At 40.1% G+C, this 1,082,540-nt stretch overlaps 2 protein-coding genes across 5 annotated transcripts; both read left to right on the top strand.

The window, feature by feature from the left end:
- The first annotated feature begins 341,991 nt into the window (after nt 1-341,991).
- LOC149257136 (DUF21 domain-containing protein At2g14520-like) lies at nt 341,992-820,421 on the top strand. Of its 4 annotated transcripts, none has more exons than XM_089413638.1 (13): nt 341,995-343,160; nt 379,632-379,708; nt 379,828-379,911; nt 380,020-380,133; nt 395,607-395,693; nt 479,777-479,916; nt 480,024-480,111; nt 565,964-566,037; nt 567,011-567,195; nt 658,591-658,895; nt 728,323-728,369; nt 728,478-728,757; nt 820,003-820,421. In XM_089413638.1, exons 1-13 carry the CDS (start codon nt 342,983-342,985, stop codon nt 820,036-820,038), a joined length of 1,695 nt encoding a protein of 564 aa, XP_089269764.1. In that variant the 5' UTR covers nt 341,995-342,982; the 3' UTR covers nt 820,039-820,421. The 4 variants fall into 4 exon arrangements, with proteins under 4 accessions (XP_089269768.1, XP_089269764.1, XP_089269767.1 ...); XM_089413641.1 differs by having other exon boundaries at nt 341,999-343,160; nt 658,603-658,895; XM_089413643.1 differs by having other exon boundaries at nt 343,024-343,160; nt 379,637-379,708.
- Nucleotides 344,887-348,398, top strand: LOC149257137 (uncharacterized). The gene is made up of 2 exons (XM_089369283.1): nt 344,887-347,234; nt 347,352-348,398. Exons 1-2 carry the CDS (start codon nt 345,434-345,436, stop codon nt 348,008-348,010), a joined length of 2,460 nt encoding a protein of 819 aa, XP_089225409.1. The 5' UTR covers nt 344,887-345,433; the 3' UTR covers nt 348,011-348,398.
- Nucleotides 820,422-1,082,540: the final 262,119 nt, after the last annotated feature.

The following is a 1,082,540-nucleotide window of genomic DNA, read 5'->3' as shown; positions in this document are numbered from 1 at the left end:
GCAAACCTATCACTGTCTGCGATCTGCAGGGACTTAGTTATGGATTTGCTCAAGGGTAAACCAATGTTGCATGACTCGTACTCATATAAGATTCGGCCAGGCATCGACTTGTCTATTTGTATAAGACTTGGCCTTGTAAGATTCGTCAAAATACAAAAAAAACTTAAAATATGATAAATTTTAAGCACAAAATAGAAACTAATGACAATTTCAATCTTTATAAGTTATAAAAACCATAATATATGCAATAATTCATAACATCATCTCATATCTATAAAAGTACAACATAACATATTCAATTTTTGTAAGCAAAACATTTAGATACTGAATAAGAAAAAGACTCATGATTCCATAATTAAAATAAAAAAGATATCAACAAGTTCAAAATTCAAATACATATGTCATATATGATAAATGATTGTCTCATAACAATCTTGTGTCTCATCACTCATGGATGACTACACCTACAATAAGCCCTCGCGGAGTTAGTGCTAACATTAGAACGCTGAAGCAACTGTGAGGCAAGTGTATTTGGAGTCTCTATTTGAGATGGCAAATTAGATAGATCCTCAGTCTCTTCTTCAAGCCAACTCAAATCAGGGGCATCCTCCTCCACAACCCAATTAGCTTCTAAATCAATAGTATCCAATAAAATTGGATCTGTATCCTTTGGTTGCACTTGTTTTGTTAGCATTCGAAGGTTGTAGTAGATGAAAACCAACTTCTCCAATCTCTCATGCTCTAACATGTTTCTCTTTTTGTTGTGGATGTGTTCAAACAATGAACAATTTCTCTCACAAAAAGAAGCACTACAAGGTTGACTCAGAGCTCTGATGGCGAATTCTTGTAATTGTGGTGCCTCAGTGCCACAATCTATCCACCAATGAGCTGTAAAAAAATAACAACAAAGATTATTAGTTTGCAATGCCAAACATATAGAAGAGAACTAGCAAAATTACAAGCTAAGTTCTAACAATTTGCATTTACAAGGCATTCTCTTGTTCTTGAGACGCTGGCTTCAGCTGAATCCAAACATGCCAGATGCTTCGTTGTACATATCTTTTTGTAAGTTGATTTTATCTTGAATATCTACATCCGGGAACATCTTCTCAATGCATATCATGACACCTCTCATCACCTTGGAATCTCTTTGAATGCTAGACCCCTCATTATAGAATAAGTTCGGATTGAGATAAGCTCCTGCTGCATGCAATGGTGAATGTAGTTCCCTGTCCCACTTGGAATCAATAATTTGCCATATAGGGATATATTTAGATTCATTTCCCTTATAAAAATTCTTGATGGCCTCTTTGGCCCTGTCCATGCCCTCATAAATATATCCCATTGCAGGTTTCTCTCCATACATCAATCTCAAGACTTTCACAAGGGGCTCAATGAAGCTGACAATCTCAATCACTTTGTCCCACATACTATCAACAAAGACAAATTTTTTCACAGACATTGCTTCTGGTTTTGTGCTATCTTTCCAGAATACCCAGTGCTGGCTTGTGGTGAAGTAAAATTATAAGTGTGGACACAAACGAATTCCTCTAACCTGATAATGGGTCTAGCCACAACAGGTACATTCTATGGAAGATTTCCTTAGATTAGAATCAATCAAGAGTGCCTACTTCTTGGTCGCTTATCCTGCTTGATGATGTCTTCGCTTTCTTGCTCCAGCAATCTCTCACTTCCTTCTTCAAGCTCCTAAAACAAGTAAACAACAACAACACACAAACATAATAATAGACAAATTGCAATTCAACCTATTTAATGAGTCAAGAAGCTTAAGATACGAATATGTAATATTACAAAACATGTAGGAAATCAATCTATAGTTGCATATATTAATATCAAAGAGAGATTATAACCATTCGTCTTGACGTCACAGTCTTCCTCTGACAAGACCAGGTTCCCACATACTTCTGCTAGCACTCCATGATAGCTTCAAACAACAATAGCTTAAAGGCTCTTCCCTTTAGGTTTCACTCCAAACCAAACACACTTCTCCCTCACACAACGAGATGGCTACAACTAGAAATAGCTTGCTTGCCTAATCAAAATAATATACTCACACTCAGCCAACACTCTAACTAGCTTGTGCTTGGGAAGAAGGGAGGTTTATATAGGAAATATGGATGGGAGATGGATCCTCTTCTCATGGGAGAAGGACTTATCCCTTGAGGTAGTTCCATCATTATAGGGGAAATGAGCCCAAATTGTCATCCTCGACCCCATCTGGCCAAACCATTTACTAGAATTCCGTTACGAAGCTTCTAGAGCTGGAGGCTTCAGCTCCAAATTTAAAAAAATTTCCATAACAAGACCGGCGTGACTGGAACACAACTCAGTCGCATAGATCGATGCGGGGAATAACGCTAATCTCTGCACATCGGCGCGGGGGAGACAAAGGTCATTAGCGCCGGCCTTGTAAACTGGGCAAAACAGAAGTTTCAAAGGAAATGGTGCAAAAGGGAAATGATTTGCTCATGAAGAGGGACATAATGAGAGTTTCTTCATGAAGGCAAAGCATGCGGGGTTCACTGTAGAGGTCCTTCAGGTTCAACAAACGGGGAGCATAGGGACAGTGACAAAATGTTGTGTAACAGATGCCCCCTAAAGTGTGAAGGCCGAACCGGAGTGAGGGATGAAACGCTTTATAAATCAGTGTAGGGAACCGGTTTGCTGTCGAAAAACCTGCAAGAAAGTACAGATACATATACGTAAACTGAGATCTCTGTCAAATGATACATGAATCCTGGCATGGACGCAACCATCCAAAGAATGATCATGTAAATGGATCCAGGTATGGGCGTAGCCATTTGTCAAAGAGGATCATAATGAAACCAAGGTATGGTCGTAGCCATCCAATAATGAGAAGGATCACATATGATAACTCATGGTCTGGTCGTAGCCAGCCATCTGAAAGAGACATGCATATCATCATAACCATGTCACATCGCTTCACAACCTACACTTTTGTGATATGGGTCCAGGGTCTTGCGCTCCAACATGACCCGATCAAAGTACAAATCCTAGCATGCGAATAGATGTGTTGACATCGAACATGCTAGAAAGTCGCTTGATTACGAGTCAATGATGTAAACTGTTAACAAGCATGAGAGAAACTATCAATAATGACAATGGCTCTCAAGGTACTATCAACACAATTCACGGAATGTGAACACAAGAACTGAAGTCGAACACCCGTGAAATCACTCGATCGAAAGCCAATGATGTGAACTTGTCGTCGAGTGCGAAGAACTTGCCATTAGGGCATGCAAGCTCTAAGGTACTGGAAGGGAGTCTCTTAGTCAACTTCCTGGATAATGAGTCGATGTCAACGGAAAGAGATTGTGTCGAAGGAGGGCCATAATGAATTCCACATCATCGACGCAAGACGAGAGGATGTAAAATGATTTTGGATGATACAGAGAATCGAAAGTAAGTGTAACCGCAGAAGGACAACTCTTGAACATATCGACAACACAACTGGAAGTCTAGCAGCGTTTGGATCCATGGGATCGGTGGTCATAATGATGTGGTAGAGATCAAATGGAAGACAAAAATGAACGACGAAAACCCAAGAAGGTCAACAATGGAGAGGAGGATGTCCCAACCTGACACGAAGCAAAGAGTGTCATGTTCAAGAGTAAGCTGCCTACACGACTCGATAGATTTCCAAATTTCCCCCCACCATTTCTGGCGAGTACCCCAATTATTTTTTAATTGCAATCTTGAAGGGGATAGCATATGCTTGCACTGTAAGTTCATCCTTCAGACGAATCCGACCTAGTAAGTTTAATTAGCCCTAGGAAGGAGGAGCTCGTGTTCATCATGGTGACGAATCTGATGTCATTTAATAGTTTAACGAGTCTGACAAAGGTGTAATTCGGTTATTTTTCATGTTTAGAGAGTTTGAAAAAAACACGTAAAATAAAACTCCACATGGTCCCTTTTTGTATGTTTGTGTCTCTCGAGCCCGAAAAGGTAGAAAACAATACCTGAGAGAACCGCTTGACCATTTTAATCAAGGAGTACTTTTTTGTAAATAGTGTCTCCCAACCTGAAAAAGGGGTAAACTTATACAGGGGACATGACATTTTGTATCCATTAACGAGTTTGAAACGACAAGGGCTCGACCATCTTTTCGTTTTTAAAGGGTCGAAAAAGAGCTGAAAGCGGACCTCCCATTTTTATTCTCTTTAACGAGTCAAAAAGGGAAAAATACTCAGCAATCTTTTCATATGAGTTTAACGAGTCGAGAAAAGCGCTGCAATGTGACTCATCGCTATCGTCGAGCATCCATCACCTGTTGTTGCACAAGTAAGGCAAAGCGTATTATCGAATCCTTGAGGTAAAATAGGTCAAAAATATTTACAAAACCTGATATTTTCATGAAAAATAAATAAAAAGGGGAAAAGTAAATATATTTTTACCATTTACCATTTTACCTTTGCAGTGAAGACTTTTTACCCACTTTTGCCCTAGTTTTTCCAGAGCAGATTACGGGAGATCCAGGAGGTCAATCGACGAGCCGTTAGTTCCAGGTAACAACCAAAGCCCTGAGCTCCATTTTCATGTTATTCATTTATGTTTTTAGCCATTTTTTAGGATTTTTAGGGAGGTTTTTGGGAAAAAATTTGCCCTCAGTCAGCGCGATTTCCAAGCACGGGATCGCGCCGGCTGAGGGTTATTTGCATAATTATCCGCACCAACCGGTGCGACTATTTCTAAAACAGGCGTGTCAACGTCGTGGATTGGGAAAAAATCATCTTTCTTCAAAAACTGACCGTTAGAACTTGAATCTTATGTGCGAAAATTGATGTTTGACTCAAATAAAAGGCTTTTGCAGGAGAGAAATTGCCGAAAATGGTGGATTGGAAGGAAAGAGAACACGAAGATGTTGATACCCAGGCATTGAATGATCCGAATTGCCTGGACGCTTTGAGAGTTTACGGGCTCCTCATATTTTTCCTTACACCAGGGATGCAAGCCCCACCCGAGTTGCTTCGATACTTGATAAGCCTTTGGGACATTAATCACGAGATTTTTGTCATCAGGGATCAGGAGCTGGAGTTGACAACTTCAGATATTTACTTCATCACTGGATTGTCTCGCAGAGGTGAACCAGTGAACTTGTATGGGTCATGTCTGGTCGAGGCAAGCATATCTTCCCTACTTGCCGAACATTGTCCTGAGGCCCTGAAATCCAAGAGTGGGAAGATAGAGATTTCCAGTGTGCGGGATCTAAGACTGAGGGTGCTTCTGTTGACTATCAATAGAGTGGCGGGGTCCTAGGCGGAACATGAGACTAACAAGTCGAAGTTCCTTTATGCGCTCCTATGGTTTTCAATTGGGTAGAGGCCATGAAGATGAACATCAAGTGCCAGTTGTCCAAGGCCAAGGCGGGGAATCTGAAGCAATTTGGCTTCGGATCAGTACTTATGACTTTCTTCCTAGAATGAGTGCCACTATTCCAGTATCAGTTGATTGCAGTTGATCCTCCTGCACCACACGATTCGCGAATGGCCCACTGGAGTCGTTTGATGCCCAGGATCATTGGGGGTCAGCGTATGTCATACCGACCGACATTCTTCTCATGGCTACAATGACAGAAGATCATCGTGGAGGACTAGCCGTATAGCGGCACCGATTTTTGTGGAGACCCAGATATGCCCTTACTAGATGGGGAGGACTTCAATGACGAAGGTAAAAAATCAAATTTTTGATTTTGATGTTTTTTTAATTGTTTTCGGTATATGCATGCTTATAACATTTCTCTTGTCTATGCCAATGTTGGACCAGAGCGGCCAACTGGGATGTCCTCGATAGCCAGGTGTGTACCTCGCCCCATCGATGTTGTCGCCCCTTATCAGGAAGGGAGCGATAACGAAGAGGAGATCGCGGGGAACCTCGAGGGGTTGACTCATGGTATCCGGAGTATGCTCGGATAGGAGACATGCCTCGACGGTACCAGAGGCACAGTGGGAGTCTCAAATCGGATTTTCCGATTATTGAGTCGTGTTGCACGAGTTGTCTCGTGCTATCATGACCACCATGCTGAGTAGTTCCTAGGTCCAGTACTTACATATTTTTTGAGGCCTGCATGCCATGGATGTACGAGGCCTGCGAGCCGCCGATTTATTTTTTGGGTTCTGATGTATCAAACATTCTCATATATATATGTTGTATTTTCCTGTCTATTATGGTACAAATGATTTGTCTTATCTTTCACATGTTTCGTAAATGTCTATCCAACACGTAATTATCTAATGCATCTGTCAATGTATTCATGCGTCTAGGAATATGATGATATGTAATATAATCAAAATGTCTTCCAATAGACGAATACGAAGATACAATCGTAATATTGGAGGGTTCCTGACGGAATATTGCCCATTGAGTTGAAGGAAGACAAGCTGTGAATCTAGGTTGCCAACCAATTCTCTGATGCCCAAAGCGATGGCTTCGGATAACAGTTCGATGACCGCACAGTATTCAACAATGTTGTTGGTTATATGACCTAGGCAGATACCTTGAAGTTCAATCAACTCACCGTTAGGGTTGTAGATAGCCCATGCCGCGGATGATAGGTTCTGTGTGCTTCGGCAAGCACCACAGCGAAACCAATGTGAGGAGTCGCAGACATCTGCAAAGCAAGAAAAACATAGTAAACAGGAAATCAGTTTGAAAATGATCAAACAAAACCATGCTATACAAAAATGAATCACACACTAATGTACATAAGTAACCATGCAAGATGTCCTAAGCATAGTACTTTTTGAGGTAAAGCCCGTTCCAGGGCTTATCGAGAGGATTTCCTTCATAATCAATAAGCTCATAGGCTCCTTTCTGCAAAATACATTTTACAATATAGGGCCCATGCCACATAGGTTTGAACTTGCCTACCCCCAGCTTATTGTTAGCTTGGTCGTATAGCAGGACTAAATCACCCTCAGAGAAAGCGCAAGGGGAGACCGACTGATCGAAATGGGATTTGACCCATTTCTTTTGTGCTTCAATGACCAAGGCAGCGAGACGGCAAGTCTCGTCCAGTCGTTCTAAATATAAGAGGCGTTCTTCTTGAGGTGATGTTTCGGGGAGGAGTTCAACAACTAACTTGAGTGAAGGAATCTCACATTCGATCGGCAATGTTGCTTCTAGACCATAGACCAGCTGGAATGGTGTGAACCCAGTTGCGTCTTTGGTTGAAGTTCGGTACGCCCACAGAGATGAAAAAAGCATGAGATGCTAATTTGACTTGTGCATCCCAATAGTACGTTGAAGCATGGTGACCAAAACCTTGTTCATAGCTTCAACTTGGCTGTTGGCCTGAGGGTAATATGGGGTCAAGCCATCGTGGCGCAAGCCCAATGCAGATGTCAGTTCTGCCATCATGTAATCTCTGAAATGGGAGCCATGGTCTGTGACAATGGCTTGGGGTACACTGAACATGGAAATAACATGGTTAAAAAGAAATTGAGTCGTCGTCTTACCATCTGTCGAATATGTAGGCATCGCTTTGGCCCATTTGGTGAAATAATCCACATCAATGATAATATAGCCATACCCCTTGGCGGAACGGGGGTTACATGTCATATAATCGATGCCCCATTTGGCAAAGGGACCAACGGTAATGACGGGGTGTAGGTGAGCGGGTGGGGCACACATCTTGCATTGGTAAATTTGGCATTCGTGACACTTGCAGATAGCAAGAATGCAGTCTTTGAAGATAGACAACCAGAAATAACCAACGCGAAGGATTTTCTGAGCTGTAGCATAACCAGACATATGACCACCACATGCCCCGAAGTGGCAATCATTGAGAGCTCTTTCAGCTTCCTCGATCGTGAGGCATCGACAAAGAACAGAATCGACACCGACACAGTATAAAGTATCGCCAATAATACGGTAGGGTTGGGAATGATGCTGAATCCTTCGACGATCATCCTTGGTCAACGCGGACTAGAACGTGGAGGTTTGGAGATACACGATGATATCACCGTACCATGGATCAAGGGTGCTAATCAGGAAAAGGGTCTCATCTGGGAGTTGTTCATTTGCACTAGTAGGGAGAGCTTTGGAGGGAAGGGAACAAATCAATTCAACGAAAACAAGTGACTTCTTAGATTTGGTCGTAGTGAAGACCAAATCAAATTCTTGCAAGATAACGATTCATTTAGAATACTTTCCCCCTAGCAATTGACGAGTCAGGATATAGGTCATAGGGTTGCATTCAGAAATCACTGTAGTCGTACGTAAAAGAATGTAGTGCCGAAAACGTTGAACAGCCTGAACGACAGCCAAAGCCAACTTCTCGACATGTGCATAACACGTTTCAGTGTCGAGGAGATTCCGGCTAAGGTAGTAGATCACATGTTTGTTGCCTTCGTTGTCGTCTTGAACCAACACCATAACGATGGTGCTAGGGGTTGCGGTTAGGTAAAGGAAGTAATCTTGATAGTAGTCCGGTGGATGCAACAAAGGAGCATTTATGAGGATGGCTTTAAGATCATCAAAAGATTTTTGGGCCATCTCGTCCCATGCAAAGGGCGTTCCTTGTTTGAGCAACCACATAAATCTTGTGGCTAGCCTGGCGTAGTTTGGTATAAAACGACAGAGAAAGTTGGCCTTTCCGTGTAGGCTTTGGAGTTGGTGTAGTGAAGATGGAGGGGGTAATTTTACAATAGCCTCGACTTTTAATGGATCCAGGCGAATTCCGTCCTTGGAGACGATAAAGCCGAGGATTCGTCCTGATTCCACGCAGAAAATACATTTGTGTGGATTTAACCGAATGTTATAGTATCTGCAGGATAGAAAAATTTGCCGAATATGGTATGGGTGATCTTTACGCTTACGAGAATGGGCAGAAAGGTCATCCAAGTAAGGCTGGACAATGTTGCGAATATCATGAAATGCATAGGACATTGCCCGTTGAAATGTGGCTCCAACATTTTTGAGGCCGAAAGGGAGCTTCTTGTACGCGAATGTACCGTATGGGCAGATAAAGGCTGTCTTTTCTTGGTCGGTCGGTGTGATATTGATCTAGTTATAACCAGAAAAATCGTCCATAAAGGAAAAGATCTCGCTCCTAGCACATTCATTAATGATTTGATCAATGAAGGGAGTAGGATAGTTGTCTTTAGGACAAAAACGATTAAGATCTCGATAATCCACGCAAACGCGGATCGTGCCTTGTTTTTTAGTCACCGGGACAATATTGGACACCCAGTCTGTAAGGGGGATGGGATAGATGAACCCAGCTTTGAGAAGCTTTTCAATTTCACCCTTAATAGCAGCGACCTTCCTAGGATGCACGGGCGAAGCCGTTGGCGAACGGGCTTCGCATGGGGATATGTTGGTATTTCATGCACCACAATGTTAGGATCGATGCTAGGCATTTCTTTCTAAGACCATGCAAACACATCACGGAATTCCTGAAACCGACGAGTATATGTCTTGATCTCATTCGGAGAATAAGATACCCCATTATGAACATGTTCAACAACACCGGGTTTGATAGAAATGTCAATCGACATCGTTTGGGTAATATTAACCAAATTTGCTTCCAACCATACTTCGTGAGTAACAGTTAGTGGAGGAAATGGAGAAGAGGTCTCTTCAAAAGTGGTAGACATGACCGTCGGGCCAGGTAGGAATGAGGAGCGATGATGGGTATCGATCCATGGTGGTTCCTTGAGAGACATGATTTCCATGATACCTTCATTGGCGAGGAAGGTCTCGGCTAAGAGATTAGATGATTCCAAAGCGCCAAGCCAGGGGGATTGAGAATACGTATCGAAAGAGGTCTTCGACATATGAGAATTAGAGGATGCAGAGTTTGAAGCCGAAACAATTTCCACATAATTGACTTCGGCGCGACTAAGCAGCATGACCTCACCCCAAGCTTCAACAAGATCTGGTGCAGATATGACCCAGGGATCAGATTTGACCGAGACCATGTTGACAGAGGCAACATGAGGAGGTGGGAGTGGAAAAATTCCCATTAACGCAGAGTCTTTGAAGAGACCTGCCCCCACACTCTCATAGGGAGCACCGGAGTGTTAGAAAAATATTATATATGATAGAGGAATGCAAGACTTATAATATGCGGAAAAACACAAACATATAAAACCAGAGAGACACAGATATACGTGGTTCACCCAGTTTGGGCTATGTCCACCTCGAATAGCCAGTCTTTCCTTTCTATTATCCATCAAAATGAAGAGACACAACCTACAACAGATCCGCTGTAATATCCTCTGTTTTCTCTCACAGTCTCACCTCTCCGTTTTTTGCTCTGAGAATACACATATATTCCACAGCCTCAATACAATACCCTCATACAAAGAGAGGGGTTGCCTTCTAGGGCAAAAAATCCTAAACTAAACATAAATTCTACTGTCAGATCATCCACCTAATGAACGACCCAAATTGACTAGAAATTACTATACATTTACAAGGCAATTTTACATCTTTTTTAGCTTTGGGGGCATTGCCCTCGAAATCCCTGTCGAGGAATTGATGGCCCCCAGACCCCCCAACCGTGGGGGGGGATGCCCCCCCCCCGAACCATCGCAGGGGGGACAAGTCCCCCCCGCACCCCCCCGCATGGAGGGGTGTACAATCTTCCTGGGGTATACATCCAACTAAAACAAAGACCTCTAAATTAGGTTGACAATCATGCTCCACACCCAACAATCTCCCACTTGGAGAATGAATGTAGCAACTCCACCACTGCTTCATTTGCTGGACAATGACTCCTCTTTGGAACTAGTTGTTTCTCATCTTCATCGTCATCCTTGAAGACCAATTGAAACTAAGTATATTCTCAGTTTCTCCCTGGTTACAACTTTTGTTAACATATCTACAGGATTCTCGCTAGTGTGTATCTTTTCCAGCTTCAACTCTCCATCTTCCAACACTAATCGTATGAAATGATACTTGAGCTGTATGTGTTTAGTCTTGGAATGAAATGCTGAGTTCTTTGCAAGATGAATGGCACTTTGGCTATCACTGTATAATGTGCCCATATCATGCTTCTTACCCAATTCATCCATAAACCTTTGTAACCAAATCATTTATATACTAGCCTTTGTAGCAGCAACATACTCTGCTTCTGTTGTTGAAAGTGCAATAACACTTTGGATTTTTGAAACCCAACTGACAATTGTTCCACCTACAGTAAATATATATCCTATAGTGCTCCTCCTGTTATCTTTGTCACCTCCCATATTTGCATCAACATATCCTTGTAGAGAAATGTTTGAACCACCAAAGCATAATGTTTGATTTATGGTACCTCTCAAATATCTGAGAATCCATTTCACTGCCATTCAATGTTCTTTTCCTGGATTGTTCATGTACCTACTTACAACTCCCACTGCATGTGCAATATCAGGCCTTGTCCAAACCATTGCATACATTAAGCTTCCAATTGTTGATGCATATGGAACTTTAAACATATAATCCATGTCTTCTTGGGTCTTTGGGCACATCTCTTTACTAAGCCTGAAATGGCTAGCAAAAGGTGTACTAACTGGTTTTGCATTGTGCATATTAAATCTTTTCAACACCTTTTGTATGTACTCATTCTGAGACAATGTTAATTTGCGATTTTTCCTGTCTCTAGTTATTCTCATACCAAGGATTTGTTTTGCAGCTCTCAAATCCTTCATTGCAAATGAATTTGTCAATTTTCTTTTGAGCACATTTATTTCCTTCATGTTAGACTCTGCAACAAGTATGTCATCTACATACAATAACAATATAATATAGCTGCCATCATTTTGCTTTTTCAGATAAACACAATGATCAGAGTGACATCTAGTATAACCTTGTTCAGACATAAACTTGTCAAATTTTAGATACCACTGCCTTGGAGCCTGTTTTAAGCCATACACGCTCTTCTTCAACCTGCACACTAGTTTTTCCTAACCTTTTACCTCATATCCTTGTGGCTGCTGCATATATATCTCTTCCTCCAAATCCCCATGGAGAAAGGTTGTCTTTACATCTAATTGCTCAAGATGCAAATCTTCAACTGCTACTAGACTTAAAATAGTTCTGATTGAAGTCATTTTAACAACATGAGAAAATATTTCATCAAAATCAATACCTTTATTTTGTGCAAAACCCTTCACCACATGTCTAGTTTTGTACCTCTATTTTCCTCCATCTTCTTCCTTTAGCATGTAAACCCATTTATTTTGCAATATAGTTTTACCTGCAAGCAACCTGACTAAGTACCAAGTCTGGTTATGCATTAAGGAATCCAACTCTTCTTCCATGGCTAGCTCCCACTTCTCCCTGCTTTCAACCTGCATTGCTTCTTCATAACATTCGGGTTCACCAGAATCAGTCAACAATAAATAATATAATGAAGGAGAGTATCGTTCAGGGGGTGTACTTATGTTGGTAGATCTTCTAACCCCACTTTCAGGTGTTTGGGGTGCCTGTTGCTATTGTGGTGGTTGCTGTTGTTGTGGTTGTTGATTATTATTATTTTCAGACACCTTTATTTTTTCAGTGATCCCATCAAGAACTGTGTATTCCTTGTTTTCTTTTTCATGTTTCTTTTCCTGCAACTGATTCTTATATAAGACATTTTTATTGAATATTACATCTCTGCTCCTAATGATTTTTTGATTTTCATAATCATATAAGCGATAACCAAAATCATTAACACCATATCCAATAAAGGTACATTTATTTGATTTTGCCTCAAGTTTTGTTCTATTTTCTTTATTAATATGGACAAAGGCCTCACAACCAAAAAGCTTTAAAAATGAGTAGTTTACATTTTTACCTGTCCATGCCTCCTTTGGAATACCACCATTCAAGGAACTTGAAGGCCCTCTGTTTATTAGATAAACAACAATATCTACAAAGCCTGCCCAAAATTGTAAAGGCAATCCTGCATGCAATCTCATGCATCTTGCACGCTCCATGATTGTTATGTTCATCTTTTCTGACACACCATTTTTTTGTGGTGTTATTGAAACTGTCTTCTTTCTGCGAATTCCATGCTCTAAACAGTTTCTATCAAACTCTTTGTTGCAATATTCACCTCCATTGCCTGATTTGAGACACTTCCATTTCTTTCATATCTCAATCTCAACCAAAGCTTTCCATTTCTTGAAAGTATTAAATACATCAGATTTATTTTGAATACAATAAATCCAAGTTTTTCTAGTTGCATCATCAATAAAAGTAACATAATAATGAGATCCACCGAGAGATGATACCTGAGCAGGTTCCCATACATCTTTATGCACAAGCTCTAATTTTTCACTCTTCTTTTCTTTCCCAACTCTGAGAAATCTGACTCTCTTATGTTTTCCATAAATGCAATTCTCACAGAAGTCCAAATCAACATTCTTCAAACCCGACAACAAATTTCTTGAGTGAAGAATCTTCATCCCCTTCTCACTCATGTGTCCAAGCCTATGATGCCATAATGCTGCATCTACTCCTTTGGAAGTTAAAGCATTAACAGAGTTAGAAATACCATTGCATAAATACAATGTACCAACCTTTTCGCCTTTTGCTATTACTAGGGTTCCTTTGGTGACCTTTCAAGCTTTATTTATGAAAGTTGTCACACAACCTTCACCACCTAACTGCCCTGTTGAAATCAGATTTTTCTTCAGATCTAGAACATTCCTTACCTCCTTTAGTAGCCATTGGTTTCCATTCTATTGTTTTACAAGAACCTTACCCATTCCAACAATTTTACAGGGTTTATCATCACCCAAACGGACTTGTCCAAAATCTCCTTGAACATAGTCATGAAAATATTTCTTATCATGTGTGACATGGAATGAGGCCCCTGAATCTACCACCCAGGAATCAGTGGTATTTTCGAAAGAAAGAATCAAAGCATATTGTAACACCTTACCTATCCCATTTGCTTCATGATTGTTTTCTTGTTGTGCATTTCCTTTTTTTTCCTTTCGAGATCTACAATCTTTCTTTAAGTGTCATTTATTTCTGCATTTCCAGCACACTATCCCCGATCTGGACTTGGATCTGCCTTTCCTTGATTTGCTGCGTTATCCTGAGCTCTTTCCTCTTTCCATTCTTCTTCCCCTAGACTCTGCACTGAAAGCATTACCCGATGTCTCACCGAAGCTTTTCTGTCGCATTTCCTCGCTAAGGATAGCACCGACAACATCATCAAACTTTAAAGTACTAGATCCAAAACAGAGTTACTAATGGCCATTACTAAACCATTCCAACTTTCTGGCAATGAGCACAAGAATAACAGAGCTCTAACTTCATCATCAAAGTTTACCCCTACAGAACTTAACTGACTTGTAATTGTATTAAATCCAGTTAAATGGTCTGCAACAGATCCACCTTCCGACATCTTCATATTAAATAACCATTTCATAAGAAATACTTTGTTTGAGGCCGAGGGTTTTTCATATAGTTTTGCCAACGCTTGAATCAAACCCTCTGTCGTTGTTTCCTTCGAAATGTTGAAGGCGACCGACTCTACGAGGCACAACTGTACTGTTCCTAGTGCCTTTTTATCGAGAATGTTCCATTCTTCATCTGTCATGGCCGTCAACTTCTTTGTTTTTCGCTCAATGGTAGGTACAGATATTTCAGATACAGATAATCTTCCATTTGCATATTCCATAGCGAAATGTTTTGGCCGTTAAATTTCTCGACCCTAAACTTACCATCCTCTGCCATTGCTCCCACTCGAATGAGAAACCCTTCTTTCTTGCGAGTTTATCAGCCAAATAGACCTTCGGCTCTGATACCAGTGGTTAGAAAAATATTATATATGACAGAGAAATGCAAGACATATAATATGCGGAAAAATACAAAAACATAAAACCAGAGAGACACAGATATACGTGGTTCCCCCAGTTTGGGCTATGTCCACCTCGAACAACCAGTCCTTCCTTTCTATTATCCAACAAAATGAAGAGACACAACCTACCACAAATCCGTTGTAATATCCTCTGTTTTCTCTCACAGACTCACCTCTCTGTTTCTCGCTCTGAGAATACACATATATTCCACAACCTCAATAAAATACCTTCATACAAAGAGAGGGGTTGCCTTCTAGGGCAAAAAAACCATAAACTAAACATAAATTCTATCGTCAGATCTTCTACCTAACGAATGGGCCAGATTGACTAGAAATTACTATACTTTTACAAGGCAATTTTACATCTGTTTTTAGCTTCGGGGGCATTGCCCTCAAAACCTCCGCTAAGGGATCGCTGGCCCCCAGACTCCCCAGCTGGGGGGGATGGCCCCCATGAACCCCCGCGGGGGGACAAGTCACCCCTGCACCCCCCCTGCATGGAGGGGTGTACAATATTCCTGGGGTATACATCCAGCTGAAACAAAGACCTCTATATTAGGATGATAATCCTGCTCCACACCCAACGTGGAGTGCTTGTTGTACGGAACGTTGCCATCCGAGGAGGAAGAGGCAAAGAAAGACAGCTGATCAACGATGACAATCTTCCCTTGATGGGGAAAACAAATCACGCGAAACAAAAAGGAGGCCACGACATGCATGGCATGAGTCCAGCTTCCGCTGAGTAGAAGATTATAATTGAGATTGGCGTCAACAATCTCTACTTCGACTTCCACTGTCTTGCCTTCCAGGGTGATAGCAAAGTTAGGTAAGACGCTGAAGGGTCGCGAATCGCGCCCATTGAAAGCTTCCAAAGTGTTCGGACACTGGTTCAATGCAAGGGAACCAATAGCCTTCCAACATGCAGTTGACATGATGCAGGGGGAAGCACCTTCATCTATGATAGTGTGGTGGATGGTTTTCTCGTTAGTGATTACCTGAATAAGAAAGGAAATCTAATGAGGGAGCTGCGGAACATGGTTCTCTAGATCGAAACAGATCAAATTAGAATCGGTAGGATCGATGCCCCCGATAGCCGACAACAAAGATTTCTGTTGTGATGGGTAGCTTTGGAGTACCTCGAGAGCCAACATCGCTGATGGCACTTGAGCCAAATCCTCAACGATATTATAGTGATGAGTAGCGCGGGTGTTGGGATTATACGAATATTTCCACAACACACTTCGAGAGGGCGACTGAGTAGCGGAATCACGGTTAGGGCGCTCGATTTGTAGAGGGCCAGAACTCCGGGTGGAAGAAGAAGGAACAACTTCTTTTTCTTTCCCAGTTGCGGGCGCTGGAGTTTGATAATCTTTCGATCGGGTAGCCACACTAATGGGCGTGCTCATCATGAACACTTGAGATCCAGAGGAATCAGATCAGGATTGGTCTACCATTTGAGTTAGTTGAGACGGAAATAGCTCTTTAAGGACAGCAGGGGTCCCTTTGAGCAGGCGACTAACTTCATATCGTCATGGACAATCCTTAGTATAGTGATCCTCCTCGCAAATGAGGCAGGGATACTTAGGTTTCCGTTGCGAGGATTCGACAGTAGACGATTCGGGAGGACCCTGTTTCGGGGTATCGGCTTTAGCTTTGCCTTTACCTTTCTTTTTTCCTTTTGAGGATTTGTCCGCTGTGGTATACTGGACAGTGTGGACCTCTGAGGTTTTACCAGGGCCTGGCGGATTTTGAGATGAATTATTAGGAGCAACATTCGAGACTGACTTTTGTTTGGAAGAAGTTTTAGCGGGGGTTTGGGATACTGAACCAATAACTCAAACGGGAGGAACAACTAATGACTTTGATGTTGCGGTATCGGAGGATGGTTGCGAAGCATTGGGTAACAATTCGTATAAGGTGCCAGCCTGAGAGTAAACCAAATCCAAGTACTGAGCACGGGCAATGGCTTGCTCTTTAGTGACGAATCCACCCATAGCTATATCTCAAGCAATTGGGGCTACAAATGATTTGGTAAACCATTCAGTGAGCAATTGATCAGCTATCTCGAACTTGATCAGGTGATGTCTACGTCTCCATTCATGGATATGATCAGAGATGTGTGTCGCAGTGTCTTGCTTAAGCGATGTGAGCAAATAGGTGCCAGTTTCATAACGAACCGGCAACTGAAAATGCGTGAGGAAAGCCATGGCTAACGAATTGAAGTCATGGAAAGTATTTCGAGGTAGCTTGATGTACCATTTTACTGCAGTGCCCGTTAGGGTTCATTGGAAAAGACGAAGATGAATGGAATCGTCCACGTATGAGTTCGACGAGCACCAGAGGTGATATGTCATCAAGTGGGCCTGAGGACCTTCTTTTGTTTTTCCATCAAACTTTGGGCAATCACTTGGTATCTTGGACGGCACTAGAGGCCAGTATGGCGAATGAAGAATCGGATCATTCGTAAGACGCGATACATATGGCAACTCAAGTGTAGCCAAGAAAGGTAATTGAGTGTTAAAAGGCATAGGAGGTCGATAGGTGGGCCCATAAGGAGGAGTCCATCTCTGTTGGTAAGGATTTTGATCCCACAGTGGGGGATTTTGGCCATATGGCATCTGAGGCTGCCCCCATTGCAGATTACCTTGACCAAAGGGAGGATTCGGACCTTGAATACCTTGAAACTGTCCATGCATAAGTTGTTGATAGGCAATGTATGGGTTAAAAGGCTGCTAAGCCTGTTGATCTTGGACATGTGGGTATGGGACCTGTTGTTCTGGAAAATAGGGTTGTTGGGCCTGTTGTCCCTACACAAGAGGGTTCTGGACCTGCAGTCCTTGGGCATAAGGTTGATACACTTGTTGCCCTTGGACGTAGGGGTTTTGTACCTGGTGCTGTTGGCTGACAAGATTCTGAACCTGTTGACCCTGAACAAGAGGATTCTGCACCTGATGCTGCAGGATTTGACCTTGACCCTATCCCTGCAAGGGTTGACCTTACTGATATGTATACAAGGGTTGCTGCTGCCTGGGTTGGTTTTGTTGTTGCAAGGTTGACCTTGCGGTTGCAAAATTTGTCCCTAGGGTTGCAGAGGTTGGACCTGCGAGGGTATGGATTGAGAGGTATGCAGAGCGTATTGCATCTATTGCTGCGCGACCTGTTGCAACTGTTGAAAGGACTAACCTTTCGGTTGTTGTAGGAGACTTTACTGTGGGATAATTTGCTCTTGCTGTTGCGCGGACAATCTTTGCTACAACAAAGGTTGCCCTTGCGGTAACAAAGGCTGCCCTAGTTGGTGCAAAAGTTGTCCTCGCTATTGCAAGGGTACCTGAACAGTGCCCGGGAAATTACCAAATTGATTCTGGCCGTAGCCAGGCTAGATGTACTGCCCAGGTTGGAGGGTGTAAGGTTGATTAACCAATCCTTGAGAACCATAGGGAATGTAAGGGTTTTGGTATTAGACTTGAGCCCCATAGGGCTGCTGATACTGAACATTGCTCGATCCATACGGACCACCAGGATTTTGAACCTGTTGGTACTGGACATTGCTTGATCCAGTAGGGTCAATAGGGTTGTAAATAATACCAGAAGAGGGCTGGTTTATACCAAGCATGTGAGCTTGTGAGCCACTCACATTAGTGGCACATGACACCATAGAGACATTCAGGTTCTGCCCCCCAGGCGGTGGCACAATCTGGCCACTGACTAACGGAACAAAAGAACTGGCAGAGACAATCTTTGAATCGTCGGTTGTGATTGACGCATAACCGGGATCGATGATACAAGAGTGTTCTGGACGGTGGGTTGCACCAGGACTGAAGTTACAACTGATTGGGAAGTCGTGTTCGTGACGAATGGACCTGACGTAGGCCTGACACTTGACGCCAAAACAAAATTATGGTAGAGTGATGAGGCATTAGGCGTGCCTGAAACTAAGTGTCCCAAAGGCACATAACCGGTTGGCAAACTCGCGGGACTACCTTCTAAATAAGGGAAACCCTCGAGAGGGAACTGCAACTGCAATTCTTCCCCCTCAACAGTGTGTGGAGTAGAAACTTTGGACTCATCTGGAGAAGTGACTGGGGCATTGCCTTCGGGTTCCATGTCTAAAAACAAATGACGACGAATGGCCGAACATGTACTGGGGGATAGTTCCAAAGGAACACCCGGTTGGTCGTACGGACTGTAAGGACGCTGTGGTGATATCTCAACAACGTCAAACAGAGGGTTCGGAGGATAGATAACTAGTCCAAGTTGATCGTCAGTGGTCAGTGAGTTCTCTAGAGTTCGAACGGGATTATCTAGAGATTCTGGGCCAAGATCAGCAGATGACCCTGAATCGAAAGTAGGCGGAGGACGAGATGACAATGGTTGAACACTCAAAACAATTGCAAGTTCAACATTTTGGTCCTCAAGTGACTCTGGTAACTCAGGAAACAACTCCTCAGACAATCTTTCAGACGGAGGAGAGGAAGATATGATCTCGACCTGGATTTTCCTCTCCCTCATTGATTCGGTCGAGTCCCTCCGGGCCTCTTGATTGATCGAAATCCTTGCCCCTCCGTCCTGATGTCTACAACACCGGCTCGATGGAAAGAGGAAATGAGTGAACCAAATGGTTCAGCCACGATGACCTTGTCTTAGTCGATAGAACAAGTAACTTCAAGGCTTTAAAATGTCCTTTTAAGGAAACTCACGATTTGGTGAAAAAGACTAACTGGATGTTTTGGATTGTGGGCGATCAATTATTAAGATGCATAAAAGACTGATGTTCTTTCATTTTTAAAGATTCGAGAGAGAAACAAAGATGACTCTATCACTTTCGATTGGAAACGAGCTTGAAAGGACAAGTGCTCGGATGATCTTTTAAGTTTGATGAGTCAAAAAGATTAAATGACTACTCTGGATGATCTAGGTAAACATGATTACCAGGACACTGTGAACTGTAGAATACCTCTTGGCGAACAAAGGAGTACAAGCAGGCAATCTCCCCGAATGCTATGTTCAGTGTATCACGCTTGCAAGGCGGCCGACTCAGCTTCCTAAGGATAAAAGGATCGCAGCCTAGTGGGGTCTCCCATTATATACTCAATGGTATGGGGAGCAAAAATCCATGCTAGCGCTATCTAATGCTAAAGTTAATGACAACTGCTAAGTTTATAGATGCCGGAACACGTCTCTAGCCTAGACCTTCTAGATATGATCGTTAATGTCAAACGTGTCTTAGGTTAATTGAATTCATTTTAGAGTTTATATTGAGTTAAGTTTCAGTTTTCAGGTCTTAGTGATGCTACTCGAAAAACCTAAAATGCAACTAAATGGGACGAGACCCTTTCAATTTGATGAAATGCTTACACTAGAGAGGGTAGAAACTACTCAATCAAATGCAAACAATCAAGCAACTGAAAATGAAATGATCTTTAACTACTTCACTTTTTCGAAAAATAAACTAATGAAAAATCCATTCCAATTCCTAATTTCTTGACAAGCACTTATGTATCAGTCCTTTCTAAATGAAAAAATTTCTCTTCCTATTGAAATGCTGATGCAATTCTAGTTTTTTAAGAGATGCAAATCATAATGATGCAACAAGCTAGAATTTCATATTTTCTCATGAAGCAACGAAACAAACTTTTCACATACAATCTTTCAATGAAAAAATCTTCGAGAGTATGAGCTCTTCAAGCAGATGCAAACATGAAAAGAGAAGTTCATTCAAATCAATGTAACACTGACTTTACCAAAACAAGACCGACAATGTAATCTATGTTGGGAAAAGATGTTCAAACTAGTGAACAAAACCTTTTCAAACTTGTGCAAAAAGAGGTTAAAGTCGTAAAAGGGACCAAAAAACAAATGCAAGGAGCAAACACACCCACAACCAGACTTGATGAGTCCACAAGCTGCTGAATGGACGACTAGCTAGATGTCCTAGTGTCGCTAGCCATTCAATGACTTGATCAATCAAACAACAAGATGAAAAACCAACAAGCAAGCAAAACCAAATGAAAAATGGCTTCCTAATCAGGGAGAAAACAATCAAAAGGGTTCACAAGGTAAAAAACACAAGAGCCGAACACGCTGGCCAAGATTGGGGTGTAGCCCTAATCTTCACTTACAAAGATCAGTGCGACTGCCTAACTGACAACAAGCACCATAGGTGGGTCAGCGCGACTGTTCCTCTGCAATTTGTGTTGGTCAACGCAACTGTCAGTCGATTAAATGTGTTGTCTGAGGGAACTAACAAAAAAAAAAAAAATCAAAAAGGGATCGGATTTGCTACTATGAATTTTAGACCTAGGCCAGTAAGAAGGAGAAAATAAATAGAACCAAAGGGAAAACGTGAAACTAGCAAAGTTCTCACAAAATCATGAAATCCAAAACAAACAAAAGATGGGATCTCCCTAGCGGAGTCGCCAACTTGTGGTGAAGTAAAATTATAAGTGCGAACACGAACAAATTCCTCTAGCCTGATAATGGGTCTAGCCACAACAGGTACATTATATGGAAGATTTCCTTAGGTTAGAATCAACCAAGAGGGCCTACCTCTTGGTCACTTATCCTACTTGATGATGTCCTTGCTTTCTCGTTCCAACAATCTCTCGCTTCCTTCTTCAAGCTCCTGAATCAAGTAAACAACAACAACACACAAACATAATAATAGACAAATTGCAATTCAACCTATTTAATGAGTCAAAAAGCATTAAGACATGAATATGTAATATTACAGAACATGTAGGAAATCAATCAATAGTTGCATATATTAATATCAAAGAGAGATTACAACCATTCATCTTGATGTCGCAATCTTCCTCTGACAAGACCGAGTTCCCATGCACTTCTTCTAGCACTCTATGATAGCTTCAAACAACAATAGTTTAACGACTCTTCTCTTTAGGCTTCACTCCAAACCAAACACATTTCTCCCTCACACAACTAGATGAATACAACTAGTAATAGTTTGCTTGTCTAATCAAAATAGTATACTCACACTCAGCCAACACTTTAACTAGCTTGTGCTTGGGAAGAAGGGAGGTTTATATAGAAAATATGGATGGGAGATGGATCCTCTTCTCATGAGAGAAGGACTTATCCCTTAAGGTAGTTCCATAATTATAGGGTAAAGGAGCCCAAACTGTCATCCTCGACCCCATCTAGCCAAACCATTTACCGGACTTCCATTACGAAGCTTCAGAGCTAGAAGATTTGGCTCCAAATTTAAAAAACTTTCTATAACATGATCGACACGACTAGAACACAGCTCAGTCACACTGATCAACGCGAGGAATAGTGCTAATCTCTGCACATCGGAGATGGAGAGACAAAGGTCATTAGCGTTGGCCTTGTAAACTGGGCAAAACAAAAATTTCAGGGGAAATGGTGCAAAAGGGAAATGATCTGCTCATGAAGAGGGACATAATGGGAGTTTCTTCATGAAGGCAAAGCATGCGGGGTTCACTGTAGAGGTCCTCCAGGATCAAGGAACGGGGAGTACAGAGACAGTGACAAAATGCTATGTAACATCAATCTCAAGACTTTCAAAAGGGGCTCAATGAAGCTGGCAATCTTAGTCACTTTGTCGCACAAACTATCAGCAAAGACAAATGTTTTCACAGACATTGCTTCCGGTTTTGTGCTATCTTTCCAGAATACCCATTGCTAGCTACAAAACATTCTTCTCAAAGCTTGGTACTCATACAAAAGGCTTTGGAGGGAAAGAAAGTTTGTAGCAACCGTGTGACAATTGGGCGATTAAGCTCACCCTGTGTGAATTCCCTCATAAGGTTCAACACCCAAGCATGATTATAAATATACTTGGTAATATGATTGCATTCCTACACAATGTCTTTAACCCACTCCAACTTCCCAATATCCTCTAGCATCAAGTCTATGCAATGGGTAATGCATGGAGTCCAAAAAATGGTGGGATATTTGGCACAAAGCAACCTTCCAGCTGCCACATAATTTGTTGCATTTTCCATGATTACTTGGACAACATTTGCAACCCCAACTTTCTCCACCACATCAACCAACAATGAAAAAAATCAAATGTGCATCTTTTACATTTGCAGATGCATCAATGGATTTTAGGAACATGGTTCCTATAGGGAAAGCTACAACAAAATTTATTATTGTTCTACCCCTCTTATCTGTCCACCCATCAGACATAAGTGTACAATCTACAATTTTCCATGAGCTTTTAATGCTCTCCAATTGTTCCTTGACACACTCAAGTCCCTCATCTAGCTCTTTCCCCCTAAGTGCATTATAAGTTGGGGCTTTGTATCCAGGGCCAACACATGCAATGACATCCACCATGGGATGATAAAAATATGACTTTGCATAGTTGAATGAAAGACTGTTATGGTACCAAAACCTCCTCACTCCCATATCTGCCTCCTTCCTCTTCTTATCGTTTAAACTGTCCAAGGTTGGTTGAAATCCTGGAGTTTTACGAGGACTAAAGAAAGAAGAGGTTATACTCTTGTTTGGCATAGCAGTTGAAGATGAGTTACCAATACCTGGACTTTGAAACTGTGTTTCACTCTGAGGTGAAGATCTACCTATCCCAACAATCTCATCCTTCATTCTTTTCCTCTTAGAACTTGCTTCTTTAATGGCTTCCAAAGCAGCTACCATTTCAGTAGTGACTTGATTAAGGCAACTTTGACAACATCCCACACCATGCCCAGGAATTCTAGTTAGGTGGTATTTCAGCTTGTTTATGCCTGCATACATTGTGGCATTGCAATAATTGCACTTGATATTGTGGTCATTACCGGGAATGAGTCGTTGATCATGTGTCCATGCCGAATCACGAGATTGTCTGAAACCGTTTGGTGGCATGATAACAAAATGTGGAAGAAAAAGAAAATAAATCTTCTTCCTTTTTTTTTTTTCCGATTTTAATTATTATTATTTTATTTTTTTGTAATTTGCAATTTTTTTTGGTTTTGTGGTTGAGTTTCTCACCGCTGTGTGGGTGAAAAACTCAACCACACAAGGCCATTGTGTGGCTGAGAAAATCAACCACAGGTGCCTGATTTTCTCAGCCACATAGCCCCCAGGCATTCCCAATCAAAAAAAAATTGCAAACATAAAAAAAATAAAATAAAAAAACAAAAATAAATACATGGAAAACATTCTAACTAGGTTCATGAAGCCTACCTGAAACTTAGTCTGATTCGGTGAAGCCCCTTTAGCCTCCTTTAGCCTCCTCCAATAGCTTCTTCACGCTCCTTTAGCTTTCACACAAATTAGCCAAACACTCAAATGACAAGTGAATGAGAAATAGAAGGGAGAGTTGTGCTTGTAAAGTTTTTTTTTTTTTTTCCCTCCAATTTTCCTTTTCCTCCACCTCATCTCCAAAAAAAAAAAAAAATTGATTTTTTTGGACAGTTCAAATGTTTGGCTGCCTGAAAGGTCTTATAGGGTCTTGTACTAAACCCGCGAGTCTTATAAGGGTAAGTGGGTCTAGTACTAAACTCATCGGGTAAGGGTAAAGACCACGGGTTTGATGAAGTTTACCTGTCCGCCCTTATGACTCGTTCTTCCCCGCAGGTTTTATAGGGGTGGTGCTTCACTACTGTAAACAATGAGATGAACTATTTTTATTTTAAATATCCAAAATATATTGATCCATATCATTCATCATTCATTAAAATAATTTCCTTCCTTCTTTCCTTCAATCTACATTGATTTAAAAATTAAATTCATCATTCATCATTCATCATTCTGGAATCTAAATTGAAAGCAAAACAAACTAGTATATTAGTATATACTATGTACTAAACATTGAAGTTTGAACACTGAAATAGTAAATTACTAAATTCAAAATTGATATATGATACAACTCAAAGTCCCAAACTCAAAAATAGTTAAGAGTAAGGTGTCAAGAATGACTCTTAGGTCATCAATATCTAGTGTGACGACTCAAAAGTAAAAATTGAAAAGTAAAAATGGACAATGAGCATTGAAAATAAAATCAACATCAATGAGTCAATCTCAATGATTGGTCCTCTACATCCATCTACAACATGAAGTCATCGGGACCATTAATGGGAATGTCATTATCTGAGTCAGGGTCACTCTCTTGAGTAACCAACGAAACTCCAACCAAACCATGTTGTAGCTCATCTGGTCCATCCTCATCATCTATCTGCACACCATCCTCTGGATCCACATCCCATTGTGTTTTCAATCCCATCCGATACTTTGGTGTCTTCTTATGTGTAAGACGTAGAGAACTGTGCACTGCAACTAGCTTCTTTGCTCTCCCAGAGAAAAGTATATTCCTCTTGATAGGGTGGATGAAACTTTATGTGGACAAATTCCTCTCTGCTATAGAGGAATTAGCAATTTGAGATAATTAACGAATAACAAGTTGTTGGATCTTTGAAGCATCATCCTCATCCTGGCGTAAGTCATTGCGATCTTCCCTTTCATCATGCTTGTTGAAGGGATCGTTGAGACTTGCAAATTGCATCCATTGTCTCTAATTATTCTCCCTTCTTCTGAACTATATATCTTTGTAATCACAACTCAAAATCCCTTTTTGACCTCTGGATCTTCAATGGGAAGAATTCTACTAGTCCTTGCCACATACCATGTTGGGTTGAGTGCATATGTAGCCATGTGCATGTTGGAAACAAATGATAATACTGGGGGGGGGGGGGTGAATCAATATTAAGGCTAATTTTAGACTCTTATGTTTATTTAATTTTCTTATTCAAGTTTGGCACCCATCCATATAATCAACAACTATATGTAATATAACAATAACATGAAATCAACATACAAGCATACACACCATGAGTATTATACACATGAGACATAAGGTTTTTCATGTGAAAACCATTTTGGGAAAAAACCACCAAACTTGTTATTATTGATGTAAAATAAGAGCACCTACGCTATTACATCAATCTGTTTTTTGAGCACCCACTCACAGGGAGCAACAATTCCGTTTGATTGTTTACTAACACCAATTCCCTCTTTTTGTAGACACCTGTCCAGCTTACCAGAAGCACCATGATTATTATTAAATATAAACATTTAATAATAACAAAAAACTTAGTAATAACATTTAATTAATTAAACTAAATTTATTTCTGGACATTATCAAACCTAATGGATTGCAGATTTCTGTGGTTCGATTTTTTAGAATCTGAAATATGGAAATCGGATTATCAAACCTGTTGGCTCCATTCATCATCATCCCAACCCTCTCCTATATTTATTACCCCATTATTATCTGACTTTGTCACACATCTGATCCTGATGATGAACCACAGAGGTTGGTTCGAAACGTCGATACAATAAAATAATGAATGCGATGAATCAGGAAGACAACACTAAACAACTTTGTTCTCTGTTCACTGTGCACAATCTGCAACAACCCACTGATCTGCTTAACAATAGTCACTCATTACAGTGCATGCAACTCTATTCTCTGCTCTTCATCAGTAGTCCCTCAGCTCTCGGCCTTTTTCTCTCCACAACACACACATGGCTCTTGACCTCTTACTCTCCACAACGCACACTCGACCTTTCTCGCAACACACATAACTTCGACCTTTACTCACGACTCATAAGCAACTTTGGCCTTTCTCACAAAGCGTGGTTCTCAGGGACTCTTACCTCTACATAGGCACTCTCGGCCTTTCTTTGCAGAACAGACTCTCTCAGCCTTACACTGTTGTGCACTAACACATAGCTTTTTCCACTTAGCCCTTTGGCCACTATGTTGATTTCCCCACATTGCTTATCTGAGCTCTTGGGTTTTGTTCCTCTACTACCCCCCGATCGATGTTGCCACACTGTCCTGCGTTCATACTACACATTGTATCTCGACATGGCTATTTCATGCTGTTGTTGCATTTGTCTTGGTCTCTGCCTCTGCATTAACCATGAGAATGGGAAATTGATAATTTCTCCATACTGAGAATGAATTCTCAGTCCACCTGCACACACCAACCAGGCACAGTCCTCTCTGTGTGCAACTCTCCTGTCACTGAGGCTCTCTGCTCAAGGTAGACTTTGCTACCTATCCTCTAGCTTCCCGCTTGTACTTAGGCATGGCCTTCTCTATGGATCATTGTCCTCATTGCCTTGTCTCAGAGTTTTCTGTTGATCTAACTATCCACTTAACTCACTGAGACATGCATCAGAGCACAGGAATAGCTCGTGTCACATCAAGGCAGACCCAACACTCTTTCCTGAAGATCGTGGTCCTTTCCCTTGACCCAACGATCTTTGACAGTCACCATTTACTCATGAGACCAACTCCTTTGCCTTTGCTTTCAATCTCGCAACTGTAGACCCATACACCTTTAACTCCTTTGTGCTGCTATATCGAAGCTTTTACACCATAGTGCCATATCGGAGCTTTGCCTTATTGAAACTTTATTCTTAAAATACATTACAAAAACAATGAGTTTCGATGCCTTTGGCCCTTTTTGTTTAGCACCTTTCTATTTTCCTCCATGGGATTGGGTGCGGTGACCGAAGGCTTAGCCTTAAGGTGCTAGGGCATTTTGTTCCTGCTTGGGAATCGTTTTTCCTTCATTAAGAGTTTATCGCCCTTGGTTATATAAGTTTTTTAGCATCTTGTCGGGACCCTTTCTCCTCGTGTTATTGTCTGCGTCCTTGGTTTTCTGGGTTCCACGACGAAACGCCAACAACATCGGAGCCCCCTTATTAGAACATTTTCAATGACCAACTGTTATAAATTTCCAATATCCTTAATCCTCTGATCGCCAACTTTTGATATAACATCATCAGTGCCATGTGGCGACTCCATAGAGGTGACACGTGTCACCTAGCTATGGCCCATTTTGGCCCCTCAAAATGCCAAAACTTCTTGCCATGGGTCCTTCCATACCACCATGTCATGTTGACGTCAGCTGCCACTTGTCCATTATCGAAGCCAATCAGATCCTGCCATGTGTCTTTATCGAAGCCAATCATATGCCAACACGTGTCCTGCTAGAGGATAGAGAAAAGGGTCCGCCGACCTTTAGTTTTGCGATGAAATCCTTTGTTAATGCTTTATCGGTTTCCCTGATAGCTTTTAACGCTATTGGTGCTTCACCCATAGCACAACATTTAAAAGGTTCACCACTTGGAAAGTTCCAATATTGCAATCACCGATATGCCTGACTGCGATGTTGTGATGCGTTGATATCATTGGACCTTCGATATACGATTGTCGATATTCCAATGTATTGGTATGCCTGACCTTCCGATGTGTTGATGCGCCTATATCTCAGGGCCTTTGATGTTGCGATGTGTCGATTTGTCTCACCTCCGATATGCAGTCGCTGATATGCTTGCTTCTCTGAATCTCCGATATGTGATCACTAATATCTCTGGACCTCTAATATTGCGATCTTTGATATTTTGATATGTCTTGGTTACTTTTAGGCATGTTCTATGCTCAGAGAAAATTTACTTCAATTTTCCATATTAACTCAATATCAATTCCAGATTAGCAATCACATTTAGCATGATAGTAAAATGCAGACATAACATAAACATAAATTGCAGTAAACAAGCCAAGACAAGAGGACACAAGATGTGGTGCCAGCCAAGGAAAAACCTCAATGTGGGGAAACCCTTGATCAATTCTTCTTATGTTCTTCAATAATTCAGTAGAGAGAGAGAGAGATAGTACATATACATCAGAAGTCAACATTTTGACATGACAAAATAAGCGCAGATATCTTCTCTAAGAAGATGGCACAAGGTAACAGATCTGAACTCAGGTGATTCCATCACCATGCTATACCTATCACTGTGTTGCACCCATCATACTATGCTGCACTCATCATACTGCATCCATAATAACTGATCTGCACCATGTTGCACCCATCATCATTGTATTGCACCATGCTGCACCCATCATGATGTCACCTATATGCTGCGCACTGTAATATTGCAACACTATCATAGAACAACCTTAGTTTCTTGCTATGGCTTACAACCTAGCAAAGCAGCTAGCTGTAACTTGTAAATATGACTTAGCAGAGGTACCTTACTGTACCTCATCTGAGATATCAAACCTCCGAGAAGAACATCCTAATTTTTCCTCTATAATACGGATCTATGTTCCATCTTTGACTGCATTAGTCACCTAGATCCTATACCCAAGACTGTAGCTTATATTCACTTGCTCCCACATGCTGCATAAACTTCTGTCCACACATGGACAACCTTCCACCTATCACAAACTCAACATATATACAACATGCATCTTCCTCTTGATTGATATATCTCTACTGCAATTTAAGGTCTGGTTAGGGCAAGATGCCAGTCATCTTCAGCCCACTCAAACATGCCCAAACTTCCTTGAAATTGTTGCGGCCTTACCTTTTCTTCTCGTTGAAAGGTACTACTCCCTAAAATAAAGTCTCGGCCTCTTTTTACAGCTGCCCAAAATGACCTACAGCTGTCTGAAGACTTCAATACCCTGTGGCTCCTTAAGGAAGAGGTAAGTCAGCCCTTAAGTGACCCTAAAACAACCCAGAATTCTTCTATGAGATGCGGCTTCCTTTCCCCTCAACTCGTACCTGTGTAGAGGATGAAACTAACCCAAAACAATCTTATCATTCCTCATGTCTTGTCCTCAATTCACTGCGGTTGCTTTAGAAGTGTATCTTAATGAGTTTTGTTCACTTGTGGCTAGGGCACAAATAGAACTGCAGTTAGGGCTATTCTGAACAACGTGTAGCTCTTTCCTTAGGATAACATATAGGTGCATTTATTCATGCCTGCGTTAAGCCTTCTTCCATGACTGTGTTAGGTTCACTTCCATGACAACGTTAGGTTCTTTGTTAGGGCAATGTTAGGGCTCCTCCTTACCAGCATTGAAGCCTTTCCTTGTTTCGATATAAGAGCCTCCTGTTGGGCAACGAAGATTCCTCTAATCTTCCTCCATGAATGTAGATGAGGGCAGCGTATAGATCTCTTTAGAAAATGTCTAGGGCTAGGGAAAACCTTCTAGGGCAGCGTATACTCTTAGGGATTCTTCCTTCCACTAAAACCCAAACAAGTGGAGAGGAAGAGATCACAAGAGGTGTGAGTGTGTGTCACAAATGACTTGCAAGCCTCCTCTATTTATAGTAAAACATTGAGGATAAGAGGGGGAAATTTGGTTGTTGGCCGACCTTAATGAATTGTCCCATAACACAAATAAATTCATATCTCCATGAATACATGTCAGAATCAGATTATCTTTAGATCAATCCTACCCCTCTCGACGAGAGGAATCCAAGAAAAATATCAGCTTCCATAAATAAGAAGATCCACATGGAGTTTGGCCGTAGTTGCCAATTTTAACACTCCCTCTCAACTAGGGAGAACTCTATCTGCTAATCCATCTGCCAGACTGTACTATCTCTTCCATCAGTGCCCTGCATTGCTCTGCTCTGTTGAACTATGAAGAAAAATAAGTGATTGAGAATGTATCATACCATCCTCTACTGACCTGAAGTCAGCCCCATAGAAAAGAGAGTGTCTCATACCACTCTTATTGATTCGAAATCATTTCCAAATAGAGAGTGCCTCATACCACTCTTACTGACCCGAAGTCAGTTCCAATTGATCCCATATCAATATCATCCTAGCATAGGGAGTACGGTAGTTACACTATGCGTCCATCGATACTACTGTGGTCCCTATCCTCATTTCCCTAATTATTGGCCAGATGAGAGGTACTTCCCATGAGTCCCAGACTCCATGTGTAGGATGTTTCAGCAGGAGAAGGATGAACCACTCATCCTGCCTACATGTTGCCAGGGGTATCCCAGGGGAAGGCTGAACCACTCACCCTATGATTGTATCTCAGCTGGATAAGGATGAACCACTCATCCTACCTACATAGCAGACCACTAGGGGAAGGTTGAACCACTCACCCTATGGTTGCTCATCTCTCCAAGAAGTACCCCCAAGCCCCCCCCCCCCCTGTAGCTACTAAAGCTCAATGTACATATCATATAGGACCTTCAGGAGAGAGTCTCTCCACAACTCCTAGTCGTTCTTAGAAAGTCAAGAATTTGACCTTTCCCAAGGGCTTTATCTTAATATCAACGACCTGCACATCAATCCCAAAGCGATGGAGCCCTATTGCTCCTCGTTGTACCATATCCCAAATAAAGTGGTACTTGATGTCTATATGCTTGGAGCGATCATAGAACATGGGATTCCTCAACAATAAAATCCCAATCTGGTTGTCACAAAAGATCATGATGGTATCCAGCACGTGTCCAAACAGCTTAGGGAAGAGCTTCCACAACCAGACATCTTCATAGGAGGCCATACTCACAGTGGTGTATCTGGCCTCATCGGTGCTCAAAGAAACCAACTTCTGCTTCCTGCTCACCCAGGATATCAAAGAAGAACTCAAAGAGAACCTGCACATAGAAGTGCTCTTGCGATCCTCCACACTATCTGCCTAGTCAACATTCGAATAATCATGCAGCTTCATATTTCCGGCCGTGTATCTCAATCCATGAGAGATCGTGCCCCGAAGATATCTCAAAGGATTCTTGGCACCAATCCAGTGAGGCTCAACCATATATGAGCTCAACATGCTAACTGCAAAGAACATATCCGAACGAGAGTTCACCAAGAACATCATTGCCAGTATGAGTTATGAAACTCAGAGGCATCTCCCAAATCAGGTCTGGAATCACTACTGCATTACTTCTTAAAGTTAGGCTTCATCGAGGTAGTCATGGGTTTGCAGTCCATCATTCCAAATCCAGAATCCAACTCCCTCTTACTTTTGCAAATGACATGGTTTGCAGCTGTTAGAAAGAGGTCATCCTCATAAGGTGCTAGTATGAGAAGTCTATCATCCACAACCTTCAAGCAACGGTTTGGATCAACTTCACTCCTAGTGAATCTCAACTTCATCAGATAGCTTGTTAATCCTCTCATACCAAGCCTGGGGTGCTTGCTTTAAATCATAGAGATCTTTCTTCCTCCTACATACATGAGATTCCCAATCATGAACCTCAGACTTCTTGGGTTGTTCCACATCTGTGGTCTTGCTATGAGGGGAATGGTCCCCTTGTAAATTTTCCTTCGGTACATCTTGGACATGTGCCTTCATTCTCTTCTTTGAATTTAGGCATCCCTGTAACCATCTATCTCACATCGGGTAGGGCCCCATAATGAAGATGGGCAGACCTCTGGTGCCATAGAAGAGATGAGTCACACGACATGGTCCCCAATGGACTTCCTGTAACTTGATATAAATTGGCAATCATGAAAGCATCTTGAAAATTCTTTTTTCAAACACGTACCTTTCCATCGATGAATGCCACCTTGAAACCTTTGACTTCCATTGCCAAAATGGACACCAGATTCTTCTTGAGATCATGTACATAAATAAATTTTGTAAATGAATCATGCTACCCTCATTCAATTGAAGGGTAGCATTCCTTTCACCCTTTCCGGGATAAGTGGCATCGTCTCCAAGAATAATATCCAAGATTTCCTTCTCTATCATATTAGAGAGTGCTTCCTTGTATTCAGTGAAGTGCCTTGAGGCACCAATATTAATAAGCTAATTTCCCATGGAGAGGGCGGACATAAGATAATACTTAGAAGCAACATTTGATTCTTGGAGTTCCTTGCTTTCCTTGAAGAGTCGACCATTTCCTTGATGACCCGTATTCCTTTTTCTTTTTCCATTGTACCTATCATTCCTCTAATCATTAAAGAGGCCCTGGAATTATTGTTATTATCATCAAGTGATGTGTCCCTTCTATTTGGACACCCCTTCGCATAATGTCCAAACTCATTGCAAGCAAGGCATCTACCTTTCCTTCCATTCTTAGATCCGAGCTTGCCATTGAAATGACCTTTAGGTAGGACACCAGATTCTTCCACTGTGCCACTCTGAAAGCCTTCTTTGTTTCGACTTCACCCTTAGTGAATTTGAAGAGGGATGGGGAACCCATTGAGCCTTTTGTCCTTTCCAACTGTCTTCGGTGATTTCTCTTTCACTCTTGCTTGGGTTTTGTCTTCACCTCAACTCTCATACCATGTTATTTTTAGGTATGTTCTCTGCTTAGAGCAAATTTACTTCAATTTTCCATATTATCTCAATATCAATTCCAGATTAGCAATCACATTTAGCATGATAGTAAAATGAAGATAGATCATACACATAAATCGCAGAAAACAAGCCAAGACAAGAGGACACAAGATGTGGCGCCAGCGAGGGACAAACCCCAATGTGGGAAAACCCTTGATCAATTCTTCTTATGTTCTTCAATAGTTCAATAGAGAGAGAGAGATAGTAAATATACATCAGAGGTCAACATTTTTGACTTGACAAAATAATAGCAAAGATCTTCTCTAAGAAGATGACACATGAGGTAGCAAATCTGAACTCAGGTGATTCCATCACTATGTTGTACCCATCACTATGTTGCACCCATCGTTGTGTTGGACCCATCATACAATGTTGCACTCATCATACCACACCCATCGTCACTGATCTGCACCTTGTTGCACACATCATCACTGTACTGCACCATGCTGCACCCATCATGTTGTCACCTATATGCTGCATATTGCAATATTGTAACACTGTCATGGAACAATCTTAGTTGCTTGCTATGGCTTACAGCCTAGCAAAGCAGCTAGTTGTAACTTGTAAATATGATTTATCAGAGGTACCTTATTGTACCTCATTCGAGATATCAAACCTTTGAGAAGGGCATCCTAAATTGTCCTCTATAATATAGATCTCTGCTCCATCCATGATTGCATTAGTCACCTGGATCCTATACCCAAGATTATAGCTTATCTTCATTTGCTCCCACAGGCTACATAAACTTCTGTCCACACATGGACAACCTTCCACCTATTACAAACTCAACATAGATACAACATGCATCTTCCTCTTGATTGATATATCTCTGCTACAATTTAAGGTATGGTTAGGGTAAGATTATAGTCATCTTCAACCCACTCAAACATGCCCAAACTTCCCTGAAATTGTTGTAGGCGTACCTTTTCTTCTTGCTGAGTTGTACTACTCCCTAAAATAAAGTCTCGACCTCTTTTTACAACTGCCCAAAATGTCCTACGGCTGCCTGAAGACTTCAGTACCCTGCGGCTCCTTAAGGAAGAGGTAAGTCAGCCCTTCAGTGACCCTAAAACAACTCAGAGTTCTTCTATGAGTTGTGGCTTCCTTTCCCCTCAACTCAGCCCTGTGTAGAGGATGAAACTAACCCAAAACAATCCTATCATTCCTCACGTCTTGTCATCAATTCACTGTGGTTGCTTCAGAAGTGTATCTTAATGAGTTTTGTTCACTTGTGGCGAGGGCACAAACATAACTACAGTTAGGGCTCTTCTGAAAAATGTGTAGGTCTTTCCTTAGGACAACATATAGGTGCCTTTATTCATGCATGTGTTAAGCCTTCTTCCATGACTGTGTTAGGTTCAGTTCCATGACAACGTTAGGTTCTTTGTTAGAGCAACATTAGGGCTCCTCCATACCAGCGTTAGGTTCTTTGTTAGAGCAGCATTAGGGATCCTCCATACCAGCATTGAAGCCTTTCCTTGCTGTGATATAAGAGCCTCCTTTTGGGTAGTGAAGATTCTTCTAATCATCCTCCATGAATGTAGATGAGGGAAACATATAGATCTCTTCAGACAACGTCTAGGGCCAGGGAAAACCTTCTAGGGCAGCGTATACTCTTAGGGACTCTTCCTTCCACTAAAACTCAAATAAATGGGTAGGAATAGATCACAAGAGGTGTGAGTGTGTGTTACAAATGACTTGAAAACCTCTTCTATTTATAGTAAAACGCTGAGGATAAGAGGGGGCAATTTGGTTGCTGGCTGACCTTGATGAATTGTCCCATAACACAAATAAATTCATATCTCCATGAATACATTTCAGAATCCTGTTAATCTTTAGATCAATCCTACACCTCTTGACGAGAGGAATCCAAGAAAAATATTAGGTGCCATAAATAAGAAGACCCACATGGAGTTTGGCCCTAGTTTCCAATTTTAACAATCTTCCCAAGGCTTCAATCCTTGAACTTCAGCAGACCATATCTTTTGATCCAGGAGTCCATTGTTGGACTTCCACATATCGTTGGAAGGCTTGTTCATAACACTATCCAATGGGGAGGGTTCGATGTAGTCTTTGAGCCCATCTGCTACCTCTAAGATGGCTCCAATCTCTCTGAAATTACTCTGCTCCTTGACTCTCCAGGCAACTAGAATCACAACCACCAAGGTGATCCTTTGCACGAAGCTTGCAGATACCATGGACTTCCTCCTAGGCCATCATTGTAATCATCATTTTATGGCTTCTCCAGTAAGCCTGCTATAGTGATGATTCTCTTTAAGAAACCTGCAGTTACCATGGGATTCTATCTTGACCAACACAATAGTTGTCATTTTATGGCTTCTTCAGTAAGCCTGCTACTGTGATGATTTTCTACAAGAAGCCTGCAGCTACAATGGAATTCCATCTAACTCATTATTGTTATCATAATTTTATGGTTTTTCCACTAAGCCTGTTGCTATGATGATTCTCTACTTAAAGCTTGCAACTATCATATGAATCCTTCTGAGCCATTAACAACCATGGGATTTCTCCTGGGCCATCACTGCCAACATCTACTACGAAAAGCATCCAAGTTAGTCTGGTTGACATCAATGCCAATGCTCCTGCCAACAGTTAGGCAATGCCAACTGCCCAACACATCTCCCCAGCATCACTGTTGACATCAATGCAAACACACTTACAGATGCCTTCACTATGCCAGTGGTCAGCCGGACAATGCCAATTGTCCAAAAATCTCCCCCTTTGGTATTGATGGCAACACTCCATCCTTCTCTTCATGTGATGGCCAAACCTCATGTTGTTTCCATACATCTCATTGCATGAGATACCAAATGGTCTGCTTTATTCTGCACAACCCATCACAACTTCTTCACAAATTCTCTCCCCTTTTGACATCAATGGCAAGGGGCTACACGTTTCCTTTCTCTCCCCATGCAATCACTTGGCTATGAAGACCAGAGTCTAGCTATTGAGATGTGCATTATGCCTCGTGGACATCTCTTTCAGGACTGTCATTGTTGCTGCTCCAAAAACTGGGCATATTTGATATGTTCCCCCTGAACATATACTGCCTCTTCTTTGTCCTTCCAGTTTTGGACACCTTATGGCTGTTTGTTGAGCACTCTCTCCATTAATGGATCTTCTGTACAAAAAATATTGATACCCATTAAACTGCTCATGGTATTGTTGCTACTGCAAATACCAATTAATGATGATGCATTTCTGCTCGCACTTCTTTGCTATTGTTGTTGCTTCTAAGACCGTGCTTACATTTTTTAGCATCCCCACTTCTCCCCTTGAGATCATTCTCATACAATAGGGACTGATTCTTATACCAATGGCACCAAAAGTGATCTAAGTGGCTCCAGACACATGCATAAGTCCAAGACGACTCATAAATGGTCAAAATTCAAAGTGGTCATATTTCTTCCAAACCAGCACCATATCGAAGTGCTCGTCACCCTGATTACAACGGTGTGAACGACACTCAAATCCGAGCTAGTATGGAGGAGATAGATCCAGTCAAAGTTGCAGTCAAAGTTGGGCAGTGGGCCAGGTTTAAGTGTCCTACAAATTCACCGTCAACAGGGTTGGAAACTTAGATCCCAAGAGTGGGCAAAATTGTTGCCTCTTTAATTTGTCTAATATCCCTTATATTAGACAAAATCGAAAATGCATCTATTATTAATAAAAAATTAAAAATTAAAAATATATTAAATTAGGTGGCAGGTCATGACCCTTGCCACCTCCATTGGGCCCAAATCCCAAACCATATATTAAAAAAAATAATAATTAAAATGGGCCGACAGGCCATGACCCCATCGATGCCAACTTGCATAACAAAACATATATATATTGGGGTGAGCGGACCACCTCCAGTGGACCCAGCCCATGCCCCCACAATGCACCACTTATGATAGTTATGCGCCGGCGGGAATCGAACCTGCCCGGCCACGTGGCCGACCTGCTCCACTGGGGGCCCAACCCAAACATCGACACCATAAACAACGCCCAAAATTGTTACATCAAAACACCAAATCATTACCATAAATTCCAATCCGCGTCATTTCAAAACAATTACATCAACAATCATGTAAATAAGGAGGGGTGGGATTTGATCCCCCGACCTCTCCTCAACCACTTGTCCTTTTTACCAACGTACCAACAACCAGTGTTGGTAAGTCCACCCGAACCCAAGTATATTAAACTCGCCTTTTTAGTACAACGGAGAGGTGGAACGGGGAACGAAGAGCGGAACAGAGAAACGGATGAGCAGTGGAACCATGAAACAATCCACAGAGGTGGAACCATGATGGCACACTTTTCGAGACATATTTTGCAGAGAATCTTAAGATGCTAAAAAGATTCCTTGGGAGGTAAAAATTCATTTTGTTAGAATGTAATCAAGTTTACAGTCATTTTTCCTAGACTTTCTCAGGTAACATGTTGGCGAGGTAGAATTCACCTTTTGAGCATCGGATTTGCAGATTTCTAGCATAGGATAATTTTTGAGAATCTTGAGGCAATCTTCCAGATTCCTTGCATGTTGAAATTTCCCAGATCCAGAATGCAACCAAATTTATATTCATTCTTCTCAGAATTTCACAAGGATCTCAATGGCGAGATCACTTTTCTGATTTGAGTTGCATATCTCCAGTCAACCCACATGAGGGAATCTTTGGAGAATCATGGGGGAATCTAAAAGATTCCTACAAGCCTAGATTTTGCCGGTGTCAAAATTCGACAAATGGATAGTCGATTTTACACCTCTCGACGACACAAATTCAGTGGTGTAGTCAATTTTTTTAGCTGAGCCTTCTATTTTTTGGCCATTTTCCAGATTGGAGTGACGGTGTCAGATTTCAGAGTGTAGACAGTCGATCTATGCCATTCGACACCACGATTTCGATGGTGCATTTAGATCCAGCAGTTGATTATTACATTCTTCCGTCAGCATCAGAGTTGAGGTATATGAAGTGTTATTGTCATGTACTTTGATCATTTGCTGTGAGATGTACTATGTTGTTCCAATTCCTGCTTGATGTATGATGAGGAATATTTGTGTCTATTTCATGTGAGATGTATTCATCATGGATTGTTATGTATATTTTGATTGAGATCCCTTTGTTGCCATGATGGCGAGATACTCATTTTCACCATGCGTGTTTTGGTTTAGATTCCTTTGATGCCATGATGGTGGGATACTCATTATCACCATGTGTAAGTTTATGTCATGTTGATAGGAGGTCTATTGTGAGTGATAGCTCCTATAGCGGAACGTCTCATGGAGAGACTCAGGATACTCATTGTCGTCATGTGTAAGTTTATGTCATGCTGATAGGAGGTCTTACTGTGAATGATAGTTCTTGTAGCAGAATGTCTCGTGGAGAGACTTTTCCACTCATGTAGAGGGCGCATGTCCTTGTATGACAGAAAACATAGTCCATGCACATCTTCACCATTTCCAACACTAAATGAAGCAACCAACACCATCTTGACAATGGTCCTGGAGATGTAGTCCACACTAGACAAAATCCGTTATCAATGTCTCTTGTTTATGATTTGTTGATCGTCACTATGTTCCCATTTGCTTAAGAATGCATATATGTTCATTTATGCTCCTATAAAATGAAATTCCAACTACATCACGGAAGCAAAAGATATTGGTTAAATATGGGAGTTCAGTCAACTCGGATCAATTTTGGTATCAGAGCGGTCTTCGCATGGATGTGAATTGCGAGCGTGAATAATGGAACGTTCAGTGATGGAGGATGACAAAGAGATGTACGAAGCCATGCTTAGAGTGTCCAAAAAGATGGACATAATGTATGAAGCTCTACAAGAAGAGACAAAGGAAAAGCAATGGTTGCAGATTCAGTTGCAAGCCACGAAAGAGGCCCTGGAAGAACTAAAGCACATCAACCAGAGTCTTCAAGCAGATAACGCTGAATTGAAGATGCTTCTACGAGAAGAGAAAGAGGAGAAACAAAGGTTGCTATGACAGCTGCAAGCTAAGGACGAGGCCTTGGAAAAGCTGCAGCATGACCCCTGTGAGGTAAAAAGTAATTCTCTGACTTCATGTATGTTTCCTGATTATGATTTCGCTGCTTTTGAAAATCATACCACGAGAATTGGCTCCAAACTGCTGAAGAGAATGGGGTATGAAGGAAAAGGATTGGGCATTAATGGCCAAGGCATTGTCAACCCCATCAAAGTAGAGGAATTACCTCGTTAGGAAGGACTTGGGTATGTCGGGAAGGAAGTTGGGGAATGCGCCAAGACAGCCAGCAAACCACCAACAACAGATGATGAGAAGCCCTAATTAATTTTTTCCATCTCGATAGTGGAGGTAAAAGATGTTGATTTCCCTTTAGTTTCATCTTCACATAATATAATTTCTATTGGAAATGTGGAGATACCAATTACAGGGACAAACTTGGGATACACTGAAGGAGAATGCTCAAGGGTGTCAGATGCTTCCGAGACATTGTTGAAATTGTTGAGGAAATAGAATGATGGGAACACATCACCATCATCCCATGGTAGTGCCCATTGTAGGGAAAGAATTGAGGCAAGCTCTCATTGTCATACTTACACCAGAGACAACAAGGAAAGGTATAACAAGTCTCAATATTCGAATGTTCATTTTGATTACAATCATGTTGTTAATGATGGACATAAATCATGGCATCGAAAAACATGTACTTTTTGTGGTTTACATAACCATGTATTTGATGAGTGCTGGAAGAGAATGGCAGCACGAAAAAGGATGAGGCGTGAAAGACCCTCTCAACAACAAGCAAAGAAGAAGGTAAAGCAGATCTGGAGGAAGAAGACTTATTGTATTCATTGCAACAGAAGTGATCATCAAAGGGCCACTTGTTTGAGGCTCCATCGAGAGTAGCATCGCAAGGACAAAGCATTAGTGCATGAACCAGATGAAATAGTTGTTCGACTAACAAATGCACCACAAGGAGACAACCCATTCACTTTGATAAGTGAGAAATGGTTCTTCTAGGTGTGGTAGAATGTCATGGTCTTATTTTTGCCAATCATGTGTTGCATTTTAAACTGTAAAAGTGATGATGTGTTTTCCATCACTTGTTAAAGCAACAATAGTGTTTGGCCTTATTTTTGTAAATCATGTGTTGCAATGATGATGTGTTTTCCATCACTTGTTGAAGCAACAATGATATTTTGGCCTTGTTTTCATAGTTGGGGTATTTATTTCCATTATGATGTAAACTTGACCACCAGGTATGTGTTATAAACTCATGGAAAGTATGGGATTCTTGAGTCATTAGTTGGTATTGTAAATTAAGCATGTAATTGCAGAATTGTACTACAAGTTTGCAAAGGTTGCAGATGTCTGCTCATTGCTTATGGCTTCGAAGGACAAAGGTGAAGGAGAAGGAAGGGTGACTTATTAGACACTTGTAAGTGCAGACAGGGTACAAAGAAGTTGTAGATTATTTTTCATGCTTTTAGAGACCAAAAGCTCTTCAGTGGGGAGGATTGATCCAGGTGGCTCCAGACACATGCAGAAGTCCAAGAGGACTCATAAATGGTCAAAATTCAAAGTGGACATATGGCACCCAAACCAACACTAGATCGAAGTGCTCGTCGACCTGATTCCAACGGTGTGAATGACACTCACATCCGAGCTCGTATGGAGGAGATAGAGCCAGTCAAAGTTGCGGTCAAAGTTGGACAGTGGGCTAGGTTTAAGTGTCCTACAAATTCACCATCAACTGTTGTGGAAACTTAGCTCCCGAGAGTGGGCAAAATTGTTGCCTCTTTAATTTGTCTAATATCCCTTATATTAGACAAAATCGAAAATGCAAACTATACATACATACATACATACATACATACATACATACATACATACATATATATATATATATATATTAGGTGGCAAGCCATGACCCCGCCACTTCCATTGGACCCCAAATCCCAAACCATTTATTAATTTTTTTTTTAATTAAAATGGGCAGACAAACCGTGACCCCCGTCAGCTCCAACTTGCATAAACAAACACACACACACACACACACACACATATATATTAGGGTGTGTGGGCCACCTGCGATGGAATCGGCCCACCCCCACAACGCACCATATATGATAGTTATGAGCCGACAGGAATCAAACCCACCCGACCACATGGCCAACTCGCTCCACGGGCGGCCCAACCCAAAACGCCACACCATAAATAGTGCCCAAAACTGTTACGTCAAAACACCAAATTGTTACCATAAATTCCAATCCACTCCATTTCAAAATAGTTACGTCAATGGTCATGTAGATAAGGAGGGGCAGGATTTGATCCCCTGACCTCTCCTCAACCACTTGTCCTTTTTACCAACGCACCAATGACCAGTGTTGATAAGTCTGCCTGAACCCATGGATATTAAACTCACCTTTTCAGTGCAATGGAGTGGTAGAACGGGGAACAAAGAGCGGAATGGAGAAACGAATGAGCAGTGGAACCATGAAATAGTGCACAGAGGCGGAACCATGATGGCACACTTTTCGAGACAAGATTTTTGCGGAGAATCTTAAGATGTTAAAAAAATTCCTTGCAAGGTAAAAAATCATTGTCAGAATGTAATCAAGTTTACAGTCATTTTTCCTAGATTTTCGTAGGGAACATGATGGTGAGGTTGGATTCTCCTTTTGAGCAGCGGATTTGCAGATTCCCTATAGAGGAGAATCTTTAAGAATCTTGAGGGAATCTTGTAGATTCCTTAGAGGCTGAAATTTCCTAGATCCAAAATGCAACCAAATTTATACTCATTCTTCTTAGAATTTCGTAAGGATCTCAATGGAGAGATCCATTTTCTGATTTGAGTTGCAGATCTCCAGTCAACCTATAGGAGGGAATCTTTATAGAATCACGGGGGAATCTAAAAGATTCCTATATGCTCAGATTTTGTTGGTGTCAAAATTCGACAAATGGACAGTTGATTTTACACCTCTCAATGACACAAATTCAGTGGTGTAGTCAGTTTTTGCAGCCGAGCCTTCTATTTTTTTGCCATTTTCCAGATTGGAGTGATGGTGTCAGATTTCAGAGTGTGGAAAGTCGATTCTATGTCATTCGACGCCACGATTTCAATGGTGCATTCAAATCCATCAGTTGATTATTCCATTCTTCAGTCAGCATTAGAGTTGAGGTATATGAAGTGTTGTTATCATGTACTTCTTTGATTATTTGCTGTGAGATGTACTATGTTGTTTTTATTCCTGCTTGATGTATGATGCATAATCTTTGTGTCTATTTCATGTGAGATGTATTCATCATGGATTGTTATGTATATTTTGATTGAGATCCATTTGTTTCCATGATGGCGGGATACTCATTGTCACCATGGGTGTTTTGGTTGAGATCCCTTTGATGCCATGATGGCGGGATACTCATTGACACCATGTGTAAGTTTATGTCATGTTGATAGGAGGTCTATTGTGAGTGATAGTTCCGGTAGTGGAATGTCTCATGGAGAGACTTTGCCACTCATGTAAAGGGCACATGTCCTTGTATGACAAAAAACATAGTCCATGTACATCTTCACCATTTCCATTAATGAATAAAGCGGCCAACACCATCTTGTCACCGGGCCCGGAGATGTAGACCACACTAGACGAACTCTGTTATCAATGTCTCTTATATATGATTTTTTGATCGTCATTATGTTCCCATTTTCTTAAGCATGTATATATGTTCATTTATGCTCCTATAAAATGCAATTCTAACTACATCACGAAAGCAAAATATCTTGGTTAAATCCGAGAGTTAAGTCAACTCGGATAAAAAAGAAATGATACAAATGGAACAACGTACCTGGAAAACTGTAATATTTCTTTTATCAAAAATAAATGTCCATTTACACACAAGTTTACTCAACATGAGCCCATCACAACCAATTGGCGTAGCGATACCAATTGGCGGTTAAGAGACATGGAAATCTTGCACCAATAGTGTTTCATGAACACAAGACTGCTATGCATAATCAAACTTACAACTTAAAGGAAATAAGAGTGTTTCACCAAAGATGCAAACCATTCATTTCCTCACAATCTCCCTTTCTGAGGCTCCCCATTGTTTCCCGGTACTACTTATCAAAGCAACTCTCCTCGAGCCAATGCTCTTTGATCTCCTACACCAACTTTCTGACCTCTGCATGGGGACTGATCCTGTGGACTTGAATTGACTATGTGCTTCCTGTCATTCCACACTTCCACTGCAGCCCATATTCTTCCCACAACATAAGATATTGTTGTGTACTCCTCATGTTGGATGCACTCCTCCTTTTCAATGTTGATGCATTCAAAATAAACCAATTTATTCTAGTAATTATCAAGAAAACAGAGCCATAACTTCACAATCAGATGCACCTTTCTGATTATTCTTTTTAGCCTCATGTATCTGACTTATTCGGCCTCCCTTAAGGCCATTCTCTTCGTTCACTGAAGAGAAACAAAGGATCTACTCCCCCTGAGCAGACCATCCTCCTTCTTCCTCCAGACCTTCAAAGGCTGAGTCCTAACAAAGCATTGCTCTCCAGCTTCTTCTTTGCCCTTGTTTTGGCTTCTTATCGACTACACATGGGTAGAAGAACCTTCTCTTTTACCTCCTCTTTCTTCACCCAAATTCTTTTGATGCATTTCTTCTTTACAGAAAAGTCCATCACACGGGTAAGAGGATCATTCTTGTTTCTTCCTCCTCTTTTCATCTTGCTCTTTTGACACATTGCACTGAAGACAAGTTTGTATTTCTCAACTCCATTATTTCTCCTTGTCTTCAAATCCTAAGTTGTTGAATTCACATGCATGTGTTGTGAAGCATTCCATTTCTTCTCATTTCTCTAGGTAGCTCTCTTGTGCCCAAATTTGCCACAATTGTAGAACTTGATTTGGTCTAAGAATGGGGCAGAGGAGTTACTCTTTTTGACAATTATTTTGTCAAAACTCCTATCGTGGCTAACATGCCTTCTCCTAAACTTTCTGTGCATTCTTGGGTTGTTGCTACCCAACACATCTTGTTTCCTTGCATGCCATATTTAGTCTATGGCTTTGTGTCCAAAATTATTGCAAGGAAAACAATATCCATGAAAAGGATTTTGATGACAGAGGTTACCTTTTCTTTGTAGGCTTTGTCCTTGAGTAGGAAAGGACCTCTGCTGGCTCTTCATGTGCCTCCCGTGATAGTTTTCATTACTTCCTTGCACTTTTTCTTTCAATTGCCAAGCCCTCTTCTGTTACACTATCAACTGATGTTTCTTAGCCTTCTGTTGTTCCCTTTCCTTCTCTTGTTGTTGCTTCTTTCCATTTTGATGTTGTTGTCCAACAACCTTTCTTTCTTTGTCGTTGTTGAAATCTTGAACTCCCTTTACATGGGAAGTCGACCCTTCAGCCTTCATAATCTTGGAGCTTGGTTTTTCCTTGAAACCCAAACTAACCTTGATGAGACAATTATTTATTTGAATTTTCTAAGTCACGTCTTAATGCGACTGCTTCATTTTGAAGTCTCTCACTGTAAGCTTCCTTCTCACTCAGTTGATTGGTTAACATCCCATTCAGTTTGCTAGCCTCTTCTTATTGAGCATTCAGTTCAACTATTGTTTTGCTCAACTTCTCATTCTCAAGCTCATAGAGTTTTAGTTGCTCTTCTCACTTGATATTTTCCTCTGATAGGTCCTTGATCTCCTTTAGAGTCAAGATCAACCTTTTTCTAAAAAGGATTCTTTGATCTAGATCTTTTTCTTCACTATCAGAAGTGCTAGCTAAGTTACCACAAATATCTAAAGCCATCTTTGTGTCCATGGAGTCTCCCACAAGTCTAAGGGTTATCCATTCTTTATCACTACCTAGGGTATTCTTGTTCTCTCCTATGGATGAACACACAGGGAATCTCTCTTCTTCCTCTGAGGATTCCTCATTTTCTATTGCTACTAAAGTGGTTCTATCTTCATTACAATTACTAAATGCATGGCTATCTCTATCTTCAAGTGATACACATGTACATATAGATAATGAAGGACTTATCTCTTGGCATTTATCACACAACAATAGCTTACCTTTTGAGCAACATGATCTCTCCTCTGAGACATCTTCATCACCACCAGGAGTGTGATGAGCAGCAACTTCTCCAGGTTTTGGTTCATTGCTTGACCAGCAAGGCTCCTCAGCCTCTTCTTGAACCACATGGTTATCGCCTCCATACAGACATTGTAGTCTATCCAACACTTCCTTTGTTGATTCACAATGCCTCACTTTATCAGCATCCGTCTTAGATATCCCTTTCATGATAATCTTACGGGCTTCTTCATTTCGCTCACTATTTTCTCCATTCAATATGGAGAGCCATATATCAACATTCAAGGCTAGTAACTGTTCCAACATTAAAACCTCCCAGACTTCATAATTGAGCCCATGGCCTGATTCATTTAAGAATGGAACTCCTTCTACTGTTATCCAAACTTTATTAGCCATTGTTTCCCTTCGATCTACCTTCTAGCGATTGAGCTATTCCTCAAGGAACTTGGCTCTGATACCTATTGTTGGAAACCAATGATAATACTGAGAGGGGGGTGAATCACTATTAAGACTAATTTTAAACTTTTATGCCTATTTACTTTTCTTATGCTTAGCACCCATCCATATAATCAACAACAATATGTAATATGGCAGCAACCTGAAATCAACATACAAGCATACACACCATGAGTATCATACACACTGAGACACAATTTTCTTCATGTGGAAACCCTTACAGGAAAAAACCACCAAGCTTGTTATTGTGATTGATGTAAATAAGAGCACCCACTCACAGGAAGCACCAACTCCCTTTGATTGTTTGCTAGCACCGACTAGCAGGAAGCACCAACTCCCTCTTTTTGTAGACACATATCCATCTTACCAGAAGCACCATGTGAAGCACCAACTTCACAGATTTGTTGCAAACAGCAATTTTCAGCTCCTTGGATTGATGCAAGCACCAACTTGCAGGAGGCACCAACCCCCAAGCCTTCTCAAGCACCCACTAGAGAATGGAAGCACCAACTTCCTGTATGCAGGCACCAACCCACACTCAAATAAAAACTAAATGTTATTTGTAATTTGGTAGCCACTCTGCCTAATAAAAAATTTGTTCTCTGCTCACTATGTAGACTCTGCAACAACCCATTGATCTACTCAACAACAGTCACTCATCACAGTCCATCCAACTATGTTCTCTTCTCTTCATCAACAGTCCCTTAGCTCTCGGCCTTTTTCTCTCCACAACACACACATAGCTCTCGGCCTCTTTCTCTCCACGATGCACACTCGACCTTTCTCAAAACACAGACAACTTCTACCTTTACTCACTACGCACAAGCAACTTCGGCCCTATGTAAAACCTCTGCATAGGAACTTTGGTATCATTTGCATAAGAGTGACAAATTGATGTGTAACAAATTTCCCCCTAAAGTACAATGTCAGAATTGGCATGATGGCTGAAGTGCTTTAACATGCAAAGAAAGGGATCAAGGAATCACTATTTGGAGACCTGCAAATCAACAATCAAAGGGATTACAGTACAATATCATTATCAATTAATGAATTGAGGCTTCTGTGATCCATAATAGTTGTAAGCAAAACTTCGGCGAAAATCATATGAGGAAAGACCTTTGTCGACGCGTTTCGAACCAACTAGTGTGGTTCATCGTCAGGACAAGTTGAAGAAACAAATCCAGCTATGCAATTTAAATAGTATGAGCAGAGACCCCCAACGACTATCTTATCCAACGGCTAATTTTGACTATGGGACCAGAGTTAAAAAGTCAAATTAATAATATAGTTATATTCGATGACCATTCTTTTAAAATATGTAAGATTTTTATATAAATAAAATAATTTAATAGGTGTTAATGTTACTAGTTAGTTAAAAGTTTAATAAAAAATATAAGTTATAAGAAATATTATAATACAATATACATAGGGTATAGAATAATAGTTAGTGAGAATAAAATAAAAAGGAAAAAATAATAAAAATATAAATGAACCAAGCTAGTAAGGGTAAAAGTTAGTTGAAAAGACAAAATTAATAATAAATCAAAATAAAAGAGGAAAAACAAATAAATAAAAATAAAAATAAAAATAAAATAAAGCTAATAAAGGTACAAGTTAGTTTAAAAATTAAAAAATAAGTAAATAAATACATAAATAAAACTAAAACTTAGGAAAAACTCAGAAGGAGGTTAGAAAAGGTTAGTTTAAAAATAAAAATAAAAATACATAAATAAAAATAAAATAATAATAATAATAATAATAATAAAATAATAAAAATCAAAATATATAAAAGAGAACAGAGCTAAGGTAAAAGATAGTTGAAAAAGGAATAATAATAAATAGATCATTATACTGGAAAATAAAAATAAAAATAAAAAATAAACTAATTAATTAATTAATTAATTAATTACACAAAAATAAAAATAAAAATAAAAATAAAAAGTGAGAGAACGACAAAAAATAAAAAGGGGGAGGGACAGGAAAAAGAACAATAGAAACCACAGAGCAAAACGGATCAACCCTAGGAGGAAGGAAGGCTTCAGGGGGAACACAGAAAGCTAGCACAAAGCTAAAGGGGGGGGGGGGAAGGAGAAAGACTAAGACGACAGGGCAGGGATCCAACAGCTACTGATTTTCCAGCCGTCATGTCTATTGAGATTATTAGGTCTTCTTTCAATCTCAATAGCTTCCCTGAATTTACGATGATGGAAATGAGCAACCTTAGCAACAACCTTGGCCTCCTCAATACAAACCTGATGCTTGGTATTTTCCACATGCTCTGCTAATGCTGAAGACTTGGTTTTCCCATGTCTTAGGTCAGTTGCATGTTCGCTTATCCTCTGATGGATGGAGCGTCCTGTTTCCCCGATATAGGGGGTTCCACAAGAACAAGGGATCAAGTAGACACCCTTCATGTCCATAGGGTCAACAGGATCTTTCACCGATCGGAGGGATTTACGAATGGTGTTGAGGGGCCTAAAGGTAGAGGGGATATCATACCTCTTAAGGATTTGAGCAATTTTGTTTGTGGTTCCTTGAACATAGGGAAGATGGACCCCTAGTCGGCGCTCCTTCGGTTCTTTATTAATTATCGCATTTTTAGAGGCTTTAAGGAAAGCCCTCTGACCTAGGCGCCTACTGTAGCCATTCTCCACAAAGACATTAAGGAGATGGGATCTCTCCTTATCAAAGCTCTTATTATCAGAGATCCTCAGGGCACGAGTAGCAAGGGTGTTAAGAACACCCATCTTTTGAGCAGGGAAATGATGGGAATCGGCATGAAGATACTGCTCAGTATGCGTTTTCTTTCGGAATACTGAGTGGGAGAGAGTATGCGTTTTCTTTCGGAATACTGAGTGGGAGAGAGAGAGAGAGTATCTTCATGCCGATTCCCATCATTTCCCTGCTCAAAAGATGGGTGTTTTTAACACCCTTGCTACTCGTGCCCTGAGGATCTCTGATAATAAGAGCTTTGATAAGGAGAGATCCCATCTCCTTAATGTCTTTGTGGAGAATGGCTACAGTAGGCGCCTAGGTCAGAGGGCTTTCCTTAAAGCCTCTAAAAATGCGATAATTAATAAAGAACCGAAGGAGCACCGACTAGGGTCCATCTTCCCTATGTTCAAGGAACCACAGACAAAATTGCTCGGATCCTTAAGAGGTATGATATCCCCTCTACCTTTAGGCCCCTCAACACCATTCATAAATCCCTCCGATTGGTGAAAGATCCTGTTGACCCTATGGACATGAAGGGTGTCTACTTGATCCCTTGTTCTTGTGGAAACCCCTATATCGGGGAAACAGGACGCTCCATCCATCAGAGGATAAGCGAATATGCAGCTGACCTAAGACATGGGAGAACCAAGTCTTCAACATTAGCAGAGCATGTGGAAAAGACCAAGCATCAGGTTTGTATTGAGGAGGCCAAGGTTGTTGCTAAGGTTGCTCATTTCCATCATCGTAAATTCAGGGAAGCTATTGAGATTGAAAGAAGGTCTAATAATCTCAATAGAGATGACGGCTGGAAAATCAGTAGCTGTTGGATCCCTGCCCTGTCATCTTAGTCTTTCTCCTTCCCCCCCACCCTTTTTAGCTTTGTGCTAGCTTTCTGTGTCCCCCCTGAAGCCTTCCTTCCTCCTAGGGTTGATCTGTTTTGCTCTGTGGTTTCTATTGTTCTTTTTCCTGTCCCTCCCCCTTTTTATTTTTTGTCGTTCTCTCTGTTTTATTTTTATTTTTTTTATTTATATACCTTATTTATATATACTTATTATTATTATTATTATTTATTTATTTATTTTGTGTAATTAATTAATTAATTAGGTTATTTATTTATTTATTTATTTTTATTTTATTTTATTTTATTTTATTTATTTATTTTATTTTTTTCAGTATAATGATCTATTTATTATTTTTATTCCTTTTTCAACTATCTTTTACCTTAGCTTTGTTCTCTTTTATATATTTTGATTTTTCTTATTTTATTATTTTATCATTTTATTATTATTATTATTATTATTTTATTTTTATTTATTTTTATTTTTAAACTAACCTTTACTAACCTCCTTCTGAGTTTTTCCTAAGTTTTAGTTTTATTTATGTATTTATTTATTTATTTTTTATTTTTTAAACTAACTTGTACCTTCATTAGCTTTATTTTATTTTATTTTTTATTTGTTTTTCCTCTTTTATTTTGATTTATTATTAATTTTGTCTTTTCAACTAACTTTTACCCTTACTAGCTTGGTTCATTTATATTTTTATTATTTTTTCCTTTTTATTTTATTCTCACTAACTATTATTCTATACCCTATGTATATTGTATTATAATATTTCTTATAACTTATATATTAAACTTTTAACTAACTAGTAACATTAACACCTATTAAATTATTTTATTTATATAAAAATCTTATATATTTTAAAAGAATGGTCATCGAATATAACTATATTATTAATTTGACTTTTTAACTCTGGTCCCATAGTCAAAATTAGCCGTTGGATAAGATAGCCGTTGGGGGTCTCTACTCATACTATTTAAATTGCATAGCTGGATCTGTTTCTTTAACTTGTCCTGACGTTGAACCACACTAGTTGGTTTGAAACGCGTCGACAAAGGTCTTTCCTCATGTGATTTTCACTGAAGTTTTGCTTACAAATATCATTATCATCACTAAGGTAGGCATTCCCATACTCAGAGTATAAGTATCTCAAATAAGTACGGAAATGTATAAAGATCCATGTCAATAACAAACTTAGTATGGACACAACCATCAAATATGGATCCATTTACAATCATGAATATTTGAACCCTACACAACTTGGATACACAGACAAGATCCACGGTCTTCGTCTTCTATCAATCCATTCGAAGTACAAATCTAACCATGTGAATGAATGTCTTGAAGTCGAACATGGTAGAGACCATTTGATTATCGCCCGATGATGAAGATCATTAACCGATGTGAGAGAAACCACCAATAATGACAATGGTTCTTAAGGTACTCAAGTACAACCTAGGAGGTGTGAATAAATAGATTGAGGTCGAACACCTATTGAATCATCTGATTGAAGGCCAACGGCAAGAATCTATCGTCAGAAGCGAGAAGCTTTCCATCGAGGCATGAAGGCACCAAGATACCAAAGGAGGTTTCTAGATCAACTTCCTAGATTACAAGCTGAAGTTGATAGGAAACTGTTGACACCTAATCATCAGGATTGGGTGAATAAGTGTAACTGATGTAAATAAATAATAAGAAATATGAATAGTCACCGAGAGATGAAGTGAACAGTCTCTCCCTCATGTATATAATAAATACCAACCTGAATGAATATGAATGAATTGATTCGAGGAGTTACTGCCTGGTCTAACATGGTATCAGAGCCAGTGCCATTTTTAGCTTCCCTCTACTTTGTAACTCCCTATTCTAACATTGAATCCTATGCAAACTGGCTAGCCTGGTAGCTCTGATGCTTCCACTGGCCTACTACGTTGCTCCTATCGCTGCTCCACCTGCTCTTCACTATTATTATTCTTTGGCATTGCACTCTCTAACATGGTATTATTATTGAAATGCTATCGGACATGGTGTATGATGCACAGTGGAATGGTGTTCTGTGTAATTTATTCTACTGTTGAAGAATCAATTCGTGTGCTGTGGTGTGGTTGCTTCCTGGCTGTGCTATCGCTACTATGATAAGCCTCATGTTTGATCACTCCTCACCATACTCCAGGTTAATATGCTACCTTTGTTGTTCATTAACGTGTAATATCGCTTGACAATCATGGTCCATGTTGTATTTAATACTCTTTGGTATCCATGGTTAATACTCTCCCACTTTTTACTTCATATTTATTCATCCATACTCTCTGCCTCTGTTTTCATTATAGTACTGTGCTAAAAAAAAATAAAAAAAATCGCACTGCCTCTGTTGTTTAATACCACACTGCTCCGTTCTGGCATGTATTCTCTATTTCTTTGCTCTCAAGGAGAAAAGTCAGATTTGCACTGCATACGCTGCAAAAGAAATGGATCACATGATGCTTCCACATGCAAGTTACCTTGGGACAAAATTGAGCAGTAAAGAAACCAACCCAAAGGTAAAACTAATGACACAGACAAAGGTAAAGCACCTAAATCCGCTCATTATGTTGTGGCACAATGTAATATTGGGTAAATGAAGACTTATTTAATGCTTCACTTGCTTCTTGGAAAAATTATTGGTTGCTTGATTCAGGAGAAACTTGCCATATGACTCATAGAAAAGATTTTTTTTGAAGAATTTATTGACAATGTTGATGGAGCAGTGTACTTTGCAGACCAATCAAAAATCAAGCCATCAGGGCTTGGCACAATCAGGCTTAAATTGCCTGGTCTTCCATACTTTATTTTGCATCATGTTCTATATCTCCCACAATGGAAGAGAAACTTGTTGTCCTTGGTCCACATCCGCCAACAAGGTCACTCCATTCATATGTTTGATGGAAAACTTGAGGTGAGAAAAGCATTTGACCACTCACTTGTCATGAGGGGAATAGAAGAAGAAAGGCTTCTCAGGCTGCAAGGTACCTCTGCTCGTGCACAACATTTCTCATACAACTCTCATTATGAAGAAGGTACACTTCCATCAAGTTTATTATGGCATTCTAGATTTGGATATTTGAACTATGACAGCCTCCGCTTGTTGAAGAAAAATGGTGTTGTTGGTTTGCCTACAATTCCGAGGAAACTTAAGAAATTTGATGCTTGTATTCTAGGAAAGCATAACAAACAGTCTTTTCATGATTCACATTCAAGAGCACATAGAAAATTTGAACTCATTCATTCGGATTTATGTGGTCTAATGCCTGTTCCTTTTGCAAATGGAAACAAATATATGATGACATTTATTGATGACTACACCAAAATGTGTTGGGTTTATTTATTGAAGAACAAATCCGATGCTTTTCAAACATTCAAGAACTTTCATAAATGGGTTGAAAATGATGCACAATCTCATATTTGCTCTATTCACACTGATAATGGAAAAGAATACACTTAAATGAATTTGAAAACTATCTTCGCCAACATGGGATCAAACATCAAACAACTATGCCTTATAATCCCCAATAGAACAGTGTAGCTGAAAGAATGAATAGGACAATCTTAAATATGGAGCGCTCCATGACGTTTTCAAAAATGTAAAATTGACGTTTTGGGCTGATGCAGTTCTATGTGTTGTATATATAAAGAATAGATGTCCATCTAATGCTATCAGAAACAAGACTCCCTATGAAATTTGGTATGGGCACATTCCTTCGGTAAAGCACCTTAGGGTCTTTAGTTCCACCTGTTATGCCTTGATACCAAAGATACATAGAAACAAACTTGGTGCAAGAAGTCATAAGTGTGTCTTCCTGGGGTATTCAAACACCTCCAAAGCATACCGTCTCTATGATGAAGTCAATATAAATTTTGTTGTATCTAGAGATGTAATCTTTCTTGAATCATCCAAAACTAACAATGTTGTTGAGCGGCAACTTAATTGCTTGTATAGATTCACAAATGCAAAATCATTTCAAGAATTTGATAATCAAATTCCACATCTTGAAGGGGGGATTCCTATACTAGATCAACATGTGGAATCTTCTTCTGAAGAACTCTCTCCTCCGCATGAAACTCCAACAACGGATGATACTTTAAGTGATTTGATTGATAGAATTGGGAGACTCAATCTTGATTCAGTCCCAACTCAATCAACAGAGTAGCCTGGACCATCTGAGAAAGGTCCCCCAAAGTGGCTGACAAAGACACTTGAAAGTGTTCATCCTGATGAGGTTGGAAAGACAGGAACTAGAAATTCAAACTGGCAAAATGGAGGTGATGTAGATGACTCTGATTCATCTGTTGATATGGATGTTTCTTATGATTGTGAATTGAATTTGTATACAGATTTCAAACCAACTTCCTTCAAAGAAGCTACTTCTCATGATGAATGGAAAGAAGCGATGCAAAAGGAGTATGATGGCCTGATAAAGAATGGCACTTGGAAGTTGGTTGATCCTCCATTAGGAACCAAACCAATTGGCTACAAGTGGGTCTACAAGAACAAGCATAAAGTTGACGGCTCACTTGACAAGCACAAAGCCAGGCTTGTGGCAAAAGGTTTTGCACAGAAGGAAGGGGTCAATTATGAGGATACTTTTTTCCCCACAACAAAATGGGCTACCATTCAGACACTCTTTGCCCTAGCAACTCAGAACGGTTGGAAAGTCCATCAAATGGATGTAAAAACTACTTTTTGAATGGAGATCTAAAAGAGAATGTTTTTATGTCCTAGCCTAAAGGATTTACTGTGAAAGGACATGAACATAAAGTATGCAAAATTGTGAAATCCTTGTATGGCCTCAAACAAGCACCGCGAGCCTGGTATGAAAAACTAACTGAGCATCTTCTGAAACTCAATTTCAAACATTATGATCTTGATGATGCAACTTTATTTGTTAAGAAAGTTGGCAAAACAGTTGTATATCTTGTGGTATATGTAGATGATCTTTTGATGACATGGAACAATGAAAGCTACATTACATCCATAAATAAGGAATTGAGGAAAGGTTTTGAAATGACTAATTTGGGCTATGTTCATTACTATCTTGGTATTGAAGTAACTCAACATCCCAAGTCCATATTTATTTCTCAAAAGAAGTACATTGGAGATCTGTTGAACAGGTTTGGCATGACAGAATGCAATCCTCTTACTACTCTAATGCAACAAAACTTAAAGCTCACATCCATTGAAGGAAAAGAAATTGAGGATGCAACAAAGTATAGACAGCTTGTAGGAAGTCTTAACTACCTAACTACTACCAGACCAGACATTTCGTTTGTTGTTGGAATCCTCTCCAGGTTTATGCAAAAGCCTTGTGAGGGACATTGGTCTACTACAAAAAGAGTTCTAAGGTACTTGAATGGAACTCAAGACTTTGGAATCAAGTATACATAGTGTTGTGGAGGTAAATCCTCTCTGCAGACAGAGACGATCCCTACTAGCCCAGACCGGGTCTAGCAACAATCACACAATGCTATCACGCAAGTTCCTAATTGCAAATAAGAAGTGGATGGTGAGAACCTACTTGGATTCCAACGCTAGTGTTCGTAGAAGAGATATCGCCCTCGTTCCTTTGCCTTGGCCAGTCACGATCCCCACGATCTCCGTGATTGGACACTTGCACATGCAAAGAACAACACGAAAACAAGCATAAAATCTAGTAGATGCAATTATATATCAGTCAGAAAAGATATAAATCAACATCAAACATAAGACAATGAGAGTGGAACCATAACGATAGTCATCTATTATTAATAAATAACAAAGAAGAATACAAACATTGTTCTGACGTCAAATCCTCCTTTGGCTGGGTAGTCAGCTACACAAGTCTTGCAAAGCTTGTTGGGATGAGGAACAATCCTTTCTCTCTTTGGGTGAAAAGAATCTCCTTACTTAGATTTGGCCGTATGGGTGCAAAGAAGGCTCTTGCAGCTTCAAACTCTCTATCACTATGCTAGAACTGGAACTATTGTAACTAACTTGCTCAAGGCATAGAGGCAAGCTTTTATAGATAGAGAAGAAAGAGATAAGATCAACCACATTATTCATGGGGTTGGCTTTATCACTTGGAAACTTCCATGAAATGTGGCAAACCACTTTCCCTTCTATGGAGATTCGAAGCCAAACCATCCTAGCTCAACATAGATTCAGTTGGTGAATGGGTTGAAGAGAGCCAATGGCGCGCCCTTTTTAGAGGATTCCCCTCATTGGCGCGGGCAGTGAACTGTGAACCCGCGCTAATGCAAAAAGAGTTGTTTTCATGGGTATTTTGCAGGAGATGTCTTCAGGGCATATGAAACTCATACTTAGAGGAATATGATGCAAGTGGTTTCAGGTCATGTCACTTCTCACAGGTCCCGGAATGAGTCCTCCAGTGTGAGGGGTAACAGGGACGGTGACAAACGGTGACAAATTGTTGTGTAACACATAGGTGGACGACTTCAGCTTGATTGGATACTCTGATTCATACTTCGATGGAGACAAAGAAATTGGGGTATCTACTTCAGGTTATGCTATGAGTCTTGGATCAAGAGTTGTCTCCTGGAGATCACGCAAACTATCAGTTCCAACAGATTCCACAACAAAAGCAGAATATGTTGTTATAGCTCCAAACCTCACTCTTGATGTTTGTGGTGCTACACTCATGGCCTAGGGCAACCCCTCCTTCCAGACTTGGTCCAAATATTCAAAAAACAGTGTTTTATTCCCTATACGTGACATTGCCTTGAGATAAATTCCTGTGTACGCGGGTCTGTGTATACCCAACCCGCGTATATGTCTTAAAACATTTAAAAAAAATTAAAACTCCTTAATTTCAGGCGGAGATTGCGGGTTTTACCTGCTGATTACCTATTAGTGCTCGTGGCCCAACTGTTCCCAACGAATTCCCAACTAAAAGACTACTTTGGGAGAAGTATAAAAAGGCTTCAATGGGAAGGCCTAAGGGAGCAGAGAAGAGAGAGAAAGGTTACTATGCTGAGATTTCCCTGACCAGGTCTGAAGATCCTAGTGCCTCCTGCACTTCCCCCATTTACAGGAAACCCTTGTTTCCTTGTGTGATGATGTCTATCTACTACTTGAGATATCATGGAGTAAGTCATGGAAGGAGTTTGTTAAAGGCTTGAGACTGGACAAATCCGAAGGACGATTCCACTTGGAGCTTGCGAAAGGACGAATCAGGTGAAAATATTCCTTTTTATACTTTATTTGTCTATAATAAAAGAAACACTTGTCTTTGTTCCTAATATAAATCTTCTTAATGTTATGATATCCATGTTATGATTCATATATGAATGGTTGTTTAATTGCATAACTAACTACCTTTCACTATATTATGAAGATGATTTCTTTATGATGTTTAGTCCATATACTGTTGTACTTTCTTGAATTGATTGTTTCGCAGGTTGAAGGAGCAAAAGGAACTCCAAGAGGGTTTGGACCCTAGCAGGATCTTCTCAAACGAAGGACCCCCAAGTACGCCCCTTATCGTATAGTTTGCTTATATTAGCATTATGGCTGTATGGAATGTGTGTTTCTCTATATAGATAACCTCCGATCTGCTTGGGTATCAACCCAAGACCCTAGGGGAATTTATCCCTTAACAGAATTCGTGACTCCACTGGGGACAACAATATTGTGGTTCCTAGTTTGGGTTTATTCAAGCCAATCAGGGCTCAGCTGTCTGTTTGCTTGCTATTACTGTGTAGTCTGTTCTTGTAGGAACTTGAATTGTAAGTTTGATCAGTTTCTTCAGACTGTTTCTTGTTTTTTCTTGAAATCTTTTATATACGCTATTTTTCTTGTTTACAGAAGCGTATATACGCATGTTTCCTTAAGTTAACCCGCGTATACGCAGGTTTCCTTATTCGCAGTCGCGTATACACGCAGCTGTACATCAATACAGTCACATATATCTTGTAATTTTCAAGATTTTTCAAATCTTTTTGTTTCTAAAGGTCTGTCTGCTGGTCTGGTTCAGTCTTGAACAATTACTTTTCTATGTCAGTCTTTATTTTTATAGCAAGTATCTGATTTCAAATTCTCTCTGATTGTGGAAAGTGTTGGTCTTATTTGTTTTTCTTGCAAACATCATCGTTTTTGCTTAAGCACACAAGATTTCTTGCTAGGAATTTTAGCTGCTCTGTGTTTTCAGGGTAGAAAGGTTGATTTCAATCTTTGTGTCAAGTTTTGTTTTGGTGACTTTTTGGTTTGCATGTCAAAACTGTATCTTTATGACCATATGCTTTTCTTGCTTTCCGAAACTTATTGGTTCACACTTTCTTGAAAGTTGTCTTTTCAATCTTTTGGTCTTTATTACCAAGCTCTTGTTGCTGCTTTTTGATTGTTAAAAGCATTTTGAAACACATTTTTGTTGAGTTCTCACTTGTTTTGTGTTTCAAACTCGCAAAGTGTTTCATTGCCTATTATTTGATCATAAAGTTTTAGTCTTTTTTAGAGAACTTTTGAAAAGTCATTTTTGTTTTTCTTTTGAAGAAAACTTCTTGAAACTTGGTCTTGCTTTCTTGAACTTGGTTTTGATTTAGTTTCATTTTTATTAATGAAAGTGCATTTTTGTTTGTCTTGAAACTTGCTTTTAGTGTTTGGATGAAATGAGCATCGACAACTTATATTCTATCTAAACATTTTAAGTGGAAAATTAAAAATTGATAAACAAGTAACTTTCATTTCTTTATTTAAGAGTTGTTTTGAGTTTTGCATCAGCATGTACTTGTTGCATTAGGATAAATTTGTGCATCTTTTTAGGCATCCATAGTTTTGTTAATTTTTGAGTGTGAAGCATGAGTAAAAGAAAAGAAAAGAAAAATTTGTTGCTTTCTTTGAAGTTCCTTTGAACCTAGTAGAAATTTTTTTCATCGAAAAACGAAAACAAGTGCATTTGCATATAGTTTGGTTTTTATTAATTTCTTTTGCATCAAAACACCACAAGTTTCACTTCTTCTTATCCCTTGACTTAAAGAACAACCCATTTAAAGACAAGCACTAATTAAAATATACTAGAACTTTTTATAATTGTCAAGTTAGACACACCAACAAGTTTTAGGATATTTTAGGGCCTTGGATTAGGCGAGTGGAGAGAAAACTCTCCAAGGCCATTTAAACTGTGAAACATAGGAGTCTGAATAGTGAGTGAAAATCCAATAGTGTTAGAAAGACCAGGAAAGCTCCAAATCTGGGAGTTAAGCACGAGGGTTTTTGAAGATAAGGAAGAGAGATACCCCCTATCCTACTTGTCGGATCTAACCTCAAGACTGATCTGCCTGGATTTTTGATCTGAAAATGGAATGTACTTGTTTAAGGGTGCAAGGTATCCATTTCCAATAATTTCAACTGTGAGCTAGACACTCCAAATGACCTCTAAAAATGTATAAACTTCTTATTTCTTATACAGAGATAGACTGTAGGGGCATTCACTGGACATGTCACCTCTAAAAAGAGGACGAGTTCCAGAGGCTACCTGGCCCTCTACAGGCTCTGCCTAAAGAAATAACAAAGTAAACACTTAGAAGTCTTTGACATACACATACTTGAGGTTTAAGGTCTTGCGGAATAAGACAAGTAACTTTCTGCAGCTGAACAGGTGATTATGTGTGTATGCAAGTTATATTTATTTTGATGTTTAATAATTTATATCAGTTTTTTTAGCATATCATCTTCAGCAAATAAAGACATCAAAATGATAAAGCAGTTCACCCCCCCTCTGGGCTACATCTGCTGGACCAAACCTCTCCAACTAGGTTTGTCCTCTTGTATTAAAATTGCTACAAAGGCTAATACAAGAATATGGGTGTCTCAAAGGATAGATCTGACTGTAAATACAGAATCAGAAGATAGGAATTAGCCAAACATGCTCTTTCCCAAACACTAAACAGTGAATTTTGTACCTTATACAGTACTTTCCCCAATTGGCCCTAGTGGCCCTTTAAACTTGCATGGATAATTTCGAGGTGAAGATGACCTCAATTGGTTCTGAAACCTCTTCCATTAGACTCAGAAGGTCGAAAATAGTAGACATAGGCTTTTGAATCACCAAAATCGGATGAACAGAGCCCCCAAACAGCTCAATCACTGAAATGGCCCTAGTGGCCCTGAAAGCTTCCCTGAAGCTAAACAGTGAGAAGAATGTCTCAGCAGGTAAAACAAGCTGTAGAAATGGATTCAGAATGCTGAAAACCTTCAGGAATGACCTTCGTTCCACATTCACTAGCTGCACAATTCCCAATGCAACACCCAAATTGATTTGGCCCTCGTGGCTCCTAGAACTTCCATGAAGCAAAAACACCTGAAAATGACCTCAGATGGCTGTGAAACCTGTGCCAATGGCTTCAAAAGGTCCAAAATACCCAAAATCAAAAAAAAATTCGTCCAAAACGGACTTTCCTAGCCAAAGTTATGGCCATTTACTCCCAACTGCCAGCTTGGCCTAAAAAAACTCCAGTTAACTTTAGTTACGGCCAGATAGGCCCGCCAAATATGGAGCGGCCGCCAAATTTAGCGCCACCGCCAACAGCTCCGCTAAATCCGCCATACCCGCCGGCTAACTTTGCGCATGTGACCAAAAATCTCTGCTGGCGGTTTGCATTGGATTTCGTGCCCGGTGGATCGGCCCATGGTTTTGGGCTGTGGTCACATGGTGTGCGGGGGCTGGCCCCCTTAAAGCCCCACCCAAATGAAATTTCAACTTTAATAAAAGTTTTTTCAACAACTTAAACAAGTCTGATGTTCATGGCTTAGTGATAAAGCATGGTAGTGTTGTAAGGCAGGTTGTGTGTTCAAACCACACTGCCACCAAAATTTTATATGCATATGCGCCCACATACCTTCGCTGACGTCACCCAGGGCCATGTGGCGCCCTCCGAGCCTGCCACGTGGTAGCTTCTGATTCGCTGTCTGAAAGGAATATTCCATGGAATATTTCGTGGAATATTCTTTTTTTATTTTTTTTATTTTTTTATTTTTTAATTCAAAAACTAAGGGTTATTGGGCGATTTTGTTTTTGGCATAACTTTCTCATACGGCGACCGTTTTTCGAACCGTTTGCGGTGCCAGAATCAGGAAGACGAGCTCTATCCGGTCGTTCAGGTTCCAATTATTTCTAAGCACTTTCATTTTTGACCATTTTACGACACTTGGTACTGAGCTCTTGATCACACCTCCCAAATGAGAAGGCTTTTGGTCCCCAAAAGATCACTGAATCTCTGAACTGAACCGTACAGAACTTGAGGAACAGAAATATCCTCTTCCATTCAGCCAAAAGAGCATATTGATGCCAAAATGTCCTGCCTTATCAACTGTCATCATGGCGAATGTTGCTGCATAAACCAAGTACTCGTCGAATCCCGACCAAGCTTGTTCGCCAGACAAACTGAAAGTTTGCAGAAACCAGCAATGAAACTTTCTGATATATGAGCTGAAATATTCTCCTGAACATGTGGGCTTGCCAGCTGTCACGATGCCCATCCATGGCACCTCCGCTCCAGAAGAAGAGTTGCCTCCCAAATGAGAAGGCTCTTATAAAGATGAAACACTTCATCCTTTCTCCTCTTTACAATCTTGGAGATCAAATTAACTTTTTCCAAGTCAATATTACATTACATGCATGGTTAAAAACAAAGTAATCAACCCTTCAAGTTAATCACACATACATGTTTAAAATACAAGGAAATCATCATGATCCATGTGCTCATGCATACCATTCTCATGCATGCAGTTTATCCTTCAACTTTCTCATAAGTACAATCATAAGTACAAGATCCTCAATCACATGTACATGTACTTTCAAAGCTGAAATGAATATAACTTCCACTGCAATAGAGTGAGTCTCATACTCAGCTTTTCCATCCTGCAACTTGCATTCCCTTAACAAAGAAATGCATTCAATCAAAAGACATGCAACTTTAATTGGATAAGAATTCTAACCATTTCTTACCAATCCATTTCAAAGGTGCTTCCTTTAACTGCACATCGATATCAACATGTGTATCATCCTGACACATATCAATGATGGAAACTTCCTTCCCATTCTTGCCATACTCTTTCTCCAATTTCTTCAACTTTCGTGGAAGCATTATTGGATTCAGAGTCCAACACCTTTCAGCAGTATGTCCATGCTTATGGCAACAAGTGCAACACATGTTCATCTTCTTGACAGCATGATTTGCATTGTTCAATGGAACTTTGGCTTCTTGCCTCCTTTCCTTCAAAAGTTTCCTGTATGTTGCCATTCTTTTCCAACATCTAGAAACACTATGGTTAAACAAACCACAAAAAGAACATGCAATTCTTTTCAATGCTTGTGTGGAAATTTTCCATGCTTTACATGATCAAAGGAAGTGTGATAGAAATCAGATTTATACCTTTTTCTTTCACCTTCATTACCTTCATAAGGTGGTGAATCGAAAGAAGAAGAAGCTCCTTTTGGAACACCATCAATCCCTTCAATGGTTTTAGAGCGTTCACCACTTCCTTGTTCAAGTGCATGCTTATGCACACCTTCTTCCTGCAACGCATGTTTCAAACTATTGCATTCCTCAAGGATACAACCTTGAGATAGAGAACCTGAAATGAAACTCCTTCTAGGAACTGTTTCCATTGCCTTCATGGCTGCTTTGGAACTTTCTCCATAAGATTGTCCATAGCTAAGACCCAAATTCTTAGGCCTTACCTCAACCATTATTGGCTCAACTATACCCTGTGCATATTTGCCCAATCCTTTTCCTTCATATCCCATTTTGGACATCAACTTGGACCCTATGCCTCTGGTATGTTTCTCAAAAGAACCAACATAAACATTCTTATCTGAATTTGAAGACAAACTAGAATTGTTTACCTCTTCTTCAAGCTGATACTTGGCTAAGGCTTCTTTGGAAACAAGGAGTTGTGTCTCCAACTCATGCATCCTTTCCAGCTTCATGTTTGCAATATGAAGTTGGCCTTCCATTTCCTGAAATTGGTCAGAAAGCAACTGCTTCTCTTCCCTCATGGAATTCAACTGCTCTTGAAGTCTAGAGCTCTTTCTTTCATCCTCATACATTTCTCTCACCATATTCATCATGATGAAAAATTCTTGCTTCAAGCCTTCATCAAAGAATCTTGTGAAGGAGGACGATTTTTAGAACTCACTTATGGAAGTTGTCATTGTAAAAATGAACAAAAGAGCTTTAGTAACTCAAACAACAAGTAGTTTGCAGAATAATGAAGCAGTCAATCTTCAACACTGCTTAAGACACCTTTCAAGCTACACAATCAAGCTAGTGATGTCAGTCAAGAAAACCTAGTGCTTTGATACCATCTGATCTGAAAATGGAATGTACTTGTTTAAGGGTGCAAGGTATCCATTTCCAATAATTTCAACTGTGAGCTAGACACTCCAAATGACCTCTAAAAATGTATAAACTTCTTATTTCTTATACAGAGATAGACTTTATACAGAGATAGACTGTAGGGGCGTTCACTGGACATGTCACCTCTAAAAAGAGGATGAGTTCCAGAGGCTACCTGGCCCTCTACAGGCTCTGCCTAAAGAAATAACAAAGTAAACACTTAGAAGTCTTTGACATACACATACTTGAGGTTTAAGGTCCTGCGGAATAAGACAAGTAACTTTCTGCAGCTGAACAGGTGATTATGTGTGTATGCAAGTTATATTTATTGTGTTGTTTAATACTTTATATCAGTTTTGTTTAGCATATCATCTTCAACAAATAAAGACATCAAAATGATAAAGCAGTTCACCCCCCCTCTGGGCTACATCTACTGGACCAAACCTCTCCAACTAGGTTTGTCCTCTTGTATTAAAATTGCTACAAAGGATAATACAAGAATATGGGTGTCTCAAAGGATAGATCTGACTGTAAATACAGAATCAGAAGATAGGAATTAGCCAAACATGCTCTTTCCCAAACACTAAACAGTGAATTTTGTACCTTATACAGTACTTTCCCCAATTGGCCCTAGTGGCCCTTTAAACTTGCATGGAGAATTTCGAGGTGAAGATGACCTCAATTGGTTCTGAAACTTCTGCCATTAGACTTAGAAGGTCAAAAATAGCAGACATAGGCTTTTGAATCACCAAAAACGGATGAACAGAGCCCCCAAACAGCTTAATCACTGAAATGGCCCTAGTGGCCCTGAAAGCTTCCCTGAAGCTAAACAATGAGAAGAATGTCTCAGCAGGAAAAACGAGCTATAGAAATGGATTCAAAATGTTGAAAACCTTCATGAATGACCTTCGTTCCACATTCACTGGCTACACAATTCCCAATGCAGCTCCCAAACTGATTTGGCCCTGGTGGCTCCTGGAACTTCCATGAAGCAAAAAACACCTGCAAATGACCTCAGATGGCTGTGAAACCTATGCCAATGGCTTCAGAAGGTCCAAAATACCCAAAATCAAAAACAAATTCGTCCAAAACGGACTTTCCTAGCTAAAGTTATGGCCATTTACTCCCAACTGCCAGCTTGGCCTAAAAAAACTCCAGTTAACTTTAGTTACGGCCAGATAGGCCCACCAAATATGGAGTGACCGCCAAACTTGGCGCCACCGCCAACAGCTCCACTAAATCCGCCATAACCGCCGGCTAACTTTGTGCATGTTGTTAGAGTCGGTCTTGAGCCCTCCATCAGTGATCAAAACTCTTTGCATTTGCATAGGTAGGTGTCTCATCAGTGTCATGTTTTGCATTCCATTAGGCATGCCATAACCCTGATGGAGGAGCTGGCGTCTTTGTGCCCCTCTTGGCATTGCTGGATCAGGTCATATCAGTCATTAAGCTCTTTCAAAGCTTGTCTTGTTTTGTCTTGAAGTCAAATTCCTAGGTCTAGGGTTTTGGTCATTTATCTCTGCAAGGTCATGTCTCTGAAAGTTCATAAGTGCTCAGCAAGCCAGAGGGAGGATTGTAAAGATGTTTCTTCGATATTTTTATCTTGTACAGTTCATTTTCACCTTGGATTTAAAAACTCTGTTTTTAAAGCCAAGGCCATTTTAAATTTTTGTAAAAAGTGATGAAATTTCGAAAAGACTTCAAAAGGGCAGCAGTAACCCTGGTCCCCTTGCCAAGATCCCTTAGATGATCTCCCTGCAAAAAGAATCAAGTCAAAGCACTAAAAGAGTCAATTTCAGGACAAAGGAAGCCAAAAAGTCAGTTTTAAAAAGTGTCAATGAGAAAACTTTAGAAAGTGGGTTTGAGCATGAAATTTTTTCAAATGAAACCTATAAACACTCAATCTCCCTCCTTTTACTCTCATTGTGCATCCAGGGCATTGAGGAGTGAGAGTGAGCAAGCATTCAAGAGTTTTGGGCAAAGTCTGGTCGAATTCGGGCTCAGGACAGGCGCGCGACCCGTCAGGCCAAGCGCGCAACCCGTCAGGTGCGCGCGACCCGTCAGCGTCATTTCCGCAGTGCATTTTGTAACGGCCGCGACCCGTTGGGCGTGGCGCGCGACCCGTCAAGGTTTCCCCTGCAAATTCAATTCGAAACCGTTCAAACTCCCTCAAATCTTCAAGAGTGTTCGAGGTAGGCCTTCTATACTTCATTTGGCTCGTTGGTTATGATTGATGGCTCTCATGCTTGTGTTTAAAAGTTAAATTGTGCAAGTGGATGAAATTTCAAATGACTGTAATGTTAATGGTTAAATGTGCTAGGGTTTGTGTTGTTTCAAGGTTTTTTCCCTTTGTAATTGTTTCCCTCCTTCCCCTTTCCACTCATATGTGTACTCATATCTAGTTTCCCATACTATTCCATAAATAAAATGCAAACCCTCCCCTCTCCCTAATCACTAAAAGTGCAAACCCTACCCCACTCCCAAAACATCAAAAAACACTCAAACCCTAATCTTGCTGCACCATATGCATGAGTAAACACAGCAATTTGTTGGTGAATATGTAAAGAGTTCTGTAAATATATTTCCCTATCTTCCCCTGTTAATACATGTATTCATATTCCCATATTTTCCCTTTTTATACTTGTATTCCCATATGCAGTGATCTTTGCAAATGATTTCCCAATATTCCTGATTATAAAAAATGTATTCCTATATGCAATAATTGTTGCAATGTTTCCTTAAATTCCCCGTTATGTTCATATATTCCCAATTCCTTGTGCAAGAGGTCCCTCCCCTGACATTTCCCTCATGTCATTGTCCCCTTGAAACAACATAGAATTCAGCACTTTTAAAGGCAGAAACAGCGGTACATTTTGTCCATTCTGCTCCTCAAACATGTCAGACACTGAAACATATGAGCAGAGTGATGACCATTCATCATCTCCAGAGATTGAGGTACAGAGGAGGCCACATAAGGGTGGAAAAGGTGGACATCACAAGCGAGAGGAGCCCACATCTTTAGCAGAATTACTGGCCTGTCCTATGGTAGTCTCTTGCTTTCAGTATATGTCATGTTATGAGTTTTGTGAGAGGATCTCTCGTATTCAGCACCACAAGAGTTGGCTCGCCTATTTGTTTTTCACTTGCATAATAGACATGTCAACCTTGCCAGGGTAGATTTCACTTTGACACCTGAGGTGATTGCACAGGCCACAGGGATACCTAATGTTGGAGAGATATGGAATAAACGCAAAGTGCTGGATAGTGTTCATTTTGAGCCTTTCGTTAGACCAGCACTCATGAGACACTTGACAGGAGTGAGATTTCTCAGGAGTGAGTATGCTCCCATCATGAGGCTCATTATGCATTATTTTACTTGTGAGGGCAGATTTTCACAAGTATATTCATACCACATTCTCCTCCTGATGCACTTCACCCGAGTGAGGATGATGAACATCCTTGTTTTCTTCTACCAGAACATTGAGAAGATGGTGTCCATGATGCAGAGGAAGAGCCCGGCACAGCAGTACAGGAGCCTTTATCATTATGGTTTGATTCAGCTAGTGGTATTGTATCAGTTGACTCAGCAGGGCATCTCTTGGGATGAGTTCATCTCTCGAGATTTTTTCACAGCACCACCTTCACCTCATCATGGGGTTGTTCACGAGGAGGGAGGACCATCACAGCAGCGTGACATCCCTATCACTAGACATGTAAGCTCCTCACCTCTGGTTACATATCAGAAAAGCCCGAGGGCCTTATTTGCAGCAGCTAGGCGAGTACTATCTCCATAGCAGGTGGAAGGGGTCTCGCCTTCATCATCGGCTCAGCGAGTGTTATCTCCACATCAGGTGGAAGGGGCCTCGCTTTCTTCACCAGCATAGGTACCAGAGAGGGGCGAACAGCGCATGATTGATGAGGGCCCATCAGGAGTTCCCGATATTGAGCTTGTTGATCTAGAGGCTAGTTCTCCGAGCCAAGAGGCAAAGGAGACCATTCAGCATCTCAGAGCTGAAAATGATGCCTTGCAGAGGCGATTAAAAGGGGCACTGTTACACAGTAATTTGTCACTGCCTTCCTGTCAGTCACCCTGCTGTGCCCAGAATTCACAATCACTGAGTTCCTGCTTCCTGAACTGGTCCAAAAACCCATTTTTCCAAAGTTTTGTTCATCAGCGCGTCTGTTCCTAAAATAACCGCGATGACTGGCGCCTTGTAGTGTATTCCGTGCGTTGTCAGCGCGGAAGGACATCACTTTTCTGCGATGGTCGACAGCGCGCCTTTCCCGTGTACTTCCGCGCTGACATGACTGTCCCAGTTATTGAGACGCGGCGACAGCGCGACAGTTTCCTAATAATCCGCGCTGATCCAGTTTGGGCGAATTTGTTCAAACAACCAGCCTTCCAGATCACTCCAGGCTTGGTTGTTAGCTTTGTGAATGTCGACTCCTTTCTATGGCATGTCTGTTCGACCTTTTGCAACCACTTCCCTTGAAGATAAGCTCATCCTTCCACCCTTTTAGGAGACCCCTTCTCCTATATAAACTCTCACCATTACCATGAGCAGCTAGTTGGACATAGTTAGACATAGCTTGGAATAGCTCGGGTTGTACAGAGCTTGTAGTGCTCAGATTGCTGCTATAGGTTTGGTGTGCTAGGTGTGGAAGTGATTGATTGCTTAGGGAAGGTTGTTTTGTGTTACTTGTCTTGTGAGAGAGAGTTGTTTGTCTTGGGAGAATCATCCTCAAAGGTGAATGCTTGAGATACATGCTGACTGGCCCCTCCTGAGAAGGTTACCGACGTCAGAACATTTGGTTGTACTCTTCTCTATTCTGATTAATAATAGATGACTGCTATTATTGTTCCATTCTCATTTGTCTATGCTATGGTTAAATGTGAATTACATCTTTTCTGACTGATGTATAGTTGCTTTTACTAGATTTCACGCTTGCGTTTGTTTCCTCTTCGTGTGTGCAGGTATCTATTCGCGGAGATCGCGGAGGATTGTGACCAGCCGAAGCGAAGGAGCGAAGGCAACATCTCTTCGTCAAACGACAGCGCAGGAATCCAAGTAGGTGCTCTTTACCTCTTGTTTAATCGTAATTAGGAACATGCATAGCAGCATTGTGTGATTGTTGCTAGACCCCTGCTGGGCTAGTAGGGATCGCCTCTATCTGTAGAGGGGATTTACCTCTCCAACAATTTGAACTAAAAAGATTGCCGAGTGTTTGTCGTTTCGCACTCGATATTGGCTCTAAAACGACGTGTTTTCGATCGCTTTTTTACTTTTTCGGGTCGAAGGCACTATCCACGAAAAGTACTCCTCGGTCGTAATGGTCGAGCGGTTCTTTCGAGCATAGTTTTATACTTTTTCGGGCTCGAGAGACACAACTGTACGAAAAAGGACCCCCCCCGGAGTCTCCTTTTCCGCATTCTTTTCAGACTCTCGAAACAAGAAAAGATGCCGAGTTTTTCCTTTATCAGGCTCGTTAAACACTTAAATGACATCGGTATTGTCAAAATGACGCACATCAAGCATATGCCATCCCCGTCAAGCTTGTCATCCAAAAATAATCGGGGTACCTGCCAGAAATGGTGGGGAAAATGGAACTATGATTACAGTCGTGTCGGCAGTACGTCGCTCTTGAACATGGCACTCCGCTGCTTCGTGTCTGGGTGGGGCCATCTCATCTTGTTTTCACTAGCCTCCATGGGTTTGGGTTATCCTATTTGGCCTCTCATTTGCTCATTGCTATCATCACCATATCCTCTGCTCGTTTGATGTCAAGCACTGCCAAACCCGTCTTAGTGCCGCCATGTGTTCAAGAGAAGTTGACCTCTGCAACAATACAACCTCGTCTGCTATCTCACACGAATTATTTTACCTCTGTCTCGCGTCGATGATGTGGGAAAAATCATGGCCCACCTTCGATCAAAGTCCTTTCTCGTCGACTCCAACTCATTATCCGGGAAGTGACTTAGGGACTCCCTTCAGGTGCCTTGGAGCCTGCATGCCTCAATGGCAGGTTCTTCGTGTTCGACGTAAGGCTTACATCACTGGCCTTCGATCGAATGATTCCGTGGGTGTTCGACACCAGCTCATTGATTCACACGCCACGGATTGTACCTATAGTACCTTGAGGGCCATTGTCATTATTGGTGGTACCTCTCGCGTCTGTTAACAGTTTCCATCATTGACTGGTAATCAGACGATGTTCATGCATGTTCGACTTCAACTCTTGTATTCACATGCTTGAACTTGTACTTTGTTCGGGTCGAGATGGAGCGCAAGACCCTGGATCCCTGTCTGTTACGGTCCAGGCTGCGATTTTGTGGATGATCATTACATGACTCATTGATGGATGGCTGTGCCCATACCTGAGTCTTCACGGATGGCTGCGACCATGCCTTATCATTCTTTTGGTCTCTTTCGCTGGGTGGCTGCGTCCATTCCACAGACCATTTTCGCATGTCCTTTGGATGGCTGCGCCCATGCCTAGACTGCATGTACTTGATTGTTAGAGATTTTCGGTCCTTCCTGGTGGTGTTCCAGTTCAGCGTGTGTTGTAAAGCATTTCACCCCTCCCACTCTCTCGGTCTTCATGCTTTAGGGGGCATCTGTTACACAGTAATTTGTCACTGCCTTCCTGTCAGTCACCCTGCTATGCCCAGAATTCACAATCACTGAGTTCCTGCTTCCTGAACTGGTCCAAAAACCCATTTTTCCAAAGTTTTGTTCATCAGCGCGTCTGTTCCTAAAATAACCGCGATGACTGGCGCCTTTTAGTGTATTCCGTGCACTGCCAGCGCGGAAGGACATCACTTTTCCGCGATGGTCGACAGCGCGCCTTTCCCGTGTACTTCCGCGCTGACATGACTGTCCCAGTTATTGAGACGCGGCGACAGCGCGACAGTTTCCTAATAATCCGCGCTGATCCAGTTTGGGCGAATTTGTTCAAACAACCAGCCTTCCAGATCACTCCAGGCTTGGTTGTTAGCTTTGTGAATGTCGACTCCTTTCTATGGCATGTCTGTTCGACCTTTTGCAACCACTTCCCTTGAAGATAAGCTCATCCTTCCACCCTTTTAGGAGACTCCTTCTCCTATATAAACTCTCACCATTACCATGAGCAGCTAGTTGGACATAGTTAGACATAGCTTGGAATAGCTTGGATTGTACAGAGCTTGTAGTGCTCAGATTGCTGCTATAGGTTTGGTGTGCTAGGTGTGGAAGTGATTGATTGCTTAGGGAAGGTTGTTTTGTGTTACTTGTCTTGTGAGAGAGAGTTGTTTGTCTTGGGAGAATCATCCTCAAAGGTGAATGCTTGAGATACATGCTGACTGGCCCCTCCTGAGAAGGTTACCGACGTCAGAACATTTGGTTGTACTCTTCTCTATTCTGATTAATAATAGATGACTGCTATTATTGTTCCATTCTCATTTGTCTATGCTATGGTTAAATGTGAATTACATCTTTTCTGACCGATGTATAGTTGCTTTTACTAGATTTCACGCTTGCGTTTGTTTCCTCTTCGTGTGTGCAGGTATCTATTCGCGGAGATCGCGGAGGATTGTGACCAGCCGAAGCGAAGGAGCGAAGGCAACATCTCTTCGTCAAACGACAGCGCAGGAATCCAAGTAGGTGCTCTTTACCTCTTGTTTAATCGTAATTAGGAACATGCATAGCAGCATTGTGTGATTGTTGCTCGACCCCTGCTGGGCTAGTAGGGATCGCCTCTATCCGTAGAGGGGATTTACCTCTCCAACAATTTGAACTAAAAAGATTGCTGGGTGTTTGTCGTTTCGCACTCGATATCGGCTCTAAAACGACGTGTTTTCGATCGCTTTTTTACTTTTTCGGGTCGAAGGCACTATCCACGAAAAGTACTCCTCGGTCGTAATGGTCTAGCGGTTCTTTCGAGCATAGTTTTATACTTTTTCGGGCTCGAGAGACATAACTGTACGAAAAAGGACCCCCCTCGGAGTCTCCTTTTCCGCATTCTTTTCAGACTCTCGAAACAAGAAAAGATGCCGAGTTTTTCCTTTATCAGGCTCGTTAAACACTTAAATGACATCGGTATTGTCAAAATGACGCACATCAAGCATATGCTATCCCCGTCAAGCTTGTCATCCAAAAATAATCGGGGTACCTGCCAGAAATGGTGGGGAAAATGGAACTATGATTACAGTCGTGTCGGCAGTACGTTGCTCTTGAACATGGCACTCCGCTGCTTCGTGTCTGGGTGGGGCCATCTCATCTTGTTTTCACTAGCCTCCATGGGTTTGGGTTATCCTATTTGGCCTCTCATTTGCTCATTGCTATCATCACCATATCCTCTGCTCGTTTGATGTCAAGTACTGCCAAACCCGTCTTAGTGCCGCCATGTGTTCAAGAGAAGTTGACCTCTGCAACAATACAACCTCGTCTGCTATCTCACACGAATTATTTTACCTCTGTCTCGCGTCGATGATGTGGGAAACATCATGGCCCACCTTCGATCAAAGTCCTTTCCCGTCGACTCCAACTCATTATCCGGGAAGTGACTTAGGGACTCCCTTCAGGTGCCTTGGAGCCTGCATGCCTCAATGGCAGGTTCTTCGTGTTCGACGTAAGGCTTACATCACTGGCCTTCAATCGAATGATTCCGTGGGTGTTCGACACCAGCTCATTGATTCACACGCCACGGATTGTACCTATAGTACCTTGAGGGCCATTGTCATTATTGGTGGTACCTCTCGCGTCTGTTAACAGTTTCCATCATTGACTGGTAATCAGACGATGTTCATGCATGTTCGACTTCAACTCTTGTATTCACATGCTTGAACTTGTACTTTGTTCGGGTCGAGATGGAGCGCAAGACCCTGGATCCCTGTCTGTTACGGTCCAGGCTGCGATTTTGTGGATGATCATTACATGACTCATTGATGGATGGCTGCGCCCATACCTGAGTCTTCACGGATGGCTGCGACCATGCCTTATCATTCTTTTGGTCTCTTTCGCTGGGTGGCTACGTCCATTCCACAGACCATTTTCGCATGTCCTTTGGATGGCTGCGCCCATGCCTAGACTGCATGTACTTGATTGTTAGAGATTTTCGGTCCTTCCTGGTGGTGTTCCAGTTCAGCGTGTGTTGTAAAGCATTTCACCCCTCCCACTCTCTCGGTCTTCATGCTTTAGGGGGCATCTGTTACACAGTAATTTGTCACTGCCTTCCTGTCAGTCACCCTGCTATGCCCAGAATTCACAATCACTGAGTTCCTGCTTCCTGAACTGGTCCAAAAACCCATTTTTCCAAAGTTTTGTTCATCAGCGCGTCTGTTCCTAAAATAACCGCGATGTTTGGCGCCTTGTAGTGTATTCCGTGCGCTGCCAGCGCGGAAGGACATCACTTTTCCGCGATGGTCGACAGCGCGCCTTTCCCGTGTACTTCCGCGCTGACATGACTGTCCCAGTTATTGAGACGCGGCGACAGCGCAACAGTTTCCTAATAATCCGCGCTGATCCAGTTTGGGCGAATTTGTTCAAACAACCAGCCTTACAGATCACTCCAGGCTTGGTTGTTAGCTTTGTGAATGTCGACTCCTTTCTATGGCATGTATGTTCGACCTTTTGCAACCACTTCCCTTGAAGATAAGCTCATCCTTCCACCCTTTTAGGATACCCCTTCTCCTATATAAACTCTCACCATTACCATGAGCAGCTAGTTGGACATAGTTAGACATAGCTTGGAATAGCTCGGGTTGTACAGAGCTTGTAGTGCTCAGATTGCTGCTATAGGTTTGGTGTGCTAGGTGTGGAAGTGATTGATTGCTTAGGGAAGGTTGTTTTGTGTTACTTGTCTTGTGAGAGAGAGTTGTTTGTCTTGGGAGAATCATCCTCAAAGGTGAATGCTTGAGATACATGCTGATCGGCCCCTCCTGAGAAGGTTACCGACGTCAGAACATTTGGTTGTACTCTTCTCTATTCTGATTAATAATAGATGACTGCTATTATTGTTCCATTCTCATTTGTCTATGCTATGGTTAAATGTGAATTACATCTTTTCTGACCGATGTATAGTTGCTTTTACTAGATTTCACGCTTGCGTTTGTTTCCTCTTCGTGTGTGCAGGTATCTATTCGCGGAGATCGCGGAGGATTGTGACCAGCCGAAGCGAAGGAGCGAAGGCAACATCTCTTCGTCAAACGACAGCGCAGGAATCCAAGTAGGTGCTCTTTACCTCTTGTTTAATCGTAATTAGGAACATGCATAGCAGCATTGTGTGATTGTTGCTAGACCCCTGCTGAGCTAGTAGGGATCGCCTCTATCCGTAGAGGGGATTTACCTCTCCAACAATTTGAACTAAAAAGATTGCTGGGTGTTTGTCGTTTCGCACTCGATATCGGCTCTAAAACGACGTGTTTTCGATCGCTTTTTTACTTTTTCGGGTCGAAGGCACTAACCACGAAAAGTACTCCTCGGTCGTAATGGTCGAGCGGTTCTTTCGAGCATAGTTTTATACTTTTTCAGGCTCGAGAGACACAACTGTACGAAAAAGGACCCCCCCCGGAGTCTCTTTTTCCGCATTCTTTTCAGACTCACGAAACAAGAAAAGATGCCGAGTTTTTCCTTTGTCAGGCTCGTTAAACACTTAAATGACATCGGTATTGTCAAAATGACGCACATCAAGCATATGCTATCCCCGTCAAGCTTGTCATCCAAAAATAATCGGGGTACCTGCCAGAAATGGTGGGGAAAATGGAACTATGATTACAGTCGTGTCGGCAGTACGTCGCTCTTGAACATGGCACTCCGCTGCTTCGTGTCTGGGTGGGGCCATCTCATCTTGTTTTCACTAGCCTCCATGGGTTTGGGTTATCCTATTTGGCCTCTCATTTGCTCATTGCTATCATCACCATATCCTCTGCTTGTTTGATGTCAAGTACTGCCTAACCCGTCTTAGTGCCGCCATGTGTTCAAGAGAAGTTGACCTCTGCAACAATACAACCTCGTCTGCTATCTCACACGAATTATTTTACCTCTGTCTCGCGTCGATGATGTGGGAAACATCATGGCCTACCTTCGATCAAAGTCCTTTCCCGTCGACTCCAACTCATTATCCGGGAAGTGACTTAGGGACTCCCTTCAGGTGCCTTGGAGCCTGCATGCCTCAATGGCAGGTTCTTCGTGTTCGACGTAAGGCTTACATCACTGGCCTTCGATCGAATGATTCCGTGGGTGTTCGACACCAGCTCATTGATTCACACGCCACGGATTGTACCTATAGTACCTTGAGGGCCATTGTCATTATTGGTGGTACCTCTCGCGTCTGTTAACAGTTTCCATCATTGACTGGTAATCAGACGATGTTCATGCATGTTCGACTTCAACTCTTGTATTCACATGCTTGAACTTGTACTTTGTTCGGGTCGAGATGGAGCGCAAGACCCTGGATCCCTGTCTGTTACGGTCCAGGCTGCGATTTTGTGGATGATCATTACATGACTCATTGATGGATGGTTGCGCCCATACCTGAGTCTTCACGGATGGCTGCGACCATGCCTTATCATTCTTTTGGTCTCTTTCGCTGGGTGGCTGCGTCCATTCCACAGACCATTTTCGCATGTCCTTTGGATGGCTGCGCCCATGCCTAGACTGCATGTACTTGATTGTTAGAGATTTTCGGTCCTTCCTGGTGGTGTTCCAGTTCAGCGTGTGTTGTAAAGCATTTCACCCCTCCCACTCTCTCGGTCTTCATGCTTTAGGGGGCATCTGTTACACAGTAATTTGTCACTGCCTTCCTGTCAGTCACCCTGCTGTGCCCAGAATTCACAATCACTGAGTTCCTGCTTCCTGAACTGGTCCAAAAACCCATTTTTCCAAAGTTTTGTTCATCAGCGCGTCTGTTCCTAAAATAACCGCGATGTCTGGCGCCTTGTAGTGTATTCCGTGCGCTGCCAGCGCGGAAGGACATCACTTTTCCGCGATGGTCGACAGCGCGCCTTTCCCGTGTACTTCCGCGCTGACATGACTGTCCCAGTTATTGAGACGCGGCGACAGCGCGACAGTTTCCTAATAATCCGCGCTGATCCAGTTTGGGCAAATTTGTTCAAACAACCAGCCTTCCAGATCACTCCAGGATTGGTTGTTAGCTTTGTGAATGTCGACTCCTTTCTATGGCATGTCTGTTCGACCTTTTGCAACCACTTCCCTTGAAGATAAGCTCATCCTTCCACCCTTTTAGGAGACCCCTTCTCCTATATAAACTCTCACCATTACCATGAGCAGCTAGTTGGACATAGTTAGACATAGCTTGGAATAGCTCGGGTTGTACAGAGCTTGTAGTGCTCAGATTGCTGCTATAGGTTTGGTGTGCTAGGTGTGGAAGTGATTGATTGCTTAGGGAAGGTTGTTTTGTGTTACTTGTCTTGTGAGAGAGAGTTGTTTGTCTTGGGAGAATCATCCTCAAAGGTGAATGCTTGAGATACATGCTGATCGGCCCCTCCTGAGAAGGTTACCGACGTCAGAACATTTGGTTGTACTCTTCTCTATTCTGATTAATAATAGATGACTGCTATTATTGTTCCATTCTCATTTGTCTATGCTATGGTTAAATGTGAATTACATCTTTTCTGACCGATGTATAGTTGCTTTTACTAGATTTCACGCTTGCGTTTGTTTCCTCTTCGTGTGTGCAGGTATCTATTCGCGGAGATCGCGGAGGATTGTGACCAGCCGAAGCGAAGGAGCGAAGGCAACATCTCTTCGTCAAACGACAGCGCAGGAATCCAAGTAGGTGCTCTTTACCTCTTGTTTAATCGTAATTAGGAACATGCATAGCAGCATTGTGTGATTGTTGCTAGACCCCTGCTGGGCTAGTAGGGATCGCCTCTATCCGTAGAGGGGATTTACCTCTCCAACAATTTGGCGACTCCGCTGGGGATCAGCCTTTTTGTCTCTTGAGTCCACCTTTGTGTTTGACTTTGATTGGTCTCTTTTCCGAGATTTTGGGATTGTCTCTCTGCTTATAAACTTTCTGGGCACTCCTGGGAAGTGTCTTATTTGTTAAAAGGCTCTTGCCTTTGGTTTGGGAAGTTTTTGTTTTGGCCTTGCTTGTTTTTGCTCTCAGCGCATTTTAATTCAGAACAGTCGCGCTGACATCGTGACCCTGTTCCTTTGGTCTTCTCTCCATCGCGCCTGTACGTCTAACACCCGCGCTGACCTCGTTTTCAGAGACAGCGCGCTTTATTCGTGTCCTTCCGCGCTGGCATCGCGCCCTCGCTTCTTTGTGGTTCGTGTCCTCGCGTCTGTGTGGTTTCTTTCCGCGCTGACCTCGTTTTTCTGAGACAGCGCGCTTTATCCCTGTCCTTCCGCGCTGACATCGCAAAGTTGCTACAGGCCTTCTCCTGTTAGCGCCGAGTTGCTGAAGGCTACCCGCGCTGATCTTGTAAAGTTCATTTTTGACCAAATTGGCCTCCTGAACCTTTTGCTGTGACTATCCCTTCTTCTCTCCACCTGTTTGATGACTTGCTTTTCACTGTCTGAACTCTGGACTGCTTGATTGTGGAGCTTGGTTCCTTAGGGTTCCGTCTTTGTTCAGTTTTCTAGTTTTGCGAATACCTTCCCTTTTGCTTTCGCTGCTTGGTTCGTGTGTTCATCATTACTTTGACAATTGTTGGATTGTGTTGGGTCTCTGATTGACTGGTTGTGACTCTTATCCTTCGGGTGTTTTCTTTTCTCTATTGATTTCGCACTCCAGCCCTAGGGCATCTAGTGGCCGTGTGTGTGTCAAGCCTACCGTAGGAATCTTGTTTGCTTGTTTGACCAGCCGATCTCAGAATTTGTTTATGCACTTGTTCAGTGATTGTTGTAGTGTTTTGGTTTGTGTTTCCGAGTGGTTTTTTGCTTCCTCCTTGCTTGCAATCCTTGCTTGTCTTGCCGAGCTTAGATCACATAGCTCGTGCAGAACTTAGTCTTACTTTGATTTGGAAGCTTTGGTTGAGTGATTCGGGAACTTTGTGTGCTTTCATTAAGTAATTTGCTTGGTGTTCCGGTTCCTCCAAATTCATTTAGATGCTTTGTGTCATTGAAAGGAAATCAAACTAGTAGCTTTGCTTTAAAAAATTGAAAAGGAAAAGAACATTTCGTTGATTTGCATCTTCAAAAGAAAAGTTTCCTTTCCTCGCTTTAGTTGCATCAAGTTGCTTATATTGGTTTTGTTTGGTTAAAATTCTTTGCCCTCTCATAGCTAGAATTCATCGAACAAAACGAAATTCTTTGGCATGTAGTTTGCATCTAGGTAATTGTGAGAGAACATACGATAGAGCTTGAAATCGAAACTTAATCTCAAGATCAACTGTAAAATGAACCAAATGAATCTAAAAACGCATTGGAACTAAACGCAAATATCTAGAGGTCTAGGTTAGAGACGTGTTCCGGCGTCTTTAAACATAGTCACTGTTGTTTCACATTAGGTTGGGTGATTCCTCCTTCTGTGACTCGATAGTGGTCTAACACGGACTGTGCTCCCACGTACCGTCGCGTATATAGGGAGACCCCACTAGGCTTTTATCCTTTATCCATAGGAAGCCGAGTCTGCCGCCTTGCGAACCGTAACGCACCGAACACAGCATTCGGGAAGATTGACTGCAGTACGGAAAGTCCTTAGCTCTCATACGATTGCTGAGGTGTATAAGCAGTTTTACGGGTTGCTTGGTAAACCTTATACCTAGAGTCTCCAGAGCAGTCACTTTTTGATCCTTTTCGGACTCCCTAAATGAAAAGGTGCCTGTGAGCGTCTTGTCACTTCGTGCTCATTAAACATTCGAAGGAGACTGGAGTCATCTTTTCGTCCTTTTCTCGACTCCTGAAACATGAAAAGGTCAAGTTTGGTTCTTATGTCTTAAAATTAATTTGGCCACGATAACATCACCCAGTTAGATCTTGTGTGCGTTAGCTTGAGTAGGTTTCGTTTTCGTTTGCTATGGCAACGTTTCCAGGATTCACTAACCTAGGTTCCCCCTCTGATGGGAATCCAGGACAATTCCCTCCTCTTGGGAATGTTGGTGCTCCGTACATGGCGACATTATCCCTACCTCGGTTAACTGTCGGGTTGCCTGTGTGGTTGTTTTCAACCTCTTTGGTCTCTACCGTATCGGCTGTTAGTCCGTCAGTCCCTCCACCTGAACAACATCATGTTGATACAAAGGTGGACCTCTCCCCTTCGACGCCTACTTCTACGTCCTCATCTTCTACTTCGCCTGGTGAAAGTCTTGACTCGACTAACCAGGTGGCTAAGAGGAAGAAGAGGAAGACCAAGAAGAAGAAGTCCCCTAAGGGAGAGCCTACACACACAGTCCCCCCCTCAAGTCCAGCTATCCACTCCAGTACACATGAAGTCGGGTCACCTTCTGCTCCTCCGCGGAAGGTTAAGTTTCCTTGTCGATTGTGCAGGGAGGACCATCTGCTTCGTGATTGCCCTGGCATTCCCAGGGTATTAGAAGTGTGGTCTCACGATCCGGCCCACCCTTCATCGTCCACTGACGATCATGGCGATGCTACCTCGTCAGTTGGGAATGTTAAAGAGAAAGGGAAGTTTCGAATCCCCTGCCGACTTTGTGAAGGCAAACATCCCCTTCACCTTTGTCCACTCATGGATAAAGCCTCTGCTGTGTTGGAAAGTCTTGCTGCTCCTCCGAATCCGTTTCCCGCTGGTTATCAGCGTCTTTCTACAGCTGTAGATCGCGCCCCTATTGACAAAGAGATCGCTTCAGATTCTCCTATCATCCAGGCCCCTCTTCCCGAACCTGGCTGTTCCCAGCCTGTTCCAGACCCGCCGTTGGTCGGAAAGGGTGTTGATTCGAGTTCACCTCCTCTCAACCACTCTGTTTCAGAAGAGCAAAATTCTCATGTTCTTCTCGTCTCCTTGGATTCTCCTGAGCTTGATAAAGGATCTCCTGAAACCTCTCCGGAGAATTTAGATTCGGTTCTTTCCGAGCAGGGGGGCAACCATATGGTTCCCCCACCAAGTAGTTCGGTCATCTCCTTTGATTGGAGTCGTTTGACTGCCCCTCCCCTTCTGTCCCATGTGCCTTTCTGGGTCACCGCCTATGCTTGCAATAAGGCGTTGCCTGGCACTGTGTTAGACGAAGGAGCATCGGTTAGTCTCATGCCCGTTACTACTTGGCGAGCTTTGGGTTCCCCATCGCTTGTACCTGTCGCACCGCATCTCACCGCGTTTGACGAAGGAACGAGTCAACCTTTAGGGATCCTCCCGAAGTTCCCTATTACTTTGGGAGGCAAGACTGTCTATATAGACATCTCAGTTACCCAAGGTTCCTTAGACTTCAGTCTTCTCCTTGGTCGTGATTATGTGTATGCCATGGGAGCCCTTGTTTCTTCACTTTTCCGTGTGGTCTGCTTTCCACACGACGGAAAAATCGTGACATTCGATCAATTATCGTTCGTTCGTCCACAAGCCCCTCCCGCACATTCGTCTTTCCCTCCTGGCTTTCATCCACAAGTTGCATCTGCCTCGCCGCAAATCAACTACGTGGCCACCCACCCCATGCCCCTAACCAGTGATGACACCATCGTGCATAGTGTCCTGGGGGCATTAGGTCCTGATTTCCAAGATGTTAGCCTCGCCTTCGGAGCCACTTTCTTGGGGGCCTCCACTTCCCGCTCATTATGATGAAGTCTGTTTGGAGCACAGTTCCTTGTCTTGTGTCAAGCTTGCTAAAAAATGAAACAAGGCGTTCCGAGGATAGTTTTGCTAATGAATCAACCTCGTTAAAAGAATGAAACGACTTTGTTCCGAGGATAGTTATTTTACCTGTGTCAACCTCGTTAAAACAATGAAACATGAGCTCGTGCAATTCGAGCGCAATAACTGTTTTGTCAACCTTCAACCCATTTTCAATGGCTTGAAGCTTGGGGGGCATGTACCTCGAATTGAGACACGATGCTGGGGGCATGCCCGTTCCTGTTCAAAGCATAGTTTGCATACGTGATTATCATGTGTGTTTTCAAGCTTTCATAAAAATAAAATATGTGCATATTTCACGATGGGTCGTTTGTTATGCAAGTAGATACATCAGATCACATGTGTGTCGAACAGTCGCATAGCATATAAAACACATCATCATATGTAAAAGATCCATCTAAGAATAAGCATACGTTAATTTTCTCAAGCATAGTTTGCATGCGTGTTGTGTGTGCTTTTAAGCTTGCATTAAAAAATATAAAAATATACGGGTCATGTGTCATGCAAATTCATACATAAGATCACAATTGTACTATTGCATAACATAAACAAGACATCATCACATGTAACAATGATCCATCCAAAAACCGGTATGTATATATATATATATCGTGTGGCGCACTAAGGCGCTCAAAAATAAGTGTACATGTCCAAAATCTCAGTACATCTGAGTCATGTGTCTCAAAATAACAGTGGAAATAAAACCTAAGTAACTATGGAGCTGGATGATGCTCTCTGTAGTACACAGCTGCTCGTGCTACCCGCCTCAGAAGGCGGTGCACCCTGGGTTCCACCCCCACTGTATTGATCTGATGCTCTAAGGGGACCTCTTCGACCCCCTGGTAGTCAGGCACTCCCTCCAGCAACCCCTCAAGGTTGCGAGCCACAGTCTCTGACGTGTCAACCCCTGGAGGGACTAAGGCCAAAGCCCCGGCTCCCTGTCCTTCTCTCCGTGCCGTGGCAGCCAGGCCAATCGGTCTAGTAGGCCCCACATCTGCATACCATGACATTTATTAAGACATGTACATAAAAAATTCAAAAACATTGCAAAACTCAAAAAGTCAAGTGTTATACCTGCATCATCCCACTGTTCACCTGGGGGCAGCACCAAGTCAGGGTCATTGCGGAAATCCATGCCCGCATATGGCCAGTCCTCCACGAAAATAACCTGCTGGTCTAGCCAGTCCCGGAAGAATGCTCCCCAGCTATGTGGCCTGCCACCACCACCGCGTGGCATGATGCGAGCCCATCGTGAGGCCCTCGTCTCCCGAGGATCCCTGGGGGCATCCACGGCCATCGTCTGCAGCCGCATGGCTGGCACTCGCTCCAGAATGAGCGGGACCAGGATAGACCCATAGCCGAACTGTTTCGTCTCCCCGCGACGACAGTTGCTCAGCTGCCTCTTCATGTTGTTGGTCACTGCTGTGCACCAATCAAACACTGTAGGCTCAAGGCAATCGAGAGCTAGCATGAGGTGGGTCTTTGAAGCCTCGTGGTTGGCCATGCTTCCCGCTGCCCGGGTCACCATGAACAGAATAGTGCGGAGGACTATGTCTCTCACTGTGGGGATTGCCACCTTCCCACTCCGTGTCTTCTCAGCACCCGGACATACTCGAGCCATCAGATCATCTAGAGGACCGCCGCCAGGTCGTTGTCCCTCTATGATGGGCCTCGCGCCCCGGCGTGACAATCCAGTCAGAAAGAAGATGTCCATATGGTCAAATTCAATATCCTGTCCCCGGATAGTGAATTTCATATCCACCGGGTTCCATGCCCTGATCAGTAGCTCGAGAAGATCATGCTGAGCTCTTAGGCGAGGTGTGAGAAAAAATTTCATAAAACCGCAAGCCCGCATGGCATTGCAGCAATCCACATTGGCCCAAGCAGCAATATCTTCGACATCGTGCACTCTTTCCTGCCATTGGAAAGCCATTATGTCCTGCACAAGCCATGAAAACAAATTAGAAGTGCTGGCATAGAAATTTTCACGTTCAAAATTGAAACAAAAAAATTTTCCGCGCCAGCGCGGCTGTTTTAAAAACAGCCGCGCTGGCCATGGCAGCCCTTTGTTATTTTTCGAGGTCAGCGCGGAAGAACACGGGTTTTCCGCGCTGACCCGAAGTTGGCCCCGTTTTGTCTTAATTCGGCCAGCGCGGACCCGCGTGGGATATCCGCGCTGACCGAGAGCGCACCCATGCGCCAAAAATTCACCCAATTGGGCAAATCCGACCGCTAAAAATCTACTAAACATGATCAAAATGCAGGGCAAGGAAGAGAGAACCTACCTGGAAGAAACGGTTCGCGAAATGGTGTCCGTACGGGCTGGAAATCACTCCGTCAACTTTCTGGCTTCTCCACGTCCTTCACGTCCCAAAATGGTAAAATGGTAAAAATGATTTCTTACTCCCCCTATTTATAGTAAAAACTCATAAAATGGCCATATTTTTGGGTTTTTACCATTTTTAGCCATGACTTTAGCCCTAAATTTGTCGAATACATGTTTTAATATATTTTTTACACATATCGAATGGATTTATGCGGGTAGTGCTCTTGTGCAGGTTCAGATAAAACAGCTTGGTCATGACGGTTCTCCGTGCATATGGTCCCCAAATATGTCGTCTCTAAGCTCTTTTCCGACATTAAACAAGAGAAGATAGCCGATCCTCCTTTCAGCTCGTTAAAAGGAACGAAAGGCGGTCATTTTAAGCTCTTTTTTCGACCGTTGAACTACAAAGATTGCCGGGTGTTTGTCGTTTCGCACTCGATATCGGCTCTAAAACGACGTTTTTTCGATCGCTTTTTTACTTTTTCGGGTCGAAGGCACTATCCACGAAAAGTACTCCTCGGTCGTAATGGTCGAGCGGTTCTTTCGAGCATAGTTTTATACTTTTTCGGGCTCGAGAGACACAACTGTACGAAAAAGGACCCCCCCCCGGAGTCTCCTTTTCCGCATTCTTTTCAGACTCTCGAAACAAGAAAAGATGCCGAGTTTTTCCTTTGTCAGGCTCGTTAAACACTTAAATGACATCGGTATTGTCAAAATGACGCACATCAAGCATATGCTATCCCCGTCAAGCTTGTCATCCAAAAATAATCGGGGTACCTACCAGAAATGGTGGGGAAAATGGAACTATGATTACAGTCGTGTCGGCAGTACGTCGCTCTTGAACATGGCACTCCGCTGCTTCGTGTCTGGGTGGGGCCATCTCATCTTGTTTTCACTAGCCTCCATGGGTTTGGGTTATCCTATTTGGCCTCTCATTTGCTCATTGCTATCATCACCATATCCTCTGCTCGTTTGATGTCAAGTACTGCCAAACCCGTCTTAGTGCCGCCATGTGTTCAAGAGAAGTTGACCTCTGCAACAATACAACCTCGTCTACTATCTCACACGAATTATTTTACCTCTGTCTTGCGTCGATGATGTGGGAAACATCATGGCCCACCTTCGATCAAAGTCCTTTCCCGTCGACTCCAACTCATTATCCGGGAAGTGACTTAGGGACTCCCTTCAGGTGCCTTGGAGCCTGCATGCCTCAATGGCAGGTTCTTCGTGTTCGACGTAAGGCTTACATCACTGGCCTTCGATCGAATGATTCCGTGGGTGTTCGACACCAACTCATTGATTCACACGCCACGGATTGTACCTATAGTACCTTGAGGGCCATTGTCATTATTGGTGGTACCTCTCGCGTCTGTTAACAGTTTCCATCATTGACTGGTAATCAGACGATGTTCATGCATGTTCGACTTCAACTCCTGTATTCACATGCTTGAACTTGTACTTTGTTCGGGTCGAGATGGAGCGCAAGACCCTGGATCCCTGTCTGTTACGGTCCAGGCTGCGATTTTGTGGATGATCATTACATGACTCATTGATGGATGGCTGCGCCCATACCTGAGTCTTCACGGATGGCTGCGACCATGCCTTATCATTCTTTTGGTCTCTTTCGCTGGGTGGCTGCGTCCATTCCACAGACCATTTTCGCATGTCCTTTGGATGGCTGCGCCCATGCCTAGACTGCATGTACTTGATTGTCAGAGATTTTCGGTCCTTCCTGGTGGTGTTCCAGTTCGGCGTGTGTTGTAAAGCATTTCACCCCTCCCACTCTCTCGGTCTTCATGCTTTAGGGGGCATCTGTTACACAGTAATTTGTCACTGCCTTCCTGTCAGTCACCCTGCTGTGCCCAGAATTCACAATCACTGAGTTCCTGCTTCCTGAACTGGTCCAAAAACCCATTTTTCCAAAGTTTTGTTCATCAGCGCGTCTGTTCCTAAAATAATCGCGATGACTGGCGCCTTGTAGTGTATTCCGTGCGCTGCCAACGCGGAAGGACATCACTTTTCCGCGATGGTCGACAGCGCGCCTTTCCCGTGTACTTCCGCGCTGACATGACTGTCCCAGTTATTGAGACGCGGCGACAGCGCGACAGTTTCCTAATAATCCGCGCTGATCCAGTTTGGGCGAATTTGTTCAAACAACCAGCCTTCCAGATCACTCCAGGATTGGTTGTTAGCTTTGTGAATGTCGACTCCTTTCTATGGCATGTCTGTTCGACCTTTTGCAACCACTTCCCTTGAAGATAAGCTCATCCTTCCACCCTTTTAGGAGACCCCTTCTCCTATATAAACTCTCACCATTACCATGAGCAGCTAGTTGGACATAGTTAGACATAGCTTGGAATAGCTCGGGTTGTACAGAGCTTGTAGTGCTCAGATTGCTGCTATAGGTTTGGTGTGCTAGGTGTGGAAGTGATTGATTGCTTAGGGAAGGTTGTTTTGTGTTACTTGTCTTGTGAGAGAGAGTTGTTTGTCTTGGGAGAATCATCCTCAAAGGTGAATGCTTGAGATACATGCTGATCGGCCCCTCCTGGGAAGGTTACCGACGTCAGAACATTTGGTTGTACTCTTCTCTATTCTGATTAATAATAGATGACTGCTATTATTGTTCCATTCTCATTTGTCTATGCTATGGTTAAATGTGAATTACATCTTTTCTAATCGATGTATAGTTGCTTTTACTAGATTTCACGCTTGCGTTTGTTTCCTCTTCGTGTGTGCAGGTATCTATTCGCGGAGATCGCGAGGATTGTGACCAGCCGAAGCGAAGGAGCGAAGGCAACATCTCTTCGTCAAACGACAGCGCAGGAATCCAAGTAGGTGCTCTTTACCTCTTGTTTAATTGTAATTAGGAACATGCATAGCAGCATTGTGTGATTGTTGCTAGACCCCTGCTGGGCTAGTAGGGATCGCCTCTATCCGTAGAGGGGATTTACCTCTCCAACAGGCACAATGGACCATCACATACCTTGAGCAGCGCAACAAATAGTTGGAAGATGAGCAGGCACTTGATGAGTTATGGAGGATTCGTAGTGACCGAGTCTTGAACCGAAGAAGACCCGATGATCCCTTGCCCGCTGACCGAGAGTCCATGCTCATCCAGGAGAATGCACACTTAGAGAGGCTGTTGGCTAAGGCCAACCAAGAGAAGAAATTGTTGAGGAACATGAAAAACCATTACTGGGAAAGAATGCATGTGTGCAAGGCCAAGATGAAAATGTTTCAAAGGCGGTTGTCCGAGGCCCTTAAACGGAAAAAGAAGACCAATCCACTCCGTATCTTGGCTGAGGCTTCCCTCAAAGATCAAGGCACTAATTAGCCCAGCCACAGCACGAATCCTAAAAATTTTTGAGACTTTTGGGTGAATTTTGGCAATTTGCAGGTTTTTCCCATTAACGGGTCTCACCCCCCGCGCGACCCTACATCATGGCAACTCAGTTTGGAAAAAACTCAGTATTTCTAGATTTTTCATGCAAAGTTACACATGCCTGTGAATGGACTTGAGTTTTTATGAAGTTTTGGGCCTCCAAAAGGTCAAAATACTAGCAAAAAATGACTTTCTGCCCCTTTTTTGAGTTGCAGAAAGCAGTCTTGGGAGAATTTACTTTTGACTCAGAAAATTAACTCCAAATTCAAAAATTCCAGTTGGGTTGGAAAGTAGACTCACAGACCTTTCCAACAAGCCCACTTTTTCTCAATTTGGACACCTGCAAGTGCCTCAAACATCGCTCCAAAGGCACGCGACCCGTCAGGCAGGGGCGCGCGACCCGTCAGGCAGTTTTTGCCAGATTGCATTGTACAACCCAGAAAACGCAGTTTTGACCCAGTTTGACTTTTTGGGGTGGAAGATGATTATCTTTGATGTAATTATTGTAACTCTAAGACACTTTTACTCTTGTTTAACACTTCTAGAAGATTCATTCATGTAAAGGGTAAAAATTTTATGAATGGCTTGGTCTCTTAGCTTATAGAGGCAAGTTGTTTTGACTGCCTAGATTGTAGTGCTTAGTTTAGAAGTGGTTGAAACAGCTCCTAGGATAGTGATCTCAACCCATGGAGGCAAGGAAAGAGGTTAGATCATCTATATTATGTACTTTTTTTCTCATTTTCATGGTTGGACTCTTGAGGGAGAAGCTATCATTGTATTATTTCACTGTATCTCTGCAATTTTTGGCTAAGGAAGACCAGGGTTTTGCAGTCCTCTTTGGGATTCTTGTGGTTTCATGTATTGATGGAGTGCTTCTTAATGTTCTTGTAAGTGTGTTATGTGATTCATCTCCTTTCTTTCCTTCTGCATATTAAACAAATGAAGTGTTAAAGTAAGAATTCATGCTTGCCATGCTCTGCTTTTAAATTTGTTTAATTTCTATGTTTTCTACTGTTTAAGGAGAATTCAAAGTATTATTTTCTCTCCTTAGCTCCTCACCGGTATTTTCCATCCACTCACCTCAATCAAAGGCATCAATACGGTCTCCTACCTCACCCCAAAGAACCCCCTGCAGAAACTGTGTCAAATCCCCGCACCCAAAATTGCAATTCCTCAATTTGCCACCAAAAACCCAAAAAACCCCAAATCAACCTTTTTGATTAGTTTACTAGCCTAAAATCAGTGTTAACATATTGGTCATCTCATCCATTGAAGATTTTACGGAGATAGACCGGAGAGAGCCTTCTCCTGCCCCGTAGGGCTAGCTACGAGGCTAAATGGTTTGATGTTGCCTTGAGGTTTACCTTTCTCAGCCTGAGGTGAAATTTCAAGCGCTAACACATGTGACCAAAAATCTATGCTGGCGGTTTGCATTGGATTTCGTGCCCGGTGGATCGGCCCATGGTTTTGGGTTGTGGTCACATGGTGTGCGGGGGCTGGCCCTTAGGGGCTGACCCCCTTAAAGCCCCGCCCAAATGAAATTTCAACTTTAATAAAAGTCCGTTCAGCAATTTAAACAAGTCTAATGTTCATGGCTTAGTGGTAAAGCGTGGTAGTGTTGTAAGCCAGGTCGTGTGTTCAAACCACACTGCCACCAAAATTTTATATGCATATGTGCCCACATACCTTCGTTGACGTCACCCAGGGCCACGTGGCGCCCTCCGGGCCTGCCACGTGGCAGCTTCTAATTCGCTGTCTGAAAGGAATATTCCCTGAAATATTCCAAGGAATATTCTGTGGAATATTCTTTTTTTTTAATTTTTTTTTTTAATTCAAAAACTAAGGGTTATTGGGCAATTTTGTTTTTGGCATAACTTTCTCATACGGCGACCGTTTTTCGAACCGTTTGCGGTGTTGGAATCAGGAAGACGAGCTCTATCCGGTCGTTCAGGTTCCAATTAGTTCTGAACACTTTCATTTTTGACCATTTTACGACACTTGGTACTGAGCTCCTGATCACTTTTGATACGAGTTGGTAACCTTAGTTGCTACTCCTAGGGATCTACATAGGTGGCTATGGAGGGGAATCTTGTGGCACCTGAGGTCGACATTGTATCACTCTCAACGGTACTACTGGAGGGCACCTTTGCGAAGCTTGGGGGCTTGCACCGGTGCAGGCTGTTGTTAGGAGGTCAACATAACTTCCTCTGTTACCTTCGCTGGTAGGACCGGGCCATCATTATCCCAGACTATCTTCGGAAGGCCCCTTACTTCACTTTCTTGTATTTTGGTGTCCGGTCCTCATCACCCAGAGCGTAAATACTTGGAAGTTGTTTGACTGGCTGATTTCTTTTAGGGACTTTTTAGTGAGTGCTCTTTGCTTCTTGTACATAGTTGGCTTTAGGTATTTTTGTCTAGTCACATTTGGACTTTGTGTTCTGAGTGACTGGCTTACCACTCTGCCGATCTTGAAAGGCTTTTGGTCATTCTTTCAGAAGTTGTGGAGTTACCTCCTCAAGGGAAAAGGTTTTGATTGCCTATTTATCTTCCTTGAAAAGTTATTTCTACATTCCCGTAAGGGAAGGGTCTGTGAATCAGTTAGATATGGCCAATATTCCTATGGAAGCCAACCAAGGTACCCTTCCAAAAGGAGATCCTTGTGCTTTTCTTTTTTTTGGAAACGTTGGTACTCCCTTGATGGCCAGTTTGAATATTCTTGGGTTAAATGTTGGACTACCTGTTTGGATGTGGTCCACTCCGAATATTCCCAATGCTCTTAAAGCTTCTAAGATGAATGCTTTATTTCAGGGGCATCACATGGGTGCTAATTGTTCATCTTCTTTCAAAGAGAAATCTAGGATCCCTTTTTCTCCTCCTTCTTGTAACAAGAAATCTAAAAAGAGGAGAAAGAGGAAGTCAAAGAAGAAGAATAATCCTATCCCTTCATCATCAACCTCTTCAAGGCATGTTGAGGATGAGCCTTCAGTCGCTGCTAGTTATGCTGAGGGCACAAGTCTAGTCACTGCAAGTCATACTAGCAAAGAGTCAGGATCATCTGCAAGTCATGTTCAGGACTCTCCGCAAACCACTTCTAGTCAGGTTGGCTGAAGGGAGGTTGATAAGAGACCTGGACGTAGAAGTTTTAAACCTAAGTTTCCTTGTAAGATATGCAAGGGAGACCATCTTACTCATTTATGCCCTGGTATTCCAGAGGTTCAAAGGATATGGTCCAAGTCTGAAAGTACTTCTACTCCTAGATCTGATATGGTTTCTCATCAATCCCACCAACCATTAGTTGATAATGTGGTGAAGCCAGTGCAATCGCTGGCTGATTACACTCCTCTTTTGGGGGGTGAAGTGCCTAACAAAAGAGTCTATTTGATCTCTAGTACTGAGTCTTCTAGTATAGGGGGCATTCTAGTTTCTTCGAATGTTCCCCCTCCAAGTTCTAGGAGTGTTTCCTTTGATTGGGATAGTCTTGTCGAGCCTTGTCCTCCTTCCGCTGCACCTTTCCAAATAAAGGACAGGGTTAATTCCACAAATTCCTATCAATGTATGGTGGATGAAGGATCCTCTACAAGTATTATATCCTCTTTGACTTGGAAAGCTTTGGGTTCCCCAAAGTTGTTGACAGCTCAGAGTCAGTTGTTAGCCTATGATAGAAGACCTAGTGAATCTATGGGTGTTCTTCCTCAACTACCTATCACTTTAGGTGGGAAGACTATCTTAATCAATATGATGGTGGTTGATAGCCCTTTATAATTTAATATGCTACTTGGGCATGATTATATCTATGCTATGAATGTTGTGGTGTCTTCACTCTTTCGAGTAATGTGCTTTCCTCATAACGGGAATATTGTCACCATTGATTAGCTTGCATCTGATAATCACCACCCTAATTCGACTTTACTGTAGAATACCCCTTGGTTTGTTTCGAGTGTTCAAGTAGACTCTACCCCGCCACAGGTCAATTATGTGGCGTTGAACCCTTAATGTTCAATCGCTTCTAAGAAGGATCCTTTGACTTATTATTCTCCTTCTTGGGACTTGGTCCTGACAGTTGACCGAGAGATTCTTCCTATAGGGACATGGGACCCTTTAATTCCCTCTTTTGATCCTTGTAGTTCTCATGGTTTTCTATAACTTGATTTGCCTTCACAAGAGGAACTCTTTGAAGCCATGAGTTTTGACTACCAAAGTAGTCCTTGGCCTGATCCCTGCAAGTGGTTTGTCCAGAAGAACTATTATACGTAAGCCACAAGGTTGCGTGGTTCCCTGTACCATATTGTATATAAGGTATGCATTTTCAAGTTTTGTATTCTATAACACAAGATTTTATATGAAGTTTATATGTGGGATGTATTAACTTCTTGTCTAGTGTTCCTATTTATGTTACAGAACTTGGAATATTTCTCCTTTGGAAGTTTATGGTTGGTCCGTTCTGACAGGTATTGGTTCTCGAAACTGGCATATAGGTTAGGTTTTTCTGCCTGCATTGTGCACTTATCAGTTTCCTTTCCCATTTGGCCTTAGGATTGACCCCACCAAGTTATGGTGCAGAACCTTCTCATTGCTTAGAAGTATCATGACTTATGTGGTAGACCCTACCTTATCATGGGTGCCCTAGTTAGTACCTTGTTGTCACTTAGCACTCATGCTGATTTTTTGTCCCCAGGCTCAGGAGTCCTCTGTAGTCCTGCCATGACTTATGCGATGAAAACCCATTCCTCTTTGCTTCTTTGCTTCGTTTTTGCCTTATACCCTAGAGGCTCCTTTGTGTTGAGTTGTACTACTGCATTGCATTTTGATCATTTACACCCTTTTGGCCTTAAGCCAGCTTCACTTGGACTCGTGTTTAAGCCAACTTTTGACCATGACGACTGCAAAATCAAACTTGCATACCTTTGACTTCTGCAACTTGACACACCTTGACCCGTGGAAGGAACACACCTTTGAGTGTCATTGACCAATTTTCACCTCCCTGCATTGAGCATAGGAACGTTCCAATCCCTGGAACTAGATCATCTGCTTCACCGACACTCTTTCTTTCCACTGTACTATAGCATTATTTTATTCTTTTTCCAGCTTAAAATAAAAAGACAAAAAAATTATATATTCCAAAAAAGACCGGGAACGGGACAATATTTCCATCTATTGTTGGCAGCTAGAGTTAGTTGTGTCGCCCTTGAACAAAGCACTCAAAACAAAGTCTCCTTTTTTTGGGTGGGATTTAGTTTGACTTAGGTATGCCTTAACCTTGTTATTGAGTCAGTTCTCCCCCGATTGGTTATCTCTTTTGATCATATGGAGGGTTCGTTCATGCCTCCTGCATGATGAACTTATACAGAGTCATCATATGCTGCCACATAGTCACATTGAGTCGTGTTTTTGTTCAAGGGAAGTTAGCCTGAGTCAGCCTCTCTGCGGTGTCTCTTGACTCATTTTTCAGTTAGCCATCCCTGGTTGTTAATATCATGTCTATCATCACATCAGCTATATTGGTCCTTTACTCGTGCCGGTTTGAGAAGGTCTTCATTGACTTCTTGCTCTGAGGAAAGACCTAGAGCTGCACCCTGGCCCTATTTTCATTATTGATAGGTCACCTTGTGCTCAGCATCGATCAATATCATGGGTCTTTGACTGACTGGTTTCCCTTGTGTTCGACATCAGCTTACATTATCACACATTGGGATTCGTGCAGTACCTTGGTTTCCATTTGACCCTATTGGTGGATGCCTCGCCTCTGTGTCAACTTTCATTATTGGCTGGTTCAAAGGGTTTCTGTCGTGCGCTAGTCACATATTGTGTACACTGGAAATGTGCTTATGTCAGGTTACTACATCTTTTTCGTCTGATTCCTTCCACATTATTGGCCTACAAGTTACACTCGCGCTAGATTGATGAAGGATGCCTTAATGCCTTCCTTCTAGCGGATCTTTCCCCATCGACTACGACTCATTTCTCTGGGGAAAAGATTTAGAGTCCATTTGGCAGTACCTTGGGGTTTGCAGTCATTAGTGGTAGATCCTTCGTAATGGGAAACCATCATTGTCTCTGATTGATAGATTCTTACAGGTGTTCGACTTCAGCTCATCTATTCACACTTGTTAGATTGTACTGGGTACCTTGACACTCATTATCATTATCAGTGAGTAGTCTCGCGTTTGTTAACGGTATACATCAATGACCGGTAATCAAACAATTTCTCACATGGTTGACTCCAATCATTTATTCCCATGGTGTAGAAATGTACCATAGCGGTCGGTGACGACCTCAGGTTGTATCAGCATTCATTGGTTCACTTGACAGTTGCTCCTGTTGCTGCTAGTTGATACCATTCCACCTTATATGTTGCAGTCAGTCATGGCGACACTCTATATGATGGAACCTGAGTTTGCAGTGTAGTACCATCCTACTCCATCATGTTCATTTGGTACCTTTTGTGATCAGTCTTTGATATTAGTGATCTGGTTCATTCTTCAGCATCATTGACATTCTTATATGTGATATTCAGACATGTACTTGTTCGATCGTGATCAGATGATCCATTATGTATTTTCCAGTTCTTTATACTTGTATACTTAGTGGATCCACTTGTAATTGATATGTGGACATGCTTTACCTTCTTTGAGCATGGGTATGCCCACCTTAGACAGGGTTTCTTTCTAATCTCCTTTTGTGGCTTGGCAGGCTGAACTCTGGTGTAGTCCTTCTCAGATTTTGACAGATTTCCTTTCCATATACTTGCTTAATACAATTCGCCCATCATATACCCCTTCTAACCTCATATATTAGGGGGCATCTGTTATAGCTCCAAACCTCACTCTTGATGTTTGTGATGTTGCGCTCATGGCCTAGGGCAACCCCTCCTTCTAGACCTGGTCCAAATATTCAAAAAACAGTGTTTTATTCCATATACACGACATTTCCCTGAGATAAACGCGTGTGTATGCGGGTCTGTGTATACCCAACCCGCGTATATGTGTTAAAACACTTAAAAAAATTAAAACTCCTTAATTTTGGGCGGAGATCGCGGGTTTTACCTGCTGATTACCTATTAGTGCTTGTGGCCCAACTGTTCCCAACGAATTCCCAACTAAAAAACTACTTTGGGAGAAGTATAAAAAGGCTTCAATGGGAAGGCCTAAGGGAGGAGAGAAGAGAGAGAAAGGTTACTATGCTGAGATTTCCTTGACCAGGTCTGAAGATCCTAGTGCCTCCTGCACTTCCCCCATTTACAGGAAACCCTTGTTTCCTTGTGTGATGATATCTATCTACTACTTGAGATATCATGGAGTAAGTCATGGAAGGAGTTTGTTAAAGACTTGAGACTGGACGAATCCGGAGGACGGTTCCACTTGGAGCCTGCGAAAGGACGAATCAAGTGAAATTATTCCTTTCTGTAATTTATTTGTCTATAATGAAAGAAACACTTGTCTTTGTTCCTGATATAAATCTTCTTCATTTTATGATATCCATGTTATGATTCATATATGAATGGTTGTTTAATTGCATAACTAACTACTTTTCAATATATTATGAAGATGATTTATTTATGATGTTTAGTCCATATACTGCTATATTTTCTTGAATTGATTGTTTCGCAGATTGAAGGAGCAAAAGGAACTCCAAGAGGGTTTGGACCCTGGCAGGATCTTCTCAAACGAAGGACCCCCAGGTACACCCCTTACCGTATAGTTTGCTTATATTAGCATTATGGATGTATGGAATGTGTGTTTCTCTGTATAGATAACCTCCGATCTGCTAGGGTATCAACCCAAGACCCTAGGGGAATTTATCCCTTAACATATGTGGTAGTAGCTGAGGCAAAAAAAGAAATTGTGTGGCTTAGGAAAATTCTTGAAGATTTGTAGGTAAAACAAGTACAATCGACTCCACTCATGATTGAAAATACCTCGACAATAAAGTTGGCCAAGAACCCAAAGTTCCATGATCGAACAAAGCACATCAATACTAAATATCATCTAATTCGACATCATGTTGAGGCCAAAACAATCCATCTCTGCCATTGCTCCACTAATGAGCAAATTGCAGACATCTTCACCAAAGCGCTTGGAAGAGAAAAGATTGAACGATTCAAAACAATGCTTGGACTCACCAACATCCCTTCAGATTAAGGGGGGGAATGTTGACACCTAATCATCAGGATTGGGTAAATAAGTGTAACTGATGTGAATAAATAATAAGAGATATGAATAGTCACGGGGAGATGAAGTGAATAGTCTCTCCCTCATGTATATAATAAAGACCAACCTGAATGAATATGATTGAATTTATTCGAGGAGTTACTACCTGGTCTGACAGAAACGACCCATCGCAGGAGGGATTAGGACACGAAACATGTGTCAACTCTTGAAGAATTAATTTGGAGTAATTTAGGATTGACTCAGGTACGCCCGTTACGGTTGAAGACAAAGATTGCAAATTAATTTTGACTACTGTAGGACTTCTCTTGAACATACTAGTGACACAACATTTTGACTTGGAAACATTTGACTCAAAATAGGACCAAATACTAATATGAAGACTTTCAATGAGGTATGATCAACTGAGAGACAAATAGATTTCCCAACGCTCACATGAATAGTGAGGGAGTGTCATGTTCAAGAACATACTGCCTTTATGGAACACTAAAGATAAATATTCCTTTCCAATTCGCCCCCATCATTATTGGCAAGTACCTCTTTATTTTTACACAAGCTTGAGGAGGATAAGATATGCTTGTAGCATAACCTTATCCTTTAGATAAGTTCTTCCAAGCATTTTCAATGAACCCTTTGATCTCATCATGATTGATGAGTCTTGCACTATTTACGTTTTACAAGTCTAGTGAAGGGGTAACTCGACTTGTTTTTAAGATTTACAGAGTTTGAAAAATAAATGAAAAGAAACTCCATAAGTTGTTTTTTTGTAAATTAAGTCCCCCAAGCCCGAAAAGTGTAAAATAATACAAGGGTGAACTCTTTTGACCATGATTAGTCAAAGTATATATTTTTGTAAATAGTCTACGTAGTTCATAAAAGGGGTAAACTTATACTAGGTAGGCGTTTCTTCATATACTTTTACGAACATGAAAGAAACAAGTGTACTTGACAATCTTTTTACGTTTCGAGAGTCTAAAGAGAACTTAAAAAAACTCCAGGGGGTCACTTTTTCGTTCAATTTTAACTAGCCCGAAAAAGTGATAAAAGTATACTCACGCCATTATGTTATATTTCAACATTTTGACCTGTTAACTGCACATTGAAACCAAAAAATCATCAAATTTGTTCGAAAAAATGATAAAAGGGCTCAATTTTGACTATTTTTGCAAAAATAGGTAAAAATAGTAATTAAAAATAATTTGATTTTCTATAAAAACCCAAAATGTCATTTTATTTAATCATTTCATTTTTACCAATTTTAGAGCTAAAAAACTCATTTTTACCTTCAAACTTTTAGAGCAGATTGCGACCAATCTAGTCAACGGTTTATGGTGTTGTTTCTTCTAGGTAATAACTCTCTCCTTTCTCTTCACTTTTATGGTTCAATTTTTTAATTTTAATGGTGAAAATCTTGATTTTTAGCTTGTTAAGCAACCTAGTTTGCATTGAGGGATCATCGCGGGTTTCCTCTTCAGGATCGTAATGGTTACAAGTTCGAAGATGTAAAGCATGATGACATTGCTCTATTAAAAAAATAGGTGCGATGACCAAAAAATGCATCAAATTTTAAATTTTCTCATGGAATTACGTCAATTTGATTTATTTGTAATCTAATGTTTCCTCTTTAGATTTTAACATGGTTTACATTCACCATGGCGATTGTTAAGAAAAAGAGAGCATGAAACCAATGATCTCATAGCAGCAAATGACCCAAATACAATGTTGGCCCTACGACGGTGTGGTTTGGCCAAATTATTCTTAACCCCTCGCATGAGAGCTCAATTAGAGCTCTGGGAGTTCTTGGTAAGGGCATGGGATGCCAATGAACAATTCTTTCACATACAGACAAGGCATCACCATTCTGGCTCTCCATATTTTTCTGTCTCATTTCCTCCGTCAGCAAGGATGAGACTATTTCATCAAACTGCAATGCAGTTGCATCGCTACCTATTGCAATAACGAGACTATCCCACGAATCTGGTAGAGAACACAACAAACTAATGCACTTATCTTCATCTGAAATTTTAATATCAACAGATAATAATTGACTTACCACAGTATTAAATGCGTTCAGATGCTCTATCACCGAGTCTCCATATTTCATCCTCAGGTTATACAACTTTTTCCGCAGGAATAGTTTATTCACCAAAGACTTAGATTGGTACAAAGTCCCTAACTTGTCCCACAAAGTCTTCGTCGTAGCTTACCCTGATACATTCAACAATATTGAATCTAAGACACATAATCGTATTGTGCTCTTTGCCTTCCGATCCAACTTCTTCCATTCTTCATCAAACACTCCCGTTGGTTTAGTACACGTATCTATCGTGATCCACTGATCTTTATCCACCAACAAATCCTCCAAATTGAGTTTCCACAACTCAAAACTCTGACCATTAAATTTCCTGATCTCTATCTTTCCACTTCTCGCCATCTTCTTTCACCACCGGAATCAATCTCGCAGATCTCCCACTAAACAGGGTCTACCACAGACCCGAGCAAAATCCCTCAGCAACAAAGGCATCCCCTTGAAGCCAAAACATCTCTGATACCAAATGTAAGTTTTAACCCCGTATAGAATTACCTTCATACGAATTCTAAAACACAGAAAAGAAACAATGCGAGAGCATAACACATAAAACACATATACACAGAGATTCCCCTAGATCCCAAAATCGGGACTACCAGCTTGATTTTTCAATATATTCCTTTCAATGTTATAATACATATTTATACATGACGAAGCATCCAATACCATGGACTGAAAAACCATCGCATCCAAAACCATGGACCGAAAACCATCGCGTCCAAAACCATGTGCGAAAATCATGCACAAAACCATAGCTAGGTCCGCCCAACCTAATATAAGGTCCAAAAAAACAAAATTTTTCGGGGCGTTGCCTCGAATTCCATAGAGGGGGGTTACCTACACCCCTCAAACCCCCTATGACCCCCCCACTATGCAATCAGCGCAATGAAGGGGGGGCTCCGCCCCCCCTCTAACCCCCCAGTTAACTACGTGGGCTAGTCGTGGAAAGAATATAACACAACCCAACACACATCAATAATATGCTTCCCTTTGTCATTCCCCTTGTCGAGTTCTGACTTAGAGTCGGAACATGCCTTTGATTCTGAAGCCTTTAGCTCTGCCACCGACACTCGCTTGTGTTGTGGGTGGAGCTCTTATGGAACTCACATCACTTTCCCGTGTCCTTCTTCGGCTTTGCAGTGTTGTCCTTTGCTTGTGGCCTTGGTGGGTTGTCATGGGCCATCTCGCCTTGGATTTTTCCTTTGTTCTATGATTTGGGGGTACTTTCCCTTGCTTCAGATTCACAGATCCAAAGTCTCGCTTCTTCTGTTTAAACTTCTACTCAATCTTGACAGCATATCGGTACGTCGTGCTGAGCGAGGAGATGTCTAGGAACTCCATCTCGTCCTAGATGTATCTATGTAGGTAGTCGCGGTACTTAAGTACCAAATATTTCTCAGAATCCGTAATGCCCAACTTCATGCGCACGGTATGAAAAACATTGGTAAACTCTAATACATCTTGGTCCCTTCCCTACCGCAGCGTGGTCCACTTTATGTATTTATCCTCATAGCTCCCGACAAGGTAGTACTGCTCATTGATGGCATCCTAGAATGAATTCCAAGTGGGAGTGGCTGAAAATAGTGAGTTTGTACTTTCATCCTTCTACTCACAATAGGTTTCCCACTAGTCCTTGACGTAGGGGGTGGCTTTGAGAAGAGCAAAAGTAATATTTTCTCGGCTGGAAAAATAATGAACAAAAAATATCCTTCTAATAGATTCAACCATTTATCTACAGCATTTGCATCTATTTGGCCCTCAAATATGGAAATGTCAAAGTTTACTTATACCTTAAAAGGTGTGGAGTCTCCAGAGTGGCTGTGGGATGTGGATGCATTTTCGGTGGGCAACCGTTGAAGGATCTAGGTAAATTTATCCATCATCGAGTTCCTTTGTTTCTCAAGGGCCTCCTCGAGCAATATTTTGATAGGATATCCTGATCCCTCATCTTTCTTTTCTTCCTCCATGGGAGGCCGTCGGGATTTATGAGGTTGGTCTTTCAAAGGTTTGACTAGTTCGAGCCCTGACTCCTTATATCCCGACCTCGTTGGGGACATGCAAAGAAAAACAGAGAAAGAGAAAACCGCTCTAATACCACTGATCCGAATTTAAACAGGAATGCAACAAATTACAGATATAACCATAAATACAAAGATGCAGCAGAAATAACACTACCTTTGATTAATATCAAATAATGAAATATGCTTACAAACAGTATGGAAACGAGACTAGCTCGGCAATGGTAGCTTATCTCTGAGAAGAGATGTGGTGGCTACATGCCTTTGAACTACCTTACAATGAGGCTTAAGGGCCTTTTTATTATTGAACAATAAGATCAAACCCTAAACAACCAAAACCCTAACCCGAGGAGATGTAACACCAAGAGTTTATGGGCCTAGTTGGGTTAGTTGGGCAGCCAACTTCCTCGGGCCATGACTTGGTCATATTATCTCCATTTAACGAGCATGATACCTCGTTGGAAAGATCTCTCTGAGGACTATGACAAAAAAAACGACTTATGAATCATTGGCAGCAGATTGCCAAAAAAATGTCGTTTAGGGCCTCAAAATAGTTATGGAAGTTTAGGACCCAAAAAACTACTAAAAATAGTAAACTGTGCTACAATTAAGGAAACAGAAAAACTGAAAGAAACAATGGTGGTGGTCCAAGTAGAATTGGCGGGTGGCCACCAATATCCACTTAGATAAATGTGTGCTATGAATGATCCTTCGTATCAAAGCAGGTAATCTCTGTTATTTTCTTTTGGGATGAAAATTCATAAAGGGCGTCTATGATCTCATAATCTAGACATTCTCCATCACCAAAAGTCTCTTGAAGGTATTGAATGAAGTTTTCATAGGATTCACAATAATATTCGAACAACAAGAATGAATGATGAGATTTTCTATAAAACTCAAAGAATGTTGTGTGGAATTCTTTAAGAGAGAATAAACTACCTGGCTTCAATCCTTCATACCATGATCTTGCTTTTCCTTCTAGGGTAGCCATAAACATTTTCATCAAACAATTCTCATGAAACCTAATCCCAAGCTTATGTATATGCGAATCAAATTTTATTAGATGCAAAATAACTTCATCCTCATTTCCATCTATTAATTTGGGCAAATTAGTTTGCCAATATATGCAAGGAATTCGATTTGGAAAACCAAGAATGTGAGCACGGTTCATAGGAGCATACCTTCGAACAACTGAATCCATCTTGAAGACAGTTAAGTCACCAAGATGTTCTTCAAACTACCAGTTTTTGAATAATGGAGTCGCCAAACCAGAGAGGGTTCTCTCTATGAAATCAAAGCCAAACATTGAATGGAATGTAAAAGAATATTAGGCTAGGTATGCTAGCCTCAGGTAGTTTTTGAGCTTTTAGGGTTTTTATGTTGGATTAAGGATGAAAATGACGTAGCTAGGTCAAAGTATCAAAGGGTTACATCAGCAAATATATGGAGGAGCAAGGTAGCAATACTTTTGTGATGGCTTCAGGTATTTTTGGGTGTAGTGTAGGGTTTGAAAGAGTAAGAAGGTCTTAATGAGCATGTGCACCATGAATTCATTAGTTAAGAAGAAAAATTACACAAAATGACTTTCCCATCAAAACAGAGCTTACATGAAAATAATTATGCTTATAACCTTTAAGGAAAATCACTGAAGAAATAAGGTATGGAAAGGAGAGATGTACATCATTCATATAAAACTACAACAGAGAAAATACATCATCACAAATTCATTGCACATGAATTCATAGATAATAGATGCAACTTCTCCTTTTTTTTCCTGAATAAAGAGTTGAAGTACAAGCTACAAGTGTTCCAACATTTTATGTCCAACATGTTCTATGATTGAAAACTAGATACATATAGACCAAAACAATTTCCCCCCATCTCAAGGTCGAATCCTTCAGTTTAGGCACTGATTACATAAGACGTTCAACAAAACCTTAATGTCTAGGGAGGTTAAAACAAATCCTCCATTTAAACTTTCATTGAATTGCCCTCATAAATGAGGCCTAAATTTACATAAAAACAACTCTAACAAGCTTATTTACCTTTCATTACATCATCATTACACCAAAGACAAGTAAATACATCATGATAACTCGAATTTAGCTAATAAAACTAAGGAACATTAGTTTCAGTAAAAAGCGCAGCAAATTAAGGCAAAAGCGCAGCGTGCCAGGAGAAAGTGCAGCGAAATTGCTAGAATTGACTTTTGGAGGCCTTCCCGAGGCCCAAATCCTGATCTGAAAAGTGTTGGAGATAGGTCTGGATGTATGTTATATTATGTAATCCTCCACTACTGAAAAATGTTGTTCCTAGCCCTCCCAAACCTCATTCTCCCAGAAGTACTCTAAAAGCACAGCGAGCTCTTCAAAAAGAGGATAGAGAGGTAATTTTTGAGTAGTTTTTGGCCTTTTCCACCTACCAGACCCTGCTAAAATTTTTTCTACCAAGGGTTATAAGTGATGTGAAAGTGATAAGGAATATAAATATTCATACCAAATAACATTTGGAGCTCCCCATCAAAAGCACAGCGTGGGGCATGCTACGTTTTTGACCTAGTGATTGTTCCAAAAATTGCCAAAACTTCTGGGTTTTCTGCAAAACGAGGTCTGAAAGATGGAGCAATATCTTTCTAACCATAAAATGTTTTACAAAAAGTAGAGCGGTTTTTGTTATTTTGTATGTTATTAACCCAAACCTCCTCCGGTTTTCGAAATTACTTTTTCTTTTTTTTGAATCCAAATTTGAAGTGGGTCACCCAAAAATTACAGAAGCGCAGCGTGCTATTAGCAAAAACGCAGCATGGTCTTTGAGAGGGTGTTTGGAGACCTTCCTAGAGGCGTTTTGGGTTGAAATTTGTATGATTGTAAATATTATGATGTATGCTACACAATGAAGTCATCAAGTACTGCAAACACTTTCTCCAAACCACCTAAAAATTCAATCTCCCAAGACTACTCCAGAAGTGCAGCAATTCTCCTATAGCAACTATATTTTTGGAATTTCTCCTAAATATTAATACCTGTATATAATTTGAAGGAGGCTTATGTTCCTTAGTGTATTATTGACGGAAATGTCTTTCACTTTTGTCAAATTCATCTTCATTTGGTCATAAACATACTTTGAATCAAACTTGTCCCTATGTGCAGCAAATGATTTGTCTCTTGGAATGTTTTCTTGAGAGATGGTGGAGACATGATGCTATGTGCTGAAATTGGCTCCTTTATACTTCCTCGGATCAGTGGGTGTGGTCTCTGAATCTATTATGTAACCCTATCTCACTAGGAAAGGGAATTAGGGTTTAGTGCTAGAAAACAGGGGATTTAGGGCAGTTTTTGGAATGAAGGGAGATGAAGAGGTTAGGGGGCTCCTAAATTCTTGGGAAAATTTATGGGGGTAGGGATAGATGTTGGGTAGTGTAGGGAAGTTAAATTTTAGGGAATTGGTGAGGGGAAAGGGTGCAAAAGTGGAAAAAGTAGTCCTAGCCTAGGAAAGTGTCAAAAGTGTAGCAATAGGCTAGGGTTTGTGGAAAAGTAAAGGAAATGAGGGGAATGTGCATGGGAAAAGCTTAAGGGAGGATTTAGGAGCTAGCTGGTTGATCCGAGTTGAATCAACTCCCAGATTTAACCAAGACCTTTTAATTTCGTGATGTTGTTAGAATTGCATTTAAAATAGCATAAAGGGACATAACGAGAAAGGAGCATGAGAAGAATCAACAACATAAAACACAAGATGTTGATAAAGGAGTTCATCCAGGAGGGACTACGTCTCTGAGCCCTGGTGTCAAGATGATGTAGGCCGCTGCATTAAGTGCTGGAACAAGTGATGATGTACATGCATGTGTTTTTACTATCATTCAAGGAATATGCCCTCACGCATTAGTGGCTCCAAGAGATGTTCCGCTACAAGAACTCTCATTCAAAAAGGACCCCTATCAGTATGACATAATTTCACATATGACAATAATGAGCATCTCGCCAACATGGCATCAAAGGGATCTCAATTCAGACATACATGACTACAACATGAGTATCTCATCAACATGACGACAAAGGGATCTAAATAACAACATGACAAGAAGTACATCTCATAGATGATTCCACGTCAAATCAAGCAGGAATCATGAAACAAGTAAAAAACAAGATCCCACATCAAACATCAAATAGGGATATGTGCAGCACAATGCATCTCGTAGAAAAAGGAAGTACATGAACACGCTACACATACCTCATATCCCAGGGCCATCTGAAGGAAAGGGTGTCAAACTGCTAAAGTTGGCCGTACCATCAATCTCACAGCATTGAATCATATGGAAATGACTGCTCGCACATGAATACTGACACCTGCACTCCACTTTGAAAAGTGGCCAAAAAATTAAATGATCAAATGGAAAATCTGAATGCACCATCAGATTTGTGGCGTCGAATAGTGCAAAATCAACCGTCAAATTTCTAAATTCTGAGAAAGTGAAAATCTAGGGTTCAAGGAATCCTTTAGATTCCCCCTAGATTCCTCAAAGATTCCCTCCTCTTAATTGACTCAAGATCTGATGCTCAGATCAAAATTCTGACTGTGCCATCAGGTTCATGTTGCTGAGAGGTGTAGGATCGACATAAAATTTGTCCAACTTGGACAATGGAAAAATCTTGCCCTCCTGGAAATTTGGCTCAACCATGGTTCTGCCTGCCTCTTCTCTGGGCTCATGGTTCCACCTGCAAATAAAAAAATAATATATTTTGATCCACGTGCATGCTCTCCTCGGTCTTCGTGCCCGTTCTCCTCTACCTCCGCGCATTGAGAAAATGAGTTTATATTGAATTTACCGGGTGGACTTTACCACATGGGTTGGTTGGCGCAGTGGTAAACTTAGTGTTTGGTTGGAGAGAGGTCGGGGGATCAAATCCCGACCCTCTCGAATTAGGCGTGCATATATATGTTTTTTGGCATATGTTTTATAACCATTAACCATAACCATTTCAAAATGGCGCATTTTGGTTACATACATTAAAGTTTTGTTTGGTGTATTAATTGTTTAAATGGGGTGATTAAATGGTGGTGTGACATTTGGGTTTGCGTTAAATGGTGGTTCGTGTACGCACCATATGGGGCCGCCCGGTGGGGTCCGGCCCACGTGGGTCGAGCGGGTTCAATCCCTGTCGGCCTCATATTTCATATGCGTATATAGTATGGTGTTGGGGTGTGGGCCGGGTCCACCGGAGGTGGCCCGCCAACCCCTTTGTAATGTTTAACATATGTTGGAGTTGGGTGGAGGGTCGGCGGGGGTCATGGTCCGTCGACCCAAAATTTAAATATAATTTTGTTAGAGGTTGGTTGGGGGGTGGCGGGGTTGGTGGCCCGCCACCCCAAAAATATATTTTTTTTATTTTTATTAAAATAGGGTTTTTTTCAAATCGTTCAAAAAGAAGGGATATTGTGCAACTTAATGAGGCCACAATTTCTCCCACTTTCGAGAGCTAGATTTCATGCCCCAAGGTCGGTCAATTTGAGGACACTTAAACGTGGCCCACAATCCAACTTTGACCAAAACTTTGATTGGCTCGTTCTCCCTCATACGAGCTCGGATTGATGAACTGTTCACATCACTGCGATCAGGACGAAAAGATCTATGCTCTGGTCCTGGTTCGAAAGCATTCTGATCACTTTCATTTTTGAGCTTCCATAAGCCCTCTTTGTTCTGTGTGTGTCTCTGGAGCCACCTGGATCATTAGATGTGTTGGGAGGCTTAGGGAAGTGAAAAATTACATAGGGAGTGTAGGGATAGGTGGTAGGAATTTAAACACAATCCTAACCCTAAAAGTGCCAAAAACGTAGCGTGAGGACTAGGGTTAGCTCTAGGACTTGGGTAATGAGGTGAGTAGGGGTAAGGAAGATTAGGGGAAATGTGTTTGAATGATGAGGAGATATTTTGAGAGTAGAAATGAAGTTTCAAATGAAGTTTGAATGCTTTTTTAGGCTGTAGAATCGAATTTGGAGACTTTGAGGCTTGATTTGATAGGTGACATCAAATGTACTTGATTAGAGTAACTTGTAACTGAAAAGTACTTGTAGCAATCTTACTTGAAGTGGAAAGTAAGATCTCAATGTGAACCATTGCACTTTAACACTTTATTCCCTAAATTCACTAACTCCCATGATAGTGACAATAATGATGACATGACTCTCATTGGATATGGATGACACAAGCAAATGATGGGACTAGTGTGAAAATTCTATTACTGCAGCAACTGATTTATTTTATCTACTTATTTTCCAATAAGTTATTAACGAAATCCCTTCAGTAGATATTAAAATAAATTCTACTGCGGATATCACACCATTATACAGAAACAAAATACATGGATATTCCAATGGAAAGCACATCACAACAAATCTATTAAAATAAACCAAAATATATACTATGAAGGTTTAATTCCTTTTAGATTTCGGGTTTGTTATTATTGTTTTGTTGTTTATGATTGAAATAAGATAATATGTGGAAAATAGAGAATAGGTAAATAAAATTACTTATTAACCAGAATGAACACCAAGATATGCTTTGTGAAACTCTTGTGGGAGAAAGCCCAACTAGAAGGCGAGGTTACTCTGCTCTCTTTTGTCTACGATGTAAATGATACAAGTACAAAGGAGAAGGCACTCTCTATGCAGTATTTTGAGACTTGTGGCCCCTGGGATGCTACAAATAACAAACCCCCTCTTTTATGTTCTTTCTCTATCAACACTTATCTACTCTACTCTACTATGGAACAAAATCCAAGGAATAGAATCAAACCCATTTTCCTCCTAGTGGCCTAGTTATAACACAATATGATAACCAACTAACGGTTATATTTGAACCATTTAATCCTCAACATAAGTTACAATTTGACCCTTATAGAGTATTCTTCATAGCCTCCATGTGGCTAGCCCTGTTTCCATGAGTAATAGGGTTGACATGGCATTCTCTCAAATCATGGTGGAGAAAACAGGAAGTTAATTTCCAAGTGGCATAACTTTTTTCATACGGAGTCTGTTTGAAATATTTCTTGCAACGTCAGAAAGGTCTCTGAGTGTAGAATAATTCCAGGGGGTTTGGCACAAGCGAGATTTTTTGGACCCAAGAAAAAAAATTAATGCCTCAAACTATCTCCAGAATGCTTCAAACCCTAGTTTTCCAAACTAGGACCTGCCAATAAAAATAGCCATGTAAGTTAATTCCTCCAATTTTTTCATCTTGAAATAATCAAGATGGATGAAAAATAATATAATAATCCAACTTGGTTCAAACATAATTAAATCACGCATAGATTAATGACATGATGAGATTTTAGTTAAACATTGATCCTAATTAACATTTTTTTACCCTAAAAGAAGAATGCTTCATTTAAAAGAATGATTGGTTATCTCAAAGTAGTTGGAGCGATTTATCAACATGCTCCAATTGTGCTTCCTACGTTTTTATATAATCAAGATATCATGAAAGCATACAAGCACAAAGTTGTGCAAAAGGAGTTAAAAAAAGATTATTCATGGGGCTCTAAAAGCTAGATGGAGCATTGGAAATCCTAGAAGGTATCATGAAAAACTCATAACATCCTTCACATGTGTAGAGGGTCATCTTAGGAAAGTCCACCTCCTTCATCCTAATTTGGCAATATACCGAGTGAAGGTCCAAATTATTAGAGAACTTGGCACCATGAAGCACATAAAAGAGATCATAAATAATTGGAATGTGAAATTTGTCTTTGATGAGCATAAACCATAACATGAACAACAAACAATAATAATATAAGCCCTAGCATGAACATAAACAAAAATCAATATAACAAATTTGTGCACTAACTCATAATAACAATCAAATTATTGAACTAATTAAATGATGCAAAACTGTGACATCTACATTGAACATTATACTCATTATGATTTACATTTTTTTTGTTTGTTTTTCTGCCAACTAGTAGGACTAACCTGTGGCTTGAGAAACCATGACCCAGGGGCATCTAAGCCATCAAAATCACCCAGTGATCGCACTCAACCTAGATCACACCAACCCATACTCATGGTTGGATTTTTGTCCACAAGGTTTCTAAAGAATGGCCTTTTCACCATGGAGCGCCTTAATAGAACACTTTGTCATTGATATCACGCATACTCAAAACACACTCGTATTAATCACATATATTAAGAATATGATGATTTTTTCATTATATGCTAAACCTTTTGGTTTTTACTTGGAATGAAAGCATGGGTAACCCCGGAGTACTTCTCCACATTTCGTGGATAGTAAACCGAGTAAACCATCAGCCCTAATTAGAAGGCCTCGCCCCAAAGGAATCGAAAAGCGAACCCATAATCAATAACAACTAGCAACAATATCAGAGAACTCCATGTTTAAAACTAACTATATACTAAATCTAATTCAACATTCTTTGATTTATTAAAATATATATATATATATAGATAGATATATACTTCCATCAAAAATATGTATAATTTAACCCATATAAATCACTAACAAAACATGTGATTTTTTACCCTTAATAATGTTCATTTGCCCCTGGTACCTTTTAACCTTTTGTTATAAGGATGGTCTAACCACTTAATGATTTAAAACAACAATTGCTTTCTTTCACAAATATATAATTTAACAAATCACAACTCACTAACTAAACGTGCAATTTTTTTTCCTCTTGATCATGTTCATGCTCGGTTTGTGATAAGGATGGTCTAACCAGCTGTTGGAGTGCAAAAAATTATTTCGGTAAAGAGGTATTAAAAACACTTTCAAAACTTTTAATAATATTTAACGTTATAGATTGAGCTCCAATAACTGTACCCAGTCAATGCGAATAAGTTGATGCAGATAAGACTGAAAATAATTAAGAGAGGCTTAAAAACATATAAAACTGCAGGTGTCATTTTACCCTTTCGCTTTTCGCATATTTTGGCGGCAGAAAAAACAGTCAATATATACATTTATTAACGTTATAGATTGAGCTCCAATAACTGTACCCCAGTCAATGCGAATAAGTTGATGCAGATAAGATTGAAAATAATTAAGAGAGCCTTAAAAACATATAAAACTGCCGGTGTCATTTTACCCTTTCGCTTTTCGCATATTTTGGCGGCAGAAAAAACAGTCAATATATACATTTATATTTTACAATTAAATGCATAGCAAAACAGAAAAATAAAATCCATCAATTATATACATAAATATATAAATCCAACAATTTTATTTACGTAAACATAAAGGAACACAAAACCAATTCCTTCCTTTGTGATTTTGACATTAAACTTGAGACGGTGGGTCGTCTTAGGGTATATATATTTTATTAAAGTGCACATAGTCTTAGGATATATATTTCACTAAAATCATAAAGTGTAAATTCTTGGTTAATATAACCATTAAAGTATAATATTATTGCGTTGAGAGGAGTTTTTCACTTCTCAGTGTTTTTTTTCAACCACAAAAAACCAACCGCCTAATATTAATATAAAGTTGTTTACATATTTATGTGTTTTTATAGATAATATCGACATAAATATTTAGACATTGAAATTTTCTCAATATTCAAGTAGTTACCAAGTATCCATGCCTAATTATATTTCATATAGCTACATTCCATAAATTACATACATTCCATATCATATAATCTCCACTAAAGATAGTGCATTGTAATTAACCGAAAAAACAGAATAACTTTCAATGTTCAACATGTATTCTTGAGGTTGAAACGTCACTTACACATAGTCAATCGGTTTGTGTAAAACCCATAACTTAATGATATATATGAGTATTCAACCCATATTTGTCCATCATGTCAATGGAAATATATGCGAGTATCATTGTATCAAGATGTTGATCTGTATATCTCCCCCAAAAACACAGGAAATCAAATAAATGTTGATGTTGTGGAGCACCATCCCCAATGGCGGTGTCATGAAAAGGAAAAAGTACCAGTCCTCTGAAGAGTATTGTTATTAAATCCATCAATTATAAATCCAACAATTATATTTACGTAAACATAAAGGAACACAAAACCAATTCCTTCCTTTGTGATTTTGACATTAAACTTGAGACGGTGGGTCGTCTTAGGGTATATATATTTTATTAAAGCGCAGATGGGCTTAGGATATAGATTTCACTAAAATCATAAAGTTTATATTCTTGGTTAGTATAACAATTAAAGTATAATATTATTGCGTTGAGAGGAGTTTCTCAGTTTTTTTTTTCAACCAAAAAAAACCAACTGCTTAATATTAATATAAAGTTGTTTACATATTTATGAGTCTATATGTCTCTATAGATAATATCAATATAAATATTTACACATTGAAATTTTCTAATATTCAAGTTGTTACCAAGTATCCATGCCTAATTATATTTCATATAGCTACATTCTATAAATTACATACATTCCATATCATATAATCTCCACCATAGATAGTGCATTGTAATTAACCAAAAAAACAGAATAACTTTCAATGTTCAACATGTATTCTTGAGGTTGAAATGTCACTTACACATAGTCAATCGGTTTGTGTAAAACCCATAACTTAATGATATATTTGAGTATTCAACCCATATTTGTCCATCATGTCAATGGAAATATATGCGAGTATCATTATATCAAGATGTTGATCTGTATATCTCCCCCAAAAACACAGGAAATAAAATAAATGTTGATGTTGTGGAGCACCATCCCCAATGGCAGTGTCATGAAAAGGAAAAAGTACCAGTCCTATGAAGAGTATTGTTATTAAATCCATCAATTATAAATCCAACAATTATATTTACGTAAACAAAAAGGAACACAAAACCAATTCCTTCCTTTGTGATTTTGACATTAAACTTGAGACGGTGGGTCGTCTTAGGGTATATATATTTTATTAAAGTGTAGATGGGCTTAGGATATATATTTCACTAAAATCATAAAGTTTATATTCTTGGTTAGTATAACAATTAAAGTATAATATTATTGCGTTGAGAGGAGTTTCTCACCTCTCAGTGTTTTTTTTCAACCAAAAAAAACCAACGGCCTAATATTAATATAAAGTTGTTTACATATTTTTGAGTCTATATGTCTCTATAGATAATATCAATATAAATATTTAGACATTAAAATTTTCTAATATTCAAGTTGTTACCAAGTATCCATGCCTAATTATATTTCATATAGCTACATTCCATAAATTACATACATTCCATATCATATAATCTCCACCATAGATAGTGCATTGTAATTAACCAAAAAATAACTTTCAATGTTCAACATGTATTCTTGAGGTTGAAATGTCACTTACACATAGTCAATCAGTTTGTGTAAAACCCATAACTTAATGATATATCTGAGTATTCAACCCATATTTGTCCATCATGTCAATGGAAATATATGCGAGTATCATTGTATCAAGATGTTGATCTGTATATCTCCCCCAAAAACACAGGAAATCAAATAAATGTTGATGTTGTGGAGCACCATCCCCAATGGCAGTGTCATGAAAAGGAAAAAGCACCAGTCCTCTGAAGAGTATTGTTATTAAAGTATGAGTATTGAATCTCTCTTAATGGAAGTGTGAGACCCTCCTTAGATATATTGTCTGCGGTAGCATTTATTTCTCTATTAACATGTGAGAATGTCACCCTCTGAAATAGTGTTGGCATTATGATTCTGGTATGGCTCTATGATACAGATGTTGTACTTGATCGCAACACGCTCAAGTGGCAATGCTCTGATCAGGCTCTCAAAATGTTGGAAATTACCTCAGGCAAAAGCTGGGGGTTGTTGATGCATCATCTTGTTGAATCTCTTCTGATGGTTGGTTGTACGCAAGGCTCATCTGGGGCATATTCGTACATGTGCTGGGTTGCGGATTGGTTGAAGATCGAATGGCACAGGTTCAGGGGGAGCATATAATGCATTGTTGGCATTATGGAGGACATACAGAAGGAGATCATGGATATTGTTGCAATATGTCTCTATCTCTTTCATGGTCATTTATGGTGTTTTCTTTGCAGATCTGGTTTATATTCAGGAGGAGCATGTTCTTAGGGGGAGCATAACCCTTTGCCCTTGATGTCAAAGGGGGAGAATGACGTTGAAGATTTTGAGGTTGCCATCAAGTCCAAAGGGGGAGATTGTTGGCATTATGATTCTGGTATGGCTCTATGATACATATGTTGTACTTGATGGCAACACCCTCAAGTGGCAATGCTCTGATCAGGCTCTCAAAATGTTGGAAATTAAGAGGTACGCAGGAGAATAGTTCAAAAGGTGCGTACCCGCAGGTACGCCGTGAAGGGACTGCGGCCGCACACGCAGGTCACCCGTTCAGAAGGTGCGTACCCCAGTTCACTTACTTCAAGGCAGAGAAGCACGCTCACGTGGGGTTTCTTATGTTTGGCCCGTGGTATTTAGCCCGCCGTTCTTGATTCTATGGTTTTGGCCCGTGGTATTGTTTTATATTATTATTATTGAGCCCCATGTTTTTGGGCCCCTTGTATTGGTTATCTATGGTATTGATCCATGATTTTAGGAAGAGCTTGCCTATATAAAGCAAAGGAGATCACTTGGCTAAGTATCTTTTCCAAATTGAATATCTTAAGATCTGAAATATTGGGTTATTGTTTTAAAAGCTTGATCTATATAAAAGTGAAGTTGAAAGCGAATCTATGAAGGGTGATCTCTCGAGCGCATGAGCAGATCTGGGCATCTGACGATCTATAGCACACTGGTGGACTGCAAATTCGGCCCTAACCAGAGGTACACAGGTGATTAACAGTGCAAGTGCGTGGGTACGCAGAGCAGAAGAAGGCGCACTGCGTGGATACTCAGAGCAGAAGAAGGCGCAGTGCGTGGGTACGCAGTGCGACAGAGGTTCAGGTGCGTAGGCACAGTGAAAGTACGCGGCGCCTCAGAAGCCGCAAGTGCCTAGGTACGCAGCGCGATAGCATCTGTGGGTGCGTGGCTACAGCAGCAGTACGTGGCGCGATAGATCTGTGGGTGCGTACCTACAGTAACAGTACGCGGCGTGATTGAAGAAACAGTGTGTGGGTACGCGGTGCAACAGAAGGCTCTCTACGGTTATACGCAGGGGAGCAGAAGGCGAAGTGCGGAGCCACGCAGGTCAGATAAAGAAAAACTGTGTATCTGTCTTAAGACCTTTTGCTGGCTGAATTTTCTGTTGATAAGGTGTTCTGGGTTTAGTTTACTGGTTACTGCAGTTGACTGGGTGATTTACTTGTACTTGATGATCTCTTGATGTTTATGGATCCAGTTTGAAAATTTATGAAAAGTGGTCCTTGAAAGAAAAGAAGTAGAGGGTTGTAGCTCCCTTCTAGGAGAGACTGGAAAACGAGAGAGAGTTGTAGCTCTCTGCAGGTTGAAGCCTGCGTACTGGTAAAGGACTGCACCAGTACAAAACCATTGTAAAAGGAGTTTCTAATTTTAAAGAAGATAGAGACATATTGCAGCAGGTGGTTTTCACCCACATTGGGTTTCCACCTTACATCTGGTGTTCTTTGGTGTGACTATCTGTTTTCTTTGTTCATGCTCATTATTTTATGGTACTGACATGCAAAAATAATTCAAAGTATAAATAAGGAAGATTTATTAAAAGAACTTGATAACACTGATTCACCCCCCCCTCTCAGTATTATTTCCAACAATTGGTATCAGAGTCAGGTCCTTCAGAGAAGCTTGATCGCTTGAAGGAAGATCATTCATCATGAGCAACTACGAGAGGGAAGCATCAATCAGGCCACCAATCTTTGATGGGACAAACTTCAATTATTGGAAGTTAAGAGTTACTGCCTATCTTCAATATCTTGGTACAAAAGTTTGGGATATCATAGATACAGGCTACACTTTTCCTTCAGCTATTCCTACAGATTCGGCCGAGAAGAAGAAATATGAAACAAATGCTAAAGCAGTCAATACTCTGCTAGGATGCTTATCTCAAACAGAATTCGTAAAGGTTATGCAATATAAATCCGCAAAGGAAATATGGGACAAGATTGTCTTGAGCTACGAAGGAGATGAACAGGTAAAGCGTGCTAAACTTCAAACCCTCAGGATTCAGTATGAGAATCTCAAAATGTATAATCATGAAAGTGTGGCTAACTATTTTCTTTGGGTAGACGAGATTGTTAATTGCATGAAAAACTTGGGTGAAGAAATAAAGGAGGCTATTGTGGTTGAAAAAGTTTTAAGATCATTGTCCCCCAAATTTGAATCTAAAGTATCTGCAATAGAAGAAAAAGAAAATCTACGAATTCTTACTATGCCTCAGCTACATGGAATTCTAACTGCTTATGAAATGAGAAAAGGAGGTCCATCAGACAGGAGAGAAGATGCTTTCAAGGCTTCAGGCAAAGGAGACTACTATGAAGCAAGTCACGTGCCAGAAGAAGAAGAAGAATCAAATTTTGTCAAAAATCTTCAATGGGGTACTGGAAGGTTCAGAGGTAAGTTACCTTTTAAATGTTTTTCTTGTGGAAGAGTAGGTCATTATGCTACGAAATGTCCTCATAAGGATAAGATTGACAAAGGAAAGGAACCTGCTAGATGGAGCAAGAAACAGAATGCAAATAAGAAAAGCTACTACACTCATGAAGATAGTGATGGTCTATCAAATAGTGATGAAGATGAACGAGGTAATGACTATAAACTTTTAATGGCATTTGAAGATGATGATTACATGGATGCTATAGATGTGGATAGCTTTCATGAAGAAATTTCTAGACTCAAGACATGTATAGAAGAAAAGAATATGATCATTGATACTCTACAATTTCAGATTGATGAAAAAGAAAAATATCTTGAAAAGTTAGAAGGTGAAATTGTTGGTCTTAGAAAAGAGATTGAGAAAACAAAGGCTATTAATCTTAAGTTTGTCAAAGGATTTGAAACTATGGATGAGATCATCAACGTACAGCGTTCTCCACTAAACAAGACAGGTCTGGGGTATAATGGAGAAACTTCTCAAGCATCCACCTCAAAGAGTTATCTTGATGCAGCAAGAAGGAATGAGCAAAAGCACAATGGAGATCACCAAGTAAAACAGGGACCAATTACAAACAAAGACTATCAGGCAAACCAGGGGCAATCCGTCTTAAGAATGAACAAAAGCTACAACCAGCCACAGGTAAAATCCTCTCAATTTGCTTCAAGAATGAATGACAATAGAAATTACAATCCTTTGGCCAGAAGATTTGATAACCGCGGAAGTTTCTTCAATGGAAAATGCTTCTCTTGCCATAACTTTGGTCACAAAGCAGCTCAATGTGTTGCATATAAAACGATCATGACTAGAGAAGCTCAAAAACAAAGAAGTATGACCGGGATTACAAAAAGGACCTATAACAACTTTTCGGTTCTTGAAAACGAAGTTGAATGTTCTATTTTCAATAATTTTGGTCATGAAGATTCTGAATGCAGGAGCAGGTTTCAGCAGACAAAGGAACAAGCCTCAAGCACCAAAACATGGAGAATAAAGGAACCACAAACAGAAAGATGTGGGATAGCATTTTATGCAGAGGGACAGGAAAATCTATGGTACATTGACAGTGGATGTTTGAAGCATATGACAGGTGATAAAGAAAAACTTGAATCATATTCTACTCTAGAAAAGGGAAAGAAAGTTTCTTTTGGAAATGATACTCCTGCAGCTATAAAAGGAAAAGGCACTGCTCAGTTAAAAGAAAAGGTCAAAGATGGAAATGTTTTGTATGTTGATGGATTGAAACATAATCTTCTAAGTGTCAGCCAAATGTGTGATCAAGGAACCGAGGTGATATTTAGAACAAATGGATGTCTTGTTCGTGATCTTGATACAGGTAAAACGGTGATCAAAGGTAAAAGAACTCCAAATAATCTAGACATATTTGAAGAAGGACAACAATAATGCTATCTAAGAAAGGATGATGAACATTGGTTATGGCACCGGAGGTTGGGGCATCTAAGCTTTTCACAAATAAGGAAAGCATGCAAATATCAGGCAGTTCGCGGTCTTCCAGATATCAAAATTCCAGACAACACCATATGCAAATCATGTCAGTTTGGAAAGCAAACCAGAACTAACTTTCCAGAGAAGGAAGGATCAGCTAGCATGCCTCTTGAGCTTGTACATACAGATGTATGTGTACCATTCAGGAAAAGGACACCTCGAGGAGAAGAATACTTGATATTATTCATTGATGATTTCTCCAGGTTTGTCTGGTTAGGACTTATGAAGCACAAAGATGAAGCATTCGAAAAATTCAAATCCTTTAAATCCTTGGTTGAAAATGAATCAGGATACAAAATTAAGTGCCTCACATCCGACAGAGGTGGGGAGTTTACCTCAAATGAATTTTTCGATTTCTGTGAAGAACATGGGATAAGAAGAGAATTCTCTACAGCTAGAACTCCTCAGCAAAATGGAGTAGTGGAAAGAATGAACAGAACAGGCCAACAAATGGCTCGTGCTATGCTTGATGAGTCTGGAACTCCCGCAACTTTCTGGGGTGAAGCTGCATATGCTGCGGTTGTTATTCTCAACAAAACAAATGTCCGGGTGACCAGCACTCAAACTCCTCATGAGCTCTGGTATGGTGAGACTCCTTCGGTAAAGCACTTCAAAATCTTTGGGAGCAAATGCTATATTAAGAATACTGATGAGAAACTTGGCAAACTTGAACCTAGAGCAGATGAAGGCATTCTTCTTGGTTATTCTCCACACAGAATAGCATACAAGTGCTACAATAAAAGACTTGGAAGAATTGTTGACAGCATTAATGTAGTGGTTGATGAGAAGGGATACATTCCTAGGCAAGTAAATCATGAAGATATCGAAGAAGATGAAGACTACCCTCAAAGACAGAATGATGAAGAAGAAGAACCTCAAGAAGAACCAGAGGAGCAGATAAGGATAGAAGAGAAGACTCCAACCAGATATGTTCAGAAGAATCATCCAGAATCTCAGATTTTGGGGCAGAAAGAAGCAGGTGTACAAACAAGAAGAACAGTTGCAGAAGCTTCAAGCTATTTGGCATTACTCTCTTCCACTTAACCACAAAATGTGAAAGAGGCATGCAAAGATGAATGTTGGGCCAAAGCAATGGATGAAGAACTTGAGCAGATCGAAAAGAACAACACTTGGGAGCTGGTTCCTAGACCAAAGGATAAGAATGTTATAGGGACAAAATGGGTCTTCAAAAATAAATTGAATGAAAATGGAGAAGTAATCAGAAACAAGGCCAGACTTGTTTGTAAAGGGTATGCGCAGCAAGAAGGAATAGATTTTGAAGAAACCTTTGCTCCTGTTGCAAGACTTGAGGCCATCTGAATGTTCCTTGCTCTCTCAAGCTTTCAAAACTTCAAAGTATTTCGAATGGACGTGAAATCGGCCTTTCTGAATGGAGACTTGGAAGAAGAAGTATACATTGAGTAGCCAGATGGTTTCATTCTTGGAAATGATCCAAATCTTGTATGCAGATTGAAAAAGGCTCTATATGGTCTCAAACAAGCTCCAAGGGCTTGGTACTATCGTTTGGACAAATATCTTCATCAACAAGGTTTTTCAAAAGGATCAGCAGACAGCAATCTTTATATAAAAGTTGAAAATGACAAATTGCTAATACTTGTTGTGTATGTAGATGACATTATCTTTGGAAGCAATGAAGAAACTATGAGTCAAAGCTTTGCCTTGGTGATGCAGAAAGAATTCGAAATGTCCTTGCTGGGAGAACTGACATATTTTCTTGGTTTGCAAATCCAACAAAAAGAAGGAGGGATCTTTTTGTCTCAAACCAAGTATCTCAAGCAGATTTTGAAGAAATATGGCATGGAAGATGCAAAACCAGTATGTACACCCATGGTCACAGGATGTAGCCTCAGTGCAAATGATGAATCAACAGCAGTGCATCAACCAACCTACAGATCTACGATTGGAAGTCTACTTTATTTGACAGGTACCCGACCAGACATCATGCATGCAGTGGGAATAGTTGGAAGATTTCAAGCAAATCCGAAGGAAACTCATCTTCAGGCAGTGAAGAGAATCTTTAAATATCTTCAAGGGACTCAAAATTATGGCTTATGGTATCCTAGAGATACAGATCTCACACTTCATGCTTATACAGATGCAGATTGGGCAGGAAGCGTGGATGACAGGAAGAGCACAAGTGGTGGTGCGTTCTTTATGGGTTCCAGATTAGTATCTTGGTTCAGCAAGAAACAGAGTTCGATTGCCTTGTCTACAGCTGAAGCAGAATATGTTGCTGCTGCATCTTGCTGCACTCAACTCCTTTGGATGATGCAGACCTTGCAGGACTTTCAAATCACTTGTACACCACCTATCTCCATCTTATGTGATAACACAAGTGCAATCAGCATTTCAAAGAACCCAGTCATGCATTCAAAGACCAAGCACATACCGATCAAGTATCATTTTCTCCGGGAACAAGTACTTGAACAAAAGCTCAAGTTGGAGTATGTTCCTTCTAAGGAACAAGTTGCTGATATACTCACCAAACCATTGCCCAGGGAGACCTTTGAATACCTCAGGCAAAAGCTGGGGGTTTTTGATGCATCATCTTGTTGAATCTCTTATGATGGTTGGTTGTACGCAAGGCTCATCTGGGGCATATGCGTACATGTGCTAGGTTGCGGATTGGTTGAAGATCAAATGGCACAGGTTCAGGGGGAGCATATAATGCATTGTTGGCATTATGGAGGACGTACAGAAGGAGATAATGGATATTGTTGCAATATGTCTCTATCTCTTTCATGGTCATTTATGGTGTTTTCTTTGCAGATCTGGTGTATATTCAGGAGGAGCATGTTCTTAGGGGGAGCATAACCCTTTGCCCTTGATGTCAAAGGGGGAGAATGACATTGAAGATTTTGAGGTTGCCATCAAGTCCAAAGGGGGAGATTGTTGGCATTATGATTCTGGTATGGCTCTGTGATACAGATGTTGTACTTGATGGCAACACCCTCAAGTGGCAATGCTCTGATCAGGCTCTCAAAATGTTGGAAATTAAGAGGTACGCAGGAGAATAGTTCAAAAGGTGCGTACCCGCAGGTACGCCGTGAAGGGACTGCGGCCGCACACGCGGGTCACCCGTTCAGAAGGTGCGTACCCCAGTTCACTTACTTCAAGGCAGAGAAGCACGCTCACATGGGGTTTCTTATGTTTGGCCCGTGGTATTTAGCCCGCCGTTCTTGATTCTATGGTTTTGGCCCATGGTATTGTTTTATATTATTATTATTGAGCCCCATGTTTTTGGGCCCCTTGTATTGGTTATCTATGGTATTGATCCATGATTTTAGGAAGAGCTTGCCTATATAAAGCAAAGGAGATCACTTGGCTAAGTATCTTTTGCAAATTGAATATCTTAAGATCTGAAATATTGGGTTATTGTTTTAAAAGCTTGATCTATATAAAAGTGAAGTTGAAAGCGAATCTATGAAGGGTGATCTCTCGAGCGCATGATCAGATCTGGGCATCTAACGATCTGTAGCACACTGGTGGACTGCCAATTCGGCCCTAACCAGAGGTACGCAGGTGATTAACAATGCAAGTGCGTGGGTACGCAGAGCAGAAGAAGGCGCACTGCGTGGGTACACAGCGCGATAGAGGTTCAGATGCGTAGGCAAGTGAAAGTACGCGGCGCCTCAGAAGCCGCAGGTGCGTAGGTACGCAGCGCGATAGCATCTGTGGGTGCGTGGCTACAGCAGCAGTACGCGGCGCGATAGCATCTGTGGGTGCGTACCTACAGTAACAGTACGCGGCGTGATTGAAGAAACAGTGCGTGGGTGCGGTGCAACAGAAGGCTCTCTGCAGTTATACGCAAGGGAGCAGAAGGCGAAGTGCGGAGCCACGCAGGCCAGATAAAGAAAAACTGCGTATCTGTCTTAAGACCTTTTGTTGGCTGAATTTTCTGTTGATAAGGTGTTCTGGGTTTAGTTTACTCGTTACTGCAGTTGACTGGGTGATTTACTTGTACTTGATGATCTCTTGATGTTTATGGATCCAGTTTGAAAATTTATGGAAAGTGGTCCTTGAAAGAAAAGAAGTAGGGGGTTGTAGCTCCCTTCCAGGAGAGACTGGAAAACGAGAGAGAGTTGTAGCTCTCTGCAGGTTGCAGCCTGCGTACTGGTAAAGGACTGCACCAGTACAAAACCATTGTAAAAGGAGTTTCTAATTTGAAAGAAGATAGAGACATATTGCAGCAGGTGGTTTTCACCCACATTGGGTTTCCACCTTACATCTGGTGTTCTTTGGTGTGACTATCTGTTTTCTTTGTTCATGCTCATTATTTTATGGTACTGACATGCAAAAATAATTCAAAGTATAAATAAGGAAGATTTATTAAAAGAACTTGATAATACTGATTCACCCCCCCCCCCTCAGTATTATTTCCAACAATTGGTATTAGAGCCAGGTCCTTCAGAGAAGCTTGATCGCTTGAAGGAAGATCATTCATCATGAGAAACTACGAGAGGGAAGCATCAATCAGGCCACCAATCTTTGATGGGACAAACTTCAATTATTGGAAGGTAAGAGTTACTGCCTATCTTCAATCTCTTGGTACAGAAGTTTGGGATATCATAGATACAGGTTACACTTTTCCTTCAGCTATTCCTACAGATTCGGCCGAGAAGAAGAAATATGAAACAAATGCTAAAGCAGTCAATACTCTGCTAGGATGCTTATCTCAAACAGAATTCGTAAAGGTTATGCAATATAAATCCGCAAAGGAAATATGGGACAAGATTGTCTTGAGCTACGAAGGAGATGAACAGGTAAAGCGTGCTAAACTTCAAACCCTCAGGATTCAGTATGAGAATCTCAGAATGTATAATGATGAAAGTGTGGCTAACTATTTTCTTTGGGTAGACGAGATTGTTAATTGCATGAAAAACTTGGGTGAAGAAATAAAGGAGGCTGTTGTGGTTGAAAAAGTTTTAAGATCATTGTCCCCCAAATTTGAATCTAAAGTATCTGCAATAGAAGAAAAAGAAAATCTACGAATTCTTACTATGTCTCAGCTACACGGAATTCTAACTGCTTATGAAATGAGAAAGGGAGGTCCATCAGACAGGAGAGAAGCTGCTTTCAAGGCTTCAGGCAAAGGAGACTACTATGAAGCAAGTCACGTGCCAGAAGAAGAAGAAGAATCAAATTTTGTGAGAAATCTTCAACGGGGTACTGGAAGGATCAGAGGTAAGTTACCTTTTAAATGTTTTGCTTGTGGAAGAGTAGGTCATTATGCTGCGAAATGTCCTCATAAGGATAAGATTGACAAAGGAAAGGAACCTGCTGGATGGAGCAAGAAACAGAATGCAAATAAGAAAAGCTACTACACTCATGAAGATAGTGATGGTCTATCAAATAGTGATGAAGATGAACGAGGTAATGACTATAAACTTTTAATGGCATTTGAAGATGATGATTACATGGATTCTATAGATGTGGATAGCTTTCATGAAGAAATTTCTAGACTCAAGACATGTATAGAAGAAAAGAATATGATCATTGATACTCTACAATTTCAGATTTATGAAAAAGAAAAATATCTTGAAAAGTTAGAAGGTGAAATTGTTGGTCTTAGAAAAGAGATTGAGAAAACAAAGGCTATTAATCTTAAGTTTGTCAAAGGATCTGAAACTCTGGATGAGATCATCAACGTACAGCGTTCTCCACTAAACAAGACAGGTCTGGGGTATAATGGAGAAACTTCTCAAGCATCCACCTCAAAGAGTTATCTTGATGCAGCAAGAAGGAATGAGAAAAAGCACAATGGAGATCACCAGGTAAAGTAGGGACCAATTACAAACAAAGACTATCAGGCAAACCAGGGGCAATCCGTCTTAAGAATGAACAAAAGCTACAACCAGCCACAGGTAAAATCCTCTCAATTTGCTTCAAGAATGAATGACAATAGAAATTACAATCGTTTGGTCGGAAGATTTGATAACCGCAGAAGTTTCTTCAATGGACAATGCTTCTCTTGCCATAACTTTGGTCACAAAGCAGCTCAATGTGTTGCATATAAAACGATCATGACTAGAGAAGCTCAAAAACAAAGAAGTATGACCGGGATTACAAAAAGGACCTATAACAACTTTTCGGTTCTTGAAAATGAAGTTGAATGTTCTGTTTGCAATAATTTTGGTCATGAAGATTCTGAATGCAGGAGCAGGTTTCAGCAGACAAAGGAACAAGCCTCAAGCACCAAAACATGGAGAATAAAGGAACCACAAACAGAAAGAAGAGGGATAGGAAAATCTATGGTACATTGACAGTGGATGTTCGAAGCATATGACAGGTGATAAAGAAAAACTTGAATAATATTATGCTCTAGAAAAGGGAAAGAAAGTTTCTTTTGGAAATGATACTCCTGCAGCTATAAAAGGAAAAGGCACTCCTTAGTTAAAAGAAAAGGTCAAAGCTGGAAATGTTTTGTATGTTGATGGATTGAAACATAATATTCTAAGTGTCAGCCAGATGTGTGATCAAGGAACCGAGGTGATATTTAGAACAAATGGATGTCTTGTTTGTGATCTTGATACAGGTAAAACGGTGATCAAAGGTAAAAGAACTCCAAATAATCTATACATATTTGAAGAAGGACAACAACAATGCTATCTAAGCAAGGATGATGAACACTGGTTATGGCACCGGAGGTTGGGGCATCTAAGCTTTTCACAAATAAGGAAAGCATGCAAATATCAGGCAGTTCGCGGTCTTCTAGATATCAAAATTCCAGACAACACCATATGCAAATCATGTCATTTTGGAAAGCAAACCAGAACTAACTTTCCAGAGAAGGAAGGATCAGCTAGCATGCCTCTTGAGCTTGTACATACAGATGTATGTGGACCATTCAAGGAAAGGACACCTCGAGGAGAAGAATACTTGATATTATTCATTGACGATTTCTCCAGGTTTGTCTGGTTAGGACTTATGAAGCACAAAGATGAAGCATTCGAAAAATTCAAATCCTTTAAAGCCTTGGTTGAAAATGAATCAGGATACAAAATTAAGTGCCTCACATCCAAAAGAGGTGGGGAGTTTACCTCAAATTAATTTTTCGATTTCTGTGAAGAACATGGGATAAGAAGAGAATTCTCTACAGCTAGAACTCCTCAGCAAAATGGAGTAGTGGAAAGAATGAACAGAACAGTCCAACAAATGGCTCGTGCTATGCTTGATGAGTCTGGAACTCCCGCAACTTTCTGGGGTGAAGTTGCATATGCTGCGGTTGTTATTCTCAACAAAACAAATGTCCGGGTGAACAGCACTCAAACTCCTCATGAGCTCTGGTATGGTGAGACTCCTTCGGTAAAGCACTTCAAAATATTTGGGAGCAAATGCTATATTAAGAATACTGATGAGCAACTTGGCAAACTTGAACCTAGAGCAGATGAAGGCATTCTTCTTGGTTATTCTCCACACAGCAAAGCATACAAGTGCTACAATAAAATACTTGGAAGAATTGTTGACAACATTGATGTAGTGGTTGATGAGAAGGGATACATTCCTAGGCAAGTAAATCATGAAGATATCGAAGAAGATGAAGACTACCCTCAAAGACAGAATGATGAAGAAGAAGAACATCAAGAAGAACCAGAGGAGCAGATAAGGATAGAAGAGAAGACTCCATCCATATATGTTCAGAAGAATCATCCAAAATCTCAGATTTTGGGGCAGAAAGAAGCAGGTGTACAAACAAGAAGAACAGTTGCAGAAGCTTCAAGCTATTTGGCATTACTCTCTTCCACTGAACCACAAAATGTGAAAGAGGCATGCAAAGATGAATGTTGGGTCAAAGCAATGGATGAAGAACTTGAGCAGATCGAAAAGAACAACACTTGGGAGCTGGTTCCTAGACCAAAGGATAAGAATGTTATAGGGACAAAATGGGTCTTCAAAAATAAATTGAATGAAAATGGAGAAGTAATCAGAAACAAGGCTAGACTTGTTTGTAAAGGGTATGCGCAGCAAGAAGGAATAGATTTTGAAGAAACCTTTGCTCCTGTTACAAGACTTGAGGCCATCCGAATGTTCCTTGCTCTCTCAAGCTTTCAAAACTTCAAATTATTTCAAATGGACGTGAAATCAGCCTTTCTGAATGGAGACTTGGAAGAAGAAGTATACATTGAGCAGCCAGATGGTTTCATTCTTGGAAATGATCCAAATCTTGTATGCAGATTGAAAAAGGCTCTCTATGGTCTCAAACAAGCTCCAAGGGCTTGGTACTATCGTTTGGACAAATATCTTCATCAACAAGGTTTTTCAAAAGGATCAGCAGACAGCAATCTTTATATAAAAGTTGAAAATGACAAATTGCTAATACTTGTTGTGTATGTAGATGACATTATCTTTGGCAGCAATGAAGAAACTATGAGTCAAAGCTTTGCCTTGGTGATGCAAAAAGAATTTGAAATGTCCTTGTTGGGAGAACTGACATATTTTCTTAGTTTGCAAATCCAACAAAAAGAATGAGGGATCTTTTTGTCTCAAACCAAGTATCTCAAGCAGATTTTGAAGAAATATGGCATGGAAGATGCAAAACCAGTATGTACACCCATGTTCACAGGATGTAGCCTCAGTGCAAATGATGAATCAGCAGCAGTGCATCAACCAACCTACAGATCTACGATTGGAAGTCTACTTTATTTGACAGGTACCCGACCAGACATCATGCATGCAGTGGGAATAGTTGGAAGATTTCAAGCAAATCCGAAGGAAACTCATCTTCAGGCAGTGAAGAGAATCTTTAAATATCTTCAAGGGACTCAAAATTATGGCTTATGGTATCCTAGAGATACAGATCTCACACTTCATGCTTATACAGATGCAGATTGGGAAGGAAGCGTGGATGACAGGAAGAGCACAAGTGGTGGTGCGTTCTTTATGGGTTCCAGATTAGTATCTTGGTTCAACAAGAAACAGAGTTCGATTGCCTTGTCTACAACTAAAGCAGAATATGTTGCTGCTGCATCATGCTGCACTCAACTCCTTTGGATGATGCAGACCTTGCAGGACTTTCAAATCACTTGTACACCACCTATCTCCATCTTATGTGATAACACAAGTGCAATCAGCATTTCAAAGAACCCAGTCATGCATTCAAAGACCAAGCACATACCGATCAAGTATCATTTTCTCCAGGAACAAGTACTTGAACAAAAGGTCAAGTTGGAGTATGTTCCTTCTAAGGAACAAGTTGCTGATATACTCAACAAACCATTACCCAGGGAGACCTTTGAATACCTCAGGAAAAAGCTGGGGGTTGTTGATGCATCATCTTGTTGAATCTCTTCTGATGGTTGGTTGTACGCAAGGCTCATCTGGGGCATATGCGTACATGTGCTGGGTTGCGGATTGGTTGAAGATCGAATGGCACAGGTTCAGGGGGAGAATATAATGCATTGTTGGCGTTATGGAGGATGTACAGAAGGAGATCATGGATATTGCTGCAATATGTCTCTATCTCTTTCATGGTCATTTATGGTGTTTTCTTTGCAGATCTGGTTTATATTCAGGAGGAGCATGTTCTTAGGGGGAGCATAACCCTTTGCACTTGATGTCAAAGGGGGAGAATGACGTTGAAGATTTTGAGGTTGCCATCAAGTCCAAAGGGGGAGATTGTTGGCATTATGATTCTGGTATGGCTCATTATACAGATGTTGTACTTGATGGCAACACCCTCAAGTGGCAATGCTCTGATCAGGCTCTCAAAATGTTAGAAATTAAGAGGTACGCAGGAGAATAGTTCAAAAGGTGTGTACTCGTAGGTACGCCATGAAGGGACTGCGGCCACACACGCAGGTCACCCGTTCGGAAGGTGCGTACCCCCAGTTCACTTACTTCAAGGCAGAGAAGCGCGCTCACGTGGGGTTTCTTATGTTTGGCCCGTGGTATTTAGCCCGTCGTTCTTGATTCTATGGTTTTGGCTCGTGGTATTGTTTTATATTATTATTATTGAGCCCCATGTTTTTGGGCCCCTTGTATTGGTTATCTATGGTATTGATACATGATTTTAGGAAGAGATTGCCTATATAAAGAAAAGGAGATCACTTGGCTAAGTATCTTTTGCAAATTGAATATCTTAAGATCTGAAATATTGGGTTATTGTTTTAAAATCTTGATCTATATAAAAGTGAAGTTGAAAGCGAATCTATGAAGGGTGATCTCTCGAGCGCATGATCAGATCTGGGCATCTAACGATCTATAGCACACTGGTGGACTGCCAATTTGACCCTAACCAGAGTTACGCAGGTGATTAACAGTGCAAGTGCGTGGGTACGTAGAGCAGAAGAAGGCGCACTGCGTGGGTACGCAGAGCAGAAGAAGGCGTAGTGCGTGGGTACGCAGCGCGACAGAGGTTCAGGTGCGTAGGCACAGTGAAAGTACGCGGCGCCTCAGAAGCCGCAGGTGCGTAGGTACGCAGCGCGATAGCATCTGTGGGTGCGTGGCTACAGCAGTAGTACGCGGCGCGATAGCATCTGTGGGTGCGTACCTACAGTAACAGTACGCGGCGTGATTGAAGAAACAGTGCGTGGGTGCGGTGCAACAGAAGGCTCTCTGCAGTTATACGCAAGGGAGCAGAAGGCGAAGTGCGGAGCCACGCAGGCCAGATAAAGAAAAACTGCGTATCTGTCTTAAGACCTTTTGTTGGCTGAATTTTCTGTTGATAAGGTGTTCTGGGTTTAGTTTACTGGTTACTGCAGTTGACTGGGTGATTTACTTGTACTTGATGATCTCTTGATGTTTATGGATCCAGTTTGAAAATTTATGGAAAGTGGTCCTTGAAAGAAAAGAAGTAGGGGGTTGTAGCTCCCTTCCAGGAGAGACTGGAAAACGAGAGAGAGTTGTAGCTCTCTGCAGGTTGCAGCCTGTGTACTGGTAAAGGACTGGACCAGTACATAACCATTGTAAAAGGAGTTTCTAATTTGAAAGAAGATAGAGACATATTGCAGCAGGTGGTTTTCACCCACATTGGGTTTCCACCTTACATCTGGTGTTCTTTGGTGTGACTATCTATTTTCTTTGTTCATGCTCAAAATTTTTATGGTACCGACATGCAAAAATAATTCAAAGTATAAATAAGGAAGATTTATTAAAAGAACTTGATAATACTGATTCACCCCCCCCCCTCTCAGTATTATTTCCAACAATTGGTATTAGAGCCAGGTCCTTCAGAGAAGCTTGATCGCTTGAAGGAATATCATTCATAATGAGCAACTACGAGAGGGAAGCATCAATCAGACCACCAATCTTTGATGGGACAAACTTCAATTATTGGAAGTTAAGAGTTACTGCCTATCTTCAATCTCTTGGTACAAAAGTTTGGGATATCATAGATACAGGCTACACTTTCCTTCAACTATTCCTACAGATTCGGCCGAGAAGAAGAAATATGAAACAAATGCTAAAGCAGTCAATACTCTGCTAGGATGCTTATCTCAAACAGAATTCGTAAAGGTTATGCAATATAAATCCGCAAAGGAAATATGGGACAAGATTGTCTTGAGCTACGAAGGAGATGAACAGGTAAAGCGTGCTAAACTTCAAACCCTCAGGATTCAGTATGAGAATCTCAGAATGTATAATGATGAAAGTGTGGCTAACTATTTTCTTCGGGTAGACGAGATTGTTATTTGCATGAAAAACTTGGGTGAAGAAATAAAGGAGGCTATTGTGGTTGAAAAAGTTTTAATATCATTGTCCCCCAAATTTGAATCTAAAGTATCTGCAATAGAAGAAAAAGAAAATCTATGAATTCTTACTATGTCTCAGCTACACGGAATTCTAACTGCTTATGAAATGAGAAAGGGAGGTCCATCAGACAGGAGAGAAGCTGCTTTCAAGGCTTCAGGCAAAGGAGACTACTATGAAGAAAGTCACATGCCAGAAGAAGAAGAAGAATCAAATTTTGTGAGAAATCTTCAACGGGGTACTGGAAGGTTCAGAGGTAAGTTACCTTTTAAATGTTTTGCTTGTGGAAGAGTAGGTCATTATGCTGCGAAATGTCCTCATAAGGATAAGATTGACAAAGGAAAGGAACCTGCTAGATGGAGCAAGAAACAGAATGCAAATAAGAAAAGCTACTACACTCATGAAGATAGTGATGGTCTATCAAATAGTGATGAAGATGAATGAGGTAATGACTATAAACTTTTAATGGCATTTGAAGATGATGATTACATGGATGCTATAGATGTGGATAGCTTTCATGAAGAAATTTCTAGACTCAAGACATGTATAGAAGAAAAGAATATGATATTTGATACTCTACAATTTCAGATTGATGAAAAAGAAAAATATCTTGAAAAGTTAGAAGGTGAAATTGTTGGTCTTAGAAAAGAGATTGAGAAAACAAAGGCTATTAATCTTAAGTTTGTCAAAGGATCTGAAACTCTGGATGAGATCATCAACGTACAGCGTTCTCCACTAAACAAGACAGGTCTGGGGTATAATGAAGAAACTTCTCAAGCATCCACCTCAAAGAGTTATCTTGATGCAGCAAGAAGGAATGAGAAAAAGCACAATGGAGATCACCAGGTAAAGCAGGGACCAATTACAAACAAAGACTATCAGGCAAACCAGGGGCAATCCATCTTAAGAATGAACAAAAGCTACAACCAGCCACAGGTAAAATCCTCTCAATTTGCTTCAAGAATGAATGACAATAGAAATTACAATCCTTTGGCCGGAAGATTTGATAACCACAGAAGTTTCTTCAATGGACAATGCTTCTCTTGCCATAACTTTGGTCACAAAGCAGCTCAATGTGTTGCATATAAAACGATCATGACTAGAGAAGCTCAAAACAAAGAAGTATGACCGGGATTACAAAAAGGACCTATAAAAACTTTTCGGTTCTTGAAAATGAAGTCGAATGTTTTATTTGCAATAATTTTGGTCATGAAGATTCTGAATGCAGGAGGAGGTTTCAGCAGACAAAGGAACAAGCCTCAAGCACCAAAACATGGAGAATAAAGGAACCACAAACAGAAAGAAGAGGGACAGGAAAATCTATGGTACATTGATAGTGGATGTTCGAAGCATATGACAGGTGATAAAGAAAACCTTGAATCATATTCTGCTCTAGAAAAGGGAAAGAAAGTTTCTTTTGGAAATGATACTCCTGCAGCTATAAAAGGAAAAGGCACTGCTCAGTTAAAAGAAAAGGTCAAAGCTGGAAATGTTTTGTATGTTGATGGATTGAAACATAATCTTCTAAGTGTCAGCCAGATGTGTGATCAAGGAACCGTGGTGATATTTAGAACAAATAGATGTCTTGTTCGTGATCTTGATACAGGTAAAACGGTGATCAAAGGTAAAAGAACTCCAAATAATCTATACATATTTGAAGAAGGACAACAACAATGCTATCTGAGCAAGGATGATGAACATGTTGGCATTATGAGACAAGTGTTGTCCTTGATGGCAAATCACACTGATGACAAATCATAGCGCAGAAGGATAGCAGCAAGGAATTGATGATCAGACTACAAGTATGAAGAGAAAATATATACACGCTGGTTCACTATATACCAAGTCGCGTATACAAGCAGGTTCAATATATACCAAGTCGCGTATACGCAGGTTCGCTATATACCAAGTCGCGTGTACACGCAGGTTGGCTTCAGTAAAAGAGCGTGTATGTGGAAAACTTATCTTTGGTCTGTGACGGTTAGTCCTTGGAAGTTGTGCCTATGGTTTTGGACCATGGTGTCTCGACAGACGTGTCGATCCCTAGTTTTGAAGTTGATGGTATTGTGTTACTATGGTTTTGGCCCGTGGTATTGTGAAGGGCCTAAGGCTATATAAGTAGAAGATCATTAGGCAAAGGGTATGTATGGTGTGTCAGACGAAGTGAGAAGATCTGGTATTGCTTTTTATCTTCTCGGGACGCTTGGCAAGGGTCGGATCTGACAGCGAAGGCATAAGCAATTATTTCTAGATCTGCACGCAGGTTGCCTTCTGAGAAAGCGCGTATACACGCGGTTTTGGTACAGTGAAGTATCGTATGCATAATAAGATTTGATATTTCAGGTTGCTGTTGATTCTGGTGGTTGTTGCAGAGTTCTGGGCTCTGGTTTGGGTTCTGTGTTCTTGATGACAGGGTTTCAGTGATTCATTATTGGGTTGTTTAATGAATTATGATGCAAGTATAAGTTGATGATTGTATTGCAGTAATGTTTGTTTTGTACTCTTGGATCCAGTCTGAAAATTGATGAAACGTGGTCCCTGAAGGAAAGAAGGTTGTAGGGTCAGCACCTACGTACTAGTGAATGGATCGGCTAGTACAAGAGCTGAGGGGGTTGTAGCTCCCTTCCAGAAGTAGTTGGAAAACGAGAGAGGGTTGTAGCCCTCTGCAGGTTGTAGCCTGCGTACTGGTAAAGGACTGCACCAGTACATTGTAAAAGAAGTTTCTTATTAAAGAAGAAAGAGACGAATTGCAGCAGGTGGTTTTCACCCACATTGGGTTTCCACCTTATATCATGGTGTTCATGTGTGTGTCTCTTGTGTGATGTTCTGTTCTGTTATACTGCACCTGTTTACTGTTAATATGCTTAATAATGTTCTGATGCATTTACTGAAGATTAAGCTAACTGAATTATAAGATCTCTAGATATACGCTAGTTGCATTAGACACAGTAGCGTGTACACGTGGGTTCACTTAATTGAAGTAGCGTATATGTTTCTGAGTATGAAATTGGAAAGGTTTTACTGATCTGATAATACTGATTCACCCTCCCCCCCTCCGTATTATTTCCAACAATTGGTATCAGAGCAGGTCCTTCAGAGGAAGCTTGATCGCTTGAAGGAAAAGATCCATCAGAATGGCTAATCCAGAAAGAGAGGCACACATCAGGCCACCAGTCTTTGATGGGAACAATTTTACTCACTGGAAGATAAGAACCACTGCATATCTACAATCACTTGGAGCAGAAATTTGGGGAATCGTAGAAGGAGGATACAAATTCCCATCAGCAACTCCTACAGATCCAGCAGAGAAAAAGCAATATGAGTTCAATGCCAAAGTTGTTACTGTCCTATTGAGTAGTTTGACACAATCAGAATTTATGAAGATCATGCATTTCAAATCAGCTAAGGAAATATGGGACAAAATCGTCACAAGCTACGAAGGAGATGATCAGGTAAAAAGAGCAAAGCTTCAAACTCTCAGAATCCGGTATGAAACTCTTAAGATGCATAGTAATGAAAGCATAGCTAATTATTTCCTGCGTATGGATGAGATTGTGAATTGTATGAGGGATCTAGGTGAAGAATTTGAGGAAGTTGTCTTAGTTGAAAAGGTTTTGAGATCTCTGTCTGCTAAATTTGATTCTAAAGTATCTGCCATAGAAGAAAAGGAGAATGTGCAGAAAATCACCATGTCACAGCTTCACGGGATCTTAACTGCTTTTGAAATGCGACAAGAGGTACCACCAGAAGCCGCATTCGAAGTGTCAGAGGAAGAAGATGAGGTAAATTTTGTCAAGAATCTTGAACGGGGAACTGGACGGTTCAAAGGTAATCTACCTTTCAAATGTTTTCTATGTGGTAGAGTTGGTCACTATGCTGCTAGATGCCCTCATAACAAAGGAAAGATATCTGAAGAAGATGGTAGAAGCTATTATACCCATATTACAAGTTCATTCAATGATAGTGAAGATATTAGAAGTCTCATGGCACATGAAAAGAAGAATGCTTCATCCAATAATAGCAAAGATATTAAAATTCTCATGGCACATGAAAAGAAGAATGCAGAAACTGAAGAAGTTACAAAATTAAATGAACAATTGGAGACAGTAACCAGGGTAAGGGAGCAATTGCAGGATGTAGTAAAGGATCAGAGCATAGCTATTCAAAGGCTTGAATCAAAGATCCTCTCTCTAAAAGAAGATCTTAAAAAATCAAGAGAATAGAACAGAGAAGCTCTTGAAGATCAAGAACATGAAGTGATCAAACTAAAGCGACAAGTGGAAGAAGGAAGAAAAGCTGAAGAAGACCTAAGGAATCAGTATCTGGAAAAGGAAGAACAACATCAAGTTGAGGTAAATATCTTGAAAGGTAAACTAGAAGAAAAGGATAAGCTTTTACGATTTCAAGATAGTACTAAAGTCTTGGATGATATTCTTAATAGCCAAAGGTCTCCTGCTATCAAAACTGGTCTTGGTTTTCATGAATATGTTGAAGGTGAATCTAGTTCACAAGGTGAGGCAAGAAATTCTTAGGAGAAATTTGAAATGCTCAACAAGGAACAACCAAGGAAAGAAATTCCTCAAGGAAGATCCTTTAATCCTAACTATGGACGTGATAGACGATTATCTCCTCCACTGAATAATGTTGAATGTCATGTATGTCATAATCTTGGACATGTTGCAGCCAGATGTAGAAGTAGAATGGTTCAAGACCATTACAAAAGATCATTGCATCCCAGGTATTTCAGAGGATATTGCTTTGCCTGCAATGCATATGGACACAAAGCAATTGATTGTGATAGAAGGAACATGAAATATGTAAGATGTTACACATGCAACAAATATGGACATAAAGCAAGGGAATGCAGGAGCAGATTTCAAAATTCAAAACAAGAGGACCATACATCATCACAGTTCCAGGAATTGAAGAAGACAGGGACAGAAAAGTGTGGCATAACTCAGTCAGCTGACATAACAGACACAGGGGAATCTGAAAGTGATGAATTTCAGTATTCGTTGCATACGCTAATATAATGAAGACAAGTCGCGTATATACGCGAGTTACAGGCTGCAAAGTCGCGTATATGAAGAAAGGGCAGCAGAACAAACCCAGGTTCAGTCATGGTTGGCTCAGGCTCAAGGGGAGCAGAGCAGACTCAGGAAATGGTTGGCTCACACTCAAGGGGAGAATATACTTCAAATAATTCGTTGTTGGCATTATGGTTAGAAGTTGCTGATGAAACTAAATGATACATCTTGTTGTTTGATCAAAGGAATAGTATTGCAAACTGATGCTTATGGTACAGATCTGAATGGCTGGTCTTAGAACCTGCATCTGCTTAGGGGGAGCATGGATAGATTGGTACACTTTGGCATAAACAAAGGGGGAGCCAAATCAGAAACTTGAGCATGTACTCAGGGAGAGTATGGACAACAGTATGGACAGCAAAAGGTATACCAAAGAAGAAAATATCTTGGTCTGCCCTTTGCCCTTGATGTCAAAGGGGGAGAGTGACTTGGTGTGGTGGTTGCCATCAAGTCCAAAGGGGGAGATTGTTGGCATTATGAGACAAGTGTTGTCCTTGATGGCAAATCACACTGATGACAAATCATAGTGCAGAAGGATAGCAGCAAGGAATTGATGATCAGACTACAAGTTTGAAGCGAAAATATATACACGCTGGTTCACTATATACCAAGTCGCGTATACAAGCAGGTTCACTATATACCAAGTCGCGTATACGCAGGTTCGCTATATACCAAGTCGCGTGTACACGCAGGTTGGCTTCAGTAAAAGAGCGTGTATGTGGAAAACTTATCTTTGGTCTGTGACGGTTAGTCCTTGGAAGTTGTGCCTATGGTTTTGGACCATGGTGTCTCGACAAACGTGTCGATCCCTAGTTTTGAAGTGATGGTATTGTGTTACTATGGTTTTGGCCCGTGGTATTGTGAAGGGCCTAAGGCTATATAAGTAGAAGATCATTAGGCAAAGGGTATGTATGGTGTGTCTGACGAAGTGAGAAGATCTGGTATTGCTATTTATCTGCTCGGGACGCTTGGCAAGGGTCGGATCTGACAGCGAAGGCATAAGTAATTATTTCTAGATCTGCACGCGGGTTTCCTTTGGAGAAAGCGCGTATACACGCGGTTTTGGTACAGTGAAGTAGCGTATGCATAATAAGATTTGATATTTCAGGTTGTTGTTGATTCTGGTGGTTGTTGCAGAGTTCTGGGCTCTGGTTTGGGTTTTGTGTTCTTGATGACAGGGTTTCAGTGATTCAGTATTGGGTTGTTTAATGAATTATGATGCAAGTATAAGTTGATGATTGTATTGCAGTAATGTTTGTTTTGTACTCTTGGATCCAGTCTGAAAATTGATGAAACGTGGTCCCTGAAGGAAAGAAGGTTGTAGGGTCAGCACCTACGTACTAGTGAATGGATCAGCTAGTACAAGAGCTGAGGGGGTTGTAGCTCCCTTCCAGAAGTAGTTGGAAAACGAGAGAGGGTTGTAGCCCTCTGCAGGTTGTAGCCTGCGTACTGGTAAAGGACTGCACCAGTACATTGTAAAATAAGTTTCTTATTAAAGAAGAAAGAGACGAATTGCAGCAGGTGGTTTTCACCCACATTGGGTTTCCACCTTATATCATGGTGTTCATGTGTGTGGCTCTTGTGTGATGTTTTGTTCTGTTATACTGCACCTGTTTACTGTTAATATGCTTAATAATGTTCTGATGCATTTACTGAAGATTAAGCTAACTGAATTATAAGATCTCTAGATATACGCTAGTTGCATTAGACACAGTAGCGTGTACACGCGGGTTCACTTAATTGAAGTAGCGTATATGTTTCTGAGTATGAAATTGGAAAGGTTTTACTGATCTGATAATACTGATTCACCCCCCCCCCCTCTCAGTATTATTTCCAACAATTGGTATCAGAGCAGGTCCTTCAGAGGAAGCTTGATCGCTTGAAGGAAAAGATCCATCAGAATGGCTAATCCAGAAAGAGAGGCACACATCAGGCCACCAGTCTTTGACGGGAACAATTTTACTCACTGGAAGATAAGAACCACTGCATATCTACAATCACTTGGAGCAGAAATTTGGGGAATCGTAGAAGGAGGATACAAATTCCCATCAGCAACTCCTACAGATCCAGCAGAGAAAAAGCAATATGAGCTCAATGCCAAAGCTGTTACTGTCCTATTGAGTAGTTTGACACAATCAGAATTTATGAAGATCATGCATTTCAAATCAGCTAAGGAAATATGGGACAAAATCGTCACAAGCTACGAAGGAGATGATCAGGTAAAAAGAGCAAAGCTTCAAACTCTCAGAATCCGGTATGAAACTCTTAAGATGCATAGTAATGAAAGCATAGCTAATTATTTCCTGCGTATGGATGAGATTGTGAATTGTATGAGGGATCTGGGTGAAGAATTTGAGGAAGTTGTCTTAGTTGAAAAGGTTTTGAGATCTCTGTCTGCTAAATTTGATTCTAAAGTATCTGCCATAGAAGAAAAGGAGAATGTGCAGAAAATCACCATGTCACAGCTTCACGGGATCTTAACTGCTTTTGAAATGCGACAAGAGGTACCACCAGAAGCCGCATTCGAAGTGTCAGAGGAAGAAGATGAGGTAAATTTTGTCAAGAATCTTGAACGGGGAACTGGACGGTTCAAATGTAAGCTACCTTTCAAATGTTTTCTATGTGGTAGAGTTGGTCACTATGCTGCTAGATGCCCTCATAACAAAGGAAATATATCTGAAGAAGATGGTAGAAGCTATTATACCCATATTACAAGTTCATTCAATGATAGTGAAGATATTAGAAGTCTCATGGCACATGAAAAGAAGAATGCTTCATCCAATAATAGCAAAGATATTAAAAGTCTCATGGCACATGAAAAGAAGAATGCAGAAACTGAAGAAGTTACCAAATTAAATGAACAATTGGAGACAGTAACCAGGGTAAGGGAGCAATTGCAGGATGTAGTAAAGGATCAGAGCATAACTATTCAAAGGCTTGAATCAAAGATCCTCTCTCTAGAAGAAGATCTTAAAAAATCAAGAGAACAGAACAGAGAAGCTCTTGAAGATCAAGAACATGAAGTGATCAAACTAAAGCGACAAGTGGAAGAAGGAAGAAAAGCTGAAGAAGACCTAAGGAATCAGTATCTGAAAAAGGAAGAACAACATCAAGTTGAGGTAAATATCTTGAAAGGTAAACGAGAAGAAAAGGATAAACTTTTACGATTTCAAGATAGTACTAAAGTCTTGGATGATATTCTTAATAGCCAAAGGTCTCCTGCTATGAAAACGGGTCTTGGTTTTCATGAATATTTTGAAGGTGAATCTAGTTCACAAGGTGAGGCAAGAAATTCTTAGGAGAAATCTGAAATGCTCAACAAGCAACAACCAAGGAAAGAAATTCCTCAAGGAAGATCCTTTAAACCTAACTATGGACGTGATAGACGATTATCTCCTCCACTGAATAATGTTGAATGTCATGTATGTCTTAATCTTGGACATGTTGCAGCCAGATGTAGAAGTAGAATGGTTCAAGACCATTACAAAAGATCATTGCATCCCAGGTATTTCAGAGGATATTGCTTTGCCTGCAATGCATATGGACACAAAGCAATTGCTTGTGATAGAAGGAACATGAAATATGTAAGATGTTATACATGCAACAAATATGGACATAAAGCAAGGGAATGCAGGAGCAGATTTCAAAATTCAAAACAAGAGGACCATACATCATCACAGTTCCAGGAATTGAAGAAGACAGAGACAGAAAAGTGTGGCATAACTCAGTCAGCTGACATAACAGACACAGGGGAATCTGAAAGTGATGAATTTCAGTATTCCTTGCATACGCTGATATAATGAAGACAAGTCGCGTATATACGCGAGTTACAGGCTGCAAAGTCGCGTATATGAAGAAAGGGCAGCAGAACAGACCCAGGTTCAGTCATGGTTGGCTCAGGCTCAGGGGGAGCAGAACAGACTCAGGAAATGGTTGGCTCACACTCAGGGGGAGCATATACTTCAAATAATTCATTGTTGGCATTATGGTTAGAAGTTGCTGATGGAACTAAATGATACATCTTGTTGTTTGATCAAAGGAATAGTATTGCAGACTGATGCTTATGGTACAGATCTGAATGGCTGGTCTTAGAACCTGCATCTGCTGAGGGGGAGCATGGATAGATTGGTACACTTTGGCATAAACAAAGGGGGAGCCAAATCAGAAACTTTAGCATGTACTCAGGGAGAGTATGGACAGCAGTATGGACAGCAAAAGGTATACCAAAGAAGAAAATATCTTGGTCCGCCCTTTAACCTTGATGTCAAAGGGGGAGAGTGACTTGGTGTGGTGGTTGCCATCAAGTCCAAAGGGGGAGATTGTTGGCATTATGAGACAAGTTTTGTCCTTGATGGCAAATCACACTGATGACAAATCATAGTGCAGAAGGATAGCAGCAAGGAATTGATGATCAGACTACAAGTATGAAGAGAAAATATATACACGCTGGTTCACTATATACCAAGTTGCGTATACAAGCAGGTTCACTATATACCAAGTCGCGTATACGCAGGTTCGCTATATACCAAGTCACGTGTACACGCAGGTTGGCTTCAGTAAAAGAGTGTGTATGTGGAAAACTTATCTTTGGTCCGTGACGGTTAGTCCTTGGAAGTTGTGCCTATGGTTTTGGACCATGGTGTCTCGACAGATGTGTCGATCCCTAGTTTTGAAGTTGATGGTATTGTGTTACTATGGTTTTGGCCCGTGGTATTGTGAAGGGCCTAAGGCTATATAAGTAGAATATCATTAGGCAAAGGGTATGTATGGTGTGTCTGACGAAGTGAGAAGATCTAGTATTGCTGTTTATCTGCTCGGGACGCTTGGCAAGGGTCGGATCTGACAGTGAAGGCATAAGTAATTATTTCTAGATCTGCACGCGGGTTTCCTTTGGAGAAAGCGCGTATACATGCGGTTTTGGTACAGTGAAGTAGCGTATGCATAATAAGATTTGATATTTCAGGTTGTTGTTGATTCTGGTGGTTGTTGCAGAGTTTTGGGCTCTGGTTTGGGTTCTGTGTTCTTGATGACAGGGTTTCAGTGATTGAGTATTGGGTTGTTTAATGAATTATGATGCAAGTATAAGTTGATGATTGTATTGCAGTAATGTTTGTTTTGTACTCTTGGATCCAGTCTGAAAATTGATCAAACGTGGTCCCTGAAGGAAAGAAGGTTGTAGGGTCAGCACCTACGTACTAATGAATGGATCGGCTAGTACAAGAGTTGAGGGGGTTGTAGCTCCCTTCCAGAAGTAGTTGGAAAATGAGAGAGGGTTGTAGCCCTCTGCAGGATGTAGCCTGCGTACTGGTAAAGGACTGCACTAGTACATTGTAAAAGAAGTTTCTTATTAAAGAAGAAAGAGACGAATTGCAGCAGGTGGTTTTCACCCACATTGGGTTTCCACCTTATATCATGGTGTTCATGTGTGTGGCTCTTGTGTGATGTTCTGTTCTATTATACTGCACCTGTTTACTGTTAATATGCTTAATAATGTTCTGATGCATTTACTGAAGATTAAGCTAACTGAATTATAAGATCTCTAGATATACGCTAGTTGCATTAGACACAGTAGCGTGTACACGCAGGTTCACTTAATTGAAGTAGCGTATATGTTTCTGAGTATGAAATTGGAAAGGTTTTACTGATCTGATAATACTGATTCACCCCCCCCCCCCTCTCAGTATTATTTCCAACAATTGGTATCAGAGCAGGTCCTTCAGAGGAAGCTTGATCGCTTGAAGGAAAAGATCCATCAGAATGGCTAATCCAGAAAGAGAGGCACACATCAGGCCACCAGTCTTTGACGGGAACAATTTTACTCACTGGAAGATAAGAACCACTGCATATCTACAATCACTTGGAGCAGAAATTGGGGAATCGTAGAAGGAGGATACAAATTCCCATCAGCAACTCCTACAGATCCAGCAGAGAAAAAGCAATATGAGCTCAATGCCAAAGCTGTTACTGTCCTATTGAGTAGTTTGACACAATCAGAATTTATGAAGATCATGCATTTCAAATCAGCTAAGAAAATATGGGACAAAATCGTCACAAGCTACGAAGGAGATGATCAGGTAAAAAGAGCAAAGCTTCAAACTCTCAGAATCCGTATGAAACTCTTAAGATGCATAGTAATGAAAGCATAGCTAATTATTTCTTGCCTGGGTGAAGAATTTGAGGAAGTTGTCTTAGTTGAAAAGATCTCTGTCTGCTAAATTTGATTCTAAAGTATCTGCCATAGAAGAAAAGGAGAATGTGCAGAAAATCACCATGTCACAGCTTCACGATCTTAACTGGAAATGCGACAAGAGGTACCACCAGAAGCCGCATTCGAAGTGTCAGAGGAAGAAGATGAGTAAATTTTGTCAAGAATCTTGAGGGGAACTGGACGGTTCAAAGGTAAGCTACCTTTCAAATGTTTTCTATGTGGTAGAGTTGGTCACTATGCTGCTAGATGCCCTCATAACAAAGGAAAGATATCTGAAGAAGATGGTAGAAGCTATTATACCCATATTACAAGTTCATTCAATGATAGTGAAGATATTAGAAGTCTCATGGCACATGAAAAGAAGAATGCTTCATCCAATAATAGCAAAGATATTAAAAGTCTCATGGCACATGAAAAGAAGAATGCAGAAACTGAAGAAGTTGCCAAATTAAATGAACAATTGGAGAGAGTAACCAGGGTAAGGGAGCAATTGCAGGATGTAGTAAAGGATCAAAGCATAACTATTCAAAGGCTTGAATCAAAGATCCTCTCTCTAAAAGAAGATCTTAAAAAATCAAGAGAACAGAACAGAGAAGCTCTTGAAGATCAAGAACATGAAGTGATCAAACTAAAGCGACAAGTGGAAGAAGGAAGAAAAGTTGAAGAAGACCTAAGGAATCAGTATCTGGAAAAGGAAGAACAACATCAAGTTGAGGTAAATATCTTGAAAGGTAAACTAGAAGAAAAGGATAAGCTTTTACGATTTCAAGATAGTACTAAAGTCTTGGATGATATTCTTAATAGCCAAAGGTCTCCTGCTATCAAAACTGGTCTTGGTTTTCATGAATATGTTGAAGGTGAATCTAGTTCACAAGGTGAGGCAAGAAATTCTAAGGAGAAATCTGAAATTCTCAACAAGGAACAACCAAGGAAAGAAATTCCTCAAGGAAGATCCTTTAATCCTAACTATGGACGTGATAGACGATTATCTCCTCCACTGAATAATGTTGAATGTCATGTATGTCATAATCTTGGACATGTTGCAGCCAGATGTAGAAGTAGAATGGTTCAAGACCATTACAAAATATCATTGCATCCCAGGTATTTCAGAGGATATTGCTTTGCCTGCAATGCATATGGACACAAATCAATTGATTGTGATAGAAGGAACATGAAATATGTAAGATGTTATACATGCAACAAATATGGACATAAAGCAAGGGAATGCAGGAGCAGATTTCAAAATTCAAAACAAGAGGACCATACATCATCACAGTTCCAGGAATTGAAGAAGACAGAGACAGAAAAGTGTGGCATAACTCAGTCAGCTGACATAACAGACACAGGGGAATCTGAAAGTGATGAATTTCAGTATTCCTTGCATACGCTGATATAATGAAGACAAGTCGCGTATATACATGAGTTACAGGCTGCAAAGTCGCGTATATGAAGAAAGGGCAGCAGAACAGACCCAGGTTCAGTCATGGTTGGCTCAGGCTCAGGGGGAGCAGAACAGACTCAGGAAATGGTTGGCTCACACTCAGGGGGAGCATATACTTCAAATAATTCATTGTTGGCATTATGGTTAGAAGTTGCTGATGAAACTAAATGATACATCTTGTTGTTTGATCAAAGGAATAGTATTGCAGACTGGTGCTTATGGTACAGATCTGAATGGCTGGTCTTAGAACCTGCATCTGCTCAGGGGGAGCATGGATAGATTCGTACACTTTGGCATAAACAAAGGGGGAGCCAAATCAGAAACTTCAGCATGTACTCAGGGAGAGTATGGACAGCAGAAGGTATACCAAAGAAGAAAATATCTTGGTCCGCCCTTTGCCCTTGATGTCAAAGGGGGAGAGTGACTTGGTGTGGTGGTTGCCATCAAGTCCAAAGGGGGAGATTATTGGCATTATGAGACAAGTGTTGTCCTTGATGGCAAATCACACAGATGACAAATCATAGTGCAGAAGGATAGCAGCAAGGAATTGATGAATAGACTACAAGTATGAAGAGAAAATATATGCACGCTGGTTCACTATATACCAAGTTGCGTATACAAGCAGGTTCACTATATACCAAGTCGCGTATACGCAGGTTCGCTATATACCAAGTCGCGTGTACACGCAGGTTGGCTTCAGTAAAAGAGCGTGTATGTGGAAAACTTATCTTTGGTCTGTGACGGTTAGTCCTTGGAAGTTGTGCTTATGGTTTTGGACCATGGTGTCTCGACAGACGTGTCGATCCCTAGTTTTGAAGTTGATGTTATTGTGTTACTATGGTTTTGGCCCGTGGTATTGTGAAGGGCCTAAGGCTATATAAGTACAAGATCATTAGGCAAAGGGTATGTATTGTGTGTCTGATGAAGTGAGAAGATCTGGTATTGCTGTTTATCTGCTCGGGACACTTGGCAAGGGTCGGATCTGACAGCGAAGGCATAAGTAATTATTTCTAGATCTGCACGCGGGTTGCCTTTGGAGAAAGCGCGTATACACGCGGTTTTGGTACAGTGAAGTAGCGTATGCATAATAAGATTTGATATTTCAGGTTGCTGTTGATTCTGGTGGTTGTTGCAGAGTTCTGGGCTCTGGTTTGGGTTCTGTGTTCTTGATGACAGGGTTTCAGTGTTTCAGTATTGTGTTGTTTAATGAATTATGATGCAAGTATAAGTTGATGATTGTATTGCAGTAATGTTTGTTTTGTACTCTTGGATCCAGTCTGAAAATTGATGAAACGTGGTCCCTGAAGGAAAGAAGGTTGTAGGGTCAGCACCTACGTACTAGTGAATGGATCGGCTAGTACAAGAGCTGAGGGGGTTGTAGCTCCCTTCCAGAAGTAGTTGGAAAATGAGAGAGGGTTGTAGCCCTCTGCAGGTTGTAGCCTGCGTACTGGTAAAGGACTGCACTAGTACATTGTAAAAGAAGTTTCTTATTAAAGAAGAAAGAGACGAATTGCAACAGGTGGCTTTCACCCACATTGGGTTTCCACCTTATATCATGGTGTTCATGTGTGTGGCTCTTGTGTGATGTTCTGTTCTGTTATACTGCACCTGTTTACTGTTAATATGCTTAATAATGTTCTGATGCATTTACTGAAGATTAAGCTAACTGAATTATAAGATCTCTAGATATACGCTAGTTGCATTAGACACAGTAGCATGTACACGCGGGTTCACTTAATTGAAGTAGCGTATATGTTTCTGAGTATGAAATTGGAAAGGTTTTACTGATCTGATAATACTGATTCACCCCCCCCCCCCCCTCTCAGTATTATTTCCAACAATTGGTATCAGAGCAGGTCCTTCAGAGGAAGCTTGATCGCTTGAAGGAAAAGATCCATCAGAATGGCTAATCCAGAAAGCGAGGCACACATCAGGCCACCAGTCTTTGACGGGAACAATTTTACTCACTGGAAGATAAGAACCACTGCATATCTACAATCACTTGGAGCAGAAATTTGGGGAATTGTAGAAGGAGGATACAAATTCCCATCATCAACTCCTACAGATCCAGCAGAGAAAAAGCAATATGAGCTCAATGCCAAAGCTGTTACTGTCCTATTGAGTAGTTTGACACAATCAGAATTTATGAAGATCATGCATTTCAAATCAGCTAAGGAAATATGGGACAAAATCGTCAGAAGCTACGAAGGAGATGATCAGGTAAAAAGAGCAAAGCTTCAAACTCTCAGAATCCGGTATGAAACTCTTAAGATGCATAGTAATGAAAGCATAGCTAATTATTTCCTGTGTATGGATGAGATTGTGAATTGTATGAGGGATCTGGGTGAAGAATTTGAGGAAGTTGTCTTAGTTGAAAAGGTTTTGAGATCTCTGTCTGCTAAATTTGATTCTAAAGTATCTGCCATAGAAGAAAAGGAGAATGTGCAGAAAATCACCATGTCACAGCTTCACGGGATCTTAACTGCTTTTGAAATGCGACAAGAGGTACCACCAGAAGCCGCATTCGAAGTGTCAGAGGAAGAAGATGAGGTAAATTTTGTCAAGAATCTTGAACGGGGAACTGGACGGTTCAAAGGTAAGCTACCTTTCAAATGTTTTCTATGTGGTAGAGTTGGTCACTATGCTGCTAGATGCCCTCATAACAAAGGAAAGATATCTGAAGAAGATGGTAGAAGCTATTATACCCATATTACAAGTTCATTCAATGATAGTGAAGATATTAGAAGTCTCATGGCACATGAAAAGAAGAATGCTTCATCCAATAATAGCAAAGATATTAAAAGTCTCATGGCACATGAAAAGAAGAATGCAGAAACTAAAGAAGTTACCAAATTAAATGAACAATTGGAGAGAGTAACCAGGGTAAGGGAGCAATTGCAGGATGTAGTAAACGATCAGAGCATAACTATTCAACGGCTTGAATCAAAGATCCTCTCTCTAAAATAAGATCTTAAAAAATCAAGAGAACGGAACAGAGAAGCTCTTGAAGATCAAGAACATGAAGTGATCAAACTAAAGCGACAAGTGGAAGAAGGAAGAAAAGCTGAAGAAGACCTAAGGAATCAGTATCTGAAAAAGGAAGAACAACATCAAGTTGAGGTAAATATCTTGAAGGGTAAACTAGAAGAAAAGGATAAGCGTTTACGATTTCAAGATAGTACTAAAGTCTTGGATGATATTCTTAATAGCCAAAGGTCTCCTGCTATCAAAACTGGTCTTGGTTTTCATGAATATGTTGAAGGTGAATCTAGTTCACAAGGTGAGGCAAGAAATTCTAAGGAGAAATCTGAAATGCTCAACAAGGAACAACCAAGGAAAGAAATTCCTCAAGGAAGATCCTTTAATCCTAACTATGGACGTGATAGATGATTATCTCCTCCACTGAATAATGTTGAATGTCATGTATGTCATAATCTTGGACATGTTGCAGCCAGATGTAGAAGTAGAATGGTTCAAGACCATTACAAAAGATCATTGCATCCCAGGTATTTCAGAGGATATTGCTTTGCCTGCAATGCATATGGACACAAAGAAATTGATTGTGATAGAAGGAACATGAAATATGTAAGATGTTACACATGCAACAAATATGGACAGAAAGCAAGGGAATGCAGGAGCAGATTTCAAAATTCAAAACAAGAGGACCATACATCATCACAGTTCTATGAATTGAAGAAGAAAGAGACAGAAAAGTGTGGCATAACTTAGTCAGCTGACATAACAGACACAGGGGAATCTGAAGGTGATGAATTTCAGTATTCCTTGCAGACGCTGATATAATGAAGACAAGTCGCGTATATACGCGAGTTACAGGCTGCAAAGTCGCGTATATGATGAAAGGGCAGCAGAACATATCCAGGTTCAGTCATGGTTGGCTCAGGCTCAGGGGGAGCAGAACAGACTCAGGAAATGGTTGGCTCACACTCAGGGGGAGCATATACTTCAAATAATTCATTGTTGGCATTATGGTTAGAAGTTGTTGATGAAACTAAATGATACATCTTGTTGTTTGATCAAAGGAATAGTATTGCAGACTAGTGCTTATGGTACAGATCTGAATGGCTGGTCTTAGAACCTGCATCTGCTGAGGGGGAGCATGGATAGATTGGTACACTTTGGCATAAACAAAGGGGGAGCCAAATCAGAAACTTCAGCATGTACTCAGGGAGAGTATGGACAGTATGGACAGAAGGTATACCAAAGAAGAAAATATCTTGGTCCGCCCTTTGCCCTTGATGTCAAAGGGGGAGAGTGACTTGGTGTGGTGGTTGCCATCAAGTCCAAAGGGGGAGATTGTTGGCATTATGAGACAAGTGTTGTCCTTGATGGCAAATCACACTGATGACAAATCATAGTGCAGAAGGATAGCAGCAAGGAATTTATGATCAGACTACAAGTATGAAGAGAAAATATATACACGCTGGTTCACTATATACCAAGTCGCGTATACAAGCAGGTTCACTATATACCAAGTCGCGTATACGCAGGTTCGATATATACCAAGTCGCGTGTACACGTAGGTTGGCTTCAGTAAAAGAGCGTGTATGTGGAAAACTTATCTTTGGTCCGTGACGGTTAGTCGTTGGAAGTTGTGCCTATGGTTTTGGACCATGGTGTCTCGACAGACGTGTCGATCCCTAGTTTTGAAGTTGATGCTATTGTGTTACTATGGTTTTGGCCCGTGGTATTGTGAAGGGCCTAAGGCTATATAAGTAGAAGATCATTAGGCAAAGGGTATGTATGGTGTGTCTGACGAAGTGAGAAGATCTGGTATTGCTGTTTATCTGCTCGGGACACTTGGCAAGGGTCGGATCTGGCAGCGAAGGCATAAGTAATTATTTCTAGATCTGCACACGGGTTGCCTTTGGAGAAAGCGTGTATACACGCGGTTTTGGTATAGTGAAGTAGCGTATGCATAATAAGATTTGATATTTCAGGTTGCTGTTGATTCTGGTGGTTGTTGCAGAGTTCTGGGCTCTGGTTTGGGTTCTGTGTTCTTGATGACAGGGTTTCAGTGATTCAGTATTGGGTTGTTTAATGAATTATGATGCAAGTATAAGTTGATGATTGTATTGCAGTAATGTTTGTTTTGTACTCTTGGATCCAGTCTGAAAATTGATGAAACGTGGTCCCTGAAGGAAAGAAGGTTGTAGGGTCAGCACCTACGTACTAGTGAATGGATCGGCTAGTACAAGAGCTGAGGGGGTTGTAGCTCCCTTCCAGAAGTAGTTGGAAAACGAGAGAGGGTTGTAGCCCTCTGCAGGTTGTAGCCTGCGTACTGGTAAAGGACTGCACCAGTACATTGTAAAAGAAGTTTCTTATTAAAGAAGAAAGAGACGAATTGCAGCAGGTGGTTTTCACCCACATTGGGTTTCCACCTTATATCATGGTGTTCATGTGTGTGGCTCTTGTGTGATGTTCTATTATGTTATACTGCACCTGTTTACTGTTAATATGCTTAATAATGTTCTGATGCATTTACTGAAGATTAAGCTAACTGAATTATAAGATCACTAGATATACGCTAGTTGCATTAGACACAGTAGCGTGTACACACGGGTTCACTTAATTGAAGTAGCGTATATGTTTCTAAGTATGAAATTGGAAAGGTTTTACTGATCTGATAATACTGATTCACCACCCCCCCTCTCAGTATTATTTCCAACAATTGGTATCAGAGCAGGTCCTTCAGAGGAAGCTTGATCGCTTGAAGGAAAAGATCCATCAGAATGGCTAATCCAGAAAGAGAGGCACACATCAAGCCACCAGTCTTTGACGGGAACAATTTTACTCACTGGAAGATAAGAACCACTGCATATCTACAATCACTTGGAGCATAAATTTGGCGAATCGTAGAAGGAGGATACAAATTCCCATCAGCAACTCCTACAGATCCAGCAGAGAAAAAGCAATATGAGCTCAATGCCAATGCTGTTACTGTCCTATTGAGTAGTTTGACACAATCAGAATTTATGAATATCATGCATTTCAAATCATCTAAGGAAATATGGGACAAAATCGTCAAAAGCTACGAAGGAGATGATCAGGTAAAAAGAGCAAAGCTTCAAACTCTCAGAATCTGGTATGAAACTCTTAAGATGCATAGTAATGAAAGCATAGCTAATAATTTCCTGCGTATGGATGATATTGTGAATTGTATGAGGGATCTGGGTGAAGAATTTGAGGAAGTTGTCTTAGTTGAAAAGGTTTTGAGATCTCTGTCTGCTAAATTTGATTCTAAAGTATCTGCCATAGAAGAAAAGGAGAATGTGCAGAAAATCACCATGTCACAGCTTCACGGGATCTTAACTGCTTTTGAAATGCGACAAGAGGTACCACTAGAAGCCGCATTCGAAGTGTCAGAGGAAGAAGATGAGGTAAATTTTGTCAAGAATCTTGAACGGGGAACTGGACGGTTCAAAGGTAAGCTACCTTTCAAATGTTTTCTATGTGGTAGAGTTGGTCACTATGCTGCTAGATGCCCTCATAACAAAGCAAAGATATCTGAAGAAGATGGTAGAAGTTATTATACCCATATTACAAGTTCATTCAATGATAGTGAAGATATTAGAAGTCTCATGGCACATGAAAAGAAGAATGCTTCATCCAATAATAGCAAAGATATTAAAAGTCTCGTGGCACATGAAAAGAAGAATGCAGAAACTGAAGAAGTTACCAAATTAAATGAACAATTGGAGACAGTAACCAGGGTAAGGGAGCAATTGCAGGATGTAGTAAAGGATCAGAGCATAACTATTCAAAGGCTTGAATCAAAGATCCTCTCTCTAAAAGAAGATCTTAAAAAATCAGGAGAACAGAACAGAGAAGCTCTTGAAGATCAAGAACATGAAGTGATCAAACTAAAGCGACAAGTGGAAGAAGGAAGAAAAGCTGAAGAAGACCTAAGGAATCAGTATCTGAAAAAGGAAGAACAACATCAAGTTGAGGTAAATATCTTGAAAGGTAAACTAGAAGAAAAGGATAAGCTTTTACGATTTCAAGATAGTACTAAAGTCTTGGATGATATTCTTCATAGCCAAAGGTCTCCTGCTATCAAAACTGGTCTTGGTTTTCATGAATATGTTGAAGGTGAATCTAGTTCACAAGGTGAGGCAAGAAATTCTAAGGAGAAATATGAAATTCTCAACAAGGAACAACCAAGGAAAGAAATTCCTCAAGGAAGATCCTTTAATCCTAACTATGGACGTGATAGACGATTATCTCCTCCACTGAATAATGTTGAATGTCATTTATGTCATAATCTTGGACATGTTGCAACCAGATGTAGAAGTAGAATTGTTCAAGACCATTACAAAAGATCATTGCATCCCAGGTATTTCAGAGGATATTGCTTTTCTTGCAATGCATATGGACACAAAGCAATTGATTGTGATAGAAGGAACATGAAATATGTAAGATGTTACACATGCAACAAATATGGACATAAAGCAAGGGAATGTAGGAGCAGATTTCAAAATTCAAAACAAGAGGACCATACATCATCACAGTTCCAAGAATTGAAGAAGACAGAGACAGAAAAGTGTGGCATAACTCAGTCAGCTGACATAACAGACACAGGGGAATCTGAAAGTGATGAATTTCAGTATTCCTTGCAGACGTTGATATAATGAATATAAGTCGCGTATATACGCGAGTTACAGGCTGCAAAGTCGCGTATATGAAGAAAGGGCAGCAGAACAGACCCAGGTTCAGTCATGGTTGGCTCAGGCTCAGGGGGAGCAGAACAGACTCAGGAAATGGTTGGCTCACACTCAGGGGGAGCATATACTTCAAATAATTCGTTGTTGGCATTATGGTTAGAAGTTGTTGATGAAACTAAATGATACATCTTGTTGTTTGATCAAAGGAATAGTATTGCAGACTGATGCTTATGGTACAGACCTGAATGGCTGGTCTGTTGGCATTGTGAGACAAGTGTTGTCCTTGATGGCAAATCACACTGATGACAAATCATAGTGCAGAAGGATAGCAGCAAGGAATTGATGATCAGACTACAAGTATGAAGAGAAAATATATACACGCTGGTTCACTATATACCAAGTCGCGTATACGCAGGTTCGCTATATACCAAGTCGCGTGTACATGCAGGTTGGCTTCAGTAAAAGAGCGTGTATGTGGAAAAATTATCTTAGGTCCGTGACGGTTAGTCCTTGGAAGTTGTGCCTATGGTTTTGGACCATGGTGTCTCGACAAACGTGTCGATATCTAGTTTTGAAGTTGATGGTATTGTGTTACTATGGTTTTGGCCCGTGGTATTGTGAAGGGCCTAAGGCTATATAAGTAGAAGATCATTAGGCAAAGGGTATGTATGGTGTGTCTGACGAAGTGAGAAGATCTGGTATTGTTGTTTATCTACTCGGGACGCTTGGCAAGGGTCGGATCTGACAGCGAAGGCATAAGTAATTATTTCTAGATCTGCACGCGGGTTGCCTTTGGAGAAAGCGCGTATACACGCGGTTTTGGTACAGTGAAGTAGCGTATGCATAATAAGATTTGATATTTCAGGTTGCTGTTGATTCTGGTGGTTGTTGCAGAGTTCTGGGCTCTGGTTTGGGTTCTGTGTTCTTGATGACAGGGTTTCAGTGATTCAGTATTGGGTTGTTTAATGAATTATGATGAAAGTATAAATTGATGATTGTATTACAGTAATGTTTGTTTTGTACTCTTGGATCCAGTCTGAAAATTGATGAAACGTGGTCCCTGAAGGAAAGAAGGTTGTAGGGTCAGCACCTACGTACTAGTGAATGGATCAGCTAGTACAAGAGCTGAGGGGGTTGTAGCTCCCTTCCAGAAGTAGATGGAAAACGAGAGAGGGTTGTAGCCCTCTGCAGGTTGTAGCCTGCGTACTGGTAAAGGACTGCACCAGTACATTGTAAAAGAAGTTTCTTATTAAAGAAGAAAGAGACGAATTGCAGCAGGTGGTTTTCACCCACATTGGTTTTCCACCTTATATCATGGTGTTCATGTTTGTGGCTCTTGTGTGATGTTCTGTTCTGTTATACTGCACCTGTTTTCTGTTAATATGCTTAATAATGTTTCGATGCATTTACTGAAGATTAAGCTAACTGAATTATAAGATCTCTAGACATACGCTAGTTGCATTAGACACAGTAGCGTGTACACGCGGGTTCACTTAATTGAAGTAGTGTATATGTTTCTGAGTATGAAATTGGAGAGGTTTTACTGATCTGATAATACTGATTCACCCCCCCCTCTCAGTATTATTTCCAACAGAACACTGGTTATGGCACCGGAGGTTGGGGCATCTAAGCTTTTCACAAATAAGGAAAGCATGCAAATATCAGGCAGTTCGCGATCTTCCAGATATCAAAATTCCATACAACACCATATGCAAATCATGTCAGTTTGGAAAGCAAACCAGAACTAACTTTCCAGAGAAGGAAGGATCAGCTAGCATGCCTCTTGAGCTTGTACATACAGATGTATGTGGACCATTCAGGAAAAGGACACCTCGAGGAGAAGAATACTTGATATTATTCATTGACGATTTCTCCAGGTTTGTTTGGTTAGGACTTATGAAGCACAAAGATGAAGCATTCAAAAAATTCAAATCCTTTAAAGCCTTGGTTGAAAATGAATCAAGATACAAAATTAAGTGGCTCAAATCTGACAGAGGTGGGGAGTTTACATCAAATGAATTTTTCGATTTCTGTGAAGAACATGGGATAAGAAGAGAATTCTCTACAACTAGAACTCCTCAGCAAAATGGAGTAGTGGAAAGAATGAATAGAACAGTCCAACAAATGGCTCGTGCTATGCTTGATGAGTCTGGAACTCCCGCAACTTTCTGGGGTGAAGCTGCATATGCTGCGGTTGTTATTCTCAACAAAACAAATGTCCGGGTGAACAACACTCAAACTCCTCATGAGCTCTGGTATGGTGAGAATCCTTCAGTAAATCACTTCAAAATCTTTGGGAGCAAATGCTATATTAAGAATACTGATGAGCAACTTGGCAAACTTGAACCTAGAGCAGATGAAGGCATTCTTCTTGGTTATTCTCCACACAGCAAAGCATACAAGTGCTACAATAAAAGACTTGGAAGAATTGTTGACAGCATTGATGTAGTGGTTTATGAGAAGGGATACATTCCTAGGCAAGTAAATCATGAAGATATCGAAGAAGATGAAGACTACCCTCAAAGACATAATGATGAAGAAGAAGAACCTCAAGAAGAACCAGAGGAGCAGATAAGGATAGAAGAGAAGACTCCATCCAGATATGTTCAGAAGAATCATCCAAAATCTCAGATTTTGGGGCAGAAAGAAGCAGGTGTACAAACAAGAAGAACAGTTGCAGAAGCTTCAAGCTATTTGGCATTACTCTCTTCCACTGAACCACAAAATGTGAAAGAGGCATGCAAAGATGAATGTTGGGTCAAAGCAATGGATGAAGAAATTTAGCAGATCGAAAAGAACAACACTTGGGAGCTGGTTCCTAGACCAAAGGATAAGAATGTTATAGGGACAAAATGGGTCTTCAAAAATAAATTGAATGAAAATGGAGAAGTAATTAGAAACAAGGCCAGACTTGTTTGTAAAGGGTATGCGCAGCAAGAAGGAATAGATTTTGAAGAAACCTTTGCTCCTATTGCAAGACTTGAGGCCATCCGAATGTTCCTTGCTCTCTCAAGCTTTCAAAACTTCAAAGTATTTCAAATGGACGTGAAATCAGCCTTTCTGAATGGAGACTTGGAAGAAGAAGTATACATTGAGCAGCCAGATGGTTTCATTCTTGGAAATGATCCAAATCTTGTATGCAGATTGAAAACGGCTCTCTATGGTCTCAAACAAGTTCCAAGGGCTTGGTACTATCATTTGGACAAATATCTTCATCAACAAGGTTTTTCAAAAGGATCAGCAGACAACAATCTTTATATAAAAGTTTTAAATGAAAAATTGCTAATACTTGTTGTGTATGTAGATGACATTATCTTTGGCAGCAATGAAGAAACTATGAGTCAAAGCTTTGCCTTGGTGATGCAGAAAGAATTTGAAATGTCCTTGCTGGGAGAACTGACATATTTTCTTGGTTTGCATATCCAACAAAAAGGAGGGATCTTTTTGTCTCAAACCAAGTATCTCAAGCAGATTTTGAAGAAATATGGCATGGAAGATGCAAAACCAGTATGTACACCCATGGTCACAGGATGTAGCCTCAGTTCAAATGATGAATCAGCAGCAGTGCATCAACCAACCTACAGATCTATGATTGGAAGTCTACTTTATTTGACAGGTACCCGACCAGACATCATGCATGCAGTGGGAATAGTTGGAAGATTTCAAGTAAATCCGAAGGAAACTCATCTTCAGGCAGTGAAGAGAATCTTTAAATATCTTCAAGGGACTCAAAATTATGGCTTATGGTATCCTAGAGATACAGATCTCACACTTCATGCTTATACAGATGCAGATTGGGCAGGAAGCGTGGATGACAGGAAGAGCACAAGTGGTGGTGCGTTCTTTATGGGTTCCAGATTAGTATCTTGGTTCAGCAAGAAACAGAGTTCGATTGCCTTGTCTACAGCTGAAGCAGAATATGTTGCTGCTGCATATTGCTGCACTCAACTCCTTTGGATGATGCAGACCTTGCAGGACTTCCAAATCACTTGTACACCACCTATCTCCATCTTATGTGATAACACAACTGCAATCAGCATTTCGAAGAACCCAGTCATGCATTCAAAGACCAAGCACATACCGATCAAGTATCATTTTCTCCGGGAACAAGTACTTGAACAAAAGCTCAAGTTGGAGTATGTTCCTTCTAAGGAACAAGTTGCTGATATACTCACCAAACCATTGCCCAGGGAGACCTTTGAATACCTCAGGCAAAAGCTGGGGGTTGTTGATGCATCATCTTGTTGAATCTCTTCTGATGGTTGGTTGTATGCAAGGCTCATCTGGGGCATATGCGTACATGTGCTGGGTTGCGGATTGGTTGAAGATCGAATGGCACAGGTTCAGGGGGAGCATATAATGCATTGTTGGCATTATGGAGGACGTACAGAAGGAGATCATGGATATTGCTGCAATATGTCTCTATCTCTTTCATGGTCATTTATGGTGTTTTCTTTGCAGATCTGGTTTATATTCAGGAGGAGCATGTTCTTAGGGGGAGCATAACCCTTTTCCCTTGATGTCAAAGGGGGAGAATGACGTTGAAGATTTTGAGGTTGCCATCAAGTCCAAAGGGGGAGATTGTTGGCATTATGATTCTGGTATGGCTCTATGATACAGATGTTGTACTTGATGGCAACACCCTCAAGTGGCAATGCTCTGATCAGGCTCTCAAAATGTTGGAAATTAAGAGGTACGCAAGAGAATAGTTCAAAAGGTGCGTACCGACAGGTACGCCGTGAAGGGACTGCGGTCGCACACGCAGGTCACCCGTTCAGAAGGTGCGTACCCCCAGTTCACTTACTTCAAGGCAGAGAAGCGCGCTCATGTGGGGTTTCTTATGTTTGGCCCGTGGTATTTAGCCCACCATTCTTGATTCTATGGTTTTGGCCCGTGGTATTGTTTTATATTATTATTATTGAGCCCCATGTTTTTTGGCCCCTTGTATTGGTTATCTATGGTATTGATCCATGATTTTAGGAAGAGCTTGCCTATATAAAGAAAAGGAGATCACTTGGCTAAGTATCTTTTGCAAATTGAATATCTTAAGATCTGAAATATTGGGTTATTGTTTTAAAAGCTTGATCTATATAAAAGTGAAGTTGAAAGCGAATCTATGAAGGGTGATCTCTCGAGCGCATGATCAGATCTGGGCATCTAACGATCTATAGCACACTGCTGGACTGCCAATTCGGCCCTAACCAGAGGTACGCAGGTGATTAACAGTGCAAGTGCGTGGGTACGTAGAGCAGAAGAAGGCGCACTGCGTGGGTACGCAGAGCAGAAGAAGGCGTAGTGCGTGGGTACGCAGCGCGACAGAGGTTCAGGTGCATAGGCACAGTGAAAGTACGCGACGCCTCAGAAGCCGCAGGTGCGTAGGTACGCAGCGCGATAACATCTGTGGGTGCGTGGCTACAGCAGTAGTACGCGGCGCGATAGCATCTGTGGGTGCGTACCTACAGTAACAGTACGCGGCGTGATTGAAGAAACAGTGCGTGGGTGCGGTGCAACAGAAGGCTCTCTGCAGTTATACGCAAGGGAGCAGAAGGCGAAGTGCGGAGCCAAGCAGGCCAGATAAAGAAAAACTGTGTATCTATCTTAAGACCTTTTGTTGGCTGAATTTTCTGTTGATAAGGTGTTCTGGGTTTAGTTTACTGGTTACTGCAGTTGACTGGGTGATTTACTTGTACTTGATGATCTCTTGATGTTTATGGATCCAGTTTGAAAATTTATGGAAAGTGGTCCTTGAAAGAAAAGAAGTAGGGGGTTGTAGCTCCCTTCCAGGAGAGACTGGAAAACGAGAGAGAGTTGTAGCTCTCTGCAGGTTGCAGCCTGCGTACTGGTAAAGGACTGCACCAGTACAAAACCATTGTAAAAGGAGTTTCTAATTTGAAAGAAGATAGAGACATATTGCAGCAGGTGGTTTTCACCCACATTGGGTTTCCACCTTACATCTGGTGTTCTTTGGTGTGACTATCTGTTTTCTTTGTTCATGCTCATTATTTTATGGTACTGACCTGCAAAAATAATTCAAAGTATAAATAAGGAAGATTTATTAAAAGAACTTGATAATACTGATTCACCCCCCCCCCCCTCTTAGTATTATTTCCAACAAATAGATCAATAATCACTCTAATTCTCGTTAACTAATTAATTAGAAGTGGTGGATTAAAGGATGATTTCTTTATGGCGCATTCCACCACCGCTTGTGAATCTCCAAACACATCCATCTCCACAATATCAAGCCAATAGACACAAAATAATACACCCCATTGGGCCAAGACATATGATCTGGTGTTTGAATCATTGCCTCCAAACCATCTAAAGTGATAATGTGCTCTGAGGTGACAAGTGATATAAGCACCGCAACCACACACTTCATTTTTTGCAGATTTTTCAAGAAACCCTCTTGGAGAGCTATATAAAGTAGATAATGGGTAGATCTGCCTCACTATAGAATAACTAGATTCCTTGTAAAATGCCACAATTTGGATACATGTCGCTCTAATAGTTGGAGTGTTGCTTTCAAATATAAGAGAGTTGTGACATTTCCATATTTCCCACATTGTGTATAGTGGGAGCAACCCATAGTCTTTCTTATTATATATCCAATTTTGTAGGCAATCACCTAGAGAGGTGGAAATCTAGTATGCTTATAAGTTTAGAAGGTTCGTCGCTCCAATCCAAATGGATTTTGTGAATGCATACTACAAAATTATGTGAACTGAATCCTCCATATCATCAAAATATAATGTATAGCGGCCGAGACAAGAGAATCCTTTGCAGCATAGATTGTCCCATATTAAAATTGTATTATGCCAAACCAACCATCCAAAAGCCTTGAGCTTAGTAGGAATATTCCACTGCCAAACTTTCAAGAACCATCGACATGACTCTAAATGTGTAGGGGAAGGAGAAATGTACCAATATGCTTCTTAACCAATAACTGACCCTGTGTCAAATTACCATCCCATGAGAATGTGTCATCATAATCATATTGTGAAATGTCAGCTAATGATAGATTATGAACATACCTATCCCATTAAATGCCAAAATATCCATATAAGCCAATTTCATATGCCTTCATCCAAATAGGATGTAGTGAAGCATTATTGATAACAACCTTATTGATATAGATTATGCCAAGATTGTGAATTTGTCTGAAAAGATCCACGGTAATGTATGATCCACCAGTAATATATGGTCCCCCTTAAAGCCGCATACGGGATCTAGACCAATTTCTACATTGACCCCATTTCCAAATTGTCGTATGATGTTGCTCCTAAGCCATGGTCTAACTTTCACAAATCTTATGCATATATATAAGACGGCACATGGGATGTGTGCCTCCCACTTGATCCACTACAACATATATTGGTTTTGTAGATACTTAGTCTTGATAATGTGTTGCCATGTATCATCTCCATTAATGGATATCCATAAACTCTTCGTTAGTAATTCCCAACTTAATATTTCTAAGTCCTTTATACCCCAGCCACCTTCTTCCTTCCTCCACAATAATACCTTAATGCGGGCCAAGTGGAACTTATGTTTATCTAAATTTCCATCCCAAATAAATCTAGAGATGATGGAGTTGATGTTGTGGATAAACAGATAATAGAGATGTAGCGAAAAAATTGATATGTTCTGCAATAGCGTTTGTGTCATTATCATCCAACCCCCTTATCAAATCCATATGTGCGACCGAGTAGTCAATCAGTACTAGATTTTTTCAATCAGCCATTGTCAATCTTTGATTCCATATTTGTTTTATTTGGGGATAAAACTAAGATATTTAAAACTAGAGCCAATAGATGCATGATCAACCATAATAATACCTGCAATCTTCAATATGGAAGCATCATCAAGGGATGAAGAGATCAATAGGAACTTTGAATGGTTCGTGTATAACCCAAAATCATCACCAAAGAGACATATGATCTGATGCAAGTATTTTCATTCCACAATAGACAAGTTACACAATATAAGCACATTGTCAACAAATATGAGATGTGTGTCCTTAATCTATCTAGAAATTTGCACGCTATTAAGAGCCACAGTTATGTTCCACCAAAATTAACATTCTCATACCGTTTATGACAATTAGGAAAAGAAGTGGAGATAAAGTACAACCTTGTCGTAGTCCCCAGGATGCAGTGAAAAACTAGGTATGCAATCCATTAATCAAGACCGTAAAGTTGGCAGATGTTATAAAGGCCATAATCCAAGAAATAGTCGTTACAAGGAGACCAATCTTATGAAGATCCCGTGGTATGAACAACCAATCCACATAGTCGAAGGCTTTGTGAAGATCAAACTTTAAAAGTATAGACATGATTTTCTTATACTTGAGAGAGTGTAAAGTCTCTTGGGAAATAGCCATCACATCTTTTAATTGATGGTGTTGTAGAAAGCCAAATTGCTCTGACACAAAATAATTTTAATTTAATTTAATTTAGTTTGAGCCAAAATGTTAAATATTACAACATCTACTATACTAGACTCAAGAGTTCATGCACTCTTCAGTCTAGTATAGTAGATGTTGTAATGTTTAACATTTTAACTCAACAAAATTAAATTAAATTAAAAATAAATAAATAATTATAATTATTAATCAAACATTTTAATTATAATTAATAAATAAACTAGCATTGGTCCATCTTAACTCTCGATCTATCAAAACCTCTTTTAGAGTGAAGACAAAGATTTGGTCCCTCTCAACACAGATTTAAGTTGGATCTAAATTGATAATAATGAAAATTAGTTAAATGATAATAAATTTTATGCATAAATTTAAAGTTTATATATATATATATATATATATATATATATATATATATATATATATATATATATATATAGATATATAATTTTAAAATATTAAAAAAATAAGAAAAATATTTTTGAATCACTATGATATTGGCTTTTTTTCTTTCAACTTTTTTCTTTTATTTTATTTTTTTCTCATATATTTGTGTGTTTTTCCTCTGAAGAGGTTGTAGTTTCAAATTTAAGGGGTAGAGTGTGTACATTTTTGTAATTATTTTAATCATAATGAATTGTTTTGAAATACTTTGGGTGAGATGTAGAATTAAATATTTTGGATGTCTCTATAACACCAAGAGTATATTTAACGACCCATGAGCTAGATATACTAATAACTTGTGATTTAGCAAAAGTCGAGACGTCGTGTGGGTGGAGGCTCCCACTCTTTGATCCTTATCATAATAGGTCAAATGTGTCCCTCAAAATTGAACCCACGTATATGAGAGAACAAACCTTACTCTTAGTCATGACCTTAAAATTAGATCAATATTTTATTTTATAATATTATTTTTATGTAAATACTATATTTTCTTTGTATTTCCTCTATAATTTCTTTGTATTTTCTTCTAAAAATGTGGGGTTTTTTTTTAATGTTATGTTATTGTGTGAATTATTTTCCATCATTTAATTATTCTTCTATTATGAATCCTTTTTTAGATATTTAGTGACAATTCAGTTCATTTAAGTATAATTGTTAAATTTGAATGAGCTACATGTTTGTAACATCAATAACCCACAAGTCATTTTATGCTTAGAAGAATTTTACTACAAAACACTATAAATTTATTGTATGTTGAATGCACAAAGATCATGTATTTTACAAAACATTAAATTTATTGTAGATTGAATGGCATAGATCATGTATTTTACAAATTACTATAAACTTATTGTAGGTTGAATGCACATAGATCATATGTGTACATAGATCATGTATATTCATAATAGAGACTCCATTTGATCCGAACTTAAATAGGAATGCGACAACTTACAAATATAATCATAAACACAGAGATGCAACAGAAAAACACTTCATTTCATTAATAGAAAAATACTGAACTATGCTTACAAACAAAATGGAAATAAGATAGCTCGGGCAATGGTAGCTTATCTCCGAGAAGAGATGTGGCAGCTACATGCCTTTGAACTGTGTTACAATGAGGCTAAAGGGCCTATTTATTATTGGAAAACATGAGAAAACCCTAAACAACCAAAACCCTAACCCCAAGAGATGTAACACCAAGAGTTTGTGGGCCCGTTGGGGTTAATTGGGCAGCCAACTTCCCAGGGTCATAACTTGGTCATATTATCTTCGTTTGGCACATATGATACCTTTTTGGAAAGGTATCGTTGAGTACTATAGGTTTTGCCATAATCCCTTGCTTATGGCTATGGGCTTGTAGCGAACCCCAAAAAAATGTCGTTTAGGGGGTCAAAACTGCTTTGGAAGTTCACGACCCGAAAAACTACTAAAAATAGTAAATGTTGAAATGAACAAGGAAACAGATGAAACTGGCTAGGGCGTCTAGGTGGAATAGGCAGGTGGCCACCAATATCCACTTGGATCATTCCTCTCCCATTAGGAAGTAATGGTCCCCATTGTGTGAAGATACTCCATGAGGTGAGGAAATTTTTGTTGAACCTGGTCCCTAGTGAACCACTTGCCCTAGTGAAGGAGTTGTCTTGCTTTGACAACTCGATATAACAGTATCCTCTATTTCCGAGTGTTCTTGATTTGTGTATCCATTATCTGAGAAGTTATGGCATGTTCCCTAAAGTTTGGGTTGAGCTCTGTTGGTGTGAGTTGTTCTCCGATGTCAGATGTGTCCAACAATGCTGGAAAGTATGGCCGAAGGCGATCTAAATTGAACACTTGGTGCAGACCAAGGAACGGTGGGATGCCGAGCTCGAAGGCATTGTCACCGAAAACCTTGGTGATGGTGTATGGTCCATATCAGAGCAGGAAAATCTTGTGGTGGGGTCCGGCAAGGCACTCCTTCTGCAAATGTAGCCAAACTTTGTCGCCCACTTGGAACTTGTATGGCACTCGATGTTGATCATGGCACCACTTGTACTTAGAATTGGATATGTCCAATATATCATGGACCTGTTGGAGGATGTGTTGAAAGTGCTCAATGAATTTGTTAGCCCTTGACTGAACGTGAGCCTATTCTACCTAAGTGGTTGCAAATGGTATGGCCACATCAATGGGGCATAATGGTTGAAATCCCAGCCCTACCTAAAAAGGGTTGTGGCCTATTGAGTTGTGGAGAGCTTTGTTGTAGTTGTGTTGGACATAGGGGAGACTTTCATCCCACGTCCATGGATGCATCGAGTTATACATGCGCAAAATGTGTACGGTCATCCTATTGACAACCTCTATTTGGCCATTAGTTTGGGGATGGAAAGTCGTGGGCTTAGTAAGTTTTGTATCCAACATCGACCAAATATTTGACCAAAATTCACTCAGAAATATTCTATCCCGATCTGAGACAATGGACTGTGAGATCCCAAAGTGTACCCACACTCGATCAAAGAAGATCTTAGCAATGGCCTCTGTTGTCATACTCTTCTTGCAAGCCGCCATGATGCTCATCTTAGAGAATTTATCGACGACCACGAAAACACAATTGTTGTCATTCTTAGTAGAAGGAAGGCCCAACATGTAATCCATGGAAAAAAATTCCCAAGGCTGGCTAAGAGTAGGTAGTGGAGTATACAGACCTTAGTTCTTGATGGTTGGTTTGGAAATGGCGCAGGCGGTGCAGGATCTAATGTACTTCCCAACATCTTGACGAAGTTTCGACCAACAAAAATACTTCTGCAATACCACCACTGTTTTCTCTACTCCGAAATGTCCAGTGAGCCAACTGTAGTGCGCCTCCCAAATCATCTTGGCACGCTCAATTGAAGGGACACAGATGTGTCCCAAGTGGCATAACAGTGCATCCTGAAGGTGAAAATTTGGAACTTGCTTCCCTTCCAGGAGTGTCTGGTATATGATGTCGAATTTTGGATCGCTCTTGTAAAGATGCGGCCACCTCGATGTCTCGTGCCCACAGGAGTCGAGCACAGTGATCAAGGCCATGACCGGTGATCGGCTAAGGAAATCAGCGATGTTATTGGTGTTTCCCTTATTATACTTAATTTTCAAATGGAACTGTTGCACATAAGTGGACCATTTCTGATGGCGATCGTTCTACAACTTCTGTTATGTCTATATGAATTGTAGAGGTCGGTGGTCTGTGTGGATGACCATTTCCTTCCCCAAAATGTAATGCTTCCACTGACGGCAGGCCTACACAATGGAATACATTTCTTTGTCTTAAGTGGGGTACTTTCAGACTGTGTGTTATCACAAAATCATGCCCCTGATAGGCTGCTGATCAGGAAGACTTTGAGTAACTATTTCAAACCAAACTTTTGGTTGAGGCTTAGCCTCCTCAGCCTGAGAGGGCTCTCTCAAAGGGTTAAAGATTTTGATTAAAGAATAAGATAGATGGCTAACTCTATGGTTTGTGATTGTATATGTTTATAGGTTGAAAGATGAAGGTTGGCTACCATTGGGCTATGGAGTCAAAGTATGTTCAGTACCACAGCAAGATCAGCTTAACATGAAGTCAGGGCATAGAGAGTTTTTATACATCAACAAAACAAAGATACAATGCAAGGAAACACAGTTTATAAATACATGAAGGAAGTTAGAGCATCATTGATGAGTTCTAAGTAACATGTATTCATACCACTGCAAGTAAGTGAAAGAGGAAAGCCATGAGACAATAGGACATTAAAAACCCTCTTTGAATCCTGAGTAGTGAAGCCAAAACTTTCTACCTAGCATGGAAGTCAAGGCATTATAGAGTTCAAGTGCGGAAATGCAAATATAAAATAGTGAAACACAGTTAGTTTATCTATGAAGGAAGTCAGAGCATCATTGATGAATTCTGAGTATCATAAGTAAACCTCACTGCAATGTAAGTATTGGAAGATGCCATCAAAACAAGAACATACAAGAACTCTTCATGAATCTTGAGTTGTCTAAGTAGAAATTCTGCATTAGGTTAAAAATATACACAGTCTGCACATAGAGCAGCAGTTGAGCCAAAAAGTCTCCAACCCTTTGGTAATTCGACCTCTTGCTCTATATAAAGCATTTACAATTAGGATTCCATCATCCCTCATCAAGAGAATTCGAATTTGCCATCAGTGACACCTAATGACACTCAAAACTAACTATTAAATGCAAATGACACCTAACTAGCAGTCCTAGAGACCTAATACAACTAGGAGTGTAACTCCTTATCATGATTCAACAATCTTATCTAAACATTTAAAGCATTATTTGACACCTAACACTCCATGAAGTCGAATTTGATGAAGCCTCCCACGTGGTCACCCAACTGCTGATGACAAACCCTAGAAATTAGGGAACATGTTTCCCTGTTTTTAGGTTTAGATCCTTGAAAATTGCAGAGCCTTTATCTCTTCATCCATGACACATTTTACGAAACTGAAGGAGGTTTTTGTAGCCCATGATGTCTAGAACAAAAACCTCTCCTTGTTTTTTAAAACATTCCTCCAGCTGTTCAGAAACTGTCCTTGAAAAACACGTGGCAAACAGGAAAAAATCCGTTTTCTGAAAGTAGGGTCTCAATGAAAGCTTAGTATCTCCCAACTGAAAACACTTATGAAAAAATTGAGATAGGTTATTGTAGTAGGAGAGTTGATGAAGATAAACCTCCCTCAGAATTCCAAAATACATCTTCCTGTAACCAAAAACTGATTTTGAAAAAGACTGCTAAAACCAGTAGACAAAGCTTGACTTTCAGCAGTTTCATAGCGCAAGTTTAACCATAAATTCCTCCCACCTCAGAAAGATTTGAAGAAACTAAAAGAGTTTTTTGTAGTTGGGTATGTTAGGAATAAAAGCCTCTTTCAGTTTTCAAAATTAATTTTTCAGCTGCTCAGAATCCCTTCTGGAAATTTACTAGTAAACGCAGAAAACAGAGTTTCTTCAGCTGAAACAGGCTGCTACAGGGGTTTCGCAGCGCACTGCGAAACTGCTGTGTAATTTCAAAAATCACAGCTTAATGCCAAAATCCGACTGTCTTGAGTTTCTTTACCTTGGAATTTGTTAAGGGAGTAACTTCATTTGGTTCTGAATTGCCATTTTCATCAGCTAAGGGATCCTTGACATTAGGATCATTTGACTCTGGCAAGGATGACATGAGATCAAACTCCCATCTAGCATTTATGTTCTTAGTTTCCTGAACATCTCTGACCTTGTGTAACGATTCAACATTTTTAGATGCATCCAAGATGAAATTGAAGTCATACTTTTCTGATAAACCAGAGATCTGAACTTTAGGAATAAATGAGATACCTTTGATGGACAGTCCCTTTCAATCCCATAAAACGGATCCAATGCAAGGGATAGAAAATCATTCATAAGTAGACAAAGAAGAGATTCAGAATTTTCAGAATGCACTTCTCTACATAGGAACTAATTACCTTAAGATTGATCAGACAACATGGGGGCACATCCTTTATTGCACATAATTGTAACCAATTTTAGCATCCTCTGATAATATTGACTGAACTTGCACCAAACACTCAACACCATCAACAAGGCCAGCAAACAGATTTAAATGCTCTATGTCAACAGCAAGAACAAGCTCCTTAGGATATCTTTCTGTTCTTCAAGACATTTTGCAAATTATAAACAAGAAACGGTGGCAAGAGCCCGTTCTTCCCACTTTTGGTGTATTTCCCCAATTTCGTAGCGCAGCCAGTGCAAAATATGAATTATGCGCTACGAAACCACCTAAACATGTTGCGCTGCGAAACTGCTAAAAAGGATTTATGTGCTTTACCATCAAACAAATGTGAGACATTTGGCATTGAAATTTTGTCAGTGATAACAGTGGCTCCACTTGGGATAGTGTGCCCTTGTGGTACACTAAGAACCTGCAGTTCCAGTGCCTTATCCTTTTATGATAAACAAAAATTTATTTGAAAAACATCTCCTTTAAGTTTCTTGAGCCTTCACCTCGGGCTTAAGCTTGATGATCATTGTGGGAAAAAAGAAATCTACCACTACTGAAAAAAAAATTGCTCAGTCAACCTTGAGCTTATTTGCATTTTCCTACCTACCTTATCAGCTGCAAGCTCATCTTGTAGCTCAAGCAACATGATATTTCCAATAAAGCCAATCAATTGTCTTATCTGATATTGGAGTCTCTTGACTGTGCTTGAAACAACAATAAACCAGATACTGAAGTAACCAAGGCAGCATGAGGTGTAACTGTTCTTCAACATGAAAATATAACTGGAAGTCGCCTGAACAGTAAATCTTTTCCATGTATTCAGCTATAGGGTCAAAAAACACATGGTTAGTTTGCTGATTCTCAAAACTTTCTGTATCTTTAGAGAACTTATCTTCAGCCACACCAAATTTATTTGATATGCTATCCAACTGCCTTTCTAAATGATGCTCACAAACAATGTAATTTTCCTCACTACTATGATCATAATTTGAAGTAAGTTGTTGCAAGGAATTACAAAATTGAGCAAGCTTTTCCTCTGCCTGAGGGTCATAGAAAATTTCCTCCAATATTTCTTCTTGCTGGGTGCAATCAATTTCATCTCCATCATGATCTGAAACCTGACAAATCTGCTGCATCTCTACATCAATATCTAAAGATAAAACATGGTTGTCACAAGTAAACCCCTGCTGCTCTTCATGCTGTGTTTCATGGAATGTTATACCTTCTCCTTGGTGCTGAAATGCATTATGATGAAGAGCCTCTAAAATTTCTTCATCCGTGAATTCATCATCATCATAACCATCCTCTAAATACTTAATAAGACTTAAAGAATGTCTACAGCAGTCTTTGAGCAGCAATAAGGAAGGATAACATTCTTTATACATTTCACAGAATTCATCATGAAAACTAGCAAGTGAATATATTGAACCATTTTCCAGACTTTTATACCAAGACCATGCTTTTCCTTCTAAAGTGGTCATGAACATTTTCATGAGACAATCTTCAGGGAAATGAACCTTAAGACTGCGTACATGCATATGGAATTTAACCAAATGGAGAGCGGCATCATCCTTCTTTTCATCTTTGAATATTGGAAGATCCTCTAACCAATCAACCTTTGGCATAGGATTTGGAAAACCAGGGATATGAGACCGATCCATAGGAGCATACCTGGCATTCATTCTTGCAGTAGAATCCATCTTGAAACTTCATCAAGCTACTGATCTTCTAGCAGTGGAGACACCTTCCAATTTGTTATTTGATGTGTGGAGTCGCCAAGGTAGTTTTGCAGCCTCAAAATGATGTTTGAGCTCCTGCTACCTTCAGAAGTTCAACCTCTTAATTTCGGGAATGAATAGACTTCAGTCTCCCGGCAGACGCACCAAAATGTTATCACAAAATCATGCCCCTGATAGGCTGCTGATCAGGAAGACTTTGAGTAACTATTTCAAACCAAACTTTTGGCTGAGGCTTAGCCTCCTCAGCCTGAGAGGGCTCTCTCAAAGGGTTAAAGATTTTGATTAAAGAATAAGATAGATGGCTAACTCTATGGTTTGTGATTGTATATGTTTATAGGTTGAAAGATGAAGGTTGGCTACCATTGGGCTATGGAGTCAAAGTATGTTCAGTACCACAGCAAGATCAGCTTAACATGAAGTCAGGGCATAGAGAGTTTTTATACATCAACAAAACAAAGATACAATGCAAGGAAACACAGTTTATAAATACATGAAGGAAGTTAGAGCATCATTGATGAGTTCTAAGTAACATGTATTCATACCACTGCAAGTAAGTGAAAGAGGAAAGCCATGAGACAATAGGACATTAAAAACCCTCTTTGAATCCTGAGTAGTGAAGCCAAAACTTTCTACCTAGCATGGAAGTCAAGGCATTATAGAGTTCAAGTGCGGAAATGCAAATATAAAATAGTGAAACACAGTTAGTTTATCTATGAAGGAAGTCAGAGCATCATTGATGAATTCTGAGTATCATAAGTAAACCTCACTGCAATGTAAGTATTGGAAGATGCCATCAAAACAAGAACATACAAGAACTCTTCATGAATCTTGAGTTGTCTAAGTAGAAATTCTACATTAGGTTAAAAATATACACCGTCTGCACATAGAGCAGCAGTTGAGCCAAAAAGTCTCCAACCCTTTGCTAATTCGACCTCTTGCTCTATATAAAGCATTTACAATTAGGATTCCATCATCCCTCATCAAGAGAATTCGAATTTGCCATCAGTGACACCTAATGACACTCAAAACTAACTATTAAATGCAAATGACACCTAACTAGCAGTCCTAGAGACCTAATACAACTAGGAGTGTAACTCCTTATCATGATTCAACAATCTTATCTAAACATTTAAAGCATTATTTGACACCTAACACTCCATGAAGTCGAATTTGATGAAGCCTCCCACGTGGTCACCCAACTGCTGATGACAAACCCTAGAAATTAGGGAACATGTTTCCCTGTTTTTAGGTTTAGATCCTTGAAAATTGCAGAGCCTTTATCTCTTCATCCATGCCACATTTTACGAAAATGAAGGAGGTTTTTGTAGCCCATGATGTCTAGAACGAAAACCTCTCCTGGTTTTTTAAAACATTCCTCCAGCTATTCAGAAACGGTCCTTGAAAAACACGTGGCAAACAGGAAAAAATCCGTTTTCTGAAAGTAGGGTCTCAATGAAAGCTTAGTATCTCCCAACTGAAAACACTTATGAAAAAATTGACATAGGTTATTGTAGTAGGAGAGTTGATGAAGATAAACCTCCCTCAGAATTCCAAAATACGTCTTCCTGTAACCAAAAACTGATTTTGAAAAAGACTGCTAAAACCAGTAGACAAAGCTTGACTTTCAGCAGTTTCGTAGCGCAAGTTTAACCATAAATTCCTCCCACCTCAGAAATAATTTGAAGAAACTGAAAGAGGTTTTTGTAGTTGGGTATGTTAGGAATAAAAGCCTCTTTCATTTTTCAAAATTAATTTTTCAGCTGCTCAGAATCCCTTCTGGAAATTTACTAGTAAACGCAGAAAACAGAGTTTCTTCAGCTGAAACAGGCTGCTACAGGGGTTTCGCAGCGCGCTGCGAAACTGCTGTGTAATTTCAAAAATCACAGCTTAATGCCAAAATCCGACTGTCTTGAGTTTCTTTACCTTGGAATGTGTTAAGGGAGTAACTTCATTTGGTTCTGAATTGCCATTTTCATCAGCTAAGGGATCCTTGACATTAGGATCATTTGACTCTGGCAAGGATGACATGAGATCAAACTCCCGTCTAGCATTTATGTTCTTAGTTTCCTGAACATCTCTGACCTTGTGTAACGATTCAACATTTTTAGATGCCTCCAAAGATGAAATTGAAGTCATACTTTTCTGATAAACCAGAGATCTGAACTTTAAGAAGAAATGAGATACCTTTGATGGACAGTCCCTTTCAATCCCATAAAACGGATCCAATGCAAGGGATAGAAAATCATTCATAAGTAGACAAAGAAGAGATTCAGAATTTTCTGAATGCACTTCTCTACATAGGAACTCATTACCTTAAGATTGATCAGACAACATGGGGGCACATCCTTTATTGCACATAATTGTAACCAATTTTAGCATCCTCTGATAATATTGACTGAACTTGCACCAAACACTCAACACCATCAGCAAGGCCAGCAAACAGATTTAAATGCTCTATGTCAACAGCAAGAACAAGCTCCTTAGGATATCTTTCTGTTCTTCAAGACATTTTGCAAATTATAAACAAGAAACAGTGGCAAGAGCCTGTTCTTCCCACTTTTGGTGTATTTCCCCAATTTCGTAGCGCAGCCAGTGCAAAATATGAATTATGCGCTACGAAACCACCTAAACATGTTGCGCTGCGAAACTGCTAAAAAGGATTTATGTGCTTTACCATCAAACAAATGTGAGACATTTGGCATTGAAATTTTGTAAGTGATAACACTGTGTCTGAAAGTGTCTCACTGTGGTAATCCATTGGATTCCCATGTTGAGTAAGAACCACACCAATATCATAGTCGGAGGGATCTGTCTCAATCTCAAATGGTTGTTGCAGGTATGGTAATGTGAGCACTAGTGCATAACAGAGGCAATTATTCAACTCATAGAATGTTTTTTGTTGGGTTTTCGACCAAAAAAACTTTTCTTTTGCTTTGCCCTTGGTGACTTGACTTAAAGACCAAGTGATATGAGAGAAACACAAACCTATGGTAGAGATTGGCAAGACACAAAAATTTTCGGAGCTCTGTTAGAGTGGTTGGGGATGACCAATCTCAAATGAATTGTATCCCGGATGGGTCCACATGTACACCCTTCTCATCAATGATGTATCCCAGATATTAAACTTGGGTAATGCCAAAGGTGCATTTCTCCAAGTTAGCACACATCTTGTGTTGTCGTGGGGTTTGAAGGACCTCTAAAATATAGTGGAGGTGCTCTTCCTAACTCTGGCTGAAGATCAAGATGTCATATAAATACACCACCATGAATGCATTGGTGAAGGGTCGCAAGATGTCGTCCATTAGTCTCATGAAGGGTACAGGGGAGTTCATCAATCCGAACAGCATGACCAACCATTCGAAAAGGCCCTCCTTATATTTGAAGGCAATCTTGCACACATCAAAGGGTTCGATAGGCACTTGGTGATACCCTGACTTCAAGTCAATATTGCTGAAATATTTAGCCCTTTGAGTTGGTCCAGAAGGTCATCAATCCGTGGGATTAGGTACCTATTCCGGGCAGTGATCTTGTTTAGCACTCAATAGTGAATACAGAGCCTCCAGGTCCCATCCTTATTTTGTACCAATACAATCGGGCTCCCACAAGGTGATGAGATTGACCTAATGTGCCCTATATGCAATAGTTCCTAAATCTGCCTCTTAATCTCATCATTCTCCAAAACAGAGCGTCAATAGATCAGTCCATTGGGAATCAGAGCGCCCGGGGTCAGATCGATGGAGTGCTTCACCTGACAGTGCAAAGGTACCCCTATGAGTGAGGTGAAAATATCACTGTACTAGTCAATGACCTTGTCCATCTGTTGTTGTTTTGCAGAGGAGCCCTACATGGAAGTCGTGGCCACAACCTTCTTCTTGCCCTGGGGGTGAATCATACGGAAAAAAAAATTTCATGGTCTGGGAAATGATCTTACTGCATTGATTTGCAGTGATCAAAGAGATGGCGGTAGGCAAGGCTACCTATGGTATCTTGTACAAATTATTGGCCAAAGTAATAATCACAGAGTGAGGTCTACACATATACAAGATGTCGCTTCCACAAGTATGTTTGTCCTAACAATAAATCACAAACTCTAGGAGGAGCAACGCCACAGGAAGGAGGCATTGTTGGTTGACGCAAAAATCTCGTCCTTGGTGAAGCCACCCAATGGTGTATGGCTGTGGATGTGATGTAAAATTTAGGCCCATGCGCTTCATGACCTCTACTAAAATGAGGTTCTTTTGGCTCTCGTTGTCGACAATGAACTACAGTGGAGAACCCTTCACCGATATCTGTGAGTCGAAGAGGTATTCCCCCTCCTCTAGATCTTCAAGCTCAATCTTCTAGATCTTGGTGGTGGCCACGGTGGCACTTGGCTCTACATCAATGATCTTATTCCCTTTTCCAGTTCTCTTATCAAGTTCTGATTTAGATTCGTAACCTATGTCTAATTTGGAAGCCTTCAGCTTGGCTACGAGTGACTGCTTGGTCCGACACTCACTTGTATTGTAAGTGGAGCTCTTATGGAACTCACACCATTTTCCCATGTCCTTCTTTATCTTCATGGTGTTCTTCTTTGCTTACGTCTTCCGTAGGTTGTCTTGGGTAGCACTGCATTGGGGCACCTTTTACTTACTTTGGATTAGCAGATCCAAAGTCCAGCTTTTCTATTTAAACTTATGCTCAATCTTGATAGTGTACCGATACGTCATGCCGAGAGAGGAAATGTCCAAGAACTCCTTATCATCCTAGATGTACTTGTATAGAAATTCGCGGTACTTTAGCACCAAATTTCACTCAATATCCTTGATACCCAGCTTTGAGCGAAGGGTTTGAAAAATATTTTTGAACTCTCGCACCTCTTGGTCCCTTCCCTGCCGTAGTGTGGTCCACTTTATGTATTTGTCTTCATAGCTCCCGACAGGGTAATATTGTTCCTTGATGGTGTCTCAGAAAGAATTCCAAGTGGGTGCAGCTGAAAATAGAAAGGGTTCACACTTGTCCTTTTGTTCACAATAGGTTTCCCACCATTCCTTGACATGTGGGGTAGCTTTGAGAAGTGCAAAAGTAATCTTGAAAAGTCATGAACTGAAAAATAAACTTCCAATAGATTTAACCATTTATCTACGGCGTCTGCATCTATCAGGCCTTCAAATATGGGAATATCAAAGTTAATTTGTACCTTAAAATGAATGGCGCCTCAAAAGTGGTAGTTGGATGAAGATGCATCGCCTGTGGGTAGTCAACAAAGGATCTAGGCAAATTTATCCATCATCGTGTCCCTCTGTTGCTCGAGGGCTTCCTCAAGAAACATTTTGAAAGAATCTCCTGCCCACTCATATTTCTTTTCTTCCACCATGGGACGTCATCGGGTTTTGCGAGGCTGGTATTGCAATGGTTCAACCAGATCAAGCCCTAACTCCTTATACCCTTACCTCGTTGGGGACATACAAAGAAAAGCAAAGAAAGAGAAGATTTCTCTGATACTACTGATCTGAACTTAAAAAGGAATGCAACAACTTACAGATATAATCATAAACACAGAGATGCAATAGAAAAACACTTCATTTCATTAATAGAAAAATACTGAACTATAATTACAAACATAATGGAAATAAGATAGCTCGGGTGATGGTAGCTTATCTTTGAGAAGAGTTTTGATGGCTACATGCCTCTGATATGTGTTACAATGAGGATCAAGGGCCTATTTAATATTTGAAAATATAAGAAAACTGTAAATAACCAAAAACCTAACCTCAAGAGATGTAACACCAAGAGTTTGTGGGTCCCATTAGGGTTAGTTGGGCAGCCAACTTCCCAGGGTCATAACTTGGTCATATTATCTCCGTTTGGCGCATATAATACCTTGTGGAAAGGTCTCGCCGAGTACTATAGGTTTTTCCAAAGACCCTTTCCTATGGCTATGGGCCTATCGCAGACCCCAAAAAACGTTGTTTAGGGGGTCAAAACTACTCTCGAAGTTTAGGACCCGAAAACTACTAAAAATAGTAAATGATGAAATGAACAAAGAAACAAATGAAACTGACTGGGGGGTCTAGGTTGAATAGGTGGGTGGCCACCAATATCCACTTGGATCACCATTTTATAGCTATTTTTTTACATTTTAAGGTTGAATAAACTTTGCATGATACTTCACAAGTCTATGATTACCTTGGTTTATAATTTAAGTGTGATCTATGATATTTAATGAACTTTATCGCTACAATTATTCAATTCATTAATATCCATGGAAAGAAGGAAATGTGCAACAATCGATGATAACCAACATGCCCTTAAAAAATGCAAACATCCTTTTTTTTGCAGAATTTGGAGGTCTTTGATGACATTCCTTTTTGTAAGGTCTACTTGAGTTCCTCTGGCAAACATGGAGAGTCCTGAACAACTCCTTCCTTTATTATCTTGAAACATTTTTTATTACTAAAGGGGAGGTTGTTAATCCAACAATGTTTACTCACTATTTCAAGTCTAGTTAGGTTTTCTTTAGAGACATCTCCAAATATAATGTAATTGTCTATGAAAACTTAAACTAATAAAGAATTAGGTTAGGGAAGATACTTAATACTATACATTGGAAATTTTTGAATGCATTGCACAATCCAAATGGGAGAATCCAATAAGAAAAAGCTACCCAAGGGCAAGTTAGGATGGATTTGTCTTGATCTTTGAAGGAAGTTTGTATTTGTTTGTACTCACTAAACACTCCCAAAAAAAAAATCATTCCATAGTAAGGAATGTAGAATGATCAATAAATGATAAAGGAAAATGATTCTTCCTTGTGGCCATATTAATTTCTCGATAGTTTAAACAAATTCACCACTTACCCTATTAGGTCCCTATAATACTAGTGATTCCCCCATTACTATTGTCATTGTAGCCCTTTATTGTTATTGTTGTGCCCCAGTTGTCCCCACATTGTTATTATTGTGCCCCATAGAAACCCACTATTGTTATTGTTGTGCCATTATATTATTATTGTTATGTCGTCTTTGATTATATTGTGACCCCTTAGACTCCTATATATAGAAAGGAGGTTTTGTCATTTGAATCATCCAAGAATTGTTCATTTATGTAATATAAAGGAGGTTTCCCCCTCAAAGAGGTTGATTTTCAAGTCGTTTACCTATCTTTTCTTCTATTTTGTGAGCTGGTTTCATAACATACACCTAGTATTATAATGAATAGGACCCGCTTGCTATTGTAGGTATAAAAGAATAGGCGTGGTGTTTCAAATTCTTGAATGATTTCTATTGTGACTTAGACTAGGAGATCTTGGATTTAAATCCTTCGTTGGTCACTTGAGTTAAGGGCCAAGTGATATGACAAAACCCCATCATGAACTTTTAGTAAAAGTTCGAAAGGCCCGATAAAATTTGGGGCTCTTTCAGAGTTGTCAAGATTGTCCAATTGGGGATTGTTAATGGTACTGGACCCCGCCAACATTTAGGGGATCTCCCCGATATGAAGTCCCAACTTGACCTTACACCGTTTGGTGTAGGAATCCCATTCGGTACGATGGCCTAGTTTCCATTATCTTAAAGATATGCCTTATCTCTTGCTTGTCAACGTAGGAGAGTGGTTTACCTAGTCTTCAAATAGCGAGGTTTGTGTGCCTGGTGAGTGCTTAATGTAACTTGTGTCTAAGTTCTTTCACTATAGAGGGAGAGGGTGAGAGAGAGCCTCAATTCGAAAGGGAATAGTCCCAACTCTATTAGAGACACACAACATAGAAGGACATGCACAGATTCCGGCGGAGTCGTCCACACGGATGTGGTAGTCACAAAAATAAAGAGAACAAATAGCATGTACAACACCCAGTGGAATAGTACACACGAGTGCGACGATCATTATAACAAGTTTACAAGAATGAGTTTGTCGAGTGTCTGGCAAAATATTCCACACAGGCAAGACATCGTTAACAACTGATACAACACATTTCCAACAGCATATGCACTAAAACAACCAAAATATTTCAATTGTCTTAATACAGGTTAAAGCAACATGCATTACAAGCGTCCAAAGAATATGTTACAAACAAATATAATACATGTGTTAAAACGTGTTGGCTTATTAACGGGCTTTTGAATTAAGTGAAAGTTACAAGATACATCCGTACACCATTACATCACTAAACCTGATAGCGGGGTGTTGGAGCCATTGCTCGTTCCTCAAAGAAAAGACTACAGCCTCTCAAGGCCTTGTGGGAGGAGCCAAGGTGAAAAGCCTTTTCCATTTACAAATGAGGGGTATATATAGCCAAGGGTGAAACTGACCCTTCTAACTGTTTGAATTCCCTCATGATTTTTTAACTTACATGACTCTTTAACTTCATATGTGGGTCTCTTGGACTTCCACGCTACATTACATCGATTACACAGTTAAGACCCAAAGTAGTGATGTGGCCGAGGTAACTCATGACATAACTCGACAAGAAGTTGCAGGTATGCACACGCTGGTTGTGTTGTTCATGTCGAGTTGTTGTGCTGCTGAGTGATAAGTGTGTCCGTGGTGTACCATAGCTTCACCTTCACATGGCAGAGTGTGCGGAGTCTTCAATGGTCTTGGTGTTCACTCAATAGATCATGCATGTGCATATGTCTCCTTCGCTTGCTACTTGGTATGCTTCGTGTGTTCGTCCAACCACGAGAAAGTCTTCTAGCATTCGCTCCTTATTTATCATGTTCGTCATCATGCCATGTCTCATCCATGTACCTATTTATGTAATCACTCATGACGAGACAACATCAAATCCAAAAATCCCCTAGTCTACCATGATGCATTGTCTTTTGTTTCCAGGTGCAGGTGACTAGGGGAGAGGACAAGGCTCTGAAACTACGCAAATCACATTTCAGGCCGACATGTGGACTCCGAGACACTATCAAGAAAAATTGCATAGAGGTCACTGGGAGGCTTGGTTGAGCAATCTAGAATAGCAGTGACCTTTTACGAGATATGGCTCGACTCAGACACAGAACTGCACAATTTTTTTTGGGAGGTAGTGCGGGAAGCAGGGAGGACACTAGCAGTGAGAAGTGTGCAGACACTGGTGGTAGGAGCTTGCTGACCAAAACTACGAGAACACTAGCTACGGGATATTTCTGACGAAAACTACACAGAACTGGGAGTCAGCCATGCAGGACATGTTTGCACACTTTCTGGGTTGAGCGGGGTGTCAGGCATCTTGTGGACAGTCCAAGAAAACTGCACAATTTTCAAGGGGATCAGCAGGTCGGTTTGTAGGAGGACTGACAGACAGAACAATGCAATTTTCAGAGAGAGTGCAGTGACAAGTAGCAGGTGCATGCCCCTCTTGTTTGCACAATTTCTTCAATTAGCAGAGATAGGTATGCTAACATATTCTGCAATTTTTGGGAGGAGTGAAGCCCGGGGTCACTACCTGGTCAAACTCTCTGGTTGACCAGTGGGAGGCTTGATGGATTGGCTTGCGGGAAACACAAATTGTGTTGTTTTTTTAGGAAACTTCTGCATTGTTCTAGGTGATAGTCAGCCAGGTCGATTCCAAGATTACGCAATGCATACTGCTTGGGAGGAAGCCTCAAGCTCTGCACAATTCTGGGCAGCATTACTTGGTCATTGAGGGTTGAGACTACCCAGTGTAGCTCAGCAGAGGTCCGACTGATGGAGAGTGGTCTAGTCAATAGATCTTCAGCAAAATAGTTAAGTGTGTGTCAGGCCAGGCAGTAACTCCATTAGGAAGAAAAGATTATTCGATTTATTTCATTAGATAGCTATTGTTATATACAAAGGATGTGACTACTCAGTTCATCTCCTGATGACTGTTCACATTCCTAATTTAACTATTTACACAAATTCACCCAATCGCAGAGGATTAGGTGTCAAAATTCCCCCCCTTAATCTGAAGGGATGTCGGTCAGTCCAAGCATCGTTCTGAATCTTTCAAGCTTTTCTCTTCCAAGTGCTTTGGTGAAGATGTCTGCAATTTGCTCATTTGTGGAACAATGACGGAGATGGATTGTTTTGGCCTCAACATGATGTCGGATCAGATGATATTTAGTATTGATGTGCTTTGTACGATCATGGAACTTTGGGTTCTTGGCCAACTTTATTGCAGAGGTGTTGTCAATCATGAGTGGAGTTGATTGTACTTGTTTTACCTGCAAATCTTCAAGAATTTTCCTGAGCCAAACAATTTCTTTTGTTGCTTCAGCTGCTGCCACGTATTCTGCTTCTATTGTGGAATCTACTGGAACTGATTGTTTGCGTGATCTCCAGGAGACAGTTCCTGATCCAAGACTCATAGCATATCCTGAAGTAGATACCCCAGTTTCTTTGTCTCCATCGAAGTCTGAATCAGAGTATCCAATCAAGCTGAAGTCGTCCACCTGTGTATACTTGATTCCAAGGTCTTGAGTTCCCTTCAAGTACCTTAGAACCCTTTTTGCAGCAGACCAATGTCCCTCACAAGGCTTTTGCATAAACCTGGAGAGGATTCCAACAGCAAATGAAATATCTGGTCTAGCAGTAGTGAGGTAGATGAGACTTCCTACAAGCTATCTATACTTTGTTGCATCCTCAAATTCCTTTCCTTCAATAGATGTGAGCTTTAAGTTTTGTTCCATTGGAGTAGAAAGAGGATTTCACTCTGTCATGCCAAATCTGTTTAACAAATCTCCAATGTATTTCTTTTGAGAAAGAAATATGGATTTTGGATGTTGGGTTACTTCAATGCCAAGATAGTAATGAACATAGCCCAAATCAGTCATTTCAAAACTTTTCCCCAATTCCTTCTTTATGGATGCAATGTAGCTTTCATTGTTCCCTGTCATTAAAAGATCATCTACATATACCACAAGATATACAACTGTTTTGCCAACTTTCTTGACAAATAAAGTTGCATCATCAAGATCAAAATGATTGAAGTTGAGTTTCATAAGATGCTCAGTTAGTTTTTCATACCAAGCTCGCGGTGCTTGTTTGAGGCCATACAAGGACTTCACAAGTTTGCATACTTTATGTTCATGTCCTTTCACAGCAAATCCTTCAGGCTGGGACATAAAAACATTCTCTTTTAGATCTCCATTCAAGAAGGCGGTTTTTACATCCATTTGATGGACTTTCCAACCGTTCTGAGCTGCTAGTGCAAAGAGTGTCCGGATGGTGGCCCATTTTGCTGTGGGGGAAAAAGTTTCTTCATAATCGACCCCTTCCTTCTGTGCAAAACCTTTTGCCACAAGCCTAGCTTTGTTCTTGTCAAGTGAGCCGTCAGCTTTGTACTTGTTCTTGTAGACCCACTTGCAGCCAATTGGTTTGGTTCCAAATGGAGGATCAACCAGCTTCCAAGTGTCGTTCTTTATGAGGGCATCATACTCCTTTTGCATCACTTCTTTCCATTTATCATGAGAAGCAGCTTCTTTGAAGGAAGTTGGTTCAAAATCTGTAGACAAGTTCAATTCACAATCATAAGAAACATCCATATCAACAGGTGAATTAGAGTCATCTACATCACCTCCATTTTGTCGGTTTGAATTTCTGGTTCCTGTTTTTCCAATTTCATCAGGATGAACACTTTCAAGTGTCTTTGTCAGCCACTTTGGGGGACCTTTCTGAGATGGTCCAGGCTGCTCTGTTGATTGAGTTGGGACTGAATCAAGATTGAGTCTCCCAATTCTATCAATTACATCACTTAAAGCAACATCCATTGTTGGAGTTTCATTCGGGGGAGAGTGTTCTTCAGAAGAAGATTCCACATGTTGATCTAGAATAGGAATCCCCCCTTCAAGATGTGGAATCTGATTATCAAATTCTTGAAATGATTTTGTTTTAGCGAATCTATCCAAGCGATCAAGTTGCCACTCAACAACATTGTCAGTTTTGGATGATTCAAGAAAAATTACATCTCTAGATACAACAAACTTTTTATTTACTTCATCATAGAGGCGGTATGCTTTGGAGGTGTTTGAATACCCCAGGAAGATACACTTATGACTTCTAGCACCAAGTTTGTTTCTATGTACCTTCGGTATCATAGCATAACAGGTGGAACCAAAGACCGTGAGATGTTTTACCGAAGGAACATGTCCATACCACAATTCATAAGGAGTCTTGTTTCTTATAGCATTAGATGGACATCTATTCTTTATATATGCAGCACATAGAACAGCATCAGCCCAAAACATTATCTTTACGTTTTTGAAGAAAAGCATGGATTGTACCGTATTCAAGATTGTTCTATTCATTCTTTCAGCTACACCATTCTGTTGGGGATTATAAGGCACAGTTGTTTGATGTTTGATCCCATGTTGGCAAAGATAGTTTTCAAATTCATTTGATGTATATTCTTTTCCATTATCAGTGCGAATAGACCCAATATGAGATTGTGCATCATTTTAAATCCATTTATGAAAATTCTTGAATGTTTGAAAAGCATCAGATTTGTTCTTCAATAAATAAACCCAACACATTCTGGTGTAATCATCAATAAATGTCATGATATATTTATTTCCATTTACAGAAGGAACAGGCATTGGACCACATAAATCTGAATGAATGAGTTCAAGCTTCCTATGTTCTCTTGACTGTGAATCATGAAAAGACTATTTGTTATGCTTTCCTAGAATGCAAGCATCACATTGCTTATGTTTCCTAGGAATTGTAGGCAAACCAGCAACACCATTTTTCTTCAATAAGCGGAGACTGTCATAGTTTAAATGTCCAAATCTAGCATGCCATAATAAACTTGATGGAAGTGTACCTTCTTCATCATGAGAAATATATGAGAAATGTTGTGCATGAGCAGGGGTTCCTTGCAGTTTGAGAAGCCTTTCTTCTTCTATTCCCCTCATGACAAGTGAGTGGTCAGATGCTTTTCTTACCTCAAGCTTGCCATCAAACATATGAATTGAGTGACCTTGCTGGCGGATGTGGACCAAGCACAGCAAGTTTCTTTTGAGCTGTGGGAGATATACAACATGATCCAGAAGAAAGTCTGGAAGACCAGGCAGTTTAAGCCTGATTGTGCCAAGCCCTGATGGCTTGATTTTTGACTGATCTGCAAAGTATACCGCTCCATCAACATTGTCAGTGAAATCTTAAAAAAAATCTTTTCTATGAGTCATGTGATGGGTTGCTCCTGAATCAAGCAACCAATCATTTTTCGAAGAAGCAAGTGAAGCATTAAACAAATCTTCATTTACTCCAATGTTACATTGTGCCTCAATATAGTGAGCGGATTCAGGTGCTTTACCTATGTCTGTATCATTAGTTTTACCTTTCTGTTGGTTTCTTTTCTGCTCAATTTTGTCCAATGGAAGCTTGCATGTAGAGGCATCATGTGATCCATTTCTTTTGCAGCGAATGCAGTGTAAGTCTGCCTTTTCTCCTTGAGAATGTATGCCCCCCCTGCCTCTGAAATATCTTCCTCTTCCTCTTCGTCCACCTCTTCCTCTTGTAGAATCTTGAGCAGGATGCTTTTCTTTATGAGCAAGGCACACAGTCTCTTCAGAAGATTCAGGGGCTGTCTTCTTTCCAAAAGCTTTCTCTCTTTCAGCAAACTTTTTCACAAGAGAGTCAAAGGTTATATCTTTGACATTTCCATTTTCTTGCAAAGACTCAAGATAATTGGAGTAAGTAGGATAGAGTGCCTTGAGAAAAGCAATAAGAGGGATATCCAGCTCAACCTTAGTGCAATTGATATCATGCATTATAGACTTTACTTCAGATGCAAGAGCAAGAGGATCATTATTTTTTTAGTTCAAGAGTGAAGAGTTTAATCATGAGCTGAACAACTTCAAGTGCAGAATGCGAGTCATAGAGTTCTTTCAGTTTTTGTAAGGCTTCAAAGGCAGTTGAATATGACGAAATATGGCGACTCACCTCTTCATTTACAGATGCTGCGATTAATGCATAGGCTTTGCTGTTCTTGTTTTCCCAAATGACGAGCTCTTTGTCTGAGGTAGGTTGTACTAGGTCTTTGTCTCCTTCTCCGACACACACTCCTTCCCACAACTCATTGAAGATGAGGGTGTGTTTTATCATCCGGGACCATTCAGGATAGTTCTCCTTTCCAGTGAGAACTATTCCTACCATAGAGATGATTGAATGCATTCTGTAAAAAAAATACTTCTGCTGATAGAAAAAATACTTCTGCTGATATACAGTGAAATTGTACTCAAAAGGGCATTCTCAAAAGATTTCAAATGTCTTCCTTACACTACAACTTTATGCACTATATTTTCTTCAAATCCCTCCAATGTTTGATAAAAGCATCCAGCATTTCATTGAAATATTATGTACATATCACTTCAATGTTTTAAAATGTAATATATTTATATATTACATATCACTTCAATGCTTTAACTATACAACGCAGCAGGGTAACATTACCATTCAAATGATTTAAATGATTTTAAAAAACTGCGCATTGATACTATTCACCTTCTTCAACACTTTGTTGGACTCCACATAACTTGTGACTATGCGGCTGTTGTGGACTCTTCTCAAGCCATAGACAAGTGCGGCTATGTCTATCAACTGCTCAAGCGCGGCTCTGTCTCGCAACTGCCCCCGACGTGCAATTCTCCTTAGCAGTTGCACCACATGTGCAACTCTGCGTAGCAACTGGGACAACGTTATCAAAATATAGGAACAGTGTTAACAAAAATTTATGAAGCAGTTTGAGTTTTCGCTTCAAGTCTAGAGGAATGGTCATACGATGTTCCCGTTGCGTTCCTTGAGGATTTAATAATGGGCTAGAGGTATCAAACCTGGTCTTGAACGGCTGGGAATCGATCCGCAGACCTCGAGAAACCTCACAAGATTTTTGGAATAAATTCTTTAAATGACAGAGTTGGTCTTCGCATCTCCTGCTATGAGAATCCCACAGCCCCTCTCCGTTGAAGGAACACAGGAATGAATCTCAATGAGCTTGGCCATACTAATATCCGAAATCAATCAACTCGTATGCAAAAATTAAGAGAAAACAGGTTTATGGGTAGGATTATGGGGCCGTATCTACCGTTTTTTGGTTAAATTTGAAGGAAAAGGAAACCAGAGGGATTGGGCCTTGATGGCTTGTCTCATAGGGGTCGATTTTTATGCGAAAGACTTCAAAGCCTCAGCAGAATGAGAGAGACGAATAGACTACGCAGCAGTGGACGAGATTGGAATCTAGAAAGGGCTCGTACACTGCAACTCTCTGGCAAAGCCCGCGTCCATGGTAGAAACTTTTATGAATCATTCATCCGCGCAGTCATAGTATGCAATGATACCATGTCAGGTGCAGCTACCATGTCAGGCAGGCACTCAACGCATTCAAGCGGATGGTCAGTGGTCAAAGAATATGACAGAGGCAGAGCAGCGCTGGAAGGTAACTCAGGACAGGACAGAGAAGTTACATGAGCATGATAGATAAAACAATGAGCTGGCTCTGATACCATGTCAGGCCAGGAAGTAACTCCATTAGGCAGAAAAGATGATTCGATTTATTTCATTAGGTAGCTATTGTTATATACAAAGGATGTGACTGCTCAGTTCATCTCCTGATGACTGTTCACATTCCTAATTTAACTATTTACACAAATTCACCCAATCGCAGAGGATTAGGTGTCAACAGTGTGTGAGTGAGTGAACTCGTGTATACCTGACCTTGCGAACACACACTCAACATGACTTGACGACAAGACATATTGAATCAACAAGACAACATATGCTCAGTGTGACTAACTACGGGAATGTCTAATGATGAAAGTGACAAGTACGACACTTCAGATAGAACTTCGGACAACCGTGACGACACTTGCATGATAGCTCGTACAACATTGTGTGTGAGTGTGATAGATGTTTACATAGCGAACACCACTCATACACAAACCTTCAACATCACTAGAACAAGGTCACAAGCTTGACCTAGCAATCAACATGTTGAAGATGACAGTTGGTCAAATAAGTGAAAAGGAAGTGAGACATGTAGAGGAAACACATGAAACGACATTTTGTTTTTTCATACATGCATTTTACTAAGGACAGGATGATATGACAATGACAAGCAGTCCTGCAAACTCAACTAAGAGGTGTACTACAAAAGGTGTTCTTTACTTACAATACTTACCCTCGAGATGATCATGCATCTAATGGAGTTTACATGAGGACCTTATATTTTTCCATTACTTGCTCTCTTGGTCCTTCTCCCCGACTCCTTGGGAGTTATCTTAACATGTCACCTTTTCTTGTAGTCACTGGGTGATGGATCAGCACGGTTTCAGTGGTAAGTGACTATTGTCGGGATGGGGCCCTAGGAGGACACTTATGCACCATTTTTTAGTGCAGGGCAGCTGGATTTCTCTGCACATATATGGAGAGAAGTGTTGGCTAGGGTCCCTGTGCATTGTGGGGTTTCAGCAGGAAAGGGAGGAAGCTTGATGGTTGTAGAAGCAAAGTGCATAGTTCTGAGAGGTTGGATGAGGCTAAGTTGCTTGGGAAATTGGTTAACTGTGAGATCAATGAAACATGTGTAAACATTGATAAGACTTGACTTTGATCTCACACCAACACTTAGTGATACAACATATACCATCTAGAATGTATAAACATATTGTGCTTGATGAAAAAACCTTCGTGACAAGAGTGCATGTAGTGAGTTTGAAACATGTCTATGTGATGATAACAGCTCATGCACGCATGCTTTCCCTTGAAGCAAAACAACATCCTCTTTGCATCACAATTAAAAACCCCTATGCCCAAAGATGACACATGCAGCATAAAGATGATAACACGGACAACTTTTAAGATCAAGGAAGGGAGCTTGAAATCACCAGCTTACCGACAAGTGACCAAGGATAATCGATCGCAGGATCCAAGGTAGGCTCTGAAATTTGCATGCGAGCCAAAATTGTGGAGGGTGGTTGTAGCTGCTACAATATTGGCGACACACTGGTAGAATTCCAACTCTCTGTACGGACCTTGTTTTGTGAAACGTGAGACTAACCCTTCTGGAAGTACTATTTGATTCTTTAATCGTGATGGCTTTTGCACTAGCTTGTGTGAAAGATGTAGTCCCTACCATTCTCTTGATCGGCCACCACACATTCAAAGCCAAGTCAACTTAGTTGTTTTGATTGGGAATGAGGGGTATATTGGTGCAAAAGTAATATAACTCTTAGAGTTTAAGTTTCATCTTTGATGTTGCTCTACTACCAGCAAGCCTGGACAGTACCCCCGTAGAGTCACGCAAGAAAACAAGAAACGCTTCGCTGCCAATGAGCCTGGTCAGTACCTCGGTGGAGTTACTTGTATCACCTCTCTTTGTAGGAAACCTTTCTCTTCTTTCGCCTTATTCATTTTTCACTTTTTCATTTTTTTCATTTTTCAAAGAATTGTGCATAGGTACTAATTTATTTGAGAGGCGGAAGAGGGATCTCGACTTATTAAGAGTAGAAGAGGTGGTCCCTTCAAAGAAGTATGTTATATATACCTCTGACATACTTGTTAATGTTTTCCCCCTCACCTTACTCTACTTGACTGAGCTGACAAGGGTTAACCCAAAAGAGTCGATTATAGTAGGCGGTATTAGTTAACAATGCAAGCGTTGTGCTTTCACCAAGACTCACTCATCATCGACTGGAGACAACAAGCTCTTCATAAAGAGAGAGGACAACAGATAACCAAATGTTGATACTTGTACAAGTCCTCTTAGATTTGTATGGCTTGTCTCGAGAGCCAAACACAGTTTCATGTAAGGCTAACCTACGGACATGAGCAATCAAAGAAAGAAAAAAGAAAAAATCAGAAGCCAAAAAAAAAAAAAAAAAAAGTAAGCAAAGCAACAAAGCAAGAAAACCAAACCAAGTAAGCAAGCAAACATACATGCAAACCAGAAAGCAAACACTACTCCTACTCCTATGCTAAATAGTGCATGGGCCTACTCACATGAAGTCATATTTTCAATGCAGGCATTGGCGCATTGGTTGGCCCATGTTGTCGAAGGCATGGTAAACAAGAAAGATAGATCAGTGAAGACCAACACGCTTCGAATTCTAAAACATCCACAGAAAAGAAAAAATTGAATGCACAAAACAAACATTATGTAGACGTACCATGGTGTTGCGACGAACTGCATGTAGATGGTCAACATACATACTCTTTAGACTGTGACATACAAATGAACATGAGAAATACAAACAACTTATGCTTTGTAAACGTGCTTGTTGTGTAAGTTTCCTCCAAGGCCTCGGTGATGGGATCATATGATTCGAGTGGAGGAAGTGAACTCTGTGTCTTAGATTGATCTTCAATGTGAAGAAGAGAGCGAGGAGCCTTGGGTGTTTCAAAAAAAAATTGATCAAAAGTGGAACTAACCTCAGGACAACAAGGGCCTGACATAAACATCATCTCAGGCTAAAGTGCCTCAACTTCCTACAGGGTTTCCACTTCGTCAATAGATAGATCGTCAGACACCATTGGCTTAAGAAGATGAACAGTGAGTGAATAAACATCATGATCAAATGAAGAAGTACAGAGATCATGACAACCACGATCACAAAATTTGGGATGTTCGTCAACATCCTCGTGATTTGATGAATCAAGTAGAGGGGTAGATGAGAAACAAGGATGCTCACCCTTTGTGTTTTCAGAAATGAGAGATGACAGATGGGACGGATTTTCAGAGGAAGATATGTCATCTCCACAATGTAATGACAAGCTAACATCTGGTGTACCCTATCAATGATCGAAAGTAGAAACATCCAAAGATGAGTTTTCACAGGGGAAATCAAGAGTAGCATAATCAAAAGAGACGTCAGGATAGAGTCGATGAGACGCGGATGGAAGGGATTCATCCTTCACCGCGGGTTCTTCTTCATATTCCTGCACACACTCATCATGAATGATAGCACAGGTTGGTTGCACAACACCAACTCCGTCGACAGCTTGATCCTCGTTCACAACAAGTGTCGAGTCTAGAACGAAAGAATACAAGATAGTACAATCTGGAGGATCAACAAAATGGAGGGACGGAGGTTGGGGTGACAATTCCATATGACAACCAACAGGCTTGGTGTTGGATTGATGGGGACTGACCCAGGTTTGGAGTTATGTAGCCAAACAAATCCCTACACTACTAGCACTTTTGGCATTAGACCGCGGAGTGCGGACTGAAGTCTCACCCGCAGCAGTATGGGGGGATGCTGGAACCAAATTTCCGCACCCTTGAGATGTCTGACATGTCGATTTAGTCCAACTGTTCCTATCTTCACGTAGGTTACTTCGTGCACTATTCTAACCTTCAATACCCTCGCGATCTGTTATAATCGCCTTACGCGCAGCTCTAACCAAGGGATGGGATGCTTTCGCATTGCTGTAGCAGAAAACTACACTATTTACTCAAACTACACTGCAAATCTTACTTATCTTCTTAAAGATCTTAGTTAACTTCGCATAAACAGATATTCTACATTGCATTCACTTAATCAACACATTCATACATGTTCACGCATCATATAAGCATTAAAAGTACAATGTATATTCAATGTAACAAATGCATAAAATAGGTAATAAATACACATAATGGATATGAAACTTCGCTTTATTAATGCTCCAACTGTTACAAACTCGACTCGCCCTACGCACTCAGCTGCAGGGATCTGTGCACTCAGCTGCGGACTACTAGGCCTTTGTGCACACAGTTGCAGAGCCTTCTCCTACTCTACGACCCAAAACTAGTCTTTACACTTCAGATATGACTCAACTCTTCATACTTATCATTATTATTGAGTGATGTCTTAACTAGTTAGAGCCTCACTCTATTTATACAATCCCATGGTCCACAAACCATGGGTAGATCTCTACAGCCGACATTACATTACAAAATTGAGGGCGGACAACCCTATGACTCTTCTACAAACTATGCGCTCCGCACCCACAAAATGTGGAGTCTTTACATCGGGGTTACAACTTTTGACCAAAATCTAGGCTCTAAGCCCCAAAACTTCCCTTGTGGTATCCCGTGCCCAACACTTGCAAGAAAAATATACGTAGATATCAAGAGTAGGTGGGGTAGGAGGATGTGACAGTTTAACAGATGTGTGTGCACCTTCTCCTACAACACACTGCAGAGCTAAGTTGTTTGATGAGAAGAGGACGGATAGTCACTTGTGATAACAACCTTGTTCATCTTAGATTTGGCAGATCTAACATCGAGGTATGTTGGGAGGGGTTCGAATGATTCCAGGAATTGTGGATTTTTGGAGATGTAAAGAAGATAGTTAAATCTTCCATCGAGGAATTCCCAATCAATTTCATCTTCAGGAAATCAGTACACAAATTTACAAAAGCATGTGTGAAATTGCTCAACGGATTCATCAGGTTCTTTCCGTAATTCGAAAATTTCTTTATTGATTGATTTATGATCAAAATGATTGAAAGCATGAGTTATCTCTGTGAAATAATGACAGAAAGAGTGAATAGATTTTTTGGGCAGTGTGGCACACCATAGCAGTGGGTGCCCTCGAACCATGTATGCGAACAACGTGCAAATCATGTAATCTTCATGGATTCCATGCCTTTCATAGGAGCCTACGATTCCAATTGAATGTCTAGGCACGAATGCACCTCCTTCACCATCGTATGTATTACGTGACAAGTCATTCCAAAGCCCTTTCGAGATTTCAAAGTTGTTTCCATAAGACATACACTCCGGAAGATAAATTTTGTGGTTATTAATGATAAGTATCTGAAGATTCAAAACATATTGTGAGGACTCAGCTTATCATCTGGCCCTTCTTCTAGCACTAGAAATGTTGACAGTGCTGGATCTGCCAACATTCAAGGGATCTCCCTGATATGAAGTCCCAACTAGACCTCACACCATTTGGTGTAGGAGTCCTATCCAGTATGATGGCCTATTTCCCATTATCTTAAAGATATTCCTTAGCTCTTACTTGTCAGTGCATGAGAGTGGTTTACTTAGTCTTCAAACAATGAGGTTCGTGTTCCTGGTGAGTTCTTAGTGTAACTTGTGTATAATTCCTTTCACTGCAGAGGGAGAGGGTGAGAGTGAGTCTCAAGACGAAAGGGAATAGTCCCAACTCTATAGACACATAACACAGCAGGACATGCGTAGCTTCTGGTGAAGTAGTCCACACGAATGTGGCAGTCTATCGCATCTCCATATAATTCATAATAAAAAATAAAAAAATTACTTTCTACATAGCTCTTTACATACTTCCACAATCATATATCTATATATATATATATATATATATATATATATAGATAGAGATATATATATATATAGAGATATATATATATATATATATATATATATATATATATATATATATATATATATATATATATATATATATACTTACTTTGTACCAAGGCTTATTTGTATTTACCATAAGTCATATATCTAATTTCGAGCATGGTTCTAAATGTACTTACCATAAATTCTATGTTGATTGCCGTATACAATCATAACTCAATTGATATATAGTATTGATACTCATATGATCCAAGTTGTATCTACATTCAATTCGACACTTTGGTTTTTGGTGCTATACATAGTTTGCATTACACGATTTATGGCTTATTAATGTCTCTGCTCTGCCACTAAGTTGTAGCGGGAGCAGGCCTCGACCATCACGCGGGTTGCCCTCCATCTGTCCTCCTCGCCTCGTTCTCCTCAGTGCATCTGCGGTGCACAAGCCTTGGTTCCAATCCAACGGTTGATGTGTCTTTTGGAAACTTTCTATGTGATTTACATTGGCCCTACAGTTCATTTATAGCTTCTTCTCTTCGCTCGCGGGCTTTTGGGCTACGCTACCAGGGTTCCGTTCCAGGAGGGTTTGTGCAATGTTGAGGATGTCATGGCAACCATAATGGCTCTTAAGGCAACAGGTTAGTCTTCCCAAGTGTGGCACATATCAAGTAAATCCAAAGATTCATCATTTTCCTTGGCTTTTGTTTAAGTTTATCTCTGGTAGATTTCTCCTGAAGTTGTGTTGATATTGGAATGCAGGATTTGCGGGTGCGAACTTGGCATTCCAAGGGATCCCCGTAGCAGCTCACACTAATCCTTCTACCATTCTCCTACACAAGTCGTTCGAAGGTTTTCGAGTATGTTGTAGTTTAGCCATGGTCTGTTATTGACCGAGTAGAGAGGCTGGTTGTTCCTCTAGATAATGCTCTCGAAATGTTTAGAGTATTTTCTATGTTGTTTAGTCTTACACATGAAGAAAATATATTTAAGTTATTTTGAACAGAAAGGGCTTAGCCCAAGGAAAAAATCACTGTTGGGGGTGTATTTTAATTTGTTTTCATTTCTGTTTTTAATGTTTACACATATCCTCTGTTTCTGTAATGAAATGGATTCATAGTTTATCCTATATTATCTTTTGTTTTTAAGAGAAGGCTTAAATCCTTCGTTCTGATATCTAAAGTGGATTTTGGGGTTTAACAGGAAACCCTGAGGGACTCATGGGAAGGTCCTAAATCCTTCTTCACGACGCTCTAAGTGTATCGTTGTTATTGGGCTTTGTCATCTATACAATATAATCATATCATGATTTTCTCATGTCTGGGTCATTTGATGTCTATTGCTAACGGGCTAAACTCTGTCTTTAGTTTTTTTTATTTGATAACGCTCTGTTCTGGCATCTCTTCGGTTCCAAAGCATGATGCATGCAAACTTCTGGGCAATGATTCGAACTCGGTTATTTCAATATATGCGTAATTCGAGGTCTTAAACCGTTTCCTGATTTATGTTAACAGTCTAGCTCTTCTTCTATGAAGCATATATGGATTTGATGATCTTTAAACAGTTGTCTTTGGTTAAAGCTATACATATGTTTAAATGGTTATTTTTGTCATTTCTATACCGTCATTTCTTCTTGAATGTCTTTAGGAACTTACCATTCAGTACTACCATATAAATTTTAGGGTCTTTTGCCGGTATAAGAAAATGTAGATATAAAAGCGTTACAGTGATTTTCGAATTTAATAGTTTACACAAGTCTTGGCCGATATTTCATCTATAATTATTGTAACTTCTCAGTTTTGGCAAGTAAATAGTTCATACTTCTTTCTAGTGGCAAAATGAGCTTAGTTCTTTTTTGTTAATACTATACATGCACAGTTTTATTCTTCTCTATCAAAACCTATTTTCCTGAGTCTGTACTTATACAAATATCTATTTTAAATAGGAATATATATCTCCATTTTTAAGATAATACTGTACAGTAATCATTTCAAGTGTTATTTACAACATTTAATAGAACTGAACATTTTTACTATCAACTCATAATTTCATTAAAAAAAAAGTTGCTCTAGGTTATTTTACTTACTTGTAAAGTTGTAACAAAGAAAGAAAAATCAACTGTTGAAGTCACCTCTATAAATTACATATTTCAATCCTCCCAACCATGAGACGTGCCATTAGGTCCAAGTCTCCCCCCGAACTTGCTCACGAGACCGATTTCTTCTTACAAGACTTCACACACAGTGCTATAGATATCTGGTCACCACCAGACTTAGCTTCTTTTACCATATGACCCTTCAACACATATTCTCTCCCTTTCTCCCTAGTTACTCACAACTTTCCCCCATTTTTCTTTTGATTTCTTTCTTTTGGATAATTCATAATCAAGGAGGTAGTTAGGGTTTTTTGCAACTGCCTACCTTAACTTTCTTGATAGGAAAAGTTACAAGATTTGTTAACACTCCAAAAATAGTTTCTCTCTTTATAATTATCAAAATTAAATACTTAATTCAAACAATAACCATAATATCCAGTTTTGTTTTTACTGTGGTAAAATAAAATATTTATAGTTTTCTAGGGACATCACATCTCCCCCCTTGAAATAAAACATCGTCCCGATGTTTTTCTACCGTAAACAATCCTAGAAAAGCTTCTTTCATGAGTTGTTCATCCTCCCAAGTGGCCTCATCCGGCCCAAAGTGCTACCATTTCACTTTAACCTAGGTGATAGCTCGTTTCTACAGTGTTACTTCTCTCCGATCAAGTATAACCAGAGGCTCGACCAAGAATTCTCCTTCCGGTTCGACCTACAAAAGAAGTAAATTAAATCAGTTCCTACTATCATTAACGTCTTATTTGGCTTATTTAAATAAAACTCTCTTACCTGTATATCTTTCCAATTGATTATGTGTTTAGGATCATAAACATATATTTTTAATACGAATACATGGAAAACATTGTGTATTCGAATATGGTTGGGTAAGGCGAGCTGGTATGCCACTAGCCCGACATTTACCAGAATTTGAAATGAGCCACAAAATCGGTGAGCTAACTTAGCACACCCACTCCATTGTAAGGTACTCTTTTTGGCGCTTACCCTTACATACACATGATCCCCTACTTGGAATTCTCTGAAATTCCTTTTTCGATCGGCAAAGTTCTTTTGTCAATCTTGGGCATCCCTTAAGTTAGAATGAACCTTCTTAACCATTTCTTCCATTTCCTTTAACATCTTGGGTCCAAACATCAACTTGTCCTCCAGTCCTCCCCAACTAGATGGTGTGCAGTACTTTCGTCCGTACAAAACTTCAAACAGGCTCATTTGTAAGGGGGTATGATAGTCGTTGTTGTAAGAAAATTCCACTAGATGTAAGTAATCTTCCCATTTGGAAGGTTTTTGCATCACATATGTTCATAGCATGTCTTCCACCACCTGATTCACCCATTCTGTCTGTTTAATCAATTTAGTGTGTCCTAAATTGCTACATTAATTATCAATCCGGAAGTCGTAGACTGATGAAGTGTGGCGCACTATATATGCAAGACAACCTCTTTCTTACCTTTTTGTCATTTTCAATTTTTATTTTGTTTTGGGGGTTCTTATCTTCGTTTATTTCCTAATATGAATGGAAATCCTATTCCTGAGTTTTAAGAATACTCTAGAAGGCAAGTATGGATATAGATTTTAAGGCAATTATGTCCTCTATAATGATTTCCAGAACTTAACATTTCAGAGGGTCTTAGAACATACTAGTGATGAAATTAATACTTGAACAAGAATAAAAATGTGTTGCTATTTAAATCAAGAAAATAATGAACTACTGATCATGAAACCATTATCTATGCTGCCTTATAAATACAGAAAAAAATGAATTAAGCGACTGCACTCAAACAAATTGCAATCTAGTAAAAGTAAAATCAATTCACATCATTCATATTCCAATACCTCGCCAGGTAGTCTAAGCTATGGCTTTCGGAGATAATGTTAATAATATGAGCAAGTTGATGTCTAATTGCAGAAAAGTAAAACTAAAATCAAATCACATCATTCATAGTCTGATACCTCACCAGGGAGTCTAAGCTATGGCTTTCGGAGATAACGTCAATGATATGAGCAAGTTGATGTCTAATTGCAGAAAAGTAAAACTAAAATCAAATCACATCATTCATAATCCGATACCTCGCCAGGTAGTCTAAGCTATGGCTTTCGTAGATAATCGTCAATGATATGAGCAAGTTGATATCTAAACTAACAAAGCAAGTGAATAAGACTGAAATCAACAAAACAGAACTGGAATTAAAAAAAACTAAGAAAAGCAAAGTCAGCAGAGAGGCTAATCCCATGTCACTAGTTATTGTGAAAATTATTTGAAAATGCCTGAGCCTACTCTATCCTGAAACATACACACACTGATCAGTGCTAACAGCAATATACAAAGCTTGTAAAATCATAAACAGGAATGAAATGTTAATATCATAACAGATGAAATATATACACAGGTGGATAACTATGAAACATGTGTAGTGAAAATAAGGAAACAATACATAAAAATTGTACAACAATAAGGAAACAAAACCTCAGCGGGCAAGGGCCCTCTGCACGGCCTTGGTCAACAGGCTATCAATCCAAAATTATGTGCACGCAGTCATATAAAAACATAGTCTTCTTTATAATTCAAAACAGAGGAATAATCCTCTCGTTACCACAGTGAGACTAATGTCACGGCACTGTAAACTTTAACAGCGAAATTACATTAATAAAAGACTAACTCTATGCGTTTGAAAACGCGTTATTTATAACAAAAGCTTCATAACTGTTTTCTTGTGAAACTACGTCAACAGAGGACACGTAAAAGACAACATCCATGGATTTAGCATAATGGTTGCCGAGATTATTCAATCTATCAAAAGTGGTTGTTGGATTCGCATCATGGGGCAGTCTACCGCTGTCAATATGACCCCAAGGATCTAGGAACAGCCACGAATCCTTCACGTGCTTGAAGAAGGAGTCCTGTTGCTGTAGGATTCCTATGTTTGACCACCGCTTGACCATCGTCGACCACGGCTTTCCTTGATGAATTCGGCTGAACCAATAGGACCTAATCCATGTCCAGGTCATTCCTGATCTGCCCACGTGTCCCGTTTTGCCTGATGACACCTGCAACCTGGAGTTTAACAAAAACAGCTGCGGAAAGTTGAATCAGCTGTGGAAAGTGGCTGCATTCCGCAGCTAATGAGCAAAATCTAAGTCAAACAGCAAACACAAAAACATAGTTATAAAACCACTTAAATGCTCTTTTAGAATCAATATGCAATGGTTTCTGATAGCTTATGGAGTACTAGTGAGGGGAAAAGGTCTGGGAAAATGCGTAGGAGAGGTGTAATTTCAAAGCTCAACATACCCCCACTGTGAAGGTGTTGCATGTCCCCATGCAACCAAAACTTTGATCATCCTCCTTTCAGTTCATGTGTTCTAAGACCTCTACCAATACATCCAGCCTTCTTTTCTTTTTTCTTGGGACCACTGTCATCCTTGGCTTCCTCATTAGACACCTGAATTTGAGGTTGATGAGAGCCCTGCTCAACCTCCTGTTCTTTTTCTTTAATTTTCTATTTTTCTTCTACCATAGCCCAAGATGCAACATGGTGTTGTCGTGAATAATCTTATCTAACCTGCCCTGTTTTTTCAATGTTTCATTTTCTCTTTTGATGTGTCTATTTAAGACCTCCAGCTCAAAAACTTCATGTTTTAGTGATTGGATTTGAGCTTCTTGAGTTGTATTAGGCTAGGCAGATGAAGTGCCTTGGTCTATGGTTGTTTTCTCCAAGGTCTCAATATAATCATAGATTTATTGCTGGATTGGATCTATCTCAGGTGTAGTCTTCCTCGGGCTATCCCCAAAATCTGGTTGAGAAGGACTGATCTCAAACTCTAGCCGAGAAAGACTATTTTCAAAATCTGGCAGAGGAATAGGACTATGGTGTGGGCCACGGCCAGGAGGGATTGCAGAAAGTTTTTTCAGTTTTTCTCCTCCTAAATCAATAAAGTGGGGCCCTTTTGTTTGTACTTTCCTCAATTTTCCTTTAATTCTAGAGCTCCTCCTTAAATTTTGTGAACTAGTGTCTTCTTTCTCCACACTCTGTTTTTCTTTCCCTTTTCTCTTTGCTGCAGCTGATTGTTCCTGAAGGTAAACTAGTATTTTAGATAGTATTTGGTGGTCCTCTTTTGAGGAAGGTTCTGGGGTTTGATAGACAACCTCAATATCTCTTTTCCCTTTTGATTTTCTTGGCTTCTTACCCTCAGTTCTTTCCTTCCTACTTTCAGACAGTTTTTCTTCCCTACTAGTTTCCTTAACTATGTTAGTAGGAGTGTCCTAAATTCTAACACTTGTTTTCTTTCTTCTGCTTCTCCTTGATGAGCTGCTTTCAGGGGTTTCATGTGGATCTTGAAAGAAATTTTTAACCAAAAACTGCTCCCAGGTGTCCTTCTTTTCTTTTAATTGTCTTTCAATCAAAATTTTCACAAGGTTGTGATAATACAAGTGGGGTTCTACGTCCCCCAAATTCTTGTGGATGGTGATAGACATTTTCTTCAGGCTATTAACAAGAAGTAGGGAAAATTAATAGTTTGGTTTTCTAGAAAATTCATCAGCAACTGGGTGTGGTACATATACATTGATCCGAATCGTCCCTCACATGTGATGAATTTCTGGATTATCAATAATAGACTAGCCCACTTTTCTTCTAAAGCAGAGACAGAGATTCCACGTTTGAAGATGGTTATATCCATACCTGGATTTCGTAGGATAACCCTCCATGCTTTCTCGTCAAAACTTTTATTTTTGAACCACTGTTCTCCCTCCTATGGGAATTCCATTGCGGCTGCTATGGACACTTTTGTGACTGAGAATTTAAGGTTTCCAACCTCAGCTTCCACGCCATCAAAAGACCTCGCAAAAGTCTTCGTAACTTCCTTGTTGTGGCCTCTAAATTTTGAATAAATTGTAGCCACCGCACCTTCCTTAGCATGCTTATCAATTGCGGGTACCCTTCCATAAATTTGGGCCCTTCCGGTTCTGCTCTCAACAGAGGACCCGTTCCTTCCCCTGATTTGAAATACATATGCGTGAATGATAGACTGATGGAGGTGAGACAGTTGTGCTTGCAGGGAATGTAGAAGGACTGTGGAGAAAAACCAGTAGTCGTAAATGGAGGGACAGAGAATAGGTAGTGAGAATGGGTTCACAGAACGAAGGCTAGAATGAGTTCACAGAATGGAGGCTTATGTGAGCAGACTAGAAATATAAATGCAACTTCGATGGGGCAGTATGGAAATAGAGTGAACCCAGCAAATTTTTGAACTAGACGGCTGCGGAATAGACATTAGCGTGCTCACAAAATGGCTGCGGAATTTTTGCGGTAGGAAAGAGCCGTGACCAAATCGATCACGTCCTCATAATTACCCGGTTTAACAGATGGAATGTCAAAGTACGATTGAACACGAGTTAAGTTCGGAGATGGATCATAAAGCCGTTAGGAATTAATGCAAGGTTCGTGGTGGAATTATGTAAAGGCTATGGAGCGGTTATGGAAGCTATCAAGGCGAATCATTACATATAATGGAGCTGGTGGTTTCATAACTATGTAAAATGTGTTTTAAAACACTATTTGAAATAAACTTTGCTCGTCCCTTGGAACTTACCACTTCCCTCCACTGACTTTTGATTGGCTGCTTCCTGATGATGCTTCTAGGTGCTTTATATCTTCAGAATATCTTCCTTTTGCCATACCTGCATTTGATTTTCATGATCATTTAACTAACATTTGACTGTCAGTGTTGAAAAACAAAGTGGTGGCTGCGGAATCAGCTTCTAGTTGCGGAAACTGGGTTCAGTTACGGAAACTGACACAGTGATCATATGAATGAATGGAGATGGATAAATAATGGCTGAGTGAATGAAAATGGTCATAAAAGGAATTTTATTGGCGGAATGAGATGATGAAATGAAAATGAAATGAAGTGAAGTGAAATGAGGTGAAATGAAGTGAAGTGAGATGTCATGAAACTATGAATATAATGAGAGAAGATTTTTTTTTTTTGGAAAATATAGGGCGTCAGGAGTTCCTGATTTTTGCCCTGTATTTTCTGTATAAGACTACCAATCAGTGATTGGTTTTAAGGCTAATACACTTTTTTTTTTCTTTTTTTTTTCTTTTTTTTCTTTTTTTATATAAAACAGAAAAGAACAAAGGCTAGGCTGGTGGAGAAGAAGGATTCTTCTTCACCAGCCTTATTGCAAAACTATCTTGAAATATTTTGACAAATTCCTCTTTTGAGAGTGGCTTATGATAGATCTTTACTCTGTGGCCATTCACAATAAGAGGAGTTTTATGTTCATCAATGGTTTTGATTCTTACCGCTTCATTGCTAAAGATTTTGTCAATCTCATATGGCCCAAGCCAATGAGTCTGAAATTTTCCTTTAAAATCTTTAAACTTGGAATCAAATAGCAATGCCCAATCTCCTTCTTGAAACTTTTTCTCCTTGATGTTTTTGTCATGCCACTTAGCTCTTTGATATTGAACTAGATCAGTTCTTAGGATTGCCTCTTTTCTGATCACATCTAGCTCATTCAACTGCTCCATTCTATGCTTTTGGGCTTCTAATAGATCCATTCCCAACTGAACTGCCATCTTGAAAGTTTTGACTTGGAACTCAATGGGGAGTAGGACTTCTTTCCCATAAACAAGTTCATAGGGAGAATGTCCTATTGTATTTCTCCATGTAGTTCTGTAGGCCCACAAGGCTTTAGGAAGCCTTTCTGCCCAATCTCTTCTGTGTAGATGAACAGTCTTGGTGATGATGCCTTCAATAACTTTGTTTGTGGACTCCACTTGACCATTTGCTTGCGGATGGTAAGGAGTAGATTTTCTGTGCTTGACTTTGTATTCTTCCATCAGCTTCTCTACCAGGTTGGATGTGAATTGACTTCCCTGATCTGTCACAATTTCTCTTGGAACACCAAAGCAAGTAAACATATCCTCATAAATAAAACTAACAACTGAATGCTCAGTAGCAGAAAATAATGCTTTGGCTTCTACCCATTTAGTGACATAATCAGTACATACCAATATATACTTTCTTTGTTTAGATGGTGGGTTAATAGGTCCAATGAAATCTAAAGACCATTTTTCAAAGGGTTCAATGAGTACCTGTGGTTGCAATGGCATTTCATTTGAAAGGGTAGGTTTCCCTACTCTTTGGCAGCTGTCACACCTTTTGACATATTGTTTTGCATCTTTGAAGAGGGATGGCCAATAATATCCTAAGGCGAGGATTTTATAGGTTGTCCCTTTTTTAGCAAAGTGTCTGTCACATGGTTCATCATGACATGCTTTGAGGATATCAGGCATTTCATCTTCCCTAAGACATCTTCTGATCACACGATCTGGCCCTGTTTTAAACAATTCATTAGAAATCCATGAATATTTTGAACTCTCCTGAATAATCTTTCTTTTTTCACCAGGAAATAAATGTGGAGGTAGTTTCCCTGTAACCAAATAGTCAGCTATATCTGCATACCAAGGGGTCTTAGTAGTTACTGCAAATAAATATTCATCGGGAAACTTATCCTCTACAGGAGAGTCTTCTTTAGTATTCTGAATCCTAGACAAGAAATCAGCTACTATATTTTGTTTCCCTGGTCTATCCAACACAGTAATATTGAATTCCTGTAAAAGTAGGAGCCACCTTGTAACTCTGCCATTAGTAATAGGTTCGTTCATTAGATATCTAATTGGAGAATGATCAGTATGAATAAAAGTTTCATAGCCTGTTATATAATGTCTGAACTTATTGATTGCATGAACAACAGCTAAGAACTCTTTTTCAGTCACAGTATAGTTCAACTCAATGGGAGTTAAATTTTTATTGGTATAGTAAATGGCATAAGGAACTAAATATTTTTGACCCAACACAGCTCCTTAAGCTGTATCTAAAGCATCTGTAGAAATATGGAAATGAAGTTTCCAATTTGGTCCTCTCAATCTAGGCGCTCCAGATATTTTTTTTTTCAAAGTTTCAAACATTGATTGACAATCAGGATCCCATTTGAATTCACAATCTTTTGTAAGCAGTTTGAAGAGTGGAGATGCTATTTTAGTGAAGTTTTCTATAAATCTTCTATAATATCCAGTAAATCCTAGAAAACTTCTAACATCTTTTTGACAATTTGGAATAGGCAATTTGGAGATGACTTCAACTTTTGATCTATCAACTTTAATCACATCCCCTGAAATATGATGTCCTTAAACAATACCTTCAGTATACGTCATAAAGCATTTTTCATGGCTTAGTGAGAGGTTTGTTTCTTTACATCTTATAAGTACTTTTTCCAAATTTTCTAATGCCTCTTCAAATGAATTACCATAAACTGTAAAATCATCCATATAAACCTCTACACAATCATGGATTAGATCAGAAAAAATTCCTAGTACTGTTCTTTGGAATGTTGTGGGTGCATTACATAATCCAAAAGGAAGCACTCGATAAGCAAAAGTTCCCCATGGACAGGTAAATGTGGTCTTATCCTAATCTTTAGGTGCTACCTGAATTTCATTATAACCACTAAAACCATCCAGAAATCAAAAGTACTTTTTGCCTGCTAATGTATCTAATACTTGATCGATAAAGGACAAGGGAAAGTAATCCTTCAAAGTTTCTTTGTTCAATTCCCTGTAATGCCCTCCATTTACCATTCTTTTTTGGTACTATAACCAAAGGAGAAACCCATCGGCTATCTGAAATTGGATAAATGAAGTTTACATTGAGTAGTTTTTGGAGCTCTTCTTTCACTATCTCCCTAAGATTTGGATTCATCCTTCTCTGAGGTTGTCTGATTGGTCTACAGTTTTCCTCGATATAGATATGATGGATGCAAGTCTTAGGGTCAATAGCTTTCATATCAGTATACTCCCATGCAAATGCAGTAGAATGTTTTTGCAAGATTTTGGTTAGCTCTTCCTGTTGTGATTTTTCCAAATTTTTGTTGATATTCAATCTTTTACCTGGAAGAATCTCAATGGTAGAACTATTGAACTCTTCCATAGAGTAAAGAGACATTTGTCTTGATGATAAGTACTCAATATCAAAATCTAACTGAAATAGTGTGTGGTCATATTCTGAAGATATTTCAAAATTTTCTAATGTGTTCAGAATTTGACTATCTTCACTAATTTCAGAAATGGTAAAGACAAGTTGTATACTTTCCTCATCATCGACCCATTCATTGTCTCCTACCTCTGTAACTGCTTTTGCTGGAGGATACAAATTGAATTTCTTTGTCGAACTACCATCGTAAATGTACATATCTCCAAATCTACAACTAATGAAAGCATTAGTTGTGGCTAGCCAAGGTCTTCCTAAGATGAGTGGGTGCCCTCCTAAATTACTCTTGGGAGTCAAAATCATGAAATATACTGGATATTCCCAAGAATTTAAGGAGACTGAAATATCTTCTAATACACCATCTGGTTTGATTATTGATCTATCTGCAAGTTGCAGTAAGGTCGGTGTAAAAAGAAGATTAGGAAGTTTAAGTTGTTCCATAGTTTGTCTACTCATAATGTTGATAGCAGCCACTAAGTCAATCAAAGTATTTGGAATTTCTATCCCATTTATATGTGTCTTGACAATTGGACTACCCAGATCTACATATTTCTGCATGGTAATTTTTCCCATCATGATATCTGCAATTTTTCCTACCAGGTGGATTCTTCTTGTATCTCTTGGTTTCCTTCCTGGTCTTTTGAGACTCAACTCCTTTATTGTTTTTGCTAGAATAGGAATCTCTCTAATGGCTTGTATCAAGGGAATCTTGATACAGACATTCTTTAATTCATCTAGAAAATCATAGTTAGGCAACAAGATTTGTTTTTCCACCCCTTTGTCAATTTGTAATCTTTCAGGGAAAGGAGGTGTGGATGAAGATGTAGGTTGCTTAACTATAGGAGTTGTGGGGGTTGACTCTTTTTCTTTTTCTTTTTGAATGTTTGGGTTTTGAAGAGATGCTTCCTCAGAACCTTTATTGGCTTTAATAGAATCCTCCTCAGAGGTATCTTGCTCTTGAACATCTATAGAAGGTTTTTCTAAAACTCTACCAGACCTGAGTTGTACATCATTGAGAGGAACAATCATATAGGTAGGAAATTGTTGTCCTTCTACCATGTAAGCATTCTGAGGATTTTTGTTATTGGGATTTGGCAATGGCTGGGCTAGTAGTTGATTTGTCTTTTGTTGAAATGGAAGCAAGAGTTGAAAATTTGTATTGAGAAGGTTGTTGTTGCAGAAATGGTAATGAAAGTTGTGGGTTTTGATTTGGAATTTGTGGATTTTGTTGATTTTGAAAAGATGGAGGATATTGATAAAATTGAGCAAATCTCCCATAAGGATTTTGCATCCCTTGTGCCCATGATTGGTATCGATTTTGAGATTGGGCCAAGGTTGTTGCCAAGAATTCCAATTTGGTGGGAACTAAAAGTTCATAGGATTGTTAAATCCTTGATTTTTTGACCCCTACCATGGTCTTCTTGAAACAAAACAAAGGGACTCTACTGAATTTGGATCTTCCTGAAAGACAGCTTTGAGCCCAGGAATTCAAGGACAATCCTTGGTCTCATAACTTTCTGAGAAAATCACACATGTTTCTACAACTTTTGCATCCAAGGGACATTCCCTTAAAGCATGTTTCTTTCTACATTTTGGACAAAAGATGGCTAAGGCTTCAGCTTCTGCTTTCTGTTTGTTTTGTATTTTAAGGGTGTCTAGTTGTTCACTAAGACTCCCTAGAATATCAATTTTGAACTCATCGAGCATATTGCCAATCTCTGCCCTACTTACTGATCCAGTTGTAGATTTGTTTGCTCTAAGAAGAGAAGGATCTCTAGGCCCTCTTCCAGTTTTAGATTTTCCCCTTGAGAGATGGACACATAGTTCTGCTATGTCATGGAGTGGAAGTTGAGAAATATCTCCCTTCCCCATCATGTCTAAAATATCTATCCATTCATCTCTAATGGCTTTCAATAGAAGGGCTTTCAAAGTTTCCTCATCTAAATTACTCATTTTTTCTCTTTTTAAGTTGTATTGAAATCTTTCAAGTAAATCCTCCAAGTTTTCATCTTCTTTTTGCATCATCTTGAATACCTCATCCTTATGATTGGTGAGCATGCAATAATCCAGGTATCTAGCCAAAAATGTTTGTTTCATATCATTCCAAGTCCTAATAGATTGAGTGACTAATCCCATGAACCATTTCAAAGAAGCTCCTTTCAATATTGAAGGAAACAGTTTGAGTTTTTGAGAGTCTTCCATATAATCATAGGTTCGGCATAAGACTTCAAACTCAAATAGAAATGTTTCAGGATCCTCACTTTGCAACCCATAAAAGTTTGGGAGGACAGATGGTGAAATGTTTTTCATTTTTGTATGAGTTTCCTCATCGGCTATAGGGAATCCAAATGAGTTATCTCCATCCCTATTTCCCCCATTGTTACCTCTACCTCCTTCATTGTTTTCTCTTCCTCTACCTCGACCCCCTCCTCCAAATCCATTTACTACTTCCTCTGTCATGATAGTTTCCTCAGAGTTCTCAGAGTTCTGGTTCTTCTATTAATGGCGAACGAGGAAGAATTTCTCCCTCCTCTCCTTCAGGTGATTCTACTTCTTTGATTACAATATGTTCCCCTGTAGAAGTGAAGAAAGGTTCTTCTCCTAGGTCAGATTTAATGGATAGTGTGGGAGAGTCTTCTAATTCAGCTACTGCCCCTTGAATTCCAGGAATCCTAAGGCTGGGAGTGTGAGTCAGAGATGATGGAGGTGTATCTTGTCTATGCCTTGAAGTAGGTGGAGTTGTGAAAATCGAACTTTTGGCCTTGGCTATAAACCTTCCCCTAGAATCTCTTGCTCTATGCATGTCATTTTTTATTTTTTTTCAAGTCGGGCTAATAATTCTCTTTCTGATCTTCCAGGTCACTATAGGTGCAAGAAGAGAGCATAATCAAGAAATTAATAAACTAACAACTCTCTTTTTTGATCCTCCAGATCACACTAGATGCAAGAGGTGAACATACTTCAAGAAGTTATCAATTTTTCCCTTCGTTCTTTTTTTTTTTTTTAAGAGATTGGCTACCTAGTTACACTTCCCTGGCAACGACGCCAAAATGTTTAGTCAATTTAGTGTGTCCTAAATTTCTACATTAATTATCAATCTAGGAGTCGTAGATTGATGAAGTGTGGTACACTATATGTGAAAGACAACCTCTTTCTTACCTTTTTGTCGTTTTCAATTTTTATTTTGTTTTGGGGGTTTTTATCTTCGTTTATTTCCTAATATGAATGGAAATCCTATTCCTGAGTTTTAAGAATACTCTAGAAGGCAAGTATGGATATAGATTTTAAGGAAATTATGTCCTCTATAATGATTTCCAAAACTTAACACTTCAGAGGGTCTTAGAACATACTAGTGATGAAATTAATTCTTGAACAAGAATAAAAATGTGTTGCTATTTAAATCAAGCAAATAATGAACTACTGATCATGAAACCATTATCTCTACTACCTTCTAAATACAGAAAAAAATGAATTAAGCTACTGCACTCAAATAAATTGCAATCTAGTAAAAGTAAAATCAATTCACATCATTCATATTCCAATACCTCGCCAGGTAGTCTAAGCTATGGCTTTCGGAGATAATATCAATGATATGAGCAAGTTGATGTCTAATTGCAAAAAAGTAAAACTAAAATTAAATCACATCATTCATAGTTCGATACCTCGCCAGGTAGTCTAAGCTATGGCTTTCGAAGATAACGTCAATGATATGAGCAAGTTGATGTCTAATTGCAGAAAACTAAAACTAAAATCAAATCACGTCATTCATAATCCGATACCTCGCCAGGTAGTCTAAGCTATGGCTTTCGTAGATAATCGTCAATGATATGAGCAAGTTGATATCTAAACTAACTAACAAAGCAAGTGAATAAGATTGAAATCAACAAAACAGGACTGTAATTAAAAAAAACTAAGAAAAGCAAAGTCAGCAGAGAGGCTAATCCCATGTCACTAGTTCTTGCGAAAATTATATGAAAATGCCCGGGCCTACTCTATCCTGAAACATACACACACTGATCAGCGTTAACAACAATACACAAAGCTTGTAAAATCATAAATAGTAATGAAATGTTAATATCATAACAGATGAAATATATACACAGGTGGATAACTATGAAACATGTGCAGTGAAAATAAGGAAACAATACATAAAAACTGTATAGCAATAAGGAAACAAAACCTCAATGTGCAGGGGCCCTCTGCACGGCCTTGGTCAACAGGCTATCAATCCAAAATTATGCGCACACAGTCATATAAAAACATAGTCTTCTTTATAACTCAAAATAGAGGAATAATCCTCTCGTTACCACAGTGGGACTAATGTCACGGCATAGTAAACTTTAACAGTAAAATTACATTAATAAAAGACTAACTCTATGTGTTTGAAAACGCGTTATTTATAACAAAAGCTTCATAACTGTTTTCCTGTGAAACTACGTCAATAGAGGACACGTAAAAGATAGCGTCCATGGATTTAGCATAATGGTTGCCGAGATTATTCAATCTATCAAAAGTGGCTGTTGGATTTGCATCGTGGGGCAGTCTATAGCTGTCAATATGACCCCAAGGATCTAGGAACGGCTACGAATCCTTCACGTGATTGAAGACGGAGTCCTGTTGTTGTAAGATTCCTCTGTTTGACCACCACTTAACCACTGTTGACCACGGCTTTCCTTGATGAATCCGGCTGAACCAATAGGACCTGATCCATGTCCAGGTCATTCCTGATCTGCCCACGTGTCTCGTTTTTCCTGATGACCCCTGCAACCTAGAGTTTAACAAAAACAGCTGCGGAAAGTTGAATCAACTACGGAAAGTGGTTGCATTCCGCAGCTAATGAGCAATATCTAAGTCAAACAGCAAACACAAAAACATAGTTAGAAAACCACTTAAATGCTCTTTTAGAATCAATATGCAATGATTTCTGATAGCTTATGGAGTACTGGTGAGGGGAAAAGGTCTGGGAAAATGTGTAGGAGAGGTGTAATTTCAAAGCTCAACACTGTCTGCCCATCCATCTGAGGGTGATAGGCAATACTAAAGTTTAACTGAGTACATAACCCTTCAAATAGAGTTTTCTAGAAGTTTGACGTAAACTTTACATCACGATCAAAAATTATAGTTTTTGGCAGCCGATGCAATCTAAAAATATTCTGCATGAATATATTGGCAATTTGCACTGTCCTGAAGGTGGATTGTACTGGTATAAAATGAGTTGATTTGCTTAATTTGTCCACTACCACCATTATTGAATCATTTTTCTTTTTGGATTTGGGTAATCATGTGATGAAGTCGAGGGACATGGTTTCCCATTTCCATTCTGGAATTGGTAATGGATGCAGTAGTCTAGCAGGATGTTGGTGTTCTATTTTTACTTGCTGACATTCCAGGCAGCGAGTCAAATATTCTGCTACATTCTTTTTCATACCCGGCTAGTAGTACTCTTTTCGGAGTGCAGTAATTAATTTTTGGTATCTTGGGTGTCCTGCATAGGGATTCTTATGATATTCATCCAGAATAAAATCTTTAATGTTGTTTTAGTTAGGCACATACAATCTTTTCTTATAAACCAGCATATCTGGGGGATTTATTTCATATCCTAACTGATGTTCATGGTTGTTTGCAGTTTGAGCTTGCTGTCCTAAACACTATTATTATGGATCCCACTCTGCTGCCTCTTTAATTAACTCATTGAAGGTAGTCTGCACCTCACTTTGAGAAATTTCATCAAGACGGTGTACGTTTCAGCTTAAGGCATCAACTACCTGGTTCTCCTTTCCTTTCAGATGTTTTATCTCAAAATAGAATCCACTTAAAAATTCTACCCACTGACCTTGCCTGGCATTCAAAGTGAGTTGCTTAAAATAATTGGTCAAGTTGTTATGGTCAGTCATTAAAAGAAACTTCTTACTCATCAAATAGTGCTGCCACATTTTTAATGCATGAATAACAGTTGTCAATTCTAAGTCGTAGGCAAAATATTTATGCTCATTCTCTTTCATCATTCTAGATTCATAGCCGATTACTCTACCTTCTTGCATTAAAACACCACCTACCCCTTTCTTGCTAGCATCAGTACACACCACATAGTCCTTACTTGGATCTGCTATGCTTAAGATTGGCACAGTGGTGACTAGATGCTTGAGCTGTTCAAAGCTCTATTGGCACTCAGCTTTCCATTTAAAGGTTTTTCCCTTCTTCTGTAGGGAGGTAATAGGATAGGCCACCGTGGAGAATCCTTCAACAAATCGTCTGCAATATCCTGCTAGTCCCATAAAAGATATTATATTTTCCACGTCTTTTGGCACTGGCCATTCCATTATGGTCTTTATCTTTTCTGGGTCTACAGTGATTCCTTCTTTGGTAATAATGTGGCCTAAATACTGAATCTATTCTTTAAAGAAATCACACTTGCTGAATTTTGCATACAATTGATGTTCCTCGAGAGTCTGCAGCACTATCCTGAGGTGCTCTTTATGTTCTTCAATATTTCGGGAATAAATCATTATATCAGCGATAAATATTAATACAAATTTATCTAAATACTGATGAAATATATTGTTCATTAGACACATAAAGGTCGCGAGGGCATTGGTTAGCCTGAAGGGTAACACTACAAACTCATAGTGTCCATAGCAGGTCCTGAAGGTTGTTTTAGCTATGTCTCACTCCTTGATTATAATCTGATGGTATCCCAATCGTAGGTCAATCTTTGAAAACACCATCACACCCTTCACTTGATCAAATAGTTCGTCTATGCGAGGCAAAGGGTACTTGTTCTTAATAGTCAGCTTATTTAGTTGACGATAATCCATACACATACGTAGGGTCCCATCCTTATTTTTGATGAATAGTACGGGGGCTCCCCAAGGCGATACACTTGGGTGGATATAATTTTTATCCAACAGCTCATGTAATTGCATTTTTAATTCCTTCAGCTCTGGTATACTCATACAATAAGGAGCTCAGGACACCGACGTTTCTCCTGGCACCAGTTCAATGGTGAAAGATGTGTCTCTTTTTAGGGGAAGTCCTGTAATTTCTTGAGGAAATACATATATAAAATTTTGTATCACAAGGATACTTTCCAAGGAAATAGACTTGTCCTTTGAGTTGGCATAACCAACCTGAATTGCGTAAATCTGGCATCCTTTTCTAATGCACTTTGCTAGTTGAGAGGTGGTTATTGGTTGTAATTTTAGTGGTCTCAAAATGCCTTGTATCTCCTGTTTGTTTCCCTGCTCATCCATATAGCAGATAGATTTTGTTTTACAATTTATAACGGACGAGTGCTTCTCCAACCAGTCCATGCCTATCAGGACATCATATGATCGTAGAGGTAATATGTTTAGATATGCCACCAAAGGTTGACCTACAATTTCTAAAGCACAATTATTGACCTTGGCCAACACACGTCTCTTTGCCCCTGTTGCTAGTTGTACTAACCAGGGGTTTTTGAACTTGACAGCTTGTAAACCACATTGATCAACTATTTTAGGACTAACATAACTTAATGTAGCTCCTGGGTCAATTAAAATAGATATAGCATGATCAAATATTTTACCTTCGAATTCCACCATAGTTGGTTGGTATTCCGCCTGATGATCTTCAAGGGTGGCATTAATTTTCGGAATACTCTTGGCTACATCTCCTACTGTAGATGACTCTTGAATCTACGAAATTTATTCAACGCCTTTGCAGTTAGGACATTTCTTAATGTAATGTGGCCCTCCACATCCCTAGAATTGTACTGGGGGTATTTATGTTGCTTTGACTTCAATTCTGCCTAATTGCTCACTAGGTTTGGGTTCATTGGAAAGTCTAAATCTAAACTGATTCCTATGCAAATTTATGTTTATCTAACCTCTGGGGGGTCCTTTATGGATATTTCCCATGTTTCCTTTATTTCCAAAAGAAAACTTATTCCCCTTCTTGTCAGTCCATTTCTTTCCCATAACTTCTCCTTTCTGCTTACTTTGTTGATAACATATCGTAGCCTTCAGTATGACCTCATCCATTCTTTTTGGGTTGTCGAACTTGATTCTCTCTTTCATGAACAGTGGTAAACTACTGATAAATCATTGTACTTTTGCCTTCTCTTCTCGTATGTAAGGAACATACCTAAGTAAGGAGTTAAATCTAGTAATAAACTCATCCATTGTTTGTTATCCAAGCCATAGGTCATGAAACTCTTTTGCTTTCTCATCGTAGAATCATTCAGTTAAATACCTTTCTTTAAAATATCTTTGAAACTTTTCCCAAGTTATGTTTTTTGCATTCACCCCTCGTACGGTCTTTACCTCTTCCCACCATAAGGTGGCCTTTCCTTGCAGCTGGAAAATGGCCAAACAAGCTTTTAAATTGTGGTCATACTCATATAGTTGAAAGTATTTATTCATATTAATAAGCCAGGTTTTAGCTGCCTCTTCTTGCTCTTCGTCAAAGAGGGGCGGATTTATTTTCTGGAATTCCTCTTACAGTTATGTCCTTTTCTTCTTTTATGTCTTATGCTATGAGGCATTATCTAACTTTTCCTCTTGATTTTCTTCCCCTCCTTCTGTTTCCACATACTCTGTATGATACTCTTATTCTCCCGACATGTGCCCATCTTCTGGGTTGGGAATTGGTTGACGCTGATTTTTCTTATCTGATAGGCTTTTCATAACCTTTTCTTGTTCCAGCATTAACCATTCATTGTCTACCTGTAGTCAGGCCATCTCATTCTTTAATTCGTGCACAGTCTCCAGTATTGTAGGATTGGTGTTGTAGGGTTCTTCTCCAAACTGCACCCATACTTCAGGGTTGGTTTCAAGAAAGGTTGCAGGTCCTAAGCCTGTCATGTTTCTGTGGGGAGTGTTGTCTGTCCTCCTCATGTTTTGCTTTTGCTATAAATGCACAACACTATCAGTCATTAGTTTTTTTTTATCCTCCAGAAGCCTTAGTTTGGTAACCTTGGCTCTAATACCACTTGTCACGTCTCCATATAATTCATAATAAAAAATAAAAAATTACTTTCTACCATAGCCCTTTACATACTTCCACAATCATATATATATACACTTACTTTCTACCATAGCTCTTTACATACTTCCACAATCATATATATATACTTACTTTCTACCAATTTTTAATGTATTTACCATAAGTCATATATCTTATTTCAAGCATGGTTCTAAATGTATTTACCATAAATTCTATGATGATTGTCGTATACAATCATAACTCAATTGATATATAGTACTGATATTCATATGATCCAAGTTGTATTTACATTCAACTTGGCACTTTGGTTTTTGGTGCTATACATAGTTCGCATTACGCGATATATGGTTTATTAATGTCTCTGCTCTGCCACTGAGTTGTGGTGGGAGCAAGCCTTGACCATCACATCGACTACCCTCCAGCTGTACTCCTCGCCTCATTCTCCTCACTGCATCGGCGGTGCACAAGCCTTGGTGTCGATCCAACGGTTGATGTGTCTTCTGGAAAGTTTCTATGTGATTTACATTGGCTCTACAGTTCATTTATCGCTTCTGCTCTCGGCTCTCGGGATTTTGGGCTACGCTACCAGGGTTTCTTTCTTGGAGGGTTTGTGTAATGTTGAGGATGTCATGGAAACCACAATGGCTCTTGAGGCAAAAGGTTACTCTACCCAGGTGTGGCACGTATCAGCTAAATCCAAAGATTCATCGTTTTCCTTGTCTTTTGTTTAATTTTATCTCTGGTAGATTTCTCCTGAATTTTTGTGGATATTGGAATGCAGGATTTGCGGGTGCAAACTTGGTGTTCCAAGGGATCCCATGGCAGGATTTGCAGGTGTGAACTTGGTGTTCCAAGGGATACCCATGGGTGTGAACTTGGTGTTCCACCATCCTCCTACTCAAGTTGTTCGAAGGTTTTCGGCTACATTGTAGTTTAGTCGTGGTGTGCTATTGTTCGAGTAGAGAGGCCAGTTGTTCCTCTAGATGATTCTCTTGGAATATTTAGAGTATTTTTCTATGTTTTTTAGTGTTACACAGGAAGAAAATGTATTTAAGTTACTTTGAACAGAAAGGGCTTAGCCTAAGAAAACTTCACTTCTGTGGGTGTATTTTAATTTGTTTTCATTTCTGTTTTGAATGATTACACATATCCTCTGTTTCTATAATGAAATGTATTCAGGGTTTATCCTATATTACATTTTGTTTTTAAGAGAAGGCTTAAATCCTTCGTTCTAATATCTAAAGTGGATTTTGGGGTTTAACCGACAACCCTGAGGGACTCACGGGAAGGTCCTGAATCCTTCTCCGCGATGCTCTAAGTGTATTGTTGTTATTGGGCTTTGTCATCTGTACAATATCAGCATATCATGATTTTCTCATGTCTGGGTCGTTTGATGTCTATTGCTAATGGGCTAAACTCTGTCTTTATTTTTTTTGTTTGATAACCCTCTGTTCCGGCATCTCTCCGGTTCCAGAGCATGATGCATGCGAACTTCTAGGCAATGATCCGAACTCGGTTATTTCAATATATGGGTAATTTGAGGTCTTAAATTGTTTCCTAATTTATGTTAATAGTCCATCTCTTCTTCTATGAAGCATATTTCGATTTGATTTTTAAACAACTGTCTTTGGTTAAATCTATACATATGTTTAGATGGTTATTTGTGTCATTTCTATACTATCATTTCTTCTTGAATGTCTTTAGGAACATACCGTTCAGTACTGCCATATAAATTTTCGGGTCTTTTGCCGGTATAACAAAATGTAGATATAAAAGTGTTACAGTGATTTTTGAATTTAATAGTTTACACAAGTCGTAGCCGATATTTCATCTATAATTATTGTAACTTCTCAGTTTTGGCAAGTAAATAGTTCATACTTCTTTTTGGTGGAACAATGAACTTAGTTCTGTTCTGTTAATACTATGCATGCACAGTTTTATTCTTCTCTGTCAAAACCTATTTTCCTGAGTTTGTACTTATACAAACCTCTATTTTAAATAGGAATATCTATCTCCATTTTTAAGATAATATTGTACAGTAATCATTTTCAAGTGTTATTTACAACATTTACCAGAAGTGAACATCTTAGTTGTTGATCTTTTTTAGCCGTTGGAATCTCTCCTCAAGCTATTTAACATGCAAAGCTAGTTCTGATTCTTCAACTTGTCCTGACGATGAACCACACTATTTGGTTCGAAACGTGTCAACAAATGACAGATCTTGTGATTTACACCAAAAAATCTCTCGTAAACCTGATATGGATCACAGAAGCCTCAATTCAATAACATCTTATTCTATCAACTTATAATTTCTTTAAAAAAATAAGTTTCTCTAGGTTATTTTACTTACCTGTAAAGTTGTAACAAAGAAAGAAAAATCAAATGTTGAAGTCACCTCTGTAAATTATAGATTTCAATCCTCCCAACCATGAGACTTGTCGTGAGGTCCAAGTCTCCCCACGAGCTTTCTCACAAGACTGATGTCTTCTTGATAGACTTCGTAGACAGTGCTATAGCTATCTGGTCATTATTTTACCGTCTCACCCTTCAGCACAAATTCTCTCCCTTTCTCCCTAGTTACTCACAGGTTTCCCCCATTTTTCTTTTGAGTTCTTTCTTTGGAGAATTCATAATCAGGGAGGTAGTTAGGGTTTTTGGCAACTGCCTACCTTAACTTTCTTGATATGAAAAGTTACAAGATTTGTTAACACTCCAAAAATAGTTTCTCTCTTTATAATTATCAAAATTAAATACTTAATTCAAACAATAAGCATAATATCCAATTTTGTTTTTACTGCGGTAAAATAAAATATTTACAATTTTCTTGGGACATCAAACAGTCACTAACACAAAGTGAATAGATAGCACGTATAACACCCAGCGGAATAGTCCACATAGTGTGATGGTCGTTATAACAAATTCACAAGAATGAGTTTGTCAAGTGTCCGACGGAATAGTCCACACGAGCGAGACAGCGTTAACAACTAATACAACACATTTCCAACAGCATATGCAATAAAACAACTGAAATAGTTTAACTATCTTAATACACGTTAAAGAAACATGCATTACAAGCATCCAAAGAATAGTCTTACAAACGAAAACAATACATGTGTGAAAATGTGTTGGCCTATTAACAGGATTCTGAATTAAGAAAAAGTTCTAAGACACATACATACATCATTACGTCACTAACCCCTATAGCGGGGTGTTGGAGCCATTGCTCACTCCTCAAAGAAAAGACTACAGACTCTCAAGACTATGTTGGAGGAGCCAAGGTGAAAAGCCTTTTGCATGTACAAATGAGGGGTATATATAGCCAAGGGTGAAACTAACCCTTGTGATTGTTTGACTTACCTCATGACTGTTTGACTTACATGACTCTTTGACTTCATCCATGGGTCTCTTCAACTTCCATGCTACATTACATTGATTACACAGTTATGACCTCAAGTAGTGATGTGGCCGAGGCAACTCGTGACACAACTCGACAAGACACTGCAGGTATGCACATGTTGGTTGTGTTGTTCATGTCGATTTGTTGTTCTGTTGATTGATGAGTGTACCCGTGGTGTACCGTAGCTTCACCTTCACATGGCAGAGTGCACGAATTCTTCAATGGTATTGGTGTTCGCTTGATAGTTCATGCATGTGCATATGTCTCCTTCGCTTGCTACTTGGTACGCTTCATGTGTTCATCCAACCGCGAGCAAGTCTTCTAGCACACACTCCTTGTTTATCTTGTTCGCTGTCGCGCCATGTCTCATCCATGTACTTGTTTCTGCAATCATTCATGACAAGATGACATCAAATCCGTAAATCCCCTAGTCTACCATGATGCATTGTCTTTTGTTTCTGGGTGCAGGTGACCGGGGGAGAGGACAAGGCTCTGAAACTGCGAAGAGCACATTTCAGGTCGGGATGCAGGCTCCAAGACATTATCAAGAAAAATTGTGTATAGGTCACTAGGAGGCTGGGTTGAGTAGTCTGGAACAACAATGACCTTCTATAGGATTTGGCTCGGCTAATAGGTGGAACTACATAATTTTTTCTAGGAGGCAGTGCAGGCAGTAGGGAGGACACTGGCAGTGAAAACTGCACAGATTCTCAGAGGAGGCTAGGAGCGGTTTGTGGGAGTTTGCTAGCAAAAAATGTGCAGAATTGGGAGGGAGGCATGCAAGACATGTTTGCGTAGTTTCTGGACTGAGTAGGGTGTCAGGAAGCTTGTGGACAATCCAAGAAAACTGCAGAATTTTCAAGAGGAGCAGCAAGTCGACTGGCAGGGGGACTGACTAATAGAACTACGCAATTTCAGAGAAAATGTAGTGACAGGCAGCAAGTGCCTTTCCCTCTTGTCTGCACAATTTCTTCAGTCAGTGGAGGTAGGCATGCTGACATCTTTTGCGTAATTTTTGGGAGGAGTGAAGCTTGGGGTCACTTCTTGGTAAACTCTCTGGTTGACAAACGGGAGGCTTAATGAATTGGCTTGTGGGCAATGCAGATTGAGATGGCTTCTTGGGAAAATTTTGCATTTTTCTGAGTGATACTCATCCAAGTTGATTCCAAGATTATGCAATGCAGACTGCTTGGGAGGTAACCTCAAGCTCTGCGCAATTCTAGGAAGCAATACTTGGTCATTGAGGGTTGAGACTACGCAATGCATCTCAGTGGAGGTCCAGTTGATGGAGGGTGGTTTGGTCGACAAATCTTCGACAAAATGGTTAAGTGTGTGAGAAAGTGAACTTGTGTATACCTGACCTTGCGAACACACACTCAACATGACTTGACGACAAGACATTTCGAATCAACAAGACAACATATGCTCAATGTGACTGACTACGGGATTGTCTAATGATGAAAGCGACAAGTGAAACACTTCGAATAAACCTTCGGACAACCGTGACGACACTTGCGCGATAGTGCTTACAACATCATGTGTCAGTGCACTATACGTTTACATAGCGAACACAACTCATACACAAACCTTCAACATCACCAAAACAAGGTCACGAGCATGACATAGCAATTAACATGTCGAAGACGACAGTTCGTCAAACAAGTGAAAAGGAAGCAAGACATGTAGATGAAACACACGAAAAGACTTTTTGTGTTTGCGCACATGCATGTTACTGAGGACAGGATGATATGAAAATGAAAAGCAGTCCTACAAACTCAACTAAGAGGTGTACTTCGAAAGGTGTTATTTACTTACCATACTTACCCGCGAGATGACCATGCATCCGACGGAGTTTGCATGTGGTCCTGATATTTTTCCATTACTTGGTCTCTTGGTCCTTACCCCAACTCCTTGGGAGTGATATCATCATGTCATCTTTTCCTATAGTCAATGAGTGATGGATCAACTCGATTTCAGCGAGAAGTGATTGTTGTCAGAATGGGGCCCTAGGAGGACACCTCTATGCAGTTTCTCATTGCAGGACACTCGGACTGCTCTACGCATTTCTGGAGAGCAGCGTTGGTTGGGGTCCCTATGCACTGTGAGGTTTGATAAGGCAAGGGAGGAAGCTTGATGGTTGCAGAAGAAAAGTGAACAGTTTTGGGAGGTTGGATGAGGCTAAGCTGCTTGGGAAAGTGGCTAAGTTTGAGATCAAGGAAACATGTGTAAACATTGATAAGATTTTACTGTGATCCCACACCGACACTTACTGATACAACATAGACCATCCAGAATGTATAAACATACTATGCTTGATGCAACAACCTTCGTGACAAGAGTTTGTGTAGTGAGTGTGAAACATGTCTATGTGTTGATAACAACTCATGCATGCATGATTTCCCTTGAAGCAAAACAACATCCTCTTTGCATCACAAACTACAACCCCTATGCCCAAAGATGGCACATGCTGCATAAAGATGAGAACATGGAAAACTCTTAAGATCAAGGAGAGGAGCCTTAAATCATCATCTTACCAACAAGTGACCAAGGATGATCGATCGCAGGATCCAAGGTAGGCTCGGAAATTTGCATGAGAGCCAAAATTTTGGCGGGTGGTTGTAGCCGCTACAACAGGTATGAAATGGATCTTGGCTAGGTTTTCATGCACCCCATGTTCATCTATGTTGGGTCCCAAATAATGAATTATTTACATGACTGTTATGTGGAATTTTGACAATTGCAAACAAAGGTGAATTCCTTAAATCTAATGGCCTGATCTAGAACAACGGAAGGAAAAAAGCATGAAATTTTCCTTAGAGAAATTAGAGTATGGGAAAGAAGTTGTCAAAAATATGCGACTACGGTCAAATTCCACTTTTTAAATCTCACTTTATGGATATAATAATTGCATTGAATTCCTATTTTCTATAGAAACAAAATCAACCAAAATATCACTCAAATCGGATAAGGGAAAGTGTACTTACGAACAAAATCCCACATGTGCATATTTGATAAGGTCAACCCTAAAGAAAATTAGACCACCTTGAAAGGTTATAAATACAAGTTCCCTCTACCTCATTTAGACACAATGATGAGAAACTCTTTTATCTTGTTTTTCACTCGCACAGGTCTTAGTCTCATCAGCGGAGTGTCAGGTTCGCTCTGAGGTGAAATTGTAAGGTGTGAAGCTCACATCTCTGATTTAGGGTTTTGGGCCCCATTTGCAGGCACAAAACAAGAAGGATTTGACTATATTCACACCCACATAATCTCATCCATGCAAATGGATCCTTCCATTCGCATGGACAACTCTCCATCCATGCGAATGGGGGTTTATGGTTTCCGCAATCCAGATCTGACACCGGTCGCTCGCATGTCAAACTTAAGGGAGTGACTAGGAAAGCTATGGACACTCACATGACACCTCCTCCATGTGACCGGGATCTAAATGATGAAATCTCAATTTTTTGAAGATTTCGCTGAGTGAACACAGGGTTTGGCAGTCGACAATAAATACTGACAGTTCATTACAGTCTTCAGAATCAATGTTTTGAATATAAACATTATTGGGTTCATTTCATGGATGTTGTAGTTCTTTTGATGGTTAGTTTCATAGATGAAGAAATGGATCATTATACTCTCTTTTGCTGAATCTTTTGATGACAATATAAGAAGAAGAGTTTGCAAGTGTTTTACCCATAGAGGGTTTTTCCCTGGTCTCTGACCAATCTTGGTGTCTCTATGTGTGAATTTTTTTATTTTATTGTTCCTTTATTTTCTGTTGCATTGATGATGATATTATTGTTCTTTCTACATAGTTGCATATAATGATGAATAATGATGTAAATATGAATAATTTTATGATATTATGTGGTGAACCTAATGTGTTAATGAAGAAATGCAATTATCAAAGCAAGGAACAATATAGCTCCCTAAGAAAACTAACATGGTATCATAGTTGGGCTGAAGAAAAGTCATGGAGATCAACCCCATGGAGACACCTTTAATTGAAGCAAGAGAACATGGAGGAGACCTAAAATAATTCTAAGGTTTGAAGATAACCTTAGGAAATTTTTGTATTAGGGTTTGATGGATATTATGAGGTTAGGGTTTGAGAGAAACCTTGGTTTGTGGAAACTATATGAGATATGAAACCTAGAATGATCAATGTGAATATGCTCAAGAACTTTTGACAGATTTGATGAAGCCCTAAATGGGATAGTCTTTAGTAGGTCTGGTTGTTGATAAAGTTGATTGAAATAGTGAAGGCATCAGGTGGACTATGGATAGTGATGTCTCTTTAAAGTTGGTTCAAGAGGGAGAGGATCACCTCTCAATGAAGATAAGTATCTCTTGACATACGATACTTCTTTATGTCTTTACTTTTTTTTAGACTTATAGATCTTATTATTGTTTTGATCATTACTTATACTTCTTGCATGTGTATTTGATTATATGGATGTTTCTAACATCCTTAATTACTTGTGATAAGTGGATCCTTATTGAGGATCATTTGAGATGCAGGAAAGAAAATCTAGAGCTGGAAAAAGGTAAGGAGGCACGTAATGAAAAGAGGACAAGGTGCTACAAGTTGCCTACGTCAAATGAGAAGATGCACACGTATTTGAATACTACATGGTATGCATGGTATATTATTTCAATATTGGATGGAAAGCTAAGCCCTAAGGTATGTTGAGGATATATCCTTCTCAAATTTTTCATGCATGCATATGAAAATGATTTGGATTTATGGTTCTTATGATGAAATGGTGCACTTAGTATTGAACACGTATCTTACTTCTTGATCATGATGAACTTCTTAACTTATATTCTATGAGGCTACTTAATGTTGATCTTTGATAGAGTTGTATACTTGATGTTTGGCTAACATCTATCATTTTGGATATATTGATCCCATAAAGAAGGTTAGAACCTTGATTCTAGTAGATGGTAACTTGACACTACTTGTTTGTGAAAAATATGGGAGCCATGATGATAGAAGTTGATGCAGGAGCATTTAGCTCAACCTTATCATTGTATTCTAGTAGACATAGGGGGTCTTGTGTTTCAAGGAAGTTGGTTTCCTAAGTATTGAATTTATGTAATTATTTAATGTTTTGAGTGATTTTAATGAGAATAGGAATTAATTGAATATTGTGAGGCATAATAGTAAATGTTCTCGAATGTAGGAGAACATGAGAGATTTAGGATAGCTGAGCGATGAGAGGATTGAGAATTGATTGTAAATCTTAAATTAGGAGTTAGTTCATGATTTTATGGATTAGAGAGAATCATTAGGGATGAGAAAGAGATTTTAGGATTCTGTTGAGAAGCTTATGGATCTAAATCAGGAATTGGTTTTAGAATCCCTTTGTATAAATGCAAGCCAAAAAGGCATAGACAGAGGTTGGAGAGGTTGGATAGGTTTTATAGATAGCAGATTGGAGTATTTGTAAGCCTACGGGAAGATAATGGATGGAGGCCAATAAATTAGAAGATCAGGCCAAGGAGAGACGGAGGGTCTCATTATGTAGTTGTTGTTGATATATATATGTGCACAGAGATTAAATTCCAATTTATAAGTGTGTTATCGGATATCAATTAGTGGATGAATGAATGAGTTAGGATGTTTTATGTAGCAGATGTGTGCAGGCGAATACACAGAGGAAAAGAAATGCAGTGGAAAGGAATGGGTCGTTGAATCCATTCGAAGACTAAATAATGTTTGGAGGAGCGGAATTTCGAGATCCCAAAAGAAAACCGAAACCCACAAAAAACACTGAGAAATAGTGTAAAAACTAAGTAAAGGGAGAAATGAGAAGTGAAGAAATGATGAACAGCGACCGTTGGATCTTGAAGATCAACGGCCAGGAGCCAATCGCAGAGGAGACAGAGGAATATCTCATCAGCGGTTTTGTAACAGTGAAAGCGGATTTCGGGCGGCCTCAAAACCATAAGCGGTATTGAAGGACAAGCGTCGATTCCACTCATCAAACGGCGTGTGGTAGCGAGAAAAGAGAGGAAACCACTTTATCGGGTGGTTAATCTTTGCGCTTGTTATATACCTGATATTAACGACAATCGTCGGATCTATTGGGTGCATATCGACAGTGGAAAATAAGCACGCAAGTTTAAAACGATCGAGAGTAATGTTAATCATTGGATCAGAGGATACAACAGATGGTCAAGATTTGATCAGAGGTCGAGTGTTTTGGAGATCAAAGCAACAAGGCGGAAGTGCTTGGTATTAATAGACCCGACGAATATTATGATTGCGGGTATATAAATTTTGAAGTCTCGCTTATATGGTGCGTAGTGGAATTTACATGTATTCCCTTTGTATTCAGTAAAGTATCGTGCCCGAGTCTTTTAATATAAAAGGGCGGTTTAATTGTTCTGATAGTTGTATATCGGAGTCGGAGGCACGACAGAGCATATATGTGGTAAGACTATAGGTAATTGCGATGGCCGATTGCGATAAAGGCGTTTATCAATAAATGTGCAAAGGCTTATGAAAGGCAGAAAAAACGTAAGGTTATGCGTGTTCTATGTGTTATCTGTTATAAAGGGTTTAAATGGGTTAAAGCACAATAGAAGGGTTTTAAGCTTATAACCCAAAGTTATAAGTGGGTTTCTGTATATGTGCGACCATAAGCATTTATAAATGTTTATAAGGGTTAACCGGTCTCGATTGGAAGGGGATGAAGGAAAGGCTTTAATAAAGTCATACATGAAGATTAAGGGGTGCTAAAAGTCCTTATAATGAAGGATTAGACTTTGGTTAGTCTATTTATATGTTTCTGCATGAGTTCTAAAGAAAGGGCCCTTAACCAGCAACTTTAATGAAGTTTTGACCTGGTAGGTCATATCTATTCCTGGGCAAATGATTTATGCATAGGTCTACGTGCATATTGTAGGTAAAGCAGGGGTAACCCTGTGTCAGAAGTCTAACAATGAGATTGATAATCAGGATCTATTGTTGACCATGGTTGTGTTTTTATGTGTTTAGTAATTATGGCATATGATAAAATTTAATGCCCTAACTTATTGGATTGAGTTATGTGACAAAGAAGTAATGTTGTGATCATGATTCTTGAAATATGCTCCTATTAGCTAGTTGACATTAACCCTTGATGAAAGATCGATGCCATGATGCCATAGTTGATGATAACATATATGACCATGATGAATATGTGGATATAGTCTAAATTTATGATCTAAAATATATGTTGATGCATCACATTATTATAGATAGGTTGATGGCATGAATGAATATGATTGAAGTGGATTCCAATTTAGAGGGAGAACCTCTCCATAAGATCTTTTCTCCTATTATCATTATATACTCTCTACTTATAAAGTATGATTTATGGGCATGAATAAGACAAACATCTGATATTGTTGATCTGCAACAAAGTTTTGACCTAAGGAGAGAGATTTTTCCCTTGCTCTAAGCCTCAATCGCATGGAAGCAGGATCATGGGTACGACTTTAGCCTCTCAACCACATGGAAGTGAGGTCAAGGGTGCGCCTAGAGTCTCCCAACCGCTCACTAAGAAGGTATATGGGTGTGACTGTGCCTTGGACACAAAAATGAAGTTTTGTGCATGATATCATATGTTCACCTAAAGGATGTCAGTCCTACAAATGTGGAACAAACATTAGAAAGATCTGAGAGCTGGAAAGTTTGAATGTTTTCTATAATAGGAATATATATATTGAACTTGTGTTTGTAGGTGACAGGACATGCATACATATATGTCATTATGTTTAAAAATTGTGCTATAAGAGTCTGACATGAATTGGTTTATTGATATAGATGAGCAATGTTTGGAATTTTAACATGATGCTTGATAATGACTTAGAACTTTGACTTGATTTTGAGATATGTTATGGACTATATATCTCTCTATAATAGTGAATTTGGTATTTGACCTAATGACTAATGATTTGACTTGACGATTGATGATTTTCCATGACGATATTTATATGTGGGCATGGTGACTTTCAGTGACTAATATTGGTATTCAATAATGATTTTGTATTGGCCTCCTCTTCCTTAGCACATTGGTTGAAGTATTGATAGTTATGATTCAGTATGAAGCTATCTCCATGAATGGATGGAACCTACAGGACTTATCCTTGGTGTATGCATTTGCATCTAGTGACTTATATTATGAGCATAATGTTTGGGAAATTGCTACTTGTTGACATAGATAAAGTCATAACTTGACATTTCGATGAATTTTGGGTTGATATTGCTTATGACAACTTGTTGGCACAACAATAGATGAATTTGTGACTTGATGATAGCTCTACCTCTCACCTGGTCTAAAGAATCTGATATTGTGATATTTTGATGATTTTGATATTGGTTTTGATTTGGCATCTAAACTTTTATAATATGACTTATTTGGTTTAATTGATATTCATTTATGTAAGTCTAAGAATATTTCTTTGGTAAAGTGTTATTTTTTCATAAATATTTGTTTAAGGAAAGCTCCTCGATCGAGATATGTCTGCATTGATAGTTATCTGGTGAAGCCAAGAAGATGTGTTGATCCAAACCTCTACTTCAGAAGAGTTCCAAGGTATGAATTTGATTTTATTTTTGGTTTTATATGATGATGGTCTACTATTGACACGTAATGAGCCTTTAATGATCGAAGTAAGAGGGAGATGGATTCTGAATCTCAAAATACTAAATCATGGCATAATGAATCGATTTCCGAAGTTTAGAAAAGAAAATCTATATTGTGAAGCTATTGAAGAAGTATTGGAAAGTGGGAATGCAAATCCTTGGACACTCTGATTGAATTTCACGAAGTTGTGAAGAGATATTGTTGAACTTGACTTGGTAATCGAAATTTCATTGAAGCTTTGATATTCTTTTTTGAACATCCATCCATATACATACATGATATGCAAATAATCTGAGTCAATTCATGATTGAGCCACTTCATTCACATTGAGTTGTTGTCTAGCATCCTTAAAATAGTTGCATGGGACGATATTCCTATGATATGTGACTTCTTGGATGTACTAATGATTATTAGGATCATTATTAATGATATGAGCACATTTGTATGATGCCTTAGTATGATATATTCCATGATATCTTGGATGAGAGATCTGTAGCATGACCAAGGTTGAGTACGATGTTGCTAGCATGGCTAGTTGTGAGGCAGGATGAAGAAGCTGCGGAGAGATTCATCTAAGCAGGATCTAGATATGACACGAATACATTATGATTGACAGATAAGACCACATATAGATGGGACTAAAATACCTTCATATATTAAGACAATGTCATTGTACGAGACAAGCTCAAGATTGTGGTTGGCACCTCATTGAGAGGGAGGATGAATATGATATCGTTTTTGTGATATATATGATTATTTATGTTCTAATATCATATTTTATTTGATGTCCTCTATGAATAGGAGACAAATTCTATTGAGATATGATGATTATCATATATGAGCATGGTGATATGTTTTTTATCTACAGACAGCAAGATTAATCGAGAACATTGGGCCATCTCTTCCTCCACTGTATGAGCTCCCAGGTGTGGAATTGAGATAGATGGCTCCAGGGGTTCAGGGAAATCTAAAAAATAGGGTATCACCCCTATCTATTACCCATAGGGTTAAATTAGTAGCTCACCCTATCTTGGTCTTTGCAGAGTATACCCCAGTTGGCATCATACCCAGAAGTAGGGCTTGTTGGGATTGTCCCTCCCTGTCTAGCCAATGGATTGAGGAGGCTTGGAGGCATATGATCCTTACATATTGGTAAGTCAGGTATCTCATCCAAGCTCATATTATGATGTAGGTGTTATACCACATGACTATTAAGGGTCATTGTTTGGAAGATCAGTAGGCAATAGGATGGGTTGACTAGTAGCTCCCCTATATCACCTATTGCTCGATATGGGGTCGTAGTAGTAGCTCCCCCATGAGATTCTAGGTTGAGATTGAGCTCCCCGATGTGGTTCCAGGTTGATACATGCTCCCTGATGATATGCTCTTCGATAATGATATGGGTCGTAGATCTGACTCCTCGCTAATATTCTCGGGTAGTATCCCATTGATAGAGATTCTGGGTAGTAGCATGCTAGCAGAGATTCCAAGTAGTAGTCTGTTGACAGAGATTCTAGGTAGTAGCCCAATAAATAGAGGGTGGTAACTTAGGATCCCCTTTGATGACAAATTATTCTTCTTTTAGATTCAAGAAAATTCGGCATAAGAGCGGGGATAATCAAGAGATAAGTAGGAATAAGCAAGAGATGAATTCAGATGGTCGGTGACAATACACGATGACGAGACACTTGAGATTGGATATGATTTTATAAACATGATATGATGCAATTGAAATTCTCCCTAGTTGAGAGGGAGTGTTAAAAATATTAAAATGAAATCAAATTCCACTTTATACCTCTCACTTGCTGGAGATAATAAATGCATTGAATTCCTCTTTTCAAAAGGACAAAAATCGACCTAAATATCACTCAAATTGGATAAGGGAAAGTTTACTATGAAGAGAAGCCCACATGTGCATATTTGATAAGGTCGGCCCTAAAGCAAAGTGGACCACCTTGAAAGGCTATAAATACAAGTTCCCTCTACCTCATTTAGACACAATGATGAGACACTCTTTTATCCTGTTTTTGGCTTGCACAGGTCTGAGGCTCGTCCACAGAGGGACAGGTTTGCTCTGAGGTGAAATTGTAGGGTCTGAAACTCGTATATATGATTTAGATTTTTGGCCCCAGTCGCAAGCACAAAACAGGAAGGATTCAAATGTATTCACATGCATAGAATCTCATCCTACGACTGGAGCCTTCCAATTGCACAAACAACTCTCCATGCATACAAATGGGGGTATAGGGTTTCCACAATCCAGATCTGACCCCAGTCGCTCGTATGTGAGGCTTAAGGGATCAATTGGGAAAGTTATAGTCGCTCACATGACACCTCCTCTATGCGACTGAGATATAAAATATGAAATCTCAGTTGTCTAATGATTTTGCTCAGTGACAACAGGGTCTGACAGTCGACAGAAAACAGTGATAGTTCATTACAGTCTTAAGAATCAGAGTTTTGGATATAAACACTGTTGGGTTCATTTCATGGATGTTGTAGTTGTTTTGATGGTTAGTTGCATAGATGAAGATATAGATCAGCATGCTCTCTTTTCCTGAATCATTTGATGACAATCTAAGAAGAATAATTTGCAAGGGTTTTCACCATAGTGGGTTTTGCCATGGTCTCCGACCAATCCTGGTGTCTCTATGTGTGAATTATTTTCTTCTATTGTTCCTTTATGTTCCATTGTATTGATGATGGAAATATTATTCTTTCTACATAGTTGCATATGATGATGAACAATGATCTAAATATGAATAATGTTAGGATGTTATGGGGTTAACCTAATGTGTTAATGAATATTATCAAAGAAAAGAACAATATAGCCCTAAGAAAAATTAACAAAAACCTACCTAGAAACTGTAGCAACCCTTTCTTTCCTCCTCGATTGTAAGTTCCAATTCTAGCTCCAATCACTGTAATTAGAACCTACACACACGACTAAAACAAGGAAAGGATCCACAACATCCACGTAGCATAATCTAAAATATTTATTCAATGAATCAACATGGAATTTAAATACATAAGTGCAAACATAACACAAATAATATAGGAAAGCAATATCCTTTTTGTATTTACAAATATAGGAGAGAGTTTACAACCATAAATAGAAGCTAACTTTGTAAATGTATACTTAAGGTGAATTTTCCTTCCTTGTCACAAATCACACCTCAACATCAACCCTAATGCATGACATCTATTACTCCTTTAGGTTCAAAGTAGCAGCATAAGGGCACTAGCAATCTCCAAAAGCCAACCTAGACCTTATTGGAGGCAATAAATTTATAGGATGAGAGTGGCAGTTTAGGATTTACCATTCTAGGCTTGAGATCCACGTATGATGTGAGGGTGAGCTCAAGGGATAAGAGATAAGGTCTCTAGATATGATCAGATAGGAATTTGAGATCTTTTTCCATGGTAAAATGTTAAAACTACCTTGGAATCTTCTGGAAGAGGAAGCTTCGGACATATTTTTTAGTTTTCCCTGATTTCTAGAATCAGCACACCTGTAGAAGGGAGAAACATGTGTTGACCATTGATAGTGCTCAAGTATGCAACATGTGTTGAGCGCAGGTGGCCAAGCATGCAAGGAGTGTGGGGATAAAAACAATGTTTTTGAGCATTTTTCCCTAGAAACTCACACTTTCTGGAGAAGTGATGCTTATGGATTTTTGAAGGGATTTTGACAAACTTGTTCAAGGATTATGATTGATCTCATTTGGAGGCCTTTTGTGTTGATGTGACAAAATGGCCTGTAATAGACTCCCCCCTAAAGCACAAAGTCAGAAGTAGTGGCTGAGGATTAAAGTGTTTTACCTTGCGACAAGTTTGGATCAAGAATGAACGGGTCGATATCGTCATCTATTACAATACATATTTTATCATGATATCGCTATTGGGGGAGGCATACCCATGCTCAACATATAAGCCAATATTACATGTACAATGATCAAGAAGTCTCATCCACTGAATGACAAATTTTGGACCCATTCTTGGATGATTATTTGTATGATCATAGCCATCATACTTTGTAATCTTGTATGAACCTTGAAATCAGAGTCCGAATGGATGGAACTATATCTGAGGTCTTCTATCTCGTTCACTTGATTTCTTTGATAGTACGAGTCTAACCATGCGAATAAATGCGCTAAAGTCAAACATTGTATACATCATCTGATTACCAGCCAATGATGTAAGTCGTTAAAAGATGTGAGAGAAATCACCGATAGTACAATCTATGTGGTGCGAATGGATGGGTTGAAGTTGAACACCACGCAGAATCTTTTGGTCAAAGGCCAATGATAAAAACATGTCACTGAGAGCGAGTAAACTTGCCATTGATGTATGCAATATATAAGGTACTAAAGGGAGTTTCTAACTAAACTTCCTGGATGATGAGCTGATGTCGACAGGAAGATACCCATTGTAGGATGTCCTTGATGTATCCCCCATCAACGACATGAAACGGGTATTAATATTTGAGACAGAATTATTGTTAGGATATCCCAACACATAGGAAATAGTTAAGTATAACTTGGTCTAGTGTAGAGTTAGGTAAATTGTGTTTCTTTACTATGTACATTTGTAACTTACAATCCGACGGTCACGATATGTTCTAGACATGAAGTGATCTGACAGTTCATTCTCTCCTCGGTATTACCGACACTTGATCTGTGTATTAACATCCGATTGGTCCATGATCTCTATTTAAAGAGCATGGAGGGTATTTGTAGGGTGACCGTTCATGAGAGAATATTATGTAAATTTTCATCATTTTATTAATAAATTGCCTGAACTGGTCGCATTGGCTCAGGTCGTAGACTGTTTCCCTCTTTGACGGTTTTAATCACATCAAGAATACTGGTGTATTGATCTGTGATCTGTTTGTGAGCGGTGCCCTTTGGTGTTCTATCTGAGGAACTTACCCTATAAATTCCTACATGGTATCAAAGCTATTTGAGGGCCGCATCTGTTGATGATCCAAATCGAAAGCTGGTACAACTTCATCTAACTGTTGTTTCCTAGATCTACTACTTCTAACCGCTTTCAGGTCGAGAGGACTGCTATATTGTGTTAGGAGCATCTGTTCCAATGAGGAAACCCTTTCGTTTCACGTGAAAAGGTTTCTGGTAGCCCTAGCTACGCCATTTTTAAGATCTGAAGGTATACAGTGTTTTGTGCAGTTTTAGTTATTCATCTCTCTGTTTATTCCAGTTTATTTAGCTCTCTATTTTTTATTATCGGAACTATACCTTTCATTTTTGTGTATGCTCTTTGTCCCATGACTCTGTGCGATCTGGGCAAATCAAAAATAGAAAGGAAGGAGTTTTCTCATGTGTGTTCTCTTTTCTGACACGCCTTAGTGTGATCTCAGAAAATCAGAAACATTAAGGAAAATATTTAGTTTCCGGCGAAAGCTAACTTCAAGCCATAAGGTTTGGTTTCTTTTCCTGTCTATGTTTAAAGTTACTTTATATAAAAGTGTTCTCACCCATTATAAAAAGTCAGTCACTTATAATTCGAAAGTCTCTTTAACTTTTATTTATGTTACAGTTTACTGAGTAGCTCATAAAGTACCATTGTAAAAGTGACTTTCAGTTATTTATAAAATTGGGCCACATAAAATCTTTTTTTAAGTGAGATGATTAGATTAAGTTTGGAAAGAGGGGGGATTTTTTTGAAATATAACATTATCATTCACTTTCACACATTCACGCACTTCATCGCATCTTCAACAACTTTTCTTCAAAAAGCCATAACTTCTTCATCCAGAAGTCTTTTTCAGGGCTGTTTTTTTTAATCTACCTAATTTTTCAAGATCTTTCCATTGGAACACTTAGTTTCAGTATCTACAACCTCAGTTTCTATTAAAATGGAAATTTCATGCCAAGTTATTCTTGACATCACCAACTACTTCCAATGGTGGTCCTACATTGTGGATTTACTTAGAAGAAAAGGTCTTTACAGAATAGCCTCGGGCCAAGAAACTAAAACTAAAGATGAAGATAAGGCAGCCAAATGGGAAAATAGGCAAGATCAAGCACGTGGGTTGATAGGGATGTCTATTTCTCCAAACCTTAGATTTCATATCGCAGAACTTGATACCCCTAATGAAGCAATGAAACAACGCACTAAATTTTTTGGAATTAAAAATGAAATTAGAGCCCATCAACTCAAAAATGAGTTGCTTACTTTGGACCCCAATAATTTTTCTTCCATTGAAGATATTTTGTCCAAGTTCAAGACCCATAGACTTCTCTTGGAAGGTGTTAAGGTTAAGAAAGAAGAAGGTAGCCTTATTTATTCCATTCTTACTAAGTTGGGACCAGCATACTATGTGTTTGTTTCTACCTTCAATTCTACTAGAGAAGCCTTTATTTCTCAAGGACAAGACTACAAGTCCCCCTCTTTTGATGCCTTATATGATTCTTTAATAAGAGAACAAGAAAAACTTTTACATCTTGGTCTTCTTAATCTTGGAAACTCTTCTAAGAAAGCCTTAACTGCCCAGTAGCCACCAAGTTCAAAGAATCCTAAGAAGCAGTATCCTAAAAAGAATAGTCCTAAGCACCTTCAATCTCAACAAAATGATAAGGAAAATAAAAACAAAGGGAAAAACACTGATAGGCATTGCAACTTTTGTAATCGAGATGGCCACTTAGAAACCAAATGCTTTAAGAAGATGGAAGCCTTGGAAGCAGCTATTGGGTTGTGTTATATTCTTTCCACGACTAACCCACGTAGTGAACCGAGGGGTTAGAGGGGGGGCAAAGCCCCCCCTTCGTTGCGCCGATTGCGCAACAGGGACGGCACGGGGGGGGCCGGTAGCCCCCCCTATCTGGGGGGTTTGAGGGGGGTGGGTAGCCCCCGAAAAAAAAATTTGGACCCTATATTAGGTTGGGCAAACCTACCTATGGTTTTCGGTCCATGGTTTTAGACGCGATGGTTTTCGGTCCATGGTATTGGATGCTTTGGAATGTATAAATATGTATTGTGACATAGAATGAATATAATGAAAAATCAAGCTGGTAGTCCCGGTTTTGGGATCCAGGGGAAATCTCTGTGTATATGTGTTTTATGTGTTATGCTCTCGCATTGTCTATTTTCTGTGTTTTAGAATTCGTATGCAGGTAATTTCTGTACGGGGTTAAAACCTACACTTGGTATCAAAGTTGTTTTGGCTTCAAGGGGACCCCTTTATTGGTGAGGGTTTCACTCAGGCCTGTGGTAGACCCTCTTCAGTGGGAGATATCCGGGATCGATTCTGGTGATGAAAGAAGATGTCGAGCAGTGGAAAGTGTTATCACTCAGGTTGTCCTTAAAGGATACGGCCGAGGTAACCACAAACCAATATTTGGACTGCAGGTCGTAGCCTACCAGCAGTCAGAGAGGGCTCTCTCTTTATGATTTAGCTTTGTTGATGGGGATTTTAGGCTAGTTATTGAGTTCAAGGGGTTTTGTTTGAGTTTTGGTGGGAAGGATGATGCTTTCAAGTAAAGAGGCAGGGATAGCATGAAAGTTTTAGAACCATTGGGCGTGGAGTCAAGGAGTAGGACTGCTGGTGTGTTTTCTTGGTCACAAGAGGGAATATGGAGAAAGCTAGCTGCACATGAAACAATGATTCAAGCTTAAAAGGATGGAATGAGGGCTAGGAATGAGAGGAAGTTAAGAATCTCTCGTTCAGCTTAGCAGAGGGAAGGTGAATGAGCTCTATCTAGGAGTAGTGAAGAATCCCTAGATAACTGTCAAACATGAGTGAATTAGGGGAAATATGAGCCACAGGGAATTCATATTCATTACTAATTCAGATGAAAACATAAAGAAACAACAGAAATTGAGCATAGAGGGAAATTAAACCAATTCTAAACTATTCATTCTTTCTGCTATTTTAGATGGTACATCAATGGAAAACAAAGGTAAGAAACACTTATTGAGTCATGTTGCAGCACAAGAATTCCACATTCAATTCTTCAAAACATTAATACACAGCACACAGTCATTCCTCCAAGATTTTCAACAGTCTTTGATTAAGTAAAACATCAGGTATACAGAGCGAGTCTCTCTTGGAGCTATACAACCAACCAACCCTTTAAACAATGAATTAGGGTGGTTTATATAGGGAAAATATCTAAAAATATTCATTATAGCAGATCTTAAACAGATCTGAGGGAAACGAGTTCTTTAATCTAATCTTGTCGTGAAATAAATGCAAGAAGATATCTAAGCGCCGCGCTGGGGCAGCTACCTTAAAAAATGATTTTAAATCTGTCCTTATGGCTCTGTGCTGTTCATTCAGCCATAACTGTGCTTTGGGCTTTGATCCCCTGCTCTTGAGTGGTTCTGAGGTGCATTAACTGTGATGGGAGAGCCTTGATTAAAGCCCCACCGTTTTCTTTGACTTTGCTGGAGGTCATTCAATGTTCACCTGCATTGGGAATAAAAGTTTTTCATTTAAAAACATTCGACTGATACTCTTTGCCGCTTCCTTGATATGCTTTGGCACTGAATGTGCGCCTTTCTCACTTCTGATACTCTTTAAACTATTGCATCAACCTTTCATGGCTGCTGTTCGGCCCTCTGCTACTTTACAAACTGTCTTTGCCCCTTTCTGAATGATGTGCGAAGAAATTCTTGTCATTTTGCGACTTTCGGCCTGCTGGAGGCTGAGCCATGAAAGGGCTTTCCATTTTGGCCTATTTCTCTTAGCGATGCGCGATTAGCGCTAAGTGCTAATCACGCATCAAAAACTGCCTCAGATTTTGATTCCGAGCTTCCTGTGCTGCGATTTGTGCCCTTCGCGCTTTTTGACGATGACGTCAGCATGACGTCAGCGGTGGGTCCCAGTACGGTGGTGACGGGGCAGGGTGACGTCAGCAGTACGACCGGGTGACGTGGTGGTACGGTGGAGGAGATGACGTGGTAGTACGGTGGCAGCTACGTGGCAAGGACACGGTGGCAGGAGGCCGACGCAGGATTATGATGTCAGCATGGCGTATTGCTGATGCAGGAGGGGGGAAGGCGATTTTAGGTGCACTGCTTTTGGGCGCAAGCAGTTTCGGAGGAGGGGGCTCCGCCACAGCCGAGAGGGTGACGCGTGGCGAGAGTACGACGAGAAAACCGCCCATCTCCCGGGCGTTAACCCTCGGCATGTCGGGGCACAAAAAGGCCCGCCCACCGTAGATCTCGGGCGCGCCAGATCTGACGGTCGGCGGCACTGATAACGCGGCGGAAGGTTAGGGACGGGGCCCGCTCTGTTTTTATTTGTTTTTTCATACGACGGGGGGGGAGGGGGGGGTTAAACATTAGAAATGTGGGTTTATGGGTATGCGCAGGAAACGTTTAAATAAACGTTGAACATGGGTTGGCTATTAATTTAACAGGGGTTAAATTAATCCCAGGTTTGGACGCGGAAGAGCTAATGCTAAGCCCCAGATGAACTCAGCATTCCCCAGACTTAGGAAATATGGCTATAGTGCCAAAGGGAGGGGTTATTTAATATTTTTGAGGAGTTTTATAGCTTTTTTGTATAATAGGGGATAAGGAAATGATACAGGGAGCTAGATAATAGAGTTAGGGGTTAATATGAAAATGAGGTGAAGTGTAGGGGGAAGGCTAAGTTTGTGAGCTAAAACTTTGGACATTGAAAGCGAATGGACTGTGGGGACATGATTTTACACAAGAAATGTGGCTTCTTTTCACAGAAGAAAGTCAAAGCTTGACTTGGTGCTGTTACAAAAAATAAAGTTATAACAGGACTGGTTGGGCAGATCCCAAGGTCCTCAAGGGGATGTTAGTGAGTGATTTGGGGAATGAGAAGAAGGGGGAGTTAGACATGCTTCACTTGAGCTCCTCCAAAGGGGAATTGCCTTACCTAGTGATCTGACTAGATATAACACTTTGAAAAGATGAAATGGATCACACAGCTTGATTCTGCAACGACAAAACTACTTACCCAGCCTACTTACCTAGCATTTTTTCTTCTTCTTCTTTTTTTGCATGGGTGCACTTGGACTTGCAGACCCTGATTATCCATTTTTCTTTTTTTTGTCCTCCTATCTAAATCTACACTTATTTTTTCCAAGGGCCCAGATTAAGCAGTTGGGCTCCTTTCTTTCTCTACCTATCTACAAATCTGCCAAGATTAAACTGTTTGGACAGATAATGATTCTCTATATTCTAAAACAACAAATTGAAACCTAGGGAAGCCAAGATTAGGCTGTTTGGACTTCCCTTAACAAAAAATTCTTCAAAAATGGTTAATTTATCAAAATTGGAATACAGTAGTGGCATTTAGACTGGCACACTTTCATGGCCTCTTCTTTGACATCTTTTAGGAAATATGGAGCATTGCAGCATGCAAAGTATGACATATTTGGCATGTGAAAATGTCAATCATGAAAGATGAACACCTATTGCAACAGGAGGCTAACAGTGGCTCCACTTGGGGATGGCTTTTCCTTGTGAAAAGCTAAGAACAGCAGGTCAGAATGCCTTGATCTTCTATTGTTGTTGTGGACTGGAAAATTTCCTTGTGCTGGCTGCTAAAAATGTGAAACTCTGAAATAGGAGCAGCCATCTCCTTCATTGAAATATTGTGAAATACATAGCACTGCCTTCTTTCTTCTGCGTGCTTGATATTATATATCATGTTGCTTGAGCACTACCTTTGAAATAGATCCAAAATATGGATCAAAACTGATGTATTTCCCTTAGCTTCTGGTCTAGAAACAGTTGCTGATGTGAAACTAAACAATGCTCCTCTCTTATCAATATTGTTTGACTGAAGACTGCAAGCTACAAACAGTTTCTTTTTACCATGAATTGTTGTGATATGATAGCGTTACTCTTGTTGTTTTGCTGAGATTAATGCAGAGACGGAGCTTTTTAGAAATGGAATACTTGCATTGGCTGTGTCTTAGCAAACTTTTCTACTGCTCCTCTAACACTCAGACTACTTATATAAAAAAGAAAAAAACAAAGTGCTGATATATACAAATATCAATGTACAAAGAGATATGTACAGAGCTGCATTGTACCCCTTAAAAGGGATCATGGTAATGTTTTAGCATTCGGCCATTAACAGGGCCTTGTTCAGCAGTGCTGCCCTCTACAGTTTTGAGGAAATATGTGTTATTTCTCTGAACGGCAAAAATAACAAATGACCCTTTCCATAAAAAATCAAATTTTGCATGTTTTCCCTTGTCCTCTCTTCGTGAGTCCCACCTTAGAACTTTGTCGCCAATGTAGAAATCCTCAGTCTTAGCTCTCTTATCAAACATCTTTTTGAGTTTCTCTTGCAAAATTTGAGCTCTGTTATAAACTTGCTCTCTGGTTTGCTGAAGATGGATGGTCTGATTGATTTTTCTTTGAATATCATTTGGTTCTGCTTGGATCCCTTGTAAAATTTTGATGATAGGAGTGCCCAAGGAAGATGGAAATCTGGCATCCATGCCATACACCAGCTCATAAGGGCTCATCCCAATGGATTTGTTTGTTGAAAGTCTGTCTGCCCATAGGGCATTTGTGAGCTTTTTATGCCAGTTCTTCTTGTTTTCTTCTAAGACCTTCTTGATAATATTAATCAGGCTCTTGTTAGATGACTCGGCCAAGCCATTACCTTAGGGGTAATATGCTGTGGAGTGGCCCAAGGTAATGTGAAATTTATGGCAAAAACTGATCACCTTTTTGGATTTGAAAGCAGCGGCGTCGTCAATGATGATCTTCTTAGGGCAGCCAAATCTAGAAAGGATATTTCACTCAAGGAATTGCATAATAATGGAGTCATTAGCCTGTCTGCATGGGATGGCTTCAATCCATTTAGTGAAATAGTCAGTGGCTGTTAAAATGCACTTGTGTTGGCCTGAGGAAGAGGGGTGGATTTCTCCAATGAAGTCAAGACCCCATTGTTGAAAAGGTTTCTCGGTTGAGATGGGCTTAAGGGGCAAGGGTAACAGCTTTCTTTTGCCCTCAAAGATTTGGTATTTATGACATGAGATATCAAACTTCTTTATATCTGCAAATAAAGAGGGCCAATAGAAACCAGCCCTTAAAATTTTATCAGCAGTGGAATTCCAATATAGATGTCCTCCACAGTCCCATGCATGGAATTCTTTCATGACATTGTTAGTTTCATTCATGGTTAAACAATTAAGCAATATACCTTCATGGTTTTCCAAAATAATGCACCATCTATGACACAAAACTTTGAAGCCTTCATTTTTAAAAATCTTTTCTTGGTTCTAGACAATCCTGGGGGAGCAAACAGGTTTAACAATACAAAGCATATATCAGCATACCATGGGGATTGCAAAAATGTTTCACTGATCTGAGGAGTCGCCAGGTCCTGTTCATTGTCCAGTTGGTTGATGTCTAAGGCTTGAAAGTTTGTTTCGGACATCAGTTTGGCTAAACCTTGTCCCTTTATGAGCTTGGTTGGTTTAATTCTATGTCATACTCAAGGATGTTAGCAATCCACTTGCCTCTTTTGCCCTCTAACCCCTCTTGGGTTAATATGTCTTTTACAACAGCATTTGGGACATAGGCAATCACATGTGAATATAAAATGTAAACTTAGAAATCTTTGATTGCTTTAACAAGGGCATAGGCCTACTTCTCCATGATTTGGTATTTCAAAGGGGAATCTCTTAAGGCTCGGCTGAAAAATGCAATTGGCTTTTCAGCTCCCTGATAATCCTTTTGCAAAAGGACACCAGCTATGGTGTGCTCATATGCAAATGAAAATATGATGAAATCTTTGTCAAATTGTGGACTGGTGAGGATAGGGGCTTGGGTTAAGGCAGTTTTGATACTCTCAAAGGCTTGCTTGGTCTCAAGAGACCATTTTACCTTAGCATCCTTTTTTAACATGTTGCTTAACAGTCTTATTAGCTCGGCTAGATTTGGAATAAATCTCCTTAAGAAGTTGATTTTTCCAAGGAATGCTTGCAGCTCTTTTATGTTTCTTGGATATGGGATTTGGAGGATGGCTTGGATCCTTTCCGAATCTATTCTGATACCATCTTTTGAGATGATATGGCCAAGGAGTTTGCCTTCTTCAAGGCCAAAGAGGGATTTCTTGTGGTTCAAGGAAATGCCATATTTCCTACATGTCATGAATATTTGCCTTAGGTGTTTGAGGTGCTCTTGATCAAATTTGGAGAAAGGGGTTAAGTCATCAAGGTAGACAACTAGGAAATCATGTATTTCCTTGGCACATGCAATATCCATTTCCCTTTGAAAGGTAGCACCAACGTTTTTAAGTCTGAAAGGCATCTTCACATACTTAAATGTTCCCCACGGTGTGGTAAAGGCTGTCTTGTCTTGGTCATCCGGGTGAACCGGTATTTGATTGAAACCTGAAAAGCCATCTAGCAAAGATATTCTAGATGACCCCACTACTCTTTGTAGAATGTGGTCCATTTTTGGCAAGGGGTAGTGGTCTTTTAGGGAGACTTGATTTAAATTTCTTAGGTCTACACATAGCCTAATCTCACCTGTCTTTTTTCTTGTGGGAACAAGATTGGATACCCATTCAGAGAATATGATGGGTGCTATGATACCTGCTTCAAACATTCTTTTCACTTCCTTTTCAATCAAAGGGAGAAGCATAGGATTGATTCTCCTCAGTTTTTGTTTGAAGGGCTTTTGGTTTGGTTTTAAGGAAATGGTGTGTTGGATCACTGAGGTGTCATAGGACTTCAAATCCTCATAACTCCAAGCAAATACATCTTGGAATTCTTTGAACAAATCAACATATTTGGGCTTTTGATCAGGTGGCAAAGATTGAGATAGTTTGATCATTTTGGGTTTCTCTGGTGTCCCAATGTTGTGTTCTTCTATAGCAGCGTTTAAGGGTTGCATTTTTGGTTTTTTGGGAACATCATTTGCATCAAACATATCTTCTAACGGAGTGAGGCCAGCAGGGAGAAAGTTATCTTTTAGATCAACGATCTCGGCCTCTGTTTCGGCTATTTCCTCCAAATGCATATGTTTCAGCTCTTTTACGTTTGCATTGTCAAAAACAGTTGGGTTCAGCATTTGTTTGGCTGTTACAGCGGTTACAGCCTGCTGATTTTCATTTGTTTTCTGTTGTTCATCCGTCATAGCGTCCATGTCAATGTTAATATTTGAAAACTCATGCTCAAGAGTGAGGAAGTTGTTAATCTGGGAATCACTTTCAAACACTTGCCAATCTTTAACATTATTTGGGATAGCAGGCCTATGTTTTATCTCGGCAGTGAAATGGTGACTTGGCTCAAAGGGAAGCTTGCACGTACTAGCAAAAGTGGCTAGGTTGTGTGCATGAATGTTATGAGCTCTTGAGATCTTGGCAAGCTTGGATTTAGTGAATGTATTGAGTATATTAGTGGCAGCAGTCCTATAGGCCCTCATTCTATTGTCATTAGTAACAAAGTTGCCTTTCATTTGTTGGATTACTAGGTCGGAGTCACCTAGAATAGACACTTTGGCAGCTCCTAAAACTCTGAGCATCTTAAGGCCTAAAAGGAGTGCCTCATACTCGGCCATGTTGTTGGTGCATTTGAAATTCAGTCTATATGCATGACCTTGTGCATGATTATTATGTGTGTTGTGAATCCACATTCCATCCCCTGCTCCTAACTTGTTTACTGAACCATCAAACTCTAAATACCATGTGATTTCTTGCTTGTGGTTAGTATTGAGACTTTCAGTCACTTTAGGATTGGCGGACCTGAGTCTCGTGTTTGGCGAGGTTCTTCTTGTGTGCTGGTTGCATTGGCTGTTGTGACAGTCTCATGGGTATGTGCAACCGATTCTTCATTTATGTGTGCTTGTTGTTATAAAGCCAAAGGCTTGACATTAGTTAAAGGGCGGCTATCATTATTAAAAAAATAAATGAATCCATATCAGTATGGATCGAGTAGATGGGGAAGTTTTGTGGCTCATCCTCGCTACTCACCATATATTTCATGAGTGTTTCTCTATATAGTCTTTTTGGTTGCCCAAAGACTGATATAGTGGCGTAAGAGAGGTCTAATTGAAGCGATCCTTGGAGTTTTTCTCCCCAAGATCTTGATAGGATCATATTGTATTTTGGTGGAATGTCAGCAACCACCACATCCATGAGGATTGTCTTGTTAGGATATTGGACTAAGGAGACACACAAGTCTTTGATTAGGCCTAAACACTTGACTTGACTTGAGTCAAAGGAGAATGAATCTTTGTATGTCCTTGTTATGTCAAGGTTTAGTCTTTCCATTACCGCTTTGGGCATAAGATAGTGTGATGCACCTGAGTCAAACATTGTGTTATGTAAAATTTTATCATGGATATGCAAACTGATATAAAATGGCAAAACTGCTCCATTGACTGTTTTTCGATTGACTTCTAGGCCAATGAGCAGCTCTGGGGTATCATCTAAAACATTTACATCATCCTTAACCTCTGGCATTTGTAACGATCTTTGTATTTGTTGCCTATAAACATCATGCTTGGCAAGCTCTGAGAGGGGGATGGATATCTTAAGTTTTCCAATCTCTGCCTCTAAATTAAATGGCTTTTCCAGTGGAGTCTTGGTGTTGATGATGGAAGATTTTTCTTTTTCATTTGAATTATCAGCGATTTGCTCTCATTTGCCAGCGTTATGGAGAGTAATCGCTTGCGTTTTTTCAATTATGGGCAGGCTTTTCAGAACGTTGTGCACATTTTCCTTTGAGAAAAAAGGCACGACAGGCTGCTTTTTAGAAGGCTATTCGATAGTTATATCATCTATGGTTACGTGCTATGGGTTTGGGACAGATTGTTCAACGTGTTCTGTTATAACGGCCTTGCCTTTGATTTTGTCGGGTTGTTGTTTTTCCTTTGGTTTGATGGGCTTGGGCACATCAATCGTTCTGGTTCTTAGCTTATATTGCTTGTTTAGCTCATAAATGGCTGGGTCATAGGCTTGTTCAAAGTCGAAAGATTCTTGGGTTTGAGTTTGGCATTGATGCATGTTATCATTATTTTGGTCTTCTTTAGTTAAGAAGACGTGTTGCTCGTTCTTCAAACCCATTAGGTTTATGTGAGTGTCTTCCATGGGCTCATTAGTTGTTGATGTCTCAGCGTAATTTTCTTGGAAAGGAGGCCTTATTTCACGGTATGGGCTCACCCTTCCGGCATTTGGGTTTTGATTCCTTCTGAAGTTCGGGTTCCTAACAGCGTTGGTTTGCTTCCCGTCCCATGATGATTTTTTCTCAACGTTGTCCACTCTGTCTACCAGCCTATGCATGCCACTAATAAGGGCATCCAGCTTTTGGTCTATGGATGAGGGTTCCTCCTTAAAGGTCGTTCTCCTCTCTGTTCTGGCTCTGTTTCTTTTGGCAATTAAATTTGCCTCCACAGTGACAGCCACATTTTGCATTTCGGCAAGGGTTTGAGGGGCTCTTTCCCTTAACTGATAATCCATGTCAGTTTCAAAACCATCAGGGAATTTATACAAAGCAAGATCAGGTGGAGGTCTTAAGTTCTGTGGTATTGCATTATAAACATTATTAAATCTTGCACAATAGTCCAAGACAGATTCTTGAGGGCCTCTTTTGATGGTGTCATATTCAGATAATATGTGCAAGGGGTCTTTCTTTTTCTCCCATCTGTTGATAAATGACTGGTATAAGGCTTCTGGGTCTGCTATGGAATTGGTTGTGAGTGCTCTAAACCAAGTTCTAACATCACCTATCAAACTTTGGACGAAAATCTTCATTCTCACGCTATCGTCATCTATCTCGTAGTTCTCAAAATAGTCTTGCATCTTCTTTGTATGCTGAAGGGCTGTTCAAGAACCAGTTCCATCAAAATATGTGATTTTAGTTTGATAATCCTGAGGCATTGCCCCTGGATTAGCAGGTAATTACAAGGGTGCATATCTATTAGCCATGTTTACGGGGATAAGTGGAACAACAGGAACAGCTGGAACAGCTGTAACAACAGCGGTAATGGGAGTATGTGCAGTAAATGGAGGTGTGGAAGGAGTGCTTTGCGAGGTGGATGATGAACAAGGGGAAGTGGGGATAGAATGAAATAAAACCTTGACAGGGGTTGGAACACAGCTTGGCTGAACTGTTTCAGGGCTAAAGTCAACAAAATCTTCTCTTTGCTCTAGCTTCCTGAGGTTCCTTGGGATTAAATTGGGATTTTCAAAAATAGCTGGGGGGTTTGGGTCTGGATTTGACCTTGTATACCGTGAATTCCTTTTGGGAGCCAGATTCTGAACTTGTTCTGGTATTTTCTGTGAATGCTTTTTAGAATTAGCAAGGAACTAATCAAATTTTGAAATAGTTATCTATAACTTAAGACTAGCATGAGGATTGAATGAAACAGCATTTGTTTACTCCTGTAAATGCAAAGCAAGAACAATTTCAAAGGCTTCCTGGCTGACATTCAGGCTTCATCTGTAGTTTTAAGGAATATGCAGCAATTGGAAAATTCATTGTTTTCCCCAATGGAGCTTTCCAACTTGATTTGTGAGATTTAACTGAGGATCTCCCCAGCGGAGTCGCCATTATGTTATCACTCAGGTTGTCCTTAAAGGTCCTTAAAGGATATGGCCGAGGTAACCACAAACCAATCTTTGGACTGCAGGTCGTAGCCTACCAGCAGTCAGAGAGGGCTCTCTCTTTATGATTTAGCTTTGTTGATGGGGATTTTAGGCTAGTTATTGAGTTCAAGGGGTTTTGCTTGAGTTTTGGTGGGAAGGATGATGCTTTCAAGTAAAGAGGCAGGGATAGCTTGAAAGTTTTAGAACCATTGGGCGTGGAGTCAAGGAGTAGGACTGCTGGTGCGTTTTCTTGGTCACAAGAGGGAATATGGAGCAAGCTAGTTGCACATGAAACAATGATTCAAGCTTAAAAGGATGGAATGAGGGCTAGGAATGAGAGGCAATTAAGAATCTCTCGTTCAGCTTAGCAGAGGGAAGGTGAATGAGCTCTATCTAGGAGCAATGAAGAATCCCTAGATAATTGTCAAACATGAGTGAATTAGGGGAAATATGAGCCACAGGGAATTCATATTCATTACTAATTCAGACAAAAACATAAATAAACAGCAGAAATTGAGCATAGAGGTCAATTAAACCAATTCTAAACTATTCATTCTTTCTGCTATTTTAGATGGTACATCAAGGGAAAACAAAGGTAAGAAACACTTATTGAGTCATGTTGCAGCACAAGAATTCCACATTCAATTCTTCAAAACATTAATACACAGCACACAGTCATTCCTCCAAGCTTTTCAGCAGTCTTTGATTAAGTAAAACATCAGGTATACAGAGCGAGTCTCTCTTGGAGCTATACAACCAACCAACCCTTTAAACAATGAATTAGGGTTGTTTATATAGGGAAAATATCTAAAAATATTCATTATAGCAGATCTTAAACAGATCTGAGGGAAACAAGTTCTTTAATCTAATCTTGTCATGAAATAAATGCAAGAAGATATCTAAGCGTCGCGCTGGGGCAGCTGCCTTAAAAAATGATTTGAAATCTGTCCTTATGGCTCTGTGTTGTTCATTCAGCCATAACTGTGCTTTGGGCTTTGATCCCCTGCTCTTGAGTGGTTCTGAGGTGCATTAACTATGATGGGAGAGCCTTGATTAAAGCCCCACCATTTTCTTTGACTTTGTTGGAGGTCATTCAATGTTCACCTGCATTGGGAATAAAAGTTTTTCATTTAAAAACATTCGACTGATACTCTTTGCCGCTTCCTTGATATGCTTTGGCACTGAATGTGCCCCTTTCTCACTTCTGATACTCTTTAAATTGTTGCATTGACCTTTCATGGCTACTGTTCAGCCCTCTGCTACTTTACAAATTGTCTTTTCCCCTTTCTGAATGTTGCGCGAAGAAATTCTTGTCATTTTGCGACTTTCGGGCCTCCTGGAGGCCGAGCCATGAAAGGGCTTTCCATTTTGGCCTATTTCTCTTAGCGATGCGCAATTAGCACCCTTCGCGCTTTTTGACGATGACGACAGCATGACGTCAGCGGTGGGTCCCAGTACGGCGGTGACGTGGCAGGGTGATGTCAGATGGGTGGCATCAGCAGTACAGTCGGGTGACGTGGCGGTACGGTGGAGGAGATGACGTGGTAGTACAGTGGCAGCTACGTGGCAAGGACACGCTGACAGGAGGCCAACGCAGGATGATGACGTCAACATGACGTATTGCTGACGCAGGAGGGGGGAAGGCGGTTTTAGGCGCACCTCTTTTGGGCGCAAGCAGTTTCGGAGGAGGGGGCTCCGCCATAGCCGAGAGGGTGATGCGTGGTGGGAGTACGACGAGAAAACCACCCATCTCCCAAGCGCTAACCCTCGGCATCTCAGGGCACAAAAAGGCCCACCCACCATAGATCTCGGGCGCGCCAGATCTGACGGTCGACGACACTGATAACGTGGCGGAAGGTTAGGGACGGGGCCCGCTCTGTTTTTATTTTTTTTTCATACGGCGAGGGGGGGGGTTAAACATTAGAAATGTGGGTTTATGGGTATGCGCAGGCAGCGTTTAAATAAATGCTAAACAGGGGTTGGATATTAATTTAACAGGGATTAAATTAATCCCGGGTTTGGACGCGGAAGGGCTAATGCCAAGCCCCAGATGAACTCAGCATTCCCTGGACTTAGGAAATATTGCTATAGTGCCAAAGGGAGGGGTTATTTAATATTTTTGAGGAGTTTTATAGCTTTTTTGTATAATAGGGGATAAGGAAATGATACAGGGAGCTAGATAATAGAGTTAGGGGTTAATATGAAAATGAGGTGAAGTGTAGGGGGAAGGCTAAGTTTGTGAGCTAAAACTTTGGACATTGAAAGTGAATGGACTGTGGGGACATGATTTTACACAAGAATGTGGCTTCTTTTCACATAAGAAAGTCAAAGATTGACTTGGTGTTGTTACAAAAAATAAAGTTATAACAGGACTGGTTGGGCAGATCCCAAGGTCCTCAAGGGGATGTTAGTGAGTGATTAGGGGAATGAGAAGAAGGGGGAGTTAGACATGCTTCACTTGAGCTTCTCCAAAGGGGAATTGCCTTACCTTTTGATCTGAATAGATATAACACTTTGAAAATATGAAATGGATCACACAGCTTGATTCTGCAACCACAAAACTACTTACCCAGCCTACTTACCTGGCATTTTTTCTTCTTCTTTTTTTTTGCATGGGTGCACTTGGACTTGCAGACCCTAATTATCCTTTTTTCTTTTTTCTGTCCTCCTATCTAAATCTACACTTATTTCTTCTAAGGGCCCAGATTAAGCAGTTGGGCTCCTTTGTTTCTCTACCTATCTACAAATCTGCCAAGATTAAACTGTTTGGACAGATAATGATTCTCTATATTCTAAAACAACAAATTGAAACCTAGGGAAGCCAAGATTAGGCTGTTTGGACTTCCCTTAACAAAAAATTCTTCAAAAATGGTTAATTTATCAAAATTGGAATACAGTAGTGGCATTTAGACTGGCACACTTTCATGGCCTCTTCTTTGACCTCTTTTAGGAAATATGGAGCATTGCAGCATGCAAAGTATGACAAATTTAGCATGTGAAAATGTCAATCATGAAAGATGAACACCTGTTGCAACAGGAGGCTAACAGAAAGACAGAGATCGATAAATTTAATGGTCAGAGTTTTTAGTTATGGAAAGTCAAGATGGAGGATTTATTGGTGGACAAAGATCAGTGGATCATGGTAGATCCAGGTACTAAACCAACGGGAGTGTCCAATGAAGAAGGGAAGAAGTTGGATCGAAAGGCAAAGAGCACAATACGATTGTGTGTCTTCGATTCAGTATTGCTGAATGTATCAGGGGTAGCTACGGCGAAGGCTTTGTGGGACAAGTTGGGGACTTTGTACCAATCTAACTCTCTGGTGAATAAATTTTTCCTACGGAAAAAGTTGTATAACCTGAGGATGAAAGATGGAGACTCGGTGACAGAGCATCTGAATGCATTTAATACTGTGGTAAGTCAGTTATTATATGTTAATATTAAAATTTCAGATGAAGACAAGTGCATCATTTTGTTGTGTTCTCTACCACATTCGTGGGATAGTCTGGTTATTGCAATAGGTGGCAATGCAACTGCCTTGCAGTTTAATGAAATAATCCCATCCTTGCTGACGGAGGAGATGAGACGGAAAAATATGGAGAGCCAGAATGGTGATGCCTTGCTTGTATGAGGACAGTCCCAGAACAGAAACAAAAATAAGTCATCGAGTGGGAGATCTAAATCTCTAGGAAAACATGTAAAGGTGGTGTGCTGGAAATGCGGAAAGGAAGGGCACTACAAAAGGGACTGTAAATCTAAAGCTCCTGACAAAAGAAAGGGATCTGATGATTCTTCTTCTATGGAGGCAAAAGGTGAAAACCACTTCAGATGAAGGTGGGGATGTGTACTTGGCTTCTTTAAGTACACATGTAGATCATGAGGCATGGTTGATTGATTCAAATGCGTCATTTCACTTCACTACCCATAGAGAGTGGTTCTGTGAGTATGATAAATATGATGGTGGTGATGTCTTAGGGGATGATAGGAAGGCTAGAATCGTTGGTCGTGGAAAAGCAAAGTTGAAGTTGCAAGGTGGAAGGGTTAGAACACTTCTGGGTGTTCTGCATATTCCTGCAATAGCCAAAAATATGATTTATATAAGCAAGTTGAATGATGCAGGTGTAAAAATAGTGTTCGAGAAGGATACCTGCAAGATGGTTTGAGGAGCACTGGTATTGATGCGGGGAGTTTGGACTGGAAACTTGTACAAGCTGCAAGGTAGCACTATTGTTGATGGGTGCAACAGTTCTATGGTTCCTAAAAGTGGAGCAGAAAATATAGTGGTCTCTGGAGAGAAGACCATGTTGTGGCATCAAAGGCTTGGACATATTGGAGAGAAGGGCCTTCGAATACTTCATGGTAAAGGTATGGTAGAAGGTATGAGTAATAGCTCTCTGGATTTTGATTTCTGTGTAAATTGTGTATATGGGAAGCAGAATCGGATGAGTTTCCCTTCTGGTGGTAAGAGGGCGAAACAGATTTTAGAGCTTGTGCACAGTGATGTGTTTGGACCTGTGAAGGTTCCATCACTAGATAAGTCTATGTACTATGTATCATTTATAGATGAATTCTCAAGGAATACATGGATATATTTCCTTAAGAAGAAATTTGAAGTCTTTGACAGGTTTAAAGAATTTAAGGCTTTGGTGAAAAACCAGACAGAGAAGAAGATAAAGGTGCTCAGGACAGATAACGGAGGAGAGTTTTGCAGTAAGGAATTTGAAGAATTCTATAAGAAGTGTCATATAACATGAAAGAAGACTACTCCATATACACCTCAGCTAAATGGAGTTGAAAAAAGAATGAACAAGACATTGATGGAAAGGGAAAGAAGCATGCTCACTGGTGCCGGGTTAGGACAGTAATTTCGGCAGAGGTGGTGGAGACAGCATGTTACCTGGTCAACAGATCACCTTCATCAGCGTTGGAGGATAAGAATCCACAAGAGGTATGGACTGGTAAGAAACCCTCTCTTTCACATCTAAGGGTATTTGGATGTGATGCATATGTATATGTTCCAAAGGAGAAACAAACCAAGTTGGATAGTAAATTTGAAAAGTGCATCTTTATTGGGTATAAGGATGGTTTAAAGGGTTATAAGCTTTGGAACCCAGCAATAAGGAGGGTTGTGTACAACCGAGATGTGGTGTTCAGAGAGGTGAAAGATGTTATTAAACATGAAGTCCAGCCAAAGGAACCTAAGAAGATAGAGTTTGAACTAAAGGAGGAAGAATCAGACTCTACAACAGAGGAGTAATCAGAAGATGAAGAGCCACAAACTCTGGGTGTAAGAAGATCAGTTCGAGAAATAAGGCAGCCATAAAGGTATAGTCCATTTGCTTTCTGTTCAAATTTTGCTTTATCTATTACTGATGATGATCCCAGAGCTATGAAGGAAGCAGTATATTTAGAGGATGGAAAACTCTAGAAAGAGGCCATGGTTGATGAAATGGCATCTTTTCACAAAAATGAGGCTTGGGATCTGGTGGAGTTGTTGGCTGGAAGGAAACCCATTGGCAGCAAATGGGTGTTCAACAAGAAGACAAATGCAGAAGGAAAGGTGGATAAATACAAAGCTCGGTTGGTAGCAAAAGGTTATTCCCAGGTGTAGGAATTGATTGTGGTGATGTTTTTCTCCTGTTGCCAAGGTAACTTCTATTAGATTAGTTTTATCTGTTGTTGCTGCTTCTGACTTTGAGGTAGAATAGATGGATGTGAAGATAGCATTTCTTCACGAGGATCTAGAAGAGGAGATCTACATGAAGCAACTTGAAGGCTTTGCGGTGAAGGGTAAGAAAGAACTGGTATGCAAGTTAAAGAAGTCTTTGTATGGGTTACAACAGTCACCAAGGAAGTGGTATCAGAAATTTGATACATTTATACGAGGACTTGGCTTCACCAGAAGCAAAGCATATCACTGTGTGTATTTTAAATTAATTGGTGGCCGTGTTATTTATCTGGTCTTGTATGTGGATGATATGTTGTTGGTTGGAAATGACAAAGAAATTATCCATGATTTAAAGACCCAATTGTCCTCCAAATTCGACATGAAATATCTTGGTGTTGCAAACTATATTTTGGGCATGGAAATTAAAAGATATTGGGCAAAGCGGAAGCTTTGATTAAACCAGAGGAAGTATGTTGAGACAATACTACAAAGGTTTAATATGCAGGATAATAAACTAGTGAAGGTTCCTATTCCTGTAGGTGTAAATTTATCTGTTGAACAGTGTCCCAAGACACAAGAAGAGGAAGAGGATATGTCCCGTGTTCCATATGCAAGTGCAGTCGGTAGCCTGATGTATGAAATGGTTTGTACTAGACCAGACATTGTGCATGAAGTGGGAGTATTGAGCAGGTTTATGTCAAAACTAGGGAAGGAGCATTAGACATCAGTGAAGCGGGTTTTCAAGTATTTGCGTGGCACTAGTGATTATGGTTTGTGTTACCAAGGAAGACCAGGATTGTACAGAGTTTTGGATATCCGTGGCTTTGTTGATGCAGACTAGGCTGGAGATTTGGATCAGAGAAGATCTACAAGTGGGTATGTGTTTAACCTATTTGGAGGTGTAGTCAGTTGGATGAGTAAGAAATAATTTGTAGTGGCACTATCAACTACAGAGGCAGAATACATGGAAGCCACTCATGCAAGCAAGGAAGCAGTTTAATGCAAATATTGTGTTCAAGTATGGGGTTAGTACAGGGAGCTATAAGGATAGACTGTAACAACCAAAGTGCAATTTTCTTGGCAAAGAACCCTACTTATCATTTAAAGAAAGCAAATTGATGTTCAGTATCACTTTGTGAGGGATATGATAGAAGACAAAAAGGTGTTGCTGGTAAAGGTGGACACTTTGAAGAATACTGTAGATGCATTGACCAAATCTGTGAGCTCTGAGAAGTTCTCCTGGTGTAGAGAAACAATGGGCATTTCAGGGCTGAAAAAATGACTAATCTCTCCTGTGGCCCACTGTGGAAAGAAAACAACAAGTGGGAGAATGTCGGGTTGTGTTATATTCTTTACACTACCTAAAGAATATAAATACCTATGGTTTTCGGTCCATGGTTTTGGGCGAACCTACCTATGGTTTTCGGTCCATGGTTTTGGACGCGATAGTTTTCAGTCCATCGTATTGGATGCTTTGGCATGTATAAATATATATTGTAACATTGAAAGGAATATAATGAAAACTCAAGCTAGTAATCTCGGTTTTGGGATCCAGGGGAAATCTTTGTGTATATGTGTTTTATGTGTTTTGCTCTAGCATTGTCTATTTTCTGTGTTTTAGAATTCGTATGCAGGTAATCGAGATGGCCACTTAGAATCCAAATGCTTTAAGAAGATGGAAGCCTTGGAAGCAGCAATGAAGAAGCATAACATTCATTTGGATCATTCTTCAACTTCAACTTCATTTTGAGGAATAAAACTTCTGTATGTGGTTGTCAAGCATCTCGATCTAGTTATGCACTAAATGTATCTTCTTCTTCTCATTCTCATGAGTGGCTCATTGATTTTGGAGCTTCTTATCACATGGCCAAAAACAAAGCCATGTTTTCTTCTTTAAATGATTGTAACACCAAAAATATAGATTTTGGTGATGATAGAACTCTTAGTGTTTTAGGGACTGGAACTATTCATCTAGACAATGGTCAATTTAATGATGCATTATGTGTTCCAACCTTATTCTGCAACCTTCTATCTGTATATCAAATAACTCATTCAGGTGAAGGTAAAATCATTGAATTTTCACCTCACAATGTTGTAATTAAGGATCTAAGAGATCCTAGACAGATTTTAGCTTCTAGAATTGCTGATGATTCTACAAGGTTGTATAAGTTTAACAAATTTGGGTCATCAACTCTTCCCTCGGTAGTTTTTTCTCATAATGATGAAGTGAGCAAACTTTGGCCTGAGTGATTTGGTCACTTAAACTATCACTCCCTTCAAAATCTATGTAAAGAAAATATCATGACAGGTCTTCCTATGGTATCTTGCAGAGATGTTGTTTGTTCCGGATGTGTACTCAGAAAACATCATCGAGATATTTTTGAAAAACGTGCCTCTTGGCATGCCTCATCCCCTTTACAGCTTGTGCATAGTGATTTATGTGGTCCACTTCCATTTGTTTCATTCTTTGGCTACAAGTATTTCTTAACTTTAATTGATGATTTCTCCAGACGCACTTTGGTATACTTCTTAAAACTCAAGAGTGAAGTATTTAACATGTTCTTGGCCTTTAAGGCCTTTGTTGAAAAACAATCTGGACATCAAATTCATCAACTTTTGCACTGAGAATGGAATTCAAATGCAACATATTGTTCCATAGGCTCCACAACAAAATGGTGTAGCTAAAAGGAATAATCACACCTTAAAGGAAATGGCTAATTATATGCTTCAATCTAAAGGACTTAGTCTTAATTTTTGGGCAGAAGAAATTAACTGTGAAAATTACATAGTAAATTGAACTCCTACTAAGGTTTATAGAATATCACTCCAGAAGAAGCATGGAGCTCAATTAAACCAGATGTAAGTCACTTTCGTATTTTTGGAAGTGAAGCATGGGCCCATATTCCAGATGAGAAACATAAAGTTTTAGAACCTAAGAGTGAAAAATGTATTTTTGTTGGATATTTTGAAGATGTCAAAAGATATAGACTTATTCCACTTAAGTCCAAAAATTTTATAATTAGAAGAGATGTAAAGTTTGTTGAAAATATATCAGCCTACGAGCCTAGATCTGCAGATGTGCCACCTCTCTCTATCCCTTCTACTTCTGAAACTATTTCTTCTTCAGATGATGACAGCAAGGATGAAAATCCTCCCCCACCTCCTCAGGATCCTCCTTCAACTCCTCAGCTTCTAAAATGGGTTTGTGCTACTCAGGATGCAGCAGGTTCTCTTGCAGGTGATCCTACAGATCGGCGACGTACATGTTCTCAGTTCAGTAAAGCCTCTTCTTTACTAGCTCAAGCTTCAGCGAATTATAATCCCAACACCTTTACAATAGCTTCAGGCCATCTAGATTGGGACACAGTTATGAATGAAGAATATCGTTCATTATTGGCAAATGATACATGGGATCTTTTTCCTCTTCCAAAGGGACGAAAACTTGTTAGATGCAAATGGGTTTACAGAACCAAGTATGGACCAAATAGAAAAGTTGATAAACATAAAGCTCGTCTTGTTGCTAACGGTTTTTGACAAGTTGAAGGCATTAACTATACTGAAACCTTCTCCCCTGTTGCCAAAATGAACTCTATCTGCCTTGTTCTTTCCCTTGCTGCCTCTTTCAAATGGGAATTCCATCAAATGGATGTTAAATCGCCTTCTTGCATGGGGACTTGCACGAAGAAATCTATATGGAACAACCTACTGGCTTTATACAAACAGATGCCAGCTTTATATGGCGCTTAAGAAATCCCTTTATGGTCTCAAGCAAGCCCCTCGGGCTTGGTATGCCAAAATGGATAGCTTTCTTTTATATACTGGCTTTTCTAGGTGTCATTCTAAAAATACTGTCTACACCAAGAAAGTGGGTAAGTCTCTTATCATTCTTGTTCTTTATGTTGATGATATTATCCTTGCTGGTAGTAATCCCAAACTTATAAACCATGTGAAGTCCAACCTTAAAAAGAAATTTGAAATCATAGACTTAGGACACTTGCATTATTTTCTTGGTCTTCAAGTCTTGCGATCCAAGGAAGGTATTTCCCTTTCCCAGTCCAAGTATGCATGTGATCTTCTACACCACTTTCACATGGAAGGTTGTAAGCCAGCCCCTTCTCCCTTTCAGCCTGGAGCCAATATTTCAGTCACTTGTACTTCCCCTGAAGTTGATGCTACCTTATACCATCAGCTTGTAGGAAAACTTTTGTATCTAACCCATACCCATCCTAACCTATCCTTTGTTGTTGGCATTATTTCTCGGTTTATGCAAAACCCACATGAAAGTCATTGGAAAGCAGCTAAAAGAATACTTCGTTATGTTCAAGGCACAATTCAGTTTGGGATTCATTACAGTGCAGATGCATCTCCTCTATTGGTTGGTTTCACTGATTCCGATTGAGCTAGTGACCCTGATGATCGGAAGTCTATTGCAGGTTATGTCTTCACTCTTGGTTCTGGACCTATTACATGGGCTTGCAAGAAACAAAGTTCCATTTCTCTTTCTTCAGTAGAAGCAGAGTATCATGGCATTGTAGAAGCTAGTAAGGAAGCCTTGTGGCTTCGTCAGATCCTGTCAGAGTTTGGCTTTCAGCAGCAGCATCCGACTATACTTTGGTGTGCTAATCAAAGTGCCAATCAACTATGCAAAGACCTAGTCCAACATCAATCCAGCAAACACATTGAACTACACATGCACTTCATCAGAAAGCTCATTCATGACCATGTTCTTGAAGTGAAATATTGTTCAAGCGATGATCAAGTTGCAGACATCTTTATAAAGGCTCTCATAGAGGCGAAATTTACTAAACTTCGATTTATGGTTGGAGTTCAGGAAGTTATCACTAAGAGGGGATAGGTTCTAATGCCTCCTTCCTTCTCCTATTGTGTCATATTTGTACATCCTTCAATCATATTCCAAGTTGTTCTTAAGGGGGGGTGTTAGGATATTCTAAAACATAGGAAATAGTTAAGTATAAATTGGTCTAGTGTAGAGTTAGGTAAAGTGTGTTTCTTTTCTATGTACATTTGTAACTTACAATCCGACGGTCATGATATGTTCTAGACATGAAGTGATCCAACGATTCATTCTCTCCTCGGTATTACTAACACTTGATCCATGTCTTAACACCTGATTGGTCCATGATCTCTATTTAAAGAGCATGGAGGGTCATTTGTAGGGTGACCATTCATGAGAGAAGCTTATGTAAATTTTCATTCTTTTATTAATAAATTGCCTGAAGTGGCTGCGTTGGCTCAAGTCGTGGACTATTTCCCTCTTTGAGGGTTTTAACCACATCAAGAATACTGGTGTATTGATCTGTGATCTATTTGTGAGCGGTGTCCTTTGGTGTTCTATCTGACGAAATTACCCTGTAAATTCCTACAATGATGTTGATGAAGAGTTGGTTAAGGAATGGTAAGCATGAAATGAAAACTTAGGAGTATCATATCATATATCAACTGAAGGACTTCTCTTGAACATATCGGTGACACTTTATGGAGTTGGAAGTGTTATAAGCCACTTTGTCACATCTAATCAATAGGCCTACAAACTGGATCAATCAACATCCCTGAACACCTTTTCATTATCCCTACACAAATCCCTAAGCATGAATCTCAAATCCCTGAGTTTCTAACCTTGACTGCTTCATTATAGTGCTTTTATGGCCCAATGCACCCTGGCCCTTTAGGGACCTACATTTAGCAATAGCTTTGTCAGTTTTGCACTAGCTCTGATCAGAGCAAGTTCTCCCTTGCTACAGGTGCGTTGATTCTAGAAATTCGAGTAAAATAAAAAGAATCCTAAAGCTTTTTCTTCCAGAAGCTTCCAAGATTTGTTACAACCATTTATCTTGGATAAAAACTTTTAATCCTATCTGATCCTACCTTTGACTTTTCACCTCTTATTCCTTGAGTTCATCTTCCAATCAAGAGTGGATCTCAAGCCTATATTGGTAAATGGATAAGATTTCATTAACTACCATCCTTTCCTATATATTTACTTCCATCCACAAGCTATAGGTTAGATTTTGGAGACTAATCATACCCTTATGTTGTTTCTTTGATCATACCCTTATGCATTAGGGTGACCCAATTGTGGCAAGGAAGGAAAAGTCAACTTGGAGGGATCTCTACAAGATCAACTTCCACTTTTGGTTGTAATTATCTCCCTTTCATATTAATACAAAGAGTATATTATTTTCCTATATTTTTTATGTTATGTTTACTTTCATATATCTCAATGCTATGTTGATCCATTGAATACAGTGATTTCATAATGCTACATAGGTATCATATATCTTTGGATTGTGTTGTTTTTTTTGTTCAGGTACTAATTATAGCAATCAAAGCTATGGTTGGATCTTACAATCCAAGCAAAGAAAATAGCTTGTGACGGATCACAGGAATCTTTCCATTCTCCAATTCCTCTAAAGAGAACTTTATAGTATTTGATTTATGTTGTTCTAGACCAGGCCACTAGGTCTAGGGAAGATACTTTTGTCTGCAATCGTATATTATGTATAACAAATTGGTGACCATACTGGGGAACAATTAATTTCCCTAGTGGTTTCCTTGATTTTATCCCTTGTTACACCTCTTGAGCAAATTTCTAGAATCTCATTATGTTTAAATTGAACCTAGGAAGTCCTTTCATTGAGCTGCATTTTATTTTTTGTGTCGGAAACTCCCTCCTCCTTGATCATCTCACCCCCTCGTCTATTGACAGATCATTGAAGGGTTCCCTGTCCTTCTATGTGCGTGCATTGTAAAGCACTGGTAGCCTCTTTCCACCTGCGTTGACCCCTCTTTCATGAAAATTTTACCTTTTCATGCTTTACTCTCTAATTAATTTGTTTCCAGTTGGTCCTCCTTGTGTCCTTCAGTGTGTTTAACTCTCTTAGAAGCATTCATCTTGTTTTCTTCTTTTTTTTTAGTGCCTTCAATAAGAATTTATTTAGATTTATCTTTCTTCTTGTCATTAGGTCATTATGAAATTTTTTGCTTGATCATTGGATTGCTTGAAGCAATTGGTGTTTCAGCCATCATTCTGAAAAGTGTTTTTCTTATCAGCAATTAGGAGAATATCTTAGTTCTCATCTGAAAATTAAGTGGAATTGAAAAGAAAAATCTGATGCAACATGCATTTCATATAGGGTTTTGTGAGGGACAATTGTAATTAGAAGCATTTGCATTAGGGGAATTGCTTAACAATCTTGTTTGTTGCATCTTGTATGTTGCATATTATTTGTTCTCCTCCCTCCCATATATAGAGTTTCATTGAAAAAAAAAATCATTTTTATCATGCTAGTTTACATTTTAGGATATTCAGGTGAAATTCGTGGTGACCCTTGAAAACTAAAACTTAACTCAAAATAGACTTTAAAATTCACTGAATCAACCTAAGGAGCATTTGTCACATTAATACCAACATCTAGAGGCCTAGGCTAGAGACGTGTTTCAACGTATATAAACATAGGAGTTGTTGTTTTTTTCCAGCATTGCATTCTGGGGGTGATATCTTGTTCCACATACCTAATTGTATCAGATTGTTCTCGACGTACCTCTGAGTATATTGGATGGTGCTCCACGCATGAAAATTATATGGGAACGCTTTCATCGTACAGTTACACGTTAGATAACACTAATACAAATTGCACTTCCACATACCATCGATTTTATTTTGGAATTCCACCATAGGTTGTTATCTTCATCATAGGTAATCGAGTCGGCCGCCTTGTACACTATGATACACCGAACACAACATTTGGGGAAATTTCTTATCCGTACATAAATCCTTGGTTCTCCAAGGTTGTATATTGCAGTTCATAGTTGCTTGGTAAACCTTTATGCCTAGCTTATTTGATTTTTTGTGTGTTAATTGTTAAAATTTATTAATCCAACATGGAAGAACAAAACCCTTTACCCCATCGTTCGTTTAGAATGAAAAATAAGCCTCCTCTTCCACCAGAGGCAACCCCTAGCCATCATCAGAAGCATAAGAAAATGTAGACTACCGAATCCAGTACTTCAGGGGTTATTAATTATATTTCTCCATTTGAGATAGATCCACCATAATCATATTTTCCTGTAAGTACAGAACCTGAGACTCTCTCTCCATTGGTTGGGACTCTGACATAGTCGAAACTGAAGCACTTGAAATCTCTTTACTTGAGGTTATTAAACCTGACTTTCCCTAATCAGACACAACTCAACTTGAGGTTATTAAACCTGACTTTCCCTAATCAGACACAACTCAACCTGAGGTTATACAACCTGAGATACCTCATCCATCTACACTTATTACTTCAAGACCTTCTCATTCTCTTCCTCTGTCTCAAACAAAACACCAAACTATATTTCTAGGACACGACGGTGAACCCCTTCCACCTGGTCTTGTGAGTATTGAAGAGATTCCATAGGAAGAGCCTCAACCCTCCTCTCCCATTTGAGCAGGGGCTCATTTTTATCAGGCCCATCCTTTTCCTTCTCCTCATACTCCATTTTAGCCTCCTTTGTCTAATTCTTTTCCTTTCAACTCACCTTTGAGTTTCCCTTGGCAATCTTCTTTGGGACAGATAACCATGATTGAGTCTACTATGGTTTCCCAACCTGTATCTGCTACCATGGCTAAGACAACCCAAGTTGCAACCTCATCCATGTTTGTAATGACACCAGAGGCACATTTGTATGGTGGCCCGTTTGTCCCGCCTGGTTACCATTCCTTGTCTAGTATCTTCTCTGGTGCAGCATCCAACCCATGGACCTCTCCTCATATTTAGCTTTTCCCTAAACAAGAAAAGCATATGAAAGCAGGAAAGAGTCGTAAAGCATGGGGATGCTTTTTCCTAAGCACAAAAGCATCTACAAAGCAGAAAAAAGCCATTTTTATATGAGGAAACATTATTCACCCAAAATATTTTGCCTAAATCGAACTAAAGAGGAATTTGGGAAATCTTCATAGCCTTCACTTGCCTATATATTGGAGGCTTGGCTATTGAGAAAGGGATGGGAATTATTGTATTGTAACGCTGCTGAGATCTATCTTGAGAGGGAGAGTTTTGGAGCTAGGAGTTGGGGGAGGTGTTGCTGCAACTTCATCTTATGGTTGTAAATTTCCTCCAGCTCCATTAATAATATAGATTGGTTGTTCTTCCTTCCATATGTTGTTATTCATTGTTTACTTCTTATGTATAACTAATGAATGTATGGAAGTTTGGTTTATATTTATTCATTTAGTTATGTTTAGTTGTTTCTAATGGTTTTGATTGATAATATTATTATGTTGTGAATAGTTTGTTTGTTCTTTCTTATGTGCAGGACCAAATATTTGGAGCTAGCTAGGAGCGCTTCCCAGCTACACTGAAAACTCCAACATGCCTGCATGCGAGGACTCACAAGCTTCTCTTTCACTTCTCTTATCAATCTCTTCCTTACTTCTTGCATCACTGAAAGGATCAAACCTTGAACAACCTTTCCCTTACTCAGTCTGCCCTAGGTTTCCAGGATAACCTGAGAGGGTTTTATGTTCATCTTACCGAGCATAAAATCCTATAGAAGAATTGGCGACTCCACTAGGGAGAATTCTAATTCCTGGTTTTGTTTTCCCTCTCTCTGGTCTTGTATTTACTTGAGTTCCCATCCATTGTTTGCATGGTTAATAATCCAAACTGATCTGAACACTTATCTTAGACCCAGACCCTCTTGTTTTGAGTTAAACCTGTATAACGTTGTCTGTAGTGGATATCGAAGTGTTATAAACGTTGTCTATCCCTTATGCACAGAGTGTTAACACTTCTTGTAACGCACTGTATTGGTCTGTTAGCCTGCGTTAGTACTTATAACCTCTAATTTGTCACTTTTCTAGTGATTTCCATTGCTTGTGTTTTGTTGGTTTGTGTCTTAAAGTATTTGGTGTCTTAGACTATGATTATCATGGTTGCATTCATTGTTTCTTTTGGAATTTAGTTTAGCTTGCATTTTCTTACATCTTGAATATATATATATATATATATATATATATAGAGAGAGAGAGAGAGAGAGAGAGAGAGAGAGAGATCTGCTTAATCTGCTTGATATTATGTACATTAGTGTTCATGCACTTTGGATTAGCATTATCTGCTTTTTTTTAGGTGCAATGGAACTCGTATTTTGTTTTTTCATTTTGGAAAAGGTGTATGGTTTCTCTCTCCTTGTAGAAAGACTTCTTCATCAAATTGAAATTCAAAAGCATATTTTCAGCATGGTTTGAATCAAAGTCTTATACAACTTCATATGTCAACACCCCTTCCCTTTTGGAATTTGCATCTCATATGTTGTCAAGGAGCCACATAGTTGATCTCTGGTCAAAGTCTCAAAGTCTGTTGTTTCTTCTATAGCTAAAACCTTAGGATTGAATTTAGATGGTAATGAACTCAACATTTTTCTGAACTATTACACTTTCGTTGATTGTTTCTCCTAGACCCGACATGATATTTACAACTTCATCAACTCTTAAAAAGAATTTAGATATATCTTCATCTTCATTCATTTTTAAGTTCTCAAACTGCGTTATATACACTTGTAATTTGGTCATTTTCACCTTTTTATCTCCTTCATGAATATTTTATAATTTAACCTGGATATCTTTAGTTGTCTCACAATGCATTACTTTGATAAATTCAGACTCACATAGACCACTCAAAAGTGCATTCATAGCTTTTGCATTAGCTATAAAATTAAGTTTGGCATCTTTGTCACTAGTTGTTTCCTTTGGTTCTTCATACCCCATCATCACAGCAACCCATACCACTACTCCTAGAGACATTAAATATGTCTTCATTCTCACTTTCTGTAAGGCATAGTTTGTACCAGTAAAGAGAGGGACCTTATTTGTTGAGAATTCTTCTTGAATAACCATTTTATTGACTTAGGACCTCCTTCCAGTTGTTAGATTGTTACTAAAGGAACTTGGATCTGATACGAATTGATATTTATGATTGGGAATTACTGAGAGGGGGGAGTGAATCAGTAATTCAAATTCTTATTTTTTCTCAACTTAATTTTCTTCTTATGCAGCTAATAGTTTATGTTTGTGCTCAATCATTATTGAATTCCTTTTGCAGGTGTCAAAGAGAGAAATTTGTATATTTACTTATCAAGAATTCAAAGAATTCACACATCATTCAAGAATAAACACATGAAGACACTAGATATAAGTGGAAGCCTCGAAGGGAGAAAACCATGAATTTTAGGCTGACAGTGATGTGAAGGCAAGATGCTACTCCTTATTACATAAAACTTTTGTAGGCTCCTACCTCAAAGGAAGCTCCAACTCCCATAAGTTTTCTGCAGGCTACAACCCACAGGAGGCTCCTACCTTAATAGGCTACAACATGTTTTTTTTCAAGCTGCAACATAGAAAAGAACATAAACTTCTCAATCATAACATCAAGTCACAAATGTTGGTTACCTCATATACAATTTTACTATCAAGTAAGCCCAAAGGTTTAGCTCAGTTGATCGAGTTCCAGTTTCTAAGTATCTTGTCGTTGGGAGGTCATGGGTTCAAATCTGCTCGACGCCCTTGGGGTTAGGCCTTGCTTGTTTGGTCGAAGGGTAGATACCTTCAGGTTGATCTATCTGGATTTTCCCATGGATGTAGCGGCCACCCAATTTCCGTGAACCACCCTTAAAAAAAATATGTTGCCAAGTTTATTGTTCAACCGCTTCTTCGTTTCACTCTTTTTCTCTTCTACTACTACTAATCAACTCTCTGATGCAGACTCCTTCCACTCAAAAAGAAGACCCTTTTTTCATTCCACATTGTATATTTTATAAGCAAGCCATATTGGTTTTTTGTATTCTTTGCAAGAATATGAGAAGAAGGATAGTCTCTTGGACTTTCAAAAACTGCTCACAAGCTTGTCTTTTCACTTTCAATTCTAAAAATTATTTGTAATATAAAATAGAGTTGAACTAACAACTCATTCAGTAATAATTACAAGAGACAAATCAGATTTTGTATTATCTACATTTTCTGTTCAAAGAAATATATGTATTTCAACTTTTGTCTCAATGTTTAGCCTTCACATTGATTAGCATAGCCTTTGCACTTCACATCACTTTCAGCCTTTTATATTCAACATTCAACATTTATGTACACTTTCCATTCAACATAAATTATCACCAATGTGCTCAATGACATCAATAACATTCATCAACATTAATCAATCAGCTTAATTTGACATCAACGCCAATATTGCCAACATATGTTGCCCCAACAAAACTCCTAACCTATAAAACATTTTTACACATCGATCACTTCATAGTGGCTACCATCTTTGCAGGATCTATCTTAAGCTCTCCTTGACCAATCACATTGCCTAAATACACCAAATAATATTATGTAAACTCACACGTCTTGACATTTTCCAGCAACATCTTCTATATCTTTAAAACCTACATCAAATGTGAGATGTGATCCTCCTAGGTAGCATTGTATACACATATGTCATCCAAATAAACAATAACAAAAGAATTTAGATATGGGTGCAGTATATCATTCATTAATTTCATGAACATAGCTAGTGCATTGCATAGATCAAATGGCATGACCAACCACTAATACAAACCTTGTCTAGTTTCGAACATTATCTTCTAGGTATTCCGACTCAAACGTAGTGATACCCTTATATTAAATCTCATTTAATGAAGTACTTCTCTTGTTACAACTAATCCAACAGATCATCTATCCTAGGTAAAGGGTACCTACTTTTTAGCATAATTATGTTCAATGCCATATAACAAATGCACATTTGCCAAGTCCCATCCTTCTTTGGCACAATTATAATGGGTGACCCACACGTTGAGGTGCTTGATTAAATAACACCCTGCTCTTGCAACTATTGTAGTTTCTTATTCACCTCATTTGTTTCTAGCTTATACAACCTGATATTTGGTACTGGGGAGTTCGGAAAAGATTGGATCTCATGCTCCATTTCCCTCTTAGGTGGGATCCCTTTAAGATCCTATAACACTCCCCTATATGCCTAAAACAACTCTTCCAGTTTCTATCTTGATTCCTTAATGCACCCTCCAAGGATGTCTTTCCTCTCATCAACTCTTTTACAAATTAATTTTATCTTGGGAATAATAAAACATACTTCTTACTAGAAGTGATCAATTTCTTAGCTTAGTTAGTAGTTACCAATGAAATATTTGACTTGCACTTGTGCACATTGATGATGAAGGATTTTCCATCCTTAATGAGGAGGTATTGGTTGGCACTCCACATGAATATTGCATCATGCATATACATATAGGGACTCCCAAACACCACTCCACATACATCAAGTGGAACAACATCCAATTCTACTTCATCAACAAAATTACCACCAATAGCAAATTTAATATTACAATATTTGGGTACCTTCATTTCTACCTCCTTGGTGACCCATCCCAGTGGATATTGGCTAGGAAAATATCGAACCTCCAATCCAAGTCTGTTGACCAACTCTATTGCAATGAGATTTTCTTGTGAACTTGAGTCAACGAAGAAACAAAATTTTTCTTCTTGATCTATATGCTTATATGGAAGATTTTGGTCATCTCCTTCACTTCTTGTTGATGAAGGCTACTCAGATTCATCTTCTTCTACAGTAATGTACAAATAATCTTCTCATCCATGTCCAAGTTTCTTTCCACTCGATTGTTCGAATTTGTGGTTATGGTATTTTTCTTCTTCACGTCCTTCTTTTGATTCTTTTAGTTGAGATATAAATGTATTTTCTATAACTTCTCCTCTATGTGACCATTAATGTTATAGTGGTTGCAGTGGTTGTTCGAATCCCTACACTAATGTTCTGTGGTTGTTTTCTTCTTTTCCTTTCCCCCTCTCCAATTCTTCTTCCCCTCCTTGGATGATTCCTGGTGTTCCTTCTACTTTGAGCCACTTTGATGCCATTTCTTTTCACCTATGTTTTCTAGGTATTATGCCTGCACATAGGCCTCATCCACCATTTTGGGTTTGAACAACATCACTTGCTTTCACAAACAACTATGTAGAGCCCTGGATACTTGAGGAGTACACCTAGGTTCATGGGAGAGACTACCACATTATTTCCATCTTCCTTAATATTATGGTGTACTTGAGTACACTCTACTCCTGTCTTTGCTTAAAGTAATGCAACTAGATCCACTAGTCCCTTACATACCTGATAGGGTAGAACTGGAACATTATGAGAGTTTTAAAATCCTCCCACTTAGTTATTTGAGGATACTCTTCCAACCTAATCGTTTTTGTTTGCCTTTCCCACCCAGTCAAGGCATGGCCATCTAATTTCAAATGAGGAAATGAAAATTCTATTACTCCTTTATATGATGGACACAAAAAAACCTCTAACTGTTGCAACCATTGATTTAATTTCAAAGCATATATCTTACCTTTATATGGCTTCATATACACCTTCACTGCCATCATGAAGAGAGACTATGAATGGTTCATGGTGCTTGAACTCATGTGCTATTTTTTAGGTTTCCTAGACTTCTTTGTTTTTTCTTACACCTTCACTTCTATCATGAAGAGATACTATGAATGATTCATAGTGCTTGAACTCAACTACTATTTTTCAGGTTTTTTAGACTCCTTCTGTTCTTCCCAACCTCTTGATTTTCCCTCTAATTTGACTTCTGAGTTGGAAACCCCATGTTCACTGATTATATCAAGCCTATTGGTTATGGCCACGATGAGAAGGTTCACACTATGGTTTATACATGTGACTTGCATGTCCAACTGCACAAACCTATCCTCTACCAGATCTTGAAGGTTGCCATAAATCTATTCATTAGATATGACCAGGGGTTTATGATTTTTTGCTTAAATTAATATGATCCCCTACAAATTTCCATATAATGCCTAATGAAACATGTTCTCATACCAATATGATATGTAAACTGCCATGGATATTTCGTTGGACAAATCGTCACAAAATATTTATTAAAATAAATTGAAATCTATACTATGAAGGGTTAATTCCTTTTAGATTCCATATTTGTTATTATTGTTTTGTTGTTTATGCATACAATAGATAATATGTGGAAAATAGAGAATAGGTAAATATAATTACTCACAAACCATAATGAACACCAATACATGTTACGAGAAACCCTTGCGAGAGAAAACCCAATTGGAAGGTGAGGTTGTTATACTTTATTTTGTCTAGAATGTAAATAATGTAAGTACAAAGGAGAAGGCATTCTCTAAGGATTTTTGAGACATGTGGCTCGTGGTTTTCTACAGAACAAAACCCCCTCTGTTATGCTTTCTTTCTCCACACTCATATACTTTTCTCTACTTTGGAACAAAATGCAAGAAAAAAGAATTAAATTGCTTTTCATCCTAATGGTCTGATTATAACATAATTTGATAGCAAACTAAGGGTTACATAAGTTACAACTCAACCCTTCTAGATTATTCTTCATAGCCTCCAAGTGGCTAGCCCCTTTTCCATGACTAACAGGATTGACATGGCATCCTCTCAAATCAAGATGGATAAAATAGGAAGGTCAGCCTCTAAATGGTAAAACTCTTGCATGCAAACTTCATTTGACTTATTTCTTACACCATTGGAAAGGTTTCTAGTGTAGAATAGAGCGAAAGGGTATGGGAAAAGTGAGATTTTGGACCCCAAAAACCTTGTTTAATACCTCGAATTGCATCCGAAAGTTTTCAAACCCCGATTTTCCAAACTAGGACCCATTGATTAAAATGGTCTTGTAAATTGATTCCTCCAATTTCTCCACCTTGAAAGCAATGAGATGGATGAAAAATAATATAATTATCCAATCTAGATCAAACATAATTAAATCACACACAGATCAATGATGTGATGGGATTTTAGCATAACGTTAATCCTAGTGAAAACAAATTTGACCATAAACGAATAATGCTTCATTTAAAAGCATGATTAGTTATCTCAAAGTAGTTGGAGGGCTTTATCAAGATGCTTTAATTTTGCTTTTTAAGTTTTTCCATAATCAATAAATCATAAAAGAATACAAGCATAAAGTTGCATAAGAAGAGTAAAAAAAACTTATTCATAAGGCTCTAAAATATGGATGGAGTATTTCAACTACTACAAGGCATCACAAAAAACTCATAACATTCTTCACATGTGCAAAGGGCCATCTTAGGAAAGTCGACCCCCTTCATCCTAATTTAGTAGTACCTCGAGTGAAAGTCTAGTTTATGGAAGAAATTGGCACCATGAAGCACTAAAAAGAGATCATAAAAAAATGGGATGACAAATTTGTCTTTGATAAGCATGAACCATAACATAAATAACAAATAAGAACAATATAAGCCCTAACATGAACATAAACAAAAGCAATATGACAAATTTGTGTGTTAATTCATAATAACAATCAAATCATTACACTAATTGAAAGATGCAAGAAAAACTATCACTCAAGAACATCTAGCTTATCAAAATCACCCAGGAATTGCACTTCACATGGGTCACACCAACCCATGCTCTTGGTTGGATTTGTGCCCAAAAGGTTTTAAACCAGTGAGCTTCTCATCATAGAGTACCTTACCTTATGGATCTCTTTAGAATGTTTTTTATTTACACTAAGATAATCAACTTAAACACAAATTACTCAAATGATGAGATTTTCACTAAACACATTCTTTAATTTTGAAAAAACAACTTTATTAAAAATTACATATGATTTTAAAAAACAACACTATTAAAAATTACATATACCCTATGGAACTCTTTTTAATGTTTTTTATTTATACTAAATAATCAAGTTAAACACAAATTAATAAAACGATGAAATTTTCACTAAACACATTCTTTGATTTTGAAAAAAAAACTCTATTAAAAATTACATATACCTCATAGACCTCTTTTTAATGTTTTTTATTTACACTAAAATAATCAACTTAAACACAAATTAATGAGATTTTTACTAAACACATTCTTTGATTTTGAAAAAACAACTTTATTAAAAATTACATATAATTTAACAAATCACAACTCACTAACCTGTAATTTTGTTCCAGGCTCGTTTGCTCCTTGAACCTTTTGTGATAGGGATGATCTGACCACCTATGGAGCGCAAAAATGCTTCCGTTAAAAGGGGTGAATAAATACTTTTAATCTATATAACATAGTAGAATAAAAGTCTACGCCAGAGATTCAACTCCAATAATTGCACCTCCGTCAATGAATAAGTTCATGCAGATAAAATTGAATAATCTCTCCTGTACTTCCGCTTACTCGTGTTGATAAAACATTATTTTTTTTAAATAGTTTGTTTGTTTTTTTGGGCAGTTATATAAAAGTGGCTGAAAAACACATAATGGAGATGCTCCGTTTGTCATTTTGCCCGTGTTTTTCACTTATTGTGGCAACAGAAAAAGCCCCTCAAAATATATATATATTCTTTACTCATTCTGGGCCGGTCTATTCCCGTCCTCACGCATGTGTGGTCCAGTCATTCGTTCGTTGGAAACAAAATTAAATGTTTACCCACTTTCCACACAAAACATAAAATAAATTCAATAATTGGTAGGTTTTTATTTTTGTATTGGTAGGTTAGAGGAATAGTTAAGTGGGTTGGTCTACTTAGGGAGTTGATTTTGACAGCTATTACTATAATTTTAAGTGAACCATACCAAACTAAGCATTTGACGTCCAGTGAACTTAGCAGATTTGAATGCCGCATTGGCATCTTTTTTCTTGATATATAACACTCCATGCTCACTGGATGGCCAATTGAACTTTACCCTGGGCTGAAAATAAATCCATAATTATATACAATATATTTTAGTATTTTTTTGCTGGTTAATTATGCTAAAATTGGATAGAGATTTTTAAAAAATATAAGTTTAAGTTGTTTAATTTATAAAACTTGAAATAAAAATAAATCCATAATTATATAAAATACTTTAGTATTTTTTCCTGATTACTTTTGCCAAAATTTAGTAGAGATTTTTAAAAATATATAAATATAAATTATTTAATTTACAAAAAAAAAATTCGGCGAAGATCACATGAGACATCATTTGTCCGTCTCATGTGATCTTCGCCGAAAAATATTTTTTGTAAACTTGATATGGATCACAGAAGCCTAAACTCTACTATAAATTATTTAATTTACAACATTTAAAGTATTTAGAAAAAATTTTAGAACTTGATTTAATTTATGCAAAAATAAATTTTAAATAATAAAAAATCATAATTCCATTCAAAATTGAATAATCAAATTATATATATATATATTAAAATTTTAAATAAAAAAAAATCATAATCTCACTCAAAATTCTAAAAATATATAAAATATATATATATATATATATTAAAATTAAAAAAAAAAATCATAATCCACTCAAAATTACTAATTAAATTGGAAAAAATAATAATAATATTTATTAACTAAATAAACTGCACGATATTTATTCTAAATAATATTGTGCTTTAATAAAACATTATTTCATTAATTGGCATGTTATATTTGGTGGTTAAAAGTGGATTGGAAACTTATAAAACTGCGAATGAAGGTGTCCTTATTTGTCGTTTTGCTCGCGTTTTTGGCATATTGTGATAGTAGAAAAAGGATCGTTGTGGCCTTCAAAATATATACATATTTCTTCTCCTTACATTTGTCTTTTTATGTCGGGGACATTTCTTCTGCTTGCATTTGTCTTTTTTAAGACTGTGGGATCCACACATTCGCGGGTGGGAAGCAAAATGAAAAATGTACCACTTTTCATGCAAAACATAGAATAAATCCAACACTTACATAAAAATAAATTTGTAAATCACCGAAAACATAAAGGAAAACAGAATCAGTTCCTTGTGATTTGACATCAAACTTTAGGCAGTAAGTCATCTCAGCGTATATATATTTTATTAAAGCGCAAGTGGTATTAGGATATATTTTTCATTCTTTGCTCGTAGAAAGATTAAAGCATAATATCAATTTTATTAAAGCGCAAGCGGTATCAGGAAAAAATTACACTTAACAAAATTGGATCTCTCTCGGTTGGTGTTAGCGCAAAATAATTTATTTGTTTAAATCTTAAAAAAAATATATATAGAATATTTAAATAATGTCGATTGAAATTGGATCTTTCTAGCTCATATTGCACTTGAAGAAATTGGATCCCTCTGGACTCTGGATCCTTTTAGCTCATATTGCACCTGAAGAAATTGGATCCCTCTGGACTCTTGTTAGATCCGTATTTAAGATGGCTTTTTATACTACAAAAACTTGCTAAAATCACTCATAGACGACAAAATACATAATCAAACATCTTTTGAACTTAACCCTCGTAAAGGTGTAGTTACCAAGTTGAATTCTCGAATTTCAATTTTGAACTCCCTAATCCTTATCGAGGTGAGCTCATCAAGTTGTCTCTTAACCCTCATAAAGGTGTAGTTTTTTTTTCAGAGAGAAAAAACAGTATGATTTATATTAAGGATATATAAATATCAGAGATACATTCAGAGATACATCTGTTGTTCGGAGAATGCCCAAAAAGGCAACAGCATTTGGAGAAGGGAAAAAGAAACATATCGATATTCCGTGAGATGGAATCTGCTAAGTGATCAGAATAAAACAGCAGTGGAGAAAAAAAAGAACCGATTTTCCCAAATCTGTTAAATGATCAGAGCAAAAACGGCAGAGGAAAAAACAGCTGTAAATGGAGACTCTTTGATCAGAGCCCGTAGATTACATAGTGTAGAGAAAAACAAAATTTGAGCATAGAGAGGAGCCCGCCTAGTTCTGAGAAGGCATGGACGCCGATATTGAAGACAATACAGAATTGAGAGGCAGAGAGCAGCCCTGAAAGATGCGTCCATTCCGCCATTTCCATAGATGCCAGCATGTAAGAATGAGGAGAGCATGCCAGGAGGGGCATTGAGCGCTCCACCATACAAAAGCATCATGTACAGAAGCAAAGGATCGATGAGGAAAACCATAAGAAAGAGAGAGATCGTACCAGATAGCTGAGGAGGCGGAACAGTCAAAAAACATGTGATAATTTGATTCTGCCGCAGCTGTGCAAAAACGACATACACTTGGACCCTGCCATCCTTTTTTTTGGAGGACCTCCCAGGTGAGGTTCTTATTCGAAAAAAGAAGCCAAGAGAAAAGAATGGATTTAAGAGGGCAGTGGGCTTTCCAGAACTTGGCAGGGAAGGGAGGGGAGGGGAGCGGAGCAGGAGGGGAGAGAGCAGAGTAGAGGCTTTTAACCAAGATGGGGCGAATAGCATTCCCCGTAGACCAAGACAAAGCATCTTTCGTCCCAATTTGAGAGAAAGCACTGTGAGAGAAACGGTTGGTGAAAGAGAGCCAAAGGGGGCGAAGGCGTGGAGGTAAGGCTAGTTGGAGGTCAGATTTCCAAATGGGCTCCTGAGAGGACCATGCAAGAATAAGTTTGTCCCAGGTTAAAAGACCCCTTGCATGGAAAAAGGAAAGCAGAGGCGGAGGGATCATGGATTCAAGGTTGTGGAGGGTGCGGTCAATTCCAATGTAGACACTTGAACCAGAAAAGATAGTCCATTTTAAATGCATCAAGAAAAAAGGCTGGAGTTTTCTTAAGCAGATCCAAATGGGGGAGCCCGATCGAATGCCAAGAGAGGACCTCCTGTACCAGTAGGATATATTTTTACCTTTCAGGTATCTCTGGTTGATGAGGGCACTCCATGGGCTGGAGCCAAAGATGGCTCGGAGCAGAGATTTGCAAATGAGCGCCTGTCCGAAAATTTTCATATTGAGAAGGCCCCATCCGCCTGCCTTTTTAGGCCGAGAGATGGAGTCCATGGAAGCAAGGTGATATTTCGTTTGGTGAGATCGGCCGCCCCACAAAAAATTTGCTGCTATAGATTTCATTTTCTTTGAGATGGAGGCCGGGAGAAGAAAGAGATGTCCCCAATATACCGCGAGCTGGGAGAGGACCGACTGCACCAAAATAAATCTGCCTGCAAGAGAAAGAAGACGAAGTTCCCAACCTGCGATTTTGTGGTAGAAACGGTCTAACAGCCATAGCCAATCTTGGCTGCGGTACCCCCTTTCTTTCAGACGAAAACCCAAATAAGTAAAACCATCCTTAATCAAAGCAAGGTTAATGCCAAAACGATCAGCAATCCACCGAGCCAAAACGGGATTAGAGTCGTTGTGATATAGCACTGATTTTCCCTTGTTGATATTGAGACCCGTGGCCGAATGAAACTTTTGGAGAATCACAAAGAGGGAGACCCAAGTAGACTTGCACAACATTGCAAAAATGAGAATATCATCCACGAAAAGGTTGTGAGAAAGAGAGATGTTCCTACACATCTTTACCGGCCTGCATCTACCATCGCCGACAGCAAGATTAATGTGATTGCTAAGAGAATTCATAACCAGAATAAAGAGGATGGGGGAGAGGGGGCAGCCCTGGCGGAGCCCCCTCTCAGCACGGAAGAAAGAAGACGGAATGCCATTGATGATAACAGAGAAGTATACGCTTTCAACACACGCCATAATCCAACTGACAGCCCGGGGCCTTAAACCGATTTTGGCAAGGAGGATTCTGAGGAAGCTCCAATCCACACAGTCGAAGGCCTTTTTAAGATCGATCTTGAGAGCAGCAGCATCAATGTTTTTTGAGGAGATGGAGAAGAGGCATTCCTGGGCCATGGCAACTGCGTCCAGGATGAGCCTATCCTTTAGGAAAGCGTGTTGATCCTTTGTAATAAAGGAGCGAAGGACTTTCTTCAATCTCTCAGCAATAATTTTAGATATGATCTTGTAGAGAGAATTGCATAAAGCAATCGGCCGGTAATCCCCCAAAGATAATGACTTGTCCTTTTTGGGAATGAGCGCAATGAAAGTGGCCGATAAGGCGCTGTTTATGTTCCCGGAGACACGGGAGGAATCCGCCATGTCCAGCAACCCATTTTTGAAGAGATCATAAAAATGAGAGAAGAATTCAACCGGCCATCCGTCAGGCCCCGGACTTTTGTCCTTCTTGAAACTCTTTATAGTGTCTGAAATCTCCCCCTCCGAAATCGGCCTGAAAAAGTCATCGTTTGCAGCGTCATCAAACATGACAGGGAGCTGATCCACAGCCCATAACATGTCATCAAGATCACAGATTTGCCTTTTATATTGCTCCTTGAAGAACCTAGTAGCTTCGGCAGAAATATCCTCGTGGGAAGAGAGGATGGCGCCATCCCCATTTTCAATTTGCCATATGGAGTTCTGTGATCTGCGGGCATTTGCATAATTGTGGAAGAAACGAGTGTTGCGGTCCCCCTCCCGGAGCCAAGTTGCTCGGCTTTTTAGCCGCCAAGTCGATTCCTCTTTTTGCAGAAGGTCATTTTTTTTCCTTTCCAAAGATCTGAGAAGGGATTTTTTGTCCAGCGACAAGCCACAGGAGGGAAAAGAGGAGGAGAGGCGGCAAATTTCTTGATCAATATCAAGAAGATCCTGCTTGTCCTTTTTCTTTTGATTTATCTGCCACGACTTTGCATGATCCTTTAACCGATGAATTTTGTCCCTGAAAGTAAGAAGGAAGGCGTCCTCGGATTTGAGAATGTCAGACCAGCTTGTTTTTATGAAATCGTTGAAAGCTTGATCTTGAAGGTGAACAGAATTGAATTTGAAAGAGTAGCCCTTCGTAATAGCCGGCAGCGGCCAAGACAAAAAGATAGGCATATGGTCGGAGGAGAGAGCAACTTCGGTCCTTGCTGTCGGCATGCCCCATAAATCGATGACGCTGGATTTTAAGAGGAAACGGTCGATCCTCTTTGCAATATAGGCAGAGCCTGATCTGCCATTGGACCACGTTGGTACCATTTTGTCAGGGATGATATCAACCATATCCCTTCTTAGCAATTCCCTTCTCATTTTGTGGGCCATGCCGTCCACAGCATTGCCCTGGCCCCAGCATTCTTCAGGGCTGAGAGTCATGTTAAGATCACCTGCAATTAACAAGGATTTTATGTCTAGAATGTCAGAGCAAAATAAAGAATTCCAGAAAGGGATTCTGTTTCTATAGGGAGCATAGACATTCAGGAGATTTAGAATCTGAGATCTGCCTCTTATCGATGCAGAGATGAGAATTCCGGCACAACATCTAAATGCCTTTGCTTTGATTTTTTGCGGATCCCACATAACCACCAGACCCCCAGACAGGCCATCAGCATTGGTGGCGACAATGTACCAAGAAGGAAACATTCTTCTGAAATAAAGCAGGGAGACCGAACTGGAGTGCATAGTCTCCTGGATGAAAATGATGAGGGGGCGGGTTGAGACTAGAGAAACCTTGAGTGCCAGGAATTTTGGGGCGGCACCCAGTCCCCTGATGTTATAAGAGGCCAGGAAGGTCATTTTGAAGATTGACCAGCCAAACTTGCTCTAAGGGGCTGTGGATCAGCAGATTCCTGAATAGGAACATCGATGAGAGGAAGATTTAAGACGCCCAGATCGGAGGCGATGGTCCGGCCACGGAAATGACGGCTCCTGCCTCTTTGTTTTTTCCTAACAGTGATGTTTTTTGCAGAGTTTGGGCTGATGGATGGGAAGGACGACCGATGAATGGTAAGCGGCTCGAGAATCGGAGGGTGGCACTGAAGAAGGCGATCGATGTCACTGTCATATGTGTTGATCGGGGAGTCTGTAGGTGAGTTGCAGGGGGTCGGAGTCGGCTGTGACTCTTTTTCTTTTTGCAGAGAAGGCGAATGGATTGGAGAGGGCGTGGAAGATGAAATGAGGATGGGGTGCGAGCCCACAACAAAGTCCGCCCTGTCCATCACTGGAGGGGAGGGGACGGCAGGCTCCTCAAACTGAATAGGAACAGGCGGGCTAGTGAAGTCGGCAGCGTCCTTAAGCCCAGAAGAAAAGGGGGGTGATCCAGGTGGATATTGGTGGCCACCTGCCAAGTCCACCTGGACCCCCACCATTGTCTTTCTCAGCATTTTCAGTTTCCTTAATTGTAGCACAGTTTACTATTTTTAGCAGTTTTTCGGGTCTTGAACTTTCGGTGCTGTTTTGAGGCCCTAAACGACGTTTTTTTGGGAATCTGGGGCAACATGGGTCCATGGACCGATGTTGCATGGACCGATGTTGCCTCCCAAAGTGGTAGTACTCGGATAGATCTTTCTAACGAGCTATTGTACGCGTCAAACGGAGATCATATGCCAAAGTTACGACCCCGGGAAGTTGATGTACCAATTTACCCCCATACGGGGCCCACAGTTTGGCGTTTCATCTCCTAGGGTTAGGTTTTGGAATGTTAAGGGTTTTCCATTGTTTCTCAACAATAAATAGGCCTTCGAGCCTCATTGTAACACAGTTCAGAGGCATGTAGCCATCACATCTCTTCTCAGAGATAAGCTACCATCGCCCTAGCTGGTTTATTTCCATTTCTGGTTGTAAGCATATTTCAGTATTTTCCATTAATGAAATGAAGTATTATTTCCGCTGCATCTTTGCGTATATGGTTATCTCTGTAATTTGTTGCGTTCCTGTTTAAATCTGGATCAGTGGTATCAGAGCGGTCTGCTTTTTCTCTGTTTTTATTTGCATGTCCCCAACAAGGTCGGGATATAAGGAGTTAGGGCTTGAACTGGTTGAACCTTTGCAAGACCAGCCTCGCAAATCCCGACGGCCTCCCATGGCGGACGAGAAGAAAGACGAGGGGGCAGGAGATCCCATCAAAATCTTGCTCGAAGAAGCCCTCGAGCGACAATGGAACGCGATGATGGACAGCTTTGCCCAGATCCTTCAGCGGCTACCCAGAAGCAATGCATCGGCTTCCAGCAGCTACTCTGGAAACGCCACACCCTTTAAGGTACAAGTTAATTTTGAAATCCCCATATTCGAGGGTCAGATAGACGCAGATGTCGTAGATAAATGGTTAAATCTGCTAGAGGTTATTTTTCTGTTCATGAATTTTCGAGTCGGGAAAAGATTGTTTTTGCTCTTCTCAAAGCAGCCCCCCACGTCAAGGACTGGTGGGAAACCTACTGCGAGCAGAAGGATGAAAGTACTGGCTCACTATTTTCAGCCGCACCCACCTGGGATTCGTTCCGAAATGCCATCAAGGAGCAGTACTACCCTGTCGGAAGCTATGAGGATGAATACATAAAGTGGACCACGCTGCGGCAGGGAAGGGACCAAGACGTGCCGGAGTTCACCAATATTTTCCATACCCTTCGCACAAAGTTGGGTATCAAGGATTCGGAGCAACATTTGATACTCAAATACCGTGGCTCCCTGCACAAGTACATCCAGGAAGAAATACAATTTCTAAACATCCCCTCGCTCGGCGCAGCATACCGATATGCCGTCAAGGTCGAGCAGAAGTTTAAACAAAAGAAGCGAGACTTTGGGTCTGCGAATCCAAAGCAGGGGAAAGGTGCCCCTAAACCACAGAATAAAGGACAAAGCCAAGGCGGGACAGCCCAAGACAACCAGCCGAAGCTGCAAGCAAAGAACAGCGCCGCGAAGCCGAGAAAGGACACTGGAAAATGGTGCGAGTTCTATAAGAGCTCCACTCACAACACAAGCGAGTGTCGGGCCAAGCAGTCACTGGTGGCTGAGCTAAAGGTTTCAGAATCAGATGCATGTTCCGACTCTGAGTCAGAACCCGATAAGGGGTATGAAAAAGGGAAGCAGATCATTGATGCGGATCCCAGCGCCACTGTTGCTACCGCAAGGATCCAGAAAAATGAACCCGAAGATCCAGAGGAGGAGGAGCGTCTCTTCCACTCCCAGATGTGGGTAAAGGGCTCCCCGATTCAGTTCATTGTTGATAGCGGGAGTCAAAAGAACCTCATTTCGGCAGAGGTCGTGAAGCGGTTGGGCTTACCGACCACAGCACATCCACAACCATACACCATTGGGTGGCTTCACAAAGGACGAGATCTTCGCGTGAGCCAGCAGTTTCGCCTTCCATATAACATCAAGCCCTTCACGGATGAGGTATTGTGTGACATTGCTCCCCTTGAAGTTTGTGATGTATTACTAGGACAACCATACTTGTGGAAGCGACATGTTGTGTATGAATCAAGGCCTCGTGCTGTTATTGTTACATTGGGAAATAAGTTGTTCAGGATACCAGAGGTAGCACCACCTGCCGCCATCTCTTTGATTACTGCAAAACAATGCAGTAAGATCATTTCCAAAACCAGGAAATTTGTTTTCTTGATGATACGCCCGCAAGGAAAGAAGAAGACAGTGGTCGCGGCCTCCAAACGGGGTCCCTCTGCACGACAACTACAGATGGACAAGGTTGTGGAGGAGTACGAGGACATCTTCACCTCCCCGGCAGGGGTTCCTCTCCACTGTCAAGTCAAGCACTCCATCGATCTAACCCCAGGTGCGCCACTACCCAATGGACCAATCTATCGGCGCTCCGTTCTGGAGAACAATGAAATCAAGAGGCAGATTCAGGAGCTCCTGCAGAAAGGTCACATCCGTCCGAGTTCATCGCCCTGTGGGAGCCCGATCGTGTTGGTACAGAAGAAGGATGGGACGTGGAGACTCTGTATTGACTATCGGGCACTGAACAAGATCACTGTCCGTAATAGGTACCCGATCCCGCGGATTGATGACCTCCTAGACCAACTAAAGGGGGCGAAATATGTCAGCAAGATCGATCTGAAGTCAGGATATCACCAGGTACCAATCGAACCCTCCGATGTGTGGAAGACTGCCTTCAAATCCAAGGAGGGCCTCTTCGAATGGTTGGTCATGCCTTTCGGATTGACGAATGCTCCTGCAACCTTTATGAGGCTAATGGACGACATCTTGCGGCCATTCACCAACTCCTTTGTAGTAGTATACTTGGATGACATTCTGATCTTCAGCCAGAGTTGGGAAGAGCACCTCCACCACATCCGACAGGTTCTCCAAACACTGCGGCAACACAAGCTATGTGCCAATTTGGAGAAATGCACTTTTGGCATGACCCAGGTTCAGTATCTGGGGTACATCATTGATGAACAGGGGGTGCATGTCGATCCAGCCAAGATCCAAGTCATTCGGGATTGGCCCTCTCCAACCACTCTAACAGAGCTCCGCAGCTTTCTAGGTCTGGCCAACTTCTACCGCAGGTTTGTGTTGGGGTTTTCTCATATTTCTTGGCCCTTGAGTCAAGTCACCAAGGGCGGGGCGAAAGCAAAATTCTTTTGGTCTGAATCTCAACAAAAGGCATTCAGGGAGCTGAAGGATCGCCTCTGCACGGCACCAGTGCTCGCGTTACCAGATTTACAACAACCATTTGAGGTCGAGACAAATGCCTCTGACTATGCTATTGGGGCAGTCCTTACTCAACATGGACATCCAGTGGCATATCACAGTGAAACACTTTAAAACACAGTCCGGAAGTACCCCACTTATGATAAAGAGATGTATTCCATTGTACAGGCCTGCCGACAATGGAAGCATTACATTTTGGGGAAGGAAACGGTCATCCACACAGACCACCGACCTCTGCAGTTCATACAGACCCAAGGGAAATTGCAGAATGATTGCCATCAGAAGTGGTCTACATACCTGCAACAGTTTCACTTGAATATCAAGTATAAAAAGGGCAGCACCAATAATGTTGCATATTGCCTCAGTCGGCCACCGATCATGGCGCTAACCACCGTGCTCAACTCTTGTGGGCACGAGACTTCTGATTGGCCACTTCTCTACAAAAGCGACCCAGAATTCGGCCACACATGCCAGACACTCTTGGAGGGTCGGCATGTTGCAGATTTTCACCTCCAGGACGCCCTATTATGCCACCTCAGTCACCTTTGTGTTCCTTCAAGCGAGCGTGCCAAGATGATTTGGGAAGCACACTACAGTCGGGCTGCTGGGCATTTCGGGGTCGAGAAAACAATGGCAGTACTGCAAAATTATTTCTATTGGCCGAATCTTCGACAGGATGTTGGGAAGTACATCCGATCATGTACTGCCTGTGCCATTGCCAAACCAACCATTAAGAAGCACGGCCTCTATACCCCGTTGCCTACCCCTAGTCGACCTTGGGAATCCATCTCCATGGATTACATGTCAGGCCTTCCTTCCACTAAGCATGGAAATGACTGTGTTTTTGTGGTCGTCGATAGGTTCTCGAAGATGGCCATTATGATGGCCTGCAAGAAGAATATCACAGCAGAAGCCACTGCTAAACTCTTCTTTGAACGAGTGTGGGTGCACTTTGGGATCCCACAGTCTATCATCTCAGATCGGGACAGTCGGTTTCTCAGCACATTTTGGTCCAGTCTCTGGTCAATGCTGGACACCAAACTCACGAAGTCCACAGCCTTCCATCCTCAAACTGATGACCAGACAGAGGTTGTCAACAGGATGATTATGCACATTCTGCGCATGTATAACTCAAAGCATCCACGCACATGGGACGAGAGCCTCCCCTATGTTCAGCACAGCTACAACCGAGCTCTTCACAGCTCCACTGGCCATAGCCCTTTTCAGGTGGGTTTGGGATTCCAGCCACTATGCCCTATTGATGTGGCCATGCCCCTTGCAGCTACTCACATGAATTCAGCTCATGTCCAGTCCGAAACAGATAAGGCCACCAGCTTCATTGAGCGCATCCAACATATTCGCCAGCAGGTCCATGACATTCTTGAGAAATCAAATGCCAAGTACAAGCAACGACATGATCAACACCGGGTGCCACACAAGTTTCAGGTGGGCGACAAAGTCTGGTTGCATTTGCAAAAGGAACGCCTTACTAGAGCCTATCGGAAATTGAGACCACTCCGATATGGTCCTTACACCATTACTAAGGCTATGGGAGACAATGCATTTGAGCTCAGCATTCCCCCATTCCTTGGCCTGCACCCAGTGTTCAATGTGGACCGCCTTCGACCATACTTTCCACCATTGCTAGACACATACGACATTGCAGAACAGCTCAAACCCACAGAATTAAATCCAGATTGCATGGAACAAGCTGCAACTGATCGGATCATGGACACACAGATCAAGAACACTCGCCAACAGAATATCCAACTGTATCGAGTTGTCAAAGCAGGCCAACTCCTTCAGCAGGGCAAGTGGCTCACCAGGGAACAAGTTCAGCAGAAGTTTCCTCATCTCATGGAGGAGCTCAACGCAATGGGGACCATTGCTTCCTAAGGGGGGAGGAATGATCCAGGTGGATATTGGTGGCCACCTGCCAAGTCCACCTGGACCCCCACCATTGTCTTTCTCAACATTTTCAGTTTCCTTAATTGTAGCACAGTTTACTATTTTTAGCAGTTTTTCGGGTCGTGAACTTCCGGAGCCGTTTTGAGGCCCTAAACGACATTTTTTTGGGAATCTGGGGCAACATGGGTCCATGGACTGATGTTGCCTCCCAAAGTGGTAGTACTCGGATAGATCTTTCTAACGAGCTATTGTACGCGTCAAACGGAGATCATATGCCAAAGTTACGACCCCGGGAAGTTGATGTACCAATTTACCCCCAAACGGGGCCCACAGTTTGGCGTTTCATCTCCTAGGGTTAGGTTTTGGAATGTTAAGGGTTTTCCATTGTTTCTCAACAATAAATAGGCCTTCGAGCCTCATTGTAACACAGTTCAGAGGCATGTAGCCATCACATCTCTTCTCAGAGATAAGCTACCATCGCCCTAGCTGGTTTATTTCCATTTCTGGTTGTAAGCATATTTCAGTATTTTCCATTAATGAAATGAAGTATAATTTCCGCTGCATCTTTGCGTATATGGTTATCTCTGTAATTTGTTGCGTTCCTGTTTAAATCCGGATCAGGGGGGCTCTTGAATTCCGCAAATTTTGGGGACAGCGGCCTGTTCTGAGAAGCCTCCTGCGTACTTGGTAGTTCTGAAGATTTAAAAGAAAAATGAGTGCCTGTTAATCTGACATCCTCAGATTGAGAATCAAAGCCCGGGGGTCTCGACCTTTGCGAAGGGAAAGTGAAAGGCTTTCGACGACGAAATTTACAGTCTTTGTTGAGATGTCCCGTTCGGTGGCAAGAGAAGCAGCGAAACGGAATCCCCCAAAAATCTAGTCGTTGATTTATCTTTGAACCGTCCCAATAGATTTCAATTTGTTCAGGGTAGGCCCCCTTGTAAGGCTTTTCAATAAGAATCCATGCGATTCTTTTATCCCGCTCGCCCCTGACCCAGGGATCCACGTAGATGAATTTCCCGATCGCATTGCCGATTAAGGCCATGATCTCCGGCGTCCAGAGCTCCAGCGGGAGATTAGGGAGCTTTACCCAAATCATACTGTGGGAGGGAGTGTTTTTGAGAGGATCAAACCCGAGGAACCACCTTGACAGAGACAAGAAACTTCTACCAGAGACCCATGGTTTGCTGAGTACCAGGTCAAGATCAGATTCCTTTTGGAAGTGGAAAGAGAACCAGTCCTTCATGAGGCGGGAGACTATAGGGGAATACCCAATAATTGGGGACCAAGTTGATGAAATCCACTTCCTCATAAGCTCCTCGTTCATTTCAGGGAAGTACCACTTTCCCACCAAGGCAAATTTCTGCAAACTATGGATGCGCTCAGAGAGGGATGAGCCAGAGACCGACACCGCCTTTGGGGGAGGGGCCGATTTCACCGGAGCTTTTTGCTGGTGACGAGAGTGGCCCCGACCTTGGCTCTCCTTTGAAAAAGGGCCCTTTATATGGTGATGTGTTGCAAGATTTCCGAGGAGAGGCGGGTCCCGGAGCCCAGCAGGGAGCATATCTGACAGCGAGGCATGCCAGCTGGGATTCCGACTGGCAGAGGCGCGAGTTGTTTCGGATTCGATGGCTGCAGCAAACAATGCTTTGGTGGCAGGGGAGTCACTGTCATCTGCCATCCTAGACAGAGGAGAAATCCCGAAAAGGAGATCCCCCGTACCACACGAACAAAGAGAGGATCCCAAGAAGAGATATCCGCGTAGAATGTAACCTGGATAGAAAGACTTCTGCAGGGAAAAACTGTAAGGATGGACGGCCTTAGATCATTCTCCAGCGAAGCTGACTGACATGAAGGACGTTCACAACATGCCAAAAAAGGGGGATGAAGACTCTAGAAAGTACTGCATAGAAAAGGTGACGATGGCCAGCCTCCAAAAGACCATATGCATGAAAATTTGAAGGAGGGGCATTAATAAGGCTGGCAGAGATGACTGTTTATCAGCAGAGAGTCATTTATAGTCGCCGGAAAAAGGATTTTGAAACAGGAAAGCGGGAACATTGCCGGAGGAATCTGAGAGTGACATCGGAAATCGAAGGGTGGGCAGACGGGAGAAACGCTGCTATTGCAATTCACACCACTAGTTACAGTCACAGCAGCAGCAGAAGACCTGAAAAACGCACCACCATTTCCCGACACGAAAGCGGGTGTCTTGACAAGGACTATAGATGAAGAAGGAAGATTTTAGCCTGTTTAGGAAAGCTTTCAACATCCCTATATCATTAAAGGACATGCGACCTTCTGGTTTTAGAAAGGAGACAGACCCCCGACACTCCGAGAAACAGCAGGAAGTACTGAATACTTTTGAGGCTAAAAACACCAAAGTTCATTGCCTAAATCCTAATTAGGAAACTGTGGAGACAAAGAGAGTCTATAAGCGAGTAAAAACTAGCAAGCCTAAAAAACTCCCCTGGAAGCAATCTAAACAGAGCCTATCCCGATGTTAAGATGTCCCATCTGAGAGCTGTTTGCAGTATTACTCAGTAAACAAGACAGAAAAAACGCAGAAATAGAAGAGAGACCATGAAAACTAACCTGGAGCCGCGCAGCGCCGGGAGCAGGAGCCGAGACCATGCATGAAGGAATCAGAAACACCTTAACGAGCAGAAGGAGCAGATTGTTGAGCCTCCAGCCCGCAAGACTAGAGGGGGAAACCCGTAGAAAATGATTGAAGCTCGTTATATAGGAAAAAAACCTGGGGGGACTATGCATGCGCAGGAGAACGTAGAAGTGCCACGTTCGAACACGATAGGAGCTAAGAGATGAGTGGAACGAGCTCCATGCAGGGGAAAAAACCTCCCGAAGGACGCTTGTAGAGCCGGCAGATGAGGGCGCCAATGAGCAAGCGCGGGGTGGTAGAGCCGGAGCGCATGCAGGGCGTCGAGAAGGGAGGTTCAAGAGCAGTAGGCTGTTGTCGTTACATGGTCAGAAGCTATTGGATAATGGCGATAATGACAGTCATGGTTCGGCGAATGGCTTCCCCTCCTGGCGCGCGCGCGAGCTCCCTACTTTGGTCGTGTGCCTTAGTCCATGATCTTTACATCTCATAAAGGTGTAGTTACCAAGTTGAATTCTAGAATTTCAATTTTGAACTCCCTAATCCTTACCAAGTTGAGCTCCATCAAGTTGTCTCTTAACCCTCGTAAATGTGTAGTTACCAAATTGAATTCTCAAATTTCAATTTTGAACAATTTTGAACTCAATTTTGAACTCCCTAATCCTTACCAAGTTGAGCTCCATCAAGTTGTCTCTTAACCCTCGTAAATGTGTAGTTACCTTGTTGAATTCTCGAATTTCAATTTTGAACAATTTTGAACTCCCTAACCACGAATCTTCAGAATTCAGTTATTAAACAAGATTCACAAGTTGTTGCATAACCTCACTAGTAGACCACTTTCATGTCAAGGAATCTCTTTAGATCCACAACTTCCGAACTAAGTAAACAACCATTAAATCCACAACTTACAAACTAACTAAACAACCATTTATAATGAACTTTTACCTTCACTAAATTTCATTTAACTTTAAAAATACAATTTCACTTTAGCATTACTTCTTTCACCTTCTCACAATAACGAAAATAAATCACACAATCAATTCGAACATTTAAGTAAATATATAATTCTCTAAGTAAAAACATCCATAAATATAAATAAATAATCAACCACATGTTCTTCATCATAATCATCAGGATCAAGCAAGCTGAGACAAGGTCGTTTCAACCACATGTTCTTCATCATAATCATCACGATCAAGGTGAGGCAAGGTCGTTTCAATTTCGCCATCAAATACAAAGTAGATGCTTGACAATTCCTTTAAATACATAAAACTTCGTCCAAAGTTTGGCTTCCAGATTTTTTGTTCGGTTTGGAGACTCGTAAGGGGAAACTTGTAATTGGAATAGATAAGAATTATATTTTCCGCCTTCATGGTGCATGAACACGAAAGTTGTGCAGAAGTCTCCGTAGTCCGTAGTGGCAGTAACGATTCTTAACAAAATTTCGAAGCAACACATGTATAGTACTAATAATGCTCACGCCTCTTCCGGCAGTTGCATGAATACGTTGCACACTTTATTAAAAAATTCTTCAGACAAACAATCTATTGTCACACACCTATTCTAATCTAATCTCACGTAACAGAAATCACTTTCACATTTCTCAGTTCCTCCCGGGACAGAATTACACTCAGAGCTACCAACTCTAATATTAAATTGATATTTCATAAACAAAAAAAACAGAATTACATTTCATTATAATTCTATAATATAAAGTTTTCAGCTTGTTATTAGATCTAACTCATTACTAATTACTAATTTTGGAATAGAGATAGAGAATCTCAACTATTTCTAACAACTCAGACTAATTTTTCACTTATAAGATTTAGAAAATAAGCATTAATTCTAATGAATAAATGGTATAATAATGCAGTTTAAACATTAAAAAAAAAAAAAATTAGGATTTTTACTTATTTTTTATTTATACGTTATGTGTGGTTTTTTTGAAAAAAAAAAAAAATCATACATATATCTTTTTCGTATTAAAAATATTATTAAATTTAAATATAATAAATAATATTTATTAAGATTTCACATAGTTTATAAAGAATTTGACTTTCAGAATTATTGAATGAGTAGCAGGGATTTAAGCTCCATGCATTATTCAAGAATATTCTTAGTAATAGTCGCAAATCAAAGATTGAGATTTAAGTGGTTTTATGTCTTTTAAATTAAATTGATTAATGAAAAAAAGGTCATATGAACATGTGTTATATGATCATGAATTATGTTTTTTTGGCCTGTCTAGTAAGCCATAGTATTGTAACAATACCTATTTACAAGTTAAGAATCTTTATTGTAAAGTAGGAATGAATCTCTAAAAATCATGTTATATATCTATATATATATATATATATATATATATATATATATATTTATTTAACTCCTATGCTAATTCTTTTTATAATTAATAATAATAACTAGTGCAACCATATATATTAAATGGTTGGTAAATGTTGATAGGCATCAATCCACAATAAACATCAAAACACTTACTTCATGATACATCTCACATTGTTAAAATTTAATTAAAAAAAAAAAAACTAACTAAATTATAACTTTATTTTAAATTATTATTATTATTAATTACAAAGATAATTAATATACAAGTTAAGCATATATACATTTCCCCCGATGGGGTTGACCAGTCCTCAGATGAGGGGGCCTTGGGATCCCCACCCCTAGCCGCTTGTCTCCAATGTGTGTGATTAAGAGAGCAGGTGTTGGGCTCATGGCCCAGCGAATGACGCCTCTGGAGAAGGCGGGTATAATTATCATGCTTTGGTTGTGATATGTGAACGTTATGGTGTATTAGGTGATGAGAAGAGACGTTGCGGAGGGTGTTGACAGTCATGTTTGTTATTGCGGCCTGCGGCGGAAGCCGAAAGGCCAATGTGGTGAGGGGATTAACACCGGTGTTGGCCTGCAAGCATGGTTCTCCTCTCAGGGATTTGTTTGGGACCCAAGAGCTTATGTGGTTGTTGTTATTGTATTTTAGGGTTGTCGTCCCCTTTCCTACCTGTTGTTCTTCCATCTGTAGGTCCTCTCCTCTCCATGCTGGTGGTTCCGCCATGGTCTTCGAGCGTGGGTAAATTGTTATCCCTCTTGGTGGTCTTTGTTGGTTGTAATTAAAACTATCCTTGTTGTTTTTGTAGTTGTTATTGCCCTAGCAAAAGAGTGGCAGCTCTGTCTCTATCTGGTTTTTAATAGTGGCTGCAAGGTTGGGTCTTGGTTCAGGATACCCATAGGTTTTCTGAGGTGTGTATCAGTTGTAGTTTTGAGTATGGTGTCTTGAATCCCTCTTAGGAGATATCTGGGCTATTCATTACGGGATTATGGTCAATTGTGGATCCTCTTTCAATTTGTCACTTTCGTCCATCTTGGTTTAGTGCTTGGGTAGATAATTGGTTGGAGTCGAGTTTTTGTATGCAGCTATTATGAGCCCATCTCAATTAAATATGTTGCCTTATGTCGGGTCGAGAGCTCCTCTACTTTGTTTTGTGAGTCTTGTCTTGCAAAGTCTTGGGGTCCGCCTCCATTCTCATGGTGGGTTCTTGTATGTAGTGTCGGGGTGTCAGGGGAAACTTGGTATAGGAGTGTCAGTGTTCTCAAGCCGACTACCTACAGGTGTGTTGTACCGTTTAGGGTAATCTGGAGAAAAAATTTCGGTGGTGATTTTGTGGGAAAGTTTGCTTGTGTTTTAGCCCAGGCTCAAGAGTTCTTTTCATCTACCGGTATGTTGTGTAAACGAGGGAGACCTTAAAGAGAGTGTGGCCAGCATGTGCATTCAAGTGCTCGTGCGTGTAGTAGCTCATTCTCCAACAAGGAGCACTCAACTAGTCTGGACATGGAGGAGGAGCTTTCTTAGGATCTCACTCTCTATCTTGGTCATGTTGTCTAACCTTCATCCCTAGTCTCGATTGTTGACCAATTAAGGGGAATCCATACCAACCTGGATATTCTTTGAGACCATAGATATAAAGACCGAAATGAAATTATGGCCTATATGAATTACATATAGTTCAGTCAATCAAAAATTCTAGAACAACTGGATAATGTTTGCAGAAGTTAAAGGCAAACAAATGAATGCTTGCAAGAGATAGAGGTCTGCCTAAAGCACATTGATTACCACATGCACGAGCGACATGGTCCTCAGCAGTTCCGACCATGCACCATCCACATATGCCACCTTGATGTGTAGTCAATTTGTTGTTTTCTTATTTTGTTAGTTTTTTAACATGTATGGCTCTGTAGCCCTCCAGAAATAAAGGGTAAATAGAAAAATCTTATGCTTAACATTCCAACTCTCCTCACCAACAAATCTGGTCGGAGTGAGGCAGGAAGAATTGATGAAAATAAGAATGTACTTGTTTTTTTCATGATAATATAAATGCAGTTTTTTTTATCAACAAAAAAAAACATATATATACATTTAAAAAAAAAACATAGAACAAGATACTTAACCATGGAGATTTAACCCCACTTTATCATGGGGATTCTTAATATGTAAATATATTTGGTTACAATACCATCGCTTATCAATATCACATACCCAAAAAATCATAACTCACTTGATATGACACTTGTTCATATGACATTTTATTTACTTAATCAGTTTACTTAAAATGGGAAAAGCACATAACTACTTTGGAGATAAATATCATCCTTTGATTTGTGTATAATAGTAAGAATATTCTAGAATATTTTGTAGTGGTTAAAACCCTACCATCCATCTAATAATTATTGATTATTAAATTAAAATTATGGAAGCCCTATTCCAAAATAGACATGTCTATCCACATAATAATAATAATAATAAAGTTCTTTTTTAAAGATCAAAATATTTACATTACAATAAAAAAGCATGGGCAGACATTAGTGATTATCGCTACTCGTTCTTCATTTTTGTGTAGCATCGGGAGGCATTCACACATGCCAAAAATGTCTCCCAAGTCAGCCAAAGGAAATAGTGTGTGTGTGTGTGTGTGTGTGTGTGTGTGTGTAATTTTGGGCTTCGTGCAGGCCCAAACTTTCAAGTCAGCCCCATTGTTTGAAGGGGTATGACCCTTGGTAAATTTCTCACATTTGAAAATTATAAATACACATTTGAGTTCCTCAATTTAGACCAATTTGGATCATCCAACTAGTATGATCTAGCCACCATACATGGGAACAGAAGAAGGATGAAATTATAGAGTTTTCACTAAAATCTGAAGTTTGACCAAAAGAAGATCATTGACTTGCTAATTAACCAGGCTAATTAGCTATGTTTGATTGAGTTTCTGACTAACTTTGACCATAGAAAAGATGCTCTGTTTGACCAAAATTATGGATAGTTTCAACGCAGGAATAAGGAGCTTTGACTGTGGGGTTTGACAACAGGAAGTCAACCACAAGTATGAGTTAACTACAAGGATCAACCAAAGACCTGTAGTTGATCGCAAGAGATTGTTTCACTAGGCCGAAAGCTTATAATTTTAAGGGTTTGACTAGCATTGACTGAATAAAATTTTAACCAAGTTTGACTAGTACTTTGACCTAGATTTTAGCATGGATCCCTAAATTAAATTTGGAATTGTGATTTTCATCGAAGAAAAGTTTCTCCTAAGAAGAAAAGTTTGTTGGGTTTTTCCCAAGGTAAATTTGTTGTCTCTTTGTTGCTTGGATCTCTCTTTATGATCCTACTATTATGATTGCATTATTTTTGAAATTTTCTATGTGCAATTGCTTAATGATATATGTGACATAAGATAACTTGATTGAAAATCATTGGAAGTAATTATCATATTAGAAGATCGGTTTCTCTTAAATAAAATCAACATGGTATCAAAGCCTTTATATGAGAATAACCATTCAATTATTTTGGAGAAGCCAAGTATAACAAAACTTGGGCCTATTCTGACAACAGAAGAAAGGTTGGATATCTCGGCTAGATTACAGAAATCATTAAGGGTTTATTTAGGCTTGTTTTCAAGGGAAGTTTGAGGACCTTTTGTGATGCATTTTAAGGACATTAGGAGAGAAAAACTCATGAGTTTGGAAGGCATTCTAAGATGGAAGAAAATTTGACAAGCATGGCCAAACTTCCTTCAATTAATTTGAGGTATGAACCTTTGAATACTATAATAATTAAGGGCAACCTGCTACTTGAAGTGATCAATTGTCTAATTCAAGAGCGGGAAATGTTATTTTTTTGTGGAATAACATCAATTTCAAAAATATGTTTTAGCCTTCTATTGTATGGATGATGACATTTTTTTAAACATGACATGCATTGTGATAACAAGCACAAACCTACATTTGACATGGATTCAACCCATTGTTTACCATCCACGTTAAATATGCTCAACTTGATTATTTGGAATTTGGACCAAAGGGAGTTGCTAAGTATGTGTCCACCAAGGAAGTTACTCCAAAGCCAAAGGGAACTAAGGAGAAAGCCTCCCTCACCTACTTTTGTATAAAGCAATAACTTCCAATGTTGAGGCTAGATAGGCCTTCTAGTTTTTTAAGAGACTCAATAGCATAAGGGAGTGCCTAGATATTTAATGAGGATGAGTATAACTCCTACAAGATATACATAGGGTATTCATCATGATTTTGATCACGATTCTAATAGTTGAGCTAGATCAAATTGTTTCTATTGTTGAAGGTTTTAAGTTGCAAGAAATGGATTCTCATGTTCACAAGTTGTTGGCAGCCCCACATGAGTTGTTACCTATATCATGAGGTTGATGTGATTATCCTTGCAGGATGTTTTGAACAACTCATCATGTGATTTTTTGATCCATAATGTTGGCTTGTGGAATATTGGAAAGTTTCTTATGACCAAAACTATGTTCCTTCAAATTCACAGGTGGTAAATTTTTTTCAAAGGTTCGAGATGATGTGATGGCATATTGTAATGAATCAATAATAAAAAAAATTCAAGGGACAATGATTGATTCCATGACTATAGTAGGATAAATTTCAAGGGACAATGATTGATTCCATGACTATGGAAATTTCGAGACTATGTGGTCAAGAGGACATGTTGTTGTTGTATGTTTCGACCGAGGAACAGGATGCAGATATTTTGGCGAAGGCATTGTCAAAATGCAAGTTTGAGTTCCACAGAGACAGGACTGGGGTTACTGATAATCCATTTCTTGTTGAGAGGGAGTGTTGAAAATAGCAACAAAAAATGCTAAAAATAGAATTGCTAAAAACAGCACTACTATAAATAGCAGTTTAGCCAGTGTTGATCTTAGCAACAATGGATGGAAAAATGGAAGTGCTAAAAATAGCATTCTATAAATAGCATTTCGGGATACCTTCCTATTTTAGTCAGTCCCTAAACTAAAATAGTGAAGTAAAATTCGAATTTGATCTTAGCATCTGTTTGAAAAATAATTAATTAATTCGTCTTGAGTTAATTTGTTAAGGAAAATCAAACATGAAGTCTATGTGGGGACATGCAACAGTTTCTCCATTAATTGAGAAATTTATCCATCAGTTAAAGAGATAAGGATGAGTTGTAATATTGAGTTGTAATCAGTTGGCTCAGTTAACTGATTCAAGTCCAGTTAAATTAATTCAAACAGCTTGTTGAATTAATGTAAGTTCAGTTAGTTAATGTTTGCATGCATGTAACTACTGCACTTCAGATAACTGAATATTCTCTCATAAATAACTCATGCATGTCAGTTTAGACAGAGACCTGGTTGATATCAGATGGAGGGGTAGTGTACTATCAGTTGCTAGAATATTCCATTGTGAATATTCCTTGCATGCAGAAGGAATTCTTTCCTTGAGGATTGCGCAGTTACTTCTTTAGGTTTGGTGAGTGTGATGAGGCCAATTCACACATGTGGCTTCACTTGACCCCAAGAAAAACTATGCAAGGAAATAGGAGGCTTGGAGGGCTTGAAGAGGACATATACAGTGTCTATTCAGTCTGTGAGATATATTGTTTGATTGCAGAGAGAGCAGGATAGCTTGAGAGCTGATTCTTTTTGTAACTTGAACAAGATTTCCACTTGTATGATAATACATAGATTGGGGTTTTAGGCTGATGCTTTCCCCGAGTTATTTCTATTGTGTTATGTGTGATTGATTTCTCATTCTCAGTTATAAGTGTTCTCTTGATCTTGCTCAATTTGATTAAGCTTCCGCAAAGTGTTGTAGAAGTAGATCTTGTATTATGTTTTAGTATATTGCATAATCTGTTGATCTACAGTGGGAATTTCTAGAAGTTGATCATGGAAAGTGGCATCTACCCATGGTATTTATTTTCCCATGGGTATTGCAAGTGGCATCTATCCATGGTATTAATTCACCCATGGTATTTATCCACCCATAGTATTCATACACACATGGAATTTACCTATGGTATTGTAAGTGGCATCCAACCATGGTATTCATTCACCCATGGTATTGTGAGTGACATTTACCCATCATATTCATTCACCCATGGTATTTACCCACCCATGGTATTTAACCACCCATGGAATTTAACCGAATATTGTAACTAAAAAAGACTATAAGTAACAAGTCGTGTTTTGTAAAAGGACAGTTTGTCCACCACAATGTAGCTTTTACAGTTATTCTCTATTTTAATAAAAAGTTTCTTGGCGGTTTTGTTTACTGTGTGTTCCCCTCTTTTCTTCTGGAATTTCATTTTTTTTTTAAATCTTGAGGGCCTCCCCATAAGATTTGGATCAGTGGTATCAGATTCAAGTTACCAATCCATGGGAATGAGGGTTTTAAGCATATTTCAGTTTCAAAGCTTTGCAACAATATTCAACAAACTTCATGCAATTTCTACGACCTCCTCAGAGCATTTTAGAAGGTGTGAAATATCTCATTCAAAATTATTTTGTCAGCTCAAACAAGTTTTTTATGGAATTTGATTTCGTTTCCCTGTTTGAGAGATATAAGAAATTGAAGTTACACATGTTTGGCACGTTGCGCGGCCGCGCGTACCATGATTTTATGGTATCATTTTCTCACTCTACATGTCATGAAATTTCAATTGTATTATATCAATGGAAATATCTCTCCAGTACCTCAAATGGGTCTTTGACAGAATTTGATTTCATCATCTGTAGTAGAAGTTATCAGCAAAGTTGTAGCAAGAGGTCTATAATGTGAAAGAAGCCTTTCCAACATCTCATTGGATAAGAGAATCTACGACACCCATGGCCACTTGTGATACAATTCTACAACACATTTATAGTTCAAGTACATCTCTCTTGTGGCCTGGTTTTGTACCCCACCCAGAATCCATGATTTTTTATATATGGAGCAACATTCGGAGCAGGTTCTCTTTGGAGACGTGCCCTCCTACCCCTCTTTGGTAGGCACCTGCTTCACATGCATGAGTTTCAGCATAGCAGCATCCAGCTTGGGTTCTTTGATACTTTCCATCCCACCCCAAGCTATGTATGCACTTGCTACTTCATCAACAGTCAACATCACATTTATCGGTCAACCACACAAAATCCTTGTCATTGAAGTCCATTTGCTAGGTTGCACAATGTTAGTATCATAGTTGGTCACAAGCATTACAGGGTATCTCTATCCTCTAATATTTATTTGTCAGGGTTATGGATCATCCATAAGCCCACACATCATCAAAGTCCATTTTCAAGGCCACACACTATGAGTATCACAGTTGGTTACAAGCATTACAGGCTATCTCTATCCTCAGATCTTTGTTCATCACTGGTATGGGTTAACCATACAAAACCCTTCTCTTCAGTGGATCTTCATATTCAAGAAAGGCTTCTTAGGAGGTAACTTCACACAATGGGGACCATGGCTTCTTAAGGAGGGAGGAATGATCTAAATGGAAAGGGGAATCCACCCATGGTATTTATCCATCCATGGTATTTCAAGTGGCATCTATCCATGTTATTCATTCACCAATGATCTTTATCCACCCATGGTATTCATACACACATGGAATTTACCCATGGTATTGTAAATGGAATCCACCCATGGTATTCATCCACCCATGGTAGTTACCCACGGTATTGTAAGTGACATATACCCATGGTATTCATTCACTCATGGTATTTACCCACCCATGGAATTGACCCGTGGTATTGTAACTAAAAAAGGTTATAAGTAACAAGTCGCATTTTGTAAAAGCATAGTTTGTCCACCACAAAGTATCTTTTACAGTTATTCTCTATTTTAATAAAAAGTTTCTTGGTGGTTTTATTTACCGTGTTTTCTCCTCTTTTCTTCTGGAATTTAAATTCTTTAGATTATATTGAGGGCCTCCCCCAAGATCCAGATCAAAAGTCCTAGGGTTTGTGAAACCCTAGAACGAGACCTAGAGTGTTAAATGCTAGTGGAGTTTGTACTTGATTCATCTTCTTGGTAGCATGGAAATGACTTAGCTTATAGTTGAGCCTTTGGTGTGGCTGGATAACTCAAGGATGAAAAAACCCTAGCTCACACAACTCAGGCAAGAAATAAAGGAAAGAAACAAGCATTAGTAGCTAATGTTAAGAACAACAATGAGCATCCACTCTAGAATCTAAACTTGGTAGACTTCATTGATTTCTACAAGAGATAAAGTATCAAGAGGGAGTTGACAATATACTACAACCCACAATAGTTTACTTCTTAATAAAAATATAAGTACTACATATATTTCTCCATTTATCTTGTATTTGTATTTTTATTTGTTTTTTCCTTGTTATAATTGTTTCTTCCATGGCCTCCTAAATGAGGTTTGCAAGTACATCATGAAGGTTTCAAAGCTAAGTTTGTGGCAAGAGGGTTCTCCTAGATAGAAGGAGAAGCAATAGCAGAAGGACTTGCTTATGTGACAAAGGGAGCAGCAGAGGTAGAAGGGAATCATCATGTGACAAAGGCAGCAACAGTAGCAAGAGAATTTTCTTTCGTGACAAAGGGATCAACTATGACTACCACTATAAGACATACTTCTAAACAAAAATGACATGACCAGGCCACCTCATCCAAGACATGATACAGAGAGGAGAAAGAGAGCTCCAATACATATTCACAAATGAGTAGATTATGGAGATACTTCAAAGACGAGCTTAGTTTGATACTAAAGGTCTCCCTCATTGGAAGGAAATGATGAGGTCTTTGTAGGATTTGGATAATCGTCTCCTAAAGCCATAAAGGACTTTAGCTAGGTCATAAAGGACTTTGAACAAGGGGAGAATATCACATTCATATTTAAATCCAGAAGGACTTGGCTAGGTCGACCAGAGGTAAATGTCCCAGGGAAATTATTTGTTGGACAAATCTTCTCCTTAGAATCCAGAAGGACTTGGCTATGTTGACCAAAGGAGATATATGTAGTTCACCTTTCAAGCCAAAAGGATTTGGCTATGTTATAAATGAATTTTACCAAAAAGGTGAACGGTCCAAAGGAAAATTCTCTCCAAATAAAAAATTTAGAGGCATAGGCTAGGTCATGACTAAAGGAGATTAATACAATTTGCCTAAGGAGCCATAAAGGAACTTGTGTATAGATTTATGGTGTGACTGTTCTTATTAGTGTGACCCAGTGTAGTTTTCCTTCTTATTAGTTTTCCTTATTAATTCATTAAGTGTGAACCATTGCACTGGTGTCTATAACTTACCTTGATGATGCTTGGAAAATGCAAAAATTAAGGCTTCACTGTCTTTCTTTGAAATTTGTCTTGTTTGTTTTAGTTTTATGAGTCTCTAGTTTGCATGTTGCTATATAAAGCCAACATTTATTTTAAGCATTAAAGTTTGATTTCTCTTTGGTAGGAAACTGTTTTTTTCTTGTAAATTAGAGCTTTTTACAATTTGGATTGATTATTGATTCCTTCAAAGACATTTCGTACTTATGTAGTTAGATGTTCGAATTTTTCTTTTTCAGTAATCTAGTCATAGTTTGAGTTTTCCTTACATTACGAAAATTCAAAAAAGACAAAATTCTTGTTGAATGGGGCTTTGAATTTATGAAGTTTGAATAGTGGCTTTGAAGGTCTTGTTTTTGGAGTTTTGTTCTCTGCATCATTGTGTTGAACTTATTCCCTTTTTCTAGTTAGATATTCATTGAATTGAAAAGTGTTCTCTCATATCAGCTGCATTTTAGGAATTTAGGTGAATATTTTGCTTTTATAGTCAAGCAGAAACTTTAATTAAAGAGAAACATTTAAAACTTACTAATGAACCTAGGCAGATCACTTCTATCCACAGAAGGGATTTGTCCCAAAAATAGGGGTAAAATGGAGGGGAAAAGGAGAACTCGTATTAATAGAGCAAGCAGGGGGGGAGGCTAGATGTAATGAGGATGGGGAGGGACAACCAAGAGGTTGACCAAAGGGACAGAGGATACTAGGGGGGCAGGCGAGGTGAGAAGCGTGAGAGACAAGTGAGGGAAACTAAAATAAAAACAGACCTCCCAGAACAATTAAGCCCATCGAGCGTAGAAAAATCGAAAACCCTATGAATATTGTAAATGAAAGAGAACCAAAAACAAGAGAATTAAGGATTGAAACATGATTCCAAAGAGGCAGAATCAAGCAACTGAACATGTAATTGTTGGAAGCATTATGACAAGTTTCTCAAGAAGGAGATAGGAGACTGAAATGTTGTTATTTACGATAAGGATCAGACCCCCTAGCCTCTATTGTTCCATGGATTATTATTTTTTATCCAAGAACTCCAAATTTGTGTGCATCCCACCATGGTTGGATGCTTATAAGAATACAAATCCACTCTCTCCTTCTCTGCTAGTCTCCTACTCTCTACCTTTCAACATTATTTACTTGTTGCAGTCCATGACCTCCTGTAATGATCAACCTTCTCTCCTCGTTGTAGGAAGTCATATGTGATTATACCTTCCCTGAATGTCACACGAACTAGCTCTTCATCACAGCAACATCCATTAACTTGCCATATGCTTGCCTCCTTATGCAGTGGAATTGTATCCATGCAGGCTGCCAAGTGGAAGGCAGTCTGCCTTCCTTATAGTCTTGCATATTCTCATCTTGAGGCTAGGTAATATGGCCTATCAACGCACCAACCATGGGGATATAAGTTAAAATGAAGTTATAATATAGTCAATTTTTTTAATCTTGGTAATCTGAGATGTATCATGATGTAAGTGTTTTGATGTATATTTGAGTTTACCAACCATTTAATGTATATGTCTATGCTAGTTACTTGTGTACTTAGTGTTATATCTTCTACAACACCCGTCCAAAAAATTTCCCATGCTTTGATTTTGGAGCCTCCCTTTTGTACACATGAGCTCATAATTCACTATCGATAAGTATTCATGCCTATGTAAAGACTTATCCTTTCATGCAGTGCTTGTGATGTCTTGTTTTAACGTCGATCTGAACCTTTTCAAACGCAAGCCATCTCCTGCCTTGACCTTGAAACATTACCAGTCTTCCCTTTTGGAATTGCGCAATCTTGGAAGGCAGGCCAGCCTTGAGCTTAGAAACTATGTAATCCTGAGAAGCAGGCCATCCTTGAGCTCAAAATATGCACAAAATCCTCTCCGACCCTCAGAAACTATGCAATTCATTAAGGCAAGGAATTGTACGAGCCCTTGAGCTTAGGAATTGTGCAATCCCCTTTCCCAATGTGAAAAATATTTTTCATGAAAAAATGTAGAGTTGACATCCCTAAAAAATAGGAGTTGCCCAATTAATGTCTAGTTAAGTCCAAAAGGTTTCTAATTATGAATTTCAGACAAGTGGCATTTTTTCCTTGATTTCAGGCATGTGTGTCATAAACCCTAACCCGCCCAGATCTATTTAATAGATGCCCCTGGAGCTCATTTTCCCACTTGATATTGGATCTATAGCCTTCATAAGGAGATCAAAGAACTTTTGTTTGAGTTTGCAGCGCTTTTCCAGGTAAGTTTTGCATGTATCTCTTTTGTCACCTTTTTATGTCTCTTTTGCTTCTATGAGTTTTGTTTTCCCTGTTTCATTTCATTGTAGATAGTGTTTTAGCTTATATTAGCTTGTATAAGTGTTGGTTCAGTCCTTCATTCACTTTTTACAAGTGTCACATCAACTTCTTGTTTTTTTCCCACCAGTGGTCGTCGCCGTGACGTCTTCCCGTGCATGTTTGTTTTCCCTTTTTCATGTTGATTTTTGCACTTGATTTTCACTTATCTATCTTACCCTTAGTTAGATCTACACTCTTTCTTGCACTATCATTGATTTGGACTTATTCAAGAACGCAACAAAATACATATATACACATAAATAAAGAGGTGCAACAGAAATAAAACTTCATTTCATTAATATCAAAGAACTGAAATATGCTTACATATAGAAATGGAAATAAACTAGCTCAGGCAATGGTAGCTTATCTTTGAGAAGAGATGTGGCAGCTATGTGCCTCTGAACTATGTTACAATGAGGCTCGAAGGCTTATTTATTATTGACAAATAATGGAAAACCATAAACATCCAAAAACCTGACCCTAGGAGATGAAGTGCCAAAACTATGGGTCCCGTTGGGGTAAATTGGCACATCAACTTCTTACGGTCGTAAATTTGGTATACCATATTTTTTTGACACGCACAATGCCTCTTTAGAAATATCTATCCAAGGAGTATAACTTTTGGCTGCAAACATCATACAAAGCCTCATCTTTTCTTGTTTTCCAAAAAAACGTCATTTAGGGCCTCAAAATGGCTCTAAAAATTCACAACCCGAAAAAATGCCAAAATAGTAAATTGTGCTACAATTAAGAAAACTAAAAAATGAAAGAAACAATGGTGGGGTTCCAAGTGGAATAGGCAGGGGGCCACCAATATCCACCTAGATCAGTCCTCCCCCCTTAGAAAGTAATGGTATCCATTGCGTTGAGTTTCTCCATGAGATGGAGAAACTTTTGTTGAACCTGGTCCATGGTGAACCACTTGCCCTGGTGAAGGAGTTGGCCTGCTTTGACAACTTGATATAGTTAGATCCTCTGTTGACAAGTGTTCTTGATCTGCATCTCCATGATTTGATCAGTTGTGGCATATTCCATGCAATCTGGGCTTAACTCCGTTGGTGTGAGTTGTTCTACAATATCGGATGTGTCCAACAATGGTGGAAAGTATGGTTGAAGATTGTCCACATTGAATACTAGGTGCAGGCCAAGGAACGATGGAATGTTGAGCTCGAAGGAATTGTCCCCTACATCCTTAGTGATGGTGGATGACCCATATCAGAGCGGGCAAAACTTGCGGTGGGACCCGACAACGCATTCCTTCTGCAGATGTAGCCAAACTTTGTCACTCACCTAGAACTTGTGTGGCACTTGATGCTAATCATGTTAGTGCTTTTACTTAACATTGGCTCTGTCCAATATGTCATGGACCTGCTGGAATATATTTTGAATGCACTCAATGAATTTGTTAGCTATGTCAGCTTCGGAATGGACATAAGTCGAATCTTCCTGAGTAGTTGCAAATAGTATGGCCACATCAGTGGACATAGTGGTTGGAATCACAATCCCACCTAAAGGGGGATGTGGCCAGTTGAGCTATGGAGAGCTCTGCTATAGTTGCATCGGAAATAAGGGAGGATTTCATCCCATGTTCGTGGATTCTTTGAGTTGTACATGCGCATAATGTGAATGATAATCCTATTGACGACCTCTGTTTGGCCATAAATTTGGGGGTGGAAATTCATGGACATAGTGAGTTTGGTATCCAACATTGACCAGAGACTTGACCAAAATGTACTTAGGAACATGATGTCCTAATCTAAGATAACGAACTATGGGATCCCAGAGTGTACCCACAATCATTCAAACAAGAGCTTAGCAGTGGCTTCTACTATCATACTCTTCTTGCAGGCCGCCATAATGGCCATATTATAGAATTTGTCGATGACCATGAAAACACAGTCATTTCCATGCTTAGTAGAAGGAAGGCCCAACATGTAATCCATGGAGATGGATTCCCAAGGTCGATTAGGAGTAGGTAGAGGAGTATATAGGCCTTGCTTCTTGATGGTTGGTTTGGAAATGGTGCATGCAGTGCAGGATCTTATATACTTCCCAACATCCTGTCGAAGGTTCGACCAATAAAAATACTTATGCAGCACTGTCATTATTTTCTCTACCCCAAAATGTCGAGCGACCCGACTACAGTGCACCTCCCAAATCATCTTGGCGCGCTCACGTGAAGGAACCCAAAGGTGTCCTGGGTGGCATAACAGTGCATCCTGGAGGTGAAATATTTGAACTTTCTTGCCTCCCAGTAGCATCTAGTATGTGTTTCCGAATTCTAGATTGCTCTTGTAAAGATGCGGCCACCCCGTAGTTTCGTGCCCACAAGAATCGACAACAGCGATCAACACCATGACTGACGGTCGACTGAGGTAGTCTTCAACATTGTTGGTGCTTCCCTTCTTGTACTTAATGTTAAAATGGAATTTTTGCAAGTATGTGGACCATTTCTGATGGTGATCGTTATGAAACTTCCCCTGTATCTGTATGAACTACAAGGGTCGATGGTCTGTGTGGATCATTGTTTCCTTCCCCAAAATGTAATGCTTCCATTGTCTGCAGGCCTACACAACGGAATACATTTCTTTGTCAAAGATGGGATACTTTCGGACTGTGTCTGAAAGTGTCTCACTATGATATGCCATTGGATGCCCTTATTGAGTAAGAACTACACAAATAGTATAGTGGGATCCATTTGTCTCAATCTCAAGTGGTTGTTGTAGGTCTAGTGATGTGAGCACTGGTGCAGAGAAGAGGTGATGCTTCAACTCGAAAAACTCCTTATGTTGGGATTCAGACCAAAAGAACTTTTCTTTCGCTCCTCCCTTGGTGACCTAACTCAAAGGAAAAGTGATATGAGAGAACCCCAACACAAACTTGCGTTAGAAGTTGGAAAGACCCAGAAAACTACAGATCTTTGTTAAAGTGGTTGGGGTTGGCCAATCCTGAATGACTTGTATCTTGGCTGGGTCCACATGCACACCCCGCTCATCGATGATGTAACCTAGATATTAGACTTGGGTCATAACAAAAGTGAATTTCTCCAAATTGGCACACAACTTGTGTTGTCGCAAAGTTTTGGAGGACCTCTCGAATATGGTGGAGGTGTTATTCCCAAATCTGAATGAAGATCAGAATGTCATCCATATGCATCACCACGAATGAGTTGGAAAAGGGTCACAAGATGTTGTCCATCAGCCTCTTGAAGGTTGCGGTGGCATTCGTATGCCCAAAAAGCATGACCATCAATTTGAAAAGGCCTTCCTTGGATTTGAAGGTAGTCTTCCACACATCAGAGGATTTGACCGGTACCTGGTGATAACCATACGTCAAGTCAATCTTGCTGAAATACTTGGCCCCCTTGAATTGGCCCAAAAGGTCATCAACATGTGGGATTGGATACCTATTCAGGACAATGATCTGTTCAGGGCCTCATAATCAATACAGGATCTCCAGGTCCCATCCTTCTTCTGTACCAACACGATCGGGCTCCCACAGGGTGATAAAGTTGGCTCGATGTGCCCTTTTTGTAACAGCTCCTAAATTTGCCTCTTGATTTCATTGTTCCCAGAACGCATCAATAGATCAGTCCATTGGGTAGGGGTGCGCCCAGGGTCAGATCGATGGAGTGCTTGACCTGACTGTGTAGAGGTACTCCTGTGGGTGAGGTGAAGATGATCATGCACTCTTCCACAACCTTGTCCATTTGCTATTTTCATGCGAAGGAGCCTTGTCTAGAGGTCATGGCCATAATCTTCTTCTTGCCCTGAGGGCGAATCATAAGGAAAACAAATTTCATGGTCTGGGAAATGATCTTACTGCATTGCTTCACAGTGATTATAGAAATGGCGGTAGGCGGTGCTACCATCGATATCTGGTATAACCTATTTCCCAAAGTAATAATAACAATGTGAGGCCTAGACTCATAGACAACAAGTCACTTCCACAAGTATGGTTGGCCTAATAATACATCACAAACTTCAAGAGGAGCAACATCACACAGTACCTCGTATGTGAAGGGCTTGATGTTGTAGGGAAGGAAACACTATTGGCTGACGCGGAGATCTCACCCTTGGTGAAGCCACCCGATGGTGTACAGTTGCAGGTGTGGTGTGGTCGGTAGGCCCAACCACTTCATGACCTCTGCTAAAATGAGGTTCTTTTGGATCACGTTGTTGACAATGAACTACAATGGAGACCCGTTGACCCACATCTGTGAGTGGAAGAACCACTCCACCTCCTCTCGATCTTCGGGATAATCCTTCTAGATCTTGGTGGTGGCAACAATGGCACTAGGCTTTGCACCAACAATCTGCTTCCCTTTGTCATTCCCCTTATCAGTTTCTAACTCAGAGTCAAAGCATGTGTTTGACTCGGAATCCTTCAACTCGGCCACTAGTGATTGCTTCTCTTAGCACTCACTTGTGTTGTGAGTGGGTCTCCTATGGAACTCACACCATTTCCCTGTGTTCTTCTTTGTCTTCATGGTGTTGGTCTTTGCTTGTGGCTTCGGCGCGCTGTCATGGGTTTCCCCGCCTTGGCTTTGTCCTTTGTTCTACGGTTTGGGGGTGCCTTTCCCTTACTTCGGATTCACAAATCCAAAGTATCACTTCTTCTATTTAAATTTATACTCAATCGTGATAGCGTATCAATAGGAAATGCCAAGCGAGGAGATGTCCATGAACTCCATCTCATCTTGGATGTCTTGTGTAGAAGGCCACGGTACTTGAGTACAAAATGCCGCTCAAAATTATTGATACCAACTTTGTGCGAAGGGTATGGAAAACATTTGTGAACTTCGGCACATCATTGTCCCTTCCCTTCCGCAACGTGGTCCACTTTATGTATTTATCTTCATAGCTCCCGATAGGGTAATATTGTTCCTCGATGGAATCTCAGAAATAATTCCAAGTGGTTGTGGCTGAAAACAATTTACATTCCCTCTCGTCCTTTTGTTCACTGTAGGTTTTCCACCATTCCTTGACATGCGGGGCAGCTTTGAGGAGTGAAAATGTAATCTTTTCCCAATTGGAAAAGTCATGAACTGAAAAATATCCTTCCAACAGATTTAACCATCTATCTACGATGTCTACATCTATCTATCCTTCAAATATGGGAATGTCAAAGTTAACTTGTACCCTAAAAGGAGTGGTGCCCCCAGGGTGATTGTTGGGTGAAGATGTGTCGCCTGTGGGTAGTTGCCAAAGGATCTGGGAAAAGTTATCAATCATCATGTTCCTTTGTCGCTCAAGATCTTCCTCGAGAAATATTTAGAAGGGATCTCCTGCCCCCTCATCTTTATTTTCTTCCACCATGGGAGATCGTCGGGGTTAGTGAGGCTGGTCTTGCAAAGGTTCAACTAGTTCAACCCTAACTCCTTATACCCTTACCTCGTTAGGGAAATGCAAAGAAAAACAGAGGAAAAACACACTGATCTGTACTTATGCAGGAACACAACAAAATACAGACATACACATAAACACAAAGGTGCAATAGAAATAGAACTTCATTTCATTAAAATAAAAGAACTGAAATATGCTTACATATATAAATGGAAATAAACTAGCTCAAGTGATGGTAGCTTATCTCTGAGAAGATATGTGGCGACTACATGCCTCTGAATTGTGTTACAATGAGGCTCGAAGGCTTATTTATTATTGAGAAACAATGAAAAACCCTAAACATCTAAAAACCTAACCCTAGGAGATGAAGCGCCAAAACTGTGGGCCCTGTTGGGGTAAATTGGTACATCAACTTCCCGGGGTCATAACTTTGGCATACGATATTCGTTTGACGCTCATGATACCTCGTTGGAAATATATATCCAAGGACTATAACTTTAAACTACAAATGTTAATTATAGACTCACATTTGCTAGTTTTCTAAAAAAATGTCGTTTAGGGCCTCAAAATTGCTCTTGAAGTTCAGGACTCGAAAAACTACCAAAAAAAGTAAATTGTGCTAAAATTAAGGAAACTGAAAAACTGAAAGAAACAATGGTGGGGGTCCAAGTGGAATAGGTGGGTGGCCACCAATATCCACCTAGATCAATCACTAAGATTTGTCACTTTTCCATCTCCTTCCTAGATAGATCTGCTCTAACTTAGCCAGCAGTTTCCTTCTTCAACTTCGTATTTCGCAACTCCAAGGCAAGGAGGGACAGATGACAAGCTTAGCCTGTGAATTTTGTTCGAACTTTCCTTATCTTTAAATGGCTTCTTCCCATATCTTGACCCCGACATGTTTTTCCAAAGTTGCAAATCTGAAAAAGTGCCCTTGAGGATAATTCATGACTTGTCTAATCTGAATTTTGATGGCGAGGGCGGAACAACCATTCTTAAGCACACTACTCGCTTTCTTGAATTCTACACTCATCATGAAATTCATTATGAGGAAAACGCTTGCAAGTTAAAGAATGGTGTTACACATTGTCAGCCGCTTCTATTCACTCTTTCGGACATCTTGTCAAGGAGCTCTACCGCGCCTTTGACATATATGATTATAAATATGTTTAGAAGAAGATCATGCATCTTAGAAAAGTACCTAATGAATCTCTTGAATATTTTCATGAATTCTTTATTCATTTCTATTATAAAGTTTACGAGGATGATATCGATTGGAATTTTATGAAAGAGAAGTTTGAATTTCTTGTTCATATTTTGATGAATCTAACAGAATATGAATCCTTCGAAAGTTTCCCAACATACACTGGTTATGGAGCTCTTAAATATGTGACGAAGGAAGATGTTGTTTTAGGTGACTCTCCTTCTTCTCCACATCAAACAACTCCATTTATGCAGATTGAGGTTGTAGAACTTGAAATTTCATCTGTTAATCTATCGCCATCTTCTCCTACACCTCATATTCAAAATTTAAAGGCAAGTTTTGATTGCGTATCTAATTTTACCAGTGATGTTCTTTCTCCCCGACCTCCTTCCATTGGTTCCTTTGATCCTCCTGAAGGTGATTTTTTATATGCACCTGTTACAATCGCTTCTTTTGGTTCTCACGAGGGTCAAATTCTGGATGGAGATAGTGTTGATCGAGAAACTTGTGATATCATTCACAATGACTATGTGTGGGACTTAGTTTCTGAATAAGAATCTGTGATGAAAGTTGACTTTTCTCCTTTCCCACCTCTCCCTCGTTATCCTAACATCTTCCAAGATTTTGTCATACCTGGTGCATCTTTCAAAGAATCAGTTTCATACAATGTTATTCTTAACCACACTCAAGACTCCTGGAATGTCAATTTTACATTCAAACAAGGTGAGGGAAAATCTTCTCTTCTTGATCTCTCTCATCCATAATCTGATCATTTTGCGGAAACAGAGAGTGAAATTCCTTGTTTTCAATCTCCCCCTCTCTATGATTCATCAGATCACGTGGATTCCATTTTCTCTGACGGAGAAATTTCTTATCATCGTTGTCATGATTCATTCATCGACTCATTTAGTAACAACTTTGTATTTCTACTATTGATTATTCTAAGCCACCGGTTTTCAGTTATCTACCTTATGATGTCTTGGCACTATCGCAAGCTATTAAGGCACTTCATCTTGTGCTGATGGTTATGTCAGGTTCTCGCAGTTTTGATGCTATTTCCAATCATGATCAAGATAGTACTTTATCTCTCGATAATCCTCATCAATCGTTTGAAAAAGTTGAAAATCAATCCATTTCACAATTTTCACATCCTTCACTTGTTTTCCATGATCTTATCGCTAAATCATTGGAGGAATAATACCTGGCAAGCTCATTTGCAAAACATAAGTTTTCCACTTTCTTCATGTTTTCCAAGTTTAAAAGTTCGAAGAATGCTTCAGCATGACACCTTGTTGTGATGTGCATAGAAAACATAATGCATCTGGAGAATGTTTAGCATATGTTTTCTTGTTATATTCTTTTGCTTGCATTTTTAGTCATTGAATGTTGCAGTATTTTGTGATTTATCTTTCTTGTTAGCTGTTAATTTTTTTTATATCTTCCTTGTTGTTCATACCCTCGGTCACTAGGTGATGCTTCATCGGTTACATTGGAAGTTTCATTTTACGTAATCCTAGCTTAGTTCTAGTTAGTTTAGGAGTAGGATTATATTTTTTTAGTTGTTTTGTTCCATTCTTCTCCTTTCTTTCCTTCCTTTGTTGTAATAAACTTCCGCATGAGACCTTGTTTGGTTTCTGAAGCAAGCATGGTAAAGTTAAAGAGGATATAGTGCAACTATCAAAGCTTGGATTTATGTTTATTCCTTCTCTTTGCACGAGCCTTGCACCTTTTAATTGATGATACCCTAATGGAAAATATTTTCTTTCTTGGAGATAGCCTTAGTGGAATTGTGATGCTTGAATCTATAACTATTACCACTGTGCTCTGATCAGTTCTATGATTGTTCGTTTTTGTCTTATTAAGTAAGTGGATTAGAGTAAGGATGGGAGGAAACTTTAACAAGTGAATTGTATTTCAGAGGTGTATAAATATCCTTCTCTGAAGGGACAAGCTCTTCTTCTCTCAATAAGTTGGGATCCCTCTTACACCCCATGAAATTAATAAGTGTTGATGCACAATTCTATCAACAAAAATACAAAAAAATAAAGAAAGGGTGAAAGAAGAGAAAGGATTCCTTTGCAGGGAGGTGAAGCAAGCAACTCCATCAGGGTATTTTCCAAGCTCACTGGCAGCGAAGCAATGTTTGTGTTCCTGAAGTGAATCTGTCGGGTATCTAGGCATGCTAGCAGCGGAGCAACACTAGAGATGAAAAACCAAGAATCTGATAATCCTTTTTCACTTGTGTATCTATATAATCCTCATCCCCAATCGAAACAACTAATTTGACTTACCTTTTTTGACTGTATCATCGATGAAGAGAATGGTAGGGACTGTATCTTTAACTCAAGCTAAGTAAAGAAGTTATGGTGATCAATGATATGAACAATACTTCCTTAAGAGTTAGACTTGGTTCACATGAGTTAAAACCCATACAGAGAGATGGAGTTCTACCAGTGTGTCACCAAGTGTTGTAGATGCTACAACTCCCCTCCAAAAATTTTCTCATGCTTTGAATTTGGAGCCTCCCTTCTATCCATAGGAGCTCATCATTCACTGTCGACAAGTATTCATGCCTCTGTAAAGACTTATCCATTCATGCAATGCTTGTGATGTCTTGTTTTAACCTCGATCTGAACTTTTTCAAACACAAGCCATCTCCTACCTTAACCGTCTATCATTTTTAGTCTTCCCTTTTGGAACTACGCAATCTTGGAAGGCAAGCCAACCTTCAGCTTAGAAATTGCACAATCCTAAGAGGCAAGCCAACCTTCAGCTCAAAAACTACGCAATTCACTGAGGCAAGGAATTACACAATCCCTTGAACTTGGGAATTGCGCAATCCCCTTTGCTAGTGTGAAAAAGTAATTTCTCAAAAAATCAGAGTTGGTATCCCTAAAAAATAGGAGTTTCCAAATTAATGTTCGGTTAAGTCCACTAAGTTGCTTATTATGAATTTCATATAAGTGGCATTTTTTCCTCGATTTTAGGCATGTGCTTCATAGATATTGGAGGTCTAGCCTAAATCTATTTAATAAATGTTATAGCTCATTTTCACACTCGATATTGGAGTTCTAGCCTTCAGAAGGAGATCAAGGAACTTTTAGTTGAGTTTGCAGTGCTTTTTTGGGTAAGTTTTGCATGTGTCGTTTTTTGCCGCTTTTTTGTTCGCTTTTGCTTCTATGAGTTTTTTTGCGTAATTCTTTTCATAGTAACTGGTGTTTTCACGTATATTAGCTTGTACAAGTGTTGTTTTGGTCCTTTGTTCACTTTTTACAAGTGCCACATCAACTTCTTGTTTTTGCCCACGAGTGGTCGTCGCTAAGGCATCTTCATGTGCATGTTTTTTTTCCCTTTTGCATGTTGACTTTCTGCACTTGATTTTCACTAATCTATCTTACCCTTAGTTAAATATACACTCTTTATTGAACTATCACTCACTATTGTCACATTTCCATCTCCTTCTCGGGCAGATCTTCTCTAACTTAGCCAGCAATTGCCTTCTTCAACTACACATTTCGCAACTCCAAGGCTCAATCCTTGTGCTTGGCCTTTGAGATTGTGCAATGCACAGTCCCTGGCTTGCCCAACTGCGCATTGTGTAGTTCCATGGTTCAAGCCCCGCCCTTGGCCACTGATACTACTCAATGTGTAGCCTCTCCCTCAGTTTGCCTAGGCAGAGACTGTGCATTGTGAAGTCTCAAGCCTCAAGCTTCTCCCTTTCCTACTAAGACTACGCAATGTGTGGTTCCTAAGCTCATCCTCTCCTCTTCAATCTAGAAATTTTGTAGTTCTTCCTCTTAGACTTGTGGTTGCTTCCTTGATCTTATTTTATGGGTTGTTTTGGTTGGGCTAACTTATGTTTGCCATGAGTTCATTTTTCTCCAACAAGTACTGCGGTTTTTGAGCACTTCACTTTGCCTGTTACTACTATTATTGCTCCCAAGACATCTATCTCAAAGGACACTATCGAAAGCAGCACTGGGGAGGTAGTTGAGAGTACTCTAGTAAACTTTCCAATTTTCTCAAACACTCAGTTGTTTTTAAAGGAAGGTTTATGTTAGTATCTATAGTCATAGTAATCAAAAAACAAGTTTTGTCTCTCAAATTTTGGCAAATGTGTAAAGGTTTGCTATGATCTTGTAGAGATCAAGCTATGGGTTTTAGTTTAGAATAAAAATTTCATTATTGAATGTAACTATGTCAGTGTGTGTGAAAGATCATGCAAATGATCATTTATATTTTAAGAGGTTTTGTTAAGTGAATCTAAGGCTATAATACATTCAAGTCATGGGTGGGGGTAAGATGGTCCCAGTCTTGCATCATTGGGATGAGCTAGTGACATCTTGTCAAACAGTTTTGTGATCAAATCAGGCCTGTACTATGACATCAGCCTCTAGTACAACAGTCTGAAAGGTTCGTTGTGCAAAGTCTGCAGGGGGTGTTGCGCTTCTACCAAGGCATCAAATTTTGATGAGGAATCAAGGTTTTTGGCACTTTTGTCCATGTAGGAGGTTTTTGTGAATATTTGGATCAGCTCCAAATCATTTTTCTCAGTCGAAAGATCAGTGTTTGGTTAAGTCATGAAGATGGAGGTGTGTTGTGGAACTGCGTTGCACTTCTGTTGCAAGAAAAAGGTTTGTATTTGGCCTAGAAGTTTTCTCATGGGTTTGAAATGTTGTATGGACAATTCAATGCCATCCCAGTACCCTCAGCATGTCAGATGATGGTCAAAGATAGTATAATCTTAGAGCGTTGTGCTTTCACATGGTCATCGTATTTTCACCATATCTCTTAAAACTTGTACTTGTTTTCCATGATTTTTTTTACAGTAGATGCATGGGGGTGAGATGAATAAGCTCACTTAATTTCAAGTCAAATGCTTCATGGCTTTCGAGAAACTAGCCATTGTCATCTACAACCAATTTTGGATTTTCTCAAGATCCGTGAGTTGGATTTGGCTCAAAATTTGTGTGGAGAAAAGTTATAATGATATAAAATTTATATCAAAAAATAAGCTCAATATGTCTTACCGTTTAGGAGATATTCAAAAAATATTGTTGTTGCGCTTTTGACAGTCCACTGTTTGACCATGATATTCGACTCCAAAGCTTCCAAAATCGATTTTGAAGATGCTGACAAGTGTCTTGAAGTCTTAGGATGTTGAATCTATATATCATTGTAAATATTTAATGTTTGGTTAAGAATTTAGTTAAATATTGCATTAGGTAAACTAATTCCTAGTTTTAAGCATAACAGGTCTACATTCGTTGCATCTAGTTGATTACCATTTCTCCTTTGGGAAATTCGGTTCTGCTAGGTGGAAACTTAATGTTTTTTATGTATAAATTGTGCTAATATCATAGTGTAAGGGGTTGATTGGTGAGTGTAAGAGAGAGAGTTTGGTGTATGCTGTGATTTCTTATTTTCCATACTCAGTGATTAATGAAGAAGGTCAGAGTTGTTTCTTTCAAGGATTCTTGTGTCAGCAAGTTTTGGTGATGTTATTTATTTTGTGTTTATGTGTCCTCTTTCCTTTCATTTTTTCATGAATCTACTCTCCTCGTTATTTGAATAAAGTTTATGTGAATATTGAATTCACCCAAGATAGGTGCTCTATTTTCTACTTTCAAATAATATTAATGTATTTCATCTAAATCTAAGTGTAAAATCGATCCTCATTAGATGTTTTATGCTTATTGGACTATAATGATTTATTCCTCCACCACATACTAAGACACATTTTGAAGATCCAAAGTATTGGATATCTTTCCCTTGGTGAAGAACTGCTCACCATCCCACTTTGTCATCAAACTTTTAAAACCCTTTCTTTTGATCTCAATACCTAGCCTAACATCTAAGTGACTGAAAATTCTATAGAGAGAGCCCTCTCTAAAGCTGGAAGGGCTAGATTCCAACTTTCAAGTGGTTTGTGGTTACCTCTGGGTTTCCTTCCTACAACCTAAGGAAATTATGGAGAGCTAACAATTTAGACATTACATGGAATAAGGTGAATGAGGAATTCTCAGCAAGCATTTCCAAAGCAAACCTTAAAGACAAGCAGGTTTACATCAATGTCCAAAGGTCAAGATTACACAAGATTGTATAAAGATATCTAGCTTTTCCACGCATAGACATTATCAACTAGATTCTATCAAGTGTGGATAAAAATACCATGTCTCTCAACAGTGCCAGTGGAAAAAGGCTTTCCTCTTTTATGGCACATAATTTTTAGAGTATGTATCAGTTTTCACTACCAAAATCTTACATAGATTCCGAGCATGAAGGATGTCATCGAAAATTGGGTGAAAGAGCCATCCAAATTCCACTAGACACCCAGCAACATTTACAATACCAAATCTCTCAAGAATGATTTTCAGTAGTTGATAGTCCTACGTTGTCGAATCTATGGTCAAAAGAGAATTGAAACCTTTCCCAAAGGTTGGGCATTCTTGCTACATCAAAATGTGAATGAAGGAAAACACTTTAACTGGTCGGACTTGTTGTCTCAATAGTTGAGGGTTCATGTGATTAATGCTAAGAACCCTCCCAAGGGTAAGCAATCCATATTCCACATATTTGCTTACTTTTTGGATGCAATATGTGCTCACAATTCATTTCCTAACATGAGTTGGACCTGGTCGCCAAAAGAACCTATTGTGCACATTTACTGCAAGCTACCTTCAGAGTGAAACTACAAAGGATTAATGGAAAATTTGACTGATCACTTCTTCATTCCATTATACAAGATGATATTTGAGGGAGAGCCACCTTTCATGTCTCGTGAGGCGATGGAACCAGTGTCAGAATTGGTTTATTTGTTTGCCTCATCGAATGGCACTTACCTCAGAGTGTTCAATGGTTAAAAGTCTCCACATATCCTATCAAGCTATGCCACCTACAAATTGGTCATGCAGAAAGTAGCCTACCATCTTTCCAGAGGTTTGTTAGGAGTGTTGTAGAGGAATAAGAAAGCACCTTGGCCCACTTTTCCTTTACAAATTAAATTGTAAAAGATCAAGAATCTAAAGGTTGTAGAGACCAAAGGCAAGGAGATAGAGAAGTTTGCATTCGGTTGCATGGACTTCAATCCATATGATCCTAGGATTGTTTTCAAACAACATTGTGCAAAGATTCATTTCACTTGGCCAAGCGGGATTTTTGCTAGATCCGAAGAGGAAATGACAAAGAATTGTTACAATGAAACTACGCCTCGCGAACCAATTAGCTTCCTAGGTACATCACAAGTTACTCCTTTGAAATAAGTCACTCCAGAAGAAAAACCAACAAAAAGGCGCAACCCACTGCGCGAAAAGGCCAAGAGGAAGGTTATGCATAGTCCAACAAAATAACAGAGCTGTAAATGGAAAGCATATCCAATAATCTTGAAAGCGTCCATAACAACAGAAAAGGAGAGAAAATAGAGGAATAAAGCATAAGGAAGAACAAGAACAAAAGAGACTAGCAGAAGAAAGGCAGAGACAAGAAGAAGAAAGGCGAAGAATAGAAGAGGAAGAAGTAATACGGAAGTGAGCAGAAAAAGAGGAACAAAACCAACTACTGGAAGAAGAGAGAAAGCAATTGCAAGATAAGGAACTTGCTCAAGAAATTGAAGATCTAATAATAATTGAAGATCTAGAGGTGGAGTCAGAGCAGCTAAACCAAGATGATAATATCATGTCAAGCACACAACAAATCACTCCTAAGTATCCCCCTCCTCAAACAGTAGAGAAAGCTCCAAGCGAATAAAAGAAAATCGTTCCTCTTGATGATGGTCCAGTCATGAATACGTACAATCTAACTTATGATGAGCTTCAAAAGAAGATTGTACAAGCAAGAAAGAAACATTTTCTTGATGATCTCACATCCCCTATGTTCATTAGAGAAAAGGTGATTGTGACGGATATCAAGGGGAATCCAGAAGCCATTTCTACAACCAACTTGGACTTTGAAGGTGCTTCTAAGTCCAATATGGAGTATATAATGGCTAAGAATAGACAAATGACAAAGAACTTGTAGGCAGCAAGGAAATAAGTGGAACATCTTCAAGTAGAGGTCTCGAAAGAAGCTCTCGCATAGGTGTATCTAAAAGAAATTAAGGCAACCATACTTGGTGAAGTATTGGCATTGGGAGAGACCATGAGAAGCCTCTATGAGGAGCTTGTCACCTTGCACAAGGAAATTGTACGCTTGCACAACATGCAATAGAAGTGCAAAGATAATGTTAAATCTCTCAAGGTTGTTCATACAGCCATAACTACCATGCATCAGTGGGAAATGTAGTACAAAGGCGCACCTCCTAAGTTGGTGAAGAAGACAAGGCAATAGGCTGAGTTGGAGAAATAAGGGGTTTTCATGCTTATCTAGAGTAACAAACGACATGGATCATTCCTCGCCAGCATTCAGGCCTCATACGCACGATTGTACAACAGTGTGGATTTCATGGTGAAGTCACAAAAGATCCCTTCATTTGGCTCACTCACTGAAGCCAAAGGTATGAATAAATCAGACAGTAGGTTGAAGAATACTTGGTCCAGCTCAGGCAAATTGCTACCAAGGAAGATCTAGAGGTAAACAGACATAATATGCAGAAGTACATTGGTGGCCCTTTCCAGATCAATACCATGTTTCTTCTGTTGAAGAAGGAAACTCAAATTGGTTCCAAGGAAGTGTACCCAGATGCAATGGAGGATAGAGTCTGCTTCCAACCTAGTCCCATCTCAAAGTTTGGAAAGTCATTGCACAGTATAAATCTTGGCAACACTATGTCACCGAAAAGCTACAAGTTGAAGTGGTTGAGCTAGAATTTCCCCAAACTTAGGCTTTACATGTCATTTGTCTTAATAGTCTATCTAGTTGACACTACATAATTTTGTCTTATATGGGTATATGTAATTTTGTATTTAAACATTTTGTATGTGGAAGTCCAAGTGTCAGTTTTGGAATATGAAGAGTCATTACGTAAAGAAGTCAAAAGGTCACGAGGGAAGTCAAAGAGTCACAAAGAGAGATGAATAGTCATCTCATTTGTTATAAATAAACACTTATTATTCATGTAAAGGGATTTTGGCTAGGCTTTTGGCTTAGGATTAGAAGCTTCATAGTTTTGTTGAGAGCCTTGGCTTCTCCTTAACATAGAGGGAGTATATTTCTTTGGAGGAGCAGGTGTTGGCTTCCTATTCCACTATTGTGACTAGTGGTTTGGCTATGGTATATGTATGCTTGGGACTTTCACTTTAATAAAAGCTCAGAGCCGACACATTTTCATGCATATGTTGTGGATATAGTAGGGCTACTCTTGTTATGTTTACAATATATGTTGTTTCATTTACACTAACGCTTATGAACTATTTCGTTTGCATTAGTATGAATCTTGTTGGATGCATGTTGTTATGTATTTCAATCATGGTTATCTTGTGAACTATTTTGCAGGCTAACTTATGATTCCTTTTACGCTCGTGTGTTCCTTCCAAGTTGCATGCTATTATAGGCTTCTAAGGGGCTCGCTTATTTTCCCCTTTTGTGTTAGAACCGCTCATACATTGCACTTGACTCTTCACAAAGTTATACACTTGTTTCACCAAAGTCACGAATACATCATTCTATGTGTTATCGCAACCAAGTCATATCATTAAAACCCACTATTTCGGCAATCGGGTCGTATTCTGGATGGGGCTCCTACTCCAAATGGTGTGACATCTAATTGGGACTTCATATCAGGGAGAACCCCTTGAATGTTGGTAGGTCCAACAACGCCAACACTTAGTTATATTAAGTTTGATTATTCATTATGCATTTTCTAACTTCCCCCCTGCAAGCACTAGACTATTATGCAACACTTGTTTTTTAAACCAAAATAGATCAATCTTAACTATGGATCTACCAATTTTTGACAGGGATCAAATATCTCAAGACGCAAACCTCTTTTTGAGTGGAAAACTTAAAGAAACATTTTCACCTTTAGAAATTTAATTCGTCTAGGTTTCTAGTATATTCAAGGTTAAGCTGAATCTATGGTCGTTCTTAATAATATTATTTATATTTATATAAATTTCACATCTCACTTATCGATTTAATGCTTTTAATAATTTTATTTATTTATTAACAATATTATATTTTTATTTAATTATTATTCTTATTTAAAAATAAAATATATAATAATTGTATTAGAAGAAAGATATATCCCCTTTTTTTTTAGGTAATGTGAGTCATAACGTGACTGACACGCCTAACCTATGGCTTGAGTAACTACGATCGAGGGGCATATAAGCTGTCAAAATCACTCAAGGATCGCAATCGGCCTCTGCCACACCAGCCCTTAGCATGGTTGGATTTTTTCCCATGGGGTTCCAAACCAGTGACCTTTTCACCACGGAATGCCCTAATAAAACACCCTGTCACTGTTTATTCTACGCCTCTTGGAGGAAGATATATCCTTATTGTATAACATGTACATATAAATTAAATAAATAAAATGGAAATATAATCTTAACGAATAAATAATTCAAAAAATGGTGAAATGTCCACCCTTAACTACAACTGAGAGTTCTTACAGTTACAATTGTTTCCAAATAATTAAAAAAGTTTGGAATTATAATGTCTCATAAATATGTCTAACAAATATTTTATTTAAAAACACACAAAAACAAATGTCAACTCTAGGCTTCTTATTTGATATGCATTCTAGAATTGTAATTTCAAATTCTATTTCTCTTTTATTGTATTATATCTTATTCAATAGTGGTTATTTTGACAAATTTAAAAGAGAGTTTTAAAAACATAATTAAAATGTGAGACTCTTGCTAAATTTAGAAAATTAAAATGGACGTATACTTTTTATGAGTTTAAGTTTATGTGGCTTCAAAAACTTTGATCTTTGTCTTATGGATCCATCACATTAATTTAATTTTGCCACTGTTTCGAACCAACCAATGTGGTTCATCATGAGGGCGATAGAATGATGAGAAATATGATATAGAGTAAAGGAATAAATATGAGAGAATACTCTCAAAAAACCCTAAAGTCAACAAAGAAAATTAAACATAGGAAAAAAGTCAAAAATAAACATTAACTCAAAAATGAATGTTAGAGAATAAACTAACATAAAAAAAATATAATATAAAATAACATATAATGAAGGATAAAATACCATACTATAAAAGAGAGGTGGATATTAATGTGTTAACAGTTATGGAATGCTTCGCCAATAGTAGTAGGTGTAAAGTCCCAATTAGACCTCATATTGTTTTGGATAGGAGCCCCATGTGGTTTGTGGGCTCTACTGCCACCATGTGTGTGTGTTACTTTTGGATTTTAAATGCATAGAAATAAATGTGATACCAAGTGCAAAATGCCAAAAGAATGAGGACGAGATCGACTCTCCATTAATGGCTAGCAAAACATAATCCAAGAAGGTAACAACAAATTAGTAAGGGAGAGTATGCCTTAAGATAGAATTAGATAGCTAAGACTAACTAAGACATACATAAACAAGAAAATGTTGGAGACCAACTGCAAATAAGTTCACAATTAATTAACAATGTTTGCATGGATGAAGAGCAGAGATTCAAAGCAAACATACAAGCTGCATGGAAAGAATTAGTTCATAAACATACACCCAATATGTAAACTCACATGCATACATGATTGGAATACCAGTTAGATAATATAACCAATAGAAGAATGCATGGGAATTAATGCAATAACTCAAAAGCTTCTCATTAATATTGTTGCTCATTCAAATACATGTGCCAGCAGCTCATCAAAACCCAATAGTGGGATGAGAGCAGTTAGTATCATCTTCAAAACATAAACTCTAGCCTCACAATCCTCAACATATCAACTACCAAGAGCATATGTGCTCAAAGCCTTCAATCCTACAACTATGCTACAAGATTCAAATGCCAAAAGCCTCTTTACGAATGAGGCATGAGGGTCTTTTATGCAAATGGGTGGGTGGTTGTTCACCTCTCCCATGGATTTTAAAATTCCCTCATTGTTCATTCTACTCTAAAAACTTTTCAATTCTAAATGACTCTTGGACTACTTTTATTTCTAATCATTGATAATATCATTACAATACAATAAAGAAAATAAGTTGGGCTTTGAGACTTGCACATGCAAATCAAAATAACTTGAAACTCTACTAATAGCTTTGCCTTCAAAATGGTACCAATTTCATCTTGCTGAGGATTTCTAACATCAATCAGCATATGAGAGACAACTACAATTCATGTGCCTAAGCCAAATACACAATGTCTTTGCAATATCTCTTGAATTAAACTAGTTTATTAGCTTATTTATTTAAAAACAAGCTTCATCTTAATAAGGCATAAGTTTCATTTAATTATTTCTGCACAAATAACTAAACCCTAAACAACTAAATTATGCAAAGAAAATAGGAAAAGATAATGGTAGTTGATAAAAGTTGAGGCACAATCTCCAATAAATGTCTTAGAATCCTTTATGGTTTTCAAAGGAATACTAGATGTCTAAAACCTTCACATCATTTCTTAACCCATTCTTATATCAGTTATCTTTAGGATTAATAGCAATTTTCATGCTCAAATTAACCAATAAAATAATAATATTTATATTAGGGCAACTCAAACACAATGGGTTCAATGCCATAAATTCATGTAATGGGGAAGTCCTCCAACCAACTCATTCTAGCTTCATTCATGCATAACAACTAGAAGAGATTATTAATGTCTTCATAAAATAGAAAATCTTCTTAACAATACATAAGCTCATATTCAAATGCCCCCTAATGTTTTTGCACAAATAACTAAACCCTAGTTATTGAAATCATGCAGAGGAAAATATGAAAAGAGGAGTATCATCGTAGCAAGTCAAGGCTGAGTGTCCTATATGTGCCTCACAATCCTTCACCATTTCAAAAGAATGCTATATTTCTAAAACTCATGTGCTTTATACATTCCTATGAATATAATCCTAATAATTAATGACATCCTCAATCATCTATTAAAAACAATAATATTTCTGATAAAACAATTTGAAGAAAATTGATTAATGCCATGAGATGTGAATTTATGTACTAAATAGGCTTCCAACTAGTTTCTTTCCTGCAAATAAGAAACAATAATATTTCTAATAAAACAATTTGAAAAAAAAATGATTAATGCCATGAGATGTGAATTTATGTACTAAATAGGCTTCCAACTAGTTTCTTTCGTGCAAGCAAGAAACCAACAATTAGATCACAAAATAAAAGCACTTCTTTATAATAAATAAGAAATAAATAACAAGTATCTTATGAGAACAGTAAAATTAATATTGAGAGATTGGGAGGGATTTGCATTCCTATAATGAAATGACTATGATGTTGTTATTATACGATGGCATGTGTTATCAACTCATGCTTCAAAATCCCTCAATGATCTCATAAAATTACCAACGATTTTAGTACTTGGACAATCTTCTGCACCTTCTATTTTTTCTTACTTTTATTGATGTGAGCTCTCTCTAGGATGAAACTTATCACTGTTATTTGAGCACAAGGGTGATGGAGACTTTGATTTTCACCAGGATCAGTTAACCATTCAACTGCTATAAAATCCATCGACACTTCAAAATGCATTTTAACTCCTTTGCATGAGTCCCATTCATCTCGCAATTTTCCTTAATCTCCATTATCAATCAACTTTGTTATAGATTTTTCCATCATTTACTTGTGCCTCACACAATTTGATCCTTCTCTCTGCAATTTGGTATGAGCCTTTCAACCATTAGTTTGATCAACAACTCAATTGGAAAACTTCTTCGTGCATGAGTTGTGGAGAAACCTTGGGATGGACTGCGTTGATCATAGGAAGAGGAATCATCCCAAGGATTGCCGAATTTTGCAGTTTTTATGGTTAGGTAGTGCACATCCTTGGAATCCTTGTTTAACGCTTGTTGAATGGTCATGATTGCTTGCATTATTGGCTCTAAATAACGTCCTTATGTCAGATAGGGTTGGTGCGTTGCCAACAATGATTTTATTGCAAATGGTTGGCAAGAGAATAATACCTTTGTCTTGTGAGTTTTCCAACAATCCATCGAATAATCCTGTTGACTGATTGCAACAACCATGTGCAGTGTTGATAAACTTTGACTATTGTCTTTTATATAATATTAGCATTGCCTTAATTTTAATACATGTTTTGATAAATAATTCCAATGCATCATTTATCTCCTTTAGCAACAAATACTATAAACCTTCACATCATTTATCAACCATTGCAATGATGACCTTTGGATGATGCTTTGCAATGTTAATTAAACCTTTGGATGCATTGCATTATTAGATATTCTTTAATACATCATTTTTCATCACATTATGATCCAAAATGGATTCAGTTTTGCCTCCATATCAAAGTATTCAAATTTAGTTTAAAATGGGATCAAGTCGAAGTGCTCGACAAGATGATTCCAACGGTGTGAACGGTGCGAAAATCCGAGTTCGGATGAAGAAGTTAAGGCCAGTGAAAGTTTCAAGGCAAACAAGGGCAAAAAAAGGAAAAGTCAAACAGTCAAAGTCAACGGTCTACCCAGGGTGATGTCAGCAGGACACGTGTCATCCCGGGAATGTGCCATATGTCCAGGATGATGTCAGCAGAGGTTGATGATGTGCCGTGATTTAATTGGTTGAAACGGGCCAACCCGGTGCTAACACGTGGTAGCCCGGATTTGCCCAATATTGGCGTGCAATCCCAAAATTTTGGGGGTTAGGGAGGATCGAACCCCTAACCTCCCGGAAAGTCTAAGATCTCGCCAAAAGAGCACACCAATCAGGCTACAGGAAGGACTTGTTAACTAATCGGATTGAGTTGTATTTATGGTTTCGGGTGTTGACCGCCGGAAAAGGGCCAGACGGTCGGGGTCAACCCCACGACCGTCGGTCCCTTAACACTTAATGCCAAACTAACCGCCGGAAATATATGTAGTCACAAACTATATATATATATATATATATATATATATATATACGTGTAAACCATATGATAGGTATATCCCACATGCACAGCGTTAACAGATATCATATATATATATATATATATATACCATAATCAATGGGATAAGGTTGAAGGGTCGGGCGGAGGTTTCGAATTTCCGACCTTCCAAAACACACACATATATATATATACATACGTGTAAACCATATGATAGGTATATCCCACAAGCGCGGCGTTAACAGATATCATATATATATATATATATATATATATATATATATATATATATATATACCATAATCAACGAGATAAGGCGGAAGGGTCAGGCGGAGGTTTTGAACCGCCGACCTTCCAAAACACTTATATAAACAATGCTTTAACACAAGTCTGCTAGCCAACATACCAAGCGGTGGAGCTTGGTATTCCATCCGCCCAAAATTTCTTTAAACTTATGCAAGTGCCGAACCGAACCAAAACCACTAGCGCGCATTTCAAAGCGGGTTTTGATTGCAAAAGTAGTCTTTCATCCACAGAAGCGGTTTTGTGCAGTAGAAAGGCGATTTTTTGTAGGTGTATGGTGGTTTTTGACTTTCCAGGGGTCACACTTGTAACAGCATTTTGAAGACAAAATAAAGAGGTCAGCACTAGAAGCGAAAGGACCAGGAGACGTAGCCAAAAAATCTAGTGAACTCCTTTATTAAATTTCGTTGTGTTGATGTGTGTAAATATGTTTCAATTTACATATGTGTTTATGTTATTCGCAATCTTTTCGATTCATTGCATTAAATAACGTAAATGAATTCACACATAGTCTATAATACATTTTTCATTAATAGATCACATTATTAAGTTCTTTAATCATTGCTGACCAACTCAACCTTTAAATAGTTTTTTTACGCTCCTTTCAATGGTTTCCTACGTTTCCTTTCCGAATGGTAACACTGCCCTTGGAATGATTATCAACACATTATTTAAATTGTTTTAAGGTTGCATCTTTTTGAATGGTTACACTACCCTTGGAATGATTATCAACACATTATTTACATGGTTTTAAGGTTGCATCCTTTTGAACGGTTACGTTGCCCTTCGAATAGTTTTAACGCTGCCTTCGAATGCACCTTAATGCAACACTGTAATATTGTTTCAATGCACTATGTATTATTATTCCAACACAATGTATGCGCTGTTTTATAACATTTGCAACATAACATTTATATTATTATTTAAACTCAACAATGGTATTACCTCTCCACAACGATGCTTGGATTATTACCATGCATTGTTTAATATAACATTCCCAACGCACTGTCTATGATCTTCTCAACGCATCTTAAATATGTGCCTCAACATTGCTTGAATGATTTCTCAACACTTTATTTAAATACTTTCTTAACGCAGCTCTTTGAATGGTGTTTAAAACTGGCTTATATAGTTTTAACGCTGCCCTTTGTAATAATTTTGCCGTTGCCTTTGATAGCTTTCAAACGTATTATTTAAATGCTTCTCAACGCACTGCAATTTTTAATATATCTCGAAATCATTTGAGATATCTCTCAAACGCATTTGATTCATGACTTTTGGCAGCAAATAATATAAATTATCACATCCTTTAAAACCTCTATCGCATGGTTTTGGTTATAGTCCCTGTAGTTTGCTTGTTTTTCAAACGTTGCTTTGCATTGAACGTATTTCATGCAGCATTTAAATATATGAATCAATGCATTGTATTATGTATTCAATGCACTGCTTAATTTATCATCTCTTCAATGCGTTGCTTTCATCTATTTTCTGTTCAATGTATTGCTTTATTTCATTTCCTTTGCAATCAAATGTGGGCAACATGTTCCAATGCAATTAACATGTATCTTTTGAATGCTATTTGGTCACCTTTGCAACGTAATTTGCATTATCATTGCAACATATCAATTGTATTATCATTATTTTATCTATTAAGTTATATCAGTTTTCTCACATTGCAATGTGTTGATTTATCTCATTTTAGTAGTGTTGAATATATGATAGCTTGCAATATTCAATGTGTACTTTGTAAAGAGAATTAAAGATGAGGAAGAAATTATAATAATTTAGCTCACAAAAAAATATGAAAATAAGATAAGATATGTTGTGGCAAAAAAAATTATAAGAGCAATGAAAACAATTTATTAACTAAAAAATATGGAAGCAATAATATAAGCATTGGAAGCTCAAGCAAAATAGTACTCCCCAGATTTGGAATAAACTCTTTGCATGTGTTGAATGGGTTCATTATTGCAATGTTTCAATAACCCGTATGACCTTGAAAGGTGATGAACATTTATGTTCTATCATAGAGTCCAAATCTTCATGTGTCCTCACTCCACATACATGCATGGGCTCTCATTTCCATGTCCTCATAAAATCATGGTTTGCAAAGTTATCATTCTTATTAGGGTTTAATGTTTCTTTGAAAGCCTAGCTTGTCCATCGCCAAGATTCACATAAATAGGCACTAGCTGGATCTGAAAGGGAAAAACTTATTGCATATGTAGAATTTTGAAAGATTGCCCTACATGCCCAAACATAATAAGCATTAGTAAGATTGTGCTACATAAGATAAGATTTTATAATTTTGAATGCTAAAGCTTTGTATGCCTAATAAATGGTTGATATTGTAAACATAAGATGGTTGTGATGCCTCCCATGTATTTACTTGAAAAGAAATTCCATGCATGATGTGAAAATTGAAGATTTACTCTTGAATCTCACAATAAATTTATGTAAACCCTCTTCTCTCTTCGTAATCAAACATACTTATGGGACTTTAATGTAGAAATTAATGTGTAGATTCAAAACTGCTCATGAAATTTACTAAATCACAAGACTTGAAGCTACTCTACTGATCTGCGGAAGTTAATTCACCATCTAGAACAAGAACCATAGACATGCAAAAGGAAACATCACACATGCATAGGGATTTATCTAGGGGGAAACAACTGCACAAAACCCCTTACAATCTATCTTGCATTAAGCGAATAATAGAGAAGAAATACATACGCTTGCTGAAGATTGAGCACACCCTGCATGTGTATAGTCTATCCCTCTACCTGACTCACTGAACATGACAACCACTTAGCCAGTTTCAAGCCTTCCCAAGCTACTAATTCCTTGCCCTGATCCTCTAGGAATTATACCACTATTAATTAGGAAATTCCCCCATCTTGATTGTGCAATTTTTCTAGGGTTTTCCTCTCACTGCATTCACAAACTGTACACTTTAGAATAATCTACAACTGATAGTACATTGCCTTGGAATCTCCATCTCAACTAGGTAACTCGGATTATCTACATGCATGAGCTAATTTAGGTTGATTTATCAGTTATCTGGTTGATCACTGAGTGTGGTTGAAGTTCAACTTCCACAATTTGACCTTCCACTAGTTCCTTCAACAGTTAGAATTAGTTTAACAGACCATAACTCAATTTAACTGAGTTAAATTACTACAACTGAAATTAACTCAACCTAAGCTCCTAAAATTTAGGAACCCACTACACACAACTGAACTCCATGCCCCTAACTCGAATTAACTAAGCTAGACTCCTATTTTTTAGGAATCAACTCAATCAAACTGAACTTCAACTTATTAGCTTGAATTGAGTGTTCCTAACTGAGTGATAAGTGTTATGTCACCTCAGTTAACTCCTCCAAGTTGTATGTTGATGTGGAAATTCAAATTTTTCTCAATTTTAATTATGTCAAAAAACAAAATTGGGACTTCTTTCTGCATTTTCAACACTCCCTCTCAGTAAGAAAGGGATTATCAACCATCCCTATCATCCACATGTGGAATGTACTACATGCTACACCTCTCGTTGTTGTTGTTGCTACTGCAACATCTACAACTGAGAAGCATAAAAAAATTTGAATCAATTGTGTCTGCAACTATCTAGTGGGACAACTATATTGTTGTTGAATCTGCAATTAAGCCTCCTACTCTGTTGCCAACACTCCTCTGCACTCCTCGGTATCTCACTAACATTGATCCTCCTACTATTGAATTCTTTGGGTCCCCATAGAAAGGTAATGATAAATGAGGAGAATGCCTCAATGGACCGTGCCCAAATTTTTGCAACTTTAGGACTAAGATTCTACATCTCCCAGCTCACTCTAGGACGTATAGTTGCATTCAAAGTGAACTTTGACCTACTCATACTGCTACTCCTTCTTTCGTATTGTTGCTGCAACTACTGCAATAATAATTATGATCTCCCGAGATCCTAAAGTATTATCTTCCATAGGGATGCTCCCTCTGAAACTAGACTCCCTCTGAGTCTCGATCTCCCTTTGGGAAATTTCTCTGCTCCTCAATTTGCCAATGTCAATGATCACAACTCCTTTTTATGTCACTAAACATTGGCTCACCGATATGCCCACTAGCAGCCTTCTAGCTCCATTAAAAAGCTTGCTCATTGGCTCTACTAGAACTGCCTTGAACTAAGGCTCCATAAGTCCGCCTCCTAACAACTCATTAGTTCTTAAATGATCATTATACATGAGGAATTCAATGATTGGTTTCTAATGTGAATCCATCTCTTATACCATGTAGAAATCTCTACAAATATAGCTCTAATACCATGTATAAATAAATGTATAGATTCAAAATTATTCATGAAATTTACTAAATCACAATATTTGAGGCTATTCTACTGATTTGCGGAAGTTAATTCACCATCTGGAACAAGAATCATAGACATGCAAAAGGAAACATCATACATACACAGATATTTATCTAGGGGAAAGCAACTACTCAAAACCCCTTACTATCTATATTGCATTAATTAGAGAATAGAGAAGAAATACATATGCTTTCTCAAGCTTGAACATGCCCTGCAAGTGTATAGTCTATCGCTCTACCTGGTTGGCTAAACCTTGCCAACACTTATCTAATTGCAAGTCTTCCTAACCTCCCCCTATTAATTAGGAAATCCCCTCATCTGAATTGCACAATTCTTCTAGGGTCTTCCTCTGACTGTATGCACCATCTGTACACTTCATAATAATCTAACATCGATACTACATTACCTTGGAATCTCCATATCAACTAAGTAACTCAAATACTTTGCATGCATGAGCTAATTTAGGTTGATTTATGAGTTATATGGTTGATCACTAAGTGTGGTTGAAGTTCCACTTCCACAACTTGACCTTCCACTAGTTCCTCCAACAGTTAGAACTAGTTTAACTGACCATAACTCAATTTAACTGAATTAAATTACTACAACTGAAATTAACTCAACCTAAGCTCCTAAAATTTAGGAACCCACTACACACAACTCAACTCCATGCCCCTTGTTAGAGTCCTATAGTGATAGGATTTATAATTTTGAATTGGTTGAGAGTAACTCTTGTAATATTGTACATACCTTTGCTTTCTGCAAATGTTTTCCATATTAAAAATTAAAAAATGTAAAGAGGGTGTGTCCTAAAAGAAATATCAAAGGACAAAAAGAATAAGAAAATATCAAAAAATGAAAATATATGAACCCCAAAAACAAAAACAGATCATGAAAGTGTGCAAGTCTAAATGCCACTACTATTTTACTTCTTCTGCAAATAATGGTTGTGTGCAACTTGTCATACATGCCACAACCCATGGTAGTCAAACTGCTTAATCTTGACTATTTCATGCTTTGAATTTTATGTTTATAGTTAGAGAATAAAATCTGACCAAACAGCTTAATCTTGGCAGATCATTAGATAGGTAGAGAAAATAAAAGGAGCTCATCAGTTTAATCTAAGCCCTTGGAAGATATAAGGTTAGAAGTAGATAGTTTGTTTTATAAAAGAAAAGGAAACAAAAAGGTTTGCTAGCTTAAGTGCACCCACCAAAATGAAGAAAAATGTAGGGTAAGTAATGGGTAAGTAGAAGAAAGTTTGCTGAAGTATAAATTTGATGGGACGAAAGCACATTTATCATGCTTAATCAAATGTTTCAATGTGCATGAGCAATTAAGAAAGCAAAAACAGAGGTTTACAAGTTGATTTAATTGACTCCCCCTCATTCAGTGCATCCCTATACTTACTAATTTCCCCATCTACAAGTATGTTCTAGTACTAAAAATCCTTCAAGTCATAAAGGCTCAGAGCATTTCTCTGACTTTTGGTGGGACCGAACCCTTGACTTAATGACTTATGGACATCAAGTGTTAGAATTCCCTTCATAAAAGTCATTTCCCTTCATTACCCTAATAAAACCCTTTTTGCTAAGGTTAAACTCCATTTGCCTATGAAAAGTAAAAAAAAATCATGTTAAATTCCATTTCACTCAAAATACCCACAAAAAGTTTTTATCCTAAGTATAAGTGTATGTAAAGGAAAAGCGCAAATATTACATTATACTTAGTATTATTTTCATTCCGTTAATTTCAGTTCATATTAATTTCTAACTTAATAATATAGCTCTTGATAGACCCTTTTTCCTCGTATATAAATAAATCCCTGAATATATTACTCCTATCCTTAGTTTAACTATAAACTATATTTTTACCCTATCCCCCCGAAAAAACCCTCTTAACTCACCAATTCTATGTAAATTTAAGATAATCCCTCCATTAACCCCGTCTGATCATTTAATCCCATGTTTAACTCCAAAATAATCACAAACCACCATTAATTAAAGCCCCGGGCCCCCCCAAAACCTTTTCCCATTTCATTTGTGCTAATCTGTCACCCGACTGTCGTCCGATCGTCAGCACCCGAATCTAACGCTTCATAGCCATATCAGGTTAGCCTGATATCCAACCTTTACCTGCCTGATAAAGTGGTATTTTCCGGACCCCTGTCTGCTACGTGTCAAGCGTTAAGGTAGATCGGGTGACCTCGCCAAAATACTGCCTCCTCAATAAAGCGGTGCAATGGCTTGGGAAACCACCTCCCCGCCCAACGCGAAAAACGGACCATTATTCATTCAGAATTTACCCGCGAAAAAATAACTGTTGTTCAATAAAAAGGCTGAGAAGCCCTATTCGACCTTTTTCGATCAATTTCTTTGTAAAACCTCTGCAATCCATTGTGACACCTTCAAACGCTGAAATTACCAATTGACCTCAATTTCACTCTTGAAGAAGTTGCAGAGACCCTAATCAAGCTCTCAGTTCGTACCAGAGCCCATTCAAACTTTTGTAGTAGTCGAGAACACAATTTGAAGTTAATTCACCCAAATTCTAGGTATTTGAAGAGAAATTACCAGACACCCTTTCAATTTGAAAACATCCAATCTTTAAAGTGTTTTAATTAAATAAAATTAAATGAAATTACTTTAAAATTAAAGAGTGTGACTGACTTAAATACCCAAACCCTTCTAAAAGCTTCCAAACTACCTTCAAACCTATGATATAAACCTGTATAAGTCAAATTCAAATCCACAATAACTAAATTATAGCTGCCCTCGTCGCCATGGATGTCAGACCAGTGTTAACCCCCCATTTGGACCTTGATCACCTTCCCCTGGCAGACAGGGATTTTCAAATAAAAGACACGGTTGCCTATACACTCCTGCTCAAAATTCATTGTTGGAGTAAGGACAGATATCTAAACCATACTGATGACATTGGCCTTTGGGAGTCCAATTTTCCCAAATACCAGTTTCCACAAGTACATGTCTTTCCTAATATTGTTCATATGTGCCATGCTTGTTACATTCCCATCGAGAGAGCTATAATGTCCCCAGACCAAAAAGTCTTGTTTACTATTACAACTGAGTCAATCAATGAAATGTTGCAAGTCCAACCAGGTCCAAACCTGACCCCACTCTCCATTGGGGATTTGTTAGACTAGTATACAAAATTGAGTCCATCTAGACTGGCCTAAATATTCCAAACTTTCATTGTAGAGGATCAACACATTCCTATAGATGCCCCTCCATATGTTTCTGCCATTTTCTCTGAAAGGGGAAAGAAAATTGTAACCATGATATCATGTATACTGGGTTATACCGTAGATGAATACATTGATGATCTCATCCTGGCCTTCATGTCCATTTTCACCCCAGGAAAGTCTCCTGCTACTTTGTACAATTATGCCCAATTCATAGCCGAAAGGATGCATGAACAATTTACCAGAATGCACAATGAGAGAGTATTCAAGTACTCATTTGTACTTTACCACATGTTTTTATATTATCAATCAGACAGATTTCCCTTCACCATCCAGAAGCTGGATACTAAAGGTCAGCCCAGGTCTGTTATATTTTGGACACCACTATTCCACAGGTATTCATCATCATACACCTACACAGACTTCATTGACTCTTTTGTCCATCTAGTCATGACCATGCTAACAGGAAGCCCTCCACCCATAATAAGACAAGAAATCAAAAGTGTGCTCAAGTTGTCCAAACAACGTAAGGTGAGAATTTGTTACCTTTACCAAAATCACACAGAAATAAGAATCTATGGTTGCCAGCTTGCCCCGTACAAACTGACCAAATACCTCCCATTGAGGTTATTTGCTCTGGAATATTATAGGCAGATAATGAACTATGATGATATCAACTTTGTCGCAGCCAAGAAAAAGACTTAGTTCAAGATCAAAAACTAGTTAGGCCCTTTTATTTGCAATATCAGAGAGGCAGGAGAGGAAGTAGATCAAATTCTGCAACAAATGAAGTTTAAGAACAGTTTCATGTGGAGGTATGACCCTCAAGGGTTTATAACCAAACTAAGGCAAAAGGTCAAATTGGGACCTTACATTCATCACCCTATACCAGAAATAGAGAGATATGCCAACCAATCTGAGTGGTTGGAAAACACTCTCATAGACAGGGATAGTACAAAGGTAGATGTTGAAAATACCTTGTTTGATTTAGAGAAACAGCTTGATGAAAGCTCATTCCTGCAGGTACCAGAGCAAGAAGGAACCATGAGTACCCCTCCTATTTTGTAGACTCCTCAGAATGAGGAAAAGAATCCCAAAAGGAACAGAGAGGAAGGCTCCAGCTCAGGTATGGACACTTCCAATGTACAGTATGAAGCTAGCCAGAGCAAAAGGCCTAGGCTCAATCCTGTTTCAAAACAGGAAGACACAGAAGGCTCAGTAGAAATAATTGATACTAAGTTAGACATGAGTAAAGGCACAACTCCATCTGGAGAAACACAAGAGCCATCTACATCAAAAACTCAAATTTTAGAAAGGTAACTCAGTGTAGAAGTCTCCTCATTCAATAAGCATGTTGATAGAGATAGGGGCATTAAGGACAGGTTCAAGGAGATTAAAATGAGAAATGAGAAACTAAAGGCAGAATCCTATGCACAGTTTTTCAATCTTACACCACCTAATCAAAGTAGGTCGATATCATCTTTTGACATCAAGGAAGGAAAGATGCAAATGTCCTTCATGAAGCCAATTGTACAGCAACCGAGCATATCAACAGATTTCAAGAAGATAGACTTTGAAGTATTGGCAAGGGACATTCATCCCGTTGACCAAATTGAATTTCACAAGCAGGCTGGAGAAATGATTTACTCCACCCTTACAGGAAAGGCCATCGCTACACATCAGTTGCAGAATTCACTGAATAACATTTTGGCCCAATATTAGTTGGAAAAGGCCTCCTCACAGGCCAAAGACACCAGAATCAAGTCTTTGGAAGACTTGGTAATTGAATTGGGACATGATCCCAAAGACATCAAGGCTACTAAACAATTAATCAAAAAGAAGAATGATGACATTGCAGCCCTCAAGAAACAGTTAAAGATACCTCAACTGCAGCACCCCCAGACACAGGAAGTCTTGGAAAGCCAAACTAAGCATGAAGAGTTGATGGACTTAGTCCTTAAACTCAATGATTAGTTGAGGGAGAAAAGGAATTAGACAGCTTAATCCAATTAAAACAAACTGATCTTGGCACTACCTCGGTAAATGTCATCCCAGCAGTTACCACGGTTATTCCTTCCACATTGGCAGCCTCATTGGCTCCCACAGCTCCAATGGCCACAACACTACCAGTTTCTACAGCATCTACATCAGCAACAGGTACATCAAGTGAAGAAGCAGGAAAATTGGTTAAAGCTATGGAAGAAATGTCCATACAAACCACAGAGATGAATAAGCTCAAAGAGAAAGTGACAAGCTTGGAAACTGATTACAAGCTTGCCAAAATCATGCACAAAGAAGAAGTGCAAAAGGCTACCAGGATGAGTGAAAGATTGAAAGCCCTGGAAAAGGACTTAACACTGAAAGAACCCCTTGGGAAGGCTAAGAAATAGCTATGGTCCAATATCATTGACTCTTTCAATGATATTTGGCCATCTATTCAGGTTATTTTCGAGCAAATAGATTTGATCAAGCTGGCTACAGAACCATCCAGAAAGTAAAAGCAGAATTAGGACAAATGCCAAAAGAGGCTACCAGAATTATCTAATTCCATAACAACAAGAATAAGTATGAGCTGCAAGAATTGGAAATAGAGGACAAAACAAAGACAATTTTGGAGGTAAAAAAGGTCCTCTCCAAGAGGAACTTAATGCAAAATTCGGAGGATAAGTGTCAGAATATGCAGCTAGTCATTGACAAATTTATGGCTAAGTTCCAGATTTTGAGAGAAAATGGATTACCCAATCCCTTAGTGATAAATGATAAGCTAATGACACAGGAGGATTACAACAAGAAAATCATAGAGGTAGCAAAAGATCAAGTAAATACATCATTAATGAAGGCATTGCCAACAGGAAAAGTACTCTACCAAACATTTGAAAACTTGTTTTACCTCCAGCATGAGGTAAAAAACTTGTTTATCAATAAGCCTACTTTTTCCAAATACACAGAGGCAGATGAAACATATAGAAATATGATAAAAATCCAATTACTTGATGCTGAAACATGGGAGAAATTAACTGATTTACTATAGAAATATGCAGTAAAAAGGTTAATGTAAAGTAAAAGTAAAACAACATGGTAAAAGGATGTTGACAGATCAGCAGAATCAAAGTGTATCAGATGAAAGGCTAAAGTAAATGAAGCATCCAGCATGAAAGATCAAACAATAAAGCAAATTAAAGGGAAAAAGATCAAAGCCAGCAGAACCAAAATAAAAGGGACAGCATGAAACAGTTCAATAGTTGTCTCTATCTTCTTGCATGAAGATATTTCTTTTTTCCTAGATTAGTTCTGAATACAATTTCGGATATTTTATAACTCTGTTTGTATAAATACTTCAAAATTCGAAGTATGTAGGTGGATTCTATTAGACATTTCTATAGATTTTTTTATCAGAAGACCCAGAATGTTATTGTATCATTCGCTGAGCCAGCAAGCTGGATTGATAAATAAATATCAGATATTTCCAAGGATTCATGTGTTGAGCGAATTTCAGACAAGTATTTTCATGTGTTATTGTTATTTTTCTCAAATTTATTCCTAATCTTTAATGTGTTTCTCAATCTAAATGTCATAACTGGAATAATACTTCAGAACTTGTTTCATTACACTCTATCTTAGCAGTTGTACATTTAAATGTTTTCTACTGATATCTAAATTAAAGAATTCTTAATTGCTCTTTGGTTTAGATTGATTTTCTTGAATATCCAGGTTAAAGGATTCTTAATTTCCCTTTGATCTTGATTACCCCTTCATTCCTCATTCATTATCTGAGTCTCAGAACCCTTAACTGCTCTCTCACACCGAGTGAAACCATTTCACTCCTCTGTCTCAAAGATCTAAAAAACACTCTACTATTTTGCCCTTGGAATGTTCCCTTTAGTAAGTTAATCTAGTTTTGCTTCCTTACTGTTTGACTCCATAGCCCAATGGTTTAAAAGACATCATTCTATCCATCTGTCTAGGAGATCCCACCACCCAATCTCAAATACAAATAAAAAACCCCTTGAACAATCATAACTAGCCTAAAAACATATTAACTAAAACAAAGTTAAACATTAGAGAGAGAGCCCTCTCTAAGCATCAGGAAGGCTAGGTCCTGATCTCCAAAAGCGGTTTGTGGTTACCTTTGGATTTTCTTTCTTTTTACTTCAAAAGAATTATCATAGTGATAACATTTATGGCGACCATACTGGGGACTTCAAAACCCCCAAACTTAAAGAAATTTCCAATTAAACAGAGTTATGAGATTCGCCTAAGGGTCTAATCATGCATAAAATAACATATAATAGTATATCCATATCTTCGCGGTGTAATTAAGACAATCTTACAGATAAATGGCATTCAACTGAGCATAAATACATAAAACACATAAGTATACAGTTTGGACACAGAATTGCTTCAAATACTCTTTATTATTCTAGATCTTCAATACATATACTTTTCAGACCCTGCGCACACAACTGTAGGGGCCCGCGCACTCAGCTGCGGACTTACCAAGGTCTCCACGCACACAGCAGCAGGAGCCTTCCCCTTCACCTGAATACAGAAAAGAACAATTCAGACTCTAAGCATCAATCATAACATTGAACTTACTTAACTTTTCTTCTTAATGACTCCTTAATGACTCCCTTTTATAGTGTTTACATTACATTACCATGGTTCATGGACCATGGGCGGAGCTTAATACAACCCATCTATTTACAAAATAAGGGGCTTTGACTTGCCTAAAAGCCCCTTCAACACAGGTAAATAGTGGAAGACAAGGTTTCCAACGCGACTCTAAAGGGAAATATAGGCGTTGTCAACACGACTATCAGTGATATAACATGCACTTAGAGAGGAAATTTTAGGAAAAACAAGAAAGACTCAGGAAGAAACTCTAGACCTGACACCCTAAGACACCAACAATTTGGAGTACATACTAAAAATCAATCCAAAGACAGGGTCTTTTGATGGTTGGCCAAACTTAACAATAAGGCAAAAAACAAAAGGAGGATGAATAGGTTGTAGGCTTCCCCAGTGGAGTTGCCAATTTGTTATCCAAGCAATGCCTTCTGTAGACAAAAGTGATCCCTCTAACCCAATGTCTGGGTCTAGTAACAACCATGAAAAAACAAGTAAACTTCCCTAACCTAAATCAGAATGACAACTGAGAAAGGAAGATGGCCTACCTCTCTCTTATGCGCTCAACCTTTAATGATGATCCCGATCCCTTAGCTCCCAGGCTCGCTCCTCTCTATTCCTTGTGTCTGAATACCTACAAGAGAGATCAGAAGACAACAACAAGAGAGATCATAACATATGCATTCTAATGTAAGTTATACAACAAATCAAGGAGTGTTGTACTAAGCAAACTATCATAGACAAGCTTATGGGAAGTAAAACATGCTTTGTATTAATGATTAAATCAAAGAGGGAAGCATACAACCGGTGCCTTGATGTTGAATGCCTCCTTCAGGATAGTTCCAAGTACAAACCAAACTTAACAAGTTCTCCTTTCCTCTCTCACCAAAATGGCAGCATCTAAGCACAATCGAGCAGAAGAATGGCAACCAGCAATGATCAACCCATTGAGGAAAGTGAATAACGGATTTATAATGATGGAGAGGAGGTTAGAGATCCACCAAAGGGGTAAGAAGGTCCTTATCCCAAAGGTAAGATTCCTAAAGGTAGGATCAAAGGATCTAAATGGGAGTACTCAGCCATATCTTCATCCAACAACTACCAGCTCACCGTTCTCAAGGCTTCTAGTAAGAGAGGCTTCTGCTCCATTTTTGGAGAAACTGCTTGTGATGCAGGAAAGTGTTCCCTTTGCGGACAGAGGCAATCCCTCTAGCCCTAGAGTGGGTCTAGTCACAGCAAGGACAAAACAATAATTAATTCCCTTAAATAGTCATCGTTGGAGGCCTACCTCAAACCGGTGGTTGATGAAGTTCCGTTGTGTTGCTCCAGCTTCCTTTTCCTTCTCCTTAACGAGAAATCAACCTGAAACACCACAAGGAAACAACAGAGCACGTAACCGAGAAAAAACAATGATCTACTTACTCATAAAGTCAAGAAGTCATGAGGTATCAAGTAAATTACATACAAGACATAGGAAATCATCATTGATTGTATTAATAATAAATCAAGAAAAAAGCTTACAACCAAGTCTTGACGTCGCAAGCCTTCTCAGAGGGTCCAACCAATGTGTTTCTTCAAGCATTCACTCTTAAAGATGGGTCTCCCAAATAGCAATATATCTCTCTCTCTTATTCACAAGCTTTAACACAAGGTTAAGGGCACTCCACACCTTCTTGCAAACTATATAGCAATCCCACACTTGTCACACTCACACCAAAACTATCTACCAAACTCAAAAGCAACAGTAACACTGTACAACCAAAAGAACTAGAAACTAAGGAACTAGCAAATCATAGCAATGGTGAGTGATTTTATAGGAGGAGGAGCCTCCATGAAATGAGGGAGAGGGAGTTTATCCTCAAGGATGGTTGCACAAAATATGGAACCACCATCCCAGAGGTGGAAAGGCGAGCCAAACTGACCCAACAACCAGCTCTAGAAACATCCAGAAGGTCGATTGTTTGAACTTATTCGCCAAATCTGAATCGTCGCGGGTCATGAACTGGGGACTAGCGATGACGTCGCAACAATACAGTGCATGACAGAGAATCGTCGCGAATTTTAAGGTTTTACTGGCAACGATGCAGGAACTTACTCAAAAAGGGTCAATCTTCAGCATTAAGAGCATTTGCTTAATCTTCTTACATGAGTGGGAAGATATGAACATGTTTATTTGACACATGACACAGTAGAGGGACTGAGATGAGGACAGTGACAAATTACTGTGTAACACTGCCTGAAGAGGATCAACGTGGATTTCCCTATCAAAAGTTGTGTTGCCAACGCTAGTCACTAATTAGAAAAAAGGTTACCAACATGGATTTGCTTACTAAAAGTAGCGATGGTCTTGCAAATTAGGGATTTTCACAAGTTTTCAAAATTGCTTCAAGACATTAGTTCTCCATCTCTTCAGGGATGTGTTGAGCATATAATTCACGGTGAATGAGTTTAAACAATGATTGTTGCTTTACGACATTTGTGATGATAGTGGCACAAAGGATGACACTTTAGGTACAGAGTTGGGAATGTGACAAAATAATATGTAACAATGCCTAGTTCTATACCTTAACCTGAGTCTATATTTTCTTGAATGATCTGCAATTAGGGGCATAAATTTTCATAAGCTGGTAATTGTGCCCTCTCTGCCTGAAGGTGGGGATTCTTGAGCCTCATTCATGAGTTTTATTATCACTGGTAGAGTATTGAAGGAAAAAGGATTCATAGTAGGCATGGGGGAGGGGGTCATGGACCACAATGCCACAGTAGAGCCCATCATCAAGCTCGGGAAGTTGCTGACAACTATCATGCAATAGTCTCTCTGAATACTCAAAATGAAATATGAAACCCCGAGTCTCGTGATGTCAATGAGTGGCAGGTTTTTTTCTGACTTAGAAGTCATGGATGATATAACCACATGGATTCTTGACTTGGGAAATTCCTGGGGTCAAAGGAAGCACTATTTTGGAGTACTGACTCTCTATTGTAAAATAAAGACCCTGTTGGGTAGGATTCTCATGGACAAGCATGCGAAGGGATACAATGTATTTGAATGCTTGGAGGATCTTAATAAATACCAACATAACCAAAATTACCACCTAGACAAAATTGAAGGTAGGCTGGTCCATATTGAACTCCACCTTCAGAGTAAATGAACTTCTCAAGATCCTCCTGGATCGAGTGCTCGGGATAATGCTCCTACTACCTTTTCAAACACTTAAATCAACATGATTAGATTTAGTTTTTTATTTTAGAGTTCATGCATAGATAGTTTAGTCATGTTAGAAATATTGATACTTCTTGAATTTTGGACCAATTATTCCATTGCTCGGATCTGTCTTCTAAGCATGTGGTCTTGCCCTTACTTCAGCATGTTGGAATTTGGGTAGCTCATAAGGTATTTCCACGTGGAGAAAGCCCACCAAAAGGGAATTGGTTGGGAAAGTTACCTAAGTGGTTGGGGTTTTGACCCAAAGTTGTGGGCTTGAAACCCAAGTTAATTAATTGTTTACTCTAATTTGTGTTTGAGTTGTTCAATGCAAGTTTCTTGATGGAAAAGGAAAACCCCCAAGTCACTCACACATAAAGTATAAATAAAGGCCAATGGAGAGGCCCAATGACGTTTTGTGCAAAAGATCATTAATGAGAGCCATTCATAAGTGAGAGGGAGATTTGTCTAAGATAGTTGTAATGAGGAAGGTCAGGCCATGTTTGGTAGACCAAGGAAGGTTGAGTTCAAGTCATAGTCCATGCAACCTTGAAGTGTGCCACACATACTCCAAGTGAAGGCAAAATAATATGTTGAAGGAGCCTGCAAGACCTCAGATTTGAGTGTTGGTAGGGCCAATAGGCCTCTGCGTCGTGGATAGGAAGACAAGAGGTCATCCACAAGGGGATGAGGCTTGGTTAGGCCATTTGTTGTAAGAAAATATGTGCCCGAGTAGTCTACTACAAGTCGAGAAGCATTTTAAGGGAAGCTGAGACTAGTTACGACCTGATAGGCTACATCAAGTTGTTTGTGAAGGGGCTACAGGACCGGTTGTGACCTAATCTAGGTCGCAACTAAGGAGCAACCAATAACAAACTTTTCTGAGAGTCCTTAGGTGAGGCCGAGGCTACTAGACAGTGCAGACCAAGCTAGAAATGAGGCAACTCAATGGTTTGGACAACAAATGAAGGGCCTCAAGAAGAGGACAAAATAGGGTCGCGTGACTTAGAGGAAAAATATGTGCTAAAGTGTGATCAGAAGTCTTTAGTGTTGAAAATAGCAACAAGAAATGCTAAAAATAGAAGTGTTAAAAATAGCACTGCTATAAATAGAATTTTGGGATACATTCCAATTTTAGTTAGTCCCCGAACTAAAATTGAGAATTAAAATTCGAATTTGATCTTAGCAGTTGTTCGTAAAATAATTAATTAATTCATCTCGAGTTAATTAGTTGTCGAAAATCAAACATGAAGTCTATGTGAAGACATGCAACAATTTTCCCTTTGATTGAGGAAGTTATCCCTTAATTAAATTGATCAAGATGAGTTGTACTTTGAGTTGTAATTAGTTAGCTCAGTTAACTGAGTTAAGTCCAGTTAGATTAGTTCCAACAATTTGTGGAACTGATTGTAAGTTCAGTTAGTTAATGCATGCATGCAACTACTGCACTTCAAATCACTGAATATTCGGTCAGAGACCCAGTTGAGATCAGATGATGGGACAGTGTACTATCAATTACAGGAATATTCCATTGAGGATATCTCTTGCATGCAGAAGGAATTCATTCCTTGAAGATTGTGCAGTTACTTCTAAGTTTGGTGAGTTGTGTGAGAGGTGAATTCACACAAGTGGCAGCTAGAGGACACAGGAGAAACTATGCAAGGAAATAGGAGGCTTGGAGGACTGAAGGAAGGCATATGTTGTGTCTATTCAGTCTATGAGAATAATTAAGGGATTGTACTGAGAGATGGATAGCTTGTGAGCTAAAGCTTTGTGTAATCCAGACATATTTCCACTTGTATGATAATACAGAGATCGGGGTTTTCAGTTGAGGCTTTCCCCAGAGTATTCTTCTGTGTTCATGTGTGATTGTTTCTTCTTCATCTGTTATATGTGTTCTATTTGATCTTTCTCAAAATCGATTAAGCTTCTGCAAGTTTGTTTGTAGAAGTAGATCAAGTAATTTGCTTTAGTATATTGCATTATCAGGCGATCTACAGTGAGAATTTCTACATGTACTAGTGTAGATATGAGTAGGGCCAAGGAGATTTGGGCATAGAAGTTTGTAGAGGAGAAAATCTGAGGAGGGTCGAGGAGATATGGCTACAGAGGATCAAATCTATGGATAAGAGGGTCATATTTATGAGTTGAGGAGTAGATCTAGCAGATCAGTGAAGTTTGTTCAATAATGGAAGTTTGAACAACAAGGAGATTGTAGAAGGACCGATTGTAAAGGATTTCAAACAGTCCAAGAATCATGAGTTGAAGGACTAGCTCTGGTATGCATTTGTCTCAGTGGGCATATTGAAGTTCTAAAGGATTAGATCTCAAGCCCTGTATTTTAAGTCAAAGGACATATTGTATATTTTTTTTGTAACAAAGATCTAAAGGGACGTGATCCTTGGTATGAGAGCCCTAGTGTTTTCTTGTTAAGGGATCAATAAGAGGACTCGTTTGGGCCAATTTTCTTACGTATTATTATTGGTTTCTTTATTTTTGATTATGTTGTGCCAAATTGCTAGTTAAGGGTTCCTAGTGTGTTTATGTACTGGATCTATCATAAACCAGATCTAGGGAAAATGAAAAATTAACATGGTATCAGAGCTACTTTAAAGGGTAGTTAGATTAGAGTGTGCATAGGTGTTAGCTTTAGGAGGGATACGGGAGACATGGAGCAGAAGGTTTAACAAAGAACATGAATATGTGGTCTTGACTGGTTTGGTGATGAGGCAGGATGGGAGTTTTGGTGGATTGGTGGAGAAATCAGTGCACAACAGTATGTTGTGTGGTAGGTTGTTAATGATGAACTCCAGTTGACTTGTCAAAGTATGTTGAGACAATTTAGGTGCCTTGTCAAGGAGTGCTTTGGCATGGATGATGTAGCTCCATGTGGATGGCAGTTTGATCATGAGATAATATCTTCGTTGGGTTGTGGAGTTTCACATCTGATAGTGGAGCCATGTGTATATGAGGTATTTGACCTAGGTGGATGAGAACTCATGTCGAGTTGATTTGCAGTGGCCTAGAGTTGATTAGACCCAATGTTCGATCGTAGCTCGGGACAGACCTCGGAAGGACATAAGTTCAGTAGCATTACTTGTCGGGAGGGAAAGCAGAATGACCCAGTGGAGGTCGTGTACACTCAGAGGGAGTCTAACTTCATAGGGAGATTATGAAGGAACGCCAACTGCCTAGTGGAAGTATGAATCTTTAGGCTCAACAGAGAGAGTGGAGTTTTCAGCCCATGAAAGGACACTCACGAACCATGCAGGACACTCATGGTAGTGCAAGGAAAAGTCATGTTGCATGCAAGGAAAATCATGCACCATGTAAGATAAACCTTGGCCAAGTACAAAAGAAGACGTGGCAAATGCAATGATAGTCATGACCATGCAAGGGAAAGTCATGACTCATGCGAGGGTAGTCATGGGTATGTTGCCATGTCTGGTAGACCAAGGAAGGTTGAGTTCAAGTCATAGTCCATGTAGCCTTGAAGTGGGTTCCTAGTGTGTTTATGTACTCTTCTATCATAGACTAGATCTAAGGCCCATGAAAATTAACAGGTAGGTAGTCAAAAACATCTGGTTTCCTGCTAGAAGACCTATGGCCTGATGAAGCATGATGGATGTATGTGGTTTGCATGATTTTTGAAGGCAATACAACTTAAATTTACCAAAAAAAATAGACATTTAAAAAATATTTCAATTCCTGTGTTAAAAAAAATAATTCAATGTAAACAATGTATATTATATAAAATATTTGAATATATATTTTATATGGTTAAAACATTTTATTAGTGTGTTGGTAAAAAAGAAGGAGATGCACAATTTCTTCCATTTTTTCCATTCTTATCTTGAAGTTGATTCATTGTAGGGGTGTGTATTTAAAACAAGAGAAAAAAAAAGAAAGAGCATAAATCCATGTTAACCTCATATTTATCAAATATGGAAGAGATCAAATCTTTTGACATGCAAACCTCTTCTAGAATCCAAAATCTAAATAAAAAGGTTTACACATTCATAAATTTAATTCTCCAATGTTGATAAATTTGAGAATAAGAGACATCAACATTAGCCAATAATTATAAAGAAGAAAATATAATTGTAAATGGTGTCATACTCAACTAAATTGTTGAAGTGTGTCCAATAACAATTGAAAAATCTACTACATTTTACTATATCTTAAGTTAATCCTTATTTTCCCTATTTTAAGTTTTGCATTTTTTATTAATTTACTAGTTTCATAAAAATATATAATTTTCATTTTTATGTTTTCCTTTTTAAAACAAGGTTTACATATCAAGAGATTTGATTCCTCTTGACCCTTGGTAGACATAGAGTTAAGATGAAACTAGGCTAGTTTAATTCCCGCTTTAAATAAACTACATTCCACTAGTTTAATTCCCGCTTTAAATAAACTACATTCCACTAGTTTAATTCCCGCTTTAAATAAACTACATTCCACTAGAATACCATGGTTTTTTTTTTTTTTTTGGTAACAAGATTGGATAGTTGTTATATTATCAAAAAAAGTTTTTGGAGCAAGCTTCTTTTACATTCCATTGTTTTGATATGATAGACTGAGCAGTTAAATAGGCACGCAGACCTTTCTTCTGTGCTTGGTATCAAAACTTCAGAAGTTTTTTGAGCTATTCTAGAGTACTGTTTTACATATTGACCAACTAAGAAAACAAATTTACATATCATATTTCACAGAAATTTATGGTTTGTAAACTGGGAGAGTAAATTTTGTGGCCTTTTCCTTATGTTTTGCATTTTGTTGTTCCTTAAGTTTGTTATTCCTTGTGTTGTTATTTGTTCTGCTTGCTTTCCGTTGCTGTTGTTCCATCGCCCTGCTGTTCCTTTGGTCTGTTTTTATTTCGTCTGTTGTTCCTTATGCTGATGTTCCTTTTTCTGGTTGTTGTTCCTTGCTGCTGTTCCTTCGTTCTGCTATTCCTTCGGCTTCCTGTTCCTTCAACTGTTGTTCTTTCTGCTGCTATTCCTTCTGGCGTTGTTCCTTCTACTGCTGTTCCTTCGTCTTCTTGCTGTTCCTTCAGCCTGTTGTTCCTTCGGCTGCTTTTCCTTCTGCTGTTGTTCCTTTTGGTTGCTATTCCTTCTGTTGTTGTTCCTTCTGGTTTCTGTTCCTTCTACTGTTGTTCCTTTGCCTTTTTGTTGTTCCTTCTTCTGTTGTTCCTTCAGTCTGCCTCGATTTTCCCCAGTGCCTCTACTTTTCTCATGAAATTTGTGATCCGAGCTACCACCACTGACATCTTTCATGTGTTGTTCCTTGCTGTCATGATTTTTCCTTTGACTATCCAAGTTTTCTTGGATTTCCCGATGGCTGTGGATTCCTTGTTGCGTTGTACATTCTCTTCCTTGATGTTTCTCTCTACTCCTTTTGCGTTGTCCTATTGTATACCAAAACTTCATTCTTGTCATTTTTCGATGGGAGTTATGGCACGCTGAGATAGTATTCCTCTTGATTCTCTCTGACGATTCCTTCTTCCTTCTCCACAGCCTGATTTGCATGATGATCTGCTTGCTTATTATGCATCCTCAAGACATGTTTGAAGATTGCATTTCCAGATCCTGCTAAATTCCTTCTAGTTCTTTGGATGATTCGGCTCATAAACTTGTTGTTGGGGTTCCTGTTTCGAGCCATAATCTCGATTATGATGGCTGAGTCTCCTATGATGATAGGATTTTGAATTCCTTTTTTTTGAATCAGCCTTGTTCCCATTAGTAAACTGTATGCTTCCGCCTGATTATTTGACATTTGTCCCAATCCCCACTCGTAGGTGGTTATTTTTTCCCCATTTGGATATTAAATTATTCCACCCACTCCTGCTTTTTCGGGATTATTCTTTGAGGCTCCGTCAAAATACATACAGTGTCTATTCTGAGTTTTCTTCCAGCTTTCCAACTCCTCTTCTGTCATTCTTAATTTCCATTTTCCTTTTGTATTTTCTTTTCTCTGACCTTTCTGCTCATTGTTGTCTATTATGGCCTTGCTAAGCCAATCCCTTTCCTCTTGTTGGAGAATGCTATAGTCCATTGGTGCAGTTCCTTTTGCATTCAGAATTTCAGAAGTCATTCCCCAAATTTTGTATAGTGTTTTCCCAATTCTTGGGTTTTGATTTTTGAAAATGCTCTTGTTTCGAGCCAACCAGATTTGCCAACATAGTACTATTGGTATACATTTCCATATTCTTATAATCATGGCTTTCTTCTTTGTTTCATAAGGGTAAGCTTTCTCAAGGTTTCCAAGAAATTCCAGCAATGGTTTGTCAAAGCTTAAGTTCATTTCCAATGGTTGTATTAGCTGCTTCCAGCATTCCTTTGAGAATTCACACTCTTGGAATAAATGTTGTATGTTTTCTTCCTCTTGCCGGCATAAAGGGCATCTTGATGGCCCTTGAATGCCCCTTTTTTAAAAAAATTCTGCAGTCAAAATCTTCCCTTATAACAAGGTCCATATGATTTTTTTTATTTTTGGCAGGCTTTCTGACTTCCAGGCTAGTTTCCAGGATTCCCATTCCCCTTGATCAATCTGCTCTTAGAGGATATTATATCCAGATTTAACAGTGTACTGCCCATTGTTTGGATCCCATAGGTAGTTGTCTTCCTCATCATAGTGGATAAGAGCTGCCCCTTTTAAATGTTGTTTGATTTTTGTCCATTGTCCTTCTAGGTTTACTGGAATGGCTGGAATTTTCCACTCCTGCCACTCCTTCTGGTTCCATAGAGAGATTGAATGGAGAGTGTTGTATCCATTTTCTTTTAGCCATTCTTGAATGTTTTCAACTTCTGGGAGATTTTGGATTTGATCTTTCCCCATGACCCTGTCCTCCCATATCGAAATGGTTTTCCCGTTACCTGGAATTTTTGAGATGTGGCTTCTCATCAATGCAATTACTTTTTTGACTAGCTTCCTTACTTGGGAACTTTGTCTGATTGGGCTGATTCCTTTCAACAACTTTTCTTTGGATCCATCCATGTATTTGTTAATTAGGATTTTTTCCCACCAGCTTTCTTTACCTGTTATGAGTCTCCACACTATTTTCATACCAAGAGTTGCATTCATTAGTCCAGGCAGTCGAATAAATAGTCCTCCTTTTTCATATGGTAACACTACTTGATCCCACTTGACTAGGCTGAACTTCTTGTTTTTATGCTTCCCACCTTGCCATAGAAAGCTTCTTATAATTAACTCCATCTGTTTATGGGCACTTGTTGGTGCCATGATTATAGCATATTGATAAATCGGTAGTGCTATAAGAAGAGTGAGTCACCCTTCCAGCCATATTTAACCACATCATCCCCAATTCTTTATCTTAGCTTGCATTTTTTCGATCTCTTTTGTCCATATTTCAGATTTCATGCTCTCTTTGGAGATTGGGAGTCCCAGGTAGAGGAATGGCTCCATTTCTTGTGCTGGGATTTCCATGATTTGGGATATCCTTTGCATAATTCTAGGCGGAACATTCCAGCCATAAATCCTGCATTTAGTGTTGTTTAATAGCCCACCTGACACCTGTAGGAATTTATCCAATGTTTTTTTAAATCTTCTTGATATTATTGTTGATGCTCCTCCCAGCAGCAAAGTATCGTCTGCAAACAAGAAGTGATTTATGGTTTTTATTCCTTTTGTTATTCTTATCCTTGTTATAGCTCTTTATTTCCTCTGGGCTTCCAGAGCTCTGCTTAAAGTCTTTGCTTTTATTATGTAAAGAAAAGGGGAAAGAGGGCAGCCTTGCCTAAGACCTCTTGTGCTTTGGAAGAAATCACTAGGTCTTCCATTTATCAGAGGGGCTATCCAAGGAGTGGAGATGCATGCCTAAATAACACCTGTTATTTCTTCTGAGAAGCCAAGTTTCTGGAGGACAGCCATGAGATAAGGGTAGTTGACCCTATCAAAGGCATTTGCCATGTCTAGTTTAACTATCATGCCTTTCTCTTACTTTTGGATACTAGAATGGATAGCTTCCTGGACAATTATGAAATTATCAGTGATTTGTCGGTTTGGCACAAACCCTCCTTGGTTTTCAGATATGATTTGAGGCAGCACTTTCTTGATTCTATTTGCCACTAATTTAGTTATTATCTTATAAGATGAATTACATAGAGAGATGGGCCTGAATCTATTAAAAGTAATGGGATTTTCAACTTTTGGGACAAGTGCCAGATAGGAGGATTTTGTATTGCCTCCCATATTTTTTTTTTGAAGGTGTTTTTCACCATTCTTATGAAGTCCTTTCTTATTGTATACCAGTGATTTTTGAAGAAAGCTATGGTGAAACCATCTGGCCCTGGTGCTTTATTTGGATGTAGACTACATATGGCCTCCACTATCTCTTCCTTTGTTGGATATTTGCACAAATCTGCATTTTGTTCTCTCTTTATTTTCTTTTTTTTGTGCCGCAAAATTTCTTCGTACTTAGCCGTTTCATCTGTGGCTGACAGTAGATCTTTGAAATGCTTGTGGGCTGCTTTTTTTATTTCTTCTGCTCCTTTAATTTCTTGAATTTCCACTTGGATCTTTTCTATCTGGTTTCTGGCTCTTCTAATCTTCATAGAATTATGGAAAAAAGATTTGTTCCTGTCACCTGCCTTGAGCCATAAACTACTGGACTTTCAATCTGGCCTCTTCTTCGTCTTTCCTATTTTCCCTATAGATTTCCCAAAAGATTTCTCTCTCTTTTAAATAGTCCTGCCTGCTTTCCTCTTTGCCCTCTTTCTCCATTTGCATGCTGTCCATTTTCTGTAGGAGCTCTTTTTCTTTTTTGTTCCTCTGTTCTTGCCCATTATTTTAACTTGGCTCTTAAATTTTTATTTTTTGTCTCCCATATGTAGTGAGGTGAACCTACTACTCTTGGTTCCCATATTGTTTTAACTAACTTGCTGATTTCTATGTTGTTGTCCGAGGTTGAGCTGTATCTGAAGGGGAGCGGGCCTCGGTTCTCCAGCTTACCCAGGGCTATTAAAACTGGTTTATGAAGCAGTGGTGTGGATGATTTTTTATTTTATAGAGCTGTATTCTGCTGCTATACTTTCTTGAATTAATATTCTGTCCAGCCTTTCTTTGATATTACTTTTACCTAGTCTTTTGTTGTTCTAGGTGTATTTCTCGTTATTTGGGGGAACGTCAAGAAGGCTATGCTGCTCCATAATTTCTTCTAGAGAGTTCCTAGAGGGGTCCGTTTGATAATTTCCTCCAAATTTTTCCTCAATACTTCTTACCAGATTTAAATCTCCTCCCAAAATCACCTTCCCTGCTTGATTTTCTTGCAAGATTTCCTTCAAAGAAGCCCAGCATTGTTCTTTATCCTTATAGTGATTGGGGGCATAGATGTTTATGACCCTGTACCTCTCCCTTGTACTGATTTTCTTGAGGTCCGTTATTATCCAATGCTGATCTGTTTCTTTTAAATCAATTTCCATATTCCTTTTTTCCATATTGTGCATATGCCTCCAGATGCTCCTATTGCCTACATGGCTTCGCCTTCATACTTTCTGAACTTTTTTTTGAGATTTTTGGTGTCTTGATTGCCTGCCTTTGTCTCCTGGATCATTAGAATATATGGGTTTTCAATTATTAATATATCTCTTGCTGCATTTTCCTTAATAGTTGACCCCATTCCTCTATAATTCCAGGAGACTATTATCATTATTTACCTGCTTGGTGGTACACGGTGCCTTTCCCCTTGGGTTGACTTCTCTCATTGTTCCCTGTACTCTTCCCTAGGAAAGTGTCCATAGGTTTATTGTAGGAATTTACAGGGTAAGTTCCTCAGACAGAACACCAAAGGACACCGCTCACAAACAGATCACAGATCAATACACCAATACTTTCGACGTGGTTAAAACCCTCAAAGAGGGAAACAGTCCACGGCCTGAGCCAACGCTGCCACTTCAGGCAATTTATTAATAAAATAATGAAAATTTGCATAAGCTTCTCTCATGGACGGTTAACCTACAAATGACCCTCCATGCTCTTTAAATAGAGATCATGGACCAATCGGGTGTTAAGCCACGGATCAAGTGTCGGTAATACCGAGGAGAGAATGAACCGTCGGATCACTACATATCATGACCGTCAGATTGTAAGTTACAAAATGTACATAGTAAAGAAACACACTTTACCTAACTCTATACTAGACCAAGTTATATTTAACTATTTCCTATGTGTCGGAATATCCTAACATCCCCCCTTAAGAACAACTTGGGATAGGATTGAAGGATTTACAAATATGACACAATAGGAGAAGGAAGGAGGCACTAGAGCCTATCCCCCCTTACTGACAACTTCCTGAACTCCAACCATGAATCGAAGTTTAGTGAGCTTCGCTTCTGTGAGAACCTTTGTAAAGATGTCTGCAACTTGATCATCTGTTGAACAATATTGCACTTCAAGAACATGGTCGTGGATGAGCTTTCTGATGAATTGCATGTGCAGTTCAATGTGTTCGTTGCGCTGATGTTGGAATGGATCTTTGCATAGTTGAATCACACTTTGATTATCACACCAAAGTGTAGTCGGATGCTGCTGCTGAAAGCCAAACTCTGACAGGATCTAACGAAGCCACAAGGCTTCCTTACTAGCTTCTACGGCACAACGATACTCTACTTTTGCTGAAGAAAGAGAAATGGCACCTTGTTTCTTGCAAGCCCATGTAATAGGTCCTGAACCAAGAGTGAACACATAACCTGCAGTAGACTTCCGATCATCAGGGTCACCAGCCCAATCGAAATCAATGAAACCAACCAATAGAGGAGCTGCTTCGGCACTGTAATGAATCCCAAACTGAACTGTACCTCGAACATAACGAAGTATTCTTTTAGCTGCTTTCCAATGACTTTCACATGGGTTTTGCATAAACCGAGCAACAAGGCCAACAACAAAGGAAAGGTCAGGACGAGTATGGGTTAGATACAAAAGTTTTCCTACAAGTTGACGATATAAGTTAGCATCAACTTCAGGAGAAGTACAAGTGACTGAAAGTTTGACTCCAGACTGAAAGGGAGAAGGGGCTGGCTTACAGTCTTCCATGTGAAAATGGCGTAGAATATCACAGGCATACTTGGACTGAGAAAGGGAAATACCTTCCTTGGATTGCAAGACTTGAAGACCAGGAAAATAATGTAAGTGTCCTAAGTCTGTCATTTCAAACTTCTTTTTAAGTTTGGATTCCACATGGTTGATAAGGTTGGGATCACTATCAGTGAGGATAAGATCATCAACATAAAGAACAAGAATGATAAGGGACTTGCCCACTTTCTTGGTGTAGACAATATTGTCAGAATGACACCTAGAAAAGCCAGGTTCTAAAAGAAAGCTATCCATTTTGGCATACCAAGCTCGAGGAGCTTGCTTGAGACCATAAAGGGATTTCTTAAGCCGACATACAAGGCTGGAGTCTGTTTGTATAAAGCCAATAGGTTGTTCCATATAGATTTCTTCACGCAAGTCCCCATGCAAGAAGGCAGATTTAACATCCATCTGATGGACTTCCCATTTGAAGAGGCAACAAGGGAAAGAACAAGGCGGATAGAGTTCATTTTGGCAACAGGGGAGAAGGTTTCAGTGTAGTCAATGCCTTCAACTTGTGAAAAACCCTTAGCAACAAGACGAGCTTTATGTTTATCAACTTTCCCATCTGGTCCATACTTGGTTCTGTAAACCCATTTGCATCTAACAAGTTTTCATCCCTTTGGTAGAGGAACAAGATCCCGTGTATCATTTGCCAATAATGAATGATATTCTTCATCCATAGTTGCTTCCCAATCTGGATGGCCTGAAGCTTCTGCAAAGGTGTCAGGATCATAATTCACTGAAACTTGAGCCAGTAAAGAAGAGGCTCTATCAAACTGAGAACGTGTACGTCGTTGATCTGTAGGATCACCGGCAAGATCACCTGCTGCATCCCGAGTAGCATGGACCCATTTTGGAAGCTGAGGAGCTGAAGGAGGATCCTGAGAAGGTGGGGGAGGATTGTCATCCTCGCTTTAATCATCTGAAGAAGAAATATTTTCAAAAGTAGAAGACATAGGAAGAGGTGGCACATCCGCCGAACTAGGCTCGTAGGCCGATATATTTTCAGCAAACTTTACATCTCTTATAATGATAACATTCTTGGACTTAAGTGGAATAAGTCTATATCCTTTGACATCTTCAGAATATCCAACAAAAATACATTTTTCACTCTTAGGTTCTAAAGCTTTATGTTTCTCATCTGGAATATGGGGCCATGCTTCACTTCCGAAAACACGAAAGTGACTTACATCTGGTTTGATTGAGCTCCATGCTTCTTCTGGAGTGATATTCTTTAAAACCTTAGTAGGAGTGCGATTTATTATGTAATTTGCACAGTTAATTGCTTCTGCCCAGTAATTAAGACTAAGTCCTTTAGATTGAAGCATACAATTAGCCATTTCCTTTAAGGTGCGATTCTTCCTTTCAGCTACACCATTTTGTTGTGGAGTATATGGAACAATATGTTGCATTTGAATTCCATTCTCAGTGCAAAAGTTGATGAATTTGTTGTTAACATATTCTCCGCCATTATCAGATCTTAGCTTAAGAATTTGATGTCCATATTGTTTTTCAACAAAGGCCTTAAAGGCCAAGAACATGTTAAATACTTCACTCTTGAGTTTTAAGAAGTATACCCAAGTGCATCTGGAGAAGTCATCAATGAAAGTTAAGAAATACTTGTAGCTAGAGAATGAAACAACTGGAAGTGGACCACATAAATCACTATGCACGAGCTGTAAAGGGGCTGAGGCGTGCCGAGAGGCACGTTTTTCAAAACTGTCCCGATGATGTTTTCTGAGTACACATCCAGAACAAACACCATCTCTGCAAGATACCATTGGAAGACCTGTGACCATATTTTCTTTACATAGATTTTGAAGGGAGCGATGGTTTAAGTGACCAAATCGCTCATGCCAAAGTTTGCTCACTTCATCATTATGAGCAACAAATACCGAGGGAAGATTTGATGACCCAAAGTTGTGAAACTTATACAACCTTGTAGAATCATCAACAATGCGAGTAGCTAAAATCTGTCTAGGATCTCTTAGGTCCTTAATTACAACATCATGAGGTGAAAATTCAACGATTTTACCTTCACCTGAATGAGTTATCTAATATACAGATAGAAGGTTACAGGATAAGGTTGGAACACATAATACATCATTAAACTGACCATTGTCTATATGAACAGTTCCAGTCCCTACAACACTAAGAGATCTATCATCACCAACATATATATTTTTGGTGTTACAATCATTTAAAGAAGAAAACATGGCTTTGTTTTTTGCCATGTGATAAGAAGCTCCAGAATCAATGAGCCACTCATGAGAATGAGAAGAAGAAGATACATTTAGTGCATAGCCAGACCGAGATGCTTGACAACCACATGCAGAAAGTGTCATTCCTGAAGATGAAGTTGAAGTTGAAGAGTGCTCCAAATGGATGTTATGCTTCTTCATTGCTACTTCCAAGGCTTCCATCTTCTTAAAGCATTTGGATTCTAAGTGGCCATCTCGATTACAAAAGTTTCAATGTCTATCAGTCTTCTTCCCTTTGTTTTTATTTGTCTTATCATTTTGTTGAAATGATTTTTCATTTTGAGGTTGAAATTGCTTAGGACCCTTGTTTGGTTTAGGACCATTCCTTTTAGGATACAACTTCTTAGGATTCTTAGGATTTGGTTGCTGCTGGGCGGCTAACGCTTTCTTAGAAGAGTTTCCAAGATTAAAAAGACCAAGGTGTAAGAGTTTTTCTTGTTCTCTTATTAAAGAATCACAAAAAGAATCAAAGGAAGGGGACTTGTAGTCTTGTCCTTGAGAAATGAAGGCTTCTCTTGTAGAATGGAAGGTGGAAACAAACACAGATTAGGTTGGTCCCAACTTAGTAAGAATGGAATAGATAAGGTTACTATCTTCTTTCTTAACCTTAACACCTTCCAAGAGAAGTCTAAGGGTCTTGAACTTGGACAAAAAATCTTCAATGCAAGAAAGATTACTGGGGTCCAATGTAAGCAACTCATTTTCAAGTTGATGGGTTCTAAGTTCATTTTTTATTCCAAAAACTTTAGTAATCTATTTCAATGCTTCATCAGGAGTATCAAGTTCTGCAATATGGAATCTAAGATCTTGAGAAATAGACATCCCTATCAACCCACGTGCTTGATCTTGCCTATTTTCCCATTTAGCTGCCTTATCTTCATCTTTCGGTTTGGTTTCTTGGCCTGAGGCTATTCTATAGAGACCTTTACTTCTAAGTAAATCCACAATGTAGGACCACCATTGGAAGTAGTTGGTGCTGTCAAGAATAACTTGGCATGGACTTTCCATTTTAACAGAAACTGAAGCTATAGATGTTGAAACTAAGTGTTCCATTGGAAAGATCTCGAAAAATTAGGCTGTTTAAAAAAAACGGTTCTGAAAACGGCTTCCGGATGAAGAAGTTATGGCTTTTTGAAGAAAATTTGATGAAGATGCCAACGAAGTGCGGGAATGTGCGAAAATGAAAAATCCGCCCCCACAAAAAGGAGACTTGAACTCAAGACCTCTACTCTCATAAATTAGCTTTGGACCAAGTGAGGTATACAAAAAGTTTGATTGAGAGAGAGAGAGAGAGAGAGAGAGAGAGAGTTTTATTGAGAGAGAGAGAGAGAGAGAGAGAGAGAGGATGAAGCTTTGAAGAGAGAGAGAGAGGGGGGAAAATAACTGTAAACTGCAAATAAACATTGTATACCTCAAGATCTTAAAAATGGCGCAACTAGGGCTACCATAAACCTTTTCGTGTGAAACGAAAGGGGTTTCTCACTGGAACAGATGTTCCCAACACAACAGAGCAGTCCTCTTGGCCCGAAAGTAGTTAGAAACAGCAGATCTAGGGAACGGTAGTCAAATGCAGTTCTACCGGCTTTAGATTTGGATCACCAACGGACGTGGCCCTCAAATAGCTCTGATACCATGTAGGAATTTACAGGGTAAGTTCCTCAGACAAAACACCAAAGGAAACCGCTCACAAAAAGATCACAGATCAATACACCAGTACTTTTGACGTGGTTAAAACCCTCAAAGAGGGAAACAGTCCACGCCTGAGCCAACGCGGCCACTTCAGGCAATTTATTAATAAAAGAATGAAAATTTACATAAGATTCTCTCATGGACGGTTAACCTACAAATGACCCTCCATGCTCTTTAAATAGAGATAATGGACCAATTGGGTGTTAAGCCATGGATCAAGTGTCGGTAATATAGAGGAGAGAATGAACCGTCGAATCACTACATATCGTGACCGTCGGATTGTAAGTTACAAAATGTACATAGTAAAGAAACACACTTTACCTAACTCTATACTAGACCAAGTTATACTTAACTACTTTCTATGTGTCGGAATATCCTAACATTTATGCATTCCTAGAGCCATTTCTTTTGCTGTTGTTTCATCCCTTAGTTCCTTGTTTGTCTTCCTTCCCACTTTTTTTTTTGATTTTTAGTATTAGGGAGTGCTTCCTTTACTTGCTTTCTGGTTAAGATTCTGTCTACTGAGGGGGGCGGAGAGAGGTGGGGATTTGAGATTCTAGGGGAGTGGGGAGAAGGGTTTGGGGAATGAGGAGTTCTAGATCTAGATTTGGAACGGGGAGACGGGGGAGCAGAGAAATCCAATGGATCGAATGGGTTTGCAGTTGCAATGTTTGCATTCGGCGAGATAGGCTGCGCTTTTGTGGATGTTGAGGGCTGCAAAGAAGATTGGTTTGGTTGCTTGTTTGTAGTTTTTTTTCTCTTAACCTGTTCCCATTTATTTTCCAGATCCTTTGCTTTTTCACTTTCATTTTTTTTTTTGTAAATTTATTTGCGAAATGACCATATTCATGACATACCTTGCATTTGAAGGGAATCTGCTCATAGTCCAGTTGTTGTATGTGCGTCCACTGGTCCACTTTGATTTTGATAGCTTCCGGGAGTCCTCTCCCTAGATCCATTTCAACACATATTTGGGCGCATGCATGCATATTTTCCTTTGGTTCGCAACGATCGGTGTACTTCCCCACTGCATTTCCTATGGCTTTAACTGAGTCATCTCCCCAGCAGTGCAGAGGGAGGTGCGGTAATCTAACCAAGATAGGTACAACGCTTGGGACATCCATTTATGGATCAAAATTTGGGGTCCATTTGTTCAAATATAACCCCCTCGTATCCATGAAATACGGACCATTCCTGAAAATCAAGTCTCGATCCTCCTTAGTCTCGAAGTGAAAGGTATAATATCCTCTACCACAAAACCTAATCGAGATCTTCCCGTTTATTGAAGTCGACTAGTTTCTTTCTACCCATTTTTAGATAGTCCTCGGTGATGGCCACAGCCCTGTGAACTGCCCTACTAATCCTTGTTCTGCCAGGGAAAGAGCTGCTTTTCGTGGGAGGGTCAGAGGAAGAGATATCTCTGGTATTTCTTCCATTATTTTAACAAACTTTGAGACTGCTGGTATATTCTTAGTTGGTCCCATTGCCGAAATGAGGGAGGCAAATGCTTTGGCTGTTTCTTCTGATTCCTGATGGTGGACTAAATGATGATCTTCGTTCTCTGGTGGATCCATTTTCTCGAGCCTTAGCAGTAGGAGGCCACTGAGGGTAGCAGCAAATTGCTTGCTGCAGGGAGGTGCGTGATCTCTCTAGTCCAGAAGAAGTCGATCCTCAGCAGCAGGAGACCGCTGAGGGTAGCGGTGAATTGCTTGCTATAGGGAGGTGCGCGATCTCTCTAGTCCAAAAGAAGTCGATCCTCAGCAGCTGGAGGCCACTGAGGAGAAGCAGGCCTGTGTCTCTGAGAGCTATAGCAGCAGCTAGGGTTGCACGCGAGTGGCCTTAGGAGCTCTCATCTCAAAAAGCGATTTTGTACTAGGACTCTTAAAGACAGCAAGCTATGAATACCATGGGTTATTAGTACCATGGGCCATTTTTATTTTCATAGGCATATTGTTATTATTATTTTATTTTGACGGAGTTAAAACATTTTTTTTTCTAAGTAAGTTTAATCTATTAATATGATACAAAAAAGGATTTACAGTGAGGCTCGGCCTCAGAGGATCTGAGCATCATTCATCACACAGTCAGATTAACTAGCTTTGACTGCCCCAACAGAGGGGAAACCAGTCCAAAAAAGCATAAGTCCAAAAATAGCCCACGCAGGGGTTACCAGTTTGATCACAACACAATAGAAACATTTTAAACAAAACATAATCCTAACCAGGAGACACAGAAACTTAACCAGAACTGCCTAGTCAACAAGACAAAACATCCACCTGGCAAACTCGACACCTGGCTATCAATTGTCCGGGGCTGGTTCCTCCACAATCGGACACGCGTACTTGTCCGAATCGTCATCCTCATCTGAAGTGCCACGTCCATGTGCTGGAGGGTCTCCCTCAATGCTGCATGCACCCACACGCATTCCTGACGTGTCTCCACGACGACTACCTGATGCCTGCGTGTTACTGAGCTTACCCTCCTCAACATGCTGACTGCCAGCCACCGCTTTACCATGCAGGGTGGCTCTATCTTCATCAGCTCTCCGATCACCAGTGTTGCCCCGGCTCCTGCTGCTTGGTTCTGCTCTGTTCGGCTCATCATTGTGTTCAACCAGATGAGCTGGCGGCTCAATTTCTTCCGTAAAAGTAATTGAAATGGTGGCTACGATTACTGGGCGATTCAGGGAGCTACGAAATCGAAATTGCATGGTATGGGGAACAGGATGCAGAGGTAGGGGGAAATTAGCAGTGCGAACCGCCACATCTCCTTGTCCTGTGCCATGGAGCCAGGCTCTTCCTCTTCCACTGCGGGTGTTTGGGTAACGCCCAGCGAAACTTAGCGGATTGGGGTTATCGGCTGAGGAGGCAGGGGAAACCGAATCGGGGCTAGGCATTGCAGGAGAGTGAGAGCTTCTACCTCTAGTGCCACCTCTCCTACTTCGCATACGGTGGCGAACCATGATGGGGATGAAAGCAGGGGTTGTAGCAGCGGGGATGGTGGAGGAATTGATAGAGGAACGGTGCGGGGAATTGACAGAGGAATTGTGGACCTGAGCTAGATTGCAGAGGCGGGTGTGGGAATGGTGGAATCCATTGCCCAGGTCAATGCAGCTTAACAACCAGCATTGACTACCTGTTACAGTGCGCACATTAGGCTCTCTAGCCTGCGGAGGACAAACATAATGAATCAGGGGGGGAGGAATAACAGAGTAGTTTGCAAGCTCCATCATTATGTGAGAAATTATACTGTCTCGGCCTGTGCATTCATTAAATGGCGCCTGCAAGGTGCCTTGAATGCAATTTAGATTGGCATGGGGGAAGTTGCAGGGGGCCATGTGGCCATCCTGTCCATTGCCTTGTCGTCTCATCATATTTAATAACTGGGGTAATCACCCGCATCCGGGTGACGGAGTTAAAATATTTACTTGACATTACATTAATCTTTTAATTTAATTTATTTTTTTATGTAATTTGACTTAATCAAAATGTTAAATACTTCATTACAAAATCTTTGCTACAAAGTACTAGAGAAATACACAAATACTTTTAATTAAAATAAATAAATAAAATTATATATATATATATATATAGCTAATTACTTTTATTTCATTAAAACTTATTACATATAAAATCAAATATGTATATTAAAAATATAGAAAAATGTAATATATATGAAAATATATAATAAAAGTATTTTATTACCTTTACTATTTTATCCCTAATTTTTCTTCTTTTCTAATTAAAATTATTTCTATACTTTCTGCTTCCGTTTTTAAGGTTTCATATTTTTTCTTTTCCATTTTTAAATCATAATATCAATGAAAAGTTATTAATGTATATCTGGATTTAAGACATCTATGGTATATATCTTTAGACTTATTATGTATAATTTGCCTTTGTTATTTTAAAACAAACTCTCATGAGTTTTATAATGAAACACTTAGTTGGACAATTCCTAAAACACCATGGATGGAAAGGTTCTGCCATCTCTATGAGAATACGAACAGCGAGGATGAAAATCACTTCCTCTTAGAGTGCCCAACCTACAACCACAGTAGATCTCAGTTTCAAAATCTTTGTTGCAATACTGACCTTACAGTAAGCTCATGAGGTTTCTCTCCAAACTTTTTGAGCATAGGAATAAAATCTTAAATCAAACTAAATAATTCATTTCTTTAGGTCCAATAAACCAAAATTTGGTCTCTAACATTAACCATCATCAAAAATAATTTTACTTTTAATTTCCTTCTTTCTTTTTAAAATTGAAATCATTTATATATTTTCTATTCCCTCCCATGGATTTCATATTTTCTATTTGTCAAATTTTCCCAATGATTTTATTCAGAATCTTATTATCTTTTTAGTTGGATTTCATTTTTATCTCATAGTTATAGTTCATGATTTTAATGGGAATCTCTGTACTCATTTCATAATATTAATATTAATATTATTATTATTATAATTATTTTAACCTAATCCATTATGTCAACATTTATTACAGTAATTATAATGGGAATCCTAGTATTTTTCACCATAGTTACCAAGTTCGTCCTTATTGGCCAAAAAATACGTTAATTCGTGTTCGGTACGACGATTAATTCGGTGAATTCCAATTCGGTACGGTGTTGCAACATTTTTGTCCAGTCCTGTCAGAGTCCCCTGCTCCAGTTCGTTGTCTCCTGCTTCGTCCCTTAACTTGAACGTGTGCCGCACCCAGACATGAATAAGTTCGTTGTCTCCTGCTTCTCCCCTTAACTTGAACGTGTTTTGCACCCGAACATGAATAAGTAATGTGTTTTGTTACACTGAACAATGGCCTGTGATTTGTTACACCTAACAATGGCCATACTCAAGGTATACGGTAAATAGATCTGGAAGTTTGATATGTACACATCCACATGGTTGACTAAATAAATATGAATTTTTTTAAATTAAGAGATTTTTAAACATTGTTTAAATATACTTTATAAATTCAGAAGATGGTGTTATAAGTATGTAAATTTAGAAGTATTGAATTGCTTTTTTTTTTACTTATTTTGTTAAAAAAAATTACATTTATTTTATGAAATTAAAAAATTATTTTTCAATGGTTGAATTAGTGAAAATAAGTCATTGAACTTACTTTTTAATTGTTAAATAGGAATCAACAAGGTAAATTTTTAATTCCAGCTTTGCTTTGTTGATGCATTGGAACAAATTTTTAATTCTAGCTTTGCTTTTTTGATCCATTGGAAAAATACAAGTATTGATGAAAATAATACAGGTAAGGGCAAAACAAGCTTGGAACTAGGCAACCTTAGCGGATAATTGAAATAATGTAGAGAACTGTAAAAATAATACTAAGGTCAATTACCTTTAATAAATTTTCTTATAAGAATATATATATATTTCCAATAAATATCGTCTTTTTTTTTTTTTTTTCTTTCCAATAAGAAATATCAACTTGCTTAATTCATTATGTAATTATAGAAGCTTGAATACAGAAAATACCAAGTTTTTCTATCTTAACAAATTGATAATTTTTATTCGAATATATATATATATATATATATATAAAATTTTTATAGAAAAAATGAAAAAAATAATAATTTCTATATTATAAAATTTTATAAAATAACAAATTGCAATAGAGAGAAAAGATAATTCTTACCTTATAAGAAATTATAAAATAGCAAATTGGTTGCAAATCAATAACTTTTATATAAAACATAAAAAAACGGTAACTTCTATTTTGGAAAAAAATCAACTTATACAATTTTATATTTTTATTAAAATTTTGAATATAAAGATTGTTTATTTAAATTTATAAAAAAAATAAATATATTTAAATATTTGTAAGATGTAGTTCGAATTTTTTCCATATTGAATTTTATGGTATCGTGTTGAATTCGAATCCTGATTTGGTAACTATGTTTTTCACCGTCCAAATTTGTGTATGTACAAAATTGACGATGCCTCTGCTCAAAGTTAATCTTCAACGTTTAAGCCAGAAACCGGAAGCTTGTAGTTGTCCATGGCTGCCTTTCCGGGACATTAGAAAATCTATTTCCCGGGGCATGGTAGTCAAAGCTGGTTGGTGAGTGGCCGTTCGTTTACTTTTGAAAATACACACGCGTGACAAAGAATGATCTGACAAACATTTTTTAAATGGCCATGGACTGCTTGGGATGACCTAAAATAACTGCAAAGCGACTTGTGTCCACTGTGGGCCATAATAATATAGGCTCAGATGCGCTTCCTACCTTCCTGTTGCGACCTTTAAAAGAAACAATCGGTCGGGATTTGCGTTTATTTTTATTTATTTTTAAGTGGACGAAATTATAATTATATTTTTATAGAGATCAACGGGATTTGAACTCTGTCCTATCCGAATCACGAAACAATGACTGCAACTTTGGTGTTTCTTTTCCAAGCAACCTGAAAGAGGCGCCGTTTCTGGCGGGTAAGCTTAAGGGCGAGCTGTTTGCTTCCAGACGAATCTGAATTTGCTTTGTCGGTATTTTAAGCTCCAGCTTTTCTGCTGTTAATCTGGCCGGAAGAGCTGCTCGGTGTTTGTTTTCCGTTTTCTTTTGGGCAGGGCCAAAGTGAGGGCTTGAAATTTACATTTTAGCTGGCAGGCTGAGTTGGCAGAGCAGAGTGAGGTTATTTGGCTTGGATGGATGGTTGAGCTGGCAGGGCCTTTGCAATTAGGGCGCTTTAAATGCGCATTTAAGAATAGTTTCCGACAGAGATAGGGGCGGAGGAACAGGATTCTTCCTCCGCTATCTTGGTATTCCTCCGCTATCTTGGTAGAGACGGAGCCTTCTCGAACGCCTATATAACAAGTGCTAATTTAACTGAGACTCCTATAGGCCGAGTGCTGAATAAATCGATGGATGAATAAATGAGTCGGCGGCCCTAAATCTTTTGTTCCCTCTCAGGCTGGGATTTTAGTGCTTGCTCAACTAGCGAATTCATCATACTATATTTTGAATGGCAGCGTCGCAGCACTGTTGTGGAGTGTCGTTCTGGCTATATCTTCTGATAATTTTCGCGCTGGTGCTTTTCGCTGGCTTGATGTCTGGACTTACCCTCGGCCTAATGTCGCTGGGACTCGTCGACTTGGAAGTTCTGATTAAGTCTGGCAAGCCTGAAGATAAAAAACACGCTGGTATTCCTTTCCCTCACACACAATTATTTTATTTATTCTCTTCGAAGTCTTTGTTGCTGCAATCCGCTTCCTTTCTTTCCGCGCCTTCTTTTGTTAATAATTTTTCATTCGACTGTACTCAGCTGATAATTTAATCTATTTTTCAGAGAATCAAATTGCAGTTCCTGCCTGCAATTCACTTAAAAACTTTGGTCGAGTTGTCTGGGAAAATAAAGAAACAATATACATACTTAGCAAAAAGCACTTCAATTTTTTCGATTAATTGCAATTGATGCTTCCAGTTGTCTCTAACAATGGCTAAAAGATATAGCCAAAGTAGTCAGACTCATACCTACCAGAATTTTTGACGAAATTCTGTTTGAAAGTTGTAATCAAGCTTTCAAAAAATATTACTCTTTTCGTCCACGGTAAGTTACCCTTAAGCTTATCGCGGTCTCGGATGGGATTCCGTGCGAAATTGCGAGTGCGTTGGGATTGCAAATTTCTGATTTATATTTTCACTTGGTAATGGTTTAAGGACCCCAAATGTGCAATGAAGTACGTTGTATTTGGATTATGAATTGCGTTTTATTTTGATGACAGACCTGAAATTTTACGCAAAACATTATGCCTGGTTTATTTAAATTTTATTATTTTGTTGTATTGCAGTGTTGCTGGAGACGACGTTGCAAATTTGTAGCTATTTTGCATTCATAAATGTTGCAAATTTTTTTAATTTTTATTTTTAATAGCAAATATCGTGTCTTTCTAAAGTTACATGCTAGAGGTATTTTCAATATACATGAATAAATATCGGATTCGGTACCTTCACTTGGAGGTAGCATGCTCCTTTGCTCTCACCTATATTTCAGTGGAGCAAGAAAGCGAAGCAAGAAAGCAGTAGACCTGTTTTAAAAACTCTTAACACGTCCCATTCATCAAACTTGCCAATCTGGTGTGCCCGAGTGCAATACAAACCCTTATTCAATAAAACGTTTACATCAGAGCAAACAAGCTAGATCTGGAGCTAAACAAATACAACATTGCCTGCAAGATTGGGCGAAGAATGAAAAACCAGGGGTGTATTTGACGAGTGGGCCCACATGGGGTGAAACTTGTTTGTGGGGGATTTGAAACCTGGTGGGGATTATGAAACACCCCTGCTTTGTCATGAAATCAAGATCCAGTTGACAAAAGCCCGGTATTTGAAGAGGCAATGTTTTGGGGGCATTGTCTCATATTTGGAACGTCTGTTTTCAATTGTTAATATGAAATAGACATCGCGTTGGGCATTATATAATGTTTTTTAAGGATGTGTTATACTTATAGGCATATGGGTAATATAGAGGCCACACGAATGTGTTTTTCAATAATGGTATGGCAAATTTATCACAGCACGGTGAAAGGTAATTGTTTTGGTATCTATCCACTGGTCAAGTTCTCTTCTCCTTCATGTTTCTTGGTAGGGTGCTCAACATGCTTGGAATTCTACAACCATATGGACGTCATTGGCCATTCTAGCTGTTGAATACGGGCAGTACTTTTTTAATACATGTATAAATTACATATTAATCATTGTTTTACGAAACGGCCGGGTTGACTCCGAAACGGCCGTTTCGTTCCGGGTCACCCAAAAAAATTTCAACTCGGCCCTATGACCCGGCTCGGTGACCGGGTCAGCTATGACCCGGCCGAGTCAGCCAATGACTCGGCCGGGTCATAGCTGACCCGGTCAACCCGGCCGGGTCACGTCAAAAAACGGCCGTACCGTTTGGAACCCGCTGGGCAGCGTTTTAACTTAAAAAAAATTAATTTTTTGCTGATTTTTGGCTGATTTAGTTAGGGTTTGTGGACATGAAAAGGTTTATGTGATTAGTTAAATGCATTTGGGGTCCATTTCCCCCTCCCAAACTCTATTTAAGACAGCCAAATGCTCTCATTTCACTCACAGCAGTCTTATGCATTTGAGTGAGAGTCTTCTTTGAGAGTTAGTGAGCAGTTCTTGAGCTTGTTTTGGAGCAGCAGTGAGGAGTCTTGGAGGAGCATTGTAGCTGGAGTGAGGAGCTTCTTGGGCAGCCATTTGGAGCAGCATTGAGGAGCTGATTTTTGGAGCAAGTTTGAGGAGGCAGTTTGTGCCTTGAGGTATTTTTTTCCACCTCTATAAATCTGTTTTTACTTATTAAATTTTAGGTGCATATAAAGATAGCTTAGAGAGTGTTTTTAGTCAAATAAATGAACATTGAATCAATTTTTTTTTTTTTTTTTCATTTTCAGATTGTTTTCCTAGTCAAAAAATGGCACCTAGAGCAAAAGATGCTGCTTGGGCATATGTTGAAATGGTTGATGATGAGATGTGTTGCAAGTTTTGCCATAGGAAAATTAAGTCAGGTCCTGGGGGGATTCATAGGCTGAAACAACACTTGGCAGGGATTAAAGGCAATATTACTGCATGTAAATCCCCCGAAATTGGGGAGATTAGAAAGACTTTGTTGGAAAGCTTTGAAAAATTTGAAGCAGATAAGACTAGGCAAAAAGAGATACAGGCTGAAATTGGGAGGAAGAGGGAGATACAAAGAATGATGGCTGCCAACCCCCACTATGAGTTTGAGGGTTCTTCCTCTATCCCTCAAACTGATGCATCAAACCCTTTCCGTTATGTTCCTCCCTCTTTTGCTTCTGTTCAAGATAAGGGAAAGGGTAGAATGAAGGGTGATGGGACTATCAAAAGTTTTTTCACTCACTCAGGCTCCTCTCCATCAGATGCACATGGTCCTGAAGTTAGTAAAGGTCTTTCTCAGCCCACTTTAGATGACCATTGGAAGAAAGAATTGAGGGAGACTGCTTGTGACTACATAGCTAGATGGTGGTATGATGCTGATATCCCCTTTAATGCTGCTCGTTCACCATATTATGAGCCTATGTTTGAGGCCATACATGCTGCTGGAAAAGGCTTCAAAGGCCCTACTATGCAAGAGCTAAGGGGGGTTCGTTTGCAGAAAGAAATTACATCAATTAATGAGTATTTGCAAGATTTCAAGGAATCATGGGCAAGAACAGGGTGTACCATCATGTCAGATGGATGGACTGATCAAAGAAACCGTACCATCATAAACTTTCTTGTCTTCTGCCCACAGGGAACCATGTTTTTAAAATCAGTTGATGCATCTGATAAGGTAAAAGATGGCCACTTGTTGTTTCAGCTATTGGATGAGGTTATTCAGGGTGTGGGGGTGGCTAATGTTGTTCAAATCATCACAGACAATGCCTCTAACTATGTTCTTGCTGGTAGACTGTTAGAGGAAAAACACAAGACCATCTTTTGGACCCCATGCGCTGCACATTGCATAGACCTCATGCTTGAGGATATTGGGAAATTAGATTGGGTCAGAAACACTGTAGATAATGCCAAAAGCATAACAAAATTTATCTACAATCATACACTGGTTTTGAGTATCATGAGGAAACACACTGGAGGCAAGGATATTATTAGGCCTGCCATCACTAGATTTGCTACACATTTTTTGACATTGCAATCTATGCTTTCCCAACATAGAAACTTGCAAAAGATGTTTTCCAGTGATGATTGGAATAATAGCAGTTGGTCTAACAAACCAGAAGGCAGAGAATTGAGAAGGAAAGTCCATGATGAAACTTTTTGGAGAAAGGCAACAGAGATTGTGAAGGTTGCTGAGCCACTAGTTAAGGTGTTGCGGTTGGTGGATGGGGAAAGGTTGGCTATGGGCTTCATTTATGAGGCTATGGATCAAGCAAAGGAGCAAATAAAGGCAGCATACAAGGATAGAGTGGCAAAGTATGGGCCCATTTGGGCAATCATTGATGAAAGATGGAACAATCAACTCCATCGCCCTATACATGCAGCTGGGTATTTTTTGAACCCACGGTATCATTATAAAGCTAAGGAGTCAGGAGCTTTGAGGGGGGAGGTCAGAGATGGACTGGTTGATTGCATTGAGCGCATGGTCCCATCGGAGTCTGATCAGCTACTGATACATCAGCAGGTCACATCCTTCACCAATGCAACAGGTACCTTTGGGAAGAACCTAGCAAAGATTGCAAGAGAAGCAGATGAGCCAGGTAAACAAAAATTTCAATTTTCAATTTCTCAATTTCAAGTTAGATATAATTTGTAATTTTGTTGAGCTTCAGCCTTCATCTAACTCATAATTCATTACACTCCTATGTTTTTTGCAGCACAATGGTGGGAGGCCTTTGGTGGCCAGTGCCCTGAATTGCAAAGGTTTGCAATTCGTATTTTGAGTCAAACTTGCAGTGCATCTGGGTGTGAGCGCAATTGGTCTGTCTTTGAGAGGATTCACACAAAGAAGAGAAACCGTTTGGAGCAAAAACGGTTGAATGATCTAGTTTTTGTCCAATACAACCTTCGGCTCAGACGGAACCAATTGCTGAACAAAAGACCTGATTCAGATCCCATTGTGTTGGAAGACATTGATCCAACATCAGATTGGGTAGTGGAGAGTCGTCTACCAGAGTTTGATCCTGATGAGGATCTTGATGAACTTGATGTTGGAGATCCACTGCAGCGTGTTCAGTTGAATGCAGATCCCAATCCACCAGCCTCAGTCTCACAGCCAGCTAGTAGGACTCCAGTTGTAGGTGCTTCGCCTTCCTCTGCTCAGCCACGACAGAAGCGCAGCCGCATTTGTACTCTATCTCAGCTTGCATCTGCTTCACAGCCTAGTGGTACTGGTACTGGCACCACTTCTACAGTTGCAGTTGGAGACGATGATGATGAGGAGGAGCCATGGGGCCCCTTGTCTGGCTCTGCCTCTGATGATGATGATCCAGAGATTGGTCGAGATGATCTTGGCTCCTCTGGCAGTAGCCAGTAGCTACTAGCCTCCTTGGTTATTTGTATTTTGTTTTGACTCTTGAGTCTTTGATCATGTATGACAGACTACAGTTGACTATGTATTTACTATTGCCATTGGCCCTTGGGTACACCGTACCATTTTGATATAATGGATTGGTTCATGAGCCTACTTTGATCATATGTTGTCTTCCATGTATATTATAATGTTGTGTGTTTGGAAACTTGAATGAAAATATTTAAAATTATGTTTAAACTATTTAAAATTATGTTTTTTTATAAAAAAAATAAATATTTAATGTATTTTTTACAACGACCGAGTCATTGAAATCGAGCCGGCCGAGTCATTGCCGTTTCCGTTTCCGTTTCCGAGTCGATCCTCGGCCGAGTCCGAATCCGAGTCCGTTTTGTAAAACATTGATATTAATGTCTAGTAATGACCATTATAGGTTAATGGGACGTGAAAGTACATGTAAGAATAAACCCATGAGGTATAGGCCAGTTGGTTTGTGTGGGGTTTAGTCCACGTCAGGTCACATGTTCAAATCTCATGGGGAGGGGTTGAGGATGGAAGCCACTTTGGGGAATTAAACTTCCCAAGGGCTGTTCAGGCTCGACCGAGCTTCACACAGTTTTGGTGATAAGCATCCCACTGTAGGTGATTGATACTTCTTCCATCCAAAGAAAAAAGAAAAGAAAGAAAAGAAAAGAAAGTACATGTAAGAATAGAAGTTAGGTTAGAGTTGGCATACGTAAACCCTTGACAACGATGTTTCAACAAAGTGAGTAGGTCTAAAACCTCAAAAAAAGATGCTAAATAACAAAGTGGTCTCCGGTTAGCATATGAAGCAAAGGCGGAGCTTGTATTCTCATGTTATTTAGCTCCCCATTTGCTTCATATGCTAACCAGAGCTCCACTTTAAGAGGTAGGAGCTTGAAAACCCTATGAGAGAATTGGACCGAAGTCCTATCCCTTCCTTAACATAGCAATACAATCAAAATGAAATGACTACTATTCTAGGAAATGAAACTAAGCAATAAAATAAAATAAAATCAAAATGAAATGACTAATATTCTAGGAAATGAAACGAAGTAATAAAATAAAATAAATAGTACCACATCAATGAGCTTGAAATCACATAGGCAAAAATAAAAACTATGTTACAGTGAGAAATGCACCCTTGATAGCACTAAGTTATACCTTCGTAAAACAATTTTAAAGCTTTTCCATTAATGGGCCAAGGCAACCTCCCGCCATCTAGATGGCCATTGTGGAATGAATTCTCACTTGCAACTTCAACAATTATATAGGGGCCTAACCACAAATTGTCAAATTTTCCATGGTTTCTTAGTTTCTTCGCCTTCTTGTTCCATAGCAATATAAGATCCCTATTTGGAAATCTCGTCTTCGAGCCCTTTTGTCAAGTTTTTTCATCGTAGCTTCTTGGCTCTTGATAAGGTGGTCATAGGCTTTTCTCCTATTTTCATCCAATTCGATTAATTGTGAGATTCCTTCATAAAAGGCTTTAGAGTCAGTAGAGACATGCCATAAAACATGATATACTGGGATTTTAAAATGAATAGGCAATGTAGTATCCATCCTGTTACCACCAAAAGGGGTAACTGCCGAAGATAAAATTTTTCTCCTACTTTGGACAACCAATCAACCAACAGTTCTACACATTAGGTTGATGATGATGACATGCCAGCTCTTCCACCATCTGCACCAGTCATTACACCTCTCGCCATCCGGCATGCCTCTTGGATGAAGGTGGGGTACCACTCAACAAGTACTTTGATAATTTTGCAATCATGCGCTTTTACGTAATGTTTTAAGCATTTAGGATGGATAAAAGGGTGATTTGGATGATTGATCGATCTTGATTGTAAATCTGTTTTCTCACCTTACTAGGGAGTTAATCTCTAGCCCTAGTCCAATAGGACCTCCCTTAAGGCCTTAGGGTTATAGGAGGGGCACTACTTGGAAAGTCTGTATTGAAATAGCATGTTCATTCTTCCTTACACCATATTGAATGCTTTCCCAATCACATTACAAACCCTTGATACTATCTCCATCCTTCGAGTCTAACTTGTCATTGGTTCATTGGGAATTGGCACCCTCTTATCCACATCCTTGAGTAGGGCTGAAACACATTTCCTTGAAGGTTGATGCAGCTAAAATAATAGAAAAGCATAGTATGGTTTGTTACCCACCATCAGTGGGTGACCCCTACAGGAGATTTTTTCTCCTAGATTTGACTTTAGTCAGCAACCAGCAACCCCTTGCAACCACCTGATAGCTCAATGTGCTACCATTCTTCGTCACTTGAGCCAACCATAGTGAGCCCTCGCTCGTTTGTCATGATCGTATGTTTAAAGGTGGGCCATCCTGTTGGAAAATGTAACTAGGTTCAGTCTTCATTAAATGTATTTGAGTCATCTTGTAATGTAATTGTTGAGAGGGAGGGCATAGTTTGGTTTTGATTGAAGAATGAATTTCGGAGGATATGTTGCTACATGGGAAGTAGGAAAGGAAAGTGTATGATTGAGGAATCTCCTGTCAGAGATTCGGTTGATAGTCCTACTGTGAAAAGTTGAGAAGCAACGTCAAGTTGTCTGGAAGACCCCGAAAGTTTGTATTTGATTATGTACATATGAAAGAATATTATTGATTGGGGTTGTGTTTGTATAGGTGAATCTCTCGAAGGTGTTGATAGCATGTTGGTTACCAATCAGTTTGATTGGGAGAGATTGGTTATCCTTGATCTGTTGGATCTAGGAGTGTTGAGGCTTTGTGAGTGAAGCATTGCTTGGGAGGACATCTAGTCGACACTTTGTGTTGATGTCTAGGTCCCGAAGTTGGAAAAGGTGGTGTTGATTATAGAGCTCTGTTTTGTTAAAATTTGGGTACCAAAGGATAAGTGGTTCCCTAAGGCTTTGATCTTTGGCCTAGGGAAAAGTGTCCAAATTTATTTGTACTTTTCTCCTAAAGTGACTTTCTAAGTGGTAAAGTCAATTTAATTTAAAATTGATTTTATAAGTGGTAAAGTTACATTCTAATTTAAAGGTGACTTTATTAAAGTGTCTATGGAAATAAAAGGCTAAGTGGGTCTTCATTTAAGTGGGTGAGTTAAACAATAGAAAGTGAGAATTAAATGCACATTTATTCTCATCCCTAAATCTAAACGAATCTCAGCCATTAGATCTTAGGGTAACCCAAAAGGTCATTTAGAGAGTAAAGGAGAAGAGAAAAGAAAAAGATCAATTCATTCTTTCATGAGCATTTGAGAGAAAGAGAAGAGAGAGCAAGGAGAAAATTTCTGAGTAGTGAGGAAGTGAAGGAGAGCAGCAAGAAAACATTTTAGCAACTCTGGGCAACAACATTTATTGGCATGCATCCCAAGGCAAAACTGTACAACAGGAGAAAGGCACAAAAATCGAGGAAGAGGGACATCAACGAGGGCACGAATTTGGAGGCAGGTTTTGGGAATGATTTTTGAGGCAGCCGCACTGCTGAAATCTGCATGGTCAGTACAACAGGTTCCGGGCATGATTTCGAGGTAGGCCATACAAAATTTAATGCTGTTTAATTGCTGGAAAAATTTCTGTTTTGGCAGTTTGTTGATTGGCATGATTTTCGAGGCAGAGTTCAAGCATGGAAATCGAGATACGTTGTAATTTGTGGTTGCTGGAATTTTTACTGTGTATTTCAGTGTCTTTTGTAAAAGCATTTTCAGAAATAAAGAAGAGCTCTCAAACTGATTTTCCCCAAGAGTTGTAGGGGGTTTTTTCCAGGGTCACATTGACCAAAAATCACTGTGTTATTTTTTGTGTGTGGCTGTCATAATTTTGCTATGTTTTATTTCTGCAATTTCAGCAGTTGTGAAATCTCTAAATTTGTGTTTTTAGAAAATATTGTCATTTCCAGATTTTAGAATTTTTATCATGCTTGGATTTAAAACTAAATGCATGGAGTGATAAGGAAAACTGATAACCAGAGTGGGGGTTGAAATTCTTCATGGTATTAGAGCAAGTTCGCTGAAAAGTGCAGTTTGGGACAACAAAGTGAAAATTACAGCAAATTGATTTTTACACAGAAAACAGAAACCTTTACCACAGATTTGAAAATTTCAGTTTGGTAAGACAGTGAAACATGTCTTTGGGTTTGAGAGTTGAAGATAGGTTGGATGGGCAGAACAACTACAGTGCATGGAAGGAGAGAATCCAAAGCATCTTTGAGGAAGCAAAAGTCTGGGCATTATGGTAAATACCACACAAAACCCAGTAGTAGTATTTGCTGACCCTGTACAGTTGACAGAGTTTAACGAAAAGAATGCTAAGGCAAAAAGATTGACTTTGGAAGGAGTCAAAGATCATGTCATTCCTCATGTGAGAGGAAAGACTTATGCACATGAGATGTGGACAACCTTGATCAATTTTTACCATAGCTCAAATGAAAACAGAAAAATGGTCCTAAAGGAGAAATTGAAGGCCATTAAAATGGCTAAGACTGACAGTGCTACAACATACCTCACAAAGATCACTTCAGTGAGAGATGAGTTGGCAACCTTAGGTGAGATCATTGCACCCACTGAATTGGTGAGGATTTCTTTGAATGGTCTTCCCAAGATTTGGGAGAATTTTATGGATGGCATTGTTGCACGGGAAAACCTTCCTGATTGGGAGAGGTTGTGGGATGATTGCATTCAGAATGAGATAATAAAGAACCATCTTGGGGTAGCCAAACAGGTGGAGGAGAATGACAATGTGGCATTGTTAGCAAGAGGCAAGAAGGGCAGAGCAAAGAAGCAAGCTTCCAACAATGGAGGCAAAGGCAAAGGTAAAGGCAAGTAGCAGAACAAGGATAAGGACTACTCCAAAGTCAAATGGAATTGTCAAAAGTTGGGACACTATACTGTTGTGTGTTCGGAGAAGAAGAACAAGAAAGGGAGAGACAAACCCATGGCAACTTCTGCAGAGATAGAGAGCTTCTCAGAGAGCTTTGGTCGGGAGTTTGGGTTCATAGCTTGTGAGGCCACTAGTGTAGGATCACCTGCCATACAGGTTCAGAGGGAGTGTGCACTCTCCACTACTAGCAGAGAATCTTCTAGCATTTGGTATGTTGACAGTGGTGCTTCTTGCCACATGACAAGAGTCAGAGAGTACTTCTCAGAGCTTTCAGAGGATGATACTGATATGGAGGTAGTACTTGGTGATGACAGCAGGGTTAGATCAGTTGGTGTGGGGACATTGACATTTGATAGGGGACCCAAACCTCCCTTGAAAGTGTCAGATGTTCTATATGTGCCTAGAATGAAGAAGAACCTGATATCCGTCTCAACACTTGAGGACAAAGGGTATGATCTGTTGTTCAGGAGAGGGCAGGTGCTTATATATCCTAGGGGAACTCCAACTTCTTCAGCTAGAGTGATTTTGTGTGCCATGCGAAGGTGTACAAGTTCTCATTCCAGCGCCTGATGGCATTGAGTAGCAGTACCCGAGACAGGACCGACAACAGATCTAGTAGTTCAGAGTTGTGTGAGATTTGGCACTGCAGGATGGGGCACATGTATCATGGGGCCTTGAGTAAATTGCGGGAGATCATCACTGGTGTGCCAGATTTCAGTTCTGATCGCCTTGATGTATGCATAGGATGTGCTATGGGGAAGTTTGCCAGATCCCCTTTTCCCAGCAGTGACAACAGAGTGACCAGGATCCTTGACTTGATTCACACCGATGTGAGTGGTCAGATGTCTCATGTATCCTTGAGTGGCTATGAGTACTATGTTTTATTCATTGGTGATCACTCCAGGAAGACCTGGATTTGTTTCTTGAAGACCAAGAGTGAGGTCTTCAAGCGGTTTCAAGAGTTCAAAGCTCTTGTGGAGACCCAGACAAGTAGGAAGATCAAGGTCCTCAAGTCGGACAATGGAGGGGAGTATACCCTTGGTGAGTTTGTTGATTTTTGTGCCTAGGCAGGCATTAGGAGGGAGTTCACAGTTCCTTACAACCCCCAGCAGAATGGGGTTGCAGAGAGGAAGAACAGATCCATTGTAGGGGCTGTGAAAGCCATGCTTCATGATTAGGGGTTACCTTTATTTTTGTGGGTAGAGGCTTGCAACATTGTTGTGTACTTGTAGAACGGGAGTCCACAGTGTGTCGTGGGGAATGTGACTCCGGAGGAGGCTTTTGCTGGGAAGAAGCCTGATGTTGGGCACTTTCGTATCTTAGGGTGCCTTACATATTCCTATGTCTCCAAGGAGAACAGGACAAAGCTAGAGCCCATTGCAAACAAGGGTATCTTTGTGGGTTATAGCGAGACCTCGAAAGCTTATCGGATTTATATTCCTGTGCAGAGGAAAGTGGTTGTCAGGTAGGATGTGAAGTTCAAGGAGGAGAGAGCTGTCAGGAGGTCACGGGAGTTAGAGTATCCAGAGTCACTAGACCCTCATGAGTAGCTGAGTCAGTCACATGGATCCAGTGGTTAGGGATCAAGAGGTACATCGATTACAGTGTTAGGTCCATCAGTGAGCAGTGGCTCTCAAAGTCAGTTGGGTGGTTCTTCGGGCAGCGTGCAGGGCAGTCCGCAGAGCAGTTCACAGGGTAGTCCACTAATGGACAATTTGCACGGTACTTCAGCGTCTACAGGCACAGATTCAGGTATGAGGTCAGTTGGCAGGCCTTCAGGAGTTCAGGCTTCTGATAATGATGGGGATTCTTTCACTCTCGTGGGAGAAGTATGCTCAGGGAAGAGGAAGCCCAAGTGGCTTCAAGATACCTTGCGCGAGGCCACATCAGTTGCTGGGCCAAAGGGACAGGTTAGAGAGAGTAAATCACCTGAGCGGTTCTGTAGTTACATGGCATTGGTAACAAGCATTGTTGACTTCGAGCCTTCTAGTTATGAGGAGGCAGCCAACCAGCAGGTCTAGAGAGAGGCCATGATGGAGGAGTATTCTTCTATTATGAAGAACGATGTTGGGAAGGTAGTGCCGAGGCCTGAAGGTAAATCAGTTGTTACTTCCAAATGGCTCTACAAGATAAAGCATGTTGTAGATGGCAGCATCGAGAAGTTCAAGGCTCGATTTGTGGCAAGAGGGTTCTTACAGGTAGAGAGAGTTGACTACGAGTAGACCTTCGCTCCCGTAGCTTAGTATACATCTATTCGCTCCATTATATCGATTGTAGCAGAGATGGGTTGGAAGATCCACCAGATGGATGTGAAGACCGCATTTATCAATGGATTCATTCACGACGAGGTTTATATTGAGTAGCTGCAGGGCTTTGAAGTGCATGGGAAGGAGTCCCATGTATGTAGATTGAAAAAGACACTCTATGGCCTGAAGCAAGCTCCTAGAGCTTGGTACTTGAGGATTGATACATACTTGCAGCAGTTGGGTTTCAACAAGAGTGAGGATGATCCGAACCTATACTTCATTGTGGTGGGTGAGGAGCCTCTCATTCTGGTGTTGTATGTTGATGACTTGATCATCACTGGTGCAGAGAGACTCATTGAGGGCTGCAAGAGAGATCTTGCTTCAAAGTTTGAGATGAAGGATATTGGCTTGATGCATTATTTTCTGGGATTGGAGGTGTCGCAGGAGGAGGGGCATTTCTTCCTGGGACAAGGGAAGTACATTGTGGATATTCTTTGCAGATTTCACATGGAGGACTGCAAACCCATGTCTACACCTATGATCACTAGCTGGAAAAAGTTTCACACTTTTGATTCCGAGTTGGTGGATCCTACTTTATACAGACAACTGATTGGTAAATTGATGTATTTGGTCAACACTCGACCAGATATATGTTTTGCAGTTAACACTATGAGTTAGTTCATGTGTGAGCCCGAGAGAGTGCACTGGGTTGCTGCAAAACACATTCTTCGTTACTTGCAGGGGACTGTGGATTTTGGTCTGGATTATAGACAGGGTGATAGAGTGAGACTGGCAGGGTACACGGATTCAGATTGGGCAGGTTGTGCTTCAGATAGCAAGAGTACTTCCAAGTGCTGTATTGGGTTGGGTTCGGCAGTTATGTCATGGATTAGCCAGAAACAACAGTCAGTTGCATTGAGCTCAGCTGAGGCAGAGTCTATGGTTGCTAGTTTGGCTAGGTGTGAGGCCATATGGCTTCGCAAGATGTTGTTTGGTCTATTTGGTCAGGCATTGAGACCTTCAGTAATTCACTGTGATAATCAGAGTTGCATAAAACTCATGGAGAATCCAGTTTTTCATGACAGGTCAAAGCATATTGAGATCAAGTATCACTTCATTAGAGACTTTGTCCAAAAGGGAGTTGTCAAGCTTGAGTACATTTCCACAAATGAGCAAGTAGCGAACATTTTCACCAAAGCCTTACCATGGGGCAAGCCTGTCTACTTCAGAGACAAGATGGGAGTGGTGAGGAACACTTTCCTCGATAAGAGGGAGTGTTAAAATTTGGGTACTAGAGGACAAGTGGTTCCCTAAGGCTTTGATCTTTGGCCTAGGGAAAAGTGTCCAAATTTATTTGTACTTTTCTCCTAAAGTGACTTTATAAGTGGTAAAGTCAATTTAATTTAAAAATGACTTTATAAGTGGTAAAGTTACATTTTAATTTAAAGGTGACTTTATTAAAATCAATGAAGAATTAGAAAGTGAAAAAGTGACTATGGAAATAAAAGGCTAAGTGGGTCTTTATTTAAGTGGGTGAGTTAAAAAATAGAAAGTGAGAATTAAATGCACATTTATTCTCATCCCTAGATCTAAATGAATCTCAACCATTAGATCTTAGGGTAACCAAAAAGGTCATTTAGAGAATAAAAGGAGAAGAAAAGAGAAAAAGATCAATTCATTCTTTCATGAGTATTTGAGAGAAAGAGAAGAGAGAGCAAGGAGAAAATTTATGAGCAGTGAGGAAGTGAAGGAGAGTAGCAAGAAGACATTTCAGCAAATCTGGGCAGCAACATTTATTGGCATGCATCCCAAGGCAAAACTGTACAACAGGAGAAAGGCACAAAAATCGAGGAAGAGGGACAGCAACAAGGGCATGAATTTCGAGGCAAGTTTTGGCACAATTTTCGAGGCAGCTGTATTTCTGAAATCCGCATGCTTCGTACAATCCATACAGTAGGTTCCGGGCACGATTTTCGAGGCAAAGTTAAAGCACAGAAATCAAGATAATTTGTAAGTTGTGGTCGCTGGAATTTTTACTGTGTATTTCAGTTTCTCTGTAGAAGCATTTTTAGAAATAAAGAAGAGCTCTCAAACTGGTTTTCCCCAAGAGTTGTAGGGGGTTTTTTCCCGGGTCATATTGACCAAAAATCACTGTGTTATTTTTTGTGTGGCTGTCATAATTTTGCTGTGTTTTATTTCTGCAATTTCAGTAGATGTGAAATCTCTAAATTTGTGTTTTCATAAAATATTGTCATTTCCAGATTTTAGAATTTTTATTGTGCTTGGATTTAAAACTAAATGCATGGCGTGATAAGGAAAACTGATAATTGGAGTGGGGTTTGAAATTCTTCATGTTTTGGATACATACCTGGAACTTTGGGTTGGCGGTTAGCAAGTAAGCTTGATGGTACCTAGAGAGGTTGAAACCTTGAGTCCATCTTATTCCCACCTAGATAGATTGCCCTGGTCAGGAATCTAGTCTGTGGCATTGCGGTGCCTAAATTGTTGAGAGATCAATGGATATATTGCCCTGGTCAGGAATCTAGTCCGTGGCATTCCGGTGCCTAAATTGTTGAGAGACCAATGGATAGATTGCCCTGGTCAGGAATTTGGTCCATGGCATTGCAGTGCCTAAAGTTCATCATGGTTCATATAGTTGAGATCTTCCTTGCACTTGTATATGATGAATACCTCCCTAGTTAAGAGGGACTGTTGGAAATGTAACTAGGTTCAGTCTTCATTAAATGTATTTGAGCCATCTTGTAATGTACTTGTCAAAAGAATAGAGAATTTTTTATGTTATTATTAGTATTATGACTTATTAAAGCATGGGTTTCATGCTTGGGTCACCATGTTTTAGGTCAAAGTCCCCATTGAGGACTTCTAGGATTTATTTTGAGTCAATAGAGTCTTTGTACTTTTAAAGAGACCCTTCTTGGGCTTTTGAATCATGTAAAAAGGTTTAGTATTGAGTCAAATATAATTTATGTATCCTGCATATCAAGTCGGCCTAAGTACATCAATTCGACCTCCTTTGACGCCTATAAATAGAAGCAAGTCGAATTCATTTGTAGGAGCTCATCTCAAGCAAGTTTGATATCTCTAAGGAAGCCGGAGAAGTGTGAAGTGGGTCTAAGGAAGCCAAAGGAAGTGCGAGTTCGGTGGAGTTTAAGGAGAAGAAGAAAAACGAAATTTTGGTGCCTCTCTCTCTTTGTTTCGTGCCCTAGTTTGGGAAATTGAAGTCCTCCAAGTTTTGTTGATGTCGGAAGTTGCCTGATGCCGGAAGCTGCTACATAGTCAAAGTTGCTGGAAGAGAGGTCGAAGATCTGGGAGGTTGACTTGGTGTGGAGGGAAGGTTTGGTCTTTGTCTAGGGTGAAGAGTCTCAAAGAATACTATTGAAAGGAAGAGAATTTTGACTGGGTTTTCCCCTTGAGGGGGGTTTTGCCTTGACATAGTGCCTACATCTGGTGTCCATTGTTTTATGTGCTATTGCTTTGGTAATTGCTTGATGAACTAAAAGAAAGAAGATATAAAGAATCGTAATAACAAATCAAGAACATCACAAGTAATTATCAAGTATAAGAAAATCTTTCTGCCTTTCTGATTTTCTAGCACATCCAATCGCGAAGCTACGATTTGTCATTATGTAATTGAGTGTTTATGCTTGCTTTTCTTGGGCACATTTTAGCATAGATTAGTGGGAGGATTTGGCAGAAAGAAAGGGCTTGGGTTGTGCTCTTGTTTCCTTATCTCAACTTTGGGGGTTAATCTTGTATCTTAATCTCATGGGATCTCCTTTATTTGGATCTTAGCTTTCAGAATGGCACTACATGGGAAACCCTGATTTTGGTTGTGTGGTCCCACTTCCCTATACCATATATCTCACTTCTCTTTGCTCATTACAAGCCCTTTTCACATTTTCCCATCTGGGTCCACATTTGTCCATTGGGCCCACAAGGTGTTAGCCACTCCCTCCCCTTGTCCACACCTTGGATCGGGCTTGGAGCAATGCCTCGAAGGTTGATGCAGCTAAAAAGAAAGCTAAAAGCATACTTTGGTACATACAATAGAAAATGTACCACAAAATGCAAAAGATGGTCGGGACAATAAAATTTAGCACGTGGGCAAGCCAAACATGAGCTCTACCCCCTACCATTATGGCCATCACCCTGGTTCCTAGGGCCCCTATGAGTGCCCCTTACATCATTAAGGAACCCATGATTGTCCCAACCTTTGGTGGGCGATGAACTGCCGCACTTTAAGGGGGTAATCACTGCTACATCTTACCCATCATGCTCTCATCACTTTGAGCCTTTAAGCAGTTAAATGAAGAAAAATCAATAAAAGGCAAAAGACATATGAAGAAGGGTGAGAAAACAAAGGTCGGGGTAACTCATGTATCACGGTTAGTCCCTCCTATATTCATACATCCAAGGTGTAGGCTACCTTCATCATAGCTAACCTTGTATCATGGCATGTGCCTTGGAGCCTTCCCTTTGTCCCTACTCCATTCCATCATCTTTTCACATGACACCTACCACTTCTTGATGGTGTACCTTGGACCTGTCACTCCCTTAAAGGTTGAAACCGCTTAATATGGTCCTTCATTAACCTCTCTTGCTAAGTGAGGTAACACCAATACTTGTCTAAAGCCCCATTTTAAAAGGCATGCCACTATGAAGTGTCCATTTCTGCCCTTGATTAGCAAGCTTATTTACTCAATTGCACTAATGAACTATTGTATTGGAGGGTGAGGAGACGCATTGGACCTTATGCAGGATTGCAGGTGGGTTTTCATCTTGGACTTGGTCTCCCTATACGGGATCGAAGCCCTCTAGAGGGTCATGATGGCATTTGTAAGGTGAGCACCGAGAGCCATGGGCCTCCAGCCATGCAAAGCATGCTATGCCATGGGCTTCTTCAGCACCACTACATGCTTGTTCGTACCCCAGTTATATAGAGATGATGATGCACTTGAGTCTTGGACCATGTTACTGGCTAGCTACACATTGCACTCGACACTTGGTAGCTGTTCTAGGGCCTATATGAGGTTATGTCTCTCATAGGAAGACATGGGAGGGCATATGTCATCTTCTAGCCCTTATTGGTGGAGCATCGATTTGACCTTGAGCCATTTGGAGACCCATGAGACCCATTTGGAGCCCACATAGCCCAAATTGGGTTTTGGAGATGTTTTGCAACATGTAGAGGGCATGACCCTCTTTATCATCATTCTTGAGGCCCTCTCCCACAGTTTGACCACAAGAGGCCTCAACACTAGCTTTGGAGAGCACTTCGCATGGATGACGTGGGCTAAAGGAGAAATTAAATAATAATTAATGTTTAAGCTATCTTGGTTGGCTTGTAACCAAGGGTCTTGTACATCATTTGTTATGTTTAAGGGCTTCTTCTTTAGGAATTCAAAGTTATGAGCCTTGCATAAATAAGAGAGGCTCCCTATCATTTGAAACCATCACATTTGGGATTTTCGGCTAGCTCATTAGAGATTTTTGGCCTGCAATTTGTGGAGTGATTTGGACGAATTTAATGCATTTTGATATTTGGAAAATCTCGCTATCTCTCTTGGAGCTTCTCTTTGGCATTTTGATGGATGGATATATTCTTCATTGTCTTGTAAGTGGTATTTAATGCTCTATTTCTGATCTTGATGAATGTCTAATGCATGGAATATTGTCTTATGGTCTTTAATGTGCCTTAATTAATAAAATTTTGTTAGAACATTGAAGCTATTGGAAAATTTCCATGTGTTACTCATGGATAATGAATGAATGAATGTTCCTAGAGGTTATATTGCATCATGCATCCTTGAAACTCCATTAAACTTTGCCATCAAAGTATAAATATCTAGAGTAGTTACCTCCATTTGGGCTAACAAAGTTGCTCCTAGGTCTCCATGAAGAGCAAATTGCCAAATCAAGATCATTTTTTACTCCAATTCTCCCAATTGCAAGGTATTGGTCCTAAATCCTTGGTGATCACTCTTAACTCAACGAATTATATTTCTCTTCACCTTTTCCTCACCTCTTTTCCTCACTCCTTTAAGGACAAGGAGGCCTCTATAGGGCTTCGTGCAAAATTCCCTTGAGGAGTGCGTTTTGAATTTTGAGATCTCCTACTTAGTGTCTCCTCTAGGCATATACAAGTTTTGAAAGAATTCTGACAGTGGAATCTCTCTAAAATTGATGCCCTAGCTATCACACCAAGTGGGAACCCTAGAAGCTAATCCTTCAACTTGGGGATTCTTTGAAGGTTGGGGCTTTAGCACTTATTAATGTATATCATCCACAACCTTTTCTCTTGCTTACCTTGACCTTGGATGCGTAGAATTGTTGTCTCAAATTTCAACCCTAGGTTTCGTGTAGCCTTCCTTTCAAGGGGTTTTTTGTGGAAAGTCATTATAGCTTCTCCCAAAGCTCGCACATTTATTGGACCTTTCCATTGAATGAGCCATCCTTGCCTTACTTCAAGCCTATCATAGATACATCTATGACAAGTGAGGAATACTGGGAGTCCTCTCGTCGGTGAAAATCCGAGAAGAGAAGGGGACTTAGGTTGTGGTGATAGTGGGATCTGCCCCAAGGTAGTGTTGTGCCCTCTAGCTTTTGCCTATGTACAAGGCTTGCTAGTTTGTGTAGCAACATGGCCATATTGAAAGAAAAAGAAAATCAAAATGCAAAAGATGGTTGGGACACAAGATAACGCATGGGGAAAAGCCTACCATGAGCTCTAATTTCCTCATTAGTCATCACCTGGTCCTGTGCACTTTATGCTCTTCTTGATTAAAAGGAACCTTTGCATGTCCCAACCTTGATGAGGAATAAACCATCTCATCTTAAAGGGGTAAATTAATTGCTATAGCATAAAGATAGAGCTTTGATCCTTGAACTATGCACCGTAATACAAAGCATTATCAAAAGGAGGTAAAAGGCACACCAAAGGTGTGGAAAAAGCGGGCCAACAAGGATAAATTATTCTTCCACGATTGCTCCCTCCATTACATCTATACACTCAAGATGTGGACTCCCACTAGTTGGTCCTCTGACCATGGCACTTGGCCATGAAGCTTTTCCCCTCTGTTTCCACCCATTTTCACTAACACCTTTTGATTGAAGGGTTAACCTTGGAAATTCCATGCCCCCTTGAGGGATGAAATCACCTAATAGGGTTTGTTACCCACCATTTTGTGGGTAATATCCCCAGGAGATTTTTTTTTCTCCAAGATGGTCCTCAGCCGACAGCCAACAACTAGCTCATTGTGCCATTTCTTTGCCACATGAGCCAGCCATGTGGTCCCTTGCCCATCTGCCATAACTGTATGTTTGAAGGTGGGCCTCTCGAACCTAAAGGTATGCCTTGCCATTTGGAAATTGAGTATTGTAGTTTGCTTATCATGGACACTTTGGGCATGGATTAATGGGGGGATTCGGCGGAAAGAACGGGCTAGGTTTGTGCTTCTATCCCCTAGACCCCTCTTAGGAATTAACCTTGGATTCTAGTCCTATGGGATCTCTTTTACTGCCCATTTGGTTCCAAGGATGGTATTTCACGGGAAACCTCGATTTTGGTTGCGTGGTCCCACTCCCTTATCCACTTATATTACCCTCATTCCATTCATTATTACCCCATCCATCATTTCCCCTGCCTGGGTCCACATTCCTCCATTGGGTCCACATAGGGTTAGCTTGCCCCTACCCCTTGCCCACACCTTGGGTCATGGCCTGGAATGAGGCCCAGAGGTTGATGTAGCTGAAAAGAAAGTTAAAAGCATATATGGTCACTTTCAATAGGAAAATGTAACACAAAATGCAAAAGATGGCCGGGACAAAGACATTTAGCACGTGGGAAAAGCCGATAGATGAGCTCTACCCCATCATCATAGTCATCATCCTGGTTCCTACAGGTTCTATGAGCCTTCTTCATCATATAGGAACCCATGATTGTCCCAACCCCTGGTGGACAAAAAACCACCCCACCTTAAAAGGGGAAATTCAATGCTGTATCTTATACATCATGTTCTAGCTCCTTGAGCCCCGAGCAGTTAATCAAAGAAAATCATGGAAAGACAAAAATACATAAATGAAAGGTGGAAGAATCAAGGTCGGGGTACCTCATGTACCATGATTGCTCCCTCCTACACATTATAAACCCAAGTGTGGGCTTCGCTTTTATTAACTACCATTGTACACCAGCATGTGACTCAGGGCCGCCCCTTCTCATTTCCTACTTCATTCACCTATCTGTCATATGCCACCCCTTTTTGAAGGATGTACCTTGACTATATTATCCCCTTTGGAAGTAGAAACCACCTAATAGGATTATTGGTTAAGCCCATTTGAAGTTTAGGACACGTTGGCACATCCTGAAGTCCATTATGGAAGGGCAGTCCATTATGAAGTCCCCACCTATGGTCCATGATTAGGTAAGTTCATTTACTCTATTTCTCTAATGACTTGTTGTGCTGGAAGGCTAGGGGACGCATTGAACCTTATGTAGGATTGCAAATGGTTTTCATCTTGGGTTTGGTCTCCCTATACGGGTCCTAATCCTATAGAGTGCTACATTGACACATGTACGGTGAGCGTTGAGAGCCATGGGCCTCCACAGCAGCAGATTGCACTCCATGGATCCCCACAGCCTTTCAGAGATTGCTCGTGGTTCACTTATTAGACGAGGAGGATGCACCTGATCCATCATGCCCAGCTGGCCCCAAATCTACACCATACACTTGGCAGATGATCCAGGACTTGCGCGATGATGTGGCATCACCTACACCATCATCCTAGCCCTTGCAGGCGATCTACAGGCATCTTATATTTGTTTGTAGACCCATGAGGACACTTGTGTGCCCCCACATGTCATTTGGAGCACCATAGGTTATTACAAGGGGCCAACCCCTTGTCCATTGCTTTTGAGGGTCCTATTCTTCATTGTGGCACCCATGGACCCCATTAGGCCTCTTAAAGGGCCCTACGACATGCATCAATTATTACTTGACCTCTTGAGAGGCTTACTTTTTCATTTATGAGCTAGTTTTGTGGGCTTGTCACCAAAAGTTGAATTATTAGAACATTTCTTTATTTTTGGGGCTTATGCTAATTCGAACTCTCAAGTTGTGTATAAATACAAGTGAGATGAGATCATTTGCTCATCATCACTTTGGTTTGGATCACTTCTCTCTCTTGAGATTTTCACACTTTTTCTAAAGGATGGATTGGAGCTTTATGGAATTTTGATGTGTGGACATTTGTCTATCTTCTCTTGGAGCTTCTTTCTTGTCAATGGGAATGGTTGGATATACTCTGTTACATGTAAGTACATGCTTTTTAATGTTATTCTTGTTTACTTTTGTCATATACGTTGGACGAAGATTTTCGCTGTTCTAGGGCTAATGACCGCATGCATTTACTGCTTAAAATTGTGGAATTGGTCTCTATTATAGCATCTCTCAATGTATGGGCCATGTAATATGAACAAAATCTCTTAGGGGTAATTCTATGAAAACATTTGACCTTGATAAGACATTCCTCTTGCACATTGAAGTATAAAATCTGCAAGGCTGCTTCTTGATTTAGAAGGCTAGTGAAGTGATCTTGAGGCCTCCTTGACTAGGAACTAAGAAATCCTACTCATATTCATCATAGACTCCATTCTCCCAAAGATTAAGGCACTGATCTACCAAGGGTTGTCACTAAAACTCATATTCATTCACCTCCTTCCAGGTCTAGCCAAGTTGGGGTACCTAGGGCATCAATTTCCTGACAAGTTAGCCACAATTTTTTTTCGATCTCCTATAGTCTCCCACGCTGGTCTTTCCTCAAGCTCTCCTTCAATTTTGAAGCCATTTCGACGGTGGAGTTGGGAGAAAAGTCAAGTCCTAGCTCTGGGATCAAAACTTGCCCTGCTATCCCCAAGGCTAGTACCTCATAGGGTCAAAACAACATCTCCAAGTGAAAATTCTTTCTTTGATCCTTTCCCCACCTTGTCTAGGGTAAGAATATCATTGGTTGCTACATTTTTTCCTGATACACTAGACTGGGTTCACTTGGCTCTGTATGGTCCCGCTCCTTTGAAAAATCATTCTTCAAGAACCATCCGGGATACCAATTCTAACAAGGATTTTAGGGATTAGGGAACCCCTTCACAAGTTTTATCCCATAAACCTAACACTCAATTCCTCTCTTCCTTTCCCTAGAACACATAGTACCTTGCTTAGGAAGCAAGTAAGCTCCATCCTTCAAACTCTTTTGGGAAAGGGTTTATTTGGATCATTCATATTCATTGACTTATCCTTCATTGGTGACTCCATACATATCGGGTCTCCTCCCATCAGTGAAAGTTCGTAGATAGTAGGGTGCCTTGGCTGAGGTGACAGTGGGCCAAGTCTCCATTTGTTTCCCTTGGCTTAGCATTTGCCCTTTAGGTCCCCTACTAGTTTGAGAGAATAACTAGCATGATCAAGTGGTTCAAAGAGCTACAATTCTTGGCCCTAGATCGATGCCTTAATGACATGGCCAATGCCCTAGCCATAGCTGCATCCATGTCCTCAGTTAGTCATAGTGATGTCACTAAAAGAGGGAAGTGTATAGTTGACACAATCCACCGACCCTCCGTCCTTGATTATGAAGAACATTGGCCTGTTTTTGAAGATGATCAAGATATAGCCAACTTCCTTCAGGACCATGAAGATCCCGATAGAAGAGGTAAAGACTTAATAAATGAACAACACTTTGATAGGGATGATGTTACCACCGCTAAAAAGGATGATCAACAATCACCTGATACATTGGATCTCAACCTTGGATCTGAAACCTCTCCTCAAATGGTCAAAATTGGGAAGAACTTGTCTAAAGAAGAAAGGGAGGAACTCGAGAAATTGTTGAGGGAATTCAAGGATGTGTTCGCTTGGTCTTATGATGACTTAAAAGCCTATAGCCCTGAGGTTATCCAACATACTATTCCTTTCAAGGAAGGTGCCAAGCCCGTCAAGCAAAAGTTGAGAAGAATAAACCCCAAGCTTGCACCTTTGGTCAAGGAAGAGCTCCAAAGGATGGTCGATGTAGGGATAATAGCCCCTATACAACATTCATCCTGGATCTCCAACCCTGTGATCACCCATAAAAAGACTAGCAATATTAGGATGTGCATTGATTTCAGGGATCTCAATCGTGTGTCTAAAAGACAATTACCCCTTGCCCAATATGGAAAATCTCTTGCAAAGAATAACGGGTTCCCAAATGATGTCATTCCTTGACGATTTTTCTGGATATAAGCAAGTCATTGTAAAGGAAGTGGATCACTTAAAAATTTCCTTCACCACACCATGGGGAACATACATGTACCTTAGGATGCCATTTGGTCGCCTCAATGCTGGATCCACTTTTCAAAGGGCCATGGATTTTTGCCTTTAGAGACCTTATTGGAAAGATCATGGAGATCTACCTAGACGATTTGATTTTCGCTTCTAAGGAAAGACATGATCATTGCAAACACTTGAGAAATGTAGGCAATACATCATCTCCCTGAACCCGAAGAAATCGATATTCAGTGTTGACAAGGGTAAATGGTTAGGGCACATGGTCTCTAAGGATCAGATTAGTATTGACCCCAAAAGAATTCAAGCCATCAAAAACATTCCCCCTCTTAAAGATCAAAGTGCCTTATGGTCCTTTTTCAACAAAATAAACTTTATGAGGAGATTTGTGCCAAATTTTGCTGAAATTGTCAAGCCTATGAATGACCTCCTAAAGAAAGATACTCCCTACTCATGGAACCAGACTACAAATGAGGCCTTTGAAGATATTAAAGAAAGAATTGCCTCTGCCCCTGTCTTAATCAACCCCGACTACACCAAGGACTTTATAATATATTCCTTTGCATCCAAGGACACTATAGCTGGTATCCTCATGCAAAAGGATGAGGAAGGAGGGGAAAGACCGGTGGCATTCATGAGCAAGCCCCTCAGAGATGTTGAGACAAGATACACCATTATTGAAAAGCAAGCTTATGCTCTTGTCAAATCCCTTAAGTTCTTTAGAGCCTATGTAGGGTACAATAAAATATATGCATATGCCCCTTACCTTGTTGTGAAGGATGTGTTGTCACAATCTGATTGTCTCGGGTCTGGAGGAAAATGGGTATCCAAAATCCAATAATACGACCTTGATATCCGCCCTAAAAAGGTCATCAAGGGACAAGGATTGGCTGAGATGCTTACTGAGAGTAATAGTCAAGCCATTAAAGAAGGAGAGGAGGAGCAATTATGCGCTACATCCACTGAGCTCGAAAACGATGACTGGTACACAAACATCGTTTATTATTTGCGCAATCTATCCGCCCCTCCCCACCTTGCTGATCATAAGAGGCGGGCTTTGAGGCTAAAAGCATCTAAGTTTTGCGTGACTCAAGGTGGCTTTGGATGGATGAGTCCCGATAGGGCAATCCTTTGATGTGTTAGCAAGGAAGAATCTTAAAAATTGATGAACGAATTCCATGCTGGTTTTGTGGTGGACATTATTTAGCCCTAACCACCACTCATAAGATTTTGAGAGCAAGTTATTACTGGCCCACCATCTTTGTTGACACCCTTAACTTTGTAAAACGATGCCAACCTTGCCAACTATTCATTGGGAAGCAACACCTTGCCGCTATGCCATTGAAAAACGTTGCTATCGACGCACCTTTCCAATAATGGGGCTTAGATTTTATTGGTGAATTCACAGACAATTCTAGCAATGGGCATAGATGGATCCCTCACAACAACTGACTACTTCACCAAGTGGTTGAAGCGATACTAACCAAGAAGGTAGTTGACCAAGTGGTTATGGATTTCCTTGTGGATAAGAATATTACCAGATTTGGTGTTCTTGCCAAGATTGTCACTGGTAACGTCAAACCTTTTGATTCCATAGCTCTAGTATCCTTGTGTAACAAATACGACATAATCTTATCAGATTCCTTCAACTACTACCCTCAAGGAAATGGGCAGACTGAGTCTAGTAATAAGAATCTCATAAAAATGATCAAAAGAACCAATGCTGATAATAAAAGGGGGTGGGATAGCAAGATCAAGTACGCGTTATGGGCTGACTGAACAATCGTGAAGGCTTCCACTAGTTTTAGCCCATTCCAACTAGTTTATGGTTATGAGGCCAACTTACCTATTCAAATGCAGTTGCCCATCCTCAAATTCCTGAGAGCTTTCCTTGATCAACAAAACGCCATCCAATCATGGATCGATCAACTAATTGAAAGTGACGAAAATAGAAGGAAAGCTTTTGACTAGATTGGTCGTAGTCATGATAAAATGAAATCAACCTTCAAGTATAGCTGACACAAAGCCTTCAAACCTAGTGATCTAGTGCTCTTGTGGGATAAAAGAAGAGAAAAACCTGGTATGCACAAGAAGTGGGATAACCTTTGGATAGGTCCATTCAAGATAAGTGATGTGGCAGGAATGAACTCATATCATTTAGAAACTTGGACGGAGAAGCCATTTCCCTTCTCGTGAATGGGCAACTCCTAAAGGAGTATTATCTTGAGGCTTGACATTGTATAATATGCATGGTAGAGTAGGATGCATTACATGTTGATTTCTGCATTAGAAATAACATCATATGATTTTTCTCATTGTAGATAGATGCATATTTGCATATTTTATTTTCTGTTGATTTTATGGCCTAACATATTAGCATGTGCTATCATGAGATGCTGAGAAAGCATGCTGCCCGTGTTTTTCCATCTATTATATGTGCAAGTGAGATATCTACGGTATCCAAGTGATTGTTGGGATTCTTGTGACCTCCCGTTCGAGTAGCTTCGCCCACTTCTTCAAGAGATCACGTCCGAGTTGGAGCCAGATGTTACCCACCATTTTGTGGGTAATATCCCTAGGAGAATTTTTTTTCTCCAAGATGGTCCTTAGTCGGCTGCTAGCAGCCCCTTGCAGCCACCAACTAGCTCATTGTGCCATTTCTCTGTGACCTGAGCCAACCATGTGGTCCCTTGCCCATCTGCCATGATTGTATGTTTGAAGGTATGCTTGGTCATTTGGAAATTGAGTATTGTAGTTTTCTTATCATGGACACTTTTGAGCATGGATTAATGGGGGGATTTGGCGGAAAGAACAGGTTAGGTCTATGCTTTTATCCCCTAGACCCCTCTTAGGAATTAACCTTGGATTCTAGTCCCGTGGGATCTCTTTTAATGAACATTTGGTTCCAGGATTGTATTTCACGGGAAACCCTGATTTTGGTTGTGTGGTCCTGTGCCCTTATCCACTTATATTACCCTGTTTCCATTCATTATCACCCCATCCATCATTTCTCCCGTCTGGGTCCACATAGGGTTAGCTTGCCCCTTCCCCTTGCCAACACCTTGGGTCATGGCTTGGAATGAAGATCTGAGGTTGATGCAGCTGAAAAGAAATTTAAAAAGCATATATGGCCACATTCAACAGGAAAATGTACCAGAAAATGCAAAAGATGGCCAGGACAAATACATTTAGCACATGGGAAAAAGCCAATACATGAGCTCTACCCCATCATCATGGCCATCACCCTGGTTCCTACAGGTTCTATGGGCCTTATTCATCATATAGGAACCCATGATTGTCCCAACCCTTGGTGGGCGATGAACCACCCCACTTAAAAGGGGAAATTCATTGCTATATCTTATACATCATGCTCTAGCCCCTTGAGCCTCGAGCAATTAATCAAAGAAAATCATAAAAAGGTAAAAATGCATAAAAGAAGGGTGGAAGAATCAAGACCAGGGCACCTCATGTACCATGATTGCTCCCTCCTGCACATTTTAAACCCAAGCATGGGCTTCCCTTTTATTAACTACCCTTGTAACCCAGCATGTGACTCAGGACTGCCCCTTCTCATTCGCTACTTCATTCACCTATTTTTCATATGCCACCACCTTTGGAAGGATGTACCTTGACTATATTATCCCCCGTAGAAGCAGAAACATCCAAATAGGATTATTGGTTATCCTCATTTGGAGTTTAGCAAATGTTGACACATCCCGAAGCCCCTTCTGGAAGGGCAGGCCATTATGAAGTCCCCACCTGTGGTCCATGATTAGGTAAGCTCATTTGCTCGATTTCTCTAATGACTTGTTGTGTTGGAAGGCTAGAGGATGCATTAGATCTTATGTAGGATTGCAGATGGTTTCCATCTTGGGTTTGGTCTCCCTATGCGGGGTCCTAATCCTACAGATGGCTATATTGACACATGTAGGGTGAGTGTTGAGAGTCGTGGGCCTCCATAGTAGCAGATTGCACCCATGGATCCCCATAGCCATTCAAAGATTGCTCGTGGTTCACTTATTGGACGAGGAAGATGCGCTTGATCTATCATGCCCAATTGGCCCTAGATCTACACCATACACTTGGCAGATGATTCAGGACTTGCACGATGATGTGGCATCACCTACATCATCATCCTAACCCTTGCAGGCGATCTACAAGCATTTTCGATTTGTTTGGAGACCCATGAGGACACTTATGTGCCCCCACGTCATTTGGAGCACCATAGGTTATTACAAGGGGCCAACCCCTTGTCCACTACTTTTAAGGGTCCTATTCTTCATTGTGGCGCCCATGGACCCCATTAGGCCTGTTAGAGGGCCCTCCGACATGCATCGATTATTATTTGACCTCTTGAGAGGCTTACCTTTTCATTTATGAGCTAGTTTTGTGGCCTTGTCGCCAAAAGTTGAATTATTAGAACATTATTTTATTTTTGGGGCTTATGTAGGCCAAGGAGGCTAATTCAAACTCCTAAGTTGTGTATAAATACAAGTGAGATGAGCTCATTTGCTCATCATCACATTGGTTTGGATCACTTCTCTCTCTTGAGATTTTCACACTTTTTCTAGAGGATGAATTGGAGCTTTATAGATGAATTTTGATGTGTGGAAATCGATCTATCTTCTCTTGGAGCGTCTCTCTTGTCAATTGTGAATGGTTGGATATACTCTGTTACATGTAAGTATATGCTTTTTAATGTTATTCTTGTTTACTTTTGTCATATACATTGGATTGGTATTTTCGATGTTCTAGGGCTAATTGCTGCATGCATTTACTGCTTAAAATTGTGGAATTTGTCTCTATTATAGCATCTCCCAATGTATGGGCCATGTAAAATGAGCGAAATCTCTTAGGAGTAATTCTATCAAAGAATTTGACCTTGATAAGCCATTCCTCCTGCAAGGTTGCTTCTTCTTGATTTAGAAGGCTAGTGAAGTGATCTTGAGGCTTCCTTGATTGGGAACCAAGAATTCGTACTCATATTCATCATAGACTCCATTCTCCCAAACATTATGGCTCTGATCTACCAAGGGTGGTCGCTAAAACTCATATTCTTTCACCTCCTTCCAGGTCTAGCGAAGTTGGGATACCTAGGGCATCAATTTCCCGACAAAGTAGCCATAAACTTTTTTCAATCACCTACGGTCTCCTGCGCTGGCCTTTCCTCAAACTCTTCTCCAATTTTGAAGCCATTTCGACGGTGGAGTTGGGAGAAAAGTCAAGTCCTAGCTCTGGGATCAAAACTTGCCCTGCTATCCCCAAGGCTAGTACCTCATAGGGTCAAAACAACATTTCCAAGTGAAAATTCTTGCTTTGATCCTTTCCCCACCTTGTCTAGGGTAAGAATACCATTGGTTGTTACATTCTTTCCTCATACCTTAGACTGGGTCCACTTGGCCCTGTGTGGTCCCGCTCCTTTGAAAAATCATTCTTCAAGAACCATCCAGGATACCAATTCTAACAAGGATTTTAGGGTTTAGGGAACTCCTTCACAAGTCTTATCCCATAAACATAACCCTCAAATCCTCTCTTATTTCCCCTAGAAGACGTAGTACCTTGCTTAGGAAGTAAGCAAGCTCCATCCTTCAAACTCTTATGGGAAAGGGTTTATTTGGGTCACTCATATCCATTGACTTATCCTTCATTGGTGACTCCATACATATTGGGTCTCCTCCCATCGGTGAAAGTTCGTAAATAGTAGGGAGCCTTGGCTAGGCTAAGTCTCCATTTGTTGCCCTTGGCCTAGCATTTGCCCTGTAGGGACACCCTTTATGTTTGCTTCTAGTTTGAGCGGTAACAGAGTTGACTACTTAGCCACCCCTACAAAGGTAGGGAACACCTTTACGAGACTTGGTCTAGTTAGATATTTGAATGTGATCTAGGTTTGAAGTATTAATCCCTTAACACTCAAATATGGTCCAATTAGATGAATTTATGGTCTTGGTCTTTAATGAATGGTTGCTCTCACTTGTGTTTAACTTGGTTTTGCCAGGTGGTCCCTAGCAGCAAAGGCCAAGAGGGTACTTTACTCCACATGATGCCCAAGCCACACATTACGTTCCAAAGAGCATGATGACTTGGCAAATGCAATGATGCACATTTTGAGCAGAGCGTTGGACCTTTTGATGACTTGAGCAGTTAAGGTACATCTCGGAGCATCCCCCAGGAGCTAGAATGTTGGGCTTATCTTGCTTAGTATGAAGGATTCTTAATGATGTACAAATGGAAGTAGCATGCCCCCAGTTTGGCCTTGACACTACTTGATGCACATGCCATGTTCTAGGGCCCAGATTAGGATGGTCATCCTTAGGATATTGAGGAGCGGTTGTTGCACCTGATGGAGCCCTAACGCTAGAGAGAGTGTTGAAGTTTCTAAGTTTACTTAGTTTAGAAACCCTTAATGCACTTTTTCTGATTTATTCCTACCTACTTGTTATTTTTCTTTAACAAGTTATTTACAAAGTAAATACTGAAAATAAACACCAGTGCATGCTCAACATATTACAGATCAACAACCAAAAGAAACAAGAACAAACACACCGCATGACACCATTATTTTTGGACCAATGTCCCTGGAAAAACCCAATGCGGGAAAACCAGTGTAGTAATCTCAGGGTTTTCTTATTAAGCAATATCAGAGTACAATCTGGGTGCCGAAACTGGCCTACTCAACAGAGAATTTCTTTAGCAGTTTGAGAGAAATCTCCTTGCTGAAACCCTGGAAAATCCTTCCGGCAGCTCCGCAGCACAAAACTGCTTTGCGACCCCAGCATCTGCCCAATCTGGACTGCGTCAGCCCCTCTCTGTCTCACGCTGGCCCTGCGTCAGCTTTTCTTGGCCTGCGTCAGCCCCAGGAGGCCCTGCGTCAGCTTTCTGGGCCTTTGCGTCAGATAGGCTGGTGTCTCTGGTGCTTTGAGCAACTCTTGGCTGCCTCTGCGTGGCCCTGCGTGAGCCCTTGCTGGCTCTGCATCACTCTCCTTGGCTGCTGCGCTGCTCTCCCGGCATAATCTCTGCCTTCTCTATTTCTCTGTACTTAATGCCTCTCAACTGCTCTTCCGATCACTGATTCTATCTCTCTTAGCAAACCCCGCTCTAGAGAATAGAATGACTGATCACTTTAGTGTATTCTCCAAGTGACCCTCAAGCCTCCTCTTATACTTTTCCTGTTGACATATCAACGGTCGATATTAAGTCCCTAATCAATGGCTAAGATTAGATTTGGATTGGTCCATGTCTTTTGGACCATTATAACACAGATTCATATTAATACACATTAATATTTTATTTTCCCTAAGTTTAGACTTAGGGACTCCATTAAAAATATTAATTATTTTAATATCTCCTGATCTGTTTAGAATCTGCCCAAACCCTTTCTGGGTATTGGAGATCTCATGTGCCCCAACCTCTCCACCAAATTTCGTGGCTAGAGCACATCCGATGCTACCCCAAATCAACAGAGAGGAGGCACAACATGGCTCACTTCGCATCCATGGAGATGATGTGTGGCACCCACAGCTAGATTTTGGACCCTTTGAGCTATTTCGATGCATGATTTGGGGATTTTCCTCAAATGGAGGATGATCATGATGCTCAGAGACAATTTTAGCCTTCACTTTTCCTTGATTAAGCATTTGGAACCCAAAAAGGGCATGGCGTCATCACCTTTTTAGTTCTACAACTTACACATGTGGGATTATAATGGCAAATTATGTTGTAAAAGCTAGTGGGTTGGTTTGTAACCCAAATTTACTTATTGTCCACTCAAAATAAAACTTGTGTAGGGGATTCTTAGTTAGAAATTAGGTGAGGTAGACCTCATATAAATAAAAGGTTACTTCACTCATTCATTTATCATCACTTGTGAATTAATTTGGCCTCTGCTAGAGATTTGGCGTAGCTCTTGTACCTCGCTACTCTTGTGGAGATGTGACCTTTGTGGATTTTTTCTATTGGAAACTAGTGCCTATTGTGGAGACATCATTTTGGGAGAAAGAAGGATTGTTCATTGATATCTTGTGAATACTTTTCTTATTGAATATCTTTTATAGTTATTGTATGCAATATATCTTGCTAGTGTTTCTATATTTCATGTCTAAATGCTTATCTTTATATGAAATTCTTGGTGAAAATGTTGTATGCTTTAATTAAGAATCTTGAACTTCCCTGGAGAACCTCCTAGAGAGTTTTTCTCTAGCTTTATCCCTGTATTGAATGATAGATAGGGTTTTAAAGTGAAAAATTAGGGTTTCCCCCCTTACTCCCTTTTAGGGTTTTATATTTCCATGGTAAAATTTTTCTTAGACTCCATCTCCCAAGTAGATAGAAGGCACTGGCATTCATTCTGATGGTAAAAAAAATAAAAAACTTCAAAATCTCTTCTTTTCCTAAAATTTTGGCCCTTCAAGGTAAGTCGTTAGGGTTAGTGTTTGAGGCCAAATTCAATTAGGGCATTAGCGTTAAGCTGGTTGGAGGACATTCTACTAGCTCAACCTTAAAACATCAAAATCTAGTAATTTGCATGATTAGAAGTCCCTCCCTAGGGTTGATGTCATCGACCCTAGGCAATTCTAAGGCTATAAAAACCCATAATCTGCACTAAGGCTTCAACTTAGGGTCAATTGAAGGTTTGTGGATCCCATTGTTGATTTATCATTATAACAAACCTTTTCTCTCTCCTTGTATGCCTAGTTGTGCTACCTTTGTGTCACACATAAAAAACCCTAGGCTACAAGTCCTTTACAGGGTACTTCTAGGATACACTATTTCTTGTCTAGGAGAATTGAGCCTTGCCCTTAGTCTGAGTATCTTGGGTAAGCCTAATCAATTGTCACCTTTGAACCTGTTACCACACAATCTAGAAGGGTTTCCTAGGAGGGGTACCTATGGGACAACTACTAGACCAAATGACAACAATGGGACAAAGTCCCATTGTCACCTCAGTCAGTATCCCTTGCTCTTTACAGACTTTCACCGATGGGTGGAGTCCCGGTATGAAGGAAATCACTTGTGATGAATGGATCAATGATAAGGTATGAAGTGATTCCCAAGGCCTATTCAAGGAGAGTCTCAATTAGGGTTCAATGCCTCAAGATAAGCTAAAGCCTCTCCAGGAAAGACCTAGGAGGAAGATCTAGACCCAAGTTTAAAGATATTCAATGATGATGAGGAATGTCTAAGGGCAAGACTTCTAAGATGATATAAGACCTCTTAAGTAGCTTTGTAAGATGCTTAGACACCTTAAATAGGCTTTCATTATTCTTGAGAGACCTAAGTAGAGCTTACACTAGACCTAGCGTTTAGGATATATGTGGGAGGAATTCCTCTAAAGTCTTCACTAGGTCAAGGAAAGATAAAAGAAAGGGTCTCTTAAGGTTTATTCCACTGAATACTAGGCCTGTACGACCCTCAAGAAAGCCACCAATCCAATAGGTTCAAACTAGGTTACCCTTCTAGGGCACACCTATGGCATCAAGATTTATGGAGAATCCACCATGGGAAATTATGTTCTTATGGCAATTGTAGAACCTGGGCATGGCTATATCGGCTTGGATATGAATTGGGTCTCTCGGAATCTTCATATCCTTCATGGTGTCCCCAAATCATTACTTGGTCTACCACATCATTTGCCCCATGTGCTTGTTCTCGAACGCTCCGATGGATCTCTGAAATCTGCCACCTGGGTTTTGTTTTTCTCACTTTGCTAACATTTCTAACGTAATACGTGTGTTTCTTCCCAATGCACTCCTTGTTTTGCCACTCAGAACTTTGTTTGATTTGTTGACCAAGTTTGACCAAGCTGTAACTAGCCATAGCCACTAACATTGGTCGCAAAACTGGACCATGGCATCGTCTCCTCTCATGGGTTGAACAATCTGAGACCAAGTTGTCTTCTTAACCATTAGGATCACTCTACATTGAGAGCCATGTATTGCCTTGGGAAACATGAAAGCTATAAAAAATGAGACTACGATGCATGAAAGTTGTCTGAGGCCTATAGACTCTATAAACCATAACCATGTGGTAAAGACATAGGTGCACCTTGATGTGGGTTGGACTAGCCCATACACTGGTGATCATCCCTACAACCACGAACCACGAGTTCTTAAGTAAGATCACGTAAGGCTTTCCATTTGTATACATGATGAGATGCACTCGAAGAGAACGACAAGGGACTAGCCATGGTTCGACCAAGGTAACAAGATATAGACTTAAGAACAAGACACACGCCTTGGATACCTATTACAAAACCTCACATGGTTGTTCGTATATATGATGAGATGCACTCAAAGAGAACTACAAGGGATTAGCCATGGTTCGACTAAGATAACAAGATGTAGACTTAAGAACAAGACACGCCTTGGATACCTATTACAAAACCTCACATGGTTGTTACAATGCTTTGATTTGTGACCTTGGGCTTATAATGGTGGTAAAAAATGCTGCAAAGTTTTTGTATGTACCCCTACTGACATGCGGGGTAACAAGTACAATAAAGAGCAGTCAATCATACAACTTAACCTATGATCCATATTAGTATGGTCTAAACCAATGTTGCACGACTCGTACTCGAATAAGACTCGTCTTGCTATTGACTCGTCGACTCGTATAAGACTCGGGAAGACTCGTATAAGACTTGTCAAAATACAAAAAAACGTTAAAATATGGTAAATTTTAAGCACAAAAAATAAACTAATGACGATTCCAATCTTTATAAGCTATAAAAACCACAATATATGCAATAATTCATAACATCATCTGATATCTATAAAAGTACAACATAACATATTCGATTTTTGTAAGCAAAACATTTAGATACTGAATAAGAAAAGGACTCGGTATTCCATAATTAAAATAAAAAATGTCAGCAAGTTCAAAATTCAAATACATATGTCATAAATGATAAATACTTGTCTCATAACAATCTTGAGTCTCATCACTCATGGACGACTACGCCTACAATAAGCCCTCGTAGAGCTAGTGCTAACATTGGAAGGCTGAAGCAACTATGAGGCAGGTGTATTTGGAGTCTCCATTTGAGATGGCAAACTAGAGAGATCCTCAGTCTCTTCATCAAGCCAACTCAAATAGCCAACTCAAATCAGGGGACTCCTCCTCCACAACCCAATCAGGCTTTAAATCAATAGTACCCAATAATATTGGATATGTATCCTTTGGTTGCACTTGTTTTATGAGCATTCGAAGGTCGTAGTAGATGAAAACCAGCGTCTCCAACCTCTCATGCTCCAACATGTTTCTCTTTTTGCCATGGATGTGCTCAAACACTGACCAATTGCACTCACAAGAAGAAGCACTACAGGGTTGACGCAGAACTCTGATGGCGAATTCTTGTAATTGTGGTGTCGCTGTGTGGCTAAGAAACTCAGCCATATGGCCAAAAAAATTTGCAAACTAAAAAAAATTTGAAAACAAAAAATAATTAAATTGAATACAAAAAATTTACATGGAAAACATTCAAACAAGGTTCATGAAGCCTACCTGAAGTCGGGTCTGATCTGATGAAGCCTTCTTTAGCCTCCTTTAGCCTCTTTTAGCCTCCTCCAAGAGCTACTTCACTGTGCAATGGAGTCACTCAACACTCATAGAAATTAGCCAAACACTCAAATGATAAGTGAATGACAAATGGAAGGGCGAGAGGTGCTTATAAAGCATTTTCTTTCCTCCAATTTCCCTTTCCCTCCACCTCATTTCCAAAAAGAAAAGAAAAGAAAAAATGGTATTTTGAGGGTCGATGGGTCTTATAAGGGTTCGATGTGGGTCTTATGGCAAACCCGCGAGTCTTATATGGGTAGCCGAGTTTAATAAAATACCTGCCAAGTCCGGTTATTAAGTGTGGGTTCTATGCGAGAGACCCGGCTCGCTATAGAACCCGCCAAGACCCGCGGGTACTCGTGGGTCTTATGTGGGTGGTGCTTCACTGGTCTAAACATTGAATGAAAGTACATAATTACCCACCTTCCTTCAATAAATATGCTTAGATGGGAGAGAGCACTAACCTAAGCATAGGTGGAGAGCTCTACAGTAATGTTATCTTGTGGATCATCATAGGGCTGCTGGCTGGCTGGTTGACCAAAGGGGAGAATTTTTTTTTCTCCTAGGGGTTACCCGTACTCGTGGGTCTTGGCGGGTTCTATAGCGAGCCGGGTCTCTCGCATAGAACCCACACTTAATAACCGGACTTGGGTCTTATGTGGGTGGTGCTTCACTGGTCTAAACATTGAATGAAAGTACATAATTACCCACCTTCCTTCAATAAATATGCTTAGATGGGAGAGAGCACTAACCTAAGCATAGGTGGAGAGCTCTACAGTAATGTTATCTTGTGGATCATCATAGGGCTGCTGGCTGGCTGGTTGACCAAAGGGGAGAATTTTTTTTTCTCCTAGGGGTTACCCACTTTTTGGTGGGTAACAGAGCCCTCCTATACTTTTCTGCATATTCAGTTATATTCACGTGGTTAGTTTGGGTATATGTTTCTAACAGCTTTACTACACCCTCTTCCATATTGTTTGAACCCTCATGATTGATGTTCTTGATGCCATCACCCATTGAATAGGCATTGGTCTTGGCAATCCACCATCCTTGTTAGGGAATACCTTGTGCTAGAGGAGAGCTGGGTTAAAGTGAGAAGAATAGTTGCTGTGGTGACAATGTGCAACCTTCCTATGTGCCCCCAGGGTGGCACTTAGTTTGTTGATTTTGAATATCTTTGAGTGCTGGTGTGGAAGTTAACACATCCTTATACCTATTTTTGAATGGACATGACCTTTGATAAGATTACTGATGATTGGAACTATCGTCCTCACCTGTTTCTAATGGAATAACTGTAACGTGATATATCACAAGTTTTGATTGCATGATTATATTTTGTCTTTGAAAATACTTTGCTGCTTTAGTTGTATGACAGGAAATATCGTATTCTAGCAATATTATGTTGTTGAGCTGTCAAATTTTCTATATGGATTTCATTGATTACTTTTGGCTAACATTCTTTCTTTACTTTCCATTTTATTCTCTGAGGATAGTGTTCTTGTATTGCCTTGAGAAACAGATTTTTTGTAAAATGTAAGCTTGGTCTCCACCAATTGAAAATGTTCTGAGAGCTAAAGGCAATTTATTAATAATTTCTTGACAGAAAAGATCTTACCTGTGGTGAAGAATCAACATTTGTTACTTTGCACCCTATTAATTGGAAACTCCTTAGCCATGGAGGTATGTAAACCTTTTCTCCACAATCTGGGTCATGATTCAAATCCTTTTGCAAATACCTGCATGTCTAGCAGATTCTCAGTTGATGTTTATAAATCGGTTTTTCCTTGTTCTCCATTCAGGCTCTTCCAATTTTTCTTGATTCACTAGTGCCTGCTTGGGGGGCTGTTTTGATATCTGTTACTTTGATTCTGATGTTTGGAGAGGTGAGTTTGGGAATCATATGATGCTTTACTGTAAATTAAATAATCTTCTTTGTGTCCCTTCTGTGCAATTAACTGCTATGCTTTTGTATTTACTCATATGAACTTCAGATCTTTCCTCAAGCAGTTTGTTCTCGCTATGGCCTGGCAGTTGGAGCAGCAATGGCACCAATTGTTCATGTGCTGTTATTGGTGTTTTTTCCAGTTGCATATCCCATCAGTAAGGTATGCTCATATATACCTTATTTTTTAGATTGGGAGATTTCAGCTAAAGATTCAATCTTTATGTGATATTTGTATGCAGGGGCATTTGTTCAATTGTTCTCTTGCTGAACAACTGAAGCTACTATACTTAGTAGATATTTTGCAATTATGTCCTGCTCATTTGGACAAAGAGATAATAATGATAATAGGACAAAGAAGTTATAAGAAAGACTGAAATTTATTTCTCATTTTTTTTGTTTTGGTGACAATTTGGGATCTACAAGGCCTTCAAACTCTTTGCACATACTAACAAGATTTTCTGATCTAATAATTACCCTCATTTACATTGGCCTGGAATTGATTTAACAATGGTCACTGTTACCCGCCCACATGTTTGGGTAACCCCATGAGAAAATTTTAATGAAGACGGCCTCACTTAAAACAATTTCAATCTTGGTTCTGAGAGTGAAAACAGCCTCCAAAAGAGATTTAGATCTGCTAGAAACCCTAGCCGTCTAGGAGATAGGAGAGGGTTTGATCCACCTGCAAGAAAATATTTTCAGGAAAAAATACCCCAAGCCAAACCCTTGCTCCTTCTTCAGATCTGCAAGAAAACCACGAAATATATACGAGATGAACAAAATTATATACACATGGTTAGAAAATAGATACAAAATCTATAGATCTACAAGCCCACAGAGTGAGTACAACTCTGCTCTTGGGTATTAGAATACAAGCTCTAAATAGCCAAATTTATTCAGTAAGAGCACAATAATTGAGAAAAATAGATTAGAAATAGATTATATCACAAACTAAGGCCAAGAAACCCCTGCAAAATTTTTGGCAGATAAGACTTTAGGAGAAACCAAAGAAGGCTCTTCCGCTTCTATTATTTGGGAGTCGGTCAGTTCAACTGAAAACGTCCCCAAATGCCCAAGATCTGAATCAAAAAAATGGATCTCTACACACTAAAGATAAAATTGTTAAATCACAAGGAGATAGATAACACAATGAAATAGAGGCCTAAGGGTTCAACCAAAAACCCACTAGTGTTGCTAATTCTAAAGTGAGTCTCTAAACTCAAATACTAATGCAAGATACCTGTACAAATAGCAGATCCACAAATTGGCAAGTGAAATAACAAATTTTTAATTATAACCATTAGAGCATTAAGAACAAAACTCAGAAATTTTTTACCATAGAAATTGGAAGAGGAACACCATTTTGAATTAGCCCACAAATAATTCCTTTATTAATTAAAAAAAAATCCAGTACAAGACTATAGCAGAGATTCAATAGCCAAGAGCTCGATCTAATAATGATACAATGAGGAACTTAGAGCTTCCTTAAATAGAAAAAATGAGAGATCTAGATCCCTCTCCAAGTGAAAATGGCTAGGTCCCAAGAGTTTCTCATCTTTGACTTGACCCCACAAGAAAAATGGCTAGATCCTTCCAAAGAATTCATATCCCATGATTGCCTGCGCGGATCTCTAAGAAAAAATTCGATTTGCCTTGAACACTGCGCTGGATGGACCAAAATTTTGATCTCAGAGCACAAAAATATTTTCTCAGATTTTCTCCTTGAAAACCCCTCATTCAAAATAACCTCCATGGACCATTCCTTTTAAAATCGATTTTGCTCGGTCCTAGGCCTTTTTCCTAGACCATTGAATTTTTCCTTTGACCACTATTTTTTTTGGAAAATGGAATTCCCACAAATTTTTGACTTGATTTTTATATTTGGGAATTTCCATCTTCTTTTTTTATAATTTTCACTTAGAGAAAATATTTTTTTCCACTGGAAAAATCGTAATCTTTCATTATAATTGAAAAATTACATGTTGTAGATGCCTTTCGGCATATGCTGCATTGGCCCTTAGCCATCTCTGTGAGCCATAATAAAAAATGGTGCTCAGTTTTTGTCAAAAAAAGATGCATATATCATCCATCACCACGCAAGGTGTTCGGTTTTCAGAAAACAAGAAACAAATAATAATGTACAGATGGGGGGAAAGTCAAGCTTTTCGCCCTTTTTTCTTCTCAACCTTTCTCCACCCCCCCTGAGACTCTGTTGGAGTTATAAGTGCTAGCGCTGTATCAGCCACAGGTTGGGGATTGTCTTTATCAGAATCTGATGTGTCTGATATGTGTTGACGTTTGGATCTGCTCATATCCATTGTTTCTGGTATCCTTGCCGACTGTACGTTTATAAGTTCTTGTGGATTTATGTCTTCTACTTCTGGTTCTTTGTTCATCTGATTGGTCTCATTGGGGGTTACATGTTCCACCTCTTCTTCCTCCTTGTCATCCGAGAGTGGTGGAGGAAATTGCCATCCCTTGGCTTGTTTCCCCGTTTTCTTCTTCCTACGAGTGTCTTTTTTGGCTGTTGGACATGTGCTTTGTAGGTGTCCTGTTTGTCGGCAGGTTCTGCATCTGAATGCTGTATTTTCATAATCTAAAATCTGTGACCAACACCTCTGTCTATGCTTCAGTTGAATTTGGTCTGGCAAGCCTTTGCTGAGGTCTACTTCCACACATATTCGTGCATAAGTGTAGATTCTTTCCTCTAGTCTTTGGGTGTCCATTTTGATGTAACGCCTGATAGTATTACCGATTCCTGCGAGTACTTGTTGACTCCAGAGGTGTAATGGGAGATTGTGCAATCGCACCCAAACTGGCATCTTAGAGACAACCATTGTATTTGCATCAAAATCTGGGAACCATGGTGTGATGAAGAGTCCCGTGGATCCCCAGAACCAAGGTCCTTCCTGTATTACAGAGTCTCTAGCCTCTGCTGTAGGAAAGTTCACTATGAAGAACCCCTTGGAACAGAGATGTATTTCACATTGTGTAGTCCAGTTTGTGAAGATCCAATGAAATAGATCAACCGGTTTGGGCCAAAAACAGTTGAATCTACATATTATTGCTTGTCTTTCATATATAGTGCAGTGCTCATATGTTTTTGGTATATCTATGCTATATTCTGGGGTATGATTCAGCTGTTCCACAATGTATGGCCTTGCTGTTGAACTAGGTTGTCATTGATGTCAATATGGCAATATTCTGGATACTAGAGGATGACATGAAGCCAAGGGGATGCAGAGCAGATTCATGAAGAGACAGGAGCAAAGGCCATCAGGATAGCCGAGCCATATATATATATATATATATGCGGAAACAGACATATATGCAAGGAGGTGGTCTTTGAAAGACACTGCCAAGCCAAGAGGAGTAGATGGAGATGAGAGGAGCAGACAGAGCCACCAAGCCATCGGAGAGCCATGTCAAAGCAAGAGGAACACTGCCTGTAAAACAGGCATATCGGAGCAAATGGACCGAGAGGAGCAAATGGAGCAAGAGGAGCCAAGAGGAGCAGATGGAGCAAGAGGAGCCAAGAGGAGCAATATATATAGAGCCATAGGTATATGCCAAAGAGGAGGTGCACACAGAGCCATCAAAGGAGCTACAGGAGCAAGAGGAGCCATCGGAGGAGCTATCGGAGCCATACTTATAGACCATACATATATGCCAAAGAAGAGGAGCAATGGAGCAGACAGAGTTAGCGGAGCTACAGGAGCAACCAGAGCAAATGGAATAGAGCATATATATATGCCATATCGAAGGAGTGTCAGAGCAGAGGAGCCATATCGAAGACAATACTTCATATATATATAGTTGTGTTTAAAGCCAAACTTTCATCAAAGCGGGAGAATACATAGGAGCCGTTTGATCTGCCAGATCAACGGTCCAGAAGAAATCGCAGAGGAGCAAAGAATCCTTATCGCATCGGCGAAAGTCCCTTGGAGTCGTCAGAACTGTTTAAGGTGCAAGCAGTGAAATCCGGAGCCGAAACTCTTATCAAGCAAAATAGAAAGCATATCGGGTCCGCGGAGGACTTGTATCATTTCGGAGGTAGCGATCAGCGAAATCGCCGAAGGACCCGAAGCCGAAACTCTTATAAAGCAAAATAGAAAGCATATCGGGTCCGCGGAGGACTTGTATCATTTCGGAGGTAGCGATCAGCGAAATCGTCGAAGAACTCGGAGCCGAAATTAAGTTAGGAAGGAGTATAAGGAGGTGTCGGGTCCGCGTTCCTTGTCGGAGAACGGAGCAACAGTGCAGTGGACGCGATATGCGACTTAGCGCTGACCGTCCGATCTGAAGGAATAATGGACGGCGGAGATCTAATCGGCAATCGGCATATCGGAGCGATCGCGTCGGAAGGATCGGGGGAAGCGATATGTGACATCGCCGATAATTGGAGCCGAAATATTATAAAACAGAGCCTAAAGGTGCGTCGGGTCCGCAGACCCTTTGTATTACAAAACTGCCGATGCGAACCTGCCGAAAAGCCGGACCCGAAATCATTAAGAAGCAGAGTATAGAGGGCCGTCGGGTCCGCAGAACTATCGCATCGCAAGAGGCCGCGATAACCTCGACATCCTGGACCCGAAGTCATTTTAGGAAGGGATATAATCGGCATATCGGGTCCACAAGGGCGTCGGAGGTCGGAGTTAAGGGATTAATTGGGATCGCCGAAATCCGGACCCGCCGATAATTATAAAGGCGGGCGGATAAGATTTGAAATCCGTGAATGTTCATATTGAGCAGAATTACATGGGTTCCCGTGTATTAAAATATATGTGACCGCCGGGTTTTACAGTGTTGGCCATATATTTGTATATGTGCATTTCCCTGGGGCTTTAAAGCTTAGCCCGATAGTTAACACGCAGTTGGGCGGTGGCTTCCGATGGGTGATTAAAAGCGTCGATAAAAAGGTGGCTCTGATTCTAAGTAAGTCCAAGGTTTATAGAAGGCACATAGCCTAAGGAAAGCTTTCGATAGACATAAAAGCGGTGATAAAAGGGTGGCTCCGATTCTTAAGTGTGGAGGTGAAAATACTGTAAGGAATAGTCCCGATAGCTTGAGAAACCAAATCATGGCGATTATGATTATGATAAGGACGTGGCTGTCCGTTAAAAAATGCCATCCCTGTGTATGCCCACAATCATTGGCAAAGCAGCGCTGTTACAAGTTTTTGAACTTGTGTTCTCTACGGATGACTCGATCCTTGCTCATTGATTCAACGTGTCCTGTGAAAACGAATGGACAGAGGAAGCTACAGCGACAAACAAGCCAACAAGTGAGGAAGCTGAAGTAGGCGAGAAGGAAGCCGAAGAGCCAGCAAGAAAGAGGAAACGAATGGACAAAGACAGGTATGCATAAAACAGTAAACAAAGGACTGCATGTGTGGTGATGGTTGTTGCAAACAAACCAGAATATGAGGTAGCAGAAGCAGCAGAGGTGGTGGAGCATTGTTTGAATTTGCTAGTGAACACTGCTGCGGCTGTTGAACACTGTTGGAGCTGTTGTGGGGGTGAAGAACCAGAGTGTGAGGTAGTAAAAGCAGCAGAGGCTGTAGAGGCTGCAGAAGCAACGGAGGTTATAGAGGCAGCAACAGCAGAAAAGGCTATTGGAGACTATGCGTGGGTAGTGTGCAGAGCTGTGAAGACTCATCCATAAGAAGACATGGTTGTCATTGATACTGTAGTTTGGAGACTACAGTGAAGCTGTAAATAGACAGAACTCAGCAGAGAAGAGTTCTGAGAGCAGAAGGATTGGAGTCCTTGGGGTTGGAGCCTTAAAAGTGAGAAGGATGGGAGTCCTTGAGGCTGGTGCCTCAGAAGTGAGATTGGATTGGAGTCCTTGGGGTTAGTGCCTCAAAAGCAGGAAGGATTGAAGTCCTTGGGAGTTGGTGCTCTTAAGTCCAAGATTGGTGTCTTGGGAAAATAGAGTTGGTGCTCTGGAGGTTGGAGCCTCACCAAAGTCCAAGTTGGAGCTTGGCAAGCGATTGTGACCATCTATATATTGTATTTATTTTACTGCACAGTTATATTAATAAAAGCATTTATTCTTGCTGTTCATATTGTGTTCTGAATATATATGTTTTAACTGGTAAAACAATAGTGGGAAAAAGAAATATTGATTCACCCCCCCTCTCAGTATTTCCAACACTTGCATCCATAATCGTTTGATTTGGTGCTGCTTCGGCTGTGTTTTTCCCTTGAATAATGTTTTTGAAGGATATACTTCCTGTTTTTTTCCCCTAATGTTTCCTGTAATCTTTGTACCAGTCCCACTTCCCTCACCCCTGTAAGGATTTCCGCTGTTGTCTGTCACGCCCCCTCTTAATCTCAGATTGAGAATTATTGTTGACAAGGGTATGATTTTGTATTCCCTGAGGTAATTTGTGTACTGGAGTACTCTGCCCCCATGTATCAGATTTTGTGATCTGGTGGGCTATCCAGATTGTTGCAGTATAAGATTTTGTAGTTGCTTTATAGAGTCAGTCTCTTTTACCCAAAGAAATTGTGTTTTTCCGGCAGGGGTTTTGACAAAAACTTGGAAGCTGTGGGTACTTACCGGGGATCCAGATCTTGTTACCAGCTGAAATTGGTTTGTCCATGGATCTACAAATTCTCCTCGCCACAGAGAGTGCTCTGTGTTCCCTACGCTGTGACCGCTGCTTCCCTTGGAGTGATCATCCTTGCTAGCCTCGGATCCATCCTCTGCAATCTTGTATTCCCCTATTCTTTTCTTGTTCCTGCTTGAAACCCTTGTCTAGCACGTTGCTTTCGCCCAGAAACAAAACGGGTTTGCTGTGGAGGGCAACGGATCGGATCTTTCCTTGTTGGGTTTCTCGTCGCCATAGATCCTATCCCTCAGGTGATTGCCTTCGTAAATAGTCCCTGATGCCAGAGATGGGATCCTATTTTCACCGCTTTGGCTCTGATGTCCTGCTACAGCAACCTTCGGCTCTGGTGCCTGTGTCATTTCCTGCAGATTGAACGCATGCAGTGTTTTGACCTTGGCATAGATGGTTGGGCTCGCCCTGAGATCTGTCAGGGTCAGATCTGCGATAACTTCGCCCAGACTGTTGCCCCAGCACCCATTCTGCGCTACCCATCCCTTCCAAATGGCATCCTCTAATTCTTTGCCGGCTGGTTGATTTGATCGAAGTAGGTGCTTAACTCTCTGCAAAAAATCCGTTCCAGTGATCCCTTGTCCCTCTCTGGATATATCAAATCAGATCTGGAGGGGCAGGTTCAGCCATGTCCTGGAGAGTGGTCGGTCTGCCACAAGGGAAGCAGATTTCAGTTTGTGGAAGAACCTGACTGTTGCTGCGTTGGAAACCTGGACTCCCTTCCTGTTTACCCCTGTGCTCCCTCTACCTCTGGTCTGGTGTGCGACGACGTTGCAGAGGGTAGCTTCAGAAACCCTAGACCACTTGCTCTGCTTCATGAGGTTATAGGCTCGAAGCTTCGGGGCATTGCAAGGTCCAACTATTGCCTGCTGATAAAGGGCGTAAAGATGCAAAGTTGTTTCATTCGAAAAACTCTTAGCAGGCTTAGCGGATTCACCGAATCCGGCATAAGCGGCCACTGCATAGAATCGATCTGGATATGACAGGCCAGATGCTGCCTTCGCCCAAGCTCGGATTCCATACCTGCGGCGGCTATGGTGTCGCTAGAGCTCTTCATTGTCGGCATTCAGGTTTTGGGCACCGTTGTTCAAAACCCTAGCTCCGCACAGGATCGCCATTTCTCTCCTCTGTAACTTAAATCCTTATTATCCACCATCTATGGTTCACTTGGAGAGAATCTTATTTTTCTCTCATTTCAATTTTCTGGCTAATTTCCAGCTAATTAATTGCCAGTGTTTGCCAAAAATTGGAAAAAAAATACAATTTGAGGGGTATAGACATATTTTTTGACCCCTAAAGTGTATCTAGATAGAAAGCTGAGGTGTTGAGGTCTAATTTTGATTACTCATACCCCCTACAACTTCGATATGCATCATTTTTACTTTTTATATCAAATATTATGTTAAAAGTCTCGCTCAATGGGGGAATTTTGACTATTAAAAATTGACCCCTAGACAACCAAATTCTTTGAAACTTTAGACATGATCTAGTATGGCATTTTTTATCGACATTATACACTAGGACTCACCTAAGACCTCACCATCAAGCCTTACTCTAGCTTTGGGGGATGTGTGGGAGAAAACCTTAACCGATTATAAGTGTTGAAAAACACAAATAATGAGTTAAGGAAGAAAAGCTCCCTAGAGTGAAAACTGTCGCAATAATTCTTAGGCTACATAGATGTGTTATATGGCTTTATTTTCATCATACTAGAATCATTTTTACAACGAATTTACAAGGTTGCAGAATTTGGAATACATGATGCTGACAATCTGCTGCAAAATGATGATGAAGATCTGGAATTCTGACTTCTTTGACCATGACGAGCTGTTCTGACATGTGCTTTGAACATGGGATAGTTGACCAAACTTCAAATACAATTTGAGGGGTCAACAGGTTGCTTATCCTTAAGAGGGCAGAAATAAGAGAGAGAAAAGGTGCAAAATTCAATATGTGGATAAGATAAAGGTTGATCACCAATTAGGCAAGGTTAGTGCCTAGCCCTTGGGTTGATGGAGTCTATGAGATAGATAGATTAGCCAAGCCTTGCAAAGGAGTAAGGATATTTTGATGCCCTAGCAACAAAACCTTAACTATTACCTTTGTAAGGGATTAATATTCACTTGGGAGAGCTAATTCAAAGATTCACCAAGGGGATTGTCATTCACATACTATACATGAGTAATGCATGTAATGATGATATTTATCTTCTAAACAATTTATCTTCAATAACAATGACACAATAGAAAAAATCTTGGATCATCAATGCATTCCATAAATTAGACACAAAATCGGAAGTTTATCAACAACAAAACTCACTTACAAGATAACATGCATGAACAATCCATTCATTGATCCAAGATAACTTCCCCAAAGCTAAGACAAGAGCTCCAATAGACAAAATACTCCATAGATCACATCTCTCCAAAGATATAAGAAGGCCGAAATTCTCTAAGAGAGGCCTAATTAATCCAAGTGATGATGATGAAATGAAATGATCCTCTCCTCTATTTATATGAGAAGAATGAGTCTTAATATTAGCCTAAAATCCCCTACTAACAAGTTAAATCACAAGAATCCCTTGGGTTACGAGCCAAACCACTAGCCTTTGATCATAAGTGCAAAATAAGCCCACATGTGTGAGCCACTAGCCTTCTAGAGATGACATCATGCATGAAATAGGCTTCAAGTGGCATCTCCAAGTGCTATGAGGTGTTCAAGGTGGTGTAGTAGCATGTAATAATCTTGATTTGACGGTTGGCCCTCAAATCCACCTCATTGGCTCCCCGTGGTCCCAAAATTTAGTTGGGGCACCACAAAGTGGTCTCTATGGGTCTCCAATTGCTCAAAGTGTCCATCTTTGCTCCAACGTTGAAGGCTTTCCAGGTGCTACTAGTCCTCCCAAGTCTTTGAAGGTGAGATCATCCCCATCTAGGCCCTAAATCAGCTGCAATCCTACATAAGGTGCTAAGACTGGCCTAGGGGCATGCTGCTGCAAGTGTGTCATCTTGAAGAATCATCAAATCCAGTGCAAAGAGGCACAACGTCCTGGGTGCAAGGAGTGCTTTGGTACATGTGTGATATGCTGGTACTGTTAGGAGGCCCAGGAGTCTCAACGCTTCACTTGATAATGCCAGTATACTTCTCTAATGGCTTGGGTACCTCTAGAAAGGTGCGCCAGACATGGGTTGCTGAACTACCTAACAATCATAACGTAGATTCTAGTAAAAGCAACCAATCATTAGGGACAAAAATCATTATTGCATCTAAGTGAACCAAGCTTGAATGTAATGGGCTATTTAATACATCAAATAAGGATTCGCTTCCAAAATCAGGGCCTTGAGCTCGCAATGGTGTTTCCTCCAATTGATTTGGGGTAGCATCAGATGTGCTCTAGCCACGAAATTTGGTGGAGAGGCTAAGGCACATGAGATCTCCAATACCCAGAAAGGGTTTGGGCAGATTCTAAACAGTTTGGGAGATATTAAAATAATTAATATTTTTAATGGAGTCCCTAAGTCTAAACTTAGGGAAATTAAAATATTAATGTGAATTAATATAAAACTGTGTTAGAATGGTCCAAAAGTCATAGATCAAGCCAGATCTAATCTTAGCTGTTGATTAGGGACTTAATCTCGGCCGTTGGTTTGTCAACGAGAAAAGTATAAGAGGAGGCTTGAGGGTCACTTGGAGAACACACTAAGGGATCAAGATTTCAATTTTCTAGGGTTGGGTTTGCTGAGAAAGTTGAGAGAGTGATCTGGAGTTGTAGCTGAGGGGCAGTGAATACAAAAGCAGAGAGGCAGAGGTAGTGTTGGGAGGATTAGCGCAGCAGCCGGGAAAGCTGACGCAGAGGGTAGAAGTCGGAACTGTCGGGAACAACCAGAACAGTCGGGAAAGCTGACGCGGAGGGCAGAAGCCGGAATTGCCGGGAATAGTCGGAACTGCCAGAACAACTGGGAAAGCTGATGCAGAGGGCAGAAGCTAGAACTGTCGGGAACAGCTGGAATTGTCGGGAACTGCCAGGAAAGTTGATGCAAAGGGTAGAAGCCAAAACTGCCAGGAAAGCTAACGCAAAGGGCAGAAGCTGGAACGGCCGGGAATCGCCGGAATTGTCGGGAACAGCTGAAACTGTCGGAAACTGCTGAAACTGCTGGGAAAGTTGACGCAGAGGGCAGAAGAGGTTGACGCAGTCCCTAGAGGCTGACGTTGGGGTTTTTCGTGGGGTAGATTGGAGCTGAGGAGTTGCCGGAGTGTTTATCTAGGGTTTCAGCGCATCTGGCTCCGAAGGAGAGGTACTACTGCCGAGATTTTTCTCTGTTGGGCGAGTCGGATTTGGCACCCAGATTGTATTCTGAAACTGCTTAATAAGTCAAACCCTCAGATAGCTTCACCAGTTTTCCCGTATTGGGTTTTTCTGGGGACATTAGTCCAAAAATAATAGTGTCATTTGTGTGCTTGTTTCTGTTTCCTTCAGTTGATGATCTGTAATGTGTTGAGCATGTACTTGTGTTTATTTTCAGTATTTACATGGTAAATAACTTGTTAATTAATCAGAACAAGTAGGAAGGAATAAATCAGAAAGTACGTGGAGGGTTTCTAACTCTTAGACTTAGAAACTTCAACACCTCCTTAGGTAGGAGTGGCCGAAGGACAACCCTATTAGGCGTTTCCAACCCCTAAGGGGAAGTAACATTTCTTCAGTCCACCCTTTAATTGTTAGGTGTTAGTGAATAATATTGATGGTACAAAGGGGAGAACACTTCATGGCCAAGTGCCATGGTCAAAGGGATTGACTAATGGGGATCCACATCTTGAGTGTATAGATGTGAGGAGGGAGCAATTGTGGATGCATGAGTTACCAACTCAACCTTTGTTTTTCCACCCCTCTTGTGCACCTTTTACTTTTGCTTGATTTTGTTTTGTATTACTGCTCATAGCTCAAGAGTTAGAGCTTACTTTGCATGATATAACAATTGTATTATCCTTTAATGTTTAGTCAATTTAGTGCTCATCAGGGTCGGGACAATCAAGGGTTCCTTTTTATGATATAATGGGGCAACATGTGCTCAAGAATCGGGTGATGGCCATAATGAGTGAGGTAGAGTTCATGCTAGGCTCTTGCCCATGTGCTAATGTGTATGTCCATGGCCATGTTTTTCATTTTGACATTCTTTCTTTTGATTTTGTTTTGTGGCCATGATATGCTTTTTCTGTTTCTTTTAGCTACATAAACCTCCTAGGGAAAAGTTTTGGGCCCTACGTAGGTATGTGGATGTATGGGTGCCAAATCCCATAGAACCAATGGTCAATTAAACCCGAAGAATGGATGTGAGATAAGGGTTTGTAATGTATGATGGAAACTGTTAAGTATGATGTAGGGTTAGATGGAACTACGCTATCTCAATCAGGGCTTCCCAAGTAGTGCCCTTCCTATACCCATTGGGCCATTAGGGGAGGTTCTATTGGACTAGGACTGAAGATTAACCCCCCATTTAAAGTGAGAGAACAAGAGCACGGTCAAAACCCATCCTTTTTCTAGGTCACCCTATAATCCATACCAAATTCCCAAATACAAACAAGCAACTCGATTGCAAAATGATTAAAGTACCTTTTGATCGAAAACCCACCTTCGTCCATTTGATCATGCCTAGTGGGTAAGAAGCATATGGATGATGCAAGTGGTAGACATATAATGGTATGTCAATAACTAGCGGTGGTTATCAGGAGCTGCTGGTTGCAGGGATGACCGACTAACTGTCAAGATAGGTTTTACCCATTTTAGTTGGTAATGGGTTTGCCTTTGTTTTTTTCCCAATCTCTAGGGCATTGCCACATCATCACTAGATTGCCACGCCATCTTACCCTTGTGCCTAATCTACAACATCTTGCATGATCATAGAAGTCCGACACTTGTATTTTCTTCGTCTCACCATGTTGATCACTTTTGATGTCATGCATGCAAGAAACAACCAAACACTCCGCCAAAAAATTCCACTTGGAAAAATCCCTATATTGCTGACCAAGTTTGATCAAGTGACCGAACCATAACTTTTCATGAGATGCATGGCATGTAATTATCTAGTCTTGCTCTTCAATTTGAGCTTGGGTTGAGAAGTGTGAATTTCCTTGGGAAGTGTGAATGTTGTCACTAGAGACTACTATGCTATGTGAGCTATCATGAGTAATATTGCACCAAGGCCAAGGTCACCTATAGACTCTAATCATGTGGAATGACATAGGTGCACCTTCACATAGGTTGGACTGGCCTAGACACTGGTGATCACCTCTAGAAAAGCAAGGCTCCCATAAAACCATGACTCACGAGTCCTCATGAGAAGCCTCCCAAGGTCCTCCAATCCGGTTAGGGATGAGATTGCCGAAATGAAGCTTTCAAAGGATAGGGCATGGTACGACCAATCATAATGAATACAGTCTCAAACTGATAAAACACGGGTCTAGGAGACCTAATAGAAAGCCTCACATGGTTTTTACAAGGCTTTGACTTGTGACCTTTGGCTTACAATGGTGGTGAATGATATACTGAAAAGTCTATGTACCTCCACTACCTCCACTGATGGAGGGGTAATAGGGTGGAAGTGAAAGAGGAAAAATGGAAGGTGTTAAGTATTATTAGGATATGAAGTAACCCAACTAGATCCCCAATATTATGACTTCACCTAAGTTTCAACAACACTTATATAATGAAAATTATGCCCCTTAATGGTATATCAGACAAATTAATAAAATCTGTATTGTTAAGATGTGTTATTAGATTAGACCCAAAGTTTGTTATGTTTATGACTAGGTAAGAAACGATCACACGATGTCTAAACAAAAAAGCCACACAAGAAATCGTAGCCCATCAAATGAAAAATTATGCATGAAGTACCATCTATGAGTGTGTTACCACTCTGACTAGCAGGGGACCTAAAGGGGGTTCCTAAGAGGGTAACTGCTAGGTCAACCGTCAAGGGCAACGGTGGAGGCTTAGCCCATTGTCACCACAACTAAGTCTCCCTGCTCTTTATGGACTTTCACCGATGGGAGAAGTCCCGGTAGTGTAGGGATCACTTTGTAAAGTAGATGTCAATGGATAGGTGGGAGGTGACCCTGAAAACCCTTTCCCAAGGATGGAATGAAAAATGGAACTTGCTTGCTCTTTAAGCAATGGAACTCATGTGTTGACTTTTGCCCACGTGCTAATTATTTTTGTCCTGACCATATTTTGCATTTTGTGGTACAATTTCCTGTTAAATGTGGTCATTTATGTTTTTCATTTTTTTTTTTAATTGCTTCAACCTCCCGGGCATCATTCTAAGCCTGACCCAAGGTGGGGGGCAAGGGGATAGGGAGGCAAGCCCTATGTGGACCCAGAACGGGAATGTGGACCCAGGTGGGAGAAAAGATGAATGGGGGTATAGTGCGTGGAAAGGGAGTGATATGTGCAGATAGAAGAGTGGGAACACACACCCAAAATCAGGGTTTCCCAAGTAGTACCACCCTAGAACCAAATGGTCAATAAAGGAGATCCCAGAGGACTAAGATCCAAGTGTAACAACCAAAAGAGATCAAGGGGACAGGAGCACAAACTAAGCCCACTTTTTCCACGAAATCCCCCCATCAATCCATACCCAAAAGTATCCATGATAAGTAAACTCAATACTCAATTACCAAATGACAAGACATGCCTTTAGATTTGTGAGGCCCACCTTCAAACATACGATCAATACAAGTGGGTGAGGGACCACACGACTGGCTCGGGTGGCAGAGAAATGACACAACGAGCTAGTAGGAGGCATCAAGGCGGTGTTGGCTACAGTCTAAGGCTCATCATGGAGAAAATTTCTCCTGGGGATATCACCCACAAGGTGGTGGGTAACAAAGTGCACATAATATTTGAGGTGTAAGGCATAAGAGTTTATAAACCATGGTCGAGTCATTTGATAGAACTCATGGATGATGTAAGGATGGATGATCATAAATCTAATGGAAGAACTAGAATAACAAGTCTGAATCAATAGATAGGAGTAGGATAGCTTATCCAAGCAATATTATAGTTTCCCTTGATGGGGAACTGAGAAGGACCCCCCATTGATAGGTTAGTGAATAAGTCATGATCATATGATATAGTTAGATACAATTTTGGGATTATGTTATATTTGCATTATATTTAGTATAATCTTTCATATCTAATTTCAATGCAAAATATTTATATACTTGTCAACATTATGCATACATTTTTCTCTATTTTGAGTCTATGTTGAGTTGAACCTTCAGTCCTTGCTGAGTCATGAGAGTTTGACCCTTCAACCAAAATGCGCCTTTTGCAGAGACGAGATTGGTGTATTTGCTTAAGACTCCATTGACCCCACCATTCGATAAAGGTGGTCTTGTTAGTCATTGAGAATTTATACTTTTAAATGATAATATTGTGGTAATATGAAGCCAATGGAGGCTATAGATACATTTATTGCCTTTGTGTAGTTAATGTTCTATTTCAATTTGTACTCTATAGAGGCACATTGAGAAATGATGACTATTACATAAACATATTTCTATTGTATTTTTGCTTAATGTTTATAAATCAATATTACCCCTGTAGCATTGCAACTCTTTGTTCAAACTTCAAATATTACGCATGTCTTTTTTAACATTTGGAATTTCAATAGTCGTAAATAAATAAGAGATGGCAGCCAATTTGTTTAGCCAATTAAATAGTTCAAGTAGAGACTGAGGAAATGAATTGAGGGAAACTTGAAGTTTTATATAAAACAAACTCTTTATGAATTTGTTTGGACTCTTATATTTTAGTTAGGTATATTGAAACTTTATTGTGCCAACATTTAGATAGGTAAAAGTTGAATGTGCATTGAGTTGATCACCTTTACAAGCAAATGGTTTATCCAACATTTAAAATTTAAAACTTTCTAGGTTGTCATATTGTTTTTGTTCAATTTTAATTACACGGTGTGTTTTTCTATTGAGGCCTTCACATCTTTATGCAGCTCTTGGATTCACTGCTTGGGAAAGGACATATGGTTCTTTTACGTAGAGCAGAGTTAAAGACACTTGTGGATATGCATGGAAATGAGGTATGTTTTTGTCTAAGCATAATCTCAATTGAATCCTTTTTAATATGTGCTTAGTTTGTTGTGATAATGTGTAATATTTTCCTAAAGTTGTACGTGTGTATTTTGTTGCGTTTTGTCAAGTATGATTTTGATTGTTTTAGATCTAGATGAAAACTGAAATAAAGTTGTAGCAGTTCAAACCAAATACACATATATTGAACATGTAAATCCAATAGTAATGAGGAGGATGAATAAAGATGCTAGTAATATCTCAAATAAGAGAAGAAAATTTTATTTATCTTCGTTGTTACTACTCCTGTAACCACACATAACAAGGAACTTGTTGCACTCAAATTGTTAAAGTTCCAAGGAAGCAGAAGTACCAATTTTTTCAACACAATCGGATCACATATTAGTAGTCTACGTGTCATGGTTATCCCATTCTGCAAGTTATGTAATGTAAATGACCTCAGTAAAACCTTGAGTCTATGTAACAACCTAGGTCAGCCTATAATTTTGATGACAAATTTCATCTTGGAAGGTTTTTTAACCTCCTGATTACTTGTGTTTCTAAACACGGCTAATCAAAAGAGTTTTTTCCCTCCAGCTTAAACTCCAAAGCTAGAGTGAAATTTATTGTCGCATTATTAGGTGAGTTCGAGTGTTTTTAGTCGAGTCTGATGTAAAAGTGGTTTAGGAATAATTTAAGCTAGTTGGCTTAATTATTTTATTACAAATTCACTTGGTTTACTAGATCATATTTTTTTGCAGATAGGTTATTAACTTATTTGTTTTGAGGGTCTTGTTAGCACTCCAGGAAACTCTCCTAGGTTGTAGCTCAGAGATGCCTGGTAACATATAATCTTCAATATTGTTCTCTGAACTATTGGAATAAATGATGGTTTGGATCAAGTTAGATAACCATTTCAACTTTGTTTTCACTCAAGGCATGCATGAACGATCTCACTAATACAAGGCTTTAGACCACTAACGCTCAAATAATTTATAAATTCAATGGATAGATGGAGAACACTGATTATAACAACATATTGCATACAAAAACATAAATGAATGGCTAGCTACAGGCAGCAAAAGAGAATACTAACTGTACTTAGCAGATGCATATATGACCACGTATGGATGGCTAGCTATATGCAGCAAAGAAGCTTGCAAATCTATTTTATCAATGCAGAGATAAGATGACATTTTTCTGGCCTTAGACACAAAGAAAACATGAACAAACTGTTCAAGTGCAAGCATAGAACAACAAAGAGAATGGACATTGAACATATAATGGCAAAAGAAGCTGATATTGCTAGAATGAAGATGAGAAGCTTGAAGGAGCAGAGGAAGAATAATCTCTAGAAGTTGAACCCTTATACATCTTAACAACAACTATTTATAGCATGTTTACAATGATATTCAGCCCTCTGAGGCTTGAGAAGTCTTAATCTGTCACTCTGTCTTGTTTAACTATTTGATATGCATTGCTAACTGATTTAATGCCCTCTAGGCAAGCATGGGAGCAGAGTTTTCTGCTTTTGACAGCAGAGTAACCGCTTTCAGATATTTTTGGTGCCTTGTTGTGCTGTCTGGGAGTTTTCCTGTGCCAGAGATGCTCCATAATGTTTGTTGGTGTGGCTGTTGCGCTGTTGATGCCTCATGGCTGATTCTGCTTTGGGCTGCAGCGCGCTGTGTCCCTTCTAGTGATTTAACAATGCATGCTTCTGTTATATCAGAACAACGCTGCCCCTGTGGTGGACCCCTGTTGAAAACACTGTATATTTCCGTTTTAAACAGAAAACACAACCATCACTGCTAAATCACGCTTTCTCTGTCCTTTCGGACTTCAAAGGTCTTCAAAAATAGTTTATTCTCCTCTCGGGTTTGCCCCAGTCGCCATCACAATTCACAAAAGCCGGCATCTTGTGTGTTTCCATTATATAATGAAACATGCGAAAACACCGAAAAAATGCATGAAAAATCCTTTGGCAGACTTCGGATATAATATATTCCACTTTTCGGACCCTTTCGGGTCCGGGACTCATCGCAATCGCACTGGCTAATGCTCCCTTCATATTTTTATTAAACAACGAAAACACATGAAATACATTAAATTTTGGGCTTTCGCGGACTTGAAAATATATATATTTTATCCTGAAACCCTCTCGGGTCCGACCTTTATCACATCGGCGTTGTGTTCTGTTCCCTTTGTATTTCGTTGAAACAACGAAAATACACCAAAAACCTGGAAAATGCTTGGGCGCAGATCTCAATATTTATGAATTCCCAACTATGATGTCGTCGGATCCGTCCCATAGGGCCGCCTATCTATCTGTGCATAGGTTCCTCCCCTTGGTTGGCACCGATAGCGATATTGCGATGCGACCCGATCGCAATCGCATATCGCTCTTGCCCCAGGCCGTTTTATATATATCACAAATGCTCCCCGCCAATGCGACCCGCCGATCCAATCATCGACGATCGCTGATCGGCAGTGTCATGTGCCCACTTCCAAACCATCTCCTCTGGCCGGCCGATATGCGATTTGCCGCTTAGATTTGGGCCATAGATTGGCCAGATCTAACGACGGCTGTTCATTCCTTTGTTTAAGCCTGCGTTTGTGGGTTTTTCATGGTTTTTTAAGCATTTTAGCCTCTCGATAGTGCATTTCTGCCCTTCCAAGGGCTTTCCTCTTGCGCTGATTTTGATCATTAGATGATCTTTGAGCAAAAATTGAAGATTTCAAGGGCATTAATGGATCCATTGGCATGTTTTTAAGCAAATTTGGAGACTTCAAGGGCATATTTGGATCCAATTTTGGGCCTTTTGACAGCGAGGTTAACATTGGCTTCTTCTGGGGATGAAATCCTCCCTGTGAGGTTTCAAGGATTTCAGATCAATGCCTTTCGTGTAAAACAAAAATTAAATCTTCCTTCTAGTGTTTCATTGGGCATGGAGTCTATTTTGTATGAAATAAAAAACTGGAAAAACATATTTACAATGACAAGGCCTTAAAGCTTTAAACGAAATAAAGTTTCAAGAACCGCCCATTCACTGGGCTGCCAAAAGTATCTTCTCCTTCCAGACTATGTAAAATGAATGTATTGTTTTGCTGAGCTTGAGCGATGACAAAAGGACCTGTCCATAAGGAGTCAAACTTGCCATGATTTCCTCTTTTTTTCTTAAATACATCCCATTTAAGCACCCAATCACCTACTTGGAAATTGTCCACTTTTGCCTTCTTTCTTCTGATGAGCCTTTGACTTCTCAACCAGCTGCTCTTTGATCTGTTGTAGTTCAACTAGGTTATTCATTCTTCTTACCATGTCATTTTCTTCATCTTGTTCTTCTTGCAAGAACTTAGCCACAGGGAGAATCAACTGGATGGGGAAACAACATTAGCACCATAAACCAGTTTAAATGGAGAATTCCTTATGGATTTTTTTTGATGGTAACTCGGTCAGCCCATAGTGCAAACTTCAGCTTTGAATCCCAACTCTTTTTGTTGTCCTCTAACAGCTTTTTGATTACCCTTACAACACTCTTGTTAAATGATTCTACTAGGGCATTGCCTTGAGGATAACATGAGGTAGAATGCACCACTTGAATTCCCATGGATTTAGTCATGTCCATCAATTCTTTTGCCTTGAAAGCTGCTGCATTATCAGTGACTAGTTTGGTTGGGCAACCAAATCTAGTGAAAATATTCTCATTCAAGAACTTTATAACAACTTGATGATTGACATTCTTAGTGGGTATAGCCTCAATCCACTTGGTGAAATAATCAGTGGCTACTAAGATCCATTTGTGTTGGCCACTAGAATGTGGGTTGATCTCACCTATAAAGTCTAAGCCCCACTGCTGGAAGGGACCATTGACATGTACTGGCTTCAAGGGCAGGGATTTTAGCTGCTGTCTTCCTACAAACCTCTGACATTTGTCACAAGCTTTCACAAAAGAAAACACATCAAAGAAAAGAGTAGGCCAATAATATGCAACCCTCAGGATTTTGTGAGCCATGGTTTTCCAATAATGATGCCCTCCACAGATGCTAGAATGGAACTGGTGTATGAATTCCACAGATTGTTCTTTATCTAGACATCTCAAGAGGATTCCTGATGGGTCTTTCCAATAAAGCAGATTTTTATTTATGCAGAATTTCGCTGATCTAAGTTTAATGGCACAAGCTTGACTTGAGCTAAGCCCTGGAGGGACTTCTAGCTTTTGCAAAAAATGAACTATGCTGTAATACCATTCACATGTGGCTAGATTTTCAGCCAAATACTGATTCTGCTTTTGCTCTTCTGCTGCTCCCTCTGTCTGTTCATCATCTGAATTCAGACTCATGGAATTTATATCTAACAAGCTGCAATTTTCTTCGGCCATAAGTTTAGCTAAGCCCTGGCCTTTGACAAGCTTAGTGGGCTTCACCTCTATGTTAAACTCTATGAATTTTGCAATCCATTTAGCTCTCTTCCCATCAATATCTGGCTGAGTTAAGACATCTTTTACTAAGGCCGAAGGTACATATGCAACCACTTTGGACTGTAGAATATAAATTCTGAATGCTTTTAAAGATTTTATGGGAGCATAAGCTTGTTTTTCAATAAGGTCATAACTTAGTTCAACATCCCTTAGAGTCTTGCTGAAAAAGGCCACGGGGTGCTCTATGCCTTCATCATTTTTCTGCAACAGAACTACTGCAAGTGTATCATAAGAGGCAAAAGAGAAGATAGAAAAATCCTTAGTGCAATCTGGGCTTATTAGAGTGGGAGCTTCCATGATGGCTTCAAAAGAGCTTCTTGAAGCATCTGTCCATTTTATTTCTGCTCCTTTCTTCAACATGGAAGTGATGTGCTTTACAAGCTCAGCAAAGTTTGGAATGAACCTCCTTACAAAATTGATCTTACCCAAGAAGGATTGGATGTCCCTTTTTGACCTTGGGATGGACAATGTCTAAATGGCTTGAACCCTTGCTGGATCAATCTTCACACCTTCAGCAGAAACAATATGTCCCAAAAGTTTGCCTTCTTCGGGAGCAAACTGTGACTTCTTTGGGTTTACTAAAATTCCAAACTGTCTGCATTTTAGGAAGACCTTCCTCAAGCGCTGTAAATGGTCTTTGTGGCTGTTGGAGAACATTGTTATGTCATCGAGATAAATAAGGACAAACTTGTCCTTCTTTCCCACAAAAGCTATGTCCATGGCCCTCTGAAAAGTAGCCCCAACATTCATCAGTCCGAAAGGCATTTTGGAGTACATGAAAGTGCCCCAAGGAGTAGTGAAGGCGGTCTTTTCCTGATCTTTAGGATGTACAACAATCTGATTGTAACCTGAAAATCCATCTAAGAAAGACATGACTCTAGCCCCTAAAACTCTTTGCAGCAAGTGTTCCATCTTAGGCAAGAGATAGTTATCTTTTTTAGAGCATTTGTTCAGATTTCTAAAGTCAACGCAAAGCCTGATTTCTCCATTTTTCTTTCTCACTACCACAAGGTTAGCTATCCATTTTGAATACCTTAGGGGAACTATAATTTTGGCATCCAACAACTTCTTGATCTCTTTCTCAATCAAAGGCAATAAGAGGGGGCTGATAGGTCTTAACTTCTGCTTAAAAGGGGTGGTATTCCTTTCCAGTGGAATCTTATGCTGTATGATGTTTGTATCATAAGTTTTAAGATCACTGTATTCCCAGGCAAAAATATCAACGAATTGCTTCATGAGGGCGCAATACTCGGAATTCTGGGCAGAAGACAAATGGGTGGACAGATTGATGAATTTCGGATGGGCTGGGCTCCCTATATTATGTTTACAGACAACAGACTCATTTTCTATTTTGGCCGGCTTATAGGGTATGCCATTATGGTCAAAGAGCTTCTCTAGAAGCACCAATTCTTTTGGTATCTGATTACTGGGCAGCGGGACAATGCTTCCTCGGCCGATCTCACTTTTTAGCTTGGGCTGGCCGCATTTTCCCATGGCTTCATTTCCCTGATCGATGTGCATTTCAGAAAATTCCTCCACGACTTGCAAAAACCTGTTAATTTCCTCATCGTCTTCAAAAACCCTCCAATATTTGACATTGTTAGGCAGAGACGGTCTGTATTTTACCTGAACTTCATATGTCAATTTGGGAGGCAAAGGAGGAATAAACATGCTAGCAGAGACGAGGGAGTCGGCAAGCTGGTTCTTCATTCTTGGAATATAAGAAATGCTGAAATCGTTAAAAGAATCCTTGAGCCTCCATACCTCATCTCTGTATGCCTTCAGCCTTGGATGCTTAGCTTGGAAAGTTTTATTTACTTGCTGAATAATGAGGTCGACGTCTCCAAACAATTTCAGGCCTTTGATACCCATTTCTTTAGCAGCGCTTAAGCCCAGAATCAATGCTTCGTACTCTTCGATGTTGTTTGTGACTTGAAAGGTTAATTTGAAGGATAAATGAATGTATTCCTGTGTTGGGGACACAAGGACTACACCAGCCCCTGCAGCTTCTTTAGAGCAAGCCCCATCAAAAAACATATCCCAAATCTGTGGGCTTTCTTCCTTTGCGATCTGGCAAACTGGTTTCTTGAGTTGCGTGGAGGCCAATTGGGATTCTTCAATATGAAGAATACATGCTCCAAAATCAGTGTCAACAACATATATGGGATGATTGGTGGGATTCTTTTCATCGTTGATTATATAAACCAACTGCGTTTCTCTGTATAATCTCTTGCTCTCACCTCCGAAAACTGGGACAGTAGCATAGGACAGATCATTCTGTAATGATACACCTAGTCTCTTGATCCAACCTCTGGAAAGTAACATGCCAAACTTGGGAGGTACATCTGCTACCACAATATCCATCATCATGCTTTTCATAGGCAACTGAGACAAAGTGATCGCTAGGTCCTTGATTAATCCTAGACACTTCACTTTTCTAGTGTCAAAAGAGAACATGTCATGATAAGGCTTGGTGATGTCAAGACCCAACTCATCCATGACAGCCTTGGGCATTAGATTATGGTTGGCTCTAGTGTCCAAAAGGCAGTTGTGAAGGATTTTTTCATGAATAGTCAGAGAGACATAGAATGATGGGGAGTTGTCTTCACAATTTTCAATCATTGGGTTGAGAATAACAGCTGGCTTGTCATCTTGCAGATTTACATGGTCAGTGGAGGCTTGAATGGCTTTAGGTTCAAGGGCCTCGAGGATGGATCTTTTGAAAGACTCATTCTTCACTAGTTCAATTATAGGCATAGGTATTCTTAGCTTCTGAATTTCTGATTGAAAACTGAAAAGAGAAGGAGACTTGTCAAGGCCTCTTATCTTATGAGCTGGAGCTTTGAGAATGATGGGATCAACTGCCAATTGTTTTTGCTTATTAGCTTGCTGTACTGCAGGGACAACAACTCTTTGAACATGAGTTTCTTTGGCATTATTTATCTTTGACCACAAATTATATCTTTGCTGATCTATAGTTTGTAGAATATGTTTACCATCCCATTCTTGGCTGATCTGGTCTTGCATAATGACTTTTCATTGGTAGCTGAGGTCAAAAAGGAAGCATTGCCTTTGTCTTCCAGACAATGGATCTCATCATCTTCTTCAAACTGCTCTTCTTCCATGATTGCGTTCTAAAAAGGAGCCTTCACCCTTTGGTCTTCATTTGCATCTTTGTTTCTTTGCAAAATCTGCAACTGCTCATTAATTCTTCTATATGGATTTGGATGTGGATTTCTAGGAGCAAAGGTATTAGGCACTCTTCCTTTCCCCTGGTGCTGCTCAACCTTTAATTTGGAGATTTCAGAGGCTAATGACTCTATCATTTTGGTCATTTTATCTATCTTAGGATCAAAGGATGATGAAGACTCGCCCCTTTGTCTTCTTCTATCAACATTTCCCTTGAGCTTCTCTGCAGCCATGATGTTTGATTCCACTTCCAACGCTGCATCCTGCATGTTAGCCAAAGTAGCACATCGCCTCTCCTTCAACAGTAGGCAGAAGTCAGAATCAAAAGCACTGGCATAGGTGAGTTTAGCAGAGGTAGGAGTGGGTTTTACTTCATCTGGTATCTTTCTGTACATACGGTTAAACCTCTTATTAAAATTAGACAACAACTCACCATTTTCCCTCTTTAAGTTACCAAACTCAGTGTGGTAGTAGAAGAGATCCTTCTTATCCCCCAATGCTTTAGGAATGCATCATCTAAAGCTTCAATATCTGCTATAGATCTTGGGGCTAGTTCCCTGAACCATTTTCTAGCCTCTCCATCTAGGCTTTGGACAAAGACTCTCATCCAGACATCATCTTTACTAATGTCCAAATTATTAACATAGCTATAAAATGACTCAAGATGTTCTTCAGCAGTAACACCTTCAGTCCCAGTGAATTTAGGCCTATATTTTTGATATTCTCCAGTGGGCATTCGTTATGGTACAAAGATCGCTTATACCTCTGTAAGAATTCCCAGCTAAAATAAAAAGATTCTTATGAAATTGCACACTTTTCCCTTAGGAGGGCACTCAGGATTTTTAAAAACTTACCAAAGGGTTAAGAAGGAATTTTTTTGGGATGGCCTTAAATCAGATATTCAAAAGTTTGTGGCGAATGTTTGGTTTGCCAACAAAATAAAGTTGAAACAATTAAGACACCAGGTCTATTACAACCTTTATCCATTCCAACCCACGTTGGGAGGAGGTTTCAATGGATTTTATCACAGGTTTACCCAAGTCTGAGGGAAAGAGTGTCATCATGGTGGTAGTTGACAGACTTACCAAGTATGCACACTTTTGTGCATTATCACATCCATTTAAAGCCAGTACAGTTTCTACTGCATTTATGGAAACAATTCAAAAGCTACATGGAAACCCAAAGATTATTGTAAGTGACAGAGATCCCATTTTCACTGGAAATTTTTGGACAGAATTATTTTCTTGTCTTGGTACTCAGTTAGCTCATAGCTCATCTTATCATCCTCAATCTGATGGGCAAACTGAGATAGTAAACAAATGTTTGGAAGGATATCTTCGTTGCTTTGTATCTGATAAACAGACACAATGGGTCAAATGTTTGCCTCTGGCTGAATGGTGGTATAACACTTCCTTCCATACAGCAACAAAAATGACCCCATTTATGGCACTTTATGGGTATCAACCACCATCCATCACATCATATTTAAGAGAAAATTCTAAGGTTCAGGCAGTGGAACATCACATCGAACATCAACAACAAGTCCTCCAACTCTTAAAGGATAACCTCGTGTTGGCACAGAATAGAATGAAACAACAGGCAGATCAACATCGCAGTGAAAGAAGTTTTGATGTAGGTGATTGGGTATTCCTACGGCTGCAACCATATAAGCAAATGTCCCTCAAGCAAGCTAAGAAGGATAATAAATTATCACCAAAGTATTATGGTCCGTACAAGGTGTTGCAAAAGATTGGTACTATGGCATACAAATTGGAGCTTCCTGCAGCTTCTCGATTGCACCCAATTTTCCATGTTTCATGTTTAAAGAAGGTTATAGGCGACAAGCTCCCAGTTTAAACAATATTGCCAGAACTTGACGAGGAAGGAAAAATTATATTGGAACCGGAAGCAGTCACAGAAACAAGAACTCGACAGCAACAAAATCGATCAATTTCAGAGTATCTTATCAAGTGGAAGAACTTATCCGCTGAAGATTCGACATGGGAGGATGAGAATTTTATGCAGAATTATCCAGAACTACTCAAGCGTTGAGGAAAACACTTTTTTGAAGGAGAGGGGCATGTTGGGTCGCTATAATACTAGTGATTACCCCATTACTATTTCAGTTATACCCCTTATTAATATTGTTGTGCCCCTATTGCCCCCATATTGTTATTATTGTGCCCCATAGAATCCCTCTATTGTTATTTTTGTGGCTTTATATTATTATTGTTAGGTCGGCTGGATTATATTGTGACTCCTTAGACTCCTATATATAGAAATGATGTTTTTTCATTTGAATCATCGAAGAATTATTCATTTATGTAATGTAAAGGAGGTTGCCCCCTCGAAGAGGCTGAATTCTAAGGCGTTGATCTATCTCTTCTATCTTTTCTTGAGCTGGTTTCATAACAACCTGCCATAGCTGTGGTGGCTAAAAGAGTACTGGCAGTCTGAATGATAGAGGGTTGAGGAGTGCCTGACATGACTAAAGGAGTATGATGGATAGGAGGTGAGGTTTCCTTTGGGCTTAAAGCAAAAGGAGAACCTAAAGAATAAGGAGCTTTATGAATCTTTGAGAGTTTTTTTTCACTGCTAGTATTAGATGCTATACTCTCAACATGTATTTGTTCTATTACAAGCCTTTCTTGAAGAGATATGGGAGATTGTTTAGGTTTACTTGAACCTAATGCTCCTTTCTGCAATACCTTTCTCTCTTTGATGATTTTTTCAGGGTCAGTTATTGGGTCAGCTTGTAGCTTTTAAGGATTTCTCCGAGTATGCCTCACAAACTGAGCCAGAAATATGAAGTGGAGTCGCCAAGAGGTTCGGTCTCCAGTAGAGTCGCCAGATAAATGATTACAACCAAAAATGTGCTCAGACTTTGTCTATCATCAAAGCTGGATCTGGGTCATTTCCCAGGGAAGTTGAGCTTCAGTTTCCTCTCCTTGGCAACAACACCAATTATGTTAGCACTCCAGGAAACTCTCTTAGGTTGCAGCTCGAAGATCCCTGGTAACATATAATCTTCAATATTGTTCTCTGAACTATTGGAATACATGATGGTTTGGATCAAGTTAGATAACCATTTCAGCTCTGTTTTCACTCAAGGGATGCATGAACGATCTCACTAATACAAGGCTTTAGACCACTAATGCTCAATAATTTATAAATTCAATGGATAGATGAAGAACATTGATTATAACAGCAGATTGCATACATAAACATAAATGAATGGTTAGCTATAGGCAACAAAAGAGAATACTGATTGTACTTGGCAGATGCATATATGACCACATATAGATGGCTAGCTATAGGCAACAAAGAAGCTTGCAAATCTATTTTATCAAAGCAGAGATAAGATGACAGTTATCTGGCCTTAAACACAAAGAAAACATGAACAGACTATTCAAGTGCAAGCATAGAACAACAAAGAGAGTGGCAATTTAACATATAATGGCAAAAGAAGCTTATATTGCTAGAATGAATATGAGAAGCTTGAAGGAGTAGAGGAGGAATAATCTCCAGAAGTTGAACCCTTATTACATCTTAACAACAACTATTTATAGCATGTTTACAATGATATTCGACCCTCTGAGGCTTGAGAAGTCTAAATTTGTTACTCTGTCTGGTTTAACTGTTTGATATGCATTGCTAACTGATTTAATGCCCTCTAGGCAAGTATGGGAGCGGAGTTTTCTGCTCCTGACAGCAGAGTAACCACTTTTAGATATTTTTGGTGGCCTGTTGTGTTGTCTAGGAGTTTCCTGTGCCAGAGATGCTCCATAATGTTTGTTGGTGTGGCTGTTGCGCTGTTGATGCGTCATGGCTGATTCTGCTTTGGGCTGCAGCGTGCTGTGGCCCTTCCAATGATTTAACAATGCATGCTCTTGTTATATCAGAACAACGCTGCCTCTGTGGTGGACCTCTATTGAAAACAATGTATATTTCCGTTTTAAACAAAAAACACAGCCATCACTGCTAAATCCCGCCTTCTCTGTCCTTTCAGACTTCAAAGGTCTTCAAAAATAGTTTATTCTCCTCTCGGGTCTGCCCTAGTTGCCATCGCAATTTGCAAAAGCCTGCATCCTGTGTGTTTCCATTATATAATGAAACATGCGAAAACACCGAAAAATGCGTGAAAAATGCTTTGGCGGACTTCGGATATAATATATTCCACTGGCCAACGCTCCCTTCGTATTTTCGTTAAATAACGAAAATACATGAAATACATTAAATTTTGGGCTTCTGCGGGCTTGAAAAAATATATATTTTTATCTCGAAACCCTCTCGGGTCCAGGCTTTATCGCATCGACACTGTCTTCTGTTCCCTTTGTATTTCATTGAAACAACGAAAATACACCAAAAAACGTGGAAAATGCTTAGGCGAGAATCTCAAAATTTATGAATTCCTAACTATGATGTCGTCGGGTCTAGCCCATCGGGCCACCTATCTATCTGTGCATAGGCTCCTCCCCTTGGTTGGCACCGATCAGATATTGCGATGTGATCTGATCGCAATCGCATATCGCTCCTGCCCCGAGCCTTTTTATATATATCACAAATGCTCCCCGCCTATCCGATCATCGGCGATCGCTGATCAGCGGTGTCATGTGCCCGCCTTCAAACCGTCTCCTTTGGCCGACCGATATGCGATTTGCCCCTTAGATCTGGGTCGTTGATCGGCCAGATCTAACGTCGGCTGTTCATTCCTCTGTTTAAGCCTGCGTTTGTGGGTTTTTCATGGTTTTTAAGCATTTTAGCCTCCCGATAGTGCATTTCTGCCCTTCCAAGGGCTTTAATCTTGCGTTGATTTTGATCATTAGATGATCTTTGAGAAAAAATTGAAGATTTCAAGGGCATTAATGGATTCATTGGCATGTTTCTAAGCAAATTTGGAGACTTCAAGAGCATATGTGGATCCAATTTTGGGCCTTTTGACAGTGAGGCTAACAGGTCTAAGCCAAATGTATATTCCCTCTTTGAGTCTTGTAAATGTAAAATCTTATGTATTAGAGGGTTGGAAAAATATTAAATCCCCTCGTGTAAATAAATTAATTTTTCTGGCAAAAGAAAATTAAATCTTAAGCCAACAAATTAATTAATTAGAGAAATTAAATTGCTTTAGGAAAATAAATTCTCCAAATGGAAAAATTCGTGGGTCTTAAAGGTCCTCCACTAAGGTAATATTGTACATTTCAAGAAAATTTGGACCCTTGGATCTTGGTGGTTAAGTCAAAGTCAAAATTTTGAAGAAATTAGCTCAAAACAATTAATTTTGAACTAATAAAAATGGAATTAAAAGATAAATTCGAAAATTCTTCAAAAAAAAAAAATCAAAGGCCAAGATTAAAATATCTTAAGTGTTTATCAACGACCAAGATTATTTTGACAAGGATCAAAGAAACTATCTGTTATTTTTCCATTTGGAGGATTTATCTATAAATTAGAGAGTCATTTGAGTCTCTAACATCTTGATCTTTGGCTAGAATATTCCAGCTGGAGCATTTCTGTAAACTATTGTCCTGTTGGGAACTATTTTTCTGCTATAATAAAAGACTTTGGAGTGCAACTCGAGGTGTTTGTGTTCGTTAATATGTGGTATGTATTGACTAAGGGCTCACTATGTTGTGCTTTATATGATTATTTTCTGTTGAAATTTGGTACCGGAGGACAGGTGGTTCCCTTAGGCTTTGATCTTTGGCCTAGGGAAAAGTGTCCAAAAGAATTTAATTTTTCTCCTAAAGTGACTTTATAATTTTATAAAGTTAAATCTAATTTAAAAGTGACTTTAAGTGATAAAGTTACTAAGTCTAATTTTAAAGTAACTTTTATAAAGTCAATGAAAAATTAGAAAGGAAAAGTGACTTTGGAAATAAATGACTAAGTGGGTCTTTATTAAAGTGGGGTGAATTAAAAAATAGAAAGTGAGATTTAAATGAGCATTTAATCTCAGCCATTGATCTAAATCTATTTCAGCCATTGGATTTAGAGATCACCCAAAAGTCACTTGGATCACCCAAAAGTCACTTGGAGTTATATTAAAGGAGGAAAAGGAGGAAAAGGTCATTCATTCTTTCATGAGCAGATTGGGAGAAGGAGAGCAAGAGAGCAAGAGAGATTTCTGAGCAGGGAGGAGAATGAGACAGCAACTTGGCACACATTCCAAGGCAGCAGTTGAGCAGATTTGTACAGCTGATTCAGCACATAGTGAAAGGCAGATTTTTGCACAAAAATCGAGGAGCAGTTTGTTGATTTTTCTGCACACAAAACGGAGGCCGTACAACATTTATTGCTGTCATGTTTGCTGTAATTTTCAGATTGCTGTGAGGCACGGGAAATGAGATAAGTTGTAAATTTGCTTGCTGATTTTTTGCTGAATAATTCTCACTGTAAAAAGGCAATTTTCAGAAATAAAGAAGAGCTCTCAAACTGGTTTTCCCCAAGAGTTGTAGGGGGTTTTTCCAGGGTCAAGTTGACCAAAAATATCAGTGTTTTAATGTGTTTTAATGGCTATTTTTGATTGCTGATTTTTAATTCTGCAATTTCCAGCATTCTGAAAAATTTCCAGAATTTGTGTTTTCAACAATATTTATTTTTTTCAGTCTGTTAAATGTATGGTTATGGGAATGGGCATTTAACTACATGGGGGAAATAAGGAGAAACTGAAAACCGGGGTGGGAAAACAGAAATTTCTACATTTTCAGATAATACATAGTGTTTGTAAGTACTCAATCCTTGGTCTCCATGTTCACAAACTATGGGCAAGGATCATTTTGCTTGGATCCTTAGTTTTTATATGGTGGATTAAATCTTCGCTAAGGCTATAGTGAGCATAAATTTTCTGAAGCATTTTTAGCCATTCATCAAAGGAAAAATATTATAAAAATTATTTTCTCAAAATTCATTTAAAAACCCTTGTATAATTTGTAAAATAATTTTGTAATTTTAATTGTAAATTATTTTTCTAACTTGGGTTGGGTTTTTTAGATTTATTTTGTATATATTTGGGGTTTGGGTGTTGTATTTTTATTTTTTGTAGGTTGGATCAAGGGATCAAGTGAAGAAAGAGCTAGATCTAGGCTCCTGAGGGTAAGATATGGTTTCTAGACCAATGTTGCATGACTCGTACTCGTATAAAACTTGTCACGACATTAACTCGTCGACTCGTATAAGACTCGGGAATGGCCCTTATAAGACTCGTAAAAATATAAAGAAAACTTAAAATTACAAAAAAGAAACTAATGACAATTCCAATCATTATAAGCTATAAAAACCACAATATATGCAATAATTCATAACATCATCTCATATCTATAAAAGTACAACATAACATATTCGATTTTTGTAAGCAAAACATTTAGATACTGAATAAGAAAATGACCCATGATTCCATAATTAAAATATAAAATGTCAACAAGTTCAAAATTCAAATACATATGTCATAAATGATAAATGATTGACTCATAACAATCTTGAGTCTCATCACTCATTGATCCAGGTTTGGGTGTGACGAAGGACCCTTCCAAGACCTTTTACTTTCGTGATGTGTTAAATTGCATTTTTAAAAGAACATAAATGAATACATCTGCATGCTGTAAAGAATAGGAACATGGCAATCATCAACAACATGAAGTAACAAGATGTTGATAACGGAGTTCGTCCAGGACAGACTATGTCTTCGAGCCTCGATGTCAAGATGGTGTAGGCCGCTGCATTAAGTGCTGTCAATAGTGATGATGTACATAAGAGGTGATGTCGCTATCATACAAGGGAAATGCCCTCATGCAGGAGTGGCTCCAAGAAATGTTCCGCTACAGGAACTCTCAGTCAAAAGGGCTCCTATCAGTATGACACAAACTCATGCATGATGATCATCCCGCCAACATGGCATAAAAGGGATTTCAATGCAAAGACACATGACGACAACATGAGTATCCCATCAACATGACGAGAAAGAGATCTCAAACAAAGCATGAAGAATCATGATAACAAGTACATCCCACAAATGATTCTGCACACATCAAGCAGGGATCATGAAAACAAGTAAGAAACAAGATCCCACGTCAAACAACAAACAAGGATTTGTGCAACACAATGCATAGCAAAAGTACATGAACACTCTGCATATACCTCTCATCCTGGGGCCATCTGAAGAAGAGGATGTCAAAACTACTGAAGCTGGCCGTCCCATCAATCTTGCGGCGTCAGATCTCATGGAAATGGTTGCTCACACATGAACGCTGACACCTGCACTCCACTTAGAAAAGTGCCCGAAAAATGAAATGAGCAAATGGAAAATCTGAATGCACCATCAGATTTGTGGCGTCGAATAGTGCAAAATCGATTGTCAAATTTCTGACTTTTGATAAAGTGGAAATCTGGGGCACAAGGAATCTTTTCGATTCCCCTAGATTCCTCAAAGATTCCCTCCTTTGGGTCCTCTGCAAATCTGCTGCTCAGATCATGAAATTGACTGTGCCATCGGGTTCGTGTCACTGAGAGGTGTAATATCGACATAAAATTCGTCCAATTTGGACACTACAAAAATTTCACTGTCCTGGAAATTTTGCTCAGTCATGGTCCACCTACATTAAAAATTAATTAAAAAAATGTTGTATCGAATTCTGTGCCCGCTCCTGGTTCCTCCATGCTGCCCCTCGGCGCACTGTGCAAATGAAGGTTTATATAATTTCGATGGGCAAACTTAACAAGGAAGCGGTTTGGCATGATGGTAATAAAGGCAATTTGTTGAGTGGTCGGGTGGCCAAACCCTGCCCCTCCTATTTTAATACATTATTGTTTCATTTTTTTTGAAATAAACCTGCATGTTTGGGGGTTCGGGTCCTCATTGGGCGGCTCGCCCCATCTGCAATTCAAAACGGGCGCATTTATTATGGGTTGGTGTGTTGGTTTTGGTGTTCACCGCGGGGCTGTCGCGTTGGCGGGGCCGGCCCTCCTGCCGGCTGTGGGTTCAACTCTCACCAGCTTCGGCCTTTTAATGGTATATGGTGGAGTTTTTGGGGGTGTGGGTCAGGTCCAGCGGAGGTGGCCCCCGCCCACCCCATAATAATATATGGTTACGATTTATGTTGGGTTTGGGGGTCGATGGGGGTCATGGCCCGTCGACCAAATTTAAATAAAATTTGGTATTTTGGTTGGGGGGTGGCGGGGGTGGTGGCTCGCCACCTCATATTTTTGTTTTTTTTGTTTTTTTGATTTTTAATGTTAGGGCATTTTTTTAAAAATTTGTCTAACATAAGGGTTGTTAGACAAATTAAAGAGGCAACAATTTCGTCCGTTTGTGGGAGTTAGGTTTCATGCCTCGGGGTTGGTCAAATTGTAGGATACTTAAGCCTGGCCCACAACCCAACTTTGACCAGAACTGTGACTGGTTCGTTCTCCCTCATACAAGCTCGGATTGACGAACTATTAACACTGCCGCGATCAGGACGACGAGATCTACGCTCTGGTCCTGGTTCGAAAGCATTTTGATCCCTTTGATTTTTGAGCTTCCATAACCTCTCTTTGTCCTGTGTGTGTCCCTGAAGCCACCTAGATCACTCATGGATGACCACGCCTATAATAAGCCCTCGTGGAGCTATTGATAACATCAGAAGGCTGAAGCAACTGTGAGGCAGGTGTGTTTGGAGTCTCCATTTGAGATGGCACAGTAGAGATATCCTCAGTCTCTTCATCAAGCCAACTCAAATCAGGGGCCTCCTCCTCCACAACCCAATTAGATTCTAAATCAATAGTATCCAATAAAATTGGATCTATATCGTTTAGTTGCGCTTGTTTTGTGAGCATTCGAAGGTTGTAGTAGATGAAAACCAACTTCTCCAACCTCTCATGCTCCAACCTGTTTCTCTTTTTGTTGTGGATGTGCTCAAACACTAACCAATTGTGCTCACAAGAAGAAGCACTATGGGGTTGACTCAGAACTCTGATGTCGAATTCTTGTAATTGTGGTGCCTCAGTACCACAATCTATCCACCAATGAGTTGTAAAAAAATAACAACAAAGATTATCAGTTTGCAATGCCAAACATATAAAAGAGAACTAGCAAAATTACAAGCTAAGTTCTAACAATTTGCACTTACAAGGCATTTTCTTGTCCTTGAGACATTGTCTTGAGCTGAATCCAAACATGCTAAACGCTTCCTTGTACATATCTCGTTGTATGTTGATTTTGTCCTGAATATCTTGATCGGGGAACATTTTCTCAATGCATATCATGACACCTCTCATCACCTCGAGATCTCTTTGAATGCTAGACCCCTCATTATAGAATAAGTTCGGATTGAGATATGTTCCTACTGCATGCAATGGTGAATGTGGTTGCCTTTCCCACCTGGAATCAATAATTTGCCATATAGGGAGATATTTAGATTCATTTCCCTTATAGAAAGTCTTGATGGCCTCTTTGGCCCTGTCCATGCCCTCATAAATATATCGCATTACAGGTTTCTCTCCATCCAACAATCTCAAGACTTTCACAAGGGGTTCACTGAAGTTGACAATCTCAGTGACTTTGTCCCACGAACTATCACCAAAGGCAAATGCTTTCACAGACAATGATTCTGGTTTTGTGCTATTTTTCCAAAATACCCATTGCTGGCTACAAAACATTCTTCTCAAAGCTTGGTAGTCATACAAAAGGCTTTGGAGGGAAAGACAGTTTGTAGAAAACCGTGTGACAGCTGGGCGACTAAGCTCACCTTGTGTGAATTCCGTCTTAAGGTTCAACGCCCAAGCATGATTATAAATATACTTGGTAATTTGCTTGCATTCTTGCACAACATCTTGCACCCGCTCCAACTTTCCAATGTCCTCTAGGATCAAGTCTATGTAATGGGCAACACATGGAGTCCAAAAAATGGTGGGATATTTGGCACAAAGCAACCTTCCAGTTGCCACATAATTTGCTGCGTTGTCCGTGATTACTTGGACAACATTTGCAACCGCAACTTCCTCCACCACATCAACCAACAATGAAAAAATCAAATGTGCATCTTATACATTTGCAAATGCATCAATGGATTTCAGGAACATGGTTCCTTTTGGGCAAGTTACAACAAAATTTATTATTGTTCTATCCCTCTGATCCATCCACCCATCGGACATAATTGTACAACCTGTAAATTTCCATGAACTTTTAATGCTTTCCAATTGTTCCTTGACACACTCAAGCTCCTCATTTAGCTCTTTCCCCATAAGTGAATTATAAGATGGGGCTTTGTATCCAGGTCCAACACTTGCAATGGTATCCACCATGGGCTGATAAAAATAAGACTTTGCATAGTTGAATGAAAGACTGTTATGGTACCAAAACCTCTTCATCGCCATATCTACCTCCTTCCTCTTCTTTTCATTAAAACTCTCCAAGGTTGGTTGAGATCCTGGAGTTGTACAAGGACTGAAAAAAGAAGAGGTTATACTCCTGTTTGCCACATCACTTCAAGAGGAGTTACCAATACCTGGACTTTGAAACTGTGTTTCACTCTGAGATGAAGATCTACCTATCCCAATAATCTCATCTTTCCTTCTTGCCCTCTTAGAACTTTCTTCTTTAATGGATTCCAAAGCAACTGCCATTTCAATAGTGACTTCATCAAGGCAACTTTGACAACATCCCTCACCATTCCGAGGAATTCTGGCTAGGTGGTATTTCAGCCTGTTTATGCCTGCATGCATTGTGGCATTGCAATAATTGCACTTGATATGGTGGCCATTACCGACAATGATTCGTTGACCATGTGCCCATGCTGGATCATGAAACTGTCTAGAACCCTTTGGTGGCATGGTGAAAAATCTGGAAGGATTTTTTTGGTTTTGATTTTTTTTTTGAATTTGCAATGTTTTTTGGCCATGTGGTTGAGCTTCTCAGCCACATACGGCCGCTGTGTGGTTGAGAAACTCAGCCACAAGGCCTGCGGGCGGCCTTGTGTGGCTGAGAAACTCAACCACAGGCAGCCCCTAACATAAAAAAAAATTGCAAACATAAAAAAAAAAGCAAAAAAAAGAAAAAAAAAAGAAAAAAAAATTGAATACATGGAAAACATTCAAACAAGGTTCATGAAGCCTACCTGAAGTTGAGTCTGATCCGATGAAGTCTCCTTTAGCCTCCTCCAAGAGCTCCTTCAACCTCCTTTAGCTTCACCGCTCAACACTCATACAAATTAGCCAAACACTCAAATGACAAGTGAATGAGAAATGGAAGGGAGAGAGGTGCTTATAAAGCATTTTTTCCCTTCAATTTCCCTTTCCCTCCACCTCATTTCCAAAAAAGAAAAAAAGAAAAGAAAAAAATATCAAAATTCTAAAGAATTTGTGCCTTTTGAGGCTCGACGTTTCCTATACGGGTCCGTTGAGGGTTTAATAGGCTACCTGCAGGTTGTATACAGGTAGCCGGGTTTTATGCTCAACTCACCGGGTCTAGGTCTTATCCACGGGTTCTATGCAGGTGAATCGACCTAGTATAAGACCTGTGCAGACTCGCAGGTCTTATGCGGGTCATGCTTAACTGCTATAAACAATTTTGCAGGGCTATTCACTGAAGATTTCATGGCAAAATTCAGATCCGAGAAAGTTTTTTTTTTGAGACAAGGGTTTTCATTTTCCAAGTCTCGCGGGCCTAGATCTGGCCTCCTCAGCCCATGCGTTAGCATTTTTTTAGCCCTTTAGGGCTGGCCGTAAGAGGCCGGAAGGCCTCCTCCTTCTCCCTCCTTCCCTGCGCAGAGGGTTTTAGCCCTTCTCAGGGCTAGTCGTAGTCTTTTGGGGCCTCGACCTCCCTCTGGAAGGCTAGACGACTGCCCTTGAGGGTTTGTCATGGCCTTTTGAGGCCCAAAACCCTCAACGTCCTCCCTTTTGAGCTCCGATTACCCCTGCGTCAAGCCTTTGAGGCTCTTTCTCCCCCAACGTTGACCTTTTATGGCCTTCTCTAGCCTTGTTGACCCCTGATCTATTATTCTAGCCCCTTTATCCCCCAACGCTGGCCTTCCTCGGCCTAGCGTTGGCTTTTCTTGGCCATTTTTTGCCCTAAACCCTAGATCTGAAGTTTTGGATTGAATACTTGGTGGTTTTGTAGGTTTTGAAGCTCAAAAATTCTATTTTTCAAGTGGCAACTTGATCCCAAAGTTTCAACAAATTTTGACCAAGGGTTCTTCAAGGCCTTGGGCCTAGGGTTTGACCTCTAGAGTCTAAACCCTAGTTTTATCTCTGTTTGATTACATAGTATTAGAATAATCCTATTAGTATTTAATGCTCATTCTTTTAGCTGTTGCTATTTTTTCCTTTTCAGCAGTTTCTTTGATGAAACTGATTGTTTCTATTTCCTAAATAGAAACTTGATGTTTCTATTTACTGTAAATATCTCTGTATTATTATTGAGCTTTAGCTTGCTCATCAATTCAATTCATTCATTGGAAATCCATATGCGTGTTTCGCACTGTTTTATGGTATCAGAGCAAGGTATTTTTTTGCTTCATTTCGAAATTGCTCCTGTAGAGAATTTTTTCTCTTCTTCAGTGGATCTGGGCCATTCCGTGGAAACTGGTACTGCAATCGATTGATTGTGGTTGCATTAAAACAATTCAGCGTGCGAACGTTGGTTTTTCTATGGGATTTCTTGCTACATGCCTACATTGGACTCCATTTGATCATAGTTGTTCTGCTCCACGATTAAGTTTTTTTTCTTCCTCAGAATCTGGGTTTCATTCTACACACAAGTTATTTGTTACAAGTCCGGATCGAATCCGCCGCTATCACATTGCCAGTATCACACCGTGGCAGCATTGGAGAGGCAGTGGAATTTTTTTTGGATAATCAGTGGAGATCTGAATCCACGCGAAATACAATCCACCACCGGACATAAGTCAACAGATTAACCACCGAGGAATCGTAGTCGGGCCACGAAACCAACAGTCGTCCCCTCAACTTCATATCAGAGCTCAACGTCTTCATATCAGAGCGGCGAGGAAAGCGACAGAAAGTCACAGAAAGTCTCGGAGAAATTCGCAGGCGACGAGCACGCGGGGTTTTCGAGAAATTTGCACGCGGGGTTTTTTCGAAGACAGAGTCTGAGGCAGCAAAGGTTTTACTTGTGATTGAAGCTTATAAAATCCTAAGGGATCGTGCGCCATATCCTGCCAGTCATGTTGTTGGACATTTGGACGGGCAATTTGCGTTTATAATCCTCGACAGAGCTACTTCAAGCGTCTTTGTTACCACGATCCTTTACCGTCAAGGACGATATCTTTTGCCTGTTCGAAGACACTACTGCGGGCAGTTCGGCCGGAGAGAGTGGTCGTCGTGGGTTCGATTCCCAGCTAGCATTTCAGAGTGTATTGACGTCCGCGGGCTTGAATATTCCTCGGAAACTGAGTATTGAACCGACGTCAATACGCTGTAGGGAGTTTTGCAACAGTTTTTTTCCAAGCGTTTTCCAGTACCTCCAGTGTACTCTAATCAGAAGTTTTTTTTTTGTTTTTCCGCGCGACGAATCTGAGCCGAGGGGGTATCACGTAAGTACGTAACAGTTTTTCTTTTTACAGTCAACAAGCGTAAAATCTGCGTGGAAAAATCAGTGTTTTTTGGTCTGCGTGAAAAAATTGTTTTTAGCATTCCTTCATATCTACACCATCATCTGTGAGTTTTTTGTCCGGATCAACCGACATTTGCATTAAAATTCGTGCCAGATAAATTGCCCTTATAATCCTCGACAGATTCCTTTGCTGTTTTCTGTACCTTGAGAAACGTGCAGATGGCTTCGCTAACCAATCTGATGTTGGAAGGCAGTCAACGCTTTAATGGCAGCAATTATAACATCTGGAAACAAAGAATGTTGACCATTTTTGAATACAGGCGTCTTGATCAGCTCGTTTTGGGCAAAGAGCTCCGTCCCGGTACAGCTGGTACCGATCAAGATAAGTTTGATGATCGAAATCGAGAGGCCGTTATGCTCCTCAAGCTCTCTGTGACTGATGATCAGTTACCGCAGATTCCTTCTGGCAAGACAGCTGCCGAGATCTGGCAACAGTTGAAAGAACTGCACGAGACGTTTGACAAGAGCAGAGCTTTCTTTCTCAAAAATCAGTTGTTCTCCATCATGATGGACGAACATATGTCTTTACAGGAACATCTCAACAAGATTAAAGACATTCGAGATCAGCTCGAAGCCATTGGTCGCACCATGGAGGAAGAAGATATGGTAGTCATCACTCTGAAAAGTCTACCAAAATCTTATGAGCACTTCATAGAAACACTCAACATTACCTCCACTAATGTTGATCTGAAGTTTCCGGAGTTATGCACCAAACTCATGCAGCAGGATCGTTGGAAACAACAGTTTGGTAGTGGTGCAGCATCAGCCTCCTCAGAAAATGCTTTTGCTGCCAAATATCAGTCCTCTCAGTCCTTTCAGCAGAAAGGTTCTTCTCAGCCTTTTGATCCTGCTAGGAAGAAAAGTGTGCAGTGTAATTACTGTCACAAGTTCGGCCACATGAAGAAAGATTGCCGACAGAGGATTGCCTCTGAACAGAAGAAACAGGGAGGGCTCCATCAGACAGCAAATGTTGCAGAACATTCCGAGCAGACAGATTCTGTCTTTTACGCCTTTATGGCTAAAAGGTCTTCAGATCATGTTCCGTCTTCTGCCTGGTACATTGACTCTGGTGCATCACGTCATTTCTCTCACAGGCGTGACTGGTTTATTGACTTTTCACTTTTCAGTGATTCCGTGGTATTTGGCGGAGGTGAAAAGTACACAGTGGTTGGCAGAGGTACAGTTCAGATCCAGTCTGGTGGGCGCACACTCATCTTCTTTAATGTGTACTATGTTCCTGGTATGGAAATTAATGTGCTGTCGGTCAGCAGATTATGAGGAACTCCCCTCAGCTTGATGTAGTGTTCAGTGCGCACAAGTGTTCTATTATCGACAGGGAGACTAGTCTTATAGTTGCTGTTGGCCTAGAAGATCATGGTCTATACAAGCTTCTTGACACTGGTGATTCTCCAGAAGTGGCTCTAGCAGCTCGTGTTTCTCCCATCAACACTTTGTGGCATCAGCGATATGGGCATCTAAACATGCAGTATCTCTCTCAGCTTTCTCGGGAAGGACTTGTGTTAGGGTTACCTGATATTCAGACTCAGCAGTTGGGCGTATGCGGCGCTTGTCAAGCTGGCAAACAACATCGGTCTTCATTCAAGAATGGAGAATCTTGGCGCGCATCTAAGGTACTCCAGTTAATTCATGTTGATATTTGTGGTCCTATGAATACATCTTCTATCACTGCTTGCAAATATTTTTTGCTTATTGTAGATGATTTCAGTAGAAAGATGTGGGTATATTTTCTAAAATATAAATCTGATGCATTTAGTATCTTTCAGAAGTTTAAAACCTTAGTTGAAAAAGATTCTGGCAGTAATATCATGACTCTTAGGACAAATAACGGGGGGGAATTCTGTTCTTATGCTTTTTCCAACTTCTGTGATACTCATGGCATAAAACGCCAGTTCACTACACCCTACATTCCTCAGCAAAACAATGTTGTTGAATGCCGCAATCGCACGGTTGTTGAAGTGGCTCACGCCATGTTACAACACAAGAATGTTCCGAACAAATTCTGGGTTGAAGCAGTCTTTACTGCTGTTTATCTTCTTAACCGATCACCCACTCAGGCTGTTAAGGGGAACACTCCCGAAGAGGTTTGGTCTGGCCGTAAGCCTAAGATCAGTCACCTCAAAGTATTTGGCTCAGTTGCATATGTTTGGATTCCAGCTGCTAAGCGCTCTAAGTTGGATTCCAAAAGCCAGAAACTCATGATGACAGGGTACAGTGATCATCACAAGGCCTATAGACTAATAGATATAGCCACTGGTCGTCTTAGCTTCAGTCGGGATGTGGTATTTGATGAAGACAGAGGATTCTTTCAGCCTTCTTCTTATGAGCAGTGTTCTGAGGATCAGCCTCACAGTGTTCTTCTTCCGGTAGGTCCACTTGATGGGAGGGATGATGCAGTCAGTGTTTGATAATACACTGCCTGAGCTTCCTCCGGAAAATAATCCTTCTCTTACTGCCCCTATTGTTCTTGAGCCTTCTCCATCTCCTCTTGATATTGGTTCCTCTACTCTTCGGCCTAAATGGTGGGCTAAAACCATTGCTGATCTCCGGGATGATGAACTCCTTGAAGGAAGAACTTCTAGACATAAGAGCAAACAACAGTCTACAGTAAATTTTGCTCTTATGGCTAACCTACACATTATCTTTGAGCCTCAAACTTACTCAGAGGCTAAGGGTACATCTAAGTGGGAACAGGCTATGGAAGTTGAATTCTAGAGTCTTCAAAAAAATCACACATGGACCCTTTCTAATCTTCCTGAAGGAAAAAAGCCCATTAGCTTCAAATGGGTATATAAAGTGAAATACAAAGCTGATGGAACCCTAGACAAGTATAAAGCTCGTCTTGTGGCTCGAGGGTTCTCATAGAAGGAAGGCATCGACTATGAGGAGACTTTTGCTCCTACAGCCAAGATGAGTACCATATGGCTTGTCCTTGCCCTAGCAGCTCAGTTCAATTGGAAAGTTCATCAGATGGATGTAAAGAGTGCTTTCCTAAATGGTGACTTACAGGAAGAAGTCTACATGACACAGCCTCCAGGATTCAAGATTGCCGGTCAAGAACAGAAAGTATGTAGATTAGCTAAAGCACTCTATGGATTGAAACAAGCTCCTCGGGTTTGGTACATGAAAATTGATCAGTACCTGACAGATCATGGCTTTCAGCGGAGCCCATTTGATGCAAATCTGTATATCAAGCATATTGGTGATGATATCTTGTTTGTGGTTGTCTATGTGGATGACCTTATCATTACTGGCAGCTCTGCACATTTGATCCATGGGATCAAACAAGACTTATGCAGAACCTTTGATATGACAGACTTGGGACTTCTTCATTACTGTCTGGGGGTTGAAGTTTGGCAGACTGAGAACCACATCTTTCTCTCTCAGTCCAAGTATGCCAAAAATCTTGTGGACAGGTTCAGAATGCAGGATTGCAAACCAACCACGACTCTATGGAAGCAGGGCTTAAACTTTCAGCTCAGTCTTCCTCTCTCCTTGTGGATGAGACTTTATTCAGGCAATTAGTGGGCAGTCTCATCTATCTTACTGCCACCAGACCTGACATCAGTTTTGCAGTGAGCTACATTTCCCGCTTCATGTCAGCTCCTAAAGCTGATCATTGGATAGCCGCAAAGCGTGTGCTACGATATGTGCGTGGCACTTTTGATTATGGACTCCTATACACTCGAAGTTCTGATCCTATACTCAGTGGTTACACAGATTTTGACTGGGCTGGTTCAGTTGATGACCGTAAATCTACAACTGGGTATGTGTTTAGTCTAGGATTTGGTGCTGTTACTTGGACTAGTAAGAAGCAGCAGGCAGTGGCTCTCTCCTCAACAAAAGCAGAGTATTGGGGAGTAGTTAAGGCTTCCTGTGAGGTAGTTTGGCTTTGACGTATGCTTGCGGATATGCATGTTTCCCAGACAGGTCCTACTTCCTTGTTTTGTGATAATCAGGGAGTGCTCAAACTTGCCAAGAATCCAGTCTTTCATGAACGAACAAAGCATGTGGAAACTCATTGCCACTACATTCGCCAGCTTGTTGAAGACGGATCCGTTCAGTTGCGATATGTTCCCACAACAGAGCAGCCCGCAGACATCTTCACCAAACCTCTTGGCCCTGATAAATTTGTAAAATTCAGAGGGTCTATTGGTGTTGTAAATAGATTGATCATTAAGGGAGGGTATTAGAATAATCCTATTTAGTATTTAATGCTCATTCTTTTAGCTGTTGCTATTTTTTCCTTTTTAGCAATTTCTTTGATGAAACTGATTGTTTCTATTTCCTAAATAGAAACTTGATGTTTCTATTTACTGTAAATATCTCTGTATTATTATTGAGCTTTAGCTTGCTCATCAATTCAATTCATTGATTGGAAATCCATATGCGTGTTTCGCACTGTTTTACATAGTTCAAATCAGTAATAATTAAGCCCTAAAATCACATGCTTAATGGTCAAAATCACCTAAAATTGTAAAATCTAAATTTTCATGAGTTTTGGGCCTTGGCCACTTGGGCATCTTAGATCTAGCCTAGAAATGGCAGGCACTTGTAATTTCGCACCCTCCCGTTCCAAACAACTTACCGCCTACCCCCCCCCCTTCGAAATCCGCCCATCTTCCCACCAATGGTTATCTCCGCCCATTACATCATTCCTCCGCCACGTTCCTACTTCCCCGCCACTCCTATTTCACCACGTGGCCTCCTCGCCCTAGTTCCTTTATAATCTACCTGTTACATTATGCCCATTACCTCCCAAACATATACCACCTGGCAACCGATCCACTCCATAACGGACCAGAAGTAACGAAAAACTCCCAATTGTCTATAAAAATCCCCAAATTGATCACTGTCGCTCCTTTCTGCTCCCCGTCCCTTTCAGACAAATAGGTACAGGTTTTCAAACTGCCACCTCATCTTCTCAATTTCTCAGTCACCCATGTAGATCCCAGTCAGCCAGTTTCAGCCGCGTACCAGTCAACAATTAGTCTTTTGCATCAGACTTTCGAATTTTCCCGAGTAAAAGACCAAATTCCTCACCTCTGCTTTGTTCCTGATATTTTGAGCAATGGCACCTAAGGGAAAGTCAAAACAAACCAACGAGAATCCAATGACCCCTCTTGTAATTGACTTGGATCATATACCATTGGCAGATCAACACTACAAAATTACAAAGACCAATTATGAGTTCGACTTGTTCGAATTGCACAATTGGCTCAAACAGACCTTTCTGGACCAAAGTGATGAAATCAACCTCTGGGAATCCCTCTTGCCATAATTCATGTTTCCCCAGACTCATCCTTTTCCAGACTTTGTCATGTGGTGTCAATCTAGATATATTCCTAGCCAGAGAGCCATTGTGGCCTAGAATGGTGACATTCTGTTGACCATAACCCTAGAGTCCATTAACCAAATGCTGCAAATCCCCCAGGGTGACTCTTTGAGCCCTTTTTTTGTAGATTCCCTCATGGAACTCTACCAAAAGTTGACCTTCCCTCAGAGAGCTAGGATATTTGAGATTTTTCTACCAGAAGATGTTCAACTCCCAAAGAAGAATCCCCCATACCCAGCCTCTATGTTTCCTGAAAAAACTAAACAAATTGTGTCATTAGTGTCTTGTCTACTAGGATACCACTCAGATCAATGGGTAGATGAGCCTATTTTAGGTTTTCTGTCCATCTTTTCCACAAAAGAAAAACCTTTTATAATATTTAATTTTAGTCAATTCCTTGCAGATAGCATCCATGACCAATTCCTCAAGATCACAACAGAAGGAATGTTTAAACATTCATCAGTGTTAGTGTACATGTTTTTGTTTCATTAGGCAGACAAGTTTCCAATGACCTTGCAGAAATTGGATGATCAAGGTAATGGCTAGTTAGTTATACAGTGGACAGTTAGGAAGAATTCCAGTGATTTCACCTTCAGTGACTTCATTGATCAGTTTATCTATACAATGATGTGTCTTCTAAACAACAATGTGGAACCTAGGATAGGTTATGAGATTCAAAGAACTTTACACCTCAGTGATCAAGCCAAAACAAGAGACTGGTACTTGTACTAGAACTACACCGAGATCAGAGTGTATGGTTGTGAGTTGCCACCATACAGATTGCCAAAATATGTTCCTATGAGAATTTTCTCATTGGAGTATATAAGGCAAATGATTAATATGGATGATTTACATTTTGTCTCAGCCAAGAAGAAGGCCCAATTCAAGATCAAAACACAGGTGGGGCCATTCATATGCAACAACAGGGCAGTAGGCACTGAGGCAGATACACTTCTCAAGTAGATGAACTTTTAGTTAAGTTTCACTTGGTCCTATGACCCCTTCGACATAATTTCCAGTCTAAGAGTGGAGCAAAAGACCACTCCTTATTCTCATACTCCCAGGCCCGAAATTGAGAAGTTTATGAACAAAGATCAATGGGAAGAGAACACCTTGCAGGAAGCTGAGGAGCAGATTTTATCTACAACCACCTCACAAACACCAGTCCCTCAGGAGAAACGTGATAAAAGGCCTAGAGAAGAAGAGTCTTCTCCTGTGACAGAAATTGAAGCCAAGCAATTCCTAATTTATACAAAGAAGCCCAAAAAGAATCCACCACCAGTTTTTATGCAGGATGAAGAAGGACAAACTACTATAGTCATGACAGGTAAACATGTTTCAACAATACTAGAAGACATTTTTGCAGGTACAAGACAAGAGGACATTTTTATAGGCTCTTCATCTTCCTCTACTTCACAAGATCCTCTAGATGTAGCTCAGACAACAGACTTGGCTCAAGGCCAAACAGAGCCTAATATTTTTGCTAAGTACAAAGCAATCAAGCAGAAGAATGAAATGTTGAAAGCCAATACTTACACTCAGTTCTGGAAGCAAACTGCTACTTCCCAACACAGGCTTCTGTTAGCCTTTGATACTGAACAAGGGAGAATGCAAATGGCTTTCTTGCAAGCATAGGTTCCTTTTCCTAAATCACCAACATACTACAAAAAGACAATCTTCTCCTTTCACACAAATCAAATCCATCCGATTGATTAGATCGATATGCACAAACAGTTTGGGGAGATGTTATACTCCACTCTAATTGACACTGCCATGACAACTTCAAAACTACAGGCCTCCATCAGCAACATACAATCACAATTGAAGCTAGAGAAAATTTCATCTTTGGCAAAAGATACTAGGATTAAGTCATTAGAGGACTTAGTCATAAAGTTAGGTTATGACCCCAGTGATGTAAAGGCAATGGAGGAGATTGTAAAGAAGAAAAATGTTGATATAGCAGCTCTGAGGAAGCAGCTCAAGCTACCATCTACAGAGGATCCACAAACCAAGGAAATGGGAGAACTGGAAAAACAAAAGGAAGACATGTTCAAGATAATAATTGAACAGAATGTCCAGATCAGAGAAATGGAGGTGGAATTAGAAAAATTGCTCAAAGAGGAGCAGTCCTCACAGTTGGCTATAGTCCCACTTACAACAATACCAATTGCAGTTGCAGGAGCAACAAAGGTTTCAACATCAACAACAACACCAACACCAACTACAGATTCTGCCACCGAATTGGTTAAAGCCATGCAAGAGATGTCCATTCAGGGAAAGGAGATTGAGAAGTTGAAAGAATAGTTGAAAAATCTACAGGAACAAAAATTGAAGAATGATAACTCCTATATAGCAGAATTACAGAAATCTCATAGGCTTGCTCAAAGAATAGAGTTTTTAGAGAGTGAGTCAGTAATGGCTCAAACTCTAGCACAGGCTAAAGAAAACATATGGACAGATATCAATGCAGCTATAACTGAGATTTGGCCATCAATCCAAATCATTTTCGAGCAGGAAGAGTTGATACAGAGGTCAAAAACATTGATAGAACAAGTGAGGGAAGTATTGGGAGACAAGCCAACTGAAGCGACAACATTGATTAAACTCCTAAATTCTAAGACGAGAAGAATTAGAAGAGCTACAGATTGAAGATAGGACTGAAACCATCTTAGAAATCAAGAAGGTTTTGTAGAAGAGAAACCTAATGGTTCAATTAGAGAACAAATGCCAGACTCTGGAAACTGCTGTCCAGAGATTTCATACCAAGTTTAGTGGCCATGAATGACAGGTTAATCAGCTTGAGTGACTACAGTCAAAAGCTTTACACTATTGCCATAGATAAATCCAAGTTTGCATGGGTAAAAGGAAGTATGATAGGCAAAGCTTTCTTGGAGGCTTTAGATTTTGATCTCATCATCAAACATGAGATTAAACATATTTTCATCAACAAACCTACCTTTGAGAAATATACTGAAGTTGATGAAACATATAGAAAGCTAATAAAACTTTCTATCCCCATTGAAGATCAATGGGATCACTTGTGTGAGTTACTTGAGTAAAACATTTTTCATCTCGGACAAGAAGGCAACATCTTTTTGGGACTAGTCATCCACAACCATCCTCGACAATAGTGCCAGCAGCTCTAGCAGTTCCAAATTCCTAAATTGTTGTACTATTTACGTAATATGTTTTAGATATTTTAGGATTTTGTCTTGATATTTTCACATCAAGATATTTTGTAATTATAAGTACTTCATAATTCGAAGTGATAGAGGTTGATGTTTATGTTAAAGAAAGGACCATTGATGTAAAGCTGTTCCATCGAGTTCTAGTGGACACATTTAAGTAGCACAAAAGCTTTTTAAGGATTCCCGTGTCAAATTTTTTGGTGAAGTGATATTCTCTTCCGTTATTGTGTTTTATCTTTTTTCATGTGTGTTTCTTTTCTCTATTGTTTTAAAGAAAATTAAGTTCAAGATTTGTTACAATAGCACCTTGTTTTGGCTTAAAACAATATCAATGTTTTCTACTGAAGTTAAGCAATAGAATTCTTAATTGCTCTCTGCTTAATGGGCACTTAATCATTTTTTTTCATCTCATTAAACATATAAGATCCAATAAATCGGCCTACCTTGCCATGTTAGATCTGTTTGTAAATGCTGAAATAAATCCATTCGAAGTATATTGACTCCATTACCCAATGGTGTATTGTTACATTCTCAACCAAACAACCAAACCAAATCTAAAATCAAACCCTTGAACTTTCAAAACTAGCCTAATATCTCAATATAAACAAATCTAAATTTGAAAGAGAGATCTCTCTCTGAAGCTGGCAAGGCTAGATCCTAGCTTCCAAAGTGGTTTTGTGGTTCACCTTTGTATTTCCTTTATAGTCTTAGGAAATACAGTGTGCAAACTTAAGGAGTTACAAATTAAGAGGGCGCTGATAGTCCCATATAATCCAAAACAAAATGGAGTTGAAGAGCGAAAGAGTTGATCCATTAAAGAAAGTGTAAAAGCAATGTTGCATGATCAAGATCTACTGAAATTTTTGTGGGGAGAAGTCACTAAGACATGTTAAGTTTTACAACTAGGGTCAAATTCCACCTTGGATAGCACAAATGACCGAGATGATGATTGGATTAAATTCCTCTTTTTAAGAGAACCAAAATGACCTAAGGAACACCCTACTTGGACCAACGGAAGTTGATTTTTGAATTATTTTATTCATTCATGTATAATGGAATGGGTTGGCTCTAAGCGCATGTGAAATTGGTTAGGTCAGCCTCAACAACAAGTGGACCCTCATGAAAGCTTATAAATAGAAGTGACCTCAAGCTCATTTACACACATTGATCAAGCCATCTTCTACTCTTCTCTTTTGTCTTGGTTCGTACAGGTCTGACGAATGGAGTTTGCGCAAGGGTTCGAAATCACAGGCGTGAAGCTCGCATGGATTTATGGTTTTCTGTTTCTTGGACGCTGGCACGTAACTAGGTATTGTCATCCTTGGACACTGGCACAGTGGCTCTGAGAGTGTCCAGGAAGCCTTAGACGCTGGCACAGAAGCTTAATGGAGCGTCTCGGGTTTCAAAAACATATCTCAGGTATTAGTCCCCAGACGCTTGCACAGAGTGGTCCAGGGTGAGTCCGAGCAATCCTAGATGGTCGCACAGAACCCTGAAGGGTGCGTCCAGGGTTTCAGAGGTAGATTAGACAATATTATGTGAAAATTCCTAAACTGGAATCCCTGCTGCAGCAACTGATGATATTTCTCATACATGAACAAGTTATTTGCAGTTTCCTACGTGTAATATTGAAATACATACACTACAACCTTTACTTAATTAATTTATATGCGGAAATAAGAGACTGAGCAAGAAAGAAAATACAACACAATAACACTGTTATGTTTGGACAAATGTTCGGAAAAACACAAATTGGAAAACTGTTGCAACAGATTTGAGGGTTTATTATTATTAAGTAGTAGCAAATTCTGAATACATCTTTGAATACCTCAAGGGTTATTTAGTTATAGAGACAGAAATACTGGCATAAAGATTTGTGAGATTACCTCACGCAATCATTGAGAAAAATCCTGACTGTTCCGATCATTGAATGAGGTGCCTCTGGTAGGCCCTGCGCTGCCTCTGTGCAGTCCTCATGCAGTCCGTACGTCAGCCCCTCTATGCATTGTGTCACCTAGGCAGCTGATCGATTTGCTGCCTAGAGTCACTGCTCTCAGCTTCCTAGTCTCACACCCCGGCTCCCAGTGTCTAAAACTGAGTTTGCTGCAAAATTTCGAACTCCCTCTCACCCTCTGCGCTGCTTCTGCGTGGCCCTGTGTCAACCCCTGTGTGAGAGCTCCTAGATCACTCTCTGCGTCTCTCTGCTGATGATTCTCCGACTGAGAAAATCAATCTCTTCGGATGCTATCTCTGCCCCTCAACTGTAAGAAATCTACTCTATCAAAATTTCCTCCTGAGAACTTCTCACTTCAGAAATTCGATCTCTTGATCTCTCGGTGTGTCTTCCAAATGACCCTCAAGCTTCCTTAAATAATCTTCTCGTTGACATTCAACGACCCAAATTAAAAACTAATCAATGGTTAAGATCATTTTAGCTTGATCCTCGTCTTCTTCTAGAAGTTAGACCCACAATTAGATTAATACCCATTAATATTTTTAATTTCCTAAGTTTAGACTTAGGGGCCCATTAAAAATGTTAATTATTTTAATAAAATTGTTTTTGGGTGGAATTTCCCAAAACACTTTCTGGGTTCTTTGGGATACATGTGCCCAAGCCTCCCTCCAAAATCTGAGGCCTAGAGCACATCGATGCTACCCCAAATCAACACTCCCTCTTAGTGAGGAATGTGCTCTAGCATTATACGCTGTTGGATACTGCTCTGACTTTGAAGCATCGTCCTCTGCGCTGCTAATGTTTGGCATGATGTCCACCAACTACTGTGCTATTGCTGCAACTGTACTGCTGTTGACACTGCCACTGTCAACACTGCTTTCGTACTACAACTCCCTCTCAAGTGCTGCATCTGTGTCGCTGCTAGCACTGCCATTTCTAACTGCCATTGCAATGCAAATTGTTGCTGCTATTCCATCAGCAACGGAAAAACATCCAAAATTATTGAAATAACTGTGTTTAGTATGATACCACGTGAATGCTAGAGCTTGACTGCTATTAGTCTGTACACTGACCCTCTGAGTCTGCTGCGCTGCTGCTGACCTCTGCTCTGTGCCATCTGCATTTCTGCCAACTGCAACTATCCCTTCGACACTCCTCGGCATCATCCGACACTATTCCATCCTGCTACTTCTGATCTGGGTCCCTGTAGCAAGGAAGTGAATCTAGAGATGGGTTCCTCAAGGATCCTGCCCATCTGTAGCTCTTTCGAACTACAGTTCCAAATCCGCCCACCTCCCTCTTGGAGGTATCTCGACTGTCATGGCGAACTCCTCTTCGATCTTCGCGGGTGCAGCCTTCGGATCGTGCTTCTCATCCTTGTCCTTTTTCTTGAGAGGACACTGAGTAGCATAGTGACCCATCTCACCACACCTGAAACAATTGATCTTCAAGACGTCCTTACGTCTCCGCTGCTCCTACTATCCCTTAGATGCAAGGGCTACATTATCCTCCTCCTCCTTGGGCTTCGACACACTGTTGCTGCTGCTTCCGTCAAGTTTAACCTTGACTAAGTCTCTCCTCAACTCCTCTTGTTTTAGAGCTGCCCAACAGTGTTGATAATATTAGCGATATTAGAAAATGTCGCGATATTTTCGGACAAACGATATATCGCGATATTTTCTATTTTGAAAATATCAGCAAAATATCGGCAAAATATCGCCATATTTTGAAAATATCGGCTATGTTTAAAAATCTTTAAAAAAATGATTTTTTATGCTTGCCGATATTTGCTGATATTTTCGCCAATATTGCCGATAAGATGTTTTCGGGACCCTCGCCGATATTTTGCCGATACCAATATTATCAACACTGCTGCCCACATCTCATCCCAATTTGGCGATGCTGGTCTGCCCAAGATACTCTGGACAAAGACTTGCCACTCATCTGAGATAGAATTGAGGGCTAGTCTAACCAACTCTAAATCTTGAGGTGTTTGCCCCACAAAAGACAATTCATCACGGGTCTCCTAAAGCTTCGTGAGGAATGGATCCACATGCTCCTCCTGCATCTGAGCAGATCTCAACTTCTGTTCAAGGTACATCTTCCGCTGCTCGGAAGATCCCTGATATAGGTAGACAAAGCGTCCCACATCTCCTTAGTAGTCCCTTTGCTAGCGATGTGACAGACCACATGATCCTTCACTCCGTCTAGGATCACTCTTTTGGCCTTTTCGTCATCTCAACCTTGTATTTTTTCAATGGATCTGCATCTGCAGGGACAACCACCATGCTGTCGACATATGTCTTTAGGGCATGCTCATCTAGAAGGAACGACATTCTTGCCTTCTAGATGACGTAGTTGGATGCCCCATCCAACTTGTCCTGATTCCTCAAGCCACCAGTTGCCATTTCTGCCACAAATGTCGAAAAGCTCCTCTCTCCTCTGCGTTGCTTTTGGGCTAGCCTACGTACTCCCTGCTGGAGCTAGTAAAACTGCTGCCCTTTGCTGCTGCTCAGCTTTATTGAATTCGAATTCCTTGGCTAGGAATTCTCTGAGGAAGAAATTCCCTCAACCATGCTTCTCCTCTCTCTTTTGACGATTTTCTGCCCAACAATCTGCCTGTAGAAAAATCTGCATTCCACCAGCTTCTCCTCACGCTGAGGCTTCAGCGTTGCTCCCTCCGCCCTGACAAAAAGTCGATCTAGAAGCCCTTCTCTCTGTCGACTCACTTGGAGAGAGACTACCTCGAAATTTTAGCCCTCCGGCTAAGAATTGCACAAACCCTCTGGAGTTTCGAACCACTGCCCCCTACAGGTTTTCAACCTCCCTCTTCTGCTCAACACTGAGTTCTCTGGCACCGTTCTTCTTGTTCCACTTGCACCTCTGATACCATGTGAAAATTCCTAAACCGGAATCCCTACTGCAACAACTGATGATATTTCTCCTACTTGTTAGATTTACATGAACAAGTTATTTGCAGTTTCCTACACTAGATATTAAAATACATATATTGCATCCTTCACTTAATTAATTTATATGCGGAAACAAGAGACTCAGCAAGAAAGAAAATACAACACAATAACACCGTTATTTTGGACAAATGTCCCCAGAAAAACCCAACTTGGGAAAATTAGTGCAACAGATTTGAGGGTTTATTATTATTAAGCAATAGAAAATTCTGAATACATCTCTGAATATCTCAAGGGTTATTTAGTTACAGAGAGAAATATTGGCAGAAAAATTTGTGAGTTTACCTCACACAGTCACTGAGAAAAATCCTGGTTGATCCAGTCACCGGATGAGGTGCCTCTGGCAGGCCCTGCGCTGCCTCTGCGCAGTCCTCACGCAGTCCCTGCGTTAGCCCCTCTAGGCATTGTGTCACCCAGCCAGTTGATCAATTTGCTGCTCATAGTCACTGCTCTCAGCCTCCTGGTCTCACGCCCCGACTCCTGGCTTCTAAAACTGACTCTGCTGCAAAATTTCGGACTCTCTCTCATCCTCTGCGCTGCTTCTGTGTGGCCCTGTATCATCTTCTGCGTGAGAGCTACTGGATCACTCTCTGCCTCTCTCTGCTGATGATTCTCTGGCTGAGAAAATCTCTCTCTCGCTGAATGCTATCTCTGCCCCTCAACTGCAAGAAATCTACTTGATAATAATTTCCTCCTTAGAACTTCTCACTTCAGAAATTCGATCTCTTGATCTCTCGGAGTGTCTTCCAAATGACTCGCAAGCTTCCTTAAATAATCTTCTCGTTGACATTCAATGATCTAGATTAAAAGCTAATCAATGGCTAAGATCATTTTATCTTGATCCTCGTTTTATTCTAGAAGTTACACCCACAATTAGATTAATACCCATTAATATTTTTAATTTCCTAAGTTTAGACTTAGGGCCCCATTGAAAAATATTAATTATTTTAATAAAATTGTTTCTGGGTGGAATTTCCCAAAACACTTTCTGGGTTCTTTGGAATACATGTGCCCAAGCTTCCCTGCAAAATTTGAGTCCTAGAGCACATCCGATGCTACCCCAAATCAACATATTAGTCTTCGGACGCTCGCACAAAGTGGTCAAGGGAGTGTCTAGGCAGTCCCGAACGCATGCACAGTAACTAAAAGAGAGCGCTTAAGGGTTTAAAGCGGATCTGTGTAAGTTAGATCCCGGATGCAAACATACAATCTTCCTAAGACCGTCCGAGCAGACATAGACTCCCTCGCAAAGTGTTTGAGGGAGCGTCTAGGGAGTTTCAGACGCACGTATTCAGTGTTTCTGGGAGCGTCCTGCGTTCTCATCTACGGATTTACAGTTGTCTTCAGTTGGCTTCAGTGATCTGATGGATCAAGGGTTTCTCTCTGCTGTTCTGTAGATCTGCAATCTATTTCTGTAAATCTTTGTTGCAAATTTATGTATTGGGATCATTGTACTCTTTGCTGAAAACATTTTATGACAATCTAATAAAGAAGAAGATTTGAAAGGGTTTTCCCCCTTGTGGGGTTTTTCCCTGGTCTTGGACCAATCTGTTGTCTCTTATGGTTGTGTTGTTGTCTTCTTTGTCATTGCATATATTGTTCTATCTTTAGTTACAATTTATGATTGGTTACATTGCTAATAATTGGATGCATTGTTAATGAAGAAGTAAATTGGGCTAAAGTAATTGATACAACATAGAACAATCTGAAAATTTAACATGGTATAAGAGCTGAGGAGAAGGACAAGCCCAAAAGATGACAAGCATTGAAGTCCTGATTATGAGAAAGAAGATTGCCTAGCCAAGGTCAAGATGTCTTCCTGTACCTTCAAGGAGCATGTAAAGTTGGGTGATGCAGTGTTGCATGGAAAGTCAGGTTGAAGATCATAGCTGACAACAATGATGTGCTGGAATAGATTCCAGGAAGAATGCTCTAGCCTTCAAAAAATGCTTCCGCTTTCCTCAAGAGCAGATACAAGAAAAGTGAGTCCAAAGCAAAGCAAATTATAACTGATGGTTTACAAGATCATTTACTTTCATATGTTGGGAATTTAAGAAAGTCTAAAGACATGAATGACAAGATAACATGTATGAAATCAAAAATTTGAATGAGATCATCACCTTGAAATATCAACTCAAGGAAACCAAGATGAATAAAGGAGAAGTTGTTCAATCCTACACTATGAGGATTTCTCGCCTTAAAGATCAATTACAGAGAGTTGGAGAAAATGTGCCTGACAGGAAACTAGTGGTTGTGACTCTTAGAGGTCTCCCTCCTATTTGGGAAACCTTCATTACTACAATCAACAACAACAATGTCCTTCCATCATTTGATGAAATTGTTGGGAAGCTTACTCAAGAAGAATCGAGGATGATAGCAAGAGGAAGGATTCAAAAGCATGAAGAGGGAATGCTTGCTGGATATATCACTCATGACAAAAGGAAGAAGGGAAAATGAATGCTTTAAACCACCATGAATCATAACCATTAACCAGATATCAATTTTGCATCTCGGCTTGAAAATTTAGATCTCAGCGTGAAAAATAATAATTCCCGAAAAATAACTGGATCTGACTCCACAAAATGATCTAAAAAAGTTAATCTAAAACTAAACTATTAATAAAAATTTAAACTAAACCAAAAATAAAAATAAATCCTTTTTTCTTTTATATATTTTTTTTATTTCTCATTTTTTTATATTATAAAAATCCTAAAAGAAAAAATCTAAAACTAAACTTTAAAATCTAATTAATATCTAAAACATAAATTCTAAGATAACATTTAAATCTAACTAAAATGTAAAAGTTAAAATCCAAATAAAAAAAAAAATATAAAACTAAGCCTAAGCTAACCCTTTTTCCTTTTTATGTTTTATATTATAAAAAATGGAAAATAAAAAATCTAAAATAAAATTTTAAACTTAAAATCTAAAAAAATCGAAATCTAAAAACATTAAAATCTAAAAAATAAAACAAAGCCTAAAATCTTTTTGCTTTTTATTATATTTTTTATTTTTTTATATCTTTGAAATTTTTTAAAATAAGAATTAAAATCAAAAGAATGAAATACGGGACCAAAACAAAACCAAAATGAAATCTAATTAAGATCTAATTTACAAATAAAAATTAAATCGAAATTAAAATTACAATCTAAACTAAAGGAAAATTAACATAATCCTAAAATTATAAAACTGAAATCTAACTAATATCAAAACTTCTAACTAAAAAAAAAAAACTAACGCTAACCTATACGTAAGGCATCAGAAACGATTAAATCTAAACAAAAAAAAAAATGAGCCTAAGACTGCGACGACGGAGCTATTGCTAACGCATTCAAAACGCAGACAAATGCTAACCCTATCCGTCAACATAAAAAACGCAGACAAATGCTGATCAAGACCAATGCATTACCACTCGCATTACCTGGTTTCCATGATTTGGCGGCGGAAATGAATTTTTTGCAGGTTATTTTGACGTGGAATGAATCGATTTTTTACCTTGGCTTGGAGACTGCAATCGAAAAGCCGCAGAGAAATTTCCTCTGGCGCTTGATGACCCACGTGATCTCCCTCAGCAAAAATCGAAAAGGATTTATGTTGGAAACTTACGCCGGGATCGTTCACGCACAGGTAATGACGGAAAAGGCGTTCAATCGGTGAAGGAGCTTGCAGGCATACGATAAGTCGATATATGGATTTATGAAACCAACAGAAAAATGAATACGATTTTTATTTTTATTAAAGACTGCGAAATGATTAACCATAAACACCAAGACGCGGATAAACTGAAACCGCGATGAAAATTACCTCTCACGTTACCTGGCTGCCGACGCGTATATCCCTGAGTGATGGCCTGAGGATCGATGAATATCTGATTTACCTTTTTTTTTTAAAAACCTGTTTTCTGTAGGTAGATTTAGACCCGAGGTTTTCTGGCTATTTCCACGCATTGTATACGTTCCATTGAGAACTCATTTATGCAGATTACAACTCGATTTTCCAAAATTGCACTTTGACGGCGGTGGGATGAAAACCCAACAGCAAGAAGGATCACGCACTAGCTCAAAAAAAACCCTGAAAAGAAACCCTGCAAAAAGAAAACAAAACCCACATGAAAAATCTGTATATAAGCAAAAATTTAAAACCCTAAGACAGCTAATTAATGTACAGATTTAGCCCCTTAGCAGCCAGATTTAGCAGTAAGCACAGAAATATTTTGAAGAAAGAAATTTCAGATCGTCACTGTGAAGAACTTCAGAAAATCTCTCATGCAAACTTAGAAAAATAAACCGAATGATAGACCCAGGATCAAATCCAACTGGGCTCAGCAAAAAATGCTTGCGGGAGTTGGCTGGTTCAGCCGAGAACTTCCCCGAACGCCCACAAAATTTCCTTCAATGATGTTTTCTGCACAACTCAAAACAACTGTCAATAAAGAGGGCAAAAATGCTGCTAGATCTCAGGAAGTAATGGAGATACCTGCCATTACTTCAGAAACCCTAACAGCACCCAAACCCCAGCAAGTGAACAAGATACCTGTGCTCACAATACTCTACGAAAAGCTATTATTAACGGCTGAAAATAACATATGCAGAAAATGAAACAATCTCACAACATTTCAAGAGAGTAACACCAGCAAGATATGGACCCCAAAGTCTTCTTTTATTAACCAGAAACAGATTTACAAGAGAGCTTCTTCAGTACAGACTCACAGATCCCATGATCTGAAATGACCCCTAGCACCCTATTTAAAGGAAATGATCCCAACGGCTAGTTCGAGTGATCCACGTAGAAATGATCTCGACCGTTGATGAGGATCAAGACATCTCTTGATCTCATCCGTCGATTTATTCACTTAATTTTTTTATTATTATTATTTTTAAATTTTTATATTTTTTAAATTTTTATTTTTATTTTTTTATTATTTTTTATTAATTTTTAAATTTTTTAAATTTTTATTTATTTTATTATTTTTATTCATTTTTTTTAATTTTTTAATTCATTTTAAAATGGATCACTGAACTAAGCCTTCGGAAACATCACCTAGGACCTAGGACTTAGGACTCATGAGGGGATTCAAAACATTTTTCGACCCTCAAGACACATTTCATGATGACTTTTACAAATTTACATCTTAAGGGGGAAAACCCCTTTAATACAGACCCTCATCAATCACCCAGTTCTGCGACACAACTATAATCTAGCAGATTAACACACTAGGATTCTCCTAAAGTTCTAATGACAAAATGCATCCCGGCTTTGGGGTCAGGTTTGAAGGAAAACTCTGCCGATCCATGGATCGGTGAGACGAAAAACCTTCCGGGACATAGATTATCATAGAAAGTTAGGTCCACCTAGGCAATTTTACATACATGACTCAGATCTGCTTAGATTATTTACAATTCATACATGCAGACTGGGTTTACAATTGAAATGATCAAGCTGCTGATGACTGTAGGCTGGCACGGACACGTCGCTCAAGTGCTGCTCCTTTCTGTCAAGAAAAACAGGGTGCTGCACTGCATGGGTAGTTGACCAGTAGAGGTCAACATCTGGCTCTACTTGGGGACACGTTGCTGCTTGCAGGAATGTGAGAATCCAGAATCTGCATCCATACAACACAAAACAAAATATAAGTAGCGTCCGTCCAAAATCATCATATACATTAAGCACAGGAAAGATAAAAGCTCTTCATTTATTAACTATCTAAAGCAGAAATGAAAATGCGGAAAAAACAAGGAGTAGGGTTAGAAATACGATACAAAAGATGCCCTACGGCATCAGATGTGTTCAATAAAGTGCATACTGAGCATTTCCCTGCTTTCAGGCAAATCTGTCGGTTGCTTGTCGGATGTGCCATGTCCAATTTTGCATATGGTAGGACTTTTTCCTATCCGAAAATCAAGCTGCTCACGGCCGTCTGATGTATCAAATCTTCGTCTCATCTTCTTTCTCTTACGCTTTTTCTTTCTGGCAGGTTCAATTACTGATGACCTGGAACTTTCTGTTTCAAAACTATCAGACAAAGTATGTAAAATATGCGTGCTATGTCTTTCTTCATCTTGCATCTGATCTTTATCATTCTTAAGTCTGTCTGGATCACCCTCAATCAACCATCTTTCAATCGAATCAACAACTTCCCAATAATAAGATGAATCTTGTTGCAGCAAATGAGAAGACTCTTGATCTGTTGATGTTTGCTGGTTTCTCCTATCCTCTGCCAGTTGCTGAAACCTTTGAACTTGTATTTTAATGGCATCCATCTGACTAGAGTGTTCAACCTTTGTAGCACTGATTTGTCTCGCATGGTGTTCTTGCATGTCTTTTATTACTTTAACATTCTTTTCCTTTATGTCCGTCAAGCAATGCTACATAAAATTTATTTCTTCTTTATGATTCGCTTGCATGTCAGCCACTTGATTATTATGATTGAACGTCATGATAGTCATTTCCTCATCCATAGTTAATAACTTGTTTTGCATAGAGTCAATTTCCTTATCATGATCAGCTTTCATGGTCACCATATTTTCCTCTAAGACTGACAACCTGCTTTGCATGATTCTAATTTCTTTTTCATAATTAGTTTTTATGGCCTCAATTTCTTTAGCATGGTGACTTTGCGTGACCTCAATCTCCCTGTTACGTTTTTCCAGATGGGTGCATAAAGTTTTCACATCATTGACATAATTAGTTTGATTGATTTCCATATTTCTCACCAGCATCATTAGGTCTCGTAAAATTTGCTTTTGCTCTTCCCTTTCGTTGTCATTTGTCCCTGATTTTTCACTATCATGAACTTGATCTGCAATATTTCCGATGGATGACACGTTCTGACATGATGAATCGTCTTGGGATCTTTCAGCTGGACCGCTTATCAAATTACTTTCATTCTGTTGCACAATTTTAGAGGTAGAAGGCAAGCTGACCGGATAACAATATCTATCTTCAAAAGCATTGATAATATCAACCAAAGAATTGAAAGAATCCTTAGGAAAATTGTTAAACCAATTCAAAGCATCATCTTCTAAAGAAAGGACAAATAGACGCATTTTGATATCGCTATGATTAAACTGAGGGGGTCTGCAATATATGGTCATGATGCGAATAAACAAGTCAATATGCCTTTTAGCAGCGATTGGATCACCATCTGAAAAAATAGGTAATTCAGGAAGGGCCTCCTCCGGAAAATCATGGAGACGGTGAGTAAAACGACATGGTTTACATGAATAATCCATGATGAATAATAAGGGATGAGATGGATGATAGAACTAGATCTACGCTCAAGAAAATCAAAAGATGAAAGGAGTGGAGTCGCCACTTGAACAATAAATCTGATTCTAAGATCCAAGAAGTAATCAACAAACAGATATGCGGCAGGCTTCTTGTCTGGGAAAAATAAGAAAATGGAGTCGCCACCCAAACAAGAAACAAACCCAAGAGATGCTGCTGATATGGGATGAAAAGATGCCAAAAATATTGAATCTGCCAGCTCAACTGAGAGATGAGAAAGATGAGAAGATGAATGATTGTCGTTTGAAACACCGAGAACAAAGTGTCCCCGTCAACGGCGCCAAAAAATGTTGTCGCGCGGATTGACACGACAACGCTCAGACCGGGGGCTGTCACTCTGATCCCCGGTCCCTCCGTTTAAGCCTGTCTCCCGCGGTTAAGGGGGGTAGTCCCTGTGAGATGATGAGACCAACTGTCGACCAGTTGGTTGGGAGACACGAGATACGATAATAAAAGCACTCTATGGATTTGATTAATTTAACAGACCAGTGCCTTAAGAGATTGTGGTTAAAACAATTACCTGTTAAATGATATAAAAAGATGGACCATGAACCAGTAATCATCTATCATCAGCTAAATCACAATGCTCTTAGAATGACCAAACCGATATCCAGTAATTGAAAAATTTCAAAAAATGAATGCTTTAAACCACCATGAATCATAACCATTAACCAGATATCAATTTTGCATCTCGGCTTGAAAATTTAGATCTCAGCGTGAAAAATAATAATTCCCGAAAAATAACTGGATCTGACCAAGAAAAAAAAATCCACAATTTTTTTTTTTTTTTTAATTAATTAATTTATTTTTATTTTTTATTAAAAAAAAAATAAAGATCTAAAAAAGTTAATCTAAAACTAAACTATTAATAAAAATTTAAACTAAACCAAAAATAAAAATAAATCCTTTTTTCTTTTATATATTTTTTTTATTTCTCATTTTTTTATATTATAAAAATCCTAAAAGAAAAAATCTAAAACTAAACTTTAAAATCTAATTAATATCTAAAACATAAATTCTAAGATAACATTTAAATCTAACTAAAATGTAAAAGTTAAAATCCAAATAAAAAAAAAAATATAAAACTAAGCCTAAGCTAACCCTTTTTCCTTTTTATGTTTTATATTATAAAAAATGGAAAATAAAAAATCTAAAATAAAATTTTAAACTTAAAATCTAAAAAAATCGAAATCTAAAAACATTAAAATCTAAAAAATAAAACAAAGCCTAAAATCTTTTTGCTTTTTATTATATTTTTTATTTTTTTATATCTTTGAAATTTTTTAAAATAAGAATTAAAATCAAAAGAATGAAATACGGGACCAAAACAAAACCAAAATGAAATCTAATTAAGATCTAATTTACAAATAAAAATTAAATCGAAATTAAAATTACAATCTAAACTAAAGGAAAATTAACATATTCCTAAAATTATAAAACTGAAATCTAACTAATATCAAAACTTCTAACTAAAAAAAAAAAACTAACGCTAACCTATACGTAAGGCATCAGAAACGATTAAATCTAAACAAAAAAAAAAGAGCCTAAGACTGCGACGACGGAGCTATTGCTAACGCATTCAAAACGCAGACAAATGCTAACCCTATCCTTCAACATAAAAAAAACGCAGACAAATGCTGATCAAGACCAATGCATTACCACTCGCGTTACCTGGTTTCCATGATTTGGCGGCGGAAATGAATTTTTTGCAGGTTATTTTGACGTGGAATGAATCGATTTTTTTACCTTGGCTTGGAGACTGCAATCGAAAAGCCGCAGAGAAATTTCCTCTGGCGCTTGATGACCCACGTGATCTCCCTCAGCAAAAATCGAAAAGGATTTATGTTGGAAACTTACGCCGGGATCGTTCACGCACAGGTAATGACGGAAAAGGCGTTCAATCGGCGAAGGAGCTTGCAGGCATACGATAAGTCGATATATGGATTTATGAAACCAACAGAAAAATGAATACGATTTTTATTTTTATTAAAGACTGCGAAATGATTAACCATAAACACCAAGACGCGGATAAACTGAAACCGCGATGAAAATTACCTCTCACGTTACCTGGCTGCCGACGCGTATATCCCTGAGTGATGGCCTGAGGATCGATGAATATCTGATTTACCTTTTTTTTTTAAAAACCTGTTTTCTGTAGGTAGATTTAGACCCGAGGTTTTCTGGCTATTTCCACGCATTGTATACGTTCCATTGAGAACTCATTTATGCAGATTACAACTCGATTTTCCAAAATTGCACTTTGACGGCGGTGGGATGAAAACCCAACAGCAAGAAGGATCACGCACTAGCTCAAAAAAAACCCTGAAAAGAAACCCTGCAAAAAGAAAACAAAACCCACATGAAAAATCTGTATATAAGCAAAAATTTAAAACCCTAAGACAGCTAATTAATGTACAGATTTAGCCCCTTAGCAGCCAGATTTAGCAGTAAGCACAGAAATATTTTGAAGAAAGAAATTTCAGATCGTCACTGTGAAGAACTTCAGAAAATCTCTCATGCAAACTTAGAAAAATAAACCGAATGATAGACCCAGGATCAAATCCAACTGGGCTCAGCAAAAAATGCTTGCGGGAGTTGGCTGGTTCAGCCGAGAACTTCCCCGAACGCCCACAAAATTTCCTTCAATGATGTTTTCTGCACAACTCAAAACAACTGTCAATAAAGAGGGCAAAAATGCTGCTAGATCTCAGGAAGTAATGGAGATACCTGCCATTACTTCAGAAACCCTAACAGCACCCAAACCCCAGCAAGTGAACAAGATACCTGTGCTCACAATACTCTACGAAAAGCTATTATTAACGGCTGAAAATAACATATGCAGAAAATGAAACAATCTCACAACATTTCAAGAGAGTAACACCAGCAAGATATGGACCCCAAAGTCTTCTTTTATTAACCAGAAACAGATTTACAAGAGAGCTTCTTCAGTACAGACTCACAGATCCCATGATCTGAAATGACCCCTAGCACCCTATTTAAAGGAAATGATCCCAACGGCTAGTTCGAGTGATCCACGTAGAAATGATCTCGACCGTTGATGAGGATCAAGACATCTCTTGATCTCATCCGTCGATTTATTCACTTAATTTTTTTATTATTATTATTTTTAAATTTTTATATTTTTTAAATTTTTATTTTTATTTTTTTATTATTTTTTATTAATTTTTAAATTTTTTAAATTTTTATTTATTTTATTATTTTTATTCATTTTTTTTAATTTTTTAATTCATTTTAAAATGGATCACTGAACTAAGCCTTCGGAAACATCACCTAGGACCTAGGACTTAGGACTCATGAGGGGATTCAAAACATTTTTCGACCCTCAAGACACATTTCATGATGACTTTTACAAATTTACATCTTAAGGGGGAAAACCCCTTTAATACAGACCCTCATCAATCACCCAGTTCTGCGACACAACTATAATCTAGCAGATTAACACACTAGGATTCTCCTAAAGTTCTAATGACAAAATGCATCCCGGCTTTGGGGTCAGGTTTGAAGGAAAACTCTGCCGATCCATGGATCGGTGAGACGAAAAACCTTCCGGGACATAGATTATCATAGAAAGTTAGGTCCACCTAGGCAATTTTACATACATGACTCAGATCTGCTTAGATTATTTACAATTCATACATGCAGACTGGGTTTACAATTGAAATGATCAAGCTGCTGATGACTGTAGGCTGGCACGGACACGTCGCTCAAGTGCTGCTCCTTTCTGTCAAGAAAAACAGGGTGCTGCACTGCATGGGTAGTTGACCAGTAGAGGTCAACATCTGGCTCTACTTGGGGACACGTTGCTGCTTGCAGGAATGTGAGAATCCAGAATCTGCATCCATACAACACAAAACAAAATATAAGTAGCGTCCGTCCAAAATCATCATATACATTAAGCACAGGAAAGATAAAAGCTCTTCATTTATTAACTATCTAAAGCAGAAATGAAAATGCGGAAAAAACAAGGAGTAGGGTTAGAAATACGATACAAAAGATGCCCTACGGCATCAGATGTGTTCAATAAAGTGCATACTGAGCATTTCCCTGCTTTCAGGCAAATCTGTCGGTTGCTTGTCGGATGTGCCATGTCCAATTTTGCATATGGTAGGACTTTTTCCTATCCGAAAATCAAGCTGCTCACGGCCGTCTGATGTATCAAATCTTCGTCTCATCTTCTTTCTCTTACGCTTTTTCTTTCTGGCAGGTTCAATTACTGATGACCTGGAACTTTCTGTTTCAAAACTATCAGACAAAGTATGTAAAATATGCGTGCTATGTCTTTCTTCATCTTGCATCTGATCTTTATCATTCTTAAGTCTGTCTGGATCACCCTCAATCAACCATCTTTCAATCGAATCAACAACTTCCCAATAATAAGATGAATCTTGTTGCAGCAAATGAGAAGACTCTTGATCTGTTGATGTTTGCTGGTTTCTCCTATCCTCTGCCAGTTGCTGAAACCTTTGAACTTGTATTTTAATGGCATCCATCTGACTAGAGTGTTCAACCTTTGTAGCACTGATTTGTCTCGCATGGTGTTCTTGCATGTCTTTTATTACTTTAACATTCTTTTCCTTTATGTCCGTCAAGCAATGCTACATAAAATTTATTTCTTCTTTATGATTCGCTTGCATGTCAGCCACTTGATTATTATGATTGAACGTCATGATAGTCATTTCCTCATCCATAGTTAATAACTTGTTTTGCATAGAGTCAATTTCCTTATCATGATCAGCTTTCATGGTCACCATATTTTCCTCTAAGACTGACAACCTGCTTTGCATGATTCTAATTTCTTTTTCATAATTAGTTTTTATGGCCTCAATTTCTTTAGCATGGTGACTTTGCGTGACCTCAATCTCCCTGTTACGTTTTTCCAGATGGGTGCATAAAGTTTTCACATCATTGACATAATTAGTTTGATTGATTTCCATATTTCTCACCAGCATCATTAGGTCTCGTAAAATTTGCTTTTGCTCTTCCCTTTCGTTGTCATTTGTCCCTGATTTTTCACTATCATGAACTTGATCTGCAATATTTCCGATGGATGACACGTTCTGACATGATGAATCGTCTTGGGATCTTTCAGCTGGACCGCTTATCAAATTACTTTCATTCTGTTGCACAATTTTAGAGGTAGAAGGCAAGCTGACCGGATAACAATATCTATCTTCAAAAGCATTGATAATATCAACCAAAGAATTGAAAGAATCCTTAGGAAAATTGTTAAACCAATTCAAAGCATCATCTTCTAAAGAAAGGACAAATAGACGCATTTTGATATCGCCATGATTAAACTGAGGGGGTCTGCAATATATGGTCATGATGCGAATAAACAAGTCAATATGCCTTTTAGCAGCGATTGGATCACCATCTGAAAAAATAGGTAATTCAGGAAGGGCCTCCTCCGGAAAATCATGGAGACGGTGAGTAAAACGACATGGTTTACATGAATAATCCATGATGAATAATAAGGGATGAGATGGATGATAGAACTAGATCTACGCTCAAGAAAATCAAAAGATGAAAGGAGTGGAGTCGCCACTTGAACAATAAATCTGATTCTAAGATCCAAGAAGTAATCAACAAACAGATATGCGGCAGGCTTCTTGTCTGGGAAAAATAAGAAAATGGAGTCGCCACCCAAACAAGAAACAAACCCAAGAGATGCTGCTGATATGGGATGAAAAGATGCCAAAAATATTGAATCTGCCAGCTCAACTGAGAGATGAGAAAGATGAGAAGATGAATGATTGTCGTTTGAAACACCGAGAACAAAGTGTCCCCGTCAACGGCGCCAAAAAATGTTGTCGCGCGGATTGACACGACAACGCTCAGACCGGGGGCTGTCACTCTGATCCCCGGTCCCTCCGTTTAAGCCTGTCTCCCGCGGTTAAGGGGGGTAGTCCCTGTGAGATGATGAGACCAACTGTCGACCAGTTGGTTGGGAGACACGAGATACGATAATAAAAGCACTCTATGGATTTGATTAATTTAACAGACCAGTGCCTTAAGAGATTGTGGTTAAAACAATTACCTGTTAAATGATATAAAAAGATGGACCATGAACCAGTAATCATCTATCATCAGCTAAATCACAATGCTCTTAGAATGACCAAACCGATATCCAGTAATTGAAAAATTTCAAAAAATGAATGCTTTAAACCACCATGAATCATAACCATTAACCAGATATCAATTTTGCATCTCGGCTTGAAAATTTAGATCTCAGCGTGAAAAATAATAATTCCCGAAAAATAACTGGATCTGACCAAGAAAAAAAAATCCACAATTTTTTTTTTTTTTTTAATTAATTAATTTATTTTTATTTTTTATTAAAAAAAAAATAAAGATCTAAAAAAGTTAATCTAAAACTAAACTATTAATAAAAATTTAAACTAAACCAAAAATAAAAATAAATCCTTTTTTCTTTTATATATTTTTTTTATTTCTCATTTTTTTATATTATAAAAATCCTAAAAGAAAAAATCTAAAACTAAACTTTAAAATCTAATTAATATCTAAAACATAAATTCTAAGATAACATTTAAATCTAACTAAAATGTAAAAGTTAAAATCCAAATAAAAAAAAAAATATAAAACTAAGCCTAAGCTAACCCTTTTTCCTTTTTATGTTTTATATTATAAAAAATGGAAAATAAAAAATCTAAAATAAAATTTTAAACTTAAAATCTAAAAAAATCGAAATCTAAAAACATTAAAATCTAAAAAATAAAACAAAGCCTAAAATCTTTTTGCTTTTTATTATATTTTTTATTTTTTTATATCTTTGAAATTTTTTAAAATAAGAATTAAAATCAAAAGAATGAAATACGGGACCAAAACAAAACCAAAATGAAATCTAATTAAGATCTAATTTACAAATAAAAATTAAATCGAAATTAAAATTACAATCTAAACTAAAGGAAAATTAACATATTCCTAAAATTATAAAACTGAAATCTAACTAATATCAAAACTTCTAACTAAAAAAAAAAAACTAACGCTAACCTATACGTAAGGCATCAGAAACGATTAAATCTAAACAAAAAAAAAAGAGCCTAAGACTGCGACGACGGAGCTATTGCTAACGCATTCAAAACGCAGACAAATGCTAACCCTATCCTTCAACATAAAAAAAACGCAGACAAATGCTGATCAAGACCAATGCATTACCACTCGCGTTACCTGGTTTCCATGATTTGGCGGCGGAAATGAATTTTTTGCAGGTTATTTTGACGTGGAATGAATCGATTTTTTTACCTTGGCTTGGAGACTGCAATCGAAAAGCCGCAGAGAAATTTCCTCTGGCGCTTGATGACCCACGTGATCTCCCTCAGCAAAAATCGAAAAGGATTTATGTTGGAAACTTACGCCGGGATCGTTCACGCACAGGTAATGACGGAAAAGGCGTTCAATCGGCGAAGGAGCTTGCAGGCATACGATAAGTCGATATATGGATTTATGAAACCAACAGAAAAATGAATACGATTTTTATTTTTATTAAAGACTGCGAAATGATTAACCATAAACACCAAGACGCGGATAAACTGAAACCGCGATGAAAATTACCTCTCACGTTACCTGGCTGCCGACGCGTATATCCCTGAGTGATGGCCTGAGGATCGATGAATATCTGATTTACCTTTTTTTTTTAAAAACCTGTTTTCTGTAGGTAGATTTAGACCCGAGGTTTTCTGGCTATTTCCACGCATTGTATACGTTCCATTGAGAACTCATTTATGCAGATTACAACTCGATTTTCCAAAATTGCACTTTGACGGCGGTGGGATGAAAACCCAACAGCAAGAAGGATCACGCACTAGCTCAAAAAAAACCCTGAAAAGAAACCCTGCAAAAAGAAAACAAAACCCACATGAAAAATCTGTATATAAGCAAAAATTTAAAACCCTAAGACAGCTAATTAATGTACAGATTTAGCCCCTTAGCAGCCAGATTTAGCAGTAAGCACAGAAATATTTTGAAGAAAGAAATTTCAGATCGTCACTGTGAAGAACTTCAGAAAATCTCTCATGCAAACTTAGAAAAATAAACCGAATGATAGACCCAGGATCAAATCCAACTGGGCTCAGCAAAAAATGCTTGCGGGAGTTGGCTGGTTCAGCCGAGAACTTCCCCGAACGCCCACAAAATTTCCTTCAATGATGTTTTCTGCACAACTCAAAACAACTGTCAATAAAGAGGGCAAAAATGCTGCTAGATCTCAGGAAGTAATGGAGATACCTGCCATTACTTCAGAAACCCTAACAGCACCCAAACCCCAGCAAGTGAACAAGATACCTGTGCTCACAATACTCTACGAAAAGCTATTATTAACGGCTGAAAATAACATATGCAGAAAATGAAACAATCTCACAACATTTCAAGAGAGTAACACCAGCAAGATATGGACCCCAAAGTCTTCTTTTATTAACCAGAAACAGATTTACAAGAGAGCTTCTTCAGTACAGACTCACAGATCCCATGATCTGAAATGACCCCTAGCACCCTATTTAAAGGAAATGATCCCAACGGCTAGTTCGAGTGATCCACGTAGAAATGATCTCGACCGTTGATGAGGATCAAGACATCTCTTGATCTCATCCGTCGATTTATTCACTTAATTTTTTTATTATTATTATTTTTAAATTTTTATATTTTTTAAATTTTTATTTTTATTTTTTTATTATTTTTTATTAATTTTTAAATTTTTTAAATTTTTATTTATTTTATTATTTTTATTCATTTTTTTTAATTTTTTAATTCATTTTAAAATGGATCACTGAACTAAGCCTTCGGAAACATCACCTAGGACCTAGGACTTAGGACTCATGAGGGGATTCAAAACATTTTTCGACCCTCAAGACACATTTCATGATGACTTTTACAAATTTACATCTTAAGGGGGAAAACCCCTTTAATACAGACCCTCATCAATCACCCAGTTCTGCGACACAACTATAATCTAGCAGATTAACACACTAGGATTCTCCTAAAGTTCTAATGACAAAATGCATCCCGGCTTTGGGGTCAGGTTTGAAGGAAAACTCTGCCGATCCATGGATCGGTGAGACGAAAAACCTTCCGGGACATAGATTATCATAGAAAGTTAGGTCCACCTAGGCAATTTTACATACATGACTCAGATCTGCTTAGATTATTTACAATTCATACATGCAGACTGGGTTTACAATTGAAATGATCAAGCTGCTGATGACTGTAGGCTGGCACGGACACGTCGCTCAAGTGCTGCTCCTTTCTGTCAAGAAAAACAGGGTGCTGCACTGCATGGGTAGTTGACCAGTAGAGGTCAACATCTGGCTCTACTTGGGGACACGTTGCTGCTTGCAGGAATGTGAGAATCCAGAATCTGCATCCATACAACACAAAACAAAATATAAGTAGCGTCCGTCCAAAATCATCATATACATTAAGCACAGGAAAGATAAAAGCTCTTCATTTATTAACTATCTAAAGCAGAAATGAAAATGCGGAAAAAACAAGGAGTAGGGTTAGAAATACGATACAAAAGATGCCCTACGGCATCAGATGTGTTCAATAAAGTGCATACTGAGCATTTCCCTGCTTTCAGGCAAATCTGTCGGTTGCTTGTCGGATGTGCCATGTCCAATTTTGCATATGGTAGGACTTTTTCCTATCCGAAAATCAAGCTGCTCACGGCCGTCTGATGTATCAAATCTTCGTCTCATCTTCTTTCTCTTACGCTTTTTCTTTCTGGCAGGTTCAATTACTGATGACCTGGAACTTTCTGTTTCAAAACTATCAGACAAAGTATGTAAAATATGCGTGCTATGTCTTTCTTCATCTTGCATCTGATCTTTATCATTCTTAAGTCTGTCTGGATCACCCTCAATCAACCATCTTTCAATCGAATCAACAACTTCCCAATAATAAGATGAATCTTGTTGCAGCAAATGAGAAGACTCTTGATCTGTTGATGTTTGCTGGTTTCTCCTATCCTCTGCCAGTTGCTGAAACCTTTGAACTTGTATTTTAATGGCATCCATCTGACTAGAGTGTTCAACCTTTGTAGCACTGATTTGTCTCGCATGGTGTTCTTGCATGTCTTTTATTACTTTAACATTCTTTTCCTTTATGTCCGTCAAGCAATGCTACATAAAATTTATTTCTTCTTTATGATTCGCTTGCATGTCAGCCACTTGATTATTATGATTGAACGTCATGATAGTCATTTCCTCATCCATAGTTAATAACTTGTTTTGCATAGAGTCAATTTCCTTATCATGATCAGCTTTCATGGTCACCATATTTTCCTCTAAGACTGACAACCTGCTTTGCATGATTCTAATTTCTTTTTCATAATTAGTTTTTATGGCCTCAATTTCTTTAGCATGGTGACTTTGCGTGACCTCAATCTCCCTGTTACGTTTTTCCAGATGGGTGCATAAAGTTTTCACATCATTGACATAATTAGTTTGATTGATTTCCATATTTCTCACCAGCATCATTAGGTCTCGTAAAATTTGCTTTTGCTCTTCCCTTTCGTTGTCATTTGTCCCTGATTTTTCACTATCATGAACTTGATCTGCAATATTTCCGATGGATGACACGTTCTGACATGATGAATCGTCTTGGGATCTTTCAGCTGGACCGCTTATCAAATTACTTTCATTCTGTTGCACAATTTTAGAGGTAGAAGGCAAGCTGACCGGATAACAATATCTATCTTCAAAAGCATTGATAATATCAACCAAAGAATTGAAAGAATCCTTAGGAAAATTGTTAAACCAATTCAAAGCATCATCTTCTAAAGAAAGGACAAATAGACGCATTTTGATATCGCTATGATTAAACTGAGGGGGTCTGCAATATATGGTCATGATGCGAATAAACAAGTCAATATGCCTTTTAGCAGCGATTGGATCACCATCTGAAAAAATAGGTAATTCAGGAAGGGCCTCCTCCGGAAAATCATGGAGACGGTGAGTAAAACGACATGGTTTACATGAATAATCCATGATGAATAATAAGGGATGAGATGGATGATAGAACTAGATCTACGCTCAAGAAAATCAAAAGATGAAAGGAGTGGAGTCGCCACTTGAACAATAAATCTGATTCTAAGATCCAAGAAGTAATCAACAAACAGATATGCGGCAGGCTTCTTGTCTGGGAAAAATAAGAAAATGGAGTCGCCACCCAAACAAGAAACAAACCCAAGAGATGCTGCTGATATGGGATGAAAAGATGCCAAAAATATTGAATCTGCCAGCTCAACTGAGAGATGAGAAAGATGAGAAGATGAATGATTGTCGTTTGAAACACCGAGAACAAAGTGTCCCCGTCAACGGCGCCAAAAAATGTTGTCGCGCGGATTGACACGACAACGCTCAGACCGGGGGCTGTCACTCTGATCCCCGGTCCCTCCGTTTAAGCCTGTCTCCCGCGGTTAAGGGGGGTAGTCCCTGTGAGATGATGAGACCAACTGTCGACCAGTTGGTTGGGAGACACGAGATACGATAATAAAAGCACTCTATGGATTTGATTAATTTAACAGACCAGTGCCTTAAGAGATTGTGGTTAAAACAATTACCTGTTAAATGATATAAAAAGATGGACCATGAACCAGTAATCATCTATCATCAGCTAAATCACAATGCTCTTAGAATGACCAAACCGATATCCAGTAATTGAAAAATTTCAAAAAATGAATGCTTTAAACCACCATGAATCATAACCATTAACCAGATATCAATTTTGCATCTCGGCTTGAAAATTTAGATCTCAGCGTGAAAAATAATAATTCCCGAAAAATAACTGGATCTGACCAAGAAAAAAAAATCCACAATTTTTTTTTTTTTTTTAATTAATTAATTTATTTTTATTTTTTATTAAAAAAAAAATAAAGATCTAAAAAAGTTAATCTAAAACTAAACTATTAATAAAAATTTAAACTAAACCAAAAATAAAAATAAATCCTTTTTTCTTTTATATATTTTTTTTATTTCTCATTTTTTTATATTATAAAAATCCTAAAAGAAAAAATCTAAAACTAAACTTTAAAATCTAATTAATATCTAAAACATAAATTCTAAGATAACATTTAAATCTAACTAAAATGTAAAAGTTAAAATCCAAATAAAAAAAAAAATATAAAACTAAGCCTAAGCTAACCCTTTTTCCTTTTTATGTTTTATATTATAAAAAATGGAAAATAAAAAATCTAAAATAAAATTTTAAACTTAAAATCTAAAAAAATCGAAATCTAAAAACATTAAAATCTAAAAAATAAAACAAAGCCTAAAATCTTTTTGCTTTTTATTATATTTTTTATTTTTTTATATCTTTGAAATTTTTTAAAATAAGAATTAAAATCAAAAGAATGAAATACGGGACCAAAACAAAACCAAAATGAAATCTAATTAAGATCTAATTTACAAATAAAAATTAAATCGAAATTAAAATTACAATCTAAACTAAAGGAAAATTAACATATTCCTAAAATTATAAAACTGAAATCTAACTAATATCAAAACTTCTAACTAAAAAAAAAAAACTAACGCTAACCTATACGTAAGGCATCAGAAACGATTAAATCTAAACAAAAAAAAAAGAGCCTAAGACTGCGACGACGGAGCTATTGCTAACGCATTCAAAACGCAGACAAATGCTAACCCTATCCTTCAACATAAAAAAAACGCAGACAAATGCTGATCAAGACCAATGCATTACCACTCGCGTTACCTGGTTTCCATGATTTGGCGGCGGAAATGAATTTTTTGCAGGTTATTTTGACGTGGAATGAATCGATTTTTTTACCTTGGCTTGGAGACTGCAATCGAAAAGCCGCAGAGAAATTTCCTCTGGCGCTTGATGACCCACGTGATCTCCCTCAGCAAAAATCGAAAAGGATTTATGTTGGAAACTTACGCCGGGATCGTTCACGCACAGGTAATGACGGAAAAGGCGTTCAATCGGCGAAGGAGCTTGCAGGCATACGATAAGTCGATATATGGATTTATGAAACCAACAGAAAAATGAATACGATTTTTATTTTTATTAAAGACTGCGAAATGATTAACCATAAACACCAAGACGCGGATAAACTGAAACCGCGATGAAAATTACCTCTCACGTTACCTGGCTGCCGACGCGTATATCCCTGAGTGATGGCCTGAGGATCGATGAATATCTGATTTACCTTTTTTTTTTAAAAACCTGTTTTCTGTAGGTAGATTTAGACCCGAGGTTTTCTGGCTATTTCCACGCATTGTATACGTTCCATTGAGAACTCATTTATGCAGATTACAACTCGATTTTCCAAAATTGCACTTTGACGGCGGTGGGATGAAAACCCAACAGCAAGAAGGATCACGCACTAGCTCAAAAAAAACCCTGAAAAGAAACCCTGCAAAAAGAAAACAAAACCCACATGAAAAATCTGTATATAAGCAAAAATTTAAAACCCTAAGACAGCTAATTAATGTACAGATTTAGCCCCTTAGCAGCCAGATTTAGCAGTAAGCACAGAAATATTTTGAAGAAAGAAATTTCAGATCGTCACTGTGAAGAACTTCAGAAAATCTCTCATGCAAACTTAGAAAAATAAACCGAATGATAGACCCAGGATCAAATCCAACTGGGCTCAGCAAAAAATGCTTGCGGGAGTTGGCTGGTTCAGCCGAGAACTTCCCCGAACGCCCACAAAATTTCCTTCAATGATGTTTTCTGCACAACTCAAAACAACTGTCAATAAAGAGGGCAAAAATGCTGCTAGATCTCAGGAAGTAATGGAGATACCTGCCATTACTTCAGAAACCCTAACAGCACCCAAACCCCAGCAAGTGAACAAGATACCTGTGCTCACAATACTCTACGAAAAGCTATTATTAACGGCTGAAAATAACATATGCAGAAAATGAAACAATCTCACAACATTTCAAGAGAGTAACACCAGCAAGATATGGACCCCAAAGTCTTCTTTTATTAACCAGAAACAGATTTACAAGAGAGCTTCTTCAGTACAGACTCACAGATCCCATGATCTGAAATGACCCCTAGCACCCTATTTAAAGGAAATGATCCCAACGGCTAGTTCGAGTGATCCACGTAGAAATGATCTCGACCGTTGATGAGGATCAAGACATCTCTTGATCTCATCCGTCGATTTATTCACTTAATTTTTTTATTATTATTATTTTTAAATTTTTATATTTTTTAAATTTTTATTTTTATTTTTTTATTATTTTTTATTAATTTTTAAATTTTTTAAATTTTTATTTATTTTATTATTTTTATTCATTTTTTTTAATTTTTTAATTCATTTTAAAATGGATCACTGAACTAAGCCTTCGGAAACATCACCTAGGACCTAGGACTTAGGACTCATGAGGGGATTCAAAACATTTTTCGACCCTCAAGACACATTTCATGATGACTTTTACAAATTTACATCTTAAGGGGGAAAACCCCTTTAATACAGACCCTCATCAATCACCCAGTTCTGCGACACAACTATAATCTAGCAGATTAACACACTAGGATTCTCCTAAAGTTCTAATGACAAAATGCATCCCGGCTTTGGGGTCAGGTTTGAAGGAAAACTCTGCCGATCCATGGATCGGTGAGACGAAAAACCTTCCGGGACATAGATTATCATAGAAAGTTAGGTCCACCTAGGCAATTTTACATACATGACTCAGATCTGCTTAGATTATTTACAATTCATACATGCAGACTGGGTTTACAATTGAAATGATCAAGCTGCTGATGACTGTAGGCTGGCACGGACACGTCGCTCAAGTGCTGCTCCTTTCTGTCAAGAAAAACAGGGTGCTGCACTGCATGGGTAGTTGACCAGTAGAGGTCAACATCTGGCTCTACTTGGGGACACGTTGCTGCTTGCAGGAATGTGAGAATCCAGAATCTGCATCCATACAACACAAAACAAAATATAAGTAGCGTCCGTCCAAAATCATCATATACATTAAGCACAGGAAAGATAAAAGCTCTTCATTTATTAACTATCTAAAGCAGAAATGAAAATGCGGAAAAAACAAGGAGTAGGGTTAGAAATACGATACAAAAGATGCCCTACGGCATCAGATGTGTTCAATAAAGTGCATACTGAGCATTTCCCTGCTTTCAGGCAAATCTGTCGGTTGCTTGTCGGATGTGCCATGTCCAATTTTGCATATGGTAGGACTTTTTCCTATCCGAAAATCAAGCTGCTCACGGCCGTCTGATGTATCAAATCTTCGTCTCATCTTCTTTCTCTTACGCTTTTTCTTTCTGGCAGGTTCAATTACTGATGACCTGGAACTTTCTGTTTCAAAACTATCAGACAAAGTATGTAAAATATGCGTGCTATGTCTTTCTTCATCTTGCATCTGATCTTTATCATTCTTAAGTCTGTCTGGATCACCCTCAATCAACCATCTTTCAATCGAATCAACAACTTCCCAATAATAAGATGAATCTTGTTGCAGCAAATGAGAAGACTCTTGATCTGTTGATGTTTGCTGGTTTCTCCTATCCTCTGCCAGTTGCTGAAACCTTTGAACTTGTATTTTAATGGCATCCATCTGACTAGAGTGTTCAACCTTTGTAGCACTGATTTGTCTCGCATGGTGTTCTTGCATGTCTTTTATTACTTTAACATTCTTTTCCTTTATGTCCGTCAAGCAATGCTACATAAAATTTATTTCTTCTTTATGATTCGCTTGCATGTCAGCCACTTGATTATTATGATTGAACGTCATGATAGTCATTTCCTCATCCATAGTTAATAACTTGTTTTGCATAGAGTCAATTTCCTTATCATGATCAGCTTTCATGGTCACCATATTTTCCTCTAAGACTGACAACCTGCTTTGCATGATTCTAATTTCTTTTTCATAATTAGTTTTTATGGCCTCAATTTCTTTAGCATGGTGACTTTGCGTGACCTCAATCTCCCTGTTACGTTTTTCCAGATGGGTGCATAAAGTTTTCACATCATTGACATAATTAGTTTGATTGATTTCCATATTTCTCACCAGCATCATTAGGTCTCGTAAAATTTGCTTTTGCTCTTCCCTTTCGTTGTCATTTGTCCCTGATTTTTCACTATCATGAACTTGATCTGCAATATTTCCGATGGATGACACGTTCTGACATGATGAATCGTCTTGGGATCTTTCAGCTGGACCGCTTATCAAATTACTTTCATTCTGTTGCACAATTTTAGAGGTAGAAGGCAAGCTGACCGGATAACAATATCTATCTTCAAAAGCATTGATAATATCAACCAAAGAATTGAAAGAATCCTTAGGAAAATTGTTAAACCAATTCAAAGCATCATCTTCTAAAGAAAGGACAAATAGACGCATTTTGATATCGCTATGATTAAACTGAGGGGGTCTGCAATATATGGTCATGATGCGAATAAACAAGTCAATATGCCTTTTAGCAGCGATTGGATCACCATCTGAAAAAATAGGTAATTCAGGAAGGGCCTCCTCCGGAAAATCATGGAGACGGTGAGTAAAACGACATGGTTTACATGAATAATCCATGATGAATAATAAGGGATGAGATGGATGATAGAACTAGATCTACGCTCAAGAAAATCAAAAGATGAAAGGAGTGGAGTCGCCACTTGAACAATAAATCTGATTCTAAGATCCAAGAAGTAATCAACAAACAGATATGCGGCAGGCTTCTTGTCTGGGAAAAATAAGAAAATGGAGTCGCCACCCAAACAAGAAACAAACCCAAGAGATGCTGCTGATATGGGATGAAAAGATGCCAAAAATATTGAATCTGCCAGCTCAACTGAGAGATGAGAAAGATGAGAAGATGAATGATTGTCGTTTGAAACACCGAGAACAAAGTGTCCCCGTCAACGGCGCCAAAAAATGTTGTCGCGCGGATTGACACGACAACGCTCAGACCGGGGGCTGTCACTCTGATCCCCGGTCCCTCCGTTTAAGCCTGTCTCCCGCGGTTAAGGGGGGTAGTCCCTGTGAGATGATGAGGCCAACTGTCGACCAGTTGGTTGGGAGACACGAGATACGATAATAAAAGCACTCTATGGATTTGATTAATTTAACAGACCAGTGCCTTAAGAGATTGTGGTTAAAACAATTACCTGTTAAATGATATAAAAAGATGGACCATGAACCAGTAATCATCTATCATCAGCTAAATCACAATGCTCTTAGAATGACCAAACCGATATCCAGTAATTGAAAAATTTCAAAAAATGAATGCTTTAAACCACCATGAATCATAACCATTAACCAGATATCAATTTTGCATCTCGGCTTGAAAATTTAGATCTCAGCGTGAAAAATAATAATTCCCGAAAAATAACTGGATCTGACCAAGAAAAAAAAATCCACAATTTTTTTTTTTTTTTAATTAATTAATTTATTTTTATTTTTTATTAAAAAAAAAATAAAGATCTAAAAAAGTTAATCTAAAACTAAACTATTAATAAAAATTTAAACTAAACCAAAAATAAAAATAAATCCTTTTTTCTTTTATATATTTTTTTTATTTCTCATTTTTTTATATTATAAAAATCCTAAAAGAAAAAATCTAAAACTAAACTTTAAAATCTAATTAATATCTAAAACATAAATTCTAAGATAACATTTAAATCTAACTAAAATGTAAAAGTTAAAATCCAAATAAAAAAAAAAATATAAAACTAAGCCTAAGCTAACCCTTTTTCCTTTTTATGTTTTATATTATAAAAAATGGAAAATAAAAAATCTAAAATAAAATTTTAAACTTAAAATCTAAAAAAATCGAAATCTAAAAACATTAAAATCTAAAAAATAAAACAAAGCCTAAAATCTTTTTGCTTTTTATTATATTTTTTATTTTTTTATATCTTTGAAATTTTTTAAAATAAGAATTAAAATCAAAAGAATGAAATACGGGACCAAAACAAAACCAAAATGAAATCTAATTAAGATCTAATTTACAAATAAAAATTAAATCGAAATTAAAATTACAATCTAAACTAAAGGAAAATTAACATATTCCTAAAATTATAAAACTGAAATCTAACTAATATCAAAACTTCTAACTAAAAAAAAAAAACTAACGCTAACCTATACGTAAGGCATCAGAAACGATTAAATCTAAACAAAAAAAAAAGAGCCTAAGACTGCGACGACGGAGCTATTGCTAACGCATTCAAAACGCAGACAAATGCTAACCCTATCCTTCAACATAAAAAAAACGCAGACAAATGCTGATCAAGACCAATGCATTACCACTCGCGTTACCTGGTTTCCATGATTTGGCGGCGGAAATGAATTTTTTGCAGGTTATTTTGACGTGGAATGAATCGATTTTTTTACCTTGGCTTGGAGACTGCAATCGAAAAGCCGCAGAGAAATTTCCTCTGGCGCTTGATGACCCACGTGATCTCCCTCAGCAAAAATCGAAAAGGATTTATGTTGGAAACTTACGCCGGGATCGTTCACGCACAGGTAATGACGGAAAAGGCGTTCAATCGGCGAAGGAGCTTGCAGGCATACGATAAGTCGATATATGGATTTATGAAACCAACAGAAAAATGAATACGATTTTTATTTTTATTAAAGACTGCGAAATGATTAACCATAAACACCAAGACGCGGATAAACTGAAACCGCGATGAAAATTACCTCTCACGTTACCTGGCTGCCGACGCGTATATCCCTGAGTGATGGCCTGAGGATCGATGAATATCTGATTTACCTTTTTTTTTTAAAAACCTGTTTTCTGTAGGTAGATTTAGACCCGAGGTTTTCTGGCTATTTCCACGCATTGTATACGTTCCATTGAGAACTCATTTATGCAGATTACAACTCGATTTTCCAAAATTGCACTTTGACGGCGGTGGGATGAAAACCCAACAGCAAGAAGGATCACGCACTAGCTCAAAAAAAACCCTGAAAAGAAACCCTGCAAAAAGAAAACAAAACCCACATGAAAAATCTGTATATAAGCAAAAATTTAAAACCCTAAGACAGCTAATTAATGTACAGATTTAGCCCCTTAGCAGCCAGATTTAGCAGTAAGCACAGAAATATTTTGAAGAAAGAAATTTCAGATCGTCACTGTGAAGAACTTCAGAAAATCTCTCATGCAAACTTAGAAAAATAAACCGAATGATAGACCCAGGATCAAATCCAACTGGGCTCAGCAAAAAATGCTTGCGGGAGTTGGCTGGTTCAGCCGAGAACTTCCCCGAACGCCCACAAAATTTCCTTCAATGATGTTTTCTGCACAACTCAAAACAACTGTCAATAAAGAGGGCAAAAATGCTGCTAGATCTCAGGAAGTAATGGAGATACCTGCCATTACTTCAGAAACCCTAACAGCACCCAAACCCCAGCAAGTGAACAAGATACCTGTGCTCACAATACTCTACGAAAAGCTATTATTAACGGCTGAAAATAACATATGCAGAAAATGAAACAATCTCACAACATTTCAAGAGAGTAACACCAGCAAGATATGGACCCCAAAGTCTTCTTTTATTAACCAGAAACAGATTTACAAGAGAGCTTCTTCAGTACAGACTCACAGATCCCATGATCTGAAATGACCCCTAGCACCCTATTTAAAGGAAATGATCCCAACGGCTAGTTCGAGTGATCCACGTAGAAATGATCTCGACCGTTGATGAGGATCAAGACATCTCTTGATCTCATCCGTCGATTTATTCACTTAATTTTTTTATTATTATTATTTTTAAATTTTTATATTTTTTAAATTTTTATTTTTATTTTTTTATTATTTTTTATTAATTTTTAAATTTTTTAAATTTTTATTTATTTTATTATTTTTATTCATTTTTTTTAATTTTTTAATTCATTTTAAAATGGATCACTGAACTAAGCCTTCGGAAACATCACCTAGGACCTAGGACTTAGGACTCATGAGGGGATTCAAAACATTTTTCGACCCTCAAGACACATTTCATGATGACTTTTACAAATTTACATCTTAAGGGGGAAAACCCCTTTAATACAGACCCTCATCAATCACCCAGTTCTGCGACACAACTATAATCTAGCAGATTAACACACTAGGATTCTCCTAAAGTTCTAATGACAAAATGCATCCCGGCTTTGGGGTCAGGTTTGAAGGAAAACTCTGCCGATCCATGGATCGGTGAGACGAAAAACCTTCCGGGACATAGATTATCATAGAAAGTTAGGTCCACCTAGGCAATTTTACATACATGACTCAGATCTGCTTAGATTATTTACAATTCATACATGCAGACTGGGTTTACAATTGAAATGATCAAGCTGCTGATGACTGTAGGCTGGCACGGACACGTCGCTCAAGTGCTGCTCCTTTCTGTCAAGAAAAACAGGGTGCTGCACTGCATGGGTAGTTGACCAGTAGAGGTCAACATCTGGCTCTACTTGGGGACACGTTGCTGCTTGCAGGAATGTGAGAATCCAGAATCTGCATCCATACAACACAAAACAAAATATAAGTAGCGTCCGTCCAAAATCATCATATACATTAAGCACAGGAAAGATAAAAGCTCTTCATTTATTAACTATCTAAAGCAGAAATGAAAATGCGGAAAAAACAAGGAGTAGGGTTAGAAATACGATACAAAAGATGCCCTACGGCATCAGATGTGTTCAATAAAGTGCATACTGAGCATTTCCCTGCTTTCAGGCAAATCTGTCGGTTGCTTGTCGGATGTGCCATGTCCAATTTTGCATATGGTAGGACTTTTTCCTATCCGAAAATCAAGCTGCTCACGGCCGTCTGATGTATCAAATCTTCGTCTCATCTTCTTTCTCTTACGCTTTTTCTTTCTGGCAGGTTCAATTACTGATGACCTGGAACTTTCTGTTTCAAAACTATCAGACAAAGTATGTAAAATATGCGTGCTATGTCTTTCTTCATCTTGCATCTGATCTTTATCATTCTTAAGTCTGTCTGGATCACCCTCAATCAACCATCTTTCAATCGAATCAACAACTTCCCAATAATAAGATGAATCTTGTTGCAGCAAATGAGAAGACTCTTGATCTGTTGATGTTTGCTGGTTTCTCCTATCCTCTGCCAGTTGCTGAAACCTTTGAACTTGTATTTTAATGGCATCCATCTGACTAGAGTGTTCAACCTTTGTAGCACTGATTTGTCTCGCATGGTGTTCTTGCATGTCTTTTATTACTTTAACATTCTTTTCCTTTATGTCCGTCAAGCAATGCTACATAAAATTTATTTCTTCTTTATGATTCGCTTGCATGTCAGCCACTTGATTATTATGATTGAACGTCATGATAGTCATTTCCTCATCCATAGTTAATAACTTGTTTTGCATAGAGTCAATTTCCTTATCATGATCAGCTTTCATGGTCACCATATTTTCCTCTAAGACTGACAACCTGCTTTGCATGATTCTAATTTCTTTTTCATAATTAGTTTTTATGGCCTCAATTTCTTTAGCATGGTGACTTTGCGTGACCTCAATCTCCCTGTTACGTTTTTCCAGATGGGTGCATAAAGTTTTCACATCATTGACATAATTAGTTTGATTGATTTCCATATTTCTCACCAGCATCATTAGGTCTCGTAAAATTTGCTTTTGCTCTTCCCTTTCGTTGTCATTTGTCCCTGATTTTTCACTATCATGAACTTGATCTGCAATATTTCCGATGGATGACACGTTCTGACATGATGAATCGTCTTGGGATCTTTCAGCTGGACCGCTTATCAAATTGCTTTCATTCTGTTGCACAATTTTAGAGGTAGAAGGCAAGCTGACCGATAACAATATCTATCTTCAAAAGCATTGATAATATCAACCAAAGAATTGAAAGAATCCTTAGGAAAATTGTTAAACCAATTCAAAGCATCATCTTCTAAAGAAAGGACAAATAGACGCATTTTGATATCGCTATGATTAAACTGAGGGGGTCTGCAATATATGGTCATGATGCGAATAAACAAGTCAATATGCCTTTTAGCAGCGATTGGATCACCATCTGAAAAAATAGGTAATTCAGGAAGGGCCTCCTCCGGAAAATCATGGAGACGGTGAGTAAAACGACATGGTTTACATGAATAATCCATGATGAATAATAAGGGATGAGATGGATGATAGAACTAGATCTACGCTCAAGAAAATCAAAAGATGAAAGGAGTGGAGTCGCCACTTGAACAATAAATCTGATTCTAAGATCCAAGAAGTAATCAACAAACAGATATGCGGCAGGCTTCTTGTCTGGGAAAAATAAGAAAATGGAGTCGCCACCCAAACAAGAAACAAACCCAAGAGATGCTGCTGATATGGGATGAAAAGATGCCAAAAATATTGAATCTGCCAGCTCAACTGAGAGATGAGAAAGATGAGAAGATGAATGATTGTCGTTTGAAACACCGAGAACAAAGTGTCCCCGTCAACGGCGCCAAAAAATGTTGTCGCGCGGATTGACACGACAACGCTCAGACCGGGGGCTGTCACTCTGATCCCCGGTCCCTCCGTTTAAGCCTGTCTCCCGCGGTTAAGGGGGTAGTCCCTGTGAGATGATGAGACCAACTGTCGACCAGTTGGTTGGGAGACACGAGATACGATAATAAAAGCACTCTATGGATTTGATTAATTTAACAGACCAGTGCCTTAAGAGATTGTGGTTAAAACAATTACCTGTTAAATGATATAAAAAGATGGACCATGAACCAGTAATCATCTATCATCAGCTAAATCACAATGCTCTTAGAATGACCAAACCGATATCCAGTAATTGAAAAATTTCAAAAAATGAATGCTTTAAACCACCATGAATCATAACCATTAACCAGATATCAATTTTGCATCTCGGCTTGAAAATTTAGATCTCAGCGTGAAAAATAATAATTCCCGAAAAATAACTGGATCTGACCAAGAAAAAAAAATCCACAATTTTTTTTTTTTTTTAATTAATTAATTTATTTTTATTTTTTATTAAAAAAAAAATAAAGATCTAAAAAAGTTAATCTAAAACTAAACTATTAATAAAAATTTAAACTAAACCAAAAATAAAAATAAATCCTTTTTTCTTTTATATATTTTTTTTATTTCTCATTTTTTTATATTATAAAAATCCTAAAAGAAAAAATCTAAAACTAAACTTTAAAATCTAATTAATATCTAAAACATAAATTCTAAGATAACATTTAAATCTAACTAAAATGTAAAAGTTAAAATCCAAATAAAAAAAAAAATATAAAACTAAGCCTAAGCTAACCCTTTTTCCTTTTTATGTTTTATATTATAAAAAATGGAAAATAAAAAATCTAAAATAAAATTTTAAACTTAAAATCTAAAAAAATCGAAATCTAAAAACATTAAAATCTAAAAAATAAAACAAAGCCTAAAATCTTTTTGCTTTTTATTATATTTTTTATTTTTTTATATCTTTGAAATTTTTTAAAATAAGAATTAAAATCAAAAGAATGAAATACGGGACCAAAACAAAACCAAAATGAAATCTAATTAAGATCTAATTTACAAATAAAAATTAAATCGAAATTAAAATTACAATCTAAACTAAAGGAAAATTAACATATTCCTAAAATTATAAAACTGAAATCTAACTAATATCAAAACTTCTAACTAAAAAAAAAAAACTAACGCTAACCTATACGTAAGGCATCAGAAACGATTAAATCTAAACAAAAAAAAAAGAGCCTAAGACTGCGACGACGGAGCTATTGCTAACGCATTCAAAACGCAGACAAATGCTAACCCTATCCTTCAACATAAAAAAAACGCAGACAAATGCTGATCAAGACCAATGCATTACCACTCGCGTTACCTGGTTTCCATGATTTGGCGGCGGAAATGAATTTTTTGCAGGTTATTTTGACGTGGAATGAATCGATTTTTTTACCTTGGCTTGGAGACTGCAATCGAAAAGCCGCAGAGAAATTTCCTCTGGCGCTTGATGACCCACGTGATCTCCCTCAGCAAAAATCGAAAAGGATTTATGTTGGAAACTTACGCCGGGATCGTTCACGCACAGGTAATGACGGAAAAGGCGTTCAATCGGCGAAGGAGCTTGCAGGCATACGATAAGTCGATATATGGATTTATGAAACCAACAGAAAAATGAATACGATTTTTATTTTTATTAAAGACTGCGAAATGATTACCATAAACACCAAGACGCGGATAAACTGAAACCGCGATGAAAATTACCTCTCACGTTACCTGGCTGCCGACGCGTATATCCCTGAGTGATGGCCTGAGGATCGATGAATATCTGATTTACCTTTTTTTTTTAAAAACCTGTTTTCTGTAGGTAGATTTAGACCCGAGGTTTTCTGGCTATTTCCACGCATTGTATACGTTCCATTGAGAACTCATTTATGCAGATTACAACTCGATTTTCCAAAATTGCACTTTGACGGCGGTGGGATGAAAACCCAACAGCAAGAAGGATCACGCACTAGCTCAAAAAAAACCCTGAAAAGAAACCCTGCAAAAAGAAAACAAAACCCACATGAAAAATCTGTATATAAGCAAAAATTTAAAACCCTAAGACAGCTAATTAATTTACAGATTTGGCCCCTTAACAGCCAGATTTAGCAGTAAGCACAGAAAATATTTAAAAGAAAGAAATTTCAGATTGTCACTGTGAAGAACTTCAGAAAATCTCTCATGCAAACTTAGAAAAATAAACCGAATGATAGACCCAGGATCAAATCCAACTGGGCTCAGCAAAAAAATGCTTGCGGGAGTTGGCTGGTTCAGCCGAGAACTTCCCCGAACGCCCACAAAATTTCCTTCAATGATGTTTTCTGCACAACTCAAAACAACTGTCAATAAAGAGGGCAAAAATGCTGCTAGATCTCAGGAAGTAATGGAGATACCTGCCATTACTTCAGAAACCCTAACAGCACCCAAACCCCAGCAAGTGAACAAGATACCTGTGCTCACAATACTCTACGAAAAGCTATTATTAACGGCTGAAAATAACATATGCAGAAAATGAAACAATCTCACAACATTTCAAGAGAGTAACACCAGCAAGATATGGACCCCAAAGTCTTCTTTTATTAACCAGAAACAGATTTACAAGAGAGCTTCTTCAGTACAGACTCACAGATCCCATGATCTGAAATGACCCCTAGCACCCTATTTAAAGGAAATGATCCCAACGGCTAGTTCGAGTGATCCACGTAGAAATGATCTCGACCGTTGATGAGGATCAAGACATCTCTTGATCTCATCCGTCGATTTATTCACTTAATTTTTTTATTATTATTATTTTTAAATTTTTATATTTTTTAAATTTTTATTTTTATTTTTTTATTATTTTTTATTAATTTTTAAATTTTTTAAATTTTTATTTATTTTATTATTTTTATTCATTTTTTTTAATTTTTTAATTCATTTTAAAATGGATCACTGAACTAAGCCTTCGGAAACATCACCTAGGACCTAGGACTTAGGACTCATGAGGGGATTCAAAACATTTTTCGACCCTCAAGACACATTTCATGATGACTTTTACAAATTTACATCTTAAGGGGAAAACCCCTTTAATACAGACCCTCATCAATCACCCAGTTCTGCGACACAACTATAATCTAGCAGATTAACACACTAGGATTCTCCTAAAGTTCTAATGACAAAATGCATCCCGGCTTTGGGGTCAGGTTTGAAGGAAAACTCTGCCGATCCATGGATCGGTGAGACGAAAAACCTTCCGGGACATAGATTATCATAGAAAGTTAGGTCCACCTAGGCAATTTTACATACATGACTCAGATCTGCTTAGATTATTTACAATTCATACATGCAGACTGGGTTTACAATTGAAATGATCAAGCTGCTGATGACTGTAGGCTGGCACGGACACGTCGCTCAAGTGCTGCTCCTTTCTGTCAAGAAAAACAGGGTGCTGCACTGCATGGGTAGTTGACCAGTAGAGGTCAACAAGGTCCATCAAGGAAGCCTCCTTTTCAAAATGAAAAAGGAAGGAATGATATATGGTTATCTCATATTGAATGCTACAATTGCCACAAGAAAGGTCATTATGCACGAGACTGTCCCGAGAAGAGAAAAAGGCCACGTTACAACACCAGAAGCAACAACAATAATAAAAGAAGAAAAGACAATCAAAGGAATAACCGCGATAGAATATATGAAAGAAGAAGAAGAGATTTCTCAAGTGACCGTGAAGGAGATCTGTTGATTTGGGGTAGCATCGGATGTGCTCTAGCCTTGAAAATTGGTGGATAGGCTAAAGCACATGAGATCTCCAAGACTGAGAAATGGTTTGGGCAAATCTAACCAGTTTGGGAGATATTAAAATAATTAATATTTTTAATGGAGTCCCCAAGTCTAAACTTAGGGAAAATAAAATATTAATGTGAATTAATATAAAATTGAGTTAGAATGGTCCAAAAGTCATGGATCAAGCCAGATCTAATCTTAGCCATTGATTAGGGACTTAATCTTGGCCGTTGAATTGCCAACGAGAAAAGTATAAAAAGAGGATTGAGGGTCAGTTGGAGAACACACTGAGTTGATTAAGAATTCAATTTTTTGGGGCAAGGCTTGCTGAGGAAATCGAAGGAGTGATCAGAATTGCAGTTGAGGGGCAGTGAATACAGTAGTAGAGAGGCAGAGATAGTACCGAGAGCATCAGTGTAGAAGCCGGGAAAGGGTTGACGCAGAGCCAGCTAGAGGCCACGTAGAGGCAACCAGGAGCTGCGTAGAGCCTGAGGAGGGCCAGCGTGGGAAACGCAGAGGCTCTAGAGGCTGATGCTGGGAGATTTCGTGGGGTATATTGGAGTGGAGAGTTGGATAGGGTGACGCAGTCCCTATCAGGGTGACAGAGAGTAGCAGAAGTGCTGTGAGATTGTTCCTCCGGTGAGTTAGCCGGAATATCTGTCTCCGACTGAGAGGTACTACTGCCGAGGGCATTCTCTATTGGGTGAGCCATTTTTGGCACCTACATTGTATTATGAAACTACTTAATAATAAAACCCTCTGATAGCTGCACTGGTTTTCTTGCATTGGGTTTTTTCGTGGACATTAGTCCAAAAACAACGGTGTCACTTGTGCTTGTTTTCTTTCAGTTGATGATTTGTATGTGTTGATACTGTACTTGTATTTATTTTCAGTATTGACATGGTAAATAACTTGTTAAGTAACTGAACAAGTAGGAAGAATTAAATCAGATAGTACAGGAAGAATTTCTAATGGATAGACTTAGACATTCCAATATGGTATCAGAGCATGGTTGTAGATCACAGGATAACTTAAGGCATCAACCGAGCAGAGCAACAACAGAGGAAACAACTATCTTGAGTAACAGAAGATGTTCCTAGCAAAAAGCAACAAGAAAGGGTGACGCAAAGAGTCTATGTCATCAGTTCGAGCCAGGAGGAGGATCAACTTTGAGGCAGAGAGGAGCAAACCTGACCTACACAGTGCTCGGTCATCTTTCTCAGTCAGGAAGGATCGACGCTGTGGCCAGGAGGTGCAGATTGTGTCGGTGCCGGGATTACGCAGAACCTAGAGGCTCTAACCTTCAGACTGTTGGGGCATAGGAGGCTGTGGGTAAGTTGCGGAACGAAGCTGGTGGGGTACTGTGGTTAGAACAATACCTAATAGGGCTAGACAAAGGAGGAAGGAGTTGCTGCGAGGATTGGCAGAGGGATTTCCGGAAGGGAATTCGAGGCTTAGAGGGAGTCAAACCGAGAACTTCCAGACGGGAAGTAGAGAGACTTGAAAGAGTCGAAAGAGGAGCAACGAAATGGCAATGAATGGGCTAAGAGATCAGGATAGACTCGATGGAGCTTCAAACTTCATAGTTTGGAAGGCGAGGATCTTGTCCATTCTAGATAGTATCACATCAAACACTACGCCTTGAAAACAATAGTGATCCCGGTTGACCTAGCTGAAAATGACAAGTACGAGGAGGCAATGGCCAGGGCAAAGTGCAACATCCTTGATGGTGTCAAAGATCATTTGGTGCCACACATTGCTGAGAAGGAGACGCCAAATGAGATGTGGGAGGCCCTGAAGAAATTGTACCAGCATACTTTTGTGCAGAGGAGGATGTTACGTGAAAGCTAACTGTGGTCATATCAGATGCAGAAGGGAGAGCAGATAGATGTCTTCCTCGGTGGATTGAAGGAGATCCGTGATCAGCTAACTTCCTTAGGGGCCACACCGGATAAAAAACTGATGGTGAGGACCGCATTGATTGCAGTCTCAGAGGATTGGGAGTTATTTGTCTAGAGCATACTGGGTAGGACGAGCCTTCTAGATTGGGAGGAACTGTGGGCGACTCTTCGTCAAGAAGAGATCAGACGGGTGTCCAAGGCGGGGAGTAGCAGAAAAGGGGTCAAAATCAAGGAGGAGGAAGAAGAAGATGCGGCTCTCGCATCTGTGGGAAAGAAGGAGAAAAGAAAGAAGAAGGACCTCTCCAAGGTCAAATGCTTCCATTGTGGGGAACTGGGTCACTATGCGAACCAGTGTCCTAGGAAGAAGAGCAAGGGAGAGGCTTCTGAGGCCAAGGCTACGCCAGCTAAGGCAGAGAAGGAAGTGGAAACTGATGATGATTGTGCCATGAGTGCTCATGCACCTTGAGAGAAGAGGTGGGGAGACATCAAGCTGTAGTCAGACGGACTATAGGCGATGAGGGGCAAGATCCTTGAGGTACCTAACCTCTTGGATTATACCTTGCCACGGGAGCCTCGAAGAGTAGTAGGACTGGTGGATGTTAATAGAGACGGATGTGGATGGAGCGACAAAGAGGGCGACAGTGCAGAAGTCCTAGGACAGTGTGAGGTAGCGGTGTGAGAGGCATAGAATTGTTGCAGCAGCACAGAGGTAAGAGAGGGAGCACTTGTCAGCGACAGAGGGAGCTTCAACATTAGGAGTGTTTCTAGCCTGACAGAGATGTCAGAGTTGGGAGATCAGTTACTTACTTCTTAGTAATTGAGTTGCAGTGCAGCAGTTAGCAGTGGAAGTGCTATGAGCAGCGCGATGCAGCATGATGAGAGGGGATGCAGTGCAGATGTAGCAGTGGTAGTTGTAGGGCCATGGGCAGCAACATGAATGCAGAGGGAGCTGTCGTACGGATGCAGCAGTGGCAGTGGCAGGGCCATGGGTAGCAGTACATGATGCAGCAGTGTAAAGGATGTTGGGCAGCAGGCCTAGCATCAACACAGGGACCGATGTCGGATGATCAGGGTGATACTCAGTGAGGAGTATTACTAGAGCACAATCCTCGCTAAGAGGGAGTGTTGATTTGGGGTAGCATCGGATGTGCTCTAGCCTTGAAAATTGGTGGAGAGGCTAAAGCACATGAGATCTCCAAGACCCAGAAATGGTTTGGGCAGAATCTAACCAGTTTGGGAGATATTAAAATAATTAATATTTTTAATGGAGTCCCTAAGTCTAAACTTAGGGAAAATAAAATATTAATGTGAATTAATATAAAACTGAGTTAGAATGGTCCAAAAGTCATGGATCAAGCCAGATCTAATCTTAGCTGTTGATTAGGGACTTAATCTTGATCGTTGAATTGCCAACGAGAAAAGTATAAGAAGAGGCTTTAGGGTCAGTTGGAGAACACACTAAGTTGATCAAGAATTCGATTTTCTGGGGCAGGGCTTGCTGAGGAAATCGATGGAGTGATCAGAGTTGTAGCTGAGGGGCAGTGAATACAGTAGCAAACAGGCAGAGATAGTACCGGGAGCATCCGCGCAGAAGCCGGGAGAGGGTTGACGCAGAGCTAGCCAGAGGCCACGCAGAGGCAGCCAAGAGCTGCGCAGAGCCTGAGGAGGGCCAGTGTGGGAGACACAGAGGCTCCAGACGCTGACGCTGGGAGATTTTGTGGGGCAGATTGGAGTTGGAGAGTTGGATAGGGTGACGCAGTCCCTATCAGGGTGACAGAGAGCAGCAGAAGTGCTGCAGTGTTGCTGTGGGATCGTTCCTCCGGTGATTTAGCTGGAATATCTGTCTACGACTAAGAGGTACTATTGCCGAGGCCATTCTTTGTTGGGTGAGCCATTTCTGGCACCCATATTGTATTTTGAAACTTCTTTATAATAAAACCCTTTGATAGTTGCACCGATTTTCCCGCATTGGGTTTTCGAGGACATTAGTCCAAAAACAACAGTGTCACTTGTGCTTTTTTTTTTTTCTTCAGTTGATGATCTGTATGTGTTGATACTGTACTTGTATTTATTTTTAGTATTTACATGGTAAATAACTTGTTAAGTAACTAAACAAGTAGGAAGAATTAAATCAGATAGTACAGGAAGAATGTAATGAATAAAATATATAAATAATATAAATATAATGTAAATGATAATAATCATAAATAATTATTAGTTAATTAGTAATTAGGTTGAAGAAGCATTTCTAAATGAGACATGACTCTTTAAAAAGAGACACTTGCATGGTATATAAGCAAGCCTCTTGTTCTCATTGTAATTCATCATCATTTTTATTCTTATTCACATATTTAATATAATATTTATATCCTTAATGAATAATTTGATATTCCAAGACTGTTGGAGTAATTACTCTTAAGAAGGAACTTTGTTCGCTTCATTTGGTATCAAAGCAGTTCGGTCAAGTTGCTTAACCGGTGCACCGAGCTCGTTCTCCTATCCAAGTCTTTGACTATCGAAATTCGTCAACCTTGTTGTTGTATAATTGAAGCTTTTTGCTCAATATATGGGAGTTTCTCATTTTCTTCGTTTTTCTAGGCCTTTGGCCATAAAAAAAATTAACCAAAAAAAAATTTAAAAGTAAATAAATTAAAAAAGAAAAAAACAAAAGTACAAAATCTCATATCAAGTATATTTAAAACTTTTTACGTTGAGAAGCCCGTGGTTTTTTAAAAAGTTAAAGGAAAAAAAAACAAAAACAAAAAACGAAAGGAATACGTTTTACTTTTTACGTGGAAAACATTTTAATGGAGGTTTTAAAAACAACCCATGGTATTTTAAAAGTTAAAGAAAAAACAAGGATACAAAAGCTCTTACGTGAAAGGTAAATATTACTTTTTATAGGAGGTTTTAAAAACAACCTATGTTAATAGCTCATGGTATTTTAAAAGTAAAAGATATTTTGATAACATTGGAGAAAAGGGTGTGATCTAAATAATTTTAATCGTTCAAATCTAAAGATTATGACCGTACCAAGAGTCACGTCTCATCCAAATTTTCGAAAAAAAAATATTATTATAATTATAAAAAAGGATACTATATAAGCCTTATATAGTTACATATAAAAGGGAAAGTGGGTCTCAAAAAAGTATATATAAATTTTATATAATTATAATTTTATACTATATATAAATTAAAATTATATAATATATATATAAAAATTATTATTATATAATTTTTTTTATTAAAAGAGTGAAAAGAAGAAGAAGAAGAGAATATTTGAAATATATATATATATATATATATATATATATATATATATATATTATATTTTTATAAGTGAGAAGTTGAAATATATTTTATAAATTAAGAGAATATATAAAATTAAAAAAAAAGAAAAAAACGAAAAAAGGAAAAGAAAAAAGGGTTTTATATAAAAAATTATTATAAAAAAGGAGTGATTTAAAAAGGTATTTAATATTTAAAGAGTAAAATGGAGACTAGTAATGAAAGGTTTCCTGAAACCTTTGGTAAATATGTTGATACATTATTTCAAATTAAAGGATCGCTTGCAGGAAGAGACATCATAATCTCTATCTGTCCTGTTGAAAGAAGTAATTATGTTAGTCCTAAATGTGCTAACCAATTGGTGATTCCTGAATCAAATATAATTGAAACAAATATTTGTGGCAAACAATACGATATAAGCAATTTACACCTAAATATTGGAGATTATACTTTTACCTCAAAATTCGCTGTGAAAACCTTACGTTTTTATGATAGTGACATTGTTTTGGGGTTACCTTGGATGGAAACTCTAGGTTCCTTTATTCTAAATACAAAGAAGAAGTTTTTAACATTTTCTTACAAGAAGAAGAAAATAACGCTCCAAGATTTTACACTAAAACCAAATTCAGTAACACTAGAAGATATCTCAAATATTTCAAAAGTAATGTCTCAAGAAGGTAAAAAGGTATTACAAAATATGCAAAAAGAAATTGACAAAATCAATGTTGACAAAAATGAATAAGTTTCTTGATTTAAAACCATGGTGAAAAATTACTATCGCAAATTAAGAAACTTAAGAAGGATAAGAAGTCATTAGAAAACAAGGTACAACAACTTATCGAGAAAGAAGCATCAAATGTAGGAATTCAAGTGGATGACAAAACAACAAATACCGATAGAGTGAATATGACAACTCAAGAAGACAAGTCAGTTGAAGAAACGACACACGTAGATGTTGCAATTCAGACAATGGACATCCCAAGTGAAAGTTCCATAACCGTCTCAACAACATCTTTGCCAGAAGAAGATATAAAAATTGGCACATGCCCAGCAAGGAGAAATCAAACCAAAAAAGTTCCACATCGGCATTCGAATCATGAGAACAGACGAATCAACCATGCTACATATTTGAACCAGTCAGAACCAAGACAACAAATTAATGTTTCAGAGAATAATGACGTAACATCAATTCCGTGTTATGCTGACAAGTCGTTACAAAATTTTAGTGATCAGAATACTATACAAAAGATTAATCTAGGATGGTCTGATCCCTTCTTAGTGTGACAATTCTATTTGTCACTAAGAAGATCATATCAGCTTGTATCGACGAAGATGACTGTTCCAAGAGAGAAAGACTTTCAAAGCCGAAAAAGGGATCAAGCCTTTTTTAATCGACAAGCTTTGAGGACAAAGCTTTTTGAGGAAGGAGGCAATGTAATGAATAAAATATATAAATAATATAAATATAATGTAAATGATAATAATCATAAATAATTATTAGTTAATTAGTAATTAGGTTGAAGAGGCATGCCTAAATGAGACATGACTCTTCATAAAGAGACACTTGCGTGGTATATAAGCAAGCCTCTTGTTCTCATTGTAATTCATCATCATTCTTATTCTTATTCACACATTTAATATAATATTTATATCCTTAATGGATAATTTGATATTCCAAGTCTGTTGGAGTAATTAATCTTAAGAAGGAACTTTGTTCGCTTCAAAGAATTTCTAACGGATAGACTTAGAAATTCCAACAAGATCATCCTCTTCAAAAGAAGTCAAGGGCTCCCAGGTATGAAAGTAATGATGTAAATAAATCTGAATACATTCTTATTTTTGCCCTTACTAGTTCTTCTCCACTGGATTCGTGGGATAGTTCGTTGGTTGATAGTGGGGCCACTCGTCATTTCTTTGGATAGAAGGAAGTCCTCTCTAATCTGGTAGAGAGGGAGACTAAGCTAGAGATCATTCTTGGAGACAACTCCACCCATCTCGTGAAAGGCTTTGGGTCCGTCAAATTTCAGTTGAATTGTGGGGAATCAGTTTTTTTGCATGATGTTATGTATGTATCAGGATTAATGAAGAACTTGGTATCTATATTCGCATTGGAAGATAAAGGGATGAGGGTTGCTTTCATCAAAGGAAAAGTTTTGACTTGGTCTACTGATTCACCTATGAGAGATGCATTCACATTAGGATCAAGATTTGAAAGACTCTATTGCATTGGTTCATAATACCAATCGTCTGAGCAAGTTGTGGCACCGCGTATTGGCTCATCTACAGTATGATGCTCTTCTGAAATTTGAAGAAACTGGTCTCAGGTATTCTCGATGTTCAAGCTCATCATGATGGAGTTTGTCTAGGTTGTGTGAGTGGAAAGAAAACAAGGGGACCATTCCCCTCTAGTGAGAACAAGACAAATGACATCCTCCATCTCATTCATTTTGATATATGTGGTCCGATGCCTATGCATTCTATTGGTGGCCATCTCTATTACATCACCTTCATTGACGACTTTTCAAGAAAGAAATGGATATACTACCTTAAGCACAAGGATGAAGCCTTTGAAATGTTCAAGGATTCAAAACTTTAGTCGAAATTCAAATAGGAAAGAGAATCAAAGTATTCACATCTGATAATGGAGGGGAATACATATCAAATGAATTCATATAATTTTGCAAGAAAGAAGGGATTAAGAAGGAAACAATTTTGCCATATACCCCTGAACAGAATGATTTAGCTGAAAGGAAGAACATGTCTATATTAGAAGCTGCTCGTGCCATGCTCCATGATCAAAAGGTGCCAAAATTCCTATGGGGAGAAGCCACATCTGTAGCTGTATGTGTTCAAAACAGGGTGCCTAATCAAGCATTAGAAAACAAGATCCCCAAAAAAATATTCACAGGTGTTAAGCCCAATATTTTCCATCTTCGTGTATTTGGATGCCCCGTATATTTTCATGTGCCAAAGGACAAAAGGAACAAGTTGGAAGCTACAGGAGGAAAATGTACGTTTGTGGGTTATTGTGAAAATTCTAAAGCATATAGAATATATATTCCTGGTCAAAGGAAGGTCGAAATTAGCAGGGACGTAACATTCGATGAAGATGCAGCTCTTGGAAAAGCAAGAGATCTACCTCCGCCTCCTCCTCCTAGGGAAGAGAATGATGACTGGGATATTCTAGATAGTCCTTATGTGCTCGAGTCCGATATTGTTGATGATCCCATGGAGCCTATGGATCCTTTAGATCCTCCTCCAAGTAGAGACCACTTTGGCTCCACGATATTCTACAAAATGCTGAAAGAAATGTTCCCATTCGTTGATCATTTAGATAAAGGAAGCAACCATGCAAGTATTAGGGATATGTTACAGCCATGAGCATTATGATTCAAGCCAAACCGTCCTCATTCGAAGAAGCTATAAAAGAACAAGTTTGGAAGGATGCTATGGCCGAGGAATATGAATCGATTGTGAAAAATGATGTATGGGATGTTGTGCCAAGACTGAATGGGAAGTCTGTCATGACTTCAAAGTGGCTATTCAAGATCAAACATGGAATTGATGGCAGCATTGAGAAATACAAAGCAAGGTTCGTAGCTCGAGGATTCTCTCAGAAAGAGGGAGAAGATTATGATGACATATTTGCTCCTGTGGCTCGATATATAACCATCCGTTCGATAGTTGCCCTTGTTGCTAGTCAAGGATGGACTCTTCATCAGATGGACATAAAGACCACATTCCTTCATGGCATGTTACAGGAAGAAGTATATGTTGAACAACCATAGGGATTTGAAGTGGAAGATCGAAGAACGCATGTTTGCAGGTTGAAGAAGGCATTGTATGGTTTGAAGCAAGCTCCTCGAGCTTGGTATGCATGCATTGACAATTACTTAATGAAGTTTAGATTCACAAGAAGCAATGCCGATCCCAACCTCTACTTCAAGGTAGTCCAAGGTATGCCATTGATTTTGGTTTTATATGTTGACGATCTATTCTTGACAGGTAGTGAGCCTTTGATGATCACGTGTAAGAGGGAGCTAGTCTCTGACTTCGAGATGGAGGACATTGGTCTCATGCACTACTTTCTAGGCCTTGAGGTGTGGCAAAGGCCTCATGAGATTTTCCTTTCACAAGGAAAATATGTTGTGAAGTTGTTGGAAAGATTTGGAATGATTGAATGCAAATCCATGGGTACATCTATGGAAATGAACTTCAAGAAGTTATGTGGAGAAGCTGTAGGACCCGATTTGGAAAATCCATCCGAGTATAGACAACTGATTGGGGCTCTGATGTTCCTTGTGAACGCATGTCCATTCATATTATCTGCAATAAACACATTGAGTCAATTCATGACCGAGCCCCTCCATGCACATTGGATCGCTGCCAAACACGTATTGAGATATTTGCATGGGTTGATCACACTTGGTCTCAAATATTCTGCCGGAGATGTTCAACTTCATGGATACACTTGCGCTGACTGGGCAGGAAATGTTATCGACAAAAAGAGTACATCTGGATGTTGCTTTAGCCTTGGATCTACCGTGATATTCTGGATGAGCAGGAAACAGAAGTCCGTAGCATTGAGTGTAGGAATTTACAGGGTAAGTTCCTCAGACAGAACACCAAAGGACACCGCTCACAACCAGATCGCAGATCAATACACCAGTAATTTTGACGTGGTTAAAACCCTCAAAGAGGGAAACAGTCCACGGCTTGAGCCAATGCGGCCACTTCAGGCAATTTATTAATAAAAGAATGAAAATTTACATAAGCTTCTCTCATAGACGGATTACCCTACAAATGACCCTCCATGCGCTTTAAATAGAAATCATGGACCAATCGGGTGTCAAGCCACGGATCAAGTGTCGGTAATACTGAGGAGAGAATGAACCGTCGGATCACTACATATCGTGATCGTTGGATTGTAAGTTACAAAATGTACAAGGTAAAGAAACACACTTTACCTAACTCTATACCTAACTCTATACTAGACCAAGTTGTACTTAACTATTTCCTATGTGTCGGAATATCCTAACATCCCCCCTTAAGAACAACTTGGGATAGGATTGAAGGATTTACAAATATGACACAATAGGAAAAGGAAGGAGGCACTAGAGCCTATCCCCCCTGTTGTCGCGCGGATTGACACGACAACCCTCAGACCGGGGGCTGTCACTCTGATCCCCGATCCCTCCGTTTAAGCCTGTCTCCCGCGGCTAAGGGGGGTAGTCCCTGTGAGATGATGAGACCAACTGTCGACCAGTTGGTTGGGAGACACGAGATACGATATAAAAAAGCACTCGATGGATTTGATTAATTTAGTAGACCAGTGCCTTAAGAGATTGTGGTTAAAACGATTACTTGTTAAATGATATAAAAAAATGGACCATGAACAACAATCATCTATCATCAGCTAAATCACAATGCTCTTAGAATGACCAAAACGATATCCAGCAATTGAGAATTTTCAAAAAAAATGAATGCTTTACCACCACGAATCATAAATCATTAACCAGATATCAATTTCGCATCTCGACTTGAAAATTTTAGATCTCAGCATAAAAGATATAACGTGAAAGCAACTGAATCTAGCAAAATAATTTTCCAATTTTTTTTTTTTTTTTTTTTAATCTAAAGATAATTCTGAACTAAAACATTTAAATGAAAACCTAAATCAAACAAATTAAAAGCTAATTAAAACAAATCTAAAGAAAATTAAAATATAAAATAATTACAAACTAACAATAAACTATAACTAAACATGATTTAATATATACAAAAACTAAAAATCTAAAATCTAACTATATTAAAAAAAAAAACTAAGCCTAAAATAATTTAAATAAAACTTTTTGATTTTTTTTATATTTTTTATTTATTTTTGATTTTTCATATTATAAAAATGAAAATGTTAAAAAATCTAAAAATTATAAAATTCTAAACTTAAAATCTATTCTAAACATAAATCAAAGCCTAAATCCAAAACATTAAATTAAAATCAAATTAAAATCTACGTTAATTTAAACTAAAATCTAAAATTAAAAAAAAAACTATATAAAACAAAACTATAAAAAATTTTAAATCTAAATCTAAACTAATTTAATCACAATCAGACTACGTTACTCCTTATAACATAAAAAAAAAGGGAAAACGCTTTGAAAAAGAACTATGCCTAAAAAAATATAAAGCGCTCACACTATCAAATCGAACAAAGCCTAAGACTATGACGACGGTGCTGTTGCTAACGCATTCAAAATTTGGGCACGAATATTGTAATGGAAACCCTATCCGTCAACAAAAAACGCAGACAAATGCTGATCAAACGCATTACCACTCACATTACCTGGCTGCCGACGCGTTTATACCTGTTTTGATGGCCTGCTACTGCCTTTCGTATTGCAGGTGCGTGGATCTGTGTGTGCGTCTGAATTGATGCCGTCCCTAAAACGCAGCCATAAACCCAAAACGAAATCGATTTACCTGAGGGTTTGCGTGTTTTTTGCAGGTTCATATGCGGTTTCGATAGGAGGAGCTTCAGATGCGTGGAGAAGCTGAGCCGACGGTAAATATGGCAGATTACGCCAAAACTCGTGAAACCCCGTGTGAACAGTTTGAAACGCAGACGGAGGCTGGGAGGTGATTTCTCGGCGTGTTTGTAAACGCACGATGCCACTGATCTTCAGATTCTTGCAGTTTCAATCACGACAGTGCTGAAACGCATGGGTATTTTGAAGCTTGTGATCATACGCTATTTACTCCCGCAAAAAGCCGACACACGCTTTACTGAAAACTCCTTCACGCTAGGCTCAAAAGAAAACTCGCTTTTCTTATTCACGGATGTACTTCGATGGACTGGCGAGGATGGTGGCTTGATTTATGGCTTCAGGCATTTGCTGAGATGGACAAGATCACCCAAGGAACCAAAGTTGAAAACCCTGTACACAAAAACAAAACCCTAATGAAAAATCTGCACAAAGCAAAATTTGAAACCCTGAAACAACTGATTAATGTACAGATTTGGCCCCTTAACAGCCAGATTCGGCAATAAGCACGGAAATATTTTAAAGAAACAGAAATTTTAGATTGTCACTGTGAAGAACTTCAGAAAATCTCTTGTGCAAATTAAAAAATAAACTGAATGATAAACCCAGGATCAAATCCAACTGGGCTCAACACAAAATGCTTGCGGGAGTTGGCTGGTTCAGCCGAGAACTTCCCCGAACGCCCACAAAATTCCCTTCAATGATGTTTTCTGCACAGCTCAAAACAACTGTCAATAAAGAGGGCAAAAATGCTGCTAGATCTCAGGAAGTAATGGAGATACCTGCCATTACTTCAGAAACCCTAACAGCACCCAAACCCCAGCAAGTGAACAAGATACCTATGCTCACAATACTCTACAAAAAGCTATTATAACGGCTGAAAATAACATATGCAGAAAATGAAACAATCTCACAGCATTTTAAGAGAGTAACACCAGCAAGATATGGACCCCAAAGTCTTCTTTTATTAACCAGAAACAGATTTACAGAGCTTCTTCAGTATCAGACTCACATATCCGAATGATCTGAAATGACCTCTAGCACCCTATTTAAAAGAAATGATCCCAACGGCTAGTTCGAGTGATCCATGTAGAAATGATCTCGACCGTTGATGAGGATCAAGACATCTCTTGATCTCATCCGTCGATTTATTCACTTAAAATATTATTATTTTATTAGTTAGGGCTTTATTATTTTTTTAATTTATTATTATTATTTTAATTTATTTCATTTTTTAATTTTTATTTATTTTATTATTTTATTATTTTTATTCATTTTTTAATTTTTTAATTCATTTTAAAAGGGATCATCGAACTAAGCCTTCGGAAACATCAGCTAGGACCTAGGACTTAGGACTCATGAGGGGATTTAAAACATTTTTCGACCCTCAGGACACATTTCATGATGACTTTTTACAATTTACATCTCAAGGGGACAAACCCACTTAATACAGACCCTCACATGGATGGTGAAATATCATGGGGGTCAAGGATGCATTCATGCGGGTTTTTCAGGATAGAGCATCCCTTGATGAGGTGGAGGATCCCTTTGCAGAGTTTTCCACTAGCACTGGTCGATTTGCTGGATATGATCTGAGTAGAGACAGGGGGGCTAAGAAGTCCTATTCTCGGTGAGCAAATCATGGGGCAACAAGCCCTCCTCTACAGCAGTTAGCCATGAGGCTCCTCTCTCAGGTGACTTCATCCTCTTTTTGCGAGAGGAATTGGAGCACATATGGGAATTCGTATATTGTCAAGAAGAGAAGGCTTGAGCAGTCCAGGGTAGAGACAATGGTGTATGTGCACACCAACCCTTCGTCTTATTTGCAGGCAGAGGCATGAGTGGTTCAAGCGAAAAACAAAAGATGTGGGATGTCTTTCCTGATGATATGGGTCTGGACAACAGTGTTGAGTTGGCATTGGCCAACTTGGATCTCAATGATCCAGTGCTAGAGCCTGCTACATTTGATGATGGTGATACTGTAGAGGGGTTATCCTCCACACCAGCAAATGCAAAGATGACTTTGGTGATACAGATGCAAAGATGATGAGTATAGTGATGCTGATTTTGATGATGGCTATGAGGATTGATGACTCATGAGTCATGAGCTACCTACTGCCTTGAGGCTTGTATACTGGTAGTTGTTTTGTATTTGCTATTTCTATTTTCCATTGGCATTGCACTACCTATGTAACACATTTTGATTTTGATAACTTAATGAGAAAACTACAATATCTTTATCTTACTATCTCGTCTTTCTCCTATTGGATCATTGATGAATTGAATATGTATTATGATTTATCATTTATGTCACAATTGTATTTGTATGCATAATGTTACTTTGTAAAACTTACATCTAGATTAAGATCTATGTTTGAAATCAATGAATTTGTATCATGAATGAAAATTTGTGTAAGAAATATCAAATTTTTAATATATATATATATTAAAATAAAATAATATGTAACGTATCCGAACGTGTCCTGTTCCGGGGGGTCAACGTGTCCATATCCAACACTCGAATCCCCATGTCCGTCGAATCCGGTATCCCCGTGTCAGGTGACTTAGCTTGTGGCTATTTCCTTTATATAGTGTGACCATTGATGGTATGAAAGATATTCTTTGATAACAACTGTTCCTTGATGTTATAGATTGATCTTTTTGAAATTCAAAGGATCATCACTATATTGGTATTATATATGCATCTTAGTGATGTGCCATGAGGTGCTGATTGTAGGTGTGTTATTCAATGTTTGTATGCAAATTCTCGTGATTTGATGTGCATATTAACCTATTTTTATGTAAACCATCTCGTTTGCACACTCTGGATGACTCTTAGTCATCCTATTGTTCATCTAGATCTAGAATTCTCAAGCTCAATGACTATTAAATTAGAGAACTAGTCTAAGTCAAAATCTTTTCTTTGTTGATTACTATTATCAAGTTCTATGGCATATGAGATGCCTATTGCTATAGTATATTCAGAATAAGCTTTCTATGGTAATCAGATATATTGTGCTTTTGGGATTTTATTGTGATGACATGTGAACAAACGATGCATTTACTTATGTCCTCTGTTTAATTGATACTTACAGGCTGGGAAAGGAGGAGAGTTAACACATGATGAGACTACCATCATAGGAGGGGCTTTGGAAATGACTCAAAAAACTGCCAGAGATGCTATGACACCAATCTCCAGTACCTTCTCTGTTGATGTGAATGCAAAACTTGACATGTAGGCTATATGATTGTAATGTGATTTTACGTTTCAATGGACGAAATTTCTTGTGCAATTACATGATTGTGTATGTTTCTTTCTAAAACTGAAGCATTGATCTTCAGGCACACTATGAATTTAATAATGATGAAAGGGCACAGCCGAGTTCCTGTTTATTCTGGAAATCCGACAAACATTATTGGCCTTGTTTTGGTAAATTTCTTAGCTTTCCTATGGGACCTCAGTATGTTTCCGATGTTTTTATATAGGGGTTTATAAAATTATTGTATATCAAGTCAGCCATTCATGTCACATTAAATCTTTGCATTTATTGCTTTGGCAATGTCATTTTAATACTGTTCATACACTCATGAGATGAAACCTTCTTTGACCAGACTAAAAAACTCGGTATATTGCTGTGATTGTTCCAATGTGTTGTCAACTTGCAAATATTGTGTAGTTTTTTAATCTTTTGGCACAGCATTATCTGCCTACCAAAGATAATTACTGACTTAAACAAATAAGTGCTACTGTTTTTTCTTGTTTTTTCAGAGGCTACGTCAATTACAAACATTATGAAATGGAAAATAAATGGCATAATAATACCCTCCAAGGACAACATAATTTTAATCCAAGTTTATGGAAAAATGTCAAAACTGACTTTAATATGATTTACAATATGAATAATTGGACAACTTTAATGCCGTCATATAGATATGCAGATTGAAAAGTATCTGAAAATTTGCTTGAGAGATCAGAAATAAAAGGAAATATTAGAAAATGAATGGTAGGTGGACTGATTTGGAACTTACTGAATAATAAAGAGTCAAAGACTGAGGCTTAAGTGAAAGAATTCCTAAGAAGACCACCTTCAGAAAGAAAAATAAATTATATTAATGTCCAGAAGTGAACAAGATTGGTCAATGGGACTAGAAAGTGCAAATCATGTTAGTGATGTGGGAGTGACAAAACTGACATATACTTTATGAAAACTGGAAACAATGCTCACTGAAATGTCATGAAAGTGATATACAGAGCAGTTAATAGCCAGAATATTTCTGAAAAATTAAATCCAAATGAGTATATAAGCTTGCATTTATTTTATGTTCATTACGCATTGCAATTGCAAGATGACAGCATAAGTTTGTATATATTGCTAATATGACCAGCAAGACTGCAGCAGCTCCTTTCTTGGTACCTGCATGGTAATCAACTTTACCTCCTTAGTGTCATCCTGCACTTTTCCAGACTCAACATCTTAATATGGAAAATAGAAAGGTTTCTTCAAGCTTCTTTTCACTTTGGCTAGTAGATTTTTGCCATTCTTGGAGGTCCAACTAATAAGATGCCTTTCAGAACTCTTCCTTGCCTTCTTGAAAACTTCCAACATCTTTAAATCCTAAGTTAGGAATCTTGTTCTCTTTGGTTATCATTTCTTTTGAAATAAGTATAGATAAAACCACTAGAATTAGTGTTGTGAAAACTATCAGTAGGTAAAAGTAGAAGGTTAACTATCCATGATCAATATTTTGTGGATAACAAGACTATTGCCCTAAATACAAGGAGAAGATGCTCAAGGAAGACTAGTCAAGGTGGCAACCTTAAACAGTGATGATTTTTGACCACCTGTTACCTATTGATACAGCACTTGAGATCCAAAGTCCAAGACCAATGCTAGACAAAGGGCAACTCAATAGGAATACCAATTTCACCTCCTTGTGTAATCCTTCTTGTGTGATTGGTGTAATTTTTGTTGGACACAACTGACTTTTTCCTTTCAGTGTATTCTACTGAAAGTGTTTGCTCCAAGAACTGGTGCAAATCTAAGCGCACAGATGGTCGATTTCTAGGGTGTATCCTTTGAAAAACTGGGAAGTTAAGAGTTTTCCTATCAGAAATCTTAATGCATGATTTACAAAACACATTCTCTTAATTGAGGGTTATCGAATGATACAGTAATCCTTCATAGCAGCAACAGCAAGGATCCTCTACACAATTTTATATAATGCAATAAAACCAGGTATGCTTTCTTGATTGTTTGTTGTTTTGGAGGGCATGCCTTCTGGATAATTGCTTGCTCCTTATTACATAAAACCACCATAAGCACATGTAGAAACCATGCATATTTTGAAATTATCAATGGTAACCCCTCCCACGTTGATATCATCTCCTTCATTGTTCCTGTTAACCCACGAAAGTGCATGATCCCTAGGAGAATTTTTTATCCCACTCATCTCTTCCAGCGGGCAGCCGGCAGCCATTGAGATACACCTTGTAGCCGATGTAACGTGCCATTCATATCTCTGCCACTGGCATCAATCATATGTCTCCTCGCCCATTTGCTAAGAGCACATGTTGGAAGGTGGGCTTCTGATCAAAAGGTACTTTATTCATTTTGCAATCAGGTGCTTCCGCTTGTTTGTATTTGGGTAATTTGGCTTGGATTATGGGGTAACCGTTTTGGACAATTTGGTATCTACAGATAAATATTAATTCCCTAGATAAGTAGCCATATTTAGAACAATAGTTTAAAGCATTTTAGTCTTTTCCTATAAGCAGTAGAATAAGACAAAAAAGATGAGAAGACTTACTTGTAATTCCGATTTCATCTTGTCTATTTTGTATCGATCCTGTCACTCATTCCCATACTTAACAAGCTTGAGAAGTACCTGTAAACACAGACAGAAGACAAAGAACCAATCAAAGCAAAAGATCTATTGAATACAAGTGAATGGAATCATATACATTTCACACATATAAGCATCATAAGACAATACAAACATATGGCAGAAAGGTTCAAATACTTTCTTGAATAGAAGAAGGAATTACAACCATTGTGTCTTATTCAAAGTCATTCCTCCAGCTTGGATCCCATCCACATCACATCAAAAGCATGACAAACTTGTAGCATTACAATACTTGCTTCAAAGCCAATTCTCATAGCAACATTATCTCCTTACAATTCAACATAGTCCAGCCCCTGATCACTTAGATGAGTGGTCAATTTATAGGGAGATGAAGGAGGTTTTGTCATAAGTGGTGGTATTGAATGGCCTTCCATACTTAGAAGGGATGAGAGGATAGAATGCATCTTAACTCATTCCTCATCCATTTTTGAGCTCATAGGAGTTGATAAGTGAGGGAACCTTCTAGATGACTCCAAAAGATAAGAATATTCCCCAAACCCTATGTGAATTTCGCTCAAACTCGCCTAGCGCAGGTGAAAGGAAGCCTAAGTGCTCTGCAGAGCACCCTGGCATGGACTTAACTGCTCTGCAGCACACCCTTACATGGGCCTACTTGCATTGGTCCCTCTAGAGGTCATTTCAGGATGTCTTCATGTCATGAAACTGTCTGGGAAGGAGGCATTCAAAAGGGTGACTTGTTTAGGGCATGTAGCAACTGAAATTAGGGTTTGATGAGCCCTAAAATACTGATCTAGATGATGGGAGTGATGTGCCCAAATGGATCTGTAACAGTAACTTGGAAAAAAGAAGGGTCTCAACTATGATCTTGTTCCCTTACTTTAAATAGAGTGTTAATTTTTGATCCTAGTCTAGTGGGATCTCCCCTAATGGCCCAATGGGTATAGGAGGGCACTACTTGGGAAACCATGATTGAGATAGCATAGCCCCATCTCTTCCTATTCCATACCACTTTTTAACTTACATTATGAGCCCCTATTCCACCTCCCTTCTTCGGGTTCAACTGCTCATTAGTTCCCTAGGATTTGGCACCTACACATCCTCATACCTGAGTAGGGCCTGGAAATGCACCTTGGGAGGTTGATCTAGCTCAAAGAAACAAAAAGAGCATATGATGGACACAAGAAAAACAAAAGAAAAATCAAATTGCAAAAGATAGTCGAGACTTACAAATTAGTACATGGGCAAAAGCCAAGCATGAGCTCCACCTCCTTCATATGGCCATCACCCTGTTCCTAGGCCAATGTTTCCCTACCTCATAGAAGACAAGGAACCCTTGCATGTCCCAACCCTTGATAGGTGATGAGCTGCCTCATCCTAAAGGGGGTAAGAACTACTATACATCATACAAAGCAAACTCTCATTCCTTGAGCTACAAGCAATAATACAAAAAAGAATCAAGAAAAAACAAAAGGCATGTAGAGGGGTGGACAAACAAAGGCTAAGGTAACTCACACATCCACGATTGCTCCCTTCTCACATCTATACACTCTGGATGATGTACTCCATCATAGTCGGTCCCTTTAACCATGGCACATGTGAAAATTCTATCACTGCAATCACTAATTTATTTTACCTACTTATTTTTCAACAAGTTATTTACGAAAACCCTTTAGTAAACATTAAAATAAATTTTGCTACAGATATCACACCATAATACAGAAACAAGTACAGGCACAAGAATCAAACACATCAACACAGATATTTTGGACAATTGTCCCTGGAAAAACCCATTGCAGGAAAACCGGTGCAAGGAGGATTTTATTAATCAGCGATTCTTTAGTACAACTGGGTGCCAAACTGGCTTACCCAACAAAGATAATTATTTCAATAACTCTTCATCCGGATGGATTTTAAAAAAACGATTTCTGGGTTTTGGAGATCTCATGTGCTTTAGCATTTCCACCAATTTTCATGGCTAGATCACAATCGATGCTACCTCAAATCAACACTCCCTCTTAGCGAGGATTGTGCTCTAGTAATACTCTACACTGAGCATCACTTCGATTATACGACACCTGTACTTGTGCTGATGCTAGGTCTCCCCGCCCAACATCCTCTGCACTACTGCATCCTGTACTGCTGCCCATGGCTCTATCACTGCCACTGCTAGATTTGTACTGCAACTCCCTCTACATCTGCGCTGCTGCTGGTCCTTCCCAACATTGCAACTCCCTCTGCATCCGTGCTGTTGCTGGTCCTTCTTCCCAACACTGCAACCTCTTCTCATCATGCTGCATCGTGCTACTGCTAACTGCTACTGCACTACAACATCATACCCATTTTTGGTACTCAAATGGATTCTTTATCATCCCCATCTTCTCCCTGAAATAATCAAACTTGGTTCTTCCAAGGGTCTTGGCAAGGATGTTTGCCACCTGTTCTCTTGTAGGAGTGTAGCTCAACTGTACAGCTCCTCGTTGGACCCAGTCTCTGACAAAGTGACACCGAATATCAATATGCTTTGATCGATCGTGAAATACTGGATTCTTAGAGAGCTTGATGCAACTCTGATTATCACACATGATCCTAGTCGCCTTCATCTTTCTTCTGAATAGGTTCACAAGCAGTTTTATAAGCCATATGGCTTCACACGAAGCTGTCCTTGCAGCCATATATTTTGCTTCAGCTGAGCTCAGAACTACAAATTTCTGTTTCCTACTACACCAGGAGGTCATTCCTGATCCAATGTTGAAACGATACTCAAAGGTAATTTTTCGATCCACTGAACTTCCAGCCCAATCTGCATCAATAAATCCACTTAATCTGATATCCTTACTCTTGGTGTACAAGATTCCTTAATCGATTGTTCCCTGTATATATTTGAGAAGATGTTTGGTTGCTGCCCAGTGCACCCTCTTTGGTTCCACCATGAACTGACTGAGGGTGTTGACAGCGTAACAAATGTCTGGCCTGGTATTGACTAGATACATCAGGGACCCTATGAGCTGCCTGTATAAGGTGGGATCAACATCCTTGTGTTTTGATGCATCAATTTTCTTCCAGTTGGTGATCATTGGAGTAGCCATGGGTCTACAATCCTGCATCTTGAATCTCTTCACAATTTCTGTAGCATATCTCCCTTGCCCAAGGAAGATCTCCCCCTTTTTCTACCAAACTTCCAACCCTAGGAAATAATGCATTTGTCCCAAATCCTTCATGTCAAATCTGTGGCTAGATTCTTCTTTAGTCCCCGATGAGCCTGGATGTTCCTGTCAGGAAGAGATCATCCACATATAATACTAGGATTAGAGGCTCATTCTCACTCTTGAAAAATCCCATCTTCTGCAAGTAGCCATCAATTCGACCATACCATGCTCTAGGTGCTTGTTTCAGCCCATACAAGGCTTTTTTCAATTTGCATACATGGGACTTCTTCTCATGTGTCTCAAAGCCTTTTGGTTGTTCAATGTATACCTCCTCTTCTATCACCCCATTCAGGAATGCCATTTTGAAATCCATGTGATGAATCTCCCATCCCATCTGTGTTGCAAGAGATATCACGGTTCTAATAGATGTATACCTAGGTACTAGGGCGAAGGTCTCTTCATAGTCAATTCCTTCCTTCTGAGCATACCCCTTAGCCACAAACCTGACTTTGTATTTTTCCACACTGCCGTCAGTAGCGTATTTAATCTTGTAGATCCATCTCGAATCTACCACTAATCTGTCTTGAGGCCTTGACACTACCTCCCAGACATCGTTCACCATTATGGAGTTGTATTCCTCTACCATCGCATCCCACCAAACCTGATGTTGAGCAGCGTCCTGAAAACTGGCAAGCTCCCCATCCTGAGCTACTAATGCTTGATACTATCTAACTGTTTTCGCTAGCTTTTATTGTTTCCTAGTGCACCGATGAAATCCTCTACATCTTGCAGAATCTGAGAAGTTCCCTTCTCGTTCTTCCTCTGGTAGCAGGTGCTTCTGTTAGCTCCTCCTCCTCCTGTGATTCTTCCTGCTCCGAGGAAGAATTCTTTACTTCCGTTGGTTGAAGTGGTTTGACCAATGACTCGTCTTTTCACTGCTCCTCGGAAGGCATTTCTCGAGATTTTCTGAAGGCCCTGTCCTTCATGAACTTCACATCTCGTCGAACTACTACCTTCCTGCTCCCTGGAAGATAGATTCTATATGCCTTAGCGTCCTCGCTATATCCCACTAGATATCCTTTCTTTGCAGTTTGATCCATCTTCTTCCTCTTTGCCTCGGGTATGCGGCAATATGCTAAGCTCCCAAATATCCAGAAATGACTGACTTCAGGTGTCTTCCCTGTGAAGACTTTCTCTGGAGTAATATTGCCCAATGCACGATGAGGAGTTCTATTCTGAACATAGACTGCCGTGTTGCATGCTTCTGCCCACAGGAACTTTGGCATATCCTGATCATACATCATGGCCCTAGTTGCTTGTACGATGGTCCTGTTCTTTCTTTCTGCTACTCCATTCTGCTCTGGATTGTAAGGAGCTGTCCACTCCCTTCTGAAGCCCTCCTTAGCGCAAAAATCAGTGAAATCCTTATCGAAATACTCTCCACCATTATCTGAGTGCAAAACTTTTATTTTATTCCCTGTCAGATTCTCCACCAGAGCCTTGAACTCTTTGAATCGACGGAAAACCTCATCCTTGGTTTTCAGAAAATAAATCCAAGTTTCCTTGAGTGGTCATCAATGAAGGTGACGAAGTATTCGGCACCACTAAGAGCTTTAGTGGACATAGGTTTGCATATATCTGAGTGTATCAATCCTAGTACACTCTTGGCCCTGTTTTTACTTCTAGGAAATGCTGCTTTAGCCTACTTTCCCAAAGCACATCCCCTGCATACATCATCTCGTTCTGTACTAAGATCCGGAACTCCTGTTACAATTTTCTTGAGAATTCTCATAGCCCCATGGTGCAAATGTCCATTCTTCTGTGCTATAGTTCGTTCAAATCCTTGTCTCCATGACTGCTTATCAGCGCCATTGGTGATTCTAGTTGTAATCTGTACAACTTGTTACTTCTGATCTTGATCTGCAATTTTTTTTTCCAGCTCGGGTGTTTGATGTATACTTTCTCCTTGATGAAGAAAATGTCATAGCCCTTGCCTTGAAGTTGCGATACGGAAATTAAGTTCATCCCCAGTCTTGGTACATGCAACACATTGGTAGCACGGAATCGCTCTCCCGTTTCTGCTTGAAAAACTATGGCACCCTTCCCTACTGGAGTACACTTTGTCTTATTCCCCATGGTGATCTGAAAATTCATCCTTTCCTCCTGATAATCTGAAAAACATTCTCGGATTCCCGTCATATGCTAGGAGGCTCCACTGTTTATATACCATACCTCTGATGATGCAGAGCTAGTCACACAAGCAACTTCGTTTTCCAATCTGGAAGCCAACATAGAGAAATCGAAATTACTGTCTCTTGTGCAATTTTTTGAAAATCTGTGCGAGTCTCCTGACATAGATGCCTCTGCATCATGGTCTCGACCCATAATTGATTTTTCCTCCTGTCACTGATTACTTGCTCTGATACCATGTGAAAATTCTATCAATGCAACAACTGATTTATTTTACCTACTTATTTTCCAATAAGTTATTTACGAAAACCCTTTTTCAGTAAACATTAAAATAAATTTAGCTGCAGATATCACACTATAATACAGAAACAAATACATGCACAATAATCAAACACATCAACACAAATATTTTGGACAATTGTCCCCGGAAAAACCCAATGCGGGAAAACAGGTGCAGTAGAGGAGGATTTTATTAATCAACTATTCTTGAGTACAACTGGGTGCCAAATTGGCTTACCCAATAGAGATAAATTCTCCAGCACCTCTTTGAGACTCAACGTCAGACTTGCTGGTATTTGTGCAGCTCCCAGACCCTCTACGTTAGCTCTTGCCTCTTTATGTCAGCATTGGGCCTCTCTGCGTCACCCACGCAGGCCCTCCAGTGACTGCGCATTCCTGTTGCCTCTGCGTCTGCCCGATAGGCTCTGCGTCTGCCTCTCTAATCTCTGTGCTGATCTTCTGGTACTATTCTTGACTCTTTGTTTCGTACTCATTACCTCTTGCTGCAATCTAGGCCTCTAGTTCGAATTTCTCAGCAAACCCCGCTCCAGAAATCGAATTCACTGGTGCCCCTCAGTGTATCTCCAACTGACCCTCAAGTCCCCTTTTATACTTTTCCTGTTGATGAATCAACGACCGAGATTAAGTCCCTAATCAACGACTAAGATTAAAATAGACTTGATCCTTATCTTTTGGAAGCTCCTCATCCTTATCTTTATTAATACCCATTAATATTTTTATTTCCCTAAGTTTAGACTTAGGAACTCATTACAAATATTAATTGTTTCAATAACTCTTCATCCGTATGAATTTTTTCAAAACGATTTATGGGTTTTTGGAGATCTCATGTGCTTTAGCCTCTCTACCAATTTTCATGGCTAGAGCACATCCGATGCTACCCCAAATCAACAACACATGGACATGAAGTCTTTTCCCCTTCATTCCCTCATTATTCACATGGCACCTATCAATTGAAGGGTGGACCAAGGACATGTCACTTTTCCTTAAGAGTTGAGAACACCTAATAGGATCGTCTATTAACCACTTCTATTTAGGGAGGTAACACTATTATGTGACTGAGGCCCAAATTTGGGAAGATAGACCTTATATGAAGTGTTAATTTGCCCATTTCTTTCAAGCTTGGTTCACGTAGATGCAATAATGATTAATGTACCTAATGGTGAAAGTTGCGGCACTAGATATTGTGTGTGATTTGTAGGTGGTTCCATCTATAGGTTTGGGCAACTTAACTGGAATACAGGTCCCTTGGAGGGATATATTGACACCCATAGGTGATGTGTTGAGAGCCATGGGACTTCGGACAATTGTAAAGCATCATTTGTATCCATGGGCACCTTCAACACCCACAAAGTTCCTGCACTTTGCGCTATATTATTTATGGGATGATACCCCTGGGCCAACATGCCCCCAACCAACTTAGCAGTAATACAGGGCCATGCAGTTGATCGAGGGCCTAGATGGTGTTTGTCTCATGCCTTGAGACATGGGAGGGCTAGCACCATCTTCAATGCCTTCAACGTTGGAGCAGAATTAGGCATTCATACCACCAGGGGACCCATGAGACCCATTTTTATGCCCCAAAGCCCAAAAATGGGGCCCACAATGGATTTTGCTAGAGATCTAGTGGCCAACCCCTAGAGCATGATTTTAGAGGACCTCTACACTTGTCATGGCAGTCAAGGCCCCCAACGCAACCCCTAGAAGGGAAATCCACTAGCATGATGTCAACTTCTTGATCACTTCAGCTCACACGCATGGAGATAATTATGTTTTTATGAGAGCTACAAGGTTGACTTGTGAACTTGCTTGTAGTTTTCCCATTATTTTATTGTTTGAGGGGCTTGTAGGCTAAAATAGGCCTTAGCAGGACACATATAAATTAGAGATTGTGTCATTGTGATCTCTCATCATCGCATGTTGGAATTTTGGCCTCCTTAGAGGAGGAACTCGCACTTGCTTTCTTATGGATTTTTGGATGCATTTCGATATTTAGAGTTTATATTGGATATTCTTTGGAACCATTCTTTGATCTAATGGATGGAAATATTGCACATTATCTTGTAAGTTAACTTTATTGTTGAATATCTATTTCTTGAATGTCTAATGTATGGAATTATTGATTCTAGGTTATGCTAAATTGTGCACTAATTTGTTAAAGATAAATTTTGAATGCCATCTAGATGAATGTTGCACACATTACTCATACATAACATGTGATGAATTGTCCTAGTGGTGAACTCCTACTAATTGTACCATGAAATTCCTTTCTTCCATTGAGTGGGTAAATGCTTGAAATTTGATTGCTAGGGTATCAAATTGGCATCCTTAGGAACAATTTTAGCTAATCTTTGTCATCCTAGACTCCATATTCGCAAGGGACAAGGCACTAGTCGAATCAATTGGTGATGATTCTCAAATTTTGTCCATATTTTCTCTCCCAGTTTGGCTCTTTCAAGGCTAAATTGTGAAATTAGGGCTTGGCGCGAATCCCTATGCAAGAGGAATATTGGTGGTTGGAGAACCTAAACATCAAGACGATATTATTTGCCACAAAATTTGTCCTTTTGGTGGGCATCCACTTCAATTTCATCCATAAATTTCATGCCCTAGTTGTTTGCCCAAGAGGGAAACCATAGTTCTCCTTCCTTCAACTTAAGGGTTTCCTTGAAGGTTTCATGAGCCTTAGCATAACTGGTATACATTGCAAGAAGCCTTTTATCCTAGCCTTGTCCATTGGTTTCTCTAGCACTTGTCAAATCTACCAAACCCTATTTTAAGGTCTCTTCATAGAAAGTGAATTGCTGCTTTGTGAAGCCTTGAATCAAAATTGTGTCTTCTTGAAAAAGTCCTAGTGAGATCATACATTAACCCTAGAATATTTGTTATAAGTGATCTCCCTCCTACCGAGACTCCTCCCATCACTGAAATTCCGTAAAGAGCAAGGGGTTTTTGCTATGGTGATAGTGGCCCACTACCCGATTGTTGCTTCTTGGTCTAGTTTATGCTTTGTAGGGTTTCCCTCTCCAAGGGCTGCTAAATTTTGCAGCAACATTTTGGGCGTAGTTGCTGGGCAGGAAGCGAGTCTATCTTCCCCTAGATTGAAGCATCCAATGCTTCTTCCCATTTGAAGAGGTAATTTCTCTAATGACTGTTGGCATTATGGTGTGCATTGTTCTAGCTAGCTGATGTTGGCATTGATGTCAACCCTATGTAGCGTAGCTTATGTTTGGGTGCTTCCTTGTAGTATGGTTGTGTTGACATTAAGATGGTTATGTTGGCATTGATGTCAACCCTTGATGTCAGCGTTTGATGATGTAGCTTGATGGTAGCATGATGGTCATGGAGGGGTTGTCATGTGTTGGGATGTGCATTGATGGACATGACATGATGGTTTGTTGATGCTGCTATAAATAGATGGATGTTGCAGCTACAAGTAGAGGTTGTTGCTATAGGTATTGGAGATGGTTGCTTAGGTGATCTATGATGTTGTGTTGGTTTATAGGTTCATTTCGCTGTGGTGCTTGGGAGACATGTTTGATCCATTTGCTTAGCAAATGTTTGGAGGCATGTACAAAAGCTGGAGAAGGTGATCCAATAGGTGGCAGAAGTTTTAAGCTGAGCTTTTGTTGTTTTTCCTTAAGCTCTACCATAGTAGCTCCCATGTAGGATTATGCATGCGACTAAGAGGCTCCAGTTGAATTTTCACAAGCCTATGCATGTGACTGAAGGGCTCCGGTAAAAATCAGCTAGTGTTGTGCATGCTACTGAGGTTTTTTCACGAGAAGTCCTCTACATTCCTCGCGCAAATCAGATGAAAATTGGCATGGAAATTCCTAGAGGCTTCTAGATTAAGTTGTAAAGGTCAGGAATGGTTTGAAAAGGTCCTCCAATGATGTGAACACTTTTAGTGCACAAGTAGTGGTGTTAGTGGATTGATTTAGTCAAATTTGTGCGACTTTGATCCCATGTCTAAAGTGAATTTCACGCTTCACATTTTATATACACCACTTTTGAGTTGTGTGGTGGTTGGTTGAGTATGAGTGTGAGTTAGAGAAGACTGCATAGTGGAGGAATGCTTCAGATTTGATTGAGAGCTTAGATGCTTTAGTGTGTGAGTGTAAATGGTACTGTTGTAGCAAAATTTTGAAGCAGAGCATCAATTTTTAGATCAGATCCATGGTTGTTGTAGAAGAGTTTATTTGAGGGATATGGAGTAGAGTTTCTGTTGCTGGATGATTGCATTATTGATGGTTTTATTTGTGCCACTATTTGGTGGTGTTGAGAGCATGTTATTTGTGGTGTTTGATTGATTTATTGATGGTGTCTTGCTGTTGAGACTTGGATTGTAGAGCTGAATTCTTGTTGAGCAGAGTGTCTTGGATCCAGTTTGAAAATTTATGAAATGAAGTCCACATAGTGTAGAGGAGCAGTGACTTCATGAGAGAGGAGTAGTGATTTCGAAGCTTCAGCGAAAGGAACAAGTTTCTCCATCCAATCGGAGTTGAATAGTCCAATCGAAGTTGGGCAAGGATCGTTGATCGTGGTGGCCTTCAGCAAATGGTAGTCCGTAGATTCGTGTGAGAACATAGTCTTTCGAGCTGATCATTAGAATCGAGTCTCTTGGCTGATTGGTGTTGGCCTATTGTATAAGAGGTCGAGTCTCCAGGTTGATCGGAGTCACCTAACTATGTAAAAGACAATTTGCTTGACATAATAGATATTCAGAGCAAAGCAACAACAACAAGGGTGGTTTTTCTCCCATAAGGGTTTCCACCAGAAATCTTGTGTCTCAAGTGCGTTGATGTGGTCATGTGCATTTTTTACCGTTTATGTTGCTGCTTATAGTTTTTAGTTTCTGCTTCTATGGTGCACATGCTATGATTTTTATTAGCTGGTGGTTAACATATTTGTGATTCAGCAAGAAAATTTTAAATTGGTAAAAATCGTCTATCGATAATTCTATTGATTCACCCTCACGCCCTCCAACCCCCCCCCCCCCCCCCCCCCCCCCCCCCCCCACATCAATAATGCTCAAAAGATTGCAACAATTGGTATTAGAGCGGGGCTCTTTGTTGCAGCTTGATTGTTGGAGAGCAGATCTGGGGTTTGTTCTCCAAGGAAATTGGTTCTTACTGCTGCAAATTTTAAGGTATGGCAAGAAAGTGTGAAAATTATATTATTGCTTTGAGGATCTGACATTTGGAGATTGGTTTGCGAAGGATATGATGGAGATTCGCCTTCATCTTAAGAACATAAGTAAAATGCTCAAGCAAGGCGAATTATTTTCGAAAAATCTCCATAATGCAGAGTTTAGAGAAAATTGGAGATTTAAAATCTGCCAAGGAAGTTTGGGATAGACTCCATATGTTATAAGGAGCTAGCAACAACAACAATGATGAAGAGGTTGAGAAGAGCAACAAAAAGAAGAAGGAAGCTCTAGTTGAACCAACGGTGAAAAATGACAACAAGTCTAAAGGTATATGCTGTAATGATTTAATTTTGAGTTATATTTCTAATAGCGCTACTGATAATGATTCAGATTTAGATAGTGAAAAAGATGGTGATCACAATTATATGCTCCTTAAGGTTGAATATGCATCTACCATGGTTGTTATTGAAGAATTTTCTAGTGAAATTGGTGGATTAACATATGTATGCAATGACCATGAGAAGAAATTGCAGGTTTGTAATCAAAAGGAGAAGAATCTCAAGGAATGTTAAAATTGGCAACTAGGGGAAAACTTCATGTGGGTCATCTTGTTTATGGCTGATAATATTTTTATTAGATTCCTCTCGTCGAGAGGTGTAGGATTGATATAAAGATCATCTGATTCCGATAAGTATTCATGGAGATATGAATTTATTTTGATTATGGAATTCTTATCAAGCCGACCTACAACTCATGTAGGCTCAAAAGCCCAACAGTCGCATCTATTCAAACACCAACATTGTGTGTAAATATAGGAGGACTTTTCCTCATTTGGACTCACTCATCTCATCACATCTCTCTCTCTCTACTGCGCAGAAAAGAGTCTCTTCTCTACTGTGCAGAAAATGGTCTCTCTCTCACACATGTGAAGACGGAAGTTGCCGAAACTGAAGCTGCAACTGCAGAAGTAAAGATTGACCTGCGTGGACTAGAAGATCTCCTCATCTGAACTGCGCTGTAGGTTCATCTGAACCTCCTCTAGAAGCCACAACTTTTGGTGGTGGAATTAAGCCAATCCGACAGTCGGTTTGTGAGATATCCCCTGCCCTAGTTTGATAATGAAGCCGCTAATGCTAATGTTGCTGATTTAGGGTTTGCTATTGCTGATATGAATCGGATTTATTGTACTATTTCTCTCTGCTGAATTATTGAAGATAAAAGAAGATTGGATCAAAGGGTTTCCCCACACATTGTGGGGTTTGTCCCTGGCTAGCCATCACATCTTGTGTCTCTTGTCTTGGCTTGTTTTCTGTTCTATCTGCACTTTAATTTATGTACATGTGATTGCTAATCTGTGGAATATAATAAGAAAAGGAAGTAAACTGTTATAAGCATAGAACATACGATAACTTAACATGGAATCAGAGCTGAGCTGAAGACAAAGCCTGAGCAATCACCAAAGAGAAGATTGGCAAGGCTATCTTAAAACAATGATGGGGTCCTCAGCACTCTTTCCTGCCGAAGACAAGCTCTGTGAGAAAGATGACTATCACGGATGGAAGATGTCTATCGATCTAACCCTTGAGGACCAAGGAGTGTTGGATCATGTGAGAGGCAATATTATTGAGCCTCCATCAAGTGCACCTCCTGCTGCTAGGAATAAATGGAAGAACGGAGAAATTAAAGCGAAGAAGATCATGCTAGACTCTATCGACAAGTGCTTAGTGGCCTACATCTTTGATCTAGACACCTCCAAGGAAATCTACGATAGACTGGTGAGTTTATTTAAAGTTAATGATGCAAATCAAGTTTTGTTTCTTAGAAATAAGCTGAGGGAAATGAAGGGTAAAGATGAGAGTATGCAAGCATATTTCTTAAGAATCACCGAGATTAAGAATGATCTCCTATCTATTGGGGAGACTATTACTGACAGAGAAATGACACTCACAACTCTTGGAGGATTACCATCCGAATGGTACGTGTTTAGGACTACTCTTTTGAACAATAATGTAATTCTTGGTTTCGAGGAATTAATGGCTAGATGCATTCAAGAAGAAACAAGGGTAGAAGAGCAAGAAATGCCCTTGCCTAAAGGTCCTCCTGGTGCTCTTTCTTCTCATGCTAAGAAAAGAAATAATTCTAGGTATAAATCGAAAAGAAAGGCTAGACCTAAGGGTGGAAGAAAAGGACGATGTTTCATTTGCAATAAAGCAGCTCACTATGCAAGGGAATGTTCTGATAGAAAGGACTTTCACCGTGACGATGATCAAAATCCCTCTCATGGTAATCGAAGGAATGGAAAATTCAACAGCAAAGGTAAAAGGAATGCTGGAAATCAAGGAATAGGGCAACCATTCAAGAAGGCTAGAAATTCCAGGTATGAATCTAACACTATTGACAATAAGCAGGCTGAATATTATCTACCAGTTGTTCTATCTACCTCCGCTCCTTCGGACTCAATGGGAATTTGGCTTATTGATAGTGGTGCCTCAAGACACTTCCCTGGTTACAAAGAAGTACTCCATAATCTGGTAGAGAAAGAAACTAACCTGGAAATTGTCCTTGGAGATGACATGAAATACCCCGTGAAAGGTGTAGGCAATGTTTCTCTCAAATTGAGTCAAGGTAGTACGATTCAATTACAAGATGTATTATATGTACCTGATCTCAAAAAGAACCTGGTATCCATCACGGTAATGGAAGACAAAGGCTACAAGGTAACCTTCAGCGATGGCAAGGTACTTATTTGGAAAAATAATGTTAAAGATGCTTTCACTCTTGGGTTTCGAGTTGATTCTTTATATCAGGTCGGTGGAAGTCCGCTAGGTGTCATGTCTTGTGACGCAACTCTTCAGTCCGAACTTTGGCATCAGAGGTTTGCCCACCTTCATTACAAAGCTCTACCCGATGTAAGACAGATGGTAACAGGGATGCCCGAATTCCACGTAGAGAAAGAAGGTGTATGTCCGGGATGTGCCGAAGGAAAGCTCAAAAGGGGACCATTCCCTTCAAGTCAAAGCAAGACCTCCGATATATTACAACTAGTTCACTCAGACATATCTAGTATGATGCCTGTGAACTCCTTGGGAGGATATTCATGTTATCTCACTTTTACAGATGATTATTCTCGAAAGACCTGGATATACTTCTTGAAAAAGAAGGATGAAGTGTTCTCTTGGTTTCAACACTTCAAAGCCCTAATCGAGAATCAAATCGAAAAGAAGATCAAGATCTTAAGAACTGATAATGGGACTGAATATGAATCTAATGAGTTCCATGATTTTTGTAAAGACGTTGGCATCAAGAGGGAGACTACTACACCATATACTCCTGAACAGAATGGTGTGGCAAAACGGAAGAACCGCACAATTATGGAAGCTGTCTTGGCCATGCTACATGATCAAAGACTTCCGAAGTTTTTATGGGCTGAAGTTGCAAACACTGCCGTATATGTACAAAATCGATGCCCTCATCAAGCATTGGTTCCAAGACTCCTGAAGAAAAGTTCACCGGTAAAAAACCTAATGTTTCTCATTTAGAATTTTTGGAAGCCCTATATATTTTCATGTGCCGAAAGAGAAAAGAAATAAATTGGGAGCATCTGGAAAGAAGGGAATTTTCGTGGGCTATGGTGAAAATACTAAAGGCTATAGAATCTATGTAGCCGGTCAAAGGGAAGTCGTAATTAGTCATGATGTCACCTTTGACGAAGATATGGCTCTCAGCAAGGTGAACAATCTTCCGACTTTGAGGAGCTCTCAAGAAGCCGACACCAGGGAACCAAAAGAAAAGGATGATGAATCAATGCCTGATGTAGAAGAACCCATGGATCCGATTGATCCTCCTCCACACGAGCCTTCCTCTTCTAGGAAGAGGCCTTCATGGCTTAGGGGGCTATTTGATGATGCTGAAGGACATGCTGCACCCCGAGGAACCTTTCGTGAAAGTAAGAAACCTAATAGGTATCAGGGATACCTGACCATCATGAGCACGATCATACAAAATGAGCCTTCATCATTCTCAGATGCCGTCAAGCATCAAGTATGGAAGGATGCTATGATCGAAGAATATGAGTCTATCATGAAGAATGATGACTGGGAAGTAATTCCCAGACCCCAGGACAAGACAGTTGTTACTTCCAAATGACTTTACAAGATAAAGCATGTAGCAGATGGAAGTACGGAAAAGTATAAGGCTCGTTTTGTTGCTCGTGGTTTCTCCTAGAAGGTAGGTATAGACTATGATGAGATATTTGCACCTGTTGCCAGATATACGACCATCCGCTCGATCATAGCCCTTGCCGCTTCACAATGATGGAACCTACATCAGATGGATGTCAAGACTGCGTTCTTGCACGACTTGATCAAAGAAGAGGTCTACGTGGAGCAACCCGAAGGATTTGAAATTTATGATTGAAAATCTCATGTATGCAGGTTGAAGAAGGCTCTCTATGGGCTGAAGCAAGCACCCCGAGCATGGTATGAGAGGATCGACAACAACTTGATGAAGCTGGGATTCACTAGGAGTGAAGCCGATCCTAACCTTTACTTTAAGGTTGAAGATGATAAACCTCTCATACTGGTGTTGTATGTGGATGATCTCTTTCTAACAGGTGCAGACCCTCTCATTCGCAAATGTAAGAGGGAGTTGGCCTCTGAATTTGAAATGAAGGACTTAGGGCTGATGCACTATTTCCTAGGACTTGAAGTGTGGTAGAAGCCAGGAGAAACTTTCCTATCTCAAGGAAAATATGTGGTGAAGATATTGGAAAGATTCGGTATGGTGGACTGCAAGCCTGTAACTACTCCGATGGAGCTTGACTTCAAGAAGTTAAGCGGTAGTGCTGCTGGACTTATTTTACGAAATGCTACCAAGTATCAGCAACTCATCGGAGCATTACTGTTCTTAGTGAACTCCCGTCCAGATATATGCTTCGCAGTCAACACGTTGAGTCAACATATGGTTGAACCCCACCACATACATTGGATTGGTGCCAAGAATCTGTTGAGATATCTTCGTGGCACTATCACTTATGGGTTAAGATACACTGCCGGAGATGTGAGACTATTTGGATACATAGACGCTGATTGGGCAGGCAATGTGGAGGATCGTAAGAGCACTTCCGGGTGTTGTTTCTCCTTGGGATCTGCTTCGATATCCTGGATGAGCAGGAAACAGAAGTCGGTGGCCTTGAACACCGCCGAAGTAGAGTATATTGTTGCCAGCATGGCCTCTTGTGAGGCAGTTTGGTTGCGAAAGCTCTTCAGTGAGCTGTTTGGATTTACATTGGATACCACCGTGATCCTTTGTGACAACCAGAGTGGGATTCGTTTGTCAGAGAATCTTGTATTTCATGATCACTCCAAGCATATTGATATTAGATACCACTATATTCGAGATATGGTGTAGAGGGGAGCTTTAAGGCTCCATCATATCGATATAGATGAACAGGTCACCGACATTTTGACAAAACCCCTTGGGAAAGTAAAATTTCTGACTTTCCGAGAACAACTTGGAGTTGTTCAAAGACCCTCCAATGAGGTTCATATATGATGCATTGAGCTCTGGGAGCTCCAGGGGGGTGCGGGGTGCTTCTTGGAGTAGCATATGACCACATGATGACTCACTATCCCCTGGTGGTATACATGTACACCTCGTGGTGACATTGTAGCAGGATTGATGTGTTCTCCTGTGAGGCCTGGATTCATGTGTTCTCCATGGCGATTGTAGCAGGATTGATGTGTTCTCCTGTGAGGCCTAGATTGATGTGTTCTCCATGTCGATTGTAGCAGGATTGATGTGTTCTCCTGTGAGGATAGGATTGATTAGTTCTCCTGTCGAGGCATCCTACCCATGCAGTCTGGGACTCATGGGAAGTACCTCTCATCTGATCAATGAGCAGGGAAATGAAGTTAGGGACTATAGTAGTATCGATTGACGCATTGTTGTATCTACCGTACTCCCTACGCTAGGATGACCTCCATTGCTTTGGGATCAATGATACTGGTCTGGGACCAGTGGTAGGAGTTGTACCATACTATGACACTGACTTCGGGTCAGTTGAGACTGGTCTGGGACAAGTGGTACATACTCTGAGACTAACTTTGTGTCAGTGCAGTACTAGTCTAGAACCAGTGAGAGTGGTACATACTGTAACGTTGACTTCGGGTCAATTGAGAGTGGTCTGGGACCAGTGGTACACTCTCTGAGACTGCGATACTGGTCTGGGACCAGTGGTAGGAGTGGTACTTACTATGAAGCTGACTTCGGGTCGGTTGAGACTCGTCTGGGACCAGTGGTATGCACTCTGAGACTGAATTTGAGTCAGTGGAGGATGATACTGGTCTGGGAACAGTGGTACGCACTCTGAGACTGACTTTGAGTTAGTGGAGGATGATACTGGTCTGGGACCAGTGGTACGCACTCTGAGACTGACTTTGAGTTAGTGGAGGATCGCACTCTGAGACTGACTTTGAGTTAGTGGAGGATGATACTGGTCTGGGACCAGTGGTACGCACTCTGAGATTGACTTTGAGTCAGTGGAGGATGATACTGGTTTGGGACCAGTGGAGTTGTATTCACTATGACGTTGATTTCGGGTTGGTTGAGACTGGTCTGAGACCAGTGTTACATACTCTGAGACTGACTTTGAGTCAGTATGATACATCCTCGATCATTTCTTCTTCTTCATAATTCAGACAAAAATAGAGTAGAACAGAACAATGCAAGAGCAGAGCATAACATAGTAGAACAATACAGATCAGTACAGGGCAGAACAGGTAGAATAGAGCAGAGCAGGGCAAGGGATAGGCTGTACAGGGCAGTGCATTTGATGGATGAATAGTAACGACCGATAGACAGATTGCAGATGATGTTCTCCCTAGTTGAGAGGGAGTGTTAAAATTGGCAACTAGAGCAAAACTTCATGTGGGTCATCTTATTCATGGCTGATAATATTTTATTAGATTCCTCTCGTCGAGAGGTGTCGGATTGATATAAAGATCATCCGATTCCGATAAGTATTCATGGATATATGAATCTATTTTGATTATGGAATTATTATCAAGCCGACCTACAACTCATGTAGGCTCAGAAGCACAACAGTCGCATTTATTCAAACACCAACATTGTGTATAAATATAGGAGGACTTTTCCTCATTTGGACTCACTCATTTCATCACATCTCTCTCTCTCTCTACTGCGCAGAAAAGAGTCTCTTCTCTACTGTGCAAAAAAGGGTCTCTCTCTCACACATGTGAAGCCGGAAGCTGCTGAAACTGAAGCTGCAATTGCAGAAGTAAAGATTGACCTGCGTGGACTAGAAGATCTCCTCATCTGAACTGCGCTGTAGGTTCATCTGAACCTCCTCTGGAAGCCACAACTTTTGGTGGTGGAATCAAGCCAATCCGACGGTCGGTTTGTGAGATATCGTCTGCCCTAGTTTGATAATGAAGCCGCTAATGCTGATGTTACTGATCTAGGGTTTGCTACTGCTGATATGAATCAGATTTATTGTACTATTTCTCTCTGCTGAATTATTGAAGATAAAAGAAGATTGGATCAAAGGGTTTCCCCACACATTGTGGGGTTTGTCCCTGGCTAGCCGCCACATCTTGTGTCTCTTGTCTTGGCTTGTTTTCTGTCGATCATTTAATGTTCTATTTGCACTTTACTTTATGTACATGTGATTGCTAATCTGTGGAATATAATAAGAAAAAGAAGTAATCTGTTATAAACATAGAACATACCATAACTTAACAAGGAAGAGATCACTCCTTGAGGACACAACTGACAAGATCAAAAATAATAGAAGAGGTCAATTGCAGCAAGCAAAAGGATAGGAAGGATTATTTTGAAGCACTTGAAGTTGTGATTGACAAATTGAGAAAGGAGCTTGAAGAAAAGAACCAACAGTTTGAGGAAGTGAAGAGCACCATAGCAGTGAACATATCTGGTAGCAATATTCAAAAGGGAGAGACAAGTTTGCATGTAGGAAATATTAACAAAGAAGAACCAAAGAAGCCCGCAACAAAGAATCCGACCAAAAATAACAACAAGGAAGAAGAGAGAAAATAGATCCATCGACAACAACAAAGAAGTGAACCAAGGAGACCATTCGCTCCGAGGATTGATTATGGCAAATTTCAGAGGAGAAATCAGAACTCCTTTGCCCTCTTGATGAATGAGATTGAGTGCTTCAACTGTCACAGTTTTGGTTGTGTGGTAGCTAATTGTAGGAGGAAAATGCATACATCGATGCAACAATATGATCAACCAAGAAGAGGACCTACATTCAGGAATACAAATTCTTTTAATGGTCATTGTTTTGCTTGCAACATGTTTGGGCATAAAGCCGTTGATTGTAGATCTAGCGTGAGAAGATGGAGGTTTAGTATGAGCAGCAAAAGATCAGATCCTTTGGCTACATATCTTGGTCATATAGATTGCTATGTGTGTCATAATTTTGGGCACATGGCCAAGGATTGTAAAATGCCTAAATCCTTGAGGCTTTCGGTTCGAAAGCAATAGACAAAAGGAATTCACAACCAAGGAACCGACCAAGGAACAGATGGAAGAAGGAGCAACAACTTGGAAGATGTGGCATTGCACTTTGTTTGTGTGATGAGGATGACATGTGGTATATTGATAGCGAATGCTCACACCATATGTTAGGAGATAGGAATTTTTTTTATTTTCTCAATGAACCAAGATTGGCCGTGTTGAGTTTGAGGGAACTGAAACAACAAGAGTGTTGGGAAGCAATAAAGCCAATCTTGGTGAGAGGAGGACAAATGCAAAGAATATTTGGCTCATTGAAGGTCTAAGGCATAACATTTTGAGTGTGAGCCAAATGGTTGATAGAGGAAAGGAAGTGATTTTCAACTCCGAAGGTTGCATCATTCGGAAAGAAGGATCAAAGAGAGTGACTGCAAGAGGAGTTAAGACCCCGGATAATGTGTATGTGTTGAAGGTGTTAGTGTCAGTCTTTCCAGCCTTCCTCCAGTGATCAAATATGCTCTTACAAAGTGATTTTGAAGTGTCAAGGTCAAATTTTGTCATTTCAGTGAGTCTTCAAGCAAAATTTGGTCACTAGGCATTAGGTCTAGGGTTTGCCCAAATGTCAGTCCATGTCATCATTCAGCTGAGTCTATCATCATTCATATGGTTGTCATTATCATCTCAGTGTCTAAGGAGTCTTTTTACACCTGGTCCATGCTTCAGTTGCCACCCAGGCAAGGTCATTTCCCTCTCCTAGGGTTTTGAAGGCAATTTCTCTTGGACGGTCAAATCACCGGCAAAACTTGTTTCCTGATGTTCATACACCTTTCCCTATCCTTAAAGTACCTTATCAAACACTTCCCATCCCTTAGATCTGCCAAATTTCTCATTTTTGCACAAACCCTAGTTTCTAGCTACAACCTGGCAATTTTCTAGGTTTGGCCTGTGTTTTTCCCTTTTCGACCCCTTCCCCTCACTCAATCTCTGAGATTCCACTTTCCCCTGCTTCCTAACATCCCTCCCCACTCCCAAAAATTTCCCCAAGAATTTAGAAGCCCTCTATCCCCTTCATTTCGCTCCATTTCGACAAAATCCCTTGTTTCACACATCGGGACAAGTTTCACTCAAAAGCTGTTTCTGAGCAATCAAAGATGAATTTTGCAAAACTGAGAGAGGTTTTTGTCCACAACATGCCAAGGAAGAAAAACCTCTTTCACTTTTTACACCGGTGTCATGGTTTGAGAGAAATGTCAAAAATAACGGCGAGAACGAAGGTGCTCCAAGGACGGTTGGCCAAAGCACAAAAACGAAGGAAAACGCCCGATCCACTCCAAACTTTGGCCAAAGCCTCTTTGACTGAGCATGGTACTTGATTGGGGACTCCCAGCCCAAATTTCAAGAAATTTGGAGAAAATTTTGTCATTTGTGAATTTTTTGTGCAATTTACAGGTTTTGCCCATGAAATGGTCGCGCCCCGCACGCGACCATTCTGGAGGATTGCTCGGAATTTTGAAAACTTGGCATTTTTGGAAAGGGCATGCAAAAAGAAAAATTACCAATGCTTGGGAGAAGCCTGGTTTTGAGTTTTGAGCCTCCAAAAGCTCAAAATACATCAAAAAAATGACTTTCTGCCCACTTTTTGAGTTGCAGAAAGTGACCTTGGGAGAAATGGTTTTTGAGGGGTCAAATCAATACTAAATTCAGAAATTCCACTTGGGATGGAAAGTAGACAGGCCAAGCTTTCCAATGAGCCATCTTGCACCTGATTTGGACCAGTGGAACCCACTAAAAAACAGCTGTGAAGGGGCGCGACCAGAACTTCCAGGGGCACGACCAAAACTTCCAGATTTGCCAGAATTCACATTTTTGGTCAAAAAACACTGTTTTGACTATGGTTGACTATTATTACTTGTAGATGATGGATAAATGTAATATTTTCATGGCACTTTGGTAGATTTTATCTTTCTTTACCCTTCTAGAAGCTTCCATGATGTAAAAAGTGAAAAATTAATGCATGGATGAGTTAGCTAAGTAATAGAGGCAAGTTGTTTGGCTGCCTATTTTCTAGTTCTTAGTTTAGAATTTGTTCAAACTACTCCTAGAAAGCTGAGCTCGACCCCTAGAGGTGGGGAAAGGAGTTAGATGGTCTAGATGGTCTATATTATGCTCTCTCCTTCTCATTTTCATGGTTGGACTCTTGTGTAAGGAAGCTTTATTGTATATTGTGCATCTATTTCTGCAATTGAAGGCAAGGAAAGCCAGGGTTTTACAGACATCTTTGAGGATTCTTGTGGATCTGATTGTTGATGGTGTGTTCTCTACATGTTCTTGTAAGTTTGTTTATGTGTTTCACATGTCTCTTATGCTTCTAAATTGGACAGATGAAGTGGTAAAGTTTGAACTCATGTTTTGACATGCTCAGCTTTTTAGTTTGTTCAATTTTAATGTTTTCTACTGTCTAGAGAGGATTCGAATTGTGTGTTTGCCCTCTTTAGCTTCTCCTCTATCAGCTCTGATCATCCATCTCAGATTAAGGCATCAGCACTCATTCCTACCTTGCCCCTTAGATCCCCCTGTGAAAACTGTGCTCAATCCCCGCACCTTGAATTGCACTTCCACCAATTGCCACCAAAAACCCCAAAAATCATTAAATCAACCCCCTTATCAATTTACTAGCCTAAAATCTTTATTATTAATTGGTCAGCTTAATCATATTGAAAGATCTATCGAATCTGACCCGAGAGAGCCTTCTCATACCTCGTAGGGCTAGCTACGAGGTGAAATGGTTTGATGTAGCCTTGAGAGTTTGTCTATCTCAACCTAGGTGAATTCCAAGCGCTAACAGAAGGGAAGAGTGAAGAGTAAGAAGAGACCTAGGGAGTACTCTTCCTCATCATATTCAGAGTAGGAAAGATCAGCCCCTACTGCAGTCCATTCTGGCATGATAGATCCACTTGGATGTAGAGGTACAAATGAGACTAGCATGGTGTCATGGGGAGCATTGGGAGCTTTTAGGAGTTCTAGCAACAATGATTTTTGATCCAGTTCTTCCATGCATTTTCAGATCAGCCAGATCACTTCATATGAGGTATATCATGCTCAGGGGGGAGCTATGTTTTTCAAGGCTTGTTCTTTATGTTTATTTCTTTTCACTTATTATTTTTGCAACTGATGTATTTACTGTGTGAGTGGAAAAGATATGTATAACAACCTTGTTGCAGCATTCATTGATCATATTTCAGCTATCCTAGCATGGAGACAGTGTGGCAATGACATGCATATGTAACTTAACACATGGACTAGCCATGTATGGATTGTTATATGCAGTTTATTACAGCCATGTGTTTGCTATTGTATCATCATTTTATGTTGGTAGATGGGACATTTGTAAATTGAATCATTATGGTGATAGGCTTGTTATGGAGGAGTATCATGAGTCTACTTTGCAGCCACATGTCTTCGCTAATGACGTTGTAATAATCATGTTATGTCATATTTTTGTCATTGGTCCATAGGTGATGATCATAGTAGCAATGCATTTCATTGATAAATGATGTAAACGCTCATGGAGCTATGTACTTGTATTGTTTTATCATTGGGTCCTCTAGTGGTTAGTGCGAGAGTTGAGAATTCATGTAAAAATGAGTCATGAGGTCATGCTATAGTCATGTATGAGGTCTTTTGTATCACTGCTACAACCATGTATGTATAATGTATATGTCACCAGTCATGGTCATGTGGAGTCTTGGTCCACCTTGTGCTTCTTTCCTTTGGCAAGGAAGCAATGTTGCAATAGAAGCGAGTAACTTTAGGATGGAGATGATGTTGGAGTTGGCACGTGTTCTGGGGGAGCATCTATTTGCTCTTGTTTACTTTAACCATCATTGTTGGCATTATGGTCCACTTGGAGGTGTTTATGGTTTGGCTCATGCTATGTTATGATTGTGGGGTTCTTGGCCTCAGGTTTTGAGTAGAGAGGTTGATTGATTTTGCTGCTATGTGGTTGCTATGGAGAGTGTTGATTGACGCTCATGGGCATATTGTTAACATACTTCATGCTGCTCATGCTTACTATTATGTTGTTGCTCATTGATGTTGCTTATGGTTGCCTCATGTTGGCTAATTGCTGCTTGCTGCTAGAGGTTGTTGGTTGGTATGCTGCTTTGGATGATGATTGGTGTATTTGCTGCTTGCTTCTACTGATATGAGAGCCATGGATGTAGATATCAGTGGCTTCACTGTTTGTGCTTCAGTTCTTGCTACCTTATCAGATGGATTTGTCCCTTTGCCATTGATGTCAAAGGGGGAGTGATATGTGAAAATTGGGATGCCCAAATTTCTACTGCAGCAATTGATTACGTTTCTTCTATTTGTTAATTACCGAACAAAATTATTTATTGTTTCCTATAGTAAACACCGAAACTAATACACTGCAAACTTCACCTTTTAAAATAAAATGCGGAAACAAGAAACGAAACATGAAGGAAATACACAGCACATCTACACAATGATTTTTGGACAAATGTCCCTGGAAAAACCTAATGCGGGAAAATCGGTGCAACAGTTGAGGGTTTTATTATTATGCAGTAGTAATTTCTGAATACAATCTCTGGACGCCTTCCTGATTATCCAGTACAGAGAATATCACTGACAGAGAGATGAGTGAGATTACCTCACACTATCATTGGAAATATTGGCTGATCTAGCCCCTGGCTGCCTTTGTGCAGTCTCTACGCAATCACTGCGTAGGATCTATGTCACAACTATTGGGGTCTGCGTCAGTCCTCCCCGCTGATCAATTTGCGTTTGAGACTTCGACTTTTGTCCTCTCGGTCTTACACCCCGGCTTCTGGCTCTGGAAATTTATTCTCCAGCAAATTTACGGATCCCCTCTGGGCTTCTGCGCTGCCTCTGCGTGGCCCTGTGTCAGATTCTCTGGCTTTGTGCTGCCTCTGCTGGATCTCTCTTTGCCTTCTTTGTTGAGTATTCTCGGATCAGGAGAAATCTCCAACCGGAACTATCCCTGCCCCTCACTACAAAAGATCGCTTCAAAATTCTCTCCGACAGCTGCTCTGCTTCAGAAAACCGATCTTCTGATCTTTACTGGATGTGTTCTCCAAGTGCCCCTCAAGCATCTTCTTATATCTTTTTGTTGGACATCCAACGATCTAGACTAACTTCTAATCAATGGCTTAGATCATTTCAGCTTGATCCTCGCCTTCTTCTGGAAATCTCACCCTCAGTTAGATTAATAACCTTTAATTATTTTAATTGCCTAAGTTTAGACTTAGAGCCCCATTAAAAATAATTAATTATTTTAATAAAACTGTCTCCGGGTAGAATTTCCTAAAACGATTTCTGGGTATTGGAGAATGCATGTGTCTAAGCCTCCTTGCAAATTTTGAGACTTAGAGCACATATGATGCTACCAAAAATCAACACTCCCTCTTAGCGAAGAATGTGCTCTAGCAATGCACCTTGCTGAATCATCGCTCTCTTCTGTAAGATCTCCTTCTGCGCTGTTGATGTCTCATATTCTGTCCACCAACTTTTGCACAAATGTTGCATCTGTGCTACTGCTGACCCTGCCACTGTTAACACTGCATCCATACTACAACTCCCTCTCAATTCTGCATCTGTACTGCTGCTGGCACTGCCACTGCCAATATGCATCTGTATTGCAATCTTCTCCAATTGCTGCTGCTACTGCATCAACAACGGAAAAGCATCCCAAATTACTCAACTGGTGTTCAGTATGATGCATCTTGTTGCTAGTGTTTTGACTGCTGCTAGTATCTACCTTGACCCTCTGAAACCTCTGCGTTGCTACTGACCTCTGCTTTGTGCCAACTGCACTACTACTAACTCTAGCTCTGCACTGCTCAATCTCTTGCGCTCCTAGCCACTGCGACTGCCCAGGATGCTTTAGACAAAAACTTGCTACTCCTCAAAAACTGAATTAAGGGCCAGTCTTACCATCTCGGAAGCTTGAGGTGTTGACCCCACAACTGCTAGCTTGTCTCAGGTCTCCTGAAGCTTAGTAAGGAACCAATCAATGCGTTCCCCTTCTGCATCTGCATAGATCTCATCTTCTCCTCCAAGTACATCTTCCGCTGCTCGAAAGATCTCTGATATAGCGTCGACAAGGCATCCCACATCTCCTTGGCAGTGTCTTTGCCAACGATGTGACAGACTACATGATCCTTCACTCTGTCGAAGATCATTCTCTTGGTCTTCGCCATTTCTCCCTTGTACTTGAGCAGATCTGGATCCATGGGCTCAGCGACCACGCTGTCGACGTAGATAGTGAGGAAATTCTCATCCAAAAGGCATGACATCCTCGCTTTTCAGATTACATAGTTGGATGCACCATCCAACCTATCCTAATCTCTCAATCCACTGGTTGCCATCTCTGCCACTCGAAAAAGTCGAATGACCTCCTCTCTCCTGCTGTTGCTCAGGAAATGAGAATTCAAATTCCTTGGCTAGGAATTCTCTGAGGAAGAAATTCCCTCAAGTGTCTCTTCCTTCTTCCGACGTCTTTCTCCCCAACGACTGCCTGCAGAAAATTGTGTCACACAAGGAACCCCTCTTTGCTGAAGATTTTGCTGCGCTGCTCCCTCTACTGTTGACAAATCACGTTCTGGAAATCCTACCTCTCTGTTGACTCACTCAGAGAGAGATTTACCACAAAAATCTTGCCCTCCTGGCCTGAACTGCGCAAACCCTTTGGGGATTCGATTTGCTGCTTAGGAAACACTTTGACTTCCCTTCTTCCTTCAACGCTGGGCTCTTCTAGCACTACTCTCTTGTTTCACCTGTAGCTCTGATACCATGTGAAAATTTGGATGCCCAAATTTCTACTGCAACAATTAATTACATTTCTTCTATTTGTTAATTATTGAACAAAATTATTTACTGTTTCGTACAGTAAACACTGAAACTAATACACAACACATCTACACAGTTATTTTTGGACAAATGTCCCCAGAAAAACCCAATGCGAGAAAACCGGTGCAACAGTTAAGGGTTTTATTATTATGCAGTAGTAATTTTTGAATACAATCTTTGGATGCCTTCCTGACTATCCAGTACATAGAATATCACTGATAGAGAGATGAGGGAGATTACCTCACACTATCACTGGAAATCTTGGCTGATCCAGCCACTGAATGGCCAACCCTTGGCTATGTCTGCACAGTCTCTACGCAATCACTGCATAGGCCCTATGTCACAACTACTAGGGTCTGCGTCACTCTTCCCGGCTGATCGATTTGCCTCTGAGACATTGACCCTTCTCCCCTCTTGGTCTCACACCTCTCTTGGTCTCACACCCCAACTTCTGGGTCTGGAAATCGGTTCTCCAACGAATTTAGGGATCCCCTTTGGGCTTCTGCGTTGCCTTTGCGTGGCCCTGCGTCAACCTCTCTGGCTCTGCGCTGACTCTGCTGGATCTCTTTCTGCCTTCTCTGCTGAGTATTCCCAGATCAGGAGAAATCTCCAACCGGAACTATCCCTGCCCCTCATTGCGAAATATCACTTCGAAATTCTCTCCGGCAACTGCTCTGCTTCAGAAAATCGATCTTCTGATCTTTACTCGATGTGTTCTCCAAGTGCCCCTCAAGCCTCTTCTTATATCTTTTTGTTAGATAACCAACGACTTAGACTAACTTCTAATCAATGGCTTAGATCATCTCAGTTTGATCCTCATCTTCTTCTATAAATCTCACCCTTAGTTAGATTAATATCCTTTAATTATTTTAATTTCCTAAGTTTAGACTTAGAGCCCCATTAAAAATAATTAATTATTTTAATAAAACTGTCTCCGGGTGGAATTTCCCAAAATGATTTTTGGGCATTCGAAAATGCGTGTGTCTAAGCCTCCTTGCAAATTTTGAGACTTAGAGCACATCTGATACTACCAGAAATCAACATGATAGAGTAGATTGGTCTGGAGTTTGTGTATGTTTGCCATCAATGCCAAAGGCGGAGATTGTTGGCATTATGGTGTGCATGGTTCCAAGTCGCTGATGTTGGCATTGATGTCAAACTTATGTAGCCTAGCTTATGTTTGGGTACATCATTGTAGTATGGTTGCAACTGGTTGTGTTGACATTGAAATGGTTATGTTGGCATTGATGTCAACCCTTGTTGTCAGCCTTTGATGATGTAGCTTGATGGTAGCATGATGGTCATGGAGGAGTTGTCATGTGTTGGCATGTGCATTGATGGATGGACATGTCATGATGGTTTGTTGATAACTTGATGCTGCTATAGATAGATGGATGTCGCTGCTACAAGTAGAGGTTGTGAAAATTTCTAAATAGAAATCCTACTGCAGTGATTAATATTATTTCTTCTACTTATTACCTCAGAAATAAGTTATCTACAATATTCTTATGACAAATATCGAAATATATTCTACTGCAACCTTCACAATTAAAACATTGCAGAATTTAAATGTAAGGAAATACACTTACACAAATACAACCTCAATGACATAGTTATTTTTGGACAATCGTCCCCGAAAAAACCCAATGTGGGAAAACCAGTGCAACAAACAAGGATTTTTATTATTCTTCAACAAATTCTCTTGTATAATTACAACTAGTAAAATAGGAACGAGAAATTTTATAGACACTTCTTGACCAAGTTCTACCCTAGATGAAGCACTTCTTCTTCCTTGTAATCCTTCTGATCCTTTCTACTTCAAACCACTCTCCCAGGGTCAGTGTCAAGCTGCCCACGTAGGCTTTGTGTCAAATTGCCTCTTTTTGCGTCACCCTGTTCCTGCTCTGCGTCTTGTTGCCTTGCACTCTCTAAATGTGCTGATGCCCTCTCTCTGTCTCACTTGCAACTCTCCCTTTGAATCGATTTTCTTTTGCCGAACTTTGACCAGTGAGAAAATTGATATTACTCGGTAACTGAGTATCTGTTTGTGGTGTGTTTTCCAAATGACCCTCAAGCCCCTTCTTATATCTTCATGTTGGACAACCGACGACCTAGATTAACTCCTAATCAAAGGCTCAGATTGTTTTGATTTGATCTCCGTCTTTTTCTAGAAGTTTCACCCACAATTAGATTAATACCCATTAATATGTTAATTTTAATAAAATCGTCTCTGTGTGGAATTTCTCAAAACGGTTTCTGGGTTCTTTATACTGCATGTGCCCAAGCCTCCTTGCAAAATTTGAGGCCTAGAGACATCTGATGCTATCCCAAATCAACACTCCCTCTTAGCGAGGAATGTGCTCTAGCAATATACTGTTGTTGCATATTGCTTTGACTCTGAAGCATCGTCCTCTGCGCTGCTGATGTTTGACATGTTGTCCATCAACTACTGCGCTGTTGATGTTTGACATGCTGTCCGCCAACTGTTGTGTTGTTGTTGCAACTGTACTGCTGCCTTTGACACTGCCACTGTCAATGCTACATTTGTACTACAACTCCCTCTGAATGTCTGCATCTGTGCTGTTGTTGGCACTGACACTGCCAACTGTCCCTGCACTGCAAATTATTGTTGCTACTGAAACAGATTCTCAACCATACCCATCTGCTTTCTAAGCTGAGTGAACTTAGCTCTTCCTAGAGCCTTTGTGAGTATATCGGCCACTTGCTCTCCTATGGGGACATACTATAACTGTATTGCCCCATGCTGAACACAGTCTCTGATAAAGTGACAATGAATATCTATATGTTTCGACCGATCATGAAATACTGGATTCTCAGAGAGTTTGATACAACTCTAATTATTGCAGTAAACCTTGGTCACTTCCATCCTTTTTCTGAATAAGCTCACAAGCAATTTTCTGAACCATATGGCTTCGCACGTAAGTGTGCTGGTTGCCATATATTCTGCTTTTGTTGAACTCAGTGCTACCGATATCTGCTTCCTCCTGCACCAAGATATCATTCCTGATCCAACACCGAAGTAGTACCCTGAGGTACTTTTTCGGTCTACTAAATTACCTGCCCACTCTGCATCAGTGAACCCATTCAAACGAACGTCCTCCCCTCTAGAGTACTTCAACCCATATCCGACTGTTCCACGTACATACCTTAGAATGTGTCTTGCTGCTGCCCAATGCACCCTTTTTGGTTCCACCATGAACTAACTAAGAGTGTTGACAACAAAACAAATGTCTGGCCTAGTGTTGACTAGATACATAAGTGACCTAAGAGCTACTTGTATAAGGTGGGGCCTACTTCTTTGCCTTCTGATGCATCAATTTTCTTCCAGTTGGTGATCATGAGAGTGATGATTTGGGATAGCATCGGATGTGCTCTAGCCTTGAAAATTGGTGGAGAGGCTAAAGCACATGAGATTTCGAAGACCCAAAAATGGTTTGGGAAAAATCTAACCAGTTTGAGAGATATTAAAATAATTAATATTTTAATTGGAGTTCCTAAGTTTAAACTTAGGGAAAATAAAATATTAATGTGAATTAATATAAAACTGAGCTAGAATGGTCCAAAAGTCATGGATCAAGCCAAATCTAATCTTAATCGTTGATTAGGGACTTAATCTCGGCAGTTCAATTATCAACGAGAAAAAGTATAAGAGGAGGTGTGAGGGTCACTTGGATAACACACCAAGTTGATCAAGATTTCGACTTTTTGGGGCAAGGTTTGCCGAGGAAGTCGAGAGAGTGATCAGAGTTGTAGCTGAGGGGCAGTGAATACAGAAGAAGAGAGGTAGAGATAACACCAGGAGGGACGTAGAACCAGTCAGGGGTTCACGTAGAGCCATCCAGGGCTCACGCAAAGGCAACCAGGAGCTGTGCAGTGCCTCAGAGGGCCAGCGTGGGTGACGCAGAGGGCCAGAGGGTTGACGCAGTGCCTCCAGAGGCTGACGCAGGCCAAGCCAGAGTGACACTGGGCAAATGTTGGGCCAGAAAGGGCTGACGCTGTCCCTAGAGGTTGATGCTGGGGTTTTGTGGGGCAGATTGGAGCTGTGAAGCTGCCAGAGTGATTATCCGGGGTTTCAGCCGGAACATCTGTCTCCGACTGAGAGGTACTACTGCCGAGATTATTCTCTGTTGGGTGAGCCGGTTTTGGCACCCAGATTGTATTCTGAAACTGATTAATAATACAAACCCTCAGATAGCTGCACCGGTTTTCCCTCTTTAGGTTTTTCCGGGGACATTAGTCCAAAACCAACGGTGTCACTTGTGTGCTTGTTTTGTTTCCTTTAGTTGATGATCTGTAATGTGTTGATCATGTACTTGTATTTATTTTTAGTATTTACATGGTAAATAACTTGTTAATTAATCAGAACAAGTAGGGAGAAATAAATTAGAAAGTACATGAAGGCCCGAAGGGTTTCTAACGGGTTAGACTTAGAGATTCCAACATGGTATCAGAGTGTGGTTGCAGATCACAGGAGAATTGAGGACATCAACCGCGCAGAGCAGCAGCAGTAGAAAACAGTTGTCCTGAGTGACAGAAGTTGTTCCTAGCAGAGTAGTAGCAAGGAAGGGGTGACGGAGTGCCTGCGTCATTAAGATTGAGCCAGGAAGAGGCTAGTGCAGAGATTGAGGGAATAAAAGGCTCACGCAGAGCCACACAGAAATCAGGCGGGTTAATGCAGTTGGCTAGGCAAGCACTTCAGCGAGTGCCTGATCACGCAGAGCCTAAGAGCTTTAACGTTCAGTTTGCTGGGGTTTAGGAGGCTGTGGGTAAGTTGCAGGGTGGACCTGGTGGGGTACTGTAGTCAGAACAATACCTAATAGGGCAAGGCCAAGGAGGGGGAAGTTGCTACTGAGGATTTCTAGCCGAGAAATCCAGATCAGTGGTGCAGCTGCACTAACGATCAGAGTGGGGGCATCTTGACATTGGTAGAAGGGTTTCTAGGAGGGAAATCGAGGCTCAGAGGGAGTCATATCAAGAACTTCTAGGAGGGAAGTAGAGGAGCAGCGAGATGGCAGTGAACGAGGTAAGAGACCAGGACAGGTTGTTCAGAGCCTCAAACTTCGTAGTCTGGAAGGTCAGAATCTTATCCGTTCTAGACAGGAATCATGTCAAGCACTTCACCTTGAGGACGATAACGATCCCAGTTGACCTTGTTGATAACGACAAGTACGAGGAGGCAATGGCGGGGGCCAAGAGCATCATTCTTGACGGGGTCAAGGACCATGTAGTACGGTAGTACCACATATTGCTGAAAAGGACACTGCAAATGAGATGTGGGAGGCCCTAAAGAAATAGTACTAACATACTTCTGTGCAGAGAAGGATGTTATTAGAAAGTTAATTGCGGTCATACCAGATGTAGAAGGGAGAACAGATAGACACTTGCCTCGATCGATTGAAGGAGATCCATGATCAGTTGACTTCCATAGGGGCCATGTCGGATCAAGAATTGATGGTGAGAACAGTCCTGAACGCAATCTCTGAAGACTGGGAGGTGTTTGTCCAGAGCATACTGGGCAGGGCGACCCTTCCAGATTGAGAGGAAATGTGGGCGACTCTTCGCCAAGAAGAGATCAGAAGGCTGAGCAAGGCAGGAAGCAGCGACAGGGGGATCAGAATCAAGGAGGAGGAGGAGGTGCATGTTGCCCTAGCATTTGAGGGAAAGCAGGAGAAACGGAAGAAGAAGGACCTCTCCAAGGTCAGATGCTTCCACTGTGGGGAACTAGGTCATTATGCAACCCAGTTTCCAAGGAAGAATAGCAAGGGAGAGGCCTTCGAGAACAACGCTGCACCAGCAAGTGTAGATAAGGAAGTGGAGACAGACGATGATTGTGCCATGAGTGTACACACGCCACTTGAGCGGAAGTGGGGAGACATCTAGCTGTAGTCAGATGGACTACAGGCAATGAGGGGCAGGATCCTTGAGGTACCCAACCTCTTGGATTATACCTTGCTACGGGAGCCCCGAAGAGGAGTAGCAGGATTGGCCGATGTTGGTAGAGACAGATGCGGATGGAGCGACAGAGAGGGCTACAGTGCAGGAGTCCTAGGACAACGTGAGGCAACAATGCGAGAGACATAGAGTTGTTGTAGCAGCACAGAGGTCAGAGAGGGAGCACTTGTCGGGGATAGAGAGAGCTTCGGCATCAAGAGTGTTTCTAGCCTGATAGAGATGTCAGAGTTGGGATATCAATTACTTACTTCTCAGTAACTGAGTTGCAGTGGCAGTGTTATGAGAAACACGATGCAGCATGATGAGAGGGGATGCATTGCAGATGTAACAGTGGCAGTGGCAAGGCCATGGGTAGCTGTACATGATGCAGAGGATGTTGGGCAGCAAGCCTAGCATCAGCATAGGGACCGATGTCGAATGATCAGGGTGATACTCAGTGAGGAGTATTACTAGAGCACAGTCCTCGCTAAGAGGGAGCATTGATTTGGGATAGCATCAGATGTGCTCTAGCCTTGAAAATTGGGGGAGAGGCTAAAGCACATGAGATCTCCAAGAGCTAGAAATGGTTTGGGCAGACTAACCAGTTTGAGAGATATTAAAATAATTAATATTTTTAATGGAGTCCCTAAGTCTAAACTTAGGGAAAATAAAATATTAATGTGAATTAATATAAACTGAGTTATTATGGTCCAAAAGTCATGGATCAAGCCAGATCTAATCTTAGCTGTTGACTAGGGATTTAATCTCGGTCGTTGTATTGTCAATGAGAAAAAATATAATAGGAGGCTTAAGGGTCACTTGGAGAACACACCGAGTTGATCAAAATTTCGACTTTCTGGGCTGGTTTTGTTGAGGAAGTAGAGAGAGTGATCAGAGTTGCAGCTGAGGGGCAGTGAATACGGAAGCAAAGAGGTAGAGATAACAGCAGGAGGTTCAGTGCAGTAGCCGAGGGTGAGGGACATTGAATTAGCCAGGGGTTCATGCAGAGGTAGCCAGGAGCTGCGCAGTGCCTGAGAAGGCCAGCGTGGGTGACGTAGAGGGCCAGAGGGCTGACGCAGTGCCTCCAAAGGTTGACGCAGGCCAAGCCAGAGTGACACTGGGCAAACGCAGGGCCAGAAAGGGCTGACGCTGTCCCTAGAGGCTGATGTTGGGGTTTCGTGGGGCAGATTGGAGCTGTGAAACTGCCGGAGTGATTATCCGGGGTTTTAGCCGGAACATATGTCTCCGACTGAGAGGTACTACTGTCGAGTTTATTATTTGTTGGGAGAGCCGGTTTTGGACCCAGATTGTATTTTGAAACTGCTTAATAATACAAACCCTCAAATAGTTGCACCAATTTTCCCGCATTGGGTTTTTCTGGGGACATTAGTCCAAAAACAATGGTGTCACTTGTGTGCTTGTTTTGTTTCCTTTAGTTGATGATTTGTAATGTGTTGAGCATGTACTTGTATTTATTTTCAGTATTTACATGGTAAATAACTTGTTAATTAATTAGAACAAGTAGGTAGAAATAAATTAGAAAGTACATGAAGGGTTTCTAATGGGTTATTTTCCTAAATTCCAACAGGGAGTATCCATGGGTCGACAATCCTGCATTTTGAATCTCTTCAGAATTTTTGTAGCATACCTTCCCTGTCCAAGGAATCTCTCCGCATTCTTCTTCCAAACTTCCAACTCTAGAAAATAATGCATCAATCCCAAGTCCTTCATGTCGAATTCAGTTTCAAGATTCTTCTTGCAATCCTGGATGAGCTTGGATGACCCAATTAAGAACAGGTCATCTACATATAGCACCAGAATAAGTGGCTCATTCTCAACCAACAAATAGTAGAGATTGGGATCAACATCATTCTTGACAAATCCCAATTGCTGCAAGTAACTATCAATTCAAAATTTCAACCATACCATGCTTTGTGTTAAACACACATGGGAGCAAGAATAATATGAAAGATAAAACATGAGAGTACAATTTTTATTAACAAGAGATATACATTTATAGTACATTTGTGACCGTTGGGTTTCACATCCCAAGGTCTCTTGGACTCCTTTTGTCCATTCGGCTTCCACACTAACCCATTGAGGATTACGTGTCCAACATTCTCCCCCTTAATCCGGAGGGTTATGTATGAGTCCAAGAAGAGAGCTGTAATACAAAATGTGCAAAAAATGCATGGCAGCACTAGGATGAATGTGCTCTATGAAATGTTGGTATAAAGGGCGGTGGTTTAAGGATGACCACCAACACTGGAACGCTTAGTGTAGTTCCCGAAACTCTTCCAATACTGGCAAGAAGCTGAAGTCTTCTGCTAGGGGAAGTGCTCCTATTGTTTTGAAGAGGGAAACCTTCAACCAATAAAGGGAGGTCTCACGCCACATAAAAGGGAGAACTTCAACCTGAAAAGGGAAGTCTTGACCTGTGATGGTTTAAGGATGACCAACAACTCTGGAATGCTTAATGCAATTCTTGGAACTCTTCCAAAACTGGAAAGAAGCTGGAGTCTTCTGCTAGAGGAAGTGTTCTCAATTTTGTTCCTGGAATTCTTCCAAAACTGGCAGGAAGCTGAAGTCTTCTGTTAGAGGAAGTGTCCCAGATTGCCAACTGAAGGCATGTTCAAGGGCATCTTTGTCTCTGGCTACAACTCTGAAACTGGTGTGGCAGGTTGTGGCTCAGGCTCGCTTGATGTGGCTTTGAAGCTTGTAGATGACCATCATTTCCCCCCCTGTCAGATACAAGGTGAGATGATGGAGAAAACTCAACTGTAAGACTGTTCAATACTCTGGAACAAGTTCTGACATGTGTTTGGAATATCTTCTTGGCTGTTGATGCCCATTGCCAAGAAGCGATCCATCCAAAATGAATCTTTGTTCTTGCAGGATGTTTGTTTCTGAAGCATCTGTGTGAAGAATGGCTGGTTTTATGACAGTGCTTACATGGATGAAGATCAAAACAGTGATCTTTCAGATGGCCAACTCGGTCACAGTGTTGGCATTTCACAATCTGTTGTTGTTGTTGCTGTGGAAGAGAGGCAGAATCTGGAACAGCTGAAGTTGAACTATCATGAGGAGCAGGTGAACTATCATGAATGAATCCAGCACTCTGAAAATGAATGGGCTTTGAGTAGTCTGGAATATGAAAGGACAAGTCCTTGTCATATCCAAGACCAGTTCTGTGCTTGTTGTGGACAAGCTGTTCCCAAGGTCTGATGATGGGCTTGGGAAGTGCAGACCGAGTTTCTGCATCTGCATGTACAATTGCTGCTTTATTTGAATGAACTGTAACATTATTGACTTGCTGCTGATGGGTGGTTGTCTCAATGTTCTGAACAAAAACAGGTTCAGAATGATGTCTATTTTGATGTAGCTCTTCTTGTTGTAGCTGTGATTCAAGCTGCAAAAAATCAATCTTTTCCTGTGCATATTGTAAAGATTTTTGAATATCTCTGAGAGTGTTTTTGTTGACTTTAACTGTACTTCCATCAATAGATAAGATTAGAGTGCTTAATAACTCTAATAATCCATGATTTTTCTCCATTATTTAGACAATCAAATCAACAATGTATTTGTAAAAAACAATCAAATGACCAAAAATGCACTCGCCCCCGTTTTTTGTTGTTGTTGTTGTTGTTTTAGCCTCCAATGCACATTCCTTTAGATATCAGTCCACCCTTATAAGCATGAGTACAATAATGTTTAGTACTTATTTATTTGCTTCACACAGAGATATAACTAAAAAATAGCGATATCTGGAAACATAAGAGAAAACGGTACTGAAATATAGAACCTCGGTAGAAGTTTCAACTGTATAAGATGAAGATTTCCCACTTTTGCAATACCCAGAAATTGTACCCAAGAGCAACCTTTTCCTCTGACATTGTACAGTAGTGGTTTCAACCACCTGAGTATGACAAGCTCGGTCTTCTGCAATTTTATGCCAATACGAGCTCCTGAATTCCACAAGGAACCCCCAAAGACAAACTCCCACAAGCCTTCAAACCGAACTTAGTCTCAGTTTATTCTGTCCTGGGACTTACGACGACAATGAGCTCCCAATTGCTATGTATAGTAGCTCAACAATCTTCTGTCACCCTGTGAGCACACATTCAGCCAGACTTCCACAATTTGACATTGAGTGATATCGACTTCAACAAGAGGGGATAAATACCAACGCTTAGTGGCCAATGCCTCTGGTCGCATGAACCTCTGCATGCAACAGAAATTCGCTCCAGAACAATTATTATCTTGGTATATCAGGTGCTCAATATACAGTTCGATTTCCACCAACTATGCAAATTGGGTTCGATTTCCTGTTGGTTCAACATATATGTTGAGATCAGGACTAAGGGAAATATTTGCAAAAAATTACACTCTTTGCATCACCCCTTCAGGCAAGGGAAAATACGTTCGGTGTTTGATGGCTTTGCCACCAAAACAATCGCACCAGACATGCAGTTCAATCAATGATGCCCGTGAACATGCTTTCATATCAAATAAACATCATTCAATCCAAAGTCCAATCTTGTACATGCGCCCATTTGAATCAAACTCTGGACTGCGCCTTCTGGCTCATTATTTCTGCACCAAATATTAAAAATGCGCCTTTTCCCAATCTGCTTATCAAGCTCATAAAATCAAATGCCCATGCTTATTATACTATCCAACCATGTGAATGTTTTTAAATCAACATTTTATCCTCCAAACTCAACACAAATTGAATCGATTCAAGACTCTGGAAAACGCAGATCAGTTTAAAACACTGATCGATTTCAACCAGACTCTGATTAAAATCGAATACCAACACAATAAACTTACCTCTCCTTATTCAAACTCGCAACACGCATTATCAATTCAGCATTCAACGCTATCATACATTGAATTCTCCAGCGCTTACTGTTCTGACTTGCGACGAATGTGACACCAGAGGTTATCACATGTATGTCTTCACCCTGTTGTGGCTAGAGTTCCGGCGGGAAGCTGGTTTTTCCAACAAATGCATTCACTGATAACGAGTTTACAACAACTACTGGGGCAATGCACATTACATTTTCCAGCTGTGTGAGACTCTCGTATGACAGATCCGAGCCATACTCCTGTCCATTGTGATTCATATTATGATCTGAACTTCCATCAGCGTATTGGGCTAATGAGAGTGAAACAGCTAGAGGAATTTCAATCTTGTAATGGTCAGAATTTGTCAAAGAATTCCAGCAGCATGGAATGAGCGACAGAGAGGAAGGCCAAGAGATACCACAAAAGATTTGGAAATGGGACCTACATAGGCCACCACAATGAAACGCTTCGCTCCACGCTCACATCAATACAATGAAACGCTTTAGCACTCCATCCTGACACACAACAGTGCGACCTTCACCACAATGAAACGCTTCAGCACTCCATCCTGACACACAACAGCGCTGTATACCAAAATAAACCGCAGAGCGCATACACCAAAGCGCTGTATACCATGTCAGTTCAACGCATATACCAAGTGAATGCAAGCGTTAAGCATAAGACAGTTTTACCATTATTGCCTGTTCCTGTTTATGAATATTCATATAAGTGGTTTCTTCCTTTGAACCTTACGAAACAAAGGTTTCATCTGCGATTTAGCATACTTGAATGGGACAGTGCAAGAAACAAGTATAGACGGTAATTTTATTTTATTTGAAGACGTTGCACTGACAATTTGAAATTGCAAATACTCACAAAACACTTCGTTAACGATCGCTACAGAAAATAAATGGAGGCACAGGTGAGATGTTGGGAATCCGCACAGAATAATCAATGGAGGCGCAGTATAATCAGGTGAAGCAATTCATGCAATGGAGGCGCAGGTGCAATAACGCCCTTTTTGAAATGTTTATGACAGTCAGAGAACTGAACAATTAGACAGAGGGGCAGGCTAGCAGCGTTCAGGGTACGTGGAGCAGGCCAACGTTCAGAAATAAAACGCATATGACAGACAGGACAACACTAAAATTACCATGAAACGCTTATGGACAGAGAGCGTAGGTCTAATTTCAAGGCTCAGGACTGTAAAAGATAGAGGTCGCAGGTAACGCAGAAGAGAGCGCCGGTATGGTAGACAGACATGTCAGAACAACTTGGACAGCGCTGGCAGTGTCAGGCAGAGGAACGTTTCATTGTTCAAGTGAATATGGCACACAGGGCACAGGTCTGTAGAGAGGAATATGGCAAAAATAAACTGCATAGAAAGGCCATAAAACAAATGGCTCAAATTAACTATGCAGGGCAGGAATACGCCTGCTCTGATACCATGTTAAACACCACATGGGAGCAAGAACAATATGAAAGATAAAACATGAGAGTACAATTTTTATTAACGAGAGATATACATTTGTGACCGTTGGGTTTCACATCCCAAGCTCTCTTGGACTCCTTTTGTCCATTCGGCTTCCACACTAACCCATTGAGGATTAGGTGTCCAACACTTTGGGTGCCTACTTGAGCCCGTACAGGGCTTTCTTTAACTTGCAAACATGAGTTTTCTTCTCATGAGTTTCGAAGCCTTTGCGCTGTTCTATATACATCTCCTCTTCTATCACTCTGTTCAAGAATGTTGTCCTGACATCCATCTGGTGAATCTCCCATCCCATTTGAGATGCTAGGGATATAACGGATTTGATAAAGGTGTATCGAGCAACTGGGGTGAAGGTCGTCTCTTCATAGTTTATTCCTTCTTTCTGAGAATACCCTTTTTCCATGAACCTTGCCTTTTACTTCTCTATGCTACTGTTCGCAGCATACTTGATCTTGTAGATCCATTGTGATCCTACAACTAATCTATCTTCTGGTCTAGGTACTACTTCCCAGACATCATTTGTCATGATGGAGTTGTATTCTTCCACTATGGCATCCACCAATACTTGGTGTTGAACAACTTCCTGAAACCTAGAGGGTTCTTCAACCTGAGATACAAATGCTTGGTATCTGTCTGGTTGTCTACGCTGCCTCTTCTCGGCTCTAGGAGCTCCAACGAACTCCTCTGCATCCCTTAGTGTCTACTGTGTTTCTCTGCTAGTTCTACCACTGGTGGTGGGAGACTCAACCAACTCTTCCTCCTGATCTTGTTGTTGCGTCTGTTGAGAATCATTTGCATTTCCTCTTTCTAAGGAGATACTGGTGCTGGTCACTGTACTCGATCCAGGTGTATGTCGTCCTGCCTTTCCTTCTTGCTGCCCCTGCTTCTCTTGGACTAACGGAACATCTCCTAATTGATATGCTGCAAGCACTCACGAGATTTCCTGAAAGCTCTATCTTCCATGAACTTTGCATCTCGTTTTATTACAATCTTCCTGTTGCAAGGATTGTAGATTCTATATGCCTTTGAGGTCTCGCTGTATCCTACCGTCTACGAGATACCCTTTTTCTGCTGTCTGATCTAGTTTATTGCGCTTCTCATCTAGAATTTGACAATAACCCACACTTCCAAATATCTTGGGATGACTGACTTCCGACTTCTTCCCTGTGAAAACTCCTTCGGGCATTCTCTTCCCCAATGCTTTATGAGGACTTCTATTTTGGATAAATACTGCTGTGTTGCAAGCTTCTGCCCATAGATACCTAGGTAGATCCTGATCATACAACATAGCTTTGACTGCCCCAATAATAGTTCTGTTCTTCCGTTCGGCTACTCCATTCTGCTCCAGATTATATGGAGCTTTCCACTATTTTGATGCCCTCCTTTGCGCAGAAAACTGTGAAGTCTTTGTCTGTATATTCTCCACCATTATCTCAACGCAATACCTTTATCTTTTTCCTTGTCATATTTTCAACAAGAGCCATAAACTCTCGAAAATGATCAAAGACTTCATCCTTGGTCTTTAAGAAATAGATCTAGGTTTTTCTGGAGTGATCATCGATAAAGGTGACAGAGTATTTGCCACCACTAAGAGCCCTTGTGGACATAGGACCACAAATATCTGAGTGTATTAATCCTAGTACACACTCTGCTCTATTGTTACTTCTGGAAAAAATTGCTTCAACGTACTTTCCTAGCACACATCCTCTGCACAAGTCATCATGTTCACTACTAAGTACTGGTACCCTTGTAATAGCCTCTCTGAACATCCTCAGTGCTCCATGGTGTAAGTGCCCCATTCGCCTGTGCCATAATTCATTTCACTCCTCACCATTACAGTTGCTGCCTATCAGTGCCATTGGTGATTTGAGCTGCAACCTATACAACTTGTTGCTTCGAACCCCAATTTGCTTTTTCTTCTTCCAACTTGGATGCTTGACGTATACCTTGCTTCCTATGAAGTATGCATCATATCCCTTGTCCTGTAACTGGGACATTGAAATTAAGTTCATTCCTAATCTTGGCACATGCAAAACATTGGTGGCTCGGAAGTTGGTTCCTGCTTCCATCTGAAAAGCTATGGTGCCTCTCCCTACTGGAGTACATTTCGTTCTGTTTCCTATAGTTATTTGAAAGTCCATTTGTTCTTCTTGATAGGTCGAGAAATGTTCTCATACTCTAGCCATATGAGCTGAAGCCCTGCTATCAATGTACCAAACATCCGTTGATGCTGAATTTGCTAGGCATGCGAATTCTTCATCTAATTTGGTAGATAAATTTGAGGCATTTTGAGTATCCATATTGTGCCAATTTCTGACGCTAACTTGTCCTAGCAATTGCTGCAGGAAAAATTGCGTCACACCTGGGACAACCATCCTCGCTAAATCTTCTGTTGCGCTGAACCTCTACCATTGATAAATTTCGGTTGGAAAGAATTACCTCTCTGTTGACTCTCTCAGAGAGAGTTTTCCCACGAAATCCAATTTCCTTGGCTTGAACTGCGCAATCCTTTGGGAGATTCGAATTTCTGCCCTTGTAGGAATTTCAAATTCCCTTCTCCTTTCAATGCTGGGTCCTTCGACTTTCTCTCTTCTGCTTCCCTGTAGCTCCAATGCCATGTGAAAATTTCTAAATAGAAATCCACTATAGTGATTAATATTATTTCTTCTACTTATTGCCTCAGAAATAATTTATCTACAATATTCTTACAACAAATATCGAAATATATTCTACTACAACCTTCACAATTAAAACATTGCAGAAAGTAAATGTAAGGAAATACACTGGCACAAATACAACCACAATGACACAATTACTTTTGGATAATCATCCACAGAAAAACCCAATGTGGGAAAACCGGTGCAGCAGATGAGAGTTTTTATTATTCTTCAACAAATTCTCTTGTACAAATTACAACCAACAAAATAGGAATGAGAAATTTTACAGACACTTCTTGACCAAGTTCTACCCCAGATGAAGCACATCTTCTTCCCTGGAATCCTTCTGATCCTCTCTGCGTCAAACTTCTCTCCCAGGCTCAGCGTCAAGTTGCCCACACATGCTTTGCGTCAAACTGCGTCTGCACTGCCTTTTTCTGCGTCACCCTGTTCCTGCTCTGTGGCTTGCTACCTTGCACGCTCTGAATGTGTTGATGGCCTCTCTCTCTGTCACACCAACAACTCTCCCTCTAAATCAATTTTCTCTTGCCAAACTTCGATCTGTGAGAAAATCGATCTTACTCGCGTAACTAAGTATCTGCCTCTGGTGTGTTCTCCAAATGACCCTCAAGCCCCTTCTTATATCTTCCTATTGGACAACCACCGACCTAGATTAACTCCTAATCAAAGGCCCAGATCGTTTTGACTTGATCTCCATCTTTTTCTAGAAGTTTCACCCATAATTAGATTAATACCCATTAATATTTTAATTTTCCTAAGTTTAGACTTAGGAACTTCATTAAAAATATTAATTATTTTAATAAAATCGCCTCTAGGGGGAATTTCTCAAAATGGTTTCTGAGTTCTTTGGAATGCATGTGTCCACGCGTCCTTGCAAAATTTGAGGCCTAGAGCAGATCCGATGCCACCCCATATCAATAGAGGTTGCTGCTGCATGTATTGGAGATGGTTGCTGAGGTGATCTATGATGTTGTGTTGGCTTCTAGTTCCATTTGGTTGTGGCACTTGGGAGACATGTTTGATCCATTTGTAGAGGTGTCATAGAGCTTAGCAAAGGTTTGGAGGCATGTACAAATGCTATAGGAGGTGATCCAATAGGTGGCAGAACTTCTGAGTTGAGGTTTTGTTGTTTTTCCTTAAGCTCTGCCCCAGTCGCTCCCATGCAGGCTTATGCATGCGATTGAGAGGCTCCAGTCGAATTTTCACAGGTTTGTGCATGGGACTGAAGGGCTCCAGTCGAAATCAGCTAGTGTTGTGCATGTGACTGAGGCTTTTTCTTGAAAATTCTTCCGCATTCCCTGCGCAAACCGGATGAAAATTGGCATGGAAATTCCCAAAGGCTTCTAGATTAAGGTGTAAATGTCAGGAATGGTTTGAAAAGGTCCTCCAATGATGTGAACACTTTTAGTGCACACATAGTGGTGTTAGTGGATTGATTTAGTTAAATTTGTGCACCTTTGATCCCATGCTTAAAGTGACTTTCGTCCTTCAGATTTTATATACATACTACTTTGGAGCTGTGTGATGGTTGGTTGAGTATGAGTGTGCGTTAGAGAACATTGTATAGTGGAGGAATGCTTCAGATTTGATTGAGAGGTGAGATCCTTGAGTGTGAGTGTAAATGGTAGTGTTGTAGCGGAATTCTGAAGCAGAGCATCAATTTTCAGATTATATTCATGGTTGCTGAAGTAGAGTTTATTTGAGGGATATGGAGTAGAGTTTTCGCTGATGGATGATTGCGTTATTGATGGTTGTATTTGTGCCTCTATTTGGTGGTGTTGAGAGCATGTTATTTGTGGTGTTTGATTCATTTATTGATGTTGTCTTGCTGTTGAGACTCGGATTGCAGAGCTGAATTCTTGTTGAGTAGAGCGTTTTGGATCCAGTTTGAAAATTTATGAAATGAGGTCCACATAGTATAGAGGAGCAGTGACTTCATGAGGGAGGAGTAGTGATTTCAAAGCTTCAGTGAAAGGAACAAGTTTCTCCATCCAATAGGAGCTAGATAGCCCAATCGAAGTTGGGAAAGGGTCGTTGATCGTGGTGGCTTTTAGCAGATGGTAGGCTGTAGATTCGTGTGAGAACAAAGTCTTCCAAGCTGATTAGTAGAATTGAGACTCCTGGCTGATTGGTGTTGGACAATTGTATATGAGGACGAGTCTCTAGGCTGATCGAAGTCAGTTAACTATGTAAAAGACAATTTGCTTGACATAATAGAGATTCATAGCAGAGCAACAACAACAAGGGTGGTTTTTATCCCGGAAGTGTTTCCACCAGAAGTCTTGTGTCTCATGTGTGTTGATGTGGTTGTGTGCATTGTTTACTGTTGATGTTGCTGCTTATGGTTTTTATTTTCTGCTTATATGGTTCACATGCTATGATTTTTATTAGCTAGTGGTTAACATAAGTGTGATTCAGTAAGTGAATTTTAACTTGGTAAAAATCGTATATATATCACACTACTTTTCCAACCCCCACTCTTTCAGTAGTGCTCAAAGGTTTCCAACAATGACACGATTAAATCCCCTTACGTCAACACTCGTAAGTGCTAACCCTGGAATTTGGTAGCCAAACCTTCTTAACATATCAGGGGAGAAATGTGGGATCCCCTAACACTCATTTCGTCGATAGGGTTAGTATGGGAAGAAGGGTTTCGCAGGGAAATTTTAAGGATATAAATTCATCTTAAAATTTAGAAACCTGGGCGAATGTTATTAGTCCTTAATATGCTAACTCTAAAATATTTGGAGATATACATTCAAATTTCTATTGATTTTATATATAGTGTCTATAAAATTTAATCGATCTTTAAGGTAAAATAATTTTATACTATAAAATTTGGGCAAATCATTTTTAGAAAAAATGGAAATTGGCGAATCTTTTTTTTGGAAAAAACTTGGAAAATTAGCCCCTAAAATTTTCCTTGGTTTCCCCATGGGTGCAACTTATATTTCAGCCCTTAAACCTTGAGAATATCCTATGAGCCCCACATCCTCTCCCTCAAGACTATGATTCAGTGTTGTGGTTTTATGGTAGAAAGGATGAAGATCCTACAAAACAACTAGCTTCATTTCATCATTTTTGTGCTGCTAGGTGTTAATTTTAGATAACAATGGTATGTTCTATGCTTAAGACAATTTACTTCAATGCTCCTTTAGTAGCCTAATGACAAATCCAATTATATCCAGTAGCAATCACATAAACTTATAAACATTGATAGTAAATGCAGAAAGAACATAAAATCATATGCATAAGACAAGCCAAGACAAGAAGACACAAGATGTGGCAGATGCCAGGGACAAACCCCAATGTGGGGAAACCCTTTGATCAAATCTTCTTATTATTCTTCAATAGTTCAGCAGAGAGAGAGAGTACAAATATAAGCCCAAAACAGATCTGCCAAATCAGCAGTGAAATCAGCCCTAACTAGAAAGTCAACAATGGTCAAAGCTGCCCCAAAACATCTTGCACAGAATAGTCCAATTCGGCGTTCAAATCAGCTCAAATTCTTCGTTCAAACCCAGTCAAAGGAGAGAGAAAGTCTGCTGTAATTTTCTGCATTCAAAACAGAAGTCAACTTGAAGTCAATGTTGGTCAAACTTTCCCCAAACACCTCGATTTTTGTGCCAATAAATGCGGCCTAGAAAAATTGGAATTCTGGCCCAAAAACCAAGGTCAACGCTGGTCAAATCACCCCTGGTCAATGCCCTGAAATCTGCGATGTTCTGCCTAGAAAAACTCGACCTCCTGCCACACGTGCGAAGTAGAGAGAGAAGGAGAGTTGCCACACGTGCGAAGAAAGAGAGAGAAGCCTCCAATGTTGTATGAGCCAGTCAAGAGAGAGAAGAAGATGTGATGAGATGATGTCCAAATGAGGGAAAGGTCTCTCCTATTTATACACATCATTGAGGATGAAAGGACACCTCTGTTGGGCTTCATGAGCCTACATTTGACTGGAGCCGACCTTGACAATTTGTCCATAGGAGAAATAAATTCATAATTCCATTTTTGCTTGTCAGAATGAGATATCTTTATATCAAAATTGTACCTCTATGAAAGAGGAATCCAATGCAATAATAATCCCTATCATATGAGATGTCGTAAGGTGGAATTTGGCTCTAGTTGCCAATTTTAACACTCCCTCTCTAGTAGGAAGAATTCCACCCTGCCAATCCATCATCATGCCAACCTGTCATCTTGTACCATCACTGCTCTACTCTGTTGAACCATGAAGTAATAATGAAGAAGTGATCGAGAGTGTATCATACCACTCTCCACTATCTAAAGGCAGTCTTTGATCTCAGATCAAGTTTTTGAATACCATGCATTCTAGTCATAGGAGTACGATAGTATGCGATGCGTCCATCAGTAGTGCTATGGTTCCTGACCAACTTTTCCCAACTCATTGACCAGATGATAGGTACTACCCATGAGTCCCAGACTCTATGGGTAGGATGTGTGATGGGGGCATCAACAGGAGAAGGTGAAACACTCATCCTGCTCATATGTTATAGGAGAAGGTGAACCACTCATCCTATGCATATGTCAATTGTAGGGGAAGGACTCACGCTACATGCATGTGTCCAGGTAGGGGAAGGTGAACCAATCACCCTACACACATGTCAACCATAATGGGGTATCACAGGGAAAGGTGAACCACTCACCCTATATCCAGCACACCACTAGGGGAAGGTGAACCGCTCACCCTATGGTCGCTCATAACTAGCTCCAAGAATTACCCCACGCCCCCAAGAGCTCTCAGAGCTCTGTGTCCAACTCATATGGGACCCTCGTAAGAGGGTCGTTCCATGACTCCAAGTCTCTCTCGGAAGGTTAAGAATTTGACCTTCTCGAGAGGCTTCGTGAGAATGTCAGCAACCTGTTCATCTGTCCTGATGTGATGGAGCCTAAATGCTCCCGGTTGCACCATATCCCGGATAAAGTGGTACCTAATATTAATGTGCTTGGAGCGGTCGTGGAACACGCGATTCTCTGATAAACGAATCCCACTCTCGTTGTCGCAAAAGATCACGGTCGTATCTAGCACGTGCTTAAATAGCTCACTAAAGAGGATCCTCAACCATACTGTTTCACAATAGGCTATACCCGCAGCGATGTATTCGGCCTCGACGGTACTTAGAAGCAGACCCCAAAGAGAAGCAACATCCAACCATGCTCTTACGATCCACCACATTTCCAGCCCAGTCAGTGTCTGAATATCCATGTAGCCTCAAATCCTCGACAATGTATCTTAGTCCATAATGGATAGTGCCCCAGAGATATCTCAAGAGATTCTTGGCAGTAGTCCAATGAATGTGATGAGGCTCGACCATAGATTGACTCAATGTGTTCAAGATGAAGCATATGTCAAGATGGGAGTTGACCAAGAACATCAGTGCTCCAACAAGTTGATGATACTCGGTAGGGTTTGCCAATTCGGGCCTAGCAACACTTCCACATAGCTTCTTAAAGTTGAGTTCTATCAGAGTAGTCACAGAGTTGTAGTCCACCATCCCACATCTCTCAAGTAGCTTCCACCATCCCACATCTCTCAAGTAGCTTCACAATATATTTTCCTTAAGAAAGGAAAATCTCACCTGACTTTTGCCAAACCTCCAAACCTAGGAAATAATGCATTAGCCCAAGGTCCTTCATCTCAAACTCGGAAGCCAACTCCCTCTTGCATTGATGAATGAGAGGGTCATCACCTATCAGAAAGAGATCATCCACATAAAGGACTAGAATGAGAGGTCTGTTCTTTTCAACCTTGAAGTATAGGTTCGGGTCAACATCACTTCTCGTAAATCTGAGCTTCATAAGATAGTTATCGATCTTATCATACCAAGCCCTAGGGACTTGCTTCAAACCATAAAGGGCTTTCTTCAACTTGCATACATGTGTCTTATGATCTTGAACCTCGAACCCCTCGAGTTGTTCCAAATATACTTCCTCGTTAAGCAAACCATGCAAGAAGGCAGCTTTGACATCCATTTGATGAAGGTTCCATCCTTGAGAAGAAGCAAGGGCTGTGATCAAACGAATGGTGGTATATCGGGAAATTGGTGCAAATATCTCATCTTAGTTTACTCCTTTTTGAGAGAAGCCTCGAGCTACAAATCTGGTATTGAATTTCTCAGCACACCCATCAACTCCATGTTGTAGAGCCATTTTGAAGTGACAACAAACTTGTCCTTGGGTCTAGGAACCACATCCCAGACATCATTCTTCATGATCGACTAATACTCTTTGTTCATCGCATCCTTCCAGACCTGTTGCTTCACGGCTTCTTCAAATGTACAAGGCTCAGATTGTACAATGGTACTTATGGCAACTAAGTACCTTTGGTACCTATTCGACTTCTTACTTTCACGAAATGTCCCCCTCGACATCTTCAAGTGTATCTTTGAGCCACAAAGGTATTTTTCTTGAAGTAGCGGGCTCGCTAGGAGGTGGATCAATGGGATCCATCGGACCTTCAACATCGAGCATCGGTTCATCGGATGGAGATCCTTCATCGGAATAGGAAGATCTCGAATCTTTCTAAGTGCAGAATCTTCATCGAAAGTGACATCATGACTTAATTCCACTTCCCTTTGACTAGACACATAGATTCTATATGCCTTCGAAGTTTCACTGTAGCCCACAAATGTTCCTTTCTTCCCAAATGCATCTAGTTTGTTTCTTTTCTCTTTCGGTACATGAAAGTATACGAGACATCCAAAAATTCTAAAATGAGAAACATTAGGTTTCTTATCGGTGAATACTTCTTCGGGTGTCTTGAAGTCCAAAGCTTGATGTGGGCATCGATTTTGGACATACACAACGGTGTTGGCAGCTTCTCCCCATAAGAACTTTGGAAGACCTTGATCATGAAGCATAGCCCGGGTGGCTTCAATGATAGTACGATTCTTCCTTTCGGCAACACCATTTTGTTTAGGAGTATATGCAGTGGTAGTCTCCCTCTTAATGCCAACTTTTATACAATAGTCTTTGAATTCATTAAACTCGTATTCGGTCCCATTATCGGTCCTCAAAATTTTGATCTCCTTCCTTGTTTGATTCTTGACCAAGGCTTTGAAGGAGAGGAACTATTTGAATACTTCGTTTTTCTTCTTGAAGAAATAGATTCGTGTCTTGTGAAGGAAGTCATCCACAAAAATAACATAATAGAAATATCCACCCAAGGATGTAAAGGGAATCATACCTGATAGATCAGAATGAACCAATTGAAGAATATCAGTGGTTTGAGTCTCACTTGAGAGGAATGGTCCCCTTGTATGTTTTCCAGCTTCACATCCCTGACAAACACCTTCATGATTCAAGTTGAATTTGGGCATCCCTGTGACCATCTTCCTTACAACGGGTAAGGCTTTAAAATAAAGGTGAGAAAATCTTCGGTGCCATAATTCAAATTGAAGAGAGGTGTCACAAATCATTGCTTCCAATGGACTTCCTCCAACCTGATAGAGTCCTTCGACCCTGAATCCTAGAGTGAATTCATCCCTTGGATTCCTTTGCCAAAGACGAACCTTTCCATCAACAAATGACACCTTAAAACCCTTGTCTTCCATCGCAAAAATAGAAACCATGTTCTTTTTCAAGTCAAGTACATATAACACTTCTTGTAGGTGAAGGATTTGACCTTGATTTAAATGGAGAGTAACGGTCCCAATTCCTTTCACGGGATAAGTGGCATTATCCTCAAGTATAATTTCCATATTTGTCTCCTTCTTAACTAAGTTTGAGAGAGCTTCTTTATACCTAGTGAAGTGCCTTGAGGCACCACTATCAATCAACCAATGGTCCAATGTATCTGGAGGAGAGGTGATGGAGAGGGCAAAAATAAGATAAATTTCTTTTTTCTTTGCAACATTAACTTCATCATACTTGGAGTTTCTCGACTTCTTGGGAGGACAACTACCTCCATTTCGAGCAGCAGGAGCATTCCTTTTTCCTTTGTTATTGAACCTGTTGTTCCTTCGATTGCCATTTCCCTTGAAGTTGTTGTAATTGTTGTCATCATGTCGTGAAGTATCCTTCTTGTGAGGACACTCTCTAGCAAAGCAACCGAACTTGTTACAATTGAAGCACCTTCCTTTTCTTCTTATTTGAATCTTGGCTTGAATCCTTGTCCTTGATTCGTGGGACCAACATTGTTCTTTCTTCTAGAATGAGTAGAGAAAGTAGGATTGTTTCCGTTTGAGGGCTTGTTTCGTTCCATCATCCTTATTTCTTCTTGAGTGCGTCTGGCGAATAGTTCCTAATATCCCGGAATCCTGTCATTGTTAAGAATGGTAGTGTTGAACAGATCCCAATCTCTTGTAAGGTTCCGAAGTGCAATAAGAGAGAGTTCCCGGTCACCAGTGACTTCTCCAATAGATAGAAGATCATTCTTGATCTCGGTGATCCTCATGAAGTAGGATTGGATGGATTCTCCTTTGTCCATCTTGATGTCTTTCAATTTGTTCTTGAGAAAGAGAATTTGATTTGCATTGGTCACTTTGAACATCCCAACTAGTGTTTCATACATCTCCTTAGATGTTTCCAAATTAGAAATATATGCAACCAAAGGCCTATGAATAGAATCAACAATAATCTTCTTAGTTTTTGCCTCACCTTTCTTATACTTGGTTTGAACAACAATGGATGCACTTGAAGGCGACTCGGTTATTCTTCCTTTGACATAGTCCATGGCATCATTTTCTTCCAAAGTCAAATCCAAAATCATCTTCCAAACATGATAGTTGGATTTATCCTTGAGTTTGTCCTTGGTTTTGAAGAAAGATGTAGTCGTCATTGGGACTAGTTCCAAGTCCTTGTCCAACAAATTCCTTCAGTGATTTCTTTGCTCCACTCTTGCTTGGGCTTTTTCTTCACCTCAACGCTGATACTATGTTAATTTTAGATAACAATGGTATGTTCTATGCTTAAGAAAATTTACTTCAATGATCCTTTAGCAAGCTAATGACAAATCGAATTATATCCCGTGAAAATCACATAAACTTATAAACATTGACAGTAAATGCAAATAGAAAATAAAATCATATGCATAAGACAAGCCAAGACAAGAGGACACAAGATGTGGCGGATGCCAGGGACAAACCCAAATGTGGGGAAACCCTTTGATCAAATCTTCTTATTATTTTTCAATAGTTCAACAGAGGGAGAGAGAGAGAGAGAGAGTACAAATATAAGCCCAAAACAAATCAGCGAAATCAGTAGTCAAATCAGCAATAACTAGAAAGTCAACGATGGTCAAAGCTGCCCCAAAACATCCTCCAAACAGCTGTCCAATTCGGCCTTCAAATCAGCTCAAATTCTTTGGTCAAACCCAGTCAAAGGAGAGAGAAAGTATGCTGTAATTTTATGTGGTCAAAACATAAGTCAACCTGAAGTCAACGCTGGTCAAACTATCCCCAAACACCTCAGTTTATGTGCCAATAAATGCAGCTTAGTAAAATCGAAAATTTGGTCCAAAAATTGAGGTCAACACTGGTCAAATCACCCTTGGTCAACGCTAGTCAACACCCTGAAATCTGTGATCTGTTCTACCCAGAAAAACTCAACCTTCTGTCACATGTGCAAGGTAGAGAGAGAAGGAGAGCTGCCACAGATGCGAGACAAGAGAGAGAAGCGTCCAATGTTGTACGACCCAATCAAGAGAGAGAAAAAGATGCAATGAGATGATGTCCAAATGAGGGAAAGGTCTCTCCTATTTATACACTTCGTTGAGATGATCTTTATACCATAATTCCATTTTTGCTTGTCTGAATGAGATGATCTTTATATCAAAATTGTACCCTCTCCGAAAGAGGAATCCAATGCAATAATCATCTTCATCATATGAGCTTTCCTAAGGTGGAAGGTGGAATTTCTGCTTATGGTTTTTAGTTTCTGCTTATATGGTGCACGTGCTATGATTTTTATTAGCTTGTGGTAAACATAAGTGTGATTCATTAAATGAATTTTAAATTGGTAAAAATCGTATATAGATCACACTACATTTACAACCACTGCTTTCTCAATAGTGCTAAAAAGTTTCCAACAACGACAAGATTAAATTCCCTTCTGTCGACTCTCGTAAGTGCTAACCCTAGAATTTGGCAGCCAAACCTTCTGAACATATCACGGGAGAAATGTGTAGGAATTTACAGGGTAAGTTCCTCAGAAAGAACACCAAAAGGACACCGCTCACAACTAGATCACAGATCAATACATCAGTATTTTTGACGTGGTTAAAACCCTCAAAGAGGGAAACAGTCCACGGCCTGCGCCAACGTGGCTACTACAGGCAATTTATTAATCAAAGAATGAAAATTTACATAAGCTTCTCTCATGCACGGATTACCCGAACAATGACCCTCCATGCGCTTTAAATAGAACTCATGGACCAATCGGGTGTCAAGCCACGGATCAAGTGTCGGTAATACCGAGGAGAGAGTGAACCGTCGGATCACTACATATCGTGACCGTCGGATTGTAAGTTACAAAATGTACAACGGTAAAGAAACACACTTTACCTAACTCTATACCTAACTCTTTACTATACCAAGTTGAACTTAACTATTTCCTATGTGTCGGAATATCCTAACATCCCCCCTTAAGAACAACTTGGGATAGGATTGAAGGATTTACAAATATGACACAATAGGAGAAGGAAGGAGGCACTAGAGCCTATCCCCCCTTAGTGACAACTTCCTGAACTCCAAGCATATATCGAAGTTTAGTGAACTTCGCCTCTGTGAGAGCCTTTGTGAAGATGTCTGCAACCTGATCATCTGTTGAACAATATTGCACTTCAAGAACATGGTCATGAATGAGCTTTCTGATGAAGTGCATGTGTAGTTCAATGTGTTTGCTGTGCTGATGCTGGACTGGATCTTTGCATAGCTGAATGGCACTTTGATTATCACACCAAAGTGTGGTTGGATGCTGCTGCTCAAAGCCAAACTCTGATAGGATCTGACGAAGCCACAAGGCTTCCTTACTAGCTTCCACGGCACCACGATACTCTGCTTCTGCTGATGAAAGAGAAATGGCAGCCTGTTTCTTACAAGCCCATGCAATAGGTCCTGAACCAAGAGTGAAGACATAACCGGCAGTAGACTTCTGATCATCAGGGTCACCAGCCCAATCAGAATCAGTGAAACCAACTAATAGAGGAGCTGCTTTGGCACTGTAATGAATCCCACACTGTACTGTACCTCGAACATCACGAAGTATTCTTTTAGCTGCTTTCCAATGACTTTCACGGGGGTTTTGCATAAAACGAGCAACAAGGCCAACAACAAAGGAAAGGTCAGGACGAGTATGGGTTAAATACAAGAGTTTTCCTACAAGTTGACGGTATAAGGTAGCATCAACTTCAGGAGAAGTACAAGAGACTGAAAGTTTGACTCCAGACTGAAAGGGAGAAGGGCCTGGCTTACAGTCTTCCATGTGAAAATGACGAAGAATATCACAAGCATACTTGGACTGGGAAAGGGAAATACCCTCCTTGGATTGCAAGACTTGAAGACCAAGAAAATAGTGTAAGTGTCCTAAGTCTGTCATTTCAAATTTCTTTTTAAGGTTGGACTTCACATGGTTTATAAGGATGGGATCACTACCAGTAAGAATAAGATCATCAACATAAAGAACAAGGATGATAAGAGAGTTGCCCACTTTCTTGGTGTAGACAGTATTGTCAGAATAACACCTAGAAAAGCCAGATTCTAAAAGAAAGCTATCCATTTTGGCATACCAAGCCCGAGGAGCTTGCTTCAGACCATAAAGAGATTTCTTAAGTCGACATACAAGGCTGGAGTCTGTTTGGATGAAGCCAATGGGTTGTTCCATATAGATTTCTTCATGCAAGTCCCCATTCAAGAAGGCAGATTTAACATCCATCTGATGGACTTCCCATTTCAAAGAGGCAACAAGGGAAAGAACAAGGCGGATAGAGTTCATTTTGGCAACAGGGGAGAAGGTTTCAGTGTAGTCAATGCCTTCAACCTGTGAAAAGCCCTTAGCAACAAGACGAGCTTTATGTTTATCAATTTTCCCATCTGGTCCATACTTGGTTCTGTAAACCCATTTACATCTAACAAGTTTGCGTCCCTTTGGTAGAGGAACAAGATCCCATGTATCATTTGCCAATAATGAATGATATTCTTCATTCATAGCGGCTTCCCAATGTGGATGGCCTGAAGCTTCTGCAAAAGTGTCAGGATCATGATTTACTGGAGCTTAAGCCAGTAAAGAAGAGGCTCTTTCAAACTGAGAACGTGTACGTCGCTGATCTGTAGGATCACCGGCAAGATCACCTGCTGCATCCCGAGTAGCACGGACCCATCTTGGAAGTTGAGGATCCTGAGAAGTTGGGGGAGGATTGTCATCCTCACTTTCATCATCTGAAGAAGAAATGTTTTCAAAAGTAGAAGAGATAGGAAGAGGTGGCACATCCGCCGGACTAGGCTCGCAGGCCGATTTATTTTCATCAAATTTTACATCTCTTCTAATGATAACATTTTCGGACTTAAATGGAATAAGTCTATAACCTTTTACATCTTCAAAATATCCAACAAAAGTACATTTCTCACTCTTAGGTTCTAAAGCTTTATGCTTTTCATCTGGAATATGGGCCCATGCTTCACTTCCAAAAACACGAAAGTGACTTACATCTGGTTTAATGGAACTCCAAGCTTCTTCTGGAGTGATATTCTTTAGAACCTTAGTAGGAGTGCAATTGATTATATAATTTGCACAATTGATTGCTTCGGCCCAAAAACTAAGACTGAGTCCTTTAGCTTGCAGCATACAATTAGCCATTTCCTTTAAGGTGCGATTTTTCCTTTCAGCTACACCATTTTGTTGTGGAGTGTATGGAATAGTATGTTGCATTTGAATTCCATTTTCGGTGCAAAAGTTGATGAATGTGTTTTTAACATATTCTCCACCATTATCAGTTCTTAGCTTCAGAATTTGATGTCCAGATTGTTTTTCAACAAAGGCTTTGAAGGCCAAAAATGTGTTAAATACTTCGCTCTTGAGTTTTAAGAAGTATACCCAAGTGCGTCTGGAGAAATCATCAATGAAAGTTAAGAAATACTTGCAGCCAGAGAATGAAGCAACAGGAATTGGACCACATAAATCACTGTGCACAAGCTGTAAAGGGGCTGAGGCGTGCTAAGAGGCACGTTTTTCAAAACTGTCCCGATGATGTTTTCCGAGTACACATCCGGAACAAACACCATCTCTGCAAGATACCATAGGAAGACCTGTCACCATATTTTCTTTACATAGATGCTGAAGGGAGCGATAGTTTAAGTGACCAAATCGCTCATGCCAAAGTTTGCTCACTTCATCATTATGAGCAACAAATACTGAGGGAAGATTTGATGACCCAAAGTTGTGAAACTTATACAATCTTGTGGAATCATCAGCAATACCAGTAGCTAGAATCTGTTTAGGATCTCTCAGATCCTTGATTACAACATCATGAGGTGAAAATTCAACAATTTTACCTTCACCTGAATGAGTTATCTGATATACAGATAGAAAGTTGTAGGATAAGGTTGGAACACATAATACATCATTAAACTGACCATTGTCTAGATGAACAGTTCCAGTCCCTACAACATTAAGAGATCTATCATCACCAACATATATATTTTTGGTGTTACAATCATTTAAAGAAGAAAACATGGCTTTGTTTTTGGCCATGTGATAAGAGGCTCCAGAATCAATGAGCCACTCATGAGAATGAGAAGAAGAAGATACATTTAATGCATAACCAGACTGAGATGATTGACAATGACATGCAGAAAGTGCCATTCCTGAATATGAAGTTGAAGTTGAAGTTGAAGAATGCTCCACATGGATGTTATGTTTCTTCATTGCGGCTTCCAAGGCTTCCATCTTCTTAAAGCATTTAGATTCTAAGTGGCCATCTCGATTACAAAAGTTACAATGTCTATCAGTCTTCTTCCATTTGTTTTTATTGGTCTTATCATTTTGCTGAAATGATCTTACATTTTGAGGCTGAGTTTGCTTAGGACCCTTGTTTGGTTTAGGACCATTCTTTTTAGGATATGACTTCTTAGGATTCTTTGAATTTGGTTGCTGCTGGGCGGCTAACGCTTTCTTGGAAGAGTTTCCAAGATTAAGAAGACCAAGGTGTAAGAGTTTTTCTTGTTCTCTTATTAAAGAATCACAAAAAGAGTCAAAGGAAGGGGCCTTGTAGTCTTTTCCTTGACAAATGAAAGCTTCCCTTGTAGAATGGAAGGCGGAAACAAATACAGAGTAGGCTGGTCCCAACTTAGTAAGGATGGAATAAATAAGGTTACTATCTTCTTTCTTAACCTTAACACCTTCCAAGAGATATCTAAGGGTCTTGAATTTGGACAAGAAATCTTCAATGCAAGAAAAATTATTAGGATCGAATGTAAGAAACTCATTTTCAAGTTGATGGGCTCTAATTTCATTTTTAATCCCAAAAACTTTAGTGATTTGTTCCAATGCTTCATGAGGAGTATCAAGTTCTGCAATATGGAATCTAAGATCAGGAGAAATAGACATCCCTATCAAACCACGTGCTTGATCTTGTCTATTTTCCCATTTTGCAGCCTTGTCTTCATCTTTTGGTTTCTTCTCTTGGCCTGTGGCTATTCTGTAGAGACCTTTACTTCTAAGTAAATCTTCCATGTAGGATATCCATTGGAAGTAGTTAGTGCTGTCAAGAATGACTTGGCATGGACTTTCCATTTAAAAAAAAAAAACTGAAGCTGAAGATGCTGAAAGTAAGTGTTCCAATGGATAGATCTCGAAAAATTAGGCTGTTTTAAAAAAAACGGCTCTGAAAAAGGCTTCCGGATGAAGAAGTTATGGCTTTTTGAAAAAAAAAATTGTTGAAGTTGCCGGCAAAGTGCGCGAATGTGCGAGAATGAAAAAATCCGCCCCCACAAAATGGAGACTTGAACCCAAGACCTCTACTCTCTTAAAATAGCTTTGAACCAATTGATCTATACAAAAAATTTGAGAAAAAGAGAGAGAGAGAGAGGGGGGGGGGCCTTGGTTTGCGTGCTTGCCTTGAGAAAGCTCTTTTTCCCTACAAAACACAAAACACAAAACCCAACACGGACATGCAAAGAAAACCAACCTTATGGCTCGAAGTTAGCTTTAGCCAAAAAACTAGATATTTTAAAAAATGAACCTTGCGGCTCAAAGTTAGCTGTAGCCAAAAAACTAAATATTTTTCTCAATGTTTCTGATTTTCCGAGATCACATTAAGGTGTAGGGAAAAGAGCATACGCATGAGAAAAATCCTTCCTTTCTGTTTCTGATTTGCCCAGATCGCACAGAGTCGCAGGGCAAAGAACATACGCAGAAATGAAAGGTATAGATCCGGCTAAAAAAAAGCTAAATAAACCGAAACCGAAATAAGCAGAGAGAAAATAACAGTAAACTGCAAATAAAGACTGTATACCTCCAGATCTTAAAAGTGACGCAGCTAGGGCTACCGGAAACCTTTTCGCGTGAAACGAAAGGGGTTCCTCACTGGAACAGATGCTCCGAACACAACAGAGCAGTCCTCTCGGCCCGAAAGCAGTCAGAAACAACAGATCTAGGAAACGGCAGTCGGATGCAGTTCTACCGGCTTCAGATTTGGATCACCAGCGGACGCGGCCCTCAAATAGCTTTGATACCATGTAGGAATTTATAGGGTAAGTTCCTCAGAAAGAACACCAAAAGGACACCGCTCACAACCAGATCACAGATCAATTCACCAGTATTTTTGACGTGGTTAAAATCCTCAAAGAGGGAAACAGTCCACGGCCTGCGCCAACGTGGCTACTACAGGCAATTTATTAATCAAAGAATGAAAATTTACATAAGCTTCTCTCATGCACGGATTACCCGAACAATGACCCTCCATGCGCTTTAAATAGAACTCATGGACCAATCGGGTGTCAAGCCACGGATCAAGTGTCGGTAATACCGAGGAGAGAGTGAACCGTCGGATCACTACATATCGTGACCGTCGGATTGTAAGTTACAAAATGTACAACGGTAAAGAAACACACTTTACCTAACTCTATACCTAACTCTATACTAGACCAAGTTGAACTTAACTATTTCCTATGTGTCGGAATATCCTAACAAAATGAGGGATCTTTATATCAAAATTGTACCCTCTCCGAAAGAGGAATCCAATGCAATAATCATCTTCATCATATGAGCTTTCCTAAGGTGGAAGGTGGAATTTCTGCTTATGGTTTTTAGTTATGCTTATATGGTGCACGTGCTATGATTTTTATTAGCTTGTGGTTAACATAAGTGTGATTCATTAAATGAATTTTAAATTGGTAAAAATCGTATATAGATCACACTACATTTACAACCACTGCTCTCTCAATAGTGCTAAAAAGTTTCCAACAACGACAAGATTAAATCCCCTTCTGTCGACTCTCGTAAGTGCTAACCCTAGATTTTGGCAGCCAAACCTTCTGAACATATCACGGGAGAAATGAGGGATCCCCTAGCACTAATTTCGTCGATAGGGTTAGTATGAGAAGAAGGGTTTCCCGATGGGTGCAACTTATGTTTTGTCCCCTGAACTTTGTGAATATCCTATGAGCCCCACATCTTCCCCCTCAAGAATATGATATAGTGATGTGCTTTTATGGTAGAAAGTATGAAGATCTTACAAAACACCTAGCTTCATTTCATCAGTTTTGTGCTGCTAGGCAGGTCGAAGAATATATAGCTATGTCCTTGTTCACTCTCTCATTTAGGGATTATGCCCAAGATTGGTTCATCTCCCTCTCTCTTAATTCTTTGGGTTCTTGGAATGAGTTTCTCACTATGGTCTAGGCAAGATGGGTGGACGAAATAAGTGTGGTTGAATTGTACAAAGATATCGTCTCCATCAAAAGGGAAGAGGATGAGCCTGCCAAAGAATTCAACCAAAGATTTAACACTCTTGTTGAGTTAATCTCTGAAAGTCTCAAGCGCCCAAAAGAGTTAGTACTCACAACTTACCTCCAAGCATTCATTGGAGAGATAACCTATGCAGCAAGAGACAAGAAACCAATGAACATTCTCCATGCCCAAAATCTAGCCCTTGAGGTTGACCAATTCCTTAAAGAAGTACAACATGAATTTGTGTAAGCCATAGTTGAAGATTTCAATGCTCCCATGATGAAACTTCAAGGGAACTACAAAATCAAACCTCAATTGTGTTACACAATTGCAACGTCATTCTCTCCCAAATTGACAAACCAAAAGAAAAACAAGATCTCAAAATATCGTCTAATGGGGCTGAGATGGATCCCTCAATTGTCATATACACCATACAATATGAATAACGATTCCCCTTCTACATAGGCCTTAGGTTTAATGACTACATCTTACGTGATTGTTTGCTTGATTCTGGATCCGTGACTTGTGTTATGCCTTTAAGGATCATGCACACCTTGGGCTTGCATGTATCTAGGAAATATGGGAATACATGTAAAATTGACTCAAAGTAAAGGTTTGTGGGGTCATAGAATGGAAAAATGTATCTTTGGAGGGATATCCTCAACGATATTTGACTATGGACATAATAGTGATAGACATTGTTGATTTATGGTAGCATCGGATGTGCTCTAAGTCTCAAATTTTGTAGGGAGGCTTGGGCACATGTATTCCAAAGAACCCAAAAAGCGTTTTGGGAAATTCCACCCAGAAACAATTTGATTAAAATAATTAATTATTTTTAATGGGACCTGTTGTCGCGCGGATTGACACAACAATGCTCAGACCGGGGGCTGTCACTCTGATCCCCGGTCTCTCCGTTTAAGCCTGTCTCCCGCGGCTAAGGGGGGTAGACCCTGTGAGGAGATGGAGGCCAACTGCCAAACAGTTGGGCTGGGAGACGAGATGCACGATAGGGATAAGCACTAAAATGATTTGATGAATTGAGGAGACCAGTGCCTTATGAGATTGGTGCCTAAATGATTACTTTCTAGATGGTATAAGAACATGAATCACAACAGCAATCATTTATCAACAAATAATCAGAACAATACTTTAAATACCCAGTAAAAACCACAAAGTTCATCAAACAACGATATCCAGCAAACCAAGAGAAATAAATTTGCTTTGCATAACAGTGACACCAGATATCTATTTCGTGCTCAGATCTCAGCGTGCAAGATATGCAGTGATAAGCAACTGAAGGTGGTAAAAGTGATTCTCCACAAAAAAAGGGAAATTTTTTTTTTAAGCTTTTCAATTTTTTATTTTTATTTTTTTATTATTAATTTTTTTTTTTATATTTTAAAACAAAAAAAATAAAACCCAAATCTAAAAATCTAATTAAAATCTAATCTAAATAAAACTATGAAAAAATTTAAATCTAAATCTAACTAAGATCTAAAATACTAAAATCTAGAACATAAAATAAAAACAATACAAAGCTAAAAGTTAAATAAATTACAATCTAATAAAACATTAAATCTAAATGCAACTTAACTAAAATTTAAATAAAACAAATCCTAATCAAATCTAAACTAAAACTAAGGAAATAATTAAAGTCCTACAACTACAACGCATTTCCTTTTTGATTTTTTATTTCTTTGTAAAAAAAAAAGAAGGCAACCCAGAATAACGACCTACGTAAATCAAAGCCGCAAATCAAATGGAAGCCGATAAACTGCAACCCGTGGGTCAAAACCAAACGCTTATATGACAAGGAAAATCGATTTCAAAGCTCCGGAAATTTGCGGGTTAGCATTGCTGCGTACCTGAAGGGGAAAACGACACTGCCTCAACCACCGAAATGGAAACCGAGTCACCTGCTGCCGGCAATGACCAAGTTTTGATGCAGACGCAGACGCTTTTTCAGAAGAAAAGAAACCCGATCTGAGATATTACCTGTTACCGTGTGCGAAATTGATGGATCTGGTGCTAAAAAAACCGCTGCTCGTCTATGTGAAGGGAGACTAGGCACTTTTTCGTTTATTAACTAAAGGCATTTCGGTGATGATTGCAGGCCCACGAAAATCTCAGCCGCAGATGAAGAAAATCGAGCCACCAAGAAAAGGAAAGGACGCAGCTGGAAGCAGTGAATGCGTTTCACATGAGAGGCCTCGGGAACGAGGGTTTCTCAGTAGCTATAGGCATAATCAAAACAAGATTTGAACATCAGACACAAAACAGTTTACTTGAGCTTAAAATCGTGAATGCATATACACAAATAAAAGAAACGGAGATACAATAACTGCATACACATTAACAGAGTAAGGGTTTTGCACCCAAGCAAACCAAACGTGATTACCTTAGCCACTATTACGCTGAGAAAAATGAGCCGTCAGAATAATGAGCAGAGTGCTGAAATTTACCTTTTGACTGACCCGAAACTGATTTTCTGACCTGTATATATCAATGCTGGATACGCTCCTGCTGCAGTTTGAAATCGCTTTGATGATCGATATCCTGCAGAAAAAAAAAAGGAAACCTGCTAGATATACACAAGATTTTGCAGTAAAACCCTTGAAAATTTGCCCAAAATCACAAAAAAATTATAGCTTTGGACAACCTGATTTGACAATAATTGCAGTTAATATTTTGGAATATCAGAAATTTTGAACTTTACTGTGAACAGCAAGAAAATCTCTCATGTAAAATAGGAAGTAAACTTTAAATGATTAACCCAGGGCACAATCAGCTGGGCTCTGCACAGAAGAGCCTGTGGGAGTCGGCTGGTTCAGCCCAGAACTTCCCCAAACGCCCACCAGTATTCCTTACTAAAAGGTTTTCCTGCACATCTCAAACAACCATTAGCAAAGAGAGAGAAAGATGCTGCTATATTTCAGGAAATAATGGAGATACCTGCCATTATCTCAGAAACCCTACAACATTCAAACCCTAGCACATGAGCAAGATACCTGTACTCACAATACTCTGAAAACCAGCTATTATTAATTGTTGAAAACTGAAATATGCAGAAAAACAAACATCTCACAGCAATTCCAGAGAGTAACACCAGCCAGTTTTGAACCCCAAAGTCTTTTTATTAACCAGGAAATCAGATTACAAGAGAGCTTTTTCAGTACAGACTCACAGATCAGATAAACCTGTAAAATGACCCCCTAAGACCCTATATAAAGGAAATGATCCCAACGGCTAGTTTTGAGTGATCCATGTTGAAGCGATCTCGACCGTCGATGAGGGTTAAGACATCTCTTAATCTCATCCGTCGATTTTATTATTAAAAAAGATATTTGCATGCATTCACAAAAATATTATTATTTTATTGGTTAGGGTTTTTGCTTTATGTTTTTTAATTTTTTATTATTTTTTTTATTTTTTTATTTATTTTATAATTTTATTATTTTTATTCATTTTTTTAAATTTTAATTCATTTTAAGATGGATCATCAAACTAAGCCGTTGGAAACATCACCTAGGACTTAGGACCTAGGACTCATGAGGGGATTTACAACATTTTCAACCCTCAAGACACATTTCATCATGATTTTTACAATTTACATCTCAAAGGGATGAACCCACTTAATACAGACCCTCATAGAACACCCAGTTCTGCGACACAACTATAGTCTAGCAGATTAACATATAAGATTCTCCTAAAGTTCTGATGACGAAATCCATCCCGGCTTTGGGGTCAGGTTTGAAGGAAAACTCTGCCGATCGTAGATCGGTGAGACGAAAAACCTCCCGGGACGCAGATCATCATTAGAAAGTTAGGTCCACCTAGGCAACTTTACACACGACTCTGATCTGCTTAGACTATTTACAACTTATACATGCAGACTGGGTTTACAACAAAAATGATCAAGCTGTCGATGACTGTAGGCTGGCACGGACATGTCGCTCAGGAGCTACCCCTCTCTGCCAACAGAAAGGAGGTGTACTGCATGGGCAGTTGACCAGTAGTGGTCAACATCTGGCTCTACTTGGGGACACGTTGCTGCACTGGTAGAAATGTGAGAATCCAGAATCTGCATCCATACAACACACAAATGAAAATAAGTAGCGTCCATTCCAAAATCATCATATACATTAAGTACAGGAAAGATAAAAGCTCTTCATTTATTGACTAACTAATAACATGAAAAGTAAATCTAATCCTAAAAACAGAAATGAAATGCTGAAAAGACAAAGAGTAGGGATAGAAATACAATACAAAGATGCCCCATGGCATCAGATATCATCTCTGAAGAAAAGCTTGAGCATTTGGCCGTTCACTGGTAGATCAAGTGGTTCGCCATCCAATCTGCTCAAGTAGAATGAGTTTGGCCCAACTATATCTCTAATGATGTATGGTCCCAGCCACAAGCTGTCAAACTTCTTATGCTTTCCCGGTTTTTCATTTTTGCGATCCCAAAGTAAAACCATATCTCCAACCTGCAAGGATCTAGATCGAGAGCATTTATCAAAGCTTTTCTTAATATTAGATTGATTTTTACATATAGTCTCAAAAGCTGTCCGACGAGCCTCATCCAATTCCACAATCTGATCTATCCTATTCTGAACAACATCTCTATTATCGGAAAAATTTTGGAGAAGCTGATAAGCTGGCAATCTTAGGTGCACAGGTAAGGTAACATTCAAGCCATAAACCAATTCAAAGGGAGATTTACCAGTAGATTTCTTCTTAGTAATTCTGTCTGCCCACAAAGCGTACTTGATTTTGCTGTCCCAAGATTTCTTGTTATCTCCTACTATCTTCTTTATAATGGTTATGAGATTTTTGTTACTTGATTCAGCCAAACCATTACCCTGAGGATAGTAATTTGACGAATGAGATAAGACAATGCCATATTTGAAACAAAAAGATGTAAACTCTGAAGAACTGAAAGCCTTGGCATTGTCCGTAGTAATCTTAGCGGGGACACCAAATGTAGTAATGATGTTATTCTCAATGAAATCCATAATCACCTTTTCAGCGGCATTCTTAGCAGGAATGGCTTCGACCCATTTAGTGAAATAATCTGTAGCGGTCAAAATCCACGAGTAGCCATTGCTAGAATTTTCATGGAACTTCCCTATGAAGTCCAGACCCCAATGCTGAAAAGGTGCCTCCATAATAACAGGTTGTAGAGGAAGGGCAGCAAGCTTCTGCTTCCCAGTGAACAGCTGACAGGCTTGACACGTTCTAACAAACTTGTGCACATCAGAAAAAATCGAAGGCCAATAATAGCCAGCTCTCAGGATTTTGTGGGCGGTAGTTCTAGCAGCATAATGACCACCACAAAATCCTGAATGAAAATCTGAAATTAATCTTTTGGACTCTACATCGTCAACACACCTAAGCACTATGCCTCCGGATTTCTCCATCCAAGGCCATCCTTCATAAGGCAATACTTAGTGGCCTTTAGTCTAAGAGCCCTTCTCTTATGAGCGACTAAATGGTTAGGACATGAAAGATTTGTCAAGTAGTAAACTATGTCCTTATACCATTCATGCTCTGCTAATCTTCTCAATTCTGGTGAAGATAGATCGTCAAGGCAAAACAAACCAAGAGTCTTTTCATTACTTTCCGTTAACATTTGAGCTAAACCTTGGCCTTTGATCAGCTTGGTGGGTTTAATTTCTAAATCATACTCCTGTATCTTAGTAACCCACCTAGCACGAGTCCCTAAGCAATCGGTTTGAGTTAATATGTCCTTAACGGCAGAATGTGGGACGAAAGCAATGATCTTAGAATAACCCACATAAGTTTTAAAATGCTTGAGAGACTTGACAAGGGCATAAGCCTGCTTTTCCATGGTATTGTACTTCAATTCGGAGTTTTGAAGTGCTCTACTCATGAAAGCGATAGGCTGCTCATGACCATCTTTATTCTTTTGAAGCAAGACACCGGCAATGGTATCTTTAGAAGCGAAAGAAAAAATCATGAAATCCCTGGAGTAATCAGGACTAACAAGGACAGGAGCCTTCGCGATAGCAGACTTGATTTCTTAGAAAGCCTTTTTGCCCTCCTCTTGCCAGACAAATTTCACATCCTTCTTCAGAAGACTTTGAATGGGCTTAGCTATTTCCGCATAATTCGGGATAAATCTTCTAATAAAATTTATCTTTCCAAGGAAAGACTGAAGGGACTTGAGGTTATGCGGGAGAGGAATCTTTTGAATTGCTTCAACTCGTTCAGGATCGACCTTGACTCCTTCCCTAGAAATGATATGACCCAAAAGTTTCCCTTCAGTTACCCCAAAGACAGATTTAGCCGGATTCAAAGAAATTCCATATTCTCTGCATCTATCGAAAACTTTCCTAAGATGATCTATATGGCTGATACCATCTTTAGAGAAAACAGTAAGATCGTCTTGGTAAATTTTGATGATCTTCCCGATTAACCCTTTGAAGGCATAATCCATGGCCCTCTGGAAAGTTGCCCCAGCATTTGTTAACCCAAATGGCATTCTGATGTATTCAAAAGTGCCCCATGGTGTTGTGAATGTGGTCTTGTGTCGATCTTCCTTTTTAACCCAAACTTGATTATACCCAGAAAAACCGTCTAGCAATGACATCATTCCAGACCCAGTTACTCTTTGCAACAAAGTTTCCATTTTTGGCAAAGGGTAATTATCCTTTTTGCACGCTAGATTAAGGTTTCTAAAATCGACACAAAGTCTTATTGTACCATTCTTTTTCCTGACAATCACTAAATTCGAACACCATGTCGAATGCCTAGTTTGAGCGATGATCCCTGCTGCAAGCATTTTCGTAAGCTCTTTCTGGACCAGGGGGGCTAACTTAGGATTAATCTGCCTAAGCTTCTGCCGGAAGGGTCTAGCATTTTCGTCCTTTAATGGAATATTATGCTCCATAATATCCTCCCTATAGCCCTTCAATTCATTATAGGAAAAAGCTAAAACATCTCGATATTCGCGAAGTAAATCGGTTAACTTTTTCCTTTCCTCCAAACTAGTACCTTTACCGATTTTAACTATTTTCGGATTTTCAGAAGTGCCAATGTTGACTTCAAGGTACTCACCTGGGTCCATCTTGTTTTCTTCTCTCAGCTTCGTGGCATCATGCCGATCAAAATGTTGCTCTAAGGCAACCACATTTCTGGGAGTGGGATTTATGATATGTCTATGATCTAAAGACCCCTCCTCGTCAGAAACCAACCGGAAATCCTCAAACTCGTCTAAACTATTGAGAAAACGAACGACTTGCTTTTCATCATTAAAAACTTGCCAATGCTCTGAGTTGTCTGGGACAGATGGTCTGAATATTACTTCCATTTTAATCTTATCGTTAATTAACTCATCAGACAACTGGAAAGTGGTAGCAGCTACGGCAAGTTCATCTGCCGAACTATTCAGCTCTCTAGGAATTGCTTCAAGGTTAAGGGCATCGAAGTGCTCCATAGTATCCCACACAGCATTTCGATAGTTTCTTAATCTCTGATTTCTACGTGTGAATTTGTTCTTGAGCTGCATGATAACCAGATCGGAATCCCCCTTTATGCTAAGCAACTTAATCTTCAAGGCTTTGGCCAATTCAAGGCCCAACAATATGGCTTCATACTCAGCGACATTGTTGGTTGCTTCAAATTCTAGACGATAGGCAAACTTGAATACGTGACCAAGGGGAGACTTAAGCACAATTCCAGCACCCTTACCATGACTAGAGAAAGCACCATCGAAATACATATACCAGACCTCATCTTTAAGACTTTTGACCTTTTCGTCGGGAGTAGTTATGAAGTTAGACAGGATAACATAGTTCCCGATGTCAGATTGCTCTCTAATTATTTCATTATGAGGCTTTTTAGGATTTTCAACATGAAATTTCCTCTCAGGCTCTCTATTTAGTCTAACGAAACCGTCACCGCTAGGAGAAGGAATCATAGCATATGACCAATTCATCTGAATGCTTCCCCCTAGATCAGAGGCCCACTTTCTAGATAACAGCATACCCCAAGCATCAGGTACATCAACGACAACAATATCCATAACCACCATGATGTCTGGGTAGACCGAAAGATGAACTTGCAAATCCTTGATTAAACCATGTACTTCGATCTTCTTAGAATCCATGGCGCATATATTATAGTAGGGTCTGGAAACTCTTAAGTTAAGCTGTTCCATAACCCTTTTAGTCATAACTCAAGCAGATGCACCTGAATCTAACATGCAGTTATTCAATTTATACCCATTGACTAATAAGGTGATAAAGAAGGGTTGATGATCCTTGTTATCAGCATCTACGCTTTGCAGATAAATAGGAGCATCATGATAGTCAACCTCACGAATCTTCTGTTGAGAAACGTTGACTTGAGGACCCTGAATTGCTTTTAGTAACTTGTCTCTTTGGGAAGGGATCTTAGCGATCTCAGACACGGGAACCCAGATTTTAGCATTATTAAACCAACTTCCCAAATCGACATCTATTCCAGAGTTTATACCAGGGTTTAAAGTTGGAGGAGGAATTTGATTTCCGCTCTGATCTTTATCCCTTCTCTGGTATGTTAAACCCTTATCTCTAGCAATTTCCAGAATTTTCTCAGGAGAGGGTTTCTCACCATATAACCTGGCCAAAATGTCATCTTCGTTTTCAAGGTTATTTATACTAAAAGCAGATTGAGGATTCACAACATCATAGCTCCTTTCCTTAACCTCTATCCAATCATTCATGGGCAAAGGAAACTTGCTCCCTACTACGTTTATTTGCTCACCTGTCCCAATCATTCCATTATCGAAAAGTCTTCTGATAATGAGACAAGAGGACTCTTCGTGAAAATCATCACACGCACGACAGTAAGGAGGAGCATTATCCACCAGATTGGTAAGCGGATTAGGGGGCCTCTGCTCACTAGATTGACCCTTTCTTTGCCAGTTACTATTTCTGTTATTATTATTTCGAGGCTGAAAATTTTGCGGTTGCGCTCTTTCCATTTGAATTAACCTATTCTGCAAAGTGTTTATCTCCTTATTATGATTGATTTCCATAGTTTCAATTTTTTGAAGTAATTTGAGAACAAGTTCATTTTCAGGCTCCTGGGCTGCCTTTCCCTTAGGTTCCTTTAGTTTTGTAGCAGCCCTGTCATAACCTGGGATTTCAGACTTCCCAGAAGCTGCCTTGTCCTTCTCAAGTTCTACAGCTAAGGCTTGGCAATCTCGATAATCATTAAGTTTAGCACGCCTTAACTCATAAGATGGTTCAGGACCAAAGGCATCAATATAAAAATCTTGGAGAGTTTTATCTGAAGGTTTATAGTCTTGAGGTAATTCTCTAATAATACCATTAAACCTTCTATTGAATTCTTCAACAGTTTCGTCTTCTCTCTTTTTCATCAGAGTAAGAGCTCTTATAAGATGTCTTCCCTCCCTCTTATCTCCATATTTTTCTCTAAATGAATTAATGATTGATTGTAAAGAGTCAAAAGAATTAGGAGGTTTTTCTGTAAACCAGTCATGAGCATCACCTCCTAGAGTCAAGATAAAAGGGTCATCCTGACATCTTCATGATCAAAATCAGGAGATCTAGCATACTTAGCCATCCATATGTTGAAATCTCGCAAATGGGAATTAACCGTAATGGCATTATCTCCATGAAAGCTAGGCAATTTGTCTATCCCAACAGATGGAATATCATTGGGGGCTCCAGGAATGTTAGAAAAATCACAAGGGCCCAACAGACTCATGGTGCTACGCCTAACTCGACCCCTAAAGAGCAAATGAATGTCAGAAAGGGCTTCTTGTCCAAGATTTGTAAGGAGCGTACGAGAAGCGAGTTTGTGCGATCGCACCCTGTAAACCTTTTCAGGATCAGGAGGGGGGTTGCACAGACTGCCTGGATGTCTTCTAGTGTACACTCTTGCAGATAATATGGGAAGTGGAGTCGCCACTTGAACAAGAAGTTAAGCACAGACAAGCTTGGAATGAAAGAACCAAGGACAGAAAAACTCTATCCCCGGCAACGGCGCCAAAAAATGTTGTCGCGCGGATTGACACGACAACGCTCAGACCGGGGACTGTCACTCTGATCCCCGGTCTCTCCGTTTAAGCCTGTCTCCCGCGGCTAAGGGGGGTAGACCCTGTGAGGAGATGGAGGCCAACTGCCAAACAGTTGGGCTGGGAGACGAGATGCACGATAGGGATAAGCACTAAAATGATTTGATGAATTGAGGAGACTAGTGCCTTATGAGATTGGTGCCTAAATGATTACTTTCTAGATGGTATAAGAACATGAATCATAACAGCAATCATTTATCAACAAATAATCAGAACAATACTTTAAATACCCAGTAAAAACCACAAAGTTCATCAAACAACGATATCCAGCAAACCAAGAGAAATAAATCTGCTTTGCATAACAATGACACCAGATATCTATTTCGTGCTCAGATCTCAGCGTGCAAGATATGCAGTGATAAGCAACTGAAGGTGGTAAAAGTGATTCTCCACAAAAAAAAGGAATTTTTTTTTTTTTTTTATGCTTTTCAAATTTTTTTTTTTCTTATTTTTATTTTTATTTTTTATATTTTAAAACAAAAAAAATAAAACCCAAATCTAAAAATCTAATTAAAATCTAATCTAAATAAAACTATGAAAAAATTTAAATCTAAATCTAACTAAGATCTAAAATACTAAAATCTAGAACATAAAATAAAAACAATACAAAGCTAAAAGTTAAATAAATTACAATCTAATAAAACATTAAATCTAAATACAACTTAACTAAAATTTAAATAAAACAAATCCTAATCAAATCTAAACTAAAACTAAGGAAATAATTAAAGTCCTACAACTACAACGCATTTCCTTTTTGATTTTTTATTTCTTTGTAAAAAAAAAAGAAGGCAACCCAGAATAACGACCTACGTAAATCAAAGCCGCAAATCAAATGGAAGCCGATAAACTGCAACCCGTGGGTCAAAACCAAACGCTTATATGACAAGGAAAATCGATTTCAAAGCTCCGGAAATTTGCGGGTTAGCATTGCTGCGTACCTGAAGGGGGAAACGACACTGCCTCAGCCGCCGAAATGGAAACCGAGTCACCTGCTGCCGGCAATGACCAAGTTTTGATGCAGACGCAGACGCTTTTTCAGAAGAAAAGAAACCCGATCTGAGATATTACCTGTTACCGTGTGCGAAATTGATGGATCTGGTGCTAAAAAAACCGCTGCTTGTCTATGTGAAGGGAGACTAGGCACTTTTTCGTTTATTAACTAAAGGCATTTCGGTGATGATTGCAGGCCCACGAAAATCTCAGCCGCAGATGAAGAAAATCGAGCCACCAAGAAAAGGAAAGGACGTAGCTGGAAGCAGTGAATGCTTTCACACGAGAGGCCTCGGGAACGAGGGTTTCTCAGTAGCTATAGGCATAATCAAAACAAGATTTGAACATCAGACACAAAACAGTTTACTTGAGCTTAAAATCGTGAATGCATATACACAAATAAAAGAAACGAAGATACAATAACTGTATACACATTAACAGAGTAAGGGTTTTGCACCCAAGCAAACCAAACGTGATTACCTTAGCCACTATTATGCTGAGAAAAATGAGCCGTCAGAATAATGAGCAGAGTGCTGAAATTTACCTTTTGACTGACCCGAAACTGATTTTCTGACCTGTATATATCAATGCTGGATACGCTCCTGTTGCAGTTTGAAATCGCTTTGATGACCGATATCCTGCAGAAAAAAAAAAAAGGAAACCTGCTAGATATACACAAGATTTTGCAGTAAAACCCTTGAAAATTTGCCCAAAATCACAAAAAAATTATAGCTCTGGACAGCCTGATTTGACAATAATTGCAGTTAATATTTTGGAATATCAGAAATTTTGAACTTTACTGTGAACAGCAAGAAAATCTCTCATGTAAAACAGGAAGTAAACTTTAAATGATTAACCCAGGGCACAATCAGCTGGGCTCTGCACAGAAGAGCCTGTGGGAGTCGGCTGGTTCAGCCCAGAACTTCCCCAAACGCCCACCAGTATTCCTTACTAAAAGGTTTTCCTGCACATCTCAAACAACCATCAACAAAGAGAGAGAAAGATGCTGCTATTTCAGGAAATAATGGAGATACCTGCCATTATCTCAGAAACCCTACAACATTCAAACCCTAGCACATGAGCAAGATACCTGTACTCACAATACTCTGAAAACCAGCTATTATTAACTGCTGAAAACTGAAATATGCAGAAAAACAAACATCTCACAGCAATTCCAGAGAGTAACACCAGCCAGTTTTGAACCCCAAAGTCTTTTTATTAACCAGAAAATCAGATTACAAGAGAGCTTTTTCAGTACAGACTCACAGATCAGATAAACCTGTAAAATGACCCCCTAAGACCCTATATAAAGGAAATGATCCCAACGGCTAGTTTTGAGTGATCCATGTTGAAGCGATCTCGACCGTCGATGAGGGTTAAGACATCTCTTAATCTCATCCGTCGATTTTATTATTAAAAAAGATATTTGCATGCATTCACAAAAATATTATTATTTTATTGCTTAGGGTTTTTGCTTTATGTTTTTTAATTTTTTATTTATTTTATAATTTTATTATTTTTATTCATTTTTTTAAATTTTTAATTCATTTTAAGATGGATCATCAAACTAAGCCGTTGGAAACATCACCTAGGACCTAGGACCTAGGACTCATGAGGGGATTTACAACATTTTCAACCCTCAAGACACATTTCATCATGATTTTTACAATTTACATCTCAAAGGGATGAACCCACTTAATACAGACCCTCATAGAACACCTAGTTCTGCGACACAACTATAGTCTAGCAGATTAACATATAAGATTCTCCTAAAGTTCTGATGACGAAATCCATCCCGGCTTTGGGGTCAGGTTTGAAGGAAAACTCTGTCGATCGTAGATCGGTGAGACGAAAAACCTCCCGGGACGCAGATCATCATTAGAAAGTTAGGTCCACCTAGGCAACTTTACACACATGACTCTGATCTGCTTAGACTATTTACAACTTATACATGCAGACTGGGTTTACGACAAAAATGATCAAGCTGTCGATGACTGTAGGCTGGCACGGACATGTCGCTCAGGAGCTACCCCTCTCTGCCAACAGAAAGGAGGTGTACTGCATGGGCAGTTGACCAGTAGTGGTCAACAGGACCCTAAGTATAAACTTAGGAAAATAAAATAATTAATGGGTATTAACCTAACTGTGGGTGTATCTTCTATAAGAAGACGAGGATCAAGCATAAATGATCTTAGCCATTGATTAGCTCCTAATCTGGGCTGTTGAATTTCAACAAGAAGATTATTTAAGGAAGCTTGAGGGTCATTTAGAAGACACACAGAGAGTTGATCGGTCAAATCGAATTGCTGAAGCTAGACGTGACACAGTGATTCATAGTGATCACATAGAGAGGGGCAGAGAGAGTTTTGGCTTGAGGATCTTCTCTGGAGCTAGGCATACTCAACAGAGAGGTAGAGAGACACATAGAGGGGGCAACGCAGAGGCCAGAGAGGGTAACGTAGAGCCAGGAAGGGCTCACGCAGGCCCCCCACACAGAACAACGTAGAGCATTCACGCAAAAGTTTGAGATTTGCTGGGAGGCTGACGTTCTGAGCTGGGATGGCTGGGATCAGCGCCTGAGAAGTAAATCGATTCCCAGCAGAGGCAACACAGGGCGTTAGAGGCTGACGCAGGCCCACGTAGGGGAAACACAGAAGTAGCCGTGTAACTCGTTGGTTCAATTGTCGGATTAGCCGGTACTTGTAGTGTAGAGTAAGTTAATCTCACTAATTTCTTCTGCCGAGTGATATTCTTTGTACTGGATTGCGAGCAAGGAATCCAGAGGTTGTATTCATAAATACTTTTGCCTAATAATAAAAACCCTCAGATTTGTTGCACCGGTTTTCTCGCATTGGGTTTTTTTGGGGACGTTTGTCCAAAAACAACTGTGTCACTTGTGTGTATCTTTCTCTATTTTTCAGTTTCTTGTTTCGGTATATTATTTAAATGGTGTAGGCTGCAATGTATGTATTTCGATGTTTGCCATAGGAAACTGCAAATAACTTGTTTATGTACATCTAACAAGTAGAAGAAATATCATCAGTGCTGCTGTAGGAATTCCTGGGGTTAAAGAATTTTCACATGGTATCATAGCAGTGCAGGTGAGACAAGAAGAACAGTGCCAGAGATCCCAGCGCTGAGCAGAAAAGGAGGTCGAAAAAAGCTGCATCAGGCATAAATTTAAATCCCCAGAGGGGTTTGCGCAGTCCTAGTTGGAGGGTTGAATTTTGAGGTAGTCTCTCTTTGAGTGAGCCGACAAAGAGAAGGGCTTCTAGATTGAAATCTTACTGTGGTAGAGGCAACAACGTTGAAGCCTCAGCGTGACGAAGAGTTGTTGGGATGCAGTTTTTTTGCAGGCCATTTTGCTGTGCAGAAAGACGTCACAAGAGAAGAGAAGCATCGTGAGGGAACTTTTCCTCAGTAGACTTCCCGCCCAGAAGTCTTTTCTCTTATTGGCTGAGCAACAACAGTAAGAGTAGATGAGTAGTTCGACAATTTTTTGTGGCAGAGATGGCAACCAGTGATTTGAGAGATCAGGACAGGTTGGATGGGGAATGCAACTACGTCATCTGGAAGGCGAGAATGTCATTCCTTCTAGATGAGCATGCTCTCAAGACATATGTCGACAACGTGGTGGCTATGCTTGTAGATAAGGATCTTCTGAAGAAGTACAATGCAGAAAAGGCGAAGGAAAAGAGAATGATCCTCGACGGAGTGAAGGATCATGTAGTTTGTGACATCTCTAGCAGAGCGACTGCTAAGGAGATGTGGGATGCATTGTCTAAGCTGTATCAGGGATCTTCTGAGCAGCGAAGGTGTACTTAGAGCAAAAACTGTGATCTGCTCAGATGCAAAAGGGGGAGCACGTAGATCCATTCCTCACGAAGCTTCAGGAGACTTGAGACGAGTTATCAACTGTGGGGTGTACACCTCAAGATTCCGAATTGGTTAGACTGGTCCTCAATTCAGTCTCAGATGAGTGGAAAGTCTTTGTCCAGAGTATCCTGGGTAGGGCGACTTTGCCGAATTGGGATGAGATGTGGGCAACTCTCAAGCAAGAGGAGCTGAGGAGAGTCTTGGTCAAGTGTAAACTTGACAAAAGCAGCAACAGTGGGTCAAAGCCCAAGGAGGAGGATGAGAATGCAGTGCTTGCATCGAAGGCGAAATAAAGACGTCTCGAAGATAAAATGCTTCAAGTGTGGTGAGATGGGTCACTACGCAACACAATGTCCTCTCGTAAAGAAGGACAAAGATGAGAAGCACGATTCGAAGGCTGCACCCGTGAAGATTGAGGAGGAGGAGTTCGCCATGACAACCGAGATATCTCCAGGAGGGAGGTGTGCTGATTTGGAGTTGTAGTTCGAAAGAGCCACAGATGGGCAGGATCCTTGAGGAGCCCACCTCTCGGATCAATACCTTGCTATGGGAGCCCAGATTAATAGTAGCTAGAACGCCAACTCTGAGCAGCGTAGTGCAATGTTGCAGTAGTCCAGGGGGCACAGTGAAGTAGTAGCAGCAACGCAGTGGCTTTAGAGGGACAATGTAGGACTAGCAACAGTTAGATCTTTAGCATCGAGATATATCTATGCTAAACACTTGTTCAGTAATTTGGGATGTTTTTTCCGTTGTTGATGCAGTAGCAGCAGCAGTTGGCAGTGCAGGAGCAGTTGGTAGTGCCAGTGCCAGCAATAGCACGGATGCAGAAATTCAGAGGGAGTTGCAGTACAAATGCAGTGTTGATAGTGGCAGGGTCAGCAACAGTACAGATGCAACATTTGTGCAGTAGTTGATGGACACCAGGTCAGACATTAGCAGCGTAGAAGGAGATGTTACAGAACAGAGTGATGCTTTAGCAGGTTGCATTGTTAGAGCACATCCCTCGCTAAGAGGGAGTGTTGATTTCTGGTAGCATCGGATGTGCTCTAAGTCTCCAGTTTTGCAGGGAGGCTTGGGCTTATGTATTCGAAAGAACCTAGAAAGTGTTTTGGGAAATTCAACCCAAAAACAGTTTTATTAAAATAATTAATTTATTTTAATGGGACCCTAAGTCTAAACATAGGAAAATAAAATAATTAATGGGGATTAATCTAACTGTGGGTGTAACTTCTAGAAGAAGATGAGGATCAAGCAGAAATGATCTTAGCCATTGATTAGCTTCTAATATGGGCCATTGAATGTCAACAAGAAGATTATTTAAGGGAGCTTGAGGGTCATTTGGAAGACACACAGAGAGTTGATCAGTCGGATCGAATTGCTGAAGCTAGAGGCAGTGCAGTAATTCGTAGTGGTCACACAGAGAGGGGCAGAGAGAGTTTTAGCTGGAGGATCTTCTCCGGAGCCAAGAATAGTCAGTAGAGAGACACACAGAGGAGGCAGCGTAGAGGTCTGTTGAAGAAAGTGTAACTAGGTTTGGTCTTCATAATTGTACTTTTGATATTTTTATTTATTCAAGAAGTATATATATATATATATTTTTTTTTTATTTTTATTTTTTATTATTATTTATCAATGAGTTTCTTGCTCATTGAAGTATGTCAAACACATATTTAAGTGTTTCTAGGAAGTTAAAGAGTCAATGTATTTATTGAAGACCCTTAAGGGCATGTTACACCATGTATATACTTGTATAAAAGTCAAAAGAAATCTCTCCGAGCAAAGTCAAGTCCTTTCCATGCAACAATATCATCCAAGGAGTAAAAACGATGAAGAATCTCCAAGTCGGCCTAAAGACATCAAGTCAGCCTCAAATTGGCCTAAAGGAGTGACAATCCTCTATATAGATAGGTTGTCCTTTCCCTCATAACGAAAAGCAAGCACCTACGAAATCAGCGAAGACAAGAAGCCGAGAAAATAATGAAATAGGACGAAGATAAGGAGCTTCTAGTGTAGTGAAGGAGAAGGAATTCTAAGCGAAGGTTGTGGGACTGTTTCTAGGGAAAAACACAGTCACACGTGTGAGAAAAGGAGGGCTTACTATGGTCATAACAGTCGCAAGACAATAGTCTCATACTTATTGTTTGGGCTTGAAACTTAGGCCTATAAGGCGTCCCGCTAGAGCGAAGAAGAGACTCTCTCATACGAAGGAGAAAGGAACCAAATACACCTCGAAACCTCCCACACGTGAGAGAATTTAGGGCTGCAGGACTATCATATCAAGTTTGCACCTGCACATTGAAGAAGGAGCTCAGTTGGTCAAGAAGAAGGAAGAAATCATCTTTAGTAAAGGGCCTCACTAGAGTCTAGGGATAAGTGTCTCTTCTAGGGCAAGTACAACAAGGACTACCGACAAGTTGTAAGAAGAACAAAGTGCGGAAGAAGGAGAACGAAGTGCTGGAAGGAGGAGAAGAAAGTGTCGGGGAACAAAGTGCAGAAAGGAAGGACTTGACTTGTGCTTGGAGGACATTCTTGTCTAGGGTCGAGGGTTTGGCATTGATCAATAGAAGCTTCAATAAGAGAAACTTACAAAAGGGTTTTCCTCTCTAAGAGAGAGGTTTTGGCTCCGGCAGAGAGCCAACATCTTGTGTTCTTGTTTCTTGTGTTTTGGTAGTAGTTTGATGAAGTAAACACACACACTTATAATAAGAAGAAGATAAAGCTAACAACGATAATTTGTAAAAGTGTTTCACAAATTGTTATCAAGTCTAGAAAAATCCTACTATACATAACTGCCCTTGATTCTTCAACAAGGACAAAGAAGGTAATGCAGAGCCAGGAAGGGCTCACCAAGGCCCCACGTAGAGCAGTAGAGAGCCTTCATGCAGAAGTTCGAGATTTGCTGGGAGGTTGACGTTCTGAGCCTGGAAGGCCAGAATCAGCGCCCGAGAAACAAATCGATTCCCAATAGAGGTAATAGAGGGCCTTAGAGGCTGATGCAGGCCCACACAGGGGCAACACAAAAGTAGCCGTGGAACTCGTTGGTTCAGCTACCGGGTCAGCCGTGACTTGTAGTGTAGAGTCAGTTAATCTCACTAATTTCTTCTGTCGAGTGATATTCTGTGTACTGGATTGCCAACCAGGCATCTAGAGGTTGTATTCATAAATACTTCTGCTTAATAATAAAAACCCTTAGATCTATTGCATAAGTTTTCCCGTATTGGGTTTTCCCGGGGACGTTTGTTAAAAAACAACCGCGTCACTTGTGTGTATCTTTCTCTATTGTTCAGTTTCTTGTTTCGACATATTATTTAAATGGTGTAGGCTGCAGTGTATGTATTTCGATGTTTGCCGAAGGAAACTGCAAATAACTTGTTCATGTAAATCTAACAAGTAGAAGAAATATCACTAGTGTTGCTGTAGAAATCCCTGGGTTTAAGGAATTTTCATAGACATCCTTGTCAAATGGGGAATGCTCTTGTCTAAGTAGTGGGCAGCTGACCTCAGAGGTATTATGGAAGAAGATAAGTCTTCCATAGAGGTCCCTATGGGAGAAAATTCTTACACTATCATATACAAGCAACTTCCCACTAGACCTTTGATCGTGCCTCCCTACATTTTTGAGGAAGAACTACTTGAAAATGACTATGAGTTTGGCGAATGGAAGATGTATAATAATGAACTTGATCCTAACCCCGAGCCTGAGGGGATATGGACTATGTATTTTGATGGATCTTGCTCAAAGACAAGGTCCGGGGCGAGTATTGTTCTGATATCTCCTTCCATGGGTTACACATTGTTTTCCCTAAAGCTTGAGTTCACCTGTACTAACAACATTGCCGAGTATAAAGCATTGATATTAGGATTAGATGCAACCTTAGTCACCAGGTTCGAGTTCGAGTTCGAGTTCGAGGACCATGAAATTCGAATAAAGTTCGGCAACTCAAATTTTGTCGATAAAATTCGACATATAGAAATTCGAAAAAAAAAATGTATATTAAAGATAGATATATCATATGCATATGAGAAATGGTATGGAGTGAATTTTATCATGATTATCCTTATAATCAGACTATTAAATACTTAGTATCAAATTTTATATCAGAATAGATCAATTTTTCAATAGCTGCACTTACCAATTGTTAGCTCAAAACCAAATATCAGACCTTTATGACTGCTGCAACCACAGTTTGTTAGCCCACATACACATGCCAATAACAGATCAGCCTTATAGAGAAATAACTAGCAGAGCTAGGGAATGAAAATTTGGAGATTTGACCACAAAAAAGTGATGTTTAATGCTTGATACTTGGTGACCAACCCTTGCAAGGTCTGCAAATCGCCGAATTTCCCTTGAAAAACGCCGAATATGTTCGTTTTCCCTTGAAAAACGCCGAATTTCGAATTTAATGCTTCAAATTCGGCGTATCTGGTGACTAAGGATGCAACCCAATCTAAGCAAATCCACAAGCTAGTTTCTATAGGGTAGTTAGATTTAGTTGTTTCTCAAGTTAAGGGCTCTTTTAGCACTAAAAATGAAATGCTGATACAATATAGGGAGCACATTATAAGCATTATAAAGGAATCTGAGGGTTTTACCATAGAAGCGTTGCATAGGAATAACAACTCTCTGGATGTTTCCCTTGCTATAGCGGCATGTAATTGTCAACTCCCTGGTGAAGAGAGTTCCAAGTTAGGAAGATGTGTGGTGGGTACTATATATCGTTCGACTATCGCTGATTATTCTGAGCACTGGTTTGTCTTTGATAATGATAAAGAAATAGTGTGCTTTCTCCAGAACAATGAGGAGCCAAGTGCAAAAGAAGGAGATCTAGTTACGAAAAGGTAGTTTGATAGAGACGACAAAATTCATGTCAAAGAAGAAGCTCAAGACTCATATGATGTTATAGAAGAGAACTTGGGATCTCCTTCATCCCCTTAGATGGTCAAGATAGGGAAGGGTCTCTCCAAATAAGAAAGAGATGAATTGGAAAGGTTATTAAGGGAATTCAAAAATGTCTTTGCTTGGACTTGTCAGGACCTAAAATCTTATAGCCTCGAAATTATACAACATACAATTCCTCTCTAGGAAAGAGCCAAGCCTGTGTAACAAAAATTTAGGAGGATGATTCCGAGGTTGGCCCTTTTGGTTAAGGAAGAGCTCCAAAAAATGACGGATGCTTGTATAATTGCCCCTTTCAGGCATTCGTCATGGATTTCTAATCCTGTGGTCACCCGAAAGAAACCTGGGAAGATTAGAATGCGTATTGACTTTAGGGACCTAAATCAAGTTTGTCTTGAAGACAATTACCCTCTACCAAACATGGAAAATCTACGAAAACACATAACAAGGTCCAACTTGTTAGTTTTTAGGGCTAGATTGTTCTCTGCTGTAGATAATTGCAATTTTAATTTTTTTCAACACTTTCATATCACATTCACCTTGTAACGTCATTTCATCATTAGCAACTATGTAGAGACAACAACAACATCAAAAAAGCAGCAGAACAATAAAGAATAGTAGAAGAAAGGGATGCACAATAGAGACACCCAGATTTAGGTAAGAGACAAGGGCAAAACCCCATGAGGGGGAAAACCAACCATATTCTTCTTCTATTAGATATTCATCAAATGTTCCGCTGAGATACAAAGTACAATATCATGAGATATCGACAATCACACTAGGCCACCTAGGGCCAATCCAAAGGCAAACAGGAAAATTAGAGAGGCATGTACAAGCCTCCATATCACACTTGCACAATATACATGACTATCACTATCATAGGGGTTTAGCCATCACTGTCATATCAACATCATCGAGATAAATCATAGATGAAAGTGTTACTGCCATATCAAGGTTACTGTCACTGCCACTATCAGTCATTAACAAGGTCAATGCCACTATTACTGCCACTGTCATTCATCAAATTCACTGTTATGCAATGAGGTCACTGCCATAGACAAGGTTGCTGTTTCCAAGATTACTGTCATGCCATTTATCAAGGTCACTGTTATACATATACATCATTGTCACATATATATGCATCAAGGTCACTGTGATATATAGTCTTACCAAGATCACTGTTCATACATCAAGATCTCTATCGTACATATCATAGCCATGCGTATCCTAGTTCATGTCTCCAATCACTATAGATAACAATCCATACTTTGAATTTCAAACCATAGAGATATAATTACTAACCACAGAGATATGTCGATGTCACTGTAGAGTATGGCAATGCACATAGTATAGACGAGTCACCACAGTGATATGTCGATGCCACTGTAGAGTATAACGATGCACATAGTATAGATGAGTCACCACAGAGATATGTCGATGCCCCAGAGATCCGAGAAAAGCGATGCCACAAAGATCCAAGTGACAAAAGCGATGCCACAAAGATCTGAGTCACAAAAGCAATGCTGCAGAGATCCGCATCACAGAACAGAAGCAGAACTACTGTTATATAAGCGAGCCACAAAGAATAATATGCAATCACTATGACATAAGCGAGCCACATAAAATGATATGCGATCCATTTTTATAACAATGCGAGCCTCAAAATTATGGTGTGAGCTTGATCTTGTCATGCGTGTCACAAGGAATGTTATATTATCTGTCATACGAGTCATAGAGAAAGAATATGAGCCATAGAGTATATATGAGAACCAAAGATGTGTATGTGTGCCACCAAGAGGTGTATGCTGCCTCAAAATCATCTGAAACTGTCCACAGAAGTGCGAGTTCAAATTGTGTTACATGGAGGAAGATTAACACCTATTTATAGTTGTTGCCACCTGTTGTTGCCCAAATTGTACAAAACACCTAGCTTCATTTCATCATTTTTGTGCTGATAGGCAGGTCAAAGAATATATAGCTATGTCCTTGTTCACTCTCTCATTTAGGGATTATGCCCAAGATTGGCTCCTGTCCCTCTCTCTGAATTCTTTGGGTTCTTGGAATGAGTTTCTCACTATCTTCTAGGCAAGATGGGTGGAAGAAATAAGTGTGGTTGAATTGTACAAAGATATCGTCTCCATCAAAAGGGAAGAGGATGAGCCTGCCAAAGAATTCAACCAAAGATTTAACACTCTTGTTGAGTTAATCTCTGAAAGTCTCAATCCCCCAGAAGAGTTAGTACTCACAACTTACCTGCAAGCATTCATTGGAGAGATAACCTATGCAGCAAGAGACAAGAAAACAATGAACATCCTCCATGCCCAAAATCTAGCCCTTGAGGTTAACCAATTCCTTAAAGAAGTACAACATGAATTTGTGTAAGCCATAGTTGAAGATTACAATGACCCCACGATGAAACTTCAAGGGAAATACAAAATCAAACCTCAATTGTGTTACACAATTACAACGTCATTCTCTCCCAAATTGACAAACCAAAAGAAAAACAAGATCTCAAAATATCGTTTAATGGTGCTGAGATGGATCCCTCAATTGTCATATACACCATACAATATGAATCATGATTCCCCTTCTACATAGCCCTTAAGTTTAATGACTACATCTTACATGATTGTTTGCTTGATTCTGGATCCGTGGCTTATGTTATGCCTTTAAGGATCATGCAAAGCTTGGGCTTGCACGTATCTAGGAAATGTTGATTTGGGGTAGCATTGGATGTGCTCTAGCCATGAAAATTGGTGGAGAGGCTAAAGCACATGAAATCTCCAATACCCAATGGTTTGGGCAGAATCTAACCAGTTTGGGAGATATTAAAATAATTAATATTTTTAATGGAGTCCCTAAGTCTAAACTTAGGGAAAATAAAATATTAATGTGAATTAATATAAAACTAAGTTAAAATGGTCCAAATGTCATGGATCAAGCCAGATCTAATCTCAGCGATTGAAATGTCAATGAGAAAAGTATAAGAGGAGTTTTGAGGGTCACTTGGAGAGCACACCGAGTTGATCAAGAATTCGATTTTCTGGGGTAGGGCTTGCTGAGGAAATCGAAGGAGTGATCAGAGATGCAGCTGAGGGGCAGTGAATGTAGTAGCAGAGAGGCAGAGATAGTACCGAGAGCATCAACGCAGAAGATGGGAGAGGGTTGACGCAGAGCGAGCTAGAGGCCACACAGAAGCAGCGAGAGGCCATGCAGAGGCAGCTAGGAGATGCGCAGAGCTTGAGGAGGGCCAACATGGGAGACGCAGAGGCTCCAGAGGCTGACGCAGAGCCCTGAGAGGCTGACGTTGGGTCAGAGAGGTTGACGCAGACCCTAGAGGTTGACACTGGGAGATTTCGTGGGGCAGATTGGGGCTGATATCTATCTCCGACTGAGAGGTACTGCTGCCGAGGGCATTCTCTGTTAGGGGAGCCATTTTTGGCACCCAGATTGTATTCTGAAACTGCTTAATAATAAAACCCTTAGTTAGCTGCACCGGTTTTCCCGCATTGGGTTTTTCCGGGGACATTAGTCCAAAAATAATGGTGTCACTTGTGTGCTTGTTTTTCCTTTCAGTTGATGATTTGCATGTGTTGAGACTGTACTTGTATTTATTTTTAGTATTTACATGGTAAATAACTTGTTAATTAACAGAACAAGTAGGAAGACATAAATTTGAAAGTATAGAAAGGATTTCTAACAGTTAGACTTAGAAATTCCAACAAGAAATATGGGAATACATGTAAAATTAATTCTAAGTAAAGGTTAGTGTTGATTAAATTCGAGACTAGAGTAAGAGGGTATGGTTAATATGCGCGGGTTTAAGAATTAACCAAAGTTTATGAGGGTTGAATAAGATTCCGCTGGAGAGGTTAATTAAGGTTTAGACTATTGAATAGTCTTTGAAACATTTCCGCATGAGATTTTATTAAGGGGCCTTAAACTGTAATTTATGAAGGGTTGACTAGGCAGGGAGGATTGAAATTCCTGGGATGAATGAGATTATGCATTTTATATGCATACTTTGGGTATTGTCGGCTTGGCCCGGCATCACATGGTAATGTTAAAAATTTAAGTAAAATGATGGAAATGAAAGATAAAGGAGATTGTCACTTTTACTTTAATAGTTTAACATTACCATTAGGGAGCATCTAGGAAGCCTCTAGGGAGCATCAAGGGGCACCTTGGGAGTATTCGGAAAGTGTAGTTCCTCACATAACAGTTCGAAAAAAAAAAAAAAAAAAAAAAAAAAAAAAAAAAAAGAAAGCCCCGCCAAACCGTCTGAACCGTCCACCTTCTCTCAGATCCGTGGTGGATACACGCCCGAACCTCCACAGATCCACGGCTGATCCTTTCCGGATCCGTGGATTGGCACCCCACGGATCCAATTTTCCAAGAATCGCCAAAAAAAGGTGGAACTGCGGATCTGATTTTCGGAACCGGGGTTTTGCCGAAGGATTAGTGGCAGATCCGTATGGGACGCGGTTCTGCCTCCAGATCCTTGGTTGGGGGGGGGGGGGACGATCCCTGCAACTATGTGATAGCCACCAATGTGAAACATGGGAATAAATGTAGAACCAGAAGTTGTCTATCATTCAATTCAATCCAATGATCCATATTAGAATGCCCTTAAACATTAATTAAAAGCACTTGAATACAAAAGTGGTTAATGTACCTTAGAATGGATGATCCGACTTCATTGGTTGAGCAGGCTAGACGAAAGAAAGCGCTAATCGAAGCATGTATTAGAGGCATTTGAGGCTAGCTATGCTGGTTGGCAGGCTGAAGCAATAGGAGAAAAAATTTCTCCTATGGGTTACACATATTGGTGGGTAACAGGGCCATAAGTCTTATGCTTAGGAGCCATCAAAGAGACAATTGTAGACAAAAAAGCACAACATAAAATTTTGGAGGTGATGAATGAGGAATAAGACAGAAGCATATAGCTGATATCGTTGAACAATACTGCATACTTCAAACATTATGCACATGGCATGAGAGGTAAACTGTTCAATTCAGTGGCAATATTGAGTTAGATATCATCTTGAGAATATTCTATACAGGAATTGTGTGAAATTTTTGAGAACTGCACATAACTCTTATGCTCAAGCTTTAATTTTTGTTGGTGAAGTCATTTTGTGAACAGTATGGAATATGCAATTTATAAGCCCACATTAAGGAAAATAAAATATTTATCTGCATCAATTCTAAAGTGTATTTCTATTTCTACTAATTGCTATTTGATTTTAATATGATGTTATAAAAACGTGATATGGAATCAATTAGTGTTTTACTTCGTAAACACTACAGCCATAGGATAGCACACAGTAAATATGTTGGCATATTAATGGGCTATGCCCAAAATAACCTGTTCCAGAGAGATGATCTCTTCTGGTAGTTCTTCTAGAGAAGCCTGTTCATGTTTGGCTTAGGTAAAGTATGAGTAGTTGTCTTCTTTGATGAATCTTAATTCTCGCATCAAATTGGTTACAGGTGAAAAGCTTGCTTACAATTCGCCCAGAAGATGATACACACGTAAGGAATGTGACTATTCGCAAAATTCCCAGGTAAAGTAATTTCTATGTTCTCAGATTCATCTTTAGCTTTACTTGGAAGTTAGTCAATTGCTTATTCATAAATTTTCCAGGTAAAGTAATTTCTATTTGCTGAGATTCGCTTCTCCCTTTATGGGAAGTCAGACAATTGCCCATTTATGCAGATGAATATTTTCCTTTGCCTTCACTCTGTGCAGTCTGCAGCATTGTTATCTTTATAGGAAAGATATGCTAGTAGAGTATTAGGGTCATCTGTAATGGTTTTGTAATTTATTTATTTGACTTGTACTTTCGTTTTGAAGAAAATAATTCTAATGTTAATGGAGAAAGTATGTATGGAGGGAAAAACTATGTACAAGAAAGCTATTCAAAATCTTGACTCTGGGGAGGTTACTATTTGACTTAATATGTAAATCTCCATATCTGTTATGTTTTTAACAATCTCCGGTCATCTTCAATTGGATAGTCTATATTACAAAAATCAATATTTTACTTTGCTGAAATGATAGCTTTACATGCAAAAGAAGTGTCGTTAAAGCTGTTCTATAAATGGGCCAAGGATAAATTTCTTATCATGTTGTAACAACGTTATGTCTCAGTCTTGTAAATTATACACTCATACTTAAGGTAGTGTGGAAAATAATTGGCTTACTGTCAGGAGCTTCAAGTCATTAGATTTGCAAATCGATCATGGCTTGAATAATGAAAGGAGAAACGAATTAAGGTAGCATATGTCATAGGTCATAATAGCATTGAATATTTTCATTCTATAAGTCATTCAAGTGGTGGTAAGTTTGTGGCTGGTTTTACAATACCTTCTCGTGTTGTAATATTTGAAGGACCCTAGTTATGCTATCCTCCATTTAGTTTTATATGAGATTCTATTAAGCTACTTTCAATGTATTTCTTCTGCATGTATGAACAAATTTTATTCTTTGGAACTGAGAGTGTAATATGGTGATGCTCTTCATGCATTCTTTTTCAGGGTTCCAGAGCACATGCCTCTCTATGATATTTTAAATGAATTTCAGAAAGGGCAGAGCCACATGGCTGTTGTTGTCAAGTATAGCAAGGAAAAAATTGAGGCCCTAAACAAATTGAAGAGTCCATTGGATAGGAGACCACCTAATACCAGACGCAAAAGACAATCTCATCCTAAGGCTGTGACAGGTAAACAAATTACAGTTGGCTTTTTCAATTCTAACTTTGGTGAGTTTAGAATGGAAAGAAACACATTTTCTACTTTGACACAACTTGCTTGTTTGCCGTGCTTTTATTCATAGGTGGTTCTGATTTTTCAAAGAACTTGCATCCCTTCAAATATGACTGATTTTTTTTACATTCCAAGGTTGTTCAGTACCGGATAAATGCATGATAAACTATACAACCTTTATTCTCATGTCATTATTACCTGGCATCTTCCATGTTTGATGTTTGTTGCCCTTCAGACAAGCCACCCAAAGAAACACTTGGTGTGATTTGTTGCTGCTTGGACGGGATTCTCTTATCAATCTAGACCTGCTGTTTTCCATTCATCAATTACATTTCTGTGCTCATCAGTCACAGTGGTGCATCACTCCCCATGCCCTTGATCTTAGATGTGCTAGATGATATCATGCTGCTTCAATCATTGGTTGTTATGGTTGCATTGCTTAACTTCTTCATAAAAAATGATGCTAAGGTATCATCTTATTATGTGGATGTTAGCATTAGATGGATGTTTTATCGGTTATAACTTAGTAAAAATGTTACCTTATTACTATTTCTCACCATCCGGGACATAATTAGCTTTGGATAAGTGTGCTATTAAGCTAGACCACTAAGTAATTGACTCCATTTAAGACATTGATCTTTCACGATAATCTAATCAAATCATTTAACTTGCTAATTCAACCAAGTTGCTAGGCCATTCAGTGGTGTCTCCCGGACTTGTTGGTTGCCAAAAAGTCTCCCATCTTTACATCTCATAGGGACTACTCCCATAGCATGCTGTAGGGAGACAACTAGAACAGAGAAGGTGGGGATCAGAGTGACAACCCCCTTCCTGAGTGTTGTTGCACCTTTCCTGTATAGTTTGGGTGACAACAGGTATAAATTGCAATTTTTGGCACCAATATAACATGTTTTGATTGCAGGATCATCATAAATGGTTCATTCAAGTTGGCCGCAAGGGTTTGAGGCAAAAAATCCTTGGCCACAGGCCCTACAAGGACTGGTTTCACTACAAATTTAAATTTTAGACTTTGCCTGGGGTTTATCACTTAATAAATTTGCAAATAAATTTTTTATGGTTACAATTACATCTTTTGGTCTCAATTTGACCTATTTACATTACAGGCTTGTAGATAAATTTTGAGGGCCTGAAAAGTCTGATCTCTGAGACAGCTGCTAGGGTTTTGAAACCTTGAAGTCTTGGCCACCGACTTAGTTTTCCCCTCCAGCCTAGCTGCAGGCCGAAGGAGGCAATATAAACTCATCGCAACTGACTGCCAGGAATAGTCTCCTTGTTGCAGGCCTAGCGAAAATCTTTTTGAAGAGTTTATTACTAGTTTTCCATTGAAAAATTTGCCATTGCAAAGCTTTGATTGATTGAAAGATTATAAAATTGGTTTACAAGCTAACTGTGGTTGTTTTGCAGGCTTATTTACCATTTGGGCAAGGGTTTTAACCTTGGTTTGGGCTTGGGTATCCATTTTCCCATCACACTTTGTCTCTAGCCCTCTCTGCAAGGCTAGAAGCCTCTATAGGCTTGGCTGCAAGCACTCCTGGGTTTTTTAATTTTTTTCTCCATTGCATTTAGATTAGGGCTAACCTATCTGTGATTGCAGGATAGCGTGGAGGTTTGGAATGGTCTTGGCACTTATTTGAGGCCTAAACTTTGAGGTTTTAGATCTCATCTTGGTATACTAGTTTCTGAGGGAAGGCTGCAGGCCTTCAAGGCCTAACCCCTCTCAAATGTGGCCTATTGGTGACTGTCCCATATCAGATCTGAAGCTCCTATATTTCAGACCCTAATCATCAAGTTGACATATCATAATAAGCCTAAAGCACTCTAAAATTAGCGCAAAATAATCAGAAGTGTTTTGGTTAACATTTCGTGCATCTTTGGGTAACTGATCTTGATTGTTAGAGGACTGATATCGTTATTGCAGAGGTCTGATGTCAAGCTACAGAGGTCTTGTCTGAACTTACAGTGGTATTGCACATTGCTTCTAGCATTAAATTTGGCTCTCATGCATTAGCTCTTGTTCTTTGCATTATGGTAGCTCATTTTGACTGATACAATGGTCTGATATACACTAACCTCATTGCTACAGTTGATTGATAAGTACATGTAGTGGTCTGATCTAACATTGCAGTTACATCTTTACATTGAGCACTGACATTGTTTCTTGCATCTTGGTGAATGACACTTTGGACTGATGTATACTTGACAACAAGCTACAGTAGCTCATCTTTGTTGGTAGAAGTACATTGAAGGTTTAGTGCACTCCTGAAATGATTGTTCATGCATCCGTTGGCATTTAAAAGGGCAGATTAAGAGTTGATTGGCATTTGGCATCTATAGGCCATTGGTTTCTCTCTTGTCTTGTCTAAGGATAACCTTTGCACTATCTCACTAACTATCTCTTTCTAATTACATTTCTCATACTTGCATTTCACTGTTGCATTTGCATGGTTAGACTCTAGTTGCATCTCATCGTATCATGGTTTCTTGATTAGTTGTCTCTCTCTTGCATTGCATAGCTTAATTCTCTTGTTGCATTTCATTAGCTAATCTCACTGTTAGCAATCTCATCTAATTGCTTGAATTTGTGCTCCTGCAATCTCAGCCAATGTGCTTACGATAGTTGAAGGTTTCACTTACTCTTATTTGTTATATATAGGCACTCATAAATTCAAGGGAAAATTGAAATTGTTTGTAACATTGCAATCAAATCTTAATGGCCCATTGAATGTCGTGCTTCACGCTCTTATTGTCATATGTCTGCACTTTGTGCTCTATTGTTGATTAAAGCATATTGCATCATTGTTATTCAAGCATTGTCCTTTGCATCATCATCTTGTTCCATCTAATTTTGTTTCATCTAGTGTATCATGGATTTGTGAGCCCTCCCAAATTTACTTGTGAAGTTATATATATAATCTGTACTTGTCACTGTTTCTTGTATTGTAGCACTCCTATATCTTTAAAGTGAATGTGCTTGTTTCATTATAATGCAGGTTATCTTTTGCTCATACATCAATCTTGTATCTTACACTAATATTCCATTGCAGCAATTTTCCTTTTGTAACTTGTAATTTCTCAAACTGTGCAAGTATCTTCTTGGCATTGTATTGAAGGAATTGGTCTCTAAGCACTTTATCTAATCTAATCCATCTTAATATATACATCGCCCGCTAATAACGTCACTTTCCAATCCAAATCAAGTTGCAATAACAATAATTGCCTTGCCCTAAATCTCCTAGAACTTGTTCCAACAAGTTTTCACCTCATCATCATGCTTAGGGACTACCCTCTTAGCTTGTCTAGGAGAGAGCTAGAATGGAGTGAGTAGGGATAAGAGTGACAACCCCTACTTTGAGGGTTGCACCTTACAAAGTGTTCCCTCGTGGGGTTGGAAACATCTCCCATGCTAGGGTGTAAACCTCAGGCGACAACACTTCCGAGAGGAGCATCCATTGCCTTCAATAATTTAGAGTCTAGACTTCTGAGAGGCGAGCGTCAAAATCTCCATTACAGAAACCAATATCTTTGCATTATTTATCCATCCTCCCAAGTCAATATTCAAACCGGAATTAAAAATTGTTAATTTTCCACTGTTCTATGCTAGCACAATCACTTGGCCCAGTTCTTTCTTCAATTAGCAATCACTTTTAAACAAATTTAATCTTCCAATAACAATGGGCAGTTGTAGATAGAACAATAATTCAAATGCAATAGAAGACATCCAAGAAAATGAGACAAGAGAGACACAAGATTTGGTCAAAGCCAGGGATAAAACCCACAAGGGGGAAAACCCTTTCAAAATTCTTTTTCTATTAGATTGTCATCAAATGTTCAACAAAGATATACAATGTTCCAATTCATCAAAATGGGTCAAAGGACACTATCCAATTCAACTAACCAAAATCCAATGAGAGATGAGCCCAAAAGCCAAATCTGATCCAATGTCAAAGTCTGCAATTTCTGGGCAAATTCAACAACAGCCAAAGATTCCCTAACCAGTCAAAGTTTAGCAGTCAAATAAGCTCCAATAGGTTTGGTCCTGGCAACAGAAAAACTCAGCCTCTTTTGCTGGTCAAAGTCAAGTCAAACAGCCCCAAAAGGTGCCTCCAAAACTGGTCAAAGTCAAAGTCAAGGTGCCTCCATGATCTTGCTAGCTTCTCCACAACTGGCCAAGATCATGTTCTGATACCACTGTAATGTTCCCAACTAAAATAATCCAAGTTGGCACTTAAAGTTTCTGAGTTTTAACTGAGTTTCAAAGAGGTATTTGTTCAAACACTTGGTGAACATACTGCTGTAGGTGACTTTCAGGAGTTTACTTGAATGAACACTTTCATTTCAATTATTACTCATATAAGGAGTCTCATACCAGCAGCATACATTTTATTAAAACTCAGAAAAATGCACAGTCTACACCAACTTATGCAATCAGAGCTTGAGAATCTAATTTTTACCCTTCATTAAATTAAGGGACACTTATATATCACTGATGACACCTGCTACAACATTAAAGAAATCTGATATTAGAAATACCAGTGGACAGATGCAAAAAGAGTGGCTGTAGATGTCTGTTACAACACTAAAGCATCACCAGCTATGTAAGAAAAACCTTCCCACAGAGAATTACAAATTTACATCATGAACATGAACACCCCAGATGAATGCAATAATAAATATATGTATCAGACCTCATCAATCAGCAGCTGATCTTCTGAATCACAAATTCGGCCTCCATAAAGATGAGCTACAACACTTGGATCTGTCAAAGGAACACTGGTTCAAAGAAAAAGTTGTTTCTGGAACTGATAGTTGGTCCTTTCCTTCAATTCTGTTCACAAAATACAGTCAAAATTTGAAGAGAATTTGGCCCTTCCCTCTACTAATAAATCTTCTGGAAATTTGTACCATGCATGCCATGTAAACTGCTCCATAAACCACTAGGCCCTGGGGAAATTAAGTGCTGATATCACATGGAATTCGGCCACCCTTTTTAGATGATTCGGCCCTCCTTAATTGGCAGCAATTGACCTCCCTTTTGTACAGGAATTAATTCGGAAGGTGGCTTCAAAGATCAACTCGTCCTTAGGGGAAACGAAGAACAAATCCACTCCCATTTTTTGATCTCTAACTCAGCCTTATTCAAGGCACAACCTCTGAAAATTTCCTCCTATAAATCTGCTCCAAATTCTGGGTGCAAAATATATCAGTTCAACCTTTGGATGCAATGGACACACCCTCCTTGGCACTGTAATCTTTTGGAACCAATAAATTAGGATTGCAACACGGTCTTATCCTTTACTTGAGATAATTTGGCCTTGATGGGTATGCCAATTAGTTTGGCCTTCAATGGCTCTGATTGACCCTCTTTATCTGGAATAGACTCAGCCTCTTGATGCTTATATGTCCATGCAATAGACACAATGGAAGATCTGAAATAATCCTCCCAACAGCTAACTAGGGTGGCACTCGAAGTCCACCGAAATTAGCTTGAGTTTCACTTGAGACTCTTGAACTCGCTTGAGTCCCTTTTTAATTGTCAATAAGATAGATAGGAATAGATTGCCTTTGCAATTGAGTTTCTCTTCCTTTTATAATTCTTCATTGAGCCTCCTTCTAGCTTCTAGATTCTCCATTTTTCCTTATTATTTTATTGGTGGAGGCCATTTTCCACTTTTTGCCACCATTTAAATAATATATTAATTTGCTGCCATTCCAATAAAATAATACTTTTGCTCCATTCTCCAATAAAATATTATTTTGCCACTATCCTATTAAAATAATAATCTCTCCCTTCTCTCACAAAATAATATTTCCCTTTTTTAATATTTCCAAAATTTTGCAAAACTCCTAAGTTGTTTTTGCATGCAAAAAAATTGGAATTTTTTAATATTTCCAAAATTTTGCAAAACTCCTAAGTTGTTTTTGCATGCAAAAAAATTGGAAACATCATAGTCTTCCTCACCAAAAATTGTTTGTCCTCGAGCAATATCACCTTATGCTGCTACTCCGCACGCTAGCCTAGCTAATTCTAGGGTCCCAAATGTGCCACTAAACTACTCCTCACTGCAGCAGCAGCACCACATGAATAAATCCCGTGACACTAGAGTCCCAAACCATCCTGACCCATGGGAAGCTGTCTGTGCTCCACTTGTTGTCCCATGCACTTTGCCAATTTTAAATCATCTAAGAGTCCATAGCCTAAAGGACTAGGCACTAGTCCAAGAGTTTGGTGATCAACTCTTCTCTTCTCCATATTTTCTCCTAAATTTCGATCCCCTAAAGGTAGGGCGGAAATCTAGGGCTTGCAGGGAAATTTTAAGGAGGTGACTTTTTGGGAATCCGACGGTCCACACATCAACCTTAGGGTCTAGGCTACCTATGTGCGAAGTTTGGTGGGCATCCACTTGAGTTTCATCGATAAAATCTCTTGCCCTAGGTGCCACTCCAAGAGGGAAAACCTAGGTCTTTCTCTCTCACCTTAGGAACTTCTTTGAGGGTTGTACGAGCTTAGTATTCATTTGAATAAATCATAAGAACCCCTTTCCTTTGTCTTACCTTGACCTAGAGAGTGCTTTGGAGGGAAGTTCGTCCCATGATTATCCTAAAAACCCCAGGCCTAGTGTAAGCCCTAACTAGGTTTCTCAAGAATAGCGAAAGCCTATTTGAAGGTATATAATCATCTGTCAAAGCTTCTTGTCAGGTCCTATATATATTGAAGGTCTTGACCACAGACATTCATCAATATTGAACGTTCCCAATCCTTAGGTCTTGACTCTCCTCTTAGGCCTTTCTTGGACAACTATTCTTCATCAAGCCATAATTGAACCTCTCCTTTGAATGGGCCATAGGAATCACCTCATATCTTATCATTGACTTCTTCATTACAAGTGATTTGCTCCATACCATAACTCCTCCCATTGGTGAAAGTCTGTAAAGAGCAGGGGACACTCACTGAGGTGACAGTGGGTCTTTGTCCCATTGTTGTCATTTGGTCTAGTAGTTGTCCCTTAGGTACCCCTCCTAGGACCCTTGTTAGATTGAGTGGCAACAACTCCAATGCTCTGGCTTTACCAACTCCTATTGGAAGGATGCTCCAACGCCCTGTGCAGGCTCCGACCCGCCCTAGCACCATCCTGCAACCCTACCCAACAAGCTGCCACTTGTCCTGAGGCTCCAACCTTCAGTTCACTTTGGAAAACCACATTCTACAATTTTCAGATTGGATCCACCTGTGCTCAAAATAAACTGCAATACAATGTAGCTGCTTAAACTCAATATTTATATCAGTAGCAAACCCTAGCAACTTACATGAATGAACAATTCACTGCTAATCTCCGCAATGGTCATCAACATGCATGTTAGCCATGTACTCAGTTCTCTCAATAAGGTAATCCTTGGCACATATCCCCTGCTCATATTGGCCAAGAATACTACAACATATATCAATCAAACAACCAATTTGATCTAAATCCATTGTCCAAGCAGTACTTAATTTCAATAACTCTTACTCACATACATGGCATTCAACAAAGTCATTAAGCCAAACCTGTATTCATATTTTCTCTGCACAAGGATCAAACCCTAGCTGGACATTCCATTAGCACTCAAACACTGTGATGAGAGAACCCTAGCATAAAAATCAGTCAAGTTTACTGTCACAACAACTCTGCTCAAGTACAACTTCAACATTTAGTCAATACTTCAATCCGCTTTCAACCACTTGAGCAGTTGCACTTCACAAAGGCTGGTTGTCCTTCAATCATACACCTCTGTCCTCTGCAACCCAGTCTCAACATACTATAACATAAGATACTTTGTCATTAGCAAGTAATACCCAATTTGGAAGCACTACAATCTGATCTTTCTACAACAGAGCAGTCTGGTCACAAACTCTAGCATATGCTCAGATCTCTGGCAGCTCTATCAACATCTTACAATACACTGATCAACAATATCATTCACAACTAAACTGTAACTTTGCTTCAACAATTAACCTTCCTTACAATGATGACATCTGTAATACAAGAAGGCATCTTAGATCAAGGTCAACATTATTCAAGGGGTTCTTTGTTTGCAACCAAACTGCTTGACAGTGTATCAAACCCTATTTAGACAATGGCCATTACTTGACAAGGATTAGCAACATAGTCCCAACAACTTCATACAAACATTAGAATTCTTGAGATATCAATGCATTTCTATAGGCAATGCAAATCTCTTTGCACAATCAGCAAGCTTATACAAGCTGGTTTTCAGTACAGTTCTGATAGTCAATTCATTAGTACAACTTGTCATTCATGTACTCACACAACCAAGGGATTATCAAGAACAACCTAGCCTGCAATATAAACCTGCCGAATATAACTTTCTTCATCAAACAACTTTGCCCAACAACAATATACTTGACCCAACAAAACTTCACTCTAACTTAGAGCATATAAATGGCATACAAACCTTGATCAAATCTATCAACCAACTGCTCTGGTCATCATTCATAACAGGGGGCCTAAACTCATCTTACATAGAAACCTGGTTATCATATATGTGGTTAGGTCTTGTTATAGGACAATAGACATACACTTCAAAAACTTGGCAGTATTAACACATACTGCTCAAAGCTCTAGGAAATGAGAGCATGCTTTGAATGATGTGTAGCAATGGTTACTCCCTTACTAGTGGGGCAATTCATCGCCCACTAGGGGTTGGGACATGCAAGGGTTCCTTTTTAATGATGTGAGAGGGAAACATTAGCCCAAGGAACCAGGTGATGACCTTAATGATAAGGGGTAGATCTCATGCTTGGCTTTTTCCCACATGCTAATGTTAATGCCCCAATCATTCTTTTGCATTTTATAATTTTCTTTCTTTTGTTTCTTGCTTGTGGCCATGATATGATTTTCTTTTTCTTTGAGCTGCATCAACCTCTTGGGGCAACATTTTTGGGCGCGACACATCCCTTCTCGCCCTTGGGAAAGTGTTTCTATGGTTTTTGTAGCAGGGCTACCTATGTTTAGAAAAGGAAATGATTATTTGTATGTTGTAGTGGATCATTTCAGTAAAATGTGTGCGTTGATGCTTTGTAAAACATGTCATATGTTATGCTCTTAACCTGCAAGACGATACCAGAATACCAAATATGCGAATAAATATACTCAGAACATAGAACAATGAACAATAACAACAAGTATTTTATTATCCAGAAAGCAAAGTTCACTTGCCTCTTCGAGGGGCCAACCTCCAATAGAGCTGAGCTCGATTACAAAATAAGACACGATGCTCCTCGAAGGGAGTCTCTATCTTTTATATAGGATTCATACATGCAATACCATGGGGCAATACCATGGTTCTTATTAATACCATCTATCTAATGCCATGGCCCATTTGCAACTAACTGTGGTCCGGTCATTAAATGCTGGTTAACCACTTACAATTATTAATATGGGCTTTATTGAATCTTTACGTAACTATAACTATGAATCTATCTTATTACATAGATAAGGGGGTTAGGGTGGGACCCTAACATGCCCTCCCCCATAAGAATAGCCTTGTCCTCAAGGCTGAAGCTGCGGAAACTATTGAAGAATAGTGGCTGGTTCCCAGGTTGCATCTTCCGGAGAGGTGTCTTTCCATTTGACGAGGACTTCCTTGATCATGCGACCACGCAAGTGCCATTCTCGCGTGTGCAGGACCTGTTTAGGTTGGAGCCAGATTGACCCTTCTTCATCCAGTTCAGGTAGACTGGTTTGAATTCTGCAATTGTTCACAATCACTTTCTTGAGGCATGAGACATGGAAAACTGGATGGATTTTTGCAGTGGGTGGCAAAGCTTGCTTGTAGGCAACTTCTCCAATGCGTTGAAGTACTTAATACAGTCTGTAGAATTTTGGAGATAGTTTCTGACAACCCTTGTCTTTGAGTGATGTTTGCTTATATGGTTGCAGCCTCAAAAATACCTGATCCCCTTCTTGAAATTGGCGTTCTGAGCGATGTTGATCTACTTGTTGCTTCATGCGGTTTTGAGCTTGATGAAGATTCTCTCGAAGATGGGCCAACATGGTTGTGCGATTCTGTAGGAGTTGATCCACTGCTTGTACCTTCAAGCACCCCTTGATATAAGAAGTAGGGGAAGGAGGGAGTTGACCATAAAATGCTTCATATGGAGTCATTTTGGTGGTGGCATGATTGTTGGTGTTATACCACCATTCAGCTAGAGGTAACCACTGTACCCAGAGATGTTGCTTTTTTGAAGTGAAACACCTAAGGTAGGTTTCCAGACATTTGTTGACTGCTTCAATTTGACCATCAGTTTGTGGATGATAGGAAGTATTGAGTTGTAGTTGGGCACCTTGTAGCCAGAAGAGTTCCTGCCAAAAGTTACTGGTGAAGACCGAGTCACGATCAGACACAATGGAAGTGGGCATGCCATGCAATTTGAAGATCTGATCCATGAAAGATTGAGCGACCAAAGTCGGTGTGAAAGGGTGGGGTAGGGTGCAAAAATGAGCATACTTGGAATGTCTGTCCACAACCACCATGATGACTGACTTGTTTCCTGACTTTGGAAGACCCGTAATGAAATCCATAGAAACCTCCGTCCATATTGATGCCGGGATGGGCAATGGCTGTAATGTGCCTGGTGATTTGACTATTTTTCCTTTGTGGCGCTGACAGACGTCGCATTGAGCTACAAAAGTAAGAATGTCCTTTTTCATGCCTGTCCAAAAAAATGATCTTCGAGTGAGAGCATACGTCTTCTGAAAGCCTGAATGTCCTGCAGTGGGAGATGAGTGCAACTCCACCAAAATGCGGCTTTTGGGGGTGGATGTTGGTGATATTATGACTCTGTCCTTGTAGCGAAGAATCTCGTCTTGCCATGAGTAGCCCTCTATGGAATTTGGATCCGCTTGCAATTGAGTAATGAGTTGGGAGAGCCAAGGATGTGAAAACCATTCCTTGCAAGCCTCTTCAATCCATTCTAGAATGGGAAGGGAAATTGCGAGCAGGGTACTCTCCTCCTCAAATTGGCAGGATAATGCATCTGCTACAATATTCTCGCGCCTTTTCTTGTAAATTATCTCATAATCATATCCCAACATTTTAACGAGCCATTTATTTTGTTGTGGTGAGGATAGGCGTTGCTCCAAAAAATATTTAAGGCTTTGATGGTCTGTGCGGATTTGGAAACGTCGCCCCAATAAGTATGGTCGCCAGGTATCTACTGCATGTAAGATGGCCATCATCTCCTTCTCATAGGTAGATTGTCCCAGATTCTTCCCACTTAGTTGTTGGCTCGTGAAGGCCAAGGGTCGACCTTCCTGCATTAAGACCGCCCCAATACTCGTACCCGAAGCATCACGTTCAATGACAAAAGATTTGGTGAAGTCGGGTAGTGCTAAGACTGGAGTGGAACACATGGCATTTTTGAGAGCTGTAAAGGTCTATTGTGCTTCATCATTCCCAGAGGAATGAATTTTCCTTGAGGAGTTGAGTGAGGGGCCTTGCAATGCGACCATAATTGCGGACAAATTTGCGGTAGTAGCCTGTGAGACCCAAAAATCCTCTCAAGATCTTCAAGGACTTAGTTTGAGGCCAATCCTGCATTGCCTGGATCTTTTTGGGGTCCACCCTGACACCTTCACGCCCCACAATATGGCCCAAATACTCAACTTCTTCCATGCCAAAAAAACACTTGGACATCTTGACAAATAATTTATTCTTGCGGAGCAGTTGCAAGAGCAGATCTACATGCTGAAGATGTGCGGCCCAAGTGCGACTGTAGATGAGGATGTCATCAAAGAAAACAAGGACAAATTTTCTGAGATATGGTTTGAGCAGGTGGTTCATAAGGCTCTGAAAAGTGGATGGGGCATTACAAAGACCGAATGGCATGACTAGGAACTCATAATGGCCTTCATGAGTTCGGAAAGCAGTCTTTGGAATGTCGACTTCTTTCATGTGAATTTGGTGGTAGCCTGAGCGAAGATCAAGCTTAGTGAAGAATTGAGCCCCATTTAGTTCATCCAGCAAATCATCGACAACCGGTATGGGAAATTTATCTTTGACTGTCAACTTATTAAGGGCCCTAAAGTCTGGACACATATGCCATTCACCGGTGATGAATAAGGACTAATGCTGGGACAAATGACGCCTACTTCCAAAAGTTCCTTGATTATTTTTTCTATTTCATTCTTTTGGGCGAACGGATATCTATATGGGCGCAAATTTGGTGGTTGGGCCTCTGGGACCAAAGTGATGCTATGATCATGTTCCCCTCTCGAGGGTGGAAGCTCATGAGGCTTGTCAAAGACTGGCATATGGTTATTTAAGATCTGTTGCATCTCAGGATGAATCTGAAGAGAATTGGGTTCGAAAGCCTGGATGGCATTAAATTGAGCTATAACTCCATGGTGCCCCTTTTTTAACAAATTTTCCATCCGATGTGAGCTGATGATAGAGGGAGCTCCCGCCTGGAGTCCGCGAAGGGTATGTGTGTGGTTGTTCTGCTTAAAGCTCATATATAACTCTTGAAAATCCATTGTGATTGGGCCAAGTGTGCGAAGCCATTCAACACCTAGGACAATGTTGCACCCTCCCATGTGTATGGCAAACATGTGGGTCTTTAACTGATAATCCCCCATTTGAATTTTGACATTTTCACAGTGGCCTTCACGTTTCATTGTTCCCCCATCAGCAATTTGGACTTGGAAGTTAGAAACTGCTCGTGCAAAACAATGCACTGCTTCCGTGACTCTTTGATGGATAAAATTATGTGTACTTCCACTATCAATCAAGACTACTACTAGGTGATGCTTAATAAAACCTCTGATTTTGAGAGTTTGAGGTTTAAAAAATCCCTGCCAAAGCATGCAGCGAGATAACTGGTTCTTCAGGTACATTGTCCTTCTGGTTATCCTCTTCTTCCTCCTCTGGTTCCTCAAGTGGTGGGGCTTCCTCCGATGAACTGTGATCAGTAGAATCTATTTGGAAGAATTTGGGTTCCTTGCATTTATGCCCGGGGGAGTATTTTTCATCATAGTAGTAACATAAACCTTGCTTTCTTCTTTCCACCATTTCTACAGGGGACACCTTTTGAACCTTGAGTGTTTGGGTAGTGCTTTGAGCCTATGGGGGGCGACCCTTGGCGGTGAAATGTGGGCGATAGGACTAGGCTGCTAACGCACGTTCTACTTCACGAGCTATCCTGCAAGCCTGTTTCCACGAGCTAGGGTGGTGCAGTCGCACGTGGGCTTGTATGGCTTCTTTAAGACCACTGACAAAACATTTCGTGTAGAACTCATCTTGTAGACCTCCAGTGCGGAAAGTTAATGCGTCAAAGGCTGTAATATATTCATCCACTGTCTTTGTCTGTCGAAGCTTAGTGAGACGACCCAAAAAGGCAGATTCATGGTCAAAGCGATCCATAAGAGCTTTTTTGAATGTCTCCCAAGTCAAGGGCCTTCCATAGCAACGTTGATGCCATTGCCACCATTGCCATCTTTCATTGTCCAAGTACATGATACCCACACTAAGCTGAGTGGCATTATCCAGGATGTAATTTAGATTGAAATATTGCTCCATTTGTGTTATCCATGTGGCCGGGTGAGAGCCATCAAATTTATACACGTCCAGCTTGGGTGGTCGGGGATGGGATTGTTGGTGGGTGCCAAAGAGGTGAAGGGATTGGCTAGACTCACCCTCACTGTGTTTAGTGCCAATATGTGCCTCCTCGCGTGCCTCCTCCTTGCCCTTAGAGAGTGTTGCATTTAATTCCTTCAGCTACGACACTACGTCTTTCAAGGCTGTTTCAAGGCTTTCCATCCTCTCATTCACCATTGCTTGAGCTCTAGTTTGTACCATGCACCGAGGCGATGCGCTTGAAATTTGGGACGACCTTTTTGGCACTAACAATTGAATGGTACCACCTTGCTCAGCTCATCGTCCTGATTCTTATGGGCTAAGTCACCAATAAGCGCCCTGGCCGTTTTTTTTTATACTCTGAACGGAGTTTTACTCCTTCCTTGGGAATACTGCAGTAGCCGAATCCCAAAAATGTCAATGCTGCCAAAAGTCCTGCGAAAATCACACCCAAGTATAGGAACCCACACAACTACTTAGATCTGGATGGTGGATCTGAGAGATCTGAACGACAGAACTGATTGCTGCTGCGGATCTGATGGATCTAAGAGATCTGAATGGCTGATCTGCTAGATCTGAACAATGGAACTGATTGGTGCTGCGGTGACAAAAACCCCACTTGCGAGATCTGATCTGGTAAAGATTATGTGTGATCCAGAGATAGATCAGGGAACTATGGTCTCCAGGAGTGTCAGGTGCTACAGATCGCAATATACATAAGGGTCTGACAGTAGTACCCGACCCAATTTTTCAGGGCACTAACCAAGGAGGATCAATCGTACCCTTAACCTTACGACCCGACTGCCCTATCGTACGTATGAGTAATCTCTCCGAGTGCTGTTCTCGGTGTAATATAGTAGCAAGACGGTCGACGGGTTATCTATGGCGAGGTTACCAAGGGAGCTAGGGGGCTTCCGATATACCCAGAGGGTACTTGGAAGACAGTCCATGCGCGGTTCTGTCTAATGCGCTACTACTCGAAGGGGTACCCACAGGGGTTACAAGGGAGTCCAACAAGCGTGACCACCTCTTGTATTTCCTGCATGCATGCCTCCCCAAGTCCGTAGGTTTATGCACTCAACGACAGATCCTGTGGTTTAAAGACGCCGGAACACGTCTCTAGCCAAATTTTTTTTTGCTAAAAATTGGAGATCCCACCGGCCCTGGAAAGCGCTCTGGTACCACTTGTTATACTCTTAACCTGCAAGACGATACCAAAATACCAAATATGTGAAGAAATTTACCCAAAACATAGAACAATGAGCAATAACAAGTATTTTATTATCCAGAAAGCAAAGTTCACTTGCCTCTTCGAGGGGGCAACCTCCAATAGAGCTGAGCTCGATTACAAAATAAGACACGATGCTCCTCGAAGGGAGTCTCTATCCTTTATATAGGATTCATACATGCAATACCATGGGGCAATACCATGGTTCTTATTAATACCATCTATCTAATACCATGGCCCATTTGCAACTAACTGTGGTTTCGTCATTAAATGCAGGTTAACCACTTACAAGTATTAATATGGGCTTTAGTGACTCTTTACTTAACTATAACTATGACTCGATCTTATTACATAAATAAGGGGGTTAGGGTGGGACCCTAACATCATAGTTGAACAAATTGCATAGATGTTCTTCCAGAAACATGTCATAGATGTTACCTACTTCTATTATTTTTGATTGATATTCTTGATTTATCGAGAAGTTTGTTTATGGGAACTCATGGACACAAAGTTGAAGAAGAGCACAACATTTCATCCACAAATTGATGGTCAGACAGAGGTAGTGAACATAACAATAGTGCATCTCCTTCGAGGATATTGTGGTAAGCATCCTAAACTTTGGGATGAGCATTTTCATTACATCTAGCATGCCTACAATCGTGCCAAGCATTCATCTACACAAGTATCTCCATTTGAAGCTTGTTTGGGTTATTTGCCAAAGTCTCCTTTGGATTTCATCTTTGGTAAATATATTACAATAGATGGACATAGTGATGTGGACAAAGCCAAGCATTTCATTGAACAAATCCAATTAGTGCATTAAAGGGTACAAGAATAGCTAGAGAAAAGCCAAGCCAAGTACAAAGCAAGGCATGATAAGCATCGGGTTGATCATGATTTCCAAGTGGGAGATCAAGTTTGGTTGTACATTAGCAAGGAATGGTTGCAAGGTGAAGGTAAAAAGCTCAAACCAATCAGATATGGTCATTTCAAAATCTTAACTCTTTCCGATTAGATTTGTCACCTTACATACAAATTTATTCTGTTGTAAATGTGGAAAACTTGAGATTGTATGAGCCTCCTATGATCGTTGATCAAGGAGAGAATGTTCAGATTCCATCTATAGAAGATTTTTCTCTTGAATACTTAAATGAGTTGCAGGAAGACACTATTCTTGATAGAAGAATAAGGACTTCACACAATGACAATGTGGAGTATCTTCTTGTGGGGCTGAAAGGTACCAATCCAAGTAAAGCAAGGTGGATAGAGACTAGGAAAGTGAGGGAGATGTACCTTCACTTACTTGTTGAGTAAAAACAGACTTTTGGTGGTCTAAAAGCTTCCAGTGAGGAGGTGTGATCCAGGGGATCCAAAAAATGCTCAAACATCAAAGTGCTCAAATTCTCTTGAAGCCAACACCAAATCACAGAGCTCATCATTCTGATTCCAACTACGCTTGAATCACTTCAATCTGACACCGTATGAGCATGTTATTGCGGTTTGAAATTTTGACCAAATAGTAAAAAAATCGAAGTTGCGGGTTGATTGTGCAGGGTACGGATGCTGATGTGGCAGTCTGTATGTTGACGTGATGCTGACGTCATCAGTTGACTGGGCTGTACAAATGGCAAGTGGACAAATGGCATGAGGGCTCATGGCACATGGTTGTTTGGCATATGATTGATTTTGTGGACCAATTATAGGTCACCATGTGGGCCAATCAGAGGGTGCCACATGGCCCTATCAGAGGCCACCAAGTGTATCCAGAGTAGGCATAAAAAAATTGTTAAGTCGACCGACAGGCTCTGTAGGAATCAAATACATGACCCTTCAGTTGCAGATCGGGCACCCTACCAATGCGCAAAGGTTGGTGCTTATTGACCAACGACTGTGACTTGTTCAGTGGTCCAACGGTTTGGGGAAAGGGCTAGCCGATGGGCATGCTCGACTTGCCCGACCCATGGTTTTCGCTTCTTACGGGACTGACAACGTATGGCGTGGGGGTTGGGCGCGTGGCACATTGCCCATGCCCATGGCCCAAAGCCATGTGGTTAACGTGGAAAACGGGAGCGGGGCCATTGGTGGGGGCTTTGACCTGTATTGAAAAAATTATTTAATATTTAAAATAAACAACACAATGAATGGTGGACAGGGAGGATCGAACCCTTGACCTGCAGAGTACCAACCTAAACCCTTGATAGGCTAGGCTTGTTTTTTGGCCAAGTTAGTAAGGCTGAGACCTATTGATTTGCAGTTGTAGACCAGTTTGGTTAAAGGGGGGTATTTTACTCAATTTGAATCTTTTTGAGCTCAAGAAGAGCTTAGATGGAGGTTTTTGAGTGTTTTGGATAGCATGGGAGTGCTATTTCTTATTTTGAAGCTGGTAGACTGATGTAATTAACATTTGAGCATTTTATTGAAGCAGTCACCATTGGAAGCATGCCTTGGAGACATAGCCCAAGATTGGCGAACTCCGTTATCAATTTGTTCTTGTTTTATGCTGCATTTTTATCCTCTTATTACTGCAAAATTTATGCAAATTAACTTAAATTTGTGTACTTTTGCAATTTCAATCCATTGCCTAAAAGGACATAAACAGGCCAATTTAATCAATGAAACCTTCACTTTCATTTGTAGATCAGTTTACCTAGAGAAGGGAGATGGAGTAAGGGATCGTAATGTATGGAGGGGGGTGATAAGCATGGAAAAGGGGTAGATGGGACACACTATGTCAACCACAGATTCCCAAGCAGTGCCCCTTTCTAAAGAAATAAGCCATTAAAGGCGATCTCACTGGACTAGGATAGAAAATTAGCCCCCAATTTAAGGTGAGGGAGCATGACTATGGCCAAAACCTTCGTTCTTCCAAGTCGCCTCATAATTCATGCCAAATTTCAAAAATACAAACAAGCATAAGCACCTGAATGCAAAATGAAGGAAGTACCTTTCAACCAGAACCCACCTTCCAACATGTGATCTTGATAGATGGGTGAGGGGACATGTGACTGATGTAGGTGGCAGTGATATGTATGGTGCATCACATTGGCTACAAGATGGCTCTCAGTTGTTGCTAGTTTCCAGTTGGACAATATGACTAGGAGAACAATTCTCCTATGATGTCACCCACTTTTGGTGGGTGACAAGCCCTAAATTATGGTTGAAGAACACATGTAAGATGATATTTTTACTTTCCCAAATGAATGCATACAAGTTCTAACCCTAGGACAATAATTAAGGCAAATAATGTCAAAAACAAATGATTTTGCTACAACCTAATCTTAATTTACCCTATAAAACATAAAATAAAAATATTTAAGGTTTTTAAAGGGATTGGCACAAGGGATAAGACTATTCCATTTCTCAATCAAGGGCTAATGAAGTCTAGGAGTAAAATTCTATGGAAGAAAGAAGATGGATGTGGATTCAAAGAGAATGAGAAAGACAAACCTGTGTTTGTTACAACTTTAACCATAGTGTCCTATCTTCTTTGGAGATGCAAAGGTGGGAAGCTAAACCTGTTGATTTGGGGTAGCCTCAGATGTGCTCTAGCCACGAAATTTGGTGGAGAGGTTGGGGCACACGAGATCTCCAATACCCAAAAAGGGTTTGGGCAGATTCTAAACAGCTCAGGAGATATTAAAATATTTAATATTTTTAATGGAGTCCCTAAGTCTAAACTTAGGGAAAATAAAATATTAATATGGATTAATATGAAACTGTGTTAGAATGGTCCAAAATACATGGATCAAGCCATATCTAATCTTAGCCATTGATTAGGGACTTAATCTCGGTCGTTGATATGTCAACAGGAAAAGTATAAGAGGAGGCTTGAGGGTCACTTGGAGAACATACCAGAGTGATCAGTGATTCTATTCTCTAGAGCTGGGTTTGCTAAGAGAGATAGAATTAGTGATCGGGAGATGCAACTGAGGGCATTTGGGTACAGGGAGACAGAGAGGCAGAGATAGTGCCGGGAGAGTAGCGTAGTAGCCGGGGAGAGTGACGCAGAGCCAGCTAGGGCTCACGCAGGGCCACGTAGAGGCAGCCAGGAGCTGCGTAGAGCCTCAGAGAGGCCAGCGTTGCTGATGCAGAGGGCTAGAGGGCTGACGCAGGGCCTCCTAAGGTTGACGCAGACCCATCCAGGGTGAAGTAGGGCCAGCGTGAGGCAAAGAGGGGTTGATGTAGTCCAGAGAGAGGCTGACACTAGGGTTTCTGGGGCAGATTGGTGCTGAGTAGCTACAGAAAGGATTATCCAGGGTTTTAGCCAGGAGATTTTTCAGAAACTGAGAGGTGTTACTACCAAGGAAATTCTCTATTGGGTAGGCCAGTTTCGACACCAGATTGTACTCTGATATTGCTTAATAAGAAAACCCTCAAATAGCTGCACCGGTTTTCCCACATTGGGTTTTTCTGGGGACATTAGTCCAAAATAATGGTGTCATATGGCATGTTTTTTTTTTCTGTTTCTTTTAGTTGTTGATCTATAATATGTTGAGCATGCACTAGTGTTTATTTTCAGCGTTTACATTGTAAATAACTTGTTAAGAAAAATAACAAGTAGGTAGGAATAAATCAAATAAAGTGCATGGAGGGTTTCAACTAAGTAAACTTAGAAACTTCAACAAAACCTAGGTTCCTAAAGAGAAACTTGATGAAAATTTTGTGCAAGGAGATTTTAGAGCCATAAAACATTAATACATTCTTGGTAAAAATTTCATCGAAATCTTAATTCATCAAAAGTACAAGATGGAAGAAGATAACTTACATTAAATTAGCACATCATCAAAGAATCACCAATAATCATCCAAGAGAGAACCATCTAACCAACATCCTCCAAGAAATTCGCTACATTAGTGCTCCATAGCACACAAGAGAGGAGACTAGTAGCTAGCGTTAGTTGATCTCTAAGTTTGGCAATGATCTAAGAGAAATCAACTTCCCTCTATTTATATGAGGGCAACCAAGTCATTTTTCTTTACTATTAACATAAAATCCCTAAAATAATAAAAAATCACGATTACAAGTTGGATAGGTCACAAGCCAACCCCCAAAGATAGCTAAATCAATGATATAACATAAAAATATGCCTCAATTAACCCACTTGTGTGAGTTAAATTCCGCTCAAGGGTGATATCATCCTCCAAAAGGTGTGTCTCTCCACAAAAGGTGCAATAGATGGCTTGAAGGGGTGCATCTCATCACAAAAGTCATATCTCCTCATCAAATGGATGCCCAATCATCAAGCACAACTCCCTCAAGAAAAGGTCATGTACAAATGCGCCCATGTCATCAACCCAAGAAGCAAGAAGGTGATGTCATAGTGGTAGGGCATGATGTCATTAGGGAAGGCAATGTACCATCCTTTCTAGAGGGGTTTCATGTCATCATCATCATTAAGCATCCTTAGAATAAACCAACATCCTTCAAGTAGGTGCAATGCAAGCCTCATCATCCAATATTTCTCTCCCACTCTCTCTTGACAAGTTCTTGAGTTAGGTTGTCCACCTTTCTAGTCTTAAACAATCTCACTTGCTATTTTGTATCATTGTACCTTTGTCACACTTTACTACATATGTTATGATGTTATACTTATGTAGGCTTCTTTCTTTGTATTATTTTCGACATTTTCTAGGAGTTGCAATAGCAATCCCACATTATATAAATACTTGTTGTACTTGGTCCCATTGACCTAGGACATTAATAAAATTATCTTATCTTATTCTGCCAGCTGCATGCATGAATCACTAAAGGACAAATTAGATGTTATGAATAAAAATATTCATAAACATCAATTAAATAATAAATATTAAATTAGCAAATATTAATAATAATAAATTAATTAAATTATTTAATGTCCCATTAGTTGTGAAGAGACATGGGTCAAAAGTTGTGACCTACTATCCTTGTTGCCAGTCAATGCCTATATAGGCACATTGCCACGAAGAATTGTAGGCACCATTCATATTTTTATAAATAATACAATTACTACTTCCTACAAATACAAGTCTACACATATGATTCATGCTTGCATCCATGTTTAAATGTTCCAGTGTTATTAGAGGCAACGTTCCTCTTGCCTGCAATTCAATTCAAAACACCATCATCTGTTGTTCACTGCTCAACTCTACCATACATTCATCTCTCTCATCACCCTGCCACCCTATTCCATACTCCTTGTGTTCTGTTGCTTCCAACGCTTCACTGTTTTCGCTGTCACCTCCTTCCACACTCTGTTGATTCGACATGCTCTTTGGGCTGACCACCTGCCGTACTGTGCTCCCCAACTTCCACCATTTGTGACCAAGCCGCTGCCACTCCATCTCTGTTCGATCCGATCGTCCCTTTTCGTCATCACCCTGCCACCACCTACGTCACTGTCCTTCCACTTTCGCTGCTGCGTACCCTAGACCGTTCATCTCTGTTGACTCCCGCCGTTTTTCCCCATAGTCTTGTCCTTGCCTACTCTCAGCCCTCGACCCACACCATCTCCGGTTACATGGTGCCATCAACCGAGCGGGTTATTAGTCAAACATTGCACCATCATGTTCGTTGTCCATTGGTTTTACTCCGTCATGACATCTCCGAATCCACGTCAGTCAAGCTGCTCCACCACCACTGATAACGTGCCTTCTCTTCTGTTCAACGCTGCGTCCACAGTCAATTTAGAATCTGTGTAAAAGCCAACCGACTGATTCCATAAATCACACTTTTTAATTCACGGTCATGTCTTTTTTTTTAAAAAGCGATTCGTTATATGGTGATAATATAACTTTATAAAAGGATCATAATTATTAAACGTGAAGGATAGTTAATACACCATACAATTTTATTATATAACCGCAAGTTAATTAATTAATTTATATAAGTTAATTAATTTGATTATATAATTTAATTATTTCGATTAATATATATATTGGGTCTACAAGGAAAAAGAGGAACAAAATGGGAAATCATAATTATGACAATAATTCGAAGAAATTTCAAGAAGAACTCGATAGAGTCCGCAGGCACCTTGACGAAGTCGAAAGGAAGCAAGATAATTTCGGGATTCGTCAAGACGAGTTGGCAGAGAATATCATAGCAATAAAGAGCATGATGAGCCAGTCTATGGGAGGAGCCAATCCACCTTTTAATCCCTCAAAGACGCATAGTCCAAAAACTCCAGGAGGCGAAATTTTTCCAATTCATGAATTTCCATCGATGCACGAAAAGCCGCGAGTATTGCATATATAGTTTGAAGGAAGTCAGTACCATACACAGTTTCCCGACATGGACTACCTTAAAATTAAAAGAGAATTACCTAAATACGATGGTGAGGACCATAAAGGCGCCATTGTGTGGGTAAATAAAATGGATGCCATTTTCAGAGCAAACCCGCCAATAGGGGAGCAAGAGAAGGTCATGACCAATGTTGCACGAAGAGGGAGCGAAGCGGAAGCGTTTTTTGGAAGCGGGGACGCCGAAGCGTCATTTTCCAAAAATCTAGGAAGCGAAGCGTCCACGGAAGCGTCTGCTATATATATATATATTTGCATTTATACTCAAAACAAACATCCCAAATACCAAATTAATTGTTGCATATTTTTGCATAAATCAAGATAGATATGGAATCCATGATTCCATTGTAGTTACTAGTATGTACAACAATCATCTATATTCTAGCTATTACAAACATACATCAAATTTCTAAGCATATTATAAAACATAAAACATTTAAGCATATTATAAAACATAAAACATAGAGCATATTATGATTTATCTAGCAAGTGAGCAACTGTCAACATTTGTCATGTCCAAAATTCAAATAATAATGTTTACAAAATATGTCACTTGGTCACCGCCAAGCCAAAAAGGTTCAAAATTCAAATTCACAAGTCTACAAGTCTAATGAGTAATATATGACAAAAAGTAGTAGATTGTGAATATATCTACTAATCTCTCCTCCTTCCACCACGAATAGAACGTGGTGGCGGGCCTCCACGTGGTGGCAATGAAGAAGATGGTGCCTGTGGAAGTCGTGGCACTGAAACTGATGAAGAAGAACCCCCTGCTGTTGGTGTTGAACGATGGAACCTAGGAACCAAGGGACCAGATGGGGTGGGGGTGGCATATCAACACGGTCATCATCATCCTAGAATCGCTCAAAAAATTCATGCAAAAAAAAAACCCTAGTTAACAAAAAATTTAAAAACATGAATTAGAGAAATGCTTTATAAGGGAAAATTGGAAAATTCATACCACAATGGACATACCTGGATAAGAGCATCCTCTAATTGCTCTAATCGCAACACTCCATCCTCCAAATTGGGCTCATTTGGATTCTTGTCCCAAATCAACAAGTCTTTATTAGACTTTGCATCTTCACAGTAATGGGACAACAATCGCAAGTTGTAATGAACATAAACCAAGCTCTCTGCCCGGGCCCCAGTCTAAATTCAACCTGTTCCTTTTAACACTGTGGATGAAAGAATAAGAGCTCCAACACCTCTCTGCAGAAGAAGTGTTTACCACCTGTGATAGCACCCGCAATGCCAAACTCTGTAGAAGTGGAGTACCCCCTCCATGCATGTTCCACCACTCAAAAGCAGAAAAAGTCTCTCGATCTTTAATTGCATGCATGCTCCCAAATGGACCAGTGTTGAGCGTATAGTTGCTCACCTGTCTCCGTACCAATGCAGCCTTCTCCTCATCAGGGATTAATTTACTCAATGCAACCATGATCTTGGTGTGGTTTTCTCCTGCTTCCCCCCCCAGGTGCTGGTGTTGGAAGCCATGATGGATGATAGTATTTAGGTGTCAAAACATATGCTAATGCATGCAATGGAACATTTAGCATTTCCCATCGGTTTTCCACCTGTACATGAATATAATTGTACAAGGTGGTATCTCTAGGCTCAACAATGTCTTTAATCTGCCCCAACATGCTATCCATTTGCTCATACACCTCCCCAATTACTGGTCGATCTGAATCTGCAAACTTGATCATGTAATAAATTGGTTTGGTGAATTGCAAAACATATTTAACCTGTCCCCAAAAGTAACTGCCAAGAACAGTGTCCTTGATTGCATTAGCACCATCTATGTCAGTGTTAATTTCATCCCATGTTTCAGCACACACCAAATTAGTTAAAGCTTGTCTCACCTTCACTAGCCGCCTAAAGGTGAGGTAATAACAACAAATCTTGTATTTGCAATTTTAAGCAATTGCAACTTGGAGTAAGTGCCATAGAAGTAGTTTACCCTTGTATGCCCCGTGATGAATTTAATGAGCTGCATCCCTCTCCTGTAAACCTCAGCAATCCACCCACATTCTTTGTGTTTCACAATATCATGCATCAAAAGGTTCAATGTGTGAACCAGGCACCCAGACCAAAAGATGTGTGGATGTGTACGCTCAATAATTTTTCCTGCTGCCTTACAATTTGCTGCATTATCTGTGATCACTTGAACCACATTATTCGGACCAACATCTTTGATTGATTTCAATAGGAGATCTGCAATGTTTTGTGCAGATGCACTGATGGAGGAGGAGTCATGACATGCAATGAATACTGCACCACTAGAAGAAACACCAAGAACATTTATCAAATGTTGGTTTCTAATATTTGTCCACCCATCTGATATAATGGATACCCCAGAATCTACCCACTCATTTGTAAAACGTGTCAAAGCTCTTTGAACCTTAGCTTTTTCTCTTTCTAATAACACTGTCCTAGCTTTCTCATAGTTGGGGGCCTTGTATTCTTTTGGGGCTTCATTGATGGCCTTTACCATTTCATGCCAATAGGGAGAGCGAAGCACATTGAATGGTACACCACAAGCACAAAGAAAACGGACTATCTTTCTGTCCACATCATCCCTCCCAGAAACATTAAGGAAATCCCCTATTGTTCTTCTACCTCCAGAGCTTGCAGAAGTACCATGAGGAGATGAGCAATTACCAAATTTAGAGGTTGCACTTGATTCAGAATGAGTTTTTTGTTTCTTGTTTTTTTGTTGTGCAGCCATCTCTATTTGGATGTATTTTCTTCTTTCTTCATTTGAAATGTTTGGGCAAATTTGTACCCCCACAGGACCCTTTTTTTCATCACTGTCCAGCACCCCACAAAGATGCCTCCTCAGATGGGTATATGAACTACAATATGGTTTTCCTCCATGACAACCATGAGGGCACACAAATTTGTAAGATCCACCACCCTTTCCCCCATCAAGTTTGGTCACATAGTTCCACAAGGGTGTTGATGTAGCTTTCCCATCTTGTGTTTCAGTGTCCCCTTCAGGTTCATCCCCTTCCTCTTCAAACCCTTCCTCCTCATCATACATTGGGTCACTCATATTGCGACCATCACCACTGTCCTCTTCTGTTTCTTCCCTTCTATTCCTATTCACCTATGCCATCATTAAAACCAAGAGTGGAATGATAGATAGAAGCCAAGAGAACACCATCTTGGAATATGGATATAGTTGGTGGACAACCTGTAAATAAAGGAGCAAGTAGAAACAATGGGAAAGAGTAGGAGAGGGAGGAGAAAAATACAAAAAAATTGTCAAAAAAATAAGGGAGTTTGGGGTTTGAACTTACTTCTTTAGCTCTTGTAGATGAAGTCCTCCAAGCTCTTGCTCCAAGCTCCTCCTCTTTCTCCTAGCTCCTCCTTCTTCACTTCTCCAAGCTCTCCTCTCCTTTCCTCTCTTCTCTTCTCTTCTCCAACTCTCATAAACTCAAAGTGAGAAAATGAGGAATGAATGGGGGCTTTATTCTTTTCATTCCTCACCTTAACCTCACCCTAACCCACCCCCTAATGCTAAGTTAACATAACTTAAAAAAAAATGAAAAAAAGAGTGTCTTTTCCCCTTGCGCGCGCCCTGTTTGCCCGAAGCATACGGAAGCGTGCGCTTCCTCCTCTGAAGCGCCGTGCTTCTGAGGCCCGAAGCGCCGTACGAAGCGCGCTTCGGAGGCATGGAAGCGGCGCTTCCATTCGGCGCTTCGGAAATTCCAGGAAGTGGCTAAAAAATCCGAAGCACCGCTTCCGACGAAGCTTCCTAGGCGCTTCCGTACGGAACGCGCTTCGGGGCTTGGAACTGGGGGGGCACTTCGGGCAACACTGGTCATGACTGTATCCAACTACCTGGAAGCAGAAGCATATGATTGGTTCCTATGGTAGTCTAACAAATGTGCAGCTCGCTCATTGAATTGGAAAAATTTTAAAAAAGTCCTGCTAAAAAGGTTTCATGACGAAGAAGAGGATGATGTTTACGAAATATTCGTTCACCCCAAGAAGAAAGGGTCAGTAAGGGAATACACTTACGAATGGGAAGTATTAACTATAAGGCAAAGGGGATTCCCAAACGAAGAGCTGTTAAAATGTATCGTTGTGGCCTTAAGGATTATATTTGGGAAGAATTAAAATTATATAAACCCCAAACCATTGAAGATGGTAGACATGCAGCAATAATTATTGAGAGAAAATATAAGCTCAGAATGTCATCATTCAAGGAAGACGAAGACCAACAACAACACTCGGGAAAAAAAGAAACTAACAAATGTAGGTATTGTGGAGACAAATGGACATCAGGACACAGATGCCTTAACAAGAAATTGTATACTTATGAAGTCGAGAAGGAATCAGACACTTCAAGTAATGAGCCAAAAAAAAGGATGAAAAAGAAAAATAATTGTCGCAAATGTGGAGAAAACTGGACGCCAGACCATAAATGTGAAGATGCATCCTTGCGCTACTATAAAATAGTAGATGGGAAGCAAATTGAAGTACAAGAACATGATGAAGGAATCGTTGTCACACATAGTGAAGATTCAGATTCTGAGGAACCATCATTAGCTACAATCTCATATGACTGGAAAAACCTTGATGAAAATAGTAACTCTTTCGGAAATCAAGAACAACAAGCAACTGCAAAATACATTCCACCACATCTTCAGAAGAAGAGCCAATTTTCAAGAAGGAACATTAAACTTACTACACCGTCAACAAACATGAGGAAGAGACTATGTCCTAAAGCCTTAAGGCTCAAGGGACTCATAAAAGGAAGAAATGTCAATATACTTATAGATTCGGGTAGTACTCACAATTGTATTAACATTGATCTTGCTAAACAACTTCGTCTCTATATATGCCCAATCAAGGACTTGACCATGTCTGTCGCTACTGGAAAAAACATCAAGGAAATAGGAGAATGTCAAAAAGTTTCAATCCAAATACAAGAACTAGAGCTACAAACAGATCTATTTTCCTTACCACTCAATGAAATGGATGTAGTTCTAGGTGCATAATGGTTAACACAACTAGGGAGCTATACTACAAACCTTGAAGAACAGTTCATGGAGTTTAACTGACAAGGAAGGTACAAGTACTCCTAGCTCGAAGGAAGGAAGGTATAGGTACTCATGAAGAATGCACCAGTCCACGAAAGGATGCCATTCTATCGCAACAATGTTCAACTAGAGAAAACCCTTCTAGTTGTGCTTTGAGGACAAAGCTTCTCTAATGGGGGTGGAAATGTTATGAATAAAAATATTCATAAACATCAATTAAGTAATAAATATTAAAATAGAAAATATTAATAAAAATTAATTAATTAAATTAGTTAATGTCCTATTAGTTGTGAAGAGACATGGGTCTAAAGTTGTGACCTTCTGTCTTCGTGGTTAGTCAATGCCTATATAGGTACATCGCCACAAAGAATGGTAGACTCCATTCATATTTTTATAAATAATACAATTACTACTTATTACAAATACAAGTCTACATTTATGATTCATGCTTGCATACAGGTTTAAATGTTCCACTGGAGTATGTCTACAAGATCTTAGGGGTTAAGTTGGGATTAAAATATACCAACTCCTCTATACTTTACCATTCCATTCAAGCACCAACTAGATTTTGACTCTGCTAAGGTCCCCGTTTGATGTCGCTCTTGTTGACATTGTTATTAATACTAGGACTCTTGAGCATCTACTCAATTTCTTGTTGATCCCTTGATTTCTTTGAGCAATAAGTTTGTTATGCTTTTCCACCTTTCCCTATTTGATCATCTCTTCACTAAAAACTGACATCTTTTAATTTCTTCCAGTATTTTTCCATCTTCAAAGTATTGATTTTTCCATAGTACTTCAAAATTAGGTTTGAGTCTAAGATCACAAACACAAACACATTGAAATGCCACAACACTACTACTTTGAATACTGGAATAACATACATTAGTGAATCAACTAGTGCACATGACAATTTTTAACCTTTCAACCCACTACTTGTCATATTACAACCTTTAATACAACAGTCTTAGGGATCCCATACTAGGGATCATGGCCCTTACATACAACCTTGATACAAGACACAACTAGGGCTTGGTGTCAACAACTATGACCACCAATCTACCCTGAACAAAGTACACTTGACCTACTTGTTGATGGTGTGCATGCTCAACCCTTTCAATCCACATACCTTGAACACATTTGGTGGGTACTTTGCCTCCCCATCTGTTGATCACTGCAACTGCATCTCCAACTTTCTAATCTACCACTATCAACCACTCTTGGCTGCTCCAAGATGACTGAACTTTTTCCCACTGATCTGCCCACTAGCAACCCCCTCTTACTCCACTAAAATGTCTTCTCATTAGGTCTTCCGGATCTACCCTCTTATTAGTGATTTACCACACCAAATCCCTGAAATACCGCTCCATTAAATTTGCCTCCTAACAATTCCTTCACTGCTCCAAGGCTCACTGTACTGGAGGTCTTCAAACTGCCCACTAGTTGTGCTTTGCTCCTCTAAGCCACTAGCACATAGGGTCTTCAATACACTGCCCACTAGCTCTGATATGGCTGCTCCATCATCACTGCTCTTACAGCTTGGAGGCTGCCCTCTTATCACTAATGTTGACCTCTTACAACTCACTGAACTAAGGCTTGATAACTAGCCCTCTAGATTTCCCTTTTGCTCCTCCAAAGGTCAACCCTTAGGGCATGCAATGTACAACTCACTTGTTGTGAAAAGTATGCCGCTTGTCCACAACACTTTGGGCTACAAGACAACCACTAATAGTCATCCAAATCTCTATTCTTAGGCTTCTCTTCAAACTGTTGTTCAAACATACTAGAACAAACCTCCAATATCATTTTTTCTTTTCTCTTCAATGCTGCCTTTACACATTTGTCCTCTACTCATCTCTGTTGAACTGGGTGACATACTTCAACCCACTTTCACACTGTACATAACTGTCCAACTCTGCAACCCTAATCACAGATGTACTCCATAATGGGACGTCATCTTCTAAGTGTCTCGACCCTCCGTTGATGCACAAAATTTTGACACTTCAGGGACAAAACATTAGTGACAGACCTTGAACAGTAGAAGCCCTAAACTAGGGCATACTGTTAATTTTCCACTGTTATATGCTCAGTACAATTACTTAGCCCAAATCTTTCTTTAGTTAGAAATCACTTTTAAACAAAATTAATCTTCTAATGAAAAATAACAATTGCAAATAGAACAGTAAATTCATTATACAATAGAAGACAAACAAGAGCAATGACAAGAGGCACAAGATTTGGTCAAAAACAAGGAAAAACCCTACTTGGGGGAAAGCCCTTTCAAAATTCTTCTTCTATTAAATTGTCATCAAATGTTCACTAGAGAGATACAATCTTCCAATTCATCATTCAAGAGACAAAGATAAACCTTTGACTAACCATCAAAACCAACCAATCAATATCCAAAATATGAGCCCAATAGTCAAATTTGGTCAACGAGTCAAATCTGAAATGCTAGTCAAAGTCAATAGTAGCAGAAGCAGTCCCGAATGGTCAACGGTCAACAACCCTCCAAAAGAGCTCAGTCTTTAGTCAAATAGTGAAACCTTGAATGTTGGTCAAAGTGCAGTGAAAATTGTGCCAAAACAGGCCTTCAAATTAGGTCAAAGTCAAAGTCAAAGTCCGCTAAAACCCTAGTTGTAGATTTGCAGTCAACTTGGGTCAAAGTGCCTATAAAATTTTGCTCTCCTTGTTTCGGCCTCCAAAAACATATTAGAAACCCAAGTCAAAGCAAGTCAAGCCAAGTCTAAACTCCCAAAAGTCAACGCAGGTCAAAGATGCAAGAACAAAAAAGTCAACACAGATTCTCTTTTGTTCTCGCATTTGTGGAGTCGGCCCTGTTATTTCAGATTTGTACCAACCAATAGATTAATAGAAGATGTGTTGATGTGATGTCCAAATGAGGTTGCCTTGATGTGTATTTATATGCTTCTTTGGAGACCCATTATGACTTTAGGCCGACTTGAACTTTTGTGTACTTGTGGGTTTTTCATTAAAAATAATATGTTTGCTTGACCAAATTAAATTCTTCCAAAGGCAAAGAGGGTCTTCTCTGTGAAAATTCCGAAAACCAGAATCCTATTGCAACAACTGGTATTATTTCTCCTAATTGATAAATCAATTATTCAGTTTATTGCTACGACAACATCGAAATAAACACATTGCAACCTTTACAAACAAAACTCGGAAAATAAATAGCGCTGGAAATGAGAAAATACTAGCACAAACACACAAAATTTACGCTTTTGTTTTTGGACAAAAGTCCTCGGAAAACCCAATGCGGGAAAACCGATGCAGCAGATGAGGGTTTTATTTTATCATGCAATAGTGAAAATCTGAGTACATCTATGGATGCCCAACTGGCAATCCAAACAACAAGAATATCTGGGCAAAATTATTCAAGGGAATTACCCTTCCTCCACAAGCAATCCTGACCAATGTTGCACGAAGCGGGGACGCGGAAGCGTCATTTTCCAAAAATCTAGGAAGCAAAGCGTTCGTGGAAGCGTCTGCTATATATATATATTTTTTATATTTTTTTGCATTTATACTCAAAACAAACATCCCAAATACCAAATTAATTGTAGAAGACATGAAAACATGCATATTTTTGCATAAATCAAGATAGATATGGCATCCATGATTCCATTGTAGTTACTAGCATACAACAACCATCTAGATTCTATATTCTAGCTATTACAAACATACATCAAATTTTTAAGCATACTATAAAACATCAAACATTTAAGCATATTATAAAACATAAAACATAGAGCATATTATGATTTATCTAGCAAGTGAGCAACTATCAACATTTGTCATGTCCAAAATTCAAATAATAATGTTCACAAAATATGTCACTTGGTCACCGCCAAGACAAAAAAGGTTCAAAATTCAAATTCACAAGCCTACAAGTCTAATGAGTAATCTATGACAAAAGTAGTAGATTGTGAATATATCTATTAATCTCTCCTCCTTCTTCCACGAAGAGAACATGGCGGCGGGCCTCCACATGGTGGCAATGAAGAAGATGGTGCCTGTGGAAGTTGTGGCAGTGGCACTGAAACTGATGAAGAAGCACCCCCTGCTGTTGGTGTTGAACCATGGAACCTAGGAACCAAGGGACTAGATGGGGGTGGGGATGGCATATCAACACAATCATCATCATCCTGGAATCGCTCAAAAAATTCATGCAAAAAAAAAACACTAGTTAACAAAAAAATTAAAAACATGAATTAGAGAAATGCTTTGTAACGAAAAATTGGAAAATTCATACCACAATGGACATACCTGGATAAGAGCATCCTCTAATTGCTCTAATCGCAACACTCCATCCTCCAAATTGGGCTCCTCTGGATTCTTGTCCCAAATCAACAAGTCTTTAGTAGACTTTGCATCTTCACAATAATGGGACAACAATCGCAAGTTGTAATGAACATAAACCAAGCTCTCTGCCCGGTCTAAACTCAACCTGTTCCTTTTAACACTGTGGATGAAAGAATAAGAGCTCCAACACCTCTCTGCAGAAGAAGTGTTTACCACCTGTGATAGCACCCGCAATGCCAAAGTCTGTAGAAGTGGAGTACCCCCTCCATGCATGTTTCACCACTCAAGAGAAGAAAAAGTCTCTTGACCTTTAATTGCATGCATGCTCCCAAATGGGCCAGTGTTAAGCATATAGTTGCTCAACTGTCTCTGTACCAATGTAGCCTCCTCCTCATCAGGGATTGATTTACTCAATGCAGCCATATATTTTCTGTGAACCTCTTGATCTTGGTGTGGTTTTCTCCTGCTTCCCTCCCTAAGTGCTGGTGTTGAAAGCCATGATGGATGATAGTATTTAGGTGTCAAAACATATGCTAATGCATGCAATGGAACATTTAGCATTTCCCATCGGTTTTCCACCTCTGCACGAATATAATTGTACAAGGTGGTATCTCTAGGCTCAACAATGTCTTTAATTTGCCCCAACATGCTATCCATTTGCTCATACACCTCCCCAATTACTGGTCGATCTGAATCTCCAAACTTGATCATGTAATAAATTGGTTTGGTGAATTGCAAAACATATTTAACCTGTGACCAAAAGTAACTATCAAGAATAGTATCCTTGACTGCATTAGCACCATCTATGTCAGTTTTAATTTCATCCCATGATTCAGCACACACCATATTAGTTAAAGCTTGTTTCACCTTCACTAGCTGCCTAAAGGTGAGGTAATAACTAGCAAATCTTGTCTTTGCAAGTTTAAGCAACTGCAACTTGGAGTAAGTGCCATAGAAGTAGTTTACCATTGTATGCCTTGAGATGAATTTAATGAGTTGCTTCTCTCTCCTGTAAAGCTTAGTAATCCACCCACATTCTTTGTGCTTCACAATATCATGCATCAAAAGGTTCAATGTGTGAACAGGCACCCAGACCAAAAGATGTGTGGATAAGTACGCTCAATAATTTTTCCTGCTGCCTTACAATTTGTTGCATTATCTGTGATCGCTTGAACCACATTATTCGGAACAACATCTTTGATTGATTTCAATAGGAGATCTGCAATGTTTTGTGCAGATGCACTGATGGAGGAGGAGTCTTGACATGTAATAAATACTGCACCACTAGAAGAAACACCAAGAACATTTATCAAATGTTGGTTTCTAATATTTGTCCACCCATCCGATACAATGAATACCCCAGAATCTACCCACTCATTTGTAAAACGTGTCAAAGCTCTTCGAACCTTAGCTTTTTCTCTTTTTAATAACACTGTTCTAGCTTTCATAGTTGGGGGCCTTGTATCCTTTTGGGGCTTCATTGATGGCCTTTACCATTTCATGCCAATAGGGAGAGCAAAGCACATTGAATGGTACACCGCAAGCACAAAGGAAACGGACTATCTTTCTATCCACATCATCCCTCCCAGCAACATTAAGGAAATCCCCTATTGTTCTTCTACCTCCAGAGCTTGCAGAAGTACCATGAGGAGACGAGCTACCAAATTTAGAGGTTGCACTTGATTCAGAATGAGTTTTTTGTTTCTTGTTTTTGAGGTTTGCAGCCTCCTCTATTTGGATGTATTTTCTTCTTTCTTCAGTTGAAATGTTTGGGCAAATTTGTACCCCCAGAAGACCCTTTTTTTTCATCACTGTCCAACACCCCACAAAGATGCCTCCTCACACGAGTATATGAACCACAATATGGTTTTCCTCCATGACAACCATGAGGGCACACAAATTTGTAAGCTCCACCACCCATTCCCGCATCAAGTTTGGTCACATAGTTCCACAAGGGTGTTAATGCAACTTTCCTATCTAGTGTTTCAGTTTCCCCTTCAGGTTCATGCCCTTCCTCTTCAAACCCTTCCTCCTCATCATACATTGGGTCACTCATATTGGGACCACTGCCCTCTTGTGTTTCTTCCCTTCTATTCCTACTCCCCCTTGCCATCATTAAAACCAAGAGTGGAATGATACATAGAAGCCAAAAGAACACCATATTGGAATATGGATATAGATGGGGGACAACCTGCAAGTAAAGGAGCAAGTAGAAACAATGGGAAAGAGTAGGAGAGGGAGGAGAAAAACACAAAAAAAAAATGTCAAAAAAATAAGGGAGTTTGGTGTTTGAACTTACCTCTTTAGCTCTTGTAGATGAAGTCCTCCAAGCTCTTGCTCCAAGCTCCTCCTCCTTCTCCAAGCTCCTCCTTCTTCACTCCTCCAAGCTCTCCTCTCTTCTCCTCTCCTTTCCTCTCTTCTCTTCTCCTCTCCTCTTTTCTCTTCTCCAACTCTCATAAACTCAAAGTGAGCAAATGAGGAATGAATGGGGGCTTTATTCCTTTCATTCCTCACCCTAACCCACCCCCTTTATGCCAAGTCAACGATACGGGAAGCATACACGTCCCCCTCCGAAGCTCCATGCTTCATACGCCCGAAGCGCTGTACGAAGCGTGCTTCGGAGGTCTGGAATCGTGCTTCGGAGCCACGCTTTGGAAAAAACCAGTAAGTGGCAAAATCAGGCGGAAGCGCGCTTCCGAATTTCGGAAGAGTGCTTCCGTGGAAGCTTCCTAGACGCATTCGCCCGAGACGCGCTTCCGTGCTTGGAACTGGGTGGGGGGCTTCCTGCAACATTGATCCCGACACAACCTCCCTTCAGAAAATCGGCCTCCTGAAGCCTCTGCGTTGCTCTGCGTTGCTCTGCACAATCTCTTTGATGTCAAGCCTCCAACCAGTCTCTGATGAAATCATTCTGCTTGCCTCTACAGAGGAAATCGTCTCTTCGACACTCTGGAAACTATGCCCGACCTCTAGAGTTGAGAACGAATTTCGTTCCAGCAAATCGAATTGCCAATTTGAAGCAACTTTGAAGTCCTCTGCACTGCCTCACTGGGAATAACTTGACCCTATTTTTGTTGCCGCTCCGGATTTGGAAAATCTCCTTCGGACTCACTGTCCCTGCCCCTCACTCATTGCTTCGATCTCTGGCTCTTCGGCAATCGATTGCTGCCTCTATGGAAATCGATCTGCCAAGGAAATCAAATTTCTGGTGTTCTCAAGTGTCTTCTCCACCACCACATTGATCTCTTCTTATAATCCACTATTGGAGCACCAACGACCAAGATTAAGACTCAATCAATGGCTAGGATCATCTCTAGATCGATCTGTGTGAGTTTCTAGATGATTCTCACCTTATATCAATTAATATTGATTAATTAACGATATTCCCTAATTTTAGACTTAGGAAATATTTAAAAGAATGGTTAATAATCTAATTGAGACATTTCTAGGCGGGATTTCCAGAAATGATTTCTGGGTTTTGGAGATCTCTTGTATTCTAGCCCCTTCACCAATATCCTGGCTAGAACACATTCGATGCTACAAAAATTAACACTCCTCCTTAGCGAGGAATGTGTTCTAGTGCTGCACATTTTGCCAAAACACCTTGTCTATGTATCACTTCTTGTCACGTTGCTGATGTCTAACTACTGTGACTGGCTGCCACTACCCACTAACCACTGCATAACTCTAATGTTGCATCATGCTATTATCGACCCTTCTGTATTGCTGCCCAGTGCCAACACTACATCTGCACTGCAATTGCCTCTCATCTGTTGCTGCTGCAACTACAACATCTGCAACTGAAAAGCATCCAAAATATTGAATGAATTGTGTTCAGTATGATGCATCTGTCTCCCGAGTCCTGATGACTACTAGCATATGCACTGTCATTGAAGAATTTGTGCTGTTGCCAACTTTGCATTGAGTCACCTGCTCTGCTGTAAACATGGCACTGAGATCCTCAACATCTGACTGCTACTAGTCTGCAACTATCACTTTGGTAATGACTGCATCAACTGCGACTGATACATCCCACTACTGAATATTGTGGGCACTCGTAGCTAGGTAATAACCCATGAGGTGGACTCGTCAAGGATCTTGCACAATCTCTGTAGTTATCTTGGACTACAATACGAAATCTCCCCACCTTACTCTTGGAGGTTCTCTGGGATCACATGGAGGAGGATCGTAGGGGTCCATAGGTTACATGGGATCATCAACAATATCCTTGTCAGATTCCAGCACAGAAGGACCTTTTAGTAGGTCCATGTCATCGTCCTTCTTCTCAATAGAAGGAGGTAGAGGAAGGCCCCTTGCTATTCCAAGGTTAGTATTACATCCGTGTAAACTCAATTTTCCTTTGACCAGACACATATATTCTAAAGGCCTTAGAATTTTCACACTATCCAACAAAAGTACCTTTCTTTCCATTGGTTTCCAACCTACGTTGCACAAAACGCTGAAATGTCTATAAGTTTATGAAACAGGGAGGACACGAAATGCGAACCTAGAAAATGGAAATGCGACCGAAACATCATATATATATATATATATATATAGTCAATATTAAAGAACACATTATTTTGCAAGAAAAGAAAGAATGAGACATATAAATGACATTTTAGAAGGAAATCCAAATTTATATTAACTCCAACAGATGATTACATGATGTAAATATCCAAAATTAGCCTTTATAGATGAGGCTTTACATCCAAAACTCCAAAATCATCCTTTACAAGTGAGGCTATATGACATATATGCTAAAATTGAAATAAAACATGAGCTAGCGACAATTATGGCTACATTAACATATCACTACTAATAATACTCCTCATCCTCATCAACATAGATAGAACAAGATGCTCGTTCAGTAGAAGATGCAACTCTGCTAGTACTTCCAGTTGCACTTGCATCACCACTGGCACAAATATCAAGAGAAGAAAGAGGGAGCTCTAAATCTGGACATTTTGCACCCACATCCCAATATTTATGAGGCCGACTTGTATATTCTTCACCCCCTATGAGACACAAGGCGTAGGTTTGAATGCACATATACAAGGTCCTCTGCCTTCTGCAATCCCAACTTGGTGTGCTTCACACTATGAATGAAACTATAGGTGCTCCAATTCTGTCTGCTGATGAAGAGCTTGCCACTTGTGATAGAATACGAGTGGTAAGACTTTGCAAATGAGCACGACTTGCCCTATGACAAGTCCACCACTTAACTGGGTCCATGGTCCTCCTTTCATCCAAAGCTGATATGTCTGCAAAATCCTCTAATTCAAAAGCAAAACAAGCAAATTATTGCCTTACATCAGTTTGTAAAGATGCTGGAAACAACCTATGAAAGGCTTTCTTCACTCCATTGGCCACCTCCTTGTCCTTATGTGGAGCCTTCCTCTTCCCATTGCTTTCAACAATGAATTCTTCATCATAAAATTTTGGATTCCAAGCATGTGCCAAAGTGTGCAATGCAGTGTTGAAGCAATTCCACCTGGTAACAATAATGGACCTCACTTGTTCGGCAAAATCAAAATCCACAAAAAGAAGAGTGGTATCCTCTCGTGTAATAATTTCCACAGTTTTTTCAACCATGGTATCCATGCTGTCATAAAGCTCTCCTATTGAAGATTTCTCTGTGTCAGCATTTCGGAGAAGATTAAATGCAGGTGATGTTAACTTGAGCAAGAAATCAATATTGCTAAAAAATCTTCATCAACCAACACCCTCGTCACCATACTTCCCTTCTCTGAATATGTCTGTCTCCACTCAGCCCAAGTTGGACCCACCACCATGTTGATTTGGGGTAGCATCGGATTTGATCTAAGCCTCAAATTTTGTAGGGAGGCTTGGGCACACGTATTCCAAAGAACTCGGAAAATGTTTTGGGAAATTCCACCCATAAGTGATTTTATTAAAATAATTAATATTTTTAATGAGGTTCCTAAGTCTAAACCTAGGAAAATTAAAATATTAATGGGTATTAATCTATTCAGGGGCGAAACTTCTAGAAAAATCCATGGATCAAGTCAAAACTACCTGAGCCTTTGATTATGTTTTAATCTAGGCCGTTGATTGCTCAACATGAAGATATAAGAAGGGGGCAGTTACTCAGTTGCCCAAGAGAAATCGATTTTCTCGCTAGTCGAAGTTCGGCAAGAGAAAATCGATTCAAAGGGAGAGTTGCAGGTGGAGGAGAGACAGAGAGGGTTCATCATCAGTCAGGGAGACATGGACGAAGACACAGAGCAACAAAAGGAACAGTGTTGACCTGAGTGCGCAGGCTGGAGAAATTGATGCTGGGCAAGCCAGAGAGATGCAGAGGGTCAAGGAACCTCTCTCTCGGGTTAGACACTTGTTCAGGAGCGTCTATAAATATTTCTCAGTTCTATACTGCTAGGTGAAATTTTTTACATGTTGATTTTTGCTGATAATAAAACCCTCATCTGCTGCACCAATTTTCCCACATTGGGTTTTTTCGGGGACAATTGTCCAAAAATAACCGTGTCATTATGTTTGTATATGTGCTGGCATTTTACTTAGATTTAATTTTTGCAATCTTTTAATTGTGAAGGCTGTAGTAGAATATGTTTCGATATTTGCCGTAAGAACACAGTAGATAACTTATCTCTGAAGTAATAAGTAGAAGAAGTCATATTAATCATTGCTGTAGGATTTCCATTTTAGAAATTTTCACACACCTTACTCATTAATGCATTTTTTACTTCAACAACGTGATGCAACATGATGAAGTTTGAGGCATACCTTATCTCAACAACTTTCAACAACTCCAATTTGGAGTATTCTTGATATATTGCTTGAGATTTGTGGTGGTTGGTGATGAATTTTATGATCTCCCTAGCTTGCCCTGTGACCTTCTTAATCCATTTTGTTTTTGCCTCAATCCCTTCTAAAATCAAATTCAAATTGTGGACAATGCAAGGATTCCAAAATATGTGATTGTATCTACTCTCAACAATTAAGCCTGCATATTGTTAGGATATTTCGACACATACGAAATAGTTAAGTATAACTTGGTCTAGTGTAGAGTTAGGTAAAGTGTGTTTCTTTACTATGTGCTTTTGTAACTTACAATCCGACGGTCACGATATGTTCTAGACATGAAGTGATCCGACAGTTCATTCTCTCCTCGGTATTACCGACACTTGATTCGTGGCTTAACACTCGATTGGTCCATGATCTCTATTTAAAGAGCATGGAGGGTCATTTGTAGGGTGACCGTTCATGAGAGAAGCTTATATATAAATTTTCTTTCTTTTATTAATAAATTGTCTAAAGTGGTCGCGTTGGCTCAGGCCGTGGAGTGTTTCCCTCTTTTAGGGTTTTAACCACGTCAAGAATACTGGTGTATTGATCTGTAATATGTTTGTGAGCGGTGTCCTTTGGTGTTCTATCTAAGGAACTTACCTTGTAAATTCCTACATGGTATCGGAGCTATTTGAGGGTTGCATCTGTTGGTGATCCAAATTTGAAGCCGGTACAACTGCATCCGACTGTCGTTTCATAAATCTACTATTTCTGACTGCTTTCGAGCCGAGAAGATTGCTCTATTGTGTTAGGAGCATTTGTTTCAGTGAGGAACCCTTTTGTTTCATGCGAAAAGGTTTCCGGTAGCCCTAGTTACGTCAATTTTAAGATCTGGAGGTATATAGTCTTTATTTGCAGTTTTAGTTATTCATCTCTCTGTTTATTTCAGTTTATTTAGCTCTTTGTTTTTGATTACTGGATCTATACCTTTCATTTCTGCGTATGCTCTTTGCCTCGTGACTCTGTGCGATCTGGGCAAATCAGATACAAAAATGATTTTTTTTTTCATGCGTATGCTCTTTTCCGCCGTGCCTTAGTGTGATCTCGGAAAATCAGAAACATTGAGAAAAAGATAGTCTTCTGGTGAACGAAAGCTAACTTCAAGCCATAAGGTTTGTTGTTTTTTGCATGTCTGTGTTGGGTTGTGTGGTTTTTTTTTTTGTAGGAAAAAAGAGGTTTTTCAAGTAAGCACACACCCCAAAGCTTCAGTGACTAAAAAAAGAAAAAACCTCTTCCTTTTTTCCAAAATTTACTAACTTTTTAAACTAGCTCACTTGGTCCAAAGTTACTTTATGAGAATAGAGGTCTTGGGTTCAAGTCTTTCTTTTTGTTGAGTTACTTTTTCAAAAAACACATGTAACTTATGTTTTAAAGTTACTTTATGTAAAAGTGTTCTCACCCATTCTAAAAAGTGAGTCACTTATAATTCTAAAGTCTCTTTATTTTTGATTTAAGTTACAATTTAGTGAGTAGCTCATAAAGTACCATTGTAATAGTGATTTTCACTTATTTATAAAAGTGGGTCACATAAAATATTTTTTTGAAGTGAGCTAATTAGATTAAGTTTGGAGGGGCGGTTGGGGGGGGGGGGGTTTAAATATAACATTATCATTCACTTCCGCACATTCACGCACTTTGTCGGCATCTTCAACAACTTTTTTCAAAAAACGATAACTTCTTCATTCAGAAACCGTCTTCAGAGCCGTTTTTTTTAATCAGCCTAATTTTTTGAGATCTTTCCATTCGAACACTTAGTTTCAGCATCTACTGCTTCAGTTTCTGTTAAAATGGAAAGTTCATGACAAGTTATTCTTGATAGCACCAACTACTTCCAATGGTGGTCCTACATTGTGGATTTACTTAGAAGTAAAGGTTTCTACAGAATAGCCTTAGGCCAAGAAACTAAACCTAAAGATGAAGATAAGACAACCAAATGGGAAAATAGGCAAGATCAAACATGTGGGTTGATATTGATGTCTATTTCTCCAGACCTTAGATTCCATATCGCAGAACTTGATACCCGTAATGAAGCAATGAAACGACTTACTAAAGTTTTTGAAATTAAAAATGAAATTAGAGCCCATCAACTCGAAAATGAGTTGCTTACGTTGGACCCGAATAATTTTTCTTCCATTGAAGATTTTTTGTCCAAGTTCAAGACCCTTAGACTTCTCTTGGAAGGTGTTAATGTTAAGAAAGAAGATGGTAGCCTTATCTATTCCATTCTTACTATAAGTTGGGACTAGCCTACTATGTGTTTGTTTCCACCTTCCATTCTACTAGAAAAGCCTTTATTTCTTAAGGACAAGACTACAAGTCCCTCTTTTTTGATGTCTTTTGTGATTATTTAATAAGAGAACAAGAAAAACTCTTACATCTTGGTCTTTTTAATCTTGGAAAGTCTTCTAAGAAAGCCTTAGCCGCCCAACAACAACCAAATTCAAAGAATCCTAAGAAGCAATATCCTAAAAAGAATGGTCCTAAACCCAACAAGGGTCCTAAGCAATTTCAGCCTCAAAATGAAAAATCATTTCAACAAAATGATAAGGCAAATAAAAACAAAGGGAAGAAGACTGATAGACATTGCCACTTTTGTAATCGAAATGGCCAATTAGAATCCAAATGCTTTAAGAAGATGTAAGCCTTGGAAGCAACAATGAAGAAGCATAATATCCATTTGGAGCACTCTTCAACTTCAACTTCATCTTCAGGAATATCACTTTCTGCATGTGGTTGTCAAGCATCTGAGTCTGGTTATGCACTAAATGTATCTTCTTCTTCTCATTTTCATGAGTGGCTCATTGATTCTGGAGCTTCTTATTACATGGCCAAAAACAAAGCCATGCTTTCTTCCTTAAATGATTGTAACACCAAAAATATATATGTTGGTGATGATAGATCTCTTGTTGTTGTAGGGACTGGAACTATTCATCTAGACAATGGTCAATTTAATGATGTATTATGTGTTCCAACCTTATCCTGCAACCTTCTATTTGTATATCAGATAACTCATTTAGGTAAAGGTAAAATCGTTGAATTTTCACCTCATGATGTTGTAATTAAGGACCTAAGAGATCCTAGACAGATTTTAACCACTGGCATTGCTGATGATTCTACAAAGTTGTATAAGTTAACAACTTTGGGTCATCAACTTTTCCCTCGGTATTTGTTGCTCATAATGATGAAGTGAGCAAACTTTGGCATGAGCGATTTGGTCACTTAGATTATCGCTCCCTTCAAAATCTATGTAAGAAAAATATGTTGACAGGTCTTCTTATGGTATCTTGTAGAGATGGTGTTTGTTCCAGATGTGTACTCGGAAAACATCATTGAGATAGTTTTGAAAAATGTGCCTCTTGGCACGCTTCAATCCCTTTACAGCTTGTGCATAGTGATTTATGTGGTCCACTTCTAGTTGTTTGATTCTTTGGCTACAAGTATTTCTTAACTTTCATTGATGATTTCTCCAGATGCACTTGGGTATACCTATTAAAACTCAAGAGTGAAGTATTTAACATGTTCTTGGCCTTTAAGGCCTTTGTTGAAAAACAATCTGTACATCAAATTCTTAAGCTAAGATCTGATAATGGCGGAGAATATGTTAACAACAAATTCATCAACTTTTGCACTGAGCATGGAACAAACTGTTCCATATACTCCACAACAAAATGGTGTAGTTGAAAGGAAGAATCGCACCTTAAAGGAAATGGCTAATTGTATGCTTTAATCTAAAGGACTTAGTCTTAATTTTTGGGCCGAAGCAATTAACTGTGCAAATTACATAGTAAATCACACTCCTACTAAGGTTTTAAAGAATATCGCTCTAAAGAAGCATGGAGCTCAATTAAACTAGATGTAAGTCACTTTCGTGTTTTTGGAAGTGAAGCATGGGCCCATATTCCAGATGAGAAACATAAAGCTTTAGAACCTAAGAGTGAAAAATGTATTTTTGTTGGATATTCTGAAGATGTCAAGGGATATAGACTTATTTCACTTAAGTCCAAAAATGTTATCATTATAAGAGATGTAAAGTTTGCTGAAAATATATCGGCCTACGAGCCTAGTTCGACGGATGTGCCACCTCTCTCTATCCCTTCTATTTCTGAAAATATTTCTTCTTCAAATGATGACAGCGAGGATGACAATGCTCCCCCACCTTCTCAGGATCCTCCTTCAACTCCTTAGCTTCCAAAATGGGTCCATGCTACTCGGGATGCGGCATGTGCTCTTGCAGGTGATCCTATAGATCAACGACGTACATGTTCTCAGTTCGATAGAGCCTCTTCTTTACTGGCTAAAGCTTTAGCGAATTATGATCCTGACACCTTTGCAGAAGCTTCAGGCCATCCAGATTGGGACGCTACTATAAATGAAGAATATCGTTCATTATTGGCAAATGATACATGGGATCTTGTTCCTCTTCCAAAGGGACGAAAACTTGTTAGATGCAAATGGATTTACAGAACCAAGTATGGACCAGATGGAAAAGTTGATAAACATAAAGCTCGTCTTGTTGCTAAGGGTTTTTCACAAGTTGAAGGCATTGACTATACTGAAACCTTCTCCCCTGTTGAGAAGCATCTCCTCCATTGGTTGGTTTCACTGATTCCGATTGGGCTAAGGACCCTGATGATCGGAAGTCTACTGTTGGTTACATCTTCACTCTTGGTTCTGGACCTATTACATGGGCTTGCAAGAAACAAAGTGCCATTTCTCTTTCTTCAGCAGAAGCAGAGTATCGTGGCGCCGTAGAAGCTAGTAAGGAAGCCTTGTGGCTTCATCAGATTCTGTTAGAGTTTGGCTTTCATTAGCAGCATCTGACTACATTTTGGTGTCATAATCAAAGTGCCATTCAACTATGCAAAGATTTAGTCCAACATCAGCGCAACAAACACATTGAACTACACATGCACTTCATCAGAAAGCTCATTCATGACCATGTTCTTGAAGTGCAATATTGTTCAACTGATGATCAAGTTGCAGACATCTTTACAAAGGCTGTCACAAAGGTGAAGTTTATTAAACTTCGATTTATGGTTGGAGTTCAGGAAGTTGTCACTAAGTGGGGATAGGCTCTAATCCTTCCTTCCTTCTCCTATTGTGTCATATTTGTACATCCTTCAATCCTATCCCAAGTTGTTCTTAAGGGGGGATGTTAGGATATTCCGACACATAGCAAATAGTTATATACTTGGTCTAGTGTAGAGTTAGGTAAAGTGTGTTTCTTTACTATGTACTTTTGTAACTTACAATTCGACGGTCATGCTATGTTCTAGACATGACGTGATCCGACGGTTCATTCTCTCCTCGGTATTACTAACAATCCATATCTTAACACTCGATTGGTCCATGATCTCTATTTAAAGAGCATGGAGGGTCATTTGTAGGGTGACCATTCATGAGAGAAGCTTATATAATTTTTCTTTCTTTTATTAATAAATTGTCTGAAGTGGCCGCCTTGGCTCAGGCCGTGGACTGTTTCCTTCTTTGAGGGTTTTAACCACGTCAAGAATACTGGTGTACTGATCTGTGATCTGTTTGTGAGCGGTGTCCTTTGGTGTTCTATCTAAGGAACTTACCCTGTAAATTCCTACGCATATTTGCTAACAGGTGCATTACCTGTGATAACTTGCACCACATTTTCTGGCCTTGTTCAATAGGAGAAATTAAAATATCAACAATGAACTTACTATTCTTTATATCACCCGAACAATCTTCTGCTTTGATGAACATGGCTCCTTTTGGTGAAGATGCAATGACATTAATCAAAGGCCTGCGTCTTGTCTCAGTGCAATCATCTGAGATAATGGAAAGCCCTGTACTACCCCTTGAGTTACGAATTGGTTTCAAAACATCATCAAGAAGTTGCCTTTCTTTCTTCAACAAAATTGTTCCGACTTTTTCATAGTTTGGCTCAAGGTTACTTGGGAGTGGGAGCGGGAGTGACATTTTCAGAAGCTCCCGGTTTGGGAGCGATTTCGGGAGCGTTTTTTATATAATATATATATTTTTTGTATTTTGATGCATATATGTCAACAAAAGCATGTAGAATGATGAATTAAATATAAAAAGCATAAAAAACATAGATTGAACCATAGAATAACAATCATCTAGAAGTTATAATTTTCATCAACCATGTCCACAAGTTAGTAACATACAACATATTGAGTCTCATGATTCATCAATCTTAAAGTTTCAAGCTTTCAAAATTCAATATATAACATTTATCATAATTGATCACCAAAGTTGTACTTGTAAGCTAAGTGTAACCATTACAACAAAAAATATTTAACATGAAATGAAACAACTTTCAACTTTCACAAAGCATCATATTCATAGTTCATTACCATTGAGTTATAATTGTCAACTTCAAACTTCAAACTTAAATTGTCATATATTGTTTACAAAAAATATCATAATAAATATGAAAGAGTCAACAATTATTAAAACTACTAGAAACTAGAAAAGGCAAGTAAATCTATCATCTACAACTTCCTCTTGCCGCCACGAGAAATGTCTAATTTCTGAGCAGGTCGTGGTGGTCTTCCAGGAGTTTCCTCCCTTGCAGTCCGACAAGCAGAACCAGAAGGCACATGCCCTCCACGTGAGGATGTACATGAAGGCGGCAACAACAAAGGAACAAGACTTGGAACTCGAGCACTGGCACTTCTACTAGATGGTGGGGGTGGCATGGTTGTTGTTGCTTCATCTTCATCTCTCATAAGTTCTGCTTCCAGTTCTTCAAGATGTATAGTGCCATCCTCCAAATTATCGTCCTCTGGGTGGTTGTCCCAAATTTTATATGTTGGATCCTCATAAGCCCGATCACAATAATGACTCAACAACCTCAAGTTGTAGTGCACATAAACCAAGCTTTCTGCTCAGTTTTCATTGAGTCTGTTTCTTCTCACATTATGTATGAAGCTGTAAGTCCTCCAACACCTCTCTGCAAAAGAAGTATTTACAACTTGTGAGAGAACTTTTTTTGCCAATTTTGGCAAAAGTCCCATGCCGCCATATGCTTCCCACCATGTGAGAGCATCAAATCTGTCTCTATCTTCCATTGCATGCAAAGAACCAAACAAACCAGTGCAACTGAAGTATTTGCCTAATTCAAGACGTAGATTAGCACACTCCTCCCTGTCATGTACCATCTTGTCTAATGCTTGCATATATCTTGTAGATACCTTTAGATTTGTATGGGGTTTGACCTTAACCCCACTCTCAGGTGTAGGTTGGCCCAACCAAGATAGAGAGTAGTATTTTGGCATAAGGATATACGCCAAGGCATGTAGTGGAACATTAAGTTTATTCCACCATGTACACACACAATTGTGAATTAGTGTATACAAGTTGGGATCATCTTTTTGAACAATATCTTTTATTTGCCCCAACATGCTATCCATCTGTTCATACACCTCCCCAATCACTGGTTTATCTGTATTGGCAAAACTAATCATGTTATAAATGGGCTTGGTGAATTCCAATACTTGCATCACGTGCCCAAAATAGACCATCAAGAGTGGTCTCCTCCACCTGTTCAAAACCTTGCTTGTCAGTGGCATTTGTAGCCCTTTCCTTTAATACCTGCCAGCGTGGAATTGATACCATGCTAGCCAATGACTCTCTTACCTTCAAAAGATGCCTGAAGGTGAGGTAATAGCTAGCAAATCTAGTCTTCGAAATCTTCAACAACTCCAATCTTGAGTGATTGCGGAAAAGCCCGTGGGCATTGCTATGATTTGTAATAAATTTTATCATTTGTTTGCCTCTCTTGTACAAATCACCAATCCATTTGTATTGTTGATTTTTGTTCTTAATAATATCATGCATCAAAAGGTTCATTGTGTGAACCAAACATCCAGATTCCAAACCAAAATATGTTGGGGTATTTATCCTGAATAATTGCTCCCGCTGCCTTACAATTAGCAGCGTTATCAGTGATGACTTGGATGACATTTTATGGCCCAATATATTCAATTGTTTCAAGTAATGGTTCTGCAATGTTGATGCCGATCTTGAACTTCTCTGATTAATCATACGTTGAAAGAAAGATGGCACCAGTAACAGACACAACAAGAACATTTATCAATGGCTTACCCTTTACATTTTTCCTTCTATTAGATACAATGGACACCCCATGTTCAGTCCAATAATTTGTCATTCTACTCAAAGAATGTGATATTTTGCTTTTTCATGATCAAGTCCAACAGTTCTAGCCTTGTCATACCTAGGGCTCTTGTATCGTTTAGGGGCATCATTTATGGCAGAAACCATTCCATGCCAATAAGGTGAGCGAAGAACATTGAATGGTATTCCAAATGCATAGAGAAACATGTAAAATTTTGAATCCACATCATTCCTAGACCCTTCATCAAGGAAATTTGATATGGTTTTATGCCTTAAAGAGTTGTTTGGTCCTGTGCCTCCATATCCACTACCATGGGAGGATGTTGAAGGAGTTCTTTGTGCATGTTGATGTGATTGTGAGCTATGTTCAAAGAAACCGTTTGATTGTTTAGATTTTTATTGGGCTTCCTCCTCTTCCCTTATGTATTTGGCTCTATCTGTTGCTGACACACTTGCACAAGTTTTGATTCCTATTGGTTTATTTTCATCCCATGACATTTTCCCATAAAGGTGCCTTCTGGCATGGGTGTATGAACCCGTGTAAGTTTTGTTGCAATGGGGGCACTCAAATTTAGTGGTTCCACCTCCTTTCCCTCCTTCAAGCCTAGAAACATATTTTCACAATGGGGTTTGGTCTTGTTTAGTTTTTTGGGCTGAATCATGTTCACTCTCTTCCTCCTCACCAAGGTACTCCTCAATGGGGTTTTCATCAAATCCACTATAACCCACTTCTTCATCCTCTTCTTGATCAACCCTCCTTCTACTCTCCAACACCACAATAACCGAAAAAGGAACCAAGAAGAAAAAAATGTCAAGCCATATAACCATGATGTCTGAACTTTGAAGTTTTGAGTCTGCAAAAAATGGAGGAATGGGAACGGGAAACATAGGATTTATTTATTTAGCAATGAACATAAAAAAAAAATGCTAGATTAGAGTGTAGATCCTACCTCTTTGGCCTTCAATCCCAAGCTCCAATCTCCCCTTGCAAGCTCCTCAAGCTCCTCTCTCCAAGCTCTAAACTCTCTCTTGCTCCTCTTGCTCTCAGTGGATGAAGTGAATAATGGGGAGGGGGGAGGGTCTATTTATGATTTCCCCCCTTCCTTTCCTCTCTCCTCCTCCGTCACTAGTCGTTGCCCTCCCTCTCGGTTGCGCATATTTTTTGGACGGGAGTGTTTTTTAGAGGGGGGAGCGGTCAGGAGTGATCGCCCCCCGACCGCTCCCTCCTCTGTAAAAACACTCTCGGAGCATATGGGAGTGGTCAAGGAGCGAATGCTCCTGACCGCTCCCATAAATGCTACCGAAAAAACTAGGAGTGTTTTTCTTTAGTTAGGAGCGCTGTCCCGAAATTAATCTCCCTTCGGGAGCGTGCTTCAGACTAGCTCTTGCCCAGAGCGCAAATTGGGAGTTGGGACATGAGGGGGGGGCTTCCTCGCAACCCTAGTTTGGCCCCTTGTAGTAACCTTGAGGGGCTTTGTTAATCGCTGGCACGAAATCTTGCCAATATGTGGATCAAACCACATTAAAAGGGATGCCAGGCAAAGATGACGCTTAGCACTCTTGAGTCAACTTCTTCTCTCCCTTGACTATCAAGAATTTTCAATAATCCACTCTCTTGAGTTGTAGATGATGGCTTTGAGAACTATGCTTCTACTTCTAGTGTGCTCCTCTTTCTTGCTTCCTGAACAATCCTTGGCTCATTGCTATGAGACATGTGAGGATTGGTAGTTCCCATGCCGACTTTGCTTCTTTGCTCCTTCAACCTTTGAGCATCATCGCTCTCTTTCTTGAATTTAGCCCTCACCTATGGATTTGTGGTATGTGCACACACATCAATACCCTTTATCTCTTCATGCATAATGTGAGCCTTCACTCTTGTGTAAGAGCCCTTGAAGGTCTTTTCATTTTTGCATAAATTGCGCCTTCATTCCTATGTACCACTGGTACCCATCTGCTTCACTTTGGTATCATACTTCCATAGAGGATAACCTGGTTGCTTGAGTGGATTTAGGGGCACTTGAAACACAACTTTGAGAAGCCATGAATGCTGAAAAATTGGAAAATGAACAACTCACACAATTTAGGGGCACCTGAAACACAACTTTGAGAAGCCATGAATGCTGCAAAAATAGAAAATGAAAAACTCACCCAACTAGCTGCTGCCCACACCCTTCGTCTTGCTGCCCATGCCCCCCCTATTGCTAACCACTCTCCAAAACACAAATAATCTCCTCGCTGCTGCTATATCAAGCTCCTCTTGCAAACAATGTGTCAAAAATGAGTGAATGAAGTTCCTTTTTAAAGAAAAGAAGAGGCTCATCGGGTTTCTAGAGAATTCCATTTGTAATTTTTTTTATTAAATTTAGTTAACAACTACATAACAATTGTTGTATTAGTGTATTTGGGTGTTAGATGGGGCCCACACCCTTTTTCACCAATTGAGCTAGATGAAAAAGATAAAAGAATGAAAATCGCCTTTATGCCGCCTGAAATGTGGCTGAAACTCCGCCAGCCATACCAGACAACGTTTCAAAATCGCTAAATGCTGTACGGTACGATTGGCGACATTTAAATGTTTCGGTCCATCCCCAATACTGTTACGCCACTATTTTAGGCGTTTCTTGCAACATAGCTTCCAACTTGTTCTTCTTGTCCTTTAGCACATGAAAGTACACGAGGTAGCCAAATATCCTCAGATGTCAAACATCAAGCTTCACACCTGTAAACACTTTGGGAGTCTTGTCACCTAGGGCTTGATGAAGAGTCTTGTTTTGAACATATATTGTTGTATTAGACTTTAGTAGCTTCTCCAGAAGGAACTTCAACAAACTTTGATCATGCAACATGGCTCAGGCAACTTCCATAATGGTTCTGTTCTTTCTTTTGGCCATAACAATGTTACTTGGGAGCGGGAGCGACATTTTCAGAAGCTCTTGGTTTGGGAGCGAATCTCGAAGCGATTTTTTAAAGATATATATATTTTTAATTTTTTTTAATTTTTGATACATATATGTCAACAAAAACATGTAGAATGATGAATTAGATATAAAAAACATAAGAAAACATAGATTGATCATTGAACCATATCACATCAATCGTCTAGAGGTTATAATCTTCATCAACCATGTCCACAAGTTAGTAACATACATATTACAATTGCAACATATTGAGTCTCGTGAATCATGATTCATCAAATTCAATCTTAAAGTTTCAACTTCAAGCTTTCAAAATTGAAAATTCAATATATAACATTTATCATCATTGATCACGAAAGTTATACTTGTAAGCTAAGTTTAACCATTACAAGAAATAATATCTTAGATATTTCTAAGTTCTAAGTTCTAACTATTAACATGAAATGAAATGTTATAAAATGAAATATGAATAATGAAATGAAATGAAACAACTTTAGTCTTTCACGAAGCATCATATTCATAATTCACAATCATTACCAATGAGTTATAATTGCCAACTTGGCAACTTCAAACTTCAAACTTTTATTGTCACAGTCATATATTGTTTACAAAAAATATCATTATGATATGAAAGAGTCAAGAGTCAAGAGTTAAGGACTCAAGACTCAACAGTTATGAAAACTAATAGAAACTAGAAAAGACGAGTAAACTGTAAATCTACATGTGGCCCTTGCCACGAGAGTCTCTTGTATGAGCAGGTCGTGGTGGTCTTCTAGGAGTCTCCTGCACAGACCGACGACCAGAACTAGAAGGCACATGCCCTCCAGGTGAGGGTGTAGATGGAGGTGGCGACAACAAAGGAACAAGACTCAGAACTCGAGCACTGCTACTGGATGGTGGAGGTGGCATGGCTGCTGCAGCTGCTTCATCTTCATCCCTTATAAGTTCCTCTTCCAGTTATTCAAGATGTATAGTGCCATCCTCCAAATTGTCATCCTCTGGGTGGTTGTCCCAAATTTTATATGTGGGATCCTCATAAGCCCGATCATAGTAATGACTCAACAACCTCAAGTTAGCTTTCTGCCCAGTTTTCATTGAGTCTGTTTCTTTTCACATTATGTATGAAGCTGTAGGTGCTCCAACACCTCTCTACAGAAGAAGTATTTACAACCTGTGATAGAACTTTTTTTGCCAATTTTGGCAAAAGTCCTTGGCCGCCATATGTTTCCCACCATGTGAGAGAATCAAATTTGTCTCTGTCTTCCATTGCATGGAAGTTACCAAACAAACCAGTGCCATTGAAGTATCTGCCTATTTCAAGGCGCACAACTGCACATTCCTCCCTGTCAGGTATCAACTTTTCTAATGCTTCCAAATATCCTCTAGTTACCTTTGCGTCTAAATGGGGTTTGGTCCTAATCCCAACCCCTGGTGCAGGTTGGCCCAACCAAGATGTAGAGTAGTATTTTGGCGTAAGGATATACGCCAAGCAATGTAGTGGAAGATTAAGTTTATTCCACTGTACACACACACAATCATGAATCAGTTTGTACAAATCGGGATCTCCGTTATGAACAATTTCTTTTATTTTCCCCTACATGGTATCCATCTGCTCATACACCTCGCCAATCATTGGTTTATCTGTATCTGCAAACTGAATCATGTGATAAATGGGCTTGGTGAAATCCAATACTTGCGTCACACTTGACCAAAACTGATCATCAAGAGCGGCCTCCTCCACCAGTTCAAAACCTCGCCTGTCAGCTGCATTTGTAGCCCTTTCCTTTAATACCTGCCAATGTGGACTTGATACCATGCTAGCCAATGACTCTCTTACCTTCAAAAGGCGCTTGAAGGTGAGGTAATAGCTACCAAATCTGGTCTTCGCAATCTTCAACAACTCCAATCTTGAGTGACTGTGGAAAAGGCCATGGGTATTGCTAAGATTTGTAATAAATTTTATCATTTGTTTGCCTCTCTTGTACAAATCACCAATCCATTTGTATTGTGCATTTTTGTTCTTGACAACATCATGCATCAGAAGGTTCAATGTGTGAACCAAACACCCAGACCAAAATATGTTGGGGTATTTATCCTCAATAATTGCTCCCACTGCCTTACAATTAGGAGCATTATCAGTGATGACTTGGATGACATTGTATGGCCCAATACGGTTAATTGTTTCAAGTAATGCTTCTGCAATGTTGATGGCGATCTTGAACTTGTCTGAGTAATCATATGCATTTAGAAAAATGGCACCACCAACAGACACAACAAGAACACTTATCAATGGCTTGCCTTTTACATTTGTCCATCCATCAGATACAATGGACACCCCATGGTCAGTCCAAGAACTTGTCATTCTATTCAAAGAATGTGATATTTTTGCTTTTTCATGATCATGTCCAACGGTTCTTGCCTTGTCATACCCAGGGCTCTTCTATCCTTTAGGGGCATCATTTATGGCAGAAACCATTTTGTGCCAATAAGGTGAGCGAAGAACATTGAATGGTATCCCACATGCATAGAGAACCCTGTAAACTGTTGAATCCACATCATTCCTACACCCCTTATCAAAGAAATTTGATATGGTTCTACGCCTTAAAGCTGGTGACCCTGTGCCTCCATATCCATTGCCTTGGGAGGATGCCGAAGGAGTTCTTTGTGCTTGTGATTGTGAGCTTGGTTCAAAGAAACCCCTTGATTTTTTAGATTTGTATTGGGCTTCCTCCTCTTCCCTTATGTATTTGGCTCTATCTGCTACTGACACAACTGCACAAGTTTTGATTCCTGTTTGTTTATCTCCATCCCATGGCCTTTTCCCGCAGAGGTGTTTTCTGGCACGGGTGTATGAACCTGTGTAATTATTGTTGCAATGGGGGCAATGAAATTTAGTGGTTCCACCCCCTTTCCCTGCTTCAGGCCTGTTAACATATTTCCACACTGGGGTTTGGTCTTGTTTAGTTTTTTTAGAGTCATGTTCACCCTCCTCCAGCTCCTCCTAATCGGGGTTTTCATCAAATCCACTTTCTCCAGCTTCTTTATCCCCCTCTTCATTTTGGCCCCTCCGTTTCCTACTCTCCAGCACCATAATAACCAGAAAAGGGACCAAGAAGAAGAAAATGCCAAGAAATATAGTCGGGCCCATGATGTTTGATATTTGTAGGCTTTTGAATCTGCAAAATTTAATGGGAATGGGAATAGGAATGAGAAAATTAATTTAATCTATTTAGATTCATTATTTTTTTACTAAATAAACTAAACTAAACTAAATTAAACTAACTAAACTAACTAAACTAAACTAAATTACTAAATTACTACCTAACTAAGGTTTAAAATACTAAATTACTAAGTTACTAACCTCCTTGCAGGCTTTCTCCTTGCTCCTCGGCGCTCGCTCCTCGCTTCTCCTTGTTCCTTTGCTCTCCTCAACTCATTCAAGTCACAATGAAATATTTTTTGCCCCCCAAGCCCTTTTAAAACAATTTTTTTTTAAATGAATTTTTTTTTGGCGTCCACAGAATTTTTTTTGTGTGAATCGCTCCCGGCGTCGCGCGCGTCGCTCCCGGAGCGAAAATTAAAAGCTTGGGAGCGATTGGGAGATGATCGCTCCCGAGCTTTAATTTTCACTCCGGGAGCGACGGGAGAGACGCTGCCGAACTCGCTCCCTATTTTGGCATGGAGCGGAATTTTTTCTATTGGGAGCGCGCTCTCGAAATCGCTCCCGACCCACTCCCGAGCCGCTCCTGCTTGGAGCGCGGATTGGGAGTGGGTTCGGGGGGGGGGGGGGGGGGGTGGGTGGAGCGCTCTCCCGCAACTCTAGGCCTTAACATTTTGCTCAGGATTATAAGGTAGAATGGTCTCTTTCTTGATTCCAACCTTCTTACAAAAGTCAACGAACTCATTTGAAGTATATTCTCCACCATTGTCAGACTTGAAAACTTTGATCCTCTTCCCTATTTGATTCTCTATCAATGATTTGAAATAGTTGAACATATCAAATGCTTCATCCTTATGCTTAAAATAGAATATCCATGTTTTCCTGGAAAAGTCATCAACAATCATTATATAGTAAAGGTAGCCTCCAAGGGAGTGCACTGGTATGGGTCCACATAAGTCAGAATGAATGAGTTGAAGAATGTCATTGATCCTGCTTCTGCTAGAGGGGAATGGTCCCCTTTACTTCTTTCCACTGGCAGATCCTAGACATACTCCTTCATGGCACGATTGAACATCGGCATTCCAGAAACCATCCTTCTAACTTTGGGCGTGGCTTCATAATGTAGATGTGCAAATCTTCGATGCCATAGCTCACTTTGGTGATTGCTATCATGAACCATTGCTTGCAGTGGTCTTCCATTGACTCTATAGGGTCCTTGAACTTTGGATTCCAAGGTAAATGCATCCCTCATGCGAGATTCCGTAGGCCAGGTGAGGACTTTTATTCTTATGAAGGCAACTCTCATTCCTTTGTCTTCCAAGGCATATATAGATACCAAGTTCTTCTTTAATTTCAGAACATACATAACATCATGAAGAAAAATGGGTTCCCGAGAGTTCAAATGAAATTTAACAGAACCAAAACCCCTCTCAGGATGAGTAGATTTGTCCCCAAGGATAATCTTTAGATTAGTCTCCCTCTCTGCCAGATTTGAGAGGACTTCTTAGTATCTAGAGAAGTGTCTAGAAGCCCCACTATCTACCAACCAACTATCACATGAATCTGGAGGATAAGAACTAGAAAGAGCAGAAATAAGAATGTATTCAGATTGAGTGGCAACAACATTATTTTGATACCTTGAGTTCCTTGATCTCTTTTGTGGATGATAGCCTTCTTTGCGATCATCAGAAGCATCTTTTTTTCTTCTATAATCACTTCTACTTCTATCATTGAACTTGCTGTTGTTGTGTTGGACACAGATTGTCATTGATGTCAATATTCAAGAGGAGGAGACAGAGCATATCGAAGCCAAGAGGAGCGGACCAAGCCAGAGGAGCCACATATATCGGAGGAGTGCCAGAGCAAGAGGAGCCATATCGAAGGAGTGTCAGAGCAAGAGGAGCCATCGGAGGAGCTACAGGAGCAAACAGAGTGGACCAAGAGGAGCAAATGGAGCAAGAGGAGCCAAGAGGAGCAATATATATGGAGCAAATGGAGAAAATGGACCGAGAGGAGCAGATGGAGCAAGAGGAGCCAAGAGGAGCCATATATATATTACAAGCAAATAGGGCCATCGGAGGAGAAAACCCATATATATATGCCTTAACCTATGTTGCATGGGTACCCGCACCCGGGGGTGGGGTTCTCGAACCCGTCCCGGGTTCCCGCACCCAAGTACCGGATTCGGGTACGGGTTCTTCCCAGACGAACCCAGAAGAACCGGGTTCTTCCATGAAGAACCAGGTTCTTCAAAAAAAAATTGGGTTCTTTTCCTTTAACGGGTTCTTAGGTTCTTGGGTTCTTCGGGTTGGGTTCTTTGGGTTCTTCATAAAAAAAACTATATTAAAAAATTAATTTTCAAATAATTTTTTTTATTGAAATTTAAAAAATAACTTACAACAAAGGTAAAAAACTTAAAAAACCCTAAATCTTTAAGATTTTAACTCTTTATGAATGCACACAAGCAAATATCTGATACGTGATTACTGATTTCATTTAACTTTTAAGTTTTTTCCATTTGGTTGAGGCTTGAGCCGTCCCCGTTTACCATTTCCGGCGGCAGTGGGCAGCTTCAGCAGCAGTGGGCAGCTTCAGCGGCAGTGGATAGAGCAGCTTCAGCGGCAGTGGTATTTACAAGTTTTCGTTTTCAATTTTATTATTCCATGAAAAAGTTTCACAAGACCCACCCGTGAAAAATATAGGTGCATTATATTACACATTTGAACAGTGAACACCCACAGGGGCTCAACTACATTAAGCAGAATTGCCAGAATGAATGTCACAATTTCTTGTTGTTTCGGACTGTCTGCAACATGAGCCACAACTGTCAGTCCACTTTTATACACTCAATTTGCCTCCTACAGCTGCGGCATAGTCCCTCCTCCTTGTTGTTGTCAAACGCGGAGCTATAGGGCTTGATTCATGCCACTGTTTACACAAAACAGCTCACTGTTCACTAAGGAACAGACCTTGGCCTCCCTATGCAGACTCTTGTACCCAACCGAAGCCCTAAACAGAGATGACAATGCCACAAACTTACCTCTACTTAGCCCATACTTGTTAAATTTTTAATTTTTTATACTATATACTATAATATGAGAAGTATACGTTTCAGTTCTTTTAACTTGAAATAGTTGCAATTAGATTAATAAAGCGCAAAAAATCTTCATCATTTTTTGCATTAATGAATGGCATTACATAATTGCGTTCATGCACTGAATATAGCTCTGTGCTATTCTTTACAATATAAACCGTTCAGTGAGAATGTATTTCAACTTTTCAACTCAATCATCTACACAACATTCAAGCCAGTTCATTATCTACCCTCTAACAATGGTGTTGCTTGCCCTTGCAATGTAATTTCACCATGGATCAACAAAATCCAATTAAATGGTTCAAAATTTGTTCAGGAAAAACAGTTCATAGTATATATATTTTAATTTTTGAAAAATTGAATCATTATATTTGTCATTAACTTATAAATTCTGTGGTTTCTTTTAGGCTTGTGGCTACATTAAGTATGGCTGCTGGCAGCATATATTTCACTACTATCCCACCAAACACACAAGGCAGCCCAATAAAATAAAGTTTAAAATGTTGAGTCTTTGAGAACTCAGAATACTTTAGGATTTTTGAGCGTACTCTTGAGTTTGTAGGAAACTTGGCTAGTGTATCTCAGTCAGCTGTGTGTGACAAAATCTGTCCCATTTAAATGATTATCATTAAAGTTTTCTTGTTTAAAGTTGAAAAAATATACAAATTCAAATTTCATATATATTATTACTTATAAATTTATAATTTATAAAATATAATTATTAAAATTTAATATTATTATATTACCCGACGAACCCACGCATCCTGTTTCCAAAAATGTCGTCCCCGTCCCCGCACCCACGTTTCCTGGCAACATAGGCCTTAACACTATCGGTGGGCACATATTACAAACAACAATGCCAAAGGAAGAACTATCGAGAGTACTGAGGAGTATATATATATATATATATATATATATATATATATATATATATATATATATAGAGAGAGAGAGAGAGAGAGAGAGAGAGGCGATATAATAACACAGACCCGCGGCTCCATTATAAACTGGCTAAATGTAATATCGCATCCGCTATGTTGCTAGTCTCAAAGGGCTGTCACTCCCGAAACCCTCGATTGCGATATACGGTTGTGGACCTGACGAGAATATAGACTGTGGCTTAATATCATATCGCATCCGCAGTGATCGCAAGTCATAAGGGATGGCGCTATAATCTGCCGATTGCGATAGAGGCATGGACCCAATGGACTTATTAAAAACAGTCTATAATATATCGCATCCAGAATGTCGGAACTGTTCAAGGTGCAAGCTCCGAAATCCATATCCAAAACTCTTATCAAGCAAAATAGAAAGCATATGGGGTCCGCGGAGCAGAGAATCCTTATCACATCAGCGAAATCTGGAGCCGAAACTATTATCAAGTCAAGTGTAAAATCATATCGGGTCCGCAGAACTCTTGTATCGCATCGGAGCAGCGGAGGTAGCGATCGCCGAAATCATCCGGAGCCGAAATTATATTTGGAGCAGCCTAAAGGAGATCGGGTCTGCAACCCATCAAGACTCGCTGATAAGGAATCCGCCGATATGACGGATCCGAATTCAGTTTAGGAAGAAATGTAAGGAGGCATCGGGTCTGCGTTACATCAGAGGAATGGGTCTATTGTTTACAGCGAACACCGATGTTCATCGGACCCGAAACAATATTAAAGGGAGTCTAAAGCCATATCGGGTCCGCACCTCGTCGGAGGTCTGGGCTTAAGAGTTATTGCGACCGCCGAAATCCGGACCCGTCGATAATTGTAAAGGCGGGTGCATAATAATTCAAGTCCGACATTTGAATTAGAGCGAGGGTTTATAATGTTTTCCGTGTATTATATGATACATGGCCACGGGGTTAAGGTATATATTAAAACCTGTGTGATGGTTGATTATTGATAGAAAGCGCCGAATAAAAGGTGGCTTCCGATGGTCGATTAAAGCGCTCGGTGATGGTTGATTAAAGCGCTCGGTGCTGGTTGATTAAAGGCTCGGTTGGTGGCTTCCGATGGTTGATAAAACGCTTGGGTGGTGGCTTCCGATGGGTGATTAAAACGCTCGGGTGGTGGCTTCCGATGGTTGATTAAGACGCTCGGGTGGTGGCTTCCGATGGGTGATTAAACGCCTCCGATAAAGCCTGTAAGGTATTAACCACAGGTCAAGGGCCGAGTTTTATTTAAAAAAGGGGAGTTTGGGTTTTTCTACTCAGATTTTGGAACACTTGTATAGACAGAAGAAGCAAAGGAATGGAAGCCGAAGTGTCAAGCGATCAAGTGAGGAGGAAGCCAAAGAGCCAGCTTGTAAGAGGAAACGAATGGACAAGGGCATGGAAGTATATAAAAGCAGCAAAAACAGAGAACCCGGGTGGTTGTTCGTGAACGGTATAACCTGAGCATGCGATAGTGAAAGCAATAGAAGAAAAGGGGGCAGCAGAAGCAGTGGAAGCTGAAAAGAGTGCAGCAGCACACCAGTGTATACCAAAGAGGTTGGAGCCTCAGAATTGAACAGGATTGAAGTCCTTGGGAGTTGGTGCTCCTAAGTCCAAGATTGGTGTCTTGGCAAAATAGAGTTGGTGCTCAGGAGGTTGGAGCCTCACCAAAGTCCAAGTTGGAGCTTGGCAACCAATTGTGACAATCTATTTATTGTATTTATTTTACTGCACAGTTATATTAATAAAAGCATTTATTCCTGGTGTTCATTTTGTGTTCTGAACATATATGTTTTAACTAGTAAAACAATAGTGAGAAAAAGAAATACTGATTCACCCCCCTCTCAGTATTTCCAACAATTGGTATCAGAGCCGGCTTCTTCATTCTAGCCTAACAGCTTGAAGAAGGATCAACAACCATGATGAGAAATCATGAAGCATCAGGAAAACCTCCTCTTTTTGATGGCACTAACTTTGGGTTTTGGAAGAAAAGAATGACTTACTGTTTAATGTCCCTTGGACCTGAAGTCTGGCATTTTTGTCAAACTGAATACCGAGCGACTTCCACTCTTCCAACAGACCAAGACGAGAGGAAAGCGTACATTGCAAATGCAAAAGCCATGAACTCTATCACCAGTGGAATCACTAATTCCGAGTTTACAAAAATCATGCACTATAACTCTGCCAGAGAAATGTGGGAGAAGCTAGTTAGCTTGTACGATGGAGACTCAAAAGTCAAAAAGGCAAAGCTTCAAACTCACAGAAGACAATTTGAAAGTTTGAAGATGGAAGAGGAAGAAGATATTGCAGCATACCTCCTCCGAGTAGTTGAAGTGGTAAATTCCCTGAAAGGATTGGACGAAAAGGTTGAAGAAAGTACTATTGTACAAAAGGTATTAAGGTCCCTTCCAGACAAATTTGACTCCAAAATAAGTGCTATAGAAGAATCAAAGGATCTTGACACCCTCAAAATGGATGAACTCCATGGAATTCTCACTGCCTATGAAATGAGGAAAGGTGGACCTAGCTCCAATGATGCAGCATTCAAGGCCTCAAAGTCAAAGAAAGGGAAAGAAAGGAATGACTGTAGTGATGAGTCAGATGTGGAATCCGAATTGGCTCAATATGTACGAAAGCTGAAGAGAGGATCTAAGCTTAAAGGCAAGTATCCTCTTATCTGTTTTAAATGTGGTAAAATAGGTCATTATGCAGCAAAATGTCCTCATAAACAAGACAGTGATGATGAAAGAAATTCTAAAAGAATGACATACAAAAAGAAAGGGTTCAATAAGAAAAGCCTTCTCTCCAAGCAAGGTGAGTCTGATGAGGATGAGTTTATGGTCATCAAAAAGAAATCAGATGAGGAAAGCGATCATGATGAAAGCCAAGAAGAATTATTCATGGCACTCACAGAGGATGATGACTCGGGGCCAGAAGGAAATGTGGCTGAACTGTTAATAAGTGCCATTGAAGAGAACGAGAAACTGCGTAACAAAATTATCTCTCTCAAAGTGGAAAACGAGGAAATAAGAAGGAGAGAAGATCTCTTGGAAACAAAGCTTAATGAAAAAGAAGAGACTTGTGAAGAACGCGAGGCCGAAGTATCATCTCTGAGAAAGGAGTTGGAGCAAATTAAAAAGGGTCGTAAAAGCTCTCAAATACTTGATACTATTCTGAAAAATCAAAAACCTCAACATGATAAGTCTGGAATAGGTTTCAAGGGAGAATCCTCAAGCACTAAGAATAGTGCGAAAAGCTATGCCGATGCACTTTCCTGCAACCCAAAAGATGAAAAAATATCTTATCAAAAGTGCATCCCAGATTCCAAGAATAAAGAAAGAGTTACTCCAAAGAAGAATGTGGAGTCGAATCATGGACACTACAGCAAATACAAATCTGTACCCCACCAAGGGCCCATCAAAAATCCAAAGGACGAGGGAGGAGTAATTCTCAGAAAGGAAAGCGAATTAAACCGTGGTTACTTCAAAACCATATTTCTTGGACACTGTTTTCACTGTAAAAACTTCGGTCACCAATCTAGACACTGTATGGCTCACAGAAGTGAGAAGACAACGCAAAAGGACCGAGTAATCAACTCATATGCTCCCAAAAGACAGGGACAAATCAAAACCTTCAATTCATTCGATCCCTTGACTAAATTTGATCTGACTTGCTCTTTTTGCTACTATAATGGACACTATGAACAAAACTGCCCACTCAAAGGAAGAAAGACGAGCAACAAGATCTCTACAATGGACAAATGCGGCCTGGCTCTATTTGCGCAAAATAATGGAAACCAGTGGTTTGTGGATAGTGGGTGCTCCAGACACATGACAGGAGACAGAAGGAAATTTATCTCACTGAGCAAAAAGGAAGGGAATGTGTCCTTTGGAAGCGGAACTGGCAAAATTGCAGGAAGAGGAACAGTTACTCTGATCAATGGAAAAGGAAAAGCCCAAGATGCTCTGCTGGTTGACGGACTCAAACACAACCTTCTGAGTGTCGACCAAATTTGTGATCAAGGACATAAGGTTGTTTTCAGCACCAAAGACTGTGAAATAAGGAACTCTGCCTCAGGGAAACTTGTGTCAAAAGGAGTGAGAACACCAGACAACATTTACGTTCTGAACAAAATTCAGGAAAACAAATGCTACTTGAGTCAGGCAGATGAGAGTTGGTTGTGGCACAAGAGACTTGGACATACCAGCTTCGAAAATCTGGTCAATATCAGCAAGATCAAAGCTGTACAAGACATCCAAAGGTTGTCCAAACCAAAGCAAGCAGTGTGTGGTCCATGTCAACATGGAAAACAGACCAGAACCAGCCACAAGACAAAGGAACACTATACATCAAAGCCCTTGGAGATCATCCATGATGATGTGTGTGGGCCAACTAGAAATCAAGCACTCCAAGGAGAAAGGTACTTTGTGTTATTTGTTGATGATTATACTAGAATGATGTGGATATATTTCATAAAGTATAAATCTGAAACCTTTGAGTGTTTTAAGAATTTAGAAGCCCTTATAGAAAACGAAAAAGATTCAAAAATTAAGTGTCTCAGAACAGACAGAGGAGGAGAATTCACATCAAACGAGTTCAGTGAGCTCTGCAATATTCATGGAATTAAAAGGGAATTCTCGGCTGCCAGAACACCTCAGCAAAATGGGGTAGTTGAAAGATGAATCCGAACTGTCCAAGAAATGGCAAGAACCATGCTGTTAGCAGCTGACCTACAACCTAAATTTTGGAGGGAAGCAGTAGGGACAGCTGTCTATACATTGAATCGGACTCAATTAAGACCAAATTGTGACAAAACTCCTTATGAGCTATGGAAAGCAAGACCTGCTTCGGTGAAGTACTTCAGGATATTTGGAAGCAAGTGCTTCATAAAAATAAATGATGGCTCACCTGGAAAATTTGATTCTCGGGTTGATGAGGGGATATTTCTTGGATACTCTCCACGGAGCAAAGCTTACAAGTGCTACAATTATCGACTGAAGAAAATAGTGGAGAGCATCGATGTAAAGGTTGATGAAGATCTTCCAGAAAAGGAAACTGAAGAACAAGAAGATGACTTCCTCATTGAAGAAGAAGAATCTAAAGAAGAAGAGATAGATGATGAAGAAGAAGAAGAGGAAAGAGAACCATCCCATACCCCATCAAAGATGAAGTATGTAGAAAGATACCATCCAGAAGAACAAATCATTGGCGATAAAGATGAAGGTGTGCAGACCATAAGAAGGATAACCACCTCACCCAAGAGAAAAGCCATTGCCCTCCTATCTATGATAGAACCAGAAACATTCACAGAAGCAAGTAAGGATCCTCATTGGATAAAAGCAATGGAAGAAGAAATGTTCCAAATTGAGAAGAACAAGACATGGGAGCTGGTACCTCGTCCGAAGGACAAAAAAATAATAGGAACCAAATGTGTGTTCAAAAATAAAATGAATGAGGAAGGACAGGTTATCAGAAACAAGGCAAGACTTGTCTGCAAAGGCTATTCACAAATTGAAGGAGTTGACTTTGAAGAGACATTTGCACCAGTGGCCCGTATGGAAGCTATCGGGATGTTCTTAGCATTTGCTTGCTCGAAAGGATTCAAAATCTATCAAATGGATGTGAAATCAGCATTGCTAAATGGCGAACTCAAGGAGGAAGTCTACATGGAGTAGCCAGAAGGTTTTGATCTGACAGCAGGAAAGGACCTTGTCTGTAAGTTGAAAAAGGCTTTGTATGGGTTGAAACAAGCTCCTAGAGCTTGGTATGCAAGACTGGATAACTATCTCCAACAACAAGGCTTCAAAAAGGGAGTGGCTGGAAGCAATCTAATCATAAAGACAAATCAAGGTAAGTTACTAGTTGCTCTTGTTTATGTCGATGATCTGATTTTTGCTAGTAATAATGATGAAATGAGCCATGAATTTTCTCAAAGCATGGCAAAAGAATTTGAGATGTCAATGATAGGTGAACTGTCCCACTTCCTTGGACTTCAAGTATCTCAAACTAGAGCAAGATTGTGTATATCTCAAGCCAAATATCTAAAAGACATGCTCAAAAAATATGGAATGGAGGACTGTGCACCCATGAGCACTCCCATGACCACAAACTCCAAACTGAGCAAAGATGATGACTCCCCTCTAGTAGATGTAACTCATTACAGGTCAATGATTGGAGCCCTTCTATACTTAACAGCCACACGACCAGACATAATGCAAGCAGTAGGAATGGTGGGAAGATTTCAATCGGCTCCCAAACAATCTCATTTATTAGCTGTAAAAAGAATTCTCAGATATTTGAAGGGAACTTTTGATTTTGGTCTCTGGTACCCAAAGAGTTCAACATTGACTGTAACTGCATACACCGATGCTGATTGGGCTGGAAACATAGATGATCGGAAAAGTACTAGTAGGAATGCATTCTTCCTAGGAGACTGTTTGGTATCCTGGCTCAGCAAAAAACAATCATCCATATCATTATCCACAACCGAAGCCGAGTATATTGCTGCAGCAGATTGTTGCTCTCAGATACTTTGGATGAAGGAAGCGCTAAAAGATCTCGACATATGTACAAATCAACCGATTATCGTCTATTGTGACAACACTAGTGCTATCAGTCTCAGCAAAAATCTAGTGATGCACTCAAGAACCAAACACATACCAATCAAGTATCATTTCCTCCGTGAGCAAGTAGTTGAACAAAACATCGCTCTGGAATATATCAGTACTAAGGAGCAGATAGCTGATATTTTCACAAAACCTCTTCCTCGGGAAGCATTCAAACATCTGCGACAAAAGATGGGGGTTATTTCTTTATCATCACTCAAGTTCATTCATAAAGATGCAGCAGGACAGGGGGAGCAGTTCGACAGGGGGAGTTCGTATGCATTCCTTTGCCATTGATGTCAAAGGGGGAGAAAGCAGAAGAATATTGCCATCAATAACAAAGGGGGAGATTGTTGGACACAGATTGTCATTGATGTCAATATGGAAATATTCAAGAGGAGGAGACAGAGCATATCGGAGCCAAGAGGAGCAAAAGGAGCCAAGAGGAGTGGACCAAGCCAGAGGAGCCACATATATCAGAGGAGTGCCAGAGCAAGAGGAGCCATATCGAAGGAGTGTCAGAGCAAGAGGAGCCATCAGAGGAGCTACAGGAGCAAACAGAGTGGACCAAGAGGAGCAGATGGAGCAAGAGGAGCCAAGAGGAGCAATATATATGGAGCAAATGGAGAAAATCGATAGAGGCATGGACCCGATGGACTTATTGAAAACAGTCTATAATATATTGCATCCAGAATGTCGGAACTGTTCAAGGTGCAAGCTCCGAAATCCGGAGCCGAAACTCTTATCAAGCAAAATAGAAAGCATATCGGGTCCGCGGAGCGGGCGGAGCGGAGAATCCTTATTCGCATCAGCGAAATCCAGAGCCGAAACTATTATCAAGTGAAGTGTAAAATCATATCGGGTCTGCAGAACTCTTGTATCGCATCGGAGCAGTGGAGGTAGCGATCGCCGAAATCATTCGGAGCCGAAATTATATTTGGAGCAGCCTAAAGGAGATCGGGTCCGCAACCCATCAAGACTCGCCGATAAGGAATCTGCCGATATGACGGATCCGAATTCAGTTTAGGAAGAAATGTAAGGAGGCATCGGGTCCACGTTACATCAGAGGAATGGGTCTATTGTTTACAGCGAACGCCGATGTTCATCGGACCCGAAACAATATTAAAGGGATTCTAAAGCCATATCGGGTCCGCACCTCGTCGGAGGTCTGGGCTTAAGAGTTATTGCGACCGCCGAAATCCGGACCCGCCGATAATTGTAAAGACGGGTGCATAATAATTGAAGTCCGGCATTTAAATTAGAGCGAGGGTTTATAATGTTTTCCATGTATTATATGATACATGGCCGCGGGGTTAAGGTATATATTAAAACCTGTGTGATGGTTGATTATTGATAGAAAGCGCCGAATAAAAGGTGGCTTCCGATGGTCGATTAAAGCGCTTGGTGATGGTTGATTAAAGCGCTCGGTGATGGTTGATTAAAGGCTCGGTTGGTGGCTTCCGATGGTTGATAAAACGCTCGGGTGGTGGCTTCCGATGGGTGATTAAAACGGTCGGGTGGTTTCCGATGGTTGATTAAAACGCTCGGGTGGTGGCTTCTGATGGGTGATTAAACGCCTCCGATAAAGCCTGTAAGGTATTAACCATAGGTCAAGGGCCGAGTTTTATTTAAGAAAGGGGAGTTTGGGTTTTTCTACTCAGATTTTGGAACACTTGTATAGACAGAAGAAGCAAAGGAATGGAAGCCGAAGTGTCAAGCGATCAAGTGAGGAGGAAGCCAAAGAGCCAGCATGTAAGAGGAAACGAATGGACAGGGGCATGGAAGTATATAAAAGCAGCAAAAACAGAGAACCCAGGTGGTTGTTCGTGAACGGTATAACCTGAGCATGAGATAGTGAAAGCAGCAGAAGTAAAGGGGGTAGCAGAAGCAGTGGAAGCTGAAAAGAGCGCAACAGCACACCAGTGTATACCAAAGAGGTTGGAGCCTCAGAATTGAACAGGATTGAAGTCCTTGGGAGTTGGTGCTCCTAAGTCCAAGATTGGTGTCTTGGCAAAATAGAGTTGGTGCTCAGGAGGTTGGAGCCTCACCAAAGTCCAAGTTGGAGCTTGGCAACCAATTGTGACAATCTATTTATTGTATTTATTTTACTGCACAGTTATATTAATAAAAGCATTTGTTCCTGCTATTCATTTTGTGTTCTGAACATATATGTTTTAACTAGTAAAACAATAGTGAGAAAAAGAAATACTGATTCACCCCCCTCTCAATATTTCCAACACGTTGAAGCCACAATTGTTGTTGTAACTGGATCTTGCAGGGTCTCTCTTTTTTGGACATTCTCTGGCATAGTGACGATGCTTGTGGCAGTTGAAGCATTCAACTTGAGGCCTGTCTTTTCTATACCTTCTCTTGTAGTCCATGGATTTGGGAGAAGACTTTCTTGGATTAGATGGTCTCCCTCTACCTTTCCTCTTCTTGTCTTAGCAAGTGCGGAGGGCACTCCCTCTTCCTGCTTTTGAATCCACCCTATAGATATCATTCTGTTTTCGTCTTGAGTGCACTTACCAATGAGCTCATCAAATGTTGAGACTTATCATTGTTACTTATAGTAGTAATGAAGGTTTCCCAAATAAGAGGAAGACCTTGAAGAGTAACAATCACCAACTCTATCAGATATAGGCTCTGCAACTGATCCCTTTGTTGGGATATCGTCATAGCATAGATTGTACAGATTCTCCCTTGTTCATCTTAGTGTCCTTGAGTTGATTCTTCAAGGAAAGAATGCGATTCAAATTGTTGACCTCATACATCAAACCAACTTATCATAAAGTTCCTTAGACTTCTTCAATTTTTCAACATAAGCAAGTAAATGATCTTTCAAAGAATCAATAAGAATTTTCTTGGCTTTGATCTTACCTTTCTTATACTTTATCTTTCTCCCTTGTTCATCTTAGTGTCCTTGAGTTGATTTTTCAAGGAAAGAACGTGATTCAAATTGTTGACCCCATACATCCAAACCAACTTATCATAAAATTCCTTAGACTTCTTCAATTTTCCAACATAAGCAAGTAAATGATCTTTCAAAGAATCAATAAGAATTTTCTTGGCTTTGATCTTACCTTTCTTATACTTGGTCTTAGCAGTGACAGTAGCATTTTTTGGTGGCTCAAGCACTTTTCCTTCCACATATTCCAAAACATCATTTTCATCCAATATCACTTCCAACCTGATCTTCAAAGCAATAAAGTTTGATGAGTCACCCAGCTTCTCTGTATCCTTGAAGTAAGAGGTAGACATATTGACCAAGTAGTTTCTTCCAAATAGATTCTTTCAAAGGTGATTGCTTGTCTCTTGTCTCCTTGGGTTTGTCTTCACCTTACATTTGATACCATGTTAAGTTCCACTGTTTTATGCTTAGTACAATTAAGTAGTCCAAATATTTCTTCAGTTAGAAATCACTTTTAAACAAAATTAACGTTCCAATGACAAATAGCAATTGTAGATAGAATAGTAAATTCAATATGCAATAGAAGACAACCAAGAGCACAAGAGACAGGATTTTGTCCCCATAAGGGGGAAAACTCTTTTAAAATTCTTCTTCTATTAGATTGTCATCAAATGTTCAACAAAGAGATACAGTATTCCAATTCATCAATCAAGAGTCAAAGTCAAACCTTTGACTAACCATCAAAACCAACCAATCAATATCCAAAAGATGAGCCCAATAGTCAAATCTGGTCAACAAGTCAAATATGAAATTCTAGTCAATGTCAACAGCCACTAAAGTAGTCCAAATGGTCAACAGTCAACAACCCTCCAAAAGAGCTTGGTCAACAGTAAAAAAAGTGCGGCCTTGAATGCTGGTCGAAGTGTAGTTAAAACAGTCCCAAAACTGTCCTTCAAATTTAGTCAAGGTCAAAGTCCAAGTCTGCTAAAACCCTAGTTGCAGATCTGTAGGCAACGTGGGTGAAAGTGCCCAAAAGATTTCGCTCTCCTTGCCAAAGAATTCAACCTCCAAAAATAGATCATAAACCCAAGTCAAAGTAAGTCAACCCAAGTCCAAACTACCAAAAGTCAATGCTGGTCAAAGATGCAAGAACATAAAAGTCAACACAATTTCTCTCTCCTCTTCGCATGTATGAGCTTGGCCCTGTAATTTCAGACTTCTAGAAACCAATATATGAATAGAAAATATGTCGATGGGATGTCCAAATGAGGTTACCTTGATGTGTATTTGTATGCTTCTTTGGAGACCCAATTATGACTTTAGTCCGACCTGAAGTTTGTGTACTTGTGGGTTTTTCATTAAAAATGATATTTTTCCTTGACCAAATTAAATACTTCCAAAGGAAAAGAGTGTCTTATCTGGATGAGGTAGGTTGTCCAAAGGAGGGAATTTGTCCCTGAGCTACCAAATTAACACACTCACCTCTATCCTAAACCCTTAGGACAAACATTTTCCTCTTCCAATTAAGCGCTTATCTAGCCTAGAATTTGCATTACGCTGCCCTCATTCCACACATGACAGGACCCTTCTACTGTCCCAAAACTTGCATTCCTATTATTTGATTTCGGCCACCGTAATCTTCATATCAACCCATAGAGACAAGCACACAAACAACGACCTTATCACAGGGTTTAAGTCTTCTTTCTAAGGGTTGCAACCCTTCTTTCCATCACAAAATTGAGCGTATTTTGTACAGACTTCTGGGCAGAAAATATTTAAAATATTAGCGAGAAAGGTTCCTTGATTTGTGCCTTAATCAGAGGGACCTCAACAAGTTTTTCCTTAAGCATACTGGAGTTACCTATAAATTAGGATGAATTCCTAAAATTTATGAATCGTTCATAAAAGTCGGGATGAATTTAGAAGTAGTTAACAAATGCGCTCAAGTGGAAGGACGCGTTGCTTGTCTTCTAGTGTGAGTTACATGAGGAAAAGTAAGAGTGATTGTGTCTTAAGTTCTAGAATTAAGACAAGATGAGTTGCGTGTGTGTTTTCACTTAGTTAAATCTGTCAATTGTCTTGTGAGCATGAGTTGGTGAGACAAGAGAATAGAGGTCACGTGTTTGTCAGAAGGTTGCACATGTTTGTGTGTGGAGCTTGTGAGAGAAAGGTGTGCCAAGAGAAGCTTGTGCGCATAAATTTAGGAGGCAAGGATCAACAATCTTGCAAGGGTTTCAAGCTTGGTTCAAGGTAGGAAAACAAGGTTGTTTTCAGATTGAAACAAGTTGTCTCTGTAAGAGATCTATTGCTCAAATTTCTTCAATAGAATTCTCAATCAAGAAGAGGGTTTTTCTAGTTGGCTTCCCTAGAAAAAATTGTGACGTTGAATTGTGTGATTGTGTATTTATTTCTGTTCCTATTCAGCTGCAAAGTTTAGTAGAGAAAATTTCTGTTTATATGAAAAGAAATTATATTTGAGATTGCTCATATTAGCAGATCAAAATTTTGTGGATTTTTCTACATGGTATCAGAGCAGTGAACAAAATAAAGACCAACACAAGTTGAGGCAAGCATCATAGGAGAAGAATTTCTGAAGCAGTTGCAGCCTCTAGAGTCTTCTAAAGTGAGAAGGAGCCGAGTTTTATTGTGCCTTTCTGTGATTTGGTATAGGCTGAGTTTGAGGGCAGTTCGTGGCTGAGCTTGAGGGAAATTCTGTGTTTTTGTGTGTAATTTTTTGTGTATCAGGCCAAGATTTTCTATGTGCCTTATAAGGAGAGTTGAGCTCCCGTAGTCTTAGTATTGGAGGGATGGAAGTCCTAACAGGTGCCTGAAACATTCCTTTAGGACAACGCATGAAGGAGGTTTGTAAAGGGAGTTTTACACAAGTTTTTGTGGAGGTTTAGAGGCCGATTTGTGGAGGACTGGTGCACTGTGTTTAGGTGCACTAATCAAAGGCTAAAGAATCTCAGAGGAATGCGAAAAACCGTGACCTAAGAAGAGAAAAAGAAGTCTGCTAGTTGAGGTATGTTTTTTGTTCTTCAGCGATTGATGCATTGCTAGGTTGTGTAGGGTTGTTCTACAGTTTGTTTGAGGAACAGGTGGTTGACAACTTAAGAGAAGATTGGAGGGTTGTTAGAAGTTGTCTATTTAGCCCTAAGTTCAGTGTTTGTAAAGGAATACAAGATTGATAGGAAAGGTCGAATTAATTGAGCCCTAAGTACAACTTCATATGAAGGATTACAGGGCTATTAGTAGGTAGGTGTTGGAGACCTCTCTAGGAAAGCAAGATGGCGTACTTAGGATTGAGAGCAAAATCTTGTTTTGGTGGCTACCCTTGATGGCAAGGGATATGATATCATCTTCAACAGAGGTAAGGTGTACCTCCAACACTTAGATTCTAGATGTAAGAAGCAGATACGTGTGGGGGTGAAGAATCTCTACAAGTTGCAGGTAGAGAGAGGTGCAACCTTGAGTAGCAAGGCAATGGGTGCTCTGAGTAGAGAAGTGGTGGTTGAGCGAGAGTAAGATAGAGCTCTCAAGATGGAGTGCTAGCCAATATCTCAGTTTCAATCTTAACTAGTTGGTAGTTGGGTTGAACAATAGGATGATGAAGAACTTAGCCAAGGGCGAGTGGAGGTAGCCACTCAGTCAGAGACTCCCAATATAGGGAGGCTTCGAGCCAAGTTGGCAGAGTATTTGGTTAAGGAGATCAAAAGAGAGTTGAATCCTACATTACCACCTTAAGCAAGAAGAAGAAGCCATAGAAGTACACAAGGTACGTGGCAATTATGATTGAAGTGATGGAATCACAAAACGTGGTGGGAAGGAACAAATCTTCAAAGCAGGTTCTGTAGAATAAAGTAGGGAAGCCTTCTCGTTCAGAGGGAGGAATTGTAGTAGCAGAGAATGTGGTAGTATTGGAGACAGATCCAGGTGTACGAGGTTCTTCTAGAAACACCTTCCTCGCTAAGAGGGAGTGTTGAAATTAGTAGCGAGAAAGGTTCCTTTAAATTAGTAGTGCAAGTTACATGAGGAAAAGGACGAGTGATTGTGTCTTAAGTTATAGAATTAAGAAAATATGAGTTGCATGTGTGTTTTCACTTAGTTAACTCAATCAATCACAAAATCATTCCAAAAATTAAATTTGCTAACTTTAGCTATTCAAATTTTCTTTATAAGGAGGAACAAAGGCACAATTTGATCACTGTCTTGTGAGCATGAGTTGGCGAGACAAGATAATAGAGATCACGGGCTTGTGAGAAGGTTGCACAAGTTTATGTGTGGAGCTTATGAGAGAAAGGTGAGCCAAGAGAAGCTTGTGCACATAAATTTAGGAGGCAAGGATCAACAACCTTGCAAGGGTTCCAAGCCTGGTTCAAGGTAGGAAAACAAGGTTTTTTTCAGAGTGAAACAAGTTGTATTTGTAAGAGATCTATTGCTCAAATTTCTTCAATAAAATTCTCAATCAAGCAGAGGGTTTTCCCAATTCGCCTTCCTAGAAAAAAATGTGTTGTTGAATTGTGTGATTGTGTATTTATTTTTGTTCCTATTCTGCTACAAAGTTTAGTAGAGAATTTTTTTGTTTATATGAGAGTAAACTATATTTTAGATTTGCTCGTATTTGTAGATTAGAATTTCATGGATTTTCTACACGGTATTAGAGCAGTGAACAAAATCAAGACGAGCACAAGTTGAAGCAAGCAACATAGGAGAAGAACTTTTGAAGCAGTCACAACCTCTATGAACCTTATAAAGTAAGGAGTCTAGTTTTATTATGCCTTTTTGTGATTTGGTACAGGTTGAGTTTGAGGGCAGTTTGTGGTTGAGCTTGAGGGCCTGTGTTTTTTGTGTGTAATTATCTATGTATTTGGCCAAGATTTTTTGTGTGCCTTAGAAGGAGAGTTGAGCCCTTGTAGTCTCAATATTGGAGGGTTGGAAGGCCTAACAGGTGGCTGGAACATTCCTTCAGGACAATGTATGAAGGAGGTTTGTAAAGGGAGGTTTACACAGGTTTTTGTGGAGGTTTAGAGGCCGAGTTGTGGATGATTGGGGCACTGTGTTCAAGTGCACTAATCAGAGGCCGAGCAATCTCATAGGAATGTTGAGAACCGTGAGCTAAGAAGAGCAAAAGAAGTCTGCTAGTTGAGGTATGTTTTGTGTTCGTCAATGATTTATGCATTGTAAGGTTGTGTAGGGTTGTTCTACAGTTTGTTTAAGAAGTAGTTGGTTGACAACTTAAGAGCAGATTGAAGGGTTGCTAGAAGGTGTCTATTCACCCCTAAGTTTAGTCCTTGTGAAGGACTAAAAGACTGATAGGAGAGGCAAGATTATTTGAGCCCTAAATACACTTCTTGTGAAGGATTACAAGGTTGTTTCTGGGCAGGTGTTGGAGAGCTCTCTGGGAAAGCAGGATGGCATACCAAGGATTAAGAGTGAATCTTGTTTCGGTAGCTACCCTTGAATACAAGAGATATGATATCATCTTTAGCAAAGGTAAGGTGTACCTCCAACATTTAGGTTTTGGGTGTAAGAAGCAAATATGTGTGAGGTTGAAGAACATCTACAAGTTGCAAGTAGAGATAGTTGCAACCTTGAGCAGCAAGGCAAGGGGATTCTCAGAGTAGAGAAGTGGTGGTTGAGCGAGAGCAAGATAGATCTCTCAAGATGGAGCCTCAACCAGTATCTCATTTCAGTGTTAGCTAGTTGGCAATTGGGCTAACCAGTAGGATGGTGAGGAGCATAGCCCAGGGCGAGTGGAGGTAGCCCCTGGTCAAAGACTCCTAGTGTAGGGAGAGTTCGAGCTAAGTGGGCAAAGGATTTGGTTATGGGAGATCAAAAGAAAGTTGAATCTTCCATTACCACCTTCCAGTATTAGAAGAAGCAGCCACAAAGGTACATGGGGTACATGGCACTTATGACTAAAGTGCTGGACTCACAGAACATGGTGGAAAAGAACAAATCTTCAAAGAAGGTTCCACAAAAGAAAGCGAGGATGTCTCCTAGTTCAGAGGGAGTAGTTGCAACAACTGAGAACGTGTTAGTATTGGAGACAAATCTAGGTGGACGAGGTTCTTCCAGAAGCACCTTCCTTGCTAAGAGGGAGTGTTGAAAATAATATCGAGAAAGGTTCCTTGATTTGTGCCTTAATCTAAGGGGCCTCAACGAGTTGTTCCTTATGTTAATTTATGGTATGTTCTATGCTTATAACAATTTACTTCTTTTCCTTATTATATTCCAAAAATTAGCAATCACATGTACATAAAGTAAAGTGCAGATAGAACATTAAATGATTGACAGAAAACAAGCCAAGACAAGAGACACAAGATGTGGCGGCTAGCCAGGGACAAACCCCACAATGTGTGGGGAAGCCCTTTGATCAATTTTTCTTTTATCTTCAATAATTCAGCAGAGAGAAATAGTACAATAAATTTGATTTATATCAACAGTAGCAAACCCTAGATCAACAACATCAGCATTAGCGGCTTCATCATCAAACTAGGGCAGACGATATCTCACAAACCAACCATCGGATCAACTTGATTCCACCACCAAAAGTTGCGACTTCCAGAGGAGGTTCAAATGAACCTACAACGCAGTTCAGATGAGGAGATCTTCTAGTCCACGCAGGTCAAACTTTACTTCTGCAGTTGCAGCTTCAGTTTCGGCAGCTTCCGGCTTCAAACTAGGGCAGTCAATATCTTGCAAACCGTCCGTCGGATTGACTTGATTCCACCACCAAAAGTTGCGGCTTTCAGAGGAGGTTCAGATGAACCTACAACGCAGTTCAGATGAGGAGATCTTCTAGTCCACGCAGGTCAATCTTTACTTCTGCAGTTGCAACTTCAGTTTCAACAGCTTTCGGCTTTTCATGTGTGAGGGAGAGACCATTTTCTGCGCAGTAGAGAAGAGGCTCTTTTCTGCGCAGTAGAGAGAGAGAGATGTGATGAGATGAGTGAGTCCAAATGAGGAAAAGTCCTCCTGTATTTATACACAATGTTGGTGTTTGAATAGCCACTGTTGGGCTTTTGAGCCTACATGAGTTGTAGGTCGGCTTGATAATAATTCCATAATCAAAATAAATTCATATCTCCATGAATACTTATTGGAATCGGATGATCTTTATATCAATCCTACACCTCTCGACGAGAGGAATCTAATAAAAATATTATTAGCCATGAATAAGATGACCCACATGAAGTTTTTCCTAGTTGCCAATTTTAACACTCCCTCTCAACTAGGGAGAACTTCATCTGCAATTTGTCTATCGGTCGTTACTATTCATCCATGAAATGCACTGCCCTGTACAGCCTGACCCTTGCCCTGCTCTGCTCTATTCTGCTTGTTCTGCTTTGTCTTGTTCTGCCCTGTACTGATCTATATGGCTCTGCTCTGCTTTGTTTTGTTCTGCTCTGCTTTTGTCCGAATTATGAAGAAGAATAAATGATCGAGGATGTATCATACTAACTTAAAGTAAGTCTCAGAGTATGTACGACTGGTCCCAGATCAGTGTCAACCAACCCAAAGTCAGTGTCATAGTGAGTACAACTCCACTGGTCCCAGACCAGTATCATCCTCCATTGACTCAAAGTCAGTATCAGAGTGCGTACCACTGGTCCCAGACTAGTCTCAACCGACCCAATGTCAGCTTCATAGTAAGTACCACTCCTACCACTGGTCCCAGACCAGTATCGCGTCTTAGAGAGTGTACCACTGGTCCCAGACCAGTCTCAACCGACCCGAAGTCAGCGTCATAGTATGTACCACTCTCACTGGTCCCATAACAGTACTGCACTGACACAAAGTCAGTCTCAGAGTATGTACCATTGGTCCCAGACCAGTCTTAACAGACCCGAAGTCAACGTCATAATATGGTACAACTCCTACCACTGGTCCTAGACCAGTATCATTAATCCCAGATAAATGGAGGTCATCCTAGCGTAGGGAGTACGGTAGATACAATGATGCGTCCATCGGTACTACTATGGTCCCTAACTTCATTTCCTTGCTCATTGATCAGATGAGAGGTACTTCCCATGAGTCCCAGATTGCATGGGTAGGCTGCCTCGACAAGAGAACTAATCAATCTTGTCCTCACAGGAGAACACATCAATCCTGCTACAATTGCCATGGAGAACACATCAATCCAGGCCGCCATGGAGAGCACATCAATCCAGGCCTCACAGGAGAACACATCAATCCTGCTACAATCGCCATGGAGAACACATCAATCCAGGCGTCACAGGAGAACACATCAATCTTGCTACATAGGAGAGCGAATCATCTTGTTCCAGTGCGCACCACCAGGGGAGGGTGAGTTGCTCCAGTAAGAACCGCAAGCCCTTAGAGCTCCCAGAGCTCAATGTATGCAACATGCAGGACCCTTGTAAAAGGGTTTCTTGACAACTCCAAGTCATTTGGGAAAATCACAGATTAGATCTTTCCTTGGGGCTTTGACAAGGTGTATCGACCTGTACATCATCTTATTGCGATGGAGCCTCCTTGCTCATCGACTTACCATATACCAGATGATGTCTATCAGCTGGAGCAATCGACGAATACAGGATTCCTCAATAATCGAATCCCACCTCTGGTTGTTACAGAGAATCACAGTGGTATGTGATCAAACAGCTCACTGAAGAGCTTCCCCAACCAGGCAGCTTCATATGAGATCATACTCGTAGATATGTATCCGGTCTTAGCGGTGCTTATGGCAACCGAATTTTGCTTGCTCATTCATTATATCAAAGCAGAATCCAAAGAGAAACAACATTAAAAAGTGCTCCAGTGATCCTCCACACTATCTGCCTAATCAACATTCGAATAATCATGCAGTTTCATATTTCCGGCAGTGTATCTCAATCCATGAGAGATTGTGTCCTGAAGACATCTCAGAAGATTCTTGGCACCAATCTAGTGAGGCTCAACCAAATATGAGCTCACAATGCTAACTACAAAACATATGTTCGGACGGAGGTTCACCAAGAACATCAATGCGAATGAGTTTTTGAAACTCAGAGGCATTTCCCAAATCTGGTTCGACATCACTACCATATAACTTCTGAAAGTTAAGATCCTTGAGATAGTCACATGCTTGCAGTCCACAATACCAAATCTTTTCAGAATCTTCACCACATATTTTCCTTGAGATAAGAAAATTTCCCTTGGCTTCTGCCACACTTCAAGTCCTAGGAAATAGTGCATCAGTCCTAGGTCCTTCATTTCAAATTCAGAAGCCAATTCCCTCTTACATTTGTGAATGAGAGGGTCTGCACCTGTTAGAAAGAGGTCATCCACATACAACACCAGTATGAGAGGCTTGTCATCTTCAACCTTAAAGTAAAGGTTAGGATCGACTTCACTCCTTGTGAATCCCAGCTTCATCAAGTAGCTGTCGATCCTCTCATACCATGCTCGAGGTGCTTGCTTTAGCCCATAGAGAGCCTTCTTCAACCTGCATACATGAGATTTTCGATCATAAATCTCAAATCCTTTGGGTTACTCCACGTAGACCTCTTCTTTGATCGAGCTGTGCAAGAACGCGGTCTTGACATCCATCTGATGTAGGTTCCATCCTTGTGAAGCGGCAATGGTTATGATCGAGCGGATGGTCATATATCTGGTAACAGGTGCAAATATCTCATCATAGTCTATACCTTCCTTCTGGGAGAAACCACGAGCAACAAAACGAGCCTTATACTTTTTCGTACTTCCATCTGCTACATGCTTTATCTTCTAAAGCCATTTGGAAGTAACAACTGTCTTGTCCTAGGGTCTGGGAACTACTTCCCAGACATCGTTCTTCATAATAGACTCATATTCTTCAGTCATAACATCCTTCCATACTTGATGCTTGACGGCATCTGAGAATGATGAAGGCTTATTTTGTATGATCGTGCTCATGATGGTCAGGTATCCCTGATACCTATTAGGTTTCTTACTTTCACGAAAGGTTCCTCGGGGTGCAACATGTCCTTTAGCATCATCAAGTATCTCCCTAAGCCATGAAGGCCTCTTCCTAGAAGAGGAAGGCTCAGGTGGATAAATAGGATCCATGGGTTCTTCCACATCAGGCATTGTTACATCATCTACCCATAGAGACAACTTCCACAATCGTATGGTGCCACACCATTCTGGTCTGGAGTATGTGGTGTAGTAGTCTCCCTCTTAATGCCAACCTCAGGTATGCCTGAGTGAACCAACTGTAATATATCGGAGGTCTTGCTTAGGCTTGAGGGGAATGGTCCCCTTTTGAGCTTTCCTTTGGCACATCTCGAACATACACCTTGTTTTTTCTACTCGGAATTTGGGCATCCCTGTTACCATATGTCTTACATCGGGTAGATCTCTGTAATGAATGTGGGCAAACCTCCAATGCCAAAGTTCAGACTGAAGAGATGTGTCATAAGACATGACACCTACCTAACTTTCATCGACTTGATATAATGAATCAACATGAAACCCAAGAGTAAAGGCATTTTTAACATTATTTTTCGATACACGTACCTTGCCATCGCTGAAGGTTACCTTGTAGCCTTTGTCTTCCATTACCGAGATGGACACCAGGTTCTTTCGGAGGTCAGGTGCATTTAATACATCCTGGAATTTCTAGCCTTCTTGAATGGTTGTCCTCTTCCTTGATTTCCAGCATTATTTTTACCTTTGCTATTGAATTTTCCATCCCTTCGATTACCATGAGAGGGATTTTGATCATCGTCACGGTGAGAATCTTTTCTATCAGGGCACTCCCTTGCATAATGACTTGCTTTATTGCAAATGTAACATCGTCCTTTTGTTCCACCCTTAGGTCCAGCCTTTCCTTTTGATTTAGTCCCGAAATTATTTCTTTTCTTAGCATGAGAAGAAAAGGCGGCAGGAGGACCTTTAGGCATGGGCATTTCTTACTCTTCTACCCTTGTTTCTTCTTGAATGCATCTAGCCATTAATTCCTCGAAACTAGGAATTACATTATTGTTCAGAAGAGTAGTCCTGAACACGTACCATTTCGATGGTAATCCTCCAAGAGTTGTGAGTGCCATTTCTCTGTCAGTAATAGTCTCCCCAATTGATAGGAGATCGTTCTTGATCTCGATGATTCTTAAGAAGTATGCTTGCATACTCTCATCTTTACCCTTATTAATTTCCTTCAACTTATTTCTAAGAAACAAAACTTGATTTGCATCATTAACTTTAAATAAACTCACCAGTCTATTGTAGATTTCCTTGGAGGTGTCCAGTTCAGAGATGTAGGCCACCATGTGCTTGTCGATAGAGTCCCAGATGATCTTCTTTGTTTAGATTGATAGACATCTTCCATCTTTTATAGTCAGCTTTCTCACGGAGCTTGTCTTCAACAGGAAAGAGTGTTGAGGACTCCATAGTTCTTTTAGGATAGCCTTGCGAATCTTCTCTTCAGTGATTGCTCTTGCTCTTGCTTGGGCTTTGTCTTCACCTCAGCTCTGATACCATGTTAATTTATGGTATGTTCTATGCTTATAACAGTTTACTTCTTTTCCTTATTATATTCCACAGATTAGCAATCACATGTACATAAAGTAAAGTGCAAATAGAACATTAAACGATCGACAGAAAACAAGCCAAGACAAGAGACACAAGATGTGGCAGCTAGCTAGGGAAAACCAAAAAAGCCGGAAAAGTTGGAAAAGCCAGAAAATCCGGAAATGCCGGAAAAGCCGGAACTACCGAGAACTGCTGAAATAGCCAGAGCATCTGTCTCCAAAGGAAGGCAGCATGATGTATGAGATCATGGGCAACATAATAAGCAACATGATGATATGAGCATGGGCAACATAATGATGCATAATGATATGAGCATGGACAACATGATGATGAATGAGATCATGAGCATAGGAAGCTTGATGATGAATAAAACCATGGAAGATGTAGCATGAAGATGAGAGCAACTCAGTCATCAAGTTCAACACATGTGACAGTGCAGCAAGGTGTCACACGGTAATGTGCAGCAAATAGATCAGATGCAACACTATGATAGGTGAACGAGTCACCTTAGAGAATTAGTTGAAGAAATATGTCTTTAATTGATCTCATGCCGATATCAAAAGTCAAAGTGATTGACTTCTATTGTAAATGTACTATCTCTCTCACTTTCTCTGCTGAACTTTGAAGAACATGAAAGAAGAATTGATCAAGGGTTTCCCCACATTGGGGTTTGTCCTTGGCTAGCGCCACATCTTGTGTCCTCTTGTCTTGGCTTGTCTTTTGTGATTTATATTTATGTTCTATCTGTAGTTTACTTTATGCTGATGTCATTGGTAATGTGGAAAAGAAATTGAAATAAATTGCTCTAGCATAGAACATACCTAAAACTTAACATGGAATCAGAGCTGAGGTGAAGACAATGCCCAAGCAAGAGTGAAAGAGCAATCACCAAAGACAGTTGGGACAAAGATAAAAGGATCACTGGGTTCTTCATCCCTCTTCAAATTCACCTTGGGTGAAGTCGAAGCAGAGAATGCTATCAGAATGGTGCAACGGAAGTTTCTGTTGGCCTACCTAAAGATCACTTCATTGGGAAGTTCGGATCACAGGGTGGAAGGAAAGGCGAATGCCTTGAAATAAGTTCGGCCATTATGCAAAGGAGTGTCTGAAGGACAGGGACACATCTCTTGATGAAGATAATAATCATTCTAGGGACATCTTCAATGATTAGAGGAATGACAAGTAATGCAGGTCATCAAGGAAATGGTCGACTCTTCAAAGAAATCAAGGAACCCCAGAATCTCTTTTATTTACCTAATCGCAAGAAGAACCCGATGTCTATCTCGAAAATGGAAGTCAAAGGTTTCAGGGAGGCACTGGTCGATGGAAAAGTATGTGTTTGAAAATAGAATTTTCAAAGATGTTTTTGAGTTCAGGGTTGTATTAAGTTACAGGAAGTCCACTGGGGACCATGTCCATTGACACATAGCACCGAAGGTCTGTGAGTCAGATGGTGACAGGGAAGCCTGAATTCAAAAGGAGCATGAAAGTACATGTCTGAGATGTATCGAAGGAAAATCTTACAAGGGGACCATTCCCCTCATGTAGCAGGTCCACAAGTTTGGAACAACCTGTGGAGTTTGAGATTCATGAATGGGAATCTCATGTATACAGGTGGAAGAAAGCCCTCTATGGCTTGAAGCAAAACACTCCGGGCGTAGTATGAGAGGATTGATAGCTGTTTGATGAAGATGAGATTCACTAGGAGTGAAAATGATCCAAACTATTACCCGAAGGTCGTGGATGATAGACCTCTCATACCGACACCTTATACAGACGAACTATTTTTGACGCGTGCAGACCCTCTCATTTGTAGAAGTAAGAGGGAGTTGGATTTTGGACATATGTTTCAGCATGATGAGCTCATATTTGGTTGAGCCTCACTAGATTGTTGCCAAGAATCTTCTGAGATATCTTTGGGGCACAATCTCTCATGGATTGAGATACACTGTCGAAAATATGAAAACCGCATGAGTATTCAAACGCTGATGGGCAGGCAGTGTGGAGGATCACTAGAGCACTTTTCAGTGCTGGTTCTCTTTGGATTCTGCTTCGATATCATGGATGAGTAGGAAGTAGAAGTCGGTTGTTATAAGTACAATTGAGATCGGATACATAACTACGAGTATGACCTCATATGAAGTTGCCTGGTTGTGGAAACTCTTCAGTGAGTACACATGATGAATACCACTGTGATTCTCTGTGACAACCAGAGGTGGGATTCGATTATTGAGGAATCACGTATTTAATGATTGCTCCAGGAGATAGACATCAAATATTGCCTTATCTGGGATATGGTAAGTCGATGAGCAAGGAGGCTCCATCACACTGAGATGATGTACAATTCGCTACACTTTGTCAGAACCCCGGGGAAAGATCAAATTTGTGATTTTCCCGAACGACTTGGAGTTGTTGAGAGACCCTTGTAAAAGGGTCATGCATGTTGCATACATTGAGCTTTGGGAGCTCTGGGGGCTTGAGGTTCTTATTGGAGTAACATACGACCACAGGATGACTCACCCTCCCCTGGTGGTGCGAACTGTGAACAAGATGATTCGCTCTCTTGTGGGACAAGATGATTCGCTCTCTTGTGGGACAAGATGATTCGCTCTCCTGTGGACAGGATGATTCACTCTCCTATGAAACAAGATGATTCGCTCTCTTGTGGGACAAGATGATTCACTCCCTTGTGGGACAGGATGATTCGCTCTCCTGTGTAGCAAGATGATTAGCTCTCCGTGAGGTTTGGATGATGTGTTCTCCATAACAACTATGTAGTAGGATGATTAGTTCTCCTATGAGGTCTGGATGATGTGTTCTCCATGATGGTTATGTAGTAGGATGATTAGCTCTCCTGTGAAGTCTGGATGATGTGTTCTCCATGACGACTATGTAGCAAGATGATTAGCTCTCCTGTGAGGTCTAGATGATGTGTTCTCCATGACGATTATGTAGCAGGATGATTAGTTCTCCTGTGAGGCATGGATGATGTGTTCTTTGTGATGATTATGTAGCAGGATGATTAGCTCTCCTGTGAGGCCTGGATGATGTGTTCTCCATGGCAATTGTGTAGCAGGATGATTAGTTCTCCTGTGAGGACAGGATTGATTAAGTTCTCCTGTCGAGGAATCCTACCCATGCAGTCTGGGACTCATGGGAAGTACCTCTCATCTGATCAATGAGCAGGGAAATGAGGATAGGGACAATAGTAGTACCGATGGATGCATCGCTGTATCTACCGTACTCCCTATCCTAGGATGACCTTCATTGATCTGGGATCAATGATACTGGTCTGGGACCAGTGGTAGGAGTTGTACCCACTATGACACTGACTTCAGGTTGGTTGAGGACTGGTTTGGGACCAGTGGTACATACTCTGACACTAACTTCGGGTTAGTGTAGGATTGGTCTGGGACCAGTGAGAGTGGTACATACTATGATGCTGACTTCGGGTCGGTTGAGACTGGTCTGGGACCAGTGGCACACACTCTGAGATTGATGACACTGGTCTGGGACCAGTGGTAGGAGTAGTACCCACTATGACGCTGACTTTGGGTCGGTTGAGACCATAGTATTCAAAACCGGTCTTGCTAACCGGTTACCGGTCTAACCAGCCGGTTAGCAAGACCACCGGTGAAAACCGGCCTGTTGGCAAGCTCATCGGTCGAAATCAGCCAAAAAACCTGGTCAGTTCACCCATTTCGCCTTTTTTTGCAATAAACTGGTCCTAACCGGCCGATTTAGGACTGAACCGGCCGGTTCCGTCCTAAACTGGCCGGTTCCGTCCTAAACCGGCCGGTTAGAGGCACGCCCACCGTCAATTAAATTTTTATTTTTAAGTGACTAATATAAAGTTTTATGTCTCAATTTCCAAGGAAGTTGATGACTGAATTCTCTGTGAGAGAGTGGATTAAGATGAGCTAATTCTGATGCGTTAGAAGTGATAACAAAATCTTCCTCTGATAATGAAACAACTGGAGCAATCAATTCCAACATGCGATGGTTGCTTTGTATTTTGAGATACTTGATATTCTTTTGTACATGGAGTAATTGTTTGAGTGCACAACTACAACCATTGGTCTTCAAGGGCTCTCAATCTTTCCTCACAGACTTTGCTAAACACTTCCCTAGCAGAATTCTTACTTGAAATCTATACAATCTGACACCTTTTGAAGAAACAAAATGCCACCTAATCATCAATATGATAGCCACTTGTTGATTTTAATCCACATAAACAATGCACAATATGATATATAGCACTACACTAAAATTAAAATACAATGTTTAATGGAGAGCTGAGATGATACATCCCACTAACAAATTTACACAGGATGCTACTCTGGTCTCCAACAAAGAAAGGAAATATGTCTTCACAACTCTTTGTTCATGGTGCAATTTGAAAAGTTAGGAGGTGGTTGACACCTTGGAACACAAAATTTGTGGAACAGAAAATTTCCCATACATGCAAGGAGCCTTGGTGCATGTTCAAGGAATTTCTGCTCTCCTTGCCCATTTTACCCTCCAATACATGACTTAAACAAAAGGATTGCCCTTTTAAAACATCAAAATAAGAAAATAAATTGACCAAATGAACTTACCCTTTAAGTTGTTTCTGGACTTTATAGGCCATTTAGAGCCTCATTGCTTATGTATTTTGCTATTTTGTCAATGATATGTATTGCACTTGGTGCCATTTTGATATATTCACCTTTACTTGGTATATAAATGAGCAAACTTTGCATATTTTGTCTCTATTGGCTTGGAATCATGGTTTTACATCTTAAAAATAGTTTTGTTTCATTAAAAATTAATTATTTAATGTATTTTTTAAAAACCGGTTCGTTTAGACCAAACCAGTTCTGGTTAGACTGGTTCTGGTCGATAAACCGGTTCATTAGGTGGACTGGTCCGGTCACCGGTTCTGGTTTTAAAAACACTGGTTGAGACTGGTCTGGGACCAGTGGTACGCACTCTGAGACTGACTTCAGGTTAGTGGAGAATGGTATGAGACATTCTCGATCAATTCTTCTTCTTCATAGTTCAGCGGAGCTAAGTTGAGCAGAGTAGGGCCAGTAGAGTTGAGTAGAGCAGAGCTAGTAGAGCTGAGCAGAGCAGAGTAGAGCTAGCAGAGCTGAGCAGAGCCAGTAGAGCTGAGCAGAGCCAACAGAGCTGAGCAGCGCTGGGTAGAGCAGTGCAGGGCACTGATGGCAGAGATAATACAGTCGAACATATGGATCAGCGGATGGAGTTCTCCCTAGTTGAGAGGGAGTGTTAAAATGGCAACTAGGGCCAAACTCCATGTGGGTCATCTTATTGATGGCAGCTGATATTTTTATTGGATCCTCTCATTGAGAGGTGTAGGATTGATCTAAAGATCATCCAATTCCGATAAGTATTTATGAAGTTATGAATTTATTTATGTTATGGAAAAATTGTTAAGTTAGCCAACAACTTATGTAGGCTCAGAAGCCCAATAGTCATGTCTATTCAACCTCTATGTTTTAGTTAAAATAGAAGAGGACTTCAAGTCTTTTCTACACACTCTTGGATCTCTTCCTCTCTCTATTTGTCTTTGGGTTTTAGTAGGAGGAGAGATCCTAAGGAAAAGTCGGAAAAGCCAGAACTGCTGGAAAAGCCGAAAAAGCTGGAACTATCGGAAAAGCTGGAATAGCCAAAAACGCCGGAATAGCCGAAAAACCCGAAAAAGCTAGAATTGCTGGAAAAGCCGGAACTGCCAGAAAAGTCGGAAACGCAGGAACTGCTGGAAAAGTCGGAAACGCAGGAACTGCCGGAAAAGTCGGAAACGCCGGAAAAGCTGGAAATACCGGAAAAGCCGGAAAATCCGGAAATGCAGGAACTGTCGGAAAAGCCGGAACTACCGGGTATTGCCGAAATAGCCGGAGCATCTGTCTTCGAAGGAAGGCAACATGATGTATGAGATCATGGGCAACACAATAAGCAACATGATGATATGAGCATGGGCAACGTAATGATGCATGATGATATAAGCATGGGCAGCGTAATGATGCATGATGATATGAGCATAGGCAGCTTGATGATGAATAAGACCATGGAAGATGTAGCATGATGAGCAGCATGAAGATGAGAGCAGCTCAGTCATTAAGTTTCAACACATGTGACAGTACAACAAGGTGTCACACGGTAATGTGTAGCAAATAGACGAGATGCAACACTATGATAGGTGAACGAGTCACCTTAGAGAATTAGTTGAAGCAATATGTCTTCAACTGATCTCATGCGGATATCAAAAGTCAAAGTGATTGACTTCTATTGTAAATGTACTATCTCTCTCACTTTCTCTGCTGAACTTTGAAGAACATAAACGAAGAATTGATCAAGGGTTTCCCCACATTGGGGTTTGTCCCTGGCTAGCGCCACATCTTGTGTCCTCTTGTCTTGGCTTATCTTCTGCAATTTATATTTATGTTCCATCTGTAGTTTACTTTATGCTGATGTCATTGGTAAAGAAATTGAAATAAATTGCTCTAGCATAGAACATACCTAAAACTCAACACCCTCTTAATAGCTGCCCCGGTTTTCCCGCATTGGGTTTTTCCGGGGACATTAATCCAAAAACAACAGTGTCACTTGTGTGCTTGTTTACTTTCAGTGGATGATCTGTAATGTGTTGATACTGTACTTGTATTTATTTTCGATATCTACATGGCAAATAACATTTTAAGTAATTGAACAAGTAGGAATAAATAAATCAGATAGTACAGGAAGAATTTCTAACAGGTTAAACTTAGGAATTCCAACATGGTATCAGAGCATGGTTGCAGATGACAGGATAACTGAAGGCATCAGCTGAGCAAAGCAGTAGCAACAGAAACAACTGTCCCGAGTGACATAAGTTTTTCCTAGCAGAAAGCAGTAAGGAAGGGGTGACGTAGAGGGCTAGCATCATCAGTTTGAGCCAGGAGGAGGATTAGCGCAGAGGTAGAGAGGAGCAAACTTGAGCTACGTAGTGCCCGATCATCTTTCTCAGTCAGGAAGGATCGACGCTATGGCTAGGAGGTGTAGATTTTGCTGGTGTCGGGATTGTGCAGAGCTTAGAGGCTCAAACCTTTAGATTGCTGGGGCATAGGAGGCTATGGGTAATTTGTGGAGCGAAGATGGTGGGGTATTGTGGTCAGAACAATACCTAACAGGGCAAGACCAAGGAGGAGGGAGTTGCTGCTGAAATGGATTTTTTAGCCAAGGAATCTGGATCAGTGGTGCGGTTGCACAGACGATCGAAGTGGGGCATCTCGACATTGGCAGAGGGATTTCCAAGAGGGAAATTGAGACTCAGAGGGAGTCAAACCAAGAACTTCTAGACGAGAAGTTGAAAGACTCAGCAGGAGTCGATCAGAGGACTTCTAGGAGGGAAGTAGATAGACTCACAAGAGTCGAAAGAAGAGCAACAAGATGGCAGTGAATGGGCTAAGAGACCAGGATAGATTGGACGGAGCTTCCAACTTCGTAGTCTGGAAGGCCAAGATATTGTTTATTCTAGACAGGTATTGCATCAAGCACTTTGCCTTGAAAATGATAGCGATCCTAGTTGACGCGACTGAAAATGAGAAGTACGAGGAGGCAATGGCCAGGGCTAAGTGCATCATCCTTGACGGGGTCAAGGATCATGTGGTACCACGTATTGCCAAGAAGAATACAACAAATGAGATGTGGAACGCCCTGAAGAAGTTGTATCAACATATACTTCCGTGCAGAGGAAGATGTTACTTGAAAATCAACTGCGGTCATACCAAATGTAGAGGGGAGAGCAGATAGATATCTTCCTTGGGCGATTGACGGAGATCCGGGACCAACTGACTTCCATAGGGGTGACGTCGGATGAGGAGATGTTGGTGAGGACCGCACTGAACGCAGTCTCAGAGGATTAGGAGGTATTTGTCCAGAGGGTACTGTGCAGGTCGTACCTTCCTGATTGGGAGGAACTGTGGGTGGCTCTTCGTCAATACGAGATGAAACGACTGACCAAGGCGGGGAGTAGCGGTAAAGGGGTCAAAATCAAGGAGGAAGAGGAAGATGCGACTCTAGCATCTGCGGGAAAGCAGGGGAAATGAAAGAAGAAGGACATCTCTAATGTCAAATGCTTCCATTGTGGGGAACTAGGTCATTTTACGAACTAGTGTCCTAGGAAGAAGAGCAAGGGAGAGGTTTCTGAGACCAAGGTAGCGCTAGTAAGGGCAGAGAAAGAAGTGGAGACAGATGACGACTGTGCCATGAGTTCTCATGCGCCACTTGAGAGGAAGTGAGCTGACATCGAGCTGTAGTCAGATGGACTACATGCGATGAGGGGTAGGATCCTCTAGGTACCCAACTTCTTGGATTATACCTTGCTACGGGAGCCTCGAAGAGGAGTAACAAGACTGGCGGATGTCGGTAGAGATGGATGTGGATTAAGCGACAGAGAATGCTACAGTGTAGGAGTCCCAGGACAGTATGAGGCAGCAGTGATAGATGCATGAAGTTGTTTCAGCAGCGCAGAGATCAGTAGAGGGAGCACTTGTCAGTGATAGAGGGAGCTTCAGCATCGGGAGTGTTTCTAGCTTGACAGAGATGTTAGAGTTGGGAGGATCAATTACTTACTTCTCAGTAACTGAGTTGCAGTGCAACAGTTAGCAATGGCAGTACTGTGGGCAACACGATGCAGCATGATGAGAGGGGATGCAGCAGTGGCAGTGGCGTGGCCATGGGCAGCAGCACAGATGTAGAGGGAGCTGCTGTACAGATGCAGCAGTGGCAGTGGCAGGGCGATGGGCAGCAGTACAGGACGCTGTAGTGCAGAGGATGTTGGGCAGGGAGGCCTAGCATCAGCACAAGGACCGATGTTGGATGATCAGGGTGATACTCAGTGAGGAGTATTACTAGAGCACTGTCCTCGCTAAGAGGGAGTGTTGATTTGGGGTAGCATAAGATGTGCTCTAGCCACAAAAATTGGTGGAGGCTAAGACACATGAGATTTCCAAGACCCAGAAATGATTTGGGCAGATTCTAACTAGTTTGGGAGATATTAAAATAATTAATATTTTTAATGGAGTTGTTAAGTCTAAACTTAGGAAAAATAAAATATTAATGGGTATTAATATAAAACTGGGTTAGAATGGTCCAAAAGTCATGGATCAAGCCAAATCTAATCTTAGCCATTGATTAGAGATTTAATCTTGGACATTGAAGGACCAACAGGAAAAGTATAAGAATAGGCTTGAGGGTTAGCTGGAAGACACACCAAGAGAGATGAAGAATTTGATTTTCTGGGGCAGGGTTTGCTGAGGAAATCGAGTGAGTGATCTGAGTTGTAGCTGAGGGGCAGTGAATACATAACAGAGAGGCAGAGTTAGTACCAGGAGGATCAGCGCAGAGCCAGGAGAGGTTGACGCAGAGCCAGCTAGAGGCTACGCAGAGGCAGCCAGTGGCCACGCAGAGGCAGCCAGGAGCTGCACAGTGCCCAGAGAGGCCAGCGTGTGAGACGCAGAGGGCCTAGGGGCTGATGCAGAGCCTAGAAAGGCTGACGTAGGACTAGAGAGGTTGACGCAGGGCCTAGAGGCAGCGTTGGGAGAATTTCGCGGGACAGACTGGGAGTTGGAGAGCCGGAAGGGTGACACAGTCCCTATCAGAGTGACGCAAAGCAACAGAAGCTACATTGTTGCCGTGGGATCGTTCATCTGGTGATTTAGCCAGAATATCTGTCTCCGACTGAGAGGTACTACTGCTGAGGGCATTCTCTGTTGGGTGAGCCATTTCTAACATGCAGGTTGTATTTTGAAACTGCATAATAATAAAAACCTCTTAATAGCTGCACCAGTTTTCTCGCATTGGGTTTTTCCGGGGACATTAGTCCAAAAAGAACGGTGTCACTTGTGTGCTTGTTTACTTTCAGTTGATGATCTGTCATGTGTTAATACTGTACTTGTATTTATTTTCAGTATTTACCTGGTAAATAACTTTTTAAGTAATTGAACAAGTAGGAAGAAATAAATCAGATAGTACAAGAAGAATTTCTAACAGGTTAAACTTAGAAATTCCAACAGCTCCTTCATGCGAGTTTAGGGAGAGAGGAATGCGAGATTGTTACGTCAATTGCTGATGCCCTTAAACAAGTTCTGTTGCTCCTTCATTGCGAATACCCTCAAATCTTGACTGCGGCTCCATGTCTAGACTGCGACCTCATGACTGCGGCTCCTCTTCCATGTGAAATCTCAGAACCATCCGAATATTTCCATGTCATTTTCGTCTACCCTTCATGGGTATTTATAGTGCTTATCCATATATGTAAGCTGACCTTAACTCATGAACAGACGTGTCGATTATTTCAAGCTGACATGACATGTATTTATACATTTTAATTCATTTCTTTGTAGCCAACGTGATCATCTCCTTATTGCTTCGCTTGCAAACTTCAGAGGGCTTAATATGAGGCATTGATCTTGGTCTTGGAGGGCTGCTACACTTGTTGAAGACTTGTACACATTTACATGGACTCATGACATGATTCGACATAGAAATAAATTCTAAAGACATCAAGAAGAAGTCTTTCACCTAATGACACCTCTTGTTCATGAAACCCATGCAACGAGATTACAAAGATAATTTATTCTCTTTTATTACATCAAATACAAAGATCATGTCATTATGAAGACCGAACCTAGTTACACTTTCTTCAACAAATCTCAGAGGAACGCCTAGAACTTTGAGCTAAGAAGAGCAGAAGAAGTCTGCTGGTTGAGGTATGTTTTGTGTTCTTCAGTGATTAATGCATTGCTAGATTGTGTCGGGTTGTTCTACAGTTTGTTTGAGCAACAATTGATTGACAACTTAAGTGCAGATTGGAGGGTTGCTAGAAGTTGTCTATTCAACACTAAGTTCATTCCATGTGAAGGACTACAACATTGATAGTAGAGGCAGAATTATTTGAGCCCTAAGTACAACTTCTTGTGAAGGACTACAAGGCTATTAGTGGGCAGGTGTTGGAGAGCTCTTTGGGGAAGCAGGTTGGCGTACCAAGGATTGAGAGCAAAATCTTGTTTCGATAGCTACACTTGAGGACAAGGGATATGATATCATCTTCAGCAAAGGTAAGACTTACCTCCAACACTTAGCTTTTGGATGTAAGAAGCAGAGAGGTGTGAGGGTGAAGAATCTCTACAAGTTGTAGGAAGAGACAGGTGTAGGCTTGAGAAGCAAGGTAGGGGGTGCTCAGAGTAGAGTAGTGGTGGTTGAGTGAGAGAAATATATAGTTCTCAAGATGGATCCTTAACCAGTATCTCAGTTTTAGTCTAAGCTAGTTGGCAGTTGGGCTGACCAGCAGGATGATGAGGAGCATAGCCCGGGGCGAGTGGAGGCAACCACTCAATTAGAGACTCCTAGTATAGGGATAGTTTGAGCCAAGTGGGCAAAGGATTTGGTTAAGGGAGATTAGAAGAGAGTTGAATCTTCTAGAACCACCTTCAGTGAGAAGAAGCAACCAAAAAGGTACACGGGGTAAATGGTACTTATGCCTAAAGTGTTGGACTCGCAGAACATGGTGGGAAAGAACAGGTCTTCAAAGCAGGTTCCTCAAAAGAAAGCAGGGAAATCTTCTAGTCTTCTAGTTTAGAGGTGCTGTAGTGAACGTGGTAGTATTGGAGACATATCCAAGTGGATGAGGTTCTTCCAGAAGTACCTGCCTCGCTTTGTGTGAGTGTTGAAAATAGTAGAGAAAAAGGTTCCTTGATTTGTGCCTTAATCAAAGGGACCTCAACGAGTTCTTCCTTAGCATACTCGAGTTCCCTATAAATTAGGACAAACTCCTAAAATTTAGGAATCGTTTGTAAAAATTAGGACGAGTTTAGAAGTAGTTAACTAATGTGCTCAAGTGGAAGGATGAGTTACTTGTCTTCTAGTGCGAGTTACATGAGGAAAAGGACGAGTGATTATGTTTTAAGTTATAGAATTAAGACAAGATGAGTTGCATGTGTGTTTTCACTTAGTTAACTCAATCAATCACAAAATCATTCGAAAAATAGAACTTGCTAACTTTAGCCATTCAAATTGCTTTTAAAGGAGGAACAAAGGCACAATTTGATCATTGTCTTGTGAGCACGAGTTGGTGAGACAAGATAATAGAGTTCACTAGTTTGTGAAAAGGTTGCACATGTTTATGTGTGGAGCTTGTGAGAGAAAAGTGCACCATGAGAAGCTTGTGCGCATAAATTTAGGAGGCAAGGATCAACAATCTTGCAAGGGTTTCAAGCCTGGTTCAAGGCAGGAAAACAAGGTTGTTTTCAGATTGAAGCAAGTTATAAATATAAGAGATCTATTGCTCAATTTTATTCAATAAAATTCTCAATCAAGCCAAGGGTTTTCCCAGTTGGGTTCCCTAGAAAAATTTGTGTTGTTGAATTGTGTATTTATTTCTGTTCCTATTCCGCTGCAAAGTTTACTTTATATGAGAATAAATTATATTTCAGATTCATATATTAGCAGATCAAAATTTCTTGGATTTTCTACAGAAACTTAACAGCTGTAGCTTCATGGAAATAGCCCTAACTAGGGCACGAACTTTACACAGAAGGAGACATCCTCTCCATGCGCAGATCTAATCTTTCTTGAGGGACGAAAACACAGAGGAAACCGTCCTCTTCTTGGGGCAGATACTTGACCTTCGCACAAATCAGAGAGAGCCCTTCTTGGTCCTCTATTTGTTCTCTGAAAGGTGTTGCAGCTTCCTGAGGTACTTGGACCTCGTTCTAGGACAGATTCACATGAGAAAAGGCTTCTTAGGATGTGTCTTCAAATGATGTCCCTCTTGCCTTCTTATAGTTTCCTATGAGGGTAACATCTGGTCCTCAAGGGGTGTCCTTTTAAGCCTAGCCAACTTAACTTTTCAACAATAACCCCAACTAACATTAGACAAGGGTTTCTTGCATATGATTTCGCCATGTTATTCTTTCCTTAGGTCCTCCTTGATCCTTTAAGGGTGCTCCACTTGCAACAATGAATAAACAAATGTTTCTTCATCTGGTTTCACACCAACACCTTGGGTGCAAAACCCCACCACTTGGGTACTTTGCCCACAAGACTTTTTTGTGGTCAAACTTTTCACAAACCCAACACCTAGGGTTGTGGAGTACCTCCCAAGCTACACAAATCAACACAAAGTCTACAATTCTGCTACATGTTCACTGATTTTTGTTGCTTTTGTGAAGTATATCAACAGTTTTAGATTCTCTAGTTGCAAACTTGCAAAACATTATTCCTTTCTCAATCACTATAGAATTAAGGTTTTAAATTTAGTATGTTTCTTGAGATTTATATCCTGTATGTGCTAAAACTACTGTGACTAGATTGCTGGCACATCAATTGGGTGTGGAATATATTATTATTATTATTATTTGGGGAATTTATTATGAGACTACACTGTATGACAGAGTAGTCATGCTTTAGCTTCTTAACAATGGTAAATGTTGGTACAAAAACATGGTTGTGGAATATTTTCCCATTTTTAAGGAGTTTGTTCCTTCAATAGGGGTTCTTTGATAGATCGGTTATGCTTTACCTTGCAGAGTTGCAACTTGCTCCATGCTTTGGTATGTCTAAAGTGTTCCTTGTAATCAATTCGAAATCATGAAAGTAAAGCCTTAAAATGATCTTGATCCTTGCTTTGTTGTATTTTCTCATATTTGAAAAAGTGATACTGAGTAATTTTTGAAATTCATTAATACAGTAAATTTTGCAGGTCCCGGTGATTCAAACTCTGTTACTCTGGATGTATCTGATGGAGTTAGACAGGAATCATTGACAGCCAATTCTGTCCACAATAATAATAATGGATCTTACACGAAAGGATTGAGGAAGGATGGGGATGGACATGGAGGGGAGCCAAGCTCTATTTCTCGTCCCAAGAAGCGGGAACGGATTGGGTTTGGTGATATTCTTGATATTGGCACAGGTTCTCTTCCAAGCTTCCCAGAGGATGAGGAGGTTATTGGTATTATAACAATGGAAGATGTAATTGAGGAACTTCTACAGGTTATTTTGGAACATTTTCTTGTGATTTTATGATTTTCTTATTTGCTTGTAATGGATATTTGGTATATTGTTTCTTGTAGCTGGTAGATGGGAGGTTTGAAAAAATGATGCAAATTGGGTGTCAACAATTGTGATGATAAACAACTTATTCCTCCCTATTTACTGTCTTTACTTTTATAGTCTTATTGCATGCATTCATTCTAGGAATTATTATAAACTTGCTACTATCATTCTGTAGGGTAATACTGCTACATGTTGACGTAGTCATTTTGAGACTTCAATCACATAGTTAGAAATAGAATGGAAACTCTAAAACCAGAAAGCCTTCTTAAATTAGAATTTTGTAGTAAATGAATAATTAGTTTTGCAAATTATAAATGGTTATACATTGCAGCAACTCTGTTATTCTTGCAATTGACTTCTGGTGAAACTTCAACAAGCATAAGTCCTTGCTTTAATCCAAAGGCATAAAATCTTGATAAACATAAAAAATAATTCAGCTATTGACACACCTATGTTAGTTTCTTCTAACATATTAAATTGAATGCTTTGATTAGCACTAGCTATGTTAGGCCAATCACTTAGATTCAATAAGCTTATCTATATTGGGTTGGGTTGCATATGTTTGGAATTCCTTTTCATGTGATGAAACTTGTAGAAATTGCTTCTCTTATGATTTTCTTTAATACACTAGGCTATATACATGTAAAATATTTCATATCTAGGCTGAGCCTGTGTTATGTAAAAAAACTAGTTAACTTAGGTTTATTATTTAATTTTAATTTTAATTAGACAAAAGGGCACGATCATAAGATCATGCCCTTTCCCAAAGGGTGTCCATGGCGGTATATAAGCCAGGCACCTGCAATTGTAATAGCATCATCTGTAATTCATCTTTTAATAAATATTTATATATAAATTTCTGCATATATCTTAATTTATCTGCTTCATTGGTATCGGAGCCATCGAATCTTCTCCCCTGTGTAGGTTTCAAGCACCTATCCGCTGCCATACTCACTAGATCAATCCCTCATTGTTCAGCTGCTTGCAACCATCAACTCCTCACTACTTCGCTACCCTAAACTCTTCGTTGTTCCGCTGCCATCGTTCTGCATCTTCCCTGTCAACACACATCATACCTCGTTGTTCCACTGTCTAGCCACAAATAATCCGGCAATCCGTCTAAGAAACCGGCCACTGGTTCACGCCGTCCTTAACCAGTCACTGGTTCACGCTGTACGCCATTCCCTGGTTCACACTGTACGCCATTCCCTGCACGCCATCCGCAACCAGTCCTTAACCCTCAATTCTGGCCACATCTACAACCAATCATCGTGGCCATTGACTCTCGGCGTGCCGTTTCATTTAAATTCGTTGTGCTGTTCCATTTCAATATATATATATATATTTATAACATATATATAACTAAATTATATTAAATATTTATATATTATATAACATATATTATATATAATTTATTTATATATACGTATATTATATAGTTATATCATTAATTCATATATATGTTATATATATATATTACATAACTTTATTTAATTATATTATATATAATATATATAATTAAACTAATTAAATTTATTTTAATTAATTAAAAAGTTATATATATATATATAAGTTAATTTAATTAATTAAAAAGTTATATATATATATAGAAGTTAATTTAATTAATTAAATTTATTTTAATTAATTAAAATTTATATGTATAAAATTTACTTTAGCTAATAATAAAAGAAAAGAGGAAAAATATTTTCGCTGGCAAATAAATACACACCCCCGCAAACCCGCTCAATGTCGACAATGACAATGGCGGATTTCCAAAAAAAATTGTTGGATGCAGAGCATAAGATAAATAGCAACCACGATGAGGTCAATAAAAGATTAAATGAATTCTAGATCAAGCTTGGGGAGCAAGCTGATGAAATCAAAAATCTTCACGATACGACAAATTGAATAGAAATAAAGATGGAAAATTACCATGTCCAAATAGAAGCAAGCATCAAAGAAGTCTTAACAATGCTGAAAACTCTGTGTAAAAGGTCGAATTGTACACCCGAACAACTACTAAAAGAAGGTGAAGAGAATCAAGAACACATCTCGTCAGATTCAACAAAGTCCACAGACTCTCATGACAAAGTTGAATCCCCAAAAAAATCAACGACACCCCACCAAGAAGCAAGTAACACAACGTTTACAAACAAGCAACTCTGGGATAACTTTACTAATCAACACCCTTTTTTCGCTCAACCAGTAGCAACATACCAGCGAAGGGCAAAAGTCGAGATGCCTAAATTCGATGGAAACGAAAAAAACAATGTTGCATGGATAAATAAAGCAGAAGAATACTTTGAGATATATGACATCAATGACGATGACGAAAAGCTCAGGCATGCATCCATGAAAATGGAAGGAGAAGCATATAACTGGTATATGTGGTGGAAAAAGACAACACATGTCATTAGCTGGAGAAAATTTAAAGATGGATTCTTCAAAAGATTCCAAGGTGTAAGAGAAGAAGAGTTCTTTTCAAAATTCATCAAGTTACGACAAAAAGGAAGTGTGGACGAATACACTCAAGAATGGGAGACCTTAGTAACACGAGTACCTGGGTTATCAGAATCTCATCTAATTCAGTCATACATCTCGGGACTCAAAACCCATTTACAAACAAAACTTGAGATGCATGACATTACATCTATAGAAGTAGCAAGACGAAAAGCAAAAACAGCCCAAAAGAAATCCGAACCAATATTTTGGTCAAAAGCGGAAAAAGCTTATGCAAGACGAAGGATACCCCATTATGTGGACTCAAATAATACAAGATATGTTCCACCACATCGTCGTGAAGATGAAAAATCTAATGTGGAAATGCAAAGGATAAAAGAGGGTAAATGTAAGCGCTGTGGTGAGAAGTGGGACCCCAAACGTAGATGTGCTAAAGGTAAAGAACCAAAGAACCTATATAATTGTGAAGCAACCAATGATTCAAACAGTGAAGATTATGTCATAGAAGACACAGAAGACGCCCCAGAATTCTCACCAGAATTAGATGATGGAAGTATTCCACAAATGTCATTATCAACTATGACAGGTATATCACAACCTCAGACTTTAAAGTTAAAAGGACACATAAAGAAGAACAACGTAGTGGTTCTTGTCGACTCTGGAAGCACACAAAATTTTTTAGATGCAACCTTGGCAAAGAGACTCAATATCTTTTCATTTCCCTTACCAAACATGAAAGTGATGGTAGCTAATGGTAAGAAGATTGAAAAGGTAGGGAAATGCCATAAGGTCAATTTGCAGATTCAAGACTTTAATCTAGAGTCTCCATTCTTCACGGTACCATTAGGAGGAGTAGGTGTAGTCTTAGGTATCCAATGGTTACGAACTTTAGGTACTTATGCCGCCAACCATCAAGTACAATTTATAAAATTCAAATGGGGAGGTCAGAAGTACAAGCTACACGGATTCCAAGCACCAGAAAATCAAGTTGTATCATCATCTCAGATGATGAAACTAAGTCGAAAAGGAGCACCTGCTTATCCAGTACAATGTCACCAGTTAGAGATGTTATCTGCAAATATGACCAGAGAAGAGTCACCAGAGATACAAGATTTGATTCGGAAGCATGAAAAAGTATTTCAAGACCTACCTATGAAGATGCCACCTAATAGGGAAATTGAGCATACAAAGAAGTCAAGGTAGGGTCAGACCCTGTCAACATCAAGCCATACTGATATCCACATCACCAAAAAATGGAACTTGAGAGATTAATCCAAGACCTTTTAAAGTGTGCGACCTTGATCATCTTAGAATATCTGATCAAGTGGAAGGACTTACCCGAAGAAGACTTTCTGGGAGAATGAATCATTCTTCAACAACATCCGTCGTTACTTATGCTTTGAGGACAAAGCATTCTTTCGAGAGGAAGGCAATGTTATGTAAAAAAATTAGTTAACTTAGGTTTATTATTTAATTTTAATTTTAATTAGACGAAAGGGCACGATCATAAGATCATGCCCTTTCCCAAAGGGTGTCCATGGTGGTATATAAGCCAGGCACCCGCAATTGTAATAGCATCATCTGTAATTCATCTTTTAATAAATATTTATATACAAATTTCTGCATATATCTTAATTTATCTGCTTCAGCCTGTTGAAGGAAATGTAACTAGGTTCGGTCTTCATAAATGTGTTTTTGATATTTGTATTTATTCAATAAAAGAAATACTATTTTTATAATATATGTCAATGAGTTTCTTGGTCATTGAAATAGGTCTAACACATATTAAAGTGCTATAGGTGAGTCAGAGTCAAAAGAAAAAATGTTGAAGACCTTAAGGGTGTTGACACCTAATCCTCATGATTGGGTGAATTTTTGTAAATAATTAAATTAGGAATGTGAATAGTTATCAGGAGATGAACTGAATAGTCACACACTATTGTATATAACAAAGACATACCTGACGGAATAATATGTCAGTTTTTCTGCCTAATGGAGTTACTGCCTGGCCTGACATGGTATCAGAGCCAACTCCTTTTTTTTAGCCTTTATGTCTTTGTAACTCTTGGTCTGCTGCACTGCTCCCCATATAATTCAGCAACTGATTACCTGCGTTCTGTCTGCCATCCCTGTGCTCTTTGTACCTGCACTCTCTCTCCCTGACATGGTACCTGCACTCTCTGCCTGACACTGTTTACTTGCGCTGTCTGGACTGCCCATGAACATTCCTGAAAGAAGCGCTACCTTGTCCAGCGTTGTCCATGCTGTCCTGAACTGATGGGTGGAGCGAAGAACAGCCACAAACAACGACTCTGCCTGCGATTCTACTATGTTGCTCTTGCATCTTGAACACTACTCCTTTGAAGAACCATCAAGAAGAACCATCTGTTGAAGAACCAGAAAAAATCAGAACCATTGCCCGAAATTTTCCATATGTTCTGCCGCTTCTGCGCATGAATATTTGGGGAGACAGCTGCTGCTACTTGGGATATATGCCGGATATTTAAACGCTGCTGTTGTAATGTTTAAATGCTGTTGTAATATGCCGGATATTTGAACACTGGGAAATACGCATTATTGCTATTTTCTTCAATAACCCGAGACTCTATTCTTGATACATAACATTGATGGAAGCGATCAATGATTGAATGTGGGGACCGCTCCCTCGTCTTGGCATTTTTTTTTGTTCTTTTTTCAGTGTATATTCGTGCTGTGTATGTCAGTGTTAGTATTGTGTTAATGTGTGGCCTAATATCCTTTCAATAGTTGAAAGTATACATTTGAACGATGACAACAAATTTGTAGCAGAATATTTGGTGGAGGCAGAACGTCCATGATGCGTTGAGCCCTTTTAAAAGAGGCCATATGGAATGAAGAATTGGCTTTGTATACTGTGTATGCATTGAATGTTTTTATTGGTAGCCGTGTACGTTTTGAAAGTCATTTTCTCTCTGTGTATTGAAGTTGTGATGGCAGTGATTCAATGGGTACATGAAAACCTTATGTTAGAAGTTTTAGTGGACGATAATACCCTTTGAGAATGCCCTTTTGAGTACATTTTTACTGTATATTGGCAGAAGTATTTTTTTTTCTATCAGCAAAAGTTTTTTTACAGAATGCATTCAATCATATCCATGGTAGGAATAGTTCTCACTGGCAAGGAGAACTATCCTGAATGGTCCCGGATGATAAAACACACCCTCATCTTCAATGAGTTGTGGAAAGGAGTGTGTGTCGGAGAAGGAGACAATGACCCAGTACAGCCTACCTCAGACAAAGAGCTCGTCATTTGGGAAAACAAGAACAACAAAGCTTATGCATTAACCACATCATCTGTAAATGAAGAGGTGAGTCGCCATATTTCGTTATATTCAACTGCCTTTGAAGCTTTACAAAAGCTAAAAGAACTCTATGACCCACATTCTGCACTTGAAGTTGTTCAACTCATGATTAAATTCTTCACTCTTGAACTGCAAAATAATGATCCTCTTGCTCTTCTGAAGTAAAGTCTATAATGCATGATATCAATTCCACTAAGGTTGAGCTGGATATTCCTCTTATTGCTTTTCTCAAGGCACTTCATCCTACTTACTCCAATTATCTTGAGTCATTGCAAGCAAATGGAAATCTCAAAGATATAACCTTTGACTCTCTTTTGAAAAAGTTTGCTGAAAGAGAGAAAGCTTTTGGAAAGAAGACAACCCCTGAATCTTCTGAAGAGACTGTGTGCCTTGCTCATAAAGAAAAGCATCCTGCTCAAGATTCTACAAGAGGAAGAGGTGGAAGGAGAGGAAGAGAAAGATATTTCAGAGGTGGGGGGGGCAGACATTCTCAAGGAGAAAAGGCAGATTTTCACTGCATTCGCTGCAAAAAGAATGGATCACATGATGCCTCTACATGCAAGTTACCATGGGACAAAATTGAGCAGAAAAGAAACCAACAGAAAGGTAAAACTGATGATACAGACAAAGGTAAAGCCCCTGAATTTGCTCATTATGTTGAGTCACAATGTAACATTGGAGTAAATGAAGATTTGTTTAATGCTTCACTTGCTTCATGGAAAAATGATTGGTTGCTTGATTCAAGAGCAACCTGCCACATGACTCATAGAAAATATTTTTTTGAAGATTTTACTGACAATGTTGATGGAGCAGTATACTTTGCAGATCAATCAAAAATCAAGCCATCAGGGCTTGGCACAATTAGGCTTAAACTCCCTGATCTTCCAGACTTTCTTCTGGATCATGTTCTATATCTCCCATAGCTCAAGAGAAACTTGTTGTCCTTGGTCCACATCCGCCAGCAAGGTCACTCCATTCATATGTTTGATGGCAAGCTTGAGGTAAGAAAAATATCTAACCACTCACTTGTCATGAGGGGAATAGAAGAAGAAAGGCTTCTCAAACTACAAGGAACATCTGCTCATGCACAACCTTTCTGATACAATTTTCATCATGAAGAAGGTATACTTCCATCAAGTTTATTATGGCATGCTAGATTTGGACATTTAAACTATGACAGTCTCCGCTTATTGAAGAAAAATGGTGTTGTTGGTTTGCCTACAATTTCTAGAAAACTTAAGCAATGTGATGCTTGCATTCTAGGAAAGCATAGCAAACAGTCTTTTCATGATTCACATTCCAGAGCACATAGGAAACTTGAACTCATTCATTCAGATTTATGTGGTCCAATGCCTGTTCCTTCTGCAAATGGAAATAAATATATCATGACGTTTATTGATGACTACACCAGAATGTGCTGGGTTTATTTATTGAAGAACAAATCTGATGCTTTTCAAACATTCAAGAATTTTCATAAATGGATGGAAAATGATGCACAATCTCATATTGGGTCTATTCACACTGATAATGGAAAAGAATACACATCAAATGAATTTGAAAACTATCTTCACCAACATGGAATCAAACATCAAACAATTGTGCCTTATAATCCCCAACAGAATGGTGTAGCAGAAAGAATGAATAGAACAATCTTGAATATGGTACGATCCATGCTTTTCTTCAAAAACGTAAGATAATGTTTGGGCTGATGCTGTTCTATGTGCTGCATATATAAAGAATAGATGTCCATCTCTAATGCTACAAGAAACAAGACTCCTTATGAATTGTGGTACGGACATGTTCCTTCGGTAAAACATCTTCGGGTCTTTGGTTCCACCTGTTATGCTTTGATACCAACGGTACATAGAAACAAACTTGGTGCTAGAAGTCGTAAGTGTATCTTCCTGGAGTATTCAAACACCTCCAAAGCATATCGCCTCTATGATGAAGTAAATAAGAAATTTGTTGTATCTAGAGATGTAATTTTCCTTGAATCATCCAAAACTGACAATGTTGTTGAGCGGCAACTTGATCACTTGGATAGATTTGCAAAAAAAAATCATTTCAAGAATTTGATAATCAGATTCCACATTTTGAAGGGGGGATCCCTATACTAGATCAACATGTGGAATCTTCTTCTAAAGAACACTCTTCCTCGCATGAAACTCCAACAATGGATGATGCTTTAAGTGACGTAATTGATAGAATTGGGAGACTCAATCTTGATTCAGTTCCAACTCAATCAACAGAGCAGCCTGGACCATCTCAGATAGGTCCCCCAAAATGGCTGATGAAGACACTTGAAAGTGTTCATCCTGATGAAATTGGAAAAACAGGAACAAAAAATTCAAACCGACAAAATGGAGGTGATGTAGATGATTCTAATTCACCTGTTGATATGGATGTTTCTTATGATTGTGAATTGAACTTGTCTACAGATTTTGAACCAACTTCCTTCAAAGAAGCTGCTTCTCATGATGAATGGAAAGAAGCGATGCAAAAGGAGTATGATGCCCTCATAAAGAACGACACTTGGAAGTTGGTTGATCCTCCATTTGGAACCAAACCAATTGGCTGCATGTAGGTCTACAAGAACAAGTATAAAGCTGATGGCTCACTTGACAAGCACAAAGCTAGGCTGGTGCCAAAAGGTTTTGCACAAAAGAAAGGGGTTGATTATGAGGAGACTTTTGCTCCCACAGCAAAATGGGCCACCATCCGGACACTCTTTGCATTAGCAGCTCAGAACGGTTGGAAAGTCCATCAAATGGATGTAAAAACTGCTTTCTTGAATGGAGATCTAAAAGAGAATGTTTTTATGTCCCAGCCTGAAGGATTTGCTGTGAAAGGACATGAACATAAAGCATGCAAACTTGTGAAGTCCTTGTATGGCCTCAAACAAGCACTGCGAGCCGTGTATGAAAAACTAACTGAGCATCTTTTGAAACTCAATTTCAATCATTTTGATCTTGATGATGCAACTTTATTTGTCAAGAAAGTTGGCAAAACAATTGTATATCTTGTGGACTGTGGTATATGTAGATGATCTTTTAATGACAGGGAACAATGAAAGCTACATTGCATCCATAAAGAAGGAATTGGGGAAAAGTTTTGAAATGACTAATTTGGGCTATGTTCATTACTATCTTGGCATTGAAGTAACCCAACATCCAAAGTCCATATTTCTTTCTCAAAAGAAATACATTGGAGATTTGTTGAACAGGTTTGGCATGACAGAGTGCAATCCTCCTACTACTCCAATGGAACAAAACTTAAAGCTCACATCTATTGAAGGAAAGGAATTTGAGGATGCAACAAAGTATAGACAGCTTGTAGGAAGTCTCAACTACCTAACTACTACCAGACCAGACATTTCATTTGCTGTTGGCATCCTCTTCAGGTTTATGCAAAAGCCTTGTGAGGGGCATTGGTCTGCTGCAAAAAGAGTTCTAAAGTACTTGAAGGGAACTCAAGACTTTGGAATCAAGTACACACAGGTGGATGACTTCAGCTTGATCGGATACTCTGATTCAGACTTCGATGGAGACAAAGAAACTGGGGTATCTACTTCAGGATATGCTATGAGTCTTGGATCAGGAATTGTCTCCTGGAGATCACGCAAACAATCAGTTCCAGCAGATTCCACAACAGAAGCAGAATACGTGGTAGCAGCTGAAGCAACAAAAGAAATTGTGTGGCTTAGGAAAATTCTTGAAGATTTGCAGGTAAAACAAGTACAATCAACTCCACTCATGATTGATAACACCTTTGCAATAAAGTTGGCCAAGAACCCAAAGTTCCATGATAGAACAAAGCACATCAATACTAAATATCATCTAATCCGACATCATGTTGAGGCCAAAACAATCCATCTTCGTCATTGTTCCACAAATGAGCAAATTGCAGACATCTTCACCAAAGCGCTTGGAAGAGAAAAGCTTGAAAGATTCAGAACAATGCTTGGACTCACCAACATCCCTTCAGATTAAGGGGGGGAATGTTAACACCTAATCCTCATGATTGGGTGAATTTATGTATATAATTAAATTAGGAATGTGAACAGTCATTAGGAGATGAATTGAACAATCACACACTATTGTATATAACAAAGACATACCTGATGGAATAATATGAATCAATTTTTCTGCCTAATGGAGTTACTGCCTGGCCTGACAAAGGGCATGTTACACCATGTATATTTATGTATTAGAGTCAAGAGAATACCTCCAAGCAAAGTCAGTGAGCAACAACAGTTATTAAAAGAGTTCAAATCAAAGAAGGGAAGCAGAGACAAAGAGGGGCAAAAGCATTGAGTCTGAAGGAAGTTTCCTAGTTCTAAGGAGTCAGAAAGTGGAGGCCGAGATTTTCTCCAAGAAGCAGCCCAAGGATTGCGTAGTTGCTTCAAAATTGCAGTTTGATCTTACTGAACAGGAAGACGTTTTTAGTTCTAGAGGCGGGTGTCATGCCAGGCAGTAACTCTCTAAAGGCAGAAAAAACTGATTCGTGTTTTATTCCATAGGTAACCCATTGTTATATACAACAGGGAGTGATTGTTCAGTTCATCTTCCGATGACTGTTCACCTTCCCAATTAATTTATTTACATAAAACTCCCAATCATGAATATTAGGTGTCAACATTCCCCCCCTTAATCTGAAGGGATGTTGGTGAGTCCAAGCATCATTTTGAATCGTTCAAGCTTTTCCTTTCCAAGTGCTTTGGTGAAGATGTCTGCAATTTGCTCATTTGTGGAATAATGACGAAGATGGATTGTTTTTGCCTCAACATGATGTCGAATCAAATGATATTTAGTATTGATATGCTTTGTTCGATCATGGAACTTTGGGTTCTTGGCCAACTTTATTGCAGAGGTGTTATCAATCATGAGTGGAGTTGATTGTACTTGTTTTACCTGCAAATCTTCAAGAATTTTCCTGAGCCACACAATTTCTTTCATTGCTTCAGCCGCTGCCACGTATTCTGCTTCTGTTGTGGAATCTGCTGGAACTGATTGTTTGCGTGATCTCTAGGAGACAGCTCCTGATCCAAGACTCATAGCATATCCTGAAGTAGATACCCCAGTTTCTTTGTCTCCATCAAAGTCTGAATCAGAGTATCCAATCAAGTTGAAGTCGTCCACCTGTGTATACTTGATTCCAAGGTTTTGAGTTCCCTTCAAGTACCTTAGAACTCTTTTTGCAGCAGACCAATGTCCCTCACAAGGCTTTTGCATGAACCTGGAGAGGATTCCAACAGTAAATGAAATGTCTGGTCTGGTAGTAGTGAGTAGATGAGACTTCCTACAAGCTGTCTATACTTTGTTGCATCCTCAAATTCCTTTCCTTCAACAGATGTGAGCTTTAAGTTTTGTTCCATTGGAGTAGAAAGAGGATTGCACTCTGTCATGCCAAATCTGTTTAACAAATCTCCAATGTATTTCTTTTGAGAAAGAAATATGGATTTTGGATGTTGGGTTACTTCAATGCCAAGATAGTAATGAACATAGCCCAAATCAGTCATTTAAAAACTTTTCCCCAATTCCTTCTTTATGGATGCAATGTAGCTTTCATTGTTCCCTGTCATTAAAAGATCATCTACATATACCACAAGATACACAACCGTTTTGCCAACTTTCTTGATAAATAAAGTTGCATCATCAAGATCAAAATGATTAAAGTTGAGTTTCAGAAGGTGCTCAGTTAGTTTTTCATACCAGGCTCGTGGTGCTTGTTTGAGGCCATACAAGGACTTCACAAGTTTGCATACTTTATGTTCATGTCCTTTCACAGCAAATCCTTCAGGCTGGGACATAAAAACATTCTCTTTTAGATCTCCATTCAAGAAGGCAGTTTTTACATCCATTTGATGGACTTTCCAACCGTTCTGAGCTGCTAGTGCAAAGAGTGTTCGGATGGTGGCCCATTTTGCTGTGTGGGCAAAAGTTTCCTGATAATCGACCCCTTCCTTTTGTGCAAAACCTTTTGCCACAAGCCTAGCTTTGTGCTTGTCAAGTGAACCATCAGCTTTGTACTTGTTCTTGTAGACCCACTTGCAGCCAATTGGTTTGGTTCCAAATGGAGGGTCAACCAGCTTCCAAGTGACGTTCTTTATGAGAGCATCATACTCCTTTTGCATCGCTTCTTTCCATTCATCATGAGAAGCAACTTCTTTGAAGGAAGTTGGTTCAAAATCTGTAGACAAGTTCAATTCACAATTATAAGTAACATCCATATCAACAGGTGAATTAGAGTCATCTACATCACCTCCATTTTTTCGGTTTGAATTTCTGGTTCCTGTTTTTCCAATTTCATCAGGATGAACACTTTCAAGTGTCTTTGTCAGCCATTTTTGGGGGACCTTTCTGAGATGGTCCAGGCTGCTCTGTTGATTGAGTTGGGACGGAATCAAGATTGAGTCTCCCAATTCTATCAATTACATCACTTAAAGCATCATCCGTTGTTGGAGTTTCATTCGGGGTAGAGTGTTCTTCAGAAGAAGATTCCACATGTTGATCTAGAATAGGAATCCCCCCTTCAAGATGTGGAATCTGATTATCAAATTCTTGAAATGATTTTGTTTTTGCGAATCTATCCAAGCGATCAAGTTGTCGCTCAACAACATTGTCAGATTTGGATGATTCAAGAAAAATGACATCTCTAGATACAACAAACTTTTTATTTACTTCATCATAGAGGCGGTATGCTTTGGAGGTGTTTGAATACCCCAGGAAGATACACTTACGACTTCTAGCACCAAGTTTGTTTCTATGTACCTATGGTATCAAAGCATAACAGGTGGAACCAAAGATCCTGAGATGTTTTACCGAAGGAACATGTCCATACCACAATTCATAAGGAGTCTTGTTTCTTATAGCATTAGATGGACATCTATTCTTTATATATGCCGCACATAGAACAGCATCAGCCCAAAACATTATCTTTACATTTTTGAAGAAAAGCATGGATCGTACCATATTCAAGATTGTTCTATTCATTCTTTCTGCTACACCATTCTGTTGGGGATTATAAGGCACAGTTGTTTGATGTTTGATCCCATGTTGGCGAAGATAGTGTTCAAATTCATTTGATGTATATTATTTTCCATTATCAGTGTGTATAGACCCAATATGAGATTGTGCATCATTTTCAATCCATTTATGAAAATTCTTGAATGTTTGAAAATCATCAGATTTGTTCTTCAATAAATAAACCCAACACATTCTGGTGTAATCATCAATAAATGTCATGATATATTTATTTCCATTTGCAGAAGGAACAGGCATTGGACCACATAAATCTGAATGAATGAGTTCAAGCTTCCTATGTGCTCTTGAATGTGAATCATGAAAACACTGTTTGCTATGCTTTCCTAGAATGCAAGCATCACATTGCTTATGTTTCCTACGAATTGTAGGCAAACCAACAACACCATTTTTCTTCAATAAGCGGAGACTGTCATAGTTTAAATGTCCAAATCTAGCATGCCATAATAAACTTGATGGAAGTGTACCTTCTTCATGATGAGAAATATATGAGAAATGTTGTGCATGAGCAGAGGTTCCTTGCAGTTTGAGAAGTCTTTCTTCTTCTATTCCCCTCATGACAAGTGAGTGGTCAGATGCTTTTCTTACCTCAAGCTTGCCATCAAACATATGAATGGAGTGACTTTGCTGGCGGATGTGAACCAAGGACATCAAGTTTCTCTTGAGCTGTGGGAGATATAGAACATGATCGAGAAGAAAGTCTGGAAGACCAGGCAGTTTAAGCCTGATTATGCCAAGCCCTGATGGCTTGATTTTTGACTGATCTGCAAAGTACACTGCTCCATCAACATTGTCAGTGAAATCTTCAAAAAAATCTTTCCTATGAGTCATATGACAGGTTCCTCCTGAATCAAGCAACCAATCATTTTTCGAAGAAGCAAGTGAAGCATTAAACAAATCTTCATTTACTCCAATGTTACATTGTGCCTCAATATAGTGAGCGGATTCAGGTGCTTTACCTTTGTCTGTATCATCAGTTTTACCTTTCTGCTGGTTTCTTTTCTGCTCAATTTTGTCCCATGGTAGCTTGCATGTAGAAGCATCATGTGATCCATTTTGTTTGCAGCGAAAGCAATGCAGATCTACCTTTTCTCCTTGAGAATGTCTGCCCCCCCTGCCTCTGAAGTATCTTTGTCTTCCTCTTCGTCCACCTCTTCCTCTTGTAGAATCTTGAGCAGGATGCTTTTCTTTATGAGCAAGGAAAACAGTCTCTTTAGAAGATTCAGGGACTGTCTTCTTTCCAAAGGCTTTCTCTCTTTCAGCAAATTTTTTCACAAGAGAGTCAAAGGTTATATCTTTAAGATTTCCATTTGCTTGTAAAGACTCAAGATAATTGGAGTAGGTAGGATAGAGTGCCTTGAGAAAAGCAATAAGAGGGATATCCAGCTCGACCTTGGTGGATTTAATATCATGCATTATAGACTTTACTTCAGATGCAAGAGCAAGAGGATCATTATTTTGCAGTTCAAGAGTGAAGATTTAATCATGAGCTGAACAACTTCAGGTGCAGAATGTGAGTCATAGAGTTCTTTCAGTTTTTGTAAAGCTTCAAAGGCAGTTGAATATGATGAAATATGGCGACTTACTTCTTCATTTACAGATGCTGCGATTAATGCATAGGCTTTGCTGTTCTTGTTTTCCCAAATGACGAGCTCTTTGTCTGATGTAGGCTGCACTGGTTCATTGTCTCCTTCTCCGACACACACTCCTTTCCACAACTCATTGAAGATGAGGGTGTGTTTTATCATCCGGGCCCATTCAGGATAGTTCTCCTTGCCAGTGAGAACTATTCCTACCATAGAGATGATTGAATGCATTCTGTAAAAAATACTTTTGCTGATAAAAAAACTTCCTTACGTTACAGCCTTATGCACTATATTTTCTTCAAATCCCTCTAATGTTTGATAGAAGCATCAACATTTCATTGAAATATTATGTACATATCAATATTACATATCACTTTATGCTTCAACACAACATTACCATTCAAATGATAAAAAAAACTGTGCAATACTACTATGTCACACCATTTCAAAAAATAATACGTCCACCAGCAGCTTCAATGCGGTTCATAAGACTGCTCTGGAATTTAAGCATCAACCATACCTCAAAATACTTAGTCACAATAATATTTTGTCGTAGTCAATAACAGTGGTAGAGGCTAATAATTATTATTGCTAGTGTTAATGGAGCAGAGCAGAGTTCAGTTCATATTGCATGGTCAATGCCATGAAATTTTGCCACTTAAAAGAACAAATATGGCGTAGACACTAATGTTTGCGTTAGCGAATTGTAGCCTTGCGGGCTTCCATGGACTTTCACCAAACATGAATAAAAATATATTGATACGTTAATAATGCTGCGCATAAAACGTTAATACCACTGCGTCGATGGAGGAGGATCCGGCAATTGAACAGGCGCACGAGGATCTGAGGTTCCCTCCCGTGTTGTTGATAGAGTTTGCAATAGACTTCGCCCGGGAATTAGATTTCCCAGGTTCCAAACCTCTTATGAAATTCTTTATGATGCTCAGCGGTGGGGTAGAGCAGGCGGTGGACCGTGCCTCTCCCGATCTCTCTGCAGGTGCTCCGTTCTGCTATCCCTGATATTCTAACACTGCAACATTCACCGAGCGGGCTACAAATGTACAGAAGAGTGGTGGGTTTGGCCTTATCAGGGCTGTTGCTCACGGGGCGAAGACGATTGCTCTCTTCTGATTTTTTGGCCGAGGGTATAAGCGGTTCGTTGCAGAGAGGCCAATGGCAAGTAGGAGGCGATAGACTTACTTAAAAATGGAGGTGTCTGCGAAGAAGCGAAAGGCGGAAGAAGCGAATGACATGCTGTTGGTTATCTATTCTGAGATAGTTCATGGGTCGATTCAGAAGTATGGGGTTAGTGAGGGCCTTTATGCTTCTTTGAATACAGACAATTGGCCTGGCATAGACTATTTGATGCTCGATGCCCAAGTTCAAACATCAAAACAAAACGATACAGATAATGCAAACGTAAGGATAATCAAAACGATAATACCACATTTCCGCTGCGCATGGAATCCCTCAGAACGGTGATGGCTCGCCTTCGAGCTCGAGATCAGTTACCAATACTGTCGAAGCATCATTTTACCAACGCATCTCTGGGCATGTCAGGCCATCGACAGAGGCAGAGCAGCGCTCAGCACTGAGGCAGTGGCAGACTATTTCAGGACAGAGGCAGTGGCAGAGATGAAGGGAGTTACGACTATTTTTAGGACTGGCTCTGATACCATGTCAGGCCAGGCAGTAACTCTCTAAAGGCAGAAAAAACTGATTCGTGTTTTATTCCATAGGTAACCCATTGTTATATACAACATGGAGTGATTGTTCAGTTCATCTTCCGATGACTGTTCACCTTCCCAATTAATTTATTTACATAAAATTCCCAATCATGAAGATTAGGTGTCAACAACAGGGAATATTTTCCATAGGGTCAGAGAAGCATTTTCCCAATGAGCAACAAGCAGGAGGACTAGATTGGCAATCAATTCAGGTAGTGCATGTGGCAGACAGTGCTAGGGTGACGCAGAGCCTGTGCAGACCACTGGGATGACTAGCTTTACATAGGTCAGATAGTGTTGGGATTGCTCGGAGAGAGGGTAAAATCCCTCAGATAACTTTTGCTAGTATTTCTCTTGGATATATTCACCAATTTGGCGATATTTATTGTACTCAAAATTTTTCACTGTTGCTTTATAATAATAACCCTCAGCTACTGCACCAGTTTTCCCATAGTGGGTTTTTTCGCGGACATTTGTTCAAAAATAATCGTCATGATTTTTGTGTGTGTGCCAGTATTTTTTCAGTTTCCAGGTTATCTTCCACAATATTTTTATTTGTGAAGATTGCAGTGTGATTAATTCATTGTTGCCATAGCAATAAACTGCTAAATTAATTAACAGTTAGAAGAATTAATTCTAGTTGATGCAATAGAATTTCAGTGGTGAAATTTTCACATGGTATCAGAGTGATTTTGATCAGGCGGTGAAGCTCAGAAGCGGAGGAATAAATTCGTTGTTCAGAGAGAGCAGCAAGATGAATTTCTCGGGGTTGCACAAAGTCTAGCTAGGCAGTTCGTTTTTTTTAGTGCAGGTTGGCAGAAAAATTTAGCTTGCCAGTTTGAGTGATTCCAGCAGGCAGCGTGGTAGTTGTAGCTTAGATTTTGGGTAAGTAGATTCCTTGTTTGGGCGCAGGAGGGTCTTGCAACAGTTTGTAGAGCAGAATCAGCGCTGCATGGAAGAGAAAAGTGCATACGTAGAGGGAAATTTTACTCAAAGGGGTTCTAGCCTAGCAATCCAAATTTCCAATTGCAGTCGGCAATAGCTACAATCTGATTTTCTCACTCCAGAAGGGAGTGCGAATAGCAGAGTCAACAACCGAGCAAGTGAAAGAGGGAAGTTTCTAGTTCAGTTTCAGGAATGGCTACAATTGGGCTTAGAGATCAAGATAGGTTGGAGGGAGTCTCCAACTATATCATTTGGAAGTCTAGGATGTCGTTCCTGTTAGATGAATTTGGCCTGAAGACCTATGTAGAGAATGTTGTGGTTGTTCCAAATGATGTAGATCAGCTGAAGGGATATGGGAAAGAGATAGCAAAGGTGAAGCAGATGATGTTGGATGGAGTTCACGACGATATAGTTTCACATATATCTAGTAAGAACACTGGCAAGGAGATGTGGGAGCATATCAGAATCCTTTCGAGCAACAAAAGATGCTTTTGAAGGATAAGTTGAGAAACCTCAAGATGTATAAAGGTGAAGGCGTTGATCCCTTTCTCACCAGAATTTAGGAAATCTGGGATCAGGTTTCCATAGTTGGGGAGGCACCTCAAGACACAAAGATTCTGCGTTTGGCACTGAACAGTGTCTCAGAGGACTGGGAGATCTTTGCCCAAGGCATTTTAGGGATAGATACCCTACCTAGGTGGGACATGATGTGGTCAGACTTGCAGTAGGAGGAAATGAGGCGAGTGCTTGTGAATACCTCCATCAACGAAAGCAACAGTAAGGGTTCGAAGGGTGAGGAGGAAGAAAATGTGGCCCTTGCATCACAGGGTCCCTGTTAGGGATAGGTAGAGAAGAAGAAGAAAGACCTATCTAAGGTCAAGTGCTTCAGGTGTGGCGAGTTTGAGTGCAACAGTATTCAGTGTCCTCAGCAAAAGAAGGAAAAGTAGGAGAAGCGGGACCAGGCAACAACGTCTGTAGAGATAGACAAATTGTCCTCCATGTTGGAGGAAGATTTCGCCATGTTTGCAGCGATACCTCTAGGAGTGAGGTGGGGAGATATGGAGCTATAAGTCCGAGAGTTGCAGAGAGTTTGGGCAGGGTCTATTGAGAGGTCTTCCTCATGCATCATTACCTTGCTACAGGGGCCCATACTATTCAGTAATAGGATGGATCAAATTTAGTTGAGGCAGCGATATTTTGGAGTGATAGTTGCAGACTAGTAGCAGTCAGTTGCTGAGGAGCATAGAGCAATGTTGGCAACAATGCAGCATGGCACAATGCAGAGTCTACAACAACGCAGATTCCCCAATGGACAATGCAAAGGCTAGTAGTAGTTTGATACTTAGGAGACAGATGCAACACAAGAACACAGTCGATTCAGTGTATCAGATGCTTCTCAGTTGCAGTAGCAACAACAACAGATGAGAGGGAGTTGCAGTGCTGATATAGAGTTGGGAACAATGTAGCAGTGTCAGTAGCAGCATAGATGCAACGACAAAGTTGCGTAGTGGTTGGTGGGCACAGTGGCCAGATGTCAGTAGCATGTATAGAGAGTGATGCAAAGATAGGGAGTTGTAGCAGTACAACACTAGGACACATTCCTCGCTAAGAGGGAGTGTTAGTTTTTGTAGCATCGAATGTGTTCTAGTCTCAAAACTTTGTGGAGAGGCTAAAACACAAGTTTTCTCCAAAACCCAAGAATCATTTATGGAAATTCCATCTAGAAATGTCTCAAGTAGATTATTAACCAATTTTTAAATATTTCATGTGCCTAAATGTAACGAACAAAGTTTGCATACTCACAGGAATGCTTTGATAAAACTGTAACAAACAAAGTACATATATTTGCAATAATCTTCATAATACTTTGAAGACAAAGACATCCATTGTAGGCAAGTAATTGTATATTGAATATTATAAAAGAATTGATGTGATGATGTGAATGTTACAAATGAAGCTTTCTTATATACCTAGGTAGGTGCCTCTTCATGAATGGTCATGTCTTTTAGACATGTCTTTCCATTAAATTGATGACTATTTAATTAATCATTATGATTATTTGTGATTTGCGTTTGTTTATATTTATTTTATTTTTATATAAATTATATTCATAACATTGCCTTCCTCTTCAAAAGGACTTGTCCTCAAAGCTTACTGATGAAAGGGCTTGATCTCTTTACTTGTTTTGAATGTCTTCTCATCTCAAAACTTTCATCTTCATTGATACAAGATGATATGATGCTCTAAGTGATAAACAAAATTGTCGAACTGAGAATGGATTTGGCCATCCTAGAATAACCTTTTGTGGAATCTTTTGATCACGACAAATTTGTAATGAATCAGTATAATAGGATTGGATTTTGCACACTTTAGCATTCCTTGGAACATAAATCTATTGTTTCTGTTCTGAATGGTTCAAATATGTAGACTGATTTAGTTGTCTGTTTTTGTGATTTAGATGTCGATAAGGAGTTTTTTGGTCGGACTTTTCCTTATCATGAGTGTGGTACTTTCCTGATTTTCATCTGGTACTAATGTTGTTGAGTTGGCTACAAAATCATCACTTGGAATTTCCATCATTTGAACTACAACATCTGAATTGGTTTTAACTTTTATAGGGTTCTCTTCTTCCCGAGTTGTGATATTGGCTAGATCGATATTTATTCCTTGGACTTAGACACTTTTTTCATGATATTTTCTTCTAATTTGTTGTTCAATGATTTCTTATCATTTTCAAGTTTCTTAATTTGAGTGAGTAAACTTTGATTATGATTTTTAAGATGTAAGAGTGCCTCAATTTCTGAGTCCTGTTTATTTTGGCATTCAAGCTTCTCATCTTTTAAACACTTGATTTGTTCTAATAATTTTTTATTAAGGTTCTTTAATCATAAATTTTCCTCTTCTTGTTCTGGTAGGCGCTTCTTGAGTTCTTTCTTAATGGCCTTAGTCTTCTTGACTTGTTTGAGTGTTTTTTCATTATGATCTCTGAGGTGCGAAATTTCCTTGTCTTTACTAGAGATGACTTTTCAAGCTCTTTCTACTTTTTTAATATTGTTTTTTGATTAATTTGAAACATCAATTTTGAGATATCTTTAAAATTTTCTAATAAAGACATTATCGTTTTTGACTTCGTTGTCATGTCTTGGAGTGTGATCAATTTCTTTTTATAAGGAAACATCAATTTTTTTGTCTATGTTTAACATTAACGTACCCAATTCTTTAAACCAAGGTTGACCAAAAATTATGTCAACCTCCTGGTCATACATAGTTACAACACAAAAACACAAAATTGAGATATGTACTCGTAATGATCAATTGTCACTTGTAAATCATTAATTTGGTATTCCTTCCGGCCACAAATATCTTTTCTTTAACCAATGCTTGCCTCTTGAATTAATAGTTGATTTGCCAAATTAATATTGATGTAATTTCCTCGTTGCCTATATTGATAGTGATATTAATTTCCTTCCCTTGGATATTTCCTTTTAATTCAATTAATCTGTGATCTATAATTGAAAGACCTTTGTAAGAAAATTTTCCTTCCTTCATTTCCGACTTGGACTCCATTTTGCTTCATTGAAATGAGCTTAGGGTTTTTTAAAGGTAACCCTCTTTTTTTCCTTATAAATATACCCTAATAATTAATCCTCAACTATCCTTTTTTGTCACACAATTTCCATTGTTTCACTAATTTTTATTTATTTTGTTTAAAATGAGCTCCTTTTAATTAAAATCCTAAATGACCTTTTTATAACTAAGGAGCCTTTTCTTAACAGAACTTTTAATTTGAGATTATAATAATGTATTCCCCTTTCAAATTTGAGATTGTAATAGTGTATTCGCCTTTCAAATAACTTTGTAGCTTTTTTATAATTGAAACCTTGTTGCTTACTTCATATATTCTATATGGTTTCTCTCCACTTATTAATTACGAACTTGACTAATACTTCCCTTTTAGTTATGAAAAATTGCATAAGTAGGGAATGGTGTGGTATTCACTTCAATAGTCAATTATTCCTCTCAGATGTGGACAAAATAATGTATGGTGACTGTCGTAATGTTGTTAATGTTGTTCGACGACGGTTGAATGCAAATACTGTTACAATTGCTACACTGTTCATTAAGAAAAAGAACCTCTGCAATGTGCTATCCCTATGGCTTATACAACCTGCCCAATTTGTTTCCATGGTTTTGTATGGTTTTTTATGGTCTATGTGACCTTTACTGTGGCTTGATGTACGATGGTTTACGGTTTGTATGACCCTTCCTGTGGCTCGCTGTTGTATGACTCAAGTTGTGGCTTGCAAAGACTGTTGGAGCGGCAACAGAGAGTAAGGATTAGAGCATTAGTTGGACGGGAGCGGGTAGGCGTTGGCACTAGTGCTGGAATGATATAGGGACATAATGGACAGGCACGAAATAGGACAATTGTGGCAACACATAGACGAGACCCCATCTACAGCAATGACAACTGGCACAAGGTCCACGTAATCATATGGTTAAGATCGTTGTAGTTGAACAGGGACGTTAACCACTGCTTGAGAGACGACGTCGTTGGCGACGACTGTTTGACTAAAGTGACTACTTGTCTGGGCAACGACGGTTTGACTGAAGCGAATACTCGTCTGGGCAACGACAGGTAAGCGTTTATTTATTTTTATGTTTTCTTTTTATTTTTACTTTTTGAATTTTGTTTGTTTGTTTGTTTTTTTCTTTTAAATTAGTTTTTTAAATCCTTTTTTTAGTTTTAATTTTTAATTTTTAATTTTTAATTTTTTTATATATAACTTTATTTTTCAATCCTTTGTTTTTATTTTTTATTTTTAATGTATAATTTTTTGTTTTATTCTTTTAATTTTAATGGCCAAAGGCCTAGCAAAATGGAGAAACTCCAAAAACGTCCTGTGGCTAAAAGCCTAAATTCTAATGGCAGTGGACTGACGCAGTGTTGATGGCCAAAGGCCTAGTGATCAGACAACATGGCTCTGATACCACTATAATGATCAAAGTTTGTATACTTGCAATAATCTTCAGAATACTTCGAAGACAAAGACATCCATTGTAAGACAAGTAATTGTATATTGAATATTATAAAAGAATTGATGTGATGATGTGAATGTTACAAATGAGGTCTGCTTATATACCTAGGCAAGTGCCTCTTCATGAATGGTCATGTCTTTTAGACATGCCTTCCCATTAGAGTAATGACTATTTAATTAATCATTATGATTTATATTTATTTTATTATTATATAAATTATATTCATAACACCTAAACTTATGAAAACTGGTTAACTAATCAATATTAATTGAGAAAGGTGAGAATTCTCTAGAAACTCACACAGATTGACTAGAAAATAATGTCATCCATGGATTAAAATTTAATTTTGGTCGTTGGAGTCCCATAGTGAGATTATAAGAAGTTAATGGGCAGATGGAGGAACACACTTGAGATCGATTTTCTTGGGCAACTTGATTCCTCTAGAGAGAAGCAGCAGTTGCTGGAAGAGTTTAAGCCAAAAAAGGGAAGTAAAGACAAAGAGGGGAAAAAATAGTGAGTTCGGACGAAGTTTTCTAGTTTCGGAGAGTCAAAAAGAGGAGGCCGAGATTTTCTCCAAGAAGCAGCGGAGGGACTGCACAATTGTTTCAGAAGAGCAGTTCGATCCAGCTGAAGGGGAAGACATTTTAAGTTCCAGAGGCCGGGAGAATTTTCCAGAGGGCCGGAGAAGCATTTTCCCATTCAACAACACATAGGATGGCTAGGTTGGTAGTTGATTTAGGTAGTGCATGTGGCAGGCAACACTAGGGTGACACAGAGCCTATGCAAACCACTTGGACGACTAGCTTTTCAGAGGTGAGACAATGTTGGGATTTCTTGGAGAGGGTTAAATATCTCAGATAATTTTTTCCAGTATTTCTCTTGGATAGATTCGCAAATTTGGCGATATTTATTGTATTCAGAATTTCTCACTACTGCTTAATAATAAAAACCCTCAGCTTTTGCACCGATTTTCTCAAATTTGGTTTTTTCAGGACTTTTGTCCAAAAATAATTGTCATAATTTTTGTGTGTGCTAGTATTTTCTCAATTTCTAGTTTATCTTCCGCAATATTTTTATTTGTGAAGATTGCAGCACGATTAATTCGTTGTTGTCGTGGCAATAAAACTGCTAAATTAATTAACGACTAGATTTTCAGAGGTCAAACAATGTTGGGATTTCTTGGAGAGGGTAAAATCTCTCAGATAATTTTTTCCAGTATTTCTCTTGGATAGATTCGCAAATTTGGCAATATTTATTGTATTCAGAATTTCTCACTACTGCTTAATAATAAAAACCCTCAACTATAACACCGGGTTTCCCAAATTTGGTTTTTCAGAGACTTTTGTCCAAAAATAATTGTGTTATAATTTTTGTGTGTGCCAGTATTTTCTCAATTTCTAGTTTATTTTCCGCAATATTTTTATTTTTGAAGATTGCAACGCGATTAATTCGTTGTTGTTGTGGCAATAAAACTGCTAAATTAATTAACAATTAGGAGAATTAATTCCAGTTGCTGCAATGGTATTTCAGTGGTTAAATTTTCACAAGCTCTACATAGTTCGTTCTTGGTCCCGTTGCATTTTGATGACTCCTGTAAAACAATGTTATTATCAACGTGCTTTAATTAAATAAACTAAAGGTATCATTTGGGGAGGATTATTTGAAGAAACACCCTTGTGTAATAGCTCGTTGGAACCAGAGTGAAGAGATCTACAAGCTGGGATAGTGAAAAGTGACTTCTAGTGGCCAAGGGAAGCATGGTAGCCGATTAATATTTCCCTAGGATTAAAAGTAATTAGTCACTTTATGAAATAAAAGAAGGGAAAAGTGCTTGATTGGAGAAAAAGGATAGAAGAGGAAATGTGGCTAAAATAAAATAAATAACAAGTCACTTAAATAAAGTAAAAAGGAGAAACTTCTAGTGTGAGAATAAAATAATAAAATAAAGTACTTCTAGAAGGTTGGAGAAATATCTATGAATTCTTTATAAGAAGGGGAAGCAGATTGTTTGGGATGTTTTGGATTTAAGTATTTTCTTTGGAGAGCTTATGGAACTTGGGTTTCGGGATAATATAGCCCCAAGACGAAAACCCATGGGTTTCTTAGTTTGTTGAATGAAACCCCAACTCACTTGTGGAGATTTCATTCATGTGTTATCAATGGATTGGAGTGTGGATCATCCAGATCTCCAATTTGGGTGTTATTTCCAGTTGCTGTTTTGGAGGCCATGTTCAGTCTTGCAGCAGATTATTTGGTGGCCATCATTATGTTAGCTATTTCTAGCGGTCCTGCATTGGCATGTATTCTTATTCTTATATAATAAAGCTGAGATTTGCTACATATGCCTCATGTATTTTGAGTTGTAAGATAAGATAAGATAATTATATTAATGTCCAACAAATGACCATAGTAGGTCAACGGGACTGTCGGTTACAATGATTACATCATGCAAGTCAGTGGACCAAACGGTCCCCTTTAACATTTCTTTTAAAAAGCAGGAAATACATCTAAAATGTAAATGAAGAAGCAAGGAGCTCTCGGCTTCGAAACAGAGCGCTGTGATGAAGTAGAGATGAAAAAGAAGAAGAAGAAGAGGAGGGGGGGGGAAGGATCTCCTGTCTATCCCCTACTCCTAACATTCGGGGTCGAGAGAAGAAAACTGAGGGAAGCGTGTCAAAGTTTGTTGTCTTGTAGATATACTGGGCTGTTGATGATGTCGCCTGGAAGTTCTAAGGCACCTCCCAGGGGTGGAACTAATCCTAGAGCACCGGTGCAATCTGGTGGGTCAGCCCCTCCGGGACTGCACTGCTCTGTTTTCAGTGTGAGTGGGATGGTCCTTGGTTCTTTTGGTGCCCTGTGCTGAGGGTAGCGCCCTAAAGAAGTCCGTGATCTTCTGCATAGTGTCCGATCTGGTGGGAGGCTGAAGGAAACGGGCTCGAAATTTGAAGGCCTCCTGGAGATAAAGTGCTAGGCATCTCAGATCAACATATCTGAGGAAGCTGGACAAGGTCTGAGAGGACCTGAAGAGATAATGGAAATAGCCTCGGATCTCATAGTACGTAGGGCATCCGAAGATGAAATGTGTCTTTATTTCTATCTCCTGTGAGTGACAGAGTTGGCAGATCCTATCTGCCCTATCGATGTGGTGATCTGTTTCCACCCAGAGTCTATGAGATCCAACTCTAAACTGCCCGAGGGGGATTCTAAGGGCATGCATCCAATGCTGGAATGTGTACTGAGGTCTAATGATGAGCCCATCCCTGATCTCCAGGCATTGCTCTGCGTAGAAGGCCATTTTTGGGCGCAACCCATTAGTAGTTTTGGGCGCAACCCATTGGGAGGATTGGTCCATGTAGTCTGAATATATGGTCTGTAAATATCCTCCTTAATGATTTTATTCAGCTCTTGCTAATTGGGAAGAAGGTGTCCAGGAGCATTCAGAGAGTATTGAAAAGGAGGGAAGTGGTCAATTTGGATTCCTGAAGCCTCCAGAATCTCTGTCACACAGGTGTACCAACATTTGGATCGGCCTGTTTGCATACGGGCGATGTGCTTCGAGGAGCAATAAGCTAAATACGAGTATCTGTCACGACCCTTCCTCGTGTCTGCCAGGCCTCGGAGTCTGTGCAGGAGGGACACTAACTTGAAAATTACCTCTAGATGGAAATGCTGAGCCCCGAACTCAGCTAGAATGATATGTTGGGGAACTGTTTGCTTGCATTTGATGAAACAACGCAAAAGGAGGGTCTGGACTCGCTCCACTGAAGCCCAATCTGACTCTAGGAGAGAGGGACCCCAAATCTTTGAGCCGTAAAGCACTGTGGGGCGAATCAAAGTGTCCATGATGCTCATTTTGGACGAGATGTCCTGGAAATGGTGCCGGAAACACTGCCTCTCCAGAAGGGCTAGGGAGCCATACCCTTTGTTGATCTGAGGCTGAAGGGCTGGCCGCACGCTGAAGCGAGGCCCTGAAAACTAAACTCCCAAATATGTATAGGTGCTGACAATCTCGATCTCTTCTCCTTTAAATAGGAAGTGGAAATCCGAGGTTTTCTTGACTCCATTAAAGATAATCACTTTGGTTTTACCCAAGTTTACAGTTAGATGCCTCCAGTCACAAAAGGCTGCGAGCGCATCCAGCTGTCTCTGGAGGCCTTCTTGGGAGGAGGCAATGAGGGAAATATCGTCTGCAAAAAGGAGGATGGAAATCAGGACCTGGTGAAGAAGACATCCATCTGTATCCTGGATATGCTCTCGGAGGAAAGACTCAAGCTCATCGATATATATCCCGAATAAAGTAGGTGAAAGGGGGCATCCTTGCTTGACTCCAATGGTGCTTCGGATGAAATCCGACATTCCTCCAACTGTACGAAGACGACCAAGGACGACCTCTTAGAGACGCATGATAGCATCAAGGAGAGTCGAGGAAATACTAATCCCTCTTAGCCTCTGGAAAATATCTTCCCTTGGAACTGAGTCAAAGGCCTTCCGAAAGTCTAGGAAGCAGTAGTACACTTTAGAGGATTGATGCCTAGCCTCCTCGATCACTGCTCGAAGAGTAAGGATGTGGTCGATCGTTTGTTGGCCTGGGCGGAAACCTGCTTGGCCCTTGGCCCTGAGTTGTCTTTGCTCAAGAAAGTGGGAGAGTTTCCTGTGGAGTACTGTGGCATATAACTTGGAGAATGTGTGCCCAACCATGATTGTCTTGTAATTGTTGGGATCAAAAGTAGGCCCTGACTTGTGGATCGGGTAGATAATGTGGTGTGACCAGCTACCTGGAAATCCATCTCGAACCACTTGGTTGAAAAGGACCACTAGATATCCTACTAGGGGGTGAAGTCCATGCTTGAAGAATTCTGCCTGGAAGCCTTCTTCGTCTGCTTCCCTGCTGCTATTCATTGTCCAAATTGCCTCCCTGATATCTTTGTTGGAGAAGAGGTGGCAGGAGGAGGGGGGAAGTAACCCGAATCAGGGGCTGCCCAGGTATGTCATATAGTTGGGAGGTGTGAGAGAACATAGAGGCAGGATCAAGGTCGATAAGGCTAGGAGAGCGTCGGGAAAGGATGGTCCCCCAGAAATCTTTAGGGGAGCGAAGGAGGAGAGTAGAAAGAACCTGTCTCCTATGGGCAATGAAAAGGCGCTTCTTGCGGCGAAGGAGGCGACAGTAAGCTGAACAAAGGTCTGGGTATGTAGGTAAAGAGTTCCGGAAGGCGTGTTGGAGGTCTTGATGCATAGACTTGCATTCTTGGTCATACCAGTTGTTCATAGGGCAATTTCCCGGTTTGCGAGAGGTGGTGACGGAATGGGTAGAGAAGGGGAAGGATTGGAGTGCAGCTTTCCAGATTGCATATGAGAGACACTGGTATTTGCCCTTGGCGGAGCTGAGGGAGGTGAACTGGGACTTCGATGGGAGAGTCTGCCTAAGGATAGAGGAGAAGAGATCGAGGTCACCCTCCTCAAATCGGAAGGTGGTTCTGGGAGGGCTGCGGGGAAGAGTAGGGGGTGGATTCGGGAGGTCAAACTGCAGTGAGAATGAGAGGAGTGCATGATCTGTGAGGGGGATGGGGGTGATCGAGAAATTTTTGATGTAAGGAAGGAGATTCGGGTTTGCAATAGCATAGTCAACCACTACTTGTAGCTCTTCATTTAATTTTCCAAATTTTTGTTGCATTTTCTGGAAATATTTTTTTCAGAGAAAAAAAACACTTCATCTATGATTTCACTATAAATAAAAGAGGAAGGACAATATCGTGTATCTCAGATTCCATGCTATTCTTCTACCCAACCCAAATACATTAAAACACCCATATAAATAACCTATCTTCTGTCCTTTTATCTTCTATGTAACTGTGCATATCTAATTTTCCATCACCTCTGGAAGTCCATGTTTTTCCATTTTATACTCTTTGTTCCACTTTGTTCTTCCATATTAGAAAATGATTACCTCTTCATTCAGTATCCATACAAAAAGAGAGCATAGAAGATAAACTTTACAAAAAGAGATATTGTCAATTTAAGTTGACATCAACAAAAAGGGAAAAAACAGAAATACTCTCACATAAAAGTGATACTCTCATCTTTGATCTTGACGTCGTTTTCAAATACTGCATAAAAGATCTTACCAGGAGTCATCTTTAAACCTCTTTTGGATAGAAGGCCAGCTGTTGAATTATGTTCTTTGAATACATGATCGAATTGGATGTGCTGGAAGAAATTTACCAAGATTCTAATACGATTCATCCAATTGGATAAAATGGGCTGACTGAACTGATTGTTCTCCTTTATCCAATCTATGATACCTTTTGCATCACCATATACTATTATGTAAAAAATTAGTTAATTTTAGGTTTAATTAGACGAAAGGGCACGATCATAAGATCATGCCCTTTCCCAAAGGGTGCCCATGGCGGTATATAAGCCAGGAACCCCATTGTAAACAATCATCATCTGTCAATTCATCTTTTTAATAAAATATTTATACATATATTTCTGTTTATCAAGAAGTTTTCACTTCATCTGGTATCAGAGCGGTTCGGTTCTTAGGCTGTCCATCCGCTGACTCCGCTGTCCGCTCAGTCCAGCTGCATCTCGCTGTGCACAACTGTATTGACTGAATAGACGTGCGTTCCCCCAGCGGCAGTGGATATATATATATATATATATATATATTTATTGACAAAGTCGGATTCGTAGCAGTCTTTTTTTTCTGGACGTAGGCAGCCTGTGCGTGGGGGCATCGGGTCACCAAGTATCCGCTGTCTGCTTCTGTCTGCGTGAGTGAATCAACATACAGAACAACAAGGACGTCTGCGAGTTAACAACTGCCACTGTGGAAAACACTGCAATCGCTGTTTGCTGGTAAACAAGAATCTCGTGACCACGATCGGACAGGAAGGGCCACGGTATTTCTGCACAGAAGATATATGGTCACTTCAACGTCAACGGACGTGACCGGAGTGTGACATCTAGTCATTTAAAAAAAAATTCGATTCTTACTCATTTAAAAACTTTATAATATAACAACTAAAGTTTAATTAAAAAAAACTTATGTTATATAATTAAATTAATTAAATTATTAAAAAAAATTAATAATAAATTTAAGCTAGCAGATAAATACATGCCCCCACAAACTCGCTCAATGTCGACAATGACAATGGTGGATTTCCAAAAACAATTGTTGGACTCGGAGCATAAGATAAATAACAACCACGATGAGGTCAGTGAAAGATTAGATGAATTCAAGGTCAAGCTTGAGGGGCAGGTTGACAATATCAAAAAACACGCTGACCAAATAAAAAATCTTCAGGATACGACAAATCGAATAGAAATAAAGATGGAAAATCAACATGTCGAAATAGAGGTAGACGTCAGAGAGGCCTTAACAATGCTGAAAATTCTGTGTAAAAGGGCGAATTGTACACCCGAAAAAATACTAAAAGAAAATGAAGAGAATAAAGAACACATTTCATCAGATTCAACAAAGTCAACAGACTCTCATGAAAATGTTGAATCCCTAAAAAAATCAGCAACACCCCACCAAGAAGTGAGTAACGCAACCCTTACAAACAAGCAACTCTGGGATACCTTTACTAATCAACACCCGTTTTTCGCTCAACCATTAGCAACATACCAACGAAGGGCAAAAGTCGAGATGCCTAAATTCGATGGAAACGAAAAAAAACAATGTTGCGTGGATAAATAAAGCAAAAGAATACTTTGAGATATATGGCATCAATGACGATGACAAAAAGCTTAGGCATGCATCTATGAAAATGGAAGGGGAAGCATATAATTGGTATATGTGGTGGAAAAAGACAACACACGTCATTAGCTGGAGAAAATTTAAGGATGCATTCTTTAAAAGATTCCAAGGTGTAAAATAAGAAGAGTTCTTTTCAAAACTCATCAAATTACGACAAAGGGGAAGTGTGGACGAATACACTCAAGAATCGGAGACCTTAGTAACACGAGTCCCTGGGTTATTAGAATCTCGTCTAATTCAATCATACGTCTCGGAACTCAAAACCCATTTACAAGTAGAACTTGAGATGCATTATATTTCATCAATAGAAGTAGCAAGATGAAAAGCAAACACAGCGGAAAAGAAATTCGAACAAATATTTTGGTCAAAATCCGAAAAAACATATTCAAGACGAAGAACACCGCAGTATGCAGACGCAAATAATACAAGATATGTTCCACCACATCGTCGTGAAGATGAAAAATCTAATGTGGAAATGCAAAGGATAAAAGAGCGTAAATGCAAGCGCTGTGGTGAGAAGTGGGACCCCAAACATAGGTGTGCTAAAGGAAAAGAGCCAAAGAACCTATATAATTGTGAAGCAACCAATGATTCAAATAGTGAAGATTCTGACATAGAAGAAACAGAAGATGCCCTAGAATTCTCACCAGAATTAGATGACAAAAGTATTCCGCAAGTGTCATTATCAGCTATGATAGGTATATCACAACCTCAAACTTTAAAGTTAAAAGGACACATAAAGAAGAACAACGTGGTGGTTCTCATCGACTCTGGTAGCACGCAATTTTTTAGATGCAACCATGGCAAAGAGACTTAATATTTTTTCATTTCCCTTACCAAACATGAAGGTGATGGTAGTTGACGGTAAGAAGATTGAAAAAGTGGGGAAATGCCATAAGGTTAAATTGCAGATTCAAGACTTCAGTTTAGAGTCTCCGTTTTTCACGGTACCGTTAGGAGGAGTAGATGTAGTCTTAGGTATCCAGTGGTTACGAACTTTAGGTACTTATGCCGCCAACCACCAAGTACAATTTATAAAATTCAAATGGGGAGGTCAGAAGTACAAATTACACGGATTCCAAGCACCATAAAATCAAGTTGTATCATCATATCAGATGATGAAGATGATTCGAAAAGGAGCACCCGCTTATGTAATACAATGTCACCAGTTAGAAATGTTATTTGCAAATATGACCAGCGAAGAGTAACTAGAAATACAAGATCTAATTCGGAAGCATGAAAAAGTATTTCAAGACCTACCTATGAAGATGCCGCCTAATAGGGAAATTGAGCATACAATAGAAGTCAAGGCAGGATCAGACCTTGTCAACATCAAGCCATACCGATACCCACATCACCAAAAAACAAAAATTGAGAGATAAATCCAAGACCTCTTAAAGTGTGGGATCATCTTGAAAAATAAAAGTCCTTACGCTGCTCCAGTGGTGTTGGTAAGGAAGAAAGATGGTTCATTCAGGCTATGCATTGATTATAAAGGATTAAACAAAATAACAATCAAAAGCAAGTTCCCAATCCCCCTAATCGACGAAATGTTGGATGAGCTACATGGCGCAAAGTATATCTCAAAATTCGACTTAAAATCAGGGTACTACCAAATTAGAATCAGATTAGAGGACATACCAAAAACGGCATTCCGAACACACGAAGGTCACTATGGATTTAAAGTAATGCCGTTTGGATTAGCCAATGCACCAGCAATGTTTCAAGCAACCATGAACGAATTATTTCGTCCACATCTTAGAAAGTTTGTATTAGTATTTTTTGACGATATTCTAATTTACAGTAAAACTTGGAAGGAGCACTTGCAACATTTGGACAAAGTTCTCACACTACTTAAAGAACACCAATTTTACGCAAAAAAATCGAAATGCACCTTTGGAAAGGAAGAAGTAGAATACCTTGGACATATTATATCTCATGAAGGCGCAAAGGTGGACCCTAACAAAATCAAAGCTATAAAAGAATGGACCAAACCTGCTAATATATCCAAGCTACGAGGGTTCTTAGGTTTGACTGGATATTACCGAAGATTTATTAAAAACTATGCACATATAATTGCACCTCTAACAAATCTTTTAAAGAAGAGTTCGTTTCTATGGGATGAGGAAGTAGGAAGGTGTTTTGAACAATTAAAGGAAATTATGTCTAATGCTCCCGTATTAGCAACACCAGATTTTTCTAAACCATTTATCATTGAGTGTGATGCTTCTGGATTCGGTATAGGTGTAGTATTAATGCAACAAGGGCATCCATAGCTTTTGAAAGTAGGAAGCTCAACAAAAGAGAACAGACCACAACAGTCTCCAGCATCTCCTTAAAAAAAAACACTTTCCGAAGAACAACAAAAATGGATTGAAAAAATTGCCGCTTTTGACTTGGAAATACCACATAAAAGAGGTAAAGACAATGTGGTAGCAGATGCCCTATCCAGGAAAGATGAAGAACCAACACTACTTGCAATTGAGTTGTTGTTCCTGAGTGGCTTAACGAAATTCGAAGTGAGTAGGCCAAGGATCTGGAAATAACGACAATAATCAATAACCTTCCCAACAACTCAAAATTTGAGTGGAAGAATGATATCCTATGGTATAAGGGAAGAATCTATCTAAATACAAATTCCAAGTTTAAGTTTAAGATACTCAAGGAATCACATGATTCACCGTCATCTGGACATGTAGGATTCTTTAAGACTTACTACAATGCACGTCAATCCTTCTTTTGGAAGGGAATGAATCGTGATATTCAGAAGTATGTAGCAGAATGTGACACATGTCAAAGGAATAAAAGTGAAAATATTACGACACGAGGATTACTTCACCCTTTAAACATTCCAAATCAGAAATGGGAAGAAATCTCGATGGACTTTATTGAAGGATTACCAGTATTTGAAGGGAAGGACAAGATTTTTGTAGTAGTCGACAGACTCACCAAATATGCTCACTTTATGGCAATAAAGAAGTCATACTCAACAAAAGAAATCGCTGAAATATTTTGCAAAAATATATATAAGTTACACGGTTTTGCGAAAGTCATTGTGAGCGATAGAGATGCCAAGTTCAAAGGTAATTTCTGGAAGGAATTATTCAGCCGTATAGGAACCTACCTAAATATGAGTTCTGCTTATCATCCTCAAACAGTGTAGGAATTTACAGGGTAAGTTCCACAGAAGAATACCAAAAGGACACCGCTCACAACCAGATCTCAAATCAATACACCAGTATTTTTGACGTGGTTAAAACCCTCAGAGTGCAAGGAGGGAAACAGTCCACGGCCTGTCCCAACGTGGGTACAGACAATTTATTAATCAAAGAATGAAAATTTACATAAGCTTCTCTCATGCACGGATTACCCGAACAATGACCCTCCATGCGCTTTAAATAGAACTCATGGACCAATCGGGTGTCAAGCCACGGATCAAGTGTCGGTAATACCGAGGTGAGAGTGAACCGTCGGATCACTACATATCGTGACCGTCGGATTGTAAGTTACAAAATGTACAACGGTAAAGAAACACACTTTACCTAACTCTAACCTAACTCTATACTAGACCAAGTTGAACTTAACTATATCCTATGTGTCGGAATATCCTAACATCCCCCCTTAAGAACAACTTGGGATAGGATTGAAGGATTTACAAATATGACACAATAGGAGAAGGAAGGAGGCACTAGAGCCTATCCCCCCTTAGTGACAACTTCCTGAACTCCAAGCATATATCGAAGTTTAGTGAACTTCGCCTCTGTGAGAGCCTTTGTGAAGATGTCTGCAACCTGATCATCCGTTGGACAATATTGCACTTCAAGAACATGGTCAAGAATGAGCTTTCTGATGAAGTGCATGTGTAGTTCAATGTGTTTGCTGCGCTGATGCTGGACTGGATCTTTGCATAGCTGAATGGCACTTTGATTATCACACCAAAGTGTGGTTGGATGCTGCTGCTCAAAGCCAAACTCTGATAGGATCTGACGAAGCCACAAGGCTTCCTTACTAGCTTCCACGGCACCACGATACTCTGCTTCTGCTGACGAAAGAGAAATGGCAGCCTGTTTCTTACAAGCCCATGTAATAGGTCCTGAACCAAGAGTGAAGACATAACCGGCAGTAGACTTCCGATCATCAAGGTCACCAGCCCAATCAGAATCAGTGAAACCAACTAACAGAGGAGCTGCTTTGGCACTGTAATGAATCCCAAACTGTATTGTACCTCGAACATAACGAAGTATTCTTTTAGCTGCTTTCCAATGACTTTCACGGGGGTTTTGCATAAAACGAGCAACAAGGCCAACAACAAAGGAAAGATCAGGACGAGTATGGGTTAAATACAAGAGTTTTCCGACAAGTTGACGGTATAAGGTAGCATCAACTTCAGGAGAAGTACAAGAGACTGAAAGTTTGACTCCAGACTGAAAGGGAGAAGGGGCTGGCTTACAGTCTTCCATGTGAAAATGACGAAGAATATCACAAGCATACTTGGACTGGGAAAGGAAAATACCCTCTTGGGATTGCAAGACTTGAAGACCGAGAAAATAGTGTAAGTGTCCTAAGTCTGTCATTTCAAATTTCTTTTTAAGGGTGGACTTCACATGGTTTATAAGGTTGGGATCACTACCAGTAAGAATAAGATCATCAACATAAAGAACAAGGATGATGAGAGAGTTGCCCACTTTCTTGGTGTAGACAGTATTGTCAGAATGACACCTAGAAAAGCCAGATTCTAAAAGAAAGCTATCCATTTTGGCATACCAAGCTCGAGGAGCTTGCTTGAGGCCATAAAGGGATTTCTTAAGGCGACAAACTAGGCTGGAGTCTGTTTGTATGAAGCCAATGGGTTGTTCCATATAGATTTCTTCCTGCAAGTCCCCATGCAAGAAGGCAGATTTAACATCCATTTGATGTACTTCCCATTTTAAAGAGGCAGCAAGGGAAAGAACAAGGCGGATAGAGTTCATTTTGGCAACTGGAGAGAAGGTTTCAGTGTAGTCAATGCCTTCAACCTGTGAAAAGCCCTTAGCAACTAGACGAGCTTTATGTTTGTCAACTTTCCCATCTGGTCCATACTTGGTTCTGTAAACCCATTTGCATCTAACAAGTTTGCGTCCCTTTGGTAGAGGAACAAGATCCCATGTATCATTTGTCATCAATGAATGATATTCTTCATTCATAGCTGTTTCCCACTGTGGATGGCCTGAAGCTTCTGCAAAAGTGTCAGGATCATGATTCACTGGAGCTTGAGCCAGTAAAGAAGAGGCTCTTTCAAACTGAGAACGTGTACGTCGCTGATCTGTAGGATCACCGGCAAGATCACCTGCTGCATCCCGAGTAGCACGGACCCATCTTGGAAGTTGAGGATCCTGAGAAGGTGGGGAAGGATTATCATCCTCGCTTTCATCATCAGAAGAAGAAATGTTCTCAAAGATAGAAGAGATGGGAAGAGGTGGCACATCCGCCGGACTAGGCTCGCAGGCCGATTTATTTTCATCAAATTTTACATCTCTTCTAATGATAACATTTTTGGACTTAAATGGAATAAGTCTATAGCCTTTTACATCTTCAGAATATCCAACAAAAGTACATTTCTCACTCTTAGGTTCTAAGGCTTTATGCTTTTCATCTGGAATATGGGCCCATGCTTCACTTCCAAACACACGAAAGTGACTTACATCTGGTTTAATGGAACTCCAAGCTTCTTCTGGAGTGATATTCTCTAGAACCTTAGTAGGAGTGCGATTGATTATATAATTTGCACAATTAATTGCTTCGGCCCAAAAACTAAGACTGAGTCCTTTAGATTGCAGCATACAATTAGCCATTTCCTTTAAAGTGCGATTTTTCCTTTCAGCTACACCATTTTGTTGTGGAGTGTATGGAACAGTATGTTGCATTTGAATTCCATTTTCGGTGCAAAAGGTGATGAATGCATTTTTAACATATTCTCCACCATTATCAGTTCTTAGCTTAAGAATTTGATGTCCAGATTGTTTTTCAACGAATGCTTTGAAGGCCAAAAAGGTGGTAAATACTTCGCTCTTGAGTTTTAAGAAGTATACCCAAGTGCGTCTAGAGAAATCATCAATGAAAGTTAAGAAGTACTTGCAGCCAGAGAAAGAAGCAACAGGAAGAGGACCACATAAATCACTGTGCACAAGCTGTAAAGGGGCTGAGGCGTGCCAAGAGGCACGTTTGTCAAAACTGTCCCGATGATGTTTTCCGAGTACACATCCGGAACAAACACCATCTTTGCAAGATACCATAGGAAGACCTGTCACCATGTTTTCTTTACATAGATGCTGAAGGGAGCGATAGTTTAAGTGACCATACCGCTCATGCCAAAGTTTGCTCACTTCATCATTATGAGCAACAAATACTGAGGGAAGATGGGATGACCCAAAGTTGTGAAACTTATACAACCTTTTGGAATCATCAGCAAGACCAGTAGCTAGAATCTGTTTAGGATCTTTTAGATCCTTGATTACAACATCATGAGGTGAAAATTCAACGATTTTACCTTCACCTGAATGAGTTATCTGATAGACAGATAGAAGGTTGCAGGATAAGTTTGGAACACATAATACATCATTGAACTGACCATTGTCTAGATGAACAGTTCCAGTCCCTACAACATTAAGAGATCTATCATCACCAACATATATATTTTTGGTGTTACAATCATTTAAAGAAGAAAACATGGCTTGGTTTTTGGCCATGTGACAAGAGGCTCCAGAATCAATGAGCCACTCATGAGAATGAGAAGAAGAAGAAGATACATTTAATGCATAACCAGACTGAGATGATTGACGATGACATGCAGAAAATGCCGTTCCGGAAGTTGAAGTTGAAGTAGGCTCCAGATGGATGTTATGTTTCTTCATTGCGGCTTCCAAGGCTTCCATCTTCTTAAAGCATTTAGATTCTAAGTGGCCATCTCGATTACAAAAGTTACAATGTCTATCAGTCTTCTTCCATTTGTTTTTATTGGGCTTATCATATTGCTGAAATGATCTTTCATCTTGAGGCTGAGTTGGTTTAGGACCATTCCTTTGAGGATAAGACTTCTTAGGATTCTTTGAATTTGGATACTGCTGGGCGGCTAACGCTTTTGTGGAAGAGTTTCCAAGATTAAGAAGACCAAGGTGTAAGAGTTTTTCTTGTTCTCTTATTAAGGAATCACAAAAGGAGTCAAAGGAAGGGGGCTTGTAGTCTTTGCCTTGACAAATGAAAGCTTCCCTGGTAGAATGGAAAGTGGAAACAAATACAGAGTAGGCTGGTCCTAACTTAGTGAGGATGGAATAAATAAGGTTACCATCATCTTTCTTAACTTTAACACCTTCCAAGAGATATCTAAGGTTCTTGAATTTTGACAAGAAATCTTCAATGCAAGAAAAATTATTAGGATCCAAAGTAAGCAGCTCATTTTCAAGTTGATGGGATCTAATTTCATTTTTAATCCCAAAAACTTTAGCAAGTTTTTCTAATGCTTCATGAGGAGTTTCAATTTCTGCAATGTGGAATCTAAGATCAGGAGAAACAGACATTCCTATCAAGCCACGTGCTTGATCTTGTCGATTTTCCCATTTTTCGGCCTTGTCTTCATCTTTGGGTTTCTTCTCTTGGTCTGTGGCTATTCTGAAGAGACCTTTACTTCTAAGTAAATCTCCCATGTAGGCTACCCATTGGAAGTAGTTAGTGCTGTCAAGAATGACTTGGCATGGACTTTCCATTTTTGAAAAACAACTGAAGCTGAAGATGCTGAAAGTAAGTGGTCCAATGGATAGATCTCGAAAAAATAGGCGGTTTTAAAAAAAACGGCTCTGAAAAAGGCTTCCGGATGAAGAAGTTATGGCTTTTTGAAAAAAAAATTGTTGACGTTGCCGGCAAAGTGCGCGAATGTGCGGGAATGAAAAAATCCGCCCCCACAAAATGGAGACTTGAACCCAAGACCTCTACTCTCTTAAAAGGTCTTTGAACCAATTGATCTATACAAAATATTTGAGAGAGAGAGAGAGAGAGAGAGAGAGAGAGAGAGAGAGAGAGAGAGAGGGGGGGGGGGGGCCTCGATTTGCGTGCTTGCCTTGGGAAGACTCTTTTCCCCTACAAAACACAAAACACAAAACCCAACACGAATATCCAAAGAAAAACGAACCTTACGGCTCGAAGTTAGCTTTAGCCAAAAAACTAGAAATTTAAAAAAAATCTCAAAGTTAGCTTTTAGCCGAAAAACTAAATATTTTCCTCAATGTTTCTGATTTTCCGAGATCACACTAAGGTGCAGGGAAAAGAGCATACGCATGAGAAAAATCCTTTCTTTCTGTTTCTGATTTGCCCAGATCGCACAGAGTCGCAGGGCAAAGAGCATACGCAGAAATGAAAGGTATAGATCCGGGAAAAAAAAGGCTAAATAAACCGAAACCGAAATAAGCAGAGAGAAAATGACAGTAAACTGCAAAAAAAAACACTGTATACCTCCCGATCTGAAAAATGACGCAGCTAGGGCTACCGGAAACCTTTTCGCGTGAAACGAAAGGGGTTCCTCACTGAAACAGATGCTCCGAATGCAACAGAGCAGTCCTCTCGGCCCGAAAGCAGTCAGAAACAGCAGATCTAGGAAACGACAGCCGCATGCAGTTCTACCGGCTTCAGATTTGGATCACCAACGGACGCGGCCCTCAAATAGCTCCGATACCATGTAGGAATTTACAGGGTAAGTTCCACAGAAGAATACCAAAAGGACACCGCTCACAACCAGATCTCAAATCAATACACCAGTATTTTTGACGTGGTTAAAACCCTCAGAGTGCAAGGAGGGAAACAGTCCACGGCCTGTCCCAACGTGGGTACAGACAATTTATTAATCAAAGAATGAAAATTTACATAAGCTTCTCTCATGCACGGATTACCCGAACAATGACCCTCCATGCGCTTTAAATAGAACTCATGGACCAATCGGGTGTCAAGCCACGGATCAAGTGTCGGTAATACCGAGGTGAGAGTGAACCGTCGGATCACTACATATCGTGACCGTCGGATTGTAAGTTACAAAATGTACAACGGTAAAGAAACACACTTTACCTAACTCTAACCTAACTCTATACTAGACCAAGTTGAACTTAACTATATCCTATGTGTCGGAATATCCTAACAAACAGATGGCCAAACAGAGGTTGTCAATAAATGTTTGGAGGCCTACCTATGTTGCTATGCTACAGAAAAACAAAATAAGTGGGCTCAATGGTTACATCTTGCTGAGTGGTGGTATAATTCCACTTATCATACATCAGCAAAAATGATGCCATTTCAAGCTCTATATGGGTATGAACCCCCGAAATGGAAGGATCTAGCTATTGTCCAGACAAATCTACTTGTTGTTAAAGACCAATTAGAAGAAACCCAAAATATTGTCCAAATATTAAAAGAAAATTTGAATAATGCAAGGAATTGTATGAAGCAACAAGCAAACCGTAACAAAACCGAAAGAGAGTTTGAATTCGGAGAATGGGTGTTTGTTAAGCTCCAACCATACAAACAATTATCCTTAAAACAGAAAGGAAAAAACAAATTGGCACCACAATTTTAAGGACCTTATCAGATCAACAAAAAGATTAGCCAAGTCGCGTATGGTTTAAGCCTTCCAGAGACAAGTCATGTTCACAACATCTTCCACGTATCTTGCCTTAAAAGGGCACTAGGTAACAATCAAACAACGCAAACAACACTTCCATCTCTAGATGATGAGGGAAGAGTCATTCTAGAACCAGAAGGTATTTTTTCTACTAGAGAAAGGAAGCCTCGATATCGTACTATCAAGGAATATCTGATTAAGTGGAAGGACTTAACCGAAGAAGACGCTTCTTGGGAGAATGAAGCATTTTGTCAACAACATCCGTCGTTACGTATGCTTTGAGGACAAAGCATTCTTTCGAAAGGAAGGCAATGTTATATAAAAAAATAGTTAATTTTAGGTTTATTATTTAATTTTAGGTTTAATTAGATGAAAGGGCACGGTCATAAGATCATGCCCTTTCCCAAAAGGTGCCCATGGCAGTATATAAGCCAAGAACCCCATTGTAAACAATCATCATCTGTCAATTCATCTTTTTAATAAAATATTTATACATATTTCTGTTTATCAAGAAGTTTTCACTTCATATACCTGCAATCTCTCAATCCGCAACCACTTTGCAGCAGATAACACACCCCACACAGCTATAATCTCGGCTCTGTTGTTGGTACCTTTTCCTCCTTCCCACCAGAACTGATAATAGAAACTTGGATTGATTTTGATGAAAGCACCACATCCACAATTTCTCTTTTTGGAAGCTCCATCGAAAAACCCCACAGGAATACCCTCCAAATGTTTTTGTATCTAACTTGTCTAAGTTTCTCTTTCCTCTTTACCAGACCAATCTCATTGAAAATTGCCACTGCTTTTATAATATCCCCACGGACAGAAGCTGGTTTCTGTTCAAATATAACTTCGTTCCTGCTATGCCATATGGACCAAAATATGTAGATAGGAAGGGATCGATAATTTTTATGGTTTTTATACGAGTAGAGAAAACATGATCTCATGAATTGAAACCGTTGATAGGCAGGGAGATTATAAAATCCAAGAACCCCGTCCCAAACTGCCTCAGCATGAGAACAAGAGAGGAACAAATGCTCCATATCTTTTGGTCCCCTATGGCATAAAATACATCCCCAGCGAAACCCCGACGCTGTAAGTTTTTCCGCGTCAACACTTGGTCGTTTAACACCAACCAGCTGAAACACTTTAATTTGTTTAGAAGATCCCCTTTCCAGGTATGTTGAAACCATGGGCTTTGGTCGATCTCCTTCTTGGCAATAGGTAATATTCAGTATATTTCCTTTACTGCTGGCTGCCCCTTCTTGAAAGTACCATCCCATACCATACGATCTTTGTTTGTATTGATGGATATGACCGCTTGTCTCAGTAGGTGTAGGTAATGTTCCCATTCTGCAGCACAAGGCCCTTCAAGTCCCTGTTAGTGTCAGTGTTCCCAGCCTTCCTCCAGTGATCAAATATGCTCTTACAAAGTGGTCTCAGAGTGTCAAGGTCAAATTTTGTCATTTCAGTGAGTCTTCAAGCAAAATTTGGTCACTAGGCATTAGTTCTAGGGTTTGCTTTCACACTTTTGAAAGTTGTCCAAATGGAGGTCCATGTCATCATTCAGCTGAGCCTATCATCATTCAGAGTGTTGTCATTATCATGTCAGTGTCGAATGAGTCATTTTACACCTTATTCATGCTTCAGTTGTGCCTAAGTAAGGTCATTTCCCTCTCCTAGGATTTTGAAGGGAATTTCTCTTGGACGGTCAAATCATCGGCAAAACTTGTTTCCAGATGTTCATACACCTTCCCTTATCCTTCATGTACCTTATCAAATGCTTCCCATCACTGAGATCCCCCAAAATCCTCATTTTTGCACAAACCCTAGGCTCTAGCTACAACCTGGCAATTTTCTAGGTTGGGCCTGTGTTTTGCCCTTTTGGACCCCTTCCCCTCATTCAATCTCTGAGATTCCACTTTCCCCTGCTTCCTAACATCTCTCCCCACTCCCAAAAATTTCTTCAAGAATTTAAAAGCCCTCTATCCCCTTCATTTCACTTCATTTCGACAGAATTCCTTGTTTCACACATCGGGACAAGTTTCACTCAAATGATGTTTCAGAGCAATCAAGGATGAATTTTGGAAAACTGAGAGAGGTTTTTGTCCAGAACATGCCAAAGAAGAAAAACCTCCTTCACTTTTTGCACAGGTGTCATTGTTTGAGAGAAATGTCAAGAATACCGTTGCCTCAGGAGAATCAAAGACACCTCTGAAGTGACCTTGGGAAAATCAAGTTTTCTCCTAGCTGGGTTGGCCAAATGATTTGCTTGATGGGTAAAACAATAACTAGACACAAAGAGCTTTCCAATGAGATATCATGAGCTCAATTTGGGGTTGAGGAAGGCATTCAAAAGTTGACTGCAACAGTACTCTTCTTTCAGGCAGCCTCATTTGGCACTTTTTTACTAGTCTTGGGAGATTTGGTTTTTGACAGGTCAAATAAACTCCAAATTGAAAAATTCCACTTGGGTTGGAAAGTAGACTCAAAGACCTTTCCAACGAGCCATCCTGCGCCCGATTCCAACACCGGAAGGCCTCCAAAAGCCTCCTGCAAAAGCGCGACCCGTTGGGAGGTGCGCGACCCGTTGAGAGCCCTCTTGCAGTGTAAAAAATCAACGTGCGCGACCCATTGGGAGGGGCGCGACCCGTTGAGGATTTCTCCACAAAAACTTGCCAGTGAGCTGCCAAGTGACCACAGACTTGCTCAATCTTCCTCCAAATCATCAAATTTGTTTGAGCTTGGCCTTCTACACTTCAGTTAGTGGTTTGTCATGATTGATGGCTCTCGTGTGCAAAAGTTGAATTGGGCAAGTGGATGAAATTTTAAATGGCTCCTCAAACATGTCAGACACTGAAACATATGAGCAGAGTGATGACCATTCATCATCTTCAGAGGTTCAGGTACAGAGAAGGCCACATAGAGGTGGAAAAGGTGGCCATCACAGGAGAGAGGAGCCTACTTCTTTGGCAGGTCTACAAGCTTGTCCTTTGGCAGTTTCTTGCTTTCAGTACATGTCCTATTATGAGTTCTTTGTCTTGCACTTGCATGAAGGACATTTCAACCTTGCCGGGGTGGATTTCACTTTGACACCCGAGGTGATTGCACAGGCTACAGGGATTCCAAATGTTGGGGAGATATGAGAAAGTCCTTGATGAGCTATGGAGGATTCGAAGAGACCGAATCTTGAAATGAAGGAGGCCCGGTGACCTATTGCCTGCTGACCGGGAGTCATTGCTCATTCAGGAGAATGCTCACTTGGAGAGGATGTTGGCTGAGGCCAACCAAGAGAAAAAGCTGCTAGGGAACATGAAGAATCACTATTGGGCGAGGATGCATGTTTGCAAGACAAAAATGAAAATGTTCCAAAGGAGGTTGACCGAGGCACTAAAACGGAGAAAAAGGCCAAATCCGCTCCGTATCTTGGCTGAGGCATCCCTCAAGGCTCATGGCACTCACTAGCATCATCTACAACACAAATCCCAAAAATTTTGGAGAATTTTGGGTAATTTTGGTATTTTTGGGAAATTTACAAGTTTTGGCTTCTCAACGGGTCTCACCCCCGGTGAGACCCTTTGTCATCGTAGCTCCGTTTTGCAAAAACTCAACATTTTTGGATTTGTCATGTAAAGTTACACATGCCTATGGATGGACTTGAGTTTTTATGGAGTTTTGGGCCTCCAAAAGGTCAAAATACAGCCAAATTTTGACTTTCTGCCCCTTTTTTGAGCTGCAGAAGTAGTCTTGGGAGAATTGACTTTTGACTGGGCAAATGACCTCCAAATCCAAAAATTCCGATTGGGTTGGAAAGTAGACTCAGAGGCCTTTCCAACGAGCTATCCTCCACCTCATTCTGACACCGGGAAGGCCTCCAAACAGGGCTCCAAAGTGCGCAACCCATTGAGGAGGATGTGCGCGTCCCGTTGAGGGAACTTTGCCAGTTTTGACCAGTTCAGCCCAGAAATTGCAGTTTAGCTCCAGTTTGACTTTCTGAGATCGATGGTGGTCCTCTTGACTGTACTTGTGGCACTTTTTGGATACTTTTACTCTTCTTTAACTCTTCTAGAAGTTTCTTGAATGTAAATGGTAAATATTTAATGTATGAATAGGTTTCCTAGCTTATAGAGGAAAGTTGTTTTGACTGCCTATTATCTAGTGCTCAATTTAGAAGTAGTTGAAACAGCTCGTAGAAAGGGGAGCTCGACCCCTAGAGGTGGGGAAAGAGGTTAGATCATCTATATTATGCACTCTTTTGCTCATTTTCATGGTTGGACTCTTGAGGGAGAAGCTATCATTGTATATTTTCACTTGTATCTCTGCAATTTTTGGCTAAGGAAGACCAGGGTTTTGCAGTCATCTTTGGGATTCTTGTGGACTCATGTGTTGATGGTGTATTTCTTCATGTTATTGTAAGCTTTGTTATGTTATTCATTTCCTTTCTATATTGCTGCATATTAAACAAATGAAGTGTTAAAGTATGAATTCATGCTAGCCATGCTCTGCTTTTAAATTTGTTTAATTTCAATGTTTTTTTCTGTCTAAAGAGAATTCAAAGTGATTGTTTGCTCTCTTTAGCTCCTCATCTTTCATTCCTGATCATCCATCTCAAGTTAAGGCATCAATACTGTTTCCTACCTCGCCCCAAGGAACCCCCTGTAGAAACTGTGTCCAATCCCCGCACCCAAAATTGCAATTCCTCAATTTGTCACCAAAACCCAAAAAACCCCAAATCAACCTTTTTAATCAGTTTACTAGCCTAATATCAGTGTTACCTTGTTGGTCATCTCATCCCATTGAATATCTACCGAGATTGACCGGAGAGAGCCTTCTCCTGCCCCGTAGGGCTAGCTACGAGGCTGAATGGTTTGATGTAGCCTTGAGGTTTACCTTTCTCAGCCTGAGGTGAAATTTCAAGCGCTAATAGTCCCAACACCTCAGCGGATTTCCATCCTTGGAACGTAGAGTTACTCTTATGATTTTTGAAGCTCTAGTGTAGAGTATAAATGCCTCTATTATGAATGATTTCAAGTAACTGTACATATAAGGAATGGTTCCCAACTTCCCATTGAGTGAAAACCAAGAGCCAGTGAAGGTTTCTCATCATGCCACACCAAATAGCAGACTTATTTGTCTTACTTCTTGCTCCATTTCTAATCCATGTTGATAAAGTTTGTTCGCTTATGTATTTTTCTCCAACAATGGCAGACCAGAGGCTGGTACCAGTCATTGCCCTCCACATATTTTTTATGAGCGATTTATTGAAATTTCTGGGATTTAAGAATGCCCCAACCACCCTCCTCTATCGTTTTGGCCAATACTAGCCATCTTACCAAGTGGAACTTCCCCCTTTAATTGCCACTTGACCACAGGAACCTGGCCATGATAGCATCTAAGCTGTGCAAAATCTCCCTCGGAAGCATGAAAAGTTGCATCCAATATACCAAGATGTTTTGTAGCATTGATTTTAGCAAAATCAGCTTGCGCTCCCTCGTAAGCCACCTGTGCTGCCATCTTGACAATTTTTTCTCAAATCTATTGATTGGCCAGTCCCAATCTTTATTACCATAACAATTTGGTTAAGTCTGAACCCAAGTTACTCAAAACTAGAATCCATATTTCGGTATGGGACATCAATAGGCTACATATTTGTCTGATATTCGAATCCTCCTTGTCCCCATATATCAGAATAGACTTTTTCCTGCTCATTAGTAAACTAGAAGCCTCGCCAAAGGAAGAAATAATTTTATGAATGATAAGCCATTCACCAGGCTCTTTTGCCTCACTGAACAATAATTCATCCACAAAGCATAGATGCAAAAATGTAGTGTCCCTGGTGTTATTTTTGGTACCATCGGAAGTGCTCTAGCCTTGAAAATTGGTGGAGAGGCTAAGGCACATGAGTTCTAAAGAACCCAAAAACCATTTGGTGAAATTCCATTTGGATTGTATTTTACTAAAATAATTAATATTTTAATGGGGTTCCTAAGTTTAAACTTAGGAAGATTAAAATATTAATGGGTATTAATCAAAATATGGGTGAGAATGATCTAGAAGGTGGATCAAATCATGTTTTAATCATTCCACTTGGATTGTGTTTTACTAAAATAATTAATATTTTAATGGGGTTCCTAAGTCTAAACTTATGAAGATTAAAATATTAATGGGTATTAATCAAAATATGGGTGAGAATGATCTAGAAGGTGGATCAAGTCATGTTTTAATCTTAGTCGTTGATTAGAGACTTAGTCTCGGCCGTTGAAGACTCAACAGGAAAAGTATAAAATGGAGGGTTGGTGTTCATTTGGAAACACACACACACACAAAGAATTGATCTAGAGTTCGATTTCTAGGGCTAGGAAGCTGAGAAATTCAAACTAAGTGATCATTCAGCAGCAGAGGGGCAGTGAGAATTGGGAAGGAATTTCCGGAAAACACTGACAAAGAGGCGGGGAGAGCTTGCAGAGAGACAACGCAGTAGCCGGGAGCGTTGACACTGGGCCAGTCTAGGCCTACGCAACCTTGACGCAAAGCCAGAAGAGCTAGCGCAGAGCAGAAAGGTTGCCTGTCACATAAAAACTAGAACTGCTTGGAACAACCGAAACTGTCGGAACAGCCGAAACTGTCGGAATAGCCGGGATAGTTGATGGAGAGGGCATAAGAGGTGACATAGGGCTAGCGCAGAAATAGTTGGGGTTAGCCAGTCTTGTGTCGGATCAGCGGAATTCTGCTGGGTGAAGTGAGGTAAACCTCACTCATCTTTTCTGCCAGTAGTTTTCTTTGTAAAGGATTGCTAGATGAGCATCCTAGATTTGTATTCAAATATTTCTCTTGCATAATAAAAACCCTCAGAGTTGTTGCACCGGTTTTCCTGCATTGGGTTTTCCTAGGGACTATTGTGTCCAAAAATAGGTGTGTCCTATGTATCTTGTTCTTTGCTTTGTTTTTTGTTTCATGAGATCAAATATTTAATTACTGTAGGCTGTAGAAGTAATTTGCTTAAGTATTTAGAAGAATAACTTGATGAATGTAAATTTAAAAATCAAGTACGTGAAGTACATCCAAATTTGCTGCAGTAGGGGTTCCAGTGTAGGAATTTTCACACCTGGTAATTTTAAAGCTGGATATCTTCCCCTCGATCCTCATGTCCCTCATTTAAAGGCTTAGGCAATGTATGACAAGAAGAAAAGGAGGGGAGAAAGGGCACAACCCTACTGCAAACCCTTGTGAGACCTAAAAAATTGAGAGGGCATACCATTGATAATCACTGCAAAGGTTGTGGTTTTTACACAGGCCATGATCCAATTCGTATCGCAGGTTGACAGATCGACTTTAATCAACTCTAGCTTTAAAAACTCCCAATCCACGTATTCGTAGGCCTTGGTCCAATCCACTTTAAGAAGGCATGCCTTTAACTTCCAGACTTTCGTTGTGCATGGGAGACCAAAGATTGATCCTGGGTCTCCCATAGATTAGGACTGGCAGTTACCATTTCTTGTGTTATAGCTACTGCATCATGTATCGGCCATCGCTCGAGGAACTCGAACCGTTCATGAGTAATAAACTTAGACATCACCAATTTAATTCTGCAGGCTATTGTGAAAATTCTATCACTGCAACAACTGATTTATTTTACCTACTTATTTCCCAATAAGTTATTTATGAAAATCCTTCAGTAAACATTAAAATAAATTATGCTGCAGATATCACATCATAATACAGAAACAAACAATTGCACACGAATTAACATATCGACACAAATATTTTTGACAATCAGTCCCTGGAAAGCCCAATGTGGGAAAACCGGTGCAGCAAGGGAGGATTTTATTATTCAGCAATTCTTCAGTACAATTGGGTTCCAAACTGGCTTACCCCACAGGGAGAAAATTCCTCAGCACTTCTCCCAGCGTAGCTCCTAGACCCTCTGCATCAACCCCTGCCTCTTTGCATCAGCATTGGGCCTCTGCATCACCAACATAGGCCCTCCAATGACTGCACAGTCTGTTGCCTTTGTGTCTACCTCTCCAACCTCTGTGCTGTTCCCGACTCTGTTACGTACTCGCTGCCTCCTGATGCTGTCCAGACCACTAGTTCGAATATCTCAGGTAACCTCGCTCCAGAAATCGAATTGACCGGTCTCCCTCAGTGCGTCCTCCAACTGACCCTCAAGCCTCCTCTTATAATTTTCTCGTTGGTCCATCAACGACCGAGATTAAATCTCTAATCAATGACTAAGATTAAATTTGGCTTGATCCATGACTTTTTGAACCTTCTAACCTAGTTTTATATTAATACCCATTAATATTTTATTCTTCCTAAGTTTAGACTTAGGAACTCCATTAAAAATATTATTTATTTTAATATCTCCTAAACCGGTTAGAATCTGCCCAAACCATTACTGGGTTTTGGAGATCTCATGTGCTTTAGCGCCTCCACCAATTTTCATGGCTAGAGCACATCTACTGCTACCCCAAATCAACACTCCCTCTTAGCGAGGACTGTGCTCTAGTAATACTCCACACTGAGCATCACCCTGATTATCCGCCATTGGTCCCTGTGTTGATGGTAGGCCTCCCCACATAACATCCTCTGCACTGCTGCATCCTGTGTTGTTGCCCATGTCCCTGCCACTGCCACTGCTGCATCCGTACGAAAGTGCCCTCTGCATCTGTGCTGCTGCTGGTCCATTCTCCCAGCACTGCATCACCTCTCATCATGCTGCATCATGCAACTGCATACTGCTATTGCACTACAACATCATACCCATTTCTGCGACTGAAACAAATTCTTTATCATCCCCATCTTTTCCCTGAAATAATCAAAGTTGATTCTTCCAAGAGTCTTGGTAAGGATGTCTGCCACCTGTTCTCCTATAGGAGTGTAGCTCAATTGTATAGCTCCTCGTTGGACACAATCTCTGACAAAGTCACATCGGATATCAATATGCTTTGACCGATTGTGAAACATTGGATTCTCAGAGGCTTGACACAATTCTGATTATCACACATGATCCTGGTCGCCTCCATCTTTCTTCTGAATAGGTTCACAAGCAGTTTTCTAAGCCATATGGCCTCGCACGAAGCTGTGCTTGCGGCCATATATTCTGCCTCTGCTGAGCTCAGAGCCACGAATTTCTGTTTCCTACTGCACCAGGAGGTCATTCCTGATCCAATGTTGAAACAATATCCAGAGGTACTTTTCCGATCCACTGAACTTCCTGCCCAATCTGCATCAGTAAATCCACTCAATCTGATATCCTTACCCCTGGTGTACAAGAGTCCATAATCGACTGTTCCCTGTAAATAGCCAAGAACATGTTTGGCTACTACTGAGTGCGCCCTCTTCAGCTCCACCATGAATTGACTGAGGGTGTTGGCAGCGTAACTAATGTCTGGCCTGGTATTGACCAGATACATCAGGGACCCTATGAGCTGCTTGTATAAGGTGGGATCAACATCTTTGTCTTCTGATATATTAATCTTTTCCCTGTTTGTTATCATTGGAGTAGCCATGGGTCTACAGTCCTCCATCCTGATGTTGGAAATAATACTGAGAGGGGGGGTGAATCAGTATTATCAAATTCTTTTCAATATATCTTCCTTATTTATACTTTGAATAATTCTTCAAATATTGATCATTACTTTGTATGCCAGTATCATAAAATAATGAGCAGGAACAAGAAAAGCAAATAGTCACACAAAAGAACACCAGATATAAGGTGGAAACCCAATGTGGGTGAAAACCACCTGCTGCAATATGTCTCTATCTTCCTTTAATAAGAAACTCCTTTTACAATGATTTTGTACTCGTGCAGTCCTTTACCAGTACGCAGGCTACAAGCTGCAGAGCGCTACAACTCTCTCTCTCGTTTTCCAGTCTTTCCTGGAAGGGAGCTACAACCCCCTACTTCTTTTCTTTCAAGGACCACTTTTCATTAATTTTCAGACTGGATCCAAGAACATCAAAAACCCATCAACTACACTTGCATCATCAATCTCTGATTTATCCAATACTGAATCAATGCTTTCACCAAAGCCAACCCGCATACAGATCTGCAAATATTTCCTTATAACTTTGCAGTATACCCAGATCATAACATGTGTACAATAAAACATGCATCAATAATTTAGATCTATAAATTCATTCTTTCAAATATTTAGATATTAGTTAACCCAGATTATTAGATTTATAGATCAACCGTGTGCCACATATCACAGATCAAAATCATATAGAGATACCACTATTCCAGCCTTAAGATTTTGACCCATCAATAGAACTTATCCTTCTCCTTACGCTCAGGTTCCTTCTTCATTCAGATCTAGATCTGCACCATAACCCAATCACCATATTCCAGATCTAGCACTTTATCAGATATTCAATAATTCAGAAGATGCTTTGCCAAATGATCTCCTTCCTCTTTTATAGCCTTAGTCCTTTCTCAATACCACGGTCCAAAACCATAGGATCAAAAAATTGTTGGACTAATACCTTGAACCAACCATGAAAGTGCGTGAGATCAACACTTTTGGATGCAATACCACGGACCAAAACCATAGGATCAAAAACTGTCGGACTAATACCATGAAACTAACCATGAAAGTGCGTGAGATCAACACTTTTGGATGCAATACCACAGACCAAAACCATAGGATCAAAAATTGTCGGACTAATACCATGAACCAACCATGAAAGTGTGTGAACTTTTCTCTTGCATGAAGGGAACTTTTCTCTGCATGAAAGTGCGTAAACGTTTCTCTACATGAAATATACTTTTCTCTGCATAAAAGTGCGTGAACATTTCTCTACATGAAATAAACTCTTCTCTGCATAAAAGTGCATGAACTTTTCTCTACATGAAATAAACTTTTCTCTTTATAAAAGTGTGTGAACTTTTCTCTACATGGAATAAACTTTTCTCTGCATAAAAGTGCGTGAACTTTTCTCTACATGAAGGAAACTTTGTTGCACTATAATTTATCAAATAAATTTGCTGCACTATAATTTATCATTTGTGTGGTTTGCCATCAAGGACAACACTTGTCTCATAATGCCAACAATCTCCCCCTTTGGACTTGTCATACTGAGAATTGTCATCTGATATCTCTTCCGTAGATTCATCTAGATATATATAAGTGAGTTGATCTTCTATGAGTTGTTTGCCATCAAGTACAACACATGCATCATAATGCCAACACCTGAAGCTCTTCAGGATTTCTGTAGCATATCTCCCTTGCCCAAGAAAGATCTCCCCCTTTTGTTGCCAAATTTCCAACCCTAGGCAATAATGCCTTTGTTTCAAATCCTTCATGTCGAATTTCGTGGCTAGATTCTTCTTGCAGTCCCCTATGAGCGTGGATGATCCTGTCAGGAAGAGATCATCTTCATATAGTACTAAGATTAGAGGCTCATTCTCTACAACCAGATAGTAGAGATTTGGATTTGTGTCACTCTTGACAAATCCCATTTTCTACAAGTAGCCATCGATTCACCTATACCATGCTCTAGGTGCCTGTTTCAGCCCATACAAGGCTTTCTTCAATTTGCATACGCGAGACTTCTCATGTGTCTCAAAGCCCTCTAGTTGTTCAATGTATACCTCTTCTTCTATCACACCGTTCAGAAATACTGTTTTGACATCCATCTGATGAATCTCCCACCCCATCTGTGCGGCAAGAGATGTCACGGTTTTAATAGATGTATACCTGGCTACCGGGGCGAAGGTCTCTTCGTAGTCAATTCCTTCCTTCTGAGCATACCCCTTAGCCACAAACATGACTTTTTATTTCTCAACACTGTCGTCTGCAACGTATTTGATCTTGTAGATCCATCTCGAAGCTTCCACTTATCTGTCTTGAGGCCTTGGCACTACGTCCCAGACATTGTTTACCATTATGGAGTTGTACTCCTCTACCATCGCATCCAGCCAAACTTGATGTTGAGCTGCCTCTTGAAAATTGGTAGGCTATCCATCCTAAGCTACTAATGCCTGATATCTATCTGGCTGTTTTCGCTCCCTCTTATTGTTCTTTGGCGCACCGATGAAGTCCTTCATCTGACGAAGTTCCCTGCTCGTTCTTCCTCTGCCAGCAGGTGCTTCTGTTAGCTCCTTATCCTGTGATTCTTCTTGACCCGAGGAAGAATTCTTTTCTTCCGTTGGTTGAAGAGGTTTGACCAACGGTTCCTCTTTTGACTGCTCGTTGGTAGGCATTTCTCGAGATTTTCTGAAGGCCCTGTCCTCCATGAATTTCACATCTCATCGAACTACTACCTTCTTACTCCCTAGAAGATAGATTCTGTATGCCTTAGCGTTCTCGCTATATCCCACTAGATATCATTTTTCTGCAGTTTGATCCAACTTCTTCCTCTTTTCTTCGGGTATGCGGCAATATGCTAAGCTCCCAAATATCCTGAAATGACTGACTTCAAGCGTCTTCCCTGTGAAGACTTTCTTTGGAGTAATCTTGCCCAATGCCCAATGAAGTGTTCTATTCTGAACATAGATTGCTGTGCTGCATGCTTCTGCCCACAAGAATTTTGGCATATCCTGATCATACATCGTGCCCCTAGCTGCTTCTACAATAGTCTTGTTCTTTCTTTCTGCTACTCCATTCTTCTCCAGATTGTAAGGAGCTGTCCACTCTCTTTTGAAGCCCTCCTTGGTGCAAAAATCAGTGAAGTCCTTATTGACATACTCTCCACCATTATCTGAGCGCAAAATTTTTATTTTCTTCCTTGTAAGATTCTCCACAAGATCCTTGAACTCTTTCAATCGACAGAAACCTCGTCCTTGGTTTTCAGAAAATAAATCCAAGTTTTCGTTGAGTGGTCATCAATAAAGGTAAGGAAGTACTCGACACCACTAAGAGTTTTAGTGGACATGGGTCTGTAGATATCTGAGTGTATCAATCCTAGTACACTCTTGGCCCTGTTTTTACTTCTAGGAAATGTCGCTTTGGCATACCTTCCTAGAGCACATCCTCTGCATACATCATCTTGTTCCGTACTAAGATCCAAAACTCCTGTTACAGTGCTCCTAAGAATTCTTAGAGCCCCATGGGTGCAAATGTCCCATTCTTTTGTGCCATAGTTCATTCAAATCCTTGTCTCCATGACTACGTATTAGTGCCATTTGTGATTGTAGTTGTAGTGTGTACATCCTGTTACTTTTGGTTTCAATTTGCACTTTCTTTTTCCAGCTTAGGTGTTTGACATATACTTTCTCCTTGATGAAGAAACGTCATAGCCTTTGCTTTGAATTTGCGAAACGGAAAGTAAGTTCATCCCCAATCCTGGTACGTGCAACACATTGGTAGCACAAAACCACTCTCCCGTTTCTATTTGAAAAATTATGGTACCCCTCCCTACTGGAGTACATTTTGCATTGTTCCCCATGGTGATCTGAAAGTTCATCTTCTCCTCTCGATAATCTAAGAAACATTCTCAGATTCCCGTCATATTCCAAGAGGCCCCACTGTCTATATACCATACCTCTGAGGATGCAGAGCTAGTCACACAAGCCACTTCTTCTTCCAACCTGGAAGCCAACATAGAGAAATCGAAATCACTTTCTCTTGTGAAATTTTCTAAAAATCCATGTGAGTCTCATGACGTAGATGCCTCTGCATAATGGTCCCGAACCATAATTGATTTTCCCTTCCTATCTTTGATTACTTGCTTCGATACCATGTGAAAATTCTATCACTTCAACAACTGATTTATTTTCCCTACTTATTTCCCAAAAAGTAATTTATGAAAATCCTTCAGTAAACATTAAAATAAATTATGCTGCACATATCACATCATAATACAAAAACAAACACATGCACAAGAATTAACACATCGACACAAATATTTTGGACAATCAGTGCCCGAAAAAACCCAATGTGGGAAAACCGGTGCAACAAGGGAGGATTTTATTATTCAACAATTCTTCAGTACAACTGGGTGCCAAACTGGCTTACCCAACAGAGAGAAAATTCTTCAGCACTTCTCCCAGTCTCAACATCAGCCTGACTGACCTTTGTGTAGCTCCTAGACCCTCTGCATCAGCGCCTACCTCTCTGCGTCAGCACTGGGCCTCTCTACGTCACCAACGCAGGCCCTCCAGTGACTGTGCAGAGTACTGCCTCTACGTCTACCTCTCCAACCTCTGCGTTGTTCTCGACTCTTTGTTCCATACTTGCTGTCTCGTTCTGCTCTCCAAACCACTAGTTTGAATTTCTCAGCTAACCCCGCTCCAGAAATCGAACTGACTGGTCTCCCTCAGTGTGTCCTCCAACTGACCCTCAAGCCTCCTCTTATACTTTTTTTGTTAGTCCATCAACGACCGAGATTAAATCTCTAATCAATGGCTAAGATTAGGTTTGGCTTGATCCATGACTTTTGGAACCTTCTAACCTAGTTTTATATTAATACCCATTAATATTTTATTGTTCCTAAGTTTAGACTTAGGAACTCCATTAAAAATATTAACTATTTTAATATCTCCCAAATCAGTTAGAATCTGCCCAAACCATTTTTGGGTCTTGGAAATCTCATGTGGTTTAGCTTCTCCACCAATTTTCATGGCTAGAGTACATCCGATGCTACCCACTGTTTTACAACCAGGCCGGGTTGAAACGGAAACGGCCTGGTCATACCGGGTCATTAAAAAAAATTTCGACCAGGCCAAGTAACCGGCCAGTTTGGCCGAGTCAGCTATGACTCGGCCTGGTCATCTAATGACCAGGCCGAGTCATAGCTGACTCGGTCAACCAGGCCGAGTCCGCATTGACCAGGCCGGGTCATTAAAAAACGCGTGGGCAGCGTTAAACTTGTTTTTTTTTTCACTTTTTTGCTGATTTTTGGTAAAGTTAATAGGGTTTGTGGATTCCAAAAGGGTAATGGTAAATTGTTAAATGCTTTTGGGGTCCATTTCCCCCTCCCAAACTCTATTTAAGACAGCCAAATGCTCTCATTTCACTCACAGCAGTCTTATGCATTTGAGTGAGAGTCTTCTTTGAGAGTTAGTGAGCAGTTCTTGAGCTTGTTTTGGAGCAGCAGTGAGGAGTCTTGGAGGATCATTGTAGCTGGAGTGAGGAGCTTCTTGGGCAGCCATTTGGAGCAGCATTGAGGAGCTGATTCTTGGAGCAAGCTTGAGGAGGCAGTTTGTGCCTGGAGGTATTTTTTTCCACCCTTACAAATCTGTTTTTGCTTAGTAAAATTTAGGTGCATATCAAGAAAGCTTAGAGAGTGTTTTTTGTCAAATAAATGAACATTGAATCAATTTTTTTTTTTTTTTTTTTCATTTTCAGATTGTTTTCCTAGTCAAAAAATGGCACCTAGAGCAAAAGATCCTGCTTGGGCATATGTTGAAATGGTTGATAGTCAAATGCAATGCAAATTTTGCCATAAGAAAATTAAGGCAGGTCCTGGGGGGATTAATAGGCTGAAACTACACTTGGCAGGGATTAAAGGCCAAATTATCCCATGTCCATCTGATGAAATTGAGGAGATTAGAAAGAATTTGTTGGCCAGCTTTGAAAAATTTAAAGAAGATAAGGCTAGGCAACAAGAGATACAGGCTGAGATTGGGAGGAAGAGGGAGATACAAAGAATGATGGCTACAACCCCCACTATGATTTTGAGGGTTCTTCCTCTATCCCTCAAACTGAGGCATCCAACCCTTTCCGTTATGTTCCTCCCTCTTTTGGTTCAGTTCAAGATAAGGGAAAGGGTAGAATGAAGGGTAATGTGACTATCAAAAGTTATTTCACTCCCTCCTCTCCATCAGATGCACATGGTCCTGAAGTTAGTAAAGGTCAAATTCAGCCCACTTTAGATGACCATTGGAAGAAAGAATTGAGGGAGACTGCTTGTGACTACATAGCTAGATGGTGGTATGATGCTGATATCCCCTTTAATGCTGCTCGTTCACCATATTATGAGCCTATGTTTGATGCCATACATGCTGCTGGAAAAGGCTTCAAAGGCCCTACTATGCAAGAGCTAAGGGGGTTTCGTTTGCAGAAAGAAATTCAATCCATTAATGAGTATTTGCAAGAGTTCAGAGACTCATGGGCAAGAACAAGGTGTACCATCATGTCAGATGGATGGACTGATCAAAGAAACCGTACCATCATAAACTTTCTTGTCTTCTGCCCACAGGGAACCATGTTTTTAAAATCAGTTGATGCATCTGATAAGGTAAAAGATGGCCACTTGTTGTTTCAGCTATTGGATGAGGTTATTGAGGATGTGGGGGTGGCTAATGTTGTTCAAATCATCACTGACAATACCTCTAACTATGTTCTTGCTGGTAAACTGTTAGAGGAAAAACACAAGACCATCTTTTGGACCCCATGCGCTGCACATTGCATAGACCTCATGCTTGAGGATATTGGAAAATTAGATTGGGTCAGAAACACTGTAGATAATGCCAAAAGCATAACAAAATTTATCTACAATCATACACTGGTTTTGAGTCTCATGAGGAAACACACTGGAGGCAAGGATATTATTAGTCCTGCCATCACTAGATTTGCTACACATTTTTTGACATTGCAATCTATGCTTTCCCAACATAGAAACTTGCAAAAGATGTTTTCCAGTGATGAATGGAATCAAACCAATTGGTCTAACAAACCAGAAGGCAGAGAATTGAAAAGGAAAGTCCATGATGAAACTTTTTGGAGAAAGGCAGCAGAGATTGTGAAGCTTGCTGAGCCACTGGTTAAGGTGTTGCGGTTGGTGGATGGGGAAAGGTTGGCTATGGGCTTCATTTATGAGGCTATGGATCAAGCAAAGGAGCAAATAAAGACAGCATACAAGGATAGAGTGGCAAAGTATGGGCCCATTTGGGCAATCATTGATGAAAGATGGAACAATCAACTCCATCGCCCTATACATGCAGCTGGGTATTTTTTGAACCCACGGTATCATTATAGAGCTAAGGAGTCAGGAGCTTTGAGTGGGGAGGTCAGAGATGGACTGGTTGATTGCATTGAACGCATGATCCCATCAGAGTCTGATCAGCTGCAGATACATCAACAGGTCACATCCTTCAGCAATGCAACAGGTACCTTTGGGAAGAACCTAGCAAAGATTGCAAGAGAAGCAGATGAGCCAGGTAAACAAAAATTTCAATTTTCAATTTCTTAACAGTTTTACAGTTTTACTTTTTTTATTAAAGACTAAAGTTTGTTAAATCATTTATAATTTGAAAGTTAGATATAATTTGTAATTTTGTTGAGCTTCAGCCTTCATCTAACTCATAATTCATTACACTCCTATGTTTTTTGCAGCACAATGGTGGGAGGCCTTTGGTGGCCAGTGCCCTCAATTGCAAAAGTTTGCAATTCGTATTTTGAGTCAAACTTGCAGTGCATCTGGGTGTGAGCTCAATTGGTCTGTCTTTGAGAGGATTCACACAAAGAAGAGAAACCGTTTGGAGCAAAAACGGTTGAATGATCTAGTTTTTGTCCAATACAACCTTCGGCTCAAACGGAACCAATTGCTGAACAAAAGACCTGATTCAGATCCCATTGTGTTGGAAGACATTGATCCAACATCAGATTGGGTAGTGGAGAGTCGTGCACCAGAGTTTGATCCTGATGAGGATCTTGATGAACTTGGCCAAGTTGGCCTGGGTCTGGAACATCAACTTCCGCCTGTTCAGTTGAATGCAGATCCCGATCCACCAGCCTCAGTCTCACAGCCAGCAAGGACTCCGAGGAGTAGGACTCCAGTTGTAGGTGCTTCCTCTGCTCAGCCACGACAGAAGCGCAGCCGCATATCTACTCTATCTCAGCGTGCATCTGCTAGTGGTACTGGCACCACTTCTACAGTTGCAGTTGGAGACGATGATGATGAGGAGGCATGGGGCACCTTGTCTGACTCTGATGATGATGATGAGTCTGATCCAGAGATTGGTCGATATGATCTTGGCTCCTCTGGCAGTAGCCAGTAGTACTAGTATTGGAGTCTGGTCAGCATCACAGTTTACTTTTGTTGTAGAGGCCATTTCTAGCCTCCTTGGTTATTTGTATTTTGTTTTGACTCTTTTGAGTCTTTGATCATGTATGACAGTTGACTATGTATTGCCATTGGGTACCATTTTGATATAATGGATTGGTTCATGAGCCTACTTTGATCATATGTTGTCTTCCATCTATATCTATGTGTTTGGAAACATGAATGAAAATCTTTAAAATTATGTTTAAAATATTTAAAATTATGTTTTTTTATAAAAAAAATAAATATTTAATGTATTTTTTACAACGACCGAGTCATTGAAATCGACTAGGCCTGGTCATTACCGAATCCTGGTCGGAGTCGGAGTCGATCCCCGGCCTGGTCGGAAACCTGGTCCTGGTTGTAAAACACTGATGCTACCCCAAATCAACAACTATAAGCTTAGAAATGATCTTATACACAGAATTACAAAGTGAAACGGGTCGATAATCTGCAAATGATATGGGGGCGTCCGATTTCAGAATCAGAGCGATGAATGAGGTGTTGATGGCCCCAGTAATGAATCCTTTAACCCGAGATTCCTCCACCATGGCAAGAAGTTCCGGGAGCATTAGTTCCGAAAAATGATGGAAGATATCCATGCCCCAACTGTCAGGATCGGGGCTTTTTTCTCTAGCCGAATCTTTAATCACAACCAATAATTCCTCCTTGGTTATCGACTTTCCCATGTCGACATTGTCAATCACCAAGAACATCTCCAGTACGTGATTTATGAATTCTATTTGAGCCCCAATATCATGCTCTTGCTGCCTGTAAAAACTGCTAAAATGAATGACAACTGCCCTCTCAATATCTTGTTGCGTTGTGAAGTGACGACCAACCCCATCCCAAATTCCCCTAATGGAGTTTATTTGTTTCCTCATATTAGCAAACCTATGAAAAAAATTGGAATTCTTATCCCGAACTTCTAACGATATAGCCTAACTTTTAATCCTCAAATCTTCCTCTTGCGATAGAAGTATTTTCTTCTTTGCTCCCTCCAGTTCCAGAATTTCAGTGTGATAGAGATCAGAGAAGAAGAGAGGATCAATGTGATTATTGTATAAAGCCATTAATTCCTCAATCTCTATGAGTACTTTGAATTCAGCCTCTCTCCTGGATTTGCACCAAGAACAAACATCCTATTTTAGTCCGTTCATCTTTTCACAGATTAATGTCATACTGTTCGGCAAAACAGGAACAATCTGCCTCCCCCGAGCTTTAAAAACTAGAGACTCGAAGTCCTTCATCTTCAACCACTTGGGATTGAATTTGAAAGGAAAGGATCACTAGATACCCACCTCCTTCCATGCAAGTGTAATAGGCTGGTGATTAGGTAGGAAGGAAGGGATAATTTTAGATTGAAGACCAACCAAAACTCTATGCAGAGTTGAGCTCATCAAAAAAATTTGTCCAAGCGCTTCGATATGCCCTCAGACCTAGTTCTTTTGTTCCTCCATGTGGGTGCCAAAGGACCCAGAGCAACATCAATAAGGGCATAGGCATCCAACATATCCTTAAAATACTCAGTCATATAGTCCTCTTTGGCTTTTACACCCCAAATTTCCCCACGACCATGGAGAAGTTGAGATCACTTCCGATAATTAATGAATCTAGCCCCAGCGGACCTAAGCCCGTAACTCGGTCCCAATACTGGCTTCTGCCAACAAATGGAGCGAATGAATTAATAATACGCAATCAATGGTTCGAACCTACGAAATGACCTTGATAAGGTGATACCTGCATAGGAAACATATATCTTGAGTTCAATGTTTTTGGGGTTCCACATCACTGCCAACCCACCTGAGTGTCCAGTCGCATCAGTGGCGCAAATACACCAATCTGGGTAGATAGACAGAAAGGCTTCCCATGACTTTTGACGGGGGACAATTGTTTCCTGAATGAGGACGAGATATTGTTTTTGCATCCCAATAACCCCTCGTAGGGAGCTAATTTTTTGGGTCGCTCCTAAACCCCTGATATTCAAGGACAAAATGATCATGGGGGACCTTGTTCCTCAGGCATATCCCCTCTAAGGACACGTAAACCATTGTTATAAAAATATTTAGAATCACCAGGTGAAAAAGAAGAAATGCAGACAAGAGGCTTCCCCTGTACATCCATTCGAGGAGACTCCACTCCAGGGGAAGATGTCTTCTTCTCAGACAAGGCACATGATGAGATTTTTTGTACTTTGGGGCCGCTTCTTTCTGTGGGTGACATTCCTTCTGGCTGCAGGATTGGGAGGATCCTTTATTTCTTGGAAGAAAGATCTTTTAATTGTCAAGGGTTCCAGACCCTGTAAGGCATATAAAATTGCCTCTAGTTCCCTGTCCGGAGAAAACTTTTCTCCCTAGTTCAGAGTATTTCAGAGTATGCGGGGGAGCCTAGATATCTGTTGACTCCCTAGAATAGGCGCAATTGAGAGTGTAGACAAGGTTACGAGGAGATATGGGATTCTAAGAACAAGCTTCCTTCAAAACCAGGGCTGATGTCCGACCATCGTCAAGACCCACAGATAAGTGAGAAGATGTCACCAACCCAAGCGATTGAGAGAAAGGTGTTAGTTTTTGGTAGCATCGGATATGCTCTAGCCATGAAAATTGGTGGAGAGGCTAAGGCACATGAGTTCTAAAGAACCTAGAAACTGTTTGGCGAAATTCCACCCGGATTGTATTTTATTAAAATAATTAATATTTTTAATGGGGTTCCTAAGTCTAAACTTAGGAAAATTAAAGTATTAATGGGTATTATTTAAATATGAGTGAGAATGTTCTAGAAAGCGGATCAAGTCAAGATTTAATCTTAGACGTTGATTAGAGACTTAATCGCGGCTGTTGAAGTCTCAACGAGAAAAGTATAAGAAGGAGGCTTGGGGTTCATTTGAAATACACAGAGAGTTGATCAGTCAGTTCAATATTCCTAGGGCAGGGTTTGCTAAGAAATTCAAACAAGTGATCAAGCAGTGAGGATCAAAGGCAGTACTAGAAGGAAGTGATTTCCAGTTCCAGTGAATGTACTTTAGAGAAGATAGTGAAGCATCAAAGAGCCAGCGCAGTGCCAAGGAGGGACAACGCAACAACTGGAGGAGGTTGACGCAGAGGGACAATGTAGCAACTGGAGGTGGTTGACGCAAAAGTGTCAGGGGATAACAGAGACCAGTGCTAGGAATCACTGTGGGTGATTAGCAGGAGAAATCTCGATTTCTCAGCGGCAGAAGCAACAACAGCCAAGGTGATGCAGTCTCCACGCAGAAGCCACGCAATGACTGCGTAGGCTCACACAGAGACTGCGTAATGGGTCATCCAGGAGTTGGGGATAATGCAAAATCTCCAGATTCAGTGTGAGAATTCTTAGTTATCTTCTCTGAGTGTATTGCCATTTTCTTTGGGGCATCTAGATTGTATTTAGAAATTTACTGCCAATAGTAGAAACCCTTAGATCTGCTGCACCGGTTTTCCTGCATTGGGTTTTTCCGAGGACGATTGTCGAAAAACAAGTGTTTCAATGTGATTGTTCATATGCTAGTGTTTCTCTTGCCTTTTAATTTTCAGTTCTTAAGTTTTGAAGACTACATCTGAATTTATTTTGATATTTATTGAAGTATTGGTGAACAACTTATTATTGAAAATAAGTAGGAGAAATAAATGAATTACCGTAGTGAAATTTTCACATGGTATCAGAGCTAGGTTCAGGCAAGATGGAAGCAAAGAAAAAGAGCATGGAGAACAATAGGGATCAGAATATTTCCGAATTAGCTTCCAGATTGGAAGAGGAATTTTCTTGCTTATCAAGTTCTGCATCAGCCGAGGATTGGTACATTGATAGTGGGGCTTCAACTCATATGACCGGAGAACGGGAATATTTCTCGAGCTATTAGGAGGAATAGATGAAATTCCAAATCACGATGGGTAATAGGACGAAATGCACCCCAGTAGGAAAGGGAACTGTTACATTCCAGACAACGACAGGAGATAGTCTTCAAGACACTAATGTACTGCATGTGCCAGGTATGGGAATGAATTTGATTTCTGTATCTCAATTACAAGATAAAGGATATGATGTGTACTTCATTAGTAACAGAGTATATGTCAAGCATCCTAAGTGGAAAAAGAGGGCCCAGATTGGAACTCGAAGCAACAAGTTATACAAGTTGCAGCTCGAGTCTCCTATGGCACTGATAAGCAATAATGTCAGTGGAGAAAAAGACTTAAATGAACTGTGGCATAGAAGGATGGGACACTTACATCGTGGGGCGTTAAGGATTCTCAAGCAAACTGTTACCGGGGTTCTAGTGCTTACTACCAAGCATGATAATACATGCAAAGGCTTTGTACTAGGAAAGTATGCCAAAACAGCTTATTCCAGAAGCAAGAATAGAGCTAAGAGTGTATTGGGCTTAATACACTTAGACATCTGCGGTCCAACGTCTACAAGAGCTATCAGTGGTGCTAAGCATTTTGTCACTTTCATAGATGACCATTCCAAGAAAACATGGATTTATTTCTTAACAACCAAGGATGAGGTCTTTGATCGGTTGAAGGAGTTTAAGGCTCTAGTGGAAAACCTGACAGGAAGGAAGATCAAAATATTGCGCTCCGACAATGGCGAAGAATACACGGATAAAGACTTCACAGATTTCTGTGCAAGAGAAGGGATCATAAGACAATGGACAACACCTTATAATCCAGAACATAATGGAGTCGTAAAAAGGAAGAACATAACTATTGTTGGAGCAGCAAAGGCGATGTTATATGATCAGAATCTACCCAAGTTTTTATGGGCAGAAGCATGCAACACAATTGTATACATTCAGAACAAGACTCCTCACAGGGCTTTAGGAAAGAAGACGCCAGAGGGTGTTTTCACGGAAAATAAGTCAGAAGCGAGCCACCTCAAGATATTCGAAAGTGTGGCTTATTGTCATATTCCAGAAGAGAAGTGAAGCAAGTTAGAGTAGACTGTTGAAGTTGGATATCTCGTGGGTTACAACGAGACTTCAAAGGCGTATCGAATCTACATTCTGAGTAGTATGAAGATTGTAGTAAGGCGGGATGTAGAGTTTATGGAAGATAGAGCTTTCAGGAAATCTCGAGAGATGCCTTTTGAAGAACAGGCTGAGGATGCACCTCTGGTCCAACAACATGGATTAGATCTGGTAGGAAGACAGGTATCTGGTTCGAGCACTGTAAGCAGTATTATCATCTCCTCAAGAGAAGAGGAGACATGAGTGTCATAATAGGTACAACAACAGGAAGAGGAACAAATGGAACCTCCCACCGCCAGTGGAAGGACTAGCCGAGAGGTATGACAGACTTTGAGGGACGCAGAGGAATGTTGATTTGGGGTAGCATTGGATGTTCTCTAGCCACGAATTGGTGGAGAGGTTGGGGCACATGAGATCTCCAATACCTAGAAAGGGTTTGGGCAGATTCTATACAGATCAGGAGATATTAAAGTAATTAATATTTTTAATGCAGTCCCTCAGGGCTCACGCAGGGCCAAGCAGACGCAGCCAAGTGTTGTGCAGAGCCCTAGAGGGGCCAGCGCAGCTGACGCAAAGGCTCCCAGAGTTGACGTAGGGCCTCTTGTGGCTGACACAGGCCAAGAAAAGTTGACGCAGGGCCAACATGAGACAGAGAGGGGATGGCGTAGTCTAGATTGAGCAGACGCTGGGGTTGTAGGAGCAGTTTTGTGTTGAAAAGTTGCTAGAAGGATTTTCCGGGGTTTCAGCCAAGAGATTTTTCTCAAATTGTGAGGTATAGCTGCTAAGGAAATTCTCTATTGGGTAGGTCAGTTTCGGCACCCAGATTGTACTATGATATTGCTGAATAAGAAAACCCTCAGATAGCTGCACCAGTTTTCCCGCATTGGGTTTTTCCAGGGACATTGGTCCAGAAATAATGGTGTCATGTGGTGTGTTTGTTCTTGTTTCTTTTAGTTGTTGATCTGTAATATGTTGAGCATGCCTTGGTGTTTATTTTCAGTATTTACTTTATAAATAACTTGTTAAAGAAAAATAATAAGTATGTAGGAATAAATCAGAAAAGGTGCATGAAGGGTTTCTAAGCTAAGTAACTTAGAAAGTTCAACAAGGAATTCATTGGAGCTCCTATATTTGAGAAAAGGCAGCATAGACAACTTGCCAGGTACCAAGCATTGGTAGCTCAGGTCGAAGAACCTTCTAGTTTTCATGAATTTGTACAACACCATGTATGGGTGGATGCCATGGTAGAAGAGTATAGTTCCATTATGACAAATGATGTCTGGGAAATTGTACCAAGACCAGAGAATATATCAATTGTGGGTTCGAGATGGATCTACAAGATCAAGTATGCTGCAGATGGCAGCGTAGACAAGTATAAGGCTAGGTTCGTCGCAAAAGGATATGCTCAAAAGGAAGGAATAGACTATGAAGAAACCTTTGCCCCAGTAGCTCGATATACCTCTATCAGATCCATTATATCCCTTGCAACACAGATGGGATGGGAGATTCACCAAATGGATGTCAAGACAACATTCTTGAATGGGGTGATAGAAGAAGAGGTATATATCGAACAACCAGAAGGTTTCGAAACACATGAAAAGAGAACTCATGTGTGTAGATTGAAGAAAGCCTTGTATGGGCTGAAACAAGCACCCAAAGCTTGGTATGGTTAAATTAACAACTACTTACAACAGTGGGGATTGATCAAGAGCGATGTCGATCCCAATGTTTATTATCTGTTGGTGGAATGCGAGTCGTTAATTCTGGTATTATATGTGGATGATCTATTTTAAATAGGATCATCCAGACTCATAGAGGATTGCAAGAAGAACCCGGAAACAGAATTTGACATGAAGGATTTGGGGCTAATGCACTACTTTCTGGGATTGGAAGTTTGGCAGTAGGATGGTGAGATCTTATTTGGGCAAGGTAGATATGCATCAAAAATCCTGAAAAGATTCAGAATGCAAGATTGTCGACCTATGGCTATGCCTATGATTACCAATTGGAAGAAAATAGATGCTTCCAGAGACAACGAAGTGGACCCCACCTTAAACAGACAGCTCATTGGGTCGCTTATGTATCTGGTCAACACCAGGCCAGACATATGTTATGTTGCCAACACACTTATTCAGTTCATGGTGGAACAGAAAGGGCACACTGGGCAGCAACAAAGCACATTTTCAGGTATGCGCGGGGAACAGTCAATTTTAGATTAAGATACACCAAGGGCGATGATATCAAATTGAGTGGATTCATTGTTGCCGATTAGGCAGGAAGTTCAGGACAGGAAAATTACCACTGAGTATTGCTTTGGTTTGGATTTGGGATAACCTTCTGGTGAATTAAGAAGCAGAAGTTTGTAGCATTGAGCTTGGCTGAAGTTGAGTATATGGCAGCTAGCAAAGCAACATGTGAAGCTATATTGCTCAGGAAACTGCTTGTAAATCTATTCAGGAAAAGGATGGAATCGGAAAAAATCTTTTGTGATAATCAGAGTTGTGTCAAGCTCTCTAAAGATCTAGTGTTTCATGATCTCTCCAAACACATTGATATTCGGTGTCACTTTATCAGGGACTGTGTTCAGCGTGGGGCGGTACAATGGGAGTATACTCCCACAGGAAATCAAGTAGCAGATGTACTCACCAAGGCTCTAGGAAGAACAAAGTTTGTTCAATTTCGGGAACATATGGGTATGTTGGAAAATCCCTTTCAATAGCATGATGCAACATTTGAGAGGGAGCTGTAGTATAGATGTAGCAGTGGCAGTGTCATGGGCAACAACAACACAGTGTTGGTGGCAACAATAGTGCAAAAAGGGGATGCTTCAAAGACACAGAAACATGCAGTTGGACATTGTTGCTAGAGCACTTTCCTCGCTAAGAGGGAGTGTTAGTTTTTAGTAGCATCGGATGTGCTCTAACCATGAAAATTGATGGAGAGGCTAAGGCACATGAGTTCTTAAGAACCTAGAAACCGTTTGGTGAAATTCCACCCGGATTGTATTTTATTGAAATAATTAATATTTTTAATGGGGTTCCTAACTCTAAACTTAGGAAAATTAAGTATTAATGGGTATTAATTAAAATATGGTTGAGAATGTTCTAGAGAGCGGATCAAGTCAAGATTTAATCTTAGCCGTTGATTAGAGACTTAATCTCAGTCGTTGAAGTCTTAACGAGAAAAGTATAAGAAGGAGGCTTGGGGTTCATTTGAAATACATTAGTGTTCCACGGGGACGCGTCCCCCAGGGTTGGGTGCGGGCACCCCTCGCACCCCATGCACTCAGGATGGGGGGACGTCTAAGGAAACGTTTCCCCACGTCCCCCTTTTGGGGAGACGCAGGGAGACGCAGGGGGAGACGTTTTCCCAATGTGGGGGACGCGACACCCCAAAAGGCTCAAAATGGGCTATGCGTGCCCCCCTTAAATTTGCTTGTAAACAATGATTTATGACAGGGAAAACGTAGTATTTGACTATATTTCCCTACTAATGCTAAGCTATTCATGGTAATGTTAAATTCTTAAAGTAAAAGTGACATTCTCCTTTATCTTTCAATTTCATCCTTTCACTTAAATTTTTAACATTACCATGAAATGACTCCGGATGTTTGAAAGTGGTTCTGACCTCATTGGATTTCATATGGAGAAAGTAGAATTTTAGACCTCACTCAAAATCCAGCAGACTAAACAGTTTTTCAAGGATTCAGGATTCGATGGAGTGCAATGTTTCCATTGCATTTTGTCATGTACAAGGGTATGGAATTGGTATTTAATCAAGAGTACCAAGCCCTTTGTGTACTTTAGAGTGAATTTTAGACTCATCACTCCATTGTTTTTGAGTTTTAATCATATCAATTTACTATTTCAGTCTTTAGATCAATTTTTCAGGAATTCAGGATTCGATGGAGTGCAATGTTTCCATTGCATTTTGTCATGTACAAGGGTATGGAATTAGTATTTAATCAAGAGCACCAAGCCCTCTGTGTACTTTAGAGTGACTTTTAGACTTATCACTCCATTGTTTTTGAGTTTTAGTTATATCAATTTACTATTCCAGTGTTTAGATTTTAGTATCTATTATAGTCTATTTTGCTTAGTACTAATTAGATTCTAGAATGATAAATGATGAATTTTAATTTTAAATCAATTTAGAATCTAGAATGATGAATGATGAATTTAATTTTTAAATCAATGTAAATTCGAGAATGGTGAATAATGAATACTGAATATGGATCAGAGTATTTCATTATTGAATCTCATGGTTTATGGATGAATCATGTATGTATTAGCAAGGATGATGAATATGGATCAATGTATTTCATTATTTAATTCAATTATGTATGTATCATTCTATTTATGCTTTCATTATTGAATATGAATTTGAAATATATATATATATATATATATATATATATATATATATATATATATATATATAAAAAGGAAAAAAATTATATACCCCGACGTCTCCCTGTCCCCCCTAAATTTCCCTAAAATTTGAGGGTACTCCCACACGTCCCCCTTGTGCGTCTCCCCGTACCCGCGTCTCCCCGTCTCGGAGACTTGGTGGAACATTGAAATACATAGAGAGTTGATCAGTTAGTTTGATATTCCTAGGGTAGGGTTTGCTAAGGAATTCGAACAAGTGATCAAGCAGTGAGGATTATAGGCAATACTAGGAGGAAGTGATTTCCAGTTCCAGTGAATATACTTCAGATAGTGAAGCATCAAAGAGCCAGCGCAGTGCCAAGGAGGGACGATGCAGCGACTGGAGGAGGTTGACGCAGAGGGACATCACAACAACTGGAGGAGGTTGACGTAGAAGTGCTGGGGGATAGCATAGATCAATGCCATGAATCACTGTGGGTGACTGGCAGGAGAAATCTTGATTTCTTAGCAGTAGCCAAGCTGACACAGTCAGAGGGAGTCTCCACGTAGAAGCCACGCAGTGATTGCGTAGGCTCACGTAGACACTGCGTAGTGGGTCATCCAGGCGCTGGGGATAGTGCAAAATCTCCAAATTCTGTGTGAGAGAATTCTCAGTTATCTTCTCTGAGTGGATTGCCATTTTTTCCGAGGCATCCAGATTGTATTAAAAAATTTACTACCAATAATAGAAACACTCAGATCTGCTGCACCGGCTTTGCCGCATTGGGTTTTTCCGAGGACAATTGTCCAAAAAACAAGTGTGTCAATGTGATTGTTCATATGCTGGTGTTTCTTTTGCCTTTTAATTTTCAGTTCTTAATTTGTGAAGTCTGCAGCTGAATTTATTTTGATATTTACTGAAGCATTGGTGAATAACTTATTATTGAAAATAAGTAGGAGAAATAAATCAATTATTGTAGCAAAATTTTCACAAAAGGAGGGATAACTGGAGATTCCCCAGAAACTTGAGGGAGGACAGCACCAGGAGCCACCTTAGAAGGAGCCGAAAATGGGACAGCTGCGGGAATATTCTATTCAGTAGTTTGAATATCCAGTCATGTTCTTCGGCTTCGCCCCGACTTCATCTTCCGCTGGAGAGCTCCATGCTCTCGTGTAACAACGTTAAGTTCCACCAGTTTGCTGAACCTGCAAAAAAAGCTACATGAGATGTCTTCTAGTTCAGTAGTTCCTCGGCTCCATCACACACTCATGAGTTTCACTCGATCTCATCTTTCCCTTGGAGATGAAGCTTGAAGCTTGCCAAATGCTTCATGTATAAGAACCCACAAGAGGTGCCTTCTTGTTCAGTAGTTCAAATATTCAGTCATGTTCTTTGGCTTCAAAACACTGATTAGCCCACACCATCTGTGATTTGCTGGAAATATCTATGATGTGTATTCTGTGAATTTTACTGTGTATTTTGGAATAAATATACATGATAAAATTTTCTGAAGCAAATACCCTTAAAATTGCAATTACATTAATCTGGGATATTACAAAGGTATCCCTCTCCAAGGCCTGCTAGATTTTGCAGCAACAGGGATGATTAAACTTTTGTTCTATATTTTCCCAGTTATTACTCTTTTATAAGCTAATAATGTCCTTGCTTTCTCATAGATAAGAATTCTAAACTTCACTACATTTTTCTAATTCCCTTTCCCATGAAATGATAATGAACAATCCCTAGTAGATTCCAATATTACAAGGATGATGTTCTTAATGTCCTACATATTGTAAATGTATGATTTTGATAAGTTCTAAAAAATAATGAAATATTCATATTTCTAAATTTTAGAATCCTATCTCAACAACATTCATAAGCTTGCTCTCTATATGGTGACTAGCTTGTAATATTGATTTTGAAATTTATTTGTTTTTATCATGATTTAATTATATGGACATTGCTACTATTCTCTATAAGCATCACTAATTAGATCAAGTTCAATGTCAATGATGTCACTTGCTTAGCTGTTATTGCCAGTTATGGCTTTCAACAAAAATGAAGTCAGACAAATGACCCTAAAAAAAATCAGGTTTATATTGCCCCTTTCTAAAGCCTTGGGGACTTTTGAGGATCGGGAATTTTCCACATTGTCATAAAAATAACGACTTTTAGTGGTGGTTTTCTAGGATTTGAAGTTGTGATTTTTCATCTATGGTTCTAGTAGTTACTTATAGTTAACCAACTGTTGGTGCGATCTGGCTTAATATCTAGGTTATACTAATTAATGTCCTTATAGCATATGAACCACCCTTTCTTTGAAATATCTACAATGACACTAAGATTTTGGTAGAAGTTTTCTTTATCAACTTATGTCTGTGGGACTGTACTATATTCCTTGTTAGACATCGAAGTTGTACATAAATGCTAATATTTCACTCACTAACGTGTTGTGTTTGTTCATGTGTTTTCAGGAGGAAATATTGGATGAAACTGATGAGTACATTGATGTCCATAACAAGTAAGTGGATGAACACAATACTGGGTCAGATTTGGTTTTTTTATGTTCAAGTTTAGCACTGCAGAAATGTAGGAAGCATAATTTGACAGGTGCTATATGACAAATCAGGATAAAGGTTAATATGCTGGCAATGGGAAGAAGGTCCCCTTTGACTTTATCGTCACCCACATCAGCATTCTCTACTGCAGAAGCTTCTCCTTTATCTTCAGTTCAGCCTACACCTCCATTGACATCACCTTTATTACGTTCACCCATTTCACCTCATCCCCAATTACCTGGGCCAAAGCCGACATTATCAGTCTCTCCGAGCTCTTCACTATCAGGTTCACCAATATTTCTGCATGGTTCTAGATTACAAGTTCTGCAACATGAAGGTGGCTCAAACTATGTAAGTTTCTTTTTAACTTTTTCCACATCACAGACATTTGATGTCTTATTTTATGACATTCTCCATGCTTTACAAAATGAAGAAAGTTCATTCCTTCCTCCTAGAGTTAAGAGAAAACACATATAGTGTTTGAGAAAGTAAAAAGGATTTTGATGGTATTTGAACTACTGTGTGGTTACAAGTTTTCATGAGCTTTAGAATATTTGTAACATACCCTAGGAAGAAGCCAACACTGTTCTCAGAAATTGGAAAATAGTATATAGATTGCCAATGCAACACAGTCCTTTGTCAGGTGTACCCTTGCAGTTTGTGTTTAGACTTGACTGTAATGGTCAAAGGTTAAAATGCATGATTTTCAGGAACTGGGTTGATTTTGGTGTTAAAATCTAATTTTTAACCAATGTCCTTTTATTTTTCCATGGAATGGGATTCGGGATATGTGCAATCGTCTTTACTAATTCAGAGGCATAAAGACAAGAAGCGGAGAAGTCATGGATTTTGAGAGTGATATTATTGTTAACTTGACTTTTCTCCTTAGTGTTGTAAGGAGGTAGCTATAGTGAAATGCAGAATAATAGTTCTTGTAGAATATGATGACATCAGAATACCAATTGATTGTTTAGCAGATAAATTTTTTATTAATGACCAAATTTTCTGCATTCATCTCAAATCGTTTTTGGAGCCTGCACCTGAAAAAATATCTAATAAAAATGGAAAATATTTGCTTGAGTTGATTTTACAATGAGAAATTATTCTATGCTTTAGCTTAGTGTCTGATCAAAGTTGCTATGTAAATTAGCAAATTCCTTGAATGCAACACCTGGAGATTTATCTTCTAGCTGTTAGCAGTTTATTTGCCTTCAAAATTACAATTCGAAAAATAACGATAAATTCACTATTGCATTCTTCACAATAAAAACATTGCAGAGATATAAAATATGGAACTGAGAAATAGATGCACACACGCAAAAATATAACACCGTTATTTTATGACAATTGCCCCTGGAAAAACCCTGAAGGGAGAACCAGTGCAGTAGATGAGGGTTTTATTAGTATCTTCAACAATTTAAGAGTCCAATGAACTACTTGTCAATCTGGAAAAGCTCCGACAATCTTCTACTGACAAAATAATCTGGAAGACACGCTTGCCGCCTCCTGCAACTAATCTGGCCCTCTCTGGCAAACTTGCACTTCTCTTGCTGCTCTCTTTGCAGTCCAGAAATGCAAACTGGCTGCGTAGATAAAATTGTAGATAAAATTGTACAGCCTCATAAATACCTCCAAGAAAGTCATCTAGCCTCCCTATTCCTCTGAAACCCACTTGCTATGCCTCCAGGACACTGATCCGACAAATGGAAACTAAAGCGTGGCTTCTTTGACAACTTGCACTAGGTAAATTGGCTAACTCGCACTGCTGTATTCAGTCTCCCTTGCAGATGAATTCTACCTACTCTTTCCTGTTTCCCGAGCACTAGAAAATGCTAAGGAAAATTCCTTTGGACTCCTGCTCTCAAATCTCTATTGATCTCTCGCTCAGATGCTTTTCCTAGCTTCAACTGCGCTCTTGTTGAATGCTTGCAACTAGGTAGTCGAACTGCTCAACTCATGGATTGTGTCTTCTCTAATCCCTTTGATCTGCTCTTATAAACTCTCGTTGGAGTTTCAACGACCACAATTACATCTCAACTGATGGCTAAGATCATTTTGACTTCATCAATAGAAGCCTCTAGAGAAAAATCAAACTTCCTTAATTTATTGCTTTTAACTAACCACTTTTCCTATGTTAGACTTAGGAAATATTTTAATTATGACTAATTAAGTTAATTAAGGCATCTCCAAGTCTTATCTTGTGAAACCTTTTCTGGGTTTTTGAGAGCTCATGTTCCTTAGCCTCTTACACACAAACCGAGACTAGAACACTTGTCTGTTGCTACCATATCCGAAAGCTAAAACTCCCTTTTAGCGAAGAAGGTGCTCTCCACTATACCCGTGTGTTCTCTGAAATAGACAAACTTGGCACTCCCCAGGGCCTTCGTGAGTATATCAGCCACCCTATGTCACACGGTTCGAGTTCGACAACGATTAAGTTCGATTTGAATTCGAATTTTCCGATCAAGTTTGAATGATGTTCGACATTAGGTTCGACTATACATATTTTTCAATATATACATATACATGTATCTATATATGACAAAATAATAAAAATTTCAAAATCGGTCCATAAACACATGAATACAAATTCTTATTAGTAAACATACATGAATAATGTAATCATTTTAACATCTAGTTAAATTTAAACATACACAATAGTAGTTTGCAAAAAGAAATGACATAATTTTAAGTCTTCAAAATTTAAATGAATGTCAAATACCGTAATCTTTTAAAAAATCACATAATCAAAACATAATCAAAATTTAAACATACACATTACAATACAACTATATTAAGAACTCATTGTAGAACATCTTCAAATTTCAAAATTTTAAAAAGGAGTCATAATGTACTCATTTTGTTATAATCCATAAAATTGTTCTATGAAACTCAAAAACATAGATAATATATGATTATGGCCTACTTGTAACATCAAAAAGTGCTAAATCATCTTGAGCAAATGGCCTAGTAAAGCCACTAGATAGGTGATCATGATAATGCCATCAAAGTCATCATAATATCATCAAAGTCATCAACACATGGAATTCCATCTTTTGGCTCATCTAGTGAGTCACCATCAATGCTAATATAATAAGGAAGTCATAATGCCAAGTAGTTATAATCCATAAAATTGTTCTAGGAAATTCAAAAACATAGATAATCTATACTTATGGCCTACTTATATGATCAAAAAGCTTTAAATAATCATGTGTAGATGGCATAGTAAAGGCACTAGAATGGTGATCATCAAATTCATCAGTAGATGGAATTCCAACATTTGGCTCATCTAGTGAGTCACCATCAATGCTAGTATCATCTTCTTCTGGCTCTAGTTCAATGTCAAACCATGGCTGGGAGGAACTAGATGCATCTTTGGCCACACTACTCAAGGCCAACTTCAAATTACTGTGAACATAAACAAGGTCTTCCAACCTTGTAGACAATAATTTGTTTCTTTTCTTGGACTGGATATGGTTAAAGCTACTCCAGTTCCTTTCACAAGCATAGGCACTTGATCCCTGGCTCAAAATACGAATTGCAAAACGTTGCAGTTTAGGAGTCTCTGATCCATAAAACTGCCACCATCTCCCTGGAGGAATATTGGGCCTATCTTGTACGGCACTAGACCTTGAAAATATTCCCTCTTCCAACGTGTATGCTCGGAGCTGCTCTCTAATTCTCCTGCATTCTTCTAGATCAGGGACCAACCGTTCAACTGCATCATAAAGGCCATTCATGACTTCTGCATCATTTGTTCTTTCTATCCCAAAGAGTCTAGGATCCAAATAACAAGTTGCTGCATGTAAAGGACTATGCAACATCTTCCATCTTTCATCAATCATCTCCCATATTGCAATGTACTCATTTTCCTCATTATTAAAAGGTTTTGCAATGGCTTCTTTAGCACGATCCATGCCGTCATAAACAAAACCCATGGAAGGGGTATCACTATCAACCATGCAAAGCATATCAAGAATTGGTTCACATAATTTTAAGACCTTCTGAGCATTGTCCCAAAAAGCATTCCCTAAAATCACCTGTTCCAAATCCTTTTTTTTAGCTTCCTTTGAAAGATGAGACTTTTCCCACTCATTGTTGCAAAAAACACCTCTTATAATCCCTTTTTCTTCAACTAGCCTTTTGAGAGTAATATAATATGTGGCAAACCTGGTGTCACAAGGCCTGAGCAACTCTCTAGATGCATTATTCTTGCACAAGCTCAATGTGAGTTGATGGTTAAATATGAAGTGAGAAATTTGTTTCCCCCTCCGAACTGTCTCGTTAATCCATGGAAACTTTGCCAAGTCATGTAACAATAAGTCAAGACAATGAGCAGCACAAGGTGTCCAATATATTTTTTCTGTATTTATCCATGATCATTTTTCTTGCTCCGACACAATTTGAAGCACTATTAGTTATAACCTGGACCACATTTTCTTCTCCAACCTCAAGAATAGCTTAAAATTTTGAAAATAAATTCAGAGGTCTTCTTATTCCCTGATGCATCAACTACTTTAAAAAAAGTACCCCTTTAGGGCAATAAACCAACACATTAATAAGAGGTCTATGATTCATATCTGACCAACCATATGATAAAAGTGTGCACCCTGTTTCCTTCTAAGAGTCTTTGATCTTCTGCAAATTGTTTGTAACTCTTTCTTTTGATCTCTTCAGAAGAGTGGTCCTTATAGTCTCAGAACTAGGAGGGACATATCCTTTACCAAAACCTGCCATCATCTTACATGCATTGATGAAGTAAGGGCTTCTTGCCACATTAAATGGAATTGCAGATTCAAAAAACATATCAGCTACAACATCATCAACTTCTTGTTTCTGCATGGGCTTCCAAAGAGAATTTAATGTAGCTGTCCCACTTGATTTACCGATCTTTGACTGAGATGAACTCCCAACACCAACCGTGCTTGAAGAAAGTGCAGAAAATGAATTGTAATTCATTGTAATTTCTGTTTGAACACGTTGTCTTTTGTTTTCATTCGTTTTCTTAGCCTTTTGTATATTGTCATAATCTTTCTGAAGTGTCTCCTTGAGCTCTGCAGACACATTCTTGCAACCTTCAACACCACCTCCTTTGCCATTAGTGACAGAAAGTAAGTGGTCCATGACTCTAGTTAAAGATCCAAAAAACTCATTATTACATAGCTTGCATTTCAAATGCCTCCCATGAGGCCCGTCCAATTTCTCCACATATTTCCATCCTTCTGCCGTTGACTTTGGAGGTGCCATGACAAATATGTCTGCATTTTTGTTGGCAATGGCATATTAAGATTAAAATTTAAATAAATGATAAAATAGTGAAATTCAAATACAAATAAAACTTGATATTTTGATTAAAAAGTAAGAAGTAAAAAAATCTATTGAATCATACTAGGTCCTAGGATACATGGTTTTGCACAATTTTCTTTTACTTCTCATTCTCTATTTAGTGAGATTGAATGCCAATCCTCAAGCAAGCACAATTTTCTTTTACTTCTCAGTCTCTATTTAGTGAGATTGAATGTCAATCCTCAAGCAATCATTAAGTTCAATAGCAGCCAACTCTCAAACCCACAATGTTCACTATGCAAATGGAGATGCATGAAATATTCAAGGAGATAAGCTTATTTTCTGATCAAGGTGAAAGTGACATAACTTCAGCCTAACAATATGTTTTTTTAATATAAATTCTAATTTGAGTTTAGACAAATTTTAAATCTTCCTCCTATATTTTTTTCACAATCACTAGTGAATATTTTTATTATAAAAGGCTCTAGCAAAATTTGAGAGAGGAATTACAAAAATTTCTTGTTACCGGATACATAGAGAGGTGGTAGACTAAGACTTAAGTATACTGTATGACTGTCATACTATGACACAAAAAGAACTGAAATTAATTAGACACTAAAAGTTAAAACTACATCAGGCTCTGCTAAATACTAATGCTTTGCTCCTGAGTACACAACAGTGTAGCTGATACATGACGAACATGGTAACACTGAAATTTTGAGTGTAACATTTGTGTGTGAATTAGGCTCCAGACACCTTTGATCAATTTGATAAAGTTCCTCAAGTATGCTGAAACTTCTAGCTGAAGGGATGCAGTTATGATGTTTTTATTATATTTCTACAATGTCGTATTAAGATTTTTGCAGAGCTTTTTATTAAAGGGAATGAGAAAATTTCTCTTTGTACAAATTTGTTAACAGAAAGTATCCTTTAGAAAAACTATCTGAGAGGGTAAATCTTTCCTTCAGATTAAAAAAATAGTTTAAGAGGTGTTCCAGTTTCTCGTAAAGAAGAAAGTAGAAAAACTCAAAGAATAGAAAGAGTTAACAGGCACTAGAAAGACTAGGCAAATTCAAAAAAGCATTTCTGTTCAAATTGCTATAAATGCTACACGCAATCCCTTAAACTGAAAAAGCTGCAGGTATCCATAGTAAGTACGCACGTAGCTGAAGATTTCAGTGAGCTTATACACACCTCTGAGTCATAAAAGTAATGTAAACATCTAGCATGATCAAGATTCAAAACAAACAGGAGATAACAACATTCTGTTTGCACAGTCTAAAAGACCAAAAATTATATAGGATCTAAACTGCAAATGACACATAACAAGATCTAAACTGCAAAGGCTCACTACTAGCCTCTAGGAGAAGACAGAAACCCTTGTATATGGATAATGGCAGTGGACAGAGAGCTAGTTTCCTTTCCATACACATCAAGTAAGAAGCTTGAGAACAGAGCTCAAATAAGGCTTCCACAAAGGACTCGTTTACAGATCACTGGTGGAGCATAACAAGGTAATGAAGGTCCAAATCATGTGGAGCAAAAAGTAACAGTTCATCGACTCGACTCAGGAAAACAGGGCAAAAGCCCCTTGATGGGTTCCAGAGGAGATGAGGTGAGATATGAGTTGTGACTCGTGAGTGATTTTGATGGCATAAAAAAGCCTCATAATGCAGCAGTTTAGCTGAAACAGAGCTGTAAGCTAGCATTGACAAATGTTTTATCAAAAGGGACTGTTAGCCTGAAAGACGGCTATAAGTTGTACAAGCAGCATTTCCAAAAGAAAACAGGGGAACACTCAGAGTCACGGGGGGGTGGATTCCAGAGTGTCTAGCCCAAGAGGGCAATACCTAAGGCAACCTAAATCCAAATGAATGATGATTGAGGAGGGTGCTTGAGGACTTAGGGTAACTCTGGTTTTGGGGTTTTAGTTGTGGCACATAAATTCCCAGATTTAAACATGTAAATTTCAACCTATATAAAGATGAATAACAACAAGATTTCTTTAAGCAAAGGACAAATTTGAAGTCACAGACTCACATATGAAGCTGGAAATTCCAGATTTATAAACAGAAATGGGTGAATGAGGGCTTATTAGACTTAAATGGCAATCTGAAATAAATAATTTTCTGCTATAAATTTCCAGATTGTAAAACAGAAAATAAAAGTTTATTTTTTGTGTGTTTTTTGGATGGTTGAAAGGGGAGGACTATTGCATATTTCCTAGATTGGGCATATGGGTCAAATGGACTTCTAAGAGAGTTATTCCAACAAAGTGTTAGAGTTTATGATAGCAGCAAACAACACATTATAACAGTCCTAAGTTAGTTGGAAACTTTACTAAAGTGCAAGAGGAAAGGATCTAAAAAGATCCACTTTCAAGCTACTTGTTGCCCCTTCAGAGAAACACAGTTAGAGACACTCTAATGTTGCTGCTTGCAGGAGCTCCTAATCCACGTGACTCAGATATCAGATGATATAAAAATATGAAAAAATTACATAGATTTTGTTAATTTTTTCTTTTTTAGATGATTGCAATGTAGAATATTAATATATGTCCAAAGTTTTGAGTCGTTAGCTCAGATTCTATAACTATAAGTTATTATATGATGGACCAGAGGGTCGACGGTACCTGTATTATGTGTAACGTGTTCTAGTCGTCCACACTGCAGTCAACGTCGAAGCTCGAACAGAGGTGCAGCAAATCACAATTCACACTGCACAGCATACGGCTACAGATTACAAGCTCACACGGCAGTGGGCACGGGCTCAGGCAGTCGTGTAGTCAGCGACTAGCAGTGACTGAACTCACAAGGTGCCGGCGTGCCGCTGCAGGACCACACCGATCTCCTTAAGGCTCACACTGCACAACGCAATCAAATGCACAACAATATGCCAATACAAACGCACTCCTGCTATGCCAATACAAACGCTCTGCTAGCTCAATACTCTATTCACTCGATTGACTGTCGACAACTTGTGCCAAATCCTTAGAGCACCATCGTTTATAAAGAAAAATTTGGCGGGAAGCATTGCAGAAAAGCAATATGCGGCCCATGGTTTTTCACGTAAACAGGCAAATAAAACCATAAAAAAAACTGGCGAACCCTAAGTTGAACCTCAAAAAACATCGATCAAATTTGCGTTCAGGTTTGTGTTCGAATGAGTTTTGAATTTGATTAGGTTCGCCTTTTGGGTTCGAATTTCAGGTTCGGCGAACCGGAACGAATTTCAAATTTTTTTTGAGGTTCGCCGAATTTCGAACCTGAACCTTTAAATTCGGCGAACCCTGTGACATAGTCTAGCAATACTCTTCACTGAGTATTACTCTGATCATCCGACATCGGTACTTGTGTTGATGCTAGGCCTTCCTGCCTAACATACTCTGCACTGCTACCTCCTGTACTGTTGCCCATGGTTCTGCCACTGCCACTGTTGCATCTATACAACAACTCCCTCTGCATTCGTGTTGTTGCTAGTCCTTTCTCCCAGCATTGCATCCGCACTGAACCTCCTCTCATCATGCTGCATCGTGCTGCTCGCTGCTGCACTGCAACTCAGTTACTGAGAAGTAAGTAACTGATCTCCCAACTGACCTCCCTGTTAGGCTAGAAACACCTATGTTGAAGCTCCCTCTGCTGCTGATAAGGGCTCCCTCTCTCTGACCTTTGTGCTACTGCAACAACTCCCTGCATCTCGCACTGATGCACACCTCGTTGTGCCTTCTTGCACTGGTTCAACAATCTTGTGCCTCTCGTATTGCTGCAGCCTGCTAGCTCTGCGCTGTCTCGGGACTCTTACACTATAGCTCTCTTTGCCGCTTCATCCACATCCATCTCACCCATATGAACTAGTCCTGCTACTCCTCGTCGGGGCTCCTGCAGCAAGGTCTAATCTTAGAGACTGGGTACCTCAAGGATCCTGCCCCTCATGGCCTGTAGTCCTCCTAACTATAGCTTGATGTCTCCCCACTTCCGCTCAAGTGGTGCGTGTGCAGTCATGGCACAGTCATCGTCTGTCAAAACTTCCTTCTATGCCTGTGCTGGCGTTGCCTTAGTTTCGGAAGGCTCTCCCTTATTCTTCTTCCTTGGGCACTAGGTGGCATAATGACCCGTCTCCCCACAGTGGAAGCACTTGATCTTGGAGAGATCTTTCTTCTTCCGCTTCTCCTGCTTTCCCTCAAATGCTAGGGCCACATCCTCCTCCTCCTGCTTGACCTTGATCCCTTTGCTACTGCTACCTATCTTTGACTGCCGTCTGATCTCTTTCTGGCGAAGAGCTGCCCACATCTCGTCCCAAGGTAGGAGAGTCCCTCTGCCCAGGATGCTCTGGACAAACACTTCCCACTCTTCTGAGACAACATTCAAAGTTGTCCTCACCATAAGCACTTGATTCGGTGTCGCTCCTATAGCAATGAACTGATCTCGGATCTCATTCAGTCCTCTGAGGAAAGAGTCAATTGATTGACCCTTCTTCATCTGATACGACCTCATCTGGTTCTCGAGCAACATTCTTCTCTACACAAAAGTATGTTGGTACAGGTTCTTGAGAGCCTCCCACATCTCAACTGCCGTTTCCTTCTCGGCTATATGTGGTACCACATGATCCTTGACTGGGTCAAGGATAATGCACTTGGCCCTCGCCATCTTCTCTTCGTACTTGTCATTATCATTGGGGTAGAATGGGATAGCTACAAGCTTCAAGGCGAAGTTCTTGACACGATTCTTGTCAAGCACTGATAAGATTCTGGCCTTCCAGACTGCGAAGTTCAATGCTTCGTCGAGTCTCTCCTGGTCTCTTACCCCGTGTAGTGCCATGACGCTCCTCTACTTCCCTCTTGGAATTTCTCTGTTCGACTCCTCTGAGTCTCTACTTCTTGTCTGAAAGTTCTCTTCCGGACTCCCTCTGAGTCTTGATTTCCCTCCTGGAAATCCTTATGCTGCTTGTCGAAATGCCCCCTACTCTGATCGTCTTGTCCAACTGCACTGCTGATCCGGGTTCCTCAGTTAGAAACCCTCGGTAACAACTCCTCTGGCGTTGCTCTGTCAGGTACTGTTCTGACTACAACTCCTCACCAGCTCCACTCTGCAAAATTTCTGTAGCCTTCTAGACCCCAACAACTGCCTCTCTGTGAATTGCGTCAGCGCATCTCTGCCTCATGCTGCCTCTGCATTAGTCTGGATGGGTTTGTGTCAGCCCTGGGATGCCCTGCGTCAGCCCTCTGGCCCTCTTCGTCAGTAACGTTGGCCTCTCTGAGGCTCTGAGTAGTTCTCGACTTCTTCTGCGTGGCTCTAGCTGGCTCTGCGTCACACTTTCTTGGCTTCTGCACTGCTAGAAATAGCTTCTGTCACCTCGAGATAGCTGTTTTCTGCTGCTATTGCTCCACTCGGCTGATGTCTTTTAGTCCTCCTGTGATCTGCAATCACGCTCTGATACCATGTTGAAGTTTCTACGTTTACTTAATTTAGAAACCCTTCATGCACTTTTCCTGATTTATTCCTACCTACTTGTTAATTTTTCTTTAACAAGTTATTTACAAAGTAAAAACTGAAAATAAACACCAGTACGTGCTCAACATATTACAAATCAACAACTATAAGAAACAAGAACAAACACACCACATGACACCATTATTTTTGGACCAATGTTCCTAGAAAAATTCAATGCGGGAAAATCGGTGCAACTATCTGAGGGTTTTTTTATTAAGCAATATCAGAGTACAATCTGGGTGCCGTAATTGGCTTTCCCAACAGAGAATTTCCTTAGCAACTATACCTCACAGTTTGAGAGAAATCTCCTGGCTGAAACCTCGGAAAACCCTTTCGGCAGTTCCTCGGCACAAAATTGCTCCTGCAACCCCAACGTCTACCCAATCTGGACTGCATCAGCCCCTCTCTGTCTCACGTTGACCCTGCGTCAGCGTTCCTTGGCCTGCATTAGCCCCAGGAGGCCCTGTGTCAGCTCTGGGAGCCTCTGCGTCAACCCCAGGAGGCCCTGCGTCAGCTTTGGGAGCCTCTGCATCAGCTACGCTGGCCCTTATGGTGCTCTGAACAACACTTGGTTGCCTCTGCGTGGCCCTGCGTGAGACCTTGCTGGCTCTGCATCACCCTCCTTGGCTGCTCCGCCGCTCTCCCGGCACAATCTCTGCCTTCTCTGTTCCTCTGTACTCAATGCCCCTCAGCTACTCTCATGACCACTGATTCTATCTCTCTTAGCAAACCCCGCTCTAGAGAATAGAATGACTGATCATCTGGTGTGTTCTCCAAGTGATCCTCAACCCTCCTCTTATAATTTTCATGTTGACATCTCAACAGACGAGATTAAGTCCCTAATCACTGACTAAGATTAGATCTGGCTTGATCCATGTCTTTTGGACCACTCTAACACAAATTCATATTAATACACATTAATATTTTATTTTCCCTAAGTTTAGACTTAGGGATTCCATTAAAAATATTAATTATTTAGATATCTCTTGATCTGTTTAGAATCTGCCCAAACCCTTTTTGGGTATTGGAGATCTCATGTGCCCCAACCTCTCCACCAAATTTCGTGGCTAGAGCACATCTGATGCTACCCCAAATCAACAGATGGGAGTTGTTGAAGTGTTTATCAAGGGTTTCAGCAGGAGTATCTGCTTCCAAGTAGAGAGGTACTACTGCCGAGATTATTCTCTATTGGGTGAGCCGGTTTTGGCGCCCAGATTATATTCAGAAACTGCATAACAATAAAACCCTCAGATAGCTGCATCCATTTTGCCGCATTGGGTTTTTCCGGGGACATTGGTCCAAAAACAACAAACTCACTTGTGTGCTTATTTTGTTACTTTCAGTTGATGATTTGTAATGTGTTGAGAATGTACTTGTATTTATTTTCAATATTTACATGGTAAATAACTTGTTAATTAATCAGAACAAGTAGGAGGAAATAAATCAGAAAAGTACATGAAGGGTTTCTAACAGGTTAGACTTAGAAATTCCAATATGGTATCAGAGCGAGGTTGCAGATTATAGGAGAACTGAGGACATCAGTCGAGCAGAGCAACAACAATAGAAAACAGCGGTCCCGAGTGATAGGAGTTGTTCCTAGCAGAGTAGTAGCAAGGAAGGGGTGACGCAGTGCCTGCATCATCAAGTTGAGCCAGGGAGAGGCCAACGCAGAGATTGAGGAGGGCAGAAAAAGCTCATGCAGAGACCAGGAGGGTTGACGCAGTTGGCTAGGGAAGCATTTCAGCTGGTACCTGATTGCACAGAGCCTAGGAGCTCTAACCTTCAGTTTGTTGGGGTTTAGGAGGCTGTGGGTAAGTTGCAGAGTGGAGTTGGTGGGGTACTGTAGTCAGAACAATACCTAATAGAACAAGGCCAAGGAGGAGGGAGTTGCTATCGAGGATTTCTAGCCGAGAATTCTGGATCAGTGGTGCAGCTGCACTAACGATCAGAGTGGGGGCATCTCGACATTGGTAGAAGGGTTTCCAGGAGGGAAATTGAGGCTCAAAGGGAGTCATTCCAAGAACTTCTAGGAGGGAAGTAGAGGAGCAACGTGATGGCAGTGAATGGGGTAAGAGACCAGGACAGGCTGGACGGAGCGTCAAACATCGTAGTTTGGAAGGCCAAAATCTTATTTGTTCTAGACAGGAATCGTTTCAAGCACTTTGCCTTGAGAACTATAGCGATCCAAGTTGACCCAGCTGATAACGACAAGTACGAGGAGGCAATGGCGAGGGCCAAGAGTATCATCCTTGACTGGGTCAAGGACCATGTAGTACCAGATATTGCTTAAAAAGACACGACAAATGAGATGTGGGAGGCGCTAAAGAAATTGTACCAGCATACTTCTATGCAGAGAAGGATGTTACTAGAAAATCAGCTACGGTCATACCAGATGTAGAAGGGAGAACAGATCGACATCTTCCTCGATCAATTGAAGGACATTCGGGATCAACTGACTTCCATAGGGGCCACGCTGGATCAAGAATTGATGGTGAGAACAACCCTGAACGTAGTCTCAGGAGACTGGGAGGTGTTTGTCCATAGCATATTGGGTAGGGTGACTCTTCCAGATTGGGAGGAAATGTGGGCGATTCTTCACCAAGAAGAGATCAGAAGGCTAAGCAAGGTGGGAAGTAGCGGCAAGGGGTTCAGAATCAAGAAGGAGGAAGAGGAGGGTATTGCCCTAGCATCTGAGGGAAAGCAGGAGAAATGGAAGAAGAAGGACCTCTCCAAGGTCAAATGCTTCCTCTGTGGGGAACTGGGTCAATATGCAACCCAGTGTTCAAGGAAGAAGAGCAAGGGAGAGGCCTCCGATACCAAGGCTACGCCAGCAAGGGCAGAGAAGGAAGTGGAGATAGACAATGACTGTGCCATGAGTGCACACACACCACTTGAGCGAAAGTGGGGAGACATCGAGTTGTAGTCAGCTGGACTAAAGGCGATGAGGGGCAGGATCCTCGAGGTACCCAACCTCTTGGATTAGACCTTGCTACTGGAGCCCCGAAGAGGAGTAGCAATACTGGCGGATGTCAGTAGAGATGGATGCGGATGGAGCGACAAAGGGAGCTACAGTGCAGGATTCCCAGGACAACGCGAGGCTAGCAGGCTGCAACAGTGCAAGAGGCACGAGAGTGTTGCACCAATGCAGGATGGCACAGAAAGGTGTGCAACGGTGCAAGATGCTCAGAGTTGCAGCAGTGCAGAGGTCAGAGAAGGAGCACTTGTCAGTGATAGAGGGAGCTTCAGCATTGGGAGTGTTTCTAGCCTGACGGAGATGTCAGAGTTAGGAGATCAGTTACTTACTTCTTAGTAACTGAGTTGCAGTGTAGCAGTTAGCAGTCGTAGTGCTATGGGTAGCACGATGCAACATGATGAGAGGGGTTGCAGTGCAGATGCAGCAGTGGCAGTGGCAGGGCCATGGGTAACAGCACGGATGCAGAGGGAGTTGTCGTACAGATGCAGTAGTGGCAGTGACAGGGCCATGGGTAGCAGTACATGATGCAACAATGCAGAGGATGTTGGGTAGCAGACCTAGCATCAACAGAAGGACTGATGTTGGATGATTAGGGTGATGCTTAGTGAGGAGTGTTACTAGAGTACAATCCTCGCTAAGAGGGAGTGTTGATTTGGCTAGCATTAGATGTGCTCTAGCCATGAAAATTTGTCAAGAGGCTAAAGCACATGAGATCTCCAATACCCAGAAATGGTTTGGGCCACTGTTGATAATATCGGCGATATATCGGCGATATTCGGAAATATCGCGATATTTTCGACAAAACGATATATCGCCGAGAAAATATCGCGATATTTTCTGTTTTGAAAATATCGCGATATTTTCAAAATATCGGCAAATATCGGAAAATATCGGCAAAATATCGCGATATTTTGAAAATATCGGCAAAATATCGGCTATATTTTAAAATTTGAAAAAATTATTTTTTATGCTTGCCGATATTTGCCGATATTTTGCCGATATTTTCGCCGATATTGCCGATAAGATATTTTCTGGACCCTCGCCGATATTTTTCCGATACCGATATTTTCAACACTGGTTTGGGCAGATTCTAAACAGTGTGGGAGATATTAAAATATTTAATATTTTTAATGGAGTCCCTAAGTCTAAACTTAGAAAAAATAAAATATTAATGTGTATTAATATAAAACTGTGTTAGAATGCTCCAAAAGTCATGGATCAAGCCAGAGTTAATCTTAGCCGTTGATTAGGGACTTAATCTTAACCGTTGATTTGTCAACGAGAAAAGTATATAAGGAGGCTTGAGGGTCACTTGGACAACACACCAGAGTGATTAGTCATTCTATTCTCTAGAGTGGGGTTAGCTAAGAGAGATAGAATCAATGATCAGCAACGAGGGGCAGTGAATACAGAAGCAGAGAGCTAGAGAGATAGTACCGGGAGGATCAGCGCAAAAGCCGGGAGAGAGGGATACAACGCTAGCTAGAGGCCACGCAGAGCCAACGAGGGCCCACATAGAGGCAACCCAGAGCTGCGCAGTGCCTCAGAGAGCCATCATAAGTGACGAAGAGGCTCTAGAGGATGACGTAGGGGTTATTGTGCTGACGCTAGGTTGACGTAGGGCCAGGAAGGGCTGACGCAGTCCCTAGAGGAAGACGCTAGGGTTTTTCGTGGGGCAGATTGGAGTTGGGCGCTGTCGGAGTGTTTATTCGGGGTTTCAGCCGGAATATCTGTTTTCAAGTAGAGTGGTATTACTGCCGAGATTATTCTTTGTTGGGTGAGTCAGTTTTAGCACCTAGATTGTATTCAAAAACTGCATAATAATAAAATCCCTAGATAGTTGCATCGGTTTTCCCACATTGGGTTTTTCCAGGGACATTGGTCCAAAAACAATGGTGTCACTTGTGTGCTTGTTTTGTCTCCTTCAATTGATGATATGTAATGTGTTGAGCATGTACTTGTATTTATTTTCAGTACTTACATGGTAGATAACTTGTTAATTAATCAGAACAAGTAGGCAGAAATAAATCAGAAAAGTACATGAAGGGTTTCTAACGGGTTAGACTTAGAAATTCCAACATGCTCTGCGTTGACTCTGCGTGGCACTACGCTACCTCTTTTGGATCTCTCTCTGCCTTCTCTACATGTATACCTAGATCAAGAAACTCTCCAACCGGAAAATTGTCCCTGCCCCTCACTGCAAGAAATCTCCTTGATGACTTCTGCAGCAACTACGACGCTGCTCTATTAATCTCACTCAATGTGTCTTCCAAATGCCCATCGAAGCCCTTATAATCTTCTCATTGAGTAATGAATGACCTAGATTAAATTCTAATCAATGGCTCAAATCATATTGACTCGATCTTTGTCTTTTTCTAGAAGATTCACACCTAGTTTTATTAATACCCTTTAATTATTTTAATTTCCTGAGTTTAGACTTAGGCATCCATTAAAAGTAATTAATTATTTTAATAAAACTGTCTCCGGGTGGAATTTCCCAAAACGATTTTTGGGTATTCTGGAATACATGTGTCCTAGCTTCCCTGCAAATTTTGGGATTTAGAGCACATCCAATGCTACCAGAAATCAACATGGAGTACAGAGAGGTTCAGGGGGGAAATCAACAGAAACAATGAGAAACTAAAAGAATTAAAAAAGATGTGGTCCCAGTGGTGTAGCGTTAAGGGGATAAACCAAGACATTTTTCATGACATAGACCCTAGAGATAAGCATGTCACGAGGATGAAACCATTTACACCATGTGCCAAACCTTAAAATCAAGGTACCAGACCTCAAAAGGACTGGACAAGACAAGGATAGTTAGAGGGTGAGACCAGGAGGCGCTTTTGTTGGTGGAGACCTGGCTTTAAATATCAGGAGCCTGAGGAGGAGATTTAGAATGAGTCTAATGGAACGCAGGAGGAGCATGTTGATATACCTAGTGTGATGCGGGAGTCACCCTTGTTGGAGATCCCTTTACTAGCTCTGGTTGACACCTTAGTGCAGGGAGTAGAGCATACACTCGGAGGGCCATCTGATGATGTGGTGTCCGCGATTAATGAGGTTCCATCCGTTGTTGAAGTATCCATGGATGAGGTGTTTAGGATTGTGTTCGAGTTTTCAGGTGATGGCAACCCATAGCCGATTAGGGAGGTAATGAGAGACACATCCAATAGTGAGGTGTCAATAGGCAGAGAGGTACCTAGAGCCGTGACAAAGTTCTCATACAACAAATACCTACAACAACATGGAGAGCACCTTGAAGAGCATGAGCTAGATGGAGATGTTATGCTCAATGAGCTACCTGTGGAGGGACAACTCGGGACTCCTGTTGAGCCCATGGTAGAGGAGGATGGGCAGTCATCTTTTGAACTTGCCATCGAAGGGGAGCAAATAGATGCACAGGCAGCCAGCAGAAGTGCAGTACTACCAGTTAGTAGCTCTCTTTAGGATTATGTAGATGGGGCTTGCGACATTATTAGGTTACCTCTACATGTTGTAGGGAGAGTGGCTGAGTTACTTGGATAGATTGTATATGTTGATCGGGTCAGTTGTTGAAATTTGGTACCGGAGGACAGGTGGTTCCCTTAGGCTTTGATCTTTGGCCTAGGGAAAAGTGTCCAAAAGAATTTAATTTTTCTCCTAAAGTGACTTTATAATTTTATAAAGTTAAATCTAATTTAAAAGTGACTTTAAGTGATAAAGTTATTAAGTCTAATTTTAAAGTGACTTTTATAAAGTCAATGAAAAATTAGAAAGGAAAAGTGACTTTGGAAATAAATGACTAAGTGGGTCTTTATTAAAGTGGGGTGAATTAAAAAATAGAAAGTGAGATTTAAATGAGCATTTAATCTCAACCATTGATCTAAATCTATTTCAGCCATTGGATTTAGAGATCACCCAAAAGTCACTTGGATCACTCAAAAATCACTTGGAGTTATATTAAAGGAGGAAAAGGAGGAAAAGGTCATTCATTCTTTCATGAGCAGATTGGGAGAAGGAGAGCAAGAGAGCAAGAAAGATTTATGAGCAGGGAGGAGAAGGAGACAGCAGCTTGGCACACATTCCAAGGCAGCAGTTGAGCAGATTTGTACAACTGATTCAGCACATAGTGAAAGGCAAATTTTTGCACAAAAATCGAGGAGCAGTTTGCTGATTTTTCTGCACACAAAACGGAGGTCGTACAGCATTTATTGCTGTCCTGTTTGCTGTAATTTCCAGATTGCTGTGAGGCACGGGAAAGGAGATAAGTTGTAAATTTGCTTGCTGATTTTTTTGTTGAATAATTCTCACTGTAAAAAGGCAATTTTCAGAAATAAAGAAGAGCTCTCAAACTGGTTTTCCCCAAGAGTTGTAGGGGGTTTTTCCAGGGTCAAGTTGACCAAAAATATCAGTGTTTTAATGTGTTTTAATGGCTGTTTTTAATTGCTGATTTTTATTTCTGCAATTTCCAGCATTCTGAAAAATTTCCAGAATTTGTGTTTTCAGCCATATTTATTTTTTTCAGTCTGTTAAATGTATGGTTATGGGAATGGGCATTTAACTACATGGGAGAAATAAGGAGAAACTGAAAATCGGGGTGGGAAAACAGAAATTTCTACATGGTATCAGAGCTTGAGTGCTGAAGGGCAGTTTGGGACAGCAAAAGGAAAAATTACAGTTGCCGATTTTTCACTCCGAAAATTCCAGCAAGCTGATTTTTTCATAAACAACAGTTTTATCTTTACTACAGCAGTGTTATTTTTCAGTTTTAGGACAGCAGGATGTCATTGGGATTGAGGGTGGAGGATAGGCTGGATGGGCATATAAATTACAGCGTTTGGAAGGAGAGAATGCAGAGTATCTTTGAGGAGGCAGAAGTCTGGGATATCATGGTGCATACCGCACAAAACCCTGTTGTTGTGCCCACTGATGTTACTCAGTTGGCTGAGTATAAAAAGAAGAACAATAAGGGTAAGAGGCTGATTCTAGACGGAATCAAAGACCATTGCATTCCTCATGTGAGAGGAAAGAGCAATGCCCATGAGATGTGGACAGCATTGTCCAATCTCTACCAGAGTACCAATGAGAACCGGAAGATGGTCCTGAAGGAGAAGCTGAAGAACATTAAGATGGGGAATGATAGTGTAGCTGGATATCTCACAAAGATTACCAATGTGAGAGATGAGTTGGCAGCGATTCGAGAGGCCATTCCACCCACTGAGTTGGTGCGGATTGCAGTGAATGGCCTCCCCCGTTCATGGTTGAACTTTGCTGATGGGGTTTGTGCACGTGAGACACTTCCCACATGGGAGAGGTTTTGGGATGATTGCATTCAGACAGAGATCAGGAAAGGTCAGCTTGGGGCAGCCAAGCCAGTTGAGCAGGATGAGGACGTAGCACTGGTGGCAGGAGGCAAGAAAGGCAAAGGGAAGAAGCAGGCTTCCACAAGCGGTGGTGGAGGCAAAGGCAAAGGTAAAGGTAAACAGGGTAACTCACAGAAGGACTATTCCAAGGTGAAGTGTTGGAATTGTCAAAAGATGGGACACTATGCAGTTGTGTGTCCGGAGAAGAAGAAGAAGAAGGGGAAGAACCAGGACATGGCAGCTTCAGCAGAGATTGAGGACTTTGCTGGTCGTTTTGACCGAGAGTTTGCGTTCACTACGTGTGAGTCCTCCAGTACAGGATCACCTGCCACACAGGTTCAGAGGGAGCATGCTTTTCCCTCGATTAGCGGAGCATCTTCAGGTATCTGGTATGTGGACAGTGGGGCTTCACGTCACATGACAGGAGTCCGGGAGTACTTCTCAGAGCTTTCAGAGAGTGGCACTGATATTGAGGTAGTACTCGGTGATGACAGAGTTGTTAGAGCAGTCGGGGTGGGGACAGTGACATTTCAGAGGGAGTCCAAACCTCCCTTGAAGGTGTCAGAGGTTCTTTATGTGCCAGGGATGAGGAAGAACCTCATATCCGTCTCAGCTTTGGAGGACAGAGGATATGAGGTACTGTTCAGGGGAGGACAGGTGTTGATGTATCCCAGGGACGCTCCAGCTGATTCAGCTAGAGTGATAGGTGTACGCCATGCAAAGGTGTACAAGTTTGCATTCCAGCCCCTTTTGGCATTGAGTAGTAGTACCGACAGCAGAGCTAGCAGTTCTGAGCTGTGTGAGATTTGGCACCGCAGGATGGGACACATGTATCATGGAGCCTTGAGGACATTGCGGGAGATCACTACAGGTGTGCCAGATTTCAGTACTGATCACTTTGATACTTGCAGAGGTTGTGTGATGGGCAAGTTTGCCAAATCCCCTTTTCCCAGCAGTGACAGCAGAGCAACGGGGATACTTGATTTGATTCATTCCGATGTGAGCGGTCGGATGTCTCATGTTTCCTTGAGTGGATATGAGTAATATGTTTTATTCATTGATGATCACTCCAGGAGGACCTGGATTTATTTTTTGAAGACCAAGAGTGAGGTCTTCAAGCGGTTTCAGGAGTTCAGAGCTCTTGTGGAGACTCAGACAGGTCGAAAGATCAAGTCCTTGAGGTCGGACAATGGAGGAGAGTACACCCTTGGAGAGTTTGTTGACTATTGTGCGGAGGCAGGCATTAGGAGGGAGTTCACTGTTCCTTACAACCCCCAGCAGAACGGGGTTGCGGAGAGGAAGAACAGATCCATCATAGGGGCTGCCAAAGCCATGATACATGATCAGGGGTTGCCATTGTTCTTGTGGGTAGAGGCCTGCAACACAGCTGTTAACTTGCAGAACAGGAGTCCGCATCGTGCCTTGGGGCACATGACTCCTGAGGAGGCTTTCTCTGGGAAGAAACCTGATCTTGGTCATCTTCATATCTTTGGATGCATTACATACTCCTATATACCCAAGGAGGAGAGGACCAAACTAGAGCCCACCGCAGAGAAGGGTATCTTTGTGGGCTACAGTGAGACCTCAAAGGCCTTTCGGATTTACATTCCTGCACAGAGGAGAGTTGTTGTCAGACGGGATGTGAAGTTCGAGGAGGACAGGGCCTTTAGGAGGTCACGGGAGTTAGAGTATCTGGATCAGCCAGACCCTCAGCAGCAGTTGAGTCAGTCGCAAGGATCCAGTGGGCAGGGATCAGGAGGATCCGGAGGTACATCTATGAGGATGTCAGGTCCATCAGTGAGCAGTGGCTCGCCGAGCCAGAGGGGTGGTGCTCCGGGCAACATGCAGAGCAGTTCACTAGGGAGTCCACTGATGGACAGTTCACACGGTACCTCAGCTTCTACAGGTTCAGGTGCAGGCAGGAGGACAACAGACAGACAGTTAGGAGTTCAGGCTACTGATGGTGATGAGGAGGAGTTTCATTCTCCTATGGGAGAAGCATGCTCAGGGAAGAGGAAGCCCAAGTGGCTTCAGGACACCTTGAGAGATGCCACATCTGTTGGTGAGCCGAAGAGGCCGGTCAGAGAGAGTAGACCACCTGAGAGGTTTTGTAGTTATATGGCGATGGTTACCAGCATCCTTGACTCTGAGCCTTCTAGCTATGAGGAGGCAGCTAGCCAGCAGGTCTGGAGAGAGGCCATGCAAGAGGAGTATTCTTCTATCATGAAGAATGATGTTTGGGAGGTGGTGCCGAGGCCTGAGGGCAAATCCGTGGTTACTTCCAGATGGCTTTACAAGGTAAAGCATGCTGCAGATGGCAGCATTGAGAAATTCAAAGCGAGGTTTGTGGCTAGAGGGTTCTCCCAGGTAGAGGGAGTTGATTATGAGGAGACCTTCGCTCCCGTGGCTCGATATACTTCGATTGCAATGCATTTCCTTATAGTGTGACAGACACATCAATACAGGAGGTATGCCAACTGATCCGGGGCGATGCGACATGTGGCAAGGCCCAAAAGTGAACAAAGATGTGCAATTAGGTGTGGTTGTACGCTAGCGGGCGGTATTGAATCTATACATTAATTTCTACATGGTATCAGAGCTAGAATCTAAACATTAAATTTCATGAGTAGTATTGAATCTACACATTAATTTCGACATGGTATTAGAGATAGAATCACTGTAGAACAGAGATTTCGAGGTTGTCATTGTAGGAGGTTCGAATTTGAAGATTAGTGTTGCAGGTTTTCTTTCGGACTGAGTAGATGGCTTTCAATGGACTAAGGCTCGAGTATGTCCTTGAGAGAAGCTCGAATTATGTTGCATGGAAAGACCACATGGAGGCAATACTGGAGGATAATGGGTTGAAGGAATTCATTGATAATGATATGCCGAAAGTAGCAACATTTGATGCAAGGGATCTAACAGAATGGAAGAAGTGTGTTGCTAAGACGAGGAGGATCATATTGGAGGGAGTACAAGACAATATTGTCTCTAATCTCCACAGGAAAGAGACTTCGTATGCAATGTGGCAAGCATTGATAGATTTGTTCCAGAATAGTATTGAGCACAAGAAATTGGCACTCAAGGACAAGCTTTGAAATATCAAGATACAGAGGAATGAGACCGTTCCATGGTACCAGAGATGAACTTGGTCAAGTTTGTGTTACTGTAGTAGAGCATGATTTGGTGAGCCTAGCCCTTCTAGGCCTTCCCAAGAGCTAGCACAACTACCAAGATTTGGTGAACGAGAGGGAGAAACTACCAAATTGGGAACACTTGTGGTTCGATTTGGTACAAGAGGAGACAAGTCGAAACACCAAAGACGGGACCTCATCCAAGGGTGAGGATGAGGAGAAATGTGACTTGGATGGAAAGGCAATGAAAGGGAAAGGGAAGAAATCCCAATCCAAAGCAAATTTCAGTCAAGGGGGCAAGAAGAAAAACTTGTCCAGAATCAAGTGTGTTCATTGTCATAAATTCGGGCACTATGCATCGAAGTGTCCACACAAGAAGGCAAGCAAGAAGACCACAGGAGTAGTGAGTGAAGCCTTGGCTTCACAGTTTGAGCTTTATTTTTCCCTCATTAAATGCATGGCAAGCACAATGATGGGTAGTGTGGTATCTGGATAGTGGTGCATCGTTCCACATGATGGGGAACAAAGCATTTTTCAGTGACTCAGATGAGAAGGATCTCCAAATGCACATCCAGATGGGAGATGATGGAAGGTATAGTGCGATTGGTATTGGTACAGTTGCTTTCCAAAGGGAGTCTGGCTCCCCTCTCAAGCTCAAGGATGTGATGTTTGTACGGGGTTTGAAGAAGAATCTAGTTGTTGTAGGTCAAGGATGTGATGTTTGTACGATGTGATATTCAATAAAGGAAAGGCTTTCCTGAGACACATTGCCACGGGACAAGTGAAGCAGATCGGGGTTCGAGTGAAGAACCTCTACAAATTAGATGTGGAACACTATGCAACATTGAGCACAAAAATAGAGAAGGTGTAAAGCTGAGATGTCGACGAATTATGGCATAGAAGACTTGGCCATTTGCATCATGGCACTTTGAAGATCATGTAACATATTTCTACAGGCCTCCCCAAAGGAGCACTAGAGTAGCAGGATACATGCAAAGGGTGTATGTTGGGGAACTACACAAAATCCACCTTCAATGATGAGGACAACAAGGTGCATGTAGTCCTTGAAAGGATTCATTATGATGTCTGGGGACCTTTCTCTACAACCTCCGCTGCCAAGCATAGATATTATGTGATATTTGTAGATGATTTCTCATAGAAGTGTTGGATCTACGTCATGCAGAAGAAATACCAAACATTCTCCAAATTTGTTGAATATAAAGCACTTGATGAGAAAGAAACTTACAAGAAAGTGAAGGCTCTCAAGAGTGATAACAGAGATGAGTACATGTTAAATAATTTTAAAAATTTATGTGCAAAGGAAGACATTCGACGGGAGTTGACAACACCTCATAACCCACTACAGAATGGGGTGGTTGAGAGGAAGAACAAAATTATTGTGGGAGCAGCAAGGGCGATGTTGGATGACGAAGGTCTACTACCACACTTGTGGGTTGAAGCATGCAACACAACAGTCTATTTGCAGAACATGAGTCCTCACAAGATTCGTGGCATGAGTACACTAGTGGAATCTTTTTCAAGGAAGAAACTAGATGTGTCACACTTCAGGATCTTTGGATCATCAATTTATTGTCATGTTTCCAAGGAAGCAAGGAAAAAGCTAGAGCCGACAACAAAGTTGGGCATCTTTGTGGGGTACATCAAAGCACCTCACAACTATCGTGTGTACTTGCCATCACTCAGGATGACAGTGGTCAGAAGGGATGTGAAATTTGATGAGGAGAAGGAAATGGAGTGTTCTCTTGAGAAGGAGCTTCAGGTGCCGCTTGATCAGGAGCTTTTGGCTCCAAAGGAAGAACCTCAGGAAGTTGTGGAACAACCACAAGTAGAGGAGCAGAGAGTGGAGATATCCACTCATGTAGAGACATCCAGAGAAGGAAGGAAGCAAACCCGAGAAGCTGACATATTATTGCATGATGCTAGAGAGAATGTGGGAGCACCAACATCACAGCGTAGGCTGAGGAGGTCACTAGATTGGTACATTGGCTACATGGCTCTGATGAGTGAGTTTGTAGAAACTGAGCCATCCTCATTCGAGGATGCTGTAGAGCAACTAGTATGAGTTGATGCTATGGTAGAGGAATATGATTCCATCGTCAAAAATAGTGTTTGGGAAGTGGTCCCAAGACTAACAGACAGATCAGTGGTTGGTTCGAGATGGCTTTACAAACTTCAAAGTAAAGCATGCAGCAGACAGAAGCATAGAGAACCAAAGGAAAAATTTGTGTTCAAGGGGTTCTCTGAGGTTGAGGGAATTGACTATGAAGAGACCATTCCTCCAATAGCAAGGTACTCATCTATCAGGTCAATTCTAGCACTGTCAGCGTAGATGGCATGGAAGATCTACCAGATACATGTGAAGGCAACATTCCTCAATGGGGTTATTGAGGAGGAAGTGTATATTGAGCAGTCGGAGGGGTTTGAGACCATTGACAGATAATCACATGTGTGCAGACACAAGCGAGTGTTGTATGGAATCAAGCAAACACCATGTGCTTGGTACACTAGGATTGACAGCTATCTCACGGGTTGGGCTTCACCAAAAGTGAAGCAGATTCAAACCTTTATCACATTGTGGTTGAAGATAAATTATTGATTATTGTGTTGAATGTGGATGATTTAATTTTAGCTGGTGATGAGAAGTTGATTAGTTTTTGCAAAGAGGATTTTGTAAGAGAATTCGAGATGAAGGACATGAGACTCATGCATTAATTTCTTGGTTTGGAAGTATGGCAAGGAGATGGGGAACTGTTTGTCTCTCAAGGCAAGTATGCCAATCAGATACTGAAGAAGTTCCACATGGAGAAGAGAAAACCCATGGAGACTCCTATAGCAGGAAACTAGAGGAAAGAGCATGCCACTTTTGGTGTAGTGGGTAGTGGAGGCTACCATTTACATGCAGCTTGTGGGTTCACTTATGTATTTAGTGAACACACGACCAAACATGTGTTATGCAGTTAACCAACTTAGTCAAGTAATGGTTCAACCAACCAAACTGTACTGGAAGGCAACAAAGCATGTGTTGAGATAACTCAGAGGCAGTACTCAATTTGGTCTTTGGTATAGACAGACAAAGGGAGTGAAGTTGCAAGGCTTCACGGATGCAGATTAGGCGGGGAGTCCATCAGATAGGAAGAGCACATTAGGAGGAATTTTCAGTGTTGGGTTTAGCAACAGTTTCTTGGTACAACAAAAAGAAGAGATCTGTGGCACCCAACTTAGCAAAAGTAGACTACATGGTTGTAAGTCAAGCAACATGTGAGGCAATCTGGATGGGAAAGATTCTTGTTGGGTTATTTGGTCAGAAGATGGATCCTACTATTATTTACTGTGACAATCAGAGTTGTATCAAACTCTTTGGAAATCCAATATTTCATGATCGATACAGCATATCAACATTAGATATCACCATCTACGGGATTGTGTGCAGAGGTAGATTATATTGTTGCAGTACATTCCGACAGAGGAACACGATGCATATATTTTGACAAAGGCATTGTCAAGAGGAAAATTCGAGTTCCATAGGTGCCAGATAGGGGTGGTTGGTGTTGGAATTTCTAAGTTTAACCCGTTAGAAATTCTTCCTGTACTATCTGATTTATTTCTTCCTACTTGTTCAATTACTTAAAAAGTTATTTACCATGTAAATACTGAAAATAAATACAAGTACAGTATCAACAAATACATATCATCAATTGAAAGTAAACAAGCACACAAGTGACACCATTGTTTTTGGACTAATTTCCTTGGAAAAACCCAATGCGGGAAAATCAGTGTAGCTATTCAGAGGGTTTTATTATTATGCAGTTTGAGAATACAACCTGGGTGCCAGAAATGACAAACCCAACAAAGAATGCCCTCGTAAGTAGTACCTCTCAGTCGGAGAAAGATATTCTGGCTAAATTACCGGATGAACGATCCCACAGCAACAATGCAGATTTTGTTGCTTTGCGTCACTCTGATAGGGATTGTGTCACCCTATCCAACTCTCCAGCTCTCATTCTATCCCATGAAATTCTCCCAGCATTGCCTCTAGGCCCTGCGTCAGCCTCTCTGGCCCTGCCTCAGCCTCTCTGGGCTCTACGTTAGCTTCGGGAGCCTCTGCGTCAACCCCTAGACCCTCTACGTCTCACACGTTGGACCTCTCTGGCTCTGCGCAACTTCTGGCTGCCTCTGTGTGGCCACTGCCTGCCTTTGTGTAGCTCTAGCTAGCTCCGCGTCAACCTCTCACGGCTCTGCGCTGATCCTCCTGGTACTAACTCTGCCTCTCTGCTATGTATTCACTGCCCCTCAATTGCAGCTCAGATCACTCATTCGATTTTCTCAGCAAAATCTGCCCCAGAAAATCGAATTCTCGATCTCTCTTGGTGTGTTCTCCAACTGACCCTCAAGTTTCCTCTTATACTTTTCTCGTTGGTCCATCAACAACCGAGATTAAATCTCTAATCAATGACTAAGATTAGATTTGGCTTGATCCATGACTTTTGGACCCTTCTAACCTAGTTTTATATTGATACCCATTAATATTTTATTTTTCCTAAGTTTAGACTTAGGAACTCCATTAAAAATATTAATTATTTTAATATCTCCCAAATCGGTTAGAATCTGGCCAATCCATTTATGGGTCTTGGAGATCTCATGTGCTTTAGCCTCTCCAATTTTCATGGCTAGAGCACATCCAATGCTACCCCAAGTCAACAGTTGATAGTCCCTTTATTGCTGAGAGGGAGTTTTGAAAATGCAGCAAGAAAATCTAGTTTTGACTTTGCTTGGTCAAACTAGATCAAAATTCGAACATATATTTCAGCAGAATACTTGAAGGTAGTTAACTAATGTGAAATGGCTCTTGTCACTTAGTTAACTCAATAAATTCATGTTGGGGAAGCTTGATTTCAGTTCTACATGATTGATTACTAAGTTGTAGCAATCTATTTAAGTTAATTTGAGTTATTGATCTTGAATTTATCCAGAACAAAGAATTAGGGGTATTACAGACTCATGTGCATGGATGTGCCTATGTTACTTATGCAATGGATCGATAAGATTGCTAGAATACATAGACACTGGGGCAAACAGTGAAAACATAACAATCAAACATGTAAACAAAACAAGTTTAATAAGGAGTTCACACAATGCTCCTGGGCTACGTCTCCTGGTCCAGCCTTTCAGTGGTGGCCTCTCTATAATGTTTTTAAGCAGAGTTTTACAACAGTGCACTCGATTCGAGACTCACTAAACAGAATGGAGTCAGTAGGAATGGAGTGCATAGACTCTCTTTACTGTAACTTAACCTCTGAGGACCACAGTAGTATGACAGGCCTATGCCAAGGAGTTCGCTTCAACCTCTCAAGCCTTTAATGGAGTACACACTCTCTAACTCTCTCTGGCTCTGTCTGGCTCAACGCTGCCTTCAGTTCAGCTCGGCTTCTACTCTCTATTCTCTGCTATTAGCTTTCTGCGTCTCTGTGTGTTGCCTCTTTGTATGCTGCCCTCTTTGCTTTTGTCAGTTTATGGCTTTAAAGCCAGTCTGTTCTTTTGACTGTTCGTTTCCACTTCACGACCTTCTGGTTTCCTTTCCTGTGTCCATTCGAATTCCTTTTCTCTACGTCATCATCACCGGGTAACGCCTCGCAGGGAGGGGGCCACCTATTTGCTAACGAACTAGGTGTTAGATTCCCTGAATCATATTCGAATGGCCATTAAATCTGTTTGCTTCAATATCGCTCGCGAACACGAATTGTTTACCAACTCATCGTCCACGTCAGACTTCAAATCCCCTGTCATCTTGCTTTTTGACCTGTCAAATCCGATCAGCCATCAGGACATATCTCCGCCGTCGATCTGGGCCCCCCAGATCCTACAGTCGTCCTTCATATCGGGCGGACAAGTTGCACGGTGTTTACCCATCCGATGCGGGCAGTTTTCTCTCTCATCCGTCGGATGCGTGTCGCTTGATGTGTGGCATCGGGCGGAACTTAGTCAAAACTGCTTACCACCTCGAAGCCTTCCGATATCCTGCCGACTTGGGGAATCCCACGCTACAGAACTGAAACAATTACTTTTCCGAATTTTATAGCGATTTCGGGTCCGGGCACTTCGGGGCTTTCCTTCACTGAGGGGGACGCTCTGTGATACGCGATTAGCGCTTATCAGAATCCACCTCTGTTTCCTGAATTAGCCTCTCGTTTTCCCAGTTTTGCGCCATTGTGCTTTACCATGGGCCAACGGTCCTCGTTGCTCCACTCTGGCCACAACTGCAATTGTTATGAGGATCCCTTCTGATTGCTTCGATCTTTTCTAGGACTTGAATCTTTTAGCACAATTTGAAACAGTCATGAAAACTTAGAGAGTTTTAGGATCCAATTCGGATCACGACCTTCCCACTGAAAAAGCTTTTGGACCACCAAAAGTTGGTTCTCTTTCAAGCATCAATCAAGTGAGGGTATTGCTTCCTCGCTTGCTCAATTTCTATCCATTTCGCACTGCTTGGCTTTGAACCTTTGAGTTTGATCCTGAGGTACTCAACATCCCCTCTGCATATAGTTCTTACCTTCCTGTCCAGAACTGTATCTTCCTGCAACTCATTGAGATATTCAGGTAATAGATCATCAATAGAAGGCAATTGACTCTACTCTTCGGGATCTTCAATTAATGAAGGTTCAAATAGTTCCAAGTTGTTTCCATTAACAACTGAGTAGATGTGCATGTAAGCTGGTAGATCAAGGCGAAAAGCATTCTCACCAATTTTCTCAAGTACCTTGAAAGGTCCATACCTTATCGGCTTCAACTTCTTACCTTCTCCTTGCATTCGGTCTTTGATGATATATAGCCAAACTTGATCACCAACTTGGAAACTATGCTCCATTCGGTGCTTGTCATGCCTTGCCTTGTACTTGGCTTGGCTCTTTTCCAGCTGTTCCTGTACTGCCTAGTGAATCTCTTGGATTTGTTCAATGAACTTGGTTGCCTTGTCCACATCACTGTGTCCATCAACTGCTATATCTTTACCAAAGAGAAAATCCAAGGGAGACCTTGGTTTGAAACCAAAACAGGGCTCAAAAGGAGATCTTTGTGTAGAAGAATGTTTAGCTCGGTTGTAAGCATGCTGCACATAACATAAATGTTCATCCCCAAGTTTGGGATGCTTGCTGCAATAGCCTCTGAGCTACTGGATCACTATCCTGTTGACCACTTTTGTTTGACCATTGGTTTGCGGATGAAAAGCTATGCTTTTCTTCACCCTGGTGTCCATCAATTCCCACAAACGTGACCAAAATTTCCCAACAAATCGGGTATCTCGATCAGATATTATGGAAGTGGGTAATCCAAAACGAACCCATACATGCTGAAAGAACAACTTTGTAGTTTGTTCAGCTGTAATCTGTTTGTTACAAGGTATTAAAATACACATTTTGCTGAACCTATCCACAACAACATATAAATAGTCATGACCTTTCTTAGATTTAGGCAGTCCTCTAACAAAGTCCATGGAAACACTTTCCCAAGGATGAGAAGGAACTGGTAGTGGAGTGTACAAGCCTAGTTTTCTATTGCGGGGCTTGCTTTTAGCACACATGGTACACCCTCTTACATAGATAGAAATTGTCTCATTCATTTTCGGCCAATAACAAAATCTTTGTAGTTGTGCAACCGTTTTACTTACACCAAAGTGACTTGATATTAGAGAAGTGTGTGCTTCTCGAATTATCTTTACTCTTTCAGTTTGTGGAATGCATAGCTTCCCACAATGATACAAGAGTTGGTCCTTAATATGATAATTCAATTCTTTACCCGTTTGCCTTGACTTAGAGTTGCATATACATCTTTAAAAGTCTAAAATCTATATCTTGAGCATACTGTTCAATGTAGCTTTCATTGCAATACTCAATTATGCTTAAGTATAGTAGATGCATTTATAATTGGTCTAGATAACATATTTGCAACTTTATTGTGTATGCCCTTTTTATATCTGATGACTAAATGAAACTGTTGTAGAAAACCCATCCATATATAGTGTCTTGATTGCTGCAACTTAGTTTGGGAGTGTAGATATTGAAGTGGTTGATGATCAGCATGTATAACTGTCTCTTTTCCCAGTGAGTAATGTTTTCACTTTTTCTCACTCTGTACTAATGCATACAATTCTTTATCATATGTGGGATAGTTAACTACTTCAGAATTAAATGTTTCAGAATGATAACATATGGGTTTACCATGCTGCATCAACATTGCTCCCACGGCATAGTCACTGGCATCTGTTTCAATCTCAAATGGTATTTAAAGATCGGACATTGCTAGTATTGGTGTTGTACTAATCTTTTCTTTCAAGGTGTCGAAGGCTTTCTGCTGTTTGCCTCCCCATTGAAACACCTTGTTCAATCCTGTTAAAGCATGTAAGAGAGCTGCAATTAAGGAAAAGTTAGAAATAAACGTTCTCCAATATTATGCTGCTCCTAAGAAGCTTCTAACTTCTGTAGCAGATTTGGGTTTAGGCCAGTTTACAATGACTGCAACCTTAGAGGGATCTATCTTCAATTCACCACCCCCTACTATATGTCCCAAATAATTCAAAGATGTTTTGCCAAATTCACATTTTGAGAGTTTAACATAAAGCTTTTCTCTTTTCAATACATCCAGTGTCTGCTTAACATGCTTTAAATGTTCTTCCCACGTCTTGCTAGATATAAGAATGTCATCCTGATATACAATAACATAATCATCAAAAAAAGGTCTAAGTACATCATTCATTACTCTCATGAAAGTAGCAGGAGCATTAGTTAAGCCAAAAGGCATAACTAGCCACTCATACAATCCCTGCTTTGTTTTGAAAGCAGTCTTCCATGCATCTTGTTCTGCAACTCTGACCTGATGATAGCCACTATGCATGTCTAACTTGGAAAAATAAACCTCTTTCAACTGATCTAATAGATCATCTATGCGAGAAAGGGGTTAATGATTTTTTATCGTTATCTTATTCAGTGCTCGGTAATCAATGCACATTCTCCACGAGCCATCTTTCTTCTTCACCAAAACAATTAGAGACCCACATGGTGATGTGCTAGGTTTGATGAACCCTTTCTCGAGCAGGTCCTGTACCTGCTTCTTGATTTTTGCATTCTCTAAAGCAGACAACCTATACATTCCGATGTTAGGCAATGGAGCATCTTGCTGCAAATTAATATCATGCACTATTTCCTTTTTGGGTTGTAGGTCTTTAGGTTCTTGAAACAATACATCATATTCTGAAACAACTTTTTCTAAATCAGCTTGTTGTTTAGCATCGCAGCCCTCAAATACATTGGTTTTATCAGGTTTCTTTTCCTTTATAACCATTAGGAAAAATTGTTTGCATGAATTTACAATTCGTTTCATTTGCCTTGAGTTTATTCTGAGTTTATGAGAGTATAATTATTCTTGAGCTTATGAGCTCTTACAATATATTCGATTCCATCTTTAACGAGTAGACACTTGTTCTCAGCGCTATAGAAAATAGCTTTTCTATCATACAAGTAAGGACTTCCTAAACAATTCCACATATATCCAAAGGAACTATATCCAACTCGACGTCATCTACAAATGTTGACCCAAACGAAAACTTAAGCTTACATTGTGTAGTCACTTGTAGCGTTGCTTTATCACATAGCCAACCTATTGGATATGGTTTCTTGTGAGGTGTGGTTAGTAATCCCAACTTCTTTACAATTGCTTCAGAAATTAAATTTACCTGTGAGCCACTATCAAACAAATTATCAATCTTTTGATGATTGGAAATAACTCGAATATGGAAAAGCTCATGTCTTTTTCTCTCATTTTCTTCATTATTAGTAGCTTGTGCAGAATTACTTGTAGATGCTTCAGAATTTTTACCTTTTATACCTGTGATTGCGATTGTTGCTTCATCTCCTAAGTCTGACCCCAAATCCCTTTGAATAGCTGCAACAGTCTTCTTCTTCTTGCCCTTGAATCTTAGGTTTCAGCGCTGGATGCAGAATCCAGCAGTGTTCATTATCATGCCCATCCTTCTTACAATGAGTGCATGAAGACTTGTTCTTCTATACAATGTTTGTCTTCCTCTCTTTCCATTTTTGTTTTCTTTTCTCCTTATTCTTGCTTGCAGTGGGTTTGGATGATCCCCCAACTTCTGGGTTCCCATTCTTACCTCTAGCTTCGAGATGCGTAGCCTGAACGGATACTTCATCTATACTAGTGGGATTAAACATGAGGATAGTGTGCCTCATGTAGCTATGTAGACCACCTATATACTTCAATAGAGTCTTAGGTGAGTCTAAAGAAATTCCTAGAATCAAAGCTCTTTTCCTAAATTCTTGGGTGTAACCTTGTACACTTTGCCCCTTTAGTTGTCGAAGAGTTTGCTAGCTCATCATGGCTTGCTGCATGTAGGCTAGTGGATAGAATTGCTTTTTAATTATAGAAACAAATTCACTCTGGATAGAAAGAATCTTACCATGTTTCTTCATGTCAGCGTGTGTCTTGCCTTCCCACCATACTAAGGCAGTGCCTCCAAGGCGTAGGCTAGCTAGCTGAATCTTACTCTTGTCTGAGTGAATGCTCTGCACTCTGCAATAAACATCAATCTGTCTGATCCAATTATCCAACTTCTTTGCTTTTAACTCTCCATCATATATTGGTAAATCAAATTTAACATCTAATTTAATCAAAGATGTCTTTTTTTTATTATTTTCAAGGCTAGTAGGAGGTGTGAGGAATTTTTCTTCTTTCCCTTGCTTTTGGAGTGGTCATGGAGGAGAGATTCTTCTACTCCTTTGTCTTTTTTGGAGCTTGATGCATCTTCATCTCTATGTTTCTTATAGTCCCTATACATTTCCTCCACCATGGATTTCAGGGTCATAAAACTATCCATGAACTCGGGGTCTGATTCCAAGGGATTTTCTCCTGACATTTTCCTCTTAGAATAGACTCTTCCAATTTCCGGGTTAGTTTTAGCCAATTCTCCTTCTCCTAATTTAAGTTTTGATCTAGTTAGCACTCAACAACAAAATCCAACATAAGCTTGTTTAACCTTAATAAACTTGAGCTCTGATACCACTTGATCTGGAATTTATCCAGGACGAAGAACTAAAGGTATTACATACTCATGTACATGGATGTGCCTATGTTACTTATGCAATAGATCGATAAGATTGTTAGAATACATAGACACTGAGGCAAACAGCGAAATCATAATAGTCAAACATGTAAACAAAACAAGTTTAATAAGGAGTTCACCCAATGCTCCTAGGCTACGTCTCCTAGTCCAGCCTTTCAGTGGTGGCCTCTCTATTATGTTTTCAAGTAGAGTTTTACAACAGTGAGCTCGATTCGAGACTCACTAAACATAATGGAGTCAGTAGGAATGGAGTGCAGACTCTCTTTACTGTAACTCAACCTCTGAGGGTCACAGTAGTATGACAGGCCTATGCCGAGGAGTTTGCTTGAACCTCTCAAGCCTTCAATGGAGTACACAGACTCTCTGACTCTCTCTCGCTCTGTCTGGCTCGATGCTGCCTTTAGGTCAGCTCGGCTTCTACTCTCTGTTTTCTGCTATCAGCTTTCTGTGTCTCTATGTGTTGCCTCTCTGTATGTTGCCCTCTCTGCTTCTGTCAGTTTATGGCTTTAAAGGCAGTTTGTTCTTTTGATTGTTCGTTTCCGCTTCCCAGCGTTCTGGTTTCCTTTCCTCTTTTCGTTCGAATTCCTCTGCTCTCCGTCATCATCACCAGGTAACGCCTCGCATGGAGGTGGCCACCTGTTTGCTAACGAACTGGGTGTCAGATTCCCTGAATCATATTCTAATGGCCATTAAATCTGTTTGCTTCAAGATAGCCCGTGAACACGAATCATTTACCAACTCATCATCCATGTCGGACTTCAAATCCCTTGTCATCTTGCTTTTTGACCTATCAAATTTGGTCAGCCATCGGGACGTATCTTCGCCATCAATTTGGGCCCCCCCAGATCCTACGGTCGTCCTTCATATCGGGCGGACAAGTCGCACAGTGTTTACCCATCCGATGCGGGTGGTTTTCTCTCTCATCCGCCAAACGCATGTCGCTCGTTGTGTGGCATCGGGCGAAACTCAGTCAAAATTGCTTACCACCTCGAAGCCTTCCGATATCCTGCTGGTTTGGGGAATCCTGCACTACGGAACCGAAAAAGTTACTTTTCTGAATTTTATAACGATTTCGGGTCTGGACGCTTCGGGGCTTTCCTTCACTGAGGGGGACGCTCTACGATATGCGATTAGCGCTAATTGCTTATCAAAATCCACCTCTGTTTCCCGAATTAGCCTTCGGTTTTGCCAATTTTGTGCCATTGTGCTTTACCATGGGCCAACGGCCTGCGCGCTTGACTGAGGGTCTTCGTTGCTCCGCTCTGGCCACAATTGCAATTGTTATGAGGATTCCTTCTGATAGCTTTGATCTTCTTAGGAATTGAATCTTTTAGCATAATTTGAAACATTGATGAAAACTTAGAGAGTTTTAGGATACAATTCGGATCAGTTATTGTTAGTTCAACTAGTTTTAACTGTTAGAAGAACTAGTGGAGGTCAAGTTGTGGAAGTGGAACTTCAGCCACACTCATTGATCAACCAGTTAACCGATCAATCAATCGAAAATAATTGTTGCATGTAGAGAATTTGAGTTACGCAGTTGAGATGGAGATTCCAAGGTAGTGTACTATCAGTTGTAGCATATTCACATGTGTATAGGTGGTGCATGCAGTGAGAGATTGACCTAAGGCTATTATGCAATTCCTTGGTGTGAAATTCCTAAAAAATGGGGGAAATTTCCCAAGGGAACAATGCAAGGAAATAGGAGCATGGAGGGCTTGAATATTGGCTAAGTGTTGGCCAGAGTTAGTCAATCAGGCAGAGGGATAGACTAATGTTGCATGGCTTGTACTTGTATAAGACTCATCACGACATTGACTTGTCGACTCATATAAGACTCGGGAACGACTCTTATAAGACTCGTCAAAAGACAAAAAATCTTAAAATATGGTAAATTTTAAGCATAAAAAAGAAACTAATGACAATTCCAATCCTTATAAGTTATAAAAACCACAATATATGCAATAATTCATAACATCATCCCATATCTATAAAAGTACAACATAACATATTCGATTTTTGTAAGCAAAACATTTAGATAATGAATAAGAAAAGGGCTCATGATTCCATAATTAAAATAAAAAATGTTAGCAAGTTCAAAATTCAAATACATATGTCATAAATGATAAATGATTGTCTCATAACAATCTCGAGTCTCATCACTCATGGACGACCATGCCTAAAATAAACCCTAATGGAGCTAGTGGTAACATCGGAAGGTTGAAACAACTGTGAGGCAGGGGTATTTGGTGTCTCTATTTGAGATGGCAAACTAGAGAGATCCCCAGTCGCTTCATCAAGCCAACTCAAATTAGGGGCCTCCTCCACAACCCAATCAGACTCTAAGTCAATAGTATCCAATAAAATTGGATCCGTATCCTTTGGTTGCACTTATTTTGTGAGCATTCGAAGGTTGTAGTAAATGAAAACCAACTTCTCCAACTTGTTTCTCTTTTTGTTGTGGATGTGCTCAAACACTAACCAAATGCGCTCACAAGAAGAAGCACTGCAGGGTTGACTCAGAACTCTAATGGTGAATTCTTGTAATTGTGGTGCCTCAGTGCCACAATCTATCCACCAGTGAGCTGTAAAAAAATAACAACAAAGATTATCAGTTTGCAATGCCAAACATATAAAAGAGAACTAGCAAAATTACAAGCTAAGTTCTAACAATTTGCACTTACAAGGAATTTTCTTGTCCTTGAGACGTTGGCTTGAGCTAAATCCAAACATGCCAGATGCTTCCTTGTACATATCTCGTTGTATGTTGATTTTGTCCTGAATATCTTGATCCAGGAACATCTTCTCAATGCATATCATGACACCTCTCATCACCTCGGGATCTCTTTGAATGCTAGACCCCTCATTATAGAATAAGCTCGAATTGAGATATGTTCCTATTGCTTGCAATGGCGAATGTAATTTCCTGTCTCACTTGGAATCAATAATTTGCCATATAGGGAGATATTTAGATTCATTTCCCTTATAGAAAGTCTTGATGGCATCTTTGGCCCTGTCCATGCACTCCGCTCATAAATATATCCCATTGCAGGTTTCTCTCCATCCATCAATCTCAAGACTTTCACAAGGGGCTCAGTGAAGTTGGCAATCTCAGTCACTTTGTCCCACAAACTATATGCAAAGACAGATGTTTTCACAGACATTGCTTCTGGTTTTGTGCTATCTTTCCAGAATACCCATTGCTGGCTACAAAACATTCTTCTCAAAACTTGGTACTCATACAAAAGGCTTTGGAGGGAAAGAAAGTTTGTAGAAAACCGTGCGACAGCTGGGCGACTAAGCTCACCTTGCGTGAATTCCCTCATAAGGTTCAACACCCAAGCATGATTATAAATATACTTGGTAATATGCTTGCATTGTTGCACAACATCTTGCACCCATTCCAACTTCCCAATGTCGTCTAGCATCAAGTCTATGCAATGGGTGGCGCATGGAGTCCAAAAAATTGTGGGATATTTGGAACAAAGCAACTTTCCAGGTGCCACATAATTTGTTGCATTGTCCATGATTACTTGGACAACATTTGCAACCCCAACTTCCTCCACCAAATCAGCGAACAATGAAAAATTCAAATGTGCATCTTTTACATTTGTAGATGCATCAATGGATTTTAGGAACATGGTTCCTTTACGACAAGCTACAACAAAATTTATTATTGTTCTACCCCTTTGATCTGTCCACCCATAGACATAAGTGTACAACCTGTAAATTTCCATGAGCTTTTAATGCTCTCCACTTTTTCGTTGACACACTCAAGCTCCTCATCTAGCTCTTTCCGCTAAGTGAATTATAAGATGGGGCTTTGTATCTAGGGCCGACACATGCAATGGCATCCACCATGGGCTGATAAAAATAAGAGACCTTGCATAGTTGAATGAAAGACTGTTATGGTACCAAAACCTCCTCACTGCCATATCTGCCTCCTTCCTCCTCTTTTCATTGAAACTGTCCAAGGTTGGTTGAGATCCTGGAGTTGTACGAGGACTGAAGAATGAAGAGGTTATACCCCTGTTTGCCACAACACTTGAAGAGGAGTTACCAATACTTGGACTTTGAAACTGTGTTTCACTTTGAGATGAAGATCTACCTATCCCAACAATCTCATCCTTCCTTCTTGCCCTCTTAGAACTTGTTTCTCTAATGGATTCCAAAGCAGCGACCATTTCAGTAGTGACTTCATTAGGGCAACTTTGACAACATCCCACACCATTCCCAAGAATTTTGGCTAGGTGGTATTTCAGCTTGTTTATGCATGCATGCATTGTGGCATTGCAATAATTGCACTTGATATTGTGGTCATTACCGACAATGATTTGTTGACCATGTGCCCATGTCGGATCACGAGATTGTCTTAAATCCTTTGGTGGCATGGTGACAAAATTTGGAAGAAAAAAATAAATTATTTTTTTTTTTTTTTTTAATTTGCAATTTTTTTTGGTTGTTTGGCTAAGCTTCTCAGCCACACAACGGCCCTGTGTGCCTGAGAAACTTAGCCACACCCAACCCCAAACATAAAAAAATAAAATTAAAAACAAAATAAAACAAAAATGAATACATGGAAAACATTCTAACTAGGTTCATGAAGCCTACCTGAAGCTTAGTCTGATCCGATGAAGCCTCCTTTAGCCTCCTCCAACAGCTCCTTCACGCTCCTTTAGCTTCACTCTCAACACTCACACAAATTAGCCAAACACTCAAATGACAAGTGAATGAGAAATGGAAGGGAGAGAGGTGCTTATAAATCATTTTTTTCCCTCCAATTTCCCTTTTCCTCCACCTCATTTCCAAAAAAGAAAAGAAAAAATGAAATTTTGGACAATTTGTGGGTTTTCATACTTGGCGGGTCATATACGAGTCTCAATGGGCTACTCATGGTTTTGATGCGGGTAGCCAGGTCTAATAGAAAACCCTCTCGGTCCGGATTTATACCACGAGTTCTATTCGGGTGACCCGGCTCAGGGATAAACCTGCCCTTACCCACAAATTTCAAACGAATGGTGCTTCACTGGGATAGACTATACAGTTGGAGGGTGTGCTCAGGCTTGAGCAAGCATTTTATTTCTTCTATATTCTTTGATTAATGAAATATAGATAGTAAGGGGTTTTGAGCAGTTGATTTCCCCTAGATAAATCTTTGTGCATGTGTGATGTTTCATTTTGCATGTCTATGATTCTTGTTTTAGATGGTGAATTAACCTCCGTAAATCAATAGACTAGCTTCAAGCCTTGTGATTTAGTAAATTTCATGATCCGTATTGAATCTATACATTAATTTCTACGAGCAGGACGTGGGGGATTCTTCTGAGACGACCCTTTCGCAGATCAGTAGAGTAGTTTCAAGTCTTGTGATTTAGTAAATTTCATGAGCAGTATTGAATCTACACATTAATTTCTACAGGCAGGACTTGGGATATTCTCCTAAGACAACCCTATGAGTTTCGATGCAACAAGGGCATGATAGAGATTCCCTTGTGGAGGAGCAGGGTTGGTACACAAGAGTGTAGCTACATGCTAAGAGATGAGGTGGTTCTACAGGGGTGGTATATTGTTCCTCTCTAAACTTACACTTGGGGAGTTGATCACGGGGGAGACACGTTGAGAAATCTAGGGCATTCAATAGATAACATTTTCTCTTCTTGATAATTGCTTGTGATGTCCTTTTTCCTCTTAATCTTATAATCAATTCTTTGTTAGCTTATTAATGTGTTCTTTCATCAAGACAATTACCAATATGCAATAACAAAAGAGACAAGTGACACAGTATATAGGCTTCTCCAGCCAGGGCCAAAACCTCTCACCTCTTGAGAGGAAAACCCGATCAAAATTCTTCTTCTAGATCTTCAATTGATAAGTACCAAGACCATTATACAGACCCTTGACTCTAGTATCCTTCCAAGAACCTTGTCACCAACCTTGATACTTTGCCTCTTCCTTTGTTCTGCCTTTCTCACACTGCTTTCCTCGGCTTCTTATAGAGAAACTTGGTCTATATCCTTCTTATTAAAATGCTTCTCCTTGGCTTCCCTAAAGAATCTCAGTCTCTATGTCTTTACTTTGACCTCTCAGAAGAATCTTTCTCTAGCTGCCCTAACTTTGCACTTCCCATAAGATTTTGCTGCCCAGACTTCGCACTGCCCAGAAGATTCTGCTGCATAGAAGAAATTTCATTGTCCCGGAAGATTCTGCTTCCCGGAAGAAACCCTTCTTGTCTTCGTATAGCCTAGAAGAAACTTCGCTTTTCTTTCTTTCGTACTCCTCTTTCAACTCCTTCTTCGCTCTTCCTTTTTACCCTATCTTCACACTTCTTATCTCAAGTAAGTCGAGTTTCTTGTCTTCAAATGGAGGACGAGTTAGGCTATATATACACCTCCTTCGTTTCCCTTTAGGCCGAATTGACAGTTGGAGTTAGGCTGACTTGATCTAGTAGCTTCCTTATCGTTTGTAGGCTGACTTGAAGAGGTTTGGTGACAAGTTCTTGGAGGATACTTTACATAGATAATATTGACCTTTTACAAAGTGTAACATGACTTCATTTACACGACAATGACTCTTACATTTTATGACTAGATGACAATAAATCCTAAAGACTCTTAATTGGAGTCTCTACTCAAAAACAAAAACAAAAACCCTTGCTCATGAAACCCATGAAGCAAGTCAATAAAATAATTTCATTTTTCTTTATTTACATCTTATTTCATAAAATCATATTTACATGTCATTATGAAGACCGAACCTAGTTACACTTTTCAACACTCCCTCTTAACTAGGGAGGTATTCATAATGGTACCTTGGACTTTCTCAATCTGAAGAATCTCTTGAGAAGAATTGAGATTTGTAACCCATTTGTATACCATCATATCAATCAACATTGTTACATAGCAAGGCCTTGACTAACAACTACATCTCTCCACAAGATCTGAGCTCAATGCTGGCGAGACCAATGATTTATAGACATACTCATCATTGTCTCTCTTGGAACATACCCCACCCGGGTTCTCTCAGGGTATGCTCCATGAGGACTATTCTTATCTTGGACTCCCCAGTCCTGAAAGAATATCGGTCCTCCATGACTGCCCTTTCATGGGATGCCCTATCTCATCCCCAAAGAGTATCGGATGCCAAATGATTACACAATCCTCCATTCTGTCTTCCCAGGTGAAGACTAGAATGACATGTCTATCTCTCCCTTTCAAACCAGGAGGACATATTCCATTAAAGGAATGTACTCATTCCTATCACACAGGAATGTACCTAAGCTCCTTGCTTAGGAATTTTTCAAGTTTCTTTCAAGTAAGAAACTTCTTTTCAGGCTCCCTCTTAGCTAGGGACCTACCGCAACTCCTCATGTGGAGATCCTGGAACAATCAACTGCTTGAAGAGCTCCTTCCTTTCATTCCATGAATTTCTTCTTCGTCGGGGAGTCTTCATCTTTTTGGGAACTTCAACATAGGGCACAGATCATCCATCGCTTTTATCCATGAGTTAGTCTTGTCCTCAACTCATCGAAAAGTGATCCATCAAATTTTCCATCTGGTTTTGCTTCATGTCATTCTGCTTTCATGCCATATTTCTCAGAAGGACATTACACCCTTCTATATGGTCTGCTTGGAGGTCATCCACAATTTTCCCTTTCACAGTCCTACATAATCCCATCTAGATATTAGTTCAAAAATTATTGAACACTTTTAAATCAAAATTTACCTTTGTGATGATCTTTCACTGTGACATCTTCCTGTAGGTATCAACATCCTGCATGCAGATTGACACATCTCCCACTGATATCCATTGTCAAGGGTCTCTATCTTTTTCCGTCTTCCATCAGAGTCTTCACATCCTTCTGGGAGATCTTCTAGTCAAATTTTCTTGGACTTCGGATGTTGAGTGCCTTCTACCTTCGTTGCATATTATCACGATCTCTTCCTATCTTTTCTCACACACTTCATTCCAAGGAGCTTCCAATCAGAGTTCCTTAATTGTAGTCAGCTTCCTTATGATTCATATGAGAACATATTATGTTGATTTCATCTAGTGTGACTTATGCTTTGCTGCAATCTTTCAAAGGAGGAGATTCTTTCTTATTTTGATCATATTTCCCAAGATGGAAATAGTGATCCATATTATCTACAACCATATGACATGACTTTCATAATAATGTATGTAAGCATACATACCTCATCTTCCTTTTGGTCATCCAAACTTCCTGTAGCAGCTTCATTCGAAATGACTTTATCCTTCAGACCTGATTTTATGTTTTTTCATCATACCATCATTCCTTGAATCCCACGAGTTGGAATTCCTGATGAAAACCTTTGCTTCCTTTCTTGATCAGTGAATCCTTTGATGAGGATTCCATCAGATAGACTTGAGGATCTTTCATATCCTCACCCGACAGATGTTTCCTTATTGACCATGATGATCCTAGTCAATGATGACCTCTGCTTCCCTAATGAGGTTTCCTAAGAGCTTCCTATTCTTTGTAATCAGTAGAATTTGTACTAGACATACTTTCTGCTTCCCATGTCGTGAGCTCTTACTTCTAATGCTTCTATTATGATGCTACCTTCTAATCAGATGCATCCTATATTATATACATTGTTTTCTATCTATAAATTTACAAGTGAAAAGTACCGTTTGTTAGTGTCAGTCTTTCCAGCCTTCCTAGAGTGATCAAATATGCTCTTACAAAGTGGTCTCAGAGTGTCAAGGTCAAATTTTGTCATTTCAAAGAGTTTTCAAGCAAAATTTGGTCACTAGGCATTAGGTCTAGGGTTTGCCCAAATGCCAATCTATGTCACTATTCAGCTGAGTTTATCATCATTCATAGGGTTGTCATCTAAGTTACCAGGAGACGGATACGGATCCGGATCCGGATCCGGATACGGATACGGATCCGTTGGATTTTTGAAAAGCCAGGATCCGGATACGGCGAGGATACGGCAAGTACAAAAATATATAATAATATTTTTTGAAATTTTACAAAATACATTTGATGTTTAAAATCAAAACCATTCATGAATCACAACATTAGAACTAAAATTATTAGACAATTTCAATGCATCTACCTCATACAAAGATGATAGTAGTAAAAACAAAATCAATATTTCATCAATGATCACTTTATTAATATGATAATATAGAGTAGGTGTGTCTACAAATCATGAAATGGGTCTACATCATCATCATCTACATATTGCAACTCTACATCATGAATAGACGATCGTGCACCAGGGATGTTAGAAGTTGTTGTAGAAGTAGGAAGTGGTTCTGTAGCATCCTCAAGTAGATTAAGGTGAGTCATGGCATTCAATGTCATGTTCAAGTCAGACATCTCAGGTTCCACATCCCACATCCTATTTGGACCTTTTTTATACTCTGAAGTAGAATGTGATAGAAGGCGAAGGTTGGAATGGACATATACAAGATCCTCAGCCTTCGCTGCTCCCAATCTGTTTCTCTTTACCGAATGGATGAAGCCATATGTACTCCAGTTCCTCTCAGCTGATGAGGAACTGGCAACCTGTGATAACAACCTCGTGGCTAGGGTTGAGAGATAAGTGCTATCTCCACCATGGAAGCCCCACCAAGTAATAGGATCCATATGCCCCCGATCATCCATGGCTATTGGATCTGAAAAGATCCCAGTGGATTGTACAAATGCTCCAAATTCCTCACGTACATCCTTTGCAATTCCAACTTCCCTATAGATTTTCCTCAAAGCTGTTTTATATCCCTGTACCACTTCAGAATCTCTGTTTGGTGCTGCTCTACCAGGTAAAGACAATATTTTGGAATGGTAATATTTGGGGTGTAGAGCATATGCCAAAAGGTGTAATGGCGTGGTCATTTTGTTCCACCTTTTTGTAACTATGTCTTTCACTTCATTGTAAAATACTTCAAAGGGGTCAGTCTCACTTGCCTTGATAATTTCCCATATTTTCTCCAACATACTATCTATGTTTTCATAGACTTCCCCCAAGCAAGGCATATCTGTGTCAAATGCCCTAATCATGGTTAGAATTGGTTCTGTGAACTGCAAAAGGTATTGGACCTTGTCCCACCATGCATCATCAAGAATGATATACTTTATTCTTTGTCCTCTATCAAAAGTTGAAGTCCTCCATGATTCCCAAAGAGGGTCAATGACCATTGCCTGTAATGCTTGTCTGACCTCCAAAAGCCTCTTTATGACTAAAGTGTGGGAAGCAAAACGAGTTTCGGCAACCTACATAAACATATTGAAAAGTAAAATCTTAAATCAGACATAAAATAAATTGAACATTAAAATTCAGAACTCATAATGCATAACATTGATTAAAATTGGAGTACCTTTAGTAGCTCCAACTTTGCAAAACTCCGATATATGGCTTGGGACATTGAGTGATTGGTGATAAACATTTGGATCTCCTTTGATGCTACATATATTTCATTGATCCACTCAATTTCACCAATCTTGGCTAGCATAAGGTTCAATGAATGCACTGCACATGGAGTCCAAAATATGTGATTGTATTGACCCTCCACAATCAAGCCTGCTGCTCTACAAACCTTTGCATTGTCTGTGATAACTTGGACAACATTTTGTGACCCCACACTTTCTATTGCATCAATAAGAATTGTCGAGATGAACGTTGCATCTTTTTCCACTCCACTGCAATCAATGGCCTTCAAAAACATTGCTCCTTGGGGACAAATTGCAATAACATTAATTAAAGGGCGATTTCTTTGGTCTCTCCATCCATCAGAAACGATGGACACCCCTGTTTCTGCCCAAGTATCACGGATTGATTGTGATTGTCTATCCACAAATTTTCTTTCTGATGTTAACAAAGTGGTGCGTACCTTTTCATACCCGGGGCTCTTGTATCCTTTTGGTGCTTCATTAACTGCTTTAATCATTTGTTGCCAATAAGGAGAGCGCACCAAATTGAATGCTAGTCCATTTGCATAGATGCAACGAGCAACATGCTCATCTGCAACTTCTCTACCCTGGTTATTGAACGCTGCTTCAAGAGGTCCTAGAGTAGACCTTTTATTACTTGTGAGAGCTGGTGTAGATGGCAATGAAGACTTGGTTGTAGAGGCTTGCACAGGGAGTTTTCCCTTGCTGAATTTCCTATCAGCAGCGTCTTGCAAAGATGCATAAAACTTAAGTTTTGCAGGACTCAAACCTGTCCCAGGTTGGCCATTTGGACCATTTGGACCATTGCATACTAACACACCTGTGTTAGTTTGCCCAGTGAGATGGGCCTTCACCCTAGTGTATGAGCCATTTCGAATGCTATTGCATTCACTACATCTCCATTTGTACGAACCACCACCAGAGTTTTTGCCAAGAATTTCCACATACTGCCATAAAGGAGATCGTGGATCTTTATTGACATTTATTCCTTCACTAGATTCATGCTGTAATGGTTCCATGTTTATCACACCTGCGTTGATAACCAAATAAAATTAATAAAATTGTCATTCTCAAAACAAAATTGAAAATTGAAAATTGCTATTCCTAATATAGAATATAAAATTACAAAAAAAAATATACATAATTTAAATATTAATTAAAAAAATACACATATTAAATAATTGATATAATTAGTAAAATAAAATTACAAAAAAATAAAATAAAATTCTAAATTATTATTTTATAATAAACAATTTAAAATTTAAATAAATAAATAATTATATATATACATAATTTAAAAACTAATAAATTAATAAATATTAATTAAAAAACAATACACATACTAAATAATTGGTATAATTATTAAAATAAAATTACAAAGAAATATAAAATTCTAAATTATTATTTTATAATAAATAATTTAAAGTTTAAATAAATAAATAATTATATATATACATAATTTAAAAACTAATAAATTAATAAATATTAATAAAAAACAATACACATATGATATATCAAATAGTTGATATAATTATTAAAATAAAATTATAAACATAAAATATTTTTTTAATTTTTATTTTCAACTTTTACACTTTACGGCTTTTAATTTTATTAAACATAAAATATTTTTTTAATTTTTATTTTTAACTTTTACACTTTACGGCTTTTAATTTTATTTATAACTTATGGCCCAAATAATTGATATAATTATTTATACACATATCAAATAATTGAATTAATTATTTAAATAAAATTATAAACATAAAAAAAAAAATTAATTTTTATTTTAGACTTTTACACTTTACGGCTTTTAATTTTATTTATAACTTACGGCCCAATTTTATTATATAACCTATGGCTATGGCCCATAACGCATCCCATAACGCATAAAAAAATAACGCAGAAAAGTTTAAAACAAATACATAACCTATGGTTCATGAGTGGCAACGCATAAAAAAAATACTACGATTTTTAACCAAATAAAAGTTATAAAACTTACCGCCTGCAACTATGCGGGCCGACCCAAGACACCAACAATTGTTGCTCTGCCCGATGCGGAGAACTGGACAGTGGAGACACAGCTGTTGCTTTGCCCGACGTGCGGAGAACTGGACAGTGGAGACACACGACGCCAACGCTCCTTCGATTATTTTCGACCCACACGCTGCACAGATAGCACCGCACAGCTTCACCCACGACGCAGCAGAGAAGCCGCACAAATACCTGCTCTCGCACGCGGCACAGATGCCTGCTTTCCCACCGATTTCACGCTCGCCTTTTTATAAAAATTCCTTGCAGTTAAACTAGAGTGAAACTAGAAGTTAAACTATAATAAAATTTCAATTAGCTGAGTTGGATCAGCTGTTAACTGAGGATCCAAAGCCACTTGCACTGCGACATACATTTCGTTAACTGATAGTACGGATCCCACCGTATCCGTATCCGTACCCGTTTCGGATTCGGGGATCCGAGGTTTCACCGGTTGACCCCTACGGATCCGGTAACGTAGGTTGTCATTATTATGTCAGTGTCTAATGAGTCATTTCACACCTTATTCATGCTTCAGTTGCACCTAGGCAAGGTCATTTCCCTCTCCTAGGGTTTTGAAGCCAATTTCTCTTGGACGGTCAAATCATCGGCAAAACTTGTATCCAGATGTTCATACACCTTTCCCTATCCTTAAAGTACCTTATCAAACACTTTCCATCCCTTAGATCCGCCAAATTTCTCATTTTTGCACAAACCCTAGTTTCTAGCTACAATCTGGCAATTTTCTAGGTTTGGCCTGTGTTTTGCCCTTTTGGACCCCTTCCCCTCACTCAATCTCTGAGATTCCATTTTCCCCTGCTTCCTAACATCCCTCCCCACTCCCAAAAATTTTCCCAAGAATTTAGAAGCCCCCTATCCCCTTCATTTCGCTCCATTTCGACAAAATTCCTTGTTTCACACATCGGGACAAGTCGCACTCAAATGATGTTCCAGAGCAATAAAAGATGAATTTTGGAAAACTGAGAGAGGTTTTTGTCCACAACATGCCAAAGAATAAAAACCTCCTTCACTTTTTGCACAGGTGTCATGGTTTTAGAGAAATGTCAAAATTACAATCGCCGGATCCAAGGCGGTTGGCCAAGGCACAAAAAAGGAGAAAAATGCCAAATCCCCTCCGTATCTTGGCTGAAGCCTCTCTTACTCACCATGATACTCATTAGCCTCCTCCTGGCATCAAACTCAAGAAATTTTGAGAGTTTTGAGGCATTTTTGAGAATTTTACAGGTTTTGGCCATTGGAGTGGTCTCACCCCGCGCGCGACCACTCGTGGGGACAGCTCAGAACGGGGAAAACTCTACATTTTTGGAATTTTCATGCAAAAATACACTTGCCTATGGATGGACTTAAAATTTTATGGAGATTTGGACTTCCAAAAGCTCAAAATACATGCAAATTTTGACTTTCTGCCCCTTTTTTGAGTTGCAGAAAGCTGCCTTGGGAGAAATGACTTTTGAGGGGTCAAATCAACTCCAAATTCAGAAATTCCAGTGGGGTTGGAAAGTAGACTCATAGACCTTTCCAACAAGCTATCTTGCACCTGATTTGGACACCAGGAAGGCCTTCAAACACAGCTGCCAATGTGCGCGACCACTCCAAGGGAGGGGCGCGACCACTCAGGGAAATTTCACCATTTTGACTATTTCGGCCAGCAAAACACTGTTTTTACTTTGGTTGACTTTTGAGGCATGTAAATGATGGATTTTTATGTAATTTTCATAGCACTTGGATACATTTACTCTCCTTTGACACTTCTAGAAGTTTCTTTGATGTAAATAGTGAATATTTAATGCATGGATAGATTACCTAAGTTTTAGAGGCAAGTTGTTTTGACTGCCTATTATCTAGTGCTCAGTTTAGAATTAGTTGAAACAGCTCCTAGGAAGCTGAGCTCGACCCCAAGAGGTGGGGAAAGGAGTTAGATCATCTATATTATGCCTTCTCTTGCTCATTTTCATGGTTGGACTCTGGAGGGAGAAGCTCTATTGTATATTTTACTTGTATCTCTGCAATTTGAGGAAAAGGAAGGCCAGGGTTTTGCAGACATCATTGTGGATTCTTGTGGATTATTATGTTGATGGTGTGTTTCCTACTTGTCATTGTAAGTGTGTTTATGTGTTCCATCTCTTATTCTATTGCTGCTAATTAAACAAAAGAAGTGATAAAGTTTGAATTCATACATGCCATGCTCAGCTTTCAATTTTGTTTAATATTTATGTTTTCCACTGTCTAAAGAGGATTCAAAGTCATTGTTTGCCCTCTTTAGCTCCCTCTCTTTCTTCCTTGATCATCCATCTCAGCTTAAGGCATCAACACAAACTCCTACCTTGCCCCAAAGACCCACCTGCAAAAACTGAGCTCAATCCCCACACCCTGAATTGCACTCCCTCCAATTGCCACCAAAAACCCCAAAAACTTTAAATCAACCCTCCTTATCAGTTTACTAGCCTAATATCAGTGTCACTGTATTGGTCATCTCTGTCCATTGAATATTTTACTGAGACTGATCAGAGAGAGCCTTCTCATACCCCGTAGGGCTAGCTACGAGGTGAAATGGTTTGATGTTGCCTTGAAGGTTTACCTTCCTCAGCCTAGGGTGAAATCTCAAGCGCTAACATAGTGGCGACCATACTGGGGAGAACATCTAAACCTTTGCTAATTGACGTGTTATTTCATAAGTCTTAGACGGAGCCTGAAGTTACGCCAGGTAGCCTTCGAAAACGCTCTTGTTTTACATCAGCGTTAGTAGATAAACGCTGCTTCAGTCAATCTTCGTGAGCTTGTGAACGTAGCGCTTCATTGACATTTTACCCCAGTACATGTATCAAGTTCAGATCTGATTGTTGATAGTGGACAACGATCAGACACTTGCAAGGCTGAAATCATTCACTTGGCGACTCTAAATCAGTTTTGAAGATCAGATCCAAAGACTCCACTGGAGGATGATCCCGACCAGCAGAAACATGAAAGGACAACATGGACATATCAGGTATTCAAGTTGGAATTTTATCCAAGACATTTTATTCTTTGTCATAAATTATTTCTTCTCTTTTCCCAAGAATGTCAAGAAGGCTTTGCAAAGTATATTATGCTTGAGAAAAGAGCCTCGGCCTGCAGTTGATTCTTTCCCTTTGAAGACTGTGAATACCAAAGATTTGCATACCTTTGAGCTTGATCAAGATCCTTTTTCCGAATTTTGTGATGGCCATCTTCTAATTGATGAATCCCAAGCAACCAAGTCTGATTCTATACCTGCTGTACATACCCCTATACCTTGTAAAATTCCAGATCGGTATAAACCTCTTGTTTTACCTTCTGTTCTTCATGCTTTTCCCAAAAACTATGATCTATACTTGCCGATGTTTGATGGTGAATGTAAGAATGTCAACGCTGAGCAACATGTCCAGAATTTTGAGAATTTTCTAGATCTTTTCGAAGTTGATGAAGAAGATGTTAGTATAAGGCTTTTTGCTCTTTCTTTGCAAGCCAAAGTGAAGAGTTGGTTCAAAGCCCTGCCTGATGCAAGCATCTCAGATTTCCAGCAGTTTGTCAAAGTTTTTCTCGATAGGTGGATGATCGGACAGAACCTTCTCTTGATTGTAGAAGAGTATAACCATCTGAAAAGATTGCCAGGGGAGACAGTACAACAGTTTTCGGCCAGATTTAACCAAGTTTACTATTCGATGCCAGTTGATATAAGACCTTCTCCTAGATTTGCTCTCTTGCACTATCCGGGTGCCTTCGATCCGGAAATGGAGTTTCAGCTGAGAGAAAGAGATATTGCAACACTTCACGAGATGCAAAACAATGCAGTAGATGTAGAGGCTCATTTGCTGATCCGAAGGGCAAGAATGAAGGAAGAAGAGATGAAAAACATAGATCTGGCCGAATCAACATCTTTAGAGGTGAAACTTGACATTTTGGTAAGTGCAGTGGAAACGATGATGGACAAGATCAACTCAAGGAATGATTATGATGTTCATGGCGCGCTGATTGAAGAAGAACAAGTTGATGATCCAAAACATTTTGTTTCTTACCCTAGTTGTCGTAGTGATTGTTTTATAGATCACCTTGGAGAAGAGAGATCTATTGATATGACATACATGCTTGATGATGTGTTTTATAGTGATGATTTGCCTCATTTTGATGAGTATGATGATGATTATGTTCTCCAAACAAAAGCTAATCTTGCAGACAAATCAGCAGCTAGTTTGTGGGAGGAGGAAGTTCATTTTCAGCAGCTTGAATACAATGTTCAGCCATCACATATCAGCTATGACATTGACGAGGAAAGTGCAGCACAGTTTGAAGTAAGTGGCGGATCTTTGCCTTTTTGTTTTGATTCATGTCAGTTCATTAGAGACAACTTCCATGAAATTAGAAATCAGCTGTCAACAAGTCTTGATCTAGACCATCTTGAAGGCAATAAAAACCTTGCTCCAGACTTTACATATTCAGATTTGCAGTCCCCAAATGCCATTGGTTGTCAAGTTGCAGATGAAAGCATGGAAGCTGACATATTTGATCAAATGATACAAGAAGGTTCCCTACCTTTCTGTTTTGAATCATTTCAGTATTTGAAGGGAAATTTGCATAGTCCATCTTCAGTGAAGAATGAGCAGCATGTAGGAAATCATGTAATCACATTGGAACCAATAGAAAATGGGTTGCAACAGTCTTTTCAAGCTTTTCATGATCCAATTGCTGATGTTTTCGATGCGGTTTGCAGTCAAAGTCTTTCTCCATTGACCACATGTGAGCTTGAAACATGTGCTGATATGAATTTGATCCAGCAGTCAGTTTCTTTGTCATTTTCAGCAGAGGTCTCGTCACAAGGCTCAGATCACAATTTGCATTCATATGAGGAAACGAGAAGTAATCCATTGGATGAGCTAAGTTCCAGTGTGCTTGAATTTCAAGATCCTTATGCAGTGTTTTTGGAGGTGGATAGAGAATTCATATCATTCCACGGATCTGTTTCTAAGTTGTCATGGGAGTTGCCTTTCAGTAGTTCTCTCTTATTATTCATAAGCGAGAACTTGTGGAGAATTCAAACAGCAGATGAGATACTTACTTGGTTGCATTGGTTGTTTCATTTCACTTGATCAGGTGATGAATGAAACTGTTAGAGTAGGTTGTGATGAATAAGCTCCACTTTGAGCATCATTTTCAGTTTGTCGGTTGTGTTTAAGTATTGAGTCAGTTTTTAGTTGAGTCATGAGTCCTTTGTTAGTCCATTTTCAGTCTTGTTGTTAAGTTAGTTTGAGTCGGTTTTCAGTCATGCATTTCAGCTTGAGTTTTTGACTCCATTGCCCAATGGATGAAGGCACTGGTCTGCTCTCCCAAATGTCTAAGGTTCTTGGCACCTCCAAGGAGCTACCATCCCCATTGGAGCCAATGTTAGTGTCAGTCTTTCCAGCCTTCCTACAGTGATCAAATATGCTCTTACAAAGTGGTCTCAGAGTGTCAAGGTCAAATTTTGTCATTTCAAAGAGTTTTCAAGAAAAATTTGGTCACTAGGCATTAGGTCTAGGGTTTGCCCAAATGCCAATCTATGTCACTATTCAGCTGAGTTTATCATCATTCATAGGGTTGTCATTATTATGTCAGTGTCTAATGAGTCATTTCACACCTTGTTCATGCTTCAGTTGCACCTAGGCAAGGTCATTTCCCTCTCCTAGGGTTTTGAAGCCAATTTCTCTTGGACAGTCAAATCATCGGCAAAACTTGTATCCAGATGTTCATACACCTTTCCCTATCCTTAAAGTACCTTATCAAACACTTCCCATCCCTTAGATCCACCAAATTTCTCATTTTTGCACAAACCCTAGTTTCTAGCTACAATCTGGCAATTTTCTACGTTTGGCCTGTGTTTTGCCCTTTTGGACCCCTTCCCCTCACTCAATCTCTGAGATTCCATTTTCCCCTGCTTCCTAACATCCCTCCCCACTCCCAAAAATTTCCCCAAGAATTTAGAAGCCCCCTATCCCCTTCATTTCGCTCCATTTCGACAAAATTCCTTGTTTCACACATCGGGACAAGTCGCACTCAAATGATGTTCCAGAGCAATAAAAGATGAATTTTGGAAAACTGAGAGAGGTTTTTGTCCACAACATGCCAAAGAATAAAAACCTCCTTTACTTTTTGCACAGGTGTCATGGTTTTAGAGAAATGTCAAAATTACAATCGCCGGATCCAAGGCGGTTGGCCAAGGCACAAAAAAGGAGAAAAAGGCCAAATCCCCTCCGTATCTTGGCTGAGGTCTCTCTTACTCACCATGATACTCATTAGCCTCCTCCTGGTAGCAAACTCAAGAAATTTTGAGAGTTTTGAGGCATTTTTGGCATTTTTGAGAATTTTACAGGTTTTGGCCATTGGAGTGGTCTCACCCCGCGCGCGACCACTCGTGGGAACAGCTCAGAACGGGGAAAACTCTACATTTTTGGAATTTTCATGCAAAAATACACTTGCCTATGGATGGACTTAAAATTTTATGGAAATTTGGACTTCCAAAAGCTCAAAATACATGCAAATTTTGACTTTCTGCCCCTTTTTTGAGTTGCAGAAAGCTGCCTTGGGAGAAATGACTTTTGAGGGGTCAAATCAACTCCAAATTCAGAAATTCTAGTGGGGTTGGAAAGTAGACTCATAGACCTTTCCAACAAGCTATCTTGCACCTGATTTAGACACCAGGAAGGCCTTCAAACACAGTTGCCAATGTGCGCGACCACTCCAAGGGAGGGGCACCACCACTCAGGGAAATTTCACCATTTTGACTATTTCGGCCAGCAAAACACTGTTTTTACTTTGGTTGACTTTTGAGGCATGTAAATGATGGATTTTTGTGTAATTTTCATAGCACTTGGATACATTTACTCTCCTTTGACACTTCTAGAAGTTTCTTTGATGTAAATAGTGAATATTTAATGCATGGATAGATTACCTAAATTTTAGAGGCAAGTTGTTTTGATTGCTTATTATCTAGTGCTCAATTTAGAATTAGTTGAAACAGCTCCTAGGAAGCTGAGCTCGACCCCTAGAGGTGGGGAAAGGAGTTAGATCATCTATATTATGCCTTCTCTTGCTCATTTTCATGGTTGGACTCTGGAGGGAGAAGCTCTATTGTATATTTTACTTGTATCTCTGCAATTTGAGGAAAAGGAAGACCAGGGTTTTGCAGACATCATTGTGGATTCTTGTGGATTATTATGTTGATGGTGTGTTTCCTACTTGTCATTGTAAGTGTGTTTATGTGTTCCATCTCTTATTCTATTGCTGCTAATTAAACAAAAGAAGTGATAAAGTTTGAATTCATGCATGCCATGCTCAGCTTTCAATTTTGTTTAATATTTATGTTTTCCACTGTCTAAAGAGGATTCAAAGTCATTGTTTTCCCTCTTTAGCTCCCTCTCTTTCTTCCTTGATCATCCATCTCAGCTTAAGGCATCAGCACAAACTCCTACCTTGCCCCAAAGACCCACCTGCAAAAACTGAGCTCAATCCCCACACCCTGAATTGCACTCCCTCCAATTGCCACCGAAAACCCCAAAAACTTTAAATCAACCCTCCTTATCAGTTTACTAGCCTAATATCAGTGTCACTGTATTGGTCATCTCTGTCCATTGAATATTTTACTGAGACTGACCAGAGAGAGCCTTCTCATACCCCGTAGGGCTAGCTACGAGGTGAAATGGTTTGATGTTGCCTTGAAGGTTTACCTTCCTCAGCCTAGGGTGAAATCTCAAGCGCTAACACCGTTCATTGAAGAAGATCATCTCAGCGATAGTAGAGATCTTTTACTTCTTCATTCTTACATTTCTTTGACTTAAGCTCTTTCAGTTCTTCAGTAATGTGGGTTTCTTCCCTATTTCTCTTGTCCTTCGTTTAGGACAATCTCTTCTATAGTGCCCAAGTTCTTGACATCTATAGCATCTTACTTTATCCATGTTCCTCTTTTTCTTTTGAGGACTGAACTTTCCAAATTTCCCTTTTCTTTTTGTCATAGTAGCATATGCTTGATTCTGCGCATTTGGTCCAACATCAACCTTTGCCTTCAGTCTGGTTTTTTTGATTTTATAGAATGACCATAGACCGTGAAAAGGAGTAGTCTCTTTCTTCCCATATAAGCTTAAAGTGAAGTTACCACATTCTTCTAGTAGTGCATTTAGTAAAACTGTGGTCATCTCTCTATTAGACATGGCTTCTCCTAGTTCTTGTAGTTGATCTCGAATTTCTGATATCCTCATGAAGTATGAGGTTATTCCATTCCTTGGATATCTTTAGTTGGTAGAGTTCTTGCCTTAATGAGATTACTTCTCTTGCAGTACTCATGCAAAACAACTCTACCAATTTGTCATATATAGCTTTTGCAGTTTCCAACTTTGATACATATGGGATTAGAGAGTCTTTTATAGATTATATAAGAATCCTTTGGGCTCTCACTTTATCTGTTGATTTCTGGTAGCATCAGATGTGCTCCAAGTCTTAAAGTTTGCAGGAAGGCTTAGTGATCCAGGTGGCTCCAGACACATGTAGAAGTCCAAGTGGACTCAGGAAGTGTCAAAAATCAAAGTGTTTGGATTGTGCTCAAACTAGGTTCATGTTGAAGATCTTGTCGTCATGATCGCGGTGGTGTGAACGGTTCGTCAAACCGAGTCCGTATGTGAAAATTAGGAGTAGTGAAAGTTCAGGGTGGACTTGGGTGATTGGGCAGGCTCAAGGAGGCAGCAATTTGGACAAAATCCGGCGATCGGATTCCAGCGAACCTGGGCCAGATTCCGCGTGAATTTGTGGCCTGCTTAAATTGACTCCTTCGGTCAATTTTCCAAATTTTCAAAAGAGCCACTCTGTTTTAGAAAATGAAAAATCTTATAAAAATAGGGGTGGCGGGCTTCCACCCCTGCCACCCCTGTCGGACCCAACACTACATAACAGATTTCAATTAAATATGGCCAACAGACCATGACCCCCATCGGCCCCCAACCAAAACTCCAACCACATTAATGTTTAAACGTTAAACGTTGGGGTGGGCGAGCCACCTCCGGTGGACTCGGCCCACACCCCTATCTGCCGTCACTATAATATATACAGAGCCGGTGGGAGTTGAACCCACGATCGGCGGGTTTGCCAACCCCACCCACGCGGCGGCCCCATTTGGCACTACATCAATACGCACAACCCAACCACTTAATACGCAAACCACACATTTAATACATTAAATCTTAACCGCACGCTGTTACAAAACCAAATGCGCACCAACCAATATGTAACGATGGCCTCAAACAACGCATTGTGTTGGAATAAACCAAAAGTTGTTAAGTATATATGGCACAAGCGAGATTTGATCCCCCGACCTGCCGCCTTAATACTAATCAATGAATAAATTGAATTGATTTACAATGAGCAGTGAAGCTCAATAAATAATACAACTGTATTTACAGAAACAACGAGTTTCTACTAAGAAAGTAGAAACAACAAGTTTCTACTAAGAATATAGAAACAACAAGTTTCTAACAAGAAATTGCTAATTACAATCATAGATGAGCCTTAAACACTAAAATAGCATTATTCTAATACCCTCCCTTGATGCTCTATCTATTTACAACACCTATAGACCCTCTGAATTTTACAAACTTATCAGGACCAAGAGGCTTGGTGAAGATGTCTGCTGGCTGCTCCGTTGTGGGAACATACAGAAACTGAATGAATCCGTCTTCAACACCCTGTTGAATGTAGTGGCAATGGGTTTCCACATGTTTTGTTCGTTCATGGAAGACTGGATTCTTGGCAAGTTTGAGCACTCCCTAATTATCACAGAACAAGGGAGTAGGACCTGCCTAGGAGACATGCATATCCACAAGCATACGTCGAAGCCAAACTGCCTCACAAGATGCCTTAACTGCTCCCCAATACGTTGCTCCTGTCGAGGAGAGAGCCACTGCCTGCTACTTCTTACTAGTCCATGTGACAGCGCCGTATTCCAGACTAAACACATACCCAGCTGTAGATTTACGGTCATCAAACAACCTAGCCTAGTCTGAATTTGTGTAACCACAGAGTGTAGGATCTGAACTCCGAGTGTACAAAAGTCCATAATCAGGAGTGCCTCTTATATAACGTAACACATGCTTTGTTGCTATCCAATGATCAGCCTTAGGAGCTGACATGAAGCGTGAAATGTAGCTTACTGCAAAACTGATATCAGTTCGAGTGGCAGTAAGGTAGATGAGGCTGCACACTAACTGCCTAAATAAAGTTTCAGCCACAAGAGGTGGGGATGACTGAGCTGAAAGTTTGAGCCTTAGTTCCATAGGAGTCGTGGGGATGACTGCGCTGAAAGTTTGAGCCTTAGTGTCTATATCGATCACCCTATAGGCCTTGTGGTGATCACTGTACCCTGTCATCATGAGTTTCTGGCTTTTGGAATCCAATTTAGAGCACTTAGCAGCTGGAATCCAAACATATGCAACCGAGCCAAACACTTTGAGGTGACTGATCTTAGGCTTACGGCCAGACCAAACCTCTTTTGGAGTCTTCCCCTTAATAGCCTGAGTAGGTGATCTATTAAGAAGATAGACAACAATAAACACTGCTTCAGCCCAAAATTTGTTCGGAACATTCCTGTGTTGTAACATGGAACTAGCCATTTCAACAACCGTATGGTTGTGACGTTCAACAACACTGTTCTGTTGAGGAGTGTAGGGTGTAGTTAACTATCGTTTGATGCCATGGGTATCACAGAAGTTGGAGAAAGAAGAAGAACAAAATTCCCCCCCGTTATCTGTCCTAAGAGTTATGATATTATAGCCAGACTCTTTTTCAACTAAGGACTTAAACTTTTGAAAGATACTAAATACATCAGCTTTATGTTTTAGAAAGTATACCCACATCTTTCTACTGAAATCATCTACAATAAGCAAAAAATATTTGCAACCAGTAACAGAGGATGTATTCATAAGACCACAAATATCAGCATGAATTAACTGGAGTACCTTAGATGCGCGCCAAGATTCTCCATCCTTGAATGAGGATTGATGTTGCTTGCCAACTTGACAGGCACCACACACTCCCAACTGCTGAGTTTGAATATCAGGTAACCCTGTCACAAGTTCCTCCTGAGATAGCTGAGAGAGACACTGAATGTTGAGATGCCCATATCTCTGATGCCACAGAGCGCTGATGGGAGAAATACGAGCTGCTAGAGCCACTTCTGGAGAATCACCAATGTTAAGAACCCTGTATAGGCCATGATCTTCTAGGCCAACAACAACCATAAGACGAGTGTCTCTGTCAATAATGGAGCACTTGTGTGTACTGAACACCACATTGAGTTGAGGAGAGTTCCTCATAATCTTGCTGATAGACAACATATTAATTTCCATACCAAGAACATAGTACACATTCAGAAAGATGAGTGTGCGCCCACCAGACTGGATTTGAACTGTACCTTTGCCAACCACTATGTACTCCTCACCTCCACCAAATACCACGAAATCACTAAAAGCTGAGAAGTTAGTAAACCAGTCATGCCTGTGAGAGAAGTGACGCAATGCACCAGAGTCAATGTACTAGGCAGAAGACGGGGCATCATTAGAGGACCTCTTAGCCATAAAGGCGTAAAAGGCAGATTCCTTTTGCTCGGAATGTTCTGCAACATTCGCTGTTTGATGAGACCCTCCCTGTTTCTTCTATTCAGAAGCAATCCTTTGTCGACAATCTCTCTTCATGTGGCCGAACTTGTGATAGTAATTACAGTGCACATTTTTCTTCTTAACGGAATCAGAAGGCTGAGAAGAACCTTTCTGCTGAAAGTATTGAGGGGACTGATATTTGGCGGCAAAGGCATTTTCTGAGGAGGCTGATGAAACACAACTACCAAATTGTTGTTTCCAACGATCCTGCTGCAAGATTTTGGTGCATAACTCCAGAAACTTCAGATCAACATTAGTGGTGGTAATGTTGAGTGTTTCTATGAAGTGTTCATAAGGTTTCGATAGACCTTTCAGAGTGATGACTACCATATCTTCTTCCTCCATGGTCCGACAAATGGCTTCAAGCTGATCTCGAATGTCTTTAATCTTGTTAAGATGTTCCTGTAAAGACATATGTTCTTCCATCATGATGGAGAATCACTGATTCTTTAGAAAGAAAGCTCTGCTCTTGTCGGATGTCTCGTGTAGTTCCTTCAAATGTTGCCAGATTTCGGCAGCTGTCTTGTCGGAAGAAATCTGTGGTAACTGATCATCAGTCACAGAGAGTTTGAGAAGCATAATAGCCTCTGTATTTCGATCATCAAATTTATCTTGATTGGCACCAGCTGTACCAGGACGAAGCTCTTTGCCCAAAACGAGTTGGTCAAGACGCCTATATTAAAAAATGGTCAACATTCTCTGTTTCCAGATGTTACAATTGGTGCCATTAAAGTGCTCACTGCCTTCCAACATCAGGGTGGTAACGGAGGCCATCTACACGTTTCCCAAGATACAGGAAAAAAATTTGACAGGTACTTAAAAATTGCCCAGAAACTCAAAACACCTTGTGAAAGTTTCGAGATTCCTCGAACCCATGCAAACAAATTTTTTTCCGAATGCTGCATTCAGAAACTGTACTCACAAAATATTGCCCTATCCTGTTGCGGCAACTATCTACGCAGAAATTATCGTCACCAAGAAGACGCCATTGCAGTATTTGACGCGCCTCTGATCGTTGCGCAGTCTGAATGGCCCCTCGACGTTTGATCAGCACCCTGCACTGTTTTTTTTCTTTCTAAGCGATGTTCTGCCACACGCATCAACAGGTATGTTGCACGAGGAAAAAGAAATTAACCGTTGAATATGCACTGTTTGTAACCAGCAGAACGCAGCCACGACAAGCGATGGCTTGAGGTCGAGCACGGTGCCGCCAAAGTTACCCCCACTTCCTCAATGATTAGGCAGCCACCATGGCCATTAGGTTCACCGAGAATTGAACGCGGGACCTGCCAGACGTCAAACGCCAAACACGCCAAAGAAATGAACCACCGATGCCGACATGCGAAAGAAAAAAAAATAAGACGCGACGTCCCGCCACCGGCTGGAACGATTCCAACAGCAGTTGGCGTGGAATAACTCGTGGTCTCGCCCAGCCCGAGATACCGGCAGCGAGATGAGAAGAGGTCGCTTGACGAGTTCCAGAACCACGACCGCAACAATCAATGAAAAAAGGTGGCTTCACACAGGTGACATTTGTGGTGAAGTCGTCGGAAATCAGCGAGCAGGAAGTCAAGGAATTCGTGGCAAAGCAGGTGGTTTTCCTGCGGATCTACCAGCGAGCAGGTTCCATCATCAAATGGATGCAAGACATCCACAGCGCTGCCAATCTAGCGTTCTTCTGATGAAGGCAAGTAGCAAGAGGTCCCGCAAAAAAAATCAACACCCGCACGTTGAATCAATTCACGCAACCACGATCGGTTGATTGAAGGCTCCAACTTCCAAAGAATTGCCTAGATCCAGATTCCAGCGGCACTTTATTTAAAGCTACACAAGTTTAAAACCCTTGACATGCAACTGCAGAAGATTACAGAAGCTCACAAACACATAAAACCTTTCAATTTACTAATAGTGACCCTAAATGGAAACTGAAGAAAAACTTCTCCACAGAAGAGCAATTTCAAAATGAAGTACTAAACTTTTCAAACTATGAAAAATTATTTCGAAAAACTACCCGTGTTCTGATACCATAATCAATGAATAAATTGAATTGATTTACAATGAGCAGTGAAACTCAATAAATAATACAATTGTATTTACAGAAACAAGAAGTTTCTACTAAGAAAGTAGAAACAAGAAGTTTCTACTAAGAATATAGAAACAACAAGTTTCTAACAAGAAATTGCTAATTAAAATCATAGATGAGCATTAAACACTAAAATAACATTATTCTAATAAATACCTCCGCACTTAACCAACATGCCAACGCCCTATTCCTCGTTGTATCCTTGTTGTATCCGGCCAACTTTTTACATATAAATCTATCATTTTCTTAGCGGCCCAGCATGGAGGAGGGGAGGAGCGTGCACACGGACTGAGACATAATTTTTTATTATTTTGCAGGTGGAATGATGATCTTGGAAAAACACGAGTGGAACCATCATTGAGTCAAATTCTCAGGAGGGCGAAATTTTGCCAATGTCCGAATTTGACAAATTTTATGTCGATCTTACACCTCTCAACGACATGAACTTGATGGCGCAGACTGAATTTTGATCCGAGCAGCAAATATTTAGATGACCCGGAGGAGGGAAACTTTGAGGAATCTAGGGGGAATCTAAAAGATTCCTGCAGCCCTAGATTTCCACTTTCTCAGAATTCAGAAATTTTACAGTCAATTTTACCCTATTTGACGCCACAAATCTGATTGTGCATTCAAATTTTCCATTTGATCATTTCATTTTTTGGGTACTTTTCAAAGTGGGGTGCAGGTGTCAGTGTTCAATGTGCGAGCGGTGATTTCCATGAGATCCGACATCGCGAGATTGATGGTACGACAATCTTTAGCAGTTTGACATCTTTTTCTTCAGATGGCCCCAGAATGTGATGTATATGCAGTGCGTTCATGTACTTCTTTTTGCTATGAGATGCATTGTGCTGCATAGATCCCTGTTTGATGTTTGATGTGGGATCTTGTTTTCTTCCTTGTTTCATGATTCCTGCTTGATGTGACGTGGAATCATCTGTGGGATGTACTTGTTGTCATGATTAGTCATGTTTTGTTTGAGATCCCTTTGTTGTCGTGTTGACGGGATACTCATGTGTTGCCATGTATGTTTGCATTGAGATCCCTTTGATGCCATGTTGGCGGGATGCTCATTATCATCATGCATGAGTTTATGTCATACTGATAGGAGTCTTTCTGTGCATGAGAGTTCCTGTAGCAGAACATCTCGTGGAGCCACTCCTGCGTTAGGGCATTTTCCTTGTATGATAGCGACGTCACCACCTAAGTACATCATCATTGTTGACAACACTTAATGCAACGACCTACACCACCTTGACACCGGGGCCCGAAGACGTAGTCCCTCCTAGATGAATTCCGTTATCAACGTTTTGTGTTTTATGTTGTTGATTCTTGTCATGTTCCTTTTTTGTTAGAGCATGCATATATGTTCACCAATGCTATTTTAAATGCAATTCTAACAACATTGTGAAAGTAAAAGATCTTGGTTAAATCCCGGAGTTGAGTCAACTCGGATCAAGTTTGGTATTGAAGCGGTCTTTGCATGGATGTGAATTGCAAGCGTGAACAATGGGACATGCAGCGACAGAGGATGAAAAAGCGATGTACGAGACCATGCTCAAAATTTTCCAAAGGCTGAAAATAATGTATGAAGCTCTACAAAAAGAGACAGAGGAAAAGGAGCGATTGCAGCTTCAGTTGTGAGCCACAGAAGAGGCCCTGGAAGAAATAAAGCACAAAGAATGCTGAATTGAAGATGCTTCTACATGAAGAGAAAGAGGAAAAACAGAGTTTGCTACAACAACTGCAAGCTAAGGAGGAGGCCTTGGAAAAGTTGCAACGTGACCCATGTGAGGTAAAAAGTAATTCTCCAAATTCATGTATGTGTCCTGATAATCATACCACAAGAATTGGCTCCAAACTGTTGAAGAAAATGGGTTATGAAGGAAAAGCCTTGGGCATTAATGGCCAAGGCATTGTCAACCCCATCAAAGTGAAAGAATTACCCCGTTAGGCAGGACTTGGGTATGTCAGGAAGGAAGTTGGGGAATGCGCCAAGACAGATAGCGAACCACCAACAATAAATGATGAGCAGCCCTCGTCAGTTCTTTCCAACTCGACAGTGGAGGTAAAAGTTGTTGATTTCCTTTCAGTTTTGTCTTTACATAGTATGATGTCTGTTGGAGATTTGGAGATCCCATTACAGGGACAAGCATGCGGCTCCTTACTAGGACGAGGCACGAGGAGGAAGAAGAACTTGGTTTTAATAACCAAGGCATAACTCAACCATTGGAGGTTGTGCAAAGACCTCGATTTGCAGGTTTGGGATACACAGAAGGAGAATGCTCAAAGGTGTCAGATTCTTCCGAGGTATCATCGAAATTGTCGAGGAAAGAGAATGACGGGAACACATCACCATCGTCCCATGGCAGTGGCCATTATAGGGAGAGAGCTAAGGCAAGCTCTTATCACCATAATGACACCAGAGACGGCAAGGAAAGGTATAACCAATTTCGATATGCGAATGTTCATTTCGATTATAATCATGTTGTTAATGATGAACGTAAAACATGGCATCGAAAAACCCTCTCAATAGCAGGTAAAGAAACATGTTAAGCAGATCTGGAGGAGGAAGACCTATTGCAGTCATTGCGATAGAGGTGGCCATCAAAGAGCCACATGTTGGAGGCTCCATCCAGAGCAGCACCTTAAAGACAAAGTGTCAGTGCATGAACCAGATGAAATGGTTGTTCGACCAGCGAATGCGCCACAAGGAAACGACCCATTCACATTGATAAGTGAAAAATGGTTTTTCTAGGCGTGATAGAATGTCATGGTATTATTTTTTTTCAATCATGTGTTGCATTTTAAAAATGTAAAAGTGATGATGTGTTTTCCATCACTTGTTAAGCAACAATGATGTCTGGTCTTATTTTGTGATACACTGTGAAAGTGATGTCATGTTTCCATCACTTGTCAAAGCAAAAATAGTGTTTGGCCTTATCTTTGTAAATCATGTGTTGCAGTGATGATGTGTTTTCCATCACTTGTTGGAGCAACAATGATATGTCGGCCTTGTTTTCATAGCTGGGGTATTGTTTCCATTTTGATGTAAACTTGACCATCGAGTATGTGTTATAAACTTGTGGCAAGTAAGGGATGCTTGGGTCATTAGTTGGTCATGTAAGTCAAGCATGTAATTTGCAGAATTGTACTACAGGTCTGTAGAGGTTATAGGTGTCGGCTCATCGCTTATGGCTCTGAAGGAAAAACGTGAAGGAGAAGGAAGGGTGACATATCAGATACTTGTAAGTGCAAACAGGGTACAAAGAAGTGGCAGATTATTTTCATGCTTTTGGAGGACCAAAAGCCCCTTAGTGGGGAGGATTGATCTAGGTGGTTCCAGACACATGCAAAAGTCCAAGAGGACTCAGGAAGGGTCAAAAATCAAATTGTTTGGATTGTGCTCGAACTAGGTTCATGTTGAAGATCTCATCGTCATGATCGTGGTGGTGTGAACGGTTCGTCAAACTGAGTATGTATGCGAAAGTTAGGAGCATTCAAAGTTCGGGGTTGACTTGGGTGACTGGGCAGGCTCAAGGAGGGAGCGATTTGGACAAAATCTGGCCATCGGATTCCAGCAAACTTGGGTCAGATTTTGGGTGATTTTGTGGCCTAGTTAAATTGACTCCTTCGGTCAATTTTCTGAATTTTCAAAGGACACTCTATTTTAAAAAACCAAAAAAAGTTATAAAAGTAGGGGTGGCGAGCTACTATCCCCCATCGAACCCAACACTACATAATAGATTTCAATTAAATATGGCCGATAGGCCATGACCCCCGCCGACCCCAACCAAAACTCCAACCACATTAATGTTTAAACGTTAAACATTGGGGTGGGCGGGCCACATTGGGGTGGGCGGGCCACCTCCGGTGGACCCAGCCCACAGCGCTATTTGCCGCCACTATAATATATACGAAGCCAGTGGGAGTTGAACCCATGCCGGCGGGTCCGCCAGCCCCACCCACACAGCGACCCCATGTGGCACTACATCAATACGCACAACCCAACCACTTAATATGTAAACCACGCATTTAATACATCAAATCTTAACCACATGCTGTTACAAAACCAAATGCGTGCCAACCAATATGTAATGGTGGCCTCAAACATTGCGCCGTGTTGGAATAAACCAAAAGTTGTTAAGTATATATGGTGCAGGTGGGATTTGATCCCCCGACCTGCGGCCTTAATACCTCCGCACTTAACCAACAAGGCAACGACCTATTCCTCATTGTATCCGCCCAACTTTTTACATATGAACCTATCATTTGCTCAACGACCCAGCATGGAGGAGTGTGCATGCGGACCAAGACATAATTTTTTATTATTTTGCAGGTGGAACCATGATCCTGGAAAAACACAGGGAGAACCATGATTGAGCCAAATTCTCAGGAGGGCAAAATTTTGCTAGTGTCCAAATTGGATAAATTTTATGTCGTCCTTACACCTCTCAGCAACACGAACGTGATGGCGCAGTCTGAATTTTGATCTGAGCAGCAGATCTTCAGATGACCCAGAGCAGGGAATCTTTAAGGAATCTAGGGGAAATCTAAAAGATTCCTGTAGCCCCAGATTTCCACTTTCTCAGAATTCAGAAATTTGACAGACGATTTTACCCTATTCGACGCCATAAATCGGATGGTGCATTCAGATTTTCCATTTGATCATTTCATTTTTTGGCCCTATTCGACGCCATAAATCTGATGGTGGATTCAGATTTTCCATTTGATCATTTCATTTTTTGGCCACTTTTCAAAGTGGAGTGCAGGTGTCAACATTCAATGTGCGAGCAGTGATTTCCATGAGATCTGATGCCGCGAGATTGATGGTACGACCAACTTCAACAGTTTGACATCCTTTTCTTCATATGGCCCCATGATGTGAGGTATATGCAATGTGCTCATGTACTTCTTTTTGCTATGAGATGCATTGTGCTGCATAGATCCCTATTTGATGTTTGATGTGGGATCTTGTTTTCTTCCTTGTTTCATGATTCCTGTTTGATGTGACGCGAAATCATCTGTGGGATGTACTTGTTGTCATGATTCGTCATGTTTTGTTTGAGATCCCTTTGTTGTCGTGTTGACGAGATACTCATGTGTCGCCATGTATGTTTGTATTGAGATCCATTTGATGCCATGTTGGCGAGATGCTCATTATCATCATGCATGTGTTTATGTCATACTGATAGGAGTCTTTTTGTGCGCGAGAGTTCCTGTAGTAGAACATCTTGTAGAGTCACTCCTGCGTGAGGGGCATTTTCCTTGTATGATAGCAACGTCACCACCTATGTACATCATCACTATTGACAGCACTTAATGCGGCAGCCTACACCACCTTGACACCGGGGCCCGGAGACGTAGTCCCTCCTGGACGAACTTCGTTATCAATGTCTTGTGTTTTATGTTGCTAATTCTTGTCATGTTCCTTTTACATTAGAGCATGCATATATGTTCACTTATGCTATTTTAAATGCAATTCTAACAACATCACAAAAATAAAAGATCTTGGTTAAATCCGGGAGTTGAGTCAACTCGGATCACTTAGACACATGCATTCTCCAACACCTAGAAATCATTTTGGGAAATTCCACCCAGAGACAGTTTTATTGAAATAACTAATTATTTTTTAATGGGACCCTAAGTCTAAACTTAGGAAATTAAAATAATTAATGGGTATTAATCTAAAATGTCGGTGAAACTTCTAGAAGAAGGCAGAGATCAATACAATATGGTCCTAACCAGTGATTAGGATCTAGTCTGGGTCATTGATTGATCAACGAGAGAATTATAAGAGAAGGCTTGATGGGCACTTGGAGAACACACTAGAGGCAGATACTCGGTTACCTAAGTAAGATCGGTTTTCTCATTGGTCAAAGTTCAGCAAGAGAAAATCGAGTCAAAGGGAGAGTTGCAGGTGAGAAAGGAAGAGATGTCAACAACATCTTTCGAGAGTGCAAGGCAAGAAGACGCAGAGCAGGAAGAAACAACACAGAAGCAAGTTGATGTAGAAAGAGGCAGCACAGAGTCAGTTTGACGGTGGGCCAGTGTGGGAAAATTGATGCAGAGGGACGCCGAAGGACTCAGAGGGAAGAGGAGTACTTCTCCTGGATCAGAGATTTGCTAGGAAGAGTCTGTAAATTTTCTCAATTCTATTTTGTTGGTTGTAACTTGTACGTGAAATTTTGCTGAAGAATAATAAAAAAACCCTCATCTGTTGCACCGGTTTTCCCACTTTGGGTTTTTCTGGGGATCACTGTCCAAAAGTAATTGTCATTGTGATTGTATTTGTGCCAGTATTTTTCTTTGCATTTACTTTCTGCAATATTTTAATTGTGAACGCTGTAGTAGAATATATTTCAATATTTGTCGTAAGAACACTGTGAATAACTTATTTTTGAGATAATAAGTAGAAATAATATTAATCACTATAGTTGGATTTTTGTCTAGAAATTTTCACATGGTATCAGAATTGAAGTAAAGCAGAAGAAAAGAGCCGGAAGACCCAACGTTGATGGAAGAAAGGAATTCGAAATTTCTGCGAGGGTAGTAATTCGAATCTCCAAGGGGTTTGCGTAGTTCAAGCCAGGAGGATTAGATTTTTGTGGTAAAACTCTCTGAGTGAGTCGACAGAGGTAAGTTTTCCTAATCGAAATCTGTCAGCGATAGAAGGAACAAAGCAACAAAAGATTCAACGAAGAAGGGTTTTTCAAGTGGGGCACAGTTTTTCCTGCAGCAGTTGCCAGGGCAGGATAGCATCAGAAATTGAAACGAGATGGATCCTCAAAGTGTCTCAGAGTTGTCTACTAGATTAGAAGAAGAATTTGCATGCCTAGCAAATTCAGCATCAGCAGATGTTTGGTGCATTGATAGCGGGGCTTCAGCTCATATGACTGGAGTACGAGAAACATTTCTCGAACTATCAAGAACAAATGGACTTCCAGATTATTATGGGAAACATAACGAAATGTACTCCAGTAGGGAGAGGCACCATTGTTGATTTGGGGTAGCATCAGATGTTCTCTAGCCACAAAATTTGGTTAGTGGTTGGGGCACATGAGATTTCCAATAACCAGAAAGGATTTAGGCAGATTTTAAACAGTTCAGGAGATATTAAATAATTAATATTTTTAATGGAGACCCTAAGTCTAAACTTAGGGAAAATAAAATATTAATGTGTATTAATATGAAATTGTGTTAGAATGGTCCAAAAGACATGGATCAAGCTAGATCTAATCTTAGCAGTTGATTAGGGACTTAATCTCGGCAATTTATTTGTCAACGAGGAAAGTATAAGAGGAGGCTTGAGGGTCACTTGGAGTACACACTGAGGGAGACCAGTCAGTTCAATTTCTGGAGCGGGGTTTGCTGAGAAATTGAATCAGTGGTCTGGAGAGCAGTCAGGAGGCAACAAGTATGGAACAGAGAGACGAGAGATCAACACAGAGGCAGAAGAGGCAGACGTAGAGCCAGAGGAAGCCACGCAAAGGCAGCGGAGACTGCGTAGAGCCAGAAGGGCTTGCATCATCCATGCAGAGGCTGCAGGAGTGACGCAGAAGGCCAAAGAGGCTGCACAGAGCCTCAGTAGGCTGACATAGAAGGTTTTAGGTTGTCACAGAGGGTTTCAGGCTAACGCAGAGGGTTTCAGGTTGATGCAGAGGGTTTCAGGTTGACGCAGAGGTCAGTAGGGCCTACACTGGGTTCAGAAGAAGTGCTGGAAAATTGTCTATCTGTGGGTAAACTAGTTTGGCACCCCGTTGTACTAGAAAATCGCTGAATAATAAAATTCTCCCTTGCTACACCGATTTTCCCACATTGGGTTTTTCTGGGGATATTAGTTCAAAATAACTGTGTCAATGTGTGCATATGTTTGTTTCTGTATTACGGTGTGATATCTGCAACAATGTTTATTTTAATGTTTTTTGAAGTAATTTCATGAATAACTTATGATGAAATAAGTAGAAAAAGTAAATCAGTTCCTGCAGTGATAGAATTTTCACATAGCGTTTCAGACGGAAGTAGGGACCATTATCCGAGACAGAAGTAGGAATGAACTTGATTTCAGTGTCCCAGTTACAGGACAAGGGATACGATGTATACTTCATAGGAAAGAAAGTATATGCCAAGCATTCAAGCTAGAAGAAGAAAAGACAAATTGGGATTCGAAGCAACAAATTGTATAGGTTGCAACTTGATTCACCAATGGCACTGATAGGCAACAACTATAATGGTTTAAAGGAATGAAATGAATTATGGCACAATCGAATGGGACACTTACACCATGGAGCACTGGGGATGCTCAGAGAGACTGTTACAGGAGTACCAACCCTTAGTAGTGAGCATGATGACTTATGCCGAGGATGCATGCTAGGGAAGTACGCTAAAGCAACATTTTCCAGAAGTAACAATAGAGCAGAATGTGTATTGGGATTGATACACTTAGATATCTATGGTCCAATGTCCACCAGAGCTCTTATTGGTGGTGAATACTTCATCACTTTTATTGATGATCACTCTAGAAAACCTGGATCTATTTCTTAAAGACCAAGGATGAGGTCTTTGATCGATTTAGAAATTTTAAGGCTCTCGTTGAAAATATGACAGGGAAAAAGGTAAAGGTATTGTGCTCAGATGATGGTGGAGAATATACAGACAGAGACTTCACATATTTCTGCGCAAAGGAGGGCGTCAAAAGAGAGTGGACACCTCCGTATAATCCTGAGCATAATGGAGTAGCAAAATGGAAAAATAGAACTATTGTTGGGGTAGCCAAAGCTATGTTGTATGATCAGGATCTACCTATATTTATGGGCATAAGCTTGCAACACAACGATGTGTATCCATAATAGAACTCCTCATAGAGCATTGGGGAAGAAAATGCCCGAAGGGGTCTACACGGGGAAGAAGTTGGAAGTCAGTCATCGCAGGATATTCGGAAGCGTGGCATATTGTCACATTCTAGACGAGAAGCGCAGTAAACTAGATCAAACGACATAAAAGGGGTATCTCGTAGGATACAAAGAGACCCCAAAGGCATACAAAATCTACATTCCTAGCAGCAGGAAGATTGTAGTGAAACGAGATGCAAAGTTCATGGAGGATGGGCTTTTCGGAAATCTCGTGAGATGCATGCAACAGATCAGTCAGGAGATGTTCCACTAGTCCAAGACCAACAGGGGCAAAAAGGAGGACAGGCATGAGGACAGACACCTAGATCGAGTACAATGATCAATACCAATATTTCCTCATAAGGAAGAAATCCAGATAGTTCTCAGCAGATGGAGCAACAGGATCAGGAGGAGGAGTTGATTGAGCCTGCCACCACCAGTGGTAGAACCAACACAGAAGTACGACAGAGACTGAGCGACGCAAAGGAATTTGTTAGATCTCCTAGAATCGAGAAAAGGTAGCATAGACAGCCTGATAGATACCAGGCATTGGTAGCTCAGGTTGAAGAACCCTTTAGCTTTCAAGGCATCGTTCAACACCAAGTGTGGGTGGATGCCATGGTAGAAGAGTACAACTCTAATCATGACGAATGATGTCTGGGAAGTAGTACCTAGACCACTTGTAGGATCATGATGGATCTACAAGATCAAGTATGTTGCAGATGACAGTATAGAGAAGTACAAGGCTAAGTTCGTGGCAAAGGGGTATGCTTAGAAAGAAGGAATAGACTATGAAGAGACCTTTGCCTCATTTGCTCGATACACCTCTATCAGATCCATTATATCCCTAGCAGCTCAAATGGGATGGGAGATTCACCAGTTGGATGTCAAGACAACATTCTTGAACGGGGTGATAGAAGAGGAGGTGTATATAGAACAGTCCGAAGGCTTCGAAACTCATGAAAAGAGAACTCATGTTTGTAGACTAAAGAAAGCCCCGTATGGGCTCAAGTAAGCACCCAGAGCATGGTATGGTCGGATTGATAGATACTTGCAACAATTGGGATTTTTCAAAAGTGATGTTGATCCCAATCTCTACTACTTAATGATAGAGAATGAGTCACTTATCCTAGTATTATATGTGGATGACTTGCTTTTAACAGGGTCATCCAGGCTCATACAAGATTGTAAGAAGAATCTTGAAGCTGAATTCGACATGAAGGACATTGGGTTGATGCGTTATTTTCTAGGGTTGGAAGTTTGGCAGAAGAATGGGGAGATCTTCCTTGGGCAAGGAAGATATGCTACAGAGATTCTGAAGAGATTCAAAATGCAGGATTGTCGACCCATGGCTACTCCCATGATCACCAATTGGAAGAAAATAGATGCATAAGTAGACAAGGAGGTGGACCCCACCTTGTACAGACAACTCATTGGGTCGCTCATGTATTTGGTCAACACTAGGCCAGACATTTGCTTTGCTGTCAACCAGTGTTGCGGGGGAGCGCCCCCCCCCCCCCCCCTCGCTTCCGCTCCCGATCCGCGCTTCGGGCGGGAGCGGGTCGGGAGCGCGCTCCCTAAAAAAAATTTCGCTCCCTGCCTTTTCGGGAGCGTTTTGCCTTTTTTGCATTTTTTTTTTTGTAGTAATGTTCGAAATGCAATTTTTGTTGAAAGAAACAAATAGTTTTTGAGTGGGGCAACTTAATGATCAAGTCTAGGCCCTAGTATTGATATGCTATTCATGGTAATGTTAAATTCTTAAAGTAAAAGGATGAAAATGAAAATTAAAGAAATGTCACTTTTACTTAAATTTTTAACATTACCATGAAATGACTCAGGATGTTTGAGAGTGGTTTCGTCCTCATTGGATTTCATATGGAGAAAGTAGAATTTTAGATTTCATTCAAAATCCAGCAGACTTATCAGTTTTTCAGGATTTCAGGATTGGGGGATTGCAATGTTTCCATTGAATTTTGTCATGTATTAGGGTATGGAACTCATATTTAATCAAGAGTACCAATCCCTCTATGTACCTTGATGTTAGTGACATTGGTTGTCGAACTCCTCTATCATGACCCTTCTAAAAATGTACGCATCACTCAAACAAAATCTTGACTTGACATGCTATGCTTTTTCTATCTTATGTTAATGCTTAGAGGGCGATATTAATGACAAAGATCCCTATACAGATACAAAGGTAATGACAAAGATACCTCTGGATATTAATGCTTGGAGGGTGATATTAATGACAAAGATCCTGATTTTGCAACAAGACTAAAAAATTAGACATTTCTCGTGGTGGCAAGAGGCCCAAGCATAAGAAATAGATAATAGATTTACTTCTCTTCTCTAGTTTCTAGTAGCTTTTATAACTATTGACTCTTTCATATTTATTATGATATTTTTTTAAACAATATATGACAATTTAAGTTTGAAGTTGGCAATTATAACTCATTAATAATGAATTATGAATATGATGCTTCATGAAAGTTGAAAGTTGTTTCATTTCGTTTCATTTTATAACATTTCATTTCATGTTAGATATTATTTGTCGTAATGGTTACACTTAGCTTACAAGTACAACTTTGGTGATCAATGATGATAAATGTTATATATTGAATTTTGAAAGCTTGAAACTTTAAGATTGATGAATCATGAGACTCAATATGTTGTATGTTACTATGTTACTAACTTGCAGACGTGGTTGATGAAGATTATAACTTCTAGATGATTGTTGTTATATGGTTCAATCTATGCTTTTTTATGTTTTTTATATCTAATTCATCATTCTACATGTTTTTGTTGACATATATGTATCAAAAATTTAAAAATATAAAAAAAATATATATTTTTAAAAAATCGCTCCGGGATTCGCTCCCAAACCGGGAGCTTCTGAAAATGGTCGCTCCCGCTCCCGCTTCCGCTCCCGCTCCCAAGTAACATTGTTGTCAACACTCTTAGTCAGTGCATGGTGGAACCAGAATGGGTGCATTGGGCGACAACTAGACACATTCTCAGGTATGTGCGTGGAACAGTCGGATATGGGTTGAAATACTCCCGAGGGGAGGATGTCAGATTGAATGGGCTCATAGATGCAGATTGGGCAGATAGTGTAGTAGATCGAAGAAGTACCTCGGGGTAGTGCTTCAGTGTTGGGTTAGGGATGATATCTTGGTATAGTAATAAGCAGAAGTCAGTAGCTTTGAGCTCAACAGAAACAGAATATACGGTAGCTAGCACAGTTACGTGCGAAGCTATATGGCATAGAAAATTACATGTGAGCTTGTTCAGAAAAAAGGATGGAAGCGACCAAGGTTTACTGTGATAATTAGAGTTGTATCAAACTCTCCGAGAATCCAGTATTTCATGATCGGCCGAAACACATTGATATCATATATCACTTTATCAGAGACCGTGTTCAGTGTGGGGCAGTACAACTATAGTTCTGAAAATTCTTAATCCTCAAGGAACCCCTACTATAGCAAATCTGAATCTACTTCACCTACTTGATTTTAAGTTACATTCATCAAGTTATTCTTTTGAATACTGAAACAAATTACTTCTGCAACCTACACTAATTAAATATTTGATCTCATGAAACAGAAAACAGAGCAAAGAACAAGATACATAGGACACTTATTTTTGGACACAATAGTCCCCGGAAAAACCCAATGCGGGAAAACTAATGTAGAAGCTCTTAGGGTTTTATTATTATTCAGGAGAAATATTTGAATACAAATCTAGTATGCTTATCTAGCAATCCTTTATAAAGAAAATACTGGCGGAAAATTTGAGTGAGTTTTACCTCACTTCACCCGACCGAATTTCGGCTGATTTGGCACAAGACTGGCTGACCCCAACAATTTTTGCGTCACCTCTTCTACCCTCTGCGTCAGCTTTCTCGGCTGTTCCAATAGTTCCGGCTTGTGCCCGATAGTTCCGGCTTGTGCCCTATGCGTCAGCTTTCCCGGCTGTTCTTGGTAGTTCCTGCTTTTGCCCTTTGCATCAGCTTTCCTAGCAATTCCTGCTTTCTCAGCAGTTCCGGCTTCTGCCCTCTACGTCAGCTTTCCCAGCTGTTCTGGCAGTTCCGGCTATTCTTGGAAGTTCCGGCTTCTGCTCTCTGAGTCAGCTTTCCCGGATGTTCCGACAGTTCCTGGCAGTTCTGGCTATTCTCAGTGGTTTCGGTTGTTCTCGACAGTTTCGACTTCTGCGTCTGCCTGTCTGCTGGCTTTCTCCGCCTCTCTGTCAATATTCTCCGACAAGTCGTCCTGGATTCTCACTACCCCTCTGCTGCAGAATGATCACTTAATTCGAAATCCTTAGCAAACCTTGCCCTAAGAATCAAATTCTATATCAATTCGTTCTCTTTGTGTGTATTTCCAAATGAACCCCAAGCCTCCATTTTATACTTTTCTTGTTGGGTCTTCAATGGCCGAAATTATGTCTCTAATCAACCGCTAAGATTAACACATTACTTGATCCGCCTTTTAGATCATTCTCACCCATATTTTGATTAATACCCATTAATATTTTAATTTCCCTAAGTTTAGACTTAGGAACTCCATTAAAAATATTAATTATTTTATTAAATACAATCCAGGTGGAATTTCACCAAACAGTTTATGGGTTATTTAGAACTCATGTGCCTTAGCCTCTGCACCAATTTTCAAGGCTAGAGCACTTCCGATGCTACCAAAAACTAACACTCCCTCCTAGCGAGGAAAGTGCTCTAACAACAATGTCCACCTACATGCTGCTCTATTTCTAAAGCACCTCCTTTCTGCATTGTTGTTGCCACCAATGCTGTGTTGCTAATACTACTGTACTGCTGCCCATGCCACTGCCACTACTGGATCTGTACTACAACTTCCTCTCAAATGCTGCATCTGCTATGCTGCTAGCACTGCCACTGCTAACATTGCATCCATACTACAACTCAGTTTCTTAGAGAAGCAACTAAAAAACATCCAAAATTAGTTCAACTTAACTATGTTCAACATAATACAATGAATGCTGGAATTTGACTGCTGTTGATTCTGACCCTCTGAAGCCCCGCTGCGATGTCGCTGACTCCTACATTGTGCCAATTGCACTGTTACCAACCTTGCTCTGTGCTGATTAGTCTCTGGTCTCAGGCTACTGCATCTGTCTCTCCAAACAATCCACTGCATCATCTGACACTAAGTCCATCTTGCTACTGCTAAATCTTGAGCTCCCATAGCAAGGACTTGATCCAGGAGGTGGACTCCTCAAGGATCCTGCCCACATGTAGTCCTCTTGACTACAACTCAATATCGCCCCATCTCCCTCTCGGAGATGTGTGGGCACTCATGGCATACTCATCCTCGTCAATCTTTGTTGACGCAACCTTAGGATCATGTTTCTCATCCTTATCCTTTTTCTTCAAGGGACATTGGGATGCATAGTGGCCCATCTCGCCACAACTGTAACATTTCACCTTCGAAATGTCCTTTTGTCTCGGCTTCCGCTGTCCCTTCAATGCGAAAGTTGCGTTTTCTTCCTCCTTCGTCTTTGAGCCACTCCCACTATTGCCACTGAGGGTGACCTTCACTAGGTCCCTCCTTAACTCCTCTTGTTGAAGAGATGCCCACATCTCCTCCCATGAAGGTAGTTTCTCCCTGCCCAATATGCTTTGGACGAAAACATGCCATTCATCTGAGACTCCATTCAGGGCTATCCTCACCATTGCGGTTGGCTGAGGAGTGGACCCCACTGCAGCAAGCTGGTCTCTGGTGTTGTGAAGACGTTGAAGATAGAGCTTCACGCCTTCTCTTTTTTACATCAAGGTCCGCTACAGCTTCTGCTCCAAATACATCTTTCGTTGTTCAGAAGAGCCTACATATAGAGAAGACAAGGCTTCTCACATCTCCTGAGTTGTATCCTTGCCCTGCAAGTGTGAGACCACATGATCTCGAACTCCATCAAGAATCAACCTCTTTGCCTTCCCGTGCTCAGCCTTGTACTTCTTTCTTTGATCGTTGTCAGCAGGAACAACTACAACACTTTTGAGGTAGGTCTCAAGATCATATTCCTCCAGAACAGCTAAGATTCTAGTTCTCCATATGACATAGTTGGAGGCTCCATCCAACCTGTCCTGATCTCTGAGCCCCATGCGATGCCATCTCACCCAACTGTCGAACTGACTCCCCTAGTCACTGCTTAGCAAAACTGCCTAGCAAGTGAGAAATTCAAAATTTCTGGCAGAAATTTCTTTGAGGAAAAAATTCCTCTTCTACGTGTCTTTGTTCTTTTCTAGTTGATTTCTACCCCAACAAAAACTGCACCCTTCTAGCATTGCGCTGAGGCTCTGCATCACTTCCTCTGCCTCTGCAAGCTCACGATCCCGAAATTGTACCTCTCTGTCGATTCACTCAGAGAGAGATTTCTTCAAATTGGCTTCCCGGCAAGGATTGCGCAATCCCACCAAGGGATTCGAACTGCTGCCAAGTGCAGCTTTCAACCTCATTGCTCGCCACTGGATCTTCTCTTCCTATTTCAAAATCAATGCTCTGATACCATGTGAAAATTCCTAATCCTCAAGGAACCCCTACTGCAGCAAATTTGAATCTACTTCACCTACTTGATTTTAAATTACATTCATCAATTTATTCTTTTGAATACTGAAACAAATTACTTTTGCAACCTACACTAATTAAATCTCATGAAACAGAAAACAGAGCAAAAAAAAAGATACATAGGACACACTTATTTTTGGACACAATAGTCCTTGGAAAAACCCAATACAGGAAAATCGTTGCAGCAGCTCAGGGGATTTTATTATTATGCAAGAGAAATATCTGAATACAAATCTAGGATGCTCATCTAGCAATACTTTAGAGAGAAAATACTGGCGTAAAATTTGAGTGAGTTTTACCTCATTTCACCCAGCAGAATTCCCGCTGATACAGCACAAGATTGGCTAACCCCAACTATTTTTGTGTCACCACTTCTACCCTCTGCGTTAGCTTTCCCTACAGTTCTAACAGTTCTGGCTTCTGCCCTTTGCATCAGCTTTCCCGATTGTTCCGGCAGTTCCTTGTAGTTCCGACTTCTGCCCTCTGCGTTAGCTTTCTCGTTTGTTCCGGCAGTTTCGGTTGTTCTCGGCAGTTCCAGCTTCTACGCTCCGCTTCAAATTTTCCGGTTGTTCCGGCAGTTCTGGCCTCTACACTTTGCGTCAGCTTTCCCTGCTGTTTGGCAGCTTCAGCTATTCTCGACAGTTCTGGCTTCTGTGTCTACCTCTCTGCTGGCTTTCTTTGCCTCTCTGTCAGTATTCTCTGGGAAGTCCTTTTCCCAAATTCTCACTGCTCCTCTGCTATAAAATGATCACTTAATTTGAAATCCTTAGCAAACCCTGCCCTAGGAATCAAATTCTAGATCAATTCGTTCTCTCTGTGTGTATTTCCAAATGAACACAAAGCCTCCATTTTATACTTTCCCTGTTGAGTCTTCAACGACCGAGTTTAAGTCTCTAATCAACTGCTAAGATTAACACATGACTTGATCCGCCTTCTATATCATTCTCACCCATATTTTGATTAATACCCATTAATGTTTTAATTTCCCTAAGTTTAGACTTAGGAACTCCATTAAAAATATTAATTATTTTAATAAAATACAATCCAGGTGGAATTTCAGCAAACGGTCTCTGGGTTCTTTTGAACTCATGTGGCTTAGCCTCTCTGCCAATTTTCAAGGTTGGAGCACTTCCAATGCTACCAAAAACTAATAATAGTATGTCCCAACAGGAGATCAAGTAGTAGACATACACACAAAGGCTCTAGGCAGAGCTAAGTTCATTCAGTTCAGGGAGCAGATGGGTATGGTAGAGAATTTGTTTCAGTAGTAGAAACCGGTGATTTCTCAGTTACAATGGCAGAGGGAGTTGTAGTACAGATGTAGTGTTGACAGTGGCAGAGTTAGCAGCAATACAAATGCATCATTTGCGTAGTGGTTGGTGGACAACATGTCAGACATCAGCAATGCAAAGGGAGATGTTACTGAACAGAGTGATGCTTCAACATGTTGCATTGCTAGAGCACATTCCTCGCTAAGAGGGAGTGTTGATTTCTGGTAGTATCGAATGTACTCTAAGTCTCAAATTTTGCAAGGAGGCTTAGACACATGCATTCTCCAATACGTAGAAATCATTTTGGGAAATTCCACTCGGAGACAGTTTTATTAAAATAATTATTTATTTTTAATGGGACCCTAAGTCTAAACTTAGGAAATTAAAATAATTAATGCGTATTAATCTAAACTGTGGGTGAAACTTCTAGAATAATGCGGAGATCAAGTCAATATGATCCTAGCCATTGATTAGGATTTAATCTGGGTCATTGATTGATCAAGTAGAGGATTATAAGGGAAGGCTTGATGGGCACTTGGAGAACACACTAGAGGCAGATACTCAGTTACTCGAGTAAGATCGATTTTCTCATTGGTCAAAGTTCAGCAAGAGAAAATCGAATTAGAGGGAGAGTTGTAGGTGAGAAAGGAAGAGAGGGCATCAACATCTTTCGAGAGTGTGAGGCAAGAAGACGCAGAGCAGGAAGAAACAACGCAGAAGCAGGTTGACGCAAAAAGAGGCAGTGCAGAGGCAAGTTGACGTTGGGACTACGTGGGCAGTTTGACGTTGGGCCAGTGTGCGAAAATTGATGTAGAGGGACGCAGAAGGACTTAGAGGGAAGAGGAGTACTTCTCCTAGATCAGAGATTTTTCAGGAAGCATTTGTAAATTTTCTCACTTCTGTTTTGTTGGTTGTAACTTGTACATGAGATTTTGCTGAAGAATAATAAAGAAACCCTTATTTGCTGCACTAGTTTTCCCACATTGGGTTTTTCCGGGGATGATTGTCCAAAAACAACTGTCATTGTGATTGTATTTGTGCCAATGTTTTTCTTTGCATTTACTTTCTGCAGTATTTTAATTGTGAAGGCTGTAGTAGAATATATTTCGATATTTTCCGTAAGAACACTGTGAATAACATCTTTCTGAGATAATAAGTAGAAGAAATAATATTAATCACTGCAGTTGGATTTCTGTTTAGAAATTCTCCCAGTATCTAGCATGTGCTTGAGTATCTTCCTTCGAAGGTTGGGTTACCGATCCCTTGATGTGATCCATGACCTCATTTTCAATAAGATTTTGATTTGTCCTTTTCTTCCATGCAAGGTAATTTATAGACCCAACCAATTTATTGCTTTCCTTGCAAAAAGACATTTTGATATTATCAAATAGAGTCATAGACTTACTTGAGTGATTGATGAGGGAGAGCTTGATTCACGATCTTTCTTAAATGTTCTAGATTTCCTTCTTTCTTGAAGAGCTTCTACTTCTTTGATGATGTATAAGTGATGATCTCTGAAGTGCTTCTAGGGTTTTCGATCTTCCTTCTTGAAGATGACTTCAATATAGTAGATGTAGATCTAGGGTTTCGGATTGATGAAGATCTAGATTTCTTTCTTGGAGTACTTTGACTTGCTTTGATCCTTCTTTAAAGTTTGTCTCTTGTGTGCTCACTTGCCTTGACTGCCCTTTCTTGTCTTCAACACCTAAGCTCTGATACCATGTTGAGAAATCTAGGGCATTCAATAAATAACAATTTCTCTTCTTGATAATTGCTTGTGATGCTCTTTTTCTTCTTAATCTTATAATCAATTCTTTGTTAGCTTATTAATGTGTTCTTTCATCAAGACAATTACCAATATGCAATAACAAAAGAGACAAGTGACACAGTATATAGGCTTCTCTAGCTAGGGCCAAAACCTCTCACCTCTTGAGAGGAAAACCCGATCAAAATTCTTCTTCTAGATCTTCAATTGATAAGTACCAAGACCATTACACAGACCCTTGACTCTAGTATCCTTCCAAGAACCTTGTCACCAACCTTGATACTCTGCCTCTTCCTTCGTTCTGCCTTTCTCACATTGCTTTCCTCGACTTCTTCTAGAGAAACTCGGTCTCTATCCTTCTTACTGCTTCTCCTCGACTTCCCTAGAGAATCTCAGTCTCTAGGTCTTTACTTCGACCTCCCAGAAGGGTCTTCGTCTAGCTGTCCTAACTTCACATTTCTCAGAAGATTCTATTGGCCAAAGTTCGCACTTCCCTAGAAGATTCTGCTGCCTAGAATAAATTCCTTTGTCCCAGAAGATTGTGCTGCCTAGAAGAAACTTCACTGTCTCAAAAGAAATCCTTCTTGTCTTTGTAGGTTTTAACGCCGTACAGAAATTACCTGCATACGAATTTTAAAACACAAAAAATAAGCAATGCGAGAGCATAACACATTAAACACATATACAGAGATTTTCCCCTGGATCTCAAAACTGGGACTACCAACTTCATTTTTCATTATGTTCCTTTCAATGTTACAATACATATTTATACATGCCGAAGCATCCAATACCATGGACCGAAAACCATCGCGTCCAAAGCCATGTGCGAAAACCCATAGTTTTCAAAACCGGCCTTGCTAACCAGTTACTGGTCTAACCGGCCGGTTAGCAGGCCCACCAGTCGAAACCAGCCAAAAAACCTGGTCAGGAGGGGCAATTCTCCTTTTTCTGCAAAAAACCGGTCCTAACTGGCAGGTTTAGGACAGAACCGGCCCGTTTGATACAAACCGGCCGGTTCCATCCTAAACCCGCTGGTTAGGAGGGACGCCCACCATCAACTGAAAAAGCGACTTTTTGACTATGTTTTAGGGGTTTTGGAGGGAAACTAAGGGTGCTTTCCCTCCAAAAATACCCTCCCCAAGCCTTTAAGAGGTCCTTCTCCCTCTCATTTGTCTCACCCATCTCATTTGGAGTGTTTGTGAGTTTGCTTGGGAGCTTGGAGAGTGTTGAGTTTTTGCTGGAGTAGTGGAACAACAAAGTTCAAGCTAAGTAGTAGTCATCATGCCTCCAAAAGCCAGAGATACTGCATGGGCTCATTGTGATATGATTGATGACAAAATGATCTGCAAATATTGCCAAAAATCCATTCAAGGAGGGGGTATTAACAGGTTCAAGCAACACTTGGCTGGGATAGCAGGCCATGTAAAGCCATGTGGAGCACCAAATGAAATAATGGGGCATATTAGGGTAGAATACCTTAAGAAGTTTGAGACTCAAGTCGTTGAACCAATAGAGAAGTTTGTGACTGCAAAGTTTGGGAGTCGAGACTCAACCAACTGAGTTTGATTATGATGACTCATGACTCATGAGAATTTTCAAGTGATAATGTTGATCACTATTATAGTATTATCATATATATAGTCTTGAGTCTTGTAGTAGGCCACTAGCCCCATAGTTTGTAGGCTTTGTTTTTGCACTCTAGAGGCCATTGGGAGCCTCATTGCTTATGTATTTTGTCGATGATATGTATTGCACTCGGTGCCATTTTGATATATTCACCTTTACATGGTATATAAATGAGCATTTTTTGCATATTTTGTCTCTATTGGCTTGGAATCACGGTTTTAAATCTTAAAAATAGTCTTTTTCATTAAAAATTAATTATTTAATGTATTTTTCTAAAACTGGTTAGTTTAGACCAAACCAGTGCCGGTTAGACCGGTTCCGGTCGGTAAACCAGTTCATTAGGTGGACCGGTCCGGTCACCGGTTCCGGTTTTAAAAGCACTGCGAAAACCATGCACAAAACCATAGGTAGGTCTGCCCAACCTAATATAGAGTCCCAAAAAAATTTCCCCGGGGCGCTGCCCTGGACCCTGTTGATCCAAGTGCCTCCATAGACACACAGGACAAAAAGGGCTTATGAAAGATCAAAAATCAAAGTGATCAGAATGCTTTCAAACCATGACTAGAGCATAGATCTTGTTGTCCTGATCATAACTATGCTAACGGTTCGTCAATGCAAGCTTTTATGAGGGAGAACAAGCCAGTCAAAGTTTCGGTCAAAGTTGGATTGTGGGCCAGGTTTAAGTGTCCTACAATTTGACCAACCTTGGGGCATGAAACCTAGGTCCTGAAAGTGGGTGAATTTGTTGGATCGTTAATTTGTCTAATATACTCTATATTAGACAAATTCAAAAAAATGTGTTTTATTTTGATAAAAATAAAAGAAAAATATTATAAAATGGGTGGCGGGCCATGACCCTCGCCACCCCCATTGGAACCCAGAACCAACTTCATATCAAAATTGGGTCAATGAGCCATCACCCCTGCCGACCCCCCCTCCAACTACCACATAACAAACATTTAAAAAAAAGGACCGACGGGCCATGACCCCCGTTGGTCCAAACCACACAACCGTTAAACATTTTATGTTTGCGATGGGAGGGCCACCTCCGGTGGACCCGACCCACACCCCCTGAACCACACCATCATATACGCTCAATTAATGCGGGGTTGGCGGGGATTGAACCCGCCCGGCCCACGTGGGATTGAACCACCTCCAAAAAAATTAACGTGCCAACAAACCTTAAATGCGCCAACCGTTCCCCCCCATTTAATACCATGTGTTGTGGGAGGTTATGGGGCGGGCCGCTCAATGCGGACCCGACCCCCAAAAAAAAAATACATGCGGTTGTTTAAAAACGAAATATGTTTTAATGTGGAGGGGTCGAGGTTTGACCACCCGACCTCCTCCTTACAATTCAAGTTCTTTATCAATCCGCCCAACCGTCCACATTGAAATATTCGCCCACCAAAAACATTATATAAACCCTCATTTGCTCAGTGCACGGAGGCCAAGGCATGACACAGAAATCGAGGTATAATATTTTTTAATTGTTTTTCAGGTGGAAGCATGATTTGGGAAAAACACAGGGGGAACCATGACTAAACGAAATTCTCAGGAGGGTGAAATTTTTGCAGTGTCCAAATTGGACAAATTTTATGTCGATCTTACACCTTTCAGCGACACGAACTTGGTGGCACAGTCAGTCTTCTGATCTGAGCAACAGATCTTGCTATGATTCGGAGGAAGGAATATTTAAGGAATCTAGGGGAATCTAAAAGATTCCTTAAGCGCCAAATTTTCACTTTCTGAGAATTCAGAAATTTGATAGTTGATTTTACCCTATTCGACGCCACAAATCTGATGGTGCATTCAGATTTTCCATTTGACCATTCTATTTTTCGGTCACTTTTCAAAGTGGAGTACAGGTGTCAGCATTCAACGAGTGAGCAGTCCTTCCATGAGATTCGACACCGCAAGATTGATGGTATGGCTAGCTTCAGCAGTTTGACATCTTTTTCCTCAGATGGCCCCCAGGATCTGAGGTATATGTAGTATGTTCATGTACTTCTTTTCGCTATGCGATGCATTGTGTTGCATAGATCCTTGTTTGATGTTTGATGTGGGATCTTGTTTTCTTACGTGTGTCATGATTCCTGCTGGATGTGACATGGAATCATTTGTGGGATGTACTTGTTGTCATGATTCGTCATGTTTTTGTTTGAGATCCCTTGTTGTTATGTTGATGGGATACTCATGTGTCATCAATGTATGTTTGCATTGAGATCCCTTTTATGCCATGTTGGCGGGATGCTCATTATCATCAAGCATGAGTTTATGTCATACTGATAAGAGTGTTGGAAATAATACTGAGAGGGGGGGTGAATCAGTATTATCAGATTAATAAAACCTTTTCAATTTCCTACTCAGAAACATATACGCGACTTCTGTTAAGTGAACCAGCGTGTACACGCGACTGTGTCTAAAGCAACTAGCGTATATGCAGATATCTTATGATTCAGTTAATCTTATCTTCAGTAAATCCATCAGAACATTATTAAGCAATTTAGGAGTAAACAGGTGCAGTATAACAGAACAGAATCATCACACAAGAGCCACACACATGAACACCATGATATAAGGTGGAAACCCAATGTGGGTGAAAACCACCTGCTGCAATTCGTCTCTTTCTTTCTTTAATGAGAAACTTCTTTTACAATATACTGGTGCAGTCCTTTACCAGTATGCAGGCTACAACCTGCAGAGGGCTACAACCCTCTCTTTCGTTTTCCAACTACTTTTGGAAGGGAGCTACAACCCCCTCAGCTCTTGTACTAGCTGATCCATTTACTAGTACGTAGGTGCTGACCCTACAACCTTCAGGGACCACGTTTCATCAATTTTCAGACTGGATCCAAGAGTACAAAGCAAACATTACCGCAATACAATCATCAACTTATACTTGCATCATAATTCATTAAACAACCCAATACCGAATCACTGAAACCCTGTCATCAAGAACACAGAACCCAAACCAGAATCTAGAACTCTGCAACAACCACCAGAATCAGCAACAACCTGAAATATCAACCCTTATCATGCATACGCTACTTCACTGTACCAAAACCGCGTGTATACGCGCTTTCTCCAAAGGCAACCCGCGTGCAGATCTAGAAATGATTACTTCTGCCTTTGCTGTCAGATCCGACCCTTACCAAGCGTCCCGAACAGATAACCAACAATACCAGATCCTCTCACTGCGTCAGCCACACACAATCCATGCTCCTTTGCCTAGTGATCTTCTCCTTATATAGCTTTAGGCCTTGTTCAATACCAAGAGCCAAAACCATAGAAACACAATACCATCAACTTCAATACTAGGGATCGACACGCCCGTCGAGACACAATGGTCCGAAACCATAGGCACAACTTCCAAGGACTAACCGCCATGGACCAAAGGTACGTTTCCACATACACGCGCTTTTGCTGAAGCAAACCTGCGTGTACACGCTGATTCTCCTTGCTGAACCTGCGTATATCTCTTTCTTGTCCTGCTGTACTGAGATCTGTCTTCTAGTTAAGTTGTCATCACCTGTACCAGTCTCTGAGCACCTGTACCAACCTTCTGAGTGAGTTGCCATCAAGGACAACACTTGAATCATAATGCCAACAATCTCCCCCTTTGGACTTGATGGCAACCACCACACCAAGTCACTCTCCCCCTTTGACATCAAGGGCAAAGGGTGGACCAAGATATTCTCTTCCTTGGTATACCTTCTGCTGACCATACTGCTGTCCATACTCCCCCTGAGTATATGCTGAAATCTCCAAATGTGCTCCCCCTTTGTGTATGCCAAAGTGTACCAATCTATCCATCCTGCTCTTGCTGAAATGTGCTGTTCATGCTCCCCTTGACTGTAGGCAAGATCTGTAAAAGATGTTCTACAAGAAGAACAAAGACTTATACATCATAGAAGACCTTCCTATCACCAAAAGACTCAACATACATTCATCACCCAACCTAGTGGGGATATCCCAATATTTACTCATTCACCTAACCATGTGAAGATACATGATAATACATGAACATTTCATCATTCATCCCAGGCATAGTGGGGAAACCAACATAGGCCGTTACATGACCTTGACATCATAAAAGAGATACATGACATAGTGATGAAATATCTAGACCAAGACTTATGAAAGCCACCAACAGCATCATGATCTGTACCATCAGCCTGCAATACCATTCCTAAACAGTAAGATGTATCATTTAGCTTCATAGACTTTATCAACACCTTCTAACCATAATGCCAACAATGCATTATTCGAAGAATATTCTCCCCCTGAGTGTAAGCCAACCATGTCTGAACCATTTCCTGAGTCTGTTCTGCTCCCCCTGAGCCTGAGCCAACCATGACTGAACCTGGGTCTGTTCTGCTGCCCTTTCTTCATATACGCGACTTTGCAGCCTGTAACTCGCGTATATACGCGACTTGTCTTCAGTCTATCAGCGTATGCAGGATGGAATACTGAATTTCATCACTTTCAGATTCCCCTGTGTCTGTTATGTCAGCTGTCTGAGTTATCCCACACCTTTCTGTCTCTGTCTTCTTCAATTCCTGCAACTGTGATGATGTATGGTCCCCTTGTCTTGAATTTTGAAATCTGCTTCTGCATTCCCTTGCTTTATGCCCATAGTTGTTGCATGTATAGCACCTTATATTTTTCATGTTCCTTCTATCACACTCAAATGCTTTGTGTCCATATGCATTACAGGCAAAGCAATACCCTCTGAAATACCTGGGATGAGATGATCTTTCTTGAACCATTCTACTTCTGCATCTGGCTGCAACATGTCCAAGATTATGACATACATAACATTCAACTTTATTCAGCGGAGGAAATAATCGTCTATCACGTTCATAGTTAGGAGTAAAGGATCTTCCTTGAGGAATTTCTTTTCTTGGTTGTTCCTTGAGCATTTCAGATTTCTCATTAGAGTTTCTTGTCTCACCTTGTGAACTAGATTCACCTTCAACATATTCATGAAAACCAAGACCAGTCTTGATAGCAGGAGATCTTTGACTATTAAGAATATCATCCAAGACTTTAGAACTATCTTGAAATCGTAAAAGCTTATCCTTTTCTTCTAGTTTACCTTTCAAGATATTTACCTCAACTTGATGTTGTTCTTCCTTTTTCAGATACTGCTTCCTTAGGTCTTCTTCAACTTTTCTCCCTTCTTCTACTTGTCGCTTTAGTTTGATCACTTCATGTTCTTGATCTTCAAGATCTTCTTTTAGAGAGAGGATCTTTGATTCAAGTCTCTGAATAGTTGTGCTCTGATCTTTTGCTATATCCTGCAATTTCTCCCTTACCCTGGTTTCCGTTTCCAATAGTTCTTTTAATTTGGCAGCTTCTTCAGTTTCTGCATTCTTCTCTTCATGTGCCATGAGACTTTTAATATCCTCGCTATCATTGGATGAAGCATTCTTCTTCTTGTGCGCCATGAGACTTCTAATATCTTCACTATCATTAAATGAACTTTTAATATGGGAATAATAGCTTCTACCATCTTGTTCATATATCCTTTCTTTGTTATGAGGACATCTAGCAGCATAGTGACCAACTCTACCACATAGAAAACATTTGAAAGGCAGCTTATCTTTGAACCGTCCAGTTCCACGTTCAAGATTCTTGACAAAATTTACCTCATCTTCTTCCTCTGACACTTCGAATGCGGCCTCTGGTGGTACCTCTAGTCGCATTTCAAAAGCAGTTAGGATCCCGTGAAGCTGTGACATGGTAAGTTTTCGCACATTCTCCTTTTCTTCTACGGCAGATACTTTAGAATCAAATTTAGTAGACAGAGATCTCAAAACCTTTTGAACTAAGACAACTTCCTCAAATTCTTCACCCAGATCCCTCATACAATTCACAATCTCATCCATACGCAGGAAATAATTAGCTACGCTTTCATTACTTCGCATCTTAAGAGTTTCATACCGGATTCTGAGAGTTTGAAGCTTCGCTATTTTTACCAGATCATCTCCTTCGTAGCTTGTAACGATTTTGTCCCATATTTCCTTAGCTGATTTGAGATGCATGATCTTCATAAATTCTGATTGAGTCAAAGTACCCAATAGGACATTAACTACTTTGGCATTGAGCTCATATTGCTTTTTCTCTGCTGGATCTGTAGGAGTTGCTGATGGGAATTTGTATCCTCCTTCTATGAGTCCCCAAACTTCTGCTCCAAGAGACTGTAAATATGCAGTGGTTCTTATCTTCCAGTGAGTAAAATTGTTCCCGTCAAAGACTGGTGGCCTGATGTGTGCCTCTCTTTCTGGATTAGCCATTTTGATGGATCTTTTCCTTCAAGCGATCAAGCTTCCTCTGAAGGACCTGCTCTGATACCAATTGTTGGAAATAATACTGAGAGGGGGGGTGAATCAGTATTATCAGATTAATAAAACCTTTTCAATTTCCTACTCAGAAACATATACGCGACTTCTGTTAAGTGAACCAGCGTGTACACGCGACTGTGTCTAAAGCAACTAGCGTATATGCAAATATCTTATGATTCAGTTAATCTTATCTTCAGTAAATCCATCAGAACATTATTAAGCAATTTAGGAGTAAACAGGTGCAGTATAACAGAACAGAATCATCACACAAGAGCCACACACATGAACACCATGATATAAGGTGGAAACCCAATGTGGGTGAAAACCACCTGCTGCAATTCGTCTCTTTCTTTCTTTAATGAGAAACTTCTTTTACAATATACTGGTGCAGTCCTTTACCAGTATGCAGGCTACAACCTGCAGAGGGCTACAACCCTCTCTTTCGTTTTCCAACTACTTTTGGAAGGGAGCTACAACCCCCTCAGCTCTTGTACTAGCTGATCCATTTACTAGTACGTAGGTGCTGACCCTACAACCTTCAGGGACCACGTTTCATCAATTTTCAGACTGGATCCAAGAGTACAAAGCAAACATTACCGCAATACAATCATCAACTTATACTTGCATCATAATTCATTAAACAACCCAATACCGAATCACTGAAACCCTGTCATCAAGAACACAGAACCCAAACCAGAATCTAGAACTCTGCAACAACCACCAGAATCAGCAACAACCTGAAATATCAACCCTTATCATGCATACGCTACTTCACTGTACCAAAACCGCGTGTATACGCGCTTTCTCCAAAGGCAACCCGCGTGCAGATCTAGAAATGATTACTTCTGCCTTTGCTGTCAGATCCGACCCTTACCAAGCGTCCCGAACAGATAACCAACAATACCAGATCCTCTCACTGCGTCAGCCACACACAATCCATGCTCCTTTGCCTAGTGATCTTCTCCTTATATAGCTTTAGGCCTTGTTCAATACCAAGAGCCAAAACCATAGAAACACAATACCATCAACTTCAATACTAGGGATCGACACGCCCGTCGAGACACAATGGTCCGAAACCATAGGCACAACTTCCAAGGACTAACCGCCATGGACCAAAGGTACGTTTCCACATACACGCGCTTTTGCTGAAGCAAACCTGCGTGTACACGCTGATTCTCCTTGCTGAACCTGCGTATATCTCTTTCTTGTCCTGCTGTACTGAGATCTGTCTTCTAGTTAAGTTGTCATCACCTGTACCAGTCTCTGAGCACCTGTACCAACCTTCTGAGTGAGTTGCCATCAAGGACAACACTTGAATCATAATGCCAACAAAGAGTTCTTTTTGACTGAGAGTTCTTGTAGCGGAACATCTCTTGGAGCCACTCCTGCGTGAGGGCATTTTCCTTGTATGATAGTGACGTCACCTCCTATGGACATCATCACTATTGACAGCACTTGATGCAGCGATCTACACCATCTTGACACCGGGGCCCGGAGACGTAGCCCCTCCTAGACGAACTCCATTATCAACGTCTTGAGTTTTATGTTGTTAATGATTGTCATGTTCCTTTTTCGTTATAGCATGCATATATGTTCAATTATGCTATTTTAAATGCAATTTTAATCACATCACGAAAGCAAAAGATCTTGATTAAATCCAGGAGTTGAGTCAACTCAGATCACCCTTACAGGGGGGCTAACCGCCCCCCTCAAACCCCTGTGACCCCCTCGCTGCGCAACGAAGGGGGTGCTTTGCCCCCCCTTTAACCCCCCGGTTAACTACGTAGGCTAGTCGTGGAAAGAATATAACACAATCCAACAATCTTCGTATAGCCCAGAAGAAACTTCACTTTTCTTTCTTTCTTTCTTTTGTACTCATCTTTCAACTCCTTCTTCACGCTTCCTTTTTATCCTATCTTCACACTTCTTATCTCAAGTAAGTCGAGTTTCTTGTCTTCAAATGGAGGACGAGTTAGGCTATATATACAGCTCCTTTTGCCCCGTAGGCCGACTTGATCTAGCAGCTTCCTTACTGTTTGTATGCCGACTTGAAGAGTTTGGTGATGAGTTCTTGGAGGATACTTTACATAGATAATATTAACCTTTTACAAAGTATAACATGACTTCATTTACACGAAAATGACTTACATTTTATGACTAGATGACAAATACATCCTAAAGACTCTCAATTGGAGTCTTGACTCAAAAACAAAAACCCTTGCTCATGAAACCCATGAAGCAAGTCAGTAAAATAATTTTATTTTTCTTTATTTACATCTTATTTCATAAAATCATATTTAAAGACTGAACCTAGCTACACTTTTCAATAGGACATGTGCCTCTACTTTAGTGGGGCTTGTCGAGATCCTCCATGACTAGAGGATACCATGTATAGCTGAGGCAGTCTTCCAATGGATATACGACCTTCAGACATTGTATTGGCACATTACCGAGGGTGCGGATGGCAAACTTAGGGGTGATGATTGGCTGGAGCGGGACAAATCGGCATACTCGGAGTCTGTTGTGCTTATCAAATATTTGTTTATTAAAAACATTTAGGGATTGGTTGCTTGGCATGTGGGGTTCCCAGCGGATATCGATACTACACGGTGGAAGGTGGCAGGAATTGGAAGTGATGGGATTTCAATATGGCTTTGGGTTCTAGGGATCCATTGGGGCAATAGACCACTATGGGAGGACCATAGAGATGATAGTGATAGGGAAACACCTCCCTTAGGATGACAATGTGAGGATCATCAAGATTCTCACTATGAGCCAAGGAGGGTCTTCTTCCCTATTGTCTTAGCAGAACATTGGGCATGGATTGGTAGATTACAACCTTGTTAGGATGCCCAGGAAGGATGGACTTCCTCATAGTAGAGTTGTTCCTTGTTGGGTTGGTAACGGAGTATTACTGGAGTGGATGACCCAACAGGAGCATGAGAAGGTTGTAGTTATCACCAAACTGGCACAGGGATCCCATAGTGGTCTCACTTCAAGGGTAGCATGGGGCCATGGTGCTACACGGCAGAGTAGTTGGATCACAGACTTGGTAGAGAGGGTCCCCACAAGGGAAAGACATCCAAGTATTCTATTGGGTCTTAGTTTGGTAGCAGGTATGACACGTCCCAGGGACTTCCCAAGATGGGATAACTCTTCACATGGGTGGCCTTATGACCAGTGGAATGTGCTTGGCCCCAATAGATATGAGGATACGGTATGAGTACTATGGGAAATCGGCCGTAGTTAGAGTGGCGTAGTCTCAACATGGTGGTATCCTTTTGACATTAGCATGGGACCCCAGTATCATAGGGCTTGGCAGTTTGGCTACCTTTAGGGACGAGTTGGTCTCTACAGGGGGAGGTCATGCAGATCTTCCATTGGGTTTCAGTTCTACGGAGAGTATTTCATCCCGTAGTGATTTGCTAATGACTCAGTGGCACATTTGCGACCCTGGTATTGTTTGCAGTGATAGTTGAGTAAGTAGAGAGAGAGCGCTTGTTAGAGCATTTGCTTGAGGACAAGCAATTTTTGGCAGAAGGGATTATAATATCCCCAATTTTGATTTTTCCATTTGCGGAAGTCACGAAGATTCTGTGGGTGGTGCTAAGCATAGCACAATAATCAGTTTTTCCAATTCGGACATTGGAGGTAATCTTAGCAATGGGAGGCAATTTTGGAGCAAGGAGGTGTGGGAAAGTGGGACCCACATATTCAAGAGGCAAATTCGCACTTATGAGAAGGAGAGAGGAAAAGGGGTGCAAGGTAGTGGAGGATGGGGACCATAAGAGGAGTGCGAGTTAGTGGAGAGTGGGGATCCCCAAAGGAAGAGAGGCCAGCAAATATAAGGAAGGAAGACCTTCATTTTTCATCTTTTGTTACTTTAACTTCTGAATTGAGTTCTCTTGGGGTTGTTTAGCACCAGAGCCAAGTGTTGTTGAGCACAAGGCGTTTTAGGCGAAATTTCAGCCCCTTCTTCAGAGAACTTCGAGTGTCTCCCTAGTTGTGTAGTTGGGAAGTCTATTTCCAGGCTTCCACAAAGCTACACATGCAGTAGATTTCTTGTTGAGCTCATTTCTTGGGCATGGAGGCTCAAGTAGAGAGGGAGAAAACGCAATTTTGGGTGAGGAGATTGTGGAGCAGAAATTTAGGAAGAGAATCATTTGTCTGAAAGAGAGATTCCAAGGGAAATTTTGCAGGAAATATGGATCAGAATTGAGCGTCGAAATTCTTCTTTTCAGCTGCTGGTACGTGGAGGGAGATTGCACAGGCATTTGTGGAGTTGTGAAGTGAGCTGAAGAGAAGTGAGAAAAGGGGTTATTTGGAGGAGTTTTCCGTGGGTTTTAAAGGATTTTAGTAGTGGGAGAGAGGGCTACTTCAGCACTTCAGTTTCTGATTTGTGCTCAGTTCAGATAGGCATTTTGGCTATGCGCACTTGTTGGAGGACATTTTATTTTGTGATTCTGCCCAAACTCTTTCTGGGTTTTTGTGAGCTTGGTGAGGGGAGTCCGGGGTTAATTTCGCAGAATTTTCTGGGCAGTATTTCTGGTAGAAATCAATGTTCCAGTCAGCGGCTAGCAGTGAAAATTGTTGAAGGGCGCAGTTCATTGTGGGACCATTTCCACCACTTAGATATGTGAGATATTTCTGGGTTTGGTTGAGCTTATTGAGGAGAGGTGACAGCTAAAATTTTCAGATTTTTTTAGCACATCTGAGGGGTGAATCCCTATTTACTTCCAGCTGCAGTGGCAGTAACTTTTGATGGAGTCATTCCAACACTTGGGCATCACAATTCCAACTTGGGTTTTGCTTTAGCTTGCTGTAGCAAGCCCAAGTTCCTCTTTTCATACTCAATTGTACTTTATTTTGCTCAGAAATAAATGAAATGGCTCAAAGTTTTGGTGCATTTCCTCTCGTGTTTTGATTTAGTGTGTATGTGATTGAATTTCCTAGTTGTGGTTATAGTGCATGTCTATGTTATTCACTTAATATTTCCATTACGAGTTTTACATCTTATCATATCAATCTACTTCTATTGTGTAAACAGTGTTGAGAATATCTATCAATATGAACAAAGTAATTACAGTCCATACCTGATTTATTCTTTCTTAGAAGCTGTTGGGTTGAGTGATAGTAGTTTAAACTGAAGTGTGAGATTGATCTACTTCTATTGTGTAAACAGTGTTGAAAATATCTATCAATATGAACAAAGTAATTACAGTCCATACCTGATTTATTCTTTGTTAGAAGCTGTTGGGTTGAGTGATAGTAGTTTAAACTGAAGTGTGAGATTGTTCTCAAGGCGTCTTGCACTTCATTATATAATAAGGAAGTTGACTGCAATTTTAAATGGGTTTTTATTCCTCAAATATTTGAATTCAATAGAAGTTTCCATAGAATATTTAATGTATTTGGTTTTCAAAAGAAGCACGTGCATAGCACCTGAAATGGTAGCCTAACTTAAGTTTCTATCTTGACCAGGGGCCACGTGTTCCATACGAGAAGCTCAAGAAATGAAACGATACAGATCATTAACAAAGGGCATTGAGTTGGTACATGTTGAGCTTAGTCTTCACACTCTGAACGCAGCTCAGCTCCGTGTTTTAATCAAAAATATATTAAACAGACCATGAAATGTCTTTGGAAACATTCAGTACTTTACTCATTATGCACAACGTTATTCTCTAGAAGTTATTGTACAGATAAATGGACAGTTACCAAAAATTCAAAGAGTTCTGTTTTTTAATCTTTAGTGAGGCGAAAGAGAAGAAGATCGGTATTTCCTCAGGTCCTGTTATGCTTAAATAATTTTGTTCAATTATTGCCCACAAGTGAACTACAGGTTCAGTTTCCGATTATTATTGGTTAGAAATTGTAATTCATATATGATCAGCTTCCAATCTCTGATGTATCAAGAAATGTTTGCCTATCTTCAAAGAGAAAAGGAAAAGTGAAATAAAATTTCTTTGGGTTAAAATAAGCAAGAGAAATTCTATCTTCCTTTCCATTATGTGTAGCAGTTGTTCCACATGCTAATGATTTGTTGATTGTAAAGAATTTATTTTACGATGTTGACCAGCCTATTTGATATTTGTGGAAATGATTGACCAAACCTTGGTTTAAATGTTGACACTAGTATCCATAGTCTATGTATCTAATCCAATATAGCATGCAGATTCAATGCTTTTTTTTAATGGTGAAATACAAATATGAAGTGTTCAAGGATGGGAAAGAAGGTAGATATTCATGTTGCCGTTGTCACCTAAATTTAGGAATAAATGATTATAGGTTGGTCCTAGGGGTTTATTCATTTGTCTAGTTTGTAGTTTCCTATCTATTTCTTTGTTTTGGTATTTTTTATTATTTTATATAATGTTAATTTATTGAAATAAACATGCAGCTCTAGGCTGTATGAAAACTGTTAGGTTCATTACATATTACTGCAATTTGATTATTTGCTATTATTATGTCGAAAGTGATTTTTAAATGGGTGGCTCTATTGCACGTTTTCATCATTTTTCGAGGGCCTCTTGAAACCGATCGCCTATTCAATATTTGCAACCACTTGAAACTCACCCTGTGTTATCCAAAAACCATCTCGTATCCACCTTATTGTGTGTTATCCCTCATGTTAGACATGAGTGATAAAGACAACTTTGTGGGGGCACACAATTCTTTGCTTAAGGATGGCTGAGCAAGGTGGCGTTCTCAATTTCTTTTCATGGTAATCATCCTTATTGATGATTAGTTGCTAGCATTGATGATTGGTTACCTTCCTAGGTGTTATGATGTGATACTTAGAGATAATGCTTACACACTGTGTTTGGAATTGGTTTGAGATTTGTAGGAGGTAGTCAAGCGATTTTCTCAACTCCTATCTCTAAGGTTATAAGTAGTTGGATCTATGTTCAACTATATAATTTTATTGTAATTGAATGCAAACATACAATAGAGAATAGTTTTTGTGTGTAATCTTTGTGCAATGTCTGCTCCTCAACTTTCTTTGTTGGTATTAGAGCTTGTATGGACCTCACTCCCTCAAGGAAGGGCCTAGGAAAATTGTAGAGATTTGAAGTCTTATACTCTGTAAATAGATTGATATAGACCCTTTGAGAGTACATCCTTTAGCTCTCTATGCGAGTGATTTCTAATTTCTACTATGTGCTCATTAAATTTAAGTAGAGTGGTATGTTGTTTGTCCATATGACATGAAGGTTTCTGGTATTTCGTGAAGACTGTATTGCGGGTCAAGCCCTTAAAATGTCTATGGAGAGTGTGGACTTGGGCCTATCTAACAAACTGTATTGGGCCACGACAGATTTTTGTTTTACTTTGACAAAGTGAGCTCGGAGATAAAGAAGTTGATTTCCATGAGTTGCAAGAACGAGATTGGTAATGCATGAAGACTTCCTGCCAATGAAGTAGTGAATGATGCGCATCAATAGACAAATTTTGGGTTGAGATGGCGATGACTCCTCTCATGTTGTCGATGTGCCTGCGACTGATGACAAAAACTATGCATTCACACCAAGCATGACCAGGGAATACTTTGGCATCTTCAACATGAACAAAGAGGCTCATAGGTTGTTGCTTTGTCCTCTATGTATTGCTTCACCAGGGATCGATGTTGGAATTGTTTGTCTGAGACTATAATGACATAAATGCCTTCATAGTGTTGTCTCATTGCCCTTTGATTAACGTATATTCTTGCTTGGAATCAATTATATCTTAAAAATTGTTCAGGCATTAGTTACTGCATCCATTGCAATGAGTGTCTACCAATAAGCATCACAGAAATTTCTTCAATGGATCCATTCAGTGTTTGGCAATATAGAGTGCTCTTCGATGCTTGGATGTGCAATATTAGCATAAACTACATAACCAGTGTTTAGAGACCACGTGGATATGTGCTTTGTGGAACATGGAGCTCATAGAATGGCGCAAGCATTGAAATGTGTGAATTTTGATAATGGAAATCCTTTGTCCGTGAGAAATGAATTATGTTTTAAATTTGGAGTTTGTATAATGGACACATTAAGTCTGGTCAACTTAATATGGGAGTGTGATCTTGTTAGATTTGACCACTCTAACAATTGTCTCATGAAGAAGAGAAACTCCAAGATAAAGTTTGAACCAAGATGAAACGAACAACTAAGGAGGGATGAGGAGACTTGTTTCTACTCGGATGATAGTAAATTGTATCATGATTATTGGTTTTGTTTTGTTGGTTAAGTAGTTTTCCTTTAATTCTGTTTGTAAATTAAAAGTGCAAAACTTCTCAAACTTTTGTGAAATAACTATCAATCATTATGATATCCATGTGTGTGAGACAAGTTATTGTTGTGTGTGTGGAAAGGATTGGTGGTTCTTAAGCTAGAAGTCTCGGTTTCTTGAATATCAATTCTTATGTGTTTAAGAGGTCAAGTTGTTTGATCAACTTCTGAACACATTCAGTATCCAAAGCGCCTTCCTAGCAAATGACGGATATCTGAAATAAAAATATCCGATACATGGTGGTAGGGCCATAGAGTGGTTCATTACTTCACACATTTTATCACTGAAGCCCCAACGAGTCGAGCATGTCAATATTGTCTATCTTGCAAGATTCATCGTCAGAGGTAATTAGTTTTAAATGGAGGTCAAGTGGTAGCTCGAAGATTGTGTGTTATGAAACTATCTCACAAAAAGATAGATCAACGACTTAGAAATCATCCTCTTCGAGGGGGCAACCTCCTTTACATTACACAGATGAACAATTCTTGGATGAGACAAATGACAAGACCTCCTTTCTATATATAGGAGTCTAAGGGGTCATAATATAATCAGAGCCGACATAATAATAATGTAAGGGCACAATAATATCAATATGGGGATTACATGGGCACAACAATATAATAAGGGTTGGTACTAATAACAATAAGGGGTTACACTAGTAGTATAGGGACCTAACATTGTGGTGGCAAAGGAGCGGTGTCTACAAGATTACAAAGTGGATGTGAGTGTTGATGAAGACTAGTGAGACAAAGATCATTCTTGTTGTTGTAATGTGTGTTTTCAATATTTGTCATGTAAGCAGTAAGGGAGGGACTTAGATATAATGCTTACATGTTGGGTTTGGAATTGGTTTGAGATTTGTAGTAGTTAGTTGAGAGATTTTCTTAACTCCTATCTCTAAGGTTAAAAGTAATTGGATCTAAGTTCAACTATATAATTGTATTGTAATTGAATGCAAGTGTGCAATAGAGAATAGTTTTTGTGTGTATCTTTGTGCAATGTTTGCTCCTCGACTTTCTGTTAAGTTATGGTATGGTCTGTGCTTAGAGCAGTTTACTTATCTTTCTTTTTATTATCCACAGATTAGCAATCACATGTACATTAAGTAAAGTGCAGATAGAACATTAAACGATTGACAGAAAACAAGCCAAGACAGGAGACACAAGATGTGGCGGCTAGCCAGGGACAAACCCCAATATGGGGAAACCCTTTGATGAAATCTTCTTTTATCTTCAATAATTCAGTAGAGAGAAATAGTAAAAAACTTTGATTTACATTAGCGGCAACAAACCTTGGATCAACCCTAAACTAAGCAATCAATATCTTGCAAATCGACTGTTGGATCGCCTTGATTTCTTTACCAAAAAATGAGGCCTTCCAAAGAGATTCAGGTTCACCTACTGTGCAGTCCAAAGAGAGAGAGAATGATGGTCAACGTTGGTCAAACTTCCAATCTGCAGCTGTAGCCCTAAAATCTACGTCCTTCCTTCCACACATGTGAGAGAAGAGTCTTTTCTGCGTAGGAGAGCGAAGAGACTCTTTTCTGCGTAGGAGAGAGAGAGATGTGATGAGAGTGAAGTGTGCAAATGAGGAGAATACTCCTTGTATTTATATGCAAAACGTTGGGGTTGAATAGATGCCACTGTTGGGCTTCTGAGCCTACATAAGTTGTTGGCCGACTTTGACAATTAGTCCATAGTTAAAATAAATTCATATCTCCATAAATACTTATCGGAATCAGATGATCTTCAGATCAATCCTACACCTCTCGATGAGAGGAATCTAATAAAAATATCATCATCCATGAATAAGATGACCCACATGAAGTTTGGCCCTAGTTGCCAATTTTAACACCGCTCTCAACTAGGGAGAACTTCATCTGCAAGCTATTGAACCATCACTGTTGTCCATCCATCAGATGCATTGCCCTGTATGGCTTGACCCTTCTTGCTCGGTTCTGCTCTGCTTTGCTTTGCTCAGTTCTGCTCTGCTTTGCTTGAATTATGAAGAAGAAGAAATGATCGATGATGTATCATACCATCCTCCACTAACCCGAAGTCAGTCTCAGAGTGTGTACAACTCTCACTGGTCCCAGAGTAGTCTCATTGATCCCAGATCAATGAAGGTCATCCTAGCATAGGGAGTACGGTAGATACAACGATGTGTCCATCGGTACTACTATGGTCCCTATTCTCTTTTCCCTGCTCATTAATAAGATCCATGAGTCCCAAACTGCATGGGTAGGATGCCTTGACAGGAGAGCGAATCATCTTGTCCCACAAGAGAGTGAATCATCTTCTCCATAGGAGAGCGAATCATCTTCTCCATAGGAGAGCGAATCATCTTGTCCATAGGAGAGCAAATCATCATGTCCCACAAAAGAGCGAATCATCTTGTCCATAGGAGAGTGAATCATCCTGTCCATGGGAGAGCGAATCATCCTATCCCACAGGAGAGCGAATCATCTTGTCCACAGGAGAGCGAATCATAAAGTCCCTAGTTGCCATGGAGAACACATCATCCAGGCCCACAAGAGAACTAATCATCCTGTTCCATAGTTGCCACGGGTGTCATAAGGGAAGGTTGAACCTTTTACCTTGTACCAAGTGCACCAACAGGGGATGGTGAGTCACCCTGTGGTCATATGTCGCTCCAAGAAATACCCCGCACCCCCCTGGAGCTCCCAGAGCTCAATACATCATACTTGACCCTCATTAGAGGGTATCTGAACGACACCAAGTCGTTCTCGGAAAGTCGGGAATTTGAACTTTCCTAGGGGCTTTGTCAAAATGTTAGCGACCTATTCATTTGTACTGATATGTTGGAACCTTATTGCTCCTCGCTGCACCATATCTCAAATATAGTGATACCTGATATCGATATGCTTGGAGCGATCATGAAATACGAGATTTTCTGATAAACGGATCCCGCTCTAGTTGTCACATAGAATCACGATGGTATCCAATGTAAATCCAAATAGCTCACTGAAGAGCTTTCACAATTAGACTGCCTCACAGGAGGCCATGCTAGCAACGATATACTCTGCCTCAGTGGTGCTCAAAGCCCCCGACTTCTGCTTCTTGCTCATCTAGGATATTGAAGTAGATCCCAAGGAGAAACAACACCTGGAAGTGCTCTTACGGTCCACCACACTGCCTGCCCAATCAACATCAGTATATCCAAGTAGTCTCACATCTCCGGCAGTGTATCTTAACCCATAAGTAGTTATGCCACGAAGATATCTCAACAGATTTTTGGCACCAATCCAATGTATGTGGTGAGGTTCAACCATATGTTTACTCAACATCTTGACTGCAAAGCATATGTCTGGACGAGAGTTCACCAAGAACATTAATGCTCTGACGAGTTGACGATACTCAGTGGCATTTCGTAAAACAGGTTCAACAACACCACTGCTTAACTTTTTGAAGTCAAGCTCCATCGGAGTAGTTACGGGCTTGCAATCCACCATACCGAATCTTTCCAATATCTTGACCACATATTTTCCTTGAGATAGGAAAATTTCCCCTGGCTTCTGCCAAACTTCGAGTCTTAGGAAATAGTGCATTAGTCTTAGGTCCTTCATTTCAAATTCAGAACCCAACTCCCTCTTCCATTTGTGAATGAGAGGGTCTGCACCTGTTAGAAAGAGGTCGTCAACATACAGCACCAGTATGAGAGGTTTGTCATCTTCAACCTTGAAGTAAAGGTTGGGATCGACTTCACTCCTAGTGAATCCCAACTTTATCAAGTAGCAATCGATCCTCTCATACCATGCTCAGGGTGCTTGTTTCAGCCCATAGAGGGCCTTCTTCAACCTGCACACATGAGATTTTTTATCATAAATCTTCAAATCCTTCGGGTTGCTCCACGTAGACCTCTTCTTTGATTGAACCATGCAAGAACACGGTCTTAACATCCATTTGATGTAGTTTCCATCCTTGTGAAGCCTTAAGGGCTATGATCGAGCGGATGGTGGTATATTTGGCAAAAGGTGCAAATATCTCGTCATAGTCTATACCTTCCTTCTGGGAGAAGCCACAAGCGACAAAACAAACCTTATACTTTTTCGTACTCCCATTAGCTGCATGCTTTATCTTGTAAAGCCATTTAGAAGTGACAATTGTCTTGTCCAGGGGTCTAGGAACCACTTCCCAGACATCATTCTTCATAATAGACTCATATTCCTTGGTCATAGCATCCTTCAATACTTGATGCTTGACAACATTTGAGAATGATGAAGGCTCATTTTGAATGATTGTGCTCATGATGGTCAGGTATCCCTGATACCTGTTTGGTTTCTTACTTTCACAGAAGGTTCCTCGGGGTGCAGCGTGTCCTTCAGCATCATCAAGTGTTGCCCTAAGCCATGAAGGCCTCTATCTAGAAGAGGAAGGCTCAGGTGGAGGAGGATCAATAGGATCCATGGGTTCTTCCACATTGGGCATTGTTTCATCATCTTTTTCTTTCAGTTCCCTGATGTCAGCTTCTTGAGAGCTCCTCACCGTAGGAAGATTGTTCACCTTGTTGAGAGCCATATCTTCGTCAAAGGTGACATCATGACTAATCACGACTTCCCTTTGACCGACTACATAGATTCTATAGCCTTTAGTATTTTCACTATAGCCCACGAAGATTCATTTCTTTCCAGATGCAGCCAATTTGTTCATTTTCTCTTTCGGCACATGAAAATATACAGGGCTTCCAAAAATTCTAAAATGAGATACGTCAGGTTTCTTATCGGTGAACATTTCTTCGGGAGTCTTGGAACCCCATGCTTGATGGGGCCATCGGTTTTGTACATATATGGCGGTGTTTGCAGCTTCAGCCCATAGAAACTTCGGAAGTCTTTGATCATGGAGCATAGCACAGACAACTACCACAATCGTACGGTTCTTCCTTTCCGCCACACCATTCTGTTCAGGAGTGTATGGTGTAGTAATCTCCCTTTTAATGCCAACCTCTTTACAAAAGTCATGAAACTCATTAGATTCATATTCAGTCCCATTATCAGTGTTTAAGATCTTGATCTTCTTTTCAGTTTGATTCTCGATCAAGGCTTTGAATTGTCGAAACCAAGGGAACACTTCATCCTTGTTTTTCAAGAAGTATATCCAAGTCTTGCGAGAATAGTCATCTGTAAAAGTGAGCTAATATGAATATCCTCCCGAGTTCACAAGCATCATACCAGATATGTCTGAGTGAACTAACTACAATATATCGGAGGTCTTGCTTTGGCTTGAGGGGAATGGTCCCCTTTTTAGCTTTCCTTCAGCACATCTGAGACAAACACCTTCCTACTCTAATCTGAACTCGGGCATCTCGGTCACCATTTTTCTTACATCAGGTAGAGCATTATAATGAAGGTGAGAAAACCTCCGATGCCATAGTTCGGACTGAAGAGACGTGTCACAAGACATGACACCTAGCGGACTTACACCGATCTGATATAATGAATCAACTCGAAACCCAAGAGTGAAGGCATTTTTAATATTGTTTTTCCATGCACGTACCTTGCCATCGTTGAAAGCCACCTTGTAGCCTTTGTTTTCCATTGCTGAAATGGACACCAGGTTCTTTTTGAGATCAGGTACAGATAATACATCCTGTAGGGGGATTGTATTACCTTGATTCAATTTAAGAGAGACGTTGCCTACACCTTTCACGGGATATTTCATATTATTTCCAAGTTGGTTTCTTTCTCTATCAGATTAATGAGAACTTTGTAACCAGTGAAGTGCCTTGAGGCACCATTATCAATAAGCCAATTTCCCAACGAGTCTGGAGGAGCAGAGGTAGATAGAGCAGCTGGTAGATAATATTCATCCTGCTTATTGTCAACAGTGTTAGATTCATACTTGGAATTTCTTGCCTTCTTGAATGGTTGTCCTCTTCCTTGATTTACAACACTCTTTTTACCTCGGCCATTTGACATGCCATTTCTTTGATTGCCTTGAGAGGGATTTTGATCATAATCCCAGTGTGAGTTCCTTTTATCAGGACACTCCCTTGCATAATGACCTGGTTTATTGCAATGATAACATCGTACTTTTCCACCCTTTGGTCCAGTCTTCCTTTTGGAATGGTTTCTTATTTTAGCATGAGAAGAAAAGGCACCGGGATGACCTTTAAGTGCGGGCATTTCCTGTTCTTCCATCCTTGCTTCTTCTTGAATGCACCTTGCCATTAATTCCTCAAATCTAGGAATTACATTATTGTTGAGGAGAGTAGTCCTGAATACATACCATTCAGATGGTAGTCCTCCAAGAGTTGTGAGTGCCATTTCCCTGTTAAGAATTACTTCTCCAATAGATAGGAGATCATTCTTGATCTCGGTGATTTTTAAGAAATATGCTTGCATATTTTTATCTTTACCCTTCTTAATTTCCTTCAGCTTATTTCTAAGAAACAAAACTTGATTTGTATCATTAACTTGAAATAAATTCACTAGTCTATCGTAGATTTCCTTGGAGGTGTTCAACTCAGAAGCATAGGCCACCAAGCGCTTGTCGATAGAGTCCCAGATGATTTTCTTTGCTTTGACTTCTCTAGATTTTCATTTGTTCCTGGCAGCAGCGGGTGCATTTGATGGAGGCTCAACAATATTGCCTCTCACATGGTCCAACACTCCCTGATCTTCTAAAGTCAGATCGAGAGACATCTTCCATCCGTGATAGTCAGACTTCTCACGGAGCTTGTCTTCGGTAGGGAAGAGTGTTGAGGACCTCATAGTTCTTTTAGGATAGCCTTGCCAATCTTCTCTTTGGTGATTGCTCTTGCTCGTGCTCGGGCTTTGTCTTCACCTCAGCTCTGATACCATGTTAAGTTATGGTATGTTCTATGCTTAGAGCAATTTACTTATATTTCTTTTTATTATCCACAGATTAGCAATCACATATACATTAAGTAAAGTGCAGATAGAACATTAAACGATCAACAAAAAACAAGCCAAGACAAAAGACACAAGATGTGGCGGCTAGCCAGGGACAAACCCCAATATGGGGAAACCCTTTGATCAAATCTTCTTTTATCTTCAATAATTCAGTAGAGAGAAATAGTACAAAAATATGATTTACATCGGCGGCAACAAACCCTGGATCAACCCTAAAATAGGGTAGTCAATATCTTGCAAACCGACCGTCGGATCGCCTTGATTCCTTTACCAAAAAATGCGGCCTTCCAAAGAGAGTCAGGTTCACCTACTACGCAGTCCAGAGAGAGAGAGAATGATGGTCAACATTGGTCAAACTTCTAATCTGCAGTTGCAGCCCTAAAATCTGCGTTGTTCCTTCCACACATGTGAGAGAAGAGTCCTTTCCGCGCAAGAGAGAGAAGAGACTCTTTTTTGCGTAGGAGAGAGAGAGATGTAATGAAAGTGAAGTGTGCAAATGAGGAGAATACTCCTTGTATTTATATGCAAAACATTGGGGTTGAATAGATGCAACTGTTGGGCTTCTGAGCCTACATAAGTTGTTGGCCGACATTGACAATTAGTCCATAATCAAAATAAATTCATATCTCCATAAATACTTATTGGAATTGAATGATCTTTAGATCAATCCTACATCTATCGATGAGAGGAATCTAATAAAAATATCATCATCCATGAATAAGATGACCCACATGAATTTTGGCCCTAGTTGCCAATTTTAACACTTTCTTTGTGTGATGTCCATGGATCAGTTTGTTTAATGGTGCTATCACCTTGCCAGATAGTTCCATACACATTTTACTGAATAATACTTAGCCATTTCATTGTTGGATTTTATCGCTAATTTATAAGAGTAGGGCAAGAGGAGATAAATTGCAAATCATAATCATATATTAGGATGGGGATAGGGAAAAATATCCAAACTATATATAATATATGATTTGCATATTTCGCCCCACATTTTCATCTTCTTCCTCATCCTCGCATAAGCCATATATCATTTTTATATTATCTTTTCCCACCTACACCCTTGAATGAATGCATTATATTGCTAACATGATACTCAATAAAAACTTATATTAAACGATAAAAAGAGAAAAAATGAAAGTATCACCCCTTCTATCATCCCATATAAGGGGCCACACCTTTTATCATTATTCATAGTTAAGAGACAATTATAAAATCATGAACTGAAAGTGGCAATTGATGTCATCCTAAATTATTCAAGTTGGGCTATTGTATTAACCACAATACTTATATGCCTTAGTTATATTTGAAGCGGCAATACCCTTTCCTTGACTTATGTACCAAATCAAAGCTTAAGTTATGGTGACCACGTGTGCTTGTAGATGGGCTCGACGTCTTATAACACACCACTGTAATCATGTGGTTGATACTTGGAAGTTGGATGTGGATTCGTTGTATCATATAACGGTCGCCCTCATCAACCAAACAAAGAGACAACCATACATAAAACCATGAGCACGATCATGTTAGAGTGAATTGTAAGGCTTGAGAAAATCCCAATTCACGGCCTTCATAGTCACGAATTAACACATTTAATTCAAAGCACACTTGCAGAGCGAAAAAGAGCAAAAACTAAGAAGTCTGAAACAAATTGCTTTCCGGTTAATGCTTGGTTTGACGATGAATGCGAAAAGGCAAGGAGGATGTGGAAAGAGTCAAACAAGGATAACATAAAGCTCAAAGATTACAAGCATATATTAATAAAGAAAAAGGTTGATTTCATGGTTGGGAAAATAATCCCAAATTATTTTGGAAGGAGCTCCAACCAAGAAAGATGCAAACTGAAAATAGTATTACAACTTCTAAATGGTTTGACTATGCAAGACAACTCTATGAGCGAGATCCCAAGGTTGACCCTCCCCCCTTGGTAAAGAGATGGGTATCAAGAAGTTGGGTGTTGGAAGAGCAAAAGACTTAGCTAAACTCCAAGCAAAGTATCTAAAGTGGGGCTCAAAGATTCTTGCACCTCACATTACAAAATTTTTCAACAGCATCATACAACAGGGGTTCCCCATAGATTGGACAACTAATCTGGCAATGCCTCTTGTCAAGAGTGGTGACGTCAATAATCCCTCCAATTTTTTTTATTTTCTTTTGCAAAGTTATTTGGAAGCATGCTAGAAAATAAATTCAGCAAGTGGGTAGAGGAAAGAGATAAGCGTGCTAAAGGGCAAGCAGGTTTTATACCTAAACATTCCATAGTTGATCATCGTATAATTTTAAGGCACATCATCGAAAAAGTTTTGGAGAAAAATGAAGAAGTCTTTTGTTGCTTTGTAGATTTCAAAAAATCATTTGACAAAGTTCCTAGAGATAAGCTTTGACACAAAATGGGGGAACTTGGGGTTCCTAAACATCTTAGAGCAGTTGTGCATAGGTTGTATCAAGAGGTGAAAGTCAAAATTGGAACTTTAGGAGGCATTTCTGAAACTTTTAGAAGCGATATCGGGGTCAAACAAAGTTGCCCACTGCCTCTTACCCTTTTTGGTTTATATATCAACAAGCTTGAGGAGTGGTTAAATTCACAAGGGGGTGATGGTATCTATTTGGGCAAGTTTGTTATAAGGCTTCTTTTCTATGCAGATGACCTTATTCTGATTGTTAAATCTACTCTTGGTTTGCTAGAGCACTTATTATCCCTTGAGAACTTTTGTAGACGGGTGGGGATGCAAGTCAATATTAGCAAAACGAAAGTAGTGGTTTTCTTTAAAAAAAGAAAACATAAGTTCTACTTTGAACGTATCATTTTGGAAGAAGTTGTGGATTACAAATACCTCATAATTGACTTAAAAAAAAATTAAGTTGGGATGGTTGTAGAAAGAAAAGAACTTTGGGGGATTGGAAAGAATTTTATGCTTTTCAAAATAGGTGTAGAGAGACAGAGTTATGGGACTGGAAAATCACTCAAACTTTTTGGGGCTTCTAGTGATTTCGGTGATTCTCTATGGTTGTGAATTGTGGACTAGCAGTGCATCCGATATGTAGGGGAAACAAATAGAGAAAATTCAAAAGTTTTGATTACAAACAAATTCAAAATTAAAGGTGTAGTTTCTTATGTTATCTTGTTAAGTGAAACAAGGGTTGCTCCTATTGACACAATTGTTATGGTGTGATTCATAAGGTATTTAAATTTTTTTGAACAAATGGAAGAGGGCAGATGGTCTAAGGTTGTCTTTAATGACATATTGTGCAAAAAAAAAAGACTTGGATGCAGCAAAATAACAAATGATTTAGTAAGAGATAGAAGTTTTTGTTATGGATAAGTTTCACAAACGTATTTGGGATAAGGAGCTAGGGAGAAAGAAAAAATACTACATTGAAGTGTTTAATCTCACTCATAATCATCAACAAAAAACATACAGAAAGGCCTGTTAGCACTCCGTAATTTTGTAAGGTTGCAGAAGAAAATCACCAAGGTAACCACAAACCATCTTTGGAAGCTGGGACCTGGCTCTGCCAGCTTCAGAGAGGACTCTCTCTATAGGATTTAACTTTATTTGATTGAATATTAGGCTAGTTATGAAGTTTGGGGTTTGATTTGTATTTGAATGGTTGGTTGATGACTAGATTACCATTAGGCTATGGAGTTTGTTACATGAAATACAAATTAATTGAAGTGTCTACAGATAGATCTCACAAGGCAGGGTAGCCAAACTGAATGGGTTCTTTAAGGTCTGTGAAATGGATAAGAAGAAAGATTAAGATTCACTTTAAATATAGAGCATTGTTACCTAAATTCTATATTTAAAGATCATAAGAAAACATTGAAATTATTTGTAGTCAGGTGCAGAGTGTAGATTTAAACAAATTATGCCCTTTATTTATCTATTGAATAATTCAGATCTGGAAAACAAATATGTGCTATAAACAAAGAAATATGAACACATAATACAGATAGATGCACTTCACCAACAAATTGACACAAGAATCCTGTGAAAGAGCTTTTGTATTACTGGTAATCTGCTGATGCTTCAGAAAAATATACAATAGAGTTCTTCGTACAAAAACCAACCCTTGATACTTCTGAAGATAAAGTATTTATAGCTAATTTACAAAAAATATCCTGTCAGAATGACTAGGATGTATCTAAATATAATAACATTGAATCAATCTAACTTATTACAATAATATCAGGGAAATTTGAACTTCTTGAAGTGGTGGCACTAAAATGGTGGAATAGTTGGTTGTCTAGCGCTCAAATTCTGCATGTGTTGTAATGTTGAGTTGTGCCACTGAAACTACCTTTTACTCTAGTAACTCACAAAGTTTATCCTAGTGTTTTTTACTCGGGATATTCATCTTCATTAACTTCCTGTACACTTAGTTGACTTCAGTATATTTGGCAAATGTCTACCAGATGATGAATAGATTTGGAATTGCATATTGAATGTCGAGATTATATGACAATGCTTCCAGAAAGCCTTTCCTGCCATATTGAGTCTTCCGGCTATAACCTTTGAACTATCTCTTGCCTTGGTCATAATCTGCTCACTATAATTTGACCACATGCTGAGCTTGTCGTTAATCGCTAACAAGTTTGGAAGTCCTTTCTTGTAGAGAGGCTCCAGCTTGGCGAATAATTTCTGTATACCTGTGTCCATGATTTGACCCTTTTGTTCAAGTTGTCTCATAAGATTTCTTTTAGTCAGCACTTTCCTGACTTCCAAAATTGTTGCAGTTATGTCTTCAATTTCCAACTCTTCTAATTCCTTACTATTCTTGGAGTTGAGAAATTTGATAAGATCAGTGGCTTCATTGGGTTTATCTCCCAGTTTCTTTCTGACTTTCTCAATGGCTTCATTAGACCGTTCAATCAGCGCCTGATTCTCAAAATTAATTTGGATTGAAGGCCAAATGTCTTCCATGTCTTCATTGATCATTTTCCAAATATTTTCCTTTACCCGTGCCAATGTATTGCCCATGGCACAATGTTTTTCCATTTTTTGCAATCTCCGGGACAATGTTTGGGACTTCTATGTTTTCGTCATGTAGGCATTTTCAAACCTTGTACTCTATTCCTGTAGGATATTTACCTCCAGTTCAGCTTCTTTAGCTCTTCTCTCTGTAGAGACATGTTTTCCATAGATTGAGTCGACTTAATTGTGTCATCAACAACTGATGTGGGAAGCATAGTAGAATATGATGTTCATGTTGTCGTGGTTGTTGTAGGGGCACCTGTTTGTAGTAGAGACACAATGGGAACTGCATTAAGACGAACAATCGCAAGTTGTGAACTTTGTTCCTTTTCCTTTATATGCGTGTCCATTTCTTCTTCCATTGCTTTGATCTAGGTACCTTGTTCCACTAGAAGCTTTAACTTCTCTTCCTTTTGTAGCTTTGTCTCTCCAAGTTCCTTGGCCTGGGATCTTCTGTTGCTGGCAACTTCAATTGCTTCTTTAAGGTTGTTATGTCAACATTTTTCTTTCTTATTATCTCCTCCATGGATTTCGAATTGTCTGGATCAAAGCCTACTTTGATCATCATTTCCTCCAAGTATTTGATTCTGGTATCTTTGGCAAGTGAGGGCACTTTCTCCAATTTGAGCTGAGACTGCACATTATTTAAAGTAAGTTGTAGTTTAGAGGCAGTAATAGCATTCTGTGTAAAAGTAGAGTATACCATTACTCTAGCCTGCCTATGCATATCTATTTGATCTAAAGGATGGACATCCTTTGCCTCAAATTCAAAAGTGGTTTGTTTGAAATCTGTTGCTGACTTTGGTTAAGGGACTTGGGCCTGCAAGAATGCCATATGCATCCTTCCCTTTTTTGTATCATATTTTGAGATGAGTTTGTGCTAGATGGAGGCAGATTTCTTCCTGAATTGAGTAGATATATTATCGTGAATGGCTTCATTCCTTTGCTTAATCTCTTTATATCTCTGAAAAATGTCCAGTTGCCTCTGCTCAGTGGATGATTCTGGTGTCTGAGGTACAACAGATGGAATCTCTTTGGTAGCTGAGGATGATGAGGACTCTATGGTACCATTTTCCAACTTAAAATTATTTAAACCTGAGAGTACAATAGTGCCTTGTGTGTCCTTTAGTGATGGGAAGTCTATTTTAGAGCTTGTTTTAATCTTCTTAGTATATATTTTGAACTTTTTGGCTAAGACTTCTATGACTGACGGAGAATCATCATCTCTTGGTTGCTTTTATGTCTTTTCTCTAGGTAGGGGAGTCTCTGAAGCTATCTTGGAAAGTACTTGCTCCTCAACCTCCTGCAATGTATTTTCTACCCAAGTGTGTTAATTCATATATTTCTCTATTTTTGGCCTCTGAGTATGCACGTAGGGTGTAGCTTTTTGTTCCACTCTTAACCTGGAAATTACCCTGAAAGGGTCATAAGACCAAGTGAAACTGACAGGGAAGTTCATTTGTTTCAGCAGGAGGTCTGCTTCCTCTCCTGCTACTCTATTGTTGCAGATGAAAGGTCCTATCTGTGTTTTGATTCGAAACTGAGATTTCTTCTTGGCTGCCATGAAATGGATGTTATCATAATGAATTATTTGCCTGATGTACTCCAAGGAAAATATTCTCATTGGCAAATACTTAGGCAGTTTGTATGGTGGCAGCGTTGAACCATACACTCTAATTTTTGTGAATGACTGGTAATGGTACCAGTCCCTATTTTGACCTATTCACTGAGCTATAAATCCTTCTAAATGTCTTCACTAATCTTGGGAACCTGCTGGCCACTCAGAAAACAAGTTGCTGGATACACAAACTGGTCTATGAACTCTGAGAAGTTGAATTCCCGTGATTGTCTTCTGACTAAGGAAGTGCATAAGACAACAGACTGAGGCTCTCCTTGTTGATCAAGCTTCTTCACTATGAATGGAACTTTATCTGTTTGAAAGAAAATAAACATGTATATGAGAATTGAAGAATGTCTGAACATTCCTTCAGTTAAAAACTGAAGGAAATGTTCATGAATTACATTTGCTAAGAAGTGACCATAGTCAAAGGTGACTGATGGTCCTTCTTCTGAAGAAAGGATGGATAAAAAGCATAGAATAGGCTCATCTATCGATTCATTTAAATAGTAACCAATAATGGATGACAAGACAAAGATAATTTGTCTTGTCCTTTGAGGGAACATAGAAGAGGGATATGGGGGATTTTTCTTAGGGAGTTGAGAGTCTTCAGGGAGGAAAATTTCAAAAATGGCAGCTCTCTGGGGGAAGGTTAATTTCTAATAAATTTATTTGAGAGCTTCAAGGGAGAAAGGGGAGAGGGAATCACTGTGGGGAACCTGCAGCATTTGATTTATGCTACTAGTTGTGATGGTGAAGAGAATTTCACCATTTGGGGAAATAATTACCCTCTTTCTTGAAAGCTAAGAGGCTTGGCATCTTAGAAATAATTCAAGAAATTGATAGGACTGAGGGAGAACAAATAGAGGATGTTTAGATTGCCAAATGTGTATCTCATCGATTGGTCAAGGAAATTATCCTGAAACCGGTAGCTTCATTCGAAGAGGTCGAATTCACACTGTGTTTCTACAATTTTGTAGTCTCTGTCTGTGAGTGGAATATGGTCTAAGTCGAGAGGGAGAGTGAGCATAAGATTTACTACAGGGGCAACTTTGGGTGCCATTGTAGTTGCAGAATGAATAGGGGAAGAATGTAACAACAAGAAATCACAGTGTGTTCAATAATTTAGAGGAATTCAACGTGACAGATCTCTATAGTTTTATCAATTACAAGCAACGGAAATGTTGCTGAGAGATAATGGAGCAACAGAGGTAGGAACGATGTTCATGAAGCGAGGAAGGAAAGGTGTAATCACAGGGGAAAATTTATTTTTATTAGCCGCGAATCGGGCTTAAACGTTGGATTAACGATCTTATTAGGGCATTAATTTCTGTAATTGACACAGACAAATGAAAAGAAAATTTATGGAGGGTGAAATGGTTGTGGATGTGGCAGTTGAGGATTGGTGGTTGAGTGGCACGGGACCATTGGCAGGAGTGATGGGAATAGGGACACGTGGGGTGACGGGAATGGTTGGAGATGGGATGTGGAGGTGAACTTGGTGGGAAGGCAGGTTGAGCCGGGATGGTGAAAAAACTTTTAGAGGGGGGGAGGGGTAGGCAGGCAGTATCTGGTAGGGGGTAGGGGTAGGGGGGGGGGGGGGGGGGGGGGGGGGGGGGGTTCGAAACCCCATGGCACTGACACGTAAGGGGGCGGTAAATTGCTTTTCGGACCCCCCCTGTCGTTAAAGATTATCACTGCGAGGGGGTCTGAAAACATTCGTGGGCCGTCAGATCAATGCGATGGATGATCAGGAGGTTGCGAAAAGAGAAATATTTAACACCGGTTGGTCCCACAACATGTTTCGCGCATATGTATTTAACCCCAAGTCCAAAACTTTGGTCAATGAACCATTTAGACAATTACATGAAAAAACTTTATTTTCCTATCCTAATGTGTTTTAAAGCAAATGAGGATGCATTTAAACATGCAAACCCTTTCAATTTTTTCATTCTAAGAGATAAAAAATATTTATTTCAAACACTAAACTAATCTACTCAACTACAATAATCCATATTAAATTATTGGATTAACTTTATTAACCTATTCTATTTGTCTAATGTTAGCCAAGATTACACTGTTTGGCTAAGTTATTCATTCTAATTTAATTAACATAAATTGAAATCATTTTGAACATGATTAAACTGTATGTCTCAAGCAAAAAGGGATTGTGGCATTTTAAACAAGTTGCACACAATTTCATAAATTTATTCTTTACAAAGTCAAAAGGCTAGTAGTGGCACTTAAGCTAGCATCACTTTCACATTTATTCATTTTTTGTGGGGTTCATTTATCTTTTCTTTTTATTTTCCTTTTTTTCTATTTTTTGTATGTATACCCTCTTTTCATTTTTTATTTTCAATTTTTCTATCTTTTTTTGGAAATCATTTGCAGAAAGCAATATTATTTACAATCTGAAACACTGAAAGCAAGTATTCAATGATCAATTGATCTTATAAATTATAGGACTGTAACTGTGGCTCCAGCTTGGGATGGCACTTCCTAGTGAAGTGTCAAGAACACCGTAGAATAGTAGCCTTGAATGTTAGCAATAAATGATTAAATTGCTGTAAACTATAAACAAGACAGCAGATATGATTCTGAATGTAATATTTATTTTTATATATTTGATAAAAATTAAATTATGATTACAAGGCTGAGGTAGTGCTCCTTAAATGGGAGTTGAATGGCCATGCCTGATCAAAGGGACATGTCCCTTGGGACCGATGTCTCTTCATTTAACTAATTATTTGTTAATTCACTGATTATATAATTAATTTTTTATTTATTTAAATAAGACTTTAATATTTTAATATCTTATTTAATTTGTTATGAATTTAAGTTCATAACATTGCCTTCCCCTTAAGATGCTTTGTCCTCAAAGCATAGGTAGGCCTGGGTGTTAACGCATGAAACGTTCTGATTCCCAAGAAGAATCTTCCTCTGGTAACCTATTCCACTTGATGAGGTATTCCTTTATTGTCTTAGATCGTAAAACTTTTTCTTGGGTAGCAAGTATACCCTCAGGTTCAAGGATTATTCTTCCTTCTTCATCGGTCTCTGGTATTTCAGTTTGTGCTGTTTGATTTTGCCCAAATACTTTTTTGAGACTTGATGCATGAAAGGTATTATGGATTCGGCAATTGTCTGGTAACTTTAACCCATAAGCTACACTAATCTTTTTAATTATTTGGTATGGTCCATAATATTTAGGTGACAATTTATTCTTCCCTTGTTGTTTTATCGATAGTTTCTTATAAGGTTGGAGTCTAACAAAGACCCAATCTCCCTCCTCGAACTATCTTTTAGAACGGTGTTGGTCGGCTTGTTGTTTCATTCCATTACGGGCCATGGTTAGATTTTATTTTAGTAAGTTGATGATTCTTTGACTTTCTCCTAAGTGGTCTTTAACAGCTGGTACCCTAGAATCAAGGAATGTAAAGTCTTTCCACTTGGGTGGTTTGTAACCATATAGGAATTGGAAGGGTGTCATCTTAGCTGACATATGGTATGCGGTATTATACCACCATTTGGCCAGGTGTAGCCACTGTGTCCATCTATTTTGTTTATACGTAACGAAACAACGAAGATATGTTTCCAAGCATTTATTAACGATTTCGGTTTGCCATCAGTTTGGGGGTGATAGGCTGAACTCATATTAAGTGATATTCCTGCTTGATGGAAAAAATCCTTCCAAAATTTCCCTTTAAACCTTACATCTATATCGCTGACTATGACCTTAGGGAACCCGTGTAGTTTGTAAATGTTTTTGCAAAACACATTAGCGATTTGTTTGTTTGTGTTAGTATTTTTAATAGCCATAAAGTGGGCATATTTAGTGAACCTGTCGACTACTACAAATATGTTATCCTTCTCGTTAGATGTAGGTAGTCATTCAATAAAATCCATCAAAATCTCTTCCTACTTCTGTTTTGGAATGTGTAGTGGATGTAGCAACCCTGGAGTTGGAACATTTTCGCTCTTGTTTCTTTGACAAATGTCACATTCTGAAACATATTTATGCATTTCCTTGCTCATACCCTTCCAATAGAATGACTGTCGAACGTTGTAGTAAGTCTTGTAGAATTCGATATGTCCCACTGTTGGTGAATTTTGGGACTCCTTTAGTATTTTTACCTTAAATTTGGATGCAGGTGTCAGATAAATTCTCCCCTTATACCATAAGATGTCATTTTTCCACTTGAAGTTGGTATATTGACTGATATTGTTGATCATGGAGTCACAATCATTATCCTTGGCATATTCAGCTCGTATTTCGTCCAACCATTCCAGAACGACTATCATGGTGGCACATGTTGTGTGATCATCATCCTTACGTGAGAGTGCATCAGCTACGACATTCTCCTTTCCCTTCTTGTGTAATATTTCTAAATCGAAAGTTAACAACATCTCCATCCACTTCTGGTGTTTTGTTGATAATTTCTTTTACTGAAGTAAGTATTGAAGACTATTGTGGTTGGTTCGAACTGAGAATTTACTTCCAAGCAAATACTAGCGCCATTTCGTCAAAGTGTGTATGATGGCGAGAATCTCCTTTCGGTATGTTGATTTTAAGCCTTCTTGTTTATTAAGTTTCCTGCTCTCAAATCCTATAGGGTGGTTGTCCTGCATCAGTACAGCTCCAATTCCAACCCTAGAAGCATCACATTCAACCACGAACGGTTTGGAGAAATCAGGAGTTGCTAGTACTGGTGTGGTTGACATCACTTCCTTTAATTTCTCAAAACACTTGTTTGTTTGGTCATCCCATTTGAAAGTATTTTTTTAACAAATTCGTCAAGGGTGCTGTCAGGTGTGCGTAGTTTTTATAGATCTTCTGTAATACCCTGTTAAACCCAAAAATCCCCTTAGCTTAGATATGTTCTTGGATTTCAGCGACTCTCTGATTGCCTTGATTTTGTTGGGGTCCACTTGGACTCCTTCCCTCGATATAATATGACCTAGGTATTCAACTTCCTTCTGCCCAAATGTACATTTTGATAGCTTGGCGTAAAACTGGTTCTTTTCCAAAATAGAAAACACTTCTTCTATATGTTTGAGATGTTCTTTCCACATCTTACTGTACACTAAAATATCATCGAAGAAAACTAATACGAACTTCCTAAGGTAAGGATGAAAGAGCTTGTTCATGGTGGCTTGGAAGGTGGCTGGTGCATTTGTTAATCCAAATGGCATGACCTTGAACTCGTAATACCCTTCATGAGTCTTGAATGTTATCTTTTTGATGTCTTCTAACCTTAATCGTATTTGGTAGTAATCTGATCTTAGATCTAACTTGGAAAAATATTTTGCACCGTGTAATTCATCTAACATTTCATCAATGAACAGAATCATAAACTTATGCTTAGTAGTGATTTTATTTAAGCTTCTCTAATCTATACATAATTGAAAAGATCTGTCCTTCTTGACCAATACTACGGGTGCAGCGTATGGACTTTTACTCTTTGTAATGATTCCATGCTTCAACAGGTCTTGAATTAAGCATTCTATTTCTGTTTTGTGGTGATGGGGATAATGGTATGGCTTGACATTAACTGGAGTTGAGTCGGTTTTGACTTCGATAATGTGTTCAATTTGCCTTTCTGGGGCTAACTTCATTGGTAGATCTTGGAAAACCTTCTCGTATCTCTGGATCAAGGCTGAAATCTCTGATGTTTGATGAGTCCCTTCTGTTGATAATAATTCCAAGTTTTGACATTGCGTAATAAATGCTGGTGCCCCCTTGTGAATAAGCTTCTTCATTTGTTGAGCAGAGATGACTTGTGTTGGTGGTGCTTGAAATCCGAACAATTGATATTTATGTCCATCCCATTTGAATTTAATGAATTGTTTTATGTGATTTGTTGAATAAGTGCCTAGTGTTCTCAACCATTGTAAACCTAAAACAACATCTACTCCTCCTAGGGGAACCTTATAAAAACTGGACTCTATTGCATAGTCGCTTAATTGCAACTTAACTTTATGGCACTTGCCGACTCCATCTATTTGTTTTCCATCTGCTGCCATAAATTTTAAGTCTGCTATTTGGTAAGCAAAGATGTTCAATCTTTTTGCAACATTAACATCTACAAAGTTGTGCGTACTTCCTGAGTCCACCATCACAATAACGCTTTGCTTCTTGATGTAACCTTTAAGCTTCAGTGTTTGTGGCTGAGCTATCCCTGTGATGGCTGCTATGGAAATTTTTGGCATCTCGTCTTTTGATTCTAGACTAAGATTTGCATTTTCTTCATTTTCCTCTTCGTCAGAGCTGTCTTTTGAGGATTCCTCTTCTTGCTTAGCTTCACAGTTGTATAATTTTTGTGTTGCGCATTTGTGTCCTGGATGATACTTGTCTCCGCACTTCCAACATTTTCCATATTTTTTTCTTTCGACATTAAATTGTTGTTTTCCTTCACTTTGTAAGGGTGGTGGAATGTACTTACTAGTATTTTCTGACGCTGTTTTACCCACCTTTCCTTTGAATTGGTTGTTAGTCCTGTCATTAGTGACATATGGTGTTTTGTGAATTTTATATTTTCGCTCGATAATTATGGCTGCATGTCTGGCCTCCTCAATAGTTTTAGGTTTATGCAATTTTAATTCTTTGCGGATATAATCTTTAAAGCCACAATGGTACATTTTTAGTATCTCCTCATCTGAAAACCCTCTCTGCCTTACTGCTAACACTTCCCACTCGTGAGTGTATTCACTCATTGATCCTTTTTGCTTCAGGTGAACAAATCTCTCATAGACATCATCCTCCTCTTCGTCATGAAACCTTTTTAATAGAGCACTTTTAAGGTTTTCCAATTGAATGAGCAACCCGTGCATTTAGATGATCACCACAAAAACCAATTGTACGCATCTGCTTTGAAGTAAGTGGATGCAGTGATGACTTTTTCTTCTTCACCGAGCAGAGGGTTTGCTAAAAAAAATTCATCCATCTTATTTACCCATACGACGACGCCTTTAAAGTTTTTCCATCATTCTTTGGTAATTCATTTTTAATTTTAAGATGGTTCTTTCCGAGAGAATGCGTATAATATTGGCTCCCTTCAAAGTGAATTTGGGTATTTGCTTCTCACGTCTCATGAAGCCCTGCTCTAGGGAAGTCTCCCCTTCTAGAGTCTTGGGACTTTGTGTAGCTGAAAGTGGATTGGTCTCTCTGAAGTGCCAGTTCATCAAGCCTTTCAAGAAATAGATCTCATCGGCCATCTGGTCCTGCTTACTAACTGACTTTTCGATGTTATCCATGCATTTGCATAGCTTACTAATGTCCTCTTGGATCTTCTTCATAATGTCATTGTTGTCGTTCGTCACTTTGTTTCGATTTTTTTTTAAGACCCAATTTTTTATTTAATTAAAAGATATTAATTAATTAATTAAAAAAATTAATTAATTAAATTAAAGTTATATATGTATATAGTTTTTATATGCTTAATCTATACCTATGTTATATCATACCATAACATAATCTTTTAATCAATTTACTAAACGGTCACGTTACTGAATAGTCACGTGCGAATGGTCACTTACTGTTATATAGTGCACTACACTTCATCAGTTTACGATACCTAGATTGATAATTTATGTAGAGAAATTTAGGACACTAAATTGACTAGATAAAGTCCATAAGACAACAGACCGAGGCTCCCCTTTTTTACTAAGCTTCTGCACTGCAAATGAAAACTTATTTGTTTGAAAGAAAATATATATGTATATGAAAATTGAAGAATATCTTAACATTCCTTTAGTTAAAAATTGAAGGAATTGTTCATGAATTATATTTGCTAAGAAGTGATCATAGTCAAAGGTGACTGATGGTCCTTCTTCTAAAGAAAGAATGGATAGAAAGCCTAGAATAGGCTCATGGACCTATTCATCTGAATAATAACCAAGAATGGATGACAACAAAAAGATAATCTGTCTTGCCCTTTGAGGGAACATAGAAGAGGGATATGGGGGATTTTCCTTAGGGAGTTGAGAGTCTTCGGGTAAGAAAATTTCAAAAATGGTAGCTCTTTGGGGGAAGGTTAATATCTGATAAATTTCTCTAAAAGCTTCAAGGGAGAAAGGGGAGAGGGAATCACTTTGGGGAACCTGCAACATTTGATTTATTCTGTCAACTATGATGTTGAAGAGAATTTCACCATTTGGGGAAATAATTGCCCTCTTTCTTGAAAGGTAAAGGGTTTGCCAACTTAGAAATAATTTGGTAAAATGATAGGATTGGGGGAGAACAAATAGAGGAAGTCTAGATTTCTAGAGGTGTATCTCATTGGATTGATCAAGGAAATTATCCTAAAACCAGCAACGTACTTTGAAGAGGTAGAATACACACTGTGTTTTGACAATTTTGTAGTCTCTATCTGTGAGTGGAACATGGTCTAAGTCAAGAGGGGGAGTGAGCATAGGATTTACTACAGGGGTGACTTTGGGTGCCATTACAGTTGCAAAATGAATAGGGGAAGAATGTAACATCAGGAAATCGCAGTGTGTTCAATAATTGAGAGGAATTCGGTGTGACAGACCTCTGTAGTTCTATAAATTACAAGCAACAGAAATGTTGCCAAGAGATAATGGTGCAACAGAGGAAGGAACGATGTTCATGAAGCAACGAAGGAAAGGTGTAATCACGGGGGGAAATTCATTTTTTATTAGCTACAAAACAGGCTTAACCGTTGCATTAAGGGTCTTCTTAGGGCATTAATTTCTATAGTTAATGAAACAGAAAGAAAATTTATGGAGGGTGCAACATTCATGGATTTGGCAGTTGAGGATTGGTGGTCGTCTGGCACAGGAATGTTGGCGGGAGTGATGGGAGTAGGGACAGGTGGGGTGATGGGAATGGTGGCAAAGACAGGATGTGGAGGAGAAACTTGGTGGAAGGCAGGTTGAGGCCGGATGGAGAAACAAATTTTGGAGGGGTGGGTAGGCGGTGTCTGGTAAGTGAAGGGTGGGGTACGAAATGACACATAGGGGACGGTAGACTGCTTTTCGGACCCCCCTACCATTAAAAATTATCACTGCGGGGGGGTCCGAAAAAATTCGTGGGTCGTTGGATCAATGCGATGGATGATTGTGAGGTTGTAAAAAGAGCGAGGTTTAACACTGGATGGTCCCAGAACATGTTTCGCTCATATGCATTTAACCCCAATTCCAAAACTTTGGTCAATGAACCATTTATACAATTACATCAAAACACTTTATTTTCCTATCCTAATGTTTTTTAAAGCAAATGAGGGTGCATTTAAACATGAAAACCCTTTAAATTTTTTCATTCTAAGAGATAAAAATTATTTATTTCAAACACTAAACTAATCTACTCAACTACAATAATCTAGATTAAATTGTTGGATTAACTTTATTCACCTATTCTACTTATCTAATCTTACCCAAGATTACACTGTTTGGCTAAGTTATTCACTTTAATATAATTAACATAAATTGAAATCAGCTTGAACATTATTAAACTGTATGTCTGAAGCAGAAAGGGATTGTGGCATTTTAAATAAGCTGCACACAATTTCATAAATTTATTCTTTACAAAGCCAAGAGGCTAGTAGTGACACTTAAGCTAGCATCACTTTCACATTTATTCATTTTTTGTGGGGTTCATTTATCTTTTCTTTTATTTTCCCTTGTTTCTATTTTTTATATTTATACCCTCTTTTCATTTATTATTTTCAATTTTCTATATTTTTTTGGAAATCATTTGCAGATAGAAATATTATTTACAATTTGTAATACTGAAAGAAATTATTCAATGATAAATTGTTCCTATAAATTATAGGACCCTAACAAGGCCAATATTCCTTGGAGAGCCAAAATTCTTATTCCTCAGTTAAGGACTAATTCTCATCAACTTTGTTGTGAAATAGGGCGCTGGAAAAGGTCAAAAGAAGTGTGGGAGGAAAGAGTATATATTTTTTGTTCTTCCAGAAAAGTGGAAACAAAAAGGCATTTTATTTTAGAATGTGAGGCATTAGAAGACAACAGGGAAAGTTATGCAGATATTATGGCAGCTAGCTCTTGAGATAATCTATTTACCGAGGGGTTTGTTGAGAAACTGGGAGAGTTTATTGTGAGGCGTCATAGGAAAAAGGTCGAATAGATCAACCAGATGAAGAAGTAATCTATCCCATAGTCTATCTTTAGCCTCATGGGCATTAAAATAATTTTCTTTCTTTCTTTCTTTCTTTGACAAGGATCGATGCATATACATGGAGCCACCATCTTGAAATGAAGTTGTTGTGTCATAAAATATTCTATGTCATCTCCTAGTTCTTGCAGGCTAACTGGGCAACCACCGACTTTTTCAGTTTGGTTAAAAGCACTAGATGGAGCTCATCTCATGGTTTAATAAAGAGGTTGAATCATGTCTCACCAACACTATTGGAAAATATTTATCGTGTAGTTTAAACCTGTAGGAATTTATAGGGTAAGTTCCTCAAACAGAACACCAAAGGACACTGCTCACAAACAGATCACAGATCAATACACTAGTATTGATGACATGGTTAAAACCCTCAGAGAGGGAAATAGTCCATGAAATGAGCCAATGCGGTGTTAGGATATTCCGACACATAGGAAATAGTTAAGTACAACTTGGTCTAGTGTAGAGTTAGGTATAGAGTTAGGTAAATTGTGTTTCTTTACCGTTGTACATTTTGTAACTTACAATCCGACGGTCACGATATGTAGTGATCCAACGGTTCATTCTCTCCTCGGTATTACCGACACTTGATCCGTGGCTTGACACCCGATTGGTCCATGAATTCTATTTAAAGCGCATGGAGGGTCATTTGTAGGGTAATCAGTGCATGAGAGAAGCTTATGTAAATTTTCATTCTTTGATTAATAAATTGCCTGAAGTGGCCGCGTTGGCTCAGGCCGTGGACTGTTTCTCTCTTTGAGGGTTTTAACCACGTCAAAAATACTGGTGTATTGATCTGTGATCTGGTTGTGAGCGGTGTCCTTTTGGTGTTCTTTCTAAGGAACTTACCCTGTAAATTCCTACATGGTATCAGAGCTATTTGAGGGCCGCATCCGTTGGTGATCCAAACCTGAAGCCGGTAGAATTGCATCCGACTGCCGTTTCCTAGATCTGCTGTTTCTGACTGCTTTCGGGCCGAGAGGACTGCTCTGTTGTGTTCGGAGCATCTGTTCCAGTGAGGAACCCCTTTCGTTTCACGCGAAAAGGTTTCCGGTAGCCCTAGCTGCGTCATTTTTAAGATCTGGAGGTATACAGTCTTTATTTGCAGTTTACTGTTATTTTCTCTCTGCTTATTTCGGTTTCGGTTTATTTAGCTTTTTTTTAACTGGATCTATACCTTTCATTTCTACGTATGCTCTTTGCCCTGTGACTCTGTGCGATCTGGGAAAATCAGAAACAGAGAGGAAGGATTTTTCTCATGCGTATGCTCTTTTCCCTGCACCTTAGTGTGATCTCGAAAATCAGAAACATTGAGAAAAATATTTCGTTTTTCGGCTAAAGCTAACTTTGAGCCGCAAGGTTAAATTTTTGAAAATATTTAGTTTTTTGGGTAAAGCTAACTTCGAGCCATAAGGTTCGTTTTCTTTGCATGTCCGTGTTGGGTTTTGTGTTTTTTGTTTTGTAGGGAAAAAGAGTTTTCTCAAAGCAAGCACGCAACCCAAGGCTCCCACCCCCCCCCCTCTCTCTCTCTCAAATTTTTTGTATAGATCAATTGGTTCAAAGCTATTTTAAGAGAGTAGAGGTCTTGGGTTCAAGTCTCCATTTTGTGGGGGCGGACTTTTTCATTTCCGCACATTCCCGCACTTCGTCGGCAACTTCAACAACTTTTTTTCAAAAATCCATAACTTCTTCATCCGGAAGCCTTTTTCAGAGCCGTTTTTTTAAACCAGCCTAATTTTTTGAGATCTATCCATTGGAACACTTACTTTTAGCATCTTCAGCTTCAGTTTATGTTGAAATGGAAAGTCAATACCAAGTTACCCTTGACAGCACCAACTACTTCCAATGGTTGTCCTACATGGAGGATTTACTTAGAAGTAAAGGTCTCTACCGAATAGCCACAGGCCAAGAAAAGAAACCGAAAGATGAAGACAAGGCTGCTAAATGGGAAAATAGACAAGATCAAGCACGTGGTTTGATAGGGATGTCTATTTCTCCAGATCTTAGATTCCATATTGCAGAACTTGAAACTCCTCATGAAGCAATGGAACAAATCAATAAAGTTTTTGGGATTAAAAATGAAATTAGAGCCCATCAACTTGAAAATGAGTTGCTTACATTGGACCCTAATAATTTTTCTTGCATTGAAGATTTATTGTCTAAGTTCAAGACCCTTAGATATCTTTTGGAAGGTGTTAAGGTTAAGAAAGAAGATAGTAACCTTATTTATTCCATCCTTACTAAGTTGGGACCAGCCTACTCTGTATTTGTTTCCACCTTCCATTCTACAAGGGAAGCCTTCATTTCTCAAGGAAAAGACTATAAGCCTCCTTCCCTTGACTCTTTTTGTGATTCTTTAATAAGAGAACAAGAAAAACTCTTACACCTTGGTCTTCTTAATCTTGGAAACTCTTCCAAGAAAGCGTTAGCCACCCAGCAGCAACCAAATTCAAAGAATCCTAAGAAGTCATATCCTAAAAAGAATGGTCCTAAACCAAACAAGGGTCCTAAGCAAACTCAGCCTCAAAATGAAAGATCATTTCAGCAAAATGATAAGACCAATAAAAACAAATGGAAGAAGACTGACAGACATTGCAACTTTTGTAATCGAGATGGCCACTTAGAATCAAAATGCTTTAAAAAGATGGAAGCCTTGGAAGCAGCAATGAAGAAGCATAACATCCATTTGGGGCAATCTTCAACTTCAACTTCATCTTCAGGAATGGCATTTTCTGCATGTGGTTGTCAAGCATCTCGGTCTGGTTATGCATTAAATGTATCTTCTTCTTCTCATTCTCATGAGTGGCTCATTGATTCTGGAGTTTCTTATCACATGGCCAAAAACAAAGCCATGTTTTCTTCTTTAAATGATTGTAACACCAAAAATATATATGTTGGTGATGATAGATCTCTTAATGTTGTAGGGACTGGAACTGTTCATCTAGACAATGGTCAGTTTAATGATGTATTATGTGTTCCAACCTTATCCTGTAACCTTCTATCTGTATATCAGATAACTCATTCAGGTGAAGGTAAAATCGTTGAATTTTCACCTCATCATGTTGTAATCAAGGACTTAAAAGATCCTAAACAGATTTTGGCTACTGGCATTGCTGATGATTCTACAAGGTTGTATAAGTTTCACAACTTTGGGTCATCAAATCTTCCCTCAGTATTTGTTGCTCATAACGATGAAGTGAGCAAACTTTGGCATGAGCGATTTGGTCACTTAAACTATCGCTCCCTTCAACATCTATGTAAAGAAAATATGGTGACAGGTCTTCCTATGGTATCTTGCAGAGATGGTGTTTGTTCCGGATGTGTACTCGGAAAACATCATCGGGATAGTTTTGAAAAACGTGCCTCTTGGCACACCTCAGCCCCTTTACAGCTTGTGCATAGTGATTTATGTGGTCCACTTCCTGTTGCTTCATTCTCTGGCTGCAAGTATTTCTTAACTTTCATTGATGATTTCTCCAGACGCATTTCGGTATACTTCTTAAAACTCAAGAGTGAAGTATTTAACACATTTTTGGTCTTCAAGTCCTTTGTTGAAAAACAATTTGGACATCAAATTCTTAAGTTAAGATCTGATAATGGCGGAGAATATGTTAAAAACACATTCATCAACTATTTCACTGAGAATGGAATTCAAATGCAACATACTGTTCCATAAACTCCACAACAAAATGGTGTAGCTGAAAGGAAGAATCACACCTTAAAGGAAATGGCTAATTGTATGCTACAATCTAAAGGACTTGGTCTTAGTTTTTGGGCAGAAGCAATTAACTGTGCAAATTACATAATAAATCGCACTCCTACTAAGGTTCTAAAGAATATCACTCCAGAAGAAGCATGGAGTTCAATTAAACCAGATGTAAGTCACTTTCGTGTTTTTGGAAGTGAAGCATGGGCCCATATTTCAGATGAAAAACATAAAGCTTTAGAACCTAAGAGTGAAAAATGTACTTTCGTTGGATATTCTGAAGATGTAAAAGGCTATAGACTTATTCCATTTAAGTCCAAAAATGTTATCATTAGAAGACATGTAAAATTTGATGAAAATATATCGGCCTGCGAGCCTAGTCCGGCGGATGTGCCACTTCTCTCTATCTCTTCTACTTTTGAAAACATTTCTTCTTCAGATGATGAAAGTGAGGATGACAATCCTCCCCCACCATCTCAGGATCCTCCTTCAGCTCCTGAGCTTCCAAAATGGGTCCGTGCTACTCGAGATGCAACAGGTGATCTTGCTGGTGACCCTACAGATCAGCGACGCACACGTTCTCAGTTCGAGAGAGCCTCTTCTTTACTGGCTCAAGCTCCAGTAAATTATGATCCTGACACCTTTGCAGAAGCTTCAGGCCATCCAGATTGGGAAGTAGCTATGAATGAAGAATATCATTCATTATTGGCAAATGATACATGGGATCTTGTTCCTTTACCAAAGGGACGAAAACTTGTTAGATGCAAATGGGTTTACAGAACCAAGTATGGACCAGATGGGAAAGTTGATAAACATAAAGCTCGTCTTGTTGCTAAGGGCTTTTCACAGGTTGAAGGCATTGACTACACTAAAACCTTCTCCCCTGTTGCCAAAATGAACTCTATCCGCCTTGTTCTTTCCCTTGTTGCCTCTTTCAAATGGGAAGTCCATCAGATGGATGTTAAATCTGCCTTCTTGCATGGGGACTTGCATGAAGAAATCTATATGGAACAACCCATTGGCTTCATACAAACAGACTCCAGCCTTGTTTGTCGACTTAAGAAATCCCTTTATGGTCTCAAGCAAGCTCCTCAAGCTTGGTATGCCAAAATGGATAGCTTTCTTTTAGAATCTGGATTTTCTAGGTGTCATTCTGACAATACTGTCTACACCAAGAAAGTGGGCAACTCTCTTATCATCCTTGTTCTTTATGTTGATGATCTTATCCTTAGTGGTAGTGATCCCAACCTTATAAACCATGTGAAGTCTAGCCTCAAAAGGAAATTTGAAATGACAGACTTAGGACACTTACACTATTTTCTCGGTCTTCAAATCTTGCAATCCAAGGAGGGTATTTCCCTTTCCCAGTCCAAGTATGCTTGTGATATTCTACGTCATTTTCACATGGAAGACTGTAAGCCAGCCCCTTCTCCCTTTCAGTCTGGAGTCAAACTCCCAGTCACTTGCACTTCTCCTGAAGTTGATGCTAACTTATACCGTCAACTTGTAGGAAAACTTTTGTATCTAACCCATACTCGTCCTGACCTTTCCTTTGTTGTTGGCCTTGTTTCTCGGTTCATGCAAAACCCCCGTGAAAGTCATTGGAAAGTAGATAAAAGAATACTTCGTTATGTTCGAGGTACAGTTCAGTTTGGGATTCATTACAGTGCCAAAGAATCTCCTCTATTGGTTGGTTTCACTGATTCCGATTGGGCTGGTGACCCTGATGATCAGAAGTCTACTGCCGGTTATGTGTTCACTCTTGGTTCAGGACCTATTACATGGGCTTGTAAGAAACAAGCTGCCATTTCTCTTTCATCATCAGAAGCAGAGTATCGTGGTGTCATAGAAGCTAGTAAGGAAGCCTTGTGGCTTTGTGAGATCTTGTCAGAATTTGGCCTTCAGCAGTAGCATCCGACTACACTTTGGTGTGATAATCAAAGTGCCATTTAGCTATGCAAAGATCCAGTCCAACATCAGCGCAGCAAACACATTGAACTGCACATGCACTTCATCAGAAAGCCCATTCATGACCATGTTCTTGAAGTGCAATATTGTTCAACAGATGATCAAGTTGCAGACATCTTCACAAAGGCTCTCACAGAGGCGAAGTTCACTAAACTTCGATTTATGGTTGGAGTTCAGGAAGTTGTCACTAAAGGGGGATAGGCTCTAGTGCCTCCTTCCTTCTCCTATTGTGTCATATTTGTAAATCGTTCAATCCTATCCTAAGTTGTTCTTAAGGGGGATGTTAGGATATTCCGACACATAGGAAATAGTTAAGTACAACTTGGTCTAGTGTAGAGTTAGGTAAAGTGTGTTTCTTTACCGTTGTACATTTTGTAACTTACAATCCGACGGTCATGATATGTAGTGATCCGACGGTTCATTCTCTCCTCGGTATTACCGACACTTGATCCGTGGCTTGACACCCGATTGGTCCATGAATTCTATTTAAAGCGCATGGAGGGTCATTTGTAGGGTAATTCGTGCATGAGAGAAGCTTATGTAAATTTTCATTCTTTGATTAATAAATTGCCAGAAGTGGCCGCGTTGGCTCAGGCCGTGGACTGTTTCGCTCTTTGAGGGTTTTAACCACGTCAAAAATACTGGTGTATTGATATGTGATCTAGTTGTGAGCGGTGTCCTTTTGGTGTTCTTTCTAAGGAACTTACCTTGTAAATTCCTACATGCGGCCACTTCAGGCAATTTATTAATAAAAGAATGAAAATTTACATAAGCTTCTCTCATGAACGGTTACCCTACAAATGACCCTCCATGCTCTTTAAATAGATATCATGGACCAATCGGGTGTTAAGACACGTATCAAGTGTCGGTAATACCGAGGAGAGAATGAACCGTTGGATCACTACATATCGTGACTGTCGGATTGTAAGTTACAAAAGTACATAGTAAAGAAACACACTTTACCTAACTCTACACTAGACCAAGTTATACTTAACTATTTCCTATGTGTCGGAGTATCCTAACATCCCCCCTTAAGACCAACTTGGGATAGGATTGAAGGATGTACAAATATGACACAATAGGAGAAGGAATGAGGCATTAGAGCCTATCCCACCTTAGTGACAACTTCCTGAACTCCAACCATAAATCGAGGTTTAGTAAACTTCGCCTCTGTGAGAGCCTTTGTAAAGATGTCTGCAACTTGATCATCTGTTGAACAATATTGTACTTCAAGAACATGGTCATGAATGAGCTTTTTGATGAAGTGCATGTGCAGTTCAATGTGTTTGTTGTGTTGATGTTGGACTGGATCTTTGCATAGATGAATGTCACTTTGATTATCACACCAAAGTGTAGTCGAATGCTGCTGCTAAAAGCCACACTCTGACGGGATTTGACGAAGCCATAGGGCTTCCTTACTAGCTTCTATAACACCACGATACTCTCCTTTTGTTGAAGAAAGAGAAATGACACTTTGTTTCTTGCAAGCCCATGTAATAGGTCTTGAACCAAGAGTGAACACATCATCTGTAGTAGACTTTCGATAATCAGGGTCACCAGCCCAATCAGAATTAGTGAAACCAACCAATAGAGGAGATGCTTCTGCATTGTAATGAATCCCAAACTAAAATGTACCTCGAACATAACGAAATATTATTTTAGCTACTTTCCAATGACTTTCATGTGGGTTTTTCACAAACTGAGCAATAAGGCCAACAACAAGGGAAAGGTCAGGACGAGTATGGGTCAGATACAAAAGTTTTCCTACAAGTTGACGGTATAAGGTAGCATCAACTTCAGGGGAAGTACAAGTGACTAAAACTTTGGCTCCAGATTGAAAGGGATAAGGGGATGGCTTACATTATTCCATGTGAAAATGGCGTAGAAGATCATAGGCATACTTGGACTAGGAAAGGGAAATACCTTCCTTGGATTGCAAGACTTGAAGACCAAGAAAATAATGCAAATGTCCTAATTCTGTCACTTCAAACTTATTTCTAAGGCTGGACTTCACATGGTTTATAAGGTTTAGATCACTACCAGTAAGGATAAGATCATAAACATAAAGAACAATAATGATAAGAGACTTTACCACTTTCTTGGTATAGACAGTATTATCAGAATGACACCTAGAAAAGTCAGTTTCTAAAAGAAAGCTATCCATTTTGGCATACCAAGCCCGAGGAGATTTCTTGAGACCATAAAGGGATTTCTTAAGTCAACATACAAGGCTCGAGTTTGTTTGTATAAAGCCAGTAGGTTTTTCCATATATATTTCTTCATGCAAGTTCCCATGCAAGAAGGCAGATTTAACATCCATCTGATGGACTTCCCATTTGAAAGAGGCAGCAAGGGAAAGAACAAGGTAGATAGAGTTCATTTTGGCAATAGGGGAGAAGGTTTCAATATAGTCAATGCCTTCAACTTGTGAAAAACCCTTAGCAACAAGATGAGATTTATGTTTATCAACTTTTCCATCTGGTCCATACTTGGTTCTGTAAACCCATTTGCATCTAACAAGTTTTCGTCCCTTTGGTAGAGGAACAAGATGTCCTGATGATGGATACCTGTTGCGATTTGAAACGTTGGAGAAAAATAGTTTTTACTATGGGTTCTTTGGTTACTGAGTTAGAAGATATAAACCACAGATGTCTTAAATCCAAGATCCCATGTATCATTTGCCAATAATGAATGATATTCTTCATTCATAGTTGCGTCCCAATTTGGATGTCCTGAAGCTTCTACAAAGGTGTCAGAGTCATAATTCGTTGAAGCTTGAGCGAGTAAAGAATAGGCTCTATAGAACTAAGAACGTGTATGTCGTTGATCTGTAGGATCACCGGCAAGAGCACTTGTTGCATCCCGAGTAGCACAAACCCATTTTGGAAGCTAAGGAGGTGAAGGAGGATCCTGAGAGAGGTGGCACATCCGCCGAACTAGGCTCGTAGGCCAATATATTTTCAACAAACTTTACATCTCTTATAATGATAACATTTTTGGACTTAAGTGGAATAAGTCTATATCCTTTGACATCTTTAGAATATCCAACAAAAATACATTTTTCTCTCTTAGGTTCTAAAGCTTTATGTTTCTCATCTGGAATATGGGCCCATGCTTCACTTCCAAAAACACGAAAGTGACTTACATCTAGTTTAATTGAGCTCCATGCTTCTTCTAGAGTGATATTCTTTAAAACCTTAGTAGGAGTGCGATTTATTATGTAATTTTCATAGTTAATTACTTCTGCCCAAAAATTAAGACTAAGTCCTTTAGATTAGAGCATACAATTAGCCATTTCCTTTAAGGTGTGATTCTTCCTTTCAGCTACAACATTTTTTTGTGGAGTATATGGAATAGTATGTTGCATTTGAATTCCATTCTCAGTGCAAAAGTTGATGAATTTGTTGTTAACATATTCTCCGCCATTATCAGATCTTAGCTTAAGAATTTGATGTCCAGATTGTTTTTAAACAAAGGCCTTAAAGGCCAAGAACATGTTAAATACTTCACTCTTGAGTTTTAAGAAGTATACCCAAGTCCGTCTGGAGAAATCATCAATGAAAGTTAAGAAATACTTGTAGCTAGAGAATGAAACAACTGGAAGTGGACCATATAAATCACTATGCACAAGTTGTAAAGGGGTTGAGGTGTGCCAAGAGGCACGTTTTTCAAAACTATCTCAATGATGTTTTCCAAGTACACATCTGGAACAAACACCATCTCTGCAAGATACCATTGGAAGACCTGTCACCATATTTTGTTTACATGGATTCTGAAGGGAGAGATAGTTTAAGTGACCAAATCGCTCATGCCAAAGTTTGCTCACTTCATCGTTATGAGAAACAAATACCAAGGGAAGATTTGATGACCCAAAGTTGTTAAACTTATACAACCTTGTAGAATCATCAGCAATGCCAGTAGCTAAAATCTGTCTAGGATCTCTTAGGTCCTTAATTACAACAACGTGAGGTGAAAATTCAATGATTTTACCTTCACCTGAATGATTTATCTGATATATAGATAGAAGGTTGTAGGATAAGGTTGGAACACATAATACATCATTAAATTGACCATTGTGTATATGAATAGTTCCAGTCCCTACAACACTAAGAGATATATCATCACCAACATATATATTTTTGGTGTTACAATAATTTAAAGAGGAAAACATGCCTTTGTTTTTGGCCATGTGATAAGAAGCTCTAGAATCAATGAGCCACTCATGAGAATGAGAAGAAGATACATTTAGTGCACAGCCAGACCGAGATGCTTGACAACCACATGCAAAAAGTTCTATTCCTAAAGATTAAGTTGAAGTTGAAGAGTGCTCTAAATGGATGTTATGCTTCTTCATTGCTGCTTCCAAGGCTTCCATATTCTTAAAGCATTTGGATTCTAAGTGGCCATATTGATTGCAAAAATGGCAATGTCTATCAGTCTTCTTCCATTTGTTTTTATTTTCCTTATCATTTTGTTTAAATGATTTTTCATTTTGAGACTAGAATTGCTTAGGACCCTTGTTTGGTTTAGGACCATTCTTTTTAGGATACAACTTCTTAGGATTCTTTGAATTTTTGTTGCTGCTGAGCGGCTAAGGATTTCTTAGAAGAGTTTCCAAGATTAAGAAGACTAAGATGTAAGAGTTTTTCTTGTTCTCTTATTAAAGAATCACAAAAGGCATCAAAGGAAGGAGAATTCTAGTCTTGTCCTTGAGAAATGAAGGCTTCTCTTGTAGAAGAGAAGGTGGAAACAAACATAGAGTAGGTTGGTCCCAACTTAGTAAGAATGGAATAAATAAGGTTACTATATTCTTTCTTAACCTTAACACCTTCCAACAGAAGTCTAAGGGTCTTGAACTTGGACAAAAAATCTTCAATGGAAGAGAAATTATTGGGGTCGAATGTAAGAAACTCATTTTCGAGTTGATGGGTTCTAAGTTCATTTTTAATTCCAAAAGCTTTAGTGATATGTTTCATTCCATCATTAGGAGTATCAAGGTCTGCGATATGGAATCTAAGGTCTGGAGAAATAGAAATCCCTATCAACCCATGTGCTTGATCTTGCCTATTTTCCCATTTGGTTGTCTTATCTTCATGTTTCGGTTTGGTTTCTTGGCCTGAGGCTATTCTGTAAAGACCTTTACTTCTAAGTAAATCCATAATGTAGGACCACCATTGGAAGTAATTGGTGCTTTCAAGAATAACTTGGCATGGACTTTCCATTTTAACAGAAACTAAAGCTATAGATGCTGAAACTAAGTGTTCCAATGGAAAGATCTTGAAAAATTAGGCTGATTAAAAAAACGGCTCTGAAAACGGCTTCCGGATGAAGAAGTTATGGCTTTTTGAAGAAAAGTTGTTGAAGATGCCGACAAAGTGTGGGAATGTGTGGAAATGAATGATAATGTTATATTTAAAAAAAATCTGCCCCCTTTTCAAACTTAATCTAATTAGCTCAACAAAGAGAAAGACTTGAACTCAAGACCTCTACTCTCATAAAGTAGCTTTGGACCAAGTGAGCTAGATTAAAAGGTCAGTAATTTTTGGAAAAGAGGAAGGGGTTTTTTTTTTTTTGGTCACTGAAGCTTTGGGGTGCATGCTTACTTGAGAAAGCTCTTTTTTTCTTGCAAAACAAAAAACACAAAACCCAACACGGACATACAAAAAAAACAAACCTTATGGCTTGAAGTTAGCTTTAGCCAAAAATAGCATACGCAGAAATGAAAGGTATAGATCGAGTAATAAAAAAAAAGCTAAATAAACCAAAATAAACAGAGAGAAAATAACTAAAAACTGCAAATAAACACTGTATACCTGCAGATCTTAAAAATGACGTAGCTAGGGCTATCAGAAACCTTTTCGCATGAAACGAAAGGGGTTTCTCACTAGAACAGATGCTCCTAAGACAATAGAGCAGTCCTCTCAGCTTGAAAGCAGTCAAAAACAATAGATCTAGGAAACGCCAGACGGATGCAGTTCTACTGGCTTCAGATTTGGATCACCAATGGATGCAGCCCTCAAATAGCTCTGATACCATGTAGAACTTTACAGGGTAAGTGTCATGCGGAAAGAGTCAATTTTGTGGACAAAACCGACCTCCCTAGAAGCTAAGGCTTTCTAGTGACAAACAAGACAATTAAACACTATCTTTCTCTAAACATGCATTTAAAATACAAGTAATCAGGTGTTTATAACATACCTTTAGTCCAACGCTTTGTAGTAGTCTAGTATCTCCGATCCGGATGAGCTCCTCCTTCTCTTCGAAACCTGCATTCACTAACAAGCAAACGATTACATAGCACCTAAATAACTCATAAAATAAAACATATTCATCATAAAGACCAAGGAGTATATGAAACAAATCATGTATAACAACTTGTTGAGAAAAATGAGCTTAATTGTATTAAGTGGAAACAAAAGAAACCATTACAACCTGTGCCTTGGTGTTGTGCAGGTCCCTCCCAGGGTCCAGCAAGAGTTTTCCTTTACTTTGATCAGCTCACCCACTTCCAAATGAAGCTAAGAAAGGATGGGAATCTCTCCTCTCAAGCTCTATAAGGGAGTCCTAATTTCAGCAGCATCTACCCTTAGGAATCTTCAGCTTTCAACCTCCCCTCCCTCTGGCCCAATGCATGTATTTATAGTGCTTTGGAGGAAGTTAATTAGGTCCACCATGAATGGGATAAGCCCCTCTTTCAATGGGATAGCTCCCCTCTTCATGGGATAAGTTCCTCTTTCATTGGGATGCATGAACCATCTGGAGGCGCTCAATCCACGTCAAACCATCTTCTAGAATGCTCTAGAAATGACCACAAGTAACTTTTTTGAAGTGAAACTTGTGCCTTTTGACCTTTACAGGAGTACGCACCCACCCCTTTATATACAGAGCGTACAAGTACGCAGGTTTTATGAACTGGAGGTGCATACACATAAGTAAGGCTAAGAGAAACTGCGTAACCAGAGTTAATTGACTTTTTAAGGACTTTCTCTCTTTCTTGGAGTTTGACATGAGGAGCAGAGGTGTAAGACTTGCCGAGGATGATAGTATGACAGTTGATGGAGCCATACTAACTGCAGATAGTCATGGTGACAAATTTTAGTGTAACAGATTGCCCCCTAAAGTGCGAAGCCTGTAGTAGATTAGGGTTTCATATCATCTAGGAAGGGTGAATTACTTTATCATTTCAAGGATTATCTTGTGGAGATCCCGGTTGGAATCTGCAAGTATTCAACACAAAATACATGTATGAGATCATATCATCGTTGAGGTAGGCATTCCCATACTCATATAAAAAACTTTAACTAATAAACTAACTACTGCTCTGATACAGGAATGATTTCGCAGTACATCATAATCATAGACTCATGTAGACACAGTATGGATGCAACCATCTGTTTATAGTTAGTCTACTATACAATGAATACAAAACTCCTCGCAGCCTGGATGGTGGAAACTAGATCTAGGGTCTTCATTTCTACTTCCCGAAATAGTACAATTCTATCCATGCGAATAAATGAGTTGATGTCGAGCATGGTAGAAACCACTTGATTACCAGTCAATGATGTAAACTATTAGCAAGTGTGAGAGAGACCACCAGTGATGTCAATGGTTCTCAAAGTACTCAGTACAAACCATGAGATGTGAATGAATGTGCTGATGTCGAACATGTCACGGAATCCTTCGATCGAAATTCAATGATGTAAACTGTCGTCGAAGGCGAGAAATCTGCCATTGATGCATGTGGATTTCAAGGTACTGACGATTTCTAGATCATCTTTCTAGATAATGTGCTGATGTCGATAGAAAGCGATCCGTCATAGGAAAGCCCACAACACGAAATCATAAATCAAGTTGAAGAAATGTAGCTGTAAGGACTGACTCAGGGATGGTCAAGATGGATGACAGGTATTTTGCAGATGAATGGCTTATTTGCAGTGACCTCTTGAACACATAACGACACAACAGATGGCTTGGTGACATTTGACCCAAAGTTAATACCCGGTTGAATACTTTCAATGTGGTTCAATCAACTGTGAGGCAAAGGATTTCCCAACCCAGGTGAATGAAAAGTGTCGTGTTCAAGAGTGGTGATAAGGTTTCTTCTGAGACGAAAGATAACAAATAGGCTCATTTTTCTCTCTTTTCCCCCACCATTTCTAGAAAGTACCTATTTATTTTTTACAAGCTTGAGGAGGATAACATATGCTTGATTATAAGCTCATCCTTCGGATGAGTCCAACTTAGTTTAGATTCGAACCCTAAGAAGGAGTGGTTCGTTCCTGTTTGTAATCGAACAGGTCCTTTACTGTGAAATTTTAACGAGTCCAGTATAGGAGAAACTCGACGTTTTTCAATTTTAGAGAGTCTAAAAAACTTAAGAAGACTCCAGGGTTGAACTTTTTCGTAAATTTGTGTCTCCCAAGCCCGAAAAAGTATAAAATAATACTTGAGAGAACCTCTGGATCTTTTACGACCAAGGAGTACTTTCATTATTAGTGTCTTTGACCTAAAAAGTAAAAAGCGATCAAGGACACGTCGTTTTATTTCCAATATCGAATTTGAAACGACAAAAATCCAGCAATCTTTTCCTGTTTTTACGGTCAGAAAAGGGCTATAAGGGGACCGTCTTTTAATTCCGTTTTAACGAGTGTAAAAGAAACACTCGGCAATATTTTCATGTTTTAGGAGTCAGAAAAGGGCTTAAAAGATAACTCCAAGGTTTCACTTTTTCGTAAGTTTTAACGAGTTCGAAAAAATGATAAAAATGTACTCATGGTTTTCATTTTTCGTAAGTTTTAATGAGTTCGAAAAAATGATAAAAATGTACTCATATGGCCGACTTTCAATTTAATTTACGAGCAGGAAAAGATGGAAAGAACTCGGCATTTTCATTTGTTTTACGAGAATGAAAGATAGCAAAATAATCTCGGGATTTTCATGAGTTTAACGAGTCTTGAAAATAACTGAAATTGACTCGAGATAGGTTTCATTTTTACAAAAGCTTGAAATAGAGAAAAACTATGCTTCAAAGTAGTTTCATTTTTACACAAGCTTGAAACAGAGAGAAAACTGTGCTTGATTGTTTCATTTTTACACAAGCTTGAAACAGAGAGAAAACTGTGCTTGATGCCCCCTAAGCATAACTGTTAGAGCGCATGCCCCCCCATCTTCATTTCATTCAACTAAGTACAAGCTGGATGGAATGAAGGTTCATGAACGAGATCATTTAAAAGATTCGACCTAAAACCGTAAGAAAAGTATGCAAAAAACTGAAAAAACTAACCTAAATATACAACTTAACATTTGAGATCTAGTCAAACTCTCGACTCAAGTAGAGGAGGATTCGACTCAAGTAGAGGAGGATTTGTTTCATTGTTTAACGAGCTTGACACAGGAAAAGAACTATGCTCGGATTCGGTTTCATGTTTATGCAATCTTGAAACGAAAAACTATGCTTGTTATAAGTTCACATGCCCCCAGCATAATGACGCAAAACGAGGTACATGCCCCCCAAGCTTCATTGCATTCAATGAGGTGGATGGAATGAAGCTTTACTTTCAAGATCTTGGAAAGACTTGTGGGAGTTGTTTCATTTTTTAGTGAGGTTGACACAAGAAAAGAACTATCCTCAAAACCCTTGTTTCATTTTTTAAACGAGCTTGACACAAGATAAGGAACTATGCTCATAAATACTCTCTACAATCTACCTAACAAAAAACTTAACTCTAAAAAACCTTGATTCATTTTTTAACGAGCTTGACTCAAGACAAGGAACTATGCTCTAAAATCCTTGATTCATTTTTTAATGAGCTTGACACAAGACAAGGAACTATGCTCTAAAATCCTTGATTCATTTTTTAATGAGCTTGACACAAGACAAGGAACTATGCTCTAAAATCCTTGATTCATTTTTTAACGAGCTTGACACAAGATAAGGAACTATGCTCATAAATACTCTCTACAATCTACCTAACAAAAAACTTTACTCTAAAAAACCGTGATTCATTTTTTAACGAGCTTGACTCAAGACAAGGAACTATGCTCTAAAATCCTTGACTCATTTTTTAACGAGCTTGACACAAGACAAGGAACTATGCTCTAAAATCCTTGATTCATTTTTTAATGAGCTTGACACAAGACAAGGAACTATGCTCTAAAATCCTTGATTCATTTTTTAATGAGCTTGACACAAGACAAGGAACTATGCTCATAACTAATCTCTACAATCTACCTACTTAACCTACCCTTGTTTCATTTTTTAACGAGCTTAACACAAGACAAAGAACTATGCTCAAAAAGTTCGCATGCCCCCAGTATAATGATGCAAAGAGAGGTACATGCCCCCCAGGATTCATTGCATTCAACCAGATGGATGGAATGAAGGTTTACTTTCAATATTTAACTTGAAAAGGGAGTTGTTTCACTTTTAAGGAGGTTGACACAAGAAAAGAACTATCCTCATACCTGATTCATTTTTTAACGAGGTTGACTCAGTAACAGGAACTATCCTCAAACCTGATTCATTTTTTAATGAGGTTGACTCAGTAACAGGAACTACCCTCAAAACCCTACTTTCTACAATCTACCTACATATCCTAAAATCTACCTGATTCATTTTTTAATGAGGTTGACTCAGTAAAAGAACTATCCTCATGCTAGCCTGTTTCATTTTTTAACGAGGTTGATACAGGAAAAAACTATCCTCGTTTCTCACTGATCATGGCTTCCAACTAGAAGAAAGACATGTCAATGGACACAGCTTGATCATGGCTTCCAAGAGGTCTTCATCAGAAGGAAGAATAGTTCTCTGTAAGGAACACATGTCAAGGGACTCAAAAGGGATAAGAACATCGTGTTCAAGTAATCCCATAGAGTTTTCCATGTCAAATACCGGATCTAAATCAAAGGAAGATGAGCAAACAGTGAGAGGCTCACTTACATCGGTAACTGAAAACATGGAACCAGTTGCCACATAATTAACCGGTGGAAGGGTAGATACCACTTTAGAATCAGGAACATTTAGGGGTGTCATATTATTGGTAGTTGAAACAAGACTAGGGAACGAAAGCTGGTCTACAGTCACAATACTGCCATTGTGAGGGAAAGACATCACGCGAAAGAGTGTCGATACGACAGCTTTTATTGCATAAACGTAGTCTCAACCAAGGAGTAAATTGAAATCCAAGGGACCTCGAACTACCATAAGATCAATACAGACAGTTTTACCTTCCAAGGTAATAGAAAAATTAGGAAGGATCCCTAAAGGTTCATTAATGGTTCTGTTAAAAGCTTTCAGATTCCGCGTAATAGGCGCAAGCTGAGGGGAACCCAAAGCTTTCCAAATAGTTGAGGATAAAATACTAACAGAAGCACCTTCATCTACCTGTGTGCGATGTATGTCCCTACCACCAGCCTTGACAATGATTTGGAAAGGGATGGAGGAAGGAAGATGAGGTTCTGTCAGTCTATTCCAGTCAAAGGAAAAGACCTCAATACTTGGAGGGGGTCTTGTAGAAACAGATGAAATACCCCCCGGCATAGAAGAATCTGATGTAACAAGAAGAACCTGAGCGGTATGAAGTTCACTCTCTAAAGGGAAAGTGGGATCGACCGAATGTGAAATTGAATCGACCACTTGATCAACTAATGGATCATCAACCTGAGTGACATGAGTTTCACTCTCCAATGGAAGAGTGTGATCGACCGAATGTGAAATTAAATCGACCACTCCGTCAGTTGACGGTAGGTTGGGAGAAAGTTTACGGTAACCAGTTGGAAATTCTTGTTGTTGAACAGTAAGGTTTTCAAACAATGTTGAGGCTTCATCCATGTAAGGGCAAATGTGAGTTTGATGACTCCCTTTGCATAACTTACAAGGAAACCTAACTTTACCCTTTTTCCCAAGAACCTGACTATCACTGGTTGATGGATCAATGGAAAGTTGATGAGATTTTTCTGACCATACTTCCAAGACCTTTGGAATACTAGGACAATTGACAAGGAAGTGGTCACCCTTACAAAGCCTGCAAGGGTATTTTGGTTTATAATGCATGTCGGAATTTTCCTCAACACAACTAACACTTACAGCCACGGTTGGTTGATTGACTTCTTGCTTATCTTGCTTCTTCTTCTTCTTCTTCTTCTTCCCTTTCTTCTTCTTCTTAGACACTTGGTTACTAGCATCAAGGCTTTTACCAAGCGAAGAGGAACAAATGGAGGAAGAAAAATTAGGCGAAGAAGGTAAAGGGTCAATAGAAGGTTGGTGATGTTGAGATGGTGAACTCTGTTGAGGTGAAGCATTCGGTTGAGGTGGAACAATTGGAGTATTTGGGGCCAGCGAAGTTGAAAATAACCATATTGGTAAACCTATTGTAAATCCGGGTAATGACAAAGTAGCCATATAAGGAGGACCAACATTTCCAAAGTAAGGAAACGTACTAGGATTCTCGTTAGGAGGGGTTCCTAGGTTGGTAAATTCCGGAACATTTGCCATTATATTCAACTTCAGTGAATTTTATTAACAATTTAAAACTAAAATTAACAATTCACAATTCACACCTAACAATTAAAATTCACAATTCACACCTATGGTCTCTAAAAGTAAAAACAAACAAAGTAACACGCGCTATCAAATCTAGGAGTCAAACCACACACAAACAGTAACCTTTCGGACCGAAAACACTAGTTGGTGATGAAATCCAACATCGCAGAATTCAGTACAAAAGTGGCGGGTGGAACAGTTACCCCGGCAACCTGCTTAATGAATAGACTGGACCAAGTTCCTCCACTTTAACCGTCTCGAGTGAAGTGAACCCCCCAGAAAATCCAAGTGAGTCTAGCCGACGTCTGCTCCAAGTACAGTGGGATCTTCCCTCCACCGTCACCTTGGGTAGAATCCTAAAGATAATGGTCACTAAGGTTACCAACAGCAACAAATATACCTGGGGGAATAGTCTACGACCCGATAGCACGCAAGGGCAGAGTAACAAGCTCAATCCCCTTGCCGGCTCCTTGACAATAATCCAAGGTTTACTGACAAGTGACCCCAGGCTCCTCGACAATAAGCCGAGGTTTACCGTTTGTAGTACGTGCGTATCTGGCGTCTTTCCCAATGAAGGAGGATTGATCCCCTCACTGGTTCGGACACGGTCTCGTGCTTCTACGTTAAGAGGAGCTTTCCCAGAGCATAAATGTAACAGTTGGATTTATCCTACCACAAGATAAGCTACTTGTTTGGTTTTACTGTCTTGGAGAGTTAATTACTCTCCTACTCCAAGACACTAGCCTGATCTATATTGGTGTTTCAGAGCCCTAGAAATGTAAAAATTACTAGATGAATTTTAATTAAGCACTGTGTTATTAAGGCTGTTATTACTCAAATGGGTAAATGGATACGAAACCAATGGTGTTATGACCCGACTCAACTGAATGAAATCGAATACGATAATGTAATCTTTTCAATTCGATGAATCCTAACTAAAGTAAGGAGAGAGTTTCCATTCACTTCCAACAATGCATAAATTGATCACTAAGAGAAAATATAACAAATTCTCTAATGCACTAATTTCATCAAGAAAAACTAATGCAAATAAATTCCAAAATAGTTTTTATTTTTATTTTTATTTTTGTGTAAATTCAAATCAAAGAAAATTGATCTAAATCTACGATTGATTTTTCAGAATGTAAACTATGCAATTGTAATCTATGCACAATTCACTTGAAAAGTATGCAAATGTAATCTATGCACATTTTTCATTCATATTCTGAAAATGAGAATTCTAATTATGCAAATGTGATCTATGCAAGAGAATTCTCAAACACAAGATGATTCTAATGTAATCTAAGAACCAATCAAGTGCAAGTCGAGAAAATTGGGTGAGAGTTCCAAAGATCAGAAATAAAAACACTCCAAGGTAATTAACACTCATACACAATTTAGCACCCCCCCGGCGAATGAGGGGGAATTTTTTTTGCAAAAACAAAAGCAAAAAGATGCAAAATTGTGAAAGGACTGAGAGAAACCTCCAAGTAATGACCAAAGGAAAACAAATCAAGAATTTCTCGAAAAGAGACTCAAAACACCCAATTGATAAAAGCGTAGAGCAGGAATGCCAATGAAACAAGCCTAGATGAGAACTTCTGACAGGTAACCAGTGGATCTGGGCAGCAATAAACAAACTATAAACAAAATCTAAGAGGCAAAAAGGAAAAAATTGAAATTTTCTAGGCTTTTGACAGGGGTACGCAGGCAGCCCGTTTGCACAGGTGCAGCCACGCTCTATGTACACAGCAAAAGTGCGTACATGTACGCACTGTGCTTAACGCAGAGGGTGTGTACTACTCTCAAAATCAAGAAAAATAAAAACTAACTTAACCCTAAGCTATTCCACCCAAATGCACAGTCAATCAGCCAAAAACCAGAAAGAAAACGACTTTTCTCAAATCAAAGTTTCACACAAAGGAGAAATCATTCAAATCATGGAGTTCCCCAGTGGAGTCGCCATTTTGTCATGCGGAAAGAGTCAATTTTGCAGACAAAACCGACCTCCCTAGAAGCTAAGGCTTTCTAGTGACAAACAAGACAATTAAACACTATCTTTCTCTAAACATGCATTTAAAATACAAGTAATCAGGTGTTTATAACATACCTTTAGTCCAACACTTTGTAATAGTCCAGTATCTCCGATCCGGATGAGCTCCTCCTTCTCTTCGAAACCTGCATTCACTAACAAACAAACGATTACATAGCACCTGAATAACTCATAAAATAAAACATATTCATCATAAAGACCAAGGAGTATATGAAACAAATCATGTATAACAACTTGTTGAGAAAAATGAGCTTAATTGTATTAAGTGGAAACAAAAGAAACCATTACAACCTGTGCCTTGGTGTTGTGCAGGTCCCTCCCAGGGTCCAACAAGAGTTTTCCTTTACTTTGATCAGCTCACCCACTTCCAAATGAAGCTAAGAAAGGATGGGAATCTCTCCTCTCAAGCTCTATAAGGGAGTCCTAATTTCAGCAGCATCTACCCTTAGGAATCTTCAGCTTTCAACCTCCCCTCCCTCTAGCCCAATGCCTGTATTTATAGTGCTTTGGAGGAAGTTAATCGGGTCCACCATGAATGGGATAAGCCCCTCTTTCAATGGGATAGCTCCCCTCTTCATGGGATAAGTTCCTCTTTCATTGGGATGCATGAACCATCTGGAGGCGCTCAATCCACGTCAAACCATCTTCTAGAATGCTCTAGAAATGACCACAAGTAACTTTTTTGAAGTGAAACTTGCGCCTTTTGACCTTTATAGGAGTACGCACCCACCCCTTTATATACAGAGCGTACAAGTACGCAGGTTTTATGAACTGGAGGTGCGTACACACAGGTAAGGCTAAGAGAAACTGCGTAACCAGAGTTAATTGACTTTTTAAGGACTTTCTCTCTTTCTTGGAGTTTGACATGAGGAGCAGAGGTGTAAGACTTGCTGAGGAGGATAGTATGACAGTTGATGGAGCCATACTAACTGCAGATAGTCATGGTGACAAATTTTAGTGTAACGGTAAGTTCCTCAGACAGAACACCAAAGGACATTGCTCACAAACAGATCACAGATCAATACACCAATATTGTTGACGTGGTTAAAACCCTCAAAGAGGGAAATAGTCCACGACCTGAGCCAACGTGGCCACTTTAGGCAATTTATTAATAAAAGAATGAAAATTTACATAAGCTTCTCTCATGAACGGTTACCCTACAAATGACCCTCCATGCTCTTTAAATAGAGATCATGGACCAATCAGGTGTTAAGCCGCGTATCAAGTGTCGGTAATACCGAGGAGAGAATGAACCTTTAGATTACTACATATCGTGACCGTCAGATTGTAAGTTACAAAAGTACATAGTAAAGAAACACACTTTACATAACTCTACACTAGACCAAGTTATACTTAACTATTTCCCATGTGTCGGAATATCCTAACAAAACCATCTATAATTTTGTTTAGAAAAGGTTGATTTTCCAACATATTTTTGGTTAAATCAAGTTCAAACATTTAAAAAACTAGGTTATAGTTGTTAAGTTATGGAATTTTAGGTTCCTAGGGGTTTTCGATGATGTTGAATCCATTTCGAGTATAAAAATCGTGTTTTAAACACTAAAAATTTAAGATTTTACAATCCAAAATTGTCAGATTCCAACAAAAAATATATTTCAAGCGAAATTATCGGTATAATTGTCTCTCAAGATTGTAGTATGGAAGATGTTGTTACATTCTTTGCTATTTTGGGAGCATAGACTAGGTATATTCTCAAACATAAGACATCTAGCTACTTGCTTACATTTTTTTTTGTTTTCTTTCAGAAATTTGTATTTGAGTTTAGTTTATTTAATGTTAATTTAGTTGTTCAGTTGTCCTTTGGAGTCAAAAGGAAGAATATTATTATTATATTTTCTAAGGTATTTTATTGAAGAACATTTATATTTTAACAAAAGAAAAATTAAGTAAAACATTTCTACATGAAATTATTTTTTATTATATTTATTGGAGAGAAAAGTGAATTTAGGAAAATAAACCATTTATTATTAGATGAGGAGTTGCATCTCAAATCTATATAAGGGTTTGTTCATTTCATTTGAAAATTGGATTTGGAATAAGTAAAAATAGAAGTACTTGTGATCTAGATAACTATTTTGCGGGGCCATGTTTTATCTATGTAATTGGTGGTGTTGTTTATGTGTAATTTTATTTGTGGATAAATGTTTTGGACATGTTACTGCAAAAATTTGCAACCTAGTGCAAAGCCTCATTACACACTCCAAATTAATGGAAACAATGAAATTAACCATCATTATCACCTTTGTGGTTATTCTCTTGCTATTATATGGGTGGATATTATCCCCACAAGGGAGACTTCCCCAACAAGTATTGGAGATTAAGTAACCCAAAGATTCCCAGTGTAAATGTCCTCTAAAGAACTTGTTAACTAGACAACCGATAAATATGTTTAATAAGGTAGGGCTCTGAATGAAATAAGGTAGCGAGTTGAAGGAACCTTTGGATAAGTCTAGAGGGTTAAGTCTTGGAAATGCTCAAATAGATTCCAATCTCATACTATCTTAATTAAATTATTGTTGTTATAAATTAGGGTTTAAAATAAAGAAAATTTACATCATATAAAATTTATGACAACAATAATGAACAATAGCCCACAAGTGACAATAAACAATAAGCCATCCAAGTCTATTAAAAGGGAAATAAAAGGAAATGGTCAAATCAATATTTTAATGGCTCAAAATGCACAAAACAACTATGAAACCATAGATGGCATCCCTATAATTATGTCTAAAAGTGCATAAAAATATATTTTTCCTTATTAAGTATAATAAATGCAAGACCTAACCATAGGGTTATTGCAGTTAAGGTATTTGATGTTATGTAATGTAGAATTTAGTGTAATATAACCCTAGTCTATCATAAAAAAGAAGAAAAAATTAAAAATAAATAAAAATATTAACACATAAGAACCAATGTCTCATCAAAATTGGGTATATAGAGTCAAGAAATGGCAAAGTCAAAAGTGGAAGACCTTGGTTAGAGTGATTAACAGAGAGAAAGACTCTCAATCATACCCTAGAAAATTTCAGTCAATAAGAGATTTAACATTAAAGAATTCTATTCTAAGTTTCCTTGATGGGTACTAAGTGAAAAATCTTGCAAAGTAGATTTTAGAGCCATAAAATATTCAACATATAATGGAAACTTCAGAAAAACCTTAATTCTATAGAATTGGAAAATGGAAGAAGATAGTTACATTAAAAATAACACAATTCGACCTAGCATCACTTCATCATTTCGAGAAAAAAATCCTCCAAGTAATTTTATCCTCCCCAAGAAAATTAGGTATCCTTCAGTGATCCATTTTCACTCTCTTACAAGAGAAATAAATGAATGCATGATAATCATCCTTCTAAATTGACTTTCTTATATTTATATTAAGGAAACCAACTCAATTTAGGGAAAATTTTGACTAAAATCCAAAAAAAAACAAAATTAAGTATTTACAAGTCAAGTAGGTCAAAAGCTAGCGTCGAAAAGGCCTCAAGGGTGATACCATCCTCTAAAAGTGAATATATTCATCAAAAATTGCAAAGGATGGTTTGTGTAAGTACTCCTCACTCAAAGTCATCTCCTCATCAACAAGGTGTTTGATCATAAAGAAAAACCCTCCTCATCAGGATATCACCAATAATTAAGACAACACCATCACTCTAGGTCTCATGAGTGTGATTGCATAAGGCTAGGGCATGATGTCTATTACCACACAATCTAGCGGGGCCTTAAGTAAGGGAAAAACTAAGGGAAAACCACTAGACTAAGTGATAATAATGGGACAATGATCCACTGTCATCTCAGTGAAAGTCCCCTACTCTTTATGGAATTTCACTAATGGGAGGAGTCTTGGTGGGAAATGAATCACCTATAATGAATAGATAGATGATTTAGTTGTGAAGTGATTCAAAAAATTCTATTCAAGGAGAGATACAACATTAGCTAAATGCTTCAAAGAAGCTAAAATTCTCTCCAGGAAATCCTTTGAAAGTAGGAGTCGAAGACTTAGGGTTTTTTGATATGCAATTATAGTAGGTATTCCTAAGATCAAGACTCCAAGTGATGGGATAGGACCTCTAAAAGAAGATTTATGTGATGTTTTAACACTTCCAAGGGGTTATTTGTTTCCTTTGAGAGACTTAGGAAAGGCTTGTGCTAGACGTAGGGTTTTATGGATAGCCGTGGGAAGAAATATTTCCAAGGTGTTAGCGCTCGAATTTGCCTCAGGCTGAGGAAGGCAAAAAGTCTAGGCAACATCAAACCAAGCTCAGCCTCGTAGCTAGCCCTACGAGGACAGGAGAGGGCTCTCTCCGGGTCTATCTCAGCAAAAGGTATTTAGAGGGGCTGAGATGACCAATAAAGAATACTGATTTTAGGCTAGTAAATTGATAGGCAAAGTTTGATTTCAAATTTTTAGGGTTTTGTTGGACAACAGGGCAAGGCAATTTTGGGTGCGGGGATGAGACACAGTTTTTGCAGAGGTCTTTTTGGGGCAAGGTAGGTGATTGTTTTGATGCCTCTAAAGGAATTGAATGGAAAGGTATGACTGGTGAGGAGCTAAGGAGAGCAAGAAACTTTCAGGAGTTCTCCTTAAATAGATGAAAACATAGATATTAAGCAAACTTAAAGGCAGAGCATAGAAAACCATGAATTCTACCTTAACACTTCATTTGCTTAATTTGAAAAAGAGAATAGTAGGAAAATGATACACATAAAAAACTTACAAGTACATGAGAGTAACACACCATCAACACAAATAACCACAAGAATCCCAAATAGTGCTACAAAACCCTGGTCTTTCCTTTGCCAAAATTGCAGAGATACAAAGTGTAATACAGTCTAAGCTTATCCCTCCAGAGTCCAACCCTGAAAATGACTACGAAGATACATAATATAGGCAAGATAACACATTTCCTTGCCTCTAGGGTTCGAGCTCATCATCCTAGGAGCTGTTTCAACCAATTCTAAACTGAGCACTACAATCTAGGCAATCAAAACAACTTGCCTCTATAAGCTAGGAAACCAATTCATTCATTAATTTTTTGCCATTTTATGAATGAATCTTCTAGAATAGGTAAAAAAGTGTCATTTCAACATGAAAATACATTAATTACATCAAAGAGGGTGAAAAATCCCATGAAAATTCAAAACTGGTCAAATAGCTGCGTTGTCCCGTACTGTAGATGAAAAACTGGAAAATTTCCCTGATGCGTAGCGCGCCAAATCTCTACGCGTGGCGCGCCTTTCAGCCAACTTTTTGGGTACTTCCCAACATCCAAATGAGGCTCAGGTGGGCTTGTTGGAAAGGTCCGGATGTTGACTTTCCAACACAAGTGGAATTTCTCAATTTGGTGCCCATTTTCCCCTCCAAAAATGAATTATGCCAAGACTGCTTCATGTGTGTCCAAAAAGGGGTAGAAGGTCATTTTTTGCATGTTTTTTGACCTTTTGGGGGCCCAAAACTTGATGAAATGTCTTGGCAGTGGCTGAGCAGGTGTATTTTATCATGAAAAATACAAAAATGCAAACCTTGCTTGAATTGGGCCTCCCCATCTTCAGGGTAGCGCGCGGCGCACTACGCGTTGAGGGCAAAAACCTGTTTTCAATACAAAAATTTCAAAATTGACCAAAACTTCTCCAAATTTTTTGAGATTTGAGCTGGGGGTGTATCATCAAGTACCATGCTCCTTCAAGGAGGCTTCAACCAAAATTTGGAGTGGATCGGGCCTTTTTTGCCGTTTTAATGCCTTGCTCAATCGCCTCTTAAGGATCTTCATTTTCGCTTTGCAAACATGCATGCGGTCCCAATAATGATTCTTCATATGGCGGAGCATATCTTTATCTCTATTTGCCTTGGCTAACAATTTCTCTAAATGAGTGTTCACTCGGATGAGCATAGACCCTTGCTCAATAGGTGTCAAATCACCGGGTCTCTTGCGGGCCAAGTTTCGGTCTTCTTGGATTCGCCGCAACTCATCAAGAGTGTGTTCATCTTCTAGCTGCTTGTTACATTGCTCCAAGTAGTTGATTGTCCAATTGGCCGTTTCCAATTTCTGTTGCAACAAGTGGTTTTTAGCCTTCTGTTGCTGAATGATCTCCTTTAGCTCCGCGCTAGGAGAGCTGATATCAAGTTCGATAATATCCGTGTCCGGATCTCCTGAAGGTCCCCCATCAAACATGGATTGCTTGCCTCTGTCCTGTACCTGTGCCTGTACCAGTGCTGCAGAAGGTGAGACCCTTTCCACCTGATGTGGAGATAATACTCGCTGCGCTGATGAAGTCAACGAGACCCCTTCCACCTGATGTGGAGATAATACTCGTCGTGCAGATGCAAATAAGGCCTTGTGTCCTCTCTAATATGTAACATATGAAGGAGCGCTAACATGCTCGGACTCAGGAATGTCAAACTGATGTGAAGGCCCTCCCTCATCATGGACAATCTCGGGAGGTGGCTGTGGCACCGTGAAAAAGTCGCGAGAAATGAGCTCCTCCCAAGCAATATCATTTTGTGCCAACTGATGCATCACTATGATCTTAATCAATGCATAATGATAGATGCTCTTATGCTACTATGCTGGGGTCTTCCTTTGTACTAAGGGCACCATCCTTTCTATATTGCGACACATGAAAAAAGGAATGTTCATCATTCGTACCCTTGTGAAATGCATCAACAAACGGACATGGTACGAATAGAGACGTGAAAATCTACCCTCACAAGTGAAATAGCGAATAATGAGTCTCATCAACGGTGCATACTCATCCCTTAGGAATCTGAAAGGAAAAAAAGTAGTTAAGTGTCTCATACACTCGGGTTTTATATATGGCTCATAGTGAAATCTGTCTAACTACTAGCGCTTATTCCATTCCTCCCCTACATTTGGTATCCCGGTGGCTTGAGCAACAATCTCGGGTGATAGGGTGAAGTCCGCTCCTGCAAGGTTCACATGACCATTCTGCAAATGTAGGACAAACAAGCGAGCTAGTTCTCTGTGATGTTGAATTTGTGAGATCCGCTCACAATATCCAAAACATGATTGGTACTGAAAACAGTTCATTGCAAGTGGACAAGCTTGCAAATGAGCCAAAGAAGTGGGCTCCTCCCTGACATGCCGACCACCTTTACCGCCCTTGTGATGCCTCCTTGGCACTTCTATCTCTGGTGTTGAATCATTGTCATAACTCTGCTCATAATCTGATTCGGTTTCTAACATAGTTTTGAAGACAGGATGGTTGAAATGTATATGCTGACTGTGCACACAATTGATTGCTGTTTGACTTTTTCAAATGCTGTTACCAAGGGGACATAAATACAAGCGAATTGTTAGAGAAAGGGAAACATGAGGGAATTAGGGACAATAAAAATAAACAAGGAATTTTAGGGAAGGGCAAGGGCATAGGAAATTATGATAATGTAGGGTTTGGGATTTTGTGGAGGGATATTATAGAATTTTATGGGCAATTTTAAGGAGAATGCTGGTGAATGTGGGGAAAAAGAAGGATCAAAATGGGAAAACCTTGGACAACATAACACCTTGAAACCCTAGCACAAACTAGGTCTTTAAATTTCACACAACAATTTAGGGTTTTTACTTCTAATTTTCATGGCATCTTTATCATATTTCTTTCACATTCATCTTGGAAAACTGAAACTAGCCATGGAAAAGAAGCTTACTTTTATTTTTCTTGAGTTAAGAGAGAATTTTAGAGCTTGCTGGCAAGTCACTGGGCGAAAAACCCAACGCGTAGCGCACCTTGCCCAACGCGTAGTGCCCCTCTGGTGCATAGCGCCTGAACAAAATTACACTGAGAAAATCGCGTTGATGCGTAGTACGCCTCTGCTGATGCGTAGCGCGCCCTTGGAACTGCCTGATTCGCTCACTGATTTGTGAAATCACCTTTGCAAGGATCCACTTTGCTTGTAAGAGATGAATGAGGTGTTAATGAAGAGGAATGTGCTTATATAGGCTCATTTTTAATTTTTACTTGACCAAAACCCACTTTGTAATGTTTGAGTATTGACACTTTTTTGAATTAATAGGCTCTGACTTCTGGTTTCACTTTTTAAAATAAATTGGTTGAAATAATGATTTCTTCTGATGATTTTTGCAGGGATAGCTCTGAAATGCTTTGGCAAAGGAAACCAAGGCCGCGCTTCAACATTTGGAGAACTTGAAATTTTGACAATTTTTTACAAAAACGAGATGGTGACTTGTGTTTTTCAAAAACAGAGTTTTGAAACAAAGTCCAAATTTAGCTGTACAATGATGAGAATTATTTAAATGATGCTCTATGAAGGACATCCCTCTGGCCTGCTGGTCCTTTATGACTTCTTAATACAAAATTGACTCAACCCTAGACCTAAGACCTCGAAATTTAAAACAAGATGATGAATGACCCTTGAAGACTTTATTTACTTAAACAGACCTGAACCAGCAGTGCCAAACATGAGGGGAATAAATGACACAAAACTACTCCACCAGATTTATGGCATGCCTAACGGAATGCAACTGATCACACTGATGGGACACCTAACCATGAAATGCAAAGAGCTTTGATCTCTGGTGAAGGGCTAGTAGACCGACTCTAACACAAGGTACTCACAAGGTCAAGGCAAGGGAGAGGAAAGGGTTTCTTATGATTTATTCCAATGAATAATATGCTCATACAACCCTCAAAGAAGTCCCCAAGGTGAGAGAGAAAGACTTATGTTTTCCATCTTAGAGTGGCATCTAGTGCAAATGATTTTATGAATGAAACTTGGGTGGATGCCCACCAAACTTGGAGCATAGGTAGCCTAGCCCAATAGTTTGATGTGTAGACCCTTGGATTCCCAAAAAATCACCTCCCTAAAATTTCGATGCAAGCCCTAGATTTCCTCCATACCTTTAGGGGACAAAAATTTAGGAGGAGAAAATATGGAGAAAGAGGAGTTTTATCACCAAAATCCTTGGACTACTGCATAGTTCTTTGGGCTATGGATTCCTAGATGTGTTAGATTGGCCAAATTTGTCCTCAAGGAGGTCAAAGGTCTAGCTACCAACCTTCAACAATTACCCACTATTAGAAAATGGAGTTTCATGAAGAAGGATAACAATTTATCACTAGGAACAATCATATCATGTTATATCATGAGTGTTAATTTTTCACTACTCTATGTTGTTTCAATTACTTTAGCCCAATTAAATTGTTCAATTAGTAATATATTAATAACAATTAATACTTTCCATCAATCAATAGTAACTAAAGATATAAAAATGATGTAATGAAAATAGGAGACAATCAACATATCAACAAGAGACACCAGATTTAGTCAATGACCAGGGGAAAACCCCACAAGGGGGAAAGCCCTTTGTAATTAATCTTCCCTTAGATCGTCATAAAATGTTTAGCAGAGAGTAAAATGAGCTCATACAAATTATCCAACAATATCAACCAAACAATATCAGAAATATGATTCCAACAACAATACTTATCAAAGCTATCTTTCCCAATCTGCGGTCAACTATCAAATCGAAACCATAGATCCAAACCACATGCAGGAAGAGTTATGCATGTGATTGAGATGCTCCAATCGCATGTACGAGCCTGTGTTCCTTCAGTTATAATAAAAAAAATAGTTGTGTCAACCTTGTGGTTGGAAACCAAAAACCCTAATCACTATGCGAGCTTCAGACCCTGCATTTTCATACTTGTACAAAAAAAACTTCAAACTTGTACGAACTAATACAATGAAGAGAGAGAAGAAGAAGATGTTTGATGATGATGATCAAAATGAACTTGAGGTCACTTGTATTTATAGGCTTCGAAGTGTGTCCAATTTTCTTTAGGGTCGACCTGATCAAATGTGACATTGTGGGCTTCACTTCAAAAATACACTTTCCCTTATCCAAATCCAGTGCTTCAAAGGTCAAAATTGGTCATCTTGAAAAGAGGAATCTAGTCCCATGGTTGGAATTTGTCACTGAGCTACCAATTTAACACTCCCTCTCATATAGGGAGGCATTCCAACTGCATCATGTGATGATCATAAGTATTTTGTCATCATATCATGTCCCAACTCTTCTCAACTCTATCAGTTGAATATTTCTTGAATCTAAAGAACAAGAATCATCGGGGAGCATCAAGTACCACCCTCTCAGGATAATGAGGAAGTTCCTATGGGACACTCTCACCTTGTGTCATCATATGTCTTCCACCCTATGTTGAGCAATAAGTGTGATACAATATCTCATTCATCTGAATTCTTCCTAATCTTCCCAACAATGACCCTCAAGAGTCATGTGGTAGAACACTTTGCATCATAAGCTTAGGCGAGGTACCCAACTTACCAAAGGTAAGGATCACACACCCCCAAGCCCTATCAACTTGTTGGCCAGAGCGGGAGCTATAATATTGACAAGAACATCTTGTGGGTATGATGCAAACAGGGGTATATTCTGCTAGACCAAGATGGGGGAGGAAAATCTTCCACCCTATGGGTGATAGATAAAGGTGGTACCCTATTTTCTAGAGATCCCTCAACCCTAGGAGACCTTCATCTCAATTCCTCACCATGGGAGCTTAGACAATGGGAAAGAGTTGGATCAGTGTCCTCGATCAATGATGCCCCTTATCAGGATAAGTCGCATCCATCAGTCCAAGCTACTCTCTAAAGGCCAAGGACTTCCCTTTCGGAAAATCCTTGGTGAGAATATGATGTCTCAAATGTAATGATATTGGATCTCTATGTGTGTGGATTTGTCATGAAACACATGATTCTCTACTAGATGGATCCCACTCTTGTTGTCACAATATATCATTGTACTTTCTAGGACATGCTCAAACAACTCTCCAAAGAGCTTTCTCAACCAAACTGCTTTGCAACTAGCCATGCTAATGGAAATATAATATGCCTTTGCAGTACTCACTGCTACAAACTTCTGGTTCCTACTCATCTAATATATCATGTCATGTCATGGCTGAAACAACATCTAAAAGTGCTCTTCCTATCAACAACATTTCCTTCCCAGTCAGCATCGATATATCCATGTATTCGAACATTTCTGGCATAATGTCTCAGACCAAGGGTAATTTTCCCATGCAAATATCTCAAAATTTGTTTGGCAGCAACACAATGTGCATGGTGAGGCATGGTAATGAATTGAATCAATGTGTTCACTAAAAAGCATATGTATGGACAAGTGTTCACTAAGAAAATCAGAGCCCTAATCAACTATCTATACTCGGATGGATTCACCAAATCGGGTCATGCAACTTCTCCACAAAACTTCTTGAAATTCATTTCCATCGGTGTGGCTAAGGTCTTGCGTTCCATCATTCCAAATATCTCCAACATATTTATCACATATTTTCCTTGAGAAAGGACGATTTCATCGAGCCTTTACCACACCTCAAGACCCAGGAAGTAGTGTATGAGTCCAAGGTCCTTCATCTTAAATTTAGAGGCTAGCTCCCTCTCACACTCAATCATCAAGGGCTCACTAACTGTCATAAATAGATCGTCAGCATATAAAACTAAAATCAAAGGCATACCTTGGACTACCTTGAAGTAAAGGTTGTGATCAAAATTTCTTCTTGTGGATCCAAGCTTTAACAGGTAATTATCTATGTGGGTGTACCATGCTTTGGGGGCTTGTGTTACACTAAAAAATGTCACCATGACTATTTACAGTGAGTATGGCTCTATCAACAGTCATGCTACCCTCTTAGGCAACTCTTATGCCTCTGCTCTCCATGTCAAACTCCAAAAAAGAGAGAAAGTCTTTCTAAATGTATTTATCTCTGGGGACGCAGGTTCTCTCAACCTTACCTGCGGGTAAGCATCCAATGTTCACAAAAGCTGCATCTTTGGACGCTCTGTATGTAAAGGGGCAGGTGCGTCCCCCTGTAAAGGTTAAAATGCGCAAGTTTCATCTTTAAAAAGTCACTTGTGGTCATTTCTAGAGCATTCTAGAAGGTTGTTCGACGTGTATTGAGCGCCTCCAGATGGTTCATGCACTCCTACCAAAGAGGAACTTATCCCATCAATAAGGGAGCTATCCCATCCAAAGAGGGGATTATCCCATTGATGGTGGACCTGATTAACTTCCTCTTGAGCACTATAAATACAGGCATTGGGCCAGAAGGAGGGGAGGTTGAAAGCTATACATTTCTAAGGGTAAATGCTGCAGGAATTTGGACTCCCATTTAGAAACTTGTGAGGAGAGATTGCCATCTTTGCTTGTTCTATTTGGAAGTGGGTGAGCTTTGTCAAAGTAAAGGAGAACTCTTGATGGACCCTGGGAGGGACTTGCACAACTCCAAGGCTCAGGTTGTATTTGTTCCTTTTGTTACCTATTAATGCAAATGAGTCCATTCTTCTCAATAACTTGTTATTTATGAGTTGTTTCATGTACTCCTTGGTCTATGTGTTAAATATGTTTTATTCTATGAGATTATCAAGTGCTATTTAATCGTTTGATTGTTAGTGTATGCAGGTTTCAAAGTGAAGGAGGAGCTCATCCGGATCAGCGGAGCTGGACTGCTACAACAGCGTTGGATTACAGGTAGGATCTAAACACTTGATTTCCCATATAGTAAATGCATGTTTAGAGAAGGATTGCTCTTGTTTGTCTTGTTTGTCACTAGAGAGTCTTAGGCTCCTAGGGAGGTTGGTTGTGTCCGCACAATCGATTCTTTCCGCCTGACAAATTGGCGACTCCACTGGGGACTCCATTGATGTGAAAAGTCTTTTCCTTTGTATGAACTTTGCTGTGAGAAAATTGGTTTATTTTTCTGGTTTTGGCTCTGTGACTTTGTCTTTGGGTGGGTTAGCTTAGGGTTAGATTCATTTTGGTTTTTCTTGAGTTTTCCAGTAGGACGCACCCTCTGAGTATTGCACAGTGCGTCCCTGGACGCACTGTCGCTGTGTGCACAGAGCGGGCCCGCACCTGTTCTAACGGGTCGCCTGCGTCCCCTGCTAAAATTTGAGAAAATTCCATTTTTTTTGCATTTTTGCTCTTAGATTTTGCTTTTTCTTAGTTTTTACTACCCAGATTCATTAGTCCCTTGTCAAAGATCTTCACCTGAACTTGTTTCGATAGCATTGAGTGTTTTAGTGGATTTCATGGAAGTTTAAGCCCTAGGGTTTGATTTTTGAGTAGGTCTTGTAGTGACTTTGGCGGTAGAAGTTGTCAAGCCTTAGATCTCTCTCGTTTTGTCAGCATTCTTAGAAGTCAGACCTGTCATAAAGTCTACCTGTGAGAGCAACTTACCATTGAGTTGTCTCTTTGGGCAAATTTCGAAGTGCTTGTTGATTGAGTCTTGAATTCCATTTTTACAAAAAGAACAAAAAGATTTGAGTTTTGTTTTGACTAGTCTTTTGATTCTGCATTAGCTGGTCCTTGATTTGATTTTGGTCAAGTAAAACAACCTAGAATCATCTTTGTGAGCTTTTGCCTTGTTAGGCTTGCTTAGAGTAATTTCCCTTTTGATTTGCTTGTGAGTCAAGTTTTCATAGATTTTATAGCTTTTGAGATTGTTTTTTGTTAAGATAGGTTTATATGCTTTATTAAAAAGAGAAAATACAAAAAACATCTCCTTTGAAAAGTTTTGTTTCAAGTAGCTTTGAAAAGTTTTGAAAGAAAAAGAGTTTTTCATGCACGTAAGGAGTGGTCATGTTTGTATGCTTGAAAAGATAAAGAGAATTGTTTCTTTGATTGTCTTTTCTAAGGAAGTGGTTTTCTATAAAATTTGCATCTCTCAACTCTCTTAGTTAAGAATTTCATTGAAAAAGGAACGTAGCGTAAATCATCTTAGGTGCATCTTTGTAGTGGTTTGAGTCGAGTCTACACACCATTGGTTTCACTTCCGCTACCTTTTGTCTTTAAGAAAAACCATAAAATTAACGCTTAAAGTAAAATCGACGTAGTAACTTTTATTTACTAGGGCTCTGAAACACCAATTTAGATCAGGCTAGTGTCTTGGAGTAGGTGAGTAATTAACTCTCCAAGACAACAAAACCAAACAAGTAGCTTATCTTGTGATAGAATAAATCCAATTGTCTCATTTGTACTCTGGGAAAGCTCCTCTTAAAGGAGAAGCACGAGATCGTGTCTGAACCAGTGAGGGGATCAATCCCCCCTCGTTGGGAACGACGCCAGACACGCACGTATTACAAAAGGTAAACCTCGGATTAACCATTGTCGAGGAGCCAGGGGTCACTTGTCAGTAAACCTTAGATTATTGTCAAGGAGCCGGCAAGGGGATTGAGCTTGCTACTCTGCCCTTGCGTGTTGTCGGAGTTTAGACTGTTCCCCCAGGTGCATTTGTTGCGGTTGGTAACCTTAGTGACCATTATCTTTAGGATTCTACCGAGGTGACGGTGGAGGGAAGATCCCACTGTACCTGGAGCAGACGTCGGCTAGACTCACTTGGATTTTCTGGGGGGTTCACTTCACTCGAGACGGTTAAAGTGGAGGAACTTGGTCCAGTATATTCATTAAGCAGGTTGCCGGGGTAACTGTTCCACCCGCCACTTCTGTACTGAATCCAGCGATGTTGGGCTTCATCACCAACTAGCGCTTTCGGTCTGGAAGGCTACTGTTTGTGCTTGGTTTGACGCCCTAGATTCTTTAGGCGTGTGATTCAAATTTGTTTGGTTTTTTAGAGACTTTAGGTGGTTTGATTTGAAATTTTATTTTGTTTTCGTGTGTAGTAGTTAAAAGTTTTTAGCTGTGGCGGAATTACCGAGACAGTCCCGTAGACTTCGGGGCCAGTCTCCTGAAGTTGTTTCTGTGGCCGAATTGTTGAGAAGATCCCGTAGGCTTAGGGGATCACCTCCTCGAGACGACCCGGGTAATCTAGAAGGTTTAAAGGTCCTTGTAACTCCTCCTAGTGGCAGTAGAGTAGGTTCACCTGAAGAAGAAGAATCTTCCTTGGTAGTCCATTCAGATTACCAAGGCTTAGAGACAGGTTATAATCCCGAAGCTGTTACAGTTTTTGAGCTTGTTGGTAGTTTTTCGTCTGCTAGTGATACAGGCGAAGAACCAGAAATATCTGAACCTGTTACTCCGACTTCTAGTGTTCCTGATTCACCGAGAATAGAAAGAATTATCACCGAAAATCTTCCTACTGGTTTGATTGCTATCGAAGAACTTGCTCCAGAGGAAGAAATAGGCGTCTCTAACCTTGAAGATCAACTTACTATTGATCTAAGGGAGCGTGAATCTATCTTTTATAGTCCTCCTAGAAGTACTACTTGGTACCTTTCGTTAACCAATTATTTAGACAACTTTGGGGTAGGTTTTTCTACACCTCGTACTCCTTTTCCACTTGGAGGTATTCATACTCCTGTCAATATGGCTGGTCCTTCGTCCGTGTTTACTCAAAGTCCTGAATCTTTCTTACATGGCGGTCCTTCTGTTCCCACTGGGTATCAATCTCTTTCTGGTACCTTTGCGGGGGCATCTCCTCAACCCGTTGATCATGGGTTATTAGTTGGAAACAGTGGTGATATACCATTGGGTGTAGGAGACATTTACATGATGTCAGGTTCAGTTCTCGTTTCCCAACCTCAGGGTGGCCAATTACCGCCTGGGGGGCAGCCTCAGTTAACGCCTGGGGGGCAACCTCAAGGTACACCATTTGTGTCTGGGGGGCAACCTCAAGGTCAGTATGCGCCTATGGTGCAATACATACCTCAAGGTCAACCCCAGCCTCAATATGTACCCCAGGGTCAACCTCAGTATCAATATCAACCTCAAGGATGGCAACCTCAAGGATGGCAACCCCAAGGGTATCAACCCCAAGGGTATCAACCTCAAGGGTACCAACCTCAAGGTCAAGGTCAACCCCAATATCCATATTTACCTCAAGGTTATCAACCTCAAGGTCAATACTCAGGTCAAGGTTATCAACCACCTCAAGGTCCATCATATGGTCAAGGTATGGGAACTGCACCTTACAATTATCAATCCTATCCTCAATCCGGTTATGGATCTCAGTATCCTCAACCTGTTACGGGTCAATACCCTGGAATGTTAGTGTGGGATCCGTCACAGGGTCAACAGGTGTTGCAGCCAAGTATACAGTTGGTACCTCAAGCTGGACAACCCGTAGTTTTTGGTCCACCCCAGCAACCGCAACCTGTCCAGTCAAATGTTCAAACTTCTGTAACTTCGGTAGTTACTCAGCCGCCAATTGCACCTAGTACTCCATCTCAAACGGCTGCTGCAACTACCGCCACATCTACCATACTTACTTCTGGAGTATCGACGGCTCCGGTTTCTACTGTCTCTGTAACCACTCCTCAGAAATCTTTACCGTTGTCTGGATCTACGATTCAAACCACGGTCCAGATGCCTGCAGGTCAGCCTGGTATAAGTACGGTTGTCACTACTCAACCTCAATTTGTTCACCAACCATACCAGGGACAGTACCAACCTGGGCAAGCTGTCCAACAACCGGTTTACCAGTATCAACCGTATACTGGGTACACTTATCAACAACCTCAACAACCCCAGTACGGTCCGGTTAATCCTGGTTTTCCAGGAGGATATAATATCCCAAATGCGACCCCTGTTCCTAGTTATCCTGGATATCCTCCTCCTGGGACTGGTCTTGTGACCCAGAGTTTTAGAGATCCTAACCGGAAGTTACCGTTTATCGCAACTTTGGATTTACCAGACTTGACGCGCCTAACGAACGATCCAATTCAATATCTTCCGTTCTGGCCGCCAATGCCAAATAAGTTTCCCAGCGATATACCCAAGTTCGAAGGTAAGTCTGGAGAGGATCCGTCCAATCACGTGATGACTTACCACCTCTGGTGTGCTTCAAATTCTATCTCGGATGATTCGATCCGCTTATGTCTTTTCCAGCGTACACTCATTGGTCTCGCGGCCAAGTGGTACATTGAGTTACCACGGGCCTCTTTTTACAATTTTAGCCAGTTAGCTACCTCGTTCTTAACTCACTTTCAGTTGCCGGTCAGATACGATAACGGCACAGAGTTATTAACTTCACTAAAACAATCAACGTCCACGTATATTTCTGATCACATTCATGAGTGGAGACGTCGAAGAAGGCTAGTGAAAGTTTTTATCCCGGACCAAATCTTAGCTGAATGGTTTGTTAAATCATTATTACCGAAGATTACTGAAGATGTAGCTAAGGCCGGAGTAGTCACTGAGGAGCAAGTCATTGCTCAGGCGCAATACCTTGACTTAGTTTACACTCAGTCGGGTACGTTACACGAGAAGATTCCGGATCTTCCAAAGTCAAATCAAATCGCTGCTGCTCTTTCGGGATCTCATGCCGCTGACGGCATGATTGGTATCGTGAATACAAAGAGAAAGAAGAAGTCTTCCAAGGCTTCAACTACTCCTATTATCACTTTGCCTGATTCCCCGACAGGAGAGTCTTCTCCTGAACTTACCGCCGATATTCACGCTGTAGAGTCATCTACGGCCAAATCAAAAAATGGCGGAAAGAAGAAAGGAAAGAAGAAGGCTAAAGCAGACAAGGCTCCAAAGGAGAAAATGGAAAAGTCGGAAACCAATGACGAAAAGCGCAAACCTCGATATCCTTGTCTTATTTGTGAAGAGGATCATTTTACAAGAGATTGCCCTCATCGGGCCGAGGTTGTGAAAATAGTCAAAGGTTCTCCCACTCCTGCTGTGTTAAAAAATCCATTTCCGGAGCAGGAGAATAAGATGATAGGTTCTTCCTCGAATGCCAGTGAAGAACCCATTTTGATGATGTCTCATGTGAGGATTGCGACTCGATCGCAAGATTATGGTAGTAAGAATCCTGTTGATGGTAAGGAAGCAGAATCTTCTCACTCTAACCCATCAACCTCAGCTCCTGGTTCCGATCCACTACAGATCGAGAAACCTAACCCAGACTTAGTAATTAAACCGCCCGCCAAGGGTGTACTTCGAAGGTCTGCTTTCAATCCACATGCGAGAGCAGCCCAGAATTACAACATTGTTGAGGACTTAGCTGTTTCACCCTCAGCAATGTCGGCGTTAGAAGTGCTGCAATCATGCCCAGCACAACGAAAATTACTTTTGTCGGCTATCAGAGCTGTTGATGTTCAGGACCCGAATCTAATAATCTTCGATCTAGAAAATAGTACACCGCGTCTCCCCCATCAAATGGCTTTCCAAATTCCAGTGATAGTCAAAAACAGGCCTATTCATCGGACTGTGATTGATGAGGGAGCTTCTACGTGTATTATGTCGATTCAATGTTGGAGATCTCTTGGTTCTCCTTCGTTGAACCAATCCCCCACCATCCTTAAGGCCTTTGATGGCCGTGGGTTCCGTCCGTTTGGTATTCTACAGGAATTGCCTATAGGGGTAGAAGGTAAAACCGTTAGTCTGGATGTGGAAGTGGTTGATGCCCCTCTAGACTACAACCTTCTTTTGGGTCGAAGTTGGTCATATGCTATGATGGCGGTCGTTTCATCGGTCTTCAGAGTAATTAAGTTTCCACATAACGGTAAGATCGTGACTATTGATCAGCTGACATACTTTTCATCCGACCCAGCCTCTTCAGAGAGTATCCAGCATGTCGGTAAGACGACAATCCCTTATAGGGACGTTGGTGTAGGTTTAGTTAAGGATTCCGGTTTACTGGGAACTTTTCCTCTCCCTCCACTCAGCGTAGAACCTTCATTTGCAACAATTCATATGATTACATCAGAAAACATTATTTATGATGATCCTTGGATTGTCCCATCTGAATCTGAGATAGACTCATTCGGTGATGCTATGCCTTTGAGTCCATATGAAATTGCTTATGAAGCTGTCATGTCTTTTACCGACTCGCGTTCAACCGAGATCAACCAAATGAATGTGGTCAGTGAAGAATCACTTTTCACCTCAACCTTAGAACGGATAGCGTTTCCCGAAGTCGTGTCATCTGACGAACAACTTCGCGAAATCCTAAGTGTAGACGATCTACCATGGGAAGATCTCCATCACAGATCTTCGTTTTTACCTAAGGATGATGCATTTGAAAATGATTTTTCATCTATCTTTACCGCTGAATATGTCAAAGACGCTCAGGATCCAACGAAACATTCTGATTCAGAGTTGAATTTAGGGAATATTTCTCGTACTATTCCCATTGATATTTCAGTGAAGCCCGGAATTGAGGAGAACATTCATATAGGTGCCGCATGTACAGAAGATGAAATCCAAACTTACAAGGCCCTATTCCAAGAATTCCGCGATGTGTTTGCCTGGTCTTACGAGGAAATGCCGGGAATCGATCCTGCCATTGTTGTTCATGAAATAAAGACCTACCCCGATGCTAAACCTGTCCGGCAACGGTTGCGTCAGATTCACCCTCGAAAAGCGGCTGCCATTAAAGCAGAAGTCGAAAAGCTGTTGAAAGCAGGTTTCATTTATCCGATCCCGTTAACGGATTGGGTATCGAATATTGTTCCGGTCAATAAGAAACAAGGAACAATAAGAATCTGTATCGACTATAGGGATATCAATCGAGCTTGTCCAAAAGACAACTATCCTACGCCTTATATCGATCAAATTATTGATGATTGTGCCGGAAGTGAAATGTTTTCCTTCATGGATGGTTTTTCGGGCTATAATCAAATCAATATTCTACCTGCCGACCAACCAAAAACGGCATTCATTTGTCCATGGGGGACATTTTCTTATTGCAAATTACCTTTTGGGCTTAAGAATGCCGGGGCCACTTTTCAACGGGCGATGTCTTACGCATTTCATGATATCAAGCACATTGTGCAACCGTATCTCGATGATTTGCCTGCTCATTCATTACATCGAGCTGATCACCTTGTCCACTTACGAGCAATCTTTATGAGGTGTAGGCATTATCGAATTCGGTTGAATCCCCACAAGTGTGTTTTCTGTATAGAAACAGGTCGATTGCTGGGATTTGTTGTTTCAAAAGCCGGCATTCGCGTCGATCCCTCGAAAGTCGAAGCTATCATCAAATTGCCTCCTCCTTCGAGTTTGCGCCAACTCCAAAGTTTGCAAGGGAAAGCGAACTTTTTACGCCGATTCATCCCAAACTACGCCGAGGTCACTAAGGGTTTTACACGGTTGTTGAAACAGAACGCTCAATTCTTTTGGGACGAGATTGCCCAACAATCTTTTGATGCACTTAAACACGCGTTGACCCATGCACCGTTGTTGCATCCTCCCAACTACAACCAGGACTACTTCTTATACCTCGCAGCTTCGCATTCCACCATTGGAATGGTGTTAGTTCAAGAAGATGAATTCGGAGCGGAACATGTGATATATTATCTCAGTAGGACCTTAAATCCCACTGAGCTAAAATATTCGCATGTGGAGAAATTGGCCCTGGCAGCCGTTCAAGCTGTCCAGCGTTTTCGTCACTACATTCTTCTCCATAAAACTACAGTTATTTCGGATTGCAACCCTATGATTTACATTTTGACAAAACAACTGCTAGGGGGCAAGTACTCTAAATGGATCGTTATCCTGCAAGAGTTTGACTTGGAGTTCGAGAAGTCCAAGTCTAAGAAATCCTTAGTTTTTGCGGAATTGATGTGTGATTTCCCGCGTGCTGACACAGAGACTGTGGCAGAGGAGTCCATTGCGGACGAATCTTTGTTTCTTATCAGTACTTTAGATCCGTGGTACGGGGATATAATCATCTATCTCCAAACCCAAACCTTTCGGCCTGAAGCTTCAAAGGCGGAACGTCGAAAAATTCGGTTTCAATCCCAGCAATACAAAATTATTGGAGATACACTTTATCGCCTGGGGGCAGACTTAGTTTTTCGACGTTGTTTAACTCACGAAGAGGCTGAGAAGGTTTTGAATGATTGTCACTCTGGAGCATGTGGCGGTCATATGTCTGGGTATGCCACAGCTCAGAAGGTGTTGCGCGCTGGTTACTTCTGGCCATCTATGTTTAAAGATTGTATCATTGCAGTCCGGAAGTGCCACAACTGCCAAGTGTTTGATCGAAAGATGCACGCACCACCTGCTCCTCTCCACCCTATAATTGGCGTTGGTCCATTCGCCAAATGGGGTATCGACTTTATTACTTGTAACCCTCACTCGGCCGGGGGGCATGCGTATATCATCCTCGCGGTTGATTATTTCACTAAATGGGCCGAGGCGATGCCTACATTCGACGCAAGCGGCAAAACAGCTGCAGTTTTCGTATTCAATCATATTATAACTAGGTTTGGTGTCCCACAAGCAATCATTACTGACCATGGGAGCCATTTTCGAAACATCATGATGACTGAGCTTACAAGCCAGCTTGGTTTGCGCCACGATAGCTCTACTCCTTATTATCCGCAAGCCAACGGTTTGGTTGAGTCTATCAACAAAGTTCTGGTTATCATGATCCGACGAACCATTGGTATTCATCGGTCGAATTGGCACAACATGTTATTTTCAGCGCTATGGGCATACCGAACCTCAGTGAAAACTTCAACAGGGTTCACTCCTTTCCAGCTAGTTTATGGCTTGGAAGCTGTGTTACCCATTGAATGCGAAATCCCATCACTTCAAATGGTTGTCGAATTACTCCCAGCTACTTCCGAAGAGGAGAAACGTTTATTGTACTTAGCTAAATTAGATGAGACTCGACGTGACGCTGCATTGGCAATCGAGACTCACGCGAAGCGAATGAAAGCTCAGTATGATAGAAATGTGACCCCTCGAAGTTTTTCGGAGGGAGACCTAGTGCTATTATATGATCAAGCTAACGATAAGCTAGGTGCTGGAAAATTCGTTCCTATGTGGCATGGACCCTACATTGTAAAGCGAAAGCTAGAAAAAGGGGCTTATGAGCTGGTAGATTTTGATGGGGACTCTTTGGGTAAACCCAGAAATGGACTTTACCTAAAGAGGTATTATGCTTAAATGGTGGGTATGGAGAATTTTTAGTTAGGTTAGGTTTTCTTTCTAGCTAGTATGTTTGTTAGTTAGTAAGTGTGCTTAGCTTAGAGAATGTGTTTTTCGTCGTTATTCTGGCTTATCTTGGTTTTACTCTTGATATTGCAGATGTCGACGCCTCTCCAAACATACATTGGATTTGCTGATGGTGCTTGTCGTAATACACGGAATATCTCTTCCGCAGCTTGGGTTATCTATTCACCCTCTGACGAGTTAGTTTCTATGCATGGGGTAAGCCTCGGTCAAACAACGAACAACATTGCAGAATACAGTGCAGTGGTTGAATTATTATCCGAATCTATTTCATTTGGAATTCGACGTTTGATAGTGAGGTTAGATTCTGAACTTGTTGTATTACAGCTTAATAGAGTTTATGCCATTAGAAATCCTGTGTTATTAAGGTTGTTTTTGAGAGTGCGTCTCTTGGAACGTGAATTTGATTACATTGAATATCAACATATTCCAAGGTCTTTAAATACATTAGCAGATGCAATTGCTTCTCGAGTGTTGAACAGACATTTACGATAATCATGCAAGTAAATTTAAAAACATTTCATCACATATGTTAAACAAGATAAGCCGGTAATAGTGATATATATATAGATAGGAGTGTGTCAAAAAATATACATCGTCTTCGATCATAGGTTGAAAAACACCTTATGATCGGCAAAAATGATAAAGTACAAAAAGTCAAAAATGTCACATGTGTCTACAAAGTGACTAGCCAATCACTGGTGGTGCTCCCTATACGACACCACTGCACAGGCTACCTTACGCAAAAATCTCCTAAACGATCCAGGGACTGCGACTACATAGCGCTGAAGTCTGATAGGAATATCATCCATGGTAGTCTCAGGCATATCCGTCGTCAGACGCTCTAGATCCTGCTCCAACTCAGCTAGTGTCTCTGCAGCCGCGTCCTGTGGGGCCGGTACCGGTGCAACTAGATGTCTCCTCTCAAAAGGCCGGAGGTTGGCTGGGCGCTGTGGACCAACATCTGCATTTTGAAAATTTTTACTGTCAGTTTTGAGACGATATATATAAAAAACAAAAAATACATAATTTGAAAACTTGTGAAAAATAAAGTACCTCTGTCGTCCCATTGTTCTCCCTGTGGAAGAACCGTGTCCGGATCACCTCGAAAATCTACTCCGGCATACGGAAAGTCCTGGATCGAAAAAACCTGGTCCTCTAACCAGTGAAAATAACTATCAGTGAATCGAACAACCGCCGCGCCCTCGTCAGGATGCCGGGCCATCACCGCAAACCATCGTACCAGCTTTGGCTCCCGAGGACCCAAGATATCAACAGTGAGTTGCTGAGGGATCAGCATCAGAACTCTCTCTAAGGCAAAGCTAACGACTAGAGGCCCATATCCAAAGGTCTTCAGTCGTCCGTTCTTTGCCTTAGTCAGTTGGCTCTTCATATTAGCCGACACAGCATCACACCAGTTGAAAATGGTGCCTTGGTAACAGTCAATCGCCATCCGCATTTGGGACCCGAAGGCAATATGTAAAGCGGCTGCGCCGCAAATTCTGGTAACCGTGAAAGCTATAACTTTGAGTTCACGTAGAGAGATGTGTTTGATTTCCACGCCTTTTGCATGGTGTGCATTGGGTGTGCACCAATCTGCCCGGAGACTAGCGAGGGATTGGCCACCCGGCCTAGTCCCGGCTAGATTGAGTTGCTCGCCTCTATTTGGCAAGCCAGTGAGAAAGTATACATTAGAGGGCTCTATCTCGAGCTGGTGCCCTCCTATGTAAAAGCATTGCTCTTGAACGTTCCATCTCTCAACCAGCCATTCTAAGAATCTCACCTGAGCCCTCATGCCAGGTATGGCCCAGTATTTATATAGCCCGCATGCTTTTAGGGCATCAATGGAAGGTTGATGTTCAATTGCAGCTAAATCAACGTCCTCGTGCTCTCTTTCTCTCCAATCCAACATGGTGAGTGCCCTACACACCAAGAAACAATGATTAGAATTAATTTGGGGAAATTTGAATGGTTATTTGTGAGGATTGGGGTTTCAAATTCCGCATTTCACGGAGGACGCACCCCGCGTTTAGAACACAGGGCGTTGGGATGCAGCTGGCCTGAAGGTGGGCTGCGTCCCCCGACCTTTTTCCTGTATAGGAAAAAGTCGGGGGAAGCAGGTCACCCGAAGGGCACCTGCGTCCACCGCAGAGCGCATTTTGAAACCTAAAACCCCCCAAAAAAACAAAACTAAAACCTAAAATACAATTTTAATCGGATGAAATTGAAGAGTAGGATGTTGTAAAATACCTGGAAGAGACGGCGTTCGATTCTGACGGTCGGATTTTCCGCAGCGACCACGGGAAGTTTCTTGCCAAAAGACCTTTTTTCAACCTCAACAGTAAAATGGTAAAAATGACATGGTAAAAAGTCTTTTTATAGGTTTTTTGGATGAATTTGTTCATTTTTCACCATGGAAGGATGTTTTTCGATGTATTTTTGCCTATCTTAAACAGGTATGAGTAATGTGTTGTTTTTGTGCAGGACAAAGGGACTTAGAGGGAAAATTGTCATTTTTCACAAACCAAAATACCAGAGTCATCTTTTAAGCCCTTTTCTGACTCCTAAAAAATGAAAAGATTGTCGAGCGTTTCTTTTACACTCGTTAAAACGGAATTAAAAGACGGTCCCCTTATAGCTCTTTTCTGACTGTAAAATCAGGAAAAGATTGCCGGGTTTTTGTCGTTTCAAACTCGATACGGAAATAAAACGACGTGTCCTTGATCGCTTTTTACTTTTCAGGTCAGTGACACTAATTATGAAAGTACTCCTTGGTCGCAAGATCAAGCGGTTCCCCCAGGTATTATTTTATACTTTTTCGGGCTTGAGGGACACAAATCTACGAAAAAGTTCAACTTGGAGTCTTCTTAAGTTTTTCAGACTCTCTAAAAATTGAAAAACGCCGAGTTTCTCCTATACTGGGCTCGTTAAACATTTCACAGTAAAGGACCTGTTCAATTACAAACAGGAACGAACCACTCCTTCCTAGGGTTCGAATCAAAACTAGGTTGGACTCATCCGAAGGATGAGCTTATAATCAAGCATATGTTATCCTCCTCAAGCTTGTTAAAAATAAAGAGGTACTTGCCAGAAATGGTGGGGGAAAAGAGAGAAGAATGAACCTATTTGTTACCTTTTGTCTCAGAAGAAACTTTATTACCACTCTTGAACACGACACTTTTTATTCACCTGGGTTGGGAAATCCTTTACCTCACAGTTGATCAAACCACTTTGAAAGTCTTCAGCCGGGTTCCGGGGATTAACTTTGAGTTATTCAGCACCAAGCCATCTGTCGTGTCGTTATGTGTTCAAGAGGTCTGCAAGCAGAACTTTCATCTGCAAAATACTTGTCATCCATTTGACCATCCCTGAGTCAGTCCTTCTAGCAACATTTCTTCAACTTGAACAATGATTTCGTGTTGTGGGCTTGCCTGCAACGGGTCGCTTTCTATCGACATCAGCACATTATCTAGAGAGATGAATTAGAAATCGTCAGTACCTTGAAGTCTGCATGCATCAATGGCAGGTGTCTCGCCTTTGACGTTAGTCTACATCATTGACTTTCGATCAAAGGATTCCGTGAAATGTTCGACATCAACTCATTCATTCACATCTCATGGATTGTACTGGGTACTTTGAGAACCATTGACATTACTGATGGTCTCTCTCACACTTGTTAACAATTTACATCATCGACTGGTAATCAAGTGGTTTCTACCATGTTCGACATCAACTCATTTATTCGCATGGCTAGAATCATACCAATTCGAGAAGTAGAAATGAAGACCCTGGATCTAGTTTCCACCATCCAGGCTGCGAGGAGTTTTGTATTCATTATCTAAGTAGACTAATCATAAACAGATGGCTGCGCCCATACTGTGTCTACAAAAGTCTATGATTATGATGTACTGCAAGATCATTCCTATATCAGAGTAGTTAGTCTGTTAGTTAAAGTTTTAATCTGAGTATGGGAATGCCTACCTCAGTGATGATATAATCTTATACATGTATTTTGTGTTGAAAATTGTAGGTTCTGACCAGGCTCTCCACGAGATAATCCTTGAAATGATAAAGCGCTTCACCCTTCCTAGATAATACAAAACCCTAATCTATTTCAGGCTTCGCACTTTAGGGGGCAATCTGTTACACTAAAAAATGTCACCATGACTATTTACAGTGAGTATGGCTCTATCAACAGTCATGCTACCCTCTTAGGCAAGTCTTATGCCTCTGCTCTCCATGTCAAACTCCAAAAAAGAGAGAAAGTCTTTCTAAATGTATTTATCTCTGGGGATGCAGGTTCTTTCAACCTTACCTGCGGGTACGCATCCAATGTTCACAAAAGCTGCGTCTTTGGACGCTCTGTATGTAAAGGGGCAGGTGTGTCCCCCTGTAAAGGTTAAAATGTGCAAGTTTCATCTTTAAAAAGTCACTTGTGGTCATTTCTAGAGCATTCTAGAAGGTTGTTCGACGTGTATTGAGCGCCTCCAGATGGTTCATGCACTCCTACCAAAGAGGAACTTATCCCATCAATAAGGGAGCTATCCCATCCAAAGAGGTGATTATCCCATTGATGGTGGACCTGATTAACTTCCTCTTGAGCACTATAAATACAGGCATTGGGCCAAAAGGAGGGGAGGTTGAAAGCTATACATTTCTAAGGGTAAATGCTGCAGGAATTTGGACTCCCATTTAGAAACTTGTGAGGAGAGATTGCCATCTTTGCTTGTTCTATTTGGAAGTGGGTGAGCTTTTTCAAAGTAAAGGAGAACTCTTGATGGACCCTGGGAGGGACTTGCACAACTCCAAGGCTCAGGTTGTATTTGTTCCTTTTGTTACCTATTAATGCAAATGAGTCCATTCTTCTCAATAACTTGTTATTTATGAGTTGTTTCATGTACTCCTTGGTCTATGTGTTAAATATGTTTTATTCTATGAGATTATCAAGTGCTATTTAATCATTTGATTGTTAGTGTATGCAGGTTTCAAAGTGAAGGAGGAGCTCATCCGGATTAGCGGAGCTGGACTGCTACAACAGCATTGGATTATAGGTAGGATCTAAACACTTGATTTCCCATATAGTAAATGCATGTTTAGAGAAGGATTGCTCTTGTTTGTCTTGTTTGTCACTAGAGAGTCTTAGGCTCCTAGGGAGGTTGGTTGTGTCCGCACAATCGACTCTTTCCGCCTGACAGCTTGCTTCAAACTATACAACACCTTATTCAACCTCCTTTACTTCAAATCCTTGTGGTTTCTCAATGTATACCTCTTCTTGTCACATACCATGAAGGAATGTTGTCTTCATGTCCATCTAATAAAGGGTCCATCCTTGACTTGCAGCCAGAGAAACTATCAAACAAATGGTGGTGTATTGAGCCACAAGTGCAAATATATCATCATAATAGTCTCCCTCTTTTTGGGAGAATCCTCAAGCCATGAAACTTGCCTTATATTTCTCAATACTTCTACCAACTCCATGTTTGATCTTGAATAGCCATTTTGGAGTCACCACAGATTTTCCCTTCGGTCTTGGCACAACATCCCATACATCATTCTTCATAATTGATTCATATTCTTTGGCCATAACATCCTTGCAAACTTGTTCTTTTACAACTTTTTCAAAAGTGTGAGGCTCATCCTGAATCATATTACTCATAACTACAACATATCTTTGGTACTTGCATGGATTCTCGCTCTCTCTAAAAGTCCTTCTTGTAGGAATGTATCTTTTGGCATCTTGCAATGTATCACGAAGCCAAAGTGTCCTCTTCTTGGTAGGAGGATCACATGGAGGAGGATCCAAGGGGCCCACATGCTCCATGGGATCATCAACAATGTCTCTCTCAGATTCAAGCATGAATGGACCATCTAAAATATCCATATCATCATTCTTCTTTTGAGGCGGAGGATGCAGAGGAAGGTCCCTTGCTTTCCCAAGGGAAACATCTTCATTGAATGTTAAATATCTACTAATTTCAACATTCCTTTGACCGGGAATATATACTTTAAATGATTTATAATCTTCATAATAACCAACAAACATACATTTTCTTCCTGTTGTTTCGATATTGTTCCCTTTTTCCTTCAGCACATGAAAATATACAAGGCAGTCAAATATACAGAGATGGCTAACATAAATATTGACACCTATGAATACTTCTTCAAGAGTCTTGTTGTCCAATTCTTGATGAGTTATTTGAACACATACAACTACATTAGTAGCTTCTCCCCAAAGACATTTTGGTAGATTTTAATCATGGAGCATGGCACGAGAAACTTCTACAATAGACCTGTTCTCTCTTTCAACCACTCTATTTTGTTTGGGATTATAGGGCACAATCGTCTCTTTTTTTATGGATTCCTTTTTCCAAAAATCTATGAATTCATTTGAGATGTACTCTCCACCATTGTCAGACCTGAAGATCTTAATTTTCTTCCCTGTTTGATTTTCAACCAAAGCCTTGAAATTTTGGAACAAATTGAAGGCCTCATCCTTACGCTTCAATTAATATACCCATGTCTTCCTTGAGAAATAATCAATTAAGGTAATGTAGTAGAGCTGGCCACCAAGAGAGTGTATGGGAATCAAACCACATATGTCAGAATGAATGAGATAGAGGATGTATTTCATATTTTTATCACTAGAGGAGAATGGGTCATTTGTCTTATTTCCACTGGAACATCTAGGACATACTCCATCTTGTTGAGATTGAATATTGGGAATTGCATAGACCAATGTATTTAATTTTGAAAGGGCTTCATAGTGTAGATGGGTCAATCTTTGGTGCCATAGCTAGCTTTGATGATTATTATCATGGACCAATGCTAGAAAAGGTCTTCCATTGACTCTATAGAGTCCTTCAAATCTAGATCCCAACGTCAATGCAACTCTCATAGGGGATCCGAACAACTAAGTATTTTTCGCTTGATGAAGGAAACCCTCATCCCTTCATATTCCAATGTAGATATAGATACCAAATTCTTCTTCAATCCCAATACATACATCACATCATGAAGAAAAATAGATTCCCTAGAGTCCAAATGTAATTTAATAGACCCAAAAATTTTAATGGGATGAGTCTATTTGTCTCCAAGAATAATTTTCAAAATTGACTCCCTCTCCACCAAATTCGAGAGAACTTCCTTTTACCCAGAGAAATGATGGGAGGCCCCACTATTATCCAACTAGCTATCCCAAGTATCCGGAGGATAGGAACTAGAAAGTGCAAAAATAAGAATATATGCAAATTGATTTACACCATTACTTTCATATCTGGTGTTTCTTGACTTCTTTTGAGGATGGTGGTTTTCTTCATGATCACTTGGAGCATCTCTTCTTATTCTATCATCTCTTCCATTATGGTCATTCTTTTGGTCATCTCTTTTTCTTTGACTATTAAACTTGTCATTGTTTCTTCTAGTATTTTAGCGACCATTGTTCTTCTCGGGGTAATCTCGAACATAGTGACCTTTCTTGTGAACATTGTAACATCAAATGTGCGATGCTTCACTTTCATTCCTTCTCTTTTAATTTCTAGGAGGCTTCCTTGAATATGATGGACCTCCTTTTCCCTTCTTTTTCTTGTTATGAGTGATGAATGCGGTGGGTTCTCTTTCTTCATGCTTTTGTATCCCGCCTCTAGAAACCATCCTTGATTCTTCTTGAATGAGCTTTCCAACAAGCTCATCAAATGATGAAACATTTTTATTTCTTATAGTGGTAATGAAGGTTTCCCAAATAGGAGGGAGACCTCTAAGGGTCACGATCACTAATTTCCTATCATGCACGATGTTAATTTTTGCAACTGAAGTCAAATTCCACCTTGTACAGCTCAAATGACTGAGATGATAATTGCATTAGATTCCTCTTTTCAAGAGTACCAAATCGGCCTAAATATCACCTTATTTTGACAAGCAAAAGTTGATTTTTGAATTTGTTTATTCACTCATGTATATTGGTTTAGGTCGGCCCTAAGCACATGTTAAATTGGACAGGTCGACCTTAACCCCAAGTGGGGACCCTCATGAAAGCCTATAAATAGAAGAGACCTCAAGCTCATTTGGACACATTGATAAAGTCGTCTTCTCCTCTTATTGTCTTGGCTCACACATATCTTGATATTCTAGATCTCTTACTACCTATGGTCATGTATTGATGACGTATGGTTAACCTGAATGTCCTAACCATAGTTTTAAAAACGGGAACCGGTGACCAGACTAGTCCACCTAATAAACTGAGTTTCAAACCGAGACTAACTAGGTCTAAATGAACTGGTTTTTAAAAAATACATTAAATAATTACATTTTAATGAAAAAAATTATTTTTAACATTTAAAACCATGATTCCAGGCCAAGAGAGACAAAATATGCAAAGTTTTCTCATTTATATACCATGTAAAGGTGAATATATCAAAATGGCACCAAGTGCAATGCATATCATCGACAAAATACATAAGCACCTCTAAATGGCCTATAAAGTCCAAAAAAATGAAATAAGTGCATACAATTGGCTAATCTGAGTGGTGGTATTCATTTCTTCCTTGTTAGTAAATTTCAATTATTTGATTTATCTCACTGGTTCCTAGACATTGTTTCATAGAGTAAAAGAATACTTTAGCCAAAGATACATGATCTTGTAATGTTTCAGTGACCTATCTCGTGTTGCAAGTACACGTAATTAAAAATTTCTCATTTACCTATTAGAGTGATCTATTTTGTTCCCAGAATTCTGATTTCATCATCTTGTAGAATTAAACTACTAATACTTGAGTAGAACCTGTTAGCCTCCTGCTGCGGAAGGTTAATCACCTTTCATGATCGACATTTTTACATGCCAAATATGTCATACTTTGCTTGCTGCAATGCTCCATATTTGCTACAGATGACCAGAGAAGTATCCGTGAAAGTGAGATAATCTAAATGCCACTGCTTTGTTCCAGTTTTGATAAGTAATCCATTTTGATCATTTTTCAGTTAAGGGTAGGCCAAACAGCTTAATCTTGGCCTCCCTAGGTTTCAATTTCATGTTGTAGAATATAGAGAATGAACATCTATCCAAACAGCTTAATCTTGGCAGATTTGTAGTTAGGTAGAGAAACAAGGGTGCTCAACAGCTTAATCTGAGCCCCTGGCTGAAATAAGTGTAGAAGTAGATATGAGCACAAGCAACAAGAAAGAATGAAAAGCTGGGTATGCTAGTTCAAGTGCACCCAAACCAAAAGAAGAGAAAATGCTAGGTTAGTAGGTCGGGTAGGTAGCTTTGTGGTTGTAGAATCATGGCTTGTGATCCATTTCATATTGTCAAGTGTTATATCTATCATATCACAAGTTGAAGGCAATTGTTCAGTTGAAGGACTTCAAGAAATGCATGTCTAACTCCCCCTTCTTCCCCTTTCCCCAAATCACTCACTAACTTCCCCTAAAGAGGTCAAGATCTGCTTGATAGCTCTTAATTTCATCATTCTCCATATCATCTGCCTTGGTGAAGATCTGCTTCACTAAAGGAATGTTCACACTTCTTCTATCAGTCATTTTCCCCCATTGATAGCATAAGACATCATTCTTAGCGCTTTTTCTCATCATTATCATATTAACTACTAAATTTATTTTGTAACTCCCTATCTCTGTACCCTTCCCCTACTAAAACTATCTATATAACTCCCCTATATACTTATCCCTTCCCCCGGTTGAAAAATAACCATATATATCCACGGGAATTGCTAAGTTTATCTGAAACTCAGCAAGAACCCTCATTGACCCTTCTAACCATCTTCCAAATGCAAAAGGACTCATTCCTTTGAATAGTTTACCTTCATATGTATAAAAATCATCCCTTTGGCCTTGGTTTGCCTTTATAAGGCATGAGACCCTCTTTGGCCACTAAACCCTCTCAAAACACATCACGTTCCTCCTAAATGACTTTGGACTCCTTCCAAGGCATGAAAGTTGCCAAAAAACCATGCAAAAATCATCAAAAACCTTCTACAAATGAAAAAATCCTCCTCTTTTTTTGTTATCTGACCCCTTCTGATGCCTTAGAATCCATCCGAAACACCAAAGGCTAGCCCTCCAAATTCATTTTTCCTTTGCATTTTAACAAAATGCAATCTCCAATGAGAAAAGAATCTATTTGGTCCCCCTCCGATGCGATATCTCTATCGGGGGGGGGGGCAGTGGCATATTATAAGCGAAAATGGCTAAGTCTCAAGGCATGGGTTATAATGGGCCGCCGATCACCGATACAGTGACCAAATCTCTGTCGTCCATTGCCCCCGCCGATCAAATGGCCCAGATCATTTCGGCAATCGCCCATTTCGGCGATCACATATATGTCAACCCTCTGCCCCGCTGATTGCCGAAGTCTCGATTTAATCACAGCCATCCATTTTTGGGCCCCAGATCAACGGCCCATATGTAATCGCATCGCTCCCATATGGCTCCGACCAGCGGAGCCGAAAAGTAATAAAGCGCGACATAAATATATTTCGGGTCTAATGGGTTTCGGCATTTTTATGTGGCAGCCCCATGTCCCCGCCGATAGAAAAATGCCGACGTAATCTCTGTCGTCCATCGCCATCACCAAATCAACGGCCCATGTTTGTTTGGCGAACACCCCTTATGTTTGATTCCGATATTCCGGAGCCGAAATATTATAAAGGTGGGTCTTATAAAAGCCATTGGGTCCGTAAGGTCTCCGGACACAGCGAAAGGAGAGGGCTCCCGACGGGCTGAAGCCGAAAAGTTATAAAGGGCAGTTTTAAGGGATTTCGGGTCCGCATATTAATTTTGTTAAAATCCGCCGATATGAAATCGCCGACGGACCAGACCCGATCTCCATAAAGAAAGGGCATATATTATCATTTCGGGTCCGCAAACCAAATTCTTGTAAATCCGCCGATATGACATCGTCGATGGGCCGAACGCGATTCCAAATAAAAGGAAGGGCCTATAGCATATTGGGTCCGCGCAGTTTCGGTGATTGTTTATGTGCCACCCCCCGGTCTGCCCCGATGTGATATTGCGATGAGATCTAGGCCGCTGGATCGACCCGCGCCAGATCCAACGGCCAGGATTTAATGATTGCTACAGTGTCTACTTAAGCGCCAAATTTTCACAATTTTGCAGTGTTTTGAGAGCATTTTCATATTATGATAAAATGACCATTGTTTAAGGTTTGTGTGCAGCGCTCCCACCCGCCACAACCAATAAGTGAAATCATACATCCTTAAGCCATTTAGGATCGCTCCAAGCCCGTTTTTGCTCCAGGGGGCCATTCTCGGCCTCGACACAGTTGGCAACACTTTTCCTCCTGTTTGCACCATTTTTCAAAAAGTTTAAGGCTAGTTTTGATCAGCCAGAGCGCCGATAGCATTCCAAAGGCCACGGGAACCTTTGCAGCAGTTAATTTTGCATTAAAAGGCATAAAAGGGGCGATTTGGCAGCGTAAAGTGTATCAGAGGAAAGAGAAGGCTCAAGTGCATGTCAAAGGGTATCAGGAAAGCGACAGAGAGTATTAGTATTGCAGTTCAAAGCAGATGAATTCAGAATGGACCCAAAAGATCTAGCAAGCCATCATTGAGCCGTATAGCTCACCAACTCACAGATTTTGGCCATTTAAGGCAACAGGACCACTTGAAGGTAGATTAAAGGATTTTCAATGCAGATTTATGACAAGTGCAATGGTCCCAGTCACATTTAGGAGCAGCGCTGCTTCCTTAATTACGCAGTTATCACACAGAGGATAGCTCGTGGCTCAAGGCACTCTTTCAGTCCATTTTTGAGGCTGCAGGACCATGTGCAGCCCTAAAGAACCATTTTGATGAGGCTTCTCCCTCATGCGCAGCCGTTTTAAGTTATTTCATGCATTTATTTCCAGCATAGATTAGGATCAATGACATTGACTGCACAGATCTCTTTTGATCTGTTTTCAGAGATATTTTTGAGATATTTTTCCCCCTTGACAGCTGTTCAAGGGAATTCTGTAGCTATTTTTCTTTATATACCACCCTTTGCACAGTTTTAAGGGTTGGTTGGTTGTATGACTCCTCTAGAGACTCCCTCTGTATCTGATATGATTTATTTAATCAAAGACTGCTTAAAGCTTGGAGGATGGACTGTTTGAAGTGTTTTTAATGGTTGAAGAGTGAATGATGGAATTCATGTGCTTCTATATGGATCAATAAGTGTTTCTCACCTCTGTTATTTCAATTTCATACATGCTCAAGTCACAGAACAAAAGATTGGTCTAGAATTTGCTTAGCTGCACTCTATGCTTAGTTTCTGTGGCTTCTTAATGTTTTCCTCTTGATTTAGGCATAAATATGAATTCCTTTATGGCTCATGTTTGATCTATTTCACATATGAACGATTGTTGTTTAAGAATTCTTAGCTGCTCCTAGATAGAGCTGATTCATTTTCCCTCTGTTAAGCTAAGTGAGAGATTCTTTGTTTCCTCTCATTCCTTAGCCCTCATTCTATCCTTTTAAACTTAAGTGTTGTTTCACGAGTAGCTACCTTGCTCCTCATTCCTCTTGTGACCAAGAAAATGCACCAGCAGTCCTACTCCATGACTCCATGCCCAATGGTTTGAAACTTACCACACTATGCATTGCCTCTCTACTTGAAAACATCCTCCTTCCCACGAAACATAAACAAAACCCCTTGAACTCTTGAACTCAATAACTAGCCTAATGTCATCTTCAACAAAGTTAAATCATAAAGAGAGAGCCCTCTCTGACTGCAGGTAGGCTAGGACCTGCAATCCAAAGATTGGTTTGTGGTTACCTCGGCCGTATCTCTTTAAGGAGCTTTAGGGACAACCTGAGTGATAACAGAACCTTTGGAGGAGAATTGTTGGCATGTTTCATTTATCTACTCAGAAAATCCCATGGCATTCCAATCACTGGTATAAGTTGATTGTCTAACTTTAATTGCAGGACTCTTCATCACTAGATTTCAAGCTCCTCTTGCAGAAAAGACCTAGCATTCTTATTTTCTATTGAATTTGAATATCTTGCTCCCTAGGCCAAGAAATTTCATAATATCATCATATTGCTGGAAGATTGTAAGTCATTCATAGTTTGACCCTTGAATCAGTTTTGGACCATCTTAAGTGGATCTTTTTTTGACAGGTTATCACCTTGTAGAGAATTTCCTTAAGAAAGAGCCTTCCTCCTTTGTCTAGAGGGTAATATCAATAATAAAAAGTGTTTATTCTCTTTTGGGGATCTTGTGATCTTCATCCCTTGGCATCCTTCTCTCCTTATTTAAAAGGGAGAAATCACTAACTCACTAACAAAATCTACCTTAGATCTAGCTGCTAACCCTTGCGTTGCACTCTAATTGTATTTCTAACTTGCATTGGCCTTGGCAGGTAACCGACCGTTTTGACCATAAACTAGTCTGTTTCGTCCTAAACCGGCCGGTTAGGATTGTTTTTTCTAAATTTTGGGTGAAGGAAGGGGTCCAAATACGTTTTTCTACCAGTTTGACCCGGTTGGCTAGTGAACCGGTCGGTTTGATCGGTTATCGGTTCAAACCGGCTGGTTTTTAAAACACTGGTCCTAACTTGATTAAGTGACTTGATAGAAATTTCTCATAATATTTGAAATATGATGTTTCATCTATATGCTTCTTTGAGTCTAACCTTTGATGAAAGATTGATGTCATAGCCATGATAGATATATGTTTATGATCTAGCAGATATGTTATTGCCTGACTCTACCAAGGACAGGTTGATGACATAGATTCCCATTGATAGGGAGAAGATCTTCTAAATATTCTTACTCTTATTACTATTTGCATTATGTACCGTTGAAGTATGATTTCTATGCATCTGACATAATTTATCTGTAGCAAAGTCTCAAATCTGAAGCTTGTACAGAAATTAGGGTTTCTTCTTCTGACCCAAGCACTAAACTAGGAAATCTCATCACTGGACACACACTTGCTAAGGCCCAGTAGCATCCAGGAAGCTAAATATGCTCCCATGCTAACCTGAAGGGAGAATCCAGGGGTTTTACTACATTTGACCATTATCTGGAGGTTTCTGAAGATTTATGAACTATGAATCAAGGTTTCCACAACATATTCTGCCACTGTAATCTAATTTTTTAATTTGTTGGGTTAAATTGTTGATCACATAAAAATGAAGTATTGTGCATGAAACCCGGTGGTCACCTGGAAGATGTTAGTTCCAAAGATATGTTGTAGATAAAAAGATCTAGAAGCAAGAAAATATTGAATTTTTTCCATAACATGAACATGCAGACTGAACTTGTGTTTCGAGGTGACCAGGACATACATATAGATATGTCACTATGTTTGTGCTACAAGAGTTTGGCATGATTTGGTTGACTGATATATATGAGAAGTCTTTAGTGTTGTGCCATGATACATGATGATAACTTGGAATTTTGAATTGACGATTTGGATATGCCCTGACTATAGATCTCTCTACAATAATGAATTTGGACTTGACCTAGTGACTAATGATCCGATTTGACGATTGTTGATTTGCCCTGACGTCTATGCTATGTGGGCATAATGACTTATGTGAGTTTCAGAAAGATGATTTTGTATTGGCCTCCTCATTCCTAGCACAATGATTGAGGTATTGATATTTGCGATTCAACATAAACATGGAACCTGCATGACTCATCCTTGGTGTATGAATTTGTACCTAGTGATAGAAATGACTTGCACTATGATTATGAGAATGACTTGATAAAGTTCAGATTGATAATGCATGATTAGTGACAACTTGTTGGCATAATAATAAATGAATTCATGACTTGATATGAGCTCTCCCTGTCACCCGATTGAAAGTATTGATACTGTGATAATAATGACTTTGATCTGACTTCTAAACTTTGATGAGCTGACTTTTCTGATGTGATGGTACAACATTAATTTATGTAAGGCTGATTATGATGGCTTAGCAAGGCATTATGCTCTGAGTGTTGCATGAAGCAAGATCCTCGATCCAGATATGTCTATATTTGATAGTTATCTGATGAAGTCAGGATGATGAGTTCCAAGGTATGACTTTGATTTTGATTATGGTTTTGGTTTTACATCCCTATGGTCTACTCTTGATTGGTGATGAGCCTCTAAATATCTAAATCAAAGGGAGATATAATTTGAAGCTCGAAATGATGTATCATGGCATGATGAATTGATTTCTAGAATTTGAAAAGAAATTCTAAATTGAAAAGCTATTAAAAAACGTTTTTGAATAATGAAAATGCAAATCCTTGGATACTTCGATTTGAAGTTCAAAGGTGTTGTTGAACTTGACATGGCATCTGATTGTTGATTGAAGCATTGATGTGTTTTTTTGAACATCCATTCGTATATATATATATATATATGATGTGCATAGAACCTAAATAAATTCATGAGTGAGCGGCTTCATTCACATAGAGTTGCCACTGAGCATCCTTTGAAATATTTGCATGAGATATTATATTTTTGAGCTTGAGATATTTCTCCTATGATATGTGACTGTGTGGATGTATTGTTGTTTATAGATATTATTGTTAAGCACATTTAGATGTTGACTTAGTATGATTTCTGTCATGACATCTTGGATGAGAGGTCCATAGTATGATTGAGGATGAGTACGATGTTGCTAGCATGACTTGTTGTGAGGCAGGATGAAGAATCTCCTTAGAGAGTTGTCTGAGCATGATCTGGATATGACATGGATACATTGTGATGACATAGAGTGAGATATGATTGGCAGAAAGTCCCATATTTATAGTTGGGACTGAGATACTCTCATATATTGAGATAATGCAGTTGTTCGAAACAAGCTCAGGCTTGTGGTTGGCACCTCCTTGAGAGGGAGGATAATTATGGTATCCTTTTGTGATTTATATGATTATTTATGTTCTGAAATGATATTTGATTTGATGTCCTGTATGAACAGGAAACAACTGCTACTTAGAAAAATTGATACCAGGTTTGAGTATGATGAGAGAAGCACTAATTGAGGACATTGATCCAACTCTTCCTCCCTTTCTGAGCTCCTAAGGTGAGGAATTGAGATGGAAGGATCCTACATTTGAGGGAACTCTGAACAATATGGTATGATCCCTATCTGTTACCCATAGGATTGAAGATGTTGCTCCCCTATCTTCATAGGGTGGGAGAATCTTTCTCCCTTGTTTGGTCGTTGTAGAGTATATCCGAGTTGGAATCATACCCACAAGCAGGGCTTGTTAGGAATGACGATCCTCATTTTGTAACTAAGTTGAGAATGTAAAACCCAAGTCTATTATGATGCAGGTGTTCTACCATGTGACTATTTAGGGTCATCTATGGGAAGATCAGTAGGCAATAGGATGGGTTGAGATAACCCTATGTAATTCTAGGTTGATATTGAGCTCCTTGATGAGATCCCAGGGTTGCGATGTGCTCCCCTGTGTGCTTTTATATCCTACTCCTTTATATCGGGTTGTAGATGTATAGCTCCCCCATGCGTTTCTAGGTCGAGATGTGTTCCCCGATGTGGTTCCAGGTTGAGATGTGCTCCTTGATGATATGCTCCCTCATGACGATTGATGATGATATTCCATTAGTATCTCACTGTTAGAGATTCCAAGTAACATCTTGATGGATAGATGGTGGTAGCTTAAGCTCCTCTCCGGTAACAAACTCTTCTTCTTCTAGATTTGAGAATTTTCAGCATACGAGCAGGAACAATCAAGAGATAAGCATGAATAAGAAAGGGATAGATTGAGATGTACATTGATGATTTGTGATGATGAGATACTTGAGGTGGTCATGGCATGATGCCTACATGACAAAGATGATCAGGAATGGTATGTGATGACACTTGAAGATACAAGAATGACATATTGATCGATGGACTGATATTGGTAGGTGGAATTCTCCCTAGATGAGAGGGAGTGTTAATATTTGCAACTGCGGTCAAATCCCACCTTCGACAACTCAAATGATCGAGATGATGATTACATTAGATTCCTCATTTTTAGAGGACCAAATTGACCTAAAAATCACCTTATTTTGACAAGTGAAAGTTGATTTTTGAATTTATTTATTCACTCATGTATGTTGGGTTAGGTAAGTCCTAAGCACATGCTAAATTGGACAGGTCGACCTCAACCCTAAGTGGACCCTCATGAAATCCTATAAATAGAAGAGACCTCAAGACCATTTGGACACATTGATCAAGACACCTTCTCTTCTCTTATTATCTTGGTTCACACAGGTCTATCGGACGAAAGTTTGTGCAAGGGTTTGAAATCTTAGGGGTGAAGCTCGCATTGATCTAGGGTTTTCTAATTCCTGGACGTTGGCACATAACTGGGCATTTCAGTCCCTAGACATTGGCACAGTGTTCAAGACAACGTCTAGAAATCCCTAGACACTGGCACAAAGTGTTTATGGGAGCGTCTGGGAGGCTAGGGTTTCCGCTACTCAGTTTGGTCCCCGGGCACACGCACAATATGGTCTTGAGAGCGTTTTGGATGCCATAGACGCTCACACAGAAGCCTTATGAGAGTGTTTAGGGTTTGAGGCAGATCTGGGTATGTTTGACCTTGGATGCCCTCATCCATTTCACCTTGGAGCATCTATATTTGTTTTGGATGCAGTCTTCTAGTTCTGTAGAGAGTGTCCAGGGTTGTTATAGACACTCGCACATCTCCTCCTCCTTGCGTCTGGGACTCAAAGATGAGATTTCATTATTTTGAAGATTTCGCTCAGTGACAACAATGTTCAACAATATCCAGGAGTTGAATATAGTCAGTGACAACACATTACAACCATCTAAATAAAAGTTTTGATTATAAGCATGATTACATATGTTTCATGGATATCATAGTTGTTTTGTTGCATATATAGAGTTATGGATCATTGTACTCTCTTTTGCTAAATAATTTGATGACGATCTAAGAAGAAGAATATTTGCAAGGGTTTTCCCCATAGTGGTTTTTGCCCTGGTTACAGACCAATCTTGGTGTCTCTATGTGTGTGCATGATTTTCTTCTATTTCTCCTTTATGTTTCGCTACATTGATGATGATGATGATGTTGTTATTTCTATATAATTGCATATGATAACGAATAAAGGTGTAGACATGAATAATGTAATGATTGTATTGAGTGAACTTAATGAATCAATAAAAAAATTCAATTCTCAAATCAAAGAACAATGTAACCCTATGAACAATTAACACACGATTTCCCCAATCCTTTGCAATTGAACTCTAAGACAAGATATCCTCATAATGTAGGATTGTACAGACTCTCCTTTATTCATGTTCATATATTTGAGTTGATCTTTTAAAAATATGATTTCATTCAAATCGTTGAATTCATACATGCCAGCTAACTTATCATACATATCCTTAGGCTTCTTCTAATTTCCAACATATGCAAGTAAATGATCTTGTAAACCATCAACTATAACTTTCTTTGATTTTAAAGAACCTTTCTTATACTTTTTCTTAGCAGAAGTGGATTCAAAATTCTCTAGAGGCTCAAGTACGTTTCCTTGTATGTATTCCCAAGCATCATTATCGTCATCTATGATTTCCATCCTGGTTTTCCAAGCAGCAAAGTTAGATGAGTCTCCCAGATTATCATTATCATTGAAGGAGGAAGAAATATTGATTTTATTAGATAGGCTCCTTCAAATTTTCAAAGATTATTTCTTCAAGTCTTGTCTCCTTTGGGATCATCCTTCACCTCACTTTTGATACCATTTTAATTTTTCACTGCTCTATGTTGTTTCAATTACTTTAGCCCAATTCAATTCTTCAATTAGAAATATTTCAATAACAATTAATACTTTTCATCAATCAATAGTAATTGAAGATAGAATAGTAATGCAATGACAATAGGACACAATCAACACATCAACTAGAGACACTAGATTTTTTCAATATCTAGGGAAAAACCCCACAAGGGGGAAAACCCTTTGTAATTATTCTTCTATTAGATTGTCATAAAATGTTTAGCAAAGAGTACAATGATCCCATACAAAAATATCCAATAATATCAACCAAACAATATTAGAAATATGATTCCATCAACAATACTGATCATAGTTAACTTTCCTAATCTATGGTCAATTGCAGTCAACTACAGTAAATTGTCAAACTAAAACCCTAGATCCCAACCACATGGAGGAAGAGTTATGTGTGCGATTGAGATGCTCCAACCACACAGATGAGCTTGTGTCCCTATCTTTTTAACTGAAAATTCTTATGCCAACCCAGTGGCTGGAAACCAAAAACCCTAATTACACATGCAAGCTTCAAACCCTACAATTTTGGACCCGTATAAAATAAACTATGCGAACTAGACTTTAGACTTGTATGAACTAATCCAATGAAGAGAGAAGAATATATGTTTGATGATGATGTTTAAAATGAGCTTAAGGTCACTGGTATTCATAGGCTTCCAAGGGTGTCCAATTTTCTTTAGGTCCGACCTGATTAAATGTGACATTGTGGACTTCACTTCAAAAATACACTTTCCCTTTTCCAAATCCAATGCTTCAAAGGTCAAAATTGGTCCTCTTGAATAGAGTAATCTATCCCATGGTTGGAATTTGTCACTAAGCTACCAAATTAACAATGAGTAACGTTTTGAATCAGTGATCGGAGAATCCACAGTATGAACATTTTTATACCAACGTTTCAAATCCCAAGTGGGATCCATCATCATTCTTCAACCCCGATGATGGATCCCACTTGGGATTTGAAATGTTGGTATAAAAATGTTCATACTATGGATTCTCCGATCATTGATTCAAAAGACACAAACCACAGATCTCTTAAATCCAAAATGAGTAACATATGAAAGAGCCAAACAAATAGCTTCCAAAAATGTCTTCAACAAAATTAGGGCGCAATAGCATTTACATTAGTTGCAACAATTACATACATTAGATATCAAAGAAAATATTTAATCAACGAAATAATTTGCAAGGTAATCATGAAATATATCCATCCATATTCAAGAAGTAGTTCCAAGGCAAGATCAAAAATCAACTCCAAATATCATAGTGCATCGAAAATACTCCAATAGCTTCCAAAGAAAAAGTGTGAGTTCTTTTACAAGAGAAGAATTCAAGTGATGATGATGAGTTCTCACAAATGAGGCTCACTTCTATTTATGAGTATCTCTAAATTGAATTAGCTTAACGAGCCCCAAAAATTATAAAATAGTGTGCTAAGAACAAGCCTTAGTCATAAGTTGACTGCATAGCTTTCACAAGTTATGAATAAGCCATCCATATTGATCAAGTGCTCAAGTTTATGCTCAAAAACCATAGTGTCATAATTTTGTTAAACTCAACTTCAGATCAAAGAGCTTGTCATTCTCATTCCAACAGTGCGAATGACACTCAAATCCGAGCTCGTATGTAGGAGTTATAACAAGTCAAATTTCAAGTTTGACTTACTTAAATGGTAGGATTGGATGATGTGGCAAGGTCCTTCAGCGAATGCAGAGGCTCCAAGTGGTAAGACACAATTGGCCTCCGCATGTCGTAAATCGCAATCTCTAGCGGGTCGTGTTAAAGAATCGGCCCCAAGCAAGGCCAGCGTTGCGATGTGATAAATCACAATCACACTTCACAACATGGAAGGCATTGCAGAAATCAGCCCTCGATAGATATCAGGTTGCGATGCAATATCGCAATCACAGATCAGCAAAGGGTCAGTGTTATAGAGAATTGGTCCCCGGCAGGTACCAGGTTGCGATGTGATATCGCAATTGCATATCGCAAATAGGGCAGAGTCTCGTATATATATAATATTGTTGGTACTTTGCAATTGTGATTAGCGAAAGGATCTAGATGCCATAAGTTATAGGCTACAGTTTAATGTCCCGTCAGGTCCGCCGATATCGCAATCACACATTTCTTACTTGTTCATAGACCATAAGCTCACATAACTTCGTCGATTACAAATTGCGATAAGACTGTCGGTGCTGACAGAATAAGGCCCATCGCATGTAAAACTTCTCACTCAGTTAGTGGATTTTGAAGCAAAATTATGGATTCCTATCGGTTGTGGAGCATTTTGTGGAACGAATAGTTGGAGAACTAGGAGAAGTCATAACGTCTTCAGTTTTCCACCAAATTGGTTGCAAAAACAGGCTAGATAGCCATTTTTGAGTATTATGAACTCATTGAGATATGTTTTAGAGGCATTTGAGCATTGTAAATACACTTTTGTTGTAATTTTTAGAATAATAGAGAGGCCCAAGCATTGGAAGCTAGACCAAGGAGACATAGCCCAAGAGGAGTGAACTCCTCATCAATTATTTGTGTTGTGTGTTGTATTTTGATGTTCTTTGTTGTTATTTTGTTGTTGTTCAACATATGTTTTATGTTAAATTATTTATAACATTTACATAAGAAACTCTCATGGGAATCAGTTAATTAAGCAAGAATCCTTAAGCACTTGATAAGAAACTGATAAGAATTTTGGGTTTTATTCTGAATGGGGAATTAGCACAACATTACTAATCTGCTCCATTTCAGATCAAGTTGTTATCAGAGCACTAGTTTTTTCTTAGTAGATTTTCTTGTGAAAATAAGGAATATTGTTTGCTAGTTTATGTCATGCTAACAAGGTTAAAACTCGAAAGAAGAGAAAGGAATCTGGTTGAAAGCCCTATAGTTGGCTCAAGTGGAAGAAGAGCAAGGTTGCCACAGTCTTCTACACTAGTACATCCTCAAGCTACAGTTGAGACTCTAAAGATCATGTCTCATGAAGGAGAACCTAAAAACATTAAAGAATATGAGAAGACATTCATAAAGTCTTTCTTTGATATGACAAAGATGGTGAAGGTCCTTTATGAAGAGCGGAATAACAAGTTTCAAGGAGAAAGTTCCAAACCTCCCAAAGGAGAAGGCTCTTCAGGAGGAGGTAATGGGAATGGAGACAAACCTCCACCCTCTCCACCATCTTCTTCATTTTCTTCTTCACAAGCATGTTCACACTCTTCCACTAATACAACCGATACTCATACTCATCATTATTCTTCAAAATGAGCTGGAAAATCACCTCTACTTAAAGTAGATGCTAAATTCAAGTTGCCCATGTATAATGGTGAAGTGAATGCAGAGAAGCTTGATAATTGGATCCAACAATTGGAGGTGTATGGTAGAATTCAAAACCTTCAAGAGGATGATATCAAAATTCAGCTGGCTTCATTGAGAATGGAGGGTGCAACACTCAATTGGTGGGAAGAAAGGACTGAAGACGAGATCAAAACACATGGTAAGATCTCTATTACTTGGTTTGATTTCATTGCTGCTATAAAAAGACAATTTTACCCTTTAGCTCATATGCAAAAAGATATTGTGAATTGGAAAAATTTCAGACATTTAAAAGGCCAAAATGTGCAAGAGTATCCTCACGAGTTTAGGAGAAGTACTCTTATGCTAAGAGTAGACTTGCAGTCATAACATACTTTCCTGAATACATAGGAGGTTTGCATATCTATATTCGACACACCATTCTTATGTTTAATCCTACGAATCTTGATGAGGTTTGTGTTCAAGCTACACACCTCAAATAAATAAGGGAAAAATGTACAAGAAGAAGGTAAGAAGAAGCCATTATAGAGTGGTGAAAAAGGAAATAAATCTAAAGGAAAGCAAAAAAAATTGTTTCTATTAAGAAAGAAGGGGAGAAACCTGTGTGAAAGAATTGTTCCAAAGAGCACCATGATGAAACACAATGCTGAAAGATTCATCCTGAATTAAGACCAAAGAAATATAACAATAAAGGGAAACATAAAATAAACATTGTTGTACAACAAGCCTTGGGTTCCAACTTAGGTGATGAAACAAAGATTGCAGCCACAGTCACTAAAGGAAAAGTCGTGGCAAAAACAAGCAAAGAGGAAGTCGTGGCAAGCACTAGCACAACAAATAACTCCAAAAATGCTTCAAATGAAGAAAATGGAATTGAGTTGTTCCATATCAAAGTTATTTCCAAACACACTAACATTGATACATTGTTTGGCAGTGGATCCCGGGAAAATTCAATTTCTATAGACTTGGTCAAGTAGTTGAATCTGGAAACTGTGACTCATCATAAATCATATCCATTGGGTTGGATAACCAAGGATGCAAATCTTCAGGTCACAAGGAAATTCATTTTCAAGTTTGCTATTACTGCCAATTTTGTTGATGAAGTCAAATTAGATGTAGTGTCGTTGGATATTTTTGGAATTGTGTTTGGACGCCTGTATATGTATGACCGGAAATCCGTTTTCCATAGATTTGAGAACAAATATCATTTGTTCAAAGATGGAGTGGAGTATATTTTAAGAGCCCATCATAGAAAGCTTAATATGTCTTTAGCAAGCTTAGGGCAAATGAAGCGACTAACCAATTCTAGCCAGAATCATGTGCTCCTTATGATCAAGTAGAAGAATGACACAGAGCATGAATCCTTTGCAGGCTATGACGTGAAGCTAAAAGCCGAATTGGTTGATGTATTCAATCAATATGGAGATATGTTTCAAGAACCAAATGGATTTCCACCAAAAAGGGGAATTCAACATGAAATTCAGCTACAACAATACTGTCCACTCCCAAATATCGGTATGTATCGAATGTCAATTCTGGAAAGTTTATAAATTAAGAAACAAGTCTAGGAATTGTTAGATAAAGGTATGATTCATCCCTCTACTTCTCCATGTGGTAACCAATTGTTTTGGTACCCAAGAAAGAAGGAACCTGGCACATATGTATAGATTATTGAGCTTTGAATAAAATTACCATAAAAAATCGATACCCACTACCCAGAATAGACGATATGCTAGATCACTTGAAGAATACAAAATATTTCACTAAATTAGACTTGAGAAGTGGGTCTCATCAAGTTAGAGTAGTTGAGGAGCATATTTGGGAGACTGCTTTTAAAACCAAACAGGGATTATTTGAGTGTTTGGTTATGCCTTTCGGTCTTTGCAACGCTCTAGCTACATTCATGAGAGTTATGAATGATGTTTTAAGATCCTTTCTTGATGAGTTTGTAATTGTCTATTTAGATGATATTTTGATATTCAGCAAATCACAAGAAGAGCATGTTAAGCATGTGAGGAAAGTGTTAGATGTCTTGAAAAAAAGAAAAGTTATTTCTGAAGATGCCTAAATGTGAATTCGGGAAAACTTCCTTAGTGTATTTGGACCACATAGTTGGAAGACATGAGCTGAATATTGACCCCTCTAAAGTTTCAATCATTGTGAATTGGCCAATACCCAAATCAGTCACAAAAGTAAGGATTTTTCTTGGAGCATCGCAGTACTGGAGGAATTTCATTGCTAATTTCTCTTCCATAGCAGCTCCACTACATGCTTTGATCAGCGTGAAGGTTGCCTTCTAGTGGGGAGGAAAAAAACAAAAATAATTCGATGCTTTATAACAAAGTACCAGTTCAACCCCAGTTTTAGCATTTCCAGATTTGAAACAACCATTTGAAATACAAACAGATGCAAGTGACTATGCCATGGGTGCAGTTCTGCTACAGCATGGTAAGGCCATTTCATTTCATTCTGAGATTTTTAATGGTGTTGTTATTAACTATCCTACATATGATAAAGATCTTTACATATTGGTGCAAAGTGTGAAGAAATGGAAGCATTACTTAATGGGAAAAGAAACCATTATTCACATCAATCATGAACATTTTCAATATCTACAATCTCAAACAAAATTACAACAATGAAGGCACTTTCGTTGGATGGAATTCTTACATAAATTCCACTTGGTAATCAGGTATAAGAAAGGTATTTATAACAGAGTTGTTGATATGCTTTCTAGACCAGTTGTTAATGTAGCCATTTTACTCAAGAACCATTATGTCTTGCCTGAAAGTTATGTTGAACAATACGCACATGATGCTAACTTTCAAGAGGTATATTCAAACTTGAGTCAAGGCCACCAAGTTGAGGAATTAGACTACCATGTACATGATAATTTGTTGTATCATTTTGGAAAACTTTGTGTTCCACAAGGAGAGAGAGTAAATGTAACAAGGGAAGTGCACACTTCTTTTATTGCTGGAAAGTTTGGTGTAAGTAAAACAATGGAAAATATTCAAAGGTATTTTTACTAGCCTCGTATGCTTGAAAGTGTGTCACATTTTATCAAAGGTTGTTCATTGTGTGTAGTCAGTAAGCCTAGTAATAGGAAACTAGGATTGTACACACCACTTCCAGTGCCTTCATGTCCATGGGAGAGTGTTTCTATTTATTTTGTAGGAGGTCTTCCTTTATCAAGAAAAGGTCATGATTATTTTTACGTAGTTGTGGATAGGTTCAGCAAGATGTGAATATCAATGCCTTGTAAGAAACAAATTACAGCTGAACAAATAGCTCAACTTTTCTTTCAAAATGTATGGGTTCATTTTTTATTACCTACTTCTATTGTAAGCGATCGTGATTCCTGGCTTTTTGGGATTTTTTGGTCAAATTTATGGAACATGATGGACACCAAGTTGGAGAAAAGTACAACCTTCCATTTGCAAACATATGGTCAAACTGAAGTGGTTAACAAAGCAGTTATTCATTTGCTAGGAGGATATTGCAACAAACATCCTAAGTTGTGGGATGAATAGTTGCATTATATTCAACATGATTACAACCAAGCAAAACACTATTCTACTCTAACTTCACCTTTTGAGGCATGTCTTGGTTATTTTACTAAATCGCCTTTGGATTTCGTCTTTGAGAAAGATGTAGTTGTATATGGGCATAGCGACAGACCGAGCAAAGAAATTCATTGAGAAAATTAAGTTGATTCACCAAACAGTTCAAGAACAACTAGAAAAGAGTCAAGGAAAGTATAAGGCAAGGCATGATAAGCATCGTGTGCATCATCATTTTCAAGTAGGTGATGAAGTTTGGCTTTACATTAGTAAGGAAAGGCTTCAAGGTGAAGGTAAAAATCTAAAACCAATCCGTTATGGTTCATTTAAAATTATGGAAAAGATTGGTAATAATGCTTCCAAGCATGATTTGCCTTCATATATGAAAATTTATTCCATTGTTAATGTTGAAAAATTGAGCTTCGATGAGCCTCCTTTGATTGAAGATCAAGGATAAAGTGTATAGATTCCATCAATTGAAGATTTTTCTCCAAAATTTCTTGGTGAGCTTCAATAAGACACCATACTTGACAGAAGAATGAGGCCATCAAAGAGGGGAAATTTTGATTATCTTCGAGTGGGTCTCAAAGGTACAAATACATCAAAGGCCAAATGGATTGAAGAGGGGAAGGTGAGGGAAAAATACCCTCATCTGTTCAATAACTAAATATAATATTTTTGGGTCCAAAAGCTTCCAGTGGGGAGGAGTGATCAGGTGCTCAAGTTTATGAATTTTGTTAAACTCAGCTTTAGATCGAAGAGCTCATCATTCTGATTCCACAGGTGTGAATAACACTCAAATCCGAGCTTGTATGCAGGAGAAATAACAAGTCAAATTTCAGGTTTGACTTGCTTACATGGCAGGATTGGATGATGTGGCAAGGTCCTTCAACGAACGAGGAGGCACCAAGTGGAAAGTCGCCATTGGCCCCCGCATGTTGCAAATCACAATCGCAGGGGGGGGGGGGGGGGTCGTGTTAAATAATTGGCCCCAAGCAAGGCCAGGGTTGTGATGTGATAAATCATAATCACACTTCGCAAATCATCCCCTAGAAGGTATCGGGTTGCGATGCGAAGGGTCAGTGTTACAGAGAATCGGCCCCCTACATGTACCAGGTTACAATGCGATATCGCAATCACATATCACAAATAGGGCAGAGTCTCGTATATATATATATATAAGGCCACTAGTACTCCATGATTACGATTAGCGAAAGTATCCAAATGCAATAAGTTATAGGCTGCGGTTTAATGTCTCATCGGGTTTGCTGATATCACAATCGCACATTTCCACCTTTTTCATAGACCATAAGCCCACATAACTCTGTCAATTAAAAATTGTGATAAGACAGTCGGTGCCGACGGAATAAGGCCCACTGCACATTTTGGAGAGAAATTGTGGGTTCCTGCCAGTTGTGGAGCATTTTGTGGAATGAATAGTGGGAGAATTAGAAGAAGTCATAACTTCTTCAGTTTTCCACCAAATTGGTTGCAAAAAGAGGCTAGATATCCATTTTTGAGTATTCTAAACTCATTGAGACAGGTTATAGAGGAATTTGAGCATTGTAAATACACTTTCGTCATAATTTTGAGCATAATAGAGAGGTCCAAGCATTAGAATTTGGACCAAGGAGATGTAGCCCAGGGGGGTGAACTCCTCATCAAATATTTATGTTGTGTGTTGTATTTTGATGTTCTTTGTTGTTATTTTGTTGTTGTTCAACATATGTTTGATGTTAAATTTTTTATAGCATTTCCATAAGAAACTCTCATGGGAATCAGTTAATTAAACAAGAATCCTTAAGCACTTAATAAGCAAATGATAAGAATTTTGGGTTTTATTCTAAATTGGGAATTAGCACAACCTTACTAATCTGATCCATTTCATATCACATATGCAAGCTGAGTTGATGATGTCAAGATGATGTAGGGTTGTTGGAGGGTCACGTTGAGTACTCCAAGTTCCATGATGAGAGAGAGGGCTCCAATAAAGATGAATTATGGGATGCCCCCTAATTTTTTATGCAAGTCATCATGTGGTGCCCCATAGTGGGTATGGGGCACAAATGTTTGTCTCATGGGTCTTCTGATGAAAGATAGGCATGTAGAATGCTCCAAATGAGGGATATGATGATGGTTTCATCCCTCCCAAGTCTCAAAGATGAGACAAACCTCCTCTAGGAATTGGATCAATTGCCATGATCTTGCTAAGCTAGTTGGGGCATGTTGGTCCAAGTGCACCATATCATGAATAATGGGGGTAACCAACAAATTTTTGAAGGTGTTGAGGGTTCCCATGGCATGGAATGATTATCTGACACATAATGGAGCCCCATGTCTCTCAACACATATCTTGTGGGTGTTAATATTATTCTCTAGTGGGCTTGGGCCCTGGTTAAGTTGCTCAGCCCATGATAAAACCAGCTTCCAATTACATATAAGATCCAATGCGCTTCTTCACCATCAGGTACAATAATTCATTAGTTGTTCTAAGTGAACCAATCTTGTTGGTCAAGGGCACATTGAGACTTCATAATGAGCTTTCCTTTCAAATTTTTGGCTTTAATCATGTAATAATGTTACCTCCCTAGGTAGGAATGGCTAATAAACAACCCTACTAGGTGTTCCTAGCCCCTAAGGAGAAACACATGTCCAAGGTACATCCTTCAATTGATAGGTGCCATGTGAATAAGGGTGAGATGGATAGAGACACAGGGATCTCAAATAAAATGACATGGGTTCAAGCATGGTATTGATGAGGGATGTCCACATATTTCAGTGTATAGATGTAGGAGGGAGAAATCATGGATACATGAGTTACCACAACCTTTGTTTTTCCACCTTTATTAATTTTCATTTTTCCTTTTCTTTATTTTTATTTGTATTATTGCTCGAGGCTCCAAGAGATGAGAGCATGTTACATATGATATAAGTAGTTATTACCCCCGTGAGATGGAGCAGTTCATTGCCCGCTGGGGGTTGGGATGTGCATGGACCATTCCTTAATGATTAGAAGGCACTCATGGGACCCTAGGAACAAGGACGATAACCATAATGAAGAGGTAGAACTCATATTTGGAGTTTTTCCATGTGTTATTATAATGTCTTGACCCTCTTTTTCATTTTATAATATTCTTTTATTTTGTTTCTTGCTTGTGGCCATGATATGCTTTTAACGTTCTTTTAGTTGCATCAACCTCTGAGGAAACATGACCAACCTGGACATGTGGACAAGGGGAGGGGGCATACCAGTGCCCTCTGGACCCAAAGGGGGAAGATGATGAAACAGGGCTTGTAATGTGTGGAGGGGAGTGAAAAGTGTTAAATGGGAAAATAAGATCGTGCTACAAAAATCGGGGTTTCCCAAGTAGTGAACTTCCTGAAGCTATAAGTCGATAAGGGAGATCCCATGGGACTAGGATGAGGATTAACCCCCCATTTAACGTGAGGTAACAAAATTACATTCAAAACCCTCCCTTCTTCCAAATCATGCAATAATCCACACCCAAGTTGTCAAAAGAAAAACAAGCATAAGAACCACACTAAAAAACATACCTTTAGGGTTGGACTGCCCACCTTCAAACATATGATCTCCATAGATGGATGAGGGTACATATGAACATATTAGGAAGAAAAGCTAAAATATCATAATACATCGACTGCATTGGTGGCTATCAATGGTCGTTGGTTGTCAACTAAAGAAAAATCTAGGAGAAAAAGTTTCCTACGGAGTCACCCACTTTTGGTGGGTAAATCTGGCTCCAATAGGGACATGAGCTCTCTGTAGAGTTCACGATCAATGTACTCAAACAGGTATGTCATAAGAACACCAAAAATCCTCCAGGATCACAAACTTGTATCCTCCACATCACAAAAAACGTTGCAAGCATGTGTCTTGGGCATACTTTTATCACCCATGTTTTCATCAAACAATAAACCATACATAATTAAAATCTATTATATGATGCAAACTAATCTAAATCCACCCATTTTAGCATGATAACATGATATGATGATGTTAGTTATGCAAAATCAATATGCAATGCATCCTACTCTGATATGCATGCTACACTATGCAAATGCTAAGTATAATGATATAGCCAATGAAACCAACATATCATCAGATCAAATATCATATTTCCTATCCCTATGATAAAATTACGATATACATTTGAAATAAAACATGACAATCCTGAGACTCATATGCAAGGTCACATGGGTGGGAGCTGGGAAAATAAAGCAACCATGAATCATGTAAAGGAACAACAAACAATGGAGAAGAACATAAGTCAGGTTTGCACCATTGGGTTTGTCCTTTAATAAAGAATATGGATAAATAAATGATCAAAGCCCATAACTTTTTCTCAAAGTATCTCTCATTCATGAAGTTTTGTTTTATATCCTCATGTTATGGCTGAGAAGGATAGGAGAAAAAATAAGGAAAGCAAGGGGAATTACACCAATCAAGTTACCTATTGTAAGGATCATGTTGAAAAGGGGAGACCACCATGTGCTCAACATTTTTAATACTAAGGCAGAAGGATTTCTCAAAAGTGATCAATGTTTCTTGACGCCACATAATACAAGGTAAATCAAGACCCTTATCAAGTTCATCATCAACATCATAAATGGGGTCTTTGTCAAAGCGATAGTTATAATCTCCTATTTCCCTTCTACAACATGTAAGTAGTCTTCAATGTCAATTCTAAAAGGAGACATGGGATCGCCTTTCTCTCTAAGGGGCTTGTTGTTGCATAAAATAACAGGAATTATAAAAGGGGTACCTTATGAGGCCAAGGCTAGAGGACACAACAATACTTGGGTAGAGGCCCACTCTCACCATAACCTAAGTCCCCTGCTCTTCTCGGATTTTCATCGATGGGAGGATTTTGAGTACTAATCACTTGTGATATTGTCTTTGTGATAGGTTTGAAGTGAGGTAGGCAGCTCACTCAATGGAAAGCTTCAACAAAAGTGCAAGCCTTAGGAGAGGCTATTAGGAATTTCCATGAAAAAACCCTTGAGAATAAGTACACAAGTCTTAGGGTTTAGAATTAACACGAGATATAGGTATATACAAGGTCAAGGTAGGTGGGAGGAGAGGCAATGTTATATTTACTTCAACAAGTACCAAATTTTTTCCTCTAAGAGCCCCCAAGTTGAAGGATTAACTTCCCAGGGTTACTTATTGATGTGAAAAATAGGGCTTTTGAATTTATAGGCAAAATCTAGGTGGATGTCCGTGAAATTTTGTGAGGAGGTAATCCTACACCTCAACTTGTAGGCTCCTATATTAGCAAGATCTCTTTTACCTATAAATTCACACCAAGCCCTATATGGCCCTCCTTATCCTTAGGGGGACGAAAGAGAAGAAGAAATTTATTGATTAAAACTAAGGTTGACCACCAAGGGACTTGATTAGTGCCTAGACCATTGGGAGTATGGATTCATGGGTGCTTATAATTGGCTAAATTTACCTTTAAGGAGGCTAAAAGAGGAACCCCTAAATACCCCTTTCAACAGTCAGCTTCTCGAATATTTGTTAATAAAGTTTTACAGATTAAATGCAATCATTATCTACTAGGAACATTCTTTCGACATCATCAATGAGTAACACATGCAAAAATTCTCAAGATTACAATCTTGAAATATATTTAACAAAATATAGTACTAATTCTTATCATGAGAACAAATTCCATGCATTAGACATCATTCGCAAGATAATTTCACCATAAAGAGGCAGTTACAAGACAATGTAGAGTATGTCCATTCATCAACAATACATTAGAAGCTCCAAAAAGATAGAAATTAAGATCAAGCATCAAAGTGCATCCCAAAAGCATTTAAATATTATAAGATCCAATATGTCTCCTCATCTTCAAACACAATAATTCATTAGTGCAATTGAGTGAATAAGCTTGTTAATCAAGAGCATAAGTGAGACTTCATATTGGGTTTCTCTTCCAAATTTGGGGCTTTGAGCATGTAATGGTAGTACCTCCCTTGATAAGAGTGTTTTCTAAACAAATCTATTAGGTGTTCCCAACCCTTAAAGGGAAAGACATATCCAAGGTACATCCTTCAAGTGGTAGGTGTCATGTGGATAATGATGAGGTAGATGGGGACACAAGGGTCTCAAAACCAAATGACATGGGCTCAAGGGTCGTAATGATTAGGGATTTACACATATTAGGGTGTATGAATGTAGGAGGGGGAAATCGTGGTACATGAGTTACCCCGACATTTGTTTTTCCACCCTGCTTCATTTTCCTTTTGCCTCTTATTGATTTTACTTTTATTTTACTACTCAAGGCTTCAGGGGATGAGAGCATGATGTGTATGATATAGCAGTGATTACCCTCCTTAAGCATTAGAGAAATTTTGAGGTCTAAAATGGGCCTCCTAAGGAATATTATAAAATAATAGTGGAAATAATGAAATAAGATTAGATTACCTCATCAAGTTTTGGAGGAAAAAAAGAAAATACTTCTTTTTTCAATTTGTATTTTCAACTTATCTCCCTATGGTTTTACTCAAATTTTGAGTGGGAGCACTCGTTGGATGCATAATTTAACTTTGCATCCAAGGAGTACTTATGTTTCATACTTTTGGTGGACCTTACTACACGAAAAATGTGAAATACATGAAAAAAAAAGGTGATTGCAATCACAATTTTTCATTCATTTCACATGTTTCGTGTAGTAGGGTCCATCGAAAGTATGCAACATGAGTACTCCTTCGATGAAAAATTAAATTATGCATCCAATGAGTGCTCCCACTCGAAATTTGAGTAAAATCGTAGGGAGATAATTTGTAAAAATAGTTTTTTTTTTTTTTTTTCTTATTGTTTTATCTTCTTATTCCAAAAATGGTGAATCATCCCCCATGGTTGACATCATCATATTGAATCCTATTGGTTATTATAAATTTTATTCTTGTTGTACATTTTTGTTTTGAGGCCCATTTTTTACCTCAAAATTTCTCTAATGGTTGGGCAGTTCATTGCCCAGCACGAGTTGGGACATACATGGGTTCCTTAATGATGCAAGGGGCACTCATAGGGGCCTTAAGAACTATGGTGATGGCCATAATGATAAGGGTTAGAGCTCATGTTTGGCTTTTACCCTTGTGCTAAATTTTATTGTTCGGACCATTTTTTTCATTTTGTGGTATTTTTTCCTTTTATATGTGGTGATATTATGCTTTTATCATTTTTTTCTTAGTTGTATCAACCTCTAGGGAATTGTTCCAGACCTGACCCAGACATGTGGACAAGGGGAAAGGAATACCAGAGCCTTGTGGAACCGGTGCTCATCTATACCTAGAGAGGGAAGATGATGAAATATGGCATGTAATGTGCAGAGATGAGTGGAAAATGTGGAAGGGGAAAATGGGACCATGCTACCAAAATCGGGGTTTCCCAAGTAGTGCCCATCCTAAATCTATAAAGAAAGTAGGGGAGATCCCATAAGAATAATGTTGAATATTAACCCCCCAATTAAGTTAAGGGAACAATACTACAGTCAAAATGCTTCCTCCTTCCAAGTCACCCAATAACCCATACCCAAGTGTACCCAAGAAAAAAAGCATAAACACCCGATTGCATAATGAAAAACCATACCTTTAGGATTGAATGGACCACCTTCAAACATATGATCCAAACAGACAGGTGAGGGTACATGATGGTTGGATTAAGTGGCAGAGATAAAGTAGCACATCAAAGTTATCAAGTGACTTCTAGGGGCTATTGTTGCCTGCTGAAGGAGGATACATGGGAAAGGAAATCTCTCCAAAGGGGGACCCACTTTCGGGTGGGAGACATCTGGATCTAGCTGGGACATGAGCTCATCATAGAGTGCATGATCCATGTACTCAATCGGGGAGGTATGAGAACCTTAGAAATCCTTTGGGACCGTAGGCCTGTCACCTGCACATCACATACTATGTTTCAGAGCATGTGCACTAGGTGTCCTTGGTTGCCTTTATTTTTCATCAAATCTATAATAAAACCAAACAATAAATAAAATCTATTCGAAGATGAAAATTAAAGCTAAATTCAATCTAATCTACCATGAGCGATTTTCTAGGGTCCTATAATTTTTTATAGGATCATTTAATTATAACTTATCATTATTATGTTTGAGATGTTGTAAATAATATTTCATCCTGCAAATTATTTTCAAAGCGAAACCAAGTACTAATATTTAGGGATATTTTTGCATATAGATGTTTGGATCAGATCATACTGCAAGTATTTTCATTAGAAAAAGCTCGAAAACATATTTCCAATGCTATATCATGCACTCAAATTCAATTCCTGGATCAAAGGAAAGAGCAAGTTGAAGTCTGCACCAGAAAGCATAGAAGAAAGAAGAAGTAAGAAATCATTTATTTTGAATTATTAAATTTTTTTACAAAAATAAATGAATAAATCTAAACTCTAAAAAAAACATGAAAATTCATTTATTCATTATACATCCAAAAGTCAAAGCCTATGGCCCACTCCGTACTCATGCATTAATTCTCCCCCAATGTTAAAGCCCTCGAGATATTAAAATGAAGGGTTATAAATATGTTTGCGACCTACCTAACCCGTTAATGAAGGGGGGGTTGGACTCCCCCATCCCCTCCGACATGGGGGGTTTGAAAAGTGGTCTTCAATTTTACCCTCCTTTATAGTTGTCACCCTCATGTTCTATCGGACCCCCCTCTCCCGAAACCTCTTACTACCTTACCCCCACTCGAAAACCATTAATTGTATTGTTTTGACATTTATAAATGTGGCTGGAATGGAATTTCATACGATTATGTAATAAATGTTATGTGGATGGGAGATGAGAGGAAATTCAGGGATGGAAGGCTAAGTGGGTGAAATGAAATGACAGGCTAAGGTATAAAATGATTTTGCAGCTACATGTAAAATGAAATTCACATATGCAAGGAATTTACAAGAGAAAGTACAATGAATATTTTGCAATCATATGTTCATGGAAGTAATGCACAAGTGAGAAAAAATAAGAAGTTTCATGTAACGAGTTTTACACATAAGATATTTGTGTTTTTATAGGGATAAAAGTCAAAATAGAAATGTTTTACCAACCATGGATTTACAAAAAACAACACAAACAAGCCATGGTTTTGAAAACAATATATGGTTTTGGAAATTTATCCAAATATTCTACATGGGTAAAAGGAATTTAGAGGTGCATGTAAAATGAATTAACCGAGGAAGGTAAAGTATAAACATCACATGGTTTGTTAAAACATTCACATAAATATGTCCAATTTTAATTATGAATTTCATTCAAAAGTTTAATCAAAATGTTTTGGAAATATTATATATACATATTTCCAAAATATTTTGTGACACTAATGACATGATGAAAAGCGACAAGACGCAAAAGGATACAGAAGATAGTGAGACCCTTCTAGCAGCATATATTCAACACCACAGTCATCAAATGGAATGCGGTAGAAAGAGGGACAACACAAACATCTGCCAACAAAACAAACAACATTGCTCATTCAAAGGCCCAGTCACCACCAAAATGCCCAGAAACAACAGCTTTCCAGTAGTCAGTAAACCAATTCCAGATTTGGATGCACAATACTTGCAGACAGTTTAGAATTTATAGCAGGAAAATTAAAGATATTATCTTATCTTTAGTTTATTATGCATGATTTTTCTAGAAATAGCCAAAGTCAGTGATAATTCACTTTAAAGTCTGAACAAAAGATCAAAAATAGTATAGACTTCTTATTACTTAGTTGTATTTTGGTAAATATCTACATGTTTTTGGTAGATATTGTTTGTAATAAATTTTATTAAAATTTTTCCAAAGATTATTAGAGAATATTTTGTAAATCAATTCCTTTTTGGGATTTGATATTAGTTTAGCAGAAGATCTCAAGATATTTTGTAAATAAACTTATAAATACTTCTCTTTTTTAAGTATGAAGGGTTGATTTTTTCATTCCATAAAGCTATTGTACTTTTTCATTTGATGGGTTGATCAGTAATAAAAAGGACATTCTTCACAGGATTCATGTGTTGTACTATTTGGTGAAGTGCTTATCTCACTATCTATGTGTTTTTTCTTTGTTTCCACACTTATGTGTTCTTAAATATGAATTATCTTACATAAAGTTGATGAACAAAATTTGTTGGAAGACACACTCTGATTCTGGCTGTGGATAATTTAAATGTTTTCTTCTGATATCATGCTAAAGAATTCTTAACTGCTATTTAGCTTCAATTGAACCTATATCTTTCTTCCATTACATTTCATTTAACTCTAAAAGATTCAATTAGTTCACCTACCTTGCCCTATGAAACTCCTTTGAAAATCTGAGACAGATCCCTATTGAATTAGTATACTCCATAGCCCAATGGAAGTTTCATGCATTTAATCAACCAAACCAATTTGAAAATCAAAACCTGAACCTAATAGCTAGCTTAATATTATTCAGAAGAACATAGACAAATCAGATAGGGAGATCCCTCTCTAGAGTTGGAAGGGCTAGATTCCCAACTCCCAAAGTGGTTTTGTGGTTACCTATGTGTTTTCTTTCATAACCTTGGAAATTAAGAGTGCTAACATAATATGGCATTATATTCTAATGCAAGAATAATATGCAATGCACTTGCTCTAAAAAATGTATGGTACAATGTCAAGTGTTAATTATAGTCATATAGCAAATGTAACCAACACATCATTAGATTAACATAACACTTTTCATCCATGTGATCAATTATAATGCAAATCCATGAATACACATCACAATCACAATACTCGTATGGAAAGTCACAAGGGAGGATGGTAGGAAAACAAGGGGACCACATTATATGCAAAGGAGTAAATTAAGAACATGAATCAGGCCCATACGATTTGATCATTCCCTCAATCTTGAATATGGATAATTCCACAATCAAGGCCAATAACCTCCTCTCAAAATTTTTCTTAGAAATGGAACTCCTATCAATGCGTTCACGTTTATGTTGAAAGGGATTTGAGGAAAGAGGAGGATGGCATGGGGAATTGCAATAATGAGGTTGTCTATCGCAAAAATAATATTGAAAAGGGGAAACAAATAGGTGTTCCTAACTCTTGAGACCAAGGCTCATGGATTGCTCAGAAATGATCAACTCTTCTCGACAACATGGGATATAAAGTAAGAAAAAATTCTCATCAACATCATCATAATCATCATTATAAATGGGGCGCTTGTTGAAGCAGTAGCTAATAGCCTCCCATTTTCCTTCTACAATGTGAAAGTAATATTCAATGTTAGTTTTTAAAGGAGGAATGAGATCCCCTTTTCCTTCAAAAGGCTCAAAAGGTGTACCACTAGAAACAATATCCTTGATAGAGATAGGGTTAGCCCTGATCCAATATCTTTTACTCACAGATGCATCAGAATTACATATAACAGAGTTAATTAACCATGGAACTCAGAAAAAACACATAACAATGTGGAAATAGTCAAAAGAACACAAAAACCATGACACAATGATTTGATTACGGAGTTCGTCCAGTTTGGACTACATCTCCAGGCCCTGCTCAATAGTGGGGAGGCCTTATTTTTATTAGTGGCATAAAAGAGATAAAAGCATAGAAACAAGCAATTACAACCCTTATACCTCCCAGATGATACATGGGCAGAGAATGGAGAGCCCAACTTTGAAAACAGACAAAACCATTGAACTCTTGGCAAAAAAAGTGCAAAAACACCTATCCAAACTCCCAATCTGGATAATCGAGCCTTCTGCAACCTTCTCAGAACCTCCATGTTGCTCAAGGCAAGGTTTTAGTCTACTGCTAGTGCTTAGGGTCTGTTGTATACAAAAGAATCTGAGTTTCAACCAGTCCTCCCTACCTTTCTCCTACACAACAGTGATATATATAAGATCATGGAGGCATCCCTCATAATCGAGGCAGTTCCAACATAATACCCAAGGTTAGGAGGCGGAAGGATTCATAGCAACAACCCTTCTGCAATAGAAAAGCCAATGTCTAATAAAACAACTCATTACAACAATGCATGGGTATCGGTGGCGGGTTTATCAACAGTTTTAGCTTATCAAAGGAGAATCCAAGCGCGGACACAGGCATCCTACGATATCTATGGATCTGACAGGAGTATTCACTGTATGCCATAATGTCTTTCATCTAGTTCTCCCATCGCACTATCACAATCAACATGAAGCCCTTGGCACACTGATCTAACACACAACAACATCTGCGGACTCTCCAGGTGTATTAAGCATAATATATTGTATATCGGGTTCGAGCCCCTTATTGCAGTATCACAATTGACGCCCAACGCGAAATCGTAATCAACACTTTTCCCTCAAACCACATCGCAAGAACCTTTTCATGTGATTGTGATATGCGATCTATATTGCATCGCAACTTAGTCCTTCCAGGGTCGATTCCTAACTCCTTCGATCTGCGATATCACAATTGTAGCCGAGAACGCCAGGGGAAGATTCTTCCTTAAGTGCTGCTCCTTTTCACTAATAGGAAATATGTGGGGTCTAGTCACATCCTGCCACATGGCACTCCCTTATTCGCCAAAACTATGCCATGCCATCTTCTCCCTGCTACCTGGACAAGTCAAAATCAAAATTTGACTTCCTCTAACTTTGTCATATGGACTCAGATTTGAGTTTCATTCACACCATTGGAATCAAGATGACGAGCACTTCAATTTGATGCTAAGCTTATCTAGATTCCACCACTTTGATTTTTGAGCCTTTTTTCATGCCTCTGGTACTTTTATGAAGATCCACCTAGATCAATCCTCCCCACTAAGATCTTTTGGACCACCAAAAGACTTTTCAATCAATTGGTAAGTGAGGAAATTTATCCCTCACTTTTTATTTCTCCATCCATCAAGCTTTGCTTAGATGCATTCCCTTGAAGCCAACATGGATGTACTCCACATCTCCCCATTGTGAATTTTTGGTCCTCCGGTTGAGTATGATATCTTCGGGAAAATTATCTAGATACTCAGTTGTAAAATCATCCACTGTAGGAATCTGTGCAACCTCCTTGGTATCCATGATCAATGGAGGTTCATAAAGCTTCAGGTTTTTCACATTTACCATGGAGTACATTTGCATATAAGTAGGCAAGTCAAGATGGAAAGCATTGTCTCCAATCTTTGCCAATATGGCGAAGGGACCATATCTAATGGGTGTCGGTTTCTTCCCTTCTCCCTTCATCCTATCTTTGCTGATATGGATCCATACCTTGTCCCCAACTTGAAATCGATGGTCAACTCGGTGCTTGTCATGTCGAGCTTTATACTGAGCTTGACTCTTCTCCGAATTCTCTTGCACTGCATGATGAATTACCTATATCCCTTCAAGGAACTTTTGTGCTTTGTTTGTATCATCTCATCTATTTACATCCTCCTCTTTCCCAAAGACCATGTCCAAGGGATCTCTGGGTAGATAGCCAAAACATATCTCTAATTGTGAGCTTGGTGTAGATGAATGTGTTGCTCGATTGTATGCATGATGTGCATAAGGAAGTTGCTCATCCTACAACTTGGGATGTTTCCCACAATAGCCTCGCAACTACTGTACCATAGTGTAGTTAACAACCTCTGTCTGTCCATTGGTTTGTAGATGAAATGTCGTACTTCTTTTTAGTTTGGTGTCCATCATTCTCCACAAGCTGGTCCAAAATTCCCCAAGAAAGCGACAGTCTCGATTTGACACAATATATGTGGGAAACCCAAAATGGACCCAAACATGCTAAAAGAAAAGAAAAGCAATCTACTTAGTAGTGACATGCTTTTTACAAGGCATTAAAATACACATTTTACTAAACCTATCGACAACAACATAAAAATAGTCATGACCTTTCCTAGACATCGGTAAACCTCCTACAAAGTCCACAGACACACTTTCCCATGGTTGACTTGGAATAGGGAGTGGCGTGTAGAGCGCAAGTTTTCTATTAGAGGGTTTTGAAATAGAACACAACACACAACCCTTTACAAAGAGAGTCACAATGTTTTTCATATGAGGCAAAAAACAAAACCTATGCAAATGACATAAAAGTTTTCTCAATGCCAAAATGAATAGACACCAGAGAGGTATTAGCCTCTCTGACATGAACCCTTTTATTACTGGGTATACACAGTTTTCCAAGGTGGTACAATAGATTTCCCTACAAGTAATAATTTTCCAGCTACGATCCATGTTAAGAAACCAGCTCACAAAAAGATAGAAAAGAGAGATCCACGCCTTAGAATTTAGCCTCTTCGAGGGGGCAACCTCCTTTACATTACATAAATGAACAATTCTTGGATGATACAAATGAAAATACCTCCTTTCTATATATAGGAGTCCAAGTGGTCCCAATACAATCAAAGCCTACATAACAATAATATTGTAGGGCACAACAATAACAATAGTGGGCTTCTATGTGGCACAATAGTAACAATATGGGCACTACATGGGTACATCAATATAAATAAGGGGTATAACTACAATAGTAATGTGGTAATCACTAGTATTATAGGGACCCAACATGCCCCTCTCCTTCAAAAAAGTGTTGTCCTCAACACTTGAGCAGTTCTGGATACTTCTGCATAAAATTCTCATCCTCCCATGTGGAATCTTCAGTGGATAAGTTCTTCCACTTGATAAGATACTCTGAAATTGATCGATTTCATAGCTGTCGAGTTCTTGTTTCTGTGACTGCTTCCAGTTCCAATATAATTTTTCCTTCCTCGTCAAGTTCTGGCAATATTGTTTGAACTGGGAGCTTGTCGCCTATAACCTTATTTAAACATAAAACATGGAAAACTGGGTGCAATCGAGAAGCTGCAGGAAGCTCCAATTTGTATGCCATAGTACTAATCTTTTCCAACACCTTGTACGGACCATAATACTTTGGTGATAATTTATTATCCTTCTTAGCTTGCTTTAGGGACATTTGCTTATATGGTTGTAGTCGTAGGAATACCCAATCACCTACGTCAAAACTTCTTTCACTGCGATGTTGATCTGCCTGTGGTTTCATTCTATTTTGTGCCAACACGAGGTTATCCTTTAAGAGTTGGAGGACTTGTTGTTGATGTTCGATGTGATGTTCCACTGCCTGAACCTTAGAATTTTCTCTTAAATATGATGTGATTGATGGTGGTTGGTACCCATAAAGTGCCATAAATGGGGTCATTTTTGTTGCTGTATGAAAGGAAGTGGTATACCACCATTTAGCCAGAGGCAACCATTTGATCCATTGTGTCTGTTTATCAGATACAAAGCAACAAAGATATCCTTCCAAACATTTGTTTACTATCTCAGTTTGCCCATCAGATTGAGGATGATAAGATGAGCTATGAGCTAACTGAGTACCAAGACAAGAAAATAATTTTGTCCAAAAATTTCCAGTGAAAATGGGATCTCTGTCACTTACAATAATCTTTGGGTTTCCATGTAGCTTTTGAACTGTTTCCATAAATGCAGTAGAAACTGTGCTGGCTTTAAATGGATGTGATAATGCACAAAAGTGTGCATACTTGGTAAGTCTGTCAACTACCACCATGATGACACTCTTTCCCTCAGACTTGGGTAAACCTGTGATAAAATCCATTGAAACCTCCTCCCAACGTTGGCTTGGAATGGATAAAGGTTGTAATATACCCGGTGTCTTAATTGTTTCAACTTTATTTCGTTGGCAAACCAAACATTCCGCCACAAACTTTTGAATATCTGATTTAAGGCCATCCCAAAAAAATTCCTTCTTAACCCTGTGGTAAGTTTTTAAAAATCCTGAGTGCCCTCCTAAGGGAGAAGTGTGCAATTCCATAAGAATATTTTGTTTTAGCTGGGAATTCTTACAGAGGTATAAGCAATCTTTGTACCATAACGAATCATTTTGCCAGCTAAATGTATCAGAAGTACTGGAATCTTGTTGTAGCTTTCGAATAAGTGCCCACACTTCTTCGTCATTCTTCCATTCCTCCTTTGCTTCGTTTATCCAATCTGGTTGGATAATAGAAATGGCACACAACAATGCTTCCATATCCTCATCCTTTCTTGAGAGTGCATCTGCCACCACATTTTGCTTCCCTTTTCTGTAGATGATTTCAAAGTCATAACCCAACATCTTTGTGACCCACTTTTGTTGCTCTTCAGAGGATAATCTTTGTTGTAAAAAGTATTTAAGGCTATCATGATCTGTTTTTACCTTGAAGTGTCTTCCCATTAGGTAGGGTCGCCATTTCTTAAGTGCATGGAGTATTGCCAACATTTCCTTCTCATAAATAGCTTTGCTTAAAAACTTTCCCTTGATTGGACGACTTTCAAAAGCAATGGGTCTTTCATCTTGCATTAGAACAGCACCAATTCCATTTCCTGAAGCATCACATTCCACAATAAAGGTTTTTGTGAAGTCCGGTGTAGCTAAGACCGGTGCTTGGCACATTGCCTCTTTAAGATGTTTAAAGGCCTTTGTTGCTTCCGGAGTCCATGAAAATGAATCTTTCTTCAATAATGTTGTTAGAGGTGCTGCTATTCTCCCATAATTCTTAACGAATTTGCGATAATACCCTGTCAACCCAAGAAATCCTCGCAGATGCTTTATGGATGTGGGGATTTTCCATTCCTTAATGGCTTTAATTTTGCTAGGGTCTACCTTAACTCCTTCATGAGATACAATATGACCCAAATATTCCACCTCCTGGACTCCAAAGAAACATTTGGATCTTTTTGCATATAATTGTTTCTCCTCCAATAGTTGTAGCACCTTGTCAACATGTTCAACATGATCCTTCCAAGACTTGCTGTAGATTAGGATATCATCAAAAAATACCAACACAAATTTTCTAAGGAATGGTTTGAAAATTGAATTCATCAAACCTTGAAATGTTGAAGGTGCATTGGTAAGGCCAAAAGGCATGACCAAAAATTCATAATGACCCTCATGAGTTCTAAATGCCGTTTTCGAAATGTCTTCAATCTTCATTCTGATTTGATGATATCCCGAACGAAGATCCAACTTGGTGAAGTAAATTGATCCATGCAATTCATCCAGTAATTCATCAATGACAGGAATGGGGAACTTATCTTTAATAGTGAGCTTGTTGAGCTCCCTATAATCTGGACACATGCACCATGATCCATCCTTCTTGTGCACCAATACTACTGTAGCTGAGAAAGAACTTTGACTCGGTTGAATTATACCAGCCTCTAGCATTTCTGCAACCATATGTTCAATTTCACTTTTTTGGACATATGGATATCTGTACGGCCTGATGTTTGGAGGAACACTTCCTGGAATCAGATGAATAGCATGATCATGATCACGCATAGGTGGGAGACCTTTGGGAGTCTCAAATACCTTGGAATGATTGTCCATGACTTTTTGGAGATCTGGAGAAATAGATGATTCCAATGTGGAAACATCTAGCGAACATAATTGTGCAATTACACCTCTTTGCTCCTTTTTTAGAAGCTTTTTCATGCCATTAGAGCTGATTATCTTTCCTGGTTTCCCCGCAATACCCCTTAATTCAACTTCCTTTCCTTCCACAGAAAATTTCATGAAAAGTTCTTGAAAATTAAAAGCTATTGTACCCAAGGATTGTAGCCATTGGACTCCTAGTACAACATCAACACCTCCCATTGGAATGGAAAGCATTGGGCTAGTCAATACATATTCTCCCATGGATAGCTTGATATTATGGCACTTTCCAGAACAATTTATTGTTCCTCCATTTGCAATCATCACTTGACACTTTGGTGCTGGATATAGGAAGCAATTCAATTCTTTTGCTACCCTACAATGAATAAAATTGTGGGTGCTTCCTGAATCAATCAACACTATTACCTTTTTCTTCTTGATTTGTCCTTCTATCTTGATGGTTTGAGGAGTGGTAATTCCCGCCAATGCATTACAAGATATGGTCGGATTTATTTGTTCTTCATCTAGGCTTTGTTCCTAGAATATATCCTCTTCTTTTGACCTTTCTTGCTCCTTTTCTTCTTCCTCTTCACAATCTATGTAGAATAATTTCTTCTCAGCACACTTATGACCTTTTGTGTATTTGCTATCACAATTGTAACAAAGCCCTTTTGCTCTTTTTTCTTCCAATTGTTGTGGTGTCAACCTTGTAGGTTGTGGAAGACTATGGGCAACAACACTTCCGTCTTTATAGTTGTGAATGGTATGCTTCCTAGTTGCCATAATTTTGCTTTCCATTTTTCTTGCTAACCTGAATGCCTTCTCTAATGAATCAGGTTCCCAAAGGCGCACATCATGTTGGATATTATCCTTTAAAGACCCTATGAACACATCAATCCTATGCTCCTCTGGAATATCTTTTACCCTTATGTTCAATTTTTGGAACTCCTCAATGTGCTCCATTATTGAACCCTTTTGTTTGAGACTTATCAATTGGCTAAAAAAAGTGTTGCTTTTTGTATCCTCATAATGTGCTATCAATTCTTCCGTAAAAATTGCCCAAGTGATAAATTGTTTACGAGAACAAAGCCATTGATACCATACAAACTGATTTGGTTCCAAATATAAAGTTGCCATACGTACCTTTTGTGTGTTTTGCACATTATTGAGATCGAAGAATTGCTCCATCTGTAATATCCATGTGGCGGGATCCTTGCCATCAAACTTCCTCATATCGATTTTTGGAATGTGGTGATTCTTCGATCCAACATTAGCGTCTATGGAATCATGATTAACATTTCTTTTGTTCTCATCATGAGTTTCCTTTACTACCTTTTCACCAATAGTAAGTATTTCTTGTAGAAAATTAGTCAAATCTGTCTTCAAATCTACCATGCCTGTCTTCAAATTTGTGTTCAAATCTATCTTCAAATTGTCCATCTTAGTTTCCATGCCATTCATCTTAGCTTCCACGCCATTTATCTTAGCATCTGTTAACTTTTGTGAGCGTGACATTTGTTGCACTTGTTCTTGTAATTTTGATATATCATGTAGCATTTCTTCCTCTTCTTCATGAGTCATGCTAGAGCTTTCAGGTTCCTTACTAGGTGTTTGCATTTTCTTTCCTCGGGGCATCAGTTACCGATAATAATGCTCTACTATGCCCTTTGAATTCCTTCAAAATAAATTTTCAAACCAAGCTTAAGCAAAAATTTAACAAAAATCTACACACCTTTTTTCACTTTGTAGGAGCTTGATATTGCCTCTGATGTATCTCTGTACTTTCCAATCATCTAGTTCTAAACTTGTGACCTATAGTATCTCTCTATGTCCTCTTTCCAATGCCACAAGTCTGACCCAAATTGGATTCTCCAAGGAAGAGTTATGTGAAATCTCCCACAGTGACTTGATTATAGACTAGTTCAGTAGAGCTAACTTGTACGACGTTCCGCGAGTCACTGTTTCGACCTTTGGATCTGGAAAACACCCACAAGAAACTACAGTCCGTCCTCTTTCTGTACCTTCTTACGAAACTTCAATCCGATCCCCAGAGAGAAAGTTATGACGATTTTCCCCAAGTCACCTATTTTGAATGTAATTCAGGAGTCTGCAAAAAGACCAACTTCCGCATATCATATCTCCGCAAATATCGCGCTAAAATCTCTGAAATTCGGACCCAAGGTTCAACGTGATTTCTTCTCAAATGGGTTTTTTTTGCGACTTCTGAAACATCACAGAAAAAAAAGTTATAGCGAAAATGCCACGATGACCTGTTTGGAGCAGCGAAACCCTAGAATCCAAAGCTCTGATACCAAATGTTATGAAACCAGCTCACAAAAAGATAGAAAAGAGAGATCCACGCCTTAGAATTCAGCCTCTTCGAGAGGGAAACCTCCTTTACATTACATAAATGAAAAATTCTTGGATGATACAAATGAAAATACCTCCTTTCTATATATAGGAGTCTAAGTGGTCCCAATACAATCAAAGCCTACATAACAATAATATTGTAGGGCACAACAATAACAATAGTGCGCTTCTATGTGGCACAATAGTAACAATATGGGCACTACATGGGTACATCAATATAAATAAGGGGTATATTGTGGTAATCACTAGTATTATAGGGACCCAACAATCCACGAGTCGGTTTTGCATAGATTATTGTTAGCATACTATTCATCATAACTTTCTAACTACAAAGAAACTTTTTGCAAAACTATAGATGTAGAAATAGGAGGGAAATAAAGCATATATGTTACTTTTTTACTGGCACCCTTCTTATATTTTATTACCAAATGAAATTGTTGGAGGAATCCCATCCATCTGAAGTGATGGGCTTGCTGAAGCTTGGTCTATGACTGAAGATACTACAAGAGTTGATGATCTATGTGGATGATGGTATCCTTGCCGATCAGATAGTGTTTCCACTTCTTTACACTTTGGACCAAGGCATACAACTCTTAGTCTTACACAGGATAATTCACAACAACCTGGGAGAAAGTCTCTGAGTGGTAACAAACAGGGTTTCTTTGCTGCATCAATACAACACCGATGGCATATCCATTGGCATCTGTTTCAATTTTGAAAGGTTGTTGAAGGTTTGGTAAGGCTATCATTGGGGCCATGTTGATCTTCTCTTTTGGTGTGTCGAAGGATTTTTTTTTTCCTCCCCACTAAAAGGCCTGTTTCACACTAGTCAAGGCATGCAAGGGGGCTGTGATAATGGAAAAGTTCACTATGAACCTTCTCCAATACTGCACCGTGCCCAAAAAACTTTGAACTTATGTGACATTCATTGGCTCAGACCACTTCATTATCGCCTCCACTTTAGAGGGATCTATACTTAATTTTCCATTACCGAAAATATGGCCTAAATAAATCAGAGAAGGTTTTCCAAACTCACACATTGATAGTTTCAAATATAATTTCTCTTTCTTCAAAACATCAAGCACTTTCTAAGTGTGGCTAACTAAATTCCTATGTCCTCGTCATGCCCATACTTCTTGCAGTGAGTGCATGATGGTGTTTCTCCGTCCCCCTTCTTGGCAGTGACAATATTATTATCCTTCCCTTTTAATTTCTTCTGGAATTTTCCATGTTGAGGTTTTAATGGCATATTCTTGGTTTTCTCATCTCGATCATTCTTGCCTCAGCTTTCAAGATGTATAGATTTAACTCTGGCCAGATCAATTAAATTAGGCTCGAACAGTAATAACGAGTGTCTGATGTAACTATGTAGAGCACCTATGTACTTAGTTACAATTTTGGGCGCATCTAATGAGATGCCCTGATTCAGTGCTTGTTTCTAAAATTCCTATGTGAAGCTTTGTACATGTTGGCCCTTACCTTGCCTTAAATATTTCTAGTCCATAAGTGCATTTTTCTTATAACCCAGAGGGTAGAACTAGTCCTTTAATGTAGAAATAAAACTAGACCAAGAGGATAGAAGGTTACCTAACTTTGTGCCACCCTTCTGTAAATTTCTCTCCCACCAAACGAGAGTAGTGCTGCTTAGTCGAAGAGATGCTAACTAGACTTTCACCTCATCTTCTTCGATCTGCAGTAAACCTCTATCTGTCTGATCCGGTTGTTGAGTTTTCCTGCACTACATTCTCCATTGTACATGGGTAGGTCAAACTTCACATCTAACTTGAAGAATGGTTTCTTAGAGGTCTATTTGGAATTTCTATGGGAGCGATGAGAATTATCACTAGAGGAAGGAGAGGGAGGAGGATATTCTCCACCACCTTCTTGATTTGTTGATTCATGATCATCAACATCCTTCTTCTCATGCCCAAGTTCTTTCCCATACTCTGTGAAAAACTTGTCTACCTTTCCTACCATATTATAGAATACCTTTCGGAAATTATGTTCCTCTTCCCAATGAGCTTCTTCATTGGCCATGTTTCTTCTTCATTGTACACGCCCTGCTTCATGATCAAAGGAGTTAAGCATTCTTTCTCATTTTTGTAGCTTGTTCCTAGTTAGCATAAACTCATGCAATTTGCATATACAAAGACTTTCTTTGATACCAAACTTGATCCAAGATCTTTTACTTAAAGATGCATTAGAATTACATATAACAGAGTTAATTAACTATGGAACTTAAAAAAACACATAACAATGCGGAAATAGTCAAGAGAAAAAAAAAAACCATGACATAATGATTTGATTATGGAGTTCGTCCAGTTTGGACTGTGTCTCTGTGCCCTGCTCGGTAGTGGGGAGGCCTTCTTTTTATTAGTGCCATAAAAGAGATAAAAGTACAACAAAAAGTAATTACAACACTTATACCTCCTAGCTGATAGATAGGCATAGAATGGAGAGCCCATATTTGAAAACAGAAAAAACCACTGAACTCCTAGCAAAAAATAGTGCAAAAATGACTATCTAAACTCCCAATTTGGATAATTGGGCCTTCTGCAACCTTCTCGGAACCTCCTTGCTGCTCAAGGCAAGTTTTCAGCCTATTTCCAGGGGTTAGTGTCTTCTTTATACAATAGAATCTGAGTTTCGACCAGTCCTCCATGCCTTTCTCCAACACAATAGTCATATATATAAGATCATGGAGGCATCCCTCAAAATCGGGGCAGTTCCAACATAATACCCAAGGTTAGCAGGCAGAAGGATTCACGACAATAACCCTTCCACAATAGAAAAGCCAATGTCTAATCAAACAACACATTACAACAACCCATGGGTATCGGTGGTGGGTTTATTGATGGTTCCATCTTATTAGTGGAAAATCCAAGCCACAACATAGGCATCCTACAATATCTATGGATACGATAGGAGTATTCACCGTATGACATAATGTCTCACGTTCTCTACCATTGAGTTATCGCAATTGGTGTGAAGCCCTTGGTGCATTGATCTAGCACACTACAACATCTACAAACCCACTGGGTGTATTTAGCATAATATATAGTATATCAGGTCTAGGCCCCTTATCACAGTATCGCAATTGGCATCCACCGTGAAATCACAAGCAGCACTTTTCCTTCGAACCACATCGCAAGAACCTTTTCATGCGATTGTGATATGTGATGTATATCGCATTGCAACTAAGTCCTATTGGGGTCGATTTGTAACTCCTCCAACCTGCGATATGCGATATCACAATTGCACCCAGGAATGCCAGGGGCTGATTCTTCCTTAAGCGCTCGTCCTTTTTTCTGATATGTGATATGTGGGGTCAAGTGGCATCTTGCCAGGTGGCGCTCCCTTATTCATTGAAACTATGCCATGTCATCTTCTTCATTCTACATGTACAAGTCAAACTCAAACTTTGACTTTCTCTAACTTTGTCATCTGGACTCAGATTTGAGTGTCATTCACACTGTTGGAATAAGGATGACGATCACTTTGATATGATGCTAAGATTCTCTAGATTCTACCACTTTAAGTTTTGAGCCTTTTTTCATGCCACTGGTAATTTTGTGAAGATCCACCTGGATCAAGCCCTAACTTCACTTTCCACAGGTTCCCCTTCTTCATCAGTATCATAGATCATATCTTTGTTGAAATTATATCGACTCATATTCCACTTCCCCTTATTTATATGTATTGTTGGGTAGGTCCCCTAGGTCTAAGTTTTATCCAAAGTATATAAAGACTACACATTTTGAGGAGTGGAGCGCGATTATCACAACGTTCTAAGAGTCAAAGGGGTTTTAGGTTGGGTCAAAGCCCCTTCTTTTGTAAAGGGATGATATTACTTAGAGGATTTTGAGCTCCACCCATGGTTTGCATACCATGGTATTGTAAGGTTAGAAGCATATATAAAGGGATGATTTTGCAAGTATAAGACATAATATATTGAATTCATGAAATAATTTTGTGTCTATTTTTGTAAGCTCTCTTTGTAGTCAAGCGAAGGGGAAGACTCATGCAATTGTGTGCGCGAACACCTTGGTAAGTCTACAGTTGAGTGCACAGGCCCCTACAACTATGTGCGCAGGGTCAAAAAGATTGTATTTGAAAAGACTTGAATAATAAAGATGATTTTTGAGACAGATCTATGTAATTTATGTATGTTCACACAGTTTCTGTGGTTTTGATTGTTTATGGTTCGTTTTGTATATATCTTCTGCAATTGCATTGTGAAGGTTTAGATACTGTTTTATATGATGAATAATGCATGTTAGTCTAGTTTCACGCAGTTTACTAATATGTTAAAGTAGAAAACACTTTAGTATTGTAAGAATAATGGCAAGACTTCGCAAAGGTCGAATTAAGCCCTAAAATGTTTAGAAACTTCATAGTCCCTCTGGATGTAGAAACTTGGTTCTAACATCCCCTGATATTGCCTCGGGTGAGATTGTGGTCTACACAAGAAGATCGTTGCTGAAAGGGCTGGTGGTATAGGGTTTTTTTGGTTAGTGCAACTAACTTTAAACCTGGGTATAAGCCCCTGAAGCCAAAAAATGGTTCTATTTGCGGGGCTGGGATCTATCTGAGGGATGTGTGATGTGGCATTCGACTGGAAAAAAGATCCAAAATTGGATAGTGATCTGAAAATGGGGCTCTTAGACTTCTTGTCTAACTTACAAGAACCTCTCCCACTTCCAAAGCTTTAAATTTTCCCAAGTCTTAATGATTAACCAATGTAGAAATCAGAAATTCTTGAAAATATGGGTGTATGCTTGTGTTTGTTTTCAGTTTATTATTTACTTTAAAATCTGTTGTTTGTGTTGATATGGAAAGATACTTAAATTGATATATAAATTCACATAACAGTAGTTAAGGCAGCAGTAAAAACAAACACATAAGGCAACAATATAATATGGAGTTCACCCTGATATCTTGGGCTATGTCTCCTTGAGCTATAATCAACTCGATTAGGCTCTTTGGGATTATGGCTTCAATTCTTTTACAAGTGCTACACTTAACTCCAATGTTTTATACATGAACATTGGGCTCAGAATACCATCTTATCCCTTGGCTCTTAGAGCTCTTTAGCTTTCTAGCTCTGGCTCTTGGCTCTAGCTCTGGCTCTTGGCTCTAGCTATGGCTCTGACTCTAGCTCTAACTCTGTGGCTCGGGCTCTAGTTCTAGCTCTCAGCTCTTGCTTCTAGCACTCGCTCTAGCTCTTAGCTCTGGCTATTTTCTCTGGCTCTCTAATCTCTTTCTCTCGGCCTTTGCATGCCTCTGTGAATTGCTCAACCTCCAAGCAACTCCAACAACAATATGCTACTGTTAGTTGAGCTCTCTGGTTCTGTAGCTCTGCCTCCAACCTCTGGTGGCTCTTCCTATTACAGTGAGCTTGGCTCTAGTTTTTCTACTTCCAGGTCTGCTTACTGCTTCCTATCCCTTCTCCTCCAACCTCTGGTCTCTCTGTTCTTGTCTTAAGGCCAATCTGTCTCATGATTGTTCAAATCCCTTTCGGCTCTTCGGATCGCCTGTCTCTATCCGCTTGGAATTCCCTGCTCTGCGTCATCATCACTGTAATGCTTCACAGAGAGGTGGCTACGTGTCTCCTCATGAGCTGCGCCAGCTCTTCCTCGTCAGTTTGGTTTTCCGATTACGTTGTGGAATGAGTCATCCGCCAACTTAAGGTCAAATCGGATGTCAAACTTCTCTCTATCGCAGCTTAATCCCCCGTCAAATCCGGTTTCCCCTTCAAGCGCAATTTCCACCGTCAGATTTGGAGCCCCCAGATCCTACGACATTTGCTCATTTTGCACGGTTTACTTGCTCGACCATTAGCGTGCGATGGGTGGCAGTTTTCTCTCTCCTCTGCCTGCCACGCGTCGAGCACTGAATGGAATCGCTAGGTTTCAGCCAAATCCTCTTACCGCCCAAGGGTGCCCCCGATATATTGCTGGTTTTGGAGCGCGGGACCTGCCTTCAGTTTTAGTGCTTTTCCCATGGTTTCATGGTTCCCCTTGTGACCATGCGCTCGGGCCCTTTCCATTTTGAGGGGTTTTGCCCATCAGAAACAACCTTCGTTTTCTGATTTGGACTTCCCATTTTCCAGTTTGTGTCCTGTGCCGTCTCCATGGGCCTCGGTCAGCGTACTTGGACCAAAGGTCCTCGTTGCTCCATGCTGGCGGCAAATTGTCACTGTTCAGAGGTTATTTCTGATAGGCTTTGACATCCATAGGACTTTAAACTTCGGTATGAGATTTTACAGAGTTCGGTTAGCCTTAAGAGAGTTTAAGGATCCAATTTTGGATCAGATAGATTGGAAGTTGAATGAATTTGTAGCTCAAGAATGAAGAGATCCATGTGAGTTGAAATAAAGGTGGTTACAAAGGTATATCTATACAGAACAACATGAGATCGTTTTTGCATCATTCCTAATGAACTACACGAGTGGCTTTCAAATCTAGCTGACAACGAAGCCACTTGGAAACACGACGATCCTATTGTGTGGACCCCAGATTTGATTAAGTGACTTAAGGAGTCTGAATATAAGGTCACAAGAGTTTTTTATTACTGGGTTAATAGTATCCTCGGAGACTTTATCACTGAAATCTCAATTGACACAATTGTATCCTACAGTGAAGCTGAGCGCAGATTTTTCAAAGTTCCACGAGGTAAGTATCTGAATACCTTGAAGCTCTGGATTAAAATGTTGTTATGTGAAAAGGGTGTTATGCCTATATATTGATTTTTAAAATAGGTTAGACTAGATCTATGTGAAAAAGAAAAAGATTCAGAGCCGATCAGGACAAATATACTAAGGGTGAGTAAAATCCAATTGCTTCACTAGCTGCAATGAAGAATGCACTAAACATGGAGTTTAAGAATCCCAAGTCGCAGTCACAGTGTATTACAGAAATAAAAGAGATTAAACAAGTTATTAATGAAATTGCCTAGAATGTGGATAGGAAGTTAAAATTTTTGATGGGACAAGCCAACTTCCAGATCTCTAATGAATTTCATAAAGAGTGGTACATAGTTGCATTATTATCACACCTTAGATTACCGCTATCACAATAAAATATTGGGATGTAGGAAGAAGCATCTGAAATCGTTATGAAATTAGAAGCTTCACCAGTACAAGAAAACCACGTAGGGGCTCAAAATATATAGTCAAAATTGGCAAGTTTGCATATGGAGTTGCAAGACCTGAAGAAAGTAAAGGTCATTCGATCTAAGATGCACTCAAAAGTATGGTGCCTAAAGTGTCATACGAAGTTCATTATAAGGACCACTGTCTGGTCTACCCTAATTATTTGGTTGGAAAAGGTCCCAATCCTTTGAAACCAGAGCCTAGTGTTGGACCAAGTATCAGACCAAGCGTATGGTGTAGTGTCTGTTGAGTTGCAGGCCAACACCCAATTGATCACTACTATTTCATATAGAAATATGTGCAGTCACCACAACAATTATTTTGTAAGTTCTGTCGATCAGTAGGACATGATGAGAGTCGTTGTTGGAACTATGACTTGATGGTAGATCGAATCCCAACATATAGCATGTAAGTTTAAGTTTACACGCAAGAAGAGAATGGTTCACCTGCGGTTCGCGGACGATTTCAGGGTCGAGGATGTGGTCGTGGAGGAGGTGCTAGATGAGGAAGGGGTTAGATCATATGTTATAATTGTGGCAAAGTCGAACATTATGCGTGGGATTGTTAGAATCCCACTCACTCTTCATGTCAGTATTGCAGAAAGTTTGACCATGTGATAGAATATTTCCATGTTTTAATGGCTAATATGTAGGAAAAGAATAACTGACAGCTTGCATAGAATATACAAATGATGTGATCTGAACCACTCAAGGATGATCCAAGAATTAATATAGTGACACGAAGTGGTGTGGCTACCAGAGAAGATAAGGAAGAAGGTAGGAATCTTGAGGCAGATACATGGGTTAGGAAAGGAGGAGAAAAGAATACTAGGTTTGATCTACAGAAGGAAAAGGAAACTTTCTTGGAGGAAAATAAGAGTTTCATGGACAGGGGAGCTTCAACATCAAAGACAAAGACACAAATAGTACCAAAGAAGAATGCTCCTGAAGTAGGTACTGCGATGGAGAACCCTGATTCAATTGTTCTAAAGTTCTTTCTACATATGTTATGAAGTTGTTAAGGGACTAGAAAGCAGTAGAAGGGTTGAAATAATTGATCAACAACCGTGCCAGTAAAGAAAAACCACAACTAGAACAACACACAATAAATAAGGTAAAAAATAATAAGAAAAGGATTGGCAGAGAAATGAAATTAACTGTGCATATTGGCAACTTTGAAATAGATCAGGTAATTCTGGACTTAGGATTCGATGCAAATGTGTTTCTGAAGCAAACTTGGGAACCGACGGGGCAACCAAAGTTGAAATGGTCACCTATTTAGTTGCGCATGTCCAATCGACAAAATATTGTCTTGATGGGATGGTTGCAAGGCGTTATGGTCGATATTGAATGAGTAAGAGTAAGGGCGGACTTTAAAGTAATTGAGATCGTGGATGACAGTAATCCGTATCTAGCTTTGCTCAGAATTAATTGGGCTTTTGATATGGATGCCATAATCAATTTAAAAAGGAGGAGTATTGTATTCTAAAAGAACAGTACCAGGGTCGTTGTTCCTTTAGATCCTTTTGAAGGAGTGCGATATTCAAATCCCATCCGTGATGAGTACGGTGATAACAATATTGACCACATCAGTATGCTTACTGCATGTGACAAGGATTGGATCAACCCCACCGCAGATGGACGGATAAGTTGGGATAACGATAATTCATGTCATTAAGACTTGGATGAAGAATTGGAGAACTGGCAGAACCAGCTACACAAAGTTTCTACTCTCCGCTGTAATAGAATGACAAAATATCTTCGTTGCATATCAAATGAGGTACATAACTTACCATATTATGACAGGATAGGTGATTTCAGCATATTTCTGGATAAATTTGAAAGGGATGTATCGAAAGAGCAACGATTCCAAGCCTTGGATCTCGCTTTGAGGGCTACACTTGCGCATTGGTGGGGTACACATAAGGATAATATAGGAGATTGGCAGGAGTACTGGTAATTAATGAGGCTAAGGTTTGGTCTTGCAAACACAAGAATCACATAGAAGTGCGATGGCAAAGATGATCCTCACAATCATTTGTCTTGTTGGACTAAGGCATGGGGCAAAGAACCTCGACCATAATGGATGCATGTATTTGTTCAAACTTTGGATGTGATACCAATGAATTGGTATCTTGAAACGGAGTTGCACCATGGTACCGCTGATTGGAATACTATGAAGAAAGTTTTATTTTCACCTTTAGCTTTGAGAGTGGCTTTTAGTGTATCGATGATGCTCTTCAAGAAATTAAAGCAGCCATTTTCCGAACACCTAAGGAGCCAATGACTTGGGTACAACCCGATTGGAACACACAATTGTAGCATGCACTGGAGTGTTATAAGATCCGAGAAGCATTAATATTCTTGAGTCAGAAGGACAATGTGAAGTGGCGGGTCTAGATGCTAAAATACCTGATGTAATGCAGCCTGTTAAGATGACGCAAGTCAACCTACGAGATCCAAACTTAAACATGAACGCAAAAACTTACAGATATAATCATAAACATAGAGATGTAGCAGAAAAACACTTCATTTCATTAATAGAAAAATATTGAACTGTGCTTACAAACAGAATGGAAATAAGATAGCTCGAGCGATGGTAGCATATCTCTGAGAAGAGACGTGGTAGCTACATGCCTCTAAATTGAGTTACAATGAGGCCCAAGGGCCTTTTTATTATTGAACAATAAGGGAAAGCCATAAACAACCAAATGCTTAACCCGAGGAGATGTAACACCAAGATTTTATGGGCCTCATCGGGGTTAGTCAGGTAGCCAACTTCCCGGGGTCATAACTTGGTCATATTATCTATGTTTGACACATATGATACCTCGTTGGAAATATCTCTCTGAGTACTACAGCTGCTAATGTGATTTATTTAGCAATCAACATAGGAATTTTTCAAAAAAAACATCATTTAGGGCCTCAAAACGGCTCCAGAAATTCAGGACCTAAAAATTGCCAAAAATAGTAAATTGTGCTACAGTTAAGGAAACAAATGAAACTGACTGGGGGATCTAGGTGGAATAGGCAGGTGGCCACCAATATCCACCTAGATCATTCCTCCCATGTTAGGAATCAATGGGCCCCGTTGCGTGCAGAGCCTCCATGAGGTGAGGAAATTTTTGTTGAACCTAGTCCCTGGAGAACCACTTGGCTTGGTGAGCGAGTTGGCTTGCCTTGACAACTTGATATAGTTGTATCCTCTGTTTCTGAGTGTTCTTAATCTATGTTTCCATTATCTAATTAGTTTTCACTTGATCCATGTGGTTTTTTTTAGCTTTGTTGGTTTGATATGTTCTAGAATGTCAGATGTGTCCAACAATGGTGGGAAGTATGGTCGAAGGAGATCTACATTGAACACTGGTTGCAGACCAAGGAACGATGGGATGCTGAACTCGAAGGCATTGCCACTGACAACCTTGGTGATAGTGTATGGCCCATATCAGAGTGGGAAAAGCTTGTGGTGGGGTCTAGAAAGGCACTCTTTCTGCAAATGAAGCCAAACTTTGTCACCCACCTGGAACTTGTGTGACACTCAATGTTGATCATGGTGCTACTTATACTTAGCATTGGATCTATCCAATATATCATGTATCTTTTGGCATATGTGTTGAATGCACTCAATGAAGTTTTTATCCCTTTTAGTGTCGAACTACATGTGAGGCGAATCTACCTGAGTGGCTGCAAATGGTATGGCCACATCAATGGGGCATAATGGCTAAAATTCCAGCCCTTCCTGAAAGGGGCTATCACATGTTGAGCTATGGAGAGCTCTGTTGTAGCTTTGTTTGACATAGGGGAGACTTTCAACCCATGTACATGGATGCTTTGAGTTGTACATGCATAGAATGTGTACAATGAATCCTGTTGACAACCTCTATTTGGCCATTAGTTTTGGGATGGAAAGTCTTGGACTTAGTGAGCTTTCTATCCATCATCGACCAGAGACTTGACCAAAATGAACTCAGGAATGTATTGTTTCAATCTAAGATAATGGACTATGGGATCCCAAGGTCTACCCATACTCTCTCAAAGAAGAGCTTAGCAGTGGCCTCTGCTGTGATACTCTTCTTGCAGGCCGCCATGATGATCATCTTAAAGAATCTGTCGACGACCATGAAAACACAATCATTATCATGCTTAGTAGAAGGAAGGCCTAACATATAATCCATGGAGATAGATTCCCAAGGCCGACTAAGAGTAGGTAGAGGAGTATACAAGCCTTGCTTCTTGATGGTTGGTTTGGCAGTGGCACAGGAAGTGTAGGATCTAATATACTTCTCAACATACTAACAAAGTTTCAGCTAATAAAAATACTTCTGCAATACCGCCATTATTTTCTGTACTCTGAAATGTCTAGTGACCTGATTGTAGTGTGCCTCCCAAATCATATTGGCATGCTCACTTGAAGGAACATATATGTGTCCCAAGTGGCATAACAGTGCATCCTGAAGGTGAAAATTTGGAACTTTCTTCCCTTCCAGGAGTGTCTGGTATATGTTGTCAAATTATGTATCACTCTTGTAAAGATGCAGCCACCTTGATGTCTCGTGCCCACAGGAGTCGAGCATAATGATTAGCACCATCACCGGTGTTCGGGTGAGGTAATCAGTGACATTATTGGTGTTTCCCTTCTTATACTTAATGTTCAAATGGAATTATTGTAGATAGGTGGACCATTTCTGATGGCGATCGTTCTACAACTTCACTTGTGTATGTATGAACTGTAGAGGTTAGTGGTTTGTGTGCATGACCATTGCCTTCTCCATAATGTAATGCTTCCATTAAAGGCAAGCTTGCGTAATGGAATACATTTATTGTTGGTAAGTGAGGTACTTTCAAACTGCTTCTGAAAGTGTCTTATTGTGGTAAGCCACTGGATGCCTATGTTGGGTAAAAACTGCACCAATAGCACAGGCATCTGTCTCAATCTCAAATGGTTTTTGTAGGTCTGGTATATGAGCACTGGTGCATAATAGAGGCGATTCTTCAACTCAAAGAATGCTTATTGTTGTGTTCCCGACCCAAATAACTTTTCTTTCACTCCGCCCTTGGTGACTTGACTTAAAGGCCAAGTGATATGAGATAATCCCAACAGGAACCTACGGTAGAAATTGGCAAGACCCAAAAAGCTGCGAAGCTCTATTAGAGTGTTTGGGGCTGGCTAATACCAAATGAATTGTATCTTGGATGGTTCCACATGTACACCCTTCTCATCAATGATGTACCCCAGATATTGAACCTGGGTCAGGCCAAAGGTGCATTTCACCAAGTTAGCACACAACATGTGTTGTTGAAGGGTTTGAAGGACCTGTCAAATATGGTGGAGGTGATCTTCCCAACTTTGGCTGAAGATAAAGATTTCATCTAAATACACCACCATGAATGCATTGGTGAAGGGTTGCAAGATGTCGTCCATCAATCTCATGAAGGTTGCAGGGGTGTTCATCAATCCGAATAGCATGACCAACCATTCGAAAAGGCCCTCCTTGGATTTGAAGGTAGTCTTCCACACATCAGAGGGTTTGATAGGCAACTGGTGATAACCTAACTTCAAGTCAATCTTGCTGAAATATTTGGGCCCCTTGAGCTGGTCTAGAAGGTCATCAATCTATGGGATTGGGTACCTATTCTAGACATTGATCTTGTACAGCACCCGATAGTCAATACAGAGCCTCCAAGTCCCATCCTTCTTCTGTACCAATACAATCAAGCTCCCACAGGGTGATGAGCTTCGCTTGATGTTCCCTTTCTATAGTAATTCTTGAATCTGCCTCTTTATCTCATTATTCTCCATAACAGTGTCAATAGATTAGTCCATTGGGCAGCAGCACACTTGGGGTTAGATTGATGGAGTGCTTGACCTAATAGTGCAGAGGTACCCCTGTGGGTGAGCCAAAAATGTCCCTGTACTCCTCCACGACCTTTTCCATCTGTTGTTGTTGTGCAGAGAAGCCCTATCCGGAACCTGTGGCCACAACCTTCTTCTTGGATTGGAGACGAATCATAAGGAAAATGAATTTCATGGTCTGGGAAATGATCTTACTGCGTTGCTTTACAGTGATAAAATATATGGCAGTAGCTAGGGCTACCTCAGGTATCCTCTACAACTTATTAGCTAAAGTAATAATCATAGAGTGAGGTCTAGACTCATATACAACATGTCGCTTCCACAAGTATGATTTTCCTAAAAATACATCAGAAACTTCAAGAGGAGAAACATCACACAGTACCTCACGCGTGAAGGGCTTGATACTGTAGGGAAGGCGACATTGTTGTATGACACGAAGATCACATCCTTGGTGAAGCCACCCAATGGTGTATGGATGTGGATGTGTTATAGTCTTTAGGCCCAACCGCTTCATGACTTCTTCTGAAATGACGTTCTTTTGGCTCCCGTTGTCGATAATGAACTAAAACAGAGAACCCTTCACCCACATCTATGAGTGGAAGAGGTGTTCCCCCTCCTCTGAATCTTCAGGATCAATTTTCTGGATCTTTTTGGTGGCCACAATGACACCGGGCTCCGCATCAATTATTTTCTTCCCTTTGTCATTCCCCTTATCGGGTTCTGATTCATAGTCGGAACCTGCGTCTGATTCGGAAGCCTTCAACTCAGCCAGCAGTGACTGCTTGGCCTGACACTCACTTGTATTGTGAGTGGAGCACTTATGGAACTCACACCATTTTCTGGTGTCCTTCTTCATCTTCGTGGTGTTGTTCTTTGATTGCGGCTTCAACGGGTTGTCTTGGGTAGTCCCTCCTTGGCTTCGTCCTTTGTTCTGTGGTTTGGGGGCACCTTTTCCTTGCTTTGGATTTGCAGATCCAAAGTCTTGCTTCTTCTATTTAAACTTCTGCTTAATCTTTACAGCGTATTGATTTTCGTGCCAAGTGAGGAAATGTCCAGGAACTCCATGTCGTCCTAGATGTATTTGTGTAGACAACCATAGTACTCGAGTACTAATTGTCGCTCAGTATCCTTGATACCTAGTTTCGTGTGAAGGGTATGGAAAGTATTTGTGAACTATGGCACATCTTGGTCCCTTCCCTGCCATAGTGTGGTCCACTTTATGTATTTATCACCATATCTCCCGACATGGTAATATTATTCCCTGATGGAATCTCAGAGAGAATTCCAAGTGGATGCAGCTGAAAACAGTGAGGGTTCACTCTCATCTTTTTGTTCACAGTAGGTTTCCCACCAGTCCTTGATGTGTAGGGCAGCTTTGAGAAGTGAAAATGTAATATTTTCCTGATTAGAAAAGTCATGAACTGAAAAATATCCTTCCAATAGATTTAACCATTTATCTATGGCATATGCATCTATCAGGCCTTTGAATATGGGAATATCAAAGTTAGCTTGTACCTTAAAAGGAGTGGCGCATCTAGAGTGGTTGTTGGATGAAGATGCATCGCCTATGGGTAGTCATTGAAGGATCTGGGCAAAGTTATCCATCACCGCGTCCCTCTGTTGCTTGAGGGCTTCCAGAAGCAACATTTTGAAAGGATCTCCTGCCCCCTCATCTTTCTTTTCTTCCTCCATGGGAGGTCATTGGGTTTTGCGAGGTTGCTCCTACAATGGTTCAACCAAATCGAGCCCTAACTCCTTATACCCTAACCTCATTGGGGACATGAAAAGAAAAACATAGAAAGAGAAGACCGCTCTAATACCATTTATCCGAACGTAAACATGAATGCAAAAACATACAAATATAATCATAAACACAGAGATGTAGCAGAAAAAAAGCTTCATTTCTTTAATAGAAAAATATTGAACTATGCTTACAAACAGAATGGAAATAAGATAACTTAGGTGATGGTAGCTTATCTCTTAGAAGATATGTGGCGGTTGCATGCCTATTAAATGAGTTACAAAGAGGCTCAAGGGCATTTTTATTATTGAAAAATAAGGGAAAACCCTAAACAACCAAAAACCCTAACACGAGGAGATATAACATGAAGAGTTTATTGGCCCTATTGGGGTTAGTTGGGCAGCGAACTTCCCAGGGTCGTAACTTGGTCATATTATCTCCATTTGACACGTATGATACCTCGTTGGAAACATATCTTCAAGGACTACAGATGCTAATGCAATTTCCATAGTAATTTCTAAAGGAATTTTTCCAAAAAAAACGTCATTTAGGGCCTCAAATTGGCTCTAGAAGTTCAGGACCCAAAAACTACAAAAAATAGTAAACTGTGCTACAATTAAGGAAACATATGAAACTGACTGGGGGGTCTAGGTGGAATAGGCGGGTGGCCACCAATATCCACCTAGATCAATAGGCTTAGAAGCGGAGCCCAAGTTCGTGTGCGTAGGAGATTACTGGGATGAAGATACAATAGGAAAGGTTATCGAGTTACTGCATGAGTACTAGGAGTTATTCCCAACGAAGTTTATGGACTTAAAAGGGATCATGGGAGACCTGGGCATCATGAAAATCAATTTAAAGCCGGATGTGAAGCCCGTAAAGTAGCGACCATATAGGCTCAACCCAAAGTACAACAAAAAGGTAAAGGAGGAGCTTGAGAAGATGGTTGCAGTTGGTATAATCAAACTTGTGGAAGAATCTGACGGGGGGAGTCCAATGTTAGTACAAGAGAAAATGACTAAGGGAGAAATAAGGATATCTTTCGACTTAAGGAAGCTAAATGACACATGCATACATGACCCCTTCCCAACACCATTCATAGACGAAATTTTGGAAAATGTAAGAGGTCAGGAGGCTTACTCCTTGACAGATGGGTTTTCTGGGTACCATCATATTAAGATAATACCGAATTATAGGAGTAAGACCACCTTTGCCACTGAATGGTGATCCTTTCAATATACAGTCATGTCATTTGGGTTGAAAAATGCATAGACGATAATTTCCAGAGATGTCATCGTAACATTTAAAGAATTCATTCACAAATTTCTGGAGGTATACTTTGATGACTAGACAGTATTTGGGTTGGTAAAGAAGCATGTCTCGAGCCTACACTTGATGTTGGATATTTGAAAGAAGTACTAAATCTCATTAAACCTGAAGAAGTTAATTTTGTGTACCTTATGGGATTTTACTAGGACATGTTGTCTGTAAGCAAGGGCTGATGGTAGACCCTGCCAAAATCATTGTTATCATTTATTTGGATCCTTCGAAGAATGTGACGCAGCTACGCACAACTCTTGGAAACACTGGATATTATCGAAATGTATTAAGGCATATGCACAGATCACTGCGTTGATGGAGAAATTATTAAAGAAAGATTCCAACTTCTGTTGGGATGATGAATGTTAGAAGAGTCTTGACATCTTAAAAGAGAAAATGGCCATTGCATTGATCGTGGTGTTTTCGAATTGGAAGACGGAGTTCCACATTCATGTGGATGCATCATATCTAGTTTTGGGATTTGTCTTAGCACAGTCAGGGGAGGGGGATATTGATCACCCCATTTCATTTGTGAGTCACACACTGTCTAAGGTGGAGAAGAATTATTTCAGGGAAGAACAAGAAGTCTTGGTTATGGTTTACACGCTGCAGAAGTTTAGGCATTACATGTTGGGTGTGCACTTCAAGATGTTCACAGACCATTTCATGCTGAAATACTTAGTGAACAAGCCTATGTTGGGGGGGGGGGGAATATTTGCAGATGGCTATTACTATTTCAGGAATATGATTTTGAAGTAATTGTCAAGCAAGGATGGCTAAATGTTGGGCTGGATCATCTATCTCAGTTTGAGAACAATGAAGAATCAACCAACATTGAAGAAGGATTGTCTGATGCGCAACTCTTCGCCATAAGGGTTGTTGATGAACATTTTGCAGATATTATTTACTTTTTGACTACCAAAATAGCTCCTGTAGAATATTCAATGCAACAGAAGAAATAATTAGTAGTCAGAGTAGTGTATTTTTCTCTAATTGTTGGGCATCTGTATAAAATGGGCCTTGATGAAATATTGCATAGATATATCCCTGAGCATGAATGAAATAGTATTTTAGTTGAAGCGCATGGTGGTGTCACAGGAGGGCACTACGTAGGAAAAGAAATTGCGCATAAAATTTTGAGGGCAGGACTATGGTGGCCCATAGTGCACAAGGATTCTAAGGACTATTATAGTGCTTATGATGCTTTCCAGAGGACTGGAAAACCATCGCAAAGAGATGAATTACCACTGAATCTGCAAGTTACTTTACATGCTTTTGAAAATTGGGTGATTTCTTTTATGGGGCCAATCAATCTGCTAGGAAAGAAGACGGGTGCATGCTATATTATTATTGCAACAGATTATTTGGCCATGTGGGTTGAGGCACAACCGGTAAAACACTGTAGTGCAAATACTGCTGCACACTTCATTTTTGAGTATATATTATCAAGGTTTGGGTGCCCAAAGATCCTGACGAGTGATAGAGGAGCGCACTTCCTCAACAACACGATTGAATAATTAACAAAATAATTTCAAGTACATCACCAGAAAATCATGCCCTATCCTCCTCAAGTGAATGGCACAGTTAAGGCTTTTAATAAAATTTTGGACAATGCTCTCACTAAGGTTTGCAATGTCAATATGAATGATTGGGATGTGTGCATACCTTTAGTGTTATGGGCATACAACACTACTTGCAAGAAGCTGACAGGACAGACTCCGTTCAGGCTGGTGTATGGATACGAAGTTGTCATGCCAATGGAATATATCATCCCTAGTCTTAGAATCACAGTAGTCATGAATATGGTAGACAACGATATTATGGAAGAAAGATTGGAATAACTGCTCGTAATAGAAGAAGATCGCATCCTTGTAGGATTTCACCAACAAGTACAAAAAGCTCATGAAAAGGCATGGCACGATCTCCATATTAAGAAGTGAACTTTTAAAAGTGGCGACTTGGTTTTCTGTATGATAGTAAGTTCGTGTAGTTTCCTAGTAAGTTCAAGATGCATTGGATAGGTCTGTACATTATCAGGTATATCTCAGATGGTGGCACAGTTTAGCTTGTGAAGATGAATGGAGAATTAATTACAAGGCGAGTAAATGGGAGTATGTTGAAACTTTACAGGGACGACTCCATCTTTGGGACTACACGATGACTATATGAATGGAGGAAAGTCTTACTGCTACAGGAAATTGGAAGGAAGCACGAGACTATAAAGTACTTTGTCAATGAAGGACCTTGTCAAAGAAGGCGAGTTGTGTGGAATTAAGGAGGATGGTGCAGGTGGAGAAATTTGTGACAGAGAAGGGGTAACTGCACTGCAGGGAGGGATCTGACACAGTTTGTCGATAATATGACTGTTGGGGATGATTTGATAGGGAATGTTTTTTTAAAAGGAGGTGGGGAAACACCTTTAAGAAGCATATTTGAGAAAATTTGCTGCCAAATCCGCATTTATGAGGAAGATATGGAGGGAATTGAGTGGTTCGAATTTGAAAAAGGATATAAAAATGGCATCTCGCTCCACATTCAAACACTTTATTGAGAATTCTTTGTGATATTTTGCGCCTAAGTGTGCGTTGAGATTTATGTTGCATGTCTTCTTGGAGTTGGAAGAATCTTGAGAAAGAATTTTTGAGTTGAGGGCTAGAATCCATTATGACTGCCTTCCAGCCAACACATACTACTCCACCTAGATTTCCAAGAACTAAGTCTACTTCTGCAGCATCAACGGCCAAGTAGCAGAAGAAGCCCCAAAGGACCCTGGTTAGACAATCACCAAGGAAAATCCCCACAGAACTATGGAGTAAGGATAAAATGGACCCACAGAAACAACCAATGGAGCCCTAAGATCTAGATGAGGAGGAATTAGCTAGCAGTTTTTTGGATATAAGCGCAGATGAGGTGGAACCAATCACCAGGCTGCTACCTTATATGCTACCAAGGAAACCAACTGCAAAGGTAATGAAGGACCCAACTTCCATCAAATACATGATATTTACACCCCTGTTACTAGAGGAAGCGCCAATTAAGGGGGATTTGTTGGCCAAGGTGCCAAACCTACGCATGGAGGACTGGGATTTGAATGATCGCAACAAGTATCCCCAATTTGAGCCCAGAAAGTACCTCTAATATGTGTATTACGAAGAAGCTGGAGTGACAAGGGTGGAACCAATGAAGTGGGTAGCCGGGATTCAACATGTCGGGTTGCTGAATATGTTGTATGTTACACATTTTGGGTGAAGCAACATAAACAAAATTTGTGTGCACCAACTATTGGTTTTGGTACTCGATGGGAATTTGTGGCTTGGAGAGCCAATTCCGATTGATGATATGTTAATTTGAAGAATTATTGCACTGCCTCATCAAGGAGTGAACCCCAATGACACTTTGTTGAGAATTATCAAGAGAAGAAGTTGGTTGATCAAATGAATAATGACTATGGCATCGTCAATAATTCCTAGGGCTATGCTATTAACTCAATTAACGATGAATTTGTTCATTTTTCCACATCCATTTTGGATGGCAATCATGAGGAAGTGTCGGGCAGACAAAGTGTCGGCCCTGTCATATCATTCGCTGCGCATTGCAGCAAGGGGGTTCAGTTTAATTAGGTTTGGTACCTTTGTTAGGATTTTTTGGATGACTACCACGAAGCACAAGAAGAAGGGAAGTCATTCCATTACGCGTGGCTGTTACTCTTAATCATGGTGGTAGCATGGCGAACACTAAAGGATTCATAGTTCCCTAATGTGGAACCTGATGTGTGCGAGGCTGTGAATTTTTCCTCACTATGGGCCTCTAAGGAGCTGACCTAGGTTATGGAGAGTAAATATTCTAGGCTCTCTTTGAGATGGACTTGTGTACAGTCATCAACCAACAGCCGAGGTCGTCACCAGCATATTTCAAGAGTTTGGCAACGTTCCTGATTTTAAAGAAGATTTTCACAATTTTTCTATCTACACCAAGAAAGATTTGGAGAAGGTATGGCATTGGATACCAATTTCTTGTCCATGGAATCTGAAATAAATAAAATCCATTAGAAATGAGAATAATGATAATGTTCTTTTTGGTTGATGGTGGAGCTCCGGGCGATCTACCCTAGCAAGGAATACAATTAACTGTAGATAATTGTAACCTCCCGCTAACCATCGTTGGCTCTCTCTGCTACCAGCTGCCCTCCGCCTGCCCTCCTGTCTCCATGATCCAATGGTTACGGTCTCCATTTCCAGCTACAGGATGGATGACATGGACCTCAAAACAGTCTACTACTCATCGAACCCTTACCCCAACCAAGCTATTTTATGGCACCCAAACCCTACATCGGCCCTAATTTCTCAGTTCTCTTTTATTACTTTGTCGCTATCGAACCCATCTATGTTTTTCTCACTCCCCAGGATGTCTGCATCCACCCTCCATATCGTGACCCTATCCATCAATTCCCTAGCCCTTGACTGCCCCTTGCTCTCTCTAGGGACCCTTCACCTTCTGGCCGCCTGCACCCCCTCATCCCCATCCTTTGAACCTCTGCCTCCAATGGACCACCTCTTTCTGGCAAACCCTTCCCTTCCCCTGGGTCACGACTATCCTATGGAGCCAGTACAACAGCCCCAGGATCACGACTCCCCCATTAGTTTCACGACGGTGATTTATTCAGCTCCTCCATGCGGGTGCTTTGAAACCTTGGTCATTAAGGTAAGGTCTGCGGCACAACAATCTCAACAGGAGAATCTGAGCCTAGTTAATCCTTTGCAGGACAATCCAACCACACCTAGAACTGGGAAAAGGAAAATCAAGTGCGTAAAGGCCTCTGGGAAAGACTTCACTATCAAATTTGGGGAAGGCTTAAGCATGGGGGAAGTTGCAAACACAGAAGGAAAGGTCATGGTGGGTAGGGTTCGCAAAAGAGCCTACTCTACGGAACGACTAGGGCTATGGGTAAAAGAAATCTGGGGTAATATTTTTAAAGAATTACCTGAGGTGCAGATCCTACCTTGAGAATGGTTCACGCTCCATTTCACCCTAGAAGAGTATACAAACATGGAATTTGCCACGTATTGGCACATAGAAATGGCCTCGGTCTTGTTGAAAAGATGGATTCCACTTTCGACCCAGAAAGAGAGTAGATTGGGGCAGGTCCCACCCAGAAAGAGAGTAGATTGGGGCAGGTCCCCTTTCGGTAAGGTTGCTTGGTTTACCCCTTCAATACTGGTTTGAGGAGGTTTTTGTGCATATTGGGAATACCCTTGGCACCTATCTAGACTATGACAAATCCTTCACACAATCAAAGAATCGCACTCTTGCTCACATTCTGATGCATCTGGATACTCGGGAAGGTTTGGAGGAGAGAATAACCCTGCAGTGGCGGAACTTCACAAGGATCCAAATCCTAGACTACAAAGGCATGCTCTTCAGGTGCCGTCGGTGCCACAAAGTAGGGCATATATTCAAAGAATTACTCGTGGTTTGAAAGTCTCCTGATCTGCCTATGGGCATAGAAGGGGGGATGGGTAAGACTATTGCGGCTATCACTGAGAAGACTCCATCAGTATTAGTTCTTCCGATCGGGAAGGAATCCATAGCTTAGCAGGCTCTAGTCAGCACCCCTCGACCACCATCTCCACCGATGCCTAGATCAAGGGTTGCAACAGAGGCAACATGATCCTTGGGTAATCCACTAACTTCCCACCCTGTTTTTACATCTTCTATTGCTTGTACTTCTTTCCATATGCATAATGCATCTGTAATGGATCAGTCTATCACTCTACCTTCCATCCCTTTCTTCCTAACCTCCCATCAGCCTGTTTTCTCTTCAACCTCCCCATCCTTCCCCCTTGAAACCACCTTTGCTCCTCCCTCTCCACCCTTTGCCCCAACTGATGCCCCCAAACATACAATCTTCATTCTCGCTCTCTCTCATCTGAATCCTCCCCCTCCCACTCTGGACAATTCTCCCCCATGGCTGCAAATCATTCCTCTCTAAAGCCATTCTACAGGCTGGGGATAAGGTGGTCTCAAGCAGACAAACATCCCTGGATCAATTTCTTAGACCTTTGAACACCCATGACCAGTTTCCTCCATGAAGTGGCTCTCATTCAATTGTAGGGGCATGGCTAGGTTGCCAAAAAAGCTATCCCTCCGCAGAATTTTCGAATCTGAGCCCGTTGACATCATATTCCTATAAGAAACCCTTGGCGAGGTGGATCATATTACCTGAATCCTGGGATATCTGAATCCTAGTTGGTCCTTCCTCTTCTTACATGCATCCGGGAGATATCGGGGCTTGGCTTTGGGATATAACCCTCGTTCCATAAACCTGCAGTCTACCTGGGGAGGTGTGGGTTTCATCGGGGTAGACTTTTTCTTTACTGATCTTGGCATGGACCTTTAGGTTATCAATGTATATGGGCCTTGTCAAGGGCGAGAGGCCTTCTGGAATCATCTCTTAAACCTCTCTATCACCTCTCTGGATAATCTCATCATTGGAGGTGACCTAAATTTCTCCTTAGGGTAGGGCGAGTCCTGGGGCTCTTCTACACACGTGGACCCACTCTTTGAAACCATGGAAGCATTGTTGGAAATCTCCCATATGACTAATATCCCCATGAATAAATTGATGCCCACATGGAGAAATAGGAGAATGGGGGAGGCGACTTTAGCCAAGAGATTAGATAGATTCTTGATCAAGATCTCGTTGTTACAGAGATTATCTCTCTATAGAAAATGGGTTGGCTCAGGAGGTATCTCAGATCACTCCCCTATTTTCTTGGAAATCACTGGCCCTCCAAAAAGACCCAAGGCACCCTATAAATTCAATTCAACCTGGCTACATGATCTATCCTATTCCAAATTAATCATCGATTTTTGGTTGGCCAACACTCCCTTTAGGGGACGCTCCCTGGCTGAAGGTTTCTGCTACAATCTTTCTCAGCTCAAATGATTATCTATTCAATGGCAAAGGATAAAACCTTGAAGGATGACAAAACCCTTGCCTCTGTTGAGTCATCACTGGTTGCACTCTTGAATGATTGGAATAAGGGCTTCATATCAGTAGAAGCAAAGTCCCATCTTATCGACCTAGAAAATTAGTGATCCAAAATCTTGAAGGAAAGGGAGGAAACATGGTGCCTAAAGATCAGAGCGATCCAGCTACAAGCCAGAGATGAGAAGACAAAGTTCTATCAGAATTATGCAAAAGGGTGAAAAGTCTCCAACACCATCTGGAATATGCCCATGCATGATGGTGGTATAGCTAATACTTTCAGGGAACTTTCACATTTGGGGAACTCTCACTTCCAACACCTCTACAAGGTATCGCCTGCTGCAAACCTTGAGGAAATTATTCTTTTGGGGGGACATTTCCCCAGTTTTGTCGATATCGACTCAACATAAGAGATTACTACTCCAATCTCCTCCATAAAACTCGAAGGGACTCTGAAATGGTTTAAAAAATATTTAAGTCCTGGACGGATGGGTGGTCTATTGAATTTTAACTGGCTTTTTACAAGCTTATAGGACAATATCTCCTCAAAGTGGTTGAATAATGCAGAATCACTTGTAAAATATATGAGTCCATTAACTCCACTTTTATTGCCCTGATCCCTAAATCGGACTCCCCAACAAATTTCAATGATTTCCACCCTCTCTCTCTGCAACTCCCTGTACAAAATCATTGCTAAGATTATCACAAATAGGCTATGCCCCATTCTCTCCCACCATATATCTCCTGAGAAATTTACTTTCCTATAGGATCAATAGATCCACGAGGCCATTAGCATGGCTCAGGAAGCATTACACTCTATCAAAGTTAAAAATCTGAAAGGCATTATCCTAAAAATTGATCTAGCAAAGGCTTTCGATCGGGTTAGTTGGCTCTACATAAAAATGATCCTTATCCATATGGGCCTCCCATCATCATTCACGGATTGGATCATGTACTATATCACCTTGGCATCCTTCAGTGTTCTCATAAATGGATCAGCTTCACCCTTATTTCATGCGGAGCATGGCCTCCGACAAGGATGCCCTCTCTCTCCCCTTTTGTTCCTAATTGTGATGGAGGGCCTCAGTAGGCTCATTGCAACATAAAAAATGGAAGGTAGGCTCAAAGGCTTGAAAATGAGTGATATTTGTTATCTCACTCACCTCTTATTTGTTGAAAATGTCCTTATCTTTCTTAATGGCAGCATCCGGGACTCCACCACATTCTTTGAAATCTTATTACTATTCACTCATGCCACAGGAATGGAAGCAAATCAAGAAAATTCAACCATCACTCTGTCTCACACCTCCCCTTAGGAAGACAGATATGCCCTTTAGTATTCCCCATACCAACTACATCCTCTAGCAAATGGACTAAAATATTTGGGGTTTTGGATCAAACCACATAGCTACTGGATTGAATATTGGATCTGGTTGGTGATCAAAATAGAAAAGATATTGACAAATTGGAACCATAGATTCCTATCCAGAGCTGGATGCCTTATCGTCATCAAATCTGTTATGGAGGCCACACCTATGTACTGGATGTCGCTGGCCTGGATCCCTCGGGGAATTCTTGCTCACATCTAGAGGATATGCTGTAGATACCTCTGGAATGGACAAAAAGAAGGGAAAGTTTTTGCTTGGGTTGGTTGGAAAAATATAGCTCTACCAAAAAGATGGGGCAGATGGGGCATAAAGGATCTGGCTGTCTTTGCACAATAATTAGCAGCAAATATGGGCTGGACTCTCCTCATTGCATAGAATCTATGGACTACTGTCACATACCACAAATATGTCTAGCCTTAGCATATAATGGATTGGGTCTGAATGCCAGTTTGGTCGCGCGCTAGAATTTATATTGTTTGGAAGGCGATACTACAATCTATGCCTTTTATCAGAGTGGGCTTGGCATGGAGAATTAATGATGGAAATCAGGTGCACATCGATATGGACCCTTGGATTGGGGGAGGAAATAGATATCATCTCCCGCTAGACCTAATACACCATTTACATCAAAGGGACATCAAGGTGGTTGCACAGATAGCAGACATGGTACACAGTTCTTTTTTTCGAGCAAGCTTGGTTACCGGCTCACCATATCAACATCCCTGAACAATGGAAGCAATCTTGGGAAGGATATTTAAATTCTCTGACCGAAGCACATGTTTGTATCAACGAGGGCCAAGTTGAACTTATTTGGACCCCAACAAAGCATGGAAGATACACCCCAAACATTGGCTAGCTCTCTCTTCTAATGGATCGCAAACCAGTGGAATTACAGGATTGATGGAACCATATTTGGAAAATGAAAGCACCTCCTCGGCTCGATTGTTTATGTGGAGTGTACTAAACAAAAAAACACCCACGGGACAATATCTCACCCATAGATCTACCTATGGGCCGCATTGGTGTGTACTATGTAAGCAGGAATTTGAAACAAATGAGCATTTGTTCCTACATTGCCCTGTTGCTACTCATCTGTGGAAATCTACTATTCATACTCTATCCATCTAGGAAAGATGGTAGGGATCCTCTATCAAACAAGCCTAGAACTCCTGGTTTGTTGCTTACCATGGCACTAAAAAATTATGCTTACCCCTACTCCTGTGTTGGACCTGTTAGACTCTGTCTTATATCAGAGATTGATTCTTCTTCAAAACAGGGTTTTGAAGAAGAAATCATTAATGTTGCTTTTCAAATTATGTAATTTATCTTCAGCTCTTCTTAAGAGAGCAGCAAACTTCAAAAACTTCTACCTGCACAAACACAATTTCAAAGCATCATTTATATATATTTTGTGGAGAGCAGGTATTGCAAAATGCAGGTATATATTTTGGTTGTCTTTATGGTGTTACAGCTCCATTGCAGTTGGATGACAGTGAAGAGATTCATGTGCTCTTTGATTGGATGAAGCAACATGGAAAGGCTGTGTTAAAGCTCGACATGGGTATTCCAAAGTTTGCAAGTTGTTAGAGGATTTCAAAGGGATGGTTTTGAAATTTGATTCAGTCATGTATGGATCTCTTTTAGCTCTCTGTGCTTCACATAATCTTGATGAAGAAGCTGAGACTTATTTTCAGCAGATGAAGAACGAAGGTCTTCATGCCAATGAATTTCACTATAGCTCACTCCTAAATGCATATGCAGCAAAAGGAAAGCGTGAAAAGGCTGAAAAATTAATAGATGGTATGAAGTCTGCAGGCTTAGTTCCAAACAAAGTGGTATTGAACTCGTTGCTAAAGGTATATGCCAGAAGTGGTTTTTTTTTTTCTGAAAAAAAGCAAGGGAGTTGCTTGCTGAACTGGATGTGGTTAAATTGCTGGATCATTTCAAGCACACTGGACCGAATGGGCAGCACGTGTGTATGGTTTTTGAGTTCTTAGGAGACAATTGGTTGACTCTTATCAAGTATTATGACTACAGGGGCATGCCCCTGCACATGGTGAAGGAAATTTGCTTTTCTGTATTGGTAGGATTGGACTACTTGCATCGGCAGCTTTCTATTATTCACACGGATCTCAAACCTGAGAACATTCTTCTCTTGTCTACAATTGACCCTGCCAAAGATCCTAGGAAATCTGGTACTTCGCCCCTGCTTTTCCCTAACAAAAATAAGTCCATATTCCCTTTAAATTCTTCCCTCCTTAAGGAGGGTAAAAGTGCAAGACAGAGATTGTTGGCATCTCTCGATCTCAAGTGCAAGTTGGTTGATTTTGGCAATGCGTGCTGGACTTACAAGCAGTTCACGAGTGATATTCAAACAAGGCAATATAGATGCCTGTCAAGGAGACGGTCCTTCTTCTCAGAGGGAAGAATGCTTGACAAGACAAATACAGATGGAGAATTCAGAAAACCCCATTTTCCCTATTATCTTCCATGCAAAGTCTCCTTTTGAGTTAGAGTACATCAAATCATGTGAGCGGGAGAACAGTTTGAAGCTTCCTGAGGGAGAGGTAGTTATAACAACAAGATCTGAGCAACATATTGCGAGTGATGATGAGTGCTTCAATGTAGACTTGTATATGGATAATCTCTCAACAAACCAGTTTGGAAGGTTGCTTATTTGGTCCCCACGTTTGTCTTCAACTCACACCTTACTTTCAAAAAACTTCTATGCGTTTCCTGTGGGCACAATATGTGTGGCAGATATCCAATTACAAGGGAAAGGTCGTGCAAACAATACATGGGAGTCTCCGCGAGGCTGTCTTATGTTCTCTTTTCCCTTACAGATAGATAATGGTGCTGGTCTACTAATACCCGTTCCAATGCCTTTGGGAGGTGTTATAATCATTGGTGAACAGACAATTGTTTATTGCAGTGCATCTGTATTCAAAGCGATACCTATCAGACAGTCTATTACTAAAGCTTATGGCCGAGTTGATGCGGATGGTTCTCGGTACCTGCTCAGTGACCATGCAGGCTTGCTTCATTTGCTTGTCATCACTCATGAAAAAGAAAGGGTTACTGGTCTCAAGGTAGAATTGTTGGGGGAGACATCTGCTGCTTCAACCATTTCTTATTTAGATAATGGCTGTGTGTATGTAGGGTCGAGCTATGGAGATTCACAGCTTATAAAACTGCATCTCCAACCTGATAATAGAGGTCAAATATGTGGAAGTTTTGCAAAGAATATCAGTACTCCAATTATCACTGCAAAGCTCATATGTGATAATGATGTAAAAGCAGCACGCATAGTGAAAGGTCGCATTGAAAAAACTGTTCTTGAGCTTGGTTGTGGTTCTGCCGGGATCTGTTCTATGGCTGCAGCTAAAGTTTCGGATCTTGTAGTTGCCACTGATGGTGATCCAGCAGTCCTGGATTTGTTAAATGAAAACATCAAGTCACATGCCAGACACCTGACTTCAAGAAAATTGGTTTGTGAGAAATTGGAATGGGGAAACAGTGAGCATGTAAACGCCATTAGGAGTTTAAATACTCGTGGGTTTGATGTGATTATAGGAACAGATGTGATGTACGTGGAAGATGCTATTATACCTTTCTTTGAAACTGCCAGAGCACTAGACCCGGTCCTCATTTACGCCACAGAATATCAATCATAGGCAGAAGAATAGGATTCAATTTCTTATTTACGACTTCAGATTTCCTTATTTGAATGGCCAGCGCATTTCCAGAGATTTGGGGCGCAGTTTGCAAAGTGGCATGCAAGATTGGATTGCCTGTAGCTTCAGCAAATGGGATTGACACCTGCCCTTCACTTCAGTCACCAGAACACACCTGTTACCAGATGCATAAAATTCGTTTTCTTATCTATAACCTCAGTTAAGCAGCGCTCCAAAGATTTCAAAATAAATAAATTCGCCTATTTTCATCCTCAATTATGAGTTCATGAGATTTTGCTCCGGATTTATCTCTCAACTGGCCAATTATCATAAGATTTACAGAACGCTGTTCTATGTTTAGGGAACGCCCTTTCCTATTTTTTTTAATGATAGTTAAAACAGCGCCCCTCTTTTGGGCAGCGGTTTTGATTTTTTTTTATTTTTTATTAAAAAATGTCATTTGTAAAGAAAAGAGAGAGTGAGTAAGAGTAGAGAGTTTTCTGAGAGCTGAGAGTTGCTGTAGCGTAGCAGAGCTTCATTGTACAGTTTTCTGCAGAGAATTTAATGGAATTTCACAGCTCTGTTTGCTGAGATTCATGTGGTATGTTGATTTAGCATAAGTTTTCCCTTGTTTCATATGTAATCAGTTATGTTCCATTTCATTTCATGACCATTTCAAGCTGAACAAATGAAGTGATTAGGTAGGAATTCATAGTATTATATGCTCCTCCTATAAGTTTGTTCGCGTTCAATGTTTTCTACTGTTTAAGGAGGATTCAGAGTTATTGTCTGCCCTCCTTAGCTCCTCACCAGTCTTGCCATCCCATTTGAAACCAGATTTGGTGTTAAATTGCATGCCTACCTTGCCTCAGTTGATAACCTGTGTAGTCATTATATTTCTCTGTTTGAAGCTGTGATTTTGCCCATGCAGCCCAGAAAAGCCCCGTCATTCCATTAAAAAACCCCACAAATCATCAAATCAAACCCCCTATCAATTTACTAGCCTAAAATCTTTATTCTTAATTGGTCAGCCTAATCCTATTGAAAGATCTATCAAATCTGACCCGAGAGAGCCTTCTCATACCTCGTAGGGCTAGCTACGAGGTGAAATGGTTTGATGTAGCCTTGAGAGTTTGTCTATCTCAGCCTAGGTGAATTCCAAGCGCTAACAGGACCATTTGGATTACCCGCAATAATACCATATTCAATGGAGTTGTGGCCTGATGGCCACTCATCATCACAAGGGCAGTGGCAACATACCACGATATCTTGGAGGTTTTCCATCCCCCATTCAGCGCACTCTCTCCCCGGGACTGATCGACAAAACACACCCATGGTCGTTTTTCTATGGCGCTGCCCAATCTCATGATGTGGAGGTGGTTTCATTTTGCATATAATAGAGCAACATTCATATAAAGTCCAGCTTGGATTGGGGGAGGGAACAAACAATTTTACTGAACTAATTACTCTCAGACATCTAATGCATTTTTCTTTAGCACATTCTTGGAAAAACATACAGATATTTGGGGACTCTAAAATCACTATAAACTAGTTCAATAACTCAAATCTCTATCATGCTCATACACTTAGAAACATATTGGATGAAGTTGTCACCTTCAAATCAAAACTTAACTTAATTTCATGTCAACAAATTTACACGGAATATAACGAGAGTGCTGACAGGCTTTCCAAGGAGGCCACAATACTACCTCAAGGCCTGTAAATAATCCAAGAGCAAGATGGTGCTGAACAGTACCAATATTATCATTGCCCATATATAGATCAAGCATATCATAGGTGGACAGGGCCTAAATTTTTTCTCTTACATGTTTATTTATTAGTTGTGATTTTTTTAAAATTTCTTTGTATATATATATATATATATATATATATATATATATATATATATATATATATATGTCTCTTCAGACTGATCTAGCTTGAAACACCCTGCAAAGTGATTTTTGTATAGTTTTATTGTTTTTTGGAAATGGCGATCGCCATAACTTATCTACTGCTATGTTTCTAGTACTAGCCTTGGGCCAACAGTTATGCATATGCCTTAATCATCTACTATATGTAATTTTTCAACTTAATAAAAGATTACGATTTTTCCTTTGGAAAAAAAATGATAATGTGCTTTTGCAGCGATGATTGTTCTCTTAATATTTCAAATTTCATATTCACCATGGAATTTCAAAATTCCAGACCAAAATATTACATCTCCTTTACATTATTAATGAAATGAAGCTTGACTGGAGGCCTTTCTACGCCATCGGATATATTAAGATATCGTAACATTTTCAAAATAGCCCCAAGGTGACAAGAAATTTGAGGTGCGATAACATTATGTGATCGAAGGAGTTGACTTATTGGATATTGAAGGGTCTAGACATATCCGAGGACTTAAGAAATAAAACTTACAATATTTATAGATTCTGATATCATATGGGCCTTCTATTATTTGATTCTTTTTCGGCGGAAATTTAATTGATTTTCATTTCCAATATTGGAAGTCTCAATAAATACTTCTTGTAGAGATTTTTAAATGAGAGTTCTGATAAAAGGAAGCTCAAAATTAATATTGGCTAAAACTATAATATCGGAACTCAGATACGATAATAGTTCATGATGACTTCTACGAGATTCTAAGATCAAGGATTTTGAGTAGATAAAACAAAATAGGACTCATATTTCTCAGAGAAATGCCTGAGGAAATGTTTTTGCAATGGTTCCCATAAAACATAAACCCAAGAATCCGACATCAAAAAGTGAACAACAAAAAATCGGGATTCCGATAATTACCATATAGAATACTGAAGGGGATGTAAAATGTATGAGTGCAATGAAAACATTTTTTAACTCAACCAACATATGTGAGAATCAAAACAGGTATAGATAAACTCATAGATAAGAGTATTTGCTGCAAGTTTTTTGTGAAAATTTTCTTATATTTGTACCAAATTTGAGAAATAAAGAGTGTAAGCATTTCATTTCAGCTGCATCGATGAGAGGCAGAATATGATTTTGACTCATATTTTTAAATGTAAAAACATGACTTCATGTGGGTCTGCACACATCAACGTATCAAAATAAATATATCAGAGAAATCATTTGGCTACGGGGAGGCAGGAAGTGATATTAGAACTTCTATATCGGAGATAATTTATCAGGCATTTAAAGAGCAAGCATCGATATGAAAGTATCGATATAGTATGAATACGGGAATATCAGATATCAGAAGTAGTGGATAGCAGAAGCACTGAGTATCATAGGTTTTGAGATATAGAGAGTTTTGAGAGTGGCACACTTTATAAGTTACGATATTTGCGAAGGCTGATATGCCAAGTGGAAGTTGTGGGGCCAACAACTCTTAAAGTATTTAATTTAAAAGGAAATGTCCAACTCAACTTTTCCTTTTAATAAAATCCCCTTTAATAACTATATTAACTATTGGGAATATTTGGTTGGAAATTATTTTATCGTAACTTTCTTATGAGTAAAGTTACGATATTATAAGGATCTGATATGAATCTTTCGATAACGCATATTCAATACAAAAAGGATTATCGGGGTTGTAATGAATATAAGTAAAACTAAAGATGATCCAGATTTAAATAGGAATGCAACAAATTACAGATATAACCATAAATACAAAGATGCAGTAGAAATAACACTTCATTTTATTAATATCAAATACTGAAATATGCTTACAAAATGAATGAAAATAAGACTAGCTCAGGCGATGGTAGCTTATATCTGAGAAGAGATGTGGTGGCTACATGCCTATGAACTATATTAAAATGAGGCTCAAAGGCCTATTTATTATTGAGAAATAATGGAAAACTCTAAACATCGAAAACCTAACCCTAGGAGATGAAGTGCCAAACTATAGGCCCTGTTTGGGTAAATTGGTACATTAACTTCCTGGGGTCGTAACTTTGGCAGACGATCTCCATTTGACACGCACAATACCTCGTTAGAAAGATCTATCCGAGGAATACAACTTTTCAATAACTAGAGGAAATCCACAACCCATGGTGGTCCCAGGTTTTCCAAAAAATGTCGTTTAGGGCCTCAAAACGGCTCCAGAAGTTCAAGTACTGAAAAACTACCAAAAATAGTAAATTGTGCTACAAATAAGGAAACTGAAAATCTAAAAGAAACAATGGTGGGGGTCCAAGTGGAATAGGCAGGTGGCCACCAATATCCACCAGGATCATTCCTCCCCCCTTAAGAAGCAATGGTCCCCATGGCGTTGAGTTCCTCCATGAAATGAGGAAACTTCTGTTGAACTTGGTCCCTAGTGAGCCACCTTCCTTGGTGAAGGAGTTGGCATGCTTTGACAACTCAATCTAGTTGGATACTTTGCTGTTGGAAGTTCTTGATCTACGTTTCCATGATCCGATCAGTTGTGGATTGATCCATGCAATATGGATTTAATTATATAGGTGTGGGTTGTTCTGCAATGTCTGATGTGTCTATCAATGGTGGGAAGTATGGTCGAAGGCGATCCACATTGAACATTGGGTGTAGGCCAAGGAATGGGGGAATTATGAGCTAAAATGAATTGTCTCCCACAACCTTGGTAATGGTCTAAGGAGCATATTGGAGTGGTTTGAGTTTTCGATAGGTTCCGGTAAGGTGTTCCTTCTGAAAATGCAACCAGACTTTGTCTCCCACCTGAAACTTGTGTGGCACCCAATGTTGATCATGTCGTTGCTTGTACTTGGCATTTGATTTATCCATAATGTCATGGACCTGCTGGCGGATATGTTGGATGTGCTCAATGAAGTTGTTTTCCTTATTGACTTCGGACTGAACATGAGCCAAATCTGCATGAGTAGCTACGAATCGTATGGCCACATCAATGGGACATAATGGCTGGAATCCCAAGCCGACCTGAAAAGGGTTGTGGCCAGTCGAGCTATGGAGAGATCGGTTGTTGGCTTGAGGGGGCCTGACCTAGGTTCAATGTTAATTAGCCAAACAAATCCCTACACTACTAGCCCTTTCAGCATCAGCCCGCAGAGCACGAACTGAAGTCTCACCCGAAGCAGTATAGGGGGATGCTGGAGCCAAGTTTCCATGCCCTGAGATGGTTGTGATGTCATTTGATTTCTTCTATCCCTGCCTTCGCACAGGTGGTCCCTCTCTAAGGCTTTCAAGACAAATCCTCTATTCTGGTCCTCAATACCTTCGTGAAAGTATACAATCGACCTTCACACAACCCTAACCTATGGCTCAGGTGGTTTTGCGCTGTTAAGGTAGCGTGTTGTGCAGATTCCTCAATTATCCTAAGTGATTTGATTATCTTGTCAAATACTTGAAGTTATCATCGTGTAAGCAGGTATTCGTAATTGTGTTCAATTATTCTATGTAATTGCATTCATTCACGCATCATATAAGCATAATAAAGGAAATTCATACACAAAATATCCAAACCCATCAACAAAACAAATACACAAAGATTGCAGAATAACTCCTTTTATTAATATCTCCCAAGTGTTATAGACTCTGTCCACCCTACACACACAGCTGTAGAGGTCTTCGCACTCAGCTGTAGACATCTACCCTAGGCCTTTGTGCACTTATCTGTAGAGCCTCTATCTACACTAAGACCCAAGACATAGACTTCTTCTTCAGAGCTATCACTCTATGTCATTCTATTGATTGATTGATCAATTATAAACCACTTAGAGTTAGCTCTTTTTGTATAATCCCATGGTCCGAAGACCATGGGTAGGTCTCTTACAGTTGACTTTACTTTACAAAACTAAGGGCAGACTACCCTTTTTGATAGATAACACCTTCATGCTCCACGACCATAAAATGCGGAGTCTTTACAATTATATTACAAAAATTGACTTAACATAGGATTTTAGCCCCAAAGTTTCCCTTGGGGATCCTGCTCTCAACAGGCCCCCAACACAAACATCGTGACTTACCCTCGAGTCACTCGGTAGGCGTGAAGATCTTTGCGTGAAGCTCGTCTAGCTCGACCCTGATGACTGCAACTTCAGTTGTGCACTAAGTTGCTGCCTGCTTCACATCTTCAATTGTTTTCTTGGTTACTGCCCCTACGCTGTCAGCCTGAAGCTATTTTTGTGTTGTTAGCGGATTTGGAAGCTTCCCTTCAATGTTTCCTGTGACTGCGTAAGCTTCTTCCAGCCAGGGCTTTAGTCACGCCTTCAACATTGCTTCCTTGTGCTACACTACATTTACCTATTCCTTCAATTGCTTGGTTTCCTGCAGCTTAGCTAACCTTTGTGTCAGTGCGACGGTTCACGTTGTACCCTTAACTTCATCATAGCACTGTTGGAGTTCATGGGCTTCCATCTCTAGCCTCTGAATATTTAGGTCATCCTGCAATATGGTCAGGACCTCAAATGGTTGTTCGAAGAACTGTGTGTAGTCTGCTACTGCATTCTCCGCCTCCGCAACTGCTTCTGTGGCAGTGGCCACTCGCTGTTCCTTTACCTCTAGCAGTGTTTAAGGATGGGCCCTCAACTAGAGCTCTGTAATCTGTAGGTTCAAATCCAATTAAATCTATGCCATCTCTATCCGAGTGTTGCGCACCCCTGTGGTCAATTTGCAGATGCAGACCTCGAATGGCTCCTCCTCCAGAATGGCTAACTCTGGGACGATTCTGCATGCCTCCTCCATGACCTGTATGATCTTCTTACTCTGGCTGGTCCCTCAGCCTTAGCGGCAATGGAAACATTCCTCTGTTGTTTATCTTCTATTCACTGATCACTTGGAGGGCGCAATGCTTGTGGGACCACAGCTCTGAAATTACTCCATCCTGCAAGAGGTGGAGTGCTTCGCGCATAAGCATTGCCAGGTTCAGTCCAATGCCCTTCAAGGTGCTGGTAGTGGGCCTATCAGCCTCATTTTTTGTGGTCCATCTGGAAGCACTATCACAGTGGAAGCCTTCATGCGCAGCATATCGGCAGCCTCTGACATGCCGATAGCTAAGCTGGTGGACAAAGTACCAGCTTGTGACATGCTGGTCTGCAACTCCTCCAGCCCAGTCTGGATGGCCCCTGGGATGATGTGCTACTACTTTTCAAATTGTTGTAGGGCCTTTGTAGTGACATATCTGACTATGTCACCGATGTCATATAAGTCGCCCTCTATCAATGTGATAGGGTCCAGCGAGGTCCTGGTTGCCTTGGATTTCTTTTTGGACCCTCCCTTCTCCAGCTCTCTAGGGCACTTAATGCGAGTGGACATCTCCTGAGGGTCCACGCTATGCTGCTTTGTGTCCTCCTCTTCAGTCTCAGGTGAAGGCGACCACGTGCCTTTTTCAAAACCCCGCTTTGTGCCACTTGTTTGTCTTCTTGCCTCTTTTCCTGCTTGTTCTACCTGGGCCTTCTTAGCGACCTCCTTTTTCCTCTTTTCGACCAACTGCACCATCTTTAGCTTGGCCTCTTCCTTCTTCTTCTATGTGGTGGAATTTTTTCCATCCATTTCCAAATTTGTGGTGGTGTGCCACTCCACCAGCCATTTATCCAACAACGCATCAATGGCATCATCTGTGGCTAGGTACAAGAAATCGTACCACTTTTGTGCAGGGTCCTTCCATGCCTTGATTGATTTTTGATGGAAATCAGCTTTAAACTCGACATAGCTCTGTAGGTTAGCATATACCGTGGGTGACATTTGCGGCTCCACATCCTTGGTCACCCACAGTGAAGCATACTTCACTACTTTAGGAAGATCTGGCGCAACCAAGCGGAATTGGCTCTCCTCTGGTAGCCCCCACAGTACTATCATGACCGATAGCAAGAGCCACGCGTATTGGAAGGTCTTTCTTTGCTCTTGCACTTCGTGGTAGTTCACCAAGAACTCTTCGTGAAGGTAGTTTGACTAGTTAAACTAGAGTCCTTCCATGCACTGTTGTGCGAGAACGATGACAAGCACTGACACCTCATCGGCGCGACACTTCTGCATCACCTTCCCTACAATGATCTACGTTGCCACCTTCATAGCGGGGTCACATATTTTGGAGATAGCATATCCACGTGGCTTCTTCACCAGTTTGAACTTCTCTTTCATTGATTCTACGAGCACCTGCTCTCCACCCTTGCCGCCAAAGATCATAGCTGGATTTTCGCCTGTATATGGCAGGCACGTTATTCTGTGAATCAACATATCAGTGATGGGTATCAGCTCCTCTAGCCACAGACACCCATCATGCACCAAGCGCAACAGCTGCTTGATGAAAAAAACTATCACAGGGGTGCAGTTGTAGTGTGGCACCCAGAGCAGGTTGATTAATCCTTCCTTTATTACTCCTTTGAGCCACTTCAATGACTCTAGTGTAGTCATCCCCATATTCATGTCTATGATGTGGTGCATTAGTTGTTCAATTGTCAGGTGCGGGAACTTCTCGTGGTCTTCCAAGTCCTAGTCTTCAAGCTTCAATATCAAAACCTATGCCAAATGTGGACCATCAAAAGTTATTTCATCTGGTAGAAGAGGGGTTTGCAGGGGAGTCTTACTTTCAGCAATGTCCTTTGGGACCTTGGACTTAGGCTTACGCAGAGGGATATACTCTGGCAACTATGTAATAGGGTCCGCACCTTGGGCTTCAACCTCCTCTATTTCCACTCCCATATCCTCATCGTCCATGGGGATGTCTTCCATATCCTCCTCTTCTGCTTCTAGGTTTATAGCCTTTCCTTTCTCTTGGGCAGTGGGCTTTGGTGGCTTTCGTCTTGGCGACGCGCGCACCGGTATGGTAGGGTGTGTTACACAGTAATTTGTCACCATCCATGTTACTCCTCTTGTCGTACCTTGGAGGACTCATTCCGGGAGTTATAAGGAGTGACAAAGTCTAAAAACACTTGCATTATGTTCCATTGAGTATGTACTTCATGTTTCCTGAAGACACCTCCCATAGATTATTCCTGAAAAGTGCTCCTTTTCCATTGGCGCAAGTCCACAGTATCTTACCCACGCCAATCATGGAGATCCTCAAAAGAGGGCGCGACCATTGGCGCTCTGTCTTAGAGCAGCAGTCGCGCCAACCGAGTTTAGTCATGCTTTTTGCCTTAATGCACGTCCGACTGTTGTTTCCTTCATTACATGGAGCTTTTTTGAAGATAAAAAATCAGTCTTATGTCGAGCTCTATCCTATCTCCATCTTTAATGGCTTTTGGGGATAATGTTAATCCACAATATGTGTCCCGGTTCATCGTATCCTCCTCCCTTCTTCATCTATATAAGCTTGTCCTTATGCATTAGACAAGCTAGTGCTAAGAGTGAGAAGTCATGGAGTGCTAGTTGTTGAGTTCTTGACTTCTTGGAGGAATGCTACTGAGAGCTAGAGAGGTTATGCTGCCGGAGAGGAGATGCATTGCAAGACACATATAGTTACTCGCCCAGCCAGGAGAGGTTCAACGTCAGAACCATGGTTGTAACTTTTCCTATTTATTATTAATTAATGAGCGACTGCTATTATAGTTCCAATCTCATTGTCCATTATGGTGATGTGTTGATTTATTTCCTTTCTGACTGAAATATAGTTGTGCCTTAGTAGATTTTATGTTGGTATCTGTCTCTCCCTTTCCATGTGCAGGTGTTTGTTTATGATCTGCTGGAGTGAGGGAGCGGGAATATCAACTCTGCTTCAATCATAGCGTTGGACTCCAGGTTGGTCTTCTAAATTCACCTTTGATGCATAACTAGGAACTTGCGTAGCAGCGTGGTTTGATTGTGGAAGTTCTGTTTTAGACTAGTGGGATCGCCTCTGTCCGCAGAGGGGATTTACCTGTCCAACAATTTGGCGACTCCACTGGGGAGAAGATATTTGGAGTTTGTCTTGCATGATTGGTTTTCTCTCGCTTGCCTGAGTTAATGAACTTTCTGAGTCAGTTTTGAAATTGCTATCTGCTGTTTGGTTCTTCTGGGCACTGTCAGTCAGACCCTGGGTAGTTATATTTTCTTTTTGGGTTAGTAAACGCGGCTGGCGCGTTTTTTCTTCTGACAGTCGTGCCAGTTGGCACATGTTGCTCCATAGGCACCCGCGCCAATTAATTGTTAGCGCGAGTTGCAGTTTCACAGTCGCGCCATCTCTGTGGATTTTGCCAGTTTGATAGCTCAAAGCTCCTTAAACTCGGATTTTTTGTTTTCCATATCTTTTGCCTGCTTCTGGAAGTGTGTTGGACCTCTGTGTGACTGGTTGTTACTTTCATCCTTCAGTTGTTTACTTATTTCTATCGATTTTTCATCTCAGCCCTAGAGTACCTAGTGGCTGTGCATGTCGAGCCTTCTGTGGGACGTTGTGGTTTGATCATCCAGTCAGCTTCTTGATTGTTTTCCTCACTCATCTAGTGATTCAATTCTAGCTTGCTTGCTTCTTGCTTGACTTCATTTGAACTTAGATCACATGTTTCATTGAACGTCTTTGTGTTTTCCTTTGCTTTGACAGTTCATCTTCATGTTTCTGAATTGGTTCTATTGAGTGATTGTGTTTGTACTCGTGGATATCTCTTGAGGTTTGTTTACATGCATTATGCTATCTTAAAAATCAAAAAACAAAAGAGCTTTTTGCATTATATTAGTTAGCATCTATTGTTATTTGTCGCTTTTAAAAAGAAAAGGAAAAACTTTTATTTCTTGCTATTAGCTGCACTAGGATCTTTGTTACTTGCTTGATGATCATTTTGTTCGTGTGAAAAAAAATATATCTCTACTCTTCTGTAGGTAGAATTCATCGAATGAAACGATATAATTTTGGCATATAGATTGCATTTAGGAAGTTTGGAGAGACCACATACGGTAGGACCAAAAAACTGAAACATAATCGAAGATAAACTTTAAAATAAACTCAATGAACATAACAACGCATTGGAACATAACGCAAACACTCTAGAGGTCTAAGTTAGAAGACGTGTTCCGGCGTCTTTAAACCTGGTAGTTTATCGTCGAGTGGTTGGGTGATTCCTCCACGGTGAAACGATAGGTGCCAATACGGACTGAGCTCTCACGTACCGTCGCGTATATACGGGAGACCCCACTAGGCTATTATCCTTTATCCATAGCAAGCCGAGTCTGTCGCCCTACGATTCGCAATGCAGTGAACACAGCATTCACGAAGATCGACCACCCGTACCCTAAAAATTATTCTGTGGTTTTGCGAAAAGTTTGGCACACCCTTTACCTAGAGTCTCCAGAGTAGTCACTTTTGATCCTTTTCGGACTCCCTAAAAGAAAAGGTGCCTGTGAGCGTCTTGTCACTTCGTGCTCATTAAACATTCGAAGGAGACTAGAGTCATCTTTTATCCTTTTCTCGACTCTTAAAAAATGAAAAGGTTAAGTTCAGTGTCTTAAAATTTATTGGCCACGATAACATCTACCCAATTAGATTTTGTTTGTGTCGGTTTGAGTAGGGTAGGCTCCTTAAGTTTGTGAAGTTTCATCCTGGCGGAATCACCAGTTTCGTCTTCTACCGAGACACTGGTTGTGAGTCTTCCGGTGGTTCTGAGTATACAACCACTTAGTTCTCGGGCCCCAGGTGACGAAACTTACCAATCTCATTGGAACCCTACGTGGGAACCCTTTGAGGACGGTGTCCCTTTTTGGGACTATACCTCTCCTCGTGTGTCAACCCCACCTGTTTCATTTGACATGGATGATTTGTCCCCTACAACGACCGATGAGTCCATTGCGACGAGTGGTGAAATTATTGTCTCAACGGACCCTATACATGTTAGTAGTACACCTACTACTACCAATTTACCACCAGGCTATAAAGCTTTAAGAGATACTATGCCGTCTGGAACCCCGTTTACGGGTCCCATTTGGTCGTCACACACTCTTCCTACTACGGAGCCTTTTACTCCACAAAGTCGCAGTCTATCTGTTACCTCCGTCACAACCGCCCCAACGGTTTGTGCAGCCTCTTCGACTCCTATTTCTAGTCATCCTTCGGCTTCTTTGTTTGGAGTCTTTGATCCCATGACGAGTGTCCCAATACAGGGGCCATATGATCCATATTTGTCATCTCAACCGGTTGTTGAGGTATCAGTTCCATTGTCAATTGATTGGACCTCCACCTCTTTTCATGGTGGTCAAGTTTCATCTGCGCAATCTCCAAGACAACCCCCTCAAGACCAACCAGGGCAATCCTTTCATGGAAACCCTTTCGCTACTGGTGCTCCTTTTTCCTCTTCTTATATCCAACCTTCTGGTAACTCAGGTCAGTCGTCTTTTCAACAAGCCCAACCTGGTATCCAGCAAGGTTATCCCATTGGACAAATTGGTCAACAAACTATTAACCCTAACCAATCCAATGTCCAGTATAGTCCAATGTCTGGACAAGTTACTCAACCAGTTGGTCAACCTACTGTCCAGTATTCACAATCCTCTGGGCAAGTTGGTCAGCCTCAAACACAGTTGGGCCAACCAACTGCCCAGCCTTCTCAGCCATCTAGCCTGTCAGGTCAACCTTCATATGCGCAACAACAGTTCCAATCCCAACCGGTAGGCCAACCTCAGTATCAGCAGGTACAACCTCCTGGACAGGTAGGCCAACCTCAGTATCAGCAGGTACCACCTTCTGGACAGGTCGGCCAACCTCAATATCAACAAGGTTTTCCTTCTGGCCAGATAGCCCAACCTATAGCACAGCCTACTGGTGCGGCTCAGTCCGATCCATGGCCCCAAACGGGACCCCAATACCCATCTGGTTTTCAAATGCAGGCTGGGTCTCAATCACAAACTTTTTATTCAACCCAGCCTGGTCTTCAAACCCAATTTGGAGCCCCACCTCCGTATGGCTACCAACAACCTCAAGGGCAACCTTCGTTTGCCCCATACCAGAACTACCAACAACCGCAAGCGAATCCCTCGCAAACTTATCAACAACCATATGGCGCATCCGCAACATCGTTCGCTAACCCTTATAGTAGATTTTGAAAATCCTGAAAGCAGACAATGTATTCTAGATTCCAGCCCTTGGTTTTGGGAAAAATCAGGCCTATTCATGAAGCCATGGAACCCATCATTCGATCCCTCTACAGCAGTGATAACCTCAACACCAGTTTGGGTGAGATTGCCAAGCCTACCCTTGCATCTCTAGAATCTCTCCTCGCTAAAAGCCATCGGAAATGCAATTGGGAAATTTTACTGCAGGTGCCCAGAAACAGAGGAATATGCCAGAACCACCTATGCACGCATCTGTGTGGCAATGGATTTCAGCGCCGGATTTCCAGCTGAAATAAACCTAACAAGTAAAGACTATGTGTGGAACCAGAAGCTTGATTATGAAAGTGTCCTCTTCAGATGTCGATCGTGCTTTGAGACGGGGCATCTAGCCAAAAATTGCCCAAAAGCCTCTGAGAAAAATTTTGCTAGAAAAAACCACCACAAATCTACATGGTGGGAAGGAGCACAAAAAGAACACTACACTGTCATCAAAGAAGAATATTCTAGAGAAAACTCTGAGTCACAAGAAATCAAGGAAGAAGGAAACAACTCTCAAAGCAAGCAAGGAGAAAGCCCGCCCCAACAAATCAACAGTTATGAGGATTTGAATACCGCAGAAAATAAATCTTCATTTAACAGCAAAGCAGATCTCCTAAACCAAACTTCTCTGAATATAGATCGCGAAGCTAAGACACCAATGTCCCAAGAACCAGAAGAGATGAAGGAGATGCAAGACAAAGGAAGTTGGAAGACTGTAGAGAAAAGAAAGAAAGCTACAACACCAATCTCGCCAAGAAAGACGAGGAGCCAGACAAGTAAAAATTAAGAAAATTGTAGGTCCGATAGACCAATTTGGTCTCAGTGGACGTTAACCATCATCATCATCATCATCACAAATCCCTGTGGACAAAATCCATGGGGGCAACTGCCACCTGGTTGGAACGCTGGTGCTCCGCCCTACCAGCAGCCCCAAATGTCTTTCAATCCTCAATTACCGTTCTTAGCGACTTTAGAATTACCGGATGTATCCAAATTAACCAATGATCCTATTCTTCATAATCCTTATTGGCCTCCAGTTCCAACTAAAATACCTGGTGACTGTCCAAAATTCGATGGTAAAGCTGATGAAGACCCACAAGCCCATGTCATGACTTATCATTTGTGGTGTTCATCTAATTCATGGCTTGACGATTCAATTCGGCTTCGCCTTTTTCAAAGGACTCTCACTGGCTCTGCCGCTAAGTGGTATATCAAACTTCATCGTGGGTCCTTTCAGGATTTCAATTCTTTAGCTATGGCATTTCTCACTCATTTCCAGTTACCCATTCGATACGAAATGGGTACACACCTCCTCACTTCCTTAAGACAAACGACGGCTATGCATATCTCTGATCATATCCATGAATGGAGACGGCGTAGACGTATGATCAAATTTTGGATTCCCGACCAGCTTCTTACCGATTGGTTTACGACTTCGTTCGTGCCTCCAATAGCTCGGGATATCGCCATGGGGGCGTGTGTCACTGAAGAGCAAGCTATTGCTCGAGCTCAGTACCTTGACCTAGTTTATTCTCAGTCAAGTACATTATATGATTATTTGCCAGATGTCCCAAGACAAGGAATGTCTAAAGCCTTGCCAACACCCACTGTTGACGGTATCATTGGTTCGGTTAATTCATCCTCAAAGAAAAATCCGGCGAATCCTGCGAAGCAAAAAACATCTACTTCAAATGGACAACCGTCCCAGGAATCGCCTGGTTCGAATGTTACTTCTGAGGTTAATGCCGTCCAATCTAATATGACAAACAAGGCTTCGAAAGAGAAGAAAAAATGGAAAGCGAAAAATAAGCTAGAACAACCTAAGCAGGAAACCCCAAAACCTCAACCTGAGGACGGACCTAAACGCAAACCCAAATATCCTTGTCTTATCTGCGATGAGGATCACTATACCAAGGATTTCCCGAGGCGGTCCGAAGTTAGTCGTTTGTTAAAAGGAACCTCTGGGACTTTTGCGGTGCTCAAAGAGCCCTTTCCCACCCAACACACTCAAAAGACTCAAATGGTGGCTGACCCTACTCAGCCTCCCTCTTCCTTTGGTTCTCAAGTATTCATGGCTGGTATAATACCCATTAATATCAGTACTCGAACGAAAGATTATCCGTCATCTGCCGGGAAGGAGCCTGAGGTTCCCTCGAGTGCTCCTCCGTTCAGTTCAGGTCCACTCCATATCGAGAGACCTACCACTGAAACGCCTCTTCGACCCCCTCCAAAAGGAGTACTCCGGAAATCCTCGTACAATCCGAATGCTCGTGCTGTACAGCACTACAACATCGTTGAGGACTTAGCACAGACTCCGTCGGCTATGTCCACTTTAGAGGTCCTCCAGAGTTGCCCTTCTCAGAGGAAGTCCATGCTATCTACCATTGGTGGCATAGACCCGTCTGATTCGGATTTAATAACTTTTGACTTTGAACGCCATACTCAGAGACTGCCTCCCCAAATCGCCTTCCTCATACAGGTAATTATTGATTCCAAGACGATTCACCGTACAGTTATTGATGAAGGTGCCTCAACTTGCATCATGTCTGTTGCCTGTTGGAAAGCTATTGGATCTCCAACGCTGAGCCAGTCTCCTACTACCTTGGAAGCTTTTGATGGAAGAGCGTCCTGTCCTTACGGTATACTCCAACGTTTACCAATCTCTTTGGAAGGGAAAACGGTCGAGATGGAAGTTGAAGTCGTTGATGCTACTCTAACCTACAACCTCCTTCTCGGACGTAGCTGGATATACGCGATGCAAGCTGTTGCTTCATCATTCTTTCGAATCATCCGTTTCCCTCATCAAGGGAAGATCGTTACCGTTGACCAGCTCTCCTTTTTTGCTTCTTCTTCCGAAGGCACCATCCCGTTTGTGGAGCATACCTCCAAATTACCTAAAAGTCTGGGAGCTGGACTTTTCAAAGATCCCGATCTTATGGGTGTTTTTCCACTCCCTCCTCTAAATGTCGCCTCTGTCAATATGATCACTACTGGCCCTGATCCGTGGTTCATACCTCCCACAAACCAAGTAGATTCCTGGGGCGACCGGATGCCGTTGAGTCCTGCCGAGCTTAATTATGTTGAAATCATTGCTGTCTCGGCTCCCTCTTTTACGCTTACTCCATCCTCAGGGCTTCTTGACGAGGCTTCTTTGGATTCCCTAGGAGAAACATTCCTCTTCGATGAATCTATTATTGAGACTATGTCTCTGGACGAACCTCCCTGGTATAGTTCTCACCATCGTTCTTCATTTCTTCCTGCCCTGCAGCATTTTCTGACATGCCTCGAGCGGTTTGCTCCTTGTCTCCCATCACAAATCCTTCACACGCCTATTCAAATTGATCAGGTCTTTTCTGAAGGCAATATGGCGAACATTACGCGAACCCAACCCATCGACATCTCTGTCAAACCCGGAATAGTCGAGCATCTTCACATTGGAGTCACTTGTACTCCAGAAGAGATTCAACTTTATTCCAAACTTTTTCGCGAATTTCGTGATGTTTTCGCATGGTCCTATGAAGAAATGCCCGGCATTGATTCTAGTATAGTGGTACATGAAATAATCACGTACCCAGATGCTAAACCGGTTCGTCAACGTTTACGTCCTGTACACCCCCGAAAGGCTGCAGCGATTAAAGCCGAGGTAGAAAAGCTTCTTAACGCCGGTTTTATTTACCCTATTCCTCTTACAGATTGGGTTTCCAATATTGTCCCTGTAACTAAAAAACAGGGTACAATCCGGGTTTGTGTCGATTATCGTGATATAAACAAAGCCTGTCCTAAAGATAATTTTCCCACACCGTTCATTGATCAGATCATTGATGAGTGTGTCGGTAGTGAAATGTATTCTTTTATGGACGGTTTCTCTGGTTATAACCAGATCAATATTGCTCCGGCTGATCAACACAAAACTGCTTTTATTTGCCCATGGGGGAATTTTGCTTATAAGAAGCTCCCTTTCGGTCTTAAAAATGCAGGTGCTACCTTCCAGCGTGCCATGTCTTATGCATTTCATGACATTCGGCATATTGTACAACCTTATCTGGATGATCTCCCTGCTCATTCAGCTAAACGTCAAGACCACCCTCAACACCTTCGCGAAATCTTTCTTCGCTGTCGATACTACCGAATCAGGCTAAATCCTCACAAATGTGTCTTCTGCGTTGAATCTGGCAGACTTCTCGGGTTTATCGTTTCTCGAGAGGGCATCCGTTTGGATCCCCTTAAAGTCGCGGCTATCGTGAATCTCCCTCCCCCCGCTTCTTTGCATCAGCTGCAGAGTTTGCAGGGAAAAGCCAATTTTTTACGTCGTTTTGTTCCCAACTATGCCGAGGTGGCCAAAGGTTTTACACGATTACTGAAGCGTGATGTCCCTTTTTGTTGGGATTCCACAGCTCAGGAATCTTTTGAGCGTCTCAAGAATCTGCTTGTTTCTGCTCCATTGCTCCGTCCTCCGAATTATTATCGCGACTACACCTTGTATTTGGCTGCCGCCGATACCACTATCGGCATGGTTCTTGTCCAAACTGATGATGATAACATTGAGCATGTTATTTATTATCTCAGCCGCAACCTATTAGACACGGAAACTCGATATGCTTATGTCTAGAAGTTGGCATTAGCCGTAGTTTGTGCGGTACAACGCTTCCGTCATTATATTCTTTTGCGTACCACTACTGTGATTTCTGATTGCAACTCCATGACGTATATATTGTCACGCCAGTTGCTTGGGGGCAAATACTCCAAGTGGATTGTTATCCTCCAAGAGTTTGACTTGGAATTTACCACTGCCAAGTCTAAGAAATCCCTTGTGTTTGCTGAGTTAATTTGCTCTTTGCCATCTTCTTCCTCGACCTCGCCTGTAGAGGATCAAATTCCAGATGAGACCCTGTTCCTCATAAGCACCCTCGATCCATGGTACGGAGATATAATCACCTATCTGCAAACGTCCTCCTTTCGCCCGGGTGTGTCTAAAGACGCTCGGCGAAGGATTCGTCATCAATCTCAACCATACCGTATCATTGGAGATACATTGTATCGTCTCGGTGTAGACTCTGTTCTCCGTCGTTGTCTTACTCTCGAGGAAGCTGAACGGGTTCTCAATGACTGCCACTCCGGTGCCTGTGGCGGACATATGTCCGGATATGCTACAGCCCAAAAAATCCTTCGTGCTGGCTATTTTTGGCCCTCTATTTTCAAGGATTGCATCCTTGCCGTCCGCTCTTGTCATGAGTGCCAGATATACCACCGGAAAATGTGAGCGCCTCCTGCTCCGTTGCACCCTGTTGTTTCCGTCGGCTCTTTTGCAAAATTGGGCATTGATTATATGGCCTGTAACCCTCGCTCGGCCGGGGGGCATGGGTTTGTCATCGTTGTCGTCAATTACTTTACTAAATGGGCCGAGGCGATGCCTACATTAACTGAAGACGGTCACACTGCGGCGCAATTTTTATTCAATCATGTTATTTTGCGATTCGGCGTCCCCCAAGCCATTGTCACTGATCACGGAAAGCATTTCCGTAATCATATGATGTTAGAATTAACAACCCAGCTAGGCTTGCAACACGATAGTTCAACTCCATACTACCCTCAGTCCAATGGTCAAGTTGAAGCGGTCAATAAGATCTTGGTTACAATGCTTCAACGTATCGTTGGTGTGCACAAGTCTAACTGGCATTTGATGTTATTTCCTGCCTTGTGGGCTTACCGAACCTCCGTAAAGGATGCCACTGGTTTCACTCCATTTCAACTAGTTTACGGACTAGAGGCTACCCTGCCAATTGAATGTGAGATCCCTTCATTGAAATTAGTTGTCGAGCTACTTCCCGACACCACTCCATTAGAAGAACGCCTTCTTTACTTAGAACGGTTAGATGAGACTCGTCGCCTGGCCTCTTTGGCCATCGAAACCCAAAAGAAGCGAGCCAAGACTCACTTCGATCAGACCATCCTTCCACGTTCTTTCGTTGAGGGAGACTTAGTCCTACTCTATGATCAAGCAAAAGATAAGCTAGGCACAGGAAAGCTCGAGTCTATGTGGCTAGGCCCTTACATTGTCAAGAAAGTTTTGCAGAAAGGGGCCTACGAGCTGATTGATTATGAAGGTAACCCTCTTGGGAAGCCCCGAAATGGGCTTTATTTGAAAAAGTACTATGCATGATGCTGGTACATTTTATTGTGTACATACATGTACTTTAGTGTGTTGTGTGTGTGTGTCAGTTTTCAAGACATAGTTACCACTTATTGTGTTTTTCGCTTCTTGTGCAGATGCCGGATACACCTTATGTTGGTTTCGCTGATGGTGCCTGCCGCAGTACCCGTGATTTGTCTTCTGCAGCTTGGGTGATCTACGATCCTCATAGCAAGCTAATAGATTGCCAGGGTGTGTGTTTAGGCCGTACTACTAACAATGTCACCGAATACTATGCTGTAATCGAGCTACTTACTAGAGCAATTAATTTCGGTATTCGCGCATTGATAGTGAACCTGGACTCTCAACTTGTTGTCCACCAGCTCAACGGGTGATATTTCGTCAGAAACCGTCATATTCTAAGATTGTATTTACATGTAAGATTGTTAGAAAGGCATTTTGATTTTATTACATATCAACATGTTCCGAGACAATTAAACACATTATCTGATGCATTGGCCAATCATGTATTAGATAGACATTTGCATAATTTGTAACCAAAACAGTCCATAAGCAAGCACATAAAAACACAATAATGAACCATAAACATATGTATATACGTGTGTATCATAATGTTTGCGCCGCGCGCATTACATAACTCAAAAATAATACATGTCCAAGTCCCATACAGCCGCAGACAACATGTCTCTCAAAATATACAAAAATGAAACCTAGGCGTCTAAGCACGGTGATGCTCATGATAGCATGTCACCGCCCGCACCAAACGTCTCAACAGACGATGGACGCGAGTAGATACTCCCACCGTGTGTCTCTGATACGCTCTAGGCACATCGCCCAATCTCCCATAATCTGGTATGCCTCGAGTAAGGGCCTCAAGGTTCTGAACTAGATCATCCTCACCCTCAACCTGAGGGTCTGCTGCAGGTTGTGCTCTCCGCACGTTATGAGGCAAGTCGGCTGGTCGCTCTGCACCAACATCTGCATACATAAATATGCTGTGAGAAACGAACATGTATTACAAAAACTTGATTATGTAAAGATATTAAAACAGGAAGGGTTCTTACCTAGCTCCTCGTCCTAGTCCTCTCCCTCAGGCAACGGGAGGTCTGGGTCTCCAGTGAAATCAGTGCCCGCATAGGGCCAGTCCTCCACGACGATCATCTGGTGTTGGAGCCAAATGAAGAACTCGGGCCTCCAGGCCATCTGCTGGCCCCCACCTCCTCTAGGCATAAGTGGTGCCCATCGAGCCAACCTCGGTTCCCGTGGCACTGGGTCTGCCACTATGCCTCCCGGGATCCGGAAAATCGGTAACCGCTCCAGGAAAAACGACACTATAATGGATCCATATCCAAACTGCTTGTTGCCATCGCGCTTACACTTGGTAAGCTACCTCTTTATATTTGTTGTCACTGCTGATGCCCAATCAAACAGTGTCGGTTGTAGACACTCAGTTGCCAGCAGTAAGAGATTCTTGCCGGCCTCGTGAGGTGCCTGTATCCCAGCTGTCCGGGTGATAGTAAACAGTACCACTCGTAGCACCAAATCTGGGATAGTGACAATATCTACCTTGGCGACATTGGATCCAAAATGGGCCCCAGGACAAACTCTTTCCATTACCTCACCCATCTTTTCCCCGGAAGGCCTGCTACCGGACAAGATGGGTCGTGCACCCCGCCGAGATAATCCAGTAATAAAATAGACATCAGAGACATCCAACTCCAATGTCTGGTCCTTCAGGCGGAATACCTGATCCTCAATATCCCAGGCATCCACAATAAACCTTAGTAACTCAGGCTGTGCACGTAGGTATGAGTTAAGGAAGAATTTTTTCAAGCCACAATCGCGCAACGCATCCATGCATGCGTCATCTTCCATTGCCATGGCATCTATGGCCTCGTGTTCCCTTTCTCTCCATTCTATTGACATTTTGACCAATACCTGCAACCAAAAACCAAAGATGTCGCCAATAGATCAATGAGGAAGCCAAATATTAAAGAAAATTCCAAATCCAATGGTGAAAAAGGGTAAAATTTGGGTTGGCGCGGTTGGCGCGACTGTTTTGGCGTGGACCCGTGAAAGATACTCGCGCCAATGGGCGCAGCCCTAATTTTTGCAATCCCCCTTGCAGAGGATCATTCTATGGAAGGAAAGCTAAATAAATAGAATAGAAATGGAGCTAAAGATGAGGCCTCTTACCTGTTTCAAATGGCGGCTCGAATGGTCTCCTGGATTGGTCGCAATCAGCAGTTGAAATTTGCACCCAAAACCCTCCAACGGTAAATTCACAAGGTGAAAAGTGAAAAGTAATTTTATTTTTTACTATTTCACTATTTATAACTTTTTTTGGCTTAAAAATACATTAAAATAATGTTTTTGTGGAATATTTTTATGTCAAAGTAGGGTTTTACGCTGTTTTTTGAATGTTGACAGGGTTTAGCGCCACTCAAGCAGCATAACGAGCTCCTTTTTTGACCTTTTCAAGCTCGGTAAAACACGAGAGAAGGTTACTTTAAGGTCCGCTTTCAGCTCTTTTCTGACCATTTAAAGAGGAAAAGATTGCCGAGTTTTCCCTCTTGACTCGTTAAACGTTAATAAGGGGCGGTCGTTTTAAGTTATTTTTGTCGACTGTTAAAACATAAAAAGATTACCGGGTTTTTGTCATTTCAAACTCGTTAATGGTTCCGAAACGACGTGGCTTTGACCGCTTTTTTACTTTTTCAGGTCGAAATCACTAATTATGAAAATTACTCCTCGATCGTAATGATCGGGCGGTTCTTTCGGGTATTATTTTATACTTTTTCGGGCCCGAGAGACACAACTTTACGAAAAAGGACACCCCTGGAGTTTTCTTTTCTGCTGTCTTTTCAAACTCTCTAAACATGAAAAGACACCGAGTTCTTCCTTTGTCAGACTCGTTAAAACTTGATGACATCGGATTTTGTCACACCACAAGCACATGCTACCCCCATCAAGCTTGTTAAAAATAACTGGGGTACTCGCCAGAAATGGCGGGGGGGAAAAGAAAATTTTTGAACCATAATTATTACCGTGATGGCAGTATGTCGCTCTTGAACATGGCACTGTTCTGTTTTCGTGTCCAGGGTGGGGATACCTCATCTCATATCTTTCACTTGCTTCCATAGACTTGGGTACCTGATTTGACCTCTCATCCATTCATTGCCTCGTCATCATGACCTTTGATACATTGATGTCAAATACTGCCAATTCCGTTAATGTGCCGCCGATATGTTCAAGAGAAGTTGATCTCTGCAAAGAAACAACCTCCCTCTGATAGTTCGTACAATCTTGATTCACAACATTGTCTCTCTGTCTCGCGTCGATGATGTGGGAAACATTATGGCCCGCCTTCGATCAAGGTCACTTCCTGTCGACTTCAACTCATTATCCAGGAAGTTTATCTAGAGACTCCCTTCCAGTGCCTTGGAGCCTGCATGCCTCAATGGCAGGTTCTTTGTGTTCGACCTGAGGTTTTCATCATTGGCCTCCGATCGAATGATTCTACGGGTGTTCGACTTCAGATCATTTATTCACACACCGTAGATTGTACCTATAGTACCTTGAGGGCCATTGTCATTATTGGTGGTACCTCTCGCGTCTGTTAACAGTTTCCACTATTGACTGGTAATCAGACGATGTTCATGCATGTTCGACTTCAGCTAATATATTCACATGCTTGAACTTGTACTCTTGTTCGGGTCGAGATGGAGCGCAAGACCCTGGATTGTGTCTGTTGTAATCCAGGCGTGATTCTTGATACTTGACTCATTCACTGGATGGCTGCGACCATACCTGAGTCAATTCATTGATCCTAACTAGATGGCTGCATCCATACTATGGATCTAGATTATTTATGTACTCTCTTATGGATGGCTGCGACCATACCACGTACATCATGTAATTGAACTATCAGTCATGTCTCTTAATACGGATCCTCGGCGGTAGTAACTATATGTGTTCTTATATGTGTTCTTATGTGTGTTCTTGTAAAGCATTTCACCCCTCTCCACCTCTCGGACTTCATGCTTTAGGGGGCATCTGTTACACAGTAATTTGTCACCATCCCTGTTACTCCTCTTGTCGTACCTTGGAGGACTCATTCCGGGAGTTATAAGGAGTGACAAAGTCTAAAAACACTTGCATTATGTTCCCTTGAGTATGTACTTCATGTTTCCTGAAGACACCTCCCATAGATTATCCCTGAAAAGTGCTCCTTTTCCATTGGCGCAAGTCCACAGTATCTTACCCGCGCCAATCATGGAGATCCTCAAAAGAGGGCGCGACCATTGGCGCTCTGTCTTAGAGCAGCAGTAGCGCCAACCGAGTTTAGTCATGCTTTTTGCCTTAATGCACGTCCGACTGATGTTTCCTTCATTACATGGAGCTTTTTTGAAGATAAAAAATCAGTCTTATGTCGAGCTCTATCCTATCTCCATCTTTAATGGCTTTTGGGGATAATGTTAATCCACAATATGTGTCCCGGTTCATCGTATCGTCCTCCCTTCTTCATCTATATAAGCTTGTCCTTATGCATTAGACAAGCTAGTGCTAAGAGTGAGAAGTCATGGAGTGCTAGTTGTTGAGTTCTTGAGTTCTTGGAGGAATGCTAATGAGAGCTAGAGAGGTTATGCTGCCGGAGAGGAGATGCATTGCAAGACACATATAGTTACTCGCCCAGCCAGGAGAGGTTCAACGTCAGAACCATGGTTGTAACTTTTCCTGTTTATTATTAATTAATGAGCGACTGCTATTATAGTTCCAATCTCATTGTCCATTATGGTGATGTGTTGATTTATTTCCTTTCTGACTGAAATATAGTTGTGCCTTGGTAGATTTTATGTTGGTATTTGTCTCTCCCTTTGCATGTGCAGGTGTTTGTTTATGATCTGCTGGAGTGAGGGAGCGGGAATATCAACGCTGCTTCAATCATAGCATTGGACTCCAGGTTGGTCTTCTAAATTCACCTTTGATGCATAAATAGGAACTTGCGTAGCAGCGTGGTTTGATTGTGGCTAGTTCTGTTTTAGACTAGTGGGATCGCCTCTGTCCGCAGAGGGGATTTACCTGTCCAACAGGGTGCTTGCCCTTCTTATCTTTCATAGTCTCCTTGGTTTGGGTTGGCTTCGATATTGGCGTTTTTGGGGACTTGGGGACCTCTGTCAATACTTCGGCCACTTCCAAGGCAACTAATTCGGCCCCCATATCAATTTCCTATACATTATCCTCAGCTGCCACTCCTTTGGTGTCCATAGCTTCTGCACAGGTCGACATGAAATTATTCACTAGTTCTTATGTCTCCTTCAACAATTGTTCAAATTCCAGACTCATTACCAGATCTTGAAAGAATTCACAATTCATGTGCACCTGAGAGCGTAACAACGCAATTCTCAAAATGCCAAGTGTTTTTCACTAGACAACCACTTGTAATTTATAGGGAATTTTGAATTCAAATCCGACCATTCCCCCCAAAATCGGTTCATTAATGCTGGATTGGCAGCAAATTTTCATGGATCTAAGCCATAAATTTTGCCTTAAATGTCAGTTTCCCGCTCCATTTGGCCTCACTTTTGCCATATTTTCATGAAGAGTGACTTTAACAGTCACTTTCTGGACAACCTGTTTGATTTCTCCCTAGGTAATGCAGCTCCCTCCATGCTACCGAGGACCCAGTGACACATTATTTCTTCACACCATCTTACAATCGTGCAGCTCCCCACCCCGGGTAGTGTAGTTTATAGTTTCGTGCCTCCTTTCAGCTGCCTGGAGCTCTAAGACTATGCTACTTTCATTTAGTCACATGGTCAGACCGTTGGTGTATGGCTTCAAGTGACTGCCATTCACCTTTCCTAGGAAGGGTTCTCCATTTAACTTGATCAACTGTACCGCTCCTCCGTCGGTAATATCCTTAATAACATAAGGTCCTAACTAGTGCATCCTGAATTTCCCTGGAAATTTATCAAACTTACTATCATATAAAAAAACCAGGTCATTTACCTTAAATGTGCACAACTTGATGTGCCGATCATGCCATGCCTTTTCGTGCTACTTTTGGACCTACTGGTGAAATCTAACCAAAAATCTTTCTTGTTCCAGCTCATCTAGTTGCGTGAGACTCTCCTCGAGGGCTCTGCGATTCGTCATACCTGTGAGCACTACTATGGACAGACTAGGCACGATGTATTCCATAGGAATCACTGCTTCCACACCATAGACAAGCCTAAAGGGGTTTGTCCCATCAATTTCTTGTGTGTTGTTTGATAAGCCCATAGTATTGCACCTATGAATAGGTCCCAATCACTTTGCTAAGCATTACAAACCTTGGTTAGTGCGTTTTCGAGCACTTTGTTGAACGCGTCCACTATCCCGTTAGCCTGTGGGTGATAAGGTGTGCTCTTCTGGTGATATACCTCAAATTCCTCTGTTAGTGCGCTGATTGTCTCATTCAAGAAGTGTGTACCATGATCACTCATCAAGATCTTCGGACATCCAAATCACGTCAGTACATGCTCAAATATGAAATTCGTGGAAGTCACACCCATGCAATCCTTCACTGGCTGCGCTTCTGCCCAACGAGTCAAATACTTTGTCTCAGTGATAATGTACCTTGCTCCTATCTTCCCTTGTGGCTGAATGGGTCCTACAAAATATATTGCCCACTTGTCGAAGAGTTGCAATGTCATTTGTGGATTCAAAGGCATTTCATCCCTCCACGATGGCCTGCCCGTTCTTTGACATACATCACACATCTTACAGTATGCTTTTGAATCTTGATGAAGGGTTTGCCACCACAACCTTGTGCGTAGAATATTTTGTGCAGTTTCTCTCCCTGCATAATGTCCTCCCGTGGTGCCCCCATCAGTGTCCATGAGGATGTTGCTTCTTTCAAATTCAGGTACATACCGTCGCAATATCTCATTAGTCCCCATCTTGTATAGATGCTTGACAATGATAGATAAATTAACCACGCGCACCACTAATTCCTTCTTTTGCTGGACCATGTATCCTTCGGTGTAGTTCCTATTGTTAGGAAGTGTATTATATCCTAAAAATGACCATCTGTGACACGCACTATAAATAGCTACGTGTTAGGAAATCCTTCTTCCAAGTTAGTAGGTTCCTCCCCTATTTCGATGCGTGACAGATGGTTTAATCCCATGTTCAATCATCCAGGCTTCACAACAACTTCAAAATCATACTCCTGGAACAATAAGAGCCATATGCAGATTCTCCCCCCAACACAGGCTTATTGACTAGGTACTTCAGCATGGAGTGTTCCATATACATCTTAAAATGGCCTCCTAGCAGGTAGTTCCTATACTTCTGGAGCGTATACACCATAGCTAGCCCCTCGCGCTCAGTGGTGCAATAGTTCTTCTCTACTTTGGATAATTTGTGGCTCGTGGATGTAATAGGATGGTCCAAGCCTTCTCCACAAGCCTGTGTTAGTAATGCTCCTAGCACTATACATGATGTGTCGACATGTACATGAAACTCCTTTTTCCAGTCCAGAAAGACTAGAATCGGTGCGATAACCATATTTTCTTTCAATATATCCAAGCTCTTCTTACAATCATCGTTCCAATAGAATGTGACATCTTTCTTGAACAATTTCTCCATAGGTCCGGTGATCTGGGCATAGCTTTTGATAAGCTTTTTGTAATATCTCGTATGTCCCACAGTAGCGCGTAGCTGTTTCACACTCCTCGATGCTTCCAAGTTCAGTATCACCACGATCTTCGCAGGGTCTACCATTAGTCCTTATCTGCAAACCACATGCCCCAGTAGGTTCCCAAATGGAATACAAAATAGACACTTCTTGAGATTGAGCGTGATCTGGTATCTTTGATAGGTATCCAACATTAAGTGCAAGCTTGCTACATGGCACTTAACCAGCCCAAATACAGTCCAATCGTCAAAATATACCTCTAGGAACTTATGAATAAATTCCTTGAATTCCGCAACAACCACACGTGAAAACATTGCAGGTGGATTCTTCAATCCAAACGACATTACAGTGTACTAAAAACAATGCCACTCAGTTGTGAAGGTTGTATTTCTCTTATCCTCCAGCACGATTTTGATTTTGTGGTACCCAGAGAACCCATTAGTGAAGGAATATGCTTTCTAGTCACCTACATTGTCCAACATTTCATCAGTGAATGAAGTCGGGAAAGGATCATGCACACAAGCATCATTCATTTTTCTGACATCCACACATATCCTTATCTCATCCTTCTATTTCTTCTCTTGCACCACCATTGGGCTTACCCAATTAGATTCTTCCACAGGCTCAATGATGCTTGCCATGAGCATCTTGTCTAGCTCTAAGCGAACATTCTCCTTATATTTCGGATTGAGACGGTAAGGCCTTTTCTTAACTGGGTTCGCGTTGGGCTTTAACGTGATCTTCATCATTCCTAGGTCCTCGATTATTCCTTTCAAATCTGTGAACTTGGTATGGAATAAGCCCTGTTATTCGTGGAGTAGTTCAGCGACCTTATCCACTTTTGCATTATCCCAGTAGTCTCCAATATTTACGAATTTGAGTTCTACCTCCGTACCAATGTTTACTTGTTTCGTTTTCAACAGCAAGGCTATCTCAGGGTTCTCAATATGCGGTCCTTGAACCACACAGTGACCTTCTATTTTTGGAATTTTAATCTCCCGCGGATCCTCATCCTCTTCTTTAGTAGTTACATTATAACATTCCAGCACATGACTCAGCTAAGTAGCCCATTCAGGTCGAGTCAGGTCTAAAGGATCCTATGGTATCCTAAAGATTGCTTCTTTCAATTCTTGTAGCGCTTCATCAATACTGTCAAACCCGTCCTCAAAATTGAATGTCATCATGAATCATTCGTGCAAGATATCCCATTCACCTGTCCCATGGTGGTGCTTTGTTTCTATATACCAATTCATTGGGATAACATCCAGTGTATGACAGAACAGGTGCACCCACTCAGGTTTGGGCTTTTCTCCATAAGCCTAGGTCCATTTGGCCAAATGTGTGCGTAGATCATTCTACCCATCATAATTGTCTATTAGTTGTGTCTTAGGTTTCCCAAATCATCTTCTCATCATCCTCCTACACTCGCTCCAATCACCAAAGCTTCCTTTATGCGTACCCACCATCTTGCGGGAGTAGTGCAGTGCCAAGTCCAATGCCTGGAAGCGTTGTTTTTCTAGTACATCCCTTTCAAATGTATCCAAAAATATATCTACCTCATTCAGACCATCATAAGTAGGCATATTTATTACCTACGACGACACACAGCGCAACAATTGGGTCATCATGTTGCAATTTAGCGTAGTTACTTCATGTAACTAATCTTGCCGGCATTTTATTTCTTCATCGCAGTCTGAAGTGCAGGAACTCTCGCAATCCCATGTAATCCATCCATCTACAGTGGGATTCACCCAATCCTGGTCTCATGTTTTTATCTTATAGATATAGTCTATGTCGTTATCACTCTCATAATTGTGGACAGGTATAGTATAGCGCGATCCTTCAGCAGGATCGAGGGGTACTATTACGCGCAATGATTTCTTCTCAAAGATAATCTTTCGCTTCTTCAGATTGATTACCCTGTTCATATCAATAGCCCAGTCAATTCCCAGGAGCTCAGGATAGGGATTGTTGTCATCCACTATCTTTATTACTTCAAAGTCAGCCAGCGTGCTCGCTCCCTCAATATCCATAGTCACCCCCTGCAGCCACCCCATGGGGATGATCTTCTGCTGATTCGCCATCCTTAGCTGAATCAGAGACCATTGTAGCATAGGTCTCCCCATTATCTCCCAAGTCTTCCTTGGTAGGACATTCACATCTAACCCCAGGTCCAAAATGACCTGATCCATTTCATACTCTCCTATTTGTGTGTTCAATCTCATCTCCCGTCCTGTCCTTGTTTTATGCTTGCCAATATTTCGTACTACACATGACTCACCTGGTGCAGTTCCATTGCATATATTGATGAGTTCTTGTAACCCTTTCACAACCTTACTATCACGCAGTAACTTCATACAAGTTTCCGAGAAAGTTGTGAGCATAGAGGGGTCCATCTCCTGCTCAGGCTTATCCTTGCTTCCTGAGGTGGAGGTCGCAGTGAAGCTCTTCTTAGCTTCCATGAAGGTTTCCCGAGCACACTCCAAATCGAACTCAGCCTCCTTTACTGGGGCTTTGCGAACCCATGTACTATCTTCTGGTTATTTCCCCTTGTCATCTCCTATCGCGATTCCACTTCTAAGCACTATATTTAAGTTTGGATCTTCCTCACACGGCTCAGACCTCACCATCTGTAGGTTTTGAGTTGGCGGAGGTGGTAGTGACACTTTGTCACGTATCCTAGCTATTAGCGTAGGATAGTCTTCCATTTCATGATCAAATAGTGTGCAATACTTGCACGAGGAATGCGTTGCATTAGTGTAATCGCGGGCATAGTGTCCTGGTCCTCCACAATTGTAGAAAATCAACTATCCTCAACCTCTACCAGGTCTTCCTCCACCTCAGCCTCTTGCACACCCCTGGATTCATGTCCACGCAATCCCTGCACTCTAGTCAAGCAGCCACATTTTGGCCTGAACCCTATAGGCAGGAGTTCTATCCATCACCAGTTGATAGCTCTTGCAAGTATGCTCATTATGCCCTATTGACCTACAAAACTTGCAGAATAGTTTTGTGGTGTCTGTACAAACTTCTGTAGCAAGTGATAGTTATTCATGGCATGTTTTCCGACTACCTGGAAGATAGTGCACCATAATGCAGGCCCCACGCTAGGTCTTGCTTGAGCTTATGGCCTTAAAGGCATCTGTCCTCCTTCTACAATATAGTTTTCAAAGACCAGGCAATGGTCTTTGTCATGACCCTAACTCTTGCATTTCAAGCACCATACCTCCTCGCGTACCTCTGGTCGAACCGTCCTGTCCTGCTTCAGACTTTGCATCTCAAGGCACAAATTCTTTAACTGTGCATGGATCTGCTAAACTCCTAGATTAGGATCTTGCATCGGGGTTTCATGTAGTCCCATGGCAATCTCCAAGGCTTCTACCTGAGTTGTTATCTTCTGTTGCAACAATGCACTCCTTAATTGTGGTAGTGACGAAGCCACAAACCACTTCTAATGTTGTCCATCTTCCAAATTCATGTTGGCTTCACGGATTGTACATTTTAGCCTCTAATCTAGTTCCCAAAGCATATCACTTGTTTGCATCGCGATCTCTTTGAATCCCACAATCTACTGCACCTCAGATTTAGGCCTACTAAATTCCCTATTTAGTGCTGCCTGGATGTCTGCTACTCTAGCATTCGGGTTATCGTTAGAGAACTTAATATACCAAGTTAGCGCATGATCTTGCAGAGCACTAAATAGTGTCACCTTCTTTACATGATCATTTGTAACACCTTGAGCTTCCCATACAGCCCTCACAATGAACCAGAATTGGTCTGAGTCCTCATTTCCCAAGCCTTTGAACAAAGGCAACTTCACTGTATTTTCCATACTGAACCGTGGTGGAGGTGGAGGTGTGTTACAAATCCATTTGGGCACATCAATCCCACCATCTAGATCATTATTTTAGGGTTCATCAAAACCTAATTTCAGTTGCTACATGCCCTAAACAAGTCACCCCTTTGAATGCCTCCTTCCCTGACAGTTTCATGACTTGAAGACATCCAGAAATGGCCTCTAGAGGGACCAGCGTAGGTAGCACCATGTAAGGATGTGTTGCAGAGCAGTTAAGTCCATGCCAGGGTGCCATGCAAAGCACTTAGACTTCCTTTAACCTCCACTAGGCGAGTTTGAGCGAAATGCACAAAGGTTTTGGGGAATATTCTTATATTTTGGAGTCATCTAGAAGGTTCCCTCACTTATCAACTCCTATGAGCTCAAAAATGGATGAGGAATGAGTTAATATGCATGCTATCCTCTCATCCCTTGCTCCATGGAACTAATTCTAAGTATGGAAGTCCATTTAATGCCACCATCTATGACAAACCTCCTTCATCTCCCTATAAATTGACCACTCATCTAATTGATCAGGAGGCTGGATTATGTTGAATTGTAAGGAGATAATGTTGCTATGAGAATTGGCTTTGAAGCAAGTATTGTAATGCTACAAGTTTTTCATGCTTTTGATGTGATGTGGATGGGATCCAAGCTGGAGGAATGACTTTGAATCAGACACAATGGTTGTAATTCCTTCTTCTATTAAATAAAGTATTTGAAACTTCTCCCATATGTTTGTATTGTCTTATAATTCTTATATGTGTGAAATTTATCTTATTCAATTCACTTATATTCAATAGATATTTTTCTTTGATTGATTCTTTCTTTTCTATTTGTGTTTATAGGTACTTCTCAAGCGTATTAAGCATGGGAAGGAGTGATAGGATCGATACAAAGGAAATGAGAGGAAAGTTTAACTACAAGTAGGTCTTCTCATCTTCTCATCTTATCTATTGCTTATAGGAAAAGGCTAAAATACTTTAAACTGTTGTTCTAGTTATGGCTACTTATCTAGGGAATTAGTATTTATCCGTAGATACCAAATTCTCCAAAACAAATTGGCGACCATACTTGGGAATGATTTTCCTTCCTAGTAGCTTATCCACCTCCTAGGACACTCTTAAATACCTTACTTGTGTTCATTAATTGTATTTACGCTCTTTTGCATTGAATTTTGGTCAAAATTTGAGGTTAGATGACTCTTGAGTGGCCTCTCAGGAATCAGCGCAGGCTTGGTCAAGGGACAGTTTTCTACAGAGCACCCTTGAGTGAGAGATAGTGCTCTGTAGCACAGTTAGGCCCTCTTTGACCTGCACTGATCCACCTTAGGGAAAATTTTCACCTTTGGGTTGAGTTTTTTACCAACTTTCCTTTGTTTTATTGCTTGTTGACTGATCAATGAATGTCATGTCTCAGAAAACAAGTTTCTATCTCCTTTGCTAGCCCTACTTTGACTTGATTGATTAACGTTTATTAAATATTTTCTTTGTCATTATCGATCCATAGTCAAAGTTAGATTATAGTCGATTAATCTTTGTTCGAAAGAAAGTGTCATAAAAGTCTTATTTTCCTTCGAAACAGAACTGTCATAAAGTCTTCGTTCTTGTTAAAGATTGGTTGATTGTATGTGCATTAGTTTCCTTTTTTGTTCATCATAACATTAAGGGAATCGAAAATAAAACCTTACATCGTTCATATTTTAGTTTTTGAATGCTTGAAAGGAATAGCTAGGGAAATTGCATTAGATGTGCTCTTTGCTCTATGTCAAAGATCTGATTTCTCTATCCCTACTAGCTAAGGTTTTCATAGTTCAATTGAATGAAAATAATGCTTATCATATTATTTTCATTTTAGGAATTGCAAACATACATCATGTGGTGAACCTTGAAAGCCAAATTCTAAAGAAGATCAACTTAAAGTTTATCTGAATTTACCTAATGGAGCATTATCACCTAATGAAAAAAATTTAGAGGTTCTAGGCTAGAGATGTGTTCTGGCGTCGTAAAACAAAGCATCTGTCACTAACTTGTTTGCAATACATCCCGAGTGTGATACCTCATTCCACGTACGTGAGTATATCGTAGCTCGTCCATGTACCTTCGAGTATATCGGGTGGTGTTACAATACGTAAAGTATATGGGAATGCTCTGACTGTGTGGTTTTGCATTAGACAATGCTTATACGGATTGGAACTCCACCTACTTTTGGGTATATATGGGAGGACAACACTAGGTTGCTATCCATCCTTAGATAACCAAGTCAGGCACCTTGTACACTGTGAGACACTAAACACAAAATTTGGGGAGATTTCCTGCCCGTACTTCTCAGTTCGCCGGGAGGTATTCTGCAGTTCACAGTTGCTTGGTAAACCTTTTGCCTAGATTATCCCTCTTTTATTTTGTTATGTTACTTTGATTAAAATAAAATTAATTAACTGCAGATAACATCCTCCACACTCACTCCTTAGTTGATCTTAGGTTGAGACATAGGGTGAAAAATCTGGAGTCCACCGATCAGGGAATTCCTTTTGATGGGAATCCTAGTCCTTTTCCTCCTTTTGGAAATATTGGTGTTCCTTGTATGGCTAGATTGTCCCTTCTGAGACTTACCATTGGCTTGCCAGTATGGTTGTTTTCAACCTCCTTGGTTCAAAATGTCATGATTTATCCAAAATAGAGTACTCCTCCAACTAGACAAAATAAACCTCCAATTGATCCTAAAGTTGACCCTTTGCCTTCTTCCTCGGTTGTTTCTTCCTCCCCTTCTTCCTCTTCGTCTAATGAAAGTATTTTTACTAGTAACCAGGTGGCTAAGAAGAAGAAGCAAATTCAGTAGAGGGGAAACCAAGCAACCATTGCTTTGAATGAAACATCTGATGAGAAACCATTCGTCAAGCCTTACAAAGTTCAATATCCATGCAAACTTTGTGCAGGAGATCATCTTCTTCAAAATTGTCCTGATATTCCTCAGATCTTAGAAGAATGGTCTTCTTGTTCACATCATCTTGTGTCATCAACTTATCGAGATCATTTTGGAAACACACCATCAACTAGTGGTAGTAAAGTTCATGGAAATAAGGGTAGAGATAAGTTTCCCTGTAGGTTATGTGAAGGGAATCACCCCATTCACCTTTGTCCCTATCTGGATGAAGCCAAAAAAGTGTTGGATAATTGTCCTTCTTCACTGCAGCAACTTCCATTTGGTTACAGGAGACTCTCCCTTAATCCTTCACTAGTTGATGAATTGACTGACCAAAATCAACCGAGTCAAACCCACTCTCTCTGAAAGTGAATCCTATGATTCTATACCTAACCCAAATCAACAAGTCAAGGAAACACTTGACTCGATTTCACCTTTAGTCAATTGTACCTTTCCTAAAGAAAGTGAATATGATATCACTCAGGTTCTTTTTGTTTCTTTAGATTCAAATGAGGTTGGGGGCAATCCTTTTGTTCCATCAAGATAGGAGGAAAATCCTCTCGTTCACGTAACTCAAGTGGTTACTTCTCTCGTTCTTATAGTACCCCCTCCAAGTAGTCTGGTCACTTCCTTTGATTGGAATTGACTGGTAGGATTCTATCTTCCTTATTATGTGCCTTTCCAGATCATAGTACAGGTTTATAATATGATCGTATCTGTCACTATTATAGATGAAGGTGCATCAATGAGTGTCCTTTCCTCAACTGCTTGGCAAGCGCTCGATTCACCGCCACTTGTGCCTGTTACCCAGAATTTGTTGGCTTTTAACAGAGGAACCAGTCAACCATTAGGGATCCTTCCTCAGTTTCCTCTTACTTTGGGAGGAAAAATCATTTATCTAAATGTGATGGTAGTCCCAGGCCCTTTAGATTACAATTTACTTCTTGGGCGTGACTATGTTTATGACATGGGAGATATTGTTTCAACACTCTTTCGAGTGATTTGTTTCCCGCATGAACACAGAATTGTCACCGTTGACCAGCTTCCATTTCCCGGTTCAAATATGGCTTTTATTCAACCATCTTCCCTAAATGATACTTTTGTACCAATGGTATCATTCCCGCCACAGGTTAATTATGTGGCAACCCGTTCCATGCCTACATCAATGGATGATCAATTCCATGATGTTGTACATTATGTACTGGTGGCATTAGAACCAGATCTCTCCTTCTAAAGCATTGTTCTCCCATATAATGAGAACCGCTTGGAAGTCATGACCTCTTACAGGTCATGACTAGGATATGAGCAAATTTCTTTATCTTGTGTCAAGCTCATTAAAAAATGAAACCAAGGAATATGAGGATAGTTATTTTACTCTTTCAACCTCATTAAAAAATGAAACAGTGCCCATGAGGATAGTTCCTTGTCTTGTGTCAGCCTCGTTAAAAAATGAAACAAGGAATATGAGGATAGTTCCTAATCTTGTGTCGACCTCGTTAAAAAATGAAACAAGGAATATGAGGATAGTTCCTGATATTGTGTCTACCTCATTAAAAAATGAAACAAATGGTCTGAGCATAGTTCCTTGTCTTGTGTCAAGCTCGTTAAAAAATGAAACAAGGAATATGAGGATAGTTCCTTGTCTTGTGTCAAGCTTGTTAAAAAAAGTGAAACAAGGAATATGAGTAGAGTTCCTTGCCTTGTGTCAAGCTCGTTAAAAAATGAAACAAGGAATACGAGGATAGTTCTTTTATTGTGTCAACCTCATTAAAAAATGAAACAACTCCCTTGAGGATAGTTCTTTGTCTTTTGTCAACCTCGTTAAAAAATGAAACAAAGGGTACGAGGATAGTTCCTTGTCTTGTTTCAAGCTCGTTAAAAAATGAAACGCGTATGAGCATAGTTCCTTGTCTTGTGTCAAGCTTGTTAAAAAATGAACAAAGAGTATGAGCATAGTTCCTTGTCTTGTGTCAAGTTCGTTAAGAAATGAAACAAGGAGTATGAGCATAGTTCCTTGTCTTGTGTCAAGCTCGTTAAAAAATGAAAGGAGTCTGAGCATAGTTCCTTGTCTTGTGTCAAGCTCATTAAAAAATGAAACAAGGAGTATGAGCATAGTTCCTTGTCTTGTTTCAAGCTCATTAAAAAATGAAATGAGTATGAGCATACTTCCTTATCTTGTGTCAAGATCATTAAAAAATGAAACAAGGAATATGAGCAGAGTTCCTTGTCTTGTGTCAAGCTCATTAAAAAATGAAACAAGGTCCCCTGGAGCAAAGTTCCAAATCGACTCTTTGATTAGATCTTGTAAAATCTCAGTCGAGTCTTTCACTTGATCTCGAAAACGAATCTTCATTCCATCCACTTGATAGCCATGAGTAGTCTACTTAGGTGAATGTAATGAAGCTTGGGGGGCATGCACCTAGTGGTAAAGTTTGTATGTGGGTTATGTGAAGGGAATCACCCCATTCACCTTTGTCCCTATCTGGATGAAGCCAAGAAGGTGTTGGATAACCGTCCTACTTCACCACAACGACTTCCATCTGGTTATAGGAGACTCTCCCTTTCATCATGCTTGGGGCATGTAAACCAATCTCAAGCATAGTTCTTCGTTTCAAGCTTGTGTAAAAATAAAACTGAATTCAAGCATAGTGCTTCCTTTCAAGTTTGTGTAAAAATGAAACTAAAATCCAAGCATAGTTTTTCATTTCAAGATTGTATAAACATGAAACTGAATCCAAGCATAGTGTTTCATTTCAAGCTTTTGTAAACATGAAACTGAATCCAAGCATAGTTCCTTATGGTTCAAGCTTGTGTAAAAATGAACCCATCTCCATTTTATCCCTCATGATTTCCATTCTATCAACCTCTTCCATTAGATGAGGCTTGGTTTTTCTCCTTCCACCGTCACTATTTGCCTGGCCTATCATACGCTTTTACTTGTTTTTTTTAACATTTTTGAGGAACAGTTGCAATGAGTGGTCTTATTAGCCAACCTCTTCACATAAATCAAGATGTTTTGAGAAGTTCCAACATCACCAGATCCAATTGCTATCCTAGACACCACTCATTCCTTAAGGTGGAGTCCTCTTTAAGCTCTTTTCAGTCTCTCGAAATATGAAAATATTCCCGAGCGCTTGTCCTTTTCAGCTCGTTAATGGATTGGAAATGCCATCTACTCAGTATAAGTTTAAACCTTTTCTGGATTGAGATAGATTACTTACGAAAGAGGAATACGCTGATTGAACATGGTCAATAGGTTCTCTCTTTTATTGTTTTACACTATTTTGGGCTTGAGAGACAAATATATGAAAAAGAACTTGTGGATTTTTCTTTTCTTCCCTTTTTAAACTCTCTAAACATGAAAAGGACCGAGTTATCTTTGTCGTTAAACTCGTTAAAAAATCAAATAGCAACAAACTTGTCCATCTAGACAAGACCAAGTTTCACCTTCACTAGACTCGTTAAAACATCACATAGTGATGGATTCACCCAAAGGGTGGAATTATACAACAAGAATATGTTATCCTCCTCAAGCTTGATAAAAAATAAAGAGGTACTGGTCAACAATGACTGGGGAAAGTGGAAAAAGGGGTAAACCACTTTATGGTAGCAGGTAGCTCTTGAACATCACACTTTCACTTCATCGCCGTGACTATTTGGGTTGGGTTATTAGCTTGATGGTTATCACATCGTTGGTATATCATACCATCCATCACTTTGTTTTGGGTAAATGCTACCAATTCATTTTAGTGTCACCGACATGTTCAAGAGAAGTCATTCAGTCAAAATTCTTCCTTTTCAATACCATAAACCTTCATTTTCAGGACTGCCATTCTTGAACATTGTGTCCTCAGTCAAATTCCATCTCCAAAATCATTACACTCGTTTCGTGTCATTGATGTGGGATACATCAAGGTCCTCCTACGACAAGTCACTTCTTGTCGACATTAGCTCATTATCTAAGAAGTTGACTTAGAAACACCCTTCCAGTACCTTGAGGCTTGCATACATCAATGGCAGGTTTCTCGCTTCCGGCAATAGGTTGACATCAACGACCTTCAACCGAAAGACTTTGTATGGGGTTTGACATCAAATCATCCATTCACACCATGTAGAATGTACTACAGTACCTTGAGGATCATTATCATTATCAGTGATTTCTCTCACGTCTACTAACGACTTACATCATTGGATGGTAATCAAATGGTGTCTTCCCATGTTCGAATTCAGATCACATATTCACATGGAGTGAGCAATTGAAAGAGATAGAGGACCCTAGATCTAGTTTCATCCATCTGGGCTACGATTTCAGGAAATGTACCAAATCATCCATACAATGGCTTTACATTGATGGTCATTCTGATCATGGGTCTATATCTGTAGATGGCTATCTATGTACTTGTAATGAAAGTTTATATGCTAAGAATTGTTGGGTTGTATTATATTCTTTCCATGACTAGCCCCTGTAGTTAACCGGGGGGTTAGAAGGGGGGCGAAGCCCCCCCTTCGTTGTACCGATTGCATAGTGGGGGGAGTCACAGGGCGTTTGAGTGGTGTATGTAACCCCACTCTATGGGGTCCAAGGCAGCACTGCAAAAAAATTGGTTTTGGACCCTCTGTTGTTATAGACATTTTTGTGACTTGCATCACTGAGCATGAAATGTCAATAATCAAGGGATCCAAAGTCCCTAAACATGTTGTTCCTACCCCTAGAGGAACAAGGCCAGCAAACCACAGCAATTCACAGAAGTTCTCCACCTGAAAACACTCAAAAACAAGGCAATTCTGGATCATGTCAACTGCTCCACTGAGCATCCGCGCTGAATGTCAACTGCTCCACTGTCTACCTGTGTTGAATGTCAACTGCAACAAAGGCTACCTGCGCTGAGCGTAACTGGACAAGTGGCAGGCTCATTTCTCAAGGTGCCAATGCTCAGGAAGCTTCCAAAATGACGCTTGCATCAGGGAATTCGACTGGTGATGAGTAAGAGGTTCCAAATCTCCAAGTGGAAGCAAGAACCTCCAAGTGGACTCAAGAACTATGAGAGGGAGAGGACACTAGTCAGTTTCATACCAGCCTTAAGCTGATTCATCCTCTCTCCAATATCCCTATATATATATCTCTCCTACATGAGATCAGGGAGGCTGGAATTTTGTTATTGCAAAGAATTGTTGATGGCTTGAGGTTGGATCATTGGGTGTTTATGCTTTGAAGGGAGCTGAAGAAGGAATTCCATTCTGCTGGGAAGGAGATGCTGGGTTGGAGCCCTATGGGTTGTATCTCTTCCTGAACCTTGTTATCAATCAATAAAGCTTCTTGGTTCTTTCCTATATGCTGGTGTATTTTGTATGATTTGCATTAGTATATTTGATTTACTTCTAATCCTGAATCATTTATGAATATGTATATTTGCCTTTGTGTTGTGTTCTTCTCTTGTCGCAAGTAACTGTTCTCTTGTCACAGGTAGCTGTTCTCTTGTGATCTTGTGGAAATCAAGTAGCTATTCTCTTGAGCAAGCGAGGAGGCAAGTAGCTGTGGACACCCAAAGAGAAGAGGACCTAGATCGAGGGACAACCGGAAGACAACAGTAAGTCTACCAATCTCCCCTCTTTCACATTTCATAAAGGAAGAAACCGAAGTAGCTGTATTCGTTTGTTGCTAAGGTATTGTCACACCTTAGGTGGATAGGATCGTCCTGCATAGACATTTTTCCCCACAACAAATTGGCGACTCCACTGGGGAAATTTGTTTTAGTCATTTTATTTGTGTTTACATCATTGTTTACTTCATAGACTCAACGGCAACAATCGAACTGCTTTGCAAAGTAGAATGTTGCTGCCTTGATCCTTCACTGGATTTTTGTCTATGATCTCAACAATGGACTCACAAATGACTTGGTGATCCTTTGTGATAGTCTTTACTACCCTCTCAAAGCATCCCTCTGTTTATACCTTGCTTGTGTTTCTGATTTGGCCTGAAACAGTTGATTTTTGAGCGTTTTATGACCTGGAACCCAAGGGAAACGAGAGTTTCTCTTTCAGCACAGACACTGTGAAGGCAGTCTGCATTTCAACGCAGGTCCCGTGAAGGCTACCTGCACTGAATGTCAAATTGACAGTGTTGGGCTTGCGCTGAACCAGTGTGGCCTTGTGCAGCTGGGGTTCTTTGTTGTCTTTTGCCCTGTTTTGATCTCTGTTTTTGCAGCCTTTTACCAGCATAGGTACCAGTCTGATAACCCCTTTTCTTTGCTAGAATTCCACCTCATTTTTGTACAAAAAGACTGTAAGTGTTTTTATGTGTTTGTGGCGTCATTTACAGTTTTCCTTTGCATAAGCGAAATAATCATCCTGTAGCCCTTGATTTAGATCTGATTGATTGATTGATTGTGATCTTAGGAGAGAGTTCATTGGCTGTTTATAGTTTGATTATCATTTTCTTTTGCTTATTGGTTTGAGTTTGTCACTTTTGAATGTCAAAACAAGTATTCATTTCGAAAATCGCAAAGTGATTGTAATTCTTCCACCCTTGTTGATTTTGGAAAAAGAAAACTTGTTTGTTTTAGTCATTTAAAAGCAAATTCAAAGTTGTACAAAAAGCTTTCTTTGTAGGCATTTATACTAAGAAAGTGGAAAACAAACACCTGCATTGTGCATTTGCATTTTGATAAGTTTGCATGTTTGATTTAGGAAGAGTGCATTAGAGTGTGCTGATTGCTTTTTGAGAAAAGATAGTCGCTCTCTTTTCCCTTAGTAGCTAGGATTTTCAAAGTTGAAAGATTATAAAGCTTGCTTATCATCTTAGACTGCATTTAGGAATTGTACCATACATCTCGTGGTGATCCTGAAAGACAAACTTTAAAAATATCAACTTAAAATAAACTGAATGAACCTAACAACTCTTTGCAACATAACGCACAACATAGAGGTCTAGGCTAGAGACGTGTTCCGGCGTCATTAAGCCTAGTGACTGTCGATCTCGTAGAAGGTGGGTGATTCCTCCTGAGGGACGATAGCGCTAGTACGGATTTGTGCTCCCACGTACCGTCGCGTATATATTGGGAGACCCCTATAGGCATATATCCTTTATCCTTAGGAAGCCGTGTCGGCCGCCCTACTGATCGCAATGCAGTGAACACAGCATTCACGAAGATCGACCACCCGTACCGTAAAAAGTATTTTGTGGTTTTGCGAAAAGTTTGGCACACCCTCTGCCTAGATCTCCAAAGCAGTTTCTTTTGGCCTTTTTCAGACTCTATAACAGAAAAAGTCCATCCCAGCATTTGTCACTTCGGGCTCGTTAAAACATCGAAGGAGACTAGAGTCATCTTTAGCTTTTTCTCGACTCTTTAAAAGTGAAAAAGCAAGTTGTGTCTAAAAGCGTCTAATAAAATTCATTCAATTCGGAAACACATTTCCCCTTTTGTATTTTAGTTGATCGAGTAATCCGCAATCGTGGAAGAAAGTCAATTGAAACCCCGTCGTTCACGGAGGCTTGCGAGTCAACCGTCTTTGTCTCCGGAATCGAAAACAGTACGGACAAAGCGAACTCGTTTAACCGGTTCAAAATCTCCCATTAAAGTTAGAACAACTGTTCCAACAACATCTGAGATTCCGGTTACTCCAAACATTTCTGGAAACCCTGCCTCTATTGAAGAAGTTCAATAGCCACAGAGGGACAGTAACACTGATCCTAGTCTGAGAACAAGTACTTGCGTTACTGAACCAGTTCCATCTGTAACCGGTCCAGAGAGTATTGTTCCTCAAACAACTGTTGCTATCAAAACAACCCCTTCTTCGGCACCAGAAATCTTTTACGGACCTGACGGTCTTCCTCTTCCACCTGGTTTGATTGCAATAGAGGAAATTGTAGAGGACCCGCAAGCAAGTACTCCAACTCATTTTGGAGTAGGGGTCACTCTTTTTCCCGCAACATCAGAAGTTAGTCCATCACCAGTGGAAGTTCCTGTAGAATCGCTAGGCGATTTATTGGATAGACTTAAAATGTCTGAGCAACCGTCGACATCTAGGACTGTGTCGAATGACACAGCGACAGCAGAGCCCCCTGCCGCCACTCCGACGATGTTTGCCGGTGTACCATCTGTCCCAACTAGCTCTCAACCGCTAGAAGGAGTCCACCCAGGGACTATTTCGACAGTGTGGTCTGTTCCAGTTTGTTCCTCCGGAATAATATCCGGTAATTCTTATGTTGAAACTAGACAAATTGATCCCTATGGAGGTCAATTTGGGCCATCCAGTCCCCAAGGGCAAACCATACCCTTGAGTTCCGGATTGCTACTGTATGGGGGGCAGTATGCCCTTTCATTACCCCCTCCGGGAGGATATCCATACAGCAGTTCTCAACCGTATTCAGGTTATACTGGAGTTACGACAAGTGGTTGGGTACCTATAATACCCCAACAACCAAGAGTTGTGTATTCTATGCAACAGTGTGTACCTGTGTCGAACATCCCAACAACGCCAGCTATTGTAACAGTGTCGCAAGTTCAAACAATGCCTGTTGCGTGTCAACCTCAGATTTCTCAGGTTGTAATGCAACAGCCTCTTGACCCTGCGACACAACCACAATCGCCAACTGGTGGGGCGACACAGGTCCAAACGGGTACAATTACCCCACATCTTGGTCCGTCGATTAGTATAGCACAGCAAAACATGGCTTCACAACCATGGCTAGTGCAATACCAACAGCCACAATTCCAGCAAGTGTACCAGGGATCTGAGCAGCAGATCTTTGCGAATAGTGGACAACCGTATATTCAAAACGGTTTAAACCAACCACTTTATCAGTCATACCAACATCAATTACATTATGCTGGTATGCAGAGGCCTACTGCTCAGGCGATCCCATCGTATCCTGGGTACACCTCGCCAAACCTGAATCAACAGTTACTATTCGTGGCAACTTTGGAATTACCGGATTTACACCAATTAATGAACGATCCGATTGCTTACGCCCCTTGGTGGCCAGCGATTCCTCACAAGTTTCCATCGGACATTCCTAAATTCAATGGAAATCCAGGCGAAGACCTGTCGAATCATGTGATGACTTTTCATCTGTGGTGTTTGTCGAACACCTTGAACGATGATTCGATAAGGCTTCGCCTTTTTCAGAGGACATTGACAGGTCCAGCGGCTAAATGGTATATTGAATTACCTAGAGCCTCTTTCGACAATTTCAGTTCCCTAGCCACGACTTTCTTAACCCATTTTCAATTACCAATAAGGTATGAAACTGGAACAGAAATCTTAACCGATTTCAAGCAAACGACGGCCACACATATATCCGATCATATACATGAGTGGAGTTGTCGTCGCAGAATGGTAAAGACCTACGTTCCCGATCAGCTATTAGCTGAATGGTTTATAAAGTCGTTACTTCCTGCTATAACGGAAGATGTGGCCAAGGGGGGAGTCATAACAGAGGAGCAAGTCATTGCTCGTGCCCAATATCTAGACTTAGTGTATACTCAGTCTGGCACGCTCTACGACAAGATACCTGACGCCCCTAGACCGGAATTTTCAATTCCTCCTCCTCCTAAATCAAATAGTGACTCTCATGCCGGCGATGGTGTGATTGGCACAACAAACGCAAAGTCGACAAAGGCTCCGTCTAAGAAAGCCCGTAAGACTTCGAATCAAAATGCAAATCAAGAAATTCTTGCTTCGGAAATAAATGCCGTATCAGCAGATAAAGGCAAAAATTCCAATCAACCAGGAAGCAAGAAGAAGCAAAACAAAGGGAAGAAGAAGAAACAGGGTGAGTCATTCCCTCAGAAAACTTCTTCAAACCCTCATGGAAGAGGGAAACCAAATAGTCCATGCATGATATGTGACGATGATCATTGGACATCCAATTGTCCATACAAAGCTGAACTCAAGAAGTTCTTCAAAAGTTCACATACCTCTTCCCCGTCGCAAGTGCTAATGTTATCGATCTCTAAGCAACAAAATGATGCTTTGATTTCGACAAGGAACAAAGATTACGGGAATCCACCGGTGTCGAACGACAAAGGTAAAGATCAACCAAGTAGTTCGACAACAACTTCAGCAGAAGTTGTACCCCCCATCATCCCTGAATTAACAATAAAACCGCCAAAGGGAGTAGTACACAAGTCGACATTTAATCCTCGCGCCAGGGCAGCGCAGCATTATAACATAGTGGAAGATTTGGCCCAATCGCCATCTGCTATGTCGACTCTTGAGGTACTACAAAATTGCCCATCCCAAAGGCAAGCGTTGTTATCGGCTATTGGTGGAGTTGATCCTAAGGATTCCAATCTTGTATCCTTTGACCACAAAGGATATGATCCTCAGTTACCAGCTCAACTAGCTTTCCTTATTCAAGTGAAAGCCCTCAAAAAAACTGTTCACCGAACAATTATTGATGAGGGGGCATCTACATGTATCATGTCGATGAGTTGCTGGAAAACTCTCGGATCTCCAACCTTGTCGCGATCTTCGACGACACTAAAAGTATTCGACGGAAGGACGTACACCCCGTACGGCATCCTAAATAACTTGAAGGTTGAACTAGGAGGAAAAACAATGGAAATTGATGTTGAAGTCATCGATGGCAACCTTGACTATAAACATCCTACTAGGAAGACCATGGATATATGCCATGGCAGCTGTGGTTTCGACTTATTTTAGGAAGATCGCATTCCCTTTTCAAGGAGGGATTACGGTCGTCGACCAACAGAACTTCCTCCCTAATGGTTCACAAGTTACAGGAAGCATTCCCATGATCCATGGGAGCGACCATTCAATTCAAGATATCGGAGTAGGCCTATTGAAAGACCCCACAATGATGGGAACTTTCGCGCTTCCACCTCCTATTTACATAGGAAATATAGCGTTAGTGGCATCCTGCAACATGATATCTTCCACGAAGGTCGCAGAAGACAAAGTCGACATGGATCATGCAATGGTTTTGCCCCCAAGCCCTATAGAAATATTGTAGCAATCAATGTTTCGGGCATGGGAGGCGAACCCAAATCAACGCTCGTCAAGCGTTTGGGTAGATAGGTCTATAGAATATGGTACCCCATTAGATCCTTGGTCGAAAGTACATGGGACTAACGAAGGAAGCTTACAATCAATGTTGATTGAGGGGGCACCATGGAATGATCACCACCATCGTTCCCTTCTTCCAGAGTATGAAGAAGATACTCAACACGACCTTTACCACCCTTCAGTTTTTGAATTCCTATCAAATACTGTAAATACGGTGGATTCCGAGCGAAACTTATCCAATATTGAAGAGACTATAGCCATAAATATCTCGACAAAACCAAATGTTGTAGAGAATATTTATGTCGGAAAAGGTTGTTCCCCTTCAGAACTGGAAATATATAACGCTCTTTTTCGCGAGTTCAGAGATGTCTTTGCTTGGTCATATGATGAAATGCCAGGCATTGACTCGAGTATTGTTGAACATGAAATTAAAATGTATCCTGATGTCAAACCAGTAAGACAACGGCTTCGGCAGGTACACCCCAAGAAAGCCGTTGCCATTAAGGCAGAAGTTGAAAAGCTTCTCCATGCTGATTTCATCTACCCGGTTCCTCTAACCGATTGGGTATCGAATATTGTCCCTATTATGAAGAAACAAGGGACGATTAGAGTGTGTGTCGACTATAGGGATGTAAACCAAGGTTGTCCAAAGGACAACTACCCTACACCCTTCATCGACCAGATAATTGATGAATGCGCCGGATGTGAAATTTTTTCATTTATGGATGGATTTTCCGGGTATAATCAAATAAATATCCGCCCACTGGACCAGTCAAAGACTGCATTTATTTGTCCGTGGGGCACATTCGCTTATCGAAAATTACCCTTTGGTTTAAAGAACGCAGGGGCGACTTTTCAGAGGGCAATGAATTATGCCTTCCATGACATCAAGAACATAGTTCAACCGTATCTTGACGACCTTCCAGCTCATTCGCGAAAGAGGACTGATCATCCACAGCATTTAAGAGCGATATTTCTACGTTGCCGACACTACAAGATAAGACTCAATCCGCACAAATGTGTGTTTTGCGTCGGTTCTGGTCGTTTACTTGGCTTTGTAGTCTCTAAGGATGGGATTCGTCTCGACCCTTGCAAGGTTCAGGCAATCATTAATTTGCCTCCACCTTCGAATTTGCTTCAAATTCAGAAACTCCAAGGGAAAGCAAATTTTCTGAGGAGGTTCATTCCAAATTACGCAGAACTTGCTAAAGGTTACACTCGTCTTTTGAAAAAGGATGTAGCTTTTGTCCAACAATGAAACATCCGAAGTGTCAATCGTGGATGAGAGTTTATTTCTGATATCTGCAAATGATGAGTGGTATGGAGATATCATAATTTATCTCCAAACCCAAAAGTTCAGGCCTAACACCTCTCACTCTAAACAGAAACGTATACGATACCAAGCTAAAGACTACATGATTGTCGGTGATACGCTTTACCGTCGTGGTATCGATACAGTTCTGAGGAGGTGCCTTACCCATGAGGAGGCCGAAAAAGCCCTGAATGAGTGTCATTTAGGCGTGTGTGGGGGTCATCAATCTGGATATGCAACAACACAAAAAATCTTACGAGCAGGATACTTCTGGCCAACCATGTTCAAAGATTGCATAATCGCAGTTAGGAGTTGCCATGCATGTCAGATTTTTGATAGCAAAACCAGAAGACCACTCGCACCTTTACAGCCAATAGTTGCTGTTGGGCCTTTTGCCAAATGGGGCATCGATTTCATGCAATGTAACCCCACCTCGACCGGGGGGCATGGGTATATTATAGTCGCCGTTGACTATTTTACCAAATGGGCCGAGGCGATGCCTACATTGGATAACACTGGTGAAACAGATGCCCTTTTCTTTTTCAATCATGTAGTCGCCAGGTTCGGCGTACCGCAGGCTATAGTTACAGATCATGGATCGCATTTTCGCAATCACATGATGGTTGAATTAGCTGCCAAGCTAGGGCTATCTCACGATAGCTCTACCCCGTATTATCCGCAAGCCAATGGACAAGTTGAAGCAATCAACAAGGTCCTGAAGCGTATGTTGCAAAGGATGATCGGGGTTCACAAAAGAAGGTGGCACCTAATCCTGTACTCGGCCTTGTGGGCTTACTGAACATCGGTAAAGAATGCGACTGGGTTCACACCTTTCCAACTGGTGTATGGCCTGGAGGCAGTCTTACCAATCCAGTGTGAAATTTCGTCTCTTAAACTCGCAATTGACCTCCTCCCCGGAACTTCAGAAGAAGAGGCCCGTTTCTTGGAATTAATCCAATTGGATGAAACCCGTCGTGACGCCACTTTGGCTAACGAAGCCCATAAGAAACGAGTCAAGGCGCAGTTCGACAAAAATGTCAAACCCCATGTCTTCTCCGAAGGTGACTTGGTCTTGCTTTACGACCAAGAATCTAACAAATTGGGAGCAGGAAAATTTAATTCTTTATGGATGGGCCCCTATATTGTTAAACGAGTGTTAGCAAAAGGAGCCTACGAGTTAATGGATTATGACGGAATCCCACTGGCGCAACCCCGCAACGGGTTGTTCCTCAAGTGTTACTATGCCTAAATAGTAACCTGAGTGCTTTTGTTGTATTTTTTTTCGCTAAAGTGTTTGTTTTGGTCGAGTAATCCACCTTTTTCATTTGTTGCAGATGTCGAACTTTTCTGAGACATGTGTGGGATATGCTGACGGAACGAGTCGTAGTTCGCGGAATCTATCCTCCGCGGCCTGGGCCATTTTTGATCCAAGCGGCGAGTTAGTGAGTTTCAAAGGTATGTGTATTGGGCAATCAACGAATAACATCGCTGAGTATAGCGCGTTGATAGAACTCCTCTCTGATGCCATCGCCCATGGTAAATGCCGACTAATCGTCAGGCTAGACTCACAACTTGTGATACTACAACTCAATGGTATATATTCTGTCCGCAATCCAGCTATTTATCGAATGTTTCTAAGGGTTAAGATTTTGGAAAGACAGTTTGATTCAATTCAATACCAACATATTTCCAGGAACTTAAACACATTAACTGATTCATTAGCAAACTATGTATTAGATAGACATTTGCGACATTTATAAAAAAGAAATGCATCATCAATGTTATGCAAGTGGATCATGTAAATCAACCAGAATAAACCTCGAAAATCAAAATATATAAAAGTTGTTTATCGTTTATACATAATGTTCTGTAACCAAGACAAAAATTGGTCGCATGACCCAAAAACTCAAAAGTGCTAGGGGGCACCCTAGCCTAGTGGTGCTCATGATAGCACGTCACGGCCTGTGCAATCATGCGCAAGAGACGAGTCCATCGTCTAGGCACACCAGTAGTATGTCGCTGCAACTGTAAAGGTAACTCATCGATCCGTACATCCGGAATCCCGAGAGTAAGGCTCTCAACCTGCTCCTGCACAGCTGTAAGGGTCTCGGCCACGTCAAGATCGTGAAGAATAACTCTCCCAGCAGGCTCCATTGCTGGGGCAGTGGCTAGCGGTCTCGGACGAACTGCTGGACGAACAGGACCAACATCTGCATGCACACAAGAGTTTGATTAAAAGTCTTGACAGAATAAAGCACATCAACATTATGAATAAAAACAGTAAACAGTGATATGGTCAAAGATTTTACCAATAGCGCCCCACTTTTAGCCATCCGGTAACACCAAATCCGGATCACCTCAGAAATCCATACCCACATATGGATACTCAGAAAAGACCATCTCCTGGTGCTCGAACCACCTGAAGAAGGTATCAGTGAAAGTAATCTGAGATTGACCAGCATGCCTAGACATGTGATTGACCCATCTCTGCATGCGTGGCTCGGTCGGAGAAGGCAAGTCGAGTGCAATATACTGAGGCTGCATCAGTGGTATTTTCTCCAAGGCGAAGGCAGTCAAGATAGAACCAAATCCAAAGTTCTTCAGCTTCCCGTCCTTCACCTTGGTCAATTGACTTTTCATCTAAACAAGTACTGCATCACACCAGTTGAATACTTTTGGTTGGAGACACTCCAAGGCGTGCTGCACATAAGATCTGTTGGCAACATGAAGGGATGCACTACCGGCCATCCTACCAATAGTATACAGAATGGACCTGAGAGACCTATCAGTAATCTCACGGATAACAACCTTGCCATCTCTGCTCAGCTGGGAAACTTCCCTGCAGTACTGGCGAACATAGTCTCTCACGGAGTCATTCCCCCGGGTCGAACTGGACAAAGAAATGGGGGCACCCCGCCTTGACAACCCAGTCAAGAAGTAAACGTCTACTATGGTCAAGGGGATGGATTTTCCCCTAATCTGGAATACTTGGTTGATTCAATCCCAAGCATCAAGCATGTACTGCAGTAAAGAAATCTGTGCTCTCATGCTAGAGATACGGAAGAACTTCAGCAGACCACAGTTCCATGGAGAGCAATCATATCTTCTTCTTCATGTTCTCGTTCTCGCCATGTAAGGGACATTTTGCTCAAAGGTTCCTGCAAAACAAACAAGAGAATGAGTAAGATCCTGGATTTGATGAGAAACTGGCAAAATTTCATCAAAAACTGTGCTAAAAACTCAGTTTTCTGAGCCCAACGCAAGTAGACAGTGTCCTACCTGCGTTGAAGGTCAGGCTGCCTTAAGGCAGCTTGACATTCAACACAGGTTTCGAATGGACAACCTGCGTTGATGACAGGGCGCCCTGGCAAAACCCCTGATGCTCAGGAAGACTGGGAAACAAGCACAGAATGGAAATATGAAACCATGAAAAGAAAGAGCTAAGGTTTAGCTCCTACCTGGTCCAGACGGCGCCGAGAATCGTCCACAGAATCTCCCGAAATCAGCTGGTGAAAATCAAGGGGGAAGAGGCACCTCCAAAGCTCCAACAAACCAAGTTCAAATGAAATGGTAAAATGAGAGGTAAAAACAATTTTTAAATGGATTTTTACGTAGTTCAAAGCAAAATATTAGGGTTTTTATCTCATATTATGTATTTCTAACTAAGTTTGATGCAGCAATTTAAAATGCAGTACTATTCTTGAAAAGAGAAAATCTAGTAATGGTAAAAAATCAAAATTTGACCATATAATCGAGCAGTTTTACCGCGGAATTTATGCTCGTTAAAAAATAGAAAAGCGAGATCCGAGAAGTTTTAGCACATAGTTCATGCTCGTTAAAAAATAAACATAAGATTCAGTAGTGTTTTGGCGCATTCAAGCTCGTTAAAAAATGAACCCATCTCGGTAAATAACCATTGAGTATGTAACCTGATCAACCATAAAAGCCTTGGTCGTGTTTTGTGCACCGTCACCTCCACTATTCATTTGGCCAATCGTTTACCTCCATTTGATTGTTTACCCATTTTGAGGAACAGCTGCGAAGAGTGATTTCACCTAGCCATCCTTGTGACACTGCCGTGATTGGAAAATTCCAACCTGTACCTGGAATCAGCTGCTAACCCTGTTCATCACTCGTTCCTCAAAAGATGAGTCTTCTTTAAGCTCTTTTCAATTGACTCGTAAAATATGAAAAGATTGCCGAGTTTTGGCCTTCCAGCTCGTTAAAGCGACCGGAAGAGCTATCCCTCCTCTAGATTTTAATCTTTTTGGACCTGAGGGATTATTGCACAAAAAGATCGAGCGCTTGTTTTATTCGGCTCGTTAAAAATACCGAAAACTCATCCCTTCTGTATTGTTTTATACTTTTTCGGACTTAAGGGATTAGATGACGAAAAAGGAATTTTGGAGTTAACTTTATGTACCTTTTCAGACTCTCTAAAAATGAAAAGGGCCGAGTTTTCCTTGTCGTTAGACTCGTTAAAATCACTAAATAGCGACAAACTTGTCTTTAGACGAGAACGAGTTTCACTATCGCTAGGCTCGTTAAAACATAGCGATGGGCTTGCCCGAAGGGCAGGTTATAGAACAAGCATATGTTATCCTCCTCAAGCTTGACAAAAATAAAGAGGTACTGGTCAGAAATGACTGGGGAAAAATTGGGAAAAAATCAAGAAAACTTTGATGGTAGCAGGTCACTCTTGAACATGACACTTTTCCTCCGTACCACATTGGGTTGGGTTGTTTCATTCATCGGTCACATCACCATGGTCTCGCCATACCATCCATACTTGGGGTAATGCTACCAATCCATCGCATCAGTGTCGCCATATGTTTAAGAGAAGTCGTTCAAAAAGAGTCAATCGGGTCCCATCCACTGCCATACATTATCCTTCATCCATTCATGACCGCCACCCTGAATCATATGGCACAGATCGTTTTCACCTCCACTAAAGTCATTAGCTCCATTCCGTGTCACTGATGTGGGATTCATTAAGGCCCTCCTCTGACGGATCGCTTCTTGTCGACATCAGCTCATTATCCAAGAAGTTGATCTAGGAACACCCCCTTCAGTACTTTGAAGCTTGCATGCCTCAATGGCAAGTTTCTCACTTCCGGCGATAGGTATACATCAATGGCCTTCGACCAGAAGATTTTGCGTGGTGTTCGACGCCAAGTCCTTTATTCACACCACGCGAATTGTACTGCAGTACCTTGAGGGTCATTATCATTATCGGTGATTCCTCTCGCGCTTGTTAACGGTTTACATCATTGACCAGTAATCAAGCGATGTCTTTCCATGTTCGACTTCAGCGCAATTCTCACATGGATCGACTTGTACTTAGAGTGAATATCGAACGAGTTTTGAAGACCCCGGATCTAGTTTCATCCCTCCGAGCTGCGATATATATTCAGGAAAAATAAAGACATTTTGACATGTACATCATTGCAGCAGATGATCATCCTACTCAAAGGATGATAGTTTCGCCAGAATTATCAGTCTACCATCAGACGATCGTCTGTTCTATGTACCAAAATGAATTTATAAAGCTAAGCATGGGAATGCCCGCCTCAGCTAGATCATGAAAGCAGTATGAATCATAATGTATTGTGTTGTATCTTATTACAGGTCTTCTCCCAGCAAATGGATGAACTTCGGACCCTCCTGGATAAAGCATTTCACCCGATAAACGACCTCATACTTTAGGGGGAAACTGTTATAGACATTTTTGTGCCTTGCATCACTGAGCATGAAATGTCAATAATCAAGGGATCCAAAGTCCCTAAACATGTTGTTCCTACCCCTAGAGGAACAAGGCCAGCAAACCACAGCAATTCACAGAAGTTCTCCACCTGAAAACACTCAAAAACAAGGCAATTCTGGATCATGTCAACTGCTCCACTGAGCATCTGTGCTGAATGTCAACTACTCCACTGTCTATCTGCGTTGAATGTCAACTGCAACAAAGGCTACCTATGCTGAGCGTAACTGGACAAGTGGCAGGCTCATTTCTCAAGGTGTCAATGCTCAGGAAGCTTCCAAAATGACACTTGCATCAGGGAATTCGACTGGTGATGAGTAAGAGGTTCCAAATCTCCAAGTGGAAGAAAGAACCTCCAAGTGGACTCAAGAACTATGAGAGGGAGAGGACACTAGTCAGTTTCATACAGCCTCAAGCTGACTCATCCTCTCTCCAATATCTCTATATATAGATCTCTCCTACATGAGATCAGGGAGGCTGGAATTTTGTTATTGCAAAGAATTGCTGATGGTTTGAGGTTGGATCATTGGGTGTTTATGCTTTGAAGGGAGCTGAAGAAGGAATTCCATTCTGCTGGGAAGGAGATGCTGGGTTGGAGCCCTATAGGTTGTATCTCTTCCTGAACCTTGTTATCAATCAATAAAGCTTCTTGGTTCTTTCCTATATGCTGGTGTATTTTGTATGATTTGCATTAGTATATTTGATTTACTTCTAATCCTGAATCATTTATGAATATGTATATTTGCCTTTGTGTTGTGTTCTTCTCTTGTCGCAAGTAGTTGTTCTCTTGTCACAGGTAGTTGTTCTCTTGTGATCTCGTGGAAATCAAGTAGTTGTTCTCTTGAGCAAGCGAGGAGGCAAGTAGCTGTGGACACCCAAAGAGAAGAGGACCTAGATCGAGGGACAACCGGAAGACAACGGTAAGTCTACCAATCTCCCCTCTTTCACATTTCATAAAGGAAGAAACCGGAGTAGCTGTATTCGTTTGTTGCTAAGGTACTGTCACACCTTAGGTGGATAGGATCGTCCTGCATAGGCATTTTTCCCCACAACATATGTTAGGTTGGGCAGACCTACCTATGGTTTTGTGCATGATTTTCGCACATGGTTTTGGATGGGATGGTTTTCAGTCCATGGTATTGGATGCTTCGGCATGTATAAATATATATTGTAACATTGGAAGGAACATAATGAAAAATCAAGTTGGTAGTCCCGGTTTTGGGATCCAGGGGAAAATCTTTGTGTATATGTGTTTTATGTGTTATGCTCTCGCATTGTTTATTTTCTGTGTTTTAGAATTCACATGCAAGCAATTTTTGTGCGAGGTTAAAACCTACATTTGGTATTAGAGTTGTTTTGTCTTCAAAGGGATGCCTTTGTTGATGAGGGGTTTCACTTGAGCTTGTGGTAGACCTTATTTAATGGGAGATTTGCGGGATAGATTCTGGTGGTGAAAGAAGATGGAGAACAGTGGAAATATAGAGATAGAGAAATTTAATGGTTATAGTTTTGAGTTATGGAAACTCAAGATGAAGGATCTGTTGGTGGATAAAGATCAGTGGATCACGGTAGATCGAGGTACTAAACCAACGGAAGTGTCCAATGAAGAATGGAAGAAGTTGGATCAGAAGGCAAAGAGCACAATATGATTGTGTGTCTCAGCTTCAGTATTTTTGAATGTATCAGGGGAAGCTACGGAAAAGCCTTCGTGGGACAAGTTAGGGACTTTATACCAATCTAAGTCTCTGGTGAATAAATTGTTCCTACGGAAAAAGTTGTATAACCTGAGGATGAAATATGGAGACTCAGTGACAGAGCATCTGAATGCATTTAATATTGTGGTAAGTCAGTTATCATCTGTTGTTATTAAAATTTCAGATGAAGATAAGTGCATCAGTTTGTTGTGTTCTCTACCAGATTTGCGGGATAGTCTGGTTATTGCAATAGGTAGCAATGCAACTGCCTTGCAGTTTGATGAAATATTCTCATCCTTGCTAATGGAGGAAATGAGATGGAAAAATATGGAGAGTTGGAATGGTGATGCCTTGTTTGTACAAGGACAATCCCAGAATAGAAACAAAAATAAGTCATCGAGTGGGAGGTCTAAATCTAGAGGGAGATCTAAATCTCCAGGAAAATATGTAAAGGTGGTGTGCTGGAAATGTAGAAAGGAAGGGCACTAAAAAAGGGACTGTAAATCTAAAGCTCCTGATAAAGGAAAGGGATCTGATGATGCTCCTTATACAGAGGCAAAAACCACCTCAAATGAAGGTGGGGATGTGTACTTGGCTTCTTCAAGTACACATGTAGATCATGAGGCATGGTTGATTGACTCAGGTGCATCCTTTCTCTTCACTCCCCATAGAGAGTGGTTCTGCGAGTATGAGAATTACGAAGGTGGTGACGTCTCCCTAGGGGATTATAGGAAGGCTAGAATTGTTGGTTTTGGAAAAAATAAAGTTGAAGTTGCAAGGTGGAAGGGTTAGAAAACTTCCGAGTGTTCTACATATTCCTGCATTGGCTAGAAATATGATTTATGTAAGCAAGGTGGATGATGCAGGTGTAAAAACAGTGTTCGAGAAGGATACTTGCAAGATGGTTCGGGAGCACTAGTATTGATGTGGGGAATTCGGATTGGAACTCTGTACAAGCTGCAAGGTAACATTGTTGTTGATGGGTGCAATAGTTCTGTGATTCCTGATAGTGGAGCAGAAAATCTAGTAGTCTCTGGAGAGAAGACCATGTTGTGGCATCAAAGGCTTGGACATATTGGAGAGAAGGGCCTTCGAATACTTTATGGTAAAGGTATGGTAGAAGGTATGAGTAATAGCTCTTTGGATTTTGATTTCTGTGAAAATTGTGTATATGAGAATCGGAATCGGGTGAGTTTCCCCTCTAGTGGTAAGAGGGCGGAACAGATATTAGAGCTTGTGAACAGTGATGTGTTTGGACCTATGAAGGTTCCATCACTGGGTAAGTCTGTGTACTATGTATCATTTATATATGACTTCTCAAGGAATACATGGATATATTTCCTTAAGAAGAAATCTAAAGTCTTTGATAGGTTTAAATAATTTAAGGCTCTGGTGAAAAACCAGATAGAGAAGAAGATAAAGGTGTTAAGGACAGATAACGGTGGAGAGTTTTGCAGTAAGGAATTTGAAAAATTTTGTAAGAAGTGTGGTATAGCATGGCAGAAGACTAATCCATATACACCTCAGTAAAATGAAGTTGCAGAAAGAATGAGCAAGACGTTGATGGAAAGGGCAAGAAGCATGCTCAGTGGTGTCAGGTTAGGACAAGAATTCTGGGCAAAGGCGATGGAGATAGCATGTTACCTCGTCAACAAATCACCTTCATCAGCGTTGGAGGATAAGACTCCACAAGAGGTATGGACTGGTAAGAAACTCTCTCTTTCACATCTGAGGGTATTTGGATGTGATGCATATGTACATGTTACAAAGGAGAAACAAACCAAGTTGGATAGTAAATATGAAAAGTGCATCTTTATTGGGCATATGGATGATTTAAAGGGTTATAAGCTTTGGAAACTAGTAACAAGGAAGGTTGTGTATAGCCAAGATGTGGTGTTCAAAGAGGTGAAAGATGTTATTAAACATGAAGTCCAACCAAATGAACCTGAGAAGATAGAGTTTGAGCTAAAGGAGGAAGAATCAGACTCTACAGCAGAGGAGGAATCAGAAGATGAAGAGCCACAAATTCCAGGTGTGAGAAGATCAGTTTGAGAAAGAAGGCAACCAGAAAGGTATAGTCCATCTGCTTTCTATTCAAATTTTTCTTTATCTATTACTAATGATGATCCTATAACTATAAAAGAAGCAGTAGATTCAGAGGATGGAAAACTCTGGAAAGAGGCCATGGTCGATGAAATGGCATCTTTGCACAAAAATTAGGCTTGGGATCTGGTGGAGTTGTCGGCTAGAAGGAAACCCATTGGCAGCAAATGGGTGTTCAAGAAGAAGACAAATGTAGAAGGAAAGGTGGATAAATACAAAGCTTGGTTGGTAGCAAAAGGTTATTCCCAGGTGTTGGGAATTGATTTTGGTGATATTTTTTCTCCTGTTGCCAAGGTAACTTCTATTAGATTACTTTTATCTGTTGTTGTTGCTTTTGATTTTGAGGTAGAACAGATGGATGTAAAGACAACATTTCTTCACAAGGATCTAGAAGAGGAGATCTACATGAAGCAATCTGAAGGCTTTGCAGTGAAGGGTAAGAAAGAATTGGTATGCAAGTTAAAGAAGTCTCTGTATGGGTTAAAATAGTCACCAAGGATGTGGTATCAGAAATCTGATACATTTATACTGGGACTTGGCTTCACTAGAAGCAAAGCAGATCACTGTGTGTATTTTAAATTAATTGGTGACCGTGTTATTTATCTGGTCTTGTATGTGGATGATATGTTTCTGGTTGGAAATGACAAAGAAATTATCCATGATTTGAAGACCCAATTGTCCCCCAAATTCGACATGAAAGATATTGGTGCTGCAAACTATATTTTGGGCATGGAAATTAAAATAGATTGAACAAAGAGGAAACTCTAGTTAAACTAGAGGAAGTATGTAGAGACAATATTGCAGAGGTTTAATATGCAAGATAGTAAACCGGTGAAGGTTCCCATTCCTGTAGGTGTAAAGTTATCTGTTGAATAGTGTCCCAAGACACAAGAAGAGGAAGAGGATATGTTTCATGTTCCATATGCAAGTGCAGTCGGTAGCCTGATGTATGCGATGGTTTGTACTAGACCAGACATTGCACATGCAGTGGGATTATTGAGCAGGTTTATGTCAAAACCAGGGAAGGAGCATTGGACAACAATGAAGCGGGTTTTCAGGTATTTGCATGGCACTAGTGATTATGGTTTGTGCTACCAAGGAAGACCATGATTGGACAATTTTTTGGATATCCGTGGCTTTGTTGATGCAGACTGGGCTGGAGATCTAGATTAGAGAAGATCTATAAGTGGGTATGTGTTTAACCTATTTGGAGGTGTAGTCATTTGGATGAGTAAGAAACAATCTATAGTGGCACTATCAACTACAGAGGAAAAATACATGGCAGCCACTCATGCAAGCAAGGAAGCAGTTTGGTTGCAGAGATTGTGTTCATGTATGGGGTTAGTACAGGAAGCTATAAGGATAGACTGTGACAGACAAAGTGCAGTTTTCTTGGCAAAGAACCCTACTTACCATTCAAAGACAAAGCACATTGATGTTCAGTATCACTTTGTGAGGGATATGATAGAAGACAAAAAGTTGTTGCTGGTAAAGGTGGACATTTTAAAGAATACTACAGATGCATTGACAAAATCTGTGAGCTTTGAGAAGTTCTCTTGGTTTAGAGAAACAATGGGCATTTCAGGGCTGGATAAATGACTATTTTGGTCCCCTGTGGAAAGAAAACAACAAGTGGGAGAGTGTTGTGTTGTGTTATATTCTTTCCACAATTAGCCCACGTAGTTAACCGGGAGGTTAGAAAGGGGGCGGAGCCCCCCCTTTGTTAGGATATTCCGACACATAGGATATAGTTAAGTTCAACTTGGTCTAGTGTAGAGTTAGGTAAAGTGTGTTTCTTTACCGTTGTACATTTTGTAACTTACAATCCGACGGTCACGATATGTAGTGATCCGACGGTTCATTCTCTCCTCGGTATTACCGACACTTGATCCGTGGCTTGACACCCGATTGGTCCATGAGTTCTATTTAAAGCGCAAGGAGGGTCATTGTTCGGGTAATACGTGCATGAGAGAAGCTTATGTAAATTTTCATTCTTTGATTAATAAATTGCCTGTAGTACCCACGTTGGGACAGGCCGTGGACTGTTTCCCTCTTTGAGGGTTTTAACCACGTCAAAAATACTGGTGTATTGATCTGTGATCTGGTTGTGAGCGGTGTCCTTTTGGTATTCTTTCTGAGGAACTTACCCTGTAAATTCCTACATGGTATCAGAGCTATTTGAGGGCCGCGTCCGTTGGTGATCCAAATCTGAAGCCGGTAGAACTGCATGCGGCTGACGTTTCCTAGATCTGCTGTTTCTGACTCCTTTCGGGCCGAGAGGACTGCTCTGTTGCGTTCGGAGCATCTGTTCCAGTGAGGAACCCCTTTCGTTTCACGCGAAAAGGTTTCCGGTAGCCCTAGCTGCGTCATTTTTCAGATCGGGAGGTATACAGTGTTTTTTGCAGTTTACTGTTATTTTCTCTCTGCTTATTTCGGTCTCAGTTTATTTAGCCTTTTTTTTTAACCGGATCTATACCTTTCATTTCTGCGTATGCTCTTTGCCCTGCGACTCTGTGCGATCTGGGCAAATCAGAAACAGAAAGGAAGGATTTTTCTCATGCGTATGCTCTTTTCCCTGCACCTTAGTGTGATCTCGGAAAATCAGAAACATTTTTTCATTCCCGCACATTCGCGCACTTTGCCGGCAACGTCAACAATTTTTTTTCAAAAAGCCATAACTTCTTCATCCGGAAGCCTTTTTTAGAGCTGTTTTTTTTAAAACTGCCTATTTTTTCAAGATCTATCCATTGGAACACTTACTTTTAGCATGTTCAGCTTCAGTTTAAAAAAAATGGAAAGTCCATGCCAAGTCATTCTTGACAGGACTAACTACTTCCAATGGGTAGCCTACATGGAAGATTTACTTAGAAGTAAAGGTCTCTTCAGAATAGCCACAGACCAAGAGAAGAAACCAAAAGATGAAGACAAGGCTGCAAAATGGGAAAATAGGCAAGATCAAGCACGTGGTTTGATAGGGATGTCTATTTCTCCTGATCTTAGATTCCACATTGCAGAACTTGAGACTCCTCATGAAGCATTAGAAAAACTCGCTAAAGTTTTTGGGATTAAAAATGAAATTAGAGCCCATCAACTTGAAAATGAGTTGCTTACTTTGGATCCTAATAATTTTTCTTGCATTGAAGATTTCTTGTCCAAATTCAAGACCCTTAGATATCTCTTGGAAGGTGTTAAAGTTAAGAAAGAATATGGTAACCTTATTTATTCCATCCTTACTAAGTTGGGACCAGCCTACTCTGTATTTGTTTCCACTTTCCATTCTACAAGGGAAGCTTTCATTTGTCAAGGAAAAGACTACAAGGCCCCTTCCTTTGACTCCTTTTGTGATTCCTTAATAAGAGAACAAGAAAAACTCTTACACTTTGGTCTTCTTAATCTTGGAAACTCTTCCACGAAAGCGTTAGCCGCCCAACAACAACCAAATTCAAAGAATCCTAAGAAGTCATATCCTCAAAAGAATGGTCCTAAACCATCTCAGCCTCAAAATGAAAGATCATTTCAGCAAAATGATAAGACCAATAAAAACAAATGGAAGAAGACTGATAGACATTGTAACTTTTGTAATTGAGATGGCCACTTAGAATCTAAATGCTTTAAGAAGATGGAAGCCTTGGAAGCCGCAATGAAGAAACATAACATCCATGTGGAGCCTACTTCAACTTCAACTTCCGGAATGGCACTTTCTGCATGTCGTTGTCAATCATCTCAGTCTGGTTATGCATTAAATGTATCTTCTTCTTCTTCTCATTCTCATGAGTGGCTCATTGATTCTGGAGCCTTTTATCACATGGCCAAAAACCAAGCCATGTTCTCTTCTTTAAATGATTGTAACACCAAAAATATATATGTTGGTGATGATAGATCTCTTAATGTTGTAGGGACTGGAACTGTTCATCTAGACAATGGTCAGTTTAATGATGTATTATGTGTTCCAACCTTATCCTACAACCTTCTATCTGTCTATCAAATAACTCATTCAGGTGAAGGTAAAATTGTTGAATTTTCACCTCATGATGTTGTAATCAAGGATCTAAAAGATCCTAAACAGATTCTAGCTACTGGTCTTGCTGATGATTCCAAAAGGTTGTATAAGTTTCACAACTTTGGGTCATCAAATCTTCCCTCAGTATTTGTTGCTCATAATGATGAAGTGAGCAAACTTTGGCATGAGCGATTTGGTCACTTAAACTATCGCTCCCTTCAGCATCTATGTAAAGAAAATATGGTGACAGGTCTTCCTATGGTATCTTGCAGAGATGGTGTTTGTTCCGGATGTGTACTCGGAAAACATCATCGGGACAGTTTTGACAAACGTGCCTCTTGGCACGCCTCAGCCCCTTTACAGCTTGTGCACAGTGATTTATGTGGTCCTCTTCCTGTTGCTTCATTCTCTGGCTGCAAGTACTTCTTAACTTTCATTGATGATTTCTCCAGACGCACTTGGGTATACTTCTTAAAACTCAAGAGTGAAGTATTTAACACTTTTTTGGCCTTCAAAGCCTTTGTTGAAAAACAATCTGGACATCAAATTCTTAAGCTAAGAACTGATAATGGTGGAGAATATGTTAAAAACACATTCATCAACTTTTGCACCGAAAATGGAATTCAAATGCAACATACTGTTCCATACACTCCACAACAAAATGGTGTAGCTGAAAGGAAAAATCGCACCTTAAAAGAAATGGCTAATTGTATGCTGCAATCTAAAGGACTCAGTCTTAGTTTTTGGGCCGAAGCAATTAATTGTGAAAATTATATAATCAATCGCACTCCTACTAAGGTTCTAGAGAATATCACTCCAGAAGAAGCTTGGAGTTCCATTAAACCAGATGTAAGTCACTTTCGTGTGTTTGGAAGTGAAGCATGGGCCCATATTCCAGATGAAAAGCATAAAGCTTTAGAACCTAAGAGTGAGAAATGTACTTTTGTTGGATATTCTGAAGATGTAAAAGGTTATAGACTTATTCCATTTAAGTCCAAAAATGTTATCATTAGAAGAGATGTAAAATTTGATGAAAATAAATCGGCCTGCGAGCCTAGTCCGGCGGATGTGCCACCTCTTCCTATCTCTTCTACTTTTGAAAACATTTCTTCTTTAGATGATGAAAGTGAGGATGATAATCCTCCCCCACCTTCTCAGGATCCTCAACTTCCAAGATGGGTCCATGCTACTCGGGATGCAGCAGGTGATCTTGCCGGTGATCCTACAGATCAGCGACGTACACGTTCTCAGTTTGAAAGAGCCTCTTCTTTACTAGCTCAAGCTCCAGTAAATCATGATCCTGACACTTTTGCAGAAGCTTCAGGCCATCCACATTGGGAAGTAGCTATGAATGAAGAATATCATTCATTGATGACAAATGATACATGGGATCTTGTTCCTCTACCAAAGGGACGCAAACTTGTTAGATGTAAATGGGTTTACAGAACCAAGTATGGACCAGATGGGAAAGTTGATAAACATAAATCTCGTCTCGTTGCTAAGGGATTTTCACAGGTTGAAGGCATTGACTACACTGAAACCTTCTCCCCTATTGCCAAAATGAACTCTATCCGCCTTTTTCTTTCCCTTGCTGCCTCTTTAAATGGGAAGTCCATCAGATGGATGTTAAATCTGCCTTCTTGCATGGGGACTTGCAGGAAGAAATCTATATGGAACAACCCATTGGCTTCATACAAACAGACTCCAGCCTTGTTTGTCGACTTAAGAAATCCCTTTATGGCCTCAAGCAAGCTCCTCGGGCTTGGTATGCCAAAATGGATAGCTTTCTTTTAGAATCTGGCTTTTCTAGGTGTCATTCTGACAATACTGTCTACACCAAGAAAGTGGGCAACTCTCTTATCATCCTTGTTCTTTATGTTGATGATCTTATTCTTACTGGTAGTGATCCCAACCTTATAAACCATGTGAAGTCCAGCCTTAAAAAGAAATTTGAAATGACAGACTTAGGACACTTACACTATTTTCTCGGTCTTCAAGTCTTGCAATCCCAGGAAGGTATTTTCCTTTCCCAGTCCAAGTATGCTTGTGATATTCTTCGTCATTTTCACATGGAAGACTGTAAGCCAGCCCCTTCTCCCTTTCAGTCTGGAGTCAAACTTTCAGTCTCTTGTACTTCTCCTGAAATTGATGCTACCTTATACCGTCAACTTGTCGGAAAACTCTTGTATTTAACCCATACTCGTCCTGATCTTTCCTTTGTTTTTGGCCTTGTTGCTCGTTTTATGAAAAACCCCCGTGAAAGTCATTGGAAAGCAGCTAAAAGAATACTTCGTTATGTTCGAGGTACAGTACAGTTTGGGATTCATTACAGTGCCAAAGCAGCTCCTCTGTTAGTTGGTTTCACTGATTCTGATTGGGCTGGTGACCCTGATGATCGGAAGTCTACTGCCGGTTATGTCTTCACTCTTGGTTCAGGACCTATTACATGGGCTTGTAAGAAACAAGCTGCCATTTCTCTTTCGTCAGCAGAAGCAGAGTATCGTGGTGCCGTGGGAGCTAGTAAGGAAGCCTTGTGGCTTCGTCAGATCCTATCAGAGTTTGGCTTTGAGCAGTAGCATCCAACCACACTTTGGTGTGATAATCAAAGTGCCATTCAGCTATTCAAAGATCCAGTCCAGCATCAGCGCAGCAAACACATTGAACTACACATGCACTTCATCAGAAAGCTCATTCATGACCATGTTCTTGAAGTGCAATATTATCCAACAGATGATCAGGTTGCAGACATCTTCACAAAGGCTCTCACAGAGGCGAAGTTCACTAAACTTCGATATATGCTTGGAGTTCAGGAAGTTGTCACTAAGGGGGGATAGGCTCTAGTGCCTCCTTCCTTCTCCTATTGTGTCATATTTGTAAATCCTTCAATCCTATCCCAAGTTGTTCTTAAGGGGGGATGTTAGGATATTCCGACACATAGGATATAGTTAAGTTCAACTTGGTCTAGTGTAGAGTTAGGTATAGAGTTAGGTAAAGTGTGTTTCTTTACCGTTGTACATTTTGTAACTTACAATCCGATGGTCACGATATGTAGTGATCCGACGGTTCATTCTCTCCTCGGTATTACCGACACTTGATCCGTGGCTTGACACCCGATTGGTCCATGAGTTCTATTTAAAGCGCATGGAGGGTCATTGTTCGGGTAATCCGTGCATGAGAGAAGCTTATGTAAATTTTCATTCTTTGATTAATAAATTGCCTGTAGTACCCACGTTGGGACAGGCCGTGGACTGTTTCCCTCTTTGAGGGTTTTAACCACGTCAAAAATACTGGTGTATTGATCTGTGATCTGGTTGTGAGCGGTGTCCTTTTGGTATTCTTTCTGAGGAACTTACCCTGTAAATTCCTACACCCTTCATTGCATACCAGGGGGAGTCATGGGGGTTTTAGTGGTGCAAGTAACCCCACTCTATGGGGTCTGGGGAAGCGCCCCGAAAAACTTTGGTTTTGGACCCCATGTTAGGTTGGGCGGACCTACCTATGGTTTTGTGCATGATTTTGGCACATGGTTTTGGACGTGATGGTTTTCAGTCCATGGTATTGGATGCTTGAGCATGTATAAATATGTATTGTAACATTGAAAGGAACATAATGAAAAATCAAGCTGGTAGTCCTGATTTTGGGATCCAGGGGAAAATATCTGTGTATATGTGTTTTATGTGTTATGCTCTCGCATCGTTTATTTTTTGTGTTTCAGAATTCGTATGCAGGTAATTTCTATACAGGGTTAAAACCTACAAGAATGGGTATGCCTTCCCTCAGCAATTAATGAGAAAAAATCAAAATATCATGATATTATGTATTGTAATTGATGAAAGTCACCTTCCACTTCGATACCTCATCACATCGTAAAGAATGTCATTCGACATTTGCATTTTTCCAACTTCATGCTTTAGGGGTAGTTGTTATAGATCCATTTGGGAACACCAATCCCATCATCTAGATCAATGTTTTAGGGCTCATCAAACCATAATTTCTATTGCTACAGGCTCTCAACAAGTCACCACTTTGAATGCCTCCTTCTCAGACAGTTTCATGACTTGAAGACATACAAAAATGGCCTCTAGAGGGACCAGCATAGGTAGGCCCATGTAAGGGTGTGCTGCAAAGGAGTTAATTCCATACCAAGGTGCTTTGCAGAGCACTTAGGCTTCCTCTCACCTGTCCTGGATGAGCTTGAGCAAAATTTACATAGGGTTTCGAGAATATTCTTATCTTTTGGAGTCATCTAGGTGGTTCCCTCACTTAACAACTCCTATGAGCTCAAAAATGGATGAGGAATGAGTTAAGATGCATCCTATCCTCTCATCCCTTCCTCCATGGAACTAATTCTAAGTATGGAAAGCCATTCAATACCACCATTTATGACAAAACCTCATTCATCTCCCTATAAAGTGACCACACATCTAAGTGATCAGGGGTTGGATTATGTTGAATTGTAAGGAGATAATGTTGCTATGAGAATTGGCTTTGAAGCAAGTATTGTAATGCTACAAATTTGTCATGCTTTTGATGTGATGTGTATGGGATCCAAGATGGAGGAATGACTTTGAATCAAACACAATGGTTGTAATTCCTTCTTCTATTCAATAAAGTATCTGGACCTTTCTCCCATATGTTTGTATTGTCTTATAATGCTTATATGTGCGAAATGTATATGATTCCATTCACTTATAGTCAATAGATCTTTTGCTTTGATTGATTCTTTGTTTTTGTTTGTGTTTACAAGTACTTTTCAAGCGTATTAAGTACGGGAGGAGCGACAAGATTGATACAAAGGAGACAAGAGGAAAGTGGAACTACAAGTAGGTCTTCTCATATTCTCATCTTATCTATGGCTTATAGGAAAAGACTAAAATACTTTAAACTATTGTTCTAGATATGGCTACTTATCTAGGGAATTAGTATTTATCCGTAGATACCAAATTCACCAAAACAAGGTGGTATGGGTAAAGTTGGAGGTGAGGGTGGTGAAGTTGGAGATGGGGTGGGTGGAGGTGGTATTCACATGAATACTTGTCTTATTAACTAAATAGAAGTTCACAGAGAAGCCTTCACTATCCCTTCTTCTTCATCTCGTGGAGGTGAAATCAAAGGACTATACTCGAACCCTTTTTTCCTTCGTTCTTGTAAGTTTTTCCGCTTTGCATAGTCCCGAAAATCAAGGTAGTTGCATAACCCATTTTTTTCATAATAGCATTTTAATCCAGGTATTCAAATATTTTATGTACTACCTTGTGTTCCTTTTAAAATCATCGCTTCACCTCATTGTAGTTGACTGAGGTGTCGACCACGAATTTAGTCACAAATACTCCAATGATGTGATCGAGCCAATGATCAACAGTGCTAGTGATCTTATCCTCCTATTCTTCCATCCTTCGCACTATCTTCGGGGTCAACACAATAGGACCATCAATTTTCCACCTTCCTTGGCTATCTACTAGCTTCGTGATCCACTCATATAGCTCGATAGGGAAGGAGAAGAAAAAGAGCTCATGGATCTCTGTATACAGGTATCTGTCCAACCATTGTTCCTTTGTCAGTCGCGGGTTTTTGTTCTCTTGTGCCGTGAATTCTTGGATCTTTCTATCCAACCAGTATCCAATCTCCTTCTTAGTTGGATTCCAGCAATATGGCATCACACATTTCTTATGCAGATTCTGGTCTTGGAAACGGAACCATTTGTTGGCTTGAGGAGGCCTAACCCATGTTTAATGTTAATTAGCCAAAACAATCCCTACACTACTCGCCCTTTCGACATCAGCCCGTGGAGAGTGGATCGAAGTCTCACCTGAAGCAGTATGGGGGGATGCTGGAACCAAGTTTCCGCACCCTGAGATGGTTGTGATGTCGTTTGATTTATTTTATCCCTGCCTTCACGCAGGTGGTCTCGCTCTAGGGTTTGCAAGACAAATCCTCTATTCTGGTCCTCAATACCATCGCGAAAGTATACAATCGACCTTCGTGCAGCCCTAACTTGTGGCTCAAGTACTTTCGCGCTGCTAAGGCAACGTGCTATGCAGATTCCTCAATTATCCTAAGTGATTTGCTTATCTTGTCAAATACTTGAAGTTATCACCGCGTAAGTAAGTATTCATAATTGCGTTCAATTATTCTATGTAATTGCATTCATTCACGCATCATATAAGCATAATAAAGGAAATTCATACACAAAATATCCAAACCCATCAACAAAAGAAATACACAAAAATTGCAGAATAACTCCTTTTATTAATATCTTCCAAGTGTTACAGACTCTGTCCACCCTGCGAACACATCTGCAGGGGTCTGCGCACTCAACTGCAAACTTATACCCTAGGTCTTTGTGCACTTAGCTATAGAGGCTCTATCTACACTATGACCCAAGACTTAGACTTCTTCTTCAGAGCTATCACTCTATGCCATTCTATTGATTGATTGATCGATTCTAAACTACTTAGAGCTTAGCTCTTTTTACACAATCCCATGGTCTGCATACCATGGGTAGGTCTCTTACAAATGACTTTACTTTACAAAACTAAGGGCGGACTACCTTTTTGACACATAACACCTTCGCGCTCCGTGACCACAAAATGTGGAGTCTTTACAATTTTATTACAAAAATTAACTTAACATGGGCTTTTAGCCCCAAAACTGCCCTTGCGGGATCCCGCTCCCAACACCGATTATAGTTGTGCTGGACATAGGGGAGGCTCTCATCCCATGTGCGTGGATGCTTTGATTTGTACATGCGGAGAATGTGTACGGTCATCCTGTTGATGACCCCAAAGGTGAGGTGAAGGACGATCCCAAAGTTTGGGGACGGAAATTTGTGGATATAGTGAGCTTGGTGTCCAGCATTGATTAGAGATTGGACCAAAATTTACAGAGGAACCTTCTATCCCAATTTGAGATGATAGACTGTGGGATCCCAAAGTGTACCCATGCTCATTCAAAGAGGATTTTAGCAGTGGCTTCTGCTTTGATATTCTTCTTGTAGGTCGCCATAATGTCCATCTTCGAGAATCTGTCATGACCACCAAAACACAGTCATTTCCATGCTTAGTAGAAGGAAGGCCTTACATGTAATCCATGGAGATGGATTCCCAAGGTCAACTAGGTTTAGGTAGTAGAATATAGAGGACTTGATTCTTGATGGTTGGTTTGGCAATGATGTAGGCAGTGCAGGATTTGATGTACTTCTCACCATCCTATCGAAGATTCAGCTAATAGAAATACTTCTATAGTACTGCCACCATTTTCTTGACCCCGAAATGCCCAACGACCTAACCGTAGTGCACTTCACAAATCATCTTGGCATGATCACTTGAAGGAACACAAAGGTGTCCCAGGTAGCATAATAGGGCATCCTAGAGGTGAAAATATGGAACTTGCTAACCCTCCAAGAGTGTCTGGTATGTGTGCCCGGATTCTAGGTTTAAAGAGAAGTGTCCAATCAGAAGTCTTGTGCCCACAAGAGGTGAGCATAGTGGTTAACGCCATGATCGGGGGTTGGTTGAAGCAGTCTACAATATTATTGGTGTTTCCCTTCTTATACTTGATATTCAAATGGAACTGTTGCAGGTATGTGGACCACTTCTGATGGAAATCATTCTGCAACTTCCCTTGCATCTGTATGAACTACAGGGTCGATGTTCTATGTGGATGACCATTTCCTTCCCCAAAATGTAATGCTTTCATTGTTAGGAAGTCTGCAAAATGGAATACATCTCTTTGTCATAACTTGGATACTTCCTGACTGTGTCTAAAAGTGTCTCACTGTGATATGCCACTGGATGCCCCTGTTGAGTAAGGATTTCCCCAATCGCATAGTTAGAGGAATATGTCTCAATCTCAAATGGTTGTTGCAAGTCTAGTAATGGTGTTTTAAATCTACGAATGACTTCTATTGAGATTCAAACAAAAATAATTTTTCTTTCACTCCTCCCTTGGTGACTTGTCTCAAGGGCCAAGTGATATGAGAGAATCTGAACACGAACTTGTGGTAGAAATTGGCAAGACCCAGAAAGCTGCGAAGCTCTGTCAGAGTGGTTGGGGTTGGCCAATCCTGAATGAATTGGATCTTGGTTGGATCTGTTATCACTCAGGTTTTCCCAAAAGTTGTAAGAAAGGGAAAGGAGGTCAAGGTAACCACTAACCAATCTTTTAGATACAGAATCTAGCCAATCTGTATCTAGAGAGGGCTCTCTCTTTATGATTTAGCTTTGCTTTTAAAGGTATTAGGCTAGTTATGAAGTTCTGGAGTTTTGTTTGAGTTTGGGTGGTGAGATTCAATAGAGCAGAGAGGTAAGATGGAGCAGTTCAGTCCATTGGGCGAATGGAGTCAAAGAAGATGGCTTTCTAGATTTGGTTTCTTAACAGAAGATGGTTTCACAGAGCAAGGTATTCAAACAGGGAATAAATAAAGACTTGAAACAGATGGAATGGGCTCAAATGGGTGAAGGGCAGTTAAGGATCCTTCAACCTATTTAAAGAGGTAAATTGGATGATTACTGATAAGGATCAGTTAAGTATTCTTTAACAAATAATCAACATGAAAGAATTAGGAAATAGGAGCACTTAAGATTTCACTTCTTATCCTAATTCTGAAGAAAACACAGAGAACAATAATGACTGAAAACAGAGTGCAATCAAGCATATTTTGAAATTAAATCTTTTCTTTATCATTCAGATTGTGAAACATAGATGATATAATAAACTGAGAAAACTTAAAAACACAAGATATAGAGGACTTATTCCGGTGGTCGATTCAAGAAGTCTATGACAAGTCCTTTTCTTCAATTCTTCATCCAGTAAGCCATACAACAGTTGATTCCAATAGCTCTTTATTCCAAAAATTCAATATCGTAGCAAAGTCTAGGAATCCACCCACAATACTCCATTTGAGGGGGTATTTGTGTAGAAAATTATACAACAAATATCTCAGTGAGATAATATTTAGGATGACTAAAACTAGTTTACAAAAAATAGAAACAACTAGCCTTGAAAATAGGGTAAAGATGAACTGATGTTGTGCTGGTCCTATTTTTATTGAATGTGCTGGAGGAAGGCCCTAGGATTCGGCTTGCAACTGTCTTCTTTAGTTAGTCAGTGTTGGCTGCCCTGTTCTTAACTGATACTCTTTAACCCTTGATCTGATATAATTCATCTGTTTACCATGTTCATCTTTGTCTAGTAAATTGCTCTTTATTTATCTTTTACCCGGGGTGAATTTAACAATATTTGCAACATATTTTCCATGAGGAACGTTGAGGGGTGCAACCTTCAGGGTTGCAGGGGTTTTTCTGCGAAAAATGGGCCAAATAGCAGGTTGGGAGCTTTATATAGCAATGCAAACTGGACGGAAAACTGAACTTGGCCTCCTTCGGTAGCATTTTTAGCCGAGAACCGAAAATTGCAGGGTTTCATGGTAAACTGGATAAATACCTACGTAAAAGGAGAAAACAGTACAAATGCAGGTAGAATGGAAGGCTACAGAGCTCATGCTTGTAGTTTTGTTGGTCAGGTGCTGGTCGAGATTGAACTTCTGGCCTGGAAGTTTATTATTATGCCCGGAACACTGTATGCAGCAAACTACAGCAAAAATGGCAATATTTCAGGTTTTATTTGACAAAATGAAGTTTTGGCGGGACTTTTTGATTTGATCGGGCGGATGATGTAAGTGGTACTAGAGTGATGTCAGCGTGGTGGAGTGATGTAGTGGATTACGTGATGGGTGACGTGGTAGATGACATCAACAGATGACGTGGTGGATGACATCAATGGATGATGTCAGCGGTGGGCGGATGATGTAAGCGGTTTGTCGCGACGTGGAGGGCAGTAAACGGTTTACCCCGCACCGCTTTTGTGGCTGAGCGGTTTTGGGCCGGGAGGGAGCGAGCACCCTAGATCGAAAACGCGTGGCAGCGGTATAGGTGAAAAACCACCGGCCAACCACGGGTTAAAGCGTGGTGATGAAGGGGGTCACAATATTGATGTGGACCATCAGATGAGCGGGAGACGATCGGACGACGGACAGGCGTCAGAGATGGCGGGGAGTTAGCTGCCGCGGGCTTGGTACGATAAACCACATTTTAATTTATTTCGGGTGCGTTCTGATTGGTTCGCGGGTTTGGTTATTAATTAACCCAAGTGGTTAATTAACCCCTTATAGCAAATTGTGGATGGTTTATTAATGAATTTATAATAAATCCATTAATTTCTGTTAAACAATGCTATGGTCGTATTCGACCGGGGGCGGGATTAAATAATATTTGGGGTTTTTTTAATATAATAATATAATATGGGGAAGGTAATAAAGCACGAGGTTTATATAATAATAAAAGTTAAAAATTAATATGAATTTATGAAATGAAATTAAAAGCGCCAAGTTTAAATGTTAAAATTTTTTACATTCAAACTTATGCTAAAGTGGGAAAAGGGGTTTATATGAGAAATTCTTGCCATTTTCCTAAGTAAAATAGGGTTTTACTTAGGCAAATTTATGAAATGAGATGGTTGGGAAGGAGTGGTTTATTAATGATATTATGAACAGATCTTAATACTTTGGGGAAATTAGTGAGATCTTTAGGGAAAAGTATGAAGGGGAGTTAGTTATTTAACCTTGCCTCGCTTGAGCTGCATCAATTATAATGTCTGCCTTGTACTTGTTGTTGAGATTGCAACAAGATGATGGAGCTTAGTGAAAAGAGTCGCCTTCACTAAGTGGGCCCGCAGGCTATTTTTGGCGCAAGTCTATTTTTAGACTATGTCTATTTTTAGACATATGGATCATGTCTATGTTTATGGATGATTGATCAAGTTGGGAAAAATAGATGGACTTCTATTTTTGATGAAAGTGTGAGTGATCACAGTGTGAGTGATCAAGTCTATTTTTAGACTGGCTGTCAAAAATAGAAAAGTCAAATATTATTATCTCACAATAATATTTGGACTATAAACTTAATCTTATTCTCTTGGAGCACTTCAGTTTGAGCTACGGAAGTGGCACATGCAGCTGTCAGAAGGAAATTCGTTTTTCTTATGAGTCAGTTGAGTTGTTGCATGCATGACTTCAGTTAGAACTCAAGTGAGTTGAGTTTAGTGGACTGGAGGTACAGTTGATGGAGTTGTGTTCAGTTTAACTTAGTTAAACTGGTTGTAGTTAGTCTAACTGCAGATAGACTAATGATGAGTTGTTAAACTAATTATTAACTCATAATACAACTAAAGAATACATCAGTTAACTCAGTTGCATGTCAGTGCATGTTCAGTTCAACAGGGACAAGTGGTAGAGAATCAGATTGCTATCAGTTGTGACTATAGTTGTGCACCAGATCTTGCACAATCAAGGGATTGAGTATGCCAATGAGTTTTCTCACGTATTTGGCCCACATTTTAGCCTTTTCTCACGTCCACAAAGAGTGAGTGACTATTTTGCAGGTGAAAAACGAGTTTGGGAAGAAATTCTCATCAGTTCTTGAGCAGGTATTGAGCAGTGGAGGCAGGCAAGCAGTGGAAGAGATTTGGAGATCAGATCTGAGCTGTATTGTGTGTAACAGAGGTGGAGATACTTGTGAGAAGTATTATGCTGTGTAATGTTACATGACTCAATCATTAATATACAGATAGTGTGGGGTTTTTAGCGAGATGCTTTCCCCGTGATACATACTGTGTTAATGTGTGAATGCTCTTGATGTTTTATTATTATTGATGCTGCTATATTCTTGATCAACGTAGAGGAGATTATGTATTATACATGTTCCGCTTAAATTGTATGATCAGGATAATCTCTGTTGAATATGTGTTAAATTATTCAAAATTTCTACATGGTATCAGAGCTAGATAATTGTAGAAAAAGTTTCTACATGGTATCGGAGCAGCTTGATTTGTAGAAGAGATTTTTACAGGATATCAAGCGAGGGTTGATCGGAAGCAGTTGAGTTGGTTGCTAGTGGAAATTCGAATTTGCAGCAGTGTTGTTGAAAATGTCTTTCAACGGATTGCAAATGTTATTCCAAAGCAAGAGCGACCTGGCGCTCAAGGATAAACTCAATAACAATAAAGGTGAGAATGGATCTTCATCAAAGGTATCTGATGAAGAGAATTGTGCTTTGGCTGCCAAAGCAAAGAAAGGGAAGAGCAAGAAAGCTTCTCAGTCTGGTGCGAAAGTCAAGAAGCAGGATATGTCCAAAGTGAAGTGTTTTCACTGTCACCAGCATGGACACTATGCCACAAATTGTCCGCAGAAGAAGAAGAACAAGCAAGCTGCTGGATCTGCAGGGGGAGAGGCTTTAGCTTCTCAGTTTGAGCTTGATTTTTCATTGATCGCATGCTTGGTTTCAAGTGTGATGGGATCAGTGTGGTTCCTGGACAGTGGTGCGTCTTTTCACATGACGGGAGATAGAGATTTGTTCTCTGATCTGGAGGACAAAGATCTTGGAGTGCACATCGAGATGGGCGATGATGGTAGATACAGTGCGACCGGTATCAGTACCATTTCCTTTGAGAGGGAGTCTGGTAAACCCTTTGTATTGAAGGAAGTCATGCATGTTCCAGGATTGAAGAAGAATCTCATCTCAGTGGCGATGTTAGAAGACAAGGGGTATGATGTTGTTTTCAGCGAGGGAAAGGCCTTCCTGCGCAGCAAAACAACTGGTGAGACCCGGAAGATAGGGGTTCGAGTGAGGAACCTTTATCAGTTGCATGTAGATGGATGCGCAGCAATGGCAGGCAAGGCAGAAGGATTGGTGAGCCGGGATGATGGCGAGTTGTGGCACAGGAGATTGGGTCACCTTCACCATGGAGCCTTGAAGATACTGCAGCAGATCACTACAGGGCTTCCTAAAGGCACACTTGCGCAGTCAGATCAATGCAAGGGGTGTACTTTGGGGAAGTTTGTGAAAGCCACCTTTCACGAGAAGGATAGTCGCGCCACGACGATCCTTGAGAGAATTCACACAGACGTGTGTGGACCTTTCTCAGTTGCTTCGACAGCAAAACACAGGTATTATGTGATTTTTGTTGATGATTTCTCTCGTAAGTGCTGGATCTTCTTCATGCAGAAGAAGAGCGAGACATATTCAAAGTTCTGTGAATTCAAAGCACTGGTCGAGAAGGAGTCGGGGAAGAAGGTGAAGGCTCTTAGGAGCGATAATGGTGGTGAATACATCTCGGACGAGTTCAAGGATTTCTGCAAGGCAGAAGGGATTCGTAGAGAGCTCATAGCTCCCCATAACCCACAGCAGAACGGGGTAGCTGAGCGGAAGAACAGAACGATTGTGGGTGCTGCACGGGCAATGTTGCATGATCAGGGCCTACCCCTTCACTTGTGGGCGGAAGCATGCAATACAGCAGTTTATGTGTAGAACCGTTGTCCTCATAGGATACTTGGCATGAGTACACCCGAGGAGGCTTATTCTGGTAAGAAGCCTGATCTTTCTCATTTGAGGATTTTTGGTGCTAACGTTTACATGCATGTGACGAAGGATGCGAGAAAGAAGTTGGAGCCGACTGCAGAGGTTGGGATATTTGTGGGGTACACTGATACGCCCCACAACTATCATGTGTATTTGCCAGACAATGGTAAAACTGTTGTGCGACGGGATATAAAATTTCAGGAGGAGAAAGCCATGAAGTGTTCGCTTGAGAGGGAGCTAAACTTGCATGCAGATGAGGAGCTATTAGTTCCTAAGGATGAGCTTCAGGACGTGGATCAGCCACAGGACGAGGTTCATGGAGTGGAAGAGACCACTCATGCAGCGCCAACCATTAGAGGTCGAAAGCGCTTGACAGAAGCTGAGCGACTGGCTCAAGATGCAGAGAAAGTTGTAGGACCACCTACAGCCCAACGCAGGCAGAGACAGTCACCTAATCGGTACACTGGATACATGGCTCTTATGAGCAAGTGTGTTGTGACTGAGCCATCCTCTTTCGAGGAAGCTGTGGAGGATCCCGCATGGGTAGACGCCATGGTGGAAGAGTATGATTCTATTGTCAGAAACAGTGCATGGGAGATTGTTCCTAGACCGGAAGGGAAATCAGTGGTGGGTTCGAGATGGATCTACAAAGTTAAGCAGGCAGCTGACGGGAGTGTGGAGAAGTACAAGGCAAGATTTGTTGCCCGAGGCTTTTCACAGATTGAGGGGATCGATTATGAGGAGACCTTTGCACCTGTCGCAAGGTATTCTTCCATACGGACGATTCTTGCTCTCTCAGCGCAGATGGGATGGCACATTCATCAGATGGATGTGAAGACTGCGTTCCTCAATGGAGTCATTGAGGAGGAGGTGTACATTGAGCAACCCGAAGGCTTTGAAGTCTTCAGTAGCGAGTCGCATGTGTGCAGGCTCAAGAGAGCGCTGTATGGGTTGAAGCAAGCACCACGTGCTTGGTACACACGGATAGACAACTATTTCACAGGACTTGGATTCTCCAAGAGCGAGGCGGATCCGAACCTATACCAGATTGTGGTGGAGGGTAAGTTGCTTATCATTGTACTGTATGTTGATGATTTGATTCTAACGGGTGATGAGCTGTTGATACTGTCATGCAAGAAGGATCTTGCTACAGAGTTTGAGATGAAGGACTTGGGCCTCCTTCACTATTTCCTAGGATTGGAAATATGGCAGCGCAGTGGTGGACTGTTTGTTTCTCAGGGCAAGTATGCTCGGGAGATACTGGAGAAGTTCAACATGCATGGCTGCAAGCCTGTTGATACTCCTCTTCCTGGAGGTTGGAGGAAGGAGGATGCCACTTCGGGAGAAGAAGTGGATGCCACTGTTTATCGACAGTTGGTGGGGTCGCTGATGTATTTGGTCAATACACGACCTGATATATGCTATGCAGTTAACCAGCTTTCACAAGCTATGGTTAAGCCTACCAAGCTCTTCTGGAAGGCGGGCAAGCATGTATTGAGCCACTTGAGAGGCACATCGGGATATGGATCTTGGTACAGACAGGAGGATGAGGTGAAGCTATGTGGCTTCACGGATGCAGATTGGGCAGGGAGCCCAACGGACAGAAAGAGCACATCAGGAGGGGTCTTCAGTATCAGATCGACAGTAGTTTCTTGGTACAGCAGGAAGCAGAGATCTGTGTGGATGAGGATGATCCTGGTCGGGTTTTTCGGGTCCAAGCACATCAGGTACCATCATATCAGAGATTGTGTGCAGCGGAGGATCATGTTACTTTCGTACATTCCAACGGAGGATCAGGATGCTGATATTCTGACGAAGGCTCTCACCAGGAGCAAATTCGAGTACCACCGAGGCAGGATAGGGGTTGCTGATAATCCATATCTTGTCGAGAGGGAGTGTTGAGATTGCAACAAGATGATGGAGCTTAGTGAAAAGAGTCGCCTTCACTAAGTGGGCCCGCAGGCTATTTTTGGTGCAAGTCTATTTTTAGACTATGTCTATTTTTAGACATATGGATCATGTCTATGTTTATGGATGATTGATCAAGTTGGGAAAAATAGATGGACTTCTATTTTTGATGAAAGTGTGAGTGATCACAGTGTGAGTGATCAAGTCTATTTTTAGACTGGCTGTCAAAAATAGAAAAGTCAAATATTATTATCTCACAATAATATTTGGACTATAAACTTAATCTTATTCTCTTGGAGCACTTCAGTTTGAGCTACGGAAGTGGCACATGCAGCTGTCAGAAGGAAATTCGTTTTTCTTATGAGTCAGTTGAGTTGTTGCATGCATGACTTCAGTTAGAACTCAAGTGAGTTGAGTTTAGTGGACTGGAGGTACAGTTGATGGAGTTGTGTTCAGTTTAACTTAGTTAAACTGGTTGTAGTTAGTCTAACTGCAGATAGACTAATGATGAGTTGTTAAACTAATTATTAACTCATAATACAACTAAAGAATACATCAGTTAACTCAGTTGCATGTCAGTGCATGTTCAGTTCAACAGGGACAAGTGGTAGAGAATCAGATTGCTATCAGTTGTGACTATAGTTGTGCACCAGATCTTGCACAATCAAGGGATTGAGTATGCCAATGAGTTTGCTCACGTATTTGGCCCACATTTTAGCCTTTGATCACGTCCACAAAGAGTGAGTGACTATTTTGCAGGTGAAAAACGAGTTTGGGAAGAAATTCTCATCAGTTCTTGAGCAGGTATTGAGCAGTGGAGGCAGGCAAGCAGTGGAAGAGATTTGGAGATCAGATCTGAGCTGTATTGTGTGTAACAGAGGTGGAGATACTTGTGAGAAGTATTATGCTGTGTAATGTTACATGACTCAATCATTAATATACAGATAGTGTGGGGTTTTTAGCGAGATGCTTTCCCCGTGATACATACTGTGTTAATGTGTGAATGCTCTTGATGTTTTATTGTTATTGATGCTGCTATATTCTTGATCAACGTAGAGGAGATTATGTATTATACATGTTCCGCTTAAATTGTATGATCAGGATAATCTCTGTTGAATATGTGTTAAATTATTCAAAATTTCTACACTTGTGATAGAGATAAGATTAACACATTTAGAGACATAATCTATCACAAGTGTCATTCTGCAACACCAATCTACCTACCCTGCCTACTTTATTCCTAGCATTTTTTCCTTCTTTCTTTGGGTGCACTCAGACTGGCAAAACCTTATCAACATTCCTTTTCTTTTCATGGTAAGCCTACCTAAGTCTACACTTATTACATCCAAGGGCTCAGATTTAACTATTGAGCTCCTTTTTTTGCTCTACCTATCTACTTATCTGCCAAGAGTAAACAGTTTGGTCAGAATTTATTCTCTATCTCTAAAACATGAAATTCAAAATATGAATGAGCCAAGTTTAAGCTATTTGACTCTTCATCAATTGTGGCATGAATCAACAAGTTGCACACAATTCTTATTACAAAAAATAAAAAGTAGTGGCATTTTGGACTTGCACACTTTCCTGGTCTATTTTTGTTTGGGGTTCATTTCTTTCACTTTTTTGACCATTTTTTACCCTTTGATTTTTCTTTTAGGGTATACCCTCTTTACTTTTTTTGAAATTTTTGATAATATGGAAACCTTTGCAACAAGGAAAGGAATGAACATATTACAGAGCTCAACAAGTCAATCATGAAATATGACACCTATTGGTATAGGAGTATAACAGGATCCGCATACACCTCATGTTCATCAATAAAGTATTTGAGATACTGAACCTGGTTCATGCCAAAAGTGCATTTCTCCAAATTGGCACAAAGCTTGTGTTTCCACAATGTTTGGAGAACCTGTCGGATGTGGTCAAGGTGCTCTTACCAACTCTAGATGAAGATCAAGATGTCATCCAAGTATACCACTACAAATGAGTTGGTGAATGGCTGCAATTTGTCAACCATTAACCTCATGAAGGTTGCGGGAGCATTTTTCAACCTGAAAGGCATAATCAATAATTCAAAAAGGCTATCCTTGGCTTTGAAGGTAGACTTCCACACATCGAAGGGTTCGATTGGTGCTTGGTGATATCCAGACTTCAAGTCAATCTTGCTAAAATATTTTCCCCCTTGAGTTGGTCCAGAAGGTCATCAATCCGTGGGATCGGGTACCTATTCCAAACAGTGATCTTGTTCAGTGCTCGATAGTCAATACAAAGTCTCCAAGTCCCATCCTTCTTTTGTACCAACACAATTGGGCTCCCACAGGGTAGAGAACTCAGCTGGGTGTGACCTTTCTGCAGCAGCTACTAAATCTGCCTCTTGATTTTTTCATTCTCCATAATGGACAGTTGATAGATCGGTCCATTGGGCAACGACGCACCGGGGGTCAGATCGATGGAGTGCTTGACCTAATAGTGTAGAGGCACCCCTGCGTGGGAGGTGAAGATGTCCTTGTACTCCTCAAATACCTTTTCCATCTATTGTTGTCATCCGAAGGGGTCCTTTCTAGAGGTCATGGCCATTGTCTTCTTCTTTCCGTAAGGGTGTATCATCAGGAAAACAAATTTCTTAGTTTTGAAAATGATCTTACTACATTGTTTTGGAGTAACCAAAGAGATGGCATTAGGTGGTGCTACCTTCGTTATCTTGTACAACTTATTTCCCAAAGTAATAGTAACAACACGACGCCTTGACTCATACACAGGATGTTTCATCCACAAGTATGGTTGGCCTAATAATACATCACAGACATTAAGGGGAGAAACGTCGCATAATACCTCATCCGTGAAGAACTTGATGTTGTATGGAAGGCGGCACTGCTGGCTCATGCGAAGATCCTGTCCTTAATGAAGCCACCCGATGGTGTACTTTTGTGGGTTTGTTGTGGTTGGTGAGCCTAGCCACTTCATGACCTCTACCGAAATGAGGTTCTTTTGGCTCTCGCTATCAATAGTGAACTGTAGCGGGGAGCCCATTAACCACATATGGGAGTGGAATAGTGTTATAGACATTTTTGTGCCTTACAGCTCTAAGCATGAAATGTCCATAAATCAAGGGCTCCCAAGTCGCTAAAAGTGTTTTTATAACTCCTAAAGGAACAAGGTCAACAAATTACAACTTCTCCTAGAAGTTCTCCACCAGAAACTGCTCAGAATTAGTCAAATCAGGATCATTTCAGCTGCTCCACTAGCCAAGTGCGTTGCATAGCACCTAATTCCACTAGCTAGGTGCATTTCAATGCACCTAAATGCACTACCAGGGTTCGTTGAGTGGGAAATGACAAGTGGCAAAGTCATTCTACGAGGTGGAGAGACAATGGAAGCTTCCAGAATCTTCTCCAATGACACTTGCCTCACTGAATTCGACCAAGGATGAGTAAGAGGCTCTCAGTCTCCAAGTGGAAGCAAGAACTGACAGAGAGGAGCCACTAATCAATTCATGAGCTGACTCATCCTCCTTGCATACATCTATATATGGATCCCTCATCCCAGAGATCCAGAGGCTGGAATTTTGCACATTGTAAGGAATTGTTGTTGGTTTTGAGATACATATCAGAGAATTGGGTGATCTATGCTTTGTTGGGGTTGAAGAAGGGAATTCTTTGCTGGGAGGTTGATGTTGGGTCAGGAATCATCAGTTGTAACTCCTCCTGGATCTTCTTGTATATCAATAAAACTATTTGAGTTTCTTCTCCATGCTTGTGTTTCATTGATGCTTGTTACATTTGTATGGTTAACTTAAATCTGATCCTAAGTTATTTGTGAATATAAACCCATGTCTTTGTATAGTTTCCTTTTTCTGTGATCTTACAGGTACTTGGTGAAGCTGGGCAAGTGAGAGAGCAGGTAGCTGGAAGCTGTCAAAGAGAAGAGAGATTGGATCAAAGGACTAGCACAAGACACAGGTTGGTTCATCCTATTCCTCTTTGTTTATAGTTCATAAAGAAGAATACAAAAATAGTTTTCTCAGTTTGTTTCTAAGGTAGCTGTCACACCTTAGTGGGATAGGGTAGTTCTAAATAGACACTTTTCCCGATAACAAAATGGCGACTCCGCTGGGGATCGTGTGTAGTTAGTTTGTTTGTGTTTCTCTTGTTGTTTGTTTCATAAACTTAGAAGTAGCAATCGAACTGCATTTGCCATTAACAAATGCAAAGTAGACGTCTACTGCTTCAATCCATTCACTGGATCTATTTATGATTTGAACATCTGATTCATAAACTAACTGATTTCCCTTGTGATAGCTCTTAGAACCCCCCTTAGATCTACCTCTGATTGTGCATTACTGATTGCTTTTACCCGGCCAAAAACCAAAGATTAAACTGCAAACTGTGACCTAGAACCCGGATAGAATTCTCGTTTCTGCCCCAGCGCAGGCTCTGTGAAGAGGTTCTACATTTCAACGCACTTCCCGAGAGGGATACCTGTGCTGCAATGCAGTTTCTCTGTGTAACAGGTGCGCTGATCAGCCTAGCCTTGTGCAGCTGAGGTTCTTTGCTTCATTTTTTCCAGTTTTGTCTCTGATTTTTGCAGCCTATGATCAGTATTTCATTGTTTCAAACCCCTTTTCCTTACTGATATTCCGCCTCAGTTGTAAAAAAGAAATGTAGACGTTTTTATGTGTTTGTTGCGTCGTTTACAATTTTCCATTGCAAAAGTAGAATAGTCGTACTGTCGTCCTTTGATTTAGACCTGTCGCAAGTGTCGATTTTGATCATAGGAGAAAGTTTATTTGCTGTGGATAGTCGATTATGCTTTTACTTTTGCCTTTTGTTTGAATTTGTGACTTTCTAGTGTCGAAATGAGTATTTATTTCAAAATCATAAAGTGTCGTAATCATCTCTACCTTTTGATTTCGAAAAGAAGCTTGTTTGTGTTTGTCACTTGAAAGAAAATTCATATTTGTACATCAACTTTCTTTTTAGGCATCAATATTAAGAAAGTGAAAAACAAAACACATGCATGTGCATTTGCATATTGACAGTCTGTTTGGCTTGATTTAGGAAAAGTGCATTTACAGTGTGCTCTTTGCTCTTTGCGAAAAGATTGTGTCTTTCTTTTCCCCTAGTAGCTAGGATTTTCATTTGCTGAAAAGAGATAAGTTTTTTTATCATATTTAGATTGCATTTTAGGAATTACATCTACATCTCGTGGTGATCCCAAAATGCAAACTTCATAAGAAAGATCAACTTAAAATAAATTTAATGAATCTAACAACGCTTTGGAACTTAACACACAACATTTAGAGGTCTAGGCTAGAGACGTATTCCGGCGTCGTAAAGCCTGGTAACTGTTGTCCTCACTGATGGTTGGGTGATTCCTCCACTTTGAGACGATAAGTGCCAGTACGGACTTGTGCTCCCACGTACCTTCGAGTATATATTGGGATACCCCTATAGGCTTAAATCCTTTATCCATAGGAAGCCGTGTCGGCCGCCCTACTGATCGCAATGCACCGAACACAACATTCAGGAAGATTGACTGTCGTACCATAAAAAGTATTCTGCAGTTTTGTGATTGGTTTGGTACTCCCTCTACCTAGACCTCTAGAGCAGTCCCTTTCGTTCCTTTTCAGACTCCTTAACGGAAAAGGTCCATCTGAGCACTTGTCACTTCAGGCTCATTAAAAATCGAAGGAGACTAGAGTCATCTTTTGTTTTTTCTCGACTCTTAAAAACTGAAAAAACAAGTTGTGTCAAAAGCGTCTAAAATTCATTCAATTCGGAAACATACCTTCCCTTTATTTTAGTTGATCAAGTAATCCGAAATCGTGGAATAAAGTCAATTGAAACCCCGTCGTTCGCGAAGGCTTACGAGTCAACCGTCTTTGTCTCCGGAAGCGAAACCAGTATGGACAAAGCAAACTCGTTTAACCGATTCCAAGTCTCCTATCAAAGTTAGAACAAGTGTTCCAACGACATCAGAGACTCCGGTTACTCCAAACATTTATGGAATCCCTACCTCAACAGAAGAAGTTCAACAACCACAAAAGGACAGTGGTACTGATCCTAGTTTGAGAATAAACACTTGCGTTACCGAACCAGTTCCATCTACAACCGGTTCGGGGAGTATTACTCTCCAAACATCTTTCGCTGCTGATTTCACACCTTCTTCGGCACCAGAAATATTTTACGGATCTGACGGTCTTCCCCTTCCACCTGGTCTGATTGCAATAGAAGAAATTATAGAATATCCTCAAACAAGTACTCCAACGCACTTTGGAGTTGGGATCACTCTATATCCTTCGACATCAGAAGTTAGTCTACCACCAGCGGAAGTCCCTGTAGAATCGCTAGGCAATATTTTGGATAGACTAAAAATGTCTGAACAACCGTCAACATCTAGGACTGTGTCTTCTGACACAGCGACGATAGAGCTCCCTGTTGTCACTCCGCCAATGTTCGCCGGCATACCATCTATCCCGACTAGTTCACAACCGCTAGAAGGAGCCCATTCAGGGGCTATTTCGACAGTTTGGTCCATTCCTGTTTGTTCATCGGGAATAGTATTCGGAAACTCTTATGTTGAGTCTCGAAAAATTGATCCATTTGGAGGTCAATTTGGGCAGTCCAGTCCCCAAGGGCAAACAATTCCCTTGAGTTCTGGATTACCACCATATGGGGGGCAGTATGCCCTTTCATTATCCCCTCCGGGAGGATATCCATACGGGAGTTCACAACAGCATTCAAGTTATACTGGAATTACCTCAAGTGGTTGGGTACCTATACTACCTCAACAACCAAGAGTTGTGTATTAGATGCAACAATGCGTGCCTATGTTGAACATCCCGACTACGCCAGCTATTGTGACGATGTCGCAAGTTCAAGCGCTGCCTGTTGTATGTCAACCTCAGGTTTCTCAGGTTGTAATGCAACAGCCCCTTGACCCGGCGACTCAACCACAATCGTCGACCAGTGGGGCGACACAGGTCCAGACGGGTACAATTACCCCTCACCGTCATGCGGAAAGAGTCAATTTTGCGGACAAAACCAACCTCCCTAGAAGCTAAGGCTTTCTAGTGACAAACAAAACAATCAAGCACTACCTTTCCCTAAATATGCATTTAAAATAAAAGCAACCAGGTGTTTAAGGATTACCTTTAGTCCAACGCTTGTTTGTTGTAGTCCAGCCTCTCTGATCCAGATGAGCTCCTTCTCCTTGAAGCCTGCATTCACTAACAAGCAAACGATTACATAGCACCTGAATAACTCATATAATAAAGCATATTCATCATAAAGACCAAGGAGTTTATGAAAAAAATTATATATAACAACTTGTTGAGAAAAATGAACTTAATTGTATTAATTGGAAACAAAAGAAACCATTACAACCAGTGCCTTGGTGTTGTGCAGGTCCCTCCCAGGGTCCAGCAAGAGTTCTCCTTTACTTTGATCAGCTCACCCACTTCCAAATGAAGCTAAGAAAGGATTGGAATCTCTCCTCTCAAGCTCTAAAAGGGAGTCCTCATTTCAGCAGCATCTACCCTTAGGAATGTTCAGCTTTCAACCTCCCCTCCCTCTGGCCCAATGCCTGTATTTATAGTGCTTTGGAGGAAGTTAATCAGGTCCACCATGAATGGGATAAGCCCCTCTTTCAATGGTATAGCTCCCTTCTTCATGGGATAAGTTCCTCTTTCATTGGGATGCATGAACCATCTGGAGGCGCTCAATCCACGTCAAACCATCTTCTAGAATGCTCTAGAATCGACCACAAGTAACTTTTTTGGAGTAAAACTTGCGCCTTTTGACCTTTATAGGAGTACGCACCCACCCCTTTACAGAAAAAGTGTACAAGTATGCAGGTGTTATGAACTTGAGGTGCGTACACGCAGGTAAGGATAAGAGAAACTGCGTAACCAAAGTTATATAGATTTTTAAGGACTTTCTCTCTTTCTTGGAGTTTGACATGAGGAGAAGAGGTATAAGACTTGCCAAGGAGGATAGTATGACTATTGATAGAGCCATACTGACTGCAAATAGTCATGGCGACAAATTTTAGTGTAACAGATTGCCCTCTAAAGTGCGATGCCTATAGTAGATTAGGGTTTCATATCATCTAGGAAGGGTGAAGTACTTTATCATTTCAAGGATTATCTTGTGGAGAGCCCAGTCGGAACCTGCAAATATTCAACACAAAATACATGTATGAGATCATATCATCGCTGAGGTAGGCATTCCCATACTCAGATCAAAAACTTTAACTAACAAACTAACTACTGCTCTGATATAGGAATGATTTCGCAGTACATCATAATCATAGACTTATGTAGACACAGTATGGACGTAGCCATCTGTTTATAATTAGTCTACTATATAATGAATACAAAACTCCTCGCAGCCTGGATGGTGGAAACTAGATCCAGGGTCTTCATTTCTACTTCCCGAAATAGTACGATTCTATCCATGCGAATAAATGAGTTGATGTCGAACATGGTAGAAACCACTTGATTACCAGTTAATGATGTAAACTGTTAACAAGTGTGAGAGAGACCACCAGTGATGCCAATGGTTCTCAAAGTACCCAGTACAATCCATGAGATGTGAATGAATGTATTGATGTTCAACATGTCACAGAATCCTTCGATCGAAAGTCAATGATGTAAACTGTCATCGAAGGTGAGAAACCTGTCATTGATGCATGCAGATTTCAAGGTATTGACGATTTATAGATCATCTTTCTAGATAATGTGCTGATGTCGATAGAAAGCGATCCGTTGTAGGCAAGCCCAAAACACAAAATCACAGATCAAGTTGAAGAAATGTAGCTGTAAGGACTGACTCAGGGATGGTCAAAATGGATGACAGGTATTTTGCAGATGAATGGTTTGTTTGCAGTGACCTCTCGAACACATAACGACACAACAGATGGCTTGGTGGCCATTGACCCAAAGTTAATACTCGGAACTCGGCTAAAGACCTTCAATGTGGTTTGATCAACAGTGAGGCAAAGAATTTCCCAACCCAAGTGAATGAAAAGTGTCGTGTTCAAGAGTGGTAATAAGGTTTCTCTGAGACAAAGGATAACAAATAGGCTCATTTTTCTCTCTTTTCCCCCACCATTTCTAGCAAGTACATCTTTATTTTTTACAAGCTTGAGGAGGATAAAATTTGCTTGATTATAAGCTCATCCTTCGGATGAGTCCAACTAAGTTTAGATTCGGACCCTAATAAGGAGTGGTGTGTTCCTGTTTGTAATCGAACAGGTCCTTTATTGTGAAATTTTAACGAGTCCAGTATAGGAGAAACTCGGCGTTTTTCAATTTTAGAGAGTCTGAAAAACTTAAGAAGACTCCAGGGTTGACCTTTTTCGTAAGCTTGTGTCTCCCAAGCCCGAAAAAGTATAAAATAATACTTGAGAGAACTGCTTGATCTTTGCGACCAAGGAGTACTTTCATGATTAATGTCTTTGACCTGAAAATTAAAAAGCGAACAAGGACACGTCGTTTTATTTCCAATATAGAATTTGAAACGACAAAAATCCGACAATCTTTTCATGTTTTTACGGTCAGAAAAGGGCTATAAGAGGACCGTCTTTTAATTCCGTTTTAACGAGTGTAAAAGAAACGCTCGGCAATCTTTTCATGTTTTAGGAGTCGGAAAAGGGCTTAAAGATGACTCTGATGTTTTTGTTTGTAAAAAATGACAATTTTCCCTGAAAATCCTTTATCCTGCACAAAAACCAACACATTACTCATACCTGTTGACATTAGATAAAAATACATTGAAAAATACCTTTTCATGGTGAAAAATAAACAAATTTACCATTTATTTACCCAAAAAACCTATAAAAAGGGCTTTTACCAATTCATTTTTACCATTTTACTGTTGAGGAGAGAAAAAGGGCTTTTGGCAAGAAACTTCCCGTGGACATTGCGGAGAATCCGACCGTCGAAACCGAACGCCGTCTCTTTCATGTATTCTACAACATCCTTCTCTTCATTTTCATCCATTTGGAATTCGTTTTTAAGCCCTAGTTTCATTTTTTTGGAGACTTTGGGGTTTCAATATCTGCCTTTCGGGGTACGCAAGTGCTCCACTGGTGACCCGTGTACCCCGACATTTTCTCAGTTGGGAAAATTTCGGGTGTACGCACCTTTCCTTAAGGGAACCCGCGTACCCACGCTCTGTTCCTAAAGGCGGGGTGCGTACCCTGCAAAACGAGTTTTCAAACCCCAATTTCTTCAAAATGGACCAAATTTTTTTGATTTTATGGAATCTAACAGATGTTTTTTGGTGTGTAGATTGCCCACCATGCTTGATTGGCGCAAGATAGAGCACGAAGATGTTGATTTTGCCGCCATTAATCATCAACCGTCAATTGATGATTTGAAGGCATGTAGCCTTTATAAATACTGGGCCATACCTGGCATGAGGGCCCAAGTGAGATTTCTAGAGTGGCTGGTAAAAAGGTGGAACATTCAGGACCGATGTTTTTATATCGGAGGCCACCAGCTCGAGATAGAGCCCTCAGATATTTACTTCCTCACTGGTTTTCCCAAGAGAGGTGAACACTTGACTCTGTTCGGGACTAGGCCGGGTGGCCAGTCCATCGCTAGTCTCCGACTAGAGTGGTGTAACACTCAGAACCAGGAGAAGGGGATAGAGATCAAAACTATATCCCGACCTGAACTTATAGTGATTGCCTTTACAGTTACCAGAATTTGCGGGGCTGCCGCTTTGCACATTGCCACTGGGTCCCAGATGCGGATGGTGATTGATTGCTATCGAGGTACCATTTTTAACTGGTGTGATGCTGTGTTGGCCAATGTAAAAGGCCAACTGACTTGAGCCAAAAACGGTTAGCTGAAGACTTTTGGTTATGGGCCTTTAGTTGTGAGTTTTGGCTTAGAGAGGGTTCCAATGCTGATCCCACAGCAGCTCACTATTGGTGTTGGGCTTCCTCGAGAGCCCAAATTGATGCAATGGGTTGCGGTTATGGCCCATCATCCTGATGAGGGAATGGAGGTTGTTCGATTTACTACGGAGTACTTTCACTGGTTAGAGGACCAGATATTTTCTATACAGGATTTTCCTTATGCCGGCGTTGATTTTCGTGGAGATCCAGACATGATTCTTCCACCGGGAGAACAATGGGATGATACAGGTAACTTCATTTTCTACAAGTTTTTAAACTATCTATTTTTTTTTTTTTAATATCGTCTCAAAACTGACAGTAACAATTTTCAAAATGCAAATGTAGGCCCACGTCGACCAGCCAATCTCCGGCCTTTCGAGAGGAGACTACCAGTTGCAGCGGCACCGGCCCCATAGGACGAGGCCACAGAGACTTTAGCTGAGTTGGAGCATGACCTAGAGCGTCTTACAGCAGACATACCAGAGACTACCATAGATGATATTCCTATCAGGCTTCAGCGCTTTGTAGTCGGGGTCCCAGGACCTTTTAGGAGGTTCTTGTGTAGGGTAGCTCGTGCAGTGGTGTCATATAGAGATCATCACCAGTGATTGGATGGTCATTTTGGTAGACACATGTGACATTTTGGTTTTTTGTACTTATCATTTTTGCCAATCATAAGGTGTTTTTCAACCTATGATCGAAGACGATGTATTTTTTTTGACACACTCCTATCTATATATATCATTATTACCATTTATTTTGTAAATCATGTTATGGAATGGTTTTAAATTTACATGTATGATTATTGCAAATGTCTATTTAACATTCGAGAAGCAATTGCATCTGCCAATGTATTTAAAGACCTTGGAATATGTTGATATTCAATGTAATCAAACTCACGTTCCAAGAGATGCACTCTCAAAAATAACCTTAATAACACTGGATTTCTAATGGCATACACTCTATTAAGCTTTAATACAATGAGTTCAGAATCTAACCTCACTATCAAACTCCGAATCCCAAATGAAATAGATTCAGACAATAACTCAATCACTGCACTGTATTCTGCAATGTTGTTTGACTGAGGCTCACCCCATGCATAGAAACTAACTCGTCAGAGGGCGAATAGATGACCCAAGCTACAAAAGAGATATTCCGTGTACTACGACAAGCACCATCAGCGAAACCAATGTATGTTTGGAGAGGCATCGACATCTGCATCATCAAGATTAAAACCAAGATAAGCCATAATAACGACGAAAACACACTTTCTAAGCTAAGCACACTGTCTAAACTAACAAACACACCAACTAGAAAGAAAAACCTAACCTAACTAAAATCTCCATACCCATATTTTAAGCATAATACCTCTTTAGGTAAAGTCCATTTCTGGGTTTACCCAAAGAGTCCCCGTCAAAGTCTACCAGCTCATAGGCCCCTTTTGCTAGCTTTCACTTGACAATTTAGGGCCCATGCCACATAGGAACGAATTTTCCATCACCTAATTTATCATTAGCTTGATCATATAATAACACTAGGTCTCCTTCCAAAAAATTTCGAGGGGTCACATTTCGATCATATTGAGCTTTCATCCATTTTGCGTGAGTCTCGATTGCCAATGCAGCATCACGTCGATTCTCATCTAATTGAGCTAAGTATAATAAACGCTTCTCCTCTTCGGAAGTAGCTGGAAGCAACTCGATGGCCATTTGCAATGACGGGATTTCGCATTCAATGGGTAGCACAGCTTCCAAACCATAAACTAGTTGGAAAGGAGTGAACCCTGTTGATGTTTTCACTGAGGTTCGGTACGCCCAAAGCACTGAAAATAACATGTTGTGCCAATTCGACCGATGAATACCAATGATTCATTAGATCATGATAACTAAAACTTTGTTGATGGACTCAACCAGACCATTTGCTTATGGATAATAAGGAGTTGAACTATCCTGACGCAAACCAAGCTGGCCTGTAAGTTCTGTCATCATGACGTTTCGAAAATGGCGCCCATGGTCAGTGATTATCGCTTGTGGGACACCAAACCTAGCAATTATGTGATTGAATATGAAAATTGCAGTTGTCTTGCCGTCTGCCTCGACTGTAGGCATCGCCTCGGCCCACTTAGTAAAATAATCTACCGCAAGGATGATATACGCATGCCCCTCGGCCGAGTGAGGGTTACATGTAATAAAATCGATACCCCATTTGGAAAAAGGACCAACGGCAATTATAGGGTGGAGAGGAGCAGGTGGAGCGCGCATCTTTTGATCAAACACTTGATAGTTGTGGCATTTTCGGACCGCAGTAATACAATCTTTAAACAAGGACGGCTAGAAGTAGCTAGCGCGCAATATCTTTTGGGCTGTGGCATAGCCAGACATATGACTGCCACATGCTCCAGAGTGAAAGTCATTTAGAACCCTTTCTACCTCTTCATGAGTTAAGAAACGTCGAAAAATAGAGTCTGCCCCACGTCGATAAAGAGTATCTCCAATAATTTTGTATTGTTGGGACTGGAATTGTATTTTCTGACGTTCCGACTTTGAAGCTTCAGGCCGAAAGGATTGGGTCTGGAGATAGATGATGATATCCCCATACCACGGATCTAAAGTGCTGATTAGAAACAGAGATTCATCCGCAATGGGCTCCTCTGCCATAGTTTCTGTGTCAGCACGCGGGAAGTCACACATTAACTCTGCAAAAACTAAAGATTTCTTAGACTTAGATTTCTCAAACTCCAAGTCGAACTCCTGCAGGATAACAATCCATTTGGAGTACTTGCCCCCTAGCAATTGTTTAGTCAAAATGTAAATCATAGGGTTGCAATCCGAAATGACTGTAGTTTTACGGAGTAAAATGTAGTGACGAAAACGTTGGACAGCTTGAACGGCTGCCAATGCCAATTTCTCCACATGTGAGTATTTTAGCTCAGTGGGATTTAACGTCCTACTAAGGTAATATATCACATGTTCCGTTCCAAAGTCATCTTCCTGAACTAAGACCATTCCAATGGTGGAATGGGAGGTGGCGAGATACAAAAAGTAATCCTGGTTGTAGTTGGGAGGATGCAACAACGGTGCATGGGTCAATGCGTGTTTGAGTGCATCAAAAGATTTCTGAGCTATCTCATCCCAAGAGAATTGAGCATTTTGTTTCAACAACCGGGTAAAACCCTTTGTAACCTCGGCGTAGTTAGGAATGAATTGTCGTAAAAAGTTTGCTTTCCCCTGCAAACTTTGGAGTTGCCGAAGACTCGAAGGAGGAGGAAATTTGATGATAGCTTCTACCTTCGAGGGATCGACGCGAATGTCGGCTTTTGAAACTACAAATCCTAGCAATCGTCCCACTTCTATACAGAAGACACATTTGTGTGGGTTCAACCGAATACGATAATGCCTACACCTCATGAAGATTGCTCGTAAATGGACAAGGTGATCAGCTCGATGTAATGAATGAGTGGGCAAATCATCGAGATACGGTTGCACAATGTGTTTGATGTCATGAAACACATAAGACATCGCCCTTTGAAAAGTTGCTCTGGCGTTCTTAAGCCCAAAAGGTAATTTGCAGTAAGCAAATGTCCCCCATGGACAAATGAAAGCCGTTTTTGGTTGATCGACAGGTAGAATATTGATTTGATTGTAACCGGAAAAACCGTCCATAAAGTAAAATATTTCACTGCCGGCACAATCATCAATGATTTGATCGATATAGGGCGTTGGATAGTTGTCATTTGGACAAGCTCGATTAATGTCCCTATAATCGATGCATATTCTTATTGTTCCCTGTTTTTTGTTAACCGGAACAATATTCGATACCCAATCCGTTAACGGGATCAGATAAATGAAACCTGCTTTCAACAGCTTTTCAACTTCTGCTTTAATTGCAGCAGCTTTTCGTGGGTGAATCTGACGCAAACGTTGCCAGACGGGTTTAGCGTCCGGGTAAGTCTTGATCTCATGAACAACAATTGCGGGATCAATTCTTGGCATTTCCTCGTAGGACCATGCAAACACGTCACAGAATTCTTGAAATAGGGCCTTGTATGTCTGGATTTCATCATCTGTACACGAGGCACCTATATGAATGTTCTCAACAATTCCAGGCTTAACTGAAATGTCAATGGGAATAGTTTGAGAAATATTTCCCAAATTCAACTCTGAATCAGGATGTTTCATGGGATTCTGAGCCTCCTTGACATATTCAGCTGTAAAAATTGATGAGAAATCATTTTCAAAATGATCATCCTCAGGTAAAAACGAAGATCTATGATGGAGATCATCCCATGGTAAGTCATCTATACACAGGACTTCACGAAGTTGTTCGTCAAATGACACAACTTCGGGAAACGCTATTAACTTCGAGGTTGATGTGAAAAGTGATTCCTCACAGACCACATTCATTTGGTCGACTTTGGTTGAACACGGGTCGGAAAAAGACTGCATGGCTTCACAGGCAATTTCATATGGACTCAACGGCATAGAATTACCAAATGAGTCTATTTCAGATTCAGAAGGAACGATCCAAGGATCATCGTAATAAATTGCATCTGATGTAATCATATGAATGGTTGCAAATGAAGATGATGCGTTGAGTGGAGGAAAAGGAAAAGTTCCCAGTAAATCGACATCTTTAACTAATCCTACACCAACATCCTTATATGGGATAGTCGTTTTACCGACATGCTGGATACTCTTTGAAGAGGTAGGGTCGGATGAAAAGTAAGTCAGATGGTTTATTGTTACGATCTTTCCATTATGTGGAAACTTTATTACTTGGAAGACCGATGAAACGACCGTTGTCATAGCGTAAGTCCAACTTCGACCCAAGAGAAGGTTGTAGTCTAGAGGGGCATCAACGACCTCCACATCTAGACTAACGGTTTTTCCTTCAACCCCTATAGGAAAATCCTGTAGAATGCCAAAAGGACGGAACCCACGGCCATCAAAGGCCTTAATAATTGTCAGGGATTGATTTAGTGAAGGAGAACCAAGCGATCTCCAACACTGCATCGACATAATACACGTGGAAGCTCCCTCATCAATCACAGTCCGATGAATAGGCCTGTTTTTTACTATCACTGGGATCTGGAAAGCCATTTGATGAGGTAAACGCGGTGTACTAATTTCTAGATCAAATATTATTAGGTTCAGGTCCTGAACATCAACAGATCCTATAGCCGACAAAAGTAATTTGCGTTGTGCTGGGCACGATTGCAGCACTTCCAAAGCCGACATTGCTGAGGGTGAAACAGCTATGTCCTCAACAATGTTGTAATTCTGGGCCGCTCTCGCATGTGGATTGAAAGCAGACCTTCAAAGTACACCCTTGGCAGGCGGTTTGATTACTAAGTCTGGGTTAGGCTTCTCGATCTGTAGTGGATCGGAACTAGGAGCTGAGGTTGATGGATTAGAATGAGAAGATTCCGCTTCTTTGCCATCAACAGGACTTTTACTACCATAATCTTGCGATCAAGTCGCAATCCTTACATGAGACATCATCAAAATGGGTTCTTCAGTGGCACTTGAGGAAGAACCTATCATTTTGCTATCTTTTGGAAATGGGTCCTTCAAGACAGCAGGAATTTGGGAACCCTTGACGATCTTCGCAACCTCTGCTCGATGAGGGCAGTCTCTTGTAAAGTGTTCTTCTTCACAAATAAGACATGGATAACGAGGCTTGCGCTTTTCATCATTGGATTCTGCCTTTTCAGTTTTCTCCTTTGGAGTTTTGTCTGCTTTATTCTTCTTCTTGCCTTTCTTCTTCCCACCGGATTTTGATTTAGCCGTAGATGACTCTACAGCGTGAATATCGGCGGAGAGTTCAGCAGAAGAATCTCCTGTCGGGGAGTCTGGTAAGGTTATAATAGGAGAAGAATTCTTGGAAGACTTCTTCTTGCTTTTAGTATTCACCGTACCAATCATGCCATCAGCAGCATGAGACCCTGACGGAGCAGCAGCGATTTGATTTGACTTAGGAAGATCTGGGATCTTTTCGTGTAACGTACCTGACTGAGTATAAACTAAGTCAAGGTACTGCGCTTGAGAAATCACTTGCTCCTCAGTAACTACTCCGGCCTTAGCTACGTCTTCAGTAATCTTCGGTAACAATGATTTAACAAACCATTCAGCTAAGATCTGGTCCGGGATAAAAACTTTCACTAACCGCCTTCGACGTCTCCATTCATGAATGTGATCGGAAATATAAGTGGACGTCGATTGTTTTAATGAAGTTAGTAACTCCGTGCCATTATCATATCTGACCGGCAACTGAAAATGAGTTAAAAACGAAGTAGCTAACTGGCTAAAATTATAAAAAGAGGCCCGTGGTAACTCAATGTACCACTTGGCCGCGAGACCAATGAGAGTGCGCTGAAAAAGACGCAAGCGGATCGAATCATCCGAGATGGAATTTGAGGCACACCAGAGGTGGTAAGTCATCACATGATTCGACGGGTCCTCTCCAGACTTACCCTCGAACTTGGGAATGTCACTGGGCAACTTATTAGGCATTGGTGGCCAGAACGGAAGATAATTAATTGGATCGTTCGTTAGGCGCGACAAGTTTGGTAAATCCAAAGTTGCGATAAACGGTAGCTGCCGATTAGGATCCCTAAAACTCTGGGTCACTATACCAGCCCCAGGAGGAGGATATCCAAGATAACTAGGAATAGGAATCGCATTCAGGATATTGTATCCTCATGGAAAACCAGGATTAACCGAATCATACTGGGGTTGTTGTGATTGTTGATAAGTGTACCCAGGATACGGTTAATACTGGTAAACTGGTTGCTGGATAGTAGGACTGAATTGGTACTGTCCCTGGTACGGTTGATAAGTGAATTGTGGTTGACTTGTGACAACCGTACTTAAACCAGGTTGTCCTACAGGCATCTGAATCGTAGTTTGAATCGTAGATCCAGACGATGGTAAAGATGTCTGAGGAGTAGTTATAGGGACAGTAGAAACCGGAGCTGTCGATACTCCAGAAGTAAGTGTGGTAGATGGAACAGATGTTGCAGCAGTCATTTGAGATGGAGTACGAGGCGAAATAGGCCCAGACTGAGAAACTACCGAAGGTACAGAAGTTTGAATATTAGACTGGACTGGTTGCTGGGGTGAACCAGAAACTAAGGGTTGTCCAGTTTGAGATGACAACTTTACATTTGGCTGCAACACCTGTTGAACTTTTGATGGATCCCACACTATGTTTATTCCGGGGTATTGACCCATAACAGGTTGAGGATATTGAGATCCATAACCGGGTTGAGGGAAGGATTGATAAGTAAAAGGTACATTTCCCGTACCTTGAACATAAGATTGACCTTGGGGTGGTTGGAAACCTTGACTCGAGTACTGACCTTGGGGTAGATACCCTTGAGGCATATATTGATATTGGGGTTGACCTTGATGTATAAATTGATACTGGGGTTGACCTTGGGGTACATATTGAGTCTGGGGTTGACCTTGAGGAATGTAATGTACCGTAGGCACGTACTGTCCTTGAGGTTGCCCCCCAGATGCAAATTGTGTACCTTGAGGTTGCCCCCCAGGCGGTAACTGGCCACCTTGAGGTTGAGAAGCGGGAATAGAACCTGACATCATAAGAATGTCTTCTACACTCAACGGCTTTGCACCATTGCTTCCAGTGAACATCCTTTGTTCAATGGGTTGAGGAGATGCTCCCGAAAAAGTACCAGACAGAGACTAATACCCAGCAAGAACAGAAGGACCGCCGTACAAAAAAGATTTAGGTGATTGAGTAAACATGGATGACTGACTTGACATATTTACGAGAGTATAAATACCCCTAGGTGGATAAGAAACACGAGGTGGTGAAAAACTCGACATTGAGTTGTCCAAATAATTAGTTAAAGAAAGATACTAAGTAGTACTTCTAGGTGGACTGTAAAAAATGGATTCACGCTCCCTTAGATCAATAGTAGGTTGATTTTCAGGGATAGGGACGCCTATTTCTTCTTCCGGAGCAAGTTCTTCAATAGCTATCAAACCAGAATGAAGATTTTCGCTGATGACTCTTTCTACCCTAGGTGAATTAGGAACACTAGAAGGTGGAGAGACTAACCCCAATGTTGGAGTAACAGGTTCAGATATCTCAGGTTCTTTGCCTATATCACTAGTATATGAAAAACTACCAACAAGCTCGGAAACCGAAACAACTTCAGGATTATAACCTGTTTCTAGACTTTGGTAATCAGGATGAACAACTAACGAAGACTCTCCTTCTTCAGGTGACCCTACTTTACTGCCACTAGGAGTTACAAGGACTTTCAAACCTTCGTAATGGCCCGGAACGTCTTCAGGAGGATGGCCCCGAATTCTATGGGACTTCCTCAACAAATCAGTCACGGTTACAACCTCAAGAGACTGGCCCCGAAGTCTACGAGACTGTCTTGGTAATTCAGCCACAGCTAAAAACTTTTAACTACTGCACACGAAAACAAAGTAAAATCTCAAAGCAAACCGCCTAAAGTCTCTAAAGAACCAAACAAATTCAAATCACACACCTAAAGAATCTAGGGCGTCAAACCAAACACAAACAGTAACCTTCCGGACCAAAAACACTAGTTGGTGATGAAATCCAACATCACCGAATTCAGTACAGAAGTGGTGGGTGGAACAGTTACCCTGGCAACCTGCTTAATGAATAGACTGGACCAAGTTCCTCCACTTAAACCGTCTCGAGTGAAGTGAACCCCCCAGAAAATCCAAGTGAGTCTAGCCGACGTCTGCTCCAGGTACAGTGGGATCTTCCCTCCACCATCACCTTAGGAAGAATCCTAAAGATAATAGTCACTAAGGTCACCAACAGCAAAAAATATACCTGGGGGAACAGTCTACGATCCGATAGCACGCAAGGGCAGAGTAACAAGCTCAATCCCCTTGCCGGCTCCTTGACAATAATCCAAGGTTTACCAACAAGTGACCCCAGGCTCCTCGACAATGGTTAATCCAAGGTTTACCATTTGTAGTACGTGCGTATCTGGCGTCGTTCCTGTTGAGAAGGTAAATCCCCTCTACGGATAGAGGCGATCCCTACTAGCCCAACAGGGGTCTAGCAACAATCACACAATGCTGCCACGCATGTTCCTAGTTACAATTAGACAAGAAGTAAAGAGCACCTACTTGGATTCCTGCGCTGTCGTTTGTCGAGGGGATGTTTCCCTTGCTCCTTCGCTTCAGCTGGTCATAGTCTTCCGCGATCCCCGCGAACGGACACCTGCACACACGAAGGGAAAGCAAACGCAAGCGTGAAATCTAGTAAAAGTAACTATATGCCAGTCAGAAAAGACATAATTCACATTTATCCATTGCATAAACAAACGAGAATGGAACAATAATAGCAGTCATCTATTATTAATCAGAATAGAGAAGAGTACAACCAAATGTTCTGACGTCGATAAACTTCTCAGGAGGGATCAGTCAGCATGTATCTCAAGCATTCACCTTTGAGGATGGTTCTCCCAAGACAAACTAGTCTCTCTCTCTCACACAAATGTCACAAACAAACTTCCCAAAGCAATCAATCACTTCCACTCCTAACACACCACACCTATAGCAGCAATCTGAGCACTACAAGCTCTTGTATAATCCAAGCTAAGTCTAGCTATTTTCTAACCCCAAAACTCTAGCTGCTCATGGTAATGGTGGAAGTTTATATAGGAGAAGGAGTCTCCTAAAAAGGTGGAAGGATGAGCTTATCTTCAAGGGGAGTAGTTGCAAAAGGTCGAACAGACATGCCATAGAAGGGAGTCGACATTCACAAAGCTAACAACCAAGCCTGGAGAGATCTGGAAGGCTGGTTGTTTGAACAAATTCGCCCAAACTGGATCAGCGCGGATTATATGGATACTGCCGCGCTGTCAGCACATAACAATAACTGAACAAGTCATGTCAGCGCGGAAGGACACGCGAAAGCCGCGCTGTGCGTCATCGCGGAAAAGTGATGTTCTTCCGCGATGGCAGCGCACGAAATACACTGTGGGGCGCTGGTCATCGCGGTTATTTTAGGAACAGACGCGCTGATGCACAAAACTTTGGAAAAATGGGTTTTTAAGCCAGTTCAGGGATCAAACACTTAGTGATTGTAACTCCTGGACACAGCAGGGTGACTGACAGGAAGGCAGTGATAAATTACTGTGTAACAGATGCCCCCTAAAGCATGAAGACCGAGAGAGTGGGAGGGGTGAAATGCTTTACAACACACGCCGAACTGGAACACCACCAGGAAGTACCGAAAAAACTCTGACAATCACATACATGCAGTCTAGGCATGGGCGCAGCCATCCAAAAGACATGCGAGACTGGTCTATGGTATGGACGCAGCCACCCAGCTAAAGAGACCATAATAATGATAAGGTATGGTCGCAGCCATCCATGAAGACTCAGGTATGGGCGCAGCCATCCATCAATGAGTCATGTAATGATTATCCACAAAATCGCAACCTGGACCACAGTGAGCAAGGATCCAGGGTCTTGCGCTCCATCTCGACCCGAACAGAGTACAAGTCCACACATGTGAATACAGGGGTTGGAGTCGAACATGCATGAACATCGTCTGATTACCGGCCAATGATGAGAACCGTTAACAGACGCGAGAGGTACCACCAATAATGACAATGGCCCTCAAGGTACTATAGGTACAATCCGTAGCATGTGAATCAATGAGTTGGTGTCGAACACCCACGGAATCATTCGATCGTAGGTCAATGATGTAAACCTTGCGTCGAACACGAGGAACCTGCCATTGAGGCATGCAGGCTCCAAGGCACCTGGAAGGAGTCTCTAAGTCACTTTCTCGGATAATGAGTTGAAGTCGACGAGAAGTGGCCTTGATCGAAGGTGGGCCATAATGATTCCCACATCAGCGACACGAGACAGAGGTATAATAATTTGTGATGAGATAGCGAACGAGGTTGCTTTGTGGCAGAGGACAACTTCTCTTGAACACATAACGGCACTATAACGGATTTGGCAGTACTTGACATCAAATGAGCAGCGGGTAGGATGATGATGACAATAAACAGATGAGAGGTCAAATAGGATGTCCCAAACCCATGGAGGTTAGTGAAAACGAGATGAGATGACCCCACCCAGACACGAAACAGCGGAGTGCCGTGTTCAAGAGCGACGTACTGCCGAGACGACTGTAATCAAAGTTCCATTTTCCCCACCTTTGCAGGCAGGTACCCCGATTATTTTTGGACGACAAGCTTGACGGGGGTAACATATGCTTGATGTGTGTCATGTTGACAATATCCGATGTCATTGAGTGTTTAACGAGCCTGACAAAGGAAAAACTCGGCTTCTTTTCTTGTTTCGAGAGTCTGAAAAGAATGCGGAAAAGGAGGCTCCAGGGGGGTCCTTTTTCGTACAGTTGTGTCTCTCGAGCCCAAAAAAGTATAAAACTATGCTCGAAAGAACCGCCCGGTCATTACGACCGAGGAGTACTTTTCATGAATAGTGTCTCCGACCTGAAAAAGTAAAAAAGTGGTTGAAAACACGTCGTTTTAGAGCCAATAGCGAGCGCGAAACGACAAACACCCGGCAATCTTTTTGGTTTAACGGTCGGAAAAAGAGCTTAAAAACGACCGCCTTTCATTCCTTTTAACGAGCTGAAAGGAAACTCGGCTATCTTCTCTTGTTTAACGTCGGAAAAGAGCTGAAAGCAGACCTCCATTTTTATTCTCTTTAACGAGTCAAAAAGGGAAAAATACTCGGCAATCTTTTCATATTTTACGAGTAAGAAAAGAGCTTAAAGGTGACTCGTCCTAGAGGAACGAGTGGTATAAAGGGTAGCAACTGGTTCCGGTAATGGTGGAACTACTCAAAACATGTAATGGTCAAGAGGCTGGCTAATAAAAACCACTCATCGCTGCGGTTCCTCAGGAAAGGATAAACAACCAAGTGAGAGCATATGATCGGCCAAAGAGATGGTAGCAATGGAATGAAACAACCAAGGCTCATCTAGCAGAATTCAACGGATAAAAATGGCAATCACGAGATGTAAATCGGGTATGGGTTCATTTTTACACAAGCTTGAACCATGGAGAACTTTGCTTGGATTCGGTTTCATGTTTACACAAGCTTGAAACGAAAAACTATGCTTGTTATAAGCTCGCATGCCCCCAGCATAATAATGCAAATCGAGGTACATGCCCCCCAAGCTTCATTGCATTCAACAAAGTGGATGGAATGAAGGTTCACTTTCGAGATCTTGGAAAGACTCGACTGGGATTTTACGAGATCTTAATCAAAGACTCGATCTGAAAAGGGAGTTGTTTCATTTTTTAATGAGGTTGACACAGTAAAAGAACGATCCTCATAACCCTTGTTTCATGTTTTAACGAGCTTGACACAAGATCAGGAACTATGCTCCGACACCTAGTTTCATTTTTTAAGGAGCTTGACACTGGAAAGGAACTATGCTCCGACCAGACCCAGTTTCATTTTTTAAGGAGCTTGACACCGGAAAGGAACTATGCTCCGACCAGACCTAGTTTCATTTTTTAAGGAGCTTGACACCGGAAAGGAACTATGCTCCGACCAGACCTAGTTTCATTTTTTAAGGAGCTTGACACCGGAAAAGAACTATGCTCCAACCAGACCTAATCATAATGAACGGAAAGTGGAGGCCCCCAAGAAAGTGGCTCCGGAGGGAAGGCCGACATCTTGGAAATCAGGACCTAATGCCCCCAGGACACTATGCACGATGGTGTCATCACTGGGTACGGGCACGGGGTAGGTGGCCACGTAGTTGATTTGCGGCGAGGCAGACGCAACTTGTGGATGAAAACCAGGAGGGAAGGAGGAGTGCGCCGGAGGGGCTTGTGGACGAACGAACGATAATTGATCGAACGTCACGATTCTTCCATCGTGTGGAAAGCAGACCACACGGAAAAGTGAAGAAACAAGGGCTCCCATGGCATACACATAATCACGACCAAGGAGAAGACTAAAGTCTAAAGAACCTTGGGTAACTGAGATGTCTATATAGACAGTCTTGCCTCCCAAAGTAATAGGAAACTGCGGGAGGATCCCTAATGGCTGACTCGTTCCTCCGTCAAACGCGGTGAGATGCGGTGCGACAGGTACAAGCGATGGGGAACCCAAAGCTCGCCAAGTAGTAACGGGCATAAGACTAACCGATGCTCCTTCGTCTAACACAGTGCCAGGCAGCGCCTTATTGCAAGCATAGGCGGTGACCCAGAAAGGCACATGGGACGGAAGGGGAGGGGCAGTCAAACGACTCCAGTCAAAGGAGATGACCGAACTACTTGGTGGGGGAACCATATGGTTGCCCCCCTGCTCCGAAAGAACCGAATCTAAATTCTCCGGAGAGGTTTCAGGAGAACCTTTATCAAGCTCAGGAGAATCTGAGGAGACGAGAAGAACATGAGAATTTTGCTCTTCCGAAACAGAGTGCTTGAGAGGAGGTGAACTCGAATCAACACTCTTTCCGACCAACGGCGGGTCTGGAACAGACTGGGAACAGCCAGGTTCGGGAAGAGGGGCTTGGACAAAAGAGGAATCTGAAACAATCTCTTTGTCAACAAGGGCGCGATCTACAGCTGTAGAAAGACGCTGATAACCAGCGGGAAGTGGATTCGGAGGAGCAGCAAGACTTTCCAACACAGCAGAGGCTTTATCCATGAGTGGACAAAGGTGAAGGGGATGTTTGCCTTCACAAAGTCGACAGGGGATTCGAAACTTCCCTTTCTCCTTACCATTCCTAGCTGATGAGGTAGCATCGCCATGATCATCAGTGGACGATGAAGGGTGGGCCGGATCGCGAGACCATACTTCTAGTACCCTGGGAATGCCAGGACAATCACGAAGCAGATGGTCCTCCTTGCATAATCGACAAGGAAACTTAACCTTCCGCGGAGGAGCAGAAGGTGACCCGACTTCAGGTGCACTGGAGTGGATAGCTGGACTTGAGAGGGGGACTGTGTGTGTAGGCTCTCCCTTAGGGGACTTCTTCTTCTTGGTCTTCCTCTTCTTCTTCTTAGCCACCTGGTTACTCCCATCGAGAATTTCACCAGGCGAAGTACAAGAGGATGACGTAGAAGTAGGCGTCGAAGGGGAGAGATCCACCTTAGGATCAACATGATGTTGTTCAGGTGGAGGGACTGATGGACTAACAGCCGATACGGTAGGGACCAAAGAGGTTGAAAACAACCACACAGGCAACCCGACAGTTAACCCTGGTAGGGACAACGTCGCCATATACGGAGCACCAACATTCCCAAGAGGAGGGAATTGTCCTGGGTTCCCATCAGAGGGGGAACCTGGGTTAGTGAATCCTGGAAAAGTTTCCATAGCAAATGAAAACGAAACCTACTCAAGCTAACGCACACAAGATCTAACCAGGTGATGTTATCGTGGCCAAATTAATTTTAAGACGCAAGGACCAAACTTGACCTTTTCATATTTGAGGAGTCGAGAAAAGGACAAAGATGACTCCAGTCTCCTTCGAATGTTTAATGAGCACGAAGTGACAAGACGCTTACAGGCACCTTTTCGTTTAGGGAGTCCGAAAAGGATCAAAAGCGACTGCTCTGGAACTCTAGGTAAAGGGTGTGCCAAACTTTTCGCAAAACCACAGAATACTTTTTAGGGTACGGGTGGTCAATCTTCGTGAATGCTGTGTTCACTGCATTGCGAATTGTAGGGCGGCCGACTCGGCTTCCTATGGATAAAGGATAAAAGCCTAGTGGGGTCTCCCTATATACGCGACGGTACGTGGGAGCGCAGTCCGTGTTAGACCACTATCGAGTCACAGAAGGAGGAATCACCCAACCTAATGTGAAACAACAGTGACTATGTTTAAAGACGCCGGAACACGTCTCTAACCTAGACCTCTAGATATTTGCGTTTAGTTCCAATGCGTTTTTAGATTCATTCGGTTCATTTTATAGTTGATCTTGAGATTAAGTTTCGATTTCAGGTCCTATCGTATGTTCTCTCACAATTACCTAGATGCAAACTACATGTCAACGAGAATCATTTTGTTCGATGAATTCTAGCTATGGAAAGGTAAAGAGATTTCAATCAAACAAAACGAACACAATCAATCAAACAGCCTAATGCAACTAAAAGCGAGGAAAGGAAACTTTTTCTTTTGAAAATGCAAATCAATGAAACATTCTTTTCCTTTTCGATTTTTTAAAAGCAAAGCCACTAGTTTGATTTTCTTTCAGTGACACAAAGCATCTAAAATAATTTGGAGGAACCGGAACACCAAGTAAACTACTTAATGAAAGCACACAAAGTTCCCTAAACATTCAACCAAAGCTTCCAAATCAAAGGAAAACAAAGGTCTGCACGAGCTATGTAATCTAAGCTCGTCAAGACAAGCAAGGATTGTAACAAGGAGGAAGCGAATGTGAACTGATCGATCCAAACAATCGTAATCTATGCTTGGTAGTGAAGAAATCGAATCAACATAAAAAGGTGGTTCAATAATCGACACTAAAAATCAACCAGCAATAAGCAGTGGAAAAGCCTCAAGCAAATCAATAAGAGGGTTGTGGATGAACCTTGAATAGACAAGTAACCCAAGCAAACGGTTTCTCGATGAAACTTCTAAAGGGCTAGGTCACATGGTCTAAAAACACAAGAGTCACTCGAATGAAATCAAAGAGAGAGCGTCCCTTAACCAAAAGCAATCAAAACAAGCTAATGAGGGACAAGAAACCACAGGGGATAAGATTGATGAATTCAGGAGATAAAGTTATAAAAACAACTTTTCAGGAGTCAGCGCAAGTTTTACACTAAAAACCCATGTCAGCGCAACTTTTACACAGACCACCCGAGCTGTCAGCGCGACTTTTGCCCCAAAAACCGAGATGATCTCAGAAAAGCAGAGTCAGCGCGGAATTAAGCTAGAAAAACACAGTCAGCGCAGAATTAAGCTAGAAAGTGGCGCTGACATCGCGGATATACACGTCTTTTCCGCGATGATCCGATTTTCAGCGCGACTGTTAAAATTAAATCCGCGATGGAGCTCAAAAATAGTGACAGGCAAATCAAAACTCCCAAATCAAAACAGCCAATCTTTCAATCAAACAGGGGCATTTCCCAGATCAACCCAGGAAACGCAAACGACTGATAATTAATCCCCAATTTCAAAAAGAGAGCAATCAAATTCAAACACAAAGATGGACTCAAGAGACAAAAAGGCTGCTCCCCAGCGGAGTCGCCAAATTGTTGAGAAGGTAAATCCCCTCTACGGATAGAGGCGATCCCTACTAGCCCAACAGGGGTCTAGCAACAATCACACAATGCTGCCACGCATGTTCCTAGTTACAATTAGACAAGAAGTAAAGAGCACCTACTTGGATTCCTGCGCTGTCGTTTGTCGAGGGGATGTTTCCCTTGCTCCTTCGCTTCAGCTGGTCATAGTCTTCCGCGATCCCCGCGAACGGACACCTGCACACACGAAGGGAAAGCAAACGCAAGCGTGAAATCTAGTAAAAGTAACTATATGCCAGTCAGAAAAGACATAATTCACATTTATCCATTGCATAAACAAACGAGAATGGAACAATAATAGCAGTCATCTATTATTAATCAGAATAGAGAAGAGTACAACCAAATGTTCTGACGTCGATAAACTTCTCAGGAGGGATCAGTCAGCATGTATCTCAAGCATTCACCTTTGAGGATGGTTCTCCCAAGACAAACTAGTCTCTCTCTCTCACACAAATGTCACAAACAAACTTCCCAAAGCAATCAATCACTTCCACTCCTAACACACCACACCTATAGCAGCAATCTGAGCACTACAAGCTCTTGTATAATCCAAGCTAAGTCTAGCTATTTTCTAACCCCAAAACTCTAGCTGCTCATGGTAATGGTGGAAGTTTATATAGGAGAAGGAGTCTCCTAAAAAGGTGGAAGGATGAGCTTATCTTCAAGGGGAGTAGTTGCAAAAGGTCGAACAGACATGCCATAGAAGGGAGTCGACATTCACAAAGCTAACAACCAAGCCTGGAGAGATCTGGAAGGCTGGTTGTTTGAACAAATTCGCCCAAACTGGATCAGCGCGGATTATATGGATACTGCCGCGCTGTCAGCACATAACAATAACTGAACAAGTCATGTCAGCGCGGAAGGACACGCGAAAGCCGCGCTGTGCGTCATCGCGGAAAAGTGATGTTCTTCCGCGATGGCAGCGCACGAAATACACTGTGGGGCGCTGGTCATCGCGGTTATTTTAGGAACAGACGCGCTGATGCACAAAACTTTGGAAAAATGGGTTTTTAAGCCAGTTCAGGGATCAAACACTTAGTGATTGTAACTCCTGGACACAGCAGGGTGACTGACAGGAAGGCAGTGATAAATTACTGTGTAACAGTTCCCAATGAAGGAGGATTGATTCCCTCACTGGTTCGGACACGATCTCGTGCTTCTCCTTTAAGAGGAGCTTTCCCAGAGTACAAATGAAACAGTTGGATTTATCCTACCACAAGATAAGCTACTTGTTTGGTTTTACTGTCTTGGAGAGTTAATTACTCTCCTACTCCAAGACACTAGCCTAATCTATATTGGTGTTTCAGAACCCTAGTAAATAAAAAGTTACTAAGTTGGTTTTACTTTAAGCGTTAATTTTTATGGCTTTTCTTTAGGAAAAAAGGTAGCGGAGATGAAACTGATGGTGTGTAGACTCGACTCAAATCCACTAAAAGATGCACCTAGGATGAAACAAAACAATCTTTCATTTTCAATGAATTCCCTAGCTAAGAGAGTTGGAGAATGCAAAACTTATAAAGACAACTTTCTTGGCAATGAAAATCAAAGAAACAATCTCTTTTATCTTTTCCAAAGCACACAACACATGACCACTAATTATTTCACGAAAACTTCCTTTCTCTTTTCAAAGACTTCAAATGCTACTAAAACAAACTTTCCTCAAAAGAGATTTTGTATTTTTTCCTATTTAACAAAGCATGTAAAACTACTTAACAAAAATCAATCTTAAGATCTATGACAATCAAATCAATCTAAGATCTATGAAAACGAAAATCAATTTTAAGATCTATGCAAATCTAAGAGAAATTCACCTAAAAGCAAATCTAATGAGGTAAAAGCCTACAAAATATAATTCCAGGATGTTTTACTCAGTTACAATCCAACCAAGGACTAATTCATGTAGAATCATAAACTAGTCAAAAACAAAATAAAAAGTTTTTGCTCTTTTTCTTAAGAATGAAATTCACAACTTAACCAACAAGCCTTCTCGAAATTCTGCAAAGAGACAACACAAAGGTAGGTTTCTCTCAAAGGTGGATTTTACAAAAGGTCCGACTCCTAAGAAGACTGAAAAGACCAGGGAGATCCAAGGCTTTTACAACTTCTAAAGCCAAAGTCACTACAAGACCAATGCAAAAAATCAAACCTAGGGCTAGAATCTCTTTGAACTTCACTAAAACCCTTGATGCTAATGAAACAATCTTAGATGAAAACTTTTGACAGGTAAACAGTGGATCTGGGCAGCAAAAACAAGCTATAAACAAAATCTAATAGGAGAAAAAGGAAAAAATGGAAATTTTCTAGGCTTTTGACAGGGTACGCAGGCAGCCTGTTTGCACAGGTGCGGCCACGCTCTGTGTACAAAGCAGAAGTGCGTACAGGTACGCACTGTGCTTAACACAGAGGGTGCGTACTGCTCTCAAAATCAAGAAAAATAAAAACTAACTCAACCCTAAGCTATTCCACCCAAATTCACAGTCAATCAGTCAAAAATTAGAAAGAAATCAGATTTTCTCAAATCAAAGTATCAATCAAAAGAGAAGTCAATCAAATCCACGGAGTCCCCAGCGGAGTCACCATTTTGTCATGCGGAAAGAGTCAATTTTGCAGACAAAACCGACCTCCCTAGAAGCTAAGGCTTTCTAGTGACAAACAAAACAATCAAGCACTATCTTTCCCTAAATATGCATTTAAAATAAAAGCAACCAGGTGTTTAAGGCTTACCTTTAATCCAACGCTTGTTTATTGTATTCCAGCCTCTTTGATCCAGATGAGCTCCTTCTCCTTGAAGCCTACATTCACTAACAAGCAAACGATTACATAGCACCTGAATAACTCATATAATAAAACATATTGATCATAAAGACCAAGGAGTTTATGAAACAAATTATATATAACAACTTGTTGAGAAAAATGAGCTTAATTGTATTAATTGGAAACAAAAGAAACCATTACAACCATGCCTTGGTGTTGTGCAGGTCCCTCCCAGGGTCCAGCAAGAGTTCTCCTTTACTTTGATTAGCTCACCCACTTCCAAATGAAGCTAAGAAAGGATTGGAATCTCTCCTCTCAAGCTCTAAAAGGGAGTCCTAATTTCAGCAGCATCTACCCTTAGGAATGTTCAGCTTTCAACCTCCCATCCCTCTGGCCCAATGCCTGTATTTATAGTGCTTTGGAGGAAGTTAATCAGGTCCACCATGAATGGGATAAGCCCCTCTTTCAATGGGATAGCTCCCTTCTTCATGGGATAAGTTCCTCTTTCATTGGGATGCATGAACCATCTGGAGGCGCTCAATCCACGTCAAACCATCTTCTAGAATGCTCTAGAATCGACCACAAGTAACTTTTTTGGAGTAAAACTTGTGCCTTTTGACCTTTACAGGAGTACGCACCCACCCCTTTACAGACAGAGTGTACAACTACGCAGGTGTTATGAACTTGAGGTGCGTACACGCAGGTAAGGATAAGAGAAACTGCGTAAACAGAGTTATATAGATTTTTAAGGACTTTCTCTCTTTCTTGGAGTTTGGCATGAGGAGTAGAGGTATAAGACTTGCCAAGGAGGACAGTATGACTATTGATAGAGCCATACTAACTGCAAATAGTCATGGTGACAAATTTTAGTGTAACACTCACCTTGGTCAAACAGTTAGTATCGGGAAACAGCACATGGCCTCACAACCATGGCTAGTGCAATACAAACAACCGCAATTCCAACAAGTATACCAAGGTTCTGAGCATCAAATATTTGCGAACAGTGGACAGCCGTACATTCAAAATGGTCAAAATCAACCATTTTACAATGGTCAACTCCACCAACCTTACCAAACATACCAACATCAAATGCATTATGCTGGTATGCAAAGACCAACTGCTCAGGCGATTCCATCGTATCCTGGGTATGCTTCACCTAACCTGAATCAATAGTTACCATTCGTGGCAGCTTTAGAGTTACCTGATTTAAATCGGTTAACAAACGATCCAATTGCTTACGCCCCTTGGTGGCCAGCGATTCCACATAAACTTCCATCAGATATTCCTAAATTTAATGGAAATCTGGGTGAAGATCCATCGAATCATGTGATGACCTTTCATCTATGGTGTTCATCAAACACCCTAAATGATGATTCGATAAGACTTCGCCTCTTTCAGAGGACGTTAACGGGTCCAGTGGCAAAATGGTACATTGAATTGCCTAGAGCTTCGTTCGACAACTTCAGTACCTTAGCCACAACCTTTTTAATCCATTTTCAATTACCAATAAGGTATGAAATGGGAACAAAACTTCTTACCAAATTCAAACAAACAACGGCCACTCACATATCTGATCATATACATGAGTGGCGACGTCGTCGTAGGATGGTAGAAACATACATTCCCGATCATCTATTAGCTGAATGGTTTATCAAGTCATTACTACCTTCCATCACGGAAGATGTGGCAAAGGGGGGAGTCGTAACAGAAGAGCAATTTATCGCTCGTGCACAATATCTGGACTTGATTTACACTTAGTCCGGAACGCTCTACGACAAAATACCTGACGCCCCTAGACCGGAATTCTCAATTCCTCCTCCTCCTAAATCGAACAATGACTCTCATGCCGGCGATGGCGTCATTGGCATGACAGACACGAAATCGACAAAGGCTACATCCAAGAAGGCCCGTAATATTTTAGGTCAAAATGCAAAAGACGAACTTCTTGCCTCGGAAGTAAATGCCATATCGAAAGATAAGGGCAAAGAAACCAAACAACCAGGAAGCAAGAAGAAAGGCAAAGGGAAGAAGAAGAAACAGGATGAATCATCACCTGAAAAATCTTCTTCAAACCCTCCTGGAAATAGGAAACCAAGAACTCCATGCCATATATGCGATGAGGATCACTGGACCTCAGAATGTCCGTACAAAGCTGAGCTTAAGAAATTCTTTAAGAGTTCGAAAACCTCAGCAGTATTAACTGATCCGTTTCCAAATCCAGGAACAAATCTGGTTGAAAGTGGAAATGCTTTCCCGTCTCAAGTGCTAATGTTGTCGATTTCAAAACAGCAGAATGATGCTTTGATTTTGACAAGGAACAAAGATTACGGGAATCCGCAGCTGTCAAACAACAAGGATAAAGATCAACCAAGTAGTTCGACAACAACTTCGACAGAAGTTGTACCACCCACCATCCCTGAATTGACAATAAAACCGCCGAAGGGAGTAGTACACAAGTCGACGTTTAATCCCCACGCTAGAGCGGCACAACATTATAACATAGTGGAAGATTTGGCCCAATCGCCATCCGCTATGTCGACTCTTGAAGTAATACAAAATTGCCCATCCCAAAGGCAGGCTTTATTATCGGCCATTGGTGGGATTGATCCAAAGGATTCCAATCTTGTATCCTTCAACCACAAAGGATACGATCCTCAGTTACTGGCTCAACTAGCTTTCCTTGTTTGAGTGAAAGCCCTCAACAAAACTGTTCATCGAACAATTATTGATGAGGGGGCATCTACATGTATTATGTCGATGAGTTGCTGGAAAACTTTAGGATCTCCAACCTTGTCGCGGTCTGCGACGACATTAAAAGAATTCGACGGAAGGACATATACCCCATATGGTATCCTAAATAACTTGAAAGTTGAACTAGGAGGGAAAACGGTAGAAATAGATGTTGAAGTCATCGATGGGAATCTTGATTACAACATCCTACTGGGACGACCATGGATATATGCCATGGCAGCTGTTGTGTCGACCTATTTTAGAAAGATTGCATTTCCCTTTCAAGGAGGGATCACAATCGTCGATCAACAAAATTTCCTCCCCAATGGTTCTCAAGTTACAGGAAGCATTCCCATGATCCATGGAAGCCCCCATTCGCTTCAGAATATCGGAGTAGGTCTACTAAAAGATCCTATACTAATGGGAACTTTCGCTCTTCCACCTCCAATCGATCTGGCGGAAGTAGCGTCGATAGGAACCTGCAACATGATATCTTCTATAAAGATCTCAGAAAACGATATCAACATGGATCATGCAGTGGTTTTTCCCCCAAGCCCAATGGAAGTATTATAGCAATCAATCATCCTAGCATGGGAGGCAAACCCAAATCAACGCTCATCAAGCATTTGGATAGATAGGTCTAGAGAATATGGTACTCCTTCAGATCCTTGGTCGCGAGTGCATGTCACCGATGAAGGAATTCTCCAAGCTATGGTAATTGAAGGAGCACCATAGAATGATTCCCACCATTGTTCTCTTCTTCCGGATTGTGAACAAGATACTCAAAATGACCTTTATCATCCTTCAGTAGTTGATTTTCTATCAAATACTGTAAATACGGTGGATTCTGAGCGAAACCTGTCCAACATTGAAGAGACTATAGCCATAAATATCTTGACCAAAACAGATGTTGTAGAGAATATTTATGTCGGCAAATGTTGTTCTCCTTCAGAACTGGAAATATATAACGCTCTTTTTTGCGAATTCAGAGATGTCTTTGCTTGGTCATACAGTGAAATGCCAGGCATCGAATCTAGTATCATTGAACACGAAATTAAGATGTATCCAGATGTCAAACCAGTATGAAAATGGCTAAGGCAGGTGCACCCCAAGAAATCCGCTGCCATTAAGGCAGAAGTTGAAAAACTTCTCCATGCTGGTTTCATCTACCCGGTTCCGCTAATCGATTGGGTATCGAATATTGTCCCTGTTATGAGAAAACAAGGGACAATTAGAGTGTGCGTCGATTATAGGGATGTAAATCAAGCTTGTCCAAAAGACAACTACCCTACACCCTTCATTGACCAGATAATTAATGAATGCGCCGGATGCGAAATCTTTTCATTCATGGATGGATTCTCCGGGTATAATCAAATAAATATCTGCCCACAGGACCAGTCAAAGACTGCATTCATTTTTCCGTGGGGCACATTCGCATATAGAAAATTACCCTTTGGTTTAAAGAACACAGGGGCGATGTTTCAGAGGGTAATGAATTATGCCTTCCATGACATCAAAAACATCGTTCAACCATACCTCGACGACCTTCCAGCTCATTCACGAAAGCGGACTGATCATCCGCAGTATTTAAGATCGATATTTCTACGTTGTCGACACTGCAAGATACGAATCAATCCGCAGAAATGTGTATTTTGCGTCAATTCTGGTCGTTTACTTGGCTTTGTAGTCTCCAAGGATGGGATTCGTCTCGACCCGTGTAAGGTCTAGGCAATCATAAATTTGCCTCCACCTTCGAATTTGCTTCAGATTCAGAAACTCCAAGGGAAAGCAAACTTTCTGAGGAGGTTCATTCCAAATTACGCTGAAATTGCTAAAGGTTATACGCGCCTCTTGAAAAAGGAGGTACCCTTTGTATGGGATTAGGTTGCGCAAGCTTCCTTTGATGCTTTAAAAGATTCCCTAATGAAAGCATCATTAAAGTACGCCCCCGATTATCAAAGAGAGTTTAACCTGTATCTCGCTGCAGTAGATACGACCATCGCAATGGTTTTAGTTCAAGAAGTCGATGGAATTGAACATCCTATATATTATTTAAGTAAGAACTTAAATGATACAGAAAGAAAATATTCTTATGTTGAAAAACTAGCGCTTGCAGCTGTTCAAGCGATACAAAGATTTCGACACTATTTCCTCTTTCGGAAGACTACCTTTCTGTAAGATTTCAACCCCATGGCTTATATATTGTCGCGACAGTTGCTTGGGGGCAAATATTCAGAATGGATAGCAATCCTTCAAGATTTTGATCTGGAATTTGTAAAATCCAAATCAAAGAAAGCTCTAGTTTTCGCGGAATTATTATGCGATCTCCCATCGTCGTCCAACGATGAAACATCCGAAGAAACAATCGTGGATGAAAGTTTGTTTCTGATATCTACAAGCAATGAGTGCTATGGGGATATAATCATTTATCTCCAAACCCAAAAATTTAGGCCAAACACCTCCCACTCTGAACAAAAACGTATACGATACCAAGCAAAAGACTACATGATCATCGGTGATACACTTTACCGTCGTGGTATTGATACACTTATGAGAAGGTGCCTCACCCATGAGGAGGCCGAAAAAGTCCTGAATGAGTGTCATTCAAGCGCGTGTGGGGGGCATTAATCTGGATATGCTACAGCACAAAAAATCTTACGAGCAGGATACTTCTGGCCAACAATGTTCAAAGATTGCATAACCGCAGTCAGAAGTTGCCATGCTTGTCAAATTTTTGATAGCAAAACCAGAAGACCACCCGCACCTCTACAGCCAATAGTTGCTGTTGGGCCATTCGCCAAATGGGGCATCGATTTCATGACATGTAACCCCACCTCGACCGGGGGGCATGGGTATATCATAGTCGCAGTTGACTATTTTACCAAATGGACCGAGGCGATGCCTACATTAGATAATACTGGTGAAACAGCTGCCCTCTTCTTTTTCAATCATGTATTCACCAGATTCGGCGTACCCCAGGCTATAGTCACAGATCATGGATCGCATTTCCGCAATCACATGATGGTTGAATTAGCTGCCAAACTAGGGTTGTCTCATGACAGCTCTACTCCATATTATCCACAGGCCAACGGACAAGTTGAAGCGATCAACAAGGTCCTGAAACGCATGCTGCAAAGGATGATCGGAGTTCACAAAAGAAGATGGCACCTAATCCTGTACTCAGCTTTGTGGGCTTATCGAACATCGGTAAGGAATGCAACCGGGTTCACACCCTTCCAACTGGTATATGGCCTGGAAGCAGTCTTACCAGTCCAGTGTGAAATATCGTCTCTCAAACTCGCAATTGATCTCCTCCCCGGAACTTCAGAAGAAGAGGCTCGTTTCTTGGAATTAATCCAATTGGATGAAACCCGTCGTGACGCCGCTTTGGCTAACGAAGCCCATAAGAAACGAGTCAAGGCGCAATTCGACAAAAATGTCAAACCTCATGTCTTCTTAGAAGGTGACTTGGTCTTGCTTTACGACCAAGAATCCGATAAATTGGGAGCAGGTAAATTTAAGTCTTTATGGATGGGCCCCTATATTGTTAAACGGGTGTTAGCAAAGGGAGCCTACGAGTTAATGGATTATGACGGAATTCCACTGGCGCAACCTCGTAATGGGTTGTACCTCAAGCGTTACTATGTGTAATAGTAACCAATATGCTTTTGTTATATTTTTGTTTTCACTAAAGTGTTTGTTTTGGTCGAGTAATCCGCCTTTTTACATTTATTGCATATGTCAAACCCATTGGAGCCATGTGTTGGATATGCCGACGGAGTGATTCGTAGTTCGCGGAACCTGTCCTCCGCAGCCTGGGCCATTTTTGATCCAAGCGGCGAGTTAGTAAGTTTCAGAGGTGTATGTATTGGTCGATCAACGAATAATATCGCTGAGTATAGCGCGTTGATAAAACTTCTCTCTGATGCCATCACTCATGGTATACGCCGACTAATTTTCCGGCTAGACTCACAGCTCGTAATACTACAACTCAATGGTATATATTCCGTTTAAAACCCAGCTATTTATCACATGTTCCTAAGGGTTAAGATTTTGGAAAGACAATTTGATCTTATTCAATACCAACATATTTCCAGAAACTTAAACACATTAACCGATTCATTAGCAAACTATGTGTTAGATAGACATTTGCAACATTTATAAAAAGAAACACATCGTCAATGTTTTACATGTGGATCATATAACTCAACCAGAATAAAACTCCGAAAATCAAAAATATATATAGCTGTTTATGGTTTACATATAATGTTCTGTAACCAAGACAAAATCGGTCACGCGACCCAAAAACTCAAAATGCTAGGGGGCACCCTAGTCTAATGATGCTCGTGATAGCAAGTCACGGCCTGTGCGATCATGTGTAGGAGACAAGTCCATCGTCTGGGCACACCAGTAGTATGCCACTGTAACCACAAAGGTAGCTCGTCAGTCCTCACATCTGGTATACCGAGAGTGAGTCCCTCAACCTGCTCCTTCAAAGCTGTGAGAGTCTCGGCCACATCGAGGTCGCGAAGAATAGCCCTTCCGGCGGCCTCTCCTGCTGGGGCAATAGCTGGTACTCTCGAGCAAACTACTGGATGAACAGGACCAACATCTACATGTACACATGAGTTTGATTAGAGTCTTGATAGAAAAAAGCACGAGGACATTATAAACAAAAACAGTAAACAACAATATGGTCAGAGATTTTACCAATAGCACCCCACTGCTCGCCATCCGACAGTACTAAATCTGGATCACCCCGGAAGTCCATGCCAGCATATGGATACTCGGCATAAACTGTTTAGTCAATTTAGTGTTTCTAAATTGATGTCATTAATTGTCAACCCGGGGCTCGTAAGCTGATGAAGTGAAGGTGTACTATATGTACTTAAGCAACCTCTTAGAGCTTTTGTCGTTTGGGGTGTTGTTTGTGGTTAATTTATATTCCTAGGATGGAGTGATGTTTTTATGAACAGATGAGTGATGGTGTGTGTAAGGTGAATTCCAGATGAGTGAGAGTGTGTGTAAGTGGTTTCTAACTACTTGCTGAAAAGGAAAAGCTTGAATGAAATAAATAACTTGAAATGACTTGAAAGCAAAGAACCACTTTCTAATGGCATTAGACACCATTCATGCTGCTGCAAATAAAAGGTAAGAAAATCACTTAAAAGACCAATGATAATGTTTATCTCTTCCTAACTCTCTGCCTCTAACACATAGTACTGTGTAAGACACGATTAGGGAGTAGCTAAAGATAAGTCTAAGAAATGATAAAAAAATGAGAAAATCTACTTTAAAGACTAGTTATGATGTTCAGCTCTCTCTAACTCTCTGCCTCTACCACATAGTACTGTGTAAGACACGATTAGAAAGTAGTTAAAGATTAGTCTAAAAAGCACTCAAAGCCAGCTGCAATGTATCAGTATTCTGATCTCTATAAGATAGACAATTTATGATAAAGAGACCATTCATATGTTAGCAGACAACTGTGAGAAATAGAACTAAAAATCAGCTATGAAAATAAAGTAAAGGCAGCAACTTGAATCTGTCAACTGAAACTACCACTATATATTTAAGCAAATACACAAACACAAAATCAATCCGGGCTTAAAAACCTGCAAAAGAACAATGCTGATCAGCGTAAAATAAAGGCTGGAAATGAAATAACAAGAAAGTAAAGCAAGCTGTACATGTTTCAACTAAAAGAAATGCTGAATAGAAATAAGGAAATGCTGCACATAAAATACATAAAATACTTTACAAGGCTAACATGAACAGGGGCCCTCCATTCATATCATCCAAAAGAGACTCAAGGAATTGTAAACTTCAAAACAGCATTGTTTCTATTACTCCATGTGCAGAAAAATACAGTCCAGAGTGCTAGAACAGCACTATAAAAACAGAGTCTTCGAATGCTCTAAAATAACAACAAGTTTATAAAATGCAGCAACTAAAAAGTAACCTTCAGCGTATGCAAACGCTAGTTTTTATAGGCATCTGAAGAACAGCCTAATGTGTACAGCTAAAACTGGAAAACTAATTAACTGTCATGCGTAATTAAGGATCAAAACACGTCATAAGTCTGCGTGGATGAGCTGGAGGTTCTGGTCGTTATGGGCATTGAATCCAGAGTTGGATTATGTCCCCCACGGCCTGCATAAGACGGACAAGTCACCTTTTAAACTGACGTGACCCAACAGCTTACGTATCACCGTTAAGCTGCCTTTGTTGACCGTAACTTGACCCTCGTTGACCGGAGGTACAGATGACGTGGATGGCTGAACAGATAGCACAGGAACCTCGAGCACCTTGATTCCTAAGTGCCCATGTGGCTCATTTGGCAAAATGACACGTGGAACCTTGAGATTAACAAAAAGGCTGCGGGATCATCAGATGGCTGCGGAATCAGCAGATGGCTGCGGAATCAGCAGATGGCTGCGGAATGCCTGTAAATACGTCAAAATCTAAACAAAACAGTCACACATTAGCAAAATCCCTAAATCATGCTTAATGCCATCATATGTAATGATCTGGGTGAGTTTATGCAGCAAAATAGAGCAAAAGGGAGAGATGAGTGAGGGAAAACTGTAGGAAATGATGGATAACCAAGTGTAAAGTAGAGACTCTACATACCCCCACTGCGAGGGTATTGCATGTCCTCATGCAATCAAAAACATGGTTCAGTCCACCTGCTGGGATGCCTCTGCTAGGACATCCAGCCTTCTCTTCTTTCTCTGTGTGGCCACATTGACCCTTGGTCTTTTCATCAAACACCTGAATTTCAGATTGATTAAAGCTCTGTTTAATTTTCTGCATCTCTTCTTGAACTTTTTGTTTTCCTTCTGCCACAGGCCCATATGAAGCATGGTGTTATCTTGAACCATCTTGTCCACATTGCTCTGTATCTTCAGTTTTTCATTTTCTTGTTTGATATGGCGATTTAGTATCTGTAGCTCAAATATTTCCTGCTTCAGTGATTGGACTTGCTGCTCCAAGGGTTGAGCAGTGCTTGGCCCAGCAACTGCTTGTTCCATCGTCTCCAGGTAATTATAAACTTTTTGTTGATCAGGGTCAACCTCAGGTGACCCCCTTGGGCTATGCTCATACTGAAATTCGGATCCTTGTTCAAATTCAGGCTCATGCTCAAATGGACTTTCCTCACGTGGAGGACTGGTCTCAACATACTCAGCGTGTGGAGAACTTTTCTCAAAGTCAAGTTTTGTGGCACCTTTTTGAGGTGTGCTCAAATCAATGAAGACTGACTTTTTGTTCTCTGTGGCCCCCTTTTTGTTTTGTAATCTGCTGCTCCTTCTCACGGAGGGGGTACTCTGTTTTTCTTTTTGTGCTTTTTGCTTTTGTTTTTCCACCTTTTTGGAAAGGGCAGTTTCATGGAGTTGAGCCAATATTTGTGCTAAGGGCTGAGTGTCTTCCTCACTAGAATTCTCAGGAGTGAGGTAAGTTTCTTGAGCTATGGATTTCCCTTTATCTTTCTTTTGTTTCTTCTTACTCTCTTTTCTCTTTTGAGCAATTTCTTGGGCAAGTTCTGAAAGAGTTTCTGTGATAATTCCTTGAGCTGTTTGACCAATGTCCACAGCAGGATCAGGGTCAATCTCATGTTCAGAATGATGTACATCAGTTTCTTCTACAATCTGCTCTTGAACAGTTTCCTCTTGGACAACAGTTTCCTCTTGGTCAACAGTTTCAGGGGTAGCCTCCTTTCGTTTTCTTCTACTCTTTCTAGGCACAGAGGTTTCTCCTGCTTCTTCAAAATGGTTTCTCACAAGAAATTTCTCCCAGGTATCTCTTTTTGCTTTCAACTGTTCCTCAACTAGCATCTTAACAAGACCATGATGGTACAGATGTGGTTCAATGTTATTTGGGTTCCTTTGGGCAATTGAACACATTTTTCTAAGACTTGAGAGTAGAAAATATGGAAGGTTGATATCATCTCCTAAGAAATGCATCATGACTTTGGCATGGTAAACATATAAAACTCCAAACCTTCCCTCACAAGTAAAGAATTTTTGCACTAATAATAGTAAAGCTGTCCATTCTTCCTTGACATAAGTAACAGGAATCCCTTTTGTAAAAATGCTGGTATCCATACCTGGGTTCTTCAAGATTTGCTTCCACTGTTGGTCTTGTACTGATCGGTTTTTAAACCATCTTTCCCCCGTTTGTGGGAGTGAAGTGGCTTGTGCTATACTGCTCTCAGTGACTGTAAACTTCAGGTCCCCTATCTCCACTTGATTGTCTTTATCTCTGAAGGAACGTGCAAAGGCCTTCATAACCTCTCTGTGGTAACCTTTGAATTTCTGGATGCATTGGAGCCAGTTTGCTTTCTGTAAAGCGTCTTTAACTTGAGGATATCCCTCCAAAAATTTTGAACCCTCGGGTTCTGCCCTTAAAATTTTACCCATTGGCTCTACGGCTCTGTTTTTAAAAACTTTTGGAAAATGAAGGTTACACGGCTTCAACAGTGACCTTAACACAGTGAAATTGCGGCTCTGTTCTAAATCAAAAGGCTACACGGCTTCAACAGTGGCCTTAACACAGTGAATTTACGGCTCTAATGTAACAGCCGTAACACTGATAACCTGAATTAGCAGAGAGGAAGACGTAAAAAAAACAGAGTATGACTGAGGTAGCAGCGTAGTGAGCACAGCGGAATAAGGGAAATGAGGAAATGAAACAGCGTGAATGGAATGGAATGATACGAGCGTATGAGGGTTATGAAATGATGGGTATAAACGGTTAGGTCCTTAGGCTTCGGTCATAGGTCTACACTTGGCTGTGGGATTATGACTTAGAGAGACGTAGTACAGTAGTCTACGTCACTTAGGTACGAAAACCTTCATGGAAGAGCAGCCGCAATCCAGTTTCAAAATCGTGATGAATCATGACTGACGAGTGGGGAGATACGTGGATTTTTGGTCGCATGATGGATAAAAACTGGTAATCATTACATTAAATGGCAAGAAACATAACCCCAGAAACTTTGCAAAATGAGATAACCGTAAGTTTAGGATTTTAGATCATACCTCAGGTCCGCGCTTGGATTGCCTTTGATTATTTCCCACTAACCCTTCATGGTTTTATTGCTGTTGCATGACTCTTTTCCACTTATTGTTGATGACTTTTGAACTGTAAATTTCTTTTCAAACAGGCTGTGTTTTTTTTATGCAGGTGCAGAGAGCTGCGGAATCGTTAGATGGCTGCAGAATCTTCAGATGGCTGCGGAATCTGCAGTAGTACCCTCCGGCTACACAAAATAACTTTAGTTGTCTAAAAATAATACTTTATTGATGGAATGAAATGTAATGAATGGATGGATGGATGGAAAGAAATGAGGTGAAGTGAAAGTGATGAGATGGTGAATGAGGTGGATGAAATGGCGAAATGAGATGGAAGAGAGAGAGATTTTTTTGTTGGAAAACATGAGGTGTCAGGTGACCCTGATTTTCACCTCAGGTTTTCTGCATGAGACTGCCAATCAGAGATTGGTTTTCAGGCTCATACATTTATTTATTTTTTTTCTTTTTTTTTTCTTTTTTCAAAAACCAAAGATTAGGCTGATGGAGGAGAAGAATCCTTCTCCACCAACCTGATTGCAGAATCTTCTTTGAACAATTTGACAAACTCTTCTTTTGAGAATGGCTTTTGGTAGATTTTCAAGCGATGGCCATTCACAATAAGAGGAGTATGAAATTCATCGATAGTTTTCACTCGAACTGCTCCATTGCTAAAGACTTCATCAATCTCATATGGCCCAAGCCAATGAGTTTGAAACTTTCCTTTGAAGTCTTTGAATTTTGAATCAAACAATAGAGCCCAATCTCCTCTCTGAAACTTTCTTTCTTTGATATGACGATCATGCCATTTAGATCTTTGGTGCTGAACTAGATCGGTCCTTAGAATTGCATCTTGTCTTATTTCATCTAGCTCATTTAGCTGGTCCATTCTGTGTCTTTGGGCTTCTGAGAGGCTCATTCCCAATTGGACTGCCATCTTGAAGGTCTTGATTTGGAACTCAATGGGGAGCAGGACTTCCTTCCCATAAACAAGTTCATAGGGAGAATGCCCTGTTGTATTCCTCCATGTGGTTCGATAGGCCCATAAGGCTTCAGGAAGCCTTTCCGCCCAATCTCTTCTATGAAGATGAACAGTCTTGGTGATAATGCCTTCAAGAACTTTATTGGTAGATTCCACTTGGCCATTGGATTGCGGATGGTAGGGAGTAGATGTTCTGTGCTTGATCTTATATTCCTCCATCAGCTTCTCCATCAATCTAGATGTAAACTGGCTGCCCTGATCTGTCACAATTTCCCTTGGGACACCAAAACGAGTGAAAATATCCTCAAAAAGAAATTGAACAACTGAATTTTCAGTGGCAGAAGGCAATGCTTTCGCCTCTACCCACTTAGTAACATAATCAGTACAAACCAGTATATACTTCTTTTGCTTTGATGGAGGATTAATTGGTCCAACGAAATCTAGAGCCCATTTCTCAAAGGGTTCGATGCATACCTGAGGCTGTAGTGGCATTTCATTTGAAGGAGTTGGTCTCCCAACTCTTTGGCAGCTGTCACACCTTTTAACATACTGCTTTGCATCTTTAAAGAGAGAAGGCCAATAATATCCTAAAGAAAGGATTTTATAAGCTGTCCTCTTGTCCGCAAAGTGCCCGCCGCATGGTTCATCATGACATGCCTTAAGGATGTCAGGCATTTCATCTTCCCGAACACACCTTCTGATTATACAATCTGGCCCTGTTCTGAACAATTCATTAGAAATCCAAGAATAATGTGAACTCTCCTGAATGATTTTCCTTTTTTCATTAGGAAATAAGTGTAGAGGAAGCTTTCCTGTAACTAGATAATTAGCCATATCTGCATACCAAGGAGTCTTGGTAGTTACTGCAAACAAGTATTCATCTGGAAACTTATCTTCTACTGGAGAATCCTCATTAGTGTTTTGGATTCTAGACAGGAAGTCAGCTACTGTGTTTTGTTTTCCAGGTCTATCTAACACAGTAATGTTGAATTCTTGCAAGAGTAAAAGCCATCTTGTAACTCTACCATTAGTGACAGGTTTGTTCATTAAATATCTTATGGCAAAGTGATCAGTATGGACAAAGGTTTCATAGCCGGTTATGTAGTGTCTAAACTTATTGATCGCATGTACCACAGCTAAGAACTCTTTTTCTGTAACAGTATAATTTAACTCAGTGGGAGTCAAATTCTTACTTGTGTAATAAATGGCATAAGGGATCAAATCCTTTTTTCCCAAAACAGCTCCTAGAGCTGTATCTGAAGCATCAGTAGAGATGTGGAAAGGGAGTTTCCAATTTGGCCCCCTTAAGATGGGTGCTTCAGATATTCTAGTCTTTAAAGCTTCAAAGGCAGATTGACACTCAGGATCCCATTTAAACTCACAGTCTTTGGTAAGAAATTTAAAAAGAGGAGATGCTATCCTAGTGAAGTTTTCAATAAATCTTCTGTAATATCCCGTAAACCCAAGAAAACTTCTAACATCTTTCTGGCAATTTGGAATAGGTAACTTAGAGATGACTTCCACTTTGGATTTATCAACCTTAATTCCATCTCCCGAAATATGATGTCCTAAAACAATCGCTTCAGTAAACATCATAAAACACTTTTCATGACTTAAAGAAAGATTTGTTTCCTTACATCTTACCAGTACTTTTTCCAAATTTTCCAAGGCTTCTTCAAATGTATTACCATAAACTGTGAAATCGTCCATGTATACCTCTACACAATCATGAATCAGATCTGAAAAGATTCCTAGTACAGCCCTTTGAAATGTAGCAGGTGCATTGCACAATCCAAAAGGGAGTACTAGGTAGGCAAAAGTTCCCCAAGGACAAGTGAATGTGGTTTTGTCTTGATCTTCAGGCGCTACCTGAATTTGATTGTACCCACTAAAACCATCCAAGAATGAGAAATACTTTTTACCTGCTAAAGTGTCTAGGACCTGATCAATAAAAGGTAGAGGAAAATGATCCTTTAAGGTTGCCTTGTTCAATTCTCGATAATCAATGCAAAATCTCCATTTACCATTCTTTTTGGGCACTATAACCAAGGGAGAAACCCATTGGCTGTCTGAAATGGGGTAAATGAAGTTTACCTTGAGCAATTTCTGAAGTTCTTCTTTCACGATTTCCCTAAGGTTTGGATTCATCCTTCTTTGTGGTTGCCTAATAGGTCTGCTGTTTTCTTCAATATAAATGTGATGAATACAAGTCTTAGGATCGATTCCTTTCATGTCAGTGTATTCCCATGCAAAGGCAATGGAATGTTTTTGCAACAGTGTAGTTAATTCTTCTTGTTGTGATCTTTCCAAGTTTTTGTTAATGTTTAATGGTTTTCCTGGAAGGATTTCAACTGTAGAACTACCAAACTCTTCCATTGAGAAGAGAGACATCTGTCTAGAGGAGAGATATTCAATGTCTGCATCTATCTGAAAATGTGTAGAGTCATATTCTAAAGATACTTCAAAATTTTCTAATGTATTTAGAATTTGATTGTCTTCACTAATCTCAGAGATGGTTAGAACAGGTTGAATAGTATCTTCATCCTCTACCCATTCATCTTCTCCTATTTCTATTATAGCTTTTGCTGGGGGATACAAGTTGAATTTCTTGGTGGAATTACCATCTGATATATACATGTCTCCAGACCTACAGCTTATGAAAGCATCAGCTGTGGCCAGCCAAGGTCTTCCTAAAATAAGAGGATGTCCTCCTAGATTATTCTTGGGAGTTAAAATCATAAAATCAACTGGATATTCCCAAGAATCTAGAGAGACTGGAATATCTTCCAATA

Source organism: Pinus tabuliformis, chromosome 6 (genome assembly GCF_031772625.1).
Source record: "Pinus tabuliformis cultivar Carrire ecotype Pingquan chromosome 6, CPIR1, whole genome shotgun sequence".
In the NCBI taxonomy this organism is placed as follows: domain Eukaryota; kingdom Viridiplantae; phylum Streptophyta; class Pinopsida; order Pinales; family Pinaceae; genus Pinus; species Pinus tabuliformis.
This window is presented reverse-complemented; position numbering and strand designations above follow the sequence as displayed.

Excerpts from the sequence above, each read along its gene's own strand:
- LOC149257136 (XM_089413638.1), top strand. The coding sequence starts at position 342,983 with ATGGCAGCGTCGCAGCACTGTTGTGGAGTGTCGTTCTGGCTATATCTT. Across the intron at positions 395,694-479,776 it reads TGGATATGCATGGAAATGAG|GCTGGGAAAGGAGGAGAGTT; the intron begins GTATGTTTTTGT and ends TGATACTTACAG. Across the intron at positions 728,758-820,002 it reads ATGAAGGTGGCTCAAACTAT|GGGCCACGTGTTCCATACGA; the intron begins GTAAGTTTCTTT and ends TATCTTGACCAG.
- LOC149257137 (XM_089369283.1), top strand. The coding sequence starts at position 345,434 with ATGGCACCTAGAGCAAAAGATGCTGCTTGGGCATATGTTGAAATGGTT. Across the intron at positions 347,235-347,351 it reads AAGAGAAGCAGATGAGCCAG|CACAATGGTGGGAGGCCTTT; the intron begins GTAAACAAAAAT and ends TGTTTTTTGCAG.